Here is a 977,523-nt window from a genome sequence, read left to right as displayed (position 1 = left end):
TAAGTATATTCTTAATCATTTGATCCCTCTTTTGGAAGAGAGTTCCAGAGGCCACTTTCATAAAACCTTTCATCTTAGATACCAGAAGCCATCAATCAAAATCACCATCTTCTCCCCAGTTTTCCTTTGAGAACAGTTGTATTCTAGGAGACTTCTGGGAAGGGACAGGTTTTTCTTAAAATTGGGCCAAAGCTAGGGACTTCATCCCTATACAAAATGCACACACATTCTGAATGTTGATATATTTTGGAGGCTTTGTGGTGCTTCCTTAAGAACAGGACTAGTGAGGAGTTCCCGTCGTGGCCCAGTGGTTAACGAATCTGACAAGGAACCCTGAGGTTGCGGGTTCAATCCCTGCCCTTGCTCAGTGGGTTAAGGATCCGGCGTTGCCCTGAGCTGTGGTGTGGGTCACAGACGAGGCTCAGATCCTGCGTTGCTGTGGCTCTGGCATAGGCCGGTGGCTACAGCTCTGATTCGACCCCTAGCCTGGGAACCTCCATATGCCGTGAGTGCAGCCCTAGAAAAGACAAGACAAAAAAAAAAAAAAGAACAGGACTAGTGAGTAGGTGAGAGGGTAGGAAGATGAAGGAAAATGGAAATGAGGCAAGGATGTGGGTAAATCCACAAAACTGTGGATATAATTTAATTAACTTTCAAATGGAATAAATACCTGGCCTTTTGAGTAAGTGCTATCTCAACGGGATGTAATAATTATATTATTTGTAAAAGACTAAAGACAATTAGTCCTGTTAATTTTTTGGTGGATCGGGATCAGCTTTTATCTTGAACATTTTGCATCAGTTGTTCTTCTTCTTCTCAAGGAAAGTGTTTTTGGGGTGATTTTCTCCCAACTCTGATGCCCCATTCAGGACAGTTTCTCATGTGCCAATTTTTGTACTATGGGAATAATTGCACTCAAAAATTGAGCTTGCTCACTTTCTTACACATACTAATAGTTCACTTTGGAGAAGGATATATATGTAGTTATATTTATATGTATTTATATTATATACTTACCATGGTCAATGTGAACCACTGTGATAGCAATAGCTGTGTCTTAGCAGAGCCTTGGTCAGTATTAGGAATCAGTGGACAGCATTAAGAATATTTCGGGAGTTCCCGTCGTGGCACAGTGGTTAACAAATCCGACTAGGAACCATGAGGTTGTGGGTTCAGTCCCTGGCCTTGCTCAATGGGTTAAGGATCCGGCATTGCCGTGAGCTGTGGTGTAGGCTGCAGACACGGCTTGGATCCCGCATTGCTGTGGCTCTGGTGTAAGCTGGTCGCTATGGCTCTGATTCGACCCCTAGCCTGGGAACCTCCATATGCCGTGGCAGCAGCCCAAGAAATGGCAAAAAGACAAAAAAAAAAAAAAAAAAAGAATATTTCGGACATACTCCCTTCAAAGAGCAACCACTGAATTGACTTTCCTTCTTCTACCCCCAGGGCCAAGGAGTGAGCTGTCCTTTCCCCAGCCTTCAGCTCTCCCCTGATCTAGGTTTCGCTGAGCTGCTCTGGATCTCCCATCTGGGGACCCTGCTCCTTGTGCTGCACATTGGCTCTGGGTAAGTAGAGGGCCCTCCGGAACTAGTGAAAAGGAAGACTGAGTCATAGGTGGTGATGGATTTTACCTGAACTACAGGATTCCTTAACATTTCCAGAGGCCTGCATTTCATAGCACTATCAGAAAGAAAAGGATGAGAGAGAGAATGCCGGAACTATCACAGCTTCCTCTCTTCCTTTGAGTTGGATCAGGACCAGCCTAACTGATCCTTAGGCATAAACCACCTTTGACTTACCTTTTTCTTGAGTGACAACTAAGTAGCTGGTTACAACCCTAGAATGTCATTGATAGACATGAATTAGATTAATAAATTAATGGAGGTCATGTTTTTAATCCAAACCATGCCCTTAACTAGGTATGTGATCTTGGGCAAGTGTCAGGTCAGTTAAATTATTTGGACCTTAATTTCTTTATGTATAAAATGACGGCATCAAATGGGATCAGTGCTTCTCAACTACTACTGTATAGTTCCATGCGTTTGATCAGCTAAAGAATTTATTTAAAATATGCATTGGAGTTATTGCTGTGGCACAGTGGGTTAATGATCTGGCTTGTCTCTGTGGTATGACAAGTTCGATCCCCAGCCCGGTGCAGTGGGCTGAATATCCTGCATTACTGCAGCTGTGGCAGGTGCAGCTTGGATTTGATCCCTGGACCAGAGCTTCCATATACCTTGGGTGTGGCCAAAAGAGGAAAAAAAAAAAAAAAGTTTGTGCACTGGGTCAGAGATTCTAATTTTAATTGGACTGGGGCAGGCCCAGACATCTCTATTTTTCAAAAGTCCCTCCACCCTACAGGAAACACTAATGTCTAGCCAAGATTGAGAACCACTGGCTTAAACCCTAAAAACTGATTTGAAGATTGTGTCACCTAAGTGTTCCCACTGTGGTTCAGTGGGTTAAGGACCCAGTAGTGTCTCCATGAGGGTACAGGTTTGATCCCTGGCCTCACTCAGCAGGTTAAGCATCCGGAGTTGCCGTGAGCTGTGGTGTTGGTCTCAGACTCAGCTCAGATCCTGAGTTACTGCGGCTGTGGCGTAGGCTGGCAGCTATAGTTCCCATTCAGCCCCTTGCCCGGGAACTTACATATGCCACAGGTGTGGCCCTTAAAAAAAAGAAAAGTCACCTAAAGACAGAAAAGCAGTCCCGAAAATCTGTTTTATGCATAGCTTGGCCCAGCATTAGGTACCCTCCATAGTAACCAAGCCTACACATGGCTTTTGAAGAAGCGATCCAACATCTATTCAGGGAAGAGGCTGCACCTCTCGCCAGTGCAATAGTCCCACGATGCTTTATGGGGTCTCAGCACCTGTGCTGAATGAGGTGTAACCCTGCCCATCTAACACAATTAGCCATTCCTGAAGGTCCCCAGAGATGATGATCTCCAGCTCGATATCCGGGCCAGTGTTCACTAGCCTGTCGAAAGTCTCTCCTAGAGGTGATCTCTGACTTTGTGGGGTTGGGGAGAAGGTGTCAGCAAGGGTTAAGGATGATCACACTGATCATTGCTGAAATGTGAGCTTCTGTGTCCAAACTGAGATAAAAAAAAAAAAGGATCCTCACACCTTCTCAAGTAGTTGTAGGCTATCGAGTTACCAGAACTAGGATAGGAGAGGGAAAAAAAGAGCACGTTGTTGACCTTCACTCGCTTGTTGCTGCTACCTTGTAAATGCCGTGGATGTTCATACTTTGAAAATTATTCTTAGATTTAGAGATAGACGTTATGAAATTGTAATCCATGAGATTATTTCTATTTATCCTACCCCTTTTTTTCCTCCCACGGCCCTTTGTATCGCAAAACATTTAGAAGAAGGGAAAAAGAACTGAGTGTGTGTGACTGTCAGGTCAGCAAAGAGAAACAGGCATGAGCTGACAAAAGATGGAAAGGCCGTAAGGAGGAAACGTAGAATAAGGTAAGAAGGCCCATGGATGGCAAGGAGCTACACTTCCTTTCTTTCTTTTCTCTCTGCTGTTGGTCTTTGAGCTGTGGCACTTTCTAAAGTTTAGGCACATTGTATTCCACCTGCTACATGTTGGTAAACGTGGGCTTGTGGCCCACCATCCGTGCGTGTCCCCTGCACCTTCCAGGCATGGTGATGGAGTGTTGTCCTATGGGCAGATTGGCAGCCTAGACACACCTGGTTGAATTGGGCATTGGATAGAAATGCAAATCAAAACTGCAGTGAGGTACACCTCACAATGAGGTACCACCTCAGAATGGCCATCTCTAACAAGTCAACAAATAACAAATGCTGGAGAGGGTGTGGAGAAAAAGATACCCTCTTCCACTGTTGGTGGGAATATGAATTGGTGCAACCACTATGGAAAACAGTATTGAGGTATCTCAGAAAACTAAATAGAGAACTACCATATGGCCCAGCAATCCCACTCTTGGGCATATACCTAAACAAAGCTTGCCTTGAAAAAGACACATGCACCCCTGTGTTCACAGCAGTACTGTTCACAATAGCCAAGACATGGAAACAACCTAAATGTCCATCGACAGATGAATGGATTAGGAAGATATGGTACATATACACAATGGAATATTACTCAGCCTTAAAAAAGACAAACTAATGCCATTTGCAGCAACATAGATGGATCTAGAGATTCTCACAATAAGTGAGGTAAGCCAGAAAGGAAAAAAAAACATATGATATCACTTATTTATAGAATCTAAAATATGGAACACATGATCCTATCTGAAAATAATAAATGAACAAAAAACAGAAACAGATCATGACCAAGAAGAGCAGACCTGGGATTTGGGGGAGGTGGGGGGAGAAGGGGGAGAGAGTGGGATGGATGGGCATTTGGGGTTTTATGGATGCAGACTGTTATATTTGGAATGGAAGGGCACTGAGATCCTACTGTACAGCATTGGGAAATGAGTGTGATTAGGTCACTTTGTTGTACAGCAGAATTTGACGAAACATTGTAAATCAACTACACTTTAATAAAAAAAAAAATGCAGCATTGGCCAATCCCAGAACCTGACATAATCCTAAATGATGTCTTAGGTTGGGGAGCTCTTTACCTTTGTGTCTCAGAGGAACTGCACTTACCTGGTGTCAGAAATCTAGTGGAGAACTACAGACCCAACGCAGCCCTCACCTCTCCCTCCACCTGGAGCTGGCTGCACTCGCTCAGGAAAAATGCTAAAATTAGATTCATTGTATATGTTTCTTGCCAGTCACTGTTCCCAAAGAGTTAGTGGAATGGGGCACATACTATTTGGTTATATCATAATTTATTTGTTTTCTACCTCCTAAAATGAATTAAGATAGAAATAAATATACTAGAAGATGGTTTTATCATAACTTTAACTTCGTTAAATCTAATGAAAAACTTAATTCTTGCTAAACTCAACCAGTTATGTGTTTCTATATAGGCATTTGTCCTCCCATAAATCTAATTTTTGAAGATAGTAAATACAGCCAGGGTTGTTCTAGCTTTTAGGATTATCATTAGTTTACCTTTTAATCTTTACTTCCTCAAAACAATTAAATGTTGCAAGCTAATGAGAAATAATGTTTCCTATTAATCCTAATTTTCAATTTTATTTTTTAAAGTATAGTTGACTTAAAATGTTGTACAAATTTCTGCTATATAGCAAAGTGACCCAGTCATACATATTTATACATTATTTCTCTCATATTCTATCATGTTCTGTCCCAAGAGAATGGATATAGTTCCCTGTACTATACAGTAGGACCTCATTGCTTACCCATTCTAAATAAAATAGTCTGCATCTATTAACCCCAGACTCCCAGTCCAGTCTGCCTATCTTGCTCCCCCTTGGCAACCACAAGTCTGTTCTCTCTGTGAGTCTGTTTTGTAGATAGGTTCATTTGTACCATATTTTAGATTTCACATATAAGTGATATCATATGGCATTTATCTTTCTCTTTCTGACTTCGCTTAGTATGAGGATCTCTAGCTACATCCATGTCGCTACAAAATGTCATTATCTCATTCTTTTTTATGGCTGAGTAGTATTCTATTGTATATACATACTGCATTTTCTTAATCCATTCATCTGTCGATGGACATTTAGATTGCTTCCATGTCTTGGCCATTGTGAATAGTGCTGCTGTGAACATAGAGGTACATGTATCTTTTTGAATCATAGTTTTGTCCAGATGTATGCCCACGAATGGGGCTGCTGGATCATAGGTTAGTTCCGTATTTAGTTTTCTAAGGAAGCTTCATACTGTTTTCCATACTGGTTGTACCAGTTTACATTCCCACCAGCAGTTAAGGAGGGTTCCCTTTTCTCCATACTCTCTCCAGCGTTTTGTTACTTGTAGACTTAGTAATGATGGCCATTCTGACTGGTGTGAGGTGGTACCTCATTGTAGCTTTGATTTGAAGAGAAATGATAACATTTTCTTAACTAGTCTCTGTTTTATTGAACACTTGAACAACAATCTCCAAAGCCAGCAGGAGTTTTCATGTCTTCCTTCTTCAACTCAGCCGTTTAATGAATATCTCATGATTCCTACTATGTACCTGTCCTCATATAGCTTTCATTTTTGTGACGGGAGGAGGGAAGACAAAAAAATAAAGAATTAAAATGCAGTGTAGGTTAGATGGTGATACATGTAGTGGAGAAAAATAAAGCTGGGAAGAAGGCAGTGAAGGAATTGCATGGGCAATATTTAAAATACGGTGGCCTGCAAAGGTGGTAAAAAAAAAATAGTGAAGATTTCTGAGAGGGAGCTTTCTGGCCGACACAAAGGTCCTGAGGCAGGTGGGCACCCAGCATCTTCACAAAACAGCAGGGAGGTCCATGTGGCTGGAGCAGAGTGGTGAAGGGAAAGTAGAAGGAAATGAAATGAATAAAGAAATTGGTGGCTGTGGGGCGGCGTTTGGGAGGGTGGGGCCCTTATAGGGCCCTTTCAGTGGGACGCTTGTCAGGTGAAAGGAAGAGGTTTCTTATGGTTTAGTCAAAATAAAAGACACTCTGCCATCTCCATTTTTTCTCTATTCCTCCCTCTGGATGTTCCCCAATGTTTCTTTTTCTCAGCCTGTGTCCATTCTTTCCCTGTGGTTCCATTATCCCAAAGCTGGCTCTGGCCTGGTATTCAGTCTCCTGATCTTTGCTTTCTTGATGCCCTGAAGATGTGGCTTATCTTTCCTTTTTAAAGAATATGCCGCTAGTCACTAAATAAAAACTCTGAGTACCAAAACCAACAATCATGAAAGAAATTAATAAACTTAGATAAAATATACTCTTGTTTTATACTGTAACCTAGACACAAAGCAGATGCACTGTTGGCAGATGGAATTTAGCCTATGTGTTTTGTTGGGTCTGCACGTGATTTTATAAAAGTTTGTGTTGGTTTCCAACATGTAAAAATTAAGAAAGTTTTGGAGATCCCATTGTGGCACAGCAGAAATGAATCCAACTAGGAACCATGAGGTTGCGGGTTCGATCCCTGGCCTCACTCAGTGGGTTAAGGATCTGGCGTTGCCATGAGCTGTGGTGTAGGTCTCAGAGGCGGCTCGGATCTGGTGTTGCTATGGCTATGGGTGTGGCCCTAAAAAGACAAAAGACAAAAAAAAATTTAAGAAAGTTTGCGTTAAAATACAGTTTCAAGTTCTTAAAAATTGGATGTTCTAATTATATGAAGTACTAAAATATAGGCAAAACTAATCTATGGTGAGAGAAATCAGAACTGAGGTTGCCTAACATGGGAGTGTGGCAGGGATTAACTGGGGAGGGTCCACCAGGGGAAATTCTGAATGATGAGAAGGTCCTGTGCGCAGTAGTCTGAAATACATGGTAAAAGGCACTAAACTCTTCACTAATCTGTGCAATTCACTATATGTCAGGCGAACCTCATGGTGAAGTTTAAAATGGAGCCAGCATTCGTTGAGAGCTGGCCAGGGCTGACCACTCTGGGCTTGGCATGTGCTGCCAAGTTTGGCACAGATGCACCTGGTTCACTGCAGTCGTCATTACTGACCTGGCCCTTCTGGGTGGTATTTGTGTGTGATTCCTGCAGCAGTGGTTTAGTTTCATTTATCAATGGGAAACAAATCAGAAGAGGCCTGATGTGTTTAATTGGCAGGGGAGAAATTAGTGCTTGCCTCCTAGGGTTACATGTGGAGCCATGTAAGAAAAATATAAACCCCATGGCTCGAATCAGTCAAGGATTTCACCTACATCCCTCTCTCAAATGTTGGTATTCTCCCTCTGGGATTCTCAGAGGTCTCTGAACATAGCCCACTTTTCCTGTCAAATGTAAGGGTCTCCTGTTTCTGCAGATGCCTCCTCTGAGAGGATAAGAGAAAGTACCTTTCACTCCTGTTATCAGCATTTTAAACTTTTATTATGTTTGTGTTGGAGTTCCCATCCTGGCATAGGTTAAGAACCCAACATGGTGTCCGTGAGGACATGGGCTCGATCACTGGCCTTGCTCAGTGGGTTAAGGATTTGGCGTTGCCACAAGGTCGCAGACGTGGCTCAGATGTGGCATTCCTGTGGCTGTGGCATAGGTCCCAGTTGTAGCTCTGAATCAACCCCTAGCCCAGGAACTTCCAAACGTCACAGGTGTGGGCCTAAAAAGAAGAAAAAAAGGAAGAAAATAATAGTGTCTATTGTGGAAACCCTATAAAGTAGAGATAAAAAGGCAAAATTACCCACAATTCTGAACATAACCTCTGTTTACCACTTTTTGATAAATGCCTTCAAATTCTTCTCCATGCATCTCTATATTTTATATTCCATGTGTTTACTATATACACATAGGCACACAGTCACCCAACTTGCAAAATGAAAAAAATACAGACTAAAGACGATAAAACTAAGCATGGGCATTTGTCTTCCCTCTATGCTGTAACTCTTCTTAAATGGCTCTAATGTTATACAAATAACAGGAATATCCCTGAAGAGAATGAGATAGCAAAATGTTTAGAGGCAAGTTACTGATGAAACAGAACCAAGAACTGGTGCGGGAAGGGTCACCAGGGGAGGGAGAGTGACCTTCTAGAAGGAGGCTGTGAGCATGGAGTCAGCAAGGACAGAGAGCAGACAGGGGCAGGGGACCTGAAAGCAGAGAGGTTGATGGAAAGTCTTTATGTCAGACCGGTGATAGGAGTTTGGCATTGTAGAAAGAAATCCTTTCTCTTTCTGGCATTTGGAAAGAGGGTGGGCCCTCTCCTCAAGGCCAGTTCTTGCCTCCTCATCCTAAAGGCAAGCTCGAGGTCAAAGAGCCTACCCTGCTATACAGCACCTCCTAATCACCATTCCATTCAGGAAGGGATCCTATCCTGGAAACATTTGCATGCATGACAGTGGAGGAAAGCGACCCCAACTAACCAGAAAAGTCAATGAAGACTGATTTGTTCTTTAAAAGAGTATCTATAAAGCCAAGAATAACCTGACATATAAAGGAGCGCCCAGACACACACGAACCCAAACATCACCACCAAGATAAATAGTTAGGAACGTCCGGGATCATTTTAAATAGCTTTAGAAAAAAATCTGATTGCCCTCAGACTTGCTAAAAATATATTGTTTCCATACAACAAAAACAGAATTCTGTAAAGAAGTGATGATCAGAAAACAGACAAAAAGGATCTGAAATGCTTTAAGTAATTAAAAAAATTAAAATAACTTATTAGAAGGGCTTTAAAAGGTAAAGTTGAAGAAATCTAGAATGCACGAGCAGGTGTCAAAGAGATAGAGAATGTGTATGCTAGAAAAGGTAAGAAATGTAGTGAAACAGTCCATTTAGTCCAATGCCAGTCTATTGAATCTCTAGGAAGAGAAAACAAAGAAAATGGAGAGGAAGAAATCCTCAAAGAAATAGTATTAAAAAAATGTCCTGTAGTTGAGGAAAAGTGTGAAATTAATAAATGGAAACAACATTTGTATAGGGATAATAATCTTTATAAAATTTCAGAGTTAAGGCTCCTAAAATTTTCTGAAAACGAAAAAGTCCCTTAAGACTGATATAAAGCTTCTCATCAGTGATCTGGATACTAAACTACAGTGAATCAGTGCTTTCAAAGTTATGAGGGGAAATGATTTTGAACTTAAAATTCTACTGCCAGTAAAATTACTAAGTATGAGAGTAAAATGAAGACATTTTCAAATATTCAAAGATGCAGGCCTTTTACTTCCAGATAGCCTTTCTGAAACAATGACCTAAGGATGTGTGCTTCAGTAAATTCAAAGTAGAAAGTGAGAAGAAGATGTGAAATGAGAGTGTTATTCTCCAAGTGCAGTTAAAACAGGTCCTGGAGTTTCTGTCATGGCTCAGTGGTTAACAAATCCGACTAGGAACCATGAGGTTGCGGGTTCGATCCCTGGCCTCGCTCAGTGGGTTAAGGATCCAGCATTGCCATGAGCTGTGGTGTGGGTCTCAGACGCAGCTCAGATCTGGCGTTGCTGTGGCTATTGGGTGGCTGTGGTCTACAGCTCCGATTAGACCCCTAGCCTGGGAACCTCCATGTGCCTCCAGTGTGGCCCTGAAAAGACAAAAAAAAAAAAAAAAAAACCCAAAACAGGTCCTCAGCTGACAGATTTGTATCACACTTAAAGACTGATACAAATTGAAACAACTAGTCAGTAAGCTCCAAGAAGAAAGAAGTTATTTCTGTTCAATAAATAGAACCAGTAATGAAATATATTCACATCGTTATGATGATGGGACGTCAAACAACCTGGAAGGCTAAGCTGACTCACACAGACCTCCCTTCAGTACAGACACACAAGTATAAAGGATAAGACGCAATTAAATGTTTAAATTTTAACTTTAAAATAAAGACTACCAGAAGAACACACAGAAATGCTTTAAAAGAGCGCTAAATGCAAGCTCATACTAACCACAACCGTAGGAGTGTCTCTCTGGGGATCAGATCCTCAGGTGTGCAGATGGGATTGTGCTGTTTAAACCTGGGAGGAGGATGTGACCTCACTTCCTCCTCCATTTAATATGAGCTCACAATTTTCAAAACCTATAAACCACCATAAGGGAATTTCAGCAAACAAAAAACAAAATAGAAAAATCAGATCCCAAAGAATTTTTAAAAATAGAAATATATGAATAAAATACTGAGTGTACTAAAAATTATTAAAATGATAAAATAGAAAACAAAAGGAAAAATAGTGCACTATGGAAAAAGAATAAAAAGCATATACCTAAAAAAATGAAAAAGACATTGTTTTTTTTCCTTTTTTTTTTTTTTTTTTTTTTAGAGCTGCACTTGCAGCATATGAAGTTCCTAGGCTAGGGGTCAAATAGGAGCTACAACTGCCAGCCTACACCACAGCCACAGCAACATGGGATCCAAGCCATGTCTTTGACCTACACATACAGCTCATGGCAATGCCGGATCCCTGACCCACTGAGTGAGGCTGGGATTCGAACCCACATCCTCATGGATTCTAGTTGGATTTGTTTCCGCTGTGCCACAATGGGAACTCCTGATTTTTTTTTTTTTATAATTAATGTACCAACTAAACAGCATATTAAAGAGATTAGTGAGCTGGAAGCCAAATCTGAGAAGATTATCTGAAATCGGCCTATTGAGAAGAAGTGATGGAACAGGTTAGAGGTTAAAAGACACAACGGTGGAGTTCCTCTTGTGACTAAGGGGTAACAAACCTGACTAATATCCATGAGAACTCAGGTTCAATCCCTGGCCTCGCTCAGTGAGTTAAGGATCCAGCATTGCTGTGAACTGTGGTGTAGGTCACAGACGCGGCTCAGACCTGGCCTTGCTGTGGCTGTGGTGTAGGCCGGCAGCTCTAGCTCCAATTTGACCCCTAGCCTGGGAACTTACATATGCTGCAGGTGCAGCCCTAAAAAGAAGAAGAAGAAAAAAAAAAGGCACAATGGTATAACGAGAAGCTCTAATAAATGTCTAAGAGAAATTCCAGAAGGAGAGAATACAGAACTGACTTAACTTATATTGGTTATATAGGTAAACCAATTAAAATGTAATAAAATCTAGAAAAAATGGTAGGGAGTAAGGAGACTTAAATATTCACTTTCATTGTAAGCCTTCATAGGTAACGTCTAAATTCAATAAATCAAAAGAGGAGTTCCTGTTGTGGCTCAGTGGTTAACAGATCCGACTAGGAACCATGAGGTCGTGGGTTCGATCCCTGGCCTTACTCAGTGGGTTAGAGATCTGGCATTGCCATGAGCTGTGGTGTAGGTCGCAGATGCGGCTCAGATCCCATGTTGCTGTGGCTCTGGTGTAGGCCGGCGGCTGCAGTTCTGATTGGACCCCTAGCCTGCAAACCTCCATATGCCACGGGTACAGCCCTAGAAAAGGCCAAAAAAGACCAAAAATATCTATTTTTTTAAAATCAAAAGATAGCCATATAATTATATTATATCAGTAGTTCTCAGTCCTAGAGGAGATTTGGGGTGTATCATAGTGGCTACTAGCATGTAGCGTTGGGGACAAAGATAATGCACAGAAGAGTTCCACACAAGTCCCACTCAAAATACTAATAGAATACTTTTTGAGAAATGCTGATTTAGAGTAAAAAATAAGCCCATCAGAAGAACTAAAAACAAAACTGATTTTGGTGGAACAGGACAGAAAGCCCAGAATTAAACCCATGCACCTACAGTCAACTACTCTATGACACAGGAGGCAAGAATATACAATGGAGAAAAGACAGCCCCTTCAATAAGTGGTGCTGGGAAAACCAGACAGCTACATATAAAAGAATGAAATTAGAATGCTTTCTAACACCATACACAAAAATAAAATCAAAATGGATTAAAGACTTAAATATAAGACCAGATACTATAAAATTCTTAGAGGAAAACATAGGCCAAACACTCTCTGACGTAAACCACTGCAACATCTTCTCAGATCTGCCTCCTAGAGTAATTACGATAAAAACAAAAATAAACAAGTGGGACTTAATTAAACCTAAAAGTTTCTGCACAGCAAAGAAAACCCTAAACAAAACAAAAAGACAACCCACAGAATGGGAGAGAATATTTGCAAATGGAGCCACTGACAAGGGATTAATCTCCAAAATTTATAAGCACGTTCTGCAGCTCAATACCAAAAATACGAACAACCCCATCAAAAAATGGAGAGAAGATATAAACAGACAGTTCTCCAAAAAAGACATATAGATGGCCAAAAAACACATGAAAAGATGTTCAGCATCACTCATTATTAGCAAAACACAGATCAAAACCCCTATGAGGTACCACCTTACACCAGCCAGAATGGCCATCATCAAACAATAAGTGCTGGAGAGGGTGTGGAGAAAGGGAACCCAATTACACTGTTGGTGGGAATGTAAATTGGTGCAACCACTGTGGAAGGCAGTATGGAGATCTTCAGAAAGCTAAAAATAGAACTACCATTTGATGATCATTCCCACTCCTGGGCATCTACCCGGAGAAAATCATGACTTGAAAAGATACATGTACTCCAATGTTCATTGCAGCACTATTTGCAATAGCTAAGACATGGAAACAACCTAAATATCCATCGACAGAGGAGTGGATAAAGAAGAGGTGGTACATATACATGGTGGAATATTACTCAGCCATTAAAAGGAAAGAAATAAGGGCACTTTTAGCAACATGGATGGACCTAGAAATTATGCTAAGTGAAGTCAGTCAGACACCAACATCAAATGCTATCACTTACATATGGAATCTAAAAAAAAGGACACAATGAACTTCTTTGCAGAACAGATACTGACTCACAGACTTTGAAAAACTTAACAGTTTCCAAATGAGACAGGTTGGGAGGTGGGAGGATGCACTGAGGGTTTGGGATGGAAATGCTATAAGCTTTGGTTGAGATGATTGTTGTACAACTATAAATACAGTAAAATTAATTGAAAAATAAAATCCCATTTGAGAAACCCATTCCCCCCCAAAAAAAAAACTGATTTTAAGAAAATGGTTGCCTCAGGAAATGAGCTGGGGTTGAGAAGTATAGAAAACTGCTTATTTTTGCAACTAGCCCTTCCATAATGTGTGCATTTTTATTGTGTCTGTATTATTTTCACTAAAGTTATTATTTTAGAAAAGGAAATGACTGATAAACTAGTAGATTCTTCTTCCATTTTCAGTTAAAGCAGAGAACTTTTTCTTATTAAAATACTTGTCATTCAAACCTTAAGCACCAGTATGAATCACTGAGCTTTTTATCCCAAAGAAGATTCTGGAGGCAAATCTTATAAGTATTAAGGAACTTCCATGTGTTCCTAGTTGGAAAATAAATCTTGCAACCTATCAACTTAAAGAGTTACAGAAAATTGGTGCTGGAAGGGATTCATTACTTTAGTGGAACTGAATAATTTTTCTGTGGTATGGTGGTTTTGATCAGTAGTTCTGTATAGGGCAAAGGAAGATGGTATATAGTCAAATAACTGGAGCAGATGACTTCAGGTTGGAACTGTAGCCTGCATTTTATGGTCCCGTGAGACCTCATCCTATTCTACCTGTCCAGTTTCCATTCCTGAAACCACCCAAAACAGTTTCTACCAGTGCTTTTGGTATGCTTTGAACATGTCCTGTTAATTTTCATCTTTCACTTCTCTGTGCAGAATCACATGCCCTCACTTTTTACCTTCTACTCATCAGTCAAGAGCTACTTCCAATCCAGTACCCTCTCTGAAGCCTTTCTTGATCTCTAGTCTTGCTTCTAACTTGGTTGTGACCACCATGCTTCACAAGTAACAAATCACGGGTGGGAACATATGCCTACAATTAATACAACTGAGGCACATAAACATTTTCAGTTATTAATCTCATTCACAGTTGGTGAGGCAGCATGGTTTCTGCAGCAGGTAGACCTAAATTCCAGTCCTGGCTGGTATTACATCATCAGAGCCTCAGATACTCCAGCTGAAAAATGTGGCTAATTCCTACCTTACATGGATGTGATTCTTCAATTGCATCTCAATAAATGTTATCTATGATAATTACGTTTAACTATTATTTTGTATAGATAAGAAGGTCACACAAATGTCTATCATTCATAATATTTTAAGTGAATTTGTAGTTGTTATGTACTCACGTTGTAAGTTACCTAGTACTTAAAATGAGCATTAGCGATGTTTAAATGTGAATTGTATTTTATTACCATTACACAAACTGACACAGACCAGAAAAAAATCTCATTCGTGATTAAAGCAGAAAATTAGAAGTAGCCAGAGTGTCTAATAATAAGGAAGGTGGTTAACTAAATCTTGGTACATATATATTAGTAAATATTATGCAATGGTTAAACAGTACTTTCTGAAGTTATTGACGTAGCAAAATGTTTATGATGTAATGTTAAAATTTTAATGCAACACCATTAAGACAGTATCTCAGAGAGTTCCTGCTATGGCACAGTGGAAAGGAATCCAACTAGTATCCATGAGGATGTGGATTCGATCCCTGGCCTTGCTCAGTGGGTTAAGGATCCGGCGTTGTCGTAAGCTGTGATGTAGGTCGCAGATGTGGCTTGGATCTCGCATTGCTGTGACTGTGGTGTAGCTGTAGCTCTGATAAGACCTCTCGCCTGGAAACTTCCGTACTGCAGGTGTGGCCCTAAAAAGCATTAAAAAAAAAAAAGGCAGTATCTCAGCCATGAAAATATTATTACATATATCTACAAATATGTGCATCTGTAATATACATTTAATATGTTTTTATGCATGAGAAAAATGGAACATTTGCAAATTTCCACAGCGCTCATATATCTTATAACAAAAAGGGGAAAATAACATGATTTCTGTATCAAAGGCCTTTGGTCTCATTTCCTAAATGTATTTCCTCACCAACAATCTCTTGCTCCCATCCCCAAAACTTCCTATGTTTCCCTACATGCTTCATTTTTTTTCGTATACCCCTACCCATCTGTAAGAAATCCGTAAAAGGGTATAAGTTGTTACAAAGATATTACTTGACAAGTTTTCTGAGGGCATGTACCATAGTTTATTAATCTCTGAGCAGAGCCAACTTGCATGTTTCAGCCAAGCCTATAAGTAGGGACTAAGTAGATTATATTCAATGTGTTAATAAATGGAGATCCAAGGCCTGGAGAAATGGAGCAGGTGAAAAGAAAGAAGTGTGAAAGTTAAAGGTAAAGTAATTATAAATAATAAATATTGAGTGCCTTATTCTAAGTGTTCCATGATTCCTACCTCCAACCTCACTGCAGTGCTACTAGGACTAGCCGAGCAAATTACAGAGCATCTGTGTACCAGCACTCTGTGCAGCTATTTAAAAAAAAAAAAAAAAAAAGAATCTGTACCTTTTGCACTCGTAATGGAAAGAGCACCAAAATACAATAATCACAGAGCTTATAATGTACATTCAGGGCCAGCTTGCATGGATGGTAGCACCTTTGGCTCTTTCTACAGTGTGTAGAAACTTCAATGATTGTTAATAAGGAAAAGCAGAGAATTTATCTTGGTTCTGCTAAAAGTACCAAAAGTGTAGAAAAGAGGAAGCATCCTTTTCAAATTGCTTTCAAGGAAAGGCTGGTAATGTCATAAGTGGAAAACAACAACAACAACAACAAAAACAATTCTCTTAGCTATAATCTTTTTCTAAACTACAAGCCATGAGATTTGAAAAAAATACAGATTCCAGAATTACTAAGTCAGAATCTCTAGAGGACTTGGAAATCTGTTTTTTAAGCTCTGCATATGATTCTGACATGCTTCGAAGTACAGGAACTCCTGGTCTTTTTTGACCCCATCATAACTGTAAAGAACAGCTCAGACGCTTGACATGCAGAACTAGGGCCAGACCTTGACCCTGATCCCCAGTGTGGAGCATCTTCCACAAAACCATAGTTACTCTTAATTATTGGCAAGCAACTAATTCTTACTTTTAGTTGAAGTTTAAAATGTGGCTGCTGCTATAAGTTAAAATATAATTTTTATTTATAAATATCCATGCCTTTTAAATTTGATGACTACTTTGAATTGGAAACAAGGTTTGCATTTTGAGAATATTTTTGGCTAAATCAAGTGAGTGTAGATGAGTCCATTTTCTCATAAAGTGAGGGAGTTAAATTGGACAATTTCCAAGATTAACTTTCAGATCTAGCAATCTGTGGTGAAATGTATTCTGAACTTTTTTGTTTCTTTCTTGGCTGCCCAAGGCTAGGGATCAGATCCGAGCCACAGTTGCAACCTACACCACAGCTGTGGCAATGCCAGATCCTTCATCCACTGTGCCAAGCCAGGGATTGAACCTGCATCCTGGCACTGCGGAGATGCCACCAATCCCGTTGCACCACAGAGGGGACACCTCCTAAACAATTTTTAAATCCCTTCTTTCATAGCTGTGGAAAACAGGGCTTGAACCCCCTAGATGGATTTGCTTTGCTGTCGGTAGTGTTTTTACTGGAGGATGTGCCAGAAGACCTGTCCCTTTGGGCCACCTGAGAAATGACTTTTCTCAGGTGAGAGTTTAGGTGGTTTTACTTCTTGATGACTTATAATTGCAGTCAGCACACTGGAAGCTCATTATCTGTCAGATAAGAGTCTGGTTATTTGATCTCCTGTGTTGGTCCCCTGGTAACTTGGTCTCTCTTCTTCTGATAAGGTGGTTATTGAGAGCCTTCAAGGTTTTAATTATTTAACCATTGTGATGAACATAAAAAGTTCTCCTAAAGGACAGCCTTTGGTTATAACATCCTCTTCTTTACTCGTGCCAGCAGTCCTCTCTTTTCCCAGTTGAGAGCACTCTGAACTGCCAAACAGGTAGCTCAGGACATAGACTGTAGCCAGCATCCTAAAACAAATGTATTTGAGAATCTCCTTTTCTCTGTCTCTTCCCGACATAGAGTTATGGTTGCCAGATTTAGTAAAGAAAAATATGATTCTCAGTTAAAGTGGGGTAAAGAATAAAATTTTAACATAGCTATGCCCCATGCAGTATTTTAAACATACTTATATTAACCAACTATTTGTTCTGCGACCTACACCACAGCTCACAGCAATGCCAGATCCTTAACCCACTGAGCAAGGCTAGGGATCAAACCTGCAACCTCATGGTTCTTAGATTCGTTTCCACCACGCCACAACGGGAAGTCCATGACCCTTGTTTTATGGACAGTTGTTCTTTTTTTTTTTAAGATTTTTTTAAATTTATAGTGATTTTTATTTTTTCCGTTATAGCTGATTTAAAGTGTTCTGTCAATTTTCTACTGTACGGCAAGGTGACCCAATTACACATACATGCACACATTCTTTTTTCTCACATTATCATGCTCCATCATAAGTGATGAGACATAGTTCCCAGTGCTACCCAGCAGGATCTCATTGCTTCTCCATTCCAAAGGCAATAGTTGGCATCTATTAATCCCAGGCTCCCAATCCATCCCCCCATCCCTTCCCCTCCCCCTTGTCAACCACAAGTCTGTTCTCCAAGTCCATGCATTTATTTTCTCACACAACTACCTTTTGTTGTGAGAATTTAAGAATGGAAACAAGAGTTTGCTGGAGAAACCTAAGCTAGATAATTCTCTCTTCTGTAAGTTCTTATCAAATATTTCAAAGATACACATAATCAAAGACAGTAATTTAATGCATTCCACACTATTTATACCCTATTTCACTTTTCTTCTTTCTTGTTGGTTGGTTGGTAAGTAGGTGTGGGTGTGTATGTTGCCATTCCCTAAGTCAGTGGTTTTGAACCTTGGCCATGCCTTAGAATCACCTGAAGAGCTTTTTAAACTTGATCCCTGCCTGCCTCCCAGACCAATTCAATCAGAATCCTTGGCAGTTGAGCCAGGTGATTCCAGGGTGCAGGCAGGGCTGAGAGCCAGTGCCCTGAATGAAAATGGCAAATGAAAGGAAAAATTTTTACTACTCAATCATGTCCTTATATTTCACATTCCTCTTCAAAACGTATTCATATATTTTTCAGTAAGCATATTGGATGTTTTATGTTATGTTGTATTATAGCATAACATGTTTTATATAGTTTACTTTAAAAAACTCATGGCTTTAATCATGTCACTGATTCATTATTAATTTCCTAAAAGTCTATATATAATTGGCTTTTGTTTTCAGATTTTCTTTGTAATTTTCCTATGTCTTTTTCACGTGGATTTCTCTGTCTCTCTTGGATTGTAAACCACTGGTTCTTAACTTTACTTGCTTATTAGGATCATCTTAAGATGCTCTTTGAAAAATGCCTGGGCCCCACATCCCATAGGCTCTGCTGGGAGGCTCTGCTCTAATTGGTCTGGTGTAGGAGTTCCCCTTGTGGCTCAGTGTGATAAGGGCCTGACGTTGTCTCCATGAGGATTCAGGTTTGATCCCTGGCCTCACCCAGTGGATTAAGGGTCTGGCATTGTTGTGGCTGTGGCATAGGCTGGCAGCTGCAGCTTCATATTTGACCCCTAGCCCCACAACCTAAAAAGAAAAACATTAATAATAATAATGTCTGGTGTAGAACCCAGGTATTGCTATTTTTAAAAAGTACCTGAGGAGATTCCAGGTTCAGGCAGAGTTGAAAGCCAGTATTTCTAAGTATGACAAATACCTACCTAGCTGATCATCTGACTCTTCCTGGGGAAATTTAAAACCTACGTATAATCACCCTGCTTCATGAGGTAGGAAGAATGTTGAGTTCTAGGAGGGGGAGAAATGAGAGGAAGATAAATAGCCCTCAGAGTCATTGGTGTAGATGAGGAATTCCCATTGGGAGTAGCCCAGGGCCTTTGGAGACTGAAGATAAGGATGTCAAACATTTGAGAAATATTTTATTTCCTCTGCTGTCTTCACCCTTACTCATTGTGTCGCTCTGAAATTTTCGTGGAAGTTCACCACCCTCGGGTACAGGGGTGCATGACCACACCCACACAGAGTAAGTGTCCGGTGTCCGGGCCCCACCTGTGGGAACCCTGATTCAGGAGGTTCAGAGTGAGGCCAGACACCAGTCCTTTAAAAAACCTTGCCCAGATCATCGTGGTGAGAGGGCAGGCTTGGTCACTACGGCGTTGTATGAAACGCATTCCTAGACATGACCTCACCATTTGTCCCCTTGACCATGGGGCAGATTCATGGGGAGTAACAGTAAAATCAGTGGTTAACTTGTTCTTGCAACAGAGATTCTTTTTTTTTTTGTCTTTTTGCCATTTCTTGAGCCACTCCTGAGGCATATGGAGGTTCCCAGGCTAGGGGTCTAATTGGAGGTGTAGCTGCCGGCCTACACCAGAGCCACAGCAACGTGGGATCCGAGCCACATCTGCAACCCACAGCACAGCTCATGGCAATGCCAGATCCTTAACTCACTGAGCAAAGCCAGGGATCGAACCCGCAACCTCACGGTTCCTAGTTGGATTCGTTAGCCACTGAGCCACGACGGAAACTCTGCAACAGCAATTCTTATTAGAACTTCCTCCGTTCTACCTGGTCCCTTTTCTCTTGGCACAGCTGTGTGAAGGAAGAAGTTATTTTCTAAAACAGGACAGAAGATGACCAAGGAGGAGATGTCCAGAAGCAAACAAATAAATGAACATGTCAAAGCAGACTTACTCTTATGTAATACGAAGTGACAGGGAGGGAGCATGGCATACACTGTCACCAGTCATGACGCACCGGTCCAGAGATCGCGTGCATGTTCATCAGTGAGACAAGGACTGAGCTGGATCCTGGAAATTCAGGGTGTGGTATTGCTTCGAGGAATTTAGTGTCAAAGATGAGACCAATAATTATATAGTGGGGGGAAAATAGAAAATTATATGATGCAGTGAGTATAGACCCACTTCATGGGAGATTGTAAGTGAAGGGGACTCACAAAATCAAAAGACAAAACATGACTTTTGAAAGATGCAGTGGTTAGAGTGTGTGGACAGAAATAGCCTTTCTTACCAGCAGAGTGAATGAAACTCTGGCCACGGGCACAGAGGCTAAAAGCAGCAAGGTAGTTTGCCTGGATTGCAGATGGTTCTCTGATGCTGTTGCATGATTGTTGGGGAGATGGCTCAGATCATCAGTGTTGCAAAGTGAGATACATGAACACGGGGAGATCTCGACAGGCTCTTTACTTCTGCAGAAGGGCGAGGGTACTCAAAAAGCGTGTGCAAAGAAGCAAAGACCCTCCCTATTTATCCCTAACGCAGGTGATGGGCCTGTCCCCTTCCCATCAGTCAGGTCAGCGTGCACATTCTTCTCGGTTGGCTAATTGGAAACAAATTGTTACTGGGAGAAGAGGGAAAGGGGGGGGGTGTCGCAGGAAGGCGTTTCAGCAGAAACCTGAGCAAAATGGAGTAACCAAGAATTCCTTTGATAGAAAAGACATTATGTTACTTTCCACCATTCACCCCTTTCATTTTTTTTTTATCAAATACTCTTTTCTTCAAACTCTTTGAGCATGGTTTGGCTCTCGTGTTCTATTGTGTCCATCAGGAGTATATTGGCTTAGTGGGGAGGGGGGGGTCCCAGTTGCTTCGTTAGGGCAGTTTCTTTTAATCTTTAAATGAGTCCCCTGGCACAAAGAATTATAACAGCATGCAACTAAGACACGGACACTAACGACAGCAGTTTGAGGGTAAAGATCGAAGCTATTAGTCCCTTCCATTTTTTTTCAAACAAATTTTTTTTTTTTTTTTTTTGCTATTTCTTGGGCCGCTCTGGCGGCATATGGAGGTTCCCAGGCTAGGGGTCAAATCGGAGCTGTAGCTATCGGCCTACGCCAGAGCCACAGCAACGCGGGATCCGAGCCGCGTCCGCAACCTACACCACAGCTCACGGCAACACCGGATCGTTAACCCACTGAGCAAGGGCAGGGACCGAACCCGCAACCTCATGGTTCCTAGTCGGATTCGTTAACCACTGCGCCACGACGGAAACTCCTAAACCAATTTTCTGAAAGTTCTGTGAAGGGGTCATTAATACCAGAATTCTCTGAAAGCTCATCTGCTAAGGTCGTTAATCCGCCTAGGGCCTTGGTGATGGTGCCGTCTGGGGTGCTGTTGTTGGGAATGAATGTACAGCACTGGATACCCATCACTACACAGACTCCACCCTTTTCTGCCAGCATCATGTCTAAAGCAAGTCTCTTTTCCCATGCCATTTGACTAGTTGGCCCTAGCTGTTCAGCTATTTCTCTAATGGCATCTCTAATGTAATTAATCAATCTTTGTTGATTACAAAAGATGCGGGTTGTCCGATCAACATTTTTGTTTACAGTTGACCACCAAAAGGGAGCAGATTCAAACCTGACAGCTACATGATTTCTTGCCTTAAATTTGTTTGGAACACCTATTGAGTCAGTATAGACCTGGGGGTCAAAGGGGGTGATGGGGGTGATGTCTCGTTTCCTCAGGATTGGCTGAGTTTGAGATTGGGGCCTAAATGCCAGGGCGAAAGGGATGGCCAATTGCACCAAAGTACAGGTGTCACTTTGATTTTCTGGATGGATGCCTATTAGTGGACTCCCACAAGACCACCAGACGTCTGCCCGGGGCACTTGGAACTGGGATTTATTGTGGGGGTGACATAGGACCGGTTTTCACTGCACCTGGTCAGGTTGCCTATGAAAGTCACCTTTGCCTCTTGCCATTTTAGACATGAGGAGAAGTCGACATTGTCATTTGGCTGCTGAACAGTTTTCGGGGGCTGACCCACAGAACTTTTGACCTCAGGGAATAGCAGTGACAAAGTCCAACTGGACTCATTATTTTTAGCCATTTTGTCCTGGAAGAGGGTCATTGCACATTCAAGACCCTGTGGGTCTGATGGCCATCCCAGAGGAAAAGGAACCATTTGGGCCTCTGGTCTCCCTGTGGCACAAGCATAACAGCCGCCTTTGTGTAGTGTGTCCACAGAATATTCTGTCCCTTTCAACCAGGCGTCTGTGGCCCATATCCTGTTTTTATACTCACTCCAAAGGTGAGTTTTCAGTTTCCTTCAATTAATAGGGCAGTGGTGGCTACCAATTGTATGTACTCAGCCATCCTCTGGCGACAGGGTCTAGGAGTCAGGAAAGAAGGCCACCAGCTGGTGGTTTCCCCCATATTTCTGTGTGAGGACCCCTAGAGCCATTCCCCGGCTGATGCTTACAAATAAATGAAAAGGTTTTTCAAAAGGATGGTAGAGCCAGAAGACGGGTACCCATCAGTGCCTCTCTTAAATCCCTAAATTGTACCTCCTCCTGGCTGCATAGTGAGGTACCAGGGTCTTCCTCTACAAGCTTGGAAATAGTCCTTTTATATTATGTCCTTTTTAGTATGCCTAGTCCCTTTGTTGCAGGTTTTGGGGCATCTGATCTTTATCTAAAAATAGATTGTTGTGATAAACTTGAGAAAAAAACTCAGAATGTTCTTTTAGAAGCTCAGTTAAACTTTGAAGCAGCATAATATAGCAAAAAACTATCTAGGAAGTAAGTCTTAGTGATATTGACCACAATTAAAAGAAAGAGATTAACAGATTTAGCAAGTTTTCATTGAAACATCTCTTTCTCTCTAAAATTTCTCTCATTTTTATCAAATATTAGCCAAACCAAGACTAACTTATTTGCCAATTAAGTCTGGTGTCAACAACCTTGACCTGATGATTTATGTGAATAAAATTGATCACATAGATTTTTTTTTTAACTGGCTTTGTTAGAACTTTATGAGAAATCTTAGCCTAAGCTTTTAAAAGGCACCTCAGAGCTAGGAAAGTCATGCCAAGGGTTTGTCTTAAAGATTTTTATCTTAAAGATCTTGGTGAATTCCTCCCCTTTTAAAAACCCAGATACCTTGAGGTTTTTACAGGCTACATACAAGGTGGCCTTCCTAATTATCTGATAAAGCTTCTGAGAACCTGAGAGCTTCCATTCTCTGAAGAAATCAGCAAAGAGAGAAATGTTTCAGTTCTGCTCATAAAGGTATATAATTTACCAAATTGTTTGTTGGGGAGAATTTCTTTATACCTAGAAAACACAGATTAAAAGGCAGTATTATTATTATTATTTATTTATTTATTATTATTATTATTTTTTGCCATTTCTTGGGCCGCTCCCGAGGCATATGGAGGTTCCCAGGCTAGGGGTTGAATCAGATCTGTAGCCACCGGCTTATGCCAGAGTCACAGCAACGCGGGATCCAAGCTGCTTCTGCAGCCCACAGCACAACTCATGGCAATGCTGGATCCTTAACCCACTGAGCATGGTTCCTAGTTGAATTCGTTAACCACTGAGCCATGACGGAAACTCCAAGGCAGCATTATTTTAAATAGAAACCATAAAATTATAACCATGTTCACCAGTTCACACAGTCCATTGTAACCAATCGTTTTTATTTAACTGTTTATGAAATCATCAATTTCCCTTTTAGAATTTTTTTTTTTTAATTTCTTACTCAGCTCATCATTAAGGTCTGGAGGTCAGAAGCTTGTATTTCTTAAAAAAAAAAAAAAGTTCTTTCTATAGATCTTCTAGAATAGGAAACATTTTTTGCAAAGGTATCAGAGTAAAGCCATTAACTAACAGTGAGAAGAGACTTAAGGTACATTTTCAATGCAAATAGACAATGAAACTTGATAACTGTTGTGACGTATAACAATTTGAAATAACTAGGAAAAAAAAAGAATTATAACATGGTACCAGTATATATCCAGATTTCAGAAACTATAAAAGTTCTAGAATATCTATATTAAAAACATCTATTCATCTATATAATTTGAGGTTTATCACTCATTTGATAATACTCTATGTATTTTAACATTCCAAATAATTCTAGTAAATTTAACTCTTTTTTTTTTTTTTGAATGCCTCAAGGATCCCTTGAAGCATTTTAAAGTTAGCTGAATTAAAAGTACTTTATTAGAATTTGATAGTGTTTATAAATAAATCATTTTTTTAAATTTGGTCAGATAGAATCATAGATTTCTGTGGATAATACTTCTTTCTTAACCAAAGTTACAAGGAATCTCAAAAGCAAATACAGCAGATAATTTAAAAGAACATTGTATAATCTGTTATCAAAATAGCATTCCAAGGAAACTTTGTTTTCTTAAAAAGGAAAACCAGGAGTTCCTGTCGTGGCAGAGTGGTTAACGAATCCGACTAGGAACCATGAGGTTGCGGGTTCGGTCCCTGCTCTTGCTCAGTGGGTTAATGATCCGTTGTTGCCGTGAGCTGTGGTGTAGGTTGCAGACGCGGCTCGGATCCCGCGTTGCTGTGGCTCTGGCGTAGGCCAGTGGCTACAGCTCCGATTCGACCCCTAGCCTGGGAATCTCCATTTGCCGCGGAAGCGGCCCAAAGAAATAGCAAAAAGACAAAATAAATAAATATCCTGTGAATAGTAAAGCAGCCCAAAGAAATAGCAAAAAAAAAAAAAAAAAAAAAAAGGAAAACCAAGTTCAAGTTTTGTACCAGCTTATTGTAAAAATAATTTACTCAAACTTATTTTAAACTGAGTTCTGACAATGTATAACCCTTCTCTCAATATCTACTTCCTATGAACCTTCCAGCACTTTCTGTATCCACTGGTTTGTCCCCTATTTTCCATTTAAAACAAAAAGCTAGGAAACAGACTTACTCTTCTTTTCCCCTGATAAAATAGAATCCCATTCTTCATTCCTTTTCACATATACCTTTTATGTCTCTCTTAGTAAGTTCTCTAATAGTTTATCTTTCCAATCCTTTATTTTATATATATATATATATATAATTTATTTATTTTTACTTATTATTTTGTCTTTTGAGCGCCACACCCCTGGCACATGGAGGTTCCCAGGCCAGGGGTCCAATTGGAGCTGCAGCCGCCGGCCTACACCAGAGCCACAGCAACACGGGATCTGAACCGCATCTGCAGCCTACACCACAGCTCACGGCAATGCCGGATCCTTAACCCACTGAGTGAGGCCAGGGATGGAATCCGCAACCCCATGGTTCCCAGTTGGATTTGCTTCCACTGTGCCATGACGGGAACTCCTGACATTGTTTTAACTCTCACCTAAGTCTGGAATAAGGCCCTGCCATATCCTTTGGTTTTGTTGAGGTGGTGGGTTTTGATCTCATGTGCCAGGGCAGCACGCTTGTACCTGTGACCCAACCCTCCCATTCTGACTCTGAGAGCAGCAGCAGTACCCTTACACCAGTGTGAGGCTCTGGCGCCCCCTTCAGGTTAACTCTGTGAGCAGAGGCAGTGTCCTTGCGCTTGGGTGGTGGGCTCTGCGCCCCTCCCCATCCCATGTTCCCTCCCGCCCCTGGCAGTGACAGCAGTGACAGCAGTGGTGGCTGTGGCTGGAGGGGGGCCAGCGCCATTTGTGGGATGGTAAGGTGGTGGCAGCAAGCCAAGGGGGTCCCATGGAGGGGAGGAGGTCCAAGAATGTTCTTGGGTTTCCTCCTCATTTCCCTTTTGGTCCTGGGCTCTGATGAGACATCAGCCCTCTGGTCCCCCGCTGCCAATAGGGAGCATAAGTTTCCTCCTGAAACCCCAGTGACTTGTCCTGGATAAACTGAATGAGTAGCTGACAGACCCAATCCTTGTGTGATCCGAACTTTGGCCAAAAGACGGACGGGGCGAGGATAGGTGTCTGTGTTCAGATAAAACAACAATATTTAGTAATTCTTCCTTTCTTCTTGTCCTTCGTCCGTGAATTATTGCCTCAATACTTTAATATCAATCCCAGAGGATGGTCTGGAGGAAATTGGCCCCCTCCCCTATTTGATTCTCCAAATGGAGGTACAGGTCGGGAAGACTTACTTCCCATTTCCCAGGAATGTGTTTTGATTCTCCCGTTTCACCCGAAATCACCAGTTTCACCTGAGACATTCATTTTCCAGGATCGTGTTCTGATCCTGGTATCACCTGAGACCACTGGTCTAACCCGAGACCTTTTGAGGGTCATGCTCTGATTTTACAATTTCACTCGAAATCGCCTGTCTCACCCAAAACCTCCAGTCTCACCCGAGACCCTTGGAAGCTTACCGACCCCCATTCCCCAACCACTAAGGATCTCTCCTGCCTTGGTCCATTAACAGAAGTTGCCTGGTCATTGTGTGATTTCCTGAGTTGTTGAGAACCCTCCACGGGTTTGAAGTTCACAGGCGCTCGGACTTCTCAATTTAGGGCCACCGCTACAGGCCCTGGGATGCGTCTCCCCTCCTTGAGAATCTGCACTCCAGTGGACCCCAAATCCCAGACGAGCCCCCAAATCTGTTGGGGAGATGGCTCAGATTGTCATTGTTGGAAAATTAAACACATGAACACGGGGAGATCTCGACAAGTCTCTTTACTTCTGCAGAAGGGTGCGGGTACTCAAAAAGCGTGTGCAAAGAAGCAAAGACCCTCCCTATTTATCCCTAACGCAGGTGATGGGCCTGTCCCCTTCCCATCAGTCAGGTCAGGGTGCACATTCTTCCCGGTTGGCTAATTTGAAACAAATTGTTACTGGGAGAAAAAGGAAAGAGGAGGCGGGGGGGGGGGGGGGGGGGGGTGTCGCAGGAAGGCGTTTCAGCAGAAACCTGAGCAAAATGGAGTAACCAAGATTTCCTTTGCTAGAAAAGACATTATTTTACTTTCCACATGATGTTTCGGAAGTTAGGGGCAGGGGAGGTGGTGTTACTGTGTGTCAGACCCATTCGCATGTCTCAACCCAGTCATTCTTGGATATCATGATGAGCTCCTAGAATAATAAATAAGTTAGATGAGAAGCCAACCAGCCTTGCTACTGAGACCAGCTCAGCAGGTGAGGACTGAAGAACGGGTGCTGTGAAACTTAAGAAAAAATTAGCATAAAACAAGACACAGAGATATTTATCTTAATTAAAGGTGGGAGCTGGGGGACTCGAGGCCTTAGGGACCAAGAGCGCTGCCTCAAGAAACCACACTGCTTTTATTGTGTTCTTTAGGGGGTTGTAGGTGAAAGATACAGGTTTTTTAAATTATTATTATTTTAAGAGTTCTTTTATTATTTTAAAAGTCACATAGCTGGTGGATGGTTAAGCTTTTATTCTGACCTTTAGGCATTTAACAGTCATTAGCATTTGAGGAAGCTTGGCATTGGCTGTCTATGCATAGCATCTAGAGAATCGTCACTGTGCTTCTGCAAATGGCATGCCTATCTGCAGCAACCCTGTGTGCCTAGGTTTGCACCTCGGTTCTCCTTGCTGATGCATATCCTGCTACCAACCCCTGATAAACCCCTTGGGCCCATGAGGCTCATCTTCCTCTTATTCTTAAGAGGACATATCATGCTGTGCAAATGGCGTGCCAATCTGCACAGGTCCTGCGTGCCTTGACCAACACATTATGTCCCCGTTCAGCTGACCACATGAATAACTTATGCCTTTAGGTCTTTGTTCTTAAGCTTAAGTCACTTACCAGCATTGCAGCTGTTCTTCAAGCAGGAATATGTGGTAAAGTAAAGCAGGACAAGATGGAGTTTTCAGCATAGACAATAGAAGCAAAGAGGCTAAGAAAATATTGTAGAAACATGTCTCCCGACACCTTGCTAACTCTCAAACAGTTGAAGGCCTACAATCTGTATTGGCCACATTCTTCTGTGGAATCTTCTTTCTTCAGGCTTATCTTTCCATCTCATCCGTAATGATACTTGGTTGCATTTGCTGCTGGAATTCCCTTTTATTCTAGACTCTAAATTTTCAACCTCTGTGTATAGAGGCCTTTATTTTGCGTGATAGTTTCTGGTTGGTCACACAAACGTGATTTCAGTTTGAGTGTAATTTCAGTTTGGTGAAAACTTAAGTTTTCACCCCAAGGGAATTGTATTGACCAGCATCAGCAATTCCCTAGAGCCCACCAACATCACACAGACACCTCATCGTTAAGACATGCTAACCCCCCACTTCTCTGCCTTTAACTTCCTTCAGTTGGAACTGGTTTCAGTTGTTGGTTTGGGGCATATAATTTTTTATTATTAAATGCATCATTCAAATTCACAGACAAAGAGTTATGTACCAAACCCTAGTTTACTTACCACAGGGCTTAATCAAATCTCAACATTTTGCTCTATTTCTGCCAATTATTTTTTACAAACTAAAACATGGCGCAAAGCTCCCTTGTATCTCTTCCAAATCTCATTCCCCTTCTTTCCAACAGTAACACCCTCCTGATCTTAGTGTTTATCATTGTCCTGCATGCTTTTTATACACTCACTACATACATGTGTGTATACAATGTATATTATTAAACTGTATTTAAATAATTGCATCCTTGAAGTATCCATCTGTGCCTTGCATTTTATTGAAAATTACATTTTTGAAATTTATTAATGATGACATAAATTTAGTTCATATTTTTAAGGTACTACATAATGTTCAATTTATGACTATACTGAAATTTATTTTTTATTGAATACAGGTAGACATCTGGGTTTTAGCAATTTTTCACTGTCAAAACTGCAGTGAACATCCTTGTACACATTTCTATGTGCATAAACATATCAGACTTTTATTCCTTAATCATTTATTTTACTCATATGAGAGGATTCATTATGTAGCTAGGTAGATAGGCAGACAGACAGAGATATATCTGCCAACAGAGTCAACTTTAAAATGATATAACATTGCACTGATGTTTTCAACCTGTGTAGCCTATCACAAAAGTCACCAGGAACTTCCCCCACGGAGACATAAGTCTCAGGTGTGAACCGTAGAATAACTTATGGAGTAACCAAATGTGAGTACAGAATTGGAAAGGGAGCTAAAGTACCGTCAAGAAACTTGGGGCCAATTTAAGGACTAATCTTGCCCTTCTTTCTGTTTCTTTGACATGTAAATGGTTAGTGTTGACCTGATTCACTGTTCCCCTAATATTGACCTAGAGCCAACTCGTGCAATATTTGGTCACCAAATTTAATAGAATCCTTTGTTAGGAGTATCCACATTACCCACTCATTGCCCTGGGAGGAAATAAGTCACATGTTTTCTGTTGACTTTGATTTCCTTTCACTTATTAGTGCCTCCCATGTCCCGATTGCCAAGTTAAGTCTCTGGGTTTCCAAAGATGGAAAAGTCCTCAGGAGAACTTACAAGAATGTCTCCAGGAAGAGATGCTTAGGAACATCTGGCAGCAGGATTCTGGCATCTGAAATAGAGTTTTCATTTTCTCCCTTAGTGACACTCAGGAAATGCTTGTCTTTGCTGTTGATGCATAATTTCAGAGTACTATGGATCATGCTGAAGAAAATGAACTCCTTGCAGCAACCCAGCGGTACTATGTGGAAAGACCTATCTTTAGTCATCCTGTCCTCCAGGAAAGACTCCACAAGAAGGACAAGATTTCAGATTCCATCGGGGATAAGCTGAAACAGGCATTCACGTATGTTGTTTTAACCTGTTTCCTTTATTCTGTCGTTCAGTTAGGAGGGGAGCAAGGTCAGATGTACAAAGAGAATTGGGTGACATGGAGAAAAAAAAACAAATGTCATCAGTCGTGATTTGCGGAGCCGTCCCCACAGTTCATTCAGCTATAGCTATCTCATAGAACACCTTATGTATTTCACCATATGTATTAAATTCCCACTGTGCCTATGTCTCCATAAAGGGTTATATAAACAACCCACTATCCATTTCTCCACCCACCTTCTCAATATCCACCTCTTCCCTTTGTCTCTCAGGAATATTCCATCCACTCTGTCTTTTTCCCACTTCTACTCCATGTGGCAACACCTTGAATCTATGAATCTAGGTCCCAGCCTAAGTTATCAAGGATACTCAGTGTCCTGTGACTCTTCATGGTGAAGACACTTCCACAGCCGTGTTGCCGACCTGGGAATATTGATACATGTGTGCCCATCATGTGTACCTCTTGATAGCTCCCAGACTTCAAACCCAAACCATCTGATTGCTGACTCTGAACCCTAGAAACCACAGCTTCTGTGCTGTGTTCATTTAAGCTTCAGTGACCCTATACTCTAGGTATGACATCAGGAGAGGTTAAAAATATATACGCTGGAGTCCGACCGACTGTTAATCCTAGTCTCAACCATCTACTAACTATGCACTTGATTTATCTACCCTGTGAAAAGGGGATGATAATAATACTTAACATCATAGAGTGACCTAGTACTATGTGAAAAACCTATCAATATATGCAAAGTGCAAGGTATATGGCAAGCACCATATAAATGTGGCTATTATTACTATCTCAGCTTTCTAAACAGAGAAGACTGGTGTCAGAGCTGGTTTGCTTCACTCAAATTCATTGCTTTCGCTATATTTGCCTCACATTTTGCTTCCAGGAAATTCCAACATCTACTTAACAGATATTCTTAACTGCTAAAGACGCTATGTAAAATACCATGCATACTGCAATAATGCATTATTTTTTAAATGGAATAAATTGCTTCCTGGTCACCAGGAGGACTTGAGGCTGTCAAGGTGGCAATGGAACTCATCTGTCCATACCCTTATTCATTGATGTCTTTAATTTTGGGGCATAGACTGGCAAAGGACTGGTCAAGGCCCAGAATATAGTTTATGTATCAAAGTTAATTAAATCATTTGGGAATTAAATGCAAGCCTCGGTTTTACCATCATGGCATTCCTCCTAACCAGGACAACCAGCCATAGACTCTACTCCAGTGACAAACGATGTATTGTTTTTAAATTAATGTATAGTTGCTTTAGAATGTTGTGTTGGGAGTTCCCGTCATGGCGCAGTGGTTAACGAATCCGACTAGGAACCATGAGGTTGCGGGTTTAATCCCTGCCCTTGCTCAGTGGGTTCAGGATCCAGTGCTGCCGTGAGCTGTGGCGTAGGTTGCAGACGTGGCTCGGATCCCGCGTTGCTGTGGCTCTGGTGTAGGCCGGTAGCTATGGCTCCGATTAGACCCCTAGCCTGGGAATCTCCATATGCCGTAGGTGCAGCCCTAGAAAAGGCAAAAAGACAACAACAACAACAAAATGTTGTGTTAATTTCTGCTGTACAGCAAAGTGATTCAGATAGATATATTTATGTATATAGATATAAATTCTTTTTATGTTCTTTTCCATTACGATTTATCACGGGATAGTGAGTCTAGTTCCCTGTGATATACGGTAGGACTTTGTTTGTCCATTCTATATGTAATAGTTTGCACCTGCTAATCCCAAACTCCCAATCCTTCCCTCTCCCCCTTGGCAACCACAAGTCTGTTCTCTATGTCTGTGAGTCTGTTTTTGTTTCATAGATAAGTTTAGACTAATGATGTTTTGAATTTGCCTAATCAAAGACTGTAAAGCATTGGACACATGTTCATAAAGCTCATAATACCAGTATAAATGTCCTTCATTTTATAAGGAAAGGGAAAACTGAATGTGTAGATGCTTCTCAGTGGTTCCACCTTCAAAAATTAACTCAATCAGTAAATAATCCCCCTACTTCACTATTACACTCAAAATAGAAAGTACATTAAGGATTTCACCTATTGAAATAATAGCTTCTATGTGGTACATATACACAATGGAATATTACTCAGCCATTAAAAGAAACAAAATACCAGAATTTTTTGCAACATGGATGGACCTAGAAACTATCATGCTAAGTGAAGTCAGCCATACAATGAGACACCAACATCAAATGCTTTCACTGACATGTGGAATCTGAAAAAAGGACAAGATGGAACTTCTTTGCAGAACAGATGCTGACTCACAGACATTGAAAAACTTATGGTCTCCGGAGGAGACAGTTTGCAGGGTCGGGGGATGTGCCTGGGCTGTGGGATGGAAATCCTGTTAAATTAGATTGTTATGATCATTATACAACTACAGATGTGATAAATTCATTTGAGTAATAAAATAAAATGAAAAAAAGAAAAAAAAATCTGCAGGAGGTTCCGGTCCCTGGAAACACCCAAACTCGCCTTGGCACAACTGGCCCAGGGCAAATGGCCTGTGAGCTTGTCCTTGTCGGAAAACGTTCTTTGTTGGCATTAAATAAATAAATAAGTGCATGCATACATACATGCATACATACATACAAAAAATAAAAAGAATTGAGTTGTTTTCAATCTAATGTCTTTGTTTTGTATCATTTCCTTCTAATATTCTTATATAGTGTGAATTAATTTGAACACTACCCTTTATAGCTTTTATTTACTTAGGTCCCCAAATCAAATGCACAAAAATAGTAAAAGGAAGTATTCAGAGAACAGTGGTGGCTATTAGTTTTCTGTCTAGTAACAATAGCACCAAATTTAGTATAAGAAAACCTTGTTCTTTTCTGTCTCAATAAAATTTCCCATTCTACAGAAGTCACAGATACCAACATTTCCAGAGTTAAACATGTCATAGCCCTTTCATCAGAGAGAAACTTTCTTGGTTTAAGTCCAGAGAATCTTGAGAAGGGACCCTTTGGCTCAGATTGAGTCAGAGGTCTTCCTTGGACCAATCAATTTTGGCTACTGTGAATGTGGTCTGCTATTATTGACTCCACTTGAGTCTTATTCCCACTTTTGGACCAATCAGCTTTTGCCAGGAATATGGATTTACATAAGACTTAGAATTTCTCACAGGAGCTTTATGAATGAAGTGGAGGGCAAAACATCTTCCCATATAAAGAAAAATCCTTGGCAACCAAAATAAATCTACCACATTAATAGTTATTATTAAAAATTCAAAAAAGAAAGAAATAATAGCTTCTGGAATATCTCAACTACTTTGAAGCTAATTTTTTCTTATTTTTCATGGTCAATTGTAGAGCATTATTGTGAATCCAACTCAGAGGTTCCTATTTTTAAAAAATAATAATAATCCATTCTTCTTGTCCCTGCTCTCTGCAGAGTGGAAAGGTCATCCTTAGCATGAACTGTGCATTCTTGCTTATTGCTCCAGGATGTGAGGAAGGGAAACTGCCTTGGTGTGAATTCTGCAGAAATGATCCTCATGTCATCTATTTCTTTGTCCTCCCAGATGTACTCCAAAGAAAATACGAAATATCATTTACATGTTCCTTCCCATAACCAAGTGGTTGCCTGCGTACAAATTCAAGGAATATGTGTTGGGTGACTTGGTATCCGGCATAAGCACAGGGGTGCTGCAGCTTCCTCAAGGTCGGTAGAATATATTTCTTTTTTTTCTCTCCTCTGCTACCGTCTCCTCAAATAATTGCTTGACCATATTTCTGTTTAATTTCATCATGGCTGTAAATTCATAGTTTTTATCATATCATTCTAGTAACATTTAACGTGTCTAAAGGTACGCTTCAGAAAAGTTTAACCCTTTGAAAGCCCCAGAGATATTAGTTGAGAATATAGTGATACTCTTTTACAGATCAGTACACGTAGGAACTGGCTGGGCATTGCCTTTCTGTTGCTAAGTTGATCAGTCATTCCATGAACATGTTGTTGGGGTTGTCTTTGTTAAGGTTCTTGACTTATAAGTACATATTCTAATTACAAGCACCATGATAGACTGAATCCCTCTGCATTTATGTGATTTTATATGGGATATAAGAATTTGAGAAAATACTCATTGATTATTCATCTCTTCATATACATTTAACAAGTATCTGCCTGGCCCTCCCCGTCCTCATGGAACTAACTCTCCAATCATGAAGCACATAAAAGCACACGTAGGGAGTTCCCGTTGTGGTGCAGTGGAAACAAATCCGACTCTTATCCATGAAGATGTGAGTTCAATCCCTGGCCTCACTCAATGGGTCGGGATCCAGTGTTGCTGCGAGCTGTGGTGTAGGCGGGCAGCTGTAGCTCCAATTCGACTTCTAGCCTGGGAACTTCCATATGCCACTGGCACAGCCCTAAAAAGCAAACAAAACAAAACAAACAGAAAAACAAAAAACAAAACAAAAAAAACACCACACATCAATTTTTAATTACGGTGATGATAAACACTATGAAGGATACGGGGAACTACGAGATAATAATAGGGAGACTAAGTCACAAGAACCCCTTTAAGAAGGGGAGATTGAGCTGAGACTGGACAGATGAATAAGAGGCCGGTAAAGAATGAGAAGAGCTGAATTTCAGGAGGAAGGAATAGCATGTGTGAAGGCACTTGGCAGGGAAAAGCACTGGGTATTTGGAGACTTGGTTTGAAGAATTACAAGAAAGGCAGTGTGCTAGAAGCGTCAGGAGTGAGGGGCCAGTGGCCAGCGGGGCTGGCAGTGGCAGATCTGCACAACTCAGTAGGCCCCTCTTGGATTTCATTCTGAGTGCCACGAAAGCTGTCAGCATGCTTTTCACTTGGGTTTGGGGTCGGAGATCACTGAGACTGCTGTGTGGGGAATGGACCTGGTTGGTGGGAGCGGCGCTAGAGTGAGTGTGGGGAAGCCAATTGGAAGTGCTAGTGACTCGGTATAGTCAAAACGGGATAATTGCTTCAATAGCCTCTCTATCGGCTGACCAAAAAAATCTCTTGCCTTTTCTAGTTTCCCAGAAATTAATTACCCAATGATCAATTTTTAAAAATAATCATTCTGCCAATGATCAATCAGCTGAGTTTTTAATTTTCCAAGTGACCGAGTTACTGAATCTATTAAATCTGTTAAACAGGTTTAGAATCATTGTCCCAACCACTTTGGTACCAACACCCCAAGTAGAGAAAGGAATATATTTAAAGGTGGAGGAGTCCCTGCTGTGGCACAACGGGGGTCAGCATCATCTTTGAAGTGCTGGAGTGCATGTTCGATTCCTGGCCTGGCACAGTGGGTTAAGGACCTGGCATTGCTGCAGCTTCGGCTTGGATCAGAACTGCAGCTCGGATCTGATCCCTGGCAGGGGACCTCCATGTGCTGCCGAGTGGCCAAAAAAGAAAAAAAATAAAGGTGGAGATGAGGGCAGGGGGAGGAGCAGCATCTAAGGAGGGAAAGTCTAGAAACTAGACCAACATTCAGTGAAGTCAGACTGACAGAGCTATGGGAAATGGCTGCAGTGAATTCATGTAAATGAATACTTCAGAGAAATCTTCAGGATTTACACATACATGTATACATTTACAGCACAAGGCAGGTGGTCAGCTGCCCCCAGAGAAAAAGAGTTACACTGACAACTGAGGGTTCCCCAACTAAGAAAGTTAACAACAGTAAACCAAGTGGGCCAATGCATATGAAGCTTCAGGAAGAGAGAAAATAAACCAAACAGGAAGAAAGAACTCATTAGGAACGTATATGATGGAAAGGGCAAAATCAGAAATGTCGGTGCTATCATATCCTTTAGAAAGATATGAAAACATAGTCCATGAAGCAAGGACAGGGTGCAGTTTTTAAAAGAGCATTCAGAGAATAAAAAGAGCTCACAGAAATTAAAAGCATGATATCTGGAATAAAATATTCAGTCACAGAGTTGAAAGATAAAGTAGAGGAAATTTCCTGAAGGTAGAAGAAAAAGATAAATAAATGGACAATAAGAGAGAAAAGATAACACAGAGGATCAGTCCTGGTGTTTCCTTCATACATCTACTGAGAGTCCCAGAAAGAAGATAAACAGAGGGAGGAGATTGTCACAGGATAGTCTCAGGATTGAAACACATGAGTTTTCAGACTGAGAGCAACCACCGAGTACCCAGGGGAATAAATGAAAAATTAACTTAAGACACACCATTGTAAAATAGCAGAACACCAGGAATAAACAGAAGATCCCAAAACTTTCTAGAAAGGGAAGCGTCACATCGTTGTGAAATTATGGTTAAAGAGAAGCTGAAAAATAGACATTAAAGAACGTCAGTAGTTTATGTCTAAAACCGATAAACTTAGAAATAACAATGTAAACACATCCTTTAGAACAAGTTTCTCAAACCCACACCATATACATTGTTGGTAGTAGGGCTGTCCCATGCGTCATGGCATGTTTGGCAGCATCCTTGGCTTCTACCTACTAGATGCAATAGCAGCTCTGTCCCCAAGTGTGAATAAAAAAATGTCTTCAGACCTTGCCTACTGTCCCCTGGGCATGAGCAGAATCCTCTCAGTTGAGAACTGAGAACTTAGAGAAAATGGAGCTAAATAATAAAAAACAGCTAAAAGAGTTGGAAGTGAGTGCCTCTGGGGATTGGACCCTATAGGTAAGGCAGACGAGTGGAGTGCTGGCTTTTCCTCTGAGCCTCCCTAGTAATGTTTGGCTTTTTAAACTATGGACATGCATTCGTTTGCTAGAAATAAAATGCTCTTTTTAAAATTAAAGTGACCATATTATTACATACAAAATAGGGATGCTTTCCCAACTCTTCTTTTGCTAAAATATTCTTATCCACAACATGATAGTGCATTACACAATTTTTCTAGTTGCCCCAGATATTTGGGTGAGGCCCCGAGGCTGAGAACAAAGGGTGTTTATTGTCTTCACATTCTGAAAAGGCATTCCAGCCCATCTATGCGAAACTACAAGTGGATGACACACATGCTCTCGCTTTAGTGCATCACTTTGGCAGGATATGTGAGGGGGCGAGGAGATTGATATTAGACTTGCAATGAGAATTTTCTAGAGAAAGGTGAAAAAAGCCATCTGCATTTCTCCTCCACCTAAAGCCAAGGAAGGAAGGACAGCTAGAGAACCACTCAGAGCACCAGACCCCTGTCCTCTGGAGTTGGTGGGCGCTGTTGCCTAATTCTTGCAAGAAAAATAATCTGCAGGTGAAAGGATGTGAACTGCATCTAGACAGCAGAATGAAGAGGAGCCCTCTGCTGGTGGGCACCACCTACGCTTCCATAGTTTCCTGGGGTAAAGCATGGGATAACTGGGTGCCCTGGGAGGTAACCAGGCTTGGCTCAGTTGAAAGGTACGGGCCCAGGAAGACTGCCCTTAGGCTGGACAGCTGTCAGCAGAAGGAACCTGGAAGAAGTATAAGAACTGGAACCTGGAAGGGGGTCAAGGTCAGGGGAGGGGGCGTCACATGGGCCAGAAGTTCATCACTGAAGAGAGGTCTCCAAAGGACCCTGAGAACACCCCGCTGGAGACACAGCTGGCCTTTGGGCATCAACACCAGATTCTGGCTGCACCAGTCAAGACTTTCTACCCTTATGTTAAGTTGGAAAAGAATAAAGCAGGAGAAAATGCAGCCCTGGCAAAGAGGAGATAACAAGGAAAACTGCCACAGCCTGGACTCTGTAAGCACAAATGTAGGGTTCCATGTAGGAGTGGGGTGGAAGGGTGGGCACGCTAAGGCGCATCTGCTTAAATTAACATGGTTTCACTTGTCCATCATAAAGAACCAAGAGCAAAATACATAGAGCCTGCAGTGTTCTAATGATCTCCCCATTTCTGTTTGGTTTTTAATCCCACAGGTTTGGCCTTTGCAATGTTGGCAGCTGTGCCTCCAGTGTTTGGCCTGTACTCTTCGTTTTACCCTGTTATCATGTATTGTTTTTTTGGAACCTCCAGACACATATCCATAGGTAAACATCATAGTTGATATTCTCGTACCTCTCCTTGTGAATTTCCAAGCTTTGCAGTCTGCCAAAGAAATAGCATGTTTGTTATTAGGACATCTGCTCAGTAGTAGCTTCTGTTAACTGCATGCCCAGTAGGCTTTTTAAGCAAGTACACCCACCAAGATTTCTAAAACTAATAGTTTTCTTATAATCTGGGCATAATGAAAAAAAAAAAAAGACAGTTTTTTCTTGTGTGAAGAGTTGTTGAAGTCTGTGACATGAGTACTTCAGTTCATAATAGTTTTCTTTTATCTGGTTTTTCTTTTTATTTATTTTATCAGTGGTACCGCAAGTTCCTATTCTCTATGCATGTACTGTCTTTGCATCTTATTTTAGTCTCTGAGTTGTACATGGTTTCTCTTTCATGTATTTAGGATCAGATTTCTATGGATTTCAAAATAGTGTTGGCACTGCTTGAGGCTGCCACAGCCAACACACACCCAAGGTCTCAAGTGTCCATTGCTGGGTGACAAATACCGCCCCCAACACACACACACACACACAAATTTAGCAGGTAAAATCAGCTGTCATTTTATCTCCCACAGCTCCTCTGGGAGAGGATTTGGAAAGAGCTCATTTGGGCAGTTTTGGCTCAGTGTCTCTTCAGCAGTCGAGAGTCCCCCACCCATCCTGCTCTCCTGACCTCCACCCTCACCTGCTCTCCACTCTCCAAGTGGTCCTGAGTGGGGCTTTCTTGCAGGCAGGGCTACAACACAAGCAAGTAGTGCAGCTCTCAGGCACTGTCACTTCTGCTGTGTTCTTGTGGTTACGGGCATGTCCCAAGTCCACCCAGATTCAAGGAGAGACCTCATGGGGATGTGTCAAGGTTCTAGAATAGTATGTGAGATGGAAGATAGCATCACGGTGCACCATTATTTCAAGGAGAATTTACTGACCCCACCTGTGTCTCCAGATATATTGGCACCAACCACGTTAGACACGCTGAAAGCGCTCTCCCTGATGAATGACTCCTTATTTCAGGTCCGTTTGCTGTTATCAGCCTGATGATAGGCGGCGTGGCTGTTCGGTTAGTTCCAGATGATATAGTCATCCCGGGAGGAGTGAACGCAACCAATGGTACAGAGGCAAGAGATGCCTTGAGAGTGAAAGTCGCCATGTCTGTGACCTTACTTTCAGGAATCATTCAGGTAAGACTCACAGATGCAGAAATGGGCTCTCATTTTCCCATTCAATAAGTATCCATTGAGCTTTCTTGGCTAGTCTACGTGGTGGGCAGGGTCAGCTAGCAAAAATCCAGAGTTCCGGGTTTGTAGTACTGAGCCGTGCCAATCCTGCTGCATGTCTTCCTTAAACTGATACTGACTAGGAGCTTGCTAGCTTCGGTTGGATACTCTAGAGACGTCCAAAAGCAAAGCAAACTTGAAGCAGGATTGCTTAGTAATGGGAAGAGAGCATCTCTCATCTGCCTGGAAGGAACAGGAAGTGCCATGACCAAGCTCTCCCCCACCACCTAGGGACAAGGAAAGTATGCACGTGCCGGGTCTCGGGGCTCTAGGCCCCTCCAGACCTTCCACTGTTTTACACATAACCAGCGATTGATTCGTTAGCTGCTTCCCTGCTGCAGGTGCAAGTTTGTAGTGTTAGAAAGTGGTCCAGGAAGAACTTTTGAACGTTCTGTTGGCTTTAACTTCCTCATCTACCATGTGATTTATTTGTTTCTTTGTCATTTAAAAAAAAAAAAAAACAGTTTTGCCTAGGTGTCTGTCGGTTTGGGTTTGTGGCCATCTATCTCACGGAGCCCCTGGTCCGTGGGTTTACCACCGCGGCAGCTGTGCACGTCTTCACCTCCATGTTAAAATACCTGTTTGGCGTTAAAACAAAGCGGTACAGTGGGATCTTTTCGGTGGTGTATGTAAGTAAGCAACTTTCTGACTTACTGGTGTTTGTTTCCCCTTCTTTATTTTTCCCCCCTTCTCTTCCCTATCTCTTTTACTTTCAAGCCTCCCTTATTTCCAAGAATTTCAACAGAGTGGAGAAGATTTCATTATTCTTAGGCTTCTCTAAGAAGAGCTCCACAAGGGGAATTAAACCGTAAAGTCTCATTTCGTTAATATGTGACCCTGTCTACCTCACATGGAATGTTTTTGTTAGGTCTTTATTTGGTGATACGGCAGCACCCTAATTAGCTGCAGAGACTGCCTTTGCTTAAGACCAAATTAGGTTCTTTTTGGGAACTAACAGTTAAAAGGCATTATGGGATAACATTGCTCTCTCAAAAACTGCTTACTCAAGCAAGCAAAAACAATAAGTCTATAAAGGATTTCACTAACACAATTAATCAGTTTAAGAAAATATGCATAGACTCTTCTACCCACCTCAGAGAAAATATAAATTATTTGCAAGCATGTAGGGAATAGTGATAATAACTGATCGTGTTGAAAGTGGTCATGTAAAACTGACCCCAGATTCTAAAAATTCCCTATTTTCTCACACAGTATAATTAGCAATCAATATCTAAATATAGCTTTAAAAACCCCATACCTTTGGAAACCAAAAACCTAAATAACCCATGGACAAAGAGGAAAAGTATGAAATAATTAGGACCAAATGACAGTGGAAGTCCTGCATACCAAAACTTCTGAGATGCTGCTCCAGCTATTCTTAGAATGAAAGACCTAGAGCCTTTGAAGATCTTGGTGTGCCAAGCACTGCGTTGGGCCGAGCAGTGAGCAGGCAGATAGCGCCCCTGCCCTCTTGGAGCTTCCAGACCAGTGGGAAGACAAATAATAAACCACTAATCATGTGACTATGCAACTAATTACAAATTGTGTTCAGTGCTATGAAGCAAAGTTCAATGCTATGAAAGTCGAATAGGAAGACCTTGAGATTAGGGGTCTAGGAAGGTCACTCTGAGGAAGTGACAGTTACCACTGAGTCCTTCCTTGATGAGAATGGAGTCCAACTGTGGGAACAGACCCTAAATAACTAAATTCTTCATTTCCCGTAATAGCTGGTAACATGCTTCTCACTCTGAGATTTCTCTAAGTGCCTTGTCACAAAGGAAATAGAACAGACAAGTGCGACTGAGTGTGCTCTAGGCTTTGATAGGGAAGGTGTGTAGCCTGGGCTCAGTGGGAACCTGCTTTGCCAGGGTCCAGATGAGAACGGACTGTGTTTTGGGTGCTGAGGCCGCAGCCTTAGGAGAAAATTAAGTGGCTTTCTTCTCTAAGTATCCTGGGCTTCATTCCAAGCTTCAGCCACTCTCTTGCCTTCAAAGCTCACCTGCTTCCTCTTTCATCTTCTAAGAGTCTCCCTCTTTGAGCATCCCAAAGCTTGTCTATATATTTATCTTTGGATTATGTTGCTGATGTCAGCCCTAATCCCTTCCTAATGCTCAGGACTCAGTGTCAGGGTTACTTTTCTGAATTTTACAATCGTACCCTGAGACATTAGCATAGCAGAGAACACTGTAATGTAAGATTGCCGGGTAAGGGTTACAACGGCAACATTGTATGACCGGGTAAAAATGACTCCGAATTGGTGAAAGCTGCAAAGAAAGAGATTTCCGCAAAACTTTCAGCTGGTAACGTCCAGTACTGGGACGGCCGGTGTGAATTAGTGCACAAGACCGTCTCCGTCTACTCAGGAGCTATTGCTTGAGGTAACACCCAGTGTTCCCTGTGTTACAGAGTACAGTGGCTGTGCTGCAGAATGTTAAAAACCTCAACGTGTGTTCCCTAGGCGTTGGGCTGATGGTTTTTGGTTTGCTGTTGGGTGGCAAGGAGTTTAATGAGAGATTTAAAGAGAAATTGCCAGCACCCATCCCTTTAGAGTTCTTCGCGGTAAGTCGACTTCCGACCATGTTCACGCAGCTATTTCCATGACATGTTTAGAGGTGGACGGGGGTGGAGGGAGTTAGAATGGTTTTCGTTCTGTTCTGCAAAGAGACGGCTAGAATTTGTCAAGGGGATCTTTTACAAATATACTGACAAAAAAGAAGAGGGTTAATGCATGGGCATGGATGATTTTTAAAATACCGAAGTTCCCTGGTTGGAGCAGATTAAGGACCCAGCATTGTCCCTGCTATGGCTCTGATTACTGCTGTGGCATGGGTTTGACCCCTGGCCCAGTAACTGCTACATGCCACAGGCACAGCCAAAAAGAAAAAAAATAAAAATATCTATAGGCGAAGACTATCCATAAAAATATGAATGTAAATTATCTCTGAAATTATGGATATTTTTCTTTCTCAAAGATTTTATTGTCCAGTTGTTTTATAATGAATATGTCAAACTTTAGTAATCTGAAAATGAGTAACTGTTTCCATTTTGAAAAGAGCAAAAGTTCCCAACTTTCTAGGCTCCTGGCGCTCCTAGGCTGAAAGACTTAATTAACTCCATTGCTGAGGAGTTAGGTTCAGACAAATGAATATATATTTATGTCTTACGACTTAAGAACTGTTTATAAAAATAATGTACATAAATTGAAACAAAGTGTATTTTATTACATTCTTAAATATCCACAGTAATTTATTAATGAATGTGTGTGGCTGGTGGGCACTTGACAGGTCCTCAAACCTTGGGAGCAGAGGGACACCAGTACCTTTATTTCCTGTTCACTTTGATTTTTGTGTGGTACCTGCTTTTTTTTAAATTTAACTTTATTTTATTTTTCAGCTTTATGGAGTTTGACAAATGAAATCATGAGATATTTAAAATATACATTGTGAGGATTTGCTATACACATACATCCTGTGGAAGCCATTTTATTTTATTTTTTTCATTGTTTAAGGTTTTAGGGAAGTATGGTTGGTTTACAGTGTTGTGATAATTTCTGCTGTACAGCAAAGTGATTCAGTTATGCATATGTATACAGCCATTCTCTTTGAGTTTCTTTTCCCACATAGATTATCAAAGAATATTGGGTGAATATTGGGTGGAGTTGTCTGCACTATACAGCAGGTCCCCATTGGCCAGTCATTCCATATACCTCAGGGCATATGCCAGTCCCAAACCCCCAGTCCATTCCTTCCCTCCACACACACCTGTCCCCTTTAGTAACCATACGTTTTTCAAAGTCTTTGAGTCGGGCCTTTGTTTGTTTGTTTGTTTGTTTGGGGTTTTTTTTTGTTTTTGCCTTTTAGGGTGCCACACCTGTGACATATGGAGGTTTGGAGGTTCCCAGGCTAAGGGTCCAATCAGAGCTACTGCTGCTGGCCTACACCACAGCCACAGCAATGCCAGATCCAAGTGGCATCTGCAACCTATACCACAGCTCATGGCAACGCCAGATCCTTAACCCACTGAGTGTGGCCAGGGATGGAACCCGCAACCTCATGGTTCCTGGTTGGATTCGTTTCTGCTGCATCATGATGGGAACTCCTGGTACCTGCTTTTTAAAAAATTTATTTAAGTATGGTTGATTTACAATGTCATAATAATTTCTTCTGTACGACATAGTGATTCGGTTTATATATATACACACACACACACATATTCTTTTTCATATTCTTTTCTATTAGGTTTATTCGAGATAGTGAGTATAGTTCGCTGTGCTATACAGTAGGACTTTGTTGTTTATCCATTCCATATATAACGGTTTGCATCTGCTAATCCCAGACTCCCACTCCATCCCTCCCCAATGGCAACCACAAGTCTGTTTGCTATGTAATGTGAGTTTGTTCCTATTTTGTAGATAGGTTCGTGTGTGCCTTTTTTTTTTTTTTGTCTTTTTAGGGTTGCTCCTGTGGCATATGGAGGTTCCCAAGCTAGGGGTCGAATTGGAGCTACAGCTGTCGACCTCCTCCACAGCCATGGCAATGCCAGATCCGAGCCACGTCTGCAACCTATAGCACAGCTCATGGCAACGCTGAATCCTTAACCCACTGAGCAAGGCCAGGGATTGAACCCACATCCTCATGGATACTAGTCAGATTTATTTCCACTGAGCCTTGACAAGAACTCCCATTTGTGCCGTATTTTAGATTATACATGTAAGTGACATTATATGGTTTTTGTCTTTCTCTTTCAGACTTCTCTTAGTATGATAATCTCTAGATTCATCCATGTTGCTGCAGATGGCATTATTTCATTGTTTTTAAGGCTGAGTAATACTCCATTGTGTATATATATAATCACATTTTAATCATTCATCAGTGGACATTTAGGTTGTTTCCGTGTCTTGGCTATTGTGAATAGTGCTGCTGTGAACATAGGGGTGCATATATCTTTTTTGAATTATAGTTTTATCTGGACATATGCCCAGGAGTGGGATTGCTAGATCATATGGTAACTCTGTTTTTAGTTTTTTAAGGAACCTCCGTAATGTTTTCCATAGTTGGTTACACCAATTTTCATTCCCACCAACAGTGCAGGAGGGTTCCCTTTTCTCCACACCCTCTCCAGCATTTGTTATTTGTAGACTTTTTGATGATGGCCATTCGGACCAGTGTAAAGTGGTAGGTACCTCATTGTAGTTTTGATTTGAGTTTCTTTAATAATTTGTGACGTCGAGCATCTTTTCATGTGCCTGTTGGCCATCTGTATGTCTTCTTTGGAGGAATGTCTATGTAGGTCTTCAGCCCATTTTTGTTGAATTATTTTTTTTTTGTTGTTACTAATTGTATAAGCTGTTTATATATTTGGAAATTAAGCCCTTGTCAGTTGCAAATATTTTCTCCCAGTCTTTTTGTTTTGTTCATGGTTTTCTTTGCTGCACAAAAGCTTGTAAATTTGATTTGCATAGTGCTTGTTTTTTATCACAGCAACCACTAAACGCCCAGCTTTGCAAAGATATGTTGGATCAAAATGAATATGGTGGGAACTGATGTTGAAACTGTGAACTGCCTCAAACCAGAAGTTTGCATAGTATCTGACAGGTGTCATTATGTTTCCCTTAAACAATCACATCCCACAGCATCCTGATGAGCTCTCCTTGGGACCCTGGGGCACTTTGGTACATATGATTTGAGAAGCACAAGGAGATGAAATAAAAAGTATAGGTATCTGGTCCAAATTCAGCAGAAAGTTCCAGCCACTGGCTGGTACAGCTCAAAGGAAGCCAGTCCTTTGATCTTTTTCCTTGCTTTTGCCTTGTCTACACCTGAATAGGACTGTCTCTCGCCATTTCAAAACCTGTTCTGTCAGAGTTCCTGCTATAGCACAGTGAGTTAAGGATCCAGCTTTGTCTTTGCAGCAGCTTGGGTTGCCACTGAGGCATGGGTTTTATCTGAGGCCTGACACCGTGGGTTAAGGATCTGGGGTGGTGTAGGTCACAGCTGTGTCTCCCATTCAATCCCTGGCCCAGGAATGGCCATGTGTCATGGGAATGGCTAAAACAAAGCAAGGCAAAACAACCTATTCTCTCATTAGGCCTGGGCACAAAGCTCTTGTTTCCTCTGTGAGAACAGCAGGAGACGTTCAGCTCCTTTGCCTGACGAAAGAGCAAGGCAAGCCTTACTCATGAAGTAAATGATGAAGATTGTCTTTCCTGGCTTGGCTTCCTCATTCTGTCCATTTTCCGATTCCCTTTAAAGTTTTCTTCATGTTTCCTGGGGCAGTGGTTCCCCAGAATTCTGTCCGTGTAATTACAGTGAACCAGTTGGCCTTTTTTTTTTTTTTTTTTAAACTTCTTTTCTGTGTGCTCCTCAGAGCAAAGGGAAACCGTACTGGAAAATCTGTGGCAGAATCTTCATGACTCTTTTTTTCTTTTTTTTTTTTTTATCTTTTTGCTATTTCTTGGGCCTCTCCCGCAGCATATGGAGGTTCCCAGGCTAGGGGTCCAATCAGAGCTGCAGCCACCGGCCTACCCCAGAGCCACAGCAACTCAGGATCCAAGCCGTGTCTGCAACCTACACCACAGCTCACAGCAATGCAGGATCCTTAACCCACTGAGCAAGGCCAGGGATCGAACCCGAAACCTCATGGTTCCTATTCGGATTTGTTAACCACTGAGCCATGACGGGAACTCCTCTTCATGACTCTTTAAACATGAAATTTCTTTCTTATAAAATTTAGGAAGAGTTGCATTCTACTTCAAAGTGTATCTGTTTGTGTTTATAAGAAAGCTATGGTTTGAATTATTTACCGCTGAATAAAGTTGATGCCTCAGGAACTTGAGCCACATCTATCCTGTAGATTTGAATACTCCAGGCACTCACCCAGTGTGATATGCACAAGAAATGTAACTAAGCATGACAAATAGGAGTTCCCACTGTGGCATAGTAGATTAATGGTCCAGCTGGTCTCTGTGGTGGTGCCAGTTCGATCCCTGGCCTGGCACAGTGGGTTAGGGATCCTGTATTGCCACAGATATGGCAGAGGCTGCAGCTACAGCTGCAGCTCATGTTTAGTCCCTAGTCCAGGAACTTGCCTGTGCCACGGGTGTGGCCAAAAAAGAAAAAATAAATTTAAAAAGGTAACAAACCTTATAACCAACCAGGAAGGGGAAGTTTGTCGTAGGGGCCAGAAGCAGGCACACCCTTGGTCTCTCAGGCTTCAGTGTCTAATAACAAACTTACCTTCTTGTTGGTTCTCTGTAGCAGCCACCTCTGGGAGGGGGACTTGCTTCTATCCTTGGCCAGCCATATACCTACTCTCCTGGGTGACCCACTCCGAGAGTTCTACAAGCAATAACTCTTTGGGATAAAAACAGTTGTTATCTCCCATTGTTTTTCTCTTCTGGTAGCTCACTAAGGATTGTACCTTAAACACTAAATCTACACCCCGATAATCCAGGAAGCCTTATAAACAAGGACACTCTGTGATGGGCAGTTTTGTTCTGACCCTGACTCTGCAACGGAAGTGGGAGAAGGCAGGAGTAGGGTGTTGATGGAGGCTTCTAACCACCTTGGTGCTGCTGTCTTAGAAAAAGAGTCAACATGAAGATTGTAGATCCAAACATACATGGTATCGTGAACCACTGTGATTATACCTCCCTCACAGTACATGTTTCAGTGTCCCTTATTCATGCCACCTTGGCCAGAGCCTCATTTCACCTGCCCCAAAGGCAAAGCCAACTCCTGAAAGGATTTATGGCCTCTTTCTTTTTGCAGCCAACTAGCCAGATACCTCAGAATGGAGTAGGACAAAGAGAAAAGAATTTCAGGCCACCAGGAAATTGTTGAGTCCATTTTAATTTTGTGGGAGGGAGTCATTAGGATAAGTTAGAATTTTTGGAAGCTAACTGTAATTTGTTTAAAACTAAAAAAGTGAGAATAGATTTGGCTAGGCTAACAAGTTCTTTGGAGCTTATGTTTGTGGTGTTTGAATGTTCTTCTGATTTAAAGGTACGTTTGCATTTTGTCTGTTTCAGGTGGTTATGGGAACTGGCATTTCAGCTGGATTTAACTTGAAAGAATCATACAATGTGGATGTCGTTGGGACCCTTCCTTTAGGGTAGGAAATTGGTGCTAAGTAACAGTATGACTTGAATAATCAACGAATCTATCCTTGTTTGTAACTCTTGCTTTAGTATTCTTTCAATGAAAAATCTTTTTTCCCTTGACACATCAAATAGCTGAAATCTTGAGGATTTTTTGTTCCTTTTTTTTTAGCATGAGTGTGGGGAGGAGGTTATTGTGTAAAAAACACATAACATAAAATTTACTATCTTAATCATTTTTAATCGTACGGTTTAGTAGTGAGTTTTCACGTTGTTGTGAAACAGATCTTCAAAATGTTTTCATCTCATAAATCTGAAATGTTAAACCATTAAACAGTAATTCTCCATTCTCCCTCCCTCCCTCCAGCTCTTACTTTCTATCTCTAAGAATCTGACTACCCCATATAAGTGAAATCATGCACTATTTTCCTTTTTTGTGACTGGCTTATTTCATTTAGCATAATATCCTCCAGATTCATCTATCTTGTAGCATGTGCCAGGATTTCCTTCTTTTTAAAGCAGGATTGGGAGTTCCCACTGTGGCACAATGGGATTGGCAGCATCTCTGCAGTGCCTGTGGGTTAAAGGATCCGATGTAGTGATGGCTATGCCATAGGTCGCAACTGTGGCTTGGATCTGATACTTGGCCTGGGAACCCCATATACCTCAAAGTGGCCAAGAAAGAAAGAAAAATAAATAAATAAATAAAGCAGAATAAAATGGCCCATAATATACAGACCACATTTGGTTTATCCATTCATCCACTGATGAACATTGGGTTGCTTCTGCCTCTTAGCTATTGTGCATAATGCTGCTATGAGTCTGGGTGTGCAGTTAGCACTTCAAGACCCTGCTTTTTGGATCTTTTGGATACATACATAGCCGTAGGATTGCTGGGTCCTATGGTAGTTCTATTTTAACTTTTTGAGGAACCTCCACACTGTTTTCCATAGTGGTTGCACCATTTTACAGTCCTACAAACAGTGGCTTGTGGTTTTTCGTTTGGTTTTATTTCCTATTGTTTAGTATTTATCAGTTTTTTAGATCTCTTCCTGGGTGGCATAGAAATTAAGAGCAAAAAGACCTAAATCTAGGAGTTCCCATCATGGCGCAGTGGAAGCAAATCTAGCTAGTATCCATGAGGATGCAGGTTCCATCCCTGGCCTCGCTCAGTGGCTTAAGGATCTGGCATTGCTGTGAGCTGTGGTGTAGGTCACAGACGCGGCTCAGATCTGGCGTGGCTGTGGCTGTGGCTGTGACTGTGGCCAGCAACTGCAGCTCCGATTTGACCCCTAGCCTGGGAATGTCCATATGCCAAAGATACAGCCCTAAAAAGACTGGGAAAAAAAAGACCTAAATCTAGCCTGCCACCTACTAGTTTTGTGACCTTGGGCAAGTCACTTACCCTCTCAGAGCTCCAGTTTCCCCCCCACCAGGTAAGCCTGATCATTTGTGCCTGTCTCAAGGGCAGTTGTGGGAAATACGGGAGATCACGTCTGTAAAGCAGCCAGCGCAGCACCTGGCGCACACAGTGCACGTGTGAGACATGTTAGTTCACAGTTCTGTGGCTCATTACAACAAGTTTTCTAGTTTCAAATGAATAGTACTTCTTTGCTTCATCAGTTTTTCTCTTACCTAATTCTACATTTTAAAAATTGTACTATTATTTTTATGTTTGAAGGAGCAGGAGTGACTGATAGCCTCTCCTGGTCTCTGTATCTCTCTGTGTGTCTCTGTCTTTCTGTCTCTGGTACTGTCTCTTTCTCGCCACTGTCTTCTCCCTCTTTCCAAAAGAACAGAGTCAGACATTTGCCCAGATGTCGGACATGGACAGAACCTGGCATTTTTCCATCAGGCCTTGCCTCTGGAACCATCTAAGAATCTCCGAGGAAGGACAGGGAGTAGGAGTTGCTCTCTTTAAGCCAAAGTTCACCCCAGGGAGCAAGTGTTAAAGGAGGAAGCCTGCACTCCACCTTGAAGCAATGAATTGCTGTTATAAACAAGTTACATAGGATTCATTGTAAAGGTATAATACAGTGATGACCCTTGCTTTTCTAGTTGCGCTTATCATTTTTAAGCACTTTCATACCCGTCATGTCAGTTAAAACGTCTCACAGTAATACTGTTGACATATGCTATCCTCATTCATCAGATGAGGAAGTGCATTTATTCAGCACATGTTTATTGAGTGCCTAGCATGTGCCAGGGACACAGCAGTTAAGAATAAAAGCAAACATGCAGGCGCAAAGGTCCATGCTCTCCTGGAGCGCATGTTCTGCTAGGAGAGACAGACAGAAACTACATTGCTGAGATGTGCTGTAAAGTCAGGGGAAGCCAGGTAAGCGATCTGAGGGGCTGGGCTTGCTGTTTTAGGTAGAGTGTCAGGAAAGGTGACATTTGAGAGACATGAGTGAGGTTTGGTGAGTCTCAGCCTGGAGCCAGAGCTCAGTCTCCTGATACCGGTTGTGTGATCTTTCCATTACCTCACGTCTGGGTCTTTAACGTAATTAGTCATGGGATAAACTTGAATCTTTGGATCCAATAGATAACCCTGTTCAATAACTAATCACACAGTATACGTGTGAGTTCTCATCCTTAGATTTCCTCTTTTGAACATTCAAATGCTGCCATCATTCCCACCTCATGCCTTCCTTTCTCTATGGCTTTGTACCCAAATAGGTGGCTTTCCCTCTATGTGTGAGAGCTAAACGTTTTTTTTTTAAAGGTAAGAACATTTTGCCTTTTTGAAACTTGGCTTCCCAGAAATCTTATTTTTCTGGAACTTTGCCCCAGCCAAGGCAGGAAACCAATAATGCCTCCCTAACTAGCTGTCTTCATTCAATCATACTGTTTCAGGGGTCTGTGAGTCTTACTGCCAGACAACAGTGGCTTAAAACATCATCCATTTAGGAGTTCCCGTCGTGGTGCAGTGGTTAACCAATCCGACTAGGAGCCATGAGGTTGCGGGTTTGATCCCTGGCCTTGCTCAGTGGGTTAAGGATCCGGCGTTGCCATGAGCTGTGGTGTAGGTTGCAGACGTGGCTCGGATCCTGCGTTGCTGTGGCTCGGGGGTAGGCCAGTGGCTGCAGCTCTGATTTGATCCCTCACCTGGGAACCTCCATATACCGCAGGATCGGCCCTGGAAAAGGCAAAAAAAGACCAAAAAAAAAAAACGAAAAACAACACATCATCCATTTATTTGTCATAGTTCATCAATGCAGGTGGGACTCACTTGGGGTCTTAGGCAGCTGCAGACTCTGAAGGTGTGACAGGTGCTAGAGGATCCAGAGGGCCTCACTCACACATTTGACAGCTCGGCTCGAGTGGTTGAAACAGCGGGGGGCTGGCTGGCATCTTCTCTCCACGTGGGTTGCCACCAGGGCACCCAGACTCTTTAGAGGGTGGCTCAGAGCAGTGGGTCCAAAGAGCAGAAGCTGCCAGGCTGCTTCCGGCTCTATACAACATCACATCCAGCACATTCTTTTGATCAAAGCAAATCAAAAGGGGAGCTCAGATTCAGCCGGAGGGCAGACAGACTCCACATCTAGGTAGGGGAGCATCACACACAAGTATGGGAAGAATCGTTGGTGGCCAGACTTGAAAACAAACCACCACACTTAACACCACACACACATAAATACATGCACAGTAGTGTCTGGAAAGTAACAGTTGACTGTTCAAGATCCGATTCATGGCAATATATCCTGTTCCTTGGTTTATATGCTTCCTTTAACTCATTACATCAGACATTCTTTTCTCGTATTCTTATTCCTCAGACCCAAACCTACTGCCAGGCCTTCTCTCCTGGTTAATGCTTATGCAGCAAAGTGCAAGGGAAAAACAGTAAGTTCTATAGTCAGACACCTTGAGTTTGATTCTCTGCTCTGTCTTCAGCAAATGACTTACCATCTGCAAACATCCATTTTTTCCACCTCTAAATTGGGATAATAATGGCACCTATCTAAAGGGATTGTTTTGAGGACAAATGAGATGACGTCAAACAAGCACGTAGCACATAATCTAGGCTTAGTGTATGTAAGGTACCTTTCCTTTTCTCCCCTCCCTTCCTCTTACCCCAGAGCCCAAGACAACTCCTTGGTCACTGTGAGATGACACAGTATGAGAAAGAGGAATGGAAAGACAGGTTTTTCTTGGTTTTTGATGTACTTGATAGATGAGCCATTTGACCTTGAACAAGTTGCTTGACCTCACTTTGTCTCATCTTCCTCATCTGTAAAATGGGGATTATAATGGTACCTGCTCACAGTGCCCTTGGAGAGAAATAAACACAGAACCTGGCACAAGAGAAAAACCTAGTAAATAATTGTAATAGTAATAATTTTATGCATCGATTAATTGATATTATTTAGCCCAATGCCTTGAACTGGAGCAGGTGCCTTTGAAAAATCTCTGTGCTCCTTCCCCCATACCATTCTAGGGAATACCTGTTTTGTTCTCTTAGGACAAAAGTTCCAAACTGCAAGAATGGACCACAAAAATTAGGTTCCCTATTGGGGAGCTCCAGAAATCACACTTTTGGCCCCTCCAGATTCCTAGGATTCCCAGGTGAGACCCAAGGGGTAGAATTAGCTGCTGCTCCTTTGCTGTGTTAGAAACTCACCTAAAGGGGTCGGGGGAGGAAGCAGAGTCCTTACAGCCAATCGAAAAGGAGAGCAGTTGAGTACCCAGTGTTTCCTGGACAGTGGTCATTCTCCACTAAAATAGCCCTTGTCCAGCTCCCTCCTTTGCTCGGTCTTTGGTTCAAATGTCCTGTGGCATCTGAGTGCTTCGCTGACCCTCTCTTCTTCCTGCTCTGAGTCTTACTTATACCTGCCATACACATGGTACCTAGAGGTATGAGGTCACTCATTTTCTAAAGAAAATGGCATTTGATCTCTGCTGATAACCCACTCAGGTAAAAAGCCTGCTCTCTGGGGTCAGGGCCTAGACAGAACTTGTGTGTCAAAGAGAGCCCTCCTTTTTGCCAAACAAGTACCTGAGCGTTGATCACCCCCTAAAATCCACCCCACCCAGTTGCATGGTTTGTTTTTTCCCCAGTGGTCACAAGGCCCGAGGTTAAAGTCAGCTTCACTTTTCAGGCTGCTCCCTCCAGCCAATCCAGACACCAGCCTCTTTCACCTTGTGTATGTGGATGCCATCGCCATAGCCATCGTTGGATTTTCAGTGACCATCTCCATGGCCAAGACCTTGGCAAATAAGCATGGCTACCAGGTTGATGGCAATCAGGTAAAAATCATTCATTTCCTGCAGAGATTTCATAGTGGTACAGCCATCATGTTCTGCTGTGGGAGGCAGATGAATTGGATCTATCTGTCTTGCTAGGAAAAAACATTAGGTTGACGATGGATCTATTTGAAGCATGTATTTATTCAACACGACAGTTTTTCATGCTTTATGTGCATTATTAGATCATCGGAAACCCTGAAGTACAGAATCCTACCTCGCCAGTGAAATCTTCAGTCCGAGGCTTACAGTTAGCCATACTCCTCTAGGTGTTATCCTTGTTTTTAAATCTCACAGCTTGAGAATTGAATGTTTTTTCCGGAACCGTTTTTACTCCACAGGAGTCCTTCTCTTTGTGCCTCAAACTTGGAGTTTATCATTCATCAGTTAAACTCCGCAGTATATTCTTGGCCACCTTCTCTTATAAGACAGCTACAGATAAAGTATTTCATCATGGTATTTAAGTGAGTACCATGAGCCATTATTTTGGTATGACAATGCCTACTTTAGTAGGCGCTATGTTTCTAAGAGGAGACCAGATGTCCCAAATTCGTACAAGATATAGTGATCTGAGGAAGACAAGAAGTTGCCCTGAGATCAGGCAGGACTCAGTCCTTGGTCCTCAGAGGACACTGGCATGGACTCACTAATGAGCAAGAGCCCAGGCATTTCAAAGATGCCCATAGTCCTATGCACTAGTAACTTCCTCTTAAACAACAAAAAGGTCTGTCCCTTTTGCTGTGATTTTCTTTAAAAACAAAAGCATCATTTATGTAAAGAGCGTTTGGAAAAGAGGGGGCTGGGTGGTGAGCAGAGCATTTATCTCCAATACAATAAAAATTCAAAGTGTTTTTCTCTCACCTCAGATTGTGCAATATTTCCTATTTTTGAACCCATGCTAAACAAATTCTTGATCTGAAAAGAGAATGAAGAGATAGCCTTTGCTGCTGAAAATGTGCGTGAAATGGGCCATCATGCCTGTCTCCCTGAAAAATAACTGAACTCTTTTCTGCTTTGTTTCCACATGGAAAAGGAGCTCATTGCCCTGGGACTGTGCAATTCCATCGGCTCACTCTTCCAGACTTTTTCAATTTCATGCTCCTTGTCTCGAAGCCTTGTTCAGGAGGGAACTGGAGGGAAGACCCAGGTGTGTATGCAACTCCCTTTAAGGACAGGTCATTTGGGTGATAAACTTTAATCTCTGGATGGTATTCTGCCCGGAGATCCATGCTCCAGTGAGCTGTGCATGAATCAGAGACAGGCATGATTGATTGAAGCAAATCACGAGGAACCAGATCTCTAGGAAAGGGGTCTATTTGCCAATCAAATCAAAAGTTATACTCCCTGCTACCAGTAAACCTCAAAGTTCAAAATAGGATGCTGTCATGAAAGCTTGAGGGTGAGAATGGTCAGAATGCCAGCACAGTCCAGTAGAACTTTCTGCAGTTAAAAAAAAAACCTTGATTTTTGTACTCTCCTGCATGGCAGCCACTAGCTCTTGAGCACTTGGAATGTGGCGAGAGCAACCAAGACTTGAATTTTTAATTTTATCTAATTTTTCTTTTTAACATTTAAATAGCCACATGAAGCTAATGGCTGCCACACTGGACAGCAAAGTCTTGTCTGAGCTCTTCTGGCCCTGGTGGGTCTCGTGTTGGCACCAGCCATCTCTTTTCCCCACCCCCCACCCCGGCAAGGGCATTTCACTCAGGATATTTAAACATTTCAGCTTCTATTTAAAAGCTATAAAAAGGACCCAAAATTTCAGGAAGGGCGTGGGGAGGAGGTAGAGGTTTATATAATGGTTTGGATGATTTTAATGTGAAGCCGTATTGTCCCACCGTGATAATCAAAAAACTAAGGCCAACCTGTGCCTCACCACTTCCTTGCGTCCCCTAAAGGCCTCTTCCATGTGCCCTTTCTCATTCAGCTCGCAGGGTGTTTGGCCTCGTTAATGATTCTGCTGGTCATATTAGCCACTGGATTCCTCTTTGAATCGTTACCCCAGGTACGTAGCTTGACTCGGTGTGAGGTTTTTCCATGTGTAGAGATTGTGCCGTTTTGATTTGTGTTTATTTTTGTGGCTATCTCGTGGTTGTACTGTAAGCCTAGCAGGGTGGTATGAGAAAGGGCCAAGGCTGGGGTCCAGACCCTATTCCACAGTCTGCCAGCGACTGGGACCTAGGGAAAGCCATCGCAGCCTCCCTGGTTCTCAGTTTCCTTATTTGCAAAGTGGAGGTTTTGGACTGGCTAACCTCCAAGGTCCCTTGTCTCTTTGATCTTCTGTGACTTTATCCTTCCACTGAAAATCTGAGATGGCCCACACTCATAAGGCATTTGTTTACCGATACGTTTAACCTAGTGGAACTCGGGAATGATACAGAGAAAATCATAAGGCAGGAAGACCATGGCTGAAATAACTCCTTGGGCACCAAGTTTAATTCTGAACCTCTTGACCACCAGGCAAGTTTGCTGCTAGGGCACAAGGCTTGCTTTCCAAGGCCCATTTTGGCTAACCAGATCCTGAAATTCCAGGTGTTCTTGGCTCCCGATGTACCATCACTGCTGCAGGGGAAGGGGGTGGGGAGGGCAGCGGGAAGACAGTGAGAAATGAGCACAGGGGTCTCTGGACACCAGAGGAGAGGCATGTGTGGATGTGCTGTGTTTCAGGCTGTGCTCTCGGCCATTGTGATCGTCAACCTGAAAGGGATGTTTATGCAGTTCTCAGATCTCCCCTTTTTCTGGAGAACCAGCAAAATAGAGCTGGTAAGTAACGAAGGTGATTGTTAGGTGAATAACAACAAATGGATCGTTTCTGATAACAATGTGAGAAAGATAAGTTAGTGTGGTCAGTGGTTGTTTGCAGCATCCTCCAGTGAGGCAAGGCTCTCTGTGTGTGTGTATGTGTGTGTGTGTACATCCGCGTGCATGCATGCTTGTGTAAGTAGAGCTTAGGAAATTTTTCCCATGATTCTACATAAAGCTTTCTTTCTTTTCTTTAGACCATATGGCTTACCACTTTTGTTTCCTCCTTGTTCCTGGGGTTGGACTATGGTTTGATTACTGCCGTGATCATCGCGCTGCTGACTGTGATTTACAGAACACAGAGGTGAGTGCACAGTCTGGTGTGTGTGTGTGTGTGTCCTGCCTGAGACTGCAACACCGGCTTTAAATGTGGATTAAAGCTCACCCTGGTCAGAGCAAGCTCTTTGGTTACTTCTCATCAGCATGAGAGGGAGCTTAAGATTCACAGGGCTCATGGATTAAGCCAAATAAAAATCTCAATATGATCTTATCAAATGCTCTACTCTGTCACAGTCCGTAGTCCCATCAGTGATTTTAAAAGAACGTGATTTCTGTGCCAGAATGGTTCCTGCCATTCTGGTCTCAGTGGGGCCATGGTTTATTTACCCTCCTTTGAATGAACTGTGTGTTGTTGCACTTTGCTTCAGTACTGTGTATAGACATGGGTTTTGATGACAAGGAGCAGACTCTTACTCTTCAGCTGTTCCTTTCTCCACCCTGAATCATTTTCACCTGCCATCTCTTCTCCTTGTAGAAAACTGAGCCCACTGGGAAAGGTATAAAGTAACTTAAAAAACAAAACACTGTGGGGAGTTCTCCGGTGTCACAGCAGGTTGAGGATTCAGCATTGTCACTGCTATGGCTTGGGTCGCTGCTGTGGCATGGGTTAAATCCCTTGCCCCAGAGCTTCTACATGTCATGGGTGAAAATCCCTTGCCCAGGAACTTCCACATGTCATGGGTGGAAAAAAAAAAACCACACTGTGTTCATGATAAGTAAATAAATCACTATAAAGAAAAAATAAGACACATGTTTCTATAGACGTAGCCATAGCCTGGTGTTAGGGTCAGACTACCCTGGGTTCAAGTCCTGGCTGCATACTCTTTAAGCTACGTGAGCTCTGCCTCTATAAAACGGGACCAATACTTGCTACATCATAAGTTTCCATTAGAATAATGCACATGAAGAGCCCAGCACAGGGCCTGATACATACTGTGCACCCAAAAATTTAACACGGAGAGGGATGAAAATGAGGTTAGTCTATTTGCCTTTAGTTACAAATCCTATGATGGGTCTCAAAGTTTTGACTGTGATATATTGAAAGGCTGCTGGATGGAGCGTAAACTTTCATCTGCAGAATGATAGGATTCTCCCCACTCTGCAGAGTAGGAAACGAGCATTTTCTTCATCAAAAATGACAGGGGAGGAGTTCCCGTCGTGGCGCAGTGGTTAACGAATCCGACTGGGAACCATGAGGTTGTGGGTTCGGTCCCTGCCCTTGCTCAGTGGGTGAACGATCCGGCGTTGCCGTGAGCTGTGGAGTAGGTCGCAGACGCGGCTTGGATCCCGCATTGCTGTGGCCCTGGCGTAGGCCGGTGGCTACAGCTCCGATTCAACCCCTAGCCTGGGAACCTCCATTTGCCGCAGGAGCGGCCCAAGAAATAGCAAAAAGACAAAAAAAAAAAAATGACAGGGGGAAGTTCCCGTTGTGGCTCAGCAGTAACAAACCCACCTAGTACCCATGAGGATGCGGGATTGGCCCTGCCCAGGGGGTTAAGGATCTGGTGTTGCTGTGAGCTGCATTGTAGGTCGCAGATGCCACTCGGATCCTGAGTTGCAGTGGCTGTGGTGTCAGCGGGCAGCTGTGGCTCCGGTTGCCCCTAGGTGGGAACTTCCATATGCTGTAGGCGTGGCCATAAAAAAAAAAAATAACGGGAAAGTTTACAACATGTGGAATCTAAACTCAAGAATTAAACTGTTTTTAATAACGTACTCCACCCTCTCACCCACTTTTATGTAAAAGAAGTTCTCCCCTTGGTTTTATAAAGAATCTTGTTAGTACATGCCAAAGTTTTTATCTTAGAACTTTGGAGAATATCATGGTTTAAGAACATATCCTTTAAGCAGTGATATAGAATTTGAGACTTTGGGTTTTTTAACCAAACAGGATTTTATGATTTCTTATCATAGATTTTAAAGCTAGGCAGGGTTTTATTTTTTAATGTCGTACCTCCTTCGCTCTAAAATAATTCACTGAAGTTCATTTTTTGTGTTCTGTCCCTGTTGGTGATTGTGCTGGGTCTTCATAGGTTAGAGTTTGGGGAGCCGGCACTCAGGTCACCTATTTTCAGCTGCCTCTTTTTCTATAATTAGGGCACACTGTTCAGAGGGCTAGGGCTTCACTGACTCTGCTTGTCTTTCAAACACCAAGATATCCTCAAAGGCCACATGGTTATGGGACAGTCAGTTCATCAGCAAATAGTTCCCGATGCCTCTGCCATGCAGGCACTGTGGGTGAAACTTTAAATGTGGCAGAAATTCTGCTTATGCCCCCCCAAAGGGGCATATTAAAATACTAAAATAATTATGATCTTAGTTGGAAAAATTTTGAGGGGCTACTCTATTCCCAGGGAGATGCTAGATTCTAGGGGTATTGCAGTCAATGAGATGTGGTCCTTCCCCTCAAAAAGTTTGCTCTCTCCTGAGGATGATAGATACACAATGCTGCTGCTACTGCTGCTGCTTATGGTAATGAAGTAACCAAAAGAAACAATCCAAACTATTGCCATTTTCGATCTGTGCCTGGCTTTATGCCGAGATCCATGCTTCATGTCATTTCATCCTCGCAGCCCAAGGGGTTTAGCATCCCCATTTCGCAGATGTGAAAACCGAGGCCTTGCTTAACTTACCTAAGATCACACGGTAAGTGGTAGGCAGCTTGTTCACATATGAGTTTTTGTGACTCCAGAGGCTAACTCTTAATCAGCATTTTATAATCCATCTTCAAGAAATTGGGCTACACAGTTATAAGTGCTTCAGTAGGTGTAAGCAAGATTCAGGTGATATTAAGCACAAGAGGTGCCTGAGGAAAACCCCATCGGAATTCACAAAGAGACTTTCTTGCTCCAAGGCTCATTGGGGCAGAAGCAGGGAGTATTTGGAGCTGAGGAGGTGGGGTTCCAGAGGCCCCCAGGTGGTCAGGAAGCCTTCTTCTCATCTGCCTGTTGAAATCCTCACCCTTTGAGATGACTCTCACCCAGCCAGAGAGAGCCCCACCACAGCGCCGTGGTCCTCCAGCCCCTCCCACATTTCCTAATTAATTGTGTGCGTGTGTGGTCCGTGTGTGTCCATCCCTCAGCCATCTGCCCCTCCCACACCCCCAGTACTAGATCGCAGCATGTGCACAATGTTTTGAGTCTTATAGGAGGTTTGCTCACAACCAGGAGCTCACCTGAGGACCTTGCCTCTTATCTACAAAAATGGCCATTGGTGTTAAATTTGCCCTCAGACACCACTAGACAGTGAGCTGTTTGGTTTGGAGGCAAGGCTTCTGGAGCCCAGTCCCAGCACACAGTGTGTGTTCTCTTGATGTTTGTTGAGGGACTCCACCCAGAAAAACAGCTGACCTCTCCACTGTGGATTCTAACTCAAACACTTGCCCATACGTGCTGAGAAGCCACAGGGCGTAGTAGCCAGACCGTGGGATGTCAAAGCAAAGGCCTTGACCCACATCCTGACTCTGCCAAACTCTCTGACCTCGAACCACTCACCTAACACCACTGGGCTTCAGTTTCTCTTCCACATGATGGCATAAAGAAGCCCAGCAGGATTTTTTTCATGGACTATAATAAGGTAAGAGCAGGTGCTTAAGAAGTAGTACCTGTCATCTCTACAGTATCTAATTAGAGCCAGACTGTCCTATAAAAAGTTAGGAATTTGTGTTCTCCAAAAATAATGTTTAGGAATTCCCACTACAGTGTAGTGGGTCAAGAATCTGACTGCAGCAGCTCAGGTGTCTGCGAGGCAGGGGTTCAATCCCCGGCCTGGCGGCTCAGATTCAGCCCTGGCCCGGGAACTTCCATATGTCGCAGGTGCAGCCATTAAAAGTAATAATAGTAATAATGTTTAAGGAATTCCCATCGTGGCTCAGCAGTTAACAAACTCAGCTAGCATCCATGAGGATGCAGGTTCGGTCCCTGGCCTCGCTCAGTGGGTTAAGGATCCGGCATTGCTGTGAGCTGTGCTGTAGGTTGCAGACATAGCCAGGATCCCACATTGCTGTGGCTCCGGCGTAGGCTGGTGGCTACAGCTCCTATTGGACCCCTAGCCGGGGAACCTTAATGTGGTGCGAGTGCGGCCCTGAAAAGACAATAATAATAATAATAATGTTTAAAATCTATTCACACCAAACTAAGAAAACTTTCATGCTGATTTGAGATTGTTTTCTCCCCACACCCTCGGTTGACTACTCCACCCACCCTCGTTCTGAGAGTCAGAGACTCTTATTAGAGGCAAAATGAAAATCTCCTCTCCTGCTTTAGAATTAGAGTGGGAAGATAATTCTATCTACTGAGTGATAGGAGATGGAGTTACAGGTGTCCCTGGCTTGAATGCTGCACAATTCATTTTTGCCCCCGTGTTTAAATGCCTGGGTCTTCTGTCCTGACCAGATGGTGTGTGTGATATGCATGTGTATGGTGTGTGTGTGGGGTGTGTGTGTGTGTGTGTGTAGGGTAGTGTGTGTATTTGGGGGCGTGGGGTGGTGGTGTGTACATTGTGTTTGTGTGGGGTAAGGTGTGTGGGGTGTATTAGGCTTGGAATGGCCCTGGGAGTGTGACATATGTGGAGCCCTTGTGAAAAGGCACCATGAAAGAAAGGCTCGGGTCCTTCTGATGTCACTAGCGAATCCGTACAGGACGTGCACCTGCAGAACCTTGTGTTTCCATCATGTCCGGCACCTCAGCACGGTGGTGTTTTAACACCCTCGCTCTCTGTCTTCAGTCCGAGCTACAAAGTCCTTGGACAGCTTCCTGAGACTGATGTGTACATTGACATAGACGCGTATGAGGAGGTAGGACCTTTTTCTGTTGCTTTTCAGCATTTGTAAGCACGTGATGTGATGGGCTAAGTATTATTTTTACTCAGGACAAGGAGCGGCCTGAAGAGGAGGGAGGTGTAGTGGTCAAAGCGAAAAAAACGGCCTTCACCTTACGACCTGGATTCAGTTTTATAGGTCATATTAAACATCACTTACTCGACCTCCTAATGATAATTACTTCTCTTTTTAATCAGGATAAATATATATTCTTGGACTTGAAGCATGTATTTACAAAATACTAAGACTTTTGGTGAGAATGGTCATTTCCTTCTGATGAATTTAAATTGATGGTAAAATAGGAGTTCCCACTGTGGCTTAGCCGAAACAAGTCTAACCTAGTATCCATGAGAATGAAGGTTCAATCCCTAGCCTCGTTCACTGAGTTAAGGATCCAGCATTGCCGTGAGCTATGATGTAGGTCGCAGACTTGGCTCAGATCTGGCATTGCAGTGGCTGTGGTATAGGCTGGCAGCTATAGCTCTGATTTGACCCCTAGCCTGGGGACCTCCATTTGCCACAGGTGAGGCCCTAAAAAGACTAAATAAATAAATAAATTTATGGTAAAATACTAATACTATATAAAATGTCGGCGATGGGGCTCTTAAATTTACCTGTTTCATCTTTTTTCCTTCATTTCTTTTTTTTTTTTTTTTTTTTGGCTGCACCTGAGGAATGTGAAAGTTCACAGCAGGAATCAAACTTGTGCCACTGAAGCAACCCAGGCCACTGCAGTGACAACACTGTATCCTTAACCCACTAGGCCACAAGGGAACTCCCTTTCCTGCTTCGTTTAATGGTTAAAATTATGACTTAAAATGTCTGAGGAGTTCCCGTCATGGCGCAGTGGTTAACGAATCCGACTAGGAACCATGAGGTTGCGGGTTCGGTCCCTGCCCTTGCTTAGTGGGTTAATGATCTGGCGTTGCCATGAGCTGTGGTGTAGGTTGCACACGCAGCTCGGATCTGGCGTTGCTGTGGCTCTGGCGTAGGCCGGTGGCTACAGCTCCGATTCAACCCCTAGCCTGGGAACCTCCATATGCTGTGGGAGCAGCCCAAAGAAATAGCAAAAAGACAAAAAAAAAATGTCTTTGACTTTGAGTGAGTTCCCTTCGTGGCTCAGCAGGTAATGAACCTGAGTAGGATTCATGAGGATGGGGGTTCAATCCCTGGCCTCACTCAGTGGGTTGAGTATCCGACGTTGCCATGAGCTGTGGTGTAGGTCACAGACATGGCTTGGATCTGTCAGCAGCTGTAGCTCTGATTTGACCCCTAGCCTGAGAACTTCCATATGCCACAGGTACAGCCCCAAAAAAGAAAGAAAAAAAAATATGTATATAGTATATATATCTTTGACTTTGAATGTTCTTACCTTATGTGGAATCTCTTACATGGACTCTTTTACAGAGTCTTCTTAAACTAGTTTTACTTGTTTGTTTTGTTTTATGCTGGAGAAGAAATTCTCAGACTCATTATAAGATATTAGGAAATTAGATTGATGTTAGGATTGCTATTTTTTCCCCCCTTCCAAATAGTTATATTCTGGATTACTTATCTCCAAACTGCATTCTAGAGTTCCACAGGCTTCTCGATAAAATTTTCACTGGGTTTTTCTTGGGTTTGACTCCTGCCTACATTCTGTGAATACACTGTAAACCTCTGTTTTCTTTATTTGCCTGCCTCTCACAGTCTGAGTGGCAGCCTCCCCTCTCCTCTCCATTTCTCTTTTTAAATGTTGTTTAGTTTCTTCTTGTGTTTTATGGTAAAAATGAAAGACTTTTAAAAGATGTGGGAAGGAGTTTCCGTCGTGGCACAGTGGTTAACGAATCCGACTAGGAATCATGAGGTTTCGGGTTTAATCCCTGGCCTTTGTCGTGAGCTGTGGTGTAGGTTGCAGAGGTGGCTCGGATCCCGTGTTGCTGTGGCTCTGGCGTAGGCCAGTGGCTACAGCTCCGATTAGACCCCTAGCCTGGGAACCTCCTTGTGCCTGGGGAGCGGCCCTAGAAAAGGCAAAAAGAAAAGAAAAGAAAAAGAAAACAAGTGGGAAGATGTGCATTTTAAAGGCATTCCTCTCAGCACGCCTTCCTTCAGAGCTCGAGGAAGTTGGCTAGAGTGACATTATTTTATTTAAACTGTCAGAGGGACCTTAGCAACTTCTGTATGAGTTTTCAAGTAGGAAGAGGGAGGCAATTGAAGTTTTGATTCTGAACTATTTCTGTATGTTACATTCACTAATGTTTTGTTTCTCAGGTGAAAGAAATTCCTGGGATAAAAATATTCCAAATAAATGCTCCAATTTATTATGCAAATAGTGACTTGTACAGCAATGCCTTAAAAAGAAAGGTGAGTTACCAGAAATGAAGAGTGGTTAGTTCTGAGGAAGGAATCTGTGGAGTGATAGGCATGTGAGAGTCCCTTAAAAGTCTCGGTATACCATTTATACTATTTCATTCTCTCCCTCTCTACTTTTATGGTAGTAAAATATGCATAACTTAAAATGTATAATTTTAACCATTTGCAACTGGATAAGTTAGTGGATGGAATTAATTAGTACATTCACATTGTTATGCAGCCAGCACCACTTACTCATTCTGTTTTATCATATGCATATATTACCTTTTGAAAAATATCTAAGAAAGTGAAAAAATAATTTTAAGTTTCTTATTCTTGGGATCATATGTTCCTTTGGTCATGATTAGAACTCTCTGCCACACTGTCCCAGTAAAGAGGAAAACCTCCTAAGCAACCCACAGAGCCTCTCAAACATAAGAATCTGAGAGATCTAAATTTGAAAAACACTGCTTTAAATTCTCTTTACTATGTAGCTTCTGGTTGAATCAAGACCAAAAATAAGAACAGTTACTAATGTTCTTTTAATGAGGGAGTAACCCAGTTCAGAGCATCTGTGGGAAAGGCAAAGCAAGGGTTAGCGCAATAACTTGGCATAGAGAACAGTCAACAGGGGAAATTTCAAGATTAATTGCTTTGGATGGGTTCCTGGGAGCCAAGAAGTGATTGTTGCATATATTGCCTTTCTGTAAAGACGGGGGTGAATCCAGCCCTCATAATGGGAGCGAGAAGAAAGGCCATGAAGAAATATGCTAAGGAAATGGGGAATGCCAACATGGCCAACGCAGCCGTTGTCAAAGTGGTGAGTGGTCCTTCATTGTAACTTTCCCCTGTCTCTCTTGCTCTTTCTTTTTTTTTTTTTTTTTTTTTTTTTTGCTCTTTAAGGGCCACACCCATGGCATATGGAGGTTTCCAGGCTGGGGGTTGAATCAGAGCTACAGCCGCCAGCCACAGCGATGCCAGATCTCAGCCGTGTCTGCCACCTACACCACAGCTCATGGCCTCACCAGCTCCTTAACCCACTGAGCGAGGCGAGGGATCAAATCTACATCTTCATGGATGCTAGCCAGATTCTTTTCCTCTGAGCCATGGTGGGAACTCCCACTTTCCCTTGTCTCTTGATCTGCAGTGCCCCCGCCCCGCCTTTATTCATGATTGAAGTTTTAACACAGCAAGAAGTCCCTAAAGTAGGAAAGCTTAGAAACAATAGAAATTTAATAAGTATCCTTTATATATTTAAAGATATGTGTTAAAGTCTGTTATGAGAATACTTCTGAAATAAGTAGTCATAGGAGCCCAGGAAAACATGGTTTTAAAAAATAAAAATCACACAGAACCTTAATAAATTTTACTGTCATCGCTTTGTCAGAGATTCATTCAGCCAATAGTCAAAAAACGAAAAATGCAAAAAGCAAAACCTCAAAGACTGGTTTTTGCTGTTCTGGCTTATTTATGTTAACTGTGGTCTCTCATGTTGAAGTTCATGGACTTTTTCTTTTTTTTTTGGCCTCGCCTATGGCTTATGGAAGTTCCTGTGCCAGGGATAGAACCTTCCCCGCAGTTGCAACCTGAGCCATAGGATCCTTAACCCACTGTGCCACAGAGGAACTTCCAGTGGACTATTTTAGAAGTTAGGGGAAAATGGGTATGATGGCTAAGGAGAGCTGATTTCATTGGAAGAAAAAAGTAAAACAGCTAGGTGGTTCTCTTGTGGTGTGGTACAGTAGCAGGTTAAGGATCCAGTGTCATCACTGCTACGACTCTGGCTACTGCTGTGGTGTGGGTTTGGTCCCTGGCCCCAGAACTTCCACATGCTGCAGGTACAGCAAAAAAAAAAAAAAAAAAAAAAGGGAAAGAAGGAATAAGTAAAATTTAATATTGTGAACATACCCTTTTTGTTATATTACAAGTCTGGGATATAGCAAATATTTTGAAAGAGATCTGGTACAGTCAGAGGCTTGAGAATATAAGGACTAATATTCCCTCATAAATCTTTCTCTGACCCACAATGTGACCTGTTCATAGATTTCTGGTGTGGTTTTGTTTTTGACATAGGATGCAGAAGTAGATGGAGAAGACGGCACCAAGCCTGAGGAAGGGGAGGATGAAATAAAATATCCCCCAATAGTCATCAAGAGCAAATTTCCTGAGGAACTGCAAAGATTTATGCCCCCAGGCGATAACATCCACACCATCATTCTGGATTTTACGCAAGTCAATTTTATTGATTCTGTTGGTGTGAAAACCCTGGCCGTGGTGAGCATCATCTTTAACGAGTCATTTAATATCTCCGTGCCCAGGGTCACCACTGGGTAAAATCAGAGAGTTGAAGTAGGGTCCCTTTCCAACTCTTAAAATTTTGTTGTTGCCATCTTTCACCTTTCAGTTGTGGAAAATATAAAATACACAAAAGCAGGGAGCTCCCGCTATGGCACAGTGAGTGAAGGATCCAGCGTTGCCACAGCTGAGGCATAGATCTCAGTGGCAGCTTGCACTCAGGCCTTGACATGGAACTTCCATGTGTCACAAGTGTAGCCCACAAAATGAAAACAAAAATATGCAAAAGTAGAGAGCAGAGTGTGACGAGCCCCCCGTGTAGTTGTCACTGCCATCAGTAATTATCAGTGCATGGTCACTCTTGTTTCATTTGTCCCCCCACAGCCTCTTTCCCATTCCCTTATTTTGAAGCATGTAATCTGTAACTACTTCAATATATATCTCTATAAGAAGATCCTTTTAAAAAGTCATTACCATAATACATTTATTACACCTGGATAAAAATTAACAATAATTCTTTGATGTTCCAGATGATCACCGTTGATATAAAAATCAAACAAAATACAGATTTTTTAATGATTAACTCAAGGGCATGATTATTGAAGCAAAGTAGCTGAAGTGAATTAACCAAAGCATCTTTTATCACATATTGGTAGAAAGAAACGTGCAAGAAAGAAATTTGTCTTTAGTCACGAGAAACTAAACTTCAATTTTTTTACAGATGGTAAAAGAATATGGAGATGTCGGTATTTATGTGTATTTAGCAGGATGCAGTGGTGAGTACACTTTTGGAATGGGGAGAAGTTTTAACATTTTGGTTTCTTTTCTTTTCTTTTCTTTTCTTTTTTTTTGTCTTTTTGCTATTTCTTTGGGCCGCTCCCGTGGCATATGGAGGTTCCCAGGCTAGGGGTCGAATCGGAGCTGTAGCCACTGGCCTACGCCAGAGCCACAGCAACGTGGGATCCGAGCCGCATCTGCAACCTACACCACAGCTCACGGCAACGCCGGATCGTTAACCCACTGAGCAAGGGCAGGGACTGAACCCGCAACCTCATGGTTCCTAGTCGGATTCATTAACCACTGCGCCATGACGGGAACTTCTCTTTTCTTTTTTTTAATAACTGAGTTTGGAAATATTTTCCTCTAAATTTTTGGTGAAAATGAAAATTATTCTTCTGAAAATCACTCTAAAGTTAACTTCAAGATTAGCCACTTAGAGGCTCTCATGTCACTGGGTTACCTGTGTCTGGGCTTCTGCCTTGTCATTGGAGGAAAGGAACTAAGAGATGGTGTATTTTTTAGTTATTATTTATTTAAAGACTGCCATAAACATAGTTATATAAAATCATGTAGGTTTTTCCATCCAAGGCCTGCTATTTTTGTTTTATATTAAATTTTGGTTAAAACAGTGCTTGAAAATGAAATTCAGGAGTTCCCGTCATGGCTCAATGGTTAACGAATCTGGCTAGGAACCATGAGGTTGTGGGTTCGATCCCTGGCCTTGCTCAGTGGGTAAAGGATCCGGCATTGCTGTGAGCTGTGGTGTAGGTTGCAGATGCGGCTCGGATCCTGCATTGCTGTGCCTCTGGTGTAGACCCGGTTAGACCCCTAGCCTGGGAACCTCCATATGCCACTAGAGTGGCTCTAGAAAAAGGCAAAAAGACAAAAAAAAAAGAAAGAAAAAAGAAAATGAAATCCACATAGAGACACCACTTTTCACCTATAAGACTGGCAAAACTCGAAAATTTTGGACAGCAGGCTCTGTCGGCAGGGGGAGGGCAGATGCAGCAGCCTCTGTGGAGGGCAGACTGGCATTTTCTTTCAGAATTGCAAATGCATTTGCCTTTAACCCAGCAAATCCAGCAGGGTGCCACCCACATTCAACATGACACAGGTGCGTGGTTAATCGTCACAGTACCGTCTACAAAAAGAAAACACAAGAAAAGATGTGAATGTTAAACAAAAGGGACCAGTAATAATCTAGGGTGCATCTGCACCATAGAATATCAGGTAGTGGTAAAAATGAACTGAAAAGACTAAGTAAAAAAATCCATAAAAATATATGTGTGTGTGTGTGTGTGTGTGTGTGTGTGTGTGTATGGTGCTATCTTTGTGCAATGAAAAGGAGGAAATAGAAATACATTTTTATATTTACTGATATTTTCATAAAGAAATACGAAAAGAATACACAAGAAAACAGTAAAAGTGGCTTCCTTGACCTGGGGGAGTGATGTCACGGAGACAGGTATTGGAGTGAGGCTTTTTATTATACCGTTTTAATATTTAAACTGTATCAAAGTGTTACTTGTTTTCACGGCTTAAGACCGACACCCAGGAGTTCCCGTTGTGGTGCAGCAGAAACGAATCCTACTAGCAACCATGAGGATGCGGGTTCAATCCCTGACCTTGCATCGTGGGTTAAGGATCCAGCATTGCCGTGAGCTGTGGGGTAGGCTGGCAGCTGTAGCTCCAATTGGCCCCATAGCCTGGGATCCTCCATATGCCAGCAGTGTGGCCCTAAAAACCAAAAAAAAAAAAAAAAAAAAGGTAGACACCCAAGGTGCAGACTAATTATCCTTTCTTCTTTCATAGCACAAGTTGTGGATGACCTCACTCGAAATCGATTTTTTGAAAATCCTGCCTTACGGGAGCTGCTCTTCCACAGCATCCACGACGCAGTCCTAGGCAGCCAAGTTCGAGAGGCAATGGCTGAAAGGGATGCCTCGGCCCCTCCTCTCCAGGAGGACTCGGAGCCCAACGCCACTCCAGAGGCCTAGATGAGGCATCAGCCCAGGAAGGGGTATGAGCCTCTTGCGAAGTTACTCACCTACATACTTTAAATACTAGACACTAGAGGGTTTTTTTCCTAAGGGTAAATACTAGTAGTCAGGGCTTCATTTGGAGGGTGAATGACGCATAGCAAGATGTATCTTAACTTGTATTTTTCTTAATGGACTGTTTCAAAGATGTTAGCCTCTTGCCGGCATTTATTGTGCAGTGACATTTCTGTTACTTTTTAGTATGATCTCTGTGAGCCAAGCACTTAAGAATGTATTTTCTTTAAGCTCGTTACCCACAAATCAGATACGTTGTCCCCAGATGGCTTGTAGTTCTTTGCTTCTGTGCTTGTTGGTCTGTGGATTTTCTGTAATCAGAGTTTTCTCACAGAGGGGGCAAACTCAGCATTTTCCAGAAGTTCATCTTTTAAAATAGCCACTTAGAGAGTTCCCGCTGTGGTGCAGTGTGTTAAGAATCCTACTGCAGTGGCTTGGGTCGCTGTGGAGGCATGGGTTTGATTCTGGGCCTGGTGCAGTGGGTTAAAAGGATGTGGCATTGCCATGGCAGTGGCATACATCGCAGCTGCAGCTCAGATTCAATCCCTGGCCCAGGAACTTCCAAATGCTGTGGGTGGGGCCATAAAATATTAATTTATTAATTAACCACTTATTGTTATAGAAGCAGAAAATTAGAAAAGATAGACGAGCAAAAATAAGAAACGTTGCATTCAAGATGACTGCTAACACTTTAATGCATATCCCTCTAGGTCTTTTTCTATGCATATATATTTACACCTTTAATCAAAATAAGATCAGACTCTACGTAGTGTTCTGTAACCTATTTTTTCCCGTCAGTAATCTGGTTTCTCATTCTAGAACATGTTTACCTCAGACCTTTTGTCTCCACGTGTGTAGTTGGTCTGTCCAAACTAGTATTCCTCATGTGACCTTCCACTGCAAGTGGTCATGCCCCTCTAAGTCCCACAAGTCTGTCTGAATCTAGCATTGACCCTTTTTTGAGGACATTGACTTGTTAAAGGGAGTTGGGGCAGTTGTCCTGTCGAGTCCCATCTTGTGAATGTGTCCACTTGCTTTTTCAAGGTGTTGTTTAGCTTGTCCCTTGATTTCCTGAAATACCCATAATTTAGAAGTTATATTTAATTAAAGGCATTACAGATTTGAGTAATACTTTTTTTGTTGTTAGAATACATCATAGGTGAGACATGCTTCCAATTACATCACAACAGAAAACAAGTAATATCTAGTTGACCTACCATTAGCAGTGATGAGGAGTTCCCGTTGTGGCTCAGGGGAAATGAATCTGACTAGGAACCGTGAGGTTGCGGGTTCAATCTCTGGCCTCGTTCAGTGGGTAAAGGATCTGGCATTGCCGTGAGCTGTGGTGTAGGTCGCAGACGCAGCTTGGATCTGGTGTTGCTTTGGCTGAGACGTAGCCTGGTGGCTATAGCTCTGATTTGACCCCTAGGCTGGGAACCTCCATATGCCACAGGTGCAGCCCTAAAAAGCAAACAAACAAACAAACAAACAACAAACAAAACATTGATGAGCTAGCACTGCATTAACCAGACCAATCCCCCATTTACATTTCTTCCTTTGTGACTAGTGAGCTGTATGTATGGTGTTCTTCGGCATTGAATGAATGCCCAGTGCCCTATTAGCCATTCACCCAGGGGTTTTAATATCCAGTGATAATCCTTGTCTAAATCAGTAACTAAGGTTTGTGAATTTTCTTCTCCAATTCTCTCATTTCTTTTGCATTTATTAGTTGGTGTTTCTGTGTAAACTACACCTTTCCCTCCGCAACTTGAGCTACTTGGTCATCCTTAAATACAGTTCTTACTGGAAAAGCAGATTAAATGTTTTAATTTTTTTCCATTCGATTATCAACTTCAAAGTAAGCAGTTGGTTTACTCGATGGTAATAAAATAGACTCATTTAGATTTCTTTTTTGGTGTAAATATAGACTCATGAATTTTTATAGTTTTAATGTGTTTCAGTCCATTATAGTTACTATTTTAGTGTTCAAATTGTCACACCTGTGGCCAGGAGGGGCCCCTAGAAGTTTTGTTGTTGTTGCTAGTGATGAAGTAGCCTTAACAACCAGGCATTTTAGAAAACTAACTCTTGGGTATAATTTAATGTCTTCCTTCTAAGTCTGTGGAGTTATCGGTTAATTCTTCATCAGATTCAATTTTCAGCCTATGAGTGAGTAAAATGCTATTTCCACCATTCTCGATAGTTATTTAAAAGGAATGGAAAGACCCGTAAGCCAATTATCACAAGTTCTCGCCCCTGTGGTTCAAACCACCAGCTCACTCCAAACCACAGCACAGGTATTAGCCAATCTGACCAAAGCCTCATCTGCTAAGGTTTCCTGCTAATAGCTTGTCTTTTTTGTGTTTCTTTATTGACCCCTTTGATGAGTTTTTGTGAAGAAAATACTTGAGAAGAAAAGTGCATCAGGAAAGAACTAGGGTAGCTGGGTCTACTCCAAACCAGACCCTGTGGTTTGTTTAACTCCAATCAGGTTTCTCAGTGACTTTACTAATTTAGTTCCAAGTAGACCCCCTCCTTGCTAATCAATACTTTATCTAGATTTAGAGTGAAATTAGATTTGTATCCAGTTATTTCCTTTGCATTCATCACACATGAGATCAGATACATCTGCACTCTGATACAGACTGCCTTCTGAAAGAACATGTAGTTACAGGACCTCAGCTTATACTAGAAACTTCTATGAAAGGACTTGCATCATTTCAGCCATTAAAGTAGAATTTAAGGATTTTAAACAATGTTATAAGGTATTTTAGCACCAGTCTTCAACACATGCTTTACACACAACAAATACTCAAGTCCTGGTTGATGATAAATTGAGAGTAGTATACAGAAAAATACTTGTCTATAGCTTATGAATTTGTATTTAACTTTTCTATCCTTTAATTTTTAACCTCTTTTGAATAGAATTCTGTCATGTACATAAAGGCACTTAAGGCTTACTGAGGGGAAATATGTTTTCGTTGCAGCATGCCTCTAATAATATGAGACTGAATTTTAAAATGTATTTTATCTATATGTAAATATTTTGGAATGTTTTACTTAGAATTATTTCATATAGTAGGAAATTTCCTGACCTTTTTTTACTTAGTCAGGTTTTGTCTCTACTTCCTTTCTGGACCTTAAAAGCTGCTAGTGTATATACCTTTCTGTGTTTTTCGGTCCTGGTTCAAATTCAAATTCTTACTGGCCTATCAAAATGGGCATAATCCACACCGATGGCTGTAGGGACCAAACTAGCCTTGTTTTATGGCATTATGGGAAAGCCCTATTTTCTGGAAGCTTCTGTATAGTGAAGTCTTTCTCAAATGCCGTGCAGTATGACTGTGGTTGATCTCTGTCTCATGGATGGATGGGTTAGGTTTGCAAACACTATGAACCAGGGACCAGGGAACTTTTCATTCATGTCATAGACGCTGACTCTGAAGAATCAGATGGCAGTTGAGAATGGGATCCCAACCGCCATCTCGTCTTCAGTGGGACTCAGAGAAACAGTGAGGGCCATGAATGCTCTGCAAGCCCAAGGAGAAGCTCATTTTGTAGTTTTCAGGTAACATCTAAAATATCCATTCCAGTAGTTCCCATTGTGGATTAGTGGGTTAAGAACCTGACCAGTGTCCCTGAGGATGCGGATGCCATGTTGCCGTGCCTGTGGCCTAGGCTGTTCCCTCACTTGGGAACTTCCAATATGTAGTAGGTGTGGACCTAAAAAGAAAAAAAATAAAAACTAAAAAACAAAAAACAAAAACAAAAAACCCTCCATTCCATGGGAGTTTCCATTGTAGCTCAGTGGGTTAAGAACCCAAACATAGTGTCTGTGAGGATGTGGGTTCAATCCCTGGCCTCACTCAGTGAGTTAAGGATCCGGTGTTGCACGTGCAACTTGGCTCTGGCGTTGCCGTGGCTGTGGTGCAGGCTGGCAGCTGCAGCTCCAGTTCAGTCCCTAATCTGGGAACTCCCGTATGCCCCAGGTATAGCCATAAAAAGAAAAATAAAATATCCATTCCATGTTCTTTGATCCTGTGTCCTTACTTGTTTAACAGAGAAACGAGGTGCCTGCCTCCAAAGATAAATGTTGAGAAAATGACGCTGCCCTTCTGTGCGTGTGGAGAGAGGGTGGCAAACACAGTGAATCTGCCCCAGAGTGGGTGGGTATGTTGTTCTGTATTTAGGGGGTTGGGGGAAGGAAGACAATGTGGTGAAGACTTTATCACGTCTGCCCCCTTAAAGATAATTAATCAATTTAAACTCTTAAATTCAAACACAGCCTCTTTGTGTGAGACCGCATGCTTTAGTGAGTACAATGATGCTGTTGGTCCTTTTTAGTTTACTTTTCAGGAATGTTTTTAGCATTCAGTGTGTTTAGATTCTTTTTTATTTTATTGAGGTATAGTTGATTAACAGTATTAATTTCTGGTGTAAAGTAAGTGACTCAGTTATATATAATAGTTTGCATTTGTTAATCATAAACCCCAAATCCATTGCTACCCCCGCCTTCCCTTGATACCCAGAAGTCTATTCTTTATGTCCGTGAATCTGTTTGTTTCATTGGTAAGTTCGTCTTGTTATATTTTGGATTCCACACATAAGTGATGTCATATTTGTCTTTCTGATTTACTTCACTTAGTATGATATCTCTAGGTCCATGTTGCTGCTGCAAATGGCATTGTTGTTTTTTATGCCTGAGTAGTATTCTGTTGTATATACACCACATTGTCTTAATCCATTCATCTGTTGATGGACATTCAGGTTGTTTCTGTTTTGATTATTGTGAATAGTGCTGCTATCAACATAGGGGTGCATGTGTCCTTTTGAATTATAGTTTTGTCTGGATATATGCCCAGGAGTGGGATTGCTGGATCATATGGCAACTCTAGTTTGAGGAACCTCCATACTATTTTCTGTAGTGGCTCCACCAACTTGCATTCCCACCAGCAGTGTAAGAAGGTTCCTTTTCCTCCACATCCTCTCCAGCATTTATTTCTAGACTTTTCAAATGATGACTATTCTGACAGGTATGATTTGATACCTCATTGTAGTTTTGAGTTGCATTTATGTAATAATCAGTGATGTTGAACATCTTTTCATGTGCCTGCTGGCTGTCTGTATGTCTTTGAAGAAATGTCTGGTTAGGTCTCCTGCCCCATTTTTGATTGGGTTGTTTGGTTTTTTGTTACTGAATTGTATGAGCTGTTTGTTTATAGATTCTTAATATGGTTTGAGTGCTGATAAAAGTTGTTTTGAAGACTAATACAAGTATTATCTAATTCTCCATATAGCCAACCAAAATGCATGTAGTGGTTTTGAAACCCCTCAAATCCCAACAACGAAATGTTCTCAAAGCCAGGACTACACCAGGTAACCTGCCCTTTTCTGGATTTAATCAAGTTTGAGCATCTCAAAAAATCTATTTTGCCTTTGAAAAAGGCTTATTACCAGGTTTTCCATTGCACTGGTGTAGATATAGCATTTCAGCTTTATTTAACAAATGAACCTGAGCTTTGTGGAAATTAAATTTTATAAATCCAGTCACATTTTTAGAATGTTTTTAGTTTTTTTGAGGATCGCTACAGTATTTTTCTTAAGTCATAAACCCTTTGTATTCTGATTTCTCGGCACCCTGATATCTGTATAAACATAGGTGTCTGTAAACACACATGCATATTTTAGGTGGAGGCAGTTACCAGTGAATGTGTATTTTCTTTTTAAATGGGTTACAGATATGCTAACTACATAGTATTGATGCCATCTGCCTACACATGCCTGAGTAGAAACACCCGGATTTTTCAAATAATTCACTGTACACTTATTTAATATGTGGCCAGTTAGATTTTTATCATGTGACTAAGATGTCAACATTACCTGGTCTACGACGTTAGTCCTAATAAATGAGCTCAGCATACCCGCTTTGAGTTATCTCAGATTGGCACGTATGATACATGTGGCTATGTGAAAAGTATTCTCAATGCTTAGATTTATCAAAGCAGTATAAAAATACACACCTTTAGTACTTACCAATAAGCATAACCTGGAAATGGTGTACTCTATTTCACCCCCTATGAAAGACTAGGGCAGGCTTAGAAAAAAAAATTTTTCTGATTAAGTTCACAAAAATGTAAAGAGAAAGGATGTTGGTTGGGTTTTACGAACAGCTTTAATTTTTCTGCTTGAAAACTTTCATATTTTAAATATTTCAATGGAACACTTACAGCGTTTTTTATGTTGTCAACTTTTTCTTTACTGAATTAAAATGTATCCATTAAAATGTATTGACTCTCACTATTTTGCATTATTTATGAATATTGAACTGCAATAAAAACATTCTTTATTGTGTTGGGGTATCAGTGTTGAGAAGGGGTGTGGAAGGGGGTAACTGGTAGAAGAGGGGAGGGAATGTGGTGGTGGTTGTACAAGAAGTAAGTCTAAAGAGCTCTGTTTAGAATTCGAATACAGCTTTTATTTTAAAACTTTATCACTGTAGACCAGAAGTCCAACAGGAGCTTTACCAAAATTTAAACCATTAATTCATAAAATGAAAATAAATACTTCTCTGGATGAAGCCAATTCTGGATTTCTAAATGAGATTATAGTATGTATATATATTTTTTCCTGCTTTATACTACTTGGCTAGTCATGGAAGTCAACAATTTTTGATTAATTTTAAATGAACTGAAATGGCAAAGCAAGACACATGGTATCAGATGCTTCTTACACTTTAAACAAAGTTTGGCCAAAGCTTTATTATTCAACATTGTAGGAAAAAAACTGTGGAAACGCATGTGATCATGTACCTGGATGGGCCACTGTGATGAGGGCTGAAGAGCACAATGAATAGGAGCATGGGCCATGGAGCTGACAGACTTGGACTTGAATCCCAGCTCTGCTACAAGGAAATGAGGTAGGGAAAGTCTGCATCTGTTAAATCCACCTCACTGGGCAGATGGGAAGATACAATGAGATAATACGTGTACAGCACCCAGCCAGCACATGCCTACAACATACATGGTCGAAGCAAGCACTTCACGATTTGGAACCTTTAAATGGTAGCGAGTCAAAACCAGCCCTGTATCACCCTTTACTGTTCTACAGAGGAAAGACATCTGAAAAAAAGCATACAATTTTGAAACCATTTATTTTGTGTGTGAAATGGTTATTAAGTCTTTCTGTCAGGTTAGGATTCCAATGAAAAGAAGTGTTCTCATGAACATCTCCAGGGCTCAGTTGTATGTCATGTAGCGAGGAGTAGCACTGAACTTGGCATAGGACTTAATAACCTTATTTACAGCTTCCAAGAAATCCTTCTCCGTAGCAATTTTTCGCCGTGCTCGGATGGCAAACATACCAGCTTCAGTGCAGACACTTCTGATCTCAGCACCTTTCAAATGAAAAGGAAAAAACAGACTTAATTATTAAGTAGCCCAAACAGAAAGACCAGCAACTAGAAGCAAGACCTTTCCACCTACCCGTGCTATTTGGACAGAGTCGTGCTAACAATTCAAATCTGATATCTCTTTCAACACTCATTGAACGGGCATGGATCTTAAAAATGTGAGTCCGACCCTAAAAATAAGGCAAGTGACAAATATTAAAATGGAAAACATCACAGGAAGAAAAAATTCCTTTTCTACAATGAAATGATGTCCCCACCTCTAGATCAGGTAAGCTAAACTCAATCTTCCTGTCCAGTCTCCCTGGCCTCATCAGCGCTGGGTCCAGAGTGTCAGGTCTGTTTGTGGCCATTAGCACTTTAATGTTGCCTCGAGGATCAAACCCGTCCAGCTGGTTGATCAATTCCAACATCGTTCTCTGCACTTCATTGTCACCCCCAGCACCATCATCAAAACGGGCCCCTGAGAAGAACAGAGGCTCTTCAGGTCCACTCAGAGCAGCGCTCAGCACAGTAAATCTCAGCTTGCCACAGGCCCTCCAGCCCAAGGGAACATCTCAGTTTTAAGCAACTCCTGTAAGAACAGCCTGCTCTGCACAAAACTAATGAGGTCTTTATTTAACATAGGTTCTGCTAAAGTATTCTTTTAAATCCTCTTTAGAGAATTTTGTTTTTTAAGTCACTCGAAAACACCTCTGTCGTCTAACACATCTCAACTAGGCAACAGAATACATGCAAATTGTAGCGCTATAATGGTGTTTGATTAGATGTAAGAAAATGCTACACTCATCTAAATTCCTCAAAACTGTCCTTAACAATATGGCAAATCCACAATACAGCAGAACTGTGACGGCTTATATCACACTGATTGGATATATTAGAATACTCTAGGTTAATGCTGATACTGTCCTTCATTTCAACCAAAACAACACCCCCCAAAAGGCCTCCAAATATACTTTTTCCATTTTTAAACTGTATAAATACATACTGTTGTATTAATGTATTTAGGTACATTATAAAATTTTTAAAAAATGGAAATTAAAAAATGAGATTAAAATTAAATATGAAGGGAAAACTGTAGTATTTTCTTCCTGCCCACTAATAATACTCTTTTACATACAGTCTGTTCTGGAAATAAGTTTCAGAGCAGCCTGACATAAGGCTTATTCCAATGATACTACAAAAATGACATCAGGGTCACAACACTGACAGACTGGGGTCAAATTACGGCCCTGGAATAGTAACTACAGAATTTCCAAAGCCTACAACACCCAACCAGTCTACAAGTAAGACTCCAGATAACCTAACCACGAACTCTGAACAGTGTTAAATAACAATTGTCTGGACACATGATGCTTATAAAGTTAGTACAGACTATTTCTAAACTCGTAACAACAGCCAAGGCCTATAGAACAGTATAGTTTTCAAAGTCTATCACATTTATTACTTCAGACCTCTCAAAAACCCATGAAATAAACAAGGCAGGAATTATTCCTTTTATAAGATGAACAAACCAGAGCTCAGAGTTAGTTAAAATAACTCGGCTAGATCACAGAGCTAAAACTACTTCGTCAAATCTATGGTGCCAATAATATAGTTATTTTATGTACACTTTATGATAAAGAACTTGAGAGATGCCAATGCTACACAGTACTTCTTTCTTCCTTTTTGGTGTAGCCCTACTGTTTATTAGATCTGTGACTCTCATGTGCCAAAGCTCATAAAAGAGTTGGAATCAAAAGTGTGTACAAGATTAACATAACGTGAGAACTCTACACATACTACTACAGAATTCTGATTCTCATGAAACCTGGTCCTGAAGTAGTTCTCTAAGATGCCATACTTACCTCCAATAGCATCGATTTCATCAAAGAAGATAAGGCAGGCTTTCTTGGTTCTGGCCATTTCAAAGAGCTCTCGAACCATTCGAGCCCCCTGATGAAAAAAATAATTTGTTAATTTAGAGCTGGTTTTAAAATCTTTTAAACTATAAGAAGTTATGCTTCCAACTTTTCTGTATTTCTAACAGTATCCTTGACCGTCATTACTAAAGCTTTTTCAAAGACTGAAGTTTGTTACCTATTCCATCAAATTAATCTTAGCAGCTTTGAAACAGTATTAGGTAATACCGTGATTCTCTACCTGTGAAACAGCCAACAACTTTAAGACCAGAAGAGGTCAAATTAACATAGTTAAATATTAATAAAGGCACCATTTCAGTCAGTAAAACTTAGGGAAATAAAAGCATCTAATCTATCACTTGGCATTTCTGATCACTGAATTTGATTTCTAAGTTTTGATCAGGGAATAAAACTGTATCTCAACTCTTGCAGGTCCTTTTCTAATTCTTGTTATGAGAATACTAGTTATTAACGCTTTAGATATAAAATATTCAGCTCTAGACTTACTCTGTAATGAAAAAAATCACATGTGTGTATATCCCCACGGGTACACATACAGACAGTCTCTGTTCTCTTTCTCAGTACAACATAAAGCGCTGTCCCTGAACTGCATACACTTTTGAATCCATTCTCTGGGGATTTCTGAGGTATTTATCTTACAAATCAAATCTGTAGAAAATGTCATTCTTCTGAGTTGGGAGCATACTGATTAAAAATATTAAGCAGTTATTTACTTCCAAATGAACACAAGGTAAGTCCAGTGGCTTCTGAACTGCTAATTACAGTCCATCAAAAACCTTTAGGTCTCACTCTTTCCATGTGGAACAGCCATTTTAATTTCATCTCTGCTTTAGAAAACTTTCACAGAGCTACATATTCTTTGACTATAATCAGTTTACTTACCTCACCAACATACTTCTGCACAAGTTCAGATCCAATAACTCGAATGAAGCAAGCATCGGTCCTGTTAGCAACTGCCCGAGCACAGAGTGTCTTGCCTGTACCAGGTGGACCAAAGAGCAGCACACCCTTGGGAGGCTCAATGCCAAGGTTAACGAACCTCTCTGGCTGTGATGGAGACACAATTTTTACACTTATCACATCATAAAAATACTACGTCTACTTCAATATATTTAACCAAAATTATTAAGTCCACAATCTATACACTTGACCTGAATAAGAATTTTACCATTCTAAGATCAAAACTATACATATATCAATACACAAGACTGAATGGCTTTTAAAGGTATTTCCACTATCCAGAGTTAACAAAACTTTCCCCCCTAATTTTAAAAAGTTACAATGTTTAAAGAACAAAAGTATTATCTCATATTTAATATCCTAGTTTTTTTTCCATTATCCCAAGTTCAATCTGATTCATTCATTTCTTTTTGATAACATTAAAACATGATTTCTTCCACAATAACCTATAATATACTAACATATTGCTAAGGTTACACCTCCCTCTCCTGTCCCTCTAAATAGCAGATCTTTCTTTTGCCGAACAGACTTGACTGCTCGATCCTTTTGCGTTCTCTCTCCTAGAACTTACCAAATCTCCACACCTCTACCCTCTACCCCCTCAAAAATTTTCACTTGGGAAAATACAATTTTAAAAGCTATCCAACATACAGGCATAATTTTAGTGTACAGTACACAAAAGGTTTTCACATCTTTATACAAAGAAATTGAAAAGGGAACAGACTCAGCCACTTACATGAAGTAGTGGGGTTTCCACTACTTCTCGAAGTTTCTCAATCTGTTCCTTACAGCCACCCACATCACTGTATGTAACATCAGGCTTTTCCTCCACCTGAGGGAGAGATGAAAACATACAACATAGAGCCACATGCTTTTGAATACTAATCCAAGTATTCTATCCAGTAGAACAGACCCAGTACCCTAAAAGAAAAATCAGACTTACAGCAAGTAAGAAGTTCAATAAAAATGGAATATAATGCCCAATGTCCTCGACACACTTGCTATATTATTTGTTATGACACTAAAGTGAGAGACAAACTAGTAAAGACTTTCTCATCTGAAGTTATTTTTAAAAATTTGGCAACTCTTTAATACATACACACATATTAATATTTTATTAGTTAAAAGTCTCAGTATTTTTTGAGACAGATGCAGTAATAGTCAAAGTCACACCACTTCTTTTCCCTCTCATAGTTTCTTACCTGCATCATGGTAACTGTGGGGTCAATCTTAGGAGGCAGTGGAATGTGAATCTGATACTTATTTCTGTCCACACTACAGAGGTAAAAAAAAGATCTTCACTAACACATTCAAAAAAATTTCAGAGTAAATTACAAAGTGTTCTGTATATATTCATTATATTAATGCAATCCTTATAACCATCCTAAAGTAAGTGCTTCCTTCACCAGTACCATGTTACCTTAAACAGACTGGGAAACTTAACTCTACAATTCTGGACTTGCTTTGATCATGACATGTGAAGCCATAAAAAGCCTAGTGGAGATGGGAGAAAGGAGGGGGGTGGGAGGTCAGGACTCGGATTCAGAAGAAAGGATGTTCAACTGTAGAATTCAATAGATTACCCCCCCTACACCATGGCACCCGGTTCATCCATGTGAAAGAAAAACAAGGATGTACAAGCGACATGGCATCTTTAATGAGAAATGAGTTTTACTGTGAAGAGAAATCTTACCCAACTCTCATCCCTTCTTCAATGTCAGTAGGTGCTACCTGATCACTGAGATCCACCACAAACTTGGCAAACTGCTTCACATTGATAATGTACTTTGGGTCCTCCGAATCAGCGTTGATTATCTTTGTACATCTAACACGGCAAAAGGCTTGATTAGAGTAAGGAACCCGAACCACGAGTAATGAATTCAAGTAACTAGATTCTCTCCTGGGCATGTGGTATACTAATGAGCAGGTGTAAACTAGAACTGCCGAAACTGGGCCACTGTTGAGGATCACTCTCTACAGCATATGCTTAACTCTATCCCAAGGGTCCACTCAACTTTAGCCAAGCCATAAAATGTTTAAAAGATACATTCCCCTGGAAAAGTAAACCCAAATATTTCATCACTAAGAAGTTCTCTGATCTCTTTTTTTGTCTTTCGGCTGCCCCCATGGCATGTAAAAATTCCTGGCCCAGGGATCAAACCTACACCACAGCAGTGACCCCAAACCACTGCAGTGACAGCACCAGATCTTTAACTCACTGTGCCATGAGAACCCGTCTAAGTTCTTGATTCTTATAACTATATGCCTTTATTACTGAAACTCTTCTATATCTTAAGTAATTCTTTTTAATTTCCTTCAAGACAGTCATCTTCTCTTACATCAAGTATAACTGTGTTTTCATTCTTCCCTGAGTTTATACTTCAAATCCATTTTCTGTTTGTTTTTGCTTTTTTTGGCTGCACCCAAGGCATGCAGAAGTTCACGGGTCAGGGATCAAATCTGTGCCTCGTACTGAATCTAGAGCTTTTATCAGCTTTTTGGTCTCCCATTAAAACAAAAACCCAAAGTAAGATTAACAACATCCAGCATTAAAGACAGACACCAAGCAAGCAAAGAGCAAAAAAGCATTTTATATGAAACAAAAACGTTCCAGTTAGCCTTAGCTTCCTTAGAGATGAGAACAAGTTACAACCGTGATATGAGAATTCAAATGAAACATATACATTGAAAGAAAGAAAAGTTCCTGGAAATTAAAAACAGCAGGGAAAAAATCAATACACGGAATCAAAGTTAAGGAAATCCCACAAAAAGCAAGGCAAAAAGACAAAACAAAGAAAACAGGAGAGAAAGATTAGCATATTAGAGGAACAATCCAGGAGGTCCAAAGCCCAGTAATGGAAGTCCAGAATAGAGGACCAAGAAAATGGAAAGAGGAGTTCCTATCATGGTGCAGCAGAAATGAATCCAACTAGGAACCATGAGGTTGCAGGTTCCATCCCTGGCCTCGCTCAGTGGGTTAAGGATCTGGTGTTGCCATGAGCTGTGGTGTAAATCGCAGATGCAGCTTGGATCTGGTGTTGAGGTGGCTGTGGCATAGGCCGGCAGCTGTAGCTCCAATTCAACCCCTGGCCTGGGAACCTCCATATGCCATGGGTGTGGCCAAAAAAGAAAAAAAAAGAAGATGGAAAGAAATGATTAACAAATTGTTTCAAGAAAATGTGCCACACTGAGAGCCCATGCACCACATGCACACACATGAGAGCCCGGCACCACAGATGAAAACAGACGATACCAAGACACAAAGGCATGAAATTTCAGAACCGTGAAAACAGAAAGAGACCCTACAACTTTCTGAAGAAAAACAGGTCACATATACAGGACTGGGAGTCAGGGAAGCAGAAAACAATGTAACAATGCCTTCAAAAGTTCAAAGGAGAAGAACTTTCTCTGAGCCAATACGCAACATTAAAACAGTACCTCTCACATGATCCTCTTTCAAGAAGCTACCAGGGAATATGGGTCACTGAGTGTGGCAGTAAACCAAAGAGAGAAACTCAGGGCACACAAGCAACAGGAGAGAGGCAACGGGCATACAGGGCAACGAGTCCAAAGTGAGGGGCAGGTCGGTAAGTGCTGGAAAAGGCTGTTCAGGAAGATGAGTCTGGAAGAGCACCTGCTGTAGCTGAAGCACCCAAGGTACACCGAGAAAGCCTGAGGGCCTGACACAGCTTAAGAGCAACTGAGACAGTAAGGAAAAGCAGGGGGTTGGGGGGGAGTTAGGGTTAATTACAGACAAGGAGAATCAGGCAAATGAAAAAACAAGACAATCAGGACAAGGAAAAGAAAAAGTGGTACAAGGAAGCAGTTTACTAACAGCTCTTTGTGAACAGCGTTTACTTAGCCATAATTCTGAAAACACTAATACTGATCTAATTAAAATTTTAAGGTGATTAATTACACTAGGAGGATGTTGGAAATAGGAAGGGCATGTCCTAGGGATGAAGGCAGAGGAAACAAAGCAAAACAAAATCCTCATCTTCCATGGTGGGAAACCACCAAGTACCACCTGAAACCAAAAATAATCAAGAAGCAATCCATAATATACAAAACTTGTCGTTATCCATTACAAACAGAAAGGTGGAAACTAAAATAAGCAGCTAAAAATTTTAAAAATAAGTGTCTCCAGGGAAAAAGGACTGGGAAAGACAACTGCTGTTATAGAACTATTTAACTCTTTAAAACTATCACAAAATAAAAAACAAATAAAAGACTAGAAAGACAGAAATATGGAAGGATAAGAGGAAGAAAAATAACCCTGCTGTATTAAAGAGGCAAAATTAAAACAAAATTTTCAATGATTAGAATAAATATGGAAGAAAATGTTTATAACCTTGGATTGGGAATAGGCCTTTCTAAGCAACATTAAAACCCAAAGGTATATGAAAATATTGATATATTTACCTCTTAAAAAACTAAAATGTTAGTACGACAAAAGGTACCAAGAAGTTAAAAGTGATAGACTGAGAAAAAAATATTTGTAGCATATTTAACAAAGATTAATGTGCACAATATATGAAGCACTCCTAAATAACAAGAAACAACCAATAGAACAAAACACGAACAGACCAAAAAAATACAAATGTTTAATAAGTATAAGATGTAGCTATCACACTAGTAACCAGCACAACACAAATTACAGTGATTGGGGTTATTTTTTTGCCCAAATGGCAGGAGTGTAAAAATCAATAATCACATATCTTGCACTTATCAGGCAAATATGTATTTCCCTTAAAATCTATTGGTAAGAGTGTGAACTGGCCAAACCACTTTTTCCCCACACATTTTCAAAACAGCAACATCTTTGTTCCCATAATTCCTCATCTAGGAAGTTATGCTATAGAAATACATGCACATACAAGGAGAATTATCTAACATGAGTGTTCAGTGCAGCACTATATATAATAACAGAAACTGCCAACAGCCCAACACCTACAGAATATGGTGTAATTTTTAAAAAACAAGAGAAACAATAAAGAGGTACATACATATCAAAGACAATGCAAGATTTCTAAGATAAGCAGTTATATCTAAAAAGAAAACAGGATATGTTTCTTTCCATGCACCTCTATACCTGAAGATACACAGGAGAATTAAGAGGACTGAACTACTTCCAGTAGTTCCATCTGAAGAAGGGACAATGGGCAGTGAGGTTTTCCTACTTTGCTCTGTATCTTCCTGTATCAGGTGAAACTTCATACAATTAATTCTCTTTTAGGGCCGAACCTGTGGCATATAGAAGTTCTCAGGTTAAAGGTCGAATCAGAGCTGCAGCTGCTGGCCTACATCACAGCCACAGCAATGCAGGATCCAAGCCATGTCTTCGACCTACACCAGAGCTCACGTCAACGCCAGATCCTTAACCCACTGAGCGAGGCCAGGGATTGAAGCCATATCCTCAGGGATACTAGTCAGGTTCTTAACCCGCTGGGCCACAACAGGAACTCCTCACCTGCTTTTTGAATAACTGTTTAAGGTATAGAATTTTAACCCCCGATACTTTTGTAGAAAGCTTTATTTACTTGGAATATAGAATAAAAATTCTTTATAAACAACTGCACCACACCTAAGATTTTAAAAAGTACCTGAAACAAAGATACTTCAATAAAATTAAATTTTAGAAAAAGTACCTGAAAGTACAGATAAAAATAAATTTCCACAGAGCACTATGCATACCTTGCCACCTGCAAAGGCTGTTCACTCTGGAGTGTTTGCTTATCGGCAGCCAAATCCCAGAGTGCTGGTGGGGCCAGGCCAGTGTCAGACTCTTTAATTCCTACATAAAGAAAGATTACAAAAGTCAATGAAATGAAAGCATCACTCTAAAGCAAGCTTTATCAACCTCAGCACTACTAACATTTTGGACTGAGTAATTTGTTGGTGGGGAAGAGTCCTGTGCATTTGTAGTACGGTTAGCAGCATCCCAGGCCTCCAGCCACTAGGTCACTAGCAGCACCTCCCTCTCAAGTTATGAGAATCAAGAACGTCCCCTGGAATTTCCGTCATAGGGCAGTGGAAACAAATCCAACAAGGAACCATGAGGTTGCGGGTTCGATCCCTGGCCTCACTCAGTGGGTTAAGGATCTGGTGTTGCTGTGAGCTGTGGTGTAGGTCACAGACGTGGCTTGAATCTGGCATTGCTGTGGCTGTCGCTGGCAGCTGCAGCTCCAATTAGACCCCTAGCCTGGGAACCTCCATATGCCACAGGTGCCGCCCTCAAAAGACAAAAGACAAAAAAAAAAAAAAAAAAGAATGTCTGTCTCCAGACACCAACAAATGTCCTGGGGGATGACCCCAGTTGAACACCACTGCCCTAAAGTAGTCACAAGCCAAAAAATGTAATGCCCTATTTGAATTTTTTTGTGCACGTCAAATACTATAAAACTTCACCACTTGAGTTCCCAAGAAGAAAAGTTTCCAACTATTAGGACATAGCCCACTTACTTCCAGCAATACTATGTGAGATGATATTTTTATGCACGAAGAAATTCTGCCTGGTTATTAAGAGTCTACTGAACTGAGCTTTCACCAACAGAATCATTACTTGCTTAAAGAATGATGATGTTTCTTAAATTCTTAACTGCTTAAGCATTAAATTTGCTTGTCAAAGGTAGTGAAAGAGATTATTAAATGAGATCCAATTTCTTTTTTTTTTTGGCCATGCCCACAGCACAGCTTGCAGAAGTTCCTGAGCCAGGGATCAAACCTGAGCCACCACTGCAGCCCAAGCCACAGGAGTGACAACACTGGATCCTTAACCCACTGCCCCACCAGGGAACTCCTGAGATCCAATTTCTGAACAGATAGGAAAGATAATAATTTTTTTTTAATCTGTGATTCATGAAAGAGTAATATCTGTATTTTAGTTCCTTTGATACAATTAAACCATTACACACAAAGAAAGGAAACAGGAAAAAAAAAAACTTATATACCAGTGAGCTCATTAATCTTCTTGAGAAGTTGTTGAATGTCATCTTCAACCTGTTTGATTTGCCTAGAGTAAGTGCTCTGACCCTAGGAGGTAAAAGTCAGTTTAATGAGAAATTTATTTAAGTGTAGATAAAAACTTTTAACATTTACACTTGCAATTGCTATTACTGTCCTAAATAAAGCTTGTGAAGTGGGGGGGGGTCTGTATATTATTTTCAGAACTATTCCTAAACCAGTATATTCCCCCAATGCACCCTTATACAAGATAACAAATGAAAATCATGCCTGAAATTATCTAAAATTCAGGCCCATTCCTATGTCATTTCAGATCAATTCATTTTCATACATTTTAAATATAGTAAATACTTGTGTAAAGTATTTCAAATATCTCTCAATATATGGTACCACATTTTAATTACAAATAGCATAACAAACGCTTAGACATATTGGATGTTTACTCTGATCTATCCTAAATAGAAAGAGTAGGTAGATAACTTTTTTCAGTGACGATGAGAATAAACTACTAGACAGTCTCTTCTAACTATTTTGGAAGAACAATACCAACAAGTCCTCACTTCAACATAAAACATCTATACTTTGTGGACAATGAAAGGACTTACATAAGTTTTCAGCAATGCAATATCCCCCTCATCCAGAGCTAAAAGGAGAAAAATAACACATGAAACTCAAAATAACGACAAACAGATCTAAGCTCTGAGCAATTCCTTTCTGTTCAATTCAAACTGCATTAGTTGAGAAAAACTGTGCAAACTTGCAACGATATAAATACAATCATCAGATAGTCCCTGGACTCAAGGAACTTTTTATCTAATTGGGTGAAGGCGGATTTTAAAAAAGTACACAACACAGCGTCAAAGTGACATGACACAACAAGGATAGGCAGCCCAAAGAACAGACTTTGAGAATCAAAATGATCTGAGCACCAGACCAGCAAGGTCATGCATATTTGGTAAGCAACCTTGGAAAAACTATTTAATTTATCTGAGCATCAGTCTTCTCATCTAAAACAGCTCATTTCACCCTCAGTGTTGCTATAAAGATCAAGTAAGATATGGATGAAGAAGTATGAAAATTCACTAATGTGAATTTTACACATTAGTCCTAACCGTAGAGAAGAGATAAATCTGTTAATTATAGAATGATAACTCACCCAGAGAAATACACAGATGAAATGTTAAATCTCTGTGTTTTTCACTAGGTGAATGAGTACCTCTCTCAGTGGGAAAGAGTAAGATGAAAGGAGAGAGGAAGTGCTCTCTCTGATGGGTGGGTGGAAACTAAGGAAGGGTGCTAGAAGAGGTTGAAAGTATTTAGGGAGGAAAGAGTGAGAGACAAGACAACCAAAAACCACCATAAAAACATTTAAAAACAGCCTATAAGGGACAAAAGAAAATGGCATAAAGATGATTCTATAAGAAGGGCTACTGTGAAGAAATCAAGTACAGAAGTGCTGCGGGTCAAGGGTCAAGTGCATAGTCTCTAAGGAGAGTAATCCAGGACTACCTGTAAAAATTACCACTTCATTTCTAAAATTTACCCTACAGCTTGTGTTTGTGCGTGTGGTCAAAGTTATATGAACAAGGTTACTCATTGCTCTATACTGGCCAATAGTTTGGAAGCAAACGAAATGTCCATCAGCGCTGCTGAACACCTAATAACTGGGAATACCATACAGACAACACGGACTCTAAATGATATGAACTTATCCCTAAAGCATACTAAGACGGTCTTAAAAGGCACAGGTAAATCATGTAACACTTATGTAGAAAAATATAAAAGGAATATATAGGCAAACTTGCTTGTATATACATAGCAAATATCTAGAAAAATAAAGCAAAATGGCAACATCAGTTGCCTTCGTGTGTAAGAGGTAGCTAGGGTCAAGAATGAGACACTTTTCAATCTGTCCTTTCCTGTCCTTAGGGTTTTGAACCATGTGAATTCATGTCAAAGAAATGTTTTTTAAAAAAGAAAACGATGTCTCAGGATCCTGGCAACACAGTGATAGCAGCAAACTGTCACCTGAGGGGGAGGTAAGACAGTAAAGAGGATCCAGCGGGGTTGACCAAGCGCCGCCAGGAGAACATTTCGAGGCCTGAAAGGCCAAGAGGGGTACATGACTTAAAGCCTGAGAGCTAAATATAAGAACTTCGACCAGCTGGAGATGAGTATGGAACTTAGAGCTGGAAGAGGGGAACGGAGAAAACAGGGAGGTCAACCTGGCCGCCGCCCCCAAACTAGATCACTAATCCCACAAAAGCGACAGAGCGCCAAGCCCGGAGCAGGAATCCAGCCCCCACACCCCACCCCTCACCCCGGGGACCAAGACTGGTCCCGCCCCGGCCCGGAGCTCCAGCCGGCGTCAACTGACCTCGGATGGGCTTATCGTCCTTCTCATCTTCTTTGGTTTTCCGCTGATCGGCACCGAGGTAGTCCGGCATTTTAGGAGCTCCAAGTGCCTCGGGACCCGTGTGATTACACAGCACCTTCCTCGTTTCCGGTGGTGCCCTCCCTCTCCCTTCCCCACCGGAAGTAAAGCTGGATCTGCGGGCCCTTTTACAGCCGCGCTCTGGACGTGCGCTGGCTTCAGATCGCAGTTAAGGACCGTACGTGGGATTTCCTGTTGGAAGGAAGCATCGGTCTAAGGTCTAACCTGGTCCCGCACCATGGGCAGTTCCCTGAGCAACAGATTTCAAGACCAACTCAGGCTCAGGTGCTGAGTTTAAATCCTGCTTTAATCATTTACTCTGTGCTCTTGGGTAATTTCTTGAATTTTGGTGTTAATTTCCCCGTGAACTCACAGCATTGTGGGTGCATAAAATAACAGTGTGAAGTACGTGGCATAATTAGTTACGCGATGAGTACGGGCTAGATTTACAAATAGAGTGAAGGTAAATAGGAGTTGTTCATTAATTTGATGTTAACAAGGGATGAGAAGGTAGGTGGTTTCAATTTTTGAGCCTGCTGCCATACAGTGATAACGATGGTCAGGGTAAAGTGCAAGTTTTGAAAGAAATTAATTTGGAAGATGAGGAATGGAAGAGAGCAGTTAGGAAACAATTGTAGAATTTAGAAATGAAAATAGTAATAATAATGAAAAGCCTGACCCTTCTGTACACAGTCCGTAGAGTAAAAATGCAACCCACAGGATGGGAGAAAATATTTATAACCCATATATCTGGCAATAGGTTAATATCCAGAGTACATAAATAAGTAAAACTCAATAACAAGAAAACAAACAATTGGCCTTTTTTCAACAAACAGTGTACTTGAATGGACATCTCTTCAAAGAAGTTATACAAGTGCTTAATAAGCACATGAAAAGATGCTCAACATCACTAGACCCTGGGGGGGTTGCAAATCAAAACCGTGAGATACCACTTCTTACCCATTAGTGGCGACTATTCAAAAAAAAAAAAAAAGTGTTGGTGAGGATGTGGAGAAAACGGAAACCTTGTGTACTGCTGGTGGGAATATAAAAAGGCGTAACCACTATGGAATACAGTATTGCAATACCTCAAAAAGTTAAAAATAGAATTATCAAATGAACCAGCACTTCTAGTTCTAAGTATATACACAAAATAATCGAAAGCAGGGTCTCAAAGAGGTATTTGTTCTTCCATGTTCATAGCAACATTATTCACAACAGTCAAAATGTGGAAGCAACCCAGGCAACAGATAAATGGAAAAATAAAATGTGCACACAATGGACTATTATTCCCAACCCTAAAAAGGAAAGAAATCCTGACATATACTATAATTGTGAAGACATGATCCTGAGTAAATAAGTCACAAAAAGATCACTGGTGTGTGATTTCACTTATATGAGGTACCTATAGTAGTCAAATTCACAGAAATTTAAAGTAGAATGATGGTTGCTAGAAGGGAGGTGGAAATGTTGAAGTGTTGCTTTATGGGTGTAAGAGTTTCAGTTTTGGAGGTCCCACTGTTGTGCAATGGGATTGGCAGTGTCCCTGGCGCTCTGGGATGCAGTCACTAGGATGCAGGTTTGAGCCTCTGCCTAGGACAGTGGGCTAAGGATCCAGCATTCCTGCAGCTGTGGTGTAGGTGGCAACTGAGGTTCTCATCTGATCCAGGAATTCCATATTGCCTGTGGTGGTCAAAAAAGGGGGGAAAGGAAGAAAAAAGTTTTAGTTTTGCAAGATGAAAAGAATTCTGGAGGTTGGTTGCACAACAAAGTGAATGTACTTAACACTGGTAAACCGCACAATTAAAATGGTTGAGATGAGGTGTTCCTGCTGTGGTGCAGTGGGTTAAGGATCCAACTGCACTAATTCCAGTTGCTGCGGAGGCACAGATTCAATTCCTGTCCTGGGAATTTCCATATGCTTCAGGTGCAGCCATTGGGAAAAAAATGGTTAAGGTGGAAATTTTGTTATGTGTATTTTACTGCAATTAAAAAAAAAAAAACCTTTATCGACCTTAGAGGTGATGGTGAGAATAGATGGCGTAGGTGTGAGGAAAAAATTACTGATACTAAGAAAGTGGGAAGTTCACTTGTGGTGCAGTGGGTTAAGGATCTGGCATTGCTGCACATTGCTGGCATTGCTGGCACAGGCTGCAACTGTGGCATGGGTCCATTCCCTGGCCTGGGAAATTTCCACATGCTGTAGGAGCAGCGAAAAGAAAAGAAAAAGTGGGTTACCTCGAGACTTAGGGATCAGGAAGAGGCTTAGGAGTAGACGAATAGCTTTGTTTTTTGAAATAATAGTTTCATCATACAATAGATAAACAGGCCAATTCTATGCATTTAAAGTGAAAATGTAATTCTTAGAGAATGATTTGCTAATTTCTGATTTTCTTTTCTGAAGAGTGGCATATTGGTCTTGTCTTTTTTTGCCCAGCCTATTCCAGGTACTGTGGAAGTCAGGATGGGGCGGAGATCTGTGAATTTTCATCCACTGGTTTCCTTTTCACCTCAGTCCTAGAAGGAATAATATAACAAAAGTATAATTGACACCCCATCCCCCCACCCCTACCCACAGCATGTGGAAGCTCCCCACTAGGTAAGCTGCTGCAGTGACAACGCTGGATCCTTAAACCACTGCACCACAGGAGCACTCCCTATAACTGATTTATTAAACAAATCTTAAACAATTAAGTTCCAGAGTTCTGTAATTGGGAATATCTTGAAAGAAAACTTCATGCTGCTAGAACATCATAAAATGATTTCTGCCTTGTATTAGAATCTAACACTAAGGAGGAGTTTCTTCCTAAAATGATATGAAGATTAAATGATTTAGCACAGGTAAATTAGTAATAGCAAACCGGCGTTCACTTCTATTATTATTTACGTAAACATAAATGCATTACAGGTGTATACATACAGAAATTCTCTATGAATGTATAGTTATTCTCAATGTTAGTTTGTACACATCTTTTCATTTTTTTATACAAGTCAGCTACTACAAAAATCACCTATTAGTTATAGACAAAGTAGTGGTAAATTAGAACACAGAGCTGCTTTAGAAAATCAAGTCCTAAGTGTTGCACGGGGAAAAGCAAGCTTTTTTACCAGGGAACTGATAAATCTAGGAACCTTTCATTCGTATAACTTGTGTTCTGCAGTCGGATCTGAGTTAGTAAAGGACCTAGGCTGCCGCACACGTTGGCGGCGGAGTAGGTGGGGGTTGAATTTGCCCACGCACCACGAAAGATTCATCCCGGAAGTAGTTAGTACTCGGCTCCATGCGCCGGTTCCTGGGCTTCGTAGAGCCAAGGCGCGAGGCTCGGACTGGGAGGTAGAGCTGGAAGGGACTCTAGGTGCCCTCTGCCTGGGACGCAAACCGCTGCGTCTGCGGGGCCGGCCCCGGCGCCATCATGCTGCTGCTGCCCAGCGCTGCGGACGGCCAGAGCACCGCCATCACCCACGCTCTGACCTCTGGTACGTGCCCACTCAACCCCGGCTCGGTCTAGCCTCAGCCCTCCCTGCCTCGGTCCTCTACCTCGACGACCCCGAAACCTCTCTCCCCTTCCCCCTGGCAACTAGCTCTCAGAGTATGGGGTCGTGACGAGTGCCTTTTGCTCCCTGCTGTAAAGAAATCCTTCCTTAGACTGGAAGGAAGGAGGGAGGGGGCGTCTTCCTTTTGCCCCCGCAGTTTCTTTCTTGTCTCGCGGCTGCTGACTCATGGATCTGGCGGAGCAGTTCGGGACCGAATCCTCCCCTAACCTAAAAAGGTTTATAAGCATCTCCTTGCCGGGGGCAAGAGACTGCCCGCAGCGACTCCCCACGTGCTAGAGCCCCTACGGAGCCTAGCTGCTGGTGCTGTATTAAACACCTCTCTTCCCTTCTACGTTTGCTCAAGCTTTGTTAAGTGTCCCAACTCAGACATTGCCCCTCGTATTCAAATGAAAAGACCATTTCATATGCTGGTCTTAAGACTTGTATAGACAGGCTTTTAAAGGCAAATCAATGAAGCGAAACTTCACCTATGTAAATTAGCTGTCTTCAGTTTTTAAAAAGCGAAACTTGTCTTCTCTAGGTTTTTAGATTAATAGCCTAAGACAATCATAGAATTGTAAACCTAAAGAGTTTCTGGTTTTCAATTGATTTCATTGATTACCATAGCCATGGATACTGATGCTTGTTGTATGTGATTTTGGACGTATTTCATGGCACATGTTCTCGTTTTCAGAAGTGTCTGTGTAATCTCACAAGTAGAGGGAAAGGCTTAAAGTGTAATGTTCTTAAAAGCCACACCTGCGCTACACAGGTAGTGCTTATTTAATCGTGTTTGAATCCTCTCCTGTGTTTGGTAGGAAAAAAAAATCCTAATTTCCCCACCTAATTAAAACATGGAAAGTCAGCTGTTTTTAGAAAATTGTGGCAATTTAGGTACAAGGAAAAACTTATTATCTGAGTTAATTCTAGACAGTAAAGCTTTTTGCTTTCATTTGAATTATGAAATTAAAATTAATGGAGTTCCCTCGTGGCGCAGCGGAAATGAATCCAACTAGGAATCATGAGGTTACGGGTTCAACCCCTGCCCTGGCTCAGTGGGTTAAGGATCCCGCGTTGCCGTGAGCTGTGGTGTAGGTCGCAGACGTGGCTCGGATCCCGTGTTGCTGTGACTGTGGTGTAGGCCAGCGGCTACAGCTCCGATTAGACCCCTAGCCTGGGGAACCTCCGTAAGCCGCGGGTGCGGCCCTGAAAAGACAAATTAAAAAAAAAAAAGACGACGACAATGTTCACTTTTTTCCTGACCCAAACGACCTGTTTTGAATTGTTAATGTACAGCCGTATAGTGCCTTACCCCCACTTCCCAGGAATAGAGGCTTACTTTAAGAGTTTGTGATTTTCCAAGTGCTTTTGTGGTCTGTTGTTCAGTCTTCCAAGGAACCAGTGAAGATAGGTATTGTTCCCATTTTACACTTGAAGGTGTCACTGACTCATTTCACGAAGCTGCTGATTGTCAGACCTGCTCTGAAATCCAGAGCTGTTCTACAGTAGCACAGCTTCGTTTGTAAATTCCCTTTTAGCTACTTGAAAATTGTTTTTCAGAAAAAAATAAATGTTCCATCTTAAAATATTTGAAAGAGATCTAAACTCAGGTTTTAATAATTAAGACATTTTGAGTTGTTTTTAGATTTTTTGATGAGTCTAGCTCTTTACAACAGTTTATAATTATTTACTGCTTAATTATAATTATTAATCTTAAAGGAAAGCATTTGCAACTCTTCCTGTTCCTCATCTTTGTCTCATATTCCCAGAAAAGTATTGATTTATTGTTGACATTGCTGAATGTCTTGTTTGTCAGATAACTGGAAGAGGTTGATTGACTTTCTGTAAATACTAGGAAATGGTTATTGCTAACCCTCATGTTAACTGTATTCCTGCAGTTACTTTCAGTTGATAGTTTTAAAATTAAAGTGTGGTGCTACCACTGTTTTGATTTTATTTATTGCCTTGGAACAGATTTATTCCATGCAATACATTGAAGCCTCTCTTAACGCTTTCAATCACAGCCTCAACATTCTGTCAAGTTGAACCTGTGGGAAGATGGTTTGAAGCTTTTGTTAAGAGGAGAAACAGAAATGCTTCTGCCTCTTTTCAGGAACTGGAGGATAAGAAAGAGTTATCAGAGGAATCAGAAGATGAAGAATTGCAGTTAGAAGAGTTCCCCATGCTGAAAACACTTGACCCCAAAGACTGGAAGGTATTTAATATCTGAACCTTGTTCACGCAGATGCTTTGTAAGATATAGGCAATTTCTCTATTTTCCATCATTAAATCATGTTTTAGGATGCTCCAACAAAATAATCATCAAGCACCTGTTTATTGTTAAGCCCTGGGTGGGATGGCACTAGCCTTAGGTTGCTGTCTTGGCTGGAGAAATCCAGAAAGGTTTCACAGAAAAGGTAATGTTTGAGTGGTCTTAAATGGGTGAATGGCAGTTGATGAAGCAGAGAAGGGAGAAAAGGTTTTCTGGGCAGAAAGATTAGATACGCAACAACACAAAGGAATAAAGCACACATGCTGCCTCTTTGGGATTATGAAGGGTAGAGTAGCACACTTGAGGGAGTGGTGATGAGAAATTAGCCTGACACAGAGTCTGGATGGAACTCTATAGTGTCCTTGTTATGCCACACGAAGGAAGAAGTTCTTGTTTTATTTTTGAGGCAGTAAGACACCTTTGAAAGTTTCTAAGCTACTTTTAGAAAAGTAATTCTCCTGGCAGTACAGAAACTTGCTTGAAAAGGGAGGGCAGGTGGAGAGGAAAGGAACAGTTTGCTGTTACGGGGCCAGAGCAGTAATCCAAGCCTGTGAATGAATGCTGGATGCTTGAACTAAATTTGTAGACTGGTTTTGAGGAAGAGGGGACAGAGTCCCTTTTTTTGCTAGATAGATGTGACAGGTCTTGGTGACCTTGGCTGCGCCACCCAGGCGTAGGGGATGTGTTTGGAAAATGTCTGATCATCCCAGCCTGAGTCACCTGCTAGACTGAGGTCACCAACACAGGGTGGCAGGAAGAGGAAGTTTGTGGGGAGCGCAGTGTTGTGTTAAGGTTTAATTCTGTCAGAATTGAGGTTCTGGTAACAGCAGTGAAATCTGTCTAGTGGATGGTTAGAAGTTGGTCTGTGTCTCTGAAAAGAGGTTAGAGCCAAAAACTTGTATAAGTCATTGACCCATAGATGGCTGTGGGAACTGAATGATGTCAGCCAAGAGAAGAATAGAGTCGATTAGGTATAACATTTAACTAGGCATGACCGTTATACTTAAGCATTTGTGCCATGGAATTAGGGTGCCTGAATTCAAAGCTGGTTTTGCCCAGTTAATGTGCTGGGACCTTGAGAAAGTTACTAGATCTCTCTGTACCTCATTTCCTTTACTGGTACAGTGAGATTGCTAACAGCTCAAAGGATTATAGTGAGGATTAATGAAATTATACATACAAAGCCTTTCACTTAGTGCTTGGGCACATGGCAAATGGTAAACAAAGAGTAGATAATAAGAATTCCTATCTCATAGGTGTTGTGAGGGTTAAAAGAGGAATGGTGTGCATGTAAAACACCTAGAAGAATAAATAAGTGCTCAGAGAGTGTTAGCCGATTCTCCTCCTATTAGCAGTTTTAAAAGAAAAGAATTAAGCATTAAGGAGCATGGTTATCTAGGGGGTGGGCAGAGGAGGAAAAACAGCAAGGGATACTAACAGGGGTCAAAGAAGTGGAGAGAAAACAAAGAAAAACACACGTGTTAGTTCAGCGAAGGTTTATTGAACATCAGGTACTATACTCTTCCAGAAGCTAAGGGAGGAGGAGGAAGTCTCAAGAATGGAAAAACAGTCACCAGTGTCAATGCTTTGGAGAGAGGTCAGTCACGTAACGTAAATAATGATAAAAAGCCGCTGGGTTTGGCAAATGAAGTGTAGGGACCACCTTGAAAGCAGATCTAGTACAGCGGTTGGGATGGCAAGAGATTGCAGTGGGGAGGTAGCGATCTTAGTATAAAATACTCTTTCAAAGCTAGGTCGTAGAGAAAATGAGAGAAAATAGTAACTTGAGGGAAAGGCACGGTCGGGAATGTTGAGACTACAGGAGAGAAAAGCAAAGAAGAGTGGAGAAGGTTTTTGGCATAGACAGGAGCAGATGTCATTGGAGCAAGGCTCCAGGGTTCATACATTCATTCATTTAACTTTAATTCAACAAATGTGGATCAGACACCTGCAAAGGGTGTGTCAGACACTGAGTGTTGCTGAACAAGACCGTACGGTGCTCCCACAGAGCATATGCCAGTGAGGAGACAGGAAACAACCAGGAACACGGCACTAAGTGGAAGGCAAAGAAGTAGGGTGATGGGTCAAGTTGAGTGGATGCTTCAGGTGGAGTAGACAGGGGAACCTGTGCAGTTGACATTTTAGATGAACCTGAATGATATGCAGGTATCAGGGGCAATGATGTTCCAGACAGAGTCGATGCAGGGGCAGAAGTTTAGAATGTGCCAGGAACTGACAGAAGGCAAGTGGCTGGAACACAGTGAATGGGGGAGGGGGGAGGAAGAGAAGTCAGTGGAAGCCGCTAGAGAGTTTGAAGCACTGACAATATTTCAGTACTTTGGGGGAACCAAAAAAAGAAGCAGAGAAGGGGAGGGAAGGTTGTCCCCTTTTAAATAAGGTGATGACATTTAAGCCGAGACTGAAGGATGAGCGATGGCAGCCACGTGAAGAGTGGGGGAAGAATGTGCCTGGCTGAGGCAGCATGAGGACCCGGGAGCAACAGCTCTGCATCTTCCCTGAGCTGAAAAGCTGTCTGGTATTTGGAAAGAGGGGAAGAAGGTGGAGGGTGACAGGCCAGGAAGTTTGAGAGACAGGGGTGCTCTGCATCTGGAGCTCAGAGGTCCAAGCTAGAGTGAGCTGGGGAGTCGTGAGCATTTACAGGACACAACCATCTTCCAGTCCTGGCATTGCATCACATCACCTTGGACCAAAGTATTAGAGAGAGGCAGAGAGAAACCCCAGGACTGAGCTTTGTAAAGGGCATTGAGAAGCTGGTCACATGGCTGGAAAAAGCTACTGGAAGGTGGGAGGAGAACAGTGGGTTCAGTGAAACTAAAGGAAAATAATGTTTCCCAAAAAAGGAGTCAGCTGTGCTGCCACTGGGCGTTGAAGCCAAGCGAAGGCAGCTGGATGATCTTGGATTTGGCTGCTGGAAGTTGTTCCTAAAGCGATCAGTTTCATAGCACCTGGGGTGGGAATCGGCAGAGCAGAACCACTTTGGTGTGTTTCAAAAAATGAATGCTAGAGGGGGTAAAAAAATATGTGGACAGTTTTTTCAAGAAGTTTAAGTTTGATGAGCAGCAAAGAAATGGAAAAGGGGTCATGAAAGGGTCCTAAAGATAAAAGATAACAGCATCTTTTTATGCTGATGAAAATAATCCAGTTGAAATTTAGGAGACAACTGACAGATGCTGGCATTGCAGAGATAAGAGAGCAGATGGCATTCAGAACCAAGAGAGGGATGGAAAAATCTCAGTAGGACAGGCTTGGTCCGTGGTGAGGGGAAGGAAAAAGATGCATGGGTGCAGGTGAAGCGGCAGAAAGACGCCGGGATTTGAGTAGGATAATTTACATTTTTTTTATTAAGCTGGAGACAGGGCTGTTGATGAGAAGATAGAGAAGGGTCTGTGAGGTTTGAGGAAAGACTAGAGGGCAGAGGTATGTAATAATAATAATCTTAGGAAGTGGAAAAGCAAACCAGCTGGAACAATGTGGGATTGCCAGGGGCCCATCCATATGGAGTTTGCCATCCTGAATTTAAAAGAAAACCTAGCACCCCTATTTGACCGTTTTCTCCCATGTTTTAGACCCTCAACTCCCATTCCTCTCCACTCATTCTAAACATTACTAGATACACCCTGTTAGCTCCATAAACTTCACTCAGGTGCTACCTCAGTGTCTGCAAGGATGTCAGCCAAAGCAGAAATGAAAGCTGTGCTTCCTATCCAGAGAAGCCTCATCCCCAGTTTCTCAAAATTTCCATCCACTCTTCCTTCTTTGTCCCACACAGCTCCTGTCCTGTCAATGCCACCAGCCCAACCTGCTGGGGCTACTGTAATGCTCTTCTCAGTTTTGAAATATTCCTGGCTGTACCTTGATTTAAGGATGGCCATAGGATATTAATACATATTAAGAGAAAAAAAAGAGTTCTTTAGCCAAGTAAGTTTGAAAAATGCTGGATTTTACATATTTGTCTACTTTTTCTTTTTTTTAATTGCAGGAGTTCTCAGAGCCTTTGTTTTGGCTTCTAGTTATAGAAATTATCAAGAAGCCTATATACAATGGTCCACATTTCCCAAACATCCATGACCTCAGAACCCATTTTATAGGGAACATCTCACTACTATTATGAGAGTTTCACTTCAGGAAATAGCTGTTTTAGGGTACCAACACAAGGGATGGGATATATGGCTTCATTTCAAACCTGACTTCCTTTTGGACTTCCCATTGTGGCTCAGTAGTTAACAAATCCGACTAGGAACCATGAGGTTTTGGGTTCGATCCCTGGCCTTGCTCAGTGGGTTAAGGATCTGGCGTTGTCATGAGCTGTGGTGTAGGTTGCAGAGGTGGCTCGGATCTCCTGTTGCTATGACTGTGGTGTACATCAGCGGCTACAGCTCCGATTTGACCCCTAGCCTGGGAATCTCCATATGCTGTGAGAGCGGCCCTAGAAAAGGCAAAAAAACAAACTTGACTTTCTTTTATGTCTTTGTCAGAACCAAGATCATTATGCAGTACTTGGACTCGGCCATGTAAGATACAAAGCTACGCAGAGACAAATTAAAGCAGCTCGTAAGTAGTTATTTTGAAATAATCAAATATCTGGTATAGGAAATATCATTGTTTTGAAAAGATGTGTAAAATCATAGTCTGTAGCCATTACTCTAGATTTTGCATGTGTTATATTGATTCACAATGTCCATCCACAGTCTCCTTTACCTCCAAAACCAAAGTCAGTCTCCTTAATGGACTTTCTCATTAGGGACAAGAAATCAGGAGGGGGGTGGGTATGTTTGTGATAAGAGAAAGCATATTCTTCTGGGAGTTCCCCTTGTGGCTCAGCAAGTCATAGACCTGACTAGTATCCATGAGAATGTGGGTTCAATCAATGGCCTCAATCAGTGGGTTAAGAATCCGGCGTGGCTTAGGCTATGGTGTAGCACAGCAGCTGCAGCTCCAATTTGACCCCTAGCTTGGGAACTTCCATGTGCCTCAGCTTCAGCCCTTAAAAAAAAAAAAAAATTCACCTCCCTTTGGAAGTACGACTAGCTGTGCTTAGTGGAAGTTGCCTTGTTAGGTTTTTCCATGTTCTTTTGTTATCTTAAGTCACATCTTTGTTGATAGCACCCTGTCCTGCCCAAGAAAGAGTTACCTAATGCTTCATTGTTCTGTTCATTGACAAGTTGAAAATTGGGGCAAGGGGTAGGAACTGTTGACAATCTTCAAAGTCTTCATGGGCCTTATGAAATACCATCCCCTTAGGGCTCGAGGCTGTCCTGCCCTTTGCAATCCTGTGGATGTAATTCCCTACACAGCATTCACATCACCTGATGAGTAGAGTTTGATGACGGAGGCAAAGGTGATTAGTTTTCTGTGTTTTATCTTTGACAGCGTTCTGCCCTCAACTCTAGAGAATGGATGTTGAGGTCAGAGGAGGTAAGATTGTGGCCACATGGAAAGAGGAGTAGGGAATCAGGGCCAGTCAAAAAGAAAGTTTTGTACTTGGAGAAAGATGACTGAATAAACGAGACCTACCTCATGTTGAAAAATACCAATTGAGCTTAAGTATAGCAGATAGACTCAAAATTTTCTCATTAATGCTTGTATTCAGGGACATCACAGAAAATATTTGTTAACATGGTGATGGGATTGTGAGATTATTTTAGAGTTATTACTGGATCTCTTAAAAAGCTGGCATGATTTTAGACTAAGTATATGTAATACATATGAATAGTCATTGCAATGTACATAAATACCAGGAAAATTCATTTGCCCTGGAAAACTATTTACAAAGTCTTACTATATGAAAGAAAAGCATGCAAATACCAAGTATATCTTGACACATACAAATTTGTGAAAGAATCACAAATGATTTAGAGCTATGAAAATAATTGGTGTTGGGAGTTCCTTTGTGACTCAGTGGTTAACGAAACCGACTAGGTTCCTTGAGGACTCGGGCTCAATTCCTGGCCTTGCTCAGTGGGTTTAGGATCCAGCGTTCCTGTGAGCTGTGGTGTAGGTTGCAGACACGGCTTGGATCCCTAGTTGCTGTAGCCGTGGTATAGTTTGGTGGCTACGGCTCTAATTGAACCCCTGGCCTGGGAACCTCCATGTTCTATGAGTGCAATACTAAAATAGCAAAAAAAAAAAAAAAAAAAAAAAGCTGGTGTTTTAAGGTAAAGGAACTATTTCTTTCTCTAAAGATAAAAAACAGTATAAAATTATAAAATATCCATTTGTTTCTTTAAGCCCATTTATTTTATGGGGATAATAGAAATTAATTTTTGATTATTCTGTTGCCAGAAGTTTTGCAACCCCAGTATACAGGTTATTAGCATTAAATGGAATTGTGATTCACTCACCTGTTGAATATTCTTAGTATTTATTCTGAAGGAGACTGTCGTTCTCTTTTCTCTGTCACTGTAAAATTGCTACATACTGTTATCTGAAATCTAGTCTAGAAGTAAAAATGCAAAGTTATTGTTTTGAAAATCTGTAATTATTAGCACAAATCTAGTCATGTAAATCTATTGACAGTTAAAATCCTTCTAGTTCTTGCATCCTATTACAAACATACACAAGAAGGAGGTTGGGTTGTTTGGGTTTTTTTACATTTTATTTTATTAATTTTAATTAAAGTGTAGTTGATATACCGTATTATTATATAAGTTACAGGTGTACAATATAGGTGATTCACAGGGTTTTTTTGTTTGTTTTTTGGCTTTTCAGGGCTGTACCCACGGCATATGAAAGTTCCCAGGCTAGGGGTCGAATTAGAGCTACAGCTGCTGGCCTACGCCACAGCCACATGCAGGATCTAAGCCACATCTTCAACCTAAACCACAGCTGACGGCAACGCCAGATCCCCGACCCACTGAACACTGAGCAAGGCCGGGTATTGAACCCACATCCTCATGGATACTGGTCTGATTTGTTTCCACTGTACCACAGTGGTAACTCTGATTCACAATTATTTATCTTTTTTTTTTTTTTTTTTTGCTATTTAGGGCTGCGCACTTTGCATATGGAAGTTCCCAGGCTAGGGGTCCAGTTGGAGCTGTAGCCGCTGGCCTACACCACAGCCACAGCAACTTAGAATCCAAACTGCATTTGTAACCTACACCACAGCTCACAGAAACACCAGATCCTTAAGCGAGGCCAGGGGTCGAACCTGCATCCTCATGGATCCTAGTTAGGTTTGTTACTGCTGAGCCATGTGGGAACTTCTCAGTTTTGTTCTTGAAGAAAGATTGCCATACTGGTCAATGATGTGTGTAGGTTTGATATTCTTTGCATGGAAATAAAGTCTGTGGTGATTTGAGTTTTCTAAATTTAATAATTTTAGCTTAGAATACTTCTCATGTTTTAAACAAAAACTGTTTTATATTATGCCCCTTAAAAATTGGAAGTCATAGGGTTTCTTTTATGGCTCAAGGATCAGGTTAACGATCTGGTATTGTCACTGCAGCAGTTCGGGTTTGATCCCTGGCTCAGGAACATATGCATGCTGCAAGTACAGCCAAAAAAAAATTAGAATCATAGAAATTTTTTGTAATTATAATGGAAAAGAATCTGAAAAAATATATGTGTATATATAACTGAATCACTTTGCTATACACCTGAACCTAACACAATATGGTATATCAACAATACTTCAATTAAAAAACATAGAGACTTTTTATGATAATAGCAGTGTGCTTATACAATAAAAACCCATTTGTGAATGTACCCTCAAAACACCCCAAAAAATGTCTTTGGTGGGGAAAGAAGGAGAGAGAAGTCTTTGAAATTTCAATAAACTTAGGCATTAGCTGCTCCACAGTTACCCATATGTTACTTTTTCAAACCAAAACTGTTCTTTGGCCTCTTTTACCTTATTTTTAGTATTGGGTGAGATCTTTTGCCCATCCCCTAGCCCTACCTCTGGGACAGAGTGTAGGAGGGTCTCAGGACCCCCTACATGAATGTACCTGAATGACTAAAGATGATTAGGTGGAAAGTCAATGAAGAAAAAACAGTTTAGCATAAAAGGAGACTATCCCACAAAAACCAGATATCTCCTGTCTCAGACTTTATCATAAGGTTCAAAAGAAAACTCATTTCATGAGTCCATGTTGTCAGTGAAATATGGAGACTCTGTACTGGATGGTGGCCTAGGCTTTGTAGAGGGAGGCTAACAAAATGCCTAGAATGTCCTGGAAACTAAAAACAGAAGAGCAGCATTTAGAATTACAAAGGCTGACATACATTTAAAAAAGCATGGAAAAGCAGAGGACAGCCTTGAGGAATGTTCTCAAGATTCAGAAGGAAAGAATAAAGAGATGCCAGATCTCACAACGTGAGAATACTTGTAGGCATGTGACTTAGGCTTTTATCACTCTGCACACATTTTAGAGGAGAACAAGGTGATTTCAACTGAGCTTCGCAGAATCTACTTCTCCAGCAGGGGAGGAGGAGCGTCACCAAAAGACACTGTGGCTCCTCCATCCCTCCACCCCTCAGCCTGGGCCATGGGAGGAGCCTGTGCTGCATTCCTGCAGTGCCCTACAGTGATGGGGTCCATCATCACACCTCTGAACTGTCCAGGATGACATGATTATTTTTCCTGGCTACTTAGCTTCCAAGTCTGACTCTCAGATCCTGTAAAGCTGCCTAATAACCTTTAATAAATTCCTTTTCTGCTTAAACCAGCTAGAAAGTGAAAAAAGCTGCTCTTGAATGTTAGTGGAGAAACTGATAATACACTTGACTATAAGAAAAATCTTAGAACTCAAAACCAAGTATATTTGGTCTACTTGCTGACCCCTTGCAGTATATGTAGATATCACTAAATATGCCTATAAAAGGATTTACACAAAAATACTCATAGCAGCCCTATTCACAGTATCCAGAAAATGGAAACCACCCATGTGTTCCTCAGGAGGATGATGTTTAAGTAAAGTGCTGTATATTCATACAATGGAATAGTACTCAGCAGTTTTAAAACATTACTGATACAAGATGGTGAATCTCAAAACATGTTGAAAACAATAAGTCAGATATGATGACGTACTATATCAATCCTTTTTCATGAACTTTAAGAACATGCAGACATTATCTGTAGTGACAAATCAGGAGGTTGTCCCCGGTGGTAGGAGGTGGGAGTTGACTGGGAAAAGGGTACAAGGGAACTCTGTGAGGGATGGGAATAGTCTGTTATTTTCTTTTGAGGGATGGTTAAACAAGTATATACAATTGTCAAAACTTACTGAACTGGATACTTAAAATCTAAGCATTTTTTAATTTTATTTTTTGTCTTTTTAGGGCTGCACCCACAGCATATGGAAGTTCCCAGGCTAGGGGTAGAATCAGAGCTGCAGCCGCCAGCCTACACCACAGCCACAGCAACACAGGAGCTGAGCTTCATCTTCAACCTACACCACAGCTCACAGCAATGACGGATCTTTAATCCACTGAGTAAGGCTAGGGGTCAAACCTGTGTCCTGATAGATACTAAGCATATTCATTTCCACTGAGCCACAATGGGAACTAACATTTTATTTTATTTAAATTTTCTTTCAGTAGACTAGAGGTGATTAAACAAACCAGAAAAAAAAAAATCACTTGGGAAATTAAATGTAATTTTTTTGGCCTAGACATAAACAAAAATTGTATTAATAGATTGTTTTTGTGAAAGAAGGATTGCTGCCTATCAAAACATGAGGAATGGTAGCTAGAGCTGTACCATCAGTAAGTTCTTTGCTTTCAGCTAGTATGTTAATTTTGTTTTGTTTTTGCTTTATAGGGCTGTACCTGCAGCATACGGAAGTTCCCAGGCTAGAGGTCTAATCAGATCTTCAGCTACCGGTCTACCCTAGAGCTACAGCAACTTGGGATCCGAGCCACATCTACAACCTACACCACAGCTCATAGCAACACCAGATCCTTAACCCACTGAGCAAGGCCAGGGATTGAACCCACATCCTCACAGATACTAGTCGGATTCGTTTCCAGTGTGCCATAATGGGAACTCCTGTATTAACCTTTTTTAAAAGAGGGAAGAATGGACATTCAATTCAAATAGCATTAAGGGAGTTCCCGATATGGCACAGTGGTTTCAGAATCTGACTGCAGCACCTCCAGTCACTGTGGAGGTACAGATTCTATCCCTGGCCCAGTGCAGTCGGTTAAAGGATCTGGCATTGCAGCGGCTGTGGCTCAGATTCAGCCCCTAGCCTGGGAACTTCCATATGCTTCAAGTGCTGCCATAAAAAGAAAAAAAAAAAAAAAGAATAGCACTAAGGAAGATGGGAAGATGGAGGGAAAAAATAGATAAAACAATATCTTAAAATAGATTTATAAGAAAAAACAATGAAATACAGAAAGGATGAAAACAATTATAGAAGATATTTTTAACTGAGACCACTGTTCAATGAATTGAAAGATTTTTGTAAACTTGGCTTTTTTGAAATTGAAGAAATTTAATTATTTCCTAAAAATGCTTTAGGCCTAGATGCTTTCTTTAGGTGATTTTTTTTTTTTTCAAATGTTTAGGAAATTGAAAGCTCTTATGCTGAACATAAGCTGTTTTTGGAACACTTCATTTGTGCTGTTAATGTAATCCTAGTATGAAAACCTGGCATTGAAAGACAAAACTATGGAGACAGAAGTTCATAGTTGTCAGGGGTTGGGGGGTTGGGAGGGGGATCAATAAGTGGAGCTCAGGATTTTTAGGGCAGTGAAAACATTTTATATTACAATGGATACATGCCTTAAACATTTATCCAAACCCACAGAACTTATCTGGTAAGAGTGAAAACCATGGCCGTTGGATAATTATGATGTGTCAGTGGAGGTCCACCAGTTGTAATGAGAGGGCTGCCTTGGTGGGGATGTTGATAATGAGGGGCAAGGCGGGGAGGGAGGCTGCAGATGTGTGGGGGCAGAGGGATCGGAGAGCTCTTAATCCTTGCAGTTTTGTTGTGCACCTAAAACTACTCAATTAAATTTTTTAAAACCTGGCAAAGAGCTTTTTAAAAAAACTACAGATATCATCTATGAATGCAATACCAAAAAAAACAAAAAACAACACCCAACTAAAATAATAGCAAATTGAGTTTAACAATACATTAAAAGAATAATGCCCATGGACAAGATTTCTTTTAGGAAATGTATTAACAAAATTAAATCTATAGATAGTTTACGTAATACTGTTATATCAATGTCATGCCTTAAGAAGAAAGTGAGAGTACACATCATAGAATTTTGTTGTTGTTGCGCTCTTGGCACGTGAAAGTTCCTAGGCCAGGAATCAAACTTGCCATGGCCTGACAATGCTAGGGCCTTAACCTGCTGTGCCACCAGGGAATTCCCATGTAATACATTTTAATATCCACTTCTTTTTTGAGAAATAAATCTTTGAAAAGAAATGAAGTTAATCCACTGCTCGGGTGAGTATTTAAGACTCACAGCCAACAAACTTTTAACCATGTTACATTAGTGACATTACCATTAAAACCCATGGAGGGGAGGGGGATTTCCTGTTGTGGCTCAGCAGAAACTAATCTGACTAGTATCCTTGAGGATGCAGGTTTAATCCTTAGCCTTGCTCAGTGAGTTAAGGATCCTGTGTTTGCAGACACAGCTCGGATCCCACATTGCTGTGGCTGTGGCATAGGCCAGCGGCTACAACTCCGATTCAACCCCTAGCCTGGGAACCTCCATATGCCTCGGTTGCGGCCCTAAAAAGACAAAAACAAAACAAAACCCATGGGGGAAACTTACCTGTGCATTACTTTTATGCTATTTGGGAGTTTGGGTCAGTGAATTAAAATATCAGATAACTCTTAGAAAGAAGCAAAAAATCATATTTGTAGGTAATAGAGGATCTGCCTAAAAACCCAAAGACTTGAGTCAAGAAACCAGATACTAGAAAAATACACAAAAATAATACACAGTTTTTGGAAGGTACCACCAAATATATTAGAGAGCTATAGCTGTTTTTTTATTGTATGAAATAATTTAAAAAAATTTTTAAAGTATAGTTGATTGTTGTGCTTAACAGCAAAGTGGCTCAGCCCACGTATGCACTCTCTATGTATATATCTATACATACATTCTTTTTTTTATATGCTTTTCCATCATGGTCCATACTCATTTTAAAAATAATTCTGGGGCATCAATAGGTAACCAGAAATAGACCCTAGTAGAATTTACTCTGATAAAGAAGACATCACAAATTAGTGGAAAAGAGAAGGATTACTGGATGATGTTAGGACTTTATATTATTTCATTAACTAAGCTTTTTGATTCTGACCATAGAAAATAATAAAGTTAATAAAGTAGAAACCTATCAGATTTTTGTAGGATGAAGGACCTTCTATGGTATAAGTACTGGAATAAACTATGAAGGAAATGATCAGTAAATAGGAATTAAAACAATGTTTTTTAAAAATACAAAAATGATCACAGCAGTTGGGAAAATCTTTGGCATTAAGCAAGAGGAATCAGGAGAGCTGGTCAGGCTGCCTGTGTCAGGGCCCAGCTTGGGCTGGACTTTGGACACGTTGCCAAGAGCTTAAGTAAGTGGTTATTTAACCTCTCTGTGCCTCCTTTCCTCATCTGTAAAATGAAGAAAAGAGTACTTTCCTCATAGAGTTATTGAGAAGATTAACTGGTCGGTCATACTGGCATATATTAAATGCTCAATTAGCCATTATTTATTGTAAAGTGACCAACACAAGCTGAGAAGAAAAAAAACTAAAAAAAACTAAATAAGAGAAACAACCAAAAAATTTATTGAGCACCAGTGATAATCATATTTGTTTGTTTATTTATTTAGGGCCTCCCCATGGCATATGGAAGTTCCCAGGCTTGAATCATAGCTGCAGCTGCCTGCCTATGCCACAGTCTCACCAGATCCAAGCTGCATCCACGACCTACATACACCTCAGTTCATAGCACCGCTGGAGCCTTAACCCTCTGAGTGAAGCCAGGGATCAAACCCGCATCCTCATAGATACTAGTCAGGTTCTTAACCCACTGAGCCACAACGGGCACTCCAGGCATGTTTTAAATAATTGGGTCCAGTGCTGGTGAGGCTGTGGTGTAACTTTTAGAAAGGGGCTTGTTCCTCCATTTTCACTCACTAACTTCCTTCAGTAAATACATCCTAAGAAGAAAGAGTCCTACATGCGGAAAACTACTTTTCCACAAAATGATTCAAATTAATGTAACTTACAATGGTGGAGAAATTGGAAGCAGTCTAAATCCAGCAGTGGAGTTCCCATCGTGGCTCACTGGTAATGAACCTGACTAGGATCCTGAGGATGTGGGTTCAATCCATGGCTTCACTCATTTGGATAGGGATCTGGCATTGCCGTGAGCTGTTGTGCAGGTCTCAGAAGCGGCTCAGATCCCATGTTGCTATGACTGTGGTGTGGGCTGGTAGCTGTAGCTCCTATTTGACTCCTAGCCTGGGAACTTCCATATGCCACAGGTGCAGCCCTAAAAAAGCAAAAAAAAAAGCAAAAATAAATAAATACCCAGCAGTAGAGAAGTAAACTATGATAAATCTACTTGAAACACTCTATTAAGTAGTCATTAAAATTTTTTTGAAGAGTTTGCAACAGCATGGAAAATGGAACTGCTATGAAGTTGAAACAATCAGAATTTAAATTGGTGTATATGATTTTACCTACGTTTTTAAAAGCCTGCGCTTAATGGAAAAAAGACTGTGGAAATACACCAAAATGTTAACAATCACTATCTTTTGGTGCTGGCACTTTGGCAAGTTCTTAAAATAATTTTTTCAGTTTTTCTGTAATTTCTGTTTAATAAGCATATATTTTACTGTAGGAGAAAATATCTTTTAGCTAGTGTTAGGCTTTTAGAAATGGCTCCATTTAACTCATGTTTGTTTTTAGTTTTGATGCCTAAAAGGACAAGTTATCTGAACCTGACTTATTTTGTAGATAAAGCAATGGTTTTAAAACATCACCCAGACAAACGGAAAGCAGCTGGTGAACCAATAAAAGAAGGAGATAATGACTACTTCACTTGTATAACTAAAGGTAAGAAAATGCTTTGGAGTCAGGAATTTCTTAGTGAAGATAATTAATTAATGGGATTGGATTTCCTGTGTGTTCGGTAGTTCACTTATACCATAACATTACTAGGTAATGTCTGGTTATTTCTGGTGCTCTTCCCCCAGAGCCTCACTACGCAAAGTGAGGTTCTCCAAAACAGCAGCATCAGCAACACCTGGCAGCTTATCAGAAAGGCAGAAGCTCAGTCCCTGCCCCAGACCTACTGAATCAGAATCTGCATTGTAACAAGATCCCCAAGGTGATTCTTATGAGAAGCTCATCCTAGAGTTAATTCATAAAGGTGTTATGCTTAATAATGAAAATACTAAGAACTTTTTCCATTTCAGACACTTTGTGGGACTAAATTGTTCTCAGATGTTTTGTTTGTTTATATCAAGAAGTTGACTTTGCATTGTGACTCAGCAGGTTAAGAACCTGACTAGTATCCATGAGGATGCAGGCTTGGTCCCTGGCTTCGATCAGTGGGTTAAGGATCTGGCACAGCTGCAAGCTGTGACCTAGGTCATAGACATGGCTCGGATCTTTCATTGCCGTGGCTGTGGCGTCGGCTGGCGACTGCAGCTCAGTGATTTGACCTCTAGCCTGTGAACTTCCATATGACACAGGTGTGGCCTTAGAAGAAGAGGGGGAAAGAATAAATAAATCAAGAAACTGATTCTAGGCGTTCCCTGATGTGTCAGCGGGTTAGGGATCTGACATTGCTACTGCTGTTATGCAGGTTTGGTCCCTGGAACTTCTGCATGCCAAGGTCAGGGCCAGAAAGAAAAAGTTGATTCTGAGTTAGGAACTGACTGTCAATGGCTGTCGATTTACATGGCCACACCTCATTAAGCAAATTAATAGAGGTAACAACCATTTCTAAATGCTTCCTTAAAAGTGATTTTACGTTTTGATACGAATTTTTAAAAAATTGTTTACACATCTTTTAAACTTATTCTTTATTGGCCCATTCTTAAACAGTGCTCAGGATGCCAAAGATCCTTCTGTCTTTGCAACCTTGGGATCTAACAGTTTTCTGGCTATTTCTTTTTCCTCAGAATCCTGCTTTCTTAGAGGTTGAGTGTTTATTGTTTTGTCATTTGCCTTCTAGAAGAGGTGTGTCAAGAAGTTAAGTCAGTTGTATTGTGGTTCCCATTGTGGCTCAGTGGTTAACGAATCTGACTAGGAACTTTGAGGTTGCAGGCTTGATCCCTGGCCTTGCTCAGGGGGTTAAGGATCCTGCATTGCTGTGGCTGTGGTTTAGGCCAGCAGCTACAGCTCCTATTAGACCCTTAGCCTAGGACCCTCCATATGCCAAGGGTGCGGCCCTAGAAAAGACAAAAAAAAAAAAGTCCATTTGTATCCGAAGAGCCAGAGCTATTACCTAAATCCTTCCCTCCTCACAAGCACGCAAAAATTTTAAATATGAAAAATAACTTAAGGAAAAAAAATTTGAGTTGTGGTGATGTGACCTTATGATTTTTTTCCTCAGCTTATGAAATGTTATCTGACCCAGTGAAAAGACGAGCATTTAACAGTGTAGATCCTACTTTTGATAACTCAGTTCCTTCTAAAAGTGAAGCAAAGGACAATTTCTTTGAAGTGTTTTCCCCAGTGTTTGAAAGGAATTCCAGGTGAGTTCTTGTTGGCTGGCTTCTTGTGGTTCCAGGTTTCTATTTTTTTCCTCTGATAGTAGTTTTGTTTTCTTCTTCCTCCTCCATTACAGTATCGAGCCCCTCTGGTGAACTTACTGTACGGATTTATTTTGCTGTCTAAACAGAAGTTCTTCCTTTCCTTAGTGAAATTCCTTTACAACTCATGGGATGTTTTTCTTTTAAATTTCCTTTAGGGAAAGGAAGAGTGGTTGACTTATTGAAGCGTGACGCTGATACTTAGGGGACAGTAGTTCCCGTTCTTTCCTCCCCCCTTTGTGTTTCATGGATGCACTACTACATTCGGCCCGTTATCATTTAGGAAAAGCTTTCATTCTGTTTTTGAGCATCTGATTTTCATAAGGTTCTCTGACAGGATGATATATATTTAAGATTAAAGCATATGTAATTTCATTAAACTCAGTTTTTAAAGAGAGTACCAATAATCTACAGTTTTTCATTCCACCTGCAATGGAAGGTTTCCTTAAAGCACATCTTGGCTGCATATTGGAATCGCTTGGAGAGCTTGCACAGTTCCTGATGTCTCGGTTCCCCCTGAGGAGTTGGTGATTTAATTGTGATTCTTTATTATTTTTTTTCATTTACTTAATTTTTTTTTTTTTTTTTTGCTTTTTAGGGCCACACCTGTGGCATATGGACGTTTCCAGGCTAGGCGTCGAATTGGAGCTACAGCTGCCATCCTACACCACAGCCACAGCAACTCAGGATCTGAGCCATGACTGTGACTTACACCGCAGCTCACGGCAACACCAATCCTGAACCCACTAAGCAAGGCCAGGGGTTGAACCTATGCCCTCATGGACACTAGCTGGGTTCGTTACTGCTGAGCCACGATGGCACCTCTCTAATTGTGATTCTAATTTAATTGGCATGGAATGCCTATGAGTTTTTCGATGCTCCCAGTTGATTCTAATGGCCAGGTTAAGTTTGGGAAGCACCTTGATTAGCGGTTTGACGCAGCCTAGTGTCTCATCCACCTTTTCTCTTCAGATTTATTTTGTGATAGGACTGAGGGTGGTAAAAATTATATGTATTGTACTATATTTTTTGGCGGAATGGTTTTATGGAGTAGAAAAACATGGGTCTGTAGCAGTCTCAGGATCCTTTCAGAGATGGTGGGTGAAGTGCTGAACCTCCAAATCTGACTCTTAGGGGAAGGTGGTGGCCACGAGGGGTAGAAATCTGTTTCCTTTGTGAGTATTCACATTTTTCACAAGGCAAGGCCTGCAAGTTGTTTCTGTACTGACTGTTAGTCCTGACTAAATAAGCTTGAAAAGGAAGCTAAAGCTTTTTTTTTTTTTGTCTGGCCAGCCTGGCAGCTGCTTCGACTGTGTAATTTACAGACCTGAAGATAACCTGATGCTTAGGACACTGTTCCATTGTTTTCTCCCCCATTGAGGCCCCCCTTTTATTGTACCTGCATTGTTCAGCAAAGCTCTGTCTCTTAGTTATAGAGGAAGTAGGTGAAGGGAGATTGTAGGGGGTTAGTTTTAAACTGTTGTTTTTAATAAATAAGCTTGTTGAACTCTTTTGCAGAATGTTTTTTAATATTTCAGGTGGTCAAATAAAAAAAATGTCCCTAAACTTGGTGATTTGAACTCATCATTTGAAGATGTAGATGCATTTTATTCTTTCTGGTGAGTGAATACACTGTTTCTAGGATGCTTTCATTTTTTAAGAAGAAAAGTATTCACTAAGTACTTGACTGACAATTATAAAAAAAGTAGTTGAGAAATGGGAAGATTGCAGAACCTTCACTGAACAAAAGCAGTCTGTTCAGAAATTTAAAAGATTTTTACAGGCTGTATTATCTCCTATGTAATATTTAGGCTTTCATGATTATTTTTCAGTCTGTGTTCTATTAATCAGATTTGTCAGTATCAAGCACACTATAGCAGTAAAAACTGAAAATCTAGGAGTCAATTGAATTCAATAAAAAATAAATTTTCCGAGTTCCTGTAGCGGCTCAGCAGTTAAGGAACCCCACTAGTATCCATGAAGATGCCGTTTCCATCCCTGGCATTGCTCAGTGGTTAAGGCTCTGGCATTGCTGTGAGCTGTGGTATAGGTCACAGATGCAGCTCGGCTCGGATCCCATGTTGCTGTGGCTGTGGCATGGGCCGCCAGCTGTAGCTTCGATGCCACCCCTAGCCTGGGAACTTCCATATGCTGCAGGTGTGGCCCTAAAAAGACCAAAAAACAAATTTTTTTTTTCATGTAGCTATCTTTTTTATTTTTAAGGGCCACACCCGAGGCATATGGAGATTCCCAGGCTAGGGGTCTAATGAGAGCTACAGCTGCCGGCCTACGCCACAGCCACAGCAATGCTGGATCCAAGTCACGTCTGTGACCTACACCCCAGCTCACGGCAATACCACATCCTTAACCCACTGAGCAGGGTCAGGGATCAAACCCATAATGTCATAGTTGGATTCATTTCCACTGCGCCACGATGGGAACTGCCTTCATGTAGCTATCTTTTAAAGTACTTGAGTACGTGACGAGGAAGTCACTGTCTTTATAACTAATTTTTAATAAACTGTTCAATTTCCATTTTTATGTGTGCTATATTTTCTCATTAAGTACTGGTAAATATGAAAACATAAAATCACTGTAAGACAAAAATGATAAAATCTGGCTCTTTTATCAGTTGTAGTTCCTCTTTCAGAGGATACAAACCGGATAAAGTAACTACTAGGTTACCCTTAAGACTGACACACTAGTGTAGGTGAAGGCAGGGAAGAATTTAACAAGTCCCAGGCAAGAGAGAAATCTGGTATTAAGAGGAGATAGCTGGGAGGTGGGATTTAGATTTAGAGATAAATATTTTATTTATCTATTTATTTATGCTTTTGAAGGTGGCACCTGCAGCCTATGGAAGTTCCCAGGCTGTGGTCGAATCAGAGCTTCAGCTGCTGGCCTCCACCAGAGCTATAGCAATGCCAGATCCGAGCCACACCTGCGACCTACACCACAGCTCACGGCAATGCTGGATCCTTAGCCCACTGATTGAGGCCAGGGATCGAACCTGCAACCTCATGGTTACTAGTTGGGTTCATTAACCGCTGAGCTAGACAGGAACTCCTGATTTAAAGATAAATATTTTAGACTTTTGTACCAAATACAATGTCATTTTTAAAAGAAGAAGAAAAAAGACTTGTGTAGTGTTAGTTCAGTATCAAAAGAGAGAGGAGGGGTCTATTAAAGTGTCTTAAAATTGTAATTTTAAAAGGAAGATTTTTTTCATTTATTTTGGCTTGACTTTATTTTTGTTTATATTAGGTATAATTTTGATTCTTGGAGAGAATTTTCTTATTTAGATGAAGAAGAAAAAGAAAAAGCAGAATGGTATGTATATAAATCACTAATAAAAGAAGATAATTATTTGGTTCTTTGGTATTTGTGGATTTTTGTTTGTTTTAAGGACTGCACATGCAGCATTTGGAGCTTCCCAGGTCAGATGGGGTCAAATCCGAGCTGCAACTGCCCGCGTTCACTGCAGCCACAGCAATATGGTTCTTTGGTATTTGTGATGATATGTTTTCTTTTGCATTTTCTCTTTGTATCTGTTTTAAATGAGTTTTTTTGATATTTTGAGATCCTATCTCACAAGTAAAAACAGATGACACCACATCAGTAGATGGTTATAGTATGTTAAAGAAATTGCCATGGAAAATCATTATCAATAAAGCTCAAGTCAGCAATTTTTTTTTTCTTTTTTATGGCCACACCTGCAGTAAATGGAAGTTTCCAGGCCAGGAGTCCAATCAGAGCTGCAGCTGCAGGCCTGCATCACAGCCACAGCAACACTGGATCTGAGCCACATCTGCGACCTACGCCACAGCTCACAGCAACTCTGGATCCTTAACCCACTGAGTGAGGCCAAGGATCGAACCTGCATCCTCATGGAGACTTCGGGTCCTTAACCGGCTGAGTCACAATGGGAACTGCAGCAGATTTTTTTTCCTGTAAGAAATTTGTTTTAAATTCAAATATGAGCTAAATTTATTGATTTTAAAAAATTAATAGACGTAATTTTTTAGAAGTTTTAGGTTTACAGAAAAATTGAGCAGATAGTACAGAGAATTCCCATACACACAATTTCCCTTGTAATATCTTGCTTACATTAGTATACATTTCTTAGTTAATGAACAGGTATTAATACAATATTTTTCTTGTTATTGAAATACAGTTGATTTACAATGTTGTGTTTCACGTGTATAGAACAGTGATTCATATACACACATACGTGTGTGTGTGTATATATATGTGTGTGTGTATATATATAGAGATATATATATATATATATATATTTTTTTTAGATTCTTTTCCATTATAGGTTATTACAAGATACTGAGTATAGTTTTCTGTGTTATATAGTAGGTCTTTCTTGGTTATCAGTTTTATATGTAGTCGTGAGTATCAGTTAATCCCAAACTCCTAATTTATCCTTCCCCGCCCTTTTTCTTCTTTTTCTTCTAGTTGCTTAACTAGTTTTATTTCTATTTTCCCTGTGGAGGGAAATTCTTGTGACATGAATGTTCCCAAAAAATTAACCAAAATTAATACTAAGTACTATTACCCTTTAATTTTAATAATGATTACCTGTCTACCTTTTCAGATATCACTTACATATAAATTTTCCTGTCATACTATCTATAAGCAATAATTTGTCCGCAATATTTTCTGTTTTATAGTCGTGATGAAAGGAGATGGATTGAAAAACAGAACAGAGCAACAAGGGCACAGAGAAAAAAAGAAGAAATGAACAGAATAAGAACATTAGTTGGTAAATATAATCAATGGTTTTTTGAAAGTTATTTAATTAGCTGTTAGAAATTCAAAAGATTTTAACTTTATTTCTGGTAGATAATGCATATAGCTGTGACCCAAGGATAAAAAAATTTAAGGAAGAAGAAAAAGCCAAGAAAGAAGCAGAAAAGAAAGCAAAAGCAGAGGCAAAACGGAAGGAACAAGAAGCTAAAGAAAAAGTAAGATGGCATTTGATAAAGTTGGACTTTAAATGTTCATAAAAATCTTCAATCTTCAGAATTATTTTAAAACTAATCTGGCAGAGAATTAGATATTACTTTGAATGACTCGTGACATTTGGTGTACTCATAGAAGGATCTTCCTTACCAGAAATTCTTACTGAGAAGAACATCATGTTACATAAATTTCTTAACACTATGCTTATTTCTAATACCTATTTTGCATTTCTAGTAAGTTTTTGTAGAACTTTACCGTCTGCTTTTCCTTCAGTCTTTGATAAGTCGATGTTTACCTTTTTCTAATTTATTAAAGATTTTTTTTTGAATAAGATTATAGAGCATTTAGGAGTTATAAGTTTCTTGTTAAATTATTTTATTCCCCATTATTAAAGCAAAGACAAGCTGAATTAGAAGCTGCTCGGTTAGCAAAGGAGAAAGAAGAAGAGGAGGTTAGACAACAGGCATTATTGGCAAAGAAGGAGAAAGATATCCAGAAAAAAGCCATTAAGAAGGAAAGGCAAAAACTTCGAAATTCATGCAAGGTACGTCAGACTGATTGAACAAGCATATAAGTAAATCAGATTGCTGACTAAGCCAGAAATATTTCTCACTATGCAAATATAATTAAACTGTTACACACATTTTATCTCAAAACAAATTTTTTTTGTGTTTTGCTTTTGTTTTTGTTTCTTGCTTTTTAGCGCTGCACCTGTGGCATATGGAGGTTCCCAGGCTAGGGGTCCAGTTGGAGCTGCAGCTGCTCGCCTACACCACAGCCACAGCATTGCAGGATCTGAGCTGCATCTGCGGTGTACACCATAGCCCACAGCAACGCTGGATCCCTGACCCACTGAGCAAGGCCAGGGATCGAACTCTTATCCTCATGGATACTGGATTCCTTTCTGCTGCGCCACAATGGGAACACCCCAAACAAATGTTTTCAAATGCACTTTTTAAAATTTCTGACATGTAGATTGAGTATGCAACTCTGATAGGGTTCGTTTTTGTTGTCTTTGGGGTTTTTTTTGGTTTTGCCAGCCTATGCCAGAGCCACAGCAACGCCAGATCCGAGCCTTGTCTGCAACCTACACCACAGCTCACAGCAATGCCAGATCCTTAACCCACTGAATGAGGCCAGGGATCGAACCTGCATCCTCCTGGATCCTAGTTGGGTTCGTTAACCTCTGAGCCACAACGGGAACTCCTGTTTTTGTTTTTAACTATCTTGCCATTTTTCAAACCTAAAAAAAGAAGCTGCTTACTGTTTTAGTACTTGCTGCATATTCAGATCTCCTTGATTATCTCAATGTCATTTTATATAGTTGGTTTATTCAAATTAGGATCTAAATAAAGTCAATACAAGTACTTTTCAATTCTTGTTCATCCAGGAACATCATGATGTTTCCTTCTAAGCATAATCTTTAGTAAGTTTTTGCAGATGCATGCTGTTTCTTAACACACTATCTTTTCCTCTAATTTACATTTAAAATGTCCCAGTAAATTGTATAGTTTGGCACACACTAGATAGAACAGGCAGCCTAACAAAGGGATTTCAGTTTGAGTCATATATAGAATTTCTTGGGTCTTAAGTGGTTGTGTGAGGAATCATTTTTTTATAACATCCAGAGGTCTTCTGCACCGTTGCCTGTTTGTTTTTGGCTCCTCCTTCCATTTGGTAGTGCTTCTGTCATGCTGGCTGGCCAAGGAGAGCCCTGAAAAGTGCCATGGAAAGTCGTCAGGAGGCCGGTTGTTCAACTTAAGAACCTCTTGAGAACGACATGCTTTGTAATTGTGGATATGCTCTTGAGTGCCAGTAGATGTAAGATGAAAATGTTTATGTTTACACTTCTAGACCTGGAATCACTTTTCTGACAATGAGGCCGAACGCGTTAAAATGATGGAAGAAGTGGAAAAACTTTGTGATCGGCTTGAACTATCAAGGTATTAACTATAGAGCTGCTATCCTGAAGTCTTCCAGTGGGCTTAGGATAAAGTTTCATCCCCTTTTTTCCTTTAAGCTTACAGTGCTTGAATGAAACACTCACATCATCTACAAAAGAAGTAGGAAAGGCTGCTCTGGAAAAGCAGGTAATAGAAAAACATCACTTCTACCTGCATTTAGCATTTAATTCTGCTTTAGTACTGTTTTCATAGTATTTCCCCGCCTGCCATGTAACTATAGGGACAGTTTCTCACTTCGCTTTGTGTGTATTTAAGTGTGTATGATTATTAACATATGTAGTTTTTTTGATTTACACCTTAATCAGTTTTTTCAAAATTATTTTTAGAAAAAAAAGCTATTCACTCTTGAACATTTTTGTAGGATAATATTTAGAAACCAAAAGAGATTTTTATTCTATCTAGTCTACACATTTTATTTTACAGATGAGGAAACAGGCCCAGAAATCCAGTTTAGAGCAACAAGTGTTAGTACCTGTAGAGCACTGAGCCTGGGCGATTTGGAGAAATACCTAATACTGTTGTTAGCACCAAGGAGTTCAAAAAGTTAAGCTAAATAGAAAAGCCTTAAGGACCGAAAGGTAGAGGATTTTTGGCAAATGCTATAGTTTAGATGGGAAGTTCCAACACCAGGTTGAGGCAGCCAGCGAGGCTGAACTATTAGGTACAGGTTGGAGTAGAAAGTTAGAGGGGGAGTGGAAGATGAAGTTGGTTAGGAAGAGTAGAGTAAGCAGGCTTTTAGTACCACGATGACCATTTCCATTACCATGGGTCTTTGAGTAGCACAGGTGTGCTTTTAATCTGGCATTTGTAGGCAGGATGCACTGAATCAGTGTTAAGTGACTAGTCACTGCAAAGCCTTGGGACTATGAGTGATGATGAGCATCTGAAATCTTTGGGCCTTGGTGACTGGTTCTAAGGAATTGAAGTGGGGACATGAGTCAGAGATGACTCCAAGATATCAGCTGACAGAAGCAACAGCAAGTAAAAGTTTTCTTTTTTCCATGTGTGCATGTTTGAAGATGATACTGGAAGTGACAACATAAAGGGTAGAACTTGAAGATAAAACAGAGGCCACTTTGCTGTGTTTTTACCTTGTTATAGAGAATAAATGAGGTTATCTGTGGAAGAATGGGTGTGAGCTTTGCAGTGGCCTTGTGGGTTTAAAACCTGCTGATTATAGACTTGGCAGGTGGTGTCCAAGGCAAGTAGAGGAATACAGGGTAGGTCAGGCCAAGGCTGCTTCTTGGTTCCTTGAGCACAACCTTTGCAGAATCTAGGCAACCTGGAAGCCAGAGTGAGGAAAAGCTGATTCTGGTTTGGGGGTTGGCCTGGGGGGATCGTAGGGTCCTAGAGAACCACAGAGCCCTAGCCAGAAAGGGTGTGTTGGAGTAGTAAGATGCTTTAAGTCCCTGACTTACCTCTGGTATTTGTGTAGATAGAAGAAATAAATGAGCAAATTAGAAAAGAGAAAGAGGAAGCTGAGGCTCGTATGCGACAAGCATCTAAGAATGCAGAGAAATCAACTGGCGGAGGTGGAAATGGCAGTAAACACTGGTCAGAAGATGATCTGCAATTACTGATTAAAGCTGTGAACCTCTTCCCTGCTGGAACAAATTCAAGGTATTGGCTTTAAAAATTTTTTTTTTTTGGTCTTTTTGCTATTTCTTGGGCTGCTCCCGCGGCATATGGATATTTCCAGGCTAGGGGTTGAATCGGAGCTGTAGCCACTGGCCTACGCCAGAGCCACAGCAACGCGGGATCCGAGCCGCGTCTGCAACCTACACCACAGCTCACGGCAACGCCGGATCGTTAACCCACTGAGCAAGGGCAGGGACCGAACCTGCAACCTCATGGTTCCTAGTTGGATTTGTTAACCACTGCGCCACGATGGGAACTCCTAAAATTTATTTTATATTTTGTATTTTTAAGGGCTGCACCAGCAGCGTATGGAAATCCCCAGACTAGGGGGTCCATTCAGAGCTGCAGTTGCCAGCCTACACCACAGCCACATCCAGCTGAGACCTGAGCTGTATCTGCAACCTACACCACAGCTTACGGCAATGCTGGATCCTTAACCCACTGAGCGAGGTCAGGGATCAAACCCGAGTCCTCATGGATACTAGTCGGGTTCATTACTGCTGAGCCTCAATGGGAACTCCAAGGTTTTGGTTTTAATGAAACTTCTCTTCACATCTTGGAGCCTAGGGATAATGGAGACAAGCATTCAAATAGCAGCATGTTACAGAAGAAACACCCACCCATACATGCATATCCATACATAAAGCAGGATGCTTTTCAGTTTCTTGGGAAATTAAGGGTCATGAGACATAAATCTTGACTGACATGTTGGCTTATTCCATCGTGGCTCACACTAGACACTAGGTTTTGTGTTGTATAGTTTGTCTTAATCCTTCTTTGTTGCTTTCTGCCTCAAACTGGAGCTTACTGCAAAGTCTAAGTTGAGAACTCAGAGAAGCCTTGGAGATACAGCCTCCCTCATTCTGTAGATGAGAAAACTAAAGTCTCTGTCTTCAGAATGATTTATCTCCCTAATATGTGTCCAAATGGCAGTATACGCAAATGTGTGCTTTTATTTGTTGCTTTTTACACAGAATTTTTAAGGTTTTGTATACACTTGAAACCAAAATTATATGCATAGTCATTGATTTAAACATGTAAAAAGCAAAAATCATAGTCCAGGAAATTGTAATAATTAGTCCATCAATTTAGAGCTAATTCTGTAGATATTGTAGCTAACACTTCATTAAAAATGTGGGATCGTTCTGGTCTTTGTTTTTTCCTTTTATCGGTTCCTTTAGGTGGGAAGTTATTGCTAATTACATGAACATACATTCTTCTTCTGGAGTCAAGAGAACTGCCAAAGATGTTATTGGCAAAGCAAAGAGTCTTCAAAAACTTGGTGAGTTAGTTTTGCCAAATCAGTTCCTTTGCTCTCTTGAATATGTATTTTAAAATAATCTATGCAATTTAATAGAAGACTAAATGAGATGATCTGTATTAAATTTTTTTTTCCACTTCTCAGACCCTCATCAAAAAGATGACATAAACAAAAAAGCTTTTGATAAGTTTAAAAAAGAACATGGTGTGGTGCCTCAAGCAGACAATGCAACACCTTCAGAACGATTTGAAGGTAATGAAAATTCTGTTTTTCTGTGAGTAGAAAATGTTAGCCATGTATGCATATCATGTGAGGATATACAAGATCCAGGGTCTCATCCAGCTAAGTTTTGTAACTAAGGAACTAGGTTTATGAAAAATCTTAAATGACTTGTGATTGCTGTTTTTGAACTCAACAGCCCAATTGTATATTTTAAATCTGATTTAAAAAACAAAATTCTGGTAAGTATAATGTTAGGTTGTGAGACTAGAAATAGAAGGCATTTATTTCCTTCTATGCTTAAAAAAGTCTTTGAGGTATTTTCCTGGGATTTGAGGTCTCTGAAGTTTTTTTTCCTTATTAATCCTTAGAGGTATATATGGGAGTTCTCTTGTGCAGAGGATTAAGAATCTGGCATTGGCACTGCTGTGGCTCTGGTTGCTGCTGTGGCCCAGGTTCAGTCCCTAGCCTGAGAACTTCCACTTGCTGTGGGCATGACCAAAAAAAAGGCATATATGTGTGTTTAATCTCAACGTGTTTAAGATTGCACATCACAGATTCAAAATGGCACTTACCAAGATATCTATGCACCAAAAGACTCATCTGGGAAAGTGGGCCAAGATAAACTTCTGTCAAAAATTAGGATATGGAGGAGTTCCCATCGTGGCACAGTGGAAACGAATCCGACTAGGTACCATGAGGTTGCAGGTTCAATTCCTGGCCTCACTCAGTGGGCTAAGGATCCAGCGTTGCCATGAGCTGTGGTGTAAGTTGTAGACATGGCTTGGATCCAGTGTTGCTGTGGCTGTGGTGTAGGGCGGCAGCTATAGCTCCAATTTTACCCCTAGCCTGGGAACTTCCATATGTCATGGGTGTGGCCCCAAAAAGGAAAAAAAAAAAATTCAAGTAAAGACATTTTTTAAACAGGTCCATGCACAGATTTTACCCCCTGGACAACAGAGGAACAGAAGCTTTTGGAACAAGCTTTGAAAACATACCCAGTAAATACACCTGAAAGATGGGAAAAAATAGCAGAAGCAGTGCCCGGCAGGACAAAGAAGGACTGCATGAAGCGATATAAGGTTGTAGATCTTTAGTTTACAGATTTCGTATCATTTAAGTTACATTTTGTGCTTATTTCAGTACCACAGTAGTCTGGGGCCGTTATTAGAAATAACCAACCTTAGAAACTTTTTAGCTCTGGTAAGTTAGTAAAAAAAAAAAATCAACCTTTTCAGTACAGATTTATCCAGTTTGAGTGTTTTTCATATTTATACTAAACACTGGAAATGTCTGCACATTCTGTTAACTTTTTAGTTTAAATAACATCTTTCTCCCTTCCTAGGAACTTGTTGAGATGGTAAAAGCAAAGAAAGCTGCTCAAGAGCAAGTGCTGAATGCAAGTAGAGCCAAGAAATGACTTATGACAATCTTTGTTGTGTGTGCATTTTTATAATAAAACTGAAAATACTGTATAAATTTTCATTCTTAAAATTATACTTTACTGTACAAAGTTTTCATTCTTAAAATTACACTTAGTGTGTTGTTCCAGCATAATTTCTCAGAGAACAAAAGAGAAAGATCTACTGTTCTCAGCCTTTCAAAGTTTGACACAGTATTTCATTCTTCAGGACTTGCAGTTCTGTTAGTTTTATAAATATATATATATATATACACACACACACACACACACCCATGTATATGTGTTCAAAATATTTTTATTAAGAAACTTAATCACAAAGCCAACACATGTTACTGCGAATCTGGTTAAAATCTGGTAGCTGCTCAATGGGACCTAAGGATTAAAAGAAAAGAGAGTTAAAAATGAATAGAAGAAAAATACTTAGCCAACTTTCTGCATAGGAGAAAAGGAGCCGGGCTTACCAACAGCAGCAACAGCTGGACTCTTATCATAAATATATTTGGTACATACTTCTCGAATTGTCTCAGCATTTACAGCCTGAAAAGTTGAAGAAACAAGCATTCAGAGCTTTTTTGTAGTAGTAAAGCCATCCTATAGAAGGTTTTAGATCTAAAGCAAGATATATGAGATATATCCACAGCTTTTGTAACAAGAATCATTTTACACAAGACCCAGCAGTATCTAAGGACTACTTACATCAATTCTTGCTTCAAGCTCAGGGATGGGAATTCTTCTATTATAGCATAACATCTGCCTACCAATATCTTCACAGATGGGAGTGGAACCTGTTTTAAAGAGAAGGGAAAACTAAGTCTTGGCCCACAGATCGACCATGTGGAAAACAGATGTCTTTATTCTCTTACCATCAAGTTGCAGCAACATGTTTGTTTTCAGAAGATTTTTGGCTCGTGCAACTTCACTTTCAGTGACACTTGTACAGAGTCGCATCCTAAAAAACATTTGGAAAAGTCAAACATCAAGTAGTTTGAAAAAATGTTCCATGTTCTATGAGTTCATGACCTAAAGAAAAAAGGGATACTATATTTTACATATTACACAATGTGCGAGTGATTGATTTCAATTTAATAAAAAGTTGAAATTACTAATGACCCCAACAGTTAAGCAAAAGCTAAAATATTACGGATTATTTGCCTCTTAGTGTTAATTGAGATCAGTACAATATAAAAATAGGGTAACCACATTCTGAGAGACACTATAGTCATTTTGAGAATTCATGAATCCCAGCCTATGGGAATCTGATTTGCTAGGGGACAGGTCAGTGGGTCATTGGTTTTGCAAAAGAATCCAGTTGAGTCTAACTTAAACCTAGTAATTAGATAATAATTACAATCCAACTAGATTTAGAGAGTGGTGGAGGAAAGGGACTAAAGTAAGTTTTCCAAGAAGCCGTGGGCCCTTCAGCCTCTGTCTCAAGGTTACTAGTTTTTTGTTTTGGGCACACCTGCAGCATGTGAAATTTCCTAGGCCAGAGATCAAACCATGCCACAGCAACAACCCAAGCCAATGCAGTGACCACTGGATCCTTAACCTGCTGAGCCACAGGAGAACTCAAGGTAGTAGTTTTGACTAAAACACTACATTTTTTCTTTTAGCAATGGCAAATTCATATTCATTTTCACAACACTGCTTTTCCAAGCCAGATAACTTAAGATACTTCCTATAATTCTAGTTGGCATTTGAACATTTTTACCTATTAGGATCTTTCTGAGGTAATCTGCTTCTTAATTTAAGAATTTTCTATAGTATAAATCAGCTTCACATGAGACTTAGAAGAAACACCTGTGATCTTTAAAAAAGTTGCAACAACTGCTACTGCTTAGTCTTGCTCTCTTAACAAAATGCTAATAACAAAAAAATTAACGACCATCAACAGTATCAACAAGAAACTAGTCTAAAACATGAATTATAAGCAAGATTTAAATTATTTTCTTACCATTCTTTTTGAACAACATGGAGCATGTCTGCAACAGTGGCTGGTTCACAAACCATGTAGATTCCCCATAATCCTGTATCTGTGTAGGAAGTGTTGAAAGACTGGAAGCTATGGCAGAGGTTGCCATGACAGGTGAGCTGGGCCAGCTTGCTAGATAAATTCTGTAAGGGGAAAAAAAAATCATCCAAGATTTCTGATAATTTGGACAAATAAGGAACACTTGTCCAGATTATCAGAAAGAAAACTGAGATATGTGAAAACTGACTGCCCTGAAGCCAAGTTTCTCAGTTTTATCCAACAATATCTCAATAATAAAACTAAAATTCCATGAAACAAAGACTTACAATTAACCTCACCAGCAAATGCATCATCCCCAGAAAAATTCACAATGTTAAAGCAGTGAATCCTTGAAAGTAATACAGTAGCCGTACCCACTTCTGAAATACTAAATTGTTATTATCAACCCAATTTGCAGTGTTTTTAGCTGGCTGCTTAAAGATTTGAAATTATATTGCCATGTGAAGCCTAAAATATTTGTAGGAAATAATTTTGTCAAAATCTATGAGTACAAACATACACACTTTATATTTTGAAGTAATTTCAGACTTACCACTTTTTTTGCTTTAGGATTCTCTAACATGTTTTTCAACTGTTGGAGAGTATATTACAGATATTTTTTACCCCTGAATACTAAGTATGCGCTTCTGAAAAATTAACCTCAGTACCGTGATTAAAATCAGGATGTTAACATTGATAAAGTTCTTTTAATGAATCCTTCTATCCTTTTTAAAATTTTACCAATATGGCAAAAGAAAATATTTTTTTTCTGGCCCAGGATGCAATCCAGGATCAGTTTATATTTTAAGTCAAAATTCATACTATACACACCATCTTCTCATTTATTATGGAAAATTACTTTAAAAATCACTTACCATTCCTCCTCCAAAGGAGCGATCCCAGTTGCCAATCAATGTGTTTGCAACCATGAGACAGATTGTATCTGGATGTGCCCAACCGACAGCTTCAACAGCTATTGCAAGGTGTGCCAAAGGCATCTTGTCATCCCTCACTCGGATCTACTTAGGAAAAAGAATACAAAGCTCTAAAGATTACCACTATATAACATACTTAACAAGAAACAAATTCACCAGTTCTGTTCACTGCAGAGTTAAAACACTCACTGTGACACTCTTGTTTTTTAAACAATCGGGCCTCATTACACTGTAAAGTCTAATCTATAAGAACTTCACCAAAAGCTCTCCAAGTGAAATGGTACAGACACAGCCACCAGATAATTAACTGGTCAAAAGGTCTCCATTATTTCACTGGCAGAAATAATCTTTTGTCAGTCTGAATTATTTTATCTAAATTTAAGCTAATCTTGACATACAGGCTTATTTTTGTACTGCCAATGCTACAGTCCTATGCTACTGCCAACATCAGACTTCCTTCCAAATACTACTAAATGAGCACCATCCCTAGTGTGGCAAACGAAGCTTCTAAAGAGGCTTAAAGATAGGGCTGACATGTAGCAGATACTACAAGTTCTGGCTTTAGCAGCTGCCCCAAGAAATGTACTGTGAGCAGAACTTAGCTAAGAATAAGCCTGATATGAAAGTCAAAATATGGGATGTTTTTACTCTTACGCCTTACCATAGGAAAACAGGCATAGTGTCAAAGAAAAAACACAAAGACTAATATTGTCCTTAAAGCCTTACTTCATTAGGAAAGAAAAATAGGTGTTAAATACATGGAACAATATCCACTGAACAGTATCCAGTATCCATGGAATAAGCAATTGAGTCCATCCTAGGGTTAAGCCTTTGTTTTCTACCATTTTACTGCTAAAAATAGACACATTTTGTACACTCATTCATAAATACAACATGAGAAACCCAAAGGGTTAAATACTAGCTTAGGCTTGCCCTACCTCACTTCCTGTGAATTTGCAGGGAGGCAGAGCTGGTATTTCTCCTTCGTCTGGGGACAAAGAGTCACCAAAATGAAACTTCGCCAATTCAAGCAGTTCATCATGGGAAACTCCTGAATTGAAGGAAAATATTTCATGTATCCGATAGCAGTACAATGTGAAGCACACTACGATGACTAACACTTAAGTTTACAATAAGTTCATGGTGGTATAACGTGAAACAAGTTACACATGTACTACTGACACTCCCTAAAAGCCACTGAAGAGTAAGCTCACACAGCACTTCTTCCCTGGTGTCACAAGGCTTGGCAATGCACAGCTTTCTCATTCTCAAGAACTGACAGTTCTTCAACACACCAATGGAATCATTGATAAGGTAACAGCTTGACAATACCACTTTTCACACAAAATTATGTCATATTAAGTAATTAAGTCCTTGAAAGCAAACTCACAAAAAAGGGTCACTTTTCAACAACTTTTTTTGAAGTAAAAAAGAAATATGAGCTCTGTATCATTTAAAGCTAGATACAATATATGCCTCATTCTCTGTGCTCTGCTATCAGAATTCAGTAACAAAATAACTGTATAAATTTCTGAATAAATCCATAACTATCCAAATATTCACTATTGGCCATCCAAAAATTCTATATCCTTTACTTTTCAATCTACCCTTAAGATGCCTATCCTTTACTTGGGACCCAAAAAGATTCAGTGAAATATTCTTAAATTTACAAGATAAATTTAGGCTCGTGCACAAGTGCCTTAAAAAATATTGCAAGATTTTTCTAACTGAAACGTGCTTTCAGAATATAAGAGCACAATGTACATCTATAATTCCCAAACAAATCTATGGTATAAAACAAGACAGTGAATGACTATAGGTTCTTTTCACAATCAGTATGCAGGAGAGCCACCCTGGGTATCCAGAGGGTGATGAAACAACAGGAAGACCCTTGCTGTACCAGGGTAACAAGCAGAGAGTGTAAAACCATGACTACACGCTCAGCCCTCAGTGCCTGACAATCAGCACTTCCACTGTTTGACCACCTTCACCTACAGCCCTCCTGCTTGGATGTTCCACATAGCCAGCTCCTGCTCTAACACCACTTCTACTCAGCTCCATCCAAAAGAGAGAGGAGCCAATCCTTTTCTTTTTTAATGATGCTAGGCCTGACCTATTTCACTGAATTTAAAATGCCACTGTTTATAAGGAATATCATCATTTACGTACCAGTAAGAAAAAATGCTAATTAATCCAGGGCAAGCCATTAACTGCTATTAAGATATCTCAACTTTGGCAATGTCAAAATGAACCCATGAACTGTGATAAAACCCGCTACATCGTCCATATTTCACAACACTGGCAGAGACAGCCCAGACAGCTTGGTTGTTGAGGCCTCATCCAACCAAGAGTCTTCTCATTTCCAATGCCAGTTCCAAATGCTGAACCCCAGAGAGCACAGTCATTTCAGAAACAACATTACTACCTGGAAAACTTCAGAGCACACTGTCTGGCATACAAAGGTCCTATGTTTAAGATACTTAATCCTCATTTTCATCATTATTCCTGAGTTAGCTCAAAGTCTATCCAGGGTAACTATAATTTTCATTTAATGTCACTGCTAAAGGAAGAAAAATTAAAGAACGTTTCACATATCTTTGCTTTGTCCTAAAAAGAGAATGAGAGAAAGAAAACAAAACTGGAAACCAATAAAATGTACTATTTGTCTAAATTCGGACTGTCAGGAAACCTAGCAAAATTTAATATGAATTTTCTTTCATTCACTGGCTTCAAACACATCCACAAATAAGTCTTGTCCTAATGCCACCTGCATGTTCAAGTTCCCATTAAACATTCCCATGACCCCCTGTATACTTATCCTTTTCAGTAATTAGCAGATCTACTGAATGAATGAACACATCAAAGAGTGAATAAACATCATACATATTCATTCCATGCCTGACCATGGATGAAGCTGGTTTTCAAGAACGGAGTTCCCGTTGTGGCTCAGTGGTTAACGAATCCGACTAGGAACCACGATGTTGCGGGTTCGATCCCTGGCCTTGCTCAGTGGGTTAAGCATCCAGCGTTGCTGTGAGCTGTGGTGTAGGTTGCAGATGCAGCTCGGATCCCGAGTTGCTGTGGCTCTGGTGTAGGCCAAAGGCTGCAGCTCCGATTGGACCCCTAGCCTGGGAACCTCCATATGCTGTAAATTCCATTATGTATGTACACTTATGCATTGGAGGATCCCCAAGTTTTCCTATTAAAAAACTCTACTAAAAAGAAATAGAAGGGGAGGGAGTGGGATGGATGGGCATTTTGGGCATGAGGGGATGCAAACTATTATATTTGGAATGCATGGGCAATGGGATCCTACTGTACAGCACAGGGAAATGTATGTGACTGGGTCACTTTATTGTACAACAGAACTTGACAAAATATTGTAAATCAACTCTACTTTAATAATAATAAAACTAAAAAAAAAAAAGAAATAGAGGAAAAGTCTGGTTCCAGTGCTCCACACTGCCCTTACACAACATTAAACAAATTGCTGTGTAAATGAAAACTCTAAAGACATGTCCCAACAGGATCAAACTGATATGCACATCACTTTGTTTCTCAAATGGTCAGAAATTTAAATGGACTAACCTCCAGCAGCAGCAAGAACTATTCTTGGTCCCTTATAATGTGTGGTTATATAATCGACTAAGTCCTTACGATTTATAGATCTGTAAATGGAGTAAGAGCAGCAGTATTAAAAGGAAATATAAAAGCACATATCCTCACAAAGTATACCTGAAATTAAATTGGACCCTAAAGGTATTCTAAGTTAAATGCAATCATGAACTTCCCATGTGGCTCATAACATAACTACTTGGATGTTGCTTCTACGATGGCTGTGACTCGACTCCTAAGTTAAATGCAATCAGAAATAAGATATATGTGCAACAAGTACAAAGGATTTCAACATTTTTATATCAAAAAAAAAAAAAAAAGACTGAATACCATCACTTGTTTATTATAGAAGGAGCTACAAGCCCAGACACCTGGGAGTTAGGTGGGGCTCAAGTATAGTTAAGCACAATTTCGTTCAGGTTATTTGGGGTAAAAAATTACTTTCTGAAAGTTAATTTTCACAATTCAAAATTTTTCTCGAAAAAAATCTGCGAATTATACCTACTTGATATTTTCAGTTGGTCCCAAAATTGTCCGTCCAAGTGCAGTATTTTGATAAGCTGTGGCATGAAGATAATCAAAAACAACTTCCTGTAAATTGGTTTCGACTTCCTGCATCTCTCTAAGGATCACTCCACGTTCACGTTCAATCTCTGCTTCTCCCAATGTGCTGTTTTGTATTATATCAGCAAGAATTTCTACAGCTAAATGAAAATAATGCATAAGAGGAAACACCAAGAATCTCACTTTTTGCTATTAAACTCTATTAAGCTAGCATCAGATCATGATACTGACCATCACTCAATACTGATTAAAGGATAACTATACATTTGATACACCTAAAAGGACAAAATTAAAATGAAAAATGTAATCCCCTGTGGTATAGATGAGCCTGGGGAAAACTAAATTTGCCAAAAGTCCCTCCAACACTTGTAATGACTCTGCCTACAACTACTTTAAAAATGCCATGGAAATTGCTATATGACTATATATTGTTCTCTGCGAAAATGACAAAGGAGAAAACTAGTCAGAATGTCTAGGTATGTACAGGGAGTCAACATCATCCAAGTATTTACCATCCAAGTTCCCAGAGCAATGAGGCTACTACATAACGAAGCCAAGAATCATTATAATCTAATATATGCCCCCAGTGAACCCCTTATAGAATTAATGTCCTCTCAATTATCTTTCCCCACTTAATCCCAGTGTCTATTCCTACCCATCTGGTCAGTGTTGGCTAGACTCTTACCATTAGCAAAGTTGATAAGATAATCCAACAGAACTGGAACAGTTAACATCTGAAGAAAAGGACAGGTACCCCAAGAGAAATACCTATGCCTATCAAAGGTTTTAAAAGATGGCCCTTGGGAAAATTTGATAGAACCCTCAAATATTTATACAAAAACGAACATTTTTTGCAAAATGCCACAAGTGAACTGAAGGGCACATTGTGCTATTAAGGATCCATTGTGCTATGGATGATCATAGTGAGAATGGATGATCATAAAAGTCTGGAGACCACCCGTCTGAACGTCTAATCATTACCTCCCACACCAGTTTCACCCAGCTGAGGGGATAAAAGCCTAAGGCCAACTCCACAGGTAGGATGTGCTTCAGAGAGCACTAACACTTTGGATTTCTCACGAAGCCTCTCTGTTTTCCATTTCCACCCCCACTGACAGGAGCTCTGTCCTTCTGAGCCAGAACCAGAAAGGAAAAAAAAAAAAAAGTCCTCTTCCTTCTCTCTTTCTTCCTCTAGTCCTCTTTCTTGCTTTCCTTGCTGTTCTCTGTGTAAAGGAGAGACAGACTAGAATGAACAATCTAGCCCAAGGAGCCTGGCCTAACCCTTTGTTCCTAGTCCCTAACTAGTCCTGGGCAAAAACTACTTCCAAGGAAATCATTAAGAATTTTACCAAGGTTTTTGCAATTCAAATCAAGACACCCTCCATTGTTTTCATTTTCATTGGTTTTTAATGCAAAAGTTAAGCTATCACGTTATGAAAATTTAATTTGCAGGTAAGTGTTTCATTCTGCTGTTTTGACAAAGCAAACTGGCACAGTATATCTGAGTGGGAAGACATGCATTTCGGTCCACAGTAAGCCACTAAGCTATGTGATCCTGGGAAAGTCACAGCTGGGCCTCAGTTTCCACAACTACACAGTGGAGACACCTACCTGATTACTATGCTGATCAAAGGAGATAATCTATATACAAATTACATATATACAAATAAAGTGGCATTCAAACGTTATTAACGAAAGCCTATCATTAGGAATCCAAAATTTCATAGTAATGAAATTAACTTCAACTATTCAAGGACCTTAAAGATTAATTGTTTCACCACTTAGCACTAACACTGCTATATTTTCTAGTTAATTCTCCTACTGGGAAAATGTTTTGTGTAATAACTGTCCTTCGGTAAATCCAAAACACTCTACAAACATGGTAACTATTAAAAATTGCTGTGTTGGAGTTCCCATCGTGGCTCAGTGGTTAGTGAATCCGACTAGGAACCATGAGGCTGCGGGTTCGATCCCTGCCCTTGCTCAGTGGGTTAAGGATCCCACGTTGCCGTGAGCTGTGGTGTAGGTCGCAGACGCGGCTCGGATCCCACGTTGCTGTGGCTCTGGCATAGGCCGGTGGCTACAGCCCCGATTCGACCCCTGGCCTGGGAACCTCCATATGCCGCGGGAGCGGCCCAAGAAATGGCAAAAAGACAAAAAAAAAATAAAAAATAAAAAAAAATAAAAATTGCTGTGCTACACTGTCAGGATAATTATTTTATTTCTATAAAATAAAAATAAAATCTATTTTATTGCTATGAGAAAAATCATCAATAATCTCATAAGTGAACATTTGCTGATTTTGCTCAGGACTCAGAGTGTTTATATTAAACAAGGAATAAAAAATTGCTCCTAGTCAGAGCAATCAGGCAAGAAAAAGAAATAAAAGGCATCCAAGTTGGAAAAGAAGTAAAACTATCACTATTTGCAGATGATATGATATTATATACAGAAAACACTAAAGACTCCATAAAAAAATCTGTTGTGTTTCTATGCACTAATAACAAACTAATAGAAAGAAAAATTAAGAAAACAATGACGTTTACAATTGCATCCAAAGGAATAAAATACCTGGGAATCAATTTAATCGAGTAGGTAAAAGAGCTGTATACTGAAAATTCAAAATATTAATGAAAGAAACTGAAGATGACACAAGAAAATGGAAAGATGTTCAGTCTTCATGGATTAGAAAAAGAATTGAGGAGTTCCCATTGTGGCGCAGTGGTTAACGAATCCGACTAGGAACCATGAGGTTGGGGGTTCAGTCGCTGCCCTCCCTTGCTCAGCGGGTTAACGTCCGGCGTTGCCGTGAGCTGTGGTGTAGGTTGCAGACGCGGCTTGGATCCCGTGTTGCTGTGGCTCTGGCGTAGGCCAGTGGCTACAGCTCCGATTCAACCCCTAGCCTGGGAACCTCCATATGCCGAGGGAGCGGCCCAAAGAAATAGAAAAAAGACAAAAAAAAAAAAGAAAAAGAACTGATGTTGCTAAAATGTCCAAGCTACCCAAAGCATGTACAGACAATGCAATTCCTATCAAAATCTCAAAGGCATTTTTCACAGAAATAAAAGGTACAATCCTAAAATTTTTATAGAACCACAAAAGACCCCAAATAACCACAGCAATTTTGAGAAAGAACAAAGCTAAAAGCATCATGCTCCCTGATTGCAAACTATATTAGAAAGTATAGTAATCAAAACTATGTATTTGTTTTATAGCGCATAAAAACAAATACGGAATCAATCGAACAGAACAGAGAGCCCAGATAAACCCAGGCATATATGATCAATTAATGTACAACAAAAGAGCAAAGACTACACAATGAGGGAAGGAGAGTCTCCTTAATAAACGGTGTTGGGAAAATAAGCCACGTGCAAAAGAAAGAAACTGGATCACGGGTGTTCCCTTGTGGCTCAGCAAGTTAAGGCATTATCCTAGAGTGGCTCAAGTTGCAGCTGTGGTGTGGTGCAGGTTTGATCCCTGACCCAGGAATTGCCACATGCTGTGGGCACAAGCAAAAAAAAAAAAAGTCAGATAACAGGACAGAGAAAAAAAACAAAACCAACAAAAAAGTAGGCAGTAAAAATAAACAAATAATATAAACCAATTACAAACGGTTCGCTACACAGGTATGACTCTGGAGGAAGCAATATTTGAATCAAGTGTTAGGGCCTGGCTTGCACAAGTCTTGCAGCCTATAAATATTTTATATCATTTGTCATATTTGGAGGAAAAATAAAAATAGGTGCCCCTCATCCAGAGTTTGGTTCATTTTTTCACATTTCTGGGTGTTACTCTTTCTTAAAAGACATAATGAAAACAGTACTAAATTATTTCTTAACCTCTATGAAAATTACCTATCTGCAGTATAAATAATAACAATACCTCTTGGCAAATCTTTAGAGAATGCTTTGGCATAATATACAGTCTGCTCTCTGGAGGTATAGGCATTGAGATGAGCACCCATGTTTTCAATCTCAAGTTCCAAATCTAACTGGGATCTCTTTTTGGTGCCCTGAAATAAAAGAAAAAAATTATGCTATCTTCCTTTATTACTCATCTGTTCTAACACTTCAGACAATTTACATGAGGACATAAGCCTGTGTCAGTCTGATGGAAGAATCAAACTTTATTTCCAAAGTATATTAGGTTTCAGAAGTAGTGGCACACTTTCAGATGACCCTTACATCCCCAGAAAAAATCCTTGTTTCAACTCTACACAGAAACTGTAAGTAATTATTTCAGAAATATCCTGAAGTTTTTTAAAAAAATTAAAACATGCTATACTATTGAAGTAGTTCTCCTTGCCATAGAATGAGATTTTGTGCCTACTGTCTCTTAAAGAAAGTTTTTATTAAAGACTTCATTAAAAATGTCTTAGAGCTTGCCTTGAAAGCCATATGTTCCAGAAAGTGAGCTGTTCCATTATTCTTCTCATTTTCATATCGACTCCCAGCATCAATCCAAAGCCCAACCTTAATGCAATCAAGGAAGAATTAAGTAAAACATTATTTTCTTTCTTTTGAGGGATGGGGTAAAACTAGGGGGCAGTCTTCTTTCTTTTTCTGACAAGTGCTTTCCAGTCTTAACTTGAGTGGATTGACAGTACAATCCTAAGAACCATGAGACTTAAAAATTCTGGTTATCAGGCTACTAAGGTGCTACAAAGCCTACTTACCAGCTTCACTAAGAACCTGGATTCTTAGCCCAGTGTGTTACTGCAGTCAATTAACAAGCATAGTATAAAGAACATCACGGATTGTCAGAAAGTCTAGGTTCAAATCCTGGTTCAGTCAAATATTAGCTGTGTGACCCAGGACAAAACCACTTAACTTCTCTGATCTTGTTTTTCAACTGTAAAATGGACATGATGATCCCTGCTAAAAAGAACTATTTTTAAGATCAAGTATGACAATATATATGAAAACATCTGACAGAGTAGTCTAGCAAATATACTTCTCTCATTATTATCAACACTACATGACAATGACAGGCTGCAAGAACCAGATGTGTAGACACTTAAAGTACACAGGTACCTGGTATAGAAGTAGTACAGAAGAGATTCACAAGTGAGAATCACTTTTGTCAAGGCAAAATAACTGCCCCTATTTTCAACCACCTGCCAACTAACTGAAAAGCTTAAATTAAAGTCAGTAACTTGCTCTCTCCTAACGAGAGGTCAAACTGATGCCGAAACGCTTACTGTGCATGTTGAGAGCCCAGAGTCTTCAGAGGCCACTCTGAGTCCGTTCTCCAAACAGGTTACTCTCGTTTCAGGAACATTCAGAAAAACTTGTGTAGCAGCCTGTGTACTTCTCAATCTGTTTCCTCCAAAATTTAATGACTGGTTGGGGATGGAGGGACGAAGTAAAACATCACTATTGTAACATGAAAGTTGATCAGAAAACCAAATCTATCTCACAAAGACCCTCTCTATAAAGTACTCTTTCCTCCTCAACTTTTATTCCACTGGGATCCACCCACACCTCTGGCCTAGTCTAGGAACATTCCTGAAGCGACCATCATTATCCAAAGAGAAAACTGCTTTGAATACTTCTCCAAGAAATGTTGAATATTCACTATAGAAGGAACAAGCCAAGGGGCAATAAAGGGAGAGAAAAATATAAAAATACCTACATAACATTGGTGTAAGGTTCCCACTGTTCAAGAAAAACAGTAAGTCTTGAAAAAGGCAGAAAAAGAGAAGATAGGAAGAAAGGCTCAAGACACTGGCTGATTGATTTGCTGACTATGGACTACACGCCTGTCCGAAGTCTTTCTTTTCCTTTATACATAAGTTAAAAGTCCCACAAACTCTAGAGAAAGCCAGTCTCTGAGGAGAAACATACAAACTTTTCCTTTAGCTACCTTGGGGTTCGCAGGAAGCAGAGGTGAGGATATAGACACTGCGTTTTAGGCAAAAACAGATATCTGGGGAGTGGGAGTGTGTGTGTGTGAGGGTGTCCTCACTTTTTGATTTCCCCCAATTTGCAACCACTGCGATTGCAGTAACCAACACGTACTCTTTATAAGAACTTTTGAGTAACTGGGGAAGGGGCCGGCAACCAAAGTCATGTCTCATGTCACTGGCAGGTCACGCACTGCGGGTGACCAAAGCCAGCTCAGCCCCGGCGGGTGACAAGCCTCCCCGGCCACCTGATGACCCCCGTATCCCAGCGGAGGAAGCCAAACCCACTGTTGGGGGCGGGGGTGGCAACTCGCGCGGCCGGGCCTACAGCCTACGGCTCAGGGTCGCGGAGCGGAGTCCAGCGGGAGAGGCACTGGCCTGGTCCCGGGCGGCACCCAGACAAGTGAAGGGAAGCTCACCTGCCTTGCAGGGCCTCCGACCAAGAGCCTCTTGGAGAAACCCCAGAGCTGCTTCCGCGCCGCGGACAAAAACACCGCTCGGGCCGCCGCCGCCGCCGTCGCCGCCATCTCCGCTCTGGCCAGTGTGAGGGATGTGTTTCCGGGGTCGTGACCGGAGGTCCCAGACGCGAGGAGGGGACCCACCTAGTGGCCGGGATGGGAATGGCACTCCTCTAAGCGGTTGTGGAAGGAATAGACCTGGATGTGGTGCTGAGCGGTGTTCCCTGAATAACAGGAATTTGGGAAGCTACAGAAGCCTCTGTATCAGCAGTTACTTTGATCACCTAAGACGTTCAAGGTACAAATGTAAAAGAGATAAAGGTAACGTGGTGCAACATATCATGCCATCGGTGGATGAAATTAATCGGAAGAAGTGGAATATGATCCATAACTCACTGTCCATAGATGAAGCATCTCGTACAGGAGACACGTGGTGAGGGGAAGGAGGTATTAGTGTTGACGCCTAGTCACTCCTCAACACTCGACAGTCTGACTCGTTCCATGCCGCAGAAATTGCTCTTGCTGAAGCCACTAATTGCTGAAAAACGAACACTTCATAGACCTGTAAGCTTATCATATAGTCTTACTGGCTTAATTTGACATAAATCTCTAAGAATTTTTCTTCCTCATTGATCTTAGAGCTCCTCCTCCTTCTCCTAGTCCCTTCTTCACCTTCTTGGGCAGCTGTTTATTCACAGAGCTCTTAATGAAACTAAAAATAGCAAGCACTGTTCTAAGTGTGCTATTCTTTGGGGGGCCTTGCCCAGGTGTGCAAAAGTTCCCTCACCAGGAATCAAACTGGCCCACAGCAGTGACAACAAGGGATCCTTAACTCTGAGCCACCAAGGAACTTCTAATTGTGCTCTTCTCATGCTGTTTTTACAGAGGTAGAAACGGGTAAAATAACTTGCCTGAGGTCAAGGTGCTAATTACAGGCTGTGTGGCTCCAAAGCTTTGCTCTTAAAGTCCATGCCCTTTTACCCTGAAAGTTGGTATTTCCCTGGGTCTGGGCCTCTTCTCCTATTGCACACTCTCCCTGAGGGTTTCCACTTTGACCTGAAGACTTCCCCTGTTTACACAGTCAGACCTTTCTCTTGAGCTCCAGGCACATTTAACCATTCAGTGACTAGACAGTTACACTGAAGTATCCCATTAGTGCCTCAATATCAACGTGTCCAAAATGCATTTCACTGCCTTGCCCCTAAGTCGCAATGCAATGCAAAACAGCCAATGATACTTCCATTCACCAGACCTCCAAGCCAGAAACCTGGATTTCATCCTCAGCTCCCTTTTTTCCACTCTGAACATCCTACTGATACACTCCTGTCCTACCTCTTGAATCTGCTCTAGCCCTACTGTCATAGTTTTTTATCCAAGGCATCTTTTAAGAATGCACCTTTTAGCACCACAGTCCCATTATAAAGAACCCCACAGTAACTTCCCTTGGTCAGGATAAAGTGACAGCAGGCAAATAGTTAGACACAAGCAGAGAAGGGGTGCCTGGGGCCAAATGGCAGGAAACCACACTTCATGCAAGTAGCAGGGCCCATGTGTGGATAGAGAAAAGCTGGAACCTCCAGACTAATAGGAAGCCACACCTTTTGGGGTGATAAGTGCCCTAGAGGCAGACAAAGAGCATGAATCTCCAATGCTTGATATAACCTGTTGCTCATTATGCCCTAACTATAACAAAATTATAATAAAAATTAGTTATGCAGATAACAGGTACCCATCATACACCAACACCATGACGCTTCTAATAAAACTAAATAAGGAAGATCAAGCTGGGCTGAAAATTAAGGAATATGACCCCCCAAAGCCCACCTTCCCAGGGGTTTGAATATTCCACCCATAAAATTAGATGCCCCATATAACTGGTGTGCCAAAAAATGCAGGGCAGCTGCTTGCCACTCTGCCCACTTCTCTTTAAGAGGTGTATTTCTCATTTAAATAAATCCTCATTTTTTTTTCCAATTTTCCATCTCGTTTCTGAATTCTTTCTGCGACAAGATAAGAACCTGACCTTCGGAACATCTGTATGATAAATAGGACCCTTCTTGATCTGACAGCTACTTATCTTTCCAGACCCATCTCTCTCCACTTCTCGCCTCTGCTATGAAACCACAGCATCTATTACATAATAAAAACAGCCACGATTATCCCTTCATGATTCTAAAACACAGGTGTGTTAACATTAATAAAGAACTATAAACATGCATACATATATACAAATATATTTAGGTATAATCACAAGAAGTATCTGAGAAATTTTACCACATCTTAATTCTAACTTAGTGTAGGATGTCATGGAAATGACAGAATAAAAACCTCTGAAAATTCTCTCTTCTTTTCATAAAATAAATGAGAAAGCTGATTTTAAAAAAATGGCCAGAATCAACATTTTCAGTACTCTGGAAATTAAGCAAAGGCTTGCAGTAATCTGGGGAGCTTTTTCTCCATAAAAACAGTTAAATCTCAGTAAGAGCTTTGTAGTTTATTAATTTAAAAATGTTTAAACATATAATATTTAACTCTGTCCCTAACCCCTTCCTCCTAACTCCATGGTAGCCTTGAAAACCAATATCCCACAGCCAAGATGAAAATCAGCAGCCTGGCAGCCACCAGAGGGAGCAAAATTGGGTTGGAACTCCTCCAAGGCCTCAGACCCAGAGATCTGAAATTATTTGACCTGTCTAGGGCTTCCCTGGTTGATCTCACTTGCAAGTTTGCTTTTATTTGACCTGGCTTAAAGCAAAAAGCCTTTTTCTGGGGATCCTTGTCAAAATATATTTAGAGGCAGTTGTAACTTTGTGACTGCCTGGAGGTAGTGGATAACAGGCAAACCAAGAAGCTTAAAAGGAAAAGCTAGGGCTTGACCTGAAATGTATTTAGAGATACCCTGTTTTATTGCACTTCAGTTTATTGTGCTTCAAAGATTATGTTTTTTACAAATTGGAGGTTTGTGGCAATCCTGCATTAAGTAAGTCTATTGGCACCATTTTTCCAATAGCATTTACTCACATAGTATCTCTGTGTCACATTTTGGTAATTCTCACAATATTCCAAACTTTTTCTTTATTATTATTTATTATGATCATCTATGTCAGTGATCTTGACATAGATGAGCAGACAATCAGGAGTTCCCTGTGCCACTGATTAAGGGTCTGGTGTTGTTCCTGAAGCAGCTCAGGTCACTGCTGTGGTGCAAATTCAATCCCTGGCCTGGGAACTTTCATATGACATGGATGCAGCCAGAAAGAAATAGAAAGAAAGAAAGAAAGAAAGAAAGAAAGAAAGAAAGAAAGAAAGAAAGAAAGAAAGAGTGGACAACCAATGTAATAGAATTGAGAATTCATGGAGTTCCCGTTGTGGCACAGTGGAAATGAATCCAACTAGTATCCGTGAGGATGTGGGTTTGGTCCCTGGCCTCGCTCAGTGGGTTAAGGATCTGGTGTTGCCATGAGCTGTATGTGTATGTCAAAGATGTGGCTTGGTCCCATGTTGCTATGGCTGTGGCATAGGCTGGCAGCTACAGCTCCGATTCAACCCCTAGCCTGGGAACTTCCATATACCTCCAGTGCAGCCCCCTCCGCAAAAAAAACAAACAAAAAAAAATTATATATGTGCTTACTGTATAACCCAGTGATTGTACTCTTGGGCATTTATACCAGAGATCAAAACATCTGCATGAATATTAGTAAAAACTTTATTCATGATGACCAAAAACTGGAAAAAATCCAAAATGTCCTTTGCTAGGTGCTTGGTTAAACCAACTGAGGTACATTCACACTATGGACTCTTACTCAGCACTAAACAGGAATGAACTCTTGATCAATGCAACAATATGGATGACCCCAAGAGAGTTATGGCAATCTTAAAAGGCTATGTCCTTCATGATCCCACTTATAAAACATTTTTTTTTTGTCCTTTTGCCATTTCTTGGGCTGCTCCCATGGCATATGGAGGTTCCCAGGCTAGGGGTCCAATTGGAGCTGTAGCTACCAGCCTACACCACAGCCACAGCAACTTGGGATCCAAGCCGTGTCTGCAATGTACACCACAGCTCACAGCAACGCCGGATCCTTAACCCACTGGGTAAGGCCAGGGATCGACCCTGCAACCTCATGGTTCCTACTCGGATTCCTTAACCAGGTAGCCATGATGGGAACTCCCTAAAACGTTCTTGAAATAACAGAATCACAGAGATGGGGAAGAGATTATTGATTGCCAGGGGTTGGGGCAGAAAGAGGAGGAGGACAGGGAGAAGGAGGTGAGCATGACCATAAAAGGGTAGCGTGCAAGATCCTGGAAGTGATGGAACTTTTCTCTCTCTTGAAATGGTGATGATTACACATATCTACACATGTGCAAACATTTCATAGAAATAAATATCTACAAAGGAATGCATGTAAAACTATCAAAATATGAAGATGGTCAGTTAATTACATCATTGTCAATTTCCGGGATGTGATATTGGGTTGCACTTGTGAAAGACCTTACCATTAGGGCAAAATAGATGAAGGGTGCCTGAGATCTCTCTGCATTATTTTTCTTACACCTGCATGTGAATCTACAACTGTCTTAAAGTAAGAAGTGGAATTAAAGGGAAAAAAATGAAGTTACAGTTCCAAAAATATTTTTGTATTATGGGAGAGGAATAGTTTGGGAATGGTACTGTTTCTATCTATTGATCTTCATGTATCACAACCCTGCACTCAAACACACACACACACACAGAGACATATTAGTCACAGTGGTTCTTACAAATTGGAATGGGAAGAAAAATTTAGAATTGTTCATCTGGGCATAACTAATAAGGGAACTGCAAATGAACTGGAGCGAAAAAATCTTTGCATGTTTCATAAAGCTTTCCTGATCCAGCCTTTTCTACAATGGCCCCCTAATGAGGAGGGAGCGATTAGTGTGCTATGAGATGTGTAATGCGACAGTTCGAGAAGCTCCCTGCATCTGGTGGTGGTGCTAGCAGCCTTTGTGCCCAGTTTGGACTCATTGAAGTGCTTTGGCTTTATTTCCTTTTGTTTTTTGCCTCTTAATGGATGTTATGCTGTGTGGGAAGGAGGCCCTGAGTTGAATGTATAATCACCATGGGAACAGAGGCCACAGTCAATCCCTGGGAATGTAGCTCATGGCCCCCACGTCCATTGTCAAAGTCTTTCTTGTGCACTTTTCTGTGACCTGAATGTGGCAGAGTTTGCATGAGTATGTGTCTGTGTGTCTGTGGGCATAATACTTAGAGGTCACCTGATTTGTCCTTGAGGGCAGAGGCAGAAGAAAATGTAGGGAACTTTGTACCAACAACTTCGCAGCTCTCAAATTTCTGGTTTGTGTTTATCAGCTAGAAATCAAGTAATAAAGGATAGTAGAAGAAACATAATTTCTGAAAAGTCTAAACTCCTACTTACCCACACTCAGGCCACCATTTCTCTTCTATAGGAAACTAAGTCCCAGATTTATGATGCCAGCAAAATCTGATTTTCTATCTTCCTCACCTTCATTTCCTCCTGGTCTAGATGACTCCAAAGTGTGAGGATCTTTGCACACTCAGTGGTCTTTCTGGGACTCTTACATCACAAATTGCCTCCTTATCTTGTTTTCCATTTGTCATCCACTCAGTCCTCCTTGATTTGCCCGGGATTGATGTCCAGTGCAAGTTCCTGCCCCTGGGCTCTAGTCACTTTACAAATCTTCCTAGAGACTCTGTCTTTCCCATGGTGAAGGCCTACAGTGCCTTCTAGACAAATATTCTGCTCCAGATGACTCCAGTGGTATCTTTAGGATAGACTTAAACTTGCTAAATCTTCACGAGAAGCCCTCTACCAGGGGCTTGGTAGAGAAGCGAGGAAGACAGAATCTAGGTTCTAATTTGATGTAGAGGAATCTTCTATATAGATCTCAAAAAAATATTTGCAAGAGTATGAAATCGCCTGGGTTGCAAGATGCATTCTTCAGACATGGGTATGAGATTCTTAGAGGAGTAAGCACTGAAACTATTTTCATCATTTACTCAGTCATCCAGTATCTGAGAAAAGTATAGGCAATTCAGAAATTGCAGGAATGATGATTTCCCAATTAGTAATTTAGATTTCCGGGGAGGGAAGCTAATCAAGTCAATTTTGATTATCTATCTACCTAGACCGGTATGCATCCCTCTCTTCTTTTTTTTTTTTTTTTTTTGTCTTTTTGCCATTTCTTGGGCTGCTCCTGCGGCATATGGAGGTTCCCAGGCTAGGGGTCTAATCGGAGCTGTAGCCACCGGCCTACGCCAGAGCCACAGCAACACGGGATCCGAGCCGCGTCTGCAACCTACATCACAGCTCACGGCAATGTCGGATCGTTAACCCACTGAGCAAGGGCAGGGACTGAACCCGAAACCTCATGGTTCCTAGTCGGATTCGTTAACCACTGCGCCACAATGGGAACTCCCATCCCTCTCTTCTTAAACCTGTCTGATTTCACCAAATTTGTATAGAGATCTCTAATCCATTAAGTAGAAATTAATGATAAAAGTATTTTTAAAAATTCCTACCAAATCCATAAGCTGCATGAAACCTTTTTTCCATTGATCTCTTTTTAGTCTCAGTGTGGGTGTAGAATTCTAAGATGTCCCCCAATAACCCATACCCTTATAAAATCCCCCCCCCCATGGAATCTCATTCCTGTGATTAGGTTACATTATACGGCAAAGGTGAAGGCATTTTTCAGGTGGAATTAAAGTACCTAATAAGTTGAACTTCAGATAATCACATCATCCTGGGGGAATGTCGCCTAATCAGGTGAGCCCTTTAAAAGGGTCAGGTGACTGTTAGCAATGGATCACTCGGCTCGTGTGTGGGTGAAGAATGCAGCTAGCTGCAAGAATCATTGCAGGACCCAAAATAAAATAGGTAAAGGGTCAGAGGTAAAAGATTCTCCGGCTGGACTTGAAGAAGTAAGATGTCAAGAGTTCTACAATTTCAAGGAAATGAACTCTTCCAACAACTATCTGTTCTTGGGAGAGGACTCTAAGCCTAAGAGATGCCAGTTCTGACATGTTGATTGTAGTCTTGGGAAGCTCTGCGATGAACTCAGGTAAGCTATTTGGAACCTGTGAGCCCATAGATGGATGTTGCTGTAAGCTCCTAAATTTGTGTTAACTTGTGCCGCCACAGAAAACAAATACACAATTTTATCTCGAGAAGTTTGGTTAGCTGTTGCAGAGTGACTATTTTGTTATCTGGCTTTATTGCCAGTCTCTTTCAGTTTGCCACAGCAACAGGAAAAGACGGGGGGAAAAGGACCCCTTAACACTAAGCTCTAAGCCTGTGTTTTGCATATTATAGACAAAAGAGGAGAAATGGTATGAATATAAATTCTTACTTTGATTTTCCATGAAGATAGAAAACTTGCCCCACCTCCAACAATTCATTACTGAATTCTGATGGTTCTACGTACAAAACACACCCTGAGTCCCTTTTCCCTTTCAATCTCCATCCCACCCTAGTTGAAACCACCCTCACTTGTAGCCTAGATGATTATTAACCAGCCTCCTATCTGGTTTCCCAGCATCTCCTCTTCTCACTCATTCCTGACCAGTCCAAAGAGCTATGAAAATACTGGGGGGAGGATTATGTCCCCCGCTTAAAGCCTTTCAATGGCTTCTCATTGTCCTTAGGATAGAATCCAAAATGACCTGGGTTCTCCCCAAAATAATCTCAATCCACTTTCCTCTACAGCTAAGTTCTCCAGCCCTGCTGATATTTTTGTTTTTTATTCAGGCACATGTTGTCTTTTGAAACTGGAATACTCTTTTTTTGGCTCTTACTCATCCTTCAAGACTTAGCTCAAAAGTCATATCTTCAGAGGAGCCCCCTCAGACGCTCTGCAACAGATGCTACCAATGCCTGTCTCGTCACCTGTATCCAATAGCAAGCATCCATTAGCTACAGCAGGTGTGGCTCCTGCTAACAGCTCACCCCCCACACCTTTCTCCAGGGTACCTCCTTTGGATGATGGGAACTGCCTTGATGAAAGATGCCTGGGAGGTTATTCTCCCTCCCGCAGAGGGCGGCCTTAACCAATTATCAATTGATATGAGGGTAAAACAGCTTAGCCCTATTGCCTTTGAGTGGAACAAATATGGGCCTGGAATCAAGCTTCAGAGCTCCTGGTGGGATCAGGCTGAGGCTAGAGCTCTCCTGAAACCCAATCTCTTGCACAGATGCTCCCCTGTCTTCACTCTGCTATGTCATCCTCTTAGGGGCCTCTCCTGAGAGCACTCTCAGTGAGTCACTTGCACAAGCATCCCCACTTCAGGCTCGGCTTCTTGAGAACTTGCCCTAAGATCCTTCCAAGAGAAACAACGTTCCCCGTTATCATCTCATGTACACCTTCTTTTCCTTCACTGCACTTCTCAAAAATAGTAATTTTGTATGTTGGTGTGTTGATTGAATTGACCTGTTTCCCTATTAGCCATGACCTTTGGGAAGGTGGGGGGGGGCCTGTTTTACCCACCTCTGCATCCCTAAAAATAACACCATGTCCGGTACCCAGGGGAGCTCATAGTTGGTGAATAGGCAATGAGTGTCTATTCATTGGTGTCTTGTCTTCAAGATGAGTGTAGCTACAGTGGATGGAATGCCTACATTGTGCCTTGGAGCATGACTTCGAAGTTGTGTGCAGCTCCTTTATCTGTTTCTAAGTGGAAGCACTTAGCAAATTTGGCTTCATTAATTTATATTTTTTGCCTCAGGAGGAGGAAGGAGGAGGGGAGAACATAGAGTGGTTAGTGGGGGTGTTTCTTAATTCATGTTGTGAGATTTGAACATTGATCTCACCATGACCAAAAAGAGAAATCTATTGCAGATGATTTTTTTAAAGTATAGTTGGTTTACAATATTGTGCTACTTTCAGATGTAAAGTGATTCAGACGTGTGTGTGTATAATAACCATTAGAGGTTATTACAAGATATTGATTCTATTTCTTTACGCTATATAGTAAATCCTTGTTATTTATCTATTTCATATACAGTGATGTGTAAAATTGATCCCATACTCCTAAATTATCTCTCCCCCACTTTTTCCCTTTCGGTAATGATAAGTTTGTTTCCTGTGTCTGTCAGTCTGCTTCAGTTTCGCATATACAAGATTGATTTAAGTGATAGCATGCGATATTTGTCTTTACCTGACTGACTTCACTTAGTATGATAATCTCTTAAGTCCATTCATATTGCTGCATATGGCAATATTTCATTCTTAAAAGCTAACATTCTACTGTATGTATGTATACATATATACATACATACACCGCATCATCACACCACACCACAGCACACCACACCACAGCAGTGAAAACTCTGGATTCTTAACCTGATGAATCACCAGGAAGCTCCACCACAACTTCTTTATAATTGGAGATGATTTTGTTTTTGGATTTTCTGCTGGCCCAGGTGTTTTAAGTCACATCTGTAAGGATGAGGGTTCGATCCCTGGCCTCCCTCAGTGGGTTAAGAATCCAGTGTTGCCATTAGCAATGTTGTAGGTCGCAGACACGGCTCGGATCTGGCATTGCTGTAGCTGTGGTGTAGGCTGGCGGCTACAACTCCGATTCTGCCCCTAGCCTGTGAACCTCCATATTCCGAGGGTGCAGCCCTAAAAAGACAAAAAAATTTTCAAAAACCAGACTTGACAGCAGGGTGCCAGCTCTCCTGCCCTCTCCAGAGGAAGTGCAGCTCTGCAGTCACTTCCACTGTACCTTTTGTCTCCAGTCACAGCTTCCTATAAGTTGCCAAGGTGCTCCCCTCCCCGCCCCAGGCCTATAGGCTCTGGTAATTGCTTAAACCATTCTGTCTCTTGATCCCTGCCCCTCCAGTCCATTGCTGCTTTCTTTCAAGGTTCAGTTCAGGCAGCACATTCTCCAGACCAGACCTGACCTTCCCTGACCAGGCTATGGATACCTCCTATGGGTGCCGTACACTCTGTACAGTTACCATTGTGTGTTGACTTCTAAATTTTCCTTTTCATTAGAGTACCTTTTAAATCAGTGACACATTCATATGCTTCAAAATTAAAAGGCTCAAGAAGATAAAAAATAGGTCTTTTTACCCTGTCCCCCTAGCCGCCCATTTCCCTTCCATAGAAACAACCAGTATTACCACTTGGCCATGACTCCTTTGAGAGACTGACTACATATAGTTAAGCTCTAAACAGCAAAGGGCTTGGGACACTGACCCTCCACGCACTTGAAAACGCCAGCATAACTTAGTCCTCTGCGCTCCCCACCACCACTCACAGCACCTATAACCTGCGTTGTTCAAGAGTCGACTGTACAAGCAAACACATGTATATGTACTCCGTATTCTTTTTTTCTCTTCTTTTCACCCTTTTTAAAATACAAATGGCAGCACATTATAGTCAACATTTGGCTCCCGTTTTATTTATTTATTTGTCTTTTTAGGGTCACACTCACGGCATATGGAGGTTCCCAGGCTACGTGTCAAATCAGAGCTGTAGCCGCTGGCCTACACCACATTGGCTCCTGTTTTTTTAAAACAATATATCTCAGGAATCATTCCATGTCATTATATAAAGATAAAAAAATTTTAAAGATCTTTTAATACACAATTTTAAAAATACATTTTGTGTGTTTGTTTTTATGGCCACACCCAAGGCACATGGAGGTTCCCAGGCTAGGGGTTGAATCAGGAGCTGTAGCTGCCGGCCTACGCCACAGCAATGCCAAATCAGAGCCACATCTGCAACCTGCACCATAGCTCACAGCAATGCTGGATCATTTAACCTACCGAGCAAAGCCAGGGGTGGAACCTGCATCCTCACGGATGCTAGTAAGATTTGTTTCCACTGAGCCACAACAGAGCACACATATCAGGCAGTGTCCTGGGTCCAGTCAGATGCAAGGACTGGAACAATGGGAACTCCTAAATATTCCAGTTTAAATAGTAAGTATACAATTACATAGGATACTACTGAATTGAGGTCCCATTATTTAACCAATCCCCAGTTGATGGATAATTTACACCTCATTTCTTGCTCTTACAAACAATGCTACAGTAGGTGACTGCACCTATGCTTTAGTTTAGACAGGACATGTTCTATTGAAATTTCTTCCTTACCGTCTGTTCTGGTTTAGGCTCTAGTTTCCTCTGAAATGGAGAATTATGCTTTATGCATCCCCAAGTTTGCCTGCTTTTAGCAGAGCCTGACATAAGGTAGGTAGGCAGTTAAAGTTGGTTAGACTGAAGTTACTGTGTAAGGAATATGCTGATCTCCATGTACTTTGGTTGACAAAAAAATTGGTCAACCTAAAAAAAGAATTGGAAAATTTTATTTGAATCAAATTTGAGAATTATAACCCAGAAAGAGCATCTTGGAAAGCTCTGGGAGTTGCTTTGACCATTAGGAGTTGAGACAGAGCTTAACATGTTTTTTAAGACAGAGGGCTGTGTAACAAATGATGTATTACTGAGTTGACACCATCCAGGTCTAAGCATCATTCTGGCAGGTCATGAGACCTCTTAATGATGTCCTCAGGAGGCTGTAGGGTTGAGGTAGGAGGTAGATGGGCCCCTGGGCTGAGAACAGCTGGAGCTTTTTAGGCCAAGTAAATTGGGCCTTGCTTCTCTTTGACACTTCCAGGAAAAAGTTAATTGCAGGAGCTGAGCTCTGCTGGAGTACAGAGATAAAGGGACCACTTCAATCACTCCTGGGGTCAAGGAGATCTCCCCAATTATATATGTGCAGTAAGACACCTAGAGGTCAAAAAGAGAGGGGGGCACCAGGCCATAATAAGTCCTGATACCATTCCAGCATTCTTGGCTCTGAAATCCATCTTTGCCAAGAGATGAGCACACATATCAGGCAGTATCCTGCGTCCAGTCAGGTGTGAGAAATAAAACAAGATAATTGGCCAAAGGTATGCAAAGACCCAGAGGAACTACCCTATACAAGTGAACTAATTACCTCTCTGGTGCATTCTTCACTCAGGGGGGACTCCCTCACCCATACTCCTCTTTAGAGTGTGTATTTCTTTGCTTCTGACTTAAACCAATTCTCTGTGTGCTCACCCTCATGTTGTACTGCGACTCTCACAAACTTTATATCTGTTTTCACAGTCTTTGCCTCCTTGAAACATTCTTGCTTTCATCAGGGGCAAGAATAAGGGCAATTCTACTTTTAGCTCCTAGCTAGTCTAGTGGTTAGGATTCCTGGTTTTTCATCCAGGATGCCCAGCTTCAATTCTGAGCAGAAAATTAAGATCTCACTCCAAGCCATCACTCACTGCTCTCTCTCTTTGAGGCCAGAGTGAACTGCTGAACCCTCATCGCTAGTCCTCAAGGCCCAGCAGGCCTGATGTAGGTCCCCACACCTTGTCCCTTTGAAGAAAAATTCGGCAAAGACTGAGAGTAGTGAGGCAAATAATATGTTTATTAAGAGAGAAGATAGGTGCAGAAAAAGCATAGGCAGGCTTGGGAGTTGGGGTAGGGGGGCAGAAGGGTGGGGAAGGGGAGGGACAGGGAGAAGGAGGGAGGCAAAGAGGGAAAAAAAGAGCACCCTGTGCTTTGGGGATGGTTCAAATCTGGCCAGTCATCTAACATTGTCTGACCTTGAGTCCCCATTTGGCCCTTCCCTATGTATGTACATCTTGTAACCAGATGGATTCTAGCACAAGGGTTCCTGGGAAGCTAACAGGGGTCCGCCCCCTTCCTTCCTGAGGAACCTTTCTGTGCATGTATAGTTGGGGAGGTCTCCTTGACCTCAAGATGAGAAAAAAGTGGTCTCTTTATCTTTTATCCAAACAAGATGCAGCTCCATTTCGCTCCTGCCATAATATTAAAAGTATCTGTCCATAGGAGACAGATTCCAGTTGCTCAGCCTAGGACCCATCTATCTCCTGCCTCCATAAGATCAAGAAGGAATGTTACCTTTTAAGGAGTTGTCTTGTTGATGCTTGGAGAATGTTGTTCTCTATGGTGGAGCAGGTATTTCCGCCAACAGGTAACATTTGGTTGATGCACAATGTGGAGTAGGTGGGAGGGAGGAGACCAAAGGGCAGAGAATTTTTATGTTTAATTTTTTCTTGCTTTGCCATAAAATATGAATTTTATTTCATATTTTGCCACCTGCATGGGCCTAAGAACCATTGGACCTGTGGGCCTCTCAGAGTCTGTTGGGTTATTCTCTGTTCCCCACCTCCCCTCATTCATTCTGTTCCCCTGTCCCCTGATCTGTGTGCCAGGTGGGAGCTGAGCCTTGCAGATGTCAACATCCAGGCTCCTGGCCTCTGGCTTCCCTTGGTTCATCCAATAGGAGGCACTGCCAGGGAATGGAGGGTAGGAGATGGGGGCACTTCTTCCTTCTCCTCTGCTGCCTCAGCAGTTGTGTTCCAGCAGTGGTTTTGTGTTCCTCTGGGTAGGACTACAGCTACAGCTCACCCAGCATTCACAACACTGTCTTCTGCCCTTGCCTTTCATGGCCAGAGTAGTGACAATCCCACCAATTGTCCTGAGGCAGGAGATAGATGAGTCCCAGGCTGAGCAACTAGAATCTGTCCCCTGTGGACAGACACTTCAAGATAAAGGTTATGGAGTTCCCAACATGGCTCAGCAGTTAACAAACCCAACTAGGTTACATGAGGACACGGGTTTGATCCCTGGTCTCACTAAGTGGGTTAAGGATCTGGTGTTGCCATGATCTGTGGTGTAGGTCGCAGACGTCACTCAGATCCTGCGTGGCTGTGGCTGTGGAATAGGCTGGTGGTTACAGCTCTGATTGGACCCCTAGCCTGGGAATCTCCATATGCTATGGGTGTGGCCCTAAAAAGACAATAAATAAATAAATAAATAAATAAATAAATAAATAAATAAAGGTTATGGTAGGAGCAAGGAGGGGCTGAGTCCTGCTTGGATGAAAGATAGATGTATTTGTCATTCTTGAGTTCATGGAGAACCCCTGAACTACACACACACAGAAATGTTCCTCAGGGGTCATAGATGGGAGGGGGCAATGGACCATAGTACATCCTGTCAACCTCCCCAAGACCCTTGTACTAGAAGCCATTTTGGCTAAAATATGCTCAGACACACAGGGAAGGGCCCCAGGTCGGGCCAAGTGTGGACACAAGGCCAGACAAAGCAAGATGACTGGCCAGAGGAAGCCTGAAAGGACTGCCCCAAGCAGGTGATTTAAACCACCTCCAAGCACATGTTGCTTTCTGTTTCTGTCTCTTTCTCTCTGACCAAATCGCCCCACCAGAGACTGCTATTCCTTTCTCTACATGCATTCTTTCTTTTTTAAAAAATATTTTGTAAGGATTTTTATTTTTTCCATTATAGCTGGTTTACAGTGTTCTGTCAATTTCTACTGTACAGCAAAGTGACCAAGTCACACATAGATATACATTCTTTTTCTCACATTATCCTCCATCATATTCTGTCACAAGGGATTGGATATAGTCCCTCTGCTAAACAGCAGGATCTCGTTGCTTATCCACTCCAAACGCAATAGTTTGCATCTATTAACTCCAGACTCCCAGTCCATTGCACTCCCTCCCCCTCCCCCTGGGCAACCACAAGTCTGTTCTCCATGTCCATGATTTTCTTTCCTGAAGAAAGGTTCATTTGTGCCATATATTAGATTCCAAATATGTGATATCATATGGTATTTGTCTTTCTCTTTCTGACTTACTCCACTTAGTATGAGAGTTTCTAGTTCCATCTATGTTGCTTCAGTCTCTCTCTTAACAATTCGCCTCACTACCCTCAGTCTCTTTGCTGAATTTTTTTCTCCAAAGGGACAAGGATTGGGGACCTATATCAAGCCTGCTGGTCCTTGAGGTCTAGTGGTTAGGGTTCAGCACTCTCACTCCACAGCCACACTCGAACAGTTTTGAGTGGTTCCTCATCCCTTTTTCTGATCCCTTAACCCTGTCTACATCCCTGTAAATAATCTTGCTATTAAATTATCCTCGGTTAAACCCTTTGCATGGAATTCTGTCTTTTGCTAGAACCTCCTTCTGAACCTGAAATTCTATCATTCTAAGCCTAGATAGTTTCCGAACCGATTTTTCAGATATAAAAAAATAGAACAAAAGCTGGCAAAACAGGCGGTCAAACCATAGCTGATCCCACCGAGCTTTAAAACAATAGTTATAGTGTTGAGAAGATGAAGACCTAACAATCCCTCTTATTCTCCTATGGCTACTTTGCCAGCATCAGCATTTTTGTGACTCAGCCAGGAGTATTGAATAAAAATAAGCACAAAGTTTAAAATATTTCAATGGCTTCTGCCTAAAGATTCTTCTCACTCATTGAAGCAGCAGATAGAAACTAAAAAAAATAGAGCAAGCAAATAAGACCAGAAGGATTTTATGTGAATTAAGCAGTATTCTTTATACATTTCTTAAAATGTATATAAATAGGGCTTTCAATGTGAGCATCTTTTGAATAGCTGTTCATTAGTGGGCCATGAATTGTATTTTTTATGTCTATAGGTTGTCTTCCAACCAATTAAGTTGAAAATAGGTTTTCCCCCCATGATTAATAGCGGAACCATAGCCTCAAGAGTCTTCAGAGCATTGAAATGGATTCTTGGTACTTTTGAATTGTAAGGAAATCTGGCCTCAAGTAAAACATAATGTCTGCAGATTGCAATGTTCCTCATTAGCAAAGCTCAGGCTTTTGAAATTGGTGATTTGGATTTTCCTTCAGGGAGGATCAGGCTGCAATGTCTATGCACAATTTTTGTTTCTAGACATTAGCTACCAAGAGCTTTAAAAGACACTCTAAAAGCAGACCTGTCACTTTGTCTCCAATCAGCCTGCTTCTAAGGTGGTAGGACTTTGCTGAGGCATAAAAAGATAGTTTGAATGATTCATGAGCTCCTTTCCCCATCTTAAAAATAAAATGGTGATGTGAATGACAAAATCGCCCATTTATTTGCAGCAAAAAAAAAAAAAATTTTCTTGGGAAAAGAGATGCTGTATATATGCATGTGTACACATATAGCATATAGCAAACAGAGTCCCCCTAAAACCAAGTTCCTAGGCCAAATTTATGATTAACTTCTCTATCCAAAACTTTATTCCCTTTCTTGTCCTGCTCTTGTTCCCCTCAGGAATGAAGAAATTAAAGAAAGGGGAAGTTGATACTGAGCAGGACTCTAGCACCCTCCCGGGTACAAAGGCCCCTGTATGTCCTCCATTTCTTGTTTGTAGAAAAAAGCTTTAGTTGCCTAGGCCTTCCCTGAATTCCAAAGAGCAGGCACAAGCAGCTACTAATCAGGGGAATGAGGGAATGCAGAAACAAAGGAAAAGCAATTAAACAAGAAGAGTAATGGCAATGGTTCAGTGATAAAATAGAATCCTAGTTCCTCTTTAAGGATGTATGTAACAATCTGACATACATCTTTGAGTCATTCTGCAGGAACTAACACACAAACACACACACACACACACCCCACTAATCCAGGTGGAGAATGGGGACTACATACTGACCACAAGCACTTGGATTTCGGACTGGTTGGAACCAGAAGGCTGATGACTGAGATTCCTGATATACCACCCTGTTACCTCGCCACCAACCAATCAGAAGAAAGTCATGTACTTTGCAGCCCTCACTCAAATGTTGCCTTTAAAAATGCCTGCCCGGGGAGTTCCCGTCATGGCTCAGTGGTTAACAAATCCCACTAGGAACCATGAGGTTGTGTGTTTGAACCCTGGCCTGGCTCAGTGGGTTAAGGATCCGGTGTTGCCATGAGCTATGGTGTAGGTCACAGACGTGGCTTGGATCTGCACTATTGTGTCTGTGGCATAAGCTAGCAGCTGTAGCTCTGATAGGACCCCTAGCCTGGGAACCTCCATATGCCACTGGTGTGACCCTAGAAAAGACAACAACAAAAATGCTTGCCTGAAAACCACTAAGGTGTTCAGGTCTTTTTGAACATGAGCCGCCGTTACTCCTTGCTTGGTGCCCTGCAAATAAATTCCGTACTTTCCTTCACCACAACCCTATGTCACATAGGCATTGCTGTGCAGCAGGTGAGCAGTGCCAAGTTCAGTTCAGTAACATATACACACAAGGAAGGCAGGTGCTTTCTCCTCTGCAAACTGGAGACTTTTCTTTAAAGCCAGTATTTATTTAGGACTAAATTGAACATGTTTATTTGTTTTCAGACATCCTTGTACTTCTTCACATCAAATCTTACATATATTTTTTCTTCGAAATTTTCATGTAGAATATCCTTGATCTACCAATAATACCTTTAATGAGGTGGAGACATTTCATTCATGTGTTATATTAATGTACTTCCTTCTGATTCACTAGCGATATGACATTATCTTCAAACATATGCCAATGTTAAGGCTTTATACCCCATAATGATCATTTGGTCATTGTTCTTTTTTTGTTTGTTTTTTAGGGCCACCCTGGAGGCACATGGTGGTTCCCAGGCTAGGGGTTGAATAGAGTTGTAGCTGCTAGCCTACACCACAGCCATAGCGGTGTGGAAACTGGTTGTGTCTGTGACCTACACCACAGCTCATAGAAATGCCAGATCCTTAACCCACTGAGCAAAGCCAGGGATCGAACCTGCATCCTCATGGATGCTAGTCAGATTTGTTTCTGCTGAGCCACGATGGGTACTCCCATTTGATTATTTTTCTATGTCTGTGTTTTGGGTCCCCTAACACTTTAGTATATTCAGCTCTCATAACTGAGGGAAAAGGCTCGTGAATCTAGAAAGCTAAATTCTAACAGCGGGAGTTTGAAGCAAAGTAAGGATTTATTATAGGACACCAAGCAGTGGAATGGGAAATAGGCCTCAGATCCACTTCAACTTGGTCTTTGAGTTAGGAGTTCTTTTAAAAGGGGAAGAACAAAAAGGCAGGCATTACTCATTATCTTGTGACTTTTTTTTCTTTTTTTCTTTTAATAATGTTTTTTATTTTTTCCATTATAGTTGGTTTACAATGTTCTGTCTGTTTTCTACTGTACAGCAAGGTGACCCAGTATCTTGTGACTTTTTTTTTTTTTGTCTTTTTGCCATTTCTTGGGCCGCTCCCGCGGCATATGGAGGTTCCCAGGCTAGGGGTCGAATCAGAGCTGTTGCCACTAGCCTTTGCCAGGGCCACAGCAACATGGGATCCGAGCCGCGTCTGCAACCTACACCACAGCTCACAGCAACGTTGGATCCTTAACCCACTGAGCAAAGCCAGGGATCAAACCCACAACCTCATGGTTCCCTGTCGGATTCGTTAACCACTGAGCTACAATGGGAACTCCTCTTGCGACATTTCTTAATCATAGTTTTGGCAGTCAGGATGTCTCTGACTTAAGAATCTCTGGCCATGTGATCCATGAGTCTCAGGTCTGTTAGCTTATCTTGCCGTGGAGGAACAATCTGAGTTTCTACATTAATGATGATATCTGTAATATCAGTTTTAGTACACTATCATGTTATCCATAATAGCAATTTTAATCGTCTGAATCTGGTTGATTAGTGTCCCCATTAGCACAGGATTGAAGTCAGAGGGGACATGAAAGGGAACAAATTTTTGGATAGAGAGATTAATCACAAACTTGGTAAGGGAACTCCATTTCAAATTTTTATGTTCCTATGAACAACTTATGCCCAATGGATAGGATAATATAGCTGTATTTCTATGGAGAGCTAGGCCCCGATGTTCTTATTGTATATAAAAGTGATACTATTGTATATACAGTTAATAATTACTCAGCTCATATGGGAGTTTAGCTTCCTGTGAAGACTTTCTCTTTTAGTCCTTGAAAATAGCCTGGTGATAGACCAATACAATCACCTTAACAGATGAGGAAGTTGAGGCTCTGAGAAGTTAAGGTCACACAGCGTGTAAGAAATGGAGGTGATACACTGAAATGAACCTAGAGATTTGACCACATTCTATGCTTCATGGTCTCTACTATCCTAGGGCTTGACTTTCACAAGATGTCTAAGAAATTTTCCAGAACCACCTTGGCCTTGAACTGTATGGTACTGAAGGCATGAGTTCATTTAATATGGATGAAATAAAATTCATACTTTAAGGCAAGACAAGAAAAATTTAACCATCAAAATCTGCTCTGCCCACTTGGGTCTCCTCGTTCCCCTCCAGTGTGCCTTGTGCATCTGACTTATGCATTAACCTGACCTCCCCAGGGATATGAATACCTAAATACCTGCTCTACCATGAAGATCAGTATTCCCTCTTCTGGTGCCAGCCATGTAACTCCTTAGAAGAGACCATCACTCACTTATGACCTTGTTAGCATTACTAGCTATATTACTTAATTCTATTTTACAAGATTGTTGTTCTTGCATTACCAAAGGTGACCAAGCCTCTGAAAATAACAACCAAGTGATTTGAAATGATTGGCCAATTATATGGTTCTATAAGATCAATGATTATATTGTGTAACTCTAGATATGGGAGGAAGTAACAAGAGGGAGCCATTTCTTGGGCCATCACAGACTAGTAAGGCTGTCCAGAGGCTTTTGGTTACTGTTAGCAGGGCCTAATCCAGAAGTAGCTTATTGGGTGTCCTTTCAGCGAAATCCTTGCCTGACCTGAGAATGAAGATTCTTGCACCATGAGACAAATTGGTTACGAAATGCCTCAGGTCACTAAAGGGAGAGGATTGTTAAATAAAGAACATACATTACTCAACATCCAGTCCTATAGGGATCAAGTCATTTAGCCACGTAGTAGCTGACCTACAATACATCCTGAAAGGAATTCAGGACAAAGATCAGGATGAAGCATTTTGGGCTGTCAGAAAACTGGCAGACTGGCCCTCAAATAGTTATTTTTAGGAGAAAACGTTAGAAACTTCCCATACTTAGAAAAGCTCTAGAACAATTAAGTATCTATTCCTCCTGAATAGCAGTAGCTTTCTACCAAGATATGTGCGTGATGCATATACCCCTTCACCAAAATCACGCATATGCTGGCCTCCCCTCCCGCCCCAAACCTTTTCAGAACAGTCCTTGGAGCTTTCTGAAAGGCTCTCTCCCAGGTTATAATCTTCAGGTTGACTCAAAAATTTCCCTTTATTAAGTTTACTATTAATTTTCTCATCTGGATGTTCCCGTCATGGATCAGTGAAAACAAATCTGACTGGTATACATGAGGACGCAGGTTTGTTCCCTGGTCTCATTCAGTGGTTAAGCATCCGGTGCTGCCATGAGCTGTGGTGTAGGCTGCAGACATGGCTCGGATCTGGTGTTGCTGTGGCTGTGGTGTAAGGCCAGTGGCTGCAGCTCCAATTCAACCCCTAGCCTGGGAACTTCCATATGCCGTGGGTGCAGCCCTGAAAAAAAGACAAAAAAAATTTTTTTTTTCATCAGCAACAGAACAAAGAAAAATTGGCTCAGGGAGATGCCCCATAAGATATCTTTCCTGTTCTGCTTTAGAAGATCAATGTAGAAATGGGAGTAGTCCTTATCAGCATAGCACAATTTAGTGGGGCTTGACATACTGGTTCTCTAACACGTACAAGTTTATCATTTGAGTCACTAACACCATATTCAGTGACATCGAAGTGGTCTTTATTCAATAGTATACTACACACTTCCTTCCTTCCTTGAATTATTTAATAATCTTTTATTAATATGAGAATCCTTGGTGAGAGATGTCACTGGCCTTGTTTTACAGATAAAGGCAAACTAATGTAATGATCAGGTAAAAGAAGAGATAGTCTTTCTGTTTGAGTCCCCAGAGTGAGGGTCTGCAGAACTCTGAGCTTTGGAGGCAAAGAGGAATTTCAAGATAGGAAGCAATTGGGACATCAGAAGAAAGAAGTGGAATAGGTTTTCTTAGAATACCGGTTAGAACAAGCGGCCAAATGCCCTGATGATGAAATTGTTTTCTGTCTGTGACCTAATTGTACCGTCTGAATTCAACCAGTCAGGAAGCCCATTAGACTAGGATTTGGCTCTAAAACCCTGTGTCACTTCCATTTCTTTAAGTTCCATCCACAGCTGAATCTCTCCCTGTTGGACCAGTTTTCTGTTCTCTGTTGGACGGCAAAATCAGCTTAGTGTTAACTCTGGTCTCACTGTTTTTCTTTCTGTCTTTTTTTTAAGGACCGCACCCATGGCATATGGAGTTTCCCAGGTAAGGGGTCAAATCTGAACTGTAGCTGCCAGCCTCTGTCACAGCAACACAGGATCCAAGCTGTGTCTGCGACCTTCACCACAGCTCACAGCCACGCCAGATCCTTAGCCCACTGAGCAAGGCCAGGGATGGAATCTTCATCCTCATGGATGCTAGTCAGATTAGTTTCCACTGAGCTACCATGGGAACTCCTGACTGTTTTTTTTTTTTTAATGTTATTAATGTTATCACATCAATTACACAGTAATTCACATAGGAAACATGGTAAAAATAGCAAGTAAACTTTTCAGTAAATATTTGCTGAGTCCTTCATTTACTAACTTTTTGAGTGCTAAACCTGGGAGATGTATTGGTGACATGGAGTCTCCTGGAGTTTACACTCTGGTCAGGGAGGTAGATATTAAAGAAATGGTCAAACACACAGATGTAAAACTGGGATCATGACTTACTAAGGAGAAGTGGACAGGGCTGGAACTACCCACTGGATGGGAATCTAGCTTCTTCAGGGATGTCAGGAAAGACTTCTCTGAGGAATCATCCTCCGAGCTGAAGAAGGAGAAGAGAAGCAGCCTTGTGCATGGTGAGGCAAGCAGAGGGCACAGTGGGGCCTTTGGGAGGGAGAGGACATAGGAGTCTTTGGCACCCGTAGAAGCCTGTGAAGGATTTTGAAAGTGAGGTTTACAGGGTCTGGTGAGCCATGTAAGGAGCTTGTCTTGAGTCTAAAAGGTAGCAAGCCCGAATTTGTGTTTTATAAGGAAACTCTGGCTGCTATATATGGAAAAGCATGCCAGAGTGAGTGCTGGTAGACCAGTAAGATAACTACTGCAGTAGTACATGGAAGAACAATCTAGTCCAGAAGAGGCTAATTTTTATTTATTTGTTTATTTATTTATTAATGAATTTTATTGGAGCATAGGTAACTTACAGATGTATAGCAAAATGAATCAGCCAAATACATACATACATATCCATTCTTTTTCAGATTCTTTCTCCACATAGGCTGTCATAGAGTTTTGAATAATTTTCCTGAGCTATATACTAGATCCTTGTTACCAGTCAATTTTGTGTATAGTAGTGTGTATATGCCAATCCCAACTGCCCAATCCATCCCTCCCCCCAGTTCCAATTTGGTATCCATAAGTTTGGTTTCAAAATCTTTGAGTCTGTTTCTATTTTGTGAATATGTTCTTTTGTATCATTTTAAAAATTAGATTCCACATATTAGTGATCTCATGTGATATTTGTCTTTCTCTGACTTACCTCACTTAATATGATACTTTCTAGTCTACCCATGTTGCTGCAAATGGCTTATTTCATGCTTTTTTATGGCTGTGTAATATTCCATTGTATATATTACCACATCTTCTTTATTCATTCCTCTGTTGATGGACATTTTGGTTTCTTCCATGTCAACTATTGTTAATAGTGCTGCTATGAACATAGTGCATGTAAGTTTTTGAATTATAGTTTTGTCTGGATTTATTCCCAGGAGTGGGATTGCTGGATCAAATGGTAGTTCTTTATTTATTTTTTTTAAGAAACCTCCACACTGCTTTCCACAGTGATTGCACTAGCTTAAATTCCTACCAACAGTGGAGGAGGGTTCCGTTTTCTGCACACCCTCTCCAGCATTTGTTTGTAGACTTTTTGATGATGACCAGGCTGATTGGTGTGAAGTGATACTTCATTATAGTTTTGATTTACATTACTCTAATAATTAGTGATGTTGAGCATCTTTTCATGTGTTTTTTGGCCATCTTTATGTCTTTGGAGAAATGTCTATTTAGATCTTCTGCCCATTTTGTTTTGTTTTGTTTTTCAGAATGGTTCTGCCCATTTTTTGATTGAGTTGTTTGTTTTTTTGATAGAAAGCTGTATGACCTGTTTGTATATTTTGAAGATTAACCCTTTGTCAGTCACTTTGTAAAGATTTTCTCCCATTTTATGGACTTTTTTTTAAATTGTCTCCTTTGCTATGCAAAATCCTTGACTTCTAATTAGATCCCATTTGTTTATTTATGTTTTTAATTTCATTACTCTGGGAGGTGGATCCAAAAAAATATTACTGTGATTTATGTCAAAGAGTATTCTGCCTATATTTTCCTCTATAAATTTTGTAGTATCTTGTATTACATTTAGCTCTTTAACCCATTTTGAGTTTTTTGTGTGGTGTTAGAGAGGGTTCTAATTTCATTCTTTTACTTGTAGCTGTCCAGTTTTCCCAGCACCATTTATTGAACAGATTCTTTTCTCCATTGTATATTCTTGCCTATTTTATCATAGATTAATTGACCATTGCTGTGTGGGTTTATCTCTGGGCTTTCTATCCTGTTCCACTGATTTATATGTCTGTTATTGAGCCAGTACCATACTGTTTTGAATACTGGAACTTTGTAGTATAGTCTGAAATCAGGGAGCCAGATCCCTCCAGCTCCATTTTTCTTTTTCATGATTGCTTTGGCTATATAGGGTCTTTTGTTTTTCCATGCAAATTAAAAATCTTTTTCGTCCTAGTTCTGTGAAAAATGCCATTGTTAGTTTAAAGGGATTGTGCTGAATATGCAGATTGCCTTGGGTAGTATAGTCACATAGACAGTGTTGATTCTTCCAATCCAAGAGTATGATTATTTCATTCCATCTGTTTGTATCATCTTCATTTTCCTTCATCAGAGTTTTCAGAGTACAGATCTTTTGTCCAGAAGAGGCTAATTTTAAACCGTAGAGTCAGGAAGTTTGTATGCGGTGTCTTCCATCCCAGATTGTTGAGGCACTGCTGTTTTCCTTTCTTCATTTCCCTCTTCATTCAGACTTCCTCTCTTAGTCACTGATGATCAGCATAATTGATCAAATGCACTAAGAAATAAGCAAAAGGACAAAAAGTTACTATGCCATCATTTTGCTTATAGAGAGAATGTTAAATCTTGGAGCAGTGCTATGATAATAAATGTTATTGATGGTGATGCATTGTTTAATATCCCTTTTTCTTCTTAAATCACAAGATATATCCTCCAGTGAATTTTGAAATTTGTTTCTTGAAATGTAACATGGTAAAAGTGATCCTCAGAGTCCACTGAGATTACGAGCAGCCTCTGTTTTCTTTGCGTAGTGTGTTGGGTAAGATCACACACTCCAGACAGGCTGCCTGGTTTGAACCTACTTTTGCTGATTTCACCAGCTTACTTCACACTGCTGCTGGGATAATTAAATAGGTTGATACATTTTAAAATACTCAGTACAGAAGCTGGCACATAATAAATGCCTAGTAAGTAATGGCCATTACTGTTACTATTTTTTCCTCCAGACATTAGTTCCTAATAAATTATTGGAGTTCCCCCATGGCCTAGTGTGTAAGGATCTGGTTTTGTCACTGCTGTGGCTCAGGTTGCTGCTGTGACATGGGTTCAATTCCTGGCCCAGGAATTTCCTTATGCTATGGCTGTGGCCCACAAAACACCCCACACACATATTATTATATGCAGAGTTGTATTTAAACTATAAGTATGATAGCATAAGAATGTTGGGAGTGTTTATCTCTGGATGCTGGTATGGATGGTGATTTTTATCTGCTTTTTTGTACTTAAGTGCATTTTTCTAAGTCTCTAAAGTTAACATGCATTATTTTACCATATATAGTGCTCTTTTAAATTGTCTTCTGTGTAACAGATTTTTGCCAGTAGGCAGAGAGAAATGTTAAAACAAACAAACATAAAAGCAATTCCTCATAACAACACACAATGCTTAGAATTTGCCCAAATGCCTCATCAGGAATAAAGGTGACCAAGCTCAGTAACTTTCTGGGTCCAAGTTGGGCATACCTAGGAGACAATGTTGACAAAACAGGGCCAGCTGTGCCTGCTTCTTAATACTTTTTAGCTCCCGGATATAGTCAACAACCAACTAACAGCTGTGTTTAAGAATTGGTGATATTAACAACACTATCTAAACTGAAATTCTGGAGTTCCCCTTGTGACTCAGAGGAAACAAATCTGACTAGTATTTGGGTTCGATCCCTAGCCTGGGCTAACAATCCGGCATTACCATGAGCTGTGGTAGACTGCAGACAATGCTCAGATCTGGCATTGCTATGTCTGTGGTGTGGGCTGGCAGCTGTATCTCTGATTTGACTCCCAGTCCAGGAACTTCAATATGCCACAGGTGCGGCCCTAAAAAGTGAGAAAAAAAAAAAAAAAAACCCTGAAATTCTGTCCCCACTGAACCATTAATGCTAAGAGCAGCCGGACTCTCCAGCTCTTTAATATATGAATATTTCAAATTAATTTAAAGCTCCACAGAAGCAGTGACTTTTCTGCATCCCTAGAGTACTTGATTTAAAAAATGTTTTTAATGGTTGCATCTGTGGCATGTGGAAGTTCCCAGGCTAGGGTTTGAATCAGAGCTGCAGCTGCCAGCCTATACCACAGCCATGACAGTGCTGGATCTGAGCCGCATCTGTGACCTAAGTGACAGCTTGCAGCAATGCCAGATCCTTAACCAAGTGAGCAAGGCTGTGGATCAAACCCACAACCTCATGGATACTCGTCAGGTTCTTAACCCACTCAGTCACAATGGGAAATCCTCCCCAGAGTACTATAATCCTGATATTTGCAGGCTTCATTACCATTTACAAGGTCAGAAGGTGAAGGCCTTAACTACGGTGTACACACCTCAGTCTGGCCCTCAGTTAAAGGCTTCAGTGTGATGCTTCTGTTATCCTGGTCCACCTACCAATATGAATAGGCAGGAGATATGAACAGCATTCAGGAATCAGACATGACAGGTATTGGGAGAACAGGTATATGAGAAAGGTGAATTCCAGAAGGCAGGACACACTAGCCAAGGGGGATCTAGCTCCCTGGAACTGGAACACCCCAACCGGTGAGAGACAGGCCTGGAAGGATGGAAGAGGTGATAATTTGAACTCCAAGCAGAAATGCAGGGAGGCTAGTTAGCCAGGGGTAGGACCATGTTATCGGACCAGCCTCAGGAGCAGGACTGTTGTCCTTGATCCTGCTGGTGGAGGAAGGGTGATGGGGGTGGGAAGTTTGACAAGAGGGTCCCAAAGAGAGGGACTTGGTACCGGCCAGAGCTCCAAGACCCAGACCCATGGAAATAGAGGGCAGAGGTCCAGATCTCAAAGCGGAAGCAGGGAGTTCCCATTGTGGCGCAGTGGTTAACGAATCCGACTAGGAACCATGAGGTTGCGGGTTCAGTCCCTGCCCTTGCTCAGTGGGTTAACGATCCGGTGTTGCCGTGAGCTGTGGTGTAGGTTGCAGACGCGGCTCAGATCCAGCGTTGCTGTGGCTCTGGCGTAGGCCGGTGGCTACAGCTCCGATTCGACCCCTAGCCTGGGAACCTCCATATGCCGCAGGAGCAGCCCAAAGAAATAGCCAAAAAAAAAAAAAAAAAAAAGCAGAAGCAGGACAGAAGACCAACAGCTGAAGTGGATGGACGTTGCAGGATTAGCCTCCACACTGGCCCCGAGCTGAGCTGTCCAGAAGGAAGTGGGGGCTGGAGTGCATGTGAGGAGGCATCGCGCTGTGGCAAGAGCAGGTATTAAGTAGTTAGGGACTAGATGGAACCTGTTATTAGTAAAAATAAAAACTGCTCACTGAGCACCTACTATGTGTCAGACTTTGCATAATCACTAACCTCAGAACACCCCTGTAAGGTAGATGTACTTATTTTATAAGTGAAGAAAATGGGGCTCAGAGCATAAGTAATAGCCTGAGGTCATAGCATTAAGAAAAGATAATCTGAGATCTGTTTGACTCAAGAGCTATGATCTTTCCATTCGGTGAAGGCATTTATTCCTTAATATATCTGAGCACAGTTGATTTCTGACTCCTCTGTTTTGTTTTTAGGAACAACATCAAACAAGCAACCTATGATGGTAAAACATTAAAAACAGTAAAGTTTTTGTTTGTGGAAAAGTAAGGTCAGGCATCAAGCTAATAGTGTCAATAGCATGTTTGTTATTCCATGTTGTAGTGACCTCTGTCGTTAAGAAAACATAGACATGGAGTTCCCGTCGTGGCGCAGTGGTTAACGAATCCGACTAGGAACCATGAGGTTGCGGGTTCGATCCCTGCCCTTGCTCAGCGGGTTAACGTCCGGTGTTGCCGTGAGCTGTGGTGTAGGTTGCAGACGCGGCTCGGATCCCGCGTTGCTGTGGCTCTGGCATAGGCTAGCGGCTACAGCTCCGATTCAACCCCTAGCCTGGGAACCTCCATATGCCACGGGAGCGGCCCAAGAAATAGCAACAACAACGACAAAAAAGACAAAAAAAAAAAGAAAAAAAGAAAACATAAACATAGCTGGTGGTAGCCTCAGCATTCTTGCTGGCTGTTTTGCTAACTCTGGAAACCCTGAAAATTAACATCAGCTGATAGCTATTGGAACACTTTTAATACAAAATTAGTTATTCTAAGAGATTCAACATTATATAATGAAGGAATTTGTCAGTAGGAAGAGGAATCCTGGTGGGTGGGTTTGAGTCATGGGCTTCTCATAGGAAACTAGCAAGGTCACTGCCTATTCCTTTAGTCAAAAGCGTACAGATGAGAGGTGAGTGCCTCTTTATCACTTATAATTCCAAATTCCAGTAGCTCACTTTCAAAACTAAATGACTACCTCACTATGGCCGTATTTCAGAATCTGTAGGGGAAGTGAATAGGGAGAGGTCAGCATGAGATGGGTATTAAGATCCCCAGGCACATAACCCTTGGAGTTCTCATCATGGTTCAGCTGTTACCGAACTCAACTAGCATCCATGAGGACACAGGTTACATCCCTGGTCTCGCTCAGTGGGTTAAGGAACCAGCATTGCCATGAGCTGTGGTGTAGACACGGCTTGGATCTGGCATTGCTGATAGGACCCCTAGCCTGAGAACCTCCATATGCCAAGGATGCAGCCCTAAAAGACAAAAAAAAAAAAAAAACCCAAAAGATCCCCAGGCAAAAAACTTGTGGTCCCCCAAAACCCAGGGTTTCTCACCCCTCCTTCCTGCAAGGAGAGCACTAAAGAGAGGGAGGAGGGAAGTGTTTTGTGAGGCTCAGGTTCCTTCAGGTCTGAGGAGGGCATTAGGGAAGCAGGGAAGCTCTGGATGCTGTTTCTGCCGTGGGTTTAAGAGAAGCAGATGTGGAGTTCCCGTCGTGGCGCAGTGGTTAACGAATCTGACTAGGAACCATGAGGTTGCAGGTTCGGTCCCTGTCCTTGCTCAGTGGGTTAACGATCCGGCGTTGCCGTGAGCTGTGGTGTAGGTTGCAGACGCGGCTCAAATCCCGCGTTGCTGTGGCTCTGGCGTAGGCCGGTGGCTACAGCTCCGATTCGACCCCTAGCCTGGGAACCTCCATATGCCGCCGGAGCGGCCCAAGAAATAGCAACAACAACAACAAAAAGACAAAAGACAAAACAAAAAACAAAAAAAAGAGAAGCAGATGTTGAGAGCTGCTGTGCTTAGAGGGCATTTTAGAGTTAGGAATCCCCGGTGAGAGATGGGAATAATAAGATGGGTTGGGGCATCCTTGGAAGGAGAATAGCGGCCATCCAAAGGGGTTTGTGGCATTTTATAGCTGCCTCCAGGCTGGAGAGAACAGTGTTTCCCGTTAACTCTGCAGCTGGCCCTGGGATCATCCTCCCAGCCTGACTGACAGCAGGTTTGCTTCTTTCTTTTTCAGTTTGAGCTGCTTTTGTTCATCTTTTAGTTCCAGAGATGTGTTTACTTTTAATGGGGGAAGGGGAGGAGATGGAGAGGAAAGTTAAGCAATTACCTTGGTCACCTAGCTGCTCCTCGAGCCCCTTGCTTTTGGATCTTCTGATTGTCATCCATGTCTGGGACCTTCAGCCACTCTCTAAACCTGGACAAGAACACTGGAAAGCCTGCTGAGAGTTCCTGTTGTAGCTCAGCTGGTTAAGAATCTGACATATTGTTCATGAGGATGTGGGTTCAATTCCTGGCCTTGCTCAGTGGGTTAAGGATCTGGCATTGCCATAAGCTGTGGCGTAGGTCACAGATGTAGCTCAGATCCCACCTTGCTGTGGCTGCGGTGTAGGCTGGCAGCCTCAGCTCCAATGTGAGCCCTTGCCTGGGAACTTCTATACGCCGCGAGTGCAGTTATAAAAAGGAAAAAGAAAAAGTCTGCTTATAAAGTCACAAATGACAGAGGGATGAAAGACAGAAATTTCTGGGTGATTGAAATGAACCACATATGAAATGCTATGTTCTTGCTAGGCCCACCTTGAATTCGGCATGTCAGGCAGTACCTTCTGGTACTCCCCACCCCCAACTCATGTGCCATATTTAAAACTCCTAAGTGGTTCGTAAGTGATCTGGTCTCTGCCTCCCTTTCCAAGTTCCCCTTCTGCCTCTCTTCCCTTTACTCCCAGTAGTTCTACCACACTGACCCTCTTTCTCTTCCTCAATACCAGTCTCAGTCCCATACTCAGCACTTGGCTAGACCTTCCTAGAATGGGCAGGAATATTCTTACAGAGATTTTTCTTTTTTGGCTGTCCCATGGCATATGCAGTTTCCGGGCCAGGGATCAGACCCAAGGCACGGTTGTGACCTATGCTGCAGCTGTGGCAATTCCGGATCCTTTAATCCACCATGCCAGGCTGAGGATTAAACCTGTCCTGGTGGTGCAGACACCACCAATCCTGTTGCACCACAGCGCGAACTCAATCTTAAGAGATTTTTTGGGGGGGGGCAGCTGCATCTGAGGCATGTGGAAGTTCCCAGATGAGGGGTCACATCAGAGCTGCAGCTGCTGGTTGGCGCCACAGCCATGCCAGATTTGAGCCGAGTCTGAGACCTACACCAGGTCTCAGTGTAATAATAGTCGATCCTTATTCCATTGAGCAGGGCCAGGGGTCGAACCCACATCCTCATGGATACTAGTCAGGTTTGTTACTGCTGAGCCACAGCAGGAGCTCCCTTACAGAGATTTTTGATGAGAGCAATTCCTCATTATTTAAGTCTCAGCTTAAGTTTTATCTTTTCCAAGAGGCCTTCCCTGTCAACTCAAATCCCTTTCCCTAGCCCAGTCTCTCTTATTACCTCTTTTTTTTTTTAATACATAATGGCACTTACCACTAAATTTTTGTTGACTGATTGTCTTTTTTTTATAATGAGTGTTCCCTGAGGGCAGGGACTTGGCGTATACTACCAGCCACTATAACATCTGTCACACAGGTGAGCAGTTAATACCATGAATGAACACATTTTTGTTAAGTGACCCCATTTTGTTGGCCACATCTGAAGGAACTAATAACTGCTATTCCAGCCAAATCAGCTGTTAGGCTAGTCACAGCAGAGGAGTGAGCTGTGAGTGAGTCCACATGGGAAATCCACAGTGCACTACAGATGGTGAGGTGACTGTTGGAGCCCATCAGATTCATCTTACATGCAAGTTTAGGCAGGGAAGGCATTAGAAAGCAGCAGCAGCAAGGGGGCAATGGAAGCCATGATGAGAAAAGCAAAAAGAGAGACTGAGATACATGTGAGGCCTCAAAAATAGTGTCACTAGCATTTGGATTGCGTTGGGTTACCAAACATGTTTTGGGCAGGACACGTGCTGCTGTGTCCTAAATGATATTTGTCCAGTCATCTAAGATCTTTTTCTTACATTTTTTCAGTAAGAACCTTAGAAATGTTTTTGCCACATGAAAGACTGTTTGACAGAGATGAAATTGTAACCTAAGATGATCTCTGCTGGTCATCTTAGCTGGGGTGCTGAGCCTCATGCAATACATTAAGATTTCATAGGTACAAACTTAAAAGCTCTCCATTCATGTTCAAAGAGTCAAGTGTACAAATAAGTGGTGAGTGGAAGATACAAGTAAACTGTGACTTGAAAGTAATCTTTTTTTTGCAAACTGCAAGTTCAGTTTATATTTGTAACAGTAGGATGATTTCTTAAAAAGGGAATTTCTTCTTAGGCAACTTTTCTAAAACTGTAGTGTTCCATCCTGAAGGGATCTTCACTCTGCATTCTGCACATCTAGCTCTGCCTAGAATATGGTGTTTAGGTCTGGGTACACTCTTCATGAGGAATTCTGTAGGAGCCCCCAAGCTGGGTCTATCAGCTCATCACTGGAATTCGTATTGGCATGGATGCGTCTGGTAGGTTGATAGACAGATGAACCTTTTAAAAGAACAGAACCAAAAGGAAGAATCACACAGCTAACCTTGGCCTAGTTGCAAAGCTTTAAGTTTTGGAAGGAGTGGTCTAGCCCTAAGTTTTACTTGTCATTTGAATTTATTTCCTGATTCAGGCAATCCCTCCCCGGCAAATTCATACCTAGTTCCTATGGAGAGAGAGAGAATGCGAGTAAAACCATGCAATAGCAGTTTCGTAAAATCTTCAGGCCTTTGGGGTCTAGGCAACATGTCTTTGGTCCTTATGGAAGATAATCAACCAAATTGTAATGGCAACAGGAGCAGAGCAGTCTTCCCACCTTGTCAGGGACCCATGATTTTCTTGGGCTCTGGTATACCAGTAACAGACCTGGAAATGACAGTGGTATCAGGCATGGGGGCAGAGCTGCAGGCAGAGGAACTGGAGCAGGAAGGGCGGCTGATCGGAATGAGCCGACAAACACAGACAAGTAAGGGATAATTGAAAGAAATTTTAGGAGTTCCCATTGTGGCTCAGAGGAAATGAATCTAACTAGCATCCATGAGGACACAAGTTTGATTCCTGGCCTTGCTCAGTGGGTTAAGGATCCGGTGCTGCTGTGAGCTGTTGTGTAGATTGAAGATGCAGCTCAGATCCTGTGTTGCTGTGGCTATGGTGTAGGCCAGCAGATACAGCTCCAATTTGACCCCTCTAGCCTGGGAAACTCTATATTGTCAGGTGCGGCCCTTAAAAAAAAAAATGGAAAGAAAAGAAAAAAACCAAAATTTTAGCTTGGGAAAGAGAAGACATGGACGAATATGATAGATATCTTTTATTGTCTGGGACCAACTGGGAGATGGAAAGAAAATGGAACATTATTTGTAAAATGCCAACTCTTTTCAAAACTATGCCAAATGCTTCCATGTTTCTTTTTATTTTCCATAGTTGTCATTCCTTCCATTTTTACAGATGAGAAAAATGAAGCTTGGAGAGTTTTTTAAAATGTGCCTAGAGTGCTGTAGCCAGTAGGTGGTGGAACTGAGGATTAAGCCATAAATCTAGTGGTGTGCTGGTAAATGTTTAACTGGAGGAAAGAAGCCCGGGTGTGTTGTGTTTGCCAATTTCTGCAGTGTAAATACTCCATCAAGGTGGATTTCAAGCTAACAACATAATGCCATTAAACAGGCATGGGAAGAGATGCACACAAACATCTCTTCTAAGCCATAGGACCCAGTCCAATATCTCACCTATTTTCCTCCCAAGTCCGCACTCATTCCATCATACACTTCTTTCCAGGATCAGTCTTAGTCTCCACAGAGTGGAGGAGGCAGTCACAAATGAGCAGAAATTTTAAAATAGGCTGCCCTGAGGTGAGTGGCTCTCAATCTAGCTCAGATACTGCTAGGTATGGGGTTGTTAGAGGAGATTCAGATATCATTTGAGGTTTATGAGGGTTTCCAAACCTTGTTGCACATCAGAATCACCTGGAAAACTAGTCAACATACAGATTATGCATAACATAGTATAGAGGTTAAGAGTGCAAATCTGGAGTCGGTTGGCTTATGTTCATGTCTGGCTGAGCTCCTAATTGGCTGGGTGACCTTGGGCAAGTTCTTTAACCTCTCTGTGCCTCAGTTTCATCGTTGATAGATGGTGACAATAATAGCATGTGCTTCACAGCACTGTTAAGCAAGTTAAATGGGCAAATGCTGGTTAAATGCTTAGAATAGTGCCTGGAACATAGTACACATTATGTTAATAATAGTCGTTTTGTTATTCCCCAGACCTCTCTTGGGTGAGGCCCATCTGTCTATATTTGAAACATTTCCCCAGTGATGTTTATGCAGTCATCTGGGCTTATACGTAGACATCTGGGAAACCACTAAAATCTATGATTCTTGCTTTTTGGGAGTTGAGTAGCTTCTTGTAGGACATAAGGCCAAGCCAAGAGTGAATCTCAGACTGTCCTTGCAAATCTGGGACATTCTGTGAACCCTAAGCTCATGATGGTTGTCTTGGAAATCTTCTCCCAAGTCCTTACCCGTCCATAGACGACCTGGATTGCAGAATACTATACTGATCTGTGTGTGTGTGTGTGTGTGTGTGTGTGTGTGTGTGTGTGTGTTTTAAAGGAATTAATAAAACCTAATCCACAAAGTTTCATCTTCATGATAGTACAGAGCATGACAGAGGCCATATTCTACAAAGCATTGTAATTCCCACTAAAGTCCCCCTCAATGTACCTTTACATGTACATAATAAACCTATATTTCATGTTTGGCCTGGATCCACATAGGGAGTCCTTTTGGATCTAGCTTTGTTCTCTCTGACTTCAAGAATTAAAAGAGAGGAGATCAATCAAGATGGATGAGTAAAAGGATGTGGATTTCACCTCCCCTCATGAACAAGTCAAAAAAACATCTATATGTGGTACCCTTCTCTGAAAACTAACTAGAACCTGGCAGAAGGACCCCTGTACAAGCAAAACTATAAGAAAGACCCACACATTATTGGACAGGAAAGAAAGAAAAGCAGTTGGGTCAGGATCAGTGCCCCTGGAGGAGATTCAGGAGAAAAGGGAGATGACACAGGCAGGCACCTGCCCTGGGCAGTGAATGGTGAGAGCCACAGATGGGGTGCACTGGTCCTGGGGTCATACACAAGGGATACAAGCCCATTTGGCTGGCTGGAGGACCACTGAGACTAAGGGCTGTGGGAAGCCTGGACTCCACTCAGGACTGTGCACACTGTCTTACACTGGAGGCAGGGTGGAGAGAAGACTACTCTAGTGGGCCCCAGGTTTCCATGACCACTCCAGCCCTGCTTACTCCATGCCACATCTCAGCACTGGATCTGGGGTGGCTACAACTGGAGAGTTGACTTGACTATGGGGACACAGATGTGACCCAGTCCCAGGTAGGAGCCTAGGTGGAGTAGTAGTAGCTGTTTTTGGCACTAACTCAAGCAGTGTGTCAGCAGCAGCCCAGATCTCTGTTGGCAACCACTCAATCATAGCCCATAACCGCTCAACAGATAGATGCTGACAGTCCACATGGGCTCCATCTGCTCTCAGAATGAACTGTCAGAAAACGAAGGTTTAAATTTTTTTTTTCTGTTAAAATCAGGTCAAAAAGAATAAAATGCCTAGGAATAAATTTAACCAAAATGGTGAAAGACCTATGCTTTGAAAACTGTAAAACATTGATGAAGGAAATTGAAGATAATACAAGCAAATAAAAAGCTATACCTTGTTTTTGGATTGGAAGAATTAATATTGTTAAAATGGCCATACTACCCAAAGCAATCTATAGATTTAATTTAATCCCTGTCGGAATACCTATGACATTTTTCACTGAACTGGAACAAATAATCCCCAAATTCATATTGAACCACAAAAGATTCAGAATTGCAAAAGCAATTTTGAGAAAGAAGAACAAAGCTGGAGCTATCACCCTTCTAGACTTCAGACTATACTACAAAGCTATAGTAATTAGAACAGCAGAGTATTGGCACAAAAACAAACAGATGGATCAATGGAACAGAAGAGAGTTCAGAAATAACCCTTTACACCTATGGTCAATTAATCTATAACAGAGGGGGCCAGAATATACAATGGATAAAAGACAGTCTCCTCAATAAGTGGTGCTGGGCAACCTGGACAGCTACATGTAAAATAGTTAGATTAGAACATTTCATCATACCATATTAAAAAATCTCTAAATGAATTAAAGGCCTAAATGTAAGACTTAAAACCATAAAACTCCTAAAATATAGGCAGAACACTCTTTTACATAAATTGTAGCAATATTTTTTGTTATCTCCTAAGACAAAAGAAACAAAAATAAAAAGAAGCAAATAAGACCTAATTAAACTGAAAAGCTTTTGCACAGCAAAGGAAGCCACTGACAAAATGAAAAGGCCACCTATGGAATGGGGGAAAATATTTGCAAATGATATGACCAATAAGGGGTTAATATCCAAAATAAACACTCCATACAACTATATCAAAAAAAACAAAGAACCCAATCAAAAAATGGGCAAAAGACCGGAATAGACATTTTTCCAAAGACAACAGATGGATACCAGGCATGTGAAAAGATGCTCAAATCAAAACCATGATATCACCTCACACCTGTTAGAATGGCTATCGTTAAAAAGTTTAAAAATAAAAAATGTTGGTGAGGATATGGAGAAAAGGAACACTTGCACACTTTTGGTGGGAATGTAAACTGGCGCAGCAACAATGGAAAACGGTATGGAGTTTTCTCAAAGAACTAAAAAATAAAACTACCATTTGACCTAGCGATTCTAATTCTGGGTATATATCTGGAAAAAAATGGAAACACTAATTTGAAAAGGTATATGCTCTTCAATGTTCATAGTGGCACTATTTACAGTAGCCAAGATCAAGAAGCAATCCAAGTGCCCATCAACAGATGAATAGATAAGGAAGGTGTGGTATGTATATATATCTCTGCACATACATACACACACAATGGAATATTACTCTGCCATAAAGAAGAATGAATTCTGCCATTTGTAACAAGGTGGATGAAGCTAGAAAATACTGTATTTGAGGAAATAAGTCAGAGAGATAGGATATCACTTATATGTGGAATCTGAAAACAAGACGAATGTATATAGTAAAACAGAAACAGACTTAAACACATAGAAAACAAACGAGTGGGGAGAGGAAAGGGGGAGGGGCAAGTTGGGGTATAGGATTGGTACAAACTGTATAAAATAGATGACTAATAAGGATATATTTTACAATGTAGAAAATTATAGCTATCATTCTGTGATAACTTTTAATGGCATATAATCTGTAAAAATACTGAATCACTATGCTGTACACCTGAAGTTAATATAATTGTATATTTTTTTAAAAAGTTGAAGTAGAAGAGGAACTCTCCAACATTCACAGGCCTGTCACTTCCACATCTTACTAGCCTTGTGCCCTCAGAAAAGCTAATTAACCTCTCTAAATCTCAGCTTCCTCCTCAATAAAAAGATTAACAATGCTGAATGCCTGAGGTTGTTATGAGGATTAAAGGAGATCTGTAAAGCACTCAGCATAGTGGCCAGAACATGGAAAATGTGCAATAAATGGCAAATTAAAATAAGCAGAATCTCAAATGTAAAATTTGAACCAACACAAGTATATGGTATGAAACTGCAAAAGCACATACAGAGATGGCTACACCATGAAGAGTGATGTGTGATCAAAGAGACATTGTAAATAGCTACTCAGTCTTTATATTGCGAAAAGAGTTGATAGGTTTTTGTAAGGTAAGTGGAAATGACCTCATTTCCACTCTAAGTTTTTCTGAGTATGTTTGTCCTTTGTTCTTTGTATCAAGGGAATGGAAGACATATTCGGAGCACTCATAGAATAGGGGGAGGATATGTCTTATGCCGACGAAAGAACACTGGTGTAGACCGTTTTATGAGCTATTGCTCAGAATGGTCTATAAGGATAGAGTTGTTAACTCCCATAAAATTCTGAAGTTGTAGCCTCTGCCTTGTGGCATACAAGGATGCAGAGCTGACAAATCATGCGTGGCTCCCTGCCATCCGCCCCAGTTAAGAGCTTCTAATCAGCAGATTGCTGTGCAAGGAATCTCATACTGTTAACTCCACTTAAAATTTGACTTTGAAGCAAGGTCAAGAGAGATGCTTAGATTGCATGGGCAATGAGCATCTAAGGATAGCCTGGAATTAAATCATCACACACATTGGCCTCATTTTTTTCTCCAGGGCTCTGGAAATCTTGCTGAAACAGAAATTTCCTGTCCTCTTGTACTTCCCTTCCATTCCTCCCCATTTCCTACTCCTGCCCAGCCCCAAACAGGCACTTCAGAATTCAGGGAATCATCATTCATTTTAGTCCAGACACAGTAGAAGTGTCTTCTGTGTGCCAAACACAGAAGTAGGTGCTAGAGATATAAAGATAGGTCAGGCAGAGTGTCTGTCTGCGTGTGAGTAGCCCACATTCTGGTTTGGGAAACCGAAAGGGAAACAAATAATCACACTATAATTTGCTACCTGCATTAATAGTTTTCTGAAAGCACCAAAGCAGAAATGAGCATTCTGCTCTGAGAAGGTAGGGTTGCCTCTCAAATGTGGTGATTCTTGATTTGAATGTTGCTGCTGAAACCTCAATTCTCAGGGGTGAAGCCAGGAAGACAATTCTAAGCAGAAGCAGCAATGTGTGCATAAGCTCAGATGTGTGTGTGGTTGACACATAGGCTTCGTGGTGGACAGGGAGGCTGGGAAGTGGGCTGGAGAGCAATTGCAACAGCAGTAACGTGTGAATGTGAAAGTCAAAGGTAATCATGTTTTGCCACAGCCCCAAATTTTAGAATTGGAAGAGATCTTAGAGATTATGTAGGTTAACCTCATGGCGGCTCAGACTTGTAGTTAATGACTTGTTTACAACAGGACCAGAAGCAGTTGGGAGGAGAAAAAAACGTCCCCTTTCCCCTCTTCGTTCTTCCGGCTGGTTGAATAATTAAAATGACATCATTTAACAGGAGAAAAAAATCCCAAATTTAATCACAGGGAATGTACAGGGAATCCACATAAATATGGGAGATTCCAAAGAGTCAAATAAAATGAGGTATATATATCATCCTGGACCAGGGAGAAGGGTGCTGAGGGGCCTGGGACTTCACAGGAAAAGAAGTGAATTCATAGAAAGAAGGAAGAGAGCAAATGTTTAGTAAATAACTGTTTCCTGGGCCATACAGAAACCATGGGGCACAGAGAGGAATTTTAGCAGACTTGCCTAGGTTCCTTTCTGTCTACCACACCTAGTTCTTATTATACTGGAGAGAATTCTGGTGATAGTTCTCTTTCCTGGAATAGGTCCTCTCTCTAAATTCTTTTAGGCTGTTAAGTGGGAGTTGAAAAGAAAAACTTTGTGAAACTTCTGTTTCTTCCTTATGCCAAGAGACAGTGGCAAATTCTGCTTCCCTACCAATCTCTCCCAACACTAGGTCTTCTGTTCCTTTCTCCAAATCCTCCAGCCACAACTGCTAGCATCAGCCTGGAGAACTGGTCCTAGAAAGCCTGGAAATTGGGTCTCTCAGAGCTCAACCTGGAAGTCACAGTATAGCGTTTAAATCCATGTGTCCCCTCATTGATGTTAGGCTGAGAGATATTTTATATATGTTGTAATCACACTTTAAAGACTACTTAAAGGAGAATATAGTAGCTTTCCATTACTCTTGTAACAAAGCACCATGAATTTAGAGGGCTATGCATACTTAGGTATTTTCTTACAGTTCTGGAAACTAAGAGCTGAAATCAATTTCAATGGGCTGAAGGCAAGGAGTTGGCAGGACTGGTTCCTTCCAGAGGCTGCTCACCTTCCTTGACTGTGGCTGTACAGATCAGTCCTTGCTGCTGTTGCCACATCCTTCTCTCCTTGACCTTCTTGCCTCCCCATGTCCTTTTTTTTTTTTTTTTTGGCCTAGTCCATGGTATGCGGAAGTTCCCTGGCCAGGGATCAAACCTGTGCCACAGCAGTGACAATGCCAGATCCTTAACCCTCTGAGCCACTAGGGAATTATAAAAGCCCTTGTCATTACATTTAGGACTCACCTGAATAATCCAGGTTTGTCTCCCCATTTTAAGATCCTTATCACGTAAGATCTCTTTTGCCATTTACCATATTCATAGATTCTGGGGATTAGGAGGTGGATTTTTTATGGGGAAGGGAGGATTCTTTGGTTTAGCATGGAGAGCAGAATTCTTTGTCCCTAAATTGGAAGTAGAAGACACGCAGGTGTTTGTGGCTGGGGACTTGGGAACTTAGGGGTAGATGGGAAGGACTGGGACAAATAACCCTCATTAGTTGCCCAGCCTCTGCCCCGTTAGGAGGAAGAAGGCAAGACATCTTTTTTTTCCTCTGACTGCAATAAGTGCCATCCATGCTGAATTAACACTGGTATGGAAATGTGTGTGGCAATTTAAAAAGGGTTAGGGAACTCTATCTGAAAAATTTTTCACTGAATCACTGATGGCAGAGCCACATGACTAGCTGAGTAAATTTTTTGTTGTTGGTGGTGGTGGTTTTGGTTTTTGATTTTTTTTAGCAGATGCAGGAAGTTCACAGTTTCTGATTCAGGACTGGCTGTATGTACAGTGTAGGACATGCTGAAGCAGAACTAGACCCAGGACAGAGGCTCCCATTCCAGGCCCTGTGCCTGAGAGCTCACTCCAGACTACTTTGTCTGTACCTCTCCTTAAGCATGCCCAGGGACCTGTCCAGATGCTCTCCAAGTACCTAGGAATTTGGAGTCCTGCCCAAATGGTTCCAGGGCTGCTTCCATAGCCTGCCCCGACCTCTTCCCCATCACCATCTTCCTGATGCCAGGTGGACACAGCTCTGTGGACCTCAAGGCCCATGAGTGGCCAAGGAGGGGCTCTTTAGGGAATGGAAGAAACTTGGACTTGGGGAATGTTCCACATCATAGTACAGGACAAAGCCTTGAAGCCAATGTCATGCACAAGGGGCCATTGTTCCCTAAGCACTCCCCAGGGTTTGGTGGAGAACACAGAGGGGGCCAAGAGCTCCACAGAACCTGGGCTTTTTCATCCTTAGGAAGGTGTATTTTCTCAAGGTAGGAAGGTTGAATATCTTTTACTTAACCATTTGTCAGTTTGATTTGTGACTTTTTAATAATGAGACATGTAGCGTGTGCACCTTGTAATACTATTGCCTTGGGGTCTGCGTGTACTGATGGCAGGCCTGCCCTGAGCTACACTCACTGCCGTGAACAGCTTGGCCTATGTCAGAGGTACCCTGCATTGCACAAGGCAGTGCAAGGAAATCATCATAAAGGGAAGGAAGTCAAGTCAAGCTTCTTTGGGTGGCAAACTAAGTGTAAAAAGAAGCTCAATCCAGTAAGTCATTAACAAAGTACCTGTTTTAGCGCCCAGCCTTCATAAGATACAGTATTTAGTTAGCTAGTATGAAAAGGATGAATAGAACTTAATACTTTCAATATTAAAAGTCAGTTTTTGGTGTTTAGATTTTGGAAAATTCTGATTTTTTTAAATTCTAAACACCAATCTTTTGTTGCACTGCATGGGAACCAGAAATAATGTTATCAAAAAACTATGAGAATAGGAGTTCCTGTTGTGGTTCAGTGGGTTAAGAATCCAACATAGTGTCTGTGAGGATGTGGGTTCGATCCCTGGTTTTGCTCAGTGGGTTAAGGATCCAGTGTTGCTGCAAGCTCTGGTATAGTTTGTGGGTGCAGCTTGGATTCAGCATTGCTGTGGCATAAGCCTCAGCTGCAGCTCTGTTTAGACCCCTAACCCAGAAACTTCCATATGCTGTAGGTGCAGCCCTAAAGAAAACAAAAAACAAAAAACACCAAAACTGCATGGACAAAGAATAAGTGATTCACAATTGTTATGGCCATATGAAGACTTCCCTCAAATCATATTCTTTGAACCACTGAGATGTAGGAGAGATCCTCTCTCATTGGACAAAACCATGGTGGGTTTTCCCATATTCTCCTGCTTAATTTATCAATAGATTTTTTTTTCTTTTCTCCTTTTTTTTTTTAGAGCCGCATCTGCGGCATATGGAGGTTCCCAGGCTAGGGGTCTAATCGGAGCTAGAGCTGCCGGCCTACATCACAGCCACAGCAACACCAGATCTGAGCTGTGTCTGTGACTTACACCACAGCTCATGGCAACACTGGATCCTTAACCCACTGAGTGAGGCCAGGGATCAAACCTGTAACCTCATGGTTCCTAGGTGGATTTGTTTCTGCTGTGCCACAACAGGAACCCCTCAATAGATTTTTCTTGACAATCTAATCCCAAAAGGATTAAAAACTGAAATCTTTGTTCAACATGAGTAATATTTTAAAAGTTAAATGGCACAAAAACAAATATAGATTAATGGAACAGGATAAAAAGCTCAGAAATAAACCCATGCAACTATGGTCAATTAATCTGTGACAAAAGAGGCAAGAATATACAATGGAGAAAAGACAGTCTCTTCAATAAGTGGTGTTGGGAAAACTGGACAGCTACATATAAAAGAAGGACATTAGAATATTCTCTAACATCATACACAAAAATAAACTCAGAATGGATTGAAGACCTAAACGTAAGGCCATAGAGTATAAAACTCTTAAAGGAAAACATAGGCAGAACACTCTTTGATACAAATCACAGCAATTTGTGCCTTCTGGATTCATCTCCCCCCAAAAAATAAAAATAAAAACAAAAATAAACAAATAGGACTGAATTAAACTTAAAAGCTTCTGCACAGCAAAGAAAATCATTAAACAAAACAAAAAGACAACACACAGAATGGGAGAAAATCTTTGCAAATGAAGTGACTGAGAAGGAATTAATCTTCAAAATACACAAACAGCTGCTGCAGCTCAGTATCAAAAAACCAAACAGCTCAATCAGAAAATGGTCAGAAGATCTAAATAAACATTTCTCCTAGGAAGACAGAAAGATGATCAAAAAGCACAGGAAAAGATGCTCAATATCACAATGGGGTATCATGTGATACCTGGCTATCATCAAAAAAATCTTCAAACAAATGCTAAAATGGTATAGAGAAAGGGAACCCTCCTACACTGTTGGTGGGAATGTAAACTGGTGCAGCCACTGTGGAAAACAGTACGGAGGTTCCTCAAAAAACTAAAAACAGAGTTGCCCTATCATCCAGCAGTCCCACTCCTGGACATCTATCTGGAGAAAAAACAATTCAAAAAGACAAATTCACCCCAATATTCCTTGCAGCACTATTTACAATAGCTAAGACATGGAAACAACCTAAATGTCCATTGACAGGAATGGATAAAGAAGATGGTACATATATATAATGGAATATTACTCATTGAATGAAATGACATTTGCAGCAATGTGGATAGACCTAGAGATTATCATACTGAGTTAAGACAGATATTATATCACTTATATGTGAATTCTGAAAAAAAATGGTACAAATGAACTTATTTACAAAACAGAAACAGACTTACAGACTTTGAAAAAAACTTATGGCTACCAAAAGGGAAAGATGGGGGGAGAGGATAAACTGGGAATTTTGGATTAATATATACACACTACTGTATATAAAACAGAAAATCAACAAGGACCTACTGTATAGCCTGGGGAACTCAATGTTCTGTAATAAGATACATGGTAAAAGAATCTGAAAAAGGATGTGAGTATGTGTATACAATTCACTTTGCTGTAAACCTGAAACTAACACAACATTTTAAATCAAGTATACCACAATAAAAATAAAAATTCAAAGAAGTTAAAGAGTAAACTCAACTATAAAAACTCAAAAAACACCCTTGAAGTGTAATATTTTTCTTAATCACAAAATACGTATCTCTTGGTTAGTCTCCTCTTTCACTGTTTTTTTTTTTTAAAGTACATCTAAAGTTTCATGATTAAAAATAGGCTGCTGACTTGTACTATCTCAGTTTGTTCTTGAAGGCACAGAATTTTCCAAGAGAAATAAATAGTAGCAATGGCAGACTAATCCCTCCACTTTTGAAGTTCTCCTCTATATTTTTGCTGTTATTAATCCACATATAAAATGCCATTTATCAGAAGCTGGAATTCTTTTTTTTTTTTTTTGGCCCTATCTAGAGTACTTGGACGTTCCCAGGACAGGGTTTGAACTCACGCCACAGCAACCACCTGAGCTGCTGCAGTGACAATGCCAGATCCTTAACCTGTTCAGCCACAAGGGAAGTCCTAGAATACCTATTTTTAAAATCAGCAAATCAGTAGCATTACTGAGTTTATCTGGGGCTTAGATTTTTATGTTTTGAAAATCATTGAGAATTTAAAAAATAAGCTGGACTTCCCATTGTGGCTCAGCGGAAACGAATCTGACTAGTATCTATGAGGATGTGAGTTTGATCCCTGGCCTCTCTCAGTGGGTCGGTGATCTGGTGCTGCCGCTAGCTGTGGTGTAGGTCACAGATGCAGCTCGGATCCTGCGTTGCTGTGGCTGTGGCATAGGCTGGCAGCTGTAGCTCGGAATGGACCCTTAGCCTGGGAGCTTCCATATGCCTCAAGTGTGGCCCTAAAAAAGCAAAAAATAAATAAATAAATAAACTGACCAATTGTCAGTGAGAAATATTTTCATACAACTGAATACTATAATATCTGGCTAGTCTCTACGTTTGGTCTGATATATGCTAGATGAAATATGAAGTATGTTCTCATAACTGTACTGTATGAAGGTACTCTTAAGGAGCAAAGAGATTTAATTTTTAACGATGTCTTTGGATAAACTGCCTCCTCCACTTGGCTAACACCATCCTCTCATTTGGAGATCTCTCATAGTCTCTATTTTTTTATTGTGAATGCCGTACAAATATCCCTTATTTATGAATTTTATAATGTGCTATTATACTGATATATATTCATATATATCTGTTCAAAGTAAAAAGGATGAGATTTAAAAAACCTAAAACAGAAGCTCTGTTTTCTTGTATACCCACTTCAGAAGCTACTGCTGTAAAGTGATATCATCTGCCAGAATTTCTCCTGGTTACTGATTCTGCTTTAAAAAAGAAGAGAAGATTTAGAGAACTTTTCTTAAATATCCCTTTAGATAGAACACAGGTCTTACCCTTGAGTCCTTGACTCTAAACTTTTCTGTGCCTTTTCTTTTCTGGCCCATGTCAGATGCTGAGACTTAGGAGAAAAGTAGACTAATATAGAGGTCAGCAAGCATTTTTGGTAAAAGGTCAGACAGTATTTTAGGCTTTGTGGGTCAGATGTCTCTGTTGCAACTACTCAGCTCTTTCCCTGTAGTGAAGGAATAGTCAGATGATATGTGAATGAACAAATGCGGCTTTATGTCAATAAAACTTTTTTATGGACACTGAAATTTGAATTTTACATAATGTTCAGGTATTATTAAACATTTTTTATTTTGATTATTTCCCCCCAAACATGTAAAACTGTTTAAAGACATTCTTTGTTAACAGGCCATACAAAAACAGGTGGCAACCTAAAACTGTAAATCTACTGAAGAAAACAGGAAAATCATGACATTGCACTTGACAATTATTTTCTAGATATGACACTAAAAGCACAGGAAACAAAAGTAAGAAAGACAAATAGGACTGTATCAAACAAATTTCTGTACATCAAGGACAAAATAGAGTGAAAAGGCAACCTACGGAATGGAAGAAAATGTTTGCAAATCATATATCTGAAAAGGTGTTAATATCCATAATATATAAAGAATCCTCTAACTCCACAATAAAAAGTCAAATAACTCATTTTAAAAATAGGCAGAGTACTTAGACATTTCTCCAAAGATGATACGTAAATGGTCAGCAAGTATATGAAAGGAAGTTCAACATCCCTTAATCATTGGAGAATTACAAATGAAGATCACAATGAAATATCACTTCAGACTCATTAGGATGGCTACTATTAAGAAAACAAAAAATGACAGGTGTTAAGAGGATATAGAGATATTGCAATAGCTGTGTCCTATTACTGGAGTTGTAAAATGATTCAGCCTCTATGGAAATGAAAAAAAATCAATCGAAACCCCAATTAAATAGAGGTGGGAGACCAGAAGGGGGAGCTCTCATGCCCTGCGATGATACCAGAGCCCAACAGGAAGAAAGACCCTTCTTTAAGGGGAAGGATTCAGCCAAGGAGAAGCCATGGATTCTTTGTTTACTACAGCCCTCCCAACTTCCTTTTCCTCTTTATAAAAGCATGTTCCTTCCTTGCTATGCAAGGACTTGTACATGGGTTATCATGGTTGCAGACTCTGACTTGCAGTTCTTTGCTGCACCATCTTTGCTGGAGAAATATTTGGCAGTCTATTTGTTTGAAATCAATAAAACAATACTGAGGTTCCTCAAAACATGGAATTGCCATATGACCCAGCAATCCCAGTTCTGGGTATATATTTGGAAAAAAGGTCTTGAAGAGAGATTTGCACATCCATGTTCATACCAGCACTATTCACAGTAGCTAAGAGGTGGAAGCAAACCAAATGTCCACTGATGGATGAATGGATAAATAAAATATGACAAATACATATAGTGGAATATTATTCAGCCTTAAAAAGGAAGAAAATCATGGGTTACATGCCACATGGATGACACTTGAGGACAATATGTTAAGTGAATTAAGCCAGTCACAAAAAGACAAATACCAGATTATCCCATATAGATTAGATATTTAAATAGTCAAATCCAGGAAGTTCCTGTGTGGTACAATGGGCTAAGGATCTGGGGTTGCCACAGTTGTGGCACAAGTTGCAACTGTGGTACAGGTTTGATTCCTAGCCTGGGAGTTTCCACATAGCTTGGGTGTAGCCAAAAAAAAAAAAAAAGTCAAATCCCCATAAACAGAAAATAGAATGGTGGTTACCAAGGCTTAGGGATAGGGAGAAGAGGGGAGTATCATTTAATGGGTATAGGGTTTTCGATTTGCAAGATGGAAAAATTTTGGAGATCTATTTCCTAACAATGTGAATATACTTAATGCTACTGAGCTGTACATTTAAAATTTACGATCTTTGAGTTCCCTTTGTGGCTCAGCAGTTAATAAACCCGACTAGGATCCGTGAGGACCTGGGTTCCATCCCTGGCCTTGCTCAGTGGATTAAGGATCCAGCATTGCCGTGAGCTGTGGTGTAGGTTGCAGATGTGACTCAGATCCTACGTTGCTGTGACTGTGGGGTAGGCCAGCAGCTGTAGCTCCAATTTGACCCCTAGCCTGGGAACTTCCATATGCATCGGGTGTGGACATGAAAAGCAAAAAAATAAATAAAATTTACTACCCTAACCATTTTTGTGTTATTTGTATTTTACCCCTCTAAAAGAAGAAAGTGTCATTATAATATGAATGTTGAGGATTTTATATATATGTATATATATATATTTTTGTTTTGTTTTGTTTTTTTAGGGCTGCACCCATGGCATATAGAAATTCCCAGGCTGCGGGTCCTATAAGACCTACAGCTGCTGGCCTACAACACAGCCACAACAATACAGGATCTGAGTCTCGTCTGCGACCTACACCACAGCTCACGGCAATGCTGGATCCTTAACCCACTGAGCGAGGCCAGGGATTGAACCCTAAACCTCATGGTTCCTAGATGGATTTGTTTCTGCTGTGCCATGACAGGAACTCCTGAGGACTTTATATTCTGCAAACTAATTTGAATTAAAAAAAACCAAATCAGATGGCAGGCTAGATTTGGCCCTCAAGTCCAATTTCACTGACCATTGGCCTAATGCAATACAACTCCCCCCTGTAATCACACCCTCTTTTCACATATTTTCCCCCAAATATTTTTATAGAGTCACTGAATGTTAAAACTACAAACGGCCTTAGACACTCAGTCATTTCGAGGAGGGGCCTGGTGAGATGGGATGGGTATTTTCCAAGGTCTAAGAGGTAAATGGCAGAGCACTGGTGAGAAGTTAGCTGTCTTATTGCTGTTTGGACTTATCTGTAGATTCTCAATGATCATGAAAACAATTTTTTATTTAAATGGAGGTGAACACAGTAGTTAACTGAATTTCACAGGTGCTGCTGTAAATACACATTGAATTAAAGGCTTCTGGTAAGTAGTCATGTGGTGCTCTAGTCCTCTGTGCCTTTAGGCCTGAAGGCAGGAGAAAGGACACTACTGATAAAATAACTCACTTTAAAGAGGAGCCACTGTGCTAAAATTGTTTTATATATGGTTTCTCAGAAGTAATTTAACTAGCACTTAACATTTTGTGAAGTATTAAAATAATCTCATTTAATACTAGTCTCCAGAAACATTACCTTGGCCACCAGCATCTTTTAGAGAACTGTGCATATTTTCTCCTCTGTGTTTTTCTAAAATAATTGTTGATTTACAAAGTTGTGCAAATTTCTGCTATGCAGCGAAGTCACTTAGTCATACATGTATATACATTTTAAACATGTTCTTTTTGTGGCTGTACCTGTGGCATATGGTAGTTCCTGGGCTAGTGATTGAATTAGAGCTATAGCTGTTGGCCTACACCACAGCCACAGCAATGCCAGATCCTTAACCCACTGATCAAGACCAGGGATTGAATCTGCATCCTCACATTCTGTCATGTTCTTAACCCGCTGACCCACAATGGGAACTCCTATACATTCTTTTTTTTTTTTTTTGTCTTTTTGCCTTTTCTAGGGCTGCTCCCACAGCATATGGAGGTTCCCAGACTAGGGGTCCAATCGGAGCTGCAGCCTTTGGCCTACACCAGAGCCACAGCAACATGGGATCCGAGCCACGTCTGCAATCTACACCACAGCTCACGGCAACGCCAGATCCTTAACTCACTGAGCAAGGCCAGTTATCAAACCTGCAACCTCATGGTGCCTAGTTGGATTCGTTAACCACTGCGCCACGACAGGAACTCCACATTCTTTTTTAATATTCTTTTTCGTCATGGTCTATATGGTCTATTGCAGGAGATTGGATAGAGTTCTCTGTGCTACACGGTAGGACCTTGTGGTTTATCCATTCTAAATGTAATAGAATTTACCTGTTAATCCCAAACTCCCTGTCCATCCCACTCCCTTCCCCCTTCTCCCTTGGCACCCACAAGTTTGTTCTCTATTTCTGTGAGTCTGTTTCTGTTTTGTAGATAGGTTTATTTATGCCATGTTTTAGATTCTACATACAGGTGATATCATATGGTATTTGTCTGTCTGACATTTCATTTAGTATGATAATCTCTAGTTGCATCCATGTTGCTACAAATGGCATTATTTCATTCTTTTTAGGGCTGAGTGGTGTTTCATTGTGGATATGTACCACATCTTCTTAATCCATTTATCTGTTGGACATTTAGGTTGTTTCCATGTCTAGGCTATTGTGAATACTGCCGCTATGAACATAGGGTGCATGTATCATTTTGAATCATAGTTTTTTCTGAATATATGCCCAGGATTGGGATTGCTGGATCATATAGTAGTTCTATATTTAGTTTTCTGAGGAGCCTCCATACTGTTTTCCATAGTGGTTATACCGATTTTCACCTCTTCTTTATAGCATTAATTAACATTTAAAAATTAAATGATGTTTAAAAAATTCAACCGAGTAAATGTTAAAGATCTTACAAGTTTTATTCAATAATTCATGAGTTGGGCAGCATACCAACTAGCAAACAGAAAGAAGCTCCAAGGAGTTGTGCAAAATGAAAGGCTTACAGGCAGCAGGGAGTGGGGCAAGATAGTCATATGAGCAGAAGTGGATTGGTTGTGATAAAGTCACTTTCCTTTAGGGGATGGTACAGATCTAACAGGCCAATGACCTGACTAGTTCTGACCAGGAGATTCCTGATTGGTTAAAGATTCCATTTCTGGGAGAGGCTGACATTCTAAGTTGTGGTTTGGTGATGTGGAGCTTAGCACAACTGATTTCATTTTAGGCCTTGTCCTATTAAAAAAATTTTATTGGGTTATAGCTGATTTACAATGTTGTATTAGCTTCAGGTTTACAGCAGATTGAATCGGTTACACATATCCATATATCTATTTTTTTCCCATATAGATTATTACAGAACATTGAGGAGATCTTCCTATGCTATACAATAGATCCCTGTCAGTTATCTATTTTACATATAGAATAGATAACTATATATATATAAAATATCATACTCTCCATTTATCCCTCCCTACAAGTTTCCTCTTTAATGACCCTAAGTTTGATTTAGAAATCTCTGAGTTTGTTTCTGTTTTATAAATAAGTTCTTTTGTATCATTTTTTTAGATTCCACATATAAGCAATATCATATGATCTTTGTCTTTCTCCATCTGACTTAATATGATAATCTCTAGATCCATCTATGTTGCTGCAAATTTTGTTCTTTTTATGGCTGAGTAGTATTCTATTCTGTATATGTACCACATCTTCATCCATTCCTCTGTTGATGGATATTTAGGTTATTTCCATGTCTGGGTTATTGTAAATAGTGCTGCAGTGGATGTGGGGGTACATTTACTTTTTTGAATCCTGGTTTTCTCTGGATATATGCCCCGGAGTGGGATTGCCAAGTCATGGTAGTGGTTTTTGTTTTTTGTTTTTTTTTGGAGCCCGCTGCATGCACAAGTTCTCAGTTCAGGGATCAAACCTGTGCCACAGCTGTAACCAGAGCCACAGCAGTGACCATGCTGGATCCCCAACCTGTTGAGCCATGAGGGAACTCTTATATTTAGTTTTTTAAAGGAGCCTCCATACTGTTCTCCATGGTGGTTGTACCAATTTACATTCTCACCAATAGTGCAGGAGGGTTCCCTTTTTTCCATATCCTCTCTAGCATTTATTGTTTGTAGGCTTTTTTTTTTTTTTTTGTCTTTTTGCCATTTTCTTGGGCCGCTCTCGCGGCATATGGAGGTTCCCATGCTAGGGGTCGAATCGGAGCTGTAGCCACCAGCCTACACCAGAGCCACAGCAACGCTGGATCTGAGCCGCATCTGCAACCTACACCACAGCTCACGGCAACGCCGGATCCTTAACCCACTGAGCAAGGGCAGGGACCGAACCCAAAACCTCATGGTTCCTAGTCGGGTTCGTTAACCACTGCGCCACGACGGAAACTCCTGTTTGTAGGCTTTTTGATGACGGCCATTCTGACTGGTATGAAGTTATACCTCATTATAGTTTTAACTTACATTTCTCTAGTAATTAGTGATGCTGAGCATCTTTTCATGTGCTTTCTGACCATCCATCTATCTTCTTTGGAGAAATTTCTATTTAGATCTTCTGACCATTTTTTGATTTGGCTGCTATATACATATATATGTGTGTATGTATACGCACACACACACACATATATATATATACACCTACACACATATACATTTTTATGAGCTGTTGGTATATTTTGAAGATTAATTCCTTGTTAGTTGCTTCATTTGCAAAAGAGTCTCTCTCATTCTGTGGGTTGTCTTTTTGCTTGTTTAATAGTTTCCTTTGCTGTGCAGAAGCTTTTAGGTTTAATTAGGTCCCATTTAAAAATTTTTTGTTTTTATTTTCATTACTCTAGGAGGTGGACCCAAAGATACTGCTGCAATTTATATCAAAGAATGTTCTGCCTGTGTTTTCCTCTAGGATTTTTGTAGACCTTACACTTAGGTCTTTAACGCAATTTGAGTTTTTGTGTATGGTGTTAGAGAGTATTTTTATTTCATTTATTTACGTGTAGCTGTCCAGTTTTCCCAACACCACTTACTGAAGAGACTGTCTTTTTTCCATTGTATATTCTTGCCTCTTTTGTCATAGTTAAGTTGACCATAGGTGTATGGTTGTCTTATATTTAACAGTGACAACTTAAAAGACAGTTATCATATGCTGAGTACCTGACTTCCTAGAGGTGGCATAAGAGGGAAGGACAAATAAAACCCAGTTCAGCAGGTCAGGATCTAAAATTAAACCATGAGTGAAATACAGGGTGTACGGTGTTCATTCTGTTTTGTACTGTGAAGCAGAGCAAGCAAGAGGTTTTGTGTGAAATGATAGAAATTGTTATACTAAATGGCTTTTCATTGTCTAGAAAAAAAACCCTGGCCATTAAACTTTTAGAAGTTGAGTAGAAATTACAGCAGAATTCATAAAGTTTATGTCACATTCCACAGTTAAGAAAGAATAAACAGGGAGTTTCTGTTCTGGTGCAGTGAATTAAGGACCTGGCATTCTGTGTTGAAGGTCACAGCTCTGGCTCGGGTTTGATCCCTGGCCCAGGAACTTGCATATGCTGTGAGTGCAGCCAAAAAACAAAAAACAAGAAAGCAAAAACATTATTATTTAATTAATATACTCAACTGTAATCTCAGTGATGCATTAAGATTGCTGTTCATTCCTCCTAGACTTTTCTGGTCTTCTGAAATGTGCTTATCTAAAGCCACCTGCTCTCAGTGAAAAATGCCCTGTGAACATTTATCTCTTTTGTCTGTAAGTTTGTGTAGAAAAGAGTTATCAAGCGAACATTTCAAATTGCTTCTTAAACATAATAAGCAAATGCAGTGCATGAGCCTAGGCAGTATCCTAGTTTAGGAAAAAAAAAAAGGCTATAAAAGACATTCTTGGGGCAACCATACAAACTTGAATAGGAACTGGATATGAATTTACATCAGGGAATTGTTTTCTCAGGTGTGCTAACGATATCATGGTTCTGAAGTGAATGTCGTTTCTAGAAGAATTAACCTGAAGTATTTAGGAGTGATGCATTTTGATCTCTGCAATTTATTCAAGTGGTATAACAGAAAGGCATCTCTAATTTCCGTGTATTTGAAAATCTTTATCATAAAGAATTGGGTGAGAGGAACAAAGGACATTTTTTTATTAAGTTCCTTAGCCAAGAGCACTGTGAAGATCGGAACTCCTAGTATCCTCAATTGACCATTTGGGTTTGTAGCACTGTTTCTTTTTCCTGCAGCACGGGATGTACCACTCAGTGAGAGCACGCGCTTGGCCCTGCCCAGGTGCCAGGAGCTTTTAATACGCTTAAGTCAATAAGATTCAACTACAATTGCAAGCTACCCTGAGGGAGTAAAGTTCACACCTGATATAATCTTCTTTACATTGACGCTATTACACCAGCAGGTTCACTTTGAAATTGCAAAACAGTTGGCTTTGCATTTTCCAACCCTTCTAGCTACATTCGGAGTCCGGGACAGAGGGCAATTCTTTCTGGCCCAAGGGGCACACCCCAGAGGGCTCTTATAGACGACTCATTTTGCCCAACTACTGATTGTACAATTTTTTTTTTGGTCTTTTTGCCTTTTCTAGGGCCGCTCCCACGGCATATGGAGGTTCCCAGGCTAGGGGTCCAATCGTGTCTGCAACCTAACACCACAGCTCTCTGCAACGCCAGATCCTTAACCCACTGAGCAAGGCCAGGAATCGAACCGTCAACCTCATGGTTCCTAGTTGGATTCGTTAACCATTGCACCACAACGGGAACTCCCGATTGTAGAATTCTATTTCCATCTGGTTATACTTAAATTACTTTTGTTTCCCTCTCTTCTTTTCAGGGCTGCACCTGTGGGGCATATGGAAGTTCTCAGGCTTGGGGTCGACTCAGAGCTGCAGGTCGACCACAGCCACAGCCACACCAACAGGGGATGCAAGCTGCAAGGCCAGATCCCTAATCCACTGAGCGAGGCTCGGGACACCACTCCGCCTGCGCACCCCAAGCCCAATGAGAGCTCCTTCAAATTACTTCTCGAAACTGAATTGTATCCGGCAGTTCAAAAAGGAAAATCTGGGAATCACAATTCAGTGAACACCGAAATCATCCTGAGGTTTTTGTTTTTGTTTTAAAGAAGCGAATTTAGATGAGAACTGTGTATAGCACGAGGCTGTGATATCTTTTTAAAAGTTAATTAGCACACACCGTGACAAGGCAATGCCGCCATTAATAGTTAATACCTACTATACACACTTCAAATTACCCTTTAGATTCTTCACTACCAGGCTCATGGCGCCATAGGTTTTAAGTATTCTGCTACCAGGTGCTGGTCTACTATGATCGTGCAGGCTGGGAGAGGCCAAATCCCTCTTAATTTTAGAAATTAGGACCAGAGTGCGACAAGGCAGGTGTTCCTGCGACCTGAAAGTTAGGAGGTGGTCTAGGGAGCCAGGCCGTGTCAGAACGGCTGGTAGAGTGTCGGGGATGCCCGGGCGGGCCGGCAGGGGGGGACGCGCGCCTCCGCGCCGAGGTCCGCGGGGGCGGCCATCTTGGTAGGAACTGGCCGGGCGGCCCCGCGCCGAGCTGGCAGGCTCTAAGGTCACAATAAGTGAGTGACCGGGCGACACGGAACGGCATCTAGCTGGGCTGGGGCCCCGCGCAGCCTCGGGGCGCCCGGTGGGCCGCGGCGCCAGCTCGTCCCAGGATGGTGAGGCGGCGAGCACTGAGGCGCTGCCTGCAGCTGCTGGCGCTCTCGGCGGAGCCGGCGCGGCGGGCCCGGAGGCGGAGGAACCCGGCCGCCGGCCGCCGCGGCCCCTCCCGCTGCGCCGGGGCGCTGTGGCCGGTAGCAGAGGAGCGGCCACGGCGGCGGCGCGCGCTCTCGGCCTCCCCCTGCGCCAGGTGAGCCCACGCCCCCACGCCCCCGCGCCCGCCTCTCCAGGTCCCGCCCGCCAGCTGTTCCCCAGCGCGGCGCGCCTCGCTTCCTCCTGGGTCTTTGGGTGGAGCGGCCTCACGCCCCGGCCTGGGGCTGCTTGGACTCTTCGCGGAGTAGAGCGGGCTGTGAGTCGATTCCTGCTCCCGAGCCCTGCCTCATCCTGGAGATGCTGCGCTTGTGAGTGGCAGGGATTCGTTGGAATTTCCACACATCGCGAGGTGGGGAGCCCGCATCTCTGAAGCTGCCTGGGTGAGGAGCCACAGGATTTTTTACTCTACTTGGGAGCCGTCTTTGGCTTTTGTTATGGGTCCTATCTTCTCTGCACATTTCTAGGTTGCATCTTCACTGATTGGAATAAATGTGGGTGTATCTTTTGGTTGTATTGTAAACGAGTGGGTGAACTACTTCCTTAGAGTAATTTATTTCTGCTTCACCGATAGTATTTATCTTGTAAAAATCCGTTCCAACAGGTTTCTCATTTGATCTTGAAAGTTAACCACGGAATGAGCGAAAGATTGGAGCAAGGTGCGGCGGGGTGGTTGGAAGCCCGTGCTTTCTTGAGTTTTCTGTCCGGTGGTAGTTTGTTTCTCAAATTGAGTATTATTGCAGGCTTTTCAGGACAGTTATTCAAATAGTTCCCCCCGCTTTTGGGTAGAACTAGCTGTAATCTTGGTAGTTGAGATAAATACTCTTCATCAGATGCATCACATCTCAGTTGAACCTGGAAGGTATTAAGGGAATGAGAAAAGATAACCTTTAAAAAGTCACTTTCTTCTTGTCCTTGCCTTTACTGCGGTTGATCTATCTATAATATGACTCACCTGGTTTACTTTGGCTTATTAGCATGACATGTTTGCTGTATCTGATTAATTTACTGAGAGAAATCATTCCTGAGATACAGCTCTCTGGAAATTAAGAATTAATTTCCATCTTTGTTGACAATGGTTATTTAGCAGTTCCATTTCTGTTTTAACTTTGATTGGTTTTGGTTTATCCTCAGACATCGATGTCGTTTAGAAAGAAGTTATGCACTCTTTAAAAAGAAAAGATTACCTATGTCACACGGTAGTCTGATTTTATTGCAAGAAAATATTAGGTCTGTTAGAGAAGAAATTTAGGGCTTGTTTAAAACTTGAGAGAGATTGACTCCAGTTCAAACTGAAATTAAACTGAAAATGTCACAATTTTCAGATTTTATTTGGTTATATCCTGCAGACTTTCCTGCTGTAAGAATACCTGCGTCTCTAAGAGAGGAAAATGCTTGGTCCATTTCTCATGCTCTTATTTTCATTCACGATTTCAAATTGTGCAGATTTGATATTGTAAACTTTAAGTTTTAATTAGTCCAGTTTCAACTGTGTGAAGGACATTTTAATATTAGTATTCCATCATAGGGTTTGGGTTTTGGTTGTTTAGGTGGTAGTCATCTTCATGTATTTGAAAAAGGGTATTATGTTACTTTGATTATTAGTGAGTTTGGGAAATTGGGATTTTTAAGAACATTTTGTCTGTGTTTGGAAAAGTAGCATTTGCCTTTAATTTTGTTGTTTGTTGTTTGATTCTGCTTTTTCTTTGTAGTGGTAGATAGCTGTGGGTTTTTCCATTCCATTCTACCCTTTTTTTTTTGTAAATTAGAATATGGCTGTAGCTGGAAGACAATGTTTTCATTGAAGTATTATTGGGGAAGTGAACTGTGCCTGTAATTAATGGTTAACGAGCACTTTTATCCTGAAGGCCTGTAAGGGCATGTATAACACTGGCATTAAAAAAATCACCCATATGATTTCCAGCATAATGTACAAAGTCCTGTACCATTCTAGCTGGTAGAATACTGAAGAATTCTACTTGTCTATACTTAAAATACTTTGCTTGATTTGTCTTTTAAATTTAATAACCACTTAGTGTATTTTTAAATACTTTATTAACAGGTATTTGTGACATACTATGTATGAACTCACATATCCCCAGGAGCAGTTAGTTTTTATCAACTTACCTGGTTAAATGATGTATTATAACTTTATAATTTACACAGTTTTTTCAAGTACTCTTTTATATATTTATTTTTAGCTTGGTTTTATGGACATGCACTTTGTGAGATTATTAATCCACTTCCACAGATGAAGAAAATAGGAAACTGAGAGTCTGGGAGATTCAATCATTTGCCCAAGAAAGCACAGCAGCCTTGCCCTTTGACAGAATATGCATATAAACTGCTGCTTCTTGTTTGAAAAGGGTATCAATTGTGAAGATGAGAGTGGTTTGGATCAGCAAGCTTTGGTCATCATCACAGCCCTAGGTTGCACCCCTAAACCTGTTGGTTGTGAATGGTCAGTACTATTGGCTATGACAGAGCACAGGGCTGGCATTTGAATGGATCAGCATAAATTTGAAAGTAATTGAAAATGAACTCAGTATGTGCCTGCTACCTAGAACTATTCTTCTTTCCCCTTGGAGGCTGTAGATTTTCCTGTTTATTTAATTGGGGGGCCTTCCCAGATTAAGAGACAGTAACATATTGATCCAACAGTAAATGCTTATAGACTTCTGTGCTCTTTTGTAATCTCTCTCAGAAGAATGCATTTGTCAGAATAAAGAAATGCCAAGCTTCCTCATTGTTACTGGCCATCCTTAAACTGGGTAGATAACTGTTTTGCTTACAAAAGATCCTGATGCTAGGACAACTGGAAGATAGCAGTAATTTGTTTTGAAAGTAATTTTTTGTATTTTGAAGGTCCTTCAAACTACAAAGATGTTTATTTTCAAGTTACTATATTCAATTCTGTGGCTTGTTCAGAGAGTTGATGAGAAGTACTACTATATATATTAAGAGTATTGTGCTCTTGTATGGTTGAAGTAACTAATGACAGCTTAAAGAGTTTCTGAGCTGAAAGTTCTTTTTTTAAAACTTGAGGCCAGTTTATCTGTTTATCAGCTAAACTAAATGAAAAACCCCTGATATGGTGAAATGTGTCATTTATCTTCCCATGCTGACCACACACTCTCTTGGTTCTAAATGTTTCCAAGCATAATAATTCAGGTGAGAATATGGTGAATCAACAGTCCAGGCTCCGTCACCAGCTTGAGCTGGACCCTAGGAGTGTCAGGTAACTCTCTGACCTGACTTGTTTTATCAGTAAAAGAAAGGGGTCACACAGAGATGATTTGAGTCATGGAGCGTTCAAGCTGGAAAGGACCTTAGAGAGTTTGTGGCCAGTCCAAACTCTTTTAACCTAACAGATTTCCTGTTTCTACTTGTGCAAGAGTTTTTATCCTCTCATGATACCACAAAGCTGAAACATCTAAATTAGACTTTTGCACCATTTCACAGAGATGAGGTACAGATCTTCCTGACTTTGGATGGGGTTATGTCCTCATAGCCATGATGTGAGTTGAAAATATCATAATTTGAAAATGCGTTTAATACAGTTAACCTATCAAACATTGTAGCTAAGCTTGATCTACCTTCAATGTGCTCAGAATACTTATGTTAGCCCACACTTGGACAAAATCATCTCACACAAAGCCTATCTTACAATTAAGTCTTAACTCGCTCATGTAATTTATTGAATACTGTAGTGAAAGTAAAAAAGGGAATGGTTCTAAGTGTTTGGGTTGTTTACCATCTTGATGGATAGCCAGTGATCCCAGTCACTCACTGGGAGCTGTGTTCTGCTGCCACTGCCCAGCATGGCAAGGGAGTGTTTTTCAGCCCACATATGACTAGCCTGAGAAAAGATGAAAATTCACAATTCAGAGTAGGATTTCTACTGAATGCCTATCGCTTTTGCACCATTGTGAAGTTGAAAAATCGTAAACTGAACCATCGTAAGTTGAGAATTGCCTGTACTTTAAAATTCTTGCTTGAAAGTTCATTCCTTTCTCATTCTTTCCTCATTGTGTCTCAGTTTTATAGGGGGAGGAAATGTTTGTGGTGTGTAAGTGTATGTGTGTTGTTCAGAGCCCATTTTTTTAATTGGGTGAAAGTGAATGCTGGGGCACATGTGAAATATCATAGTGAGGAATTTGACATAAACTTTAGATGTTCTTGGCAACACTCTTTTGGGTAAGCATGATTATTTTAATTTCTTTTTGCTTAGCTCTCTGAATATTTTAAAATCATACTTTATAATACTCATCTCCAATTTAGTATAAACTTCTCATATTTTAATACCTTTTGTTGGAGACATTACTATGCATATAAATGGTACCCTGTGGCCATAGATTGATGTCTTCCAGGTTTTCCCAGGCTACAGGGCTTTCAGTGCTAAAACTGGAAAAGCCCCCAGGTATTGATTCTTTTACCTGAATACACCTTAAATGAAGGTGTCTCTCCATGGGACTTGATTAAAAATTCTTCCAATTGGAAGGATAAAATGCCAGTGGTTATATGCTGGATGAACTCAAAGACATCTTTTCAAGGCAAGGAAACTATCTCCAGGGTTCCATGTATATTTTCTGTTTATATGACTGAAATACTATTTGTTCTTTTCTGAGTAACTTTAAGTGAGAACAGTTAAGCAATTAAATAGATTAGTTATATCATTTGAAATCTCCATGTAAAATAAAAAAAGGCAGTTGTAAGGGAACTAGTATTTATTGAGTGTCTACTAAGTGCTTTTTACTTTGAAAGGATAAAAGACATTGTTGAAAGCAAGAAGGGCTAGCCTTGGAGTTCCCGTCATGGCTCAGTGGTTAGGAACCATGAGGTTGCAGGTGCGGTACCTGGCCTTGCTCAGTGGGTTAAGGATCTGGCGTTGCCATGAGCTGTGGTGTAGGTTGCAGACACGGCTCGGATCCCGCGTTGCTGTGGCTCTGGTGTAGGCTCGTGTCTACAGCTCTGATTCAACCCCTCGCCTGGGAACCAAAAAAAAAAAAAAGAAGGACTAGCCTTGTCAGACCATACTGTTGACTGTGTGCTACTAACTTTAGAACCTAGGTATCTGTTCAAGATAAATTTATGGGATTATCCTTGCAGATTCAGTATGATTAATGGAAAGAGCATGGGCTTTGCGATCTGATCAACTTGAGCTGGATTTCCAGGTACAACTATTACCAGCTTTTTGACTTTAGGCATACTATTAAACTCTGTAAACCTCCAGTACATCACTTGTAACACAAGGATAATATCTGTCTCGTGGGAATGTTGTGAGAATTAAGTGAGATAATATACAATAAAGTGACACATTCAAGTGCTCAATAAATAGTATAAGTATAGCAATCATGTGTGCAGCTCTCTGTGTGCACGTTTGGATTGGGAAAGCTCTATTTTTGGATAGTTACCTTTTGTGATTTTATAGCTTCCCTAAGCTTGCAAGGTGTGTGTTGTGGTCCAAGCATGGGTTGAAAAAAGAATTTCCAGACTCCGAGTGAGGTAAGAAGAGAGATGAGTTTATTGAGATAATAAATGCTGCTAGTACAGCAGGATGCCTTCCGATGGTCAGGGAAAGCCAACCCCCAGTAGATGTTGACTGCTTGTTTTTATAGCCAGAGGGTAAGGGAAAAGGTGGTAGGGCTTTGCTGGGGGTCTGAAACTTGCTTCATCCCTGATAAGAGTCTGCTTGGGTAAGCCATTGCTTTATCCTGAGAAAGAGCGCTTACTGGGGTGCTACTTCCTTATCGGAAGGGAGCCAGGCCTGTCAAACATCAGCTCCAGGTTTTGTTGTTTGAGCTGATAATGCTGCAGCTTGAGTTGCACATTATGGTCACTGTATCAGTTAGGATTAGATTGGGGGGGTATCCAGAGTTGGAAGGTTCAGACCTGGTATATGGCTTCTGTCTGAGGTCCTGGTTATCTATGCCATTCCTAGGAAGTGGCCCTCAGACTCATGGCTCAGGAAGACTCCAGGCAGCGGGATGCAGGAAGAATCAAGAATGCTTTCCTTTCCTTTGAGGAGACTGGAAGTGCCAAGTAAGACTTCTGCTTCTGTCACATTGGCCAAAGTGTTATCCACATGGCAGTCCCTAGCTGGAAGGCGGGCAGGTGTAGTCATTAACCAGTGTATAGCTACCCCAGTGTAGTTCTGTTACTGAGGAGAAATGGGGACTGGACTTTATGGTAGGTGTCTTCTGGTCTTTACCGCTTCGTTACCACTTCACCGTCATAGAATTCAATCACTCAAGTATTCCCTAAGATTTTTCAATTAATTTTTTTTATCTCCACATTAGTAGACTCGGTGAGAATGCTCCCCCTCCCCCCCCACCTTTCTTTCTTTTTAGGGCCTCACCTGTGGCATGTAGAGGTTCCCAGGCTAGGGGGCTAATTGGAGCTACAGCTTCCAGCCTACGCCACAGCCAGAGCAACGCCAGATCTGAGCTGTGTCTGCGACCTACGCCACAGCTCATGGCAACACTGGATCCTTAACCCACTGAGTGAGGCCAGGGATCGAACCCACATCCTCATGGATACTTACTTGGATTCGTTTCTGCTGCACCACAGGGGGAATTCTGAGAATGCCCTCCCCTTTAAAGGCCTGAACCTGCGGCATATGGAAGTTCCCAGTCCAATCTGAGTTGCAGCTGCCGGCCACAGCAACACCGATCGAAGACACGTCTTCTATCTACACTGGAAGCAGCTCATGGCAACACTGGATCCTTAACCCACTGAGTGAGGCTAGGGATTGAACCTACATCCTCATGGATACTAGTAAGATTCATTACCACTGAGCCATGATGGGAACCCTGAGAATGCCCTTCTTGAATTTTGTCTCATTGTCCTTTGGTTACTTTTGCTTTGCTTATAATGGGATTCCCAGCAGATTCTTACACAGAAAATTAACTCTATCCCAGGGAAGAGTAGTTAGGAGTTTAACAAATATTTATTGGGCGCTCATAGTGTACAGGCTGCTATGGGTTATTATAGACAGTGTGACCCATCCCTGAGTGTGTTTCTTTTCCTTTTTTTGGGGGGGGGGGCAGGGGTTGGTTTCCTAAGTGCATAGAGTTGAACTTGTGACTCAGGACTGAGTGCCAGCCTGAGACCCATCAAACTTTGTCCTTAGCTGTGTAGTCTTCCCAGTCCTGGTACTGTGTGGCCATCCTGGGTTAAGGCCACCTTTCTCATTTAGGGTGTAGGGCGGGAGGAGAAGGCTTGATTGTTGGCAGCTGCCACCCTGGTGTAAATTTGGGGGTATCAAATTTGGTCCTTCCTAAATGCTGTCTTTGTGCCTATGGCTGATTCAGAGTGGTAGTTCTCAATCCTGCCTACATATCAGAATCACCCACAGAGGTTTTAAAAACTACCTGGGGAGCTCCCCAGCAGACATTTTGATTCAGGAGCCTCTGGTTAGTTTAAAAAAGCTCCATAGGTGGATGTGATGTGCAGCCAGAAGTGAGGGTCGATTGGGAAATACTCTAGGGAGGAGTCCCATGTTGCCCCTTTTCAGTCTTACTTGAAATCAGACCCCTCCTTGATAACCTGTTTTGACCCCCCCAGAAGGGGAGCTGGGAGAGGTCAGAGGTTAGTAGGGTTACCTGTGTAGGAGATGGAAAACAGGGACATGCTTTAGGGGACATTTAACTGGAGCTGGCCTTGCCTGCCTGTTTGGTTTGTTCCTATTGTGGGAAATTTTTCCTTTGAGCCGAAGAACCTCAGTAACTAGGGCTCAAGCTCTGGGGAGAGTGCTGGATGTGGAAGTGGCCACTGTTAGGATTTTGAGTTTGCACATTTTTGTTCCCTGGGGGGCAATACCGGGAGATGAAGTGGGTAAGGGTGGAGAAGATTATTAGTTTCAGAACCAGGATGCAGTCAAGGCTTATGAGAACCTCCTGTGTATCTGGAGAAGTTGGTGGGGGTCACAGGAGTTGCATTGGAATCCTGTAGAGCATGGTAGTTTCATATTTATTTTAAAGAGTTATGTGAATTACAGGAAGACCAGGGCTTCTCTTAATCAAATATAAGAACCAAAAGACATTCCAGAGTTTATTCTCTTTCAGTTTATTCATACCATTGCCCACAGTCCCCCTGTCCTATTAGTGCAGAAATTTCAAACAGGAATAGTATTCTACTAACCCTTATTAAATAGTGTTTAGGTCATAGTAAAACAGTGGCTTAGTTATTGAGGGTTGACTGTGTACCAGGCACTGGGCTAAGGATTATGGACATTTTGTCCAATAGTCTTATGAATAGGCAGCAGACAAGGAAACTAAAGCTGAGAAAGCATGACAAGGGGAGTTCCCATTGTGGCTCAGCAGTAAGGAGCTTGACTAGTAGCCAGGAGGATGTGGGTTCGATTTGTGAGCTGTGGTATAGGTTGCAGACGAGGCTCGGATCCCACGTTGCTGTGGCTGTGCTGTGCTGGGAGCTTGCATATGCTGAGGGTGCGGCCCTAAAAAGACAAAAAAAAAAAAAAATGGAGTTCCCATTGTGGCTCAGGGGTAATGATCCTGACTAGTATCTGTGAAGATTGGGGTTTGGTCCCTGGCCTTGCTCAGTGGATTAAGGATCCATTGCTGCTCTGAGCTGTGGTGTGGATCGCAGACATAGCTTGGATCCTGTGTTGCTGTGACTGTGGTGTAGGCTGGTAGCTGCAACTTCGATTTGACCCTTAGCTTGGGAACTTCCATATTCGGTCCTGGGGGAAAAAAAAAGAGACCTTTAATATTCTATTAGTTGATTTCTTGGGAGTATCCGCAAGGTCTTCACTCTGAACCTGCTGTTACAACTGTCAGGTGATGGGCCAAACGGGTCCTGACCCCAGTACTGCCCTGGGCATTGCTTCCTTGAAAAAGCCGCCACTGTTGGTTTGTTTTTTGTCATTGACCTTTTTCTCACGGAGGATCAGCAGGGCTGACATCCAGGGCAGAATAATTGTCTGCCTTTCTGCCACGTTCGTTCATAAACGAATCAGAGGTTCACATAACCCCTCTAGTGACTTTCTTGTTTTCCATTACCCTCTGTCGACATCAGGGCCCTTTAACTTGTTGGCTGCTTTCAAAAGCTTAAGAGCCTCTTCAGCATCTCTGACCCCGTGGATCACAGAACTTCCTTGTCAGTATGAACCACTCGGCATGTAAGGAAAAGTGTTCCTTATCACGTCAAGATTTTGGGCTAGTTGTTTTGGAAGTGCTTTATTCTAAAGGCTACTGTTTTCATTATTCAGAGCTGATACTTTTTGTAAACACGATAACTGTATGGTTGCTTGTGATTTTTTTTCCTCCTGCGGATTTTGAATCCTTGAAGCTTGGGGCTTGTGTTGCTCACTGTACCTGGAGGGTTTAGAACTTAAATGTAGTAGATGTTAAGTGTGACTTTAAATATGCTGTAAGTACAGGCCCTTACACATTGTATCTGAAATTGTATTTTAAGATTGGAAGTCTAAGGCTATTTGATGTATCAGATTTGTCATGAAATGTCTTCTGAAGTACTTTATGCTCTGAGTAACTCCCCGTCAGCCTGATCAGCCTGTGAAACCACATTTTCTTCTTGGAGCTGGCTTTGCTGTTCTTAGGTGAAAAACACTTGGCTTATCCCCTCCTAACTCGGCCTTAGGGAAAGTGGCCAGATTTGAGCTGCTAACTTGCTTACCAGGGCTTGCAGCTTGGGAGCAGCAGTCCAAGGCCCTTGGCCACTTTGGAGGGGACAGCTCTTTGGTGGCCTTAGCTGGCTCTTTGGTGCATCCAAAGATTGTTAGAATATTCAGGTGGAAGGATGGCCTTTTTCGAGTATGGCTAAGTCCTCTCATTTTACAGATGAATAAAGTGAGCCTTGATAATAAGTGACTTTTTAAAGGTTGCAGAATTCAGTAGAGCAAAAGTTGGAACCAGGACTGAAGTCAGAAGTTTTTTTTTTTTGTCTTTTTGCCATTTCTTGGGCTGCTCCCGTGGCATATGGAGGTTCCCAGGCTAGGGGTCGAATCGGAACTGTAGCCACCGGCTTATGCCAGAGCCACAGCAACGCGGGATCCGAGCCGTGTCTGCAACCTACACCACAGCGCCACGGCAGCGCCGGATCGTTAACCCACTGAGCAAGGGCAGGGACCAAACCCGCAACCTCATGGTTCCTAGTCAGATTCGTTAACCACTGCGCCACGATGGGAACTCCTAAAGTCAGAAGTTTTTAAAAGATTGCGTTTTTCTTATTACCCTTCCTGCCTATCCAGGAACTGTGAAGACATGTTTTCCCATTCTTTTTTTTTTTTTTTTAATGGGTTATGATTTAAAAACAAGCTTTTCTTTTTGCATAATTGATTATGAGATGTGAGGGAGGGAAAGAGAGATATCATATTTTCAAAGTATATTTTTGTTGAAATCTTGAATTAGGAAATAGTAACTTTTATTTTTTATTTTATTTTAATTAATTAATTAATTTTATTTTCCCACTGTACAGCAAGGGGATCAAGTTATCCTTACATGTGTACATTACAATTACATTTTTTTCCCCACCCTTTGTTCTGTTGCAACATGAGTGTCTGGACATAGTTCTCAGGAAATAGTAACTTTTAAGATCCTCTAACATATTTAGGGTACATTTTGAACTTTTACAGGCATCATGTTAGTTTTCTTATTCCCCCCCTTTCCAATTAAATAATTTGGTGTATTATTTATGTATTATTTATATATCCCAAATGAATTGCACTTCTTGTTTGGTATTTTTATGATATCAAGGAGGCAAAAACTATCATTTTGATAAATATTATTTTTATGCTTGTTTTCTCAATTTGCCATAATGTGCCATTTTAATTTGATTATCCCAAAGATACCAGTTGTGATACTGTAAGTGATATTTTTAAATGGACTTTAGTCTTAAGCTGGTTGTTTATCTTGCTTTCTGTTTCTAATTCTCATCAAAGCTTTGCTTATTTACATATAGGAAAAACACCCATTGTAGAGGAAGCACCTAGTGTTTATTTTATGACTTAAAATATGTAAAGAGCCTGTGAAGTGACTTTTAGTTCAATATATTGGATATTGCCTAATAACAAAGAATTTTCAAAGCCTTTGGCATTCCAGCATCAAGAACATTTGTTGTTCTTGACTACTTTTTAGAAAGAAAACTTGTTCTCTAATTTGCATCCTACGGAGTCTGGTTTTACATTGATTCATCCCTCTCAAAACTATTCTGGGTCCTGTGTGCTCTTGGTAAGTTAGCATTACTTTGCTTTGTGAATTATTTGTGTCAAATGACAAAAATAACACAGTTTAGTAACAGGTTTGCTGTCTTTATTCAAGGGGTAACAGCCTATGGATTAGGGTAGTTCAGGGCCTCACAAGCTGTGGAGCCCCAGTCCCTGGGGATTGGGGCAGGAGCAAATTCTATAGAACTTGTTAGAAGAGGCAGCCTGGAAACAGCGCATGATTGGCCAGGAGGTCCTATTTTCTAGGGGAAGGTAAGCTAGCTTAGCTGAGTTGGAGGATTGTGATTGGTGTATGTTAGGATTCCTTGCCAGGTGTTTCCCAGATGTGCAGTCTACTTGGGTTTAGATTCAACGTGTGGGTGAGGGGCAGCCTTCATTTTGAGGGTCCCAGTGTGTGTATTGTCCTTCTTGTTTGTCAAAGTAATGTTTCCATCTGTAATCAGATGAGCACTTTATAAAACAGATTAAAGGCTTTTTTTTTTTCTTTTTTTGGCTGGACCCAAGGCATGTGGAAGGTCCAGGACAGGGACTGAACCTATGCCACAGCAGCAATGCAAGCCACTGCTGTAACAAAGCCAGATGCTTACCCTCTGCACCACAAGAGAACTTTTTTTTTTTTTTTAGTTCTTAAACAGAAGATACTGTGATTTCTGTAAAGAGAGGGACACTTAGACTTTTTATAAAGTAATTTTTTTTTTACTTTTTAAAATTATAGTTGATTTATAACATTTGCCAATTTCTGTTGTATAGCAAAGTGACTCAGTTATATATATACATAAGTTCTTTTTTATATTCTTTTCCATCATGGTCTGTCCCGGGAGATTGGATATAGTTGTTGTGCTGTACAGTAGAACCTTGTTATTTATCCATTCTAAATGTAATAGTTTGCATGTGCAAACCCCAAACTCCCTGTCCCTACCTCTCCATCCCCCTCGCCTTTGGTAACCATAAGTCTGTGATCCATGTCTGTGGGTCTGTTTCGTAGATGAGTTTATTTGTGCCGTATTTTAGATTCCACATATAAGTGATAACATAGGGTATTTGTCTTTCTCTTTCTGACCTACTTCACTGAGTATGAGAGTCTTTCATTGCAGCCATGTTGCTGTGAATGGCATTATTTAATTCCTTTTTATGGCTGAGTAGTGTTCCTTTATATGTGCCACATCTTCTTAATCCATTCATCTGTCAGTGGACATTTAGGTTGTTACCATGTCTTGGCTATTATGAATAGTGTTGCTATGAACAGAGGGCATATTGTCTGGATATATGCCCAGGAGTAGGATTGCTGGATCATATGGTAATTCTATTTTTAATTTTATGAGGCATCTCCCTGCATACTGTTTTCCATAGTAGTTGTGCCACCTTGCATTCCCACCAGCAGTGTAGGAAGGTTGCCTTTTGTCCACATCCTCACCCTCTTCAGGTTTTTTAATTTGTAGACTTTTTGATGATGGCCATTCTGACCTGTGTGAGATGGTACCTCATTCATTTCTCTAATAAATTAGTGATGTTGAACATCTTTTCATATGCCTACTGGCCATCTGTATGTCTTTGGAGAAATGTCCACTTAGGTATTCTGCCCATTTTTTTGTTGTTGTTGACTTGTGTGGGTTGTTTGTATATTTTGGAGATTAAGCCCTTGTCAGTTGCATTATTTGCAAAATATTTTATCCCATTCCTTAGGTTATCTTTTCTTTTTTTTTCATTTTTATTTTCTTTTTTGGCTGCCCCATGGCATATGGAGTTTCGCAGCTAGGGATCAGACCCAAGCCGTAGTTGTGACCTATGCTGCAACTGTGGCAATGCCAGATCTGTGCTGGGCCAGAGAGCAAATCTGTGTCCAGGTGCTGCAGAGATGCCATTGATCCCACTGTACCACTGCAGCAACTCTTGTCTTTTCCCTTTTTTAATGGTTTCCTTTGCTGTGCAAAAGCATTTTAATTCGATTAGGTGCCATTTGTTTATTTTTGCTTTTATTTCTATTGCCTTGGAAGGCTGACCTAAGAAACAGTCATATGATTTATGGCAGACAATGTTTTGCCTATGATCTCTTCTAGGAGTTTTATGGTGTCGTGTTTTATGTTTAAATCTTTAAGCCATTTTGAATTTACTCTTGTACATGTGTGAGGATGTGTTCTAATTTCATTGATTTACGTGCAGCTGTCTACCTTTTCCAGCACCACTTGCTGAGAGGACTCTCCTTGTACCATTTCATATTCTTGCATGCATTGTTGAAGATCATTTGACTGTAGGTGTGTGGGTTTATTATTTCTAGGCTCTCTATTCTGTTCCATTGATCCATAGGTCTGTTTGTATACCAAAACCACACTGTATTGATTATTATAGCTTTGTAGTATTGTCTGGGAGAGTTATGCTTCCTGCTTAGTTTTTTTTCCTCAGGATTGCTTTGGCAATTCTTTTTTTTTTTTTTTTAAATGTTTCCATATGAATCCTTTGGATTATTTGTTTTAGTTCTGTGGAAATTGTCATGGGTAGCTAGATAGGGATCACATTAAATATATAGATTGCTTTGGTTAATATTGTCATTTTAACAATATTCTTTCAATCCAGGAGCCTGGGATATCTTTCCATTTATTTGTTTTTATTTTTATTTTTGTCTTTTAAGGGCCACACCCATGACCTATGGAAGTTCCTAGGCTTGGGGTCGAATCAGAGCTGAAGCTGCTGGCCTACACCACAGCAACACCAGATCCAAGCCATGTCTGCAACCTACCCTCCTGCTCATGGCAATGCCAGATCCTTAACCCGCTGAGTGGGGCCAGGGATCAAAACTCATCCTCATGGATACTAGTTGGGTTCCTAACCCACTGAGCCACAATGGGAACTCCAAAGTAATTTTATTTTTTTTTGCATAAAATTTTTAAGAAAAATTTTAGCAGTGGGTTTTTGAACCCAAAATTCTGGAATGTTATCCTTCACCTGAAAAACAACTCAGTTGGCTCAAAAGGTTCTATTATATTTATTCTTCTCCTGAATATAATTAATAGTGATAATTTTACATTTGTATAGTACTCTGAAATACTACCCCATGATGTCATTGCTCTTAATTATGATCCTTCAAGGAGAAAGTTAGGAGTTATTTTTATTTAGCAGGTGAGTAAGCCCAAGTTTAGAGAGATTGGTACTCTGCACTCACACTTTAGTTAATGGGAGAATTGGAGTCCTGTCTTCCTGACTCTCATAGAATACACTTTCTACTGTTGTGAAGATAAATTGCTTAGTGAGGCATGTAGGGTTATACTACATATACATGTGTCTAAATGTATATTATGTATGTAAATAAGTATACACATGTGTATTCTAATATATTTTTGACACAATAATTGTTATTAAAAGTTGTCTTATGGAGTTCGCTGGTGGCTCAGCAGATTAATGATCTGGCATTGTCACTGCTGTGGCTCTGTTCACTGCTGTGGCATGGCTTTGGCCCAGGAACTTCTGCATGCTGTGTTTTTTTGGCCTTGCCAAAAAAAGTTGTCACAACATTAGCCTTGGTAATTAAATATATTAATTTGTTGACCCTCCTTTCCTCTGTGAACAACAGCTGAATTTGTGAACAATGGCTAAATTTGGAAAAGGAATCCAGAAGCAAATATAGAGGCAATAAGACCTGTGACAACTGGTGAATATAAAATAAAAATGTTCTTTTTTTAAGAACAATTTGTTACAAAAAGGACAACATATAGATTCCATCTAGTAATCATCAACTATATTCTCTACATTTCTTTAAAGATTAATTGCCAACTTTAAGAGCAGAAGGACTTTTATCCCCATGTCTCTAACATAGGAGGGGTCTGAGCTATGACATTTGGTGAAGACAAGTCTGCCAAGTACAAATGTTTTACACAATAACTGCACACATGGGTAAAATGCTTTTGAAAAACAATGCTTTATTTCAAAAGCAAATGTTTCATTCTTCTTTGACATTTACGAATTGCCAGCTGCTTAGAATTGGATGCATTGCTTTAAAAAAATCAAAAAATTATACACTAGTATAGTATATGTTTGGGATTTCAACATACTCATGAATCATGACATTGGAAATCATCATTCCTAGTTTTGACATTTAATAAATGCTAAATGAATGATCATCCATTACATACCAGCAGAGATGCTGAATGTTAAATCTGGGAGATAGTTAGACCTCTATTTTCAGATATCTAAAACAACACTAAATTCACAATTTTATGTTTGCTCTCCTATCTTTAGTGAAGAAAAGGGTCCTTTTAAAATACTGCTAGATAACATAGCTAATGAAACTGCTTCATTTTATTGAAATGTCTGCACAAGACATAGCAGGTTAAAATTAAACTGTCGCCAGCTTTCGCATGCAGTACAGATTTCTCTTGACAGTGGTGGTAACCTCCACAGGCATTGAGACTGGCGGGAGGGCAGATATGTCCAAGTGTGGGAAGTACACTCGATAATGAAAGGGAGAGTGTTCTGTGGGACGCATGTACACAGCATACGTCAACAAAGAAAATACTGCTTTTTTTATCCATGAATTTCATTTTTAACTGTTTATTGACTTAATCCATTTTGCTCAAAAGCTAAGACAACAGAGCATAGAAACTTAATAGATATTGTTCCTAGGCTAACACTAGAAAATGGTATATTTCATTAATTTCAAGATGTTTTATTCAGGTTTTAATAACATCACTGCTATCAGGGTATGTCATATAATGCATGACTAAAAGGATAACATTTTTTCTTTTTTAGTGGCACATTAAGTAATTGCGTGCTTAACTATTCCTGGTATCTTCAATTGAATGAAAATTAGCACAATGTAAAGGTCTTTATCAAGTTTTGAACCTCCTTTTGAAACACAGGTGTTGACAGGGTATATAGACTAATGAGTGTGCCTGTCTCCTGCACTGAGTGTTGGCCTGAAATCAAGGCAGAATTTTCACTTAATGTTGTTAGCTTTGGAGACAGATGTATAACAAGAAATAATTAGGAAATCAGCTACATTTAAATAAGGAAACCCCAGCCTAGATTTGTTAGAGTTTTATCTGAGTTTGCAAAGCTAAAAGCAGGATCACACATAGAACCCATCTTTCTTAGTTTTAGTTTTCCTATCATTTTATCTCTCTCTAAGTATAGTTGATTTATAATGTTGTATTAATTCCTGCTGTACAGTGTTGTGTGTGTGTAAAAAGAATGTGTATATGTGTACATTAAATTTTTTCCGTTATGGTTTATCATAGGACATTGAATATAGTTCTCTGTGCTATATATATAGTAGAATCTTGTTTATTACCTCCATATGTAATAGCTTACATCTGCTACCCCCAACCTCCTACTGCATCCCTCCCCAACCCTTTCCCCCTTGGCAACCATAAGTCTGTTCTCCTTATCCATGAATCTTCTGTTTTGTAGTTAGGATTTTTGGGTCATATTTTAGATTCCACATATAAGTGATATCATAAGTATTTGTCTTTCTGATGTGCTTCACTTAGTATGATAATCTTTAGTTGCATCCATGTTGCTGCAAAGGGCATTATTTTGTTTGTTAAGGCTGAGCAGTACTACGTGTGTGTGTGTGTGTGTGTGTGTGTTTGTGTGTGTATACCACATCTTCCCTAGCTATTCATTTGCTGATGGACATTTAGGTTGTTTCCATATCTTGGCTATTGTGAATAATGCTGCTGTGAACATAGGGGTGCATGTATCTTTTTGAATTGTAGTTTTGTCTGAGTCTATGTCCAGGAGTGGGGTTGCTGGATTGCATGGTAACTCTACCTTAGTTTCCTAAGGAACCTCCATACTGTTTTCCATAGTGGCTTTACCAACTTGCATTCACACTAGCAGTGTAGGGAGGGTTCCCTTTTCTCCACACCCTCTCCAACTTTTGTTATTTGTGGACTTTTTGATGACGGCCATTCTGACTTGTGTGAGGTGGTACCTCACCGTAGTTTTGTTTGTTTGTTTGTTTGTTTTTTGGTCTTCTTAGGGCCACACCCGTGGCATATGGAGGTCCCAGGCTAGGAGTTGAATTGGAGCTGTAGCCTCCAGCCTGCGCCACAGCCCCAGCAATGACAGATCCGAGCCACGTTTATGACCTACAACCACAGCTCTTGGCAATGGCGGATCTTTAACCCACTGAGTGAGACCAGGGATCAAACTTGTGTCCTCATGGATACTAGTCAGATTCGTTTCTGCTGAGCCAGGACTCCTCACTGTAGTTTTTTTTTTTTTTTTTTTTTTTTTTAATTTTAGGACCACACCTACAGCATGTGGAAGTTCCCATGCTAGGGATTGAATTGGAACTGCAGCTACAGGCCTATACCGTAGACACATTGGATTTGAACCAGGTCTTTGACCTACACCACAGCTCATGGCAACCCCAGATCCTCAGCCCCAATGAGTGAGGCCGGGGATAAAGCCTGTATCCTTATGGATACTAGTTGGGTTTGTTACACCTGCACCACAAAGGGGAACTCCCTCATTGTAGCTTTGATTTGTGTTTCTCTAATAATTAGTGATATTGAGCATTTTTTCATCTGCCTATTGGCCATTTATATTTCTTTTTTGGAGAAATGTCTGTTAGGTCTTCTGTCCATTTTTCAGTTGAGTTTGTTTTTTTGTTGTTCACTTGTATGAGTTGTTTTTATATTTTGAGATTAAGTCCTTGTCAGTTGCATCATTTGTAAATACATGCTCCCATTTTGTTTTTTTTGTTTTTTTTTTTTGCCTTTTTGCCTTTTCTAGGGCCGCTTCCCGAGGCATATGGAGGTTCCCAGGCTAGGGGTCGAATCAGAGCTGTAGTCACCGGCCTACGCCAGAGCCATAGCAACGTGGGATCCGAGCCACGTCTGCAACCTACACCATAGCTCACGGCAACGCCGGATCCTTAACCCACTGAGCAAGGGCAGGGATCGAACCTGCAACCTCATGGTTCCTAGTCGGATTCCTCAACCACTGCACCATGACGGTAACTCCCCATTTTGCTTTTTAATGGTTTCTTTTGCTGTGGACCTAAGTTTGATTAGGTCCAATTTGTTTATTTTTGTGTTTATTTCTTTGTGTGTGTGTGTGTGTGTGTGTTTAGGGCCACACTCAAAGTATCTGGAAGTTCCCAGGCTAGGGTTCCAGCTGGAGCCGCAGCTGCCAGCCTATACCACAGCCACAGTAACACCAGTTATGAGCCATGTCTGCATCCTACACCACAGCTCACAGCAATGCCAGATCTTTAACCCAAAGATTGAGACCAGGGATTGAACCTCCATCCTCATGGATAGTAGTCAGATTCATTATTGCTGAGTCACAATGGGAACTCCTTTGCTACAATTTTAAAAGATAGATTTTTTTTTACATTCCCTTTCTGATACTTCATTGATATTTCATTGTGTAAAGGAATGCAACCAGTTTCTGTATATTATTCTTTTTTTTTCCAGTTGACTTCATTTTATTTTTTATTTTTTTGAAATTTTCTAGTAGCCCTATTTTATTTTATTTTTTATTTATTTATTTTTTTTATTTTCCCACTGTACAGCAAGGGGGTCAGGTTATCCTTACATGTATACATTACAATTACATTTTTCCCCCAGCCTTTCTTCTGTTGCAACATGAGTATCTAGACAAAGTTCTCAATGCTATTCAGCAGGATCTCCTTGTAAATCTATTCTAAGTTGTGTCTGATAAGCCCAAACTCCCGATCCCTCCCACTCCCTCCCCCTCCCATCAGGCAGCCACAAGTCTCTTTTCCAAGTCCATGATTTTCTTTTCTGTGGAGATGGTCATTTGTGCTGGATATTAGATTCCAGTTATGAGTGATATCATATGGTATTTGTCTTTGTCTTTCTGGCTCATTTCACTCAGTATGAGGTTCTCTAGCTCCATCCATGTTGCTGCAAATGGCATTATGTCATTCTTTTTTATGGCTGAGTAGTATTCCATTGTGTATATATACCACCTCTTCTGAATCCAATCCTCTGTCGATGGACATTTGGGTTGTTTCCATGTCTTGGCTATTGTGAATAGTGCTGCAATGAACATGCGGGTGCACGTGTCTCTTTTAAGTAGAGTTTTGTCCGGATAGATGCCCAAGAGTGGGATTGCGGGGTCATGTGGAAGTTCTATGTATAGATTTCTAAGGTATCTCCAAACTGTTCTCCATAGGGGCTGTACCAGTTTCCATTCCCACCAACAGTGTAGGAGGGTTCCCTTTTCTCCACAGCCCCTCCAGCACTTGTTATTTGTGGATTTATGAATGATGGCCATTCTGACTGGTGTGAGGTGATATCTCATGGTAGTTTTGATTTGCATTTCTCTTATAACCAGCGATGTTGAGCATTTTTTCATGTGTTTGTTGACCATCTGTATATCTTCTTTGGAGAAATGTCTATTCAGGTCTTTTGCCCATTTTTCCATTGATTGATTGGCTTTTTTGCTGTTGGGTTGTATACGTTGTTTATATATTCTAGAGATGAAGCCCTTGTTGGTTGCATCATTTGAAACTATTTTCTCCCATTCTGTAAGTTGTCTGTATATTATTCTTATATCCTGCTACCTTGCTGAATTCATTGATCAGATCTAGTAGTTTTTTTTGTTGTTGTTGTTGTCTTTTTGCTATTTCTTTGGGCCACTTCTGCGGCATATGGTGGTTCCCAGGCTAGGGGTCTAATCAGAGCTATAGCCGCCGGCCTATGCCAGAGCCACAGCAACGCGGGATCCGAGTCGCATCTGCAACCTACACCACACCTCACGGCAACATCGGATCCTGAACCCACTGAGCAAGGCCAGGGATCGAACCCGCAACCTCATGGTTCCTAGTCAGATTCGCTAACCACTGCTCCATGACAGGAACTCCTGTTTTGTAAATTCTTTTGTATCATTTAAAAAATTAGATTCCACATATTAGTGACCTCATAGATATTTGTCTTTCTCTTTATGACTTTAGTATGATAATCTCTGATTGCATCCATGTTGCTGTGAATAGCATTATTTTACTGTCTTTTATGGCTGAGTAATATTCCATTGTATATATGTACCACATCTTCTTTATCCATTCCTCTGTTTATGGACATTTAGGTTGCTTCCGTGTCTTGGCTATTGTGAATAGTGCTGCTGTGAATGCTGGGGTGCGTGTATCTTTTTGAATTATGGTTTTCTCTGGATATGTGCCCAGGAGTGAGATTGCTGGGTCATACAGTAATTCTATTTTTAGTTTTTTTAGGGAACCTGCATATTGTTCTCCATAGTGGTTGCACCAGCATATGTTCTCACCAGCAGTGTATGGGTGTTCCCTTTCTCCACACCCTCTTGAGCATTTATTGTTTGTAAACTTTGTGATGATGAACATTCTGGCAGTGTGAGGTGATACCCCATGTTGTTTTGATTTGCATTTCTTGAATAATTAGTGAGGTTGAGTATTTTTTTCATGTGCTTTTTGGCCATCTGTTTGTCATCTTTGGAGAAATGTCTCTTTAGATCTGATATTTTAATTGGGTTGTTTGTTTTTTTGATATAGAGCTGTATGAGATGTTTGTATATTTTTTTAATGTTTTTTTTTTGTCTCCCCAATACATCATTTGTTTTTCAACTGTACAGCATGGTGACCTCGTTACACATACATATATACATTCTTTTTTCTCACATTATCATGCTCCATCATAAGTGACTAAACATTTCCCAATGCTACACAGCAGGGTCTCATTGCTAATCCATTCCAAAGGCAGTAACTTCTGTTAACCCCAAGCTCCTAATCCATCCCACTCCCTCCCCCTCCCTTTTGGCAACCACAAGTCTGTCCTCCAAGTCCATGATTTTCTTTTCTGTGGAAAGGTTCATTTGTGCTGTCTATTAGATTCCAGATATACGTGATATCATATGATATTTGCCTTTCTCTTTCTGACTTACTTCACTCAGTATGAGAGTCTCTAGTTCCATCCATGTTGCTATAAATGGCATTATTTCGTTCTTTTTTATGGCTGAGTAGTATTCCATTGTGATATATACCACATCTTCTTAGTCCAGTCATCTGTCGATGGACGCCTGGGTTGTTACCATGGTGTCATTCTTCTATATGTAGCTGTTTAGTTTTCCTAGCACCACTTATCGAAGACACCGTCTTTTCTCCATTGTATATTCTTTCCTCCTTCATCATAGATTAATTGGCCACATGTGTGTGGATATATTTCTTGGCTCTCTGCTGTTCCACTGATTTCTGTTTCTATTTTTGTGCCAGTACCATACTGTTTTGATGAGTGCAGTTTTGTAATATAGTCTGAAGTCAGGGAGTCTGATTCCTCCAGTTTCATTTTTCTTTCTCAAGATTGCTTTGGATATTTGAGGTATTTTGTTTCCATACAGACTTCATCTTTGATGTTTTTCATTGGTGTCTTTAGAGTTTTCAGAGGTCATTTGCCTCTTTAGGTAGGTTTATTCCTAGGTATTTTATTCTCTTTGATGTAACAGTAAATGGGGCTGTTTCTTTAATTTCTTTTTCTGACCTTTCATTGTTAGTGTATAGGAATGCAAGAGATTCTGTGTATTAATTTTGTATCCTGCAACTTTACTGAATTCATTGATGAGCTCTAGCAGTTTTCTGGTAGTATCTTTAGATTTTTCTGTATATGGTTATCATGTCATCTGGAAATAATAACAGTTTTACTTCTTTCCAATTTGGATTTATTTTATTTCTTTTTCCTCTCTGATTGCCATGGCTAGGACTTCTGAAACTATGTTGAATAATGGTGGTGAGGAGGAATATCTTTGTCTTGTTCCTGATGTTAGTGGAACTTCTTTCAGCTTTTCACCGCTTGAAAATGATGTTACTGTATGTTTGTCATATATGGCCTTTATTGAGGTAGATTCCCTCTTTGCCCAGTGTCTGGAGAGTTTTTATCATAAATGAGTGATGAATTTTGTCAAAAGCTTTTTCAGCATCCCTTGAGATGACTATACAGTTTTTATTTTTGTATTTGTTGATGTGGTGTCTAACATTGAATAATTTGTGCAAATTGAAAATTCCTTCTATCCCTGGGATAAATCCCTCTTGATCATGGTATATGATCCTTTTAATGTATTGTTGAATTTGATTTGCTGTTACTTTGTTTAGGATTTTTGCATTTATGTCTATCAGTGATATTGGCCTGTAATTTTCTTCTTCTTCTTCTTCTTTTTTTTTTTTTTTGTATTTTACAGGGCCACACCAGCGGCATGTGAAGGTTCCCAGGTTAGGGGTCTAATTGGAGCTGTAGCTGCCGGCCTTCGCCAGAGCCACAGCAATGCAGGATCCAAGCCGCGTCTGTGACCTACACCACAGCTACAGCTGCTAGCCTATGTCACAGCCACAGCAACGCCAGATCCTTAACCCACTGAGAAAGGCCAGGGATCGAACCCGCAACCTCATGGTTCCTAGTCAGATTCATTAACCACTGAGCCACGACGGGAACTCCTGGCCTGTTATTTTCCTTCCTTCCTCCCTCCCTCCCTTCCTTCTTTCTCTTTGCCCTGTTTTGGTATCAACATGATGGTGGTGTCATAGAATAAGCTTGGGATTGTTACTTCGTCAGCAACTTTTTGGAAGAGTTTCAGAAGAATAGGTGTTATTTCTTCTATAAATGTTTGATAAAATTTGCCTGTTAAGCCATCTGGTCTTGGACTATGTTGGAATTTTTAAAATCAGATTCAGTACTTGTGATTGAACTATTCATATTGTGTCTTTCTTCCTGACTGAGACCTGGAACATTGTTCCTTTCTAAGAATTTGTCCCTTTCTTATAGGTTGTCCATTTTATTGGCATATGGTTGTTTGTAGTAGCCTCTTCTGATACTTTATATTTCTGTGGTGTCAGTTGTAATTTTTCCTTTTTCACTTCTAATTTTATTGTTTTGAGCCCAGCCCCTTTTTTTCTTGGTGAGTCTGGCTAAAGGTTTATCAATTCTGTTTATCCTTTCAAAGAACCTATTCTTGGTATTATTGATTTTTTTTTAACCTATTAGTTTTTAAATCAGTATTTTATTTATTTTATCTCTGAGCTTTATTATCTTTTTCCTTCTACTGACTTTAGGTTTTGTTTGTTCTTTTTCTTATTCTTTTAGGTGGTAGATTAGATTATTTGAGATTTTTCTTTCTTTCTTTTTTTGTCTTTTTAGGGCTGCACCTGCAGCATATGGAGGTTCCCAGGCTAGGGGTCAAATTGGAGCTGTGGCCACTGGCCACAGCCACAGCAACGCTAGATCCGAGCTGTGTCTGTGACCTACACCACAGCTCATGGCAGTGCCAGATCCTTAACCCATTGAGTGAGGCCAGGGATCAAACCTGCATCCTTGTGGGTACTAGTCAGATTCACTTCCCCTGAGCCCCAATGGGAACTCCTTTGTGTGGTTTTTGAATGGGAGTGACCTTTTCTTTTTTTCCCCTTATCTCTTCGTGGTTTAAAACAGGGAGCCAATGCTTTATTAATTATTTGGTAGAATTATTATGTATGTGTGTTTAATGAATATATTTATATGTCTGTGTATCCTATAACAAATAATACTCTCTTATCACAAGGGGTGGTGTGAGGTTAGCTCTGCCATCAGTTAGACATGTTATCTTGTCTAGAAGTGACTTAAACTCTCTAAACTTGTATATTTTCATCTGTTAAGTGATTTAGATCTAAATGGATGGTCTTTGTTTCTGCCTTTTGAAAAGGCCTGAGCCTGAACTTAATTACAACCCACGTAATGCAGTTCTTTGAGAGGAACAGAGGTGATTCACCCAGATCTGTTGCTTTCTAATAGAATTTAAAGAATTTAGATGTTAACAGGATTAGGGAAAAAAGAATTAGCACTTGTTGAGTGGCAAGCACCTTATGTTCATTATGTCATTTAATCCTTTGAAACCCCACTTGAGATAAGTAGATATTTTACATACTAGACAGTTGAGGGCTGGAAAGGGAAGGTTAAGTCATTTGCTCAAGGTTTAAAGCTGGTAAGGCTATCTTAGCTGTTAGGCTCTCCCACTGACACCAGTGCCTGAGCAGCTGTGCACATTGGTGCTTGTTTTCTTTTCTTTTTTTTTCTGTTTTGTGTGTGTGTGTGTGTGTGTGTGTTTTTAGGGCTGCACCCTTGGCACACATAAGTTACCAGGCTAGGGTTCGAATCGGAGCTACAGCTGCTAGCCTATGCCACAGCCACAGCAACACAGGGTCCGAGCCACGTCTGTGACTATCACCACAGCTTATGGCAACGCCAGATCGTTAGACAACTGAGCAAGGCCTGGCATTGAACCCCTGTCCTCATGGATACTAGTTGAGTTCATTACTGCTGAGCCACGACAGGAACTCCAGCTGTGTTTTCTTAATACTAGTTTTTCTCCAGACCATATTCTATTTACTCTAGACACTTTGGAGAAGAAAAAAGTTTTGGTTGAGTGTTCATATTCATCCTGGGTTTGAGCCCTCTCCCTTTCTCTCCTGGGTGATATTTCTATTTAAACATCATTGTAGCCAAAAAAATAATTCGTGGCTGTTATTGTGTTTATTTTTCTTGAGGTTATAACGTATCATGTATGCATATTTAAACAGCAAAGTTTTGTTTAACAAAATAGGAAAGAGAGGAAATTTATGGCAGATAAATGCATATTCTTATTACCTTGTTTCTCAATTTTGTGTATCAATTTGTGTATTTCCATGTGTTGAGTTAAGTGATGGTGTAAGTGGTTGTAGAAGCAGTAAAGACAACAGCTGTGACACACATGATGATGTACATATGTGTATTACATCTGCTATATATAGGTTACATATGTGTTTCTAAGTGCTTTATTATTATTATTATTTTTGGTCTTTTTGGGGCCGCACCCATAGCATATGGAGGTTCCCAGGCTAGGGGTCTAATCAGAGCTGTCGCTGATGGCCTGTGCCAGAGCCACAGCAACGTGGGATCCGAGCCGCGTCTATGACCTACACCACAGCTCGCAGCAACGCTGGATCCTTAACCCACTGAGCGAGGCCAGGGATTGAACCCGCAACCTCATGATTCCTAGTTGGATTCGTTTCTGCTGCCCACAACAGGAACTCCTCTAAGTGCTTTATTAATATTAGCTTTTTCAATCCTCTCAGTAACCCTTTGGAGGCAGGTAGCATTATTCTCTTCATTTTATAGATGATGAAATCAAGGCACAGAGAGGATAAGACACTTGCCTCAGGTCCCAGAGCTAGGATACATGCTTGCAGTTCTACATCTGAGTTCATTCTAATTTGTATTGTTAACCACTTAAATAGTTATTGAAATGTCTCTCAACTAATATGTATCTCCTTTCCTGGCATTCGGACTCACTGTACTTTCTGAGGGGGTATTAGTAACAGATTGTCTTCAAAGTAAATATGACTAGGCCTGGTAGGATTTTATGTCATTCAGTTGAATTATGGAAGTGTCCTCAAGGAACTAAGGCAATCCTTCTTATCAGGGGTTATTAACAATAATGTTTTTTAAATGCAGGTATTAAGGTATTATAGATTCATGAAGGTACTTTATTCTACAGAATGTCCTTGAAATGGAGATTTTTCCTATGATTAAATGCTGGCTGGTAGAGCAGATCATTTTGGATTAGAGCAGAGGAGGGATTTTTAAAAGGTTTGGCAGTAATAAGTAAAGCAAACATGTTTTCTATTTAGCAAGCAGTAATACTGGATTCTAAAATTGTATTTTGCTAGAAGAAAGTTTGAGCTAAAAAAGAGACATTTTTTTAAGTTTGAGGAAATTTTTATTGGTTAAGAAATAACACTGTGTATGTTTTAATGTCTTTATGTTAAGCTCAATGTATCCCCCTCTTTTTTTTTTTAGCTCTTCACCAAAGGACATGGATGAAAATGAAAGTAACCAGTCCCTGATGACAAGTAGCCAATATTCTAAAGAAGCTGTAAGAAAGCGTCAAGATTCACGGAATTCAGGAGGAAGTGATTCTTCTAGGTTTTCCAGGAAAAGTTTCAAGCTGGATTACAGACTCGAAGAAGATGTAACTAAATCAAAGAAAGGCAAAGATGGGAGATTTGTTAACCCTTGGCCAACGTGGAAAAATCTCTCTATTCCAAGTGTTCTCAGATGGCTAATAATGGAAAAAGATCACAGCAGTGTTCCATGTTCCAAAGAGGTAGCATTTGGCCTTTTTTTTTTTTTTGTCTTTTTTTTGCTATTTCTTTAGGCCGCTCCCGCGGCATATGGAGGTTCCCAGGCTAGGGGTCGAATCGGAGCTGTAGCCACTGGCCTACGCCAGAGCCACAGCAACGCAGGATCCGAGCCGCGTCTGCAACCTACGCCACAGCTCACGGCAACGCTGGATCGTTAACCCACTGAGCAAGGGCAGGGACCGAACCCGCAACCTCATGGTTCCTAGTCGGATTCGTTAACCACTGCGCCACGACGGGAACTCCCTGCATTTGGCCTTTTAAGTGCTATGTATTTGCTCTTTCATTTCTTTGTTTTTTAATTTGTTATTATATGTATTACATAATATGACACTTAAGTTAGTTAATTGAGCACTTACATATGATGTTCTGGGGACATGACATGAATAACGTGCCTTCAAGTTCATAGTTGAGCGGCAAAGTTCATGTGTGGATAACCAGCTCTGATCTGGTGGCAACTAGGGGTAGGAACGGAATATGTTAGAAGTACAGGAATGGAGGCAATTGATGCTGATTGATTGGATTGGAAATGACTTCACAGAGGAAGTGATATTTGAGCTGAGCCTAGAAAGATAAAAGGTATTTGGCAGTGGTTTTCCACCTGGAGAGATGGCATAAACAAGGTCACGAAGGTGAGAGTGCATGATGGGTTTCAGAAAGTAGTAGCCTGATGTGTTTGGAATATGAATTATGAGGATTAAGCCGAGTGCTTGGCTCCTCATCCTTGTATAAAGCTTCTAAAGCTGTAAAAGAAATTGTCAGATAACTTCCAGAACTTTAAAAATTATCGTAGGTTATTGGGTTTTAAACATGTTATAGTTAGGGAGTTCCTGTCATGGCTTAGCAGATTGAGAATCTGACTAATATCCACAAGGATATGGGTTCGATCTCTGGCCTTGCTCAGTGGCTTAAGGATCTGACATTGCCATGAGCTGCCGTGTAGGTCCCAGATGGCGCTCAGATCTGGCGTGGCTGTGGCCGTGGCATAGGCTGGCAGCTGCAGCTCTGATTTGACCCTAGCCTGGGAACTTCCATACACTGCAGGAGCGGCTGTAAAAAGAAAAAAAAGAAAGAAAAAAAAATGCTAGTTCTATTTAGGATGAAACTATTAATGTTTGGTCTACAGTGTAATAAGTGAGTGTTTTTTTTTTTTTTTGTAATGGCCACACCTGCAGCATACGGAAGTTCCCAGGCTAGAGGACTAATTGGAGCTGTAGGCACTAGCCTACGCCACAACCACAACACCACCAGATCCGAGCTGAGTCTTCGATCTACACACACTACATCCTCATGGATACTAGTTGGGTTCTTAACCCGCTGAGCCACAATGAGAAATCCTGGATGAATGAGATTTGGGCAAGAGTAGGTGGCTCCAATTGCAGTAGCACTTTTTTCTTCTTTCTCAGTTTCTTGATCCTCTCCATTTCCTACCTCTATTGGCTTTTTTCTTGCAACGACCTGTGTCCTGCAAGGCTTTGTGGGGAATGGAGAGAGAAGGAACCAGACAAGGGAAGTGGATGGGGCAAGAGTGGGTGCATCCCTGAAGGCTTGATCTGCACTGGGAAGAGGTGGGGGGGGCAGTGGGTGGCTGGGTGGTGGTGGTGGTAGATCTTTTTACTTGGTAAGTGTGTCCATTTTTCTTTAAAGGATATAGGATAAAAAGCCTGATATTATCACTTTGATGCTAAGGAACATTCACAGTATTAATCTTACTTAACAGAATTAATTAACATGAATAATACTTTCCCGACACTTTTAAAGAATGAGTTAGGATAATAATAGATAAAACATTATTCTGTATTTCAACTTCGTGGTTGGGAGGAACAGGAAAATTTTATCTTCTGGAGAACTGGTACGAAGAGAAACACAGAGTCAAGCTGTGAAAAGAAGGCTTTAGGGCAGGAGGCCAGGATGGGTAGGGTACATGTTGGGTAAAAATTTCTTCTTGGTTTTTGGGCCACTGTTGCTAAAAATATGGAAGTGATAGTAGTGTTTTTAGTTTTGTTTCCTTTCAGAGAGGGAAGTGAGTGAGCACATGAAGGTGGAAATACTTCTCTGCACTTGATGATTTGGAGATATTCTAGAAACTGGGGTTGAATTTCTGAGAACTCACCAGGCCAGTGTTCCTTAAACTCTTTTGTGTATTGGCCCCTCTTGAAAATCTGGTGAAAGCCATGGACCTCCTTCTTAGAGAAATATACATGCGCATGTAAACACATGGCCTTTTCTATACTTTTAGGGAGTCCATGGGCCCTCCAAAGCCTGCCCATTAATTCATTTGTTCATTTGGTAAGTATTTGAGTCACACTGTGCAAGGTGCTAGAGATAGAGCCATGAACAAAGCAGAAAGACACCCTAGCCTCTTTCGGCCTTAGGTCAAATGGAAGAGAGACAGTAAACAAGTAAATGATGTGAGATATTGAAAGATGATTAGTGCTTTGAGGAATAATAAGGCAGAGAAGGAACCTGGGGGGTGGGAGCTGTATTCTTTAATGAAGTGTAAGCCTTTTTTTTTTTTTTTCCTTCTTTTAAGGCAGAAGTTGTATGTCTTTTTTTGAGAAAATGTCAAAGGAAGTCTCAATATGAACCATCATGTAAAAGAGAAGACACCTTTGTCCTATTCCCATTTGTATTTTTTCTCATCTTTTACCTATATCTTGTTTCCCCATTGTTTCTAATGAAAGCCTAGAATTAGATTAAATGCATGTTGACGTCTGTTGCTTTCAGAGGTAACTGTAACTCCATATTAAATCTCTTTAAATTGCTCACATTATTAACTTCTGTAGTCTCCTAAATGTGATAGTTCTTCATTTTATGAAAAAAAATAATTCATAAAGAATACCTACTTCAGATCATTGGATCTGATCAGAGTTTACTCAGATTTCTGGCAGTTATTTTTGTTAGGCATTGGGAGACTAGAGTTTTATAAAACACAGCTTGCTGTTTTGGAAGGAGACAAGATAATATTATGCAGTTTATATCATGGTATATATAGGTATATGAATGTGAAAGCAATTTGGAAGAAACATCTAATTAAAGTATAAAATAACTAATAGAATAGGTCAGAACAAAATGAATACAGGCTATTAGCAGAGCTACATGATTAGGTTGCCTGGTCAGAAAACAGCACTTCTTTACTTGGGCCGTTCGTGCCGTTGGCTTTTTCTGGGCCATTGGAGCACGGAGCAGGCTTCAAGTTGTTCACGGGCTGTCATTGCTCTATGGTCTTGTAGTGGCTCTGTGACCTCATCTGATTGTTAGTGTTAGCGATCGTCACCAATAGTCAGGGGAAAGGAGGTGATGGGAGAATTTTAAAGAGGAAAGGAAGCAGAGTTTGATTAGTGGAAGGAGGCTGTGCTTATCAGTTGCTACTGTAGAAGTGAGAGGGGCATTCACACTGGAGTGGGAGACAGACAAGGGACTGAGGCCGCCCAGCATGGCCTGGTAGAAAAAAGCGGAACCCTGGGAGTCCAGGAACCAGGCTCAGGCTCACGATTCTTAATGGTGTGTGACTTTATTTCTATCACAGTCCTTCAGGGAACTCTTTTTTTTTTTTTTTTTTGATGGGGGGGGGCTCTATAAAATTAGGATAAGACAGTTTAGGTGACTGGGATTATTTAGAGATTCACAGGACACCTTTAAGTACTGATGTGTGATATTGAAGAATAGGATGCCCTTTGAGAAAATAAAACAATACTGCTTATTTTATATTTATACTGTAGTATGCTAATAGGCTGCTTTTTTATTTTTACCAAGGGAAAAAGAATACATGTATACCATTTTTAAAGTCATAGTCCTGGCGTTCCTTGGTGGCTCAGCAGAGTAAGGATCTGGTGGTGTCACTGCTGTGGCTGGTATTGCTGCTGTGGCACGGGTTCAATCCCTGGCTCTGGAACTTGCTTGTTAGCCAAAAAAAAAAAAATTTGTGGTACTGAAGGCTTATAAGAAAAATACCAGCCCCTAACCAGCCCCTGTGATCCAGTCCCCTCCCCAAAGGCAGGACTTTCAACCCTTTAAGTTGTTTCCTCTGCAGTTTACTTCTTTTCTTCTGATATTGTTGTGGTAAGAACACTCACCATGAAGTCTGCCCTCTCAGATTTGTTAAGCATGTGGTACATTATGGTTGACTGCAGGTACTGTGTTTTACAGCAGACCCCTGGAGCTGGCTCACCTCGACTAACTGAAGCTTTATACCCACTGACATTAACTCCCCATCTCCCTCTCCCCCCACCCCCTGGCACCTGCCACACCACTCTGCGATTCTGTGATCCTCTTTTAGAGACTTCAGCTATATGGAGGTGTCTTTCACTCTGTACCCTTTGCCCCCTTTCCCCTCTTATACTGGGAAGAGTTTGCACTGCTGTGGCTATGTCAGTATTTTTCATGAATGAACCACGCAGCATAGCATGGGCACGTCTCCTGTCTTACACACTTCTCTCCCTGAGGTTGAGCTTTATGTGTATGTGTGACTGATCATTTCCCTCCTGTGGCTTCTCAAGGGAGAGACCATTTTCCCCTGAGGTGGGAGACTTTCAGGTGTGGCAGCAATGGCTTTAACCTGCCTGACTGCCCTCCTGGGCCCCTTTGTCACCTCAGTATGGCCCTGTTTCCTGCGTCCTGCTCTGTATACTTTTTTGGATATTTTCTCGCTTTGGTGGAGTATATATTTTTTTTGAGGGGGGGGGGGTGCGCTCCTGCAGCGTGTGAAGGTTCCAAGGCTAGGTGTTGAATTGGAGCTGTAGCCACTGGCCTACACCACAGCCACAGCAACCTCAGATCTGAGCTTCATATGTGATCTTCACCACAGCTCACGGCAGCACCGTATCCTTAACTCACTGAGCAAGGCCAGGGATTGAACCTGCATTCTCATGAACGCTGAGCCATGTTAGGAACTCCTGGTGGAGTACATTCTTGATGAGCTTTCTGAAAGAGTACACAGGAAGTCAGTTTTTTGAGACTTTGCTTATCTGAAATGTCTTTTTCCTCACTCTTGATGGATAGTGTGGATATAGAATTTTAGTTTGGAAACTGTTTTCTCTCAGAATTTGAAAGCACTGCTTCCATGACCACCTTCTTAGCATTGCTGTAGAGAAGTTCTGTGCCCTTCTTTTTTTTTTTTTTTTTTGCCTTTTCTGGGGCCGCTTCTGTGGCACATGGAGGTTCCCAGGCTAGGGGTCGAATTGGAGCTGTAGCCAGCAGCCTACACCAGAGCCCCAGCAATGCGGGATCTGAGTGAGCTGTGTCTGCGACCTACACCACAGCTCACAGCAATACCAGATTCTTAACCCACTGAGCAAGGCCAGGGATCGAACCCCCAGCCTCATGGTTCCTAGTTGGATTCATTAACCACTGAGCGAGCCATGACGGGAACTCCAGTTCTGTGCCCTTTTTGATTCTCTGTGTGGGACCTTGGTTTTCTCTGCAGAAACTCTGAGGATCATCTCTTTGGCACCTGTGTTCTGAAATTTCAGTGGGATGTTTGTGGTTCTTTATTAATTCATCATTCTTGATGACAGGTGGGCCCTTTAGATGTGAAAATCTGTGGCCTTCAGTTCTTGGAAATTTTCTTGTCTATTTCTTTGAAAATCTTCTTGTCTCCATCTTTTCATTCTAAAATGACAACTAATATATTTGGGATCACCTAGATCAATCCTCTGTAATTGTATTTCATTTTTAAATTTTTTTTGTTTTGCTTTCTGAAAGGTTTCCTCAAGAATTTGTTTCATTTTTAGATCAGTATGTGTCAGTTTTATGTGATGGGTGAAAATGTCACAATATGAAAATGAAAAAAAGATTAGGAAATATGACTACCCTCTGATCTTAACTATTCATAAAGATGACATAATGTTGGGGGCGGGGGAGTCCCCTGGTGGCTCAGTGGGTTAAGGATCCAGTATTGTCACTGCTGTGGAATGGTTTTGATCCCTGGTCCAGGAACTTCTGTATGCTTGTGGGCATGCCCCCCCCCCCCAAAAAAAAGTCTAATGTTAGCAGTGGTTATGATCTCTGCACATTGACATAATTGATGGCTACTGTTCTTTATTTTTTCTACTTTCCAAACATTTTATGAAGGGCATTTTCTTCTATAATCGAGGAGTTTAAAAATATTAAGCCATTTTGATGGATCTTACACTCCTAATACAGATAGTATGGCAAGAATATAAAAAATTAGCATTAATAATTGAATTAGAGGTATTTTGATATCAATTCAGTGTTCATATATATCATCAAAATAAATATAAAAAGAAAAATTAAAATTTTTTTTTGTCTTTTTTTTTTTTTGTCTTTTTGCTATTTCCTTGGGCCGCTCCTGCGGCATATGGAGGTTCCCAGGCTAGGGGTCAAATCGGAGCTGTAGCCACCGGCCTACACCAGAGCCACAGCAACGTAGGATCCGAGCCGTGTCTGCAACCTACACCACAGCTCACGGCAATGCCGGATCCTTAACCCACTGAGCAAGGGCAGGGACCGAACCCGCAACCTCATGGTTCCTAGTCGGATTCGTTAACCACTGCGCCATGACAGGAACTCCTTTTTTTTTGTCTTTTTGCCTTTTCTAGGGCCGCTTCCCACGGCATATGGAGGTTCCCAGGCTAGGGAGGGGTCTAATTGGAGCTATAGCCGCTAGCCTACACCACAGCCACAGCAATGCCAGATCCGAGCCGCGTCTTCGACCTACACCACGGCTCATGGCAACGCCGTATCTTTAACCCGCTGAGCAAGGCCAGGAGTCGAACCTGCAACCTCATGGTTCCTAGTTGGATTCGTTAACCACTGCACCACGACGGCAACTTCTTAAATTTTTAATTTAAATCTGAGTTGCAAAATATAAACTTTCCTATGACTAGAAAAAAAAAAAGATACTTTCAGTTGGAAGAGAAGGATTTACTTGTCTTATTTAAGTAATTTCTTTTTAAGAAAATATGGTTTTAACAGATGTGCATTGCATCTTGCACACAAACACATACGCTTAATGTTAACAAGAATATGGGTTTCATTGTTTTATTTTTTTGGGAATATCAAGCTTTTTATTTTTTCCCCAATACATTATTTTTTTCCTACCGTACAGCATTGTGACCCAGTTACACATACATGTATACATCTTTTTTCTTACATTTTTGTGCTTCTTCATAAGCGACTAGACATAGTTCCCAGTGCTACACAGCAGGATCTCATTGCTAATCCATAGTTTCATTGTTTTAAAGTTCATATTATCTGTGCCATGGAAAGAGTTATGTTTTAGTGAAAAGAGTGTCTTTAGAGTCAGAAAACCCTGAGTCTACTCCCAATTGGATGCTCACCTACTGTATGACCTTGGCAACTTTCTTCATGCCCCCCTGCCTTGGTGTGGTTATCAAGTGGCGGTAATGTTTGGTTCATAGAGTACCTGATTTAATGTACTTAAGTACCTGGCAAAGAGTAGTGGTTGAATGAATGTTGGGATTTTTGCCTTTCCCCAAGTAAAGTAAAACACTAACTGGTATACTGGTTAATAGCAGCTGTAGTGCTTTTCCCATTTGTAGCTTTGAAAAAGGAAGACCAGCTAAGTCTTCTTTGATCTAGTAAGGAAAATGCCCAAATGATTGCTTGATTTCTTCACATAAGCAAGAATTTCCCCATTCTACATGCTTTTTCAAATTACATTGATTAGGATTAAAAATTAAAACTATTTTTCTTTTTGGAATCTCAATTTATAGGTGCTATTTCTTTGAGTTTCATGGACTAATAGTACTAGAGATCAAATTCTTTAAGCTACTCTTTTGTGATGAGCTTAGAAACAATATAGCATGAAGAAAGGACCTTGAAGAAAAGTGACTGCTTATTAATTCAGATGTCTTGTCAGTCCTTACCTAAAAGCGGCTTTGTTGAGATGTAATTCATGTATTATGCAATTGAGCTGTTCAAAGTGTACAGTTCAATGGTTTTTCAGTACAGAGTTGTGCAATTCTCACCACAATCTAATACATTTTTAATACCCCCAAAAAAATCCGTGTCCTTAGTCATCCTCCCCCCAATTCTCCACACTCTGGAAATCAGTATTTTAATACCTATTTTCTGTCTCTATGGATTTGCCTATTCCAGAAATTTCATATAAATTTCAAGGTATGATCCTTTTTTTTTTGGTGGGGGGCACATTTGTGGCACATGGAGGTTCCCAGGCTAGGGGTCTGATTGGAGCTGTAGCTGCCAGCCTACACCACAGTCACAGCAACGCCAGATCCAAGCCGCGTCTGTGACCTACACCACAGCTCACAGCAACACCACATCCTTCACCCACTGAGTGAGGGCAGGGATCGAACCTGCAACCTCATGGTTCAGATCGTTTCTGCTGAGCCACGCTCCGTATGATCCTTTGTGATGGGCTTCTTTCTGCACTTCACTTTTTAGTACTGTGCTTGGAGAACGTGCTAAGGCTGCCAGAGGTGCTCAAGGTTTTGTTTTCTTTCCTCTCAATTGTTAGTGAATAATGACTTTTAAACTTAGAGCAAACACTTTTCTTAGGGCAAAAAGAAATGCAGCGATTTTCAGGAGTTTTTTTTCAGTATTTTGATGTGCTGTTTAAGTGTGATGGTGCTTAAGTATTTTTGAGGTGTCTCATGTATGGAATCAGTTGGCAAGAAGATGCTTGAGCCATCAGGAGCACTTGAAAATTGCTGAATGTTACTTAGGATCTTACTTAGGATCTTGTCTTGGTTAGAGACTGAGTAAGGAAACAGGTAAAAATGCAAAGAATCCATTTTGCATTTGGTGCCTGATGGCTTGTCAGGGTTGGGGCTGGCTTCCTTCTTCTTTTGGGACACTTGCAGAGGGCTTTCTATGTGCTGGCCACTCCTAATTCAGTCCCTAGCAATGACATGGTATACCTTTTTCCTGATTTTTTTTTTTTTTCCCCGCTGCGCCTGAAGCATGCATAAGTTCCTGGGCTAGGGATCAGATCTGTGCCACAGCAGCGACACCACCAAATCCTTAACTGCTAGGCCACCAGGGAACTCCCAGAGGCAATTATACTCATTTTTCAGATGAGGACACTAAGGCTTAGGCAGGCTAAGAGAAATCTTGTCATCCTCCACCTCCTCTGCTCTTGCTCTTCTTCCCTGTTTGGGCCCATTTCCTGTTCCGACCTGCTCAGTGACCTCTCCCTTTCCTTTCACCAGCATCTCCCCCTTCTGCCCTCTCAGCTCTGCCCTTTGTTGTCTCCTTTGTCCAAATCTTAATCTCTGCTGGCAGCTATTATGACACACCCCAGGTCATCATTTGCACTTGAAATGTTTTCTCTAAACATAAATGGGGTCATGTCTCCCTCCCCCCCTTTTAAGGGTGTTTTCATTGTTTCTGGGTGAAGTACTACATTCAAGGCTCTTACTGTGTTCATATCCTTTATAGATGCCAGTTTGTTTCCTGCCCCCAAATGCGGTGTTCCTACTTGGCTCTCTGCCTTTGCTTGGACATTTTCTCTGCCCGAAATGTCCTTTCCCCTTTCCTCTGCATTATGAACATCTCATCGTTCTTCAGGAACCCACACAGGTTCCTGTGTCTGTAATGCCTTCTACAGCTGGGCTCTTCATTCCTTCTTGTGGGCTATGGCATGTCTTATATTTTATTTAATCATTCAGTACCACACTTTTTTCCTTCTTTCTTGGCTGCCCCATGGCACACGGAGTTCCTGGGCCAGGGGTCATATCCAAACCTCTGTTGCGACCTACGCTGCAGCTTTGGCAACGTTGGATCCTTTAATCCACTGTGCTGGGCTGGAAATCGAACTTGTGTCCTGGCACTGTAGAGACGCCACTGATCCTGTTGTGCCATGGCAGGAACTCCAGTACCACACCTTTTTCAAAACCGACTTGCAGCAATGTATAAAAAGACACGTAGCAGGAAAAAATGGATGAACATACAAGAGCAAACAGGCAATTAGGGTACAAAGATAAAGCCAAGAATCAAGTTAGTATAGAATCGGTCCCATTGTGCCCTGCCCTGCAGGCAGGACCCTGCCCATGGCTTTGACTCTGAACTTCCTAGCCAAAGCAAAAAAACGAAGCTTTAATTGTCAGTTCCAATGACAGTCAAATGAATAAAGCAAATTGCTCTGGAGAAGAGGAGTTCTTCCTCTTACAGGGAATCGAGAGAAATGTTTGTGGGTGAGTGGGAAGGTGGTGGGGTGGGCTGGTGGGGAGAGTGGTACCCAGTGGTGATGACAGCCCTGTGGCACACACTTGGCAAGGTTGAACGAGGAGGAGACCTGGCTGCAGCTGTGTTCACCAAGGTTTTATAAATGTCAGGATTGTGACCCTAGAACACAGTTTCTTATTGGTCTAGCTTAATCCAGGGATAAAATGTTCAATAACCAAAGGAGTAATACTTACCACATTTTGTTGTAGTTATTGTTTCACATCTATTTACCCAAAAAGTGATCTTCTCATGGGCAGGGGCCATGCTTCACTTTGGTTTGATCAGTGGTAGAAAACCTCGTAGGTAAGGAATGAGGAGAACCACCAGGCCTGTGATTTGCTCTGGGATTGTCACAGTGCTCTGCTTTGAATTCTCTGTGCTCAGGAAGTCAGGTTCACATGAGATCCAAGATCTACATGTATGTATGGGGTCAAAAGTTTTCTTTACTCGTGCCAGGGGCTGACCTGCTTCTGAGGCAGTTTTCAGCAGGAAATGCACCGGCCTCTGAGAAAATGGCAGTAAGCAAAGGAACAGACAGCATCTAGGCTGGTCCACTCCTGGCACTTACAGAAGCAATAAAGCCTTTGAAAAAATTAGTAAAGTCAGCAGCACTCAAAGTTTTTAATTTTATTGCATTGGGGGCTAAGATCTTACATTACTATACAGTGATTGTTGAGTCAGATTCAGAAAGAAGGATGCATTTTCAAGAGAAAAGCAAAGGTACCACATTTATCAAATGACTTCAGGTCTCCCCAGTTAACCCTTCTCTCTAATTTAGGTCAAAATGTGCTTATGATGACATATAATACCTTCTCTCTCTCTTTTTTTTTTTTAAATAATGGTTGCTTTTCTTTCTTTCCTTGTATGCACAGGAGCTTGATAAAGAACTCCCAGTGCTTAGGCCATATTTTATCCGTGACCCTGAAGACGCTGGTGTGAGGGAGGCTGCCTTAAGAGTCACGTGGCTGGGACACGCGACGGTGATGGTGGAAATGGACGAGCTCATCTTCCTCACGGATCCTGTCTTTAGCGCTCGGGCCTCCCCGTCACAGCACATGGGTCCCAAGAGGTTTCGCCGTCCCCCTTGCTCTATTGGCGAACTGCCCCGGATAGATGCGGTTCTTATCAGCCACAACCACTACGACCACCTGGACTACAATTCTGTCATCGCTCTCAATGAGCGGTTCGGCAACGAGCTGAGGTGGTTTGTGCCCTTGGGGCTCCTGGACTGGATGCAGAAGTGCGGCTGTGAGAATGTCATTGAGCTGGACTGGTGGGAGGAGAATTGTGTCCCCGGGCACGATAAGGTCACCTTCGTGTTTACACCCTCCCAGCACTGGTGTAAGAGGACCCTGATGGATGACAACAAGGTTCTCTGGGGCAGCTGGTCTGTCTTGGGACCTTGGAACCGATTTTTTTTCGCAGGGGACACTGGTTACTGCTCTGCATTTGAAGAGATAGGAAAAAGATTTGGACCTTTCGACCTTGCAGCTATTCCCATTGGAGCATATGAACCAAGGTACGTGGATGACCAAAGAAAGCACTCCTGCTACATGAGTTAACTGGGCTTAAAGTAGTTAGGATATATAATTGGTGATTTTAATGGTGGACTTTGTTATACATTGGGTGGGGACTGGTAGGTTAATTAAAAATTTTTTAAAATTGTAAAGTACTTTAGTCAGTCATATCAGTTAAGTAATTACTCAAAATCCAGAATTACATTACTGAGAAAAAAGGACCTCGGTTTAAAGAATTACTATACCTAGCCTGAAGTTCACATACTATTCTGACTAACGTTAAACCCATCAGCCAGTCATCAAACCTAACTCTTGCTCTCCTTTTCACATGGAGGATGGTTTTCTTGTAGGACCACCATTCTTTTCTTTTTTCTTTCCTTTTTTTTTGGCTGTGGCATGCAGTGGCTTGACGTGGGCTATCAGTTCCCAGACCAGGGATGGAACCTGGGCCGCAGCGGGAAAGTGCTGAATCCTAACCACTAGGCCACCAGGGAGCTCCCTGGACCACTTTTCACTCCATGACTAGAATGCACTCATCCTGTCCTGTGTTAGTGGAGAAAAAGCAAGGACTGGGCCTAGACCATCAGTCAGTACTGAAGTTAGTCTGGTAAAGACATTGCTGAATCACCACTCGCCCTCAAACCTCTCCATACTCATCACCTGTTTTCAGAGCAAATGAAGGTCACACTAGCATTTGAGATCCTGGAGACCCATCCACTGCCTGTGTTTTACTCAGTACTGTTTAAGGAAAAAAAAAAGCGATTTCAAAGAACTCAGATTTCAGTCAACTGTGTTTTGTCTTTTTTTCCTGCTCTTCTTTTTGGCCACACCTGTGGCATATGGAAGTTCCTGACCAGGAGGGATTGCATCTGAGCTGCAGCTGCAACCTATGCCACAGCTGCGACAATGCCACATCCTTAACCCACTGCGCTGAGCTGGGGACCGAACCCATGCTGTCTCAGAGACAGTACTGTATCATCAACCTGCTGTGCCAATAGGAAGTCCCAACTTTGGTTGATATGTACTGGTTTAAAAAAAAAAAACTAAAAGTAACAAAGTAAGGGCTAATTTTTAAAAATGTTTTATTTTCTACAGACACATACAGCATGGTATGTAGGATGGCATTTTATTTAGGCAGTCTTACAAGCAGAACACAGATGTACTGAGCACATCTGATTGTTGGTTTCTATCTGATTTTGTTATACTTATTTAATTAACTTTTTAAGTTAACCATTTGGTTAACAACCAAAACCATCTTATTATTACCTTTATTAATGCTTCTTTCTCCCTTTTTTCTTGTTTCTTCATGTAAGGGGCTAGATACTTTTTACCTTATTAAAAATTATTATAAACCACTTAATAGTGGTTGAATTTCACTTTACCACATAATTCTAATTCTGAATTCTAATGAAACCTCTCAAAACATCATTCAGCCTGTTTACAAAGCAATTTTATATGGTATTGATCTTTATTCAATATATGTTCTTAGTATAGCAGAATATTATAATTATGAAAATAAATTTTCATAGGTAGCACTATAAAGACTTGTCATATAGATATGCGATGATAAATGTGTACAGCCTGACTGCACAAATGCACTTGCTCCTTCCTGCTTGCACTGCAGCTGTCTTGTTACTAATACTAAGCTGGGAGGAGGATGGGGAGGACAGTATTTGCTCTGAAGAATTAGATTGTGGTGGCCTCTACTCTCACCGAAGTCGAAGTACCCTATAAATGTCAGAGTTACACCCCAAACAGCTTTCAGTAATACACTTAGAATGTTTTCACCCATACTTTTGGGGTCTCCTGTCATCAGGTATTCTATCCAAGTCAGTTAGGATTTTCAGTTTTTATTTTAATTTTTTTTATACCAGGGTAAAAGACTGAAATTTATTTCAGACAGACATGAGGGTAGAAAGGAATGTCAGTCCCTTTGATTTGAAGTAGTTGAAAAAAACAAGAGAGAGAAACACCAAAAACTGTTTTCATCTTGCCCTGAATTCTGAGTGTCAGGAGACAGGCAGAACAAGTGCTCCTCTAACATGCTGTTGAGGAGAACACAGTGGCTTTGTCTCTGGGCTCCCACTGGGCCCAGCAACTCCTAACAGTACATAATAACCCTTGCGTTGTTGCAGATGGGTGTTCTTTTCCAGGATGTGTTCTGTAAAGTGCAGGAGCACCTGTGCTGAATACAGATCCCTCGGTCTTAACTGTCGCATTAGCAGGCAGTAGCAGACCCAGGATGTGAATAATGCGAAGACGGTGTTGTTTTTCCTCTTCTGCACTGATGGCTGGGAAAGCAAAGGATTTGCTTGTAGATAGTACACTTTTGTCTTTTGTATTAGAAAGAATACTTTCTCCTTAAATGGTTGGTTTTGTCAACTCCCCATTCTTTGGGGAGAGTTCTATGAAGTAGGTGCTGTACTCGATGTTTCCAGAAGCACCCTTATGAAGTGGGTGTAGCTTCTATTTCACAGATGAGGAAATGGAAGCTGGAGAATTTGAGGTGGCCCCAAAACGTCCCCAGGCATCGGCAGAGCTGGGATTCACGCCCAGTCCTCTGCCTCCTGAGCCCTGTTCTTCCAGGCCTAAGGCAGCCTTTCAGCGTTTCTAGTTTCTATGCTCTATTTAGTCCCCAATGTGCCCTTTCTTCTTGCCAAACCAAACACCTCACTCTTCAGTTGTATGATGTTAAAATAAAATCCCTGAACAGTAACTGGATGTTTTTTGCTCATGATCTTACAAGTATGTCCTAATTTTTGTTTGCTTTTCACTTTAAGCATGTTAACAAAAAATTGTTCTGGTAAGCTATTGACTTTTTTTTTTTTTTTTTGCAAAAGGAGTTTTGATTTCCAGTTCTTTACCCATTATTCCCTTACTTTGATTCATGCCAGGATTGCAAAATAGCAACTTTTAAAAGTAATAGTATCTTCAGAATAAATCATCAATAAAATCAGAACACACATTATACAAAAGCTTACTCTTCAGAGGAGGAGTTTTGCTTGAGGCTTATCTACTGTGTAGCAGTTTGCACAAGAAAGATTTTTGCTTAATTTTTTCCAGCAGAAAAAGATTAAAGGGAGATGGTTTTTGCCTACTGTGATTTATTCCTGTGCAGAATCTTAAAGGCTGAAGCAGTAATTAGAATTTAGTGTATATTTCAAAGGCTGGAGCTAATAAATGACTGTTTTATCAGGTGGTTTATGAAATACCAGCATGTAGACCCAGAAGAAGCTGTAAGGATTCACATTGATGTTCAAACAAAGAGATCAGTGGCGATTCACTGGGGAACTTTTGCCTTAGCAAATGAGGTAAGTGATCGTGATCAAAATAACTGGTTTTGTGTTTGACTTATGATAGGTTTCAGGCATCACCATACCCTGCAGTGTGTTCAGAAACCAAACTATAGAGTCAGAGGTGCATGGCCAGCTTAGTGAATTAGGGTGCTAAATCATATTAATTAGTTAAAGAGTATTTATGTACAGTGGGGAAAAAAAACCTCATTGCATGCTGTTCTTTTCGCTATTTCTGTAGTTGACGAAATGTGTATTTATATAACCAAAAATGTGTGTAGTCTTGGGAGGTAGAAAAATGAAGCATCCTGTCATCCCATTCAAGGGAGGCTTTCGTGTTACAAAGTGAGACAGATAAAGTGGTCTCAGAGTCAGGGACTGTGACTGACTGAAGGGATCACGGAGAGCTTCATGGAAGAGGTGACATTTGAACCTGGCTGTGAGAAGGCAAGGAGGAGGACATTCCAGGAGGAGGAAGGTGTGGGACTGGAGGCAGCAGGCATGGGGAAAAGTGAAGAATCAGTTCAGCCGGAGTGTGGATGATACGGAGGACAATGGGGGAAATAAGGCTGGACAACTTGGAACTTTCCAGAAATACCCAGGGAACACTAATTAAGTGTCTGCTGTGTGCCAAGCATTAGGATAAGTCATTTAATTCCTAGACTGGAACAGAAGAGCTGATGTTTCCTTAAGTAGCTGAATCCTAGAACTCTGCTGCTAGCCAGGGTGCTGGGATCAAATAGAAGCTTAGCAGAGAGCTTCCTCTCCTTTCCTGGATCCAGCGCCTGCCTGCCCTAAGCAAAATTTGGAAACTGATGATTGAACTTGGCTTTCCACTTTGCTCTGTGTGGTATCTGCCCCATCGCAGGGCCTCTTTGTGTTTTCATGCTTCTTAAACACTCCCTCTCTGTCCTATTTCTGGCCTGCCTACTCCCTAGTTACATCTTATTCCAAAATTAATACACTGCCTCCTTCCTGTTGACTCCCTCATTCAAAATTCCCATTCCAGGCAATGAGATCCTGCTGTACAGCACTAGGAACTATGTCTAATCACTTATGATGGATCTATACATGTATGTGTATCTGGGTCACCACGTTGTATAGTAGAAAATTGACAGAACACAGTAAACCAGCTATAATGGAAAAAACAAAAATCATTATAAAAAAAATTCCCATTCTGCAATGGGCTTGGGAAGGATGCCCTGTTGGGGGACAGAATGGAGTTTGTAAATGAATGACCATGACCATGGGCATGGGAAGGATGAAGGAGAATATGAGTATGTGTGTGTTTCTGTTTCAAGAAGGGGGAAGTTTGGTACTGGTTTCCACTGGAGTACTACCATACTGAGCGGCAGTGCCTTATTCTCTGTGTGTGTGTTCCATCTATGATTGTAGATACATTGAGATATATGGATGTTTATGTTCCCTGTAATATGTTCCAGCAGCTTTGATAAAGTAATAGTATTTTATTAAACCTGTGCAAAAAGAACAATCAAGGATAACTCCTAGATCTTTAACTTCAATACTGGGAAGATGGTTATGCTCTTTACTGAGAGGAAGATGAGGGAGAGGAAACCTCAGTCTTCAAGTTGTGTTGCTCAGCTTTCAAGAATTACTTCCCTTATATATCTAACTTCCATTTTTTTTTTCTTTCTTTCTTCCTTCCTTCCTTTCTTTTTTTTTTTCTCTTTTTGCCTTTTCTAGGGCTGCTTCTGCGGCATATGGAGGTTCCCAGCCTAGGGGTCAAATCAGAGCTGTAGCCACCGGCCTACGCCAGAGCCACAGCAACGCGGGATCCAAGCTGCGTCTGCAACCTACACCACAGCTCACAGCAACCCCAGATCTTTAACCCACTGAGCAAGGCCAGGGATCGAACCTGAAACCTCATGGTTTCTAGTCAGATTCGTTAACCACTGCGCCACGATGGGAACTCCTCCATCTTTATTTCTTAATGAAACATGTCAGGTTTTTTGACACCAGTTACATAAATCTTATCACTATGAGTTTGCTACATGACAAAGTAGATGGAATGGGGTGGATGTTTAGCCTGTGCTTTGCAAACACTTTGAAAAAATTGTGCTTACAGCAACATCTGATTTATCCAAGGGATGATGAGTGAATTTCCTAGATGATGTATTTAAGCACTTAAATTTAACTCACTACTTTTGGTGGAAACACATTTCAGGTGCTGCATAATAGATGTCACCTTCATAAATGACCAACGTCTTTATTTTGCGTATCTTCTGCTGGAGTAGATCATAAAACAGCAACCCTTTAAAAGGGAACGTATGAGGAGTTCCTGTCGTGGCTCAGTGGTTAACGAATCTGACTAGGAACCATGAGGTTGTGGGTTCGATCCCTGCCCTTGCTCAGTGGGTTAAGGATCTGGCGTTGCCGTGAGCTGTGGTATAGGTCGCAGACGCGGCTCGGATCCTGCGTTGCTGTGGCTCTGGCGTAGGCCGGTGGCTACAGCTCTGATTCGACCCCTAGCCTGGGAACCTCCATATGCCGTGGCAGCGGCCCAAGAAATGGCAAAAAGACAAAAAAAAAAATTAAAATAAAAGGGAACATATGAGATTATGAAATGTCTGGGGCTGGTTGCCTGGCCCTTAATGGGTCCAGACTGCTGGGAACTTCTGCTTTCACCACTTACATTTATTTATCTTTGATCTATTAACCCTGCTTTATACATATTGTTTGGGCCCATGGCTGTTGGGCATTTTTATCTTCCCTGAAGGACTAAAGTGCTTGCACTAAGAAATAGCAGTAACTCAGAAGGCCTTTTTGCCTTCTTTTAGAATTATCTTATAGATGGTTGAAGCAGCCAAGAATTGACCATAGAAGTAACGCAGAAAGATACTGCAACATCAAAATCCACACTAACTTATAGCTTATAACTAAAGCTACAGTTTAGGAAAGAGACTATTGGTATATGGTGATTCTGTGATTGTATAAGTGTATTTCTGGCCAAGACTTGTAGAGCATAGGGGAAAAAGAATTTAACAAAGCAATTGTTTTCAGTGGGAAAGAGTGTCATTGTTTTTTTTTGTTTTTTTGTCTTTTTGCCATTTCTTGGGCTGCTCCCCCGGCATATGGAGGTTCCCAGGCTAGGGGTCCAATCGGAGCTACAGCTGCCAGCCTATGCCAGAGCCACAGCAACGCAGGATCTGAGCTGCATCTGCGACCTACACCACAGCTCACGGCAGTGCCAGATCCTTAACCCACTGAGCCAGGCCAGGGATCGAACTTTCAACCTCATGGTTCCTAGTCGGATTCGTTTCCACTGCTCCACGATGGGAACGCCTGTATTGAAGTTTTTAAAAGACAATTTGGCATGAGAAGCTTCTTGACTTAGGCTGTTAAAGTTAGATTTGTGGGGGGGATATATTAGCAATCTCCTATATGCATAAAAAAGATGAAAAGTAGATTCCTGTTATCAACTAATAGCCATAATAAGTGGCTATCTCTAGAAATACTAGGTGAGCAATGCATAGTTAGTTAACCTCAGTTACTCAGCAGTCAGTGAGAGGGCAATCCCTTAGCCTCTAATCATAGCTGTTAGCCAAGAAGTGAGCAAGCAGGAAAAAGACAAGACTCGCATAACTGTTGGTAACTGTTGGCAGATCTGTATATCTGAAGCCACAGAAAACTTTCCTGGTTTTCTTAGATCCCTGGCTGGTCCTTCTCAGTTTCTGCTGCTAGTTCCTGTCTCCCCTCCTTTGGAGCAGTGAGTGCCCTAGGGCTCGGCCCAGGGGGCCCCTTCTGTTCTCCAGTTGCTTACTCCCATGGGGATCTCATCTGTCTTAGGGCTTTGAACCCCATCTGTCTACTGTACCTCTCTAGGCAGGTGTCCCCCTAAATCCATGTTTATATATCTGGGTGCCTACTTGGCATTTCCACTTGGAAGTCCATTAGGTACCAGAAACTTAAGTCTCAAAACACACTTCCTGATCATCTCTCAAACTTTGTCTTACATCTCAGTAAGTGGCAGCACCCTCTATCCTGCTCCTCAGGCCAAAACTTTGACTCTCTCATTTTTTCCATCCAGTTTCTCTCCACCTGCAGTTAGCTCACCCATCAGATTATATTTAGATTTTGACTACTTACCACCCCACTGCCCCTTACAGTCTGTACTCAGTGCTGCACAGGGCAGTGACCTCTAACCCTTAAATCAGATTGTGACACTCCCTTGCCAGAAGGACCCCCAGCTTTCCATCACCCTCGAGTCCAAGCCGAAAAAGCTACCTGCAAAAGCCCGGTACCATCTGATCTTTGTTCAGATGTTGCCGTCTCGGAGAGGACCTCTTAGTTGTATTTAAAATTAAACTCCATCCCCTACACTTACCAACCACTTTCTCCTTAGAACATACCACCCCCTCAGATGCTATTTTCTTACTTGTTCATTTATTATCTGTCTCTGTGTTAGGTTGTAAGCTCCAGGAAGGCAAGGATTTTTGTCTGGGTCACTGACCTGGCTACTCTCAGTGCCCACAATTCACTGCTGCATGAAGCGTAGAAGCTGACTTAGCACGGGTGATCAGGATTGAGATGATTTGATTGTTTTTATTCCTAGTTTAACTTTCACATTTTATGACTTTTCTTATTGAAATTGGGGGAAAAACCCTTTTGTGAGAAAATAGCTCCTTTTCCCTTTATTGATGTAAAAATAGCTACTATACAGAGTAAAGATTCAGCTCCTAAGATAAAAAACTGGGGAAAGGATTTATCTTTTATACCTTTTACTTTCCTCAATAACTAGACCACAGAATTGGTATTTTGCTGGGGTTGAGGATGACAACCCTTCTTCAGCCAAAAATATTTTCTCTGGCATTTGCTTATGTACTCTTCCTTGTAATCTAAGTTTCTATATTCTCTCAAAGTATTGTCTCATTTTATCTTTAGCATCTGTTCCATTTAGACTGGGATTTCATGTACAGAAATAGTCGTCAAAGTTCGTGCAATCTAATGTTATGTTCAGTCTAAGTTGGCACTACATTTAACATACACAGTATAGGATAGATTTTCACTCAATAGAAATATATTTATCAGTCATCTATATTAGGAAGTATGATTGACTTATTTGCTAATGCTTCAATGAAAAGAAAGGGCATTACTTTTTTCTTTTTCTTTTTAGGGCCTCACTTGCAGCATATGGAGGTTCCCAGGCTAGGGGACAGATCAGACCTGCATCTGTGACCTACACCACAGTTCACGGAAACACCAGACTGAGGCAGGCTAGGGACTGAACCTGCATCCTTATGGATACTAGTCAGGTTCGTTACCTCTGAGCCACACAATGGGAACTCCAAAAGGGCATTATTTCTAAGTAGGCTATGTTGATTATTTTAGAACTCTTATTTGAAATATCCCCCCAAATGTATGTATGCTTAATCTTTTTGCATTTTTGTTTCTCTCTGTCCTTTGCCAGCATTACTTAGAGCCTCCAGTGAAACTGAGTGAGGCTCTAGAGAGATATGGACTTAAGACTGAAGATTTTTTTGTCCTGAAGCATGGAGAGTCAAGATACCTTAATACTGATGATGAGAATTTTGAGTAAATATGAGCACAGGATGATATAAATCTGAAAAGACTAAGAAATTCATGAATATTACGATTTTTTACATTTGGAAACAGCTGCAAGTTTGTGTTTTATGTTATAACCTGCTTACTAATGTGATTGCCAGTCCACATAAACAAAAAAGAGTTCAGAGGTGGGTCATTTAAATACTGAATTGGTCAATGTGGATTTTAGTCACGACTCAGTGATATGAACGTTGCAATGGGAGTTTTTTTATTAAAGCATTCTACTTTAGTGGTAGAATTTTGAGGTTATGAAAAACTGATTTAAAAAACCCATTTCTGTTATTTTGTTCTTAAGGGCCTTCTGCAAGGTAAGTCAAGGCTGTCTACCTACCTAGTTTCTCTCAGGGGCCTGCACATAGAAACATACTTGTTATTGTCACATTAGAGTAAATGATGACATGGATTCCTACATGCTTATAGCAATTCTTGCTTTATCAAGACTAGCTTATATGCCAAATGTTAAGTGATGTATTTTTTTATACATAAGAACATGGGAGTTTGGGCTGAATTACCATTTGTAAAGACTTAATTTTTGTAAAGAGAGGCAAAGTGTATTCTAGGACACATCTATAGTCCCCAAACCAAAGCCCTCTGGGCAGGAGAAAAGGGAAGTGTGGTTATGAGAGCATGATTTATGATATTTTCTATCTTTAAAAGTCAGACCTGCTCAGCCCAAATACAGCTGCAAAGAAATAATTTACAAAGATAAATGCAGAGCCTAAATGTTAATAGACCATATACTTTGAATTCAATTCTATTCTTATGCACATTCCATCTCTTCCCACCCCCTTTTCCTGGTTTCTTAGCTCCAACTCCAATATATCAGTAAGATTTATAAATATTTTATGCTTTACATGATCCCGAGGACTTATATTTTTATATTAAATGACCCTTAAGCATGGTTCTACTTTCATTAAGCCAGTGTTTAAAAAAAAAAAGTGGTTAAAAAAAGATGATGCTGGGAGTTGCTGCCCTGAGTTTTAGTTCTAGAGGGGCTTTGGAGGCACCCCCTTACTCTGAGCCTCCTAGTGAAAGAGGAGGCTTCCCCATGAGTCTTTCAGTGAAATGAACTTACTCATACAAAATAATCAAAATAGGTTTTCCACATCAAATGCTACTCAGGCAGCACCCTATCATTTATTTTTACGTATATATGCATGTTAGCCACTTAATCTGATTTTTAATCCTGCTTCCACCATGGATTTTCTGTGTGCCCTAAAGCAAGTCACCTAAAAGCTCACTGTGCCTGTTTCCTCATGTCCAACAAGAGGATGATTTTCACCTACCTCCAAAAAATGTCAAGAATCAATTACAGTCATTTCTTTTTTAAAAAGCACTTTGAGAATATAAGGGAGAAAACGATTTCTTAAGATATCACTGCCTAGTATTCATAGGTAGATTTGAAAGTGGAAAACAGGCTCATGGTTTTGATAATCAGACATTACAGGATGCTAAACATGGAGGACTAGCTTCATCTCCTGCATTTTATAAATCTGAAGAGTAATAGCCAAAAGAAGTTTAAATGATCCTTATTAAAATTTAGTATTTTTATCTACAATGATGCAAATCTGTTAAGGGGAAATGTCTGTGTCATGTAGGTAAATGTATGTGATTAGCTCCCCAAATTTCTCCATAAAATAAACCTTCAAGAAAAAGAAACAAAGCCTTTATTCCTCCAAAGGAACATTTGGCTAGCAGACAGGAATCAAGATGTTAGGCTTATGGTGGATGAGCTTTGGCACGTGCCACCCTAATCCTAGCCGGTGTTCCGTGGTTGCCTTCCTTTCTGTCACATGCCAGATAGAAAATTCATCTCTTACGTCTGCTTTACGAAGCAAGCCAAGCACATCTTGCTGAATTATTTCTTTGTCATGAATAGCCTTAACATTAATTTTGTATTCATATGTACTGAGGGTCTTCATGAACTTTATACTCTAAATTCCACTGAATTGGGCCTGCCTCATTTTTCTTGGCTTCCTCCAAACTTTCCTTTTTATTACCATTCACATTCTTTGTACTTTGACATTCTGTTCATTAAGAAGTACCTTAAGCCTCATCTCTCCCTATAGAATCTCACCCTATTGCATGGTTTCCATTTTATTTTTCACGTCTTACACATTTTGAAGAGTTTTCTGTGCAAAGCAAAACCAAAATTTTGAAAAATAAGACTAATCCACTTTCTTCCCTCCATTCATTCTAACATGTCATAATACTTTTTGGTCTGTCTCATCCTCTAAGTGAATTTCATTTTGCTCCTTGATTAGCCAGCATCCCTACCCCCATGTTAAGATTTTATTGAAATCCCTTTCTCTTCCTTCTGAGATCACTTTGATACTCACTGCCCAAGAGGGTAGGACCACCAATTAGGAGAAAGACCGCCTAAAAAGGTAAGCTGTGCCATAACGTACAGAGATATATATAGATCTCATTGTGTAATTCTGGATATTTAAAGATGACTCCACGCTTTTCTCCAGCATTTTGACATGGAGACTCATGCTCTAATCTCTAGGAAATGTGATTATTTGTTCAAACTAATAATAGGGGAAAAGAAGGGAGGGGAATTTTAGAATCCAATGCTGCTAAAGCACATTGAAACCAAATCTTGGTTTTAATGGGTGTACACTTTGAATATATATTTTCACTAACCAAGGAGAAAGATTAGGCAAAGCTGTTATAAAGAAAGGTGCCTTTCAGAGAATACCTATGTTTGCATCACTGATGAAGTGTGATTCTTAGCTCTCATAATGTACATTAGCGCTACTGTAGCTAATTGAGAATTGTCATGTTTTTACCATATACGGAATACTTTTTGTACTATAAAAACATTTCTCCCAAGTTTCATTTCTGGGTCAGAATAACCCTGAGAAAGCACATTTTTCTGTTTCAGAATTTGTGACTTTGTATGGAAATCTATGTATTTACAAATGAAATTTAAAGTACTCTTCCCTTAAAGGTTCTGCTTGTAAACTGATTTGCTTAATAACTCTGAGCATGGTGGTGGTTATGAACTTGAATATATTATAAAACCTGGCTGAATTCAGATATATCAACAGATTGTTAAAGTAGCTTATAAAATAAAAAATACTATTAAAAATAATTGCTGAGACTTTGATATATTGTAATTTTAGTCATGTAAAATATGGATAAAATTAATAAAATTTCTTTCAATTAATGGGAGAAAAAATAAACTTGAGACTTTTTTTCTTTATTTAAAAAAGTATAAAAATTTCTGCTCAGAGTAAAAAATTCAAACAGTAGAAGAAGTTGATCATAGAGAAGTTATTTCCTCCCTCTCCAGCCCTATTCCCAGGAGGGTGGTATCATTCTACATATACCAAGACACTTATATATGGACAGAACACTTGTGTCATTCATATATAAGCATAATTTTCTTCACTTAAAAAAAACACACATGGGGTCACATTACACAGTTTTTTTACATGTATTTTAAAAACAACCATATTTCATGGATGTCTTTCCACATCAGCACATTCAAACTTGCTTCATTCTTTTTAAAGACTAGATAACTGATTTAACCAATTGCCTCTGGATGGATTTTGACTGATCCCAGTATGTTATACAAATCACATTGAATGGGAGTGGGTGAGTACTAGGAAACACTTCTCCTAACAGGTTACAGTTTGCATGGGCTAAAATAGGGTTTCATGATTAGAACAGACTTGAAAGCAGTGTGGCAGGTGGGCTTGCAAGTACAGATCTCATCGTTACTAAAAGAACAAAGCCATTCCTAGGATGGTACTAATGCTGTCCCAGATGAGTAACTGCAGATCACTTCCAACAGTGGAAGCGTAGCTATACATAAAAGGGTCACTGTTGTGCCATGTAGAAGAAATAACTGAACTAGCTTAGCAAAAAGCAAAATACAAAGAAAGAAAATGGTTTGAGAATAAGCTCTTATACTCGTTTGAAGTCAATAAAATGATCCAGAATAAACCAGAAGACCATGGCAGGTAGTAGCTGTGTTAATGATGAAACATGCTATTTACTGGTTTAATTTCAGCAGTTGCAAGAATCTCTTTGTAAGGAAGGTGAAAGATGAGAAGTTTATGTGTATTACTTCTAGACTGCACTACTTCCTGGAAAAACACGACCGACCAATTAGAATTTTGGTATCATCGTTACCTTTTCCTTCACGTCCGCGTCATGGTGATAAACTAACGCTCTCATTTTCTGGGCACATTCGTCTCCATATAACAGGTAAAACAGAGAACCTTCAGGGAAAGCTGGCTGAAGAGCTAAACGACCTTCCTTTTTGAGGCAGTTATCTATATTCTGAAACAGTGTGAGAACTCGAACAAGAATCTCCTTTGCTACGTGGCCATCGAAAAGGGAAAGGAATGATGAATCCACCTGAAATAGGAAACAAGAAGAAGTTAAAATATACGAAAACATTTCCCATGTATATTTTCACGTTTTATTTTTTTGCTTTTTAGGCCTGCACCTGCAGCATATGGAAATTCCCAGGCCAGGGGTCGAATTGGAGCTGTAGCCGCTGGCCTACACCACAGCCACATGCAATCCGAGCTGTCTCTGTGACCTACACCACAGCTCACGGCAACGCCGGATCCTTAACCTGCTGAGGGAGGCCAAGGACTGAAGCAGCATCCTCATGGACACTAGTTGGGTTCATTACCTCTGAGCCACGATGGGAAGTTCGGTTTTCACATTTTAAAGCTCCCTGAATACACTGAAAAATCTTGTCATGGAAAAGTATCCCTAGGACTGCAAAACATGAATGTGTAAAATCTTCCACACCTCTGCCTTGATTACTAATGGAAAAAGAGAGGTCTTGTGTTACAGCTAAAAAAATTCTATTCCCTTGGAATCCTAGAATGTAATCATTTGAAAAATACCCATTTCCTCTTTAAGATCCGTCATATACAGTCATCATGGAAGCTCATTCATTCACCCAACACTAACTGCATACACAGTGCAGGGTACGGCGCCGAGCAGATGAGTGTGACAGGTCCTTTCTAAAACAGCACCACCTGCACTTCCTTCAAAACACTTACCATAGCTTTCAATTATCTCGCTCATTTCTTACATATTTTTGTCTCCTCCCGCTAGACTGTGAGCAAGATGATTTTTAAAAGTAAAATATGTCTATTACATAAAATGTAAGGAATTCACATAGGCAAAAAGAACCCCCAAAAAACCCCACCCACCTTTAATATTGCTCCACAGATATAATCCCTGTTACTATTTTGGGATAAATCCTTTCCTTCCAGATCTGTCCACATCTATTTGTATAGACAAAATGAAAGCTCTCTACCTGGGCACCAAGGAGTCCATCTGTCATGGCTGGGTTTTCAGACAAATTCAACAGCAGTTTCAAAACTTGAACCTGAAATAAGAGTATCAGTTTGTCTCAGACCAGCAAGCATGGATTTTCTCTCCCTGGCATGCTGCCGCCAACCATGTCCACATTTTAAAGTTCTGCCTAGTTTTAAGATTAGATTCTCATTCTCTCCTCTCCACGAAGCCTTCTCAATCCATCTTAAAGCTGAGCCTTCCAGTTATATTGATAGGGAGAAAGGGAGAAAATAGTGAATTTTTTCTCTACCCACCCCGGCCCACCCACATACCTGACACAGGGTAAGTTAAACATGTGTTACATAAATGCTCTTTGTTAGGATTACTAGTAAGTGAAATATCATCTTTGGAACGAAAAAGGAATCTCTCAAAGCTTAGTATTTCTACTTAAAGTATGAAAATTTAGGGACAATTTGGTTATGAAGGCTAACAATATGGTTCTTTTTATTGGTTACTGTGATTCTTGGAGCTTATCTTTTTATGTGAAAAAAACTTTCAATCATTTAAATAGGCAGTGGCATAAATAATCAGCAGACATGTTAACTTATGGCTGACAAGCTAAAATATTAGCATTCTTATCACTTATAATTGAAAAATCAGGAATAAAAACATTTGAATAGAATTCTTCCTTTAAAAATATGAGTCATGTAAAACCATACTTTCTACAAAATATTTGAAATTACAGATGCTGAGGACCTGGGAGAGGAGACTGACATCCAGAGAAGGTGTCACACGTGTCCTTCACTAGACCTGGGAAGGAACCTGGATATTATCTTTAAAACTTTTTTTTGGATTACAAAGGCATTGTGTTTACTATGGAACATTTTTTTTAAACTATAGGAAAGCACAGAGGAAAAGGATATTCACGTTTCCACGAACAGAGACCATAATTACTAAGTTTGGTATTTGCTTGCTACTCTTTATACCTATATCCTATGTACTCACATTCCTTTGATCACACTCCACACACTAATTTGTTAAGGAGGAAGGTACAAGGCTTTCCTTAATTTTACTGTTTTTATCAATTAAAAAAAATCTTAGAAATTTAATACATGGCCATGATGCATTTCAAACAGTGCGGATGGGAACAAGGTAACAACATAAGCCTGCCCATCTCACTCCCCTGCAGAAACCACTGCTAACAGTTTCCCGCCCTTGCAGAGAGGAAATTTTGCAAGCACATGCTTTATTCATCATAGCCTTAAGGGGAAAGCGCGGAGATGACTTCTGACCCTGTAGTGAGCTCCCTGGGGGTCACTGTCGGACCTGGTCTGGCCTGACTGGCTCAGCAACACTGAGAATAAGTGTTAGGAAGAAACACTTGTCTCTTTGAAGTTTTGATTAGGAAAATGAGGAGAGTTATGACACAGGATGGTCCTGAGCTGATGAAATAAGCCTGGATGAAGTCAATAAAATCTAAAAAAGGCCTTTTTTTTTTTTCAACCAGGAACAGTAACAGCAAGTTAGAATCCTGCACTAAAATTTCATGTTGCTATGGTCCACAGAAGGGAGTTAAACATGACAAAAAGTATACATAATGGTAGAGTATTTATAACTACAGATTAAACAGCTATGTGTATATATATTGTTTTGAAACCACGAACAAATTTTTTTTTTCCCCTTCTGGTCACATATGCCACCTTGTGGTGACTCCAGGACATTTCTTTAAGCCATTAGTTTTTTTTTTTTTTTTTGGCCTCTTGGCAGATGCAGCAAACACAACATTTCTTTATAGTCATCTTCCGCTCTTTATATTTAGTTACGGATCAGTGTTGAGCCTAAAAGATTATTATAGATCAGTCATTAAAAACTATGTTGAAAATTCATGTCAGTAGTTATTTACTAAGAAAATGTCTAAATCGGATACATCTTCCCACTTACAAATAGATTACTATCCAAAAGTTCATCTGCAAGTTGGAACTTTAAACTCATTTTTGTATGGAGAAACAATTGGTAGCTAGGTTCCCAGACAGACTGAAAAGGCAAATTTCTGATTCCAGAAATACCATGCTAGGCAATGTCATGGAAAAACAAAACAAAGCAAAAATGGAACATACTATTGTGGTCTGAGTCACTCTTTAAGAAGTCATAAAGTATATGAAAACACAGACCATGTCTGGGACAGATCTATGAAGCCCCGAGACAGACAGGCCTGGCTCTGAACACAGTGTTCCTCTGAGGTTTTGGGCAGAGCAGCTGCAGGGAGAAGCACAGGAGAGATTTCTCCTCCAGCGGCAATGCCATGGGGGTAGATAGAGCAAGGGGAGTTTCCATGGGGCTCAGGGGCTGGATGTTACCTTGCTCCCTGGAGAGAAGGGTGTTGACAGGTGTGTGTGCATTCTGGAAATTAGGTATGGATGGAGCAATATTGCTAGAGTATTGCCAGTGTTATTACATCGAATCGTGAGTGCATCCGGGTACATCACAGACCACATCCAAATAAGTCTGGCGACTGGAAATGGGGACAGCCCACACAAAAACATCTCAGAACAAATGTCACCAGGACCATAGCGCGGCTCTCTGATAATCACCGTGTCATAACCCCGGGAGTAACTCTCTGTGAAGCTGAGTATCTGGAGTTTGGCTTCACATCTGGTCCTTCTTTTCAACTGTGCCAGAGAACACAGACCAATATAGTAAAACACTGATGAACAATTGACTCAACTAACAGAATCTTTGATTAGACTACCTTCTGTTCTTATGCTGTTTCTTAAAAAATGGCACTTGCTAAGAGTGCACACTAATATGAGGGGTTTACTTGAGGAATTTTCACAGGGCGTCCTCGTTAATTCAGCTTCATCTCTGTTGCCTCCTCCATCTACCTAACAGGTCAAAGTGGAGCACTGAGACATGCATTACTCAAACTTCAACGTCTGAGTTTTAGAAAGATTTTTCAACAGCTAATGGCGGAATAAAAAGAAAAGTTTCATTAACACTGAGGTAAACAAAAAACTCAATTACCTAGCACTGTTCACTCAAAGATTCCTTTCAATCACAATGGTCCTGCATCTTGTGCAGGGGTCGGGGTGGGGAAGGGAGCTACTTCAGTAAAACATAAACCGATTTTCAGAAAACCAAGTGAATACCCATCTATTGATAAGTGAAAGAGATCATTTTCAAAATTCTGAAATTTAATATTGGGGATAAAAATAATATACTTTTTAGGCCCATATTAGGATTTTTTCTCTTTTTTGAGGGGACATCAACTTAAGATGGGTGATCTGTAAACTCAATTCCAATCTTTTTTTTTTTTTTTTTTTGGCTACGCCCTCATCATGTGGCAGTTTCTGGGCCAGGGATGGAATCTGTGCCACAGCAGCGACCTAAGCCGCTGCAGTGACAACATCGGATCCTTAACCCGAGATGCCACAGAACTCCTCAATTCCAAGCTTAATGAGCTGGATGCAACACCTCTGTGCAGCTCGGGTGATGACCATTTCCTTCATACCTTGGTGCTTCCATTTCCCGTGAGCAACACGTGGAACAGGTCTGCAATGTAGGTGCTCAGCATGTGCTGGTGGTCATTGGTAACTGTCATGTTTGTCAACAGCCTCAGTCCAGCCAGCTGCACGGCCGAGTTCAGGGGACCAGACATGACGTCCTCGCAGACTTGATTAACGTACACCTAAAGGCGGGGGGGGGGGGGGGGGGGGGAAGCAAGTGTCTTTATTTATTTATTTATTTTTAAGTGAGTGCCTTAGAATCTCCCCAATTTTTCCACTGAACCGTAACTTTTCTGCACAGGGGAGCAGGGTGACTGTTTAGGCTGAGATCAGCTCCTCAGGAAAGATGGCAGCCCTCAAACTTGGGTGACTTTCTTTTTAAGCTTAAGGTCCCTTGTTAATGGTAGGCCCTGTGCTGAGAATTTTGCAGGTGAACCTCACTTTGTCCCTAGGCCAACTCTAATGGGGCTGTATTGTTAGGACCATTTTACAGACAGCGGCTGTAAACTCTTGAAGGAGCTTGGATCCCCTGTCCAGTGTAACTAGCTGGTGGAGCCATGTCCAACCCCAGAGAGCACCTCTCAACACCACTGGGGGGCCTTCTCACTTGCTGGCGGCTCCCAACTGCGCCTCCCCTTCTGTGTCTGGGCACGCCAGGAGGAGGTGGAAGCCCAAAGACCTGAGGGGCCGTTGGTACCATGGTAAGTTCCTGGACAGTGGGATCCAGGGGCTACATCCTGTTACAAGTAAACAATGGAGGGAGGGGGGGAAGGCAAAGTGAAAGAGAGCTTTTCTTTACAGTTCTTTCTTTCAAAAGTACGCAGAGGCAAAACTCTCTTTGGCCCAAGGTGCCTCTTCATTGAGGTTTCTGCACACGACCTTCTCCTTCATGATACTGTAAACCACCACTGGCGAAGAGTAAGGCCAGTCGTGTTCCTATTTTACACGTGATAGATCAAAAGTAAACCCAGGATGATGGAAAGTTCTCTAAAACTATACTGTCTGGCTGTGATCTTTCTGGCTTGAAAAATGATGTCTCTCAAGTAATTGGTATTCACCTAAGTCTGAACGCCACCGAAAGTTCTAACTGGTAAGAAAAATTCCCTAATATAAAATGCTAAGGAATTTTCAAATTGTCCTATAGGCCAGTACTACCTTTAGAAAATATCCAAATGTACCTATGTTACTACAGAAACGAAAATGATGGCAATAAAGCAAAGAGATTAAATTTTTAATCTGATTTCAAGATCCAAATGATAGTTACAGATCAGTCTGGCTCTCCTGGGTCACAATTTCATCCATCCTTTCAAAAATGCCATTTGCAGAGTTCCCATTGTGGCTCAGTGGGTTAAGAACCTGACTAGCGGAGTTCCCGTTGTGGCACAGTGGGAACAAATCTAACTAGTATCCATGAAGATGTGGGTTTGATCCCTGGCCTCGCTCAGTGGGTTAAGGATCCAGTGTTGTGAGCTGTGGTGTAGGCTGCAGATGCGATTTGGATCTGGCGTTGCTGTGGTTATGTGGGCTGGCAGCTGCAGCTCTGATTGAACCCCTCGCCTGGGAACTTCCATATGTTGCAGGTGTGACCCTAAGAAGAAACATAAATGAATAAATAAATAAGAATGGCATTTCCTTTATAAAACATATATTTTCATAGGATGTTGCTGTCTTTCCAAGCATTTCCTAAAATGTGCTGAACATTTACATCCATATTATCTCTGAATCTTTTCTCCATTTCAGTTCTAGCAACAAGATTACCAAATAGGCCAGCTCAGTTATGGCTGGGGCTGTGCCCACCTCACCCTGCTCCCTTCTCTTGGGATACCCTCTTTGCCCGACCCTGCCTGTAGAAACCTTAGACACTCCTAGGTGCCATCTTGGTCTCTACCGTTTATAGAAGCTTCTGAATGAGATTCCCCCCCACCTTCTGTGTATTCAATGATGTTTTACTTTTATTTTTCCTTAAAGTAATTCATGTTCTGCTTCAATTATAACTATTTGTGGACTTGCCTTATCCTTCCTTCTAGCTGTCATAAAACAAGAGCTAATCCTGTTCACTTCTAAACTCTGTAACACACAGCAGGAGCTCAAGAAATGTTGAATTAACATGATTTCCTAATTTATTGTGTCTCTCTGCTGATGCTATCTGGTTTTGGCCTGGTTCCTTTATCACATGTGTATTAAACTGAATCCCAGATTCAAAAGTCCACTGCACCCCTTATTGGCTGGTTCATGTCCTTTCTTCCTCTGCGTACTCTCCATAAAAAATGAGCAGAGGACCTGAACAGACATTTTTCCAAAGACATACAAATGGTCAAGAGGTTCAGGAAAAGATGCTCAACCTCACTAATCATCAGGGAACTGCAAGCCCAAACTACAGTAAAATATCACCTCATAACTATTAGAATGCTTATTATCAAAAAGATAAGAACGGAGTTCTTTTGAGGTGAAGCAGGTTAAGGAACTGGAGTTGCCACTGTAGCAGCTAGGGTCACTGCTGTGGTGTGGGTTTGATCCCTGGCCCAGGAACCTCTGCATGCTATGGGCATGGCCACCAAAAAAAAAAAAAAAGTGTAGGCGAGGATGCAGAGAAAAAGGAACCCTTGTGGACTGTTGCTTGGTGCAGCCACTATGGAAACAGTAAGGATAGTCTTCAAAAAATTAAAAATAAAACTACCATATGATCCGGCAATCTCGCTTCTGGGTATATATCCAAAGGAAACAAAATCACTATCTCGAAGAGATGTCTAAACCCCCATGTTCATTGCACCATAGGCCACAATGGCCAAGGCATAGAAATAACCTACGTGTTGATCAGTGGATAAATGGATAAAGGAAGTGTGGTCTGTATATACAATGGAATATTAACCAGCCATAAAAAAAAGAAATCTTGCCATTTGTGAAAAATGGATGGACCTTGAGCGCATAATACTAAGTGAAGTAAGTCAGACAGAGAAGACAAATACTGAATGATCTCACTTATATGTGGAATCTGAAAAAGCCAAACTTATTCAAAGAGTAGTTGAATGGTTGGGTGAAGGGAAATGGGGAGGGCACAAGCCTAAAAGTTATAAAATGAGTAAGTTCGGGGGTCTGATGTACCGCAGGGAGACTAGAGCTTACAAGACTGCATTGTATACTTGCATGTCGCTGAGAAAGTAGCTCTCAAATGTTCTCACCACACACACGCACGCACGCACGCGCTCTAGTGGTAATCACTTTACAGTATATACATGTATCAAGTCATCATGTTGTACACCTTAAACTTATACAATATTTCTGTCAACTATATCTTGATAAAGCTGGAAAAAATAAAAGTAATTCTTGGCTATAAAGTGATAAAGCATGGTCTACTAAAACTTCATTACTTACCTTTTATTTTTCTCTCTCATATACAGAAAATGTTACGTATTTGTGATTTTAGGTAACTTACCTTTATCTTGATTTGATTTTCAACATTCACACTCAGGTTATTCAGTGCATTTAAAGCTTTCTCTTTAATACTCTGGTTGGGATTATTGATTTGGCTTCCGACAATTGTAATACCACCCAATTCACGAATAATGACCTAAAGGGGGGAATAAAACCAGGACCGTGACTTTAATATGCATCCCTTTTCAATATATTCTTTGCATCTACAAATACAAATACAAATTAATGATTCTTTGGAAATACCATTCCCGTATACAATATGTAATTCCTAATTTTTAAAAAAGTTTACTATCTTTAATTTTATAGGCAAAGAAATCAACTGAAAGTAAATTAAGATGTGTAATATTTAAACTATTGCGTGGAGACATACAATGAAGATTTGCAGAGCTACCACAATGATCTCAAAGCAATTTACAAATAAAATTTAGTTTGAAATAAGTTACACAATATCTCTTACACAGGCCAATTTGCAAATGCATTCATATTCAGAATACTACGGTAGTGTGCTCTATGAATACTTTGGAACACTAATCCCTTATGATGTTCATAGATGCTTCATTAAAAAAAGGGGAGGTTTGGGAGTTCCTGCTGTAGCACAGTGGCTTAAGAATCTACTCCCTGGCTCAGTGCAATGGGTTAGGAATCTGGTGTTGCTGCAACTGTGGCGCAGGTTGCCACTGTGGCTTGGGTTCAGTTCCTGGCCCAGGAGCTTCCATAGGTCATGGGTGCAGCCCTATTAAAAAAGGGGGGGGCGGTTTCGTGGATAATTAGGTTTGAGAAACTCTGGGTATAACAAGAGTAAACAGGTCTCTTTATTGTGATGTATTCCTATGTTCATGTGCACTGGAATCTCTAAGAGAGGAGTATTGAATGTAGTATCTCTATAAACTATATCCAAAAACAAGGTCATTTTTTCAGTTGGGGAAGGCAGGGTATACACCTGTTAACATCTTAAAGAATTAAAGTTCCACACAGTTTGGAAATGGTGTCCAAATTTTTAAAGGAAAAATAAGCTGGAGAGTTCTCACAATAAATTGCAACACTGTAAGACTATGTGCCTTGGTCCCGACACTGAAAGAGGTATTAACTGCTTCATTTCTCAACCGGAAAAATAAGCTGGAAAATGACTCATGTGGGGCCAAAACATGCCATTCTATCAGAAAAAGAAAAAGCTTTCCATCTGCAATTCCAGCTTCTTCCCAAGGATTTGTGGTTACTAGATGATGGCCCTTTAAAAAACAAAAGCAGGAGTTCCCGTCGTGGCACAGTGGTTAACAAATCCGACTAGGAACCACGAGGTTGCGGGTTCGGTCCCCGCCCTTGCTCAGTGGGTTAAGGATCCCACGTTGCCGTGAGCTGTGGTGTAGGTCGCAGACGCGGCTCGGATCCCGTGTTGCTGTGGCTCTGGTGTAGGCCAGTGGCTACAGCTCCGATTCGACCCCTAGCCTGGGAACCTCCATATGCCGAGGGAGCAGCCCAAGAAATGGCAAAAAGACAAAAAAAATAAAAAAATAAAAAACCAAAGCAAAAACAAAAACCCCTGTATTGTTAAAGCAGATGAAGGCACTATAATTGATGACGAGGGGCTGCAACTCCCATTACCCAAGAAAGTACTTGTTTATCAGTGGCTACTGACCCACACTGACTACAGTTTGTTTCAGAGGCATATAAAACTACAGCATCAGAAATGCCCGTAATAGAGGCATGCGAATAAGCTAGGCACCATCTGCTGTTTTTGTCTGCCTGGCACCCATCTTTGTACTGGGGCAGACACGGCACCTCCTCTATCCTTCACAGTCCCCCATGGGGCTTGCTGGTCAATCATGTTCCCCCATCCCTGCTGTTTTTGGCTGTAGGATGTGTAGGTAAGCCAGGCCTTGCTCATCGCAGTCCAGGGTGCCTTGGCCCAGAAATAGATCCAAAGGCTTGGCACTTGATCCTAGCAGCGCCAACTCTACCTTTTAGATCAGGAGCCACAATGATGAAGTCTTATGAGGCCAGTGACTTTCTTTTCCAACTCTATGAAGACAATGTCTTTGTGGCCAGGGAGACAAAGATCAATACAGAAAAAGAAGCGGGGGCAAGCAAAGCCAAAAAGAGAGAGCGAGAAGTCTGACAGTGCTTTCTGTAACCTTGAACTCTATTCAGATCTGTGTCTGAAGCCAATGCTATCCCTGGATGTCCAAGTTAAAGGAGCTCAATGTCTTCCCTTTTTGGTTTAAAAATAATTTCAGCTGGGCTCTGTCATTTGCAACTGAAATGTGAGTAAGGCACAAATATTCCTTATATCTCACTATAAATCTGAAAGCATAACAGTAAAACTTACAAGTAATTTAGCTCTCATGACAATGTTGACGAAGGGGGTTAGCTGAAAATAATGACACAAATGGTTTTACTCTTTCTCCATGTTGGGGACGGGTGGGAAGGACACAGAGCATGTTTACAGAGATCTGTGTATGTCAGAGTGTGGTCTAGGGACCACCTGCATCAGAACAATCCTCATACGCCCTGTGTATCATACAAAGCATGCACTTAAATGTTAGATGCTTTTGTGGCTCTACTGCAACACTGATGAATTTTAAATAATTTAAAAGGCCATGCAATGCTAAGCCTTGATTAGAGAGACTTACTACAAATGTGATGTCAGGGAGCAACTTCATAGGGATCTGGGATCCGATGACTAATCCTCTTACTATTTATTAGCCTACGCTCTTCAGAAGTCGACAGTTGTTCTACTCTAGGATCCACAGCCACACTACACAGGCTCTGGGAGGTTAAGTACCTTATCGGGGTCACAATGAGTGCTTGTGCTTGTGAATGGCAGGAGACTAGGGTACTCACTTGGTTGGCTGAAAAGGCTGCATTGTTGCCTAGAGTGACCAAAGCTTTTTCGATGATGACAGGATCTTCAGTTGACTCAAGCAGGTATAGGAGTTTCTGAAGTTGCTCAGCATTTAGGATATCATCATATGAGCCATTGGTTAAGTCTTCTGCATAAAAATAAAGTTGTTTAAAATTCATCTAAAGTTCGAATGAGACAAATTTTTTTAGGGACAATACTGAATGCATATTCTGATGCCAGGCGCAGTTTTAAGCACTTTATAGGCCTTATCTCATTTAATCTTCAAGTAACCCTTAGCTAATGCTAGCATAATTCTCAATTTACAAACTGAATACTAAGGCTTATAGATATTAAGAAATGAGCCAACGGTCACCACTCTCTCTCTTTTAGTAAGGTGCTGCATGCCAACAGCATTTTCTGTTTATTCTTTCTAAAAATCAGCTACAGGAATTCCCTGTGTGGCTCAGTGATAACAAACCTGACTAGTATCCATGAGGGCGCAGGTTTGATCCCTGGCCTCGATCAGTGGGTTAAGGATCTGATGTTGTGTGAGCTGCAGTGTAGGTTAGAGATGTGGCTTGGACATGGTGTTGTGGCTGTAGCGTGGGCTGGCAGCTGCAGCTCTGATTCGACCCCTAGCCTGGGAACTTCCATATGCCATGGGTGCGGCCCTAAAAATAAAATAAAATAATAAAACAAAACAAAATAAAATAAAAAAACAAGTGCATCCATCCAGTAGAACACTTCCCTACAGGCATAGCTTCATTAAGAAATGGTGTTTACATTACGGAGAACTCTTCTGATCACAGGTTTAAGAGCACCCGAGGCCACAGGAAAAACTCTGGGAGTGACACAATCATGCAGCTAGTGAGTCACTTTTGTTTGGTTTGTATGAACAAGGCATGATGACAGAGATGCTAGAGTAACAGTCCACCCAGGGGTGATGACAAAAGCTGTCATTCTGAGAAAAGGCAGAGCAGTCAAACGCTGGTTCTGCTCAGGGACTTTTAACATATATAGCTCTAGCTTTTAATAAAAAAAAATCCTCTTTATAGAAATCACCACAGGAAAACAGAAACCATTTTTATAACACTATCATTGTGTTATAAACATAGAACATGATTCCTCCAGAATGAATCCATGATTGAAGGTCAGACAGTGCAAGTACGCAGAAAGGGTGGGAGACGGGGGGTGGGCAGTTTACAACAATAGGTGTTATATGATGTCACATAGGTGCCTTTTTTAGAATGTCTCTCAAATTACTGCAAGTTGTTATCTTTTGATGCTGAGATGATAAATAACTTCTACCCTCTGCTAATGAGTACTTAACTGATTTTTTTTTACAATAAACATGTGTTATAATAAAATATTAAAATAATTGAGTATATTGCTTAAAGAGAAATCACAGACAAACAGGAGGGAAATAAACAAGCTTAGATTACAGGAGCCAATAAGTGATATTCCCAAAGAAGCCAAATAAGAAATCAGCTATTAGGTTGAAAAAATGCTCAACATCACTAATTATTAGAGAAATGCAAACCAATACTACTATGAGATACCATCTCACACCAGTCAGAATGGCCATGATTAACAAGTCAACAAATAACAAATGCTGGAGAGGGTGTGGACAAAAGGGAACCCTCCTGTACTGTTGGTGGGAATGTAAATTGGTACAACCACTATGGAAGATGGTATGGAGGTACCTTAGAAAACGAAATATAGAGCTACCGTATGACGCAGCAATCCCACTCTTGTGCATATAACTGGACAAAACTTTCCTTGAAAAAGATACATGCACCTATATGTTCACTGCAGCACTATTCAAGACAGCCAAGACATGGAAACAACCTAAATGTCCATTGACACATGAATGAAGATGTAGAATATATATATATATATATATATATATATACACACACACACACACATATACACACAATGGAATACTACTCAGCCATAAAAAAGAACAAAATAATACCATTTGCAGCAACATGGATGGAACTAGAGACTCATACCAAGTAAGTCAGAAAGAGAAATACAAATACCATTTGATGTCACTTATATCTGGAATCTAATACATGGCATAAATGAAACTTTCCACAGAAAAGAATCTCATGGACTTGGAGAACAGACTTGTGGTTGCCAAGGGGAGGTCACTTTGCTGTACAGTAGAAATTGACAGAACACTGTAAATCAACTGTAATGGAAAAAATAAAAATCATTAAAAAAAAAAAAGAAATCACCTATTAGGAAAACTTAAAAGCCAAAAGCCTGCAGATTCTCACACCCAAGTTTTATAATCTGAACCTCTGGACCCTGCTTTTTTAGGTGTGCTTTATTTACACCTCATAATAGTATTTTACCCACAGAATACTTGAAAAGGGTAAGTGAAAGAATGACAAAAACACAGATTTTTAGAATGGAAAGACTTTTCAGGGTTCATCTAAACTTCTCATTTTGCACACAAGGAAAGCGACACCAGGATCATTTAAGGGTTTGCCTCAAGTCACACAGGAGTTAGTAGCAGAGACCAGAGAAATGAAAATACAAAGCTGCAGGCAATCACAACTTCTTCTGGGATCTCAATTTTCTCATCTGTAAAATCAGTTTGATCAAAGACTATAACTGGTTCCAAAAGCTCCTATACAGCTCTGAAGTTGTGAAATTTTACACATATATAGATGGCAGAAATATGAAAAATTTAACTCATCTATACTTCCAAAATATTTCAAAATCCTGTAACTTCCTTATACATTTTCCCGCAAAGCCATTTAAAAAGTTTTACAGATATATAAGTTTATTTATAAAGAGCCAAGAAAATTTTATAGGGAAAAGTATTAAATCATAGAATTTTCAGCTGAAGACAGAAGGTACAATGTGGTAGCTTAAAGTAAGCCAAGGTTAAGTCTAATTCAAATTCCAGCTAAGCTTCTTACCAAGCTGAGAGACTTAACCTCTCCAAGACTCAGTTTCTTCATCTATTAAATGGAAGTAGTGCCTACATTAAAGCATTTTTATGTCTTTGGATATATATCCAAGGGTGGACTTGCTGGATCAAAAAGTAGTCCCGTTCTTAGTTTTATGAGGAACCTCCATACTGTTTTCCATAGTGGCTGCACCAATTTACATTCCCACCAACCAGGAACAAGGGTTCCCTTTTCTCTACATACTCACCAACATTTGGTATGTGTGGTCTTTTTGATGACAGCCATTCTGACAGGTGTGAGGTGATAGCTCATTGCAGTTTTTTTGCATTCCTCTAATGATTAGCAATGCTGAGAACCTTTTCATGTGCCTGTTGGAAAAATATCTGTTCAGATCTGCCCATTTTTTAAGCAGGTTGTTTTCTTTTGGTATTGAGTTGTATGAGATGTTTATATATTTTGGATATTAACCCCTTGCGGATAGAATCATTTGCAAATATTTTCTCCCATCCTGTAGGGTGTCTTTTTGTTTTGCCAATGGTTTCCTTTGCTGTGCAAAAGCTTTTCAGTTTAATTGGGTTCCTATATGTTTATTTTTAATTTTGTTTTGTTTGTCTTAGGAAACATCCAAAAATATATTGCTACGATTCCTCTCAGAGTGTTCTGCCTAAGTTTTCTCCTAGGAGTCCACACTTTCCAGTCTTACATTTAGTCTTTATTCCATTTTGAGTTTACTTTTGTATGTGGTTTGGAGAAAATGTTCTCATTTCATGTTTTTACATGTAACTGTCCAGTTTTCCAAGCACCACTTATTGAAGAGAATGTCTTTCTCCATTGTATATTCTTGCCTCCTTTGCTGTAGATTAACTGACCTTAAGTGTTTGGATTTATTTCTGAATTATGTATTCTCTTCCACTAATCTCTGCATCTGGTTTTGTGCTGGTACCATCCTGTTTTCATTACTGTAGCTTTGTAGTATAATCTGAAGCCAGGTGCACGATTCCTCCAGCTCTGTTCTTCTTTCCCAAGACTGTTTTGGTTATCAGGATTTTCTGTGTTTCCATATGAATTTTAAAATTGTTCTAGTTCTTGAAAAATGCCACTGGTATTTTGATAGGAATTACACCACTATTGTGGTGGTCTGGTAGGTATGACTGCCCCGGTCTAGTTAGTTGCCAGGCCCTGCCTCGTGCAGAGGCTGCCAGCTACTGGTTGGCTGGGCTGGTTCACAAGACAGCTGGCTGCAAAAACCTGGGGGATCCCAGGACTAGTGCTGGCTCACTGGTGGACACAGCTGGGTTCTGGGATGGGTGAGTGCAGGGCTGGGGTTTCCAGATCTAGTGTCAGTCTCCTGGTAGATGGAGCTGATTCCTGAGAAGTCCAAGGTATTTTGGGGCTAGTTTTGGCCTTCTGGTGGGTGAGGCTAGGATCCATGGGAGTCCTGAGTCTGACATCAGCCAGCTGGTGGACGGAGTCAGAGCCCAACTGCCAGCTCACTTATGAATAGAGCTGGGTCCTAGGGTCTCTGGCTTACAGGGTCTTGGGGGTCCCAAAGCTGGTGTTTGCCCACTGGTACGTGTCTGCTTGAGTTTTTAATAAAAATCATGTATTACTTTTTCGGTAAAGAAACATAATAAAAGTCTAAAAGGTATAGAGGGTGGTGATGATCAAATACCCCACTTTTCAACTGATTAGTTTTTGAACTGCTATTACACAGGTGAGGCAGTCAAGCCTGAGTGTCCCAGTTCTCCTCTTAGCTTTATACCAATAAGATTGGGAAAGAATTTTAGGCTCGGGAGTTCACCATCTCCTTGAATAAGGTGAGGAGAAATTACAATTCTCAAAGGAAAGGAAAAGTGACTACCAAATAATATTATAGCAAGATAAACTTCAAAATAATTGTCATGGTACAGAATCATTTCAGCCAGGAACATACCATATTTCCGTTTATGGAGTCTATGTCCTTCACAAAAATTATCTTCATATAGGCTTCTTGCTAGATGTATACCTAGTTTTTAAAATTTTTATAGCTATCATAAATGAAATCTTTTCAATTAAATTCTGAATTGGTTATTAACTGTATGCAAAAAGCTACTGATTTGGGCATATTTATCTTGAATTCAAATTACATTACTGCACTCTTATTGCTTCTAAAGTTATCTAGTTGATTCTCTTGGGTTTTTCCAAACAAATCATTGTATCAGTTACAAATTATACTTTTGCCTCCTTTCTAATATTTATGTAATTTTTCTTATCAAGCTAGCAAAGATTCCAGGACAGTAACAGCTGTGATATCAGGTATTGATATCTCTTGTTCTTGAGCTTATTAAGGATGCTAATAGTGTTTCACCATTAAATATAATGTTGCTTTTGGTTTATGATGGATGTTCTTCACCAACTTAAGAACATTTCCTTGTATTTATTCCTAATTTGCTGCAAGTGTTTATCGGAAATGATGATACTCAAATGTCTTTGAAATTGAGGTCACTATGTGTTTTTGCTTTTAATCTATTAATGCAAAAAGTTACATCAATATATTTCCCAATTTGAATCTTCCCTCCATGACCATTTGTTCTTGGTATATTATTACCTTTTTTTTTGGTCTCTGGTCTTTTGAGGGCCACACCTGCGGCATATGGAGATTCCCCAGGCCAGGGGTCTAATCAGAGCTGCAGCTGTCAGCCTACAGCACAGCCACCACAATGCCAGCTCTGAGCCGTGTCTGGGACCTACACCACAGCTCACAGCAATGCTGAATCCTTAACCCACTGAATGAGGCCAGGGATTGAATCCGCAACCTCATGGTTGCTAGTCAGATTTGTTTCCGCTGCACCATGATGGGAACTCTGGTATATTATTTAATTGCCTAATGGATGTGAGTTGTTAACATTTGATTTAGTATTTTTATATCTGTATTCATAATTTAGACAGATTTACAGACTTTTCATACTATTCTTCTCAGGTGTGGTATCAGGTTGTTGAATGAATAGGGAGTATTTCTTTCTTTCAAGCTCTCAAACAGTGTTGACAGTACAGGAATTACAAATTTCTTAAAGTTTAAGACAAAGAAAAGACTAGCAGTTCTTATTCAAAATGGTCACAGAGGAAGATCCTGTGACTCCTACGCCGACACACCAGATCCACAACTAAATATGGAACAATTCCCTCTGAATAAACTGAGGGAATTGTAACTGAGTGACTCCTACACCCTGGACAAAGGAGAAAACGACCCACTTTGAAGTGGGTAGGAGAGGCTGAGACACAATTTCACCATCAACCCCACCCCTGGGGTAGTGATATACAAACTGGGAGGGTCTTGCTGACAAGGACCAGCTTCTCCCGGAAGACCAAAAAGTTAAGGAGTCCACATCCTGTGCCGCAACATTTAAGATTTACACTTGAGAAATGTGTCCCCACGACATCTAGCTTTAAAAGTTAACAGGACTTGCACTCACAAGACCCACAAGTTCCCCTGGCTCTGGTGGCCAGTGGGGCTTGTGTTCATGGATTCAATAAGACAGTAGCAAACAAGGAAATAGTACTGAACTGGCTGTCATTCCACAGCTTAGGAAAGAAGGAACAGACAGAAACACCCATCTCCTGGTCTTTCCCTGAGAGAGAGAGATTTGCATACTTCAAAGCTGCTACCTTAGGGTCTGGCTTCCAATCAATCTGCATCTAGGGGCTGACTGAGAACCTCCCCTTTGGGACACTGATAGCTCTTGGCACACCCTCAAATCTTGGGCGCTATTAAGAATAAAGTAGGCTGTTTGGACCATCTTAAAGTTTTGAGAAACAACTAAGAGCTGCGGCAGGATTGAATGATGAGGCCCATCTTCTATACAAGACCAGTCCTTCAAGACTGGGAGAGGGGGCTGTTTCACCTAATGCAACACAGATTAAACAAAATGAAGAAACAGGAATATGCTCCAAAGGAAAGAACGAGATAAGACCTCAGGGAGGAAGAAAAAAAAAACTTAATGAAATGCAGATAAGTAACTCACCTGATAAAGAGTAATGCTCACAAAGATGCCCACCAAATTCAGGAGAATAATGAACACAGTGAGACAAGAGTGCTAATTAGTAACAGGAAGACACATGAAAGTATAAACCTCACTGGTAAAGATAAATAGTTAAATTCAGAATAACTCAATGTTATAACGGTGGTGGGTGACTCACGAATGCAGTACGGAGGTTAAAAAAAAGGAGTAAAAATAACTATAGCTACAGTAATTTGTTAAGGGATACACGAGATGAAAAGATGTAAATTGTGGCATCACAAACAAAAAAATGGGGACGGGGTCAAGATGGTGAAGTAGCAGGACCTGGGCTCACCTCTTCCCACAGATACATCAAGGGCACGTCTACTAATGGAACAATTCTCACAGAACACCTACTAAATGCCAGCAGAAGACCTCAAACACCTGAAAGGACAAGAAGTATCTCCATGTGACTGGGTAGGATGAACGAAAAAAAAAAAAAAATGAAGAGAAGAAGCAAGATAGGACCTGCACCCCTACGAGGGAGCTGAAGGAGAGGAGAGGTTTCTGTACCACGAGGGTCCCCTCACCAGTGGGGAGATCAGCCCGACAGAAAAGGAGCTTCGGAGACTTGGAGGAGAGCACGACAGCCAGTCTGTGGCAGGAAGGACCCAGAGTGAGACCTACAGAGGGTCCAGGCCACTGCCCTGCACACCCCAGTCTGAGATGCATGCCCACTGGTATGGGTGGGGACCGGGTGCTAGAGTGTGGGGTTTGGAGAACAGACCCAGAGAGAAAACTCCTGATGGCTGCAAAAAGACAGAGTGACAGGGCAGGAGAATGGATACCGCAGCTGGGAATGTTCACGAAGGAAGCCAGAGCCGCCAGAGAAGTAAGGTGTCATTGCTGAGTGGCAGGCCAAGGGTGGAGCCGCCATCGCAGCCTCTTTTCCCATGTGTCTGCCTCTGCCTCTGCAGGTTCTAGGAGAGGCTGCTGCCTGGACAGGCACGTACACGCCTGTTCCCCGCCCACACCACCCCACCGTCCCAGCTGCCACCCTGGCCTGACTCCCACCTGAGTGGGTTATGCATGCTCCCTGGCTGCCCTCCTCCAGCCCCCTGGCATCTTCCCATGTGGGCAGGCTCGTGCACACTGGCTGCCTCAGGACTAAATGTCCCTGGGTTGCCCACATACAGAGATGGGGCTGAAATCACAGCTGATCCCCAGGGACCATGCAACTTAGGAAAAAGAGGTAAAACTGTTCCTTGCAGCTGGGCAACATGTGGGTTTATACCTCAGCTGCCAGCTTGGTAAATTCTGTACCTGTGGATCATCTGAATTGCCAAGTGCTCTCGCAACTGGGACAGGTCTGGCTTTAGTAGCTGTGGGCTTTGTGGGTGTGTACACACAGAGGCTGGGCCAGACCATGGTCTGAGATGCCTCTATAGCTCCCACAGTGGGTCCAGGTGCATGACTACTGCAGTCCTTGGGCTTGACTTCAGTGGATATGGATTGGTGGCTTAGTGATACCAGGGCCAACTGCTGGCATACTCATGGTTGAGGTGGGGCTGAGAGCAGTGCCAACTGCCCACACAATGAATGAAAGGTGACATAACAGAGCACATGCAGAGGTGAACAGCTCCAGTGGAGGAATACTCAGTGGCTCCTCCTAGTGGGAGTACTGCATCCCACCTACTTCACACCACAAACCAGGAACACAGCTAAGAAAAGATCTGGGGGCTTCTAGGCTTCCACTTCAATAACCAGAGAGCATGCCTGCCCTTGACAGGGCAGTATAACCATAGAGCAAAGAGGAGGCCTCATTCAAAATCCAGTGCAGGCTGTGGTCACAACATCAGTTACACCTCTTATCAAGGGGACAATGGCCAACATACACTGAGAAAAGAGGTGGCAGGCATCCATACTAAAAACAGCCCTCACACCAAAAAATATTAAACCCACAGAGGCTACAAAGGCATATTCCCACATAAAAATAGTCTTTTAAGACAGTCTAAGGGTCTGGTATTGGGAGGAGGAACCACCAGAGCTTTGGCTCTACAGAACTGGGGGAGCCAGAGACTCCACTTTTGGAGGGTGCACACAAGGTTTCATGTGCATGAGACCCAGTACAAAGCAATAACTACATAGGAGAGTGGGTGAGACCTACCTATAGGTCTTGTAGGATCTTTTGGGTGGGGGGCAGCGGGGAGGTCAGCTATGGCTCATGGCAGGGACATGAACACTGGTTGTGGAGGCCCCAGGGAATAGTGATTGGCCTGAGCTCTCCTGGAGGTTACCATTTTGGCAACAAGTCCCAACAACAGACTACAGTCTCCAGTGCTAGACAACTCCGGCTAAACAACCAGAAGAATAGCAACACATCATCTGCCTAAAGTCATACTGAGCTCACATACATCTTTAAACATACCTCTTGATATGGTGCTGCCTACCAGAGGGGCAAGATGCAGCTGCCCACTGGTGGGCAGTCCCTCCCACCAGCAACCCTGCACAAGCCTCTGAACTAACCTCACCCACTAGGGGTCAGACACCAGAAACAAGAGGAACTATGATCTTGCACCCTACAGAAAGGAGACCACGAACACAAAAAGTTAGACGAAATGAGATGACAGAAATATGTTTCAGATCAAAAAACAAGATAAAAAACCACGAAAACTAAATGAAGTGGAGATAGGCAATCTACCTGAAAAAGAATTCAGAGTGATGACAGGAAGGATGACTGAAGATCTCAGAAAAAGAATGGAAGTGAGAAGACTTAAAGAGCAAACAAAGCTCAAGAATACAGTAACTAATAACACAAGCACATGGAGGATAAACAATATGTTACCAAACAATCAATGGATCACTGAAGAAATCAAAGGGGAAACAGAAAAATACCTGGAGACAAATGACAGTGAAAACACGACAATCCAAAAACAATGGAACACACATAAGCTGTTCTAAGAGGGACATTTATAGCATACAATCTTAGGAAATAAGAAGAATCTCAAATAAACAACTTAACCTTACATCTAAAGCAACTAGAGAAAGAAGAACAAACAAAATGCAAAATTAGGAGAAGGAACAAAATCATAAAGATCATAGCAGAAATAAATGACAGTGATGAAGAAAACAATAGAACAGATCAATGAAACTAAAAGTTGGTTCTTTGAAAAAATAAAATTGATAAACCTTTAGCGAGACTCATCAAGGAAAAAAAAAGGGAGGGGGCTCAAATGAATAAAATTAGAAATGAAAAAGGAGAAGTTATAATTGACATCATGGAAATACAAAGAATTAGAAGTTAATACAAGCAGTGATATGCCAATAAAATGGACAACCTAGAAGAAATGGACAAATTCTTAGAAAGGTACAACCTTCCAAGACTGAACCAGGAAGAAATAGAAAATATGAACAGGTGTTCCCACTGTGGCACAGTGGGTTAAGAGTCTAACTGCTGCAGCTCAGGCTGTTGCAAAGGTACAGGTTTGCTCCCTCGCTTGCTGCAGTGGGATAAAGGGTCTATCATGGCCGCAGCTGTGGCTCAGATTTGATTCCTGGCCCAGGAACTTTCGTGTGCTGCAGCTGTGGCCATAAAATAAAAGTTTTTTTTTTTTTTTTTTTTTTTCAGGGCTGCAGTATATGGAAGTTCCCAGGCTAGGTGTTGAATGGGAGCTGCAGCCTCCATCCTATGCCACAGTCACAGCCAGGATCTGAGCCATGTCTGTGAACTACACCACAGCTCACGGCAATGCCAGATCCCTAACCCACTGAGAGAGGCCAGGGACCAAACCTACATCCTCATGGATGCTAGTCAGATTCATTTCTGCTGTGCTACAATGGGGACCATAGAAGTTTTAAAAATTAAAAACAACAACAACAACAACAAACAGCTCAATCACAAGTACTGAAACTGTAATTTAAAAACGTCCAAAAAACAAAAAACAAAAAACTTCCAAAGTCCAGAACCAGACAGCTTCACAGACGATTTCTATTGAGCATTGAGAGAAGGGTTAACACAATCCTACTGAAATTCTTCCAAAATATTGCAGAGGAAGAAACATTCCCAAGAAGTCTATGAGGCCACCATCACACTGATACCAAAACCAGACAAAGAGAGCCTACAAAAAAGAAAATTACAAGCCAATATCATTGAAGAACAGACACACAAAAATCCTAAACAAAATACTAGAAAACCAAATCCAACAATACATTAAAAGGATCATATACCATGATCTAGTGGGATTTAGTACAAGGATTCTACAATATCCACAAATCAATCAGTGTGATATACCACATTAGCAAATTGAAGAATAATAATCATATGATCATCTCAAAGATGCTGGAAACGTTTTTAACAAAATGCAACACCCATTTATGATAAAAACCCTCTAGGAAGTGGGCAAAGAGGGAAGCTACCTCAAGATAATAAAGACCATAATGACAAACCTACAGCTAACTAACTTCATTCTCAAGTGGTGAAAAGATGAAAGGATTTCCACTAACATCAGGAACAAGACAAGGATATCCACTCTCACCACCATTATTCAACACAGTTTCAGAAATCCTAGACATGGCGATCAGAGAGGAAAAAGAAATAAAATGAATCCGAATGGGAAAAGAAGTAAAATTGTCATTGTTTGCAGGCAATGAGACACCACACATAGAAGATCCCAAGGGTGCCATCAGAAAACTACCAGGGCTCATCAATGAATTCAGTAAAGTTATAGAATACAAAATTAATACACAGAAATCTCTTGCATTCCCATACACTAACAATGAAAGATCAGAAAGAGAAATTAAGGAAACAATTCTATTTCCATCTCATCAAAAAGAATAAAATACCTAGGAATAAATCTACCTAAGGAGGCAAAAGACATGTACTCTGAAAACTATAAGATACTGATGAAAGAAACTGAACATGACACAAACAGATGGAAAGATATATCACGTTTTTGGATTGGAAGACCTAATTTTGTCAAAATGGCTATACTACGCAAGGGAATCGACAGATTCCATGTAATCCCTATCAAAGTACCAATGCCATTTTTTACAAATTAGAAAAAAGAAATTTGAAATTTATATGGAAACACAAAAGACACCAAATAGCCAAAGCAATTCTGAGAAAGAAAAACAGAGCTGGAGGAATCAGTCTCTCTGACTTCAGACATACCACAAAGCTAGAGTCATGAAAACAGTATGGTACTAGCATAAAAACAGAAACACAAGTCAGTCGAACAGGATGGAAAGCCAAAAGAGAAACCCACACATCTATGGTCAATTACTCTACAACAAAAGAGGCAAGAATATACAGTGGAGAAAAGATAGTCACTTCAATAAATGGTTCTGGGAAAACTGGACAGTTACATGAAAAAAAATGAAATTAGAACATTCTCTAATACCATATACAAAAATAAAGTCAAAATGGATTAAAGACTTAAACATAAGGTCGGATACTATAAAACTCTTAGAGGAAAACATAGGCAGAATGCTCTTTGGCATAAATCCCGGCAATACCTTTTAGGATCTACCTCCTAGAATAATGAAAATAAAAGCAAAAATAAATAAATGGGACCTACATAAAAGCTTCTGCACAGCAAAGGAAACCATAAACAAAATGAAAAGACAATCCACAGAATGTGAGAAAATATTTGCAAACAAAGCAACTGACAAGGGATTAATCTCCAAAATATACAAACAAATCATACAGCTCTATATCAAAAAAACAACCAATCAAAAAGCAGATAAAAAGATGCTCAACATCACTGATTATTAGAGAAATGCAAATCATAACTATGATGTAACCTCGCACCAGTGAGAATGGCCATCATCAAAAAGTCTACAGTTAATAAATGCTGGAGAGGGTGTGGAGAAGAGGGAACCCTCCTACATACTAAGAGAAGTCAGAAAGAGAAAGACAAATGTCACATAACATCACTTATATGTGGGATCATTTTTTTTTTTGCCTTTTCTAGGGCTGCTACCGTGGCATATGGAGGTTCCCAGGCTAGGGGTCCAATCGGAGCTGCAGCCACTGGCCTACCTCAGAGCCACAGCAACGCGGGATCAGAGCCGCTTCTGCCACCTACAGCACAGCTCACGGCAACGCCAGATCCCTAACCCACTGAGCAAGGGCAGGGATCGAACCCGCAACCTCATGGTTCCTAGTCGGATTTGTTAACCATTGTGCCACGACAGGAACTCTTGGAATCATTTTTTAAAAATTATACAAAAGAACTTATTTACGAAACAGAAAGAGGCGGACAGATTTCAAAATCATACTTAAGGTTACCAAAGGAGAAATGTGAGCAGGAGGGGATACGTTAAGAGTTTGGGACTAGCACATACACACTACTATATATAAAAAGATAACTAAAAGGGACCTACTCTATTGCACAGGGAAATCTACTCAATATTGTGTAGTAACTCATATGGCTAAAGAATCTAAAAGAGAACGGATATATGAGGAGTTCTGTGGCATAGCAGGTTAAGCATCACTGCGGCAGCTTAAGATTGCTGCTGTGGCATGCATGGATTTATTCCCTAGCCTGGGAATTTCCACGTGTTCTAATCATGGCTGGAAAAAAAAAAAAAAAAAAGAATGGACATATGTATAACTGATTCACTTTGCTATACATCTAAAACTAATACTGTAAGTCAACTATATGCCAATAAAATGTATTTATTTATTTATAAGGCTGCATTTGGGGCATATGGAAGCTCCCAGGCTAGGGGTCAAATCAGAGCTACAGCTGGTGGCCTACATCACAGCCATAGCCAGCCACGCTGGATCCAAGATGCATCTGCAACCTATGCCACAGCTTGTGGCAATGCTGGATCCTTAACCTAAAGAACAAGGCTGGAGATCAAACCTGCATCCTCACAGACACTATGTTGGGTTCTTAACCTGCTGAGTCACAAGAAGAACTCCCCAATAAAAATTTTAAAATAAAAAAATAAAATGTGTGTGTGGGGAGCAACAATGTAGAGTTTTAGAATACATACATTCGAATATAAATTATCAATTTATAATAGAGTGTAATAACTACTACAGGAAATCATCAAATCATAAAAGAAGAGAGCAAGAGGAATGGAGAAAAGAATTAAACAACAGCCAAAAAAAAAAAAAAATTTCAAAATGGCCATAAGTCTATACCTATCAATAATTACTTTTAATGTAAATAAATGGATTCAGCAAAGTCGCAGGATACAAAATCGATATTAAAAAATCAGTTGTACAAAAATAAATTATGAGGAAGAGAAATTAAGAAAAGAATCCCATTTATAATTTCATCCAAATGAATATGATATCCAGGAATAAATTTAACCAAGGAAGTGACAGTCCTGTCACTGGTAACAATAAGAGAGTGGTAAAAGAAACTGAATAGGATACAAATAAACAGACATTTGTGCTCACTGAATGGACAAATTAATATTGTTAAAATGTCCATAGTACCCAAAGCAATCTACAAATTCAGTGCAATCACTATCAAAATTCCAATGCTAAATTTCACAGAAATAAAACAATCCTAAATCTGTATGAAAGTATGAAAGACCCCAAGGAGCCAAAGCAATGTTGAGAATAAAACTGAAAGCATCATGCTTCCTGATTTGAAACCATACTGCCAAGTTATAGCAATCAAAACACATGGTACTGGCACAAAGATAGTCACATAGATGAATGGAACAGAACAGAGAGCCCAGAAATAAACCCTCACAAATATGTTCAATTAATTTATGACAATGGACCCAGGAATATACAATGGGGAAAGAAGAGTCTCTTCAATAAATAGTGTTGGGAAAACTGGACAACCACATGTAAAAGAATCAAACTGGACCACTATCTTTTATCATAAAAAATCAACTCATAATAGATTGAAGTTTTGAATATAAGACCTGAAACCTTTAAACTCCTTAAAAAAAATCAATGATAAGCTTCTTGACATAGGTCTTGACATGACCTTTTGGACTGACCAAAAGCAAAAGAAGCAAAATAAACAAGATGAACTGCATCAAATTAAAAATCTGTAGAGCAAAAGAAGCTATGGACAAAATGTAAAGACAACCTATGAAATAGTAGAAAATATCTGCAAATCATATATCTGATAAATAGTTAATAGCCAAAATATATAAAGAACTCAAGCAACTCAACAGAAAAGAACGAAAAGAAACAATCTGACTGTAAAATGGGCAGAGGCTGTGAATGGACCTTTTTCCAAAGAAGACATGCAGATGGCCAACAAGACTCCCCCTGGTGGCCTAGTGGTTAGGATTCAAGGCTCCCTCTCTCCAACAAGTACATGAAACAATGCTGAACATCACTAATCTTTAGGGAAACGCAAACCAAAACCACAATTTAGCTGTCACTTTACACTTTTTAGAATGGCTGTCCTCAAAAAGAGAAGAGATAATATGTGTTAATGAGGATGTAGAGAAAAGGAAACCCTCACGCACTCTTGATGGGAATGTAAATTTCCAAGCACTATAGAAAACAATATGGAGGGTCCTCAAAAAATTAAAAACAGAACTACCACATGATCTAGTAATTCTGGGTATTTATTCCAAGAAAATGAAATCACTATCTTGAAAAGATTTTTACACCCCCATATTCACTGCAACATTATTTACAACGGCCAAGACATGGAAAAAATTTGAGTCAATCAATGAATGAATGTATAAATAAAAATGTAATACACACATAGACATACAATGGAATGCTATTCAGCCATAAAAAAGGAAATACTGCCATTTGCAACAACATGGATGGACCCTGAGGGCATTAAGGCCAGCGAAATAGGTCAGACAATGAGAGACAAATACAGAATGATCTCACTTTAATGTGGAATCTAAAAAACTCTGAACTCAGAGAAACAGAGAGTGTCATGGTGGTGGCCAGGTGTTGGAGGATGAAGGAAATGGAAAGATTTTGCTCAAAGAGTATAAACTTCCAGTTATATGGGAAATAAGTACTGGGAGTGTAATATACAGCTTGGTGACTATAGTTAACAATACTGTATTGTATACCTGAAAGTTGCCAGAGAGTAATTTTTTTTTTTTTTTAAGGGCCGCAGGTGTGGCATATGGAAGTTCCCCAGGCTAGGGGTCAAATCGGAGCTACAGCTGCTGGCCTATACCACAGTTCACGGCAACACCAGATCCTTAACCCACTGAGCAAGACCAGGGATGAAGCTTGCATCCTCATGGATACTAGTCAGGCTTATTTCTGACAAGCCACAATGGGAACTCTGAGAGTCAATCTTAAAATTTCTCATCACAAGAAAAATTTTTAACTATATGTTATACCATCTGTGATGATGGATGTCAACTCAACTTATTATGGTGATCATTTTGCAACATATACAAATGTCACATCATTATGTTGTACACCTAAAATTAATACAAAAAAAAAAAAAAGATCACCCTCTGAATGGCAAGGATGATGCTGACAAGATGGGTATTTCTCAAGTCCTCTTCCAAGAAAATGTGTAACTTCAGGAAGAAGGGACTGTGAGCAAGTCAAGCTGCTTGACCAAGGTAATGTGATTTTGGGGAGCTGTAAAATCATTTAAAAGTAAGACTTTGTTAGTGATCATCATCTTAAGTGAGCATAAGTGAGCAGGTAGCTGAGTTCAGGTCACCTGACTAATTACTTATACAGAGGTATCTCTGAAACAAAGAAATTAGGCTTTGAAGTAAGGGTAAGTACAAATCTTTTATTATTATTATTATTATTTTTTATTTTTAGGGCCGCACTCACAGCATATGGAGTTTCCCAGGCTAGGGTTTGAATCAAATCTATAGCTGCTGGCCTACACCACAGACACAGCAACGCAGGACCTGAGCTGCATCTATGACCTATACCACAGCTCACGGCAATGCCAGATCCTTAACCCACTGAGTGAGGCCAGGGATCGAACTCGCATCCTCATGATTCCTAGTCAGATTTGTTTCTGCTGCGCCACAACAGGAACTTCCAAATCTTTTAAAAAATGGGTTTTTTTCTCCATGTGCCAAAAGGGAAATAAACCTTTCCCTGACTTTCTTTTCTTAGTGCGCTTCCCTGAACAAACTTGTATATCCTTTGTCTGTCCCTTTGATATAAATGTACATCTTTTTAAAAGCTAAGTAAGGATGCAACTAGAGATTATCATACTAAGGGAAGTCAGTCAGAAAGAGAAAGACAAACACCATATGATATCACTTACATCTGTAATCTAAAATATGGCATTTACAGGAAGAAACAGACTCACAGGCATAGAAAACAGACTGGTGCTAACAAAGTGGGAGTGGGGAGGGAGTGGGAGGGTCTGGGAGTTTGGGGTTCATAGACGCAAACCATTACATTTAGAATGGATAAGCAATGAGGTCCTGCTGTACAGCACAGGAAACTACATCCAGTCTATTGGGATAGCCATGACAGAGGATAGTACAAGAAAGGGAATGTATTATATGTATGACTGGGTCACTTAGCTATACAGCAGAAACTGGCACAACGATGTAAATCAACTGAATACTGAAATAAAAAATAGATTTAAAAAAGTGTGCAGAATTTCATCTATCATTCCAGGCCCTGCAACACTGTGCAGAGTTAGATGAATCTCTCTGGTAACACCCTAAGGTCCCTCCCCCACCATGTCCTCTGCCTGCCTTTTGTTTGTGGGAAAACTTTAGCCAAAGAATAAATTTAATCGGAGAAGTGAGAAAATCCACGAGCCAAGGAAGACAGTTGAATGAGACCAAATAATAACAATTTAGTCATTAAGCAAAGTCAAGGACCTTTAGTTCCTCCTCAAGGGCTATAGATAATATTCTGAGCCATATCCTATGAACTATCTTGTAGATATCAAAACCCCCACCAGGTGGAAGAAGTTAACTGCACTGTGATCCGCCTATGGCCATGATATATGCTGCCACCATTTAGAGAACTAGCCTCAAAGAAATGGGAACAAACCCACCCTGGATTGTTTTAAGTACAGACTTAACTGTACTTAAAACAATCAAGATGACACTGGTCAGACCAGGGGTGACCAATTTCAAGAAGACTGTCAAAGCTGACTTTGCTGTTTCTGCATGTAGCCCCTCCCTCCGCCTATATAAAGCTTATGCCCACTGACTGTCAGCGGGGCATTCATCCTTTGGACAGAAGTGCCCACCTCCCATTTCTGGCATCAGAAATAAAGGAAACTTTCCTTTCCACCAACCTTGCCTTTTTATTAGCTTTAGAGCAGCAAGAGGTCAGACCCACACTGGGTAACAACTGAGAGCAAGCTTCAACGTGAGAGGCAATCAACATGCTTTTGCAAAACTTAATCTGTCCGCTGTGACGCCAGACTCAGGCAAGAGAGTTTAGGCAATTTTTCAACCGGGGTTTTGAACAAAGAAATGGAGGCAGGGAAGCAGCTATGAACCCTACCCCAAACAAGTTGAAGATTCCCCTTCAGCACCTGTTGGGGCTTCCCAACTTCACCCTTCTTACCAGCGTCCCTCCTTCCCTTCCTAGGTGGGTTCCTTATTTTACCCCCTGCACTGAAAAGCCATGAGCGCCTGCGGCGGCTTCAACCCCACCCTGAGAAAGCCCTGTGCCCAGCTGGCCCACCTATTAGGCACCCCAAGGCCTTACCTGCGGACCGCGAGGGGCGCAGTCCAACCCGACGGGCACTTCGCCGCTGGCCCCGCGTCAGCCTGTAAATGCAATAGCAGGCACCGGCCGCAAGGACCAGGCCCGCCGCCACCCAGCCCACGTCCCGGGCGCCGCCCATGCTCTCGTTGGGGCTGCGCGCAGCGCTGGGCCTGGCGGGCCGGGTCTGAAGCCAGCGAGACCCTTCGCCGCCCGAGCTCAAGCAGCCGCGAGAGAAAGGAAATGAGGGTCTGAGCTCCGCCTCCCGGAAGCCGCCCAGTTAAAATATAAAACCGCCCACTCGGGCCTGGATGCGTCCAGGCGGCTTCCTAGAGGCTGGGCGGGGCGAGGGTGAAGCGCTGCAAGTGCTCCACGCCCCAAAAGGACCCAAGGGGCCTCCACAGCCGCCCAGAGGCGGGCTGGCGCCAGGCCGAGGCCCGCCTCTTTTCCGGCGGCCAGCGGCCGCAGGCTATTGGAGGCCGGGGACCAGTCGGCGCCTAGCCCCACCCCTCCCCGCCGTGCGGTTGCCAGGGCAACGCCGGGACGCGCTAGCCCCCAGCTCAGGCGAGGCTTCTGAGTCGGGTTTGAAGAGCGGGTGAGCAGCGCAGTTTCACCAGTGCCTCTGGTCATGGCCTCGTTGCGAGTTGCCAGCCCCAGGCTGAGGAACTACTTCAAGGAGAACTACATTCCTCAGGTCTGCGAGGTACTGGAGCCACGTGGCAGCGGACATAGAAGGAGGACTTGCAAGAGATTTCCCAGAGGAGGGCCTAGGGTTTGGCGGGGAGAGGGAATGGAGGTTAGGAGGAATGAAAAGGGAAAGGATGAAGTCAGCTTTTGACAGGTTGGCGGTCTGGGCTGAACATACACATCAGAGAGTTGACGACAGAGGGGTGATGGTGGCTGAAAGGGAAGAAGGGGTGACATCTCCCAGGGAGAAAGAAAAAAAGAACTCAGGACAGAAAACCCCAAACTCCAGCATTTAAGGTTTGGACAAGGAAGAGCCTGAGTACTAAAGGATTGATTGAGAATGAAGTGCCCTAGAGACATAGGAGGAAGAGTAGGAGAGTGTGCCCTTATGGTGAGAGTCACCTAAGATAAGGACCACCTTATCTTAATGTCACCTATCCTTCAGATAAGGATCTGAAAAGATGTGGTGGATTTGGCTCAAGATGAGTTTGGGTATTCATTGGAAGGATGAAGGTAGAAAATACACTGAGGTTGGCTGAGGGATGGAAGCTGAGACCTTTAGATGGAAGTCATCCCTTTGTGAAAAGTACCCCACAACCAGGAGGAAGGACTTGTTTCCCTCCCCGCCAAAACAGGAGAGAAGAAAGACAGGGGTGGATAAGTTTTGTAGGTTTGGAGACAGGAAGCCAAGAAAGTTCTCTTCTGGTGATTTCTATTTTCTCTACACATAATGGGTGAAATATTTGCCAAGAATGTGTATGTTTGGGTGGGGATGGAAGGTGCAGAGGGATTTTGAGTAGTTATGTGGAGAAGGAGGGAGAGCTGGAAGTCTAGGGAAGGAAAGAGAAGGAGAGCCAGGTAGTGTTGAGAGCCCAGCTTGGGGTAGTAACCCTCCCATTCAGGTAGGAGAACACTTTGGTACAGCCTTCTCTTTTTTGGATGCTAATGTTAATAAATGCTTTGATCAAGCATTTCCACTTCTCAGGGTTTGCTTTAGGGATATACTTGCACATGTAACCAGAGGATGTACAAGTATATTCATTATGATATTGTTGCGTAGTGAAAATGGTAAAAACCTAAGTGTGAATAATGGAATGGGATATTGTGTAGAATAAAGTATACTGTATCTTTTGAGAAGAAAGGCCCTCCATGACATCCTAATTTTTTAAAAAATGGAAAAAATATGCAAGTTGCTTAAAAAAATCTACTACAATCTAGCTACCTGTTTTCATATTTGTATGTATATGTGTATATATGTATTTTTATATGTATATATGTTTGTGCATATATGTCTATAAGAAAATGATACACTTATAGAACATATGGCAAACTATTAACAGCAAATGTTTTGGGGAATGACTTTAGGGGAGAACTCTAATTGTTTATTCCATATACATCTGTATTGTTTTAGATTATTTATTTATTTATTTATTTTTGTCTTTTTGCCTTTTCTAGGGCCACACCCATGGCATATGGAGGTTCCCAGGATAGGGGTCTAATTGGAGCTGTTGCTTCCAGCCTACACCACAGCCACAGCAACTTGGGATCCGAGCTGTGTCTGCGACCTACACCACAGCTCACAGCAACACCGGATCCCCAACCCACTGAGCAAGGCCAGGGATCGAACCGCAATCTCATGGTTCTTAGTCAGATTCGTTAACCACTGAGCCACAATGGGAACTCCTGTTTTAGGTTTTTGAGAAGGTTTTTTTTTGGCCACAGCTGAGGTGTGTGGAAATTCCCAGGCCAAGAAATAACCTGAGTCACAGTGGCAGCTTGAGCTGCTGCAGTGACAACTCTGGATCCTTAACTTGCTGCACTACAAGGCAACTCCTATTTTAGTGTTTTTAGCTTGAGTTTCATTCATGTTTTACCTCTATACAATTATATTTGAAAATGTGTAGAAAACATGGTATACACCTTCCCAGTCGTATGATTTTCTGAAACATACATAGGTAGACAAATAAGAGCTGACTTCATTCAGGATAGGAGTTTGGCAGACCTATACTATGGAAGGGCAATGGTGAGGAAGTTAAGCTTTTGAGAGGGCCTGAAGTGGTGGAGCAAGGACTCTAAGGACTGGGTGGGAAATGAGAACAAGACATAATAATGATATGTGGGTGAAGTTTGTAAGAGGTGAATGAAGAGAGGTAGAGAGAGTAATTGAGTGAGGGAGGTGGACAAGTAGGAAATGGGGCTCAGAAAGTAGAATGTTTGTACTTCTTGGTATCTTCAACTTTTTATAAGACCTCATTTCTTTCTTTCTTTCTTTCTTTCTTTCTTTCTTTCTTTCTTTCTTTCTTTCTTTCTTTCTTTTTTTTTTTTTGTCTTTTGTCTTTTGTCTTTCATTAAGGCTGAACCTGTGGCATGCAGTTCCCAGGCTAGGCGTCTAATCAGCGCTACAGCTGCTGGCCTACACCACAGTCACAGCAACACTGGATCCAAGCCACATCTGGAAACTACACCACAGCTCATGGCAATGCTAGATCCTTAATCCACCGAGCGGGGCCAGGGATCAAACCCACAGCCTCATGGTTCCTAGTCAGATTCATTTCTGCTGTGCCACGACGGGAACCCCTCATTTCTTGATCTAATACATTAGCACAAGACTTCATAGTGCAAAATTCCAAACTTATAAAAAGAATATGGATTTTAGTTTCCAAGGGGAGACTAAAGAATCTGAGAAATCTGTGAATGACCAATTTGCCTTCTTGGAAACCATTTTCGTACTGTCAAATCTATGCAAGCAGGCCTAGAGGGATAGAACGATTCTCATACCCAGAACTGGGGAGTTAGAGCCTTCTGGAAAGACCTAACAAGTCATCCCTCATTATCCTTGGGGTTGGTTCCAGGACCCCCCCATGGATACTAAAATCCATGCATGCTCAAGACCCTTATAGAAAATGACATAGTATTTGCATACAACCCACATACATCCTACTGTATAAATCACCTCTGTATAAATCTTCAAATAAATCACCTCTAGATTACCTATAATACCCAATCCAATATAAACACTATGTAAATAGTTACCTGTGCATAGCAAATTCAAATTTTGCTTTTTGAAACAATGGAATTCCCCTGCCCCTCAATATTTTGGATCCACAGTTGTATGTATCCATGAAAGCAGAACTCACAGATACAGAAAGCCAAACGTATTTAAGGTGCAGGATAAAGCCACTCTGAGTGATGGTTCGGTCCAAGTGGGCTATGGAGCAAGTAGCACCAGTGGACTTGAGTTGAGAGTCAGGGGACACCAGGGAAGTGGTAACTCTCCTTGGCTTACTCTCCTCTTGCCATAACCCTCCATGCTGGTTCCTGCTCCGGACAAGAGCGTCTCTTCCTCACCAGCAACCCCCCCCCCCCCGCCCCCCTGCCGCCACACACACACTGCTTTGCCCCCAGAGAAAAGAGGCCCTCATAAGGGTTCCTCATCGCCTAGGCTGATATCTTCTGAGGGGTCCTTCACTAACCCCTGCGACCACATTACCAGCAGATGCAAGAGAGCCTCACACACCCACGTTTACCTGGTTACTTACCAAAGAGACTATTAGGATGACTCCTCTTGTACCTCACAGCCCTATACATCTATTCACCTGACCCAATTTGCCATGCCCAGCACTCTTCTGAAACTCATCTTCTACAAGCTTTTTCTCATAATGTGTGTATCTAGGGATCATCTTTCATCACAGATTTCCATGTATATTTAACCTCTTCTGAACTCTACCTACTTCCCTGAATAAAACCTAGCTACTTAGGGTATCGTTTCCCTGCAAATCTCTTGAATAAAGGCTGATTTTTAAAAAAAATCCTGCTTGATTCAATGGGCTTACTGAATCTGTTGATTGATATTTTCCATCTGTTTTAGAAAATTCTTGCTCATTCTCTCTTTTTTTATTTTTCTAATTTTTATGGCTGTGCCTGTGGTATATAGAAATTCCCAGGCCGGGGTGGAGTCGGAGCTGCAGCTGCTGGCCTACACCACAGCAACAGTGACACTGGATCCAAGCCGCATCTGCAGCCTACACCACAGCTTGACCTATGCTGCAACTTGCAGCAATACCTGATCCTTAACCCACTGAGTAAGGCCAGGGGTCTAACCTGCAACCTCACAGAGACTATGTCCAGTTCTTAACCCACTGAGCCACAGTGGAACTCCTTTGATCATTTTCAAATTGTGCTTTTACCTAATTCTTTGTTCTCCTTCTGGGACTCCGATCATAAATATATTAGCATTTTGGTTTTTTTCCCCTTGGTCCTACATGCCTTTGTCTCTTTTGCTTTGTTCTGTTTTTTTTTTTTCCCCCCCAAATTCCCTTTTTCTCTCTGTGCTTAAGTTCGGATACTTTGTATTGATTGTTTTTAAGTTTACTGATTCTGCTTTATGCTGAGTCCAGTCTGCTGCTAAATACATCAAATGAATCAAACAAGTTCGTAATTTCAGATGGTGTATTTTTGAGTTCTAGAATGTCCATTTGATTTTTTTATACATTCGAATTAAAGTTCTGCATCTTTTCATCCATTTTGTCTATCATTTTCTGTTTTTTAACATGTTAATTTAAAACCATTGTCTGCTAATATGAATAACTTTGAATTATTTATTAAAATTTAGCTATCGGAATAGAATAAGTGTTCTTTATTCAAATTACTAGTGTGATTTCTGTCTCCTGACTAGACCGTGACTGATACAGAGGGCTTAATTGGAAAGCTACACAAGGGAATTTCCTAGAGAGTTGAAAAATGACTGAGGTGTAGGTGTGTCCATTGTTAGAATTATACAGATAAGATTTGTGCATCGATTTCATGGAAATTTTACCTTAAAAATTATCATTGAGACAGTGGGAAAATGGGTGGATATATAGATAATACAAAGATCACAGAATGGTGATAATTGTTGAAACTGGGTGATGGGCACCTGGGGTTCATTATACTGCTGTTTATTTTATACGTGTTTGAAGTTTTCCATAATAAAAAGTTAAAATTAAAGGTAGTCATGGCTGGGTGTTTTTTCTCATAATGTGTGTATTTAGGGATGGATAGAATGACAGGTTTGATTTGGCTGTATAGTCATTTTCTGTTTGCTTTCTATATCAATTATTCATTGCTGTATAACACAACTCTAAAAACTATATGGCTAAGACAACATGAATCATTTAGTTTGCTCAAAAATCTGAAATTCCTGCAAGGATTTTCAGGGAGAGCTTGTTTTGGCTCTTTTTGGTACCATCTGAGGTGGATTAGCAGGAGGTTAAAGATCCACTTTTCAGATGATTCACACTCATGCCTGGCAAGTTGTGCCAGATATTGACTAGGAGTTCATTTAGGCCTGGGAACCAGGAGGCTTGGTTCTTCCATGGGCTGCTTGGTCCTCCTCACAGTATGGTGGCTCAGTTCTAAGAGCAAGTGCCTCCGGAGAGAACTAGGTAGAAGTTATATCACCATTTATGATCTAGGTTTGAAAGTCAACATAAACATTTTCACCTCGATTCATGATGAGGGAACATAGACCCCACTTCTTGATGGGGAGTGTATCAAATTGAAAAGAGTTCTTGGGACAGGAGACACCGTTATGGCCATTTTAGGAAATACAATCAGCTATACCTGGCTTGGTTCTATAAGGGGAATCTTATAGAAGTATTATCTGAACAAACAAGATGTGGGTCACAACAGTATCACCCAGGAAGTGGGTCTCAACCCTTCTACAATTATCCCTTCTTCTTTCTTTTCTATGTTCTCCAGGAGCAGGTGTTTACCAGACATTAACAAGTTGTGTACATAACATCTACTTTCCTCTTCCTAACAGTTCTTTCATTCTTATTCCATAACCTACCTCTTCCCCACACAGCCTATGTGCTTCAGGGAAACTGACTATCCCTATGTCTGGGGTTGGACCCTGACTGGCTTGTGACAATCAGCACATTCAAATTCCCTGGCTGCAATGTTTGTGATTTTGGAGTGTGGTGGGGAGGATAGTGGGAGATGGCAAGATGTGACCTAAACTAGTTTAGATCAGGCTGCTGGCTGAAATGCTGGGGCAGAGATACAGTATCTCTGGATGTTCATGGGGAAGCATGTAGCCCTGGGAGCCATTGGCAGTTCTCTTGCATCCACAAGGAAAGGTGATTTTAGGGTGAGGTGGGTTTTGCTGAAGGCAGAGAGGGGGAAATGGAAAGAAATCAGTAAGTCACTGCGTTAAATTCATCCTAAACCTTTATAATTTCTAGTGTAGGAGCCAATGAACTCTATGTTGAGTTGAGGTTTATTACTTGAAAGATAAAGTGTCAGAAGCAATATAAGGGTCTTTTATTATGAGATCGCCTAGGTTCGATTCTTGGCTTTGCCAATGACTAATTGTGTGAATTTGAGCAAGTTTCTAAATCTCTCTGCCTCGGTTTTCTTGGTAGTGAAATTTCAAGTGGATGAGAGATAAGCCTTTATTTTCTAGAGTGGAATAAAGTGATTATGAAAGGGAAAAATGGGGAAAGAAAATTGTAAAATGTGTCCCAAGGCAAATCCAGTTCAGGCAGGAATACATGGAAAGGCGAGGATCTAGAAATGGTCCTTTCTACTGTCCACCCTCACAGAGCCCTTGAAAAGCCTTTGTGGGCTCCCAGAGGTTTGCACACCAGCTTAAAGACTGCTGGACTGTACTATTCAAGCTAGGTAACTTTTTTTTTTTTTGAACAAAGTTAGGCTCTGGACTCCAGCTTTTTTTTCTTGGGTTGGGGGATGGCAAGAACGGTCAGCTAATGGTCCATTAGACCATTTATTTCATCAGCAAATATTTGCTGGGCAGCTACCATGTGCTTGAAAACACCTCAACAGCTTCAACCACTTACAGCTGTGTCTCTAAAGCTGTCTCTAGCTCAAAGTTTTCTCTTGAGTTCTCTATATTTATCCAGTTTGGTGTCCTATAGACACATGAAAGAAGTGAAAAAAAGTGGGTGAATTTTTTTTTTTTTTTTTTTGCTTTTTAGGGCCACATGTGGCATATGGAGGTTCCCAGGCTGGGGTCAAATCAGAGCTATAGCTGCCGACTTACGTCACAACAGTAACACAGGATCCGAACCGTGCCTGTGACCTACACCACAGCTCATGGTATCACCAGATCCTTAACCCAGTGGGCAAGGCCAGGGATCAAACCTGCAACCTCATGGTTCCTAGTTGGATTTGCTTCTGCACAACGGGAACTCCTACAGTTAATTTTAATAATAAATTTTGGACAAACTAATCTATCCAAAATATAATCCTGTCAAGCTGGACTCAATATAAAATCATATTAAGTGTTCAAAACTGGCTGTGCACTTTACACGTACAGCACATTTATTTATTCATTTCTGCTTTTTAGAGTGGCACCTATTGTGTAGGGAAGTTCCCAGGCTAGGGGTCAAATTGGAGCTGCAGCTGCCGGTTTATGCCACAGCCACAGCAACGTGGGATCCAAGCCATGTCTGTGACCTACACCACAGCTCACAACAATGCCAGGTCCTTGACCCACTGAATGAGGCCAGGGATCGAAATCACATCCTCATGGATACTGGTTGGGTTCTTTTCTGCTGTGCCACAATGGGAATTCCCCTATAGCACATTTCAATTTGGACTGGCCACATTTGAAGTGCTCAGTAGCCACATGTGATTAGTAGCTGCCATATTATATTAGACGGTACAGGTCTAGGATATATTAACATATTTAATAAGCCAAAGAAAATTACCTTTGACCCAGAAATGATTATTGTGTCTCTGAGAAGACTGTTCTTTTCATGGGCACCATGCGACTGGAACTTCAGAAAGGGTCATTGGCACAGGGTGTGTCTGTCTACGGTTCAGGAACCTCCATCCTGGTACTCAGTGTCACACAGGGGGCAGTTGTTCTCGCATGCGTCAAAATAAATTCCTATTTCCAAATCTTCAGGATTCAGTGATTAGTTCTTTTATCATGAAAATTAAAGAAGTGATATGAACATGTTATAGATTGAACATTTGTGTCTCCCCAGAATTCATATGTTAAAACCCAGTCTCCAATGTGATGGCATTAGGAGGTGGGGGCCTTTGGGAGGTGATCAGGTCATGGAGGTAGAGCCCTCTTGAATGCGGTTAGAGTCCTTATTATAATGAAGACTCCAGAGAGCGCCCTTGCCCTTTGATCACGTGAGGGCTCTGAGAAGATGGCCATCTGTGAACCAGGAAGTGGCTCTCAGCAGACACAGAATCTTCCGCCACTTTGATCTTGGACTTTCCTGTCTCCATAACTGTCAGAACTAAGTTTCTGTTGTTTATTAGTCACACAGTCTATTGCGTTGTGTTATAGGAATCCAAATGGACCAAGACAGAGTGAATCATGGACTAACTGTTGCCATACCTGTTTCAAACCACAAAACCCTTTAAACCCTTAGCTGAGAGAGAGACTAGGGGAGACTTTGGGGACATGAGTAGAAGTGTGACAAAGGGCCCTGCCATCTTTCTGGTTTTCACCATCCCCCTGAGATGTATCTTGCAACCCTAGCTAACTGAAGCCTGTCCCAATAAAGGACAAATCAAATGTATGGAAAATCACAGATGGCCAGTATCTCAGTTGGCTTGGGCTGCCATAATTAAACCATAGCCTGGGTGACTTAACCAGTGAAAATTTGTTTTTTTCAACTCTGGAGGCTGGAAGTCTTAAGATCAGGGTGCCAGCATGGCCAGGTTCTGGTGACAGCTCCATTCCTGGCTTGAGAAGGCTGCCAGTGCACTGTGTCCTCCCATGTCAAAGGATGAAAGGGAGAGCAAGCTGTCAGGTGTGTCTTTATATGAGGACGCTCATTCCATCTCAATGATCCCACCCACACAACCTCATCTAAAGCTATTTCCCAAAGGCTCTGTCTCCAAATACCATCACATTGGGGATTAGGGTTTTGATATGTGAATTTTGGGGAACACAATTCAGTTTAGAGCAGGTAGTAAATGTAAGAAAATGAATTTAATCTCACTGACAAAAACATAATGTAGACGAAAATGAATTATTTTTCATTCATCCAATGAATAAAAATGAAAATTTTATAGTTCTCAGTGTTGGCAAGGTGAAATGGATAATTCCATTGGCTGCTAATGGAACTATAAACATCTTTTCAGAAAGCAATTTTGAAAAATAAGTGAATAGCTTCAAATTGCACCTTTTAAGTCTACATTGTTGTAGAAATCTGTCCTAAGAAAACAGAGGTGAAGGTATTTACATTTCATTATTAATAGTGATAATACGCGTATCATAATTTGCAATAATGCGAAAAAGTTAGGAACAACCTAAGTGGCCAACTATTTATGAAATTTTAAATATTTATGTACATTTTTTGTAATAAATTATCAATGAACTTTAATACATGATGTTTTAAAGAATTTTGGTGGGGGGACATGGAAAAATGATCACAATATAATAATGAGGAATTCCCATAGTGGCACAGCAGAAATGAATCCAACTAGGAACCATGAGGTTTTGGGTTCAATCCCTGGCTTCGATCAGTGGATTAAGGATCCAGCATTGCTGTGAGCAGTGGTGTAGGTTGCAGACGTGGCTCCGATCCAACATTGCTGTGGCTGTGGTGTAGGCTGGCAGCTGTAGCTTGGATTGGACCCCTAGCCTGGGAACTTCCATATGGTGCAGGTGCAGCCCTAAAAAGCAAAAAACAAAAAACAAAAACAAAAAATATAATAATTAGCCAGGGGGAAAAAAAGGAAATACAAAACTATATATAGGATGACCCTAACTTTAATTTTTTAAAAAGCATATGGGTTGAGGAAAGACTGAAATTAAAAATTTTATTTGAGGCTATTTTTGGTTGGTAGGATGATGGCTGATTTTTTTCGCTCTCTTTGTGTTTTTTCTCAATTTTCAAAATTATATAGAGCATATACTATTTTTAAAATCAGTAAAAGTTCACATATAAAAACAAAATGATGAAATGTTGGCTTATAGATAGGAAAAATTCTCCTTTTTTGCTTTCCCACACTGTTATTGAATGAACTGTACTGGTAGAAAATTAGAAAAAATATACAAAGAAAGCACAGGAGGCGTAAAAGCATTCATTGCTGGAAAGCGCTGGTTTGTCATCCCTGGCAGGCAGTTGGCTGGCCAGTTTGCAGGCCTGTGTCTGGTCTTCCTGGGACCAGAGCCCTTTTCCTCCGGCTGCTGTGCCAGCTGAGGTCTCCTGGACACCCTATTTCCTAGAGGGGCCAGCTTCTGTTCCAGCTTATGATGCTTTCATAAACCCTCTCACTCTGGTCTCAGGTAGGCCTGTGGGTGGCTAATTGGATGATGATAGATTTCCAAAGTGGTTTTTTTAATCTTTTTTTTTTAAAAATGTATTTTACTTTTTTGGGGGGCCGTCCCCGTGGCATGTTCCCAGGCTGGGGGTCAAATCGGAGCTACAGCTGCCAGCCTAAGCCACAGCCACAGCAATGCCAGATCCAAACCTGCTCTGTGACCTATACCAGAGCTCAAGGCAATGCCAGATCCTTAACCCACTGATCAAGGCCAGGGATTGAACCTACTTCCTCATGGATACTAGTGGGTTTCGTTAACCACTGAGCCACAACGGGAACTCCCAAAGTGCTTTTTTGTTTGTTTTAGCAGAATCTCTGGGTTCTCAGAACTCCTCTGGGGGATGATGTACAGGTTGAGAAAGGGCCTTGGGGAGAAAGAGAGTGTTTCTTCCCTTTTCACCCACCCAGCAACATCCAAGAGCATATCTGCTTTCATCTGGATTACATTTGGGGATTCTGATGAATTTGTTTTTTTTAAGTTTTTTTTTTTTCCTGTCTGACTTGAAAAACAAATTTGAAACCACTATGTTCAATCACAGGAAATCCTTCTCTCACGGTTCATGTCCTCCATGTTGCAGCGAGCTAGTGCTGTCCCTCATAGACCATCAGCATCTAGTACAGAATTTATGCAACCTAGAGGTATTATTTATACAACAGATCTAAACATAGAGACCTTTTTTAAGATCTTGGAGTCAAGTACTTTTTTTAAACTTTAATTTAGATTTGAAATAAATGAATTCAATGATCAAAGACTTAGGAATTTGGGCAATAAAATAGTATGCTTTCTTTATTTTTTAAGATTGGGAAAAATATATTTTAGAAATTCAAAGTTTTTTTTCTTAAAAAAAAAAAAAACAAACCTGTCCCCTTGTAGCCACCGAGAGGCTGCACTTCTATAGAATTGTGGGGAAACTGAGTATTGCCTTTTAATTCCTCACTCTCTCTCTTGTCATCATTTTGCTCTCTGAGGACTCTGAAATACTCCCACCACTGCTGGAATCTGGTTCCTTGGATACATTCCTTTCAAAAGACATTGTATTTTAAAAGATATCATTAAGATAGGAGCCTATACAATGAAGCCCTATTGATAGACTATCAAACAGCATGTTATCAAAAATATTTGGAAATCTGTTTCTCCAGCAATTCCTACAAACTAGGCAGAAGTCAGTACACTGTCAACAAACAAGGCCTGCTCTGTAGGAACCAAAGATGGCCAAGGGTACAGTGTCTACAAAATTATTAAGTAGCTACATATATGGATTGTATCTGAGGGTGAGAAAGCAGTAGCTCAGATTTCAGTTTTAACAATTAGGAAAGATGGAAGGAGTTTGCAAAACTAGATCTGCCCAGCAGAGGGCATATTTGAGTTACAAACCAGGATTTTTATGGAGCGTTTTCTATTTTTAGAAATAAGTGGTTTTAGATTTTATGATCTTTATGTGGTTTTTATGCTCTATGTTTCTTGCATGATTAAGTGTCTAATATGTATTTTTAAGATACTGTATTTATTTCTAAATCATATAGACTCTATCATCAGAATTTTTAAAAGAGATTCATTAATGCAAATATTTGCCAGAGATGTAAGAATCAGGAATTACTAAACATATGAGCAAGAAACCACCAGCGAAGGAACTGGTTATACTAACTCGTTTCACTGGACTTTGGGGCTAGAAAGTTTTAGCTTCTGAGGACAGTTTTGTGTGCTGAGCTCCCTCAGCCCAACCAGCCAATTCATAGATGCAGTTCAAGGGGCAAACCCACAGGTCTCTAGAACAACCAAAAAGCATATGACTTATTATTTGTCCAGTAATAATTCACTTAATCCTCTAGGGATTAGATGACTGGTGACTTACAACCCCTCAAGTTCTGGCCTTGAGGGGCATCTTCCCGTCCCTGGTGTCCCTCCTTAATGGCTGAAGTCAGTTGGTCCCTTTCAATAATCTTCAGTGGGTTTTAGTTAAAGGGTTTCTAAAACAAATATGTGGCACTCCCTATTTAAAAGTCGACAAGACACAGAGCTTCTTTTATTTTCAACTTTTTCACTTACTAACTTCCAAGGAAAAAATTAAGACGTTCCTAGGATTACCGCAGGCCAACACCATCTCTATCGCAGATGGGGAGACTGAGTATTTCTGCGATGTCCCTTTGAACTTGTTTTAGGGCTTGGAGAAAGGGAGGGAGGTAGAAGGGACTTTGGACAGTATTTAGGAAATTAAGCCTCTTCCTAAGTAAAAGGGTTTCTGTAACTATGATGCTGACATTGCAATTTTAAAAGCAATCTCATCTGAAACAATAGCAGCAACGATAACAACAAGGTGCAAACTATATGTTGATAACCATCTATTTGAAAGAAGAATGTGTTTGGGGTTTGCATATGAATAAAATATTTCCAGATAATGTGGAAAAAAAAAAAACCTCTCAAGTTGTGGAGGAAGACACACATGCACACAATTTTGCCTGAGTGCACGGTAGGGGCAAGAGAAGAGTCCTAGGCTTGTCGTTTAAAAACATGCTGGCTCTGTGAATCACCTGGCTCTTCTTTGCCTCATCTGTGAAATCCGGAAGCAAGAATAAACCCTATAAAAGTCAAGGTCTTCCCTAGAGGGATCTTGGAAACATGCTGAACTGGGACTCTCTGACGGGTGGCCATCTGTGACATTTGGCCATGTGATTGATCTTGCTGGGATCTGATCATGAATGAACTATTGGAGCTAGAGAAGGACCCAGTCCCAGGTCCCAGCGTGGAATTCTGCCATCTTCATAAACTGACCCTGTCTGCTTTTTTCTTATATTTATCCTCCATGCCAGCCAAACTGATCTGTGCTCCTGCGGCTTTGCCCTTGCCAAGGGTAAGAGCTTGCCCTCTCCTTTTCACTTGAAAGTTTCTCTAAATGCTGAGGACTCCATGAGCTTTTGGTAATAACGTTTATCTCTGTCCTCCTAATGCAGTTATTTTCTGTATTGTTGTTTAGGCCCTTAGCATTTTTACTCTGTTTATCCGAGTATATAAAAAGATAAGCAAGACTAGCTCTGTCAAGTGTCTTATATCTACCCACAGTTCTAACAGACAGTTATTATCATGCTATTGTAACTCCTAACCATTTCCCCCCACATGCACTGGTATTAATCTCTTCCAATAGACTTGGCATAAAGTCAGTCTCTCTTCTCTGTCATCACTCTGGCCTTTAAATGTCACAAGGGAATATTTTTGCATTTCTTTTCTCTTTGTCTAAGTCTTTTCCTCTATTGGAAGTGATAATTAGCAGTGGAATGGTTAGTATAATGACAATGGCTTGCTATCACTTTTATCTATTGAGTACTTATTTTGTGCTAGACTCAATTAAAAGTACTTTACATACATTAATTCATTTAACTAATATGTACTTTTATTATCCCATGCATAATTAAGGAAACAGAAGAACAAGAGAAGTAACTTGTCAGAGGTTACATACTAGAAGATTACAGATCCAGGAGTAAAACCCAGTGGGGTCCACTCACTGCATTATCTTATTTGAAAGATGGGTAGTAATGGAAAAGAGTAGAAACAACTGTCCTGGATAAACCCCTGTTTGTTGTTAGTACCCAGACATGTTTCAGAATATTTGAGAAATATTGTGGACTGAGATTAAGGAGGCAGTGCCAAAAGAAAGCGGAGGATTGCACAATTGTTTTGTGACTTTACAAGCCTGAGAAAGCCAAGGAAGTCATGGTCTTCTTTGTCCTTGACCATGGAAGTTTTTACTAAGAAGGCTAGCAATAATAAAGCCCTGCTTACTGTTTTTGAAAGTCAAACATTCATCTTGTGGGAATGTTTACTTTTTTTATCTCTGCTTATAAAGGCCAAGCTAATGGATATATATATATATATATATACATATATTTTATTTTTTAGGGCCATACCTGAAGCATATGGAAGTTCCCAGGCTAGGGGTCCAATCAGAGCTGCAGCTGCCAGCCTATGCCACAGCCACAGCAACATGGGATCTTAGCCGTGACTCTGATCTATACCACAGCTCATGGCAACGCCGGATCCCTGACACACTGAGTGAGGCCAGGGATCAAACCTGAATCCTCATGGATACTAGTTGGGTTTGTAACACCCTGAGCCACAGTGGGAACTCTGGTTTTATAATTTTTATTTTCACTGAGCAGGAAAAAAATCTATTGATTCACTAACTATGCTTTCTTATTTGCATGCAGCTATGTATTGTTCTCACATTGATATGAGAAACATGAGGATATTTTATTTCGCCTAATAAGAAACTATGAACAGTGAGATTTCTTATGAAAAAAGCGAATCTTTGAACTATGCTAGTTCCATATGACTATTTATTTATTTATTTATTTATTGTCGTTTTTGTCCTTTTAAGGCCACACCCGCATCATATGGAGGTTCCCAGGCTAGGGGTGTAATTGGAGCTGCAGCTGCTGGCCTATGCCACAGCCACAGCCACAGCAATGTGGGATCCGAGCTGTGTCTGTGACCTACACCACAGCTCACAGCAATGCCGGATCCTTAACCCACTGAGAAAGGCCAGGGATCAAACCTGCAACCCCATTGTTCCTAGTCAGATTTGTTTCCACTGTGCCACAAAGGGAACTCCCATATGATTTTATTAGCATTCCAGAGACATATCTTTTCAACTTGATTTGATTTCTGCAAGAAAACGTTTCAGAAAAAGTAGCTTTCTGATCTGTGGGGTTTGGAAATACAAAGAAATAAGCAGTTTCTCATAGTCATTAATCAATGCCAATTTTTTCAATGGTTTACTTCAAAGCTGACCTCCAATAAAGCAGAAGATCTGAGACTTTAGTGTGATAGGAATCATCTGGGGAGCTAATGAAATGTAGGTTCCTAGGCCTCATCAGAAATCAGTTCACTCCCTGGGTCATTCTGCTGCAGATGTCCTCTGGGGACCAGAATAGGATGAAGGAGAGAATGTGAAGTCAGTAATAGAAAAACTCAGTACTCTGGTGATGGAGGCACAAAAGTGACCAGAATCAGCTATTAATCGAGGCTATTCAGAGAGCTGTCTGAAGTCTGGTCTCCAGGTAATAGATGACTTCAACCCTTAGGTGACAGAAGACTTTTCAAATCCAGCTCGCCAACTTTGGTGAGAACCCTGATCCCCTGTGTCACCGTGTCACTATATTCTCCAGGTTTGAGGGAGAAGGAAATGGGTCTGGAGATGGCTGAGTTGCTCACTGTGAGCAGCTGGGGTGGGGCTAGATCAGCAGGGAGAGCTGGGGAGGGACAGACACTGAGGCCTTACCATTTTGTCATAGTCTTAAGAGCTGGGTTCCTATCCTGCAGGCTGCACACTAAGAAAGGGACATGGAGCTACTGCAAAGAGGAAAATGTGTTGTATGCCCATCAGGAGAAACTGTCCTCTTTTTATTCGGAGGAACACAATGAGAACTGCTGAGAGTTGAAGATGGGACTCCCAGACCTGGATCTGCTGATACCCGGGGGTGGGAAGAACTCTGCATGATTCAGCCGTGGAAATATTTTGTTCAGGAGAGAGAAGAGTAGGAAAAAAGCCAGCAAGAGTAGGCCCGATGTGGAAGAAAGGCCAAAGAGAACACCCCTCCCCCATCACACACACTCCCCACCAATACACGCATATCTAAAGACTCACTAGTGTACCAAAGAGGCAAAGAGAAATTTCTAAGGATCCCAGGTGGTTTCTGTGGGATGTAAACCCCTTTTCTCTGTCTCGAGTGAATTCAATATATGTCTCACCAATACTCTTAGGAGAAATGTCTTCTTTGGGGAGGAACTCAGAATAAAATAAGATGGCAGCAAGCTTTCTGAGGTTCCATATAGGTGCCTTAAACATTATCTTAGATCTAATTCAGTAAGTCATATGTGAACTACGCTAAAAATTTTCAGATATATACTCTGCAGCTGTTGTGAATGATAAAATACAAAAGCATTTTTAAAAGGCTTTATTATGGTTGATTTACAATGTTTTGTCAATTTCTGTTGTGCAGCAAAGTGACCCAGTTTTATACATATATATATATATATACTTTATATATATATACTTTTACTTTATATATATATATATACTTTTTCTCATATTACCGTCTATCACAAATGATTGGATATAATTCCCTGTGCTATACAACAGGACCTCATTGTAAAAGACTTTTAAAATTCACAGTAGATTTTGATTTTGGTATTGGATTTTCTCACTCACTTTCATGGTTGAGTCTGAGGAATTTTTGACTTTAAAAAGGAGTTCCTTAGAGTTCCCATTGTGGCTCAGCAGTAATGAGCCTGACTATTGTCCATGAGGATGCAGGTTCGATCCCTGTCCTTCCCCAGTGGGTTAAGGATCCAGCATTGCTGTGAGCTGTGGTGTAGTTTGCAGATATGGCTTGGATCCTGCATTGCTGTGGATGTGGTATAGACCGGCAGCTGCAGCTCTGATTTGACCCCTAGCGTGGAAACTTCCAGAGGCCATGGCTGCAGCCTTAAAAAAGACAAAAAATTTAAAAATAAATAAATAAAATGGAGTTCTTCATAGCTAAGACATGGAAGCAGCCTAAATGTATATCCACAAATGAATGGATGAAGATGTGTGTATGTGTGTGTATACATACATATACATACATATATAATATGTATCTATAGATGCATATATGTATATAATGTGTATGTGTAGATATATTATATATATATATAATGGAATAATACTCAGCCATAAAAAGTATGAATATGCCATTTGCAACAACATTGATGGACTTAGAGATTATCATACAAAGTGAAGCCAGAAAGAGAGACAAATACCATATGATATCACTTATATGTGGATTCTAAAATATAATACAAATAAACTTACTTATGAAACAGAAACAGACTACACAGACATAGGAAAGAAACTTATGGTTACCAAAGGGAAAAGGGGGAGTAGGGAGGGATAAATTAGGAGTTTGGGATTAGCAGATACAAACTATGATATATAAAAGAGATCAACAACAAAGTCCTACCATATAGGGAATTATATTCAATATCCTGTATTAAACTGTATGGAAAAGAATATGAGAAAGAATATATAATATTATGTATATTTATGCATATACACACATATTTATACATGCAACTGAAACACTTTGCTGCACACTGGAAACTAACACTGTAAATCAACTATACCCTCATAAAAGAGTTCCTCATTTAAAAAGGGTAGAAACCATTGATTTAAGATAATCCCAACTATGTCTTTGATGGGACTGCAAAGTACTCCTCACATAAGGCCAAACACTGTTTGGTGACTCTGTTGCCATTTACAACGGATTTTTTAAGAGTAAAAGTAAATTGCATTTTGTTTTGGTTATTTGATAACACTGAATAAATACAGAGGGGTATCTATAAAGCAGGTTTACTTAAAAAACTGTCAGATTATTTGACTTTGTAATTGAGAGAAAGTCTCCCTGTTGTTTAGTAAGAACATGCAAATCCAGAAATGCTGATTCCATTTCATTTTTCCCAGGCCCTGTTATGTGGAATACTCGTTACATGTCCTGAGGACCCCCTGAGGTATTTAGAGGAAATGATCACTGCCATTATGGAAAATGGTCTTGAAAGTGTTCTCTGGTAAGTACTGATTTGATTTATGATACAGGGATATTTTATGTGGAAGGTAAAACCCTCACTGCATAGTATCAAAAAGGTCTTAGTAATGAATGTTTTCAACCTTAAGATTGTTAAAGAATCCCTCCATAGGTTTTTAAGTCCCAAAGATTTCAACAGGAACAATTGCCTCAATGATTCCTTTTTTTTTTTTTTTGGCTCCACACTCAGCATATGGAAGTTCCCAGGCCAGGGGCTGAACCTGTGCCACAGCTGGATCCTTAAACCACTGTGCCACAAGGGAAATTCCTCCCCATTGATTCTTATAAACAGAGCACATTCTCATCAACAATATGTGCTCAAATGGCAGTTTATTTCAAGTTGAAGATGAGGACAGGAAGGCATGCCCTCTTGGGGAGCACAGCAGAATCTTGAGGGGCGGTAAAAAGCCCTCCAGGTGATTCTGACATCCTCTTCCAAGAGGAAGTGTTCTTCCTTCCCTTTCCTTACCCCTCCACCCATTAACATCACTGGTCTAATTATGGAACTAATTACTATAAAATGAAATGAATTTTTGACTGCATTTTATGATTTTATTAAAGGGATATGTGCATTGATCCATCAACAAAACCAAGAATTCGAAGACTATCTGAAACTTACCTGGAACAACTTTTTGGACTGGATGATCAGCTGGTTAGTATTATTAATCAAACATTCTATACCACACATCTTAAGTTAGGATAGGAACTTTCAGATAGATTTTAGATTTCATGAGCAGTAAGGTCAGATTGTTTTTGAAACTGGGAGCACTCAGAAAAGTGAGGGAACATCACACACTACACACACGCGCGCACACACACACACTTGCACACACACACACACTCGCACACCATTAATAATCTCCCACTCATAGTAACCTCCCAAAATTTCCAAGAAGCATTTGGACAGGCATTTTTTCTTTCTCTTTTTGATAAAATCTATTAAATTTCTCGCTTTTCCCTCCTCCACCTCTCTTGCGTCTTTATAATGATAAAAATAGCATTATAGAAAACTTTAAAGGAGGATATTTTCTTTCCTTTCTAAGCTACTTCCTCTTTATTCCATCCCCCTCCATTCTCTCTGCCATCTGCCCAAGAATTATGCTCATAAAGATACGGTCAAACCATTAATGAGACCTAACTTAAAAGCCAGACCAACTTAATGAAAGGAACAACTGGCTCCAACAGCTGGTTTTGATTTTATAAAAAGGGCAAGGAAGTAATTCAGGATATGGAGACTTTAGGAACAAAAACTGTGTTATCTAAGAGAAGCTAAAATAGCAAAAGGCATGAGGGGAGAGAAACAGCAATACAAATTAGATGTCTGTAGGACCATGTGTGATACCTCTAGATCCCAGGCTGGTGTCTCAGTGAGCGCAGGCAGGGCTCCAGAGTTTCTGGTGAAGTTGAGCTCTTGAAAAAAAAAAAAGTGTAATCAAAGCCATGGTCAAGGTGGGTGATAAGAGCCAGGAATGATCTGAAGCATCATTTAGAAGGATGAGTGGAGAGTAACACTGGATTCTCATCAGCGGTCTATAACAGAGACAGAAATAGAGGGATGGGGGTGTTTCTGCTAAGCCTGGGGTGATTCTGAGGCAACAATACACTGGGAAGAACCCTCACGATTGATCACCATTGATCTGCATCATGGTCCATGTATCTTAATGGCTTTTTCAACCATGCAATTTTGATCCACTATAGAGTGGAGATACCTGTGTTCTTGGAGGTATTTGGGGGCAACCTCAGGAGCTGGGAAGGGGACACCCAGGGATGGGGTTCTTGGTTCTTCCCTCCTCACCCCTTACTCTCTAGAATAGTTCTGTGTTAAGTTTAATGTCACATGAAAAGACCTTGAAGGCCACTGCTATAAGATACTACATTTATTAGAACCAGTGATCTAGAGGGATAAACACTGTTGCTATTTTGCAAATGACCTTATAAAACACGATCAGATTGTGTCCAATGTCTAGCTAGAAGCTTATAGAGAATCTTTAAAAGTTTGCACAGCGTTGTCTGTGGTGCACAGGTTTGATCCTTGGCCCCGTGCAGTGGTTGAGGATCTGGTGTTGCTACAGCTGTGGCACAGATCACAGCTATGGCTCGGATTCCATTTCTGGCCCAGGAACTTCCATATGATATGGGTACAGCCAAAAAAGAAAAAAAAAATGCATAGAATTCTAAGAGCCATCACAGCAGTTCAAATCTACTGTTTTACTAGAAAAGGAATTCATGACATTAAATATGCAAAATATTGGAAGCTGATCCATATTTAAAAAGGAGTATGACAATTCGCAGGCATAGAAAAGGTGCCCATAAGTTAGAAAAAAGAGAAACTATATACGATTTTGCAAAACATAAATGTCTAGGTGCCTAAGATTGCTTAGAGGGCTCGACCTCGGTCAGATAGATTAATTCACTTCTCCTTCCCTCTCAGAGAGAAAAGAAATAAGACAGTTTAATCCTCAACGCTTCTAACAGTTTACATTAAAAAAATACTAAGTAGGAGTTCCCATCGTGGTGCCGTGGTTAATGAATCCAACTAGGAACCATGAGGTTGCGGGTTCGATCCCTGGCCTTGCTCAGTGGGTTGGGGATCTGGTGTTGCTGTGAGCTGTGGTGTAGGTCACTGACACGGCTCAGATCCCACGTTGCTGTGGCTCTGGTGTAGGCTGGTAGCTACAGCTCCCGTTAGACCCCTAGTCTGGGAACCTCCACATGCTGTGGGAGCGGCCCTAGAAAAGGCAAAAAAAGAAAAATAAAAAAATACTAAGTAAATATTAGCTTTGTCCCCTCCCCCACCATTTTTCTGTCCTACACGTTTATAACCACCAGGCAGAGAGTTTTTAATGTTTTGATAAAACGCTTAAGGTCACAAACAATTGTAATTTTTCATATGGATTATTAAGATTGCTTTGCATGGTTCCAGTGTGCAATCATTTTTATGGCCTCTTATTATGCAGTCCTACACACCAAAGAGAACCTGTATATAGCCCTATTTATAAATATATATATTGTTTCTATTTGTGCAAACAGAGAAGATTGAATACAGGAAACTATAAGCCAAACGGTTAACAACAACAACAAAAATAATAGAGGAGTTCCCATTGTGACTCAGCAGGCTAAGGACCCAATGTCTCTGTGAGGAGGTGGATTTGATCCCTGGCCTTGCTCAGTGGATTAAGGATCAGTCATTGCTGAAGTTGCAACATGGGTCGCAGATGCAGCTGGGGACTGGGATAGGGTTTTGCCATGACTGTGGTGTAGACCACAGCTGCAGCTCTGATTCTACCCTACCCTGGGAACTTCCATGTGCTTCGGGTGCAGCCATAAAGAAAAGAAAAAAGAAAGAAACTGCTCTCATAACAGCAGATAGAAAGACAATTTAACTGTGTGTCCCAAGATGAAAGAATCAACCATTGTAAGGCAGAAACTAACTTCACAGACTTGATTCTCATTTCTTGGGAAATGATATCCTTAGATGGCCTCACTAATTATGAGAAGAAAAGGCATCTATAACATTAAAACATCCTTTTATTATAGAAAATTGTAAACATAACTCAGAAGTAGAGAGTATATAATGATCCCCCCTCATTCAGCTTAAACAATCATCAACAAATTGCCAATCTTGTTTATTATTCTCCCCTCCCCCCTTTTGCTGGAGTATTAGAAAGTAAATCTCAGGAACTGTATTACTTTACCAGTAAACACCTCAGTGTGCATCTTTAACAAGAAATGGCATTTTTAGAGAACATAGCACAGTGCCACTGTCAATGAAACGTCATGAAAGGAGCAACAATTCCTGAAGATAATCTAGTGCTGATTACATTTATATATATATGTGTGTGTGCGTGTGTGTGTGTGTATATAATATATAGTATCCATATTTACTTCATATTCAAGTTTTCCAAATTGCCTCAAAAATTACTTTTTACATGTTAAGGGGGAACCCATACAGGGCCCACACATTACACTCATTTGTTATGTACTCTTGTTTTTTGTCTTCTTTTTTCCCATGGCAATTATTTATTGGGGGAAAAAAAAAAAAAAGCCAGATCATCTGTCATGTAAAATGTCCCATATTCTCATTTACTCTGGAATCCTTTCATTTGTTCTGTTTCTTATACTTCCTGCAAGTTTACAGTTACATCTACAAGCTTGATTTTCTGGTTCTTTTTTCCCCTTTTTACCTCTGGTGACAAGAATACTGCAGAGGGGCGGAGTGTTGGGTTCCTCCTAGTGCATCACATCAGGGGGCACCCATGGTCTCTTTGATTCGCTTTTAATGAAGCTTGATTCCTATAGACATTAAAGTAATTGCTTATTAGTTTCATCCTACAATACTCACATAATGATTTTGAAATTACAATATCATAAAACCACTAACCATACAACTACGGAGAGCATTTGAGAAAATTATGTAATTCTTTTTGCCTTTAAGATATATATATCCTACCAAGCATTTTCATTAAATAATAATTTTTATTACCTAAAATAATTCTTTTCTGTTTTGGCTGTGCCCTCAGCATGCACAAGTTCCTGGGCCTGGGACTGAACTTGAGCCACAGCAGTGACAATGCCAAGTCCTTAACCACTAGGCCACCAGGGAACTCCTAAAGTAATTTTTTGTATTGATGTCCATTTTTTTATTTAATTATGTTTTTTCAATTATTTATAACATTACAGGACAGAAAAATCAAAACAATGAAATGAGGAGTATTCAGAGAAGTATTGCTTTCTTTCCTGTCTCTTTGTCCACTCTATTTCATCCCTTTCTTTAGGAAACAAATTTTAGCAGTTTTTGGTTTATGGCTCCATTGCTACTTTTGAAAAAATGAGGAAATACACTGTATCCTCCCCACTTTCACTTCTTTTTCTTCTTGTTCTGTTTTTTTTGTTTGTTTGTTTGTTTGTTTTTGTTTGTTTTTTTAGGGCTGCACCTGCAGCATATGGAGGTTCCCAGGTTAGGAGTTGAATCAGAGCTGTAGCTGCTGGCCTACAACACCACAGCCACAGCAACGCCAGATCCTTAACCCACTGAGTGAGGCCAGGGATGGAATCTGAGTCCTCATGGATGCTATTCAAATTTGTTTCCACTGAGCCATGATGGGAACTCTTCGCAGACACTATGTCGGGTTCTTAACCCACAGAGCCACAAAGGCAACTCCCCCTTTGACTTACAGTAAAGTAGCAGACTACACATAGCTTTCTGCTTCTTGCTTTTCTTACTCAATATGTCCTGGAGATCATTCCCTTACACAACTTTTAAAATGATGCCAGCAGAGAGAGCACTGTGTAACAAAACCCTAAAATCTAAATGAAAGATGTGAATTTAAAAAGTCTTACTGGTGTAAAAAAAAAAAAAAAGTTTAATGATGAAAAAAGAAACTTAACTTTAAGAACCTAAGGTGTGGGGCTTTAATAATTTTGGAGAAGCAGACAGATCTTAGGCCCTAAACAAGATAATCACAGTCTATATCCTTGCTGGTTTGCAGAAGTATTCCTTTTCCTTTGAGATTGGTGAAACATTAATTAAGACAATTTAATATATCTTTTTTTTTTCTTTTTTATGGCCACACCTGTGGCATGTGGAATTTCTCAGGCTAGGGGTCAAATCAGAGTTGCAGCTGCTGGCCTACACCACAGCCACACAACACTGGATTCTAGCCACAGCTGTGACCTATGCTGCAGCTTGCAGCAATGCCAGATCCTTAACCCACTGAGTGAGGCCAGGGATCAAACCTGAATCCTCACAGAGACTACGCTGGGCTCTTAACCCGCTCAGCCACAACAGCAACCCCTAAAAATAATTTATTGGGAGTTCCCATCGTGGCTCAGTGGTTAACGAATCTGACTAGTAACCATAAGGTTGCGGGTTCAATCCCTGCCCTTGCTCAGTGGGCTAAGGATCTGGTATTGCTGTGAGCTGTGATGTGGCTCGGATCTGGCGTTGCTGTGGCTCTGGTGTAGGCCAGTGGCTACAGCTCCGATTAGACCCCTAGCCTGGGAACCTCCACATGCTGCGGGAGCGGCCCTAGAAAAGGCAAAAAAGAAAAAAGAAATTCTTGACTCAAGGATTAACTGAGGAAAAAAAATAAAAGTAACTGCTCACCAGAAGAAAAAATTATAATATGCTAAACTCCAGAAATTATAATGATGTTAATGACTAATATTATATTGGGTATGTCAAATATTATAGAACTAAAACCTTTTTCTAAAGACATTATTTAAAAGCATCCATTTTCTCACACATAATAAAGTGAGTATCTTACAAAGTTAAAAAATTAATGGGACCAATTACTACTAACATTGAAGAGCCAAAAATTCAGTATCTATTAGTAAGCTGGCATTAATGATTTATAATGACATTTCATTTTATCTTTTCATTTATTAGAAAATTTTCCCATGTTTCCTCAGACTACGATACAAAGAGAACTATGCTAGTAGCATCCCAAATTTCACTGCTCTGAGTCCCTATCTTCATAACACAAGAGGTTGGTTTCTCCTTAAAATCCCAATCAATTAATTGCAATTGGTTTGGCATCCTAAGGATTTGACTTAAGTGCTCCTTTCTCTGGATTTCTCACTCAACTCAAAACATACCCGTTGGTCAGACAGTTTGAAAAAGAGAACTTTTATAAAGACCTCTATTAAGTCAAATTGGCACTTCAAGACTAAGACCACATTTATTTACATGTAAAAAAATAGCATCACTGGGTGGCAAGAATTTAAACATTCCATTCATTTTCCCACCAGTTTTGAAATGAAGTGCTCCATGATAAAATATTAATTGGAGAGACTGCATTATTTCAGAACTTGGCATAATGTCAAACTTGAGTAATATTTTTATAGCACATGATTTCAGATTTTCACAATTTAAAGTAATATGAAATTTTATGGCACTGGGCTATGTGTGCTGTGTGGAAGTGGGGGAATGCCTTTCCTGTTTTCTGTTGTACCAATAGCACTGTGCACCTCGTAGGAGCAGTTCTTTTGGATTTTGCCTGCAGTCTCTTCTTCCATAGGTTCAGACCCGCAATCTATGGGGCTGTGCTTCTCCCCCCACACCCTCAAGACTCTTCCTTTACCTGTCTGGATTCCTCTGCCTCATAAAGATAGAATTTAGTAAAAAATGACTTTAATAATTGATGTTCTCCCCTCACTACAAACATAGTTTGCATGTAATCCCCGTCAAAAGCAAGAATTTCCAAATGCCATTGAACGTGAGGCAGAATATTGGGGGGCCATGGGACTTTGTTGTAGGCCTAAAGTAAATCACATGATTAGCATGTTTATGCCATATCTGTGGACAAAGCATTCACAGCGATGTGTAAAAGAAAAATGTTTGACTTAGAAAAGTAAAGTTCAGAATTCTAAGCTATTGGTATATTTTTGAACCAAATTTATCTCTATGCTCAGCAGATGTGAACATAGGTTTGCTATATATGGTAAACCAGGCATAGGAGAAAAACATACACTACTAGCACTTAACTGTAGCCATGTACATGTACTAATAGGGTAACATAATATCTCTACTCTTTAAAGATGTACAGAAGGCATAGGCGACTTCAGCAATCCCGGGATAGCTGTTTATGTTAAGGTGTGTTATTGTGCATAGTTTCGAATGATAAGTTTGCATCTCCTTCAACATATTCCATAGTCTTTTAATTTATGTGGTTTTCCTATTTCTGCTTGGCAAGTGAGGCCATCCTGTATTTTTTTTTTTTAAAGGGGGAAAATCATGCCACTGACTTTTTATTTATTTATTTATTTTTTGTCTTTTCTAGGGCCGCTCCCCCGGCATATGGAGGTTCCCAGGCTAGGGGTCTAATTGGAGCTGTAGCTGCCGGCCTACACCAGAGTCACAGCAATGCAGGATCCGAGCTGCATCTGCAACCTACACCACAGCTCAGGGCAATGCCGGATCCTTAACCCACTGAGCCAGGCTAGGGATCGTACCCACCACCTCATGGTTCCTAGTCAGATTCATTAACCACTGCGCCACGACAGGAACTCCCTGTATTTTTTTTTAACAGAGAATCTCATTTTCTACTCTTAAGAAGGCAAAATCATTCAGTTAAATAGTGACCAGCCAACCCACAACTCTACGCCCCTATCAATATAGTTGACAAAAAAAAAAAAATAATGCCACAGTACTTAGCTTAAAATGCTTTAAAGGGAGTGCAATATAATGGGGAGAATTTCACCTGTGATTTTAACTTAATAAAACGTAATGGGCATATACAATAAAATTCCCACACTTATAAATGGTATGTGGTTCTTCTCGTCTGTTCCTATCTCCTTGCTGCCTAATTTTGCTCCCCAGCTGCAGTCAGTGTTCTCTTTCTCTTGTGTATCTTCCAGTGGTAGCCTGTGCATTCCATTTCTTTCTAATGTTTGTCATTTTATTTCTTTCTATATTTTAGGTGACTCCAGAATTAATGATAAAAGCGTGTACTTTTTATGCCGGACGTTTACTGAAGACCCACTTTTAGTAAGAACTCGATTTCTTCCTCTTGGTGTTCTTATTCTTGACATTCTCCACATGAAGGACAACTCACTCTTGGCCAGGGGTGCTGATTTTACCTATTTAATCTCATTTCCACCATTCTCTATTATGTATTTCTTTTATGTTTCATCAGCTTTTACTTAGTTAAAAGGTGTTCTTTATTTCTTTGAGGTATCACTTTCTCTCTGTCTTTTTTTTTTTTCAATAGAACTTCAAAATCGAAAGTATAGGTCCACAATCTCCTTATCTGAAGCCCTTCAACCAGGCATATTTAGGAATCTAGAGCCCTCCTACCCCTTTTTAGGGCTGCACTTGCAGCATATGGAGGTTCCAGGCCAGGGGTCAAATAGGAGCTGCAGCTGAGGCCCATGCCACAGCCACAGCAACACTGGTTCTCTCATCCACTAAGTGAGGCCAGGGATTGAACCCACATCCTCACAAGAGACAACATTGGATCTTCAACCTACTGAGCCACACTGGGAATTTCTCCTTTTTTTTTTTTAATTTTAGAAAGGTAATGTCTGTACATACTGTGTACAGTATATAACATCTTCAGCTGTGTCTGGGATGCACGTTGGAATCAAGCATGTCTGAACATCCTAGTATTTCTACAGTGAAACATATAGGTGTATTTTTACTAAGTGAAATGAAGAAAGACTATCAACAGCCACGTGCCAGATTCAGAAAGGTTTGGATGCAAGATTTGTTTAGGTCATGTCTCATTGTTGCCTCTAAATAGGTTATGGGCCACAGGGGCCGGTGGCGGCGGGAGATGGTGGAGGTGCAGCGCCAGGAGGCCGCACCTGCCAGGGTCCTCGGGGGCCCGCGGAGAGCTGGGGCCAGGGCGTTAAAAAATTTAAAAATAAATAAATTTGAAGACAATAGGTTATGAAAAAAAATTGGATTTCAAAATTTTCTGGGCTTTAGAAATGTAGACGAGGAAGTATAAGCTTCAAGGAAATGCAAGGACTGGCTATAAATAAAAATTAAAATAATTTCACAAATTATTTCGTGTCGTGGTTTTTGAAGAGGTAAAAGAGGCCCAGTGTATTATTTCTCCCTCTCAATTTATTTACTAATGTGTTGCTGTAATATCAAAATATTGCTTCTGCATTTTCTTCCTATAGCACATGGAGAGAGAGAACAGTACCTCCTATAAATGAAGATGATCCTCTGGCTGAAAAAATGGAAAAAGCAGCAGAGTATTACAATTTCAGACTTCAAAGATATGTATTTCGTCACTGGCACTCTTATGTGAAAGCTCAAAAAGAACAACTAAAAAGTAAATCCTTGCATAGTAGCAATTGGTTTTTGTTTTCATGTAGCCAAAGTTTCAACAGACTTAACAATTAAACATAGTTTCTATCAGAGAATTTATTATTTTTCATGGCTAGAGACTTATCACGAAATGTGAAGTCACTAATTTAAAATATTTAATGAGATTTGTCTCAAAGGTTTTAGTATACTAGAAAACAGGCATATTTAAAATAAAATTCTAGGAGTTCCCACTGTGGCTTAGCAGGTTAAGGACATAACATTGTCTCTGAGGATGCGGGTTTGATCCCTGGCCTCGCTGAGGGTTAAGGATCCAGCGTTGCTGTGAGCTGAGTTCATAGATTTGGCTGGAATCTGGTTTTGCTGTGGTTGTGGCATAGGCCTCAGCTACAGCTCTGATTTGACTCCTGGCCTGGGAACTTCCATATGTTGCAGGCGTGGCCCTAAAAAAAATTAAAAATAAAAATAAAATAAAATTCTATATGTATTTGTGTGATGTATAAATAAATACACTATTAACTTTTTTACATAATAGAGAGTTGGTGTGTATATACATATATATGTATATATCGAAAGTGATTATATTTTATAAAGAGCTTTCCATTCCTATTTTTTTTTTTTAATGGCCGCACCATGGCATATGGAAGTTCCTGGTCTAGGGATTGAATCAGAGCCACAGCTGCAACCTGCTGAAGCTGTCTCAGTGCTGGATCCTTTAACCCACTGCAGCAGGCCCAGGGGTCAAACCCGTGTCTCTGCAGCGAACTGAGCTAATGCAGTTGGATTTTTAACTTACTGTGCCACAGCAGGAATTCCAAGAGCTCTTCATTCTTTATAGATATTTCACTTAATGAATACCTGAGAAAACTTATAGAAAAATAATTTTCTTTTTCTTGAACCCTTGATAGTTGTAATGAGTAGATAGTGTATGCGTTCTTAGGAGCAGGGATGCAGAACTCCACCCTTTTGCTTAGATTTTATCCAGCTCACTAGATATCAGTTTGTGGCTACCATGAATCACAGAATCATTTCCTTTTGATGGGCTCTGTTGGACCCTCTGAAGGTTTTAACATAAGGGTTGTAGGCCTCTATTTCTGAGAGGAAACAATTAACTGTAGCTAAGAATGTTGTCCCCAGGCCTGCCTTAATCATCCTCCTTCCTGGCCTGGCCCCTGTGTTTGAGCTTTGGACCCCAACTTAAAAAATATATACATGGGGCAATGTATTTAATCACAGGTTACTTTAAATCAGAATACTACCTTATGATATATATCTGTGAGTATTTGAAACTTGTGGTTTTATAAAGAACAGATTTGTTATTAAAAGATATATATCTTGACATTCTATTACATCTATTATATCTTATTTTATAAACTATTAGATGACACATTGGTTCATATTATAAACATGATAGAGTGTTAAACACTGTTTTTTGGAAACAGCTTTAACTATATACCTTAATCTAATACATTTTCTTCAGATAAATTACTACGGATACAACAAATGTTCCAGTGCTGCAAGCTGATAATTATCCTAAATAAATGGAGGGATAAAGCAAGATATAAGAATAAAAAGAGAGAAAATGAGCTGGTATGGAATATTGGAAACAATTTTTTTAAAAACTGAATTTTGCTGTTACATTGCTGTTGCCTCATATAATGATGTTACGTATGGAGAAATACTAAAACCCTGAATATTACATGCTTTTCATGAGGTCCTTGTTCTTTTGGCTTAATAATTAAATTTTACCACAGCTACCCAAAATATTTCCTAACAAATCATGTTGGATGGAATTAGAGACTCTCATACTGAGTGAAGTAAGTCAGAAAGAGAAAGACATATACCATATGATACCACCTATATCTGGAATCTAATAGAAGGCACAAAGGAAGCTTTCCACAGAAAAGCAAATCATGGACTTGGAGAACAGACTTGTAGTTGCCAAGGGGGAGGGGGAGGGAGTGGGGTGGGTGGGAGCTTGGAGTTAATAGATGCAAACTATTGCCTTTGAAATGGATTAGCAATGAGATCCTGCTGTGTAGCACTGGGAACTATGTCTAGTCACTTATGACGGACCATGATAATGTGGGAAAAAAGAATGTATACACGTATGTGTAACTGGATCACCATGTTGTACAGTAGAAAAAAATTGTATTGGAGAAATAACAATAAAAAAATTCTGTTGTTTCACTTAAGCTATGGACATCAAGGAAAAAAATCTTTTTAACATTTCATTTAAATTTATTGATAAAGACACTAAGAGTCTTGTTTAAACAAACATTTAGATGGATATAGACGTCTAAAGTGGAAGAGACACTTAGAATGGGTAAGAAATGAGGTCATGCTGTATAGCACTGTGAACTATATCCAATCACTTGTGATAGGACATGATGGAAGATAATATGAAAAAATATGTCACTTTGCTATATAGCAGAAACTGACAGAATACTGAAAATCAACTATACTTTAATAAAAAATTAAAAAATAAAGTGGAAGGGAAACTTTGATATGATTATAATAGAGAAATAAATGATAAAGAGAATAAATGTATATTTTCTATATAAGATTAAATTGCTATTTATTCTCTTTCAACATTCAATGTAATAAATTATAATCTTTTTTTCCTTTTTTTTTTTACGGCCACACCTGCAGCATATGGAAGTTCCCAACCTAGGGGTCGAATTGGAGCTGCAGCTACTAGCCTTCTCTACAGCCACGCTACATCTGCAAACTATATTGCATCTTGCAGCAACACTGGATCCTTAACACACTGAACAAGGCCAGGGATCAAACCTTCATTCTAGTAGATACTAGTCGGGTTCTTTACCTGCTGAGCCACAACAGGAATTCCTAATAAATTATAATCTTAATACTTAATTATTTTTTTAACTAACAAATCGCTAAATTTAAAGCATCATTCTTAACTGGGACACCCACTAGGAATGAAAACAGTCAATATAGAGGATCTAAGCTAACTCCTGCAAATTTAAAAATATCTCTGGCTCAGAGTTTCCTGGTGGCGCAGTGGGTTAAGGATCTAGTGTTGTCACTGCTGTGGCTCAGGTTGCTGCCGTGGTGCAGGTTTGATCCCTGGCCCAAGAAGTTCTGCATGCAGTGGGCATGGCAAATAAACAAAAAAACCTTCTAGTTTGCTTAAGCTATTAGTAAAGTTTGTTATCCTTTAATGTTTTAGAATATTCACAGTAACTACTAGAATCAGAAATAGAAATGTGGCTGGAATTTTTTGAAGTTATATTATCTAGTAGGTACTGTTTTGTTAATACTCTTTGAAATGCAAAGTTGGGATAAATAGGAAAGAGAAAAATAGGAAGAAATTAAGCCCCCCTCTTTTGCGGTTGCCCTGTGGAGGGGAGGATCAATGCCTCTCACACCAGATTGGCTCAGATGTTGACACTGATGATACTGTATATGTACCAAGAGAGCAGGCAAAAATTTATTACTCATATAAAGCTTGAAACAGTGCTAGAGTCTGTGGAGGAGACTGAGATGCATAAAGCTCTCTAGAGCTTTGAGCATCAATTCTTCTTGCTCTCTAGAAATTGATCATCCACTGGTACTGAACTGGTGTTCTTACAGGATGCCCTCTAGCACGTGCCTTTTGTGGACCACATTTTCAATGTTACCAGTTAAACAGTTATATTTTGGGTATCACTGTTTTAGTCTGGTCATTCTGTGTTTTCCACCACTTCTTGTACTAAGCTAATGTTTTTGACCTGGTGCCCAAGCCTGGTCATGGATTGTCTAATGGAGAAAAGGGAACTGTACAACCAGGCTGCCCCTTTCACATCCCTTTAAACTGAATGTTCCCAAGATCAGGCAGTACTGTTCTCTTAACCATCCCCATACACTGAGCATACCGTTTTGTAGTAGTTGATATGTATGATATATAGTACTATCCTTAATATAGACATATATGAAATAGTTAATTGAGTATTAGAGAAAATGTTTTCTTTTAGCTGTGTGACCTCTTGGCCTAATGATAAGACTACAATCACTTGAGCGGAGTGAGAATGGCAGGTGTCTGCTGGGAGGAGCGGCAGGAATCACTTCTGAGTGCTAGGTCTCCAATGTGTGCTCTTCCTTAGGCTCCCACATGTTACACCAAAAATGTGTGTGTGCAATGCTTATTTACCCTAAACATGTTATACCAAAAATGTATGTGTGTGTCTGTGTATAAAACATTTATTTATCCTTAAGGATTTTTCTTGATTATGCAGTTTTCAGGAATGTACTGAAAGTTAAAATGGGGGACTTCCTGTAATGATATATCAGGCAGGGTTCCAAATTCCTTCCTTCTGACTCTTTCTATATCCCCATGCTAACCCTCTCCCTTCTATGCCCCAAAGAGTAGTTCTGTCATACCAGAACCTTGAATTTGAGGGTGTCAGCTTCTTTACCTCTAAAAGAGAAGGATGGACCATATCTTCAAGGTGACGATCTGTACCAATGCTGCATGACAAGCAGTGGAAATGATCTATAATGCGCTGTGGTTCTGAGAATATTAAATGTGGTCTGGATAATAATTTTTGTAATGACAATGATGATAAGAAATAATGTTTAACTGGTGCTATCACTGGGTCAAGCACTGTGATATATATATAATCTTGCTTAATCCTTACAAAAATTCCATGGAATTTGTAAACTATTTTCATGGCAGATGTTAAAGCATGAACTTCAATTAAGAAAATGGAGGAGCAAGTTAAAATTAAAAGTAAATGCTAAAGAAGAATCCATTTGTCCTAAACAAGATATATCTGAAGTCTTTCTTGTGGATGAGATTCCTGCATTTGACATTTCACAGTTACCCAAAAGAGCAATATTACAGGTTCGTATGAATTCGTAACGTCTTAACTAGTTATTTCCATAATGTTTGTTTAAAGAGTGGTTTATTATGAACTTTGCATGATGATGGAAGCCATATTTTGAAGGAAAATATTTTTTACAACTAGCTTTGGGTGGTCTCATTTTTTTGGAAGTCATCCATTTGGATGGCTGTGAGCAAATTATAACAATCAAATGGAGACATTAAAGCTATAGTAAGAATAAAAGGAATGTTTTTCCTTCCTTCCTCCTTCAAGCACGTGTTCTCATTTAAGGTGCAACAGATTTTTACCCCCCACTGCTTACCTTTTTATCTCCAATCCCCAATCCTTTAATCTTAACTTTATACCTACATTCTGGAAGGTAATAAGGGCTTGGTCATATTTTAGCTTTCAATTAGTTAAAATATTTATGCACATCATCTTTTCCCCTTAGATTGTAAATTCATAAAAATAAGAATCATGTCTCTATATCTTACATCTCACTGAATTGACCTCTGAAATATATGTTCCATAGTTCCAACTACTGGTTATATTCTGTGCTATTTTGACAGAGAAGTAATTTCTACTTTGTGGAACTACCTGATAAATGGTAAAACATTACCTTATTCTGGTTCATGGCAGCTTTACATTATAAAATCCCATACATTAAATCTATCCATCTACATATAGAGAATTAAGCTCAAGTTACTTGGGGAACAAGGTATCTATCTCTATATTGATATCTAACCATGCATTTTATGTATAGCATGTAGTTAGATTGAGGGTATTTTTGTCCACTGTTTCTTCTTTATGAATTACCTGTTTGTATCTTCTTGTTTTTATTTATTTTTATTTTTAAATTTTTTATATTTTTAGGGCCACATCCATGGCATATGGAGCTTCCCAGGCTAGGGGTTGAATTGGAGCTGTAGGTGCTGGCCTACACCACAGCTCACAGAAACGCTAGATCCTTAACCCACTGAGTGAGGCCAGGGATTGAACCCACGTCCTCATGGATACTAGTGAGATTTGTTTCCACTGAGCCACAAAGGGAACTCCTCTTGCTTGTTTTTAAATGAGAATTCCGTAATCTTCTTACAGTTTGTAAGAGCTCTTTATATGCTGGTAGTATTAACACTTTGCCTGGAATGTACTTGAGGTCTCCCCTCCATACTTGATATTTGCTTTCAGTTTTGCTCATGAAATCTTTTGCAGAGAGAAATCTTAAAGATTTATGGAACAAAGTCTATTACTATTGCCCTAATTATTTCTTCTTGTGTCATATTTCTGTCATTCTTAGCTGTTTTTCTAACCCATATCACACTCCTTCCTACACTTATGCAGCTGCTTTTTTGTCCTTGAGCTCCTGTGTGTTGACTGCTAATGTTTCTTTGTTTACATTGTAAGTGGCTGCATTTTCAGTTTATTACAGATTATGCCTTAATTTCTTACCGCTTCATAAATAATGGAACAGCCTAACAAGAGCATGCTTTCATTTTTCCTCTCTTGTGCTTCAGGCTACTATTGCCATGCAGATTACTTCCATGTATTTAAAAACTCTATACCAGGACTTATCATTTTTGCTTTAGACAGTCAATTATATTTTATCCGGCACATAGTTTTAATTTTTAACACTCTCAAGCAGAAAAGTTGCAAGTACAATATAAAAGCTTCTTTTCCTGAACTATTTAAAAGTAAGTTGTTGACATACTGCCTTATTACCCCTAAATACAATCAGTGTATTTACTATAAACTAGGGCATCCTTGTACAGTTAGCCATCAATCCCTAATGCTCAGACCTAATTTGGGTGTCCCCAGTTGTCCCAATAATGCAAAAGCGTGCAGTCCAGAATCACCCAGAACAATTGATTATCATGGCTCCCTCGTCTCCTTCAGTCGGCCTTTCTATAATTTTCTTTCCCTTAACTTGAAGATCAGGCCAGTTTTACTGCAGAAGACCTCTTAATTTGAGCTTGTCTTATGTTTCCTCAAGAATAGATTCGGGTCCTGCCTTTTTGTTAGAAATAACACTGACATCACGCTGTGCTCTTCTCACAGCATCCTATCAGTGGCACAGGATTTGGATTTGCCCGTGATTAGTGATGTTGGCTGTGACAGATTGATGAAGGTGGTGTCTGCTGGGCTTCTCCACTATTCAGTAGCCCCCTTTGCAATAGATATGCATTTCGTGGGTAGGTAACTTAACAGTTACATAAACATTCCTATTCCTCATCAAACTTTTAGTTTGTTTGTTTCTTTTCTTTCTTTTTTTTTGTCTTGTCTCTTTAGGGCCATGGCATTTGGAGGTTCCCAGGCTGGGGGTCCAATTGGAGCTGTAGCTGCAGGCCTATGCTAGAGCCACAGCAACACGGGATCTGAGCCGTGTCTGCGACCTACACCACAGCTCATGGCAATGCCAGATCCTTAACCCACTGAGCAAGGCCAGGGAGCAAACTCGCCACCTCATGGTTCCTAGTCAAATTCATTTCCACTGCGCCACTATGGGAACTTCTAGTTTATTTATGTCTGTGTGGACTCATGATTTTCTATTTTATTCAATGGGTTATAATCCATTACTACTACCATTTATTTTGGTACTCAAATTTTTCCTGATTCAGACAGTGGGAGTCCTTTCAAGTTGCCTTCGGTGGCCCTTTGATGCATAACTACCTTCCTTTGAGCATTTCCTCACCTTATACCACAGCGTGACGTCCCAGGCTCATCTTGTACTTTTCCTGGTCCACCTAGATAGGTCATTTCTCTACGATTCTCTGAATCCTTTTTAATAGAAAATTATGCATAGAAACCAAGTGTTGAACAGTCTATGGCCATTGGAGTGTCACTTCTCTTATGCCTTCCCAGCAGGTAGAACTAGGGACTGTAAGACAGATACAGACATTCCCCCATATCTATGTATCTATATACAGAAAACCTCAACAGCCATGTGGACACTTCCAGTGCCAATTTAGTACCACAAGTCTCTTTCTAGTTTTCCCCTTTTCCATATCCTTTTCTCCTTTTCCAATGTCCTTCTCCAACAGTGAGAATCCCAGCTCTCATTATTCTTCATATATTTACTTACTTGATCACTCCCCCATGTGTAAGCAGTCACACAAATTGCTGCCACTGTCCCATCCCTGTGAAGGTACCTTCTTGGTTCTGCTCAGGCTTTGGTATTCCTTGCCATGCTGAGGCCTTCCATGCTGCCCGGGCTCTGACAGCCTCTGCCAGTTGTCTTTTACCCTGTGCAATTGCCTTTCTAGCTTTGATTGGGCTCACATGCCCTGTGCTGAGTGCCTTCCTCTGTAGATGCCCTCCTTACCCTACTCAGGCTCTGGCACTCCGGGCATAGGCTGCCCCACTTTGGAGATGCCTGTCACCCCTTCCCCCAGTACAACTACTTTCCACATCCCACTTGGCCCCTGGTATCTTATACAGGGTTTCACTTCCTTGGTTTGCCATCCTCATCTTGCTCAGGTTCTGACATGCCACACTGGCTGCCCCTCCAAAGGGACTTCCTCCTCATTCCTTGTAGGCTCCAACATCCTGTATTGTCCTTCCATATGAACAAATGCCTTTCCCAGTCTGCTTGGTCTCTGTTTGTGCTGGACAGATGTCCATCTTCGTTGACCTTCAACCCCCCCTCCCCCAGTGAGCCATCTTTCTTCATTCGTCTTCCTTTTTCCCTTGGGGCTCCGACATTCTACTGTGGGCCATTTCTCCTTGGGGACACCCTCCTCACCTGTCTCAGGCTCCAAAATCCTGTGCAAGGAAGGCTGCTCCACTGAGTGGATACCATCCTTTATGCACCCTGGTTCTGAGGCCCTGCTTTGGGCCAACGGGAGCTCCCCTCTGCCCCCCTCACCCTGGCGTGGATGCCTGCTTTGCTCAGACCAATCTATTGGCTTTAGGACTGAATTAGATTGAAAGAAGTCAGTGAAAGAAAGGGTGGTGGAAGGGATTCATTATCTTTTAAATAAATTAAAAATTGAGAAAAAGTATTTTATATTTTCCACAAATTGGTTGATTCTGATATTCTTCTTTTTGTTTAGATTTGAGGTTTCACCTGAAATTATTTAGCATGAAGAATCTCCTTTAACATTTCTTGAAGCACAGGTCTCTTGGTGCTTAATTTTCTCAACTCCCCCAAAGTCTTTATTTTTACTCTATTTCTGAATGATATTTTCACTAGATATAGACTTCTAGGCTGACAGCTTTTTAAAAAATGTCATCGATTCCATTTTAAAGATATCATTCTATTGTCTTCTGGATTGAATTATTTTAAATGAGACATCAATGGAATATTGTTTTTTCTTCCTTTGCATGCCTGTGTCTTTTTCTTTCTTGCTGCTTTTAAGTATTACTGAATCTTCAGCAATTTGACTTAGAGACAACTTGTAGTTTTCTCTGTGTTTTTCCTTCTTGGGATTCAGTGAACTCTCAGATATACTTTTTTTTTTTTTTTGGAAAATTTGGAACGTTTTCTGCCATTATTTACTCAAATATTTTTCTGGCTCCTTCTTTCTGGGACTATAATCACACATATATTAAACAACTTAATATTGTCCCATGAGTCACTGAATTCCTGTTCATTTTTTTAAGCCGTTTTTTCTTTCTGTGCTTCATTTTGAATAGTGTTTATTGATATGTCTTCAAGTTCAGAACAGTAAATGTGCAGTTGTCTTTAAAAAGCCATTAGCTTCTATATAAATCACGTAAAGAGAGTATTACTCACCAAAACAGCAAAAAAAAAAAAAAAGTCAACAACAGTTTGTGTAATAGATGGCCTGTAACATACTGCTGAATTTTGGAAATAGGATAAACTTCGCATGTTTTGAAATTCTTACTAGCTTTTGTTAACCTCCTTTTTCTTCAACTACCTTGAAAGGGGAAAAATGCCTATAGTCAATCTTGAGTTTAGAAACATCTCATAAAGAGACACAGAGAGAAAGGGCACAATAAATGATAGCTTTCTCATAACATACAGCAAAAAAAAAAAAAAAAAATCACAGGTCATTAGTGGCAGTTTGCTAGTTTTATAGTAGAGATTTCTTGTTTTTATTGTTGACTGCCTCCATCCAAAATAATTAAACTGTATTTGTTTAGGGGAAAAAAGCAGTGTCTAATCTGCTATGAAGTCATCCCAGTAAATTTTTTCACTGTAAATGTTACAATCATCTCTAGAAGTTTTATTTGGTTCATTTAAAAACTTTCCACTTCTCTTTCATTTTTCTTTTAAATCCTTGAGCATTTTTATAAAAGCTGTTTTAAAGAACTAGTTTATCAGTTCTATTGTCTCTGTAATTTGTCTGTGTGTTTACATTCTAAATTTTTCTCTTGATTAAGTGCTGTGTCAGATTATACTGCTTTACAGATATAGTAATTTTTTTATTATATGATGGATGTTTAGTAAGTTACATTGTTGAGTGCCTTATGTTGCTGTCTTTGAGGAATGTGAATTTTGTATGAATTTTGTTGAAATTGGTTTTTCTGCTTGGTTAATTTACTTGAAAATAAGCTTCATCTTTTCTCAGCTTATTCTTAAGCTCTGCTAAGAAAAGACTAGAATAACTGAGTCTTATACACAACCTTTCTGGGTCCCTGTTGAATGCCCCATGTGTTATGACATGTCTCTACTCTGGTTTGTCCCAACCTGTAAATTTCCCAGTCTTATGTGAACTGTTGTGGTTATTCTGCTTACAGATTCCTGGTAGGTGTTTTGTCCCTGGGAGTCATTTTTCAGTCAGGCTCATGGAGTGTCGCTTGCACACACACACACTGCTTAGAATGCAGTCAAAGATGCAAGGAGTTCCATGCAGACTCCTCAAGCTCTTTTTTCTGTATAACCCCTGCTATCCCAGTACTCTGCCAATAAATGCCACCACCCTCAACATCCTTGAGCCCCATTATCTATCTCCTTGGCCTAATGAGACTGCCTAGCACTCTTTCTCTCATCCGCAGCTAATAAATGCCTTCAGGCGTAAAGTCTGGGCTATCATGAGTGTCATCACATTTATTTCCCTTTTTCAGAGATCACAATGTTATGATGACTCTTGTCCAGAATCTAAAAGCTATTGCTTCATGTATTTTGTCCATTGCTCTAGTTGTATGTGACGGGAAGGATGGTCTGGTGCCATTATCTTATCATGGCTGGAAGCGGAAGACTGTTGATGGTTTTCTGAACCCGAGTGGCATTTAACTTCAGTGGCTCCAAGCAACACCTGTCTATCCTTCTGTGGGTCTCCTCCTTCCATTTCTTACAGAGATTGTTCAGGCTCTTGCTTAGGGACTAAATGTTTGTGTCCTCCCCTCCCCATTCCTAGGTTGAAGCCCTAATGTCTAATGTGACTGTATTTGGAGACAGGGCCTATGAAAAAATGATTAGGGTTAAATGAGGTCATAAGGGTGGTGTCTTAATCCAACAGGGCAGTTGCCTATTTACGAGGCGGAGACACGAGAGCTCTCTGCCAGGTGAACACCCAGCCAGAAGGCAGTCATCTAAAAGCCAGGAAGAGAGCTCTTACCAAGAACCAGATTGGCCAGAACCTTGATCTTGGACTTCCCACCTTCCAGAACAATGAAAAATACACTTTTGCTGTTTAAGCCACCAAATCTATGATATTTTGTACTCTGAGCAGTCCATTACCACCCTTCTTCAACTTTTCATATGAGACCCCCAGTGTTATGCCCTTCAGTTTCACTTTCCATCCTTCTTCACTGAGAAAATACATGCCGTCAGCTAGGAACTCCTTCAACTTACTCCCTGACCCCTTCCTCAATCCTGTTTTCCTGATCGCCGGTACCTTCTTTTCAAATGTGCCATCCATGCTCACCTTTGCTTCCTTTTCTGTTCTAAGGGCATTTTGCCTACATAATGTAGAGTATTTATATCAGATGCTGTTAATTTCTACCACAGATAGCAATGCAAGCCATTTTCAGGATATTATTACCATCAGTTTTGTGTCAATGAAGAGTGGTTGACAGAAAGCTGTATAGTTAATAAGACAGTTTCTCAACAAAGTTTTGTCACCTGTCAAGGACCTCAGTGTTATCCACATACTAAATAATTTCTGGCTATCTAAGAGTATGTCTTATTCCTACTATATTCCCTAATGTACAAACCTACAAAATATTTTAAAATATTTATCAAGTGAATGAATATGTCATTTCAGAAATTATCCTTGGGAGTTCCTGTTGTGGTGCAGCAAATTAAGAACACGACAAGTATCCATGAGGATGGGGGTTCAAACCCTGGCCTCTCTCAGTGGGTTAAGGATCTGGCATTGCCATGAGCTGTGGTGTAGGTCACAGACATGATTCATATCTGATGTTGCTGTGGTGGTGTTGCTGTGGCTGTGGCATAGGCCAGCAGCTGCAGCTCTGATTTGACCCCTAGCCTGGAAACTTCCATATGCTGAAGGGGTGGCCCTAAAAAGAAAAATAAATAAATAAATAAATTATCCTAGGCTACTCCAATTCAAAGTTAACAAACACGGTACAGATCTAGAATAAAAACATCAAAGTTTTCCTCAGGGTATTTCTTTGGCTTGTGACAGTCAAATCCCTAAACAATTACTGATAAATAGACATAAAAGGCAAACTTATAATAGTTAAAAAAAAAAAATCCTAGTGCTGATTGAAACAGAAGAGGAAAGGGATGAGGTTCTGAAAGATCTTTAGGCCTTACATTTTTTCAAGAATACAGCACCTTTCTTTTTATGGGCTTCCATATAGGTGATTTAAGGAGAGCAGAAAAATATTTAAGTCCTCAGTCTCAGAAGCTGACTGGCTGCAAACCGTTAGTGTTCCCCAAAGTAGCTATTTTATTCACAACATTCCAGGTCTAGTAATTCTCTAATACTGCCTTCACCTACCAACATAAAAAATATGACTGATCGTGGGGCTTAAAGAAATAAGACTTTATTTATTTATTTTTTTAACTATAACACAAAGTCCAGAGGAAGGCAAGCTAGGGTCCTGCCAATAGAGATGGAATTTTTCTATCCTACCTCACCATCCTCAGCATCCTCTTGCTTACTGTCTCATGGTTGCAATATAGCTGTTCCTCTTCCAGCCTCATATTCACTTACCAGGCCAGAAGGGAGAAAACCACAGTGGGAGAAGGCAAATTCCTTCTTTATTAAGAAAGCCAAAATTCCCCCAAGACCCTGCAGCCAAGACTGTTAATGATGTGCATTAGGGTAGAACTTTACCACTAGGCCTTGTCCAACAGCAAGATTGCTATGGACGGGGGTCGGGGGGGAGTAGGGCTTGAGTGAGATAATCAGGCAGTCAGCCTCACTGAAGGTGGATTTGAACTGTTGGTCATCAGTCAGTATTTAAAAGGGCATTCTTCCTTGCCAGAAAAAGATGTGTTGGTTTCAGTGAAAAGCAAAACAATTACAACAAAGAAGAAGCAACAAGTTATTTAAGAAGTTAGTACACAGTTGCTGCAAAAGAACTCTGGTTTAACCTCTTCTGTCTTCCAATGCAGAGAAACTAAAAAATGCCAACTAATAAAGGACCACAGAACCCAGAACCAGCAAACCATTTCATAATGTGATTCAGGGCCTAACAGAGACTTGTACATGGAAACTTCAACCTTACAATGAGTAATGAGCTTGCATGTTTTCTCATAAGAAGTCTTTTGGTTTAATAATATATATATATATATATAGTGATTAAAAGTCCAGGCACACAGCTCAGGAGAAATGGGTTCATGTCTTGTCTCAGCTACTCGTGAATAATATGACCTCAGGACATTTCAACTCTCTTGGCTCTTGTTTTTTAAAACTTCTCCATTCTCATTTCTCCAACCAAACTTCAAACTTACAGAAATGAGTTTATGTTGAATTAATGGATGTTTAGATTCACTCTGGAAAAGTCTTATGTCAGGATATGGGACATACGTAGAATTACTGGGGGTGCTGCTCAGCCCAATGAAAATCATTATCAGCTTTTGCATTGTAAATATCACTTTCTGATATCATGTTAAGGGTAATGATCAGGCTCCCTTTTCCTCTTTCCACCCCGATTCCCACTCCGACCTCTGTGTGGAGTGGTCCTGAGCCCTTTTGGGATCAGATTTACAGCGTTTGTCAGGGAATTCAAACCATAGTATGATCTAAAAAAAAAGAATGAAGAAATTTTTGTGCTATGCATTTTACCTTTTTCTGGGGGGACAGCTAAGGATCTGAGAAATTAAATAACATCTGCAAAGTCAGATGACTACGCAACTGAAACAAGAATCTGGTTTTCCTGATTGCCTGGCTAAAATTACAGGCTCTAGATTATTCTGATTTTTCCTATTGGAGAATTCTAAAGAAGTGGAATATGTAAATATATGTATTATATGTCTATACAATATATATATTATTATAGGTGTAAAATAATTATATGTAATCTACATATCCATATGAATAAAATAATCATGAAGCAAAAACCAATAATTAAGAAACATTATACATCTGTTTAGTTGTACTACCCTTAAAAATACAAGAGTAACTTTTAAAAATCACTAAATCTTGGCATGACACTAAAGCACAACATTATTTTTGGAGATAGTCTCAATTTTTCCCAATCAAATAAATTGTCAAGGCATCCATTAAAATGCATAGGTAATAAAAGAGTGAATTTATGTAACACTATAAAACTGGAAATTAATGATAATACCAGCCATGTCTTCAACAGTTGGGTTTGTTAAGCTTATTAATATGATAGATTTGCAGAATTAATTTTTTAAATCATAGTTTTAAAATAGCATTTAACTTGGTCACTGAATTCTCAGGGACTTGAGAAACAAAGGTGTGAAAACATAAGAATGAGAATGGATCTGATCTAAAGTTTTTGAAAGTGTTTATTTTTTTTTTAAATAAAATGAGATTTATACATTTAGACTACCTAAGGTTTTGAGGGAATAATTGAAAAGAGCAATCTGGAAAGAGATAATTGAAATTAACATAGAAAACTGTAGGCTTACTTTTTAGGTTCATTGACATTAACTCATGAAAACACGTCAGGTTCTGTTTTACTATCATTTTTCTTAGCATCATTTATCCATTTGGAAAGGTTGCTTTGTTAGCAGATGGTAGACCTCATACACTATCAGTCAAACTCAGAGCTGCTGGGAGGGTTCGTTTTCCACGAAAACACAAGCTTTTAATTTGTATGTGTGTAGCTTGGCAAGCAATACAGAGAAAACTCTTACGTTGATGAATTTGGAAAATCTAAATAATCTAGTTAAGTAATGCAGTTGTCTTAAAATGAAAAAGTGCTGGGTTACTTTAATAATGTAAGTAGTATCTTAGAGATGTCTTTCATTTTAAACAACTAACTTTTTGTTTGTTTGTAAAAGATACTACAAGTGTGTGGACTTGCAAAGACTTATAAAGTCGCCTTCAGATTTTATAGTGCTGATGACTCATTTTCTCACTTGGGGAAAAAAAAAAAACCCACTGTGGAAAACCATTAAAATGTGTACCATGTTGCAGAAGAAGAACCAGATGGTTCAGGCCTCTTAGATTAAATTACTTGGAATTGTAAAACAAAAGAGTATTTGCAATGATTTTTTGAGTCCATGTTTTGATAACCTCAGGGGTCAGTCTGACCTTAATTCATCAAAGCAAAGTGTGATTCCAGGTTTCTTAGGCACGTACTGTGTGAACTTCAGATAAGGGAGACTTCCCAAACCACATTGCTCCATCAAAGAACTATGTGTGTGTTGGCTCAATTTGTGGTGGCGGTGAAAAGGCAGAGGAAGCCAAACATCTAAAAACTGCTTTAAGATCAGTTTATTTTTGGGAGAAGATTGTTCGTCCATAAAGCTGGCTTTCATCACTTCAGCCCTACTCAGTAATGCTAAGTTAAGAAGTTTATGAATGATTTTAATGTAATGTTTTTATGACTTTTAAATCATTGAAGGTACTACACTAATTTGATCAGGAACCACTCTTACAAAATGACACATCATTCATAAGATAAAAACGGACATCACAGGGAGAGGCAGCTACATGGAAAGTAAGAGTGTCCTCTGGAATGTGGGTGGCTGATTCCATCACTAGCTACATGACTATGGGCATCTTGCCTAGTCTTTTGTTTCTTAGTTGTCTCTTGTAATGAGGGGATAATAATAATATCTCCTGCACTTGCTTTTGTGAGGATTAAATGAGCTAATACATACTAAGTGCCCAGCATATAGTTATTTCTCAGGAGAAGTTACTATTATCAATATATTGAATTTAGATGGCTGAATGGCAGAGCAGCCACTGAAGAGCTAGCAGGGAAGACTGGAATCTAAACGCAGCCCTCCTGGCTCTGTCAGCTGGCTGACCTCCCACAGGGCATCCTACTTCTGCTACCCTCAACTTAAAGACTTTGAACAGGATGGAGGTTTTTTCAAAAACTGCATATAGAACTACCATATGATCCAGCAATCCCACTCTTGGGCATATATCTGGAGAAAACCATAATTCAAAAAGATTCATGCACCCCAAGTTCATTGCAGCACTACTTAAAGTAGCCAAGACATGGAAGCAACCTAAATGTCCATCATCAGATGCATGGATGAAGAAGGTGGGTACATATATACAATGGAATATTCTTCAGCCATAAAAAGAATGAAATAATGCTATTTGCAGCAACACGGATGGACCGAGAGATTATTGTACAAAGTGAACTAAGAAAGAAAGACAAATAGCATGTGATATCACTTATATGTGGAATCTAATAAAAATGATACAAAAGACCTTATTTATAAAGCAGAAACAAACTCACAGATTTCAAAATCAATCTTATGGTTACCATAGGTGAAACCATTGCAGGGAAGGAAAAAATGGGAGGGTGGAAATAATATACACACACTACTACATAAAATAAGTGATTAATGAGAACATACTGTATAGCACAGGAAAATCTACTTAATAGTTTGTAATAACCTATATGGGAAAACAGAATGGATATATTTATATGTGTGACTGATTCACTTTGCTGTACACCTGAAACTAACAACAACAATTTTAAGTCAGCTATATTCCACTAAAATTAAATTACAAAAAAAAAGACTTTGAAAATCCCTAGCAAAGAGTACATAAGTACTTGTAATTTCTTCTGTAAAATAAGAGCTGTCTACATGACCTTTAGGATCACTTCTGGCTTCAAACATCTAAGACTCTTGGATGAAAACAAACATCCCAGGAGAGGAACATGTCCAGGGGTGAATGCAGAAAATCCTCCAAAGGGCTGTGCCCATGCTCATATTCCATGGGAAACTCTTCTCCACCCGCTCTTAGCTTGACTAGGACCTTCTTTACTTCTCAGCTTAAATGTCCCCCACTGGAAAGACCTATCCTGATTGCCCAGTCTAAAAACAATCTTTGCCTGTTCTTTTCCTTCATAGCACTTCTCACTGTAAATAGCTATTAATTTTTAATAGTGTTCTTGTTTTTTTTTTTTTCCCTCTCCCACTAAATTAAATGCTTTGGGGTTCTGGGATTACATCTGTTTTGATTACTTCTGTTGACCTGAAGCAAATATGCTGTCAGACAATTCTCCAGCAAAGATAGGTTTGTTCAGGATCAGCAGAGAACTGCAAGTGGAGGTCTAACCCTGGCCAGCTGCATGCAAATCCCCCTACAGGGCAAAGGAAGGAGAGCACTTTGACAGGGAAGAAAGGACGTGGGGAGGGTTAAGAAAGTAAAGAGCTCATGACTTCTCATTGGTGGAGTCCCTGCCATGGAAAGAGGAGGAGTCCTTCTTCCTATTGGGCCCTGCTGTCCTCGCAGGGTGTAAGAGTTCCCCTTTCTGGTCTCCTGACTCTATTTAATTGAGGTTTCTATTTATTAATTTTTTTTACATTTCTGTATCCTCAGTACCTAAGAGATTGGCACAGCAGATGCTCAATCAAGATTTGATTTTATGGATTTAACTACTACATTGGATGCCTACAATGTACAAGACTCTGTTTTTGGTATTAGGGAAATACCAGTGGATTAGACAAATCCTTTCAAGGGGCTTATATTTTAGTGTGAAGAATCACATAGTAAATAAAGGAACAAATACAGAAGCACATGTCATACAGAATTAAATGCTATGAAGAAACTATATCAGAGTAAAGAATGTACACCTTCACTAAAAGGAACACCCAAAGCAAAGTTAACAAAAGCAAAAATAAGTGGGACAACAGCAAACTAAAAAGTTTCTGCACAGTAAAGGAAACAATCAACAAAATGAAAAGGCAACCTACCGAATGGGAGAAGATATTTACAAATCATATATCTACTAAGAGGTTAATATTGAAAATATATAAAGAACTCAAGCAACTGAAAAAGACCCTGAATAATCTGATTAAAAATGGGCAGAGGCTCTGACCAGATATTTCTCTGGAGAAGACATACAGATGGCCAACAGACATGTGAAAAAATTCTCAACATCACTAATCATCAGTGAAATGGAAATCAAAACCACAGTGAGATATCACGTCACACCTGTTAGAATGACTATTATCAAAAAGCCAAGAAATAACAAGTATTAGAGAGGATGTGGCAAAAAAAAAAAAAAAAAGAACTCTTGGTAGGACTATAAATTTGGTGCAGCCACCTTGAAAAACATTATGGAAGTTCCTCAAAAAAAGTAAGAATAGAACTGTCAAATGATTCAGCAATTCCACTTTTGGGTATTTGTCTGAAGGAAACAAAAACACTAACTCAAAAAGATACCTGCATGCCCCCCATGATCATTGGAGCATTATTTATAATTTGCCAAGACATGGAAAACAATCGAAGTGTCCATCAACAGATGAATGGATAAAAGAAAATATGATACATATAATGGAATCTTATTCAGCCATAAAAGAAGGAAATCTTGGCATTTGTAACAACAGAGATGGAACTTGGAGGCATTATGCTAAGTGAACTATGCCAGACAGAGAAAGAGACAAATACTGTATGATTGCACTTATGTCTAAAATGTAAACAACTACTACAACAACCGAATTCATAGATACATAAAACAGATTGATGGAGGTAGGCAAAATCGGTGAAGGTGAAGGTGGTCAAAAGTTACAAGTTTCCAGTTATAAACTAAATAAGTTCTGTAATATACAATATGGTGACTATAGTTAATAATACTGTATTATATATTTGAAAGTTGCTAAGATTAGATAAGTTCTCATCACCAAAAAAATAAAATACTGTAACTACATCAGGCGATGAACGTTAACCAGACTTATTGTGGTGATCATTTTGTAATACATGCGAAAATTGAGTCGCTACATCTTATACCTGGAAGCAATATAATATTACATGTCAATTATGTCTCAATTAAAAAAAGGGGAGTGTCTGGGATGTGCTGCTGTAGATGGTCCCTTCAGGGAAGGCTTTTCTTCTCTATGTGGGATATTTGTTGAAAGAAAAATAGGAGAAACCTTTCAGGTGTGGTTGAAAAAGATCACTTTGGCTGGAATGGAGAATATGTGTTGGGGGCAGCAAGACATAAAATTGGAAAAATGAGACAGGGCCATATTGTTGAGGACTTGAGTGTCCACTTGGGAGTTGGCTTTAAACCTGTGGGCAGTGACATGAAGGCAGACTTGGACAGTTCTTCTCTTTCCTCTTCACCTGTCTTCCTTCCCCCTCCCCTGCCCTGCTTGGGTTGTGGGGACTGGGTGAAGTGTGGGAGCCGAGGGGGCTTTCTTGAAGAATGAGAACTAGGATAGTATCAGTAGGAGTGAAAAGAAAAGGACCCAGGTGAAAACCAAAGCACTGGAACAGGTAGTACCTGGAGTGACGGGGTAAGAGAGGAGGCTGATAAGATATCATCCAGCCTGGGTGATGAGGGATGGGGAGCTCAGAAGTAATGAAGTCAGGAGCAGAGCCAGGGTTTTTTTTTTTTTTCTTTCCATATAATCAAAAAATTTTTTTTACTGATCTTAAATGCATGAGTCAAACCGCTCACCACTTACTCCTGACTCATGCTTCCTCCCTTGCCAAGTGTTTTTCTTTCCATACCATCCAATGTTCCATTGAAATGGCTGGTGGAGCCTAATTTATTTTAGCAGTTTACCATCTGTTTTAGATGGCTTATGATCTGCACTAGGCAATTCACCAATCAACTCAAGAGTTCCTGTCTTGTGTTCAGAAGGCTGCTCTCTTTTTACCGCACTACATGGTAAAATTAAGTAGGAGAGAATTGCTACCCCTGCTCCTTCCCTGCCCCATCTTCTTCATTTTTTTTCTTTCTATTGATTAATTCCTTCATGTGTATAAATGTATTCAACTCACTCCTTTCCTATAAAACATTTCTTAACTCTCCTTCTCTCTTGAGTTAATATTCTCTCTCTCTCTCTCTTTTTTTTCCCTGCTTTTTAGGGCTGCACCCTCGGCATATGGAGGTTCCCAGGCTAGGAGTCAAATTGGAGCTACAGCTGTCAGTCTGTGGGACCTACACCATAGTTCACGACAATGCCAGATCCTTAACCCACTGAGCGAGGCCAGGGATCAAACCTGCAACCTCATGGTTTCTTGTCGGATTGGTTTCCGCTATGCCATGACGGGAACTCCTCAGATTCTTTTCCATTGTAGTTGATCACAAGATAGTGAATAGTTCCCTTTGCTATACAGTAGGCCCTTGTTTATCTCTTCTGCATACAGTAGTTTGTATCTGCTAATTTCAAACTCATCATTTATCCTCCCCTTCCCCTTTGGCAACCATAAGGTGGATTTCTAAATCTATGAATCTGTTTCTGTTTTGTAAGTAAGTTCATTTGTGTCATTTTTTAAAGATCCCACATATAAGCGATATCATGTGGTATTTATCTTTCTCTGTCTGACTTACTTCACCTGGTATGATAATCTCTAGGTCCACCCATGTTGCTACAAAAGGTATTATTTCATTAATTTTTATGTTCTACCATCTATTCCTTTTTTAAAATTCAAGTATAGTTGATTGACATTGGTGTGTCAATTTCTGCTGTACAGCAAAGTGATTCTGTTGTACATACATACACATTCTTTTTAAAATTCTTTTTCATTATGATTTTTCTCATCTAGGATCTATTCTTGACCCTTCAATTCATTTTTGTCTACCAGAGATGTCTTTCTAAAGTCAGCTTTATTCATGTTATTTTCCTGCTGAAAAATCTCTCCTGACTGCCCAGGGGCTCTAACATTGCCCACAGGGCTCTTCCTATTCCAGCCTCTCACGACCTACAAACTTCACTCTCCACTGTTTCTCTGCAGGAATCTTTGGCTCTAGCCATACTGAGTTACTTAATCACTGTCACCCAAATACAAGTCACTCTCTTCAGCCACTCTGCCCCTCTCTGTATAGGGTCCCTTTCTCTTCTTTGACTGGCTCAAGCCTGCTTCAGCACAAGTTCAGATGTCATCTTTTCCAGAAAGGCTATTCTTAGTCTTCTGTCCTCTCCCTTATCCTTGGTTAGTTACCCTTGATATGTGTCCCCAGAGCCCCCAAAGAACTTCTTACTGTCCATTATAATTGTCTATTTTCTGTTTTTCTCTTGGTCTGTAAGGGCCTTGAGGAGGGGGGACAGTGTCTAGCATGCTTTGAATTCCTATTTCCTAGATGCTCAATAAATGTTGGTTGAATGAATGAATGCGAAATGATTTTTTTCCCTTTCAGCCCCACCACTACCAGTTTAATCTCATCCCCAGGAATTTCTTAATCATCTAATCCATGGAGTTTCCATTGTAGCACAGTGGAAACAAATCTGACTGGTAACCATGAGGATGTGGATTAGATCCCTGGCCTTGCTCAGTGGGTCAGGGATCCGGCACTGTTGTGAGCTGTGGAGTAGATTGCATACTCGGCTCAGATCCTGCTTTGCTGTGGCTGTGGTGTAGGCTGGCAGCTGCAGCTCTAATTCGAACCCTAGCCTGGGAACTTCCATATGCTGTGGGTGTGGCCCTAAAAAGAAAAAAAAAATCCAATAGCTTATGCTCACTTCTCATCTTCTCTGTTCTTTCAGTAGCATTTGATTATGTTTCTCTTTTGAAATGCTTTCTTTTTCTTTTTGGCTTCGATGGCATGACATATCCTAGTTGTTTTCTCTGGAAATTATTTCTTTATCCTCAGGAGAAGTTTCTTGCTCTCTCCTCACCCCCCAGCTTCCTCATGGCACCTGTGCATTTTGACCTTGGCCCTTTCTCTGTTCTCCACACTCTCACTAGATATTGGCAATCGCAGGCTTTCAACCACCATTCACTAATGTCAGTATTGATTTGCAATCATGACAGGAACATTTTCAACTTCCCTACCATTTGGGAACTTTAACCTTTTAAATTTCAGTGAATGCGAGGGCAGTTGCACTTCTGATGTGCTGCAATGTTGGGAGAGTGAGCTGATTTTGGGGGGAAGATAAATTTTAGATTCACTAAATTTGAAATGTCAATGAGACATTAGGTTAGAAGGTCCTAGAAGTATCTGAGAAGCCATAAAGTTACATAATCCTACATACAGACCAACTTTTGAGTTAGGTGGTCCAATATTTTTCCCAGGAAGATATTCCTCACAGATATTCTTGGAGTTTTAGGGGACAACATAATAATACCTTTCTTGTCTGAGTTTGGAAGCAGTTGGGAAGAAGACAGATGGAGATCAAAATATTATCAGGAACAGCTGATAGGAACCATGGCTTAAGGTCACTGACCAAAGCCACTTTACTCCTGAATCAGATAGAGTCCCTCTCAGTCACTGCACAGCTTGCACTATTGCAGCCCTCCCTCAGGCTGCTGAGAGCAACCAGGATGCATCTGCTTTCCAGTCAGGGCAGAGTGGAGCAGGAGCTGAGTTGCAGGGTTGGTTCTTTCTCACAAATTCTGTAGTCAGGTACATCCCTCCGCTCTTCTTGGGGAGGTATGGGGGGTGGAGAGAGCGAGCCCTGGACTGTTACTGAAGTGCTTCCAGATGGGAGTATGAGGCCGAGGAAATGAAGCGTCTCCAGTAACAGTGATGCTGATGTAGCCTCTAGTCTAAGGCTTTCTGTTCTTGAGAGGCTGTTGACTGTGGGGTGGCATTCTGTTCTTTTTGGGAAGGATGAGATATGTAATTAGCAAGTTGTTTCTCAAAAAAGAGAAAGCAGTTCCCTAGCTCCCATTGTCCCCTAGCTCCTTCTGCTGCATCCACTAGGAATATGACCAAATTTGTCAATTATTTGAACATGGCTATGATTTTACTTTGTAGTCCTTATGTGGTTACCAATTCCCAGTTCAGTCAGCAGTTTATTCTTCTGTCACAGTTTCTAGTCTCAACTCTCTGACTGCCACTCCAGCCACTATCTCAGTTGCTGTCTTTTGAGAATTCTCTCTCTGTAGGTCCTTCATAGGGTGGGATAACCCATGTTTTCTGTTCCACCCTGAGTGGCCCAACCCTTGAAGTACAAGGAAGCTCTCTGGGCAATAGGTGGCCTGGATCACTTCATACTTTTTTTTTTTTTTTTTTTTTTTTTTTTTGCTTTTTAGGGCTGCACCCATGGCATATGGAAACTCCCAGGCTAGGGGTCGAATCAGACCTGCAGCTGCCAGCCTACACCCTAGCAACATGGATCCAAGCTGTGTCTGCGACCTGCAACACCAGATCCTTAACCCACTGAGTGGGGCCAGGGATTGAACCCCGGGTCTTCATGGATAGCAGTCAGGTTCATTACTGCTGAGCTATGATGGGAACTCCGCTTTATACTTTTATACTCAGCTCCCTCCTTATCCTCACCCAGAGGTTTCCCTTCAAGTAGCAATGTGTGTGAAAAGTACACTTTGGTGGCTTACTACTCAATACCGAGTTGGGTGAGAATCAGTGGGAGAAGTAGCACCCAGGGTATGTCTTGTGCAACCAGGTTTAAGTTGATCCTTTTGTACGGAAAGCTCCATCTCCCAGACAGAGAAATCCAGATGATTTAGGGCTCTAACCAGTTGTGGTTTTCTTCAGGGCTTGAGGATTTCCTCATAGTGCTGCTTGTGTCACGAAGGCATCCTTTGCCAGAGTCATAGGGAGAAGAGAACATATCTACTTCTTTGTTTTCTTTTTCTCATTTTGCTATAACACGGCTTATCTGTTTGGTTTTTCTGAATCTTCTTCTTCTTTTTTTTTTTTTTTTTGTCTTTCTGTCTCTTCTAGGGCTGCACTCGCGGCATATGGAGGTTCCCAGGCTAGGGGTCGAATCGGAGCTGTAGCTGCCAGCCTATGCCACAGCCACAGCAATGCAGGATCCGAGCCTCATCTGTGACCTACACCACAGCTCACAGCAACGCCAGATCCTTAACCCACTGAGCAAGGCCAGGGATCAAACCTGCAACCTCGTGGTTCCTAGTCGGATTCACTAACCACTAAGCCACGACGGGAACTCCCTGGTTTTTCTGAATCTTCTAATTTGACTTCTCTCTCCACTGCATATATATTTTTTTGATTATATCTGCAGCATGTCAAAGTTCCCAAGCCACAGCAGTGTCAATGACCTTAACAGCTGGGCCACCAGGGAACTCCACCACTGCCTAATCTTGATGCCTGCCTGCTTTTCCTATGCAATGGTTTCCTCTTCCAAAGAGTACTTCACTCTCAAAAGTGTTGAAGTTAGAAGAGTTATTCCAAGTGCGATCTGATTAGTGTGACATCCAGTGCCAGTGTCACCTCTGTTAAAGTGGACATTCCTGTAACTCATCGTTGCTCCCACTTTGCCACTGAGGCTGTAGGATCACCATTGACCTTCAACAGATGATGGCAATGTTATGACTTTATTTGCCTTTCTGCGATCTGACATGGATGACAACTTCTTTAGCATTAAATCTCTCTCTAAATTCAGCCTCGGTGAAAGCCCTCCTTCCTGGTTTTCTCCCAACCTCTCTGAATATTCATTTGAAGATCCCTTCAGGGATAATGTGTTGCCTTTCACTTGTTGTATGATAGTGTTTGCAAAGGCTACACCATTGCTTCTCTGATCTCCCCATTCCATCCTCAGTCTCTGGGGGATATCAAATACATGCCTCAGGTTATATGCTACTTACTCATGACTCCCAAATCTATATATCTCCAGCCAGCTTTCTCTTTTGAGACTCAGGCCATTATCAGCAATGCCTGCTGAGTGACTCTACCTCAAGGTTCCACAGCACCTACCACTAGCACGTCCAACTGGAAAATGTCCCCTTCTTACTGCTCTTGCGAGACTTCTCCCCACCTCTCCGCATTCCTGGCCTTTCTTGGTAAATAGCATCTTCACTTGTCACCCAAAGTAGAGCTGTGAGGGTCATTCTAAACTTGTTTTCCTTTCATTCTCCACATGCAATTAGTGATTAACAAATGACACCCATTCAAGATGCTTCTCCACATAGGAATAAATATAAAGTCAGATTTTTTCATTTTCAAACTCTGCCACATAATAGGGCACATATGGTTTTACTGTACTATTTTAAAGCCACAGAATTTAAATTTGTATAAAATGCAACCACACTACACTAAGAACTATGTGAGGATTTCTACCACAAGTTATTTCAGGTAATTCTCCTAAAAGCTTTGAGAAATAGGCATTATTTTTTGTTTTTGCAAAGAAAAGAAATGATGCTTAGAAAGTAGGTTAAATCACACCGGTATGGTTGGTGTCTGACTGAACAAGTCCTTTCGACATTGCAGAGTGTAAATCATACTCCCTAATACATCGATGAAAATAAATGTCATATTTATTTATTCCCCTATGTCAGGTCAGTGTGCTCCATGTCCCTACCAGCCAGTTAATGCAATCCCAATCATGAGATTTAATTCTAATCCGCCCCTAGGTCCCTGCTCCTTGGCTGTGCAAGAGTCTTAGCGGTCTCTCACAGCCCAAGGAACAAAGAAGAGTGCTGGACTTGAGCCCACACTGGCCACCACGCCTGTGCTTCCTAAGCGGATTCAGTCCCTTGATGGCAGGAGGCTCCACAGTTGCTGAACCGAGCCTGGGCACAGGGATTTTTACCATGGTGCTCAAGGCAGGCTTTTTAGAAGTCAGTTGCTGAGGCCTTCAGAGGGCTCCCATTAGGCGACCTGCCACCTCTTAGGAGGGTCTGCCTGGGAACACAGCACAGGTGTCTGCCATAAGCTCCCGTTCTTTCCCTAAGTGATGAAATCAGGAGTTGAGGTCGGGTGAATTTGAATCTAGGTCTTATCTTTTCCTCTATGACATTATAATGCCTATCCTTGAACATGTGTTGAACAAAAATGCTGAAGTCTTCTTTATCTGAACTGCTGGCCAGCAGCTCTCCTTTATGGCCCAACCTAAACACAGCAGTTCCTGTTATTTCTGTTCAATTTCATCTTGTTGATTTTGGTTCCGATTCCAATAGTCAGTGAGTGAGCTATGTTGTACAGCCTGTGGAATTCAGTGATTTGGTAAACATGACGCTTTCAGTCTTATCTATGGTGAAAAAAATGTTGAACACAAATCCTGTCTATCCTCCCTTTTTGGGGAGCATTCTGCTGCTCTGAGCTGGGACCTGCCTCTCCGGCTTTGTTTTTCAATCAGTTATCTATCCACACTTTTCCCCTTCCCACAAGACCTCATATTATATAGGAGGTGGGGTGGTTTATATGCCAGTGGGACATTGAATCAGAAGCATGATCACCAGGGTGGGGCAAGTGCTGGGTGGAGTGAAGGGAAGACTGTCCCACAGCTGCTCATGATAGGGAAGTATCTTCAGAGGATCTGGCCAAATAGTCACAGCCAGGGCAGGTAGCAAGCAGGGAAGAATTCCCACCTGGGGAGAGTTTTGCATGTAGGTAGAAAAGAGCACAGGGATTGGGGTACGGGAGCTGCCAACACGTGGTGATCAGGGACAGGCGGGGGCCATCAACATGTGGTGACCATGGTGACTGGCAGGTGGTCAGGGACAGGTGGTCAGGCAAGCACTGAGGCTCTGTCTGCAGGGCTAAGGGACCAGTGCAAGCAATGAAGGACCCCAATGCAGTGAGGGATGCCAGAGGTACCACATAAAAATACAGGATGCCCGGTTAAATTTACATTTTGGGTAAAGTTTTCTTTTCCTTTTTAGTATAGCTTTGTCTTATACAGTATGTGGTACATACTTACCCTAAAATTTTATTTGTTTATGTAAAATTCAAATTTAATTGGGCATCTTATGTTTTACATAGCAAGCCTAATCCAGGTAGAACTGGAAAATGGTGTGGAGTCAGGCCCTCCATCTTCAAACTAGGAAAATGATGGACATATAACTAGGGTCTTGTAAGAATTAAATTAAGAATTACAATGGAATGCCTTGCACAGTGTAAGTACAAAAATAAGTATAAATGTACTTTCTATCATCACACAAATTTCTTTCCCGTTTTTACTGAAAGTATAGCATTAAAAAATTTGGTCAGGTAGTTTTTCATAAACAAAATATCACACAAGCCTGAAGAATGGACAAACTTTTTGAGGGACAGAGTTCTATTTCTAATGGGATGTGACTAAATTTTCCTCTAAGTGTTTGGAAGTGAAAGTGTTGTTATACTTTTTGACATGAGATGTTGTGCAAAAAGGAATGGTTACTTTAAACAAGGAACAGGGAACTCTTGCCCTTCCCCTTGTGAAAATTCCATTTTGATTTGGGTGAGAAGAATGACTTCTTTAAATAGCTGAGGTTTACTTTTGAAGAAATTTTATCCTCAAACAAATGGGTGTTTGCAAAATTTTGACACCAATATCTCTTAGGAAAATTTGTCAGCAAAATGATGAAAACCATTACACACTGTCAAGTAGTTTATGTTTGAAAACTGTATAATAATGATGAGACTTTGGAAAAATGTTTCAAAGAGTGTATATGGTGAGGATGAACTTTTATGATGAAAGGTATTTTCTGACATTCTATTTTAGGCAGGGTGGCAGTCAGGTGAGAAGAACCTATCATTCTACAATGGGGTAAAGATTAGGTGGAAATTGTGTAGGGAAATGAATCCAAAATGTAGAAAGCCAGAGTATGAATTCTGCTCTGGGTAACTGTATGTTATGGATTGAATGTTTGTGTTCCCACCAGGTTCTATGTTGAAGAATTAACTCCTAATGAGATAGAATTAGGAAGTGGGACTCAGGGAGGAAATGAGGTTTAGATGAGGTCACGAGGGTGGAGACCCCATAATGGAATTGTTGCCCCTAAAAGATGAGGAAGGGGCACCAGAGCTTCCTCTCTTTGTCATGTGAGGATAGCGAGAAGGCCTCTGTCTGCAAACCAGGAAAAGAGCCCTGACCAAGAACCAAATCTTCCAGTCTTTGATCTGGGACTTCTCATTCTCTAGAACTGTGAGAAATAAATGCCTGTGGTTCGAGGCACCCAGCCCATGGTCTTTTGTTAAAGCAGCCTGAGCTGACTGAGACACTGAGTAATTTCACCTCTCTGATCTTCAGTTTCCTGATTTGTATAATGGGATGTGAGCTATAATGTTTGTGAATGAGCCTACCAACATTAAACATGACTAGACCAGTACTAGACAATCCCACTGGTAGATGGTCAATGGGGGAATGGACTCAAGAGATTTACTCTGACATCCAAAGACATTTATGCCCAAGCTGCCTAACAGTGACTTAGATTGCTAGTGAATGTTTAAATACATCCACATCCTAACAGAACTCTATTTTTAATCCCTGGGAATTGTGAAAACTGGCTCTTTTGAAGCAAATTCAGTGTTGCCAAAAAAAATCTTGGGGGAATTTTAATTTTTTCTTAAATTTTGTGTTCTTAATTTTGTTCTATATTTATTCTGATGAAATGAATCTTTCCATACACAGGTTGCCCTCAGGACAGAGGTGACAAGAAATGAGTAGGGTTAAGACTTTGGATTGCCCCAAGGGATCTTGCAGATGCCATAGATCTTTTAGGTTAAGTTCCAGAAGAGCCAACAAGCTGGGCCCATCATGGGCGTGCTGGGGGTGGGGGGAGGGTCTACAGGAGGGGTGGCAAACTGTGGCCTGTAGGACAATCTGCCTCCCCCGCCAAACACGCTTGCTCACCTCTTTTTGTATAGATTTCAAACTAAAAATAATTTTTACATTTTCACATGTGACATGTAAAAAAAAAAAGTGAAAAAAACCCTATTCATCTTTTGATGAACTGTTGCTCAAAGAGCTGGGGACATTGCCTCTCTGCCCACAAAGAGGAAAATATTTACTTTTTGGCCCTTTTCAGAAAATGTTTGCGGATCTCTGATCTAGTAATAATCTAGAAATACTACTGGTTGGTAAGTAGGATCCTGGAAATTAAAGAGCTGGTAAAAGCATCCTAGAGCCAAAGGCATTTGCTCCTGACTTTGATGATCTATTGGGCGGAGGACTGGCGAGATATTCACTGCTTTCTAGTTGATCCCTCCCCTCTTCTTGTGAACAGAGCCCTGATTTGGTTCGAGTCCGAGCTCCATGAACTTCAGTGGAGGATTTTCCCACTCCTAGTCTCACTTATTGATTGTGTTGTATACTGAAAACTCAATTCCAGTCTAACAACACAGGGATCATTCTCATTTTCTCCCTTTCCACCCTCCTAACTACCTTCTCCTAGAAGGAGAACTCTGGCTCCAATTTCCTAATCTCTTTGCTTATTTGATCTATCTGCCCCCTCCCCATGTGTACCAATTTCCATTGTCATGGGCACCGTTCTCAAACAAGTACCCTCCTCCCCCGCCTCCTTTACACTCTCCTGGTTCTGACATTCCACTCAGGCCAGTCCCTCACCCCCGGATGTGCTTCCCACCCCACTAAGCTCCACCTCCAGCCTGCAGTGTGACCATCTACCTTACCTCCCTTGGGATCCCCACTCTTTGACTCTGTCCTGTGCACTTGGGCACTAAGCCCTGGACCTGGCCAGCCTCCTCATGCTGCTGGGTTCTACCTCTCACTCCTTGCCCTCCTCCCCCAACCCCCATCCTTTGCCCATGCCTCACTTAGATGCCCACCTCCTCCGCTGAAGCTCAAACATTTGCATTGGGTAGTCCTTCTAAGTGGACCCCCTGCTCTGAGGGAGATTATTACCCACGTTCCATGCAAATGCCTACTTTGTCAGCTCCAACTAATGGGTTTAGAAAGAGGAAGGGATCAAGTTTTCACAGCTCTCCCTGTTTTGTTTTGTTCCTGAGCAAAAGATGAGGCCTACCTGAAGGTTGTGAGATGGGCTTTGGCACATATGTACAATGGGTCAAAACTGAACCTTTAATCTTTATTATATTTTATTTTCTATCAAGAGAAAGAGTCCTCTCTGTTTCTCTGACTTTGAGGTGTGATCTCTTGGTTACAGAACTCACTAACAGACTCATCTACTCAGTCACGGGATAGAGGTAGTACCAGTCAGTGGTACCTGGCTTCGCTTAATGAAAATCAGCCTTTCACAGGCAGATTTTTCTCATTTCTTTTTCTTATTTTATAAACCTTGCCAAATACAGATGGGAACTCTCTTCAATTTGACCAAGTGACTTCAACAATACAGCTCTCGCAAAATGACCTGGCCGGTGTGCAAGTAATGGCATCTCATAAACTGCACGCTATACAGCTGCCAAGGAGGCATGGTAACTGTTACTTGATGGTGCGCACTGCCACATAATTTTGTGATGCATAAATTCTGTCTAATTTAGAAGATTTATAGTTTAACATTTCTTCCCTCCAGTGCCAATAGTATCTGGATTTATTTTTATTTGGTTTCCACTGTGCTTACAGCGAGAATTCCCACATGAAATGCATTACTATCTAGGCAATCTAACAAATAAGGGCTGGTATTATTGGAGAACAGATTTAGTTCTCATGAAGTTCTTTGCTCTGAGAGCTGGCTTGCCTTGCAAAGCAAGGAATTACAGAATCTTAGAATAACAGACCCTTTGTTCTAGAAGGAACTTAAAGTTCATTGCCTCCAACAGGCTCCTCCACCCCAAGTCAGTATCCCCTCGGTAACACACCCAATGTTCTGTCACAGCCAGTGAGCAGACACCCTCCTTGTCAGCCCACCCCACCTTAGCTCTTTCGTGATCCTTCTCCCTGCTCTTGTGTGGAACACATGTGCTGATACATGTTCTAATACCAATCAAATGCCACAGCGTGTTAGAGAATATATTTCATTTTCACCATGAACGTCATAAATTCTTTTCTTTTGGAACTTGCTTGTTTTGGAGAGCAGAGAATGACAAAATCCTAAAATCATAGGTTTTGTGCCAGAAGGGACTAGCCTAGAGGTCTTTCCTTATGTCAAGCTGAAATCTGTCCGCTGTCAATTTCCTGCCAGCGACCCAGGTCTATCACTTGAAGTCAAAATGAAAATAGGTGTTGTACTCCGGGTGCTTCAGCTTATTAACATTTCATAGTCTCCCCATCCAAAGAACCATTCAGGAGGGGTGAGGAGGGGGAAGGAGGTGTGAAAGGTCTCAGACTTTAGGCAGATTTTCCTGCAGCTGCTGCCATAGCCCTTAGCTAGGATTATAAACCACGAGGACTCAGTGTGACCCATTAGGGGCAGAGCAGTCTTCCTTAAACTAGTGAATTATTTTTCTTTTGTTCTCCCCATACAAGGGGTACAAGATTCTTCTCTCCTATTTTGTCTTCTTTGTTAACATCCCTCCAATTCTCTTGTGATGTGGGCTTTCATTTGCCTAGCTCACTTCACTTTTGTCGGGGTTTGTTGTTGCTGTTGTTGTTTCGGCCACACCCACAGCACAAGGATGTTCCCAGAGCTGGGATCAAATCTGCTGTGACAATGCTAGATCCTTAACCTACGGTGCCACCAGGGAACTCCTCACCTCATTGTTTTTACAACCACTAGATGTTCTTTCTTCTCCAAAAGGCCTCCAACTCCCCTTGGCACACAGTGCATACTGATTGATACATATTAAATGGGAAGATTAAATAGCCTCATACTTCATACTTATACTTCATAGAGTTTCAGTGGTATTAAGTTTTCTTAAAACTTCCCTTTTTCTTTTCTGTTACATCTTGTCAGTTTTTTGTTTGTTTCATTTTTGGTTTGGGTTAGAAATGTCTTACACAGAATAACCACACAGTAATTATCTACAGAATTAAATTAGAAATCCATGCTTACCTGCCCTGATGTTCTTTCCAGGTTTCCATGTTGGCAAGAGTCTGTGATCCTTGTGGAGTTATTTTCAATTTTTCCAAGTATAAATACATATGAACGTTTTAAAATGCTCAATGTATATTGCACAACAGTGGCACGACTCCCTAGGAGAAAGTATAAGTTTATGGTAATTGCACTTAAATTCTTAACAGAAATTTATTCCACACTGAGATGTGAAACATCCAGACTTTTAAATATTTCTGGGCAGTGTTCCGTAGAATTAGTAACGTATGACTGTTGTAGAGTAGGTACATAACAATGAGTGTTAAGTGAACCAGTGAGTAAATTAATACCATATACTGGAAAAGACATTGTATGGTCTTTGTCTATTAGCCCTTTGCTTTTCTACTAGGTAGACAAGAATGCAGGAATGCCTTTCAGATAAAAGCCTGACTCCATTTACGTAAGAATTTGCACCTAGACGGTGGGTACAATCCAGTCAGAAATGGACTTTCTTTTGGTTATAAATAATATTCTGTTAGAATTTGTCATTGAAAATAATTTAATTATATGATATGAAAAAATAAACCTTTTAAACTTAACATTAAAGATCACACAATGGCAACACAATCAGGATCCTGGTTTCAACTATCTGGCCATGAATCACAATAGTCATCACAAAATTTTCAGTATGGAAGAGCTTTGGCAAGATTATCCCACCAAAGACTCATTTTGTAGACGTGAAGACAGACTCAGGGGAGTTAGGTAATTAAACTGAGTAGCCTGACTCCAAAATTCACGTCCAAGCAGAGCTTAAGAAGGTGACTTTATTTGGAAATAGACGTAATTGGCTAAGATAAGGTCACACTACATTAGGGTGAGTCTTAAATTTTGTGACTGGTTTCTTCATAGAAGCGTGATTCAGATACACAGAAACGCATTGGAGGGAAGAAGGCTGTGTGATAAAGACTGGAGGGATGTAGCTATAAGCCAAGGAATGGTAATGAATGCCAACAAACACCAGAAGCTAGAACAAGGCAAAGAGGGAGCCTCCTCTAGGGCTTTCAGAGGGAGCATGGCAGTGCTGACATTGATTTCAGATTTCTAGCCTTTTCTATTGTTGTTAGCCACCCAGTTTGGGATAATTTGTTATAGCTGCCATAGGAAACTAAGACAGTAACCTTCCAAGGAGTAGCTGTGATCCTGGAATAAAGGCTCAATCCTCCCTGAGCAGTGGTTCATTTCCTGTGTGTTTTGGGGACTCAGAAGAGCTCTCTTCAGTGACTTTAAGTCTTCATTAGTTCAATTACAGTTTGTCTCCCTCAGGGCTTTGCTTTCTGTTTCCTTCTCACGCTAAGTGGTTCTTATCCAACTCTTCCACAAGTCATTTATTTTCATGTCTCTTATACTCTCAGAAATTTGGCCCTACGTTTCTACTCTTACTCTGTCCTGCTACTTCTCTTTCCTAGGTTGTTTTCACCTCTGGATATACACCATGGCATAATACTTCCTCAAGCATAATACATGTATAGATCTGTACGTGCAGTTTTTAGGCCATCTGATTGACCATAATATCTTTCCAATGCTCCTTGGCCATTACAATGACTGACTTAACTGGTGGCATATTTTCCCCTTTTCATCACATAATACCAAAGGTAAAGTTTTAATTTTCTTGATAAAGACATTTGATGCACAAAAAGTTTTAAATTTTGATGAAACCCTATTTATTTATTTTTTCTTCGTCGCTCATACTTTTGTTGTCATATCTAAGAGTCCATTGCTAAGCCTGAGGTCACGAAGATATACCCCTATGTTTCCCCGTAAGAGTTTTATAGTTTTCAGCTCTTATATTTAGGTTACTGATCCACTGTTAGTTAATTTTGTATATGCTGTGAGGAGGAGGTACAAATTTATTCTTTTGCATTTTGATATCCAGTTGTCCTGGCACCATTTGTTGAAGAGACTCTTCCTGCCACATTGAATGGTCTTGACATCCTTGTCAAAAATAAACTGACCATAGATGTATAGGTTTATTTCTGGACTCTCAATTCTACTGCAATAGTCTATATGTCTATCCTTATGCCAGTATCATGCTGTTTTGATTACTGTCATTTTGGAGTAAGTTTTGAAATTGTGAAGTATGTCTCCTCTAAATTTGATTTTCTTTTTCAAAGCTATTTGGACCCTCGCAGTTCCATATGAATTTGAGGACTGGCTTTTCCATTTCAGAAAAAAAGAGCCATTGGCATTTCGATTGGCATAGGATTGTATTGAATCTGTAGATCACTTTGGGGGAGTATTGACATCTTGATGTTTTCCTTGTTAGTACTATCTATTCCTTGGATATTTGACAGAATATTCTTAGAAAACTCTTTGGACCTGTGGGGGTTTTTTTGGTGTTTATTCATAGGCAAATTTCAAATTCTGATTCAACTCCTTTTATTGTTATTGTTACTATGTCTTCCAATCTATGAACATGGGCTATCTTTGCATTTATTTAGATATTCTTTAATTTCTTTCAGTAATGCTTTGTTGTTTTTAGTGTACTAGTCTTTCATCTCCTTTATTAAATTTATTCCTCTGTATTTTATTCAAAAGTGGTGTCGTCGAATATTAGCATTATCTAGTGTTTTGTTTCACCTTGTTTTTATACCCCCATATTAATTATCATCATTATATGTTTTTGTAAGTTTACTGGCTTTATTTCTATGCTTATTAGTTTCATTGTCCATCATTATTATTTCATCTCACTCCTTTCCTCTGATTTCAATGTCCTTTAGAAGTTCTCTTGTGATGAGTCTATTGCAGGCAAACTCTCTCCATCTTTGTCTTAGACTGCCTTTATTTAATACTCATTCTTGAATTATAATTTACTTGCAAGTGGTATCTGAGATTGATAAGCATTTCCTGCTGCTTTCTGCTTTCTGTGATCACCATCTAAGTGGCATTCTTTTGTAGGCATCTCTGCCTTGTTGTGTTTAAGGTTTTCCTTTGCTATGGCCTTTTGCAATTTTGCTATGAAGACATGACATCTTGATTATTTTGTCTAGGGTTTCTTATGCTTCTTGAAACTGAGAATTGTTGCTTTTCATCAGTTCTAAAGAATTTTTAAGTTTTGCTTTTATTCCATTCTCTCCAGTACTTCCTTCTGGAAATTCTATAAAAATATATAGAATGTTGGACCTTTTTGTGTTACTTAATGTGTCTCTTAACCCCCTTTATATTTTCAGTCTCTTTATCTCTGTCTTAACCTCTGTAATTTCTCAATCCATAATCCAGTTTGTTATTTCTTATATCAGCTGGGTTTCATCTGCTTCTTAACTGAGTTTTAGTTTCAAACATTATATTTTTTAATTCCTGGGAATTTTGTTTTTAAGGTGAAACTACCCAGTCCTTTTTCAACAAGAGCTTTTCTCAAGAATTCCTTAATGCTTCATCACTTTAATATTTTCATAATTACCATCTGACAATTTTATTAACAAAGTTAAAATTTTTCTGCTATTGACTCTTGTTGGATTTTTTTCCCTCCTGAGTTTTGTAATTTTTATTGAGAGCTCATTTTGTTGGGACCTAACCTATAGGAATTCTATAAGGCCTGGTTTGAGGGTGTGTCTCTCTAGAGGGATGGTATTTCTTTCTGCTAAATGTCCCAAAGTTACGACCAAGTTGGAAGCTCTTTTATTGTTTCTGTATCAAATACTATTATGAAGGTAACAAATTCAAGTTAGAGTTCACAAATAATTAAAATTCAAGTTAAATCCACATAATAGCTAGTCTTTTGTTGGCAATCCTTTGGGAAATTTTTTTTTTCATCCTAGGCTAGGTACTTTAGTTTTTCTGTTGTCAATAAAGAGTTTTTTGTTTTGTTTTTAAATCTCTCTTTCACAATACTAGATTTCTCTTTTTCTCTTTCTCTTTCTCTCTGCCTCCTTCTCTTTCTTTCTCTGACTGGGTTTTAACTTTTAACTTTATACAGGCCTAGTAACTTTTTCTACTGCTGCATGGCCAGTAAAATCTGAACCAATTTGTAATGAAAATCAGCAACCCCCTCCACTGTTATCCCATTCCCATTCCAAGCACCTATAGCATGAATACCTTACTGTGAATTGGGTTTACAAAGACTGGAGCCCTGGATACTTTCCTTATTTTCTTGAAAACTTGGCTATATATATATATATATATATATGTGTGTGTGTTTTAGAGATTAGAAAAGTGATTACTCAGGGTTATGGTGTAGGAGAAAGAGGGAGAGTTTGGAAAAAGAGTATAAATTGTCAGCTATAAGATGAATGAGATCTGAGAATATAAAGTAGCATATGGCAACCATGGTTATAACACTGTGTTGTATAACTGAAGTTTGCTAACAGAACAGAACTTAAATGTTCTCATCAAAACTTAAAATAAAGATAACTATGTGAGGTGTTGGATCTGTTTAACTAGATGGGGGAATCCTTTGACAATGTATACATATATCAAGTCGCTATGATGTACAATTTAAAGATCTTACAAATTTAGGAGTTTCTGTCGTGGCGCAATAGAAATGAATCCAACTAGGAACCATGGGGTTGCAGGTTCAATCCCTGGCCTTGCTCAGTGGGTTAAGGATCCGGCATTTCCATGGGCTGTGGTGTAGGTCACAGATGTGGCTCGGATCTGGCATTGCTGTGGCTGTGGCATAGGCTGGCAGGTGTGGCTCCAATTTGACCCCTAGCCTGGGAACCTCCATGTGCTGCAGGTATGGCCCTAAAAAAAAGACAAAAGACAATAAATAAATAAATGAATAACAAATTTATGTCAATACACTTCAATAAGGCTGAAATTTTATAAATTTTAAAAGGCATTTTTTTTTCTTTTGTCTTTTTAGGGCCACACCTGTGACATATGGAAGTTCAATGGCTAGGGGTCAAATTGGAGCTTTAGCTGCTGGTCTATGCCACAGCCAGAGCAATGTGGGATCCAAGCCACATCTGCAACCTACACTAGAGCTTATAGCAATGCTGGATCCTTAACCCACTGAGTAAGCCCAAGGATCAAACCCATATTCTCGTGGATACTAGTCAGATTCATTACTGCTGAGCCACGATGGGAACTCCAAAAAGAAATGTTTTTAAATGTTTGTTTTAGCATTTATGATGTTTTGTATCAAAAGGATTTCCAAGTTTTCTAGTCTACCATTTTTCCAGACATAGAAGCCCAGGTAGGTTTATTGATCTTTCTCAGGAATTTTATAACTTGAAAAAGAATCCGGTTCAGTTCAGCAAGCAGTTACTTAATGCCTTCTATGTACCAGATACTATTTAGGAAAATTATTCACTTTCTAGCAGTATGCTACTTTCATTCAGAAGATAAAGTATATCTATCTTCCTCACTATCCTTCAGCAACTATCAATTTAAAAAATCTCAGTTAAGTTTTAGTACTCTAGATAAAATTCCTAACTTCAGATAAAATTCAAGCATGTAAACCCCTGCTACTACAATAGATGGATTGCATTACCATTATAACATACACACACACACACACACACACACACACACACACGTAAGTGGAAAAGTTACATCAAAATTCACATATTTTTATTTATTTTATTTTATCTTATTTTTATTTTTATTTTTGTCTTTTCCAGGGCCACACCCGTGGCATATGGAGGTTCCCAGGCTAGGGGTCTAATCGGAGCTGTAGCCGCAGGCCTACATCATAGCCACAGCAATGCGGGATCCTTAACCCACTGAGCGAGGCCAGGGATCGAACCAGCAACCTCATTGTTTCTAGTCGGATTCATTAACCACTGAGCCATGACGGGAACTCCAAAATTCACATATTTTTAAAAGTTGTATTTTTTTTCTTTGTGTTTAGATTTTTTCCTACCTCAGTTTAAGAGATATGATACTATGTGGTCAAGTTAATCGCTCCTGGCTGTCAATGACACAAATGAACTCATTGTGGACTGGTGTAAGTAGATGCTACCTGAAGATATGTCTTTATTCTGGTTCTTAAAGGAGAGGAGACTGCTTTAAAGCCACCTGTAACAGGGACTATATTCTTCCCTGCTTCAAAACATGAAGCCACAAAAAATAGGTTCATTTGTTTCTCTTTGGTCTAGGCACAAGCCTAAAGGACAAGATTACAAAATAGTTACTTTAAGAGTATTTTCTAATTTAAGTAGAAGAAACAAATTGAATATTACTTTTGGATTGAAACAAGCTCCATTATATCTGAGTTAGTTTCAACATTCCCTTACTCAAGAAGCTGCAGAGATAAATTGAGAAAATTCAAGCAAGGTGCTTCCTGTAGAGCCTGTCATGTAGGCAGCACTGAATAGATATTAGCTACCAGGAGGGGGTAAGATGGCGGAGGAGTAGGACATGGAGCACACTCTTTCCAACAAATAGATCAGAAATAACATCTACATGTGGAATGATTCTCACAGAACATCTACAGAATGCTGTCAAAAGAGCTCAGATTTCCAAGAGGGCAAGAAAATCCCCACATGGGAAGAAAAACGAGAAGAGACAGAGAGGAATTGGGATGGGGTCTGTGAAAGAGGAAAGCTTACTGCATGCTGGGAAGGCTCCTCACTGGTAGAGAGACCAACCAGGAGAGAGGGGGAGCTTTGGAGCCTGGGAGGAAACTGGTTTGCAGAGGGCAAAGTAGAGTCAGTTGGTACCACCAGCCAGCTGAGGCAGACGGGGACTGGGTGCCGAGGCTGGGGCTTCAGAGGTCATGGCCAGGAAGTGGCCTGGAGTGGGCTATGAGGATACAACCAGAGGGAGCTAGGGTGTGATGCACCATACCCAAGGGAGTATGGGAAGAAACCTGAAACTGCTGGAGAGGAAGGCACCACTGTTGGAGGCCGGGAGAGGGATGGGGCAAGACTGTCCAGACGTGTTTCTTTCTTCATGTGAAGGCTCTCAGGCCACAGGGCACTACTTGCATGAGCTCCAAGGATGGGTACCAGCCACTGCTGTCCTTTGGACTCCAGAGGTGGGAACAGATCATTGCCTCCACTGAGGGTCTCACAAACAGGTAACAGTTTCCCTTTCTGGGAAAACATGCGGGGTTGTTGTTGCTGCTACCCTAGAGGGCCTGTGACCAAGACCAGGCACCAAGGGCACCCCCACCTTCCCAGAAGCACACATGGCTTGCACCATGTTCCCAAGGGGTCCCGACTGGGCACAAACCACTTCCCCTGACTCTGAGAGTTTAAAAGGCCTGCTGCCATTGCCACCGAGGGTCCTGTGACCAGGCACTGACCTCCGCCTTTACTTCTTCAGGAGCATGTGTGGCCCACAGCCACCACTGCAGGGCCTGCAACCAGATGCCAATTGGTGGCCACTGCCACCAGGGTCAAGAAAGGGTTTTGTAAGCCATTGTCACTTGTCTTGTGGACTACATCCCTAGCTGCTGCCCAGCTCTGAGTGTGCACCTGAGCTGCTACCACTACTGAGAACTCCAGGACCAGACACCAGCTGCACACTTACCTCATCTGCACACTTACCATCAAGGGGATAATAGCCAGTACACACTGAGGAAAAGAGATGACAGGCACCCATACTAAAAACAGCCCTGCAACTAAGGAGAAAGAGCTGAAATCTTGACTCCCAACTGTGTGAACTGTGAATTTGCACCTACACTGCTGGCCTTATAAATTCAGGACTTATAATTGAACTGAGTGTTCCCAATTCTGAGACTGGTCTGGCTTTAGCAGCTGTGGGCTCTGTGGGCATGTACATATGGGGGTTGGAAAAGGCCAGAGTCTGAGATGCCTCCATAGATCCCACAGCAGGCCCAGGTGCATGAATAGTGCAGTGCCTGGTCCTCACCTCAGTGGATCTGTGCTGGTGACCTAGTGAAAATAATGCCTGAGAGACACAAAGGCCAATTACAAATATACCCACAGCTAAGGTGTGACTGAGAGCAGTGCCAACAACAGTGCACTCTGTGAGTCCACACACTGAGGAAGAGGTGACACAACAGACCACACTCACAGGTGAACAGCTCCAGCAGAGGAATTCTCAGTGAGTCTTTTCCCAGTTGGGGTACTACAAACCAATATACCTTGCACTACAGATCAGAACACAGCTCAGAAACAAATCTGGGGATCTGGGGGCTCCTACTACAATAAGTAGGGGAGCAGATGTTGCCCCTTACAGGGTAGTGAAACCACAGAGAAAACAGGAGGCCCTGTTCAATATCCACTGCAGGCTCAGTTCACCACAACATCAAGCACACCTCTTATCAAGGGGATAAAAGCCAGCACACACTGAGGAAAGAGGTGACAGGCTGCCTAAAATCATACTGAGCAAATAGCCACCTCTAAAAACCCTCCTTGATATGGCCCTGATCATTAGAGGGACAAGACCCAGCTCCACCAACCAGTGAGAAGGCACCAGTTCCTCAAACCAGGAAGCCTGCCCAAGCCCCTGGGCCAACTTTCTTTTTCTTTAGTAAGAGAAACTAAAACCATGTAGTCTGCAGAAAGGAGACCACAAACATAGAAAGTTAAACAAAATGAGATGACAGAAAAATATGTTTCAGACAAAGGAAAAAGATAAAAACCCACAAAAACAACTAAATGAAGAGGAGATAGGAAATCTACTTGAAAAAAAATTAAGAGTGGAGTTCCTGCTATGGCTCAGTGGGTTAAGAGTCTGAATGGAGCTGGCTCAAATCACTATAAAGGTGAGAGTTTGATCTCTGGCCTGGCACAGAGGGTAAAAGGATCCAGCACTGCTGCAGCTGTGGTGTGGGTTGCAGCTGTGGCTTGGGTTTGATCCCTGGCCCAGGAACTTCCATATGGCACTGGTGCAGCCATAAAAAGAAAATAAAACAAAACAGAGTAATGATAGTAAGGATGAAGCAAGATCTTGGAAAAAGAATGGGTGTGGAGTTTCCGTCGTGGCGCAGTGGTGGAGTTCCTGTCATGGCACAGTGGTTAAGGAATCTGACTAGGAACCATGAGGTTGCAGGTTCGATCCCTGGCCTTGCTCAGTGGGTTAAGGATCCGGCATTGCCGTGAGCTGTGGTGTAGACTGCAGGTGTGGCTCGGATCCCGTGTTGCTGTGGCTCTGGCGTAGGCCAATGGCTACAGCTCCGATTAGACCCCTAGCCTGGGACCCTCCATATGCCACAGGAGTGGCCCAAGAAATGGCAAAAAGACAAAGAAAAAAAAAAGAACCAAAATATTTTAAAGATGAGAGATGGAAAAGCAAAACTTAAAAAAAAAAAAAAAAGAATAGGTGCACAGATCAAGAAGTTATAAGAAATGTTTAACAAAAAGCTGGAAGATTTTTTGTCTTTTCTAGGACCGTACCCACAGCATATGGAGGTTCCCAGGCTAGAGGTCTAATCAGAGCTGTAGCCACCAGCCCATACCATAGCCACAGCAACATGGCTTAACCCACTGAGCGAGGACAGGGATAGAACCTGCAACCTCATGGTTCCTAGTTGGATTCGTTAACCATGGTGCCATGATGGGAACTCCAAAAGCTGGACGATTTAAAGAGCAAGCAAACAGAAATGAATAATACAATAGCTGAAATGAAAAATATACTAGAAGGAATCAACAGCAGAATAAATGAGGCAGAAGAGTGAATTAGTGATGTGGAAAACAGAACTAGTGGAAATCACTATGACAGAAAAGAATAAAGGAAAAAAGAATGAAAAGAAATGAGGACATTCTAAGAGACCACTGAGACAATATTAAATGTACCAATATTCCCATGATAGGGGTCTCAGAAGGAGAGGAGAAAAAGAAAGGGCCGAGAATATATCTGAAGAGATTATAGCTGAAAATCTTCCTAATATAGAAAAGGAAACACTTAAATAGAGGCATTGCAGAGAGTTCAATACAGGATAAAACCAAGGAGGAATACATTGACATACATATTAATCAAAAACTAAATACAAAGAAAAATATTAAAAGCAACAAGGAAAAAGCAACAAATAACATACAAATGAACCCCCATAAGGTGATCAACTGATTTTTTGACAGGAATGCTGTCATCCAGAAGGGAGTGGCAAGAGACATTTAAAGTGATAAATGGAAAAAACTTTCAACCAAGAATACTTTGCATAGTAAGGCTCTCATTCAGATCTGATGGAGAGACCAAGCTTTACAGACATGCAAAAGCTATAAAAATTTAGCACCATCAAAGCAGCTTTACAACAAATGCTTCAGGAACTTCTCTAGTTTGAAAAGAAAAAAAAAAAGGCTACAACTAGAAACAAAAAATTATGAATAGGAAAGATTACCAGTAAAGGCAAACAAGAAATAAAAGTAGGACATCATCCACACACAAATATGATATCAAAATCAGCAAACTTGAGAGGAGGAGAGGATGAATGCGGAATATTGAAAATGCATTTGAAATTAAGAGGCCAGCAACTTAAAACAATTTTGTATACATATAGAATGCTATATTAAAATTTAGTGAGAAAACAAATGAAAAACCACAATAGACATACTCATAAAAAAGAAAAAGCAATTCAAATACAACACTCAAAACAGACATTAAATGACAAGAGAAGAGAGCAAAAGAGCAAGGGAAGAAAAAAGCCTAACAATAACAAATTTAAAACCATTAAGAAAATGGCAATAAGTACATACATACGAATAATTACCTTGAAGGTAAATGGACTAAAGGCTCTGACCAAAAAAACCAAAACCAAAACCAAAAACAAACAAACAAAAAAACAAAAAAACACAGACTGGCTGAATGGATATGAAAATAAGACATATATACATATATGCTGTCTACAAGAGACCCACTTCAGACCCAGGAAAACATATGGAATGAAAGTGAGAGAACGGAAGAAGATATTCCATGGAAGTAGAAATCAAAAGAAAGCTGCAGTAGCAATACTCATATCAGACAAAATAGTCTTTAAAATAAAGACTTACAAGACACAAAGAAGGACACTCCCTAACTATCAAGGGATCAATTCAAGAAGAAAATGTATCAACTGTAAATATATATGCACCCAACATAGGAGCACTTCACTTTATAAGGCAACTGATAACAGCCATAAAATGAGAAATCAACAATAACACAATAGTAATGGGGGACTTGAACATCCCACTTTCAGCAATGGACAGATCATCCAGACAGAAAATCAATACAGAAACACAGGTCTTAAATGACACATTATGTCAGTTAGACTTAATGATATTTATAGGACATTTCATCCAAAAGCAGCAGAATATACTTTCTACTCAAATGCACGTCAAACATTCTCTAGGATAGATCATATCTTGGGTCACAAATCAAGCCTAGGTAAATTTTAAAAAGTGAAATCATATCAAGCATTTTTCTGACCACAACACTGTGAGACTTGAAATCAACCACAGGAAAAACAAAAAAACAAAAAACAAACAAACAAAACCCCAAGAAACACAAACACATGGAGACCAAACAATATGCTACTAACCAATCAATGGATCACTGAAGAAATCAAAAAGGAAAGCAAACAATACCTAGAGTCAAATGAAAACAAAAACACAATGATCCAAAACCTATGGGATGTGGCAAAAGCAGTTCTGAGAGGGAAGTTTATAGCAATAAAGGTTACTTCAGGAAACAAACAAACAACAAACAAAAAATCCTCAAATAAACAACTTAACCTCACACCTAAAGCAAGTAGAGAAAGAAGTACAAACAAAACCCAAAGTGAGTAGAAGGAAAGAAATCATAAATATCAGAGCAGAAATAAATGAAATAGAAACAAAGAAAATAATAGAAAAGATCAATGAAACTAAAAGCTAGTAATGTGAAAAGATCAACAAAATTGACAACCAGACTCATCAAGAGAAAAAGGGGGAAGTCTCAAATCAGTAACTTTAGAAATGAAAAAGGAGAACTCTACAACAGAAATACAAAGGATCATAAGAAATACCCAGGATCATAAGGGACAAGCAACTATATGCCAATAAAATGGACAACCTAGAAGAAACGGAAAAATTCTTAGAAAGGTACAATCTTTCTGAACAAGAAAGAAATAGAAAATATGATAGATAAGTCACAAGTACTGCAGTCGAAACTGTGATTAAAAAACTTCCGACAAACATAAGTCCAGGAACAGATGGATTCACAGGCAATATCTTTTTTGGGTGTATCTGTGGCATATGGAAGTTCCTGGGCCAGGGCTTGAACTGGATCTGCAGTGCAGCCTATGCCACAGCCATGGCAACACCAGATCCAAGCTGCATCTGTGACCTATGCTGAAGCTTGCAGCAATGTCGGATGCTTCACCAACTAATCAAGGTCAGGGATCAAACCTGTATCCTCACAGAGACAACATCAGGTCCTTAATGCTCTGAGCCACAACAGGAACTCCCACAGGCAAATTCTGTCCAGGATAGTTAACACCTATCCTTCTGAAACTCTTCCAGAGTATTGCAGAGGAAGGAACACACCTGAACTCATTCTACGAGGCCACCATCATTCTGATACAAAAATCAGACAAAGACACCATAAAAAATGAAATTATAGACCAATATTAGTGATGAATACAGATGCAAAAATCCTCAACAAACTATTAACAAACAATATACAATAATGCACTGAAAGGATCATACACCATGATAAAGCAGGATTATCCCAGGGATGCAAGGATTCTTCAATATATGCAAATCAATCAATGTGAAACACTACATTAACAAACTGAAGATTAAAACTATATGACCGTTCAATAGATTAAGAAAAAGCCTTTGACAAAATTCAACACCCATTTTTGATAAAAACTCTCCAAAAAGTGGGAACAGAGGGAACCTATCTTAATATAATAAAGGCCACATATGACAAATCCACAGCTAACATCATTCTCAATGATGAAAAATGGAAAGCATTTCTGCTAAGACCAGGAACATGAAAAAGATGTCCACTCTCACCACTGTTATTCAGCAGTTTTGGAAGTCTTAGCCATGGCAATTAGAAAGGAAAAAGAAGTAAATGGAATCCAAATTGTAAAAGAAGAAGTAAAATGTCATTGTTTGCAGACAACATAATACTATACATAGAAAATCCTAAAGACACCACCAGAAAACTACTAGAGCTTATTAATGAATTCAGTAAAGTTGCAGGATACAAAATCAATACACAGAAATCCCTTGCATTCCTATACACTAAAAATTAAAGATCAGAAACAGAAATTAAGGAAACTTCCCCATTAACATTGCATCAAAGAGGATAAAGTACCTAGGAATAAACCTACTTAAAGGGGCAAAAGACCTGTATTCTGAAAACTTAAGATAATGATGAAGGACTACCCAAAATGACTGTACTACCCAAGGCAATCTACAGATTCAGAGCAACCCCTATCAAATTACCAATAGCATTTTTCAGAGAACTAGAAGAAAAAAAATTAAAATTTGTATAGAAACACAAAAGACCCCTAATAGCCAAAGCAATCTTGGGAAAGAAAAATGGAGCTTGAAGAATTAGGCTACTTGACTTCAGACTTTACTACAAAACTATAGTTGTTAAAAAAGATGGTAATGACACAAAACAGACATATAGATCAATGGAACAGGATAGAAAGCCCAGAGATAAATCCAAATACCTATGGTCAACTAAACTATGACAAGGGAGGCAAGTATATACAATGGAGAAAAGACAGCCTCTTCAATAAGTGGTCCTGGAAAAACTGGACAGCTACATGTAAAAGAATGAAATTAGAACATTCTCCCACACCCTGCATGAAAATAAACTCAAAATGGATTGAAGACCTAAATGTAAGGCTGGATAGTATAAGAATCTTAGAGGAAAATATAGGCAAAACACTGTTTGACATAATCTGCAGCAATATTTTTTTGGATCCACTTCCCAGAGCAATGAAAATAAAAACAAAAATAAACAAATGGGACTTAATTAAACTTAAAAGCTTTTGCACAGCAAAGGAAACCATGACAAATAAGCAGAAAGACAATTCACAGAATGGAAGAAAATCTTTGCAAATGAAGCAACTGACAAGGGATTTTATCCAAAATAAATAAACATCTCCTACAGCTTTGTATCCCCCTACAAAACAAACAAACAAACAAACAAACAAACAAACAAAAAAACCACGCAAACCATGCAATCAAAAAATGGCCAGAAGATCTAAATAGACATTTCTTCAGAGAAGATGTATGGATGGCCAAAAAACACATGAAAAGATGCTCAACATCATTATTATTAGAGAAATACAAATCAAAACTACGATATCACTTCACACCAGTCAGAATGGCCATCATCAAAAAGCCTATAAACAATATATGCTGGAGAGGGTGAGGAGAAAAGGGAACCCTTCTACACTGCTGGTGAGAATATAGGTTGGTGCAACCACTATGGAGGGTTCTAAGAAACTAAAAATAGAACTACCGGCAATCCCATTCTTGGGTGTATAACTAGAAAAAACTATAATTTGGAAAGATACACGCACCCCAATGTTCAGCGCAGCAGTCTTTTGATAGCCAAGACATGGAAGCAACCTAAATGTCCATCAATAGAGGACTGGATAAAGGCAATGTGGTACATATAAACAATGGAATAATACTCAGTCATAAAAAGAAATAATGCCATTTGCAGCAACATGGATGCTGTACATGTTCTTTCTCTTCCAGACCATACTAAGTGAAGTGAGACAAATATATGAGATATACACACTCATATACTTCATACTAAATGAAGTGAGACAAAGACAAATATATGAGATCACTAATATGTGGGATCTAATGAAATATATAAAAAAACTTATTCACAAAACAGAAACAGACTCAAAGGTTTCAAAACCAAATTTATGGTTACCAAAGGAGAAACATTGTGGGGAGGGATGGATTGGTAGTTTGGGATTGGCATATACACACTACTATATACACAATCAATTGGTAGTAAGGACCTATTACATAGCTTGCAGAAATCTATACATACTCTGTGACAGTCTACATGGGGAAAGAATATGAAAAAGAATGGCTATATATGTATATGTATGGCTGATTCACTTTACTGTATACCCAAAACTAACATAATACTGTAAGGCACATACACACCAATAAAATTTATTGAAAAAATAAATTTTTTAAAAATATTATGAGTTTAAAAAATATAACAAAACAGCACAAGATATGGAGTAAAGGGAAAAAAAAGTGAGCATGAAATAGGGTTAAACTATGCAACATGTAAACAAAGTTTCTTTGGTAATTCTTAGTGTGTTTGTATGCACATGGACACACAAACACTCAGGCATTCTCTAATGTGGTTTCCTAGGCTAGTACCTCTATCCATTCTATGTCATTGTCATATTTTTGTACTATTCTCATAAACCAGGACATGCCTGTATTCTCATTCCAAAGAAGACACTGGATGGTAGGTCTTAGCCAACAATGAAAGTTAAGCATGTGTTATCCCTGATGATCATCCTTTATCTTGGATGATTTCCTTAATCTCAACAATTTTGATCATTTGTTCCATCAACATATGTTGCAGTAGCAACATTTTCCCTGTCACCTAAGTCCAGTCAACAGCTGGCTTCACCATCCCTCCTTGATTGCTATTGATTGGAGGACTAATGATATCATGACTGACCTATGACTAGATGGAGGGGCCATTCTGCAGAAACTGTGACAAAGAAACTAAAAGGAGTTGGCAGGTATCAGGCAATCTGGCTCCATAAGTCAGCTCAGCAGCTTTACATCCCATTCTTGGCTATACTGTTCTGCTCTCACCTTGTGCAGCAATGGTAAGAAGAAAATGTGCCTCTGTCTTAGTTAACCCATCTTAGCTATCAACTTTGGTATTCTTCTCTTCAACATATTTTTAGTTGAAGGCTCATTTGAAGGAATTGTTAAAGCAGACTGCTAGTTGCTGCCCCCAGAGTTTCTGACACAGTAGGTCAAAGATGGGGTTTAAGAATTGGTATTTTCAACAGTTCCTGGGTGATGCTGATGGTCTCAGGACCACAGTGAGGACCACTGATTTAAAGTAATAAACTCTTACTTATGTGACAGATTGGGGTGCTACTTTTTCCTTTGGAAAACCAGTAAAGAAGGAAAAAATGAATCCAAATGGTCTGGAAGAGAAAGAATATGTATAACATTGGAATCAGGACAAATCTTGCAGAAGCCTGGCAGAAAAAGCCAACACTTCTGCCCAGAGACCTCACTGAGTAAAGACGGAGAAAATAAGAGCACGTGGCAGTGAAGAACAAAGCCAAGAAAAGAAGTTAATGTTCAGCAGAGTCCCCATCGGGGCTCAGTGGAAATGAATCTGAATAGTATCCATGAGGATGAGGGTTTGATCTCTGGCCTTGCTTAGTGGGGTAAAGATCTGGTGTTGCTGTGAGCTGTGGTGTAGGTAGAAGATGTGGCTTGGATTTGGCATTGCTGATGTTATGGCATAGGCCAGAGGCCTTAATTGTGAATGCTCGAACGTGGTACAACTATAACAAACATTTTAGCAGAAAGAACACTTTTGTTCAGAAGGCAAGGAGAAACTGGATGTTTATAAACTTAAGTTTTTTAGCTGAAATAAATTGTTATTATGCTATTGTTTATCAACCAGCCCTGGCCATTCAGAGCTCACCTAAACCTCTTTGCTCTTCAATTTTATACACACTCAGCCAGGTACACTCAGGTTATCTTTCTTTTACTCTAGAACTACCTCTTCCAAATTAATTGGAATAGTTCCTCTTCAAAACTATGACTCAATGCATAGTTTGTAGTCATTAAGAAAGAAGCCAGCACACATTAATACTGAACCCAGGAGGGGTCATTGACATTGAAGTAGTGGGCAGATTTGGGGCTTATCTGGAATGATGGGGGCGCCTCCTGGCCACTCAGAAAACTGACTCTGTTGGGGTGTGGATGCGAGATCCCTGCCCTCCCAGCTGTCAACCTGGAGTGGACATTCAGACATTTGTAATTAAACCTGGGAAGGACCATGAAAGAAAAAAATCTTATTTGTAATTAAACCTGGGAATGACCACAAAATCCCAAACCAGAAAAAATGATGAGTAATGAGATAAAGAAATTTTAGTCCTTTGATGCCTTAAAAATATTTATAAATTTTACATGCAAAAAATATTTCTCACTTCCAAATGTTTTTGTTTATTCTTTTAGATTGATTTTTCTACTGTAAAAAATATTATCACAGATAAATATGTAGTGTCTACTTTGCAAAGGTGGCGTCTAAATGTTTTACGCTTGAATTTTTGTGGCTGTGTTCTCCGAACGAAAACTTTGAGATCTGTCCGTAAGTATGTTTGTGACAACTGTTTGTCTTGTTTTCCTGTAATGCAATGAAACAAATACAAGGAAAACTCTAAAGAAAATGGAAACTTCAATTACAGTCTTAGGCCATAAGAATGTCTATTAAAGCTATTTAAAAGTCCTATAATATAGTCAGCTCTTACTGGATTGTATGTCCTGGGAGTTGATCCTTTGTTCATTATTATTGACTATTTTTTTTTTTTTTGGTCTAGCATTTGTCTGGAATATATATGTATTTATACACCATTAATTTATCCACTAAAATGGATTAAAAACATAAGAACACATTCTCCTTAAAGAAATTCTAAGTATAGACAGTAGAAGCAAAAATCTACTTTTCTCTCAAATCCATTCATTTACCCAATGGTACTTGATGCTATCAATTTTTCTGTTTTTCTAAAATACATTTATGTATTGATGATTAAAAGTACACAATTTTAACATGAAAGGGATCATATTGTTTAATGTTTTCTTTTATGTCCTGGAAATCTTTTCATGTCAATATATATAGAGCTACTAAATGATTTATTTATTTTTATGGCCACACCCACAGCATACGGAAATTCCCAGGCCAGAGATTGAATCTGAGCCACAGCTTTGACCTATGCTGCACTGAGAGAATGTTAGATCCTTTAAACCACTGCTCCAGGCCAGGGATCAAACCTGAACCTCTGCAGCAACCCGAGATGCTGTAGTTGGATGCTTCTTGCTCTCTTTCCTTGTGATTTGATGATTATCTTTGGTGTTATATTTGGATTTTTTAAAAATATTTTTTGATTATAGATTTTTGATTTGTGGTTACCATGAGGTATATATATATAGCAATTTTCATATATATTTGACTAAGTTGCTAATTTCTTAAATTTGAACACATTTAAACAACTCTGCATTTTTACTCCCAAGTTTGTTTTTGAAATCATAGTTTACACTTCTTTGTTTTGTCTCTTAATTATTTATTGCTCTTTTCCAACCGTCCTGAGGCACATGGAGTTCCTGGGACAGGGATCGCATCATATTCGAATTGTAGCCTAAGCCACAGCTACAGCAATGCTGGATCCTTAATCCACTGTGCCCAGCCAGAGATTGAACCTGCGTCCCAGCACTCTCAAGATACTGCTGATCACATTGCACCACAGCAGGAACTCCTAACTATTTATTGTTAATAGAGATGATTATTACTACTTTTGTCTTTTAGCCTTCCAAGTTTAGAAATGGTTGATGTACTACCTTTACTTTATATATGTATTTACCAATGAGGTTTTTCCTTTTGTAATTTTCATATTACATAAAGACCAGTTGTGGTCTTTTCTTTTCCACTTAAGTCAAATTTCTTGAACATTTCTTGTAAACCCAATTTCTTTTGGCTTTTGCTTGTGTAACTCCTGATCTTTTCTTTAAATATGAATGATAGCCTTGCTGAGTAGATTGATATTCCTTTCGCCATTTTAAATATATCATGCCACTCCCTTCTGGCATACAGAATTTATGCTGAAAAGTGAGTTGATGGTCTTATGGGAATTCCCTTATTATTTGTTGTTTTCCCTTGCTGCTCTTTAATGTTTGCCATTTAGATTATAATGTATATTGGTGTGGACCTCACTGAGTGCGTCTTATTGGTACTCTCTGCTTCCTGGACCTGGATGTCTGTTTCCTTTCCCAGGTTAGGGAAGTTTTCATCTATGATGCCTTCAAATAAGTTTTCTGCCCTTTTCTCTTTTCTCCTTCTGGGACGCCCTATAATGTGAATGTTAGTACAGTTGATGAAGTTCCAGAAATTCTTTTTTTCTATTGAGATTGGGTGATTACCACTATTCTGTCTTTCAGTTCTTTGATTAGTTCCTATCATCTATCTATGGTAGATTCCTTATAGAGTATTTTTTATATCAGTTATTGTATTCCTCAGCTCTGTTTGGTTCTTTATTTTTCTAACTCTGTTAAAGTTTCTACTGTGTTCATCCATTCTTCTAATTCACAGAGCACCTTTAGATCATGAATTTAAATTATTTTTTGGGTATCTTATTTAATTTCTTCACTTAATTCTTCTTCTGGAGTTTTGTTTCTTCATTTGGTGCATACTCCATCATCTCATTTTGCTTAATTCTCTGTTTTTATTTCTATGTGTTCGGTAAATTTGTTATACTTGCTAATTTTAGAGAAGTGGCCTCATGTAGATGTCCCATGGGGCCCAGTAGAACACTCTTCTATGATCACTAGATTTAAATGCTCTAGGGCTGCCCCCTAAGAGCAGTGTGGGCCCTTCTTCTGAGGCTGGACCAACTGTAGTAGGCAGTCTTGAAGGCATGGCTGGTTCCTGTCTGGTTGGTTGCCAGGCCCTGTCTAGTTCAATGGATGCCAGCCTGCTGGATTAGTTGTGAGGCTTGGGAGGTCCTGCATTTTGTGCTGGTCCACTAATGGGTGGGGCTGGTTCCTGCTCTGGCTCGCTGTGTGGCCTGGGGGGTCCTGTGGCTAGTGTCCCCTACCTGATAGGTGGGACCATTTCCCAGAGTTTCTTGCTACAGGCCCTAGGAAAGCCTGGTTGCCATAGATTATTTAATAAAATCACTGTTCATTTCTTGAGTGTATCAAAGATAAAACAACAATCTCAGAGATGTTTCAGCTTTTCCATTTCCCAGCCCAGCTTAGGTCAGTTGATTTATTGATGTATCTAAAGTTACATACATTTCTGTTGAGAAGTCTTTCTCACTTTTCATTATATTGAAGATAAATAATGGCTGATTTTGGGGTGGGGCTGTTTGGCTGAGTAGCCCAAGAGCTATACTTACAATCCTTATGCACAAAAATTTTAAAAGAAACTTTACTTTAAAATACTAGTCTCTTAAAATGTTTAAAAGGCAGATGAGGGCAAGGCTAGGAAATGCTTGCTAAAATATTTTGACAGTTAAATGTGCAGAGTATAAGATGAAATGCTTTAGCATACATTTGGCAAGAGTACAAACACAGTGATTTTTTTTTTTAAGTTCAGCAGTTGTGTTGTTGGGCCTGAGCAAAAGAGATGTATTAGAGATAAGAAGCCCCACTTGACTGCAGTTTTTTTTTTCCCACTCACAATGATTGGTAAGATGTGAGCAGTTCAGCAAAAGCTTGATTTGTAAATACTTCTAAAGCTGCATTTTTATGTTTCTGGAATTCATAGGATATAATATTGAAACTTTTTTGAATAGAAATTATAAAGTAATTTGTGTTTTCCCACAATATTATGTTATTTTTACTCATTGTCTCACTGATACTGTTTTCTTACACTGTTGACTGATACATATTACATGTCCCCATCCACTCACCAACACTCCATCTCCTGGCAAACAAGCCCCATCTCACAGAATTTAGACAAGTAGGTTCTCATTACTGAATTGCTTCTGTTTGCCAGAACAGGAGACTTGTTCGGGTTTCTCAGAAACAGATGTTAATTGATCCAGGGCATAAACACCAGAGGAGGGGATGGTTAGTAAGTGAAAAATCTAAACCATTCAATGTTAAATATCTTTCCCAAATAATCCGGAATTAGGTCAGACCTAACTCAGGTTTAGGAGTCAGGAGACTTAAGCTTGTAGTAAACCTTATTTACTTCAGAAAAAATCAGAGAATCTTAAAACTAATTGAAAAAAAACCACACTTGGATAATTGGGTAAAAACGCAAGTGATATTTAAACATATATGCTCAAATATGCAAAATAGGTAGATCTCAGGATTGTAATATGTTTGACTACCATAAAATATATTTAAATTTTTTTTCTGAATTTCATTATCTACTGAACAGAAGGAAGGTCCAAAGGCAAATTATTAAATGATCGAGTAAGAAATTGGCAGAAGAGGAAGTATATAATTGTTCATTCCATCATTGATCAACCATGATTCCCTGAAAAAGTATAAACTCTGATATAGAAAAAGAGCAAATTTTAAGGGTTCAAAAATGTATTTCGATTTTGGCCCTGGGAGATATTAGCAATTCTAAATGACTTACTTTTGGATGGTCCAGGTCAATTTCTATTGTGATGTGTTCCAGAGTTTTATTTCCAAATAGGTCAGTAGGGATGATCCTGAATATAAAAATCAACCAATAAAATTCCCAACTAGCCTCCAAAAATTAAACCAGAGAGTAACTTAGGCCTTTGTCTGAATTATATTTAATAATTTTATTCTTTCCAGAACCTTCATGCCCCCATTGTGTGCCCCCATCTCCTACTGAGGTCTCACCTAGGCTTTCTCCACCATCGACTCTTGGGTATTTAAGTCTTGTGTCCCTAATATTCCACCTGTAGTGCTCATGAACAAGAAGTGATGTATTACATTTCTCTGGTAATCCTTCAGATTCAACAGCTGCTTTTAATACCTCATAGTGAATAATGTGAGAATCTGTATTGAGAATCAGTATCTCTAAGTCTCTACCCTGACCCAAACCACTGGTAAAATGGGCAGAGCACTTAGAATCTTATGATCCAGAGTTATTTCCTGAACTGCCAGCTGCAGCAATTCTTCCAGCCTCCCACTCTCTTGGTTTCCTAAAAATATTAACACAGATTTAACTGATTTGACCCAAAGACTATCTCTTGCCCTCATAGGTGTGTCAGGAGAAAATACCTATTTTCTTTTAGTGTCTATTTCTGAAAATTCTGATGTGAGACAGCTATGGTTAAAGGTAACTTTCAGAATGCTCTGTAGCCTTGCACAGCACAAAGGACTTAGGTGGACCTGAATCCCAGTTCTGCCACCTGCCAGCTCTGTGGCTTCATCCAAGTTACCTACTCTCTAAGCCTTGGATTCCTCATGTAGAAAAGGCAGATAATATTATGTACTTTGGAGGGAACTGGTGAGAATTAGAACTAGATTATGTGAAGCTCTTAGTACAGTGTCTGGCCTCTAGTAAGTGCTTAAGAAATGCTCAATACTACTTGTGAAGACATGGAAATATATTCCAGCTCAGTGTGAAAAGGAAATCTGCATAAAAAGAAAAAGTGGGATTTCTAATCATACATACGTATTTCTTTTCATCTTATTTTTCAAATAGTATAGTATCATCAAAAGTACAAACTAGTAGATCAGTCTCCAGGTACTTCCCCCCTCTTTCTGGTGATTGTTTCTCTAGGTGAGCTAATTTTAACCTGCAACCCAAATCAAGGGGCTTTTCTTTGGGTATGATCTCCTCCTTCTGATATCACTTCCTTTATTATTTCTTCTTCACCCCAAATCCTGACCCTGAATCCTAATTTCATTCTGTCTTATGCTCCTTGACATAGTAGCTTAGCAAGAAGGGCTCAGACCCTTCCCACTGATAGGTGGCTTTGTAGTCTGAACTCTGTTAAAAAAAACCCAGTGTTGTTGTTTCCACATTTACTAGTGTTTATACCTGTTCAGAGCTCATGATTCACACCATCTACACCTGCTTCTCAGAGTCCCATCTTCTGACCAGCCTCTAATATTCTCAGATTCTTGACTTATTGCTTGTGACAATGCTCCTTCAGGTCTAGCTTGACAGTTTTTTGCAAGGATCAATGAAAAGTAGTTCAGAATTTGGGTTTACTGGGACCTCATTTTGGAGTGCACAGGAATCAGAAATGGAAATGTATTCAATGCATAAGCTGACTTACTGAAAAAAAAGTTGGGGGAGGGGCAGAGGGGAGAGAATAACATTTTATTATTACTAAGCACTCATATCTCTTCATTATGATCATCTTTAGGTATATACAGGCAGCTCTTAAAAGGCATGTAAAAATGAACAGTTTTTTTTATTATTTTCAAAAGCAGTAAAAACATTTATACAGGACCTTATGAAATTCTAATGCCATTATTAGGACCCAACACAATTTACCAGTGGCTGTTTTGCAAACAGGCAGGCAAGCAGGATGAGAGTATTCCCTTGATTACTATATTGTTACAATAATTAAGGGAATCTTCCTTTAGCTGGATAATCCTGCATAAATAGATAACACAGTTAATCCAACATGTAAACATGCGATTTTCCAACACCAGTATAGCAAAGACAAAACTAGTTGCAACCAGAACAATTACTAAGTTATCCCACAATGGTGATTCTTACACTTTGCTTCTTTGCTGTGTAATCCTTATGTATTTTTTCCCATTCATCATCTTCCGAATCCTGGTCAAATGTTTCAGGGTATGCTGGTAATTTGTCCTTGGGGCATTCTTCATAGTAACTCCGGACATATTTCCCCACAAACCACCCTTTGTATTCTTCAGGCATCTTGCATTCCAGGCCATTATATTGCACGTTGTAGTGGTGCTTTAACCAGTAGTAGAGGTAGTGGATGTTGTAGTCACATCTCCAAGGATTATCTCTGAGCCACAAGAGTTTCAAAAAATACAAGTCTTCTAGTACTCCATAGTCAAAGTTCTGCAGACTGTTGTTTGATAAATCTAACTCTTGTAGATGTGTGAGTCCTAAAAAAGCAGCTAGAAACAGAAAATACTTATTAAGCCAATTAGCAATTGAGTTAAATGTACTGTGTATTATAAGGACAAATATAAATTAAAAATAAGAGACAATCTCGGAGTTCCTGTTGTAGCTCAGCAGAAACGAACCCGACGAGTATCCATGAAGATGTGGCTTCAATCCCTGGCCCAACTCAGTGGGTTAAGGATCCAGTGTTTCCTTGAGAGCTGTGGTGTAGGTCACAGATGCAGCTCAGATTCTGCATTGCTGTGGGTATGGCATAGGCCAGTAGCTGTAGCTCTCATTCAACCCCTGGCCCAGGAACTTCCTGGGAGAGGGAGAGGCGAAGGGAGAGAGAGAGAGAGGACTTAATCTCTCTGTTGATAAAAAAGGAAAAGGTATCTCTTTCCTCCTTTTTCTCAGAGTTCTTACTTTAGAAAATTTGTAAGTACCATCTCCTCTTTGAAATGTACACCTATCTTTTAGAAGACTTAAAGAGGACTTTTTCAGTTTTATGAGGAATGCCTTTCTAAAAACTTCTTAAGAGACTTTCTTAAGAACCCATTTCTCTTTGAAAGCGTCAAGGAGGATAACAGCCCTGTCTCCCAGTTTCTATGGGAGGGTAGGGGTCTTGTTCCAAATTGCAAAACTACCTCCTGTCATAAAGATGGAAGTTTGTTTTCCTCTTGATAAAGCCAATTAGGTAAGAGAGATGGCCACTCAATTACTGGGTAAGGTTAGAATGAACTATGTTTCACAAATGTGCTGTCAAGTCTTCTTCCTTAAGGACTAGTTATCACTTATCCCGAAAACACATATGTATTGTGTTTTATCTGCTTAAAAGGATGATATTTCTTTCTGTCTTTTCAATCTCTTAGCAGATTGTCTGTGATGTACATCACATTCTGGTTTAATGCTTATTCAATAATAAAAGAGTCTTCTTTCTCTACTTCTTTTGCAGAGAGGCTTTCTGTATTGGGTGAATATTTCAGTTTTAATTATATTTCCCTAACAGTATATGTGTCTAAATGGAAAATCCTGAAATATATTTTTACTCAAAGATTTCCCCTTGATTAAATTGACTAGAATACATTTTTTTATTTGAAAAATCAGTTTTAAGTTAGCTTTCTAAAAGAAATTATTTTGTGCTTACGTATATTTTTTGTACTTACTAGAACAATGCCACAAAAAAGGCATGAATTAGGAAAATATTTCAAATGTAAGACATAAGTGCATAAAAAATGAGAAATGTGGTTGGTGGTGATTTGATAGCTCACCAGGATATAAGTAAACTCTGGAAATGCCTGGAAGAAGCCATTTCCCAGTTTAGGGAGAATAATTCTTATATTGTCCAAAATCATAAAATTTCATCAACATTTTGAAAACATCTGGTAGTACTTTGGGAAGCTATGGGAGCTATCAGCTTAGAATCCATACGTATTTAATTCTGCTGCAGGGTGGATAATTAAAACAAACATCAAACTTATAAACACAAATAATACCAAAAAGCTTTTTTTCTTCTAGTATAAAGAAATGTCAGTCTAAATTATCCCTATTTCAGTTGATGTAAGCTGACCAGATACTCTAGAATTTATAGGTCAATCCTGATTTCAAATATATGTTTCTATTTCAAACATTTTGCCACTGCTCTTTTAAAATATTCTTGTTAGAGCATACAGTGCCCTTATTTTGAATTTGAAAAATATGTTTTCAAACCAGTGCCATTAACCATTTTCATATCCTTTATTCTCAGACAAAACCCATACTTCCCTGAAGATTCTTTCTATTTTGGTGCAAAGGAATGACAGGTGTGAGGAGGGAGCAGGAAGCAGATGGTTGGGGAGGAATAAGAAGTCAACCCTTGTCAGGATAGCTCTGAAGACACTCATTTAAAACAAATAATATATATAGATTGGAGATATCTATGTATCATATATAAATTGGAATATATATATATGGTATATATATATACATATATATATATATATACACACACACATATATACACATTGTGCATGTGTGTGTATACACACAATGGATATTACCCATAAAAATAATGAAATATTGCCATTTAGAGCAACATGGATGGACCCAGAGATGATCACAATGAATGACATAAGTCAAAGACAAATATGATATCACTTCCATGCAGCATATTAAAAAAAAGCAAATGAATTTATGTTTTTTAAAACATAAACAGACTCACAGAGAAAACAAAAATGGAAAGTGAAGAGAGGGATAAATTAGGAGTACACATATATAATAGATAAACAACAAGGATTTACTGAATGGCACAGGGAACTATATTTGATTCTTGTAATAACCTATAATGGAAAAGAATCTGAAATATATATATGTGTGTGTAACTGAATCACTTTGCTGTATACCTGAAACTAGCACAATATTGTAAATCAACTATACTTCAATTAAAATTTTTTTCACACCAAAATAAATAAATAAATAAAAAACCTAGGAGTAAAGCTAAGGAGGTGAAAGACTTACTCACTGAGAACTATAAAACATTAAAAAAGGAAATTTTAAAAGATTCAAAGAAATGGAAAGATATCCCACACTCTTGGATTGGAAGAATTAATATTGTTAAAATGGCTATACTACCCAAAGCAACCTATAAATTTAAATTATCCATATTTTCCACAGAACTAGAACAAATAATCCAAAAATTTATGTGTAAACATAAAAGACCCAGAACTGCCAAAGCAATCCTGAGGGGGGGAAAAAAACTAAGGAGGAAGCATAATTCTCCCAGGCTTCAGACAATACTACAAAGCTACAGTAATCAAAACAGTGTGGTATTGGTACCAAAACAGACATATGGATCAATGAAACAGAATTGAGATCTCAGAAATAAACCCAGACACCTATGGTCAATTAATCTTCAACAAAGGAGGCAAGAATATAAATTGGGACAAAGATAGTCTCTTCAACAAGTGGTGCTTGGAAAACTAGACAGCTGTATGTAAATCAATGATATTAGAACACACCCTCACATCATGCACAAAAATCAACTCAAAATGGCTTAAAGACTTAAATGTAAGACATGACGCCATAAAAGTCCTAGAAGAGACTACAGGCAAAACATCCTCTGACTTAATTTTTACCAATATTTTCTTAGGTCAGTCTCCTAAGGCAATAGAAATAAAACCAAAAATAAACAAATGGGACCTAATAAAACTTATAAGCTTTTGCATGGGAAAGGAAACCATTAAAAAAACAAAAACAAAAAGACAACTTACAGAATGGGAGAAAATTGTTACAAACAATGCAACCAATAAGGGCTTAATCTTCAAAATATATTTAACAACTCATACAACTCAACAACAAGAAAACCAAACAACTCAATTGAAAAATGGGCAGAAGACTTAAACAGACATTTCTCCAAAGGAGAAATACTAATGGTTGGTAGGCCCATGAAAAGATGCTCAACATTGGTGTTCCTGTTGTGGCTCAGTGGTTAATGAACCTAACCAGTATCCATGAGGATGGGGGTTCTATCCTTGGCCTTGCTCAGTGGGTTAAGGATCCAGCATTGCTGTGAGCTGTGGTGTAGGTCACAGATGGGGCTCAGATCCCACATTGCTGTGGCATAGGCCAAAAGCTGCAGCTCCAAGTGGACCCCTAGCCTGGGAACCTCCATGTGCTGTGGATGTGGCCCTAAAAAGACCCCCCTCCAAAAAAAGAAGAAAAGATGCTCAATATTGCTAATTATTAGAGAAATGCAAATCAAAACTATAATGAAGTACTACCTCACACCAGTCAGAATGGCCATCATTAATACGATTATAAATAATAAATGCTGGAGAGGGTGTGGAGAAAAGGGAACCTTCCTATACTGGTGGGAATGTAAATTGGTAAAACAACTATGGAAAACAGTATGGAGGTTCTTCAGAAAACTAAAAATAGAACTACCATAGAACTACCATATGATCCAAAAATTCCACTCCTGGGCATATATCCAGACAAATCTATAATTCAAAAAGATACATGCAACACTATCTTCACAGCAGCACTATTTACTATAGCCAAGACATGGAAACAACCTAAATGTCTATCAACAGGGGCTTGGATAAAGAAGATGTGGTACATAGATACAATCGAATATTACCTAGCCATAAGAAAGAATGAAAGAATGCCATTCACAGCAACATTCACTTATCATGCTAAGTGAAGTAAGTCAGAGAAAGATAAATACCATATAATATCACTTATATGTAGAATCTAAAATACTGCATATTTTGTAGATATTAACCTATCTACAAAACAGAAACAAACTCACAGACATAGAGAACAGACTTGTGTTTGCCAAGAAGGAGGGGAAAGGGAGTGGGGTGGACTTGGAGTTTGGGGTTAGTAGATGAAAACAATTACATTTAGAATCCCAATCTCCTGGGATAGACCATGATGGAAAAAATATAAAAAAAAGAATGTATATCTTTATCTATACATGACTGAGTCACTTTGCTGTACACCAGAGATTGGCACAACATTGTAAATCAACTATAGCAAAAAATAAACTTTCAGAAATTTTTTCAAAAGAATACAACTGCAGATAACAGAATTCAGCATGGAAAGCACATTGGATAAATAAGGTTAAAAAGCCTTCAGAAGAGCCTAAGGATAAAAGAGGCTTATCATCATGAGAATTTCTTAACTGCTGAGACTATATCACTAGAAGTAAAATAAAACGAAATATTCTGGACTATTATTTATCTCTCTGCATTTTCTTTTCTAATTTTTCTCTAGTTTTCTTTACATAGTGTCAGCCTACTAGGCCACAGCCGCAGCAATGCCAGATCCGAGCCACATCTGCTACCTGTGCTGTAGCTTGTGGCAACAGCAGATCCGTAACCCACTGAGTTAGGCCAGGGATCAAACTCACATCCTCACAGACACTATGTTGGGTTATTAACCTGCTGAGCCACAATGGGAATCCCTGAAAAAATTCTAAATTTATGATTTCTTAATATTTAAAAAATGTTATTAATACTAAAATACACCTTTGTAGCTCTAGAATATTCATTCTCAGTTTTTCACTTCTACAAAGTTGAAATCCTAATGTTCTCAATGGTATTCAGTTACCAGTAAGAAGAGACAACTGTACTCAGTGTTTACGACATTAATACTGCATTATTAATAGTATTAACTCACATTTTTAAAGACAGCACTTTTCAAATTGAAGTAGCACTGTGAAGGCACAAATATTACGTATGTTACAAATATGGTCAACATTGCAGTGATTCTTAGTTCTTTTTAAATTCGGTGAGTACGTTTACTTCATGAAGTCATTTTTGTCAGAGCCTTTGCTTAGCAAACAGAGAAAAGATTTGAAGGGTAGAAAAGAATTGATCTAGGATTAAATAAAATCCATCTAGCTCTGGTTTGTGCACATTTTTTTTTCTTAATTTATGAGCACACTTGATCTTAATTTAATCTGCTTGGACGATTGTTTTAAATTTACTTTAAACAAATTGTTTAAACAAGTTGGGACTTCCTGACTAGAATAGAAAAATGCCAAATCTGAATTCTCCTTTAAAAGTCATGACATGTTTAGCATATTATTGACCACTAGCCATATACTCTTATTTTTAAAATATATTCTACAAAACACTTAACATTTATTTATTTAAATAACTGTTGCTTAGTAGTATATACTGTTACATACTTCATAAAGCAACAATTTGACAACTATTTCTCTAGGTGCCAATCAAGTTCTAATTTAAGCATCATGTTTAATTTAAATTCAAACTTTATTAGTTTTTATAAAACCAAATTGTATTTGTACTATAAATGTTGCCATAGGACAAAAAACAGAGAACAGGAGTCGCCTGCTTAAAGAGCAACTCTGGAACTTACCAGGATCTATGAATTGAATGCCATTGCTGCTGAGGTTTAATTTCTTTAGCTCATGAACATCTTCAAATTCCTTGGGACGAAGTTGGCTGATTTTATTGTGTGACAAGTCAAGTTTAACAATATCTGGAGGGATATTGTTTGGAACTTTCTTCAGCTCTGGAAAAAAAAAATAGTACTATTTTGGTTACCTGACTCTCCTCTCGTCCCCATTTGTTGTACCACCTTTTTCTCTGTGTGTCTGAAGAGTCAGCTCTTGAAGGGGAAAGGAATATCCCACGCTGAAGAAGACGATTATGAACAAACCTTTTAATTTGCCAAATTCCACCAAAGCCCAGCAACCCAAGTGCATCACACTTAGAGGAGCAGCTATCACTCCTTCTGAGCTGTTCTGATAAACTTCCTAGAGGTGGCAAGAAATCAAGAGGCCGACAGCAGGAGGTACAGCTCAGCTGGCTTGTCATCAGGCGGGGTGGTGGGGCTCCATCCTCACCATCCATTAGAGTCACCTGGGAAACTTCTAAAACCAGGACGCTGAAACAAAAGGAAACCTACGAATCCAGCCATTTTACTTGCATCTCCTCCCATTCCCTTCTCACTCTTCGAAGAGCTTTCATCATTACTTATTGCCTCTTCGGTGCATCTTCATTTTATCCCTCTCCTCAGGCTCCTTCTGTCAACAGATGAGCGTGGGTCTTTCCACATTAAAAAACAACAAAAAGCCCTTGACCCTTGATGACCCTCAAACTGCTTTCTTATTTCTCCTTTTCTTGGATGTTAAAATTCAAGAAATAGTCCCGATTTGCTCCCCCTCCTTCCTCATAATCCACTTATTCCCAGAACCCTTGTGATTTAGTTTATACGCCACCACCCACTGATTCTTCCCGAGGTACTGGAGCAACTGTACTCTTCAGGAACAATAATAATAACAATACTGCTATCTCTGGAAGGGAGTCATGGGTTAAGAGGAAATCAATGTCCACCTAATTTATCTCTATTTATATTTGTTTTTAAATCATGTTTTAACAAAATTATGAAGTGTGTTTATTTTATATTTTAGCATAATACTTGCTCTTTCTCTTAACCTAGCAAAATGTTCTGAAGAGGTTTTATTCAATTTTATGTAGGGCAAGTGAAGCCTGTGAAAAGAAACACCTGTTCTGACAAAAAAAAAAAAAAAACCCTAGAAATGACAAATAACAGACATCTGAGGAACAGTATAACCCCAAGACTTTCTGAATAAATAGAAATTCTTTGAACTAGGTACAGTAAAATAAGTTTATGAAAGGTAGTATCCTTTTGGTATAGAATAATTGAATTACTGATAATTTATTCCAAATATTTTTTTGAAAACCTCTGCTATGTATATGATTTCTTAACTCATTGTATGTTTAATTTTATACTCAGTCTTACTTTCCCCTCTCTTTTAAAGCTCAGAATCCATGGTTAATGGGATAATATTAGTAGTTCCTTCTTTGGTATCCTTATTACTGTTAAATTTGCTTTTTCTTCTTGATGGGACCTTTGTAATATCTATGCACAAGAACTTTTTTTAGGTTCTTGACCAAGTATTAAGTGACAAGAACCCTATGAGCTAAGGGTTAATTTTACAGAGGAAGAAAACTGAGGATTAACACAGACATACTCGCCCCCAAATCTGTGTTTCTAACCGCTATGCTCTGCTGCCTATTTATGGTACTTTTCTGCGTCATTTATGTTGTTCCACCTGCCTATTATCCTCAAGATTAGCAGGTAGGAGTTGATGTATTGGGCTGGTCAACAGACCTTTCTGGTTCTGTATTTTATTGTTTTTATGGCTCTACCTGTGCCAAATGGAAATTCCTGGTTCAGGGGTTGAATTGGAGCTGTAGCTGTGGCCTACACCACAACTATTGCAACACGAGATTGGAGCTGCATCCATGACCTATGGCACAACTTGTGGCAATGCCAGGTCTTTAACCCACTGAGTGAGGTCAGGGATTGAATATACATCCTCAGAGGCAGCACTGGGTCCTTAATCTGCTGAACCACAGAAGAACTCCGTGGCTCTGTATTTTAAATGACATCTCCCTGCTTTCAAGTAGGCAATGAAAATTATAATAGCATTCCCTGCTTTTTCTTAATGGTAGGTAACAACATCAGGCATAGTGTACATTTTAATAATTTTTTTTTTCATTTTTGCTCTCTCCTTGCTATGGAAGCTTCATGAGGGAGATTTAGAACAGGGCCTACTACATCATAAATAAATAAGTGGTATGTGGGAGCCAGCTTCTAAAACAGTACTCAACAATCCCCTCTACTAACATTCATGCCTTGTGTAAACTCTTTCCCTTAAGCAGGGGCTGAACCTACTGACTTGTTTCTAATAACAAAATGCAGCAAATAAGATGTCACTTCCATAATTAGGTTATAAGAAATTGTGACTTCTGGCTGGTTGGCAGACTCTCTTGCTGCCTTTGAAGCAGATTGCCATGTAGGAGAGGTTCACGTGGCAAGTGCTAAGGGCAGCCTCTAGCCAAAACTCAACAAAGAACTCACTCTAACTGTCCTTGAGGAAGTGAATCCTGCCAACAGCCACATGAGCTTGCAAGAGGCTCTTTTTCCAGCTGAGCCTTCAGATCAGACCATAGCCCTGAGTCTTGGTCAATACCTTATTATATTCTCTAGAGAGATCCTGAAGCAGAGGACTCAGTTAAATCATGTCTGGTTTCCTGATCCACAGAAACTGAGATAATAAAATGTGTTATTTTTAAGTCACTAAGTTCTGGGGTAATTTATTAGACAGCAATAGATAACTAAATAATGGTAGTTAAGTTTTCTAATTCAGGATTATTAAGCCCTCTTGTAATATAACTGCTTTGAAAATTTGGATCAATTTTATTTCCACCCTCTGATAAAACAGGGCTTGCTTTGACCTAGAGTTGTGTCTTCCAACATATTGAAAGGTGTAAAATTTGAAGACTTGGACTTATTAAAATGTTACAACAGTGAGGAAACCCTCCATTTAAGATTAGCAAGACCTTGACTGGAGAGCTATATTCTCTCTTGGGCACTACATGTAATCAAGGCAATAGAGATCCCAGGAAAAACTGAAAACCATAGACACTTGAGGACAGGCAGAAGAAATCATTTCTTGACATTTAGCATTTGGAATAATTTTTGAGAATGGCTGTGGCATCTTCTTAGCAGGTTTTTAAAAGAGGAGTATAGGTTTATTTCAAAATAACCAGGATCCCACCTCTCCTCTCTTCCTCCATTGCTCCCATATTGGTCTAAGCCACCATCATCTTTTGTCTGGATTATCCCAATATTGTCCTAATCCCATGTGATCATGTTAAAACCTAAGTCAGATCCTGTCATTTTACCAGATGGCTTCCCATCCTCCAGGTGGCAGAATCCTCTAGCTGTTTGCCATCTCAAACCCAAGTCCCCACCAAGGCCCTATAAAGCGATTAAAGGCTGTAGGTCTTCCTTGCCACCAGAGTTAATATCCCCTTGGTTCTGGAAAGCAACCTCTTTATCAGGTCTTGCTTACTGAACCCACATCTACTGGGCTGGATATGAGGTTGAATGATAGAGACCTCCCAAGCAACCACTGTAGGTCAAGCTGAAGTGGGTTAACCACAAATAAATGGGTAGGAAAAAAATGTTAATAGGAACACCCTGAAACCTAGCTTAAGCAATATGGCAGACTTGTGGATGCTGGAAGAGGAACATGAGTTGCAGAACCAATTGTGGCATTGTTACCAGTAGCCTTGGGTAAAAATAGGACTCACAAGTAGTACCAGGAAATACAAACAAAAGTCTCTGCTAGTCTCTGTTATATTGATGAGTAAAAACAATTTTTTAGTTTTTAAACTTGAATGAGAATTGCAAATATTGATATGAAGTATGTTTGTCTTTGATAAAGATAACATAAATGCAAATTTCCCCTCACCAGAAATCAAATTTTGTCAATGCCCCCATTTATAGACCAGGCACCACATGGATATTTGCTGCTATCTGAAATTTTTGTTAAATCCTCAACAAATACCATATTTTCTTGATTATAACCCTTGACAAGGCTTGCTGCTCCCCCAACCAAATCTTGCTGATTATTTTGAGGAGGAAATTGGGAATTTTTTCCCATGTAATTTCCCACTTAGTAGGCTATCTTGATTGTCAGCAATGTCAGAATTATCTGAAGGCTTTGTAGTGGTAGGTAAAGAGACATAAACTGCCCTGTGTATTGCAAAAAAAAAAAAATCTAAATTATTGTTCTAACGGTGAAATTAACTCCAGAGGCAGCTGGGAGCAATTTATCGGCATAATTCTCCCCAGCCCCAATCTAGAAGTAAAATGAATCCTTATAAATGGTAAATTATTCTGGTAAACATGAAGATAAAATACAGTTTTAAAACTCTTCCAAGGATTCTGGGGTATCAAACTTCACTGGTGGAAAGGGTAGATTTAAGATGTCTTAAGATCTCTTCCTGGTGAGCTGGGTAGGTGTTGGCTCTGAGGCTGCTACCTGATTCCTTGATCAGGCTTGGAAGAACTGGGAAAATAGTTGCTCTGGAAAACCAACATCAAAATCTCTATCACTTATATAACCTTGCGATTCTTTATCCCTCTTAAGAACATGAAAATAAGATTATTTGCTGACATTGATTTAAAAATTAGCACAGTAAGGATGAGTTTAGCGATCTGCAGAAGTCATTTTAAAGTATAGATTTCTTAGAATATGAGCTGAAGGGGATAGAAATTAAATTAAGCCATAACTGAATATGAAAGATAATTGTAACTCAAAGATATTACATACTAAATCAATAGGAAGGAAAAAAATAGAGTTTGCATGGAGACTCCAAATAAAGATGTCACCAGTTATTTCTATTAAAATCAGAATCACAAGAAAAAAAAAATAAAACTCTTCCTTCCATGTATTTTTGACAAATCCATCCACCTCAATATGGCATAAACATGCTTTTCAACTAATCTCATATTTATTCCTTTTAAAGACTAAGTTTTGTTGCCAAAATGCCTGTCTCCCAGTGAATAAAGCTATTATTTCTTTTTCTTGCTCTCAGATGTTTAAGGCAAAAATAGTGAGCCTTGAGGTCTATGTGGTCAAATCACGGTCAGATTGGCATGTATTAAGTACCTTATGCACTCCATGTGACTCACCCTCCGTCAGCTGGGAAAGGCACAACTCCTGAATTAGGGGAAATCTATATTCGGGTGCCCTGTGTTGATCATGTACATGGTGTCCTGCACAGAGCCTGAGCGAAGAGCTTAACACTGAGAGGAAGCACCCAGAAGGCTTTCATACGTTCTTCTTGGTTAATAGGCATACCCAGAATCTCGAAGGAAGAGAGGACATTGCATGCTGGCCAGTGGCTTGGGAACTGCTTAGGGATTGCCTATATGACCTTGAAAGATGAACTTCTCTACTTCTCAGTTTCATCCTTCATAAAATGAGAAAAATAATAGACTTTCTTTTCAGGTTGGGAGGAGTAAATGACAATGCATGGAACTGCTAAGTCTTAGGTACACAGAGCATTTAGATGGCAACTCTTACTAATATCATTGCTAGTTCCAAGCTTGATGGCATGTTTCAGGTTTCTTTAGTTCCCGCATGTTCAACATGTAGGGCACAATCCAAAGTGTTACTACCCTCTGGCAGGGAGCTAGAGATGCACACAGCTGAACATTTACTCTTAGTTGACATTTAGTCTCTATTTATAGAATGGGATGAGGAAAACAATAATGGACTAAATTCAGATTGTCATACTTGAATTCTAGCCCTGACTTTTAACTCCTCTGTATTTTTATTTCTAAAGGCTGCTTAAATTACTCCTTTGTAAAAGCAAAAGCAACTCAATTGTTATCATCACTCTAAAGAATATGGCCCTGTGGCCAAGCAGTACCAGAGGGATTTTAATAGACAACACCTTTGCTTTTAAATTTACAGGAATCAACAACATACCAAAAAATGAAAAATAAATGATAAATCCACTCAATAGATGTATATCAGCCATAGTGAGAGTGATTTATATTGATGATATTAAAAGATAAACTACCTTTTATATTGATAATCTAAAAAGTATAGGATCTGATATACGTTGTTATTACCATGTGGCAGAACTTGAATTGCCGTTTAGTGTATGACCCTATGTCTACTGTGTATGTTATGAAACTTTATTATAATGTGTTCCAGTAGATAGTATGTGTATTTCTACAGCAAGGGGAATGAATTTAGGGAGCATATCTGGAAGGCTGTGTTTAGACAACAATAACTTGAGGAAGGAAAGCAATAAAAAATACATTAGTATTTTTATAAGTTGATTTTTGCCAAGAGAAAAAAAAAGACAAAAATATCATTGGAAAAAGTCAAAGAGTAGGCTCATTGGAGAAAGACCCAAGAGTAGAAAAGTAGTAAAAAAGAAAGCTATTTCTTTTTTTTTCTTTTTTTTTGTCTTTTTGCCCTTTCTTGGGCCGCTCCCGCGGCATATGGAGGTTCCCAGGCTAGGGGTCTAATCGGAGCTGTAGCTGCTGGCCTACACCAGAGCCACAGCAACGTGGGATCCGAGCCGCATCTGCAACCTACACTACAGCTCACGGCAACGCCGGATCCTTAGCCCACTGAGCAAGGCCAGGTATTGAACCCGAAACTTCATAGTTCCTAGTCGGATTCATTAACCTCTGCGCCACAACGGAAACTCCAAGAAAGCTATTTCTTAACATGTTATCCTTTCTTAAATTAAAATGTGTTCTAGCTATACAAACATGGGATCCGAACCACTTCAGCCACCTACACCACAGCTCATGGCAATGCCAGATCTCCAACCCATCAAGTGAGGTCAGGGACCAAACCTGTATCCTCATGGATCCTAGTCAGGTTGGTTAACCGCTGAGCCACAAAAGGAACTCCCCTTTTCTTGAATTCTTTAATGCTCCCATTGTTGAAGCAGTTGCCTGTTTGAACATGATGTTAATTCTGGAGGGCAGCAGGCTCAGGTGGACCAAGACTTAGCTTTGCTGATAACCTGTGAGACCTCAGTCACGTGACTGAACCTCCCTTAGGCTCATTTTCCTGAACTGTAGGTGGGCATACTGCTAACTGACTGGCAGCCGTGGGCAGCATATGTGCAGAACACCTGGGGCAGAGTAGGTTCTCAATTAAGGAGCACTTTCAAACTCAGGACCCCATGGCAACATTTCCCATGTGATGATGCTGTAATTGCTCTACTATAGCATCAAGTGCTGTGTCATTCACAGGGTGTCGTAATGGCAAAACTTTCCCTGCCATATGGCCGTGCTGTGATCTAACCGGGTGCCACCTTCCATGGTCAGAGAGCAGGAGCAAGTCTTGAGCATGACTTCCCTGACAAACGAACACATTTACGCCTGGCTCAGTTCTCTGCTTCCTCAATGTGTACAGATTTCTGCCTCTGGTTCCCTTAAGAGGAGCCAGAGCCCCTATGTTCCTCTTCATCCCCCCTTTCTGTTCTTAAAGCAACAAAACCTCCTGAACTAAGTGGAAGGAATGACACCACACTCTATAGGAGCCTAATTCAGCAACATCTGGTTTTAATTGAATGTTACAAGTAAGTTACTAACCCATGCCAGAAATGAAACAGACGCTGTCAAAGGGCCTGTTGTCCTAGGGTAGATTAGCGGTGCCTAGACCACACTTTGAGAGTGTCTTTGCTAACCTGTCAAGAGCATCACTAAAGCCTCCCATCTGTTTTCTTTTCTTTTTTTTCTTTTTTGTTTTTCTTTTTTTTGGGTCACACCCAGGCTAGGGGTCTAATCGAAGCTACAGCTGCCGGCCTATACCACAGCTCACAGCGACGCCGGATCCTTAACCCACTGAGCGAGGCCAGGGATTGAACACAAAACCTCATGGTTCTTAGATTCGTTTCCACTGTGCCGTGAAAGGAACTCCCCATCTGTTTTCTTATGCCATGAATTTATCCTGTATACACACAGATCCTGCACAGGAATATAGCCCAAGACTGTGTGGGGCATAAAAGCCAGTAATGATTTTCCAGAAGTAGGTTAACATTCTAGAGAGTTCTTAGTCTCACAGTTCTTGGATTAAATAATCTAATTTTTTTTCAATATTTTGTTTTATTTTGGATAATTTGGGAACAATCATGACACAGGATGTTAGCAAGTGTTTATGAAAACCTTGAGACTAATTATAAGAACCACAGATACACAATCACTACAGCCTGTTTGGCCGCCCTCTCTTCGAGTTCTCATCTGTCCTGCTCTGAACGTGGTTTTCCTTGCAAAACGTGGTTTTCCTTGCAGTTATCATTCCTCCACAGCTGCACACCATGTTTTGACTTTAATTGATGTAAGTCAGGTTATATAGACAGCACTTTGCTCTTGATATCAGGCCCAATGGTTTACATAAGTTAAACTACATTAGATTTAAGAATAAAGAAATTTCTTAACAGCCACAGCTTGTGATGAACAAATAAGGGTAGGACCCAAATGGTGGTGCCTCCTGAGCATACTTCCTACCCTCCTTCAAATTTCCCTACATCACCAACCACCTTGAACTTGGAGGAAATTCCATTGTCATTGGGGAAAGATTTCTGGTGGAAATGACACCAGAAATTCTACGTCCCGGTGGAATGCAGGGATTCATAAGATTCAAAAAGCATTTTTAATCACCTAAATGATTAAATAAAATAAAAATAAGAAACTTACAAACCTTTCCTTTGGCAGTCCAGTGTCTGTATGGGAAACACGTAATTGTGGCAAACAGTCGAGTCCACCTCAGGCTTGATGATGGGGGGTTTCCCTGACACTTGGGGTTTCGGATCCAGTTGTTCCTTTTCTTCTTCATTACATAACTGTTCAGATTTTACCTGCTTCAGTTTTTTATTTTTTAGTTCATATGGGCTTTCACACTTGGCGTAGTTCCCCAGATTTCGGTTCCTTGGAATCTGCAACATTGAAATAAGCGTCTCCATCTCACAAGTACAGTGCCAGGGATTGTCATAAAGACGCAGGTAGCTCAGGAGAGGTGTATAAATGAACACTTCCTCGGTCAAGACCGTGATCTTATTGTGCTGCAGTAGGAGCGTGGTAAGTTTGTTTAAACCAGAAAAAGCCTCACTCTCAATTTTGGAGATCTCGTTCTGTTGGAGATCCAAGGTTTTCAGCTTTTTAAACTTGGAAAACATCTTGTTCTTCAATACGCGGATTTTGTTTCTTGCTAAGAGCATGTGCAGCAAATCCTGTGGCCAGCCGGGCAGCACATAAACTAGTTTTCTTTCTTGACAATCTAAGTATTTCTCGTGAAGATACGTGTACACTTCACAGGGGAGGCCTGGTGCGTAGCGTTTGACGGGGTTGGAGCCTCTCCGGCTCCCACCAGCCCGGCCATGACTCACTGGGTTTCTTGAACCCCCGGGGCTTGCCCTGCGGAGCTCAGCGGCTTTGCAAAAGAAGAGCAGGATTATGATGGTAACCACACGCATCCTGACATCCAGCTGGCCCTAATTACTTGGTGTGACAGATGGAACAATGAAAGTATTCCTTTGAAATCCAAGTGTGGGTGATTTTAACTAATGAAGTTCGGGAACAAGGAGACCCAGGTGAGGTACGGCGATGGTGTCCCTAGACGGCAGGAGGAAGAAAATATTTAATTACAGACCATTCCGAGCACTGCAAGCGTTGTCAGATAAAAGCAAGTTTTGAAGTTACTTATTTTTATTTTTAAGCAAGAGCATTCTCGTTAATAAAGGCATGTACAGAGGTATGGTGTAGAAGGCTCCACACCCTTCCATTTACTTGGTTTGGTGGCCACATGTTTGGGCCCTGAGTTTGAGGCAAGACTCTTTTACTTGCTTAACTGTGTGACTGCAGGCTCATTATTTAAGCTCATCTTCAGCATCTGTGAAGTGGGGCTCAGGAAGCCTCTGCAATGCGGGGAAGATGAGACAGGCACATGTGCATCAGACATTTGTCTGGTCCAGGGGAAATGCTTTGCACTGTCAGGACTTAGCATTATGAAAACTAAACATGATGATGGAACCTGGAGGGTATCATCACATCAGATTCAAGAAATCAAAGGGATTCTCCGTAGAGCTCTGATGCGTGCAAATAAGGGTAGAACTCTAATCACTGTCCTCCTAAGCTTTTTTCCCCTCTCCTTTTCTGGTTCCCAATCACCAACCGTATTGAATGTGGGCTCCAGAAATGCTCAGGGTAAACTGCAACTGTCCTTGTCTGAATCCTGCACATCTTGGAACAAGGGTCACCTTCTTAGCACCTTCTCTGATTGCTCTATTTAAAGTAGCACCCCTTCCACTCCCTTGGCTTGCTCTACTCCATTTCTTGTTTCCTCTCTCCCCAGAGCACTGAGCACCACCTGTCAAAATAGATATTTTGCTTCTTTTGTTTATTGTCATTCTCCCCCAGCTAGGATGTGAACTTCTTTGTAAGGACAGGGATTTTTTTCTCTTTTGTTCACTGCAAACCAGTATTTCCAGCACCAGTAGAGCTTCAACCACAGAATCAGCTCTTGGTAAATATTTGTTGAATGCATGAATCACTCTCAAATAACTAATCTGTAAAAATATCAGTCTCATAAGTTTAGCTATTACACATTTTGGAAATCTATTTCCCCCTAAATATTACTGATGACTTCTAAGATCTGCACATTTTTGAGAAGTGTGTTTTCATTTTTGAAATTCTGAAATTGGTTTTGGTTTGCATTTATTACCTAGGCTATAGTCCATTCTTGGCAGAGGAAGAAAAGTTCAAAATGGCTTTATAATTAATAACATTCTGCTTTTATTATTGTGGGGCTATGTGGTTATGAGTGGCAGATGTGTGTTCTATACAACTGTAGCAGTGCAAATGCCAGGATCACCCTCTGGCCTGGAGTTTTCCAGCTTGTATGGGTCTCCTCAATGCTGTCCCCCTTTTTTGCCCCAAGCATTCCTCCCATTCACTGTTTTGTGTACCCTCCCCTCACTGCTTCTCGTGTCTTAAGATATGGAGTTTTACTTCGTGTTGGTCTCAACCCAGAGAGCTGATTGTGTAACATTTTGCTGTCTAGCTTTTTGTGTACACATCTTGTCTTCCCTGCCAGATTACAAGCTGTGCAGTTGTCTCTGATTCCAGAACTAATAAGACACTTGGCCTTTCTGACCCTCCACATCTCAATTGGCAATTCTTCGCGCACTGTATGTAACTCTAACCTAAAACATAAATATTTTGTTAACTGTTATACATGCTGAATTATTTATGATATTCATGCTTAAGTATTTGTGGGGAGGGGTGTGTGTGGATGTCTGCAACTTTAGAAATGCATAAAAAAATAAGATGGGTTGAGGAATAGAGAGATGGAGGTACAGGTGGGTATTTTTATATATTTATTATTTATTTATAGATATTTAGAAAATAATAAAGCAAATATAGTAAAATATAAATTATAGAGTTTGGGTGATGGGTATATTCATTATACAGTGCTTGAGTTCTCTCAACTTTTCTGTATGTTTGAAAATTTTTCCCAATGAAGTGTTATAAAACAACAACCAAAAAATTAACAAAAAAGTTATGCCACAAAAAAGCAGATTGGTTTTCTTCAAGTGCTTTAAATCTAAAAGCTCCCAGTATATACAGTTTTTCCCAAAGTAGTATTTTCTTCTTCCCCCCTTCCTCTGTAATCCTCAAACAATAATAAACATGTGTATGTATTTTAATTTTAAAGCCAAGAGAAATCATTTTTCTGGGAAAGGAAACCATATACTTAGAGCAAGTTACTTGCCAAGGTTTTTGTTTGTTTTCTAATGAATACACTGCATTGAATGTAGGATGGAAAATCTTTAAACCTTTTTAATATGCATTTTTAATATGTTGTGTAGTAATGTATAACTTGTTTGACTTAGGCCTCTGCAGAAACTTGCAAGAGTTGAATGTCTCTGACTGTCCAACACTCACAGTGAGTATAAGAAGCTTATTTTACTGTTGTTTATATAGATTCAGACTTGCTCCACTGGAGTACTAATACACAGAGGTTCTGCCAAAATACATGCCTGTGTGCTCATTTAGGATTAAATATGGAAAAAAGAAAAAGATATTAAACATTGACAAGAAATGTTATCCAATTTATATAATGCTATTATTAATCCTGTAGATATGCCCAAGGCCAGAGTCTCTGAAAAGTGGAAACTGTTCAGCAATTACACAAAAAGGAACTATATTTTAAGGTCATATATGTATGAGACAGAAAAACTTGGCCCCAGCAGAGATGATAGGCTCAATTTATCAGTCTTCATGGCTACCAACTGTGATGTCAAAGAAATGAATATGTCACCCTGGCCGACTCCTCCCTGGTCTCTCTCTCCAGGCTTTCCTCTACTTCCAATCTGTCCTCCACCCAGTGAGCACAGAAAATCCCTTCTAAAAGTTACTTCTGACCATTTCACCCCCATCTGCCATCATTTATACACACATTTATCATCTACACTATTGGATAAAGTCAAAGCTGTTTATCATGATGGTACCTGGGAGGCCCAAGGCAGTCTTGCCTCTGCCTCCCTTTCTGGCCTCGTCTTGTTCTAATTTCTGCATGCACATTAAGTTTCAGCAGGCACAAGCTGCTATGCTTCTTTTGATGTGTGCACCAAGCTCTTTTGCTGTTTTGCCTTTACTCAGGCTGTCCTCTTTGCTTGGAGACAGAAGGGAACAGAATGAAGAGCCTGAATGAGTCATGCTCCTCATTAAGCGCCAGCTTCAGGATGAAGGCCACGCCACTTGGCACAGGAGAAAAGACTTCATGAACTGGAGTCTCCTTGCCACCTCCCCAGCCTCAGCATTACATGCCTTTCTTTCAGATTTCTACTCTATTTCATTCTTTTATGGATATTTTTAGTACCTGCCATGTAAAAGATACATTTATATATAAAGATGTATGGAGAACTTATATCTTAAGTATAAGTTCCCTATACTTTAAATTTCCTATAATATAGGTGTTATAGGGAATTTAAAATGAATTAAATTTCAGTTCTTGCCCTCAGGGAGCTTCAGTTCTCACTTGAATAAAATATCATATTCTTTGAATTTGGCTAATAGGAAAGTCAAAACAGTGCCATCTGTGTTGAATTTGTGAGCATCAAAGTCTTTTCCAGTTTGGGAGTCTAATAATATACAGGGCTGATAATTTTATCCAGCTACATTTTTCTATTATTTTTTCCTCTAAGATAAAGACTGGGAGACAGGCTTACATTTAAGAAGATGAGTAACATTCATTCAAAAAGCTTTGATTTCTAAACATGAATATATTATATCCAGAAAGATGAGTGCATTGTGGACAAATTCAGAGACCATCCTGGAGTGCAGACACTGAAACAGTTTTTTGCATTTATGTGCTCAAGCATTTGGGGATTGAAACGAGTTCTTTTAAATACTGAGAACAAAATTTGTTTGACTTTCCTCCATTCAGAAAAATGTAGAGGTGAGGAAAATTCCTCACCTCAAAGGGAAAGTCAGATCATTCTATGTTACATAAAGTCTACTCCATCTTCTTGCTGGCTCTCACATTTTCATCTCTAAGGCTGTTTCTCTATCCTCCTCCTTGTCTCATCTCATTTGCATTTTTGCCAGAGTCTTCCAACAGGTACACAAGTCACTTTGGTAGTTGATTGGCAACGTGAACATTTTTGAAGATAGATTCTTTGTATTAAACTATAATGCCACACATGATGTTTGTTCTCTCCATTCCTGCTGGGAAAAATTGTACTGTGTACTTTTAAAAAAGTCTTTCCACATATATCCAAATCCTACACTTTGGCGATAGAGTCCAGAAAAATTGTTGATATCTTGAATGCAGTGGCAAGAGTATTGTGTTGATTGAAAGCTCTGCACTTGGTCTCATGTATCACTGGCACATAGAGCATTTCCTACAGTTTTACAACTTAAAAAACCCGATGATTCTCTTTAAGGTGTGGTTTGCTGCTCCCGTAAATCACCCAATTTTTATCCCATGTACAAGATGCTCTGATCTACAGGATATAGTTGTTTTTATGTTCATGATTCCAGGAAGTAGCTAGGAATAGAATGCTAAACATTAATGGTTCTGCTGAAAGTAAACCTTTGCCATCCTGAGTGGTGTTGGGAGTAGCTGCGTGGACCATGCAGAATTCTTCCCCAAACCACATCTCTCAGCCAAGTGACAACTCACCTCTTCCTGCAATGGCTTATTCTTCCAGGACAATGTACCACAGATATTTAAACCTAGAAGACCTCTTCAGAGTTCCTGAAGAGACTCAGCATTCATCATTAAATAAATACAACCCACTGCTACTCACTCGAGAACATGTCATAAACAGTGACCCATATAAGAAGCAGCTCCATTGCAATTAAAGCTTGCAATTCATCTGCCTTAAAAATGTCAATTTGGGGCTTATGCTTGAAGTCGCTGTTCTGGCTTTCTCATGTTGCTGCCACACATGTTCTCTTGTACTGGATTCTAGCTCTCTGGATGAGAGTTGCCTGAATCTTTGAGATTTTCCCCAACAGAATCCCCATACACAGAATTTCATGTCCAACAAGTATAAGGCCTATGTTTTACTTCAGGCCATCTCAAACTTACCATAAATTTGGTGAAAAACTGTTTCACTGGTTTAATATATTCAGTAACATAACCACAGAAACTTAACTATACATACACCTCTATAGAAATATATACGTGTAAATATGGACTCAGTTGAAAGCATTCCCTACTCCTGTCTTTCAGAATGGTTTTAGTAAGTTTAAAAATGGATCCATTTTCAATCACTTTGATTCATCTGAAGAGTCAGGAGTGCTTGACACAAGCTCAAATTTCCTATCAGAGTGTGAACTTGCAAGGGCTCAGATTTTAATGAAGTGTCACTGTGATGGAATGGGACTTATTTCCAAAGAAAGGGAAGGGGAGGGAGGAACGGAGCTTCAAGCAAAGCCATCACCTTCCACTTAATTTGATTTATAACTAATAACAAAGAATATGATGAGACCAGGTCTTGTATACATGTTTTTAGAGCAGGGAGAGAGATGACAGAGATAATGCAGAAAGAGCAAAGCCCTGCTAGACGTTGGCAAGAGTTTTCCCTCTGTTTTTATGCAGGATGAATCAATGAGATTCATCTCTGAGAGCTGTCCTGGAGTCCTGTACCTCAATTTGTCTAACACAGCTATCACCAACAGGACAATGCGACTCCTGCCAAGGTAAGGCTTGTGTTATCTGTATTACACTGAAAACAGCTGGGCTCCTCTAGGCTCTGACTTGCTCTAGCATTCCCTGAAGTCAGTGCTCTCTTTGTAACATCCCACCACCGTGGCACGCCTGGTCTGATAACAGGACTGCTTTCAAGTTCCCAAGATGATTCCCATCTACCCCCTCCTTGGTGGGCCTGGATTGAATAATTGGTTTTTAGCCATGGCCAGCATTTTGGGGTCAATTTTGTAGCAAACTGCTCAATAGCCTGAGTCTCTCTCTGGTTTTCCTTCCTGGGCATTGGAGACTGGCTCCTAAATTTCAGTCCAGTGTTTAGACTTCTCTACAATAGAACCCTAATATCCTGCCTCCTTAGACTCTGAGCACTGCAGTGCCAGATTCCCTGTTGCCATGCTCTGGTTAACTGATGGGACCTCCATCACCTCCAGGAAACCTGATGCTTGTTGTTTTTGACCTACACACTGTTGACAAGCCAGCACTTCTTTGGAGGAGAAAGGATAGAAGAACATAAGACATCACCAAGAGTTGACAGAATCTTAAAATTTATCAAAATTTTATGTAATTCAATTATTGTTTATTTTCATCAATGATTACTTTTCTTATCTAAACACACTGCTGTATATTTGAATTCTTCCCTGACCCAAAAATTATTTTAAAAAGAATTTTTCGCTTCAAGTTGTTGAAGTTTCTTTTATTAAGCTTCTCTTTTTAATTCTAGTTTTGTACATGTGGTCAAGAAATATGGACTGAATTATTTTTATTTTTTGAAATTTACTGAGAATTCTTAGTGGACTAGGCTATATAATCAATTTCAGTAAATTCTGCATGAACATTTAAAACAAGAGAATTCTTTTAGACAACAAAATTTCTATGTGTCTATGTATATACTGTCATAGATAGTAGTGATAATATTAGTTACTTACTATATTAGGCTTCTATTAGTTTATTTTTATGTTCTTATTTTCTATATAAAGATTAATAAGTAGTGTGTTTCATTATAGATTATAGCATTTGTTCACATAAAATTATATTTTTTATCCTTGTTGATGTTCTTTTCCTTAAACTATTTTTAATCTACGATTAATTACAATAACCTTTGTTTTCTTTTGCTTGTGGTTTTGGGGAATAACTTTATGTATATCTGTATTTTTAACCTTTGTGTTGCTGTATTTTAGGTTTATCTTTTACATGTAACACATAGCTAACTTTTATTTTTAAAACTTCCAGTCTCTTTGGCTTTTTAAGAGGGTAGTTTAAAAGATTAATATTTCTTGTCAAAATTGAGTACATGGTCTTATTTTTATCATCTGGCTTTATGATTTTGATTTTTATTACTGCACTGTACTCGTCTTTTCTGCCTTTTACTATATAAAGTGTTATTTAGTTCTATAATCTGAATACATCTCAAAGATACATGCATATTCTGTTGTGTATTCTAACTAGTGGCTATTTATATGTTTTTAAAAAACATGCTATAACATGCATTTCTCTAGTTATCAAAGTCATGATGAAACACTAACTTTGGCTCTTCCTGTGTTTGACAAGAGATCTGATACACTCTAATTCTCCCTTGAACTTGAATTTCCTCTACTTCCACTTACCTGTATGTGAATACCTGTTAATTGTGATATTTGTTAATGATTTAACTTTCCTTTTAACATTGATTTTTTTTGTGTCTGTACTCAATATCATAATATTTATAATGACTATGTAGTCCTAACTCTAGTTTTGGTATCCATTGATGATCCATATGTCCATAATTTCCTTATTCTTTAATTTTGATTTTGATTTTTTTTCCTTTTCTTTTTATAGCTGCACCTGCAGCATATGGAAGTTCCTGGGCCAGAAGTTGAATTGCAGCTGCAGCTGCAGCCTACACCACAGCCGTGGCAACACTGGATCTGAGCTGCACCTATGACTTATGCTAAAGCTTGTGACAATGCTGGACCCTTAACCCACTGAGAGAGGCCAGGGATCAAACTTTCATCTTCACTGGGACAACATCGGGTCCTTAACCTGCTGAACCACAACAGGAACTCTTTATTTTTTATTTTGACTCACCCTATGGTGACTAGAAATATCGTTTTAAAAACTCTTTATCTGGAAAGATGTGCAAATATTAGATTTTCAGTCACTGCTTTCTGAAAATGACTTTCTGTTGTCTTGGAAGATGAACAACAAATTCTCTTGGTGTATAGTTCTTGAATCATGTCCCTTACTCTACCCTTAAAACCCTACGAATGTTGCTCCATAATCTTTTCTATTTCAAATTAAAGAGAAGTCTGAAGTCAGCCTGATTTCTTTTTGTTCCTTTGTTGGTAACCTATTTTTTTTGCCAACATGCTGGTGCGAATTTCCTTTTCTCTGAGAAATTAAAAACATTTTCCAAGCTTAATTGTGTTCCTTCAACTAACTTTTCCTGGAACATAGTAAACCTTTGGAACATTAAAACTTAGATCTTTTCTCAGTCAAGGAAAGTATTTTTCTGTTTCCTTCTTTTCTTCTATTAATTAAACTAAATTTTTAAATCCAAATTTCATCAAGTTTTCCACTTACATCCTTTTATTTTTGCTTTAGGATCCAATGTAGGCTTCCATATGGCACACAGTTGTCATTTCTCCTTCGTCTCTTCCTGTCTGCACCAGACCTCAGTGGTTCCCTGTGTTTCATGACCTTGATACTTGAAGAATACTGGTTGGTTATTTATTTTATAGAATGCCCCTCAATTTGAGTTTATCTGAAGGGTTGTTTTCTTTTTTAATGCTTCTATTCCATTTGTTCAGGTTTTTTAAAATAATCTCCTTATTTTAATTTTTTTTTTGGTCTTTTTGTCTTTTTAGGGCCACACCTGTAGCATGTGGAGGTTCCCAAGCTAGGGGTCTAATCAGAGCTGTATCCACTGGCCTACGCCACAGAGCCACAGCCACAGCAACGTGGGATCCAAGCTGTGTCTGCAACCTACACTACAGCTCATGGCAATGCTGGATCCTTAACCCACTGAGCGAGGACAAGGATCAAACCTGCAACCTCATGGTTCCTAGTTGGATTCCTTTCTGCTGTGCCATGATAGGAACTCTCAGAATCTCCTTATTTGAGACTGAATTTTTACTCTTGTCCTTCAAAGCTGTCATCTTCTCTCTCATCATTTTTATCTCTTTCCTCAGCATACCACATTCTCTACATAAGCAGTTCTCAAAGTTGTTTCAAGGACACCAATGTTCCGAAAAATGTTTAATAACTGGCTGAGATGGGCGGGGAATGGTATGTTCTGATGTGCAGGAGTTACTGATTTCTGTGATATAAATAATTCTGTCATGGCCAATTTTAAATTACCGACATGATGTCACTGGATGTGGAGTTGGGAAGAGAAGCTAACAGTTGGTTTTCATGGACTGGTGCAAGCTAGCTCCAGCAGCACCACTGTGGAGACTCCCTAACCCTTTTAGGAATCCTTAGAGGTTCTCAGCCCTGCAATATAGAATATCACTCAGTACTTTTCTTTGGATATTCCATATTAAGATGTATATGTGTATGAATGAATATATGTACATTTATGAATATGTGTGTTTATGATACATAGAGACAATATATGTTCATTTGTGTGTGTATGTATGTATGTATGCATCTATCTATAGATAGAGAGATGAAGGGGTGGAGAGGGAAAAGGAAGAAACACATATATTATAAAATCCATAAATTCATGTGTGAAAATCTGAACTTTCAAAGTAGATGATTTGGGAGTAGCATATATCACATTACAAATTATTTTTTTAACTTACAACATTTTTTTCCAACCAAACTTTGAGATTGACTTTTCTTCTAGGAAATCCAAAATAATACTACAGCTGTGCATAACTGTTTAAGGACATTTATTTTACAAATGAAACTATACCTTTAGTGGGCAGCAGAAGGTATAGGACCTAAAACAAGAATTTTATTTTGATTTTAACTTCTAGTTCTTGCTATTGAGACATTGAGGGTAAATGCTACTTAATACTGATGTTTTTGGTTATATAAAAATGCACACTGACTTTCTCACCTATGATAAAAATACATTTCATAACAATTCTGTTTTTGCTATGCTTTCTATTGTTTTAGACATGCTTGGGTATGCAAAAGCATTTTTTCAGACTATAAATAACCAGAGACATGTTGTTTGTTGCTGTTCTCATTCTCTCTCTGGTGCCTTAATATTTCTTTTCAAAGAAAAACATAATTTGTTTGGCTTTCTTGGAAACATTGGTTTGCTAGTTTTTGAGTTGAATATTTTTCATCACTTCTTTGGGGCTTGCTCAACTTTCTAAAGTTGAAAATGTGGGCTGCCCACAGCTCATGCCCATTCCATGATCTTTCTTTTCTTTCTTTTCTTTTCCTTTTCTTCCTTTCTTTCTCTTTCTTTCTTTCTTTCTTTCTTTCTTTCTTTCTTTCTTTCTTTCTTTCTTTCTTTCTTTCTTTCTTTCTTTCTTTCTTTCTCTTTCTTTCCTTCCTTCCTTCCTTCCTTCCTTCCTTCCTTCCTTCCTTCCTTCCTTCCCTCCTCTCTTTCTCTCTCTCTCTTTCTTTCTTGCTTGTTTGCTTCTATTTCCTGAATTAGGTCCTTTCCCATTTTTTCCCATTGTCACCATCCATGCTTCTCTTTTCTCTACAGCAGGAATGCCTTTCTTCTTCTCTCTGCTAATCCACAGACTTTACACCTCAAGTCACACTATCTACCAGAACTCCATAGTGATTTATCCTTTTCCTGAGTTCTCTTAGCAACACTTGTTCCCTTAGTCACCATGTATTGATTAACTGCTATTTGCAAGGCATTCTGGGCACATTGTGGTGAGTAAAGCTATTTATTATGAACTTTGCTGCTTAATGGAGCCTTATCTGCTGTAGTAGCATGGTGGCCCATTATTTTACATAGAGCTGAATTAATCATTCAATTGGCTTATAACCTTTTTATTAGCAGTCACTCTCATGTCATATAATCTCATCAGAGTGGGATAGACAGAGTAAGCTGGTGCCTTGATTGGGTCTACCCTGTAAATAGGAGGTCAAGTCATTGCATTTGATTTTTCTGTAGGAGTTCTGTTAAACAAAACTGCCTCTGTGAGGCTAAAGGGCTCAACACTCAACTCAAAAAATCCACATGTACATCCTCTTTTTTACAGACTGGGCCTTAACTTGGTGATTTTTCAGAGATTTTTTTTTTTTGAGAAATTTTCATTTAAATACATAGTCTACATTCCTTCTAGTAATAACTACCTCAGGTATTGAAGATCTAACACAAAGGGCCTCGATTATTTAATGAAAATAAAGCCCAAAGAAAGGAGAAAAAAATCTATGTAGTTCCTATAAGAGTTGTGATTTCTTTTTTTCTTTCTTTCTTTTTTTTGTCTTTTCTAGAGCCATGCCCATGGTATATGGAGGTTCCCAGGCTAGGGGTCTAAACTGAGCCGTAGCCGCTGGCCTACGCCAGAGGCACAGCAACATGGAATCCAAACCGAGTCTGCGACCTACACCACAGCTCATGGCAACGCCGGATCTTTAACCCACTGAGCAAGGCCAGGGATCAAACTTGCAACCTCATGGTTCCTAGGTGGATTCATTAACCACTGAGCCATGATGGGAACTGTTTTTTTTTTTTGTTTGTTTGTTTTTTTTTTTGGTAAGAGTTGTGATTTCTTAAAGTTTCTACTAACAGTAGGAAAAGAAAAATCAATCAATTCCCCTCCCCCAATATAAGAAATGCTTAGTTACCAAGTAATTAGGAAAAGACAAACATAGGCTGAAACACCACCTCTCAGTGGAGTGAGAATTATCAACTAGTCTCTGGATCCGAAAAATGATGAACCAGATCTTACTCATGTTCAGGATTAAAAGTAGCAATATTGCATAAAATTTGCCAAGTCCAATTTCACTGTCAATGGATACTCTTTCCATCCCTAGAAGCTCTAAGTCTGCGGCACTGTAAATCCCTAGAAAGGCCTGCAGGCCTACTCAAGATTTGTGCTTTGCTTTCAAATTGATGGTTCCCATGAGATTCCATGTTGAAGAGAGACATCAAGAGACCTTTAATCTAGGAGTCATTTAGTTTAATTAACAACCTCTTTTTCCTTTTTTTTTAACCAAATTCAAGGTTCTTGACTTGGGATCAATGGATCCTCCAAGGAGACCAGGATTGGAAATCAGGGCGTTCATGATTCTTGATGGGAGAAAAAAAATCTCTAGTTTTACTAAGCTGTAACTGAAATGTAGGTTAAAAAAATCAGAGTAGTATTAGCAGCCCCTGAGACTCTTTCACTCAAAAAAAATCACAAATATTTTCTCATCACAAATATTTTCTTATAGTTGTTACAGATATTTCAAAATATCATTGGTACTCATCACTGCTTCAAAGTCATGGTAGTTAGGGAATTCCCATAGTGGTTCAGTGGTTAATGAATCCAACTAGGAACCATGGGGTTGCAAGTTTGATCCCTGGCCTTGCTCAGTGGGTTAAGGATCTGGCATTGCCGTGAGCCGTGGTGTAGGTCGCAGATGCGGCTTTGATCCCGCGTTGCTGTGGCTCTGGCGTAGGCCGGCGGCTACAGCTCCTATTCAACCCCTAGCCTGGGAACCTCCATATGCCGTGGATACGGCTCTAGAAAAGGCAAAAAAAAAAAGACAAAAACAACAACAACAAAAACAAAATCATGGTAGTTATTAGATCTGCCACTAGATTTTATGTTAATAAAGAAGCATGTTAATAAAGAAGCATGTATATTATTGTTCCACTCATTTGTTTTTTTAAAATATTTTGATAATATCTTTCAATATAATTAGTTGCCTTTGTAACTGTAAGTATTTTATTTTATACATTAAAAATATTATGCTGACAAAGGGTCCATCGATCCTTAGGTATCTGTGACACAAAAACAGTTAAAAACGCTTTGCCCAATTCTCAGTTTTGGTATCCGTTAATTGATTACCTGCACCTAGAGAAACTGAACAATAGGCTTGGACCAGATTTGAACAGATCTGAATATGCATGGTTTTGTAAGTAATAGTTTCATTATTATAGCTGAACAAAGACTGATTGATATATGGAGCTTAAAATAGGTTAGGAAGAACAGACTGCAAATGAGTGGGCAACACATGGGAGGAAGAGAAACTACATCGGAGATTGTCAGCCTCATTGGAGTTGGCAGATTACAAGTGGCATTGCCACCATGACCAAAATGAGGGTACAGTTGCATGTGAGGTGCCCCTGTTGCATGCACCATTAATGTCAGGTGAGTACTCATTCCACTAAATGGGAAGAAGATAGTACAAACTTTGTAGGAAAATTCAAATGTAATTATTATTGGAGGCAATAGCAGCAATAACAACATATATATATTTAAAGGTTCCACCATATCCCTGCTGATTTGAATCACCAAAAATCACCCTCAGTGTAATACTACTACATCTACGTTCTCATGTAATTGTCACATCTCTAAGAGGAAAGAGCAGATAGGATAGCATCCATGTTACAGACAAGAAAACTAAGGTTCAGGAAAGCTGGAGTTCCCCCAGTTAGTCAGGGTTAAAAAAAAAAGAAAGATAATGTTATAATTTCCACCTCACAGAGGTGGACACAATCTTTGAGCATTTGAGGAAGTTGCAGTGTCAGGGCTAGGATTCAAATCCAATTTGGTCAGATTCCAAAATCTTGTGTATTCTCCATTATGTCATGCTGCCTGCCTCACTATTCCTTTCTCCAAATTAGAGAGCTAACGTGTTGTTAGAAACGACAACCCTCCAAAATTGTACTTGACTCAGTTGAATCACAAGGGTATACTTCAGGGAGAGGAAGATAAAGCATTTCCAAAATGTTGGCAATGCCCTTAGTTAACGCAAGGGCTCCAGAGAAGGACTTGTCTTTGGGATGTTCGTGCTGCTTTCTCCTTTAGAGCCCTGCTCACCCAACCACTGGGGAATCCAGAAGCTCATGGACACAGCCATTACCAGAGGGAAATGTGTATTCTGTGTCAAGTAATTCACTATGGAATGGGAATCATAGCATATAGATATGGGTTTTTTTTTTCCAAATTCTGGGAAACAAATCTGACTAATGGTGAAAGCTTGTATATCTAATTTCCCTTTTATGTGAAGGTAAACTTTATTAGTCATTCGTGGACTCTTGAGGGACAGAGAGGCATTTTCTTCCTACTCTTTGTTCTTTTTGCTTTCTTGTTTGCTTTTAAACTGTTGCAGATCACAGACCAAGGGCATGTTGTTAATTCCATTATAAGAGCAGGCAGTAGTGGGAGTTCTTGCACTTTCAAAAAATGCCAAGTTTAGAAGGGCTTGGAAAATTGTCCGCAGAGTGTCTTCAAACTATGAGCCCTTGCACAGTAGTACAGACTCATCCTAAAGACCCTCCTTTTTTCTGGCAGCTCTCATTTCAATCATGGTGGTAATGCCCTATTTAATCTGTTTCAACTCCAGTGAGACTGATAGCCTCTGATGTAGTTTTTATTCTTCTCATATGTTGCTTACTCATTTGGAGACTGTTATTCTTAACCCGTTTTTAAGCTCTGTATATCCATCAGTCTTTCTTTAACTATAATAATGAAACTGTTACCTACAAAATCATGCACATTCAAATTTATTTTTCAAAGCCATTTGCTTTTTAAGTCCATTTTAAGAGCCTATTATGTTCAATTTTACCTGCTTTCTGCCCCAAATCCTAGCTCTCAAGTAGCAGTTAATCGCCATTGAAATGTTTACAAAGGGTTTGTCCTCCTAGACATTTTGCACATTATTTTGGTGTTCCAAAGGTAAAACCTAAATGCAACAATAACACAAACTCTGAAACTGGTTTCAAACACAAACTAACTTCCAAACAATACTGAATGCATAAAGCTCCTCCACCCCCAAAGCTTTATCCCCATTAGCTTTCTGAAAAATCAAGACAAATATTTAATTATTTTCATCTGAAATGTGATTATGCCCGATCTGATATACAGCTGTAATCTCCTTTAATTAACGGGAAGAGAATTCAAGTTCAACTCCTGAATATCTGCAAGGAGAAAAGATTAATTTACCGTTTTACTTCCCTTTGTCATAGTGGCTTAAGAAAGATGTGAAAAAACAACTCAAGTATAATCACTTTCCTTCTCTCTCCCTGACTTTTCAGGTACTTCCATAATTTACAGAATCTTAGTTTGGCTTATTGCAGAAAGTTCACAGACAAAGGCTTACAGTACCTGAATTTGGGGAACGGATGCCACAAGCTCATCTATCTGGACCTTTCTGGCTGCACCCAGGTTTGTCTTTCAGCCTTCTCTTTCCTGCGGCAGGCGAAGAAGTCCTCCAGAGAACGGGCTACATCCAGCCCTCATGTTATACTAACTCTGTGCACGGACTGCAGCACACTTTTCAGAGGTTTTAAATTACATGGCCACAGCTGCTTAAATTTTCCCCAGGATCGCTACTATAGGCTCTTGGCTTCCTTCCACTGGAGTGTCACATCCACTCACAGGCAGAGTTCATTGGATGAGGAAGCAGACCACTTCTGTGTAGATACTCTGAGCCCAATGATAATACCAGAGTCCAAGTCTTGAAAACTTTAGAGCTGCGACCAAGACACAGACAAAGGAAAATCTTTCGGTTGGGGCTGGGGGGAGAATGTGCAAAGGACTTCCTGCAAAGTCCATTTGCTCCCCTATGGGCTTTCAGAGATTAAAGAGGATTGGATAAAATGCTACCAGGGCTCAATGTAAGAAAGGAAATACAGCAAAGATTATAATTTTAAAAAATCACTTTATAGCCTTGGGCTAAAGAACATGAAGACTGGAGGTCTGCATGGGGAGATACTTAAGTTTGAGGGAACTGGACTAAGGAAAATTGGGCAGAAAATAGAGCAGGGTTGTAGACAGTAGAGCATGACACTTTGGAAGCAGTTACTGCCTCCTTGATAGTTTCTTCTGCTTTGTTTTGCTAGGTTTAAGTCATGATTCTTTTTTAGAAATGTTTTTTACATTTTTTTAAATTATAGTTTATTTAAAATGGTGAGCCAATTTCTGCTGAATAGCAAAATGTATTATCTTCCATTATGGTCTATCCCAAGAGATTGGATATAGTTCCCTGTACTATACAGTAGGACTTCATTGCTTGTCCATTCTAAATGTGCTTCTTTTAACTTCTTTTTTTCCACCTTTCTGTATGTTATTGACATTATCACCAGAGAATGTTCATCATCCTATGAGAATACTATAATAATACAGATGAGAACTGTTACTATATGCCAGGCACCATGTTGAGATCAGATTACTGCTCATACACATGCTGTGCAGTACATATTTGCTCTGCCCATTTAGACATGAAATGACCAAGGCTCCCAGGGTTGCACGGCTGGTGAAAGCACATGGTGCTAGTGCAGTTATAAGCAGGTAAATCCCCTGGAAGGAATACAGGGACAGCACGGATTTCTCCTCCAAGTTTTTGAGTGGACAGAATTCTTATTTAGCTACCACCACTGCATACTATGGTTTCCTGGTGCACAAGGCAGTAGGAGGGATGTAGGGGCAAGGAGTTGGGGGCTCTAAGCTAGAGCTGAAATGTCTAGAATTTGCCTTTGCTCAACATCCATCTACTGATGTAAAGCTTGCTAAGTATCAACATCCACCATCACTCTCTGACCAAGATGGCCTTAATGTTCCCTCCAACTTTAGATAATTCTTCCTGATCCTGGGCCCCTGATGTCCCTTTTCTTAGAGCATTCGTTTTGGAAAACTTGTGGCTGTACATTCTTTCTCTGCTCCCTTTGAGATGTAAACCTCTTAAAAAGTTTCTTGCCAGTTTTGCAACCCAGGAATATTCCTCAAGGACTTGGGGGCCAGTCTTGGATATGGATGTCAACTAGCAAACACAGATGGCCTAATCACAGAGGGAAAAGTATTTGCAAGTTCAAAAATAACTTAATGTGAAAAACAAAACCAAACAAAAAAACCCCAAAATAACTCAGTGTGCTTGATACATATCATTGATCAATTTCCACCCCACCCCCTAAAGTTATGCCCTTCAATACTTTTACATTAGCTCACTCCTATGTCTCAAACCTCTCCCCACAGTGTGACTTACCCTCTTGTTTTTTCAGTTTCCTCCAGGTAATTATTATTATTGTAGCAACAATATACAACACCTGCACAGACACACAAACACAAAGACACATGTCTGAAGGATAAATATATTCAGATATGGTAAAGTCAAAATTAGAGCTTTCAGGTTGTGACCCTCTGGCCAGATACATGCCCAAAACATACAGACATAGACTATCTTTACATTTTGAGCCACCATTTGAAATTCTGGAGTTTTCAAATAAAAATCTAGACTTCATGCTTCTCTTTAAAAAACAGAAGAACTAGCAAAGTTGGGCCTGCATTCTCTTGTGGCAACAATGGGCTGAAGCTGAGTCAGCCTCACCGCCTTGAGATGGAACATGCACCCTCAGGACATCCCACATGTGCACCTACACTGCAACTCTACCACTTAACTGCATTGCACGCCTGGCCTCAGTAGGTATTTGAGTTTGGTCTGAATGTATAAGGAACAGATTTCCTAACTGACCCTTGATTTGTAAGTCTGAAACCACATTGATGTTAATATTTCACATCATTATGCAAAATATTGTCAGGTTTTTTTGGTTGTTGTTAATCTGTCATCCATTTACATTTGTTTCATAATTCAACAGAGATTTAACTCTAGGTATCAGGCACTGTTTAAGGCACTGGAAATTGTACCATTTGAAACTTTGTAAGAAATAGGCTCATTATGCAGAAATAAACCCATGCAATTTTGGTCAATTAATCTATGACAAGTATATTCAATGGAGAAAAGATAATCCTTTCAATAAGTGGTGCTGGGAAAACTGGACAACTACGTGTAAAATAATAAAATTAGAACATTCTCCAACACCATATACAAAAATAAACTCAAAATGGATTAAAGATCTAAATATAAGACCAGATACCATAAAATTCTTAGAGGAAAACATAGGTTGAACATTCTTTGACATAAATTGTAGCAATATTTTTTTGGATCCATCTCCTAAAACAAAGGAAATAAAAACAAATATAAACAAATGGGACCTAATTATACCTAAAGGCTTTTGCACAGCAAAGGAAGCCATCGACAAAATGAAAAGATAACCTACTGAATGGGAGAAAAATTTGTGTATGATATAACTGATGAGGAGTTAGTATCCAACATATGTAAACAGCTCTTTACAACTTAACATAAAAAAAATAAATAAATAAACAGAGTTCTCGCTGTGGCTCAGGGGGTTAAGAATCCCATGTTGTCTCTCAGGCAGTGCAGGTTTGATCCCCAGCCTAGCACAGTGTGTTAAGAATCTGGCATTGCCACAACTGTGGTATAGGTTGCAGCTGCAGCTTGAATTCAATCCCTGGCCGATGAACTTCCATATGCCACAGGCACAGCCGAAAAAGGAAACAAACAAACAACACAACTAAAAAATTGGCAGAAGAACTGAATAGACATTTTTCCAAAGAGGAAATGCATATAACCAATAGGCACATAAAAATATGCTCAACATGGCTAATTATCAGGGGAATGCAAATCAAAATCACACTGAGATATCATTTCACACCTGACAGGATGGCTGTCATCAAAAAGAGCACAAATAACAAACATCGGTGAGGATGTGGAGAAAAGGCAACCTTGTACACCATTAGTGGGAATATAAATTGGTGCAGCCACTGTGGGAAATAGTATGGAGGCTTCTCGAAAAACTAAAAATAGAACTACATGACCCAGAAATTTTATTCATGCATATATATCTGAAAAACCCCACTAATTCAAAAAGATACATGTACTCCAATGTTCAGAGCAGCACTATTTTCAATTGCCAAGATATGGAAGCAACCTAAGTGTCCATCAACAGATGAATGGATAAAAAAGATGTGGTATACACACATACACACACACACACACACGCACGCACGCATGCACACAAACAATGGAATGCTATTCAGCTATAAAAAGAATGAAGATTTGCCATATGAGGCAACATGGATGGACTTGGAGGGCATTATGCTAAGTGAAATAGGTCAGACAGGGAAAGACAAACATGTATGATATCACTTATATGTGGAATCTAAAACATACCATAAAGAGTCCTGTTGTGGCTGAGCAGTAACAAACCTGACTGGTATCCATGAGGATGTGCGTTCAATCCCTGGACCCACTCAGTGGATTAACAATCCAGCTTTGCTGTGACCTGTAGTGTAGGTTGCATATGTGGTTTGGATCTGGTGTTGCTGTGTCTGTGGTGTAGGCTGGCAGCTGTAGCTCTGATTCAACCCCTGGCCCTTCGAATCAGGAATTTCCATATGCCATGAGTGCAGCCCTAAAAAGACAAAACGTAAAATAAAATAAAATAAAAATATTATAAACTAGTGAATATGACAAAAAAGAAAGAGACTCATGGATACAGAGAACAGACTAGTGGTTACCAGCGGGGAGAGGGAAGAGGGGAGGGGTAATATAGAGGTAGGGGATTAAGAGGTACAAACTGGAGTTCCCGTCGTGGCGCAGTGGTTAACGAATCCGACTAGGAACCATGAGGTTGTGGGTTCAGTCCCTGCCCTTGCTCAGTGGGTTAACAATCCGGCGTTGCTGTGAGCTGTGGTGTAGGTTGCAGCTCCGATCCCGCGTTGCTGTGGCTCTGGCGTAGGCCAGTGGCTACAGCTCCGATTGGACCCCTAGCCAGGGAACCTCCATATGCCGCGGGAGCGGCCCAAAGAAATAGCAAGAAGACAATAAATAAATAAATAAATAAATAAATAAAATTTAAAAAAAATTAAAAAAAAGAGGTACAAACTGTTAGATATAAAATAAGCTATAAAGGTATATTGTACAACACAGGGAATATAGAAAATATATAGCAAGTATTTTTAAAATAACTAAAAATGGAGTATAACCTTTAATAATTGTGAATCACTATATTGTATGCCTGTATCTTATATAATATCGTACATCAACTCTACTTCAATGAAAAATTTTTAAAAAAGAAATGGGCTCATTGTGAATGACAGATATCTTGACAGCGGCTGCTGCAGCTAAGTCTGGGCTGATGTGCAGATCTTTTGCTCAGGAAAATGGAAAAAAATTGTCTGCAGTGGGAAAGAATGAAACCATCACAAAGAGGCTGTCCTCTGAGAGGGAGAGATGATGTTTTTCAGAAGGAGAGATGGTATATTTTTGTTTAGCTAGACTTTAGTTAGAGATACAGTTAATTCCCTTTATACCTATGCTAGTTTATAATGAGTTTCTGTCACTGCAATTCAAGGATGCTGACTTGGTACGGCTTTTAGCTGGAGTAACAAAGAATACTTTTGGTTGGTCTTGATGGAAGTCCTCACTCGAGAAAAAACAGCTAAGATCCAAGAGAGAAAGATGTGACGGTTTCTCACAGCTCTTCACATGCTTGTAGTCTACCATGTACCAGAGTTTGTGACTTTGAGCATGCCTGTGACTGACCACAAAGCAATCCTTAACACCCAAGAAGCCAGTTAAATCTGCTTCCTGTTTTGCTGGCATTGGCAGTTGGGACCTACTGAGCAAAGGCATTCCGTGATGATTTTTGGGGGGATAAGTTTTGTCAAAGAATAATATACAAAAAAGCACATAGCTGGGTGTGAGGTATGTAGATGATTGGCTTTTGTTGGTATTGTTAGTTTCCTAAATTGATTATGTCTATCCTAATGATTATGATTTGGAAAACTCACGTGGATGTGATTTCTACAGGTAAGCTAATGCTGTGGCTCCAGATACTCCCTCTATTTACTCATACAGTTTATTTTCATGGCAACACTACTATTAAAGGGCACTACAGGAGAGATAGGAGAATAACATTCAAATCTAGAATGTATGTCTATGCTAATGAGTACTCATCCTTTCTCTGAAATTAGCAAGAAGTATTTGTCATCTCATATTCACTTCCATAGCAAGTGGGTTTCGTTAAACTTCCCTCTTTTCTGCTATTTTTTATCAAACTTCTAAAATCCATCATTGATGACTACTTTCACTAAGGAGAAAGGTTTAAAAATATTTTGTGTCCTCTGCAGTATTTTGCAGGAGAGAAAAAGAATTCAAGGGAAGAAATGTGACCAGGGATTTCTAATTTGTTTCATGCTAGATGTATTTTATTTCTTTTTTTTTTTACCCCTTTTTGAGCTCAGTACCAGGAACAGATTTATCATACTTCTCAATTCATGGCATACTTTCATCATCAGTCCATGCAAGGGTGCCCTTTTGTTTTATTTATTCCCTTTTACCCACATTTTCCAAGCTCATTCCCCTTTCCCTACACAAGCACACCCTCTAATTTGTTTTATGTGGTCCATATAAGAATATAGTCTTGGAGTTCCCGTCGTGGAGCAGTGGTTAACCAATCTGACTAGGAACCATGAGGTTGCGGGTTCGATCCCTGGCCTTGCTCTGTGGGTTAAGGATCTGGCATTGCCAGAGCTGTGGTGTAGGTCGCAGACATGGCTCGGATCCCGTGTTGCTGTGGCTCTGGCGTAGGCCAGAGGCTACAGCTCTGATTCGACCCCTAGCCTGGGAACCTCCATATGCCGCAGGAGTGGCTCAAGAAAGGCAAAAAGACAAAAAAAAAAAAAAGAATATAGTCTTAAACTTCTGATATGTGCACTCCAATGTTCCTAGCAGCACTATTTTCAATAGCCAAGACATGGAAACAACCCTTGTGCTCATCAACAGATGACTGTATTAAGGAGATGTGGTATATACACAAAGGAATATTACTGAGCCACAGAAATGAAATATTGCCATTTGCAGCAACATGGGACCTAGAGAATATTATGCTTAGTGAAATAAGTCAGACAGAGAAAGACAAATCTATATGACATCACGTATGTGTGGAATCTAAAAAATAATACAAATGAATATATATATATATACAAAACAGAAACAGACCCACAGTCATAGAAAATAAACTTAATGGTTACCAAAGGGGAGAGGTAAGGGGGGAGGGATAAATTGGGAGTACAGGACTAACAGATACAAACTACTATACATAAAATAGATGAGAAACAGGGATTTACTGTATAGCACAATATTTTGTAATAACCTATGATGAACTATAATCTGCAAGAAAATTAAATCATCATGCTATATACCTGAAATGAACATAATAACACTATAAATCAACTATAATTCAATTTTAAAACATGAGCAAAACGTGAAAGTCTTCCTCTAACCAAAAAAAAAGAATATATTCATATATATATGCATGTATTCTTGCATTTTTATACTGTGGTACTTTGTGTGTATTTTAATTCTCATAGATGATATTGTGATTTCACTGTTTTTCTTCTGATAATATTGCTAAAGTTTCCTCTCTAAGTCACTATTTCTCTCTAATCCACTTTCCCCCAACCTCTTAATCATAGAGAGCCCTGAGGTTCAGTTCTTGGTCTACTTCTCATCACATCCTTAATAATGTCACCTAGATCATGACTTTAAATATCACCCACAATAATGAGCACTTTTATATATGAAATATATATACACATAATCATTACATGTATATATGTATAATATACACACAAATATATGCTCATAAATATACATGTATCTATATAGGAGTGTGTTTATACATGCTCGTATATAGAGGAGTGTAGATGTATAAAGGAGTACATATATATGTAACATGTATAGAAGTAATATATATGTATATGTATATACACACACATATATATACTCAATACACATAGACACATATATGATAAATAATATAATTTGAGACCTCTCTCAAATTTTAGACTCTTGTACCTTTAAAAAAAAATCCCTGTTCTAAGAAATAATTCCTTGCTCCATTTTGGCTTTCCTCATCTCAGTTAAGGACAGCTCCATGTTCACAGTTGCTTAGACCAAAAATCTTGGAGTCATCTGCTACAGATTGAATTGCACCCCCCAGAAATTCATGTGTTGAATTCCTAACACCTGGTGTCTTAGAATGTGACCTCATTTGGAAATAGGGTCATTGCAGATATAATTAGCTAAGATGAGATCATTAGGGTGGGCCCTAACCCAATGTGATTGATATTCTTATAAAAAGGGGAAATTTGGACACAGGAATATGCATATGGGAGAGAACCATGTGAACATGAAGACAGCCATCTGCAAGCCAAGGAGAGAGGCCTGAACCATATCCTTCCATTGCATTGAAGGAACTAACCCTGCTGATACTGTTATCTTGGAGCATTGGCCTCCAGAACCCTTGGGTAACAAATTTCTGTTTTGTAAGGCACAGTGTTTGTAGTACTTCGTTACAGCAAACCTAGCAAACCAATACATTATCCTTGACTCTTTTCTTTCTCTCACACTCCGCATGTCCTCTGGCAAGAACTCCAGTTGACCATTACTTCAGCCTCTATCCAGGATCCGACCATCCCTCACCATTTCCACAGCTACCACCCAAGTTCTAAGGCACCATCATCTGGATTATTGTGGTAGCTTCCTAATTGGTCTGTTGCTTTCACTTCAACCCAGCAGCATCTAGAATGATCTTTTAAAAACCCAAATCAATGACTTTCCTCTGCTCAAACACCTGGCAAGGCTTCCTATGCACTCAATAAAGCAAAAGCCTTGGAATGACCTTCGGGACCCATGTAATCTGACTCCTTCATTAATTACCATTCTGACATCACTTCCTACCGCTCTTCCTCTTACCAGTTCTGCTCCAGCCACATGGCTTCCCTACAGTTCTTTTAACACACAAGCTCTTGACTTAGTGTTTTTTTCATTGGCTGTTTTCCTTGCCTAGAACACTCTCTCTGCATCTGTCTGTATGGCTAACTTCCTTACCTCCCTTAAGTCTTTCTCACATATCCCCCTGATGAATGAACAAGTGGATAAAAAGGCATTAGCTAAAATGTTCCAAAGAGATCCACATTAGTTCCTGATCATATCAGAGCTCTCTAAAATATGATCTTGTTTTTTTAAAAATCTCAAAAAAGAAAATGTGGGTAGGATAAAGAGTTTTAATGGAAAGGATAAATCTATCCTACTTGCAGATGAGCAAGTACCACTAGGAGGGCAGTGATTCCTGGTCATGCTTCCCCTTCACTCTCTGCTCTGTTTGACTGTACTGCCAAGGGTTCTCCTGCTGATGTTACAGATTCATGTATCGCCAACTGTGTTTAGCAGAGGTTATGGCATTATGTAGGAAGTTAGGCATGGAATGACCACAGCTATGCTGGGAAGGAAAGCTGGGCTGCAGCCAACCCTAGGTTGAAACCCAAATGCCCAGAAACCAGTAATTCTGAACATGGAGTGGGAGAAGGAGCCAGATGAAGAGTGGGGAGTTGGACCAAAGTATAGATTTATATGTTCAGATTTAAGATCTAAGTTAAACTGAGGGGTAAGAGAGATTACAACAGCAGTTTCTGCCTCTCTGCCTTCCTGTTTTTCATTTCCAGCCTCAGACTTTCACTAGGCTCATTTTCTGCCCTGTGCCTGAACACCTTCATACTGTCCCTTTCTCCCATTCACAGGTTAACTTTCATATATCCTTGGAGGCTCTGATTAATCACAACCTTTTCTAGGAACCCCTTACTGACCCCTCACCCAAGCTGGGTTAAGATCCTTTCCTTGTATGTCTTATCACTAAGTGTTCTCTACATATTGGAGGATTTGCCTATTTGCTTACTTTCCTCCCCATTGTGAGCTTCCTGATGGCCAGGATGGTACCTTATTTTCTATATCTGTATCCTTAGTACATAAGACAGTAGCTAACAAAGAATAGGGCTTTGATCACTGTTTGATGAATAAATGAATGCATGCATGAATAAAACAGCAGCCAACTTCAGGGCATGGCTAGCCAGGTGCTTCAGGTGGAAGCGCAGGAGGCCTGTTAGGTATCTGAGAAGTTGGCAACTTGCTAGAGCAAGGTCTGATTATCTTTTCTTGGTAAGAGTTAAGTCAAATATTTCTTGAGGTTTACAGGGAGGAAAGAGCCTAGGAAACTACAAAATAATAAAGTGAAAGTATTTTTTATTAATTACTTTTTAGTTACTACACACAAGTAAAAATGAAAACAGAATGAAAATGAAATGAAATGAAATGGGACAGCATCCCAGAAATGTTCAAATGATTAGAATACTCAAGAAAATAATAATGGCTTATCAGTAGTTCTTGAACTAATAAATCTCTCTAGGACCCATGAATCTTAAAGGTAGGTTGTTGTAAACCCTAAACTGGAAACTTCCAAGGTTGTTTCAGTTTGCTCTAGGCTACACAAATTCCAACCTCCCCTTTCAGAGAGGCAAGATCATGGAAGATCTTACATATTCACCCCTGGGGTTTGTGGTGGTGGTGGGAGAAAGTCACAGAGGCATAAACAGGGAAGAATGTATTAGCCAAATGGAACAGAGGCTGCATAAGCAGAGCGTGCACTCACTCCTTCATGCAGCAAAAGGCAGTGGGTTCGTGAAAAGAGCCCCAAACTAAAGTCAGGACACCTAGGATCTGGTCCTTGCTATGCCACTAAGCACGTGTGCAACCCTGGACAGTTACTTGGTTTTTCTGCCTCAGTTCTCTTTTCTGTAGAATGGCTACATTGGGCTAGATGATCTCTAAGATCTTCTTCAGCTTTAGGATTTTGTGTTTCTATATGATGACTAATCAAGATAACTAAAGAAGGAGCAAGATTGAGGGAAAAGAATAATGACTTTTATTTTGAAAAAGCTGAGTTTGAGGTTCCTGGGATACATATGGGTATCAATGACAAGAACTACTTGAAAGTGGAAGTCTTGGAGCACTTAGAGCACTGCTGGGGGTGGAGGTACAAATTTAGGAGTTAATAAGAGTTCTGTGTCCAGCTAAACCAGTTGTGAATGGACATATTATGTACCAAAATGAATTGGTAACAGCTAAATTCAAAATTATAATTCACTTGGATTTATTTGATTTCATTTTCCCTTATTCTGTATTTGAATGGATGGTAATAATAATTGCTACCATTTGTTGAGTATTGGCTATGAGCTTGGTGTCGAGTAAGTGCTTTGCATTTATTATCTCCTTTAATATTTATAAATAACCATATGAGGTGGATATCATGATTTCCATCTTAGAGACGTGGAAACTGAACATGGGTATGTTGGTAAAGATCTAACAACTGGAGATGAACAGGCAACGCTCTGAGTTACAGTGGTTGCTGACTTCCATGGTATAAATATTCTTACCATGGCCCATTTCAAGCCACCAACAAGAGGTCACAAAACAGGAAGATGGGAAGAGATGTGCATTATGTAATACTGTCACCACAGAGACATAATAAGCATACATATTTTGGAGAGCATAAGTAATAGTAACATGTAGTAAAATAATTAGGAAGTCATAAGTTTGGGTGTTCACTGCCTTTGATTTATATGATTTCATCTTTTAACTGGCTATGTTTAACAACTGCCTTGCATAGTTCCTAAAATTTTAACAATCTGGCTTTGCAAGCTCATATAAGCTGGCTTCATGTATCCCTGAAAGTGATGCTAAGTCAGGCTGAGTAACTTGCCTAAGATCACAGAGAAAATGTCAGGGTCAAGATTAGAATCTTGATCCATCTAATTCTGAAGACCAGGCTCTCATCCACTAGACTATCATTGGTAAATCTCTAAAGTGCTACATACTGTGTATGGTTAAAATTATTGTTTTATTTACTATTTGAAAAAAAAATGTTATGTGGTCTTAAGTGTCATCAATAACAGAGGGGTTCTAGTAGAAAAGCAGTCATGAGTCAGAAAAATCACAGTGTAATTCCTGCTTTTCTGGGTCAGTTCTTGGGCCTCAGTTTCCCTCTTAGTGAAAGGAATGCTTTATGTCCTTTCTGAACCACATGTCAATCTATGTTGGAAAGAAATAGAGGAATTTATTAAAATACTTTTATGTTTTTATAGATAGGACTCATGCAACTTTAAATGGTTGTTACAGTGATCAGTTTGAAACTGATCATTTAGTTAAACAGATTAACCTTATGCTAGCCATACTTAAAATAAAAAATGAAGAGATATAACAAACACCTATTATCTAGCATCTATAGCTTAATGTAAGGTCTTTGTAGCCAAAGTGTATAAAGATATTTACTACATAAAGTAGTAAAAAATAAAACATCTGGCAACAATTTTCAGATCTTGAATCAGAGGACAAAATGATGAGTCTCAAGGGACCAAGATCATGTTTCCCCCTTCTGAAAAAAGATTTGAAAAAAAATTAATGTTTTCTAAAAAAAAAAAAAATGCTAATTTTAGTTTCTTCTCTGTTCCCTATTGTAGGGAATGACCTACCCACAAAATTCCATGAACCCTACTTAGGCTGTTGGACCTGGGTGAAACCTGTAGTTAGAACTGTAGCTGTTAAACCATCATCTAGCACAATATATCTAGACAAACTGAGTAGCTCTATGGATGACTGTGTTGTAAGAAGAAAGTATTAAGAGTTGTGATTCTCCTGGTTAAAAAGGAGATAGAGTTCTGTTATAACACAGGGGACGCTTTGAGTAGTTTGGCCAGTGGATGAAGAAGAGAACAAAGTCGTGTACTCCAGATAAGAATGATGCAGTTTAGGAAGAGTCAGCCTGCTTCTGCAGATCTCTGCTCTGAGTCATTGTGCAGTGAGTACATGCAGAGCTGGCAGACATGCTTGCCTTCCTGGCATCTGCAGCCTTCACTCATCTTGTGTTCTAGTTCCTTACTCACATTGGAAAATGAAACTTTTTTTTCATGTTTGGCTGTTCAATGTTTTAAGATAAATATGGCAATCTTTAACAAATGACCATATTGACTGTCCCCTTCCCCCTACTCCAGAACTACTAAATCTAATTTATACCCTACAAGCAACTTATTCAACAACTACTTGATCTATTAACAAATTGCTGTTGAATCATACTTTGCGCCAAGCACTGTATTGTACTGTAAAGGCCGTGATTGATGAGATGCTGTTCACGTCTCTTGGCAGGGATATTAGACATGTGCACAGGGATTATAATACAAGGAAGAAAATGCAAAATGCAAAGTGAGGACTCTGGTCATTGATGCTCTTAGATGTAAGAGAAAGAGCAGTACTTGAAATGAAGCCTGGGAGGAAGTGTATTAGTGAACATAGAGGAGGGGGTGGCAATGAAGAGAATATAGACTGGAGATTCATAGACATAGAGAACAGACTTGTGGTTGCCAAGGGGGAGAGGGAGGTTGGGAGAGGGACAGGGAGTTTGGGGTTAGTAGATGCAAACTATGATATTTAGAATAGATAAGCAATAACGTCTTACTGTATAGCACAGGGAACTATATCCAATCTCTTGGGATAGAACATGATGGAAGATAATATGAGAAAAAAATATTTATGTATGACTGGATCACTATGCTATACAGCAGAAATTGATACAACATTGTAAAGCAACTATACTTTAATTAAAAAAAGAAAAGACAGTTCTCAAAATATTTTTTACAAAAAGAATATATAGACTGGAAAGTACAAGATCTTCCAAACAGGGAGACTGGCAGGGATAATAACTAAGCATCTTTTCCTGTCACCACAGAGGACACAATATTTGAAAGCCTGTCAAACCCTCTTAACACAGACCCTGGAAAGTGTTACTATTGAAACTTGGGGCACGTTTGAATGCAATAAAACAGAATGTTCCATAAAGTTTTGGGAGAAATATTTGTCTTTCTCTCCAACAATTTATTCTACTTGCTAAGCCAAGCTTCTCCGAGGTCACTGAGAGGTTGTGAAGGACATACATATATGAGTAAAGTCATCATATTACCCATTAGTCATTGGTTGCCGGGCTGGTTAGAGTGACAGAAACAGCTGGAAATGGTACAGGAACACAGCGTGGGCCATATCTACCTAAGATGGATATTTATAGCTGTCATGGAGGGTCTGGCCCTACGTATACTCTCTTTTCTATGTTGTTGAGTGAACTGATTCAGAGACAAAGTTGTAAAGAAGGACTGGAAAGTAGAAGCTTGGTAAGATGTTCTCCTCACTGAGGTAACGTCCTCCCTTCTTTTGACCACCTTGGAGCATCAAGGAGGGACCTGAGCTAGACCTTGATGCCCAGCACTTTGGTCTTCATTTCATAGGGCTGACAGACAACTCACTTGCTTCACAGAAGCTCTGTACTGTTGTGCTGATGGGCTGAGACCCACCCAGAGACAGATGGAGAGAATTTATCTGTGATCACTAGAGATTCTCTTCCCCCATTAGCAGCAGTAGCTGTCTGCTGGGACTTGAGACTGGAACATCACTGGTGTGGCCAACTTTCCCAACTTCCTAACCAATGGGAGCTTAACCAGCAAAAAGTAGAGTGGCAAGGCTCCAGCTGGTGTCCAAGTTGAAGCCAAAATCACCTCAAAGCTAAACGAAGAGAGATCAAATCCCAAGGACTGTAAGACCACTACACTGAAAAAGCACAGATAGCAGATGTGGAAAGACCTGGTATTTTTAACATGGGTAAAATACTTTGTTTTTTCTCTTAGAGAGGATTTTTAATTTCAGGCTGATATCACCATGATTTCAGTGAAGAAAAAGGACAACTAATAGTTGGTTGGCCTAAAAGATACTGGCAGGAATATTTGAGTCATAAAATATTAGCCAAGCATCTTTTTGGATATTCTAAAATAAACTGTGTAGAGAACTAGGCATTTCATGCCAGGAGAAAACTAAAAAGGTTTTCTCAGCGGTCTCTCTGCCCCCTCTTTCTGGATACAATCTTATTGGTTGACAGCACCTAGTTTTTGGCTGCATTGCAAGGAACCACTCAGCTGTGGCTGATTATTGCTATCATTTTTTCCCCTTGTTCAGGAAATCTTGTCATGAACATGTTTCCAAGACAGCAAGAGAGAAAAAGTTTTTTGCTTGTTTTGGGGAAGCCATTATTGGAGACAGTAGGGTTGGGGTAATAGACTAGGGCTGAGATAAAGGGGAGAAATTTAGAAGGGTTATAAAAAACCACTGTTTCCATCTCTGGAGTTGTAAGTCACAATAAGGAGACATGGTCTCTAACCTTGGCTCTGCCACCGACAGTGTGACTCAAGAGCATTCGTTCATTCATTTAGCACCGATGGAGAACCCACTGTGTCTGACACTATGTCTAGCATGGAGGACACATGGTGAGAAATAGATAAGGAACCTGTTCTCAAATCACACAACTTCTCTGAATACAATTCCTTTATGTTTACGATGTGAAGGATGCATTAGAATGACCTCTCAAGGCCCTTTACCTCTAGATCTTGAATCTTTATTTTTCTGGGCTCATGATCTGCCCAGAAGAAGAGTAACAGGAAAGCTGTTGCTCAAATCACATGATAGGAGTTCCCGTCGTGGCGCAGTGGTTAACGAATCCGACCAGGAACCATGAGGTTGCGGGTTCGGTCCCTGCCCTTGCTCAGTGGGTTAATGATCCGGCGTTGCCGTGAGCTGTGATGTAGGTTGCAGACGCGGCTCGGATCCTGCGTTGCTGTGGCTCTGGCGTAGGCCGGTGGCTACAGCTCCTATTCCACCCCTAGCCTGGGAACCTCCATATGCCGTGGGAGTGGCCCAAAGAAATAGAAAAAAGACCAAAAAAAAAAAAAAAATCACATGATAGATACTGTGCTAATTACCCTATTCTCTCCAGAGTCTCCTAAAATAGGTATTATTATACCCATTTTATAGATAAGAAAATTAAGCATCAGAGAGGTTGAATTGCCTTTTGTTACAAGTGAGAAAGAGGCAGAACCAGACTCAATCCAGCTCTACTGACTCCAAGACCAGCATTCTCCCTCCTCCTCTGTTCCCATTCCCCAGATTTATAATCTTAATTCATCTCCGCTGGACTTTTCTCTGGGAGTATATATGGAGAACTTCTTTAAGCATCCATGGAAGTACAATATAAACTACCTCCTTTTTGCCATATGGGTCACTCCCTCTTTACCTTTTAAGATTTTCCTATTCACCCTAAGGGTGATCTTGTAATCTAAACCCAGTGCTCCCACTGATTTGTCTTTGCACGTGCTTCACCTTCACCTTGGAATCATTGTCAATCTTGTCTGTAGCCAAATTCTGTACTCTTTCCCAGACTTAATTTGTCTTACTCCTAAACTTAATTCATTCAGCACTAATAGCTGTCTAATACAGAAAGAAGTTTAAAAAACGAAAGAGTATAAAATCATTTCTTTGTGGGAAATAAGACGTGCAGAGATTATAGGAAAGTTGTAGGCTAAAATAGTTATAGATCTGTAAGAGAAAGAGAAGGAAGGTAGCAGGTTAGGGCTGGAGTCATTGGAACTTGAGGAATAGTTAAGGCTTGATTAGATGAAAAGAGACAGAGGCAGGGAAGGGTAACAAGGTCAGACAAAGAGCAGAGAGGTCCACTGAGTATTGAAGAAGTTGGATGTCTTTCTGGCTGGAGTGACTAGGTTTGAAGAACCCTGGAAGCTGAGATGGAACAGTTGAACTGGATGTTATTGTTGAAGAATGTTACTTAGGAGTACTGGAGTAAGAGTTTTCACATCTGTGTTCTTGCTCTATCAATCTGCAGTCTAGGGAAAATCGATCAAGAGACCTGAGCCTCCATTTCTTCATCTCCTGGGCTGCCTCAGACCATGAGACGTCTAAGCCCCTTTGAATAGCCTGCCTCCTCTACTCTTCCCTCCTCCAGGTGTTTTGTAGAGCATCTTTATGCATAAGTCAGCTAGGAGCTGAGACCTTCCACAGCACAGTATAGTCACATCCACTCTGTGAGAAATCTCACGGTGCAGAAAAACATGATTTCTCACGAAGCTACACAAGTTAAATAATAAAAATCGTTATGCAATTTAAATAATAAAATTCAGGCTACATAAGTTAAATAATACTCACGCATATGCATTCAAAATAGAGTTGTTCCCTTACCAATTTCATAATTTTAAGACACTAAAATTCCTTAATTAAATATTTGGAATTAAAACTTTAAGGCTCGAGGGTTTCTGTTTCACTTGAAGATGTGATCTTAGGAAAACAATAATATCTCAGGGCTTTCGTTTAGTTACATCTGATTCAGACAGTGGTGGCAGAAAGGGTGGATGGTCTCAAGATGATCATCTGGATAAAAATGTGGTCAGGCACACTCAGATGACCAGCTAGGACAAAGCAGGCAAGAGCAAACAGCATCAACCATGAGTCTTAGGAAAAGGCAATGCCTAAAATCCTCAAAGAAGCTAATTTTATGTATCAACTTGAATGGGTGATGGGGTGCCTATTTTTTGGATAAATATTATTCTAGTTTTGTCCAGGAGGGTGTTTCTGGATGAGATCAATCAATATATAAATTGGTAGACTGAGTAAAGCAGATTGCCCTCCCCAATGTGGGTGGGTCTCATCCAATCTGTTGAAGACCTGAATAGAGCAAAAATGCTGAGAAAGGGAAAAAACACGGTCTTTGCCTATCTTCAAGCTAGAATGTCAGTCTTGACCTGCCTTCAGACTTGGACTCAGATTGGAACAAGACCTTCAGCTCTCTTGGGTCTCCAGCTGACCAACTGTAGATCTTGGGACTTCTTCGCCTCTATTGTTGTATGAACCAATTCCTTATAATAAAACTATGTATCTATCTATGCATCTATATTCTTGTATTTATCTGTGTGTGTGTATGTATGTATGTATCTACCATTAGGATCTGGATCAAAGAGTGAAGGATCAAGGCAGCAGTTCTCTCTTAGAGTCTAGTGGCAAAAGGTTTGTTGTTTCTGTCCTTTCTAAGTGTAATAATGGAAGCTGATCTCAAAGAGCAATGTAGTTTAATGACTACACTGGAATCAGACTACTTGGATTCTTATCCTGGCTCCACTATTTATGAGCTAGATGACTTGGACACATCACTTAACTGCTCTGGATCTCATTTTTCTCATCTGTAAAAAAAAATACACCTCCCAATAGGTGTTTGTTAGAATCTTATAGACCAGTATATGAAGATCACCTAAAAGAGCACCTAGGACACAGTAAGTGTTCTTTAAATGGTAGCTATTATAAACTCTCCTGGGTTCATTGAGCTCATCATGGTCTCTCATCTTCTGTACAGCACCTTTTTCATCCAGTCCATGACTAAGGACAGGAGGAAAGAGGAATTCCACAAATGTTTTTCCTGAACTTACCAGGAAGTCTTTGAAGTTATCTAACAGGACATAGGACACTTTTAGGCCAAGTATTACCCAGTGGAATAGCTTTTCAATGAGTTAAAAGGACTGTGTCCTGGAGTAGAGGTTCTAAGTAGATGCCCACTTTGAACATACATTAGATTTCCTCGGGTATATGACTGGGAGCCTACGGTGTGAGGAGGAGGACTGAATTTCCTTCTTCTTTCCTTTTATATTAATTTGCTCCTAATTGCAGAAGAATTATATGCTCATTAAATAAAAAATTTAAAGTTATATAAAAGAAAATAAAAATCATCCATAGTCCTAATATCTAAAGATAAACAGTATTTTAAAATATGTATTTCTAGCTTTTATCTATTTGTTTGTAAGACACATACCTTTATGAAAACAAGATTGAGACTATAATATATACAGTCAAGTCCAAATCCTGATTTTTAAAAATGCAATATTATATTGTAAGCATTTTTCTATGTTATTAATTTGAAATCTTAATCTTAATGGACATTTAGCAGTTTCTAATTCTCTTTTATTGTGACTAAATCCTACAATAAAATAACTTCTACATGGATCTTTTTTTCTTCTGTAAACAATGTTTTATAAGACTGCAATGAGACTTCATACATGGAAAGCCCTTAGAACAATGCCTGTCTTGGAGTTCCCGTCATGGCGCAGAGGTTAACGAATCTGACTAGGAACCATGAGGTTGTGGGTTTGATTCCTGGCCTCACTCAGTGGGTTGACGATCAGGCGATGCCGTGAGCTGTGACGTAGGTCGCAGACAAGGCTCGGATCTGGTGTTGCTATAGCTCTGGTGTAGGCCAGCAGCTACAGCTCCGATTAGACTGCTAGCCTGGGAACCTCCATATGCTGCGGGTGCAGCCTAAAAAAAGGCAAAAAGACAAAAAAAAAAAGAACAATGCCTGTCTCATAGAAAATGTTCAATCCTTGTAAGTAATTATGATAATAAACTTCTAGTGGGGAATTCCTAGGCGAAAGAGTATAAACATTTTTAAAGTATTTGATGCCTATTGTCTACTGCTTTCCAGACAGGACATCACAGTGTCCACTTCTAACTAGCAGCATGTGAGAGGGCCTGCCTCCCACACCCTGACCTAGCTGTTTTTCTCAATCCAATTCTGTAAGCTTTGCAGAAAGAGAATACCATTTCCATTTTCTGGCACCAGGTAAACTGCCAATTTTAGTGTTTGACAGTGTGGTGAGTGATCATATTTGATTTCCTGCTGTGATGTTAGGAGACTTACAAAGGCTCTGAAGTGGAAACTGGATAAAGGCCTCTGAGTTATAAGATGGCATTATGCTTTACCTTTGGGAGATGAGTGATCTGTACTATGCCCACAGTTAGTCCAGTGCCTACATGCTGTTGCTGAGCACTCTTTCCCCCACTTTCAATGTAAAATAAATATCTAGATTTATTGTTGTAGGGGCTGACTCAGTTTAGAAGCTCTAGGTTTCCAGGGTATACCACACAGGACTCAGTACTAAGGGCCACGCAAGGGCTCAGAGAGCCAGGCTGGTTTGTCCAGTTTTTTTTTTTTTTTTTTTACTTTCCCACTGTACCCGATTGCTTTGGGTAGTATGGCCACTTTTACAATATTGATTTTCCCAATCCAGGAACATGGAATATCTTTCCATTTCTTTACATCTTCTTTGATTTCTTTGATTAAAGTTTTATAGTTCTCGGTATATAGGTCCTTTACCTCCTTGGTCAGGTGTATTCCGAGGTATTTGATTTTGTGAGGTGAAATTTTAAAGTATCTTCTCTGACCACAATGCCATGAAATTAGAAATCAACCATGGGAAAAGGAAAGAGAAAAAACCTACTGCATGGAGACTAAACAACATGCTACTAAAAAACCAATGGGTCAATGAGGAAATCAAGAAGGAAATTAAAAACTACCTTGAAACAAATGATAATGAAGACACAACCGCTCAAAATCTATGGGATGCTGCGAAAGCAGTGCTCAGAGGGAAATTTATTGCAATACAGGCCTTTCTCAACAAAGAAGAAAGATCCCAAATTGACAACTTAACCCTCCACCTCAATGAATTAGAAAAAGAAGAACAAAAAAGGCCTAAAGTCAGCAGAAGGAAGGAAATTATAAAGATCAAAGAGGAAATCAATAAAAATAGAGACTCAAAAAACAAGAGAGAAAATTAATAAAACCAAGAGCTGGTTCTTTGAAAAGGTGAACAAAATTGACAAACCCCTGGCCAGACTCACTCAAAAGAGGAGAGAAAGAACCCAAATAACCAAAATTATAAGTGAAAAAGGAGAAATCACAACGGATACAGCAGAAATACAACAAACCATAAGAGAATACTATGAACAACTATATGGCAACAAGTTTGACAATCTGGAAGAAATGGACAATTTTCTAGAATCTTACAGCCTGCCAAAACTGAATCAAGTAGAAACAGACCAACTGAACAGACCGATCACTAGAAATGAAATTGAAGAGGTCATAAAATCACTCCCTACAAATAAAAGTCCAGGACCAGATGGCTTCACAGGTGAATTTCATCAAACATATAAAGAGGAATTGGTGCCCATCCTCCTTAAACTCTTTCAAAAGGTTGAAGAAGAAGGAATACTCCCAAAGACATTCTATGATGCCACCATCACCCTCATTCCAAAACCAGACAGAGATACCACCAAAAAAGAAAACTATCGCCCAATATCATTGATGAATATAGATGCAAAAATTCTCAACAAAATCTTAGCCAACCGAATCCAACAACATATCAAAAAAATTATACACCATGACCAGGTTGGGTTCATCCCAGGTTCACAAGGATGGTTCAACATTCGCAAATCAATCAGCATCATACACCACATTAACAAAAAAAAAAGTCAAAAATCATATGATCATCTCAATAGACACAGAAAAAGCATTTGACAAAGTCCAACATCCATTCATGATCAAGACCCTCGCCAAAGTGGGTATAGAGGGAACATTCCTGAATATAATCAAAGCCATTTATGATCAACCCACAGCAAATATAATACTCAATGGGGAAAAACTGAAAGCCTTCTCACTCAAATCTGGAACAAGACAGGGATGCCCACTCTCACCACTGCTCTTCAACATAGTTTTGGAAGTCCTAGCCACAGCAATTAGACAAACAAAAGAAATAAAAGGCATCCATATAGAAAGAGAAGAGATCAAACTGTCACTGTATGCAGATGACATGATACTATACATAGTAAACCCTAAGGACTCAACCCCAAAACTACTTGAACTGATTAATAAATTCAGCAAAGTAGCAGGATATAAGATTAACATTCAGAAGTCAGTTGCATTTCTGTATACCAGCAATGAAATATTAGAAAAGGAATACAAAAATATAATACCTTTTAAAATTGCACCTCACAAAATCAAATACCTCGGAATACACCTGACCAAGGAGGTAAATAAAGGACCTATATGCCGAGAACTATAAAACTTTAATCAAAGAAATCAAAGAAGATGTAAAGAAATGGAAAGCTATTCCATGTTCCTGGATTGGGAAAATCAATATTGTAAAAATGGCCATCCTACCCAAAGCGATCTACAGATTCAATGCAATCCCTATCAAATTACCCATGACATTTTTCACAGAACTAGAACAAACAATCCAAACATTTATATGGAACCACAAAAGACCCAGAATCGCCAAAGCAATCCTGAGAAACAAAAACCAAGCAGGAGGCAGAACTCTCCCAGACTTCAAGAAATACTACAAAGCCACAGTCATCAAAACAGTGTGGTACTGGTATCAAAACAGACAGACAGACCAATGGAACAAAATAGAGAATCCGGAAATAAACCCTGACACCTATGGTCAATTAATCTTTGACAAGGGAGGCAAGAACATCAAATGGGAAAAAGAAAGTCTATTCAGCAAGCATTGCTGGGAAACCTGGACAGCTGCATGCAAAGCAATGAAACTAGAACACACCCTCACACCATGCACAAAAATAAACTCCAAATGGCTGAAAGACTTAAATATACGACAGGACACCATCAAACTCCTAGAAGAAAACATAGGCAAAACACTCTCGGACATCAACATCATGAATATTCTCTCAGGTCAGTCTCCCAAAGCAATCGAAATTAGAGCAAAAATAAACCCATGGGACCTCATCAAACTGAAAAGCTTTTGCACAGCAAAGGAAACCCAAAAGAAAACAAAAAGACAACTTACAGAATGGGAGAAAATAGTTTCAAATGATGCAACGGACAAGGGCTTCATCTCTAGAATATATAAGCAACGTATACAACCCAACAGCAAAAAAGCCAATCAACCAATGGAAAAATGGGCAAAAGACCTGAATAGACTGTTCTCCAAAGAAGATATACAGATGGCCAACAAACACATGAAAAAATGCTCAACATCACTGGTTATAAGAGAAATGCAAATCAAAACTACCTTGAGATATCACCTCACACCAGTCAGAATGGCCATCATTAATAAATCCACAAATAACAAGTGCTGGAGGGGCTGTGGAGAAAAGGGAACCCTCCTGCACTGTTGGTCGGAATGTAAACTGGTACAGCCACTATGGAGAACAGTTTGAAATCTATACATAGAACTTCCACATGACCCCACAATCCCACTCTTGGGCATCTATCCAGACAAAACTCTACTTAAAAGAGACACGTGCACCCCATATGTTCATTGCAGCACTGTTCACAATAGCCAAGACATGGAAACAACCCAAATGTCCATCGACAGAGGATTGGATTCGGAAGAGGTGGTATATATACACAATGGAATACTACTCAGCCATAAAAAAGAATGACATAACGCCATTTGCAGCAACATGGATGGAGCTAGAGAACCTCATACTGAGTGAAATGAGCCAGAAAGACAAAGACAAATACCATATGATATCACTTATAACTGAAATCTAATATCCAGCACAAATGACCATCTCCACAGAAAAGAAAATCATGGACTTGGAGAAGAGACTTGTGGCTGCCTGATGGGAGGGGGAGGGAGAGGGAGGGTTCGGGAGTTTGGGCTTATCAGATACAACTTAGAATAGATTTACAAGGAGATCCTGCTGAATAGCATTGAGAACTTTGTCTAGATACTCATGTTGCAACAGAAGGCTGGGGGAAAAATGTAATTGTAATGTATACATGTAAGGATAACCTGACCCCCTTGCTGTACAGTGGGAAAAAAAATAATAAATAATTAAAAAATTAAAAAAAATAAATAATAAAAAAAATAAATTTACTTGCTCAGCCTTAAAAAAAAAAAAAAGAAAGAAAAGAACAAAAAAGACCTAAAGTCAGCAGAAGGAAGGAAATTATAAAGATCAAAGAAGAAATCAATAAAACAGAGACTCAAAAAACAATAGAGAAAATTAATAAAACCAAGAGCTGGTTCTTTGTCCAGTTCTTAAGACAGAGGTAAAAACACACAATCCTAAGTAGGAGGGTCTAATTCCTGTCTACACTGAAAAGTAAGGGACTGTAGTGAAAGGGCTAAATGCAGAGATCCTAAAAACCTGTATTAGTATTTCCCTTGCAAGGAGAGGGCCATAGCAGGAGATGATCCAAAAGCTGCCCAAGAGCTTCCTTATAAGGTTTTCCCCCAAAAGATGACCTTCTCTTTTTCTCTTTTACTGATTACCATGGTTGTAGAAAGTCTGAAAAACACATAAATATCCACTAATCATAGATGATTACTGTAAATATTTTGGTGTCATCATCCTACTACGATGGTTAATTTTATTGGCTAGGCTATGGCACCCAGTTGTTTGCTCAAACACCTGTCTAGATGTTGCCGAGAAGGTATTTTTTCAGATGTGATAAACATTTAAGTCAGCGGACTTTGAGTAAAGAAGACTACTCCCTATAGTGTGGATGAGTCTCATCCAATAAGTTGAAGGCCTTAAGAGCAAAGACTGAGGTTTCCCTAAAAAGAAGCAATTCTTCAAGACTGCAACATAGAAACCCTGCCTGAGTTCCAGCCCACAGATATCAGACTCAAGACTATAATAGCAACTCTTCCCTAAATTTCTAGCCTCCTGTATTTCAGAATTGACAGCCCCCGAAACTGAGAGTCAGTTCCTTAAAATAAATCTCTCTCTCTCCTCCCTCCCTTTCTTCTTCTTCTCCTTTTACTTCTCCTTCTTCTTCTCTCTCCCTCTCTCCCTTTCTCTCTCTCCCCCTCCCTTCCTTCTTCCCTCCCTCTTCCTCACTTCTGTCTCTAGAGAACCCTGAGATTAGTACCTCTCAAAGTATAATGTGCATGTAAATCACCTGAGAATCTTGTTCAAGAGCAGCCTTTGAGTCAGTAGGTGGCAGTTTGAAATTCTGCATTTCTAACAAGCTCCCAGGTTGTGCCAGTGCTGCTGGTCTATGGATCACACTTTGAGTGGCAAGGCTTTATATAATTAACTCTTCCTTTCAAACTATATCATGATGCCAGTTACTCTTCCAAAATATTATTTGCAGTAACTGTATTATATTCCATTATAGGAATCACCATAGTTTAGGTAACCCATTTCTAATTGTGGAAATTTAATTTGGTGTCAATTTTTCAATATTATATAACTCTCCAATGAACATTCTTGTATATAAATCTGTGCGCAAGTCTATTTCCTTAGGATAATTCTATCAAGGAAATCCGTGGGCCAAAATAGATACATGTTCAGGCTTTTAGAAACTTATTTCCCAAAAGTTCTTTAGAAAAATTATCCCACACAAAGACACATGTACTCCAATGCTCATTGCAGCACTATTTACAATAGCCAAGACATGGAAACAACCTGAATGTCCATCGACAGAGGAGTGGATCCAGAAGACGTGGTACATATACACAATGGAATATTACTCAGCCATTAAAAAGAAACGAAATACCAGCATTTTTTTGTAACATGGATGGACCTAGAAACTATCATGCTAAGTGAAGTCAGCCATACAATGAGACACCAACATCAAATGCTTTCACTGACATGTGGAATCTGAAAAAAGGACAGACTGAACTTCTTTGCAGAACAGATGCTGACTCACAGACATTGAAAAACTTATGGTCTCCAGAGGAGACAGTTTGGGGGGTGGGGGGACATGCCTGGGCTGTGGGATAGAAATCCTGTGAAATCAGATTGTTATGATCATTATACAACTACAGATGTGATAAATTCATTTGAGTAATAAAAAAAAATGGAAAAAAAATTTAAAAAAATAAAAGGTTAAAAAAAAAAAGAAAAAAATTATCCCAGTGTCTTAGTCCATTCAGGCTGCTCTAGCAAAATACCACAGAGTAGGTTATAAATAACAGATACTGATTTCTCACAGCTCTGAAGGCTGTTAAGTCCAAGATCAAGGTGCTGGCAGATGCAGTGTCAGGTGAGGGTCCACTTCCCAGTTCACTGACAGAAACTTCTCATTGTAAGCTCACATGGTAGAGGGGATGAGGGATCTCTCTGGGGCCTCTTTTAATTTTATTTATTAATTTATTTTGGAGGCACCTGCAGCATGAGGAAGTTCCCATGCCAGGGATTGAATCTGTGTCAACATGGTGCCTCCTTTATAAGGGTACTAATTCTATTTATGAGGGCTCTACCCTCATCACCTAATTGCCTCCTAAAGGATCCACCTCCTAATACCATCACCTTAGGGGTTTAGGATTTCAACACATGAATTCTGCAGGGGACAGAAACATTCAGACCATAGCACCAAATATACTGCTGACTGAGAGATTTGCTTCCTGGAGCCCCTCACGCTTACATGCTCAGCCCCTATTTTCAAGGGCTTCCCCTGGCTTTTGACTGGGTGCTTACATTGCCAGTGCCTGCTGGACAGCAGAACCTACTCAATAGATACGGTTCTCATAATTCACCCTTATATTCCTCCACTTACGCATGTAAAAATACTCTTGACTGTCCACTCAGTTGATGCTATAGGCACCCTACTGGGAGATGGAGTACAGGAGAGTTCAGCAACTAATCATAAAATTAATTTAATTATAGTTATGATACTTACATGGTGCTATAAGTATATAAGAATCTGGCCTAATCTAAGGATTAGGAACACCTCCTAAGGAAGTGACATTTGAGATGAATTCTGAATGTTCTGAAGATATGGCACTCAAGTTCCCTAAGTTTTGGTTAGTCCTTTTCAAATAGGTGGAGGCCCTAATGACAGAAACTTGGAAGTCACCTTCAGTAAGAAATGGTACACATGAAGTCTCCAAAGTTCTCCCAAAAGGTCCATTGCCTCTGCTGTTATTCATTCTCCCTGTCATGCTATTGCGAAGATGACTCTGTGGGAGAGTTCCCCTGATGTTTCCCATTATTGAATCAAAATATCATCTGATTTCCCATCCATGACCATTTGTTAGGGAATGGAGCCTAAATAAGAGGTTAATTTAAGGTAATTCATTCAGAGGCACATATATTTGATCTTCACATCAGTCATTATTTTGAATATTCTCTACCACTGCTGCTTCTGTTAATGCAGATAATGAGAGCTGAGAGAAAGAAATCAGTACACAAAGCTACAGTAATCAAAACAGTGTGTTACTGCCATAAGCATGGCCATATAGACTTGAGAATCCAGAAATAAACCTATACTTTTCTGGCTGATTGATTTTCAATGCAGATGCCAAGACCATTCAATGCAGGAAAGAATACTCTCTTCAAAAACTGGTGCTGGGCAACCGGATATCGGCATACAAAAAAAATGAAGTTTGATCCCTACCTCACACCAAATACAAAAATTAACTGAAAATGGGCCAATGACCTAAATATAGGAGCTAAAATGATAAAACTTAGAAGAAAAAACTGAGGATAAATCTTAATGACCTTGAATTTGGCAATGGATTATTAGCTGTAACATAGAAAGCATAAGCAATAAAAGGAAAAATAACTTTTACTTCATTAAAATTAAAAACTTGTGCATCAAAGAACAGTATTAAAAAAGTGAAAAGACATCTGAAAGAATGGGGAAAATACTTGCAAGTCATATATTTAAGGGTCTAGAATCCAGAATATTTAAGGAATTCATACAACTCAATGAAATGACAAATGACTCAGTCAAAAAATAGTCAAAGGACTTGAACAGACATTTCCCTAAAGAAGACATACAAATGACTAATAAGTACATGAAAAGATGCTCAATGTCATTAGTCACTAGGAAGTTGGAAATCAAAATCACAGTGAGGTACACTTCAAACTCATTAGGAAATATTTTTAAGAAGGAAAATATGGAAAAGTAAACAAGATTTGGCAAAGATGTGGAGGACTTGGAACCCTTGTAGACTGCTGATGGGAATGTAAAATAGTACAGCCACTGTAGAAAATATTTTTGGTTGTTTCTTCAAAAGTTATATGTAGTATTACCATGTAACTCAGCAATCCTACTCCTATGTATATACCCCAAAGAATTTAAAACTGGTACTCAAACAAATAGATACACATGTATGTTCACATCAGCACTACTCAAAATATCAAAAATACTATGAATAGGTGAATGGATAAACACAATGTAGTATGTCCATAAAATGGAATATTATTCAGCCATAAAAATAAATAAGGTGCTGATACATACTATATTGTGATGAACCTCAAAAACATTAACCCAAATGAAAGAAACTAGACACAGAAGGCCACATATTATATGATTCCACTTAGATGAAATATTTAGAATAGGTAAATCCATAGAGACAGAATACAGATTAGTGATTGCCAGGGGCTGGGAAAAGGTGAGTATGGGAAGCAACTGCTTAATAGGTATGAGGTTTCCTCTTAGATAAAAGTGTTCTGAAATTAGATAGGAGTTGTGGTTGCACAAAATTATGAATGGTTAAATGACTTTTTAAAGTGACTGATTTTATGTTATATGAATTTTACCTCCATAAAAAATAGAACAAGTTAACTAGACTTTCTGTGGTGATCATTTCACAATACATACATATAATAACTAAAATAAAGAAATCAAGATAAGATTCTTTCCTTTTTTGTCCGCAATATTTTATGGTTTCAATTTTGAAACATATTAGCAAAATCATGATATACCTTTGGTTATTACTATCTGAGGGTTTTAGTAGAGGTCATGCTAATGGGTTTGCCCATCATTTTCACCAACTCTGTACAATTCAGATTTCAGTCCAAGGCTTCAGGAACATTGCCAACAGCTGCAGTGGGATTATGCATCTGACCATCAATGACATGCCAACTCTGACAGACAACTGTGTAAAAGTAAGTAGTTGGAAAGTACATTTTCTTCCCAGTCCCATCAGTAGGCACATTTTCTAGTGGCTTGAATTATTGAAAAATACAAATGAGCTTTTCTTTACATAACAAAAATCAGAAAATTTACACATATACACATTTGAACATTTGAATCCTTAAGTACCCTAAGAAACTTTGTTTCAGTTAGGATATTTTTGTTTCGATGATATTATAGTCTAAGCATACATTTTAAGTTTAGTTGTACATGTCAGGCTTCTAAATGTAGTGATATTTTTCCCAGCATTCCATTTTCTTAAGTTTTCCAATTCTTTTGTAATATGATTTAGTTGATTCCTCTGCATTACTCAAATGTAAGTGTACTAAAATATACTGAAAGAAGGTCCCATTTTGTTTGAAATTAGGAAAATTTTACAGTCAACGTGTCTGTTTTTGAAAACATTAAGAGGGGGAAAAATGACCTCATTACTTTGCTAAGTTTTTTAGATACACCCCAGTTAATTTAATTACCTTTCTTTCTTTGAAAGGCTTTAGTTGAAAAATGTCATCGCATTACATCAGTAGTTTTCATCGGTGCACCACATATCTCTGATTATACTTTCAAGGCTCTTTCTACTTGTGACCTCAGAAAAATCCGATTTGAAGGTCTGTGATATTTAAAAGTGGTCTAGCATTAATTTTTACTTTTTCTCTTCTGGCAATTCAAATACAGTACTTTTCTTCTGTTTTCTTCCTTTTTTAAAAACAGGAAATAAAAGGATTACTGATGCATGCTTCGAATTTATAGACAAGAATTATCCAAATATCAGCCACATTTACATGGTGGACTGCAAGGGACTAACAGATGGTAGCCTGAAGTCCCTCTCACCTTTAAAGCAGCTAACTGTGTTGAATCTGGCAAACTGTGTAAGGTAATGAGTCATTCAATCAAGAAACACTGATTATCTAGAATGTTTCAGGTTTTCCCTCCAGGCTCATTGGTTAGTAAACACGAAAGCCAGGAGTTCAAGGAGAGGTAAGTGAAGGGGTCTGTTGTAAAGAAAGTGAGGGGCACCCAACTCAGGCTGGTTGTATGGATATGCATGGGGATTATCAGGGGATGCTCAGGATATGTGGAACACAGCACCTTGTAAGATTAAATGAATTCATTGTAACACTTCTGGGCTATTTTTCCTAGTGAGCCTTCTCACAGTTAGTTCAGAACTTTTCCTGAACTGACTTTCAGACTTGCTTATAAAGAACCAGTCTTATTGAAGGGTTTCTTCTTGAGTACTGGTTAGATTTCTCCTCTGTGTGGATTTGCTCACCAATGAACAGAAGCCAACTTCCTACTAATACCCTTTGTTTAGCTAGGTTACAATTGGGCTTCTATCCTGATATTCTCAGATGGGCAAGGATCACATTCTTGCTAAAATTTCTTCCTCAATATATATCTCAGCCTCTTTCCTATATAAATTTCTTATAATATTATAGGGCCAGATGATAACAAAGTATCATTTGATCTACAATGAAATTGGCCAATATTTGGGAAAATATAAGACAGGTTAAGCTAAGCTACACAAAATCTTAACCCATGTTCTATATTATCAAAATGGGGAGGTACCATAGGTGGGGAGGGGAGGTAAACACAGGATTTAAAATGGGAAAAATATGGATTAGGATGAGGCCTCCAGTCAACAGCTGGGAAGGAACTGAGGCCTCCTGCCAATGGCCATGTGAGTAAACTTGGAAACAGACCTTCCACTTCTCAGTCAAGCCTTTAGGAGACTAAAGCTGCACCTGGCATTTTGATTGCAAGCTCATGAGCAAGATGGCATTATGATGCAAGAACAGCGTTTGTGTGTGTGTGTGTGTGTGTGTGTAACAGCTAATCCTATCTGTGCAATAAAGTTGAATTTCACTCATATATTTCACTCAGACTTTTGCAGGTTAACTAATTTTAAAAATAAGTGGAGGTTTTCCAGCAGTATAGTTGACAAAACACTTCAAAGGACTCCTTGCTACAAAAAATTTAGATCCTTGATGAACATTTTCAATACATTGCTGAGCCCACAAAGAGTGAGAGAAATCTCCAATATCCAATCTCATGATTCTGTACCATCTTTGCAATGAACAGACTCTCTGAGATGAGTAGTGAATAGCAAGCATACATAAAAGGTAGAGCTGCTCTGAGCATAAACATTCATTTCAACATTGCCTTTAAGAGAGTCAACTTTAGCTAGACTCAAGATATGGAAGCAGAATCTGAAACTTCTACAGTGTTTGCACTCCTTCAAGGGGGACAAGGTGGTCTCAGGTAGGTAGTACTCAGGCTCCTAGAAAAAGTTAGCTCAAAGCTCTTCTGAAGTAAAGCATCTTCTATTTAGGTCTCCAGGATTCACATTGGTTAAGATCAAATAAAAAGGTACTCACTACTCAATATCATCAAATGTACAAATACATGACCCGTCATGAAGCAAAATAAATTTGATCTTCCAGTAATTCAGATGTTAGAATTATCAGTCACAGAATATTAAGTAAACTATGTATGAACCATTTGAAGAAATAATGGAATCAGAAATCTAAGTCGGCAACAAAATATGATAAAAACAACTAGATTTATTTGAAAACTAACTTTTAGAAAAATATATAGTTATATATAGTAAATATATAGTTATATATATTCATATAACTATACTATAGTTATTGAAATAAAGAAACTCAATGTGCTGCTAATCATCAGATTAGAACTCACTGAAAAGAGAAGCAGAGCTAGAAGATAACTGAAGAAATGACAGCTGAGTAAAAAAATAAAAAGAAAAATGTGGCAGGGAATAACAAATGACAGAGAAGTTTTAATATCAGAGATTTAGATTAGATTTTTAAAATTTATAAGCAATATACCTAAAGCAGGAAGTTAGAGAGTCAAAAAATATATCTTTTTCTCAACCATACATCAATCCTTTAAAAAATGGATTGTGGGAGTTCCTGTCGTGGCGCAGTGGTTGCCGAAACCGACTAGGAACCATGAGGTTGCGGATTTGGTCCCTGCCCTTGCTCAGTGGGTTGGCGATCCTGCGTTGCCGTGAGCTGTGGTGTAGGTTGCAGACGCGGCTCGGATCCCGCGTTGCTGTGGCTCTGGCGTAGGCCAGTTACTGCTCCGATTCGAGCCCTAGCCTGGGAACCTCCATATGCCGTGGGAGCGGCCCAAAGAAACAGCAAAAAGACAAAACAAAACAAAACAAAACAACAAAAAAATGGATTGTGTATGCAGTTTTAAAGCGAGTCCCACAGTTTTCAGAGCACTGGTATCAACAAACTATATTCTCTCACTGCAATACAATTAAATTAGGAATCAATAATAAGATAAATTTAAAAACATACATATGATTTAAAAGTGAGAATTCCAGGGCATCAGAATCATCTGAAGAGCTGAATAAAACTACATATGTCCAAGCCCCACTTCAGAGCCACAAAATCTGAATATTTAGGAATGGAACAGTAAGTTGCGTATTTAAAAAAATAATAATAATATGGATGCTTTTGATATACAGCCATGTTTAGGACTAACTGCACTAACCCATTAACTTGGCCTATAAGATCCCCTTCTATTGACATTTATGCCCCTGGATTATCACATAAATTTATATATACATATACATGTAAATATATACATACATACCATACATACACATCTGTATGTGTGTGTATTATGTATATATGTGTGTGTGTGTGTTTTCAGCTTATCTTATCCACTCCATTCATTTATATGTATTCTATCTATATTTTATATATATTTTATAATATTTCATCTATAAAATGAGGACAATAAAGGCTTTTATTTTCTCAAAATTTTTTGTGAGGATCAAGTACGTTAATGCATGTCATGGGCTTAGAATAGTGTCTGGCACATAATAAGCTCTCAATAAATGCTATGTATTATTTTTATTACTGCTTTATAATATGTTTTGATATCTAACAGAGTAAGACTCTATTAGTAGTCTTCTTTTAAGTTATTAGATATTTTGTCAATTTATTCTTCCAAATGAACTTTAGAATAATTTTATCATATTTCAGAAGAAAATCCTATTGAGATGTTAGTTGAAATTGTGTTAAATAGATGAGTTAATTTTGGAAAGATATATAGTTTTATAATACTTATTTGAGTTTCTCTTTAACCCAAAATTATTTATTAAAAATATATTCAGATATCTAAGCAGTTTATGTCTAATTATCATTTTGTTATTAGTTTTATGACATCATGGTATACAAAAATACAGCCTGCACAACTTCTGTCTTTTGGAGTCTTTATTTAGGAGTAAGGCTGGTGGCGAAGTTGATGGTTATATTATTTATCATGTTGAATATACTTAAATATTCTAAGGAACTTACATTAATTACATTACTTAAATTTTCATGTCCTTTTTTGTCAAGAGTCAAGTTTACTGCAAAATTGTATATTAATTATGTTCCTTTTGAATTTCTAAGTATTTTTCCTTTATTTTGTATATATGCTATATTATATGTTGCATGAAAGTTCATGACTAAAACTACCAAAAAACAAAAATCAGACTGGCCTTGTATTTCTCCTCTGTAATGGAAAATATGTTTATAATTGATATTTATTATTGTTGTTATATTACATGCACACACACATATTCAAATTGCTGTATCATTACATCATTTCACTGTACACAGATGGGAAAGAATATGACCCCAAAATTCTATACACAGACATATTATCTTTGTTGATGATGTTATTTAATCAGTATAAAATTATCCCATTAGTATTTCTCAGTATCTTAACTAGCAGAGTTTTTTAGCTCAGTGTAAAATTGCCACCCTTGTGTAATTTTATTTACATTTGCCTAATACCATTTTGCAATTTTCTTTGTTTGTTGTCATTTTATTATAAATGCATTTCTTGTTGACTACTTATCATTTAGGGAGATCATTTATAAAGCAGGACTTACACGGATGGGGCAGGGATGGCACTGACGTATAGGTATCTCTGATCAAGGACAGTGTGGTAAGAACTGAGGTCAAGGCCCTCTTCCAGAATCAGGTTTTTTCTGCCTCAGAAAGAAAGGATCTATAGGTAATGTAATAGGATTCCAGATCAAATAAATTGACTTGTACTCAGTGCAAATTCCTCTAATATTTTGACCGCTAGTCTTGGTTCTCCCTACCCTAAGTTTTAGTCTTTTTCTGTTGTAGGAGATTGCATCAGACATTGTTCAACATGGTCACAGTTTAACTCAAAGGAAGAGACCTTGTAGACCCTCTGTTTTATCAATAATTATGCCACCTAAGTAAATGAATAAATGAACAGGGATAGCATTATTGTTAATACTTCTCCCATTACTATCATTTATACATTTTCTACTAAAATAAAAGCTATATAATCAAATTTGGCTTTAAAATGCTGACAAAATATCACACTTATATATTACCTTGCTATTTTCAAATGTATTGGTTGTAGTAACTATTAATAGTATGCTATATATTTATGTATAAAATCACACATATAACTTTGCTTACTCTTTCCTATAGAATTGGTGATATGGGACTAATTCAATTTCTTGATGGCCCTGTGAGCACAAAGATAAGAGAGCTAAATTTAAGTAACTGTATCCACTTGGGTGATGCCTCTATTGCGAAGCTATCAGAACGGTATGATAAAATAGTGATACTACTTTACATCATATTATGAATAATTTGTATATTTGCTAATAGGAGAGATCAGAAATAGACTTTTGAAGCCATTTGGAAAACATCAGCGATGCCCAGAAGCTGATCCAATATTCAGTGAACCCAAGCAAGATATGGAGTCATAGACTGAATTGATCTTTTGATTATATCTAAGATATTTCTTACTAACTTCACCTTAGAGAAAGTTTGAGATAGAATCACTCATGAAGTTATGAAGAGCTATGTCTAGGTAATTTCTCTGTACTTTTCAAGGATATTATCTGTACATAAACCTTTATTTCAGTGTTTCCCAGGGGCTACGCTGGTAGAAACACTGGTGGGTTTATACTTGATCCTCTTTACTTGTCAAAGGTCTTGTGTATACTAAATGGTTAAATCCAATTCTTGTAGCAAACTTGTAACGATAAATGAGAAATTTAACTTTGAACTTTTAGTGGTCATTTACCATAATATCTACACCACAGTTCTTGCAAATATGTATGAATGTAACATTTTTTTCTTATTAGAAATTGTAACATGAGACAAAATCAAAGATTTATGTCTTATGTAATAATCCACCTCTTCTCCATCCAACTTTGTAATGTCAAATTATTTCCACTTTAAGCTTGCTTTTATGACAAAAAAAAAAAAAAGGAAAACCCTTGTTTCAATAGTATTTGCTCTCCCCAGGTAGTTTTTATACGAAGAAATTGCTACTGACAGTATGACTAAAAGCTAAAATTAATTCTTAATGATACTTTCTTTCAGCTGTTCTAATTTAAACTACTTGAGTTTACGAAATTGTGAACATTTGACTGACCTAGCAATTGAATTTATTGTAAACATCTTTTCTTTGGTATCAGTAGATCTCTCCGGGACAGATATCTCCAATGAGGTAAAAAAAAAAATTCAAACAGTTCAATGACTTCTATTGTTATCTGTAATATAATCATTTTCCATTTTGTAAACAATGGAGAAAACAATATTTTTATTTCTTTAATTATTGGCTTATAAAGGGCAAGTTTGGGAATATTGTTTCTGTAATAGTGATAGACAAGGTTATTTTTAAGTCAATAGCCTTATTTCTGTTTTAAAAAATGGTAAAATACACTATTTTTTATTTAAGGAAAGTCCTTTTCAGATCAGAGTGTTACATGATCTGAAATTTGTTTCAGTAATAGACAATTGGTCATTGTGGAAATAATATTTTAGATGGGCATAAGTATATTTTTCTTGTGAACTGCACATTCTATAAGACTACCTGAATGACTTAAGATCTAAGTCTTTAGTCCAAAATTGAAAACTAGAAATGGCCTCTTCAAATCTACAAAAGGATACATTTTAAGAAATATTTCCTGCAAGCTGCTGTTGCATTTCATCAGAATAGAATCCAGGTCACACCCATCCTATTATTCCAGCACTGCCCCAATTAACAATTAAAGTGGAGATAAACCCAGAGATTTGTAATGTTTCTGAAAGACTTTAATGGGCTGTAGTTAGATAAGGAATGTACTTGTTTCTCTTGAAAATTAGAGCATTGGGAGGGAGGGATAGAAGAAGACAAGAGACTGAGGAACTGTCTCCCATCTGCTTGCTAAATCCTCATCTCTCAAGCTCAGCAGATTTCACGTGTCTCTGAGGTTTTACGGACAAGTACAGGAACTACTCTATGTGCATTTCCCCCCCAGTGCATCCTTTAAAATGACCTATTTCTGTTTCTCACCGCATTATTGATATTCGTGTTATATGTTCATGCTTCCCCACACATTCGGTGGGTTCTTTTTTAAGTAAAGAACTGTGTCTGTTCATTGGTCCAAGTTCTTTCCTTTCTTCATCTAAGAGTGAATTTAGATTCAGCCTCCATTCTTTTAGGTGGTCTCCTCTCCCCTTCCTTGGAGTGTCATCTAAGTGTATGTAGTATGAGAGTGGGAGGTGGGAGAAGTCACACGTAGTCAACTCATTATGGTGGAACCAAGTCTAATCTTCTCAATGCTGTCTTTTGTCCAATCCTGATGTGTCTTCCCTATCCCAGCTCCAAGGTCCTCTCAAGGCTTCAGGCTCCTTTGTCATATGTGCCTTGCTCTGGGCCCCTCTGGGTCATCCTGGTTCATGGGTAGTCTGTGAGGCCTTCTTAAGCCCATAGTCCTAGACATCCCCCATAGACAGTTCCTTTCTTTTACATCTGGGTATTTTTTTTTTTCCCACTGTACAGCAAGGGGATCAAGTTATCCTTACATGCATACATTACAATTACATTTTTCCCCACCCTTTGTTCTGTTGCAATATGAGTATCTAGACATAGTTCTCAATGCTATTCAGCAGGATCTCCTTGTAAATCTATTCTAAGTTGTGTCTGATAAGCCCAAGCTCCTGATCCCTCCCACTCCCTCCCCCTCCCATCAGGCAGCCACAAGTGAAATTAGAGCAAAAATAAACCCATGGGACCTAATCAAACTGAGAAGCTTTTGCACAGCAAAGGAAACCCAAAAGAAAACAAAAAGACAACTTTCAGAATGGGAGAAAATAGTTTCAAACGATGCAACGGACAAGGGCTTCATCTCTAGAATATATAAACAACCTATACAACCCAACAGCAAAAAAGCCAATCAACCAATGGAAAAATGGGCAAAAGACCTGAATAGACTGTTCTCCAAGGAAGATATACAGATGGCCAGCAAACACATGAGAAAATGCTCAACATCGCTGATCATAAGAGAAATGCAAATCAGAACTACCTTGAGATACCACCTCACACCAGTCAGAATGGCCATCATTAATAAATCCACAAATTACAAGTGCTAGAGGGGCTGTGGAGAAAAGGGAACCCTCCTGCACTGTTGGTGGGAATGTAAACTGGTACAACCACTATGGAGAACAGTTTGGAGATACCTTAGAAATCTATACATAGAACTTCCACATGACCCCGCAATCCCACTCTTGGGCATCTATCCGGACAAAACTCTACTTAAAAGAGACACATGCACCCGTATGTTCATTGCAGCACTGTTCACAATAGCCAGGACATGGAAACAACCCAAATGTCCATCGACAGAGGATTGGATTCGGAAGAGGTGGTATATATACACAATGGAATACTACTCAGCCATAAAAAAGAATGACATAACGCCATTTGCAGCAGCATGGATGGAACTAGAGACTCTCATACTGAGTGAAATGAGTCAGAAAGACAAAAACAAATACCATATGATATCACTTATAACTGGAATCTAATATCCAGCACAAATGAACATCTCCACAGAAAAGAAAATCATGGACTTGGAGAAAAGACTTGTGGCTACATCTGGGTATTTTTGCTCTCAGAGTCACGCTTCATCCTTCTCACTCTCCTGCAGAGTGGCTCACTCATATCAGCTAGAATCCAGCTGTATTTGGTGCTCGTGAGACATTTGTGAACAATGGGAGGGTCAGAAGAAGGGAGAGGTCAGGGTTTTCGTCCACCTTTCCTTGAATCATTATCATCAGCTACATTTCTATTGTGATCTACTCCCTTTAGTCAGCACGGCTGTGGTTCCAGCTTCCCTGTGACCTTGGACTCTGGGCTCTTCCTGTTGTTCTTCCAGCATAAGGATGGCGGTGGCTTCCTGCTGCTGCTAATCTCTAGATTTTGCCATTATTTCATTAGGCTCCTCAGTTCTCTAACACCTGTGTAGTCAATTCTCTTTCACAATTAAACTTCCTCAGATTTGAACAGAGTTGTTTTTGTTTTCCTCATTAGACCTTAGCTGATAGAATGATAAGCATAGGAACACTCTGATGCCATGTTGCTTTTGCAACCATACCAGGGCAAGGCAGAATGAGTTCTCATGTCTTAGATCCCCAAACCTATCAGAAGGTTCCAACTTTCTCCCTAGCTGACTAGAATCCAGAGAGATCTAGAACACAGCCCTGCATCCCAGCCAGCAGCTCATTCCTTTGCCACCTCTGGCTCTCCCTTCCCCCACTTCTTCCCCCACAATCCCTTCCTTCCCCCTCCTCCTTTCTCTCTTCTCTTCTCCTTCCCCCTATGCTCCTCTCCATTCTTCTCTTCTTTGCTCCCTTTTTCTCTTTTCTCTTGGAATGGATTCTTTATCTAATCTGGGGGGGGGGTGTGTGTGGAAGAAATGTCCCAACTGATTACATGGTTTAAAAAATGTCATGCTCCAAGTCTTTCAGGGTATAGAATGTTAAGCTCACAAGTCTAGTGTTTTTCTCCTGTGTTATTCTATAAAAACCCTTCCCTGACACATAGAATTAGAATGCCCAGCTGTTGTCTGAAAGATCACAGGGTAACAAGAGGGATCAAAGCGCATTATAAAACACATCAAAATATAATTTCCCTATAAGCTTGGAGTGTCTGGTGAACATTTGTTAAATTAACAAAGTGAGGCTTAGATGCTCTATTGTAGTTTTTAGCATTTGGAAAAAAAACTTTTTATTTTAAAGATCATATATTAAAATTTTATCAACCCAGGATAAATTAAAAATTTAGGAATATAGCCTCAAGTCCTCTCCACCTTTTTTATTTTCCTGTAAAGAATATACATGATCTGAGAGAGCTACAAATGGACCCTTCTGGAGAAGAAAGCTAGTTGTTTTCTGCTAAAAGACTGAAAAATAAGTCTTTTGGAGATTATTGTTTTCTTCCTCCAAGCCAGTTACAGTCTCGTCTCAAAGGCAAATGATTGACAGTACAATGCTACAGCAGCTGTGGAAGCTAACCTCAAACAGTCAAATTAAAATGAGTCAGCCCAGATGTCAACTTGGGCAGCTAAACACCAGCCTGGAGAGTAGGTCTGATGAAGTGCAAATATGATTACAGACTTAACATTCAGGATTTAAACTCTGGAATGTTACAGATACTCACCAGAGATCAAATGTGGTCATGTATACCTTTGGGGGGGGGGGGAAACAAACCAGTTATTATGTTCACTCTCAATTCTTTTCAATAGCGCTTTTTAAGAATCACACTACTTATTTAGTTAACTAATATTTATTCTGATTACATTGTGCTTGGTGCTGGGGATACTGGAATGAATAAAACAGACATGGCCCCTCCTTCTAGCCCTTCCATTCTAGTGGAAGACAGATGTGAGATGAATGGTTACAAAGTGTGCTGGGTGTGGGAGACAGAAGGGAAACTTAACCTGGCTCAGAGAGTCAGGGAAGAACTTCTTTTCCAAGAGAAAGAGAAGGGGTATGTGGTGAACAGTCTGCACAAAGGTAAAGATGTTAAAATGTATGGCGGCATGAAGGAACTCTGCACAGCTGGGTATGCCTGGACTGTGAGAGTGGTTAGAGATGATGTTTGAGAGATAGGCAGGGGCCAGGTCATGCGGGACGCAAAAGCCACAGTGCTCTGCCTTGTTGGCAATAGGACATTCGGTATTGTCAGTTAGACAGTAACATAGTCAGATTGACAATTTTTTTGGCCATGCTCACAGAAGTTCCATGCCAGGGAATGAGCCCATGCCATAGCAACCACCAAAGCTGCTGTAGTGACAATGCTGGATCCTGACCCGCTATGCCACAAGGGAACCCCCCAGACTGACATTTTGAAAAGATCGTTCTATCTAATTATAAAGCAGGAATCCAGGTGAAGAGTTGTGAGGGTCTGTATTAGGGCCAGAACCAGGGAGATGGTAGTAGGTCTGGAGCAGCAGATGTGAGAGAAATTTAGGAGAAAGGATCAACGCGAGCTAGAGATAGACCGAGTATGGGGTAAGAAAGAGAGGGAATCAAGGATGGTGCTATATTTTTGGCCTGGGTATCTGTGTAAATGGTGATGTCCCTTTCTGAGCTGTGTTCCTTTATAGTGGGAGGAGCAGGCTTGCTATAGGTTGGGAAAATAGGCATGTTTACTTTGCAACAACTGCAAGACAGCTTTATAGAGATGTAGAAGAGCTCTGGAAATAAGTAGGGAAACTGTTGAAATTTATTCCTCAGAAGCAGAAGAGCTCTTTAGGGTTGCAGTGGGTAACGGGGCATTGTGTTCTGAAAACCATGGATACTACTTATGAGGAAATTCATCAGCAAAGGCAAAACTATAGATATATAGAAATCTTGAAAGATGTTTAATTGAGAGAGCTAATTTTAATGGGGGCAGCAAAGAGGAGAACACAATTATTTCAAACTTCATACATTTCTTATATGGCTGTATTGTCCTCAGCCATTCCTTTTGTTGAAAATTTTGACTGATATATCATGTCACCCATGAATAAAAGCAATTTAGGAAGTTATCTGATAAGCATATTTTACAGAAAGAGGAAATACATCACATTTCTTCTTCTAATATAAAGAGGATGGAAGTGAAGTAAATAGCTTACTAATGTGGTGGTTTAAGGTATCTTTAAAAATATTTAATTTTCTATAGCTTTTTTCTTAATTTCTAATTTTCTGGGATGTTACTCATTCCCTTCTTATGCCAGAGGACTGTCTGAGTAGGAGGTTATATCTCCATGTATGTGGGAGAATGTTTTTCCACTAAGTTAGGAGAATGATCATTGCTGAAGACCACAGGATCCACAGTTAGGGCAGTTCAATCTGTTACTTCAGTTGCCTTAGTCACTGCCATACTTGTTGTTTAAAGGAAAAATGAGTCAGAGTAATATTCCAGACACTATGCTCAGACAGTGGTTTAAGAGGACTCTTTCATTTGCCTGATTTTCAAAACTGTTCACTATGAGTACTAGCTCCCGAGTGCCTGTGGTGTCAGTAGCCTCCTGGAGTCCCCACACTAGAATGTGAGATCCATGAGGCTGAGACTTTGTTTTATTCACTGCTGTTTTCCCAGAACCTCAGCAGTAGAAAACACTTGATAAATACTCATTAAATTAAGGAAGAGGAGTTCCCGTCGTGGCGCGGTGGTTAACGAATCCGACTGAGAACCATGAGGTTGTGGATTCGGTCCCTGCCCTTGCTCAGTGGGTTGACGATCCGGCGTTGCCGTGAGCTGTGGTGTAGGTTGCAGATGCAGCTCAGATCCCTCGTTGCTGTGGCTCTGGCGTAGGCCAGCGGCTGTAGCTCCGATTCGAACCCTAGCCTGGGAACCTCCATATGCCGCGGGAGCAGCCCAAAGAAATAGCAAAAAGACAAAAATAAATAAATAAATAAATAAATAAATTAATTAAAGAAGAAAGGCTGATCTCTAGAGATAATAAATGTGGATAAGATCTGTCCCCTGCAACCAATCTGAAGGGCAAGTGTGGCTAATTTCAATATGGCACAGCAGGTGTGGTGACAGAGGAAGCAATGAAAATGATCAATTAACAGCCTGTCTAACACAGAAGCATGCAACTGCATGCTTGTTCAGGACACTTTAGGTAGCTTAGTACTACTAGGGATCCACTATGAAAAGGAGATGTGGAGTTCCTGTCATGGCTCAGCAGAAACGAATCTGACTAGGAACCATGAGGTTTCAGGTTTGATCCCTGGCCTTGCTAAGTGGGTTAAGGATCTCGCGTTGCTGTGAGCTGTGGTGTAGGTTGCAGATGTCGCTTGGATCTGGCATTGCTGTGGCTGTGGTGTAGGCCAGCAGCTACAGCTCCAATTCAACCCCTAGCCTGGGAATCTCCATATGCCACAGATGTGGCCCTAAAAAGGCAAAAAAAAAAAAAAAACGGGAAAAAAAAGAAAAGGAGATGTCACTGAGGGAATATCATGCTATTCTGAGGAGCTTGGACTTAAGTCAATGGATGGTGAAGGTGCACTTAGAAGGGCAGTCACAGTCATGGCCAGCCTCCCATTTTAATTATTTGGGTTTTTTTCTCTGGGGGACAGATTAGAGAGGAGACCAGTGGGATTTAAATTTTTAGTAGTTAAAGAAAGAGATATGCATTTCTTGAACTAGGTCAGAGACCAGAATTAGTGTGGAAAGAACATATTCAAGAGTACTTAAGAGGTAAAAACTGAAGGAACTTGGTGACTGATTAGATACAGAAAATAAGGACCTGAGGGTGAGTAGGAGGATAAGAGTGATTCCAAATATCTGATTTGGGGTGGATGGAGAGCCTATCTCAAAAAAGGTTAGGTAATGTAAGAAAAGTAACAGGTGTTGAGGGAAAGGTGATTTCAGTTTTATTAAACTGAGTTAGAGTGTGTAGGATATATAGGAAAATGCTTGAGAGAGAGAGAGAGATCCTGAAGGGAGATTCAGGTTTAGGACTCATTAGCATAGAGGTGTGAATGTGCCCAGGATCCTCAGAGACAGTGTGGGGAGTAATGAGAAATGCACCAAGGAAGAACACAACAGAATACCCATATTTAATGAGTGAAGAAGATGAATCCATGAAGGAGACTAAAGATAGAAGGTGTAAAGTTTGAAGAGAACCAGGTGAGTGTAGTCCTGTAATGTTGAAGGAATAAGCAACAATGTCTAATAAAACAGAAATAGGAGTTCCTGCTGTGGCACAGTGGGTTAAGAATCTGACTGCAGTGGCTCAGGTTGTTGCAGAGGCATGGGTTTGATCCCCAGCCTGGCACAGTGTGTTAAAGGATTCTGCACTGCAGCAGCTGCAGCATAGGTCACAGCTGCAGCTTGGATTCAATCCCTGGCCCCAGAACTTCCATTCGCCATGGGTGCAGCCATAAAAATAAAAAAATTAAAAAAAAACTCACCAATGAACCCCAGAAATATAATCAGAGAAAGACCAAAATTTGAAAGAACATTTGCCTTTAATTAAGCAGATCCCTGCCTACCCCTCCAATATCATCTCATGTTCCTTCGCATCTCACTCCCTACCCTCCAGCCCCACTGCCACTTTTCAGCTCCTCCAACAAGCCAAATTCCTTCTACCTAAGGACATTTATACATGTTGTACCTTCTGCCTGGGATACTCCTCCTTTTATTTATGTGCTTGGGAGACTCCTCTTTCTATTCCTATCCTGAGCAAGTAACCACTGATGTTCCCAACAACAGCTACAGCATATTGACACAAGCTAACAATGCCTTTTAAGATATTATGGATGTAATTTATCTATGGTGAACATTAGTCATCCTATCCATAATTATCAGAAAATCACTCTCAGCCCAGGTCATTTCAAGGCAATATCAATAGGTTTTATTTTATTGACGCTTTCTTTCTTTAAGAAAACATAAATTACACGGTGAGGTTAATGTCTCTAGATTTTTTTTTTTTTTAGGTCCACACCCACGGCATATAGAGGCTCCCAGGCCAGGGGTCTAATCAGAGCTACAGCTGCCAGCCTGTGCCACAGCCACAGCAGTGCCAGTTCCAACCTGCGTCTGTGACCTACACCACAGCTCATGGCAACACTGGATCCTTAACCCACTGAGCAAGGCCAGGGATCGAACATGCAACCTCATGGTTCCTAGTCAGATTCGCTTCTGCTGCGCCATGACAGGAACTCCTCTAAAGGTTTTTCTAAATAACCAGACACTCTTTAGTTCCTAATGTACTGTGTCTTATCTCTGCCACATTACAGCATAGCTCCCTAGAGGGGTGTTGTCCTTGTAGATGGCCTCATAGTAATAGTGGCTCCTGAATTATTGGTAGCACCCAAATTACTTTCAAATTGAATTGCAAAAAATAAGCATAATCCTAATTGAATATTGGCATGTGGTTTCCATGTTAATTTTAATTGGATATGCTATGTCATTTCATTTCAGATATTTCTAGCCCCTGTCCCCCATCAAAATCTCTAAGACTAAATAATACACTAGAATAGAAAGAAACCAGTATGAGACTTTTGCAATAACTGGTGTAGTCAATATCTTTTATATATGTCCCTCTGCCTCCTCTATATCCTTGCTGCCACTGACATAGTTCAAGCACTATTTCTCCTTACTAACCTCTCTTACCTTAAGTATCACTGTCCTCAAATCTGTTCTCCATTCTGCTGTGGTGTGATCCTCCAGCATGCAGCTCTGAGCCTATCGTGCTTGCTCAGACTTCTTCAGGAGTTCCACACAGCTTTCAGTATAAAGTCTAAACAATCTAGTGTGGAGGACCAAGCTCTTCTTGAACTGGTCCCTTGCCTATGTCTGCAGCCTCGCTTCCAGCTGACTCCCACTTTTCCTCTTTAGCTCCAGAGACACAGAACTGACTTTGTTACAGCTCCTCAAACATATCATGCTCTCCTTACCTTCCCATTTCTGTGAGTTATTCTCTCCATCTGAAACACCCTTTCTTCTTATCCACTTAGTAAGTTTTTGCTCATTCCTCAAGTTTCAGCTCTATGAAGCCCTCCTGGAATTCCTGGGTAGGCTTAGGATCTCCCTGCCTTGTGCTGCCACTGTTCTTTATAATGCCTCCAATAAAGCAGTCAACTCATAGTTTAATGCATTTTCCCACACCTGTCTCCTTACAACATTGTAAGCTTCTTGAGGGCAGAGACTAGATCATCCTACCTTTGGGATGCTCAGCATAATGCCTAGTACATAAGAGGCATGTAAAATATTTGATCAATCAGTGAGTGAATGAGGGATTAAATGGATCTGGTACTATTTCATTCCTCTCAACCAAACACAAGTTTTTTAAAATTCCACATTTTCTTAGTTATGCTCTGAGCTGGAGTGGGAGTGCTTACAGCTGCATGTCTTAATCTGAAGATACACTTTCAAGAGACCACCCATCTGCATGGAAAACACACACAAAGCCTGAGGTTCAGTGCAGGATAACCTCTAAAGCAGGAAGCACATTAAATCACTTGGGATTTAAGAAACAGAAAGAATGGGAGTTAAAAGGGAGCAGAGTAATTCAGGGACAAATGGATTGGCCTTGGATTTTTAAAAAAACCACATAAGTCTGCCCTATGGTGCTTTTTCATATGGAGCAGGAACATTTCTTAGTCCATTCCAGGCCCTTCTTCCCAGCCAGTGTCCTTATAGGAATCTGCTGGTCCCATCACTAGCAACAGTAGTTTTTCTCATGGAGGTTATAGTCAATTGCCTCCCGTTTCCAGCAAAATGCCCACTAAACACATGGCAAAAAGAAGTGACCAACTTAAACCTGTCACTTCTCTCAAGGAGAATCTTTGGTGACATAACTTTCCTCCCAACCTTAATCAGGAAGGAGGCAAGTCATCTCAAGGTGAATTGCTCTATTTCCAGATAACAGAGATGCGTATTTTCCTTCCCTCCAAAAATATATACAGTACCTATTTCTAAAGGCAGTCTTCTTTTAGACTTGTAGATAGTAAATTAGGTTGGAAAGGTTGACATATTTTAAAAAGAAATATGACTGCACAATTCATACTAAAAATCAAGTAATTAGAAATAAATAAAAATAATTGAGACGAAGAAAAGGTAAGTTATTCTTATAAAATTGAATCGCTAACCAGAGCATAAAAGGGGAGATCACTTGTGAGGTTAATATACATTTTCAGGGACATTACCCAAGATGGCATTATCAGTGATTTTAGACAGAGGATGTGTAAATTGAGATAAAACATATTTCCAAGTAAAAGTTGTGTTCTTTATTCCTAAAAGAATGTGGTAGGCAGCACCAAACAGAGGGAATTTTTCAGAGAGAGCCATATTAAATATAAACACTGATTCCCACAATTACAAAGGGAAATAGATTCTATCCAAGAACTCTGAGAGTATGCCAGAAAGATAAAATTTGGTCCATAAAAAAGATAATTTTATAAATAGACTACTCATTCATTCACAAATACTTATTCATCGTCAAACACTAAGCAAGCTCTAGGCGTACTAAATTCACAGACACAGTCCTGATCTCAAGGTACAACCTAGTGGCAAAACAATGATGACAAGAGTAACAACATTAAATGGTTAAAAGTTACTAAAACCATGAGTTTAGAGCATGGCTTCACATCCTTGCTGCTATCAACACATCACAAGATCTCAGGCAAGTTACTTAACCTCTCTGCGCCTCCATTCCTCTCTGTTTAAAACAATGATTATATTACATTCCTCATAGTATAGTGAGGATTTGCAAACTGCTTAACATAAGTGTCTGGCACTTGGTAAGCACTCAGTACATCTTAGCAATAATTTATTAGCATTTTGGCATGATGAGGGATATTTGCTCTTATGAAGATATGTCACTGCGATAAAGCATGGATGAGTTGGAGACTGAGTGCTTTTGTCTCTGTGGAGGAGTCAGGAGATGCTCTGCAGCTTCTGAGATGCAGCTGAGAACTTCAGTAGGTGTTTTTGAGGTAAAGATGAGAAGGGCATTCTCAATGAATGAAGAAGCAGGGGGAAGGCATGGAGACATGAGAGAGGTTTATGTGTAGGGGGATCCACAGGTGACTTTGTACTGTCAGAGCATGGCCTGGGAAGATAGAGGGTGTAGCAGGAGATAAGGCTGGAGAAAGAGGTGGAGGGTAGAATGTGAATAGGCTCCCAGAGTGATTCAGACTGTGCTATATGCAATGGGAGCCACTGAAGAACTCTGAGTAGGACTTGTATAGATTTGTGTACAGAAATATAATAGTATGGAAGATCTATTTAAGAACAGGCGAACTATTGCAAAGACAGCCAGAAATAATGAGGTTTTGATCATGGTGGCAGAAGAGACATGTAAGAGAGAGATTTAGGAGGTAGGGCTTGGTGACTGACTGGCTTGATACGGGGAGCAGCAGGGACAGGAGGAAACATAGATCATGCCCAGGTTTTTATTTGGTCAGTTGTGGACATGGTGGTACCATTAACCAGGAAAAGAACCTAAGAGATAGATTAGGACTTGGAGACAAGATTCCATTTCAACCTGTGTCATTCCAGTACCAGGACACATCTCTCCAGACTAAGAACCCATTTGGTCCTGGGTGACAACAAGAAGACAGATACCCATTTGACTCCAGAATCTTCACTTTGGTTTGTTTTGGTTTGGTGTTAGTTTCTCAGTATGTCTGGCAAGGAATCACATGGTATACCTAATGGTATACTACAATTCAAGCATTAATGAAAGTAGACGATTTACGCAAAGGATTTGTAAAATCTCCAGTATATATATGTACATGTATATGCTTTGTTAACATCCAAAGCTTACTATTTTGCTTGAATATTGGTGCTTTTGTGCCATTATAGTTTGTTTGGTACAGACGGTAAACTTGCCAAAATTGTTATTTCTCTTGGAAATATGCATGGTGTTAATATTTTATATAATTTTTTGTTGATCTACAAAAAGATTTAATGATGGACTTGTGTATTGGTTTTTTTCCAAGTTATTCTAAATTATTTTTCACAAACATTGAGAAATTTTACTCATTTATTCACTCATTTTTTTCCTCCTTCTTTCTTTTGATACATAATTATTTAGTTCCTACTATATTTAGGGCAGTAATTCTAGGTTTGAATGTAAAAACAGGAATAAAACCAGAGGACAAGCCCCAAATTTTTATTACCCTTTTTCCTCTCAAATTTTCCCTTCTTTTGAACAGGACATTTTCTTGTTGTTCTGGCCAATTGCTTTCCCAATGGGTTGTAGTAATTTTTATTGCCATCAGCCTTACACATTCACCAATGTTGTCTGTTTTAATTTTAATAAAAGTGGATAGAAATTATATGTTTATTGTTATTTGGATTTGCATTAAAAATTCTAGTAACATAATCTCTCCCTATATTTATTACTGTGATTGCATTTTTTTATATGTGAATTTTCTTTCTTTCTTTTTTTTTTTTTTTTGGTCTTTTTGCCTTTTCTAGGGCCGCTTTCCACGGCATATGGAGGTTCCCAGGCTAGGGGTCTAATTGGAGCTGTAGCAGCCGGCCTACGCCAGAGTCACAGCAACACAGGATCTGAGCCGCGTCTGTGACCTACACCACAGCTCATGGTAATGTTGGATCCTTAACCCACTGAGCAAGGCCAGGGATCGAACCTGCAACTCATGGTTCTTAGTTGGATTCATTAACCACTGCGCCACGACGGGAACTCCTCCTTTTTTTTTTTTTTAACTCTTCATAGGTGAATTTTCTGTTTAGATTCTTTAGTTATTTATCTACTAGGAGTCTCAATATTCCTGCCAATTTGTATGAACTGTATATAATAATGTAGTTATTAATCATTTGTCATATTTTCTCCATATCTTTACAATAGCTTGTCTCATGGTTATGGAAGAGAGGTTTTAGTGTTTTAATCTTGAAAGCCTAAAAGCTACTGCTTATAAAGAATAGTCAAGAAAAAAATGAAGTTGGACAAACTATATAATTTTAAATAATTTTATATAGATATTTTTCAAGAGACTGTTTCTTTAATCATATGCAGAACAGATTATAATGTTTTTTATGCTTATTTGCTGTTCTGTGTACCTGTATTAAAGTGTTGACAGTTTCCAAACTGAAACATACTATAAACAAGGATGATTTGTAGTAATGTGGCTACCAGATAAATTACACCATATTTTATTCTAATGTTAGTATTCCATAATGCCTAGACCATCTTTCCAGACTTTTTGTAAATCACTGTCTCTCTGGTCTCTCAGAAGAAAAGCCTCTTTCATATTGTTAAGCTATTTAACAAGGTTTCATCAACTTCAATTTCATATGGAAAACATGGTTTGTTTTTAAATTACGACCATATGTTCATATAATGGGGCAAAATACTGATGTTCTTGTTTTGTTCAATGTGTCATCTTTTGCCAACAAACAACATAATTACACCAAGCAAAACAGTAACTCCATTTTGTAAATGTGCTTTACAGGAATTTGGGAAAATTAAGATTGTTACCTGGGGTCTCTTATCATAAAGATAAGAAATAACAGGGGTTGGCAAAGATGGGGAGAAAAGGGAATGCTTGTGCACTGTTGGTGGAAATGTAAATTGGTGCAGCCACTATGGAAAGCAGTATGGAGATTCCTAAAAAAATAGAACTATCATATGATCTAGCAATCCCACTTCTGAGTATTTATCCAAAGGAAATGAAGACACTAGTTCAAAAAGATATATCTACCCCTTCTCACTACAGCATTATTTACAATAGCCAAGATATGGAAACAACCTAATTGCTCACTGATGGATGACTGGGTAAAAGATAATATGGTATATATATATATATATATATATATATATATATATATATATATATGGAAATCTGGCCATTTCTGACAAAGTGGATAGACCTTAAGGGCACTATGCTAAGTGAAATAAGTCAGACATAGGAAAACAAATACTATATGCTTTCACTTATATGTATAGTCTAAAAAATAAATACATCATGGGATGTAATGTACAGCATGATGACTATAGTTAATAATAATGTATACCTGAAAGTTTCTCAGAGAGTAGATTTTAGAAGTTCTCATGACAAGAAAAAAAGTGTAACTATATATGGTGACAGATGTTAACTAGATTTACTGTGATGATCACTTCACAATGTATAGAAACACTGAATCATTATGTTCTACACCTGAAACTAACATAATGTCATGTCAATTATATCTCAATAAAAAGTGCATAAAATAAATAAAAAGAAATGTTTCTGACAATATATTTAGGAAAAGAGTAGCAGTAATGAATAAATTAAAATTATGTCTTAATGTAATATTCTTTCCCTTGAAAATGAATGGTGGATGCATATGTAATGCATACACAGTACATTAATGTTAGATTTAGTATGCAGTGACAGACCTTATAAAAAAAGATTTACTTCCATATTTTAATATACTTATAAGCTTTTAAATACAGGTTAATAAAGAGCACTATACTTATAAAAAAAGATTGTTAATAGGTAACACAAAAATTTAATTGGGACAGTTCATTGTTATGTCTGAAATAATCTTTTAGGAGTCCCCACTGTGGCTTAGTGGGCTACAAACCCAACTAGTATCCACGAGGATGTGGGTTTGATCCCTGGCCTTGCTCAGTGGGTTAAGGCTCCGGCATTGCCATGAGCTGTGGTGTAGGTTGCAGACACAGCACAGATCTTGCGTTGCTGTGGCTATGGTATAGGCTGGCAGCTGCAGGTGAATTAGACCCCTAGCCTGGGAAATTCCATGTGCTGTAGGCGTGACCCTAAAAAGCAAAATCATCGTCATCATCATCATCATCATCTTTTATTCAAAGTGCCTCCCAAAATATTCAGCAGGGAACAAGAAAAGCATGACAAAAAAGGTTTAAATGAATACCAGCTAATACTGTAGAAGGAAGAACAGAATTAGAAAATTCAGCATTATGCAACTCTCAATGAAATAAGTAATTTAGGCAAGGATCATCAATTGATGCTCGAACCATTGACTGAAGGGTTGTTAGGAAACAGGGAATTCATGTGGTCTCAAAGAATCACATTCTAGATTTTTTATTAAATAAGTAGGAAAAACATGGTTCTAATGCCACAGCACCTAGGTAGTCATTTTGCAAAAAATCTTTACCTAGGCTCTAATCATAAAGAACAGTCACACAAATCCAGACATAAAAAGGGACATTTTACGTAATGGCTGGCCTGGGATCTTTAAAGCAGTCAGTGTCTTAAAAGACAAAATTTAGAGGAAAAAAAAAAGCTAAAGTGACATGACTACCAAATGTAATGCATGAATTCTGGGAACTGGATAAAAAGCAAATTTAAATACTGACTTTCTATGATATAGTATGGTATTACTATTAACCTTAGGTATCATACTATATATATACAATCCTATACAGTATCATAATGGTATGCAGTTATATAGGAAAATGTCCTTATTCCTAAGGAGATGCATATAGAATATTTAGAGGTAAAGCATCATGATACCTGAAACTCATTTTCAAATGGTTTATACTATATATATTAATTTAAATATATATACTATATATATTATATATATATAACCTTATTCATACATAAATATCAATGTACTATCATAGCATTAAAGTAAAAAGGGGAAAATGATTATAACTGGTGAATTTAGCTAAAAGGAATGTAAGTGTTCACTGTACCATTCTTTGAATCTGCCTATAGGTTTGAATATTTTCAAAATAAAGAGTCAGGGAGGTATGTTTTATGTTTAGGTTGGTGATATTCTAAGCCTGGAGTAGTATGACTTAGCCATATAATAAGTAAGACTCAGCCATATAACCATTCCAAGGTTTGGTAACTAGTTCATCGCTGATGTCTATCTACATCAGCTAAACAATTCCAGCTGTAAAACTGGGGGGAAAAGAGCAGTTTTAAAGGATTTGTTCGCTCCTAACTGTCTGGTGTATGTGTATCTGTTCCTGGCAGTGTGTAGTGTTCCCTCCCACTACTCCCAGTGACCCCAAACTGGACTACTTCCCAAACAAAATGAAGTCTTTGTTGCCTGAAACACTTCCTATTGCTTTGCTTGTCAAAATCTGACTCAGTCTTGAAAGCTTAATTCAAATTCTTTTCCTTCGTGATATTCTCTACTAGTCTACCACCTCTTCCTTCCAACTAAAAGCAATTGGTCCCTGCTCTGTGGTCCCTATACCTCTTTTGAAACACATTCTCATTCTTTTTTTTTTTTTGCATTATTGTCACTTATTCCCTAACAAGGGAAAGTTTTGTTTATTTTAGGTTGCAAGGTTATGTTGCATAGGATAAAGTCCACATTCCAGAATAATGTACAAACTCATAACTTGGTATCTGCTTCCTTTTACATCCTAAGTCTTCACACTCTCTTCAATGGACCTGATAACAGAGATATACAATGACCCAATTTTCCACTAGGGAATCCTGGACCCCTAAGATCCAGGTCACTTAATTCCATGGCCTAGGAAGGAGCAAAGTGCTCCCAGGATACCTCGGACTTCCTAAGGCCTTACATCCTTATACAAACTGCACTGCTAGTGACACCTCCCAGGCTATCACACCATCTGTTTTCCTCTGAATTTTACTTGATTATAAAATTTAGCTGCTTCTAAATTTTGGGAAAATCAGAACCTTCCTGCAAAGCATTCGTGAGTTTGTCTGACTTCTGAAGGAGATGAAGGAGGATTTACATCTTCATGATGCTACAACTTTCTTGAAAAATTAAGTATCCACCTGCCCTTTGCCCCACTGAGACCCTGTCACTCCGTCTTGTTGGCTCCTCTTTCCTCCTTATCTTTGTCTTGTCTTCCACTTTCCTCTTTCTATCCCTCCCAGAAGTACAGCCAACCCCCAGGACTTTCACTCTGAGCACTAAACAAGGTATTAAAATAAAACAAAACCAAAAACAAGGACAAAAACCTCCAGAGTTTCTTAAGAGAAATTCTTGGACTAGCTTTCCAGATAATTAAAAAAAAATCCATGTAAATCTGGTCATGCCACATTATATAATTCCCTACACATACCATGCTTTTTCATACCTGAATGCTTTTGCACATTTTATTCCTTCAGCCTGTGTCCTTCCCTCTATAGTTTTCTTGGCAATTTACACTTCCCCACTCATGTAGTCTTCTCTAACCTAAAGTGATGGTCTCATCTTCTCTCTTTGATTCAACCACCGTGCACAATATTTACCTTTCACTGGGTCATAGTGATCTATTGTACACATCTGTCTTCAGTGCCAGACTGTTACCAAGTCCAAGCTCTTTCTGCTTGACGCACAACAGGCCAATAAATCGGGTGATGAATTGTTGGGGCAAAGAACAGCTTTTAACTGGGAAGCCGGCAGACCAAGAACATGACAGACTGATGTCTCGAAGAACCATCTCTATCTTAGTCAGAGACCTAAGCTGTATTTTGCCCATTTCTTTAGGATACGCCCTGAAGAGCTTTCCTTAGAAACAGATGGAGTATTTCCCATACTTGTAAGTTCAACAACACAAAACACAACAAGTACAAGCAAATTCTAACACCAAAAGCACAAACAGATTCCATCATGAATGAATGCAAAAGAAAAGCAAATGAACCGGTGTGCAGATCAGGTAGAGCTCAACAAGACTATGGGCTCCTAGAGAGTAAACACTGCACTTCACTGACTTTTATACACCCAGCTTCTATCCCAGAGCCTGATCAATATTCACCAAATGAATGTTGAGTTAAAAATGAATGAATTTTGCCTAGAATTGAGATTAAGACTTTCTAAGATATAAAAAAAGTCTGTAAAATGGTGGGACCACCACTTGCTTCAGAGAACACCTAATTTGGAGCATTTATAAACCTCACAGTGCCAAGGAGAAAAATTTACCTACCCAGCACTGATATTCCATGAGTCATTAATTTGAAAATCTTCTGAGTCAAAAAGCCATTAAAAAAGTATCTTGCTGACTGGAATAGTATTATTTCACTTGTTCAGCGAAGCTGGCCTCCCACAACCACCTCCGGGCAGCCTTTAATGGAGGCCTCATTTCCCACAACGGGCTTAGATTTCTCACTGTCCAATTACCAAGTTGTGTTCACTTACAGCAGCAGGGCCTTATGACAACTTGTCTGACACATGAGCATGATGACATCTCCTGTTCCCTGTTTTGCTAACAGAATGGCCATGCTGGTCTGATGTTTTTCTAACAAAAAATATTTGAAAAGTGAGCAATTTCTGTATTCATTTTGGACTGAAAGGTGCTGTAGCAATATTTCCCATTTGCATTTAGTTATATAATTATTAAAACAAGCAATTCAATTTTTAAAAAGCATCTTTATTGACATAGTATGTACATACTAAAAAGTCTACAAAGTATACAGCTGAGTGGTGTTTAGTATATTAATAGAATTGTGCAACCATCACCATGATTTAATTCCAGAACATTTGCATCACTCCCAAAAAAAACCCTTCCTTCCCATAAGCAGTCACACCCTATCACCCCTCTGGATCACCCTAGGCCACTACTCAACTACTTTCTGTTTTTATATGCCTATTCTAGACTTTTCATATAAGAGGAATCACACAACATGTGGCCTTTCAGGTCTGGCATATTTTACTCACCATAATGTCTTTAATGTTTATCTATAAATAAGAATGCATCAATACTTATTTTTTATTGGAAAATGATATTCCACTGTGTGAATATAACATATTTTATTTATCCTTTTACCAGTTGATGGACATTTGAATTTTTTTTTTTAATTATGAACAACGTTGCTAGGAACATTCAAGTACAAGTTTTTTAGGTGGACAGATATTTTCATGTCTCTTGGGTATATCCCTAGGAGTGGAACTGTCAGGTCCGCAGAGTTTAATTTTTTTTAAGACTTGCCCAACTGTTTTCCAAAGTGACTGGACCATTCTACATTCCCATCAACAGTAAATGAGGATACTAATTTCTTTACTTCCTTGCCAAGGCTTGTTATTATCTGTCCTTTTAATTATAGCCATCCTAGTAGGTGTGTAGTAGTATCTCATTGTGGTTTTGATTTGTATTTACTTAATGGCTAATGATGTTTAATTAACTAAAATTTGAGGCTGTACATTTTAATGAATAATTATGGTAATGAAATGTGCATTCCATTTTAATATTAATAATAATTATAAATAATATTGAACAAAGTGGTGAAGATAATATAGTCTTAAAATGTCATACTTAGCAAGGGTACTTCATTATATCTCATCTTTAAAAAGTCTAACATGGCTACATAGAAGAAAAAAACTGAAAACTTTAGAGATAGTTTCACAGGACAAATTCTACACAGAACAATAAAATATATTTATCTATTATTATCAAGTATAGGGCAAAGAGAAAAACTACATCCATTACTTGATATTTTTGTTCAAACAATTTAGTTTCTGTTGGTGGGAATATCTAGATTCCAATTATTTTAACATGAATAAAGCAGCAGCCACATCTGGAACCCAAACCACATGTAATGGATTCACAGGGTTTGGCCACTTTGTTTTAAAATAAGGAGGCAGAAAACATAATGTGTTCCTAGCAAAAGAATCCACATTTGCAATAAAATTAAAAGAATAGACAAAATTATTTTATTTGTGGTGGTATACAGGACTGTTAAAATAAATTAGAAATTATAATTTAAAGAGTGACTTCAATCAGCAGAATTTCAAGCACTTTTCCCCTTGAATTTGATTTTGTTTTTGAAAAATGAAAGGGCCTAATATGTGTATTGGTGAAAAAATCAGGATATAATAGTTGCATGGCCCATTTTCAAGTATAGTCCAAATGTGGTTTTTAAGATCAGTAAAATGTAAACCAGTCCTGCAAATAAAATGTAAAAATGACAAATCATATACCATAGTTGGCATTTTTCCTGCCTGCCAGCTCTGGGACCATGGACTGAGAAAAAAATGCACTAGTCCACATAGTCTAGGAAGCATATCTTACAGAATTATAAAAGCCATGTGACCCTGAATGCAAAACAAGGGGATGGCACTGAGAAGACACATTAGTAATTTCATCTGACTCTTGGGCCAGTTTAGAGGGGAAGGTACTGAGAAATGGGCCAGCAAAGTCACACATTAAAAAAAAAAACAAAAAAAAAACTGAAAGGCTAAAAGTACAATTGATTTTGTTTTTATTTTTTACTTTTTTTAAATCTGAAGGTTTACTTTATTTATATAATGACTTTTTTTTTTCCATTATAGCTAGTTTACAGTGTTCTGTCAATTTTCTACTATACAGCATGGTGAGCCAGTTACACATACATGTATACATTCTTTTTTCTCACATTATCATGCTCCATCATAAGTGACTAGACATAGTTCCCACTGCTACACAGCAGGATCTCATTGCTAATCCATTCCAAAGGCAATAGTCTGCATCTATTAACCCCAAGCTCCCAATCCATCCCATCCCTTCCCCCTCCCCCTTGGCAACCACAAGTCTATTCTCCAAGTCCTTGATTTTCTTTTCTGTGGAAAGGTTCATTTGTTCTGTATATTATATCTGGAATCTAATATACAGCACAAATGATTTTATTTTGAACAAAAAGAAACAAAGCTTTTAGCCTGAAAAAAGAGGTGAGCCACTGATGAATGATTATCTGTCTATAGGCCTTTATATAAACATGTTCCTTCTTCATGAGTATAATAAAATGAGCTAAAGACTTTCATATTTTTTAGGCTGGGCATAAATAAGAATTTATTGACAAACAGATTCGTTATCCGCATGAAGTGTCTCCAAAATAAAGCTGTAAGCTTAGAGGTCTTTAAGTTTTCTTTATATTGATTCAGATAACATTTACCTGGAAATAGGAGGCAAGATAAGAAATTTCCTGTCTCTGGGATTTGTAACACTCTTTGAAACATTAGAGATAACCCCAAAATTTTATTTAATGATGTTACCTAACCAAAGTGATTTTCTGATCTGTAAGGAAATACAAGACAGAAACTAAATTATTTTTTAGCTTGTGTAAGCGTTTGTTATTAGAAATATACCTTCTATACTAAATTATAATCATGAAATATTCTTTACATTAAACATTTTTAGGGTTTGATGATACTTTCCAGACACAGAAAATTAAAGGAACTCTCTCTATCTGAGTGTAATAGAATCACCGATATTGGAATTCAGGTAAGATAACTAAGGTCTTCTGTTAAAGAATTAAGATTGAAAATTAAGCACAAATTGAATAAGCTATATAGGTCACAACAGAAAAAAGAAGTGGACAGGAAACGTAACAATACGAATGTGATCTTGGTAGAGCCAAGATCAACACCTGCCTTTAGCCAGGTCTCCACAGCTCAAGGGCACTGAGAGGACTTGCTTTCCCCTTTTTCGTACCTTTTCTCTCCCTTCCAGATGTCCAACTCAGGATAAATAGGGATAGGTAGCATTTTACTTGGAGAATGATGAACTGCAGTGTGGTAAAATTCTTCTCATATAATGGAAATGTTCTGTAGATAGAAATGTTGTATAACCTAACTATGAACATTCATGGAGTTTGAAAAATTACATCAGCTACTTAACAATTAGGGACTTAAAGTTACTCAAACATATTTGGTAGCATACTTTACCAGGATGGAAAGCATGAGGTAAGTAAGTGTATACGATACATTTATGTGCTCAAATGGTACTTTAAAAACTCCCTAGAAGGGTAAATTCCTAGATCTGGCCTTTTGTGATACTCACAAAGTCATAAAGTAGCTATCGTGAGCAAACCACATGTAACGTAATAACAACATTAAGCATTTGGGAATTCCCGCTGTGGCTCAGCAGTAAAAAAACCTGACTGTATCTACGAGAATGAGGGTTCCATCCCTGGCCTCACTCAGTGGGTTAAGGATCCAGCATTGCCATGAGCTGTGGTGTAGGTTACTGACGCAGCTTGGATCCTGCATTGCTGTGGCTGTGGCACAGGCCGGCAGCTGCAGCTCTGATTTGACCCCCTAGCCTGGGAACTTCCATATGCCACAGGTGCGGACCTAAAAAGAAAAAGAAAAAAAATCAGGTATTTAAATTTGCTGTTAAGAGAAGAGATATTGAAATCATTTCTCATACATGTATTGAACTAAGACACAATCTGGTTACCTTATGGTAAAGTAATGGAAGATAACATTTTTAAAGGGAACTAATAATTTAGGAATGTGGAAACTGTTAAATCCAATTGAAGTATCTTGATAGTTCAAAACTCCAAGCATTTATGAAAATCTGGGGCTAAACATGGAAAAAAAATTTAAAAAATAGAAACTCTATCGGTGCTCTAGACTTTAGCATAGAATTCTAGCATTCTGAAGCTGAAGGACTCAGGACCACCTAAACCAACCCTGTAATTTTACAGATGAGGAAACTAGGGCCTGGAGGGCTTAAATGATTAGTCCAAAGCCCTATGCCTTTTCAGCAAACTAAATAATATCCAGTTTTAGGGAAGTGAAGAGTAGAAATGGAGAACTGCTGTTCTAAATGGTTGCCTGGCAACATGACTTAATAGGAAAAATTGTTTTCGGATGATTTTTTTGGGGCATTTCATTGTATCTGGACAATGAATTGTACTTCAGCAGAAACTGCAACACCATTTAGAAGTCTCCATTAAGAGGCATTCCTGTCAAGCAATGTCAATTTTTCCCAGCTTCAGACCCTGGTTAGCAGGTTTCAATTGTATAAGAAGTTAAAAAGAACACATACTATCTTTCAAAACAAAGATCCCAGAGAGAACTAACAACTTACATATAGGACAAGACTGTAAGACTACAATAACAAAAGGGGTTATAAAACATTTAGATGCCTACTAGAAGAAAAAAGCTAAATGTTTTTAGCTAAATGTTTTTTAGCTAAATTTTTTTAGTTAAAGAAAAAGCTAAATGTTTTCTCTAAGGTTAAACCTTAATTTACCTATTGCAGTTCATTTAAGGATTAAATATGCATTTTCACCAAACTTTTTCCATGAATATGATCTAGTCAGGCTTTCAAAAAGTCTTTGACAAGGTGACAGAACAAAGTTATTAAAATAAAACAGCTAAGTATTAACATTTCTAATATCAGGTCATATTTCTTATTATCAATTACATTTGACCAATAACTACAAATAATTCAGAAGTACTGAAATCTACCATGATGATGACATACATGTCTTCTTAATATCCATCACTCCTATTCTATTCTATTCTATTCTATTCTATTCTATTCTATTCTATTCTATTCTATTGTCTTTTGTCTTTAGTCTTTTTAGGGCTGCACCCATGGCATATGGAAGGTCCCAGGCTAGGGGTCCTCTCAGAGCTGAAGCCGCTGGCCTACGTCACAGCCACAGAAATGCAGGACTCAAGCTGTGTCTGCAACCTACACCACAGTTCATGGCAATGCCAGCTCCTTAACCCAATGAGCAAGGCCAGGGGTCAAACCCATGTCCTCATGCATGCTAGTCGGGTTTGTTAACCTCTGAGCCACAGTGGGGACTCCCATCGCCTGTTAATTTTAAAATGCTTCTTTGGATAAGAGAGTGCTGACCAAAATATGAGTCTAAGTATCAGGAAGCCAGTGCTTCATACCATTTACCTTTGAATCTGTGGGCTCCAGGCCTTTTTACTTTCACCCTATGGAGCCTAAAAATCATACTGCTTTTAAGTGCTGTGAGATTTTAGATGAAAGCAGTTACTCATATGCTAACTATGGGATCATACAGCTAAGTTTGGCATAGCTTTTAAAAAAAGTAAACTTTTAAAAATTGCTATGTATTTATTTTCAGTGGTCTAAAAGAGAAAATAAGAAACACGGAATACAGGAGCATGGAAATACAAAAGTCTTTATCAGGTGCACGAGATAAAATGTTCCATTCAAGTTAAGGAAAAAATATTTTTCCCTTTCTCATTATCCCTCTTTTTCTCCTCCCAGCTTTTGGGGGAGAGAGAGGAGAGCGCGAGAGAAAGCAAAGAAGGGGGAAGAGAGAATGACACATAAGCCAATTTTACAATTCCTTATCTGGATTTACAAAAGAAGGGGAAGGGAATAAACTAGGGTGATTAAACTAAGATGTTTAGAATATCCTTCATTTATCAGGAATTCTTTTTTTAAATTTTTTAATTTTATTTATTTTTTTCCCACTGTATAGCAAGGGGATCAAGTTATCCTTACATGTATACATTTTTTTCCCCCACCTTTGTTCTGTTGCAATATGAGTATTTAGACATAGTTCTCAATGCTACTCAGCAGGATCTCCTTGTAAATCTATTCTAAGTTGTGTCTGATAAGCCCAAGCTCCCGATCCCTCCCACTCCCTCCCTCTCCCATCAGGCAGCCACAAGTCTCTTTTCCAAGTCCATGATTTTCTTTTCTGTGGAGATGTTCATTTGTGCTGGATATTAGATTCCAGTTATAAGTGATATCATATGGTATTTGTTTTTGTCTTTCTGACTCATTTCACTCAGTATGAGAGTCTCTAGTTCCATCCATGTTGCTGCAAATGGCATTATGTCATTCTTTTTTATGGCTGAGTAGTATTCCATTGTGTATATATACCACCTCTTCTGAATCCAATCATCTGTTGATGGACATTTGGGTTGTTTCCATGTCCTGGCTATTGTGAACAGTGCTGCAATGAACATACAGGGTGCATGTGTCTCTTTTAAGTAGAGTTTTGTCCGGATAGATGCCCAAGAGTGGGATTGTGGGGTCATGTGGAAGTTCTATGTATAGATTTCTAAGGTATCTCCAAACTGTTCTCCATAGTGGTTGTACCAGCTTACATTCCCACCAACAGTGCAGGAGGGTTCCCTTTTCTCCACAACCCCTCCAGAACTTGTTATTTGTGGACTTATGAATGATGGCCATTCTGACTGGTGTGAGGTGGTATCTCAAGGTAGTTCTGATTTGCATTTCTCTTATGATCAGCGATGTTGAGCATTTTCTCATGTGTTTGCTGGCCATCTGTATATCTTCCTTGGAGAACAGTCTATTCAGGTCTTTTGCCCATTTTTCCATTGGTTGATTGGCTTTTTTGCTGTTGAGTTGTATAAGTTGCTTATATATTCTAGAGATGAAGCCCTTGTCCGTTGCATCATTTGAAACTATTTTCTCCCATTCTGTAAGTTGTCTTTTTGTTTTCTTTTGGGTTTCCTTTGCTGTGCAAAAGCATCTCAGTTTGATTAGGTCCCACGGGTTTATTTTTGCTCTTATTTCTATTGCTTTGGGAGACTGACCTGAGAAAATATTCATGATGTTGATGTCAGAGAGGAATTCTTTTCTTATTACTTAGAGAAGGCAACTATAGGATATTCTCTTTTCAGCATAAGACATTGAAAACTGCATAATTATTTAATGAGAAAAAGGAGGATATAAGCATTTTTACCCTGGTTTGGTTTTGCAAGAGTCATGAATATAATATAAATAAAAAATTACCTCATTTTAGTTTTACTGGAAACCACAGCACATGCAGTTTGAATATCTGGAGCATCAGATGTATTGACTTTTTAGGATCTGGTTTTAATTACTTTCTCCAACTTTAGTTTTTTCTGAGAACATTAGACATTTAGTAATCACATTAAACTAAAATTTGGTGTTCTTGAAAGATAAACTCATTTTGGAAGTAATGTTTGATACAGTCATAATTGAGTATTTCTCAAGAAAGCTTCCTTGAGCATTTTGTGAAGTTAAATAACAGACTGTCAAGTTTGGCAAAAGAATTGGTTTAGCTGGGATATTACAATACAAATAAATTGGAAGTTCTGTCTTATTCTTTGGCTAGAACTAATGGAATAAACACAGTTATTTACTCTAGTTGCTTTTTACATTCCCTTAAGCTGGCTTATATTTCCCATTCCCTTTTTTAGGAAATGAAGTATGCTATAAATACATTAGTGCAATATCAATATATGTGAATGTGTATGTTTTTCTTTATGCAGGTTATCTGTGAGTGAAACCCTTTAAGATTGACAATTTTTTTTTTTTATTATTTCAGTGTTGTAGGTTAAGGTAGTTAAGAGAGGAGAAAATCAGGTTTAGTTATGTCACATCACAAGGACTTCCACATGTGTATGCAATGAAAACTGTGCCTATATGTGTTCACATGTAAATATATATGTAAATTTATATGTGTAGCATATGTGTGCAAATTATTTACGTTTCAGCGTATGTTAGATTATATAAGATTACATGTAAGTACATAAGTACATACCTAATTGTCTAGTACATGTGTGTAAACTAAACATACGTACACATTTTGGTTGTTAGATTACATGCATATGTCAATGTGTATGGATATTAGCTATGTCTAGATTGCGTATAGAGATGCTTTATTATTAATTTATTTATTTGTTTTTGCTTTTTAGGGCCAACCCATGGCATATGGAAGTTCTCAGGCTAGGGGTTGAATGGGAGCTACAGCTGCCAGCCTACACCACAGCCACAGCAACGTGGGATCTGAGCCATCTGTGGCCTACATCCCAGCTCATGGCAACTCCAGATCCCCAACCCACTGAGCAAGGCCGGGTACCATGGATACCAGTCAGATTCATTTCCACTGTGCCACAGCAGGAACTCCTGAGAAGCTATATTATTTATTTCTAGGCTAACACCAAATAAATGATGGTCAATATTCGAGGCAAATGAAAAATAGTTTATTCAAGAATTATATTTTTGTTTACACCTTAATTTTAAAAATTAAATATCTATGTAAATTGCAAGGGCCCTTTACTTATGGTAAGGAGATAGTTTGGAATATGCTCTCGGAAGACATAATTTACTAATTTTTACTTCTATGAATGAACCAATGCATTTTTTAGTGGCATCTTAATTATAACTGACTAAATAAATATACGTGTGTTAGAGTATTTAACAATTCTATGACACTACCTCATATTTAATTGCTATTATTTTTGAGAATGATTTAAGAGAATACACAAGGTAAAAAGAAAATGGATCATTGTTTTTCACTGGAATTATGATTTTAAATATACTTTCCAACATTCCTGTTAATTTGGTATAATAATGACCATATTGATTTGCACACTTAGGCATTTTATTTACCCTTCTGCTTATGGCAACTTATATGTGCCCAAGCCCCGGAAAAGATTTTTTTTTTTCAATTTTACTCAGCCTGATTCCATATCTACTACTGTTACATCTCATAACAGTATAAATCATGTTTGCATACCACAAATACAGACCTCTCTGCTAAAGCCCTCTTACTGCTCACCCATGGATGTGTTAAGAGTAGTCAAATCTTGGAGGAAGAAGGTCCACAGGGCCAAAATAGGCATATGGAACATTCATTTTAATTTTATATCTTGAAACTTTGTTATAATTGCTTATTAGTTCCTCTAGTTGGTGTGTTTTTTGGTTTGTTTTGGCTCTCTGTTGATTCTTTAGGATTTTCTACTTAATAATCATACCACTACAAACAAAGGCAGTTTTTTCCTTCTTTCTCAATCTGTATATACCTTTTCTTTTTCTTATCTTTTTGAATTAGTTAGGATTTCCAGTATGATGTAAAACAGGAGCGGTAAGAGAGGACCTCCTTGCCTTATTCGCTATCACAGGAGCAAAGCTTCTGGTTTTGTTCCATTAAGTATGATGTTAGCTGGTTTTCTGTAAATGTTCTTTATCAAGTTGAGGGAAGCTCCCCTCTATTCCTAGTTTGCAGAGAGTGCTTCTCAGGAATGGGGGTTGGATTTTGTCAAATGCGATTACTGACATGATCGTAAGATTTTTCTTCTTTAGCCTACTGATGTGATGAATTACAGCAATTGATTTTTGAAATCTGAACCAGCCTTGCGTACTTCCAAAGCATTATTCACAATGGTTTACCTCTCCCCTTGTATCTTCACTCTTAGAACTTGGTGTCCTGGAGGTAAAACTCATGAAAGTATGGAGGTCCACCTCAGGCTGGGCCACCAGGAATTTTTCTTTCAGGCTACTCCACTTTTAGTCTCCAGCAGTTAGTCAATTATCCTTTCAATGTTCCTACTGGTACTGGCTCCAGCCACACGTTTTCACTCACTCATACTAAGCCTTGATTCTCTGTATTTGCCTGTCTCTACAATTTTCAGTGTAGTGGTTTGTTTTGTGACTTCAATTATCTGACAGATCTAAGAAGAGTTGTTGATTTCCAGTCTGCTCAGCTTTTTTCTTATTTTCAGGATGGGAGTGATAAGTTCCAGACTCCTATGACACTGGAAACTGGAAGTCTGGAACATTACTTTTGGGTCCCTGGATGCTCACTGAATCAGTAGCACCCAAAATGGATGACAAATGTGATATAGGCTCTGAATTAGACCTTGAGAGCACAGGAATGAAGTCAGGAACTGAAGGGGTCAGAAGCCAAGAGCAGAGAGCTAAAGGTGAGCTGGGCAAGTAGACAGTCATTGTTGATAAGCATGGCACCTGTGGCAGTTTGCTCTCTTTGAGCTCTCTGCAGTGTGTAGCCCAGTGCACTGGCTGTGTTCATATAGATGGGACCTGTGGCTGACCCAAAGTTCAGGTACTTTTGTCATGTCTATTCAGAAAGACCTTAAGCCTCCTTAGTATGTTATTTGCAGAATATTATTTGCAATGACGAAATTGGAAAAAAAAAACCCCAAAGATAACTAAGTCAACTTAGATGAAGAATTCCACGCCTTCATGTAAGACAATATTCAGGCTGTTTCATTCAGATTAATTAATTTTTTGAAAACATGACAACTTGCTTAGTGACCGAGCTGAAAATACTTGAACTGGATGGGCTGGACTTTCTATAGAGTGGACAATGAGATAATGTTTGTTGTCTGAAAACAGAAATCATTCTAAAATTTTTAAAGAATGTTGAGGCTGGGTCTAGTGGGATAAGGAGACTTATAAATAGTAAAATCCAATACTATGTAGTGATTGTTAGCTAACATTAATTTAGCACCTACTACATTGCCAGGCACTACTGTAAGTATTTTCTATATATTAATTACCTACCTTACGAGGAAGGTAATACCTTTAATTGTATTTTATAGATAAGAACGCTAAGGTTCAAAGAGGTTAAGAATCTTGCCCCAAGTCATAAAACAAGCAATCACATGAGCTAGGGTATAAAATGTCTAATTCCAGAATGACAATTCTAGCCATTATTCTGTGGAAAAGGAAGCTATGGAAGGATTCAGTTGAGATATCTAATTCAGCGTGGAAATGCCAGGGAAGGCTTATCTGTTGAAAAAAATCACTTTAACATGCAGTACAGAAGACAGATTGAAGAGCAGAGGGGAGAAAGAACAGCTATAATGATTAAAAGCAGAAATTTAAGTTGGGGTTTTTGTTACAGTCCAGGAGAGAGAGAGCGGCAGCCGGAACAGCAAGAGAAAGGAATGAATTGGAGAATAAATATCTACATAGAAAAATCCATGGAACTAGTGATAGTTTGGATGTGACAAGGGTAAAAATATGGTTAAAGATGATATCCATGCATCTGACTTGGCTGCCTGGAAGGTTTGTGGTACCCTCATCTTCAAGCCCTTTTCCATAGTCAAGTCAGGTATCCAGGGCTATGAACTACCAAGTCCTATTCAGTTATTTTGGCATGTATTGTTGCACTTTCTTTTTTTGTGAGTGATTTTGTCTGTGCTTCCTCTAAGCTCTCTTCACCCCTCTACTCTTTTCTAAATTTTTTTAAACTTAAGTAGAGTTGATTTACAATGTTGTATTAGTTACCCCTCTACTCTTAAGACAGTCTTTTAAACATCCCCTCTCCTACTCTCTCTACCCATGTGGCTGTAGGAAGGCTAAGGGAGCTCTGTTGGAGTTTATTTCTGTTTATACTCTACTTATAGGTAATTTGAAGGCTGAGGTGTTGTCTATCTCCTAGGAATTATGAGTGTATGGGTCCTGTGTAGTTTTATTTGTTTTCTCTGTAGATTTCATGGGTTGGTGGTGGTGAGATTCAGACATAGACAACTGTCATTGTTCTTCAAGGCCAAACGTGGTCTCCTCTTATTTTTTTTTTTTAATGAAAAAATATCTCTTACAGAGATGGATATTTTTCAAAACCCTGCAACCAGAGTGGAGCAGGTAGTATTTAGAACTATGTAAGAGAAATAAGAGGCACGTGGTAGTGGTTCAGTCTCATCTACTCTCTTGTGTCTTTTCTGTCTAGCTTATAGTTTATATTCTTTACAAGCTGGTTTACTGAGATCTCACAAATGGCACCAGTAATTAATTTTAAGAGTCTAGTTATAGCCTAGGTTAATGTCATAGTCTCTGATATGACAAAGGTATCTGACTTCTGTTTTGAGGTACAAGCAGCAGTTGAGATGCTAGAACCTTTACTTCCCTTCCTGTTCTCTTAGGGGCCCTTCTTTTTTGAGACCCTCAATATAACTGCTTAGACACTTAAGTTCATTTTCTCCTTTAATCTTCAGTGTGTTTTTATCTCTTTTATCCTTGCTCTTGTGTTATTAATTTTTTCAAAATTTTTTATGATTTACCCAATACATTTTTTTTCTACTGTACAGCATGGTGACCCAGTTATACATACATGTACACATTCTTTTTTCTCCCATTATCATGCTCCATCATAAGTGACTAGACATAGTTCTCAGTGCTACACAGCAGGATCTCATTGCTAATCCATTCCAAAAGCAATAGTTTGCATCTTTTAACCCCAAGCTCCCAATCCATCCCACTCTCTCCCTCTCCCCCTACGGTTATTAATTTTGATTTCACTTTGTAATTGACCTTTAGTTTAAACAGATTTATCTTGATTTACAAATAGAAAGGAAAGGAGAAAGGACAGATCAAGGAATAAGGGGCTGCGGAAGTATGGCCATATGGAGCAAATCACAAGCTACTTCATAGCTGGGAGAACAGCAGAGCAAGACCCATGGTTGTTCATTTGGCTCTCAGCCTGACTCAGGAATGTTGAGTGGTTCTAAATATGTGAGTCTGCTCCATGTTGAGTCCAAGTGGGCCCTGGAGGGTTCAGGGTTCTTAGTCCTCTATACTGGACCACCAGTGCTACAGAAGTGAAACCCTTACGACTAATTAACATGGAGATTCTGTTTGGAAAGGCCTAGGAATGCTCAACTCATTTCCAAGCAGTCCTATCTTGACTCCTCCTCCTCGAGAATGGCCTATGGCCAGCATGTTCTGGATGGTTCTCTCTAGAGTGTAAAAAGAGCTGGATTCTTGTCCTAACCATCATGTTGGACTCATTCTTTCCCTAAAAGCAAGAACCAAATTACTCTCCAGGGACTCTTTTCTGATCTTCTACTTTGAATTACTAAACTTTCTGACTAGTTACAAAAGGTTGTTTATGCAAGATTCTCATCATTCATTCTCATCAGTTCATAGATTCCACCCCATACTACTAAACCAAAATTGATCTTAGTGGCCTTTGACACATACCAATTTATAATGCCAAAGATGGATTAGATGTGTTGGCTTCACCCAGAAACAACTTTTTTAAAACCAACATTGATTTCTATTTGGTTTCCAAGATTAAATCATTCACGAATTGTCAAAGCATGAGATTTCAATAACTCCACCTCCTCCCCAGGGATACAGTTATGTTTATGACTTTCAAGGGAAGCAACAGAGGATTCATTTCCAAAATGGCCTTAATCCTTTGCCTTTGGTGCAGTGGAAGCTCTGAAATTTCCTGCATTTGAGGAGATGGGACAACCAGAAGTCTGGACACTTTATCTCCTGGCCATACTGCTCAGGAAAATGCTTTAACTCATCCACTACTGCAGGTTACTATTAGGAAGTAACTGGCTAAATTGTCTATGATGACGATCCCAGAAGGTCCCAGGTTCAGAATCATTTTACAGGATCTAAGGAGAAGGAACTAAGGAATCCCTCTAGTAGATTAAGAAGGGGGTATTTGATAGCTTGTGGAAAAAGCAACTTCCACAAAACCTGGAATAAATAAGAGCTTTGTTATAGAAATTGATGCTTCATGACTACCTATGCCAAGAATGGTCTCCTAGAATTTATAATAGAACAAAATACTCTTAGAGAGTATTTTGACAAAATACAGACAAAATGCCAACCTTCATGATCCTCTCTTCAAAAGCTATAAACAAAAGAAATAAGATCAGAATTCTCCATTGCTCCTCACACTAGTGTGTTTCCAACTGCAGAGGCAATTCAATACAATTAGACATTTGGCAGACTTCAAAGGATGTGGGATTTGACAGCTTGTCATTTTCCCACAGTCTCTACAGTTCCAAGGGATAATGAAGCAATGGGTACCATGTTTCACTGGCTGATAAATAGCTGAAACTGAGAACACCCCACACAAGTCCTGGCTTTTTGCCTACTCCCACTGGGAAGAACCATTCTCCAACAACCAAAGTGCTGATGGAGGAGCTAAATGAATGTGCACATCTGTTATTTTCATGTTGAGCATCCACAGAAAAGAGCTATAAGAGAATATGTTAAAAGGAAAATAATTCTGTGGAGGCTTATCCCAATTTAAGTTGCCCTGGAATATTATTCTACGTAAGATAAAACTTGCCAAAAGTTAAACAAAACCTGTCAGATTGTCTGAAGGCAAAAATAAAAATGCAGGAAAAAATAAACATCAGAATCCCACTTTTCTACAACAATATGAGTTTATGCTTCTTAAACCTACATGGCTGATCGATTTTTGATTTCTCTTTCTATGCAGTGTGCCTGGGCTCACTGTCCCTCACCTGTCATGAATTGAGTACCTGTGGCATGTCTCATAGGAGCTATGATTTTCTCTGTTATGACTTCTAATAATCCTCTCTGTCAACTTCCAGTTAAATTTTGTGCACAATATTTCCTTATCCCCAAGCCTCCAGTATGCTGAAGGTGGTGAGGCAGTGTTAGGTCCAGGATCTCTCTGACACCACAGCTGATAGACAAAAGCCAGCATTTATACAGGGTGTTATGTCTGCTAAGGGCTTTTGGAGTACACATTTTCTTTCCATCTTCTAATAAAACTGTAAGATAGATAGTTGTTTCCATTTCCCTATTATAGATGAGGAAATGAGGTTAAGTAACTTGCAGAAGATCAAAGATGCAATTTTAGATTCCAGGCCCTTTGTTTTTCTACTGGACCAGTAACCTCCCATGATTATATCATCTCTATTCCATTATGCACCAAAATGGGAGACCAAATCAGCAATGATGGTTGATGAACTCATTACTTCCCAGAGATTCTTAAATGGAAGAGGTAATAGGAGGACACTGTGTCTTTGTCCTTAGAGTAAAAGTTCTGAGTTGTCATTTTCTCAGGAAAGAATAAGAAAGAGAACAAGCCGAGTAGCTGGTTGTGCAAAAAGAAGCCCATCAACTTTTTAAAGCTGATCATTACAGCTTAAGTAATTTCCCTGCCTTTCCTGTCCACAGAGGCCTCTGGAGTACCACATAATTTGGATTGCTGGACACCCATTTATTAACTTATTTTTTTAAAATGGAAAAAGTGTGGACAAGCCACAGAAAAATATCTAATTGACTTTTGGGTAGTCCAATCATGGTGCTCTTTTTTTTTTTTTTTGTAGATAAAATTCTAGGATTTTAATAAATCCTAATTATAAATTATAATTCAAAGATACATTGTGTTGGTATTTTCTTGGTGTTCTTTCCAATATACATTCTCTTTCAGTCACTAACCCTGTTTTTAATTTTCTTATACTTGACATCCTTTTATGTACATGTCACATCTTATATTTTAAAAGTAATTCCCTTATTTTTACCAATACTCGAGATTTGTTTTCCAGTAAGTCAAGGTTTACTGACAACTAAAGGTGTGCTGTTGAGTAGGCTTCTTCAGAGACAGACTTTACTCTGATAAGTAAACAAGACAATATATTTCAGTTTGACAAGATAATATTATCACTTCTTAAATTTATTTTTATCTCATATATTTTATTTCTGTTCTTATAAGGCCTTATAATATATTTTTAATAGTGGTATATCTATATAATTTATAAATACATTAATATATAAATTTATTAAAAGTATATGCTCAAAATATTTTTATTATGGTGTGATTTAAAAAATTTGGCAATCAGAGCCATAGAGAATCAGTAGATATGAATAACAGAACTAGCTATTATTTAATGGCTGCTTCCTGTATTCCAGGCACTGTTCAACTGCTTTATTCACATTAACTCACTTAATCCCCGTAACTACTCTATGTAGTGGGTGCCCTATTAAGGAACCATGTTGTTTCCATGTTGCAGATGAGATTGTTGAGACATCAAGAAGTTGGATAATTTATCTAGAGACACAGAGCTTCTAAGCCACAGGATTTGAACTCAGGCTAGTGGACCCCAGACTCTGTCCTCTTAACTACTCTCCTCACTGCCTCTGGCAGTTATTGAACAGAGTGCGAGGAAGGACTGGGCTTAGTGTTTTAAGAGTGGTCTATGGGAGCTCATTCTCCCTACTCCTGGGCTGAGGGGCATTTTTCAATCCCTCTGGATACTCAACTTGAATTTCTTCTGCATACCAGACATTGGGGCCACAAAATAATTCAGACATGGTTTCTGCCCTCAAGAATCTACAGTCCATGCAGAAGACAAGACAATCATGTAAATAGCTATAAGTAAAAAGTGAGAAAGACTAAAAAAATTAAAGCTATAGGAATTTGGGAAAGGCATTACTTCCAGAGGGAGGAATTGGGGAAAACTTCAAGGAGTAAGCTATAGTTTGGCTGGCTTTGAGCTAAGTAAGGCTTATTCCCTCAAATCACCATATAATTTGGTAAGTAATTTCATCATGAAAGTATCTTTGGAAATGTTTGTTTTGGGCCCTGGCCTCACCCCTTCTCCCTTTCAGAGTCTTCTCCATATTTAAAAGCAGCATATTCCTCTAACGCTGGGCCTTAGCTAGGCTGCGCTCAGCCCGGCTCCCCTGGCAGGGAGAAAGGGAATGCAGGAGGGGCATCTCACCAGCAGTGTGTGGGTGGTGCCAAGGCCCAGGTTTCCCAGCTCAGTATGCCTAGGTCACAACTGCTCTGCATGCTCTGATGCCAAGTGCAAACAAGGCTATCTTTGATAGAGTGGAGTTCTATACCCTGTGGGATATATATATACACACATATGTATATGCCCAAGAAACTGTTGTTTTGACTTCAGTTTATAACTTAGAATTATATGCTCATGAAAATTATAGTCCTTGTTTCTGTAACTGGTCACATGGTCATAGCTGGTGTTTATAACTGCCTTATCCTACTACCATTCTGTATTCCCTTTGCCTTCAGCAAGCACCTCAGCTGTTTTTTGTTTGTTTGTTTTCTGTTTTTGTTATTATTATATTTTTCTTTTCTTTCTAGGGTAGCACCTGCAGCATACGGAAGTTCTTAGGCTAGGGGTCAAGTCAGAGCTGCAGCTGCCAGCCTATACTACAGCCACAGCAATGTGCGATCCAAGCTGCATCTGCAACCTATGCCATAGCTCACAGGAATGCCAGATCCTTAACCCGCTGAGCAAGTCAAGGGATTGAATCTACATCCTTGTGGATACTAGTTGGGTTTACAACCTGCTGAGCCACAATGGGAACTACTGGCCTTTTTTTTTTTTTTACATTCTTTTTCTATATTATTTCCCATCATGGTCTATCCAGGAGACTGGATATAGTTCCCTGTGCTACACAGTAGAAACTTGTTGTTTATTCATTCTAAATGTAATAGTTCACATCTACTAATCCCAAACTCCCAGTCCATCCCACTCGGTCCCCTCTCCCCCTTGGCAATCGCAAGTTTGTTCTCTATGTCCATGAGAGTCTGCTTCTGTTTTGTAGACAGATTCATTTGTGCCATATTTTAGATTCCACATGTAAGTGATATCCTACAGTATTTGTCTTTCTCTTTCTGACTTCAGTTATTATGAGAATCTCTAGTTGCATTCATGTTGCTGTGAATGGCATTATTTCATTCTTCTTTAATGGCTGAGTAGTATTCCATTGTATATATGTACCATATCTTCTTAATCCATTCATTTGTAGATGGACATTTAGATTGTCTCCATGTCTTGGCTGCTGTGAAGAGTGCTACTATTAACATACAGGTGCATGTATCTTTTTGAATTATAGTTTTGTTCAGAACGGGATTGCTGGATTATATGGTGAATCTATTTTTAGTTTAGAAAATTGTTCTTTTTTTGTTGTCTTTTTATTATTTTTAGGGCTGTACCTGCTGCATATGGAAGCTCCCAGGCTACGGATCAAACTGGAGCTGTAGCTGCTGGCCTACACCACAGCCGCAGCAATGTGGGAATCCCAGCTGCATCTGCAACGCTGGATCCTTAAACCACTGAGTGAAGTCAGGGATTGAACCTGAGTTCTCATGGATTCTAGTTGGGTTTGTTACTGCTGAGCCACAACGGGAACTCCTAGAAAATGATTCTCAATAGCACAAAATTTTTCTAGAATTATCAACAGGAAAGCTCCCCCCTACGCCCTGCTACAAAGTTCAGGATTAAAAGCCCCTCTCCCCACACTGTAAAGTTCAGGATTACTCAGAACTTAATGAGGCAAATAGTCAAGAGATGGTGTTATAAGCATGCAGAATGAGGTGAGGTTTTTTTAAGACTGGGAGCTGCCACTTGGCAAGGTGGTTTAAATCAGGATTTTGGCAGAGTATTTAAGAAGTACTTAAGTACTTTGTCATTATTGTGACAGTCAGTAAAAGTGAATGAAACTCAGTTTCTTCTACATACCCAATTTAGGAATAAAATCATTAAGCCTCCACATTGTGGTTCAGCTCAAAAGAAACGGAGAAGAAATTTAACTCAGTAAGGGATTTGGAAGTTGTTTTCAAGATTGTTAACCCGCAGCAAAATTGGTTGATACATGGGATGGAAGCCAAACTTGATAATTTTTTGCATTTTCTCTCCATTTTCACTATGAAAGATTTTTACTTTGGAAAAGCTCAGTCTAGCATTTTCCCAGAAAAGAAAATCCAGAGCATTGATATATGTGTGATTCTGCAGCACTGTAGCCAGAAGAGTACATAATAATCTTATCAGTAGGGGGGGAATTGGAATTTCATGAGTGATTATGTTGAAACATGCCTGCAGACTTAAGTACTTAATATAACTTACATGTCTCTAAAGGGGAATGTGAATTCTATGAGAGGAAAAGTTCTGACTTATTTCTCAAATCTGCAGTGGATTTATGCCAAGTATAAAGCCTCAGACCCATCTTTCTGCCCAGATTTTCCATGAATGAGCATGCTACCATGAATGTATCATAGCCCTTGTGGTTGTTTTTATAAGTTATTCTTTTTTATTTGTTTGTTTTGTTTTGTCTTTTTGCCATTTCTTGGGCTGCTCTCGCGGCATATGGAGGTTCCCAGGCTAGGGGTCGATTCCGAGCTGTAGCCACCAGCCTACCCCAGAACCACAGCAACATGGGATCCGAGCTGCGTCTGCAACCTACACCACAGCTCATGGCAACACCGGATCCTTAACCCACTGAGCAAGGGCAGGGATCGAACCCGCAACCTCATGGTTCCTAGTCGGATTCGTTAACAACTGAGCCACAGCAGGAACTCCTATAAGTTATTCTTTAAAATCTCTGAGAAAGTTGAACTTCAAAGAATATCAGAGCTTTAAAAAAGGCTTAAAGCAGAACTGATTCAAGCAGTCTAAGACATTGACGGATGCTACTAAAAAGAATTTGCAGACACCAAGAGCCTTGAATCTCCCTTGGAAGCTTGTCTCATCTTTAAATAAATTATTCTTATAGTTTAAATATTCCTTCTTGCTTTAAATTCTCCCTGGTTCCTTGAACTCTATCCATTCTCTAAGTAGAAATCAATGTTATCCTATCCTTTCAGCATAAGAATTCCTGTATTATTAAAACAGAATTCTTCATCTCCTTAAAGACACTCATAAGGGAGTGAGCAGCCAACTAGTATGTATTGAGAACCTATTGTGTTCTAAATAAAATCCTGTGAAAGGGGTCTAAAAAATAGCAGCATTCCAGGCAGAACCTCTGAGAGACTTACTGCATTCTTATTAAAAAAACTTTTTGAATCTCTGAGCTGAGATTCAAGACCACCAATTCCAATCCTTTAAAACCAGATTTCCCTCTCTACAACACTGGGTATGCCCAGTTATCTGTGCTTGATTATCTCCAAACACTGTGACAGGGACCCTAGCATCTCCTAGCAATCTGTTTCCAGTTTGACATTACTTAGTTGCTAGAGGAAACAGATCTCCATATAAAGTAAGCCACAAAACAGAATGAGTCAAGCACTATAATGCTGCATCAGTTGAAAAAGACAAGTTCTGTACAAGATCAGAGGTAAGAGGAAACATTGTGGGTTGTTGTAGTCAGAAAAAGATGATTTAGGTTTAAATAACCAATTTCTTTTAGTTTTCATCTTTATTTTCACTGGTATCATATGCAAATTTCAATAACAGTTAATATTTATTGAGTGCTTACTACATGCCAAGAATTAACCAACATGCTATACTGCCTCTGAAATTACACTGTTTATAAAATTTTATGGCTAACTAGACCATCTGCTTTGTTCTAGAAACTGTATTAGGTATATATGTTATTTGATATAATCTGCACAACTGTGCTTTGATATGGGTGTTATCATTCACATTTTACCCAAGGAGACACTGTGACTCAGAGAGGCACAGCAAGGCTTCTAAACCCACTATTTCTGATGCCACAGTCCTAGTCTAATCTACTGTGCTAAACTGGCCTTTTTTTTTTTTTTTTTTTTTGCAACAAAATGTAACACTTCTGTATTTCAGGAACGGAAATGCATACCAAGCACACTGCCATGGATAAGATGGCTCTAGATGTACGCTACATTTGAATAACTAAGCAAAAGAAAAAAATCTTTTGACTGTGGAATTTTTTGCAGGCATTTTGTAAAGGCTCAATGATCTTGGAACACTTGGATGTCTCCTATTGCCCCCAGCTGTCAGATGAAATTATTAAAGCACTGGCCATTTACTGTATTAACCTCACATCTCTCAGCATTGCTGGCTGTCCAAAGGTAGGTGCAAGAGTCAGAGCTCAGACATTTCGAATTGAAGCACTGCCAAAGAACTCAGGCGGGGCAGCAATCAGGGGTTACAGTCATCATAGAACTTGTTTTCTTTGCCATGTTTGAAGTATCCATTAGATTTTTCTTCTTTCCCCAAATTGGAACAATCTTTATGATTTCATTTGTGTCAAAGTAGAATTTTCAAAAAGTTAAAAAAAAAAACAGTTCTTGTATAAGTATAAAAATGTGCCAAGTATTTATTTAATTCATTAATGAGAGAACCAGCAAAATGGTTAAGCTAGTTTACAAAGTGTTTGATCAAACTGAGTATTTACAGTAACTGAAGAAAGAATGCTGAATTGTGATTGCTAGGTTAAATCCAAATTGGTTAATATCCTACAAGGTAATAAATCCACAACCTTGGAGGTTTAATTTCTACCAGACAGAAATACTTTGCATCTTTCCTGGACAAAAATATAACAAACAGAGTTTGGGCCCTAATCAATAGGAAATAGAATGTCAAACAAAAAGGCATAGTTCCTTATAAAATTTCTCAGGTGGGCTGTTAAAACAATGTTCCCGTAAGACACTGAAAGGATATACAATCATCTTTTGTCTTATTTTCAAGTCTCTGATAATTTTTCTTGACATCCATCTTTGAAAGAATATATACTCATTATAAAATCTTTGAACAAACTATAAAAGCATGAAGGAGAAAGTAAAAACTTGAAGTCATACCACCATTCAGACATAATTACTGCTGGCATTTTATATTTATTCCTCTAGAGTTCTTTTCTATGTACAGAGATTAGAACTAGTTACAGACGTTTTGTGCTTTGTCTTGTTTTTTAAAGACAAGAATCGTACTTTCCAAAATACATTGTAATTTACTTTCTTTTCTCTTACTGTACCAACATATCACTATGCCAAGAAATAGAGATCTCTAGTTCTGCATTAATATGGCAGAATGAATGTATACATACAATTTTCTTCCTTCTTAAAACCCTTCTAGAACTACAGAAGAAGGGTAAGGGGCCACACTGATAGGGAAAACAGTAGAGAAAACTAGTACAACAAAATTTTGGAAACTTGAAAGTAAATGGACTAATTTAGCAGACTTTGAATCCTAAGCCAATAGTAGAGAAAGCAGGGGAAAAAATGGATTTACAGCATAATCTGCAAACTTGGCAATACTGCGTACGCTGCAACTGGGTTAAGAGGGTAGCTAAAATAAAGAAGACTGGGTTAAAAGTTCTTGAGAAGTAGATAGATCCTCATATCTCCTCCTCTACTCCATACCTCTAAGCAACTGATCCTTCCTACTCTCACAAGAAGATCTCAGATATATTTCCTAGAGCCATATTTCTCAACCTTGGCATTACTGATATTTTGGACAAGATTGTTCTTTATAGTGGGGATTGTTCTGTGCACTAGGATGTTTAATAGCATCTTTGCTCCCTATCCACTATATGTCAGTAGCACCCAGCCCCCCACAACTCCAGCTGTAACAATAAAAAAAAAAGTCTCCCGATATTGTTAAATATCCTCTGGAGGGGAGCGAAATCTCTCTATTATCTGCTCTACAGATAACAAACAGAAGGTTGTCAGGCTTGGGGACATCATGTGTAATTGAGAGCTTCGGTACCAAAGTGACAACAGGAATTAAGTGACTAATTGCTGAATGCAGAGATACTCAGCACCTTTCCAACACAGTATTCAGAATTTGGCTGCCAGATCTTTCCCTCCAGGCAGGAGATTAGAAGCCTCTTTTCTGGGGATACTGACTAGCCCAAGATGAAAGACCAAAAAATAGTGACATTTTGTGGATTTCCCAACAAATAACCCATTTACACCTCTGAAGTTTAATGTGGAGAAGGCCCACATCATGCAATCAGACCTTCCAATCAGCTCTTAGCTCTCCACTATTAATCATGAGCAGACAGTCAAGGACATAAGAAACCAGATATAAGAGAAGAGCCTCTAAAGTGGAATATAAAGACCAAAATAAATTAATAGGAAAACCTTAGAAGAAGCAAAATACTCAGAGGAAAGAAAACTAAAAAAAAAATCTAAAAAAAAAAATCCTCAGAAATTGCAAGGTGATTAACTACCTTTTCTTCTTCTGTTGCACACACCAATGGGTTTAGGTTTACTAAGCATCACCTTAACTTTAAAATGCTCTGAATTTTTTTTTTTTTTGCTTTTTTTTTAGGGCCACACCCGCATCATATGGAAGTTCCCAGGCAAGGAGTCCAATCGGAGCGATAGCTGCTGGCTTATGCCACAGCCACAGCAACGCCACATCTGAGCCGTGCCTGCAACCTACACCACAGCTCATGGCAACACCAGATCCTTAACTCACTGAGTGAGGCCAGCGATCGAACCTGCCAACCTCATAGTTCCTAGTCAGATTCATTTCTGCTGTGCTACAACGGGAACTCCACCCTGCATTTTAGCTAGTCTACAAATTCAGTTTCTCAGTTGTTTAGTCTGGGTAAACAGTTGTTTAGTGGGTAGATTAAAATAATGATTCCTCCATCCTTAATTGTGCTGCAATAAGGAGGAGCAGGCAGTGGTGGGAAAGATATGGTAAATCATGACAAAATTAACTTAGAAAATTCACAGCAAAAATCTTTTTGTTCAAAAGTGTACTTGTTTAAAAAGAGGAAACCAGGTGTTTCTGGTCAGCATCATCTGGCTCTAGAAATGAGCTGGGTCAAGGAATTCAGGACATGAGCAGCTCTGGCCATGAACCCTCCGCAGTGTGGGCAGTCAAGTTCTCAGGGTCCTTAATTTCACTGCACACAGACACACAGACACATGGGCAACACGTGGCTCACTGGGAATTGCTGTGGCAGTAAAGCAGGCACAGATGGCTGGCGAACAGGCTTTTAAATGGCTCTACTAATAAGAGAGGGAAGCAGGAGATGAGAAAAAGAAAGACTCCAATGAGCACAGGAATTGAGGCAGAGGATTTTTTTTTCATTTTGTTTTACTTTGGTTTGTTTTTTGATAAGGGGAAACCGAGAGAGTTCCTGCTATAAATTGTGCAGTGGATACTGTCTTGAAGCCTAGAAACTAAGGAGGATATTACACAAATAAGCTATAATGAAATGAATTACTCTTCATTAAAGATCCAAGCTGAGAAAAAGGGGAGTAGATTAGTTCAGAATCTCAAGGCGAAGGAGAAGAAGGATTTAGCTTGACCATCTATGCAGGTGATCTGAGTATCGTGATTTGGAAGATGTAGTGACCATAATGTAGGCCAATCTGAATACTCCACACAGCATCAGAAGTAATAAGGCCATGGTCTGGTCTATTATATCCCAGCTCCATTGTTTCTGATGAGCCATAAAACACATTAGTGTTTGGCTCATCCTTCTGAGCTAGGTTTCCCAAAAGCCCATGGGTCAATCTTGAATGGTCATCTTATCCACCTCCTGGAAGGTCAGCCTTTCCTTGCAACCATCTTGCCTCCAAGGTCAGTGAGAAGTACTGTGACCTCATCCTACTTAGCTCTAAAATGGGTAAAAAATAATCTGCTCAATAGGACTGAGATCAACAACCGTGTATCTGAGAGTTAGGAACATGGCCAGTCATCTCCACTTCCAATTTTCAACCCCTGTACATCCCAACAATATCATCCCCGTCATTGATCAACAGGAAATGGTGGCTCCTTTTCAGTTCCCCCAGTATCAATAAAACCTAGTACTCAGCTCTGTCGGGATTTTTCCATCATCTCATTGTCTTTCCTTTTCTCTACAATTCTAAGGGCTCCCCCACCCTTCCGCAATGACATCAGATCCTCAGAGACCCACATAGTATAGCAGGAATGTCTGAAGGCATTTTTGCGAGAATCAGCTGCAGTGTTAAACTGCAGGCTCTCCAAGCTTGGTCCTGAGTGTGTTCTGGAAACAGGGCATGCTTAGACAATGACATCTATTTTTCCAAACATAAAAAGTATACATTTCCAAATTGAAGGGTTTTTCTGCATATTTCTCTCAACTTTATGTTAAAAACAAGACCTAAGCCTCATGGTATGTTTTTCAGAATGTCCAAACATTTAAAATAATAAATTAAATCCAGTTGGAAAAAAATTCTTTTGGGAAGAATAATCCTGTTGATTATGCAGCAGGTCTCAGTTCAGCTATAAATTCAAAAGCTAGACCTTGAGTAAGTGAAGTAATTTAAGAAGTGGAATTGAATTACCTCTGCAGAACATCTGGGCAAACTCTCTAGATGCTGGAGTCCTCAGCAGAAATTCTCAGAGTGAAATTCATGTAGTCTCTGTGGCTCTGCTCTTCTTTCGCCTGCTGCCTACAAACATCTGGCTCACCTACTTGTCCCTTTTCAGAACATATTATTCCATACACAAACCATCAGAGATGTCCAGATCCCTTCTTATAGCAATTTGATCCTGTCTCCAGGTTATATATAAAATATATAATATATACAAAATTTAAATTATTTCTCTCAAATTGATGATGCCTTAGAGTGGATTTTAAGTTTAAGGTTAAATCTCATTACTGCAGCATTTCATAAGTTGCTTATGTTGGTACAACAGGTATTACTAAGGAAATTTTTATGAAGTTTCCCATCCAAACCAGAGATCTCTAAAATAAGTATAACAGCAAGATCACAAATTCTATTGGTGCCACTAGAAACACACATTTTACTGTTCTGGAAATCGACTTAAATCACTAACAATGTGACAAGCTAGTTAAAGACAATCTGCCAGGGTACTGATTCTATTTGTTATGGACTGAATATATATGTCCTTCCAAAATTTGTATGTTGAAACCCTCATCCCTGGTGTGACAGTTTTAGGAGGTAATGCTTTGGGAGGTAAGTAGGTTTAGATTAAGATCATGAGGGTAGAGCCCCCATGATGGGATTAATGTCCTTAAAGAACAGGAAGAAACTAGAGCCTCTCTGCTATGTGAGACTAGAGCAAGAAGGCAGCCACCTGCAAACCAGGAAGAGGGCCCTCATTAGAAATTACATCTGTAGGCAACTCGATCTTGGACTTCTTAGATTCTAGAACTGTGAGAAATAATGTATGCTCTTTAAACCATCTAGTCTATGATATTTTGTTATAGCAGCCCAAATTAACCAATACACTATTCTCCCCTTGGATGGAGAATAATCAATAGTTACTTTGGCTGTGTGTTCAGATTAGTGACTTGGCAATGGAGATATTATCAGCAAAATGCCATTACCTGCACATTTTGGATATTTCTGGCTGTATCCTGCTCACTGATAAAATGCTCGAAGACATTCAGATGGGCTGCAAACAGCTCCGGATCCTAAAGATGCAATACTGCAGACTTATTTCCAAGTAAGTATGTACTTGAGTATGAAAAGCTTTGAGAACTACTTTCTGAGGAAATAGAATATGTCACTATGGCATTCCTCATACATGGTGGCTTTCAGAGTTAGGAAGTTTCATTTTACTTTTTTTTTTACACAATTGACACCAACATTTTGAGCTGAACCACGGGAAACTCCCTCCAAAAAGGTCTTTGTGGTTTCATATTCCTTCTCCAGCAGCCCTTCTATTTTGATCACTTTCCTTTCCTTGACCATGCAGATACCCAAAGCCTTAATTCTGTTCCTCATAATCACTAGCTCTTCCTCTACTCCTCTCTCAAAATATTTCCAATCAAATCACCCTAGAGGTTAAGAAAATAATCAGATTAAACTAGCTCACTGAGATACTAACAGTTACCCTAAGAGCCCCATCTCTTCCAATGCTATTTGTTTGACAGTTGTTATTTGACTAAGATCTAGAGCTCAGAGTAAGGTATTCTGATGACTGCTACAGGCCAAAGCCTATTTCCTCAATATACAAAATGTTTCCAATGAAGTAATAGCTGGGAAAATAAGCAATTTATAAAAAATAGAAGGTACCAGGTAGCAATCCTGTGAGTTTTTAGATAGAAAGCAGTTATCTGCTTCATTGTTTTTTTTCCCCTACTGACTGAAAGTGAAAATGTGCAAATATTTTTAACTGACCTGATTAAGTAAGCTGTGAAATAAAAATTCTTGACCAATCACTGAAGGTCAGGTTCTTTTCTGCAGGTTGGAAAAAAGAATACTAAGAATTAATATTATCAAAGTGCAAAGGGTATAATGTGTTCTAAGCAATATATTTCACAGAAGAACTTTCTTAAGCAGCCTTGGCATGAGCAGAACCATGAGATCTGGTCACTTGAGGCCTGAGGAGGAAGATGGTTTCTGATCTAAGGATATGTGTGTTAAAATGAAATGAAAAACAACAACTATGACTTGTAATATAGGCACTCCCATTAGGCCCAGGCTTGCCTCAGGTAGGGCAGCCAACTGAAGCTAGATCAGAAAAAAGAGGGGAAGTTCTTGAAAATTTTCTTTCTTTCTTTCTTTCTTTCTTTCTTTCTTTCTTTCTTTCTTTCTTTCTTTCTTTCTTTCTTTCTTTCTTTCTTTCTTTCTCTTTCTTTCTTTCTTTCTTTCTTTTCTTTCTTTCTTTCTTTCTTTCCTTTCTTTCCTTCCTTCCTTCCTTCCTTCCTTCCTTCCTTCCTTCCTTCCTTCCCTCTCTCTCTCTCTCTCTCTCTCTCTCTCTCTTGTCTTTTTAAGGCTGCACCTGCAGCATATGGAGGTTCGCAGGCTAGGGGTCAAATTAGAGCTGTAGCTGCTATCGAACACCAGAGACACAGCAACGCGGGATCTGAGCCACATCCATGATCTACATACACAACAGCTCACGGCAATGCTGGATTCTTAACCCACTGAGCAAGGCCAGATATCAAACCTGCATCTTCATGGATGCTAGTCAGGTTCAGTTCCACTGAGCCATGATGGGAACTCCAGGTTCTTGAAAATTTTTAACGAGAAGTGGAGACTCAACCTTTTTTGATAGGTCTGACATGGATATATTAACTGCATTTTAAGTGTATACCATGAAATAAGCTCTTAGGAGATCCTGCTGACCTTGTCATATCATTAACAGCCAACTTTGGGCAAGATGACAGTAAATGAATAATGCATTACACAAAGGAGTTTAACTTCTAATATTTTGATTGTATTTTGCCAAACACTGTTTTGGGAGGTAATATTATTGAACTTCTAAAATGTAGCATTTTAAGTAGAATGAATGAAGACTTTATAGTCAGGGCCTCTCTTAACCTAAACAGAGTGAACCTGATCATGAGATGTTAAAGTGTGATAAATATGATGCTTGGTCCAGAAGACTCATGATACCTAGTAATTTTCAAATCCTGCCTTTGACCATTCACTCTCTAGATAAAAAAATGTACAAAGAAAATAAAACAAGGCAAAGTAAGATTTTACTACTAGCTAGGGTTAGCCCTCAAAACCCAATGCAAAACTCTAGTTAACTAACTGAATTTATGGAAATTCCTTTACCTAAGCCAGGAAAACCAAATGGTGAATTTTGTTTTCTATCAGCAAGCCTGGCTGTCTCTATCAGCAAGAAGCAGACAAGAGTTGGCCCTAATGCTTACAGGGGAGCTATCTCCTCTGCCCATCTCAATCTCTAGAGGCCAAACCACTTTAGTCTCCCTTATGGCTCCACTCCTGCTAAGATATAGCAAGAAAGAGGCCTGGTATTCTCTGATTCTATCCTTGTCTGGTAATGGAGAAGGGCTGTCCCCATGGCAGAGTAGCCTGGAGAACACCAGCCTTTAGATTAGTAAGGCTCCAGGAGCATCTGTTTTGACATCCAGCTCCTAGGAGACAATACTGTTTGGGGTCAGCTTTTGAGACCCTGGGTGGAATTGGAAGTGCTTTGCAGAGTATGTGGACCCTTCAAGATACAAGTTCATGATGATGGCTAACCCCTTACCTATGTTCATGCTACAAAGCCATATACTTCCACTTATTTGATTCCATTTGAACATAAAAATGTCTGATGCTGCTCTTAAAAATCCAATTACAGCCCTCAGAAGAAACTGTTCTATGTACAAATTCTCCTGTATTCCATGGAACATGAAAATACTGTACCAGCTTTAGAAATCAAAGAGCTCTGTTCAGCCCACCCTTTCTGAACCAGAGGAGTAGCAAACTTTTGGTCATGAGCGAACTGGCTGTAGCTATTTTATAAGAGAGCTTTCAGCAATGAGATACGCTAACATTCTACAACTCCAGAGCCTGGAAGGATCCCGGAAACTGATTCCAGAAGTCCCATGTGGAGACATAATAACGGCCCCATTAATTCAAGGAGAAATAAGTAATAACTGAGAATATAAACATGACAAGAAAATTTAGCTGTTTATGTTTGAAGCAGTTGTATTCCACCAGCCTTTCAATTTATGGACTTCTGTGGGGAAAGCAAGATAGGCAATGGAGAGAAAGAAAAGCATAGTGAGAGAGAAGGAGAAGGAACCAAACAATGGTTTCCATAACCTAGGAAGATCTGAACCACAATGAGGCAGAAGAGCCATTAAGTTTATAATTAACAAAGGGTAAAGGGACCTTTCTGATATTTCTGTGTCTGGAGTCCAAACTTCAAACTTTAGAGAGATGAATGAACAGAGAAAGTCTAGGTGGTCAGAACCCACAACAGCAGTATTGAGATTTTTTGAAGAAGTTTTTTAGCACTTGCTGGCAACATAAATTACTACCTAGGTGCTCTAAAAGATCTACTGACCATGAGCAGTCTTTGGCATAGGCTCCAAATTCCCCTTTCATTTAGCCTACTCAGGAACCTACAAAGAAATATGAGTAAGGGCAAGTAAGTATTAAAAACAAAAATCATTTACAAACTTCAATATGTCTTTATTATTAGCCATCTAATAAGATAGTTTACAATTGTTTGTGGCATATTGTGTTTGAAAATGATTGTTCTATACTGCTCCAAAGAAACCTCTCTCACCAGGTTAAATGTGTCATGATTGACCACTGCAGTAGACTGCTTCAATTCCCAAATCATTTCCTACAAGGTCCTGGAGTCACTCATGCTAAGCCAAATAGAAGTATGCAGGATTCCACATGCACTCTAAGAAATTTAGAACACTCAGTGACTCCTGAGTAGACATTTTCTTTTCAGTATTTCCTAGCTCCCATGTACACTGGAACACCAAATAATTAAAAAGGGGATGGGGATTTGAGACAGACATGTTTCTGGCAGGAGAATTCAGTTTATACATTTTCAAGTTTCCTGATACCTTTCCAAAGTGCTTATGTGCAAACACACAGCTGCACAGGATGCTGTGAAAAATAACTCACAGAAACTTGCTGGCAGTCACCACACTCGTCTGTTCTCTTGGTTAGGTTCTGAGTCTTAGGAGTCAGTCCATGTGAAGATGCCAAAGGTCCCAGTAAGGTGGTGAGGGCAGCTAGTTCATGGGTTAAGGATTTTCTAAAGGGTGGAGAGGAAGTAGGCTAGGGAGTAGTCTACACTAGTATTCAAATTCTAAAAATAATAGCAGATTTGCCCTAGGACAGATTCAGATTTTCAGTTTTTCCCAGGACCACTCTTGCTATGAAAGTATGTAGGATTAAGACAGGCCCTAGCGTCGCTCTAGACTCGAGGAGGCCCTAACCTCCTGGCATGTGAGACTGGGGAAAGAGGGGGTCTCACATCGGATCCTTCGCTCCTCTCTAGTCTTTATCACCTCTGATGATCAGATTATCCCCTCCCCTCCAATGTTTGGTTTCATTGATGCTGACTGTGGGTAGATGGGAGAGCAGTGCTTACCAGTAAGAGCTCAAGTAAGAGTGGTATGGAATCAAGAAATAAGCAAGTCTTAAGAAATGCATGTATCACTGCACACTTCACCCATGGCTGGGGCTTTATGCAGCTCATTTTTTTTTTAATATGAACTCATTTTGATTCTGTCCCATCAATTGCTTTAGTGAGTAGTCTTCCTAATCATTCCCTATTATTCTTGTCTATATTGAGTCAAAATCCCCAATTTGCTTTTTCTTGTTATTTTGCTCAAACTCCCATTATTTTCTAACTGTTTTTATCTCAGTTATCATCTAATTTACCAGGTTTATAACAGAGTAAGGAACGGTATGACTCAATATTTATATATTACCAGACTTAGCATTGAGTACTCATCTTTATACAAGTTGTCTAGAACTTTCAAAAACTGTTGCTCTTCTGAGGCCAAAGGTTACACATAATTTGGTCAACTACTTACAAATCTTTTACTCCCCAAATATGTCCTTTTCTTATAGGTCAAAACCACTGCTGCCTCTAAATGCAATAGCCTTATTATCAGTGGCATTAAATCATTTCCAGCAACTGTGAACTATAGTATTGTGTCCAGAGCTCTGCTGTTAGGATGTTGGAAATAGCAACCTAAGAATACCTCTTCTAAAAACAAACAAACAAACACCCCAAAATAGTAGAAGATAAGAATCCTAAAGGACTTCTTGGTATAAGCTACTTTAAGTCTCTTGTTTTGACTGCTGGATTTCAGGGAGATGCAAAGAAAAAATGTAATATACTCTTAAATACCTGTTTAAAGAAAAGGAAAATCACAAAGTTTAAAATTACAAACACTACCATATAGCCATGTACTGGAAAGAAGTTAATCCTATGATCCACTTCCTATAGCAATTCAGAGGAGGAAAGAATTAGGTTGGAGTCTTGAATGATGCATAATTTAGACAGGCAGAGATAGGGGAGACATAAGTAACAATGGAGCCCTGTTGCCCAGGACAGTGTTTAACCACATGAAATGACAGTGTCATTGCTTTATGCTTCAGATTCCCCCCGGCATTTGGTATTATATTGCGGTAGGTTTCTTGGGGTAAGAAAAACCTCCCAGGAAACACCTTCAGAAACATGGCAATCTCAAACACATAGAATTAAAAAGAGAGAAAAATCTTCAGAAGAAAATCGAGAAAACTAAAGATATAACACTATTATTTTTGCATATTAATGTTCCACTTAGAGGATGTATGAAGATTATATAAGTTTAAAACATAGGATTACACTTCTTAAAAAATATTTTAAAATTAGCAGAATGCAAGAGTTTATATTTGACTATTATCATTTTCAAATATGAGAATAAGTATTTCTCTAAAGAGAAGACACCTGTTTATCAAGTTCTAATCCGCAGGGACTAGTGGCTCAGAACTAGATATTAGTACAATTGCTTTTGCTCAAATTGTTCTTTAAAACTTAAGTTTTGTGAGTGCAAATAGATTAGCCAAAAAGCAATATGGTAAGAGACAAAATTGGCAATGCTTTGGTTGTCTCCCTGCTTAGTTTGGTTACATTTTAATACACCCGGGATTTGATTCAGATGAAACAGTTTTTTAAACAACTGATATATCTTGGCCTTCTCTGATTTCATTGCCTTACCGGTGAACCCAAATTTGACTCAAAGCATATGATACCAACCTCCTATTAAGGACTCGGTCTCCAAACCTTTGCAACCAACAACTCAATGTAACAGAGCCATAGCAGGCAAAGTTGCCCCTTTATGGACAAACATCATTACTCCTTTCTTTCTTTTTCTTTCTTTCTTCTTTCTTTCTTTCTTTCTTTCTTTCCTTCCTTCCTTCCTTTCTTTCTTTCTTTTTCTTTCTTTCTTTCCTTCCTTCCTTCCTTCTTTTCTTTCCTTCCTTCCTTCCTTTCTTCCTTCCTTCCTTCTTTTCTTCCTTCCCTCCCTCCTTCTTTCTTTCCTTCCTTCCTTTCTTTGCATTTTAGGGCCTCACCAGCAGCATATGGAGGTTCCCAGGCTAGGGGTCCAGTTGGAACTTCAGCTGCTGACCTATGCCACAGCCACAGAAACATCAGATCTGAGCTGCATCTGCAACCTACACCACAGCTAATGGCAATGCCAGATCCTTAACCCACTGAGCGAGGCCAGGGATTGAACCCCAACCTCATGGATACCAGCTGGATTCGTTTCCACTGCACCATGAAGGGGACTCCTCATTACTCCTTTGTGATAATACAGAAGTTGCCAGTTACTCATTTCCTTTTTAGTACTAGTCTCAAGATCCAAACCAACTTCCTAGGAAAATCCTTCTATCTTGGAAATTGCATTATTTTCAAGTTAGATATACTTTTTTTTTTTAATGCTGCAATACTGTGATTTGGCTCTTCAGATGATCAAAATATATTTTTCCACTTATATTTGGACTTCCTGCACAGTTCCTGGCTCAGAGCTCCCCCCCCAAACCTTGGAATTTCCTAAGTGATAAGAACAGTAGAAAGATCTTTTATCATAATATTTGGTTTCTTTCTTTCTTTTTTTTTTTTTTTTTTGTCTTTTTACTATTTCTTGGGCCGCTCTCGCGGCATATGGAGGTTCCCAGGCTAGGGGTCGAATCGGAGCTGTAGCCACCGGCCTACGCCAAAGCCACAGCAACGTAGGATCTGAGCCGTGTCTGCAACCTACACCACAGCTCACGGCAACGCCGGATCATTAACCCACTAAGCAAGGGCAGGGACCGAACCCGCAACCTCATGTTTCCTAATCGGATTCGTTAACCACTGCGCCACGACGGGAAGTCCTTTTTTTTTTTTTTTTTTTTTTGTCTTTTAATATTTGGTTTCTTATCATCAGCTCCTGAAAGTGATTCAGAGCCATAAAGTGAAATGAGTGTCTTATTTCTAACGAGACTCTTTCCACTACAACCGAGTTTATGTTAAAGAAGTGATTTTTGGAAAGCACCTAAAGATGGGGGGGCTGGTTGACTAGAGAATCAACCATGAATAGAAGGGTGGAACTTCTTAAGTCCCATCCTCTGATTTTTGAGAAATGAGGGTTTGGAGCTTGAATCAGTGATCAACAGCCAATGATTTAGTTAATCATCCTATGTAATGAAGCCTCTATAAAAACCCAAATGGGAGCTTCTGAATTGATTGAATGCATAGAAATTTGGGGAGAGTGATATGTCTGGAGAGAGCATAAAGCTCAGCATCATCTCCCCATACCTTGCCCTATGCATAGATGGTTGTTTTTGAGTTATATCCTTTTATAATAAACAAGTGATCCAGTAAGTAAAATGTTCTGAGTTTTGTGAGCAGCTCTATGTGGTAAGTTCAGAAGCCCAGATGACAATCTGGACTTGCCATTGGTATCTGAAGTGGAGGGTGGTCTTGTGGGACTAGGCCCTTCATCTGTGGAATGTAATGTTTTCTTGAGGTAGATAATGTCAGAACTGAGCTGAATTGTAGGACACTCAACTGGTGTCTGAGAATTTCTTGGTGGTGTGGGGAACACTACCCTCTATAACCATGTTGGAATTGGGGTCTCAAACAACTTTTAGATGCCTTCTTTGCTTCCTTCCTCCAAAGAAATAGAGTAACAGTATTCTTAACCATTTTGGTCATGGACACCTTTGCGAATTTGCTGAAAGTCTCTCTCTCTCTCTCACACACACACACACACACACACAGAGTATATACAGAACTGCATGAATTTTCAGGGAGTTCATGGGCCTCCCTGAAATTCATTCACATATCTAACAGGGATTTGTGGACTCTGGGTTAAGAACTCCACTTCTGGGGCAAAGCCAGCCATCACAGGTTGCCTGGTTAGGATATTCCCTCATCAAAGAAACTGGAAATATCAGGCAGAAAGCTAACTCAGAAGTGCAATAGAGTGCACTCAGTGTTCCCACACACAGTTTCCTTCCCCATTTGCTTTTCTAGTCATCTCAGAATTGGCTGAACCAGAGAACTACTGAACTACTTAAGTTTTAGGATCCTGATCATTAACACAATTACCCACACCTTCCCCTCCTCAGGAAGGCAAGAGATATGTGAACTCAAGTTGTGATAGTTCTTTAACTCCAAATATGATCTAGTTTGAGAATTCTGCACTAGCGATTACATCTACAACTAGCTAATGCTCATCACTGTTATTACAGGGAGGCAGCTAAGAAAATGTCATCTATGGTTCAGCAGCAGGAGTATAGTGCTGCTGATCCTCCACACTGGTTTGGCTATGATTTCGAAGGCAAGCCTCTCACAGAGGAACAAGATATAAAACCACTTAAAGATTCAGAATTGACCCTGAAAGAGTCAACATACAGCAGTGAAGAGGAAGTAGCAGCCTAAACAGGAAGAATGGAAAAAACCTAGAACTTGGCAACTTCACTTGATGCAAGTATTTTTACTAACTGGATCTTAACAATATAAACAAGCAGCAAATCATCTCCAGATTCTTATTCCAGCTACAAATGTTTCTAAATACATCTATTAGTTCTTCTGTCGAATAATCATGATTAAAAAAAAGCCAAATTAAGTACTACACTATGTAAATTTTCCACTTAAATTTACCTTAATCAAACCAATAGATTTGATGAGGTTCTCAAGTCTAATGTTACAGTTGTACATTTGTACAGTTGTACATTTTTGACAAGAAATTTAGAAGCTTCTCTTTAGAAAAGAAAGCAAATAGCCATATAAATCAGACTAAATGTTTAAATCAGGGCAATGACTTTAAGGTAAGGATTGTGAGGCTTTATTATAAAAGACATAGACAAATATTTTTTTAAGGAAATGAGGCTTTTTAGTGATTTCCAGATACTTAAATGCCAATTAACCCTGGGCTCATCTCAACATTTGACTTAATGGAAGAAATTAAATAGAAATAGGAATTACTGGAGTTCCCATTGTGGCACAGTGGAAACGAATCAGACTAGGAACCATGAGGATGTGGTTCAATCGCTGGCCCAGCTCAGTGGGCAGGGATCTGGCATTGCTGTGAGCTGTGGTATAGGTCACAGACTCAGCTTGGATCCTGTGTTGCTGGGACCTAGGCCAGCAGCTATTTAACCCCTAGCCTGGGAACTTCCATATGCCATAATTGTGGCCCTAAAAAGCAAAAAAGAAAAAGGAAAATAAAAAAGAAGAAATAGGAACTATCTGTGAATAGAAAGGATATATGCAATGTCTCAGAAAGATCTTTTTTATTTTCGATTGAAGTATAGTTGATTTACAATGCTGTATTAGTTTCAGGTATACAGCACAGTGATTCAGTTACACACACTACTTCAGATTCTTTTCCCTTGTAGTTATTACAAAACATTAAGTATAGTTTCCTGTGCTATACAGTAGGTCATTTTTTGGTTATCTATTTTATATATATTAGTGAATATATGTTAATCCCAAACTCTTAATTTATCCCTCCCCTCACTGTTCCTCTTTGGTAACTGTAAGTTTTCTTTCTATGTCTGTGGGTCTAATTATGTTTTATAAATAAGTTCATTTGTGTGTGTGTGTGTGTGTGTGTGTGTGTGTGTACACACATATCTATAATAAGATTTCACATGTAAGCAGTATCATATGTTTGTCTGGCTTACTTAGTATGATAATCTCTAGGTCCATCTATGTAAATGGAATTATTTCTTTTTTATGGCTGAGTAATATTCCATCATATACGTGTACCACATCTTTATCCATTCCTCTGTTGATGGACAATTAAGTTGTTTCCATGTCTTGGCTCTTGTAAATAGTGCTGCAATGAACACTGGGGGTATATGTATCTTTTCAAATTATAGGTTTCTGTGGATATACACCCAGGAGTGGGATTGCTGGATCATATGAAAGAAATTGAAAACAACACAAAAAGATGGAACTATATACCATGTTCTTGAATTGGAAGAATCAATATTGTTAAAATGACTATATTACACCCAAGGCAATCTATGGATACAATAAATCCCTATCAAATTATGGGACTTTTTTCACAGGACTAGAATAAATCATTTTAAATTTGTATGGAAACACAAAAGATCCTTAATCACCACAGCAATTTTGAGAAAGAAAAAACGGAGCTGGAAAAATCAGACGCCCTAACTTCAGGCTACACTACAAAGCTACAATAATCCAAAGAGCATGGTACTGGCACAAAAACAGACATATAGATTTACAGAACAGAGTAAGGATAGAAAGTCCAGAAATAACCCCACATGCTATGGTCAATTAATCTACAACAAAGGAGGCAAAAATATACAATGAAGGAAATACAGTTTCTTCAATAAACGGTGCTGGGAAATTGGTAAAAGTTACATGTGAAAGAATGAAATTAGAACATTCTCTAACACCATATACAAAAATAAACTCAAAATGGATTAAAGAACAATATGTAAGACTGGATACTCTAAAACTCCTAGAGGAAAACATAGGCAGAATACTATTTGATGTAAAGGGCAGCAATGCTTTTTTGGATACATCTTCTAGAGTATGGAAACAAAAACAAACAAATGGGACCTAATTAAACTTAAAAGATTTGGGGAATTAGAGTTGTGGCTCAGTGTAATGTAGTATCCATGAAGATGTGGATTCGATCACTGGCCTTGCTCAGTGGGTTAAGGATCTGGCATTGCCATGAGCTGTGGCAGAGGGTCCAGATATAGCTTGGATCTAGCACTGCTGTGGCTGTGGCACAGACCTGTAGCTGCAGCTCTGATTTGACCCCTAGCCTGGGAACTTCCATATGCAGCAGGTGTGGCCCTAAAAAGAAAAAAGAAAAGAAAAGCTTTTGCATAGTAAACTATAACCAAACAAAAAGAAAACCTACAGAATAGGAGAAAATATTTGCAAATCATGCAACTGACAAGGGATTAGTTTCCAAAATACACAAAATTAATACACAGAAATCAACAGCATTTCTATATACTAACAATGAAAGATCAGAAAGAGAAATTAGGGAAGCAATCCCATTTACCATCCCATCCAAAAGAATAAAATACCTAGAAGTAAACCTACCTAAAGAGACAAAAGACCTGTACTCTGAAAACTTTAAGACACTAGTAAAAGAAATCAAAGATGACACAAATAGATGGAAAGACATACCATGCCCTTGGATTGGAAGAGTCAGTGTTATCAAAATGACTGTACTACCCAAGGCAATCTACAGATTCAATGCAACCCCTACCAAATTATCGAGGACATTTTTCACAGAACTTGAACAAAATATTTTAAAGTTTGTTTGGAAGCACAAAAGACCCAGAATAGCCAAAGACATCCTGAAAAAGAAAAATGGAGCTGGAGGAATCAGGCTCCCGGACTTCAGACTATACTACAAAGCAACAGTCATCAAAACCATATGGTACTGACACAAAGAGAGAAATATAGATCAGTGGAACAGGATAGAAATCCCAGAATTAAACCCACACACCTACAGACAACTAATCTATGACAAAGGAGGCAAGAATATACAATGGAGAAAAGACAGCCTGTTCAATAAGTGGTGCTGGGAAATCTGAACAGCCACATGGAAAAGAATGAAATTAGAACACTCTGTAACACCATACACAAAAATAAACTCAAAATGGATTAAAGACCTAGATATAAGACCAGATACTATAAAACTTTTAGAGGAAAACATAGGCCAAACACTCTCTGACATAAATAACAGCAACATCTTCTCAGATCCACCTCCTAGAGTAATGACAGTAAAACCAAAAATAAACAAATGGGACTTAATGAAACTTAGAAGTTTCTGCACAGCAAAGGAAACCCTAAACAAAACTAAAAGGCAACCCACAGGATGGGAGAAAACATTTGCAAATGAATTGACTGACAAGGGATTAATCTCCAAAATTTATAAACACCACCTACCACTCAATAATAAAAAAAAAACCAACAACCCCATCAAAAAATGGGCAGATCTAAATAGACAATTCTCCAAAGAAGATATATGGATGGCCAAAAGACACATGAAAAGATGTTCAACATCACTCATCATTAGAGAAATGTAAATCAAAACCACTATGAGATACCACCTTACACCAGCCAATATGGCCATCATCAAAAAGTCTACAAACAAGTGCTGGAGAGGGTGTGGAGAAAAAGGAATCCTATTATACTGTTGGTGGGATTGTAAATTGATGCAACCACTGTGGAAAACAGTATGGAGATTCCTCAGAAAACTAAAAATAGAACTACCATTTGACCCAGCGATCCCACTCCTGGGCATCTATCCAGAGAAAACCATGACTCAAAAGACCTATGTACTCCAGTGTTCATTGCAGCACTATTTTCAATAGCCAAGACACAGAAACAACCTAAATGTCCATCGAAAGAGTAGTGGCTAAAGATGTGGTACATATACACAATGGAATATTACTCAGCTATTAAAAGGAATGAAATACTGGCATTTTTAGCAACATGGATACCTAGAAATTATCATGCTAAGTGAAGTCAGACAATGAGACTCTAACATCAAATGCTATTACTTACATGTGGAATCTGAAAAAAAGGATACAATGAACTTCTTTGCAGAACAGATACTGACTCACAGACTTTGAAAAACTTATGGTTTCTAAAGGAGACAGTGTGGGGGGTGGGGGGATGTGCTGGGGGTGTGGGATGGAAATCCTCTAAAATTGGATTGTGATGGTCATGGTACAACTATAAATGTAATAAATTCACTGAGTAATAAAAAAAAATAGAATCATACCATAAAAAAAAAGAGTTCAGATATTTAAAGCATGAGAACAACTGATTGCATTACTATTGCTGGCTTGAAGATGGAGACGGACCACATGAGAAGGGATACAGATGGTCTCTAGCTTAGAGTGGTTTTCAAATGACAGCCAGCATGGAAACAGAGATTTGTCACACCATCACAAGGAATTGGATTTTGCCAACAATGTGAATGAGCTTGGAAGTGGACTGTTCCTCAGATTATTCAGATAAGAATTCAGCCTGGTCCCTTGAGTCGAGCCTTGTGGATACCTTGAGCAGAGAACCTAACCACAGTGAGCTCTAGAACTACAAAACTATAAGCAGAGTTATAAGCTGCTTAAGCAGGGTTCTTTTTTCTTCATCTTTACAATTAATTTTATTTAAAAAAAACTTTAATGAGGTATAGTTGATGTACGATATTGCATAGGTTTCAGGTATACAACACAGTGATTGACAATTTTCAAAGGTTATATTCAATTTGTAATTATTATATTTGCTATATTCCTTCATTGTACCATATTGTCCTTATAGCTTATTTTATATATAGCAGTGTATACCTCTAAATCCCTTACCCTTATTGTGCCCCTCCCCACTGGTAATCACTAGTATGTTCTCTGTTATCTTTTGAATCTGCTTTTTTGTTATATTCATTAATGTGCTACATTTTTTAAACTCCACATATAAACGATATCATACAGAATTTGCCTTTCCCTGTCTGACTTACTCACTTAGCTTAATACCCTCCAGGTCATCCATGTTGTTGCAAATGACAAAATTTCATTCTTTTTATGGCTGCGTAGTACTCCATTATATATCTTCTTTATTCATCTGCCAAACACTTTGTTTCCATATCTTGACAATTGAAAATAATGCTGCTATAAATACTGAGGTGCACATATCTTTTCAAATTAATGTTTATGTTTCTACAGATAAGTAACCAGCAGTGGCATTGCTGGGTCATATGGTAGTTCTATTTTTTGTTTTTTGAGAAACATCCATACTGTTTTTCATAGGGGATACACAAATTTACATTCCCGTAAATAGCATAAGAAGAATCCCTTTTCTCCACATCCTTGCTAGCATTTTTTATTTGTGGACTTTTATGATGATAGCCATTCTGACAAATGTGTGGTGATATCCCATTGTGGTTTTAATTTGAATTTCTCTGATGATTAATGATATTGAGCATCTTTTCATGCTGTCTAGCTGTATGACTTCTTTGGAAAAATGTCTATTTTGGTCATTTTTAAACTTTTTTTTTTGATGTTCAGTTGTAAGAGCTATTTATATATTTTGGATATAAACCTCTATAGGTCATATCATTTGTGAATGTTTTCTCCCATTTAGTACATTGTCTTTTAATTTTGTCAATGATTTCCTTCGGTGTGCAAAAACTTTAATATTTAGGAGTTCCCACCATGGCTCACCATGAGGTTGTGGGTTCGATCCATGGCCTTGCTCAGGGGGTTAGGGATCTGGCATTGCCATGAGCTGTGATGTAGGTTGCAGACACAGCTCGGATCCCGAGTTGCTGTGGCTGTGGGCTACAGCTCCAATTAGACCCCTAGCCTGGGAACCTCCATATGCTGTGGGAGCAGCCCTAGAAAAGGCAAAAAGACAAAAAAAAAAACTTTAATATTTAATTAGGTCCCATTTGTTTATTTTTGCTTTTATTTACTTTGCTTTAGGAGACAGATTCCAAAAAATTTTGTTTCAATTATTGTCAAAGAGTATTCTGCCTATACATTCTTCTGGAAGTTTTATGTTTTCTGGTATTACATTTAAGTCTTAAATTCATTTTGAGTTTATTTCTGCATATGGTTAGAGAATATTCTAATTTTATTCTTTTACATGTAGCTGTCTAGTTCTCTCAGCATCACTTATTGAAAAAATTGTCTTACTTCCCAATGTATATTCTTGCCTCCTTTGTCATAGATTAATTGACCATAAGTGCTTGGGTTTACTTCTGGACTCTTTATTCTGTTCCACTAATCTGTATGTCTGTTTTGTGCCAGTAACACAGTTTTTGATTATGGTAGCTTTGTATTATAATCTTAAGCTGGGGTGCCTGATTCCTCCAACTCCATTCTACTTCTCCAAGATTGTTTTAGCTATTTGGAGCCTTTTGTGTTTCCATACAAATTTCAGAATTGTTTTAGTTGTGTGAAAAATGCCTTTGGTATTTTGATAGAGATTGTATTAAATTTGCACATTGCCTTGGTCGTTTTACAATATTAATTCTTCTATGCCATGAACATGGTATATTTTTCCATCTATTTACATTGCCTTAAATTTCTTTCATCAGTATTTATTAGTTTTCCAAATACAGATCTTTTACCTCCTTAGCCAGTTTTTTTTTTTTCCCTAGGGGTTTATTCCTTTTGATATGATGGCAAATGATATTGTTTCCTTATTTCTCTTTCTGATAGTTCATTGTTAGTGTGTAGAAATGCAACAAACTTCTTGGATCGGATGTTGTGGTTGTGGCTGCAGCTCCAATTCGACCCCTGGCCTGGGAACTTCCATATGCCACAAGTGCAGCCCTAAAAAGGAAAAAAAAATTTCCAAGGTCAGCCACATCTGATAGAAAACCATTCATTTCTTTTCCTCATTCCACACAATTTGAAGATTAAGAACCTCTTGATGGAAAAACTGGCTCTGAAGCTGATGTTCTTGAAGGCACCAAGTTGTATGATATTAAAGTACAGGAAAAAAACGAGTATTCAGAGCATTCCAAGGACATATTTTACTTCATTTTCTACTCAAGACACAGGGAAAAGTAAATGCTCAAGGGGAAAAGGTACATAAGAATATGGATTTGAAGTCAGGAGAAATTCTCAAGTATTGGTTGGCTGATTTCCAAGACTTTTTTTTAATATATTAGGTAATTTCCTTTCTAATATTGAAAACACAAGCATAAGGAAGATGTTCACTCCTTAAACTCATTCTTTTTCTTCCCCCTTTTTTTTTTTTTTTTGGCTTTTTAGGGCCACAGCTGCAGCATATGGAAGTTCCCTGGCTAGGGATTGAATTGATTCCCCCTAGCACAATCCAAGTTGTGTCTGGGACCTACACCACAGCTCACGGCAATGCCAGATCCTTACTTAACCCAATGAGCAAGGCGAGGGATCAAACCTGCATCCTCATGGATACTAGTTGGATTCATTTCTGCTGCACCACAACAGGAACTCCCTTAAGCTCATTCTTATTTTGTAATTCTGTTAAATTATATTTTACAAAATTACAAAAATACATTAGAGATATAAAAAGAGTAATTATAGATAAAAAAGAAATGCAACAAATTTCTGCATATTAATTTTGTTTCCAGAAACACCACAACTTCAGTAACCAGCTCTAGTAATTTTTTGGTGGCATCTTTAGGATTGTCTATCTCTTGTTTGTCATATGCAAACAGTGACATTTTCACTTCATCCCTTCCAATCTGGATTCCTTTTATTTTTGTCTGATTGCTGTGGCTAGACTTCCAATACTATGTTGAATAAAAATGGTTAGAGTGGGCATCCCTGTTTTGTTCCTCTTCGTAGAGGAAATGCTTTCAGCTCTTTAGCAGTGAATATGATGCTAGTGTGGATTTGTCATACATGGCCTTCATTATGTTAAGGCATGTTCCCTCTGTGCCCACTTTCTGGAGGGTCTTTTTGTTGTTTTTAAATCATAAATGGATACCGAATTTTGTCAAAAGCTTTTTCTACATCAATTGAGGTTATCCCATGGTTTTCATTCCTCAACTTGTTTCTGTGGTATATCACAATAATTTTCAGATACTGAAAAATTCTTGCCTTCCTGGGATAAATCCTGATTGATCATGGTGTACGTTCCTTTTAATGTACTGTTAGGTTCAGTTCGCTCATATTTTGTTAAGGATTTTTATATCTCTATTCGTCAGCGATACTGGCCTGCAATGTGTGTGTGTGTGTGTATGTGGTGTGAGATATCTTTGGTATTGGTATCAGGATGATGCTGGAATGAATTCAGAAGTGTTCATTTCTCTTCAATTTTTTGAAATAGTTTCAGAAACTTAAGTGCTAACTTTTCTCTAAATATTTTCATCTGTAAAGCCATCTGGACTTTGGGTTTTGGGAGATTTTTATTACTAATTCAACTTCATTAGTTGTAACTGGTCTGTTCATATTTTCTTTTTTTTCTGGTTTAGTTTTGGTAGATTATAGGGAATTTGTACATTCTTCAAGGCTGTCCATTTTATTGACATACAGTTGTCTGCAGTAGTCTCTTATGACCCTTTGTATTTCTGCGATGTCAGTTGTAACTTCTTCATTTCTAATTTTATTGATTTGGATTCTTGCTTTTTCTTGATGCGTCTGGCTAAAGCTTTATCAAGGCTAAAGGTATATCAATTTTGTTTATCTTTTCAAAGAACCAGCTATAAGTTTCACTGAATTGCTTTTATTGTTGTTTTAGAGTCTCTTTCATTTATTTCTGCTCTGACCTTTATTTCTTTCCTTCTACTAACCTTGGGTTATGTTTCTTCTTCTTTTTCTAGTTTCTTGTAAGGCCAGGTTGTTTGAGATTTTTTCCTGTTTCCCGAGGCAGGCTTATATCTGTATAAACTGCCCTTTTAGAACTGCTTTTGCTGCATCCCACAGATTTTGAATCATTGTGTTTTTGTTTTCCTTCGTCTCCAGGCTTCCCTCCCCTCCCCCCACTTTGATTTCTTCAGTGATCTATTGGTTGTTTAGCAGCATATTGTTTAGCCTCCGCTTTTTAATTTTTTCTTGTAGTTGATTTCTAGTCCCTCTCACAGTGTTGCAGTTGGAAAAGATGTTTTACAAAATTTCAATTTTCTTAAATTTACTAAGGTTTGTTTTGTGGCCTAGCACATGATCTAACCTGGAGAATGTTCTATGACACTTGAAAAGAATGTGTATTCTGCTGCTTTCAGATGGAATGTTTTACTTATCTATTAGTTCCATTTTGTCTAATGTGTCATTTAAGGCCAGTGTTTCCTTAATGACTTTCTGTCTGGATGATCTGTCCAGTGATGTAAGTGGAGTGCTAAAATCTTTCACTATTATTGTGTTACTGTGGATTTCTCCTTTTAAAGCTGTCAGCATTTTAAAGCTACTTATTGTGGATATAGATGATTTTACGACTTTTGTCTTTTAACCATCCTACTGCTTTGTGCATGGATGATTTCCGACCTTAACTGTATGCTTGTCTTTACTGATGAGGTTTTTCATGATTTTCATGTTCCTTGTTGGGTCCTTTTTTGCTTAAAGTAGTTTCTTTAACATTTCTTATAAAGCTGATTTGGTGATGATGAATTCTTTTAGCTTTTGCTCCTCTGTGAAGCTTTCCTCTCTCCATCAAATCTGGAGAGCCTTGCTGGGTAGAGTATTCTTGGGATTTGTTTTTTTTCACCATTTTATATATATCATGCCACTCCCTTTTGGCCAGCAGTTTTGCTGAAAAGTCAGCTGATAGCCTTTGGGAGTTCCTTTGTATGTTGCTTTTCCCTTGCTCCTTTTAATATTCTTTTATCTTTAATTTTTGTCCTTTTAAATACAATGAGTCTTGGCGTCTTCCTCTTTAGGTTAATTCTGTATAGGACTGCACTGCCTGGACTTGGATGTCTGTTTCCCTTCCTAGATTAAGGAAGTTTTCAGCTATTTTTGTTTTCAATTATGTTCTTAGTCCCTTTATCTCTCTCTTCTCCTTCTGCAAGCCCTATAATGCAAATGTTAGTGAACTTGATGTTGCTCCAGAGGTCTCTTAAACTTTCTTCATTTCTCTTCATTCCTTTTTACCTTTGAGAACAGTGATTTCTACTACTCTGTCTCCTAGCTCATTGATCCATTCCTCTGTTTTATTTAGTCCTTTGTTTATTCCTTCTATTTACTTCAGTTATTATATTCTTCACCTCTGTTTGGTTGCTCTTTATATTTTCTAACTCTTTGTTAAAAACTAGCTTTTCACACTGTGCACTCATTCTTCTCTTAAGTTCTTTGATCATCTTTACAATCGCTACCTTGAACTCTTTATTAGTTAGATTGCCTATCTCCATTTCATTTAGTTCTTCCAGGTTTTCACCTTGTTCCTTTGTTTGGAACATGCTCTTCTGATGTCTTTTTTTGCCTAAGCAGCTGTTCTTATTTTTAGGTATCTGGAAGGTTGGTTATGTTTCCCAACCTTAAAGAAGTGAGCTTTTTGTTCCAGAAGTGCATTCAACTCTTGTCACTACATTATGTACTCTAGGGGTTCCCCCTCTGAGGTCTACATGAGTCTTCTTGTTTTGGCAGGGTGATTATGTGGGTGGTCTCACAGGCTTGACTGGCCCCTGGTTGGTGGAACCAAGTCATGTGGTGGATGACTGCAGAATCCCAGGGGGCCTTGGGGCTGGTACTGGATTCCTGCTGTGTGGAGTCAGAATCCAGGAGATTCTGGAGCAAACGGGTATTGATTTAAGTCAACATGTTTATAGTAATTTGTTACAGAAAAAAAAATAATAATTAAGTACAAATTTTGACAAAGCTCCCCCAAGACATTCCAATTTGTTATTTTTAACATTTACATGAACAGTGATATTTACATGTTTGTAGCCATAGATCTACTAATCATTGTTAAAAATTATAAACATAACTCAAACCATTCTCAGTCCAGCAGTTTTAGGGACTGAAACCAGCTCTGACTTCTGAAACTTATAGTGCCTTGTGGGGCATCAGCCTTAATCCATTTTTCATTTTTGCTTGCTTGATTCAAGAGTCCTGAAACACAAAATTTCATAAAGTTGTAACTTAATTGACAAGAGCAGCATTTGAGTACATAGAGTCTAACAACATATCTCTAAAATTGAAGAACACTTCGGAACAGCAAAAAACTTAGTAAAGATAGCTTGAGTTGGAAAAGAGTTGCAGAGAGATTTCCTGGACTTGTTCTCTCTTTTCATTTTCTCTGAAGAACTCTGAAAGGGAAACTAATCTGGTTTTTTTGTTTGTTTGTTTTGGTTTGGTTTTTTTTTTGTTTTTTTTGTTTTTGGTACATGTATATTTTTTGTATGCAGGTTTTAAAAAGAGCTTTATTTAAGTACAACTGACAATACACATATTTAAAATATGCAGTGTTTTGACATATGTAAAGTCTGTAAAACCATCTCCTCAATCAAGATAATGAATATATCCAACAACCCTAAAAGTTTCCCTGTGCCCCTCTATAATCTTTCCCTCCTGCCCCTCCCTGCCATCACCTCTGCATCCCAGCCCCAATCCCTCAATAATTACTAATCTACTTTGTGTCGCTATGGATTTGTTGCATTTTCTAAGATTTTAATAAATGGAATCAAACAGTATGTACAATATGTAGTCTTTTTAAAAAAAACCTAGGTTCTTTCACTTGACATAATTATTTCGAGACTGATTCACATAGTTGCATGTATCAGGTGGTTTTTTTCACAGACATGCCAATCAGTACTTTGCTGAATGGTTGTGGGCACCCTGTGTACCTCCCTTCTCTCTGCAACCTTCCTTTGTTAACTCCAGCAGCCCTGGCGTCCTCTACTTGGTGAGTCTTTGGGCTCTGCCTGTGTTTCCCCTTCCTGACCTGCAACCCAGAAACTCTCTCAAGGCAACAGGTTATGGCAATCAGAGAGCTCACCTGGTTTGTTTCCTATTTCTAGTCTTCTAGTTCTGTTTTTCTTTCAGCCAGGGCAATAAAGGTGTTAAATCTCCTCTGGAGCACCACTGGAATTCTGGATTTAAGAAACTAGCCAAATCTGAACTGAGGAATGTTGTGAATGAATTCTCTCAATTCATCAAATTACATTTTCTTTGTTGAATACAAGCACACAAATCAAGAAACCCTCTTCTTTAGTACACTTTTCTCCTTTGTTAGTAGGATATGTTTCCAACTGCTGAAAAAGTGCTTTATATCATCCAAACTTTGTGTCAAGTGCTCCTTTGATACAAATTCTCTGAATTTCTGCCTCTTCCCTTTAATATGAGCCATAATCTTGTCTCTCTATATCTTCATTGCATCTCTCCCAGAGACAGCTGAGTATTCAATGGCTTCCTCTGGTGTTTTTTCCTTCCACTTCTCTTGCTGTATTTTCAGTAATATCACAACCCCATCTCTCATTAAACTGGTTACAATTTCTCTCATTTTAACTGGTAAATCTTTATGTTACAAGTTTCTCTTTTTCCTCTGATCTTATCATTAAGGGGTTCAACTTTGTCAATTTTAATCTGTTCATCATTTTTGGGTCCGTACTGCCTTTAGCAAGTCAGAATTTCGAGGTATCTGCACCCAAGAGTTTTTCTATAACACAGACTTTCTTTTTCTAATAATCCAAATAAACACAGAGGAAAGAGCTGGAAATCCTGAATACTGGTTGCTTTATTTTATTTTATTTTACTTACATCTTTAAACATTACTGACATGAGCAACAGTAAAGGTTTTCCAAATATCTTAGGTCTTTTCCTTAACATATTATTTTTTACATCCCTAATCATGAGTTTTGTGCTTATGGGAAGAGAAGCCAGTCTAACCATTTCATTCTGCAGCAGTAAAGATCATGCACAGTGCTATATCGCTACTGACAAAATGAACACACAAGTCATTTTAGCTTAAAGATAATACTCATAAGCAAGACAGTTTAAAAAGTTCCATTTAGGTTCCCTGAAAATAGCTTTATCTTGCCAATAAGTAATTTCTTAAAATCTCTGTACTCTGGATTGAATCTGGGGACTCTAATTCTAATTTTTAAAGTTTATAAATTCCATCCTACAAAGATCTTGCAACACAGCATGAACTTGGGGTTATAGAAACCTTGTTCCTTATTTAATTCCCTTTGCCAATAAAAATCAGACTATTTTTTTTCTACCAAGAAATGGGAAATGACTACCCTAGCCCCATGTGGCTTGGCTTCCATTAAGTGGAGAGAAGTTTTTTTCTCAGGACATGTTTTTAAACTTTAGTATTTTCTCTAAATTTGCCATGGCCAAATCTACCCAAATATATAAATATCCAAGTGTAACTTACTGACTGATTTCCAAATACCTATTTGAGAAGCATTAGTCATTATTTAACCCAAAATGCACTTGATCTGATCAGCACTGCCACAAAGATAAGGCTGTAAGCAGTAATCCACGGAATTTCTGTCTCTTGTTTAAAAATAGACTTTTAAGTCTCCTTGTTAAGGTGAGCTTTTTCCTATCCCCCATCCCACCACTCCCCACTCCAAATCCTATAACTAACTTAACTTACTTACATTTGGTTGAGAGGGATAATTCTGGTGCTGCCTTATTAGAAACAGATTAAATTTCACTGCATCACTGTTGAAGGATTTCTTTCAGATTATAAACACTACAGCCCTCCACTATGGGAAGCACCATGCTAAGTACTTTAGAGAGGTTCAAAAGATGGAAAAAGACATGCTAATATCCTCAAAAAGCTTACCAGATGGCTAGGAAAATAAATTATACACTTATGAAAAAACATGAAAATAATTACTCAAATCTTATTATTTTTAATGTAAACATTTCACAAACAAAAGCTCTAATACCACACAAAATCCCAAATATTTTAATGTTGCTAACATTTTTTAACTGTTTATATAGTCTTTCCTTGATGAAAGTGCAACCCAGGACATCTTAACAACAAATTTTTCCTGAAAAGAAAATATTCTTGAGCTAGCTTTAATGCTGTCCACCATTACATTTTCTTTCAATTACCTGGAATAATGACAAAGTCAACAAACACTACACAAGGTTTTGAGCAAGTATACAATTAATCAATTTTGCCCAAGAAATATTCTTTTATCTATTTTTCATCTCTAATATTGCCACTTTCATGTCTAGAAATTCAACTTTGATCTTCTTTATATCTTCCATGTCTTAATTTTATTCCAACATATGGAATTCAGTTATAATAACTATTTATTTTCCTTCTCTGCTAATTCTAATATCTGTGTCTGTTCTGGATAGGTTTCAGTTGATATTTTCTTCATTAGGGGTCGTCATGTTTTCTTGCCTCTTTCCATGCCTGATAATCTTTGAGTAGATGTGAGCTCCCATCATGGCTCAGCAGTTAACAAACCCAACCAGCAACCATGGGGAGGTGGGTTTGATCCCTGGCTGCGCCCAGTGGGTTAAGGATCCCATGTTGCTGTGGGCTGTGGTATAGGTTGCAAATGTGGCTTGGATTCTGTGTTGCTATGGTTCTGGCATTAGCCTGCAGCTACAGCTCTGACTGGACCCCTAGCCTGGGAACCTCCATGTGCCACAGGTGGAGCCCTAAAATAGCAAAAAAAAAAAAAAAAAGACGTGCGACATTGTGAATTTTGTTAGGTGCTGGTTATTTGTATATTTCTGTAAATCTTAAACTCTGTTCAGGGGATGCAGTTAAATACCTTGTTTTTATGATTGCTAGGCAGTTCTGGAAGAGTGTGTAGTCTAGAGCTAACTGTTTCCAATTACTAAGTGTTCTACTCGATGCTCCATGGGTTATGGTATTTTCCAGTCTAGTAGGTGGCATAGGCGTTATTCCTGGACCTGTGTGAACACTAGGTTCTATTCAATCTGGTACTTTATTCTATAAAATCTAGCTGTCTTGGTCTCTGTGGACTCTCCTTATGGTCTCCTCAACTCAAGGAATCTGCTGGGCTCTACATTAGTGCCCTCTCCACATACTACAGACTGAATACTTTCAAGGTAGTAAGTAAGGACTCATTTTGTTTGTTTTCCACCTCTCAGTGATCAATTTCTTTCATTGCCTGATGTACAGTATCTTAGAAACTGTTTTTTTCATGTATTTTGTCTCCTTAAAAAATTTTGTTGTTGGTTTAGGTAGGAAAGTCAATCAGTCCTTTTTGCTCCACTTCTAGCCTAGAAGCCTTCACTATTTCTCTTTCTCCCTCTCACCATCTTTTTCCCCTCCCTCCATCATGCTCTCTTTTTAATTTCTTGTTGTGAAATAATTAAAGACTTGCAAGAAGTTGCAAAAATAATACAAAGAGGTCCTGTGCACCCATTACCCAGTTTCCCCAATGTTAACGTCTATAATGACCATAGTGCAAGACAAATACTGGTTCTCAAAGGATGATTAATTAGACTATAGACCTTACTCAGATTTCACAATTTTTTACATGCATTCAGTTTTAAAATATGTTTTTGTCTATACTTTTATGACATTTTATCACATGTATAGATTCACATAACTGTCATTACAACCAAAAACAGAATTGTTCTATGACCACAAAGTTCCATGTGACATTCCTTTTAGTCATCTTCTCTCTCCTTTAACTTTTTGCAACAACTTGTCTGTTCTCAATTTCCATAATGATGTCACTTCAAGAATGTTAGTAAATGTAATCATATAATATGAAATATTTTGAGACTGCCTTTTTTCACTTGGCATAATACCCTCAAGTTACATCCATATTGTATTAACAGATCATTCCTTTTCACTGTTGAATAGTAGTCCATTGTATGGACATACCACTGTTTATGTGACCAGCTACTGGTAGGATATTTTATTAATTTCCAGTTTTGGGCTACCTCAAATAAAGCTGTAAGTTACAGGTTTTTATTTGAACACTCAGTTTCATTTCTTTGAGATAAATGCCCAGGAAGTAATTGCTGCGTCACATGGTAGTTTCACATTTAGGGTTTTTTTTTTTTTTTTAACAAAATACTAGACTGAAATCCTAGAGTGGCTATATTATTTTACTCTCCCAAGAGCAATGCAGGAGAGATCCAATGTCTCCACATCCTTGCCAGCATTTGATATTATCAGTATTTTTTATTTTAGCCATTCTAATAAGTACGTAGTAGCATCTTATTCTGGTTTTAATTTGCACTTTACCAGTGGCTAGTGATGGTGAACATATATTTGTGTTTTTACTTACCATCAGCTGTGGCTATACTTTTTAAAATTTTATATGATTACACTTTTATGCATACTAATCTTTTATTTTCATTACTGAGAAGAGTTTGCTCAAGATTTGGCTGTGGTTCAATATTTCTTGAATGACCAACATAAATATAAAAACATTTTAAAAATACTCAGTCATTACAAATAGAATTCCTGTGTTCTAAGACTGGGGCCTGCACTTTGATCTCCAGTGTAAGGGTCAGCAAACTACAGCCCACAGGCCAAATCTGGCCCAAGGTCTTTTTTTTAATGGCCTAAGAGGTAAGAATGACTTCTACATTTTTAAAGGGTTATAAAAAATAAAATCAAAAAAGAATACATAACAGAAACCATATGTAGCCTGCAAAGTCTAACATTTACTATCTGTTCTTAGCAGATAGTTTGCAGATGAATAGAAACAAAACTAGGTCTTCCTTTTTTTTGTAAACCTTAACAAACGCACTTGACATCTATCTATGACATGCCAGGATCTTATACTTTAACAAAATGGAGAAACAAAAATATCACAAAAGCACAATCTGAAGGCAATTCCTACATTAAACCCCTGTCAAAGTATTTTTAAGCAGACAACCATAAGCCTATACCATTCTTCATTCTGTTACCAAATTTCTACTACACTGTGCTGAAGCATATCTACATGATTGACAAATCCATATTCTATAAACTTGGAGAAAACCAAAACTTCAGTGTTCTAAAAAAAGTTATTCCTATGAGTCATATCAAAAGACTAGATATGTTTTCCCCATTTGGAGAGAAAATACTGTCTCTAGATCTTAAAAGTGGCATCCTGTGGGCTTAGCTCCATTTCAACCTCTTTCCAACTAATGATCCAGTTTTCCATTATAAATCATATTACCATTAAATGTATAACTCTGGCCTACAAATAAGCCGAGAACTCTTTTCTGACTTGGTGGTTTATTTTGATCCCAAATGAATTTATTTTTATTATGCCTTACATTTCCAGTTTGACTAAAATAAAGTGAGCCCAGTAATACCATGTAGACAGCGGCAAACAACAATCATTTGTCTGGCAAAATACTTTACCTCTAATACTCTGTAATCATCTAAACTGGGGTGACTTTTAAGACAAAAGAATTTTGTAGCACATGCATTTTTGGTCTTATAGAAGGGCTCAAATACAGTGGTGAGGTTTCATACCTAAGTTGATGAACTCAGTCTTAAACCTAATAGAGAGGTCAACTTCTTCCTAATACTTTAACTAAGCCAATCACCATCTATCCTATTTGCCATACATGGGTAGAGCACAAAACTTAGAATCAAGGACTTCATAAAAATTAGAGAATGCACCCCCAAAGAATACATACTGTGCACAACTCTTTAGTAGGTAAATGGTTTAAGCTAAGAGTGTTCCAGGCTTTCTTTGACCTTGGAATAGCACGTATTTGTAAATCACTTTTAAGAATTATGCAACATACAGTTATTTATCAGTGACAGCAACAGTGAAGGAAACCACAGAGCAGGGAATCAAATAAAATTGCAGGGTTGACATATAGAACCCTGTGGAAAGGCTGAGCCCCAGGGACTAAAGTTTACTGGCATAGTTTCTTGCAGAAATCTTGCTACAGATATAATCCAGACCTTCTAGCATTGAGAGTGTTTCTGTTTCTATGCCTCATAGCCTCTGTAAGGAAGGCCCAGAAGAGCTGAGCTCAGCTGCCTGTAATAACAACTCACATATAAAGCTGCTCATTATTTCAAAAATTTGGTTTCAGGTTGGAAGTCTCTACAGACAAAAGCAATCTGTGCTGATTATCTAGGCCTCTTAAATTATTCCACTCATTTAATAAATAAGATCTGTGGCCCTTTGGGCACCAGTTTTAAAATCAAAACAAAATATAAACATTTCTCTAAACAAAATAACTTGTTCATAGAGCTCTCTCCACAAGAGACTGTTGTCTTTATCTGAAGGGATTTAATCTAATATCAGAGACAGCCTACAGATCCATCTCGGGCCCAACTTCATGGTATATCATGTGCTACTCTACAAAAGAACTGTGCTGATCAGTATCTAGAGTCTTGGGACTCTGGGAAATAAACTTTGTTCTGCAATTTGGTCCTTCCTGGTTTAAGAAATAGGGACTAGATTTTAAGACATAATATCAAATAACACAAAAAAATTCAATAGGCTAAGAAGCTTCATAAAAACCAATGAGGTAAGCATGCATCTTCCTCATAGCATCCATTTACATGGATAATTTAAAATTTTATAAACATTTTTATATAATAAAAATTTGTAGGTAGTAAAATAAAAATATTTATTGCTAAAAAAATGCCAACCATGATCTGAGCCTTCAAGGGTTAATAATCTTTTTGATAATAGAGCTCTCTTCCTATCTGGGCTTCAACATGCCTTCCTCATTAAGCTCAGTCATTTGTAGCTTTTGATTTAAAGTGAGAGATGTGCAACTCTTCCCTTCACTTCAACACTTACAGTCCATCATAGGGTTATTCACTGGCCTAATTTCAATAATGTTGTGTCTCAGGGAATAGGAAGGACTGAGGGGAGGGAGAGAGACAGGGGAACGGGCCAATCAGTGGAGCAGCCAGAAGACACAGAATATTTGTCAGTTAAGTTTGCTGTCTATGCACACAGTTCATGGTGGCTAAAACAAATCCAATAGTAACATCAAATGTCACTGTCCACATCACCAAATACAATAACTTAAAAGTTTGAAATATTGTAATTATCAAATTGAGATGCAGAGATGCGAAATGAGCAAATGTTGGAAAAAAGGTGCTGATAAACATGCTCCATACAGAGTTGTCACAAACCTTTTGTGACAAACACATTCTCTGCTAAGCACAATAAAGCAAAGTAAAATACAGTGAGGTATATCTACATCTATTTCTTTAATCAAAACTTACTGAAGGCTTGTTTATTCATTTGTTTAAGATAGATTACTGTGGAATCATGGTCACTGAACTCTTTCTCCTGAATTACTGCAGTACCCTGCTAATTATAATTAACTCTTCCTTCATCCACCTTCCTTTCCAACCTTTCCCCACTCAACATTCAGTGATCTTTCTAATACACAGACCTGATTATGTGAACCCCAGATTAAAACCTTTTAGTGCCTTTGCAAGGCATTTAGTATAAAGGCCAGATTGGCCCTATGTGATCTGATCCCTCTCAAACCTCCCACCCTCCTTTTATGCCACATTGCCCATTATCTCTATACTCTTGCTTTATTGGATTGTCTCACTTTCTCAAATTCTCAAAGCTAGTCTAACTGAGATGCACCACCATGCTTTCACAGTACCACATACACACCTTTATTATAACATTTATTCCATTTTACTGTATTCACTAGCTTGTCTGTCTAGCGTCACTAGGAAATAAGCTCCTGAGATGACCTAGAGACCGTACTTTATTTTCCCACTCCTAATTTCTAGCAGCACCTGATTCAATAAAAATTGGTTGAGTGACTAACTGACAAAATAAAGTAAAATAAAGACAAGAAGAGGAAGAACTAGGCTAGTATTTGTCTTTAAATATATTAAGTTTGAGGTGGTACTTGTTGAGTGGAATGGAAATGGGCAAGAACTTAAAAAAGAGATCAGGTCTGCAGTTACTGAATTTGTCCAATGACAGGACTAGTAACTGTTCTTAAATGATTTAGTGAGGTCTTTTTTTCTAGTGGCTGAAATAGGGTTTTAAAACTGAACTAAAACTAAATCTAAAGTTCAGAAAGGTATATGATTCTATGAGCAACAGAATGAAAAATGACGAAATAATTTTATAATTCATCCTGAAATCTGTAAAATAATTTGATTATGCTATCATTCAAAGCATTATTAAACAAACGTGTATTATTACCTTACATTACAAGGGCAAATAAAGTTAACTCTACTGGCTCCATATCAAATTCAAGAGATTAGAGCACAAGAAGTTGAATCCTGCCATATTTAACATACTCAAATTTTCTCTATGTAACTAAGAGTCTGCTCATTAGGATTTGAAAGTCTATAGGTGTTATTTTTACTACTGTTATTTTTTTGTTAATATTCTATGATTTTTAACAGACTCTTAACTTTTATGACATATAAAATGAATATTTTAAACTGAAACTTGATCTTGAGAAGACATCCCACTGCCACCACTCCACCACCATACACTTTCTTTTTCTAGACAATATCTGATGGGTAAACCTGTGGCAAACATGTATGTACATGCTTTAATTTCAATGTCCTTCTGCAATGCCATTTTGGTAAGATTTAAAGGAAAACTACATTAGCATTCCTTTTTTTTTTTACTATATAATGTATTGTCTATACCATAAATATTTTAAAAAGTAGTACCAGCCATTAATGCAGCCAGAGGCAATTAGAAAAAATGTGCAGGAGTTCCCCTCATGGCGCAGTGGTTAACGAATCCGACTAGGAACCATGAGGTTGCGGGTTCGGTCCCTGCCCTCGCTCAGTGGGTTAATGATCCGGCATTGCTGTGAGCTGTGGTGTAGGTTGCAGATGCAGCTCGGATCCCGCGTTGCTGTGGCTCTGGTGTAGGCCGGTGGCTACAGCTCCAATTGGACCCCTAGCCTGGGAACCTCCATATGCCGCGGGAGCGGCCCAAGAAATAGCAAAAAGACAAAAAAGAAAAGAAAAAATGCGCAAAAGCTATTCACATTTCTGGAACCGAGAATTTGTTGCATTAAAAGATCAACTTTACAATGTGCAAAATACCAAACCAAATTCCTATTTATTATAACCATACAAAATTAACTTTATATCTTATGCTATACATATTTAGAGTTGACCCTTGAATAGCATGGGTTTGAACAATGCGAATCCACTTATATGAAATTTTTTTCCAATAAATACATACTACAGTAGTATATGATCTGCAGTTAGTTGAATCTACAGATGTGGAACCACAAATACGAAGTGCTGACTGTAAAACTATATGCAGACTTTTGACTGCACTGGGGCAGAGGACCCAGTGTTCAAGGGTCAACTGTGGTTAATTTTTAAGTCTAAAAATTAGAAAGTGGCTGTGCCAGAAAAAAAATTAATGATTTTTAAATTTTTGATTATAGTTAAAAAAAAGTAACATAAAATTTACCATTTTAACTATTTTTAGGTTTACCATTTAGTAGTGTTAAGTACATTTACACTGTTGTGCAAAAAATCCTCATAATTTTACCTTGCAAAACTGAAACTTTATACCAAATGAACAACTCCCCATTTTCCTCTCCCCCTATTTTGTTTCTTTAGGTATCTCATATAAATGCAATCATATGATATTTGTCTTTTTTGCTACTGGCTTATTTCACTGAATACAATGTTCTCAAGGTGCATCCACATTGTAGCACATGATAGAATTTCTCTCTTTTCAAAGCTGAATAATATTGCATTATAACTATATATATCACATTTCATTTATGTATTCATCCATCATTAGACATATGGGTTGCTTCTACCTCTTGGCTACTGTGAATAATGCTGCTATGAACATGAGTGTGCAAATCTCTCACAGGAAAGTTTTTAACATCAATTTTATCTAATGATAGGACTAATGAGTGTTTCAAACTAAACATCTGCAACTGTGTTACTGATAAGCAGATGGAAGAAAAAATGTGTTCAATACCAACATGTGACAATGGAAAGGAATAAAAGACTAAAACTGCAGTTAAGTATAGCGTATTTCTACTGGTATATGGACAATAACTATCTTACAGAGCAAAAGGCAGCCTTCTTACCAGTAATTACTACACCATCATCTTTATGAGCTTCATTCATTTCTTCAACATGGACTTCTGAGTTCACATCAATCTTTTTCCCTGATAACTGTAAATAAGCTTGAAGAGAAGATGCAACCTTGACAAGAATAGAGCCTATGATAAATTTAAAGGAAAGCTTATTAATACAAAGAAATAAAAAGTACCATAGCCTATTATAAAAATGATTGAAAGGATAGCACTGCCCCTGATACACTATCTTTACTCATCAGTGTGTGTGTGTGTGTGTATGTATGTGTATGTGTGTATGTGTGTATATATATATGTATATATATATTTTTTCAGGGTGGCACCTGCAGCATATGGAAGTTCTCAGGCTAGGGGTCGAATGAGAGCTGCAGCTGCTGGTCTACACCACAGTCACAGCAACATGGGATCTGAGCCGAGTCTGGAACCTACCACAGTCACAGCAACAGGGGATCCAAGCTGCATCTGTGACCTACACCACAGCTTGTGACAATGCCAGATCCTTAACCCACTGAAAGAGTCCAGGTATCAAACCCGCATCCTCATGGACACTATGTTGGGTTCTTAACCTGCTGAGCCACAATGGGAACTCCAGCATGTTTTATGTAAATAGCAGTACCTTTTCCTTACTCCCAGGTGGTCAACATTCCCTTATTGCCAAGGCATTCACAGTATCTTCTGTCAAGATTTTGAGTCAGTAGGACATCAGGAACTATTTCTTCTTTTGCTAATAGCCCCAGTCAGTTCATCCAATACCAGAAAAGTGAAGAATATTTCACACTGCTATCTCACTGTATGACAGGATTTGTGACTTCACTAATCACTGTAACACAACTAGAACCCTGAGCTCTTGTGTTTTCAGTAGTGTCTTGTTTGGGTGGGGCAGTGGTGGATAACAATAATTTTTTTAAAGAAGGAAATATTTAAATTTCAAACGAAAATACAAAACAAAAACAAACCTGGAGAAGTCCAGAATAAATAAAAGATATATGTTTTTCTGCCAAACATATTTTAAAAAGTAGAAAATAATAGATTTTTAAAACTTTTTCTAGGACTTCCTATCTCTAAATACAATACCAAATGTGATAATATGATAAACACCTTTTTTTCTGTTCTTAAATTAATAAAGGGTTATTAGGTCTGTTACAGTTTTAAAACTGTTAAACAAGGCAATTAGTTCCATCCCCATCTCCCTCCACATTCTCAGACAACAAAAATCACCAATACTGAAACCAAGCAGGGCCATGTGGGGCTCCTGGGCATGAAAAGTTTTTTTGAATCCCCCATTTCCTTTTCGTAGGGAATAGGCTTCATTCAGCCTCCTTGACCTTTCCTGAGTTTCAAAGGGTAGGTTCCAACTGTTGCTAATCAGGGAAGAGAGGGGATACAGAGACAAGGGAGAAGCAGTCAAGAAACAATAGACCCTTGGGGCAGGGTCTCAGTTTCCCCTTAAGGGATACACATATCTTTGAGTTCTTCTGCAGAACTAAAACCCACAACAAATGGAAGATGTTAGCTACTTGAAGCATTCTGGATTCTAGAAAGAGAGTCACACGGTGAGATAATCTCAAGAACCAACAGAACCAGTCCTGGGACCACCAAACACCTCCTCTGAAGAAGAATGCAAGTTTGCAGCTACCCTGGTCATCATCTGTAGTCCTATTCTATTCTCCACTCCTAAACTATAAGACCCCTTCCTATTCTTTCTCAAGGGGGGACACAGTCTTTAGGGCATTAGACTGCTGTGGCCTCCTTTGCCTGGCAAAGCAATAAAAACTACTCCTTTCTACCTCACCCAAACCTCTGTCTCTGCAATTCTGTTTGGCACTGGTGAGGCTGAGTTTCAGCAACAATACTCAAGCTACATTACTCTTTGCGACGAAAAATTCTCATGACCCAAATGCCTCATCTTTAATACTAATTTCTTTAGAGAGTTCTCATTATGTCTTCAACCTCTTTTCACTTCAAAAACTGCATCATGGTTATTGACATCAATACTATTTTTAAAAAATTAAAAAGTGAAAACTAACAATAGTATCATTTATTGAAGGCATATTATGTTAAGATTAGTGGCCTTATCAAGAACAACTTTTAAGTGGAAAAATCAGTACTGAAATAAAGGTGTTACTCTAAAGCCTAAACACAACCTTTCTGAATGGATCAGAAAGGTCACTACGTTAACTTTCTTAGGAAGAGATGAAACAAGCATTGTAACACTCTTTTTCACTTGGCAAAATGGTCATGGGGCTGAAACGACAGCCTGAGAGAGTCAAGAGACTGGTTCTTAAACCCTACAGCAAGACAGTGGCAGAGCTGGAAAGGATTCCAAGCGTCTTTTCTAACTACTAAGCAACAGAATCCTGAATACCTTTTTTGTTGTTGCTTTTTTTTTTGTCTTTTCTAGGGCCATCCGCAGCATTTGGAGGTTCCCAGGCTAGGGGTCTAATTGGAGCTACAGCCACCGGCCTACGCCACAGCCATAGCAACACGGTATCCAAGCCGAGTCTGTGACCTACAGCACAGCTCAGAGCAACGCTGGATCCTTAACCCACTGAGCGAGGCCAGGGATCGAACCTGGAACCTCATGGCTTCTAGTTGGATTTGTTTACCACTGAGCAATGACGGGAACTCCCTGAATAACTTTCCATTACCCCAAAAAGTTACTGTTCCCAAATACAACGACAATTAAGAGCACTTGAATTAAGACAACAATCTTTGTTTACAATTATCTTTAAGTTCCTGCCAGAAACATGGTCCCAAAAGGAGAAAACATAAAATTGTAATCCCAATCATACATTGCAACATCATCTATTTCAACAGGTTGTTGCTGGAATAACATTCTGACTAATAATTAAAAATGCTTAAAGTAGATGAAGATTAACAATGTTTTTTGTTTTACTTTTTGGTCCATCTATACGAGATAGGAAGTATTTTCATCTAAAAGCTGCTATTCAAAACTTTTTTACTCTGTTACTAGTTACATTAAATGTAGTAATGGTTTATGTTTTGTTTTGTTTTTCTCCTTGGGTCGTCACAATAAAAGCACACAATTCTTTGAGTTTTTTTGCAATTACAAAATACCCTGAATAGTATTACTGAAGCTCCTAGAAAATTAGTGAGAACATGGTAATATCCTATTTTAAAGGAAAAAAAAATGTTGATCTTAAGAAATCAAATCACACCTGTGTGTCAGCAATAACTTGTTTCAGACTTCTGTGTTTGTAGTTTTATTTTGACATGGACAAGAGAGTCTCATTGGACAAAAAAAGTATTAAACCAACATGGCAAAGAAATTACTCACAGTGGGGACAACTGGTCTCCGCCTAAGTATTTTCCATGTCATACACATAGCCTTGTTCTGGCCTATATGCAAGAACTTCTAGACTTTGTTTTAAAATTTTTTTATACAGAGCTATGGTTCTTAACTCTCTGTACCCAAGCCACTTAAACCCCTATAGACAAGCTACTCCAAGTACCCAAGTCACTTGCCACCATGTACGTGTACATCTATGTGCATGCTGGCAAAGAGACTGGTATTCAGCCTTCAGATGACTAAAAACCATACCTCTCTTTTTGTTTTTTAAAGGCCACATCTGAGGTATACAGAATCCCACGACAGGGGTCGAATCAGAGCTGCAGCTGCTGGCATATGCCACAGCCACCGATTCAAGCCGCATCTGCAAACTACAATGCAGTTTGTGGCAATGCTGGATCCTTAACCCACTGAGCAAGGCCTGGGATCAAACCCACATCTTCATGGATGATATGCTGGGTTCTTAAACCAGTGAGCCACAACAGGAACTCCACAAGTGTATCATTTTTTAATGAAACAAGTGGACTCTTAGAATAAGCTGGTTGTATCAGAAGATTATAGGGAGTTCTCATTCGGGCTCAGCAGTAATGAACCTGACTAGTATCCATGAGGAAGTGGGTTCAATCCCTGGCCTCGCTCAGTGGGTTAAGAGTATGGTGTTGCCATGAGCTGCAGTGTAGTTCTCAGATGTGGCTTGGATCCCATGTTGCTGTGGCGTAGGCCAGCAGCTACAGCTCCAACTGGACTCCTAGCCTGGGAAGTTCCACATGCTGTGGGTGCAGCCCTAAAAAGATGAAAGGAAAGAAAGAAGGAAAGAAGGAAAAAGATTGTAGAAAGAGACATAAGTCTGATTCTGCAAAAAACTAAGTCAATAATCACTTTAGAGGACTTTCTTGGTGATACCTTTATTTCAGGATCACATTTTGAAAAATATTACTTTAGAGTATTAGCTTGAAAAAGTCCTCTTACAGGGTGGTAGGAAAGCTTCCAAAAAGAATTATGGAAGCATTTTCCTTCCAAAGGATCCTCTATTTCAGACATAAAACTAAACTGAAAAAACCCAAACACCAACACTGAAAAAATTCCACTATAATAGTCAATAAATTACAACTTTTTTTTTTTGTACTATTAAGGGAAAGATAGTCTTCATGGTCATCTGTTCTAAAGGTTTCAAAGATAATTGGTCCAGTGGGCTAGTATTCAAGTCTTTAAATCAGAGAAAAATTTCACTGAAATCACTATGTCAGCATAGATAAGATAATTTGACCATCTGTTTCCTGAATGTTACATAAAACCTTTCTTAAACCATATGTCAAAATAAAACATTCCACTTAGCTAACCTTTATGGGATTTCAAATCCACTTTCCCCAGGTGGCTGACATAAACATCAATGGCACCCTGATGAGTTGAGGCATTTAGACATCCAGAAGACGAATCTAGGAGAAAAAACCATAAGCATAACTGTTCTTATTTAAGTAAAATTGGAATTATAAACTTGAAATAAAAGGCTCTATTTCAGCATTAGGATAAGCAGTTCAGAGTCTTGCAAGGTTTGGTATCTTCCTTGTAATTATGCCAACTTTTGCTATAAGATGAAAACAGAATTAGAGAAATCTACACCTAGATAACTGATAAGAAAATCTCTACGTCTAGAAAAACCTCTATAATTTAACTGTAAATATGTTAACTTTAAAATCTTATGTAGGAAGGACAGTACACAAGTAAAGACAGCCAAGACCATTAGGCATCATTGATATATTTAGGTCATTATCAATTTTTAATATTTTCTACAAAATTCCACCTCATGTACAGTCACATAAAGGGAGTAGCCAAGTTAACAAAAACCAAAACTCTTATATTTTCTCCTTTTAGCAAATTTGCTAGTACTCAAAACTGTTGCTAACTGTGAAAGATTATACTAGATAAGATTCTGTTGCACTTTGTAGAAGGACTAAAATAGGGGAAAAAAGGAAAGACATGAAATGTGGGTGAAGCTTGCTCATATCTAAAGATTTCTTGTCAAGTTTCTGGAATTGGACAGATATCTTTAAGTCAGCAGAAGAAAATTAAAATTAAGGTGGCCCTGATTTGACACTCAAATTTCTCTAGGTCATCACTGACTCCAGTTTTCAATCAGCCAACATTTCAAGTTCCAGGGAAAGCAGACAGTCAGATAACGAAATAAAAGAATAATGCTGAAGAGTCAGTGGTAATTACCCTTTCTTTTTTCCTCCTCTCCCAAGGCAACTAAACTTTTAGTTTAACATTCTAATTGCCCTGAGAAGAACAAAGCATGTATTTTTTTTTTAGAGAGGTCTCTTAAAGAACATATTTTATCAGGAGTTTTTATTAGTTCAAAGTAGAAAAAAATAGGGAGGATGGTTAAAAAAAAAAAAATTCCAAAAATTGTATTACAGTTTTTACAAAATTCAGAGGAAAAAACATTTGTATAACTAACAAAAAAACCAACATTCTTCTTTAAAAGCAAAGGTGATATATTAAAAGCAATGAAGCAAGACATATTACTAATTTTTTTCTTGTATTGTGTAATACAAATGATTGGAACTAAAAATTAATTATCAAAAGTCAAGTTAAGGCTGCATTCACAGAATTTCATTTTTTGGAGATTCACATAATAGAGAAATTCTATTATAGTTCTTGGAGGAACCTTAAGGGAAATATGCATTAGACACTAAGATGTAAACAGAAAATTATTAGTGCAAACAGTGGATGGAATAAACTCTCACAGAGTTTACTGTCATCATATTTTGGACAAAGATCTTGTACATCTGACAAAGGCCACTGAGTTTTCCTGGAAATTACACAAAAAAAAAGGGAAAAACTGATGTCAACTACAGGCTAGCACTACATACAACCAAAGAAATAGATATTTGTAATATACACTCTATTAATCAGTGAATAACAACTAAGCTTGAAAGGCTAAAATTTTAAACTTTGCTATTTTCCTTCACATAAAGAGAGAATTCTCTCAAAACTGGTCAAGCATGTTCACAAAATTCTTCTGAATTTTTATAACTTTACTTCAAGTTTCAACATGGAACAGCAACACAGAAGTTATTTAACTTTTTTTTTTTTTTTTTTTAAGGTTTGCACCTGCGGCACATGGAAGTTCTGAACTATGGGTCAAGTTGGAGCTGCAGCTGCTGGCCTATGCCACAGCCATAGCAACGTGGGATTGGAGACACATCTGTGATATATGCCACAGCTTGCCACAATGCAAGATCCTTAACCCACTGAGCAAGGCCAAGGATCAAACCCACATCCTCATAGATACTAGTTGGGCTTGTAACCTAATAAGCCACAATGGGAACTCCCCAAAAGGTATTTCTTGATTTCTGCAACTTGATTCCTACACCTCAAAAACTGTATTAACTGAAAGAACAAGGAACAAATTTTATATACAGGATGTAAAGGATTTGAAAAAACAGAATTTTAAGGTCACTTCAAGGAAAGTTTTCTAAATTCATGTCCTGTCCAGGTATTCTAATATTAGGGAGGGAGCATATAGGAGGCTGGGCTTATGAGAGACACACAAAGCAACTCCTAGTGCGCCCACCCACCCCCCAAAAAAACCTATGAAAACATTCTTTTTAAAATAATTACCAGTATATAACTTCTGGCAGTGCTTTTCAAAAGTGGCAACATAGGTAGGGAAGTAAAGCTAGGTGTGAGCAACTTCTATCACACCATTATACCATTATTTACTATCAAGCTCTGCTTTCTCCTGTTGACCTTTTTTTTTCCTTTTTGATTTTAGGGCTACACTATGGCATGTGGAAGTTCCCAGGCTAGGTAGGGGTGGAAATGAGCTACAGCTGCTAGCCTATACCACAGCCATAGCAACATGGGATGTGAGCTGCTACTGTGAATTACACCACAGCTAGCCTCAACGCCAGATCCTTAACCTACTGAGGAAGTGAGCAAGGCCAGGGATTGAACCCACATCCTTATGGATACTAGTCAGGTTTGTTTCCACTGAGCCAACAATGGGAACTCCTGGTGACCCGTTTTAAATGGAAGATGGCCTGCTATTCCACAATAAAGATATTATTTTTAAAAATATGAGTCTAGAGAAAATCAGAATTTTGATATACATAATCAAAATTTTTAAAGCACTTAAGCTTCTGAGAGAGCTCTGTATGTACTATGGAAATTAAGAAGAACAGAGTTTGGAGATGTAGGTTAGAATGCATGCACAAAATCCAAATAACTGATGAGATTACCTAAAAAAGCTGATAAGCTGATCAATTATCTAAACAAGAAATAAAGGACCATAACTACACTTATTCTTCCTAAATAAATCATTGAGATAATACTTAATCTATTTTCCTGAAATCAGATAGTATTCCAATCTGATAATATTATGCAGCCTTTTCTCTACATCCTCGCCAATAATTTGAAGCCTCTGTTAGCCTAACAAATTTCCCTCTCAAGTACCTAAATCACTTTTTGTTTCTTTGTAATTGCTCTGCTTCTGGTAATCCCAGTTTCTCAAAATCCAAGTTGCTCACTAGACTTTAAGTTGTCATGATTTGCAGAGTTGCCTTCAACTTTCTCCAGCAAATCTTTTGCTTTAATGAAAGCACAAACCAAGAAATTTCAAGAAGTTCCAAAGCAGGAAGTGCTAAAGCAAAGCTAGTGTAGACATTTCCATACATTTCCAAACTGACCTACAAAATGGTTGATCAATTTATACTTCAACTAATAATTGAGAGGAATCCCTATTTCACCATAACTTTCCCCAAAATGTATATGATCAATGTTTTAAGTTATGACTGCTATATTTAGATGTTTTCAATTAGCAGTAAGATATTAACAAAACTGTACCTTTATATTGACTATTTCTCCTGCGAACTGCTTGTTCATGTTTATCCATGTTCCCATCCCATTAAGTGTTCCTTTTCTTCTCATTTGTCATACACACACGTGGATAGAGATTATATCTACATCTCCATCAACTATCTTTCTAGTTTGCTACTTGTCTTTTATTCAGGTTTATATTTTATCCATACAGAAAAAAATCTGTCAACTCAGAATTATATACCCAATGATAACATGCTTCAAAAAAGAAGGCAAAATAAAGATATTTTTAGATGAGAGAAAACTAAGAGAATTTGTTGCCAGCAGACTTGGATGGACTATAGGAAATGCTAAGGAAATGATACCACTTGTAAACTCACATGTTCAGTGTTCAGGAAGAAATAAAGAACACTGAGAAATGGTAAATATCTGGATAAATATAAAATATTACTTTCCCTTTTTAACTTCTTTGAAATACAAATGATAGTATAAAGCAAAAAAAAATCCTATCAGTATGTTAAGGGATTTATAATACATGTAGACATCAGATAGCCTATATTATAAAGAACAGGTATTTGAATGTATCTTCTGGTTGCAAGTTTTGTGCATTTTATATGAAGTGGCATAATATTAATTCTAAATACACTGAAAAGTTAAATTTCTATGTTGAAACCATGGGAAACCCAAATAAAAAATAATGCAAAAAGATATAGCCAAGAAGTCAAAAAGAAAACCAAAATGGAATTCTGAAATATATCCAATTAATGCAAAAGAAGTTAAAAAAAAAGTAGGAAAAATAAACAAAAATAGAAGGAACACAATAAATAATAAAATGGTAGACACATACCACACTCAACCATATCAATTATTATACTAAATGTTAATGGAATACACACTCCAATTAAAAGACAAGGAATTCTAGGCATTCCTGTTGTGGCACAGTGGAAATGAGCCTAACTAGCATCCATGAGGATGTGGGTTTGATCTCTGGCCCCGCTCAGTGGGTTAAAGATCTGAGGTTGCTGTAAGCTGTGGTATAGGTCACAAATGCAGCTCAGATCCTGTGTTGCTGTGGCTGTGGTATAGGCCAGCAGCTGTTAGCTCTAATTCAATCCCCTAGCCTGGGAACTTTCATATGCCACATGTGCAGCCCTAAAAAGCGAATGGAAAAAAAAAAAAAAGACAGGGAATTCTAAAAATGAATTTTAAAAAAGTAAGAAAGCAAGTCCCAATCATACGCTATCTATAAAAGACGGTTTGTTGTTGTTTTTTTTGGCTTTTCTAGGGCCGTTCCCATGGCATACGGAGGTTCCCAGGCTAGGGGTCCAATTGGAGCTATAGCCACTGGCCTCCGCCAGAGCCACAGCAATGCAGGATTTGAGCCGCGTCTGCAACCTACACCACAGCTCACAGCAATACCAGATGCTTAACCCACTGAGCAATGCCGGGGATCGAACCCACAACCTCATGGTTCCTAGTCAGATTCGTCAACCACTGAGCCACGACGGGAACTCCAAAAGATGGTTTTTTAAGCATAAAGGTAGATTGAGAGTAAATGGAAAGAAAAAGATATACCATTTTAACATTAAGATGTCGAGAATGCTTTCATTAACAAAAGCATAAGAAGGGAAAAGTGCCTTTATTAAGATTAAATGAAGAAGATTCAAGCCAAAGCATTTGCCTAAAGAAAGACACTATAATGACAAAAGGTTAATTCATCAGGAAGACACAGCCCTCATGAATATATACGGACCTAAATAACAGAGATTCAAAAGCCAAATGTAAAGTTGACAGAATTAGTTAAAAAATTTAACTCCCTTCTCTCACCAAGTGATCAAACAACTGGACCAAAAAAGAAATCATTGTATTACACATTCATTTTAAGGGCACGGGATGCAGTCACTAGGTAGAACCATGGGCCGGGAAGTAAAATAAGTTGCAATAAATGTAAAACAAGTGAAACCATACAAAGTATATTCTCCAATCAGAATGGAATTTAATTAGAAATCAATAAAAACAAAAGATCTAGAAAATCTTAAAGAATGAAAACCAAACAACAGAATTATATGGACCAAAGAAGAAATCACAAGAAAAATTTAAAATCCTTTAAAGTGAATGATAATGAAAATGTAACATTTCAAGATTTGAAGGATGCATTTACTTTAAAAAACTTATCATTTAAACACAAAGTCTAAAATCAATAACCTAGGAGTGGGATGGACTGGGAATTTGGGGTTAATAGATGCAAACTATTGCCTTTGGAATGAATAAGTAATGAGAATCTGCTGTATAGCACTGGGCACGATATCCAGTCACTTATGACGGAGCATGACAATGTGAGAAAAAGAATGTATATACGTATGTGTGACTGGGTCATCTTACTGTACAGTAGAAAATTGACAGAACACTGTAAACCAACTATAACGGAAAAAAATAAAAATAATTTTAAAAAATAAGTAAAATCAATAACAATATTTTACCTGAAGAAGCTAAACGGAACAAAGGAAACTCAAGATAAATAAAAGGAAGAATGTAATAAAGAACAAAAATCAATAAATTTGAAAACAAAAAATGGAGAAATTAACAAAGTGCAAAGTTGGTTCTTTGCAAAGATCAATAAAATTGATAAAGTCTAGCCTCATTAATCAGGAAAAAAAATATAGGCATTCCCATCATGGCTCAGTGAATGAACCTGACTAGTGTCCATGAGGATACGGGTTCAATCCCTGGCCTTGTAGAGTGGGTTAATGATCCAGCATTGCCATGAGCTGTGGTGTGGGTCACAGATGTAGCTTGGATCCTGTGTTGCTGTGGCTGTGGTGTAGGCCAGCAGATGCAGCTCCAATTTGACCCCTAGTTTGGGAACTTCCATATGCCACAGTAGGGCCCTAAAGGACAAAAAAAAAAAAAAAAAAGAAAGAAAGAAAGAAAGAAAGGAAAATACAAATATCAATACCAGGAATGAAATAGGGGAGTATCATTACAGATCTTCTAGGCATAAAGAGTATATAGGAATAGTATTAATAAAATTATGTGAACAAATTTGACAACTTAATGAAATGGACAAACTCCTTTAAAATATCACTTACCAAAATGTAACACCAGATAAGACAGAAATACAAGAACAGAATATCTATTATCAAAATTTAATTCATTATCAAAGACAATTCCCACTTAAATGGAAGGTTTCACTGGTGAATTCTATCAACTATTTAAGGATGAAATTATACCAATCTTGCATAAATTTAGATAATAGAAAGGAGAGAATCTATTCAACTTTATTTTATAAGAACAGCATACTTCTAAGAGATAAAATCCACATTTTGTAAAACAAAATAAAAATTACAGATCAACATTCATCATAAACATGAATGCAAAAATCTTTGACAAAATATTAGCAAGCCAAATCCAAACATGTATAAAAAGGATAATACATAATGACAAGGTAGGGTTTAATCTCAAGAATATAAGGTTGGTTAACATGCAAAAGTCAATGTAATTGATCATATTAATAGAATAAAAAAATAAAACATGCAATAATTTCAGTAAATACAGAAAATGCATTTGACAAAATCCAACACCCATTCATGATCAAAGAAAAGAAAAACTGTCAGAAAACTAGAAATAAAAAAGAATACCCTCAGTTTGATAAACAATATCTATAAAAAGCCTGTATAGCTAACCTCATACTTAAAAGGTAAAATACTGAATTTACTATTTCCCTAATAATGAATTTTAGAATTTAAAACAAGAGCAAGGACTCCCACCTTCACCACTACTATTCAATACTGTACTGAAGAATCTAGTACCCTAATAAGACAAAAGAAAAAAAAAAAGAATACAGATTGGAAAGAAAGAAGTGAAATTGTATTAATGTACAGATGGCATAACTGCCTACATAGAAAAGGATTCTGGATTCTAAAAAATACACTATTAGAACAAATAAGTTTAGCAAGGTCACAAGATACATGGTCCACATATAAAAATCAGTTGTATTTTTTATATATCAGCAGCAGATAATCATAAAATGAAATTTCCTAAAATTCCATTTATAATAGGGTCAAAAACATAAATAAATATAATAAAAAGATGTGTTAGACCTATAAAACAAGAGGAGAGAAATTAAAGATATAAATAAATGAAGAAATATACTATGTTCATGAATTGAAAGACTCAATTTTTATGATTGTCTCTTCTCTCCAAACTGATTCAGTGCAGTTCCTACCTGCATTTGGATTTTTGGTTAAAAAATGTGATATATGTAAAACTGTATACAGAAAATCCTGCATTTGGATTTTTGGTTAAAAAATGTGATATATATAAAATTGTATACAGAAAATCAAAGGATTTATGGTATTCAAAACAATTAAAAAAAACAAGTTTGGAAAATAACTACCTAATTTTGAGACTTACTATTATAAAGCTACAATATCCAAGAGAGAATTGACTAGCCTAAGGATCAATTAAATAGATCAATAAAACAAGAGCAACAGAAGTATATCTAAAATTAAACATCGTGGCTTACTGTTTTACATTATAGATAATAAAATGAAAGAGAAAAGAGAAGGATAGTCTACTGAACAACTACCATGCAATGGGCTGTACTTTCCATTATTTAATTTCTCAACAACCTTATGCTATATGGGTGTTAACCATTTTATATATAAACTGCAAACTCAGTGAGATTTAGTAATTTGCTCAAAGTCACACATCTAATATGAGGTAGAACCAAAATTCACAGCCTTCTAAAGTCCATGCTTTTCTACACTGTCACTGATCAAAACATAATAACTTAATGAATACCTTTTCTTTTGTTTTGAGAGATTCTTCCAAAATAGAACTCAAAATTTATCAGTGTTTATAAAATAAAAAATTCAATTAATACCATTAATGTTTCACTAAAGAAAATTATAGAATGTCATTAAATACCTCTATAACTGTAGTCAATTATAAGATATTTCTTAACACTGAGCTCAGGTGATTTTCTCTGAATGGACAGAGATTGATCTAAGAAATAAAAATAAAAACACTTTAGCATTAAAATCTCTCTAATGCATAATAGTGGGAAAGGGGGAAAGTTTATAGGGGAAATTAACAAGAATTTATAATGTTAATCATTTATAGAGTATGAAACCATCTTCAAAGACGTAAATTACTGTTCATTTCATTCTTGCTATTAGTATTCTTTTCCAGCATGGATAAATCATCATTTATTTCCAATTTGAGAGAGAATGGTTTTCCCTTTATGTTCCCCACATTTCATCCAATAATAATACTAGCATTATTATATTATAAGTATTTCTCCCAAATTCGCATCTGCCTAAAGGGCTTGCTAGTGGGCAGTGAAATGCCTGTTTCTCCCAATTTTGAATATTCCCCTTCTTCTCCTCCCCCTCCCTTACTGCTACAAGCTCTGCCCACATCTAGGACTTTCTCTCTTTAGCTAGTTCAACTTCTCACTAGTGTACCTATTTTTCACCCTAGAAGCTTCCCTTAGTATCCCCAGATGCACCCTCTGATGAAATGGCCTGAAGAGTCAGCAGTGAATCTTGATTTTTCACCAGAACACAGATAAATCCCGTGATGTCTTAGTTAAAATGGTCTATAATTATTATTTAGGAAGCCGTTACCTCCTTTGTTTTTTGTCTTTTTTAAATCTTTTTAGGGCCGCACCCATGGCACATGGAGGTTCCCAGGCTAGGGGTCTAATCAGAGCTACAGCTGCCAGTCTACATCACAGTCACAGTAATGCCAGATCCAAGCCGCATCTGTGACCTACACCACAGCTCACAGCAACACCGGATCCTTAACCCCCTGAGCGAAGCCAGGGAGCAAACCCACAACTTCATCGTTCCTAGTCAGATTCATTTCCACTGCGCCACGACGGGAACTCCAGGAAGGCTTTACCTTCTATTCATCCCTCCTTGAACATAAAAGTTACAGCATCTAGAAATCTTAAAAAAGGATGTGCTCTGGGCCAGAGAATCCAGAAGGAGTGACAGTGAAAAAGATTGTTGGATATATTCACTATTTCAATCAGCACAAACAAAAAGAAAATGTCAAATGTCAAAAAGGACAAAAGCAGGAGGCCCTGGGCACTCACACTAGCAATAAGCCACAGCTCTTCAACAAAGACCCCAGTTTCCCTTCTGTCTACCTTCTATCTTCTAAGGCCCAAAAAACCACCACCACTCCTGGAGCTCAGCATGTGTCTTTGCCTAATAGATAAATAGGCGCTGCTAGGGACAGAGAAAAGCTCTAAACTATCCAGAAATCTGAACTTCTGCCTCCATAGGCACAGCATCACATGAGGTGACTAGGTCTAAAGTAACATTAGCCAGTATCAGCTCTGGCCTAGGATTAGAACAATACCAAATAATTTAAATGGCTATTCTTTATTATTTACCCATATGTCAGACACTAAATGCTAAATAAAGTATTTCATACATCTCTTTAATTCTTACAAGAGCCCTATATGATAAGTAATTTTTTTTTTTCAGATGTGGAAGCTCAGGCACAGAAATCAGATAATTTATATTTGTGTATAAAATGTGGTGAAATCAAAATTCTAACTGTATTCTGATTGATACCAAACCTATAATTATACAATACCTGTAGAATGATGAACCAATGCATTTAGAGAAATAATTTCACATATTCATATATTGAGTGGCTATATCTGACTGGCATATCAGATTCCCATCAGGTTCATCAGCTGAACTATAAACTTTATTTCCTCTAATAAAATCTTACAAATATAGCTCTTTGAAAAAGCATGCACAATTTACCAACTAGCAGCTTAGCACATACCTACTGTGATATTACCCAGCTTGCTTTGTAACGTTATATTCCCTGAAAAGAGAAAAAAAAGACAACTTTATAAATTAGGGATAATTTAGAAAGGAACTGTGCTATGGTAACCTAAAACATAGTTAGATATCCATGACATTAATTAATAACACTGTTATTGTTGTTGGCAATTTTTCTCAGTATCATAAATCAAGTCAGAGATTTAGTTACACTCTAAATAAACAGCTTTAGGCATCTATGGAAACTCTCCTCCTCCACTCCACCTTCATCTTTTATAGCAGTACTATAAAACAAACTGCCATACTTTCTGGGAAACATGGAAGAAAAATAATGATTCTTCTAAAACCCCAAAATGAAAAAATTTCTTAAATGTACTCACTATGCATTTTCAACCTAAACATCACTGTATTTATCAGACTACACAAAGCCAACTTTTGGCCCAAGTAACACTAAAATAACCCATGGAAAAAAGTAATTACTGTAATTTTTCAGGTCAGTTTGGCACATCTGTTAAAGTGGTTTCTGTGCCAAGAATTAAAAAGGTTTGGGGCAAGAATAATGAATACATTGAAATATGACCAACAAAGAAAAAAAATCTCCAAATACTTCGTTTCCATCTTTCAATGAAAATATATTTTCCAGGATAAGTATAGAATATTGCAACCAGTCTTCCCAGCCTCTTCTAATACTAAAAATAGTTGGATTTTTTTCCCTCATGTGTGTTTATATGCGTAATTACTCCCCAGTGCATATTACCTGTATTTACTGCACTAAAAGTGTAAGAAATATTATCTCTTCTACTGTAATTCCAAACTACTGTAAAAAGTAAAGGAATAACTTTTATGTCAGAATTAATCTACAGTAAGTGAATTCATTTCACGCATCTTATAAATACTGACATCTATCAGTACCTGGGGGAAAAAAAAAAGGCACTTGGTTCATCTGTTTAACAGTCAGATGTGCTTTGACTGTAAACATTTCCCTAAAAGTTTTATATTCCATCATACTTCATGTGAGTATATGAACAAGGGGTATGTTTGTGTAGGAATAAGCTTATAAAATTACTTTCAAGTTTCAGTAACTTACAAGATTGTGAAAATCCTCCTGTTAAATGGTTAAGTAAATATTATTTCATTGGTGTGTTTTAGATACTCTTTCAATGTTCAAACCCAATAAATGCAGATTCACTAGTAGCCAAAGATGGCTTCCAAAGACCCTTGCTTCCTGGTATCCATGCCCTGGCATAATCTCTGCCACTCCTGCGTAGACTGGACTACTGATTTGCTTTTAACCAAGAGGATAAGGGCAAGAGTGATGGGAAGTTACTTCCAAGATTAGGTTACAAAAATATTCTGGCTTCTGGTTTCTTAGCCCTCTTTTGCTCTGATGGAAGCAGTGAACCATGTTGTCAACTGCCTGATGAAAGAGGCCTCCAGCCAATAGAATTGAACTGAACCTCACCAACAACCACAGGAGGGAGCTAGGAAGCAGATTATCTCTTGGCTGAACCTTCAAATAAGCCCACAGCCCCAGCTGACGTCTCTAGAGATCTTGAGGTAGAGGACCCATTTGAGCCACACTCAGATTCCTGACCCACTCAAAGTGTAAGACAATACATGTTGTTTTCAGATGCTAAATTTGTTACACAGAAAGAGGTAACTAGTCAAGATGTTATAAGCTGGAAATGGGGTTTTGCTATACAGTAAATAACTAAAAATATGGGAATAGCTTTGGAACTTGGCAGTAGGTATAGGCTGGAAGGATTTTTAGAAGCATGATAGAGAAAACCTAAATTGCCTGAACAGCATGTTAGTAGAAAGCTGGACTTTGTGCTTCCCTTGAGGGCTCAAAAGGAAGTGAGGAAAATGTTTTTGGAAACCAGAGGAAGGCAGATCCTTGTTAAGCAGTAATAGAAATTTTGTATAACAGTATCACCTTCAGTAATGCAGAAAGTAGGAAATATACCTAATGAACTGAATAATCTAGCTAAGATGGCCAAGCAGAGTCAAAGTGTTGTTAGTGCTGCCTATTTTTTCTTGATGCTTCAGTAAAATGCAAAAGGTAAACTAAAGAAAGGACTGTTAAAAAAAAAAAAAAAAAAGAACCAAGGCATGAATGATTTTGAAAATTCTGACTCTTAAGATGGCAAAGGATGCTAAAGTTAAGAATAGTTCCTAAACAAAGTTTGAATCCAGAGCACTGCCCCGGAATGTGGCCTAAAAATGAAACTGATGGCGTGACCGTAAAACCTTTTGTTAAGACTCCAGAAAGATCATGGGTGGTACCTCATAGTATTGATCAGTTACACAAAAAGTCTAATAAAAAGATTTAGGGTGTGTCTCATAAATCTGCTCAAACACTAGGTCCTCTAGAAATCTTGAGAGCACTGTATCTCAATATCTCTGCAGAAGTGCATTTTTTTGCCCTTTTTTTGGGGGGGGCCGAACCCGCGGCATATGGAGGTTCCCAGACTAGGGGTCAAATCAGAATTACAGCCACAGCCACAGCCACGTGGGATCCGAGTCAGGGCTCTGACCTATACCCTGGCTCACAGCAACACAGGATCCTTAATCCACTGAGCGAGGCCAGGGATCAAACCCGCAGCCTCATGGTTATGAATTAGTTAGATTTGTTTCCACTGTGTCACAGTGGGAACTCCCCAGAAGCCTATTTTTTGAAGAGATTCTTGGATGTGGCTTTTATCTAATGTAATTCACAGGAGGCTGACAAAACTTTTGAGAGAATTATAACAACAAACACATTGCTAACTTCAGCTGAGAGGGATAGTGACAATACAAAGAGAAAGGAGACCACTGGACCTCCAAATTCTGCTTGCAGGAAGCAGAGTGAGAAAACTCCTCAGCTGCAAAACACATGCTGCATTTCATGAAAAAGGAAGGATGACTCAGAGGAAGAAACCAAGAGCTCAGAGGGTGAAGTCTAGAACCCTAAAAAATTAAGGCCTTGATATCTAACCAAGGAACCTCTAATGTTTGCCCACCTGAATTTTAAAATCTCTGTGTACCTTATTTTATCCCTTTGAACAGGAAAACCTACAGCAATTATCCTACGCCTATCCCATCATCATATGCCGAGTGTGTCAGTGATGTGGAGTGAGCCAGGAAGCAGAGTCTCTCTTGGCTGAACCTTCAAATAAGCACACAGCCCCAGCTGACACCTCTAGAGATCCTGAGGCAGAGGACCCATCTGAGCCACACTCAGACTCCTAACCCACTCAAAATGTAAGACAATACACAAATCAATTATTTGAGAGGAGTAGATCTTTGTAAAAGCTTTCTTTCCAATAAAGCGGATGCCAGATGATCTGTAATAATTACGTGTGCTTACTCTACTTTCAAGTTATGAAACTTTTCCACAAACCCCAGTGTGTGAGAAAATACATCGTTTTCCTTAGCTGGCAACTCTTCATTCTACTGTGATCAGAGGAAAAATAAGCTATCAATTTAAAGATAAATATTAGTTTATTTTTCTTCACTAAAAGAAGTATGATTATGGTAAAAACAGCACATATACTTTCATAGTCCAAACAGTGAAATCAAATATCACTAAAGGGTAAATCCTTTTTGTGCTTCTTTTCTGGCAAGAAGTTTGGGGGAGCTGGAAGGAAGGCATTTGTTTATTTGTAAGCCACAGGGCTAAATGCTAAGAATACAGAGATGAATAAAACATGATTTTTGCTCTTGAGTTTATAATTAGGCAAGAATTTATGGGTCAATACAAGGCCAGAGATGAGGAGATGCTGCTTTAGATGAATATTAAAAGATTACTAAAAGTCGATGAGATAAAAAAAGTGGAAAAGGGAGTTCCCATGTCCAAGTGGCACAGTGGAAACGAATCTGACTAGTACCCACGAGGATGTGAGTTCGGTCCCTGGCCTCACTCAGTGGGTTGGGATCCTGCATTGCTGTGAGCTGTGGTGTAGGTCACAGACTCGGCTTGGGTCCTGCATTGCTCTGGCTGTGGCAAAGACTGGCAGCTGTAACTCCAATTCAACCCCTAGCCTGGGAATACCCATATGCTACAAGTGCAGCCCTAAAAAGCAAAAAAAAAAAAAAAAAAAATGCTGAGACTAGCGTTAAGGCAAGAGAGGACAAGAATCTGAATGAGAACAGTAGAAATTAGAAAGAAAAAGATGGATCGGTTGAAGAACTATTTAGATGATAAAACCCACCTAAACTTGGTGACATCAGATGTGGAAGGGGAGAGAAAAAGAGGAATTTAGGATTACTTCTGGATTTCTATCTTGGGAAATTGGGTATACAGTGATATTAGAAACTGCAAATGAAAATAAAGGAGGTGGTATACAGGAATTCTCTCGTGGCTTGAGGGGGTTAAGGATCCGGCATTGTTCACTGTAGTGGCTCAGGTCGCTAGTGGTGCAGTTCGATCCCTGGCCCAAAAACTGTTGTGGGCGCAGCCAAAAAAAAAAAAAGAAAAGAAAAAAAGGAATAGGAATATGTTACTGATGAGGTTCGAGGGGCAGGGGCAATGAAATTAGAAGAAAAGAAGTTAGAAATGTGGACTAGTTTGAGAAGCCTGTAAAGATCCAAATGACTATGTCTACTAAGCAGATGGATGTATAAGTTGAAAGTCAGGGCTAGAGATACAAATTTGAATCATCGGAATACAAGAGTAGTTAAAACTAAAAAACAGCAAGATACCTAAGGAAAAGAAAGAAGTGAAAGAACAATGACACGAGGATGAAATTCTGGAGAATATCAAGGGAGTGGAAAGAGGAGGAACTCAAGGAAATTTGAAAGTCGTTATGATTAAAAGATGTGACACAGAATGCCAGTACCCACTAATACTTGTGTGCCTTTCTCCTTCCTCAGAATACATTAAATTCTTTATCTCAGTCTTCCGCAGTTAGTCACTTGAAAACATTCCGGCTAACAAACTTCTCACATGACCCTCTATGATCTCTCTCCCTTTAGTGGAAGCTTGAAAGCCACACACTGAAGATGGCAGCATCACTTTTATAGAAGGAGCCCAGTCCCTCCAAGGAACTGAGTAGAGTCCAAACACTGCATGGGATAGCAACAGTTTTTTTTTTTTTTTTTTTGGCTTTTTGCCTTTTCTAGGGCCGCTCCTGCGGCACATGGAGATTCCCAGGCTAGGGGTTGAATCAGAGTTGTAGCTGCTGGCCTACGCCAGAGCCACAGCAATGCGGGATCCAAGCCGTGTCTGCAACCTACACCACAGCTCTCGGCAACGCCTGATCCTCAACCCACTGAGCAAGGCCAGGGATCGAACCCGCAACCTCATGATTCCTAGTCGGATTCATTAACCACTGAGCCATGACGGGAACTCAGGGATAGCAACATTTTTTATCATATCTCTAAACTGTGGGCAAAAAAAAAAATCTATGCTGCTGCATCACAAAGGAAGTTGTAATTCCTTTTTGGTATTTCACATAAAAAAGGTTTTAAATGTCCAGATTCAATATTAACATAAATTACCATTTGTCAAAATAACAATCAAACCTAAACTGCACAATGAACTTGAGAATAAACACTAGAATTAGAACGATGCATTTTCATGAACTACAGTAAGAATTCCATTTAAGTTAATAAAAAGGCTTCCTTTAAAAAGTTTACATTACTTCTGAATTTCTAAATTCACAAGGCAGACTTTTTTTTTTATGGCCATACCCATGGCATATGGAAGTTCAGGGGCCAGGGACTGAATCCAAACCGCAGTTGCAACCTACACAACTGCAGCAACACCAGATCCTTTTAACCCACTGTGCCAGGCCAGGGATCAAACCCATGCCTCTGCAGTGACCTGAGCCAGTGCAGTCAGATTCTTAACCATAGGAACTTCCACAAGAGAGAGATTTATAAATTTGCCAATAACTATACGTCATTTTTAAAGGAAACTCAGACATTTACTTATGAAATTTTGCATGTTATCAAAATTATCAACTGTGTTTTTATAGTCTATATAACTTTTACTTTTGTGAAAGTTTCTAAAATCCAAAGAAGCTATTTAAGGAAGAGTTTAAGCATGTAAACTTTGCTAAGTCTCTGGGGAATAAAGGACCTCTGAAGTATAGAAAAATGAGAGAATTTATATTCCTCAATTTATCAATGGATGGTCCTAAAGAGTTTAAAATAAGTTGCTAAGTTATATAGGGAATCTGAATATTTAAAAATCCAGTTTTATCTATTAATCATTTATTCCAAATAATAACATAAATTAAATATAAAACACTAAAATGACTGTAAAGAATTCTCCTACATATCGAACTTAATTTGTTTAAAAAGTGTTATATATAAAATTGGTCCCAGCAAACCATTTCAAGGAAGCATTTCTTTATAAGTCAAGAGATTCTATATTTACATTTTAAAGGTATATTTAATAGAATACATACAAATACATGTATATCTTATATATACATCTATAGAATTCTCTAAAAATCATAAATATTCAAATAGCAGCATATAATAAAATGCACTTTACACAGAATCTAATTTTTGATAATTTAGAAGGAAATCAAAATAGTAACCATCACAAAATTTTATATCTAAACAAACTATGTAAATACACATTTTCCCACTAGATTGCCAGTGCCAGAACACTGGGGAATATTTGTTGAATCAATGAATGAGCTAGGTACTTTTGTATTAGAAGGCACACATACTTAATAGATATGATTCAGCCAAAAGTACAAATAATAAATACTACTAGTTAATTAGATTACTCCTTTTTTTACCTAGAAAATATAGTTAGCTATATCTAAAATTTACATTTGGAAAAGATTAAAGATAGAATTTTTTTCCTTCTCTGCACATAGGCGTCAATTTGCAAGGCCAGGAAAGACGTTATCACTCCTTTCATTTTTCCTTTCCTGATTATTAGGCATCCTCTTAAGTATTTAGCACAATGTTGAGTATTGGTTTGCACCAAGGTTTATGAACAATGAGAAAATACAGACAAGAAATAAATTTCAGGCTCTCTCTTCCTTTCATGGAAGTGTTAAAAGCCACACACTGCAGATAGCAGCATAACTTCCTCTGAATGGCTCCATGAGCTAAGCTGAACCCAAACACTACATGGAACACCACATTTTCATAAGGCAAAACTAGAGAAACTGGAATTTACAATACAGAACATAGCTGAAGCAGTGCATCTGTCTTGCATCGATGTCTGCCTACAAGAAACATCTCTAGAGCGAGCCAGGAAGCCCTGAAAGCAATGATGGAATCTGGGTTCCAATAAGGAAATTCTCTGGGGCTATGTGCACACATTTGTTTGAACACTGTTTAGAAGCATCTTCTAGAAAGTCAGGAAACCTGGATCAAATTCTTGCTCTTCCACTAATTAATTTATCACTGAGAGCGAATGACTCACCATTTCTAAGTGCTGTTTTCTTCATTTATAAATAGCCAATGGTCCATTAAGTTAAAGGGGCTGGCTCACCTAAGGCACGTATTTGCTTTCAAAACACTTTCAAACAACCACCCACCCACCCACTGACACCTGGACTCCAAACTCATATAGCTGAAAAATCTATCAAAAAGACAGTTATTGCCATCATATTTGTGGTATAAACAGCTTTTTACAACATCTGTATGTTGGGCTTTTAAAAATCTACCTGAAGAAAAAAAAAATCAGGAGTTCCCGTCGTGGCTCAGCAGAAACAAATCGGACTAGTATCCATGAGGATGCAGGTTCCATTCCTGGCCTCCTTCAGTGGATTAAGGGTCCACTGCTGCCGTAAGCTGCAGTGTAGGTTGCAGACGCAGCTCAGAACTGGAGTTGCTATGGCTGTGGCACAGGCCCGTAGCTACAGCTCCAATTCAATCTATAGCCTGGAAACCTCCATATGCCACATGTGCGGCCCTAAAAAGACAGAAAGAAAGAGAGAGAAAGAGAGAGCGAGAGAAAGAAAGGAAGGAAGGAAGGAAGGAAGAATCAGTTTAAGATTTACTTAAGAAAGAGCCAAACTGAATAAATCCTGGACAATTTAAAATATGTGTGTGTGTGTGTATTCTTCTGAGTTTCTTTTCTGAAAGTCAGGTGTTTAGAAGTAGCAATATATTTTCCCATAAAAGTAAGTTTTAGAGTCCCAAGCTAGCTTATTTAAGTATAACTAAAATATATAAATTCAGTGGAATATATGTTCAGAATTCTGGCTTGGGCTGATCCTTGAGAGGTATCTCCCTACTAATACCCCAGTAGTTAGAATATAGGCCTTCCTTTCATCACTCATGACTCTCATCCTCTAACCTACTAGGATGCAGGGCTAGAACACTGCCTGCTCTCCTGTACGCATCCTACTTCCAAATTCCAAAATCAAGGAACAAGTGCACATAATCCCTTGGGACAAGGATGGCATGGGAGAGGGAGGCAAGAAATCTGGGCCTGTCTAAAGGGGATTTAAAAATAGGCAGGCACTGGGTGTGACTAAAAAATGAAGAGAGTTTCTTTCCTATCTCTGTCTTTCATATGCTTACTACCACTGAAAAACCAAAGCAGAGTGAGGGCCAAAGACTAGATGGAGAAAGCAGGGTTAAACAACATGGAAGCTTTTCTACAGTGGCAAATTTTCCCTTCTCCTACCTCTCACTGCTCTACTACTATTATGAATAAGAAAGATGAGATTCAATCCTTTCACCAGACTGACTTCTTTAAGGATAGGTATCATCTCCTGCCCAACTTCATACCATGGTGCCTGAAAATCCGGCACAGTAGGTGGTCAAGACATGCATTGACTGAATCAATATGTGTAATAGAAGTGGAATGCTATGAGTCACTAGTAACTGGAGGGCTTATTTTCCTAGCTATTGGGAATACTGCTGGCAGTCGGTCCACAGTTGTCAACCCTCTTAGGAAATCACCTTAGCTAAAGAGAGCTATTCTGATCCAAGAGCATACTTCTTCGGGGGTAATCTGCATCTATTGACTGGGGATGTAAATGTCCACCTCCCCTCACCCCAATTTGAGACAATTCTGAAGACCATCCTGGCTTCAGAGCACCCCCTTTGGGGTGTTGAGGCTATGTCATAATCTAACCTCTGCTCTGGAAACTGGGCTTTGTATGGCATTGGTCCCCAGAGGCCTCCCTGCTAAATTTACAACACTCTAATTTCCATCTCAGAATCTGCTTTCAAAAACCCAACCACAGACACAGACCAAAAGAAGATCTAGGTCTGTAAACTACTCAAGGAAAGGTATTTCACTTCACATTAAAGGTGGGTAAATATAAAAGGTTTTACAAAAGCTAAGGAATGAACTCTTATCCCTAGCAATTTGTTTCCATTTCAGCCACTGTAAGTAATCAAGAGACCCAGAGTATTTTCAGGATGGCTTCAAAAAAGTACATCTATTTAACTATCATTAAGCTATTAATGACAATATGTGCCAAGTTCAATTCTCCACGAACTTAAAAGAAAGCAAAGAACAAAAACAAACAAAACAAAAAATCCACTAATGAATTCAGTGTAAACATGGTATAAAGCACTGCAGAGAACAGAGCCGTTCTTATCACAGATGTTAGTCAATATCTGACTTGACAAGGAATAGCTATTCCACTAAAAGTTACATACTATATTAAGTATAGTACTTTTAGTTACAATGAACAGTTAGAAATGCAATGCTTAAATAAATGTCATTGTTCAAATGTGGAATTACAAATTATCAGAACTATTCAAGGCACAGCTGAATAAAAAAATAAATAACAAAACTATTTGCTTTGTTTGATGCAGCTCTATTTGACCCAAGCTATTTTGAACTCTATACCTTAACCCTGCAAGAATGGTTGATGAGGTTTAACTATTAAATTGAGATTCAAGAATTATTTCAAGCATATAAACACTTTTTTTTTTTTAGATTTTTTTTTTTTTTTTAACTGTAAGACTACTTGCTCTGTGCTATACAGCCTGGCTAGTACTAGCCAGGATTTCTACCACCTAATAATTCATACTGCCTACTAAAATCTGAGGTTTTTAACCAGTGTATAGATAATAATATTTAGCTTTCCTATAGAAGTTAAAAGAGTGGACTACAAATGGCAAAAGTTTGTCTATAACACCTAGAAAAGGGGCCAAAAGGCACTTAGCAGATGTGTACACCAGGGTAAAACTGCATCTGTATACATCTCAGAAAACATACCTGGACTTAAATCGTCTGCTAAGTAGAAATTTAAGAAGCATGCTGAGTGACACTGAATACCAGCATGCCCTTTGCCATATTACTTCACCTTTATGTTCTCTTTTCTTTTGACAATACAAAAGGTAACTAGATAATATTACTTATCTCCAGAAACATGTCTGGAAAGTCACAGATGATATTTAAACCAAGAAAAATGAAGTTCCCTTGTGGCACAGTGGGTTAAGGATCTGATATAGTTACAGCTGGACTGCTGCTGCGGCGTGGGTTGGATCCCTGTCCCAGGAACTTCCATATGCCATTGGCGCAGCCAAAAAAGAAACAAACCCTGAAAATGGCAGGGCACTGAGAGGACCTGGAGTTAGTACTAATACTCATAAGCATTTTAGCCAAAATTAGTGTCAGTGAATTGCTATAATCGGATCCCACACAAACGTTTCATTTATTTAATCCTTAGCTTTTCTATCACAACATAAAAGTAGCTGCTCAGAACCCATCTTAATTTTTAACACTGCTTTTATTTCATTGCGTTTTCCTCTAAATATTCCTGCACATATTTCCTTGTTGTTTGTTCCCTTCTATAAGGAGACTCATTAAAAATCAAAATTATTATTAGCTTAATGTATAACACATAATATTCAATTTCTTGCCAAAATAAAATTCAATACCTTACGAGTCACTTTATTTTACGTTTTTTTTTTTTTTTTTAAAGATGGTTAGTCTGCCATTATTTAGAGGAGCAGCTTCTAATGGTAAATCGTCAACTACAAAGAAACAGAGTTATCTCCTAAAATTCAAGTTACGTGGTTGAGATGTATTAAGCCTTTGTCACCTTACCATGAACACTTCCTAATGAAATATCCCCAGCAGCAGAAGACAGAAAGGACGATTCTGTGTAAAGATACTTGGCTTTCAGCAAACCATCCTCAGTAGATATATTAACAGAATTTCCCTGTAGTTTATTTACTGTCACAGTCTAGTAAGAGAAAGACTCAAATCAGTTCATTATAAAAATAAAGACTGGTAAAAAGCCAAAATGGTACTTAAAGAATTAGTGCACAACCAATACGAACCGTACACAATTGATTGACTTCAATCACCCAGCTCCAATGAGAAGACTGTGAGCAGTGGTGTGTCCTCTGTGGAACACACCATTATTTTCCTTCGCTTATTTAGATCATCTTTAATTTCTCTTAATAATGTTTTTTATTTTCTATGCAGAGTTCTTCATCTTTCGTTAAATGTATTCCTATTTGATATTTTCTAAGTGCTCCCTGGCCTGGGAGCTTCCATATGCTGCAGGTGTGGTCATAAAAAAAGGAAAAAAAAGGAAAATACAAACTATCTTTAAACAACCAAAATTCCTACCACCTATAAAAGCTTCTGGAGAACAGTAATGCTAATGGTGCCACCTTGTGGAAAATATTGAAAAAGTTGAGTTTTGAAACTCATCCTTCAATTGCCTAAAGGCAAAGTAAAAAGGTCTTGGAAAAAATACTCAAATAAATCTAATGCTAAGAAAAATTCAATCCCAGTTATGGTGGTATTATTTAATGACTAGTTTTAAGCCATGATCATAAAAATAAAAATCTCACCAAAACTAGAATTAAATACTAAATATTTAAACATGTTATTGATTTCAAATAAGGAACTAAATAACTGTCAAAAGTACTTAACCACAAATTTTTTAAAAAATTGTATAGTGTTTAATTATCTCGATTTCAAATTTGAATTTACTAATGAACTAAAATGCATTAAAAAGGAAATGCTATGCCACATATTTTGTATGATCTATCCACTGTATAAGCCAACTTGATACAAAACTGCAATTACTAAAAAAGAAAATTTCGGAGTTTCCGTTGTGGTGCAGCGGAAGCGAATCTGACTAGGAACCATGAGGTTGTGGGTTCGATCTCTGGCCTTGCTCAGTGGGTTAAGAATCTGGTGTTGCCGTGAGGTGTAGGTCGTGGACGTGGCACGGATCTGGTGTTGCTGTGCCTCTGGAGTAGGCCCGCAGCTACAGTTCCAATTAGACTCCTAGCCTGGGAACTTCCATATGCCACGGGTGCGGCCCTAAAAGTACAAAAATACAAAAAAAAAAAAAGAAAATTTCTATCTTACACTTTTATCTGATGCATGAATATCTATATTTCCATAAATTGTTCCCAGGCAGATAACTTTGCCTCCTTTTGATTCAATATGCAATTTTTGACTCTGAAAGACAAATAGAAAAATACACATATAGAAAAAGAGAGAATAAATTTGACTTATACTAATAAAACTTTTTTCTAACACTTTATACATTTCTTTCCTTTCTTATTTATTTTATTTCTTTTAGGGCTGCACTGAGGCATATGGAAGTTCCCAGCTAGGGGTCAAATTTGAGCCAGCCTACCTCACAGCCACAGCCACAAGGGATACGAGCTGAGTGTGCAACCTACACCACAGATCACGACAATGCAGGATCCTTAACCCACAGAGCAAGGTCAGGGATTGAACCAGCAACCTCATGGACACTAGTCTGATTTGTTACTGCTGAGCCACAACAGGAATTCCCTTTTACATTTCTTTTTAAATAATAATAAAGCAGCAAAAGAGAAACTAAGAATGAAATAGAAATGCACTGTTTGGAATAAAAACATAAGTGAGAAAAGAATATCAACTGCTGTTAAAGAGAATAAATAAGCTATTTGAACTCAAAGAGAAACAAAAGAGATACTTGGGTGTTCCAGTAGCTTCAGTGAAGAAGGGGCTGGAATCAAAGATCACTGTGACTGGCTAACTAAACATAAATGATGATGAGGATGAACAATAATAATCACTGTCACATTCACATTATTAGTAACAATAATATTTATCACCTACGTGGCATTTTCTTTGCACCAACAATGTTCACTACTTTACATGAACTAACATTTAATCCTCACGAGAACTCAGAGAAATGGGTATTCTTTTTTTCCCATTTTACAGAGAAAGAAATCCAAGAATCAGAAAGATTAAATAACTTTATCAGGTGATACGTCAGAAAATAACAACATCTAAAGTAATAGAATCAAGTCCTGTATGATTTCAAAACCCAGAGTCTTATGGCTGGAATCATCTGAAGAAGTATACACCCACACTTAGGAAAATAGCCCAGTGATTTTCTTGCACAAAACCAGCCCCAAAACTGGAACTAAATGAAAATGCCTCTAAACACAAATAAAACACCAGTCACAGTTAGCCTCCTGTGCCAGATAAAAAAAAATAATAATAATGAATGTGTGTGTGTAAGACTTGATTTCACACTTGGCAACTGCGGCAGAAACATTGATAGGTCCATAAAAACCCATTTTTTTCCTAAAGTACTAAGAGTATAGCTGGGCCCATAAAGAGACAATATTTTCCAGCTTCCCTTACCTCTTAGGAGCTGCTAACTTCTTGCCAATACAATGTAAGTGGAAATTTTATGTGCAATTTCCAGGCTAGTGCTCTTAGAAGAACTCATGTGCTCTCTCTGTGCCCCACCCCTTCTATCGAGTGAGTACAGATGACAAGGAGGCTCTAACAAATGGCAGAGACAGAAGATGAAAGGAACCTACAAAAACTGAACAGAAATGAGTCACCACACACTTGGACAAATAAGAAATAAACTATTGTTGTGGGAGAGCCATTAGGTGTTTGGTCAATTTTTTAGAGTAGTTTACTTCACCTTAGTATTTGCATATGTCTTCAGTTCTACCACAACCAAAAAGAGAAAAAGAATAGGCAAATACTAAAGGAAGAAAGATAGCAAAAGCATATTCACAAATATCATGACGAGCAACAGCAGAGAAATATCTAAAAAGCAGGAAAAAAATTCAAAACAGCCATACACCTGCTGGTTGCTTTCTCTTGGGTAAACACAGTAAAGCCTTAGGTAAAGTAGCTCAGGAATGAAGTTCAAAAAACTTAGTGAAAAGGACAAAATGAACCATACTTAAAAGTTTGCCTTTTTATAGCATGGTAGACTACTTCACGCCCAAAGAAACATGGGTATGAAGTCAAATTGTATTTCATATAATCTTCATCGAGCAGACAAGCAATTGATGAACCTTTAAAAAAATTATCTTCAAAACAACTTTTTTTTTTTAATCAAGCGTTCTTAAGCTTACACAACTTTCTAGAGAGTCTATGAAACTTATGCAACTGTAAGCGGAATTTCATATACATATGCATTTTTTCCTAAGCAAATAATCACATTTTCAAAAGCGGTCTAAAGCTCAAAAATGTTAATAGCTCAAAAATTTAAAGCTCATCTAATTTCAAAAAGCATATATTATAAAGTTTAAAAACATATGGAAAACAAAATAGTTAAACTGTTGAAATAAATCAGAAGCGATTTAGTATAATATAAACTATTATTATTGCATTTTTTAAAAATGCAAATGTGTGGCATTCAGTATGTTAAGAGTCTATTGCCTAAAAAGTTTACCTACTTATTTCCTAGGAATGGTGAGTAAATGTAGTTTTGCCATACATTTTGCTTGGATAATAAAGAAAGGTAGAAAAGGCGTGAGTCTGGAATGCAAAAAGACACAAGTTCAATCGCAGCTCAAAGTATTAGCTGTATGAACCTAAATGAGTTCCTCAGTCTTTTGGTGCCTCACAGTTCCCCCTTGAAAAATCAAGGATTAAATGAAGGCTTAGTTCCTTGGTACATATTAAGAACTCAGTAAACAGCTGCTATAATTATTGCTATAAATACCTTAACACACAGATCAAATATACTTCACGTTCTTAAAATGAATAGAATAGAAACATTAATAGCTCATAACTAAGTTGAGATAATGATATTGTACCATATTTAAACCATAAGCTAGATATTTTGCCAAGTGTTCCCATTTGTGAATTTAAGTCAGTTAAATCCTAAGATCTCAAAGATAAGTCTCTTAACTCTTGATATGCCATTAGGATCCACTGGACCCAATTTCAATTCTTAAATTTCTTTTCTGAGTCACTTTTCTCCTAGGACTGATATTTCACGACTTTTATTCTTTCTTAGAGATCTCCCAAAGAATAAACAGAAAATTATTTTTAAAATAGGATAAAAACTCATTCCATCTTAAAATTACCCTAATGGTCCACTGGAGTCTTTTATAAATCTAAAATAAATTACAGGATCTTAGTGCTCTTATTTTTCATATCTCTTATAACATCCTGCTATATCATTATCCTTGGAGTTATTTCAATTATTCCTAACTATGCTTAAAAATACCTAAAGAATGATGAACTTGCTTCAAATGGTGATTCTGAACTAAAGGTGATTTTGTCCCCGCAGAGGACACTGGCAATGTGTGGAGATATTTTTCATTGTCCTAAGTGAGAAGGGTGCACCTGGCATTTAGTTAGTAGAAGCCAGGAAGGCTGCTAAACATTCCACAGCGCATAGGTCAGCCACTGACAAAAAAGCAATATCCAGCCCAAAATGTTAATAGTGCCAAAGGAGATAAACCATTTTTCATTTTATGCACATAATGGCAAAAAAAGAGAAATGACAAAAGAGATCTTTCAGAATTATCAAAAGATGATTGTAAAGAGACAGCAGTACAGTAGCTTCTAATCTGGATTGTGAAATTGAAAATCTAAGACTCTGAGTCTCCAGAGGACAATATTCTGGATGAATTTCCTGAAATTCAAGCACTAATGAGTGAACAATATAGTTATAAAGACAAAGGAACCAGAGTGTTCTCATCCAGTTAGTCAGTCAACATGAAGACTTCACTGCGCAATCTTACAACAAGAACAGGAACCATCTCATTTTTCCAAAAGGACATGTAATAGCATTCTTTAATCTTTTTTGATATATATGCAACCAAATTCATTGAAATAGTTTGCATATGAACAGATGACAAAGGAAGGTATGCAAATTAAGGAGATTGGAACAAAACAAATAATTTAAAAAATTTTAATGCATCTAATTAATCATTCGAATTAGTATTTATGGATCGAAAAATGAAAATGTTTTACAGTTACAAAGCAATGACTGACAGCGCTTCAACAAAGCTATGTACCATCAAAATTCATAAAAGTATTGACTTTGGAACGTGCAAGTGTAAGAAGTACCAGTAGTAACAACAAACTAGAACTTATCAGAGATATATTTAAAATCATTTAGACCTAAGACCATCTAATTTTAAGAAAATTAAATGTAGGAGTTTCTATTGTGACTCAGCAGTAATGAACCCGACTAGGATCCATGAGGTCGTGGGTTCGATCCCTGGCCTTGCTCATTGGGTTAAAGAATACCACGTTGCCGTGAGCTGTGGCGTAGATTGCAGATGAGGCTCGGATCTAGTGTTGCTATGGCTGTGGCACAGGCTGGCGGATACAGCTCCAATTCGACCCCTAGCCTGGGAACTTCCATAGGCTGCAGGAGCAGCCCTAAAAAGCAAAAAAAAAAAAAAAGAAAGAAAGAAAAAAAAAAGAAAATTAAATGTAAAAGTGTTACTACATGGGAGTTCCTGTTGTAGCTCACCGGGTTATGAACCCAACTAGCAGCGTCCATGAGGATTCAGGTTTGATCCTTGGCCTTGCTCAGTGGGTTAAGAATCTGGCACTGGTGTGAGCTGCAGTATACATCACAAGCACAGCTTGGTTACTGTATGCTATGGCATAGGCCAGCAGCTGCAGATCTGATTTGACCCCTAGCCTGGGGACTTCCTTATGCTGCAGGTACAGCCCTAAAAAGCAAAAAACAAACAAACAAACAAAAAACCAAAAAACAGTGTCACTACAAACTAAGATGAATCATTTGTTGTTTAGCACAAATACCTACTTAATTCTTAAGTAATGAGCTAACTGGTACATTAAAAATTTGATTAATATTTAAAGCATATTTATAATGCTTAAAGACTTTTCCTTACTTTTTTAGAAGTGGAAAAAAAATCATTCATTAAAACTAAAATTTATTTAACTTAGTAAGATCTCAGAAAACTGAAGATGTATTATTACTTTTGCTGTACACTTTGAAATTAAATCTAAAAGTAATATGAAGGAGGTTTCCTGATGGCTCAGCAGGTTAAGGATCCAGTGTTGTCACTACTCTGTCTTAGGTTACTGCCGTGGCATGGGTTCAGCCCCTAGCCTGGGTACTTCTGCATGCTGTGGGTGCAGGGGGAAAAAAAAAAAAAAAACTCTTTGAAAAAAATAAATAAAAAGAATATGAAAAAAAAACCTTCAAAGCTGCTACAACCTCTGTACATAAGAGAACTGACTTCAAGACAAAATTTTCACAAGAAATTTCTGAGTGGCAAATAAATGATACCCAATACCCAATATTCGCAGTAAATGATACTCAGAATAATAGCCTTAATTTGATACTGTAGTTCATAATACAATGTTTTAAAAAAATAATACTGAAACAAAATCTGAAAAATAATTATACCTTAACAGACTGTAAAATGCTGGTCCCCTGCTCAGTTTCGATTCTGCAATTATCACATTCAATATTTTGGACTTTTACACAGCCAGAACCTGATGACTTGATATTCAAATCTAGAAATGAAAAAAAAAGAAAAAACAAGTTAGTACATGGGTTAATGGGCTCCAAAGCATTTTAGTATCCCCCAGAAATCTGGCTCCTCAGTTATGTCCACAGCGTTATGAATCCTGGAGAGAACAGCTGTCAGCAGTCTCTCTCTATGGGCAAGGGGTCTCCAGCATTGCAACAGGACCAAATGCAAAGTCCTACCAGTTTTCAAAGATAAAGTAGCTATTTCTGTTGGCCTGTATCATCTAAAGAGAGAAAGTAACACAAGAGGGAAGTAAAGGAGGAGAGAGATTCCAATTCTTATAGGTACTCCTAAGGATCATAGAAGCCTCTTCTCCACCAAGAAAATACACACACACAGATCTGAGTAAGGATATGGCAAATTAACAAGTCATTATGGTGAACTGGATAAGTTATTTAGCTGATTCTCTTTTATATTCATGAAGGTTTAAAGATTTGTTCCCAAACCTCCCCCAAATTAAATGCATATTACAGGAATAGCATAGATAAATATACATGATCATGAGTTAGGTTTTCAAATCCTACCTCTAACCTTTCATATGGAAAAAATAAAGATATTATCATGCAGCTAATCACAAGGTACCTGAAGTAATAAAAAGTAGGAACAACTTTGAAAAACTCAGTACTGAATAGTGTTAGAATCTTAAGATTGTGGATAATAGTGATATATATGAAAACAATTTGGAAAACAGCGAGTCAAATCTCGAGCCACAGATTCCATCTTTAAGACTTAAGCCACCTAAGTGTAACCTTAGGTGTCTCTGTATAAAAATAAAATTTAAAACACTGATATTTCATACCTGATTCAAATAAATATTGATGACTTCCCTTAAACTGGATGATAGAAGTAAAATATTATGTTGAACTAAACACAAACTACTGGGGCCTAACACTGCTATTATGTAATAGTTATGGAATAAAAATCAATTTCTACAGTTGTGTATATGACAGTCTCTATAAAGGTTTAAAATAACAGCAATATTTTGATTGGGACTAATATAAAATACATTAAAAGACAATTATACCCCAAACTTACATGCATGCAAATCTAACTATAAACTTTTTACCCAGTTAAGTAGTGTTACAACATAAGGCATGATCTCAGGCAGTGCTGACAGGCATGGAGAGGAAACAGATCCTAAACATACTCTACCCTTACTATGCAGGTAGAGGAGTTAAGGCTAGACACTTAGCCTTAATTAAGAGAGAGAGTAGTAGTAGTGTACTCTCACTCATTCAGTGAAACAATTATAGACAACCATAGAAACATACTAAGCATGAAGAAAATCAAATTATGTTGATTTGAGTGCCTGTGGAATATACACATAGAAACAGTAAACTGGGGAGTCCCCTGTTGTGACTAGTATCCATGAGGATGAGGGTTCCATCCCTGACCTCGCTCAGTGGGTTAAGCATCCAGCATTGCTGTGAGCTGCGGTGTAGGTCACAGATGCATCTCAGCTCCTGTGTTGCTCTGGAGTATGCTGGGAGCTGCAGCTCAGATTTGACCCCTAGCCTGGGAACTTCCATATGCTGAAGGTGCAGACCGAAAAAGAAAAGAAAAAAAAAAAGAAAGAGTAAACTGGAAACTAGATTCTGGCTCTAAAAAGAAGAATCAACAAAAATGTTTGGGTAATTCCATTTTTATCTGAGCTGTCACAAAATTTTACTTATCTCTATTTCAATACTCAGTCTATATTGTACCACATAATATACTGGCAAATCTTCCTCCTCACCTCAGTCTAAAACATTTTGAAATCAGGGTCTCTTATCCAGGCTAGTTAAAAAGAAGTTAAGAAGCATTCAGGTACAGTGGTTGAACAGACTCCAGTCATTTCAAATCCCAGTTCCACCCTTTATATCTGAGAGAAAATGGGCATAGTCCTTGATGTATCCCCACTAGAAATAAAGTCTCATGAAGGCATGGATTTTTTTTCTACTTGTTGGCCCACAATAAATACTTGGTATATGAAACCTGCTGTATTTCAATTCACTTATCTGAAACTGTGACAATAACAGCAGCTAAAATATAGTGCAACTGTAAGGATTAAAAGAGATTCTCTTAAGTGTTAGCTGCTATTATGATCATGGTCAAAATCTTCCTTCAGTCCCAGGAAGGCAGTAAGCCTGGGAATATTTTCCTAGAAAAGTGCTGCATACTATACACAAGTTTCCCAGGCAGTCTTACTATGTGTTCTTTCTTCAAAGCCTGTTACTAACAGAAAATTTATTTAGGCCAAAATGAACGGTGACGTTTTCAATAAGAAGCTGAGTGCTTGTTAGAAACCAAACACTCGGTCTGGGTTAAATGGAACATACAGACAAGGCTGTTCTGAGACAGAGACCCCAGACGGTGAGCAAGGGGAAATGCAGGTGGACTGCTTGCCAGTGAATAGATCAAGATAATCTAACCCTGAAAAAAAACTTCATTATTGACAAAGTGCAGTGACAGAAATAGATACAAAGTGCCAAAGGAGAATATAAGGGCTTCCACAAATGTTACTTAGATATTCATCTTTCCATTCAATTTATAAAATTGCTGTAATTGAGTACCTAATTCCCAAAATAGAAAAAAAAAAGGGCATCTTCCCTTCCGAAGGGGAAAATAGTAAATTACGTTGGAAAGTCATATCCAAAAAACCAATTAAAACTGCACGTCGGCCTAATTCAAGATAGCGCTACGTGTGCCCTGGGACCCAAACCAGTTTTAACTTCACTTGCCAAACATCAGGGGCGCGCTCACTTCCACGGACGCCTGGGGATCGATGACGTCGGACACGATGATCACCTCCTTCTGCGCCTCGTCGTATGTCACCTGCAGGCCGGCCACGGCCTGCGCCGCGCCCTCCACTCCACTCACCGCCACCAGCACGCGGTTGCTGTCCGGGTGGGCGATGGGGTCCAGGGGCTTCACGGCCAGGTGGCATGGAAGCCGTGCCCGCAGCCGACCGAAGGGGCTCACCAGCAGCTCCCACTCTTTCAGACTCGGGCGCGCGGGGCCAGACGGAGAGACCTCGGGCTTGGACCCACCTGAGCCGTACATCCGGGCTTGACAAGCCCCACACGCCCAGGGCACTGAGGCCTCAGGGGCCCATGCTCGCAGCTGACAGAGCCGGAGGCAGCCCAGCCCCCATCCCCAGCGGAGGGCGAACATGGCGCGCCCCACTCACGCTCCCCAGGATCACCTGTCACAGGCCAGTCTCTCCGCAGCCAGTGTACCCGGCCACTGTGCCGGCTCAAGTCAGAACGTAGACCTTAAAGAGGGTCTGCTGACGCAAGGGCAAGGCCGCCCACTTCCCTCAGCAGCTTAAACCTCAGCTGCACACACCTTGGCGGCAAATTGGAATTTGAAAGTTCTAAGTATCACAGTGACCGGGGATTCCTCGCCTACTCCTCCCCTTTCGCAAAGGCCAATGGGATAGGTAGTTCTAATGGAGGACAGCCGTCGGAGGGCTCCTGCAACTTATAAACTACATGTCCCAGGAGGCAATGCGCAGAGCTGTGAGCGTAGTAAGAGCTGGTGTTAGATTGGACTGGGAAGGCATGCGCCCTTTCCATCAAGCCCATTAGCCATTGGAGGGACTGGGGGCGGGGGGGAGGGGAAATCCACACAAGAATCCAACTGGCCAATGGAAAGCGTAGAAGGCGCAAGATGGGCAAGGCTGTATGGTTTCCTTGGATACCGAGGACGCGATTTCTTTGGAGAGGGTGGAGTTTTGGAGTGAGACCCAGGAGGCCATACCCACAGAAAAAAATAGGAATTTAAATAAGGATCAAAACCAAGGGAAGTGGTAAGAAACTGCGCTTTTAAAGGTGAGAACAAGATCAAAATAGCATTATCCTCAGTGAGTGGTTAGATCTAGACCTCACTGAACTCGTGCGCGGTACCCTGAACGGAGAATCTCTCCTCAAGAGGGTAAAGACCAGATTAGTGTTTATTGAGGAAACTCCATATTTTATAGCAAATGTAGGGATAGCATTAGAATTCCTTCCCCTTCCTGACTCTAAGTGATTTTAGGCCAGTCATTGAATGTCTATGGGTTTTAACTGCTGGTTCTTAAAATGAGGCCAATAATACCTCCCTTGCCTTGCCTCAAAGGGTTTTTGTAGGGATCAAATGAGATAATGGGTGTGAACACGATGCATTGGCTACCAAACTGTTGTCTAAATTACAGTACTTTGGGAGTTCCCGTCGTGGCGCAGTGGTTAACGAATCCGACTGGGAACCATGAGGTTGTGGGTTCGGTCCCTGACCTTGCTCAGTGCGTTAACGATCCGGCGTTGCCCTGAGCTGTGGTGTAGGTTGCAGACGCGGCTCGGATCCCGCGTTGCTGTGGCTCTGGCGTAGGCCGGTGGCTACAGCTCCGATTCAACCCCTAGCCTGGGAACCTCCATATGCCGCGGGAGCGGCCCAAGAAATAGCAACAACAAAGACAAAAAATAAATAAATAAATAAATAAATTACAGTATTTTTATTTTATAGCATATACGCTAAGTTACCAAGAAAAATCTGAGAGATCAGGACTGGTGTTGACAGCAGCATTGTTCTCTTTGACTACAAAAGATCCTCAGTTTTAGGACTAAAAATACGAGACTGAGAGAGAGAGACACGGAGTGAGTCAACACAGTGCAATGGGAAGAGTACGAAACTCGTTATTTTCCTGGCTCTGCCATTGTCTGTTACCTACCTCTATTTCTTTAGCTTTAGGTGAAGAAGGATTGTGCTAAATGACTCTGTGAGGTCTGCTTTACCGTTTATTATTCGGTGGGCAATTTTAAAAATGAGGAAAGATATATTTCCTCCTTTCTATCTATCGCTCTCTCTCTGTGCCCCTTCCTCCTCCTACAAATTATTCCCTAAATTATTCAGCAAAGATACACTGCAAACAGCGACATTCAGTAAAATGCAAGAGCTGAAACTGAATGCCTTAAAAATTGAAGTCCTTGGTCAAGTGCAATGACCAGAATTACTGGCAGTTACAGTGATAGAGAGATGGGCTAACGTCCTCATGGGCTCAAGTCACAGGGTTCTTTGCTAGCCATTACCTTTTTAAAAATTCACTGTTTTCCTTAAGTTATCCTATCCTTTTTCCTTTACGCCCCAGTCCTTCCTTTCACCTTGTGAAGGCTCACAATAGGTGCAAGCTTTTAGCTTTATTTAGTATTAAGTTCCCAGTGAATACTACTAGTTCTTAGCTTTGTGTTTTGTTTTTTTTTTTTTGTCTTTCGCCTTTTTTTGTTGTTGCTGTTGTTGCTATTTCTTGGGCCGCTCCCGCGGCATATGGAGGTTCCCAGGCTAGGGGTTGAATCGGAGCTGTAGCCACCGGCCTACGCCAGAGCCACAGCAACGCGGGATCCGAGCCGCGTCTGCAACCTACACCGCAGCTCAGGGCAACGCCGGATCGTTAACGCACTGAGCAAGGACCGAACCCGCAACCTCCTGGTTCCTAGTCGGATTCGTTAACCACTGCGCCACGACGGGAACTCCCAGCTTTGTGTTTTATTTGGTCATCATTATTCAAACTACTCTTCAAACTGTCTTTTTAATGAAAACACATGGAACTAACTTTTGAAAAAGGCATTGGTTTAAGAAAGTTGAGAATACACTCAAATTTGTTGTACACATGCCAAATATTTTTACATTAAATAGGAACTCCAATAGATAATTTTGTTTCCATGATAATTTTTCCTTTTCTTATACAAACCAAGTTAGTGGAATTGGCAACTGAACAATAACTGTTTATGTGGCAAAATCATTGCTTTACTATTTTCAAATATACAAAATAACATGAGAGAAAATCACTGAAAAATTACTTTTCAGACCATCTGGGTTTAAAATGCAGAGAATTTACTTGTAAGATATTTTTATACCTTCAGCTTTTAAATAGCCATTCCTGTGGTCATAACATATACACATGATAAGGGTGTAAGTTATTAAAAGAGTTCAGTTTAGCAATATGCATAAAGCACCTTAAATAAATGTGTATCAATGACCTGGAAATTGTCCTTTTTAGAATTTAACGTAAGCATAAAATTAGGGATATTCATGAAAACTTAGTTCGAGGAATTTTGTTTTATAGGGTTACTTATGACAATAAAGAATTGAAGCAGTTTAAAAGTCCAAAAATAGGAGGTTGTTACATGAATTAGTATACATCTGGAATATTATACATCAACTTAAAATTCTATTTTGAAGATTATTCAATGATATGGGAAATCTTCCTTGACATAACTGTAAGGAAAACCCCACAATTTTCTTTCTATATATGTCTCCTTTACTCATGTAACTTCACTTCTGACACTTCCAGTCACCAAATGTGTGGAGGTTTTCCCCCACAACAAGTGACACCAGCTCGGTGTCCTAGAATTTAACTAAGTTTGATACTAACGTCAGATTCCACAGATCAGGGCTCAGTTCCAACAAACTGCTCCCATCCACTTCAGATGCCAATCACTAGTAGGTCTTCAGATTACTGACAACTTCTATCCAATTTGGCTACAAATTGGAGATTTCCACGGCTGACCTTCCCAGGTTCAATTAATTTGCTAGGGGCGCTCACAGAGCTCAGGAAAACATTTAAGTTTATCACCTTCCCAAAGGATTTGATAAAGGATACAGATGCACTACCAGATGGAAGAGATGCAGAGTGCGAGGCAAGGGAGGGTCTGGACTGCAGGAGCTTCTGTCCCTGGGGAGTTGGGATGTGTCACCCTCTGGTGTGGCTGTGTCACCCTCTGGTGTAGATGTGTTCAGCAGCCAGGAAGCTCTCCAAACTCCAGATCAGTGGGATTTTTATGGAAGCTGCAACATATAGACATGATCAACAATTAACTATATTTTCAGTCCTCCTTCCTTCCCAAGAGATTGGAGGACAGGGATGTAGATTCCCAGCTTCTAATTGTGTCTTATTTTTTCTTGTGACCAGCCCTCATCCAAGAGTCCACCCAAAGGCACTTCATGCACACAAAAGATTTAGGAAATTATGAGGTTTTCAGGAGCCCTTTGTAGGAGCCCAGGGCAGAGACCAATACATTTTGTGTGCTATTATCTCATAGTAATATTAAATGACCTGAGTAGCATACCAAGTCATGTGCATAGTATGATCACAATTCTGTAATAATAATAATAATGGTAATTTCAATATAAAATTATATTTAAAAATATATTCCACAGGAGCAATTATAGGGAGAAATACATAACTTGATATCAGTAGTTATCTCTGAGTAATGAGATGAATTATTTCATTTTTTGTTTCTTCAACAATGAACATGTATTACATTTTTTAATGTTTTTTATTTTTTTCCATTATAGTTGGTTTAGTGTTCTATCCATTTCTACTGTATAGCAAAGTGACCCAGTCACACACATTTACATACATTTTCTCACATTATCCTACATCATGTTCCATCATAAGTGACTAGATATATTTCCCTGTCCTAAACAGCAGGATCTCATTGCTTATCCACTCCAAATGCAATAGTTTGCATCTATTAACCCCAGATTCCCAGTCCATCCCACTCTGTCCCCTTCACCCTTGGCAACCACAAGTCTGTTTTCCAAGTCCATGAGTTTTTTTTCTGTGGAAAGGCTCATTTGTGCAGTACATTAGATTCCAGTTATGTGATATAATATGGTATTTGTCTTTCTCTTTCTGACTTACTCCACTTAGTATGAGTCTCTAGTTCCATCCATGTTGCTGCAAATGACATTATTTTGTTCTTTTTTATGGCTGAGAGTATTCCATTGTGTATATATATCACATTTTCTTAATCCATTAATCTGTCAATGGACATTTAGGTTGTTTCCATGTCTTGGCTTTTATGAATAGTGCTGCAGTGTACATACTGGTGCATGTATCTTTTTCAAGGAAAGTTTTGTCTGGATATATGCCCAAGAGTGTGATTGCTGGGTCATATGGTAGTTCTCTATTTAGTTTTCTGAGGTACCTTCGTACTGTTTTCCATAGTGGTTGTACCAATTTACATTCCCACCAAAAATGTAGGAGGGTACCCTCTTCTCCATACCCTCTCCAGCATTTGCTATTTGCTGACTTGTTAATGATGGCCATTCTGACAGGTGTGAGGTGGTACCTCATAGTAGTTTTGATTTGCATTTCTTTAATAATCAGTGATGTTGAGCATTTTTTCATGTGCCTGTTGGCCATCTGTATATCTTCTTTGGAGAAATGTCTATTCAGGTCTTCTGCCCATTTATCAACTGGTTTTTTTTTTTTTTTCCGTTGAGTTGTAAAAGTTGTTTGCACACTTTAGAAATTAAGCCCTTGTCTGTCGCATCATTTGAAACTATTTTCTCCCTTTCCATAGGTTGTCATTTTGGAGGTTTTTTATGCTTTCCTTTTTCTGTACAAAAGCTTGTCAGTTTGATTAGGTCCCATTGGTTTATTTTTGCTTTTATTTCTGTTGTCTTGGGAGATTGACCTAAGAAAACATTCGTAAGGTTGATGTCAGAGAATGTTTTGCCTATGTTCTCTTTTAGGAGTTTGACAGTGTCTCGTCTTATATTTAAGTCTTTAAGCCATTTTGAGTTTATTTTTGTGCATGGTATAAGGGTGTGTTCCAGTTTCACTGATTTACATGCGGCTGTCCAGGTTTCCCAGCACCACTTGCTGAAAAGACTAGCTTTTTCCCATTTTATATTCTTGCCTCCTTTGTTGAAGATTAATTGACCATAGGTGTCTGAGTTTATTTCTGGGTTCTCTATTCTGTTCTATTGGTCTGTATGTCTGTTTTGGTACCAGCACCACACTGTCTTGATTACAGTGGCTTTGTAATATTGCCTGAAGTCTGGGAAAGTTATGCCTCCTGCTTGGTTTTTGTTCCTCAGGATTGCTTTTGGCGATTCTGGGTCTTTTATGGTTCTATATCAATTTTTGGATTGTTTGTTATAGTTCTGTGAAAAATGTCATGAGTAATTTTATAGGGGTTGCATTGAATCTGTAGATTGCTTTAGGTAGTATGGCCATTTTTATGATATTAATTCTTCCAACCCGGGAGTATGGAATATCTTTCCATTTCTTTGAATCTTCTTTAATTTCATTGATTAATGTTTTATAGTTATCAGCATATATGTCTTTCACCTCCTTGGTCAGGTTTATTCCCAGGTATGTAATTTTTTGGGGTGTGATTTTAAAAGGTATTGTATTTTTATATTTCTTTTCTAATACTTCATTATTAGTATACAGAAATGCAACTGATTTCTGACTGTTAATCTTGTATCCTGATAATTTGATGAATTTGTTGATCAGTCTGAGTAGTTTTTGTGTGGAGTCCTTAGGGTTTTCTGTATATAGTATCATGTCATCTGCACATGTATTACATTTATAATAAAAAACTTAAATGCATTTCTTTCTTAGCATATTTTGTTTTCTGAGACTGACTCATAATTAAATAGGTAGAGGATTTCAAGTAATGAAATAGGTAGAGGATTTCTTACTATCTAAATGCCTATGAATATTTTACTTAATTTAATAATGAATATTCAATAAGTGGACAGCAGAGGGCATGAGAGAGTTTGCAGAAAAATGTAACCTAAAGAAAGTATTCTGGAATTCAGCTTAAGTGGGGGAAACCCTAGGAATTTGCTAACTTCTTAATTATAAATTTTTGAAATAAATGTATCTATGACTATTATTATTTTTATGAAATCTTAATAATAACTAATAACTGACAATACTAAGAAATATTTAGTGAATATGTAGGGTAGCCCATTTGAAATCTACATATTGTTTCCATGCAGATGATGTACAGGAAGAAGTTTGTTATTTGACATGGTCAAATTTTCCCTACTTTAAACAATTTAGAAGTTGCCTAATTTACAAATATCTAAAGAAGATTTTCAAGGTGAGGGGATGTGAGCACCTCATACATTAGAGCAATATTTATTTGCGTGTGTGTCTAAGATAATATTTATTGCAAACAGAGCTTAATTATAACAGAAAAACTTTGAAAGCTTACTTCAGGCTAGAGTTCTTGTATTTACTAATGCTTTGTTCCATTTCTAAAAGGAAGCAATTGTGTTATAACCATTTACACAGCAGTAGCATCAATGTATTCTTTGAGTAGAAATTCCATTTACATTTTGTATATTTCGAGGCTATGCTGTTGGTTATGTATGGGATCGAGATTAAGATTGCTTCCTAATAAAATTTTTTATCATTAAATAATGACCTTCATTATCTCTAATACTGCCTTCTGACTTGATGCATATTTTTATCTAATAATAATTTTTTCTGTCTATTTGTTATTTCTTGGGCCGCTTCCGCGGCATATGGAGGTTCCCAGGCTAGGGGTCGAATCGGAGCTGCAGCCACCGGCCTACACCAGAGCCACAGCAACGCGGGATCTGAGCCGCGTCTGCAACCTACACCACAGCTCAGGGCAATGCCGGATCGTTAACCCACTGAGCAAGGGCAGGGATCGAACCCACAACCTCATGGTTCCTAGTCGGATTCGTTAACCACTGCGCCACGACGGGAACTCCTAATAATAATATTTTGATCTAACTTCAACCCTGTGACATAATATTTGGGCCTTGTCTCTTATAAACAGAATACAGATAGATATTTTAAATCCAACTTGAGAATCTATCTCAACAGGTCAATTTAATCCACTTACTTTTTTGTAATTATTTTTACACTTATACTTTTTCTTACCATCTTGTGTTTTTTATTAACCTTGCCTTTTTTGCCTCTTTTCATTGTTGCTGTTACTTTTTCTCCAGTCATATCTTTAGTTTAAAATGTTTTTCTTTGTTTACCTTTTTCCACTATAGTAATTTGAAAGGCTATTGTCTTTTCTTCTAATTAATCATTATCCTTAAATTTTTCACATACTCACTTGACTTAGCAAACATCAATCAATATCTGCATCTTCCTCTCAAACAATAAAATTATTTAACATCAGTCTTTCCCCCCTTCCATGTCATTTATTGCCTTGTGTATTTTAATTTCACCTTATTTTTGAAGCCACATTAGTTATTATTATTGTTGCTATATTTAATGCTTATTTAAATTTAGCAATACCTACCAATTTATTTGCTCATCTCTTTTCCTTCTAGACTTCTTTTTTTGTTTGTTTGTTTAATAGGCAAGAAATAGATTTGTTAGGATAGGATGTTTGTGAGAGATGCAGGCGGGTAGGCAAGGAAGCTCTGCCTACATTTCTCTCTAGATTTTTTTTTACCAAAGTACATCCATTATATATATTCAATAATAGTCTCAGAGTAATCTCTTTATACATTGTCTGAAAATGTTTTTACTTTATAAATAACAATTCAGTTGATAATTACTGTCTCTCAATACTTTGAAGAAGTACAGTTTTTGCTAATGAGAAGTTTTCTGTCTAATTTAGTTCCTTTGTGGAAAACCTGCTTTTCCTCTTTGGTTATTTTTGGATTTTTTTGTTTGTTTGTTTATAATAGTTTACAGTTTTAGCAATCTGTGTAGGTTTAGTTCTTTTTGTTTGCTTTGTTTTAAAGTCAAGTTTATTGAGGTGTAATTTACACATAGAAAAAAATCACCCTTTAAGTTGTACAGCTCTATGAATTCTTGCAAATAATAGTCATGTAACCACCATGACAATCAAGATACAGAACTTTTCTATTATTGCCTAAAGTTCCTTCATATCCCTTTGAAATCAATATTTGTCCCTCAACATTCAGGGCCTGGCAATCAGTGATCCAGTATCTGCCCCTATACTTTTTGCCTTTTCCAGAAATTCATATAATGACTAAATGGAATCATATATTACATAGCCATTTAACTTCATATAATGTATTTGAGATTCCTCCCTGTTATATGTTTCAGTAGTTTATTCCTTTTTATTTTTGAGTTTAATTCCACTGTATGAATGTACCACAGTTTGTTTATAGATCCATAGGTTGATATTTGGTTTGTTTCCAGTTTTGGGTTAATATGAATAAAGCCAATATAAACATTCGTGTACAGTTTTTGAATGGATATATGTTCTTCATTTCTCTTAAATAAATACATGTGAGTGAGGGATGGCTGGGTTATTTGGTAAATGCATGTTTAACTTAAGAAATATATAAATTGTTTTCCAAAGGAGCTATACAACTTTTCATTCCCACTAGCAATATGCAAGAGTTCCAGTTACTCCATGTTTTCACACTTGGTGGATTTGACCCCTGGCCTCACACAGTGAGTTGTTAAGGATCCAGTGTTGCCACAAGCTGTGGCATAGGTCGCAGATGTGGCTCAGATCCTGTGTTGCTGTGGCTGTGGCATAGGTCAGCAGCAGCAGCTCTGATTCGACCCCTACCCCTGGAACTTCCATGTGCTATAGGTATGGCCATAAAAAGAAAAATAAAACACTCTAATAGGTGTTTAGTTGCATCTCATTGTGATTTTGATTTGCCTTTCCATGGAGTGAACATATTTTCATTCTTATTTGTTATTTGTATGTCTTCTTGGGTGAAATATCTGTTCAAATATTTTGCCCATTTTTTAATTGGTCTTTTTAATTTCTTTAGTTCTTTATTTTTTATTTTTCTTTTTGGCCATGCCCGCGGCATATGGAAATTGCCAAGCTACGGATCAAACTCTTACCACAGCAGTAACCCAAGCCACTGCAATGACAACACCCAATCTTTAACCCACCGCATCACAAAGGAACTCCTGGTTGTTTGATTTCCTATTAGGTTTTGAGATTTCTTTATATATTCTTGATACATGTTTTGTCAGATAAATTATTTGCACACATTTTCTTCCTACCTATTACTCTTGCGTTTATTTTCCTAATATACTTTCCTCTGAAGAGCACATTTATTTTAAATTTGGAAAAGTCCAGGAGCTCCTGTCATGGCTCAGTGGTAATGAACCTGACTGGTATCCATGAGGACATGGGTTTGATCCCTGGCCTCGCTTAGTGGGTTGAGAATCTGGCATCACCATTGCTGTGAGCTGTGGTGTAGGTCACAGACACGACTTGGATCTGGCATTGCTGTGGCTGTGGTGTAGGCCAGCTACAGCTCTGATTCGACCCCTAGCCTGGGAATTTCCATATGCCATGGGTGCAGTCCTAAAAAGACCAAAAAAAAAAAATTCCAGTTTTTTTTTTTTTTATGGTTTGTGGTTTTGTGTCCTATCTTAAAAAAATATATATATATTTTTTTTTTCCCAAAGTAAGTTTGCAAAGATTTTCTTCTAGAAGTTTTTTACTTTTAGGTTTTATATTTAGGCCTATGCCCTTTTTCAACTCAGTTTTTATAAATCATGCAGGGTGTCAGCTGAGGTACATTTTTTTACATGAAGATATTAAAGTTGTTCCTATCACTTGGAAAATATGATCATTTTACTGGGTTAAAAAAAATCCAAAAATTTGGCAAAATTTAATACCCATTCCTGATTTAAAAAAACTCTCCACAAACTTGGAAGAGACAGAATTTCCTCTACCTATGAAAAACTTAACATTTGACACCATACTTAACCATAAAAGACTGAATGCTTTTTCCCCTTAGGATCTGAAACAGGGCAAAGTTGTTCCCTCTCACCAATTTATTGTTCTGGAGGTCCTATCCAATGCTAAGGAAATAAAAAGAATCTACACTGGACAGAAAGAAGTAGAGTTGTCTTCATTTGCAGATACCATGATCATCTAAGTAGAAAATTCTAAGGAATATTATAGAAAGCTAACTGAATTAATTAAAAAGTTGACAAGGTTGCAAGGTACAAAGTCAATAACAAAAATCGATTCTATTTCTAAGGACTAAAATGGCATTTGGAATTTGAAATTTTTAAACAGTACCATTTACACACAACAACATACAACATGTGAACTATTTAGGGATAAATTTAATGAAATATAAGCAGGACTGATTTTCTGAAATCCGTTAAGACATTGCTGAGAGAAATTGAAGACTTTCTAACTAGGTGGAGAGAAATACCATATTCAAGGAAAATAAGAACTCAATGTTAACTTTGCATATCACTCCACATTAATGTATCAATCCATTGCCCAAACTTCTAGCAGGGTTTTTAAAAAATAGAAATTGACAAAAATAAAGAGAAATTGACAAGCTCCTTCTAAAACGTATATGGAAATGTAAAGTACCTAGCATAGCCATAATTTTTTAAAAAGATCTAAGTTTGAGGACTTACACTACTTCATTTTAAGACTTACCATAAAGTACAATAATCAATACAATATTGTATGGCTATAAGAACAGGCATTTAAATCAATGGGGCAGGGAGTTCCCGTTGTGGCGCAGTGGTTGGCGAATCCGACTAGGAACCATGAGGTTGAGAGTTCGGTCCCTGCCCTTGCTCAGTGGGTTAACGATCCGGCGTTGCCGTGAGCTGTGGTGTAGGTTGCAGACGCGGCTCGGATCCCGCATTGCTGTGGCTCTGGCGTAGGCCGGTGGCTGCAGCTCCGATTCGACCCCTAGCCTGGGAATCTCCATATGCTGTGGGAGCGGCCCAAAGAAATAGCAAAAGGACAAAAAAATAAAAAATAAAAATAAATCAATGGGGCAGAATAGAGAATATAAAAATAGACCTATACATATTTGGCTAGTTAATTTTTGAAAAAAGTGCTACTATAATTATAATACTACAATGGGAAGAGGATGCTTTTTCCAACAAATTCTCTCCATTCCCCCCCAAAAAATCAACACATTACTTCAAATCATACAACAAAATTTAAAATAGATAAAAAATTCAAATAGAAGAGCTAAAATTATAAACATTCTGGAAGAAAACATAAGGGGGAATATTTTAAGCTTGATTTTGGCAAAGTTTTCTTAAGATACAAAAAGCATAAACCATAAAAAAATGATAAATTGAATTTCCTCAAAATTCAGAAGTTTTGCTCTTCAGAATGAAGAGAGATTGAGGGAAAATATATATGAAATATATTGATAAAGGACTTGTAGCTGTAACACACAAAGTACTCTTACAACAGTGATAAGAAAACCTGATTTTTTGATGAGCACAAAAAAGAATATACTCAAACTAAGAAGATATGTAAGTGGCAAATAAGCTTATAAAAAAAATACCTAACAAAATAAGTCATTATGGAAATGCAAATTAAAACCACAAAAATTTAAATTAGATACCACTACAAACCCACCAAAATGGCTAAAACTAAAAATACTGACAATATCAAATGTTAACAAGGACATGGAGCAGTGGGAACTCTTATACCTTGCTGACTGGAATATAAAATGGTACAGCCACTTTGGAAGACAATTTAAGTTGCTTATAGAATTAAACATAATTTACCATATGACCCTGCAATTCCACAGTATTTATCCAAGAGAAATGAAAACATTTATTCCTATGAAGTCTTGTATTCAAATGTTCATAGCAATTTTATTCATTATAGCCCCAAAATAAGAAATTAAATATCTATCAACTGGAGAATGGCAAATAAATGGTGGTATCTTTGTGTAATGGAATAGCACTCAGCAATAAAAGAAATGAAATACTGATATCCACAGCAATGTAGATGAACCTCAGAAACCTTACGGCTGGGATGGAGGAAATGGGGACAGAAGGGGCACTGACTATAAAGGGCACAAAGGAACTTTTCAGAGCTGTGAGAATCTGCCAGTGATTACACATCTGTCAATGTTTGTAAAACCTCATCAAATTGTACACCTAAAATTGTGAGTTTTATTGAACATAAATTATACCTCAATAAAGCTAATTTTTTTTTTAATAAAAATTATGTTTCTCTTTTCCTCTCCTGGGCATGAGACTCAAGTTCAGGGTTACAAGATAGCATTATGGCTTCAGAATGGCTGTCTGTCCATGGTGGATGTCTGACCACACTGACTCTTCCTGAGATAAACATCTGCCTGGGTCTAAGATATGGGCTCCATGCCTGCATCATCTGAGAATTCTGCATCCCCATTTGGCTCTCAGTGGTATGGTCCACAAAGCTTTCCGAAGCCATGTCTTTTCATCATAACACCAAGGGCTCTTGAGGCACAGCACTCCAGTCATCCTCAACACCTCTTCTACTCCATTCTGTGGCCTCTCTTGGGCCTTTTCTGCCTAGTTTTCTCTGTTTTATCACATGAAAGCGCAGAGTTTATGATGGCCCTGGAACCTTGCTACTTCTCCCAGGTCCCACGTAGAGAAGGAGGAACATTTTCCCTTTGAGGTCCTTGAATGTCCAAGTTGCACTGTTGCATTTCCTGAGCCTGGTCCTGGGTGGACAGGCTGCCATGGCAACTTGTTTCCTCACCACCTCTCCTAGTTCCCTAGCTCAGAAAGAGGGGTTTTTGTTTATTTTTATTTTAAATTTCCTCTTCCAATGTAAAGAAGGACAGCTGGCTTGCTAAATATTTGTCTAACCCTATAAGTAATATAAAGAACCTTTGCTTTTAGAGGAAGGAAAGAAATTGAGTAAGAGACCCTGCCAGGGGAGAGGAAGACAAAAGTAGGGCTATGCCTAGGGCCAGAGGAAGACTGAGAACAGGAAATACTCATGCAATCATACGAGGCCATGAAATTTCTAGACAAGGGAGAAGGAAATTTGCCTGCTTTACTTATTGTCTAAAGCTGGTTCTTCCCTGACTCAGAGTTGATACGTATTCTTTTCAGGACTTATAAAAATTTTAGTTGTTCCCTCTCTCCCTCTCCAGTACCCAGTGTCCTATATAGTCTTTCTTATCCTAGACTTAACCATCTCACAGTGGGATTTGAAGATGAGGTCAACCAGGACCCTCACACCAAATCCTAAGGAGAGCTTTGGGACAAAATCATGCTAAAGAGGACCCAGATCACTTTTTCTAGACAATAGATTCCTGAAATGATTTGTCCAGCCTCAAGCTAACCTCTGTTTATTTGTTCCCTATAAAAATAATTTAAGGTATATTATTCACAAAAGCAAAAGAATCAGGCAGTGAGGTGAGAAAGCTACCATTTACTGAGAACTCTATGTTGGTCTGGGTCAAGACTTCACTAGTGTTGTACCATTTAATCTTCATAACAACTCTTAAATCATGTTCAGTCTCGAAGTTAAGGAAACTTAACTTAGAGACTGAACATCTTGCCCAAGTTTACATAGGAAGAGGAGGGATGTGATTCAAGCCTAATCTGAGGAATTTCCAAATTAGTCGTTTCCATTAATGCGTGCTGTCATCCTGGTAGACAATGTTAAAGCCACTCATCCCAGTCTTAGATGAAATAACAGGAGGAGGGGGAGGAAGAGGAGGAAGGAGGGAAAATCCTGGGCTGTTGCAGATGGGAGGCAGTGATAGGCCATATTTCATGAAGATCTTTGCTAAGAAAACAGACCTGTGTAGACCCACAGTTCCTATTGACTATGGTATGGGAAAGAGAAAAGGTATAAATGAAAGAGGAGATTTGCAAGGCAATGGCTTAATTAAATAGGATAGACTAGTGTCGTAATGTTATGAATGTGTTTTCTGTTATCGTTTTTAAAAAATTCCAGCAAAGATAATGGAATTTGAAAAAACATGCACATTTTTGTAGCAAGAATGAGGAATGGCCTGTAATGTCAGGATTCTAGATTCCAAGCAAACATGGAGAATCTCTGTTTAATGGACCTTCTGGAAGACTGTCAGCTTCAGAGACACTTGGGCATTCCATACCTCCCACGGGCTTTGGAACTCAGTCTCTGCTTGCTATAAAATTATTTAGAAACTGCTAGGGAAACCAAGAGGACCTCTCAGGCACTCTGAATTTTTGAAGCCTGATTGGACTTGCAGAATGACTGTAAATTATTACAGACATAAGCTCAGCATTTCTTGTCATACTTTGTGTATGTGAAGGCGTTCCTTTGGTTCGTAACTATAACAACAAATTCTATAGCCTATTGTTCAATAGCCCATGGGCTGCCTAATAATCACTACTAGAATTAATTTGTTTTAAACTGATTTACACTGTGCTGGCCTGCGCTTTGCTGAAGGGGTACTAGCCTTATACCTTTGCAGGGACAGAAGTTGTGTTCCAACAGCCTGCCTATATTCTTAATCCTGTTTTCCACTAGTGGACTCCTAGAAGAAAGGGCTTTGTAAAGGCCATGGCAAATGACCTGTATAGAATATCATGGAAAAGGGTAAGGGATTTGGAGCCAGTGAACACAGATTTGCATAAGTACTGCCATCTATTGCTGTGTGAGCTTGAGCACACCGTTTATATTCTCCAATTTTCAATTCCCTCGCCTATGTAATAGAGGTAATAATTCTCTGTGTGTGTGCGTGCGCGCACATGTGCACTCAGAACATTTGACTCCTTCTTGCTCCCTCTAAGCCCCACCCCAGATGCAAAACTATGGAACACTTCATGAATTTGTGTGTCATCCTTGCACCGGGGCCATTGCTAGTCTTCTCTGTGTTGTTCCAATTTTAGTATGTGTGCTGCTAAAGCGAGCACTGGAGATAATTCTTATGGAACATGGTTGTTCTAAGGATTAAGTGAAACAATATGAGGAAAGCTTTGCTGAAATCATGAAGGACCATATGAATTTTCTTATTAGGTGCACAGGTGAGTGAACACCAGGCAGGTACATCTGCACGTTGATGAGGGTGGCCAGAAGGATATGTTAGAGACAAAAATCAAGTCTGTTTCCATGGTAGTTCTTCCACTTGGATCATGCTCACCCACCACAACCCTGTCTGTTACACCCACTTTGAAATGAGTAATAAGAACGAGGGGGGTAAAATGAAGCTTTGAAGAAAGAATCAGTAACTTTTCTCGGATATGTGCGTGGGGTGGGAGTTATGCAAAAGGAGGCAAAAGAACAATGAAATGAGTTGGGAGTAGGGCTAGAGCCCTCTCAGCATCTTTCCATCCTAGAGAAGGGAGCTCCTCTTGTGAGAGTCTTGGTTTCTCTGTGATCATGGGCAATAAACTGGTTCCTCATTGGTTACATGTGCACATAATTTAAGACTTTACTACCTAGTACTGTAAACATTTACTTTAAAGATGAGATAGGCACTTGGAGCTTCCTCTCAAGAGTTTTGATTTCTTTTATGTGTGTGCGTGTCTTTCACTATAGGTGGTCCAAGCCACATTGTTACTTTAACACTTTGATTATGAAACAGATTTTATCCATACATACTGATTGCAGTGGTTTTAATTTTTCCCGTGCCAGAGTTGGGGGTTTTGGGCAGGATTCTTTTTTGAGAGGGTTTTTTTCCTTTTCTTTCTTTTTTTCAGGAACAGAAAGAAGTTGCGGTCTGAACTGCTGGGTCTTTGAATGACAAAGCTTTTCTACCGCCTTTTAAAACATGACCTAAAGAGTTCCCATGGTGTCTCAGTGGGTTATAAACCTGACTAGTATCCATGAGGACAGGAGTTCCACCCCTGGCCTTGCTCAGTGGGTTAAGGATCCTTGGTTGCGGTGAGCTGCGGTATAGCTGGCAGCTGTGGCTCCTTAGCCGGGGAACTTCCATATGCTGCAGATGCAGTCCTAAAAAGAAAATAAATAAATAAATAAATAAAAACATGACCTAAAATCTGTATCCATATCTTTAAAAAAATATTTCAAGTCTGATCTTGTCTTCATGTAGTAATAATGGGTATTATACAACTGTACAGAGAATAAAATATCTAGACATGAATAAATGCAACGCACAATAAACATAAGTAATAGCATAATAAATGCGAAAAAGCGTCTTATGATGATGATGATGTGGTTGAATTAAGTGGATCGGAATCAAGTGCAGGCTGCATATCAGGTTAGCTGCCCAATATTCTAAGACTGTTATATTGTGGACCGGAGGCCTCTCAGAAAGAATAGCCTTCAGTGTAGGCTTTTAATGTTATCTCCAAAGGAAAATATACATATAATCACAGATACACTGACAGGACCAAGAGGCACTTGCCATACAACTTTAAATACTGCTGTTTTTGTAACCTCATGTTGACATTTCCATGTCTTTTAATATAGGAAACGGAGACAAACAAAAAATTAGATGTCACAGACTCCCCCTCCTCCAAGCTGTTCCCTCTGAGTTACCATAGAAACAGTCCTATAACTAATATTTTATACCAGTGGGTTCTGGCGAAAGGAGGATGTAATCATGTTTCCAGGGGAGTCAGAAGAGCTAAATTATGAAAGCGAATGTCCACACTCTATGTAGGGCTGGGAGAGAAATCCCTTGTTTGACTTTATATTATACCCAGCTACTCTCAAATAAGCACACATTTGCTCATTCAGTGACAAGTAATATCGAAAGACAGCGTGGTGGCTTCCTGCTACCTCTTTCTTGAAGCAAGTCTTGTCATTTTACCTTCAAAGAGTGATATCATTTATGTATCCTGCCCCATTCTCCAAGTTCCCTATGTATGGGGTATTTGGTTTGTTGCATGCGCTTCTTATAACTGTCAGGAATGTTTTCCTTAAGAGTTCAAGATCAAAACAAAGTGCTGATCACCTTTTTAGCTTTAGGGAAGAAGAAGTAGTGGTGTGTCTTACAAAACAAGGCATACCCTGCAATGTTTATTGCTTAATTATTCCTTGTGAAGCTTCCTATTTTGGCTCTATGTTTTAGCCCTGAGATGAAGTGTGAACAAAAGAGTTCAGTGTTCTTCTGGAATGGGACTCAAGCTTTACTTATCTCCTTCACTGCCTTTTCCTTTGTGTCAAAGCTCAATATCTGTCCTCTCCCTTCTAGAAAGCCTCATATAACCATGTCCTTTCTCCACAGCATAGCCTAGGACTGCTTGGCTCAGGCTCTCAGCATCCAACCTTCCAATCAGGGCTGCTTCACAGCAGAACTTTCCCTGAGGATGGTGCCTGCGGGGAATGTGCAGTGCCTAGTAACCCACTGTCTGCCTCCATGCTTTCACAACACCTATTTCAGTTATTAGCATTTTTTTTAAAGGACCACACCTGCAGCACATGAAAGTTCCCAGGCTAGAGAACATACACATTTTAGCTTATTAACACAAACAACTCTAGCTGTATCACCAAACCATTTCCAGCTCCTTGAAGATGTAAACAGTAAACTGTGATTACTTGCCAAATGTAGTGTTGTGATGCCTCAATAACAATAGGTTTTCTTTTAAAACTGCTTTGTGGCATTAACAACATTGTGTTAAAGGAGGGGAGGGCCAAACAATATCCACGACTATTAATGTCACATAAAGAAATAGAACCAGACATTGGTGCCTCATAGGTAGCACATGCCAGAACTTATGAAGTGTTTCTGTAGCAGGAGGAAGAAGACAAGTCCATGTGTGGCTGCGGCAGAAAACTGGGGATAGCAGAGAGGAAGCTGGGAGTCCAGAGCCATTATCACATCTAATCTGCATATACTCTTTTTTTAAATTTTTTTTAAAAATGTGCTATAGTTGATTTACAAGGTTCTGTCCATTTCTGCTGTACAGCAAAGTTACCCAGCCATGTGTCTATATGTTTGTATACGCATTCTTTTTCTCGTATTATCTTCCACCATGTTTTATCCCAAGAGACTGGATCTAGTTCCCTGTGCTGTTCTGTGGGACCTCATTGCTTATCCACTCCCTCCCCCTCCCCACTCCCTCCCCCTTGGCAATCACAAGCCTGTTCTCTATGTCTGTGAGTCTGTTTCTGTTCTGTAGCCAGGCTCATCTGTGCCATATTTTAGATTCCACATATAAGTGATGTCACATGGTATTTGCCTTTCTCTTTCTGACTTCACTTAGTATGAGAATCTCTCATATATTCTTTATGAAACAAAAATGAGTTGAAACAGAAAAATGAGTTAAAACAGTCACTCCCATGTTAGAGAGGAAGAAAGAGAATTAGTGATTAAATGACATGCCTGTGGCCACTGGACTAAGAAATTGAGGAAGCAGAACCTACAGTGCCTTCTGGATTCATACTGCACAACATACTTTCTGTATTAAAAGGATGGGGATCTCTATCATCAAGGGGCAGTTAACGTGATAAAATAGACATGTACGTATATGTTCAATGGAAGATTCAGATCTTAAAATTATAGCAGTTGGAGTTATCTTCTCTGGCAAGAGATGAATGCAGGTATGCTCTTCTGTTGAGTGCAGATTTGCACATGTCAGAGATCAAAAGAGCATTTAGACTGGCATTCTCTTATGCAGCGGAGGCCCCATATCATCTCTCTCTTGGAAGGCAGCCATCCCAGTGCCACCAAAATGAGCCAGAGACCTTACCAACCAAGACAGGGGTCCTTTAAGAAACTGCTCCCCGGAGTTCCCATCATGGCTCAGCAGAAACAAATCTGACTAGCATCCACGAGGATGCAGGTTCAATCCCTGGCCTCGCTCGGTAGGTTAAGGATCTGGTGTTGTGGTGAGCTGTGGTGTAGGTCGCAGACACAGCTCGGATCCTGCATTGCTGTGGCTGTGGCATAGGCCAGCAGCTATAGCTCCAATTTGACCCCTAGCCTGCGAACCTCCATCAGCCATTGGTGTGGCCCTGAAAAGACCCAAAAAGAAAAAAGAAAGAAACCAGTCCTGTTCCACTTAACTGCATGAGCAAATCAATGGACAGTACACAGGGTTGGCTTCATAGGTGTGTGACCTATACAGTCATACAAGGACCTGCTGTCAGAAGGGCCCCATGCTTGGTTTCCTAATCTGGTGTCACCATCTTGAAACCCTTAATCATTTTATTTTTGAGCTTACCTTTTGTAAGTGAAGTCTGATGGAACAACTGAGCATGCACGTGAGCAGCAGAGGCAGGCCAGGCAGCAGTGCACACAAGCATAGGCCTGAGCTCTGGCCATAGCAGCAAATGTGGATTTTGAGCAATTAGTCCGGTGACCGAGTGCTAAGATGCGTGCCTAAAGCAGTATGGGGCACCACCGTGTGTTGGTTTTTATTTTCACAAAAATAATTTGAATTAACTTCATGTTATGTTTCAAGGATGAAGTTTATATATACTAAACCAGTCAATGCATAGTAATTGAAAACCTCGTACAAATAATCCATCAACAAAATGAGGTTTCTGCCCTCATGGAGTTCCTATTCTACTTATATAATTTTTTCCAATTGATGCAACAATAGCCTACTTTTTAAAATTAGAATTATTGATTTGAATGTATCAGTGGGGAGCATCCTTACAACAAATTTATAAGAATGTGATTATAGCTAAGTTTCCCGACCTTTAATTTTATTGACTAGCTTGCTCTAGTTGCTTTGATTATTTTCCATTAATTTTACCTTCTAAGGGAAGCCATCCCTAAAGAGCTGAATATGGAATGTTTTATTTTAGAATTGTGAGAAATGGGAGACAGTACCACAGACACAGAACAAGAAGAGGAAGAGGAGAAAGAGAAGGTTCAAGGAGACCCCATTTACGCTGTGGCGCCCACAATTAACATCCAAGATGAGCGGTTTGTTGACTTATCCACAACTCCAGCCTTCATTTGTTTGCACGAGGTAGGTTTCTCTTTACATTGACTATAGTGGGACCTGAATCTGCTTAAAAATTCAGCAGAAGCCAACATTGCTATCAAAATAATTTACTCTGTGCAACCTGTAGGCAATTAGGTGCAGTTTGAAGAACTTTAAAATAAAATAGCCCCTACCTGCGCTTATCACAATCCTGAACTAAGGCAGTAGTGTTGGTTCTGATACTTTCATAGAATAAGGAATACTTGCATATATGCCACCAGTTAAGTACATTTTGTGGGTTGGTAAATGAAATAAAAGAGGTTTCTTTCATTATTGGATATATTTCACTTACATAAAATGGAGAAAAGAGATCTTGTCATATAATGATAAAAAGAATATCCAGTTACCTAACTAAATGTAACTACTACAGTAGAGCCCTGAAATCTGCTGTTGCCTATTAGAAGAGAAGCAAAAAAGGGAATATGATTGCTAGATTTTTGTCTGATTGCCTAATTTTTTAAAAAGCAAGATGAACATTTAGGAAATACTCATGTATTAGGAGAGATTTGTTGTTTTTTTTAAAACTAATAACTGACTACATATGCAACTTGTCATGTTTGAGAGCTGTCCTTGAGAAAATAGTTTAGAGGACATTTGAATTCTAAACTTTATGTGACTATAACTGAATAAAATATCTGAGAAAATTGATAGTCATAATAAAAATAAGCTAAAAAACATCAGAACATAATTGGAGTTTACTTAAGACCAAGAAGCAAAATCAAATCCCCACCCAAATATTTTGTTGGTATAAATATTTTAAACAATTGCTGCAGCTAATACTGAGCTTTTATTTTGTGTTTACATGTAAACATCATGTCAGGAACACATGATGTCAGCGTGTCCTTTTACTTGTGCTTTCATCTTTGATCACTTGGTTAAGGTGATGACTTCCAGGTATCTTCTCTATAAAGTTATTATTTTTCTGATTGAAATTAATAAGTGCCTATGGGGAGATAATCTGAGACTATTTAAGTATCCTGTTCCTCCTAAAATTTTCTACTATTTTTATATCTCTTGATGAATCTTGTTCAAATTAATTATTACTATGGTGGTTGCCAAATGGCAATTTCTAATTCCACCATTTTCTTCTACATTTATTAGTTGGCTTCCTTCAATAGGAAAGAATGTTCTCTTTTCTTCCTTTTTCCTATCAGTCCATCCATCCATCAGGGTAAACTTACAGAGTTTTTGTTATATTAAATGAGTTAAAATCATAGTTACTGCTATGACTCATTTAGATGCTTCAGCTGTCCCTGGTATGGCCAGTGCTCGTCCTCACAAAAAGGCTCATTTGTCCTTTCGACAGGATCCCATGACACTTTGTGTACATTTTTACTCTCATAATAATATGTTCCAGGCTCATCTTGCATTGTTGTTGCTCCAATCCTAAGATCAGCCATTTCCCAAAGGATCACTGGTTCCTCTTTTAGTGGAGAATCATATTTGAAAAGTAGGATCTCAGTGCTGGGCCTGCTCATTGCTATTGGTGTGTCATTGTTTCAAAATACTCTTAGCTGGGAAATAGGTGCATAATTATATTTATCGACACAAATTTATATTTATTTCTATATCCATCTTTACATATTTCAAACACAAGTTTATATCTCTAATCTTTTTTGTTTGTTTGTTTGTTTTGTCTTTTCAGGGCTGCACCCACGGTATAAGGAAGTTCCCAGGCTAGGGGTCGAATCAGAGCTGCAGCTGCCGGCCTACATCACAGCTCACAGCAGCATCAGATCCAAGTTGCGTCTGTGACCTACATTGTAGCTCACAGCAATGCTGGATCCTTCACCCATTGAGTGGGGCCAGGAATCAAACCTGTATCTTCATGAATACTAGTCAGATTTGTTACTACTGAGCCACAATGGAAACTCTTCTCTAGTCTTAATATTTTTAAATGATCAAGATTCTCTATTCTGCTAAAATTTATCATATGTTCAACTTTGCAATAGGTTTTCTACTTTTATACAGCTACCTTTAATAATTCTATCAATTAAAATATAAGACCAAACTAGAGTTTATTTCTACCAGAAGTTATATCAACAATAAAAATTGTAGTCAAGTATTTTTGAGCCACAGATAAAGAAGCATGAAAGGTTTACTGTATAAAGTCAAAGAACTTAGGACAACTCCTGCATATTGATCTTCAGTGTAACAATTTAGTAAACATTTCAAGTTTTTCTCAATACACATGTATGCGCAAGTTATAATTATTAATCATTGGATATTACCAGCCCTATAGTGTCAAAGAACTGTCCTACCCTTTTGAATAATTACATCAGTAATTTTACTGCATGACAACTCTTCCTCTAGCCAGCAAAATATTGCATGAATTACTGTCTTCAAACAACTTTATTTCTATAATAAACACCCCTGAGATTGTTCCTATTGGCATCTATAGTTTTATTTTCTAACTATTTTAACATTCCTTTAAGATTTTTTTAAACCTACTTTATATAAGCGATCCTCATTCAGTTGTCTAAATAGAAGCTGTGAAAGAAAGCAGTCAGAAATGCACTTCCAAAGGTCCAGATTCTTGACATCACATTGAAAGAACCGTAAGCTGCTTACAGCATTTATTATGGTTAATGCTAGTCATACAATTGGCCCAAGATTACTGAGTTGTAAAATGTGGATGTAAAGCTCCAATATTGGAGAATATCCAATCTCATCCAATATTGTCTACAGAATGTGTTCAATATTCATGGCACTCTGCAAGTTGGGCCCAAACTATGTTTGCAATCTAATAATTCACTTAGGCCATCGTGATCTTGTGTTTATGTTACTCCCTATAGCAGGGACTCTCCCATATTCAGATGGCTAGGAAACTGGCACATATTCACAAAGCATGATACAAAGTCATAGCTGGCCACAATCCTCCTAATCACATTGCCTTTGAAAGACTGTGCTACTCCAGCTAAAAAAATCAGATCAAACACTTGGCAGGACCATGCTTTGCATCTGTTCCTAAACTTTTAGACTCAGTTCCCATGTCCTTTGAGAAACTTTCCCTGAGCAGCCAGGTCATGGTATTTCCTACAACCTGTCAAATCTTACAGCATTTGTAGATTGCACCTTTCACTTGGGACTGAGTCATTAACAGATATTTGTTGAATATCTTCTCATCACAAAATATTTTGCATAGAAAATTTAGTTACTCACTGACCTTAGGATCACATTAAACAATAAGACTTACCCAGGCAGGAATTTCACTGTGTTAATTTACCTTTGGGATTAATGGTCAAAGTGGTGCTTGGGAACTAAGTCACATGACACACATCAGTAGACTATGTGGGTTAATACTGGACACCTGCTGCCAACTTTGCCATTGTACCTAACTATGAGGTCTGGAACTTCACAGACTTTCCTTTTCCCATTGAAAACTTTTATTAAAAATTTTTTTGTTGAAGTATAACATATATATAGTAACCTTCGCAAATACTCAGAGTACAGATATTTGTTTCACCTACACCTATAACTAATGTTCAGAACTAAATTCATCATTCTCCCAATCCTAATTCTCCTCCTGTGTTCTCTTTGTCATTTTGAGAATTAAACATCTCCATTAAACATCACTTGAATGTATCTCTTCTTCATTCCTACTGTATTTCTACTCAGATCAAGATATATTTCCTAGAAATAAAAGGCATCCAAATTGGAATGGAAGAGGTAAAATTGTCATTATATGCAGATACTATGATATTATATATATAGAAAACCCTAAAGGCGCCACATAAAAACTACTAAAACTTATATTAGAATTCAGCAAGGTAGCAGGATACAAGATTAACTGACAGAAATCTGCTGCGTTTCTTTAGACTAACAATGAAATATCACAAAGCTAAAGTAAAGAAATAATCCCTTTACACTGTAAACCAACTATAATGGGAAAAATAAAAATCATCATTAAAAAAAGAAATAAACCCTTTAAAGAAAGAATAAGATACTTGGGAATAAACCTGGCTAAGGGGGTGAAAGACTTATAGGCTGATAGCTATAAAACACTGATAAAGGAAACTGAAGATGATTCTGGAAAATAGAAAGATATCCTAGGCTCTGGGATTGGAAGAATTAATATTGTTAAAATGGGTGTGCCACCCAAAGCAATCTACAGATTTATGCAATTGCTATAAAATTACTCAGATTATTTTTTGCAAAAATTGAACACATAATCATTAAATTTATATGGAACCATAAGTGACCCAGAATTGCCAAGCAATTTGAGGAAAAAGATGAAAGCTGGAGGCACAACCCTCCCAGACTTCAGATGATACTGCAAAGCTACAGTAATCAAAACAGTGTGGCATTAGTACAAAAACAGACATACAGATCAATGGAACAGAATAGAAAGCCCAGAAATAAACCCACACACCTATGGTCAATTAACCTTTGACAAAAGAGGCAAGAATATAAAATCAGGGAAAGAGAGTCTCTTCATCAAGTGATGCTGGGAAAACTGGACAGCTGCATATAAATCAATGAAACTAATACACATCCTCACACCACACACAGAAATAAACTCAAGATGGTTAAAATATTTTAACATAAGACATGACACTATTAAGCTCCTAGAAAAGAACATAGGCAAAAACATTCTCATAAATCAATGTAAATCATACATTGCCTCCAGGGCAATAAAGATAAAAACAAAAATAAACAAATGGGACCTAGTAAAATTTACAAGCTTTTACACAGCAGAGGTAGACATCAACAAAATAAAATATAGCCTGTAGACTGGGAGAAAATATATGCAAAGATGAGAGATACAAGAGCTTAATTTCTGAAATACATAAAAAGATCATATGACCCAATATAAAAAACAAACAATCCAATAAAAAAATGGGCAGAAGACCTAAACAGACATTTCTATAAAGAAGACATACTGATGGTCAACAGGCACATGAAAAAATGTTCCCTGTCATTAATTATTAGAGAAATGCAAATCAAAACTACACTGAAGTATGACTTCACACTGATCAGAATGGCTATCATCCAAAAGTCTGCAAACAATAAATGTTGATGGGAATGTAAATTGGTGCAACCACTATGGAGAACCATATGGCAGTTACTTCAAAAACTAAAAATAGAATTACTCTATGATCTAGTAATGCGATTCCTAGGCATATATATGGAGAAAAGCATAATTCTAAAAGATACATGCACCCCAAAGTTCATAGCAATGCTATTCACAATAGCTAAGCCATGGAAACAATCTAAATGTCCATTGACAGATTGATGGATAAAGATGTGGTACATATATACAATGGAATATTACTTAGCCATAAAAATGAAATAATACCATTTGCAGCAACATGGATGGGCCTAGAAATTACCCTACTAAATGAAGTCAGAAAGAGAAAGACAAATACTATATGGTATCACTTAAATGTGGCAACTAAAATATGCCATAAATAAAATTATCTACAAAACAGATACAGACTCACAGACATAGAGAACAAACTTGTGTTTGCCCAGGGGGAGAAGAGGTGGAGGGATTTCTTGGGAGTTTGGGATTAGCAGATACATGCTTCTAAAAATATAAATTTTTATGTAGTTTGTAAATATATAATAAACCCAGAGGTATCCCTTGAGACACTTTCTAGTCATTTCTCCCACCAGAATTAACCACTATTCTAACTTATAGCTATTATTAAATTTGCTTCTAATTAAAAATCTTATGAGTGAAATCATAGAGTATGTTTTTCTTTGTGTCTTACTTCTTTGGCTAATCATTTACTAGATGAAATTCATTCAAAGCATTGCATTTGGGAGTAGTTCAATTTTTAAAAATTGCTGTATAGTGTTCTCTTGTGTAAATATACCAAAATTTGCTTGTCCTTTCTATTCTGTTTAGAGGTTTGAGTTGTTTCCTTTTTTGGATGATCATGAATAAATTTCCACTATCATTCTTGTTCATACCTTGAAATTATGAATTCATTTCTCTTGGGTATATACCTAGGAATAGGGTTACTGTGTCATAGTGTAGGTTTATATTCAGCTTTAGTCGATACCTTCAAATGGCCTTCCAAGAAGATTAAACTAAGATATACACTCTGATGGGCCAAATGTAACTCTTTTTCATCCAATACCATGTGTTATTTTATTTGTATTTTATATAGCACCTGGCTTAAGAACTTGCACAGAGAGAAGTGGTAAATACTTAGTATTTTAAAATAATTCTTTTAACAAATAGTATCCTGGTATCCCTTGATGGCTCAGCAGATTAAGAATCCAGCATTGTCACTGCTGTGGCTTTGGTTCACTGCTGTAGCATGAATCCGATCCCCAGCCCAGCAAAGGGAAAGAGAGTCTCTTCATCAAGTGATGCTGGGAAAACTGGACAGCTGCATATAAATCAATGAAACTAATACACATCCTCACACCACACACAGAAATAAACTCAAGATGGTTAAAATATTTTAACATAAGACATGACATGGGGGCAGCCAAAGGAAATTAACAAATAGTGTCTGTGCCCTTCGTCCAAAGCATCATATCTGTTGCACATTCAGGCTTAATGTAAGTTTTACCTTTTATGGTATTCCTCAAGTCAGGATATCAATTCAATCTGTACATGGTTATATAAAGTAGCACTGATTTCTAAGGGTGACCTTTGCTGTCAAATGTCAGTGTGTTAGAGGTTGAACTTTTCCAAGACTTGGAAGCCATAAAGTTATTCTTGTCTTGATGCCAAGAGCCATTATCAAAACATGAAATTATCTTGCCTAAGCCTTTTGGCTCTTTTGATTTTCACCAGAACTAGTCTGCTCCCCCCTTCTCTTCACTTCCTTTAAAAAATTCTTGTGCCAGTCTTTGACCTGACTTAATCAAGGGGTAGAGAAAAGGTAGCACAGGAGCATTAGGAGGCACAAGGGGCAGTGTGAACACTAGAGGGAAACACTAAGGAAGTAAAAGTGTAGAGTGTGGGGTATGCAAGTATTATGGCTGTGTAGATAAAGATGGATTCTTCTGGTTGATATGTGACCTTTTCACTGAAACAGGTTTTATATAAAACTATCAACTGTTGAACCCCTTACAAAATGTGTAATAAGTATATTTGTGTTCAAGTTTTAGTTGCATGTCAGATTGGAAAAGAATTGAGATAGCAAGAAGTTTTTGAAGAATAGTGGGAGACCTTGTCTTAATCATTTAAGATATTAATTCAGTAGCCTCTATGTGCTAGAAGGTATTTATCATTAGTATTAAAGCTATTAAAATTTATTCAAATTTATCCCTTCAGCTTCTTTGTTTTGAGCGTCTCGAGTGGTCTGCAGAGTGCTAGACACTGTGGGTGTTCATAGGCATAAAGCATATAGAGAGAAAAAAAAAGGGAAAAAAAAGGGAGTTCCCGTCGTGGCACAGTGGTTAACAAGTCTGACTAGGAACCATGGGGTTGCAGGTTTGATCCCTGGTCTTGCTCAGTGGGTTAAGGATCCGGCTTTGCCATGAGCTGTGGTGTGGGTTGCAGACGTGGCTTGGATCCCGCGTTGCTGTGGCTCTGGCATAGGCCAGTGGCTACAGCCCCGATTAGACCCCTAGCCTGGGAACCTCCATATGCCACGGGAGCGGCAGTAGAAAAGGCAAAAAAAAAAAAAGAAAAGCATATAGAAGGTTACTATTCTTTAGAAGCTTAATTTGGGAAATGAGAAACATGACATGTTAAATAGCAAAAGGCAATAATATACGGTTGTGAATCTGGAAGGTGCAAACAGTGTGATTAGAATTGAATGGAAGGAGTGATCCCTGTGGTCTGAGATGGTCTGGAAAAAGCTTTATGGAGGCAGTAGGACATGAGGGGATAGTTCATCCATATCCCTTTTTTTCTTTCTTATGGTTTGCCCACACCACATGCACATACTTGGAATATCTTCACCTGGATGACCCCAAGTTACCTTAAACTAAACATGCTTAGAACTAAATCCATTTTTCTCTTCCCAACCTAATTCTTCTCCTGTATTCTGTCAGTTGGTTTTCGCTCTTAAATATCTATTAAAATTGGCCTCTTTTCCATTCCCACCACATCACCCACTAGATGCCATTTTCAGTAATCAAGGTAAGATGTGAAGAGAGACTGAACCAAGGCAGTGGCAATGGGGAAAAGGATAGAATATGTATAGGAGAGATATTACGGAGGTATAAAATTCTCAACTTAGTGTCTGAATGAGTGGGGATGGGGTGAAGGAGAGGAAAGAGTCTCAATCGATATTTGGATATCTGATTTAGGAAAATGACTGGAGTATGGGAATTCAGAAGAAGCAATGCATCTGAGAGGGATTACAGGTACTGAAGCTCAAGCTTATCAGGGAAGTCTTTGGGCTGGAAATACAGACATGGCACGTTCTTGGTAGTATTCACATTGCTTTTCTGGAAGGATTGCACATTGCTGCTTCTGCTGTTAAATAACAGCACAGTCTACTACTGCGCATTTATAAAAAGATATTGCCATCATTTACCTAATTCCATACCTTTAAAATAATTTCTTTTTCTAGAATATTCACATGTTCAGAAGATATTTTCTTATATTTTTGTCCTCTTAAGAAGAGTAACAGGGTAAATAAATTTTGGAATGTTTAAAAAAATTTATTTATTTTTATTGTTATTTCCCCAATATGATTTTTTTCTACTGTACAGTATGGTGACCCAGTTACACATACATGTATACATTCTTTTTTCACACATTATCATGCTCCATCATAAGTGACTAGACAGTTTGTCTCAGTGCTACACAGCAGGATCTCATTGTTAATCCATTCCAAAAACAATAGTTTGCATCTATTAACCCCAAGCTCCCAGTCCATCCCACTCCCTCCCCCTCCCCCTTGGCAACCACAAGTCTGTTCTCCATGTCTGTGATTTTATTCTCTGTGGAAAGGTTCACTTGTGTCATATATTAGATTCCAGACATAAGTGGTATCATATGGTATTTGTCTTTCTCTTTCTCACTTACTTCACTCAGTATGAGTCTCTAGTTCCATCCATGTTGCTGCAAATGGCATTATTTTTTTCTTTTTTATGGTTAAGTGGCATTCCATTGTGTATATATATCACATATTCCTAATCCAATCATCTGTCAATGGACATTTGGGTTGTTTCACAATAGCCAAGACATAATGTTTAATAAAATTTTTAAATTGATATCTGAAAATATGGGTAATTTTCTGATGCTACTAAATCCTCCTTCATGTGCAAGCCTGGACCTTCAATAGAGTTACCGATGAGTTTTTTGAGATATTCTGTACTGACACTTTAAATGTTTTTCTAAGATCGAAAATGTTTTCTATTTCATACATGAATAAATAATCAAGTAACTGGTTACAAAGATGAAAATATGAGATTCCCACCCTTAAGGGGTTTACAGTCAATGTAGTTTCAAGTATGTAATTTAATTTTCATAGTAATTCCAAAGGAATAGGAAGCTTGAGATACCATTAATTCTATCTTAAAGGTTCTGGAAGATTGAGGCTTGCCTTAGTTTGCACAGCTAGGTAGATGTGGAGCCAGGCATGGAACCCAGTCCCCTGTCTCTTCCCCCAGCACACATTTCACCTGTCATTCTTCACTCGACATTCCCACATTTAAACATTGCTATTTTAGGATTTTACAAGTTGATTTTTTAAGTAAACTGTAGATAAAAAGAAAAAATAAAGATAAATATTTTAACACTCTATTTAAATATTTCTTTTGGTTTCCTTATCGTTTCTTAGTTATCACACCTAATAGCTGTACTTAGAGAACATGCATTTTTAAATTTCTTTTCAAAATATTTCCACAAGTCCTGCTATTGTTGGCATGTTTTCACTTTTCCTTCATTCCTTGCAGGGATAATGCTTCAAGATTTTGTTTGGCTGTCAAGAAACTTTAAACAGACTGGTAATTTATTAAACAATACAGATAGGTTCCATTTTTTCCATCAAGTTTTTGGTTTTTCTTCTTATCCTTGGACAGTAAGGTGGAAAATTTTAACTCTTTCCAGTGTGGAAGAAGACCATGGGTCATGCCTGGAATACACTTAAACATTTGAGGGACTGACATGGCTCATATCCATTTACAAAGATTAGAGATTTCTATTCGGATTGCAGAAAGAGAAGCCATAGTCTACTTTGCAAAGCAGATTAACACCCCTAAATTCAATCACTGCACAAGAACCCAGGCCAAGAGAAAGGAAGGTCCCGTGTTAGGGTATCCTGACCCTTGGCACCTTCAAGATGATTCTGGCCAGGAATCTGGGGTGTTGTCAGAAAAGCTCTGCTTTCTCAACATAGGATCAGCGGCAGTGGGAGTCAAAGACTGTTGAAAATTGGGGACAGAGAGGAATTGGCAGTTCCTCTGCCTCCTTATCCTGTGAAGTTACCTTCCTTTGCTCATTCCAAAAATCTTTCCTGAGCGTGGATCACACGGCAGACCCCGGGTCAGGAACCAGAGGGAAATGCAACAGGGAGCCGTCTTACCTCAGCAGCTCCTCTGTCCCTTCATCTGTGTGGTTAATGTTCCTTGATTTCCCATTTCTTTGTCTCATACTTCTACTGACATAATGAGAACCTAGTTTGTGTGTGCCTGCATGCCTGTGTGTTCATTTTAATTACATATTGAATAAAATTTTAAGTATCTCTTTATTTTTCATTGATTCTTTAGCTACTGTTGTAGCAAGCTGATTTAAGTATTGAAAATAATAATCTAAACTCAGATGCTATCTTTTTACATAATCACTGTGAACAGGTGTTATTTTTTTTTTCATAATAGGAACCAGCTTTAATTCTCTGAAATAAAACTTGCTTTGTGACAATGTTATTCCCTTAATAGGCAACTGTGTTCGTTTTGCAACTTTGATATAAACTTTTATATCTCCATTCAGAAGCAAAACTAGCCTACACTTTCCTGCTTTTATGCCTATCTTTGTGAGCATTTTCAAATGCCCTTATAAAATGAAACGTGAATTATTTTATCTTTTTCTGTACTCAGAAGGAGTAAGAATAGTCTATCCCATGAGGATTTGATAAAAATTAGCCATAAAACCATCTGGTGCTGTGCCTTCTTTGGGGAGAGAGAGGCTTTTCTAGTTCTGTAGAGACTGATTTTCCATCTATTCTCCAACCTTAGGAAGTGACAGAGGTTGTGGCTTATTCATGGGAAGTATCTGAAAAGGAATCAGAGATATGATGGGGGTAACAGGGATGGATCATGCGGAGCTCTGGGGTTTGCAGGGCTCTCACCGGCTGTTGCGCCTGGGGGGAACAGGGCTGTCACTCAGGTAGGCATTGCTGGGGATGGCCACCTTTAGGGAAACAACATCATAAGTTCAGGGCAGCTTCTGGCATCCTCTTGCATGACGTCCTCCAGCCCCACATTGTTGACAGGTGGGATCTTGCCTCAAGTTGCAACCTCCCATCCTTATGAGCGCTACTGCCTTTGATAAGGTTTACTTAGATGCTGTTATCTCTGGGGATGTGCTGGTTTCCTACACCTCCTGCAATTCTAAAGCCAAGACCTTTAGGTCCCTTGATGAACTTGATCTCCATCCATGAGCTTCTCAGCCGGGGGCTTCTGGTGCATGACGTAGAGGCGGACAGTGCAGTCTGCCTCTTTGACAGCCTCTACCTCAGCTGGGCGGGTCACCTCCTGCATGTCTTACAAACAAGATGCTATCGTTGACCCAGGAATGATGGTGATGAAAATGGATGGGTGGTAACCACTGTGTGGGTTATCAGTGCCAACTGTGATGCTGAAGGCCCGACCTGAGTTACCCCTTCCACTGTCATCTCCTTGTACTCCATTTCCCCTTCCATACCATTCACCTGCAACTCAGATCCCTAGCTTCTAGGGTGCCAGTGTTAACAATCACTAGAGGAGAATTGGCCTTGTCCTGCAGCACAGCTCAGGGCAACAATGGATCCTTAACCCCCTGAGCGAGGCCAGGGAATGAACCATGTCCTCATGGACACTAGTCAGGTTCATTAATGCTGAGCCACAATGGGAACTCCAGTTATATTCTTTTTAATGTTTGCATAGTATTTCAAAGCATGAATGGAACATACTTTATTGAGTTCCCTATTATAACACATTTTGATTATTTCCAACCTTTTGCTATTACAGATAATGAGAGAGTCAATAACTTTACACAGGCATCATTTCACACTAAAATGATCCTATTAAAAGGACAAATTCGGAGTTTCTATCGTGGCTCAGTGGTTAACGAATCCAACTAGGAACCATGAGGTTGCAGGTTAGGTCCCTGGCCTTGCTCAGTGGGTTAAGGATCTGGCATTGCCGTGAGCTGTGGTGTAGGTTGCAGACGTGGCTCGCATCCCGCATTGCTGTGGCTCTGGTGTAGGCTGGAGGCTATGGCTCCGATTAGACCCCTAGCCTGGGAACCTCCATATGCCGCAGGAGCGGCCCTAGAAAAGGCAAAAAAAATTTAAAAAATAAATAAACAAAAAAAAATAAAAGGACAAATTCCTAACAGCAGGATTGCTACATCAATGGACTTGTTCATTGAAAAAAAAAATGTTTAATTGTGGAAAAAAATAGACAAAACATAAAATATGCCATCCTAAATATTTTTAAGTGTACAGTTCAGTTGTGCTAAGTATATTCACACTGTTGTACAACCAACTTCTATAACTTTTCCATCTTGCAAAACTGAAACTCTGTACCCGTTAAACAACACCTTCCATTTCCCCCTACTTCCAGCTCTTGGCAACCACATTCTACTTTCCATTTCTATGAATTTGACTACTCTAGAAACCTCATATCTTACAGCATTTGTCTTTTTTGACTGGCTTATTTAGCATAATGTCTATAAGTTTCATCCATGTAAAGCATATGACAGGATTTCCCTCCTTTTTAAGACTGAATAATATTCCATTGAGTATATATACCACATTTAGTTTATCCATGTATCTGTTAGTGGACACTGGAGTTACTTACACCTCTCGGCTATTATGAATGATGCTGCCATGAACATGGTGTACAAATACCTCTTCAAGACCCTGTTTCAATTCTTTTGAATATGTACTTTCAATTCATCGGAAGCGGGATTGCCAGCTCATAAGTTTGTGTATTTAAAGAAAACATTTTTTACTGCCATGACGCTCTCCATAAAGGTTGTAAGAATTTATGTCACCCCTAATAATAAATGAATGTCTCTTTACTCACACCAGCTCTGTGTACCGTCTGGCTCTTGGACCTTTGTCACTCTGATGGCAGGAAAATGTTATTTCATCATAGTCTTTATTTACATTGACCTTAACGTGAGTGAAGTGGGGCTTATTTCCATATGTTTAAGACTGTTTTAAAAGGTAGTATATTGATGGAAAGCATGAGGTATGGGAAGGGAAACAGGTCAGGAGATGACCGCCATTGAAATGATAGTTCATTACTCACAGTTCCTAAAAGAAGGAGACGTGCCATGTCACAGGGGTGGGGTGGGGGGAGCACAGGGGGAAGCACCAGGTTGGACCGGAGGCAAAGAGAGAGAGAGAAACAGTGGCAAGAAACTCTATTGTGGTTTCCCTGGGAAGGAATGAGTCTGGCAGGGTAAGCAGCTTAGGACTGGCTACTCTGAATAATTTCAGCAGGCTCTGGGGCACAGCAGATGTCCCCAGTTGTTTGGCACCTGGCACTGGGATGATTAGGGCAGCTGGGATGATTAGGGCAGCTGCATAGTGACTCAAGCATGAGGTCCCAATAAAGGAGATGGTTGAGGGTGTGGACTCTGGATTGGTTGGTTTCTATTTGAAAAGCATTCGCCCAGGAGAAGGACTCTTGCCTGTGAAAGGAGGTAGGAGGCCAAGGCGAGGTGACTCAGGCACATTATCACGTTGTTTAGAATAAGGTGGATCTGACGTAGGCATGTAGGACAGATGTTAAAGCATTAATTTATAGAAGCTGGAAGCATGGTCCGTATAGGGAGCTATTTGTACTTTCTCTTTTTTGTGTGAATTTTGTTCACATATTTTCTTCCATGTTTTTATTGTATAGGTTTTTTCTAAGAGATGCATAGAGACTCTTTACACATATAGAAAGTAGGCATTTGTGTATAATATGCATGGCAAAAATCTTTCCGTTTTTGGATTTCCTTTGAGTTCACTTAAGGTGATTTTTCCCATGTGGAAATATTTTTTATGTGCTTAAATGTACTGATCTTTTCTTTTACAACTTCAATAGTTTATGTCATCCCTAAAAAGACCTTTGGGGAGTTCTCATCATGACGCAGTGGAAACGAATCTGTCTAGGAACCATGAGGTTGCTGATTTGATCCCTGGCCTGAGTGGGTTAAGGATCTGGCATTGCCGTGAACTTTGGTGTCAGATGCGGCTTGGCTGGGATGTTGCTATGGCTGTAATGTAGGCCAGCAGCTGTAGCTCCAACTGGACCCCTAGCCTGGGAGCCTCCATATGCTGCGGGTGTGGCCCTAAAAGGTTAAAAAAAAAAAAAAGACCTTTAGTACTCTGAGGTCATAAATTATTTCCTGTGTTTTCTCCTAGTACATTGATCGTCTGAGTCATCATATTTTAACCTCTGTCCTATCTGGCATACATGTTGGTCTAAGAGGAAACAGAAATGAGATGCCAGCAAGCTTAGAGCCCAGAGCCAAGTCCAATATCGTCTGAACCAACACTTCTTTACATATTCCCAGCCCATACCTACAGGTGTAGGCAAACAGGTCTATCTGGGTGGCATCAGAGATATGAATTACCTTCTTAATTTGTGGACATCAAACCTCAGATTAAGAAGACAGGAGTTCCACTGTCTATAGAGACTGTATCTAAGACTGGACAGGTTCAAAATATCTTAAATAGCAATGGTTTGGAGAGAAAATCTCTAATTGTGGGGAGAGGGGAGGGAAGAGTGGTTCAGTAAAAATGAGTCTTAGTTCTCGCTTTGCATGTGCCAGCAATACAGCCTTCAGAAAGTCATTTGAGTTATCTCAGTCTGACTTTATACTAATACTACATTTCTCCGGGGTACCTCACTGCCTACCACGGTGCTTTTCACCCTCTTTTTAAACTCCTTTTATTACTTTTCATCCACTAAAAATCCTACCCAGTATGTAAGACAGAGCTGGATGTGGTGGATGCAGAGGTGAAGGTCCCTTGTTCTCCCCTCTTCACATCTCTTGTCATCACTGGCACCATGGCCCCTGTGCCCCTTGGGTGCTGTGGAAACCTCCATGCTTTATACAGATAATTCATGAACTAAATTAAAGTGAGCTGGCCCTTCCCCACCCTAAAATCCACCTCAGCACAGCCAAAAGGAAACCCAGATCTGCCTCCAAAAAGTGTGGAAAACAATGTGACTACACGGAAGTTTCCTTCAGGAAAAGAATTCCATAACACATCATGCAGCAAAACTTCCTAAAGTTCCCCATCTCAGCAGATGCCTCTCCCGCACACACCCTGCTTGTCCCCCACTAGAAAAACTCCTCCAAGGAATTCCCTGGTGGCCTAGTGGTTAAGGATCCCATGTTGTCACTGCTGTGGCTTGGGTCGCTGCTGCAGCACAAGTTCAATCCCTTGCCCCAAACATCCACATGCCACAGGCATGGCCAAAAAATAAAATAAAAACTCCTCCAGAAACTTTTTTCCCATCCCTAGGCTGTTTTTTTTTTCCCCCTTTGTATCTACACCCATCTTCTCCTTGATATTTTTGGCCACTTCATTGTTTTAGAAATCAGTCTTCAGAGTTCCTTCCAGTTTTCCTTCCCACCCAGTATCCCATCATCACCTCAGGTCCAGGCAGAGAACTGAACAATCAAAAAGTGACAGGGGGAAGACACGGATACTTAGGTTTGAAATTTTTTCTTATTAGAAAGATTAAATGTTACTTCCTTAAACTTATAGTCAAATCCCTCTACAGTCTGACTCTGCTCCACCACTTCTTTTTTTTTTTTTTTTTAATTGTTCACTGCTATGTACCCTATGGTCCAGCCAAATCAGACAAATTGTTGTTTTCCCCACTAGCTCCTGATTTTTCAACCTGCTTTTGCTCATCTTCTATGCAGCCCACATTTCAGCACTTCAGAATCCTACCCATTTTTTCCAGGACAGCTCTGATCCCACCTTCTTAAAGCATACCACTTCCTGACAAAGAAGGAACACATCTGTTGCTATGACTCCCAGCATAGTGCTTGTACCTCACGCCACTTATTTTCCTTCCTGTTTTTAATCTCATCTACAGTAGCTTTAGGAACTTTGAAAGCTGGAAGTCTATGCTATCCTTCTTGATATTCCTTGCAAACTTCCTTAGCTCACTGTTGCATGTGTAGCCATGCCATTTTCAAAGGAATAGATGCACACAGTAATTAGTGAAACCCTCCACCAAGATGATCACACTACTGGATCACTATTCTACAAGGCACACCTAAAGAAGAAAAATGTCTTCTGAGTTTCTGAATGCATTTTTCACATCAAGCCCACCTAGATTCTCAGATAGTTAAATGTTTAAAGTTATAAATATCAGACCAAGTTAGAACCGTTGTACATCTATTTCAGTTTTACTTTTGCTAGATGAGCCCTCAGAAGGATAGGCAATGAGGGAGGAAATGATTTTCAAATATTTTTTGCAAACAGAACAAAACCTTTTCTTTAAATGAAATTGAAAGTGATGCCCCAAGATCCAAGATGTAAAATAAAAGCAGGATGATTCAAGGTAAACAGTGTTTCATGCATTGTACATTCTCCAGGGACAGAGTTCAAGAACCTCTACTCTATCAGCTCAGCCTGTTAGATACCAACCCCAGGAATTCCCGTCATGGCTCAGCGGAAACAAATCCGACTAGTATCCATGAGGACTCAAGTTCAATCCCTGGCCTCGCTTAGTGGGTTAGGGTTCTGGCGTTGCCTTGAGTGTGGTGTAGGTCGCAGATGCACTTCGGATCCTGTGTTGTTGTGGCAGTGGCGAAGGCTGACAGGTGTAGCTCCAATTTGACCCCTAACCTGGGAACCTCCATACACTGTGGATGTAGCCCTAAAAAGACAAAAAACAAACAAACAAAAAACCATAACCCCCCTAACTGTCCAACTTCCATATGACCCATGATATACCCATGAGCCTCTCTAGGGTTTTACTTGCTGGTTTGATCAGATAAAGACAAAAATTTTACTTGTTATAGGAGAGAAATTTTAAAGTCACCACCACCAGCACCATTCATTTATAAATGATATTCACATTTTGAAAGAATTATTTTAAATAACAAATGAAACAAATAGCAAAATCTTTTGGCTCTCAAAGAACTTACAAAGTGATTTGTACTCAAGCAGTATGTTTTTCTCAGTGAGTCCTGCCAGGTAACCATGGAAGTAAGTGTTTGGAGAGCATAGAAACTTGTTGGCCTTTTCTGTCAGAATTGTGATTTAGCTGCAGGAAGTACATAATGTTTATCCACCAGCTTAAGTAGGGACATTAACATGCTTGAAAATGTATCCTCCCCCACCTCTCCCCCCCCCTTTTTTTTTTTTGCTTTTTAGGGCCACACCCACAGCATATGGAAGTTCCCAGGCTAGGGGTCCAATCAGAGCTACAGCTGCCAGCCTACACCACAGCCACAGCAACGCACAATCTAAGCCACATCTGTGACCTACACCACAGCTCATGGCAATGCGTAATCCTTAGCCACTGAGTGAGGCCAGGATCAAACCCACATCCTCATGGATACAGATTTGTTACCTCTGAGCCACAATGGTAACTCCTATATCCTATTTTAAAATATCTCCCATCAGCAGAATATTATGTCATTGTTTTTAAAGAGACAGAAAAAGAGATGTTTCACTTTAAATTGTGATTTAATTGGAATCATTTTCCACTTTGTAGATTCACACAGAGTCAGAGCAGGGGTGATACTGAGGTTTACAATGTGTGTACCATGGAATTACCATACATAATTTGTTGTGGGAAATAAGCCCATTTCATGAGAAAAACACCAAGAAAGCTTGGAAAGCTGAAGATGGATAATAGCCCATATATGATACACATTTAATAGATAACATTGATTTCTTTGATTTTTTTCCTCAGGGAAGACTTTAGTGAGTGTAAAACATTATCTCCTTACTGGAGCATTAATCAGAGCAAATAGAGGAAACTTTGGAAATGCTCCTGGGAAAGTATCCAGCATGTGGTTGGCACTCAGCAAGTGACAGCTGCTTATCATTACGAGTATTTAGAAGCAGAATCTCTGAACAAACATTTTAAAAGATTACTTAGATTAACTTAAATATGATACTCCATTACTGAATGGGAAATAAATGTAAGCAAATAGAACTTTGAGAAACTTTCACGACATAAGTGCAAGTCACTTGCTTCTTATAGAAGATGAGAAAACCAATTTCCAGAGATAGAAAGTGAACGAGCTTCCAAATTCCATGTGATTTCAAATATGCTAAACCTTTTTTGTTTGTTTGTTTGTTTGTTTTGCCTTTTCTAGGGCCACTTTCTCAGCATATGGAGATTCCCAGGCTTGGGGTCTAATCAGAGCTAGAACACCACAGCTACAGCAACGCCGGATCCTTAACCCGCTGAGCAAGGCCAGGGATCGAACCCGCAACCTCATGGTTCCTAGTCGGATTCGTTAACCACTGTGACATGACGGGAACTCCTCAAATATGCTGAACCTTTGTAAGAGGACTTTTGTAATAGAAAATCTATTCATCTTAAATTCATCATCCTTAATTACTCAGAGAAAATTTTGGATGCTAGAGATTACCTTCTTGAGAGTTTAGAAGTTCTTATTAGGAAAAAAATCTTATTCAAAATTCTCTAATAAGTGCAAAGCATCATGCTATGTACGTAGTAGGCAAATGATAACTATTTGTTGGATTAAAATAATTACTATAAATTATTTTAAGGGGCTAAAACAAAAAAGGTTATTTTTTAATGTGGGTGTTTTTTTTTTTTTTTTTTGCTTTCTGAAGAAGAGTACATATTCTCAGAGTTATAGTGTACGTTTCGTTCTGAAAGTGGCTAATTAAATAATAAAGATCTTTTTGAGTTACTGCATGAAGTCTAGGAACATGCCGATCACACATTAGCTCGATCATGGTGTTAATTTTTGTTCTCCCCCGGGAATTTTGGTGAGCAAAGGTGCACAGGCAGAACTGAAATGGCCATGGGGACAGTAGGCTGTTGACCTGATGAAGAAGTTGTCAAGGAGGAGAAAAAAGATAAGTAGAGGCAGCCATGCTATGGGGTTGTAGACGAGAAGAGAGGTAGTACGCAAGGACAGTCAAAGAATAAGAGCAGCATTGAAAGTGTAGCATTTCTTATAGGAATTTAAAGAAATTATCTGAAATTCTATTTTATGGCAATCTATTCTTTTGGCCACACCCACAGCACATGGAAGTGCTCAGGCCAGGGATCAAACCCTTGCCACAGTAGCAATTTGAGCCAAAGCAGTGACAATGCCAGATCCTTAACCTGCTGTGCCACAAGGGAACTCTAGCCATCTATCTTATACAACATGACTTAAAATAAGCTAGCTATTGGCCCATTGTTTTTTTTTCATTTGTTTGTTTTTGCTTTTTAGGGCTGAACCTGCAGCATATGGCAGTTCCCAGGGTAGGGGTCTAATCAGAGCTATAGCTGCCAGCCTACACCATAGCCACAGCAATGCCAGACCTGAGCCACGTCCGCAACCTATACCATAGCTCATGGCAATGCCAGATCCTTAACCTGAGTGAGGCCAGGTATCAAACCTGCAACCTCATGGTTCCTAGTCAGATTTGTTTCCGCTGCGCCATGACGGGAACTCCTATTGGCCCATTGTGATTTTTGTTGTGTTGACTTTTGACTTCATGTAAGAGCTGCCTATCTATTTTATTTTAGTGGGCAGGTTTCCCTGTGTTTTATAGCATGGGTATTACAAATGGCATATATTAACATGCATGTGTACAATATATGTACACATGCTGTATGCATGTATGTAGGCACACATGTTTACACACTGGAAGGGGGACCTACCCATGTGCAGAGAATTACACTCATTTCTATCTGCAGTTGGACCCGACATAAGTGAAAATTGCCAGTCATATTCACTGATAGCCATTCCAGTGTAAGCACTTTGAAAGCCATTAGGAATACAAGATTTAGGTTACTTCTACCTCAGAAAGCTATTGGAAAATACTTGCAAAAGAAACAAGTTTTAAGACCATTAATGACTCAAATAATAGAGGAAAGGAGTAAGACCAGTTTCTTTTCTTTTTATTTTAATTTTTTGTCTTTAAAGGGCCACACCCTTGGCCTATGGAAGTTCCTGGGCTGGGGGTCAAATCAGAGCTGCAGCTGTCAGCCTATGCCACAGCCACTGCAATGTGAGATCCAAGTTGTAACTGTGACCTACATCACAGCTCATGGCAACACTGGATCCTTAACCCACTGAGCGAGGCCGGGGATCAAACCTGCGTCCCCATGGATACTAATCAAGTAGGGTATCAGTAAGCCCTAACAGGAACTCCAAAACCCGTTTCTTCTTAACTAAAGTTTTATAATCATAGCAAAATAGTATCCTAGTGATTTAAAATGATCATGTATAGAGTTCTCATTGTGGCTTAGCGGATTCAGAACCCAACATAGTGTCTGTGAGTATGCGGGTTCAATCCCTGGCCTCACTCAGTGGGTTAAAGATCTGGTGTTGCCACAAGCTGTGGGTGGGTCATAGATGGGATTGGATCTGGTTTTGCTGTGGCTATGGTATAGACTGGCAGCTGCAACTCCAATTCGATCCTTAGCTCAGGAACTTCCATATGCCACAGATATGGCATTAAAATAAAATGATCATATGTGATTCCTCAAACTTGGCCACTACACTGTTAACAAGGAAATTTTTTGGCCTGTGGCTCAGTTCATATTTATTTTGCTATATACACATGTACACAGGCATCCACACACACACATACACACCAACACATACATGCACTCATGCATACACTGTATTCTGCATGACCATCCTCCAAACTCTATCTTGTGAAGATGCAGTATCTAAGGCTTCAATATGTCACCACCTCTTTCCTTCACTGTGAAGTAACATCTAAGTCAAAAGCCATAATTTGTAGAAACCATACTGGAGTACCATGCTGGCTTTTAGGACATCTAGTAACTCAACAAAAGAGTGTTGTTGGCAGAAGCAAGGAAAATCACATCCAAATCTAAAATAATCCAGACAAAGTAACTGTTCCAGTAAGAATGAATCTCTGCTTTCTTTGTAAAGAAGCAGCTCTGGGACTTCTCCAATGCCCTAGTGTTAGGGTGCTGGTTCCTCTTTATCTCCAACTCCTTCTTGAACATTTTTGTTCCATGTACACTTATTTAATAGGTGATTTCCTCTAGCCCCATAGATTCATTCCCATCTATCCTCTGGCAACCTAGATGTCTTCCCTGATGATTACACTAACATCCAAATGCTTTCCACTTAGATGCACCAACATATACATGCACTCATGCATACTTTGTATTCTGCATGACAATCCTCCAAACTCACAAGGCAGTGTCTTGTGAAGATGCAGTATCTAAGGCTTCAATATGTCACCACCTGAGAATGTTCACAACTGCTGATGCCCAACCCCACTCTCCCACCCGACCCCCCCACCTCACACTTTCTAGACAGTTTCCCCCTGCAGTCTTCCCCACTTTAGTCAGTCACGGGTCTCTCCTTCTAAGTTGCTCAGGCTAAAATTCTGCAGTTTTCTGTGTTACCTCTAATCTTTTCACTGTCCACCTCTTTACCTTAAAGATTCACTTCACTACAACCACGGTAGTACATGCTCTGATCACCTCTCTCCAAGAGTATTGCAAACACTGGCAAATGGGTATTCATGCTTCAGTCTTGTTTTGCAACAGTCTATTCTCGCCTCAGCAACACAAGTGATCCTTTAAAACTGTATGAGATCATGTACCACCTCAGCTCAAAACCCTTGAAGCTCTTACCTATTCAGAGTACAAGACAAAATCCTTACCATGACTCACAAGGTCTAGATGATCTGGCAGCCCCCACCCCCCATTTCTTATTTAACCTCAACTCCCTAGTCTGATTTCACCTCCTAAGCCCCCCTCCACCCCCAGACTGTCTGCTTTTCCAGCCTCCTTGCTGACCCTAAAATGTACCAAGCACTTTGCTCCAGATGTTCTCTTTGCTTGGAGCATCCTTCTCCCAGACAATTGCCTGGCTTGTGTTCCCAAATCTTTGCCTCTCCGTTTAAATGTCACCTCCTCAGAGAGGTCTTCCCATACTGCCTGTATAAAATACTATCTTTCCTCTGATACTCCTTATCTCTTTTACCCTGCTTAATTTTTCTTGGCATTTATCATATCTGTTTATTTATTCATCCCCTCTGATTAAATATGAACTACCCGAATATAGGGTTTTTGTCTGTTTTGGTCACTGATATATCTCTGACTTTCTTGAAGACTGTCTAGCACATGGAATACACTCAATAAATACTTTTTAAATGAATTGTAGGAAAATCCATTCCAACATTTCTGTCTTCATAAGTCTTTTAGTTCTAAGACATTTTTTGGCTTGTCAACTTTAGTTAGTACAAGCTGCTATTGAATCAAGGTTTGTGTTAACCAAACAAACTATTAGAACAAACACATCTGCCCAAGCTAGCCCATTGAATTCAGAATTTCTGGTAAATATACCTATATCAATGAATTAAATCACCTCTGAAATTCTGTTTTTCCTTTGTCAAGCAAACTTAAAATCTGTTTCCATGTGTATTCCCCAGCTTTCTGCTGATATAAATTAGCGAAGTTGTGTAAAGTTGCCTCCTGCTCCAATTTGACTTTATAGCTGACAGCAAGGCAAGTCATGCCCTTGTTATAAATTCAGAGATGCTAGGAGTGGGATAGAGGAGCCTAAAGGGAAATTAAGATCACTCCCCCGGGGAAAGGAAGCAACAGTGCCCTCCAGCAAGTCCTACTGAGCAGCACAGAGAACTATTTCCCATCTCTCGGGATAGAATATGATGGAAGATAGTATGGAAAGAAGAATGTATACATGTGTATGACTGTGTATACACACAAATGTTGGAATGGATTTTCCTACAATTCATTTAAAAAGTATTTATTGAGTGTTGCTGTGCTGTACAGCAGAAATTGACACAACACGGTAAATCAACTATACTCTAATAAAATCTAAAATAAAATAAAATAGAGCCTTATCAAACATAGAGAAGGAACCACTTCAAGAAGCAAAGGAGGCTCAGGCACATTTGGGAATTCAGGGGGCTTTTGAGTTCTCCAAGTATGCCCAATTTCCCACACTTCCAACTCTTTCCAATCAATAAACAAAAGAAACCTGGAAAAGCTGTGATTCTGTAGACGTTGCAGTTTGGCAAGGCACGGGGTGAAACTGAGTTTGGATTCAGGCAACTCTGCTTGTTATCTCTGGGGAGAGGGAGGAGACAGGAGTTGAAGAAGGTTTGCAAAAAGGCTCTTTAGTCTAACCTAAATTTTTAAAAAATTAAAGAATTCATGGATTTTGTATGATCAAACTTAATTTCAACAACATAGTTTAAGAAATATAAAAAAAATTTTTGCTTTAGGAACTCAGCCAGGTAGCACAATCCCTGTCTGGCCTGACACAACCACACTCCTCTGCATGACATGTACCCCGAGGGGTGTTTCCAGAACCTCTTCTAAAAGTTTGCTATTGTTATGTACCAGCCTCACAGTACACCTGATCCTGTTGTGCCATATTTTCCCACAGCTCTCATCACTTCTAACCTGTATTCACCATCTCCCAAATCCTCAGATTTGACAGCACCACTCCTTCCCTAGTTATAACTCTGGCTACTTAGACTATAGCTCTTCATCTGTGGTAACATATTCATGAACCACTTTGAGTAACAACACTCTTGTCTCAAATTTCCTTTCCATCCTAGCCAAACAAATTCATTTCAGGTAAACCTAGATGATGATTGAATAGTGTAATGTATAATAAGGAATATATACGATAGCATTGGACCAAAGAGAAGGGGCACAAACCCCTCCCGATGTCATCAGGGAAAACAGCCCAGAAAAGATAATTATTTAGAATGATGAAGATATGATTATACATGTGTATTTTCCAGGTGCTTTACGTATGCTATCTCATTTAAACCTGTCAATAACTCTTTGTCAGATTCTACTATTACCCCTTTTGTATGATGGAAGGAACCAAAGAACAGTAAGATCAAGTGATTTTGCCTGTGATCACACAGCTTGCAAACAATGGAGCTGAAATTCAAACCTAGTAAGTTTGGCTCCTGAGTTCCTACTCTTAATTATGGGTAATAAGAAAAAACTTAGCTGGGTTAAGGATGGCATTCTGTCTAGACCAAGAAAACAGTAGCACAAAGGAGTGAACACTGAGAGAACATGGTTTGTTCAAGAACAAGGCATTCAGTATGGCCAGAGTGTGTGCAGTGGCAGAAAGGTAGGCAGAAATTGAAACTGGTTTGTGAAGGGGCTTATTTGATGGATTTTACCATATAAAAAGGAGGAGCTGTTGAAAGGTTTTAAGCAAGAAAATGACATGATCAGAACTGTTTTTGAATAATCTCTCTGGCAGTGATTTGGAGGATGGATTGGGACAGATTCAAACTGGGGACACAGGTTTACCATTAGGATGGGTTCGCATTGTCCTACCTAAGAGGATGATGAAGGCTAAACCAGAGCAGCAACCCGAATGCTGGAAAAAAAGAGGAGATGGAGTTAAAGGCCGCAAAAGGAAACTGAAACTTCTGTATTTCAAATGTGTCAACAGTGTTCTAGAGGGAAATAAGATAATGGTGTTCCTGCATTTGCCTCTGACTTCCTGTTGATGAAATAGGACACATTAAAGCCTTCAAAGAGTCAAAGATATTGTCTAGTTAGGTAAACATTTTCCAACTTTTCGGACAAGTATGTAAAAATTATTTTGCAACCAGTAACCCATGTTCCCACAGTGAAGAAATAGATTTGAAGATTAAATCTTTTATTTCACAAGTTTTTAAAAGACATGAAACATCAACATATTTATACATAAAGGAAAATACGAATTCTAAGCAAGGGCTTATTGTGACGAGTTACCCATCATGTTTTACCTTTAAACCTTCTACCCTTTCCTTGAGTAGCCATTCAAAACTAAGGGCCAGCAAATTTTGGTACTTGGATTTTTTTTTTATCTTTGTGTATTGAAGTTCTTTATTTATTGGATAGATCCTTTATTTATTGGATCCATCCAATAAATTTCATTTGGAGCATAACTACTTATCAGAGAAAATTTGATTTTTTTTTCCTCAGTGATGAGTGAACCAGTTCCATTTGGAATTTCTAAGGACCCAATAATATTAGCCAATATTTTCAAATATGATAAAGCTTGAAACAATTTGTTAATTAAGAGAATACTAGCCATTAAAATGGAACTAAGGCAAGATGCTAAAATAATACATTTGTTAATAGTCAAGCCATATTTACGACCATTATCATATATTAGTAAATGGTTGTGTTAAGCCAAAAAAATTCTCTCAGATATAGCCTATTTCCATCAATATGTTAAAGATCATCAAAGTCTAAAATATATCTAGTATCATAATAAGTGACACGAAATGATTTCAAAAAGGAATTTCTATGTTACATAACTTGTTATTAGAAAGGTGCCATAAAAGTATGATGGAAAATAAAATTTTGATTCTTTGAAATAAGATGGAAAGCTGGAAGGACAAACTTTTGAGTATTTATGTCGATCAAATGAATTGTTTGCCACAGCCTCCTGAAACTACACCTGTTTCTCACTAAATCAGGGAACACTCGCTTATATGAGCTATTTTTCTTTAGAACTATATTTTTTTAAGGAGTGCATTTTTGATCACAGAAATATACCTAAACTTATATATATATATATAGTAAGTGAAAATACCCTTGTCTGAAATACATTATATAATATCAAAATCTTCTTAGTCTTGTTTTACAAGAAAAAAGAGAGAAATATAGAATAAATTAGTTACAACATTTACATTTGGTATCCTATTAAGTAGAAATGAAGCCTTTGAAGTCTACAATGGTATTTTACATTTTGGTCACCACTTAATTCTATTTGCATTTCTCTTGCTTTAGTATTTTAATAGTATTCATAAAAACATAGTTTTCATCATGTTTGCCTGAAAATTTTGCATGTTATATATTTTTAAAAGAGTATCTTGCTTCTTCTTGATTAGACTTTTTAATATAGGGCAATATTCAAAAAGTTAACTTGTTCCCTAAAGCTACTCTCCTCCTTAATCTCTTCAAATAATGGGGAAAGCTGCATTTTTGTGAATTTATTTTAAAATCTTTGTTAGTAGAAACAGACACTAGAAATTAAAGATTGAATGTATTTGTATGACTCACATAGTACAGTGTATTCTTTCAGATTTTACTCTAGAGTTGTTTTTTTTGTTTTGTTTTGTTTTTTTTTTTAGGGTTGCACCTGTGGCACATTTGCAGGCTAGGGGTCCAATTGGAGCTATAGCTGCCGGCCACAGCAATGCCAGATCCAAGCCACGTCTGTGACCTATACCACAGCTCATGGCAACACCAGATCCTTAACCCACTGAGTGAGGCCAGGGATCAAACCTGCATCCCCATGGATACTAGTCAGGTTTGTTAACCGCTGAACCATGACGGGAACTCCAAGAGCATTTTTTTTTTAAACATGCAGTAGAATACTGCTGTTCTCTCTGAAGTGATCCCTTTTTTACAATGATGCAATTTAACAATTTTTATAATCTTTTAAATATAATACTTGCATTCTAAAATTAATGAATTGTAAAATTCTATTTTTGTTTTGTTAAAAAAAACTATATTTGAATCTTCTGATAGCAAAATAAGCAATACACCAGTAGGGTTAAAGTATATAATATTTGAACCACTGTTCTGTATATATTTCAAAATTCATATGCTTTTTGTGAATAGATTTATCTCTTTGTCCTATACAACTTAGCTTTGAATGAAATGAATCTCTTAATGATATTATTGCTTTGGATATTACATTGGCCTTCAGAGTGTTATAGTCTATAAATAAGTGCTTCACTCCCCACCCATACCTACCAAAGAAAATCTACCAGTAGTCTCATACAGTAGTGAGCAGTCTTAAATTTAAAACTATTATGCATCAGAGCAAAGGAAGACGGTTTTTATGTTAAAGCAGTTTTTACCATCAAACATCTGAGGAATTATACACTATGAATGAATTACCTTTAAACCATGGTCTTTAAGGTTAAATTAATTTTCTGAATGCTTTTAGGAGGGACAGTATATTGTCGCATTTTAAAATATTTTAAATAAAATTTAGCATTTCAGGATTAGTACATGAACAGGTTTAATTATACATATTTCCCTTTGCTTGGGAACTAAAATGCTGTAAATGCCGTAAATAGAGTAAGTTTATCTCAGAATGAGGAATAGGGTATTTAGAGACAAATAAATACCCAATAGTTATTTAGGGCCTGAAAAGAGTAATATGCCTTCAGATGTCTTCAAGTCTCAGGCAAAATACAGATTACTTGTGTAAAATTTAGCCTGCTGAATAAGCAATTATTTTTAGTTCGAGTAAGATGAGCAATAAAAACTTTTCAAATAAAAGAAAGTAAGAGAATTATAAATCTAATGTGTAATTCTCAAAATTCCCCTTGCTTGCAAGTGTTTATTTGGATAACAGTGTAACAGCAACAAAGGACTTCTTTACAAGGCATATTTTTCAGCTTTATTTCAAATCCTGTATAGCATAAGAACCCACTGCTCAGAGATAAGTTTTAAGCCATGAAGAGGAGTATGAAACACATTCCAAAGTGCTGAAAGAATTAATTGCCCTATTAGGAAATGAATACCCAGAGGAATAAGCATTAGTGATTTACGGCTTAAAGTACTTGGGTCTGATCATCATTTTGGCTTCTTTGAAAGAGGACCTGTAGCCACCAGGTTGTGCCTCACTTATACCAGGCCAGGTGCCCCAGAAAATCCCATTTCGAACACCTCTGTATTTTTGGTTATAATATTTGCCATTTAAGTTTGCAGAAAGACAAGCATCAAACCACCAACCCGAGCTGTAGTAGAGCCCACAGTTCCCAGAGGGATATCGATCGTTGTCTCTATCTGGGGTGGTGAAATACTTCATGTCATGGTTGTAATGTTTACTGAAACGCAAGGCATCTCCAGCGGTGCCGTTATAGTTACCAATGTGTAGACGGTATTTGAGAAACTCATTGGCCACATAAAAGTGATCATACAAGGCATAGAGCTTGATACCATTAAAGTCTTCAAGATCTATTCTTAGAATCATATCCTTACTCTTGGTCAGAAGATGAATTTTATCATTCCCCAACCAAAATTCTCTTCTGAGGTTTCCAAAGCCAACTTTGTAGTCTCGCCATGTTCTGGTGAAGTTGGTGCTTCCATCAAGACGTGCCTGCAGCACTGTCCAGCCTCCCCCCATGGTCTCCATGTCACAGTAAACTTCAAAGCTACTGTTTTTGGGATCCGGTGTAACTCTGTAGATCTCACTGCTCCTTTTGCCTATTGTGTAGTATTCAGAGCAATCTTTATATATAAGATGTTGAACTGAAGGAGTGAAAAAAAAAATAAAGGCATTGGATTTTGTTAATAAAAACTATGCATCGAAAGAATTCTTTAGATGTACAAAAGCAGTTTGATAACTCAGTCAGTGGTGATAATGAAACCTGGCTCTGCTAAACGTACTTGAACCTATTTGGCAAATGCTTGTTAAAGGCCTCAGAACAAGAACCTGGTGTTATAAAGCAGACCAAGCTCTCCAACACTTTCTTGGTTGGTGATAATATTGATAATGTGAACAGCAAACATCACCAGCAAGAAATAAAGAGAATAGTCTCAGTAATTCTTTAATATTTCATAAGGGCTCCCCAGTTGCTCTAGGCATTTGGCCAATGACTTGATAACATTTTCACACTTGGTCTGCACGTGAACTGTATGACGTAGATATTATTACCATTCTGCTGGTGAGAAAGAATATTTAGGCTCAAAGAAGATCACTGGCTTGCCCAACTTCACAGAAACTTTCAGTGGCAGAGCCAGGACACAAACTCAGATCTGGTTGGCTGCAAACCTTGTCCTTATAAGCACTGTATCCCTTGGCCCTGAAGGTCAGGTGATTCCACTTCTCCCGGAACTGCATTCCGTGCAGGCAGAGGAAACACATGCTTCTGTTTCCTTTGACCTAGAGATGCTAATAGCCTCCACTTTGAGGACATTTTATAGGATTTTTCCAATTGATACATTAAAATTCTAAAGTACAGCACTGCTCAACATTCCCATTTATTTTACTTGCTTGACAATTAAAGAAGTTCAAGTTAAAAAATTTAATTATATACCAGTATTCTTCTTCTGAATTTATTATCCAGGAAAATATTTAGTGTTTCACGTTTGGATTCTAGAAGGAAACCACACGTGCTTGTATTCAGAATAAATATAATAATCAGCTACTGTGGTTCTGCAGGAATCAAATACAGATATTTACTCCCAGATAATTTCTATAAAAATAGGTGCCAGATAAAGCAAGTTTGGTAGAAGACACTCTGAGCCACACTTAATCTATTCATGTATATTTAGAACTCAAACATTCAGATACTTGCCCCAATCTTAGTAGAAAAACAGGCAGTAGACTCTTGTTCTTGTCATTACAAACTGCCATGCAGCATCCCGTCTAACAAGCACCCAGGTGTGTTACCTGACTTGAACCTCTGCCTTGCAATGTGCAGGGTACCCTTAGATACAGGCTGCTGGGAGTAATAACAACAGTGGTCCATGAAACTCCCAACTCCCTTCACTCCTAGATTCCCTGGGAATGGGGCACGCATGAGGTAGGTACTTGTTCCAAATGAATACCATCTCTGCTGCAAGTGCCATATCCTTTAACCTCACACTTACAATAAGCAGAAATTCTAATGCAGAGATGCCTTTCCAAAATGTAATAAGACCACAGTCAGCAATGGCCCTAGGAACTCATGTGGGGAAAACCAGGGTTTGGGAGAACCAGTGCCACAGCCAGCAGTTCTTGTGCAGAGTAGACAGTTAGGTTTGTGATCTTTTTTTACTAAAGTTAATTTATTTACTAAAGTTAATTCAAATAATCTGGATGGGGAAGATGGGTTCTATTGTCACATGCTTGAATTCTAGTGAAAGAGAGGAAGGAATAAGAACATATTCCTAACTTTAGTGGCATACCAAAACTCCCCTTAAAATGCTTTTGTGCCACTAGATCTCAAAGCAAACAGTTTTGCACAGATGTGAAGCCTACAAGCTGCTTTTATTCCATCTATAAAGTCTTTGCTTTCCACGAGATATTTGGGATTATGAACTACAGATTACTTGCTCAAATCTTTCAAAGGTCTCTTGTTGCCACACAAGCAGCAATCACCCGACCACAAAAAAAAAAAAAAAAACAAAACCTGATTTCCAGAGTACAACCACAAACACTGCCTTATCTCCATTGTTTTCAGACATTCCAGTGAAGAGATAAATGTTAAACACAATGACACGTTAAGAAATTTGCCTTCTCCACTCTGTTTGTATGTAGTTCTGGCGTCAGCACATAAGGTCTTTGAAATTCAAAGTGCTTTCTAATGGAGACAGAACTCTTTATGATTTTTTTTGGTTCCTTAGGTCTTCTAACCTTTCTGTGGTCACATCTGCAAAGACAGCAGTTTTGCCTGTACTACCTTGATGCATAAAAGGCTTAATTTACTTAATCTGTCCTTTATTTTCCCAGGTTAATGTTTATGGGTATTGTCTAGCTATAAAACATTCCGGAACAAATGATAAGAAGGCATTATTATACATACCCGGACGTGACTGTATTTGTTCTTGACTGGGACACCGCGATGAACATTTGCCATCCAAACTATTGACAGCAAACGTTAGGTTTGCCACCTTGTTATCAACGTAATTTTCTATGTTGTTCATGTTTACAAGGCTCAGCTTCTCCAGGCGACCCTGAAGCCCGTCGATCTCTTCCTTGGCATTCTTCAGGTCAGAGGACAGCTTGTTAACCTCGTTCTCCAATTCTCTAACTCTGCTGTCATCAGCTTCTCCCGGGGCTCCTGTGCCCGGTGACAGCAGTCCATTCCTGCCTGGGTCTCGGTTGTCGTCAGCCTGCAGTCTGCAGTCTTGGCAAGTCTTCTTCAGGCTGTTCACAATTTCCTTGAGGTTCTGGACCTCTTTGAACACCTCCTCGATCCTGCCAAACTGCTTGGGGAGCTGAAGAGTCAAGGGGGGCAGGTTCACCTGGTAGGGACACCCGCCTATCTCTTCGCATTTCCCTCTGCTTTCTAGTCTCACCGGGCAGGCGTCCTTGGCTGCTTCATCTTTAATTTCCTCCGTCTCATTGTTGGCCACGACCAAAAAGCCATAAGCCGCGAGGACAGCGGAGCTCAGCCAGCACCAGTTCGACAGCTTCATCTCTGCGGTGGCGCTCACCCCAGCAGGGGAGGCTGCCGGCTCGAGCTGTTTTAAGAGCAGCAGCTGCCTGCCTGAGTCAGGCTTTCTGTTCTCAGAAAAGGGCGGGAGCACTTTCATCACAAGGTTCACAAACGCAGAGGAAAAGGAGACTGTCCTAATCCAACTAGGCTTGCCAAAAACTGTAACTGATCCGCAATCCAAATAATCCGCTTTGGAATTCCTGTACTCAGAGGCACATATTCAACACGTTTCACTCATCGTTTATTTTTTAAAAGCACAAGAAGAACCTTGGGTTTTAAAATAATTATATGTGAAATGAATCATTCCATTGTACTTAACTCCACAGTGGGGGCAAGAGTTTTTAAAGATAAAAATAAATGTGCTAATTATCCAGATTGTGCAAAGGAACAGAAATATTGCAGAAATGGAAATGGTTCTTTTTCCTTTCTGGAAGGGGGCATTAGGAATCCTGTATTTTCTTCTCTTTGGGCTTTCAGACAGACTCTCAGGCACTTATAATTTTAAATGTAACGAAGTTCAGCTTTTTCTGCCTCTTGCAGTGGACTTTTGTTTCATCTATTTGAGATCAGAAGAAAACTGATAGAGAAAAAAGTGCTACTTTCTATCCCTTTGACTACAGCATAGTGCAGCACAAATGTCTAGATGACAGAAACACATAAAAGCACATCACTGCCTTACAAAGGCAGCCTCCTCCTTTGCCTTTCACTATTTTTGTGATTGCACTGTCCTTCCACGGCCGCTGAATGTGAGTCTTTGAACTACTCCCCTCTCTTTCTGATTCTTTTTGTGTCCAGCATCTTTGCCTTCCCTTCCCACTGGCAGCCTGGTGGTCCCCTCTCTGTGCTTTCTGCCTTCAGCATACATCCCTCTACCTGGACTGTGTGCCACTTGCTGTATCACTACCTTGCCCCACACATGTCTGCAGCATGACTGTTCACACTTGTCAAACTTTCTCTTTAGGGTTTTCCAGCTTTTCTCCTGAGAGGCTGAGGGCAGGGAGGGGGAACAGCTTCAATTGGAGAAACCACCTCCTTTTAATTTGTTTTGCATATTGGTATCTCATATATAAGATTTTTATTTAAAAAGGGATTTTATTGCTTAATTTCAAAAGTATGGCTAAAAATCCAAATTCTTATTATTCTTATATTATTTAAAGCACCCTGTAATCTGTCTCCTATTTATTTCTTTAACCTGATTTCCTACTATTTTTCTAAATACTTCTCTAGCCCAGCCAAACTGTTGACATCCTCTGACCTATTCAAATTTAACTATTCATAATCTCTAAATGTGTCAGGCTTACTTTACACTCTGGAGACCTGGATTCCATCCACGGATCAACTTCTTGCTGGATAGATAGATAGATAGATAGATAGATAGATAGATAGATACAGATAGATAGATATAGATATCTAATATATATATATATGGATATTCTCTCTCTCTCTCTCTCTCAGCCAGGGACTGAAACCAAACTACAGCAGTGACCCAAGCCACAGCAGTGACAATGCCAGATCCTTAACTGCTAGGCCACCAGGGAACTCCTCTTACTGTATATATAGATCATTAACTTGGCTGACCCTTGTTTCCTGTAACTGTGAAGGAGAATTTGGCTATCCTTCCCTCATACAGCAATGATCGTAATAAAATTTGAGTGGTGGGGTGCTTATGGGAAAAAAATGCAGTGTATAAACCTAATGTTTTTTTCCAAAACAAATTTGTCAAACATGTTCTACACACCTTATGCCTCATTTTCCTCCATCTTCCTCCAGCTTTTTTAAAAAATTAAGTTTCTCTCTTTATTCCATTTAAAGTATCCAAACCAATTTTAGGCAAAATGTTAACTCTTTGACTAAAAATATCGATTTAATCTCCTAATTTCATTTTTCTTTCTCCATCCACTTTTAAGTCATGACATTCCCCTGTTGTGAGGGGAGAAATAAATGATTAGATAATTTTTAAAAGAAATAAAATGATGATATTATAGATGATATATGAAAAATATAAAGCAGAAATATATAGGAATGATGTTTAGTTTAAGGTACATTATTAAATGCCTTTGACTGGAGAGGCTATAAATTCACATATGTAGCCAGTCAAGTCTTTATTAAAGATCTGTATACTACTCAGCACTATGCTAGAGCATATAGACAGTCATCCATCCATCCGTCCATCCATCTATCCATCCATCATATATTAACTGAGCATCCTCTATATGTGAGACACCATTCCAGGCACTTAGTCTACACTAGTGAACATATCAGACAAAAATGCCCTTTTCCTTCTTAGGAAGAGGTATTGAGGACCTTGTATTTTGTTCCTGATGGACTTTCAAGTGAAATCATAGGTAGGTACCTCAGAGCTTTTCTAAATCAAACAAAAGTGCAGCTTTCTGACTCCTGCGCTGGGCTTTTGATTCATCTCTTTGAATCAAGGATTTGCTTTCCAGGCACTGCTGCTGATTCTTGAGTCCTGCCTACCATACATGGCCAAGGGCCAGTGGCAAAATTCTACCTGAAAATCTTGGATGTCCTATGGGCACTGGCTCCTGTCCCTCTGGGACCATACAGAATACCCCACATAAATGAAGAAAATTGCTTTATTCATCAGTTTTTATTGACACTAATAAGTGGGACTCTGGGTTCTTAATTTTGAAAAATTATTGTTCACCTAATACAGGCAGACTCTAAATGACTTCCACATGAAAGAGGCTCAACCTGCCTAACGAATTTATAGCCTCCGGGGTGGGAGGGGGGGTGTGTCGAGAGTGTTGTGCTATGGTTGTGCAAGAAGCTTTCACAGACTATGTGCAGATGACCAAAGAAAGGGCTCAAAACATTAAGGGACTTGCCTATGGTTTTGCACTTTTTAAGGGACAAAGTTGAAATCGGAACCTGCATCTGACTCCAAAGTTCATGTCTTTTCTCCTGTGCCACCCTGTTGTGTGTGTGTGTGTGTTGGGGGAGTGGCAGAGAGATAATACTGGAAAGGAATCTTGATACCATGTTGTAGAGAGCCTAATGCTTAAATCACTGCTCACATCAGTGGGGAGCCACTGAAGGTTTTTGAGCAAAGGGTAGAGGCTAATTTAAATAGTCCAGGTCATTGTTTCCCAAAGTATGTTTTCTGGAATGTGAGTGACTAGATGGTATAAAGGTTATTGAATATAGAGTTCCAGGGACAGATGACTCTGAAAACTATCAGTCATATGCTACCGTGCATTGTGGCTGGCTGTAAGGAAAATAATGGATGCTCCATTTTTCAAATTTTGGTTGATAATGGGGACCTTTTTTCCTAGGACCACTATTTTGGAATGAATCTACTGCTGGAAACCATAGGAAATGGTGAGAGGTGTCAGAAGGGGGTGATCAAGGGGTAGCAGCTATTTTTGGCAAGGAGTACTAGAAGCCATAGGAGCTGATAAGGGATGAAAAATCAAAGGAGAGGGAAGAGTTGAAGGAGGACTATGAAATAAGACTCTATGAAAGTTCATGCCATGGCAATGTGAGTAGAGAGGGAGCAGTACGTTGGGAGAGTATAGAAGTATTCTTTCTGTTTTGAATGCAGTGCCAAGTCACCAAGTAGAAACATCTAACAGACAGGTGAACACCCACATATTAAAAACAACACAGAATGGATATGGATGTCAATTTAAAACCAAAGGAACAAAAAGGATGATAAAATATAAGAACCAGAAGAGTGGAGTTTCCACCGTGGTGCAGCAGAAATGAATCCAACCAGGAACCACAAGGTTGTGGGCTAGATCCCTGGCCTCGCTCGGTGAGTTAAGGATCCGGCATTGCCATGAGTTGTGGTGTAGGTCACAGACGTGGCTCAGATCCCACATTGCTGTGGCTGTGGCTGTGGCATAGGCTGACAGCTGGAGCTCCGATTCAACCCCTAGCCTGAGAACTTCCATATGCGCCATGGGTGCAGCCCTGAAAAGACCAAAAAACCCCCCAAAAACCAGAAGAGTGCAGTGTCATGAAGATGGGGAAAGAGGGTTTCAAGGAGGCAGCCATCAGATACTGAGAACCTTACTAGCTGACTTTTGTCCTCATCGCCTGTGGAATTCCCACCCTTTGACCTCGACTTTCAGCCTTCTCCCTCTTGCTGGAAAGGCTTTCCGGGTTTTTTCATCCCCAGCCTGCCCTGATTCCTCATGGTAGTTGCAAAACTTTCTACCCCAAATCTGCTCTCAGCCTAGAACTGATACATTATGTCCACTTACAGACTCATTTTTCACATCTAAAGTAATTATTTAACATATACATGTTGGAGTTTTAAAGTAGCCAGATATGTTTCTATAAAGCCCCATACGAAAATTACTTTCATCAGTTACAACATATTCAAATTTCTTTATTTTTTTCCTTATGCAAAGGGTATTCAACAGAGGATCTGCATTTGCTGTATCTGAATCAGATTCCAAAAGCAAATTTTCATTTTGCTTAATATGGTTTTTTTTAAAAGTAAAGAGACCTTTTATGTTTCTATTTGTATCAAAGGAAGTAGGTTAAATTTAATAATTATTATAGTACTGAGATCCTTTCATTGATATTATGCCTATCAATTTAATATATTTGTGATTTCTAACTTATTAAATTCAAGGAAGGTTATCTTTGAAGGTTCTTTAGGAAATACATGTTTTTGTAATAAAAAATTTAAAACATTCACTTCTTAAACTACTTGATTTGAAATGTCAACAGTAAATAATGTTTTTCTTAATCACTTAGTGGTCTTAGTCCTTGTTCATTATACATTTCATGGAAAGAACTTTAAATAAAAGCCTGATCTCAGCAAACCATAGAGATATTAAGAATCTCATGGACATAGAGAACAGACTTGTGGTTGCCAAGGGGGAGGGGGGAGAGAGTGGGATGGACTGGGAGTTTGGGGTTAGTAGATGCAAACAATTACATTTAGAATAGATGGCAATGAGGTCCTACTGTATAGCATGGGGAACTATATCCATACTCTTGGGATAGAACATGATGGAAGATAGTATGAAAAAAAGAATATATATATGGTATATGTATATTCTTAATTTTAAACTTTTTTTGTTAAAGAAATCCCGGACCCAATTTATTTTTATTTATTTATTTATTTATTTTTGTCATTTCTTGGGCCGCTCCTGCGGCATATGGAGGTTCCCAGGCTAGGGGTTGAATCGGAGGTGGAGCCACCGGCCAACGCCAGAGCCACAGCAACGCGGGATCCGAGCCACGTCTGCAACCTACACCACAGCTCACGGCAATGCCGAATCGTTAACCCACTGAGCAAGGGCAGGGACCGAACCCGCAACCTCATGGTTTCTAGTCGGATTCGTTAACCACTGCGCCACGACAGGAACTCCCAATTTTAAACATTTTAAACAGTGAAAACACCATCAAAAAAGCACAAAAAATGTGGGAAATGTGACACTTAGCCCACAAAAAAAGCACTTGTTTATAGTATGAGTGTTAAACAAGACAACAGAGTCTTACTCTTTGAGCTCAGCTGGGAATGAATGTGTTGTGCAGCTTAAACTTTTCCCCACCCAGCACGTCTGCAAATGGTGCCCAAAGCCCACAAGTATTAACTTGGTGTTACAAATAAATTCCAACAAGAAAGTGAATTTGCAAATATGAAATACATGAATAATGAGGATTGACTCTATATTGTTGCAAAATCCAATGCTTTAAATTTTTAGAAATGTCTACATATTAATTTTACGTGTTAATTTGGTGTTATCTGTTTCATCCCTTGTACTCCTTAGGGTATTATTTGTTTTGTTTGTCTTTATTTGGCTTTTTAAAATAATACTAAACATGAATTTATGTAATATATGAAGTATTACATGTATCTACATTATGTTATATAAATGTATACATGATCATGCAATATCATACATGTTATGTATATTTAAATTGAATAATAAAATCTAGCTTAAGAATTCATTTCAGCTCATTCATAAGAACAGTATGCAGCTTAAACAATTAAGTTACTATGGAAAATTAAAATATTAAACTAATTCCATGCCAGGCAAATATTTTATGCTGAACATATGTCTTTTAAATACCTGTTCTTACTCTCTTGAAATTCGTTTTTAAAAGACTCAAGCTTATCTTATGAAATATATATGTCAGCATGTGAAATCTCAATAAATTTTCATTTAAAGACGATTTCCACTGTGCTGGTAACTAAAGAAAATATATGAAATGGTAGTTTTAATAGTAAACACTGAAACACACTGATAGCTCATCATCCAAGTTTTTCTAAGGAAATATTTTTTAGCATGATTTAAAGTATAGCATTCTGAGGTATAGAATTTTTTGAGTCTATTTCTTTTTCTGCTTCTAGTTTGATATTATCTGTGATTGAATCATTTCCCGTTATTTACAGTGAAAATTCTTCAGAGGATAAGAAACCACTTTTTGATCTTTATCAACAGATGTAGAACTGCTTGGCCCTTATTTGCTTATTTTAAAGTGCCCACCATTATTTACCACAGCTTCTGTATTTAACATACAATTATTTCAATCACATTTACATGTACGAATAATGTGGCATGTGTTTTAATACTTGATATAAAGTCCAGCTGCAATAATTCAGTTGCACAAAAAAATAACAAGATAAATGCACAAGTTGTATCCAGTCACATATAAATATAAGCTAGAATAAGTCTCCATTCCCTTACATTATCGTTTCAAAAACAGCTTGACATGACAGAGTGAAAAGAGCCTAAGAGTGGTAGTCATGGAACCCATGATCTTAGTGAGCAAACTTCCACTTTCTTGTCACTTAACTAGGCATTAGTTTCCTTATTTGTACTAAGAGGAGGTCAGATTAGAAATCTCTAAGGTCCTTTTCAGGGGCAATAGTTTATGACTATAAATGTTATGAATTAGAAACTATGTGCTAGCAAAGCAAGTCATAGGTACAGACGGTCCTTTCATTAAAGCATTAATTCCAATGGAAAATTGTAAACATCTACCTCATTTTAGCTATTTTGCCACTCAGTGAGTCCTTATTTTGCATTTACTGAACGATGCTCTGTACTGACCCTAGAGATGACAAAAGTAAAAAAACACATTCCTGACTTCATGCAGCTTTAAGCTGTATGATCAAAGCATCTTAAGCCAGTGACAGCCTTGGACCAACGCAGTGTGTTTGGCCTTACAGAAGGGATCAGCAAGGACACCAAGGCCTTTTCTGCACCCCTCATTTCCCTCCCACTACAGCGTGGCATTGGCCACTTCCTTCTCTAACTCTGACACTTTTAGAGTCATTCTTTTCAAGAAACTCATGGACTTGGAGAACAGACATGTGGTGGCCAAGGGGGAGAGGGAGGGAGTGGGATGGACTGGGAGTCTGTGGTTAGTAAATGCAAACTATTGCATTTGGAGTGGATAAGCAATGAGATCCTACTGTATAGCCCAGGAAACTATATCTAGTCACTTGTGATAGAACATGATGGAGGATAATATGAGAAAAAGAATATATATATATATGTATGTATGTATGTATGTATGTATGGCTGGGTCACTTTGCTATGTAGTAGAAATTGACAGAACACTGTAAATCAACTATAATGGAAAAAAATCATAAAAAATAGAGTCATTCTTTTAAAATTAAACCACGAAGTTATATAGTATCTGTAAATAACCATGGCTACATTGGCTATATACTGCCTGTAGAAAAGAGAACTTCCTGTTTCTCTCCTTTATTAGTCTTAATTCTTTGCCTCTTAACCCACTTCTAGTAACTCCTATCGCCACTCCAAAATCTCCCATTTACAAAGCAGAAAAAAGGAAGTGTTTGGAATGAAAGCCATTTTTAAAAGAAAACCATATACAATACAAATGGCATGCCTTCCCTAGGTCTAAAATTTACCTAATGAGCATGAATTAATATTGATAAAATACAGATTCTGCAGAATGCACAGAAGAAAGATATAGCTGTAGTACTGAAAATATAAAAGCACAGGAAGTAAATATATTAAAACTCTTTGCTTTCACATTAGTTGTTTTCCCTGTTTTCTCCTCTTGATATTTTTGCTTCTGCAGCATGGGGGGAAGAGGTGGCTCTTTGGAAATTAAAGCATATGGATTTTACTTTTTTCTAAGGCAGGCCCCAGAAGAGGCTTGGACTGACTTGGAGAATCTAGGCCAAGTTTAAGTTGCTATTCCTCCCTGCTCCACAAATAGCTAACATCTGCTGCTTATTATGTGGTCCATCTTCTCTAATTTTTCCTGATAAATCCCACCCAAACATAGAAGACAGAAATATAGTGCAGAGGAATGAATTGGAGCCCAAAGAGATGAAGGCGGTGGGATAAAGATGACAAAGAAGCAGAGAGAAGAGGGACTCGAGGAAAAGAAGGGAGAGAAATTGAAACATGGTGGGGTCTATACCAGAGCCTTTGGTTTAATGACCATATTAAATCCATATGTTAACTGTATAGGATTTTTTTTCCAGAATGGATATTGAGAGAACAAAGTTAGAAGCTATGATTGGAATAAGAACATTAGGGCATCAAAAATGAATGCTTTTTCCATCATTTTGACAGTGGCTAGTCATTCTGATAGTTTCGTCAGATTATATTATTATGTTGCCATCAACAAAGTTAAATAAACTTTTAGAGCATAGAAGTTCCAAAAAGGCTTACTTTATAAACAGTGGGAATTTTTAGCCAACATACACAATTTTCAAACGTTTATAAAGGAGTTTTGCTATGGAATTATTTGCTTTTATAACAACTTAACTCATTATGATTTCTTGAATTTTTCATATTTTAAAACACTGGTACTATAGCAAACAGCAAAATATCATTGTCTATACTCAATATATATCTATATCTATACTCGATATAGATCCCAGTAATTAATATAAAATATTTATAACAAATAGCATTTAGAGTTTTTTTGTTTTTGTTTTTTTTTTGTCTTTTTTGTTGTTGTTGCTATTTCTTGGGCCGCTCCCGCGGCACATGGAGGTTCCCAGGCTAGGGGTCCAATCGGAGCTGTAGCCACCGGCCTACACCAGAGCCACAGCAACGCGGGATGCGAGCTGCGTCTGCAACCTACTCCACAGCTCACAGCAACGCCGGATCGTTAACCCACTGAGCAAGGGCAGGGATCGAACCCGCAACCTCATGGTTCCTAGTCGGATTCGTTAACCACTGCACCACGATGGGAACTCCGCATTTAGAGTTTTTTAAAGGAAATTTAGCATTAAACAGCTACTTAAAATTTTTCTGGTGCTGTAAAACTTTAGGAAACGACATTACATGTTATCAGGAGCAGACCCTTCACTTTACAGGTGAGTAAACAGGTCTAGGAAAAGCTAAATGACCTGTACATGCCTGACCAGAGCTAGTCAGGTCTCCCAATTTCCATACCATCTATTCTACAGTACCCTTAATTTTTAGCTAGACTATAGAAAAATGCTCCAGCAATATAGTTCACCCATATTAAAAGTTTCCTTATAGAATGGTACTGGGATTTTGGAAAGCAATAGATTTCTTTGGGTCTTTCGCGATAACTGGGAATTCCGAAATAAGCTACTCAGTTCCCATGCTATATGTGAAAATGATTCAGACAGTTCTTCAATATATACTAATCTGTCCCAATGTTTTTTTTATTCATCTTTATGTTTGTGTACATTGTTTGGCTTGAAGTATAAATTCTTAGAATAATTATATTTTAAAAACATCTTGTGCCCCACCCTACCCAGACCTGCATTCCATAAGGCATATAACAAGTATTTTTTAAAAACCTCTTTTCTGAAAAAATTTTTTCTGATTATAGGTGAAATACTTGTTATTGTACAAAAAAGATTATAAAATACATAAATTCTCAAGAAACAAGAAAAATCTCAAGTAAACAACCTAAACTTACACCTAAAGAACTAGAAAAATAAGAACAAACAAAACCCAAAGTTATTAGAAGGAAAGAAATCATAAAGATCAGAGAAGAGAGAAATAAAATAGAGACTTAAAAATATAAAATCAATGAGACTAAGAACTAGCTCTTTGAAAATATAAACAAAATTGATAAACCTTTAGCTAGACTCATCAAGAAAAACAGAGAGGGCCCAAATCAACAACATCAGTGACATCAATGAAAAAGGAGAAGTTACAGCCAACACCATAGAAACACAAAGAATCATAAGAGGTTACCATGAACAACTATATGCCAATAAGATGAACAACCTAGAAGAAATGGACAAATTCTTGGAAATGTACAATCTCCCAAGACTGAAAGAAAAAGAAAATATGAAGCAATTACAAGAACTGAAATTGAATCTGTGATTTTAAAATTCCAACAAACAAAAGTCCAGGACCAGATGGCTTCACAGGGGAATTCTACCGAATATTTGGAGAAGAGTTAACACCTGTCCTTCTAAAACTATCTCCAAAAATTGCAGAGGAAGGAATGCTTCTGAACATATTCTATGAAGTCAGAATCACCCTGATACCAAAAATCACACAAAGATATGACCAAAAAAAAAAAAAAATTACAGGCCAATATCACTGATGAACATGATGCAAAGTTTCTCAACAACATATTAGCAAACCAACACAACAAAACATTAAAAGGATCATGCACCATCATTAAGTGGGATTTATCCCAGGGATGCAGGGATAGTTCAAAATCCACAAATCAATCAATATGATACACTATATTAACAAAGTGAGGAATAAAAATCCTATGATCATCTCAATAGATACAGAAAAGGCTTATGACAAAATTCAACATAATTTATTATAAAAACTCTCCACAGAGTGGGTATAGAGAAAACATACCTCAACATAATAAAGCCCATTTATGAAAAACAGAATTCTCTTCATGGCTCAGTGCTTAATGATACTGACTAGGATCCATGAGGATATGGGTTTGATCCCTGGTCTCACTCAGTGGGTTAAGGCCCCCGCATTGCCCTGAACTGTGGTAGGTCACAGACGAGGCTCAGATCCCACATTGCTGTGGCTATGGCATAGGCTGGCAGCTGTGGCTCCAATTTGACCCCTGGCCTGGGAATTTCCATATGCCACAAGTGTGGCCCTAAAAAGAAAAAGATAAAAAAAAAAAAAAAGAGGAGTTCCCATCGTGGCGCAGTGGTTAACGAATCCGACTAGGAACCATGAGGTTGCGGGTTCGGTCCCTGCCCTTGCTCAGTGGGTTAACGATCCGGCGTTGCCGTGAGCTGTCCTGTAGGTTGCAGTCGCGGCTGGATCCCGCGTTGCTGTGGCTCTGGCGTATGCCGGTGGCTACAGCTCCGATTCAACCCCTAGCCTGGGAACCTCCATGTGCCGAGGGAGTGGCCCAAGAAATAGCAACAACAACAACAACAACAAAAAGACAAAAAAAAAAAAGAAAAACACACAGCTAACATCACACTCAATGGTGGAAAAGATCAAGAACAAAACAGGAATGTCCGCTCTCACCAATTTTATTCAATATTGTATTGGAAGTCTTAGCTATAGCAATAAGAGAAGAAAAGGACCAAAAAAAAAAAATTCAAATTGGAAAGGAAGAAGTAAAACTGTTACTATTTATAGATACATGATACTATACATAGAAAATCCAAAAGGTACCAACAGGAAACTACTAGAGCTCATCAATGAAATCAGTAAAGTTACAGCATACAAAATTCATACACAGAAAACTGCTGCATTTCAATGCATTAACAACAAACTGTCAGAAAGAGAAATTAAGGAAAAACCCCATTTGCAGTAACATCAAAAAGAATAAAATAACTAGAAATAAATCTAACTAAGGGGGTAAAAGACCTGTAGTCAGAAAATTATAAGACACTGATGGAGTTTCTGCTGTGGTGCAGTGGGTTCAGAATCCACTGCAGCAGCTTGGGTCACTTTGGAGGTGTGGATACGATCCCTGGTCAGGCACAGTGGATTAAAGTATATGGTGTTGTGGCAGCTGCAGCACAGTTTGCAGGTGCAGCTTGGATTCAATCCCTAGCCCAGGTGTAGCAAGACAAAAAAAAAGACACTGTTGAAAGAAACTGAAGATAAATCAAACAGATGGAAAGATATACCATGTTTTTGGATTGGATGAATTAATATTGTTAAAATGACCACAGTGCCCAAGGCAATCTACAGAGTCAATGAAATCCCTATCAAATCACCATTTTATCCATTTTTAAGTGTACAGTTCAGTGGCATTCAATACATCATATTATTACACAACCACTACCACTGTCCATCTCCAGAAGTTTTTCATCATCTCATACCGAAACTCTGTATTCACTAAACAGTAAATCTCCATTCTCTGCTGCCTCACTCCTGGTAACCTCTGTTCTACTTTCTGCCTCTATGGTTATGACTATTCTTGGTACTTTGCATAAGGGGAATCATATTTGTCCTTCTGTATCTGGCTTATTTCAATTAGTATAATGTTTTCCAGGTCTGTTCATGTTGAAGCATGTATTAGAATATCTTTCCTTTTTAAAGCTGAATAATGTTCCTTTGTATGTATATATCACATTTTGTTTATATACCCATCTATTGATGTACATTTGGTGTTGTTTTCAACTTCTGGCTACAATGAATGATTCTACTATGAAAATAGGCATACAATAGGCAGCATCTGTTTAAGTCCCTGCTTTTATGGGTATACTCAGAAGTGGGATTGATGGATTATAGGGTAATTCTACCTTTAACTCTTTGAGGAACTGCCATACAGTTTTCCACACCAGCTACCCCCAATTTACATTTCCATCATCCATACATCAGGGTTCCAATTCCTCTACATTCTTGCCAGAAGTCCTTCCTTTCTTTCTTCCTCTCTTCCTTCCTTCCTCTTTTCTTTTTATAATAGCCACCCTACTGGATGTGAAGTGGTATCTCACTGTGATTCTGATTTGTATTTTGTGACAATTAGTGATGTTGAGGGCTTACTGACCATTTGTACTCTTCCTTGGAGAAATGACTACTTAGATCTTTGTCCATTTTTAAATTTTGGGTTGTTTTGTTTTTGTTATTGAAGATAGTATAACTACTTTTCTTAACATTTTAGTATAGTTTAAATCATCTTTCCAAATATATATGTGTGTGAAATTTTATAAAAATTAGACCATCTTCTACAAAGTTTTTAATCCTTTAGAATTCTGAGGTAATACACATATATTAAAAGCACAATTCAAATCCAATACTCAGCCACCATCCAGGTCAAAAAATGCTGTCAGTTCCCAGGAATTTCCCTCATACTCTGCCACTCCCTCCATAGGAGCTACTGTCCTGACTTTTATGATAATGCTTTTCTTGTTGTTCTTTAGAGTTTTACCATCTAAGCATGAATCCCTAAATACCATACTTTCTGTTTACCCATATTTTAAATTTGATATAAACAGAATCCTAGAAAATGTACTTTTTTTGTGTTTGGTTTCTTTCACTCTATGTTACATTTATGTGAATTATTCCTATTCTTACATGTATATTTCCATTTCATGGTTAGATCATTACCATATTGCCAGTGAATATTATGGTTGTTTCCAATTTTAATATGTTACTAATAATGTTACATGAATATTCTTGTACATGGCTCTTGGTACACTTGTGCATACACCTCTGCAGGCATTTATCAAGGAATTGTTTTATCACAGCGTTTGTGAGATTAGGCAATTTTTTTCATACAATTATTAATCATTTGGGTTTAAGTGACATACTTTCATGATCTCTATTAATTCTTCTAATAGAGTATTTTCTTTCTTTCTTTCTTTTTTTTTTTTTTTTTCAGGGCCACACGCACCACATGTGCAGCAAATGGAAGTTCCCAGGCTAGGGGTTGAATTGGAGCTATAGGTGCCAGCCTACACCACAGCCACAGCAACACAGGATCTGAGCCATGTCTGCAGCCTACACCACAGCTCACGGCAATGCCAGATCCTTAACCCACTGAGTGAGGCCAGGGATCGAACCCACAACCTCATGGTTCCTAGTCGGATTTGTTTCTGCTGTGCCACAACGGGAACTTCTGGAGTATTTTCGTTTTGATTTCTAAAGCTCTTTTGTATTTTTAATACATTTATATTATTAACCTTCATTTATTAATTATTTACATACTTTTTTCAAAGTTTGACATTTGAATTTTAATTGTGGTATTTAGATATATGGAAATCTTTGGATGTTGAATTTTTCTATCTGTTCATCTTTTCTCTGTGATTCCTTCACAATACTACAATCCTATAAATGCCATGCAATATGTATTTTCTATTATTTTTATGGTTTTGTTTCTTAATGTTTAAATTTTAATAGTCTAGAATTTGTTTTGAAGTGTGAGGTAAGGTACTAGCTATATTTTCCCCACAAATGTTTGATTAGTTCTCACAATACATTAATGAATTCCACCTTTTCCCTGCATTGACCTGAACCTATCCATAAAGCAAAATGTTTTCTGGTTATACTGATAAGGCTCTCTATTCTGGTGCTACTGTCCTACTGTTTAAATACCATAGATTGAGAATTTTATCATAGATTGAGACACTTAAATCTGAAAAGTCTTTATAAAATTTAAATAACTTATTATTCTAAAAGTATTTAATAATCTTTTATGTTCCCATAATTCTAGTGATAATTTTGAGGATAGTTGGCTTCTTTTAAAATATTTTTACCAGCCTAGAACATTTGTTCAAATCTTCTCTTACATTTTGCTCTACACTTTTGTAGTTTTCTGTATATAGATCTTTCACAATTCTTATTGTTTATTTTTAGTTTTATCTTTCTCATTGGTATTATGAATCAGATTTTTCTTCAATATGTTTTCAAACATTGAAAATCCATTTTCTGTGGAATAGAGTACAGTCTGAGTCTAATAAAAAAATTCAGAACATATTCAAAGTGCCTTTGAAAGATGTTTTACAAAATTTTGTTCCTTTATGCTTTCTTTTTAAACTAGTCAGTATAGTCTGTTCTAATTCTGTGGTACATCCTTTTCATCATCTCTATGGCTGCCAAATATTCATTATCTGAGGACGGATTTGGGTTTTGAGGGAAGTCAAAGGTTCCCTTAGCTCTCTGTACAATTAAGTTTGGTGATTAAGATAGGAAATCAAGCTAATTGATAGTGATCTTTAAAAGTAATGTTGGCTATACAGATGATTAAGTATCTTATGATACTTATTATTATATAATTATAATAATGTAGAAACAATATATTATTGAAATAAAAATTTTGGCTGTGCCCACGGCATGCAGAAATTCCTGGACCAGGGAGCGAATCTGAACCACAGCCGGGACAGAACCAGATCCTTAGCCACTAGGCCACCAGGGTACTCCCTATTGGAATAAATTGATAGCATTTAAAGTATTTTAGATCAACACTCACTTGGATATCTAAATTCTGATACTTTTGGTTATCAAGAAATATATAACCTTTTAATGAAAATTTTCAGGAGTTCCCGTCATGGCGCAGTGGTTAATGCATCTGACTAGGAACCATGAGGTTGCAGGTTCGATCCCTGGCCTTGCTCAGTGGGTTAAGGATCTGGCGTTTCCGTGAGCTGTTGGTGTAGGCCGCAGACATGGCTCAGATCCAGCGTTGCTGTGGCTCTGGCATAGGCCGGTGGCTACAGCTCCAATTAGACCCCTAGCCTGGGAACCTCCATATGCCGTGGCAGCGGCCCAAGAAATAGCAAAAAAGACAAAAAAAAAAAAGGAAAAGTTTTCAAAGCTATACCAAAGTAAATAAAATCATATAATGAACCCCCAAGTACACAAAACCTAGTTTCAACAATGATCAATCTATGGCCAGTTTGGATTCATCCCCCATCATTTCCCACACCACCAAACTCCTGATTATTGTGAAGCAAATCCCTAATATCAAAGCATTTTGTTCATAAATACGTCAGTATGTATCTCTAAAAGACAAAAACGCCCTTTAAATGTAGCCGTGATGTCATTATCATATTCCCTCAACTAATGAAAATTCCTTCATATCTTTAGCCATCCAGTCAGTGTTCCTATTTCCCTAATTATCCTATACAAATTTACAAACTATTGTATGGTTATACAACTTGATCCATAGTTATGTTTGCTTGATTTATTTTCAGTTTTTTTTTTGTCTTTTGTCTTTTTTGTTGTTGTTGTTGCTATTTCTTGGGCCGCTCCCGCGGCATATGGAGGTTCCCAGGCTAGGGGTCGAATCGGAGCTGTAGCCACCGGCCTACGCCAGAGCCACAGCAACGCGGGATCTGAGCCACGTCTGCAACCTACAGGACAGCTCACGGCAACGCCGGATCCTTAACCCACTGAGCAAGGGCAGGGACTGAACCCACAACCTCATGGTTCCTAGTCGGATTCATTAACCACTGCGCCACGACAGGAACTCCATATTTTCAGTTTTTAGCAATTGACTTTACTTTTAATTAATTAAAAATTAATAATTAAGGTGCTATACTAGTCCAGATTGTATCTACAAAACAAAGTATATTTTAAAAATTATAGCTTCTATTCCTAGTCCCTCCTCGTTCTTATAGTGTAATTCTCTTTCAAAGTTTATTTCTCCTTTGTATCTATATATGTCTTTATACATAGCATAGCTTCGGGAATTTAGGAAGGTTTGTGCTTCTGGAATTTAGGAAGGTTTGTGCTTTTGTTATAATGGTAATCTTTACATTCATGCATTTCTCCTTTATAATTACTTTTGACTATTGTCTTTTGGTTCCATATTATGTGACTTCAAATTAGTTAATATTATCTTGTATATCTTCTTCTCCTTACCCTTCTTCACTGCATCAATTTGACATAGTATCCTTCTATAAATATCACCCACCCCTACATGGTCTTTTATGTCTCCCAACATTTAACCTGTGTTTGACCCAGTCTCAATGCCATCAGTAAGACTAAGCCACTCATTTCTGAGTTTCCCTAATTCACCTTAAAAAATGAGTATCAGAATAGGACTGTGGTGAAATTCCTAGAAAGCCTCTCACAGGCTTTGTGACCATGTTCAAGTTTTTCAAGCACCTTCAGGTTTGTTTTATTTTTTAAAATTTTGGATTGTAATATTTACTTCAAGGGGTTATTGTGAGAAATAAATAACATACATGGAGCACCTAACACCATACATAGCAATCTCTCAATAAATAAATAAATGTTGTGTTTATTTCAATAAGACATAAGAATTTCTAACTTGTACTTTGTATTATTCATTTGGTAAATATTTATTGAACAAATTTAGTTGATGAATTACTCATTTATTTAGTAAATATTTGTTGAATGACTGCTATTTGCTAAGCACTCACATGTGTGTTTTCTTTTACTTAATAAATACTTGTGAGTTCCACATGGGCTGGACCTTGGAGACATAGTGGTGGGAAAGACGGATGGTCCTACTTTAATAACTTCCAGTATTTCGTCTTATCATAAGTCATCAATTATGCTCTTTTAAAATATGCTATCTTTGTCCCAATAACTTCCCTCTTAGAATCACTGGTTCTGGTGCTTGACTTGCCTGGAAATAATTTTCTCCTTTGACTACATTACTGAATGTTCAGTTCTTACTTGTCTCAAACCTCTACTAACATGTTAACTAATGGGGTGGCTCTTTAAAAATTATCCTTCCTTACAGGTTGTAATATGTTTTTGTTTTGTTGTGGTTTTTTGTTTTTGTTTTTGTTTGTTTGTTTTGTTTTTTTCTTTAGGGCCACACCCATGGCACATAGACGTTCCAGGCTAGGGGTCCAAGTGCAAGTGCAGCTACTGGCCTGTGCCACAGCCACAGCAGCATAGGATAGGAGCCACTTCTGCAACCTATGCCACAGCTTGCCACAACGCTGCATCCTTAACCCACAGCAAGGCCAGGGATCGAACCTGAATCCTAATGGATACTAGTCAGGTTCATTACCACTGAGCCACATTGGGAACTCCCTATAATCTGCTTTTTTGTCAAAGCCCATAGAGTACAGATCCAAAGGGATCATTAGCTGCAAAGATAACATCTGTAGATAAGGAAAAGCTCTTTACATTAACTGAATGTTTCCTGCTTTTCTGTGCCATCCCCCCACTCCCAAATTTAGCCGGCTGTCACATTTTGTTACATTGTCTTCACAACTTTGTCATTTATTTTTTGTTCTACGGTGTATGTTTTACTGAATTGCAAATATATTTCAGTATCCAAATAATGAATTATTTCAATGTAAGTAATTTTTAAATATTTCAATTAGTCAAAAAAATTATCAGACTTCACGTTTATTTATCTTTTCATAACATTATCAGAGGCTAAAAGGGAAATCAATAAGAAAATCTTGGAAATTTTAAAGCATTTTCTAAACCTCAGATGATATAGCCATATAGCCTTATGCTCAGGTAGGTACAGATAGGTAAAAGAGACCAACACAACACTCCCAAAAGTTTGTGCAACAGGTTTATAAATGAAACCATTCTCTCAATCAATGGAATATTTTCTACTTTTAAATATGTAAAATATATACTACAAAAAATATGTACAACATAAAATCAGTACAAATATATATTTGCATTTGCATTTTTCATCAATCATGGACCGATGATTTATAGAAGATGCCAGGAGTCAGAGGAAATTACCATTACCCAACTAGAAGAATTATCAGGGCGTTTAATTAACCAGGATCAAATTGATGCTTTAGCAACAGAGAAGTGAACAGACACTGCCCAGTATGATCTTATATTAAATTTGAACATCTGTGGGTCTGTGGGCCTTTTAAAGTCTCTTGAGCATTTTAAAATAGAAGTAAACACTGACCTTAAAATTTTTTTATGTTATACATAGCATTACACACACACACACACAAAGTGGGAAGTAGGGTCCCTTAAAAGTCATTGATTTTATTTGAAAGTCTGCCGTCATGAGGATGAAATATCCATTTTGAAGACTTGTTATTTTCACACAAAACTTTTTTCATTGATTGCATTTTGCAGCCATAAGCAAATATTTGAATTCATTTAGTGTTTGGAATCAAGATATATCCACAGAGTAAATGAACAAAACTGTGTATGCATAGTTGAAAAAAAAATTCAGTTTTTTATGGCAAAATTTGCCAATTTTTAAAATCTTACCAGCTAATTTTCTAACTTAAAAAATTGTGCATACTAAAAACATCTGCAGACTTTTACTATTCACTGCTGGTTTGGAGTCTGGAGTGAAGTACACTATTGTGACATGAATTAAGGTCTATCTTACATATTTGAAGAGATATAGGTAATGTTTTACCTTCCTTTCCTGACAAATAAATATGTAGAAGTAGTTACACATCCTTAAATCATTACAGCCTATCAGGAATAACTGGAAATGTGGCATTTCCATGCAATTAGGCTATTTTTGCCAGAAAGCACATTAAAATATTTTGTAATCACTGACTTAGTGAACTAGAAACAGCTGTGTTTGGTAGAATGTTTGTTAGAATCTATTTTTTAAAGGTTTTTTTTTTCATTTCTTTTCATTTTACTTTGGGTATCAATGTTGATATCAAGTGAAAAAAAGTTAAGATTACACTTGGTGATATTATATGGTTTTCTATCTTTTTTCCAAAACTAAAACAAGCTAAATAAAAAAAAGAACCATATCTCCAAATATCATAAAAACAAGTTTTCTTGGAAAACTGTATTAATTTCTGAAAATTCCACCCATTTCTGAGGAAATTCCAAAATAATCTGTTATCAAATTGCAATAGGTAATCACTATCCATCTGCTACCACTAAATTATAGTATTTCTAGAAATTTCTAAGGTGACTAAATTGGTTCCTATTAGTACCTAAACGAAAAGATTTTGAGGATCTAACTTTAACATATTATAATACCCATTTGGTTATTAAAAATTCTATTATCTTGCCTTTTAAAGAGTTTTTGTTAGGATATTGGATTTTATGATTTATTCATAGATTTGCATCTCTCAGACACTTAAGTGTGACTCGCCAGTCTACTGACATTATTTATACTGAGTAATTATGGGCAGAGTTACGCATCCTTGGAGGTAGATCATGATGAGTTGAGGACTTTTCTGGGTGGCAAGCTGTCAGGACAAAGTGTGACAATTTTTCTATTCATAGGCTTAAGGCTTATATTTTATTCCAACCTGTATGGAGAATATGTATTCCTCATAAAATCAGCCATTCCATAAATCTTCTACAATAAATGCCAAGTGTATGTCCTCTTACCTTTATAGTAAGGGGTCCACACGCACGTACACGCACATACACCCTTCAGGCTGCTGGTGTTCTTTCTAGACTGACTTCTTTACAGTCTTTCAGCGACATCCTTGATCCTTTTGGTCCAATTCACGTGTACACTGAGAGAGAAAGCTACACATTGAGATATCCTTCCATGGTATGCCAAACTTTCATGCCACACCCCTTCTTCAGACATGTGCTGAGCACCTGTTATTGCCATGTCCTATACTACGTTCTTGGGGCGCCAAAATGATCCCCAACTTAGGAGAGCTTCCCACCTCATAGATACACACCTTAGCATGATTTCAACATAACAAGATAAGTACTCTAATTGAGGAATGTGTGAGATAATTATGGCCTCACTGATTAAATACTTTTGAGCCACTTGGGTGTCAAGCACTGTTCTAGATCCTCAGGATATATCAAGTGAATAAGAGAGCCAAGGATATTCTGCCCTAATTGAAACATTTGGACAATACACTAGGTTATAAAGATTGGCCTCTATTTTCATGGTTAATTATTTTGCTGAACCAAATTGAATAGCTTCTGCACACTAAAAGTAAACACCCAAAAATGAAACTGCAAAACCAGTTTCACTTACAGTAGAATCAAACAGAATAAAATACTTTGGAATATATTTAACAAAAACTAAAGGGCTTGTCCAAATATGCAGCCAGGATTTACAGCCCCTTATCAGAGGATTAGCAAGAGTGGAACTCATACATCCTCCTCTTCTGTTTCCAAGTTTCCATTTTAGGTGTCATGGGGAAGTACAAGCTGAAACTTGGGGGTTTTGTTCTTTTTCAAAGATCACTTCTTCGATTAGCGGTGAAAAGCTTCACTATCTGTCACGATCCCCCTGCTAGAAGGGGAAGTGGCAGCGCACACGCGCGCGCGCACACACACACACACACACACACACACACACACACACACACACACACACACACACTGCTGGCATCCGGGCTTCCCAGATGCCTCTCAGCTAAATGAATTGTTATTTATGAATACTGGGAAGAACCCTCTGGGCAGAAGCATCTTCAAAGCAGGAAGGTGGGCACCTGAGGCCCCAAGTTTCTTTGTTGTGGGAAGTGTCTATGTCCTTTTTCTGGAACCTCCCAGCCCAGAGCAGGGGGCGCCAGTGGAGACGGCCAGTGCTCTCAGCACAAAGAGGAGCCGGAAGAAGGGTGGGCGGGTGCAGCAGCGGAGAGATCGGCCAGGACCAGGGACCAAGGACCCAGCCCGCCCTGCTCTAGGCTCCGCCACATTTACAGTGACAGCGCCTCAGGCACAGGGCAGGGGCCTTGGTCTGTGGTCTGTGATCAGTGTAGTGAAAAGATCTATACAGTTGACTGTGTTCCTAACTCTTGCCTGTGAGAGCTGCTCTGGTCTCTAAGGCCCCCGCCCGGCCCTCAGCAGCTCCTTTTCAGATCTCTCCTGGCCTCAAGCCCCTTGAGGTCTATAAAGGTGACCTAGAGGTGGGGCCGATGCGGTGAGGAACCGAAAGCCGATTGGTCAGAGTCAGCAGCAGGCAACAGAGTTCTCTGCGGGGCCCACGCCACTCGGGCCCCCCACTCATACTCTGCTGGTTCCTGTTTTTGTGACTTTAGTCATTCGTGGTTTGAACCCGGCTCTGTTTCCAAACTCCACTATGTTCCGACCTCGTATAAACAGACCCCTCAGGACTCTGGCCCAGTTAGCTTTTCTGCTCTTAACCATTCGTTCCCCTTTGAAGTTCAGAAAGAGGCATCTGGGTTTTAATCTGGCTCATTTCCTGCCTCCTGGGCTCACAGCCACCCCAACCTGCTATCATATTTTTCCCATGATCTTTGGAAATGGTCTGGGGCAGAGGGTGGAAATCATTTAATCAAAGGATAAATGACTGTGAAAATTCCAAGCAATGGCAGATTCACTGGGACAAATGTGAGTGTTTTAAAGGAATGTCACTCATTAGCATCTAAGTGCTCAGACATGCTTTTTATTTATTTGGCTGTGCGTGTTATCTTCAAATTATTGTAAGAACTTTGAAGTCTTACCCAGAGCTAAGCACCTGCATTGCTTACCACAGTGTCCATTGCATCTGACACCCTAATTCTGGGAGGCCCCATTTGCCAGTTGCGGCCTCCCCCTTGCATTCCTGTGGTCGGCCACCAAAGGAGGAACAAGACAGCTGTGGGAAACAGCCCCAGATGTCCCTGCTTATCCTGTGAGCCTTGCCAACCACGCAGAAGGGAGAAGGGAAGCTATGGGTGAGGCAGCCAGTTTTGTGTGGCCCATTCTCTGCTCTTTCAAGTTTCATGTTCAGGCTAAATTACCTTATTCTTTTCCTCTTTTTCCACCTGCTTTCTCTGATGGGTAATTTAGAATTGAAGTGAGTGAATGAACAAGAGTTCTTCCAGCTACATCACTGGTTTTAAGACAAGCTTAAATGAAGACAATTTAAAGAGTATCACCAAGTGCTTATACTAGATTATGTGCTGAGGCTGGGGGACGAAGACAGCAGGATTCCTGTTATTGAGGAGAACACAGCCTCATGGGGAAGACATATTTAGACTTACGTTGATAATAGGATACAATGGGCACAAAAATAGATGCATCTAAAAATATAGACGCAATAGAGAGAAAGAAGTAATTCCACCTTAGATGGCTCTTGAACGAGCCGCAGGTGGTGACCACTGAGATGTTTTAAAGGAAGAGTAAGAGTTCTCCAAGTGGACAGGAGAGAGAAACTGAAGCCAGGGCAATACAACAGGTTAAGACGTGGTATAGAACTGTATTCGTTTTCTATTGTTCTCCTTACAAATCACCACAACTTTGGTGGCTTAAACAACACAAATCTATTATAGCTCTGAAACTCAGAAGTCCAGTGTGGGTCTCCCTGGGCTAAAATCCAGGTGTTGACAGGACTGCATTCTTTTCTAGGGGCTCTAGGGGAATATCTGGTTCTTTTCCTCTTCCGACCTCTAAAGTCTGCCCATATTTCTTGTCTTGAGAGCCTCTGGCCAAGTCCTTCTCAAACTTCCAATCTTTCCTTCTTCCATTTCATCTCTCTTAACATCTTTCTTAACAAGAAAGAGTCTCTGCTTTAAAGGACTCATGTGATGAGACTGGGCCCAGCCCGATAACCCACAATAATCTTGTCACCTTAAGGTCCGTATCTGCAAAGTCCCTTTTGCCATATAAAGTACCACATCTACACAAAACAAGGATCAGAATGTGGACATCTTGGGTGGTACCAGAAGGGGATCATTCTGTCTACCACCACAGGAGGTATCATAGAACTGATACGGTCACAGCAGGTGTGGAAAGAAAAGAGACAGGTTTGGAGAGGGTGGCAGAAAATAGTCCTTTGTATGCCATTTTAAGGGACCTAGACTTAATCCTGAAGGTGGCAGGATCCTCTGAAGGATTTTAATTGTGTGTGTGTGTGTGTGTGTGTGTGTGTGTGTGTGTTTGAGAAAGAGCAATACAAGTCCTTATTTATTTGTTTTCTTTCTTTTTGGAGTCTCTCCTGTGGCATATGGAAATTCCCAGGCTAGGGGACAAATCGGAGCTGCAGCTGCCAGCCTACACCACAGCCATGGCTACACCAGATCCAAGCCACATCTGCAACCTACTGCACAGCTTGCGGCAATGCTGGATCCTTAACACACTGAGCAAGGCCAGGGATCATACCCACATCCTCACGGACAATACATCAGGTTCTTAATCCACTGGGACACAATGAGAACTCCTGAAAATTATGCCTTAGATAGAGCACTCTGCTGGCAGCATAAAGGACAGATTCAAGGGAACACAACTTGAAATCAGGGAAAGTGCTTAGTTATCTATTGCCACATTCTCAATAGGAAGTGATGAAGGCTTGTGTGTAATACTATGTAGATTCTGTTTATTCTATGAAACTGTCTGACAATATCTAGTTCAACAGAACCTGTTCATGAAATGCTCCATAATGTCAAAGATCTCTCTAAAAAATGGTCACAATACCTTTACATTGATATCGTATCATTTAAGCAAACCATTGCATGTGTTCCAGGTATTGGGTGAAGATTGTTCTCTAACCCTAATTCCCATAGTCTTGAATGGCCCTGGCCCTGTTGCAGTCCTAGCTTGTCCACTAATAGTAGCCTGCAGACTCCTCTCTTTGGGTATCATCAGCAGGTAGGGAGGTTGTAGTTCAGAGGTAGGAGGTAGTTCAAACTAAAGACAGTGAATAATTTTTAAAAATAAGAAAGTAATGAAAAAATCCTGGGCAACACCAAGTTTCAAAAGGAGGACCAGAGGGAAAAACAGAAAAGTAAGGAAAGAACAAGGAGACCATACGTTGTAGGAATCAGAGGAGGAGAGAGTTCAAGAAATAATGAACTGTAATAAGTCAATCATAATAAATGCCATAAAATTATAAAGTATGATAAGGAGAGAGAGATGTTCTTTGAATTTAATAATTAAGAGGTCACTGGGGCTCCACGTCTAATGAAGATGAAGTAACAGAAACCAGATTTACCCTCCTACCTTAAACAACTGAAAAATGGATCAAATTAGATGAAACAGCGGTTTTCAGACTTTGAACAACAACACAGGACAGTGATCCTTAGCAATAGGGAAATAACTGGTTGAGGACTAGAACCGCCCAATTAACTACTTAGAGAGGGTTTCCCAGTGATAGTACAGGGAAGGGAATCCAAACAGAGCCAGGTGGCATTGCTGATTTTAGGAGACAGAGTTTGGGGTTCAGGGAGGCCGAGTGGGCTAAAATACATGGGCAAGGAGGGGGTGAGTTTCACAGAGAAGGACAGAACTCTAGAAATCTGCTAAGAGATACTGATCAGTGTGTTCAATGAGGATGCTGCTGAGGCTGGGAGAGAACTCCCAGAGAGGAGGGAATGGAACAATACTTGGACCTCACAGAGCAAAGAACGGTTTGTATTAGGATGTTAGAAAGAACTGTTGACACAAGGGCACGGAGTAGAAGGGTCCTGACTTAGTAGTGGGGCCAAAGATTATTCTGGACCTCGTTAAAAAAGTTTAAAAGCCAAGTCTTGAGGAATTCCAATGTGGTGCAGTGGGTTAAGGATCTGGTGTTGTCATGGCAATTGCTTAGGTTGCTACTGTGACACAGTTTTGATCTCTGGCCTGAGAAATTCCACATGCTTGATAGGATCAAACTATGTCCAAGTAATTTATCTGTGATTTATAAAGCACCACAACATTTAAGAGAATACAAAAAAAAAAAATCTGTTTAACAACAGTATAAAAATCACAATGTCTGGCACTCAATCAAAAATTCATGGACATGCAAAAAAGTATAAAAATATGACCTATCATGAGAAAAACCAATCCATGGAATAGAAACAAAAAACAGAATTAATAGGCAAGGATATTAGAATAGCTATTATATATATGTATTTGAATGTAGGTGGAAAAGTAGAGGGAAGCAGAAGCGTAATAAGAGAAGCGGAAGTTACAAAAAGACCCAAATCAAACTTCTAAAGATGAAAAATATAACATTTCAGATGAAAAAGTCACTGAATGGGATTAACAGCTGATTAGACACTAAAGAAAAGGAAATTTTTACGCTTTAAGATATAACAATAAAGACTTATCCAAAATGAAACATCGGTGATCTGTGGACATTAAGTGGCCAAACATATTATTAATTAGAGTCACAGAAGGAACAGAGACAGGGACAAAAAAAAAAAATATTTGAAGAAATAACACCTAAAATTTTTCCAAATTTGACAAAAACTCTAAACCCACAGACTGAAAACTTGGAACAAATCTCAAGCTGAAGAAAACCTTACCAAGACATATTATAAACAACTTACTAAAAACAGTGATAAAGAGAAAAATATCAAAACCAGCCAGAGAAATGAAGAAGACATTGGTCAGTCTACAAATTAGGTGATGGACTGGCAGTCTCGTCACTATGAAATGATGAGTGACCAGAAGGTAAGGGAGGAGAGAGAAAGAGCAGAGACAACTCTTTCAAGAAAAAGTGAAATTAAGGAGAAGAAGAGCTCCTGCTGTGGTTCAGTAGGATCTGTGGCATCTCTGGAGCACTGGGATACAGGTTCGATCAGCTGCAGTGTAGTTTGCACCTATGGCTCAGATCTGATCCCTGGCCTGGGAACTCCATGTGCAGTGGAGCAGCCAAAAAATACAAACAAATAGAGAGAAGGAGATAAAGGAAGGGGGTAATTATATGAGAGCATAGCATCCAAGATGGGTTTTTTGTTTTTTCTTTTCTTTTTTTTTTTTTTCTGTCTTTGGTCTTTTTAGGGCTGCACCTGCGGCATATGGAGATTCCCAGGCTAGGGGTCAAATCGGGGCTGTAGGTGCCAGTCTATGCCACAGCCACAGCAATGCCAGATCCGAGCTGCATCTTCGACCTACACCACAGCTCATGGCAATACTGGATCCATAGCTCACTGATCGAGGCCAGAGATCAAACCCACAACCTCATGGCTCCTAGTTGGATTCATTTCCGCTGCACCATGATGGGAACTCCAGGGGGTTTTTTTGTTTGTTCATTTTGTTGTTTTTTTTTTTAAGGAGATGGACCTGAGCAAATTTATAGGTTGAGGAAAATATTAATAATAATAATAATGTGACATTAAGCCCTTGTTTGTATACTAGACACTATTCTCAATACCTTACATATATTGATTTATTTAGTCTTTCATCACAGTCTTATGAAATGGGGCTATTTTTGTCTCTCTTTTGTAACTGGAGAAACTAAAGTACAGATTAATGAAATATTACTCAGATTAATTAAGATTACATACTTTAAAAGTAGCAGAGCTGGAATTCAAACCGAAGTCCATTTGTGATATACTCGATTTCCATGTGTTAAGTCAGCAAAGAGGGAGAAGCAGAGATTATAAAAGAGAGAAGGTATAACTGAGGCCCAGGAAGAGATAGGAGGTTATATATTTGAGACAACAGGTGGATTGGTTGCACTTGACCGGGAGGAAGGGAAGACTTCATTTTTTGAGATTTGGGGAAAGAAGTTAAGGGTTGGTGCAGCTGTAATAAATGGATGCATTGATGAGTTTCGATGGCCTAATTTTGTTGGGTGAATGACTTAGGTACATGGCAAGGCCAAAGCTTAATATAACAACTATGGAGAAAAGTCAAAAGAAGAGATGAATCATTGCCAAGGGCTCAAATGCACTTGGGAACTATGTCAAAAGGCTATGTTGTTTATTTCTAGCAGTGAGAGGGAGATGAGCGGTAAAGATTTATACTTTCAAGTTTATGCCACCTCCCAAAGCATGGCAACTGTTTTTCAGGATGGGACCTCCAGTAGGTAACGTCAAAGAGGCAACGAGTAGAGGAGATTAATAACCACGGTCACCTTGGTTGCCCTGCAGACACCCACACAAACACCTAATTGTTTCCTCATGCTGACCCCCTTCCAGATAAGTTCACTTGGTAAAAGCTCTTCTGAGCTCTTACTTTCCTTGGAATGTCCTAAAATTTCAATTTTTGAGATTTTTTCCGTATTTATTACATGTCATCTATGAATCATGAACTCTTGTTAAACTTTTAGCTCTAGAGTAAATGTTTCCTTCAACTCTCAATTACCAACAAGGCAATTCAGTAACACAAGTGTCTATTGTGAAATCATATGCATGAACTTGTGACATTACATCTAACCTTTTGTTCTGTATAGTCTTTGACAACTTAAGATTCAGCTTTATGTTCTTTCTTAGATTCTGCATTTTTAAAACATGACAGATTTGGTTTCTGTACCCAGTTGTACCGTGCAGTGTGAAAACACAACTGTCTTTTCCACATTTATGTTTACGAGTGAAGCATTTCATCTCCTAGAATTAAATCTTTTTCTTTCTTTCTTTTTTTGTCTGTGACTTTTTCTAGGACCGCACCCACGGAATACGGAGGTTCCCGGGCTAGGGATCTAATCAGAGCTGTAGCCGCCTGCCTACGCCACAGCCATAGCAACTAGGGATCCTTAACCCACTGAACGAGGCCAGGGATCGAACCTGCAACCTCATGGTTCATAGTCAGATTCATTAACCGCTATGCCACAACGGGAACTCCAAATCTTTTTCTTTTTAAGAGAGATTTGTTTTTTAGTAGAGGAGACCAAATAAAGATACCTTATCAATCCTCTTTCTGAATATCTATGATTTAACCTTTTCCAATTTATGTAAAAACTATAAAGACATGTCAGATGTTTTCCCTGCTCAGCTTTCTTCCAGATATTGAGGCACCAAAAGCAATCTGGCTGGTGGAATGATGAAACAGCAAATAGGAAAGGGAACCACTCCACCTTCCTGCCTTTTCTGTGGTCATAAAACCTGCTAATAGGCATCCTTGGCCCACCTAACATCACACTTCCAACTACTGCTGTTTCCAATAAGACTCAAGTCGGAGAAAACACAGCTGAGTTTTCATTGGTCTGAGCTAGATAGAAGGTGGCAGCATCTACCACTAGAATCTGATCGATCACAGTATTCTCCAGTCTTAAATGCTGCTCTGAATTCCTATTGCTTACAGAAATCGTTTTCAAACATATTTTAACAGCCCTCATTAAAAGTAGTACCTATGCATTAGAGAAAATTAGAAAATACAGACACAAAAATAAAAATATAAAAGCCATATGTTCCTACTACTCAAATAATTTCATCAGTTTTACATCTCGTTCTCATCCTTCCAGATCAGTACCTGATTGATATTCTCTATTTGATAAATTGTCATCATAACTTTTTAATTCTTTAAATATGGATTCCTTTCATTCTTTGATTATAACAGCTGCTTTGAAGTCTTTGTTACGTCCAACATCTGCACCCCAAAGCAGTTTCTTTTTTGAATATCTCATGTTTTGCTGAAAATTGGAAAACACTGCAGTAACTCTGGACTCCAGTCCTCCTCAGGCTTCTTCTTGTTGCTGTTTTGCCTTTATTATTGTTGTTCAAACGTTTATTTTTTTAGTAACTTGGCTAATCCTCAAGTGTATTTCCTCCATAGTGTGCAGCCTCTGATGTCTCTATGGAGATAATCTTCCCTTGTTTTTATTTTTAAGCTTGGCTGACCAGGGGGGGCTCCTGGGTCAACATAGCTTGGTCAGCCATTGATTGGTCAGAGGTTGTTTAAGACTCCGGAGCCTGTTTTCATTCTTTTCTACCGAGTCTGTATGTGGCTTGGGGACCACTTTCAAGGTTCTGGGAGTTTATATATCTGGCCCACCTTTAGCTTAGGGATGAAAGCTTGGAAGTACCCTCTCTGGTTACTCCTAAGAGGTCAGAGTCCTGAGATTTTCCAAGCCTCCTGGACCACCAGTGTTGTGATTTTAGCAGGCGGTCTTTGTCTGTGGCCCAATTATTCTGTTAACCTCCTGCTGGTCTGCCTCTGCTGGTATCACTATGCTATTAGCCTCCTCTTACAGTTAATCCTTGTGATTTCTATTGTTTTTGACAGTGCTTTGGGCATGAATAGTCTACACTGTTCAAATCAAGTGAGCGTCCTCAGGCAGGAGTTGATGAGCAGAAGCTTTGGGAGAGAGAGGACCCTGGTCTTGTTAGGTTGCCAAACCTTCCCAGAGTCTCCCTGTAAAACAGGAGCTAGGGGAATGGGGGTGGGCACCACTGAGCAGCTGCAGCCACCCACTCCCACCCAGTAAAGCTCTTTCACATGCAGAGCTTGGGGACAGGGCAGGCAGAGCACAGCAGCTTTCTACCCCACCCACCCGAATAGATCTTCAGTGATAGAAAGGTGAGGGGCATGGGCCCTTTCTAGGCAGCCAGCCCTGCCCAGAACAGTTCTCATACAACAAGGAGCTAAGGGAGATGGATGCAGCTCATGGTGCAAGTGCCACAGTCTCCACGCTTCTTACTGAGCTTCAGTAAGACTTTGAATAAATACCTCTCAAATTCATGTGCAGTCTTAGGTCAATTTCCAGAAACCTTAAATTGTTCTTAGATAATTTTGACAAGTTAATTTTTTTAATTCAGTGAATTTTATTATGTTGATAGTTTTACAATGATCATCACAACCTAATTTTAGAAAATTTCCATCCACAACCCCTGGCCCATCCCTCCCCCCCAAACCTAGCTCCTTTGGTAACCCCAAGTTTTTCACAGTCTGTGAATCAGTTTTTGTTCTGCAAATAGGTTCACTGTATCCTTTTTTTAGATTCCACATATAAATGATAGCATATGGTGTTTGTGTCTCGCTGTCTGACTAACTTTGCTTAGCGAGATAATTCCTAGGTCCATCCATATTGCTGAAAATGCCATTATTTCATTCCTTTTTATGGCTAAGTAATATTCCATTTTTTATATATACCACATCTTCTTTATCTACTCCTCTGTCAATGGACATTTAGGTTGCTTCCATGTCTTGGCTATTGTATACAATGCTGCAATGAACATTGGAGTACAGGTGGATTTCTAACCATGGTTTTCTCTGGATATATGCCCAGGAGTGGATTGCTGGATCATATGGTATTTCTATTTTTAGTTTTTTGAGGTGTCTCTAAATTGTTTTCCATAGTGGTTGCACCAATTTACATTCCCACCAACAGTGTAAGAAAGTTCCCGTTCCTCCACACCCTTTCTAGCATTTATTGCAGACTTTTAAAAATTTATTTATTTATTTTTGCTTTTTAGGGCCGCATGAGTGGCATATGGATGTTCCCAGGCTAGGTGGTGGAATCTGATCTACAGCTGTCAGACTACACCACAGCTCATGGCAACACAGGATCCCCAACCCCCAGAGTGAGGCTGGGGATCAAACCCGCATCCTCATGGATACTAGCTGGATTCGTTTCTGCTATGCCACAACCAGAACTCCTGTTTGTAGAATTTTTGATGATGGCCATTCTGGCTAGGGTAAGGTGGTACCTCACAGTATTTTTTATTTGCATTTCTCTAATATTTAGTGATGTTGAACACTTTTTCATGTGTTTTTTGGCCATCTGTATGGCCAAGATAATTCTTTGGAGAATTATCTGTTTAGATCTTCTGCCCATTTTTTGATGGGGTTGGGGCTTTTTTTTTGTTCGTTTGTTTTTCTGTTTGTTTGGTATTGAGCTGCAGGAAGCGTTTATATATTTTGGCTTGCTTTTTTTTTATTTGTGTGTATGTCTATTGTAGATTTTCATTTGCAGTTACCATCAAGTTTTGTTTGTTTGTTTTTACCATCAAGTTTTGATATAGGAGTCTGTATATATACAAGATTAAGTTGTTGGTCTCTTAATTGCAGATGCATCTCCAGTATCCTGCATTTGTACTTTCCTTTTCTCATGATTTCTGGTTTGGGTAACATATTTGTGTGTAGATGATTTCCTACTTTTATTATATGTATGCCTTTATTGGTGAGCCTTGTCATTTGTAATACTTTTGTTTCTAGTTGTGGCTTTTCCACCTATAGAAGTTCCTTTAGTATTTGCTGTAAAGCTGGTTTAGTGGTCCTGAACTCTCTTAGCTTTTGCTTGTCTGTAAAGCTTCTGATTTCTCCTTCAGATCTGAATGAGAGCCTTGGTGGGTAGAGTAATCTCAGTTGGAGGTTTTTTCCTTTGATCACTTTCAGTATGTCGTGCCTCTCCCTTCTGGCCTGCAGAGTTTCTGCTGAAAAATCAGCTGCTAACCTTACTGTGGTTCCCTTGTATGTAATGTGTTTCTTTTCCCTAGATGCTTTCAACATTTTCTCTTTTGTCTTTAATTTTGGTCAGCTTGATTAATATATGTCTCCGGGTGTTCCTCCCTGGGTTTATTTGACATGGTACTCGTTGTACTTCCTGGATTTGAGTGAGTGATTCCTTCCCCACGTTAGAGAAGTTTTTGGCTATTATCTCTTCAAATATTTTCTCTGGCCCTTTCCCTCTCTCTTCTCCTTCTGGCATCCCTGTAATATGGATATTGGTGCATTTAATATTGCCCCAGAGTTCTCTTAGACTGTATACATTTCTATCTTTTTTCCCTTTTCTCTTCCACATCAGTGATTTCCACCAATCTGTCTTCCACCTCGCTTTTTTGTTCTTCCGCCTCCTGTATTCTCCTGTTTCCTTCTAATGAATTTTTTATTTCAGATATGATATTTTTGCATCTCTACTTGCTTAATCTTTAAATATTCTATTTCTCTGTTCAATGTTTCTTATAATTTTCAATTTTGCCTCCAGTTTATTTCCAAGATCTTGAATCATCTTTATTATCATTAGTCTAAAGAATTTTTCATAGAGGTTGGTAATCTCCAGATCACGTAGCCATTTTTCTGGGGTTTTTTTCTTGTTCCTTTAACTGAGTCATAATTCTTTGCCATTTCATTTTGTGTAGACTTTTACCATGGTCTCCTTTTTGCAGGCAATAGGGTTATAACCTCTCTTGCTTCTGAGGTCTGCCTCCCTTTGTGGCTGAAATAGATACAGGGGCTTCCTGCAGGCTTCTTGATGGGAAGGACTGGTGCCTGATCACTGGTAGGTGGAGCTGATTCTTATCCCTCTGGTGGTTGGGGCTTTGTCCCTTGGTCTGATTAGAGGTGGCTATGTGCCTGAGGGGTCTTCAGGCTGATGGGTGGGGCTGTACTCCCACCCAGTTGTTGTTGGGCCAGACTTTTCCAAAATGGCCACCTCCAGGAGAGTTCCTGCAGATGATTATTCCTGAGACCTTTGCCTCCAATGTCCACTCCCCACAACAAGCCACAGTCACCCCCTTGTTTTCCCAGAAAATCCTCCAAGACCCGCAGGCAGGTCTGACCCAGATTCCTATGGAGTTTCTGCTTTGCCCTGGGACCCACTGCACATGGGAGCCTGTGTGTACCTTTCAAGAGTAGAGTCACCATTCCTCCCAGTCCCATGGAATTCCTGGGCATAAGCCCCACTGTCCCTAAATGCCAAAGGCTCTGGGGACTGCTCCTCCCAAAGCAAGATCCCCAGGTGTGGGAACCTGACATGGAGCTCAGAACTCTCACTCCCATGGGTGAGCCTCTGAGATATAAGTTACTTTCCAGACTCTGAGCTTCCCACCCACTGGGTATGGGGTTGCTTATATCACACAATTGCCCCTCCTACCATCTCAATGTGGCCTCTTTGTCTTTTGGAGTATAATATCTTTTTTGATAGTTTCCAGTCTATTTTGTTGAAGCTTGTTCAGCAGTTGGTTGTAATTTTGTTGTTTTTTGTGAGAGAAGGTAAGTGCCAGTCCTCCTACTCTGCCATCTTAATCCTGTCCAATTTCCACAAGCTTAATCATGTTTCTTTGAGGGAGAAAACTCATCAAGCCCTTCATACCACCAATCTGGACATTCCACCCCAAGAGATCTATCATTTATAATTTACTTATTTGCTTAAACTTACAATATAGAGAAAATAATTGCCAAATATCAAATATAGGGTTTTTTCCCCACAAACGATAAAACTACTGAGTATAGTTTTGAACATTCTGTAATTTCTTTTGTGTCTTTCCCCTTGAACTGTGAGCTCCTGTAAGCCAGGGCCTATGTCAATTCACTTGTTTCCATCATACAGGACGGTGGCTGGGAGGTAATGGTCTTTTCAATGTTTAAACAAAATACTATGTGTGTTTTTAAACACATGATTCCATAATTTCCTTACTCGATGGCTTGCCTCCACTGGCCAGCTTCCTAGGCTAGTTTGTTGGTAATAAGGCTGGCTTCCACGTGGCCTTCACAACTCACACATACACATGCAAAACCACAACAACACACTTGACCTTTTCATAACCTTTTCCCGTTACTTTTCCCCTTTAGCAGTGCCTATATGCAAATTTTTTTGTTTCTATTGGACTTTAAATTCCCTGTTCCTGTGGCCTACACCCTTTTTAGAAGCCAGTGAAAATGTTTGTGACCCCAAATAGATTATAAAATACAGAAAGCTCAAAATACAGAAAGAAAACTGGCTCAAAAATACAGAAAGTTAACTGAAGAACCCAAACAAATGTGTTTAATTAAATATCTATAAAATGTAACATTAGTCAACCTACTAAATCACTTAGCAACTCAACACTTGAAAAATTACGTGTAAGTTATATTTAAGCTGGTGTATGAGTACATTCTAAGATACTTCATATAGTGAGACGTGAAACCTCCTGAAGTTCTTAAAAATCCTATTCTCTGTATTTTACTCATACCTAAAAAAGAGGGGTTGTGGGAATTGGAACCCAGGCCTGGCACCAGCTTGTAGACCCTTGTGAAAGATCCTAGACACTTTCACAAAGACGAGATGGTTGCACGGCGTATTTAATAATTTTTCCTACCCTGATTTTGGTGGAGAGACCATGAAACCTCACTGTGAAGATGCAGGCTTTTGCATGTTATCCGTTCCACTCATTCATTTGCTCATTCAGCACACATTTGTCAAATACATACACTGTGCCTTGGGTTCTACAGGCTGAGGATACAGTGAAGAGCAAGGTAACCCAGGCCCTTTCCTCATGGTGCTTATAGACTAGCTGGGGAATAACATTCTTTTGATCACAGAAATAAATGTATTACTACGCATGGTAATATATAAAATACAGAGTTTTTGGTGGTGGTGGTGTAAGTGGGTATCTATCTTAGATATAGGCATCAGAGAAGGCCTTCTTAGGGACCGATGTTTAAGCTAAGGTGTAAAGGAAGGTTGGAGTGAAGAGTGAACTGGACTGGGGTCAGGGGAGCATGGAATGAGGAATGGCCCATGCAGAGGCCTGAGGAAGGAAAGAGGTTCATGCATTCATGGAAACCAAAGGCAGCCAGTGTGGCTGGACCACTATGAACGAGAGCAGATTGCTGTGAAAGGGGACTGCGAGGGAGGCAGGGTCATAGGGGACCTCAAGGGTCATACTAAGGGTCTTGAATTCCTTTGCACTTAAGGAGTTTGAGCACAAAGTGTAACAAGACCATGCTTGATTTTTTTTTAAAAAAAAGACCTCCATGGAAATTAGATGAACAGGGGCCCTGAGTAGAAACACAGATGGGAAGGAGGAAGGTGGAGGCCTGCTGTAGTCCAGCTCAGAGACGATGTGCCTTAGATTAGTGGAATCTAGGGAAAGGAGCAGAAAATGCATGGATTAAAAAACTATTTTGAGATAAGAACAACAGGGCATCAAAAAACCCTAATCTTTTCTTTAGTTCTGTTTTTCCATAGCATGTCACTGGCAATTTAAAGTCCAACCTAATACAAATGCTCATTGCATTATGGCAACACTTTAGTGTTTGATGCTGCATTATGATGTCTATTAAGTACTTATTACCTAACTCAGAGAGTGAATGAAAAGTTCTTTTACCAGAAAGGAAAGAGGAATAAATAAAATCACTTTGTGTATCTGATACACTTTCATGTTTCTTCGACATGAAATATCTTAGAATGCACAACTTGGGTTGAAGTTCTGACTCTGCCTTTAACTGTAACTTTAGATATATTACTTAACCTTTCTAAACTTTAGTTTGAAATGGAGAGAATCCTTATTTCACAAAACATTTTCAAGGATGAAATAACTAATGTACAAGTTGCTCATAATATATGCTCAATAATCATTAGTTCTCTTAACTTACAGGTAACTATCCTATTAATCAATACCCTGTAGGGTGTTTGCTAAGCCTAGAAATATGGGTTTTTTTAGAATTGGAAGAATTTCCCTTCAATTTATAGATGACGGAATCATAGTCTTCATCTAATAAAGATTTGCCCAGGAACTTAAAGCAGAATAGAACTAGAACCATTTTCACCAAAGATCCACCGTCTTCCAAATTTGCCTTATTGTCTCAAATGTTTCCTAATGCTTTTATTACATCCATATATCCATTTTATCTCTGCTTAAAGCATAAAGAGGATGATGGCTCATGGTGGTCATGTGTTCCTTGTGTTTTCTTTGCTAGTTACATGCTTTGGGCAAACTTCCTGGAACTAGGATGGCAGAGTTAAAAGCCAAGTACACCTTGCTGCATGATACAGTGATGAGGTATGTTATTTACTAACGTGGAGACACCTTTTCTGATGTTTATACTTCTCACTTGTAATGAAACCTGTCTTATTTGTCATTTTCCCAAAAGCTAAAACAAAGGTCTGAGTTCAAGTGGTTTAAGAAATGATACCAGGAGTTATTGTGAGAGAGTAGGGAAGTGAGATGGGGAAGGGAGTTATCTAGCTGGGATGTGTTGATCTCCAAATTAACACTGCAGGGAGCTGGCTCAGTCTGAAGACTCTTAAGGGGACTGTAAAGCACATCTCAGAACTCTTCCACCCAAGTATGAGGACACTGGCATATTTGTTTGATAATTTCCATCCCTCGTTGATCAAGGGTTGCTCCTAGGTAGATGAACTCCTGGTTCTTCTAGCTTACCCTTCAAGAAGCCAAGAAAGTTCCAATGGCCAGAGAAATCTCTCAGGCAGAGGCACACAGATGCTGTTGGTAGCATGATAACCATCCACCAAAGCTACAGGTGACCCCCAGAGAGGGCCAAGGGGACTTGGATAGGACACTGAAATCATCTTCTACCAGATACTCCTCCAAGAGTCTCTCCTCCCCACCTTTCTTCACCACTCAGACAACCCCAGTCTACATCTGCTGAAACCTCTTGTCTTTATTTCTCACCTGTTCCTCCCATCCTTGGCTAATCCATTTAGCCCAATCCCAGTCAGCACAGGTCAGAAGAGTAGACATTCACAGAATCTTTCAACAAGGTTTCCTAAGCACCTGCGATGGCCAGTGAGAATCTAGGAGAGTAAACAAAGAAGGGGAAACTCTATTTTGCTGTGACTTCTTGCTGTTTCCAGCCTCTTTCTTCCTTTCCCCACCTCCTGCCTCATAGCTTCGCATGACACTTTCATCAAAAACCAAGGAGCAACAGCAACATACAGAAGCTCCAAGCTATGATTCCCCAGCCACCCTCTCTCCAATCTCAACCATCGCTCCTGCTTCTTTTCTTGCCCAGTCATTTGGTTATGTGGAGGATGGGAGCTGAGGGAGGATTAAAGAAGGAGAGCAGAGCCTCATCCCCAAGGACCCCTCGCTTTGACTCCACCCTGAATCCTCAGCTCCTTGGAGGTTATAACTACCCTCCTCCAGATCCATCAGCTTTATCTCCTCCCTTCCCCAGCCCCAAGTTAAATCCTCACCCTCACCCCTACAGAGACTCCATGCCCCACAACTAGTTCTGCCCCCATGTGTACACATAGTTCTCAAGACTCAGCAACTTGGAGGATTCAGGTGGGAAGTCTAGGGTCATCTTTCTCAACCTACTTCACACGGCTTCACCGCAAGAACTCTCCACGCAGTTATGGGCATCATTCTGAGCCTCTTTGAGGACAGAATCATCTCTCAGCCTCTAAAGAGCTCTAATCCAGAGCCCTGCACAGCCTGAAGGGTGCTGACTTGGCTGCCTCCTTGCCACCACAATTCGGCTTCTGGTAACAGTGACAGATGGCCATGCAGGACCAAGGTTATGGCATTGTTTCTTCCTACTTCTGGGTCTTGTTGCAAAAACCATGACTTCCCTTCTGCCACCACATTTTACCTCCTCCTGACCCCTTAGTTCCCTCTTGCGTGATTACACTGAACACCCACCACTCTCTCCAATCCCCCTGCCCAGAGGTGGAAAAAGCATGAAGACGGAGACGCTTCGCTCTTGCTGCTAGGGCTACAGCAGGACAGAGAGAGGCTGGAAATGCTAAACTGAAATGGAATGAGTTTTCCATAGACACCACAGTAGAAGAGTTATTAAATTCTCTTCTGCTGACACTGTATTTTAAGTCCATGTGCATAAAATTACAATTTGTGTTCTGGCTGGAATCTTAACCATCTCTTTCACCTCCTTTCTGGGGGGAAATGGCCACTATGGCCCAAGTCAATACCTTACAATTCCATGGTTGCAGATACATACTGAAGACATCAGATAATTGTAGATTTACAAAGAATATACAAGGAAATTGACATGTAAGAAGTAACTCCAGCTTTCATTAGTGGAAATTACATGCAGTATCTTTATAGCTGTTGCTGCTATTTGGAACCTAACACAGTGCCTGGCACATATGATGTTCCAAAAAAGGTTTTGTTGGCTGCTATGGAGCAAATGAGATATTAAAACCCAAGAAAATGGGTGGAGCTAGTAACTTCAGCCTGGTCAAGTCATTGGGCATGTCTGCAAATGAGCATAAACCTGAGGATTTCTCCTGGTGAAGAAAAATGGTGGGGAGCCCACCCACCCAAAGAAGAGTGCTAGCTTTAAAGCAGGACCTGGCAGCGTCTTGCTTCTGAATAGGAGAGGTAGCTCATGAGAGAAAGTTGGGTTTCAAGTCTGCTGGTAAGGCTGGAGCTGATGGCTAGATTACAGCAAAGGTGAGTGATTTCTAGAAGATACTGGAGGGTCCATCAAGTCCCATTTCTAAATCCATTCAATGCTGCCTCTCGCCAAAGGCTTAACCCAAGATAGGACCAATGACATAGAATATAGTTGGAGCTGTAGGAATCCCCATTTGCCATGACATTCACATCCAGCTGTAGCTAGGCATTGAAGTTATGATCAGAAGCCTATAAATTAATACATATCCATAATTTCACAGGATAATTTTTCTTTCTAGTGTCCTAGTAAAGTGTCATCAGAAAATGTACTGTCTTTTCTTAGTTCACTAAGGAAGAAAAGGTTTCCTTTCAGTGAGGTCATGAGAATTCAAGAATTTGAGAACCAGGGTTGCTGGGGCAGTTGGAGGGAGGATTCAATCTTCTCATTATTCTCCCCACTCTGGATAGTCATGATCATTCTTCAAACTCAAACGCAAATATCCCATTCTCTTCCAACAAATCCTTTCTCTCTCATCTCCCAGCATCTTGATCTAGACACTAGTGGTAGCATTTGTCAGTTGGTTTCCAGCTCTCTATTCGAATCTGTTCCCTCTGCTAGACTGTGAGCTCCATTTGCCTTTGGACCTAGTACAAACTTGGCAGAAAACTGCCACTGAATTGAACCCAAAAATGAAAGGAACAGTGTAGAATGCTCCCTTTCCTCTTTGCTAGACCTCCATAGGAGCTACGAGGGGTATTAAAGAGATTAAAGAGGGGTATTAAAGAGATTCACCCCTCATTATGTGAATCTCTGCCTTTCCGGGGTCCAGCACACAGGAGTCAGAGGTCCAGCTGCTCCAGGATGCCAAACGTTTCACCGAACAAATACAACAGCAGCAGTTTCACCTGCAGCAAGCTGATGATTTTCCAGAGGCATTCACCACTGAGGTCTCCAAAATGAGAGAACAACTTCTCAAGTATCAAAATGAATACAATGCAGTGAAGGAAAGAGAGTTCCATAATCAGTACAGATTGAAAAGGTAAGTACACAGTTCTTCAAGCTCACAGAGGACAGATATAAGCAAAGCTCTTTCCATGGAAACAACATTAGGAAAACATCGGATGAACCGAAGAAGGAATTTTAGGAACAGTGAGTATAAGACAGCAATGTTAAGAGCACTCTAAGCCTTGTTCTTTCCTGGATTCCCTAAAATAAGCACTTCCTGAAAAAAAGGCTGCACAGCCTCTAGAAAAAAGCTCAGGTAACAAGAAGAAGTACTCAGGAAAAGGAGATCCCTCTAGGTTTCCAGGTATCGAGAAAACCATAAGCGTTGGGAACTGCAGCCAAAGAACACACTCCATGGAACAAGGACCTGGCACGTACTCTTGCCTCTCCCACCCTGGCGGTGGCCCCTCTCCCCTTTGTGGCACCACATCCCATGTCTGCGTGTAGACTGCCTGCGTGCACTTTCCAAACATGCCCATGTGAGCTCAGGGTCACATCTGTTTCACTCTATTCTTCCAATAAAGAAATGGGGACCCCAGCATCAACTCTCTTCTCCTATTACTAGACTATGCCTTAGGATCAAGGAAGAAAGTAGTATCCTTTGGGGGCAACTGATTTACTTAACCAAATCTGGAGGATGGCATTCAATGAACTAAAGCATAAATGTATTGCTAGAAGGGATAAGTGTTATTTCTAACATTTTTTTCTAATGTTCCTCCTAAGTCGAAGTCAGGAGAAGAGCTGGTTCAGCAAATCACACAATTTATATTGAATTTCAAAACGACTGTGATCCAGGTTTTATGCTGTGGGCTGTGCTTGGATCCTGGAGGGAAAGCCAAACCATCTCTCCTAGAATTTGTTACCATTTAAGGTGGCAGAACTTTGTCTGGCTATTTTTAAGAGGAGGTAGCTTTGCCGCCCAGTGAACGTAACTCAGTCCTGCTGAGAGATAAGCAAATGGCTTGAGTGGCTTTCAGAGGGCCTTGCCCTCCCTGGTTTTGAATCTTCTCTTTGGAGCCTATTTGTCTCAGCTGGGGGATAAAGAAGACTAACTTAATCAGCAGAATTATATCCGGGGAGGGGGAGAATCTGAGTTCTTCTTTGTCTTTCCATCTAAACTTGTTTCGGGCTTACCAGTGAGATCTATAAAAAGAAAGCCTAGCTATTTCTGTGCTCTGTAAGCACTCTTTCAGTTGAGAAAATAATGAAATTAAAACAATTGGTGGTTGTTCATTAGTATTGAAAATATGAATGCTTGACATTTCTGTGAAAGGGTACCAGGAACATAAGTCAGTTGATACTTAAATTGTTTAAAATTTCCAAGTATTCCTGCCAAGTGGAAAGGAAAAAAAAAAAAAAAAAAAAAAAAAACCAGAACTCTTGTCTTTTAGGTATAGACAGACAAACTCATTGAGTTGCTTGGGGTAGGGCGGGGGTGGGGGGCCCGTACTGTAGAGTAAACAAGAACATTCAAAGTGCACACTTGCAAAAAAGTTTACTGTGTGTCCTTTTTGGATTTGTACCATGTAATGTTATCGCCTAAGCAGATTCCCTTGCACTCTCAAATATTAGTATCTCAAGAATTAACTATTTTCATAAATAGTGGTGATACCAAAGGAAATACCAGGAAAAAATTATATTATATGCATTTCATTGGCTTAATATGTTTAGAATTACATGGTATGGAAACAAATTCACCCAACACCTCCCCAGGGAAAAAAAGAAAAAAAGTAGTTATTTCCATCCCCATATAAAAATAAAGAAACTAAGACAGTGAGGGGAAAAAAAACCCCATCCATCCAAATAGACAGATGATATTTTTCAGGTCAGCACAATGAACTCTCATTTTATTGGTGGCAAGAGTAGCAGAAGCCCAAGTAATTTGCTCTCTTCGACCCCAACATCCTTAGCAACTTCTGAGTCATGAGTGACTCCTAAGAACAACATATTTTTCAAATACTCTAGAGAAAGGATTTTACTCTATAATTGAGTCGATTTTCTTATGTTTTCACATAATATAAGTTCATTAATATTTTTTATTTTTATTTTTTATTTTTTTGTCTTTTTGCCATTTCTAGGGCCGCTCCCACAGCATATGGACGTTCCCAGGTTAGGGGTCCAATTGGAGCTGTAGCCACTGGCCTACGCCAGAGCCACAGCAACGTGGGATCCAAGCTGTGTCTGCAACCTACACCACAGCTCACGGCAACGCCGGATCCTTAACCCACTGAGTGAGGCCAGGGATTGAACCCGCAACCTCATGGTTCCTAGTCGGATTCGTTAACCACTGCGCCATGACAGGAACTCCATAAGTTCATTAATAAATGCTAATCGTGAGTATAATTACATGGTTGGTTACTAACTAAATCTGTTACCACAGTTTCTGGGTTTGGATTAATATTCATCAATGATCATTTGATAAATATGCAATTCGGGAAAGAATATATAACCTACCTAATATACTGTAAATAAATAATGAAGTGATTAAGTAAATACTGTTGAGAACTTATTTTTGAAACAAAGTAGAATTATATATATATATTTTTTTTTTGGTCTTTTTGTTTTTTAAGTCTGCACCCATGGCATATGGAGGTTCCCAGGCTAGAGGTCCAATTGGAGCTGAAGCCACCAGCCTACACCACAGCAACGCCAGATCCTTAACCCATGGAGAGAGGCCAGAGATCGAACGCACATCCTCATGGATGCTAGTCAGGTTCGCTAACTGCTGAGCCACGACAGCAACTCCTAGATGTCATTATCTTTCTAAAAACTTCCCCAAGCTTTTCCTTGCCTTCACTTTGTTACCCCTTGGGGGCTTCTTTCTAAGTCCTAATATTTGGAGAGCAAATCAATTGTGTCTCTCGTGCTAACCTGAAATATTCTGACAAGTCTTGGTCATCTGCAGAAACAGCTGTCGTTGGTTAGTGCCATCTGTCGTGGGTGTGGACATGGAGCAGGGGGCATGCATCTCCCCATGTACGGGACTTTCCCGATGTGACCATGGCCTTAAGGGCTGTTTCCTCTGCCATAGCTGGTTCCCTGTCAGTGCTCTCCCAGGGTTTAGTAGTCATTTTCCATTTCATTATTTTTTTTGGCCACTCTCGCAGCCTGCAGAAATTCCCAGGCCAGGGATGGAACTTGAGCCACAGCAGTAACCTGAGCCACAGCAGTGACAATGCCAAGTCCTTAACCACTAGGCTACCAGGGAATGCCTGGTCATTTGCTTTCTTCCTTTCCTTTTTATCTTTTTAAGGCCACACCCATGGCATATGGAGGTTCCCAGGCTAGGGGTCGAATCGGAGCCGTAGCCACCGGCCTACGCCAGAGCCACAGCAACTCAGGATCCGAGCCACGTCTGCAACCTCCACCACAGCTCATGGCAATGCCAGACCCTTAACCCACTGAATGAGGCCAGGGATCAAACCTGTGTCCTCTTGGATACTGGTCAGGTTTGTTAACTGCTGGCTGAGCCATGACGGGAACTCCCATTTTCCATTCTTAGTCCAGTAGAGATAGCAAAATTGGAACCAAGAAAAAGAGATCTGGTAAGGAAGGAACAAAGGGATTGTTTTAGCAATGTTACTGGAATTCCAGAAAGTTAGAATTATGACAGAGGGGCATACAGGTCATCAAGATTAGTAGTAAGAAAAAAACTCACAGTCGGAACAGATTTTACCTTCTAACATAGAAAAAAATCTTTCCCGCTCCCCTGTGGCAACCAAGAAGAGAACCAGCCTAGATCAGGTTTTGCAGGAAATAGTCCTTGTAAAGTCAAAGAGAAGCACCTGAGATACATGTTAAAATGGCAGATCTAACCCCAAACTAATAATTCTGCTTTCTGCCAAAGCCTCCCCACCCAGAGCGACACTGGAACTGTTAACAAGCTGCATGATTCTGATTCGTGTCAGAGTTTGAGAATTCATGGTTCCCAAAGTGGTTCTCAGCCCTGACTATATGTAAGAAGCCTCAGAGTGCTCTCTCAATGACCCCTCAGTCTGGGGTCCAAAACCTCCAGTGATGGGGGCTCATAGCCTCCACAGCAGCCCAGCCCAGCTTTGGACAGCTTGACTCTTAGGTGGTTATTGCTTGTACTGGCTCAGAAATCTACCTTCCTACAACTTCCACCCACTCGTGCTGATTCTACTCCCAGTGGTGAGCAGCGGCTCTTGCACTTGGCTGCATGTAGGGCTTCCTGCATCACCCCTTTACCCACGAGTCCTCAAAACCAAAATCCTTGACGACGTGCTATCAGTTAGGAAAAGAGGTGGATCCTTCCTTAGGAGCTTTCACATTGAAGCACCACTTAGTCAGCAATGCTGAAAATGTCAGATTTAGATTTTTAATGTCAGTTTAAAAGTTTAGGAGTATATGTGTGTATGTATGTGTGTATATATATGTATGTACATAAAAATTATATAAATATGTAATTTCTCAAGAGGCAAAACACACTTTTTTTCATCCCAGTAACATCATGCAAAAATGAGAAGTCAAAATGAGAAGAGGAGTTCCCATTGTGCCTGAGTGGGTTAAGAACCCGACTAGTATCCATGAGGATGCAGCTTGGATCCCAGGCCTCAATCAGTGGGTTAAGGATCCAGTGTTGCTGCAAGCTGTGCCTTAGGCGGTATAGGTCACAGATGTGGCTCAGATCCAGCGTTGCCATGGCTGTGGCGCAGGCTGGCAGCTGCAGCTCTGATTCGACCCCTAATCTGGGAACTTCTATGTGCTGCAGATGCAGCTGTAAAAAGAAAAAATAAAGGATAAAAAAAGACATAATGCATAAAGATGTTTATTACATTATAATTTATAAAAGTGAAAAATCTAAAGCAATCTAAATTCTAAAAAAAAAAAAAAAAGATAGTGGAATATTTCGAGAATAATGTACTTCAGAGGCAGCTTGATACTAACCAGCGCCCTGGAGTCAGATAGAGCTGAGTTTGAAAATCAGTTCAGAATTGACTGATGACTTTGCATGAGGTACCTAACTCCTCAGTTTTTTCATTTGTGCAGTGAAGATAACAATACCTACCTAATAGTGATCTTAAGTTTAAAAATGATGTATGTAAAGTGCCTGGAAGATAGTAGATAATATTTAGGATTATTTTATTATGGTATGATAGGGGTAGGGTTATGAATGATGTGTTTCTCTTTAAGTAAAAGCCTTTATCTTTTAAAAGAAAAAAGTCAATTAGTGTTTAACAAAAAAAAGAGAAAAATGCATGATAGAAATGTAATTAGTTTAAAATATCCTAAAGAATTTGTCATTTTATATTTGTTTAAATTAATATAAAACAAAATTTATTTGAAAGACTGTAAGTCTTACCTTGTGGGAGAGTTTTAAGTCACCATTTTGAAACAGGGAGCCCTGGTGGTCTTGGCAACCCAGAGATGGCAGCACACTACCACCCCCTGGTGGCAACATGGCTGAGATGTAGGATCAACAGCTTGGAAGCAAAGCAGCAATTTATATGAAAGCTCTCAAAGCAAAAGCATTAAGTATTCAAAGCGCTGGAAAAATTCAGCTTCACTTTGTGGTCCACATAACTGATCTATATTAAATCCCTTGTGACACATACTTATTATACCAAGCTTAATTTACATTATTGCAAATACAATTTCATAAAAATAAACCTGGTATGCATGCCTCTTTAGTATCATGTTCCTAGACTTACTGGCTAGTGGGATCTGCCAATTTGACAGAACTCATAGAGGCTACAGCAGTAATCCAGGCAGGTACTATATTGCAAGTTTATTGCAAGTAATATAAAGAGTACCAAGCCTCCTGTAGGAACCTGAGTCTAGCGGGAGGGATCATGCTCCTAAGCAGTTATAATGTGATGAGAGAACTGCTCTGATGTGTGCGTGTGTGTGTGTGTGTGTGTGTGTGTGTGTGTGTGTACATGTTGTAGGAGGGTTGGGGAGGGAGCCACAAAATGGGCCCATGGGAATCAGTGAAGCCATCACAAAGAAAGGACACCAAGCCTGGCAAACACACATGGAAAGTGCTTTCTGAGAAGAGAAAGTTATTACTGCAGAAATAGCTTACTTTTTTATACTTGGCCAAACTTCATTTTTTTTTTTTTTTTTTTTGCAGCTTAATGGAAGAAAAAAGTCTCATTCTAAAGGAATTCGAGAAGATACCTAAGCCAGGAGTAAGTCTTAGGTGATCTAGACTTTGTTAAATACAGCTGGATTCAAAGATCCTTTTGATGAATATTAGTGTTTATCACAACAACCGTACCCTGAAACATCTGAAAGATCCCAAAGTCTTAACTGTGGATGATGCTGAAAGGAATATCTGCAGTAAACATAAGTGGTGCCTATTACAGGATTTAGCTATTTGGCATCTGATTTAGGTTGTGTCTAGTTGGACAATATCAGCTTTGTTTTCATAAGAAAAAAAGGATTCTGTGGTTGTCACTTCAAATATTTTTGCTATAGCTATTACTCTCACAGCTTCCTGAAGGTCTCAAGCTGATTACAAGAAATGTTAATCAAGATGCATCACTTATCAATTTCTGCATAACAAAGTGCCCCCAAACAGAATGGCTTCAACAACAACCATTTCTTACTTTCCACAGTTCTGAATTGTTCTGGTTTGAGCTGGCTCAGTGGGACTGGATGGTTTAGGACGGCTTCATTCATATGTTGGCCAGGTGGCAGGCTAGTTGGTCTACAAGTCCCATGTCACTAGTTACATGACGGTGAAAGGGTTTCCAAACCCAAGAAAGACAGTTTCAAGAGAGTGCAAACCCCAACACAAGTGCTTTTCAAACCTCTCTTTAAATCATTGTTGGTATCATCTCATTGGCCAAAGCAAGTCACATGGTCATTTTTAGCAGCAAGGGCTAGAGAAATAGGCCCTACCTCTCAACGGGAAGAATGACAGAGACATTTTGCAAAGAGGCATGCCAGCAGGAATAGGAGGAATTTATGTCCCTTCTTTTTTGTAAATCTATCATAGAAAGTAAAGAGATTGGAGTTCCCGTCGTGGCGCAGTGGTTAACAAATCCGACTAGGAACCATGAGGTTGCGGGTTCAGTCCCTGCCCTTGCTCAGTGGGTTAAGGATCCGGCGTTGCCATGAGCTGTGGTGTAGGTTGCAGACGCGGCTTGGATCCCGCGTTGCTGTGGCTCTGGCGTAGGCTGGTGGCTACAGCTCCGATTGACCCCTGGCCTGGGAACCTCCATATGCCGCGGGAGCAGCCCAAGAAATAGCAACAATAACAACAACAACACAAAAAAAAAAAGGAAAGTAAAGAGATTATCATACTTTGCATTGCTTTCTCCTTTTGAATGGTTATATTTCAAAAGTGTGTTGGTGGCAGTTAATTCCAAAGCCAAAAAAAAAAAAAAAATGTTTAGAACAGACTAAAAATACCATATTATACATGAATACAATTATGTCCACATATTATATACTATTATATAAGTGTTCCTAACCACCATTTATAACATACATTCTATGGGCAAAAGCATTTTGCATTTCAGTTCCAGATCCTAGAATCATCGGTGTTATCTTCTCTCTTTTTTTTTGGTTTTCTCTGGCCATACCCATGATATATGGATGTTCCCAGGCTAGGGGTTTAATTGGAGCTATAGCCGCTGGCCTGCACCACAGCCATAGCAACTTGGGTTCTGAGCCACATCTTCGACCTACACCCCAGCTCATGGCAACACCTGATCCTTAACCCACTGAGCAAAGCCAGGGATCAAACCTGCATCCTCATGGGTGCTAGTCAGATTCATTTCCGCTGCGCCATGACGGACACTCCATCAGTGTTACCCTCTTACAGCAGCAGTGGAGGAGCGGGATATGTAGAAAGGCCAGAGCAGGCTAAATGGATCCCTCCACTTAGTCATTAGCAATGTGTAGACTTTCTGAGGACCAGAAAGCTTCTCTCTTAAAAGGCAAACACTCCCCAGATAGTCAGTCACAAGAAACAAAGACTTGTTAGGAGTCTAGAGGGCAGGGCATTCGGGGAGAATGTGAGTAAGAGAAGTGGTATTAATAAGAGAGCATGGGGTTAAGGAGCTTCCAAGGATTACGTGTTCCAAGTAGAAACTCTAATCCTGATTCTCATGCGCGACTCAGTTTAGCTATAAACCAGATATTCAAATATTATTTGCATCAAATTTTGTCAAATCACAAAGCTACTGGAGAAAAAAAAAAGACTGGAAATTTTTACTACTTGGTGTGAAATAAGTAATAACAGAAAAAAGACACACTTAAAATTTAAGATGACAGAAAAGAGCATTAGTTTAAAAAATTAGTTCATGAGAGTTCCCATTGTGGCTCAGCAGGTTAAGGACCCCAATGCTGTCTCTGTGAGGCTGTGGTTTGGTCCCTGGCCTCACTGAGTGAGTCAGGGATCCAGCCTTGCTGCAAGCTTCAGCATTAAGTCACAGATGGGGCTTCTAGCTGGTGTGGCTGTGGCTGTGGCTGTGGCTGTGGTATAGGCCTCAGCTGCAGCTCCAATTCGACCCCTGGCCCAGGCACTTCCATATGTTGTAGATATGGCCATAAAAAGAAAAAAGAAAAAAAAAGAGTTCAACTCTAATGTAAAATGTTTAATGCATGCAGTATAATTGCCACACCTTTATTGAAGAGGTTAGAAATACTCAGTTGCATTTAACTTTGCAAGACATCATCCATGAAGCTCAAAACAAATATAATCAACATGGTGAGTAAAATCATTTTTAATTTGATGTTGAGGCAGACAGGTGTTGGCTCAGATGCTGGATAACCCGGTAATTCTCATGACTTTTAAAGGAAATGGAGAAGAAGGTGAGAATGTTGAGAGAAAGCACTGAAGAACTACGTAAGGAAGTAATGCAGAAGAAATTAGAAATTAAAAATTTACGGGAGGATTTGACATCGAAGCAAAAGCAATCACTAAAGGAGCAGAAGGAACTAGAAGAACTGTTGGAATATCAGGTCACTTTAAAGGTGTGCTATTTACAGTCATAGCTATTTAAATGTGGTGCCTGCAGGGACATAAAACTGCAAGGGGATCAAGACAGATGCATAGGGTTGACAAAGATCAAACCCCACAAACTAAAGTGTCCTCTGCACTGTGCTGGATCCTATCAGACTCCCCCTGGGCTCCAGGAATTCACAAGAGACTTGAGTGTGTTGGGTAACATCCCTTTATGTCACTTCCTTCAAGAGCAACCAAGTGCCCTAACCTCTTCTGTGGATTTTTATTATTTGATCCTTGTCTGTCTGCTTGATTCTGCTTCGCGTCCCTCGCACCATGAAAGGGATGCAGGGCCTATGTTTATATTCTAGAAGATAATTAAAATTCACTTTATTTTGAAACACGTGTAACAAGTCTCAAAACAGTTTAAGTAACGTAGAGTTACTTTTTAAAACATCAATATCTGCATTGGCTGAGAGAGCAATCATGATTCACTTTGACCTCTTTTTCCTTAAGTCAGAGCCATCGGTCAAGACATACCTGTACCTGGGCACTGAACAGAGATGGATTTACGAGGAACCCAATGAAATGAAAGCCTTGGGTTGCTCACTTGCATGAACCTCCTCCAAGCTCCCCCCCACCCCCGCCCCCGATTTAGCATTTGTCATTTCTGACACTTTTTTTAAAGACCGTACAAGTTCTACCCGCATAAAACCTAGATCTGCCCCAGAACTAAGCAAGATCCCAGGAAGAAAAGCACCACACAGCAGGGATGGCTTCAACCTCCAAGCATCGGTTCCCCCGGCCCCCAAAGTCCACTGTGATCCTCATGGGATCCTAAGATTGTTGAGGCTAAAACAATCTTGCGTGAATCCATAGAACATAACACAAAGTGGTGTTAGGCCACGTGAGCTCTGATCTTGGCCTTGCCACACATGAACTTGCCACTTCTGTGACTGTCTTAGACTCAGTCTTGGACTCAGTCTTAGACAGGGGTCCCTAGAGGCAGAGAATAAGACAAGTATTCACTGAGGAAGAGCTCAAAGGACAATCTGATAGAAGAGTCGGGGAAGCAGGAGAGACCCAGGGAAGAAGCGGAGCCAAAACATGCTTTCAGGAGAATCTTGGTTCCAAGCTGATCCCACGGGGAACTCTAGGCCATGAATTGCAACTCAGAGGTTGTTCCACCCTGAGGCAGGGGGGTGGGCTGATCTATCCCCGCATGGGTGAGTCATCGGTCATTCATCAGTCACAGCCTGCTCCCCTCCTCCTTCCACCCCCTGTTTCCTGACGAGGCAGCTCTGCCCAGACACAGTCCTACCCAGAGACCAAGCCTGGGCTGCAAGCTGCCTCTGCACCCTCTGAAGGATGCACATCCCTCTGTGAGGGAAATCTGAGCATCACCAGTATTTGTTACACTAGTTTTCTCCTCTTCAAAATGCTAACAACCATAACTACCTTGGATGGTCATTATGAGTACGAAATGGAATAGTAAAAGCTTGCTGCATATGGAGTTCCTGTCGTGCCACAGTGGTTGACGAATCCGACTAGGAACCATGAGGTTGCAGGTTTGATCCCTGGCCTCGCTCAGTGGGTTAAGGATCAGGCGTTGCTGTGAGCTGTGGTGTAGTTCGCAGACTTGGCTCAGATCTGGCATTGGTGTGGCTGTGGTGTAGACCGGCAGCTGTAGCTCTGATTAAACCCCTAGCCTGGGAACCTCCATATGCCTCGGGTGCAGGCCTAAAAAGACAAAAGTCAAAAAAAAAAAAAGCTTGCTGCATAGCACAGCGAGCTAATACTGAGAAGAACTCTACACCTTGTAGTTCTCTCCTATTTAATTTTCTTAACTGCTCCTGGTCCAAGATTACCTAATTTAACAGGGTTCCCTTTCTTTGCTAGGACGAAGTGGTCCACCATCAAGCCATTCCTGTACAAATTGGAAAAGAGATAGAAAAGACAACGCGCAAAAAAGTGTATGATTGAATATGTTTTATTTGTTGTCCTTCCCTGCCCACTCTCCCCTAAGTTATGTGTTCATGCTAAAACAAGAATGTTAACCACTGAACACATCAAATTACTGTCATAATTTTAGAAATATCTGTGTTTGGCCCTGCCTAGGCTGTGTAGATCAAGTTCTTTCAAAGAATGTAGTGCAGCATATTACTGTCATTCCTAATACTATTTATGTCTTAATTTGGGGACAGTATTCTCTTTCCAATTGACAAATCATCTCTGTTTGGAGAACTCCAGTTGACTTTAACAGGGCTAGGTATGGAACAAATTATCTGAATGGGGTGGAGTTTCATGATCTGGCTCTATGTCCACCTAAAGCAGGTGCCTAAAGCCTGAGGGAGAGTAACTCTTCACTTGCCACCTATTCATGGGTGTAAGACTCCCAAACGTTCAGAGTAGATTTGGAGGCAGAAACCACTGAGGAATTCTCAAGGTTTAGAGGAACCCCAAAAGATAAAGAAGTGAAGAGACAACAATCTAGAGAAGAACTACTATGAATCCTCTGGTGACTGACCTTAAAAGAAGAGGAGGAGTTCCCATTGTGGCTCAGAGGGTAATGAATCCAATGAGCATCCATGAGGATACAGGTTTGATCCCTGGCCCTGCTCAGTGAGTTAAGGGTCTGGCGTTGCTCTGAGCGGTGGTGTAGGTTGCAGATGAGGCTCGGATCTGATGTGGCTGTGGCGTAGGCTCACAGCTGCAGCTCCAATTCCACCCCTAGCCTGGGAACTTCCACATGCTGCAGGTGTGCCCCCCCCACCAAAAAAAAAGAGGGCAAAAAAGAAGCAGACACTAATTGTTCTAAAAGCCAAGGCCGCCAGCGCCAAAGTTGAGAAATTTATGTCTGTTCAGGGAAGCTGGTAAGGATGAGGGTAGAATCCTAGGAGACAGTAGCAGTGAGGATCTGGGGAGCAGGTTGGGGCTGGACAAACCCCTGCCCTCAGTGGAGACACCTTCTAAGTCCCACTCATCTGTGATCTTCACCCCACTTCTAAGATCACTGAATTTATGACTAGCTGAATTTATGACTATCTGCTGCCTGGTCAGGGAGTAAAAACAGGTAAAGACAGCACGGGCTCAAAAGAAGGCAAATGTGTGTGTGTGTTGTGTACACGCACATGTATATATGTATGTACGTATCCCCCACAGAGAAATGGAAAAGAAAAAACTCACCCTAGAATGCGAATTCAAAGAGCTAAATGACTCCCTAAAGAAAGTTGAAACCAAAATTAACACTATAATGGAAGAGAAGGAGGACGTAATAAAGGAAGTTGAAGGCAAACGAGCCTTACTTGAGATTAAAGAACGAGAATATAACCAATTAGTCAAGCTACTGGAATTAACCAGAGAGAATGAAGCAGCTTCACTAACTGAAAGGTTAGTTATATTTATGTGGTTCCTTCTGTCATCTAAATTTTTCTTTAGTTTACATTCAAAGATACATAGTCTGAAACATATTTATGTTGATTCGATAAACATTTTTGTAAGAATGTTAAATCAAGTTTTACTACGAATAAAAGATGTATTAATAAAACACTTCGAAATATTTTTTCCACCCTTTATTCACTGTCTTCATTTTCTGTGACCAAAGCTTAAGGCTACAATCTATCGTATTTTTATAAGTTTCTGAAATGCCCCTCTGGAAAACTGTATCATAGGAGTGTGTTATAATTGAGGGATCTTTTTCCTGAAAATGATGGTATTTCTGAGGTAATCATGATTTTTTTTTTCCTAATGGGAGAAATTTCATGGTGTGATTCCCTGGGGGTGTATTAACTTCCATTTTTAAGTAACATTTCAGGGAAACTAGCAAACTGTCTTTGCCAGTGTGCTCTTCCATTGGGTTGTTAACTGTTTTTAATGACTGTGACTCTAAATGACAACAACTTGCAATCAAAATTGCTTTTGGCATTACCTACAATTTGATTCTAACATGAGAGGAGTTCTGTATCTATCTGCTGAGCATGCTCGCTTGAAAAACATGAAGGGAAGCTGATGACAAGTCACTTTCATATTCTCTTTTTACTTGGAACAGAGGGATCTTGGATCTCAATTTACGAAACTGTCTCATTGACAAGCAGAACTACCATGATGAACTTTCTCGTAAGCAAAGAGAAAAAGAACGAGATTTTCGCAATTTAAAAAAGATGGAGCTACTCCTGAAGGTGTCCTGGGATGCCCTCACTCAAACTCAAGCCATGCATCAAAGGCTTCTGTTGGAGGTAGGTACTGAACACCACTATCTGATAAGTTCAGTGCCGTCTTCTTGAAGTAAAAGTATTTCAAGAATTTGTTTTTGCTCTCAATAGAGAAAGAGGGAATGGAAAAGAAGGAAGAAAAAGGGAATTTGAAAATGCATCCAACCTGTTATGGTGGCTCTGTCCTACAGTAGATTTCGATCTTTGGGCCAACCCCAGAGTAGAGAAAAGTCTTGTTGGGATTAAGCACCAACCTGGCTGGGGGAAGCAATGAGGCCATCCATTTCTGGAAGAGCTAAGGGTTCATGCCAGGGCAGAACCCAAGTGGACCACTATCTTTAACCAGTTAAAAGAGGCAGATCCAGAACAATTTTATTGTAAACTACAACAGTTGGGGACAAGATCAGATCATTTAGGTATAGACGGACAGTCCACCTTCACGTCTAACTTGCCAAGGGCCATCAGAACCCGATGTCAGTCTCCCAGGCTCATTCTGTGCAGTATCAGACTGTACTCCAGTCAGAGGATGCTCAAGAAGCTATTACCATCTTACTTCCTGTCCTCCCAAATGGAAGGTTTTGGTCCTCTCTCAGGTAGCACGCCCTGTGTTAATTGACCAAACGCTGCTGAAAGACGCATCATCCCTGAGAGACCTTGGGCCCCAGGTTTGGCCAGAGCTTCTTTTGGTGAAAAAAGAGAACAATCTCTGAGATGAAGCAGCTGGGGGTACAAAAATCCTAACTTTTCTCTTCAGGATTGTCCTGCTCCCTGACCTTATAGAGGTTAATGACCTCAGAAATTTAAAGAGGAGTTTCCAACTATGGTAAACACTTCTAATCCTAACCTACAAGGTTAATTCTCCTCTCCTTCAGAGCATATGGGAGGTTTCTACCCTCTGCCATGAACAGGGTCATGTGACTACTTCTGGCCAATGGATTGTGGGCAGAAGTAACACATCTCTCTCCCAGCCTGGAGCATCTAATTACCAGTGTAGACCCTCTAGCTCTTTCCCCCCTCCTGTGGCTACTGGAAGTACATGATGACACAGAGGGCTGTAAAAATGGAAGCAGCCAGGAATGCTGAGCCAACAGTGGTCTTGGAGTCGATCACCTTGATTGGCCACAGGCTTTATCAGAGCAAGAAATAAGCTTTCAATAAGTCAATTACAGTGACTTAATTAGAGGGTTGTTTTATTCACATAATAAAAAAGTCCAAAAGCAGGCACACAACAGGTAGATGTAATGAGAAGTCTAGGATCCTCTTAGCTTTTTCTTCTATCATCTTTAAGACATATACTTTTTCTCCAAGGTCACAAGATGGTCATTCCACCTTTGAGCCTAAGATCACACAGGAGTGGGGAAGGGCAGAGAGCAAAAGGAATGTAGAAGCTGACCTGGCTGACTTTTTTTTTTAAACAGGAAAAAAAGTCTGACAAGCCCTATCCGGAGATTTCCACTTAGATTTTATTGGCCTGTCCTGGCTCATATTGTCATCCTCAGCTGCAAAAGGGTCTGAAGATTTTTGGATACAATGCAGCTCTGAACAAAACTGAGGTTCTGTTAGTAACATTCAAGTGGAGAGTAGATATTGGCGAGGCAGACAGCAGGCTCTGCTCCCAATGGCTCACCTTGCTACCTCTTCCACAAACCAATTCCTTTCTGAAACCAGAGGGTTGAGTTTGTGCAGAGTTGAGAAAGATGTCAGAGAAACAAATAGCCAGAGTTCAAAAACTAACATCATTCACCACAGTACTGTTTGGAATTTAAAACTTTGGAAATAACCTAAATGTCTGAGACCTGAATCCAGGAAAGTCTGTCAGGAGCATGTAGTTGACAGAGTTGCTGGGCAATGTGCTCTCACATCTTCTGTAGAAACCTTCTAAGATTCTCTAGTCCCAGTTAGTGTACATGTACACATCTGCCTACCTTGGGAGCCAAACATTTGGAGGAGCCCATTTCTGGACGTAGTGACAGAGAAATAGAAAAGGACCAGGATGCTTGCTGGACTCCAATCTTCCCAGGAAGAATTAACTCCATCCTTCTGAAGGAGAAATCAGTCTTCCTCCCTGGCTTCTTAATTCTGCTATGAAATCTTCCCTGATTACTCAAGTCTGCATTGAGCTCTCCATTTTCTCCCTGCTGCAGCAATTATCTGCCCATCAAATATCACAGAGTCTATATACTGATACATGGAGTTCACAAGGCCTTGTCTCATCTTCCTAAGTCCAGTGTGTGCTTTTAGCAGCTGGCTCTCCGTGGTAGGAGAGGCCATGGGAAGCAGGGTGTCATTAGCCATCTGAGGGTACAAAAGATGCTACTGAAGATGCATGGGTTTGTGGGTGTGGGATCCAATGACACACTTTAGCTACTTTAAAAGCACACCATGAACCTCAGAAGGATCCTGTTAAGTGCCCTTTAAATCAGTAAGGAGTATGATCTTTCCTTCTTGGGACAAATGTCAATATTCAACTTTAGTGCCTAGAAGTATGTGTTGTCATGCTGGGAAAGGAACCACATCAGACTGGAGCCAGGTGCTTTTAGTATAAAGATCCAACTCTAAATCTGCTCTGACTCAAGTGTGCAGTCAGCACCCCAAGATAACTCTTCCTATGTCCTTGAATGGTACCCCTTCCCCCAGCAGCTACCATGTGTCTTTTTCCTCTTGCTCTCTTCTTTATCATAATGAATCCAACAAGCTCATTCCTAATAAGGCAGCCAAGACTGATAGAATGAGATATTGCCTTCTCTTCAAGGTAGTGTGATGCAAGACAGAAGCATAAGCCAGTTTGAATGTAATAGCAGAATTTCAAGTGTTAAACCAAAAAGTTAAGCAGCTTTTCTTTTGTGAGAACTTTCCAGCCACTCAAACTACTACCTAAGAGTAGTAACTATTTTGTTATTAATAGTTCCTACTTTTTCTTTAATCTTTACGATTTCAGAAATGAATTCCCATTTTATAAGTATAATAAATATCATTTGAATATATGTTTCTAAAGGACTGAGTCATGAGTTAGAGAGGCAGTAAAATACAGTGTTAAGATCGTGGGCTCTGAATTTAACTGCCTGGGTTTGTACCTACACCACTGAGACCAGGTGCTTAAATGTCTTTGTTTCTCATTCTCCTCATCTGACAATTGCAGATACTATTACCTACCTCGTGGGGCTATTGTGAGGATTAAATAAGATCATACATATAAGCACTTACAACTTTGTTTAACACATAGTCAATGCTTGATAAATGCTAGCAGCTATTATTAGTAAGATTTTTATTTCCAATGAATGAGAAATAGAATATTTGCAGCTGGTCAATTATAGATTTTTGGCAAGCCGTCACATTTTAATTTAAATTTAACTGTACAAAGGAATATTCAACATAAAAGGCAGTTTCCTTGAAGACTGAGAATTGTAATTTGCCCACCCTCTTCAAAAGATTCATGGTGGGGTTGATTACATGACATTCAAGATTTCTTTCTTGTACAAATACCTGTTTTAAATTTTCATTTCCAGATTGAAGCTATCCCTAAAGATGATTCTCTGTTATCTGAGAGAAGGAGGGAACTCCACAAGGAAGTTGAAGTAGCTAAGAGGAATTTGACCCAACAGGTTAATATCAACTTTCACGTAGGCATCTGTCTAACAATGATTAATACAATGTTGTGCTTTTAATTGTGTTCCATGAAACATCATTAATAGGAGAGTCATCAAAAAGAGTATGATCCTATTTAATGTGGGTATGTTTCTTTCTCTCAGTCCCCTCCAAACCCACATTAAAACTTTGGGGGGAAAAGGGATCTGTTTGAACTAGCAAAAATTATGCAAATTCATGGGATTTTTAAAGTAAAAAGGCTGTTGATAAAACAAACAGTCAATGTTGTATCTCACCACCATCTCATTTCACATTTAGTTTATTCAAACCACTGTCAAAGTATTTTAAACCATACTTCTATTTCTCTTCAGAAAGTTATTTGAAAATACAGTCTGAAGGAGAAAATGTTCTATCATGTTAAACATGTTATCATGTTTATGCATTCTTTTATAAGATAAATACTTGGTGCTAGAGCAGCATAGTTGTTTTGAGATTTAATAAAATAAACTCTACACAGAAAATTTAAAAGGTAATCTGAGGTTAACGACCTTCTTGTGTTCCCTCCAATAAAGACATTATAATATTTGTGTTCTTCCAAAGAAAATCCTATCAGAAGCCGAGTCCAAGTTAGTAGAACAGCAACTTGCTGAAGAAAATAAACTTTTAAAGGAGCAAGAAAACATACGAGAGCTGGTGTTCAACCTGGTCCGTATGACTCAAATCAAAATTGATGAGAAGGAGCAAAAATCCAAGGACTTCCTCAAAGCTCAGGTAACTGCCTTCTCACAACTATCCATTAATTACTGCAAGAGTCCAGGGTAGCCTCATTTTAATACAGTGTTCATTAGAAAGCTATGATTTTAAGCTTCCTTCAAGGTCCAGTGACTACCCAGCTTTCCTAAACAAAACTCAATCATACACTGAAAAACAGTCCCAGGATTCAACTACCAACAGCCAACAATCTAGAGAGTAAAAGAACCAGACTGGTAACAATGAGCAGAGGACTTGAACAGATGACCTTTTGTAAGAAGGTGGGTACCTCCAGGGGATGGGGCCGATGGCCACACGGGTGCTGATGTCTATGATTCACCACCTCACAGCCCACTGGGACTTGCCCAGAATTCGGGAGCCACAGCATCCGACTGCTCTCCTTCCCAAGTTCATCTAGCCAGCAGCATTTAAACCAAACTCCCTCAGACCGTCACCTTTACCAACTCCACCCCATGACTCGCCCGGGCTCCCAACAAAGTACCCAAGCAGACCCAGGGCATTATCTCCAAATAAAAACAACAATGAAACCAATAGCAAAACAACTGCCGATCATGCTAGCTTAACTCTAATTTAGAATCAGGTATTCCACATAAGGATTGTGGCCAGAGGACCCCTGTTAAAAATGAATACCGTAAGACATATTACAAAAGAGCACAGCTGCCCTGACCAGGTGACCCAGATGTTGGCTGTTTCTGAGTGCAGCTTTGTGTAATTCTGAGCAAGTATTCACACCAGGTAGCGTTTCTCGTTCTCCAGAAAGAATTGACATCAAAGCATTAGCGGCCATGAGGTTAAATCCAGAGGAGAGAAAACAAGGTGACAATCTCCAGCACACAAGCCACAGCAAACGATTCACACTGCCCTTTAACTGTCTATTTCCCCTCCCTAGAACATTTCAGAGAAACTAAAAGATGCTTAGCATGGTTGGGGCCTGGGAAGATGAGGGAAAGAGTGTCCAGTAGTGACGCCAGAGAGCAGGAAAAGTCAGGGGGCAAAGATGGTTTAACTCTTGTTGAGCAATTTGGACCCTGGTCCCAGAAGCTGCAGCAAAGCCCAGGAGAGCTCATGGGGTAGTTGGGTTTCAGTGGCCGAAGAGCAATAGTGGGAAGAAGGCAGCCTGAGGGGACACGGGGGCTGAGGGGAGGACACACAGCAACAAAACAAGGAGAGAGGAGAGGGCAGAAGTTTTGAGGTTTTAAATTCACCTCAAAAACAGATACATGTGAGGTGCAAACTATTACATTTAGAGTGGATAAACAATGAGGTCCTACTATACAGCACAGGGAATTATATCCAATCTCTTGGGACAGACCAGGATGGAAGATACAACGAGACAAAGACTGGGTCACTGTGCTGTACAGCACAAGTTAACACAACATTGTAAAGAAACAATACTCTAATAAAATAATCTTCAGTAAATAAAAAACAACTGATAGGAGTTCCCGTCGTGGCGCAGTGGTTAACGAATCCGACTAGGAACCATGAGGTTGCGGGTTCGGTCCCTGCCCTCGCTCAGTGGGTTAACGATCCGGCATTGCCGTGAGCTGTGGTGTAGGTTGCAGACGCGGCTCGGATCCCGCATTGCTGTGGCTCTGGCGTAGGCTGGTGGCTGCAGCTCCGATTCAACCCCTAGCCTGGGAACCTCCATATGCCGTGGGAGTGGCCCAAGAAATAGCAAAAAAAAGAAAAAGAACAAAAAAACAACTGGTACATGTGTTATCTGTGTGACTAATCTATGTCAGCCAAACCTCATTATGAACAGAGCTAATTCAACCCTTTAACTGATCTCCAAGGAGGTCTGTTCTTTCTCTTGAAGTATGAGAATCAATGAAGAAAAAAATATTGTTTTAAGTATCTTTACCATTTGGGAATTAGTCTGTTAAGCATTAGCTGTAATAAACTATAATTTCTATGAGACGCGTTCAGCAAGTTCATCATTTATTTTCATACGCCTCATCTACATCCCTAAGATTAAATGTGAAGGGGGAAAAAATATCAGTGTGGCCACCATCCCCGAGACAGAGTAGATAATGCTGAATATTTTTATAACTTTTAATTCTTCATACACAGTTACTTAAATAATGCTAGTTTCTTCCAGACTCCTGTTCTCACTGAGAACATAAAGTTGCTACGTGGCAGCCTTGGCTTTGATGCCTAGCTTCTATTGAATTGTTCACACCTCACACTTAGCTCTCACAGTGCTGAAGAGAAGCCTGGCAGAAACTATTTCCTCTGGTTTCTACCAGCAAAACATTGGACCTCATCTTTGAATACGTTTCTCACCCTAGATGGAGGACCCAGCATCTTTGCAGTTGAAGAAAGTAACAAGTTCATTTAGCACTTGGTAAATTTTGAGGATTTCAGAAATGTCACTGCTGTGTCAAAATATTGGTGTGTAATCTGTGTCACACCTGTCTATGGTTCGTCTCAGTGTGGAGCTTCCTTGTATAGGAAAACCCACCTACTGGACAAAAGAATGGAAAGGTGCTTTAAAATCATGGCTTCCTCAGTGTCACAAGATACCACCCAGGAAGGAGTTTCTTTCATGGCTCAGTGGTTAACGTATCCAACTAGGATCGATGAGGATGCTGGTTCTATCCCGGCCACACTCAGTGGGTTAAGGATCTGGCGTTGCCGTGAGCTGTGGTGTAGGTTGCAGATGCGGCTCAGATCCCTTGTTGCTGTGGCTGCAGCGTAGGCCAGCGGCTGTAGCTCTGATTTGAGCCCTAGCCTGGGAACTTTCTAAACAACAAAAACGATACCACAGAGGCTTCAAAACATAACATTTATCAAAACCGCTTACAAGCCCCATCCCATCATCTCTCTTCCACAAATTCCACACTCACCCAATCCAGCCGTGCCATCCGTAGTCACTCTTCGGCTCCTGGAAAATTTCCCCAACTTTTCTTTGGCAGGCTCTTTTCTTTCCCTCCTCTCTTGTTCCTACTCTCCTTTAATTAACCCTTTTGTCCCAGCCAATGTGATTCCTTTCAGCTGACCAGGAAATTTTCAACTCTTTCCCCTACGCTTCCCTCTTGAGCTACACAAGCCACCTGGCGGAGATGGAATTGTCCTTAATGGATAAGAATGAGATGGGATGAGGTTAGGAGGAATCACATGTGTTGGTGGTGGTGGGTTTTAAAAAAATTTTTCACACATATTTTTTATATTTCAGCAAAAATATACCAGCATTGTTAAGGAGATCAAAGCCAAGGACCTTGAAATCAGGGTACACAGGAAGAAAAAACGAGAGATTCATCGCAGGTGAAAGAATTAGATGAGAATTTATCTAATTAGGTGGGGGGAAAACATCTTTATCGCATGTTTCAAAACCATTTTTATTTTCATAGACTCAGAGAGTTTGCTAAACTGTATGACACTATTCGAAACGAAAGAAACAAATTTATTAACTTACTTCACAAAGCTCACCAGAAAGTCAACGAAATAAAGGAAAGGCATAAAATGTCATTAAATGAACTGGAAATTTTAAGAAACAGTGCAGTTACTCAAGAAAGGTAAGTATTATAATAACTACTGTTTGTAACACTTTCAAAGGTTTCTCTTCTGACTCATTGAATGATAAAAGACCCTGGGAATGAAATAGAAAATAAAGAGTCTTCTACAAACTAGAAAAGCCCTTGCGAACACCCCTTGCTTCACAGCTGACAATCTAAGGACTTGAATGTGATTCCTTATGCTTCTGTCTCAAAGCCGTGTTTTTTAAGTGAATGGAAAACTATAATCTGTAACTTTGTTCACTATGTCTCTTCAATTACTCATCTAGAAAGAAAAGCACAAATTTGATAATTTGTGTTTAAAGTTAGAAGATGATTGAATGTTTATTAACCAGCATCCTGTGATTGTAGATGGGAACCATCTGATGTGCTCGTGCGAGGCAACATAGCAGAGTGGTCAAGAGAGGTGGCTTTCTAGACTCAAGTCCCAGCCCTGCCACTTACTGGCTGTGTGACTTTGAGCAAGCCACCTTCTCTCTCTGGGCTCACTTTTTTTTTTTTTTTACCCATAGAAATAGTCCTTACTGTATGGGACTTTTTGATATTAAATGAGTTAATCCATGTGAAAATACTGAGGTATCTGACAATGGTTTTGTTTAGAAACAAAATAAAACAAAATATTATTTACTATGTGCCAAGATCTGGTGGACTCTTTCACCTATACTTAGTCTCTTTCACCTATATTTAGTCCATACACCCTGAACTCTCTGATGGCCATTATTGCCCAGTGTCTTTTCATAAAGATGTAACAAAATGGGCTTTCTCGGGGGTGGAGGAGGGTAAAGGAGGGAGGGGATTGGTATGAAAAGGAAAATCTAACTTCATCAGATTCTTGTCCTGCATGAAAGTAGGCCATGCTTCATTCAGCATTTATGTGATGCTGTATTGAGCCAGGCACTACCTCAGTCCAGTGGACAGTGTCAGATACAACCACCTCTGCCCTCAAGAGAGCAGAGCCCCCTAGGATGACAGAGCAGTAGACTTTATTGATAAATAAAGGGGGGGGGTGCAGCAGATGCTTTGGGCATAAAGGAAAGATGTCCTAATCTAAATTAGGGGGAATGGGAGACCTGGGAAGATTACAGAAATTCCTGAGGATAACTCTATGATCAATATCTTTACTACTAAAGCAAGAGCTCCCTGGATATTGCTCGTTTCAGAAGTCTTCATTGCTTTTAAAGAAACTAAAGGAAATTACCGTCTTCTCCAACTGCCTTTTGTTTTTAAAGAAAGCTACAAAATTCTATGCTGAAGCATGCCAACAACATTACCATCAGAGAAAGCATGCAAAATGATGTGTGCAAAATTGTAGCAAAACTTCAGGAAATGAAAGAGAAGAAGGAAACCCAGTTAAATAACATCGACAGACTTGCCAACATGATCACAACGATTGAGGAGGAGATGGTGCAACTTCGCAAAAAATACGAAAAAGCCGTGCAGCGTCGAAACGAAAGGTAAGAACTAGGAACCCGATGTGAGAACAAGGCACCTAGAGATCCAATTTAGAAATGCTGCTCATTGTTCTGTCTAGACCTGACAGTGGGTCGTGAGGAACATGTGACACTCAGATTTCCTTAGCCTTTGGTGGGGGTGGGGGTGCAGTATATTTTGCCTGAAAATAGAAAACCCTCTCCTCATGAGAGAGACAGGCAAGAGTAAGGTCTGGGAAGTTACTTGCTTAAAGATCAAAGGCTTGGCGTTCCCACTGTAGCCCAACAGGATCTGCGGCGTCTCTGCAGCACTAGGGCGCACGTTCAATCCCTGGCCTGGCACTGTGGGTTAAGGATCCCGTGCTGCCCCAGATGCAGTATTGGTCAGAATTGCAGCTCGGATCTGATCCATGGCCTGGGAATGCCATATGGCTCAGTGCTGCCAAAAAAGAAAGAAAGAAAGAAAAGAAAAAAAAGATCAAAGTCCTTTCCCAGTCTACCAGTCAGGGCCAAGATACCATCAAATTACTTTAATATAATTGATGTAAGTCTTTGATGCTCAGATCCACTTTGAGGACAGATTTGGTCTTTTTATGATATTTATTAAGGTGTTAAGCTAGTTCATTGTCTTAGCAAGGAAGAACCTCAAGAGAAGCATTATTTCTCTCCGGGGTCATCTTATTAATTGGTTACTACTTCACAGTTTTCCCAAGTTGCCTGTGCTCTGAAAAATCTGGCTTGTGAGATGGTAGAGCCCCGTAGTACTTACATCTGGTATTAGATTTTTTTTTTTTTCATCAAATCTGGATTGTGTGCTGTTTCGTGTAAGGCTGCGTTCTGTGTTAAGGGGTGGGCCCAGGAAGTACGATATGGTGGTAAAGCCTGGCTTCTGTTGTCAAGAAAACAGAGAGGCTCATGAGATAAGCCAGTGAAGAGCCAGCAAATGAGACAAAATGCAGAGCTAAGATTAGCCAAATACAACCCTGTGTACACATGTTTTGAGGGAGGAGAGAGAGAAGGAGAAAGAAGCAATTAAAGATGAACTCTGGGATAATGGATATGCACAGCGCAGCGCTTTGGGGAGGGTTGGGGCTTCAGGTCGTGACGAGCACCCCTTTTTCAAAGGGCTGGCAGGTGTTTTCTCTGGGAAAAGAAAGTCCTCTTATTTGGCTCCTGGCACAATCCAAAGCATTTAGGCAGTCTGTTCCCAGGCCCTGGTCATTTCTGTGGGGCTGGAATTCGAACATTTTTACTTTGTTTCTTCCCCATGGTCTCCTCACAAGGAGGGGTCCTTCGCCTGGCATGATTACAAAGGACAGGATTTTTGCCTGTTGATGGAGAAACGTGCATCGGAAATAATTAACTTTAAAAGAGCCTAATGGGCTGGCAAGTTAGAGAGAACAGAATAGCTCTAAGAAACACATTCCCTGGCCCCCTGCCTGGGTAATTCTGGCCAGACCTCTGTTGACAAGTCTGGCCCTGTAAAAGGGTCTGCAGGAAATCACGCTATGGGATCACATTGTTCGTGCATGGGCAAGGATATTCTTTCCCACCCTGGGAAAACCTTTGAGGCTTGCAGAGAGTCTACGGTCAGCCAATAACACTTTCAGCCCAGAGTCGAGATGCAAAATAGTCCTTCCTTCCCTCCATGCCCAGAACAATTCAGACTGTGGCGTTTAACCAGAAAGCCAACAGTGAATTTCTATTGTCGTCTGGAATTATACAGTGTCGATGTGTATTTTTGCACCCAAATCCAGAGGGAATCACCATGAGCAGTAAAACAGTGGCTTCTGCCTCCTCTCTTAGCCTCTACCTCTCAATTTGACCACAGCGGTGTTCAGCTGATAGAGCGGGAAGAGGAAGTGTGCATTTTTTATGAAAAAATAAATATCCAAGAGAAGATGAAGCTAAATGGAGAAATTGAAATACATGTCCTAGAGGAAAAGATCCGATTCCTGAAACTGAAGATTGCAGAGAAGCAAAGGCAGATTCACGTGACCCAGCAATTACTGCCAGTCAAGAGGTCTCTGGATGCTGATTTAGCAGTGCTCCAGATTCAGGTGGGGAAAGCGTTCATGCTGTTCTTCCTGGGATCATTTGATGCTTTTTCCTTTTTTTCGCCTTTATTGGTTTGTAGGTTGAACAAGTTCTTACATGTAAATCAAGCCAGGGTCCTTCTGGTACCTTTAAAAATTCATGAGTTAAATGCCCTGTGTAAAAATCCCTGTGAACCCTGCTCCAGGCGAGAATCTGTGCTTCAGGCGTCTGAGCTACAGGTTGTCTTTGTTTCCTCCGGAAGCACTTTCTGCCTTTCTCGGAATTTAGACCCTCCCAAGTCTCAACTCTAGTTTAGCTTCTTCAGAGCTCAAAACTTCAGTAATCCAGGCTTTTACTACCACCAGCATTATTATGTTTTTGACACTTGCTGGAAAGGTCTTGCAGACCTAGTTCTCTTATTTTTGGTACTCTTGTCCTCTAGAGCCAAGATTGTTGTTTCTTATTAATTGGCAATCCCATGTAATTAGACTTTTCTTTTTTTTTTTTTTTGGCATGCAGAATTTCCCAGGCCAGGGATTGAACTGGTGCCACAGAAGTGACAACACCAGATCCTCAACCCACTGAGCCTCCAGGGAACTCCTGGACTCATTAACTCCTATAGTTTCCCTATAATTGAATAACTTTGCCTCTAATATGGCCTTTTTAAAGTGGAATATATCCATAAAATTTAAACATAAACTGGCAAATAAACTTTTAAAAACATGAATATAAAGCTGTTTTCCTCACATATAATAATTGTATTTTCATAATGAAAATAGAAAAAAATGACACTAAAAAATTTGTAGCCTAAATTTTTTTCCATTGACTCAATGTAGTAGGAACACATTTTAAACTATGTTTTCTAAAATGCCAGGTTTGCTTTCAGGTTTCTTTCTGATTACAAAATTAGGACATGCTCCATAAATGAAGTTTTGAAAAAAAATACAAAAATTTTAAAGAAAAAAATAAAATTATATCTCCAAGATATAATCACTATTAAAATTACTGGAGTTCCCATCATGGCTCAGTGGAAAAGCATCTGACTAGTATCCATGAGCATGCAGGGTCGATCCCTGTCCTCACTCAGTGGGTTAAGGATCCAGTGTTGCTGTGAGCTGTGATGTAGGCCACAAATGTGGCTCAGATCTGGCGTTGCTGTGGCTGTGCTGTTGCTGATTCAACCCCTAGCCTGGGGAACCTCCATATGCCATGGGTACAGCCCTTAAAAAAGGCAAAAATAAATTTTAAAAAATAAATAAAAGTTAAACGAATAAATAAATAAAATTATCAAAAGTCTCGAGGAGATCCTCTGGTCTTTTTCTAGATGTACAAGTAAATAGTTTTTATTAGCTCAAGATATAGACACAGTGCTTTTTAAAATTTAATCATGTCTTGAGCATTCACAGGGCTCAATGGATGATGGGTCTCCTTTTTGCACAAATATGCCAGCGTTCTGATTCCAGTGTTTGTTCTTTTAGCCCTAAGTTCTCCCATTCACTTCTTTGACAAGTGTAACCCTGAGTTGGATGGATTGGCTGGAACATGCCCCAGGCCTCCCGAGAAGCTTCCCCAGGATTCTCGTGGCTCTGACTCATGCTTCCTGGGTGTGGTCCATTTGGGCATCCACTTATCAGTTCACACACCCCAGGGCCTGGACCACATCAGTGCAGCCTCGGGACTGGCTCTTCCTTCTCCCCTACACACACAGAAGACCATTCAGGCCAGGCCTGTCTCTGTGCCTGACTTTACTGAAGACTTGGGGGACTGGTATAAGAGGATACATTAAAGAAATGTAAAGAACTTTAAATATCAGACAAGTATGGCATCAGAGTTCATAGGAGCACCCCACCACAGGGAACAGTCCCCCAGCTGTGTTACCCCAGGCAGTGCCTGAGCCTAGCTCCGTTCCACTGGCTTGCCCTTCCATTCCCCCAGCTCCCCTCCCCAGCCTCACCATCCCAGGCACCCCATATGTGTCTTAGTCCATTTTACAGAATAATTTGGCTCTTTCCGTGTCCTTTCCGAAACACGTTTTCAGGGCCATCTTTGCCCATGCTAAATGATCAAGATGCCCAGCAGAATGAAAGGACTTGAAATTCAATAAGACCCACAATAGAAAAATTCACTCTGTATTATGGAAGCATTTTCTTTGTGTTAATTGTAAATTAATACTTCTGTTCAAAAGATAAAATTCTTTCTATAAAACCAGTTATCTGGTATGAAATATGAACTCCATTTACCCAAGAGGAAAATCCTGTCCATTCAAGGATAGTATACCGTCTGGTGTGAGCCTTCGCCATTCTGACTGCATATGAAATGAAGCATAGGGACCGTGTGTTATCAGCTAACTGTTCCATCAGAGTTAGTTCCAAGCTTAAGAATAGTTGAATAGACAGAGTTCCCTGGTGGCCTGGTGGGTTAAGGATCCTGTATTGTCACTGCTGTGGCATGGACTCAATCCCTGGCCCAAGAATTTATGTGTGCTGTAGGTTCTGCCAAAAAAAAAAAAATTAAATAGAAAGTTTCCCATTGGTTTTCAAACGGCCTCTAATTATTTAATTGTATACTCAGCACTAATTACATAGGCCCTTTGAGGATATGATGTGAAATTTCAGGCTTCAAGCAAGCCATGTTTGCACCATGCCATGCAATGCCGGATCCTCATCATATCCTGTTATTTGTCATAGCTGCAGTGTTTTGTGTGTGTGTGTGTGTGTGTGTGTTCAATCTTCCTCTTTTTTGTATCATTTTTAGAATTCTCTTAAGGCTTGCAGTTTTATTTTTTAGTTGCTCGTAACAGTTTTTAATCATCAAACAGTCCACTCCAAGGATTATCGTGAGTCACATTTCCCAGCAACATTTTACTTGCAATAAGAGCCCGTTTTTAGAGCTCTTGGAAGTCACGTGAACTATTTTAGAACACAGGAACACTATTTTATACAGAAAAAGGAAACAGTTTTTCCTCAAAGGCCCACAGGAAAATAAGATCAATCGAGGGACCACTTTGATAAATAAGCACAATAATTTTTTCCTTGTGAATTTCCTAACTAAAAAAGATGTTAAATGTTAATACTAAAGACCACAAATGCTTAATTACACATACATGGATACTTTCACTCCATAGTAAGCAGTCAAGAAGTGTGGCGAGAGAGGAAAGGAAAAGAATTATTCATGTCACTATTTGAAATTCTTTTTGTTGTAAGAAGGAGCACAAATCAAAAATTTTAATTCTACCTGTATCACTCTTGGATACATTATAAAGTACGTTAAATATATTATCTTGTTTAATGGATCAACCCCATGAGATGGGGACTTACTTTCCCGTTTGATAGTTGAGGTGTAGAGAAGATAAAAGGATTTGCCTGAGAGGATACAGGTTTTCAGGAGAAAAGCTAAACGTGATGGCTCTTGGCTTTTAGTGTGTTCTACATCTCTCTCTACAAAACAATGTAAGTGTGGCTGCCACTCCTACTCGGTAAGTTCTGTATTTCTTCACCACCTCTAAATTCTCAGAGTCAACAGATATAGTTGATATATAAAACATTACATTGGGTATTTACTAAAGAAGATACAGATATTCCTCACAGACTGTACGTTGTGTTGACCTGGTAATTAAGAACTGTATTCTTCTTTGAGGAACCATTAAGCCTAATGCCAGAAAAGGGTTTTAAACTGGGGTCTAATATGTAGGGTATCTTGTATGTTGTCTACCTTGGCCCCTGTAACAGTGTGCAATAAGGAGAGGGTAAGTCTGTATAGTTGGAGCTCTGCAACTGCACAGAATCCCATGCATACAGCACAAAATGGGAAGTAATAAATGTCAGCTCTTTTTTGATGACCCAGAAGTTGCTGCCTTGCTTTGTAGGGTCAGTTGCAGACATCGTCCTCATGGTCCCGTGAGGAAGCCAAAACATTTCTTGACCACAAGTCCAGCTGATGGGGTGTTGGGAATTCCCTCTCACCTTTGCCTGGAAAGACCCTAAAGAACCTAGACTATGTGGCTTTAAGATTTACCGAGCAAAGTTAATGTTTCTCTCTTGTTTAATAGTTTTCACAGTGTACAGACAGAATAAAAGACCTGGAGAAACAATTTATCAATCCCGACAGTGAGAACAGAACACGCTTCCTTCCAGGGAAAGATATGACCGAAGAAGAAATGATTAAAAAAATGGATGCGGTAAACAATCCTTTCTTAAAATACCACCTCTTAGCTGCTGGTTGATCAGTGTCACAGATATCTGTGGTACTGTGTCATGTTAGGCAGATGCATCCCTCATTATTCTAGCCACTAACATAGGCCCTTCATTGTAATCTAGTTACAAAACCTAAGCTTGACTTTAGATGCTTGCCAAAAGAAGTATGACTTTGGTGGTCCCAAGATGCCCACCTTTGTCTCACAGCCCACAGGGGCACTTTTGGCATCTTGAATGGATTCATCTGTTGTCCTGAAGAGCCTATCAGAGGAACGGCAACATGGAAGTTAGATGGAGCCAAGAAGGCCATTCTCTGCCATGGGGAGGAAGAACTTCCATAGCTCTTGAGGGGTTAGGGGTGTTAGGGACGGGAAGTCTTGGCTTAGTCCAGCTTTAAAGGCCTTCTAGAGTTACCTTGGGAACTATGAAAGCAAGGTGTCTTCATTAAGGGGGAAAAACAGTGCTCTAATTAGGAAAGATTTGGGAGTTCCCATCATGGCTTAGAGGAAATGAATATATCATCCACGAGGACATAGGTTCAATCCCTGGCTTTGCTCAGTGGGTTAAGGATCCAGCATTGCCATGAGCTGTGGTGTAAGTCACAGATGCAGCTTGGATCCTGCGTTGCCGTGGCTGTGGTGTAGGCCAGCACCTGTGGCTCTGATTCAACCCCTAGCTTGGGGAACATCCGTATGCCGCAGGTGCAGTCCTAAAAAGACCAAAAAACAAACAAACAAAAAACCAACAAACAAACAAACAAACAAAACAAACAGGAAAGATTTGGATTCACATGACTTTTTCCTATTAAAATTGTTTTTGACCATAGCTGGAACTACAGCTGGCCAAGAAGGAGGAGAAGTTGCTGGAGAAGGATTTCATCTATGAACAGGTGTCTCGGCTCACAGACAGGCTCTACAGCAAAACTCAGGCCTGCAAGCAGGACACACTGCTCTTAGCCAAGAAGGTCCGCCTGAGTCCCGCCTCCTCTTCTGCCCTTCCCTGCCCATCACTTTCCATTTTCCATAGACGGCTTCATTTTTGGAGAGAAGACCCAGGGGGGATAGACCTTATGACTACAGAAATCCAAAGATGTAAAATTAAAAATGTCAAGATGTCTCTTAGAGAATTGTCGAAGTTTCAATCTTATACCCTGAATACTTTATAGTGGGAAGTCCTAAGCCTTTCAATGACAGTATACAAGTTTCACTTAACAAGATACCTACAAGGATCATCTTCATATTTTACATGTCAGGTTAAATCCTTTCTAGTTCCTTGTGAAGGGAGGGCCTCCATTACTCAGTGGTCTGCATGGGAACTCCCTGAATCCAGAAGTCAGCCAGAACCCAGAAACGGGAGGGATCTATTAAAGGGAACACCAGTCGCACAATGCCCAGACCTATTCCACCCTGGGGTGGAGCCACCCCCAGGCCCCACTAGTGAGGAAAGGCCAGTAACGTGGAGCTTCCTCATTCCCAATCGTAAAATACCAGGCCTGTCAACCAAAAGTTACAGGGCCAGGCTGGGACTGCTAGAAGCTACTCCAGGTGGAGCAGCCAGCAGGAGGGAGGCAGACAAACAGAACATTGCACCTTTGGGTGTTGGATGGTTTGCTGCCTGCCTGGCCTCCCCAGGCCCTTGGAGCATCCCTTCATGACAGCACAGGGATTTCAGTCAGTCAGCAACATTACTGGAGCTGCTGAGCACAAAAGGGAAAGGGCTCGCTGTCCGCACCATCTGGTGGGAGAGACAGATAAGATACCACAAGTAACAGTGACACCCACACCCCCGACTGTGGGCTCCTGAGGGCAGTGATTTTTCCTCAGTTTAAGTTTCCCCAATCCCTCTTATGTACGAAACTCTAGATAAACTTTGACTGAATAAACAATCCCATTTTAGAAAGAGTTTTGGCCCACTAAATAAATAGGAAATGACTGTCAATCTCAAGCCTTCTTGGCCATTTTTATTTGGCCTTTACTCTTCCACTCTGACCACTGATCACTCCAGCAGCACCTGTGCAATCCAGGACTTTACCTCAGAAAATAAGAAATGTTAAGACTTGCTTAGGCTCATGAACTTTTCCTGAATTAGCACGTCCGAAGTTCCTTGAAATGTTGCCTTCCTACCTTCAGCAAAATGAATTTCCCTTTCTTTGGGGAAGGTGGTTTTTGCCAAAGGCCGGCTTGTCAAAGCTGAGGACAGAGCCCCTCCAGAAGTCAACTGTAACGCCAGAGAAATGCAAATGGTGGCTGCTGAGACTGTCCACGTGGTCAGGAAGGTTCCAGCAAGACTGAGTCCTGTCCTCGTGATTTATCTCCCTTTTCTTTTCCCCACTGTCTATCCTCTCTACCTGGCCGTTTCCCCCTCCATTTAAAATAATCTCCTCATATAGATAGAGCTGGAAGGTAGAAAGACATTCAGATCTCAGATCTGTGATTTCCCCATACTAGCAAGTAACACTGAGAAAGATACATAAATGACCTTAAAACTGGGTTTCTTGATCTGTTAAATGAGTGTGATATCAGCTAACATGGTGGTGAGCATTATATAGTCAAGCAGAATTGGCCTGGGCCCTTGCAGGTGTTCATCTGTCATCTTTTCCAGAGAGCTTATGACTCCTCTTACATTTCCCAAAGGAACAGAAAGTGGGAAATCTCAGCAATAACATAGAGAAGATGATTATACCATCCTTTTTTTTTTTAATTAATGGAGGAGAAGGGAGGTTGGCTAGTTAAGACACACACTCAAGTGTGCAATGGCTGATTAATGAACAAAATTTAAGAGAGAGATGGTGATTGATCACCGAAGCTTTGAATGGCAGTCGTTTCTATTCAAAATATGCTTCCTGAAAATTAGTGCAGTGTGGAAGAGTTATAAAAATGTATATTCCCTAGTCCCTTAAAGAGACAAAGTTTGCACATAATAATCAGTCATTGTATTTTCAGAAGCAGGTAAATCACCAGCAGCATGTTTCTGTAAGCAAATGTACAGATAGAATAATCTACACTCTATTAGAGGAGAAAGTGTGTCAAGGTCAGGTGTAGTTTTGGAAGCTCATATTCATGTCTCAATTGACCTTGGTTCGAAGAACTGAATGATTAAATAAGACAGAGAATTTTTTCATTCTTTTGTTCAACAAACATTCAACTTTAATTTTGCCTCCTATGTTCCAAGCACTGGCAACATAAGGAATAAAACCAACAGTCCTCGTCCCCACGAAGATGACACTCTTGTGGGATGACAGGCTATAACTAAATACACATATAACCTCGTGTCAGTAGTGAAAGGATATGAAGAAATAATAAGGCAGGGCGATTCGATTCGACAGTGAGTGCTGGTGGCTGGGAGGGGTCACCCCTCACTGTCCCACCAGGGCTGCAGCCTCATTGAAAGGCAGTGCTGTGGGCCAGAAAGCTTACAGAAACCACCAATTCCAATTTTACTTCATTTCTGTCTTTTAAAATCAATCTTTCCATTTAGTCTTATCTCTGAATTCTCTGACAATAAACAAATGATATGAAAAGGTAAGTGTGTGCACGCACACACACACACACACACACACACACACAGGAACACTGCATTTCAAGTTACTGGCCAGGCTGTCCAGTCAGCTCATGCTTGCTTATGACCTAATAATGATGCATCCCAGGAATTATGATCCATAATACAAACACATGGAAGTGTGAGAGTTTCCCTTAAAAATCATTACAGATGCTGATTATCTTAATTAAGCAACAAGTAAGTAATACAGTTCTGTTCTACCAGATTTTTCCCCTAGAATAAGCAACAGGCTAATAACATGGCAAAATCAGGCCGGAACTTAGACATCGAGAACACTCTTTCTCCTGTCCTTTTCACCCGTTAAAAACAGAGACACTAAGATATTCTCCTCAATACCATCCACCTGGAAATCCACTAACTAGATGAATAGACTTCTTTCTTTTCCCTTTTCCTTGTCCTTATTTACATAGCCAGCATCTTGGGCTGAATCGCTGAGGTCTCTTCCTATTCTTTTTCTCTGTGAATTCCCAGCTAAACTCTCCTTCCTTCAGGCAAGAATGCCCCCCACAACTAGACAGCCAGCAAGCCTGCCATTTTCTTCAAGTCTCTGTGGAATGTATACATAGGCTAAGCCTTGGGCTTTTTAATTCTAGATGAACGGCTACCAGAAAAAAATCAAAGATGCTACCGAAAAAATGATGGCTCTTGTTGCTGAGCTGTCCATGAAACAAGCTATGGCCATTGAACTCCAAAAGGAAGTCAAAGAGAAGGAAGACTTCATCCTCACTTGCAATTCCAGGATAGAAAAGGGTCTGCCCCTCAATAAAGAGATTGAGAGAGAATGGCTGAAAGTACTTCGAGATGAAGAAATGTACGCTTTGGCCATCGCTGAAAAGTCTCGGGTAAGCTATGGCTTCTATATTGCATTTGTAAAGTGTGCCGGGAAGGGCTGTTTTCAGGGGTGTCAATCCTCCCCGAAAACATGAACATTTTCTACTCAATACACACACAGTCTGGACAGTCATTAGAAAGCAGTTCTGGGGAAGTTTGGGGTTGGTAGATGCAAACTATTACATTTAGAATGAATAAGCAGTGAGGTCCTACTGCACGGCACAGGCAACTATATCCAATCTCTTGGGATAGAACATGGTGGAAGAGTGCATGAGAAAAAGAATATTCATATGTAAGACTGGGTCACTATGCTATACAGCAGAAATTGGCACATTGTAAATCAACTATATCTGAATTTTAAAAAAGAAAGAAATAGGTGTTGCTTTTTGAAAATATTATGTAAGCGAGTCAAAGTACAATAGTCTGAAGTGTCCTAATATTCCCTGGAGAACACTTAGCAAGCACTGAGTCCCCCCACCCACCCACAGCCCTACATCCTTCGCTGGTGTGAACATCCCCCCAGATAAGCATCCTCTCCTGTGTGAACACCAAGGCCTCCTATTGGTGTGGCAATGGCTGGCCAGGCTGGCACTGCTTTTTTATCCACAGGCCTCTAATCTCTGTCTTTGTACCCCTCCTCAGACCATATCTTACTGTTCCATATCCATCTGCTGTGGTCCCACAGCACACTGTGAGGCCTCCAGCATATGACGGTTGCCACAGGCTTCTGCAGACCCTGCACCCAGTGCAGAACCCCTGAGGAGGCTTCAGTGCCAGCCTTCTTCTCCTACCACTGGCCTAGGTCTATCACTGACCCCACCTACAAGTTGAGTGCCCAGTTCTTATTCCTACTCCCTGACCTTTCAATAACCTTAGAGGGGAATTAGGCATCTCTTTCTAAGGAGACAACATCCCAGGACCTACAAGTCACTCACAGATGACTGAGGAGACCCTCCCTAAACACCACTGCCCAGCCCAAGAAAATAGTGCATTCCAAGCACATCCTCAGAATTCCTGAAAATAGGGTCCCATTTGTAATTCCCACACTTCCTGGGACTATGTTTTGAGGGCATTCACACTGTACCTGTGGTGTCCCAGCAGTCATTTACCTGTGGCCATGTTTTTTGAGTTCTTCTTCATGCTGCAAGAGATCTCTTTGTTTTCTAGAAGCACAGGCAGAGTCTTGGGGCTCAAAGCAAGCTGCTGACCACTCCTCGCCTCTGGTTCTACTTTACTCCTTATCTCTTCCTTTGTACCATTTGCTCAACAGCGACCTACCAACAGAAATAGATTGCCCTGCCTTTGTCAAAAACGTGGAAGTAATTAGGGCCGGATGAAAGATACTGAGTTTGGAATGTCCTGATTTTAGGCCCCACCAACCAGTTTATGATAAACTTAAACCCCAGGCAGAGAGTGATGCTTGAGCAACATGGGTCGTTCCAATGAAGTGAAATGTGTGTGTGGGAGTGTGCGCATTTGATGACCCCACCCTCACACCCTTTTGTCCCTTTGGGGAATAGGCCCAGCACAACCTAAGGCTGCTCAGACCCAGCTATGTCTGATGGGCCCTGAGGATAAAGTGACTTTACTAGAGTTTTCAAAAACTGAAAAGGATAACTCATTCTCTGCAGGAGTTCCTGGAAGCAGAAAATCGCCAGCTGCCCAATGGTGTTTACACAACTGCAGAGCCGCGTCCAAATGCCTACATCCCAGAGGCAGAAGCCACTCTTCCTCTGCCAAAACCATATGGTGCTCTGGCTCCTTTTAAGCCCAGTGAACCTGGGGCCAATATGAGGCACATAAGGAAACCTGTTATAAAGCCAATTGAAATTTGAATGTGTGAACCATCCCAGGCTTCTCAAGGAGACACCTCAGCTGGGTTTCTTCCTATCCTCGGCTGCAAAGTGTCCACATAAGAGCTCTGAATTACAGATAAACATGGTATCCACAATCACCCCACACAATTATCTAACAGAGAACAATATGCTTGCTTCCTTTCACACTCACCAATTTGTCTTTTTCACGCTATCTATTGAATACCTTTCAGAAATCTAGAGTAGAGTGGATGCTATAAAAATGCAATAAAAATAAATACCTTTTTAATGAAGTACAGAAATTGGCAGAGTGGTCTTTATTTGCTTTTTTTTAAAAAAAAGCAAATCCTGTTCAATATACCCACTTTAAACAGAATGAAAGAATAATTGAAAGGAAAAATATCCTGAGTATCGCAAGGATATACCTCATTTTGTTAAATAGTTGCATTAGAAGTTGATGTCATATACACACTACTGTATATAAGACAGACAAGTAACAAGGACTTATTGTATGGCACAGGGTAACCTACTCAATACTGTGTAATAACTCATATGGGAAAAGAATCTGAAAAAGAATGGATATATGTGTATGTATAACTGATTCACTTTGCTGTACATCTGAAACTTAACACGACTTTCTAAGTCAACTATACTCCCAATAAAATTTATTTTTTAAAAAATTTTAAAAAAGAAGAAGATGTCAGTAATCTAGATTGAGGAATATAATCAATAGGGAAGCCTGTCCTTTTTAAAAAGTAATATTACGGTGATTCTCTTTACAAATAAGAATCTTTTTGTTCAAAAATAATCAGGCCTGAATTTATTTTTCTTATAAATTTAGATTTTCCACAATGTTACATGCAAATACCCTTACGATTGCTTTAAGTTTAGCTGGCAGATATTTCAAAATTTCAATGAAATATTTGTAACTTTGCATGTAAAAAGTTGAAAATTAGGCCAATACCACTTATTTCATCACTAATTTTACTGCTTTTCACCCAAGTATGTTTTCCTAATTCCATTTATTTTCTCACATGAAAAGATACAAGTAAGATTTGAAAGCTGTGATTTTACATTCATTAATATACTCAAACTATTGTTATTTCGGATTGTTATCAGTTATGAATTTTAGTTCACAACTCTGAGTGTAAAAAATATCACATTTGTTTATTTTGCTAGACCAAACAAAATCTGTTCCAAGCTCCCATCCTGATAGACTGGAGGGAAACTGAACCTCATTCTCAGTCTGTGGGTCCTGAATCTAACCTGGCTGCTTTGTGAAGTCACTAGAAAGCCATTCCTCAGGAGCACCTATGACCAGTAATGCCACGAATGCTGTGCAGTTAGTGCAAAGAAACACTGGGTACTTACACACGGTTCCTGTGTTGTAAGGATCAGTAATAACATTAGGGATTCAGAAATTATACACATAGGAAGCTTCACAAAATAAAAAGGAAAAATAATTTTCAAAAATCCAAAGAAAACATTGTAAATCAACTACAATCAAACTTTAAAAAGTGAAAAAAGGGAGTTCCCATCGTGGCACAGCAGAAACGAATCTGACTAGGAACCACGGGGTTGCAGGTTCGATCCCTGGCATCGCTCAGTGCATTAAGGATCCGGCATTGCTGTGGCTGTGGTGTAGGCCAGCAGCAACAGCTCCGATTAGACCCCTAGCCTGGGAACCTCCACATGCTGCAGGTGCGGCCCTAAAAAGACAAAAGACAAAAAAAAAGTGAAAAAAAATCACAAAGGATGGGTGCTTAAATATTACAAGGCGTGCTACTTGGTCCAGGGGGTGAAGCTGTCACCATGTGCTGGGATGGTGGGGATCACAGTCAGATGGAACTTTTGATATGGCCCTTAAGAAGCAGTCAGATCTTAATAAGAGGAGGGGATTCCACGTGGGGGTAATAGCCTGAGCGAGGCTTGGAAGGAAGAAGCCAAAAATTGTCTCAAGGCCCGTGAGCTAGCCTGGCTGGAACAGAATGTTTGTACTGGGGAATCGCCTAAGGCTGAGATTTGGGAGACCCTGAATGTCAGGAGTTTGGATTTTATCTGTAATACAAGGAAAGTTATCAAAGGACTATGAGCAGAGGAGTGACAGGCTCAAATGAGTGTTTATCTCAAATATGCGTCAGATGAACTTGATGTCAGAAAGTAACAGAAACAACCCAGGTGTGAAAAGTGAGGCGAATGAAAACGAATGATCTTATCAAACGGAAACAGCACTGCCTTGATGATATGACTCCAACATTTTAAGCCTTGGTGACCATGAAATATTTGGCCAAAAAGGGAAATTCTGTAGAAAAGGATAATTTTTAGAATGCAATGATTTTAGAAAAGTTGAATGATTATCCTGGCTAGTGAGAATTATAATCATTAAAATTTCACAAGTTCATCAACGGAAACAGTAGGAAGAGAGAAAAGCAAAGGGTTATGAGCTGACCTCAGGCAGCAACTGTACTGATGGTCAGAATGAAGCCACTGGAGAAGAAAAAGGGAAAAAACAAAGAAAAATGGGAGAAAAGTGGGTGTCGTGGGGGCCTTTGGGAGAACATGTTCATGGACTCATGATTCTTGGCTAGAATAAAAAGGCCATGTTCAAATAACAAAGGAGTCAGGCTAAAACTTTTAGTACTTTTTTATGGCAAGAATTACTAAAGCAAACTTTTATAAATATAAAAATAACTTTACAGTATTAAATACAGTTCCATCTGAACCATCAGAGAGACAAATCCTATTCTAGGTATGTACAAAATGCTACATGTCACAAATTATTTGATACTGGAATTAGCAGATTTGACTTAGTCCAAATTCAGGGTTTTTTTTTTAAGTATCCTCTTTCCAAACAGAGTTTACATGCACCATTTAATTTTTCTGCTTGTTATATGCTATTTTTCAGTGACACATCTAATTTTTGTTTTCCTCAGCACTGTTTCTACATCTTTAAAGCATATTTCATTTCAGAGTGTAACAGAAACTAGCTTTTGGCCTATGAAAGCCCCAGGAAGATAAGCCACTCCGAAGAGCATCATGTACGCCAATGCCTGCCTCCTTGGACCAGCCGACACTCCTCGACACTTGACTGCTCATCTGCTGTTCAAAACAAGGTGAAGCACAGTAGTCTAGTTCTGTCTGAACAAGTACTAAACTGAAGTTCGGGTTTTTTGTTTGTTTTTTCAGGGTTGCAACCATAGCATATGGAGGCTCCCAGGCTAGGGTTCCAATCAGAGCTACAGCTGCCAGCCACAGCCACAGCCAAAGCCATAGCAATGCCAGATCCGAGCCGTGTCTACCACGTACACCACAGCTCATGGCAACGCCAGATTCTTAACCCACTGAGCGAAGCCAGGGATCGAACCCACAGCCTCATGCTTCTTAGTCGGATTGGCTTCCACTGCCCCATGACAGGAACTCCCCAGACTGAAATTCAGATGGCTCAACAATGTATTCTGATTTGGGTTACCAGTTTAAAACACTGCAAAAGGATTCTCAGTGGAAATGAGCAAGATTAAAATACTGGAAGCTGATACAATTGCATTTCTCTTTTATAAGCCTAAAAGCGCTGTGGTGTGTTTCAGAGCTGCTTCCTCCACAAATTTTGCATCTACATTGTCATGTCCTTCAAAAGCATACAGAGCTGAAAAGAAAAAGAGAGAGAAGAGTTACTGTGAAGCCACAAAACATTTATTACATTGTGTCACACCTCACAGAAACCATAATTGTTTTATATTTTGGTAAAAACATACCATTCTGAGAAAATGCTGTTAAAATTTATCAAATCTCTGCACCAAGAAAGGCTATTTGCATCAACCAAATAGGTTTTTAGACTCTTAAACCCTTTTAAACCCTGAAAAGGTGGTTATTCCTTTGGTAATTTAGGTAGTCAATTGTGTATTTCTAATTAAAACCAATTGCAATAAGATCCTACTTGTAAGTAAGGGATATTTTGGCAAGAAAGGGGTACACAGAAGTGAATAGGGACTGACTGATGTGTCAAGGGAAAAACAAGAAAAGCCTGAGAGCTGAGTGACGTACCTGGATCAGAAGACTCCATATCTGTCAGTATTTCAATTAAGAAGTTCAGAGGCAGAAATTCTACACTGAATGATGACTTGTCCATCACACAACTCTGAGGCTAAAAGGAAAAAACCACTCTGCTCTCAGTTGATTCTCCAAAACAAGCACACACTTAAAGTGAGAACTACAACTGCTACCCATATGGAGATGGCAAAATGGGAAAAGCGGCTCCAAAAACCATTTACTGGGACTGAGCTCCATACAGTCTCACCTGTTTGGTATAGTTCTGAAGCAGGTGCTTTACATGGTTCCGGGAAATAATGTTAGAACTCACAGGATGATCCCAAAGGCGGCAGATCTTCTGACCGATAAGCTATTTTTGCAAATTGAAAAATATGTAGAGGAGAATTTTTAGGGCAGTGAAAACACACTCTGCATGATGATGCAATGAAAAATGTATCTCTTTTTACATCTGTCCAAACTCACAGAATGAACCACACCAAGAGGGAACTCTAATATTAACTATGGACTTGGGGTGACTGTGATGCATCAGTGTAGGTTCATCCACTGTAGCAAGTGGACCACTTTGGTGGGGGATGTTGATAAGTTAATGGGGGAGGCTATACATGTTGGGGGGCGGTGCTGGGGTGTGTATGGGAAATCTCTGTGCCTTCCTTGCTAAAAAAAAAAAAATTGTCAATAATAAAAGTAAAAAGTTGGAAAAATACAGAGAGGAGAGTAAGTACTTGTACCTTCTATCCATAATTTAAAAAGATTTATTCCAAAGCAGCTAGTTAGTCTAAAAAACAGCCTCTTCATGGTTGAGCCTTGGAGAGAGGCTATCTCCTATGAGGTATGCTTCTGAATTTTGAATAGATAGTCCCTTAAATGCAGCCCTGAGGAAAGCAGTCTATGCACTGCTGTTGCCAAACTCTTTTTCTGCAATGGAGTGCGTCTGCCACTCTTCAAAACTGGGGATCTGCCAACCCTAAGTGATAGTCTGATAGGAAGCTAAAGGTGGTAGGCATGTGGTTTGCCAGTGCCCTGCCCAGAAAATGTTAATTCCCTTAGAGTACAAGGCAAAAACAAAATCAATATGAGAGACCCAACTAAATGTTCAGAGACATCCCCGGAGAGATCTAGCTTTGGAAAACATAACTTTTATTTTCTCTTCCTGCCTTTGCTGCAGTAAGCCTGTGAAGGCGAGAGGGTGTTACAAAGCCAGGCAATTAGGTCCGGGAAGGCAACAGGCATCCTTTGTGGGAGGATCCTGCCAGAGATACAAGGGCTCAGGGTATGTAAACAGCACAGAGCCGACCACGGTTCTCAGGGCCAGGAGGTCCGCAGAGTCAGAGTCTCTGGAGACGTTGTGGTGGAATGTCTTAACTTCACAGCATTTCTGACTCAGAGAGCTAATATCACCCACACCAGTAAGGAGTGCCTAAATAACCCTTTCCCCCCGTTTCTCATTTTTCCTTCCACCCGGGAATGTTTCCCTGCCATGGTGGAAACAACAGTGGGAGGAAATGCAGTTCCAGAACCTTCTGACCTCACCTGTATTTAAATTTCTTATCAGTTTAAATACCAAAAAGCACATGTTTCCCTTCTGCCTTCCCTCAGACTCACAGCTGTAAATATTAGTGTGGTTTCCTAAGAGGAGAAAATGGCTTGATGTTCTAGGTGAGCTGTGCCAAGCCAGCGCACAGCCAGAAGAGCAAGCTCTGCAGGCCCTGGGGGAGCAGCAGCAGTGGGGGTGGAGGCGGGGGTGGGGGATGGGATTTCTTGGGAAGGGCCAAAGAGGGAAACAATTGGATTAACTTCAGCCCAAAGCAAGTACATGCTCTTCTTGCAAGACGAAATTGCCAGAGGTAGATTGCCAAGGCTTAGAAAATAAAATATACTTCAGGATTACCGGAGGAAGCCGCACAATGATGCTGAATTTCAGTTTTTCATTTTTTTCTGTATTGTCCAGATCTACAAGAAAGTCAGAAATTGGCAAACAAAATAAAAAGAAGAAAAATCAGAAAGGCCCATTTTGATACCTGAGCAAGCTAATACTTCAGGGGTTCATCCTGACAACACATGGCCCAATCTTGTATTTCAAGCTAAGTCCAACAACACTACAGAAGTCTTAGGGTCTTTGTGAATTAAAAAGAAAGGGGGGTAATTCCCATTGTGGCACAGAGTAATGAATCCAAATAGGAACCATGAGGTTACAGGTTTGATCCCTGGCTTTGCTTAGTGGGTTAAGGATCTGGTGTTGCCGTGAGCTGTGGTGTAGGTCACAGATACGGCTCAGATCTGTAGTTGCTGTGGCTCTGGCGTAGGCCGGTGGCTACAGCTCTGATTCAACCCCTAGCCTGGGAACCTCCATATGCCGTAGGTGCGACCCTAAAAAGGGGGGGAGGGGGTTCTTTTTCTCAAATTTTTGTTGAAAGATAGTTGATTTAAGAACAGCTTTCTTAATGAAGCTGTCTATATATCATGGAACATGGTTCTGTAACAGGCTGCCAATCATAAAGCAATTTTGCTGACTTAGAAGGCAAATATTTGAGGAATGGCAAATACTTCAATAAATATTAATAAACTCATTTATAAACTACCACAACTGAAAATTTTAACTGAGAGTCATTCCACTACAGTCTTATTTCAAGTTCAAATTTTCACTGGCCCTATATCTCTCATTACTTTTCCCTGTGTTTCAGGTCTAACTATGGGATAACAGAGTTAATCAATTGAAAGTAAGCCATTTCATGACATTTTCTTGAGAAACACAGCTTCAAGTGCCCTCCCGTGCAGAAAAGGAATCTAAAAGCTGTGTGTAGACTGAGAAGCCCTTTGGGGCCTTCTTGAAGGGCTACGGTGCATTGGCCAAAAGGATGGATACGGGAAACAAATGGGACTCAGTAGGACCAGATGCATAAAAGTGGGGCCCACTGCAAAATGAAAATGAGGAGCTCCTCTTCAGCTGTGAAGAATTGCAAGGAGTTCTCTGGTGGCCTAGTAGATAAAGGATCCAGTGTTCTCACTGCTGTGGCATGGGTTTGATCCCTGGTCCCACTGAGGGCGTGGCCAAATAAATAAATAAATATAAATTTTCTCTTCTAAAAAAAGAACTTCAAGATTGAATGCAGAACCTTAGATGTACACGGGGCCCTTCTGAGTGCAACAAGGTACAATGTGACCACACAGCTTGCATAACCAAGAAGACAGCCCTTGGTGGCGTTTGGAGCAGGACAAGCACTCCGGCCAACTCAGAGCCCCTTACCTTTCATGAGCCTCGTGACAGCTGTTTCTGTGAGAAGCAGCACTCCATTATCAATGTAATGCAGCAGGTTATGCAAAGGGAGACAGCGGACGCCAAGGATCGTGTGCAGAGTGTGAAAACCTAGGACGAGAGACCCAGGATGGTAAACACAGGCAGCCAGCCTCTCCAGCCGTCCAGACGCAATGAATCTGCTGACGGCAATAAAGCACTCAGCTTAGCACTTGGCATGGAGAGTCGAATAAATGCTCCTTGAAGACAAGGTCCGAGGTTCCTTCTTTGTACTATCACACTAACCACTGTGCTGGGTGTATAACAGTTCCCAATAAGCATGTATTCCCTCGTATGCCTTCCTAGGCAAAAAGAGAAAAAAAGAACAAGGTCTGCTCGATGAAAAATGGTTTTAAGGTTTCAGAGGTTTGTAATTCTATGCTAAGATGGCAAAATAGAAAAATTACCAGAAGAGTTTCAAACTCCACAGGTCCAGGCTAAAGGCTGATGGGTGGGAACCATTTTGCTGAAGGAGGAAAGATTTGGACCAGAGGGGACAGTTTATATGAGGCATCTCTGGGTATGCCCTAGAGAAAGGCTTTTGGAGTCTCCTTGGACTAAATCATAGAAAAGAAGAACCAAAATGACATGGTCAGATAGAAAAACCTGTAGGAACTCAGTAGAAAGGCCCCCTCTCAAATTTAAGTCTCAAGGGCAGGGCTACCCAAACCCTCACAATGCTAGAGCTTCAAGTCCACTATTAACACTAAATGACAAAAGCAATACCCCTGGGAGAAGATATCAGACCAGAGAGAATCAGCAAAGCCCTCTTGGAAAAGACAGCCTGGGAAAAGAGCTTTGAAGGGTCAATGCCATCCCTGCAGGTAGAAATGACATGAGAGAACATACAGGCTGGAGACAGAAACAAAAGCCAGGTTTGGCCTGAGTAGACAGAGGTTGGAATCCTGCTGTGCTGCTTCCAAGCTGTAAGTCTTTCTAGATCCTGCTTCCTCATCCCTAAAATGGAATCACCAGTACCTTTCCAGCAGGGCTGCCCTGAGAGCCAGAGCTGGTCTACAAAGAGCCTGACATGGGGTAGAACAACGAGAATTAACACCGGGCGTGTACCGAGGCCTTTGATCTATGCACAGGCTCACTTGATCCTCATAAAAAACCATGAGACAGCAGCTACCTGATTCTCCCCCCCCCTTTTTTTTTTTTTTTTTTGGCCTTTCTTAGGGCCATACCTGTGGTATTTGATAGTTCCCAGGCTAGGGGTTGAACCCGAGCTGCAGCTGCCAGCCTATGCCACAGCCACAGTAACATGGGATCCAGGCCGAAATCTGCAACCAACGCCACAGCTCACAGCAATAATGGATCCTTAACCCACTGATGGAGACCAGGGATCCAACCCGCATCCTCACAGAGATGATGTCAGGTTTTTAAACTGCTGAGCCACAGTGGCAACTCCTGGTTCCCATTTTAGAAACAGGGAAAAAGAGATTTGCAGGAGCTAAGAAACCTGCTTAGGAGTCTATAAATAGTGAGTGGAAGAGGTGAAACGTGGGTGCAGACTGTGGAATATTAGCCCAGGCTTTTAACCAAAACATTATTCTGCCTCAATAACTGGTGTTAATGGAACAAGATGAACAGAAGCCCAAAGGTGAGAAAGCATGGGGCACATCCAGGAAAGACTGAATGATCCCTGGAAGAGACATGCAAAAGCAGCAGCAAGAGGTAAGGTGGGATAAGCTAACTGACTCTTGACAAACCCTCTGCACACCAGGCAAGGGGCTGGGTGTGCAGTAATGAGAGAAACACGCGTGCCTGCTGCTGCCTGCACCTCCCGGTCTGAGGGGGAGACTGACAAATAACCACAAAATAAATATACATTTAAAAAACATGACCAGTTCTATGAAGAAGTAAGAGGCTCTGAGCACATGTGTCAGGGGTTGAATGCTGAATGACAGGGATTTGTGATGGAGTCAATTTGGGGGAGGCACTGAAAGCTTTTGAGGCAAAGGGAAAGAGGATTTGTGTTTGACTTTCGGAATATTAACGTGGCAACAAGCAAAGAAGGGACTGGAAGGACAGTCTGCTCCCTACTGAGAGGCCACTGCAAGGGCCCACGTGAGAGGGAACTGGGCACTGACAGCAGAAGAGAGGGAGGGATGGGAGGGAAACTGACTGGATGTGGGCGGGGAATAACGAAGACTCATCACCTAGCCTTAGATGCTTACACGGCAAGGACACGATGGCCAAAGAGCAGGGACTTGGATTCAGACAGGTCATGGAGCTTTCTCTGAGCACATGAATCATGAGCAGTGGGGGGCGTGAGTCCCATGTCCTGGCAACATCCAGGGTCACAAGAAGTTCAGACTCTGCCCACAAGCAGATGTTAATGGGCTGATGACAGGATGATTCTGCTAACTGCCCTGATTCCAAAAAAAAAAAAAAAAAAAAGCGATTTTCCTAGCTAATTAACAGCATGAGATTTGTCAAATGGATGTGAACAGTCTTCCCAAGATGGAAAAAAAAAGTTATGAAATTATTTCTGAAGAGCTTAATTATAAAAGGTTACTGATGCTATAGGTTTTCTGGATTCAAAATTCCTCTCTAGGAGTTCCCGTCATGGCTCAGTGGTTAACAAATCTGACTAGGAACCATGAGGTTCTGGGTTTGATCGCTGGCCGCGCTCAGTGGTTTGGGGATCCGGCATTGCCATGAGCTGTGGTGTAGGTCGCAGATGCGGCTAAGATCCTGAGTTGCTGTGGCTGTGGTGTAGGTCGGCGGCTACAGCTCTGATTAGACCCCTGGCCTGGGAACCTCCATATGCCGCAGGTGTGGTCCTAGAAAAGACAAAAAGACCAAAAAAAAAAAAATTCCTCTCTAGCCCCATGTCCATGTCCTAAAGCACCCTGGTGATGCTGCATCCTCTATCCAGGGGGCACAGTCCCAAATTCAACAGCCCAGCCTTAGCCTCCTCTCTGCATGTCAGCTCTAAGCAACAGAACAAATGGGCTACAAGAAGGCATCACTTCTGAAACAGAGAGCTTCTCCAGCCAACTCTAGTCCTCTTCCTCCAGAGCTCATGGCCTTCTCCAGCCAGCAAGAGGAACACAGGTCCCATTTAAACTGTAACTGCTGCAGCTCTAAACTACGACTTCCTCTTGGTTGTCCTCGTTCCCTTTTTTCTATAACCCGTTCCTGTTACAAGTTTCTCACACCTGGAACTCAAACAATGATCACTAGTCCAGGAGGCTTGGAAAAGCAGCACATTTATATACATGAACACAAAAATACCTGTATTTACACACACGATCCAGTGTCTCTTCATATTAGGGAAACAAACATTTCAGGGAAGAAGATAAGGAGAAACTGTTCTTCCTTACTTGATCCATGGATACAAGCCATCAAGTCTTGCTCATAATAATTCTCAATCATTATGGATAACATTCTTCTGCGTTTGCCCTCCTTATCCATCCCAGTGAAAGAATGCAGTGTTCTGGAGAATGTGGATTTTTATGATCTCCAAATATAATACTGACCCTAGTGAGTCAGTTTCATTTATTTAAAAAAAAAAAAAAAAAAAGCGTGGCTATCCATGGCGAGCTAATCTGCAAGTGTCAATCCATTCCTCTACCGGGTCTTTCGTGTTCATGACAAGCAATTAAGAATTGAAGCCAGGGAGTTCCCATCATGGCTCAGCAGTAACAAACCCGACTAGCATCCATGAAGACGTGGGTTCCATCCCTGGCCTTGCTCAGTGGCTAGGAGATCCAGTGTTGCTGTGAGCTGTGGTGTAGGTGGCAGATGCAGCTTGGATTCCAAACTGCTGTGGCTATGGTATAGGCTAGCAGCTCTGATTCGACCCCTAGCCTGGGAACTTCCTTCCACATGTCATGGGTGTGGCCCTAAAAAGACCAAAAAAAAAAAAGAAAGAATTTAAGCCAGAAAGCTATACATAATTTTCATGCCATCCCTTCACACTTTCCAGGGGGCACCTCACAATTCATATTCCATTTAAAGCCATCCATTCTCCTCATGAATGGTCACTTTCCGATCCCTACAAAGTCACAAGAAACTCCTCCACTACAAGCAGATTTTATGAGATAAGGTGCATGGCTAGAGAAAGTATGACGTTTTCCAGGCTGTATCAGACAAACCACAAATGCAAAGAAGCTGGGACGACACGCTGTGGGAATTTTCTGGGTCCATAAGTAAGCCAATGTTTCAATATCAACTAATATAAACTTCAAGAAGCAGCACAAAATAATACTTAGAAGCACAGATTTAGGAGCCAGACTCCCTGGATTTGAGTATTGGCTCAGTGCTTAACAGGTATGTGACGTTAGACAAGTTAGTTATAATTTCTGTGCCTCAATTTCTGACCATCCATAATTGAAAATAATATTAAGTAAAACCAAATGAAAGTGCCATCTTTGTTGGTCAAAAACTGGTTGGATAGTGACAATTTAATGTGGTTTGATTTCAGCTCTTATCATTTAGCATTGTTATGAAAATTAAATGTGCTAATTTATGTAAAGTACTTAGAACAATATCTGGCACAAAATGGGTACCATATACATGTTGGCTTAAAATGAATGAACAAAGGAACAAATTAAAGACATACGTATGGGAGTTCCTGTCGTGGTGCAGTGGTTAACGAATCCAACTAGGAACCATGAGGTTGCAGGTTCCATCCCTGGCCTTGCTCAGTGGGTTAAGGATCCGGCGTTGCCGTGAGCTGTGGTGTAGGTCACAGATGCGGCTCAGATTCCGCATTGCTGTGGCTCTGGCGTAGGCCGATGGCTACAGCTCCGATTCAACCCCTAGCCTGGGAACCTCCATATGCCTCGGGAGAGGCCCTAGAAAAGGCAAAAAGACAAAAAAAACAAAAAACAAAAAACATATGTATGTATCTATGTATGTGAATGAATAAATTAAACTGGCTAATACATTATGTAATGATAGTGATCATAAAGCTTAACAATCATCGAACTTATACACATAATAAACATAAGGCAGATAGTTTACAGCAAACAGGAGCTTATCTGTTTCTTATAATGAATATTGATTTATATGCATATTTTCCCAACTAGACTTTTGTCAATCTTTTAAACTCTGAATTCTAACCAAGTACCTGGCATGTAATTATTCAACAAATGTTTGTTGATTGAAAAAAAAAAAAAAAGACCAACTAAATGACTGCAGACACATGCACTAAGGATGTATTAAGGCCTGATTTTGGTCCTGTTTCCTAAGGGAAATTTTTAGCTTCCAAAGAACACTAAGAATCAACTCAACTGTTGACACCCAGCCAGACCCTCTCCCCCTGAGTGTTAACTTTCTTGATCAGATAAGCTAGGCCTGGAGACATCAGAGAAATATATCTCTGCATCAGCTTCACTGGCTCAAATTATCCTAGAAAGCTGCATGGAGAACATCCCAGGTTCCCTAAAGTGGGTGACAAGCCATAGGTTAATAATCAGGAGATCTGGTCAGCAGAGACAAACCTCAGGCCATCTTTCACCATGACACCAGACATAGGAGGTCTCATCTGTAAATTCATCATGTGCCAAAGTCCAGGTACCAGGTGAAGAATAACAAATTTATTATAACAAAAAACAAAGCCAAGACTTACCGGGAGGCAGAGGTAAAAACAAACTATTAGTAGCTTCTAAAATCCTGGTCATGATGTGAAAGACCGCATATTCAGCAGCACTCGCCCGCCTATCGCTGGATCAAAGGACAAGACAGCATGTCAGCCAAACAGCTCATCTCCAGAACCCCATCTGTGTGAGCAGCGGCTCTGACTGCCACATCCAGATAGAATTAATGCTCACCGTGAAAGGCTCTGCCCTATAGAAAGCTTATAGATAAGACAGCGGCCACCACCCTAATGCCTAGAATCTCATCAGACAGAAGGCAGAAAAATGATAAACTGCACTAACCTAGATTCCCCTTCTCGGAAGGACTAAGCTCTTGTACCCCTCACTCCTCATCAACCGTATGCCAGGAAAGAGGACGGGTGAATTAACAAGGGCATGACTTTAAATGCTGAGTATAGAACTAAGGTGCATGGTATGGGCTGGTGACAGTTACTTTCTTTTTTTGTGTGTCTTTTTGTCTTTTTGCCTTTTCTAGGGCCACTCCTGAGGCACATGGAGGTTCCCAGGCTAGGGGTCGAATTGGAGCTGTAGCCACTGGCCTACGCCAGCGCCACAGCAACACGGGATCTGAGCCACGTCTGCAACCTACACGACAGCTCACGGCAACGCCGGATCCTTAACCCACTGAGCAAGGCCAAGGATCGAACCCGAAACCTTGTGGTTCCTAGTCGGATTCGTTAACCACTGAACCATGACGGGAACTCCTATAATAACTTTCAGTTGGTAAGTAAGTTGCTTTGGCCCTTTATCCACCATGATCAAATAGAGCAAGAAATACGTACAAGTGGAGAACCCAGGGATGAAGATTATGTTTCCTCCAACTGGCTTCCAGTATTTGGCAAATGAGATCCAGCTGGAGGGTAAAGACAATCTGTTAACCTCTGCACATACCTCTGCACAACTATCCTCCCATAGCTCGGACAGGGCAGCTGGCATTCAGGCTGTGCCCGGACACAGAACCAGCCTTTCTGAGGTCAGTTCTGAAGCACTGGAATCCAAAATGGAAAGACTGAAAACGTGCACCCGAGGCAAACAGAGCACCCTCTGTCCCTGTGGGCAGTGCCCCAGCTGAGCTGCCCCACCGCTAACTGGCCCCACCACTCACAAGCACAGGCCCTCAATCACAGGCCATTGTCCATCTGTGAAGGTCAAGTGCAACAGGGTTTGCCCTAAGCCTGTTATGTGGCAAGGGTGACAGAGCCCAGCTGACAGAAGAAAGGCAATTCTGAATAGAAGGGAGTTCCTAAGCATGAGCTGTGGAGTAAAACTAGTTCCAAGGCCCGGGCCTGTATTTTACCACGTGGTCAGCAACAGGGCAATCTGTGAAGAGCTGTTATCAGGATCACGAATCCATGCATTGCACGCATAGGTAAGGATCATGGGCAAAATCAGAAAGAGCCTCTACAGGAGCACAGACAGATGTGATTTATTCTGAATGACCCAGAGTCTCAGTTTCTTGTTGGTGATATCAGGTAAAATAACACAGAAGCAATATAATCAAGTTTTGCAGCAACTTCCTGTTTTGTAAAAGCTGTCCAGCCATCCTCCTGGGAGGGCTCTGGAGACGTATGTGTGCTGTTGGGCAGGGCAGGCAGGCTTGACATCAATCGGTGACTGCTGAGTTGGAAAGGCAGGAGCACTGAGTTTTCTGAGACTACATCCCTACCATTTCTGGTCTTACTGGTTCTAGGAGCTGTGAGCACAAACGAGCATTATGTGAATTTTTTAATGTGATTAACTATAGCGAAGAACGGTATGTAGTGAAAAACCCTTGGAGTTCCCGTCATGGCGCAGCAGTTAACAAACCTGCACCCATGAGGACGCAGGTTCAGTCCCTGGCCTCGCTCAGTGGGTTAAGGATCCAGCGTTGCCGTGAGCTGTGGTGTAGTTGCAGACGAGGCTTGGATCCAGCACTGCTGTGGCTGTGGTGTAGGCCAGCAGCTGTAGTCTGATTGGACCCCTAGCCTGGGAGCCTCCATATGTCCTGGTGTGGCCCTAAAAGACAAAAAAAAAAAAAAAAAAAACACCCTTAACTCTCTGGAAGACGAAATTTAAAGAAAGATGATAGGTGATATGTTAAATGTGTGTTATGAACAGACAAAGAAATCAAGTTTGTATCAACAAGGGGAAGATCAGTAACAAATTCAGAAAGTGAGCTCCCTGGTATGGTTCTATCACAAAGAAAGTTTCAATGCCCTGCTTATAAACACCAGGATATGCAAACACCAACCTCTCCTAATATATTAAAGCTCTGAAAGTCAGACCTTACTGTAGATATTCAAATATATCATTTGAAATCAGATATTAATGATGGCAATAAAGGCAAAAAAAAAACCTTTAAAATTAAACATGAAATTAAATCAGGGCCATATCTAATAAATTTAATCTTTCAGAGTTCAGTGCAAAAATATATGTTCACATTTACACACTGGTCCTACCCAAGCTTGGAGACATGGAGTGTTCTTTCTCTTACTGTATATTTAAATACTTTAAAAAAATTTATTCAGCATATTATTTCTGTTTCAAGTAACATCAGGCCTCAAATCCAAAAGAATCTTGAAAGACTCAAGACAGCATCAAATTTCCATCCAGCTACATCGCTTCTGCTTACGCATGGACTGGTGGTACAAGCGTGGATCACACAATTTCAATGAGTGGTTACCAGGCAGATGAGCTGCCAATCTCATCAGCAGACTCTAATGTGCTAGTATTTATACAAATGAGCTGGAATCTGGCCTAATTGGGCTGTTGGAGCTAATTAAGAATTGAGGTTCAAGTTCTCTCCTGTTTGCATAAACCTCCATGTACAGAAATCACTACCTACGGTTTAATAAGGAATTGGAAGATGCCAAGATGATATGTGAACACTTAGCAACCATACTGAATTCATCACTGTTCCACGCTTCCATGAGGACATAATCACTGCTGGAATGGAGTGTAATCAACCACTTCTAAAGCCATGTTCTATTTGTTTTCTGGTTCTTTTCCCCTTTCTTCAATCTACAGCACCATATATACTGGTTTGAGGATTAGAGAGCTCCAAAAACCTAATTTGACAAACATACTGAAACACATCCTGGAATCTATACACCAAAGTTTGAGGGTTGGGGGCAGGGTGTAGAGAAGATAAAGCAAACCAACCAGTTTTGAAACGTAGTCCAGAACCATCTGTTCAATTTTCTTCTTTTCTACACCCTGTAGGTGTCTCAAAAGATGGTCTTTTAGCTCAGACACCATCTGAAAACAGGATATGAATTAGATACATCACAACCTACCCACTCACACCTGCAAATTGGTTGGAATTCCATTCATTGATTAACATTCCTTATTAATATGGAAAATACTGGACTAGCAGAAAGGCATAACACCCAATGTTCCTTTGATGGGCATAAGTCAGGAGGCCCACCATTTTCCTAAAAAGGACAACTTATGATTCACCCAAAGCCCAATGAGCAGCTGAAAGTCAGTTTCCCAGCCCTGTTGAGAACGCTCCAAAGAAGCCAATGGAAGTCACCAACTTAGCAGTCACAGGCTTTGGGATCTACCAAAGGATCAAAGTCTACTGCTTCTGGCTCTGGAAAACTAACAGGAAGAACTTTAAACTTGGGATGATTATGCTGCTGGGGATAAGGGAAGGGACATGGTTTGGGGTGTTTGGCAGGACAGGGGCTGGATAAAAAGGGAACACATCAGGCACTGCCTTCCGTGCAGTGGCTGCAGACATTCCACAGCCCCCGACATGCAAAGGTATGGAAATACTTATTCTAATGCCTCCATGTGGGCTAGTTTCTGTGCCCGCACTGTTCTGATCATCCCTGGGGCTCCCCAGTCAGTGTAGCGTTCCCAGCCCTACCAACCCTTCGCTTTTCTCTCCCTTCCTCCTTTTTTTTTTCCCTTTTGCCTAGATGCCCTGCTTGGTTACTGGCCCAACCCTCTTTGCTAGAGAATCCTTTGCACCAATAAACACCATGAGAATTATACAATTGACATCATGGGTATGCAGCTTCTATTTTACCAGATTTACATATGCCACATCCTGGGTAAAACTTAGTCCATGGCATCCTGGGCCAAGACAGAGTGGTATATTATTTCAATTCAGTCTGCTGCATGTGCTCATTGATAAGGCTTTTGAAAAGTTATGTTTTTCTGTGTAAGATATAATGCATATTTTCTGTGCATTTCAATCTTTCTATAGTAACTATAAATATTAAAATTTAAATTGCTCATAATCCAACCATTTACACCAATGTTTTGAGTTTTTTATTTTCCTTTTTTCCAGTGTGCACAATCATTATAATATTTTACAATCTGCTATTTTCTCGTGTAATAGTTTGTCATTACATACCAGTTTTTCAGTAAATTTTTTTATCACACTAGTTGTAATGGCTGCACAGTAATTTTACAGAAGTATTGTAATTGAATTATCAATTCCCTTTATAGATATATACGGGATTTTTTTTACTATTGTTCATATTACACAGGAGTTCCCTTCGTGGCTCAGTGGTTAACAAACCCAACTAGTATCCATGAGGACACGCGTTCGATCCCTGGCCTTGCGGTGTTGCTGTGAGCTATGGTGTAGGTCGCAGACTGAACTTGGATCCTGCGTTGCTATGGCTGTGGCGTAGGCCAGCAGCTACAGCTCCAGTTCAACCCGCGGCCTGGGAACATCCATGAGCCACGGATACGGCCCTAAAAAGACAAAAAAATAAAAATCCTTATACAAAAGGATTGTCACATCTCCAATTATTTCATCAGACTAAATTCCTAGAAATGGAATTTGCTGGGTCATGTACTTAAGGTCATTGAGACACTGTTGAAACGCCTTCCACTGTGGTTATACTAATTTCCGACTGCACTACATGAGACTGTCCAATTCTTCGTACTCTGAGCCTTCCAGTACGATTTTAAAACTTTTGTCAATTTGGTAACAAAAAAAAGAAAAGAAAGGAAGAGAAACACTTGTTCCCTTTGTCATTTGATTATAGCAATGTTAAGCATTCGTTCTTCCTCTGCCCCAACTCGAGATTTTTTGGCCTAAATTAACTTTTGCAAATTTATTGGTTGCAGACCTTGTCCATTTCCCTTCTGGTGTGTTGTTCTCTTATTAATTTTAGAACTTTGTTTATATGTCATATGTTAATCATTTATCACATATGTGGTAAACATTTTTTTCTAAATGCATTGTTTGTCATTTTGTTGTTTGGTTTCCGGTTTAAGTTTTCAATTTTTCCTATGCTTATATTCAATAATATACTTGAAAGGCTTTCTCAGGATTATTTAACAATTTGCCTATTCTATTCAAATTCACACAACTAAATTTTTTTATATTAGACTCAATCTATTTGATATTTCTGTTAGTTTATGGTATAACATGGTGGTATTTGGGATGGGAAGAATCTAACTTAATTGTCTTCTCCAAATAGTCAATCATTGATTGATTAGTTTAAAAAATATTTCTTTCCACATTGGTTTTTAAATGCCTCATTTGTTACACACCAAATATTCAAATTGAAATTACAGTCTCCTGACTGTCTTTGCATAAGCACCACATTGTTCTAATTACCGTAGATCAACAACCTATTTAGATATCTATCTGGTAATGCCAGCCTCTTAATTTTATAAAGTGAGTCACCTGATCAATTCTCAGAGAAATTTCATTGGCTTTTGGGATGTAATTTTATTAAACTTAGACACTAAGCATTTGGAAATAAAATACTGTTTTCCATTATCTTTCCTAACTGGTTATTTCTATTTGACAAGGAAATTTTGTTTGGCTAGAATTTTTAAGTGTATGAATATGGATTTACACACATTTTTCTCATATTTTTAAACTAGCCATATCTAAAGTAATAGATTATTCCATTTCTAGGCCTGTAGAGTAATAAAAATATTTTATTAGGCTTTTCAGATATTTCTTTGGTTTTTTTAAGATTTGGATTTATTTGCCAATTCTGCTCTTTAATTAATTTATTTTGATTTCTATCTCTTTGGTCTTCATAGGAGTAGGACCTCATGAAAAATAAAACTTTATTCCATGGTATTTTAAACCCAAATACAAATGCCACAGAGACACTGCTCTTTCCTATTTTAAACACTCTCAATGCTATACATTTCCTAATGATGTTTTATAATTATACATGTATTGGGGTGACTGGCTAATTTGTGTCTCTCTCATAAAACTATCCATACCAAGAGGGCAGAAATCACATATGCATTCCTTACCACTGAACACACAGGGCCTACAGTGAGTGGCTGGCAACAACTATGTGTTAACGGAATGAATCAAAAATAAGACCAGAATGAGAGGTACAACCTTGCCCTTTTCCCTTTTCTTGGAGCCCACTGTTCAACATCCTGCAGAGCACTTACCAGCCCCATAAGCAGCCGCTGGTGGTTGTCTTCCTCTTGGAAGAGGGGTGTTAACCTTGGCTCTGAAATGAAGCGGAGCAATAGTCAAGCAGGGTGGTTTTCAGGAAATGGGCTGGAAGGATGAGGCATCAGCCTGAGTTCCCTTCTCTAAGTCGCTGGGAAAACACAGCACTTCCCTGATGGGATGGAAATCTTGCCATGCACTGTGAACTAGTCCTGCAGGCTGGAACTTAGCACTCAGGTGAGGGCTGTGAGCCAGAGAGGTGGGGGCTGGGAAAGAAAGAGAACAAGGAACACATTCCCAACTCCAAGACTCCCTGGCTTTGACTTCTCTTCAGTGTGAAAACTCACTTCTAAGCATTGCTGCGTCACCAGAGACTGAAGGATGCGGGCCCCCTCTTAACCCAGGAACAGGGACTTGGTGGAGGGGCTGCTTGAGTCCCTTCTTTCTGACCCCAAGTCATAGTTGATTGAGTTACCGAGGTGAGGGGACCGGTCACTTACTGCGACAAATGATAACTGGCACAAGGTAATTGAAAAACTAGCTAGATCGGGATGGAAAAGAGACATGGAAGGTTACATCAGATGGCGCTTTCTGCACCATGATGTGTACTGCACAGGCGAGACTGGAAGGGCAGGAAAACCGTGTGTCTTTGAAGATCTGCCCTGGCCTCCCTGACAGAACCTTCGTGCCCCATCTTCCTCTCCCAGAACCCAAGCCCCAGCATGGGTCAGGAGGGCAGAACTGCTTCTGCACCCCTTGGGATAAATCCTATCTGGATCCTACACGACCTGCCTGATTAAGATGAGACAATACAAAACTAGAGCCCAGCAGCCCTGAATCCCACAGAGAATGTTCCTTTTTCTGACACTGATGACATTCTTTCTAGGGAACTAGCACAAGCAAAGGCCGTGAGAGGAAGGGCCAAGTTCCCTGAAGTGCAACAAGAGAGAATGACTAGTGACAGGATGCAAGTGGGCCTGAAGTTCAGGAGCAGAAGGAGCTCTGACAGGACGCAGGAACAGAGGACACAGGGAAGCCCTGGCCAGACCAGCCACACTTCCCATGGTGCAAGTCCCCCATCAGTGCAAGGGGGGAGCCTGAATCGCACACGTTCATGTGTGCCTGGCCTACTGCTCCTGCCTGGTGCTGGTGGCAGACCCGGGCCTTCAGACCTAATGGCTTGGTCCCCTGGGGCTGCTCAGTGAAGTCACAGCTCACAGGGCCATGCGCACAGCTACAGGATATGAGGCAACGCACTGTACAAAATCATTTCCTCTGGGGTCACCCAGCACGTACCTCAGTGGCCAAGGCTGTAACGTGGAAGTGGGGTATAAAAACAACGGCTCTTTTTTTTAACAGAAGCTGACCTTTAGGAGGTGTGAAAGAGTTCCACTGACAAAACCACAGAAAAAGCCTGTGTGTGCATATGCTGAGCATCCTCTTCCCCTGGTTTCCCTCAGCTGAGTCCCCCTTGTTTGTCAAGACTTGGCTTCCACATCACCCCCTCTGGGAAGCCTTTTCCAATCACTGTCCCTACTCCCCACGAGCCCCTCACTCCCTGCAGCCTGCAGCTGCACAATGCCAGACCTCTAGTTTAGAAGCTGCGTGTTAGCATTGCTTCCTCACATGCTAAAGATAAAGCAGCCCCCTAGGGCATCCCAGCACCAAGCCAGGGACTGGGCCCTACAAACATTTCCTCTCATTTTCTTCCCACCCTTGCCCTGGGAAGGACAACACACAAAATGAATAAATGGCTTGCCTGGGAGCACAGAGTCAACATGTGGCCAAGCTGGAGCCCAGTTCTGTCTGCTTTGAAGCCATGCTCCTCCCTCATAACCACACTGCTTGTCTAGAGGCCCCTTGTCTTTGCGCCCCATGACCTAGCCACCTAGCCCCGTGAGCTAATAACCCAAATGAAAGGACCATGCAAGTCAAAAATCCTTCCCTCATCAGACAGCTGGAGAGAAAGCAGCCTTAAGCCGAGGGAAGTATACTATTCAGGTACAGCAGAGGGCATGTTAATTAGATCAGCTCTATGAGGAAATGTAAGGAAAATCAACAGTGGACTTGTATTTGCCAAGGACGTGGCAGGGTGGAGAGGGATGGCCAGGGAGTTTGGGGTTAGTAGATGCAAACTATTACATTTAGAATGGATAAGCAATGAGGTCCTACTCCATGTACAGAACAGGGAAGTATGTCCAATTTCTTGGGATAGAAAATGATGGAAGATAGTATGAAAAAAAAGAATATATATATTTTTTCATATTATTACAAGGTCACTTTGCTGTACAGCAGAAATTGAAGGAACACGGTAAATACTTTAAAAATTTTTAAAAAGAAAAGAAAACTAACAGTCAAGGACTCCTCTGGCAAAGGCACGTTCAGCGGCTGTCCCCAAAGGACCTGATGCCAAGAGAGGCGTGAAAGGAGCTGGGTGACCATTCTGATGAGAAGCTAGGAAAGGGTGCTGCCTTCACTGTGTTATTGGAAGTGATTTCCCTGCCAACCCACAGTGGGAGGGAGAACCATGTTACAAACAAAATATGGCATGAAACCCAGAAGGCTTCATTACAGGTCTTTTCTTACCCGCACTCCTTGCTTCTAGGTTAGAAATCACCCTACAAAGAAATTAGCCAATGTTATTCACACAGGAAGCATTATTTAAAAGAAAAAAAAAGCCACAATACCATACAAAGACAATGTCCTTTAAAAGCCCATAAAACCACTGCAGAAACTGTTTTCGGGCTGTTGCAAACCTCAAAAACTTTAATCAACTTGGCAAAAGCCACATTAGGCAATTATAAAATCTCATAAGTCTTTAGTGCAAACAATGACAATAACGTAGAACAATTGCGGCACTCAGTTATTGGAAATAATGGGAACAGAAAATAGAACAGGAATTGGAACGGAGCCTATGCTTGTAAGCACTCCGAGATGACTCATCTACCCAGAAAATACACTTTCAAAACAAGAGCAGGCTCACCAGCCCACTAACACTTTTTAAAAATCAAACCACTGTTTGTACCCACCCCTAACATGCTCAGTTAATAAACGCTTTCTTTACCACTTTTTCCTACTAAGTCATCCACCCCCAGGATGTGAATCTAAAAGGTTTAACACATAAACTTTTCCCACTAGAAACTGCAGCTCCAAACTCAAGACTAGGGCGCAGGTGGCTGCATTCCTAAGCGGACAGCATCATCTTGCTAAGGTTACACAACACAAGTAAACTATTTCCCTGAGTTAAGTGTAAAAGATAGCTATCTTACAGCTAAACTAATCCCTCATTTTACTTACTTCATTGCATTATCAAGAATATTTCTCACATACACCATCGACCTTCTTTTTCTTGTTTTCTACAAATGAGAACACATCAGAGGTGTGGAAGTTGAAATTTTGTGGGTGACATTTTACACATGGAGTCATAATGCAGTAAGAGTTAAGAGTTCAGAAAAAGAGATACTTTCCAGGTAATCAGAACACCTAGATTCTTTAAAAATACTAGCAAAAAAAAAAAAAAATCAGTTTTTGGAGTTCCCGTTGTGGCTCAAAGGTTAGCAAACCCAACTAGCATCCGTGAGGACCCAAATTCGATCCCTGGCCTTGCTCAGTGGGTTAAGGATCCTGCATTGCCTTGAGCTGTAGTGTAGGTCGCAGATGTGGCTTGGATGGATCTGGTATTGCTGTGGCTGTGGCGCAGGCCGGCAGCTGTAGCTCCCATTCGACCCCTAGGCTGGGAACCTCCAGATGCCATGGGTGCAGCCCTAAAAAGACAACCCCCCCCAAAAAAAAAAAAGTTTTATTCTGAAACCATTACATATCTCCAAGGAGTTAAAAGTCACCTATATATTATGTACAATAACACCACAACTATATCAACAATGCTACTAAGAGAGCTCACGTACCCTCCCCCACCCCAGTGTTTACATCTCATATAAATAACTATAGCGCAACACCAAAATCAGGAACATGGCACTGGTACAATGAGTGTGTACTTCTGCCACACTTTGATCACATGCATAAATTCACATACCACAAGGTACCACCCAATCAAGACACAACAGCTCCATCACCTCGAAGATCTCCCCTTGCCTACCCTTTACAGGGGTCACATTCACTCTTCTGCTTTTCAACCATTCCACATGCCCAGCAGCCACTAATTTGGGAACACTTGGATTTGTTTAAATCAATTTATCATGGAGTAATGCAAGAACACAGGTCAGTCCTGCTTTTTCTATGGACATGCCATGTGTGTCTCTTAAACTCTTTGCACTTGCGTTTCCTCTTCAAGAGGAGAGAGATCAGAGAAGCACCTTGGTCAGCCTACCGGGCGTTAGCAGCACCCATCAACAGCGCCTGGCAGCTGGGGAGAGCGCTGTGGACAAAGCCAGCCTTGTGACCTCAGGGCATCATCTGACCTTTATCCACTAAGTTTCTGCTTCTAGCTTTGCTCTCAGGAACCCACACGTACCTCTTCCGAGATCAGGCTGAGCCACTCTCTCCTGACCATGCTGTTGTTATAGTGTAAGTGTGGCTTGGAGTACTTAACATATTCCAGGTTGGCATTCAGTTTTTCCCAGTAGCCCTTAAAGCTGTGCACCTGCGGGAGACAAACACACCAAGAGCTTGAGAAGCAGGTCCTGTGGCCCAAACTACCTGCTTGGGCCATGTAGGCCTTGGCAGCCAAGCTGGGCTCACCTCACAGCCTCAGCTCTCGCGAGGCAGCATTTCTGAGTGAATACTTCCTACAGTGGATGGCATCCTTGTCCCGAGAGGAATTCTAAAATAGAGAAGCTCAAGGAGTATTGCCTCCCTCCCTTCTTTTTTGAGCCCCTTTTGCACAGAGAGCAAGCTGTCCCCATACCAGCAGGACTCCCCTGGGTGAGGGCTAAGCTACATTGAACAGAGTGAGTCATTTCTTCCCCAGAGACCCACGTTGTATCAATAATGCCATGGTCAGTGAGAGAATGCTCACCAGATTTGCAGCACATGGAAAAATAGATTTACTTTCCTGCTAAGTTTATTGACTTCCAAAGGATCTTTTTCAAAACTCAGGAATCAGAAAGGTAATGTAAACTGCTGTCACATTCAAGGTGTCAAATACTCCAAGACAGGATTGATAGTCATCCATCCCATCTAGGCTTTTGACGTGTTGATATAACTGTACTACCCTGAAGCAAAAAGATATCCTTTATGTTCATTTTTAAATAAACTGCAAGAGTGATACATTTTTTAATGTCGAAGGATATCCTGACTCAAACATTGTTTTTGTAAATTAATGAAGATGGATTTATGATACACACTTTCCTGCCAAAATATATGCATTTATAAAAGATTTGACTGGGTTCAAGGGTACAACGTGTGGTCATAAATCAAAGGGAGCTAATGCCCGAGTCCCGCCGTGGCGCAGCAGAAACGAATCCGACTAGGAACCATGAGGTTGCGGACTCCATCCCCGGCTTTGCTCAGTGGGTTAAGGGTCTGGCGTTGCCATGAGCTGTGGTGTAGGTCGAAGACACAGCTCAGATCTGGCGTGGCTGTGGTATAGACCGGCAGCCAGAGCTCCTATTCTACCCCTAGCCTGACAACCTCCATGCCTCGGGTGCAGCCCTAAAAAAAAAAAAAAAAAAAAAAAAAAAAAAAGTGAGCTAATGTCTACTGTGGGAACAGACTTGGCTGCATTGCAAGGAAAAAAAGAACTTTTTAAAGTACCTTTTTTTGAAGTAATAGCACATCATCCAAATTCTCACTGAAAGGACAGTTACAATTGGCTCAAAATGGATGTTGCAATATCAGTAAAGTGAGTTACATAATAAAACTAACCTATTTTAGAAGATTGAAAGGCCTGTCCAGCCAACACCCATTCTCACAGAGACAGGAAAAGATATTTTCAAGAAAGGGCAGTTCTAGAGGAAATCGGAACCCTGGGGTCAGGTCCCATTCTGTACTTGACCTACCTCACTCATCTTTTCTTTCCCTTTCCATTTATTTATTATGACTATACCTTTATTCACCCTTTGCTCTTCCATGTATTGAAAAAAACAATAATAAAGGCAAATCCTGCTGACGTTTGGCAGAATTAGATTCCTGACAGGAAGTCCCTACTATTGCTATTCTACCTCTGGATTCAGGCAACTGGTGCTGAAAGCTGGAAAACTAATTGGTATTGTGGCGACATCTAGTGGTCGCTCCTGCTATTAGCTCTTCCTGCTTTGCCACTGAGTCCTAACAGGTGGTCCACCCAACCTGGCCCAGGACCAGGCAGGGAGGGGAGAAACGCAGGTGCCCTTCTACCTTCTGCAAGCCCTCTTCTCCTCAGGCCAAATGCCACTCTCCTGTCAGAAGACCCCACTCTTATTTTCACACTGTGGCTCCTAAGAAAAGATCTTGTCCAAACTACCTTCCCCTCACTCCTCCAAAAAATCCCTTTTCATCCCTGGCCCCAGAGCTTCTGCACACTGTGGGCACTGCCCCCACCCCCCAAAAAAATCACTTTCTTCATAACCTTTTCTTAGCTGAGAATAAACAGATAAAACAAATCCAAGGACATGTTTCAAAGGGGCTCCTGAGCCCACTGCTGTATGTAAAATGGAGTGTTTATATGAGTTGTAGTTTACTTAAGATTTTCAAAGGAATCCATGGGTTAAAATACTTCAAAACTACTGAGTAAGAAAGAAAAAGGACCTAGGTTCTAAAACGCCAACTTACAGTTAAATAAGAAACACTGGTAGCCAAAAGCTGCAGAAATATTTTAATATAATGTGTTGTTCAGAGAGGTCATTGGGCTGGATGTTATGATGCAGATATTGAGAGAGTACTGAGAAAAAGTTAGTGGAATGTATCATTACTTAGTAGTTACTAAATAAGTGAATGTAACGTTTTCTGTTATGAAAATTCAGGAGATCATTGTAAATTGGAAGGTCTAGTTGGAAGCCTGGGAAAGAGATAAGACCCTGAGGGTAAACATGGTAGGTGAAGGGTGAAGAGAGAATGTTCCTGGTGGGGCTCTTAGGAAGGGAGCAAAGATTGAGAGACTGGAATGTGGATTGTGGGTTTAGAGCAGAGACAGCAGAGAAAATAACCCACAGCACTGCATTCCTTGTGGTGAAGCTACCTGCCTCGAGGGTGTGGCGCCCAACCTCAGCAACCACCTGGGTCCCATTCTCTAAAATCCTCAGTGGTGTGGGCTGTGAGCTGAGCCTGTGAGTTTTAGATGGCCCCCAGGCAAGCCTAACATTCAGCCCAGGCTGAGAACACAGCTTGAGCATGTCCAGGTAATCCCAGCCTCCCTCCCTCCCTCCAAGATTCTCATCAATCTACATCTCTTGGTTTAAAGGCTGATGATGAACCAGGTGTCTGAAGATTTGCAGTGGGGCTGTGAATTAACAGGAGACAGGGTTAGAGAGAAGGTGAGGACCAGTCTTCAAAGGATCTCAAATGCCAGAGTAACAACAGCATGCTCATTAACCCAGGGAAAAAAAGAAGCTCCCAGGTAAAAAGCAGTTGTAACATAGTATGCGGGGAAGAGGGCACGAGAGCCACACAATCACACACTACCTGCAACCCTGGAGTACAGAAACCACTCCTTTCAGTCAACTAGCCCTTCCTGAGCACCAGATTCACCTTCATTCATTCCTGAGCAAAAATCAAAGCCACAAGAGTCCAGGAAGCACACTGCCAGCTACCTGAAAGTAGCTTATAAAGTTTTAAAATACATAAACATGCTTTAGAAGAAAAACACCCATGAATTTAACTACTTCTGGGAGACTCTGCTGTTAGTCCAGATCCTCAAGGAATGGCCCAGAAGCATTTTCCTGCACAAAGGGGAGTTTTAAATTTTGATTTTAAAGGAAGGAAAATTATTCCAAGTCTCTTCTTGAGAACTAATCTAATTTTGACTCTTAGGATAACATGAAATAATTACCAAATGTAACCCATTGCAACAATTAATTGAACAAAAGGACCAACCTGTTACATGAAGGTACTGTTTCCCATTTATGTGGGAAATAATTTCGATTTTTTTTTTCCTTAAAAAGGAAGAAAGAAAAGCCCTGTGGTACTTACTGATTCATCTGCAAATTACTGCCAGGAAAAAAAAAACATCTGCCTTTCATTTCTAAAAGCCCACTGGCTTTGATCCTACATCTGCTGATGAACTAGTATCTTCTTTTACAGAAGAGGAAGCCAACACAGACAGAACCTTCTGCTTTCATGCCAGGGCTCAACTAGCATCAGTCCGACTTGGCACTTAAGTGGATCCCATCTCAGTACCAGCTTTTACTTGTAACCCAAAGAAACACAGTGACCCACTACCTCCAACAAAGACAGAATAAAATAGAAATATATATGTGTCCATACAACTAGCAAGGTACCATTCTAAGCCAAAATGCTCTAAACAAGGCCACCCATACAGAGGACCAGTGACTGGAACTCCTGAGGCTTCCCGCTAAGGGGACTGCTGCTGTAAGTGCAAGTTCTCCCATTTATACATGGAAATACTCCTTCTTCCCAACATTATTTTTAAACAAACAAACAAACAAAAAACTCTTCTTTGCCGATTAGCTTTTTTTTTTTTTTTTTTGGCTTTTTACAGCCACATTTGCAGCACATGAAAGTTCCCAGGCTAGGGGTGGCATCGGAGCTACAGCTGCCAGCCACAGCCACAGCAACACAGGATCCAAGCAAGGCCAGGGATTGAAGCCCCAGCTTCATGGATACTAGTCAGGTTCCTTACCACCGCGCCACAATGGGGACTCCCCCATTAGCCATTTTTAATGGGATGCATTTTAATGTAATACATTAAATGCATTTAGGGCTCTAAATTCTTCCTTCTCAAAAATCAGCATATATCCTGAGAAAGCTCATGCTAAAATAGTTCCCTTCTCTCAACCTTAAAATTAAATGTTACATCTTCAACCAAACTATGAGTAAGAACAGCACAGCCTAGGGGCTGCTAGGGGAGAAGCAAAGTCAAGAATCCTTGAGCCAGGGTCTATTCCTCAATTTCATCACCTGGGAATGAGGCAGGAGATAGATGGGTCCCAGGCTGAGCAACTGGAATCTGTCCCCTGTGGACAGACACTTCAAGATAAAGATAATGGCAGGGGCAAGGAGGAGCTGAGTCCTGCTTGGATAAAAGATAAAGAGACCACATATTTCTCATTCTTGAGGTCAAGGAGACCTCCTGAACTCACATGCACAGAAAGGTTCCTCGGGGGTCAGAGAAGGGATGGGGCAACAGACTATAGTACATTCTTTCAACTTTCCAGAAACCTTTATGCTAGAATCCATCTTGACGTAGAGATACATGCACACACAGGGGAGGGCCCCCAGCCAGGCCAAATGTGGACTCAAGGCCAGACAAAGCAAGGTGACTGGCCAGGAGAAGCCCAGAAGGACCACCCCATAGAAGTGATTTAAACCACCTCCAAAGCACATGGCACTCTCGCTCTCTCTCTGTCTATCTGCCTGTCTGTCTCTCTTTCTGAGCCCACACACGCTTTCTCTGCACATATCTTCTATCCTAATAAACACTTTTCTTGCCTCACTACTCTCAGTCTCTTTTCTGGATTTTTTTCTCCAAAGAGACAAGGACTGGGGACCCACATCAGGCCTGCCGGTCTAGCGGTTAGGATTTGATGCTCTCACCCCACAGCCACCTGAGATCAGAGGAAGTAAACTGAAGGGACTCTCATCTCTACAGATGTGACAGGGATGCATTTACCAGCCTGACCCACTGGCTCTATAAACAGTATTTCTTTGTAACATCACAAAATTACATTTTTACAATATTGACTACACTTGCTTATACAACTCACTGTCCCCAAAAATATGTTGTATAGGAAATACTCTTATTTTTTCTTTACAACTGTCTATTCATAGAATATTTCACTCCTGGTCACCAAATGTGTGGGGTTTTTCCTCCACATCTATCAATTCTTTAAGGCCAGCAGAGTGTGCTACCATTACCTGGAGGTAGTGTCAGACCCGCAGGTTGAAGGCTCAGTCCCACAAGACTGCCCCCCATTTCAGATGCTAATGGTAAGTCCAGGTTGTTACCTGTGATTCTGACTGACTGACTATAAACGAGAGGTTCCTAGGACCCCTTTTATGGGTCCTTTAATTTGTTTCAGTGGCTCACAGAATTTGGGAATACATTTTGCATACTGTATGCCAGTTGATTATAAAAGGATACAACTAATAAACTACTACTGATAGATTTAAAAAAAAAAACGAAAAGAAAAATTAAAAAAAATAAAAAATAAAAGGATACAACGGAGTAATAGCCAGATAGAAGAGATGCTCAGGGCGAGGCGCATGTGGGAATGGGCTCTGAGCTTCCATTCTCTCTTCAGGTGCAGCTCCCCTACCCAGGCAATTCCATATGTTCAACCACCTTGGAAGGTCTCCCAAACCGGTCAGTTAGGGTTCCTTAAGGAGGATCCATTACAGAAGCATCGTTGAATAAGTAACTGGCCATTGGTGACTGAACTCTATCTCCAACCACTCTAACCTTAGAAAATGGTGGCAGAGGACAGAAAGTTCCAGCCCTCTAATAACATGGTTGGCTCTGCTGGCAACCTGCCCCCACCCTTAGGTGCTTTCCAAAAGTCACATCATTAACAAACTCAGGTGTGGTTGAAAGGGGCTTGTTAGGAATAATAGAAGACATTCTTTTCACCTTTGTGCTCTGGAGCTATTTTAGGAACTGGGAACAAACACTAAGCATTATAATAAAAGACGTCCCTGTAGCTCTTATCACGTAGGAAATTACAAGGACTTTAAGAGCTCTGTGCCAGGAACCGTGGATGAAGACCAAACATATATTTCTAGCTATATTACAATATCACGTATATACAAACGAAACTTTGGAAAGTCAATTGACATTTCCCACGTAATCAGCTGACATTTCCCACATACCAGCATTCTGGTAATGCTACGCTGCTGTCAAAGCAATAGTTCCAATTTTTAAAAATGGTAAGCTGTTAAGATTGTGATGCTGTTGATACACTGGATCGCTAAGAGACTTTTTATTTCAGTGATGGTGGCCATTTGTATTGGGAGGGTCAAGGGAAAAAAGGGTCTTTCGTGTTTCACTAAGCATTTAATTATACTCATTCCCAATTAAAACAGTATTTTTCAAACACTTTTTAAATGTTTAAGAGAAGCATAATTCAGTGAACATGTCTCTGAATGGAGAACAGCCCATGTGACCACCACCCTCTTCCTAATTTCTCAGAGGCATCTAGACACCAACAGTCACTGCAGCGTCGTCTTCGCATGGAGTGGCCATAACTGGGAAAGGACTTGAAGTCTTTCTCCTTCCCAGTTTCTGGGTCAGACAGTTAATAATTACTATACAAACTACTAAATTAAAGGTTCCTTACTTTACAAAATGAAGCTAAAGATGCCTGGCTTAAAAAATACTTTAATAAAAATACTCCCTTTGAGGCATGCTTATTCAACTTTTATCTTGATAGTCAAGTAAGCTATCGTTTCTATTTTTCTTCTTAATCACTACATGGCTTCCTGCGGAAGGGATAAAATCATTCCAATTAGGAAGGCCTTTCTTGATGACATTCCTTGTAAGGCAAGGATCTTGTTTCAATATACTTTCTGTTTCATTTTTAAAAATTCTTTTGGAAACCATTCTATACAGTGAGGAAGGCTTTTGTCTTTCAGGTGATAAACTGGTGAAACCAGTTCAATTCAATGTTCACAGAGCAAACATTTGTAAAGTGCTCCAGTTCACACTAAAGTTATTTGCAGAGAGAGAAGGAGAGTTCTTGTCTAGTGGCATTTTGCCCTTCCCTCTCCAGACTCCTTATCAGGGCAGTCATCTTCCAAGCAGGATGGAAGCTAATGTGGTCAGAGCAGACAGGGGTGCCGTGGGCCTCGTGGCAAGTCTGGCAGCGAGCATACCTTTGAAAGGTAACATGGGATTCAGGTCAGGGGTGCTCAGAACCAGCTCCTATCCGGTAAACTGCTAGAACAGTCACATGACTAGGGCCGGGAGGGAGGAAGAGTAGGTGGGATGTGCCAATGCAACCAGATTCGTTGCAACATAATTAAGTTGGGAATTGGGGTAGAAGTAGGTCAAAGGCAGCTGCTTATAGTGAGGGGTGTTATGCAAGCAGAGATGGGGAAACAAATGAGAGCTTTCAGGGCCAGGTATCCTCTGAACTGAAGGTACTGATTAGTGATGGGGTATGGGGGATGGTGGGTGCTGGCTACACCAGACCCAGTTCCATCTTCTCCGGAGCCCAAGGCAAATCTCAGCAGCATTCCTCTGCCTTCCCTGATGAATCGTGTCTGCAGGGAGAGGATAAGAAAAGATCTACAGCTCAAACTTGTCCTAGGTAACTCTCCCCACCAGCATGTAAATACATGTGGAGGTGCTGCAGAGCTCCCAAGCATGTTTGGGAACAGTTAATGGTAAAAACTCTCTGCAGAGCCAGTGCTAAATAAAGATAATTAGGGAAGAAGAGAAAAAAGTGAGGAGAAAGCAAAATAAATATCAAAGAAGAAAAAAAACATGGACTACATAAAAACATATCATTTTACATACACACACAAATAGAAAAGATAAAAATAAAAAATTGGAGAATGCAAAAATAAGCTATTTGCTTCCTAAGCAGAGGCAAATTGTATTCTTAGAATAAGCCAATGGGAAAAAGCGGTTCAGCGATAATGCACCTGACTAGTATCCATGAGGATACAGATTTGATCCCTGGCCCTACTAGTGGGTTAAGGATCCAGTGGCATTGCTGCAAGCTGCGGTATAGGTCACAGACGCGGCTCAGATCTGGTGCTGTGGCTGCCTTGACTCCTAGCCTGGGAACTTTCAGATGCAGCAGGTGCCTCCCTAAAAAAAAATAATAATGATGACGGTAAGGTTAGAGTAAAACATACACTCACAAATCCCTTGTAACAGTGTAAATTATTACAACGCCTTTGGAATATCAATTTGGCAATAAGAATCAAAGGCTATAAAAATTGTCATAACTTTTCACCCAATAACACTCCTGGGCATTTAACCTCGGGGGAATAAATCACACACACACACATACACACCCAAACTACATAAAAATATTCATTGCAACATTACTTTTAACAGCAAAAAAAATTTTAGTGAGGGCTAAAAACAAAATAAATATCTCAAAACAGAAAAAAATGAAAGACAGGGCAACACAATGGAATCCTATGGAGTCATTAGAAATCATAATTATGAAAATTATGAAGTTTATGTACCAACATGAAAATATGTTGAAGTATTATAATTCATAATCTTTGGTAAATATCTCTACTGGGTAAAATACACATACTTGTAACACAGACAAAGACGAAATGGGGCAAACAGACAATGTGTTAGGAACTTCAGAATTTGGGGTGACATTGCTTTCTTTTTAAAATTTCTTTCACTGATTTATTGTGTGTCCATTAAACACATTATGGGTTTGTTGGACTAGTGGTAAAAGCAGAAACAATGAAATGAAAGGATGGAGGCCCTTAGTAAGAATCTTTCAAGCTATTAATCGAACATTCCTCTTCCCTACTTCTCCCTGCTTTTGCAGACCTTCCCAGGTGTCTAACAGTGCTGCCTAGAAACATCTTTTGCCCATCTCCCTCTCAAGGACCCTTCTTAGGACCAAACCCCAGAACTCCCAGGGCATCACCATGACCTCAAACGCCCACAGCTTTCCCTCAGCTGCCCAGGCCTGGCCTGGCCTTCCTGGATCAGAAGAATCACATGTAAATAGTAAAAGGCAGCAGCACCCCAAGCTGCCTGCTGCCAAAAGCTGAGATTTCCCAGCACACACTAAGCTATAATTAACAGGAGGCAATGCCAAGAACAACAAAGGAGCTTCAAGGAAACTGTGCTAAAATACTCCGCAGTTTTTAACTACATACACATTCTTTTCTACTCAGCCACTCCACCCAGCCCTCCCTATTGTGCTCAGAAACTCTGAAACCACCAGACTGCAGAGAGCCACGAACAAACGAATGACAAGTGAATGCTGCTGCCGCCGTTGCCACACAGGCAGGAAAGAGGTGCCAGCAAGACCACAGAGACAGCCCTGACAGGTCACTCTTGAGAAAGAAGAGCTGTTCTCAGAAGGAGAAGAAAGTTAGGTAATCCCAGGCCAGGTTACTTAATGGTTTTGGGATTGTGTGTGTGCGTGTTGGGGGTAACAACACAGGTGAAGTTAAAAAAAAAAAAAAAAAAAAACAGCTCCCAGGTCCTCTAAAGAAAATTTACAAGAACTCCTCCAGGGTAGACTTGTTTGAGGCACAGTGGAACGTATGACTTCTAGATGCTTCAAATCAAGCCTTATAGTTCTCTGGCTTCTAAAACCTCCCTCTTCAAAGAGCATTCCTAAGAATTGCCCTGACATCATCCTTAGTGACCACTACCAGGGAAGGATTTCCTAGACAACGAGCCCTACCCTCACTCCATCCTCTTCTGACACTGTACAATCCCTCTGGAACCACCGCAGCACTCGGGGCAGGTGACCGCGGAGGTCAGCAAGGAAGCCACTCAGGTCTGTGCTTTTTGTCCCTTGCTATAAACTTACCTTCATAAGAGGCAATGGGATCTCTTCTGTCACAAGGGTTATTCCAGGAATTTCCTAGGGTGGGGGAAAAACAGACACATCACTGCTAAATGTATCAACTACCACCAGCCCGAGCCTTCAGGAAGTGTTTTCTGCACAGACAGAAGCTGAGGGCAGCTTCCAGTTTGCTAACCTCTACTTTAAATAAACCTTGGAGTTTATAAATAACAGTGAACACAGCCTATCTCTTGCCTTGGGAAGGGAAATATTCTGAAAGTTAAGATTATAATAGTTGACAGTGTCACTAAAGGCAAGGATAAGACTATTATGAAGAAATATAGAGCAAATAATGTATTATTTACACATTTTCATTTAAGAACAAAGGAAGCAAATTATATTTGCACCATGAAATATAATAATAGGGTATAAACTTTTTTTTTTTTTTTGGCTTTTTGCCATTTATTGGGCCGCTCTCGTGGCATATGGAGTTCCCAGGCTAGGGGTCTAATTGGAGCTGTAGCCACCAGCCTACACCAGAGCCACAGCAATGCGGGATCCGAGCCGTGTCTGCAACCTAAACCACAGCTCACAGCAACGCCGGATCCTTAACCCACTGAGCAAGGCCAGGGATCGAACCTGCAACCTCATGGTTCCTAGTCGGATTCGTTAACCACCGCGCCACAAATTCCTTTTTTTTTTTTAACTCCTTCCTCCATCTTCTCTTTCACTTAAATGTATTATAGTTGGTCCCTAATGGCTTTTTTGACTTTAGTAGAAAATTGTTTTACACCTCATCTTCCACCATGATTTCAGAAATAAGAGATCCCCTAAATTAGAGTTTATGCCACATGATCACCATGGCAGATGTGAAAGATACAGTTCATATCAGAAATCCAAATTATAACATTCTGCTAACTAGTGAGCATTAAAATAAAATTAGAAATGTAAATAAAAACATAAATTTCTGAGTTCCCGTCACGGCTCAGCAGAAGCAAATCTGACTAGTATCCATGAGGATGCAGGTTCGATTCCCAGCCTTGCTCAGTGAATTAAGGATCTGGAGCAGCTGTGAGCTGTGGTGTAGGTCACAGACGCGGCTGGGATCTGGCATGGCCATGGCTGTGGTGTAGGCCAACGGCTACAGCTCCAATTTGACCCCTAGCCTGGGAACCTCCATATGCCATGGGTGCGGCCCTAAAAACACAAAAATAAAATAAAACACTCCTCTCTTTATAAAAAGAAAAAAATTCCAAAATTGCCATTTATTTGGTTATTTTGAAAAGTATGTTTCCATGTTAATTAGGTATATTAACCTCTCAACTAGTCAATTCCTCTTTCTTAAAAAAAAAAGGTAGATGATAAATATGAGAAAATAATTTAGAAGGTACTACGTAGAAATAAAATCAGGTATTTGTTTTGGTTTTTTTCCAGAAAATTAACATTTTTTTAACAATCATTGCAAATTTACTATGTGCCATATACATTTCTAAGCATTTTACATGTGCAATATCTTTTTTTTAATTACTCAAATGAATTTATCACATCTGTAGTTGTATAATGATCATAACAATCCAATTTCACAGGATTTCCATCAGGTATTTGTTTAGAAGTTAAACGTCCTGGATTTTACTGACATGCAATATTCCTGTGAAAACCGACATCACAGGGATGGAGAAATAAATTTCCAGGACATTTCAAGCAACTGAGTTCTCCACTGTGACAGGAGAAAGCCTGTGATAAAAATCAATGTGTGTTTCTCTTACGGAAATTTCCCTACAGCTTTAGGTTATAAATAGCATCTTAAAATAGGTATAATAAGGCTTACTGTCTGCAAAGCATAATTCAGAATTATCTGTGTGAGAGCACCAAATTTTCTAGTATCTTAAATCCAATTCCACTATTTACAGAAATAATGTCTCCATACAGACTATGAAATTAATGTTTTCTATTGTGACAAGTATTTATTAAGGATATAGCATTAAGAACATTTGAAGATTAGAGAAAAGTAAATGATTTACATCATTGCTAAAGATAATCACGGAATCATAGAATTTCAGGATTAGGTGAGACCTTTAAGGTAACCTAGTCCAACCGCAAAAAGTTTAAAGCCGAGTGGTAAACCCTAACGCCAGCTCCATACGCAATGGTTATAACTTTCGGGTTTTTTATATTGCACTTCGAGTAGGACTTTCTGACGTCACTCTCTACGTCCGCACGGTTCCTCTGCCCCAGAGAGTCAGGAGAAATGCAGGTGTGAAGAACTGCCTATCAGGTTGACACTCTCACACAACATCCAACTAACACCTGCATCATCTTTGAACACAACCCTGGGAACTAGAGGTCCTGTCCCAGCCTTCCAGACACTGAACACAGGACAGCGACGGCCAGGGTTGGGTGGTGAGGGGAGGAAGCTGAAATGCGCATTTCCCGCCTCGGGGGAGGGGGTGGGGGGGTAGGGGTTAACCTGCAAACTTCCTGCCACATTACCGCAGAGTCTGCAAGTATATTCACAAGCGTTCTTCAAACAGTGAGGGCCTGGAGGAGAAACAAGCTCAGATCTTTCCCTTATAATTTTACAGTGAGGCATGAAAGTTTAATAACTCTAACAGTGAGAGACAAAAAGAAAGGGCCTTTGGAAAAACACTTCCATTGTGCATACCAAAAATTTAGGAATTAATGAAAACACACTTGATGTGCCATTTTTTTAAGGACTGTATTTAAATAGCCTAAAAACAAAATGGGGGAGTTCCCTGGTAGCCTAGTGGGTTAAGGATCAGGCCTTGTCACTGCAGTGGTGCAGGTTTGATCACTGGCCCGGGAATATCTGCATGCTGTGGGTGCAGCCAAAACCAGAGATATACGTCATAAAATAAATATATAGTTATAAAATAAATATTTTATGTATAAAATTTAAAAAAGGAGAAATGTTAAAATTTATCCAAGTACTTATTTTCCTGTGTCTGTGTTCCCTGAATTAAATTTATTTTTCTAAATGCTTTTTGGATACAAATGCCTGCCTCAAGACTGAGCACACAGTAGTTCTAACATCTCAGTATGCAAGGAGGAGAGGCAGAAACTTTTTCAAGGTTTTCACTTTCCAACAAAGCTCAGCTTACTGAACCACGTTCAAGAGAAAATGAATAATGTTTTCTCTTGAAACATCTCTTCCCAATTAAAAGGAAGGGAGTCTGGACCAACAGGAAGAAAAGGTTGGACTGAGTGAATTTGCTTAAGATTATTGACTTTTACTGTTCTTGCAGCTCTAGAGTTATCACAGATTTTCTTTCTAAAGCTGGGGGAAAGGTCATAAAGGTGCTAATCTACTAAGTAAATAGAACGGCTCGGAAGAACAGCAGTGGTCCAGCCATTCCTCCTATAAAAAAACTCTAAGAAATATTTTCACCCCCTAAAAAATGTAAAAAATGTAAAAACGAAAACCATTTGTAGATGATAGAGGTTTAATTCTGCTTGGACACAGGAAGAATAACACACATGCTGTGCCTTCTCCTTCGGTTCTACGGCTTTATGGAAAGATCTTTGGCCAAGAGCAAGGATTCACTGTTATTTTTTCTGCCGAAAAACTTCAACTCAGATTCTTATGAGTCCAAATAGAAGTGAACACACAACTTTGGTTACTGTGACAGGGATGTGCCACAATAACCACTGTGAATTAATTTTAATTACATAAGGAGTATAACGTGTTAACTTACTGTATCCCAGGTGAGCAGTGAGGAATATGGCAGGAGTGTATCCATGTTACTTGTCTCGGGATAGATGCTCCAATATGAAGATGCTGAGTAAATTTGGAGGGGGGAGGGAAACAATTTAATAGGAAGAATAAGGCAGTAGACACTGTAATTCACTGAAACAAGCAAACCAACAAAAGTTTTCATTGCCTTACCCTTCATCCTCAAAAGGCAAATCATTATGGCTCTAACTGCTGATTAAAACGTTCAGGATCTACTTTTTACAATGCAATTAATTTCCCCCCAAATTATTTGGCACCTACATCTATCCTAGTGACATTACACCACTTGACACAGAACCAGCCAACACAATACTGAGCTACGAAAGTTACCGGAAAAAAAAAAAACAAAAAAAACCACTAATAAGGTTATAGAATCAAGATCATATCTTATATCTCATCGGTCTCAGAACAGCCTCAGCTTCTTCCAAAACCACAAGAGAATAAAACTTAATTAGCTGCTGACTACAATAGAAAAAAAAAAAAAAAAAAAAAAGGAGGCTCCTAACCAGCATTTTGACAGATTGAGGTATTATCAATTTACTGATTTCCCGCAAGCAAAAAGGTCAAGGATTCAACATCACATGCACCATCAGCAACACCTACCAATTATAAACTCCTGAATGAGGTCAAATGAATGGCAAGCAGAGATGTTCTCAGAAATCCATTGAATAATCTTTAAAAATAAGAAGACAGCTCTGTTGGTATTTAGGTCTGCACCCTGCCCCCACCACCAAAGAAGTACAAAATATACATGAATCTTTAAAAATTATATCTCTCTTTTCTAGCTGCCTAAGAATACACTCATTTCTACACTATCTTCAAGATAACATAACGCAAGGCTGTGTGGGCAAAGCAGTCCTATAAATGAGGTCTTTCTCATACATCATTTTAATAAATGCCCTTGGCTGGGATCCCAGTAAACCTTCAACCTAACCTTTGTTTTTGCTAGAGTAGGACATTACAGCAAAGTAGCTGTGTGAAGTGCTGTGAGAAACGGATGAAAAGCAAACCAAACGACTGAGCATGGAGGCAGCAGACCTGGGTTGGAATTCCAGCTCAGTCACACCATTAAATTGTTGTGAGCATGGCTATGCTATCTTCCCAAAGAAAGTACAATCCCTGTTATATCAACAATTCTCTCAAGCTCTATAACTACCCATACCTGCTGCAGGAATGAAACTCCTTGTTCCCAGCTTTGGAATTGATGGCTTGCCTAGTCATAGAGCACTCTCACATTTCTGCTCCTACCAATAAGTTTTTCTTATTTCCAAACCTTCCAAACCTATTCATGCCAGTTGTACTTATTTTCACAATTCAGTAAGTTAATAAAATACTACCATAGACAAATGACATATGGATGGGTTTGTCTATGGTAATATTTGTCAAAAAGAATGCTGGTGGGTCAATAAAAGTTGAATATTTTGGAAAGACTCAAAGGCATGTCTCTAAAATACTTATTTAAAAAAAACTAGATGTGAGAAACTATAAAAAATTGAGAAAAAAAATGCCTGATGTACACAAATTGCTTTGAAAGTATCTTTATTTTTTTATTTTTTTTAACTATTTTATTTTTTATTATTTTTTATTTTTTTTAATTTTTTATTACTCAAATGAATTTATCACATTGAAAGTATCTTTAAAGTACAGACCTTCTTGGAGAATAAAATGTAAAGAAAAGAAAAATAAAGTAACTAGAAGAACTGTACAGAAACAGATAAAGCCAAGACATTACTACTGCCTTTATGTCAGAAAAATGATTTTGAATTCCAATTAACTTATATGCAAAGAAAGGGCCTTAATCTACAACAAAAGATAGGTGTGTAAATGTACATTTATATGTTTCAGGTTAAAATAAAACACTTAAGATTTTTTTTTCAATTGAACCACCACCCTTTGCCCCAATAAAGTCTAATGGGGGATTTCTCCAGCATCATAGGATGGCTGTAAAATTAAATAAGATGTATGAAAGTGTTCCATGAACTATAATGTGAAATATAAATATAAACATGTTACCTCTATTTAAAATGTAATAAGAAGATTTTATTTACCACCAGATCTTAGACCTTTTGATGATATACACCAAATATACCAGGAGGAAAAGTTGATATTTTAGAAACTATTGACTAAGCACTTTCTTGGAATGTTCCCAATATAGCTAACATTTACTCACGATATGGAAAGGAGAACCATCAAAAGAACAGGCATGCTCTCACAGTCTGAGGTCTGTGTCCATAAAAAAGGAGCACAGGGATATGCTCCCTTTTTTTTTTTTTTTTTTTTAAGGGCTTTGCCTTTTATTATCCTTGTATCCTTTTGAGAGAATATGTTCAAGTCAGGACAGAGCCATCAACCTTGCTTGCCTACCAAATGAAAACAACCTCTGTTCATTGCAACCGCTAACTGTCCACATCTTACGCTGTCCATTTGCCTGCGTTCAGACTGAAGCTCAACTCCCACCTTGGCTTCCGTTTGCCGTGGGTCTCGGCCACACGAGAGCACGCAGTGCATCAAGGCCATCTTCTCACAGTCCAGCCGGGCGTTCCACAGGAACTCCAACAAATAGGACTGGTTGAGGAGCGCCCTATAGAGCTTTCCAGAACACCGATCCAGAACCAGGGACCCTGATAGGGACTGTAAAGGGCGATGAGGTAGCAGATCAATCACTTCGTTGTTTCCTAGCCAAAAAAAAAAAAAAGTAGATCAGCAAAGAAAAAAAAAAAAACCCTCTCCTCCAAACACAAATATTAATGCTTAAAACAAACTCAAGTGGACCGCGTTCACGAGATAAAAACTATCACCATACCTGTCAGAAACAGACTGTGGCAGATCAGGTCTGGATGCTGAATGTTCAGTAGATGAAAGAAATGACCGGGTAAGTAAACAGCCACGTAATAATCTGTGGAAGAGAAAGAGTTCAGTCTTCTCCAGGCATCGAGAGCTGTATAGGCACAGATAAAGCCAAGAACTGTACGGCAGCTCTTATTTTTCTCTGAGCATTTTAAAACACAAAAGGTTTGACCAATATAATAATAAGCTGTCTGTTTATTTCGTCTTACTCGCAAGCTCTCATTTATTTCTCTCTCAGGCTAATTTTTTTTTTCAGATATTTGGCCATGGTTATCTTAATTTATATCTGAAGCTTCGTTTCTCAGGGAATTGCAGTTTTAAATCAACCTAAATGAGCTCAGAGAGAAAATGAGAGAAAAACAATCCAGCAACATAAATTATTCCTTAATATGACAAGCTAGAAAGAGCTTGTAAAACAGCTCTAAAAGTTAGTTCCCTGTGTTTAACTACCACGCACTGTCAGCACGAGCATTATCATCACCAGCATCATTTTCTCTAAAGAACCTTTACACTAATATTCACCAAAGAAAAATCTCTGCAAGCATTCTGACACTTGGTGAAGTACGAATGTGTTTGCTTGCATAGCTAGCTGCCTGGAATTCAAAGTTTCCCAGTCCCTGCAATATTTTTGTACAAAGAACAATTTGTATACAAATTGAGACAAGGTAAAATAAATAAATAAATAAGTAGGTTTCTGGCTAATGGGAGGGTAGAAATAGCTCATGCCAATAATTTCGCTAGGATCTTAGAAAAACGGAGAAATTCATATAATAATAGTAAATTTCATATAGATAAAACACGTAGATTATGTGAGCCAGCTAGACTCTTTTTTTTTTTTTTAACCTGAGATCAAAGAAACAAATGCTAATCATTTGCATAGAAGGTATTCTGTGGAAGGGAAAGGAGAGGATGTAAAACCCTAACCAGTTGACTTTCAGTTACCATAGATTAAGTGATGTTAAACTACTTAACACAAGTGGGTGAAATAACGTTATCATTATGGCAACGCCTAAATAGAAAAACGCAAATAGTGGCGTAGTAGGGCAGAGTGAAAAGGCATCAAATGACCTAGTTTAACTCCTAGCCCTACCACTTAACCAGTTATTTAGATACTAAGTCCCTGGGAGAGGTGGCATTTGGAAACAGATGAGGGTGTTTTGAGTTGTCACAATCACTGGGATAAAGGAGTCCTACTGCCACTTGATGAATGGGCTCCAGGGATGCTGAATCCCTCAGTGTGCAGGACACTCTCACCAGAAACATCAATAGTACCTGCAATAGGCTGAATGATGGCTCCCACGGATGTTTGTGTGGTAATCCCCAGAGCCTGAGAATATGTCACTTTAAGGGATGAAAGGGACCTTGCAGATGTGATTAAGGATCATGAGATGGAGAGGGTCCCCTGAATTATCCAAGTGGATCCAATGTGATCAAAAATGGTTTTATAAGAGGGAGGAAGCAGGAGATTTGACTACAGAAGAGAAGACCCCATGATGATGAAAGAGATTGGAGCGATGTGGTCTCAAGCCAAGAAAGATGATTCTAGAGCCTGGAGGAGTCGAAGAATGAATTCTTCCCTGGAATCTCCAGAAGGAACCATTTCTTCCCCTACTGACCCCTCAAGATTCACTCATTTCAGAATTCTAACCTCTGAAACTGAAAGACAGTATGTTGTTTACTTCAAAGCTAACTTTGTGGTGATTTCCTATCGCAGCAATAAGAAACTAACATAGGAGACACTAGCAGAAGCCTGGGCACACGTCACAGACATTTTGAGCCTCAGTTTCATTTTCAGTAAAATGGAGAAAACACCACCAAGAAAAATTGTCATAAGAATCAACATAACATAAAAAAACCCACTTAGCAATATAGTATTCATTTTTAAAATGGTAGTTTTTTGATGCACAAACATATTTCCTATTTTATCTCATTTCTTTTTTATTTTATTGAAGTATAGTTGATTTACAATGTTGTGTTAATTTCTGCTGTTCAGCAAAGTGATTCAGATATATACAGATAGATATACAGATATATATATTCTTTTTCATATTCTCTTCCATTATGGTTTATCACAGGATATTAGATAAACCATAAACCCTGTGCTATACAGTAGGACCTTGTTTATCCATTCTTTACGTAATAGTTTGCATCTGTTAACCCCAAACTCCCAGTGCACCCCTCTCCTACTCCCCCGCTCCCCGCTTAGCAATCACAAGTCTGTTCTCTGTGTCTGTGAGTCTGTGTCTGTTCATGAATAAGTTAATTTGTGTCACATTTAAGAGCAACATCATATGGTATTTGTCTTTCTCTTTCTAACTTCACTTAGTCTGATAATCTCTAGGTCCATCCATGTGACTGCAAACGGCATCATTTCATTTTTTTCTTAATGTATAAACATATCTTTCTTGTATAGAGGTGTTGGGGGCTCATGGAAAACTTTTCCCAAAACTCTATTCCTTAATATTCCCTCAATATAAGCCCCTGTTAAAAGCGTGACAATTCAAGAAAGTTGCACACATTAGATAGCAAAAACGACATCACTCAAAAAGCAATACTGTTCTCAATAAAAAATTCCCTCTAGAACAGTTTTAATCTTGGGTACAATTTTGTGCCTATATAATAAAATCGTTTTAAGAAGGAAAGACGACTTATGTAAGATAGCCGATTTTTACAAAGCTCTAATTTTTCTGCCCTCTCCACATTTTGAGGACAATAGATTTAGATCATGGCTTCCCTTTTCAAGAGTCATTCCCAGGGGTTAAAAAAAAAAGGGAAGGATACCTTTGACCTCACCAAATGCTAAGGTTTTTTTAGTGGAAAGTTTCCCACATCACCCTTGATAGGGGATGCTGATATAGCACTCTTGATAAGAATCAAGTCCCAGATCCAGGAAACCTTCTATTTATCTCTCTTACCACAGGAAGCAGTAGAATCAGGCCTCTCTAAAGCGATTTCCCACAGGTTCAGAGCGCATGTTAAAAACTGCCACACACTGGCCCACTTAGCGTAAATTCTCTCTCCACATAAATTGTATCATTCCAAATAAAAGTCTTTCTTTGTAACAATGGGAATGGACATAGAGAATATTACGCTTTAGTAAAAGAACTCAGACAGAGAAAGACAAATAGTCTAGGTTATCACTTACATGTGGAATCTAAAAAAAGAAAACAAGTATATATAACGAAACAGAGGCTGACTCAGACAGAGAACAAACAAGTGGTTACCAGTGGGAAGAGGGAAGGAGGGACAAGATAGGTAGGAGATGAAGAGATACAAACTATTATGAATAAAATAAGATACAAGGATATACTGTACAGCACAGAGAATTATAGCCATTATTTTATAACAACCTTAAATGTAGTATAATCTATAAAAACACTGAATTACTATGTTGTACACCTGAAATCAAGATACTACTGTAAATCAACTATACCTCAACTTTAAAAAAAGACCAAAAATGAGTTCCCTTGTGGTGCAGTAGGTTAAGGATCCAGCATTGTCTCTGCAGCAGCTCAGGTTGCTGCTGCGGTGTGGATTCAATCCTTGGCCCAGGAACTTCCACATGCCATGGACCAAAAAAAACAAAAACAAAAACAAAACAAACAAACAAAAAAGCTTCTCATGGACTTTATCATTTTGGTTCTCACTTTGCATAGTTCCTTCACACCTTCCTAAATGTCATGACAGTAGACAGACTGGGGACTAGGGATATAAGAAAATATCAAAGAATCCATGCGCTCTAAACCTGAAGCTTTTTTCTTTTTTCTTTATTGTTGAGTCTAGTTGATTGACAATGTTTCATCAAGTTCTGTTATACAGCAAAGTGACCCAATCACATACATTTCCCTGTGCTGTCCAGTAGGGTTCCATTGCCCATCCATTTCCAATACAACAGTTTGCATCCAAAAAGCCCGCAAAATGCCCATCTATCCCACTCCCTTCCCTTTCCCCTTGGGAACCCCAAGTCCTCTCTCCTTGGCCATGATCTGCTTCTGTTTTGTTGCGGTTTTTTGATAGGATTATCTGTTTCATATTTTAGAATCCACAAATAAGTGATATCATCTGGAATTTGTCTTTTTCTTTCTGGCTTACTTCACTTAGTATGAGCGTCTCTAGGTCCATCCATGTTGCTGCAAATGGCATCAGTTTGTCTTTTTATGGCTGAATTATATATATATATATATATATATATATACACACACACCACATTATATATATATATATATATATATATATATATATATATATATATATACACCACATCTTCTTAATCCATTCATCTGTCAATGGATATCTAGGTTGCTTCCATGTCTTGTCTGTTGTGAATAGTTCTGTTATGAACATAGGGGTGCATATATCTCTTTAATATACTGTGCCATGTCCTATATGCAGGCAAGCAACAATCCTGTTTAGTCTTGTGCTAACCTTTTTGTGCCCCTCATCCTAACACAGAAAAGCAGCTTTTGGAGTTCCAGTTGTGGCTCAGTGGAAACGAATCTGACTAGCATCCATGAGGACGCAGGTTCAGTCTCTGGCCTCGTTCAATGGGTTAAGAATCCGGTGTTGCCGTGAGCTGTGGTGTAGGTCGCAAGGGCGGCTTGGATCTGGCATTGCTGTGGCTGGCGGCTACAGCTTCGACTGGACTGCAAACCTGAGAACCTCCATATGCTGCGGGTACAGCCCTAAAAAGACAAAAAGACCAGAAAAAGAAAAAAAGCAGCTTTCAGTAGGGAAGTATAACAAAACCCTTCTTTGTATTCTTCATTATAGACTAGCTTAATATGATTAAGCCTAATATTCAAGTTCCCTTTACCATATTTACTTGATAAAAAACGACACACTCAAGCTGATCCATAAATCATTTATGGGACTTGGAAGCTTTGTGCAATTAGCAAAGAGGAATGGAGAATTTCTCGAGGGCCTTTGTCCCTCTAGAATCAAGGGACAATATGATTATTTCTCATAGGCTTTTAGGAAACATCTCATTCACTGCCATCATTTTTATACTAACAAATGGCTTTTTAGGATTGCTACTAAAAACCTAAGAAAGCTCAAGCCTAGGTTCTCTAAGAAGGGAGACGCATCCCTTCAAGGCTGGTGAGAGAGAAAATCTTCCTCTATCAGGCTTCAAAAAGATCAAGCGTTCCCTTCGTGGCACAGCAGAAACCAACTCGATTGGTATTCACGAGGATACAGGTTCCATCCCTGGCCTTACTCAGTGGGTTAAGGATCCGGCGTTGCTCAGATCCTGCATTGCTGTGGCTATGACATAGGCCGGAAGCTACAGCCTCAACTCAGCCTGGGAACTTCCATGTACCACAGGTGCAGCCCTAAAAAACAAGACAAAACAAAACAAAAATCAGTGGTAGTCATTACAACCGGAGTTCCAAAGAGGCATGAAAAAAAGGGGTGCACGACAGAAAAATGAGCCATAGAGGGCTGAGGCATAACACATACTGGAAGGAAGGGTCAGCACAGAGAGATGCCTAAGCCTCTCACTCACCAAGGTTGAGAAAAGTAACGCCCTTTGTCACACCTGAGTCCACACTCTCAAGAGCAGCAGTGAAGGTCTTGCTGTGCCCTGGGGAGAGAGAATGTGAAGCCATAGAATGGAAGTTAAAAAACAAAGAGCTGGAATTCCACCCAAAGCAGTGACTATGCCATGCTCTCAATATTTAGAAACTGTGAGATCCAACAACGCATGTGTCTTCGGGGTCCTAGAGCTCCTGGTTCTCCATCACTCTCCAAAAGCCAGCACAGGAGATGGATCACCTACCTGGTGCCATCACCAGTCAGTGGCTGTTCTGGGCTTATGCACAATTTAGACCTGAAACTGTTGTGCTGGGACAGGATCTGAAGAAATCTACTTAAGGACCCAAGCAAGAGGTAGAAGAAACCAGGTGACTCACTGGCTCTCCTGCCTCAGATTCACTGCCACACTCTTGCAACCACTAAGGCCCAGGAGGCCTCTCCAAATCACTTAGGAATCCCACTGTGAGTTAGAAAGGGTGTTGAACTATCTGCTAATCTCAGTGGGCTTCACTCTTCACTCTTCTAACTCTTCATCACAGTTATTAGCTCTTAATAAAACTCTCAGGAAAGTTTAATTTACTTGTTTTAATCACTAGAAAAATGAAAACTCTGCACAGTTATCAAACTCGTACTATTAAAGCATGTCTTCTGAAGTTATTTATTTACTTACTTACTTATTTATTCCTTGTCTTTTTTTAGGGTCGCTCCCGTGGCACATGGAGGTTCCCAGGCTAGGGGTCTAAGTGGAGCTGTTGCAGACGTCCTACGCCACAGCCACAGCAACGTCAGATCCAAGCCACGTCTGTGAACTACACCACAGCTCATGGCAACGCTGGATCCTTAACCCACTGAGCGAGGCCAGGGATCGAACCCACAACCTCATGGTTCCTAGTCGGATTCGTTTCCACTGCGCCACGATGGGAACTCTCTTCTGAAGTTACTTTTAGTTTCTTCATTTTTAAGTTCTTCAACTTTTTTACTTTCATCTCTAACTTCTAAAGGTAATACTAGGCAATTCTAGAGAATAAATTCTGGTGTGGTCTAACAAATTTTTTTTTATTTTGAAAATTCTAATTTAAAAAAATTTTAACTCTAGCCATAGTACGTACTACACAAATGTTAATTTTAATTTTAAACGAACAAGCAAAATAAATACTCTTTAGCATGGTTCAGGCCTGAAACTATTAAAGGGCACAGTGTGACCAACTATAGAACTAGAAAAGATTGGGCACTCGACTCCTGTCTCACAGGCTGACTGCTGACATGGCAATTTCTCTTTTATTTTTCTTTTTATGGCCACACCTATGGCATATGGAAGTTCCCCGGCTACAGGTCAAATTGGAGCTACAGCTGAGGCCTACACCACAGCCACAGTAACACTGGATCTAAGACACATCTATGACCTATGCCTCAGCTCGCGTCAACACCGGATCCTTAACCCACTGAGCAAAGTCAGGGGTTGAACCTGGATCCTCAGGGACACTATGGTAGGTTCTTAACCCAAGGAGCCACAATGGGAACACCAACATATCAATTTCTTGGGCCACAGATGTGTGAAATGAAATAAATGTATATTAGGTCTAAGACTTGGCAAGGTCAGAGATCATGGAAGCTTTTAACAAAACCCTATACGAGTTAACTCTATTGGTTACTTTCTAATTAATAATAACATGCAAACACACACACTTTGGGCAAATACATCCATTAAGATTGGTCTACAGGCCTGTAAAAATGATACAAGTCAGGTAAAAATATATTACAACATATTATTTAAAATATAACGTAAAAATAATTAGCTAAATATTCATCATTAGTGAATTTCTTTAGGAAACATTATTATATACAGATGTACACTGTACTGATCAAATTTGTTACAAGGTAAAAAGACTTTAAAAAAATCTATGAAATTTGCTGCTATTTGGAAAAAATGATTATGTACAAGTCAAAAATTGAGAAAAAAGAAAAAGTACCTTTATGAAAGTAAAACACTGAATATGTGATTTGTTCCTGAGGGTCAGGGCTCGGGCAGTAACATACACACAGACTTCCTAGAAGGAAGAAGGCATTTAGTAGAACTTAAAAGAATCATAGACAAATAAAAAGTTTCCTAAGCCCCTTAACCTTACTGCTCTTTATCTAGATGCACTGCCTCAACCTACCTCACAGATTATTCCCAAATCCTAGAAAGAGACTATTAACAGGTTGCTAAGAACTTTCAGCTCAACAATTCCTCAGCGCACACTACAAGCAGTGCACTGTGGTAGGCTCCTGAAGGCTGGCTAGGAAAACGGACAGAGGCACGGAAGTCTGAAGAAGTTTACAAAGCTTCATGAGATTCTCCTGAGATACATATACAGCCCTGCACTCTTTTTTAGCTTGCTTTCCAGTCATTATTAATGGCGACAGACCCTAGTTCATTGAAAATGTGTCTCCTCTTTAAAGAAAGTTTCCGGTTTTCTTGTTTACCTAGAATGGAAGGCAAACTGGGATAACAAGAGCAAGTGTGGCGGTGTGTGAGCCTGTGCCCACCCATGTTTGGGTCACCAAGGGCCAGGGCCCAAGAGCAAAGGAGAATTTCCAGCATAGAGCCTGAACAGCCTCACTGACCCCACCACTCCAGAACCACCTCTGCCTCCCAGCTGCTTCAGCTTGTTCACCATCTTGAGTAGCCATTGCTACCTAGACAGACTAGCTAAGGCCACCAATGACCCACAAATGGGGGCATTATACTTAAAACTGATAAACTCTATTCTAATGCCAGCATTTATGTGATTCCCTGAAACAGCAGATCTCCAGGGTGGAAAGGGACTCAACAAGGAGTGTAGAAACCTGGGTTCTAATCCCAGAGTGAATATTAACTAGCTGTGTGAATGAAATCATTGTTCTACTTCAATAAATGGCAATATTTCCTCTACCATACTGCTACTAGAATTCCTTTATCAATGAATCATGGTAGGAAGAAAAAAAAAAAAAAAAGGCCCATTTTCCCTAAGAAGGCTAATTAAGGACATTTTAAAGCATTCTGTTATAATAATTATCATTTGTGACTTTTTAATGACTTTTAAAGACTGCAATATATTGTTAGAAATTCATTGTATTGCAATATCTTAAACACAAAATAATAAAACAGAGTAACTTTATCAGATAAAAAAGTAACAGTTCTTTTAGAGTTGAAATTACTGTTATGCTTAATGAGTACAGAGTGATAATACCTTTTCTTTCAAATTACAGCGGACTTGCTAAGAACAAAATAATGCTATGCTAAAGCAAAAACAAAAATAATAATGATAAGAGTTACAAAAGTCCCATGTACCACTTGGACTACTTTCATAAAGTAAACATACTACCAGCAAAAACCTTAATTGGTTTGTCCTGTTCTTTTATATTCTATGATCACAAGGAGAAACATTCTTAGCCAACAGAGTTAAAACTTCAGCCTCTCAGTATTTTGAACACTATGATAAAATAGACTTTAAGAAATATTTAACAAGATGATACTCTGATGGAAATAGTAGACAGAGAGTAAATGTTAAGAATTCTGTTTTAATGTAGAACCAAATTTTAATTTGATAAAACTATTTGAATGTCTCTCTCTTACTCTTTCATGGGAATAAAGTTTTACTAGCTTGAACCTCCTAAGAGGATAAAATTACACAGGGCAATGAAAAAATAACCATTCAAAGAACATAATTGTACAATAAACTTTACCAAGCCTTAAAAAAAAAAAGCAACTTCAGCCTCTCTTGTAATAAAGAAATAAGAATTAAAACAAGGCAGCATATTTTTCCTTTCAAATTAGCAAAGTTTTAAAAACAATAATCAACTCTGACCGTGGAGCAGTAGGAAGAACATTCTCAAATGATAGTAGTGGAAGAATGAACTAGGACCTCCCTGAAAAAATAGTTTTGCAGAGGATTAAATATATTCACACCTGCTGACCCAGTAATTCTTCATTTAGGAATCTAGCCTGAGGCATGAACATGAAACAATAATATAAGGAAGATCATAACCTCCATTCTAGCAAAATCCTCCGCACACTATCCTTTAGAGAATCGAGGTTATTGTTTTCCTTGTTTTGAAGAAAGTTAAAGTGAAATTCAGAATAAACATACCTAATTACATACACCGAGAGCCACAGTCAGATCTCATAAGCAAATATCTCCAAATAGAATGTGGCTTAGACACCCCCTCCAAATCCCAAAGGGAGAATAATAAAAAATAAAAAATAAAAAAATAAAATTTTTAAAAAGGGCAGAGCAAAGGGAAATGGGCTGTGCACAGGCTCTGCAAAGCTGTTCTATCCCTAAAATTTTCTTTGATAGTAGAAATAGTCTAGACCTGTGCTGTCCAATATGGTGGCCACTAGACACACGTGGGCACTGAGTGCTTAAAATGTGGCTAGTGTAACTGAGGAACTCCTTTTAATTTTATTTAATTTTAATCAGCTTAAACAGCCCTATGTAGCTAATGGCTACCATACTGGATAACACAGCTCGGGAGCCCTGGTTCCCAACCCCAAACGTACATTAAAATGACCTGGGCTCACAGATGCCCAGGCTCCACCTAAGATCAACTAAATCACAGCTGGGGGTGAGACTCAGGCATCAGCATTTTTAAAATTTGACTGAGGCAGATTAATTAAATTCTCTAAGCTTCGGTTTCCCCATGTGTAAATAAGGAAAACATAGAACCTCCTTTATATAGTTCTAATGTGAGAGTCAAATGCAGTCATACAGATAAAGCTTTGGCAGAAAAGTTATATCTGGTCATAAAGGTGAGCTGCTATTATTAAAATTCCAGGATAATTTTCCTGCTGTTTCTAAGTTGGGGAAAGTCAGAGTTTGAAAAAACAAAGCCTGCTCTTAACGACGTACCCAGAGATGTTTAATGAATATTCATCAATGATGAAGATAACATCTAAAAGTTGGCTAGCCTGGGGGGAAACCATGTGGACAATGAAAGCTATTATGGACAAAGTTTTCCAAGGGAAATTATCTCATTGTAAAAGTCTCTATAAAATGCTAAAACACAAGCCTAATTCTGGGAATATTTGTGATTTATCAATGTTGTCATGCGTTCATTCCTTTTTATTGCCATTATTTGTACCGGAAGACGAGTTTATACTTTTCACCCTCACTGCCTCCCAGTAGGTGGTGCACAAGAAAGAATTACAGCACCATTGACTTAGAACACACAAGAGTGCACTAAGCACAGCTTTAAAGTTCACTATCAGATAGGGAAGGAATGAGTACATTTTATTTCCTTCAATGCTTTAGGAAGTCTCTGATTCACTCTCCGACTGTAAGAAAATGAACTAGAAAAATCCATATGAACTCATAATCTTAATACATAAGTGGCCTGACATGAGCAGAGCACTTTTGCCCACCACCAACTCTCAACAGCATCCTTGTCATCCAGATGTTAACTTCTAATTCCCTGGAAGATAGCAGATTTCATTTCTTAGGGCGGAAAAAATCAGGATAGAGATACTTTTAAGAAGGTAAAAAGTCATGCTGAAAGGACAAAGTAGGTCCTGATGATCAATATGTGACAACTGAAACATCAAATATTATTCTAGCATCATCATTAACGTAAATAGTTGAAGTAAGTTGAGTTTGTCAAAGGCTCTGTGTCTATTGGCATTCCTTTCATGAACCATGTTTTCTGATCTCCACACCAGTGGAAAACTAAGCTCCCTATTAGAGAGGGAACAAGACAGAGATTAGACTATTTGCTCTTTCCATTCCTACTTTGCCAAAGTAGATTTTTGTTTGTTCTTTTTAACCAAAAAGGTTTAAATAAGTACTTTTGAAAAGCAACTTGGGAAATTCATTAACTGACAGCCTATCAGTTGAAAACCAAAAGATTCCTTCTTTGGCTTTTCTCATCTTTGATTTGGAAGCATCCCATCTGAAACAGCTTTATTTTTTAACAATTACTTTTATTAAAGTATAATTGAGTTACAATGTTGTGTCAATTTCTGCTATACAGTAAAATGACCCAGTCATACGTATATATACATTCTTTTTCTCATATTATCTTCCATCATGTTCTATCCTAAGAGATTGGACATAGTTCCCTGTGCTGTACAGTAGGACCTCATTGCTTATCCATTCTAAATGCAATAATCTGCATTTACCAATCCCAAACTCCCCATCCATCCCGCTCCCTTCCCTCTCCCCACTCCCCCTTGGCAACCACAAGCCTGTTCTCCATGTCTGTGGGTCTGTGAAAGAGGCTTATTTTTTCTATTTCAAAGCTCACTCTGAAAAGCAAGATTTATGTTCTACCCTCCTAGACCTTGCAAGAGAGGAAAAAATAGACTCTTTCACATCTCATGCCAGATTAACCTAGCATTTATTATGATATATTGTAAATAGCCCATTTACAAGTTGCTACTGTTCGTGCAAAATTCCTACTGGAATAAAATAAAAGGAATTAAAAAAGCCCAAAATGAGTGTTTTATGTCTAACAGATTCTTACTGAAGAATCAGGGAAAAACCAACCCTGGTCCCACTCCATGAGCTCTGGATCCCATTGCATCCCACCTTCTAAGCAAATTTTCTCTACTGGCTATTCCTCTCTGCTGTGTATTATCATCTTCTCTTTTCCTCTAAATATCCTGGAAGCATTTAAACATACTAAAGTCCCTACTATCTTAAAAAATCATATTCCCTAAATCCTACTTCCCCTTCCAGCCACTGCCTCTCTCATGCCTAATTATCCTGCTATAATTTTTCAACTCCTACCCACCGCTTAACCCAGCACAACCAAGACTGCACCTCAATCACCCAGCACAAACTACCCACAGTGACCTCCACACTTCTGGACCCACCTCTCACCACCTATTAGCAGTCAGCCACTCTCTTTTAAGAAGTCCTTCCAACATCTCACTTGGTTTTCGTCCTATCTCCCCATACTTTGATTTTCCTTTTTCTTTGGATGTTCTACCTAACCTTTGTGTATTTTTGGTCCTGAATTTTGTTCCTAAACCTCTTCCCTTTTGACCTTTACCCATCCCAAGGCTTCAAGTGCCCGTTTTCAAGAATTTCCATGTTTATCCATCTCCAGTCTCCCTTCTAAGTTCCAGGTCTCTTAGTTAACATGTCCAAAACGAAATTCAAAATCTCCCTTTCTAAGCCCCCACAAAACCACTGTACCTGAGTACATGACACCACTATTTCTCCATTTATTTGTACCAGAAACCTAAGAACCATGCCTCTCCATCTGGTTTATAAGTACGTTTTCCCAGTTCCATCCTCAAAATTCATCTCGAACCCACCTAGTTCTCTCCACCCCTACTGTCCATCCTAGTTCAAGCCACCCGCATCTCAAATGTACAAATACAAACCACGCTAACTGCTCATGTCCCTTTTTCTCTTGCCTCCTCCAATCTATTCTTCACACAGCAGCCACAGTGGTCTCTTAAAAATACATATCTAATCATGTCACTACCTGCTTAAAACACTTCAGGGAAGGCATGTCAGTGGATCCCAAAAGCACCACACAAAAGTTGTTGGGGAACAGGACAGTCATTTAATGCCAAAGTATCACCTCACAGATTACTAATGCAGAGGTTGAAATGCCCTTTTACAAGGGAGCAGGCAGTGGTTACCACTTAACCAAATGACTAAACCTAGCATCACCAATAATAGGACATCCTTGCATTATATGCCTCCTGATCTAGCGCAAATAAAGTTCACAACATCACCTCTGAGTAGTCTTGCCAAAAATGTTTAACCTACACCTAACCATGCCTTTAGGCCTAAGTTCCAGTTTCCATTTAAAGTGGAAAGGGAGGAGTTCCCATTGTAGCACAGTGGAAAAGAATCTGACTAGGAACCATGAGGATGCGGGTTCGAGACCTGGCCTCACTCAGTAGGTTAAGGACCTGGCACTGCTGTGAACTGAGGTGTAGGTCACAGACTTGGCTCGGACCTGGCATTGCTGTGGCTGTGGTATAGGCCAGCAGCTACAGCTCTGACTGGACCCCTAGCCTGGGAACCTCCATATGCCATGGGTGCGGCCCTAAAAAGCAAAAAAAGAAAAAAGAAAAAAAGGAAAGGAAAGAGAAAGCAATTAAATACCTTCACAAAGAAACAATTAGACAAATCCAAAAGGTGGGGCATTCCACGAGGCAAAAAATCTGGACTCCAAAATTCCAGTGTTGTGACAAGGAAAAAAGGAGCAGAAGAAAGGTGGGAATTAGTCTACGTTAAGAGACTACAAAGACAATACAACCAGATGTAATACATGAAACTTGATAGAGCCTGACTTTAAAAGTTATACATATACAGGAGTTCCCATCGTGGCACAGCAGAAACGAATCCAACTAGGAACCATGAGGTTGCAGGTTCGATCCCTGGCCTTGCCCAGTGGGTTAAGGATCCGGCAGCGTTGCCATGAGCTGTGGTGTAGGTCGCAGATGCGACGTGGATCCTGCGTTGCTGTGGCTGTGGTGTAGGCCGGTGGCTACAGCTCTGATAGGACCCCTAGCCTGGGAACTTCCATGTGCCACGGGTGCGGCCCCAATAAGATAAAAAAATTAAAAAAAAATGTTATACACGTGCGTACATCTATTCATTTATATGCATACACATGTATACAAACACATGAAAAGGACCTCTTAAAATGTGGAAATTCGAATATGCAACAGTTTATTGATTAACATAATTTATTTCTTACAGTGATACTGGAACTGAGGTTATGTATGAATATCCTTAACCGAAGGAGACACATGCTGAGTTACAGGTTAAGTGTCATGATGTCTGCAACTTACTTTAATGATTTAGTTAAAAAGAAGAAAATGCTATTTAAATGTGTGGAGAATGATAAAGCTAATATCGTGAATGATATGAGTACTGCCATAAAAGGTAGATGGAAGTTCATTATATTCTTGAACTATTTTGTAAGTTTGAGCATTCTCAAAATAAAATGTCATCATAAGGAAAAAAAAAAAAACTTTAATGACCTTATGTCTCTTGGGAAAAAACCTAAAATCCTTCCATGGTCTGCAAAGCCCTACGAGACCTGGCCTCTGCCTAGCTCCTCAGCTTTCTCTCACAATACTCGCCCTCTTGTTCATTCCACTTCAGTCACACTGTTCTTGGTTTATATACATCCTTCAAGCCTCCAGGGAAATATTATTTCCTGCCCTAAACTCTCCAAGACTGGTTTTTGGTGAGAACTGTGGGGCTGGGGGAAACCCAGGGTGGACAGAAAAATACCGAGATGGATCATGAAGAAGTGAGGTGGGAAGAGGAAACAATTTTCAGGACAAAGACAGAATGGGGCAGGAGGTCTTGGAGGGAGGGAGAAACAGGGATGAACTGACGGGAGGAGAAGATTTTTTAAAATACTGGTATCTTCCATTAAACCTCCATTACATGCGCTCATGGCTTCTCATTCATCGAAGGTTTCATGATTCTATTCAGATACTGTGTGTGCACTTATTCGATGTCAACATCCACAATGAATATTAATTCTCTACTAAAAAAAAGTTAAGTCAGTTTTGTTTATCATTGTAGCTCTGAAGCCCAGCACATAGTAAGTGCCCCATAATTGTGGGCTTCGTGATTACTGCATAATTTGGCTTTAAAGGAAGGCAACTTTAGCCTAAGCGCTACTCGACTCAAGTGGTAACTGTCCACTCGAGTTGGGACATTAAAAAATGGCCATTATCTTTAGTTATTAGCATTGATTATTTGGATGATTATTAAGGTTAATGAGCAGGTTTTTTTTTTTTTCCCCACCAGATTCACTGAATGTAATCATACTCCTCTCATTTTCAGGTATTACTTTTTTCCCTATTTTCTCTATCTACAATAAACAGATGTTAAGAATGGGAGTATTGTCCACTAAGAACTTCATGACAAGCTTTGATCATCAGCTCAGTAGATTACAGCATGCCTCTTAAAGCAGCCAAGCACATAGGTTTAGAGCCCAAACATCAGTAAACCTGACACTGAAAAGCAGCCCCATCAGAGTACGCCATTCGTTTAAAAAGTGTGCAGGTAAGAAAACGCAGCTTGATAAAATATGAATCCATCCCCTCTATGAGAACAATAATGCAAAAAAAAAAACTATAGAAGAGTAACCTGACTGTGGCTTCTTTTATACTGACAGCAAATTATACAATTACAGTGGAGATGGTAATTTGGTATGCAAAAATCCTTATGATCACTTATATAAGAATGTTGCCCTACTATGTTATTTTCAGGATCCATACAGCTAAATGACAGCTAAATGCATGGAACTCAGGTACAATTAAATAAATCGATAAGTAGAACCCAGTCCTACCTGTATGGTTAGTAAAAACACACAAGGTCGGCTGTCTGGACAACTTCTCTTGGTCTTGAATATCATCATATCTAAAGTTGACAAGTCTAAGAACATAAAGGATAAGAAATCATAAACACCTTTAAAAAAAGTTCCATCATGAAACATGTGAGTAACCACCATAATTTAACTGCAGAAGTAGAGACATATTCCTGAGAAACTTAAGTAGTTATTATGTCTTTTAAAAAAAATTCTGTAGAACAGTAATTTTTTAACAATACATGGTTCACAAATGGTATAGCCTTGGCAATAGAGAAAAATATATATTACTTCCAAAAATACATATATTTTTTTAAAATATTACATTTTTAATAATTTTTTCTGATTTTAGACTAATGTTGACGTTGTGTTTAAAAATAACAGAACTAAGTGTCCATATAGGACAAAATAAAGCTAGTGAAATATGTAAGAGTCTGGGATTATCATTACACTAATTCAAAAAGATTTCCATTTCTTCTGTGTACTTCTGGCCTTGTGTGTATTTTTCTAAAGGTTCTCATGTTTCTATTACATTTAAAATGGACTGGGGAGGGGGGAACCTCACCTTTTGTGTAAAAAGGAAAACAGAAACAAGCAAAGCAATAGACACAGCTCAACTATAAGTTAACTGACCTGCGAAATTCTCTTTGAGGGCAACAAGAAAAAGGTTTTGATGTTTGAATCTAAATGTAGCTCCCTCTGACTCACTGAACCCTTTTATTGAATCACAAAGAGAAGAGCACTTCCAGACATCAAAATAAATAGAGACACTCTACAGAAGTAAATGGCTAGGAAAATCAATATGATTGACTTTACATGAAAAAAACCCTGTGTCCATGCTCGATAATATTGTTCATATTCCCTATGCAGAAGAGAAACAGAAAAGATGACACACGCGCACCCACACATAGAATATCAAAATATCCTTTTATCTGTATACCGCAGATGAGGTACGATCATTCTGCCCACAAGTGTCCATAAAAATTAATAGTAATCTATGAATAACTTACTTGAATCCTGAGTTACTTAATGATATGTCCAAGGGTGCTTCAAACTGTCAAAAAATCAGGAGAACACAAGGTAAAGAATGGCATTAGTTAAGTGATGACAGTTCTGGAAACCAGAGCAAAGCTGACAACACTGTGCCTGCCCGATGATGAAGAGCTCCTCTGACCAGCAGCGTCTTCAGAAGGCATCCCCCAAGTCCACCGACAGAGAATGGACTGGGAATGTCCTGGAGTTTACATACACCACGAGCTTGATGTGTATTTATTCCCAAAGGACAAACCTGGCTGCAGATTTGGACCATCATAAATAGGTTGTATAATAAACCAAGTGGAAGGAGTAGACTTTTACAAGGCATAGATGATCACATTAGAAGGGAAGGACTGGGTGTCTGAAAGAGAAGAGTGAGTCCAAAAAAGGGGGCAGGAGAAGTAAATGAAAATCTTGTAATGGGATGATATAAGTCTATATTAGACTCTAATATTAATTCTAGTCAAGAAGAATAAGCATGTCCTGCCCATCACAGACAGATATTTGTGACTCCTCACCCCAAGGCTAGCACTCCAAATAGCTTTTCCAGGAATGAGTCTAGATTTGTACTAATTAAAATATACCTTCTCATTGACTTTTCATGTTATACTCACTCCACCATCCTCACATGTTCTTTTGGATCAAATGACACATAATCACTCAAAGCTACCTATCACTGACCATGCTACTACCTTCTAATAACCCTTACTCCTACCTACGTTTCTTTACTGTGAGGCATTCAGTTAGCAGACATTGCCTGTATGTATTCTTCTAATCAAGTATATTAATTGCATTTGTTATAGAGATGAAGTCTCGAGATGGCAAGAATGATTTTACTTGCTCATACAAGTGAATAACACAACATCAAAAATGCTAAAATGCTATTTATGACAATAACTCTCTTTAAGAGAGGGCAATATGTTATAAAATTCCTACAGCCCATTCATTTTCTGGACTTACCATTAAGGTAAAGTGCTCATCAGCATAAAACTGGATGCATTTTAGGATACTTTTTGATTTCTGAAAGAGAAAACAGAGTGACAAGTTAACAAAATAAAAATAAACAAAAACACCAGTTTAAAGAGAAAGAGGTACCTCCATACTGTTTTCCATAGTGGTTGTACCAATTTACCTTCCCACCAACAGTGCAGGAGGTTCCCTTTTCTCCACACCTTCTCCACCATTTATTATTTGTTGACTTGTTAATGATGGCCATTCTGACAGTAGTTTTGATTTGCGTTTCTCTAATAATCAGTGAAGTTGAGCATTTTTTTATGTGCTTGTTGTTCATCCATATATTTTCTTTGCCCATTTTTCAGTTGGGTTGTTGGTTTTTTTGCTGTTGAGTTGTATAAGTTGTTTGCATATTTTAGATATTAAACCCTTGTCAGCTGCATCATTTGAAACTATTTTATCCCATTCCGTAGCTTGTCTTTTTGGGTTTTTTATGGTTTCCTTTGCTGTGCAAAAACTTGTCAGTTTGATTAGGTCCCATTGATTTATTTTTGCTTTTATTTCTGTTGCCTTAGGAGACTGACCTAAGGAAATCTTTGTAAGGTTGATGCCAGAGAATGTTTTGCCTATGTTCTCTTCTAGGAGTTTGATGGTATGTTGTCTTAACGTTTAAGTCTTTAAGCTACTTTCAGTTTATCTTGGAGCATGGTGTGAGGGTGTGTTCCAGTTTCATGAATTACATGGGGCTGTCCAGTTTTCCTGGCACAATTTACTGAAAAGACTGTCTTTTTCCCTTTTTATATTCTTTCTTCCTTTGTCAAAGATTAATTGAGCGTAGGTATCTGGGTTTATTTCTGGGTTCTCTATTCTATGCCATCAGTCTGTGTGTTTTGGTACCACTACTAGACTGTCTTGATTACTGTAGCTGTGTAATATTGCCTGAAGTCTGAGAGAGTTATGTCTCCTGCTTGGTTTTTGTTTCTCAGGATTGCTTTGGCAATTCTGGGTCTTTTATGGTTCCATATAAATCTCTGGATTGTTTTTTGCAGAGAAGAGTATGGAGGTACCTCAGAAAACTAAATGTAGAACTACCATATGACCCAACAATCCCACTCTTGGCATATATCCGGACAAAACATTCATTGAAAAAGATACATGCACCCGTATATTCACTGCAGCACTATGCACAATAGCCAAGCCATGGAAACAACCTAAATGTCCATCAACAGATGAATGGATTAAGAAGGTGTGGTGTATATACACAATGGAATACTACTCAGCCATAAAAAAGAACAAAATAATGCCATTTACAGCAACATGGATGAAACTAGAGACTCTCATACTAAGTAAAGTCAGAAAGAGAAAGACAAATACCATATGATATCACTTATATGTGGAATCTATAATATGGCACAAATGAACCTTTCCACAGAAAAGAAACTCATGGACTTGGAGAACAGACTTGTGGTTGCCAAAAGGGATGGGTAGAGAGTGGGATGGACTGGGAGTCTGGAGTGATAGATGCAAACTATTGCATTTGGAGTAGATATGCAATGAGGTCTTACTGTATGGCACAGGGAACTATATCCAGTCACTTGTGATGGAACATGATGGAGGATAATGTGAGAAAAAGAAAGAAATATATGTATATATATATGACTGGGTCACTTTACTGTACAGTAGAAATTGACAGAACACTGTGAATCAAATATAACAGAAAAAATAAAAATAATAATTTTTTTTCAAAATTGACAAAAATAAATAAATAAAGAGAAAGAGAAGGAAGCAGCCAAAAAGCAAACCATAATGAAAAGTTTTTCATTGTTTTAAATGAAATTTCATTGAAGCCCCATCAATGAAAATGAAGTAATTAATAAAGTACGATAATGATAATGTCAAAATTAAAACCCTGCCACAAACAAGGAGAGCCAGTGGACTAATGTTTACCTTCAAATCAATGTAGTACAATCTCTGTTCTGACATATCCCACTGAGCCCAAACAAAATCTTCAGCTATTCTCTCTCTTGGGAGATGGCCAGAATTTTTAATGACCTGAGGAGGCAAAGAGATTTTAGAGATAAATAACTATTTTGAAGGAGAACATATCTGGGTTTCATAATTATTTTGCTCCTATTCTATCTTTATAGTACATGTAAATATTTCCACAGTTTATTTTTAGTAGCCCCCTACCTCCAACACATGCACCTGGAAAGTCCTTCCAAAAAAGAGTTAAGGCCCCCCTTAGTTACTTGCTCTTCCCAAACACTCCACAATAAGCTATTTTTTCTTTCTTTTTCTTTTCCTTTTCTTTTTTCTTTGCTTTTTAGGGCCACACTCATGACATATGGAAGTTCCCAGGCTAGGGGTCAAATCAGAGCTACAGGTGCCAGCCTATGCAGGAGTCACAGCAATGTGGGAACTGAGCCATGTCTGCGACCTACACCACAGCTCACAGGCAATGCTGGATCCTTAAGTGCTGAGCAAGGCCAGGGATGGAACCCACATCCTCGTGGATCCTAGTCAGGTTTGTTAACTGCTCAGCCATGAAGGGAACTCTTGAGCTATCTTATCCTTGTTCTCACTTTGACAGACAGACTGGGGCTGGTGAAGACAAGGTTACACCCACCACAAATCAGCTGGGCTAACAGGCGATTCAGAGCTTCCTGTTCTGAGCATGACCCACTCAGTTATCTGCAGTCTAGGGGGCTTTACCACCAAAGGTAGAGACTTTGAGGCCAAGGGAAAACTCAGGCCTGGGAGAAGGGAGTACTGGGCATTGATCTTAGACCTGCCATAAACTCTTCACGTGGCTTCGGTCATGCTTTTTACCTTCGCACCTTCTACAATGCATATGATGACACTGCCCATCTCTCGGCAGTACTTAGCTATTCCCCCTTCAAGGCCCACCTTAGGCATTGCCTCCTGCACAAATCCTTCCCTCACCTCCCAAGATGAAGGCAAAGCTCCCCATCTCTGTATCTCTCTGTCCTTTGTCATGCTTCTATTACAGTTACATTTAAATTAATGCTCTAAGTCTGCCCCAGTCAGTATCACTATTCTACACCAACTTTATATTCTCAGTGGCTTCATTGTTTCTGGTCTGTAGTTTTACTCAAAAAATACTTATTAAAAGAAGAAAACTGAGGAGTTCCCACTGCGGTGCAGCAGGTAAAGGATCTGGCATTATCTCTGTGGCAGCGTGCATCTGATCCCTGGCCTGGCACAGTGGCTTAAGGGTCCAGTCTTGTAGCAGCTACAGTGTAGGTGATCCCCAGCCCAGGAGATTCCATATGCTGTGGGTATATCCATAAAAAAAAGAAAAAAGGTAATCTATATTGGGACAGATAAGTAAAAAATGAAGACAAGTTGATGTAGAAAAAATGCAGAAGAAAAGGAATAGCAAAATGGTCCATATTCATACCTCAACTCTCTCTAATCTCAAATGGGATTTATCCTCTGAAGCTAACTTGGAACTCAAGGGAGGAACAGGGCACGCAGAATGACACACCTCTATTTCTTGTGTGCCTAGTTCCATCACATTTGCTGGGAAAAGATCTAAGAGTATTCGTGTGACTCTTAACTTCGGGGGACCCACCTCGTTTCCATTTTTCTGAAATTTCTCAGGTGAGGGGAGCTTTGGAAACTCTCAGATAAAGGTGTCCACTAGTGAGAACATGATCATCAGAAGAGAGCAACCCACATTCGCATGGCAGTTTTGTCCCTCTCTAGGGTTACCTCACCTCTGGGAGTCTTGGTTGCGGTGTTCACTGCAAACATGGGGGTACCTAGACCACACCACGTCTATTGTGTAGGGATGTTGTGATGACTGTGTGAACCAGCACATCACCTCATGAAGCTGTCATCTAAGCCTGGAAGGATGAGGGCAGAAGTGCCCCACACAAAGGCACACACGGATGAGGGAATGTGAAGGCTGTACCATTTTGGCCAGGAGAATCTTTTCTGGGCTTCGGACAGGTTCCCCCAGGCTCACTCTCTCTCTGCAATGTCTCTCGGGGCTCCCAACCCATCTTGTAACCAGCCAGTCCTCTGTCTATGTCCTTTCCCGGCTCCTGATCTCAACTTACTTAACTCTCTCCTCTAAAACTCATGGCTGGCTTTGGGCTTCTGCACTTTGGTCCTTCCTCTCTAGCTTGACCCTTTTCTGACTGCTGGTCCTGTCTCTGCCCTGCCATCCACTTGGCCACAGATGGCCATTTTCCAGCCAGGCCTCTTGGTTTGGGGCTTTAAATCATAGATATGTAATTAATAAAGGCCATTTCCCATTTCAGTTTTGTTCGCATAATTTAAAATTAAAATCTTTTGGGAGTTCCCGTTGTGGCTCAGCAGAAATGAATTTGACTAGTATCCATGAGAATGTGGGTTTAATCCCTGGTCTCGCTCAGTCGGTTGGGGATCCGGCATTGCCAGGAGCTGTGGTGCAGGCTGAAGATGCGGCTTGGATCTCGCAGCATTCCTGTGGCTGTGGTGTAGGCCAGCAGGGAGCTGTAGCTCCAATTCGAACCCTAGCCTGGGAACTTCCATGTGCCATATGCCACAAGTGTGGCCCTAAAAAGCAAAAAAAAAAAAATTAAAATCTTTTGGAGAAAAACTACTTTGAGGTAGACTATTTAAATGTTTAAGGAAGTGATTTTTAATATCAATAATATATTAAGTAAGACCTCTCACAGATTGCCCAGAAAAAGATAGCCCAGCATAAAAACAGTCAAGGATATAACCAAGCAGTTTTCAGGAAAAATAAATTCACATAGTCATTAAGTGTAGAAGATGCTCAAATTCACCAATATTAAAGGAACTACAAACTCAAATAATAATGATATCAACTTGAACTTATCAAATCGGATTTTTTAAAGGGAAATATACTATTACTGGTATGGATAGAGGGAAAGGGTACTCTAACACTCTGCTTACAAATTTCTGAATTGTTACAAGTTTTCTGGAAAGCAATCAGGCAAAATCTATGGAAATTTATTAAATGCATGTACCCATCAACCCAATTATCCATCTCTAAGTATTGAACGCAAAGAAATGTGTACCCAATACTTAAAGCTAAAAACACTTGAGATAATTTGTGATGTAAACAAAAGGGAAAAAAAGTTGGCAATCAAGTGAATGTCCACCCATGGGAGAACAGTGACAAAATTGTGCACACTCATGCCAGGAATTGTGTGTACTTCTAAAGACAACGAATTAAGCTACTCTAGTCGACCAGCAGGTAATTCTACAAAGTTGAATGAGGAAGGAGTGAATAAGAAACAAACAAACCCCTGACTGTGTCAGGGGTAGGGATGGGAGACACATAGGCATGGAGAAAAGTATGAAAGGGTACAAACCAGGTTGTGAACGAAAGTTAGAGGTGAAAAGGCAAGGGAAAGGTAGAAGAAAATAAGCAAAAAAGAAAAGAAAACTGAATCGTATCAAACCTCAGCTTGTATGTTATGATCCCATTTTGTTATGTGTATATAGGCATAAAAATTAGAGGAAAAAGCCCTGTCTCTATTTAGAAACTATAGGGAGACCCCTAATATATTAAGTAAAAAGCAGAAACAAAAGCAGCAAATTAATATGTATTATGATTCAATTTTGGTAAAAGCAACTATATCTCTGTATCTTGAGCAAGGTACAAAGCATTGAAAGAGTCGTACAAGGCTGTCATTAGTTATCTCAGGAGACAGAGATGGGGGTAGTGAGGCTGATATAAAGGAGATAATCAACTCCACGGATCTTCACAAGTATCTACTTCACAAGGAGTATTTCACGCGTTACACTGGCAAGTCTATAACTTGAAAGACACCAACTAAAGAAAACAGTTGTTTCTATAACATTAATTCATCCTTAACAGTCTAGAAATGCCACTCATTATGGGAAAAACTCTAGAGCAAAAGGAATTTCAAATATTTACCACTCTATTTCCATCTTCTTGGATAACCTGGATATGAAATTGTTCAATATCTTTAAAAAAAAAAAAGAAACAAAGAAACGACAGAGCATTAACCTTCATGAAAAACATGAGTACTTTTTTTCACCTAACATTTGGGAATTTTTTTTTTTAATAAAAGCAAAGCAGATTAAACAACTGGCTGAAAAAAATAGTATTATCACAGATGGCAATCTCGCAAGAAAGGCTCAAAACAAAATCCACCTTTTTCCACCCGCCCTTTGCAGCCTGTTTCAAGTCCAGCATTTACTCTGCTCCTTGAAATCAACAATACATGAAGCATTTAACTCTTCTGCTCCCCTGGGTTCCCTCAATAATTGTTTTTCTCTCCTATACCGTCCGTCTTATGTAAGGTTAGTCAGGGCTCATTTGGCAGATTTTATCTCTAATTTCCAAATACCAAACACCTCTTTACATGAAAATATCAGATAGAAAACTCATTATACTGGATATTAGGGGGAGGTATTTTTAAAGGGGTCAATTTCACATTTACAAAATTCTAAACACGTTATTGATGTGTAGATAGTCCTTTTTTTCTCAGCAAGCAATTTAGATTCAGCCATCTGTATCTTCTGCTGGTTCTAGTTAGAAAAATGAGACAGATAATTGGGCAAGAGCATAGGAAGTGAACACAAACCTACACAAACCTAATCCCTCGGTCCTGTCATTCCAGTTATACATCAGCAGTTTCACTTTATAACATGCTTAAGAGAGCTTACTAGATAAGATGCACCAGTGAATTCTGCCCTCTCTCCACACCCCCGCCTTGAAATCATCATATGTCCCAGTCTTATCTGCCTCTACCTGAACATGACCAAGTGACTATGTGTTCTTGAGCTCTGCCAGGGAATTCTTTTTTTTTTTTTTTTTTGGCTTTTTGCCTTTTCTAGAGCCACTCTCGCGGCATATGGAGTTTCCCAGGCTAGGGGTCCAATGGGAGCCGTAGCCACCGGCCTGCGCCAGAGCCACAGCAACACGGGATCAGAGATGCATCTGCAACCTACACCACAGCTCACAGCAATGCCGGATTGCCAGGGCATTCTTTTTGCTTCTAAGGCCTTTCCCTCTTTCCACCTAAGCCTCTCCCCTTATATCATGCTTATCCACTATGACCAACATCCTAAAGAAGGATGGACTAAAGAAGGTAAAAATGACCCGCATAGCCGTTCTACACACATTCTACCATGTGACAAAACTGGAAATCCATGTATGCAGCAGCCTATCAGATATGGAGGCAGAGCAAGTAAGGGAACAAGTGGAGGCAGAAGGAAAGCCCTTTCAAGGGAGTCCTAAGGCTCCAATGGACAACAAAGGTCAGTGGACCCTTAGCAGTGGTGAGTGGACACCCAGAAGATTTCATCACGTCCTGCACTGTACTAGGAGGTGCACCATTCACCAAGTCCTCACCTATCCAGTGGAGAGATACTTACATTTCTCCTCTGAAATCAGTAACAGATGATTCACTGGTAGAGGGCGACTTTCAACATACGGGTAGAGGAACTGTAAAGAGGAAATTCATCAAAATCATAAGGAACCACATTGCTTACACAAATATTTCAAAAGTTGTGTTTGATCACTCTATTGGCACATGCCATAGAAGGGATGGGGAAGCGCAGAAGACTTGAGGGGAATCACATTCACACACACACTATAGAAGCAAAGAAGAAAAAGGAAGACTCTCAGGGGCCTGGCTTTCCAGGGGAAATCCATTGCAGGTCCAACACAAGTCACTTAAACAGTAAAGCTAAAAGGTAAGCCATTTCCAGGACTGGTGCTTCCTATTTGGTATGTATGATTCTGAGGCCAGTCAGAAATAATGGAGGCGTTCCCATCATGGCTCAGTGGAAATAAATCTGACTAGTATCCATGAGGACGCAGGTTCGATCCCTGGCCTTGCTGAGTGGGTTAAGGATCTGGTGTTGCTGTGGCTGTGGTGTAGGCCGGCAGGCAGCTGCAGCTCAGATTCTACCCCTAGCCTGGGAACCTCCATATGCCATGGCTGTGGCCCTAAAAAAGAAAAGAAATGATGGAAACAACATTTGGACAGAAAGTTCTATTTGACATGCACTGAAAAAGAGTGATAACACAATGTGTTGTGCAACTCAACCTGGCATTTGATTTGAGAGCCAGGTAAACATACTTTCCACCACAACTTCCAAAGTCCTGCATCCAAGAGACAAAGCACAACAGAACCAGGGGCTTTCCAGGAAAGGACAGTGAGTGACAGTGTGGCATGTAATGAAGGATTTACAAGCCTCAAAGCATAGGAGGATTTTCACTGGGAAGAAAAGGCTTGATCCACCCTTCTCCTTCTCCTCTGCGCCTGCCCATGTGTGCCAGCCCACAGGCCAAAGCTGGCAGCCAGAAGCACAAGGCCTGATGCTGTGCTAATGAGGAAACATTGGCCATGCGATAACTCCAGTGACTTCATTCTTTTGTCATCAAAAGGGTAACTACAAATGAGCAGTTTCATTTTACAATATGAAAGAGCTTACTAGATAAGCTCCACTGGCAAATTTTGGGTTTTCCCTCTGAACTTCAGAGAATAATTAAAGAATAGAACCTTTTATGCCCTATTTTGCAGTCAGCAGCTTCTCTTCTCTAAAGACTAGGAAATATTTTGACAAAATTTTTACCTGGTGTCCTAACTTTTCAGAATGACAAAATGGAAATAGAACTGGTCAACTTTTTAAATTGCTTGTGGTCAAGTTTCCCCTTTTAGAAAAACAAAACATTAACTATCATGCTTCACAGCAATGACCTCCAATTTGTAAAATAGATTGTAAAACAGAATTTACCTGCAGGAATAACACAGACTTCACTATCTCCTGATTTGTGGAATTACACACATCAAAAAGGATACTTTGTGTGCTGGGGTTGAGGAGAAGCAAAGATGAGTGATGGCACATAAACAGTGGAGGAGTAAACAACCAGTACCTCAAAATAAGGAAAAACTACAGATTTGGCCTCCCTTGGGTCTACAGAGGTGGCCAGGGCCTGGCCGCCTAGGACTGGGACTTGGACTAAGGCGTGGATGGTTCTAAACCTTTGCCTGGTCTCTGGGAGGCAACTCATGGGAACATGATTTTAAAAGTTTCATTCAGGTGGTGGCAGTTTTTCTTTCTAAAATGAGACAACCCTCAAGCAAGGCCTGGAAGTGAGAATACAAATAGACAGGCTTCAGACCCATCTCTACAAAAGTGTGTAAAGCTTGGGGCGAGGGGTGTTTTATTTGCATTGTGAGTAGGAATCTACATAGATTATATCATTTTAGGGAAATCTGAATCTTCGCAATGATGGTGTTAGACTCTGATTACTAATATTAGTTGTTGAAAGGTAGGCACTATAGGCATGTAGACAGGTATGTAATTACCCAATGGAACTCTCTGGAAGATGCATTTAGGCTGGTAGGGAACTCTCAAAGGGTCCCAGATTGAGATCCAAACTCCACCTATTACTGTCTTGCTGAAGTTCCTCTGTGAAGGGGGTCAGGGCTGTCCATGTGACTTAGGGAAATGTGCTACTGGAAATACTGGATGTTTTGGTAAGAAAAGGAGACAGATCCCAGGACAGGACCCAACTCAGTGGACCGTGAATGGTGTTTCTCTAAAGGAGAATGGAAGGGAGAGAGGGGGCAGCTGGGGACTGGCCATGGATGAAGGTTTGAAGGAGTTTCTCTCTCCACAGACATAAGCCTGAGGAGCAGGGACCTGGGCGAGGACCTAAGATGAGTGTGGGTTTACTTCACACGATGGAGACTTCCTTTGACCTACAGATGCAATCATGCATCCTGAACTTTTCATTTTTTTAATTAAGATCAGATTCACACCACAGTTACCATTTTCACTACTACGTATACAATTCAGTAATGTTTCATATATTCACAGTGTTTTACGACCATATACTTGTAAAAACTTATTTCCTTTTGGCACTCTGATGACCTTTAGTTAGGTCCATCCTTCAATAATGTCTCATAACCTATAGAGCCCTGGAGGTTCCCAGGCTAGCGGTGGAGATGCTAAGGAAACCAAAAGAAAGGGCCAGAAAAGGGAAGTGTGCTCTATCCCACAGTCACCCTGAGCCCATGGCAGTGTCAACAGAGTGGCTTCCTGGGGGAGGGGACGAAGCTCCATGCCAGGCCTGGCTGGCAGCCAACAGTGGCCCTCAGGGAAGCCAGGCCTGGTGGTGAAAATGCACAACTGGAAGGACTGGCTGACAGTGGATGACCCCGGCCACTGGATGCAGGGGCAGTGTGGGGGGGCAATGATTCCCTCTCCCAACACACATTGTGACAGCGAGACCCACAGTCAGAGGCTGGGAGGAGGTGGGGGGAGGGGAGGCAGACACTCAGGCTATAAGAACCTGAAATACTGAACCCTTGCTCCCAGGGTAAATGCAAGGAGAGGATCCTGCAAGTCTCTAGTCACAATACTTTTGTCAACAAATTAAAATAAAACTTTGCCTAATGTGTTTAAAGACACCTTACTTCATATATATCATTAATTCGTTAGCAGTGAACCCACAGTCAATAGCACTACAGGGTAAGGGGAGGTTGGGATTAACATATATACAAACTGTATATAAAACAGATAACCCACAAGGACCTATTGTATAGTACATGGAACTCTACTTAATATTTTATAACCTATAAGGGAAGAAAATCTGAAGAAGAAAAAATACATATACATATATATATACACACACACACACATACACACACACACACACACACACACACATATATATATATATATATCTGAATCCCTGTGCTGTATACCTGAAACTAACATGATACTGTTAATCAACTATACTTCAATTTTAAAAAGCACTATAAACATATGCCTGGAGGAAGTTTATCTAACACCCATATTTCCTCCATAAAGCGCATCACACAGCCTTCTTGCAATTAGGAACACGAGACAGCACTTCAGCAATAGGCTTAGGGGACATTTTCAACAGCGAAATCATCAACAAAAGCCAAAGAGTGCAAAAAACACGGAGCTAAGTGGACTATGAAAACATCTGTTTACAATCTGAGAGCTGAAACAAAGAGGCAGTGTCACCTTGCTCAACCTCAGCCAGGAACATGTGCATCAGGTGACTGCAAATGACTGCAATTGAAAGCATCATGATTTGAGGGTTACACATACATTTTAGCAGGTAGCGGAATTTGCAAGTTCTAGACTGACCCTATCTAGACCACACATGTTATACATACACTGCCTCTGCATCAATTCATGGAGGTGATAAGTAAGGGATAATTACATCATGTAATCAGATGTTTAATCAGCCAACTCTATGAGTACATTAGGTAAATCATTTTAAAACTTTTAAATGTGTCTTGATAGTCAATATTTTGTGTTGAAAAACATTTCATTGCTATCAGACAAACCAAGCTATAATAGAGACAGAGAGCTAGGTTTGAGTTTTTGATTTTCATGTTTGCAAAGGAAGAGCTGATTAATTCCAGCCATACCCATCTATTAGATTGTTTGAGGATGAAATGTGATAATGTGTGTGATTGTAACACCACTGCCTCTAGGTTTCATTCCTCTGACTAATGACATAAGATATACTCACTTACCTGTACCCAAATACAGCTATCCACTGCTTTTAGAACCTTCACATTGTTAACGGGGTGGATTTCAACTAACAAAGTTAAGCACTTTGATCCTACAAAGCAAACAACACTTTTAGTAACGAAGTCCAGAATACCACAAATTATTTTCTCCAAAGAGGTCAGATTTTTGAAAACATAATATGCGTTACTTACTGTATTGGCTATTCTACAAACAAACGCAGTTTTCTTAAAACTGATTTTGACCCTTCTGCAACCCCCAAATAGATTCAGAAAACATCATAAAGGAGAAGTCAACATCCAAGGAGTGAGGAACAAGCTCCTATCCATGTCTCAGCCATTTTTACCACTCTGCACAGGCCCTCTCAGCTTCTACGTCTAAACAGACACAACTCATTTCAGTGTCAGTGCAATTCTGTGGCAAATTAATGAAGACTGTTTGTGGAGGAAAATACAAAGATATTTCTGATGCACGAACTATGTTATGGTGGATAGCAACTGGAACATGGGCTTTGCTTTCCTTAGGAAGGGTGGTGGAGCTGCCTGGATAAAGACCCACTCGTTTCCTCAGCGTCACATCTGAGCAAATGTCATAAAAGATAGCAATGAGGAGGAAGTTTTGGACATAGGCTAGAATGGGGTTACCACAGATATCCAAAGTTAGACCAACACCTCCCCTCCTCAGAAAAGGAGCTGCCTTGTATTATTTGAATTCTTATAACAACTCTAATATTCTCAGGTTCTTTCTCAGTGACTTTATTTTGAATAATAATGTACAATTAGGGGCTGGTGCAACAGCCTGGAATTGAGTCAATGCCAGTTCTCACTATTTAAGAAAGGAACAGCACTGCTTTCTGTTAAGAAAAGTGGGGGAGGAGGGAGGTAAAGAATATAAGCAGAAATGAATCTGACTAGGATCCATGAGGACGCAGGTTCAATCCCTGGCCTTGCTCAGTGGGTTAAGGATCTGCTGTTGCCATGAGCTGTGGGTAGGCTGCAGATGCAGCTCAGATCTGCCATTGCTATGGCTGTGGTGTAGGCCAGCAGCTAAAGCTCCGATTTGACCCCTAGCCTTGGAACCTCCATATGCTGTGGGTATGCTCCTAAAAAGCAAAAAAAGAAGAAGAATGTAAAACAATTTCTGGGAGATTGCCTCACAGTTTCAAGGACTTGATATCTCTCTAAACACACCTTTTAGAGATTACTGAAAAAGCTAAGCAGTGTGTGGGTTATTCTGTGGGATCTAAAACATACAAAGACAGGAATTCACTGGTGGCCTAGTGGTTAAGGATTCACCATTGTCACTGCTGTGGCTTGGGTTTGATCCCTGGCCTGGGAGATTTCAAGCATGCTATGGCCATGGCCACACACACAAGTAAACATACACACACACATGCACATACACACACAAAACAAATGGAAAGCAAATGTTTAGTCAGTGAGTACTCATAGCTTAAAATAAAAACCCCAGTGACAAGATCATATACCAGTTCAGAAGTGCTGTATTTCTAATAGCTGGGATAGAGGTAAAAGTGAGATGCTTTGGAAATCTGCTTGGTGACTCAAAAAATGGCTCTAGGATTAAGAAAAATATTAATGTCAAAGATACTCGTGGAGAAAAATAGAAATGTTCTGTGAAATGTGAGAATAAGGGGGAGAAAAGCAATTTTCCTTATTATGTTATGTTCAGTGTACATAACTAAATTAATAGAGTAAGAAGTACAAGCTCATATTTGACGATTTTATCTCTTGCCCTAAAAGCTTATATATTCCAAATGGGGAAAAAACTCTTTTAGGGGAATCTTCTCATTGGAAAAATAAAGAATCCCCTTATACTTGGCCTTTTTGTCAATGTTTCCAGAAAAGATCAACAGCTATCAGCTAAATCCGCTTGCTTAAAATGGGAGGATCTTCCCACACTAATTTTCCCCTCTTTAGGGCAGCCCGGACACTTAACTAATAAGCACAATGTTAAGAGTAATTGTGCAAATAGAAATGTCTCTCAATAACGCACCATGTGCTTTCATGATGTAGCAGGAAGCACTATGACTCCGCATTCTAGAGACATCGGTTCTAGCCTGAGATTTGCCACTAACCTAACATACACCTTTCAGAGAATCACAAAACTTTCCTAGAATTCAGTGCTTTGTTATGTAAAAAATAAAATGAAAGGCTACAGAATCAGATCATTTCTACAATAACTACTAGCCATAAAAATCCCATGATTCCATGAAGTATTTAAAGTTGTCTTAAGAATTTAGAGAACCTGGGTATCAGGGGAGAGCAGGAGGGCATCCCTGAAGGGCAAGACAGGTCCAGGCAGGACACGGTGCCACAGGAAGTAGAGCAGCAGCATCAAAAAGGACAACTGGATGGATCTCAAGGGCATTGTGCTAAGTGAAATAAGTCAGATGACGAGGAAACAATGCCATTTGCAGCAACATGGGTGGATTTAGAGATTATCATACTAAGACGAAAGTCTGAAGTCAGGCAGAGAAAGGCAAGTATCATATATCATATATATGTGGAATCTAATTTAAAAATGATAAAAATGAACTTATTTGCAACACAGAAACAGACTCACAATGAAAATAAACCTATTGTTACCAAAGGGAAAAGTGGGGGGAGAGGTAAATTAGGAGTTTGGGATTAACAGACACACACTACTACATATAAAGTAGATAAACAAGGTCCTACCATTTAGCACAGGAACTTAGTCAATACCTTGTAAAAACCTATAATGACAAAGAATCTGAAAAAAATACATATTTGTATAACTCAATCACTTTGCTATACGCCAGAAACTAACACTACATTACTTTAATATACTTTAATTAACATAAAAGACAAATATAGTATGAGCCCTCTTATATGAGTAATCTAAAAACCAAACCACACCAAACCAAACCCCAAACCGAGCTTACAGATACAGAGAACAGACCGGTGGTTGCAGGAGGTGAGGGGGAGATGGGAGAACATTTTTGTTTTGTTTTCTTTAAACTGAATTAAAAAAAAAAAAATAAAGCCCAAGGGTAGACATGGCGTAGGGAGGGTGAAGAGTGAAATAAAGAACCTGGTCTGGAGCACCTGCTGTGGCTCAGCGGTAATGAACCCAGCTAGTAGCCATGAGGATGCGGGTTTGATCCCTGGCCTCACTCAGTGGGTAAAGGATCCAGCATTGCCATGAGCTGTGGTGCAGATTGCATATGTGGCTCAGATGCCACATTGCTGTGGCAGTGGTATAGGCTGGCAGCTACAGCTCTGATTTGACCTGGAGCCTGGGAACTTCCACATGCCTCGGTTTCAGCGCTTAAGAAAACAAAGAACCTGGTTTGATGCAGGTGAAGGTACATGTGAAATGGTGGTGAGGTTGGAAGGGTCCAACGGAGCCTGTTTCTGGAGAAGCTCTGGTTATTAGAGCTCTGGAAACAAATCACAGCTCCAGTCTGTGATGGAGCCCGGCCAGAGGGAGTGAGCAGAGAGGGGATAGAGCAGCAGTGGAGCCCAAGACACCTGGTCACTCCTACTGCTCCTGCGGGATCTGCTGGGTCTTGTGGCAAATGTAATTCCATCTTGGAGGGTGAAAGGGCCAGCTGGGCCTGGTTTCCTACAGAAGGCCACTTTCTAAATAAAACATTAAGTCTGCCATGGCCCCAGCCAAGAAGAGAAGCACCGTTGCCAAAAAACTTTGTTGTAAAATATGTGGCCCAAGGAACTTTATCCTGCATGTCTGAGATGTTAGAGTTTGTCTCATCTGCAATGGAAAAATCTCATTGTAAGCAACACAGTGTTAATATCTTGAGGCAAACTACAATTGATAATCAAATGACATCAGATTATTCAAAAACAGATTAAATATGTCTTCGTGAAATATCTTTTTATTAAAGTATAGCTGATTTACTGTGTTGTGCCAATTTCTGTTGCACAGAAAAGTGACCCAGCCATACATAAAAATACGGAATGCCCCACGAACCTGAGTGTCATCCTTGCACAGGGCCGTGCTAATCTTCTCCGTATCATTCCAGTTTTAGTATATGTGCTGCTAAAGCGAGCACTGTCTTTGCTAAACATTTGTTCAAAGGACAAATCATTATAGTAGATCTTATAGCACTTTCTGGTTACATAACTTCTGAAATCTTAACTGAACAAAAGGCCTCCTAAGGTCTCCATCATCCGCCTGCACCTCACCCTCATTCCCCGCCGCCCTCAGTTCCCAGCACTGTGCCCCCTGTTCACTCCACTCCAGCCTCCTCAACCTGAACAGCGAGTCTACCAAGTACACTCTGGCCTCAGGGCCTTTGTGCTGACTGTTCCTTCGGTCAGAAATGAGCTTCCCCAGAAGGCGCACGCTTGCGCCTTGTTCTCCCTTCTTTCAGATCTCTGTTTAAACACACCTCTAAGGCTACTTCCCAGGAACATCCCACAAATAAACAAATTGCACACAAATACCTGCCTCAGACTCTACTTGGCGGGGGGTGGGAACCCAAACTAAGAAAAAAGTTACCTTAGTGGTCAGGATCACTTTATTTTTTTTTAAGATTTTTATTTTTTTCTATTAGAGTTGATTTACAATGTTCTGTCAATTTCTGCTGTACAGCCAAGTGACCCAGCTGCACGCATCTATAGATACATTCTTTTTCTCACATTATCCTCCATCATGTTTTATCACGAGTGACTAGATGTAGTTCCCTGTGCTATACAGCAGGATCTCATTGCTTATCCACTCCAAATGCAGTAGTTTGCATCTACTAATCCCAGATTCCCAGTCCATCAGGATCACTTTAACTATGAAGGGCTGCCATGTGTGGGGAGAGTGAAACAGGGAAGAAGGGTATGCAGTACACTGGCGCTGTCAGATTAGTGACCACCTTGGGTCTGGAGCTTCCTGGGGAGCACCTAAGAATGAGCGGCGCCTCACCTCCCCATTGGTCACGGCTTACTCTACTGGGAATCCTCTCTAGCCATTCTTGCAGGTGATACACATGCAGGTGGTAAACTTTCTCCCAAGGACTCTGGACCAAAAGCAAGAAGTAGGTAGAGCAGGTGAGGTGACATGCTGTGTGTCAAAATTACCTGTGGGCAGAGCTTGTTCTCACTGCAGTGGCTGATATGAAAGGTGAACTAAGAAGATGGAGTATGGGGTATCCAATACAAAAATTAATGCTATTACCCATGCACCTACAGTCAACTAATCTATGACAAAGGAGGAAAGAATATACAATGGAGAAAAGACAGCTTGTTCAATAAGTGGTGCTGGGAAATCTGGACAGCCACATGTAAAAGAAAGAAATTAGAACACTTCCTAACACCATACACAAAAAATAAACCCGAAATGGATTAAAGACCTAGATATAAGACCAGATACCATAAAACTTTTAGAGGAAAACATAGGCCAAACACTCACTGACATAAACAACAGCAACATCTTCTCAGATCCACCTCTTAGAGTAATGACAATAAAAACAAATGGGACTTAACTAAACTTAAAAGTTTCTGCACAGCAAAGGAAACCCTAAACAAAATGAAAAGACAACCCACAGAATGGGAGAAAATATTTGCAAATGAATCAACTCACAAGGGATTAATCTCCAAAATATATAAACACCTCCTACAGCTCTATACCAAAAAAACAAACAACCCCATCAAAAAATGGGCAGAAGATCTAAACAGACAATTCTCCAAAGAAGACATGCAGATGGCCAAAAGACACACGAAAATATATCCAACATCACTCATTATTAGAGAAATGCAAATCAAAACCACTCTGAGATACCACTTTACACCAGCCAGAAAGGCCATCATCAAAAAGCCTACAAACAATAAGTGCTGGAGAGGGTGTGGAGAAAAAGGAGCCCTATTGCACTGTTGGTGTGAATGTAAATTGCTGCAACCACTGTGGAAGACAGTATGGAGATTCCTCAGAAAACTAAAAATAGAATTACCATTTGATTCAGCAATCCTACTCTTGGGCATCTATCCAGAGAAAACCATGATTCAAAAAGATCCACGTACTCCAATGTTCATTGCAGCACTATTTACAATAGCCAAGGCATGGAAACAACCCAAATGTCCATCGACAGTGGAGTGGATAAAGATGTGGTACATATACACAATGGAATATTACTCAGTCATTAAAAGGAATGAAATAACGGCATTTTTAGCAACATGGATGGACCTAGAAATTATCATGCTAAGTGAAGTCAGTCAGACAATGAGACACCACCATCAAATGCTATCACTTACATGTGAAATCTTAAAAAGGACACAATTAACTTCTTTTTAGAACAGATACTGACTCACAGACTTTGAAAAACTTATGGTTTCCAAATGAGACAGGTTGGGGGGTTGAGGGATGCACTGAGGGTTTGGGATGGAAATGCTATAAAATTTGGGTTGTGATGACTGTTGTACATCTATGAATGTAATAAAATTCATTAAGTAATTTTTAAAAAGAAAACAAAAATTAACACTGTTCATTCAAATACTTTTTTTAAAAAATGTGGTCAGATAATTTCACTAGAATTGCATCAAACTTTCAATGCTGAGTAAGATGACCTGAATAGGTAGGGTTAATGTGGCCAAATAAAACTTACGGTAAAGTTGGTCTGAACGTACATTTCATGGTATACATCATCACCACTGTTCTGTGTGACAAGCAGGCATAGGTGGCAAATATCATGTAAAGATCACAGTTTCTACTAGGTTTCCCAACATAATAAGGCATTTCTAAGGTTAAAAGGCTAAAAGGAACAAGATTCAAGAAGAACTGGGGGCAAGATAGGGGCTGAGGATTAAGAGGAACAAACTATTCTGTATGAAATAAACTACAAGGACATATTGTGCAACAGAGGGAATATAGCCAATATTTGATAATATCTATAGTGTAGAACCTTTACAAATTGTGACTCACTAGGCTGTACACCTGTAACTTATATAAAACTGCACCCCAACTATATCTTAGTTTTTAAGAACCTAAAGAAAAAAGATAATGATTTTTAATGAAACTCAAAAAACAAAAAAGAGAACTGGGAGCACAGGAGCTAATCCAAGGTTCTGCACATATGCCTCGTCTTGTGATGAGGAAGAACATGAGCTTTCTCCTCTGGGATAAAGGGGTGCGTTAATCCAGGAGATCAGGGTCATAGCTTGGCTCTGCCTGTTCCCTTGTTTTAGGGGTCAGAACCAAGTTTTAGACCCTATGTTGCTTAACCTAGTCCCACCCCATCACTTCAGAAGTGAGCACTGCCCTTAATCCTAAGAGGAGCAAAGGATCCCGAGAGGAGGACGTGGTGAAGAAGAGGGAAGAGGGCTGTGGAGGCTCCCAGTGCAACATGGCAGGAGGGGAGGTAAGGATGAGTCAAATAATAATGAGATTTCAGGGAAAGCCTCCTGCTTGCCAACATCTTCCATAAACATTTCTGCTCAAGTCTCCACAACAGTCCCATCCACATTCAGCTCTGCTTCCCTGGACACTCTAAGCCAGCTCTCTGGGAGCCCAGGACTGCCTGACAAGCCTCACGTGGAAAGTTTGTACAAAGGGTTTTTCCATCACATGCAACTGCAGGAGAATACATCTGAGTGGGAACTGTGCTAACAAAAGAAGGAGCTTAAGTGCCAAATAAGCAGAACAGATGGAAAGCACTGTAGGATAGGAATAGAAAGAGACTGAAATGAGAGCCACCTGACCAGAGGATGAACCAGGGTAAGCCACAGGCTGGGTTCAGCTACAGGGGGTTATCATTGCCTGAGGTGAGGTTTTTTTTGAATATCTGGGCCAACATTTAAAAATTGAAAGTTTACATTAAAAAGTCCATACCACTCTTGATAAATTGAAAAGCCTACCCTACTGGGCTTCCTGCCTGCCTTTGGAAATGAGACACATGCCTCGTGGGGCACCCTCACCTACCACCAGTCCCCGCAGCTTGCCCTCAGAGCAATGGCCATGCCTCTCTGGCCACCACTGTATCCAGCACCTTGCACTGTGCCACACCCACAGTGGGTGCTCAATATTTATTGAGTTCTAGACAGATGGATGATAAAGAATATTAAAAGAAGGTAGGGAGAGTATCCCATAAACAATCGCCTATGAAGTGGGCCTTAGTAAGTGAGTAGAACTGATTTCATTTAGAATTGGTGGACTATTCATAGTGCATTATGTATTGGTCAACAGTTCACCAGATATCAGAAAAAAATGGTATTCTCCAAGGGGTACTAACCTCTTCCCAAACTTTTACACCTGTCCATTGGGTTCTAGTGTGTTTTCGATGTATAGCCTGCAGATGCTAATTGTCTTTTTAATACTTCTGCTATTCATTATTTTTTTATTTTTATTAAAGTACAGTTGATTTACAGTGTTGTGTCAATTTCTGCTCCAGAGCATAGTGAATACACACACATAAACACACACACACAACACACATTCTTTTTCTCATACTAACTTCCATAATGGTCTATCCCAAGAGATTTTATATAGTTCCTTGTGCTGTACAGTAAGACCTCATAGCTTTTCCACTCTAAATGTAATACTTTACATCTACCAACAAACTCCCAGTCCATCCTACTTCCTTCCTCCTCCCCCTTGGCAACCACAAGTCTGTTCTCTATGTGTTAGTCACTATTACATTATTTTCTGTATTTTCTTGTTTACTTGAAAAATAATTTTTTTTAAAAATCTTTTTATGCTTGACATGACCTTTTTGCCTTTTTATTCTGAGATAAAGCTATTTGCAAAGATGCTTGAAAATTGACTTAGTAGTTCAGTAAAACTTCATCTTTCAATGACTACTAAAAATTGTCATTTCATTACCTGGTTGAAGCTCATTCCTTTTTCCTTCTTTAGCAGCTTGAACTAAACTTGCAGCTAATGGAAAAAAAAATCCATTAGCAAATGATCCATGCAGTGGCTTGTTAAAGTTTACCATTTTATACCTGAAAGGAGTGAGGGCTCAGAGGATCTGTCAATGGATGATTAAGATAAAATCAGAGCTTTGTTTTTTGGAGGTAGAACCTACAGATTCTTTATTTCAAATCTAATCTCCCAAGAGCATCTTTTCTCAGAAAATTATTGTTATAGAACAAACAGTGCAAAAATTCAACGCCTTGGAACTCAAAAAATGTAGTTTAGTTCTTGAACTGTAGCAATAAAAGAGTTCAACTTACCCAGCAAAGTCCTTTCTCTGTTGACAGAGCAACTGACAGCTTGCAGGTCTTTCTCAAATGTATAGAGATGCTATTAAAACAAAAGTATTTTTTCATTTAGAATTTCATGTTAAATAACAATTTTACAAATGCAAGTCCCATTTAGCTCTCTAACAACTGTGGCAAAGCATTTTATTGAAGAATCACCAATAACTGGTTTATCCATATTGAGAAGCTTCAGATGATTTTTTAAGAAAAAAGTTTGCTACTGTAGGCCATGTTTGGCACTGAAATTTAACCATGAGACAACATAGCATAGTGGTGAAGAACACAGAACTGGGAGGCAAGTTAGGCACAGGTTCAAATCTTGACTCTGCTGCTTGCTAGCTCTGTGACTTTGGATGAGCTATTCAACCTCTCTATCCTCCCATCAGTAAAAGAGGAATCAATCATAGTATTATTACCTATCTCAGGGGATCCTTAGAAGTGTCAAGTTAGATAATCCACGTGTAAGTATGTACCACAGTGTCTACCATGCATAACAAGCCCTCAAATGTTAGCTATTATGATTACCAAGGCAAAAAGAAAAAAAAAAACGTTATAAACAATGACATAAATATGACATCATTAACTATGTCTAAGAGACTGTCACAAGTGCATTTCCTGCAGGACTTATATATATTTAGAGCGTTGGCAAGGTAATCGTCTATCTTTATTTTTCATTTTCTTGCTGTTTGAATGTTGCAAGATTCCATTTCCTTGCATATTAAAGAAAATGAAAATGGTCAGGCAGAACGAGGATGTGATGCTGCAGATTGAGGAACTGGAGACAAGCACAGTTATATTAGGCAAACTCCCTTAAAATCCACTCAGAGGATAAGGAAAGATAGAGTCTTAGACTTCAGGAGAGGACAGGCTAAGAAAAACAGTGACTAGTTCAAATATTAAGAAGGTAATTAGTACCTGCAAGACTAAGAAAGCACTGAGAACAAACTAGAATCCAAGGGCCAGAGGTTGATGAAAAATGTTGGGAAGTCAGAAAAAGTGACCTTGGAGTTAATAAGAAGGTTTGGTTTCCTTTGACTCTTGCTCTGAGAGATTCTTATTTATAAGTAAGAAGAGTCATGGATGTATACAATTAATTTTTAGGGCTTTATCCTTTTAATTATAAAATAACACAGGAGCATCACCTCAGTATTTAAATCGTGCAAACGCTACCAAATAAAAAGTCTAAGTTCTCTACTTCACTCACTCAATCCCCACTCTCTTCCACAAGTACATACATGTGTAATTTGCTATGTAGCCTTCTAGATCATTCAAAACGAATTTTTAGTATATATTTATGTACATATATATGACATGGTCTTCCTGTAAGTTTTTAAAAACATAAATGGAATGAATTATTCTGGCAACTTGCTCTTTTCATGTAATAACATGCCTTCGAGAGCCTTCTGTGCCACTCTATAGATTTCTTAGTCCCTCAATATTTGTAAATTGTTTTTACACAAGCACAAAGTGACCCCTTCCCACTTGCCCCAACAAACTCCCAGTTTGTTGTGACAAACCTGTCACATCAACAAATGCCTTATGTGAGTGGTCTGGGGGAAAGTTAAGAAAAGGTGGCCTGTTCTGCACCTGGATCTTTGAGAAGTACTAAGAAGCAAGATCAGAAGTTCCCCTGGTGGCACTGTGGAAACAAATCCACCTAGTATCCATGAGGATACAGGTTCGATACCTGGCCTGGCTCAGTGGGTTAAGGATCCAGCGTTGCAGTGAGCTGTGGTGTAGGTCATAGACACGTCTCAGATCCCGTGTTGCTGTGGCTGTGGTGTAGGCTGGCAGCCTTAGCTCCAATTCAACCCCTAGCCTGGAAACTTCCATATGCCATGGATGTAGCCCTAAAAAGACCTAAATAAATAAATAAATAAATAAATGTGGCAAGACTGAGTTAGTATTCTTTCCATCAGCAGAAAGGGGACTCAGGAGCTAAGTCTGACTTCCATCAGATAAAGATAAAGATAAAAGCACATCTGAGTTATGTCTATAAATTTTAAACCCACCACACAACTCACATTTATGTGTTTAAGTGTTTATCTTCACTCTATTGTTAGTTTCATGAGGGCAAAAACCACCCCCGTTTTTGTTTTTATTTCTTAGCATCTAAGCCAGTGCTTAGTACTTGACAGATACTGAAGAAGAATTTACTGTCTGAATATCAGACCCACACATTATAGCGCCTTCTGAAGTACCTGATACAGAGCAAGTGTGTCATAAATGATATTTTCTCTTCCTTCCTAGAGGAATAGATATTTCTGTAGCTCCCACGGCATATGGGGGTTCCCAGGCTAGGGGTCTAATCGGAGCTGTAGCCACCGGCCTACGCCAGAGCCACAGCAACTCGGGATCTGAGCCACGTCTGCAACCTAAACCACAGCTTACGGGCAACGCCGGATCGTCAACCCACTGAGCAAGGGCAGGGACCGAACCCGCAACCTCATGGTTCCTAGTCGGATTCGTTAACCACTGCACCACGACGGGAACTCCAGGAATAGATATTTCTATGGGCGCGGTTCCTCTTGCCCTTGAAGGGCAATTCTGCCTCGGGTGGCTCTACATGTAAATCTGCTTTGGTATCTTTTATGGGAGCTACTTAAGAAACTGAAGACATAGTGTTTGTCTTTCAGCTTTTTCTGTGTCCAAAGGGTAGGTTGGATCCAGCAGTAGCCACAGCTGCAGCTGCTAAGGGTTTGTTCTGCCCTAAAAAGAAAAACAAAAAAAGAGGAGTTCCCGTTGTGGCTCAGTGGTTAATGAATCCAACTAGAAACCATGAGGTTTCAGGTTCATCCCTGCCCTGGCTTAGTGGGATAAGGATCCGGCGTTGCCATGAGCTGTGGTGTAGGTCGCAAATGTGACTAGGATTTGGCTTTGCTGTGGCTCTGGCGCAGGCTGGCAGCTATAGCTCGGATTCGACCCCTAGCCTGGGAACCTCCATATGCTGTGGATTTGGCCCTAGAAAAGACAAAACAAAACAAAACAAAACAAAAAAAACAGCAAGATTTCAGCTACTGTGTTAGTCCAGGAGTCCTTATACTTTTTTTTTTTTTTAAGATGATGGTAAAGGGAAAAGAGAGGAAGAAGAGAAAGAAGGCAAAGAAATAGAAACTAAATTTTTAGAAAATGAAATGAAATGAGAATTTATATCAAGAAAAAGGGAAATCTTTAAAAGCAGTAACCGATAAGTAATCTATAATTTATGGTGATTTTTACCTCATTTTGTTTGGTTTGGTAATCATACAATCCAAAGAAAACATTTCCCTTATCATCCTAAAAAGAAAAAAAAAACTAGATGGTTATTAAACATCATTGTTTAGGAAATTAGGATGTTACTAGTTTTAAAAGAAACCTGTAATAATTCAACCCGTGTTAGCAAAAAGCACTTGAAAGGCAGTTTGCTGCATATGTTAGAGAAGGACTGAGCCTCTCTCCGTTGGTCACAAGAATGAAAAGAAATAAGAATGTACAGCGCAGTGAATGTTATGAAATATCTCCTTTTTTAAATAAAATAAATCTCTACATGATGTCTGACACAGTGCTATTAGGACTGAGTACGGTAAAGGAGCAAATCTTTTCATACTTCCATTTAGTTCTGTAAGAGAATAATATATGATTGATGAACACTGAAAGTGGCCAAAAAAAGTCTATCATATCCCATGATATTTATAAGCAAAATTTCTTGAATCATACAATTCTCAAATGCAGCATGCTTATAGATACAACTTTAAATAACTTTAAGCAAAAAAAAAAAAAGGTAATATAACGATTCAAAGCAAACTCACCATGGAAGTCACTTTTTCATGTTTCCCGATTGCAATAAAGTTATCAGCAGATCTAAATTTTCTTTTCTTAGAGCAATTAACATTGAAAACACTGTTAAACAGGAGTTCCCGTTATGGTGCAGAGGAAACGAATCTGACTGGTAACTGTGAGGTTTCAGGTTTGATCCCCAGCTGTTCTGTAGGTCGAAGATCCAGGTTGGAACCCACATTGCTATGGCCGTGGTGTAAGCCGGCGGTTAGAGCTCAGATTCGACCCCTGGCCTGGGAACCTCTATATGCCGCGGGTGTAGCCCTAAAAAGCAAAAAAAACAAAAGAAAGCACTATTAAATAATAATGCCTCTGAATGTCATAAATCTGAACAGATGATGTAGAGTAATCACATTTAATATTTTCTCAAAGATAAAAATTTAACATACTAGCTTTAAACATCTCTTATTTGGCATTTTTCCTTAGAAAATGAAACTGTTCATTTATTCAACCGTTCATTTATACTGTGTCAGACATCATGTAGAGATTTATTTTATTTTAAAAAAGGAGATATTTCATAACACTGAATTTTAATTACCCTATTCAATCTCACAAAATAAAGTCATATGTTACAGATTAAATGCCAACAAGTCTTATTCATTACCTCTCAATAAGATACAGCATAAAACTCTTAAAAAAGAATACAAATGGTTAAAATAGTAAATTTTATGTAATGTATACTTTACCATAATTTTTAAAAAAGAATATAGGCATACCTTATAGGTATAAATAACATTTCCATTTCTTTCAATATTTAGTATGCGTAAGCTCTCATAATTGTTTTCTAAAATATCTGAAACAATAAGACAATAATAGCAAGTTAGTACTTAGCAGGAGATGCTTAAAAACATACCTAACAAATATAATATTAATGAAAAGTCAAATACGAAAGAACACTGATGATTCCATCACAGAGTTTAAAAACAGGCAAAGCTAATCTATTTTATTAGAGATCACAATAATAATAAACTTCAGGGAAGAGGAAAGGAGTAATGATCAGGAAGCGTCTCAAGGAAGCCTTGAATCGAAACTCTCATATACTAATGAAAGTATAAATTGGAAAATAACTGGCAGGATCTACTGACGCTGAATACATATGGCTTAGCAATTACCCTTGTACATATATCTCAAGAGACGTATACACATATTTTGGCAAATGACACATATGATGTCTATAGTGCTCCAGTTCATAAGAGCCAAAACTGGAAACCCGAAATACCCATCAAGCAAAGAATGAGTAAACTGCGGTGTATCCAGACAATGGAATGCTGTACCTCAGCAAAAATGAATTAACTTGCTACAACATACACCATAAAAGCAAGAGCAGCCCAAATCCTCTCCCCTCCTAAAAACGGTACAAATGGTACAATTTCATTTATACACAGGTTTCGAAAACAGGCATAAAGAATCTCTGGTGCTGGATGAGTGATTGCTGGGCAGGAGCATGAAGGGGACCTTGGGGTTCTACTGTCCTCCTTCCCGCTCTGAGTGCTGGTTCTTCCACGGCCGTGTTTCCCTTTGCGAAAATTAACTGAGCTGTGCACTTATGATCTCTGTACTTTCTGTATGAAAGCCATATTTTGATGAAGGATGTAAAGATTTTCTTTACACAAGACATTTAACTTGTGAGTTAATTGACCATCATATTTATTCTAAAATTTTAGGACATCCCTCCCCATTCTACAGTTAAAGGATTCAGACACTGGAAGAAACAGCATTGATAATTATCATCATTAATTGGGGAGAAATGTATATTTCCCCAATTTCTGCAAAATTAAAATGCTTAAACTTGACTCATTTCTCCACATAAGAAGAGTGTTTTTAGACGTTAAAATATTATGTTGAATATGAATTCCAATATTCAGGCATAACATATGCAAAATATCCTATAAATCAGAGCAAATTTCAGCTTGTATTCTTGATTAACAAGGACAAAACAAGATCCAAAGTCAGGATAAACTGGTGTCCTCAACTCCTGCACTGGAGCTGGCCCTGGAAAACATTTAGAGAGACAATGAGCAGGTTTCATTGAGAATTTACGAATCATCCTGAGATCCCTCTACGCAACTTCCCACAGGAAGAAGCTGCCTGGATCTACCTAGAGCAGAGCAAAGAGGGGGGAAGTGTTGTTGATATATAGGTATAAACTCTTCTCAATGTGTATTGAGGTGTCAGACACACTTCTCACTGATTAAAAAAAATAAGAATAATCACTCGTTCTCTTAGGATAATAGATTTGATTAGCTTATTGCTAAAAAGCACTTCATAATTCACAGTGTAAGGTATTGCAGGCCCACTGTACTGGTAGAAAAACTGAGCTTCAGTGAAGTTAGGGTACTTGGCCAATATTATACTGAAAAAGTGGCAAAGACTAATTTCAAAATTCAAGAAAAGTTAAACAGAATGAACTACGTTTCCTATATCACACCTACAATGGGAAAATGGATAATTACTGAAAAATCTTTTTATGGTAGATTTTGCAGACATCTAGAGAGAATTTCAGTGAGTTTCTTTTCATCTCACACATGACTCAAAACTTCTGGAATGCAAATGTGTCAATATTTTGAGAAGTATTTTTTTTCTTTCAAGATTATAAAGATGTTGGGAGAGACCTTCTCAAAAGTGCACTTAAAAGGTTTCAACTAAGATAAGAAATTCCTTTAGAAGAATCTTACTAAGAAAATCCAATTTCCTTGCAAAAGCATATCTATTTTCAAATCACTGAAATTTATTAAGAAAAAAATTTCTCCATCAAGTGCAGACTATAACAAATGATGTATGCCTATTCCAATAAATCAGTGGTTCTCAATGCTGGTTGTGCAGAATCCTCAGGGGGATGGCCAAGCCCCACCTCAAATATTCTGATTTTATTGAGCTGGTAAGGGGCCTACTCTCCAGTGTGTGTATGTGTGTGTGTGTTTAAGTTCCCCATGTTATTCTAATGTGCAGCCAGGGCTGAGAACCATAAAACTACCTATTCATAAGGTACATTAAACAACATTACATAGCATGACTAGGACCAGCTTATAATACAGCCATGGTAGACAGAGTTGAAAGAAATAATAAAAATAATGGCTTCCTAAGTCTGCTAGGGAGTAATAACTGCTGTCTTAAATATTCCTACAGTTAAGTATGTGGTTCTCATCTCAACATTTGCATTAGACAAATTTGGCAATGTTGGAAATCCAGAGACCAGAGTCTCACCACACACTATAAACCCAGCAACCCTACCTCCCTGGATCAGTTGCTCATGTTTTAGACACACCCTAGAAAAAGAATTATTCAGTAACCTCTTTGCTTATTCATTGTGACTCTTCTCCCACTAGTTGATCACTGGAAAGTCCAGAGGAGGAAGTTTAGCAATTTCAAATGAGGAAATGTGGTTTAATTTTACAGTTCAGTGAAATCAGAGTTCATCAAGAAAAAATGTAGCATTTTGATAGATACTTGCCTAAGTAAACCTAGTTAAAAAAAAAAATGGAGAGTACCTAGACATTAAAGGTGTTGGCAAGTCACAGCTCACATAAAGTTGGTTGGCCAGATATTTCTCTCCACTTCAATCTATTCTTTGCCAACTATGAGTGATTTAAAAGAAGATGTTTGCCAAATATGTACACTTGGTTTCCAACTGCTATCAGGTAAAAATCAAATAAAAGTATTTCTTGTCTTCCCAATGACTATGGCAGGGGAAGTCTCACAGCCTTATACAAAAATTTGAACTCGTTCCTAATACACAGATGAAAGAATACTAAAATATGATTATACCTATGATATTTCTATTCTATAAATAATTCACATAAATCCTCCTGCTCAACATGACCAGATATTACAATTCTAAACTTATGGAGTAAATGTTCTTATGTGATTTATATTTCATATTCTAAATAAAATGAGAAAAATCAAGGGTGGGGGATTAGCTAAAGAGCAATAAAGAGAGAAGAGAATTAGAAAAGGAGACTAGGAAAGTCGGGGAAAGAAAACTGAAAAGGAAGGATGGTGGCAAGAGAAGCTTGAAAAAAATAAACAAAAACAATGGGACTAAGCCAATCCTCTGGCCCCCAAATCTGTCCAGGGGTATCTAGGAGGCAACAAAAAAAATGATCCTCTTGTGTCAGTCATTTGGTTAAAATACATCACTTCCCTGGAAAAGACAGAGAATTACAATATTTGAAAGATTAATCAATCTAGAATATCAAAATCCAAGACTAATCAAAGTAGGCAAAGAGATATGGGCAAGAAAGCCTACATTCTTTCTGGTCTTACATGTACGTAACATTTAAGCCTTAGAAAATTTAGATACCATAGACTTTTTCTTAGTTTCCTGTAGGCACCAGCCTAAGCCACAACCACAGCAACGTGTCTGCGACCTACACTACAGCTGCCAGATCTGTCCAGGGGTATCTAGGAGGCAACAAAAAAAATGGGGCCACTGAGAGAGGCCAGGGATCAAACCCACATCTTCATGGTTCCTAGTTGGGTTAGTTACTGCTGAGCCAAACAGGATCTCCTCTTAGTTTCTTGAAAATACAATACATTTCTAGAGGGGAGTAAGCATTGGCTACAAGAATTAATACATAAAATCTATTATATTGCTTCATACCAGTAGTAGTTAGAACATAAAATGTTTTATAAAATGTGCCATTTATCAGAGCAACAAAAAATAAAAACAATCCAGGAATAAATCTAGCAAAAAAATGTGTAGAACCTTCATGGAAAAAAAATCTAAGACATTATGAGCCATAAAGGGGCTCTAAATAAATAAGAAGCTATATTTTGTTCATGGTTGGGAAGATTTCATATTGTAAAGTTGCTGGTTCTCCCCAAGCTGATCTATAGATTCAATGCAACTCAAATAAAAAATCCAACAGACTTTTTGGTGAAATCTAACAGTCTGATTCCAAAATATGTATGAACGAGCAAAGAGCACAGAGTAGCCAAGATGATCCTGAAGATGACTAGGGTGAGGAAACTTACCAGTTATCAAGAAAACATAAAAATAATTACTAAGATATCTTTGCCTTACATTGACCAAAGGAACACAATTAAAAGCCCAGATTACTTCAATTTATATTAATGTTTCAACATTCTTATGGAAGCACATCAGTAAATACACGGAAATTACTTTTTAATTTCAAACACCCCACACATAAGGAAACTTGATGTGTGAAGGAAGTGGTTTTGTTGTCAGTGAGAAAAGATAGGGTTATTTGGTTAGTGACACTAGAATAAATAGCTATTAATACAGAAAAACAATACAACTTTCAAAAGAGTATTTTAACACCTGTAAGTTATAAATAATAACAAAACACCATGTAACCAACCACCACTCAGCTTAAAAAAGCAAATACCAGAGTTCCCTTCATGGCTCAGCCGTTAACAAACCCGACTAGGATCCATGAGGGTGAGGGTTCCATCCTCATGGGATCCGGCAGATCAGGCTTGGGGTTGGGGATCCCACGTTGCTGTGGCTGTGGTGTAGGCCAGCAGCTATAGTTCCCATTCGACCCCTAGCCTGGGATCTTCCTTATTCCACAGACGCAGTCCTCAAATTAAAAAGAAAAAGCAAATTCCAAGACTATTTTTGAAGGCTACTGTGTCCCCCATCTGATTCTTACATCATATTACATGCAAAAATAAATTCCAGATGGTTCAAAAGCAAAATGCAAAGCTTTAAAGCTTTTAGAAGTTAATATAAAAATGTCTTCATGACTTCTAAATTTCTTTAAAATATCCAAAAAGCACAAACCATAAAGGAAAAGACTTGTGGATTAGACTGCATTAAAATAAAGAACTCTTGTTAATCAAAAGTAATCACAAACTTAAAAAGCAAACATTTTGGGGGAAGATATTTGCAACATATATGATGAACAAAGGGCTAGACTACATAAAGAATGCGTAATAATCAATATTAAAAAAAAGTAGAAAAATAGACAAAAGGATGAACTCTCATCTCGCAGAAGGTGAAACTCAAAGGGCCAATAAGTATACAGAGATTTCAACCTCAGACCAAAATAAAATAACATTTACATGTGCCAGTTTGACAAGAAATTAACAATCTGGAAAACTCAAGGGACTGTGAATATGCAGAGTGCCCCAAACATTTCTATTCCACACATGGGGGAGTTAATAAGTACCAACACTTTGGAAAACAATTTGGCAGTAGCCAGCAAAAGGGAATATGTGCATAGCCTGTGACTCGGAAACCGCACTGTTAGACATCCATCCTAGAGAAACTTGTGCATGTGTACACCAGGAGACTTGTACCAGGTTAGTAAGAGCACTGATGTAATAGCAAGCCCCCGAAAACTCCCAAATGACACCAGTGGGAAAAGATAAGTTAGGTTCCCTAGGAAAAACCCGAGACAGTTCAGTATACAGGATATTTACTAGGGAGTGCCTACTAAAGTAGGATTAACACCTGAGCAGGAAGAAGGAAGCAGGACCAGGCTGGGGAAGAAGTCAAGCAGCAATGCAAGCCCAGTGGCCTCAGGTGACCTTGGGGTCCTCTATCAGGGAAGCTCTAGAACTGAAATGAATTGTCAATGTTGTCCCATATTGAGTCAAGATGCCCAGGTCTTTATATGCCACCTCAATCCTTCATTAGAGGTGACATACTCAAATGAACACGAAGTTGGGTGAGGCAGCCCTCAGCCGAGGTCATTCCTGAAGGGGCTGATGGCTGAGGACTATCTGCCATCCACACTCACAGCACCTGGGATGAACCGCTCCTTAAAAAGAAGATCTTAGCATTGCATCACCATGTCCACCATATTGCTGTATATTCACGCAGCAGTCAACATGGATAAATCTTACAATCTTGAGGGGAAAGAGCAAAAGAATGCACCTACTGTTCTTTCATTTACTTAACGTTCACAAATAAGCAGAATGAACTATTTTGCTGAGGGTGATAAACATGTGGGTTAAAACCACAAATAAGATAAAAAATGTTAAAAAGTAAAAGTTTAGGTAACAACCTACATATGAGAGATAGATAAATAGTATCAAAGAGGGAGCCAGGAGAGCCTACAAAAATCTTGATGTTACCCTATTTTTAAGGTGGGCACATGGTTTTGCTTTTTTTTATTATTTATAGCTTACATGTGTTAAACTATGCTTTCGTATAATTGTTTTAAATTGTATAATTTAATTTATACAAAATACAAAAATATTCTTTTGTATAATTCTTAATTTAATTAAAGAACAAACATTTTCTTCATTTCTTTCAGAAGAAATAAATTTCCCAAAGTTCAACCCAGAACTAGGAACAGATGCAGTAACCAAATCTGGTCTCCTTACGTCTTAACTGCTTGCTGACTAAAATGCTGTCCTATAGGCACTGAATTTCTATCCTAGCTGACTTAGCTCAGCTCTCTGGCTATTTTGCCAGAAATATCTCATACATCAGAAGTATTATTTAATGCCACTAAGAAATCTTCAATTGTATTTATTGATGTAAAAATATTAAGGCTTCAAATTTAGAGAGCGAGTGTGCAGAGAGGAGATTTTACAATGGTATAATTACACATAACTTACATTTGAAAAGCCAAAACTTTGAAAAGAAAATAATTTGTGCAAATGTGTGGAGTAACAGCTGTGCTAGAAATAAAATAGAATCTCAGATTCCCCTGCCAGTGCTACAAATTATAGCAGAAGAAGAATTAACTTGTGGAGGGTTTTTTTGAGCTACCACTCACTAGTGATTATCAGAAGTAACAATTTCTTTTAGCATAACAGGGCTAGCATCTTTCCAAGGTGCTCTGCAAGAGCAAAATACTACCAATATCAGAAAAAGCTGGTATTTCTAGTGAGTTTACTTTCTGAAGACCCAACGGTATCTGATATTTAGTGGAATGTCAACCCACAAGTTTATATTTCTTTACAGATGAGTGAAAGACACAAGGAAGCCAAAATCTAACTGGCTCATACACAGCGTTTTGATCACAACACACGTTACTAAAACACAAGGCTGTGGCATTTCACACTTCATCTAACTTCTCATTTTCAGAAACCTGCCACTTAGCTATCTAAGATGGAGGTCCAGAGAAAGGACCACTTTGTGATGGAAAGCAGACTGAGAGCTCCTTGGTGTGTTTTCAAAAGTTAAACCTTCAAAAATTCTTTAGATGCTCAGGAGACTTTTAAAAATTTCCTTCCAAAGTGAAGTTTTACTAATAATGACACTAGTCATTAGTCAAACTCACTAGTCAAACTCAAGCCTTGAGCTAGACAAACACAACTCCTTATTTGGAACCAATAACCAAAATGCCAAGACAAGGAACCATACAAATATCCTGCTAAAGCCATAGGATAATGTGAAGATAAACAGTAGGGATAGAAAACTTTCACCAGGGTTAAGGGGAAAGGAGTTTTAGACATGGATATTTTGATAGCGCTCCCCAAAAATGCCCTCCAGCAGTCTACAGTGTTTAAGGAAAACCAAAGAGACAAACTGAATTGGCTAGCTCCTATGCACAACTGGGATCCAGGGTATCAGTGCTTTGAACCTGAACTTAAGCCCTGAAGATGAAACACTTATTTACAGGAAACTTCCCTTCTTAAAAAAACAACCTGGGAAATCACAGAATTCCCCTTCTTTAAAGTTTTGATTGATCAATGCTGAGAAGACTCAAAAGTCACTTTTCACTCCATCAAAATTAAAAAATTTCTAAAACCAAAGCCCAACTGTCCAGAATGCATTCCAATCCATCCTGAAGAAACTGGGCATCGCTTGGTGTCTTGCCCCTTGCTGGCCTGCACAGGTGGTCTCTGGAGTGGTGGTGATGGGACTGAGGCTTTGGAAAAGAGCAGGCTCTCAGTTCACTGCTCACAGACTGAAATCGGTCCCCTACCCTCTGACACTTCACCTCTGAAGTGGCATGTCCCCTAAATTACAGACACTGTTCACACAGAAACACGTCTCACAAAAGTGAGGGCAAACTGTGCAACTATTAAGTACTCATATGGTGGTTTTCTTGGTGGCCATGATTCATCTTCTCTTTCTCCTGACTCGAGAGCTCCAGGAGCCCCCAGTCTTGGTAGAGCCCTCACCAGGGTGATGAATCTTTTCAGGCAGGTTAGATGTGAATGAAGCAGCGAGAACCACCCTCCCCAACTCCCCGCAGCCTGGGGCTGGAGGAGCGGAGTCTGGGCAGCAGCTCCTCCACGCCTTGCCCTGATGCTAAAGGTACCACTAGTGTCCCCAGGCTTTCTGCTGAAGATGATTTACTATGGGCAACCAGTAAGCCCATAGCTGGAGGGCTCGCAAGAAGAAGCAGTGCAGCTCGGCCGAGATCCTCCCCAGGGGCTGCCCTCCGATCTTCACGCCGGTGGCCGGGTGACAGTGGCAAAGCCCAGATTCAAAGAGGGAAGCTCGCGCCTTCGGCACCAACCTTGGTAGGGGGCACAGGCTGCCGCCGTCCGGCCGGCGACCACCACCCTGGCCCAGCCCGGAACCCTCTAGGTACGAACGACTCCGAGTCCGCAGCCTTGACCGCCTCCTCCTGCCACCACCCCCCACCCCGCCCAGACGCGCGCCTCCGGCACCTGGGCCGCCGCCTCCGGGCGCAGCGGCCGCTGACGCCGCCCGCAGCCACGGTAGCACGTCCTTCCTGAGATCGAAGTCGGCGACAAGACGGAGAGCCATCGCCCGGACGCTGCCTCGGGGCGGCTCTGGGGCCCCGCGCCTCGGACATTCCCGGCCCTCCGCGCGCCACCGCGTCCGCCCCTCCTTCCTCTCCCCCGCCCGCTGCTTTCGGTTCCGTCGCGTCGGGGCAGGAGAAGCCACAGCACCGCCGCCTCCCGGCCCGGCCCGCGCCGCACACCCGAACCACGGGCTGCCCTCGCCGAGCTGGGAGGGAGGGAGACTGCGGCGCGGGGACCAGGGCCACCGAGGCCCGGAACCTTCGCTTGTACTCCCAGGGCGGAGGACACAGAGGGCCCGAGGATTTGTTTTTTAAGAGACGTGGAGACGTCGCTAGACCGATGGTTTCCAAGCTATGCTGCACGTTACACGTGGGCGCTAAGCATTTTGGGACTTGCTTTGGGTTTGTTTTTTTTTTTTTTTTAATCCCCAGGTGATTCCACTGTGCAGCAAAGTGGCTAGACGGAGGTATTACTAGCTGATTCACTTGAGAAAGTTCAAGTTCACTGCCACCGGGGATTGAAGCAGGCGGCCGCTTGGCCCTATTCGACCCGATTTCAGGGTGAGGGTGTTTTATTAGTGGTATTTAGGTGATAAGTAGCAGCGAGGAGTGTGTGAACAAGATTCTGAGAGACATACGGAGACGCTGGAAAGGGTCAACCAGCTCAACACAAACAGGGCCTCTGCCTGTTTACACGGTTCCCTACACTGGCTTCAAGGAGGCTGCATTAAAGATTCAGGGAGGGCAGGAGTTCCCGTCGTGGCTCAGGGGTTAACGAATCCGACTAGGAACCATGAGGTTGCTGGTTCAGTCCCTGGCCTTGCTCAGTGGGTTAAGGATCCGGCGTTGCAGTGGGCTGTGGTGTAGGTCGGCGGCTACAGCTCCGATTAGACACCTAGCCTGGGAATCTCCAGGGAGAGGACCTGGAAATGACCAAAAAAAAAAATTAAGGGAGAGCAGACCTGTGTTTGCCAAAGGAGTGCGGGAGAGAGGGAGACTGACCGGGAGTTTGGAGTTGGTGGATGCAGACTGTTATGATTAGAATGGATGGTTGATGGGGTCCTACTGTACACCCCAGGGGAACTGTGTCTGGTCTCTTAAGCTACAACATGATGAAAAAAGAAAAAAAAAAAAAAAAGAAAAGAATGCGAATGTGTATGTATGGGTGGCTGGGTCACTTTGCCATACAACAGAAATTGAAGGAACATTGTAAATTACCCATAATTTAAAAAAAAAAAAAAACTTTTAAGTTAAAAAGGCAGGGAGGGGGGAATTCCCTCTGTGCTTAGTCTTTTAAAAGTGCTCTACTTCCAGGTGGACCTGTCATTTTGGGCATCCTCTCATCCCTATCCCTAAAAATAAGTCCACTGTTTTCTTTATCTTGCCACTCAGGTTTCTTTTCATTCCCAAGTGCACACCATCAGAATTGCTTGCCCACCTCTGATGCAGATCTAGTCCATGATGAACATCAAAACCAGGTTATTACTCTCCCTGAAATAAAGCTGTCCTCATGTCCCCATGTGGCAGACCTTGAGCAGCAGCTGACCACCACAAGATAAAGTCCCTATACTTTACCTGACCCTTCTGGCCTTTTTGCCTAAGGCCTTTAGCTGCAGGTTGGCCTGATTCCAGAACCCCTGTAACGCCACCTTCCTCCCTCTAAAAAAAAAAAAAAAAAAATCGCCAAACTGTTCCCATCTGGATCCACAAAGCCTTCTCACTGCTTCAGCCCACCTCAACCTTCCCTAACCCGGAACTCCTAGAGAGGTGTTGCTAGTACACCTCATTTGACAGTCAAATACTGTACCAAGACAGGAATTGAATCTTGACCCTTTGCACACACCCCTGCACCAGCTAACAGAGCACCTACAAGGGGCGGGATTGTTATTGAAGAATGAGTCAATTCAGAAATAGACTAAGGAACACTTTGTCACAAGTTTCTCAAAGTTAGGGTCTGAAAACTACATGCATTGCAATCATGTGAGAAGCGGTTTTACAATGCAGACTCCTGGGCTCAGGTCTAGATCTGGGCTAGGCACAGAAATGTGTTTTTTAGCCAGAGCCTCTGGTGATTTTTAGGCTCCATAAGGTTTGAAACACTTCTCCAAATAAAGGTAAAAGAAACTCTTGAATTTGCCCTAGGGATATGTTTCTCCAACTGAGGTGGTGGATGATTTCAGGCCATTTTCCACTACTTACCATCAGATATTTAGGAAAATCACCCCACCTGCAAAGTGTATGAAGCTTTAATAGAAATGCTTAATGGCACTGCTAATATTGCTAGTGCATAACAGGGAGGCCACTGAGGTCCTGGGGAGTTACTGCAATGAATGTTTCATAGCAAATGGAGCGTGTTGCCTTTTTCATACAGAAACATGTTACTTGCCTATTTAAAAAATTCAGTAAGTTTCTGTTGGTTTTTTCACAGTTAACCTCTATTTTTGGCAAGCAAGACTGATTTTATAGTCCTCATCAAGCAGTGATTATGTAAAATTTCGCTTCCAAGTAAATTTAAATAAAAAAGAACATAGAGTATGTGAGAAATAGTAAGACACCAGAAAGATGTGGCCAAAAGCATGAAGGAAGTATATGAATGGCTGAGCTTTGGAGATAATTTGCTAAGGAAAAAAACTAGTGACTTGTTTAAAATTTGTGAAAGCTTAATAGGAAAAGAATACTGATGTATTATCCTTCAACTCTAGAGAAAGCAGAACTGGAGACTGTCCTGTCTTCTTTAGTTAAAAAGCTGCTTCATTGATGGATGTGTTAACTTGACTATGGTAATCATTTCACAATGTATATTTATATCAAGTTATGCATTATACACTTTAAATATATACCTCAAAAAAATGAAAAAAGAAAAGAAAGCTGCCTCAGATTCGTTAAGCCCTGGAACTGGCTTTTGGATAGAGTAGAAATAGTTCTGCTTCTTGAAGAATTTAAAAATTAACTGTGGCAATGAGGTGTCAAAAAAAAAAAAAGAATTAACCATCATCTTTCTTAAAATCAGAGCAGAGCATAGACTTGGAGACTTAAACCTTGGCCATGGAGACTTAAAGAACTGTATTTTACAAACAGGTGAAAGGTGTGTCTGGTCTAAAGTAGCAAAGCTTATATGTGCAATCTAAAAAAATGATACAAATGAACTTACATACAAAATAGTAACAGACCCACAGACACAGAAAACAAACTGATTGTTATGAGATGGGAAAGTGGGGAGGAATATATTAGGAGTTTGGGATTAATATATACACATTACCATATATAAAATAGAAAACCAACGAGGACCTACTGTATAACTCAGGGAACTATACTCAATCTTTTGTAATAATCTGTAAGGGTAAAGCATCTGAAAAAGTATGTGTGTATGTATATATATATTATATAGTGTGTGTCTATATATATATATATATATAAAATATCTGAATCACTTTGCTATAATCTAACACAATATTGTAAATCAATTATACTTCAAATTTTAAGAATGTGGCAAAGCTAGTTAACCATAAACTTGGGAGCTCCTGAAAGTGGGAAACTATACAACTTGACTTTGAAGGAGTTAGAAAATGGCCTATTTAACAAATTTAATCCAAAATTCTAAAACTGCAAGGAATCTAAGGAAAAGACTGAAGATGCTAGGTTTGAAATTGGCATTCAATAGAGCAATAAATGTGCTAAAGAACATTTTTACTAATAAAGTCATGTATGTTGAAATTAAGTAGAACTGAGTCAACAACAAAAAAATCAAACCTTCCATTTTGGAGTCTAATCCTTTGAAAGCACAGCTGAGAATTTTTTCATTAAAATTCATAGAGGTAACAGAAAATCCATGAGAATCTAAATGGTACATATGTTTCCTCTGAACTTCCTAGGAAATAATAATTTAAGTTCTGTAACTAGGATGATAAAGCACTTAAAATGAGGTGGCTTCTTATGTAGATATTGAGAATGCTGCTTCCCTAGAGTAATCTATTTTTAGCAGAAGTATTTAATGTTTTTAAGTAAATATTTAATGTGGTCATCATCATGACATGCCCCCTCCCCATCCATTTGCCCCAAGTCATGTAGTAACAGTTCCTCTTGCCACTGACTGATTTGGGAATAGGCATGTCTGTCATTTGGGACTAGATTCACCAGAAGTTAATGAAAACCCAAATTAACAGTGACTTAAACACACAAGCTTTTATTTTCTCACCTATCTGGAGGTGGGCAGCCCAATGCTTATAAGGGCAGGTCTCCGAAATCATCAGGGACACAGGCTTCTTCCAGCTTTTTGATCCACTGGCTCTTTGGGTATATCCTTGTCCTCATGGTCTAAGATGACTGCAAAAGCTTCAACCATCGTTTTCTGCGTTCCAGAAATCAGAACAGGAGAGATAAAAGAGGATGCCGCCCCCCCTTTTAAGGATACTTCCTTCAAGATATGTGTAACATCTTTACTTATATTTAATTGACTATAAGTTAGTTGTACGGTCAAATAGAGAAGCAAGGGAAGCAAGGAAATATAATCTTTTACCTGGCTAGTCACATGCCCAGATAAATATCAGGTTTATATTGCTAAAGAAAGTAGGGAGAATGGATATTCAGAAGCAACTGGAGACCTCTTTGACGGCAAGAAATTCTGTACAATGGATTGGAAGGAAACCTCTGCTACGGTATTTCTGGGAAAGATTTCTTTGTTCCTAAAAAAGGAGACATGGGAAAAGAAGGTCCTGCTCAGCCTTTATATATTTCAAGGCCTAGATATGATTCCTGGAGCTCCACCAGGCCTGCTCCTAGTCTGAAGAGGGAATCAACAGATGGAACTGGGCAAAGCTCAAAGGACTGCAGACAAAGGGGGGCCTTGGCCTGTTCACTCCTGATGCCAGCCCTACCTCTGGCCTTTTTGATATTAGAGATAAAACATTTCCCTATTGTTTAAACAAGACCGAGTCAGACTTTTATTTTACTTGAGGCCAAGGCTCTCCATTTTAAGGGACTATCATTTCAAAATTGTAGTAACTTCCATCAGAGTGCTATGATCAGAACAGGTTTTCAACACTTTCTATATTTTTGTATTGTTCTTATTAATACAAAATGAAACAAGGTAAAGGGAGTAGGCTTGGTGGGAAAAGCCTAGATAACCTAAAAGTTCCAAAGCCCTGATAACTTAAGAACCTCTAGGTCAGATTACATTTGAAACTTGTCCTAAAGAAGACTTTATAATTACATGAGCCACTAAATTTCCTTTACCATGTAAGCCATTTTGGATTGGATTCTCAGTTATTTCTGCTAAAAGCACCACGAGTCAGGGATTCTCAAACTTTAATGAGCATACGAATCACCTGAGGGTCTTGTTAAACTGCAGATTCTGATTCAGCAGGCTGGGGTCTACATTTTAACAAGCTCCTAGTGATGCTGGTGGTCCATAGCTGACACTTTGAACAGCAAAATTCTGCCACCTAATGCAAAGGTCCTTCCACCTGTGTACTGCTACTTTCACCACTGAGAGAGCCAGAGGAGGATAGGCTTGGATGGGCTAGCTGCAGAGAGAGATACCCCAGAACTGAGGGTCTAGGTCCAGAGGGAAGTCTAGAATGGGGGTGAGTACTGATTGCATCAAGTTAGAACCAGACCGTTTTCACAGCAGACCACAGGAAATCAGAAACTAAAGGGAGGAGATTTTAGGAAAAGAAAAAGGACCTCTAGAAAGCAGAGCCTGGCCAAAGATTAAAATTCTAACACTTTATAGAAGAGAGGCAAACGCAGGCAAGAACAGAGGTGAAGCAAGGTGGTGAATCAGAATCTGCGTTGTTAATTAACAAGACCCCCAAACAAACCCTGTGCATGTTAAAGTTGGAGGACCACGGTTCTAGCGACCATATGCTTCAAATAAGAGTTTTCTTTCTTTCTGTTTGTGACTGAGTTATTGAGTTCCAAGCCTGTGTTGACTTGGTACAGAGTAGAGATCCCACTCCAAGATGCAGGAGACAAGGGAGTGAGAGAGTACAAGAGGCTTCCAAAATACACTTACTCTTTGTACATCACAACACAGTGATCCTAATAAAATACAGGGGCATCCTCAATCAAGGGAATCGTCTTTATTTATGTTTAAGCTTTTCAGTGCTTTATTTAATGTGGCTTCAGCAATTATATTAGAGATCTACACAAGAGGAAATGAAAAAAGAGAGTTCCCATTGTGGCGCAGTGGAAACGAATCTGACTAGGAACCATGAGGTTTCGTGTTCAATCCCTGGTGTCTCTCAGTGGATTGAGGATCCGGCGTTGCCATGAGCTGTGGTGTAGGTCAAAGACGTGGCTCAGATCTAGCATTGCTGTAGCTGTGGTGTAGGCCAGCAGCCGTAGCTCCGATTAGACCCCTAGCCTGGGAACCTTCAGATGCTGCTGGTGTGGCCCTAAAAAGACAAAAGACACACACACACAAAAAAAGAAAAGATATGGCCTTCTTAGAAAAAGAGGTTTTTTTTAAGCATACGGATGTTGAAGGTGGATAATTCATATGTCCCTGAATCATTAATTCCAAGTTCTGTTATGATAGGATGTTTTTGCAGTCATTTAAAACTTGCCCTAAAAATGAAAGTGAAGCACGTTGTCATCCAACACACTTTCTTCATCCGAGAAAGAAATCTTATTTAGATATGTTTTAAAATAGACAGAAGCTACAGTCCTATTTCTTAGCAGTTACAAATGGAATTCTAAGGACTGTCTCAACTGTTAATACTTATCTCAGGGAAATGTAACTAGACGGGGTTTAACAAAAAAAAAAAAAAAAAAAACCCTCAGGTATATATTAATTTTTTAATTGTAAAAAACAGGCTTAAATTTTTAAAAAATGATCATCTTCACTCTGATTTTGGTAATAAAATTTTCATTCAAGCTTTAAGGGGACATCTTCCTGACAATTTGTGCCAATTTTTGTCCTGTGTATTTGTGGATATGGTTCTCTGCTTAAGAATGTCGTATATACGGTTTTTATGTGTTTTCTATGACATCTAACACTATGCTTAGCAGTGATTAATAAAATAACATTTTAAATCTACTTGGTTATCATTTACAATGTTAACATGAAAGCACTCTCCCTGCAGCTTGCTGAAAAGCAGACACACATAAGGAGTTCCCATTGTGGCTCAGAGGGCTAAGAACCTGACTAGTATCCATGAGGATGTGGGTTCCATCCCTGGCTTCACTCAGTGAGTTAAGGATCTGGCGTTGCTGGAAGTTCCCAGGCTAGGGGTCCAGTCGGAGCTGCAGCTGCAGGCCTAAGCCACAGCCACAGCAATACCAGGCCCCCCTCGGCATCAGCAACATAAACCTGGGGAACTACTGTAGGGCACAGGAAACTATATTCAGTATTCCGTAATAACCATAAGGGAAAAGAATTTGTAAAAGAATTATATATATATATATATGGTTTTTTGTTTTTCTTTTTTGTCTTTTTTGTCTTTTCTAGGGCCATACCTGCTGCATATGGAGGTTCCCAGGCTAGGAGTCTTATCGGAGCTACAGCTGCCGGCCTACGCCAGAGCCATAGCAACTCGGGGTACAAGTGGTGTGTGCAACTGACTCCAAAGCTCACGGGCAATGCCAGATCCTTACCCCACTGAGCAAGGCCAGGGATAGAACCCAAAACGTCACAGTTCCTAGTTGGATTCGTTAACCACTGAGCCACGACGGGAGCTCCTATATATTTGAATCACGTCACACAAGCAGCAAATTGAGAGGCAGGGCTGAGAAGTTTTAAAAATTCCTAGAGCAGATGACTCTCAGGCAATGGTTTTAAACTGGATGCCAATTAAACCTCCCCTCAGATATGAAACTGTCATAATGCTTATAAGCTCATGTCTTATGTTAGTCTTACCTTTATCAAAGATCTTCTAGTTAATTTTGACTTTTTCAGTTTCTAAATTTCCATTCATGTAAGAATTCAGTAATATAAATTGTTATTTATATAACTGCATCACTGGGATGTATATCTGAAACTAATACAACATTGTAAATCAATTATACTTCAATTAAAAAATAATATACACATATATATTTTTTAACTGGACTGTTATCTTTGAAAGTCTCAAGGTCATGAAAATCACTGGCAGACTAAACTGGATCACTAAACTGTTCCAGCCAGAAGACTGAAGAAACATGACAGCTAAATGCTGCACATGATCATGACCTGGATACTTTACCATAAAATTATTATTGGGTCAACCGAATAAACTTGAACAGATCTGAGGATTAGATGGTAGTGATGTTTCAGGGTTAATTTCCTGATTTTTGTCTGTACTATGGTTATGTAGGAAAATGTTCTTATTTATAGAAGATACAGAGTAAACAGAGTTCTCTTCATGACTCAGTGGTTAACGAACCTGACTAAGAGCCATGAGGATTTGGGTTTGATCCCTGGCCTTGTTCAGTGGGTTAAGAATCTGGCATTGCCGTGAGCTGTGGTGTAGGTTGCACACAAGGCTCGAATCCTGCGTTGCTGTGGCTGTGGTGTAGGCCAGCAGCTACAGCTCTGATTCGACCCCTAGCCTGAGAACCTCCAACATGCCGCAGGGCCCTAAAAAGCAAAAAAAAAAAAAAAAAAAAAAAGAAAGAAAGAAAAAAGACAAGACAAGACATAGTAAAATATTGGGGGATAATGGGACATCACATCAGCAATTACTCTCAAATGGTTTGGAAAAAAAGTTATTTCTATGATACTCCCACATGTTCTATATGTTTGCGACTATTTTAAGATAAAAAAATTTTTTTGTCTTTTGTCTTTTTTTTTTTTTTTTTTTTTAAAGGGCCACATCCGGGCATGTGGAGGTTCCCAGGCTAGGGATCAAATTGGAGCTGCAGTGGCTGGCCTATGCCGCAGCTTATGCCAGATCCTTAACCCCTTGAGCAAGGTCAGGGATCGAACCCACATTCTCATGGATGCCAGTCCGGTTCGCTAACCACTGAGCCACAACGGGAACTCCAAAAAATATTTTTAAAAGCATAAATGTTATCAGAATGATTGGTGTCTCAAAACCCTCAAGGCTTTTTTTTTTCTATAGAAGAAACCCTCATCTCCTATTGTCTTAAGAGCAGATTTTAAATAGTGACGTGAGTGGGTTTGACTTAAAACACTGAATTATCAGAAGACGCAAAGGCTTTAAATTAGATTCCATTTATAGAAATGCAAAGAAAATTACTGAACTTAGTGATCTTGTACTCTATGAAGTGAATTCTCCAAAACTGGCTGAAAATAAACCATAGTCAAATAAAAGGAGAAGCATGATGGAAAATTATATTTTCATCTCTTAAATGACTATCTTTTTTCCTTAATATGAATCTTCCATTAACTGCTCTTAGGAAAAAAATTACTAAAATTAAACTTTTTTTTTTCAGAGCAAACATATGACTATTTTATAGAGAAACTGGTGGCATAAATAAATACATAAAGGGAATAAATAATATATATTACGGAAACATTTTCATTTAAAAATGCACACATTGAATTTCATGAACAGCACTTAGCCATTTAAAAAGAAATGTGTAACAGATATTTGTGTGTGTAGCAGATTTTTAATGTCCAACTGCCATGTGTTCTGTATGAAGTTTTTTTTTTTTTTTTTTTTGCCTTTCAGATTTCTAAACACAGTGGAAACCACGAGAGAGAATATCTGAAGCAATTCATTAAAATCTTGGCAGCCAGGCCCTCAGCTCCTGCATTCCCTGAAAGCTGCCTTGACTGAAGCTGAATGCTGTCCCAGCAACTCCCTCCACAGAAGACTATTGTCGCCGCCTTCGCAGGGGCAATTCCTGGAGGAACCGCTTCAGCCAATCTAGGGTCTTGAATAAACAAAAACTACGTAAATAAATTGCTGTCTTGAAATCAGTGGGTTTGTGTGCTCCTCTGAATGTTCCTGGAGAAATAAATTTGATTAAAAAAAAAACATTTTTGCTATACGATGGAATGTTCCAATTCAATGAATTCTGGTGTCTCTCCAGTGAGTGTCAGTTGTAGGGGGAAGGGAAATGACAGGCTGTCCTTCAGCTGTTGAGTCAGACGAACCTATTTTCTTGGAAAAGGTTTTACAATGAAAATAGGTTTCAGGTGACCTAAAAATAAGAGAATTTCTCCTTGCTAGGAATATTGGGTTTTCTTTCTTTTTCACCTGTTTGTGCTCTGTTTTTGTTTTTGTTTTTGTTTTAATCAGCAGCTCTCCCCTCCACTGGGCTTTGGTAATTAGGGCTGGGAATTTCCTGATTCCAGGGCTCCGTGGAAGCCTTTTCCCTCCCTCCAGTTTCCTCCCAGTGGCCGTATCTCTTTGGTGTCTTTGTTCTCAGCACAAAATAGTCCCTGCAAGCATTGATCAAAGTTCTATGAATACACACTGACTCATTAACTACTTAAAGATCTTCTTCATTAAGAAGCTTCTTTTGAAATTTTGGTGATGGTTTATTTTTTATTTTAACATGAATCACAATATAGAAAGGGAATATGATTTGACCTGAGTTATAGGAAAAAATCCGTATCATAGGAAACATTTTCGAAAAAGATTTTTACTGTGCCAAAATAAGGAAGCCTCTGAATCTTTCTCTGCATGCATGCTAATACAGACTACTTAAGAGAAATAGAAACTAGCCCAGCATATTCAAAAGAGGATCCAAGCAGTTAATCATCAATATGACTATGCATCAGTCATCTTAAAAATCCCTGTTATTTACTGAAAATAATTTAATTGGTGGACCTAGAGATATTTGTAGGTAATTTTTTTAAATGTTTATTAAAGTTTCTGTGAATGTTCCCCTTTATGTTCATTTTTTTTTTTTGAATTTTTTTTGGGGGGAGGGTCTTTTTAGGGCTACACTCGTGGCATATGGAAATTCCCAGGCTAGGGGTCGAATTAGAGCTGCAAGTGCCGGCCTACACCACAGCCACAGCAACACCAGATCCGATCCACATCTGCAACCTTCACCACTGCTCATGGCAACACTGGATCCTTAACCCACTGAGTGCGGCCAGGATGGAACCTGTGTCCTCATGGATACTAGTCAGATGGCCATACTGGTCCGATGGCCACCAAAAAAATCCCTATTTTTTTTGAAATATTTACTTGAAACCCTCTTCATTTTCAAAAATCCAAACCTTTTCCAAATTTTGAGCTTATCTCCGCCATTGCAGGATTTTTCTTTAAAAAGATCATCTGTATCTGTAACACTGTAACACTATTGCCAAGGTTGGTTTTAGGGTCTTGACTACAGAGACTACTATGAGCCTATGGGAAAGAGGTATCTCTCTTTCTTGCATGCAATCAGAGCACCGTCAGCCAGAGTGCTTGATACTAATGGCTGCCTGAAGCCTGTAATGTGCCCCCCTTCCCTTAGGCTGCCAGCTTTCCAAACGTCCATTTAATCCATGTCCACCCCTGGGAGCAGTTAGGACAGTTACCCATAAGCATGTTCTTCGACAGTAGCAAAACCTTACTGCTTAAGAAAAAGCCTGATGTCTATACCAGGTTGGCCAAATGCTCAGCTGAGTCTCAAGAGGGTAAAGACTTTCAGGCATTTAAAAAAAAAAAAAAAAAAGCAGTAGTTTCCTTGTGGCATGGTGGGTTAAGGACCCAGCATTGCTCCTGCAATAGCTCGGGTCACTGCTGTGGCAAGGGTTCCATCCCTGGCCCTGGAACTTTCGCATGCTGAAGGAGTCACATCCTACCCCCGCCCCCAAAAAAGGCAAAGCTAAAAGATGGTGTACTCAGTACTGACTGAGAGTTAAGAAGTCCATATTCTTGCCACAGCCCTGGTATCAGTGGTATTAGGTGGCTCCACGACCTTAGGCAAGTCATTCAAACTTCCTGGACTCAGTTCTCTCATTTGTAAAATAAAAGAAGTTGGACTAGGATCCCCAAAATTCCTTTTGATAAACAGTTTGAGATTCTTAACTGAAGTAGCAATAAGATAATCTAAAAAGATACCCACACACCAACTTTTGCCACCAAGTACATATGCAGAGAAAGTCTTGAGAGAAATATTGCAATGCTAGTAACCAAGGAAACAGGAAAATTTTAACAGTGAAAGATGTCATGAATAGCCAGATAAGATACATTCTACTAAGCAAATCAGGAAATGGAATTGAGGATTTAAGGAATATTAGGGAGTTTTTTTTAAAAAACACCAGTTCATTTCTACTCTCCAATTCCCCCTCAAAAGGCACCTGTAGGTTTACCTGCAGACTACAGGATAAATGCCTGAGAGTTCTCTGGGGGTAGTTAAACCCTTCTAAGATTCAGGTAACATTGCTAATTTTTGCTTTAAAATGCCTTCATCCAACGGAAACCTCCGACACTGTTGGTGGGAATGTAAATTGCTACAACCATTATGGAAAACAGTATGGAGGATCCTCAGAAAACTAAATATAGAACTAGCATATGATCCAGCAATCCCACTCCTGGGCATATACACAGACAAAACTATAATTCAACAAGATACATGGAGTTCCTGTCATGGCGCCATGGAAACAAATCTGACTAGGAACCATGAGGTTGCGGGTTCGATCCCTGGCCTTGCTCAGTGGGTTAAGGATCTGGCATTGCCATGAGCAGTGGTGTAGGTCAAAGACTCGGCTCAGGTCCCATGTTGCTGTGACTATGGCCTAGGCTGGCAGCTGTAGCTCCGATTCAACCCCTAGCCTGGGAACCTCTATATGTGGCAGGTGTAGCCCTTAAAAAGCAAAAAAGGATAAAAGATACATGCACTCCTATGTTCATAGCAGCACTATTCACAATAGCCAAGACATGGAAACAACCTAAATGTCCATCAAGAGATGAACAGATGAAGAAGATGTAGTACATGTACACAATGGAATACAACTCAGCCCTAAAAAAAAGAACAGAATAATGCCATTTGCAGCAACATGGATACAACTAGAGATTCTCATACTAAGTGAAGTAAGTCAGAAGGAGTGACAAATGCCATATGATATCACTTACATGTGGAATCTAAAATATGGTACAAAGGAACCTATCTATAAAACAGAAATAGCCTCACAAACATGGAGAACAGACTTGTGCTTGCCAAAGGGGAGATGGAGGGTGTGGGATGGACTGGGAGTTTGGGTTAGCAGATGCAAACAATTATATTTAGAATGGATAAGCAATGAGGTCCTGCTGTAGAGCACAGGGAACTATATCCAGTCTCTTGGGACAGAACATGATGGAAGATAGTATGAGAAAAAGAATGTGTATATACAAAGAACTACCATATGACCCAGCAATCCCACTCTTGGGCATATATCTGGACAAACTTTCCTTTAAAAAAGGCATATGCACCCACATGTTCATTGCAGCTCTATTCACAATAGCCAAGACATGGAAACAACCAAAATGTCCATCGGCAGACAATTGGATTAGGAAGCTGTGGTATATATACACAATGGAATACTTCTCAGCCATAAAAAAGAATGGAATGCCATTTGCAGCAACATAGATGGAACTAGAGACTCATACTGAGTAAAGTAAGTCAGAAAGAGAAAGACAAATACCATATGATACCACTTATATCTGGAATCTAATAGAAGGCACAAATGAACCTTTCCACAGAAAAGAAAATCCTAGACTTGGAGAATAGACTTGTGGTTACCAAGAGGAATGGGGAGGGAGTGGGGTGGATTAGGAACTTGGGGTTAATAGATGCAAACTATTGCCTTTGGAATGGATTAGCAATGAGATCCTGCTGTGTAGCACTGGGAACTATGTCTAGTCACTTATGATGGAGCATGATAATGTCAGAAAATAGAATGTGTACATGTATATGTAACTGGGTCACTATGCTGTACAGTAGAAAAAAATTGTATTGGGGAAATAACTATTAAAAATGATAATAAAAATATGGAATTACAAAAAAAAGAATGTGTATATATACATATATGACTGGGTCACTGCTGTACAGCAAAAATTGGCACGACATAGTAAATCAATGATCATTTTTTAAAAAGTAACCAAAAGTAATTTAAAAAAAAATTCTTGAGAAAAAAAAAATGCCTTCATCAAGTTTTCTTTCAGTGCTATTTAGAGAAACCCTTAATCTCTATGTACTGATGATATGGAATTCAATCCTGCTGTCCTCTGTCCTTCGGTCTGAAGTCTCCTTCAGGGCATGCAGTGTATTCTGGGAAGAGTCATCTCACTGAAACATATATTGGAATAAATAAAGACCCAGATGTCTCAGATGGCTGAGTCCACTCAGTTTCATCTTTCTCTTTCATCTATTTACATATTAATTTTAAGCCACAGGTGAAAATTAAACCCTGCTCTTTCTCAGTCTCACTTTGATGTTGCTAAGATCAAAGCCTTCCTAAGGGAAGGTGTCTTGCAGGGAATATTGACTCCAGTATGACTGGTCCCCCGAATCTGACTGCTAATGTGGACACTGAAATGCTCTGTGGGGCTCAGGAAGTTGGCCACCCTGTCAGGCACTCTCCACCAAAGCCTGGGGTAGGGATGGGGCTTCCTACTGGGAGCCGGGTCACCAAGAGCTGAAATTGGAACATGCATCATAGTCACATCCTGTTTAAGTGAAAGACAAGTTCTATTTCCAGAAACCGCTTTTTATCTGAGGAGAGGAAGGAGGAAATGGGGTTGGATCCTGGAGAGCTACGGTCAGCTAACATGCAACTTGCCCCTTGGAATCAGAGTCCTGCAGGTGAATGAGTGAGGCCAGGGACTGGCTGGGGCATCCTCCCTCTCAGCCACCTTCAGCGCATTTCTCACCTTCACTTTTTCACCTTTCCCCATGTTCACTGGCGAGCACGCTGGACACAGGGAAGTTAAGAATAGGTGGGGGAAGAGTTGTGGGAGGGGTAGTAATGACAAGAGATGGTTACAGTAAGGATCCTTTTCAGGCTTTCTTATCTCTTTTTCTCCATCTTGGGCTCCTCCTCCACCTCGGTAAGTGACTAATATGAGAGCAATAGAGAAAAGTTCTGTGTTGACAGTCCACCAGTATTAAGCATAAGCTGGAATAGCTCCCATTTGAGCATTTTGCCTGGAATGAGATCTGACTCTCAGGGGAGAATAATTCCTCTCCCCAAATACAAGCCCTGAGACGGCTCAAAGAAAGGAGCAGTCAGGAGTCAGCAGGAGGGGCTCAGTGCTTGGTGATAAGCCACCACCTACACTGCCCATAGGATGCCTAGCCGAGCCCCCACCTCGCTATGACCCTATGAAGTCCCAATTCTAAGAGGCACCTCTAACTTGAATGGGAATCTCTTGAGGGGCTTGTTAATATAAGGATCGCTGGGCTCCACCTCCAGAGTTTCTGATTTGCATTTCTAACAAGTTCTCAGGTGATGCTGCTGTGGCTGGTCCAGGGAACCACACCTGAGAACCACTGCTCCACCACATAGCAGGCATTTAACAAACATGTGGGGTACGTTTTCATAATGAGAGGCAAGGGATGAATGCTGAGGAATAGAAGAAAACAGCAATCATTTCTGAGTTTATACGGATTTGTTTGTACTTTTCCTCAGTGTCCCATATAGCTGATGTAATCTGAGCAATGTCACTGCAATTTTAATGACTTTCAGCAAACAGCTATTGCTTTTCTCCTTGAAAGACAATGAAAATTTAATAATAGGTTAGATGATGTTTTGGAAGAAACTTGTGTTTTCTACGCATCTGTGATAGCCTTGCCTCTGACATAACTGACAGTTGACATTACAGGGATTATGTCCATTGACTTTTGTTGTTGTTGTTGTTGTTGCTGTTCATTCTTTAAAGTTTTATTGAACTACAGTTGATTTACAAGGTTGTGATAATTTCTGCTGTACAACAAAGTAATTCAGTTACACATATACACATTCTCTTTCAGATTCTTTTCCAACATGGATTATCACAGAATACTGGGTAGAGTTCTCTGTGCTATACAGCAGATCCCCATTGGTCGATCCTTCCATGTACCACAGTGTGCGTATGCCTGTCCTAAATCCCCAGTCCATCCCAGCCCTGCACCCATCCCCTTTGGTAACCATAGATTTTTCGAAGTCTGTGAGTCTGTTTCTGTTCTGCAAAGAAGTTGATTTGTATCCTTTTTTTTTTTTTTTTAGATACCACATAAAAGTGAGACAGTAAAAGACAAACACCATATGATATCACTTATACGTCCGTTGACTTTTTTTTTTTTTCTTCTTCTTAGGGCCGCCCCCAAGTAAATGGAGATTCCCAGGCTAGGGGTTGAACTGGAGCTGTAGCTGATGGCCTATGCCACAGCCACAGCAATGTCAGATCCAAGCCACATCTTCGACCTGCAGCACAGCTCATGGCAACCCTGGATCCTTAACCCACTGAGGGAGGCTGGGGATTGAACCTGCATCCTCATGGATGCTAGTCAGATTCATTTCCACTGAGTCATGACAGGAACTCCTGTCCATCGACTTTTGATTTTGTTTTATTACATCTTTAGGGAAATTTATTAATTAAAAAGGTGCAGGTGATTTGCATAGGAACTTTTTTTTCCAGAAACAAGCATTTCTGACCTGAAGAAATCTTTTCTGACTTAAGTGATCACTTTGATCATAAGGTAGAAAAATAGAGTCTGCACTGTGGTGCTCAGGATTCCCCTTTCCTTCATGCTCTTTAACTCCTCTCCTTTAGCTGAAAGCCTGAATACCAGTTAGTGAAAGGAAAACGGGCCATTTAAAACCCATATTTGTAGCTGATTATCCATTCTCCCAACCCCCTCCTCTTAGACATACACACATCAGCGAAAACAGCATGAAGAGCCAATTCCATGTAATGAAACTGAATAATGCATACTCATCAATATATTGATCTGGAATTTAGATTTGTCAGGACCACTGCAACAACAATATATTTTCTTGTAATTATACTTCTCAAAAAGCTTTATAGACTTTTAAAATTAATTCTGTAACATCCCTATGAGGGCCAGGTGTAATTATTCCCTCTTCACAGATGGATAGGCAGACACAAAGGAAAGGACAGAATCAGCCAGGAAGGAAATCCAGCTAAGGACCCAAATAATTCTAACACAATCAGCTTCTCCTATCAATGCCATTTTCCTTTGATTCTCAAAAATGTGTAGTGGGAAACTTCTCTCTCACGCTTCACAAAGTGTGAAGGCATTGCTTTTTCATTCTTCAGTGATGTCCCCAACTCTGTAGGGACATCTAAAGAGAGGAACTGATGAGCAGGAGTGCGAGTCTATGGAAACCAAAATTTAGTTTCCCTGGGTACTATGATCAAGGCCCTTCAATGCTAAATTCCATCAGTACCTGATCAGCCAGCACCATGCTTTTATTTTCATAAACTACTCAGAGAAAGGATAATATAAAACTAATAGACACGGGAGTTCCCCTTGTGGCTCAGTGGTAACGAACCCAACTAGTATCCATGAGAATGTGGGTTCGATCCCTGGCCTCCCTCAGTGGGTTAAGGAACTGGCCTTGCTGTGAGGTGTGGTATAGCTCGCAGACATGGCTCGGGTCCTAAGTTGCTGTGGCTGTGGTGTAGGCTGGTAGCTGTAGCTCCGATTCAACCCCTAGCTGAGAACTTCCACGTGCTGTGGGTGCGGCCCTAATAGACAGGATTGCAGGACTGCAAACCTCTAAAAGTATCCAACATTTAGGAAGTACTAATTTGAGAAGCAGCCGGGAATTTTTCTGAATGACAATAGTCTTCAGAGCAACAGGCTCGGAAAATATGCTGTCTCTGGCCAGAAGCCAGATTGCTGACACAAAACAGCAGAGCCACAGACTCTGGGGGAAAAGAGAATACAACAGCCTTAAAGCCTGCACCGTGAATCCTCTTTCACATTGTGCTCTATTTTTTAGGAAGAGATTCATGCTACAAAAACCATGTCTTTTAGGAATTACTAGCTTTCATACTCACACCTTTTAAGCAATGGACACAGAACAGGATCATAAACCAGAAGGCCTGGAAGGCTCCAGACTGCCAGCTTCCACAAGGCTGTCCACACCCCAGCGCTGAGGTCTTCCAGCAGCACCAGCCCATCCCAGCTCTCCAGTCTCCCCCTCCAGCCCTAGCACACACCGACCCCTGAAAGCGCTCCTCCCCAGCAACCCTGAGACCACAGGGAATGAAAGCTGACCATCTAAACCTTCTCAAGGTGGAGATCTCAAAGTACAAAGCTCCCAGCTTTTCCTTTCTGTTAGTACCGCTCTTTACCAAGTGGAGCAGGTTTTAAGTGTGAAATTCTCCTCTTCAAGGTGGGATCGGGCAGTAAGGAACGAAATTCTCATAAAATGGATCACCTGCTGTTCTTACAGGTGCTTGCCTTACATTTCAAAAAAAAAAGAGAGAGAGAATAAAGAAAGGCTATGCAGTGTTCCTTTTTCTTTCCTTCTTTTTTTTTCTTTGCTTTTTAGGGTCATGCCCATGGCATATGGAAGTTCCCAGGCTAGGGGTTGAATCGGAGCTACAGCTGCCAGCCTACACCACAGCCACAGCAACGCTGGATCCAAGCTATGTCTGCCACCTACACCAGAGTTCACAGCAATGCCCGGTCCTTAACCCAGTGAGAGAGGCCAGGGATCAACCTGTGTCCTCAAGGATACTAATTGGCTTTGTTACCACTGAGCCACAATGGGAACTCCCTTTTAATATTTTACGATTAAGAGGGTAACATGCTCATGTACAACACCCTTGGAGACTGACTATAGATTGACTATATAAAGACACGAGTAGGTATTCAGAGGCAAGTTAATGTTCTAATCAAATAAAACAGCTTAGTTAATCAGACACATTTACTGCTATACTTGTTTGTGCTGCATAGTAATAATATGCAAAGTAAGGAGATGGTCGAAATGACTGTAATTAGTACTGTTTGACACAGCTTGACCAACATTTTCAGTGTTTTTTTTTTTTCTTGGCTTTTTTTTTGCTATTTCTTTGGGCCGCTCTCGCGGCATATGGAGGTTCCCAGGCTAGGGGTCCAATCGGAGCTGTAGCCGCCAGCCTACGCCAGAGCCACAGCAACGCGGGATCCGAGCCGCGTCTGCAACCTACACCACAGCTCGTTAACCCACTGAGCAAGGGCAGGGACCTAACCCGCAACCTCATGGTTTCTAGTCGGATTCGTTAACCTTCAGTGGTTTTTTTAATTTTACTTTGATAGCTCAATATATTTTGCCTCTATCAATATTGTCAGTTTTCCATAATACCATGATTTTTTTCTTTTATTTAATCAGCATTCACATAGATATTTTAGTACTGGATCAATTCCCCCCCTCCTTTTTTGAGGGGGTTGGGGGGCTCATGCTCATGGCAATGCAGAAGTTCTGGGGCAGGGATCAAACCCGAGCCACAAAAGTGACAATACTGGATCCTTAACCCACTGTGCCACCAGAGAACTCCAAGTTCCTTTTCACTCAGAAATTTCTTTGCCCCTGCCCCACCTCCTTATGTCCCAGTTTCTCACGTGTCTTCATCCTCCCAGTCCTTGCCGATGTACCTTGGCAAGCTTTCTTAAACTTATCAGATGAAGAGAATTACCTAAAGGAAAAAAAAAAAAAAAAAGATTTCAGGCCCACCCAACTGATCTCCAGGGGAAGAGCTGAGGAAATCTGTGTATTTAACAAGCAGCACAGGTAATTCTTTGCAGGCAAGTTCAGGAAATACTGTACCACAGGGTCCATATTTTCCAAGTCTAAATCAGAGCTCATGGATTTTTTTTTTTACTGGTTAGTGAATTTATGACAAATGTTTCACTAAGATATACTTAAGTCAAATACTTTTACAAATGAAGTAGAATAAAAATTAATGGTTTAAAATGTAGACATTAAATTGTTTATTGACATATTTTATAAAATTCCTACTGTGCGTGTGTTTTTTTTATTTTTTATTTTCCCCAATAAGATGACTCTACCTGAAATGAGAACCATCTAGGACATTTTGTCTGAATGGGAGTTCTACCCTGAAAAGGGGTAAAGGTTGGGGGTGTAAATGAGGAAAGCAGACAAGAACAGTGGCACACAAAAAGGAGAGGAGAATGAGAACAGACTGGATCCCAGACTGAGAGGAGAAAGAAGAGAAACTTTTAGAATTTAGGGGGCAGGACTATGTTGGTGATGGGGCAATTACTACTGAGTATTCAACATCTTCCATAGAACAGACTCTTAGCAGCTGCAGCTGTGGCTACTGCTGGATCCAACCTACCCTTTGGACACAGAAAAAGCTGAAAGACAAACACTATGTCTTCAGTTTCTTAAGTAGCACCCATAAAAGATACCAAAGCAGATTTACATGCAGAGCCACCTGAGGCAGAATTGCCCTTCAAGGGCAAGAGGAACTGTGCCCATAGAAATATCTGTTCTTCTAGGAAGGGAGAGAAAATATCATTTATGACACGCTTGCTCTGTATCAGGTACTTCAGAAGGTGCTATAATGTGTGGGTCTGATATTCAGACAGTAAATTCTTCTTCAGTACCTGTCAAGTACTGAGCACTGGCTTAGATGCTAAGAAATAAAAACAAAAACGGGGGTGGTTTTTACCCTCATGAAACTAACAATAGAGTGAAGATAAACATTTAAAGATAAACACATAAATGTGAGTTGTGTGGTGGGTTTAAAATTTATAGACATAACTCAGATGTGCTTTTATCTTTATCTTTATCTGATGGAAGTCAAACTTAGCTCCTGAGTCCCCTTTCTGCTGATGGAAAGAATACTAACTCAGTCTTGCCACATTTATTTATTTATTTATTTATTTAGGTCTTTTTAGGGCTACATCCATGGCATATGGAAGTTTCCAGGCTAGGGGTTGAATTGGAGCTAAGGCTGCCAGCCTACACCACAGCCACAGCAACACGGGATCTGAGACGTGTCTATGACCTACACCACAGCTCACTGCAACGCTGGATCCTTAACCCACTGAGCCAGGCCAGAGATTGAACCCAAGTCCTCATGGATACTAGTTGGATTCATTTTCCCTGTGCCACAATGGGAACTCCAGCCTTGCCACTTCGAGGTCAGTCCCTTTCTGTTGAAAACTATTAACTGTTCATTCTGATTCCAAGTTTACCTCCTCCTCTTTCTGCTTTTTTTTTTTTTTATAATAAGCCATCTTCCTCAAGAAGCCTTAACTACTGCCAGCATCAGGGGACAGCTCTGGTGTCGTCCACATGATCCTTGGTGGATAACATACATGTGCCAGCCAAGGTAGTTTAACCACAGGTGGTATTGCTGGTAGCCATGGTCCCTGCCATTGCTTCCAGCCTCTAGGTCCACATTCAGCCTCTCCTGGTTCCCTGGGCCTCTTGGTATTTTGCCACGACCCTGAAATCCTTCAGAGGCTTAATACCTCAGCAGGTTCCTCACACCATCCTGATATGTGCAGAGATCTATAAAGCTGCCCTCAGCTCATCTGCCAGCACTCACTCAGTTCTTGCTGCCTAGGTGTCCTATTTTCTGGTGCTATTCCAAACTTGAGATTCAGCCAAGTAAATCTGGGTATTATAATTACCTCCCTGGGTTTTGGCCCAGGAGAAGACAGGGTGCCAGCACCTTTCTGGGCACCCGTTAGCATCTATCTACTCTACTCTTGCCTCCTCCAAATCGCCTCTTTGTGTCTGGGAGACTGGCTGACCACAGTTTTTACAACAAGCCTATGGAACTGAGATGAACTCAGGATGAAGAAACAGCCCCAACCTGGGTTAAAGGAGAGGACCAAGTAAAGGATGGCATGTATATGGGATGACCCTGGCCCAGGAACTTGGTGCTCCCCAGAAAGAAGAGGAAGGAAGAATGGACTTTGACTTGGCACTTAATCGCAAGAGAAAAAGTTCCAATGTGGAAATGATTATCATGAATTGTCAAGTTGATGTCCTCCCATTCCTGGCTGGAATCCATGTTCTTTTTTGCTTTGTTTTGGTTTGGTTTGGTTTTTCATTTTTATTTGTTTTTGTTTGTTTGTTGCTGTTTTGGGGCCACACCTGCGGCACGTGGAAGCTCCCAAGCTAAGGACTGAATTGGAGCCACAGCTGCCGGCCTATGCCACAGCCACAGGAACGCGGGTTCTAAGCAGCATCTGCGACCTACACCACAGCCCACAGCAACACTGGATCCTTAACCCACTGAGCAAGGCCAGGGACAGAACCTGCATCCTCATGGATAGTAGTCAGGTTCCTTACTGCTGAGCCACAACAGGAACTCTCACGGTTTATTTATTATAAAGAATTCTGTTATACACAGTTACATTCATACACTCCTGACTTCTCTGACTATAAACCTTCAAGGACCACTACAGTTACAAATTGTGACAAGTGCTGTGAAGGAAAAGGAAAGGATGCTCTGAAACTATGTAGCAAAAGGCCTAATTTAGATTAGAGAGCAATAAGGGGCTGGGGCACTAGACAGGTTTTCTCAGCCTGACAGCAGCTGCTTATACTGACAAGCACACATGACTTAGTCACAAAGTGCTCACAGCCAGCTCACATCCACCACCCAGACCTCTAGCTGTTATCATCGGTGCCCAAAATAACACCACCAAATTAGTGAAATCTGACAACAACATGCACAAACATTTTCTGTAATGTTTAAAGCTGCCTTGTAACTATACTACAGGCACACAAGTAGCAAAATCCAGACTATTACTGCTACTATGGGGAAAGCTAAAGGTCAAAAAAATGTTTTCTTCAACAAGCAAATCACAAGGAAGAAAGAGGGAGAGGGGAAAAGGGAGAAGGAACATAGATTAAGGAAAAATAATCACAATGTCCCCTGACATTTAGTTTTTTTTTTTTTTAATGGCCTCACCCACAGCATATGGAGGTTCCTAGGCGAGGGGTTCAATTGGAGCTACAGCTGCTGGCCTACATCAGAGCCACAGAAATGCAGAATCTGATCCGTGTCTGTGACCTAAACCACAGGTCATGGCAATGCCGGATTCTTAACCCACTGAGCAAGGCCAGGGATCGAACCCGAAATCTCATGGTTCCTAGTTGGTTTCGCTTCTGCTGCGCCATGACAGGAACTCCAACAGTTCTTGGTTCAATAAAAGAAACTAGAAAATTTGGTGCTTCTAAAACAATGGGAAAATTTAATGCCAATTGCCTGTTTGATTATGTTAAGAAATTTTAGGCATGATAATTGCTTATGTGATGATTTTAAAACTGTTTTTGTCTTCTAGAGAAATATGCTTCAGAAATAATACAAAAGAAGGAATAGATGAAGGGAGGGATGGAATAGGATTGGCCTTAGGTTAATGGAGACTGAGGCTAAGTGATGGGGACATAAGAATTTGTTACACTATTCTGTCTACTTTTGCATATATTTAAAATCCTCCACAATTAAAAGTAAAAACAAAATCAACAATTACCTAAAATCTGCCTTGCCATTCTACCCTCGTATATGACTTTAATCTTTAAAGCTGCCTTGTAACTATACCACAGGCACACAAGCAGCAAAGTAGTATCAGACTAGTAGTACCAGGCCCTTGGAAAGGATCTATCCACTTTCTTTATGTCTAGGTATTAGTGTACATACACATTATATTTGTTTAGTTTTACATATATTTAAGGTCTATTGTCATTCAAGTGTCACAAAACAGAGATGGGTTCCTAGGTTCCACTTTTCTAGGTTCCACGAACATGTGTATGTCTTCAAGCCTGTGGCTCCTGCTTCTCACTTTTAGCTCCAAACAGTGATGCTGTGGCCTGCAGAGGGGCGTTGTGAGCACTGACAGAGGGACTCCGAAAACAGTTTAGCATCAAGCAGTATGATGAAGACCTGGGTTTAAGATCCACGTATTAGTCCTGGCTTTGCCATCGACTGGTCATGCAAAGTTGGGCAACTTGGATGAGTCATTTAACCTGGTTAGTCCTCAGTTTCTTCACCTGCAGATGAAATGCTGAGACTGCTCTCCAAGGTCCTCTAAGCTCTAATTCTTTATGATTCCAGTGAAGTTTATTCTAAAATATATTAAAAGCTTATATAAAATGTGAAAGCTTGTTGCTTTTTTTTCTTCTCATAAAGGAGAATATTCTCTAGATAGCCTAAACAGTGTAAGTTAAATATTATCTTCTTTTGACAGTCTTTGGTGGGGGGTAGAAAATGATTGTTCATTTGTCTTCTAAAAATAAAGAAAACAGAGTATTTAATTAATATTTAGCAGTAAGTGACAGTAAAAGCTAAGTTCATATCACATACAAGCTAATGAAGGTTATGACTGAGGGGGGGTCAGAGACTATGAAACTATATAGAAACTGATAACTAAATTGTTCTGAGAGTTCCCATTGTGATTCAGCAGAAACAAATCTGACTAGTACCCATGAGGATGCAGGTTGGATCCCTGGCCTCGCTCAGTGGGTTAAGGATCTGGTATTGCCATGAGCTGTGGTGTAGGTTGCAGACAAGGCTCGGATCTGGCACTGCTGTGGCTGTGGCATAGGCCAGGAGCTACAGCTCCAATTAGGCTCCTAGCCTGGGAACTTCCATATGCTTCAGGTGTGGCCCTAAAAAGACAAAGAAAAAAAAAATTTCCAATTAATCTCCATGAGAACTTTAGAAACATTAGTTACAAGTGCAAAATAATAGTTTAAAACTGAAAGAAATTTTGATGCTAGCAACGTAATATTAAAATAACAGTAGCAAAGTTTATCCCATTCTTACACTAATATGGTGAGCACTGTTCTAAGCAGTTTGCATGTATTTAACTTGTTCACCTTTCATAACAATCCTAGAGGAGGTTATTATTATTTTTCTCATCTCTAAGATGAGGCCCTTTGCCCAAGTTTGCAGAGTCAGCTTTCCTCTCAGGTGTTTTGAGAAGGTCAGATTGTATTTGTCCAACAGTGTATGCAAAAATACTTAGGTGTCAAACAGATGTTTTTGTTTTGTTTTGTTTTTTTGGCTTTTTGCCACTTCTTGGGCCGCTCCCGTGGCATATGGAGATTCCTAGGCTAGGGGTCGAATCAGAGCTGTAGCCGCCAGCCTACGCCAGAGCCACAGCAACGCGGGATCCAAGCTGCGTCTGCAACCTACACCACAGCTCACGGCAACGCCAGATCATTAACCCACTGAGCAAGGGCAGGGATCAAACATGCAACCTTATGGTTCCTAGTCGGATTCGTTAACCACTGCGCCATGACGGGAATTCCTCGTTTTTTATGACCGGGAAGAAGTTTAAATGTCTAAAATATATTTAATAAGATAAAAGGAATAATAATTTCAAAATTCTGGAGGATTTTATTGTAAAGAGACACAGAATGTGCATAGTGAAATCATGTTAATGATCATCAATAGCAGCCAAGACCAGGTGAATTCTGAGGGAAAACTTTCAATGGATGGATCAGGGTGACAGCCCTTAAGCTCACTGATAAACGTTTACAGCAAAAAGACAGATAATGAGACATTTCGTGCCTTCTGATGGATATACATAACCCCAACTATGATGAAAAATCAAGCCAGAACCTGATCAAGATTCTAGACCTAACTCCAGTCTGCAGGAAATGCTGGGGACAGAGGTACAATAAACTGTGAAAGGAACCATAGGATAGATTCAGCCAAATCCAGAATGTGAGAACCATTATAGGACGAATGACTTGTTTCTTCAATAAGTAAATTCTAATTTAAAAGTGGGGAAAGGAGAGAACTATACTTTTTTTTTTTTTAATATTTAAGAGCTATGTCTAAAATGTAGTGTTTCTGGAAGTTCCCATGTAGTGCAGTGGGTTAAGGACCCTGTGTTGCTGCAGCTGTAGCACATGTTGCAATTCTGGTGAAGGTTTGATTCCTGGCCCAGGAACTTCCACATGGCATGGCTGTGGTTAAAAAAAAAAAAAAAAAATGTAGTGTGTGCATCTCGATTTGAACAAACCAGTTTTTTTTGTTTTTGTTTTGTTTTTTTTTGTCGTTTTGCTATTTCTTTGGGCCAATCCCGTGGCATATGGAGGTTCCCAGGCTAGGGGTCGAATCGGAGCTGTAGCCACTGGCCTACGCCAGAGCCACAGCAACTCGGGATCCAAGCCGCGTCTGCAACCTACACCACAGCTCATGGCAATGCCAGATCCTTAACCCACTGAGCAAGGCCAGGGATCGAACCCGCAACCTTATGGTTCCTAGTCGGATTCGTTAACCACTGCGCCACGACGGGAACTCCCAAACCAGTTTTTTTTAAATGGGGGAGATGTGACTATTAACTAGATTATTTAGTGATAAAAGGGAATTATCATTATTGAAATAAGATGTAGTACTAGAGGGGTTTTTTTAGGCCTTATCTATTAGTAATACAAGTAGAAATATTTACACGGGAAATAATATGATATTTATGTTTGGTTTCAAAAATTTAGCATGGGAGGGGAGTATCTAGTCATGAGTTAATCATATTGAAGCCATGCCATATGTACATGGAATTAGTTATAATATTCACTCTATTTTGTATATGTGTCAATTTTTCTATGGCAGAAAAGGTTTAGGAAAAGAAAGGAAAGCCAGATGCATCAGTTGAAAATAGTTTTTGAAGCTGAAAAGAATCTTACCATTCTTAAAGGGAAGATAATCAGCTAAATTTCACTTTTTGCAATGCAAAATGAAGAATACATTGCAAATGTGCTCTTACAAAAGACAAAGACAGAATCCCTAGGGACTTGTTAATTTTTTTTTTTTAATTTCTCTTTCTGGTTTAATTTAAGAATTAAGAACAAAAAATAAAAAGACTACATAAATTATTCTGTTATTTAACAAGCATTCACTGAGCGTACACTGAAGTGCCAAAATCTCATTTTGTTGTATACATTTGTGGAATTTTAGTTACAGTGTAAAATCCAGCAGGGATTACAAAAACACCAAGCAATTAAATTCACTACAGGATAACACTGTAACAAAGCTAGCTAGTTATCCCCAGAGATTAGTGTTTCCCTCCAAAGCGCAGAGTAAGAGTAGAGTAGTTCCATGCATGCGATTGCTCAGTCAGGGACTGCATTTCCCAGCAAAGGTTGAGTCCTGTGATTAGTTCTCACCAGCAAAAGCATTGATGTATCCCTACTTGACTGAGGTGCCTAAGAAGCAAATGTACCGTCTGCACTCTTTCTAAAACTTCCAATGCCTGAGCAACTCTGGGAGCTTTGTGTTAAAGATGGCAGAACCTCCATCATCCTGAACCCCTAAATGGCTGCAACGAGCACAGCACCCCACTGTCACCAGCAGCAATACATGAACACTCATGCTATCTTCACTGATCAGCAAGTATACATCCATGATGTTAAGCCACTGGGACTTGGGAGTTTATCTGTTATAAAGCTAGTACATGTGTCACTTGTTAAGTGAGACATTGCAGTATGTATTCGGGGGTGAAAAATCACTGCAGTTAAGAAAAATTAGAAAATGCTTCATGGTGAGGGTGAAGTTTGAGCTGGAGTTCGAACCATAAACTGTAAATGATGGAAGAGAAGGGCGGGAGGTTTACCAGAGCAAGGAACCAACACAGGAAACAGAACAGGAGCGCATAGGCAGCCAGGGCAGAGAGAGACCAGCCTGATGGGCAGGTGCAGGTTGGGGAGAGCAGAAAACAAGGATGCAGAGGCAGAATGGGGTTAGAGGATGGAGATCCTTGAGAATTTAGGACCTGATTTAATGGCAACTACTGAAGTTTGTACAACTTCAGTACAAAGATGCCTGATAAAAGGTCTATATTGGGAAAATCAGTGAGACAGAAGATTGCAAGATGGACCCGAGGGGAAAGGATTAGTCCGAGTGACAATCCAGTTTAGATATAATTCGAGACCATATTAGTAAATGCAGCAGAAAGGAAGGGGTAAATGTAAGTGTCATCTTAAGGCACGAATCCGCAGAGGAAAAATGTGTAATCAAAAGATTATTCAACATTGCTGTGGCTATGACACAGGCCAGCAGCTGTAGCTCCAATTCAACCCCTAGCCTGGGAACTTCCACATGCCCTGGGTGTGGTCCTAAAAATAAAAGAAAGAAAAAATTTTAGGAGTTCTTGTCGTAGCTCGGTGGTTAATGAATCCGTCTAGGAACCACGAGGTTTCGGGTTCGATCCCTGGCCTTGCTCAGTGGGTTAAGGATCCAGCGTTGCCAAGAGCTGTGGTGTAGGTCACAGATGAGGCTCGGATTCCGAGTTGCTGTGGCTGTGGTGTAGGCCAGCAGCTACAGCTCCGATTGGACCCCTAGCCTGGGAAACTCCACATGCTGTGGGTGCGGCCCAATAAAGACAAAAAGACTAAAAGAAAACAAAACAAAAAGTAATAATAATAATAAATAAATAAAACAACATAAGTGATATGTTCAGTAGGAGGAGACAGAGAAGGGGAAGTATTCCATTGCATGACTGAAACAGTTTATTTGAATTGGTCTCCTACAGGGGGACGCTTGAATTGTTTTTAACAATTGTGTATTGCAATCAGTGTAGTAAAGCATGATGCAAAAGTACTTTACCACTCCTAGATTTTCTCTTGTATCTTGTTATTTTTGTTTGTTTGTTTGTTTTTTTGCCATTTCTTGGGCCGCTCCCGCGGCATATGGAGGTTCCCAGGCTAGGGGTCTAATCAGAGCTGCAGCCACCGGCCCACGCCAGAGCCACAGCAATGCAGGATCCGAGCTGTGTCTGCAACCTACACCACAGCTCATGGCAACGCCGGATCGTCAACCCACTGAGCAAGGGCAGGGACCGAACCCGCAACCTCATGGTTCCTAGTCGGATTCGTTAACCACTGTGCCACGATGGGAACTCCTTGGTTTTAAGAATAAATCCTGAATAAAAGAACTTGCCACAACAGTTGTACTAGTTGCAATATTAATTCCTCTCCTAGAGATTAAGCTAACCCAAAGTTTATTTCCTGATTTTAATGATTTTAAAATGTGAAAGTACTTTGGGGGAAAAAAGATGTCTTCACAAACTTGCAATATCAAGTTTTTATTATTATGAAATCACAGATAGCACCAGCTAATTTTTTCCTAGATAATTATTAATAAAGTAATATTAAAACATTGGTTTTTCTGGAGTTCCCACCATGGCTCAGTGGCTAACGAATCTAACTAGGTACCATGAGGTTGTGGGTTCGATCCCTGGCCTCACTCAGTGGGTTAAGGATCTGGCATTGCCCTGACCTGTAGTGTAGGTCACAGACACGGCTCAGATCCCATGTTGCTGTGGCGGAGACCGGTGGCTACAGCTTTGATTAGACCCCTAGCCTGGGAACCTCCATGTGCTGCAGGTGTGGCCCTAGAAAAAACAAAAAAGACAAAATAAAATAAAACATTGGTTTTCTTAGAGTTCCCACTGTGGTGCAATGGATCTGTGGTGTCTGCAGTGCCAGGATAAACCACAATGGTTTAAAAGATCCAGTGTTGCCACAGCTGCAGTGGGTCACAACTGTGGCTTGGATCTGATCCCTGGCCTAGGACTCCGTGGGGCAGCCAAAAACAAACAAACAAACAAACAAAACCCACTAGTCTTCTTTCTTCCTTTTACAATTAATCTTAGATGTTTTGCTTTGTATTACTTTACAAATAGAAAAAAACCCTAGATGAAACTATTTCTAAAAAGTAAACTAAAAATGCTGATTTCCATTCTGAAAATAACCACTGATACCATAGAAGGGCAAATAGAAAAATAGTCCCTGACATTCAATAGTTTTCTGGAACTCCACCATTGTCTTCCTATGGCATTAAAGAAAGATACCATCTAGAAAGAATTTATTTTACAACTTGTAAGGGTCTTCGGACAAATGTGTCGACAATACATGACGCTGGTTCAGTTATGCTGCAGGATGGAAGCCAAGATGGATGAAATCAAAGAAATGGGTTCACAGACATATATCTGACAGAAGACTGCTAACCAGGATATATAAACAACTACAATACAATAACACAAACATAAAACACCTAATAAAAAAGTGGACAAAGATTTAAACAGAACTTTCACAAATAAAGGCCTATGATGATTAGGAAGCATATGAAAAGTACTGAACATCATTAGTTGCTAGGAAATGCCAATGAATATCATTATATATCCACCAAAATTGCTAAAATTTGGAGTTCCCATTGTGGCTCAGTGGGTTAAGAACCTTTCTAGTATCCACAAGGATGCGGGTTCAATCCTCTGGCCTCACTTAGTGGGTTAAGGATCTGGCATTGTCCCAAGCTTCCATGTAAGTCACAGATGTGACTCAGATGTGGCATTGCTGTGTCTGTGGTGTAGACTGGCAGCTGCAACTCCGATTCAACCCCTAGCCTGGCGCAGATGTGGTTCTTAAAAAAAGGAAAAAAAAGCTAAAATTCAAAAGACTGATAACACTAAATGTTAGCAAGAACATGGAGCAATCAAATTTTGTACATTGCCAATAGAAGCATAAAATGGCATAAGTTATTTTAGAAATGGAAATGGTAGTTCCTTATTACATATACAACTATCCTACAACCCAGCAACTACATTTCTAAGTACTTACCCAAGAGAAAAGAAAACACATGTTCACAAAAACACTTGTACAAAAATGCTCATAGCAGCTTAGTCATCATGGCCCAAATCTGGAAACCACTCAGCTGTTCATGAATAGGAGAATGGATAAACCAATTGTGGTATGGTCATGCAACAGAATACCACTCAGAAGGAAAAAGGAACTAACTACTTGGTGCACACATGGATGCATCTCAACAGTATGCTGAATGAAAGACCTTTTGCCCACAAAGGTTTATACTTTGATTCCATTTGCATGAAGTTCGAGAACTGACAAAACTAATCTGTGGTGGAAAAAAATTCAGAATACTAGTTGCCTAAAGTTGGTGGAGGGTGGGTGAAGACTGGATGGAAAGAGGCACAAGGAAACTTTCCAGAATGATAGTAATGTTCTCTTTTTTTTTTTTTTTGGTCTTTTTGCCATTTCTTTGGGCCGCTCCCGCGGCATATGGAGGTTCCCAGGCTAGGGGTCCAATCAGAGCTGTAGCCACTGGCCTACGCCAGAGCCACAGCAACATGGGATCCGAGCCGCGTCTGCAACCTACACCACAACTCATGGCAACGCCGGATCCTTAACCCACTGAGCAACGGCAGGGACCGAACCCACAACCTCATGGTTCCTAGTTGGATTCGTTAACCACTGCGCCATGACGGGAACTCCTGTTCTCTGTCTTGATAGGGGTTAGGTTGCACAGGGGTAGACATTTGTCAAAATTCAGCAAGCAGTAGGCTTAAGATTTGTATAGATCATTATATATTTATATTACTTGAAAAAAAACTATACACTAATATAGAATTCTAGTTAATGATACACATGCTAAAACCTTTTTTATATTAAAATGATACAGAATTTTATTTTATTTTTATTTATTTATGTATTTATTTTTGCTTGGTCAATGCTGTTTTTCTTTTATTACTCAAATGAATTTATCACATCTGTAGTTGTATAATGATCATAACAATCCAATTTCACAGGATTTCCATCCCAACTCCCAAGCACATCCCCCCACCCCCCAAACAGTCTCCTCCAGAGACCATAAATTTTTCAGTGTCTGTGAGTCAGCATCTGTTCTCCAAAGAGGTTCAGTCTGTCCTTTTTTCAGATTCCACATGTCAGTGAAAGCCTTTGATGCTGGTGTCTCATTGTATGGCTGACTTCACTTAGCATGATAATTTCTAGGTCCATCCATGTTGCTAAAAATGCTGGTATTTTGTTCCTTTTAATGGCTGAGTAATATTCCACTGTGTATATGTACCACATCTTCTTGATCCACTTCTCTGTCGATGGACATTTAGGTTGTTTCCATGTCTTGGCTATTGCAAATAGTGCTGCAATGAACATCAGAGTACATGAGTCTTTGCAAGTCATGGTTTTCTCTGGATAGATGCCCAGGAGTGGGATTGCTGATACTAAAGCCTTTAGAGGTGAAGTATACTGATATCTTCAACTTACTGCATCAAAAAATTAGATGGGTTGATGGACAGATGAAGAAATGGATAAATGCACAGTTGGGTCATAAAACACATATAATAAAATGTTCACAGTAATATATGTATAAGTGGGTGTTCACAGTAGAATATGTATGAGTGGGCGTGTGGATATTCAGTATATAATTATTTCAACCTTTTTGTATGTTTGAAATTTATCAAAACAGAATGTTCAGTAGTGAAAGAAAAAAAGAGACTTCAATTTTATTTCTTTTCATGATGCTTGATTAGAAGATAGTTACAACTGAAAAAATATTAGAGCAATAGGAAAAGAGGGATTTGACCATAAAATGAGGTTAGTGAATATTTAATAAACTCCTGATTCCCTAAGTGTGCCAGAGGTTTTATGAAAGTATTAGATTTAATAAAGGTGTTAAAACTATGGACACTGATATCATTATCCATCATTTAAGGGGTTTACAGAAAGAAAATCAGTGTGGGGATGGGGGAATTACAAAGAACAGAGGAAATTAAACTAAAGGGAACAGAGAAAAATGAGTGAATAAAACAGAATGTACATTTCATTTTGAAAAGAAGCAAAATGGCCAAGTTTGAACTATACAATTTCATAAAGAAGCAAAATGGCCAAGTTTGAACTATACAGAATCACGGTAGTGGTGTTTTTTGCACACAAATTTTCAAATTCTTAAGTGCTTCAGTGAGATTTTATGTACTATTTGAATACTTATAGTCAAAATGGCTACAACAGAAAAAAACAGGCACATTGATCTTGGTTTTAGTATCTGTCAAAACAGTAATCAAAATAAATGTGAGTGGAGGCTCCAACTCAAAAACAAAAGGAAAGGGTGGAAAATTTTACTTGATAAAATTAAGGTTGGTTGCATGAAAGACGTGTCATATCATAATAGATGATGCTTTGGAAACAGAAGATAAAGATATCATCATTAATGGGATGTTTTTGACCCCTGTCTTTCTCGAAATAGATTTTCTTTGAGCCTTAAACTCCGAACTGTGCTGTGTCCCTGAGGATGTCACAGAACAACTTATTTTCACTTGTTAATCCCAGACCTAAATGCTAATCTTTTACCTCACCTGTTAGAGAATAGTTTAAATTAGCTTTATTGATTGCAGAACTAGACATGCATTAAAATGTCTTTTACAGTTTCTGACCTAGCAGGGCCTGAGAAGTATCTGAAGTATTAAATACATGCAGAGTGGTGCTGGTAAGGGGTTGTATTTTAAACTGCAAGGGCAACATTGATTTAGTTTCTATTTTGCAGATTCTTTGAATTCTGCAAAGAAGAAAGTTACTTGCAATATTGAACCACAATTTCTTGCAGACTGTAAACATAAGAAATCTTAAATCAATGGATTTAATCAATTTAGTACATTTCCATTCCTTTTTTTGAGATGGAAATTCAATATCCTGCCACTACAACATAGACTCCAGTATTGACACACAGGTTGCAATCTTTTAAAAGATAATATTAGAATTTCACCTAGCTAACCTCATGTGAATTAAGTGTTTTAAAAACCTGTTTGTGTATAAATTAAATGATTTGGTTTTTGTTATTAAAAACTGTCAAGCTCTATTTACGAAATAGGATTCTCAATAGAATCATTATTCCAGAAACATCTGGGACGCATTCTGAAAAATAATTTTACCTGCCAGGTAAAGCATGAATATAACTTGCCTTCTACAATTTCCTGGGCTGGTTTGTCAGGCTGGTTGACACTGAGCCTGGGGAGTTATAAAGTAACTGGATTGGCCAGTGGACAGAGTAAAGGCCCTGTGCACATGTGTACCAGGCTTACTACACAAGCACTTCTGCTGGGAGTGCAGGAGAAATAGCTAGGGGACCAGAGACTTCAAACATCAGGGAGAAAAGCAAATGGCTTCCTGCCTATTCCTCTAAACTTAAAGTCAGCCTTGGAAAAACTTACTGAGCCGGTCTCAGGAAGTAAGAAACACTAGGAAAGGCTTCCAGAGAGAGAAAGATACATACACACATACATTCATACGTGCATACATACATACAGTTATAGAGATGGAGACAGTCTCAATTCTCACAACCACTTTAATGAAGCAGTTACTGTTACTACCTCTTTTGTACAGATGTTGACATTGAACATTAGAGAAATTAAGTAATTTGCTTAAGCCTACCACGCAGTCAGTAATGCGACCTGAACTCAAACCCTGAACTACAAAATCCTGCATTTAAGCATTAGACGCTGTAGAAAGGATCTGAGGCTGAGTGCCCAGGGAAGCTGCCCAGAGGAATCAGAACTGAAGATGGGCAGTTAAAAGTGCAAGGAATGGAAAAACAGAAAAGGGGAGACTTTTCTTGAAAGGGAAGAGCAGAAGCATAAAGACAGAAGAGCAAATGTGGGAGTTCCTGCTGTGGCCCAATAGGATTAGGGCATCTTGGGAGCACTGGATCAGGGGTTAGATCCCTGGCCCAGGAGAGGGGGTTAAGGATCCGGCGTTGCCGCTGCTGTGGCTTAGGTCATGACTGCAGCTCTGATCTGATCCCTGGCCTGGGAACTCCATAGGCTGTGGGGTGGCCAAAAATGAAGAAGCAGAAAAAAGTGCAAATGTGTGTTGGTGGAGCAGTGAAGGCACAGGCCTGATTGGTTTAATGTACTATTTTATTATGAACAATGCCATGGGACAATTCTTTTAATAAGGAATAAGTATTATAATTCATCTTTGCACATATACAGAAATTAAATCAAGAGGATAAGTGATGCCTCTGTCACATGCCCTACCCTCCACGGGCCTTTGTACATATGCCTCCTTCCGTCTGGAAAGCACTTCCTCTCCTCTTCTATTTGTTGAATAAACAAATGAACAGAACTCGAGTCTGCCTAGGACTGTTGCTCACACATTTTCTACATTAACGCACTATTTATAAAAGGTATAATTGAAAGATCTGAAGCTATTTTACCTGGGAAAGAAAGAATTTAGGAAGAGGAGCTGACAGCTGTCTTCAAGTGTCTAAAGAACGATCATGTTGAAGACAGATTAGACATATTTTGCATAGTTCCAAAGGGCAGAACAAAGACAAATGGGGTGAAAGTCCAGGGAGGCAGATTTCATTACAGCATAAGGAAGTGAAAGATGTAACAATGAGACCTGTCCAGATATGAAGTGGACTGACTGCTAAGAAGGTGAGTATTTAAACAAAGGCCAAAGGAACACCTGTTGGGGTGTTGTAGCGGAAATTCCGTTCTGGCTGGGAAATTTTTAGCCACTTAGGCCTTTGCAAGCCTCAGGTGCTCATGGGTCTGGAAGGGACTTTAAAGCAAACTGGGTTGATTTGAACTGACCTCAAAGGAAGAGAGCTGTAATACTGGGCCCTTTAAGTGATGCATCCACACTTGTGGGCAGCCACTTTGGTGACCTTGATGAGGACTTTGAGAGTCAGCATTCCAATGGTAGTAAGGGCTGTGCAGCTGCCACTGTGACTAAACAGTGGAACACTCCAGCGTACAAGGGACCCATTCCAGGGTCAGGCCCCCTCCTTGGAGCAGTCATCTTCTTCCTCCCCAACCCTCCACCCCCAGTCTTCTTACACATAAACATTTCTACACAGGGAGTTACGGCGGTGTGCTGACAGATCTCCTTCCAAACTATTTTGGAAGCTATCCTTTTGCCCAGCTTCTCAAGGCTATCCCTTATGCTGAGCACAGCTTGACAGCAACGTTTCACCTCGTGCAAACGCTCAGATCATGAAAGAGACATTGAGAGAGAAAAGCACTAAAACTTGGGGGCGGGGGCTGCACCCATGGCACATAGAAGTTCCTGGGCAAGGGACTGAACCTATGCCACAGCAGTGACAAAGTTGGGTCCTTAACCCATTGAGCCACCAGGGAACTCCAAAATCACTTTTTTTGTTGTTGTTGTCTTTTTAGGGCCGCACCTGTGGCATATGGAGGTTCCCAGGCTAGAGGTCCAGTCGGAGCGGTAGCCACCGGCCTACGCCAGAGCTACAGCAACGCGGGATCCAAGCCGAGTCTGTGACCTACACCACAGCTTACCACAACGCCAGATCCTTAACCCACTGAGTGAGGCCAGGGATCCAATCCGCAGCCTCATGGTTCCTAGTCGGATACATTTCCACTGTACCAAGACGGGAACTCGCAAAATCAATTTTTTAATAAATCATTTTGATCTTAATTTCACAAAAGCAAAGGCCTTGAAAATTATGCAGAGGCTGAAAACTAGGAATCCTGATTGGAAACTAAGGTCTTGATCTTACAGAAAACCTATAACTGTTATTTTTAGCAGACACAGGCCTGAGCCAACAGTGACAGCTTTTCTGTTAGAGGAATATACTCTGTGCATCACATAACCAGTTTGCAAATTTTGGAATTCAATCCATTTGTGAACAAGTCCAATACACTGTAATGTTAACATTTCAGGTTAATTTATTATTGATATTTTTAACTACAATGTCCATTTTGCTGTATGATATTTTGTAATTGAATCATCAAATATTTATTGAGCACCTCCTGTGTGCCAGGCCCTATGCTGGTGATAAGGAGGTAAACAAAATGAGCATGAGCTCTGTTACGCTGTTTATAATCTGAGACAGTAATAAGCACCAAATAATACATAACTACGAATCGTGACAATTGATATGAAGGCAAAGGGTCAGTAAGAAAGACCTAAGATTACTATAGGCTGTTCTGAGGAAGAGACATTTCTCTGAAAAATTAAGACTAAGTGAGGGAGGTCCCATTGGGGCGCACCAGAAACAAGTCCAACTAGCAACTGTGAGGTTATGGGTTCGATCCTCAGGCTTGCTCAGTGGGTTAGGGATCCGGCGTTGCCGTGAGCTATGGTGTAGGTCACAGATGCAGCTCGGATCCTGTGTTGCTGTGGCTGTGGCATAGGCCGAAGGCTACAGCTCTGATTAGACCCCTAGCCTGGGAACTTCCATATGCCGCAGGCGCAGTTCTAAAAAGCAGAAAGAAAAAAAAAAAAAAAACCCACTATGTGAGAATTAACCTTGTGGAGGATTAGGGAAAAGACATACCTGGCAAAGGGCATATCACAAAGGTCTGGAGTAAGAAAGAATTGGGTTCCTTCAAGAAATGGAAAGAAAGCCAAAATGAGCAAGGGTGTGGGGGTGGAGAAGCCTTGAGATGATGCTGGGAAAGAACACGAGGGCAGAACCTATAAGGCTGTAGAGACTGAAGGGGGCTCTAAATGCAATGGGAAGCCCCCAGAGAGGAGAGAGTATAGGTTATATTTTTAAAATGATTATTCAAAGGTCAGACATGGAGAATGGATTGCGTGGAGACAAGAATCATGTCTCCACTTTGTTGTACAGAGGAAATTATCACAACATCGTGAATCAACTATACTTCAATAAAACTTTTAAAAATGAAAAAAAAAAATCCTGTCTCTTTCTCAATAAATTCCCAGTTCACCAAATGGTTACTTCCAATTCACAACCATATTAATGTAGCATATTTAGAGTTATTCCCTTTAAATAATTATAAAAGTTCAACATCCCACACATTTTTTGTTTTCTAGGCAACTCTCTTCTAAGGAAACATACTATTGCTAAATGAATGGAAGCGGAAATATTTTCTGCTCAGTCAGTATACATTCCAACTCACATCGAGAAGGAAGACAAATTACTATTTCTAGGCAAGAGGAAGGAGTAAAAATGAATGCCTTTTTATGTAATGTTGTATTCAAAATGTTATATATATTTTATAATCTGGGGAGACTGTGCACTTCACAGAGGATACTGGGGCAGAAACAGAGCCAGAATCAGACATTCTCTGTCTTGGCTATTTTTCCGTTTTTGTTGTCCAGTACTATTTCTTTCTGTAGAGCATGTAGGAGCAGGCAGCCAGTCTTCTTCATTACTCTTATCAAATTTAAGTATAGTCTTTTGGCAAAAGTGACTATATGTGTAACTGGTTAATGCAATACTTTGAAAAATAATATGCTCTCCTCTTGCTACTCTGAGATCAGGACCCTTGGCAAGGTCCGTTCATGGTATGAGTCAAGGGAGAAGGCTGGAAATTGGTATATCTTAAAGAAAGAATGCAAAGGCAAAAACTTCTTGCATTCAAAATTGGATCATGCAGTAACTCAGGCTATTTTCTGAGTACCTTATTCCAACTCAACTCAAAGAGCCCATTCTCACAGGTTTTCTTGGTTTCTATGCTTGTTTTGTTATGGGTTGTTACTCTGAAAGCTGCTGCTTTACGGTAGTAGGATATTACATCAGAGGAAGTAAACAAAAAGCTTACTCCTTTTAGTCCCTGGGAATTGTAGAAAGAAGAGAGAGAAAGGGAGAGTCAGTTAAGCACATATTCTGATTTCTCCTTTCAGCGCACTGCATTAAATTCACAGTTCTGAAATTTTAGCGTGCCTCAAGTCACCTAGAGTACTTGTTAAAACACAGTTGCTGGGCTCCACCCCCAGAGTTTCTGATTCAGTAGGTCTGCGCTAGGAAGTTGTGAGAATTTGCATTTCTCACAAGCTCCCATGTGAGGTTGAGGATGCTGGTCTGGGGACCACTGCGTTGAAGAAGTGAAAGTAAAACCAAGAGCAGAAGAGTTTGTCCTTGATTTTTACTTGGTGCCCTGGAAACAGATCATGTCTATGACTGACACCTGCTGAACCCTGTGAGCAGCTAAATCTCCCCCAATTCATCCCACATCAATAGGGACATGAAAACCACATCCCTCTTCCATTTACATACACCAGGGCATCTTCTTAAGGAAAGAAAGAGAATGGGTGTGGGAGATAGACTATTTTTTCCTAGAAAGACAGCATTGCTTAAGGAGCTGTTTAAATTCCAAATCTAACTCTTCCTAAACTCTATTGGACATACAGGTTTCTTCCTCCTTCATTTCCCTTTCTAATAACTGCGCCAGGTTTCATAAGGCCTTCTGCATCCCCTTTTCCTTTTCCTACTGGCTGGAATGTGGACCCAGTTAGCATAGTGGTGAGCCATCTCCACTGTGAATGCCAAAGGCAACATCTTTAAGAATGGCAAAGCCACAAGATAGAAGGAGCTTGGGTCCCAGACACTGAAAAGCCACCTCAGAGGCCCTGGAGTTTACTTGTTTGAGTCATCACATGCTGGGCCCATTTGATGCAGCAGTCTGTCCAATCTGTAACCCAATCGATACAGAAGGAATGGGAGGTATGAGTCATGTGAGAATAACACTTAGAGTCATTGTGGTGCCATGCATACGCTGTGTCAACATGTTTTCCCTGTTACATCCTTCCACGCCAACTGTCAATGACCTGTCTAGGGCTTCGGTTAGATAAGCGCTTCAGTGTCTCATTCTTCTTCTCATTTCCAATTTTCCTTTTCTTTCTTGGCTTTTCTTTGTCTACCATCACATTTATTCAGGTCTAGCAATCTATGTAATTTCACCCCATGTTTTATTAGTATTTCTTCTAACTGCTTTAGAGTTATTAGAAATGGCTTGGGCATTTTTTTTTTATACCTCTTAACACTTTTGAATATCTGAGTAAGTAAATAAATACTCAAAAGAGTACACTTGTTTTACCTTTTTTAGGGCCATACACAGGGCAAATGGAAGTTCCTGGGCCAGGAATCAAATTCAAGTCGCAGGTGCAACCTGTACCACAACCTGATCCTTTATCCCACTGCACCAGCAGGGTTAAACCACAGGGGTTAAACCTGCACATCCACAGCAACCTGAGCCACTGCAGTCAGATTCTTAACCCACTGAGCCACAGCAGGAACTCCAAGACTGCACTTGTTTTAAACTGTCATTACCAACTTTTCACTTATGAATTAACAGGTTTAATTGATGAATTAACAAGTATGATTTTGATTAAAGTGATAATGTAAAAATTACAACCAATTGAATCTTTGGGCAACATACCTAAGAATATCTTCATGTATTTGTTATTTATTTATGTATGTATACATATATATACATACATACATACATATACCCTAAACTTTAAATTTATATTTGTACATAATAAACATATAGTCTCTATTGAATAAGATTCCTTAAGACACATTCTCCAAAAAATACATTCACAAATCCCTATTCATTTATCACCTAAAATATTTTAATCAAGTTCAGCTTTGTAACAATATACATTCATATAATGTCTAACAGTTCTTTTTGTTTTCCAAAATAATGTATTCCATTGTTTCATTTTGTTTTGTTTTCCAAAATAATGTATCATTTGTTTAAAAAAAAAGACCACCCAGGCATTGGCAGTCAGATTGTAGGACACTATAGGAATGCTAAGTTCCTATTCAGTCCTGAATGATTATCACCTTTGAAATATTTCTGGTTGTTTATAGAAATCACAATCCTTCAGAGTAAAAATTGCTTAAAGCAGCCAGTATATACAGTTGACTCTTGAACAACATACATTTGACCAGCTCAGGTCCACTTACACACAGATTTTTTTTTTTTTCACTTAATATAGTACTCCAAATTCCTTTTTGAATGGTCACATCGCTGACTTGATTTGGCCAAGATAAAACAATTTTAAAAACAATTATGCATCACAGTATTTTTTTCTCTCCAGGACCAACCAATATAATACTATTCTGTACCTCCATCTATTCAAAGCACCAAAAGGTAGGCAGTCCTCTTGCCAAAATAAATAAATTAACAAACAAAAATGTAGAGCTTAGTAAAATAAGTACTCCTGGCATCATTAATACAAAATTATAAAAACATGGCAAATTTTATTTAAAACATTTTAGAGTGCTTTAAAATATACTTACAGAAGAAGAGAATACGTGAATGTACTCTACTAAGCTCTAAGGCTTCAGGAAACCACAAAACGATCATTTTATCATCCTAGCCAGCTACTAATCACAGAGATGGGATAAGAAGCCATGCCTAGGAGAATGAAACAATGAACGTTTGTGACCGGCTACTGGAATACAGCTAACTCAGATGGTAGGCACTGCCTGGGAGCCAGTGCTTGAAATGGAGCCAGAGTCAGAAGTCAGAAAAGTCAGAAGAGCCATCGTGAGTTAGGGAGCATACACATTCGAAGTTCAAAACAAGTCTTGAGTCACATAAAAAACAGAGGCAAAAGTAAGGCACAGAATCAAAAATCAGGACAAAAATTCAGAATCATCCATATAAAGTCCCACACTGCCCGTTATTGATCCACTGGTCACCTAAGGGAATCTAGCTGCAGCAAGAAGAGTATGCGTTAGTTGCAAATGGACCAGTACTAGCCATTCCTTCCACCACAGTGGCCTCCCAGAGACTGAGGACTAAATATGCCATTCATTTTCCCCACTATCCATCAGTTGGGCTTCAGGAGAAAAGCCAGACCAACTATAGACCAAATAAAGAACTTAAATTTTCTCTTTGTTTCTGAGTTGTGGGTGAGTTAAATTTCCACCCTGTTACTTTAGCTATTGGCTGGACTTCAAGCAGAATTAAAGGGCAAAGCAAATGTGAAATTAGGCATGGGAAAGTCCAGCTAGTCAGAGAATTATTAGGAGACAAAATTAAATGAAAAGAACATACCTCTTTTTTCTTGAATACAACTCTATTAACATATCATTTGCATACTATACAAGTCACTCATTTAAAGTATATAATTTAATGGCTTTTAGTATATTTACAGATTTTTATATCTATCACCAAAATCAATTTTAGAACATTTTCATTACCCAAAAAAGAAAGCCCTACGCCTCTTAGCCATCACTCTGGGCAACCACTAATCTACTTCCTGTCTGTGTATATTTGCTTATGTGGAAAATTTCACATAGAGAGAATCACACAATATGTGGCCTTTTATGACTGGTTTCTTTTCACTTAGCAGGTTTTCAAGGTTCACCCATGCCACAGTATGTATCAGTACTTCATTCCTATTAATTGCTGAGTAATATTCCATATTTTACTTATCCATTCATCAGCTAATTGACATTTAAGTGTTTTCTACACTTTGGCTATTATGAATAATATTGCAATGAATATTCATGTCCAAGAATAAGCTCTTGTGTGGACATATATTTTCATTTCTTTTCTGTATACCTTGAAGTGGGATTGCTAAATCATATGGTAAACTCAATATTTAACTATTTAAAGAACCGCCAGACCATTTTCCAAAACAACCATACCATTTTCCATTCCCACCAGCAGTGTATGAGGGCTAGTTTCTCTATACTCTTGCCAACAGTTATTTTCTGTCTTTTTTTATTATAACATTCCACCCCCCTTTTAAATATCTCAAACAGATCTTCTGGATCTTTGGGTCTGGTAATTGAACTAGCTCCCTGGTTAGAGGAGCCCATTTACAAAAGGCAAAATGCTGAGCACACATATGCCTAATGACCAAGCAGGAAAGAAAGGCCAGAAACAGACCACACAGCCCGTTCTGATTATAAACACAAAGGAGGCCTGGCATTGACACTGCTTCTACTTGAACTTATTCAAGGCATGGCTAGCACAGGACATGTAGGTGAGAGAAGATGAGCAAAGGTTGAAACATCACTTGAAAATTAACTGGGTGGGGGAATATGGAGCCAAAGCTGAATTCCAACTAATATCTTCTCTCCTCCACTCCCACTTAGTATTTTTCAACCAAGGAGTACATGGGACCTCCTCTACCTTTAAAGTTCTATGATTCCATGCTTTCTTCCTGCAAGTGCAATTTAAATTGACTGTGCTAGAGTTTCCATTGTGGCTCAGCGGTAATGAACCCTACTAGTATCCATAAAGATGAGGGTTCAATACCTGGCCTCACTCAGTGGGTTAAGGAATCAGCGCTGCTGTGAGCTGTGGTGTAGGTCACAGATGCAGCTCGGATCCCACATGCTATGGCTGTGACAAAGGCCGGTAGTTACAGCTCCAATTGAACCCCTAGCCTGGGAACTTCCATATGCCACGGGTGAGGCCCTACAAAGACAAAATAAATGAAAAAGCTGATTTTGGTATGTATCTCTTTGATAAACAGAAGCCTTTACCTTAATAAGACTCATTTTAACTTTTTCATTAAAAAATTTTTTTTACTTTTAATATTTATTGGAGACTGTTGCAATATCATAATTTTAGCCAGAGCATTACTGTTTCCTCAAAGTCACTAAAAATTTCTATAAGTCCACTCAAGAAAAAAGGTGACTGTGGTTAAATGGGAAAAAATAAAATGTATTCCTTGGAAACATACTGATTACTCATCTAGCTAGTTAGAGAATTATGTTGTTTCATCCTTGAAAATTGTGCTATGGAATAAATTAATTTCATTGATTTGTAATACATCTGAGAAAATAACATTTTCAGTACCACAAAAAATTTTAATGATAATATTCAATACTAATAAGGACTCAGTGAAATAGGATGCTTCCATATATAGCTGCATGTGTAAACTGGAATAATATTTCTGGAAGGCAATCAAAATACCCTTGACCAAGCATTTCACCTCTAGAACTTCATCCTAGGGAAACAGTCATGGATATTAACCAAAAGGGAAAAAAAAATCAAAAGAAAACGTTTAGCCACCAGGATACATTTAACGTCCAACAACAGCAAGCCAGTAAAATAAATCATGAATCATCCTTATAATTGAACATGATGAAGCTACTTTAACTATTTAGGCAAATATTTAGTAACATAGAAATGCTCACAAAATTTTTGTTATTGAAAAAATTAGGTTATAAAAAAGTACTTGTATCAGTTAGAGCTCTTAAGAGCGAGGTCAGACTGACAGGTTTGAGTTTCAGAGCTACCATTTATAGTCCTGTGACCTTAAACCAGTAAATTAACCACTCTGTAGCTCAGTTTCACCATCTGTAAAATGGGGATAATACCAGTACGTATGTCACAGAATTATCTTAAAACTTAAATGAATATACATAGAGCATATTGAAATTTACCTGGCATATAGTAAGCCCCATCTAAAATTAGCTATTATTAATATCTATTAAAAGTTATTTTTAATATCATTAGCACTTATCGCCAGTAAATTAATTCAACTTTTAAGCTAAATAAGAAGCAAAGGTGGGACGATAAACCACAGGGCAAGAACCACACCCAAAGCACTCCGCAGAGTTGGTCCTGTGGAGTCACCACTGCGGCTGCCAAGCGCTGACCCCATGGTTAACACTGCCAAGTCCTCCGATGCTGGACACTGCATGCTGCCCCAGCACAGCTGTCTCTGCTGCCACTGGAAACCGGATGCAGCTGCCATCACCGCTGTGCCCTGGCCAGAACGGATTCTGCGTCATCCCTGCTGCTTTGAGTCACCAGGTCCTGAATCAAAGCCTAGAGAGGATACATCTGCTTGGCTGCACCAAGTCCCCAGCTCCCAGATGTAAGGGAGATTGAGAAAAGAAGCACTGAGCATTTTTATCATATAGAAAAGGCAGATTCTACTTTGTAAGTCAGGGGATTCAATACACTTAGCAATTCTATGTACAAGGCAACAAAAGCAGAAAGATATAAATGATCCTTTCAGGGTTTGAAAAATACAGATATGACCTGAATGTAGATTTACATGCATAGAAAGAAAGGACTAAAATAATATATATCAAAGTGTTAATGATTAATTTCGAATTGACCAATGTGGCTGATGTGAACTTTTTATCTTTTGTCTCTGTACTTTCCAAACTATCTATGACATAGAAAAGACAAATTTGTGGCCAAAACTAAGATCATCAGGAGATTACAGGGTGAAAGAAAGCAAAGGACAGATGTTTCACTATTATTCAATTCTTCCCTCCTTTCATGGCAAACTAGGAGTTGTTTATACAGTTATGCTTACGTTAAACTTGACAGTAATGGATTAAAGGAGATCTTAATTCTTGGGACATAGAATGCTCAAAATAATTGGAAGAGAACACTGATGTTTTAGATGTTACAGGAATAAGTCTCATCATCAGAAGATACAAAGTTTTTGTGGCTTTTTAAAAAGTTTTTGATGACAATTTTGTAATTTTTACATTACCACAAATCAAATAAGACCATGACTTATCTTTGTTTTATTCATCCATTCATTCAGAAAATATTTATTGAGCACTTACTGTGAGTCAGGCATTCTTCCGGGTTTTAGGGATACAGCAGTTAACAAAATAAGATAAAACACTTTGCCCTCCTGGGGCTTACCTTTTATAGAGGAAGATACATAATAAGCAAAAGAATTAAGTAAACATATTATATGTTAGATGGTAATAAGTGTTACAGAAGGAAAGAACACAGAGGTGGGGTGAGAGTTGCAATTTTAAACAAGATGACAGAGAAGACGCCATTGAGAAGACGAATATCCCTGAAGGAGGTGAGGAAGCCACTCCCGAGGATACCTGAGGGAAGTACACTCCAGGGCAAGGCTGAAGTGGACTTGGGGGTCAATAAGGCCAGCATGGCTCAACTAAGGGCGTGCGGCATGTGCAGGGAAAGAAGACAGAGGAGTAAAGGCTAATAAAGGTTGCTGAGTATATAAATGACATTATTTGACTTAGGTTCTAATAGAATCATTCTGGCTGCTATTTTGAGAACACACTGAAGTAGAAAAGCCAGATAGGTGACTCTTCTGAATACCAAGGCAAGAATAATGGTGCCTCAGATCGGGTATCTTCAACAGTTTTCGCTCTTTTCAGGTAGCTACCTTTTATTTATTTATTTATTTTTTATTTTTATTTATTTATTTTTTTCTGGCTGCCCCAAAGTATGCAGAAGTTCCCTAGCCCAGGATCAAACCCACACCATAGCAGTGACCCAAGCCACTACAGTGACCACACCAGATCTTTAACCTGCTATGCCACAGGGAGATCCAAGATGGCTAACTTTTTTTTCTTCTAGTATATCACACTACAGAGGGATGCAAGAGGGCAAACAGACGGTGCATAGCACAGAAAGGAGTGCCGGAGTCTCAACTCTCCTAGTTTCATAATTCTATCTATTTTTACATTTATTTTCAGCCACACAGAACAAAATGTAAATGCAATTTAATTTAAACATTTAAATTTAACTTAAACATTTAATACGATTAAATCTTCTAAATTATTACAGCTTTTAAAAAATGTTAAAAAAACCCCTAAAAACTATTACCATCACCCTGTCAATAAATTTATACTTAGACCTAGGTAACAATAAAGAAACTGGTAATTTATTTTAAAAGACATGAGCAATATTTTTGAAATGGAAAGTCACTAAATAATGACTAATTCTGAAAAGTATTATTTTAAACCTTCCACTCTTCAATGCTATAATTAAAAGCAAAATGAAAGTGAGATCTAGAGAATACACACAGAGACCTCGGTCACATCAGCAAACACATGATTTGCTTCTTCTATGGATCTAAGACCAAAGGCTCCATTTACTTGCTAAAGACTAAAAGGATAAACTGATTATTTCTTATTTGAAAATACAAAGGCAAGTTACACTGGTTCAGAGAGAAGAGCTGTCCACCCTGTTAGTACTACCCTAGAACTGTAGAGTAGCTATTGTTTACAAGACACTTTCACTACCATCATCTCATTTAAGCCTCATAATAGACCCTTAGCATCACTGTTCTTGTTTTTGTTTTTGTCTTTTTTGCCATTTCTTGGGCCGCTCCTGTGGCATATGGAGGTTCCCAGGCTAGGGGTCAAATCGGAGCCATAGCCGCCAGCCTATGCCAGAGCCACAGCAACGCGGGATCGGAGCTGTGTCTGCAACCTACATCACTGCTCATGGGCAAAGCCAGATCCTTAACCCACTGAGCAAGGCAAGGGATCGAACCTACAACCTCATAGTTCCTAGTCAGATTCATTAACCACTGAGCCACAATGGGAACTCCAGTGTCACTGTTCTTAATTAACAGATGAAGAAACCCAGATTCAGAGAAGTTGCACAGCTGGCCACAACCAGGGCCTGAGGAAGTTCCCAGACCAGGGACTGAACTTGAGCTACAGCAGTGACAATACCGAGTCCTTAAGAGGTAGGCCACCAGGGAACTCCTCTACTGCCGTTTATACTATGCCAATCTATTTCTTTCCCCCAGATATAGAATTGGGGTGGGGTGTGGGGATGCTTTTCCTGTGCAGGAATTATCAGGTCAGCAAGACCAAAGGTGAAGAACAGTACCTACGGAGAAGTACCAGCTTGGGAATAATTGCTTTCTGGTAAATTCTGTCATCCCCATTTGATGTCAGAGAAACCTAGGATTGGAGGATTGTTAAGTCACGGGCTGGTTTGCCATTTAGGTGTACCTTGGTCTCCCCACAACCCCCCAATGGCTGGCTTGCTCTCCTGGCCTGCTCTTTGGCAGCTCCACCAGAGGGCAGGCAGGGCAGGAAGAAGAGCATTGGTAACCTATTTCCTCAAAAAGCTGGAAAATGAAAATTTGGATTCCTATCTTAATTTAGGCTTTTGGAGTCTTTCCGGACCTCAGTTATCAATGAAAACTTTGCTAACATTCTCTTATATAGACCTAGAATAAACAATGTGGCAAAATGATCAGAACTGGAGACTAGAGTTTCATTATACCTTTCTATATTTCCACTCTGATTTTTCTAAATGATCAATATAAAGTGTTAAATCTTTAAAAATATAACATTTAAAAATATGTGGGAAAATAGATGAGCAATGAACAAGAACAGAAAATTCATAAAAGAGGAAATTCAACTGGCAGTGAACATGCAAAAATGTTCTATTTCACAGGCAATTAAAGCAATATACCTTTAAAACAAGAAACTGCCATCCTTCACCTGTCAAATCAATGAATATTAAAATGAGAATTATTGGTAAGCGTATGGTGAGACAGGCATTTTCATACAGGAGAGTGGAAATGTGAAATGGTCTGAGAGAAAACTAACCATATAGGGAGATTAATCCTGACAGAAGAAAATCAGAGTAACATCCTACTTTCCAAATTGGAAGGAAAATCTGGTTCTTTTTCTTCTAATCAAGGGAGCCCTTACATGGAGAATATGGACTCATGACATATGATAACATGAAAAGCAAACTTTATGCTACCCTACCTCCAGCCCTCTGCAGACAGATGAGGGTCCTTACCCCAAGAGAGAGTAAAGGCTTTTAACTCTCGCCACTCCAGGAACAGAGGCAGAGAGCATACTGACAGTGGAGAGAACTGGGAGCACCTGGATGCCTATGGGTCTCCCAAGATCACAGGGTCTGTCTCAGACCCACAGGAGAGGAAAGCAGTACTTTCTCTAGGTTACAAAAGGTGTAACACATCACACTGACCTGCATCCTATTGTGCCAGACCATACTTGAGAGAGAGAGAGCCAGAGGGCTCTGATATTATGGGACTATCCAGATGCAGTTGAGGGTCTTGTCAACAATGGACTGGACCACCCATGCACCCTCAAATTACGCTGCTATAAAGACAGTTATGGCCTTTAAGGCCAAATGCAACATTTGCCTCTAAATGCAGACTACTGTGCTGTAACAGAGTTGCTTGATCTTAAAACTTAACACCTACTAGGTCCAGCTAATTTAAGAGAGTCTGATGGTGAAAAGGAGGAGGAGTCTTGCAATAGCTATCTCCTTAAAAGGCCCAGGCCCCACAAAAACAATTTCCTGAGTTCTCCTAAATGTGTGCTCATCACAGTTTATCATAGGGAGAAATTGAAAGCAACCTAAATGTCCAATCAAGGGTATGGTACATGCCTATTAATTACTTAACAAAAATGGAAAATGCTTCTTCTAGATTAAGAAGTTTAAATGCAGAATATAGAGGTTCCAGTTCCGAGTAAGATGACACCATCCTGTCTTTCCCACTGAACGGAGATATAAAATGAACAGAATACATGACTGACTGCTCTAAAATGAAATAGCAGTAGTCAGATTGGAAGAGAAGGTGAGAATGGGAGTCCTGATGGAGCAGCAGGGAGTCTCTATTTTCTTTTCTCTCCAGTATCTCCTGGACTCAGGGCAGCCGGAAACTGCAAGTGGGAATAGGGCCTGAACAGCGAAAGCTCCAAAAGAAGGCTCTAGTTCTGGCCCAAGAAACAAGAAATGGGACCCCTAATGCTTAGAGAAAACAGAAGAAATCACCTAGTTTTTAAATCTTTTTTCCCCCCATTTCTTTCTTTCTTTTTCCCCAGGCAATCTAGGAGTACCAGTGGTGGGAACTGTCACCATGGCAGAAGCAAGGGTCCACAGTGCCTAAAAATCTGAGGAAGAGGATACTTACTGAGAAGAGAAATCGGGTTGGGGTTGGGGGGAGGGGAATCATAGTATCAGCATTGGAGTAGTGGGCACGATCCTAGCAAACTGCCTGTAAGAAGATACCACATGGGGTAATCACAGGTAGCTGGGAATGTGAATCTAGAACTCAGAAAAGAGGCTGGGCTAGAATTATAAATTCGTGAATCATTTGCATTTAGAAGTTATTTAAAGCTAAATACTCTATTACTGAGTGCAGTAATTACTGAGATTTTCTTGCGGCATTCTTTAGTATCTGCTCCACTGCCAAAATGAAAGGTAAGACCACTTACTACAATGCTAAAGATGCAGTTTATCTTACCCCTAGAAAAAAATAGGAATTTATTTGGTCCCAAGATTTGGGGCCTGGCTCCTAAAGCAGCAGTGTTTAGATTCTACTTGCATTCTCCCTAAAATAACTTTGAAAAACTTCATATTCTTTCACACATTTTAAAATTTCCATCTAAATTTTTGCATCAAATTTAAATAATAGCAAAAGATGTGATTTTGGGTGTCCTGCAACTATCGACATGTTTAAAATTAAACTATTGCATCACTCAAATTCAATCAGGAAATGGAGTTCCCCAAATATTTAAAAAAAAAATTTTTTTAATTTAAAAAATGAAAAGAAATGGAGTTCCTTGATGGCTCAGCTGGTTAAGGATCCAGTGTTGTCACTGCTGTGATGCAGGTTCGTTCCCTGGCGAGGGAACTTCCACATGCCATGGGTGAGGCCAAAAAAAGAAAAAGAAAAAGAATGTAAGTAACACAGAGATTTCATTCTCACCATCATACCTTTCAAAAAATATATATGAACAAATACTTTAATTGGCAAAAATTTCATATCATTTATTTTTCTCCTTGAACTCATATTTTCATTCCATTTTTCCCACAGAATTTTATCCTAATATACCATGTTTTGATGCTTGAAAAGCTTTAATTGATCACTCTACCATAATTCTTTGCAATAAAAATATACATACATATTGAAATATTCTCTGGTTTTATAATGCTGTTATTATTTCTTCTGTATTTAGTTACCATTAGTATTATACAGACAAAATTGATCAAACAATATAAATGACATATTTAAATAAATGTTAAATATGAAAAGTTAAAATTTTATTATAAATATATCTTTTAATGACATAATGGGGCCTTCTTGGTTTCTTATGTGTGAATTCAAGACTCTTATTTATTTCCTATTTCAATAATGGTATTATAAGCATGTGTTACTTTGTTAGCTTTTCTAAAATTAAAGTTATGCATCCACACGGTGGAAAGAATCAAATTGTCCTAGAAGACATACAACAAACATATATCATATGCCTTCCCACCATTTCCCATTTCCAACAGGCAACTACTTCTATTTTTACCTCCATATCTCCAAATAACATACTTATATTGCTACTTCTTTTTTTAATTTTTATATTAAAATATAGTTGATTTACGAGGTTGTGTCAGTTTCTACTGCACAGCAAACTGACTCTATAATACGTGTGTGTGTGTGTGTGTGTGTGTGTGTGTGTGTACAGTCTTTTTAAAAAAATATTATTTTCCATCATGGTCTATCCCAGGAAACTGTATATAGATCCCTGTGCTATACAGTAGGACCTTATTGCTTATCCATCCTAGATGTAATAATTTGTACCTACCACCAACTCCAAACTCCCAGTCCATCCTCCTCCCTCCTTTTCACCCTCGGCAACCACAAATCTATTCTCTATGTCTGTGAGTCTGTTTCAATTTTATAGATAGGTTCATTTGTGCCACATTTTAGATTCCACATATAAGTGATATCATATGGTATTTATCTTTCTCTTTCTGACTTACTTCACTTAGTGTGATAATCTCCAATTGCATCCATGTTGCTGCAAATGGCATTATTTTGCTCTTTTTATGGCTGAGTAGTATTCCATTGTATATATATGTACCACATCTTCTTATATTCCTACTTCTTTTTTTTTTTTCTTTTTAGGGCTGTACCCGAGGCATATGGAGGTTCCTAGGCTAGGGGTTGAATCTGAGCTACAGCTGCTAGCCTACACCATAGCCACAGCAACACAGGATCCAAGCTGTGTCTGTGACTTACACCACAGCTCACAGCAACGCTGGATCCCCAACTCACTGAGCAAAGCCAGGGATGGAATTCGCATCCTCATGGATACTAGTTGGATTCATTTCTGCTGTGCCACAATGGGAACTCCATATTGCTACTTCTTGATTTTAAAAAAGTTTTAATCATTATTTATTGACACTCTGCTATAGCAGATGAGGTTTCACTTTTTAAAATGGAAATACAGTTGATGTACAGTATTATGTTAATTTCAGGTGTACTAAATAGTGATTTGACATTTGCAGACATTATGAAATGATCATGATAAGTCTAGTAATCATCCTTCTCCATACAAAGTTATTACAATATTATGGACCATATAACTTATTCTGTACATTATACCCCTGTGGCTTATTGATTTTATCTCTGGAGTTTTGTACCTCCAATACAAACTGAAGGTAATCTTCCTCATCTATTTTGCCTCCCCCCCACACCCCCTAAAGGGGCCTTTTTTCAATTAGTTTATGTATCTATGGGTTAATATGACTTATTGCCAGAATTTAGACACACTTGTTCTTTTTTTTTTTTAATGCAAGCTCTGAAATAATTTATTCACATAAATGAGAAGATGGGACTGAAAGGAGTTTTATTACAGGAATAGCCTGCCATTATTTGAGTCTCTTAAGAGCTATACAACTAAAATTACTAAGTAATGGATAATTAAAAATTATTTTTTAATGAGTCACTAACTGACCATTCAACTAATTCCTCCTCCTTTAATTTTGTGGAAAGTAAAGAAGTGAAAACCTCCTGAGTTTCAAAAGGATTATTATAATTATTCTTCCCTCCCACTGTCCACACTGATACTATGAATTATCTGGCACTTCAGAGGTTCTTCCACCTCAGAACAATGTGCTGTAACATCTCAGAGGCAGGGAGGCCTTTCTTTCTGAATGTGGGAGGTGAAGGGGAGGGGATTATGCAAGGGCAGGTGAGAAAGGAGAAAGCAGCACAGTGAAAGGGTGTCCTCAAGAGATCAGTTTTAAGGAGAATGAAGAGAGTTGAAATCCAGGAGCTGAATCTATAATCTATCTATCTATCTAGCTAGCTAGCTAGCTAGCTAGCTAGCTATAGTAAATCTATCTTTTGGGCCTCTTGCCCTTTTAGATGCTTTGTGCACTCTCCGTTGGTTTAAACCAATGAGTGTTTCCTTTCTTTCCCTTTATCTTATCATGGGGGAGAAAAGGAGGTAGGAAAGAAAATATTAACCTGAAAATATTTTTTGAGAGTTGTAGAAAAAAAGAGTCTGATCCTTGGGGATAAGGAAGATTCTTCAGGGAGGGGGGCTGTGTAGGGAGGGAGGAACAGGAGTGGTGGGTGTCCCTGGGTGAGGTAGATGAGAGACTACTCCTACCCTCTGCTCCCCAAAGGTAGAGCCTTGAGATAAGGTCTCCCCTTCTGGAATCAGCACCCAGGAATTGCATTTCACTTACTCAACAAATATATTTTAGGCACTTACAGCCTCTCTACCAGGACTCAAGGATACAAAGACGCTTACATGCTTTGTCTTCAAGGAAATGAACCCCAGCTGCTCACGACTCAAGTTCTTCACTTCACCAGCTACTCTCCCTGCTTCCCACCAAATACTTCTCCACATCCTTGGATTTCTCCCCTGCTTCCCTCCCCTTCCTTCCCTACTCCACCACCACCAAAAGCTACATTCACCTTTTTTCCTCCAGACATTATTCACTGCTTTCTAATGCAGACTGGGCCATGCCATAGTGGGTGCTCCAAGTAGATGGGTTATAGGGATGCCCAGATAATTAGCTCTTCATCCCCTCAATAACTCAAGAGGGAGGGCTAAGACCTAAACATTAGGAGGTCACAGTTCAGGTACCTCTAGGCAACAAGAAGCTCCTTTCAGTGTGCTGTATAAATATTATCATATTTTTATGTGCCCTGGTATCAAATATGTTGGAAACACTGTAAACTAATTTATCAAAGTATGAATCGATGGGTCTGAGCAGAAGTCCAAATGTTCTGCCTAGAAGCTACATCTGTCCTGCAGACATCTTTGGCTTGGCAGATACAGTGCTGATAATTTTAAAATAATTTATATTAAACACGTTACTGTTCAATACAGTATTATATGCATTGAACTTTATATAATATTTTCATTCTTTTTCCAGCCACACCTGTGGCATATGGAAGTTTCTGAGCTAGGGGTTGAATCAGAGTTGCAGCTGCTGGCCTAGGCCACAGCCATAGCAACCTGGGATCCGAGCCACATCTGCAACCTATGCCACAGCTTGTGGCAACATGGGATCCTTAACCCACTGAGTGAGGCCAGGGATCGAACCCACATCCTCATGGGCACTATGTCAGGTTCTTAACCCACTGAGCCACAACAGGAATTCCTAATATTTTAGTTTATTTAGAACTCACTACATTAACCCTATATAACATTTTTAACTTATCTGAATTGTTTTGCGCTCCTTGGAGGACATATGACATTCTTTGGAGCTTAAATAATAATATCTATCACTTGATGCTGGTAGAAAGCTGTATGCTGTCACTTTTGCTTTCAGTATCTTAGATGTCTACAATTGCCAGTTTGAGATCACTGTTAACTGGGTGTAGCCTGTAGCTATACTATGTCCATGTGTGTATTACAAAAATACCTGAGATAGAGCTGGTTAGATGATTAGAGTGAGGGCCAAACCCACCTCCCCCACTCCTCTAACACCCAGGAACTACATTAGCTCCAGTCTTCAAAAAGGAAAGAGAAGTCCAAATGGAATTAGATTAAGTTTCTGTCACCTCTCATTCTAGCCTTTCTACTAAGGGTTATGTAGAAATGAAGTTCATAGAATGACAAGCATACAGAAAAATAAGGTAACATCTCCTGGATGCCCAAGTTGAAGAAGATTCATCCCTGCCATGTCTGTTGTTTTTCCTAATGAAAGCATACTGTTTGAGGACTTGTATTTTTCACATAATTACATTGTTTTTAATTATGAAAGTATACATTTCTAATAAGCTTAGAGAGTTGCTGAAGAAGTATAAACAGTAGTTGCCCCTTCTACTTTATGTTTTTAAATAATTTATCTCATTTTTTAAAATATTTTATTTTATTTTATTTTTTCATGGCTCTACCCACGGTATATGGAAGTCCCCTGGCGAGGGACTGAATCTGAGCCACAGCTGTGGAATCTACTGAGCAAGGCCAGAGACTGAACCTGCATCCTCATGGATACTAGTCAGATTCTTAACCTGCTGAGCCACACGGGAATCGATAAGGTTTAACTTCTGCTTTAACTGAAATTGGTAAGGTTTCTTGGGTTTAGGATGCCAGTGATAACTGCATTTGGAGAGAAAGGAAATTATGATTTTTTTTTTTTAAATTATGGAGGCTAAAAAGCGCCTTTTCTTTCCAAGTAAAATAAAAGAGTATCAGGAAAGGTTGTTTTATGTGGTTCTTTTCAGTCAAGTAAAAAACAATGTTTACTGTGAGCTTTTAATACTATTTTAAGCCTTCCTGTTGGAGGTTGTAGCAGTTTCAACAGCATTAAAAACAATGTGAACCAACAATTGTCCTACTAAATCCCATATAAAACTGCTCCATATTGGACTTTTCTTTCCTGGGCTATTTATGCATTGGTTATTTTAACATACATTTACAGAATGCCGATCCTGTGTCAGGCATTATGTTAAGTGTTCTGAGAGAGAAGGATGAATGAGATACAGTCCTTTCCCTCTAAGAGGTTTCAGTGCAGAGAAAGTGGACAACTGCACAGCAGTGCAGTGATGAGGTACAATTCACAGTAAAATGAAGCATGCAACGGGGTCTGTGTGGGAACATGCAGCATAACACCAAATTAGAAGAGTGGTGAGAAATGAAGAAAGGAGATGGTGCCTGAGTCTTAAAGCATGAGTAAGAGTTTCCCAGATGAAAGGGGAGGCAAGCCATTTTAAGCAAGAAGAGCAGTATGTGCAGAGAAGTATGGTGAGAAAGTAAGATGAATCTAGGGATCTAAAATTTGGTTAAGCATGACCAAGAAGTTAAGTTGGAGGGTGGAAGAGAGGGCTGGCAGATAAGGCTGAACAGAAGGGCAGATGGCAGGTTATATAGAATCTTTTACGGCATGGTGAAGGTTTGAATTTTTTTTTTTTATAGCCATGAGCTTTTTATTTTTATTTTATTTTATTTTTTTGTCTTTTTGCCATTTCTTGGGCCACTCCCGCGGCATATGGAGGTTCCCAGGCTAGGGGTCCAATCGGAGCTGTAGCTGCCAGCCTACGCCAGAGCCACAGCAACGCAGGATCCGAGCCACATCTGCGACCTACACCACAGCTCACGGTAACGCCGGATCGTTAACCCACTGAGCAAGGGCAGGGACCATGCAACCTCATGGTTCTTAGTCAGATTCATTAACCACTGCGCCACAACGGGAACTCCAAGGTTTGAATTTTATTCTCAAGGCGATGGGAATTCATTGAAAGCTTGTTAATAGAAGAGAGCTATGATCTCATTTGTATTTTAGAAGGTCCATTTGTTGGCAGAATGGAGAATCAATATTGGAAACAGAGGGAATGGTTGGGACTTTCTGGTCACAGTCATCATAAATACTTGTGAAAATTTTGATCTCCTTTATCGGTGTAAAACTCAGCTTGAAACGAGTAATACTCACCTTTACTTTTGAGTACTAAAATTTTACATTGAAATCTTTTCAACCTCTTGAATAAAAAAGATTTTGAGGGTCTAGTCTCAACACTCAGTACATATTTTTCCGAATCATAAAACCACGATTTGCTGAGAAGGTGACAAAAAAAAAATGGGGATGTGGTTCTTTAGAATTATAGCCATTTCACATCTGTCACCACAATCTACTACACCTGTTCATACACCCACCTCCTGTCATTATTAATAGTCCTTTGCTTTTTCAATTTTCCATTCAAACCTAGTTTTTAAAAAAACAAGCTGACCACCAAGCTCAATGAGTCACTTTTAAAGTCATTCTAATGATTAGTGGAGTTTCGGTTCTCAAATTTGTTTTAAATAATGTTATCCTAAATGTTCAAAAATTGGTTGAAAAAACCATCAACCTTTTAAATGTATCAGAAAAAGGCAAGAGAATTGTAATGCAATACAAATTTAAATTTAGGACTCAAATCATGTATTATGACAGGTATGATTTGAAGGAAAGTATACACATTTACAGGAAAGGCACTGCACAGTAGACTTTATAGATACAAGTTAGTGCATTAGTTAGAAACTAACAGATATAGATATAAGTTGTAAAACATGATATAGCATTAGTTAGAAACTTTTCAAGCTTATTGAATGAGCTTATCATATGAAACATTAACATGGGCTTTTTTTGGGTTTTGGGGGTTTTTTTTTGGTTTCAGGGCCGAACTTGCAGCATATGGAAGTTCCTGGGCTAGGGGTCGAATGGGAGCTACAGCCTCCGGCCTATGCCACAGCCACAGCAACTCGGGATCCGAGCCACATCTGCGGCCTACACCGTGGCTCATGGCAATGCCAGATCCTTAATCCACTGAGCGAGACCAGGGATTGAACCCACATCCTCATGGATCCTAATCAGGATCATTAACTGCTGAGCCACGAAGGGAACTTCCTATATTAGCATGGTTTTTAACATGAACTGTTTTCTCTCCATATGCCCTTAAATTTAATGCTAAGTTGCTGTCATTGTAATACAATACTCAAAACTCTATTGTCAGTGGCACTTAATGTTGGAACTCAGGAATTATGGGAAATACAGTTTGAGAAATTCCCAAGTCCAGTAACAATCCTACAGGAGACTCAATGTCCAAGACAGAAATTTGAGCCTTGGTTTATACAGTATTTGAGTTTCTGTAACTTGAATTTACAGGAGAAACCACGGAGATGACCTTGCTCAATCCTCTAATATTACAAAACTGAGGGCTAAAGAATTATCTGATGTAAATAACAAGATAAGACTAGTCGGTAATGGCCCTAGAATCTAGACCAGAGCTCTTTCCAAGCATTCCCACCTGCGATGTTTTCAATGCCCTTATCACCAACCAAATAAGTTTCAACTAGAGAAGGAACTCTTTTGCATAAAGTTAGTAACCGGCCTCTAAATTACACTATCTTTTATACAAATCCTGATTGTCATCTCTCTATTCAGCATTCTTCAAGTAAAATATATTCAAATAATTACACCTGTTGAATTTGAACTAGAAGGGAACTGAAGGTTGTGTGGAGACTCAGCCTGAATTAATCAAAAGAGTGAATTTCTTTTTTAATTTATAAGAATTTGTTCTTTGGAGAAAACACAGCAATGAGACTATAAGCTGACCGTGTCTGGCTCATAAAGATTAGAAATTCTGTTTTAATAACTGGATATGAATGATGGGTAATCAGCATATCACAAGTCTAAGCTGAGCTGTTCCACCTCCATCTACATAGATGGGATCTAAAGCCCAGCCAGCTTCTATCTAGTTTGCGAATTTTTAGAAGTTCTAATTATGGTGTTACTGTAAAGAGAAAGTGGAGGCCTGGCAGGAAACTGCATCAGAGGCTTTCGGTGGAGCCCAAAACAGGAACATTCACTATCTACCTCCTTGTCTCCTATCATCATTGACTGTAAAATGAAAAGGGGAGAGAGGTACACTAAGGATGTGACATACAAGAGTCCTTGGATTTACTGGGAAACTTGGTCCTCATATGTAATATTCAATTGCAGTTATGTGCTTTCTGGCCATTAAATTCCTTTTTACAATTTGTAATGAGAGTGCTTAATGCTGAGGAACACTTGGCTCAGTGGTATTCACTTTCATATGGGCTGGGTGGGGCCCTATGCCAAAGGAAGTTCAAGGCAATAAAAAAATTACTCAAGCCCTTGCAGCTAACCCATTATTATCCAAGAATCAGGCTATTCATCAAAGAACTCACCTTCTGTCTTTTTTTTTTCCCCCCTAGGGCCGCACCTGCAGCATATGGAGGTTCCCAGGTTAAGGGTCTAACTGGAGTTGTTGCTGCCGGGCTACGCTGGAGGCACAGCAACACCAGATATGAGCCGAGTCTGCAACCTACACCACAGCTCATGGCAACGCTGGATCCTTAACCCACTGAACAAGGCCAGGGATCAAACCCGCAACTTCATGGTTCCTAGGCGGATCCGTTAACCACTGAGCCATGACAGGAACTCCAGAACTCACCTTCTGAATCTTAGTCATGTCCTGACAACCCCTCTAACAAAGTGACAACTACTCCTAGTCAATATAGGGAAAGGAACTGCTATCTGAGCACCTGCAAAGTGTTTTACATGTTTCTGCATTCTCACAACAGCCCTGTAAGAAAAGGATTACTCCACTTCACAATGCAGGCACGGATTCTGAGAAATGAGCAGTTGCTCAAGATCATACAGCCAGAAGACTGCTCTCTTTAAACTCAAAGTTCACCATGCTCTACTCTTTTTCCAATCTAAGGAGAGGTAAAGGATAAATCCAATGTCCTTTGGGTATGAAAGGAGGCTGGCCTTGCTATGATGCCACAGTTATGCCTCAGTGCACTTTATCTGCCAAATCTGCTGTAGTCTTCACTTCAAAGAGCCAGAAAGTATCTCTATGATGAACTAAACTCTTGTTTAGGAAATGCAATTTGATGATGACTGGGATCATTTGCTTCACAGCCATCAAACCAGACCTGCCCCCAGCTTCATTGCATTGAGACTGTCAGGTGCCAAAAGAAGTGATGACAGGGAGCCCAGGCAGATGTTCTGACAAATTAACACGGGAGGCTACAGGCCAGGAAAGTCACAAAGTGTCTGAAGCATACGTTGAAGAATAATTTCATGTCATCTAACATCACTGTCTGGAAAAGGCTGTCAGAAAAGTAATCCAGTTTTGACTGAAAGAGCCACAGAAACAAGACAACTGAGTTTCCAGCAGGGTCTGGTTTTGTCATAAGTAGCTTCATTCCTATCTAGCTCAACATTTGGACTGGCTTTCACACGCAGTGGGATCGTGTAAGACGGAACGTTAGGTCATGGCCGGTTTGCCAGAGCCAGTAAGTGTGTTCTACATTTAGAAGAAGAGGAAGAATTTCTGGGCCTGGCCCCCTTAATCGGCCACAGGACAACCTAGGGTCAATCAGAATGACAATGTCTTGGTTTTACTTACCCTAAATGGAAACTAGTGCTATCTAGGCCATATTTTTATATTACTCAACTTGGAAAATTATCAGTAGCAGAGTATTTTCATCTTATTCGCAGAGGTGAATATTCAAAAATCTGCCTAATTGTGACGATTCACACACAATAGAGTACATTTATCAATGTGAGTTATCTCCCAACTAAGCAGATCACAAAATGCAATGCTGTATTGAAGGAGCCAATGAATAAATGTATTATAATATAAATATATAAAAACAGAAAGGTTTTTACCAAAAACTGAAGACCATGCAATAGTATTTTAAAATGTGGGGAAAAAATATTCACTATCCTGGAAGAGGCATTCTGCAATCCCACCTGATGGAGCTACTAAGAACTAGTTTGGGGGTTGGGGTGGGGGTAGGAGGAGCGAGGCTAAAACTGGGAAATGCTGCTTACTGACAAATTAAAAAAAAACACAAAACACAAAGATGTGCAAAATTGCAATTAGCTCACATTTTTTCACCTCAGCTATTAAAAATTATAGTATTTTAAATTACAATATTGAATGGAATAAAGGGCACAGTGTGATGAGATACTCAGATAAAAACAAAAATTGCTATGAGCTCTCTGAAAAATCAAAATTTCAAAAACGTTTAAATGTTCACATGCCTCGGAAAGAACAGTGGTATCAGAAATCCAGCGGGTGGGGCTAGACAGTCTGTGGCTTAAGTTATCCAAGTGCTTGTGATGCACATTGAAGATTTAGAACCACTGCCCTATGGGCTCTCACCTAGTCCCGTGGTGTAATGACCATCTGTAGAAAGATGAGTCCCAAATCTACATCTGTACCCCAGATATTTTTTTCTGAATTCCAAACCCATACAACCAGCTACTCACTTGGCATTTGCTTTTTGATACTTCACAGATACCTCAACATAAACATGTTTAACATTATGCTCTGATATTTCTCTCTCACACAATTTCCACCTCCAGTGATCTCAAAGCTCCACAAACAGCGTTATCATTTCTTCCTAAGAACCCGAAGTGTTACCCTTGACTCCTCCATCTTCATCTACTAGGACTGTGGTCTTGTAAGAGGAGGGAGAGAGGGAGAGAGAATACAGCTCGCTCTCTTCCCTGTGAGGACAGAGTGAGAAGGAGGCCGTCCGAAAGTCAGGAAGAGAGTCTGCACCAGAAATCCATCTGGGTGAATCTTGATCTGGGACTTCTAGCCTCCACAACTGTGAGAAAATAAGTATCTCTTGTTTAAGTTGCCCAGTATTTATTACATATTTCATTATGGCAGCATGGGCCAACTAAAACAGACGTCTATAAAGTGTCCATTTCCTTTTACCCCGACTGCTACCATCCTTGTACAGACTACCATCATCTCTTGCTTAAACAACTGCAGCATCCTTCTAGATGAATCTCGCCTCCTTCAAACCATTTTCTATACACAGCTAGAGAGGGATATCAGCAATCTGGCTTTCCATTATCTTTTTTTTTTTTTTTGTCTTTTGTCTTTTTGTTGTTGTTATTGTTGTTGTTGTTGCTATTTCTTGGGCCGCTCCCGCGGCATATGGAGGTTCCCAGGCTAGGGGTCCAATCGGAGCTGTAGCCGCCGGCCTACGCCAGAGCCACAGCAACGCTGGATCCGAGCCGTGTCTGCAACCTACACCACAGCTCACGGCAACGCCAGATCGTTAACCCACTGAGGAAGGGCAGGGACCAAACCCGCAACCTCCTGGTTCCTAGTCAGATTCGTTAACCACTGCGCCACAACGGGAACTCCTTTTTTTTTTTTTTTGCCTTTTTTCTAGGGCTGCATCCATGGCATATGGAGGTTCCCAGGCTAAGGGTCTAATTGGAGCTGTAGCCACCGGCCTACGCCAGAACCACAGCAACGAGGGATCCAAGCCACATCTGTAACCTACACCACAGATCGTGGCAACGCCAGTTCCTTAACTCACTGAGCAAGACCAGGGATCGAACCTGCAACCTCATGGTTCCTAGTCGGATTCACTAACCACTGAGCCATGACAGGAACTCCTCGTTTTCCATTAGCTTTCAAATAACGTCCAAATACTTAACAGAGATATGTCAGGATGATACAAGAAATACTAACTGATGGACACCAACCCCACCCCTTGTCCCTCCCCCTCTAAACACCTGCTGCCTGCCTCAGTGTTTGCATTGCCTCACAAGCAGCCTCAAGGTCAGACTGCTCTTCCGTGTCACTTTCTGTCCATGCAGGAAAATATCTGGCTGCTCCTCATAGCCCATGGGGGATCATCTTTATTTGTGAAGCTGGGCAAGGTCCTTCTCTCAGGCACCCTATGCAACTATGCTGTCCCGATTTTTCTAATGCATGGCCTGTTACTTTTTTGGTCTAGACTTCAAAGTCAAAATTTTGAAGTGTCTGTTTTCGGGGTTTTTTTGTGGTTCCCTCTTCACATCTTGGCAGATACTTTGCCTATAGCCCAAGTGGTAGAGGACTGAAGGTAAATATACTACTGGCATTAAAAACACATCAGGAGTTCCCATTGTGGCTCAGCAGTAATGAACCTGACTAGTACGCATGAGGACACAGGTTTGATCCCTGGCCTCGCTCAGTGGGTTAAGGATATGGCATTGCCATAAGCTGTGGTGTAGGTCGAAGATATGGCTTGGATCCAGCGTTGCTGTGTCTGCAGTGTAGGCCGGCAGCCGTAGCTGATTCAACCCCTAGTCTGGGAACTTCTATATGCCATGAATGCAGCCCTAAAAAAAACAAAACAAAAACAAAAAAACCCACATCAATTAGGAGTTTCTGCTGTGGCTCAGCAGGTTAAGAACTTGACATAGTGTCCGTGAGGATGCAGGTTCAATCCCTGGCCTCATTCAGTGGGTTAAGGATCTAGCACGGCCACAAGCTGAGGTGTAGGTCACAGATGTGGTTCAGATCTTGTATTGCTGTGGCTCTGGTGTAGGCCCCAGCTGCAGCTCCAATTCGACCCTTAGCCTGGGAACTTCCACATGCCACAGGTGCGGCTATAAAACAAACAACAACAAAAAACCCCCACAGCAGTTAATACTTCACAACTTACTCCATTGCATGGGCTAGAAAGCAGTTGGCCTCTATGAATAGCTCACTAATCTCTTGAGCTTTGTTGGGGAGAAACCATGCTGACTTGTACTTTCTCAAACAGACCATGCCTCTCCCACCTTTGGGCTTTGCACACAGTGGCCCATCTACCTGGAATATTATTCTTTTGCTCTTCCCTTTGCCTATTCACCTCTCATGTCTCAATTTAAACACCGTTTCCTTTGGAAGAACATCTCTGACCACTTTTATACAAGGTTAGGTCTCCTGTCATACAGTCCCATCACTGAGAATTTCTTTCAACTTATCACTTGTGCACCTATAATTACTTAAACAATTATTTGTTTAGTGTCTGTCCTCCCAGTTAGACTATAAATTCTGTGTCTGTTTATTTTTTTGAAATGTTGTATTAACTGTAAGCATTATATGCTAGCTTATTAACTGTAATTCGATATCTCTCGTCCTCCAACAGGAGCCATCAAAAGAATAATCTGATTTAATAGCAGTAATGCAATAGGAGTTTACCAGGCAAAATTCAAAGCTACTGTCACAAGAAGCTTATGGTAAATAACCTTCTTTCCATTAAATGTAGGTTAATCATTGTGCTAAATCCCAGTACCAGAAGGCTGAGTGTGGACAAGGAAGGGTATTGAAAGCCAGTTGAAAAAGCAATTTGTAGATCAATAAATACTTAAGAACTACTGAGAAGACGGTAAAATCTACAGCTGCATGAAATTGGAATTGTCAAACCCCAAACTGTGAATCAAGATTTTAGAAAATGTACTTGGAGGGTTGGTAGTTCACTGAACTGCTTTTCCTACCATCACAGCAGAAGGGAGCATCCCAGTTGCATATTTTCAAAGAATTGAAAAGATTATGATAAAATATCATCCTACCCATCTTCCAAATGAAATGCTTGAAGGGAACATTACCTTACTCCGTTCACCAGGATGGAATTTCTCACAGTCTCTGCTGTGCACCTTCCATTCTCTCCTCTTCAGAAATAGAACAGCCAGTAATCCTCACTCCGAGGAAATAGTGAGCTTAAGTCCTGACCATGCAACCAAGTCTTCTTAACTCTATTGGAATCACTGTTTAAAATTTCATGTTGCATTTACATTTCCCTACTAGCCTCAACAAGTGAGTAGATTTAAAAGATAAGGCAGAAAATTTAAAGTTATCTACATTCAGCAAATCAATGTTTCCCTGAGAGGAGCAATTACCAAATATAATCGTTCTTAGGTGTTCCAGGACAGGCCCGATGATTACTTGGCAGCGACTAGAGGGTTAGAACGGGGCTTCTCAAATGTTAATGTGCACAGAAATCACCTGGGGATCTTGTTAAACTGTAGACAGTATCTGGGCTGGGGCTGAGACGCTGCATTTCTAACAAGCTCCAAGGTGTTGGAGAGACTGATAGCCTAGAATACATGTCAAGTAACAGGATCCCACAGCTGTGTTTCCCAAGTTGGCTTTTGATAACAATCACCTGGAGTAGTTGTTCAACTGCATAATTCCAACCTTTGAGCAGAAATCACTCCCAGTCACACTACTGCCCCAAAACTGGGTTTGCCTTTTGGTGGATGTGAGCCAAAGCATGGGAGAAGGAAGGATTTATTACTTGCAGCAAGTAAGGAAAACACTGAGGATCTTTCCTAAAGTTGTGTCTTTGTGTCTCCGCTTCCTTTAATGCAGTCTTAGTATCTAGAACATACAGTGTTCTGTGAATATTTATGACTGACCCAATGCTTTGGGGGTTTTTCGGCCACGCCCATGACATGTAGAAGTTCCCAGGCCAGGGATGGAAACTGTGGCACTGCAGCAGCCTGAGCCGCTGCAGTGATAATGCCAGATCCTTCACCCGCTGCACCACAAGGGACTTCCTGAACCATTGATAAAATCAAATCATAATAGGTTAGATTTCAGAATGAGGGTTCTGGTACCATATCTGTTTATTTATAGTATCCAATGACTGCAAAACATGCTGTTTTTTAATTTAAGTGTTCCATTTGCAAATGCTTTTCTGAATGAATCAGGATTTTCTCAATATAAATTTGGAAATAAATTTGGTTGCTCACATACAACCGCCATCCATATACCCTAGTTTAAAATTTCAGTCTCCATCGAAATAACCTCATTGTTCTTATGAAACCTAGACAACAACTTTACAATGAATAAATGGTATAACTCAATCAAGTGCGGTTACATTTCTAAAATACTATTTCTGTGTAAGATTTCACGTGAGGAGTTTCCATGTTGGTTCCCGTGTTGGCTCAGTTGACTATTATCCATGAGGATGCAGGTTTAATTCCCGCCTCGCTTGGTGGGTTAAAGATTCTGCACTGCAATAAGCTGTGGCATAGGTCGAAGACTCAGCTTGGATCTGGCATTGATGTGGCTATGGCCCAGGCCAGGAGCTGCAGGTTTTATTCCCGCCTCGCTTGGTGGGTTAAAGATTCTGCACTGCAATAAGCTGTGGCATAGGTCGAAGACTCAGCTTGGATCTGGCATTGATGTGGCTATGGCCCAGGCCAGGAGCTACAGCTCTGATTCAACCCCTAGCCTGGGAACTTCCAAATGCTGCAGATGCAGCCCTAAAAAAAAAAAAAAAATTTCACTTGAAAAGAGAGCCTGAAAGCCAATTTTCAACAATGGCTTTAGGTCCTAGAGAAGAAATAGAACTTTTACAACAGGTTGGATGGAGTCTAGACAAAGACCTGTGGGACATAGGAACAGTGTTATTCCATCCTGCTTAGTTTGTGGCCAATTGAAACATTTACAATAATGCTTGTAGTTTTTGTTTCTATTCTCTTCTCTTACATTTATCCTATGTAATTTTTCCTTCCCCAATTTACACAACTAAGCTATGTCTGTCAGTGGGCTGGGGGAAAAGGAAGGAAGGATTGAGGGAGGGGGAAAGAGAGCGCTAAGGGAAAGAACTGGGCTTTAGGCATCTCCTAGACAACATATAACATCATGATTATCCCACCATGAATCTTCTCACTTTTCCTCTTATACAACCCAGTAGAAAATAAAAAATATATTTGACTCCTTGGCATATTGGGAATGCTACATAGGTGTATGTCATCTTCAGGACCATCATGGTTGCACCACATTAAAGAAATAATTTAGCTACAGCAGTGATTCTCTGAAGTCCCATCTCATTAGTCAAGTTCAAGACCTGGGTCCTCAATCCATTACAAGTTGTCAACAATATACCATCTTCCCTTGGATGTCCAAACCAACATGTTTCAAAACGAACTCATTTCCCCCACAAACTGGCTTCCCTTTTTAACTTCCCTGTTTGAATCAGTGCCCCAATCATATACCTATTCATCCAAATTTACAACCTAAGTGCCACTTTTAACCTCTGTCCTTCCTCATCCTCCAGAGGACAGGGAAGAGGGAAGGAGCTAGGACCTACTCTTTCCTAACCACTAAGATGGGTTTGGCACTGACATAGAGTTGTCAAGGTGTAATAACACAAGGCCAGGGTAGGTCAGAGTGCTCTGCTCCATTTGTTTAAAATGCAGACTATCAGCCACACCTCAGACTTACTGAATCAGGGCTGGGTTGGGGAATCTGCATTTTAAATTAGCTCCCCAGGAAATGTCTTAAGTCAACTAAACAGAATTAGTGCTCTAAAGGAAATGACCCAATTACAGAAAGACAGACTGTGGAGGAGCAGCTAGGTGAATAAGGCTCCCCGTCCAAAGGGCACAAGAGGAAGGAAAGGAGTCTCAAGCAGATGCTGGAACAGAGAGGTGGACATACAGTTTGCAAGGGTCCAATACTTCTGAAGTCACCTATTAGATCTGTTAGGGCAGGAAGACACTGGTTCACCAAAAACAGAATGAATCAGAACAAGTCATATCAGAGATTAGTTCTTAGAATTCAAACACACATGAGAGGAACAGTAGCAACTCAGGTAACAATGTACCATTCCAGAGTTATTGTTGCCCATAGGATAACAGCTCTATTTAACAACAAAGAGACCTAGGGAACAATACAGGAGGCTGGGAGGAATGATGGGCTCTGTTCCTGTGAGCCAAGATTTGGCAGAAAAAAAAAAACAAAAACAAAAACCAAAAGCCATTCTAGCTCATTTAAACTTAAAGGGATTAAATACAATGAAATAGGTGCTTACAAAATTATTAGAAAGTCTGGGGAAACAGGCTCCAAGCTGAGCTTCCAGGAATCATTGCCAGACAGGCCAACCTAGGTAGCTATTGCTTCTGCCATGGTCAGAAAACTGGAGAATAATCAGAAAAAGTTCGGGGATAAGGAAATGGCAGCCACAACAGCTGGGTCCAGGCTCACTGCCTTAGTCCAGATCCACACCATTAAAATGAAGGTCTCTGGCACCCACAGAAGTAGGTATCAGACCCTGGGGCCTTGGCTACATTGCCATAGAAAAAACCGGAGCCTCCACAACCTTGCTTGCTAGTGGAAACAGCAGATGTGCCACCTCTGTCTCACTTCTGTCTTCCAAATGTGACATTCATATGTCTGCTTGTGCAGAGGGCGGGCCACATGTGGAATCTGAGGAATTCTGGGAAGTGGAGGCTTCAGCTCCTTGTCTTCTAGTTTGTGGCAAAGGGGAGGAGGTGGAATTGTGTGAGTTACTGTGACATCTCTCTCGCCATCATACTCAACAGTAAGCTTCTCTACTACAGTGGAAGCTATCAGAGCCAAGCACCTGATTTCAGTTGTTGCAGAGTGTCTGATAAATAGGAGGGAAAGGAAGAAAGGAAGCGGGGAGAGAGGCAAAGAAGGAAGGAAGGAAAGGATGAAAAGAAGGAGGGAAAAGGGGAGGGAGGGAAGGAGGAAGGGAGTGGGAAAGGAAATAGCGCAGGCAGAATCTACAGGTGGAAACTGCTGGGAAATTCTGTCTCGACGTTATTTAAAACAAGATGAAATGAAGCAGGGACTGACACTAACACTCCTTATTTCTTAGTAGCTTTTGGTTTCAGTCTGTTTCTTTTCATTTCCATGACTATAAACTTAAAACAGTTCAAATTTCTGGTATCTGGAAAAAATCAATTGTCCCCTAACTGGTGTCCTGACCAAATTCTCTCCATTCTAGTCCATTCTACACACTGATCTCTGACTGGTTTTCCTAAAATAGTGGTCTTCAAACTTTTGACTTGCAAACACTTCCAAAAGAATTTTGTAAAGCTTTGTATCCTCTTGCACATTATTAAGCTGACATTGAAAACTTTTCATCCCAAGTTAAAATAGTTGCAAAGGATGTAACTTCCAGTGTATTGTAAATACTGTCTCTTAAAAAAATATATTACAGCACTTTAAAAACATATCCAACAGAATCTAAATATCACATCATCTATTTTTAAAAATATACGAACAAGCTGTTCCTTGATAATTGGAGATTTTGCATATTTCCTTATTCTTTGTATTCTGCTTCTACCAAAAATGTTCACCTTGTATGACATACTCTATCATTAAAAGTATTTGGTTAATTATCTTAATTATCACAATTAAAGTCATAAATGTTGAAACTCTTTTTTTATATCAGTGACCATGAAGCTGTGTTTAAAAATTTTTCTGGATTGAGTTATCATTTCTATTATTAGTACTATACTATTGATAAAAACAACATGAACACATTGTAAATTTTGATATGTAATTATTAAGCAAAAAACTCCAAATTTTACTTTAAATGTATCTCTTAATGAGCTGAATAGAGACTGGTTGGTTTTGCTAAAATTAGGTCAGATATCAATTTTCCCCTAATTACTTATTAGTTATGAGTAAATCAAGCTAGGGTTCGACTTCAGTTTTATTTTCCCATCTTTTGGTGTTTTGCTATTAGTGAAAATGTTGAGAAAAATTTGTTCATGTAAATACATAGGTGGGAATAGAAAAAGTTTTGTTAATAGCAATGCCCTCAACTATCTGTCATAATCATACACCAAAAAGCAAGGGAAACCTAGCAGCAAAGTTCGTTTTTAATGATTGACAACTCGACTGTAGATCTTCCTGCAGTTTTACTAAAAACAAACAAGGAATCTAATTCCAAAAGAATTTATTGTTCACTCATTAGTGTGACTCCCTCTCTCAACACAAATACCTAATTTCTAATTTTCCCAGTGGGTTACCAAAGTTTTTCTACTGTAGGGTAATATACTATGCAAAGATTAGAGTGAGAAAAGGCCTTTCTTCTTTAAAATAGGAGATAATGGCAAGGGGTATGTAAAAGAAGAGGGGAAAATGCATCCTTAGGAAGATCAGTTAAAAAATGTTTTTCAGCTTTACTGACCTATAAGTGACAAATAAAGTGACAAAATTTTAAGATGCCTGAAGTGTACAATGTGATGATTTAACATATGTATACATTGTAAAAGGATTCACTCCAAGTTTATACATTAATCACTTTTTTTTTTCTTCTGCTTAGAACATTTGAGTTTTACTCTCTTAGCAAATTTCAGTTATACAATACAGTGTTACCAACTAGTCACCTTATACATTAGAACCTCAGACTTTATTCACCTTTTTTGTACCCCTTTACCAAATTCTCCTCTTTTCCCTCACTGCACCTCACCCCTTGCCATAGGAAACTGCTTTTCTACTCTCTGCTTCTATGAGTTTCACTTTTTTTTTTTTTGGTCTTTTTAGGGCCGCACCGGCAGCATATGGAGTTTCCCAGGCTAGGGGTCCAAGCAGAGCTGTAGCTGCTGGCCAACGCCACAGCCACAGCAACGCAAGATCCAAGCCAGGTCTTTGACCTACATCACAGCTCATGGCAACGCCGGATCCTTAACCCACTGAACAAGGCCAGGGATCTAACCTGCGTTCTCATAGATACTAGTCAGGTTCGTTAACCACTAAGCCATGACAGGAACTCCTGTCTATCTTATTTCACTTAGCACAATGCCCCCCAGCTTCATCTTTGCTGCAAATGACAGGATTTCCTTCTTTTTTAAGGCAGAATAATATGCCACTGTATATCTACTAGGACATTTTCTTTATCCCTTCACCTGAGGACAGGCATTTAGGTAGTTTCTACAATTTGGCTATTGTGAATAATGCTCCTGTGAACACAGGAGTATAGATATCCCTTCGAGATAGTAATTTAACTTCCTTCAGATACATACTCAGAAGCAGGATTGCTGGATCCTATGGTACTTCTATTTTGCATTATTTTGAGGAAGCTTCACACTGTTTTCCATAGTGGCTGCACCCATTTACATTTCCACCAGCAGTGTACAAGTTTTCTCCACATCCTTGTCAACATTTGCTATCTCTTTTAGAAGATAGCATTCTTAGAGGTGTGCGGTACTATCTTATTGTGGTTTTGATTTGTATTTCCTGGATGATTGGGATGCTGAGCACCTTTTCATGTACCAATTGGCTACTTGTCTTCCTTATAAAAATATCTATTCAGATCTTGTCTTTTTAAAATTTTTTCCTTTTTCAGCTGCTCTGTGGCATATGGAGTTCCCAGGGCCAGGGATCAGATCTGAGCTGCAGTTGCAACCTACACCACAGCTGGGGCAACGCCAGGTCCTTAATCTGTTGTGCTTGGTGGGGACTGAACCCACATCCCAATATGCCAAAGATGCCACTGATCCCATTGGGCCACAGTGGAAACTCCAGGATCTTGCCTATTTTTTAATTGGGTTACTTCCTTTTTGCTATTGGGTTGTTTGTTCCTCATATATTTTGCGTATTAACCCCTTACGAATATATGGTTTGCAACTACTTTCTCCCATTCCATAGACTGCCTTTTCATTTTATTGATGGTTTCCTTTGCTGTGTAGAAGCTTTTTAATTTAATGTAGTCTCATTTCTTTATTTTTGCTTTTGTTGCTTACTTTTGGCATCAAATCAGAAAAAAAAAATCATTGTCAAGGCCAACATCAAAGAGCTTACTCCTTTATGATTCCTTCTATGAATTTTATAGTATCATGTCTTTTATTCAAGTCTTTAATCCACTTTGAGTCGATTTTTGTATATGATGTAAGATAAAGGTCTGGTTTTTCAACACCACTTATTAACAATATTATCTTTGTCTGCTATGGTCTTGTAGTCTCGTGGATGCAGGTTCCATTGGCTTCCAGAGCTAGGTGTTTTGGGAGATACTAAAAGTTGGGGTGCTACATGTGGGGTCAAAACCCTTTGCTTCTCAGGGAAGAGCTGGGACTTGCAGGTTGAATCTTTATTGTTTGGCTCTGTGCCAGGGGTGAGTTTTATGGTCAGAGAATGTCTCAGTCTCTCTTGCCTGTTTCTATGTGGGTGTTTTCTTGTTTGCCCAATGTGTAGGAGTTGCTTGGCTAGTTTACAGACCCCTTTCAGTGGGAATTGCTCCACGACAGGTAGACTTTCAGTGCGTCCATGAGTGGAGAGTAGTTCAGGAGCCTCTTAGGTTGCCATCATGGTCCTCTCTCCAGAAATTAGTTTTTTCAGATCAGTTTTAAGGAGGGCAAAGAGAAAGTAAATATTCAGAATCCTGATTCCCTTAAAACTCTTTTTGGCCTTCATATCTCTTGTAAAGTACTTGTATCCTAGTATAGATATAGATATAGATATAATTTGAAGACTACTACTTCCAAACAGCACAACTTAAGTAGTATCTCCTCATTGGCATAAAATACAACTTGAAACACAGCTTAAGTTGAAAGTGACTAATCATTTAAATATGTATTTCAAAAGAGCTCACTATTAAGTGACTTGACAACTGGTAAATATATGAGTAATGTCACCATTTCTAAAACTGATGGATATTTTTGTGGTTGTTATTTCTAGAATTTCACCCAAACTCTAAAGTTTCTTTTTGCATAAGAAGCTGTTGTTAAATCAACAGTGCAGTGTACAAGTTAAGGAAATACTCTTCTACAGAAGGGGGTAGGCAGAGAGGTTGTTTACTGTTCTCAGTTCTGCCATTCATTCTACAGCCAAATGAAAACTTCTTCCAGGAGTTCCCATCGTGGCACAGTGGTTACCGAATCTGACTAGGAACCATGAGGTTGTGGGTTCGATCCCTGGCCTTGCTCAGTGGGTTAAGGTTCCAGCATTGCCATGTGGTGTAGGTCACAGATGCATCTCGGATTCCGAGTTGCTTTGTCTCTGGTGTTGGCCAGCGTCTACAGCTCCATTAGATCCCTAGTCTGGGAACCTCCATATGCCGTGGGAAGCAGCCCTAGAAAAGACAGAAAAAAAAAAACCCTTCCTCCAAAACCTGATTGTCAGTCATTAACATGCACTGGAGCCCCATTCGCAGGCTTCACCTCCAGAGTTTCTGATCCAGAACATCTGCAGGAGGGCCAGCACTTTAAGTGATCTGAATACAAGAGCTCCTACAGTCACATTTAGGAAACAGTCACCTAAAGGGCAAGTGTCCTGGAAAATGTATACACTGAAATTTGTATAGATAATTTATGAAATGAAAAAGTTAAGAACCTGGGGTGTGTTAATGTAGCTGGATTTGGAGCAAGGGGAACCACTACAGAAAAATGCACACATTATGAGTTCAGGATTGACTTGGACAGGAAGTGCACAGCCTGGCCAGGGTAACTATTTACCTCCAAGACCCTCTGAGGTCCGAGGTGAGCTCCAAGTGGTGAGCTTCTCCTTGATCCGGAGTCTGGGGGCTTCCCAGGGAAGAAGAGGGCCACCCTACCATTTCTCTAATAAAACAGTGACCAAAGACCTCCACTCTAGAAGCTACTTTACAGGCTAGCCAATTTGAAATAAAGAGAGACCTGATTTCAACAAGATTTCTATTGTCCAAGAATGCCTGGAGTTCTTAAAATTAAAAAAAAAAAAAAGAAAAGGAGGGCACTATAATGAGGGGAAATAAATCAATATAACTTGATACATGACAACAGAGAGGAAAATACCTTCACTTTTACATTTGATAATATTTGTTCATTAGTGTTCATAGTGCAGTTGTGCTGCACAATTTTTAAAAAATGACAAACTAAAATAAAGATGCATTCTTCAGGGCAAAAGGTAGGACATTAGTATACATTAATTTATTACATTTGCAGTATGTGTTTAGTATCTGCAGTTGCCTACTTAGTATCTTTAGAATTAATAAAAGAATATTTATCTACATATGAATATACATTAAAATTCTTTGTAGCAAAAGGTACTAGAGGTCCTTATAGAGAACTCAGATTCTCTCAACTTAGGGAGAGGGCAATGAACCGATGACATTAAAGTTTACCATGTATCCTGATGCTTGTGAAAATGATTAGTCCTTTTCAACCTACAAAGACAAGATGAAGTATGACTATGATGTAAAGTGACTTTTTTACTTTTTATAATTGAAAATTTCAAGCATATGGAAAAATGGATTATTACAATGAACCTCAAATGTCTACCCAATAATATTATTTCAACTGTATTCCCCACACCGCCCCTTCTTCCATCACTGGATTATTTTAAAGCAAATGCCACACTATTTCACCTTATTATTTCACTATGTATCTCTAAAAAATGACTTTTTAAAAACATAACCACATTGCCAAGAGGGAGGGGAGAACCCGGATGGGCTGGAAGTTTTGGTTAATAGATGAAAACTATTACATTTAGAATGGATAAGCAATGAGGTTCTATTGCATAGCACAGGGAACTGTATCCAGCCTCTTGGGATAGACCGTGATGGAAGATAATATAAGAAAGGGAATGTATGCATATATATATGTGTGTGTATATATGTGTGTGTGTATATATACATATATGGCTGGGTCACTTTGCTGTACAGCAGAAATTGGTACAACATCGTAAATCAACTATAATTAAAAAGGTAAAAGAAATGGAATTCACACCATGGCTCAGTGGAAACAAATCTGACTAGCATCCATGAAGACGCAGGTTTGATCCCTGGTCTCGCTGAGTGGGTTAAGGATCTGGCGTTGTCGTGAGCTATGGTGTAGGTCGAAGACACGGCTTGGATCTGGCATTGCTATGGCTGAGGGATAGGCCAGTGGCTAAAGCTCTGATTTGACCCCTAGCCTGGGAATCTCCATATGCCACAGGTGTGGCCCTAAAAAGACAAAAAAAAAAAAAAAAAAAGTAAACCCCCCCACCACAATACCGTTATGATACCTAAAAATTAACAATATGTGATTATTTTAAAATCCTCTGGAATTTGAACATCCAAAGGAGTACTCTATTCAAAGAATCATCTTAAAAGACTGCAATGATGCTAGCATTTCTAAAAAACAGCTTTGGAATACCTCTCAGGATTATTTTCAGGATTTGCAATGTATTCCATAATTATCCCAAATGATAATAAATCTTCACTCTTCAAGGGTAGACTTGACTTGAAAATAGTCAAAAGTCTTTGGGAATAAACCCCAATAAATAGGGGGGATAATCAGACTGGGCAGAACTGATTTTGTTTTAGGAGAGTAACATACACAGAGAGTCACAAGGTGTGTTCCTTTCATGAAAGGAGTCTGATGCTTATAAACTAGCTCAGAAATTACCCTCAGTGACCAGAGATGCTGAGTGAGAAAAAGAGCTCTGTTGTACTGGGAGTAGAAGCAGGAGTGAAACTAAGAGGAGAATGTGAGAGGCAGCTGAGAGAGAGCCAGCCAACTGGTGAAAGGAAGTTATGCTTAATCTTTGTACGCTAAATTCCAGTGATTCCAGGCCACTCTCAGGATTTATCTTGCATTTCAGGCCTCTGCTTTTGCAAACAATGTTCCCTGTGATTGGAATGCCTACTCCCACTGGGTGGACCCACTGGGCCAATCTCTAGTCATCTTTTAAGACCTTGATCAAATATTACCACATACCCTGATTCTCTCTGACACAATTAGTTGTTTCATTGTCTGGTCTTAATTGTTCTTTGCAGGTATTTCTTTTAACATCTTGCGACTACTTTATAATTATTCAGATATGTATATATTTCCCCAATTAGACTGGGAGCTTGATTTTCATGTCTTTCACACACAGACAATAACTGGCCTTCAGCAATCATTTGTTTAGCACATAGATACAATTAATAACCTATGTTAATAACCCTTTCTTTCCTTCTTTCTTTTTCTTTTTAGGGCTCCACCTGCTGCATATGGAAGTTCCCAGGCTAGGGGTCCAATCTGAGCTGTAGCTGCAGGCCTATGCCACAGCCACAGCAATGCAGGACTAGAGCCACATCTGCGACCTATACCACATCTTCTGGCAATGCCAAATCCTTAACCTACTGAGAGAGACCAGGGATTGAACCCAAGTCCTCGTAGATACTAGTTGGGTTCTTAACCCAATGAGCCACAACAGTAACTCCCATCTGTGTTTTTACATGGCACAGATCTTGAAATGCCCTCATAATGCAGCAGAATAGTTGTGGGTTAGAAACATGATAGAATAAGGCAAAAAAAAAAAAGCTTTATTCAAGAGCAGTTTTTGTTACGGAAACTTCGGAAGTTTCAGATGTTGACAGTGGAGAGTTATAGCATAGAACTGACCAAAGAAATGTTAGTGATTTCTTTTCCTATTTTTAAAAATAAAATTTCCAAATCCATTTTTTGGATAATTATTTTATTTTTCAAAGGGATTAATACTTGAGGGGTTAACAAATTAAGTACTAGGTAAAACTGAGTTCCAACTTAGCTGATGCATATTTTTTCCAAAATAAATTTGGACTTAGCTGATGCATATTTTTTCCAAAATAAATTTGGAAAGCAGAACACAAGGCATAAAAAAATGTATTACCTACTTTGAAGGGAAAAGATGACTGACTCTTAAGGTCACTGTGTAAAAATTAAAGTCTGGAATGACTGAAACTATTAAGTATGCTCTCTTGTCAGGACCTTTCACATACTCCTCTCACTTTCTCTCCCACCTCCTGCCCCCGAGCAAGAACAACCCCAGCCATTCCTACTCTATAGTCCTGGTCTTAGGCCTTGGTGGGAAGCAGAAGCAACTCTTCTGGCATTATGCCAGTGGCAGTGCCACTCTTGCAATCCCTGTGGCATATTCCTCAGATGAGAAATAAAGGAGTTTGTGGGTAGCTCAGATGAGCAGAAAGGAGAAAGGGAGAGCCACCTGTAAAGAACAATTGCATCTGATGTCACTTGTTTTTGGTTGAACCTGATTTTTATCCAGAAAATAAAGCCTGTTTTTCAGAGTGCTTTCTGAGCTCTAGTTGACTCCCGGGATATTTTCAAACTAATTTTTTTAAATTCAGTAAGTCCATAGGAATTTTTTCAACCCTTCTTGTCACATGGTAGATATCCTATTGAACCATGTTTGTATGGAAGTAACCTGATTTGGATACAGAAGGAACAGGACTGAAGCAGTTGAGCAACAGGTTTTGCTTGGTTTTAAAGGTTACCTTGCACAATCTGGGCAAGGCATCCCATGATATAAAAGACTGTTCTGATTCAACCCGGAAGTCTGGCCAGACCACCCAGGGACTTACACAAGCTTTTTAGCCTCCATAACATAGGAATGATTTCACTGACCTCATGACACATGGCCTCTTGGATCCTGTGACCACTCTCAACTGGAGAATATGTGAAATAATAGCACTTGCTTTTTGCTATTTTTTAAAGGAAATTAATTCTTTTTAAAAAAGAAAAATAGAATCCAAAATTATAGACCAAAATGAATGCATGAACACAAAATTGAGAATGTAGAAATGATGCTAGTCCAAATAACAGTACCACTTTTATGTTGTTTTAAAGTAGCATATTTTGATTGATATAAAAATTTCACATTCCAAATAAACAGGGAAACAGTGAAACCTTCAAGACTCCCTTTTATCTTCTGAAATATCAAATACCAAAAAATAAGATTTAATCTGTTTCTAGATTTCAGAGAAATTTAGTTATATGACAGATACTATCTTAAATTCTTAGCAAAAACAATCTAAAATATTTTAAAATGATTTTTAATGTGTGTATTAATCATTTTCTCTGAAGATCAATGTGCTAAATTGAGATTTATTTATTTCTCCCCAGGAATGTTTAATTTTTATTTACTAGGTCCAATTTTTGTATATGGAAGTTCAAAACTGTTCACTGTAACTACTGTTTCCTAATTAATCATCAACTCAATTCACATGAATAATGCAAACTTTTACATGCAGTTCTATCTACAACACTATACTTGTCTAGAGGAACCACCCATTCATTATAAAAGGATGATAGAGAATTCATGACCCTCATTACTACTTTTAAGCACATTCATGAGACTAATACATCAATTACAATAAATTAATCTTAATAGGTTGCTAAGGGCAGACCTATGCCTGTGATTTCGGGCTTATAAGCCTTTTCTAAATAAATTCTACTTAAAAAGTCAACTAGTTGCATCAAGAAATCAATTTTTTTCTATAAAACAAGATAAAATAAACTTTTTATTATTAAATTATTTCAAACTTACAAAAGAATTGCAAGACTAAGACAGGAGAATTCCTGATACTCTTTACCCAGATTCGCCAATTTTTACTAGTTTGTTACATTTGCGTTAAGGCTTACTTTGTCTCTCCTGCCTCTCGGTGTGTCTCCATCTATGTGTTTACATTTATAGATATTCTTTTACATAATTAGGAATTTTAACTTTAATACAATATCATAATCTAACATACTGCCTGTATTCAAACTTCACCAAAAATGAGTTTTATGGCAAATTTCTCCTAATCCAGAATCTAATCCAGGATTACTCATTGCACTCAGTTATTATATCTTTTTTTTTTTTTGTCTTTTTGCTATTTCTTTGGGCCACTCCCTCGGCATATGGAGATTCCCAGGCTAGGGGTCGAATCGGAGCTGTAGCCACGGCCTACACCAGAGCCACAGCAACATGGGATCCGAGCCGCGTCTGCAACCTACACCACAGCTCACGGCAATGTCGGATCGTTAACCCACTGAGCAAGGGCAGGGACCGAACCCGCAACCTCATGGTTCCTAGTCGGATTCGTTAACCACTGCGCCACGACGGGAACTCCAGTTATTATATCTTTCAATCTCCTTTAATATGGAAAGTTTCCCAGCCTTTCTCTTTTTCAGGACATTGAAATTTTTTTAAGAATAGAGTCTGTTTTTGGACTAAGAAGATGTGGTATGTATACTCTGAGATGTGGAACACTACTTAGCCATAAAAAAAAGAACAAAATAATGCTATTCACAACAATATGGATGGACCTAGTGATTCTCATACTAAATCAAGTAAGTCAGAAAGAGAAAGACAAATATCATATGATATCACTTAGATGTGGAATCTAAACTATGGCACAGGACTTTTCCCCCTCCCTAATTCCCTTGGATAATAAAAATGCAGCTCACCTAATTCAAGGAGCGGTGCTTCTTCTTCTTTTTTTTTTTTTTTTGCCTTTTTTCCTTTTCTAGGGCCGCTTCCCACAGCATATGGAGGTTCCCAAGCTAGGGGTCTAATTGGAGCTGTAGCCGCCAGCCTACGCCACAGCCACAGCAACACCAGATCCGAGCCGAGTCTATGACCTACACCACAGCTCACGGCAACACTGGATCCTTAACCCACTGAGCAAGGCCAGGGATCGAATCTGCAACCTCATGGTTCCTAGTCAGATTCGTTAACCACTGTGCCACGATGGGAACTCCAGGGGGGCAGTGCCTCTTTGCCTGCCCGTTTGTATCCCTTGCAAGCATCTTATCTTAATAAATTTATTTTTTGCCTATCACTTTAAAAAAATAAAATATGGCACAAATGAACCTATTACAAAACAGAAACAGATTCACAGACATGGAGAACAGACTTGTGGTTGCCAAGAGGAAGTAGGGAGGAAGTGGGAGGGACTGGGAAGTTGGGGTTAGTAGATGCAAACTATTACATTTAGAATAGATAAATAAGGTCCTACTATAGCACAAGGAACTACTCCTGGGATAGATCATGATTGAAAATAATATTTTCAAAAAATAATGTGTGTAAAAAAATAATAAAAAAATAAAAAATAAAAATAAAAATAAATAAATAAAAATTTAAAAAATTAAAAAATTAAAAAAAAGAATGTGTGTATGTGTGTGTATATATAACATTATGGAGTCACTTTGCTATACAACAGAAATTGGCACATTGTAAATCAACTATACTTTAATAATAATAATAATAAAAAAGACTGGTAAATGTTGGGGAAAAAAGAATACAGTCCATTTTAAATAGAATATCCTATGGGAGTCCCCGTCGTGGCTCAGCAATAACGAACCCAAACAGGTCCATGAGGATGCAGGTCTGATCTCTGGCCTTAGTGATGTCCACTTGATCCCTTGGTTAAGGTAGTGCCCATTAGCAAAACAAGATAAATTATGTGCTACTAAAAGGAAATAATTAGATGAAATCTTAGAGTTATTTTGCGTGGATTGTTTTCTGAATATTAAAATTTCACAGTTAATGACACACTATCAAGCACACAAAATCAGAAAATATCCAGGCCCTGCTACTAAATGAAATGCTAGGAATCCAGGTAAGAAATATTACTTATTGTATCAAAGACTCATGGACTATATAGTAAAAATAGCTTTGATTTGTTTTATGTATACCACCTGCAAAACACTATAATGAACATGAACATTTTAATTTCAGTTTCATTTTCAGATGAGGCAAGAAAATTCAGTGATTCTCAGGAGTTCACGTCGTGGCTTAATAGAAAGGAATCTGACTAGTATCCATGAGGATGTGGGTTTGATCCTTGGCCTTGCTCAGTGGGTTAAGGATCCAGCGTTGCTGTGAGCTGTGGTGTAGGTTGCAGACGTGGCTCGGATCCTGTGTTGCTGTGGCTGTGGCGTAGGCCAGCAGCTGTAGCTCCAATTCCACCTGTGGCCTGGAAATTTCCATATGCCCCAGGTGTGGCCCTAAAAAGCAAAAAAAGAGAGAGAGAGAAAAATTCAGTGATTCTCTTGGGATTAACCAGTAGTAAGTGGAAAATACAATATGTAAACTCAAATCTACCTGGATATCAAGTCTATGCTTGTTCTAGCATATCACACTGAAGTTCTTCTAAACGAAGAATCTAAGTTTCTCTATCTTAGCCAAAGCCAAATACAAATGCTATTAATTTTTCTCCATACAAAAAGAAGATTAACCTTTTGAAGAGGACTTTTTTATGCCAATGAAAAATTTTAAAAATTATCTCAGGGGTATATTTTAAATAGGCATCCGAAATAACAGAAATCTGGTATGCTAGGTTTAAATAAGACTTGATGTATATATTGAACTTTTATTTTCTTATTTACTTATGAAACTTTTATCTGCCATACGTCTCCCTCTTTAACACGTTTCCCCCTTTCCTGCATCCTCTCATTTAGCCAAATATTACTCATCTATATCTTTCTTTCTGGATATTTGGATCTTTGGATCTCTCTTTCCCTCTCTCTCATGTTAGCCTCTTTCTCTTTCTAAAAATTTCTCTACTGTTTCAGTGTTTCCTTATTTCTATCATATTATCACAGCTAATAGGGACATAGCTGGCATAGTGGCATAGGTTGAAGATGCAGCTGGGATCTTGTGTTGCCATGGCTGTGGTGTAGGCCAGCAGCTGCAGCCCCAATTCAATCCCTAGCTTGGGAACTTCCATATGCTGTAGATGCAACCATAAAAAGAAAAAAAAATTAGAATTTCTAACAAGATAAGAAAACGATGGATAAGAACAGTAGATGCTTTGTGAATATCAATAGTATAGTTACATTAGGGGAAAAAAATCTGTTCAAGCACAAGGCAGCACAGGATGAGCTTGACATAAGTATATCAGGAAACAACGGAAAAGAATAGATCTACAAGTAATAAATTCTGGAGAGGGTTTGGAGAAAAGGGAACCTTCCTGCACTATTGGTGGGAATGTAAGTTAGTGCAACCACTATGGAAATCAGTATGGAGGTTCCTCAGCAAACTAAATACAGAACTACCCTATGATCCAGCAATTCCACTCCTGGGCACCTATCCAGAGAAAAATCATAATTCGAAAATGTTTACTGCAGCCCTATTTACAATAGCTAAGACATGGAAGCAACCTAAATGTCCATCAACAGAGGAATCGATAAAGAAGATGAGGTACATATATACAGTGGACTATTACTCAGACATAAAAAAGAATGAAATAATACCATTTGCAGCAACAAGGATAGATCTAGGGATTATCATAGTAAGTGAAGTAAATCAGACAGAGAAAGACAAACACTATATACTATCACATAGAAGTGGAATCTAATTTAAAAATGATACAAATAAACTTATTTACAAAATAGAAACAGACTCACAGACTTCAAAAACAAACATGGTTACTGAAGTGGAGAAAAGTGGTGAGGAGAGATGAACTGGGAATTTGGGATTGACATATACACACTACTATATATAGAATAGATAATCAACAGGGACCTACTGTATAGCACTGGGAACTCTACTAATATTCTAAAATAACCTTTATGGAAAAAGAATTTGAAAAATAATGGATATATACATATAACTGAATCACTTTGCTATGCAGCTGAAACTAACACACCATTGTAAATCAACTATACTCCAATATAAAATAAAAATTAAATTAAAAAAGAAAACAGTAGAGGATTACAGTGATTCCCATTCTAAAAATGAGACAAGAAAGTAGCACATTTGAGAATGTGTTTAATATTGCTATGTATGAACAATATTACAAAATTTATTAACCTTGAAGTTATCCTTCCTTTGTTCTCTGTATTGGTTAGTTCTAAGTTACTGTAATGCTTCTATTTTATTTTGGCTGTTTACATATTTTTTTGGCCTCGTCTGTGGCATGTGGAAGTTCCTGGGCCAGGATTGACCTGGGCTGCTGCAGTGACAACACCAGATCCCCAACCCACTGTGTCACAAAAGAACTCCAGCTGTTTACATTTTTATTTATTTATTTATTTTGTTTGTTTGTTTGTTTTGTCTTTTGTCCTTTTTTAGGGCTGCACCAGCAGCATATGGAGGCACCCAGGCTAGGGGTCAACACACAGCCACAGCAATGCAGATCTGAGCTGTGTCTGTGACCTATACCAGAGCTCATGGCAACGCCGGATCCTTAATCCACTGAGCTAGGCCAGGGGTCGAACCCGAGTCCTCATGGATACTAACCACAGTGCCACGACGTGAACTCCTGTTTATATTTTTAAATGTGTGTATCTTATAGAAATACTGGGAAAATAAATGCTTATAGATATTACAAATTACTTAGATTCCAGGGAAAAGCAACCGAAAGCTTTAAAAGGCATACAATCAGACCTATAAGGACAAATTTAAGAAACTAAGCTTATTAGTCTACTCTACATTTCAGACTTGTTAATATGGACTGAATTAAAGCAAAAAAAATTTTCAGATAAGACCACAGAAATATTATTTATAGAATCAAAGACTGTTTGGACTACAGGATCTAATAATAGTAGACACTATTTGCTGTATGGATACAACCTGCTAAGCACTTCATTATTACTTCTAAACTTTACGCAGGCTACAAGGAAGTAACATTAGCTCCAACTTCCACTATCTCTCAGAAGTAAGCATTTTGTTCCTTAATCAATAGGTGATTACTTTAAAAAGCAAATGCCTGCCGAAGAAAAAGTCTTTTCCATCAAACATACCTAAATGAAAAACACTTCGCCAGATAATCATTTTATCCCACTTCTAATAAGTAGCTGTTTTGACAGGGGAAGGGAAGGAGAGGATAGAATAATTTGAGGGTGCTGAGATTAAAGGGGTGGCCAATTGGAGTTGAGTATGAGAGTAAGATTACTGTCACTTAAAGTGTATGGTGGGTACATTACAATTTGTTCTGCACCTCACACAGCAACAACCACTCCACTGAGTGTTATCTGCCTTAGTTTGGGAAACCTCCCTGGTGAGGGAAATGCCGTCCAGTATGTCCCAGTCAGCGTAGCAGTCAGAGCCAGAGAATATACAAGAATCATCTCACTACATGCTGATTATGAGTAAACACTGGTGCCAGATACTCAGAGATAGAGTTTGTGGACTCTCCATCCTGAAAGAAGCAGTTCTTTGATGGAAACATCTCTGTGGACCACATACCCTTGACTGGACATGACTGGACATACTGAGGTTGGACAAGCTCTGCTTTGAATGAGAGGCAAAGGAGTTTTTTTTTTTTTTTTTTTAATTAAGTCCAGTGAATAAAGCATTCATTTCCGTCCAAAGCAAAAATAGACACCACATTACAAAAAATTTTTAAGCCAAGAGAGCTGGTAAACAAACCATCTAGAGAACTTTAAAAGTTTTCAGAACTACTGAATTTTTTAATAGGCCACTTCTCCTAACTGTATTAGGTAACGTAAGTACTTGCAGTTGCAAATTGGTAAAAGGTAGGCTAATTCGGGGGAACTTCATGTACTAAAATACGCTCTTCTAATTTCTCTAACCTACGTTTCTCTAAAGCAGTTTTTTTTTTTTTTAATTTTTAAAAAAAATTTTTTTTTTGTCTTTTTGCCATTTCTTGGGCCGCTCCCATGGCATATGGAGGTTCCCAGGCTAGGGGTCGAATCGGAGCTGTAGCCACCAGCCTATGCCAGAGCCACAGCAACGCAGGATCCGAGCCGCATCTGCAACCTACACCACAGCTCACGGCAATGCCGGACTGTTAACCCACTGATCGAGGGCAGGGATCGAACCCGCAACCTCATGGTCCCTAGTCGGATTCGTTAACCACTGCGCCACGATGGGAACTCCTCTAAAGCAGTTTATAAGCATTTGACAGGAAACTGGTGGGAGAATTGATGGGAGATCTGGGTCAGGAGCACTGGCAAGTTCAAGCACCTGGATTCTATTCACTCACTGCCAACAACATCCTTCTCTTCACAAAAAAGTTAATCATTATCACAGTGTCCTCTTGTTTACTTACTGAAATTTGAATGCCTATTATGTACTGGGAAAATAATTAAATTGATCCAATAATTTCACACCTTATTCTCATTTGAAAGAGCATTACTATTATTGCATCTTTGTTTTCTCATGTGTAAAACTGGTGTGCTAAAGGACACTGAGCTAACTAGATGATCTATGAAATCTCTCTCAATTTAAAAATTTTTAAATCTCTCTCAATTTTAAAATTACATGTTTCTGTGGTCTCTCTAGGCTGCTTGTGTTCATTGGAGTCAGATCCCAGTCAGCCACCTCCTCAATGTGGGGCTCTGAACAGGTTACCTAACCGCCTTCCTTCTCTTAGTGCCTCACTTGGTACACTTTTCTGGTCAAGTTATTTAACCCAAGTCTTTCCCTCATGTGTGAGACACCATGAACAGGACTTGAAGACTCATAATACCTGTGAAAAAATGCCAAGTATAATGCCTCATGATGTCTCTCATAGGAGAGCTTGGATAAAGTTAATCACATCCTTTCTGCTGTCTTTGGAGAAGCTCCACACCCATTTCAATGTCATACACAATTTCCCATGAAAACAAAGGACAGAAGATGAGAGAACTGTTAGGTGTTCACCTTGGAGTCTGATACAGGAATTGCATTACAACATTTTCTTTATTTCTTTTTTCCTTTTTTTTTTTTTTTTTTTGCTTTTTAGGCCTGTACCCGAAGGATATGGAAGGTCCCAGGCTAGGGGTCAAATCAAAGCTACAGCTGCCGGTCTACGCCACAGCACAGCAACACAGGATCCAAGCCACATTTTCAACATACACCACAGCTCACGGCAACACCAGATCCTTAACCCACCAAGGGGCAAGGCCAGAGATTGAACCCGCATCCTCCTGGATACTAGTCGGATTTGTTTCTGCTGTGCCACAATGGGAACTCCCAACGTTTTCTATTTCATCTTTCATCACCCATTATGATTAAGATTATCTGGCATGAATATTAGCTGTTTCCAAAGCCAAGATTCAAAATAAATGCGTATGAATGTGATCAGAAACACTTGCTTTTATCAGAAATACAAATGGGGGTTCCCACTGTGGCTCAGCGGATTAAGAACCCAACACAGTGTCTGCGAGGATGCAGATTTGATCCCTGGCCTCACTCGGTGGGTTAAGGATCTGGCATTTCTCCTATTCGATCCCTAGCCCAGAAGCTTCCACATGCCACAGGTGCAGCCGTAAAAAGAAAAAAAAAGAAATATAAATGGCTAGGTCAAACAGCCAGATAAAAGTTTATGAGAGTCTGGATATGTTTAACTTTTTGCCTATTATTTTAACTGTTCGTCTCATTAACTACCTAAAATGTTTTATGCAAATTAGTCTGGTGGAATATTTTTATTGAATTTTTTATTTTTAACTGCATATCCTCACCTCAGTATAAGCGAAAAATCTAACCAGCTATAGATCTCATAAAGACAGTAGCTGAAAACAAAATTGACAATAAGCATAATTTTTCCTTAGAAAATGGATATTTCCTTAGAAAAGTGGATATATAAATCCTATATAAATACTTAAGAACCATCTAAAGATGAGATATTCATGAACTTTTCTAGGGCAAACACAGAACAAGTATATACATCATGACAACAATAAATATCTTTTGCATTAATTGAAAACAAAAGATCTTAGAAGGTTTGTGAGTTTTACAATATATTGCAACATGTTACCTTCAATATTTCTTGCATTGTTTGCTAAATGGACACAAGAGGCACAGCAATTATTTAGTCTATTCTTTTCCATGTTACCATCACCCTCAATTACAAAATTAATCTACATTTCTTCAGCTTTCATAGAAATACATTTAACTTTATATTCTCAGACCTCTGTCAAAAGCCTCTATTGACAGGATCATGAGGGAAATTCTAGCATCTTTCATAAAATTGCAATTTGATGACATCTTTGTTTGTTTAATGTCCTTCATAACAAGATCTGTGTGGTAAATTTTTCTTTGAGTTCAATGCTAGACAATATTTGTTTCTTCTAAATTGGTATGTTTCAATTTAGTGGTCAGAAAGAATTATGCAACGTATATTTTTTTTACCAAGAAGTTCAGAGTTAAATTTTCTACTCAGTTTTAACATCTAGTCAATTTTAAGATTTCACGTTAATTATTCCCTATCTCTATGCGTCGCTTCCACTCCCACAACCCTGTTCATATACTGGCTTTTATTCTTTCTCTATCTTTTTAAAAACTTCCCTGTACTTCATCATAAGCTAATTCAAATCTTTTTAAAAGGAATATAGATAAATAATTTTACATTGTTAAACTTAACGTAAATTTTTTTTAATTGAGCCATTATTGTAATTAAAGCTAATATGTCTGAGTACATAATACTAAAGCTTAAATTTGGAATTCCGGTTATGGCTCAGTGGTAACGAATCCAACTAATATCCATGAGGATGTGGGCTTGATCCCTGGCCTAGCTCATTGGGTTAAGGATCCACTGTTGCTGTGAGCTGGTCAAAAACATGGCTCTGATCCACCATTGCTGTGTCTGTAGCAAAGGCAGCTCTGATTCGACCCCTAGCCTGGGAACTTCCATATGCCTCAAGTGCAGCCATTAAAAGCTAAAAAAAAAAAAAAAAAAAAAAAAAAAAAAAAAAAAAAAGCTTAAATTGGACTCTCTCTCTCTTTTTCCATAGCAGCGCCAGATCCGAGCCAAATCTGCAACCTATACTGCAGCTCATGGCAACACCAGATCCTTAACCCACTGAGCGGAGCCAGGGATCAAACCTCCATCCTCATGGATACTAGTCGGTTTCATTATTGCTGAGCCACAACAGGAACTCCTGACTCTTGATAAACAATACTCTATCACAAGAGGCAAATGCTCCGGATATGTGTTTATGTAGCTGTAATCTACTGACACATTGTAACAGCAGTATATATGGTTGTTCCCTCCAAATATGTCAAACAGCTCCAACTAGGCACAGGTGTACTCTTATAACAATGCCATGTACTCCAAATACCCTGAAAACTTCCTTTAGATCTATAAGCCATATGATTTTACACTTAAATTTAAAGAAGTGTTCCCTGAATTTATAATCCAAAAAGAAAGGAATCAGATGTATTTATGGGTGTGGTTTCTGAAGTTTTATACTCTTTTTGACTTTGATTACCCAGATATTTCAGGTCATCTTAAAATATGAAACTTGTCACTCCACGGGCTATGTACATTTTTGACATGTGCTTCAGAAGACCCTAATAAGACAACCACATTAATCTCCTTGAGCTAGCCTTAGCTGTATACATGCATCAGAAGGACTTAGCTGTGGAAGCCACTACATAGGAACCAGGACACTCATGCACCCATACGCAGACATTTCAATAGCACTCTTTGGTTCTAATAATATTAGGGGTCAAACCTTCTTCTAGTCACCAACGTCTGTGAACTCTGAGTTCGCTGTATATAAGTAGGAGAACACCAAGGACTAATGTCAGTATTGGAAAGTACAAATGTAGGAACAAAAAGGAGGAGGAAGTGTCTTCTGGTTACTGCCACCAGATCATTTTTGGCCTCTGTGCAATAAGTTGGGCCTCTTCTGGGTTGGTTCCAAGTGTACCATGGAAGAAAGCCAGCTCTAAAATTAATATTCTGCTGACCATTTGATCATTTCATGAAAATTGAGAAAGGATGAATTACCTTATCTTCCTTTTTGGCTTTCTATTCAGGAACCCATGTCATTAAAGCAACTCTATTCTTGCAAAAGGAAGTCAATCATACCTCCGACCTAGAAAACAACTAAAACTAATGTATATGCTAAGAGAAGCATGTTTACCGGGAGACTATCTAAAGGATATGAAATCAATCCAGTCCTCTAGACAAGCAGTCACAAAGACTGATTTAACCCACAGAAATATTTTGTTTGGCTCACAGTGTATTTTTTAAAATGTGAGCCAACAGGAGTTCCTGCTGTGGTGCAGTGCGTTAAAGTATCTGGCGTTGCCACAGCTATGGCAAAGGTTGCAGCTGTGGTTCGGATTCAATCCCTGGCCCAGGAACTTCCATATGCTATGGGTGCAAGCACTACAAAAAAAAAAAAAAAGAAAGAAAGAAAGAAAGAAATTGAGCCAACATTGAAAAATTGTTGAGATTTCAAATATGGAAGGTGGCAACACTGTGCTTAGTGTCCCCATGTGGCAACATCTGCTGGAGCTGAGAAGTGGCAGCTGCTCCCTTTTCTTGAGGCAGGGGCTCTCCAGGTGGTCAAGTCCATACATATCTGCATTTGCTATGCCTGCAAAGATTCTAAAATCAGAAAGGTCAGCAAAGAACTGGATGTCAGGATTGTATTGCTACTGCCACTCTAGTGTCGGTATTGCTTTTACTGATTTTCACTTTGGTAGCTGGCATCAGCCTATATTTAGGGATGCTATAAAACAGTCTTAGAAATTCTAATTCAATTATAGTTAGAGTATGAATTGCATGTCCATTACAAAGTAGAATCTTCTGTGAGGACCACTCTTCCATGAGGAAATAGTTTCTTCTGGTTTTATCAAGAGGACTAGTTATACTTTTCCTAAGCAAGTGGCTTGTTTTCATCACCTAAATATGCTGTATCTTAACAGGGTATTCCCTTCATATTGGTTGCTAGAAGGTCTAAAGACAAAATTATAGCCCATTCTTGGTGACTGTGTAAGGTTCAGTGATATATGTGCCCCTTAGCTGCTGCATCTTATAACTTCCTCTTGTTCTTTGCCTCAGACTTCTCTATTGCTTTATTTAAAAAGTAACTAAATATGGTAGTTCCCATCATGACTCAGTGGAAATGAATCTGACTAGCAAACCTGAGGATGCAGATTCAATCCCTGGCCTCGCTCAGTGGGTTAAGGATACAGCGTTGCTGTGAGCTGAGGTGTAGGTTGCAGACTCAGCTTGGATGTGGAGTTGGTGTGACTGTAGTGTAGGCCAGCAGCTACAGCTCCAATTCAACCCCTGGCCTGGGAACCTCCATATGCTGAGGGTGCAGCCCTAAAGAAATAAAAAAAAAAGTAACAAAATATATTTTAATAGAGGAATAAAAAGAAGAGAGCAAAAATGGAATACCTAGATAATTCCCTTCTGATCCATTCCCACTGAGCCACGACAGGAACTCCTAAAAAAATTTTAAACCTATGAGTTTCATATATTTACACACACAGTTGTGTAAATATATACACATGTGTGCATGTATATACATATACAGATACACGTGCATATATATGTATAAACATTTATAAATGTACCTTTGAAAACAGATTGAAAAGTTACTTGAAAAATTGAAACAGAATTGGAGGGAAGTTAAGGAAATGTTCACTCTTTATGTATTTTACATTGTTTAAATTATTTTAAAATGAATGTATTTAGGAGTTCCTGTCATGGCTCAGTGGTTAACGAATCCAACTAGACACTATGAGGTTTCGGGTTCAATCCCTGGCGTTGCTCAGAGGGTTAAGGATCCGACGTTGCCGTGAGCTGTGGTATAGGTTGCAGACACGGCTCGGATCCCGCATTGCTGTGGCTCTGGCGTAGGCCGGTGGCTACCGCTCCGATTGGACCCCTAGCCTGGGAACTCCATATGCAGCAGGAGCAGCCTAAGAAATGGCAAAAAGACAAAAAAAGACAAAAAAAAAAGAATGTATTTAGTTATTTCATTAGTTGAAAATTTAGGGAGTTCTTGCTGTGGTGCAGCAGAAAAGAATCTGACTAGTATCTGTGAGGATGCAGGTTCGATCCTTGGCCTCACTCAGTGGGTTAAGTATCTGGCATTGCACTGTGAGTTCATAGACGTGTTTCAGATCCTGAGTTGCTGTGGCTGTGGCATGGGCCGGCAGCTGTAGCTCTGACTGACCCCTAGCGTGAGAACTTCCATATGCGCAGATGTGGCCCTAAAAAGCAAAAAAAAAACAAAGAAAAAGAAAAAAACAAAATCTAAATAGGAGTTCCCTTTGTGGCTCAGCAGGTTAAGAACCCGACTAATGTACATGAGGATGTAGGTTCAGTCCCTGGCCTCGCTTAGTGGGTTAAGGATTTGGAGTTGCCTCAAGCTGTGGCATAGGTCACAAATGCAGCTCAGATCCCTCATTGCTGTGGCTGTGGGCTGGCAGCTGAAGCTCCAATTTGATCCCTAGCCCTGGAACTGCAGGTGTGACCTTAAAAAGAAAGGAAAACAAAAGAAAATTTAAACGGAAAGTGAATGATCACTGGCCTAACCAAGGGAGCTAAAAGTTCTAATAAAGAAGAATCCCTTTGCCTAAAATACAAATGTTAATTATGAATAAGGGGATATATGTAATGCAAGAAATTCTAAGGACAGATATTTAAACATTTTCTGGAAAGACCTATGAATATTACATTTTAAGAGGTATTTGTATGGTGGTTAAGGGCACTGTATGTGGACTCAGGCTACCTGCTTTTGAATCACTAGCTTTGTCATTTACAACTTGTATGTTCTTGACTTCTCTGACTTCTCTGTGCCTCAGTCTCATCATCTATAAAACACAGATAATAAAAGTAGTACCTGTCTTATACAGTCCCTGGGAAGATCAAATAAGTCAGTATACATAAAACACTTAACAAAGCCCCTGGCCACAGTGAGCACAACATAAACATTTTTATGAGCGTATTATGAATAGACTCACTAACAACACTGTAAGGAAAGAAACTGTCCTTGAAGTCAGAGGAACTGTAGCTATAACACAGTGATTAATCTAGGAGCAATTATATAGAAGAAGGAGGCACAAGGGCAGCAGTCTGATTTTATTATTGCACAGCAAACACACTGTTTTTACCTAAATAAATCAGAGGTGATTTGAAGGAGTTCTAATAGATTTTAGGTTTTCAAGTTTTATAACACAGCAAGCACATTTCTATTTAGATAGTATGTTTCTTTGAGATGACTGTTGGGTGAGGGCAGGCAGTAAAGAAAGGCTTCCAGTCATTCCTTGGCACAACCTATTTTGTCATATTGGGCAACTCATTTTAATCTCGAGACCTCACTTTCCTTATCTATAAAATGGACTATATAATTTAAAAAGTCTGGTCCAGCTTTCAGATTCTATAATTTTGGTATTTTGATAAGGAAAACACTAATTAGTGGGCCATGGTTATCTACTGTGACTTGAGATCGCAATTTGTATCATCAATCCTGGATTTTAGAAATACTATGAATTTTACATCTTCACTAACAGAAAGGACGAATATAGTGAATCATCTAAAAAAGCATATAGTTAAGAAATCATTTATATTTAACTTTAAAATATCTTACAGTACTGATTACTTTAAAGCAAATATAATAACCATTTTTATTATGTTCTATTCTAATATTAAATTATTCTTCATTCTCTAAGTGACAACTGGGCAGAATAATGAACTTAACTGAAAATATGTTTTGAATAAAATTTACAATGTAGAAAACTAAAAGCTGACTTAACCTAGATCATTCTTACCCAAAATAACAAACATCTTTCATTATGTTGAAATGTAACCATGACTATATAGGCAATATTCATGATAATTCAGTGCATGACCTTTACTGTCAGACCTGAGGTTACCTTGTATAAAGTTATTTAAGCCCTTTGAATCTCAGTTTTCTCATTTATAACATAGGAATAAAAAATTATCTACTCCATATGAGGTGATGTAGCGGTTAAATGAAATAATACAAGTAAAGCACAGAGTACAAAAAAAAAAAAAAGAAAAAAAAGGAGTTCCTGTCGTTCCTCAGTAGTAAAGAACTCAACCAGTATCCATGAGGACTCGGGTTCGATCCCTGGCCTTGCTCAGTGGGTTAAGGATCCAGCGTTGCCACGAGCTGTGGTGTAGGTTGCAGAGGCAGCTCGGACCTGGTGTTGCTGTGGCTGTGGCATAGGTTGTCAGCTGCAGCTCCAATCTGACCCCTAGCCTGGGAACCTTCATATGCCATGGTGCAGTCCTAAAAAGCACAGCGCATAGTGTCTGGCAAATAGTGGTTGCTCAAAACAGTTGATTTCTTTTTGTTGTCCTCAAAGACCATATTTACTCAACTCTACATTTACTTTTAAATAATATGCTGGTATATTATTTATTATATTTTATAATTGGAGGCATCATGGACCTGTGGTTAAGAGTCTAGATTCTGGAATTCCTGTCATGGTTTAGCAGTTAATGAACCCGACTAGTATCCATGAGGACAAGGGTTTGATCCCTAGCTTCACTCAGTGGGTTAAGGATCTGATGCTGCCGTGGCTGTGGTGTAGGCCAGCAGCTACAGCTCCAATTCAACCCCTACCTTAAGAACCTCCATATGTCAGGGGTATGGCCCTAAAAAGACAAAAGACAAAAAAAAAAAGAAAGAAAGAAAGAAAAAGAGTTCAGATTCTAAGATTTAATTGTCTGTGTTCAAATGTCAACCCTACTATCTACATGCTGTGTAACTTTAGGCATCTGCAAAATTTAAATGAATGATAACTAATTCACATAGCTGTTTGAAGGCTCAAATGAAATAATGTGTACAAAGGATCAAAAAATATCAGCAATTATTATTATTCATAAAGCTACAGAAATCAATCAGCTTACACTGTGTTTAGCAGTAGACCAACACTATACAAGAGACAATGTTCTTTTCCTACTTCATCATTGCTCCTGACTTATTTTGTTCTGCAAGAAATCAGAAAATAAAGGATAGCTTCATCAGGCCACAGGATACTTTCTATGAAGGAACTTGAACAAGCACCTTGGAAGAAACATCTTGTGAAGCTATGTTTATTACAGTGACTTTTTTCTTTTGTTTAAGCAATGAACCCAGGAATATATATATATTTTTTTGCTGCTTTTTTAAAAACTTCTGTTTACCTATAGCAAATAGAAGCACAAAGAGCTAACTATAGGACATCAAAAAAAAAAAAAAGTCTTACAAGGAAAATTGTGACAACACTAGTAACAAATGTCTTCCTAATTTTAAAACCTTATCATATTGGCAGCATGTTTTCCCCCCACAAATGAGGACCTTTATTATATTCAATGCAGAAAATCCATTCATTTATTATTGTTTTCCTAAATAATAATAATATTGTTAGCAGATTCCTATCCATTCCTCAAAGCACAGATAAAATATTACCTCCTCTGTGAGGCTGGTAATAGATATTTCTTCTATTTCCCAGGCAATCCCTCTCTCCTTTTTTGCTTACATAGCACCTTAGAGTTAGCAATATCCACCATTTATCAATAACCATAATTTTTCTTTATTTTTCTTTCTTTCTTTATTGTCTTTTTGCCTTTTCTGGTGCCGCACCCACGGCGTATGGAGGTTCCCAGGCTAGGTGTCTAATCAGAGATGTAGCTGCCAGCCTTCGCCAGAGCCACAGCAACACCAGATCAGAGCCACGTCTGCAACCTACACCACAGCTCACGGCAATGCCGGATCCTTAACCCACTGAGCAAGGTCAGGGATTGAACCCACAACCTCATGGCTCCTAGTCAGGTTCTTTCCCTGGCCTCACTCAGTGGGTTAAGGATCTGGTGTTGCCTTAAGCTATGGTATAGATAGCAGACATGGCTCAGATCTTTTGCTGCTGTGGCTGTGGCATAGGCTGGCAGTGACAGCTCCTATTCGACCCCTAGCCTGGGAACCTCCACATGCTGAGGGGGCTGCCCTAAAAAGACAAAAAAAAAAAAAAAGAATTAGCATTTGATCCAGCAAACCCACTTCTGGGCACATATCCAGAAAAGACAAAAACTCTAATTTGAAAACATACCTGGATACCAATGTTCATAGCAGTACTACTCACAACAGCGTAGATATGGAAGCAATCTAAATGTCCATCAATAGATGAATGCACAAAGAATATGTGGTATACATATATACAATGGTGTATTAGTCATAAAAAAGAACAAAATAATGCCATTTGCAGCAACATGGATGGGCCTGGATATTATCATACTAAAGGAAGTCAGACAAAGACAAATATGTGATATCACTCGTATGTGGAATTAAAAAATCCAAGGGAAAAATAGTAATACAAATCAATTTATTTACAAAACAGAAATAGACTCACAGACATAGAAAACACTTACAGTTACCAGAAAGGAAAGGGGGGGAAGGGATAAATTAGGAATATTAGATTAATAGATACATACCACTATATACAAAACAAACAACAAGGATTTACTATATAGCACAGGACACTATATTTATTAACCTTGTAATAACCTATAATGGAAAAGAATCTGAAACTAACACAATGTTATAAATCAACTACAGTTAAAATTGTAACAGCATATTCTTTGACCTTGGCTTAGTCCAACTGATTTCTATTTTGCACCTGGCCTGCCCTCCTTTGTGGGGTTTGTACTTTTCTCACCTGAGAAATCTTTCACCTTTCTGAAACAGACATGGCACCTACAGCTTGGCTTCTTTGACCCAAGCCAATTACATGGATTATTTATTTATTTCCCAAAGTCATCTTTTTGCTTCTCAGCACATATTTATTTTAGACAGTGACATTTAAAAACCTCTACGCTTTCTTAAATTTGGGTAGATGGTTAGCTATATTTAGTCCCTATATTATATTTATCCTCCTTCCATTCTGTGATAATAGAAACCCCAATTTTCACTGAGCACATGATGGCAAAAAGAAACGACTACATTATTCAGCAACCCTGCAAATGAGTGTGGTCTTACCACTATTTTGTTGCCAATGGTGGGTGTCCATGCTCTCCATACAGAGATCACAGGAATAAGCCAGTACTGAACAAGTTGGATTTATTGCTCATGGCAATGAAGGAGCATGCACACCAGGGGAAGCATGACTGTCTCAGTAAGTAAGAGGGTGTTAAAAAGGCTTACTATAAGATTTGGCTTCTGTTAAGCAATTCTCAGGAGGGTTGAAGGAAGCAGGGCTTTACTCTGGATGGGATGCTGTCAGGAAGCAGAAGCAATTCTATGATTGGGTATCTTAACATGTTATCAGGAGGAATGAATCATGATGAAAGCTGTAATTGGTAACAAAGCAGCTGTCATTCATGTCAGGCAGAATAGGGAGACATTTGGTCATGCCGCAGTTTGGACAATGTTCATATTTTTGACTGTGTTCAGGTATAATTATGGTGTAGTCTTGTTTTTATGGCCTTGTCTGATGGTGTTCTTTGAAATGGCATGTGCTTAACAGATCACCAAGGGCAGCTGTGAGTGCCAGGGCAGCTCTTGGATGTCAGAGGCTGCTGCTCTCTTTCTTATGAGTCAGCCAAAGTATGGCACTGAAACCTCCTTTAAAAGACAGCTGGAGAACATCCTTTGCCTCTGAATCTTCGTTTCCTCCTCCAGACTGGAATGTGGTTGAGATGGTTGGAGTAGGCCACTTGGAACATGAGGTGATCTTGTTGGAAGCTACAACAGCCCTAGACCACCCTCGCTCTGGACTTTTATGTGAGAAACAAAAGACCACTTTGCTTAAACTGTTGTTATTTGGAGTCCTTTACTCACAGCTGAAGTCATTCCTAACTGATATAAGGATCTAATGGTTAGTTCTCTTTTCAGTGTATTTGTTTAAGGTTGTTTTCATTTCCTTAGGGTGGATAGACTAACATGTCAGAGAACTGACATAAGTGCCAGAACTAATTACCTTTTTGAGAATGTAAAGACATTATAAATCTGCATTGTTATAAGCTGAAATACTAGGACTTGAGTCTCCCAAGCTGCTGTACTGAGCACTGGTTTATCTCTGGTTTACCTTTGCTACAAAGGTGTATTCTCTTGAAGTTTCAACTTACTGTGTGAGTCCATATTGGCTACTGAACTCCTCACTTTATGGGCCAAGAGCTTTGATTTCTGTGTCCTTGTCCCCCCAGTGCCAAGCCGAAATTTATGTTTTTAGCAAAGGGCTTCTGTGCTTAGTACTCTCTCCAGATTAAAGTTTTCCTCTATCTTCAATGCTTTTAAACTATTTTAAAATATTTTTTCCAGCATTTTTTTGTTTTTTTTTAAACAATTTTTATGTTTTCCTTTTTTCTGTCAATTTCTACTATACAGCAAAGTGACCCAGTCATACATGTATATATTCTTTTTCTCACATTATCCTCCATCATGTTCTATCACAAGTGACTAGATATAGTTCCCGTAGTATACAGCAGGTTTTTCTAGCATTTTAAGTTATTTTTACCAGTAAGATTGCTCCAAGTAACCTTGCCTAACCGTGTGAGTCAATACATTTATTTTATAATGTTAAAGCTCATTACTATTTTTTGCTTCTTTTTTCTAAATTTTCTGCATATACATGTAGTACTTTTAGAATAAGAAAGAATACAAGTTGTTGTAAAAGCTGTAATGCTAAAAACATTGATTGTATATCTTTATAATACATTTTCCATAGTTTATAAAACTTTAATGTAATATTCCTCTTTCTTAGGAATTGACTACTTTTTAACCTGGAATTTAGTAATACAATATTTGATTTGTTAAAAAATAAGATTATCCTTCACTGTCAGAGATATTTTACTCTGAATATCATGAGCATATTATTATACTGATTAGTTCTAAAATATCTGAGGATTATCATGTATTCATTGCAAGCAGCCTAAGTGGATTTTATTAACAAATACTGTTTTGGTCCCTTCCATTGAAAAAATATATGACTTCCTTATCATTTGTACTATTTGCCATATTATTTGTACAAATGTGTACTTACTGTTAGAATTATTTGACACTATACAGTAGCTTATATTATCTTTTTCATGACTGTGTTACTTCCTATATTAAGTATTAAACTCCTGGAAAGACTCATATTTGCCTTCTATGTACTATCTCACACAGTATAATGGGCAGATTAATTGTGTTTCTACAGTTTTGGACAAGTGTGACATAATGATGGGATCCCCAATGAGACAACAAAGTAATTTTTATTTCCAGTGACGCTATGCCCCAGATTTTCCAAAACAGTTCCCATTTTAAACATGATGTTTCGTTGTTACCATCAGTGCATTCCAACTACATGTATCCTGACTTGTGATATAAATATGTAAAAATATTTATAAGCACACTTAAGGCAGTTCTTCTGAAAAGTCTCTTGGTGAAATTCATCTAGGTATTCCATCCATTGAGTGGACTCTTAGCAAGGTCTCTACAAGAGAATTTTACAACTAACTTGTTGCCAAGGTTGGGTGTCCATGCCCTCCACACAAAGACCACAGAAATAAACCAGTGGTTGAACAAGTTGGGTTTACTGCTCATTGCAGTGAGGGGGAAGGCACACCACAGGCAACCAAGAGGGTGTTAGAAAGGATTACCATAGCATTTGGCTTATATTAGGTGATTCTGGAAGCTGCAGTGCCTGTTTATCTGCATAAGATGCCAATACTTGACAACTGGGTCTGTATGAGATACCAGAAACCTAGCATAATGGGGAGAGGAAGTGAAGACTGCTCCTAAGTTTTCTGTCAGCCTGGTGGAACAGGCAGCACAAAATAGGATTTAAACTATTAGAGAAGGATAAGAAATGTATTATTTCTTGTATACTTAAGTTTATGAATAATAATAGCAATTACCATCATTATTATATATATGGGAATAATTCTATTTCTCTGTCAGTTTCCCTATGCAGTTCAAGGTGACTCTAGCTCCACCAGATAAGTAATTCTCAGCCTTGGAAACGAACCATGAAATCAATTGGGAAGTTGTAAGAAAATACCCACCCACAGGGATTATGATTTTACTGATCTGGATCAGAGCCAGGGAATCAGTATTTTTAAAGCCCCTCAGATTAGTCTAATATGTAATTGAGACCCTACACTTTATGCAGATCTCAGGCCTTCTTGCTATTTGAGTAATCTATGATTCTATCAGGAGCTCACCATATAGGAAGCTGGTTAATTCTCCCTGCTAACTGCCTAGGGTAGTTTTCTTTAGAAACACCACAAAAACTTTTTCAGTATTATTCTACTGGAAAGCAGAGCAAAGGCTGAGTTTGCTAAAAACTCAAGGGGATCTCAGGGCATTGAATTCTCAAATATAGTCAGTGCAGCTCTGCCTGTTTTGCTTATCATTCATTACCAGCAACTGGTAATAAATTCAGACTCACTGATCACCTATAATCACACACACACACACACACACACACACACACACACACACACACACACTACTGCATGCTTTCTCTTTTACTCTATCTTACTTGACTTCTTTAAGGAATCTGACACTTTAAAAATATATTCATCTCCCTGGACTTGCAGGACATAACTGATCTCTAGTTCTTATCCTATTTCTCTTCTTGTCTTTGGCTAGCTATCCTTTTTCTGTCCACGTCTTTATTGATAGAGTTTTCTAACATTCTGTTCTTGGTGTTCTCCCTCCTCCTTTTTTTTTGTCTTTTAGAGCCATATCTGCGGCATATGGAGGTTCCCAGGCTAAGGGTCAAATTGGAGCTGTAGCCACTGAATCGTGTCCTCTGAGCCACAAAAAGAACTCCTCGTGGCTCTCTTTTCATCTCATTATGCACTGTTTTTCATAAGCAAAACTCACTCACTTCAATAATTTCATCTACTATTTATTAATAACTCCCAGGTCTTTGTTTTCCAGTTTAGACTTTTCACTTGTGTTCCAGACCTGGCTTTGTAGCTTTCTGTTAATTGATGCACCTCAAATTCAACATATAATAATGTGCCTTTTCCACATCATCTCCCCAATACGCTTCCCTTTCTCTATTTCCTCTCTTATTGAACAGCATCACACATCTAAACAAAAAGAAAAATAAAACAGGAGTCATCTTAGGACAGAGGCTGAAAACTATCTGGTTATTTACTGAAGTTGTTTTTATTTGGTCGAGCTTTAACTTTAAAAAACTTTGAGCCAACATTTAAGATTTGGGAGATGTCACATAAAAATACAGATTTAGGCTTCTCTCTAAAAATCAGAAGATGAAGCAACATCAAGCCCTACCTACACAGACTGGCTAAAGGTAAGCAGCAGATATCCCATTTAGACTCAGGTTAGCTCTTAATTCACAGAGTATTCATAATGGCTACAATGGATGCTGAGGCTCCTTTATTCATTTTTGTCAATTGTCTGGGCTCTTGAGGCATCTGAGATAAAGACACTTGTGCTAAGTCCTTTATCTCCCCTTATCTTCACTAAGATCAATCAGGAAGTCCTACACATTCTAACATTTCTCTTAATTGGTGTCCCTCCTTTTCATCTCAATTGCTACATTCTTCCTTTGGGATCTCAAACATTGCTGATTTGGATACTGTAACAGTGAAATACCTCCAGTTCCACCTGCCTAATTCATTGCTGACACACCAGTGGAGTAAACTGAGGTTATTATCCTTCCCAAAGGACTTCATTGGCTCTCCATGGCCCACAGGATGAAGTTCAAATTCCTTCAGTCCAAGATGCCAGGCCACTCATGCCCTGACCTCCGCCCACCACTCCAGTTTTAACTCATTTCACTCTCACAGAAATCTGTACTCCAACCCTTTCAAACAGCTTTGCTAACCAGGTGGATTATTTCCATCCTCTGGATAATGAATGATTACTTATAAGTAGGTTGTAATCCTCTTTTTATACCATCGATTTGCTTTTATTCAGGGATTACTCAAGGGTTAAAAATTTTAGCTGTGTTTAGGCAAATTATTTCAATTTCTGAAATAGTAGGGGCTCGTATCAATGAGTTATATTGATATTAACAATGTTTTCCCAGTTTTATTCTTAAGAAACACACCATAGATTGCCTCTGACACCTGGAGGCAAATGATTGATAAGAAATTTGTGACTCAGGTTAATTATACCATATGTGGGACACACATCAGTTTGCCTTATGGGTATAGCTTATAAATAATATTAGGTTATAGCTGTCAATCCTCTTAATGAGGAAAAGAATACAATAGGACCTTTAGAGGACTAATTATGAATCAACCAATTTTCATAGCTTAAGAGGATGTAAATGGCACATCTCCAGGTAATACACTTTGTATTACTCTCTAGAAAGCCATATTAATACCAAACTAAAAATGCTGAAAGCTTCAAACTTTCAGATAAAATCACACACAAATACCTGTCTGGGAGTTCTAAAGACAGTCATTCATTCAGGAAATACTTACTGAGTAGCTACTGTGTGCTCTAAACTCTAGGGATGCTGCTGCCTTTATAAATAAGAATAAATGCTGAGAAAACCAGTACAGTATACCCAGCTGGTACATAAGAAACGAGCCCAGGGCTGACTATGCAGCATATCAAAACATGCCAATTTTATGGGAGAACTGGACAATTTTTTTTTCTACCAGCTCTTACCTACATTTTGCAGCTGTCCTCATGAAGTTTAGGTTTTAGTGTCTTGATGAGGAGAGAGGGTGTAGGGCAGGTTGACAGATGACAAGAAAAAAATCAGTAAGTAAAATATGAGGTCTGTCCAGAGAGTAATAAGTTCCATAAGAGAAATTAACCAGGGAAGAGACATGAAGAGTGCTTGGGGGTAGAGGTACAATTTAAAATAGTGTGGCCGGGAGTTCCCGTCATGGCGCAGTGGTTAACGAATCTGACTGGGAACCATGAGGTTGCGGGTTCGGTCCCTGCGCTTGCTCAGTGGGTTAACGATCCGGCCCACCACAGCCGTGAGCTGTGGTGTAGGTTGCAGACGTGGCTCGGATTCCGTGTTGCTGTGGCTCTGGTGTAGGCCAGTGGCTACAGCTCCGATTGGACCCCTAGCCTGGGAACCTCCATATGCCGCGGGAGCAGCTCAAGAAATGGCAAAAAGACAAAAAATAAAAAATAAAATAAAATAAAATAAATTATACCTTGAAAATTGATTGTTAAAGAAGTCATGCACGGTGAGAGAGAATCCTTCACAGTAAGAGAATCTGTAGGACAGACTAGCAGCCCAGGCCGCAACACACTAAATTCCATGGAATCATGGTACATCCCAAAAGGCTTGCCTCAAATTTCCAAAGCACACCTAGTACACAATAACACATTCACTGAGAATATTGCATGCTATCCTAGTGGGATAGGAAGCCACTAGGGAGTTTTGAGCTGAGGATTCATGGGATCTAACAGAGGACTCATGGGATTTGGGGGCAGAGGCAGGCAAGGGCAGAAGAAGGCAAGGGCTGATGCAGAAAGACCAGTTAGAAGACTATCTAAAACGGCAGGCAAGAGGTGATAGTGGCTTAACAAGGTGGTAATCATGAGATACATCAGAAATGACGTTTACAAGTTTCCAACAGATCCCTCAAAGGTAACAGAGGACATAGGAAGAACTCAAAAAACGTTTATTAGATTAAAAGAAATAAAGAGTAGTCATTTTCAATATTCTTAACCATACTCATATAACATTACACACTTCATTATGCAATATGATTAAAAAACAGTTTGGGGCTCTAGCTGGGTCATTTTAAATTGAAATACAACAACACATTATTTTTCTACTGAAATGAGATTCAACAAAAATGTTTTTTAAAATCTTTACCATAACAAATTATACTTCTTGCCTAAGTAAAATATTTTACCTTGGCTGTTTCTGTGATAATTTACATCTTGCAATACCTTTAAACTCAGTGTAATGAATGTCAGCTTGTTATTTGAGAGTTTTCTAAGTGTAGAAATTCAGATTATCCTGGATGTATTGTAAGAATAGAACCTACTAAATCAAATTTTTAAGTTCTGAGATCACAGATAATTTCTTATGATTTGTCTTTTTTTTTTTTTTTTTTGTCTTTTGTCCTTTTAGGGCCGCACCTGCGGCATATGGAGGTTCCCAGGCTAGGAGTCTAATAGAAGCTGTTGCTGCTGTTCTACAGTGGAGCCACAGCAATGCCAGATCGGAGCTGTGTCTGAAACCTACACCACAGCTCATGGCAACGCCGGATCCTTAACCCACTGAGCGAGGCCAGGGATAGAACCTGAAACCTCATGGTTCCCAGTCTGATTCATTTCCTCTGTGCCACATCAGGAACTCCCTTTTTTTTCATTTATATATATATATATGCTTTTTTTCCCTCATATTAACTTTCATCATGTTCCATCACAAGTGATTGGATATAGTTCCCTGTGCTATACAGCAGAACCTCATTGCTCATCCATTCCAAATGCAATAGTTTGCATCTACGAATCCCAAAGTCCCAGTCCATATCTCTCCCTCCCCCTGCCCCTTTTATGATTTGTCTTGTTCTCTTAAAATTGGAGGACAATTGATTGAGGGTTCTAGTTAATTGACCCCACGTACACTAAAGTTTTATATTTAATATTCAAATCTTTCCTTTAAAAATGTCAGATAAATACTTTTGAACTAAATGATTTCTGGACTTTGCTTCAAAACAACTCAGGAGAGAGAGAGTAGAAGGGATTTAGATAAAACAAGATTGGCCACATGTTGATAATTGTCAAAGCTGATAGATGAGTAACAGTGATTGATTTCACCATTCTCTTTACTTCTACATAAATTAAAATTTTTCCGTAATAAAAAGTTTAAAAAAATTTAAGGTGAAATTGGCAATTTCTTAGGATATAAAACAAATAAGAAAAAATTATACTAAAAAAGCCAGACACAAGAGATTACATATTGTATGATTCCATTTATATAAAATATCCAGAATAGGTAAATCCACAGAGACAGAACACAGACTACCAGTTGCCAAGGGTTGAGGGTTTAGAGGAGAGGGGAGCAACTGCTTAGTCGGCACAGGGTTTCTTTTTGGGGTCATGAAAGTGTTTTAGAACTAGATAGAGATGGTGGTTGTATAACACTGTGAATGTACCAAATGCCACTGAATTGTTCATTTTAAAATGGTTAATTTTGGAATTCCCATCATGGCACAGCAGAAAGGAATCCGGCTAGGAACCATGAGGTTGCAGGTTCGATCCCTGACCTTGCTCAGTGGGTTAAGGATCCAGCATTGCCATGAGCTGTAGTGTAGGTGGCAGATGTGGCTTGGATCCAGCCTTGCTGTGGCTGTGGTGTAGGCCGGTGGCTGTAGCTACCATTAGACCCTTAGCCTGGGAACCTCCATATGCCATGGGTGTGGCCCTAAAAAGACCAAAAAAAAAAATTAAAATGGTAAATTTTATGCTATGTCAATTTCACCTTAATTTAAAAACAAAACTAAGGAAGGGGAGATTTTCAAGACGTAAGAATATTTATCAAAAAGGGTAAAATGTCACAGAAAGATTAAATAGGATATAAACTAAGAGGTCACTAGTTCTAGCAAGTAGGAGGTCCTTTAGGAGAAATGTGCCAGTAGTGAGATTGTTATGTGTTGCACTAAATGGTCCTGTGCAGTAGCTTGTGGGAGTCTTGCCCATTTTGTAGGATAAAGGGAGTCAGTGGAAAGGGAAAGATTGATGACAGCTAAAGGAGAGAAAATATTTGTACAACATGACTAGGAAGAGATAAAAGAGAATAAAGAGGGTCAACAGGGAGAGGAGTAAGCTGTGAAAAAAATTAAGAAACTTAATATTGGAAAGAAACAAATGAGTATATGGGATATCATGATTTCCAAATTTCACTTAAGAGAGGAGAGTAAGTTGAAACTAGGTAACTCCTATTTTCTCTAGGAATGAGGAAGTAGGGTGCAGATCCTTAGAAGCTGTGGGAGTTGACTGAGAATGAATAAAAGGGCTGCCTGAGCAGCTATGAGTGCTTCAGTGGAAATTGTAAATATCTCCCCACACGCATACAAATACACAATTGAAAAGCTTTGCTGTTAAAAGCATGGCATAATTAGTATCATGCTTCACAAATTGCTCATCAGAAATAAAGCCACTTCATAATACCATCTTATGACACATGATACCAAATTTGTGACATATTACAAATATATTTCAAATAGTCTTTATGTTACATTCAACAGAAAGATCAGTCAGGGATAATTGGAGAAAGATCACGAAGTGGAATCTACTGAAGAAACAATAAACATCAAACATTCAAATAGGAAAAGAAAATAAAAGGTCTCTAAGAGACAAGTTTCTATTTAAGAAAGGATAAGCAAATATTTCACTTGAATTTTGAAGTAATGAAACTACTTAAAAATGGATAAGGAGAGGGTAAGTTAATAACTGCTTTGAAAAATTATACAGTTTATTTCCTTGAAAAAGAAGGAAATACATACCTCAAATTTAAAATAAACGATTTTTAAATAAATTATATTAAAAATTAAAAAAACAAATGAACAAACAAACAAAAGGAGTTCCCGTTGTGGCTCAGCGGTTAACACACCAGACTAGTATCCATGAGGACATGGGTTCGATCCCTGGCCTCGCTCAGTGGGTTAAGGATCCGGCCTTGCTGAAAGTTGTGGTGTAGGTTGCAGATGCGGCTCAGATCTGGGCGTTGCTGTGGCTGTGGCGTAGGCCAGAGGCTGCAGCTCTGATTCGACCCCTAGCCTGGGAACCTTCATATGCCACAGGTGCGCCCCCCTACCAAAACAAAACAAAACAAAACAATTAAAAGAAATTTTAAAATGTCTTTAAAACTTTATTAGCTGAAAACTAAGGAAAACTGGTAACTAGCTATTAACAGTAATTGCCTTTAAACAAATTTCCAACTTCTGAATGAACTTGAATATGACTACAAAATAGGCATCCTGAAATGAGATAGTCATTGATGAGGCAAGGTAATCATCTAATGATTTCCCTGAATGGAACAGGGTATGCATGTAAGGTGCCTTGTGGAATTCTTATAGGTATTATAAGATTTTTGCATAGTATTATAATGAGTCCTGGAAACGAAATTTCCCTCTACAGATTTTAGTTGAGATTTGAATAGCTCCCTAACAACACCAATTATTTATGTTTAGCTACAGCTGAATAACTGAGAGGCCCAGAAAAATCCTAACTTTATAGTGGCCTATGCAGAAATGCAAAATGCAGTTTTTCACAGAATAGTGAAAGTGATCAAAAGATAAAATCACATTGGTACTTTAAATAAAACATTTTTCCCCCTGTGGTAAAATATACCTAACATAAAATTTACCATTTTAACCATTTTTAAATATGCAGTTCAGTAATATTAAATCCATTTACATCACCATTATTCATCTCCCATACTTTATCAACATCCCAAGGAATACAATTTATTTATTTGTATTGTGGTAACAACAAAACAAAACAAGAAACACATAATACAAAATTTGCCTTCTTAGCCACTTAAAAAAATAAATTGAAATTTTTAAAAAAGATACAACAGTTCAACCATTTCCTCCACCCCTCCCCTCCACTTGACAACCATCAGTCTGTTCTCTGTATCTATGAACTTGCTTGACTTGTTTTTATATATGAGAAATCACATAGCATTCGTATTCATTCATCTTGCCCTGTTGTTTTTACATTCTTTTTTTAAAATATTATTTCCCATCATGACTTATCCCAGGAGACTGGATATAGTATCCTGTGCTATACAGTAGGACCTTGTTGTTTATCCATTCAAATGAAATAGGTTGCATCCACTAACCCCAAACTCCCCATTGGCAATCAAAAGTCTGTTCTCTATGTCCGTGAGCCTGTTTCTGTTTTGTAGATAGTTTCCTTTGTGCCATATTTTAGATTCCACATGTAAGTGATATCATATGGTATTTGTCCTTATCTTTTTCTTTCTTTTTTTTAATACAGCTGCAGCCATGGCATATTGAAGTTCCCGCGCCAGAGACTGAATCTGACCAACAGCTGTGGCAATGCTAGGACCTTTAACCCACTGTGCTGGGCCAAGGATCAAACCCATACCACTGCAGCAACCTAAGCCGCTGCAGCCGGACTCTTAATCCACTGAGCCACAGTGTTAACTCCTGTACTCTCTCCGACTTACTTCACTTAGTATGATGATCTCTAGATGCATCCATGTTGCCGAAAATGGCATTATTCCATTATATACGTACACCACATCTTAATTCATTCATAGGTCAGTGGACATTTAGGTTGATTCCATGTCTTGGCTATTGTGAATAGTGCTATGATGAACATAGGGGTGCACGTATCCTTCTGAATTATAGTTTTGTCCAGATATATGCTCAGAAGTGAGATTGCTGGATCATATGGTAGTTCCATTTTTATTTTTTTGAGGCACCTCCATACTGTTCACCATCGTGATTGTAGCAATTTACCTTCCCACCAACAGTGTAGGAGGGTTCCCTTTTCTCCACACCCTCTCCAGCATTTGCTATTTGCAGACTTATTAATGACGGTCATTTTTAAGTAGTACCTCATCATAGTTTGATTTGCATTTCTCTAATAATTAGTGATGTTGAGCATTTTTTCGTGTGACCACTGGCCATCCATGTGTCTTCTTTGGAGAAATGTCTGTTTAGTTCTTCTGTCCATTTTTCAATTGGATCATTTGTTTGTTGTTGAGTTGCATGAGTTGGTTGTATATTTTGGAGATTAAGCCCTTGTTGGTTGCATCCTTTGCAAATATTTTTTCCCATTCTCAGGTTGCCTTTTTTCTTTTGTTTTTTATGGTTTCCTTTGCTGTGCAAAAGCTTGTACGTTTGATTGGGTCCCATCGATTTATTTTTGTTTTCATTTCTATTGCCTTGGGAGACTGACCTAAGAAAACATTTCTACAGTTTATGTCAGAGAATGTTTTTGCTTATGTTCTCTTCCAGGAGTTTTACGGTGTCATGTCTTATGTTTAAGTCTTTAAGCCATCTGAGTTTATTTTTGTGCATAGTTTGAGGGTATGTTCTAATTTCACTGATTTACATATAGATGTCCAGTTTTGCCAGCACCACTTGCTGAAAAGACTGTCTTTTTTCCATCTTATATTCTTGCCTCCTTTGACAAAGATTAATTGGCTGTAGGTGTCTGGATTTATTTCTGGGTTCTCTATTCTGTTCCATAGACCTGTATGTCTGTTTTTGTTTTGTTTTGTTTTCAATTTCTTGGGCTGCTCCCACGGCATATGGAGGTTCCCAGGCTAGGGGCTGAATTGGAGCTGTAGCCACTGACCTATGCCAGAGCCACAGCAACGCAGGATCAGAGCCGCATCTGCAACCTACCCGACAGCTCACGGCAATGCCGGATCCTTAACCCACTGAGCAAGGCCAGGAATCAAACCTGCAACCTCTTGGTTCCCAGTCGGATTCATTAACCACTGAGCCACGACAGGAACTCCTGTATGTCTGTTTTGTGATTACTGTAGCTTTTTGTAGTATTGTCTGAAGTCTGGAAAAGTTATGTCTCCTCCCTTGTTTGTTCCCCTTTAGGATTGCTTTGGCAATGCCTGGTCTTTTATGGTTCCATATAAATGTTTAGATTATTTGTTCCAGTTCTGCAAAAAATTCATGGGTAATTTGATAGGGATCACATTAAATCTGCAGATAGCTTTGAGTAGTATGGACATTTTAACATATTAATTTTTCTAATCCAAGAGTATGGGATATTTTTTCATTTCTTTGAATGCTCTTTAATTTCCTTTATTAATGTTTTATAGTTCTCAGCATATGTCTTTTCCCTCCTTAGGTTTTTTAAATGGGATTTTAAAAGGTATTTTTTTATATTCCTCTAATATTTTAATTATAGATATGCAACCAATTTCTGAATGTTAATCTTGTATCCTGCTACACTGAATTCATTGATCATCAGATTGAGCAGCTTTTGTGTAGAGTCCTTAGGGTTTTCTATATATAGTATCATCTCCATATAGTGGCAGTTTTACCTCTTCCCTTCCAATTTGGATACCTTTTATTTCTTTCTCTTGTCTGATGGCTGTGGCCAGGACTTCCAATGCTATGTTGAATAATAGTGGTGAGAGTGGGCATCCTTGTCTTGTTCCAGATTTTAGCAGAAAGGCTAAAGGCTTTTCTCCATTGAGTATTATTTTGGCTGTGGGTCTGTCATAAATGGCTTTTATTATGTTGAGATATGTTCTCTCTATACCCACTTTGATAAGGGTTTTTTTTTATCATGAGTAGATGTTGAATTTTGTCAAATGCTTTTTCTGCATCTATTAAAATGATCATGTGATTTTTGACCTTTGTTTTGTTAATGTGGTGTATTACACTGATTGATTTGCATGTATTGAACCATTCTTGTGAACTTGGGATGAAGCCCACTTGGTTGTGGTGTGATCATTTTTATGTGTTGTTGGATTCGGTTTTTGAAAATTTTTGTTGAGAATTTTGCATCTATATTCATCAATGATATTGGCCTATAATTTAATTTTTTGGTATTATCTTTGACTGCTTTTGGTATTAGGGTGATGGTAGCCTCATATAATATCTTTCGTCTTTCCCTGTTTGATTTATTTCACTTCACATAACATTCTCAAAGTCCACCCATGTTGTCCCAAATAGCATATTTTATTCCTTTTAGGGATGAATAATATTCCATTATATATTTCACAATTTCTTTATTCATTCATCCATGTATGGACACTGAAGTTGTTTCTATATCTTGGCTATTGTAAACAATGTTGCAATGAACTTGAGGGTGCATATATCTTTTGAGTTAGTGTTTTCATTTTCTTTCTTTTTCCACAGATAAATAACCAGAGGTGGAAATGTTGGAACATATGATAGTTCTATTTTTAATTTTTTGAAGAATCTTCATACTGCTTTCCATAGTGGCTTCAACATTCCCACCTATGGTACACAATAGTTTATTTTTCACCACATCCTCAACAGCACTTGTTATTTCTAGTCTTTTTCAAAACAGCCATTCTAACATGGTGAGGTGATAGCTCATTATGGTTTTGATTTGAACTTTCCTGATAATTACTAATGTTGAGCACCTTTTCATGTACCCATGCTGCGTCGAGCACTGTAGGGCAATGGGAGATCCTGGAAGAGGGACGGCACGGCATAACAAAGCACAGAAGACTCTTACATTGAGAAAAGTTGGGGACCAGGAGGTACTCCATTCTGCAGAACAAAGGCGCCTAGGTTTTAGCCCACATGCCTTTTATTAGGGAAGGTGACATGGGTTAATGAGCAAAATCAGGTGCAGTTAATGATAAAGCTATCTCTCAGTGGTTGTGCTTTTGCCCATGCACCAAATTTGTTTACTGCATCGTTCAGCAGTTTCAATGGTCTCTAACATACCTGCTGGACACTTGTATGTCTCCTTTGGCAAAAATGTCTATTCAGATCTTCTGAACTTTTAAAAAATCAGACTTCTTTGCTATTGAGTTTCATATTTATACATTTTGGATATTAGCCCTTTATCAGATATACTATTTGAAAATATTTCCTTTCATTAAGTAGGCTGCTTTTTCATTTTGTTGATGGTTTATTTTGCTGTGCAGAAGCTTTTTAGTTTGATGTAGCCTCGGCTGTTTATTTTGCTACAGTTACTTTTGCTTTTGGTATCAGATTTAAAAATATATATATAAACACCTCTGTCAAGGAGCTTACTGCCTATGTTTTCCTCTAGAAGTTTTATGGTTTGGACCTTACATTCGAGACTTTAAACCTTTTTTTTTTTTTGGCTGTGCTCAAGGCATGCAGAAGTTCCCTGGCCATGGATCTAACTGGAGGCACAGCAGTGACAATGCCAAATCCTTAATTGCTAGGCCACCAGAGAACTCCTAATTCATGCTGAATTAATTTTTGTGGATAGTGTTAGATAATGGTCCAGTTTTACTCTTGTATATGGCTGTTCAGTTTCCCCAGCACTGCTTATTGATGTGATTATCCTTTTCCCCCTTGTATATTCTTTGTGTAAATTAATTGGCCACATAGACATGGGTTTATTTCTGGGCTCTCTATTCTGTCCTACTGATCCAGGTATCCTTTTTATGCCAATATATTGTTTTTAGTTGCTATAGCTTAGTAGTAGTCTGAAATCAGGGAGTGTGATGTCTCTAGTTTTGTTCTTTTTTTTTTTTCAAGATTGTTTTGACCATTCAGGATTTATGGTTCCATACAAATTTTAGAGTTGTTCTATTTCTGTGAAAAATGCCATTGGAATTTTGATAGGGAATGCATTGAATCCATATGTTGCTTTGGGTAGAATGAACATTTTAACAATATTAATTCTTCCAACTCATAGGCACAGAATATCTTTCCAGTTATTTGTATCTTTTTCAATTCACTTAGTTAATGTCTCATAGTTTTCAATATAAAAGTCTTTCATCTCCTTGGAAGCGTTTACTCCTCTTCTATTTTCTGGAAGAGTTTGAAAAGGATTGGTATTAACACTTATTTGAATTTTTGGTATAACTCACCAGTGAAGCTGTCTGGTCCTGAACTTTTGTTTCTTGGGAGACGTTAGATTACCAATTTAACCTCCTTACTAGTAACTAGTCTGTTAAAATTTTCTATTTCATCATGATTTAGTCTTGTTAGATTGTCTATTTTAGGAATTTATCACTTGTTTCTATGTCTTGGCTATTGCAAATAGTGCTGCAGTGAACACTGGAGTACATGTGTCTTTGCAAGTCGTGGTTTTCTCTGGCTAGATGCTCAGGAGTAGGATTGCTGGATCAAATGGTAGTTCTATGTTTAGTTTTCTGAGGAATCTCCACACTGTTTTCCACAGTGGTTGAACCCATTTACAATCCCACCAACAGTGTAATAGGGTTCCTTTTCCTCCACACCCTCTCCAGCACTTATTGTTTGTAGATTTTTTGATGATGCCGTTCTGGCCAATGTAAGGTGGTACCTCATAGTGGTTTTGATTTGCATTTCTCTGATGAGTGATGTTGAAAATCTTTTCATGTGTTTTTTGGCCATCTGTATGTCTTCTTTGGAGAATTGTCTGTTTAGGTCTTTTGCCCATTTTTTTGATTTTTTTTTTTTGTATGGAGCTATAGAAGGTGTTTATAGATTTTGGAGATTAATCCCTTGTCAGTTGAATCACTTGCAAAGATTTTCTTCCATTCTGTGGGTTGTCTTTTCATTTTGTTTAGGGTTTCCTTTGCTGTGCAGAAACTTTGAAGTTTGATTAGGTCCCATTTTTTATTTTTAGTTTTAGTGTCATTACTCTAAGAGGTGGATCTGAGAAGATGTTGCTGTCGTTTATGTCAGAGAGTGTTTGGCCTATGTTTTCCTCTAAGTGTTTTATAGTGTTTGGTCTTATATCCAGGTCTTTAATCCATTTTGAGTTTATTTTTGTATATGGTGTTAGGGAGTGTTCTAATTGCATTCTTTTACTTGTGGCTGTCCAGTTTTCCCAGCACCACTTTTGGAACAAGCTGTCTTTTCTTCATTGTATATTCTTGCCTCCTTTGTCATAGATTACTTGGCTGTAGGTGCATGGGTTTAATTCTGGGCTTTCTATCCTGTTCCACTGATCTCTATTTCTGTCTTTGTGCCAGTACCATGCGGTTTTGATGACCGTTGCTTTGTAGTATAGTCCGAAGTCCAGGAGCCTGATTCCTCCAGCTCCAATTTTCTTTTTCAGGATATCTTCAGCTATTCTGGGTCTTTTGTGTTTCCAAACAAACTTTAAAATATTATGTTCGAGTTCTGTGAAAAATGTCCTTGGTAATTTGATCAGGATTACATTGAATCTGTAGATTGCTTTAGGTAGTATAGTCATTTTGATAATATCAACTCTTCCAATCCAAGAGCATGGTATGTCTTTCTATCTATTTGTGTCACCTTTGATTTATTTCATCAGTGTCTTATAGTTTTCAGAGTACAGGTCTTTTGTCTCTTGAGGTAGGTTTACTCCTAGATATTTTATTCTTTTGGATGGGATGGTAAATGGGATTGCTTCCCTAATTTGTCTTTCTGATCTTTCATTGTTCGTATATAGAAATACCATTGATTTCTGTGTATTAATTTTGTATCCTGTGACTTTGACAAATTCGTGGATGAGCTCTAACAGTTTTCTGGTAGAGTCTTTAGGATTCTCTAGGTATAGTGTCATGTCATTTGCAAAAAGTGATAGTTTTACTTCTTCCTTTCCAATTTGGATTTCTTTTATCTCTTTTACTTCTCTGATTGCTGTGGCTAGGACTTCCAAAACTATGTTGAATTGTAGTGGTGAGAGCAGACATCGTTGTCTTATTCCTGATCTCAGTGGGAATCTTTCTGCTTTTCAACATTAAGAATGATGTTAGCTGTGGATTTTTCATATATGGCCTTTATATGATGTTGAGGTAGGTTCCCTGCCCACTTTCTGAAGGATTTTTGTCAGAAATGTATGTTGAATTTTGTCAAAGGCTTTTTCTGCATCTATTGAGAGGATCGTATGGTTTTTATTCTTCAGTTTGTTAATGTGGTGTAGCGCACTGATTGATTTGCAGATATTGAAGAACACTTGCATCCCTGGGATAAATCCCACTTGATCATGATGTACAATCCTTTGAATGTATTGTTGGATGCAGTGTGCTATTATTTTGTTGAGGATTTTTGCACTGATGTTCATCAGTGATATTGGCCTGTAGTTTTCTTTTTTGTGTGTATCTTTGTCTGGTTTTGGTACCAGGGTGATGGTGGCCTCATAGAATGAGTTTGGGAGTATCTCTTCCTCTGCAATTCTTTCAGAAGGAGAGGTGTTAGCTCTTCTCTAAATGTTTGCTGGAATTCACTCGTGAAGCCATCTGGTCCTGGACTTTTGTTTGTTGGAAGTTTTTTAATCACAGTTTCAATTTCAGTTCTTATAATTGGTCCATTCATCATTTCTATATCATCTTGGTTTAGTCTTGGAAGATTGTACTTTTTTAAGAATATGTCCATTTCTCCTAGGTTTTCCGTTTTACTGGCATATAGTTGCATATAGTAGTCTCTTATGATCCTTTGTATTTCTGTGATGTCTGTTGTTACTTCCCTTTTTCATTTCTAATTTTATTGATTTGAGTCTTTTTTTCTTGATAAGTCTGGCTAAGGGTTTATTAATTTTGTTGATCTTTTCAAAGAACCAGCTTTTTGTTTCATTGATCTTCATTTGTATTTCATAGATTTCTGCTCTGATCTTTATGATTTCTTTTCTTTTACTAACTTTAGGTATTTTCTGTTCTCACTCAAGCTGCTCTAGATGTAAAGTTAGCTTTTTCTTGTTTATTTGAGCTTTTTCTTGTTTCCTGAGGTGGGCTTGTATTGCTATAAACTTTCCTCTTAGAATGGCTTTTGCTGCATCCCATAGGTTTTGGAGTGTTGTATCTTTGTTGTCATTTGCTTCTAGGTATGTTTTAATTTTCTCTTTGATTCTTCAGTGATCTATTGGTTGTTTAGTAGCATGTTGTTTAGTCTCCATATGTTTGTGTTATTTGCAGTTTTTTCTTGTTATTGATTTCCAGTTGTATAGCATTGTGGTCGGAAAAGATGCTTGATATGATTTCAATTTTCTTAAAGTTACTGAGGCTGGATTTGTAGCCCAGGATGTGATCCATCTTAGAGAATGTTTCATGTGCACTTGAGAAGAATGTGTATTCTGTTGCTTTTGGATGAAATGTCCTATAAATACCTATTAAGACCATCTGGTTTAATGCTTCATTTAGGGCCTGTGTTTCCTTATTGATTTTCTGTCTGGATGATCTGTCCATTGCTGTAAGTGGGGTGTTAAAGTCCCCCAGTATGATTCTGTTATTGTCAATTTGTCCTTTTAAGGTTGTTAGCAGTTGCCTTACATATTGTGGTGAACCTATGTTGGGTGCATAGATATTTAAAATTGTTATATCTTCTTCTTGGATTGATCTTGTGATCATTATGTAGTGACCTTCCTTGTCCCTTAAAATATTCATTTTAAAGTCATTTTGTCTGTCATGAGTATTGCTACTCCAGCTTTCTTTTGATTCCCGTTTGCATGGAATATTTTCTTCCATCCTCTTACTTTCAATTTGTATGTGTCCCTAGAAGTGAAGTGGGTCTCTTGAAGACAGCACATATATGGATCTTGTTTTTGCACCATGCAGCCCGCAGTCTATGTCTTTTGGTTGGGGAGTTTACTCCATTAACATTTAAGGTAATTATTGATATATATGTTCTTATTGCCATTTTATTAATTGCTTTTGATTTCTTTTTGTTGCTCTTTTTTCTTCTTTTCTTCTCTTGTTCTCTCCTCTTCTGGTTTGATGACTATCTTTAGTGTTGTATTTGAGTTGATTTTTCTCACTTGTTTGTGTATCAATTGTAGATTTTTGGTTTGCAGTTATTCTGAAGTTTTGATATAAGAGTTTATATATATATGAGATTGTTTTAAGTTGTTGGTCTCTTAATTGCAAGTTCATCTCCAGTGTCCCGCATTTGTACCCACCTCTTCTCATGATTTCTGATTTTGATAGCGTAATTGTGCATGGATGGTTTTGTATCTTTAATGTATATATACCTTTACTGGTGAGCCTTGTCATTTGTGGTATTTTTGTTTCCCGTTGTTGCCTTTTCTTTTCTGCCTAGAGAATTTCCTTTAGTATTTGTTGTAAAGCTGGTTTAGTGTTGCTGAATTCTCTTAGTTTTTGCTTATCTGTGAAGCTTTTGATTTCTCCTTCAAATCTGAATGAGAGCCTTGCTGGGGAAAGCAATCTTGGTTGGAGGTTTTTTCTTTTCATCACGTTAAGTATATCATGCCACTCCCTTCTGGTCTGCAGAGTTTCTGCTGAAAAATCTGCTGATAACCTTATAGGGGTTTCCCTGTATGTTATTTGCTTCTTTTCCCTAGCTGCATTCAAGATTTTCTCATTGTCTTTAATTTTGGTCAGTTTGATTAATATGTGTCTTGAGGTTTTCCTCCTTGGGTTTATTTTATATGGTACTTGTTGTGCTTCCTGGATTTGAGAGAGTGGTTCCTTTCCCATGTGAGGGACGTTTTCGGCTATTATCTCTATGAATATTTTTTTCTGTCCCCGTCTCTCTCTCTTCTCCTGGCACCCCTATAATATGGATGTTGGTGTGTTTAGCATTGTCCCAGAGTTCTCTGAGATTCTCTTCATTTGTTTTCAGTCTTTTTTCTCTTTTGTTCCACATCCGTAATTTCTACTAATCTGTCCTTCACCTCACTTATTCGTTCTTCTGCCTCATATATTCTTCTGTTAGCTGCTTCTAGTGAATTTTTTTTATTGTATTTTGCATCTCTTCTTGTTTAAGTTTTATATCTTGTATCTCTTTGCTCAGTGATTCCTGTAAGTTATCCATCTTTGCCTCCAGTTTATTTCCAATGTCTTGCATCATCTTTAGCATCAACAGTCTAAAGTCTTTTTCCTGGAGGCTAAGAATCTCCTGATCACTTAGCTGTTTTTCTGAGGTTTTTTCTTTCTCCCTCATCTGAGTTATAGTTCTCTGTCTTTTCATTTTTATAGATTTTTGGTGTGGTGACCTTCTTACAGATAATAGAGTTGTAGCCTCTCTTACTTCTGGTGTCTGTCCCCCTTGTGGCTGAAGTTGGTATGGGGGCTTGGTGTAGGCTTCCTGATGGGAGGGACTGATGCCTGCCCACTGGTAGGTGGAGTTGATATTCCTCTGGTGGGTGGGGCTCTGTCTCTGAATGGGATTAGAGGCAGGGCTGTGTGCTTGGGGGGTCTTTAGGCAGCCTGTTTAGTGAGGGGTGGGGCTGTTATCCCACCTGGATTGGTGTTTGGCCTAGGGCTTCTCAGCGCTGATGGGTGGAGCCAGATTTTCCCAAAATGGATACCTCCAGAGAAAGGCATGCTGCTGAATATTCCCAAGAGCTTTGCTTGCAATGTCCTTCCCTCACAACAAGAGACATTCACCTGTTTTCCCAGGAGGTCCTCCAAGAACTGCAGTCAGGTTTGACCCAGATTCCTATGGAGCCTTTGCTTTTCCCTGGGACCCAGTGCACGTGAAATTCTGTGCACCTTTTAAGAATGGGATCTCCATTTCCCCCAGTCCCGTAGAGCTCCTGTGCACAAGCCCCACTGGCCTTCAATGCCAGATCCTCCAGGGGCTCTTTCTTCCAGTGCCAGATCCCCACACATGGGAGTTTGATGTGGGGCCCAGAACTCTCACTCCTGTAGGTGAGTCTCTGTGAACCAGTTACTTTCCAGTCTGTGGGGCTTCCCACCCAGGAGGTATGGGGTTGCTTAGATCATGTAATTGCCCCTCCTACCTCCTGATGTTGCCTCATCTTTGTCTTCTGGAGTAGGATATCTTTTTGAAGGTTTCTGTTCCATTTGGTTGAAGACTGCTCAGCCTTTACTTACAAATTTTGTGGTTTTTAGGAGAGAAGTTGAGCTCCATTCCTTCTATTCTGTCATTTTAATTTATTCCTGCTCTAATCTTTTCTACTTCCTTCCTTATACTCACTTTGGGCCTGGTTTGTTCTTTTTCTAATTTCTTAAGGTTTAGAGGAATTACATTGTTTGAGACTTTTCTTATTTCTTGAGGTAGGCATTTATCACTATAAACTCCCCTGTTATAACTACTCTTGCTGTATCCTATAAATCTTGGTATGATACATTTTCACTTGTCTCAAAATACTTTTTTCTCTTTTGGTTTCTTCTTTGACCCACTGGTTGTTCAATCTCCATATATTTGTAGAACTTCCAATTTCCATGCTATTAATTTCTAGTTTCATACCACTGTGATTGGAAAAGTTGCTTGATATGATTTTGATCCTCTTAAATTTATCAAGACTTGTTTTGTGCCCTAACGTATGATCTATATTGGGAAAAGGTTCCATGTGCACTTGAGAAAAATATGTATTCTATTGCTTTGGGATGGAAGGTTCTGTAAACATCTGTTAAGCCTATGTGGTCTAATGTGTTGTTTGGGATCAATGTGTTTCCTTATTGATGTTCTGCCTGAATTATCCATTCATTGATGTAATTAGGGTACTAAAGTCCCCTATTATTATTGTATTGCTATATATTTCTCCATTTAGTACATTAATATTTGCTTCAGATATTTAGGTACTCCTATGTTGGGTCCATAAATATTTAAAAAATATTTTATCTTCTGGTTGGACTGACCCCTCTATCATTATGTAATGCCCTTCTTTGCCTCTTATTACATTATTTCTTTTAAGTTCTATTTTGTCTGATATAAGTATAGTTATTCCATCTTTCTTTTAGTTTCCATTTGCATGGAATATATTTTTCCAACCTTCTCTCTTAATCTGTGTGAGTCCTTACATCTAAATCAATTTTTTTTTTGTAGGAGGTATATAGATGGATCTTTAAACACACATACACACACACACAAAACCATTCAGTCACTCTGTATTTTGATTGGAACATTTAATCCATTTAGAGTTAAATTAATTATTGAAAGGTATGTGCTTTTTGCCATTTCGTTAATTGTTTTCTTGCTGATTTTGTAGCTCCTTTCTGTGCTTCTATTCTCCTGTTCTCTTCACTTGTAGTTTTATGACATTCTTTAGTGGTATGTTTATATCTCGTTCTCTTTCTTTTGTGTATTTACTACAGAGTTTTACCATGAAACTTACATGTAACAACTTATAACAGTCTTTTTAAAGTTGATAACAACTTAAATTTGATGCTATTATAAAACTCATTGTTATTACTTCCCCACCACCACCTTTTATGCTTTTAATGTGCCATTTTACATCTTTTTATCTTGTGTATCCCTTAACTACTGTAATCATAGTCATTTTTACTAGTTTGATCTTTAATCTTCATGTTATCTTTTTTTTTCTTGCTCTTTAGGGCTGTACCTGTGGCATATGGAGGTTCCCAGGCTAGCGGTCGGACTGAAGTTGTAGCTGCTGGCCCACACCAGAGCCACAGAAACATGGGATCCAAGCCACATCTGCAACCTACACCACAGCTCATGGCCACCCCAGATCCTTAACCCACTGAGCAAGGCCAGGGATCAAACCCGCAACCTCATGGTTCCTAGTCAGATTCGTTTCCATTGAGCCACAACAGGAACTCCTTCATGCTATCTTTATAAGTGATTAGTTCACTATTTTTACTACGTATTTCCCTTTCTAGTGATATTTTTTCTTTCATATATATTCTTGTTATTAATAAGCACCCTTTCTTTTCAGCTCAGAGAAGTTCCTTTGATGTTTCTTGTAAGGTCAGTTTAATGGAGATGATCTCCCTTAGCCTTGAGTTTCTGGAAAATGCCTTATCTCTCCTTCACTTTTTTTTTTTTTGGCTTTTTCTAGGGCAATACCCATGGCATATGGGGGTTCCCAGGCTAGGGGTCTAATTGGAGCTGTAGCATCTGGCCTACGCCAGAGCCACAGCAGTACGGGATCCAAACTGTGTCTATGACCTACCCCACAGCCCATGGCAATGCCAGATCCTTAACCCATGAGTGAGGCCAGGGATTGAACCCACAACCTCATGGTTCATAGTCTTATTCGTTAACCACTGAGCCATGACAGGAACTTCTCTCCTTCACTTTTGAGTAGACTTTGCTGCCAGGTATAGTATTCTCAGTTGGAAATTTTTTCTTTCAGCACTTTAACTATATTGTGTGACTCCCTTCTGGCCTGCAAAGTTTCTGTTGAAAACTCTGATAAAAGTCTTATAAGGGTTCCCGTCTATGTAGCAAGTAATTTTTCTCTTGATACTTTTAAGATTCTCTTCTTGCCTTTATTTTTTGACATTTAAAGTACAATGTGTCTTGGTATGTGGGTCTCTTACTTGATTTCACTTATTGGGAACTCTGGGATTCCTGGATCCGAATGTCTGTTTCTTTCTTCAAGTAGAGAATTATTTAGCCATTATTTGTTCAAATAAGATTTCTGTCCCTTTCCTCCTCCCCTTCTGGGAGCCCTATGTTATTAATTTGTAGTCTGTTTGATGTTGTACCTTAAGTTCCTGAAGCTATCTTCATTGTGCTCCTCTGATTGGATGAGTTCCACTGCTCTTTCTTGTAGTTGACTGATCCTTTCAGCTCATTTATTGCATTCTTTGCTCTGTGACTTCTATTTAGTACTTTCTTATAGTTTCCATCTCTGTTGAAGTTTCACGGTGTTCATCCATTCTCCTCCCCAGTTCAGTAAGCATTTCTATGACCATTACTTTAAAGTCTTTATCAGGAAAATTACTTATCTTCATCTCATTAAGGTTTTTTCCCTGAGGTTTTAGCTTTTTCTTTCATTTGGAAATTATTCTTCTGTTTCTTCATTTTGTGTGACTCTGTGTTGGCTTCTAACAGTAGATGAAACCACCTCTCCCAGTCTTGAAGGCATGGCCTCTGGTAGGTGATGAAATTTGTTGTTTCATTTCCCCTCAATTATCTCTCAAAACTTTGTGCTTGACCAAGCAGACTATTAAATTTTTAACAGGTCCTAGTAGTTGAGGATATGCCAAGATGTGTCAGTGTCCCAAAGGGGAGGATCTCAGCACCTAGATTCAGGTTGATTAGAAGCTAGACCCTCAAGCATTAGCTTTTAAATGTAAGCAAGTATATATAGTTCTAGAGGATGACAAGTGTAAGCCCCACTGGCCACCACAACCAGATGATCTGAAAGTGTCCCTGAATGGAAAATTCAAAAATAAGGGCTCCAAATGAGTGTACAAGTTCTTTTCTGGGTGATACTGGTGAACTGGAGCAAGACAGCAGGAAAGAGACCAGATGAAGTGACTAGGCCTATGTTCCTTGAGAGTAGCTCCTTGAATACAAGTCTCCTGGCTACCAGAGCCAGGCAATCAAGAGGCATCCACAGCACCTACAGCAGCATGCCCCCCCCCCCGCAACAAATTAGACACCAGACATAAAAACGAGAGCATCAAGCATGTATAAAGTCTCCCTCCAGGAGACACGTAAATGCTTTTAAGTGTACAGTTCAGTGATAGTAAGTATGTTCACACTGCTATGAAACCTATCTTCAGAACTTTCCCATCTTGCAAATCAAAACTCTATACCCATTAAATAACTGCCCTTTTCCTGCTACTCCCAGACCCTGGCAACCACCATTCTTCTTTATGTGTCTATGAATTTGACTATTTTAGATACCTCATGTAAGTGGAATCATAGTTTATTTTTTCTAGTTTTATTGAGAAATAATTGACATATTTCACTGTATAAGTTTAAAGTGTACAGCACGATGGTTTGATTTACATATATTGTGAAATTTTTACCACAATAGGTTCAGCTAACATCCATCACTTCATGAGAACTCTTAGGATCTACTCTCTTTCTACAACTTCCCTATATATTATACAAGTGTTAGCTAGAGTCATCATATCATGCATTACATACTTAGGACTTATGTATATTATAACTGGAAGTTTGTGCCTTTTGACCGCCTTCCTCTACTTCCACCTCCCCACACTATCTGGCTCTGGCAACCACATGCCTGATATCTTTTTCTAGGAGTTTGTTTCTTTTAGTTTTGACATATGAGTGAAATCACACAGTATTTGTTTCTCTCTGCCTAAATTTTGTTTTTAATTTAAAATATTAGCAGTCACTGAATGAAAGGATTTTTTGCTTGTTATGTTTTGAGACTTTTGGCTGATAGTTTGGCCTGAGCCCAATCAATTTACTGGATGGACTTTTATATACAGTGCAGTCATAAGCCACAGAACTTGTTAATGATCCATTTCTGAATACAGAAACTAAATGTCATCATGTTGAAGGATAACTAATTAGATGCTCAGATAGTATTTGACTTTGAAGTTATTTATAAAATTTTAATTTTTCTTTGAATGTTAAAAGAATGAGAAATATAAGATAGAAAATTTATCAAAGAGAGTGGACCTAATTACAGCATTCTCCTGCAGTTAGTATTGATTATTATACTATTTAGCCTTTGCTGTGTAACACTCTGAAGCTTTCACTGAGTGGAGAACCCCTTGGGTTTTGCTTTCAGTCCTGCCATCTATATGACCTTAGGCAAATCATTTAATTTCTCTAAGTTTAGGTATTACTATCCTTACAGTATTCAAATGCAAAACAAAAGATGGAGATGATAGTATCCAGCCTGCTTACTTTAGGACAGAGTTATGAGAATTACCACGGTGTATTGTGTAGGAAAAAAAAAAAAACCTCTGAAATATTAACTTTTGAAACATGTGTTATTAAAAAAATTCACCCTTTACAAACTTTTTATTTTTAGATGACTTTGTTCTAAAAATCCTATGCTACTCTAGACTAAAATGATATACTTCCCTGCCTCCCAGTTCTCTATATATTAGATTTCCTATGTTGACACTAAACTCGCATATTAAAAAATGGTCAACAGCTTTGGTGCTGTGACTAGGTCTAGGAATGAGGGAGTAAAGAATACCAGGAAAAAGCTAGAGAAGAATTTCCCTCCCTCCTTTCTTACCCACTCTCCCATAACTTCCCAGCTGCAATTCCTCTTCAGTTTGAGAATATGGAGAAGACTGAGAGGTATAGAACAAAATGACAGAGTGATATTAGACATGCAACTGTGGGAGAATCTCAGGAATGGTTTGACTCTTCATCTATAGTTTCACTTAAATTATATCAGGTACAAAATCACTGTGGCTCAGTGATTTATGCAACAACCTGGAAACTCAGGACCTATGGCTTCTGGCCATGTATCTGACATTTGCTTTTTACATGAGCTAGTCATGTTCACTCCTATGTTTTATTTAGCTTTTCATCTATTAATGAGGACAAATTACTTCCCAGGGTTGTTAAGAAAAGAGAGAGAGAACCATAATGCCATGAAAGCCCTAACAAAGGTAGCCTTTACAAAGAATAGATACAACAATACTCCAAAGGTTAAAACTTCTATATAGATGTAAAGCACTACTTCTACTTGAGCTAGAAAGTGAAGGGATACTGTGAATATGAAACAGATATATAATCCTGAATCCTCTTTTGGATTATTAGTTTTAAACTCCCACTCAAATCTTCACGAAAGTACTAAGAAGAAGGGAGGTTTTTGAAAATGGTATTTGGCTTTTTTCTCATCCCTCATGTGTTTACCCAGAGTGAAAGTGGCCAGTGAGCTGGGAAAGACCTTAAAGAAAAGACGGAGGGTAAAAAAGTAAAAGGTCTGGAAATCACTCATTCTTTGTTTAACCAGTTCTTATTTTGTTTTCTATGAGCAAGTGTAATATGTAGAACACTAATTCTGAAACACATCTCATGATGACAGCACCAGCCGGCTTTCCTAGAGGATGAAACAGGCTTACTGAGGTTAAGTGATTTGCCCTGAGTAAGAAGTGGAATGGGTTTTTGAACCTTCATTTTTCTCATTCAGAGCCTATGCGCTTCATCATTGCCCTATTCTGTTTTAGGAAAAGCAGAACAAACTTCTGGAATAAATGTCAACTGAACCTGTCCTCAAAAGTTCTAAGGAAGATAAACTGCTCCAGAGAGTCTCCCCACCTCTTCCAGGGCCACACGGTACAAGGAGACATCTCTAACTATCTCTGCATGCTGGCTTAAGGCTCCTTCCCTTTTTTGGCAAGTAGAAGTTCCCAGGTCAGGGATCAAATCCATCACACCAGTAACCAGAGCTATAGCAGTGACAATGCCAGATCCCTAACCTGCTGAGACACTAGGGAATTTAAAGGATTCCTTTCTTTCTTTCTTTTTTGTCTTTTTAGGGCTGCACTCATGGCATGTGGAAGTTCCCAGACTAGAGGTCAAATCGGAGCTATGGCTGCTGGCCTATGCCGCAGCCACAGCAACACAGGATCTGAGCCGAATCCATGACCTACGCTACAGCTCACGGCAACACTGGATCCTTAACCCACTAAGCAAGCCTAGGAATCGAACCCACAACTTCATGGCTCCTAGTCAGATTCGTTTTCGATGTGCCAAGACAGGAACTCCCAGAGACTCCTTTCTTGACTAGCCAGATTCTTCATACTTTCTTCTATTCTTTTCACAAGGCTTCAGCTTGTCAAAGCCCTAGTTCGACCACATGACATTTAGCTTCTGCCCTTGCTGCTTGATGACTTAAGGTTATTAAGTTTTTTCTACGTTTTTCTTTCTAGGTTTCTAAGTTCTAAGTCTTAAGAGTAAAAACTGATAGTCCCAGATCATGTTCCTACACCAGGCCACAGGGTGCTGGCCAGTCCACATGGATTAGGTAACTTGGGCCAAGTGTCCAAACCCTTGGCTGTGGCTGAGGATGGGCAGGGCAATCAAGTTCCTTGAGAACTATGGCATAAGTAGGTGGGCATTCTGAAACTTAGCCTGTGCCATTTCAAAACATCACCCATACAAGATCTGCTTCCTTTTTTCTTTTTTTTTTTAAATTCAATAAATTTTATTATATTTATGGTTGTACAACCATCATCACAACCTAATTTTAAAATATCTCCATCCCAAACTCCTAGTCCATCCCTCCCCCCTCAATCTGTCTCCTATGGGATCCAGAAGTTTTTCAAAGCCTGTGAGTCTGTTTCTGTTCTGCAAAGAAGTTCACTGTATCCTTTTCTACATGTAAGTGATAGCATACGATGTTTGTGTCTGTCTGACTAACTTCACCTAGCATGATAATTTCTAGGTCCATCCAAGTTGCTGCAAATGGCATTATTTAATTCTTTTTAGGGCTGAGTAACATTCCAGTGTATTTATGTGCAACATCTTCTTTATCCACTCCTCTGTTGATGGACATTTAGATTGCTTCCATGTCCTGGCTATTGTATATAGTGCTGCAATGAACACTGGGGTGTATGTATCTTTTCGAGTCATGATTTTCTCTGGATAGATGACCAGCAGTGGGACTTTTGGATCATATGGTAATTCTATTTTTAGTGTTTTGAGGAATCTCTATACTGTTTTCCATCACGGTTGTACCAATTTATATTCCCACCAACAGTGTTTAAAAGTTCCCTTTTGCCATACCCTCTCCAGCATTTTTTGTTTGTAGACTTTTTGATGATGGCAATTCTGGTTGGTATGAGGTGGTATCTCATAGTAGTTTGTTTTGTTTTGTTTTGTTTTGCTTTTTGCCATTTTTAGGGCCGATCCAGCAGCATATGGAGGTTCCCAGCTAGGGGTCCAATCGGAGCTGTAGCCGCCAGCCTATGCCAGAGCCACAGCAACAAGGGATCCAAGCTGCATCTGCAACCTACACCACAGCTCATGGCAGCTAGGGATCCTTAACCCACTGAGCAAGGCCAGGGATTGAACCTGCAACCTCATGGTTCATAGTCGGATTCATTAACCACTGAGCCACGACAGAAACTCCTCTCATAGTAGTTTTGATTTGCATTTCTTTCCTTTTTTTTTTTTTCACTTTTTAGTGCTGCACCTGTGGCATATAGAGGTTCCCGTGCTAGGGGTCAAATTGGAGCTATTGCTGCTGGCCTACACCACAGCCAGAGCAACACAGGATCCAAGCCATGTCTGCGACCTATACCACAGTTCACGGCAATGCCGAATTCTTAACCCACTGAATGACTGCATCCCCATGGTTACTAGTTGGGTTTGTTAACCACTGAGCCAAAACAGGAACCTCTGCATTTCTTTAATAATTAGTGATGTTGAACATCTTTTCATGTGTTTTTTGGCCATTCATCTGTCTTCTTCTTTGAATGCTTCCTTTTTTATTTGCATGTTTCTATTAAAGATACTGCTATTCTTCCTATCACTTGGATTGAAAGTTTAAATTTTTAAAAATTAAACAGACTTGATTTTGTTGGAAAATTGTAACGTACTCAAAATATAACAGGGTATATATGTTGGAAGTTGTCTGTGTCTACCAAAGATGGTCAGGGCCCTCTTAGAGGCAATCACTGCTAACAGTTTTTGAAGTATTCTCAGAAAAAGCCTATGCATATTCAAGTATTTTAGCCAGATTTTATCTTCATTTCATTTTACATAAGTGGAAGAATACTATAAATAAATGTGTGCCCAGCTTTTCTAATTTAACAAGTAGACCCTAAGACTTATTCCACATCAACATATATATAGATTTTTTCATTTGTAGTGGCTTTATAAAACTTAATTGTATATATATATATATAGTTAATATGTGATAAATATATATATGTTTTTTTTTAACCAGTGCCCTTTTAATAGGTAGGTACATGGTTTCCACTCTTGACATTACAAGTAAGCTTGCAAATAGCATATATGTTTGTATACAACTGTAAATATTACCTATACATTTTTCAGTCACAGCATGCATGACATTTCCATTTTGATACATTTATGGCCAAATTGCCTCTGCAGATACTTTGCCCATTTCTCTCACCATCTGTGCAAAAGTCCCTGTCTGCCCATACCATGCACAGCCTTGTGTTCTGTCAAACTTACTGATCTCTTATAATCTGGAAATCTCAGTCATTTTTAATACTAACTCCTTTCTTACCCATTATGCCAGTTCATCACTTAGGTCTGTGAGGTCTTTCAGTCTCTTTCACATCCACCTGTTTCTTTGTAACTGCAGGGCTGTGACCATAGTTTCAGGTTTTGTTGTATCATGTGTTGGCTCCTAATATCACTCATACCATTCTCTTCCCTTATTACTTCACAACTCAGCCATAAAGTGCCAGAATAGTATTTTCCTAATTTCACTTCTAGACTCAGAAACCTTTGGTGGCTCCCACTGACAACAATTATCAAGTTTAAATCCTGAGCCAGGCACTGAATGCGCCCCAGAGTCCAGTCCCAGTCTACTTTAGTGCCCTCACACATATACAAAAGTTCTGCTCCGAACTTCTGCTTGGCTATCTTCATGCTTATTGTTTCATCAGTTCTCTTCCTTGGGAATTCTTCTTTCCATTCAAACCTAATTTCACTTATCCTTCTAAGGTCCTCTGTGACCACTATGTATTGACAACCCAGTTCATTATTCTCTTTTCTTAGAATTGTTAAAACACGCATTGTCTGTATCACTCATTCGGCATTTATTAAATCATTGGAATTAAGATTTTAGTGTATTTCCCTGTCTCCTGAACTAAGCTATAAGCTCTAGAAGAAGCCATCTCTGAGACATTTTTGGTATCTTGCCCTGCCCCTACACAGCACAAACCCCTCATGTTTTGAGGTGCTCAAAAAATATGTGTAGATTGAAACAAGACCTAAATACACTAAAATAGAAAAGTTTTTCCAAAAGAACCTAAATCCATAAAGGCACTTTACTTTTGTTTTCCCTAACCTACATGAGATGCCAAAGGTATCTGCTGATAACTCAAAAAACAGTCGTGTTGTGAGAGAGAAGCTCACAGTGAAAGTTAAAAAAAAAAAAAAGACTCAAAAACACTAGCCAAAATAGGACTCAATAATTCCAACAAATAACACTTCCCACCTGACTGTCACTAGGCTGTTTTATAGCTTGTCCAGCATTTAGCCTTTAACAATCATCACCTAATCGGTGCATTCTTTTTGACAAATCAAAGTAGAGGTAATCTTGATCATCTGCCCATTTCTTTGCCTAGAGGCTAATTTCTCTCCTAGTTCTGGAGGAATAGGGTACCCTATGGTGTGCTATATTGGTAGCAGATCAAACCCAGCTCTTGATCTTATCTCATATCCAGTGAAACTTATCTCAAATCCAGTCTCAGTAATCTGAACAAAGTAAAATATTCCAGTCCTCTAGTTTCAAATAAAGCTTCCCTTAGAAATCAAACTATTTCTCTAAGTTAATTTTTATAATACAGGACAAAACTGTATCGTTTTATATGCACATACCTGTATATAAATGCATAGGAAGACATTTGGAAGGACACATCTGGAAGTGGTTATTTCTAAGAAGAAAAGTGGATATCAGTTGTATTCTTTGAGAGAAATATTCTTCTTTAAAACAAATAAGAAGTTGGATCTTGTTACTCATACTTGTTTTCGTCAAGGAGTATCATTAAATTCCACGATGCTTCTAAACATTCATCTGGGAAAAGGGATCTACCACTGATATGTTCTATTTTTATCCAGATTGCCTGACCAATCGACCTGTAAAAAACATTGTTTGTGGGCATAAGTGACCAAAGGAAGTCCAGGAATCAAATACTTTACTTCTGTCACATTATCACAAGCTTAATGCTCCTTAGAGTCAGAGGCAATATGGTGTTGTAGGGAAGGCAAAAGGATTTGAGTTCTAGTTTGGGCTCTGCTAAGAGTATGCTGGCAGACCTTGGGAAATTCACTTTCTTTAGGGTGGATAATCTCGGATTACTAGAAAATTCACGACGATGCATTCTACGAAGAAAAGGCTATTATTCAGTTCCGAGGTGCTGCGAATATAAAGGCAAGAAAAAATCCTTTCAATTCAGCAAACACTGAGTGCCTATCACATGCGTGGTATGTATTAGGACGCACCCCGCACTTCAGGCGCTCACTCGGCAGGGTTTAAACAGAACTGCAAAAGGGATAAGTCCTGTCACTGAAGAAGCATTTCGCTTCTCTTGGCCTTGGTCATCACCCAAAGTGCCAACGTCTAACTACAGTCAACCTTAAGATGAAGACGTACCTGCAGCGAACGTGGAGACAACGCTACTACAGTTCCCAGCATGCCACTGTTCCCACAACGCCCTCTCCCGCCCCCATTCCTGGACTCCTGAGAACCCGGACTGGTAGTCCCAACTCAAGGCTGGCGGCGACGGCGAAGCACTCTAGAAATGTGCTTTTCGCACTAGTAGGCAGTGAGACCGTAATTTCCAACTCAAGTCCTACTCCAACTGACTAGGGCTTGCCATTTAGCCTAACACCCTCATTCTAGCGCTCCTCAGACCTACTAGCTGCCGGGGTGGGACCACGCCCCGGAAGTGGAGTCAAGTCTCCCAGCCGACTGCCGAAGCTTCTTCCAGCCACTCCTAGCCCGGCTAGAGCCCGCGGGGCGGGCTCCGGGGCGTGGACTGCGGGGGCGGCTAGGCGCGGCGTCGCGCCAGGGGCGGAGCCGCGGCACGGGGCCGCGCGTCTGGGTGGCGGCGGGGGCGCGCCCGTGGGGAGAGGCGGCTGCGGCTGCTGCTGCTTGTGGGGAGGGAGGGAAGGAGGAACCGGGAAGGGGTGGCGGGGGCAGGGCGATCGGAGAGCCGTGTTCCTAAGGCGGTGGCGGCGTCTCCGACGGAGCTGGAGGAGGGCGGGGAAGGAGGATGGGGCACGCAGGGGGTTGGGGTTGGCGCTAGCCGCAGCGGCTCGCCTCGTACTGTGGGAGAGCGGCGGCTGCTCCTGCAAGTTGTAGGATCAGGAGCCGGCCGCCGCTGCCGCTGCCGCCGCCTCGGGCAAAGAGGAGGAGTAGGGAGCGGCGGGGGTCGGGAGGGAGGGGACGGGCAGGGGGAGCGAGCTGGGGAAGACTGAGCGGGCTCTGCGCCGGGCGGGCGGGCGGCGGGGGGGCCGGCGACCGCAGCCGGGGGGACGCGGGAGGATGGAGCAAGTGGAGATCCTGAGGAAATTCATCCAGAGGGTCCAGGCCATGAAGAGTCCGGATCACAATGGGGAGGACAACTTCGCCCGGGACTTCATGGTGAGTCCCTCCCCTCGCTGTCGCCTCCTTTCGCCGGCACCGGAGCCCACTGCCGCCTTGCCCAGCCGGCCCGGGCCGCCAGCGCTTTGTGTGCGGCTTTAAGGAGAGGGGCGGAGGCGGCGCGCACCAGCTCCAAAGGCCGGGTGGTCTCGGAGGCCAGCGGGAGGTGAGGTCGCCTCCGTCCCTCGGCCTCCTTTCCTCTCTTCCCGCGATCGCGTCCCTTTCCGCCGGCGTCTGGGACGCGAAGGGAGAGGCGGCCGGCCGAGCCCGCACTCAGCACCGCCGCCCGCGACCACCTATTGTTTCTCGAGCCGGGAGCCCGAGGCGAATGAGGTGCAGGCCAGGGGGCTAGTCTTTCCTCACCTCCCCATCCAGACCGCCCCTGCTGGGAGGGTCGAGGCAGGGAGGAGAGCGATCTTGGCTGACGGCAGAACGTGGCTATTAAGATTGCAATTAACTCACGGGGTCCCTTTGCTCAAGCTGGGCTCAGAAGTGGGCAAGGTAGGACTTTTGCCGTTTCTGGACTGGCAATTATTATCTCCAACGCATGGGAAAGGATTGCTCGAAAGAAATCTCTTGGTTTACTCAATTTCTGTTTACCCGTCTCGTCGCTTGAGACCCTGGTTTGAGATGGTGTTGGGGTCAGCGTGACTTGAGGTCGAGGGGGTAAAGTGTATGTGTAGAGGCGGGGGTGGTTATCCTGAAGCCTACTTCAGACTCCCTAGGGGATATTGCTGAAGGCGGAGGGGATGTGACTATCACTTCCTATCCGGGGTGGGGGTGGGGAACTTGGGAACAATAGTCCTGGTGGGGCGGAGGCGACGGTAAGGGCCGAAGCCCTGAACTGGGAGATAACCTCCGAGGCCTACCCCCATCCTAACCCCCCTTCCCACCGCTTCCGCCCTCTGCTTGTGCTGGCGGGCTGGAGACAAGGTTAAAAGTCTTGTGCGTGAAATTGCTCTTGGGTCATCACTGTGATGGGGTCAGAACCGAAGGCGTGGGACCAGAAGTCGACTTCCTCCATTACCCCCCCCCTTTATTTTTCTGCTGGACAATGTTCCCTTTAGGGTTGTTTCTCGGTTTAGGAGGCGGTGGTTGCGGCTGCTGCTCCTGCGGATGTTGCGCAAGACTGGGGCGTTGGAAACCCTGGAGGTCTGGGGAATGGAAAAGGAAGTGGGACTTTGGGAAGTGGTTGCTCCTTAGACTTGGCGGAGTTTGGGAATGGGAAATACGCTAGGGAAAATTTTGCTCCGGGGCTAGATACACGAAGAATAATCACTTAAGTCTGAAATTGTGGATCGTAAAAAGGATACATAGTTTATGTCTATAAAAAGGACTGAGCAGCAAACGTTGACTTGTTTTTTGTTTCAAAGTACAGTTTAATTGTTTACAAGGTGCAGGTGAATTGGCTTTTAGTACTAAAATGCCTTTTCACATTTTAAAGAAACTTCAATCTAGTAAAATTTTAATGTTAAAATTGTTAACACCTTATAAAATAGATCCCTGACCTTACACAATATTGTAACAGTATTGTTGAGCTTTGTTGATTCCCTCCTCCCTAGACCAATAATAGAGGCTAGGAGGTAGGTTTCCATAGTATCTTTTCAAGGTGGAAAAAAATTTGATTAAATAATTTATGCCTATTTTAAACATTTTTCTCTTGTTATTTAGCCCAGGTATTTTGAAAAACAAGTTTTTGATCTGAGAAGGTTAAGGAAAAGAGGACATTTTTCCCTCTTACCTCTGAGAATTTTGAATGTGTTGCTATTTTTGGAATGATATCACAGTAATTGAATGGAGTCCCCTTTTGACTCTCTAGCAAAAATAGAAGAAAATATTAACTTAGAATATTTTATATGTTTCAGACTAATTACAATCTTGTTTTGGTTATGGAAGGAAGAGGTGATGTGGTCCCTGGCCACTTTTCCTCTCCATGCTAGTCTTCTTGCTATCCTGGAGCCTATCCTGTCAGGAAGGAGCATTGTTTGGAAATGCAGGCCATCAGGACAAATGCTCAGTCTCTGAACTCCTGTGCAGGGGAAGTGGCCTTAGGGTTCATGCTTTGGGGATGAGTCAGGGATTCCTATTGGAGATTTCTTTTCTCTAGGACTAAATGAGTTTCCTTTTTCTTCTGGGATAGCTAGGTGATTCTACATGATTTGATGACTAAGGCTGTTATTTTATAGTGCTTGCTTTCTTTATTCCGTGACTTGATAAGCTGTAGATATAATTAAGGCTGCTGGTTGTTGCTGCCTTTTCCCTTGACTAGAAGGCTGGAGGGGAACTATATCCTCTCTGCCATGGAAGAGCTGATAGAGTCTAACTTTTCTGTTCTTAAATTCTGACTGGATTAAAATGCATTTTTAAATTTTAGCATTTTAGAATTGAGCCTTAAGGATAACCTAGCTATTATAACCCTATTCATTTGTAAAGGGGTAAAGTTCACTGTTTCAGATTTGGAAATTATAGAATAACAATTAGGAATGCCTTACCTTTTGGAAAGTGGAATGGGCATTCAAACTGCGCTCTTTCAAATCTTTTGCAACTTTCCCATCACGCAAAGGCTATTTCTGTTAATTTTTTTTTTTTTTCCGCCCTGCCCACAGCATTCAGAAGTTCCCTGGCCAGGGATCCAACCCAAGCCACAGCAGTGACAATGCCGAATCCTTAATCTAGGCCACCAGGGAACTCCCATTAATGTATTTAATGCTTCTCTGTGACCATACTTAAATATACCATTTAATATTCTTGGGTTAGGAGTTCCTGTCATGGCTCAGCGGAAATGAATCCGACTAGGAACCGTGATGATGCAGGTTCAATCCCTGGCATCGCTCAGTGGGTTAAGGATCTGACGTTGCCATGAGCTGAGGTGTTGTTCAGAGATATGGCTCGGATCTGGCATTGCTGTGGCTGTGGTGTAGGTCGGCAGCTGTAGCTCTGATTCAGCCCCTAGCCTGGGAACCTCCATATGGTGCAGGTGTGGCGCTTAAAAAAAAAATACACACACACACACACACACACACACACACATTCTTGGGTTATTTTTCTAACTTAATGTTTGGTAAGTGTTTTTCATTTATAAAAATAATTTTAGGTGGCTATATAATATTTCATCTGGCCACTATTTTATCGCTTAACTATTTTCCCGTGGTTGAATGTTTAGACCGATTATTTTCTGCTATTATGTATTATTAATTCTGTAATGAACACATGCATAAACCTTCATTTTGGATAATTGCATAAGATATCTTCCAGTAGTGTAAGTACTAGGCTAAAGGATGTAAACATTTAATATATATTTTTGAATAACTTTTTGAAGAAGTATCAGTTTATTCAACTGTCACTAATATATGAGTGTTCATATAATTATCTTGATCTTTGATCATTTGATGGTTGAAAAATGGTGTCTTGCTTTAATTTGAATATCTTGATAACTAGTACAAATAGAAATTTTTCCATCTGCCACTAACTACTCTGACTTGTCTATTATTGGCTTTGGCCTGTTGTGCCTTCCATCATGAGAAAGAGGAGAAAAAGTAAGGTATTGAAATGGTGTAAACTAGGCACCAAAATAATTACAAGTTGATGGTTAAACAGGTAATCTGTGGCAGATCCAGAACTTGATCTCAACTGTCTGGCCTTTTAGTCTCTGTATGAGGTGGCAGACAGTGATCATGACTAGTAAATGTGTAAGATAGGGTGGTGCACATTTACGTTTGACAGACCTGGGTTTTGCTCCTATCTCTGCTGTTGGCTAGTTTCTGACCTTGGGCAGGCCATTTAAAAGAAAGAGGGAGTTCCCATTGTGGCTCAGTGGTTAAAGAACCTGACTAGTATCCATGAGGATGCAGGTTTGATCCCTGGCCTTGCTCAGTGGGTTAAGGATCCTGCGTTGCTGTGGCTGTGGTGTAAGCCGGCAGCTGTAGCTTGAATTCGACCCCTAGCCTGGGAACCTTCATCTGCCTTGGGTGCGGCCTTAAAAAGACAAAAAAAAGAAAAGAAAAGAAAAGAAAATGGGATGACTGAGTTCGTTCATCTTTAAAAGAAGAAAAATGCTACCTACTTCACAGAACTGAAGTCTGAAACTGATATTTTGGGGCTTCATCTAACAAATTGTGCTGTCTGTATATTCTCAAATGGCTAATTTATGTAGTTAATTACAGATTAAACTAAGGATAGAAGGAAAAAGCTATCTAGGCTTTTGTTTTTAATACTTTTCTTTTGCTTTTTAAAGCTTTGTCATATCTAACTAAAGTAGGAAACAATAAGTAGATTTACTCTGGTCAGGCTTAAGTTACCTAATGTGTATTAGACACTTGTGTATTAAAAATTGTAAAAGATGACTCTTAAGCTACAAACAAATATGGGAGTTTCAGTTTAAAAACCAGTTCTCTTTCCACTTAGGTAGATGAAAAGAAAAATTTAATGAGTGGACTCGGAGTATTTAAAAAACAGGATGCAGCAGAGGTGTGACTTCTAGTAGTTTTTGTGAAACTGGGAAGAGATGATTTTTGGACATTTTTCCTAAGGCTAAACTGAGGTATTATAGCAAGCATTCTTATGTTAAAATGCTGTTTTAAATAACTGATACGTTAATCTGAACTTAATTTATCAATCAAAAGTAAATGCAGAACTACCATAGTAGTTTAATGCATTTCAGGGGATTTATTACATGAAACCATCTGCTCTACAAATAGTAATCCTGACAGAACTGCCTTAAACAACCAGTTTGCTTTGTAATGATTAAATAATAATATTTTTTATTTTACTGCAGTAGTGTTTGTGATCTTATAAATTATTTTAAGTAGAAAGAAAATTAACATTTTTTCATCCTTAATATATGTTAAACATTGTGCCAGATATTTTGCACTGTGTCTTATTTTACATAGCAATTTATGAGGTAGATAGAACCTATATTTTATGGATGAGGAAACATAGTAATTATCTTGCCTGACTTCAAAGCCCATTCTTTTTATCCTGTTCCTCCAGGATGCACCTGAGGTCCTTAGGACCTGGCTGGGACTAGGCAAATGATGGAAGGTGCATCACCATGCAAAAGGATGGAGGTTTTGAAGTTGAGCACATTTAGGGAGTGGTAGATAATCTGCTATACTCATATAGCAGTTCTCATACCTTTTGATTTCAAGAGTTTTTTACACTCTAAAAATTAGTAAGGACCTCCAGGCACTTTTGTTTGCTTACTGTATTAGAAATTAAAATAGATATTTTATACTATATTTTATGACAAGTAATATTCAAAATAAAAAGTGAGCGGTGAGAAACATTTTTATGTTTTTGCAAATTTCTCTACTGTCTGGCTTAATAGAAGAGAGCTGGATTCTCCTATGTGTTGTATTCGTACTGTTGCATTGTCACATTTCGCAGTTTCATGTCGTGTAGCTTCCACTAAAGAGACTGAAAGTAATAAATTATGGTACTAAAGTCTGTGTATTTGCATATACAGATAAAGAAGCATAACTTAGTACTATTAGGGAGAGAGTTTTCACTTTATGGACTCGGAAATGCTCTGGGAGTAGGCCGTCTCTGGACCCTATTTTGAGAACCTGTGAAGCAAGGCATTGTAAACACTAATATGGTGTTGAGAGAGCCAGGTAGGGATCAGGCTATGAAGGTTTTTGAATCTATGCTTCTTTAGTTGTTAGGATTACAGGGCAAGTGGGCAGGTGTTAAAATAGACATGCTTTTGAACAGTCCAGCAGTTTCTCCACCTCCAGCTGTCCCCACATCACCCCATTTGCTTTACTCTGAACCTTCAGTTATATCATTCAGATAGGTTCTGGTGAAAAGCTGAAAATCTGTACTATGAGTCTCTGTGTTATTTGAAGGAAAGTAGGCACTCATTTGACAGATTTGCGTTGTAGAAAGTTAATTCTGATGGCAATATGAAGAATGGATTACTGGATGACAAAGAGCATTTTGGAAACTCTTGAAATATAGGAAGGGAGATATGAAGGCCTGTGCTAAACTAAGACAGTGGAAAAGAGAGTTTCTAAAGGATCTGACAAGGGGGAGTTCCTCTTGTGGCTCAGTGGGTTAAGAACCCAGCTAGTATCCATGAGGATGCAGGTTCAATCCCTGGCCTCACTCAGTGGGTTAAGAATCCGGCGTTGACACAACCTGCAGTATAGGTCACAGACGCTGCTTTGGCTCTGGTGTTGCTGGGGCAGCTGCAGCTCGGATTCGACCCCTTGCCTGGGGACTTCCGTATGCCTCAGGTGCGGCCCTAAAAAGAATGTGATCAGGATTGAAAAAGAAGTCTCAATGATTCACTAGATGTGGGTAGTAAAGGAGAGAGAATATTGTATTATGACTTCAAGCTTTCTAGCTTTGTATATTGTCACACAAGTTGGAAGGTACCATTTGGTAGGGTAAGGAGTAAGGGAGGAGAAACTGGTAAGAGGGGACCAAGAAGAAGTTGGTTGGAAAAAGTTTCAAGGTGGAAGAGAATGAGGTTAGTTTTAGACACATTAAAACTGAGAGACATCTAGTAGAAATGTAGAGCACAAGAGAGCTGATAGGACAGAATTAAAAATTTGGGAGTTATCACCCCAGCGGTAGTTGAAAGCTTGAGAGTGAAGTTATTCCGATGAGCATACAGATTGAGCAGCTTTAGGTTGAAGAGCATCGGCATTTAAAGAGCAGCTTCTAAAAGGAGGCTTCTAAAAGGAAGTGCTGGTAATCCTTCCTGAGAAGCTGTAGTTAAAGAGGAGGGAAGGGAATCCTGAGGATGTTAGAAAAACCTGGGAGAGTTTCAGGAAAGGAGTAGTTACCAAAGTCAGATAATCCTGGGAGGACCGGTAAGGTGAGGTTAAGAGAGTAAGTACTCTTTCTGCTTGCCAAGTAGGAGTGATATGGTGATGAGAAAAAGCAGTTTAGTGTTGAGGCGAGCCGGATTATGGTGGGTTGAGGAAGATACAGGCGAAGTGGTCTAAATTCCTTCCATTTATTTTAACATTCTGAAATAGATGGTAGAAGCCAGAGGACACAGATCAAAGGAGAACTCCCATTCCACCCTCTGCTTTAAAAAAAAAAAATGAGATAGGGACAGCATTTTTTCATATTTATGTATTTTTTTATCTATATGCATCTTTTTTGTGAAATGATTGCTGTTTAAGTAAAATTTTAAAAGGTGATGGGAATTTGTTTTTTGGTTAAATAAGACCTCTGAAATTTGAGCTTAAGTTTTAAGATTTGGATTTGATTTGTTAAAGAAAAAAATAGGAGGGAAAGAAAGACTGAAAGCCTGGCAAGATCTTATGCTGCACAGACTAGCTAAGTATAAAAAATTTCATTGTTTGTTAAATTGTTCAATATTGTGGCTTGTATGTATTTTAAAAATTAATGACAGCTTTACTGAGATATAATTCACCTAGTGTAAAATTCATTCATTTAAACTGTGCAATTTAGTATAGTCACAAAATTGTACAGCCATTACCACAATCAATTTTTATCACCCCCAAAAGAAACCCCATACCCATTAGCAATTATTCCTCCCTCTCTCCTCCTCACAGACCTTCACAACCACTAATCTACCTTCTGTCTCCAAAGATTTGCCTCCTCTAGACATTTCATATAAATGGAATCATGTAAAAGTGGTTTTTGTGACTGACTCCTTTGACTTAACATGACATTTTCAAGGTTCATCTGTGTTGTTGCTTGGTCAGAAATACTCCATTTCTTTTTATGACTGAATAATTTTTTATGTGAATATACCACATTTTATTTATCCATTCATTTGTTGAGGGACATTTGAGTAATTTCCATTTTTTGGAATATTTTGTATTATATAATAATACATAAAAGATAATAGGACTTCACGTCGTGGCACAGCGGAAACGAATCCAACAAGGAACCATGAGGTTGGGGTTCAATCCCTGGCCTCGCTCAGTGGGTTAAGGATCTAGTGTTGCTGTGGCTATGGTGTCAGCCAGCAGCTGCAGCTCCGATTGGACCCCTAGCTTGGGAACCTCCATATGCCGTGAGTGCAGCCCTAAAAAAACAAAAAAGACAAAAAAAGATGATAAACTATTTTATATTATTTTATGAATAATGCTACTATGAACCTTTGTGTACATGTTTTTGTTAGGCTGTATGTTTTCGATTATCTTGGGTATATCTCTAGAGGTATATTTAACACTTTGAGAAACCACCACACTTCTCCAAAAGCTGCTGCACATTTTACGTCCTTACCAGGAAAATGTACATTTTTCATTCCCACCACTTTATTTACATCCTCACCAATAATTGTTAGTATCTGTCTTTTTGACTATAACTACCTCATAGGGTGTGAAGCGGTATTTTGTGGTTGGCTTGTAGGTTTTTATAATACCTCAGTAAAATTATATAAATTGTGCCGTGTGTGTAATGTGTCTTTCCAGCTAGAGTGACAGGAAATATTTTCCAATCCCAGCATTTGAGCTAATCTTAGTCCTTTTCTGGTGCCACAGGTTTAGTTAAGATTTTCTTACCTTTGTGAGTATCCAGCCAAACATTTACTTATTTGTTTGCTTAAATTTTTTTTCTTTTTTGGCCACTCCGCAGCACATGGAATTCCCAGGCCAGGGATCAGATCCCAGCCACAGGTGTGACATAGCTGCTGCAGTGCTGGATCCTTTAACTCATTGTGCCGGGCTGGGAGTTGAACCTGTGTCCTGGCACTGCAGAGACACCACTAATCCTCTTGCACCACAGCGGGGCTCCAAAAATACTTAGATTTTAACTAACTTCACAAGTGGAAGAGAACTTTTAACTCTCTAGACATGACTCGCTGAGATAGCACACTAAAAATTTTCAAGTGTTAATTCTTAAGAATGTTTTACTGCATTTACTTTCAGAATATTAGCTTTTTTCCTTCAATATTTGATATTTAGTTTGGAAAGGGTATTTGAAAGATTGAAACTGAAAGTAAGACATTGCCCTTTAGATAAATTAAAATTTTTGTTTATATGTTAAATACTTCTGGATTTCTATAGCACTCAGTTCATTAGATTCATAAACATTTATATTTGTAACTTCCCCAGACAGAAAGCTTCCAAAGCTAGAGACCGGGACTTAGTTATCTCTGTATCGCCACTACTTAATTTAGTGCCTGGCATTTAATAGGCATTAATGGCCATTGCTTGAGCAGAAATTGTAGCGAGCTTACTGTTGTAAGATAAAGATTTATTCTTCCAGTGGATTCTTCAGATGGTCCTAGGGGCTTGTTTCTTAGACCAGCATGAGAACTGCTTTTTCCTTGTCCTACATCCAGGTGTATTTGCACAAATGTGTTTGTATTTTCAGTATCCACTGAAAAAAGAAAATATAAGATAAAGTACTAGACTAAATTTAATAAAACTTAAATAAATATGTTTTTATTTTAATATCTTCTGCATAAATATGAAAAATAATACAGTACCTATTTTTCTCTGGACGCTGGTTGAAATGCATAAGGATTCAGGGAATCACTTAAAGTAACTACTTGTGTATCTTTCACCCCATGACTCATACTTGGAGGACATCATCTTAGAATACTAATTTTAATGTCTACTTTTAACTTTTGGTTTTAGATTTCATTAAGGAAATCCAGATATCATATCACTGGCATTTCTTCAACAATGGTAGTATCTTGAAACTTGTGGGTGTTTGGGGAATGATTACAGCAATAGCTTTGTTCTTTCTTTATTTTCTTTCTTCCTTTTTTATGTCTTTTTAGGGCCATACCCATGGCATGTGGAAGTTCCCAGGCTAGGGGTCCAATCGGAGCTATAGCCTCTGGCCTCTGCCACAGCTACAGCAACGCTGGATCCGAGCACTGTCTGCGACCTACAGCACAGATTCACGGCAACACTGGATCCTTAACCCACTCAGTGGGACCACCCCTCTGGATGCTAATGGGGTTCATTAACCACTGAGCCACGACAGGAACACCTGTAAGTAGTTTCTTGCCTCATCTAATCCACTCTACATATCCTACTCACTTTCCTAAAATATCACTTTTAAGTGTTGGCATCTGTGGGATAATGGAGAGAGAGCATACTGATTGTAAAATCAGAAGATGTGGGTTTGAGTCCTAGTATATTGCTTTGTTCTGTTTCTTTAATATATTTATATAGGACAGTATTGGAAACACGGTTTTATTTTTTTCATTGAAAAGTACAAGTTCAGGAGTTCCTGTCGTGGCTCAGTGGTTAACAAACCCAGTTAGCATCCATGAGGATGCGAGTGCAATCCCTGGCCTCTCTCAGTGGGTTAAGGATCTGGTTTTGCACTGAGCTGTGTAGGTCGCGGAGGCGGCTCAGATCCCAAGTGTCTGTGGCTGTGGCTGTGGCTGGAGACTGCAACTCTGATCCAACACCTAGCCTGGGAACCTCCATATGCTGCCAGTGCGGCCCTAAAAAACAAAAAGACAAAAAAAAACTTAAAAAAAAAGAAAAATAGAAGTTCAAAAAAACTTCGTCTTCCTTTGATGAACATAAAATTATTGGAATTTTAAATGCCTAAGGCAACTCAAAGCATCAGACCCAAGCTCTGCTTCTTTTCAAACTGTAATTATGTGCCTGTCTTCGGAATTTCCCTTTCTCCTACCACCCTGTCTCCCATTTTGTAGCCCTTGCCCTGGTTTAGGATCATAGGCCGGTAGGATGAAGTCTGTACTTCTTAGCTTGGCCTTCCAGAGCCTTCTTAATATAGTTTCCCATTACCTTTCCAGCATTAAACTCCTGTACTCTGCAGTGTTCTGTTCTCTCATTCCTCTGGAATGAGCCATTTCTCATCCTTGAGCAAATGTACTAAATGAATGAATGAAATCTTGCTTATCTACAGTTGTACATATTTTGAACATATTTTTCCCCTTTCTTCCTCCTATTTTATAGACTAGTATTTTGAAGATCAGAACACTAATAAAAATTTAGAATGATTTTACCACATTCATCCAGAACTCAGAAGTAGGAATGTAATTAATTCTCACTATCTGGGATAAATATATTAGCCCAGTTTATCTTAAAGCACTATTCTCCATTGCAAATTTGGTTTTTAATACCATGGGAAAAAAAGCATTTCATTAGATTTGAGTTGAAAACCTGATAAAGCAACTCCAGTGATAAGCAGTTGTTCTAAACCACTAGTCTCTTCCAAATAGGAATTGAATGCTTCTTCCAGCATTTCATATTTCCAGTCGTTAAATTTTTTAGATGCATTCAAGCCTTGATATTTATTTCCTTCCCTTTAAAGTAACACAAAAATCTTGTTTCCATTTGTATAATGTTATAGTATCTGTGAACTAGCTAATGGCAGATATAAGTAGTTGCTCCCTAAACGTTTTTCCCAGAGAATGTGGAATGTGGATCCTGTTAATCTCAGAGGATTTGAGATGTTTGCTAATAATCTACATTTCCTGTAATAACTGTTTTCAGATGTAATCTGCATTTGAAAAGCTATTTAACAACCTTTGAGTAGTTAGCCTGTTAGGCTCTGAAGGAATGCAAAAATGTGTCCTTGTCATCCTTCCATGGTTCCTGTCTTCCACCATTCATACAAAAGATATTTACTGAGTGCACACTCTGCCCTAGGCACTATGTTTAGAATTGGCAGTTGAAAACAGAAGTCGTTCCCCTCAAGAAGTTTACTGGCTGTAAACAGACTAGTGAAAGCAGCAAGACATCGTCCTGGGTTCAGGGGGGGGGTCTGTGAACCCTTTTAAATTAACACGTATTATTTTGTGTGTAAGCCCATTGGGAGAGGGGTGGAGAAAGTTCATAGATTCTCAAGGGGCTTAGGTTCCAAAAATCTTAGAAACTCTAGACTGGTAGGAAGATAATGAGCTTTGGAGCCATACAGTAATTAATTTCTATCCTGGCCCTGCTATGGTTATAAGCAGATTATCTAGGAAAATTGGGAATATAGTGCCTATCTAGAAGGATCAAGATAGAATGTATGTAAAGCTTCTAACTAGTATATTGGAAGGTACTCAGTAGTTCAGGATGTGTTATTACTCTAAGTGAAGTGTAGTCAAGATTTAAACCACAGAGGCAGGAGAGCCTGAATAGATCATGGACATTTTCAGCAAGGAGGCCACATTTGACCTGACTCTTGAAGGAAGAATTTGTCAGGTGAACTAGGATAAGAGGTATTTCAGAGAGAAAACAAGCAGCACTTGCAAAGACATAGAGATGACAGCTGTGGTTTGTGGATGAGAGGAAAGGGTGGCAGTGAATAAAATAAGCAAAGCTCATAAACCCAAATAAATAGGAGGGTATTCCCAATGGAGAACAGCTTAAATGCTGAGCATGAGATGAATATAAAATTGGCCTCTGCATCCCCGAATGTTTTGGTCAGGAGTGTCTGGATGTCTCGTTATTGTGGCATACTCGTTTACTCTTACAATAATGTATGGTTTTGTTCGTAGGAAGGATCTTTTTAAAATGGAGTTCCATTGGAGTTCCTGTCGTGGCTCAGTGGTTAACGAATCCGACTAGGAACCATGAGGTTGTGGGTTCGATCCCTGGCCTTGCTCAGTAGGTTAAGGATCCGGCATTGCCATGAGCTGTGGTGTAGGTTGCAGACGTGGTTCGGATCCCACGTTGCTGTGGCTCTGGAGTAGGCCGGTGGCTACAGCTCTGATTAAACCGCTAGCCTGGGAACTACCATATGCCGCAGGATCAGCCCTAGAAAAGGCAAAAAACACACACACACACACACACACACAAAATGGAGTTCTGTAAGGCCAGTGTTCTTAAATCTGGTAGTTTTATTTTATCCCAGCTATATAAAGTAGCACTCTCTCTGTTTATATAGTTCTTAAATGGCTAGATCAGTGTTTTTCCTTGGCTTCTGTTAAAAGTGCCCTGTGAAAAAAATAACATTAAAAAAAAAGCCTTTGGAACCTTGGCAAATTATTTGTAATGGTAAGCATCTGTTTAGTTTGGATTCCTTAGCATATTTTAGTTTTCTAGGAGATAACTCAGAGATTTTTGAGACTTCACACTTAAGGCCAGAATGGAAAGGAGTTCTAGTTCTCATGCTATGAAAACGTGGAGAATAGCTTTTCTGGACACCTTCTTCCCTCATTGTGTATGCTGGATTTACGTATAAGTCATAGACCCTTGGATGTTAAAGGAAATATAAAAGCTGTGTAGAAATTGGGGAGCTTGTTATAGGTTTTACAGTTAGAAGTAGGCAAAGCTGAGTTTGTCCCAAGTTATCAAAGCAAATACTTTTTCTATGACATGATGTTGCTTAGACCAACAATTGCATTCTTATTACTTAGAGGAAAAGTCAAAAAGGAAAAAAAAGTGAGGCATAAATATCCTGAAAATTACAGAAAATCTTGGTATAGATTTTCGGTTGCAGCCTCCTTCCAAACTAGCTTAAATGGAAATATATATATTGCTACAGAATACTGCATTTGAACTGCTTGAAGGACAGAAACCAAGAAATGGAGAGTCATCTTACTAACCTGGGTGTCTTTTTCTTTCAGCCCCTCTGCCTTTCATGGTTCTCCATGTTTAGCAGTTTCTCTGTCTGTCTGGGGCTGCTTGGATACTTGTCTTTGCTTCTCGTATCTCTCCACAATTGACTTTCACTGTTTGGGGATGCAGGTGCTGAATAAAGGTATCTCTTGTGGTGATCTAACCTATCTCATTCACTTTATCTCAGTTTAGGGGAAGAGCTCAGAATGACTAGAATTGCTCTATTTTACTTTCACATTCCTAAAAGAATCAATTTACAGGTGAGATGGGGACTGTGTAGTATAAATATGGGGAGTTGACCACCGTGGGGAGCTTGTTCAGATGTGATTGGTAGCGACTTTTCTTAGAGGAAGAGAGGGATAGTCTCCTAACTAGGCAGACAGCCCGAAGAGTACCTAGTGCAAAAGTGAAGCAAAACTGAAAACAACATTTTAACTATTTTAAGGTCTTGGCTGCAAATAAACTCCACCCACCTTCTTTCAAAGAAGGTAAAAAGGAAGCTTATACAGTCCTTGTGAATTGAGAGAACGTTTTATTGGCTCTGGCAGGGTATTTCACATATATAGTACATATTAAATGTCAAAATGTAATTTTTCTGTGTGGAAACTAAAATTAAGGTAATCTATAAGCTGTATATTATGGTACTTAAGACTTAAGTTGTAATTTTTCAGTGTTAAAATATGAAACCAGAACACTACCTCTTGCAAGGAAATGTAATTCTAAAGATCAGTTTTTACCAGAGTACTGTATCTAGTCATTCTTTATTTTCTTCCTGAAGATACATCTGAAAATTATCCCTATCTGAAAGACTAATGTATTTTCTTCACAATAGATTTGCATTAATAAAATAAATCTAACTATAGTTCCTTTAGTTCTTAAATCATATGAAGTTAATGTAAGTATAATATTGTGATTGCCTGGTTGTCTGTCTACTTGTCTGTGCTGCGTGTCTGCCTGCCTGTGCACTTCTCCTTGTCTTGATCAACTCTGTCCTTTGGCCTCTTTGTGCCTAAGATTCGTTAATATGTGTTGGAAATGGGTGTTAGAGATAGATCTGGATGTACTGTATAATTTAGACATTTCCTGTAATTTACTCCAGGTTGTTTGTAATTTTTTACTTCTAGTGCCTTATGTAGGCTTTGTGTAAATGACAAGGAGGAGCACAGGGTAGGTGGATATTAATAATAGGATTTTGCAGCTATTTGAAGAAATTGAATATGTTCAAATATTTATACTTAAACCCAATCACTGGCATTATTAGATGTTGCAAAGAACAAAAACTTTTATTTTTTTCATTACTTTCTAATTTAGATAGGAGATTAATTATTAAATTAAGAAATACAGTTTTAATGTTTAATATACCAGATGCTTTGGTCTTTTCATTTTGTGGAAGAGTAAAGAGGATGGATTTTAATAATATGAAAACTAGAAACAGGAGTTCCCACTGTGGTGCAACAGTTTTGGTGGTGTCTGCAGCCCCAGGATGCAGGTTCAAGCCCCAGCCTGGCACAGTGAGTTAAAGCATCTGGCATTGCCACAGCTGTGGTGTAGGTCTCAGATGAAGCTCAGATCTGATCCTTGGCTCAAGAACTCCATATGCCTCAGGGCAGCCAAAAAAGGAAAGAAATAAAAAGGTTAAAAACAAGGTTGTTTTTTGTTTTTGTTTTTTTTTTTGGTGAAAGACAACATTCAAAGGAATTATTAATGGTATAATAAAGGCTTAAAATAAGCTTTCTTTTCTTTTTCCTTCTTTCTTTTCTTTTTTTCTTTTTTTTCTTTTTTTGGTCTTTCTAGGGCCATACCTGTGGCATATGGAAGTTCCCAGGCTAGGGGTTGAAAAGGAGCTACAGCTGCTAACCTATATCATAGCCACAGCAACTTGGGATCTGAGCCGTGTCTGTGACCTACAGCACAGTTCACAGCAGTACTGGATCCTTAACCCACTGAGCAAGGCCAGGGATCATGAATACTAGTCGGATTTGTTACCACTGAGCCACAACAGGAACTCCTCTTTCCTTTCTTTTTTTTTTAACAGTAAATTATATACTCAATTTTTTTGTTTGTTTGTTTGTTTTTGTTTTTTGGCTGTCCCTGTGACATGCAGAAGTTCCCAGGCCAGGGATCGAACCTGCACCACAGCAGTGTCCTGAGCCACAGCAGTGACAACCTGGATCCTTAACCTTCTAAGCCATCAGGGAACTCCTAAACTAAGCCTTCTTGAATGAGTAATTCGGTAGGCACTGGGTAGCTCTGCTTCCACAGGCCCTTATTCATTTCTTAAACCCCCAATGTAAGCTGATTTCAAGCTCTACTATTCTGCTGAAATTGCATTTACTGTGACTGTCTTAGCTCTGCTAGACATGACCAGTAGATATGTTATAGTGGTGCACAGCTTTCTTGATGCCTCCTTGACATTCAGCACTCTTGACTTCTTTTTTAAGTTCTTCTCTGACTGAAGCATCATTTACACCTGTTTTCTCACCTACCTCTTTAGTCTCTCCTTTGTTATTATGCTTAAATGATACATACTTTCAATTCTTCATGCTTCATGGTCTTAAGGGAGATATAATTGAATACTTCAATATTTAAAAATAAGAAAGCGTCTACACATCTTGTAAAACTGACTACAGTGACATGGATTATTCTAATGCTGCTTAAGAGTCTGAAGGAATAATAAAGTATTGATATTTTTTCATGCTCTGCATTCTTGTGATGGCTAGTGGATTATTTGTAAAGTATTTTTGGACAATGCAGTTTAATCTAAACCAGAAGTATGAGATCAATATTTAACCAGCACATTTAATTTTCTGTTGTTGCTTTATCATATTGCCAGTTTTTCTATTGCTTATAAGCCAAATTTTGTTTGCAAACCATATATTGTTCATGTCATATCTGATATGTTCAAATATCTAGTATTTTCAAAATCTCATTGTTTTGGCAAGTTATAATGCCACCTCAAGTTCAAAGGGTTGGGAAACAGATTTACGGTTACACGTTTTAAGTAGGAACAACTACAAAATCACATGTGGTTGTAATATAAGGAGAGTTGAAAACCAGGCTATTAATGTGATCAACCTACCAAATGACAGGTATAGGGGATATCATTATAAAGGATGATTAAGACATGGAAGCAAGACTTGAAATAGGGAGTGAGTGAGTGACCTCTGCAGTTATCTGGGAGAAGAGTATTCCAGACTCAAGAACATTAAGTGCCCAAGGATCTGAATTAGGAATGTGTTGAAGGGATGTCAAGGGAGCCAGTGTGCTTGAGCAGAATGGGTGAAGAAGAGAGTAGGAGATCTGTGGTAACATTGGGAGTTACAGTGAACCCCGTAGGTTCTTGTAGGTCACCATGAGGGCTCTGGCTTTTACTCTGAGATGAATTTTATTCTTAGGTATGATGTTAACTTACATTTTAACAGGATCCAGCTTGCCTGCCTGCTTTGTGAAGAACATATTGTAGAGAGGTCAAGGTATAAGCAGAGACCACTTAGAAAGCTATTTGAGTAGTTCAAGCAGGAGGAGGAGGGCCTAGAGGCAATGATAGTGCTATGAGGAAAAGGGATGACTTTGGAAGGTAGTGCTATGGTAGCATTCCTAAGAGTTGGTGATATTGGAGGGTGAGGAAGAAAGTGTCCAAGCTTATGTGGACACTAAGTGATAGTGATGAGATAGGGAATATTGGAGGAAAGAGAAGTGGACACTGAGTTCAGTTTTAGATGTATAGAGTTTGAATGGCATTTAGATCTCAGGGCAGACATGGTTGGCCTTATTGCTCTCTGATTTTTTTTTTTTTTTTTTGATGGGGAATTGTCAAACTCATTGAAGAAGATAAGGTTTCTGAAATAAAGAACATATCCTGAGAATAACAGAAAACTACAGAACATTAGGGACACTTAAGTGTCTACTTAATGATGATAAACTCAGTACTGGAGAGTTAGGAGCAGAAGCTGGAGGGTAGTGTAGAGGCTAAGTGGATTGAGGAGTTACAAGAGAATTTGGATTTAAACCAGAATTTGGGAATGGAAGTCAAGGGTGAACTTGTCAAAAGCACTGAGAAGATGGTAGGACAAATTTGCATTATTATTATTATTTTTTAAATCAGTGGGAGAATTACCCTCGCCTCTGAAACCCTATCATATATATGAGTTGTCCTGAAAGATAAACTTGCTGTAGTCATTTTAGGGAACAGAGAAGTTAGGGGGGTGAGGATAGGTCAGAAAGCTAGTAAACATATTGATTTGTTTCATTATTCTCTCTTCCTCTCTTAACCCTGGATCCCTTCCCCCATTTCTACCCTCTTACTGCTACCCTTGTTCTGTTGATTACTTTGCACTCTCTCTTTAAAGCAACATGATCATCCACTGCAACCAGAGGTAACTTAAAGCCCAGAGATAATGGAATCAGAGAAAAACCCAAAAAGTGTTGAGTTGGTGCCATCATGTATGTGCCTAATGAACTCTTATTCTTAACCCAGTGAGGAAAATGGGTCCATTTTATAGATGAGGAAACAAGCCATAGTTGTCCTTCAGCTTAGTAGGGGCATTGGAGGCAGTGGACTTCAAGTAATAGGTAATACTATGCAGGGCTTCTACCTGTTAAGGTTGCATCAGTCGGGGTAGGTTGCAAATGGTAATCATTAAAAGGTGGCCTGTGATAACGCAGAAAACTGTTGAGAGACGAATTGGGTTTGACAGCGTAGAAGCATAACATACTTAACTTTTTTACTTTTTTGATTCCATAGCACTTTATCTGTCTCTATTATAATTCACCATATCATGTTGCAATTATATATGTTTTTCTATTTCTTTTACTAGGTTGGGAGGTCTTCAGTGGCCAGAGATCCAGAGCTAGTGTCCTGGATCTTGTCTTTATGCTTTTGGGACCTAGCCAGTGGCCACATGATAGGAGCTTTGTAAGTCTTGTCAAATTAATCACTGTAATATGCTTACAAAGTACGTTTAACAGGCAATAGAAATAATGGAGTATGTAAAACCTCTGCAGGAAATGTTATTAGGTGCTTTACATTGAATCTTCAGACCAATCCAAGTCCTTTTTTTACAATTGAGGAAACTACTTGCTCAAGGTCACATAGGTACTAAGTGGCAGAACTATTCCAGTTGTAAAACCTATACTCTTTACTATGCTTTGCGACTGTTTCAGTGCAGCCGTTGTGGGCATCAGCAGCAAAATCATCCATTCCTAAGTCAAGAGACACTGATTGGCAGACCTTTTTCTCTTAATGGCTGCACCTGCGACACATGGAAGTTCTTGGGCTAGGGATTGAATCCCAGGCAGCAGCTGTGACCTATGCTGCAGCTGTGGTGACATCCAATCCTTTAACCCACTGCACTGGACCAGGGATTGAATCCATGCCTTTACAGCTACCTGAGTCACTGCAGTTACGTTCTCAACCCACTGCACCATGGTGGGAACTCCTGATTGGCAGAACTTTTGAAATAAGTGGTTACTTGACACCATAGGATTTGTTAATTTTTCTTCTGGCTGTCAATTATTTGTCAAAATCTTTATCTTAAATATACTTGAGTATGGATTGACTATGTTAGTCTCATGTCTTTTGAAATGGAATTCTTTTTTTTTTTTTCTTTTTTTAGGGCCACACCTGTGGCATATGGAAATTCCCAGGATAGGGGTTGAATCAGAGCTGCAGTTGCTGGCCTATGCTACAGCCATAGCCATTTGGGTTCTGAGCCACATCTGTGACCTACACCACAGCTCACAGCAACACCACTGAGCAAGGCCAGAAATTGGACCTGAGTCCTCCTGGGTACTAGTCGGGTTTGCAACCACTGAGCCACAATGGGAACAACTCCCAACATGGAATTCTTTCAATGTTGTATGTGAACCATTTTTAATCATGGGGTGGGAGGAGGAGGAGGCTCCATCTTTGCAAACTTAACAATCAAAGCATTTCTATTCATATACCTTTCATACTCTGCTAGTTAGTGAATATTTTGACGAATGATGTGATCCCTTCCTATAGTTATAATCTGTTTCATCTGCCTAACATTTCACTGAAACAAAGCTCTCCTTTGAGAATAGAGTTTAGCACTAACTTAGTATGTAAAAGTAACACAAATAGGTTGTTTTTCACCTACTAAAGCTGTAAATAAAAACAGGCATTAAGTGGTTACCTCCATATTTCTTATCACATCAGAGTTTGAGTGAGTCAAATATAGAATTATCCCGTTTGTTATATTTCAAAGAGAGTGAGTTATTCTGAGTTTTCTGATTAAATTAAACCCGTTTGAATGGCAGTGGGGCTTATATGGTCTCTTTCCTGAGGGAATTTTCAATAGAAATAGGGAAATAAAGAGGTATGCAAATAACTAGTGCAAAACTGAACATGGTACTCTAGGACACAGTGCCATGAAGATACTTTTTTTGGCAACTTCTAAAAATTGTGGTAAAAAGTACATAACAAAAGTTACAATTTTAACCATTTTTAAATGTACAGTTCATTGTCATTAAGTACATCCACACTGTTCTGCAGTGAGGATTTCTACAAAGGAAAAATCATATACAGTTAGGAGAATCATGGAATGCTTATTAATAAGTGCTTTCAAAATGAGCCTAGGAGGAAAGGTGAATCTTGGTGGAGGGAGTTTGGGAATCCTCTGAGCAAACAAATAGAGGTGGGGATAAAGAGACTTCAGGGAACAGCAATTAGTAGCATTATTTAACTAAACAAGAGCAATCCCAAAGAACACTTATAGAAATAATTTATAATTATAAAGACATATTTAATAAATAAGGAATTGATTAAGAATAGTATAAATTTTTAGAATAAATGCTAAATGAATTTTCCACAGATAAAAGTAGACTTGGTCTTTGTTATTCATGAAATTTTCTAGCCAGCAAAAGATTTGTAATTTAAACAATAAATGCTATTTGATTATGGAGCTATGCTCTAAAATAATTTAATCTCAGAGATTGCCAGTTTACTCACACTACACATTAAATATTATTATCGGTGGTTTTGTATGGCTCAGAGAAGTCAAGCTGACAGTGAAGTACCAAGTCACACTAATCGTCTCATCCTATTAGAAAGTAACCGGTACATAAGAATTGTCACTTCACAAAGTGATGCAAGAGAGTACTGCTTTGCCTGAGACTTGACTTTGTAATCTAAAATGGTACTAAATTATAAGTTTTTTTTTTTTCATTTTATTTAAAAATAAACAAGTTATTTTAAAGCAGATTAATAGTTGTCTAAAGGAGTTAGTATGCCAGTGTAAAGATACTGGTGAAACAGTTAAGGACAAAGCCAGTCTTACAGTGCTTTTTGTTCTGACTTAAGTTTAAAGCATAAATATTATAATAATAAAGATCAAATTTAACCTCATAAAAATAAAAAATCTGTAATACAAAAAGTAATGCAAATATGAGCAGTAGATTAATATAAAACATTTTAAACACATTTAACAGTTGGAGGATTACTATCTAAAATATGTGAGTAGCTTTTATGTAAAAGACCCCTCCAGTAATAAACTTAACAAATACTAAGAAAATTAACAGAAGAAAAATGCAAATAATTACTAAACATGGGAAAAAAGTCACTAACCTATCCAATAATCAGAGAATAAAAACCAGCATTAACTTTTGAGGCGGCATCCATCAGATTGCACAAAATTTTTTAAATTAATTAATTTTTTTCTGCTGTACAGTATGGGGACCAAATTACACATACATGTATATATACCTTTTCCTCCCATTGTTGTATTGCTATGTAAGTATCTAGACATGGTTCTCAATGCTACACAGCAGGATCTCATTATAAATCCATTCCAAGAGCAGTAGTTTGTATCCATTAACCCCAAGCTCCCCATCCCTCCCACTCCCTCCCTCTCCCCCCCAGGCCGCCACAAGTCTATGACTTCCTTTTCTGTGGAAATGTTCATTTGTGCTGTATATTAGATTCCAGTTATAAGTGATATCATATGGTATTTATCCTTCTCTTTCTGACTTATTTCAGTATGAGAGTCTCTAGTTCCATCCATGTTGCTGCAAATGGCATTATGTTGTTCTTTTTTATGGCTGGGTAGTATTCCATTGTGTATATACACCACATCTTCCTAATCCAATTGTCTGTTGATGGACATTTGGGTTGTTTCCAGCTCTTGGCTATTGTGAATAGAGCTGCAATGAACATGCAGGTGCATGTGTCTTTTTTAAGGAAAGTTTTGTACGGATATATGCCCAAGAGTGGGATTGCTAGATTCCACAAAATTTGGTAAGATTCAAAAATAGATAATAGGAGTTACCACTGTGGCTCATAATGAACACGACTAGTATCCATGAGGACACAGGTTCGATCCCTGGCCTTGCTTAATGGGTTAAGGTTCCAGAGTTGCTCTGAGCTGTGGTGTAGGTCGCAGACACAGCTTGGATCCCACGTTGCAGTGGCTGTGGTTAGGCTGGCAACTACAGCTCTGATTCTACCCCTAGCCTAGGAACTTCCATATGCTGCAGGTGTGGCCCTAAAAAGAAAAAAATGTAGAAATTGATAATAGCAAATATTGGCAAGGATATAGAAAACTAGCATTCTAGATCTGTTGATAGGAAGGTAAATTGATGCAGCGTTTTTGGAATGCAGTTTGGCCACTTCTAGTAGCACTGGTGAGTGTATACTATTTGACCTGGCATGTTAACTTCTAAAATTTTTTTCTTTAAAATATTCACATATTTGCTTAACACAGTTGTCCAGTGTATTAGTTACAGTGATTTCTGTGAAACAACATATAAAATATATATTAATAAAGAGGCCACTTCAGAGGAGAGGGATATGGAGGAGAGGAGGTTACTTTTTCACTTTATAATTGTATACAGAAAAAGTTAACATAGCAGTCCAAGGAAGACCTGCTTGCAAGATTGGCCTTTTCTGGTGTCTGGGAAGCTGGACCTTTGGGAGGGCTCCCGTAATTCCATGATAAGAATGGCCCACTGTGCTTTTATTGTACAAATACAGTTTTTGTTAAACACCTGCTTTCCTTCTGGAACTCTGGAAATTTTGCTCTTGCTAAGGCAGAGAGTGCGTATATGACCAGCCACCAATAAAAACTGTGGGCACCTTGTCTCTAATGAGCTCCCCAGGTAGACAGCATTTCACAGGTGTTGTCATAACTCATTGTTGGAGGGCACTCACTGTTGGAGGGCTTAAGTACGTCCTGCATAACTCCATTAAGAGAGGACTCTTGAACGCTTGTGCCTAGTTTCTTCTGGACTTAGCCTCATGCACCTTTTCCTTTGTATCCTTTAGCTGTGATAAATCATAGATGTGAATATGACTATAAATATAGTTATTCAGGTCATTCTCGTGTATCACTGAACCAGAGGTGGTCTTAGAAACCCATGGCACAATTTGTCATTTTAGTTTGAATGTGTTAGCATATGCACGTATTGCTTGTATAATTTTTAAAACTCTAAATTTAATAACTACATATTTAAATTATATGTATATATAAACATAGGCACACATGTAGCTCATCTCTAAGAATACGTTGATGGGTGTTTATATGTGTGTATTAGCACCCACTTATTCTTCAAATTTCCTCCCTGGTGATAAAAGATTGAATGCTTTCCTTGGTGACATTGTAGGCAAATCAAAAACAAAGTGTCTTTAGTTATGTTACTTAGGACAAGGGGGTTATTACTTTAAATAAATTATTTAAAAATACACTTCATTTTTTTCAGTTTCTTATGTCATTATGGTGGTAAACCACAAAGATCAGATATCAAGTAGCATTTTTAAATGTATACTCTCTACTTATACAAACTATATTATCTGAACTTAATGAACTGCATATGTTATAAATGTAATAGGGTGCCATATGTTATAAATGGGAATAGGGTGCCAATTCATTGACTGCATGATGTTCTAAATATGGTTATCACTGCCCATTATGTCTAAAAATCTTGCTGTGCTTTATTGAATATGTGATACACAGAAGACTAGGCACTGTGGAGGAATAAGGAAAAATATAAAAGATTATTTCTGGCAGAGGGAATTATAATCTTGAGTGGCAGCAGTGATGGTAGTGGTGGGATAAAACCTGTAAACAAATGATGGATAGAAGATAAATTTCATGTGACTGGGATCTACTTTTGGATGTATGCTACACGAGGACAGGGATTTTGTCCTGTTCACCACTCTATCTACCACCCAAAAGAAAGCCTGACACATAGAGTAGGTTAGCAAAAATTATATAACACCAGTCATCTTCATGAAGGTGATAACCGAATCTTACTTTTTTCTCTTATTACAAGTATCCAGATCTAATATTGCAGCAAATTGAGAAAGTAGATTAAAAAAAAAATCATAACAGTTAATTCATGAGTGGAGCAGACTGTCTAATGTCATGTGAATATTGTGTGACCTGATAATCAGAAACATTTTAATGGATCTTAACAACAATTATCTGGTCCCTCTTCCCATACTGGTTAGCGCATTTAATAACTGCATACAACTACAAAGGGTTTCTTTCCCTTTATTTTAAAAAAAGTTTTAATTCTGGTAAAATGCAAATAACATGAAACTTACCATCTTAACCATTTATAACTGTACAGTTTAGTAGTACTAAATACATTCATATTGTTGTACAGCCAATCTGTAGAATTCTTTTCATCTTGGAAAACCAAAACTCTACACCCATTAAACAACTTCCATTCTCCTCCTTCTCCTTAGCCCCTGGCAACTACCATTCTGCTTTGTATCTCTATGGCTTTGACTAGTCTTTGTACCTCATTTAAGTGGAATAATATAATTTATTGTAGCTGGATTATTTCACTGAGCATATTTTCAAGTTTCATCCATGTCGCAGCATGTGTCAGAATTTCCTTCCTTTTTAAGGCTTAATAGTAATATATATATGTAATATGTATTACATTATATATGTATATGTACACACCGCATTTTTTTAATCTGTTAGTCTCGATGGACAATTGGGTTGCTTCTACTTCTTGGTTATTGTGAATAATATTGCTGTGAACAAGAGTGCACACATACCTGTTTAAGAGCCTGCTTTCCATTCTTTTAAGTATATACTCAGAATTGGAGTTGCTGGATTTAAGTTTTAATTTTTTGAGGAAAGACCATACTGTTTTCCACAGTGGCTGTGCCATTTTACAGTTCTACCAATAGTGGACAGAGATTCCAATTTCTCCACATTCTCACCAACACCTGTTGGTTTTTTTGTTTGCTTTTGGTTTTGGTTTTGGTTTTTTGGATGGTAGCCATTGCAGTGTGTGTGAAGTGATATCTCATTGTGGCTTTGATTTGCATTTTCCTGCTGATTAGTGATGTTAGCATATACTTATTGACCACATGTATATATTTTTTGAGAAGTATCTACTTAAGTCCTTTGCCCATTTTTTTTCCTTCTTTTTAGGGTTGCACCTGTGGCATATGGAAGTTCTCCAGACTAGGGGTCAAATTGGAATGGCAGATGCCGGCCCGCGCCACAGCTGTGTCAGTGCCAGCTCCTTAACCCACTGAGCAAGGCCAGGGATCAAACCTGCATCCCCATGGATACTAGTCAGGCTCTTAACCTGCTGAGCCACAATGGGAACTCCCCTTTGCCCATTTTTAAATTGTTTATTGTTGCTGAGTTGTAGGAGTTCTTATATAGTGTTTCTGTATATTCATCTTTAGCATGAAAAGGACAGTCAATTTATAAAAGTTTAATAATTATAATAAGACAAAACTTAAGTTTTCTGATTCATTTTCAAAGTAAAAGGCTCTCAGGATAGTTAATGTGGGTTCATAATTCCAGTTTAATTAATACTTTTTATAATCATTTGAAGTTTTAGTTATTGATCATTTTTCCTCCAAGATTGCTATGTAGATTGACATATGTTCTGCTTATCTCAGGAAAGTGTCTGCTATAGGACGCATTAGTAAATTCTCTTCAGTAACTGACCATGGTTTTGAAAGTTGTCAAAATGTCACATTTTTTATTTAAAATCTTGACTTACTTTGATTCAAGTGTTCTAAAATGTCATTTTTTTAAAACTAAGAAACCATTCTAGATTATATTTTTAAGTTATTTTATATAGTTCCTCTATACCATAAGTTTGTTTTTATTTAAAATATTGCAGGGATCTTGTTAATTGTATGTAGGTGGGTCCTAGTTTTTATCATGATTGAAGTTTGGCTCCTTGTTTGATTTTGTATGATATATGAAAGAGGAATACTGCTTATCATTACAGAGATTTTTGAAAACAAAATCATGCCTTTGGTGACTTGGGGTGCACATATCTTCATAGCAGTGTGATCTGGCCTTTTGAGACCAAGTCTGTAATAATGCCAGAATGAAATATTTTTTGCAAGAAATCATCACTATATAATTTCAGAACATTTTCATCACTGCGGGGGGGAAAAAAAAACCAGACCCATTACCAGTCCTACTTTATTTCCCCTCACCCAACACCCTGGAAACCACAAGTACTTTCTGACGTTATAGATTTGCCTACTTGGACATTTCACATAAATGGAACCATGCAATATGTGCTTTTTGTGTCTGACTTCTTTCACTTAGCATTATGGTTTCAAGACTCATCTGTTGAGCATGTGTCAGTACTTTTATTCCTTTATTCCTTATTATTTGTAAGTAATATTCCATTATATGACTAGACTACATTTGGTTTATTCATTCATCAGTTGATGGACATTTGGGTTATTTCTATTTTTGACTTAACGGATAATGCTGCTCTGAGCATCTGTGTAAAGTTTCTGTATGGACATGTTTTCAGTTCCCTTGGGTATATACCTAGGAGTGGAATCACTGGGTCATATGGTAACTTTATATTTAGACTTTTGAGGAACTGCCAAACTGTTTTCTCTATTAAAAATTTAAAACTTAATTTTACAAACAAAAGTTTGGCAACCTAAATAGACTTTACCTCTACTTGGTCTCCCCCACTTTCTTTTTTTTATTACAGTATAGTACACATATATATATACATATATACATATATACATATATATGTGTATATATATGTATGTATATGTATATACACGTGTGTGTATATATATACAGTACAGCATATATACATATATACAATACATATATGCACATATATGATCCAGTCATATATTTACATATGTACATACATATATATTTCCATGTCGTGTTACATGTACACAATGGAATACTACTCAGCCATAAAAAAGAACAAGATAATGCTATTTGCAGCAACATGGATGGAACTAGAGATTCCCATACTAGGTGAAGTCAGAAAGAGAAAGACAAATATCATATGATATCACTTATATGTGGAATCAAAAATATGGCACAGGAGTTCCCATCGTGGCGCAGTGGTTAACGAATCCGACTAGGAACCATGAGGTTGCGGGTTCGGTCCCTGCCCTCGCTCAGTGGGTTAACCATACGGCGATGCCGTGAGCTGTGGTATAGGTCGCAGACGTGGCTCGGATCCCGCGTTGCTGTGGCTCTGGCGTAGGCTGGCAGCTACGGCTCCGATTTGGCCCCTAGCCTGGGAACCTCCATATGCCACAGGAACAGCCCAAGAAATGGCAAAAAAACAAACAAAAAAAAATATGGCACAAATGAATCTATCTGCAGAACAGCAGCAACAAACTCATGGACATAGATCCTCTATGTGGTTGCCAAGGGGGAGGGAATGGGATGGACTGGGAGTTTGGGGTTATTGGATACAAACTATTGCATTTGGAGTGGATAAGCAATGAGGTCCTAGTGGATAGCACAGGAAACTATATCTAATAACTTGTGATAGAACATGATAGAAGGTAATATGAGAAAAGGAATGTATATATATGTATGAGTGGTTCACTTAGCTGTACAACAGAAATTGACAGAACATTGTAAATCAACTATAATAATAATAATAATGATAATAAAAAAGTTTGGCCTGTTGACCATAGCTTTTCAGCAGTCTGGCCTATCAAAAAAGAATTATTTTTGTAAGTGGTAGATATGAATTGTTCTTAAATTGCAATGGTGTCTCTTCCTGTGCTGTTTTTTGCAAAGATAAAAATATGAATTCTGCATCCATGCTATTAATCTGAAGGGTCTTTTTTGTTTTACTTAGGTGGACAGTTGATGTTTTTGTGAACTAATGTGTTAAACCTGGGACTCAGTATTCTTACTTTTACTATAAGAGACATTATACTCTTACTATATGAGTAATTGTAATTATGTTATATATTTTGCAATAATGACAGTGATGAATTGCTTTGGAACACTTTGAGAGTCTGAGCTTGGCTGAGTATTTCTCAGTGGAGACTAAAGAGATATAACTAGATAAAAGGTGGCATAGTCAGAAGCCATAGTAGTAATACCCTGATTTTGGAATTTTTGAGCAATTTGCTGTGGGGACAGTGGAACAAAATATTTGAAGTGAGGTTGACCTGGAAAATGTGGAACCATTGGTTGCATGAGTTAAATGGTTAGAGGGGCATTAGGTAAAGGATGATGAAGAAACAGATGGAAGTGAAGATGAGGGCTTTGTGAATAGAAACAAATAAAAATGAAATAAATCTGGGAACACATTTTTTTATTTGCTATATAAACAAATAATTGTCCTCTTAATTTAAATATAGCTTAGTGGTAGGAAGAGGATAAACTTTTTTTTTTTTTTTTAGTGGCCACACCCATGGCATATGGAAGTTCCCTGGCCAGGGATTGAATCTGAGCCGCAACTTTGGCAATGCTGGATCCTATAATTCACTATGCTAGGCCGGGAATCAAATCTGTACCTTCACAGTGACCCGAGCTGCTACAGTTGGATTCTTAACCATTGCACCACAGCAGGAACTCCTAGGGAGAGGGTAAATTTGAATCACATCTTTTTTTTTTTTTTTTAACTTATTTTGATCTTGAGAAAGTATTATAGATGTTTTTCCAACCAGAAAACAGGATCCTTTCCTTTAAGAAGGGGAGAGCATTTGCTTATTGTGTAGAGTATGCAAAAAATTAGGCTGTGGTGGATTTTTTTTTTTTTTGGACCTTTTTTCCTTTTAGTCTTTATGCTTTGCCATATTGATTATTTTTAAATATAGAATACAACATTTTGTTTAAAAACAAATTCTCAAGATTAAAATCTATTGCTGCATCCCTACAGGGAGGATTATAAAGGTGCTATGTTGAGGAGATCTCCTTTGCTAGTAGTTGATGGACCTAGGAAAGCTGTCTCATTGTGAAGTGCTGGGAGAGAAAATAATTTCGTAAGTTTACGGTCAGTTCTGATTTGCATCATTTCCTCTGAACATTACCACCTGAGAAAACCTAAAGAGAAAACCTTGACTTGCTGTAACCGTGGTAGTCACTGGTATGGATAGAATAAGAAGATATAGTTTGCATCTTCAGGGAACTTATAGTCTATCAGGGATGGTATATGTGCACATGTAAGTAATTATTGTACATGGGGATATGTCCAAGGTTAGAGGTTAATGTAAAGTGCTGTGGGTAGAGATGAGGAAGCAATATGGGAGGAAGTGGAAGATGAGGTTGGGTGCCAGTACTATTCTCAGGAAATGTTTCAGCAAGACGATGCCTATACTGAACTAGAAAGAAGCCAGGAGTTTGCTTGGTAGACTGCTAGGAAAATAACTGAAGTATCAAAATCATTGTGAACTAAGAGTAAAATCATGTTACCAAAAGATCTGTTAGATTGGCTCGTATTTACTTCAAAGTTATGTTCTTTTAGCATCTGCTCTGATTTAGCTTTAGTGAGAAGGCATAGCTATGCATTTCTGAAAAAGAATGGCAGGTAAGTTAGTCTGTCATTCAGTAGGTAAATTGTGAGTAAAGAAGGGAAGATGAATTTTGAAAGGCAGAGATGAATATTTTTGTAACTACAGGTCAGTGTTGCAGTTGCGTAGTTCAAAGACCCTTTAGTTATATTCGTTGTATATAACAGTTACTATTAGTAGCATACATATTTTTATATAAATATGTTTGTAAAGATTTAAGAATAGCCAGTTAGAGATAGTATATTTTTGGTGGAAATTATGCTCTGATTTTTTAAAATTTCTGATTTTACTACTTCTTGTTGTTACTTTGTATTTGGATTTTTTAAAAAAGTATATTTTGTCTTACTAATCAACCAACTTTATGATTGGGTTAATTTAGTAGTATTATGATTGGCTTTTGTGACTGATAACATTTAAATATTTCTGGCTTAATGAATTTATTCATTTAACAGTTATTATTGGGCGATAACTATGTGCCAAGCCCCCTGACTTTTAAAATTCAGATTGATTTTCCAGTAATTGCTTCAGAACTTTTTCAGAAGTGGCAAAAGCAGTACTTTTTAGGTATTCTTATATTTTGTTTGCTACAGTGTAATTCTTTTTTTTTTTTTTTGTCTTTTTGCTATTTCTTTGGGCCTCTCCCGCGGCATATGGAGATTCCCAGGCTAGGGGTCGAATCGGAGCTGTGGCCACCGGCCTACGCCAGAGCCACATAATGCTGGATCCGAGCCGCGTCTGCAGCCTACACCACAGCTCACGGCAATGCCGGATCCTTAACCCACTGAGCAAGGGCAGGGACCGAACCCGCAACCTCATGGTTCCTAGTCGGATTCGTTAACCACTGCGCCACGACGGGAACTCCAACAGTGTAATTCTTAATCTTAAAGCCATTCCATTTTATTTCACTTTAAGACACATTGTTGTTTTTGCATTTTTTTGTTTGTTTGTTTTGTTTTGTTTTTTTGCCCAGTTTCCTGTGGTATATGGAAGTTCCTGGGTCAGGGATCAAACCCAAGCCACAGCACTGACAATGCTGGATTCTTAACTGGCTGAGCCACCAGGGAACTCCAAGATTTGTATTCTTGTGTGCATATTTACTAAAATTAGTGTTTTATGAAACTCATACTGTTTTTTAACTGTTAATGACATTGGAGAATTTGGGGCAGTAGTATGTGGCCTAGTAACAGTATGAGAAAGCTTGAGTTCCAGTATTTATTTATATCCCATCTTATGCCCAAAATTGACTTAGCTTAATTTCATTTTAGCTCTGTTACTTTTCTTTCAATTTGTTTCCTTTTTTCTTTTTTAATATATATTTTTGGAGCCGTACCCATGGCATATGGAAGTTTCTAGGCTAGGAGTCGAATCAGAGCTATAGCTGTCGGCCCACACCACAGCCACAGCAATATGGGATCTGAGCTACATGTGTGACCTACAACACAGCTCACGGCAACACCAGATCCCTGACCCATCAAGTGAGGCCAGGGATCAAACCCGCATCCTCATGAACTCCTGTCAATTTGTTTTCTTTGTTGTCCTGATTGAAAATCCAGCCCACAATTAAGTACTTATTCTTGTCTACCTGTAGTCTGAATTCTAAGTCCTTTCAGTGAATATGAAGAGACTTAGATAGATAAATTTTAGATGTGGAGCTAATACAGCTTGCTTATGGATTGATTTAATGTTGGGGATGAGGGGAGGTAAAGGTAGGAATCAAGATGATTTCCAGTTTTTAGGCTTGGGCAGCTCTTGAATGTTGGTGCTTTTTAGACATGTTTGTGATGCCTATGAGACAATCAAGTAGATAGTTGCTTATTTTTCTAGAGAGATTCAACAAGCTTCACAAACACCCTCTCATTAGCTTTGGTCCTTAGATAAATAAGGAAACTTTTAAAGAACCAAATCTTGACACACCACTGGATACTTTTAAAGAGGATAGTTGTATTGCATGTGACTTAGAGGCCTTGGAGAATCAGTTTATTGATTTAGGATTAGGAGGATAAAATGTTTATGTTTTTAAGAAATAAAGAGAAAGTAATTTGTTTGGAACTTTACAACAGTGGATATTAAACTCCGTTTTTGTTTGCATCAAAAATTCTAATCTATTAGAGACATCTCTGTGACTTGTCTGAGAAGGCTAATTAAACAGTTCTTAAAATCACCCATTTAATGTGATTCACATTGCACTGGCTATAAAGTACAATAAGAAAGTCCAGTCTCTCCCTTCAGTTTTATAGTATAATAGATGAGACATTAGCCAAAATACAAGTGTTAAGAGAGCAATGTGTTATTGACAACTCAGTGCTGGGAACTGGGAGCAATTAGGAGGGAAAAACTTCAGAAAGGAAGTAACACTTTAGCCAGAGTCTTCCTCACCAGCAAGAGTAAAAATTGTCAAACTGTGATGATGAGGGGTGGAGGGTTGCTGGTCAGGCTGGTGGTGGTGGTGTTGCTGATGCTGGTAGTGGTAATAAATCCGTATGACTGAACATCATACTCTGAGTAAGGGAGAGTTATAAAAAGAAGCTGGGAAATTGGACAGGCAGCTTTCAAAATATGTTAAAATTAAACTAGGAATTGATAGCTTATCTTGGAGGTGATAGACCCTTTGGAGGATTTTTAAGTGTGAGGCTTCAGTTAAAATGATCAGAGTTGCTTTAGCATAGTAACTCTGAGATAAGACTGGAATTATATAAGAAGTCTGTTAATGTGACTTTCTCAAGACTTTTAAGGTAGACTCAACTGAAAATGTCTTTCTTAAAGGCTTTTTTGTTTGCTTAGTTAAAAAAAAAAAAAGCCACACATGACAAAGGCTGTTAATTGAATCTACAAATTTAGGTATATTTTTGCCCAGTTAGAAGAGTGATTTCAAGTGCTTTCTTGCTTCAGTGTAATTTAATTATTTGTAACTTGATAAATGAATGATTTTGTTAGTGTTTAGTTCGCCTCTGTTCGCATACAAACTGTCACATAATACCATACTTAAGAATAACGTTCTTTAGTATTTTTGTGGCATGTTTCTCAATTTCATAGAGACGGCTTCACTAGAGACAATGGAAGTGGTGGTCAGGAAGTGAAATGAAATACATGTAGGTACTTTGCATTTCATTTAGTTAAATGAACTTTGGTGTGCTACCTGTCTTTCAAGCATTATTGGGACATAAAATTTGATGTTGTATTAAAAGAACAAAACTGTCTTTTGTTTGGGGCAGCATTCAAATTTTATTCTAAGATTAGTTTATTTAACATATATAAGCATTAATTACGCTCCAGGGATGCAGGGTATTACAAATATTAATCTGACAGTAGTCTTGTACTCAGAGTTTAGTAAAGGAATTCTCTTTATATATTTATCATAAAGAGAAGGAAATGGTGTTTTACGAGTACATATAAAGTCCAAAAAAGAATTCAGAAGGGAAGATTATTTTTGCATGACAAAAGAAAGAAACTCTGAATAAGCTTGGGAGGTGTGTGAGTGGAATGACCACTAAAATGCAAAGAAAAAGCATCAAGACCCAGAAAGATGGCTATCCTGAGAATTTTTAAAAGTTGAATCTTGAAAGCATCTTTTATGTTGTTTCGTTTGGTTTATCAGTTTTATACTGCTGATGTCAAGGGCTACCAAGTCCATATAGTATTGTACTCCGATGTTTTAAGAGATTTGGGGAAGTTTTGGTTTGCTGTACCTCCCACGTTTATCTAGAATCTAACCTCAAAACCTTTAAATTCCTGTATTTAAACACTTTTTGGTGATAGCCGGTGCATATTTTTTTGCTTTCACTTGCTTTTGAACAACAATCTCCTCCCTGTCCCTTTTTTTGCTACTTGATAATTACATTTTCCTTCTTTATTCCTAATCCGTCCTCCTCCTCCCAAGAAAAATCATCAACTTTCCAAAAATTTTCAGTGCTACCACTGAAATAAAATACAGAGGAACCTAAGAGTTTTTGAAAATCTGTTTCCATTCCTCCATGCAATTGATCACAATACTCCTGTCTCTTGAACATACCTTTCAACCAGTGATTCTTAAAGCACAGCCTCCAGCAGCAGCAGCAGCAGCAGCATCCCATATTAAAAATACAAATTCTCAGGCTGTACCCCAGACCTACTGAGCAGAAGAAACTCTGAGGGTAGGACCCTGCATTCCTCCTTTTAACAAGCCCTCTAGGTGCTTATGAAGCATGCTCAAATTTGGCAGTATGAATGAAGGATGCTTTATAATATTTAATACTCTCAGGCAAACAAATTGGTCTAGAATATGTGACTCCTTTTGATCTCTGATCTAAAAAAGAAAGAAATTTTAGTAGCAAATAACATTTAAAAAGTTTCATTAATTGACTTAATGGTAATAATTAACATTCTTTGAGCCCATTTTTTTGTGCCAGGCTCTTTGCTGAGACTAGGTATTATGCTCATGTCTCAGAGGGTGAGCCACCGTTTAAATATGTTCAGTGTCATAAAGCAAGAGAGTGTCAGATCAAGAATTTTAATTCAAGCAGCAGACTATAAAGCTGACCTTTTTTGTTAGAAAGTCAGTTCCTATTTGAGGATGTCTTTTTAATTCTACATTTGGGTAGAATTTTTATGATGTCAATTTTTTTAAATGTACAAAACAGTTTATGTTTAATGGATCACCATTGTTTTATTTATACTGCAACATAGATTAGTGGCTCTTAGCGATATGAAAATTTCTAAGTACAAACATATATTTTTTCTTTTTTTTTTTTGTCTTTTTGCTATTTCTAGGGCCGCTCCCATGGCGTATGGAGGTTCCCAGGCTAGGGGTCGAATCGGAGCTGTAGCCACCAGCCTACGCCAGAGCCACAGCAACGCAGGATCCGAGCCGCGTCTGCAATCTACACGACAGCTCACGGCAATGCCGGATCCTTAACCCACTGAGCAAGGGCAGGGACCGAACCTGCAACCTCATGGTTCCTAGTCGGATTCGTTAACCACTGAGCCACGACGGGAACTCCCTGTTTTTTCTTTTTGATACCAACAGTAGTGTATTATATACACTATTGTTTTCTGCTTTTTTACACGTGTACTTTTCGAGATCTTTTCATATCACTGTATATCAAGAGCCTTCCTCATTTCTTTCAACTGTATCATATTTGTATAAAATGAAACAAATCATTTTAGCCAATCCTTTACTATAGTCTTTTCCAAAACAAATAATAATTGTTTGCAGTCTTTTGCTGTTATAAACAATTCTGTGATAAATAACTGTTTATATCATTTTATGAGTGTGAGCCATTTACCTAAAGAATGTATTTGTAGAAGTGCAGCCTGGGATGAGGGGTTATGTGTATTTATAATTGCCAAATTACCCTCCTTAGGAGTTGTGCTCATGTTCTACCAGCATTGCATCAAAGTTCTGGTTTTCCCACACCCTCACCAACAGCCAATTTTCTTTCTTTTTTTTTTTTTTTTTGTCTAATTGCCATTTCTTGGGCCGCTCCCTCGGCATATGGAGGTTCCCAGGCTAGGGGTCTAATCAAGCTGTAGCCACCGACCTACACCACAGCCACAGCAACCCGGGACCCAAGCCGCATCTTTGATCTACCCCACAGCTCACGTCAATGCCGTATCCTTAACCCACTGAGCAAGGCCAGGGATCGAACCCGCAACCTCATGGTTCCTAGTCGGATTCGTTAACCTCTGAGCCACAACGGCAACTCCCAATTTATTTTTTAGATATAATTTTCCCCCCAATACAGTTACATACTTTGAGAATTTTTATCACCACAGGAAATAGCATCATAAATGTGAATTTTGCTTTGACGTTGTGCCAGTGCAGGAGTATATATTGCTGATTTAGGTCTCTGAGATTGTGATGATAAAGTTCAGTAGTTTTTCAGAGAAAAACAACATGCTTACTATTCTATATGTAAGGACCTATAGAATAGTAAGATTATTTCAAGTGCAGTATGTTAAAGTATGTCATAATGAGAATAAGAATCTTGAATTAAAGTTACGTAAGTTAAATAAAATCTGTGATTTTTAAAAAAATAGAGACATAATATTTTTAGTTGCTTAATTATCAGCATCAGAATGAGCAAGAATAAAACCATGGTGAAAAAGTTAAATGTTAACCAAACTGCTTTTTCATTTATATTTAATAATTTGTTGAATATGCCTTCAATATGTCTTTAAGCCTAGATGAAAGCAGGCTCCTTTGAAATTAAATTTCAGCAGTGTAGTTGAGTATTGAATTTAAACAATTCACAATGCTGACTTTCAGTGCTTCTGAAAGCAGGAAGTGTATTACTGACATGCAGAAATATTCCAGCCCTAAGAACATCCCTACTGCCATATGTGGTAAGAATTTGTCACTAACTCACAAACCACTTCTGTAATGCAGTGAATAAGCAGAATTGGTCTTTGTTGGGTAAATCCAATTCAATATGAAAGAACTTTATTTTGCAGTGTCTTATAAGTAATTATTAGCTTATGCCTTGGAAGGAGACTGGCACATCATGGGTGTTTAAGGTTTATTGAGAGAAGGAATAAAGAAATGTGTACATAATCTTTTAGGCATCATTTTTAAATTTGAGTTTTGGGACCCTAAGTTAAATATTCTGACTCAGCTTATTAATGACTTCTTTAAATCAAATTACTTTTATTCTAGGGTCCCATTTCTTTTACTACTACTTGGAATGTTAATCTTATATTTATACTTATACTGAAAAAGAAATTATTAGGGTTAATATGAGGGGTAGGAAGATATTGTCAATGTAGAAAAACAGGAAAATGAGTTGTGAGGAGAATGGGCTGTGAGGAATTGGGGTTAGTAAAATTCAGTGAAGAGCTGTCTATCATTTAAATTTTCATTAAAATTTTGAAGTAATGGTATTTTTCTAAACTTGAATTTTCTTTTTTTTTTTTTTTCGATTGTAAGCGATTAAGAAGATTGTCAACTAAATATAGAACAGAAAAGATATATCCCACAGCCACTGGAGAAAAAGAAGAAAACGTTAAAAAAAACAGATATAAGGACATACTGCCATGTAAGTTTGAAATGCCATTAACGGAACAAATGGAAATGCTAATTAACAGTTTCGTAGCCTAAACTACCTTTATTCTTCCAAATGAGTTTGGTTGTTAAGAAGGTAGTAATTAACCTCTCTTTCAAGGTACACTATAAAAAAATAATTTGTGATCGTGCTTGCCTTTCCTACTGGCAGTAGTTTTTGTTGTTGTACTTGCCTTATCATTATTATTATTTAAGTATCATAGTTACTCTGGTACTTATTTTTAAATACTTCAAAATCCAAGTAAAAATATATTTTGTGGACTCTCTGTTCAAAGAAGTTATTTTGTTAAAATGAAATAATATAAACCGATGATTCAATAAGTATAATTGAATGAATTTTATGAAATGCTAAAAATATTAACTCTTATCTATTGTCTGTTCACAGTAAGAACCTTAATTGATTAATTATGTATTAAAAATGAGCCATGATTCATGCCTGTGTGTCTACTGTTCTCAGCAGTCTAAAAATGTACCTCTGAGGTGATGCCTAAGACTGATAGCATTATATTCTAATAATAATAATAATAATAATAATAATAAATTCTTAAATAGTATAGTTTTCCAGTAAAATGCCTTTAAAGTGCCTTTAAAAGCATACATATTTAAGTGTTCCCATTGTATTTGTTTGGGTTTTTTGTTTATTTTTTTCTCTTTTTTGGGTCTCCCTGTGGCTTATGGAGTTCCTATGCCAGGGATCAGATCCAGGCCAGAGTTGCAACCTACACCATAGCTGTGGCAACATGAGATCCTTTAACCCACTGTGCCCGGCCAGGGATCAAACCTGTGTCCTGTTGCTACAGAGATGCTGCTAATCACGTTGTGTCACAGTGGGAACTCCTAAGTGTCCCTATTTTAAAAAGCAAAAATTAAATAGCTTGTCATGCAACTAGTAGGGCAGATGAGAACTTAAACCCAGGCAGTTTGTATCCAGAGCATTTGTTCTCATCTGGGGTGCTTTTGCTCCTGCAGGGATATTTACCATTGTCTGGAGATGGTTTGGTTGTCCTAACTAGGATGTGGAATGAGCAGGCTGCTACTGGCATCTAGTGGGTAGAAGATAAGTATCTGCTACACTAAACAATACAGAGGCTACAGCCTCCCCACAACAAAGAATTATCGAAGGCCAAAATTTGAAAAGGGCTGAGTTTGAGAGCCCTTGCTCTAGAGCTTGAACTCCTTATCACTGGGCTATAGGCCAAGTAGCAGTGCCTTTGCCCTTTAAGTTATTTCAGGTTTGATAAGTCAGTTACCAGTAAATTTCTAGTCATTTTAATTTGGAAAATTATATTGAAAGTATGGTGTTTAGGAATATATGTCTTCTTACCGTCATAAGAATAATGTAAGTTGTCAGTTTCCTTTGTGTATTTACCATGTCCAGTGCTTGCAGGTACAGTATTTTAAAAACAATTTTATAATTTATATAGCATAAAATTTACCCATTGTAAGAAAAGGGAACCCTTGTACACTGTTGATGGGAATGTAAATTGGTGCAGCCACTGTGGAGAACAGTATGAAAGTTCCCAGGTCACCAATCACACCTGTGCCACGGAGTGACCCAAGCTGCTGCAGTGACAGTGCCAGATCCTTAACCCACTGCACCACAAGAGAACTCCAGGAATTTGTATTTTAAAAGAGCACCTGAGATTATCCTGATTCTAACTTTAAAACACAGCTTCACAATCAGACTTAGTTACTGTCACTATGTTACAAATTGCCCTGCTGGTAACTAGAGTCAATTTTCATTGTTTTTCAAAGTAAATATTTTATAGTTCATTAGAAAAAAATTTATCTGCCAAGAAAACATAATTCACGAAATCCATTTATTTCCTTGTAGTTGATCACAGCCGAGTTAAGTTGACTTTAAAGACTCCTTCTCAAGATTCAGATTATATCAATGCAAATTTTATTAAGGTATGTATTAACTTTAAGTGGTATTTCGCTGCCCTATTCAATTCTTCCTCCATACTAGTCTTATTAAAATTTTTTAAATTGCCTAAACATGATACCAACAGCAAAAGAAGTAAAAGTAAAATCACAGCCATGACATATTTTTATATGCTTTCCTTATAGCTTCCTTATTCATGAAGATAGAGATTTTTGCTTAGTTTTATGTCAGTGGATATAAAGTTTTCTATTTTTCTTTTACACTGAAGGCTTATAAATACTGATTTCTAAATCTTCTTGTCTTAAATTACTCAGGCTAGAATTACTGGGTAATACTGATTTAAAATTATAGAATATAAATTTAGATTAAAAACTTTTGGCAGTTTTTACTAGGTTTCGAGTGACAGCCAAAATGCAAGATTAAATGTAATCTTTAGAGATAACCTTTTTTGGATACTCTTTGATCTAAAGCAGTCAAGTTTTTACACAGTTACCAATAGAGAGACAGATTCAAACTGCTGCTTAAGTAAATAAATAACTATTAATAGTTTTTATTCATTTATGGTTTTAGTTATTTTATATATGGTATTTATACATATTTTAATATATTATCTATGTTAAATTAATAGTTATGAATAGTTATGGTTTCAAATAAAATTTTTTTCCAAAAAGTCAGTTTTACTACAATTATTGCAAGACCCAAAACTAATAGGCTAAGTGAAAATTAATACATAGGTACTTCATTCTTTCAGATGTAATGAGGTTTATATTCTTTTATTAGGACATTTGTTAAGAGTTCTAGTTTTTAATTGCCCTTAATAACACTAACTCATTGTATGATTCAATTATGTGCTAGTTTAGTATTTTAGTCCACTATCTTGTTTGGTATATTCTGCTAACTATTAGAAATGTATATATGAGGTGTTTAATAAACTTTAAGTTGAATAATTAAAGGCAGATATGGGAGTATCTAGCTAAGAAAGAACTAGTAGGTAGTTCTAGTGTTATTTTTTAGAATTGAAGCATGCTTTTATATTTCTTCTAGAGTTAGTTTTACTGACTAGATGTTAGGGCTTCTGTTTTTAATTCCTAGGTAAATAATAATTTTAAAATTAGCCTGAGGAGGATTAATTATAAATTCTGTGCACCCTGTCTAATAAATACACAAAAGTAATAACATTTCACCAAAAGCTGAAGTGAAAGGAATATATTTTATCATGCTTTTACATGCTATGAAAGAAAAATCACTGGAAATAGTTTAGGTGAAAATAATGCTATTACTAATAAAATTTAGGCAAGGAAATATTTTTGGTTATCATAATGAATATGAAATTTGTTTTTAACTATTTTAGGGTGTTTATGGACCAAAAGCATATGTGGCAACCCAAGGACCTTTAGCAAATACTGTAATAGATTTTTGGAGGATGATATGGGAGTACAATGTTGTAGTAAGTATTACATGTAATCATTTGACTTTTTAGCCATAGTGATATTATACTTACAGCTAGTGTTTACTAAACAGAAACATATCTAGGATTTCTCATTAAATTTTGAAAAATTTGTTGAAATATTTTAAGAATAGAGTGTGATAATGTTTTTTTTTCATTTATAAAAAAACATTTCAAATCTTATCTTTAGTAACTAATAAGACAACCACCAAATAAGAAGGATTGATAGATGGGTAGAGGGATAGCTATGTGATTGGAAAAAAAGTATTATGAAATTAATGGTAGGGTATAGATGGTGGCTATACAATAAGTTTGCTGTATGTTTGAAATATTATATTAAAAAATATTGGGATGGGGGAGTTCCCGTTGTGGCTCAGCAGTTAATGACTTTGACTAGTATCCATGAGGATGCAGGTTTGTTACCTGGCCTCCTTCAGTGGGTTAAGGATCTAGTGTTACAATGAGCTGTGGTGTGATGTAGGTCGCAGACACAGCTCAGGTCTGGTGTTGGTGTTGCTGTGGTGTAGGCCGGCAGCTGCAGATCCTGTTCAACCCCTAGCCTGGGAACTTCATATGCCACAGGTGTGGCCTTAAAAAGAAAAAAAAAAGATAGTTAAATACATTCAATCTTTAGATAATTTTATCAAATATATTTATGATATTTAATAGTGCTATTTTATTGGGTAAATATCCTAAATGTGTTATTTTAATATAATTTCAAAAGACAGAAGCAAATCTATAAGATTCATAAAGTTAAATTTGCTGCCATTTAGTTAGTCCTTCTTTAGAAGGTATGATTTTGATCATTTCTTTAACTCCTACTCTTAATATCAAACCTACCTTTTTTTGACAGACTAGATATACCTTTACTCAAAAAAAAAACAACAAAAAAAACCTCTTGAAATGTGTATTTTATTGAAAAAGTAAAATTTTCTTTAACTAATATATTCTTAATCTTATCTCACCCTCACTTCTCTTTAGATCATTGTAATGGCCTGTCGTGAATTTGAGATGGGAAGGGTATGTATACCTATTCACAGTTAAAATAATTGTGGAGTGTTTTTATCACTTCATTTCTAGGGATATGTATTTCTGGGCTTTTATTATATTGTGAGCTCAAGTTGTTAAAATAGTTAATTCTTTCCCTTTTTTGTACTCTGCCATTGTTTGTATTTCATCAAAAGGAACAAAGTATCCCTAAGCACATAAACTTTTTTATTTTATAAGTACATTTTATGATATACTTAATAGATTTTGTACACTTAGTAATCTTCAAATATTTAATGGTGTTTTAGTACAAACTATTTATGGACTGAATAAAATTGAGCAGGTAAAATGAATTAAATAATTTTGTAATGCTATCTCCAAAGTAAGGACAAGAAAAATTTTAACATTGGTTAAAAACTATACAAATACTAGTTTTAAAATTCTCCTACAGCATCAATTCCTAGGTCTTAATTTTTGGAGATGATTATATATTTACATAGAAAAATACTAAATAAGACTTGAGTGTGGCCTTCTAGAAATATGACAAAACAAACAAATTATGTAATGATTTTAAGTTTCCTTATACAAATATGGTTTATTAAAGTAAAAATCATTTTGAAGTTGTAAAAATTCTCATTAAAATTTTCAGCCAAGAGGCTTAACACTGTAAATCAGCTAATCTCTAATAAAGAAATTTAAAAAATTTTTTCAGCAAAGGAACATGTTGCATAGAGCAAGACAGTACATCTTTTAGTTTTGTGAGATGTTACGATATATAAGTCACTGGAAAACCATACTTTTACGAGTAATTTTTGTCATTCCTCCCAACCACATCATTTACCAATAGTAGAATTATTAATATTGGACAGAAAATGAGCAGTCTAAGATTAAGAAATGTACAAACTGAGAAACTGTTAAGTAATTAAATCATCTGTTTAAGTATTATCAGTATGTATTTTAGTACCATTATTATTAATTAATATATTGTATTAGGAAGTTTAAATTTCATCTTCCTATTTTTTATTCATAGTGTTTTGTTCGTAGTAAATTGTCGGTTAGGGCTATGAATTTATTTGATAACCTTGACTTTGATTGATTTTGACTTAAAATGTGACCTAATGGAAAGAGCACATTTAATGAAATCAAGCAACTTAAACTATACCAGTATTTTGACCACAGTGCAGTGAACTGTCCCATCTGAGCTTCAGCTCCCTCATCTCTGAAAAGAGTGATAAATTACTATAGGTTATGCATGTATGATGTTTAACTTAATTTTTGGTATCAGTTGAAATTAGTTCCTATCTGAATTATAAATAGCAATGAAGTCCTCAGTTACTGCTCATCTAAATGAGGGGCATGTTAGTCATAAGCTTTCACTTCTTACTAAATTAATCTCCTATAAACTTAATTTCTGTCTGTTTTAAGATGTTAAAACTTTACTAGATAAGATCAGGGAAAAAAACCTTCAAAGCAATTTAAATTGGAGTTCCTGTTCTGGCTTAGCGGTGATGAACCTGACTAGTAACCATGATGATTCGGGTTCAATCCCTGGACCCATTCAGTGGGTTAAGGACCCGGGGTTGCTGTGAGCTGTGGTGTAGTTGCAGACATGGTTCAGATCCTGCGTTGCCGTGCCTGTGGTGTAGGCTGGCAGCTAGGGCCCTGATTTGACCCCTAGACTGGGAATTTCCATATGCTGTGGTGTAGCCCTAAAAAGAAAAAAAAAGTTTAAATTTTTCATTTTCTGTAAACTTCTACTGGGAAATCAGGTTTGTGGCTTTAAGCCTTCTAAAATACTAATAGTACTTATTCTAAGCTAAACTAACATACTAGGCAGTTCTACTTTGTTGCTCTGAGAGCAGCATTGTCAGCAGTTAATTCCTGCCTGTAAGTAATAAATCCACTTACTGTATTTGACCTGTAAGAATTTAGTAAGAACTGATATATTTCCCACTGCCAAAAGTTTTTGGGTTTTTTTTTTCTTTTCTTTTCGTATTTTCCTAGGGCTGCACCCACGGCATATGGAGGTTCCCAGGCTAGGGGTCGAATCGGAGCTATAGCCTCTGGCCTTCGCCAGAGCCACAGCAACGCCAGATCCGAGCCACGTCTTCAATCTACATCAGAGCTCACAGCAACGCTGGATCCTTGACCCACTGAGTGAGGCCAGGGATCCAGCCCACAACTTCATTGTTCCTAGTTGGATTCGTTAACCACTGAGCCATGACGGGAACTCCCCCACTGCCAAAAGTTTTATTTTAAATGCTAGATTGTTGCTTAAAGGCTTTCACTTTATTGGATGTTGATAAAATTACATCATTTCTTGCTTTAGAATCACTGGATTTTCTATAAAGTTAGGCTTTCATTGCCTTAAGTTTCTAAAATGATTGGATTTGATAGTGGAAGCCAATGAAAACTGAATATTCTACTACTCACCTGTTGAAATGGGAAAATAAGAGGGGAAACTGATTATATTTTAAAATTTAAAAAAATGGATAGTTTAAATAATGTATTATTCTTGTACAGTGTTTTTACCATCTGTAGAACTTTAGAAATATATTCCTATTCAGTATTTGAAACAGTCATATAAGGATTATTGTTTGCATTTTTACAGTAAAGGAACTGCAGGTCAATAAAACAGTAAAATTGGTACTTACAAAATTCTTCTGATACTGAATGGAGTGCTCTTTCCACTGCTGCTACAAATTTTATTGGTTACAAGAATAGTGCAGCAAGAATAGTGTACTATGGAGAACAATATGGAGGTTTCCTTAAAAACTAAAAGTAGAGTTACCATATGATCCAGCAGTCCTACTCTTGGGCATATATCCAGAGAAAACTCTTAATTTGAAAAGATACATGCACCCGGATGTTCCTAGCACCATATTTAAAATAGCCAGAAGATGGAAATAACAAATGTCTATCAACAGATGAATGAGTGAAACACACACACACACACACACACACACACACACATACATAGTGGAATATTTCTCAGCCATAAAAATGAAATAATGGCATTTAAATGCAGCAACATGGATGGACCTTGAGGGTATCATATTAAGTGAAACAAGTCAGAGAAAGACATATTATATGATACCACTTATATGTGGAATCTAACAAAATTATGTAAATGAACTTATTTACAAAACAGAAACAGACTCAAAGACAGAAAATAAATTATGGTTACAAAAGGGGATAATAGGGGCGGGGAGATACAATTAAGCGTTTGGGATTAACATATCCACACTACAATATATAAAATAGGTAAACAACAAGGACTTACTGTATAATGCAGGGAACTATACTCTTTATAAAAGCTAGAATGAAAAGGAATCTGAAAATGTGTGCCTATATGTGTTAATATGTTTTTAAAAAGCTACATGACCATTTGCTACATTTCTTGAGATAAAGGTTGTTAAATACTATTTTTGTCAGTGCATTTGTAGCACTGATTTTACATTTAGGTCTAAGCTTCTAATTACTTCACTGTTTACTTTGCAATAAACTACTTGCCACACAGTTTTTAAAAATATTTTGATACCAAGTTGAGTGCTCTTTCCACTATGCCACAAATTTTATGCTTAATGAGAATTCAGCCAGGTATTATAGAGACTGTCATTGTACAAGCATTGAAACTTGCCTGGCTACCATTTATACCAAATGGACTGCCTTTTGCCGGGTACTTTTTGTTTTGTTTTGTTTTGTTTTTTTTAGGGCTGCACTTGGGGCATATGGAAGTTCCCAGGCTAGGAGTCAAATTGGAGTTGCAGCTGCCAGCCACAGTCGCAGCAATGGTGGGATCCGAGCTGTGTCTGCAACTTGCACCACATCTCACAGCACACCAGATCCCCAACCCACTGACTGAGGCAAGGGATCCAACCCGACTCCTTATGGATACTAGTTAGATCCGTTTCTGCTGCACTACAACAGAAACTCCCAGGTACTTTTTTTTTTTTTTTAATATTTAAGAGATTTATTAAAGCATCTTATCACAAAGATGGAAACACATACAAATTAGAAACATGCAACCATCATCACCCACAGTCAAGATAAAATGTAGTATATTTTTTCTGTTTTCACAGCTGAAAACCCCAGGTACTTTTTTAAAAAGCAATTTTTCTTTTCCAGAGGAGGATCTTTGGAGTCTACTCTGTAGACCAAGCAGCTAGCAATGAAAAACGTATACATGTATAGTGTGATTGTTTGGATACTTCTTGAAATAATATATGTACAAAAATTATTTTTAGAAGGTAAAAAGAACTTTAATAATGTCTGTTGGAAAAGAGAGAGCTTATAAGGTTCTTATGACTAATCTTGGAGAGGACACAATAGCTCACCTTTAAAAAGAGTTGGATAAGTCTGAGTCCTCCTAGCTCTTTGCCTACCAATGTTAGTTTTTCTGTTTTCTGGGAAGACAACAAGCTGAACACAAGATATTTGTAAAAGTTCTAGTAAAACAAATTAATGATTATTTACTTTTTTTTTTGAACAACAGAAAAAATGTGAGCGTTACTGGCCTTTGTATGGAGAAGACCCTATAACATTTGCACCATTTAAAATTTCTTGTGTAAGTACCTATTTTTATTTAATCAGAAAATGGGCATGCTAGACTGATAAATAATTAAATTAAAATATGGTATGAACATTGTTTTATGTAAGCCAAGCAAGCACTCAGTGTTTCCATAAAAATCTATACCGAATTATAATAAACAACATTAATAGTGTTTATTTTTATACTACTTTTATTTCTTTCTTTTTATGGCCATGTCCATGGCATGTGGAATTTCCCAGGCTGGGGACTGAATCTGAGCTACAGCTGTGACCTACATCACAGCTGCAGCAATGTTTGATCCTTTAACCCAGTGGGCACTCTCTTACTACTTTTAAATTAAGAAGCTTTGAGAATGGTCTTTCATAAATTTATAATTTCCTTGAACCTTATTAAATAATTCTGTTAATTCTGTGTTAGTCTTTGTATATAAGTTGATCATAAGTGTTATGTATATAAGAGTAACTGAATAACTATGCTTTGATCTATTTGAAAAGTGGTATAAAGTATTAGTTTCAATAAATTCAATAAATGAGGGACCCTTGATGACTGAGATAAAGTTTTTGATGGTATCTATATTATTCTCTCCACGATTGTTATAATTATATACAAAGATGGGTTTGAGAACTTCCATCCTGAAAGTAGAGATTGATCCTTTATGACAGAAAATATGATATGAAACTTAAAAATATATATCTATTTAATGAGCTCTGGAAATGAATTAAATTCAAGTTCTAAAACTAATAGCATAGAGGGTTCCTGTTGTGGCTCAGCGGTTAACAATTCCGACTAGTATCCATAAGGATTCAGGTTCCATCTCTGATCTCGCTCAGTAGGTTGGGTATCCACCATTGCCATAGGCTGTGGTGTAGGTTGCAGACGTGGCTTGGGTTTGGTATTGCTGTGGCTGCAATTTTAACCAGCGGCTTTATCTCTGATTGGACCCCTAGCCTGGGAACTTCCATATGCTTCAGGCACGGCTCTAAAAAGCAAGAACAAACAAACAAACAAACAAAAACTAATAGCACAAATCTTAGAAATTGAATTAAAAGACAAAAACAAAGGAGGAGAAACACAAAAAAATAAGTAAAATATATGAGAGCTTTAGAAATAGACCCAACAATTTACTTTGGGTTACACCTGATTGTATCTTTTTTAATCACTTGCCGGAAATATATTGTCTTATTTATTCAACTCAAAAGACCGTGTTTAAGCACACATGGAAATTAAATAACCTTCCCTATATTAGTCAGGGTTTTCCAGAGAAACAGAAGCAATAGGATGTGTGGGGGGGGTGGATTTAGCCTAAGGAATTGGCTCATGTGATTATGGAGGCTGGCAAGTTCAAAATCTTTAGGAGTGGGTAGACATTTTGGAGACCCAGGAGTAGTTGATTGCCTCATTTTCAGCCTGAAGACCAAGAGTTTAGAGCCCAAGAGAGCAAATACAGCAGTTCTAGTCTGAAGGTGGGCAGACTAAAGACCCAGGCAAACTGATGTTCAGCTCTAGTCCAAAGACATTCTGCTGTAGAACCAGGAAGAGCCAGTGTTACAGAGGAAAGCAGTCTTCTAGAAAATTCTCTCTTACTTGGAGGAGGCTGGTCCTTTGTTTTATTCATACCTTAACTGGTTGGATGAGGGACAGCTACATTAGAGAGAGCAGTCTGGTCTACTCAAAGCCCACTGATCTAAATGTTAATCTCACCTCAAAACTCCCTCAGGAATATCAAGAATAATCTATGACCAAGTCTCTGAGCACACCATGGCCCAGCCAAGTTACATATAAAATTAATCTTCACATTCCCCATTTCAGAATTGCTTGTTTTTGACCTTGTTTTCCATAGTTAAATGAGATATAATTTCTATAATTTTATTTTTCATTGGTTAATTCAAGAAATCTAACTGTATGATTTATTTGTACTTATGTCCCCTGAATTCCTGATGCGTATCCTAAATTTAGTGCTTTCTAGGTTGATGTAGAAAAGGACTAAAATTGTGTTACACAGACTCCTTTTAAATGCAATCTCATTTTTGTAATGTTAACTGTAATTCATAGTAAACTGCCTGGATTTAATATGCAGTCAGTACTCTAAAATCCTGGTTATAATTAACTGTTTGTTGATTAAATATAAAAATTTTAAAAATCATAAAACATTTCATATTATTTGGAATGAATAAAAACTAATACATAACTAACTATATTGTATTTCTGTGAGGAAACACCTTCTGCCTTACCAATTCGGAAAGTGTTCTACAATATTAAGTTCTTAGTCCAGGAAGCCTAGTTCTGTGCAGTGTGGTTGTGTTGAACATTTGTAAATTTAAATGTAATAAGATAATTATACTGAATGTCACAATTCAAGTGACAACAAATAGTGCTTATAATAGTAAACAACAAAACAACTTGAAATTTTTGAATAGTTGGGGATCAGGAATAGTAAACAACTGAATAGAAAAAGTAAGCAATAGTTTATAGTTTGGAAAAAGATGAATTGGCTTTTTTGTTGGCTTTTTTTCTTTTACTTTTTAGCTGCAGCATACGGAAGTTCCCAGGCTAGGGGTTGAATTGGAGCTGTAGCCGCTGGCCTATTCCACAGCCACAGCAATGCCAAATTTGAGCTGCATCTGCAACCTACACCACAGCTCACAGCAATGCCAGATCCTTAACCCACTGAGAAAGGCCAGGAATCGAACTCGCATCCTCATGGATACTAGTCAGGTTTGTTACCACTGAGCCATGATGGGAACTCCTGGTTGACTTTTTAATTGCGCTAAAAGGTAATTTTAAGAAGTCCTCCTCCGGTATTGCCACAGCTCAGATTCAGTCCCTGGCCCAGGAACTTCTATGTGCCACGAGTGTGGCCATAATATTTTTTTTAATTAAAAAAAATAAAAGTCCTCTTAATAAGTTTGATTTGATTAGTAACAGCTGGTTTGATTTGTCAGTGTTGGTACTGATGTATGCTGAGAAGCAAAATTTTTCTTTCAGGGTTTCAAAATGGGAAGTAATTGTATGTCTTGTTGTTTCAGACAAGTCAGTATTTGTTATCACTGATAAAAGCAAAAATCATTTTTTTTTTAGGGCCACGCCCAAGGCATACGGAGGTTCCCAGGCTGGGGTCAAATCAGAGCTGTAGCTACCAGCCTGACCACAGCACAGCAACGCCATATCTAAGTGGTGTCTGTGACCTACACCACAGCTCATCCTTAACCCACTGAGTGAGGCTAGGGATCAAACCTGCGTCCTCATGGATGTTAGTCAGATTCATTTCCATTAAGCCACAATAGGAACTCCCAAAAAACAAATTTGTAAATAGAAAGCAAGTTATTGAAAATAACCGAAGTAAGTGACTTGACTCTACTTGGCAGTCAGAGTGTTTGAGACTGAGAGAGGACACTAGTCAGGAGCTCTCTTAGTTTAAGGATGAGAAGTGGGGGAAAGTGTTGGTGAAAGGTAGGGGACTGGCCAGCAGGAGCTGAGAAGTATGTTGCTGCATATATCCACTCAGACCAAATTATCAGCACAATATCCTTGGGTTTGTCTAGCCCACTACCTGTTCTGTGAGTAAAGTTTTAGTGGAGTACAACCACATCCATTAATTTACAATTTGTGAAAACAACAGCAAAGTTGAGCAAACAGACTTTATAATAAAGCCCACAAAACCAAAAATCTCTATCTCACCTTTTATAGGTGAGGAAAGGTTAAGTCCAGTATTTTCATCCATACTCCACTTCGATGAATATAAAAACATACTTTTCCCTTTTTATTATTTAAAAAGTTCAAAATAAACTACTATAGTTTAAAAAAATTAAAGGAATAATACTGAATTTTTTATTAATAAAGCAGCATACCTTATTGGTCTTAACAATCACTGTCTAGACTATTTGTAATTTTAATTAAAAAGGCAAAGAGAATAGTTTGCTTAGTGAGAAACTGATACAGAGGCTTCATTCCAATACATTAACAGATGACAGTAAGAGACTTTTAACATGGTTATGTTGTCATCAATCAGAATGATAATTTGGGATTTTCCGAATGCATCCTTTTCCTTCCCCAGTTGGCATCCAGTTAATTCATAGTTGAATTTTAATCAGGCTTTATGGAAAGATAAAATGGTTGAAGATGTTTATAGGTCCTAAGAAGTGACATTTTGTGTGTAGGTGATAATCTGTTACATGATTCTGGGGATGGCTGTTACTTTGCAAATATTTTATTGGATGATGGACTCCTAGCTAAGTAATTGATTAACAGATACTTCTACTTAAAAAAAAAAAGTTCCAAGTAGAACTTAGATAAACAAATTGATGACTTTCAGAATGGTTGTTTTTATAATTATCAGGCACACCTGGAATTTTAAAGGTTAATTTTATATTGTGAACTTTAAATATGAGGTTATTATTTGTTTTGGTGTGTATGTTTTTGTTTTAATGTTCTTAATAACAAGTGTTTCTCTTTACTTAGGAAGCTGAACAGGCAAGAACTGACTACTTCATTAGGACACTATTACTTGAATTTCAGAATGTAAGTATTTTCCATTGAGAGGTTATTTCTAAGGATAGTTTTTAAAGAGAAGATATATAAATAGTATACTATCTTACATAGTTAAGGAGATTTGTTTTTTTAGTTATATAAAATAATGAAAATCAGATATAATACATTATTTAGTATCTTGAGCCTTATGTTTATCAATTAAAGTAATAAATATTCTATTAGCCTTCTAATTACAATAGATTCTAACAGTGCTTATGGTGTATTGCTCATCCATTTAATACTCTAGACTAATTAAATAGTATATGTAGTGTAATAGTTAAAGTACAAGTTTTGGAGGTAAGACTGCCAGCTTTTAGATCCCTCATCTGCCACTTGCTTTGAAACAGTATGCAAATTACTCTTTCTGTCTCAATTTCCTTACCCATAAAATGAGGATAGTATTAATGATACCGTGTTAAATGGGGATGTTAAATGGGGATTAAGTAAATTGTTACATGTGAAGCCCTTAGATCAATACTTGGTATGTAATAAGTAGTCTATAAATGTAGGCTATCTTTTTTGTTTGTTTGTTTGTTTTTTTAAGGAAGTGCTAAATACAGTATACATATCTTAGAAATGGCAGTAAGGTGAGATGTACAGCTTGTCTATATGCTTTAGAATTTGCACCTGTGTTTTCATAATTATTGAATTTCTATTCTTGAAGGAATCTCGTAGGCTTTATCAATTTCATTATGTCAACTGGCCAGACCATGATGTTCCCTCATCATTTGATTCTATTCTGGATATGATAAGCTTAATGAGGAAATACCAGGAACATGAAGATGTGCCTATTTGTATTCATTGCAGGTACAAAAGAATCTTCTAAATTTTTTTTTGTCTTTTTGCCATTTCTTGGGCCGCTCCCGTGGCATATGGAGGTTCCCAGGCTAGGGGTCTAATCGGAGCTGTAGCCACCAGCCTACGCCAGAACCACAGCAACGCTGGATCCAAGCCGCGTCTGCAGCTTACACCACAGCTCACGGCAACGCCGGATCGTTAACCCACTGAGCAAGGGCAGGGACCGAACCCGCAACCTCATGGTTCCCAGTCGGATTCGTTAACCACTGCGCCATGACGGGAACTCCCCTAAATATTTTAATAATTTGGAATAGAGGTGACATTATAATATGGGTAATAGTTTGGTATTTTGAAACCTGTTTCCTATCTAAGGAATTTCTTAGATCATTATATGGATTTCCAAATAATAAAAGCTTTGAATCCTGGGGCAATTTTTCTTCTGTTAATTTTTATTTTATATTAGATTCTTCTAGAAGACTTAAAATTGTGGTGCTGTGGAAATGAATCTGACTAGTATATTTGAGGGTGCGGGTTCGATCCTTGGCCTCACCCAGTGGGTTAAGGATCTAGCATTGCCATGAGCTGTGGTGTAGGTCACAGACGCAGCTCAGATCTGGCGGGGCTGTGGCTGCAGTGTAGGCCAGCTGCTGTAGCTCCGATTAGACCCCTAGCCAGGGAACTTCCATATGCCACAGGTGTGGCCCTAAAAAGCCAAAGAAAAAAAAATACCATAATGCTTCATAAAACTGCAATCTATCTTTTTAAGTGACATGTCTGCATTCCCTTTTGTTGCAAAAAGTAAATGAATGTCTTAGACTTCAATTTACTGGTTAATTAAATAGTTAAAAGATATTAGTGAAGATGTAACACCAAAGATAGTTTTCTTAGCCAAGTTGGTTGGATTGTGATGTCTGTATTAGTGAAGTGAAAGGGCTGCTTTTTATTTATGGGCCGGAGAGGTGACTTGCTTATTGAGATGTGGGAATCAGTAAAAACCTGGTTAATTAAAAAATGTTTTCTGTAGTTAATTCAGTGGTTAGTTGACTTTTTAATTAAGTAGTTAACTGGTTAAAAAGAAAAAGATCTTGTAGAATCAAAAGATAAAGAAATTGTTTTATCAATATTGTCTAGTCAGTGTATATAGTTGATAAATCCAGTATGATAGGAAGATTTTCCTTTAAAAGATAACTATATCATTTAATATTTTTTAACAACCAAAATAATGTAACTATAGTGACTTAGAAAACACATACATAAACGGAGTCATTCAGATCCCACTAGAGATGACTTTTTTTTTCTGCCTTTTTTTTTAGGGCTACACCTGTGGCATATGGAAATTCCCAGTCCAGGGATCAAATCAGAGCTGCACCTGAGGGCCACAGCCACTGCAAAGCCAGATCTAGCTGCATTTTTTACCTTTGTCACAGCTCACAGCAATGCCGGATCTTTACCCACTGAATGGGGCCAGGGATCAAACCTATATCCTCATGGATACTAGTTGGGTTCCTAACTTGCTAGGGCACAACAGGAACTCCCAAGATGACTGATTTTAATACTTTAGTATATGTCCTTTCAATGTGTGTATAGTATTTTTTAAAGAATATTTCCCCATTTGATACATTATGTACATCTAAATAAGTCATATAAATGTTCTTATGCAGTTCATTATGACTGCACTGTGTTTTATATTTAACCTCCATTCTTGGCATATCATATTATCCCATTTGTTTTCAGCTATTTTATTATTTATTTAGTCTTTTTTAGGGCCGCACCCATGGCATGTGGAAGTTCCCAGGCTAGGGGTTTAATTGGAGCTGTAGCCACTAGCCTACACCATAGCTCATGGCAACGCTGGATCGGTAACCCACTAAGTGAAGCCAGGGATCGAACCTGCAATCTCGTAGTTCCTAGTCAGATTTGTTTCTGCTGCGCCACAATAGGAACTCCTATTTCCAGCTATTTTAAACAACAATTTAAGTGTCCTGTGGGCAATTTTTTGGTGAAAGCTTTGAGCACATCAGTAATTCATTAGAATAGCTATCCAAAAGTGGGATTTCTAAGTCAGAAGATACGAACTTTTTTGTAATTTAATACATATTTTAAAATTTGTTATCCATAAAGTTGATGCTCATAATTAAGCCTACTACTGCTCATTAGTCGGAGTGCCCATTTCCCCATACCTTCCCGAATATTGTTACCTTTTGGTTTCAGTGTCAGTGTGACAGGCAAGCCATATTTTTCTTCATTTATATTCTTTTGTGAATTGCTTGTTTGTATATGTTACCAATTATTTTCATCTCTTAATAATTATACATTATATATTGACGATGTTAACTTGTAGTCATGTTGTAAGTCATGGTTTTCATTCTGCCTATGTTTTGCCACACATAAATTATTTTTAAAATATTATGTAGTAAGAGTTGTGACTACCTTCATTTATGATTTCTGTCCATTGAGCTATGCTTAGAAAGTCTTTCCCTAACACTAGTGCATAAAACTGCACACTTTATAAACATTACATTTTTAATCCATCTGGAATATTTTTATGATGAAGGTAAGAATTTAACCTTTGCTTTCACTTTTCCTGTACCATTTATTAAATGGTATATCTCCTTCTCCCTTTTTTTTTTTATATTGGGCTGTAACCATGGCATATGGAGGTTCCCAGTCTAGGGGTCTAATCAGGGCTACAGCTTTCGGCCTACACCACAGCCACAGCAACCCCAGATCCGAGCCGCATCTGTGACCTACACCACAGCTCATGGCAATGCCAGATCCTTAACCCACTGAGCGAGGCCAGGGATCAAACCTGCAACCTCCTGGTTCCTAGTTGGATTTGTTTCCGCTGCATCATGTTGGGAACTCCTATCTTTCCTCTTTAATTGAAGAATTCACCAAATACTTACCTGTTTCTGAATTTTCTGTTGTGTTTGACTGATCCACTTGTCTGTCTTTGTAGTATCCCATTTTAACCATCAGATTTAAATATATATCATTTAACCCTAGTGACTCTTAACTCTAAAATTCTAGAAATGTTTTGATGTGTGGAACTGACATATATCAAGTGGTTAAAAATTAATATTGATGTTTATCGTTAAGAGCTTCATAAATATCCTATGTTGCTTACAATGTACTTTATAATGTACTTTTCTTAGATTACATGTTTAACAAACTACTGATATTTCTAAAATTTTCAAAATATGCCCTAAAGTGCTGCCCAACTTTTTTTCTGTCTGAAATTACTAAGGTGATGTCAGTAATATCTTTAATTACATAGTGATTCTCAATCCCTTAGGAGCATATGTCTCCCTCTAGTTGAAAATCAGTTGCCTTAAAGTATTTTTTTCATGTTTTAAAATAACAAATCTGTGGTGTTTACTTTCTCCAGGTTCTGTTAGTTCTTTAGGATATTAGAGAGCATTAGCAGCCTTTGTTTCTTTGGTGAAATCACTGCTGGTGTTCAAACAGGTTTCTAGGGCTTGTAGCCTTCTTCATCTTTCCTATAGATTTTGCAGATTGAAATGATAGAGTTTCCTCCTCTACTGTAAAGCACTGGAGCCATCTTCAACATAAAAATAAATTTGTCTCTACAAGATAGTTAGCTAGACAAGGTTTTCTGAGATAGACTTAGACTTCCAAAGTGAAGACTTCTAGGTATTCGATGAACTACTTTCGGAAGTTCCTTAAATTAAATAAAAACAAGATATAAATTCTAATGTTAAGGATGTTTGCCATGCACAAATTTTAAGTTGTGGTTTGTTTCCATAAATAAGTAGAATTTGTCAAATTTCTTAAATGATTTTTTACTTATGAATATTAACATATCCAGCCACATTTATTTTACAGTTCTTTTATCACAAATATCAAATTGTTTTTTCAAATTTTATATCCATAGTGCAGGCTGTGGAAGAACAGGTGCCATTTGTGCCATAGATTATACGTGGAATTTACTAAAAGCTGGGGTAAGAATAATTTTTATGTAGCACTATATCCAGTTGATCTACTATGATTTTCAAACTTAATGATTTGCTGAATAAATTATAGCATATGTTTTGCTGCATGTTACTTTTTTAGAAATAGCTTTGCTATGTATGCGATGAAGACAGTAAAGGTATAAATGATGCAGAGTACCTTGAGGTAATACACTGGGCAACAAGGGAAACATGTTGTCATCCATTTGTTCTGGATGAATTAATACCCACATTAGGGATGTAAATTCTGCATTAACTTTTCCAAATATAGCATCCCTGTTGCCGTCTATATTTACTCTATATATAAGTGTAATCAATTCGGTAAATATTTATGCCTAACTGGAAACATATGTAGTATGGTGGTTAAGAATGCTGACTGGAACCAAACTTCTGTGGTTAAAATTCTGGCTCTGTCATTTATTAGCTGTGGGATCTTGGTCGAATGTCTTATTCTAACTGTGCTTAGATTTCTTCATCTGTAAATGGGGATCATAATGTTAATAACTCATAAGAATTAAGTAAATTCTTAATTTTGTAAAGTTCTTTAGACCTATGTGTGACATGTTGCAAGTGCTCAATTTATTGTTGGTTTTTATTACTATTGCTATTATTATTGCTATCACTGCTATTTTCAAGAAACTGGGTTTGATACTATGGAGAATATAAAGACATAGCCCTCATGGTAGATTTGAAAAACACAGGTCTCACTGTATGTAGATTTGGTTTATTTGTTGGTTCTACAGTACGTTTATTTTCTATGCATTAGGTAGAAGCTTTTATTCTTCATAGCCTTATAGGGTTTTTTTAGGGCCATACCCACAGTATATGGAAGTTCCCAGGCTAGGGGTTGAATCAGAGCTGTAGTTGCTAGCCTACAGCCACAGCCATGTCAGATCTGAGCTGTGCCTGCAACCTACACTGCAGCTCCTGGCAATGCCGGATCATTAACGCACTGAGTGGGGCCAGGAATCGAAACTGCATCCTCATGGATACTAGTCAAGTTTGTTACCGTTAAGCCACAATGGGAACTCCTTAATAAAACAAATTTTCTAGGATGTTTTATAGTCTCCAGAGATGTAGCTCTCTTAGCTGGTCCTTATATAGCCAGCCCAGGAAACTGGCCTATAGAATGAGTTCAAATTCTTTTGTTTACAGTCTAATGCCAAATTGCCTAATCTTTTCTCCTCCTTTGAACAACTCTCCTTCATTGTCTTAGGTTTTATCTATATCAAGCTTCTCAATTCCCCATAGATTATACATTTCATCTGTCATGCTTATGTATATTTCCTTCTCTTTTCTCTCACATATCAATCAGAGTTAGTCATAGCATTTTTATTCCCACTGTATTGCAACCGTACATTGGCTGGACATTTATCTGTTCACATATCTATCTAACTCACTAGCTGACTGCTAAAGGTCAAAATTAGCTCTGTATCCATAATCCCAAGCACAGTGTATGATACATGGTACACAGTGTTCAAGAAATATTGTCACTTATCCAAGTATATAAGGTATACATGTAGACAAGGTATATATGAAAAGTTGAAGACTAATTTTTATTATTTTTCTGAACAGTTGTCCAGAGTTCATGTATTAAATTCTCTGTTTTAGAAAATACCAGAGGAATTTAATGTTTTTAACTTAATACAAGAAATGAGAACACAGAGGCATTCTGCAGTACAAACTAAGGTATAGTTTTTTGTTTTGCTTTATTAACTGTATTTTATAAATGCCTTATTTTTTTTAAATGTCTTTTCCTTTATTATTTCATCTCCCTAATAGGAGCAATACGAACTTGTTCATAGAGCTATTGCCCAATTATTTGAGAAACAGCTACAACTATATGAAATTCATGGAGTGCAGAAAATTCCTGATGGAGTGGTAGGTATTCTCGACTTATTCATTTTAGAAAACTTTTACTTTTTACCAAGTTGTGATATTTAGCTTTTTTAATTTTCACCTTGTGTTTTATCTAACATGAAAATATCCATTAGTTATTTTTATTTAACTTTTCTTCTTCCTGTTTGAATCTCTATGGTGATATTTAATGATGCAATACAAGTTAAATAATACTCTAAATAAAATATAGTTATGAATATAGATCTTAGTCAAAAATTATATAATTCAATATTGTTTTACTTATAAATTACTTTTAAAAAATTAACTGCATTTTTCTCTCTTCTTTCCTTCCACCCAACCAAATTATTCTAAGTTGATTCTCCATGAATTTTATTTTGTTTTGATGATATAAAGCTTTGTTGTTATTTTGTACATATTTTATTTTATTTTACCTTACTTTATTTTGCTTTTTAGGGCCACCCCCACAGCATATGGAGATTCCCAGGCTAGGGGTTGAATCAGAGCTGTAGTTGCCACCCTACATCACAGCCACAGCAACACCAGATCCGAGCTGCGTCTGCGACCTATACCACAGCTCATGGCAATGCCGGATCTTTAACCCACTGAGCAAGGCCAGAGATCAAACCTATGTCCTATGGATAATAGGTTTGTTTCTGCTGAGCCACAACAGGAATTCCTGTACATGCTTTTAATTAAGTAAAATTACAGGACCACAATTATAAATCTCTATTCTTGATTTCTCTGATAACTTAGAAGTTAAGGAATTTAGAAAAGCTGTTAAAACAAGTTGTGTATTCCAGATTTATTTTTGAAGAAATTTGTAGAAACGCTAATCAGCAATATGACTTAATAATAAATGTTATCTGTTAGAAGTGTTTACAACTAAAATCACTTCCTGGAGTAGGAGATATAAAGAGAAATTTTATTTTGGAATCTAGTAGCATTTGACTTGGGATTTAGAAACACTTCAGTAGGCAAGCATCTCTAAGGTATGCACATATGCCTTTTTATCTTACATATAAAAAATATTACCACCAGTTATCAACACCAGGATTTTCAATTCTAGGATGATACCAACAGTAGTTTGTGCTGTGGTCCATCTATTATGCTTGTGTTGTGCATTTTAGATGTGATATTATTGAGTTCTGAATCTTTTCTCCTCAAATGTATTTAAAAAAATTTTTTATTTTTTTTCTTTTTGCCTTTTCTAGGGCTGTTTCCCAAGGCACATGGAAGTTCCCAGGCTAGGGGTCTAATCAGAGCTGTAGCCACCGGCCTACACCAGAGCCGCAGCAACGCTGGATCCGAGCCGCGTCTGCAACCTACACCACAGCTCACAGCAGTGCCAGATCCTTAACCCACTGAGCAAGGCCAGGGATCGAACCTGCAACCTCATGGTTCCTAGTCAGCTTCATTAACCACTGCACCATGATGGGAACTCCTACTTTTAAATTTTTTAACATACTCTGTTTTAATGTTCATTTTGTTCTGCAGCAGATACTATATCCTTAAGATTGATAATTAGGTTCTCATTTTTTTCTTTTGTGGCCCTTGATACAACTCTGTTATGTGCACATAATTAATATACAAAATAATTTTAGTGAAATGGGTCAAGGTGGTCAAAAAGTTTAAAAAAAATTCAGCAAGCTCTGCTTGAAACAGGAAGATACACTAGAACCTAATCTCCAATGGATTATTTAATTTCTTTTTTTTTTAAACTCTTCTTTCTTCTTTTTTTTTTTCATGTCTGCACCTATGGCATGTGCAAGTTCCCAGGCCAGGGATTGATCCAAGCTGTAGCTGCAACCAACACCATAGCTGTGGCAACAACGCTGGATCCTTTAGCCCACTGAGCCATAGAAGGAACTCTTGGACTATTTAATTTCTAAAATTCCTTTCAACTTCAAAAGTTGGTGGTTGTTTTAACTGGCAGTGGTGGTTTTAACTGACAATAAAATCAGCCAAAGCAAGCTGTGAACATTATGACAAATACTGGGGACAAAAGCTGTAGATGAAAAAGCATTAGAAGACAAAAATGTACAGCAAATATAGGTAAAAACTAGGAATCCAAGGAGAACATTGTTCTATTTTGAAGTTCAGTGACTGGGGAGTTTTGTCATGCTGTGAGGTCAGTGGCTCTCTGAGTTGCATTTCTGTATTGCCACATCGAGTCCTTTAATGATATGAAGTTTAACACGCTCAGAGAGTTTACATCCTCCAGAAGTTCTTTTTTCCTCTGTTGGTCCTTTCCGTTAATGGCTTCACCATTCTCTCATTCACCCCAGAATGATAATCCTTTATGAGACCTTTCCTTTGTTACATGTTGTCATTTGCCTGCAAATACCCTTACTCTCTCTTCTTCCATTCCCATGTGTTCCGTGCTTTCCTTTTCTGTTCTTTGTCAGTGTCTTATCCACTGCTTTTATCTTATCCACTATTCTACATGCTACCTTTTATTCTCAACTTCTTAATATTTTTGCAACTGTATTTCTAATATTTTCACTTATAACATCTCCTTTCACTGATTTCATAACTTCAGTATACTGATTGTATCACTTAATGTGTTTATTACCCTCTCATTTTTTTGCCTACTGATACTACCACACTATATAGTTCTTGAAGTTATGTCTTTGTCCTTTACATTTTTGTGTCCTCTCCACTGCTTACTTTTGAGTACCTTTCATATACAGATCTGCAATGCCTTACTTTCTGTTTCAGAATGCTCTGAAAACCTATAGTTGTTTTGTGTGTGTGTGTGTGTGTGTATGTTTGGTATACTTATTTGACTTGATATGACATGAGGTAATTTATGCTGTGCTATTAAAAAACTTTTTGAAGGGCAGAAATAGTTCAATAATATGGAAGCATTTTCATATAGTTCATCCTTAATCTTTATTTAAACTTTATTTAACCTTTATTCTTTATTTAATGATAATATTTATATATTTTGGTATATAAAATATTAATGAGTGTTATAGTTCTATAATATAGAAGCATTTTCATATGGTTCATCCTTAATCTTTATTTAAACTTTATTCTTTAACGTTTATTTTTTATTTAATGATAATATTTATATATTTTGGTACAAAAATATTAATGAGTGTTATGGAGCATGACTGTTTACTTAATAGAAGTAATAAGCAAAAGAATCATTAATATGTGATAGGAATCTTTATGATGCAAAGTGCCATTAAACTCTGAATCTAAAAGTGTAAAACATCTGAGGATCTAAAAGTGTAAACCAAAAGTCCTGATTAACCTCAAGCAAAAACCAGTTTATACTCCTTGTCTAGGTATAAAAGCCCTAATTTGGACAAAAAATTTTATGGTCATCCTATCTATAGCAGCCATCCCAGAAACAGATTTCGCTGTTTTGGTAGGTGCCTGTAACTAAGGATGAATGCTTTCATTCTCATAACGTAATTCTTGTTTTGGTCAGAACAAGATACATAGTAAGATGTGTAAGACACTTCTAATGCATCTGATATTAAGAGTCAGATACATTAAAAATTGCTGGAAAGTTGAGGTCTTTGTTTCTTTTTGCTGGAAGTACTTGGTGGAAAAGGACACTGGCAAGATACAGTTATATAGACAAAGAAAATGCCACAGTGTGGAGTTCCTATTATGACTCAGCTGTAACAAATCCCAGTGTGCATGAGGACACAGGTTTGATCCCTGTCTTTGCTCTCCGAATTAAGGGTCCAGTGTTGCCATGAGCTGTGGTATAGGCCAGCAGCTGCAGTTCCAGTTCATTTCAGCCCCTAGCCCGGGAACTTCCATATGCTGCAGGTGTGACCCTAAAAAGATGGATGGATGGATGGATGGATGGATGGATGGATGGATGGATGGATGATAGATCGATTGAACTTAGAAGACTCAAAAAGAAAGAAAGAAGGAAAGAAAATGCCACATTGGACACAGTATAAGTGTTTTGATTAAAGAAAAAAGTCAACAGTTTCAGAGTTCTTTTAGTAATCACAGTATATGCAAAGATAGTTTTTTTCTTCCTAAAGTTATCTGAGATGTAGGCAAGGGTGAAAATCATTCTTATTTTCTGGCCCAGAATTAATACAGTCTAGCTATATAAAAATGAGGTCTTTTCTGAGGCAGAAATTAATTCAAGGCAATGTTTTATGTGATAATTTCACATCTTCTCTAGTCACAGTCCTAAGGTTCTTATAGCTGTATTGAGTCTGGATCACCCCTCTTAATGATTTCACTAGTCCATGTGACCGGCTATCCCTAGGTGGGGGGAGGGTGCTCTCGTTATTTTGGGGGGTGTCCATTTGGTTAGGCAGTGATAGAGGGGCTTTATGCCCTAATGGATTAGGGCATTCTGTGGTGACAGAAGGATAGTGGAGCAAGAAATGATCAAAGTTAGTTCTGGGACCTGTTTAAAAGTAGTAGGTAGCAATAGAAGTCCCCAAAAGTTTGGGAAAGGTGAAATATGTAAGACTTATTTTGTTGGGTTTTTTTTTTTTCCCCCATCTGAACATGTTAAGTTTCTAGTAGTAATGATGCTTGAAAAAAAGATCTTCTTTGATCTTTACTTTCTTGGGAAATCTGTTTCTTTACAGATTTGAAATTTGTTGAGATATGCTGAAATGCTGCTGTATATGATTGGTTTTTCTGTAATTGGGGAGGAACTGTTTTTGATAAATTTTCTCATTGAATTTGGTTTTTCAGGCTTATGTATGGAGGATATAACACCCATTTTATTATTTGGCAAAAATTTAGCATTGTTTTGAATATTTGAAAGCCCCGAAACAATTTATTTGAAACATGAAGAAGGAAAATTATTTTTCCCTTAACTTTAATGAGCATTTTTTTTCTTGGCAGAATGAAACTAACACAGAAAATATGGTCAGCTCCATAGATCCTGACAAACAAGATTCTCCTCCTCCAAAACCACCAAGGACCCGCAGGTATTGTACATTATTTTCTTTGAAAGGATACTTTTTACTCACTGTTACTTAAACAAAAAATCCTCAATATTTCTAAGCTATTTTCTATAACTTTTCTTATTCTTTTTGTTTAGCATGTAGTATATGTATGGCAGCTGATTTTTCTTTTAGCTGGTGTACTATAAAATTTTTTTTTTGTCTTTTTGCCTTTTCTAGGCCCGATCCTGAGGCATATGGAGGTTCCCAGGCTAGGGGTTAATCGGAGCTGTAGCCACCAGCCTATGCCAGAGCCACGGCAACGTGAGATCTGAGCTGCGCCTGTGACCTATACCATAGCTCACGGCAATGCCGGATCTTTTAACCCACTGAGCAAGGCCAGGGATCGAACCTGCAACCTCATGGTTCCTAGTTGGATTCGTTAACCACTGCACTACCATGGGAATTCCTAAAAATTCTTTTTAATTTGGATAAAATTTCAGTAGTTTACTCTACCAGAACAGTGGATATAACCATGAGTTAACCATAACTTATCTTTTGTTTTTGTTTTTTACTTAATGAGTTTTATTTTTTCCATTACAGTTGGTTTACAGTTCTGTCAGTTTTCTACTGCACAGCAAAGTGACCCAGTCACATATACATATATACATTCTTTTTCTCACATTATCCTCCATCAGTGACTAGATAAAGTTCCCAGTGCTCTACATCAGGATCTCATTGCTTATCTATTCCAAATGCAATAGTTTCATCTATTAACCCCAGATTCCCAGTCCATTCCACTCCCTCCCCCTCTCCCTTGGCAACCACAGGTCTCTTCTCCAAGTCTATGTGTTTCTTTTCTGTGGAAAGGTTCATTTGTGCTGTAATTAGATTTCAGATGTAAGTGATTTCATATGGTTTTTGTCTTTCTCTTTCTGACTTCACTTAGTATGAGAATCTCTAGTTCCATCCATGTTGTTGCAAATGGCATTATTCTTTTCTATGGCTGAGTAATATTTCATTGTGTATATGTACCACATCTTAATCCATTCATCTGTTGATGGAGATTTAGGTTGTTTCCATGTCTTGGCTCTTGTGAATAGAGCTGCAGTGAACATACGGGTGCATGTGTCTTTCAAGGAAAGTTTTGTCCGGATATATGCCCAAGAGTGGGATTGCTGGGTCATATGGTAGTTCTATGTGTGGTTTTCTAAGATTTTACTGTTTTCCATTGTGGTTGTACCAATTTACATTTCCGCCAGCAGTGCAGGAGGGTACCCTGTTCTCCACACCCTTTCCAGCATTTGTTATTTGTGGACTTATTAATGATGGCCATTCTGACTGGTGTGAAATTGTACCTCACAGTAGTTTTGATTTGCATTTCTCTAATAATCAGTGATGTTTAGTATTTTTTCATGTGCTTGTTGGCTATATAGCTTATCTTTTGGTATTTGGTATAACTAAATTTTTAGCTAAGATTTATTTCAATTTTCTCATGACTAAAGTAATATGATTGTCAAAAGTTGTATGGATGTTGAAGTTATGAGAAGACGTTTAATAACGTTACTAGCAGAGATGAGTTTATTCTCTCTAGATTTTACTTTCATACTAAGCTCATTTATAATAGCTAAAATCAGTACATATTCCTATTTCCCCCTTTTCTTTCCCCTTTCTTTCAGGATAGGTGCTAAGTCAATTAGATGGAAGTATGGAAAGGATTTAGATAAAATCAGAATGATTAGCTTCAAAACCTTTTCATCCATTTAACTAGCTCTGAGGTTGTGAGTAAGCCACTCAATTTACTTGTTCCTTGAGTTTTTTTAAGTATTATACTAAGGATTTGAATGAAATTAAGTATGTGAAAATGCTATGTACAGGACCTGGCACATACTAGTTTTTCACTAAATGCTGATTTTCCCCTTACAATATGGAATTAAGATTGAGTGACTGAATTATTTTTAAAAGGAGACATAGTAGAAGATCCATAGTAATAAAACTGTTAAAATGACTTACACCGAAGTGTCTTTTCTTGAACATAGAACTGCCCAAACATACCGACCCTTAAAGTAGGACTTCCTTTGTATAGGATTCACCAATTTTTTTTTTTCCCTTAAAAGCTTGATAGAAGTTGAATAAAGTTGGGTGAGGTGACTGTGGTTGTGTCTTGGCATGGAGTTGGTGTACCTTAATGAGATCATCCCCTTTTTACAATGGAAAGCTTACAATTTCCTCAATAACTAAGGCCTCTGGAGTGCCTCTGCCTGCTTCTCTAAGGAAATCAGGAAGCCTATATAGATAGGTTTAGGTCTTGGTGTTTAAATGCTTAGGATGTTAACTGCCTGCTAACACTTGCCAATAGTTCTTTCCTGTTTGATTTCCATTTTGGTATTTACTGTGGAAGGCAGCCAGTTAAAAATCTCTAAACTGCAGTTCTTCAACTTTTCTGATCTCATGTGAGTTCTGCAGAGTCCTAAAAGAACTGTAATGGCCTTAAAGAAAAACTGGGGCATTTTTGCTCCCCTAATATCTTTTAATTTGGTTCTGAAATTGAGGTAATGTAAAAGTTCTCAAAGTGTACATTGATATTTGTGGTTTACATGGTTGTCTACCTCCAACAGCAAACAGTGGTGGCCTCTTCCTAATTTTGAAGGAAAAATAGGAGTAGAATATTCTGAATTTTAAACCTTTCTCATATACCTCTTTAAAAGTTTGGCTTCTGTTATTCTTCAATAAACAAAAACATAATTTAAAAAGTAGTAAATGAGGGAGTTCCTGTTGTGGTGCAGTGGAAACGAATCCGACTAGGAACCATGTGGTTTCGGGTTCGATCCCTGGCCTCACTCAGTGGGTTAAGGATCTGGCATTGCTGTGAGCTGGGGTGTAGGTCACAGATGCGGCTTGGATCTGAGGTTGCTGTGGCTGCGGTGTAGGCTGGCAGCTGTAGCTCCGATTTGACCCCTAGCCTGGGAATCTCCATATGCTGCAGGTGTGGCCCTTAAAAGCCAAAAAAAAAAAGTAAATATAAAAAAAAAAGTAATAAATGAGTATTAAATGAAAAATGTTCATTCATCTTATGCCAAAATTTTATTTTGTGCTCAAATCTTTACATGTTTTTATATTACATCTTAGGTCATTTTTATTATTCATGCAATAGAGTGAAATGGCAGAATTTCACTGTGTTCCACAAAGAATACCTGGTTAACTGAAAATAAAAATTGTAAGAACATTAGAGTCATAAAAACAGTATACTTTTCCAATATGACTGCCGTGAGCAAATAAGAGTATATTTATTGAGTTACTGTAGAAGGATCTGGAGAGGAAGGCATATGTTTGCTATATTTGGTTTAACTAGTCACATGATTCTGACTTATAAATACTTATAGAAATCATATTGTATATTTTGAATAGGAGATTTCATTTTCTGTTTTCAGTATATATGTTATTAAACTAATACAATTCTTGATTTTTTTCCCTAACACCAGGATTCTGGAAGTATAGTTTGTTAATTATTTCTATAAACAGATTTACGACAAAGATACGAAAGGATGCCTTAGTAAATTTTTCTTAATTTCTAAATATTTCAGAGACAGTGACAATATACTTGATGCTTCCAATGCCTCTCAATTCCAACAAATTTAAATTGGAATAAGATTGGGAGGATGACAGAAAGTGGTTCTGTTTTAGATGTTTGGATATCTAGGTTGAAGGTAAAGATTTATTGAGGATTCTGTGTATAGCTGATATAAAAGATTTGGGCATGAATGAAAAGAACAATGCAGGCATAAACATAAACCAGGAAACAGTGGTGTTACAGAGGCCATAAAAGGAGAGGGTTTTCTATCTGGCAGAAATACATGAATATTTTTCTACTTCTGTTAAGGGTTGCTTTAGAGAATGAACTAGACTTTCATCTGTGACTCTTGGAATAGCCTGGATAGGTGGGCATTTCTGGAGCCAAAACAAGAGTTTAGCTGCTAAAATGGAGACATTTGGGAACTCTGATCAAGCACAGGATGTGATGGGATTCTAGTGACAAAGGACTCTGGGAAAATGGCAGTAGAAAATTGGGCATTGGGAGAAATCCATATCATATAAAGCAGCTATTATTCTACTTAACTGTTTTTTTTCTGTTTTAAAAACAAAAATCTTTGGTTCTTTTTTGAAACATTTTCCTTTTGTTGATTTAAAAATAATTACATTAAACCCAAATATATTGCCTTAAAATGTTTAATTTATAAGAAAGAGGAGCAAAGTGCTTGAATAAAAGTAGAAAATGGTCCTGTAGACCAGCCAAATAGGAGAAAAGATTTTAAAAGATAGCCCTTTCAAAACATAAAATACCTGGAAATAACCTTAAGGAGAAATGTTTTTGTTTGGATTAGTGAAAAAGAATTGTTCTTGGTTGGAAAAGTTAATTGTAGTTTAGCTTTTTTCAATTGTATTTAAAATATTAGTTCTTGGGAATTCCCTGGTGGTTAGCAGTTAAAAAAATCAGCATTGTCACCATTGTGGCTTGGGTTCGATCCCTGGCCTGGGAACTTTCGCATACCACAGGTGTCGCCAAAAAAGAAAAGAAAATACCAGTTCTCTAGAAATTTGATGCAGTTCACATTAAAATTTCCAAAGGAGTCTGCTCTGAACTTGATAATATAAAGTTTATTTGTAAGAATAAAGAGGCAAAAATATCAAAGAAAACTTGGTATTAAAGTAGTGAACATATATTAAATATGGAAAAAGAAAAGGGTCATTTATTAAGTCATTATTGTTTGTGCAGGTTTTTATATATCAACTATACCTCAATAAAGCTGTTTTTAAAATGTGAGTAGCCAAGAATTTATTTACTATGTATGTATCAACATCATATACAGATTACTGCTTCTGAAAACATTTAAAAGATTGTTGGTTAAATAGGCAGTTTAAACACGTTTAACTTTGGTCCCTCCTTAAATTTCCTAAAATTACAGTAGAGGAGTATAAAAATATATAAGATTAAAAAACAAAACAGCAAAATAAAAAGATTAAAACCCAGGAAATTAAAGAGAAGATGGCAGCAAATGAGATTTTGACAAAATTTTGGAAAGTGGAGAGCATACTGATCAATGAAAAGGGACTTAACAGTACAGAGGAAGCTAAAACTTGCTTTCCTGTAGGCAGGGGAAGTTAATAAGAAGATGACGATCCTCTCCAAAGAACCTTCAGAAAGATGCAGAAACTGGAGGTTCCCCTCAAGGCTGATGTATAGGATGGGACTGAAAACAAGTACTTGAATGTCTCTATAAAAGTGTTTAGAAACCCAGATTCCTTCCTTCAAATTGAACAGACAGATGACAGCTTCTGCTACACCTGGGTACACAGTAGGAAGGATTACTCTGGAGTGGCTGAACCTGAAAGTCTCTGGATTTAGGATATCAAGTCCAACTGATGGTGGGGTTGTTGGTGTCTTACTAAAAGCAGGAATGTGTGGGATCCTCCAGCTCCATTGCTATCACCCCTTGTTTCGGTTATACTGGTAGCCACTTCTGGTGGGACACAATCCCTGTCTTTAAAAGCTAACCAGTCCCAAGAGAGGACATCTATTATTGATGGTTGTAGTCACCAAGCAGTGAGACTATGCCACAAGCTCTCTCCCTTACACTGACATACACATCTTCCAGACATTTAAAATATTCCATTCTTTTAAAATAAACAGAATTGGGAATTATCAGACATTTAGTAACAATTTTTATTTAGAAAGTTCTCAGTTTATAATGGATTAGGAAATGTTAAATGATGAGATTGTAGAACAAAAAAGAACCTAAAAGTAAGCAAAAGAACCTAAAAGCTCCGAGAGGAGAAAACAGCTCACATTCTAAGGAACAAGAATCATGATTATAAAATTCTGAAGGAAAATTATTTCTAATCTATAATTATGTACCTTTTCCAAAAGTCAGTATCCTTGAAAATATAATTAAATAGGCCTCAAGAAATTTCTTTCTATGTTTTTTGGTTTTTTTTTGGCGGTGCCTGTAGCATGCAAAATTTTGAGATCAAACCTGAGCCATAGCAGTGACAATGACAAATCCTTAACTACTAGGCCACCAGGGAACTCCCAGTTTCCTATGTATAGTTCTTAAGAAGCAACTGGAGGATATATAACCCACTAAGGCAAGCATGTGTACCTGGAAAAAGGAATATGGGCCCTGGGAAACAGGAGAGTCTGACACAGGAGAGAATGTCAACTCTGTTGTGGCCTTGGGAGCAGTGGTCCACATTGGAGTGGGTGGCTCAGGTTTCTAAGAGGATTCTGTGGTATTAATAATTACCTGGTATGGTTGATCCATTAAGAGGAGATACAGAGTTTGAATAAGGGCTGAACTACTGATGATACAGTGGAAACCAAAGGCAATTATTAAGGAAAAACAAGAGTTACATAAGAAAAAATAGGAGATCTTGTTGTGGATCAGTGGGTTAAGAACCCAACTAGTATCCATGAGGATGCAGGTTTGACCCCTGGCCTCGCTCAGTGGGTTAAGGATCTGATGTTGCTGTGAGCTGTGGCATAGGTCACAGACACAGCTCAGATCTGGTGGTGTTGTGGCTATGTTGTAGGCTGGCAGCTGCACCTTTTATTTGACCCTTAACCTGGGAACTTCCTTATGCTGCAGGTACAGCCCTTAAAAAAAATAAAAGGGGAGTTCCTGTCGTGGCACAGTGGTTAACAAATCCGACTAGGAACCATGAGGTTGCAGGTTCGATCCCTGCCCTTGCTCAGTGGGTTAACAGTCTGGTGTTGCCGTGAGCTGTGGTGTAAGTTGTAGACACGGTTCGGATCCCGCGTTGCTGTGGCTCTGGCGTAGGCTGGCAGCTGCAGCTCCGATTAGACCCCTAGCCTGGGAACCTCCATATGTTGTGGGAGCAGGCCAAGAAATGGCAAAAAGACCAAAAATAAATAAATAAATAAATAAATAAATAAATAAATAAATAAATGGGAGTTCCCTTTGTGGCTCAGAAGTTAACAAACCCCACTAGGATCCATGACAATGCAGATTTGATGCCTGGCCTCGTTCAGTGGGTTAAGGATCTGGAGTTGTTGTGAGCTGTGGTGTAGGTCACCAACACAGCTCAGATCCCATGTTGCTCTGGCTGTGGCTGTGGCCAGTAGCTATAGCTCCAATTCAAGCCCTAGCCTGGGAGCCTCCATTTGCCACTGGTGCAGCCCTAAAATAGTGATAAAAAAAAGAAAAAAAGATTAACCTATCCATAGTAACAGTATTGGGAAGATGGAGAAGACATGTATATAGTAAGAAGTTGCTACAGTATGTGTGAAATGGAAAGATCAAGTAACAATAATTTATGCATTTTGAAATATGGAGGTAAATCTTAGAAGCAGCTCTTTTTAAAAAGTTGAAATTTGGGAGTTCCCATGGTGGCGCAGTGGTTAACGAATCCGACTAGGAACCATGAGGTTGCGGGTTCGGTCCCTGCCCTGCCCTTGCTCAGTGGGTTAACCATCCAGCGTTGCCGTGAGCTGTAGTGTAGGTTGAAGATGCGGCTCAGATCCCGCGTTGCTGTGGCTCTGGCGTAGGCCGGCAGCTACAGCTCCGATTCGACCCTAGACTGGGAACCTCCATATGCAAAAAAAAAAAAAAAAAAAAAAAAAGACAAAAAACAAAACAAAACAAAAAAGTTGAAATTTGATGTCTCAGGGTAACTGGAGGGCTGTGGGAGGGGATTGCTGTTTTTTTTTTTAATAAGAATCCTTGTATTATTTGACATTTTAAATCAGTGTAAACAATGAAATTACTACCTTTTTAAACATTAAATTTTCTTAGTTTGGCAAATTTTTTTTTGTCTTTTCGTCTTTTTGCCTTTTCTTGGGCCGCTCCCGCAGCATATGGAGGTTCCCAGGCTAGGGGTCCAATCGGAGCTGTAGCTGCCAGCCTACCCCAGAGCCACAGCAACGCGGGATCCGAGCCGCATCTGCAACCTACACCACAGCTCATGGCAACGCCGGATCATTAACCCACTGAACAAGGGCAGGGATCGAACCTGCAACCTCATGGTTCCTAGTCAGATTTGTTAACCACTGCACCACGACGGGAACTCCCAGTTTGGCAAATTTTAATTTTTTATTCATAACCACAGACTTTACTGACTTGTAATATATAAGAGACTCAGCTACATAACTGTTACTTATGAACTTATTTTTTTTTAAGGATGTTTGTTTGTTTTTGCTCTTTAGGGCCACACCTGTGGCATATGGAGGTTCCCAGGCTAGGGGTCCAATCGAAGCTGTAGTTGCCAGCATATGCCACAACCACAGCAATGCAGGATCCAAGCTGCATCTGCAACCTACACCACAGCTCACGGCAATGCCAGATCCTTAACCCACTGAGCGAGGCCAGGGATTAAACCCTCAACCTCATGGTTCCTATTTGGATTCATTTCCACTGAGCCACAACAGGAACTCCAAAGGATGAACATTCTCACAGTACCCTTTTCTTAATGTTTTTCAGTTGCCTTGTAGAAGGAGATGCTAAGGAGGAAATACTGCAGCCCCCGGAACCTCACCCAGTTCCACCAATCTTGACACCTTCTCCCCCTTCAGCTTTTCCAACAGTCACTACTGTGTGGCAGGACAATGACAGATATCATCCAAAGCCAGTGTTGCACATGGTTTCATCAGAACAACATTCAACAGACCTCAACAGAAACTATAATAAATCAACAGAACTTATGGCAAAAAACGAATCAGCTGTTGAACAGATAGATAAAAAATTGGAGCGCAATTTAAGTTTTGAGATTAAGAAGGTCCCTCTCCAAGAGGGACCAAAAAGCTTTGATGGGAACACACTCTTGAATAGGGGACATGCAATTAAAATTAAATCAGCTTCGGCTTCACCTTGTATTACCGATAAAATCTCTAAGTCACAGGAATTGAGTTCAAGGGATCTAAAAGTTGATGATATTTCCCAGAATTCTTGTGTGGACTGCAGTACAACACAGTCGAATAAAGCTCCAGTTATTTTACCGGAAGAATTACAGAAGAATTCAGACACACCTCCAAGGCCAGACCGCTTGCCTCTTGATGAGAAAGGACGTGTAACATGGTCATTGCATGGACCTGAAAATACTCCACCTATGCCTGATTCATCTGAAGGCAAATCCTCAGATACCCACTGTCAAACAAAGAAAACTGTGAATTTAACACCAAGTCCTACAACACAAGTTGAAACCCGTGATCTCTCAGATCATCAAAACAGTTCCCCTCTATTCAGAGCACCCCTCAGTTTTACTAATCCTCTTCACTCTGATGATTCGGACTCAGATGAAAGGAACTCTGATGGTGCTGTGACCAAGAATAAAACCAGTGTTTCAACAGCAAGTGCCACAGTTTCTGCTGCCGCTAGTACTGAAAACATTTCTACAAGGAAAGTATTACCAATGTCCATTGCTAGACATGATATAGCAGGAACAATACATTCAGGTGCTGAAAAAGGTAATAATTAATAGTATCTAACACAAATATTTTTACTATGTGCCAGTCACTGTTCTAAGAAGTTATGTTTTATTTCATACTTTACTCTAGAACCTACAGCAGAATGTCATTATTTTCAATATTTTTTAAGTAAGTTTTGTTACCTTAGTTTGATCACATTACATTACTAGATCAATTTTGGTGTTTTCAAAATATTTCAATTATCATAACTGAAAATTTTCTCTTATAGCTCTTAGTATTTATATGGGTCAAAAATTTATATGACTGAATAATTAGAAATTATTTAGGGAAGACAGAATTACTTAAAGTGACTATGACACAGGAGTTCCCGTGGTGACTCAGCAGTTAATGAATCCAACTAGGAACCGTGAAGTTGCAAGTTTGATCCCTGGCCTTGCTCAGAGAGTTAAGGATCTGGCGTTGCCATGAACTGTGGTATAGGCTGGTGGCTACAGCTCTGATTAGACCCCTAACCTGGGAACCTCCATATGCTGCAGGTGTGGCCCTAAAAAAGGCAAAAAGACAAAAAAAAGTGACTATGACACTAATACTGTAAAATGGCTTGATTGGCCATTTAATTTTACTCATGTATGTTATATTTTATATGATCTTCCAACTACAAAATAACTTTTAAAAATTCTCTTCACAAATGCTTACAAATAAGACTCCTTTCAACTCTGAATTTAACCAAGGAGCAACATGCCAACTACTCAGCAGAATATGGGAGGTTTAATTCAGCCAATAGTAAGTGGGATATTTCCATATCTAATCATCAGTGCTACTAATATTTAGTTAATCACTCTCTTCTTTAAGTAGTCTAAGCATTTCAAGATAATGCATGCCCCAAGTTCCCAAGATATATTATTAGTTCTTGAAACTCTTTAGTCTGCTAAAAATTATTATGGCCGCCATCTTAGACCATAAAGTTGAGCAAATACATAAACATGAAAGCTATTTACTGATTGATTATCATTGGTCTTTTACTTGTCAGTGAACGTTGGTTGTGACACATACAGACTGCTATTTATAACATGCATGCAAAATAAGTACTGTAAATTTGAAGATCACTTTTTCTATTTCTGACCCAGTACGATCCATACTGTGGCCTCTTTAGTTTCTTCAACTCACACGTACTTTATTTTTTTTATCTTAAGAATGTATGTGGTAGAGTAAATGAGAGTCTAACCTAGTTTCTTAAATTTACAGGATTCTCCTCTGTGCTCTTGATTCTACTGTTTTATTTGAAGGGTCTTCAGAAAATTCTTTTCCAGTTTGGCATAATATGAAGTTATTTAATGTTGTTTTCTTCCTTGACATCAGAGTTTGAAAAATAACTGCCATATTATAACTATACTAGAAAATGTGTAGATAAGAAGTTTTCATTTGGGGCCTTTTTATTTATTTATTTTTTTCAGCCTATCAGGCATGTGTTTTGTACCTAGAAAATATATATATTTAAACTGTTACTGGAAATAGAATTTGGTAAGTCCAGGAAGGATGCATGATATGATAAACTCATTAAAATTTACTCTCAGGAGTTCCCATTGTGGTGCAGCAGAAACAAATCCAATTAGAAACCATGAGGTTGCAGGTTCGATCCCTGGCCTTGCTCAGTGGGTTAAGGATCCGACCTTGCCGTGAGCTGTGGTGTAGGCCAGAGGCTACAGCTCTGATTAGACCTCTAGCCTGGGAATCTTCACATGCTGAGGGTGTGGCCCTAAAAAGACCAAAAAAAAAAAAAAATTTACTGCCATATGACCAGTGTTCTGCTGATAATAGAAAGAGTTCCTATAAAATATGGCATACTGTATAGGAATAGTTGAAAGCCCTCTACTGTATACCAGCTCATTTCACTTATCTCCATTTTATTTGTATTTCAAAGCACAGGTAGCTATAAATGTGATTTCTGGTTTGTTTTCCTCCTACCCTAACTATGCTAAATGAGTTTGGTATTAACAGAATATTTTCCTGTGTAAGTGTTCTTTGTTGCAGCATAACTAGAAGCAGTCCCGTTTTTAATGTTATTAATTATTTACCTTGTAGATGAACCATTGGCACAAGGATTTGATTATTGTTTGCTTGTTTGTTTTAGAATTTATTGCAGGATAATTCTGTTTTGATGCCTGAAACAACCTTTTGCATATGTTACTGCCTGAAAAAAAATCCTGGCCCTGAATTCTGACTTTTAATAGACTCAGGCCTCTTTAAAGATTTCTCAAGCTTGGCTACACTAGGCACCCATAAAGTGTATGATTTACCAAAGCCTATGTAAAATGTGAGGTCTCTGGTTGGGTAACCTCTACAATAGAAGTTTATAACACATGAAAGGGAGACCAAAGATCTAGGGAGAAATGTGCAGTTGAAAAGTAAAGGTTACAGTTAGAAAATAGAGTGAAGACTCTTTAAGAGTGAGGACTGTTATAACAGAAGAGGTATAGAGTTTCCAAAAGATACTTAAACAAGCAAGCCTATCCTTCCTGATTTGTCCACTTCATTATGAAATGGCACCACAATGCCTAGATTATGCATCCCTTCCTTCCAACAGCCATCTCTTCACTGTGAGCTGTTAGTAACAAAAGGGCAAGGGGAAATAGGATGCGTGCTCAGACTGTTACTACTGGATAAGAAAGATACTTCTTTAGTGGCTTAACTTTACATGCAAGAGAGAATTCCAGTACTCATAGTAGTTTTACATATATATTATTGTGTAAATATAATAATATATATTATATATTTAAATATATATAAAGTATTGGACTGGAACCCTTCTCAGCAGGACCCAGAGGTTGTATTTTCTTGTGTCTTTTGCTGAATAAATGTAGGAGGGACAAGAGCAATCACAACTGGCTTGTGCTTGCTGAAAACTGAAAGGGCTTTACTTGATTTCCTATCTTTTTTTTAGCGTGTGGCCTCTGTGGTGAAACAGCAAAGTATCATGGCAAGATTGTTCATATTTTTAAGAGAACAGTTGTTTAGGCCCAGACAAAATAATATAGGATCCTCACATCTTCATTTCCTTGCCCCATCCTCTCTAAGCTGAGTCCACCCACAGAATTGTATCCTCATATTTTCTTTTTCTACCTCTAATGAAACTTCAGATTATCTGATACTCTTTATACACTTTATGCCATAACAAGGCTAACTGATGAGGCTTACTTAATGCATTATCTTTTCCAAGAGCTAATTTTGTTCTTATTAGTGAGAAGTATTTAATAGCTCCAGTCAGTATTCTCAAAGTATGGTCATTTTTGAAACTGTTTCCAAGATTTTAGGCAATAAATAAATGAACATTTGAAAAAAAGTAATGGCTATATTTTTACTGTATTAGAAAAATAATTAGCACACTTTAAATATGTTAGTTTAAAAAGTGGAATTTTTTAAAATAGGACATATGGTCTATTTTGGCAAAACTCCAAAAGGAGTTAAGCAGTTGATAGTTTGGGAAACACTGACATATCAAATGACCAAAGCTTTCCCTTGTGGACTCAAATCCTTATCAACAAGCCCAGTAGAGAAGGCACTTGCCTGTTGGCTTCTCTGCTGAATATGCCTCAGACTAAGAGGAAGTGATTAATGCCTGCAGGGTATCAGGAAAGTCATGGGAGAGTCACTTTCTCTGTGCAACAGTAAGTGGAGTTCATTCCTTTCTTGGTAAACATCATGATTCTTGATAAGTTGAGTGGTAAGGATATCTTGTTTATTTCTTGCATTTAAAAAATCTGGTTCTCAGATACTTGTGGCAGTGATTTTTAAGAATGTCAAAAAGCTCTATTATTTTGTTTAGATAACAAGTTCATTTAAAAATGATTAATGTTTTAACAAGTTCATAATTTGTCTAAATTTTATTTAATATAGATGTTGATGTTAGTGAAGATTCGCCTCCTCCCCTACCTGAAAGAACTCCTGAATCTTTTGTATTAGCAAGTGAACATAGTGAGTGTCTCTTCTGATTTTACATACTCCATACTCTAATGATAAACTCTGGGGAGTTCCCGCTGTGGCTCAGTGGAAACAAATCCAACTGGTATCCATGAGGATGTGGGTTTGATCCCTGGCCTTGCTCAGTGGGTTAAGGAGACGGTGTTGCTGTGAGCTGTGGTATAGGTTGAAGACATGGCTCGGATCCTGCATTGCCTGTGGCCTCGGTGTAGGCCAGTGGCTACAGTTCTAATTCAACCCCTAGCCTGGGAACCTCCATATGCCATGGGTGTGGCTCTAAAAAAGCAAAAACAAAACCAAAAAACTCTGAAAAAAAATAAGGCTGATTTGAATCAAGTTGCTGTTGAGCTGCACGGTTTTGAAATTGACACGTGTTCTTGATTCCTTGTATGAAAAATATTTTAATATGGTATTTTATTTGCTAAGACTGCTAAAATAACTACACTTACATTAAATATTGTAATTCAGTTAAATGCAGTTAGAACAGTTTATTCTCTTCTCATTCATTAAAACTAGCACTTATTTATGAAAAGATATTAATTGCTTCACTTAGTGCTGGTTTAGGTAAGTCAACATTTAAATTCAGTTGTAGATGGGAATTGCTCAGTTAATGTTAACTGAGGGATACTTAAGGCCACAAGAGTATCAGTGAAAGTTGGGAGAAAGTGATCATATTGCAGAGTATTGATAATATATTTCTCCTCCTTTCCACCTAGAAAAAGAGTACAGAACCAGTTTTAATACATTTAGTGTCTCATGCTCAGTGGAAGTACTCTTATCTGAGTTGCATTTCCCCAGTATTTTACTAATTTTAACTGCTTTTTAAAAACGTTAAAAACAGTGAAGCTGTATACTTCACTAATACTAAATAAATAAGTCTAAGTTTGTCATATCTGTAGATTTCAGTGCTCTTGTAATAAACTAAATCTTTTAAATTCCAAGGAAGGAAGCTTAAATGGATTTTCAGTTATTAGAAACTATATAATTTTGAATGAAAGTGATAGTTTCATAAAACCTCTAGGATCTGTTTTTGTATATTACCTTAATGCAAGAAATTTCTAGAACTAAAGATTTTTTAAATCAGCTTTTTAAAATTAGAGTTGATTTACAATGTTGTGCCAATTTCTGCTGTGCAAAAAAGTGACTCAGTAATACATATACAATTTTTTATATAAAGATGTTAATTGTAAGATTTCATTTTTCTCAGATACACCTGTAAGATCTGAGTGGAGTGAACTTCAAAATCAGGAAGAGTCTGAACAAAAAAAACCTGAAGTGAGTCCATTTGAGAATGGAACAGCTATAGCTCAGTACTTTTGTTCTTCAGTTAATTTATCTTATAGTGTTTATTATAATAATTGTTTCCTTAAGACTGTTAGATATAATTTTTTACAACTCTAAGACATTTTATTTCAAGATAAATACAATTTTTGGTTAACATTTCTTATGCTACAATTTCAAGTGAAAAGCCTATATAAAATGTGAGATCTGAAAAAATTTTAAAGGGCATCATGATCTACTATGACGATCACTTAAGAGTGCTATTTTCCCCAAGTTGCTTTTAAAGTTTGTAAATTATGCCTTGTTCCAAGTCATTTTGGAGGTATTAATGGAACAGGAATTACTATTTTCAGGGTATAGAACTTCCCTAAATTTTATTCTTTCCATTATAACACTACCATTATAACACTAGATATACAGTCTTTCCCTTTGATTTTTCTGGTCACATGAGGCTTCCTTTCACATTCAGGAAATGTTTTAATAGCTAAATATTTTGGCCATGGGAAATGTCGTTTTTCATCACCGTTGATATTTTTCATATTTCCCTCATTTTATTGTCTTTGAAATTAGGGTATATCTTACAATTAATTTTAAAACATGGTGATAGACTTTAATTGGTATATAAAGTATTGGTAACCTAATAATGATGCTGTGTCTTAGAATCAGTGATGTCCTAATTTGATGAATATAGTAGAGGGCTGGCAAAATGCAGTTGTCTGTGTGTTCCTTTATGTAGTAACTCCTGCATTTTCAGTTTTTACCCAGAAGGAGAAAGGAATTCCCCTATTCTAGCAGTATAAACACCGTAACTTTAAAAATTTTAACCCTAATTGAAAACACCATAATTTTCTTTTCTATTGACAGTTTCCTAATCTTGATTTATTGGCATACATACTCATAACAGACCAGATTTTCTATTATTTGTACATGAAAGAGATATATTGTAATAACTATTGAATGTCTTCCTTATAGGGCTTGATAACCTCTGGAAGTGAAACATGTAAGTTGGATTGTGTCCCTTTTTGCTATCAATTATATAGATTAATTTCCACAAGATAGCATGTCTCATAGTGTATGCTATTTACTTTTTTTCTCTATTTCTTTTCTCTCTCTCTCTCTCTTTTTTTTTTTTTTTTTTTTTTTTTTTTTTTTTTTTTGCTTTTTAAGACTGGACCAGTGGCATATGGAAGTTCCCAAGCTAGGGGTCAAATCAAAGCTGTAGCTGCCGGCCTACACCATAGAATTGCGGAATTTGAGCCACGTCTGCAACCTACACCACAGCTCATGGCAATGCCCGATCCTTAACCCATTGAACAATGCCAGGGATTGAACCCATGTCTTCATGCTAGTTGAGTTTATTACCATTGAGCCACAGTAGGAACTCCCACTTGGTTATTTTTGTATCGCAAATACATAGGGCAGCTCTTCTAGAACCTGAATCAACTAGTATAATTCTTCCGAGTTAATTATTATACCAGATATTAATTTGTTCTGGGAGGTAACTGCATTTGTTATCAGTAGTTAACAGGCTGATTGGGAAAGAAAATATTTTAACAGTGTTTTATTATATTTTATTTCTGTTATTTATAAAACACTTAGAATGTAGATCTGACAGTGATTTGAATAAATGCCCCCAATTAACCTAGATGACTGAACTGGGTCCCTAAAAATCAGCTGTTTAGAAATCTTTCTTTTAGGGAGTTCTCTTGTGGTGCAGTGGGTTAAGGATCAGGTGTTGTCACTGCTGTGCTGCAGGTGCAGTCCCTGGCCTGGGAACTTCCACATGCTGGGTACCCACAGCCAAAAAAAAAAGAAAAAAAGAAAAAGAAAGAAATCTTCCTTTAGGACTTTTATATTTACAAAAGCCAGTAAGATTATGTAGCTTAACTCTATTATAATACCATGTTAGAAAAACATTCTACCATATTACTTTTATTATCATAGTAAAATACATCAGCTTATTAATTGAATCAGTGACCATGTAAGCAGCTCATCAAACATCCTAGCCTAGACAGTTCCCTCAGTTTATCTATCATCTTTGTTCTTATACTCCATTCTCCTTCAGCTGTTCTCCCCCTAGATCTTTGCCTAATGGGACTCCATTCCATCTCATAAACTCTTATTATTCTTTATCTACTCTGCAGAGGTAGTGTATTGAAAGAAAAAGAGCAGAAGCTTTAGCATCAGGTTCACCTAGATTGGATTCTCATTTTTGCCATTTTACTTAGCTATGTGGCTTTGGGCAAATTACCTAATCTTTCTGAGCCTCAGTTTTCTTCTGTGTGAAATGGAGATAATAGTACCTAATTTAGAGGATTGTTGTGAAGCTTTCATTAAATTACAGCATATACAGAGAGTATCAGACACAGTGGCATATGGTAGGAACTGAAATGGAAACAATGCTATTATTATTTGTGTTTTATTACTAGTGCTGCCATGGCTAGACCCCTGGATTGTTTTTCTTATTATCTGTTATTTCCTTTCTGGTTTCTCTTCTCTATTCAGTTTGGATACCATCATCCATCATTTTTAGTTAGTCACACTCAAAATTGTCCCTAACTTTCTTTTTTTTTGCTTTTTTTTTTTTTTTTTTTTTTTTTTTTTTGCTTTTTAGGGTCATACCCACAGCATGTGGAAGTTGCCAAGCTAGGGGTCGCATTGGAGCTACAGCTGCTGGCCTACACCACAGCCACAGCAACACAGGATCCAAGTCACATCTGTGACCTATATCACAGCTCACAGCAACACCTGATCCTTGACCCACTGAGAAAGGCCAGGATCAAACTTGCATCCTCATGGATACAAGTCAGATTTGTTTCCACTGTGCCACAATGAGAACTCCTGTGCTTAACTTTATTACTCCTAATTTCTGTACTATTTTTATTTTATCCTTCTGGATTACTGAATGCTGCTGGGGAACATCAATTAGTTTTACAGATTAAGCATCCAATTCTAGGTATTCATCCACACTTGGGCCCTCAGGTGGTGTTGGAGTATCTTACATGCTCTAGTTTGTACCCTTCATATTTCCCCTGAATTTTCCAATCTTTATTTTCTTCTAAAATTATCAGTCCCACTAACTCTTACTCAGTAGATGACCTTTTACTTCATTGAGAAAATTACGGCTTTTAGACTAAATCATTTTCTCATAGAAGCCAAATCCGAATACCTCATTGCCACTAGTTTCCTCTGCATGCCTAACCTCTCTGTCCCCATTATTGTAAAACTTAGCACAGCACTATAATAAATGTGCCTGTCTGTCTCTTCTTTAGACCAGGGGTTGGCAAACTATCCCACAGGCCTAATCCTGACCTTGGCTTGTTTTTTTGTTCTTCCCTTGATCTGAATAAATGATTTTTACATTTTTAAAGAATTGTTAAAAAAAAAACGAAAATTAAGGAAGAATATGTGATAGAGACCTTATATGGCTTAAAATATTTATTTTCTAGCACTTTACAGCAAAGCCTAAAATATTTATTTTCTAGCACTTCACATAAAGTTTGCTGACCCCTGTCTAGACTATAAGCACCTAAGGACAAGGATCATCTATCAAGGACTTGTATTCCAAGTATCCAGAAACGTTTCCTACAGAGGTATAGGTAGGGGATGTGATAAGGGTTGAGAAAGTGACTGAATCGTAGTAGTTGATTCCGTTACTAATCTCATAATTGAAAGAGAATTACTTCTTTTAGTAAAAGTAGTAAGTTCATTAATAAACTATGAATTTCTTTGCTATTGATTTCCATATAAAGGCATTTCAGTTGTAGTTCAAGTAAGGGCATGAGGAGAGTCTTCACTTTGCAGAAGCGCTCACTGCAGATTTCTAGGTGCCTGAAGAACACCTAAGACAATTTCCTGTGTTCACTACGCTTACATTTATATTTATCTGGGCCTCTCTCTCCCAAGAGAGAAAACCTGCTCTTTCAACTAACTGCCCACATTAAAACAATTAGAGGATTCTTCTGCCTATGATGCTATAAATGATCGTGATTAAAAATGGCTTTGCTTTGCACTTTAGATCATCCAGCAGGAGGTTTTCATACAGAGACTTGTACAGAATATCCACCTACTTTGAGTAACAAGAAAGATCAAATATCAGAAAGTCCAACAGAAGCCACAGAAATTGGTAATTTTTTTACTAAATAATTTTAAAACTATAATTATGTAGTTAATGCTATCAAATTAATGCCATCATTCCCAGGATTTCCTTACAGCAAAGTTTATCAGACTTTGTGCTATGATTTATACAGGTTCTTAAATGACTTGCCAAAATAAAACGTGCTGTCATAGTTGTTTGGAATTAATTATGGAATAAATGAAATAATTATTGTTTCATAGAGATTAAAAACTAAAATATAAAAAAACTACTGTATATAAACTTTTTTGTGTTGCAAAGACTAAAATATCTTAGATGTTTGTTTTATAATACAAAATTTATTTTTTAGAATCTGTATCTTTGCTATAAGATTTTGATGTTTATTTCCTTTTTATAGAGGATTTTTGTTTCTTTTTTTCTTTTTTTTTTTGTTGTTGTTGTTGTTGTTATTGTTGTTGTTGTTGTTGCTATTTCTTGGGCCGCTCCCGAGGCATATGGAGGTTCCCAGGCTAGGGGTTGAATCGGAGCTGTAGCCACCAGCCTACACCAGAGCCACAGCAACGCGGGATCCGAGCCGCGTCTGCAACCTACACCACAGCTCACGGCAACGCCGGATCCTTAACCCACTGAGCAAGGGCAGGGATCGAACCCGCAACCTCATGGTTCCTAGTCGGATTCGTTAACCACTGCGCCACGACGGGAACTCCTTGTTTTTGTTTCTGATGTTCAGCATTCATCCTCTCTGAGGTTACAGAACTGAGGAGTTTTTTTTTTTTTCAATTGAGATAGAATTAATATACAATAAAACACCTGGATCTTTAAAAAAAAAAAAGAATTGATTTTATTTTTTTAAAAGAAGCATTTATTTTCAGCTACCCAGAACAAATTAGAAATTGGTTTGTAGAGTCTTGTTTAGTTTAAATTCTAAATTCCCGTATGGAAATTTATTTGTTCCAGAAAATGAAGTTGTCTACAGACTAATGGTGTAAAAGTATTTCTGAACACTAGCCAATTATTGTAATGTTTTGATTATAGGTTTTGGTAATCGCTGTGGAAAACCTAAAGGACCAAGAGATCCACCTTCAGAATGGACATGATTCAGGGAACCAAAAGACACTTTAAATTATACTGGAAAATTCAAGTGCCACTGAAAGCCAGATTTATAGTATTCCATCTAAAAAATTGGGACTAATAACAGCAGTGTAGATTGTTACCTCAGTATTTTTTGCAGGGACCATCTACCTGCCTTATATTACACTTAGAAAAAAGTATTACATATGGTTTATTTTGTAACTTCAAGTATTATTGCCTTAATGTCTCTTAACCCTGTTACACGCTGCTTGTAGACATGTTAATATAGTAATACTTTTATGATAAATTGAGTTTAAGGACTACTCTTTTGCTAATGTTTTATCATGTATGCATTATTTTGTATATGTACAGGGCAAGTAGGTATATAATTTGATAAAATTGCAGTCATAAAATATTAACAGAAGATGTAAGAAATTTCTGCATGGTCTAAATCTTTGTGTACCTTATTTGTAAATTATTTGCCCTGAAGTTTTAGAAAATAGTTTCTGAATTTTAAAATTGCTGGATTCATGCAGCCAGCATTACAGGTTATCAGAGGTCAAAGATTGTAATAATAATACATTTTGTAAATTGTAAGCAAAAAGTTATTTTTATATTATATACTGTCTAATTGTCCATCCTAATTGTCTTTGTTTTCATCTAGTCATGGAAATTCAGTAAGTGCCTTGGAACAATATTGAATTCTCTTAGCTCGTGTGTGTTACTTTAATATTTGAACTCAACTGGGATTAGAAGACTATCAGACTATATGTATGTTTCAGGATATTTGACCTGTCATTAAAAAAACAAAAACAATTTTACAGTGCCTATTCGTCTTGGTTTTTCATTCCTCATTTGTGGGAAATTAGATTTAATATCCACCTTCCTGCCAGCTTAGTCTCATATTTAAGTCATGAGTATGAATGGGGTTTAATTTCTTAATTAAAGAATAGGGAGCACTTTCTGCAAAAACATGGCTTTGCAAGTCAAAATACTTATACTGGAGTCAGCTCTCAGCATCCTTCTCAGCCTTCTCATTACTGTCTACTGGATCCCAGGAAAACACCCAAGGAAAGTGAGGTTGGGAAAGGGGAACTGATTATAGCGTTTTGGTAATCTCTGTGGAAAACCCAGAAGACTTCTCATCCTGCAAGTGGGGCATCCATAAGTACTAAGTTTGAATTTTGACATCATGGATTGAAGCTGAAAGACATCTATATTTTCATTCTTCATAGGAAAGAAGGAAGAAATTATCAGGTTAAAGTGATAAAGTAACTGTATATGAATAGAGGAGGATCACTGTGGAAAATATAATTTCATGTCGAAAAATTTTAAAGCTAAATGGTCTTAGAATTTAACATTTTTCTCATATATTGAGATAAAAAAATGTGAATACAGTGGACCCTTGACATTCACAAGACACAAACACCTATAGCATATCATTTTCCTAATAAAACTTAAACTGAAAAAAATAGTCTCCATATAACTTTATGATTTATAATAATATGGTACTAAAATAATTTATAAAGACTTGAGGGGGTAGTTGTCTTGTGGTTCAGTGTGTTAAGGATCTGGCAATGTCACTGCACTGACTTGAGTTACTGCTATGGTGCAGGTTCAGTCCCTGGCCCGGGAACTTCCACATTCTGCAGGTGCAATCCCTATACCCCCCAAAAAAGATTTTTTATTGTTGTTGGGAAGGGGTTAACACCTTCATTTAAGTATACTTGTATTCAGAAGGGTGCAAAAAGCATAATCATCATAAAGTATACATCCCTGTGTGAGGGTGACCATCTCTAGGTCAAGCAGTATAACAGGACCAGCCACTGAGAAGCTTCCTCCTTGGGCTTCTGAGATTTTCATCATTACATGTTTGGAAGTTGCTTGTTCATTTTTAATTGCTATAGAGCTTTGCTTTATAAGAATATATCACAATTTGTCCATTCTGCTGCTAATAGACATTTGGATTGTTTATGGCTTGGGAAAATTACAAATGTTGTTGCCAAAAACATTTTTTAATGTGTTTCACTGTACGTATGTATATAAATCTGTTGGGTATATATCCAGGGGTGGAACTGTAGGATTATAGAGTATGCATGTATATTTAGCTTTGTAGAGATATTGCCAAACACCTTTTGAAAGCGCTTAGTTCTGATGTTACATACCCTTGCTGACACTTGGTAGTGCCATCAGTTTTCATTTTATACGTTCTAATGAGTGTTATGATCTGAATATATATTTTCCTCCTAATTAATGAGGTTGAGCACATTCCGATGTGCTTAGGAACATGTGGATATTCTCTTTTGTGAATGCCCAGTTCGGGTCTTAAGTAGATACTGTTCGGCAATATCGCCTAAGTACTCACATACCCTATTTGGCAACTTTGCATTTGTTTTTTCTATTTAGTTGCATGATTTTTTTCTTACTGCTCTGTTGGAATTAATTCTATATTGTGCATTTTCTTTTCTTTTTAGGGCCACACCTGTTGCCTCTGGAACTTCCCGGGGCTAGGGAGTCTGCGACCTAAGCTGCAGCTTGCAGCAACACCAGGTCCTTAACCCACTGAGTGAGGCCAGGGATTGAACCCGCATTCTCATGGACACTATGTCAGTTTCTTAACCTGCTGTGCCATAACAGGAATTCCCTATATTCTGCATTCAGTCCTTAAGGGTTTGCTTGTGGTTTGCCTTTTCACTCTACTAATGGTGGGTTGTTTGGTTTTTTTTTTTTTGGATAAATATAAGTTCTTAAATTTAATTAAATCCCATTTATCAATCTTTTCTAATTAATCCATTTTGGGGTAATCATCTAGAAATCTTTGCCCACCCCAAGTTCCAGATCATGAAAATATTCTATAGTCTTATAGAAGCTTTATGTTTTATTTATATTTTTAGGTTATATTGTTTATGTTTTTATCTAGAGCTACAGATTCCTTTGACGAATCACCACTGAATGTCCTTTCTTCATTAGATATATATTCCTGTCATAAGTCAGGTATCCATTGATCTCTAAGTCAACTATTAGATTTTTTCTTCTATTCTATTGCCTATCTTTATAATTTAAAGTCTGCCTTTTCCCACCTTTAGCTTTCTACCAAAGATTAAGTCTTATACTGCTTAGAACACTAAGTTTTTAATTTTTATTTTTCTATGTAAAATACACAGAAGCATACAGTAAGCTCGTTTGTATCTGAGGTAAACCATTGCCATATTCATCCTGCCACAAAACCTCTACCTTGTAGTTAATGCTACAGAGACCTTTACTCTTTCCTTTGCCATCATAACATTATGACTTACCTTTCTTTTGAAAGCAATATTATACAAATAGTGTTTGTCACTTTGTGGACATTTTCTCCATATACTAATAAACAGCAGTAAAGTAATAGTTATATGTCAGTGCTAGTCTAGGATCAGTCATTAGCTAAGGGACTTCCTCACAGATAACTGCCTCATAGGACATGTGGTTGAGAATTTTGCTGAACAAAATTACATAATGCTATTCTAAAATTAGCCCTGGGGTCACTTAAAATAAATGAAGCAATGAATGTTAAATTCTTTTTTTATTTTGTTTAAGGAACATTTTTCATGCCATTGTCTTTTTTTTTTTTTTTTTAATTTAATGGCTGCACCCACAGCATATGGAAGTTCTCAGGCCAGGGACTGAATCCAAGTACAGTTGTAACTTAACACCACAGCTGCAGTAACTACCAGATTCTTTAACCAAATGCACTGGGCTGGGGATCAAGTCCATGCCTCCTTAGGGACCTGAACCACTGCAGGTGGATTCTTAACCCATTGCACTACAGCAGGAACTCCACCCATGTCATTTTTTAATTGAGCTATAACTGACTTACACTATTAGTTTCAGGTGTACAACATAGTGATCCAATATTTTTATACATTACAAGTGATCACCATAAGTAGTTCCTTCTGTAATCATACAAAGTTATTACATTATTGACTATATTCCCTATGTATTACATCCCTATGACTCATTTATAACTAGTAGTTTGTACCTCTTAATCTTCCTCATTTATTTCACCCATTCCTCAACCCCCTCACCCTGATAACCATCAATTTGTTCTATCTATGGGTCTTTCCGTTTGTTTTTTTTTTTAATGGTTTGTTGTGTTTTTCAGATTCCACATATAAGTGAAATCATACAGTATTTGTCTTTGACTTATTTCACCTAGCATAATACCCTCCATTTCCATCCATCCATGTTGTGGCAAATGGCAAGATTTCATTTTTTATGGCTGAGTAATATTTCACTGTGTATATATTTATATGTACATGTCTTCATTCACTTATTGATAAGCACCTAATTAAACAGACAATTCTTGGCTAAATGTGAAGGGGAGCAATGAAAATAATGCAATGTGTAATCTGAAGCTTTTGAGAGAAATTCAAGTGATGAATGAGATCTTAATTGAAATGTATTAAAATGTATTCTGATTATAGCATTTTTGTTGAAATACATATTTGTTGGAGTTCCCATTGTGGCTCAATGGAAAGTTTAGATATCCAAACTTCAGATTCAATTAATAGCTTTCTAAATAATCATGTGAATTAATTTCAGTTTTTAATACTCCATGCTCCAATTTTGGATCATTGTTTCCCATTTCTTAAAGGCCAGAAGCTCATATTTTCAATTCTGGCAGATAGAGAATGGTAAAAGCTTTCACAAAGATTTTGGCACATAGCCATTCAATAATTGGCCCTTGCATATTATGCTAAAAGTAGCTCTAGTTCTGAATATAAACTATATTTTCTTAACAGTTTTGCTTCAGTCTGTTTCTCCAGCTATTTGTCTTTAAGGGTGCACAAATCTTGTACGATGTGCAAATGACCCATTTTTAGATCCTGAACAATTTAACCAGTGAAAGGCAGCTATGCTTGGGTAGCTCAAGCAGAGGTATCTCTGTATTCTAAACTACAACAAATCTGGGCTTTGTTGAATTACTGGGGGAAGGGAATTCCAAAGATTCCAGCCATTTTACATTTTTGAGAGATAACACAGCCTGTGTACTGTAATCATGATTTAATGTAATAATAGCATTTGTGACTTGAGAATTCCCTTGCCAACATTTCAGCAAGAACATACTCTTTAGTTCTACAGATTTATGCCCAAAGAGTTAAATATTAAACAGAAAAACAGTTCTAAACTTTTCCTTTAAGATACTTTTCTGACTGAAAAATATTTCAGTAGGATTAAGTTTACAGTAAGTACACAAATGTACAGTGTATCTGGATATTTTAAAGTACTGTAGCTTTTAAGTTTTAGCTTTATATACTTATATATGTCTATTAGAATATTCCCAATACTTTTAAAAACTAAAATTTAAGAAAAGCATTACATAATTCACTGTATTAAATATAAAAATCTAAGTATTTAGGATTTCTTGTATTTGAAATAAGTACACAATATTCTCCCTTGCTTCTTTTTGGAGGGGGCTGCACCCGTGGCATATCAAATTTCCTGGGCCGGAGAACCCATGCCACAGCAGCAACCCAAGCAAACTGCTGCAGTGACAAAGCCGGTTACTTAACACAATAACGTTTTCATGCAGCTCCCATGCAAAAATTTTTAAATAGCAAATCTAGGGATACTACTTATGTCTTATAATTGAAAAGATGTATTTATATTAGCTGAGATTAATGTTAGAAAAATATTTTAAGTTAAAATTACATGTGTACATACACATTTAGTTGTTTCAGAAAGGTAAAATGAAGTTTATAGGAAATTTACTATTGCTGTCCAGAATAAAAAATTATTTTAAAGCATCTTTTCAACCTAAATGAGTTGTCCATTTTACTATTATTTCATCTGTCAGTATTGATTTCCATGTAACAGAAAAAAACTGATATTTATATGTAGAAATTTTACATTTAGGTTTCACTTAAATTTAGGGCCAAAGATTTTTGAGTGTTGGATTCTTTGATTAGATTTAACATATTGATAGCTTTTAGCAGTTTCAGGGGCTTTAGGGGTGGAAACATCATTGAACTCTTCCTCATTCTACCAGAAGGAGGCAGCAAAGCAAGCCAAGAAAAAATTTATAGGTCAAAAAAAAAAAAAAATCAGGAAAGGCATTCAAGAAAATTCAGAATGCTATATAGACTAAAAGCTTTTTTGGGTAACTTCACTGTTTTGTGTAGTCCTTAATACCAAGTGCCCTACTTTTCAAGAGGCATACGTAAATCTTAAGGCATCAATATACCTTCATACAGACTCAGGCCTATCTAATAAAATTTTTTAACCTTGCTGAATGCTTACCGCATATATGCCTCTAGATTTCAGAGAAACTAGGCATGTAGACTTTAACAGGTAAGAAACGTGTGTGTTAGTAATGACCAGAAAAGGGGCTAAATACTTTGGTCAAACATCATTAATAGGCTTTAAAATACACGGCTTGACCAAGGATGAAGGCCATCTGTGTGCATTTCCTTGGTGTCTCTGTTACCTTCCTATCCTGCAGTAGAGTAATTTCTAGGGCAAAAGTATGAGGCAGATGTCAGAATCTGGAATTTTACCAACTTGGTTAACTTTAATCTTATAGTTAACTTGGTCAGCTACTGTGGCAGGATGGAAATCATGGCCACAATATTTGGCAACTCCTCCCATCAAGGTGGAGTTTTTCTTCCCCCATCTCTAGTATCCAGACTGGTCTTGTGTCTTGCTTTGACCAATAAAATGCAGCAGATGTGTTTCTAGGCTGATTCTATGAGACCAGGCTACTTCAGGATTTTGAGGCCCTGCTGGCATATAAAGAAATTCAGGCTAAATCACTGAACAATGAGTGAATCATGAGAGACTATGTGTAGAACTAACCCCAGCCAATACCACCTGGAGAAGCATCCAGGTAGCCCTCCTAATCCCCAGAACTATGAGAAATAGTTTTAAAGCCATTATGTTTTACAGTAAAGTTTATTAGGCGGCAATACATAACCAAAACCATTACAAAAATATAGAATAGAAAATGCATAAATTATATCTCAAAATATTTAATGTAGGAGTTCCCATTGTGGCTTAGCAAAAAAGCACCTAACTAGTACCTATGAGGATGTGGGCTTGATCCCTAGCCTTGCTCAGTGGGTTAAGGATTCCAGCGTTGATGTGAGCTGCCGTGTAGGTCGCAGACACGGCCTGGATCTGGCATGGCTGTGGCTGTGGCATAGGCTAGCAGCTGCAGCTCCGATTTGATCCCCAGCCTGGGAACTTCCATATGCCACAGCTTCGGCCCTTAAAAAAAAATTTAATGTAAATTCCACTTTTTTCCTACCTACTATCACTTTTCCAATGTTCATAGGTATATAAAATGGCCCTGCATGTTCTTTCTCTTTTCCTTTTCATAACATATAGTAGGTAATGAAGTGAAAATGTCAAAAGGCTATAGCTAACAGCCAAGGAATTTCCAAGTCTTTTTTTTTTTTTTTCTTTTCTTCTTTTTTTAGGGCCACACCCATGGCATATGGAGCTTCTCAGGCTAGGGGTCGAATCGGAGCTGTAGCTGCCGGCCTATACCATAGCTCATGGCAACACCGGACCCTTAACCAGCTGAAGAGGCCAGGGATGGAACCCACAACCCCATGGTTCCTAGTCGGGTTCGTTGACCACTGAGCCACGACAGGAACTCCAAAGTCTTAAATAATGTACTCATTTATTTAATGAAACTCGGGTTGCAGCTACTAGGTTTGGAAAAGCATTTGCCTGAACTCTAAAAGAAAAGGGCACACTAGTAGTCCTTTTAGCAATTACAGTATGTAAGGCTATAATGATATATGCAGTTAAATTGCAATGCGAAAAATCTTAAGTCCATGGTTGGGACTTAGCACAGATTTAAACATCTGAAATCCTTCCTTTTCCTTATATGACTCGGAAAGTCATTGAGAATTTCTGCTAAATAGAGCTATCTATATCCATTGTTTATGAAACAAACATTCATTTGTTACTCAGTATGTCTATCTACTGCTTATAAGTGACTCATTTTAATGAGGAGGCACTATCTTTAATCTCCATTTACACATGAGGAAATCAGGGTACAGAGAGAGGTTAAGTAAGCTATCCAAGGTTATAATGCAGGGAAATTTTGCTCTCTCTTTGGGAGATGAAGGATGAGGGGAAGGAGGCAGAAAGGGAGTTAGGGTGTATTATGTATTTAAATAACAGCTCCATTTAAGTTATTCTTCCCAGGGAAGTAACTGTGAGATTACAGAGGCCTTTGCATGTCATTTGAGATCCAGGATGTGGCTCCCATCTTTCCAGCTTCATCTGCTACCACTGGCCCCTCTACCCTAAATTTCAGCTATAGAAAATTTAGCTCCCAAATGTATTCTGGAATTTTTCTGCTCAGTGCTTTGCTCATTTGGTCCGACCCAACACCCACCCACTACACAGAATCTTCTTCAAATATAAAAAGAGAGTTACATACCTTTCCAAGTCCACCAGTAGTACTTTCTCCATAAAGCCTTCCTGATTCTCAATATATTACTCTCTTGACCTCTGGGAGAATCAATTGCTCCTTCCATCATGCCTCCTTAGTTCTAAAATTTAAAGCAATTTTTCCACATCATTTCAACATCAAAGTAACATCCTTGTATATCAAAGTATTGTAACAAGGATTAAATTGTTTAACATATATAAAATTCCTAGCATAATAAATTTTCCCCTTAGCATAAAACACAAGGCCATAAATTATGAAAGAAACAATGTATAACCAACTGAAAAAACCAAAGAGCTTATTGTAAAAATGACTGAAGTGATTGTTGATATAACCACAATACTAGTATCACATCTAAAAAATTAACGGTAACTCTTTAATATGATCAATTATCCAAGCACATGTTCAGATTTCCCCGAGAGTCTCATAAAACGTTTTTGACAACTGGCTTGTTTTAATCAAGATCAATACAAGATTCACACATTGCACTTACTTGATATGTCTCTTAAATTTCTTAATTGTAGGCTCCCTTTCCTTTTTTCCCTTGCCATTTATTTGCAGAATTTGTCCTATGAAATTTATCACATGGATTTTAGTAACTGCATCCTTGTGGTAGTGTTAACATATGCCTCTATCCTTCTATTTCTTGTAAATCTGGTAGTTGGATCTGATGGCTTTCTCAGATTCAGGTTTGATGTTTTGGGCAAGAATACTTCATAGGTGCTGCCATCTACTTATTACACCCAACAGAAGGGTCAGAGTGTCTAGTAGTCTCAATGGTGATGCTGATCAGTGAGTGCTCTCAGGCTGATTTGTTCATTAAAAATGTTTCCAATAGGAGTTCCTGCTGTGGCACAGTGGGTCAAGGATCTGGCATTGCAACAGCTGTGGCACAGGTCATAGCTGCAACTTGAATTCTATCCCTGACCCAGCAAATTTCCATATGCTATTGGTACGGACATAAAAATAAGTTTCCAATAATCTTTAATCTAATGCCATCTTCCTCTTAACATGCCTTCTTGGGCTTTAGCATCTAGAAGGCTAAAAATGCATTTCTCAAACTGCCTTGCAACTAGAATTATTGATGTGATTTAAATTCTACCACGTAGAGGCACAAATGTGCAGTGAGGACTCTAGAACTGAGTGGGGGAGAGGCAGATTATAAGCCATCTTTATGAGAGAATATACTGCAGGGAAGATGTGGCAGTAGAACCAGTGGCTGTAGGGGTAGTTTTTCCATCCAGCAAGTGGCCTTCTGAGCACAGATGTGTGAGTCACTCCTGAAGCTCAGCCCATAGGCTATTTCTCAACTCTGCCAAAAATTGTTAATAGACCATGCAATAAATCTCTTTTGGCTTAACTTAGTGAAGAGTGGATTTTGTCTTTGCTTTGAGCTCTGACCAGTGCATCTCCCCTAAGAAAAAATATTTTCAGCAACTGTCAAAACAGTTGCCTCTTGGATTTTTTAAAAAAGTTAATTTAGTTAAACTTGTTAACAGTTGTTTGAGTTTGCAAAACAGATATTCTAGCAAGATAAGCCTATTTAGTTATTTATTTTTTAATTTTTTTAGGGCTGCACCCATGGCATATAGAGGTTTCCAGGCTAGGGGTCTAATCGGAGCTGTAGCCACAGGCCTACCCCAGAGCCACAGCAACGCATGATCGAAGCCGTATCTGCGACCTACAGCACAGCTCACAGCAATGCCAGATCCTTAACTGAGCAAGACCAGGGATAGAACCTGGGTCCTCATGGATGCTAGGTGGGTTCATCAAACACTGAGCCATGGCGGGAACTCCTATTTATTTATTTTTATGGCCATACCCACAGCATTCGGAACTTCCTGGGCCAGGGACTGAATCCAAGCTGCAGCTGCAACCTACACCACATCTGTGGTAATGCTGGATCCTTTAACCTGCTGTGCCAGGCCAGGTAACAAACCCAAGCCTCTGCAGCAACCTGAGCTGCTGTAGTAAGGTTCTTAACCCATTGCACCACAGCAGGAACTCTATGATAAACCTTTTTAAAACAAAACAAAAAACAGCAATTTCACATTGCCCTTGTATAAAGTTTCTAAAAAGAAGCATAGAAGTGCTTTCCCTGGCTAGTTTTATTGAGAAAGAATCGACATATATCACTGTATAAGTTTAGACCACACAGCATGATGGCTTGATTTACATATATTGTGAAATGAGTACTGAACTAGGTTCAGCTCACATCCATCATCTCATATAGGGTCAATAAAAAGAAAAGAAAAAAAGTTTTCTCCTTGTGATGAGAGCTCTTAGTATTTACTCTAACAACTTTCCTATATGTCATACAGTGGTATTCATTATAGTTATTATGTTGTAATGTACATTACATCCCCAGTACTTACTTATAACTGAACATTTGTACTTTTTCACCTCCTCTCTCCAATTGCTCCTCCCCACAGAAGTGCTTTTTACACATTGAAAAATTAATCCATATTAAGAAAAATTAATCTGGGAGTTCCCATGTGGCTCAGTAGTAATAAGCCCAACTAGTATCCATGAGGATTCAGGTTTGATCCCTGGCTTCCTCAGTGAGTTAAGGATCAGGCATTTCCATACTCGGGTCTGACATTGCTGTGGCATAATCTGGCAGCTGCAGCTCCAATTCAACCCCTAGCTTGGGAACTTCCATATGCTGCAGGTGGGGCCCTAAAAGAAAAAAAGAAAAAAAAAGTAAAGAAAACTTAATCCGTGTCCATTAATGAGGACAATTTTATTGAAAGTAATTTTAATATTGTGTTTACAAAATTTTAATTCAATAATGTGAACTAAAAGGTATAAATCCTCAAAAATCCAACCCTATCTATGCATCCCTCTATCATAGATTAATTCATCTGATTTTGTGATACATTTCGAAGTAAGCTGCAAACATGAGTACATTTCACACCTAAATACTTCAGCACAGCAAAAGAATTTTTTTTTTTTCAAGTATAGTATCTGGCCACTGGAGGACTTCCAAATGCCACAAAATGCATTAGACAGTAAGTTTCCAATGTCCTAGAGTGTCAAGTCCTGAGAAGGTCTAGGGAAGAGTTTGCACAGAGTGCATCAATCAGAGTGAGAGTTTCAATGTGAAAACTAGCAAGACTTTAACACCCTTTATCTTCACCCTCAGAACTCTCCTCTTTTTACAAGCTACTTTGGTTAAGTATAAAAGAGAAAATACATAACAGGATCCTCTCCCCCTCAAATGATTTGTGCCAGAAAGTAGCAATTCTTTAGATCAGAATCTCAGAAAAGTTGATGGAAATCAAGAAAGGAGATGCAGAAAGGAGCTGGCATCATGAACTCAGTGTTAATTTGGTGATCAATACTCTCCATGAGACAGGGACTTTGTTTTATCACTTATCCCCAGCATGTAGATCACCACCGGTGCATACTAGTGCTCAGTACTTACTGAAGGAATGAGTGAATTCAAGTGTTTCATTCTAAATATAATCTTCGCATATTTAATGTCATTATTAAAAAAATAGGTTTTTCTAAAACAAAATCAAGCCTTAACATAAAAATAAGAGCATAGGTTGATTATCTAGAGGTAGGGCTGCAATTATATAGAAATGACTGTGTTTTTCAAACATGGAGTAGGAAATTCAGTGCAAGCCAACAGTGAATCCCCCCACTGAGGCTCAGCTGATTGTGGGCAGGTTCTGCAGAAGCCCTTGGCTGGGCAGAAGCAGCGCTGCCTGCTGACGGGCATCATACGAAAGCTTCTCAGAATTGTTCGGGTATTTTTCAAACACCACCTGGGACTTCCCAGAAACAAACATGTGGGCAGGAGTCAGTGAATTATTACTGTTCATCTTGGTCCCCTTTTGTACCTTCAGACGGGTGATACCTGAGGGAATTCGAGTGTGTTGGATTTTTTAAATTACCTTTTTAAGGTGGTAATTTTCTTTGAGACGTCCCTGGCCTGGAAGGGCATTTCCATATTTGGCACAAGTTCATCAAGCTAGCACACATCTCAACAGCTACTGCGAGATTTTTTAAAAATATAGCTTTGTCTCTACAGAATGAGAGACAAATTATTTTTTATTGTGCCTGTATAAAATATAAACAATAATTTCAAATTGTTTTTCCTGTTAGAGATCACAATGGTGGTCTACTTAGACAGGAATCAAGGGATAGATAGATTACAGACATTTAAAAAGCATAAAATAATCTTGTATATACTCAAAATAGCTATTTAGAGAAGTTGTAGTGGCATAAGCTGTAAAAGGTTAGATGTGCAAAGCAATCTCATGCTACGGCTAGTGCTACCCTCTCACGAAAGAAACATATGACCTGCAGACCCCCACAAGACTTTGAAATGGCCTGGTGATGACTCCTGTAAAATGTACCTAAGAGAAAACACACTCCTCCAAGTAAGTCATCAGAGGCTCCCTGCCTCCTGGTGGAATGTGACGGAATTTAAGAACTGGATATTGGTGGAAAGAGGTTTTATTTGTTTCTCAGAATGTTGCTTTTCTAGGTCAATGTTTTCACCAGCACTGATATATTCAGAGAAATAAGAAACATGCAGTAAGCAACATTTTCATTAATGTAAATTTATCCAATTTAATTGAACTTTCTTTTTTTCAGTCTTTATAACAGACTTGTCTATTTATTTTGATGTTAATAACATCCTTTTTGTTATTAGCAGCCCAGTTTTATTTTTTCATTGTACTTACCTTGGCAAAAATGAAAGTAAAAAACTCCATGTTAGTCTCCAAAATTATCTTGAAAATTTAACTGTACATGAAGTCCAATGTCTACAAAAACCAAAATGTCTCTTCCAAAATAAAATTCTGTAATGCAAAAAATAAATAAAATAATTAGCAACTCTATAAATTCGTTTTCGCTATTCAGGTACTGGACATAAAACTGAACAAACTGAAAACTATTTGGTTGGTAGGGCAGGAATCCCCTTTTCTGTACCCTAAAGCATCTCAGACTCCCTCAGAGGGAGTTTCCATTACGGCACAGTGGGTTAAGGATCCAGCATTGCCACAGCTGTGGCGTGGGTCACAACTGCTATTTGTATTTGAACCCTGGCCCTGGGAACTTCCATATGCTGCAAGTGTGACCAAAAACAAACCAACAAAACCCAAAACCCAAACAAAACAAATTCCCTTGAGGGATGTAATAAAATTAACCAATACAGGATAGCTTCTCAAGTTAACCATCTAAGTTTAATTCCTAGCTCTAACATTTACAAGGCGTATTATCTTGGTCAAATTACTTTAACCCACTCTGTGTCTCAATTTCCTCATTCATAGGATGGAGATAGTAATAGTTGCCTAGATCTGAGTTCTCCAGTGGCACAGCAGTGTAAGAATCTGGTATTGTCACTGCTATGGCACAGATGTGATCCCTGGCCCAGGAACTTCCACATGCCACAAGGCATAGCCAATAAATAAATAAATAAAAATAATAGTACCTAGATCATAGGGCTGTTTTGAAGATTAAATCAAGTAGTCCATGTAAAGCTCTTGTCACTTTTTCATCATCTTAAACTAAAACTCTATATCAAACAATAACTACCCATTATCCCTCCCTGCCAACCTCCTAGCAACCACTTTTCATCTCACTGAATTTGACTAATGTAGGTACCTCATAAATGAAATCATACAATATTTGTCTTTTGTTTCTGGCTTATTTCACTTAGCATAAAGTTCCCAAGGTTTGCTTATGTTGAAGCATGAATCAAAACTTCGCTCTTTTTTTAAGGTTAATAATATTCCATTCTATGGCTATTCCACATTATGTTCATCCATTCACTTATCAATAAAAACTTGGGTTGTTTCCACCTTTTGGCTATTGTCACATTACATACTCTTAATAAATTAACTGTTCTCTAGTTGGATATTATATATTAACTGTTCTTTTATATTCTTCATAAATTAATTGTTCTTTAGGCCACAAAATCAAACAAGAATTTATTCTGAGTTTCCATCTCATTAACCCCAGATAAATGGATTGTGCTGACAAAATTTCTGTGATATATGTTAGTAATTCATCTTTGTGCAGTATAAATGCAAGTCACTTAAGCTCTCTCAATTTCACATTCGTGGAATAAGAACAATAGATGCCTAAAGCAAAAGCATCAAAAGCAAAAATAAACAAGTGGGGCTACATCAAACTAAAAAATTTCTGCACAGCAAAGGAAACCATCAACACAACAAAAAGGCAACCAACTGAATGGGAGAAAATATTTGCAAATAGTATATGTGATAAAGGTTTAGTATCCTAAATATATAATGAACTCATCTAACTCAATATCAAAAAAATAATCTGATTAAAAATTGGGCAGAAGATATGAACGGGCATTTCCCCAAAGACCCACAAATGGTCAGCAGGCACATGAAAAGATGCTCTACATAATTAATCACCAGGGAAATGCATATTAAAACCACAATGAAATATCACCTTATCCCTGTTAGAAAGGCTATTATCAACAAGACAAGAAGTGACTGCTGGAGAGGACAGAGAGAAAAGGGAACACTTCTGCACTGTTGATGGGGGATGAAAATTGGTACAATCACTATGGAAAACAGTATGAAGATTCCTAAGCAGAATTAAGAATAAGAGTTCCTGCTGTGATACAGTGGGTTAAGAATCTGACTGCAGCAGCTTGGGTTGCTGCAGAGGTACAGATACAATCTCCAGCCAAGTGCAGTGGGTTAAAGCATCCGGAATAGCCACAGCTACAGCTTAGATTCAATCTCTGGCCCAGGAACTTCCAAAAAAAAAAAATTAAGAATAAAATTACCATATGATCCAGCAATTCTACTTCTGGGTATTTACCCAAAAATATGGAAAAACTAATTCAAAAAGATAAATGCACTCTGCTCACTGCAGCATTATTTCCAATAGCCAAAATATGGAAACAACCTAAATGTCCATTGATACATGAATGTATAAAAAAATTGTCATGTGTGTGTGTATATATATATATACACCATGGTATATATGGTATATATATATAATGGTATATAATGGTATATATATATAAATGTGGTGTGTGTGTGTGTGTGTGTGTGTGTATATATATATATATATATATAATGGAATATTATTCAGCCATAAAAAATGAAATCTCACCACCTGCAACCACATGGATGGACCGCTAAGGCATTATGATAAAGACAAATACTATTTGATCTTTCTTACATGTAGAATCTAAAATATATATATAAAGCTAAACTTATGGATACACAGAACAGATTGGTGGTTGCCAGAGGTAGGGGGCAGAGAGGTGAGAGGACGATTGAACTGTTATTTTTTAATTTAAATAAGTTGAAATGTAAAGAGAACAATAAAGGTATCTGCTTTACAGATATATCTGCTATGAGATAACATATATCTGCTTTACAGATATATCTGCTATGAGATAACATAGCATCTAGAAAAGTAAGTGCTGTATAAATTTAAGTACCATACGAATGTATAAATGTTTTTGTTATAAATTTGTCAGATCAGTATTTCAGGTACTGAAATGGGTAAGTGGATGATGTTGGGTGCCCACCAATGTCCATTTTGCTCTTCATCCTTTCTAACAGATCCTCTGTTTAGATACCGACCCCTCAACCTTGGGACCCATGAGATTTACAGATGCTAGCCAGATTGCCAGCTCCAGGGAATTTAGTTAGCCAGTGAAATTCCTTATGATTTAGACCAATTGGTGTGTTTATGTGTTCATTTCACTTGCAGTTGAAAGCATCCTAATTGACATAGATTAATCTTAACTTCCAAAGAGAATTCTAATACTAGACTGATTTCTGGTACTGAAGTTGGAGAGAGGGGTCCATGAAAGGAGGGGAAAAAGAAAAATGGAAGGATGGAAAAATGTTAAGAATATGATTCTTAGAATATGTATTTTATAAATGTCAAGTGTATATCATCAACCAAAGATTGCAAAAAAAAATTTGGAAAAGAATGTCAAGAGCTAAAGGATGATTGAAGTAGTGTCCTAAAAATGTTAAAATAGTACCAGTATAAGAGGAACATCACAAATTTCTACTTCCCTGTGAAAAGAAATAATGAGCTAAATGCAAGAGGGTGCATTCAGTTCTCCAACTCTATAGAGAGAAATAAGAGTTTATCTGGATGTAATTATTAATTACTATAAAGGGGTACAGAGATAGTATGAAGTTCAAGACCAAAGTAACTTGACCGTTACATAACTTCTTGGGTATTAAGTAATATCCCACAGTCATTGCTATTTAACCTACCACTGGCTAGATAATTATTATGAAAAAAAAAGTCTTAGTTTCCTCATTCTACTCTGTTGTGTACTAAAGAATTTCTCTGGGAGTTCCCATCGTGGCTCAGTGGTAACAAACCTGACTAGTATTCATGAGGACTTGGGTTTGATCCCTGGCCTTGCTCAGTGGGTTAAGGATCCAGCATTGCTGTGAGCTGTGGTGTAGGCTGCAGAAGAGGCGTGGACCCCGAGTTGCTGTGGTGTGGCATTGGCCACCAGCTGCAGCTGCAGTTCGAGCCCTAGCTTTCCATATGCTGTGGGTTCAGCCTTAAAAAGAAAAAAAAAAAGTTTTGTTTTTTCCCTGAATTCCTCCTGTTACCTAGCCTCTAAAGCTTCTGGAGTTTTCTGAATGATATGCGTGTCCTTGTTATTCACGAATCCCTTGATCACACCTGGATCATACCTGATTTTATGCTAATGACATGGCTCATGATAAGCCTGGTTACTGAAGACCTATCTTGTTTAAAGGATTGGGCCTTTGAGTCATCCAGATCTCCAAAGGGGAGGGAGGCTGGAGATGGAGTTCAATCATATAGCCAGTGTTAGTTCCTAAGTAATGAATCCCCAGTCAAAACTCTGGAAACCAAGGCTCAGTGTAGTTTCCTGGTTGGCAAACACACTGATAGGCTGAAAGGGTGATGTGCCCTGATAATACAGGTAGAGGGCATAAAAGCTCTGTTTCTGGAACCTCCCCAGTCTTTGATTTTAGCACATTTTACTTTGCTTATAGCAAGTTAAACACTTGGTTTTGTTTTCATTATTTGCATATCTTTCTCTGCTGTCTAAACTGTAATGTCCTGAAGGGCACTGATTGTGTCTTATTGCTTTTAGTATCCCCGCAGTGCCTAAGATTGGTGCCTAGGGTTTAGGGCTCTGAAGAACTAGGGGAGAACCAAACAATAGTTTCAACAAGTGGAGGCTAATGCTCTTCTTCAGACCATGGCTGAGATTCCTACTTTTTTCTTGGTGTTTGCTAGTTTCTAAGCATGGTTCTCCAGCATACTGAAAAAACCCTCTGATACTCCATTGCTTAAGTTAGCCAAGTAGGTTTCTAATGCTTACGGTAATCTTATAGAAGAAAGCAAAGGTAGCCTGCTGCTTCTGCAGTTTTCAGCAACCTCTCCTGGAATTGAGCCACCTGAATCCTTTCCAGTTTGTATTATAGAAATACTCAGAATTATTCAAGCCTTGGTTCTTGAGACCCCAAGCACTAAATTCACATTTATAACAACGGTTCATGGAATAATCTTTAAAGAGAGAATACGTGGGAGAAATCCTTTTATGGATTTAATGTTTAAATTTTATTTTGGCCATGCTCACAGCATGTGGAAGTTCCTGGACCAGGGATCAAACCTGTGCTACAGTTGCGACCTGAACCACAATTGCAGCAGCACTGGATCCTTAGCCTACTGCACCACAAGGGAACTTCCAACATTTAACTTTTAATATGCTATTGAATTGCAACAAACATGTGGAAATACCAGTGAAGACAGCCATAGATGAAACAAAGCCAAGTGAGATCCAATAATTATAGTTGGTGTCAAGCTGGATGAGTTTTCTCTATGTTGAAATACGAGACAAACGCTTTATAGGACTGTATTGAGGCATAAGTGAGAAAAGGAGGAAAGCAATTACTTTTGCCTTATTTGGCACTGGCCAGGCCTTAACTGGAACAAACTATATTCAATTTTACATGCAGTGCTGTATAAAGAGAAAAAACAGGGACAGTGTTCAGAGAACAGCAGCTAATTAAAGGTTTGTGAAGTTAGACCTATGAGAAATTGTCAAAAGAACTGGGCATGTTCGGTCAAATGTAAGCCATTTGGGCAGGATGAACAATTAAGAACAAGTATGTGAAGAGATGGTCCCTAAATTTGAAGTTTAGGTTACACAGAAGGTTAAAAATCATGGGATTAAGAACACAAAACAGAGCAATGAAGTATGGACTAAATATTACAAAAACATCAAACTAAAAAGCTTTTAAGAAATTGAATGGAGGTATCTGTAATTTAGAATTTTGCATATACTATTATTAAAACAAATTCAATTTTATACTTAAATAGAAATAGAATAGAGGAGTTCCTGTCGTGGCGCAGTGGTTAACGAATCCGACTAGGAACCATGAGGTTGCGGGTTCGGTCCCTGCCCTTGCTCAGTGGGTTAACGATCCGGCGTTGCCGTGAGCTGTGGTGTAGGTTGCAGACGCGGCTCGGATCCCGCATTGCTGTGGCTCTGGTGTAGGCTGGCGGCTACAGCTCCGATTCAGCCCCTAGCCTGGGACCCTCCATATGCCGCGGGAGCGGCCCAAGAAATAGCAACAACAACAACAACAACAACAACAACAACAACAACAACAACAACAACAACAAAAGAGACCAAAAAAAATAAAGCTATGGTATTTGTAACATATTTAACAACTGGTGAAATCTAGGTGAAGAGTGTTAATATGAGTGTCTATTGCAGTAATCATTCAGTTTTTTTTTTTTTTTTGGTTTTTTTAGGACCGCACCCACGGCATATGGAGGTTCCTATGTTAGGGGTCTAATCTGAGCTACAGCTGCTGGCCTATGCCACAGCCACAGCAACTCGGGTCTGAGCTGCGTCTTTGACCTACACCACAGCTCATGGCAACACGGGATCCTTAAACCACTAAGCAAGGCCAGGGATCAAACTTGGTTCCTTGTGGACACTTTGTTAGGTTCTTAAAGCAAGCCACAAGTCAAACTCCAAGGAAAGTATTTTTTAAAAAATTATCACAAGGAATGGATAAAGAAGATGTGGTACATACACGCAAACAGTGGGATATTATTCGGCCATAAAAAAGAATGATATAATGCCATTTGCAACAACATGGATCGACCCAGAGAGATCATGATACTGGACAAATTCAGTCAGAGAAAGACAAGTATCATATGGTATCACTTATATTTGGAATCTAATAGAAATGATACAGAAGAACTTATAAAACAAACTCACAGATTTCAAAACCAATCTTATGGTTATCATAGGTGAAACCATTGAAAAGACGGAGGAATTGGGAGGGGGGAATAACATATACACACTACTGTATAAAACAGATTATTATGGAGTTCCCATCATGGCTCAGCAGTTACTGAACCCGACTGGCATCCATGAGGACTCTGGTTCAATCCCTGGCCTCGGTCAGGGGTTAAGGATCCAGCGTTGCTATAAGCTTTGGTGTAGTTTGCAGATGTGGCTCAGATTCTGTGTTGCTGTGGCTGCAGTGTAGGCTGGCAGCTGTAGCTCCAGTTGGAACCCCTAGACTGGGAACCTCCATAAGCCATGGATACAGCCCTATAAAAGATAAAAAATGAAAAAATAAAATAAAATATATGATTATGAAGAACCTATTTACAGGAGAGGAAAATCTACTCAATAGTTTGGGAAAAAAGAATAGATATATTTATATATATAACTGATTATACACTTTGCTATACACCTGAAACTAATACAGAATTGTAAGTCATCTATACTCCAATAAAATAAAAAAGTTATTACATAGTTAACTAACTCTTTTTATTTTTTCTCTTTTGGCTGCCCTGTGGCATGTGGTGTTCCCAGGCCAGGAAGCAGATCTGAGCTGTAGCTGCAACTTACTCCACAGCTGTGGCAGTGCCAGATCCTCAATCCACTGTCTGGGCCAGGGATCAAACCTGTGTCCCAGAGCTCCAGAGACACTGCCAGTCCTGTTTTGCCACAGCAGGAACTCTTTATTTTTAAAATTAGATTTAAAATATGAATATGCAATGCATTCACATGGCTTAAAATTCAAAAGATGCAAGAGGGGAATTCCCCTGTGGCACAGGGGGTTAAGGATCCAGGTTAAGGGTCCAGTGTGTTGTTATTGCAGTGACTCAGATTGCTACTCTGGCACAGGTTCAACCCCTGGCCTGGGAACTTCCACATGTTGCAGGTGTGGCCAAAAAACAAAAACAAAAACAAAACCCCAAAAAAACCCATAAACACCACCACCACCACCACCACCAAAACAAAAAACCACAAGGAGTTCCCACTGTGGTGTGAGAGGATTAACAGCATCTCTGCAGTGCCAGAACACAGGTTCAATTCTTGGCTGGTTGCAACTTCGGCTCAGATCTGATTCCTGGCCTGGAACTCCACACTGACAGGCAACCAAAAAACAAACAAAAACCATACAAACAAACAAAAAGCAAAAGGTGCAAGAGGATATACAGTAGAAGTTCCTCTCTCATTCTTGTTTTGGCTTCTTGGTTCTGCTTTCCAGAGACAAATAATGTTATCAGTTTTCTGTAGACCTATCTTTCCAGAGACAAAGGAATGTATCTTATAAATTTTGGAGATTAATCCCTTGTGAACTGCTTCCTTTGCAAATATTTTCTCCCATTCTGTGGGTCGTCTTTTTGTTTTGCTAAGGGTTTCCTTTGCTGTGCAGAGACTTTTAAGTTTAATTAAGTCCTATTTGTTTGTTTTTGTTTTTATTGTAATTACTCTAGGAGGTGGATCTGAGAAGATATTGCTGTGCTTTATGTCAGAGGGTGTTCGGCCTATGTTTTCTTGTAAGAGTTTTATAGTATCTGGTCTTATATTTAGGTTTTTAATCCATTTTGAGTTTATTTTTGTGTATGGTGTTAGGAAGTGTTCTAATTTCATTCTTTCACATGTGGTTGTCCAGTTTTCTGGTCTTATATTTAGGTCTTTAATCCAGGAATGTATTTTAAATTTAATAGAACGTCAAAGAAATGGGAGTTCCCTTCATGGCTCAGGGGTTAATGAACCCAGCTAGGATCCATGAGGATGTGAGTTTGATCCCTAGCTTTGATCAGTGGGTTAAGGACCCAGCATTGCCATGAACTGTGGTGTAGGTTGCAGACGTGGCTTGGATCCCACGTTGCTGTGGCTGTGGCACAGGCCGGCAGCTGTAGCTCCGATTCATTTAATCCCTAGCCTGGGAACCTCCATATGCCGCAGGTGCGGACATAAAAAGCAAAAAAAAAAAAAGTGTTACAAAAAAGTCAAAGAGCCAAAAGCTGACATAGGAGACTATTTTCAGTGTTATGCCATACGTTTTTTGTTGTTGTTTTGTTTTTTTGTCTTTTCGCCTTTTCTAGGGCTGCTCCCATGGCATATGGAGGTTCCCAGGCTAGGGGTCTAATTGGAGCTGTAGCCACCAGCCTACGCCAGAGCCACAGCAACACAGGATCCTTAACCCAATGAGCAAGGTCAGGGATTGAACCCACAACCCCATGGTTCCTAGTCGGATTCGTTAACCACTGTGCCATGACGGGAACTCCACCATAAGTATATTTAATTTCAGCAAATCTATAGAAACAGACCTGTCTTTTATTTTTCACTAGCAAAATATGTTCAAGATATTCCTATTAAAAAAAAATGCTCTAACATCTGCACACATGTGGTTTTTAAGTGGACACTCTTCAACAACTGCGTACAATCAGTTCACTGGCCCCACTGCTCGGGTGCAGCCTGCAGCTAACATGTCCTGTAGGCACAGAGTGCACAGGGGTCAGAAGGGCACCTGTTCTCATGGTTCAGGCCAGGATCACATAATAGCAGCCTTTATTTCTTTATTTTTTTGGCCACATCTGTAGTATTTGGAAGTTCCTAGGCCAGAGATTGAACCCAAGCCACAGCAGTGACCTGGGCTGCTGTAGTGAAAATACCAGATCTTTAACCCACTGCACCACAAAGGAACTCCCAATAGCACCCTTTAAAAAACACAGAAAAAAATCATCTCATTCATATGGCAGGGCAAAGAATTGTGTCTTAACCATGTGCTTGTTCAAATACTCGAGCAGATTCAAAGCTTTGAGAAAAAAATACAGGCCAAATAATAACCCTGTTTGGTGGCACCTCTCCAGTCTAATTTCACAGCAAACTGAGGTGGAATTTATCTAGGCAAAAACATACATCAGAGTGTAAATTTAAAAAAGACTGATGTAAGCGTTTTATTTTTAACAGCAATATTTACAATAAATTAGGAATTATATCCTTAGTAAATATTTAAACTCATGATAAAAATTTTGAATGTGAACTTAAAATTGTAAAAGGAGGTGCAGTTTTTCAAATTTTTTTTAGAGACATTTTTGAGGATCATTGTTCTAATCTGAAAAAAATGGACTTTGGAACTTTTTAGCCTCTGGGGGGTACTGTGAGTGAGCACTCCATTCTGGACTTTAAATGGGAGGAATGATTGATGTGGGTAGGGTGGGGGGGGTATGAGACTGGGGAAGGTAGGCAGAATCAGATGAAAGATGAGTATGTGGTGAGACCTCTGCTCGATATGGCTGCATAATTATCACCTACTGATCGCTGGGCCTAGTGCTGCCCAGCCCTCCGTTACAAAACTCACCACAAGGTCAACAAAGGATGAGAGAGCCATTGACGCTCAGAGGCCTTCGACTCAATGTGAATTATTCCAAGTCAGTTTTGCCTTATGACTGGGAAAGTCAGAGCTTTCTCTTTGTTCTTTCTTTTTCCCTTATCCATTGCCTTTAAACCTCAGAGGGTACCTGG

General features: G+C 39.3%; 13 protein-coding genes, 1 long non-coding RNA gene and 2 other non-coding genes across 35 annotated transcripts; 6 read left to right on the top strand and 10 right to left on the bottom strand.

Annotated features, from left to right (window-relative positions):
• The first annotated feature begins 29,595 nt into the window (after positions 1-29,595).
• Positions 29,596-67,925, top strand: SLC26A5 (solute carrier family 26 member 5). Of its 3 annotated transcripts, XM_047752550.1 has the most exons (18): positions 29,596-29,799; positions 33,372-33,511; positions 37,699-37,809; positions 38,827-38,993; positions 39,554-39,718; positions 41,496-41,648; positions 47,119-47,201; positions 52,287-52,434; positions 53,465-53,578; positions 54,362-54,439; positions 55,102-55,197; positions 55,434-55,540; positions 60,238-60,307; positions 62,582-62,674; positions 63,375-63,482; positions 64,736-64,936; positions 65,679-65,733; positions 67,550-67,925. In XM_047752550.1, exons 1-18 carry the CDS (start codon positions 29,648-29,650, stop codon positions 67,732-67,734), a joined length of 2,226 nt encoding a protein of 741 aa, XP_047608506.1. In that variant the 5' UTR covers positions 29,596-29,647; the 3' UTR covers positions 67,735-67,925. The 3 variants fall into 3 exon arrangements, with proteins under 3 accessions (XP_047608506.1, XP_047608507.1, XP_047608508.1); XM_047752551.1 differs by lacking the exon at positions 55,102-55,197; XM_047752552.1 differs by lacking the exons at positions 54,362-54,439; positions 55,102-55,197; positions 60,238-60,307; ... (3 more) ...; positions 65,679-65,733; positions 67,550-67,925 and having other exon boundaries at positions 55,434-55,544.
• Positions 67,926-74,922: 6,997 nt separating this feature from the next.
• Positions 74,923-87,566, bottom strand: PSMC2 (proteasome 26S subunit, ATPase 2). The gene is made up of 12 exons (XM_047753915.1): positions 87,419-87,566; positions 85,647-85,684; positions 85,029-85,110; positions 83,773-83,872; positions 79,772-79,903; positions 79,281-79,353; positions 78,815-78,910; positions 78,001-78,165; positions 77,044-77,131; positions 75,457-75,659; positions 75,273-75,369; positions 74,923-75,184 (listed from the first exon to the last, which is right to left on the bottom strand). Exons 1-12 carry the CDS (start codon positions 87,486-87,488, stop codon positions 75,027-75,029), a joined length of 1,302 nt encoding a protein of 433 aa, XP_047609871.1. The 5' UTR covers positions 87,489-87,566; the 3' UTR covers positions 74,923-75,026.
• Positions 87,567-87,603: 37 nt separating this feature from the next.
• On the top strand, positions 87,604-120,570 carry DNAJC2 (DnaJ heat shock protein family (Hsp40) member C2). 4 transcript variants are annotated; one of them, XM_047753913.1, is made up of 17 exons: positions 87,604-87,760; positions 93,123-93,224; positions 97,778-97,853; positions 107,234-107,332; positions 108,840-108,981; positions 110,577-110,657; positions 112,303-112,368; positions 113,718-113,809; positions 113,890-114,011; positions 114,404-114,553; positions 115,864-115,952; positions 116,030-116,099; positions 117,409-117,593; positions 118,793-118,893; positions 119,017-119,124; positions 120,019-120,173; positions 120,437-120,570. In XM_047753913.1, exons 2-17 carry the CDS (start codon positions 93,192-93,194, stop codon positions 120,509-120,511), a joined length of 1,644 nt encoding a protein of 547 aa, XP_047609869.1. In that variant the 5' UTR covers positions 87,604-87,760; positions 93,123-93,191; the 3' UTR covers positions 120,512-120,570. The 4 variants fall into 4 exon arrangements, with proteins under 4 accessions (XP_047609869.1, XP_047609867.1, XP_047609868.1 ...); XM_047753911.1 differs by having other exon boundaries at positions 93,034-93,224; XM_047753912.1 differs by lacking the exon at positions 87,604-87,760 and adding an exon at positions 90,666-90,952.
• A 221-nt stretch (positions 120,571-120,791) lies between these two features.
• PMPCB (peptidase, mitochondrial processing subunit beta) lies at positions 120,792-134,095 on the bottom strand. Its single transcript, XM_047753914.1, has 13 exons — positions 133,964-134,095; positions 132,840-132,980; positions 132,025-132,111; positions 131,522-131,651; positions 127,581-127,779; positions 127,049-127,128; positions 124,399-124,511; positions 123,401-123,544; positions 122,469-122,629; positions 121,378-121,463; positions 121,211-121,299; positions 120,976-121,051; positions 120,792-120,886 (listed from the first exon to the last, which is right to left on the bottom strand). The coding sequence occupies exons 1-13, from the start codon at positions 134,069-134,071 to the stop codon at positions 120,822-120,824; spliced, it is 1,479 nt and encodes a 492-aa protein (XP_047609870.1). The 5' UTR covers positions 134,072-134,095; the 3' UTR covers positions 120,792-120,821.
• Positions 134,096-187,000: 52,905 nt separating this feature from the next.
• NAPEPLD (N-acyl phosphatidylethanolamine phospholipase D) lies at positions 187,001-237,260 on the top strand. Of its 3 annotated transcripts, none has more exons than XM_047754181.1 (5): positions 187,001-187,358; positions 213,260-213,566; positions 224,643-225,289; positions 228,484-228,598; positions 234,009-237,260. In XM_047754181.1, the coding sequence occupies exons 1-5, from the start codon at positions 187,165-187,167 to the stop codon at positions 234,135-234,137; spliced, it is 1,392 nt and encodes a 463-aa protein (XP_047610137.1). In that variant the 5' UTR covers positions 187,001-187,164; the 3' UTR covers positions 234,138-237,260. The 3 variants fall into 3 exon arrangements, with proteins under 3 accessions (XP_047610137.1, XP_047610138.1, XP_047610139.1); XM_047754182.1 differs by lacking the exon at positions 187,001-187,358 and adding an exon at positions 187,370-187,641; XM_047754183.1 differs by lacking the exon at positions 187,001-187,358 and adding an exon at positions 198,450-198,468.
• A 329-nt stretch (positions 237,261-237,589) lies between these two features.
• On the bottom strand, positions 237,590-268,180 carry ARMC10 (armadillo repeat containing 10). The gene is made up of 6 exons (XM_047754184.1): positions 267,736-268,180; positions 249,214-249,362; positions 246,374-246,508; positions 242,946-243,122; positions 239,457-239,528; positions 237,590-238,534 (listed from the first exon to the last, which is right to left on the bottom strand). The coding sequence occupies exons 1-6, from the start codon at positions 267,872-267,874 to the stop codon at positions 238,283-238,285; spliced, it is 924 nt and encodes a 307-aa protein (XP_047610140.1). The 5' UTR covers positions 267,875-268,180; the 3' UTR covers positions 237,590-238,282.
• Positions 268,181-268,302: 122 nt separating this feature from the next.
• FBXL13 (F-box and leucine rich repeat protein 13) lies at positions 268,303-469,888 on the top strand. The gene is made up of 21 exons (XM_047752710.1): positions 268,303-268,435; positions 286,212-286,315; positions 286,894-286,984; positions 294,753-294,820; positions 295,963-296,117; positions 297,591-297,700; positions 300,789-300,956; positions 333,799-333,894; positions 345,038-345,170; positions 369,359-369,411; positions 372,577-372,677; positions 381,833-381,962; positions 409,972-410,070; positions 410,589-410,706; positions 410,810-410,972; positions 415,594-415,713; positions 416,500-416,626; positions 437,952-438,035; positions 455,713-455,847; positions 461,013-461,176; positions 469,675-469,888. Exons 1-21 carry the CDS (start codon positions 268,361-268,363, stop codon positions 469,862-469,864), a joined length of 2,484 nt encoding a protein of 827 aa, XP_047608666.1. The 5' UTR covers positions 268,303-268,360; the 3' UTR covers positions 469,865-469,888.
• Positions 350,910-383,814, bottom strand: LRRC17 (leucine rich repeat containing 17). 2 transcript variants are annotated; one of them, XM_047752712.1, is made up of 4 exons: positions 383,779-383,814; positions 366,169-367,079; positions 357,465-357,620; positions 350,910-351,613 (listed from the first exon to the last, which is right to left on the bottom strand). In XM_047752712.1, the coding sequence occupies exons 2-4, from the start codon at positions 366,938-366,940 to the stop codon at positions 351,216-351,218; spliced, it is 1,326 nt and encodes a 441-aa protein (XP_047608668.1). In that variant the 5' UTR covers positions 366,941-367,079; positions 383,779-383,814; the 3' UTR covers positions 350,910-351,215. The 2 variants fall into 2 exon arrangements, with proteins under 2 accessions (XP_047608668.1, XP_047608667.1); XM_047752711.1 differs by lacking the exon at positions 383,779-383,814 and adding an exon at positions 381,903-382,302.
• A 9,861-nt stretch (positions 469,889-479,749) lies between the features above and the next one.
• On the bottom strand, positions 479,750-527,854 carry FAM185A (family with sequence similarity 185 member A). Of its 2 annotated transcripts, XM_047753313.1 has the most exons (9): positions 527,184-527,854; positions 524,337-524,446; positions 519,053-519,145; positions 517,769-517,907; positions 506,798-506,839; positions 504,917-504,994; positions 496,507-496,602; positions 491,848-491,982; positions 479,750-480,966 (listed from the first exon to the last, which is right to left on the bottom strand). In XM_047753313.1, the coding sequence occupies exons 1-9, from the start codon at positions 527,614-527,616 to the stop codon at positions 480,854-480,856; spliced, it is 1,239 nt and encodes a 412-aa protein (XP_047609269.1). In that variant the 5' UTR covers positions 527,617-527,854; the 3' UTR covers positions 479,750-480,853. The 2 variants fall into 2 exon arrangements, with proteins under 2 accessions (XP_047609269.1, XP_047609270.1); XM_047753314.1 differs by lacking the exon at positions 504,917-504,994.
• Positions 527,855-528,151: 297 nt separating this feature from the next.
• On the top strand, positions 528,152-653,826 carry CCDC146 (coiled-coil domain containing 146). Its single transcript, XM_047752028.1, has 19 exons — positions 528,152-528,275; positions 547,656-547,822; positions 615,261-615,343; positions 618,493-618,702; positions 624,763-624,820; positions 627,441-627,617; positions 629,488-629,561; positions 630,751-630,978; positions 631,637-631,823; positions 635,306-635,401; positions 635,985-636,155; positions 639,331-639,419; positions 639,506-639,670; positions 640,900-641,124; positions 642,932-643,160; positions 647,186-647,314; positions 648,157-648,294; positions 651,482-651,730; positions 653,351-653,826. The coding sequence occupies exons 2-19, from the start codon at positions 547,667-547,669 to the stop codon at positions 653,552-653,554; spliced, it is 2,868 nt and encodes a 955-aa protein (XP_047607984.1). The 5' UTR covers positions 528,152-528,275; positions 547,656-547,666; the 3' UTR covers positions 653,555-653,826.
• LOC125112321 (U6 spliceosomal RNA) lies at positions 542,741-542,848 on the bottom strand. The gene has a single exon (XR_007131114.1). It is a non-coding gene; the product is annotated as a U6 spliceosomal RNA (small nuclear RNA).
• On the bottom strand, positions 575,506-579,354 carry FGL2 (fibrinogen like 2). Its single transcript, XM_047752029.1, has 2 exons — positions 578,641-579,354; positions 575,506-576,382 (listed from the first exon to the last, which is right to left on the bottom strand). The coding sequence occupies exons 1-2, from the start codon at positions 579,254-579,256 to the stop codon at positions 575,676-575,678; spliced, it is 1,323 nt and encodes a 440-aa protein (XP_047607985.1). The 5' UTR covers positions 579,257-579,354; the 3' UTR covers positions 575,506-575,675.
• A 2,333-nt stretch (positions 653,827-656,159) lies between the features above and the next one.
• GSAP (gamma-secretase activating protein) lies at positions 656,160-750,304 on the bottom strand. 10 transcript variants are annotated; one of them, XM_047754167.1, is made up of 31 exons: positions 750,221-750,304; positions 737,101-737,177; positions 735,788-735,844; positions 732,542-732,611; positions 732,189-732,242; positions 723,389-723,477; positions 719,235-719,304; positions 717,769-717,818; positions 713,796-713,900; positions 711,855-711,914; positions 710,870-710,913; positions 709,842-709,927; positions 701,513-701,590; positions 699,514-699,591; positions 693,967-694,059; positions 693,621-693,838; positions 691,767-691,836; positions 691,126-691,208; positions 687,437-687,490; positions 677,332-677,460; positions 676,158-676,216; positions 675,447-675,478; positions 672,857-672,918; positions 669,626-669,721; positions 667,267-667,337; positions 666,457-666,551; positions 660,825-660,944; positions 659,469-659,530; positions 657,828-657,929; positions 657,575-657,674; positions 656,160-657,176 (listed from the first exon to the last, which is right to left on the bottom strand). In XM_047754167.1, the coding sequence occupies exons 1-31, from the start codon at positions 750,270-750,272 to the stop codon at positions 657,085-657,087; spliced, it is 2,508 nt and encodes an 835-aa protein (XP_047610123.1). In that variant the 5' UTR covers positions 750,273-750,304; the 3' UTR covers positions 656,160-657,084. The 10 variants fall into 10 exon arrangements, with proteins under 10 accessions (XP_047610123.1, XP_047610122.1, XP_047610124.1 ...); XM_047754166.1 differs by lacking the exon at positions 750,221-750,304 and adding an exon at positions 745,928-746,339; XM_047754168.1 differs by lacking the exons at positions 701,513-701,590; positions 750,221-750,304 and adding an exon at positions 745,928-746,340.
• Positions 727,332-727,437, bottom strand: LOC125112324 (U6 spliceosomal RNA). Its single transcript, XR_007131117.1, has one exon. It is a non-coding gene; the product is annotated as a U6 spliceosomal RNA (small nuclear RNA).
• A 105,103-nt stretch (positions 750,305-855,407) lies between the features above and the next one.
• LOC125111939 (uncharacterized) lies at positions 855,408-872,729 on the bottom strand. Its single transcript, XR_007130982.1, has 3 exons — positions 872,257-872,729; positions 871,482-871,537; positions 855,408-855,434 (listed from the first exon to the last, which is right to left on the bottom strand). It is a non-coding gene; the product is annotated as an uncharacterized LOC125111939 (long non-coding RNA).
• Positions 872,730-872,888: 159 nt separating this feature from the next.
• Positions 872,889-955,106, top strand: PTPN12 (protein tyrosine phosphatase non-receptor type 12). 2 transcript variants are annotated; one of them, XM_047752001.1, is made up of 18 exons: positions 872,889-873,249; positions 909,374-909,482; positions 911,343-911,419; positions 912,745-912,840; positions 913,822-913,860; positions 918,323-918,394; positions 922,838-922,897; positions 923,571-923,713; positions 927,600-927,666; positions 929,287-929,364; positions 929,458-929,556; positions 934,375-934,460; positions 942,911-943,893; positions 947,749-947,826; positions 949,040-949,107; positions 950,086-950,113; positions 953,132-953,239; positions 954,245-955,106. In XM_047752001.1, the coding sequence occupies exons 1-18, from the start codon at positions 873,151-873,153 to the stop codon at positions 954,304-954,306; spliced, it is 2,352 nt and encodes a 783-aa protein (XP_047607957.1). In that variant the 5' UTR covers positions 872,889-873,150; the 3' UTR covers positions 954,307-955,106. The 2 variants fall into 2 exon arrangements, 1 of the variants encoding a protein (XP_047607957.1); XR_007130676.1 differs by lacking the exons at positions 949,040-949,107; positions 950,086-950,113; positions 953,132-953,239; positions 954,245-955,106 and adding an exon at positions 944,558-944,637 and having other exon boundaries at positions 947,749-947,806.
• Positions 955,107-977,523: the final 22,417 nt, after the last annotated feature.

The sequence above is a fragment of the Phacochoerus africanus genome, chromosome 11, assembly GCF_016906955.1.
Source record: "Phacochoerus africanus isolate WHEZ1 chromosome 11, ROS_Pafr_v1, whole genome shotgun sequence".
In the NCBI taxonomy this organism is placed as follows: Eukaryota; Metazoa; Chordata; class Mammalia; order Artiodactyla; family Suidae; genus Phacochoerus; species Phacochoerus africanus.
Note: the sequence above shows the minus strand (reverse complement) of the source record. Positions and strands in the feature narration are given on the sequence as shown.

Coding starts and splice junctions, on each gene's coding strand:
- SLC26A5 (XM_047752550.1), top strand. CDS start 29,648: ATGGATCATGCTGAAGAAAATGAACTCCTTGCAGCAACCCAGCGGTAC. Junction 52,435..53,464: donor ACCAGGTTGATGGCAATCAG/GTAAAAATCATT, acceptor CACATGGAAAAG/GAGCTCATTGCCCTGGGACT. Junction 54,440..55,101: donor TCTTTGAATCGTTACCCCAG/GTACGTAGCTTG, acceptor GCTGTGTTTCAG/GCTGTGCTCTCGGCCATTGT.
- PSMC2 (XM_047753915.1), bottom strand. CDS start 87,488: ATGCCGGACTACCTCGGTGCCGATCAGCGGAAAACCAAAGAAGATGAG. Junction 83,873..85,028: donor GAAGATTAATGAGCTCACTG/GTATATAAGTTT, acceptor TTCTTTATGTAG/GAATTAAAGAGTCTGACACT. Junction 75,370..75,456: donor TTAGCTTACCTGATCTAGAG/GTGGGGACATCA, acceptor CCTTATTTTTAG/GGTCGGACTCACATTTTTAA.
- DNAJC2 (XM_047753910.1), top strand. CDS start 90,889: ATGCTGCTGCTGCCCAGCGCTGCGGACGGCCAGAGCACCGCCATCACC. Junction 93,225..97,777: donor TTGACCCCAAAGACTGGAAG/GTATTTAATATC, acceptor TGTCTTTGTCAG/AACCAAGATCATTATGCAGT. Junction 117,594..118,792: donor CCTGCTGGAACAAATTCAAG/GTATTGGCTTTA, acceptor CGGTTCCTTTAG/GTGGGAAGTTATTGCTAATT.
- PMPCB (XM_047753914.1), bottom strand. CDS start 134,071: ATGGCGGCGACGGCGGCGGCGGCGGCCCGAGCGGTGTTTTTGTCCGCG. Junction 132,981..133,963: donor TCGGAGGCCCTGCAAGGCAG/GTGAGCTTCCCT, acceptor ATCCCCAACCAG/TCATTAAATTTTGGAGGAAA. Junction 127,129..127,580: donor GGACCAACTGAAAATATCAA/GTAGGTATAATT, acceptor CTCCATTTACAG/ATCTATAAATCGTAAGGACT.
- NAPEPLD (XM_047754181.1), top strand. CDS start 187,165: ATGGTGAGGCGGCGAGCACTGAGGCGCTGCCTGCAGCTGCTGGCGCTC. Junction 213,567..224,642: donor GTGTTCCATGTTCCAAAGAG/GTAGCATTTGGC, acceptor TTGTATGCACAG/GAGCTTGATAAAGAACTCCC. Junction 225,290..228,483: donor ATTGGAGCATATGAACCAAG/GTACGTGGATGA, acceptor CTGTTTTATCAG/GTGGTTTATGAAATACCAGC.
- ARMC10 (XM_047754184.1), bottom strand. CDS start 267,874: ATGGGCGGCGCCCGGGACGTGGGCTGGGTGGCGGCGGGCCTGGTCCTT. Junction 249,363..267,735: donor GCGCCCCTCGCGGTCCGCAG/GTAAGGCCTTGG, acceptor ATTTTTATGCAG/AAGACTTAACCAATGGCTCA. Junction 238,535..239,456: donor ATGGACTCCTTGGTGCCCAG/GTAGAGAGCTTT, acceptor TTCCTATTTCAG/GTGGATTCATCATTCCTTTC.
- FBXL13 (XM_047752710.1), top strand. CDS start 268,361: ATGGCCTCGTTGCGAGTTGCCAGCCCCAGGCTGAGGAACTACTTCAAG. Junction 286,316..286,893: donor GGTCTTGAAAGTGTTCTCTG/GTAAGTACTGAT, acceptor ATTTTATTAAAG/GGATATGTGCATTGATCCAT. Junction 415,714..416,499: donor ATTGCGAAGCTATCAGAACG/GTATGATAAAAT, acceptor ACTTTCTTTCAG/CTGTTCTAATTTAAACTACT.
- LRRC17 (XM_047752712.1), bottom strand. CDS start 366,940: ATGCGTGTGGTTACCATCATAATCCTGCTCTTCTTTTGCAAAGCCGCT. Junction 357,621..366,168: donor ACTGGACTGCCAAAGGAAAG/GTTTGTAAGTTT, acceptor TTTTTTTTCCAG/AGCTGAAGAAAGTTCCAAAC. Junction 351,614..357,464: donor CATTCAATTCATAGATCCTG/GTAAGTTCCAGA, acceptor TTCTGTTTCTAG/CTGCTTTTTTAGGACTCACA.
- FAM185A (XM_047753313.1), bottom strand. CDS start 527,616: ATGTTCGCCCTCCGCTGGGGATGGGGGCTGGGCTGCCTCCGGCTCTGT. Junction 519,146..524,336: donor GCATTTTACAGTCTGTTAAG/GTATAATTATTT, acceptor TTTGTCTTTCAG/AGTCAAAAATTGCATATTGA. Junction 496,603..504,916: donor AATTGACTACAGTTATAGAG/GTATTTAATGAC, acceptor TTTTTCTCCTAG/ATTCGTCTTCTGGATGTCTA.
- CCDC146 (XM_047752028.1), top strand. CDS start 547,667: ATGGGAGACAGTACCACAGACACAGAACAAGAAGAGGAAGAGGAGAAA. Junction 547,823..615,260: donor CCTTCATTTGTTTGCACGAG/GTAGGTTTCTCT, acceptor TTTCTTTGCTAG/TTACATGCTTTGGGCAAACT. Junction 627,618..629,487: donor AATATCAGGTCACTTTAAAG/GTGTGCTATTTA, acceptor TTTCTTTGCTAG/GACGAAGTGGTCCACCATCA.
- FGL2 (XM_047752029.1), bottom strand. CDS start 579,256: ATGAAGCTGTCGAACTGGTGCTGGCTGAGCTCCGCTGTCCTCGCGGCT. Junction 576,383..578,640: donor ACAAATACAGTCACGTCCGG/GTATGTATAATA, acceptor TCACTCCTTCAG/TTCAACATCTTATATATAAA.
- GSAP (XM_047754166.1), bottom strand. CDS start 746,027: ATGGCTCTCCGTCTTGTCGCCGACTTCGATCTCAGGAAGGACGTGCTA. Junction 699,592..701,512: donor AGTGTTTTACTTTCATAAAG/GTACTTTTTCTT, acceptor CTCTCTCCCCAG/GGCACAGCAAGACCTTCACT. Junction 691,837..693,620: donor CACGGCAAACGGAAGCCAAG/GTGGGAGTTGAG, acceptor TTATTTTTAAAG/ATTATTCAATGGATTTCTGA.
- PTPN12 (XM_047752001.1), top strand. CDS start 873,151: ATGGAGCAAGTGGAGATCCTGAGGAAATTCATCCAGAGGGTCCAGGCC. Junction 918,395..922,837: donor CACCATTTAAAATTTCTTGT/GTAAGTACCTAT, acceptor CTCTTTACTTAG/GAAGCTGAACAGGCAAGAAC. Junction 953,240..954,244: donor AACAGAAGCCACAGAAATTG/GTAATTTTTTTA, acceptor TTTTGATTATAG/GTTTTGGTAATCGCTGTGGA.